Source organism: Pinus tabuliformis, chromosome J (assembly GCF_031772625.1).
Source record: "Pinus tabuliformis cultivar Carrire ecotype Pingquan chromosome J, CPIR1, whole genome shotgun sequence".
NCBI lineage: Eukaryota > Viridiplantae > Streptophyta > Pinopsida > Pinales > Pinaceae > Pinus > Pinus tabuliformis.
In genome coordinates, this window is record NC_142295.1 from 109,644,204 (window position 1) to 110,797,636 (window position 1,153,433).

The 1,153,433-nt window shown below is 39.0% G+C and overlaps 9 protein-coding genes and 2 pseudogenes across 10 annotated transcripts; 2 read left to right on the plus strand and 9 right to left on the minus strand.

Annotated features, from left to right (window-relative positions):
* Window positions 1-25,324: 25,324 nt before the first annotated feature.
* LOC149225770 (alpha-mannosidase At3g26720-like) lies at window positions 25,325-44,308 on the minus strand. Its single transcript, XM_089380012.1, has 9 exons — window positions 43,717-44,308; window positions 43,495-43,578; window positions 42,615-42,703; window positions 42,320-42,494; window positions 29,257-29,376; window positions 27,661-27,744; window positions 27,503-27,574; window positions 27,265-27,378; window positions 25,325-25,417 (listed from the first exon to the last, which is right to left on the minus strand). The coding sequence occupies exons 1-9, from the start codon at window positions 43,936-43,938 to the stop codon at window positions 25,325-25,327; spliced, it is 1,053 nt and encodes a 350-aa protein (XP_089236138.1). The 5' UTR covers window positions 43,939-44,308.
* A 706-nt stretch (window positions 44,309-45,014) lies between these two features.
* Window positions 45,015-45,695, plus strand: LOC149225771 (uncharacterized). The gene has a single exon (XM_089380013.1). The coding sequence runs from the start codon at window positions 45,015-45,017 to the stop codon at window positions 45,693-45,695; it is 681 nt and encodes a 226-aa protein (XP_089236139.1).
* A 144,850-nt stretch (window positions 45,696-190,545) lies between these two features.
* On the plus strand, window positions 190,546-697,848 carry LOC149225772 (alpha-mannosidase-like). Its single transcript, XM_089377307.1, has 29 exons — window positions 190,546-191,294; window positions 191,432-191,515; window positions 196,970-197,058; window positions 197,205-197,379; window positions 236,852-236,971; window positions 237,285-237,368; window positions 237,454-237,525; window positions 237,642-237,755; window positions 264,641-264,741; window positions 291,598-291,691; window positions 291,827-291,994; window positions 292,273-292,446; window positions 292,668-292,733; window positions 292,856-292,912; window positions 386,071-386,287; window positions 386,470-386,591; window positions 440,195-440,269; window positions 442,010-442,078; window positions 442,364-442,435; window positions 443,915-443,962; window positions 516,155-516,274; window positions 566,371-566,436; window positions 671,192-671,304; window positions 671,391-671,481; window positions 695,660-695,773; window positions 696,156-696,248; window positions 696,428-696,475; window positions 696,683-696,751; window positions 697,407-697,848. Exons 1-29 carry the CDS (start codon window positions 191,082-191,084, stop codon window positions 697,599-697,601), a joined length of 3,123 nt encoding a protein of 1,040 aa, XP_089233433.1. The 5' UTR covers window positions 190,546-191,081; the 3' UTR covers window positions 697,602-697,848.
* On the minus strand, window positions 497,755-500,102 carry LOC149225773 (uncharacterized). The gene is made up of 2 exons (XM_089376840.1): window positions 498,933-500,102; window positions 497,755-498,828 (listed from the first exon to the last, which is right to left on the minus strand). The coding sequence occupies exons 1-2, from the start codon at window positions 500,022-500,024 to the stop codon at window positions 497,755-497,757; spliced, it is 2,166 nt and encodes a 721-aa protein (XP_089232966.1). The 5' UTR covers window positions 500,025-500,102.
* Window positions 697,849-814,961: 117,113 nt separating the features above from the next.
* LOC149225774 (pentatricopeptide repeat-containing protein At5g39350 pseudogene) lies at window positions 814,962-818,991 on the minus strand (annotated as a pseudogene).
* Window positions 818,992-870,688: 51,697 nt separating this feature from the next.
* LOC149225775 (abietadienol/abietadienal oxidase-like) lies at window positions 870,689-885,210 on the minus strand. Its single transcript, XM_089380014.1, has 7 exons — window positions 884,938-885,210; window positions 882,744-883,071; window positions 882,070-882,219; window positions 871,480-871,716; window positions 871,228-871,314; window positions 870,946-871,024; window positions 870,689-870,822 (listed from the first exon to the last, which is right to left on the minus strand). Exons 1-7 carry the CDS (start codon window positions 885,162-885,164, stop codon window positions 870,689-870,691), a joined length of 1,242 nt encoding a protein of 413 aa, XP_089236140.1. The 5' UTR covers window positions 885,165-885,210.
* A 29,601-nt stretch (window positions 885,211-914,811) lies between these two features.
* Window positions 914,812-920,030, minus strand: LOC149225776 (uncharacterized). The gene is made up of 4 exons (XM_089380015.1): window positions 919,602-920,030; window positions 918,868-919,040; window positions 916,246-918,725; window positions 914,812-916,097 (listed from the first exon to the last, which is right to left on the minus strand). Exons 1-4 carry the CDS (start codon window positions 920,028-920,030, stop codon window positions 914,812-914,814), a joined length of 4,368 nt encoding a protein of 1,455 aa, XP_089236141.1.
* A 135,323-nt stretch (window positions 920,031-1,055,353) lies between these two features.
* LOC149225777 (abietadienol/abietadienal oxidase) lies at window positions 1,055,354-1,060,416 on the minus strand. Its single transcript, XM_089377309.1, has 9 exons — window positions 1,060,087-1,060,416; window positions 1,058,074-1,058,401; window positions 1,057,345-1,057,494; window positions 1,056,723-1,056,959; window positions 1,056,450-1,056,536; window positions 1,056,177-1,056,255; window positions 1,055,938-1,056,053; window positions 1,055,734-1,055,852; window positions 1,055,354-1,055,549 (listed from the first exon to the last, which is right to left on the minus strand). The coding sequence occupies exons 1-9, from the start codon at window positions 1,060,323-1,060,325 to the stop codon at window positions 1,055,459-1,055,461; spliced, it is 1,446 nt and encodes a 481-aa protein (XP_089233435.1). The 5' UTR covers window positions 1,060,326-1,060,416; the 3' UTR covers window positions 1,055,354-1,055,458.
* A 15,624-nt stretch (window positions 1,060,417-1,076,040) lies between these two features.
* On the minus strand, window positions 1,076,041-1,096,756 carry LOC149225778 (abietadienol/abietadienal oxidase-like; annotated as a pseudogene). The gene is made up of 10 exons (XR_016247701.1): window positions 1,096,435-1,096,756; window positions 1,085,110-1,085,393; window positions 1,078,859-1,078,901; window positions 1,078,127-1,078,276; window positions 1,077,505-1,077,741; window positions 1,077,223-1,077,309; window positions 1,076,943-1,077,021; window positions 1,076,704-1,076,819; window positions 1,076,500-1,076,618; window positions 1,076,041-1,076,315 (listed from the first exon to the last, which is right to left on the minus strand). The product of XR_016247701.1 is annotated as an abietadienol/abietadienal oxidase-like (transcript).
* Window positions 1,096,757-1,113,220: 16,464 nt separating this feature from the next.
* Window positions 1,113,221-1,127,736, minus strand: LOC149225779 (abietadienol/abietadienal oxidase-like). The gene is made up of 9 exons (XM_089377310.1): window positions 1,127,428-1,127,736; window positions 1,116,059-1,116,386; window positions 1,115,242-1,115,391; window positions 1,114,620-1,114,856; window positions 1,114,338-1,114,424; window positions 1,114,059-1,114,137; window positions 1,113,820-1,113,935; window positions 1,113,616-1,113,734; window positions 1,113,221-1,113,431 (listed from the first exon to the last, which is right to left on the minus strand). Exons 1-9 carry the CDS (start codon window positions 1,127,664-1,127,666, stop codon window positions 1,113,341-1,113,343), a joined length of 1,446 nt encoding a protein of 481 aa, XP_089233436.1. The 5' UTR covers window positions 1,127,667-1,127,736; the 3' UTR covers window positions 1,113,221-1,113,340.
* Window positions 1,127,737-1,144,161: 16,425 nt separating this feature from the next.
* LOC149225780 (abietadienol/abietadienal oxidase-like) lies at window positions 1,144,162-1,148,985 on the minus strand. The gene is made up of 9 exons (XM_089377311.1): window positions 1,148,672-1,148,985; window positions 1,146,933-1,147,260; window positions 1,146,164-1,146,313; window positions 1,145,537-1,145,773; window positions 1,145,255-1,145,341; window positions 1,144,976-1,145,054; window positions 1,144,737-1,144,852; window positions 1,144,533-1,144,651; window positions 1,144,162-1,144,348 (listed from the first exon to the last, which is right to left on the minus strand). The coding sequence occupies exons 1-9, from the start codon at window positions 1,148,908-1,148,910 to the stop codon at window positions 1,144,258-1,144,260; spliced, it is 1,446 nt and encodes a 481-aa protein (XP_089233437.1). The 5' UTR covers window positions 1,148,911-1,148,985; the 3' UTR covers window positions 1,144,162-1,144,257.
* Between the last annotated feature and the right edge of the window lie 4,448 nt (window positions 1,148,986-1,153,433).

Below are 1,153,433 nucleotides of genomic sequence, written 5' to 3' on the forward strand. Positions count from 1 at the left end.
AAACCAGATTCTTCTTGTGATCAGGTACATAAAAGAGATTTTGTAAATGAATCGAGTTACCCTTATTCAATTGAGATGTAACATTCCCTACACCCTTTCCGGGATAGGTGGCATTGAGTCCAAGTATAATCCCACGAGTGTTTGCATCTCTACCAAATTAGAGAGAGCACCCTCCTATCCGATGAAGTGCCTTGAAGCACTACCATCAATAAGCCAGATTCCCAAAGAGTTTGAAGGAGAGAGCCAATATAAAATAATGCTTCTTTATCTTATTAGAAACAACATTTGATTCTTCATACCTGGGGTTCCTTGCTTTCTTCGAAGAGTTTCCTTGATGACTTGCATTACCTGTCATTCCTTCGATCATTGAAGATGTCCCTCGAATGATTGTTATCTTCATCAAGTGATGTGTCCCTGCCATTTGGACACTCCTTCGCATAATGGCCGAACTTATTACAAACAAGGCATCTGCCTTTCCTTCCACCCTTAGATTCGTACTTCCCATCGAAGTGATCTTTAGGTAGGCCATCAAAAGCTTCTGCTGCATCATTTTGATAATGTTCTCTGCTTCAACTTCACCCTTGGTGAATTAGAAGAGGGATGAAGAACCCATTGAGCCTTTTGTCCTTTCCCAACTGTCTTTGGTGATTGCTCTTTCACTCTTGCTTGGGCTTTGTCTTCACCTCAGCTCTGATACCATGTTAATTTTAGGTATGTTCTATGCTTAGAGTAATTTATTTCAATTTTCACAGTTAGCTCAATATCTTTTCCAGATTAGCAATCACATCAGCATTAAATTAAACTGCAGATAGAACATAAACATAAATCGCAGAAGACAAGCCAAGACAAGAGGACACAAGATGTGGCGCTAGCCAGGGACAAACCCAAATGTGGGGAAACCATTCATCAATTCTTCTTATATGTTCTTCAATAGTTCAGCAGAGAGAGAGAGAGGGAGATAGTACATTTACAATAGAAGTCAACACTTTGACTTATCTAGATAAGATCATAGATCATCTCATACATTTACAATAGAAGTCAACACTTTGACTTATCTAGATAAGATCATAGATCATCTCTAAGAATACGATACATGAGATCAGTTGAAGACATGCTACTTCAACTGATTCTCCAAGGTGACTCCTTCACCTATCATCGTGCTGCATCTCGTCATCATGTTGCACGATGCTGCACCCATCATCACAATGCTAGACCTCATGACTGCTGCACCTAATGTTGCACTGTTGTCCCATGTGCCATGGTTGAACCATGTTGTCCATGCTTGTTGTCCCATTGTGCCACTATTGCACAATGACATGGCAGTCCCACCATTGTTCTGTCTCATCATGCTATTGTCACATTGAACATTGTGGCACAATATCATTGCTGCTAGTACTGTTGTCCCATCACGGCTTGTTATTTCAATATAATTATAGCAATCCAGCATTGTTGTTGTCCCTACAGCAACATAACATACTTACGCTGCTCCAAATATGTATGTACCATTGCCTAGTTGTCCTAGTTGTACTGCTGCATTGTTGTACCTAACAGTCATGCCCAAAGCATTGTTGTTCTGGGCATATATGTTAAAATTGGCAACTAGGGCCAAACTCCATGTGGGTCACCTCATTTATGGCCGCTGATATTTTTCCTAGATTCCTCTTGTCGAGAGGTGTAGGATTGATCTAAAAATCATCCGATTCCAACAAGTATTTATGGAGATATGAGTTTATTTATATTTACTTGACAAATTGTCAAGGTCGGCCAACAGTTAAATGTGTGGCACACATGCCTAATGAATCATATAAATACAAGAGAGGCTGATTCATTTTCTCATCATCTCATCTCACTCATTCTTCTCTCTCTCTCCTTAGCTTTGGGTTATACAAGGAGCAGCTCTCACGTGGAAAGAAGGAGGACGCATTAGGGCAAGGAGGATGCTGAAAGGAGGACACAGAACTGTTGAAGGTCTCTTTGACCTGCATTGACCAAGTGTTGACTCATCAAGGGTGCGGTTTTGGTGTGGCTGCCTCTCCTAGGCAGGCCGCAGATTTTGGCACAAAAATCGAGGCAATCCGTCCACAGGTTTGACCAGCGTTGACTGCCCTAGTTTTGGGCAGCAGGTGGACTTCGGTCAACAACAATTTGACTATGATTTTGGGGTTGTTCAAGGGTTGTTTCTTCAGGTTATTCGAGGGCTAGTTGACCGGAAATTGCCCAAGCATATTGGAGGTCAATTTCAACTCGTTTGACCAAGTTTGACTTTGTTGATCAAGGGTTTGCTGCTGCTGATATAAAATTTCAGAATTTTGATTTTGTACTATTTCTCTCTGTTGAACTATTGAAGATAAAAGAAGATTTCATCAAAGGGTTTCCCCGCATTGGGGTTTGTCCCTGGCTAGCAGCCACATCTTGTGTCTCGTCTTGGCTTGTTTTCTGTTGATCGTTTAATGTTCTATCTGCACTTTACTTAATGTATATGTGATTGCTAATCTGTGGCTAATAAGAAGAAAAGAAGTAAACTACTCTAAGCATAGAACATACCATAATTTAACATGGTATCGGAGCTAAGGTGAAGACAAAGCCCAAGCAAGAGCAAGAGCAAGAGCAATGACCGAAGAGATGGTTGGCAAGGCTATCCTAAAAACTTCATGGGGTCCTCAACACTCTTCCTTGCCGAAGACAAGCTCCATGAGAAATCTGACTATCACAGATGGAAGATGTCTCTTGATCTAATTTTAGAAGATCAGGAAGTGTTGGACCATGTGAGAGGCAATACTGTTGCGCCTCCATCAAATGAATCTGATGCTGCCAAAAGCAAGTGGTCCAAGGGAGAAGACAAAGCAAGGAAGACCATCCAAGACTCTATCGACAAGCGCCTAGTGGCCTATGTTTCCGCGCTGACAACCTCCAAGGAAATCTACGATAGACTGGTGAGTTTATTTAAAGTTAATGATGCAAATCAAGTTCTGTTCCTTATAAATAAGCTGAAGGAAATTAAGAAGGGCAAAGATGAGAGTATGCAAGCATATTTCTTAAGGATCACTGAGATCAAGAATGATCTCCTATCTATTGGGGAAGCAGTACCTGACAAGGAAATGACTATCACAACTCTTGTTGGACTGCCACCTGAATGGTATATATTCAGGACTACTCTTCTCAACAATAATGTCATCCCAAGATTTGAGGAATTGATGGCTAGATGTATTCAAGAAGAGACAAGGATGGAAGAGCAAGAAATGCCCACATTTAAAGACCATTCGTCTACCTTTTCTTCTCATGCTAAAAGAAGAAACAATTCTAGGGCTAAATCCAAAGGAAAGGCTGAACCAAAGGGTGGAAGAAAAATTCGATGTTACAATTGCAACAAAATGGGCCACTATGTGAGGGAGTGCCCTATAAAATGGACTCACACCATGACGATGACCAAAATCACTTTCAAGGCAATTAAAGGAATGGCAGGTCCAATGGCAGAGGTAAAAGAAATGTCGGAAATCAAGAAAGAGGACAACCCTTCAAGAAGGCAAGAAACTCCAAGTATGAATCTAATGTTATTAACAATAAGCAAGATGAATATTGTCGACCAGCGGCCCTCTCTACTACTGCTCCCTCAGACTCGCTGGGAAATTGGCTTATTGATAGTGATGCCTCAAGGAACTTCACCGGCTACAAAGAAGCTCTCTCCAATCTGATAGAAAAGGAGACCAACCTAGAAATTATTCTTGGGGACAACGCAAAATATCCCGTGAAAGGCGTAGGGAATGTCACTCTTCAATTGAATCAGGGCAATACAATTCATTTGCAAGAAGTCCTATATCTATCTGATCTCAAAAAGAACCTGGTGTCCGTTTCGGCAATGGAGGACAAAGGCTACAAGCTAACCTTCATTGATGGCAAGGTATGTGTATGGAAAGAGAATTTTACGGAAGCTTTCACTCTTGGGTTTCGAGTCGACTTATTATATCAAGTCGGAGGAAGTCCGTTGGGTGTCATGTCTTGTGACACATCACTCCAGTCCAAACTATGGCATCGGAGGTTTGCTCACCTTCATTATAAAGCTCTACCCAATACAAGACAAATTGTGACAGGGATGCCTGAATTCCAAGTACAGCAAGAAGGTGTATGTCCTGGATGTGCCGAAGGGAAGCTCAAAAGGGGACCATTCCCCTCAAGCCAAAGCAGGACCTCTAATATATTACAGTTGGTTCACTCAGACATATATGGAATGATGCCTGTGAACTCCTTGGGAGGATATTTATATTACCTCACCTTTACAGATGATTATTCTCGCAAGACCTAGATATACTTCTTGGAAGGATGAAGTGTTCACTTGGTTTCGTCACTTCAAAGCCTTGATCGAGAATCAAACCGAAAAGAAGATCAAGATCTTAAGGACTAATAATGGGACTGAGTATGAATCCAATGAGTTCCATGACTTTTGAAAAGAGGCTAGCATTAAGAAGGAGACTACAACACCATATACTCCTAAGCAGAATGGTGTGGCGGAAAGGAAGAATCGTATGATTGTGGAAGTTGTCTGTGCTATGCTCCATGATCAAAGACTTCCAAAGTTTCTATGGGCCGAATCTGCGAATATTGTCATATATGTGCAAAACTGATGCCCTCATCAAGCATTGGGTTCCAAGACTCCCGAAGAGATGTTCACTGGTAAGAAACCTGACGTATCTCATTTTAGAATTTTTGGAAGTCCGATATATTTTTATGTGTCGAAGGAGAAGAGGAATAAATTGGGTGCATCTGGAAAGAAAGGAATCTTCGTGGGCTATAGCGAAAAAACTAAGGGTTATAGAATCTATGTGGCTGGTCAAAGGGAAATCGAGATTAGCCATGATGTCACCTTTGACGAAGATATGGTTCTTAGCAAAGTTGACAATCTTCCTACTCAAAGGGGATCTAAAGAAGATGACACCAGGGAACCAAAGGAAAAGGAAGATGAGACGATGTCCGATGTGGAAGAACCTATGGATCCTATTGATCCCCCTCCGCAAGAGCCTTCCTCTTCGAGGAAGAGGCCTTCATGGCTTAGGGGGACACTTGATGATGCTGAAGGGCACGTTGCACCCAGGGGAACCTTCCGGGAAAGTAAGAAGTCGACCAGGTATCAGGGATACTTGACCATCATGAGCACGATCATCCAAAATGAGCCTTCATCATTCGCAGAAGCTATCAAGCATCAAGTATGGAAGGATGCTATGACTGAGGAATATGAGTCCATTATGAAAAACAATGTCCAGTATGTGGTCCCCAGACCCCAGGACAAAGCAGTTGTCACTTCATAATGGCTTTACAAGATAAAGCATGCAGTTGATGGAAGTGCAAAAAAGTATAAGGCTCGTTTTGTTGCTCGTGGCTTCTCTCAGAAGGAAGGTATAGACTATGACAAGATATTTGCACTTGTTGCCCGATATACCACCATCTGCTCGATCATATCCCTTGTTGCTTCACAAGGACGGAATCTACATCAGATGGATGTCAAGACCGCGTTCTTGCATGGTTCAATCAAAGAGGAGGTCTATGCAGAGCAACCCGAAGGATTTGAGATTCATGATTGAGAATCTCATGTGTGCAAGTTGACGAAGGCCCTCTATGGGTTGAAGCAAGCACCCCGAGCGTGGTGTGAGAGGATCGATAGCTACTTGATGAAGCTGGGATTCACTAGGAGTGAAGCTGACCATAACCTTTACTTCAAGGTTGAAGATGGCAATCCTCTCATACTGGTGCTATATGTTGATGACCTCTTTCTAACAGGTGCAGACCCTCTCATTCACAAATGTAAGAGGGAATTGGCTTATGAATTTGAGATGAAGGACCTAGGACTGATGCACTATTTCCTGGGACTAGAAGCCTGGCAGAAGCCAGGGGAGATTTTCCTATCTCAAGGAAAATATGTGGTGAAGATATTGGAGAGATTCGGTATGGTGCACTGCAAGCCCGTGACTACCTCGATGGAGCTTGACTTCAAGAAGTTAAGCGGTAGTGTTGCCGGACCCGTTTTACGAAATGCTACCGAGTATCATCAACTCATCGGAGCATTGATGTTCTTGGTGAACTCTCGTCCGGATATATGTTTTGCAGTCAACACGTTGAGTCAACATATGGTTGAGCCTCACCACTCACATTGGATTGGTGCCAAGAATCTGTTGAGATATCTTCGTCGCACAATCACTCATGGGTTGAGATACACTACCAAAGATGTGAGACTACATGGATATACCGATGCTGATTGGGCAGGCAGTGTGATGGGCCGAAAGAGCACTTTTGGGTGTTGTTTCTCTTTGGGATCTGCCTCGATATCCTGGATGAGCAGGAAGCAGAAGTCGGTGGCTTTGAGCACTGTCGAGGCAGAGTACATTGCTGCTAGTATGGCCTCTTGTGAGGTGGTCTGGTTGCGAAAGCTCTTCAATGAGTTGTTTGGATTTACATTGGATACCACCGTGATCCTGTGTGACAACCAGAGCGGGATTCGTTTATCAAAGAATCTCGTATTTCAAGATCGCTCCAAGCATATCAATATTAGGTACCACTATATTCGGGATATGGTGTAGCAGGGAGCAATAAGGCTCCAACATATCGGTACAGATGAACAGGTCGTCGACATTTTGACAAAGCCCCTGGGAAAGGTCAAATTCTTGACTTTCCAAGAACGACTTGGTGTCGTTCAAAGACCCTCTTATGAGGGTCGAGTATGATGTATTGAGCTCTGGGAGCTCCAGGGGGCGCGGGGTACTTCTTGGAGCGACATGCCACCACAGGGTGACTCACCATCCCCTGGTGGTGCACTATGTACAGGGTGAAAGGTTCAACCTTCCCCTGTGACACCCCGTGGCGACTATGGAACAAGATGATTAGTTCTACTGTGGCAACTGTGGAACAAGATGATTAGTTCTCCAGTGGGCCAGGATGATTAGTTCTCTGTGGCGACTGTGGAACAAGATGATTAGTTCTCCTGTGGCGACTGTTGGACAGGATGATTCGTTCTCCTGTGGACGAGATGATTAGTTCTCCTGTCGAGGCGTCCTACCCATGCAGTCTAGGACTCATGGGAAGTACCTCTCATCTGATCAATGAGTAGGGAAATGGGGTTAGTGACCATTAGTAGTACTATTGATGGACGCATCATTGTATCTATCATACTCCCTATGCTAGGATGACCTCCATTGATCTCGGATCAATGATACTGATCTTGGATCAGTGAGAGTGGTATGACACACTCTAAGACTGACTTCGGGTCAGTGGAGGATAGTATGATACATTGTCGATCATTTCTTCTTCTTCATAGTTCGAGCAGAGCAGGGCCAAGCAATGCAGGGCAGTGCATTTGATGGCTGCAATAGTAGCGACGGTCAGACGGATTACAGATGGAGTTCTCCCTAGTTGAGATGGAGTTAAAATTGGCAACTAGGGCTAAACTCCATGTAGGTCACCTCATTTATGGCCGCTGATATTTTTCCTAGATTTCTCTTGTCGAGAGGTGTAGGATTGATCTAAAGATCATCCGATTCTGACAAGTATTTATGGAGATATGAATTTATTTGTATTTACTTGACAAATTGTCAAAATGTGTGGCACACATGCCCAGTGAATCATATAAATACAAGACAGGCTGATTCATTTTCTCATCATCTCATCTCACTCATTCTTCTCTCTCTCCCCTTGGCTTTGGGTTATACAAGGAGCGGCTCTCACGTGGGAAGAAGGAGGACGCATTAGGGCAAGGAGGACACTAAAAGGAGGACGAAAAATTGCTGAAGGTCTCTTTGACCTGCATTGACCAAGCGTTGACTCATCAAGGGTGTGGTTTTGGTGTGGCTGCCTCTCCTAGGCAGGCCGCAGATTTTGGCACAAAAATCGAGGCAATCCGTCCACAGGTTTGACCAGCGTTGACTGCCCTAGTTTTGGGCAGCAAGTTGACTTCAGTCAACAGCAGTTTGACTGTGTTTTTGGGGTTGTTCAAGGGTTGTTTCTTCAGGCTGTTCGAGGGCTAGTTGACCAGAAATTGACCAAGCATATTGGAGGTCAATTTCAACTCGTTTGACCAAGTTTGACTTTGCTGATCTAGGGTTTGCTGTTGTTGATATAAAATTACAGAATTCTGATTTTGTACTATTTCTCTCTGCTGAACTATTGAAGAGAAAAGAAGATTTCATCAAAGGGTTTTCCCGCATTGGGATTTGTCCCTGGCTAGTCGCCACACCTTGTGTCTCGTCTTGGCTTGTTTTTTGTTGATCGTTTAATGTTCTATCTGCACTTTACTTAATGTATATGTGATTGTTAATCTATGTCTAATAAGAAGAGAAGAAGTAAACTGCTCTGAGCATAGAACATACCATAATTTAACAATATGACAACCTTGATGTCCATGCATCATGGTTTCACCATGCTCCATTGTTGTACCATTGTACCATTGCTGTCCCATTGTGCACTATATGCCATTGACCATTGTTGTCCCATTGTGCACTATATGCCATTGACCATTTCTGTCCCATTGTGCACTATGCTGCACTATACATCTAGCTGTCATATTCAAGGTGGCTAGCTATAGTGTTATGGCCTGCGGCCTAGCACATAGCAATGCCAATGTCTTTTCCTCTCAACGTTTAGGTGACAGCAATAGGCTTCTATTAAGATAGCAATCTAAAACAGCAATTAGAGAACAGCGTTAAGGATAGCTGCAGGTGGCTTCTTTACCTCGACATTTAAGTGTGAGAGCTCCATGACAGCGAGGGCATTACTTGTGTAGAACTTCTCTTCTAAGACAGTGTTTAGGTACCATCTCCATTAGGCAGCATAGGAACTAAGATTAGGGCATCTCTCCTCCTTAGACTTGTGGCTAGGGTTTCTGCCTTCATTTCCATGGTTGTGTATTTAGGGCATCTCCATAACTGCAGTTAGGGTCACCCTTGGGACAATGTAGTAGATGAGGGTTGTCTTCCTTGACAGCGTAGAGGATTAGGGCTAACTACGTCCTAGATCTAGGTCATGCATAGAGCTGCTAGGGCATCATCAAGGACTGCGTTTAGGGCATCCTTTAGGACAGCATTTATCCCTTAGAGATTCTTCTTTCCACTAAAACCCAAAACAAATGGAGAAGAAGAAATCTCAAGAGAGTTGTGTGTACAAATGACTTGCAAGGCACTTGTATTTATACCAAAACGTGGAGCACAACAGGGGGCAGTTTAGTTGTCGGCCAACCTTGACGAATTGTCCCATAACACATAAATTTATTTCTCCATGAATACTTATCGGAATCGGATGATCTTTAGATCAATCCTACACCTCTCGATGAGAGGGATCCAAGAAAAATATCAGCTACCATAAATAAGATGACCCGCATGGAGTTTGGCCCTAGTTGCCAATTAGTGATGCAGCATCAGTTGATTATAGCCTTTGTGAAAATCCCATGACATGTGTATATATGGTTGATAACCAACCATTTTTTGAGTTATCAAGTGTAACAAATTATTTTGGGGTGTTGTACTTGAATAGAAAATCTTATGTTCACTGTTTGGGTTATTTTGTGTATTTAATTTGCATTGGTTTCATGCACACATTCAATCTTTTGACACAGTATCAGAACGCCACAAATATCACGAAGGGGATGCTACCCTCACACTGTGGGGCATAATCAGACTTCACAAATTGACATTAAAATTGCGACACTCCACATCAATGTCAATTTTACATTAAATCAACAAGCTCTACCCTGATATCAGAGGAATTTTCTTGACTTCAACTACAAGCTCATTTTTGGACGTCAAGTTGAAGGCATTAGAGAAATTTTGAGGTAAAAAATGGGCCTAAAAAAAATGTACCATTGGGACGAGATCAGTTGTCTGGGTGGCATCGGTTGTGGGCAGATCTCACAGAAGAGGAGATGAGGCGAGCTCTAGTAAAGAGCTCCATCAATGGCAGCAACAATAAAGGATCGAAAGGAGTGGAGGAAAAAAATGTGGCCCTTGCATCGAAAAGGAAAGCAAAAGCTCCCAGTCAAGGACAAGGCTCGTAGGGAGAGAAGAAGAAGCAGAAGGATCTGTCTAAGATCAAGTGCGTTAGGTGTGGCAAGCTTGGCCACTACAGTACCGAGTGTCCTTAGAGGAAGAAGGACAAGAAGGAGAAGCAAGATCAAGCGGAAATACCCACAAAGATTGATAATCTTTCCTCTAGGTTAGAGAAAGATTTCGCCATGTATGCAACTATACCTCCAGGAGAGAGGTGGGGCGATGTAGAACTTTAGTCCCAGAGTTGCAGAGATTTGGGAAGGGTTCATAAGAGAGCATTAGCTATTGCAGCATATTCTTCTTTTAGATCATTACCCTTCCTACAGGGGTCCACAGTATTCAGTAGCAGGATGGATCAATGTCAGCATGATGAATTCAGTTAAAGAGTGATAGGTGCAGACTAATTGCAGTCAGACGCTGAGAAGCGCAGAGCAGTGTTGATAGTAGTGCAGGAGACACAGTGCAGAATCAACAGCAGCGCAAATTTCCCAGTAGACAGTGCAGAATCAACAGCAGTGCAAATTTCCCAGTAGACAGTGCAGAAGCTGGTAGCAGTCAGAGACTCAGGAGACAATTGGAACAGAGAGACACAGTTGATTCAATATTTTGGATGCTTCTCAGTTGCAGAAGCATAAGCAACAGTTAGAAGGTGTTGAAAATAGCAACAAGAAATGCTAAAAATAGCATTCAAAATATTCTAATTTTATTTGTCCTTGAATTAAAATTGAGAATTAAAATTCGAAATTAGTCTCACTAGCTGCTTGAAACAAAAAATTTTAATTAATTCATCTTGAGTTAATTAGTTGGAGAAATTCAAGCTAGAACTCTTTGTGAAGTCATGCAACAGTTATCCCTTAAATTAAGTTGATAAGGATGAGTTGTATTTGAGTTGTAATTAATTAGCTCAATTAACTGAGTTAAGTCCAGTTAAATTAGTTCCAAACAATTTGAGGAACTAATTGTGAGTTCAGTCAGTTAATGCATGCATGCATCAAACTAGTGTACTCCAGATAACTGAAGATTCTCTCATAAATAACTCATGCATGTCTATTCAGACAAAGACCCAATTGAGATTAAAGACAGGGACATTGTACTATCAGTTGCATGAGTTTTTCTTATAAAGGAAACTCATCCATGCAGAAGGAACAAGGTTCCTTGAGGATTGTGCAGTTTTACAGGGTGTGAGATTAGTGTTACACTTGGTAACAGGAGGATCACCCAGGAGAAACAGCGCAAGGAAATAGGAGGCTTGGAGGGCAGAGGAGAAGGTTTGTGAGAAGCCTTGTTTGCCTATGAGCATCCAGGAGGATTGTACTAAGAGTTGGCTAGCTGTGAGAGCTAAAGCTTTGTGTAATCTTGATGTATTTCCACCTTGTATGATAATACAAATAGTGGGGTTTTTAGCTGAGGCTTTCCCCTAAGTATTTTTTGTGTTTCATGTGCATTGATTCTTATGGTTATATGTGTTCAGCTCTGATTCAGCTCGATCTTTAAGCTTCTACAAGTTTGATAGTAGAAGTATATTATAATATTTTTCTTTGGTATATTGCATTATCGAGTTAATCTACAGTTATATTTTCTACATAGATCTCAGAGGTAGATTTGTAGAGAATTTGCAAAAATTTCTACAAAGAGATTGTTAGTTGATTTGCAGTGCAGATGTAGAGTTGGCAGCAGTACAAGTTGTACAGTGCGCAAACCCTATGTGGACCCAACAGAGGAATGTGGACCCATGTGGTAGAAATGATGGATGGGGTAATAATGAGTGGAAAGAGGGCAATATGAGCGGATAAGGGAGCGGAACCACGAAATCAAAATCGGGGTTTCCCGTGAAATACCATCCCTGGAACCAAATGGTCAGTAAAAGAGATCCCACGGGACTAGAATCCAATGTTAATGCCTAAAGGGGATCTAAAGGACAGAAGCACAAACCTAGCCCACTCAAATCCCCCCATTAATCCATACCCAAAAATGTCCATGATAAGCAAACTATAATACTCAATTTCAAAATGACAAGGCATACCTTTAGATTCGAGAGGCCCACCTTCAAACATGTGATCATGGCAGATGGGCCAGGGACCACATGGCTGGCTCAGGTGACAGAGAAAATGGCACAATGAGCTAGTTGATGGCTGCAAGGGGTTTTTGGTTGTCGACTAAGGACCATCTTGGAGAAAACGTTTCTCCTAGGGATATTACCCATAAAATGGGGGGTAACAGTCCCTAGCAAATAAGTCTTTGACTTCGGATTCTTCCATCTTGTGCTTCTTTGGAGATCCTTCTTCGGCAACATTAACATGATCCCTGTTTCTATTTGTATTCCTTGGATTGTCAGGACAATCATTTCTATAGTGACCCATCTTGTGACAATTGTAGCATTCTATCTTGGATAGATCTACCTCCCTTCTTGGTCCTTTAGAGTTCTTGAAGGTTCCTTTATTCTTGTAATGAGCGGAATAGGAATTTGAAATTTTTTCTTCTTCATTCTCTTTGTTGCTTACTAATGAAATTTTGACTTCTTCTTCACTACATGCATTCCATAATTGTTCGAATGTAGGAGTTTCCTTCCAACTATTGATACCTTATGAAAAGGCACTCCAAGATGTTGGTAATCCTAGAAGTGCAGTGATTACAAGCTCCTTTTCAGGTACTATATCATCTATTGCCTGGAGTTCATCTCTGATTCTAGCTATTCTTACAAAGAAAGGTGCTACAATATCATCTTTAGTCATCTTCATTGTCGTTAGTTCATTCTTAAGACTTGCAATTTGGCCAAGATTCTTGATTGTGAACAATTGGGATAAGGCCTCATACATCTCTTGAGCGAAATCTATGTTGGATATATATGAGATGAGGTTGTCCTTTATTCCATCCACTATTAAGGTCATGGAAAATATCTGTGTTTCTCTTAACTTTGTCTGTTTTGCATCACTTGATTCATTTGTGGGCTTCTTTACTTTTCCTCTGCTTAAATCCAAGACTTTATTCTTCTTGAGGATGAGATCTATCCTCTTTTTCCATGCCCTATAATTGGATGCTCCTTCTAATTTGTTTTCTCCCTTCAATGAGTTAGACATGGTTCTTGAAGATAGTACGCTTGACTCCTTATATGATCATTTTCCTTGATGACCCTTATTCAAATTTCTTAAAACTCCTTATTCTCCTTTCAATATATCTTCAAGCTGTCTTTTTCCTTCTTCTTCACCTTAGCTCATGGTGGAAAATCAGAAAGGCAGAATGATTTTCTTTATGTTGATAATTACTTGTGATATTCTTGTGTTCTTATTAACTTTCTTGTGTTCTTCTTTTGTCTTTTTTCATCAAGCAATTACCAAAAACATAACACGAAGATCAAAGGCACCAGATGTAGGCAAACAGCTAGGGAAAAACCCCTATCTAGGGGAAAACCTAGTCGACAACTCTTCCTTTAATAGTTTCACAAGATGGTCCAAGATTCCTTGACCTAAACACAGACTTCCTCTAATCACCAAGTCAGCCCTTTCCTTCAATAACAACTACGACCAAGAACTTCGATCTTGCAGCAGCAAAAACTTTGACCTAGTAGCAGCAGCACTTCGACCTAGAAGCAGCAAAGAAATTTCACCTAGATGCAGCAGCAGAAACTCGACCTTGATGCAGCACTTCGACCTTCCAGTAAATAGCCCAGTAAATTCACACGTGTGAGAGAGAGACAACCTAGAAACTTCGATTTCCTTCTCCAGCAAATCTCCTTCTATTTCTTCTACAATTTCATATTCTTTTGCTTCCTTTTCTTGGATATCGAACTTTGTGAGTGAATGCTCCAAATGAATTGAACTGCATTGTATTTATAGCCTCTTCTGAAGTTCGAATTACCTTGATGTAGGCCAACTTGATCAAGCAAGGACCGACTTGGTGTGGAGGTGACAAATGACTTATTTTACTCAATAATAATTCTTTTTACGTGATTTAAAAGCCCGAGAAGGGTCTCATAAAATGGACAATGACTCTAATGACTCAAGACAAAACCCAAAAGTCCTCAATGGGGACTTTGACCTATAACATGATGACCCAAGCATGAAACCCATGCTTTAATAAGTCATAATAACAATAATAATATATTTTTCTTTCTTTTTATAAATACATTTCTTTATGACTCAAATACAATTTATGAAGACCGAACCTAGTTACATTCTTCAACATTGTGTACATGGGAAAAATATTATGTATAGTGAGCTTTTATCATATAAAAAAAATTATAATATTTAATTTATTATAGTAAGGTTTAAAATATCAAATGGTGATTTCTATTACAGCGAAATTTAATAGCCTAGTGCAAAATGTCATTAGGCAATTTAGATAATGTGCAATACACAAGAGTGTTACCACTGTCACCTCATCAACTACTCTCCTATCTTTAGTGAAGAACACAATCCAACACAATAGAGGCTTCCATGGTAAGACTTCGGGATCAAGTAACTCGAGGATGTTAACCTAAATGCCCCCTAAGGATCCTACAAAAAAAGAACCATTTTATAATGATATGACACACTAGGGCTTGTAGTGGATGGAAAATGAAAATTGAAGACTCGGGTTCAAAGGGCCTATGGATCAATCTAAAGACTAGGATTAGCCTACAGAGTCTCAAATAGGTTACCCAAACACATCAAATCAAGAAAAACTCAAGGCTTCTATAAACTAGAGTTTTAGGCTAGCAAATTGCAACAAAACAAAAGTTCATAGAGGAGCAAATTTAGCCATTAAAAATGTGACAAAATTATATGAGACAAAGGCTACATTTAAGAGTAAATTGGAAATTTTACAACAAATTTTGAAAATTAATGAAGAATATAACAACAAATAAAGTATGATGTCAACCCTAAAAGATGGCTAAAAAGGCATGAAAATTGTGAATTAGCTTCTCTAATTCACTTTTAAACAAAACCTAACCCTAGGGCATACATTAACAAGTCTATTAAATGCTAAAAACAAAATATTTTGTTGTAATTTAACCCTAATTTACCATAAAAACAAAAGAACGATTTTATGGTTTTAAAAGAATGCAACAAATGAGAAATTTAATGCCCTCTCAAGCTAGAGTAAATGGAGTCTAGAATGCAAACCTCTTTTGGGTTTCTGTTGAAATTTCCAAGTATTTTCCGTTAGAAATTTTATCTGTATTCTCTGGTTTATTTCTCCTACTTGTTAATTACAAACAAGTTATTTAAACATATAAACATCGAAATAAACACAATACAAATCAACAACTGAAAGAAATAGCAAACACACAAGTGACACTGTTATTTTTGGACAACTCGTCCCTGGAAAAACCCAACTTGGGAAAACCGGTGCAGCAATTCTGAGGGTTATTTTATTATGCAATCTTTCTTTGAGTACAAATGGGTGCCAAACTGGCTCACCCGACAGAGAATAATCCGGCAGTAATACCTCTCTATTTGGAAGCAAATATTCATAAAATCTGCCCCACGAAACCCTCTCCAGCACAACTGAAGCACTGCGTCAGCCCTCCTAGTCTTTGCATCAGCCTCAAAACCCTATGCGTCAGCCCTCTGAGGCACTGCGCAGCCTCTACGGCCCTCTACGACACTCCTGTAGCCCCTGCGTGGATGACACAGGCCCTTCTGGCCTCTGCGTTGTCTCTGCTAGCCTCTGCGTGGCTCCCTCTGGCTTCTGCGTCTGCCTCTCTGCCTCTGCACTAGTCTTCCGACACTATCTCGGCCTCTCTGTCTCGCTGCAAACTGATCACTGATTTGACTTTTCTTAGCAAACCCCGCTCTAGAAAATCGAACGAATGATCACTTTGGTGTGTTCTCCAACTGACCCTCAAGCCTCCTCTTATACTTTTCCTGTTGTTCCTTCAACGATCGAGATTAAACCTCTAATCAACAGCTAAGATTAGATTTGGATTGATCCATGACTTTTGGAACCTTCTAACCCAGTTTTATATTATTACCCATTAATATTTTATTTTTCCTAAGTTTAGACTTAGGAACTCCATTAAAAATATTAATTATTTTAATATCTCCCAAACCGAGTACAATATGTTCAAACCATTTCTGGGTCTTGGAGATCTCATGCGCTTTAGCCTCTCCACCAATTTTCATTGCTAGAGCACATTCGATGCTACCCCAAATTAACACTCCCTCTTAGCGAGGATTGTGCTCTAGTAATACTCCACACTGAGTATCACTCTGATTTTATGACACCGGTACCTGTGCTGATGCTAGGCCTCCCCGCCCAACATCCTCTACACCACTGCATCCTGTACTGCTGCCCATGGTCGTGCCACTGCCACTGTTGCATCTGTACGACACCTCCCTCTGCATCCATGCTGCTGCTGGTCCATCCTCCCAACACTGCATCCCCCTCTCATCATGTTGCATCGTGCCACTACCACCTGCTACTGCACTGCAACTCAGTTACTGAGAAATAAGTAACTGATCCACCCAACGATCAGGCTAGAAACATTCCCGATGTTGAAGCTCTCTCTACCGCTAACAAGTGCTCCCTCTACTGACCTCTGCATTGTTGCAACAACTCCCTGCATCTCGCACTGCTGCAAATCTCTCTGTGCCATCATGCACTATTGCAACACTCTCTGTGCCTCTCGCACTGTTGCAGCTTGTTAGCCTCGCGCTACCTGAAGACTCCTGCATTGTAGCACTCTCTGTCGCTTCATCTGCATCTGTCTCTACCGACATCCGCCAACCCTACTACTGTCTATTCGGGGCTCCCATAGAAAGGTATAATCTAAGAGGTTGGGTACCTCAAGGATCCTACCCCTCATCGCCTGTATTCTTCCTGACTACAACTCGATGTCTCCCCACCTCTTCTCTAGAGGTACATGAGCACTCATGGCACACAAAACAGACAAGATCCTAGCCTTCCAGATGACAAAGTTGGATGCTCCGTCCAACCTGTCCTGATCCCTCTGTTCGTTCATTGCCATCTCTCTGCTCTTCTTTTCGACTCCTCCAAGTCTTTACTTCCCTCTGGAAGTTCTCTCTTCGACTCCCTCTGAAACGCTACTTCCCGTCTAGAAGTTCTCTGCTAGACTCCCTCTAAGTCCCAATTTCCCTCCTAGAAATCCGCATGCCAACCGTCGAGTTGCACCTCTCCGATCTCCTATGCACCTGCAACACTGATCCGGATTCCTTGGCTAGAAATTCACCTCGGTAGCGATTCCCTCTACCTTGGTTTTGCCCTGTTAGGTACTGTTCTGCCCACAATACCCCACCAGCTTCGCTCCCGCAAACTGCCCACAGCGTCCTATGCCCCCACAAGTGAACGACTGAGCCTCTAGGCTCTATGCAATCCCGGCACTGGCAAAACAACTCCCTCAGCCAACTGCGTCAACCCTCCTGGTCTCTGCATGAGCCTCATTCTGCCCTCCTCAACCTCTGCGCTAGCCTCTATCTGGCCCGGACTAATGACGCGGTCCCTCTTCGTCAACCCTTCTTCAGTCGCTTTCTGCAAGGATCAGCTTCTGTCACTCGAGACAACTGATTCTGCTGCAAATGCTCTACTTAGTTGATGCCTTCAGCTCTCCTGTGATTTGCAACCACGCTCTAATACCATGTTGAAATTTCTAAGTATTATCCGTTAGAAATTTTATTTATATTCTCTGGTTTATTTCTCCTACTTGTTAATTACGAACAAGTTATTTAAACATATAAACATCAAAATAAACACAATACAGTCTCAACCATCTACAGATCAACAGCTGAAAGAAATAGCAAACACACAAGTGACACCGTTATTTTTGGACAACTCGTCCCCGGAAAAACCCAACTTGGGAAAACTGGTGCAGCAATTCTGAGGGTTATTTTATTATGCAGTCTTTCCTTGAGTACAACTGGGTGCCAAACTGGCTCACCCGACAGAGAAAATAATCTGGCAGTAATACCTCTCTATTCGGAAGCAGATATTCAGAAAATCTGCCCCATGAAACCCTCTCTAGCACAACTGAAGCACTATGTCAGCCCTCCTAGCCTTTGCGCCTGCCTCAAAACCCTTTGTGCCAACCCTCTGAGGCACTACGCGGCCTCTACGACCCTCTGCGTCACTCCTGCAGCCTTTGTGTGGATCACTAATTTGACTTTTCTTAGCAAACCCCGCTCTAGAAAATCGAATGACTAATCACTTTGGTGTGTTCTCCAACTGACCCTCAACCCTCCTCTTATACTTTTCCTATTGGTCCTTCAACGGTCGAGATTAAATCTCTAATCAACGGCTAAGATTAGATTTGGCTCAATCCATGACTTTTGGAACCTTCTAACCCAGTTTTATATTAATACCCATTAATATTTTATTTTTCCTAAGTTTAGACTTCGCAACTCCATTAAAAATAATAATTATTTTAATATCTCCCCAACCGGGTACAATCTGTTCAAACCATTTATGGGTCTTGGAGATCTCATGTGATTTAGCCTCTCCACCAATTTTCATGGCTAGAGCACATCCGATGCTGCCCCAAACCAACCGTTTCTTTTGGATTGATTCTAAATTCAAACAAAACTAGAGCAAATAAACTAACTTACCCTATGGTTTACAATCTAGGTTCTCAATTTTCTAGATTATTAAGGGAAAGTAAAACATATCTCTATTCCTCAAATACTTGGAGGAAGAGCTTAGCTCAACAAGAGATAATCAAGCAAATACCAAATAAACTAAAAAATACTTGGAGGAAGAGCTTAGCTCAACAAGAGATAATCAAGCAAATACCAAATAAACTAACTTAGCACAAGAGCTTACATCCCATGGAACATAAAACCAAAATAAAGCAAATAAACTAACTTACTTCCCCATACAACATCCAAGATCCACCACAGGCATCTATGAAAAGAAAGCACATCACATCACATCATCTACCCAAGAAAGTCACTCAACTAGGCCTCCATTGTGCACTAGAGAGAGAGATCACAAATGAAGAGTTGTAATAATCCCATAGTTTTGTTGGTATTTTTATCTCCTTATTCTTCTTGAACAAGGTTTTTCATTCAGTTCTCTTGAGGTGACCTGAGTTAAGCTCCCTCCCTTATTTATCCTTGAAAATTGTAAGGCGCTTAGCCGAAGCCTCTAGAGTACATGAGTTAATTTGTCATAGTCCTTCAAGTTAAATATGCTCCAAGCCTCTTTTCAGCAACTCTTTTGAGATGACCTAAGTTAATCTTGATCCCTTATCCCATCTTTGAAGATTGAAGGATGCTAGGATTGGAGGTCTAAGAGACATAGGTTAGTCTCCTTTGTTCCTGAACCCACATCCATCTCCTTTCTCTTTGAGTGTGTTGCTTGTGAAAATTCCTACACTAAAGGAACCCCTATTGTAGCAAATCTAAATCTACTTCACCTACTTGATTTTTAAATTACATTCATCAAGTTATTCTTCTAAATACTAAAGCAAATTACTTCTGCAACCTACACTAATTAAATATTTGATCTCATGAAACAGAAAACAGAGCAAAGAACAAGATACATAGGACACACTTATTTTTGGAAACAATAGTCCCCAAAAAAACCCAATGCGGTAAAATTGGTATAACAATTCTAAGGGTTTATTATTATGCAGGAGAAATATCTGAATACAAATCTAGGATGCTCATCTAGAAATCCTTTACAGAGAAAATACTGGCGGAAAATCTGAGTGGGTTTTACCTCACTTCACCCGGCAGAATTTCGGTTGATCCAGCACAAGACTGGCTAACCTCGGCTATTTCTGCGTTGGCTACGCGTCAGCCCTTCGTCACCTCCTATGCCCTCTTCGTCAACTCTCTCAATTGTTTCGGTAGTTCCTGGCAGTTCTGCTTCTGCCCTCTGCGTCAGCTTTCCCAGCTGTTTCGACAGTTCTGGTTGTTCCCAGCAGTTTCGGCTTCTGCCCTCTACATCAATTTTCCCAGCTATTCCGGCAGTCTCGACTTATTCCCTCTGCGTCAGCTTTCCCGACTGTTCCAACAGTTCTGGCTTCTGCGTGGCAGGCAACTTTTCTATTCTGCTGGCTCTCTCCACCTCTTTGTCTGTATTCTCCGGAAATTCCTTCTCCCGGATTCTCACTGCCCCTATGCTGCAGAATGATCACTTAATTCGAAATCCTTAGCAAACCCTGTTGTAGGAATCAAATTCTTGATCAATTCATTCTCTCTGTGTGTAAATGAACCCCAAGCCTCCTCCTTATACTTTTCTCGTTGAGACTTCAACGGCCGAGATTAAATCTCTAATCAACGGCTAAGATTAAAACTTGACTTGATCCACCTTCTAGATCATTCTCACCCATATTTTGATTAATACCCATTAATACTTTAATTTTTCTAAATTTAGACTTAGGAACCCCATTAAAAATATTAATTATTTTAATAAAATACAATCCGGGTGGAATTTCACCAAATGGTTTCTGGGTTCTTTAGAACTCATGTGCCTTAGCCTCTTCACCAATTTTCATGGCTAGAGCACATCCGATGCTACCAAAAACTAACACTCCCTCTTAGCGAGGAATGTGCTCTAGCAACAATGTCCAACTGCACGCTGCTCTGTTTCTGAAGCATCTCTTTTCCGCATTGTTGCTGCCACCAACATTGTGTGGTTGCTGCTATTATACTACTGCCCATGACACTGCCACTGCCACTGCAGCATCTGTACTACAACTCCTTCTACATCTATTACTAACACTGCCACTGCTAGCTCTGCACTGCATCATTTTCCAATTGTTGTTGCTCATCGGTGGAAAAGCATCCAAATTTTCTAAACTAACTGTGTTCAGTATAATACCATGAATGTTGGAATCTGGCTGCCACTAGTCTCTAACCCTCTAAATCTTCTACGTTGCTGCTAACTTCTGCACTGTTGTCGCACTGCTGCCAACCTTGCTTTGCACTGATCAGTCCCTGGTCTCAGGCTACCGCATCTGTCTCTCCAAACAATCCATTACATCATCTTACACTAAGTCCATCTCGCTACTGCTGAATCTCGGGCTCCCATAGCAAGGAATTGATCCAAGAGGTGGACTCCTCAAGGATCCTACCCACATGTAGTCCTCCCGAAATATTGCCCCATTTCCATCTTGGAGATGCGTGGGAACTCATGGCAAACTCATCTTCGTCAATTTTTGTTGGAGTAGCCTTAGGATTATGTTTCTCATCCTTATCCTTTTGCTTCAAAGGACACTGGGATGCATCCCATCTCACCACATCTAAAACATTTCACCTTCAAAATCTCCTTCTTCTGCTTTTGCTTTTGTTGTCCCTTTGATGCTAGTGCTGCATTCTCCTCCTCCTCCTTGGTCTTTGTGCCACTCCCACTCTTGCCATTGAGGTTGACCTTAACCAAATCCCTCCTTAATTCCTCTTGTTGAAGGGTTGCCCACATCTCCTCCCATGAAGGTAGTCTTTCCCTGCCCATTATACTTTGGACGAAGACTTGCCATTCATCTGAGACTCCATTCAGGGCCATCCTTAACATCACAATAGACTAAGGAGTAGACCCCACTGCAGCAAGCTGGTCTCTGGTGTCCTGAAGACGTTGAAGATAGGAGTTAACCCCTTCTCCCTTCTGCGTCAATGTCCGCTGCAACTTTTGTTATAAGTACATCTTCCGTTGTTTGGAAGAGCCTTCATACAGTGAAGACAAAGCTTCCCACATCTCTCAGGTTGTATCTTTACACTGCAAGTGTGAGACCACATGATCTCGAACTCCATAGAGTATGAACCTCTTCGCCTTCCCTACTCGGCCTTGTACTTCTTCTTATCACTGTCTACGGGAACAGTCACAACACTCTTGACGTAAGCTTCGAGATCGTACTCCTCCAAAACAACTAAGATTCTGGTCTCCATATGACATAGTTGGAAGCTCCTTCCAACCTATCCTGATCTTTGAGCCCATGTGATGCCATCTCACCCAAACTGCCGAATTGACTCCTCTAGTCACTGCTCAGCATTGGTCAGCTGCCCAGCAAGTGAAAAATTCAAACCCTTTTTTTTGGCGAACAAAAAGTACTCTGAGGAGAAAATCCCCTTCTATGTCTCTTAGCTCTTTTCCGACACCTCGGCAGAAACTGTGCCCTTCAAGCACTGCGCTAAGGCTCTGCATCACTCCCTCTGCTTTTACAAACTCACGAACTGGAAATCGTACCTCTCTGTCTACTCTCTCAAAGAGAGATTTCCTCAGAAGCTCTACTTCCCAGCAAGGATTACGCAATCCCATCAAGGGGATTCGAATTGCTACCAAATGCAGTTATTGGCCTCTCTACTCAGCGTTGGATATGCTCCTCCTGTTTCAAAATCAATGCTCTGATACCATGTGAAAATTCCTACACTGAAGGAACCCCTACTACAGCAAATTTGAATTTACTTCACCTACTTGATTTTTAAATTACATTCATCAAGTTATTCTTTTGAATACTGAAGCAAATTACTTCTGCAGCCTACACTAATTAAATATTTGATCTCATGAAACAGAAAACAGAGCAAAGAACAAGATACATAGGACACACTTATTTTTGGACAAAATAGTCCCTGGAAAAACCCAATGCGGGAAAACTGGTGCAGCAATTCTAAGGGTTTATTATTATGCAGGAGAAATATCTTAATACAAATCCAGGATGCTCATCTAGCAATCCTTTACAGAGAAAATACTGGCGGAAAATCTGAGTGAGTTTGACCTCACTTCACCCGACAAAATTTCGGCTGATCCGACACAACACTGGCTAACCCCGGTTGTTTCTGCGTTGGCTCTGCGTCAGCCTTGCGTCACCTTCTCTGCCCTTTGCGTCAGTTCTCTCGATTGTTTCGACAGTTCTGGCTGTTCCCTGCAATTCCCGGCAGTTCCGGCTTCTGCCCTCTGCGTCAGCTTTCTCAACTGTTTCGGTTGTTCCCGACAGTTCCGGCTTCTGCCCTCTACGTCAGCTTTCCCGACTGTTTCGGCAGTTCCGGTTATTCCTGGCAGTTCTGGCTTCTGCGTGACAGGTAGCTTTTCTACTCTACTGACTCTCTCCACCACTTTGTCTGTATTCTCTGAAAAGTCCTTCTCCCGGATCCTCACTGCCTCTCTGTTGCGGAATGATCACTTAATTCAAAATCCTTAGCAAACCCTACCCTAGGAATCGAATTCTTGATCAATTCGTTCTCTACGTGTGCCTTTCTATATGAACCCTAAGCATCCTTCTTATACTTTTCTCGTTGAGACTTCAACAGTCGAGATTAAGTCTCTAATCAACGGCTAAGATTAAAACTTGACTTGATCCGCCTTCTAGATCATTCTCACCCATATTTTTATTAATACCCATTAATACTTTAATTTTCCTAAGTTTAGACTTAGGAACCCCATTAAAAATATTAATTATTTTAATAAAATACAATCCGGGTGGAATTTCATCAAATGGTTCCTGGGTTCTTTAGAACTCATGTGCCTTAGCCTCTCCACCAATTTTCATGGCTAGAGCACATCCGATGCTACCAAAAACTAACATTGCTCCCAGACACCACATGACCCCCAAAAAAATATATTGGCAAGCTAAGGCATTGATCTTCTATCCTCTATCACCCTTTTTCCTTGTATATTATTCAAATTGTTTTGTTTTGTTAGGGTTTTACTCTCCTCGTGATTCCTTGATTGTGTGTGTTTGGGGACCTTTCCTTTTGAACTCAAACCTTGAGGTTACCCAAAGAACCCTAGCAATCATATCTTCCACCTTAAACCCTAATGGTGTAATCCTTGATCGAGGGTATTAGAAGTATAAGCCTAGGGCAGCTCTTGACTTGGTTTGATTGAGCCATTAGATCCCTAAGTTCTATAAGGGAAAACCCCCCTTGAGCTAGAGGAGAGCTAGCCAAAAGCGAGAGGATGGTTGGTGAGGTGACAATTGCCTCCCTTCTAAAGTACAACGGATTTCATACTTGACCTTTTAGGCTTTATCTTGAGAAGTGCGAGATTTCTCTATAATATAATCAAAGAGCATATCGTAACTATTCATCTAAGGATCCAACACAACCATGAAGAGACGACCTAGTACCAAGACAATCCCACCACTTAAGCCACCTCACATGCAACATCACCATGATGAAGTGAGAGAATCCCCAATCATCAACTATCTCTAAGCAAAAATGGAAGGCATGTACCATCACCTCATATGTATCCCTATAAGTTACCCCTTTAACTCTATCATGTGATGACAAGCATACACTCACCAGTCATGTAAATATGAGGAGTAAAACCAAATACACGACCATGAGAGTGAGCTCGTACACTTTTGGCACTTCAACCTAGGGAAGGGCCTAGTTTGAGAGCATGTGCTTGAATGCTTCCTATTGGGACATTAGCCAGTAGTTGTGTTGAGACACCAGGTATGGGGGTTTGCTTGGATCAAAGCTAAATGGATGGGAGAAAGCAGTCGGATTCAATCATTCAACCATGGTGCAGTCCTCTCCAACATTACTTCAGTTTCCAGATAAGTGCATGTTATTCTACTTAATTACTTATTTGGGGTCATTGTTGTTGAAAAGTTTAGTTGTGTACTTCGATACTGCTTGGTATTCTCTTTGTGAATTAGCTGTGAAAACTTTATTGGGATTCTTGAGTAGCACACCCTCCAACATTAAGAGTGTGCTTGGTTAGACTGCTACAGCTATGCAGAATAAAAGACAAATTTAGGTATGAACCACCTTGCTTGAACTCTATGTTAGTGGCAAATCTAAAAAAACAAGTCAGCATCTTTGGAATGAAGGGAAAAGAAAGAGTAGCATTTTTATAATAATGCTAGAAAAAAAGCATTGTAAACATTTTGTGGCATCTCAATAAGCTCTTTATTTTGCAACTAGTAACTTAATAGTTATGTTACAAATATTTTTATGTCTCTCTATTTCCGTCCAAGTGCATCTGTTCTATAACGAATGTAAAGTAAAGGAACCCACTAATACCTTTTCTTTATAGCCTAAGTCACGGGACACGTCCCCTAGGGTCCCGTGTCTCGTATTTCACGTATTGGACACGAAAACGGCCCTAATACGTGTCCAATACGATTTTTGACGTGTCCTAAAAATAGCATACGTATTCTACGTTTTCCCCTTCGTGTCATGAATTTAGAATACGCGTATTCGGTACAGAGAATACGTTGCCATAACGTATTTCGATTTTTGAATACGTATTGCAAAAAAATTCGGTTTATAACGTCAGCGTCAGGGTTTTTTTCGTTTGTTTTGGAGCTGTTCGTGTGTCGTGTGTAGCTGTGGGAGCTGTGTGTGTCGTGTGGAGCTGATGTTCGTTCAAGACCAGCGTAACCAGGACCGGCGTTAAAGGTTTAAACCAGTAAGCAATAGCATTCACGTTACATTTGCTCGCTGTATAATTTGTATCCGATATACAGTGTTAACCACAATTCTCTTAAGCAACCGAGAACCAGTCTTGGCATTCACCTGGCATTCGTACCAGGAAAGTTACTCCAGTTCTAGAAGGCTATTAAATCCCACTTAGTGCATCCAATTTTCAAAATTACCGATAGCCTAATTATCGAAAAAAGGGCACCATATTTTAATCAGAGCTTGATGGAGTAAATGTGCGTAAAGAGAATGATGAAAAAATTGCCACCAATTTCTTTATTATATATTTACACTATTCCATATGCACTATTTCTAATGCCTGCAATAAAAAAAGCTCATCCTGCTGTAAATATTGCAGAGCAACCTGTTACATAAGAGCAGGGAGACATGCTACTTAAGAGCCATTTACTTTGCAATAAATGTTTTATGGCAACCAGCTACTAGCGAAATCTGACAGCCTGAGATGGAAGATGGTTGCAGACAAAACAAGAAGAGCACCCAATCATGAACAGATGATTTCAGCAAGCAAGAACTTGCTGCTTCAGAGATGGAACAAGTATCACTATTGTTGCAAGCCACTGCAATCATTGTTCAAGAGAAATACATACAGATAGAGGAGAGAGAGCCCAGCAAAGAGGAAATGCCATGATGGCAGATAAATGTCTGAAAAAGAAATCATACATTCTCAACCTTTGTAGAAATGGCCAACCAGTAGCAAAAGAGAAGTCACATTGAAAAACAACAGTATTTTAAGAGAGAATTTTCAAGAGAAAGGCCCAATCAATAGCAAAGGAAGAGTCATGCTGGAGGAAAAAACAGTATTTTTGACAGCAAAACATCACCAGAGAAAAGGACTATTCATGACATGCAGGTAGACAAGAACAATGTGAAAAATACCACTATCAAACAGTCATACACAATCAATCTCTACCAGTCAAATTTGGAAAGAGTGGACGCCACCATCACCCTGTGCTCTCAATGTCAAGGACAAGAATGAGAACCTAATATTTCTGAAGTTTAAAAGTTCTTCAAAATAAGAATATACCACGTACATATTCCTCTTAATTTTAAGTTTCCTTTCCCCAAAGTTGAGATATCAAAAAGGATTTCATTCTCTAGGATAGAGTTTTAAAGGGTCACCTCATTTAAAGTGAGGTTTAATTATTCCAAGGTTTGTAGCCAATCTTACGGGAAGATTTTTCAGGGTTTTATTGGAATTTACTATATATATATATTTTATTAAATATATATAAAACGTGTCCCCCGTGTCCTGTTTCCAGGTCGCTGCGTTTCGTATTGAATACCACGTATTTACGTGTCCTCCGTGTCTCGTGTCCTCGTGTCATGTGACTTAGTTTATAGCATTAAAACATAGCCTGTAAAACATACCTAACTCCTGTCCCATATGTTCTCAACATTTTCCCATTTCTCTATTGTTAAATATTCTATCAATCTACTTTATTTTCTTTCTCTATGTTTCTAAATTTAACCTAAGCTGTCCCAGGGGGCAACTCAATTGGTGATCGAATAATGTGAAATCTGTAAAAAACGAGAGATCCAAGGTTCAACACCCCCCCCCCCCCCCGGTCGTGACCCAGTTTATGGAGAGGAGGACATGCCATAGACCTCCAGAGGCTTACTAATAACTATGTGTCAGGCGGACTGCTGGATCCTTCTGGGATACAAAAAAAAGTTACCTAAGCTATTGATTAGAAATTCAAAGAACAAAACAGGCATTGAGCATTTCTTTGTTCAACATAACTCTAATTTTTGCCTGGTATATGTTCACCTAGTTTACTTTCTTATTTCCATCTATCTTCTTTTTCCAGCATTCTCCTTCATGAAAAGAAAAATTACAAACAGGTCATGAGAAACAAACATGAAGAGAAAAGGCACCACAAAGAAAACATATTTAGGTTCTGAGCTGCAGAGAAGTTACTGACCTTATTCACATAATGTATGAGCTTATCCATCTGTTTGAACCAAGTGCCCGCACTTTCATATGCAAAATCTTCACCCATAGTCCATATCATATGAGTTGTACGATACTCTTTGGCCTATACATGCATATCAATTAATCACTTTTAAAGGAAGTTCAACATTATTTTGGACCACTATTGCTAGAGTGGTTTTCACTTACAATATTTTAACATATTACAAACTAGAAGCAATTTCAATCACCTGTTCTCTAGCAAGGCGAACAAAGCTATTGATCCTTTCCTCAACATTAAAATCATAGAGAAGAGGATCATCCTGTATGTCATAGAAATTTTGATAATGTCCTTCTTGAACTTAAATCTCTAACTCATAAAACAGATATGGTAAAGATAAACGATCACCTGGATTACAGCTTCTGTCGTTGCAATACCAAAATCAAAGCCAGCAGGAGGAACATAAAGGTTTGGAAGTATTCCAGTGAATACCTGGACAGTCAGCATTTTGGATAGATCAGATAAAGTTAAACATTATGGTCACATTAGCATGCACTGGGACAATGGAGCTCAAGAATAACTATACATGAGAACATGATGATGACGACAACAATGATAATTGTTAACGTCCACTAAGACCAACTTTGGTCTATCAGATCTTAAGAAAAATAAATGGTAAGATTCATCGGTTTACTTTAGAATTTTATTCTTATACTTGAAAAGATTGGAGAGAAGCTTTCCTAAATCTCAATAGCCTTGATAAGCTAAAAGGTTAGGAAGGCTTAGCAAATATTTTGAAATTGAGATCTAATGTGGGCATATGCATAACTTTCTAAGAGAATGCTTTTCATCTCCCACCTTCTTAGTATCACAAAGACAAAAAATTCTTTCATCCCAAGGTGTTTCAGAAATTATCCAATACCCTATTTCACTGTGATGATGATGAAAATTGTTAACATCCATTGAGACCAACTTTGGTCTGTCAAACATAAGGAAAAAAATGGTTAGGAATTTACTTATTTGCTTCGAATTTAATTCCTATGTCAATTGGGTTTATCTCGGGTGGTTGGGAGGAATGATTGTTATCCTCCGCACCCAGGTTCAACTCCCGCAAGTGACATGTTGAGGTCATATCATGTATATTGTTGCAATGGCTTCAAGCTTTGTTGTATAACAGCCTTGAGCCTTGAAGAATATCTTACCTTTGCGGCTTGCCTATGGGCTGAAGGATGGGGTGCCTGATTACACGGAAATGTGTGTGTCTGTGTGTGTGGGTATTTCCATGCCTTGAAGAATATATTTCTCTTGCCTATGGGCTGAAGGATGAGGTGCTTAGTGTATATATATTCCTATGCCTTGAAAAATATCTTAGCCCTGCCTATGGGCCAGAGGATGGTGTGCTAAGTTACATGGTGATGTATATATATATATATATATATATAGATAGTCTATGCTGGAACGGGTTGGAGAGAAGCTTTCCTAAACATCAATAGCTTTGATAATTTAAAAGGTTAGGAAGGTCAATATTGTTGCAATATTCTGAATTGAGATCTAATGTGGCATATGCAGGACATTCTACGAGAAAGTGTTTTTCATCCTCCACCTTATTAGTATCACAAAGATAACAAATTCTTCCATCCTATGGCATTTTGGGAATTGTCCAATGCCCTGTTTCACTATGGCCATCATCAGAATTCGTTCTTATTTTAGAAATATTAGCTTTCTTCTTTACGCCAGTTATAACAGTAAGATACTTGGGTTAATACCTCTTCACGGTATCTTAATTTTATCTCATCTTCTTATTCTCTCTTAAATATAGTGCTTCCACTTAAAAAAAACTACATGATTCACACAAAAAGAACTTCATAATCCACTGTTATGTAATCGAAGCAAAAGAAACAGATAATTGCTCAGAACAGATGTGTTACTATGGGATTATTGATGATGAAAAATAACTGGCAAACTAGGAGAATCTTGACCTTTAGAAGTCAAATTTGTTCCCACCTCTGCAGATGACCCAAAGGTCTTAGAACCACGCCAGACCATCTCCATAGTACGATCCTTTCTCCTATTTGCAATGTCTTGGTAATCTGCTCTTCCAAAGAACAGTCCATCAAATCCAACCTGTAAATTACCACCAATCAGATACTCTACACACTGATCTCTTCTTGTGAAAAACTGTATAAATCTAAGGCTAAAGAAAAAACATGCAAAAAATCTTATGGATGTCGAAAAATAAACACACAACTCAGGTGAAAGCCATTAATTTCTGTATTAACATCCAATCATATCACCATGCTCAAATTCACTACAAGCTAGAGACTATGGCCAATTGTAGAAGAATAACTTTTGCCTCTTGCCCTTGAGATGATAGTTTGGACTGCATAGAAAAGATGTACAGCCAGTTATTAAATTCCCTGTATGCTAGTTACAAGAACATGGTTGTTAATTTAGATATTTAGGTGGTTTACTAGATACTTATAAAAATTCCTTTAGTAAGGCTCTATCCTAGAATGTTATTAGTTATAATTTATTAATATATTATGTCAAGTTTTTCTGAGGACACTCACTATGCATTTATATATTTAACCATATCAAATTGGAATATGATGCCCTTACAATGAATTTCCTATCATACCTATGTAATGTAGTTTAGAAATGTACTGTATACTATGTATATTAGTAGACATATCTCAAACTCCACCTCATCCCTGTAATTAGGAAGCAGATTGAGCCCGTTGATATATCCATAGCAATAAATCCTTGCATGTAACATTATGGTGCTTATGAACAATGGTTTTTCCTCAAATACCTCACCTCTCATGTACCTTCATTAATAGTTGAGAATATACTTTCCACTGATGAAGTATAGTGTCCTTCCTACTCACTCTAGAAATTTTGTTTACTTCTTTGTTCTACTTGCTCTATCTTTGTGAACATTCATTGCTTAAGAGCCTAAGTTTAGACCTCTTAAGTCTTAATAACCTCATAGCCTATCTTTTAAAGACTGCATACATTACTCCATAAAGAAAATACTACATCATGGCACATACAATTACATCACCTGAAAAACAGGGGTAAAAGGAAAAATCCTGTCCTAAAAAGGCCAAAAAGGAAAGCACATTAGCCTGCGCTACACAAGGTATCACAACGGAAAACACTTAATTTGACTCTCACAAGCAACTCCAAATCCTACTTAAAACTCCTCGGCTCACCCAAACTAAAAGGGAGGGTATCCTCCTGAAAAATAAATTTACATTGATGCTTCCACAACAAAATGAATAGAAATTCACCGTGAAACGATGTCCAAAACACTTTAGCAGCCCAACATCTCCAAAAGACATGCTGCAAACATTTCATAATTGCCACACAAAACACAAGTGGGATATGTTACATCTGCTTTTTGAAGCATACTCTTGACAGGAACCCTTGATGTAGCATAGGTCATCCCCATATGGTGCGCTTAAAAGAAGAATGACCTTTCTAGATGTGCTGACAACTCTTCAACCAACGCACCACAAGATCCTTCACCCCCAACAGTTTATTCAAGTAGGAGACAATGTCAGAAGTGTACCTTATAATAGCTTACAAATCCTTCATCTTATGAATATAAAAAGGCTTCCACTCCAACTCTAATCACTCAAGAACAGTCCAAACCCATCTAACTACATTTTAAAAAGACAACCCTAAGGGATCATGCACCGAAGGCCCTCTATGACAAATTTATACAAAGAAATGAGCTTTTGGGTCCAGTTAAGGGCACACCAAATATGTCAATGTCAGTGCTCATAATTCACAAACCCTTTCCAGAAAGAGACCTTTCCTTGCCAACCTTTTACTAGAAACCTAAGTGAAAGGCCAACCTAACCACTAAGGGACCAGAATGTCTAAATCAAATGCGACACCAAGTCACAGGCCACTCAAGGTACCTCACACTGCCATGCTAGGCACAACATGCCAAGCAGCCCAAACTCTTTTAAGTCGGTCAGGACTTGAAACCTGAAGACACCAAGCATTACCAATGATATAACACAACTAGAAAGGACCTTTAATCCCCTACAAGCATTGAATCTACATAATCTCATGGATAAATAAGACTTTGCAAGGAGCATCCCCTCCACGAAGCGTAGTACCCTTTTACTGGCAAGAACTACCTCCTGTGCTCGTATGCCAATAATACCCAACCCCCTATGTTCCCTTGGTAATGTGCACACACAACCCATGCCACCAAAAGGAGCCCTTTCGCACCCCCCTACCCACCCCAATGAAATTTTTGAGAATGTGTCCCAATCGTTCGTATGCTACTTGACAAGGGAACAGCCAAGATGAATAATATGTCTTTTTGTCTTGTCAACCTTCTGACCTGCATTCAAAACTCATCTCATTCATAGTCTAGAGTCCATCACCTATATCACCTAGGATTTCTACAGGGCTACAAACACAAATAGGACATCGAACTCATTCAATGAATTTTGAATCCATGCGAGTCATGGACAACTTATTGGTGGTAAGAAATCATCATGGTGAGAGCAATTTTTTAAGAACTACTACTTATATTACACATAAAGCAATATGTACAAGAGCATAAAAGAATGTACGTTCACAAGTACATTTATCTTATTACAAAGAAAGTCGTAACGAACAATAGAAATCAACATATATTTTTGGCATGTCTAATATTCAAAAAGCCCTTGGCCATGGCTTGAGAACGTACCCCATCCATCGACAACCTTTGAAAGCAAATACAATACAACTAAAATCCTCAAAATCAAACTTACAATGCAATATTTAAAGAGAGAACATAGAAGAACCTCAAATCCAATGCCACAAGCCATTATAATGCGACAAGATGAGCAAATTGAATTCTAATCAGAGATGCACTCCAATGAGCGGTATCCTAAAGCATGTAAGAAAACCTCTCTTGAACTTGCTTCCAACACTAATGAGCAAACTAGCACCCTCGTGGAATGTATTTGAAAGTGTCAACTATGGAACAAGAAAAACCTTTATCATCAACAAGACCAATCTTTGCTACTTTGGCCTTAGTAGGCAACCCCTAATAAATAAACATCCATACAAATGCTATGAGTTTATAAGAGATTCTATAAGGATAGACCTTGCTCAACCTAGTAGTCCAACGAAATGTTGCATCTGACAAAGATCATTGCATATTCAAATGGGAGCCAAGGGTGACTTCCTATGCATAAGTTGATACAACACTTGTTATATTCATGGATAGGATCATCTTAAGCCCATCGACCCAATCTCTCTAGATTGGACTTTCATAAATGTTTTTCATTTTGGAAAGATATTCGGCAAGAACAAGGCTCTACATCTCTTTGATAGCAACCCTATCAAAAGGGAGCACGGATTTGTTATGGGCCAAGGTTTTGTTGAAGTTTCTAAGTCTACCAGTTAGAAACCCTCCATGCACTTTATCTGATTTATTCCTACCTACTTGTTCTGTTACTTAACAAGTTATTTACAATGTAAATACTGAAAATAAACACTAGTGCATGCTCAACATATTACAGATCAACAACTGAAAGAAACAGAAACAATCACACCAAATGACATCGTTATTTTTGGACCAATGTCCCCGGAAAAACCCAATGTGGGAAAACCAATGCAGCTATCTGAGGGTTTTCTTATTAAGCAATATTAGAGTACAATCTGGTTGCCAAATCCGGCCTACCCAGTAGAGAATTTCCTTGGTAGTAATACCTCTCAGTTTGAGACAAATGTCCTAGCTGAAACCCTGGATAATCCTTCTGGCAGCTCCTCAACTCCAATCTGCCCCAGAAACCCCAGCGTCTGCCTTTCTGGACTGCATCAACCTCTCTCTGCCCAGCGTTGGCCTTGCGTCACCCTGAATGGGCCTGCGTCAACCTTCTGGCCCTCTGCATCAGCAACGTTGGCCTCTCTGAAACTCTGCGCAGCTCCCGGCTGCCTCTACATGGCCCTGTGTGAGCTCTGGCTGCTACTGCGTCACTCCCCCCGGCTACTACGCTACTCTCCTGGCACTATCTCTGCCTCTCTATCTCTCTATACTCAATGCCCCTCAGCTGCAACTCCGATCACTAATTCTACCTCTCTTAGCAAACCCCGCTCTAGAGAATAGAATGACTGATCACTCTGGTGTATCCTCCAAGTGACCCTCAAACCCCCTCTTATACTTTTCTCGTTGACATATCAATGGCCGAGATTAAGTCCCTAATCAACGGCTAAGATTAGGTTTGGCTTGATCCATGTCTTTTGGACCATTCTAACACAGTTTCATATTGATTCACATTAATAGTTTAATTTCCCTAAGTTTAGACTTAGGGACTCCATTAAAAATATTAATTATTTTAATATCTCCTAAATTGTTTAGAATCTGCCCAAACCCTTTCTGGGTATTGGAGATCTCATGTGCCCCAACCTCTCCACCAAATTTCGTGGCTAGAGCACTTCCGATGCTACCCCAAATCAACACTCCCTCTCAACGAGGATTATGCTCTAGCAATACTCCTCACTGAGTATTACTCTCATCATCCGGCATCGGTCCTTGTGCTAATGCTAGGCTTGCTGCCTACCATCCTCCGCACTGTTGTATTCTGTATTGTTGCCCATGGTTCTGCCACTACCAGTGCTGCATCTGTACGACAACTCCCTCTGCATTCGTGCTGCTGCTGGTCCTTTCTCCTAGCACTGCATCCGCACTGCACCTCCTCTCATCATGTTGCATCGTGTTGCCCACTGTTGCACTGCAACTCAGTTACTGAGAAGTAAGTAACTGATCTTTCAACTCTGACCTCCCTGTTGGGCTAGAGACCCTCCTGATCCTGAAGCTCCCTCTGTTGTTGACAAGTGCTCCCTCTCTGACCTCTACGCTGCTGCAACAACTCTCTGCATCTTGCACCGTTGCACACCTCTCTGTGCCATCCTGCACTGGTGCAACACTCTCGTGCCTCTCGCACTGCTGCAGCCTGCTAGCCTCACGCTGTCTGGGACTCTTGCACTGTAGCTCTCTCTACCGCTTCATCTGCATCCATCTCTACCCACATCAGCCAGTCCTGATACTCCTCTTCGGGGCTCCCATAGCAAGGTCTAATCCAAGAGGTTGGGTACCTCGAGGATCCTGCGCCTCATCACCTATAGTCCGCCTGACTACAGCTCGATGTCTCCCCACTTTTGCTCAAGTGGTGCATGTGCACTCATGGCACAGTCATCGTCTGTCAACACTTCCCTTGCTGGCGCTACCTTAGTCTCGGAAGACTCTCCCTTACTCTTCTTCCTTGGTTTTTGGGTCGCATAATGACCCAGCTCCCCACGGTGGAAGCACTTGATCTTGGAGAGATCCTTCTTCTGCCGCTTCTCCTGCTTTCCCTCAGATGCCAAGGCAACATCTTCCTCCTCCTGCGTGACTTTGATCCCCTTGTTGCTGCTACCCATCTTCGATTGTCGTCTGATCTCTTCTTGGCGAAGGGCAGCCCACATCTCATCCCAAGGTGGAAGTGTCCTTTTGCCCAGTATACTTTGGACAAATACCTCCCAGTCTTCTGAGACAGCATTCAGGGCCGTCCTCACCATCAATTCCTAATCCGGCGTGGCTTCTATAACAATCAACTGATCTCGAATCTCGTTCAGTACTCCAAGGGAGGTGTCAATCGGTTCTCCCTTCTTCATCAGATACGACCTCAACTGATTCTCTAGTAACATTCTTGTTATAGCTCCAAATATCACTCTTATGGTTTGTGATGCTGCACTCATGGCCTAGGGCAACCCCTCCTTCCAGACCTGGTCCGAAAATTTAAAAAACAGTGTTTTATCCCTTATACGCGACATTGCCCTGAGTTAAACGCATGTACACGCGGGTCTGTGTATACCCAACCCACGTGTAAGTATTAAAACACTTAAAAAAAATAAATAATTCCTTATTTTCGGGCGGAGATCGCGGGTTTTACCTGCTGATCACCTGTTAGTGCCCGTGGCCCAACTGTTCCCAACCAACTCCTAACTAAAAAAACTACTTTGGAGATGGTATAAAAAGACATCAAAGGGAAGGCCTAAGGAGGAGAGAAAAGAGAGCAAGATTATTATGCTGAGATTTTCCCCTTAGACCAGGTCTGAAGTCCTTGGTGCTTTCTGCACTTCCCCCATTTTGCATAGGAAACCCTTGTTTCCATGTGTATTGGTGATCATTCATCCTTTATATCACCATTGAGTAAGACTTGGAAGGAGCTCTTATTGGAGGCTTGAGGCTGGAACGAATCTGGGAGGAAGCTTTGCTTGGAGCCTGCTGAAGGTGTTTCAGGTGAAATCTTTCCGCTATATGTACTTTACTTGCCTTTATATAAAGAAACACGTCTTGGTTCCCGAAACAATCTTTCTTTATGCTTATGAGATTCATGTCTTGAATTCTTATGCAAGTAGTTACTTAAAGATTTTTATAACTAACTTTATAGCATAAAGATGGTTTGTGTATAAGTATTTGTCCATGTACTGCTGTATTCTTTGATTTGTTTGTTTTACAGGTCAAAGGAGAAGAAGGGAACTCCAAGAAGGGTTTGGACCCTAAAGGCCTTCTCGAACGTAGGACCTTAGGTACGTACCCTAAACATTAGAATTTGCTTACAGTAAAGATAATGGCTGTGTGTGTGTTTCTTTGAATAAGCAATTTTCAGTCTGGTAGAGTCTTAACCCAAAGGACCCTCGGGGTACTTTCCCCTCAACCAGAATTGGCGACTCCGCTGGGGAACAACACTCTTGTTGTTCCTAGTTTGGGTAGTCTTCAAGCCGATCAAAGCTCAGCCCCTCTGTTTGTTGGCTCTGACTATCTGATCTGTTCTTGAACTCTAAGCTTTTCCAGTTTTTTCAGTCTGTATTTTTTATTTTTCTTGAAAATCTTCAGATACGCTGTTTTTCTGGATTACAGAAGCATATATACGCAAGTTGTACTAAGTGAACCCGCGTATACGCGAGTTTCCTCAGTTACAGTCGCGTGTACACGCATTCTGCACATCACTGCAGGCGCGTATATTATATAATTTTCAAGATTTATAAATTTTCTTTTTGCTGAATGTTTGTCTGGTGGTTTGGGTCAGTTTGAAGCAGTGATTTTCCAGTAACAGTCCTCTGTTTAATAGGGGGCATCTTGTTTTGAACTCTCTCTAGTTATAAGGAGTATCAGTCTTGTTTTCGTTGATTGCAAGCGTCATTGTTTTTTGGGCACACAAGATTTCTGGTTAAGAGTCTTGACTGCTCTGTTTTGGCAGAGTAGGAAGATTGGATTCAATCTTTGTGTTCATTTTGTTTCGGTGACCCTTTTGTTTGCTTAACGAAATCATTTTTGTGACCATTTGCTCCTTCGTTTCGGGAAAGTTGTTAGTTAACATCTTCTTGAAACTTGTCTTTTGATCTTTGGACTTTCATTGCTGCTTTTGATTGTCAAGAGCGATTTCAAACGCATTTATTTTTGTTGGATTTTCATCATTTGAAAGGTGTGAATTCACAAAAGTGTTTGGTTGCTTATTCGTCAATCATTGGTGTCAGTATTTTTGAGAGCCTGCTTTGAAAAAGACTTCTTCGTTTGATTGAAAAAAAATCTTTTGAAAGTTTTGAGTTTCGCTTTCTTAAACTCGCTTTTCATTTGATTTCCTTTTTTGCGAAGTGAAAGTGCTTTGTGTTTATCTTCGAACTTGTTTTTATTGTTTGGACGAAATGATTGGTAACACATCATCTTCTATCTAAGAATTTTAGTGGCAAGACAAATTTGATAAGTGAGCAACTTTCCTTCTTTGTTTTTAGAGTAGTCTTTAAATCTTGCATCCACATATAGTTCTTGCATTAGGATAGATTTGCATCTCTTTAGGCATATATAGTTTTGTTAGTTTTTGTGAGTGTGGAGTTTGAAAAGAAAAGTAAAATTTGTTTATATTAGAAGTACCCTCTGAACCTCATAGAAATTGCTCTTCATCGAAAACAAAAAGTGCATGTGCATGTAGCTAAGTTTTATTAATTTCTTTTGCGTCCATAAAAACACCACAAGTTTCATCTCCATTACCTTGTGACTTAAAGAACAGCCTAATAAAATCAAGCGCTAATTAAAATCCATTAGAACTTTTTGTTTTAGTCAGTTACACCAACAAGTTTAGGATTTTAGGGCCTTGGATTAGGCGAGTGGAGAGTTAACTCTCCAAGGCCACATAAAACATCAAACATAAGAGTCTGATTAACGAGAGTAAATCCAATAGCGTTAGGAAGACCAGGAAAGCTCTGGATCTGGGAGTTAAGCACGAGGGTCTGTGAAGACAGGGAAGAGAGATACCCCCTCTCCTACTTGTCCGAACTTACCTCACGACTGTTCCGCCTGGCTTCTGAGACGAGTTGGTACCCATAGTTGCCTCTCCTCGGGATCTACACAGGTGGCTGCGGAGGGGAATCCCATGGCACCTGAGGTTGACGTTGCATCACTCTCGACAGTACTACTGGAGGGCACCCTTGCGAAGCTTGGGGGCTTGCACCGGCGCAGGCTGTTGTTAGGAGGTCAGCGTAACTTCCTCTGTTACCTTCGCTGATAGGACTGGGCCGTCATTATCCCAGACTATCTTCGGAAGGCCCCTGACTCCACTTTCTTGTATTTTGGTGTCCGGTCCTCATCACCCGGAGCGGAAATACTTGGAAGTTGTTTGACTGGCTGATATCTTTAGGGACTTTTTAGTGGGTGCTCTTTGCTCCTTGTATATAGTTGGCTTTAGGTATTTTTGTCTAGTCACGTTTGGACTTTGTGTTCTGAGTGACCGGCTTACCACTCTACCAATCTTGAAAGGCTTTTGGTCGTTCTTTCAGAAGTTGTGGAGTTGCCTCCTCAAGGGCAAAGGTTTTGATTGCTTATCTATATTCCTTGAAGAGTTATTTCTACATTCCCGTAAGGGAAGGGTCTTTGGATCAGTTAGATATGGCCAATATTCCTGTGGAAGCCAACCAAGGTAATCTTCATTTATGCCAATATTGTAATGAACATCAACAAAATCAGTGAATTTAGGGGCTTAACTTTGTCTTCATTTTATTACTTCTTGCCTCTCAAGTTTGATCTTTTCCCATGGGATTCTACATGTCTCTACTTCATGTCCACTCTTACAACAATGAACACAATGAAGATCAGAACTCTCACCTTGACTGTGCCTACACCCCCACCTATGTAATTCTTCTTTTCGCATCCTCTCTTGCTGCCTTCTCCCCTAGAAGAACCATGTGATCGATTCTTCCCTTTTTAAGCAAGTCATACAATCTTTCCAATCGGCAAAGCTATCTTCTTCTAGAAAGCTTTCTCATGTTCTATAATTTTCTTCACCAAAGAGTCAAAATCAAGGGTTTTCGATCGTCCACTAGCTTGAATTGATTCAAGATAGTGAGAACATGTGGGGTAGAGGGCCTAGATGAAGGTTGGGAGAGCAATGTATATCTTCACACCAATAGCATCAATGTCATGCATGATGGCTTTTACTTCAGAAGCTAAGGTAAAAGATCATTATCCTTCATTTTGAGGTTGAAGAGCTTCATCAACAGTTGAATTAGCTCCAATTCTAAATGTGAATCATTCAGATCTTTTAATTTCTTCAAAACACTCCAAACATCCTTGATAGATCTAATTTGGCAGCTCACCTCCTCACTTACCACAGCGATCAAGGCATAAACTTTCTCGTCTCATCTTGATTCGTCCATATGGCAAGCTCTTTATCTATTATTGGTTTGGTTGGTTTGGTATTGTCATTAGAAATGCCATCCAAAGGATGATTAAAGATGAGGGTATGATCAATCTTCCTTGATCATTTTTGATAGTTCTTTTTTCATGAAGCACCACACCAACAATAGAAACGAGCGAATACATTGACATGATAAATATGCCTCACAATTTGCGATGGGAAACAACTAATTAAAAATCTAGATAAAAACACTAAATTTTGTGAAAAAGGAATGATTGAAGATGAGAGTATTCTCAATCTTCCTTGACCATTTAGGATAGTTTTATTTTCCACGAAGCACCACACCAATAATGGAAACAAGAGAATGTATCGATATGATAAATCTGCTTCACTATTTGTGATAAAAATAAATTAATTAAAAATCCAGATCAAAACACATTAAATTTTGCAAAAAGTGTATCCAAATCAACTCCATAAATTTCTTGACTCACCAATGTTCACGTGAGTGAGGGGAATGTGGCTTGGCAAGTTGTAATCCACATTAAACAATTTCCTTCTTTTCTTTTTTCTTTACACGTAGTTATCATGGGTGGATGTGCTTAAAAGGATTTGTTTAGCTGACTTGATTATTGAAGCCTAACTCTGATAGACCCAAAGAGAATTGAACACACACCTCTAACAAAGGACGAAAGACTTGGCAGGGGGCTTCAACCAATTGGACTATCCATCAGGGCTATTAAACAATCTGCCTTACTACAAAAATGCTTAAGGGCTTCAACCAAGTAGACTACCCATCAGGGCTATTAAACAATCTGTCTTTTACAAGAATGTTTAGAATATTAAAAGGAATGATGAACCCAACCTACAAAGAGACGTCACTCTAACAGTTTCTTCTTCTTAGGTCTTGGTGGAGATGGTCTCGGACTCTGGGGATTGTCCATCCATGTCGTAGGTAATTGCAACTATGCGCAGGAGGAAATGAAATAAAATGATAATTTAACATCCACGAGACTAAAAATAGTCTATAAAACCAAAATACACTTTTGACCTAGAAAATTGGATGCTCTTGCATCACCCAGGTTCCATGTGTACCAGTGTTTGGTCCAAGATCAATGCACACTTTGCAGATACCAATATCCTCTCCAAGTCCCATAGATGGCCCTAGGGTATGGCAAGGGGGAGGCATGACCTCAAAACTATAAGATCTTATATGTTTTACAGCAGTCAAGTGTGTGTCACCAGGGCTATGTAATAACTTCGAACAGGTCCGGCGTTTAATTCTCGGGCAGCCATGGGAAGAACAATGCGTAAATATTGTCGCAACGACCAAGACAAAGGAATCAAACCACGCCTTAACAGATTTATTTTCAGACCTCCATTGTCAAGACGAAATGGTGTAATAAGTGGGAGGGGAATACCAAACCCTATCGCCTGTAGCAGTGTCCCGTTTCTGACAGCACAAAGAAGAAGAAACTGCGACTCAAAGTCTTGGGCAGCACCGCTCCTACCAGATGTTTCCAACCTTTCCACACGCCCTTCAGTTCCATCCACTAGTATTCCAAGGTCGCAAAAGCCATTTCCAATGACGAGTCCTCTGAGATCCGTAGCTAATCCGATTATATTATATTGAATATGGGAGGAGTCACACTTGCAAAGAAAGGTTGCATTTTCCTCCAGTTTACTCCCGTGTGGCTCATCCAATGAAGTGAAAAACGTCTAACGCGAGAGTAGTAACGCCCAGCAGACTGACAACCAATGCCAATGCCAGAGAATGTCAACGCTCTTCTTCTAGCGATTGACAGAGTATATTAGGGTTTCCTGTACGTGTGAGGCGTTTTAGGCTTTCTCTACACCAATTCTCAATGCACAGGTAGGGTTTGGAAGGCAGATTGCAGAGAAAAGGGGGGCAAATGAATAATTAATGCACTCAAATTGAAATTGCAGAACAGAAGAACAGAAAAGCTCCAGAGATCATATTGTTATCTAAAAAGAACCTCGCTCTTAAACGACTATCAGGGAGGTGTTGATTAACTCTGAGCATGGTATTTTAATTGAAACGAGATAAAAAGATACACAGATATGATCTTTGGTTTCATCTTCCAACAGAATTGAGGATGGCTGTTCCTATTAGTTACTTTTGAATGTTAATGATCGGTTTATTAGTGTACTATTGAATGTTAATGAACTTTTTTTGGTAGATTTTGTTTGAAATCAGGCTTTCTTGGAATAGCGAGTTTAAGTTTGATAAATGCCCAGTGGTTTTTCAGAATGTTGAATTCATCTATATATATTCAAAAATACATTATGATAACTAAAATTATAATACATTTTAATTACTAAAATTCACAACTGAGGCGAAGAGCCAATACTTACACAACTGTAAAGAATCACGGCTACAGGGGTCCAACCCAGTATGGTCCCTAGAATTGCAAGGACGTCATATTCTTTCTTAGAACACTTTCGTCTCACATTTTGGAGGAAAGCAGAAGCTACATACACTGGAGTGGAGCAAAATTAACTTAAAAGAGGATCTCTAGAGGCATGTTGTGCTCTCACTATACCTCGAAGGACAGGTTCAACAGTGTCGGAAACTTATGTTGGAAAGCAAAATTAACTTATTAAGAGGATCTCTAGAGGCATGTTGTGCTCCCATTATACCTCGAAGGGCAGGTTCAACAGTGTCGGAAGCTTATGTCGGAAACGTATGCCCTGTTGCTGTTTTATGAAAAGAGCTGAATATTTTCTTCAAATATCCTTCAGCAGGATCATTTCCTGTTAAACATGTTATGTGGAGTTGCGAAGTTCCCAGAGTCTTTTGGGCATGTATTACTGCTGAATACATCATTCTCTTTGTTTCCCTGCTTTATTGGAAGGAGTTGAGTTTGAAGACAACTGTATGGTCTCACAAGAAGGAAGAAACGCTTGGGACATTCTTAGATTGACAGTTATCTCCTTCTTGTGGAGAACACTATGTTGTGCAACCTATAATAGGGTCCCTAATCCATTTCATTTAAGAGAATGCACAATGGATCAGAGATGTCTAACTAGATTTCAGACAGGATAAGTCTTTACAGGAAATGTAGATCCTTTTGAGGTTGGAGCTAAAGTTGACATGCCAGTTCCTCCTCGCCTTATGTAGGGAGGAGTAAATGATCATGCTTTGGCTCCATCCTGTATAATCTTTTTCAGTTCAATAATGAAATGTAAGATGCATTTTCATATATATACAAACATGTTTTTTCATATAAGCCTGTGTGGGGATTCCAAAGCCATGATTTCCAATAAGGATCAGCATATGCAATATAATTTATACTTACAGTTTTCAGAGTTCGTGAAGCAAAATTCTGGACAAAAGAAGACAGGGAAGACCACCAACAAACCTCAGCAGATAGAAGATAAGCTTGAACGGCCGAGTGCCCAAACGGATCAACCTGCCACCCAATGCGAGGTACAATGCCAAATTCCCTCTTAAGAAATCTGTGCCCCAGAGTTGTTTGATCTATCATGTCCACATACAGGGTAGCTGCCTCATCGTGCATAACATAACCCCCATTTCTGGAGAGCAACAGAGAGAACAGAAAAATCAACTCACTATAATGAAATAGAGCCTCGTGTCGATCTAGCACAGAAACACTCTTATCTCAGTTCAGAGACTTCAAAAAATAGCCAAATTACATGAATTCAAGCTGCCCGGAAGCCACGAGCCTTCGAACAATTTTCTTCTTCTTATTATTCTGCTCCCTCCACCACCTTACAAAGAAGCCCTGACAACGAAAGGACTGGACACTCAGAATCATTTCATTTGAATATCACCACATCCAAAATCTACTAAAGACAGAAACAAGACTCATTTTCAAACCTTATCAGAGAAGTCCTAAAACATAAATATCAAATCATGTAACCTAAACTTGTGATGTAAAGGCATTTGTAATCTACTCCATCCATTCATTTTTACAATCCGTTAAACACACCCTATATCAGATGAAAAACACTGCTTTCTCCTATGCTGCCCAACCTAGGCACCCATTATAAATTAATACATAAATATTTGCAGTGGAGACTTGACTGGTTGGTCGACAGGGGATGGTGATATTCCCCGCCGGGTTCATTGTCCCATAGGTATGGTATATTTTATCCCGTGAAATAGCATGGCTGTCATGACCGTGAAGTGACTGTGCGTAGTATTTGTCATGCAGTGAGGCATTTGTCATAGTGTGACACTTCATCCCACCGATTGATAGATACTGTGCGCTCAGCGCTTAAGTTAAAGAAGCAACCTGTAGTAATCTCATAAAGATTTGCAATTATAAATTTCTCGGAAAAAAAAACAAACTATCAATTTCAGAACTCTGCTGTTCAGTCATAAAAACTAATTGTTAATATTCGAACATTAATTTTTCATTAGTTATTTATTAAATTTTGATTGAAGTTTGATTTTCATTCCGAAACAAGGGACTATACAGGCCAAGTTTGGTTCAAAAGGATTTAAAAGTATATTCATTAAAAGAAAATTCTGAAAATTCATCCAATGTGCAATGTACAATGATCCTCTCACCGTTTCTACGTAAATAAACTTCTTGTTTGGATCCTCCTGCAATGCAGCAACAACTGTATCCAGAATGTACTGAACTGCACCCACCTGCAAACACAAACCCAAATCAGAATAACATCAAAAGTCCAATGGCATTATTGCCTTCCTCCTGGATGAATTACAAACAAAACTCTTTTCTCCATGAATTGTGATTCACAGTTTACAGGGATGAATGGAGGCTTTTACCTGAATTGAATTGTTAGAACCCACATAATACTGGTCAACTGTCTTGAGCCATCCCAGATCATCATGGGTGTGGGGAACGAGATGAACATTGAGCTTTCCCTGCACTGGCCCTCCCGTGTTGTTGTAATCAATTGGCAGAGATTTGCATAGAGGGAGATTGAGCAAAAAGCATATGGTGCCAATGGCAAGCCAATTCCATTGCAAAGCTGTGCATGGAGCCATGAATGTTGGTGTAAAATCAGATTCAATTGCCTTCAGGAATCCACCTCCTTTACAGCAGTTTAGGGGCCTTTATAGTAATAAAACCAATGAATGCAACTGTTAGAAGATAAGGCCGAATCATGGCAGACTAAACGGAGTGGGAAGATTTGCAGGGCAGTTAAAAAAGACTTTGGATCAACGTGTTTGCTGTCGCTCTCGAGACTCAGAGTTCTAACTCCGAGATGGATTTGACTGGACGATATAATTTATTGGACCCAATAAGTTACGACAAGTCGTCCGAGCAAAATGTTCCTGGGTAGTTCTGTCAATGTGTACATCTTGTCTTCATTCACAAAGGCGGGAATCTTCATATATGTGATATACACTAACAAAATATCGGCATCTGTAGTGCATATATCTGATTTGAGTATCACACAGTATATCGACACTCAAAAAACCATGTGAATGTATAAAATTTAGTATTTTATTTTGCATGTGTTATCTGTGTGAATCAATTAAGTCCTAAGTTTTATTAGATTCTTCAAGATATCAAAAAGATATAAAGTGCTTTAAAATATCATTTTTTGGGATTTCATCCGATTCTTAAAATAGAAAGAAGGCGCTGGCTAATATTTTTTTGGATTTTCATCGGATGCTTCATAGAGCAAGAAATGCGTGGCCTTCTTTTTGGGATAATTGTTGTCTAATTATTTTTAAATTTTTGGGTTAATCAGACAAACAAATTTTGTTCAGACTCTGTTGTTTTGTTATTTAAAATTTGTTATTAAATACAAATTAGATGAAATGATATTTTAATGTGTTGTTTTGTTATTTAAAATTTGTTATTAAATAAAATTATATAAAGAAATCTTCCAAAAATATAAAGAAAAACACGAGCAAGGAATCACAGGCATGAATGAGCAATTAGGAATACAACTTGAAAACAACCAAGAACAACAAAGTAAAGGAAGAGGAAGGAAAAAACGAGAAAGAAAGAATCTCTAAGAGTCAATACAAGTAATGGGAGAAATGCTAGTTAATACGGGAAGAGTAGTACCGCTCTTAGCGGTCTTTCACCAAACCACCCCCCCTGCTAAATGACAATTACATCCTGGAATATTAAGAAGCTTAACAGCAAGGATAAGCAAAGATACATGGCAGAAAGGATTAAAAGAGAAAAACCCCAAATCATGTTGCTTCAAGAAACAGAAATAACGGGGTGGGGAATGGAGGAGATTCTCAAAAAAATCAAGCCCACTTATGAGTGCATGACACTTGATGCAAAAGGGAGTGCAGGGGATATTGCAATCTTGTGGAATCCTGAAGTTGCAGACCACTGGATAGGAATGAAGAGGATCCTCTCAGGGAGATTCCGAATGATAGGACACAGAGACTGGTTCTTAATATCGGCGGTTTATGGGCCTCATATAACGGTGGAAAGAGAGGCCTTCCTAACACATCTACAACGGTTGGGAAACATGCACACACAAAAAACTGTGGTGATAGCGGGAGATTTCAGTATGATCACTTATATAGAGGAAAATAAGGGAGGATTGCAATGGGAGGATGCAGACATGGAAAGATTTAGGGAAACCCATGCAGCTCTAAAAATGATTGATATAAACACCATTAATGGAAAATACACCTGGAATAACAAAAGAGGAGGCAGCAAGCAGATAGCTTCCAGATTTGATAGGTTCCTAACAACAGAACACTTTCTCGAGAAAGACATATTTTATGAAGCAACTATACTACCATGCCAAGGATCAGACCACTAGCCTATAAAACTCGAAATTGCCATGAATAATCAAAACAAAAACAGATCGTTCAGGTTTGAAGCCTTCTAGCTGTGAGACCCAACCCTCATAGAAAAAATGGAGAACTGGTGGCAGAGCAGTGAAGAGGAAATAAAAGGAAAGAACAAGATGCACACACTCCAATTAAGATTAAAGGAGTTAAAAGGAAAAATTAAGAACTGGAACAGAGAAGAATTTGGCAACATTCAAAAGGACCAAGAAAAGTTGCAAACAGACATGAAAAGGATACAGCAGAAAATAATAGAAGAAGGGAGAACAGAGGAGCTAGTGTAGGAAGAAGGAGGGGTTTTAACTAGACTGGAGGAAAGAAGAAAACAGGAGGAAATTCTATGGAGACAAAAGTCAAGAGTACAATGGCTGAAAGAGGGGGAAAGGAACACAAAATTCTTCCACAGAGCCATGCAGCAGCACAGGCAGCAGAATATAATTTTTTCCCTAAAAGATACCCAAGGCAACAGGGTAACTCAGAAAGAGGAAATGGAAAGACTACTAATACAACATTTCAAAGGCATATTGACAGAGACGCAAAGCAATAGAGAAGAAGAGATTGCAAAAATAAGTTAATACATTCCTTAAAAGGTAAACAGGGATCAAAACATGGCCCTCCTAAGGGTAATCACGGACAAAGAGGTAGAGGAGACAGTGAAGACAATGGCCAAGAACAAAGCCCCAAGCCCGGATGGATTTACAGCAGAGTTCTTCCAAGCAACCTGGAGCTTTATGAAGAAAGACATTGTAAATGCAGTGGAAGAATCAAGATGTAATAAAAGAATGCACCCAGCATGGAACGCAACTTTCCTAGCATTAATACTGAAGGTAGAAAAGGCTGATGAACCCCATGGCTTCAGACCAATAGCATTATGCAATGTAATTTATAAAATTCTAGCCACCATAATGGTAAAAAGATTACAATCAATACTTCCAGAACTGATAGCAAAAGAACAAACAGGGTTTGTGAAAGGGAGACAAATAGTGGATGGAATCATAGTCGCTCAAGAGGCGATTCACACACTGAAGAATTTGAGAAACAAAGGAATGATGATCAAACTCGACTTAGCAAAAGCTTACGACAAACTAAGCTGGGAATACCTTCAACGAATCCTAAAAGCATACGGGTTTGATGACAGAGGGACAGAATGGATAATGTCCATGATATCCACCCCAAGCATGTCCATACTGTTGAATGGAACACCAACAGAAACTTTCAACCTGTCCCGCGAGCTCAGATAGGGAGACCCACTGTCACCGTTCCTGTTCATAATAACAGCGGATGGTTTGGGCAGATTAATAAAAGCAAGAGTAAGCAATGGAGAACTTAAAGGCCTCAGATTATGGGGGAAGAATTAACCATTACACATCAACAATTTGTAGATGATGTAATGATGTATAGTCAAGTGAATCTTAAGGAAGCAAAGAAACTATTGGAAATCCTTGAAGAATTTACAAACGCATCAAGAACAGAGATAAACAAGGATAAAACATAAATATTCTTCTTTAATACCCCAATGTTGGGTCAAGCATTCTTAGCCAGAACAATGGGGTTCAGAATTGGGAAGTTCCCCACCAAATATCTGGGAGTACAACTGAGTGACAAGCAGAACAGAATAGCGAATTGGAAAGGCTTGATAGGAAAAATTCAAAAAAGAATGGATAATTGGACGTTTAGAACGCTAAATATACCGAGTCGCCTCATCCTCCTGAAGTCGGTCCTCCAAGCTATGCCAATATATCAAATGGCCAGTCAAGCGATCCCCAAAACTATATGTCAGAAAATGGTGGAAATTTTCAAAAAATTTCTATGGCAAGGAACAAGCAAAACAAAAAAGTGGGCCTTGCTCTCATGGAAATGGCTAAGCAAATCTGTAACAGAAGGGGGTTTAGGTTTGAGAGACCCTTACATATTAAACCAAGTCATGGGTGCAAAACTATGGTGGAGGTGGATTCAAGGAGGGGAAGATCTATGGAAAACGTTATGGGAAAAGAAATACGAGATGGCAAGGTCATCTGAAGGCAAACTCTGAAACCAATCAGAAAAGAAAGGATCAGCCATCTGGAACCTCGCAAGTTTAAACAGGGACCTGATAAGAGAACACAGTTTCTAGGAAATTAGGGAGGGTGACAAAGCAAACTTTTGGCAGGAGGCGTGGCAGCAGAGAGGAACCCTCATTCAGGAACCTCAACTCCACGACATTCAACAATACACCACCCAAATGGAGGAAGATGCAGTCAGAAATTACTGGTTACTGGAACAGGACGGTTACTGGAGAAAATGGAAAATGAAAAACGACTGGCAAGAAGCACCAGAAACAGAACAATGGATAAATTACCAAAATGAAATGGAGACAAGGAAAATTGCAGTCAAAGACGGTCCAGATATAATAAGATGGGGAAAACGCATAAAAGGAATGTTTACGATCTCAGAAGGATATCATATAAAGGCTGGAAGAACCAGCAACCCAGACATCAAAAAATGGGATAGAATCTGGCAATTAAAAACTTGGCCAAAAGTGGCGCTATTTACCTGGATATTGCTGCACGGGCGCGCCTTAACCTGGGACCAACTGAGAAGGAAGGGGACGCATGGACCTTCGCGTTGCGCCCTATGCCAGGACCAAGAAGAAACCATGGAGCACGTGGCAAATTCCTGTAGCGTCAGCAACAACCTGTGGCAAAACCACCATCAGCTCTTCGAGATTAATGACAGGAACACAGGTAGCATAAGAACAACAATAGAGAAATGGAGAAGCAAGCCGTACCACAACACAATTTTGAACCAAGCCTGGAATCTGTCCATAGGATTCCTCCTGTGGAACCTATGGAAGGCAAGAAACCGGGTGATATTCAAGGAGGACGAAAAAGCCAAAGAGGAAATATGGAGCCAAACCATGAAAAACATAAGAGAAACAATAATCCTCAAAAATTGGAACGAGGAAGACTGGAAGACGGAATCAACAGAGACCTGCATTATGAACCGCCTGCAAATCAAAGTAAATAACACATACATGACAGGAAGGGAACACAAGGTAGGCAATGCAAGAGCCGAAGAATGCTACAAGAACCTGCCACAGGATTCACTAAGCTAAACTTTGATGGCGCGGCAAAAGGCAACCCAAGGGAGGCTAGAATAGGAGGGATATTCAGAGATGACGGAGGGGAGATCAGATGGGTCTATGCAATGGACTGTGGAATTGCCACCAACAACGAGGCAGAATTCCATGCGCTGAACAGGGGGTTAGCAATAGCGATCAGGGAAGGATACCAAAGCCTGCAGATAGAAGGCGACTCGCTGCTAGTGATAGAAACAATCAAACAACTATAGCAGGGAGTACCAGCAGAAAAACTGAGTAAAAGTTGGTGGACGGCATGGATAGTAACAGAAATAAGCCAGCAATTGAGGAAGGTAGCATACACCATACCGTCTCATGTGAAGCGGAAAGGAAATGCCCCGGCAAACCTCCTTGCGAACTCGGGATGCCGGAAAGGAGAGCAGCAACTGGACATGAGCGCGGAAGAGCTTCATCAGAAAGAGGAAATGGGACAATTGATTCAGGTAATAGAACAAGACAGGCGCCAAAGCGAGCATCTAGAGAATTCGCCCGGAGTTGACGGGAGTAGAGAAGGACAAGGGCAGATGCAAGCGGGACAGAGCAGGTCAGAAATGGAACAACACAGGACAGACGCAAGGACGGAGCTGAGTAGGATGACGGAGGGGGGCAGAGGAAGGACAATCTCGGAGAGTACGGGGCAGAGATGGAAAGGAATGGAAGAGGAGAGGGCAGGACAACAAATCTGAGGACGGGCAGAAAACCAATGCCGAGTGGCAGAGCGGAGTCAGCGACCCGATGGCAAGAGCAGCTGGGAGAGGAAAGAAATAAATGAAGGACGACGGACAGGACAGGAGGGCAACATCCCAAGGCAGGCGGGAAGGGAGGCGTGCCAAGGAAGGAGGGAAGGGAGGACAGCTGGCGGTAAAATCACGAAGGGGAAATGGAAAAGGGATAAAACCTAAGGAAAAGGAAAAACAGGCACTTTGCATGCGGACGAGCAAGGAGAAAGGTGGCGAGAACGAAAGAGCAGACAACAAGCGGGAGCAGAAGGTGGCAGCGAAGCGCAGGACGGTAAAAGGGTATGTGACACTTCTTACCCCACTCTATGAAGAAGTAACCAGTCTGAAACATAGAGTAGGAATGAAGAATGTTATGCAGATCTAGGTTGATAATAGAAATTACTATAGAAATCTTAGAGATATGAAAGAATTTTACATTGAAGAGCTCCTGGGGGCCAAGGCTGGAGAGAAAGATAGAAGTAAGGGTGAGGAGTGGGAGAGTAAGGGCTCGCAGGGCCCAAATTCACAGGACCCCCACCGTAGAATCGAAGTCCTGGCAAATCACAGTCCAGGAAGAATGCATGTTGCATTGAACAACGACAGAGGGGATGGGAAAATCCAAAACCCAGGGAGGAAGGAGTGGCACCTCATGGTGAGGGGAAAAACTGTAATTAGCCATAATCTGGCTAACTGTACTGAAAGACCCATAACTGGGAAAGGGGCCTGCAACCAAATTCACGTGAGGAGCGAACTCTTGAGAAAGATTATGCACTCGATCCAGGAATGGGATTTTAGTATGAATAGGGCAAGTCTGAGTAAACAAGGGTACCCCAAAACCAAAAGAACCAGAGAGGCCATAACTATGCCTAAAAGGGAAGGAAACCAGAGGGCGGAACCTCAGAGGGAGGGAAAATGTAGGAGTGGAATCAAGAAGAGGCTGGGTAGAAATTCCCTGGATAAAAATGCAAACTTAATTGATAAGGCTGACAATTGTGCTTATTTGCGATAGGTCTCGCCCCAGAACACGGCAAAACTACGAACCAGAACGAAAAGAAACAGGCAAAAAGAGCTAAGAATCAAAAGAAAAGAGGAATGGCTCCCAGGCGTAGCAAGAGGACGATTAAAAAAGAAGAAGGCACCAGCAGTGCAGGAAAGAAAAAGGGCAGGAAGCCTGACGGAGAGCAAATGAAGAAAATCATAGACTCCTACATGGAGGGAAACTCGAAGGAGGTCAGAGATCAAATTTGGAGCTGGGAGAGAGATTTAAGAAACAACCTCAGGTGCAGAGACTTACCCATGGAAGAATGGGAAGGAATGTTGCAGGACCTAGGGACATCAAATGGCAGGCAATCGCTCTTCAAAAAGACCCTGCAACAATATTGGATCATGAAACACGTCGTAGCTCGAGCCATGACTCTCCACCAAGAACACATGGAAGGAGAAGTTCTGGACAAACAGGAAAGGAGCAAGGAGCCAGACCCAGTCCGGGGGGGAATTCTGAAAGATATTGCTACGATCCAGATCCAAACCTACAGGAACAATCTCACACTAGGCCGGATTGAGCAGACTCTGTGAGAGATAAAGTGGAAATTGCACAGGGACGAGAACTTCCAGGCCCTGGGGTGAAGGCTCCAGGTTCCGGTGCCAAGCCTTCAGTTCAGATAGCATCCTCAGATGAGGATTAGTTTCAGTTTAGAGTCGGTGTTTTGTCTTTGAAATGTTTTAGATGAAGAAAATAATTAATTTTGTTATGCTCTGTAAAGACAGTAGAGATACGCTCTCGAGAAGTAGATGGTTATTGATGAACTTATTCAAATTTTGGAGTGGGTATAATGCTGACCAGTGGTCACCTAGTTTCCTTCGGGCAGGTGACTATTCGGAGGACATGGTTGTAAAAATTTCTTCTTAAAAAGTAAATACAGAGAGCTCTACAATGTTTACAATAAAAAATAAAAAATTGTTATTAAATATAAATGACATGAAATGATATTTTAATTTTTATGAAATTATCAGTGTCTTGTTTTTTTTTTTTTACTTTTTTAATTCAATCATTTTCTTATTTAAATTGATGATGGTGTGGCTCAACCTTTCAACAATCCCCTCGGTGAAAAGACAATACCAAGAAACTGATGTTAACATCTTCTCATAACTTTCTATGATGTCTTTGAACGCATCACATTCCAAAATGAAATATTTTTCCGATTCCATGCGAGTTAGTTCTTAATTGAGCAATAAGAACCTTTGTCTTCCACGAAATGCTAGCTCCAATGTACTCTTTCTGTTGGAGATCACATGTAGGGTTGAATTCCTCAATGTAGTACTTTTTCTTTCTACCCAACTCTTTTCCCCATGCCCATTTACGAAACTTCTCTATAACAAAATTATTTAGCTACTTGTTATTTGTGGGACAAGCATTGAAGTAGATATTCCATTTTTGCATCCATGTGTAGTTTTGTCTCATCCATGTTTTCTTTCTTTCACTCATGCCTTCATTGAAGATAATATTAGGTCATCTACCTACTCCCATTTGCTCAATTATTTTTAGATATCTTATGAGCCGCACCATAGCAATTGCTTCGATAGGAGTTTCTCTTGTTTCACTCAACATTATCTCATATGGTACCGAACTTTTTATTTTGAACTTGCTCATGATCAAGCGTTTTTGGATTTTCTCAATTTGTTTACATTTTGAGACGGGGTTGTTGCTAGCCCATAATTCACACCCATATAACATCACTAGACAAACTAAGAGTCCAAAAGTACTTTAATCATTTTCCAATCCCATAACCCTAACTCTCTACATTTGCTTTGAAGAGCATATATTGTTTTTCACCCTCCTAAAATTCTCTTCTTTCTGCAGTTCTCCAAATTAAGCTTGTCGTTGAAATCATTCTTGAGGTACTTGTACTCATATACTTCTTTGAGAATTTTGCCTTCAAAGAATAACATATGATGGTTATGCTTCCTTTTATTAGAGAAAATCATTATTTTGGTCTTACTAGTATTAACTAGCATCCTCATTGCTCTACAAAAATGCTCAAGGGCATATAGATGCATCTGCAACCCATGGACTGATTTAGCAATCAATACAAGATCACCAGCATATAAAATAAGCTTTATCACAAAGTCCCCCAATCGAACACCATCTTCACCTTGCAAAGTTAGTCATTCTTCTAGTTTATCAATACATAAACCAAAAAGATTAAGGGATAGAGGGCAACCTTGCTTGACTCCAATGTCACTTCTAAAGCTTTCTGAAATACCCGTTGAGGTTCTAATTTTGACTTTTACCTCTTCATAAAGTCTATGGACAATGGCTCTATAATGCAAAGGAATTTCAAGTTCTTCCATTCTACGCGACAACTTATCTCTAGGGACTGTGTCAAATATGTTTTTGAAGTCAACAAACAGCAGAATACTTCTTCTTTGTCCCCCCAAGCATTTTCAATTATGTGTCTCGACGTAATATCATAATCCACTATAGAATGCTTCGGTCTAAAACGAATACATAAACGAATTATATATAAATTGTGGTACTTGGAGTTTAGATCTCTAGTTTATGATTCCAATAAATTTTTATTTAATATTAACAAATTTCAAAAATATACAACCAATAAAAATGGTATATGAATTTTATCTATATTTGTTATTTATATTAATAATTCATTGAAAGCATATATATTTCAACCTCCGGGTGGGTGAAGGTTCGTTGAATTTTTAAATCAACAACAAAGATTTAATGCATTGAGAATACATTTTCATCTGAAATATTATTGAGGGCTAGGGTTTGTATTAAGTGGTGGATCCTTCAGCTGCTTGTAATGTGGTGAATAAGGAAATTGAAGTGGATGAGGAAATGAAGCGATGAAACAGATTCAGTTGGATTTGAAAGGTGGGCACTTGGTCTTCTTTCCCGAACGCAACTCAGGAGTTATTCGATGAGTTAAGCAACTTGGCAGGGATTGGGGATGCCACCATTAACAGTATTGTCGGCAAGTAGAACCGTTACAGATTGCAAGAAAACAGTTCAATTGGAAACAAAAGTATACATCATCTAGGAAGTGTTTCAGCGGGCTCGAAAGTTGGGTTTTCCATTCAGTAAATGCAGCACCATCGTCATCAACTGTACCAACTAAAATGTGTAATGCCCAATAGCAACGAATATCCTCAAGAGACATCCGCACTTTAAAAATCGAAGAAATAACTTCTGTGGCTGCTCGATGAGGTCACTTTCCTCATTTTCTATGTTAGAAATTTTTTCCCGTTATCATCAAAACAACTTAACACACAGTTGTACCAATAAAGATGATAGAGTAAAGTGAAACTCAGATTGAGTTGAGAGCATAGTGCCAAATTGCAAGAATAAAATTGCCCCAAGATTACAGTGACAAATTTATACCAACTGAGTTACACTGGGATTATGTGGTTGTCTATGAGATTGTAATGTTTGAATGATAAAGTGCTACATTCATCAAATGTTAGGTCCCTATAATACTAGTGATCCCCCCATTATTATTATCATTGTAGCCCTTATTGTTATTATTGTGCTCCTATTGTCCCCATATTGTTATTAGTGTGCCCATAGAAGCCCATTATTGTTATTGTTGTGCCTTATATTATTATTGTTATGTCGGCCTTGATTATATTGTGATCCCTCAGACTCCTATATATAGAAAGGAGGTTTAGTCATTTATATCATCCCAGAATTGTTCATTTGTGTAATGTAAAGGAGGTTGCCCCCTCGAAGAGGTTGATTTTTAAGTCGTTGATCTATCTTTTCTATCTTTTTGTGAGTTGGTTTCATAACATTTTGTATCAGAGCTTTGGATTCTAGGGTTTCGCTGCTCCAAACAGGTCATCGTTGTATTTTCACTATAATTTTTAATTTTTAATTTTATTTTTTAATTTTTAATTAATTAATTTATTTATTTTTTTAACGTTTCAGAAGCTTAAAAAAACCCATTTGAGCCCTCGAGCCCGAATTTCAGATCTTGTCTCTCTATATTTTCGGAGATATGATATAAGGAAGTTAGGGTTTTTGCAGGGTCCCGAATTACATCCCAAACAGGAGACCTTAGGAAAATCATCATAACTTTCTCTTTGTGTATCACATTGAAATTTCATAAGTTACAAAAAGAGGACGGACTGTAATTTTCTGTGCATCGTTTTTAGGTCCGAAGGTTGAAACAGTGACATTGTAATCTTACCCTCAATTATATTTCTTCTTGGAAAGAAATGTCACAATGTGCCTGGGGGAATTTAAAATGAGCTCTGATTCCATTTTTTTTCCTAGTTTAATTGCAAATACTTAAGTTTTTCTTTTCTGTTTTAATTTTTAATTTCAAATTAACTTAGTTTACTTTTATGATTTACATTTTAGTTTTAAATTCTTTTAACTTTTAGTATTATTTTAATTACTTTAATTTAGTTTTATTACTAATTTAGTTTCAATTTTATTATTCAGTTTTTCTTTTTGTCTTTGACCAAAAAATTATGACACTTATCCATAATTTAACCTTACGAATTTAATTTTTGTTATTTTTTATTATTATTTATATTTATTTTATTTGAAAGGTGATTGGTTGTCTTATTATGGGTTGTTTAGTAACTTCCATTTCTATTAGTTACTAATTTTTTGTTTTTATTTGCTTTTTATTTAATTTTTTGATTTTTCTTTTTCTTTTTTGTATTATTTCTATTTTCATGAATTATAAAATTTTCACAATATTTTTAATTTAAAATGACTTATTATTATATTAAAAACATATTTTAATAAATTTAATTATAAACAATTATATATATATTAATAAAAATAAAACACACACATAGACATATGTATGTTAATACAAACAATAATAACGTATAAATATTTTTTCAGAAGAAGTCACATTGAAGATTTTGGTCGACCCGTTTTGAACCAACAAGTGTGGTTCATCATCAGGACGTTAATTGTATTCCTTAATTTTTAGTTATGGCATTCAACAATACAATATTTTATTAGTTGTTTTATTTTTGTGATGAAATCTGTGTCTTTATTATTATTTTATTTAATTAAGTTACATTTGAGTTAAGCCCAGGTACTAACTACTATGTAGCCCTTGTTATATTATATTTTAGTTTTTGTTAGATTTTAGTTTTAATAGTTTTAATTTTATTCTAATAACATAATTTATTAATAGTTTTTTTGTAATATTAATTTTATTATTATATATTTATATAAATGAAGGTTTTTCCGTATATCAACCACATTAATATTTTTAATGTTGTTGTACTAGTTATTGGATATATTTAAAAGTTATGTCACAAGGTTTATGGAACTTTAAGCTTGAGTTCGAATTTTGGTGAAGCTTAAAAAAATTTGAGGTTCCACGAACCTCATCCAACCTCATAATCATTGACCAAATCATAAATCAAAACTCATAACTTTATGTCACAACTCAAGCTTGTAATTTATGCTTCCTATCACAACTTAAACTTATAATTTATTTTACAGTAATTGATTTCTTATTATTTTATCTTATAATTTAAAATATATATATATATATACTTATATGTAAACTTCATTTCAAAAAAATTAACTTAACCCAAACCTAATCATCGTTGAACTTGAACTATGTGACATTGTTTTCAAAATATATATTAATAAGTGTAAACGACCATTACCATATATATATATTCTTCAGTCAAAACATATAAAATGGTTATATGATTATTTTTAATTTCATATTAATAATCACATGATAGTTATTTGAATTTTTTTTTTTTATAAATAATCACACGATATTCTATGTATATTTTCAAATGTGTTATAAATAATTGAATACATTATGTTTCTTGGATGGGTATTCTCCTTTCTCAAAAGGATTTATAAATATGATCACCATGTTTATCTATTTAAAGATCATCTTGCCAAGGTGGTCTCTCCTATCTTGAAATGATACTAAGATGGTCCCTAGATGACAATAATCACGTGAAGCCACCTTGGAATGAGACTTGAACGGTCCTTGTCTTTTCGGCCACCATATTTTGGAATTATACTTGGATGGTCCCTGTTTCAATGTTGGGATAGCACTCACATGGAGTCGCGTTAGAGTCTGATGCTCCTGGTCCCGAGTGAGATGGGGTTACTTTTATATTGAAATAGGGTTTTATATTTTTTTTTTTTACAATTTTTATTTAAAAAATAAATAAATGGTTTGCAAGGTATTATTATATTTGCGGTTAGCATGATATAATATAAAGTATTTAGTTTTTTATTGACTTATTAATAGTTTTTTTAAATTAATTTTTTTTTGAAAGTTTATCTAAAATTTAATATTATGAAATGAAATTTATTATTTTTAAATAAAATTTAAATTTATATATTTTATTGTGTAATGCTAGCACAAACTGATTTCAATATAGTACAACATAATTACTATTATATTTTCCAAATTATTTTTATTATTTATTAACAAATAAACCAGTTAACATTTAATGTGAAATGAAATTAAAAAAAAGAAATTGTGCATGACATTCCATGGCATCTCAATATTTAAAATCAGCTAAATAGTATGGTAGGTCACTTTATTCATTTATTATACTTGTCATGTTTTGTTCAGCGATGCATGGGCATCACGCCACATTAACATCTCACTATACATGGGCGTAGGCCACACTAACTTCAACTAAATGATGTGATGCATTGCGTAAACCCCCATACTTAAATTCAAAAAGAGTATCTCAATATTTAAAATCAGCTAAATGGTATTGTAGGTCACTTCATTCATTTATTATACCTGCCATGTTTTGTTCAGCGATGCATGGGCATCACGCCACATTAACATCTCACTATACATGGGCGTCAGGTCAAACTAACTTCAACTAAATTATATAATGCACTGTGTAAACCCCCATACTTAAATTCAAAAAGAGTATCTCTACTCGAATGGTTCATGAGGCGCAATACTTGCTAAGGTTTTGCAAATGGGGTAGCAAGCTAAGTGGGCTTGATTGTGGGGAAAACTCCACAGTTAAGCGTGCTTGAGCCAGAGGCAATCTGGGATGGGTGACCTCCGGGGAAGTCCTGGTTACCAGGTGCAAGCCCCGGAAGTGATGATTGACGCTATGTGATTCATTTCACTAGTTTCAATCCCACTTCTTCACCCCTGTGGGCATCACCCGATGCAATGAGTGCTAAGTGAGCTATTCAAAAATCATGAGAAATTAGTCATTTACGACAATCTCTCATGGAAATGGTCATACGTGAATGACTTACTTAACACAGTTGAATCCCAAAAAATGATATCTAAACTAATAAGTTGTCAAAGGCAAAACTGAAAAAGTAATACCATATCCGTGGTAAGATTTTTTTTTTTACATATTAAATGTTTTTTGTTATTAATATTTTTTAAATGTTAGATATTAACTCCATTATAAGAATTCAATAAATTAGACATAGCCCTTACAATGGAAAGTGAAAATATAAGGAAATTTTTTAATTTTAATCAATCTTTTTTAATATATAGTTGATATAAAGCTATGTTATTTAATATGGACATTGAAATATTTTATTTATGCCTAACAATAAAATAAAATGTTTTTTTATTGGTATATTTTTGTTTTACTTATTACATGCCAACTAAACATATAATGAATTACATATCTAAACATAGAATGAATTACATCTCATGTAATATCAATTATATTTATGACAAAAATCGTTTGGTGAAAATCACATAGGAGAAAATCTCGTCTATCCATTTCGAACCCTGTCTGATTTTCACTGAAAGATTTTTTGTCATACATATTATGGATCACAGAAGCCTAAATTCAAAAATCAATTATATTATTTTTACTTGCCATTTGTCAACTCCATATTAAGTAGTATATTAAGCAGTGAAGGAATTACATATCCTTTTTATATTAAATAATTATTATTTTCTTTACTTTCAATTACTTTATCTCTATATAAAGTGGATGTAAAATTAAGGAGGAAATTGAAGTATTTTATTTATGGTTAACATCTTTTTTTCTTTTTTCTTTTTTTTCTAATTTGTTATTCTAAGTATTATTTTATTATTTTAAGATGTAATGTTACGTGACAACATCTCCCTCATACTAGGTTGTAAATTGCCTCTCTGTAACAATTATCATTATTATTATTATTTTGTTTAGTGAAAAATATTTTTTTGAAATTTAAAATTCTAATAATATTATGAATATTATGTGTGTCAAAAAAAAAAAGTGAAAGGCTTTTAAATGAGAGTATTCCACAAAGGAAACCCAGGGGACGACTATGAGGAAGGAAAACGCGCAACACTAGAGTTTGTAGCAGGATTTCGGTGTTGGGCACCATGGAGGGGATTGAAGGGGGGAATTCTACTCCCTCCTACAGGGATGTAGTCTCCAATCGCTTAGCCCATGGAAGTGGAGACCGAATGTACAGAAAGAGGAAAACAAAAAAACAACAGAGCACAGCAGATGACAGAAACGCAGGAGGAAGTCAGAAAAGAGAACCTTACAGAAGAAGATGGTCATAAAGCTGAACCCAGAAGTCGGACAGGACCTTGTAAACCAAGGGCTTCCATCACACCCCGAGTGGTGTTAAGTCACCTAGCGCTATAGGCGCACAGGGAGCACATGGTGAGCTATGCAGTGATATGCAAATTCATGGGGGTTTGGCCAATGGAAAAGGCCCTACACACATGGATAAAGAACCATTGGAAACCCAAGGGAGATATAGATTTGCACCTTGGATCCAAAGGTTTCTTTACGGTTGTGTTTACAAACATAGAAGATAAGGACATGATGTTTGAAGGTGATCCTTACTTCTATGTGGCTGCAGGCCTCTATATGTGACCTTGGGTGAAGAAATTCGTCCTGGAGCGTGAGACTTTTACTTCAGTGCCGGTATGGATAAGAATTTACTTCCTACCTCTAGATTACTGGCAGCCAGAATCATTAAAGGCCATAGGTAATAAACTAGGGCATTTCATAAAAATATCAGAGGCCACACTGCGTGGAAGATATACCTCCTTTGCTAGAATATGTGTGGAAATGGACCTCTCGGGGGCTTTGTCGGATGAAATAATACTAGAGGTTTATGATGAAGATTGGGTGCAAGCGGTGGATTACGAGCATATACCCTTCAGATGTCGCAAATGCCATGAACATGGGAACCTTTTCAGAGACTGCCCAGTTAATAAAATGGAGAGCAGCACCAAAGCAACCTCAGGTAAAGAGATTGAAAGCTTTACTAAAGTGGGAGGTAAGGGAAAAGGGGGGAGAAAGAACCAAAAAAAAAATCTATGAGGAAAAGCAACCTAGTCATAATAGGTTCAAGATATTAGAAGAAGAAGAGGAGGTGGAAAGAGGGAAACAAGCAGTGAAGGAAAAGGATGATAGCATAGAGGATAGAGTTGACAAGAGCCAACAAAAGGAAGATCAGCACAACACAATGGAACTTGATAGGGACCAAGAAATGACCTCAAGTGAAGTGGGACTGGAGGAGCAGGACATACCGGAAAGGGAGAACCAAGATCTAGAGAAGCTTTTGGAGGAAGGAACTACCAAAGGTGTGGATTTGCTACCTCAAGAGGAATTTAACAGAGTACAACAACTCTTCCTCTTGAGAACTCGGGCAAAGGGTTCGAGGGTCAAAAGGAATCATGATAGTCAAGATCATGGAAGGACCAAAAATATGGAGGCAATAGAGGGACATGCCACCAAGAACCCAGGAAGGAAAAGAGGAAGAACAAGATAAAATAAGTTGCTAATAGAATGTGGAAAACTCATGATCAACTCAGGTAAGATGAAAGACCTAACCAGTTACTCATTTACAAATCTTTCTTAATGAAACTTACAACATGGAATATTAGGGGTCTAGGAAGTAAAAGGAAACAACGAAATCTCAGCAACAGAATGAAGGAGGAAAAACCAGATTTGGTATTTATCCAGGAAACAAAATGTTTTGTAGACAAAATAAGAGAAATTCATAGTAAGTGGCTTATTAAGTATGAATATCTAGAAGTTAAAGCAGACAACACAGCAGGAGGAATTCTTACACTGTGGAACCCTTAGAAACTTGGAATCCTAGATGCTGAAGCATCCAGGAACTACCTATCAGTGGTCATCCAACCTTTGGGGGACAGGGAAGTTTATTTGATCACAAATGTCTATGGTCTACAAAAAATTTAGGATAAATTCAGGCTTCTAACCTCTCTGGAGGAGCTAAGAGAAAGAGATACGGGCATCCCATGGATTCTAGGAGGGGATTTTAATATGATCATATCTCTCTCGGAAAAAAAGGTGGGACTATATCTCTAGGCAAAGATTCCATAGCTTTTCAGAACTTCTTTACCAACATGAAGCTAGTAGATACAGAAACCTACAATGGCATATTCACTTGGAACAATAAGAGGGGAGGGGCTGCTCAAGTGGCCTCTAAACTAGATAGATTCATTATCTCTGAGGACCTTATCCTCTCAGGCCTTGACATGTCGGCTATGATTCTCCCTTTTGGAGGCTCGGACCACTAGTCCATTCAATTAGAAGCGTCCTCTATAGGAACGCCAAGAAATAGATCTTTCAGATTTGAAAACATTTGGCTTACCCATCCGGACTTCAACAACAATATTGAAAAATGGTGGATAGAAGATTTGAATTTTCAGGGTACTAAAATTTTCCTTCTGCAGCGAAGGCTGAAACACATCAAACTCAAGTTGAAAGATTGGAATAAGAATATGTTTGGCAATATCTTCGAAGCCAAAAAAGTAGTTGAAGTAAAGCTACAGGAAATTAACCTGGAACTCATCACTAAGGGATTCACCGAGGAGGGTAAGAAGCAAGTTAACTCACTTCAACAGGACTGGGAAGGATTATGTAAGCAAGAGGAAATCTTCTAGAAACAGAAATCGAGAGTCCAATGGTTAAAGGAAGGAGACAGGAACACGAGGTTTTTTCACAAGTCCACTATGGATCATTGGTCTCATAACAGGATTCTAAAACTGAAAGATACGCAAGGAATACAACTTAATACCCACAAAGAAATAGAATTTGCTCTGGTTAATCATTTCCAAGGCATAACAGAGGAGCCCCTCATAGACAGATCACATTTCATCAAGGACTTCACAAAACACATTCCTAGGCTTGGGTCAAGAGAAGATAATTTTAGTCTTAACAGGCCAGTGAATGATCAGGAAGTCAGAGAAGTCATCAAAGATATGCAGAATAGGAAAGCTCCTAGCTCTGATGGTTTTAGTTTTGACTTCTTCAAAGCATGCTGGAACATAGTCAAGCAAGATATTTTGGAGGTGGTAAAGGACTCAAGGAAAAACAAAATTGTTTTGAAGGTGCTCAACACCTCTTTCATAGCCTTGATCCCAAAGCAGGAAAATGCTATGACACCAGATAGATTCAGACCCATAGCATTATTCAATGTGATGTACAAAATCATTTCCAAAATAATTGCAAACAGGCTTATGCCCCTTCTTCCAACTCTAGTGTATGAGGAGCAAACTGAATATGTGGAAGGTAGACAAATCCTAAACAATATCATTCAAGCTCATGAAGTGATCCACTCTTTAAAAAGCAAAAAGCAGACAGGCATGATCATGCAACTTGATCTTGAAAAGGCTTATGACAAGCTTAGTTGGGCATACATTAGGGAAGTTCTAAAAGCATATGGCTTTGACCATAACTGGATAAGATGGGTAATGGCCCTTGTTACTACCTCAATCTTTCCAATATTGCTGAATGGCTCACCTTCCAAAACCTTCAAGCCTACAAGAGGTCTCAGACAAGGAGATCTGCTCTCACCCTTCCTCTTTATTCTCATGATGGAAGGGCTGGGAAATGCGATCAAAGCTGCCAAAGCAGAAGGAAAAATTCAGGGGCTCAAACTCACTGTGAATGGGGATGATTTGACCCATCAACAATTTGTGGATGACACCATGTTGTAGGGTACACGTACGGTCAAAGAAGCTCTGGGCTTCAAACAAATTCTGAAAGACTTTGCTATGGCTACAGGTACTGAGGTAAGCCTTACCAAATCAAATATTTTCTTTTTTAACACTAATATTGTTATTCAGAGAAACCTCACCAGAATTCTAGGTTTTCAAAGAGAGATTCTACCCTCCAAATATTTGGGAGTTCCTCTAACAGACAAACCTCTAAGCAAGATAGTTTGGGAGCCTATTATTAATAGACTTCAGGACAGAATTTGGAAATGGACAAACAGATCTTTGAATTTGGCAGGAAGACTAGTGCTTACCAAAGCCATCCTACAAGCTGTTCCTATTTTCATGTTATCAGCACTCCCAGCTCCTAAAGAAGCTATGCTACGCATTAGAAATATTCAAAGAGATTTTCTTTGGGGCAAAGGGGAAGAGAAAAAGAAATGGGCTCTGGCAGCCTGGGAAAAGATATGTAAACCTAAGGCACATGGAGGTTTGGGACTTGATGACCCTGAAATCCTAAACAAAGTTTTGGGGGCAAAACTATGGTGGAGATGGCTAAAGGAATCAAATTCCCCTTGGGCCAAGGTCTGGAAACAGAAATATGCAAACAATTGGCAAGAAAGGGAGCACATCAGAATGTCTGGAATAATCAAAGGATCCCACATCTAGAATAAAGCTTGGGAGAACAGAGATATTGTTCAAAAACACAGTTTTTTGGAAATCACAGATGGAAGCCTTGCTTGGTTTTGGGAAGATAATTGGCAACAGGAACCAAAACTGCTAAGAGAAGATTTTGACAATCTCAAGAAGGATACCGATGACAAAGGGTTACACAGGGTAAATGATTTCTGGGAGCAGGACAGAAACGAAGGAAAATGGAGAGTATGGAAGAATCTCATTTGCAGTGAGGACTCTCCATTGAAGACCCAGGTAGAAGCTCTCACCGCTATCTTGGAACAGAGAAAGATTCTGATCTCAACATCTTCAGACCAACTGAGATGGGGAAAAACAATGAAGGGAACTTTAACCTTAAAGAGGCCAAGCGAATAGCCCTTGGGCTTGACTCTACAACCTGGATACAGTTTGGAAGGACTTATGGAAGAATCAAATTTGGATGAAAATCAAACTGTTCATGTGGTTGGTGCATCATAAAAAGATTCTAACTTGGGAAAACCTGCGAAAGAGAGGGATAATTGGTCCATCAAGATGCTAGCTTTGTTATCTACAAGAAGAAACTATGGAATACCTTCTCAATCTATGCCCATTCACCTCCACTCTGTGGAATTGGGTGGCTTCAATCTTCAGACATTCTAATAAGGACATTGGTAGCATCAAAAGCACTTTGAGGAATTGGAGGAGTAATTTCTCTGCAAATGAAATAATCAACAAAGCTTGGGAACTGGTTCCTGGCTTTCTAATTTGGGATGTATGGAAAGAGCACAACAATAGAATCTTCAAGAACAGGAGTGGTTCTACCCAGAGCATTATGGATCAGATCATAAGACAACTCAAAGAGACTGTAGGAAGCCTTATAAACCCCCCCCCCCTGAGAACCAACCTCATGAACAGGATAGGAAGATTCTGCTACAGTTGGGCCTTCAGGGGCTCTTCCCCCAGGGAATAACCAAGAATGTAAGTCATATATCAGCTGATAAGGATCTCTGGCAACCCCCCCCCCTTGGTTTTATGAAGTGCAATATAGACGGGGCCTCAAAAGGAAACCCTGGCATTGCTGGGTATGGAGGAGTAATAAGAGATGACAAGGGTTTAATAAAAGCCATCTTTCACAGTCATCTGGGTAAAGCCACTAATAATATGGCAGAGCTCATGGCCCTGGAGCAGTGCCTAGAAATCCTAAAGAACTCTAGCTTACATAATACCATTATGGAAGTTGATTCTGAACTAATAATCAACTCAGTCAAGAAAATTTGCAATGGCATAGTGGCAATCAAAGTTTCGAAACGCTGGAGATTACTGCAAGTCTATCAACTTATTCAATCCCACCTGCGCACCATGAGAACCCTTAGTTTCACTCATGTGCGAAGAACTGCCAACAGGTTAGTCAAAGATTCCTCAAGGTCGATTGAGGGATGAGTGCCACAAACATGCAACGTTAGACAGGGAGATCTGCCTGAATAGAGGAATTAATCAGAATGATGTATAAGCAGAATGTTCAAGAGCAGGAGGTCAAGAGAAAAACTAGGGGTTTACTCTAGTTATCGGGCGGGAAATGGACACGAAATTTTATAGTTATAAGTTTCTCGGGCATAAAACATTGACGATTGCCTTCTATTCTTTGGCGCCGAGATCCTCTTTTAAAAATAGCATGTCATCGCATTAGCAGAAGCATAGTGCATTTCACACAGAAAATGGCTCGTTGGTTAACCTTCCAACCAGACCTGTAAGGCGCTTGAGAATGGACTCTATAAGGGCATCGAATCCGCATTTGTTGTTAAGTTTCGTGCTAATCACGAGCTTTGTCAGAATTCGCCCGCATCTCATGGATTTCGGGCGATGAATTAGCCCGGGAGTTATCTCCCCTAGCAGACCCGATATGACTTTAGAGACGGTTTTGAAATCTTATCGGGTCCGTTTTGTTTGTTAAAAGGTGTGCTTGTTGAGCTCCCGATATCACCCCTAGACTGTTAGATCTTTGGAAACCGATCGCACAATAGTCAGTGGTTGTTAAAGTGTTGTGGGCCCTTGGTCCGGTTTTCGTGGCTTTAGCTCGACTTCTTAGGTTTGGTGGGGCCTGTCTTTCTTGTGGGCCACAGTGCCGTGGGTTGTAACATATTTTTGTAACTTTTTTAGTCAGTGAAATAGAAGGAAATACTCTTGCTTAAGCAAAAAAAAGAGAGTATTCCACAAATATACATATGTTTAATAATTTAAAGTAATCTTTTAATATTTTAACTTTTCTTATTAAAATTTTATTATTATTTAAAGAATAAATATTAATCATTAGCAAGTTCTTTACGAAGACATTATATAAAAATAATAATAAAACAACTAATCCTTAATATGCTAATGATTGTAAAATTATTAGAAAATCTATTAAGAATGCACCTAACTAAACCTTAAAACTTCAGAAGATAAATAATTACAAAGTTTCTATTAAAAGAAAGAAAAAATACTATACAAGTAGAAATGAAGACCAATTATTGTACCTCTCTAAGTTTAACGCTAAAGAGTTTTGGAGGAAAAATATCTTTCGTAAGACTAAAGAAAATAAACTAATTCCCTTTAAGCACTCTAATATTTACCTTAAGAACCTCTATGAATCCCCTAACGCTATGGACACTATTTTTTAATGCCTCTATAGAGGATGATACATTTTCTTTGGAAGATATTGAATTTGAGGTTAAGCATCTCCATAGTGGAAAAGCTCAGGACATTGAAGGCTACCAAGCTGAAATTTTTAAAATGGGAGGACTTGTCCTTATCCTACACATACACAATCTCTTTAGTTTGGCAGTGAAGCAAGGATTCCCTAGGACTTGGATGGAGAGCCTTATTATGCCTATCTTTAAGAGTGGGGATAAGAGCATCCCCTCTAATTTCATGACCATTGTGATTACCCATGTTTTAGCCAAATTATACAGACTTATTTTAGACACATTTTAGAGAAGAAGATTTAAGCATTTAGCTTGAAATCCATAGTAAAAGAGCTAAATGCCAAGATGGGTTTAGGAGATAGCATTCAACCATGGACCATCTCGTTACTCTTATGGTTATGAAGAAGAAAGTTGCATTAATAAAATTGATCTCTTTTGTTATTTTGTTGACTTTAGAAAATCCTTTGACATTGCTCCTAAGACAAAGCTTTGGAAGAGGCTAGAAGAGATAATGGTTCCTCTCGAGTTGAGGGGGTTTGTGACAAGGTTGTAGAGAATTTTATTGCCAAGCTTAGGACAATTGAGGTTTGGTACAAATAAATTAAATGCAATATCATAATCAAGTAAGGGTGTCTCTTATCCCCTACCCTTTTTGGCATATACATTGATAAGTTAGAAGAGTGTTTGGAACATTTTGGTTGTGTTTCCCCCACGCTCACTGGTATGGTCATAACTCTTTTCCTTTATGATAATGATATTATTCTTTTGGTAATGAGAAATTTATGATCTTGCAAAGTAACTAAAGATCATCCAAAATGGGTATGATTGTTCACATCAACAAAACTAAAGGCATGATAATTAAATCCAAAAATACCACCTATGATACTTTCATTATGACAACAACTCCTTGAAGGAATTTCTTTCATACAAATATATGAGAATCAACATCCATCATAAGCTCAATTGGATTATAGCGTTGAGAAAATAATAAATAAAGGTCGAAAATCTTACTATGGGCTCGAAAAAAATTGTAAGTCAACAAATCTTTGGATATGGGATAAAAAAAATAAACCCATCTTCGAGATTTTCATCACACATGATAAATTTGATATGGATATCAGGTTTTGGTTTGCAATATATCCAGATCCATGGAGGAATATTATATGGATCCAAAATAAGTTTATAACCTACAACCTTGATATTAAAAGAAATACCCCTACCTTATCCTCCTAATTGAAGCAATTCTTCCCCTATTGAAATCATGGCTATGACTAGGTATCTTGTGTATAAGAAAAAGTTATGCAACATGGACACCAAGAGGTTTTTTAAAATTGCTTCTAACTCTAGATAAACCCGCACCTTTGGCTCAGGCTAGGGTGGCATAAGGTTTCCCAGTCTTGGCTAGACCATAGGAGAATAATGGAGGAAATCATCTTGTAGAGTCTGGATAATATCAAAAATATTATTAGTTCTAAATTTAAGGAGAATCTGTGGGACGATAAATAGTTAGAGGAAAAAAGGAGCTTCCAATAATATCACCATGGAAGGAAAAAATGTCCTTTCTGTTAGATGAGCATGGTCTGCAGACCTATGTAGATAACATTGTGGTAGAACCTACCGATGTTGATCAACTGAAGAATTTCAAGGAAGAAATGGGCAAAGCGAAGCATATGATCCTGGATGTAGTCCACGACCATATAGTCTCACATATATCTGGAAATAACAAAACCAAAGAGATGTGGGATGCCGTCTTAAGGCTATATCAGAATCCTTCCAAGCAACGGAAGACGTTATTGAAAGAAAAGCTTAGGAACACCAAGATGAAGAAGGGATAAGGCATTGATACCTTTCTCACCAAACTTCAATATATGAGGGATGAGCTTGTAGTTGTAGGATAAAGGCCTCCACCTACAAAAACAGTGAGGTTAGCACTCAACAGTGTGACAGAGGATTAATAGAATTTCATCTAAGGAATTCTGGGACAAGATACATTTCCTGGGTGGGACCAGATGTGGGTTGATCTCTCACAGGAGGAGATGAGGCGATCTCTAGTAAATAACTCCATTAGTGGCAATAGTAGAAAGGGATCAAAGGGTGTGAAAGCGGAAGACAATGTGGCCCTTGCATCAAAAGTGAAATAAAAAGGTCTCAGTTAGGGATAAGGATCACAAGGAGAAAAGTGGAAGAAGAAGGATCTATCTGAGATCAAGTGCTTCAGGCATGGCGAGTTTGGCCACTATAGTACTCAATTTCCTAAGAGAAAGAAGGACACGAAAGAGAAACGGGATCAAGCAGAAACATTCACACAGATAGACCATGTGTCCTCCCAGTTGGAGGAATAATTTTCCATGTATGCAAATATACCTCATGAGAGAGGTGGGGAGATTTGGAGCTTTAGTCTCAGAGTTGAGCAGAGATTTGGGATTGATCCATTGAGGTAAAAATCAGATGGTGTTTCCTCATGGATCATTACCTTGATACAGGATCCCACAACATTTAGTAGCAGGAGGATCAATGTTAGTTGATGCAGTCATATTCTAGAGTGACAATTTCATACTAGTTGGAGTTCGTTACTGAGGAGCGCAAAGTAGGAGGCTTAATGGCACAATCATCAACAACACAAATTTCCTAGTAGACAGAGCAGAATCTTGTAGTAGTCAGAGGTTCAGGAGACAGTTACAACACAGGGACATGGTTGATTCAAAATTTTGGATGCTTCTCAGTAGCAGTAGGATCATTAAAAGTTGAGAGGGAGTATTAGTTGAGTTGTGGTGTAGATGCAGAGTTAGCAGCGATATAAATGGTACACTGTAGTGTCAGCAACAACACACAACCAGTAGAAAATGAATTAGATATCTCAATAGTTGGTGGATAGCAGCAGGCAGTGATAGGTTTCAGACATCCACAACGTGTATGGAAGATGTTGCAGAGACAGGGTGTTGTGGTAGATTGTGAAATACTAGAGAGTGAACACCTTCCTTGCTAATAGAGAGTGTTAGGTTTTGTAGCATCAGATGGTGTTCTAGTATCAAACTTTGTGGAGAGGCTAAAACACAGGAGTTCTAGAAAACCTAAAAATTGTTTCTAGAAATTCCACCTAAAGATAAATCAATTAAATTAATTTACCATCATTTAAATTTTTCCTAAGTCTAACTTAGGAAAATTGGCTAATTAATAGTAATTAATTGAGGAAGGTGAGACTTTTTTAAAAAATCACATGGATCGACTTGGAGATGATCTCATCCATCGATTAAGTTTTAATCTTGGTCGTTGGAGTCCCAACTGGATATTATAGGAGGAGGTCAATGGGTAGATTGAGAAACACACTTGGAGAGCGAGTTTCCTTGGGCAGTTCAATTTTCTAGAGAGCAACATCTTACCAAAGGAGTTCAAGATAGAGAAGGGACACAAAGACAGAGAGGGGCAAAGACAGTAATTCTGGAGGAAGTTTTCCAGTTCTAGAGAGTTAGCTACAGGAGGGTCGAGTTTCCTCAGTGAGGTTGTGTAGGGACTATGGAACCAACTTTAGAGGTAGAGTTTGATTTAGCTGTATTGAGGGCCAGTTTAGTTTTTGGAGGTTGGACGAATTTTCATATGAGCCAATGAGTCATTCTCATAGGCTAATTTGGGATAGATGGCTTGATCAGAGCATCTTCCAGGCCAAGCATGCAAGGGACCACCCCGAGGCTGACACAAGTGTTTCATGGAGCCCTGCTAGTTTCGGAGCTAGATCAGTGTCAGGTGAAGCATAATTCATCTCACTAATTTTTGTGGCCATATTATATTTTAGAGGATCGCCAATTTCGGTCATCATGTTGTACTCAAAATTTCTCACCGATACATAATAATAAAACCCTCAACTGCTGCACCGATTTTCCACATTGGGTTTTAATGGGGACTATTGTTGTTATGAAACCAGCTCACAAAAAGATAGAAAAAGATAGATCAACGACTTAAAATTCATCATCTTTGAGGGGGCAACCTCCTTTACATTAGGCAAATGAGAAATTCTTGGATGATACAAATGACAATACCTCCTTTCTATATAGGAGGCTAAGGGGTCCCAATAAAATCAGAGCCTACATAAAAATAATATTGTAGGGGCACAACAATAATAATAGTGGGCTTCTATGGGGCATAATAATAACAACATGGGGACTATATGGGCACAATAATACAATAAGGGGATTGCACTAATAACAATAAGGGGTTACACTAGTAGTATAGGGACCTAACAATTGTCCAAAAATAATTGTGTCAATTTTTATGTGTGTGCTAGTGTTTCTCAGTCTCCAACATTTTATTTCCACATTGTTTATTTTATTTGGTGAAGAAATTGCAGTGTGATTAATTCAATATTAATTGGTCTTGGTATGCAATTAGGAGAATTAATTCCAGTTGTTTTGTTTCAAGGAATTTTCACAGGAAAACCCAACATTCCTTTTCTTATATAATCATATCAAAATGAGATATCCAAGACCAAGACCAAGACCAAAACTGCGACAAAAAACTCCAAGTTCAACCCTCCTCTAAGTCACCTCCAAATTCAAAATAAATATAGGTCAAACTGGTTAACTTCCTAAAATCTCAACCCCTGAAATTTTAGCCCTAAACTTTTGGGTTTGTCACAACGGGAATGAAAACATGTCTGTAGCTACCTCAAAAACGAGTTCTCATTCACATAATTTATCTTTCACATTTGTTAGATTTTGTCTCCTTTAATTTAGCTTCTTTTCTCCTTTGCTAGTTCAAAAAATGCTTGATTTATTGTGCTTAAATTATGTGTTAATAGGTCGAACTATCTTCTATATATATATATATATGTATGTATGTATGAATGAGGTTGAATAGGTGTCTTTTGGAAGCATAGGGCAACTTGTTTCAAGAAGGGTTGACTTTCTCATTAGGTGGACTTTGACTCAACATAAAATTCAAAATTATTTTCGTACAAATGGCCATATGGGACATGACTCAAGTACATTTTTCTTTGACTCATAATAATTTTCTCTTAACTCTTTTTAACTCTATAAGCATGGAGAACATGCTTTGACCAAAAAAATGAATATAATAAATATATCAATGATAAATTGACATTACATTATGAAGACCAACACTAGTTACAACCTCAACACTCCATCTTAACTAGGGATGCATTCATAATGACTCAACTAGATACTCTCGAGTTGAAATATTCATATAAGAAATGATATGGATTGATAAGCATCAATGGCGATAACATCATCATAACTAGCATTGCCAAACTATCAAGTCCTTGACAAGTATGCTCTATCTCTCCACTAGATAAGAGCACAATGCTAGGAGACGTAAAATTTGGACACCACTGCCTCTTAAGGTACATACCCGACACAAATGTTCCCCGGGTATGACCTCACGGGACCATTTCCTAATCCAAGGAAAAAAAACATCCTCTAGACCATTCTTCACTAAGCCCATATACCCAAATTAGGATTTTAATCCTAGTCAATCACAATACATGACTAAAAAATGTACGTCCCTAATGCTTATTCAATCCACGATTCTCCCTACCAGTGTTCTTGCACTAGGCTTACGCTTATTATGTAATATCCCTCCCCTTAATAATAAATAATAAATAATAAGAATAATAAATAATAATATAATAATAAATAATATAAATAATTAATAAATAATAATTAATAATAGAAATAATAAATAATAATAAATAAATCACTTAATAATAAATAATATAAATAATAAATCATAAATGTTAAATAATAAATGATATTAAAAATATATACAAAGAAAATAAATAAAAATAATAAAAATAAAAATAGTAATAACCATACTAAAACTCTAAATAAGAATAAATAGAAATAAAACAAGAAAACTATCAAAAAGAAGGAAATAAAACAAGAAAAGCTAAAAATCAAAAGAAAAGTAAAGAAATAAAACAAGAAAGCTAAAAATCAAAAGAAAGTTGCATGTAGACACATGGAGTGTGTGCATGTGGTTCCCCTTCCAATGTTGTTCTATTTAATAGATGGTGAGGAAGATGAGAGGCATTCTTGCATTCCATCTTTCCAAGATTCTATCTTTCATTCTCTTGGGAGAATGGTGTTTTAAGACATAGGAGTCACTGGCAGTAGTACGTTGATTGAGGGCTCGGGGGTGGCCAGTTGTAGCGAATTCTTGCACAAGTGAGCCTATGGTTGGGTGGAGAGTCGTCCCCAAAACCTTGTTGCGGTAAGCCTACTTCTACCACAGGTAAGCACTATTCATTTAGTTTATTAATTACATGTTTATCTGGCTAGATAAGTGCCACTCTAATTTAAATTAAATGTTGATTAGTAAAACTAATTAGATATTTATTTTTGGACTGTTACATATGGTATCAGAGCTTTGGCTCAACCCTTAGGGCCTATGGGCATCTTAGAAAAAAAAAAATGTTTTGTTGGAATTTTTAACTTGACATGTTTTGAAGTTACAAGATGGTTACTTCCAGGAGGCCGCATATTTTTTCTACAAACCCTCGCTATACACGTAAATTTTTTATTCAGTGCATACTTACTGCATAGTTATATTTTGATGGTGTTCATTTTTAAAGTCATTCCTATGAGTAATCTCCACAGCTAAACTTATCATGTACATATTTTCATATCCGGGCTCCTTCATGTTGTCCCCTACATCTTTATTGGTTGTTTATTCCAATTTTCTTAATCCAGAGACCACCTAATTATTTATAATCAAATTTCTTGGGAATGGTTGGAGATTCTCAAGTAAAGCCCATGGAGGCATGGAAAGCTTTGTAATTGTACACAACGTGGGGTTTTAAAAGAGAAATTTTGTATTTTACCTTAATTAAATTAATCCATCTTTTTTTAATGAAGTGAAATAATTTAATTTAAATAGAAAAAAAAAAAAAGAAGAATGCATGCAAGTAGTAGTTGTTCATAACCCCAGATTTTCTCTATTCTTGTAAAGCCCCTCTTTCCTTGATTATTAAAACCCTTGCGTGATAGCCCATAAATTATTCCTTTTACCTTAGGGAGTTTCCTCCTAATATATTATGTGAATTTTAATGAAAACGAATTTACAATAATCGATTCTCTTCCGTGAAAGAATGAAACGCAATAAAATTTATTTAATGGTAACTTTTGGTACTGTCAATAATTTTTTTGGGTGCCTCCACGCAGAGGGAACGGAGTTATGGATTATTAAATTTTGGGTCCTTCGGAAGATAGTCAAATAATTTAATTTTCAAGTTTTCTATCCTTATGTGATCCACCCCTCAATTGATGCAATTGCGAAGGAAGTTAAATTTCGAGAAAGCTCATGTTGTTTTAAATTGTTACTTCAAATATAGTTTCATGTGCCCACCATGGCCTAGTTCACTCATGGTTAAAATTAATACAATCAGTCTACTTAGCAGTTTTGGTTATCAAGCTTTGTCATAAACGACGAAGTCTATTCTTCTTTATTATTTAATAACTCGAGTTGTCGCTGAGTTAACTTGATTGTCCAACTGTCGTCGAGTCAGATTATTTTGACTTTACCGAACCCAAATACAAGTGAATTTTGACTATTATTTTGCTGAAGCTATTTTGGTATTAAATTTTGGAGTTACTCAATGTTTTCAGTTATTATGCCCCATATTTTTAATCTTCAAAGTGGGATTATTAGTTTTACTAATCACGATGCGGGAATGCGTTATTCCTCTTTTTGTTCCTTGTCAGTAGAATATATGCTGGAAATTCATTTTCTTAAAGTTTATATTAGTCCTTGTATTTTCTCTTATTAATATTTTCAGGAGGGGTATTTAAACGTTCATTTGAAAATTCTCTTTTACTATTTAAGGGATTATTCCTTTGTAATCTCATAATAAAAATACATTTTCTTGAGTGAGTTTCAGATTTATTTCTATTGTATCCCATCTCCTTATTTAAAAGGGAGGATTTCTTGTGGAAGTGACTAACTCTTTAATTTAATTTTCATTTCATTGTATTTATATCTAATTTATTGGATTGCTTCACTTGGTCATTAATAAATCTAGACTTCATTGCTAATTGTTTGATCTCATTGGCTATTTGGTCTAAATTACATTGAGTAATTCGTCTTTATCTCACTTGTGTTTTAGATTGAAGTAGTATATCTTTAATTTCCTAATTAGTAATCTCATCTACGATCATTTACTTGTGCTTTCATTTGCATAATTCTCACTTGCTCCATTTGTCATAACATATTATAAGTGAAGATTTTTAAGAGCACTTTCTATTAAGGCATTTGAGTTATTGTTCTAACATTTTCATCTAATTGTCATTTCCTTTACTTGCTTTATTGATTAATCCTTACATGCTTCATTGAATCATTGTTGTAAGCTAATAATCTTGTCATAAATCTTGATTACAAGTGAATTGGTATTTCTTTTTTTGAAGCATCTTGTTTTGAGAGATGAGGGTTTGACATTGAGAGAACCTGGTGACAATTGAGAGAGAACTCTGTGTGAGATAACACAAAGCCAGATTATCTTCCACCCCTTTATTGGCAAGGAGGTCCGCTAATATATTTGCATTCCTTCTGATATGAACGAAAACAATTGCTCGCCCTTCTACAATGATTGCTGCTAGTTGTTAAACACCGTGGTCCAAGCGCCAACAACTTTTGCATTTGTGAGCTGGAGAGCCACCAAGTATGCAGTTGGCTATTTGAGTGGGTGGAGATTATGTGATCGGGCTATGATGAGGAAATGGTACTATTGATCTTATTGTGTGTGCATATTTCTCGACATTGTTGTCGAAAGGAACAATGGAATTTGCAGGAACACGCATATCCATGGCCGCAAGCTTACAATCTTATGTCTTATGCAGGCAATTTTATGTCTTATCCAGGAAATCATTATGATTAAATATATTGTAATTTAAGGGTTTTGATATGGTGTTGCCTTCGCAGGTGCGCTTGCAGGTGGGCCATCTTATTAATAAAAGGATTTTATTTTGTGTTTTGGGGAGGGATAACCTTCCCAGTCATCCGATCCTGTGCTGGGTCAGGTGGCGATGTCTCTTCTTATTATGGTGTGGAATATTTCTTTGATGATTTGATTTCTTAAATTTCCTTAGTAATTATTTAATAGCCATAAGAATCTCAAGATACAATTGCTTAAACAGATATTAAAAAAATCATGAATCTGCAGAATTAATATTGGTGATGAATAAATTTTCTTTCAAAATTCAAGTACCTTCTTAGCACAATAATGCCACCAATTTTCTTAAGCTTTAGTAATTCGAATTTGGATTATACATTGAGACAATTCTCTAAGATTTATTCTCACATCATTATGACCTTCTAACTCATGTTTTCCATGGTTTTATACTACAAAATTGTGATTGTTGGTAATTTATGGTAATTTATGGTTTAAGTATTGTGATTATTGATCATTTATGATAAAGACATATCTTATTAAACTCATAACTCTAATAAGGACAAATTATTAACCTTATTAGACTTTGATAATAATTATTATTGAGTATATTGGTTCTTATTTTATGGTGAATCTTGAGTTACAGTAGTGTTTTTATTTCTCTTACAAGGTCTCTAGATCAACCTTCTTTTCTTTTACAGTTCATCAAATTCAAAATGTGATACTAAATAATAGAAGTAAGACCTGATATTAAATTAAGTGGAAGTTAAAGTTTGGTGCACTCATTAGTTCCTCATTGGTTTTCTCATACATCATTATATACAACTGATTATTTGGTATGGATACCCGTCCTTTCCTTTGGGGTTCTCTGCTCTCATTACCTAGTAAAACCACTATCTCATTTTCTTGAGTTGTTTGTGCTTGCATAACAACCATATAACAAAGAAAAAATCTAAATGAGTCACATAATTAAAGATATAGTTTTATTATGACTCATTGATTCATTGAAAAAGTATATAATCTTGTAATATTGGATGGTGATAATCTACCCATAATTGACGATGTATAATTCTCTGAAAGATTGCACTATTGAAATGGTATTCTGGCATGTTTTTTTGTAACAAATCTTAATGCTGGTGTAACTACTCACCACCGGTTCATTTTAAAACACAGTTTACATAGCACTTGAAGTATTTGGATAATTGAAGTTGAAATTTGTCACCAATTAAAGTGCTCTAAAATAGTGAAATCTGTTCCAATTCACAATGGATAAACTCTGATATCTTATTACCTTTAGATGATCATTGTTCACTAGCATCTGTTCATTCTTTTTGTTCAATCTGATCTAAAAACACAGAGATAACATTCCTTGAATGTTGATCATACTATTCACTAATTATTTGGGTTGGATTGTTGTTCTCATTGTCCTTTAGCAATAGCAATTGCTTGGCATTTCTCTGGTCTATTATTGCAAGAGCACAACTCTCTCAATATGATCTTCTAATAAGTTTAATTTTGCACTACCATTACCATTTAGATTACATGTATCTGCTCATTTACTACTATATTCTCAATGGCAAATCGTACATACTTGGATTTCAGTTTAGATGTATAATGTTACATGAGGTTTCGTGATTCAAGTTTAATTGCATATAGTGGATAAAGATGTCTAAAGAGAAATGCAAAGGAGAAACTTGCTAATGATAGTTCATGTGATTATGGCCGACTTGGATCAGATGTTTAAGGTGGTAGAGAAGAAGTATCACAAAAGGGGTAAGAAATCAGTAAGAAGAAACAACTTATTTTAGAACACAATGGAAGAGTTTGGTATAATCATGACTTGGTAGCTATCTTAATGAATTTATTTGTTAGGTATTACCCAAGATGGAAATAATAACAACATTTCCAAGGGATATCAGTGCTATAGGAGAGGAGGAGAAGAAACCACAATGATTGGAGGTGAGAAATTCAAGTCAATTTAATGAAGTGAAGAAACTTCCATTTTTGAAGCTAGTAGACATGGAATAGTAGGAAATCAAGACAGGGAGAAAAAGAAAAATATATCTATGAACATCGGGTAGGAGGAAATGAAGGGATGTTCTATCAAGAAGAAAGTTCTTTTAAAGGTATGGATGAGTAGAGCTAGAAACATGATTGGTAATGGTCATAATGATGATCTACATATTTTAAAAAATGTGAAGGTGAAGTTGCATGATGACCAAATGATAATAAACGAGGAAGATATAGGAAGGAATATTGCTAGAAATTTTATACAGATACCTTGAGAAGGATTGTGTACATAGTGACAAAAGAAGTGAAAGTCAATTAATAGAGATTGTACTTGACTCATTATTTCATGAGTAGGACTTCCCATAACGTTAAAAGAGGTTGTTTCTACATAACACCTCACATTTAAGTTTCTCATGGACAATGATGGTAGTAGTGTTTCCAACTGTTTCAAAATTTAAAATAATGATACTATTTAATAAGAAAGAGTCTTTTGCCCAACTTGAGAAAACTGAATTTATGATAAAGCAATCAAGTGGTATTGAGATACGAACTTTACGAACTCGACGAGATAAGAAAATATTTTATGGATGAAGTGCTAATTGTTAAATAAGTCAACATGGGTCAACAAATCCTCATGCAAGAAAATTAAGCATGATGTAAAGTTAAATCATGATGAAATAGTATTTATATGCAATTGCATATAGTGGGATTGGAATCAGTAAGCCAAAGGGTAAATGGATGTAAAATCAAGGGATTTTAATTCTGAGATAGATGATTTAAATAATGATGGTATCACTAGTAATATCTTAAACAATGAAATTCACCAGAATTTCCTTGGGGAAGGAAGAATATATGACGAGAGATTAAGACTCAAGATGATGATGCTCATGATTATGATCAACTACCTAGTAGAAAGAAGTCGAAATGATTATTGAAAAGTAATTGACAACTTGATGAAAACATATTGATGATATCATGGTAGGAAGATAATGGTGTATATATGGTTCTTATAGTGATAATGTATCCATATGATAATAGCGATATGCATAGGTATTATGATATTATGTCAAGGAATATTGACATATTCATTTACCACGTGATGATAGGTATTTAATGTTCAATACTCATGATGGATATGGTATGCATAACATGGCATAGGAATTATGACGCTATAATATGAGGATTATTGACATGAGGTTCATTTATGTGAAGTCATGACATGTCTTAGATATAATTATGTTGATGGTATAACTGAAGCATATGATAGTTCTGTACAAATCTATGACATGCATGAGCATGCAGTTCCTTATTATTCATAATATTGTGATTAACAAAGATGAACGTTCTCATGATGACATGCAAGACTTGGCATGTGGATTATTTCCTATGATACTATGATGGTATGGTTAATGCATTGGATGCATGTTGAGATGTGATGATTCACAGGACTCCACAAATGGGCCGAGAGGGCCGGTTTATTTGATGATCTCGTGCGAGCCCATACGCACGAGGGAGAATAAGTAACACCATATGGGCTGGGGACAAAACTCAATCAACACTACATATGCCAGTGGTTCCTTTGTCTTGTGTATAGCTCTTGATGGATAGCTCTTGAAGAGCTATGGCACCATCTTGAGGAGGCCAAGTGCCTGATGTTCTAGGCTAGGTGCCTGTTATTGGATTGGGATGCCGAAGTCTGGAAGGGATGTAAAGGACTTTGATGCCTGGGGCTGTGCGCCTTCGTAGTTGTGGAGGGAGTGGGCCAGCCTTGCAAGATGCTCGGGGTCATTGAGTACCGGATCGGATGCCTGCCTTGGGGCAAATGAGGTCTGAGTCAGGCGCGAGCCTTGGGGCCAGCCTTGGACTAGGATACAGACCGGGTCAGGCTTAGCCTGGTGCCGAAAGTGGGAAAAAGGACAGAGATTCCTTGAGATTTCCCGGGGTGTTGGGGACTTTCGATGCCTGCTGGTTATACTAGTTCAGCAGAGGGTGTTGGCAATAGGAAGTAAATAAAATAATAAATAATAAATAATAAGAATAATAAATAATACATAATTCAACATAACTTCGGGACGAAGTTCCTTAAAGGGGGAGAGTATGTAATATCCCTCCCCTTAATAATAAATAATAAATAATAAGAATAATAAATAATAATATAATAATAAATAATATAAATAATTAATAAATCACTTAATAATAAATAATAAAAATAATAAATCATAAATGTTAAATAATAAATGATATTAAAAATATATACAAAGAAAATAAATAAAAATAGTAATAACCATACTAAAACTCTAAATAAGAATAAATAGAAATAAAACAAGAAAACTATCAAAAAGAAGGAAATAAAACAAGAAAAGCTAAAAATCAAAAGAAAAGTAAAGAAATAAAACAAGAAAGCTAAAAATCAAAAGAAAGTTGCATGTAGACACATGGAGTGTGTGCATGTGGTTCCCCTTCCAATGTTGTTCTATTTAATAGATGGTGAGGAAGATGAGAGGCATTCTTGCATTCCATCTTTCTAAGATTCTATCTTTCATTCTCTTGGGAGAATGGTGTTTTGAGACATAGGAGTCACTGGCAGTAGTACGTTGATTGAGGGCTCAGGGGTGGCCAGTTGTAGCGAATTCTTGCACAATTGCGCCTATGGTTGGGTGGAGAGTCGTCCCCAAAACCTTGTTGCGGTAAGCCTACTTCTACCACAGGTAAACACTATTCATTTAGTTTATTAATTACATGTTTATCTGGCTAGATAAGTGCCACTCTGATTTAAATTAAATGTTGATTAGTAAAATTAATTAGATATTTATTTTTGGACTGTTACATATTAGTCCTGGCCATAGTACATGACACATGGAGAATAGGGTGTCCATCCTCATTCCCTCTCAACCAAAAAGGAGATCCTCACTCCCTCTCAAACAGGGAAGAGATAACCACAAGCCCAAGTTGGTGTAACAAGTACTCATCAGGGAAAAATTTAAGAACCACCCTAAATTTATATGTATAATAAATCGGCGAATCCCCATGATACATAGGAAAAATGGGAGGCGATTTTATCACTAATATATATATATATATATATATATATATATATATATATTGGCGAATCTCTCACCAGATTATATTATCTTGTAAAGTCATGGTAAATATTTCACTGAACTATAAAATCTTGTAAGATCTTTCACTGAATAATAAAACATTGTGAAGTCTTGGCGAATGTTTTGTTAAATTATGAAACAATATATGATAATAATAAAACATATTCATTAAATTGTAATATACTAAAATACATGTTTGGAAAAAAGAAACATAATTTTCACTTCCTACAAACAATGTTGCAAGTTTTAGTGGCCATGTTTGTCACGGTAGGAGAGATTAATGTTTTCTCTACCACTTTTGCCAAGCTATCAAATTTCTTTCTTATTCCATAGACTCCAACTGCGAGATACAAAAAAAAAAAAACAAAAACAAAAACAAACAAAACAAAAACACATCAAGTTTGTTTACAAACAATGTTGCAAGTTTTAGTGGCCATGTTTGTCACGGTAGGAGAGATTAATGTTTTCTCTACCACTTTTGTCAAGCTACCACTTTTGCCAAGCTATCAAATTTCTTTCTTATTCCATAGCCTCCAACTGCGAGATAAAAAAACAAAAGAAACAAAAACAAAAAACATAAAACATCAAGTTTGTTTACAAACAATGTTGCAAGTTTTAGTGGCCATGTTTGTCACGGTAGGAGAGATTAATGTTTTCTCTACCACTTTTGCCAAGCTATCAAATTTCTTTCGTATTCCATAGACTCCAACTGTGAAAAAACAAACAAACAAACAAACAAACAAACAAACAAACAAACAAGAAAAAAACAAAACAAAACAAAACAAAAACAAAAAAACACATCAACACGCCAACAAGTAGCAAGCCCCAACTATATAATATAATGAAGTAGTAGGTATCCCAAAGTCCTGAAGGGGATCTAATGGAAAGAAGTGATTGTTGTCAGAAGCATTCCAATCAATATATAAATATATAAATGTAGATTTATTATTATTTTAATTGGAAATCTTCAATTAAATAATAAAATTTAATTTGTCTCTCCCAATCTAAATTTCTTATTACCATAATTCACTACCTTCATACCATTTTTAACAGCATTGTAACATGTGGATTAATTTCCTTTTTGGTGCACAATCTTCGCCTTTTAGGACAATATGGTGCAGTGACCCAACCCCTACAGTTCATTACGACAAACTAAGAATAACAGAGAAGATGAAAGGGTGTACAAACCAACATATTTTTCAAACAACTAATCCAAGATCAGTACCTTAACTTTTTCATGAAGATATCATATTGAGAATGTTTGAAAAATGATGGGAAATCTGGGCTGCGACTATCTCTCTTCTGCGAGGGTGATGCAGAAAGAGTTAAAATTTCATTGTTTTGAACTTTTTTTTGTTAAATCAAAAAAACAAATATTAATGGAAATATTGGTATTTTTTACTAAATTTTGTGAAGTGACTAAATGTAGCTTTAACCATTCACCTTAATATATTTTTTTACAATATAATTTCATAAGTCTATTTAATATCTTCATTATCATAAAAACCAACCTATATCCATCTTAACTCCACATCTACCAGTCTTAGAGGGATGAAATCTATTTATTCCTCGCAGCACTTGGTAGACCCGGAATTAAGATGGATCTAAGCTGATAGAATTTCCCCTTTAAATAGTTTATGCTCACATGAATATCATGGTATTACCATGGGTTATCATAAACCTGGAGCTTAAAAACTACTATTTTTAATTTATAAAAATGAATAAAATTAATAATTGATTTTTATTTTATTTTTTATTTTAACCAAGTTAAAATGTTTAAGTGACATTAAATTACAAGATCCATTTTTACTCTTGATCTACCAAGCTCCGAGAGGGATCAAATATTTTTCCACTCTATGTTAGTTTGCATATCACGATATTTGATCCAGAGTATAGATGGATCTATGCTAGTTTAATTTCCCCCTTTAAATAGGCTGCATTCCATGTGAATACCATGGGTCAATACCATATGCCATCTTTATTTTTATTAATACTAATATTAGGGTTAATAATATTTTTTTGCATGGTATTAATAATAATTTGGCCCATGGTATTTGGCCCATAGGCTTCACCTAATATAACACATTTTTTGAGTGTTCGTAAATATAAGGTGGCTTATGGAGTAAATATAAAAAATGTTTTATTTATTTACCATACCTCTGGTTTATTTATATTTTTATTAATTTACCATACCTCTTTTATAAATATGGTATTTGGCCCATAGGATTCAATTAAATAAAACCTCTTTTTTGAGCCTTCTTAAATAGAAAGAGGGTTATGGACTAAATATAGAAAGAGGTTTTATTTATTTACCATACCTCCACTTTATTTATATTTTTATTTATTTACACGCTTGCGTGTTCATAAATATAAGGTGACATAAGGAGTAAATATAAAAAAATGTTTTATTTATTTACCATACCTCTTGTTTATTTATCTTTTTATTAATTTACCATACCTCTTTCATAAATATGGTATTTGGCCCATCGGATTCACTTAAATAAAACCTTGTTTTTTAGCCTTCTTAAATAGAAAGAGGGTTATGGAATAAATATAAAAAGATGTTTTATTTATTTGCCATACCTCTAGTTTATTTGTATTTTTATTTATTTACCATACTTTTGGAGTAAGTATAAAAAGAGCTTTTATTTATTTACCATACCTCCACTGTATTTATATTTATATTTATAACTATCATAAATACATTTTCTTGAAAATGAGGGCGAATGGAAGATTGTAACTCCTAATTTCAAGGGCTAAATTTACTTTTTTTACCCTCTCCCTTAAAATACGGTGGGCTAACCTCCATACCTAATTTTTTTTATAAAATAAATTTGAGGCGATTTGTAACAATGTACTATGATACAAAATATTTGCCCAATAAAAATATAAAACCCCTTAATTTAGCCAAAGGGCGAAAATTCGCCCCTAAAATTTTCCATGGTACTCATACTTCCCTTACATCTTCTACCTGTTCTTCCATGCATATCTGTTGTAGCTTCTCAGCTCCTATCTACATCATACTCTCGAATCATAAAGCACTTCAACCTTAATAGTTTGGATATTTTTGTGGTGAAGTTTATAGGATTGAGAGTTCGACCTTCCTATTTCTTTGAAAATCTTCATGCAACATTTATCAATATCTTAATCGAATCCAACATGTCATCAAGTAGGTCATCAAACACCTTATGGAGCCAAAATTCTTCACAGTTGTTTGTATGAGCCTTCACATCTTCTTCCTTTGTATCGCCACAAATTTTTTCTTCATTCTCTTCCAAGACATCATTCCAGTTCTCAATCATCAGTTGTATCATTATTAGCATCAGTATTGTTAACCCAATCAAAGTATTCTTGAATTGAATATATCAGGGAACCAATCACCTGCCAATACAATGATGTATCAAAAATATTAGAACTCTTTAACCTCTTGTTAAAGGGTATTTCCATCCTTTTGATCATAAGATTATTTTCCAAACTTCAAGTAGTATTGTATCCATCTAAGATCTTACAACTCCCTCTTTCCAGTTGAGGTAAGTGAACTTCTTCCCTTTTATTAAGCCTTGTTTCCATGCTGCCATCTAACCGACTTCTTTGATGCATACTTCAAATGACTATTTCCGTCTTCATTTATGCCTATTAAGATTCATAAAATCTTCGTGCTTTGCTATGTTCTTTCAGTTCTTCCATTTGCTAGTAAAGGCTAGATAGTTTTTGTTTTTGACCTACAAAATTTATTAGAAGACTATGAAAGAAAAAAAGGGCAAAGTGAATAGAAAAAATAGCAACAATAGTAATCAAAGAAAGGAGATGTAGAGTACTTATCTATTTGAGGAAGGTCAACTCCCTCTTAATCTTAGACTTGTTCACCAACCTTGTTCTCACATTAGCATGATGTCATTTTTGTCATCTTCAAGAGTTATATCTACTTCTTTAGTGGAAATGATTAGTTAGGGTTTTGTTCCTAGGGTTTTCTAATTCAAACCTTTTCTAGGGCTTACAAACCATATATTCTCCAAAGTATTTGTTAGGTCCCTATAATACTAGTGTAGCCTCCATATTTTTATTTTTATGCCCCATATATGTAACAACCCTAGTTAAAAATCCATGTAAAAATATATAATACCACGGTCATGGGACACGTATTCTAAGCTGAATGGTTGGAAAAAAATCATAGTGGGGTGTCACCTCGGCTTATTATGGCTAAGGAAATTAGAAAAGACAATGGAAAAGGCTTTGGAAAGGTATGAGGCATTTATTGACAATTTATTTATGAAAATAATGGAAATTAGGAGAAAAGGAAGGTGAAAGGTCACAGGTTGGATGTGAGGAGGAAATTAATGGAAAATAATGGAAATTGAAGAAAATAGAGGCATCATTGATAAAAAGGATTCTAAGGATCATTTGGCAAGCTTGGTCAATTGATTTTTGTAGCTCTCTTCTATTCTCTCTCTCTCTCACTCTTGGAGCACTTTAGCATTGGATCAAAAAAAGGCAAAGAAGGCAAGAGGAAGGAAGGAGCAAGAAAGGAAGATCAAGATCAAGCAGTTAGAAACAATATTTTCTGTAAGTATTGATTTGCATGTGTTTTTTCCTTGCTAGATTTTACATGCGTGGTATTGGATGTGGTTCTTTTGTTGTTATGTCATGGATTTTTCCAGGTGTGATAGTGTTTTCAGCTTAGCCTTTCCATTTTTGGATAGCCATGGTGTGATGGGGTTCTCATGTTTTGGTTGAGCTGGATTGATTCGAAGATGAGTGATGTGGATCTCTGAATGATAGAACACATGGCCTAGTAACCCCTGAACCAGACTGTGGGTTGTGGTAAAGCCAGAGTTTTTGTTGTCTTGGTGGGCTTAGGAATCCTTGTCGGTGAATGGTGGGATATATAATAAATCCAAGAGGTGTTTACCCTTGATTATGCCTAGGAATCCTTTCCGATGAATGGCAGGATATATGGTAATTCCTAGAGGGCAGTGTCTTGGTTTAGGGCCTAGTGATCCCAAGATCAAATTGTGGATTGTTGTAAATCCTGAGAGACTAGGAGATAGGAAAATTCTTCACAATGTAGGTGGAGAAATTTGGTGGCATCCATGCTTGTTTTGGCCTAGTGATATGGTGGAGATCATGGTAAAGCCTATTATTACATGTTTATTGTGTTGTCCTAGTGATCTAGGATGGATTACGGTAAAGCCTGGTTTCAATTGATGAGGGTGAGGTAGTTTAGCCTTGAGATTCCGTGGTTGGTTGCTTTGGTTTGAGTCCCATATTCATGCTTGGAATATGGCACGGGGGTGAATGAATGAAGAGAGATTTGGCTCATCCATTCTATGGTCGGGTGTAATGTGGCAGTCCCATCCCGGGTTTGATTTTGCATTCATTAAAGGTTCTTTCCTTGATATCTTATGCATAAATGTATTGGTTTATATGTGGATTTTATGTTTGATGTATCCTTCATATTTATGTTGTTATTATGTTGGTTATAAGCATGTATTATGACAATGATGATGTATGGCTCTCCTTATGTTTTGATTTGTAAATGAATGAACAATGTATCTATGACCTAATAGATGATAATGCAACTAATGATATAAGGGAAAAATGCTTCTTAGTGATTCTCAAATAAGTATGAGAACAATATGCTTAAATATGTTGTTTACACTTGTAGATTACATATTTGTGATATCTTTGACAAAACTTCTGTCATGGCTAGTAGGGTTCCAGTCAAGGGCTTGTTTAAGTAATTGCATTTGTATCATCATTCCCTTGTTATATTTCTATTATGAAGGTGCCATTCAATTCTAGGAAGTGACTTGGGCTCTGGGCCTGAAAACGTGGCTCAAATCCCAGGGATGCTTGCACAACACTGAGAAAAATAGTTCCTGGACGTTGGCATGCCATGTTGTGGGAGTGTTTAGAGCCCTTTAGACATTGGCATGCCCATATCATGGGAGAGTCCGGAGGTTGATTAGTCAAAAAAACTCAGTGGGACCCATGGGGTGGTTGCTGGAAAGGTTGGGATGGTCCTTGGGAGTCCCATAGCTGATGTGGAAGGTATGTATGTTGTGTTTCTGTCGATTCCACTTCCTTAAGTTCACATAGGAGGTTGAATCCCACTATAGTAGCCTCTTGTCATATGTTTACCCTGGTTGGATAGTTACTTGGGTATATTTGGGAGGAGGGTGTTAGAGAGTGGTATTAGAGCGGGTTGCACTCTCTCTGGGTCATATCTGATACCACAAAGTGGTATGAGAGCATGGTTCACTCCTCATACTAGATGGGCGGTGTTTTGGTTATGCATTCATGTCAGTTGCATATGTGTTCCTTATTCTTGTATTCCATGTGCTTTTTGAATTTGCATGGTGTTGATCATGGTTGTAGTGATGTTGTCGTGTGAAGGTTGATGGTGATGTTGGGGGATGTGTCGCCATGAGTGTATGGTTGTATGTGCGTTTGTTATGCATGTCGATGTCTATATGTTGTCATGCATGCATTGTGAGGTCATTGTATGCATATTAGGTCATCATGATGATTAGTATGTTATGATGATAATGTTTTGGTTGAGATAGAGCAAGAGATGTAGATCATTAAAGTGAAATTGCGACAATGGAATTCGGGGTAAGAGCAGATCGTCATACAGGTTTGTATGGCGAGCATGCAGGTATGTAGGTTCAGGATTGTTATATGCATTGTGATTATGTGTATGCCTTTCTCTCTATTGATGTTATGGTTACATACATGATATATGCTAGTTGATTAGTGTAGTCATATGCACATGTATTAGATAGTCATGAATGATAGTAAGATGTGGTTGTATGCATTGCTATTGTTGTTTTAGATTAGATAACTTGATGATTATGTTATATGTTGTTGATGAGCATGATATATAACTTGTTGTTGTTATATGCTAGTAACTAGATGATTAGGTTTATTACATTAATATCTTGATGTTATATGTATCATGCTAAATTGGATTGGCCTATGCAAATGGTTAGGGTTACGACATTCAGGTATGAGTCGACCTATTTGTGACATTGTGTTGTACTAATCTAGATTGACTGTGCATATGTGATTTCTATTCATGAATGCCAATTATTTATGAGATTATGATGTGAACATGTTAGCTAGTTACTATTATGGATATCATGACCCTATTTATGTTTGAGTTGATATGTTGTGAAGTTATATTGTGCTAATCTAGCTTGATTGTGAAAAAAAGATAACCTCCCTTGATATACATTAAGGTATGTGTTTTCTTATGACGTTTATTTGGTGTTTGAATGTTTGACTATGTCGTTTATTTGGTGTTTGAGTGTTTGGTGTCTATTATGTCGTCTACTATATTTGAGATGTCCATTATATTTTGTCAATTGAGATCTATATTTACCGAAGCATTTCTGGTTGGGTAACAATAGTTGCAAAATTTCCAAATTGTTGCATAATAAAATAAGCCCTCATCTGCTGCACCAGTTTTCCCTTTCGGTTTTTTCTAGGGATATTTAGTCCAAAAATAGTCATCTGAGTGATCAGTTAGCAGAGCCTCCTAGAGTTGAGCAACAATATCAAGGGAATTTGAACATGAATACAACACGAATACGAGCACTAGCTTAGGTGTAGGTTTTCCTGAGAGTTTGTAAAGCATGGAGTAGCAGATGAAGGAGATGCATTAGGAGGCTATGGAGGTGGATATTCCTAAATCTATTGTTGGCAAAAGGAACCACGAGATTCAACAAACACTCAGGGATGCTCAGGAGTTTATGGGGACTCTTAAGGCGGACAGGAGAGAATGGAGACAAATAGAGAGGTACAATGACTACATGGTGTTGGTTACTCAATTGATAAATAGTGAGCCTTCCAGCTATCAGGAGGCCTCACAACAACAGGTGTGGAAGGATTTTATGGTTGAGTATTATTCCTCAATCATGCAAAGTTATATGTGGGAGGTTATACCCAAACTGACAAATAGGGCAATGGTTGGATCACGTTGGATCGATAAGATCAAGCACGGTGCAAATGGGAGCATCGAGAAATACAAATCTAGGTTCGTGTCCAAGGGGTTCTCTTAGAAGGAGGGAATAGATTACAAGGAGACATTTTCTCATGTTTCCAGGTACACTTCTATATGAGTTGTGATCTTAGTAGAAACATAGATGGGATGGAAAATCCATCAGATGGATGTCAAGATGGTGTTCATGATTGGTAAACTGGAGGAGGAGGTGTACATTGAACAATTAGAGGGATTTGTGGCACACAATAAAGAGACCCGCATGTGTAGGTTGAAGAAATATTTGTACGGGTTCAAGAAGGCTCCCAAGACATGGTATGAGTGCATTGATAGATACATGCAGGGCATGGGCTTTGTGAAGAGTGAAGCAGACACTAACCTCTGCTACTTAGTGTTTGGGGGTGATGTACTCATTCTTGTCATGTATGTGGAAGGTTTGTTCTTGATAGGTTCATTGGAGCTCATAGAGGAGTGCAATATGGACCTTGCAGTTGAGTTTTAGATGAAGGATTTAGGGCTCATGCACTATTTTCTAGGCATGGAGGTATGGCAAAAAGATAGTAAGATTTTCCTTGGAGAAGGGAAATATTGCATCAAGATCCTGAGGAGGTTCGAGATGGAGGATTGCAGATCCATGTCTACTCCAATGATCACTTTTTGGAGGAAGACAAATGCATCTAGTGAGAAGGATATGAACCCCAAATTGTACATGAAGTTGATAGGCTCTCTCATGTATTTGGCCAACACCAGGCTGAATACATCCTATGTAGTAAACTCTCTCAGTCAGTTCATGGTGGAACTAAAGAGAGTGCATTGGATAACGTCAAAACATGTATTGAGATATTTGTGTGGAAATATCGAACATGGGATCCGGTATGCTCGAGGTGTTGGAGTCAAGTTGGTTTTCTATATTGATTCAGACTCGGAAGGTAACATAGTGGATCAAAAAAGCACTTTAGGGTGTTGCTACAGCATGGGATCAGGAGTTGTTTCTGTAACAACCTTGGTTAAAAACTCATGTAAAATATATAAATACCATAAATGATGGGACACATATTCCAAGTGAAATGGTGGGGGAAACATCCTAGTGGGTGTTGATTTAGCTTATTATGGCTAAGGAAATGGATAAGGCTTTGTAAAGGCATGAGTCATTTATTTATGAAAATAAAGGAAATTAGGAGAAAAGGAAGGTGAAAGGTCACAGGTTGCATGTGAGGAGGAAAATGAAGGAAAATAATGGAAAATCAAGAAAATAGAGGCCTCATCTACAAAAAGGCTTCTGAGGATAAGTTGGGAAGCTCTTGGCTCAAGCTTGGTGAGTGTAACCTTTTGTCAATTCAATTTTGGAGCTCTCTCATTATTGTCTCTCTCTCTCATACTCTTGGATACTTAGAGTTTTCCTGGAGCACACTTGATGGGTGTGGCATACTTGGATTCTTGGAGCAAGAAGGCAAAGGAAGAGCAAGAAAGCGCAAGAGGACATCGGGATCAACAACTACATCAGATTCTCTTGTAGGTACCAAGTTGCATGTATGATTTCTTCACTAGTTTTGGCATGCATTGCATATGCATGTGGATTCTTGGTCGTGATCTGTCATTGGCATGGAGGATTGCCTTAATTGACGGTGGATTGCCTAGCCTTGCCATTTCATGGATAGCCATGGTGATTGTGGGTTTACTTTCATTGTTTGTTTTTGGTTGGTTCTCATGTTTCCGTAGCTTGGGTTGAGTTATTAGTTCCTGGAAGCCCTAGTTGGACAAATGCTCTAGAAGCCCTGTAACAACTTGGGTTGAGTTACTGGTCTTGTAGCCTTGGTTGGACAAACACTCTGGAGCCCTTGATGGCTTGAGTTACTAGTCTTGGAAGCACTGGTTGGACAAACTCTTTGGAATCCTGATGACAGTTGTGGGTTGAGTTACTAGTCCTAGAAGCCTCAGTTGGAGCAAATGCTCTAGAAGCCCTGGAAGGATAGGATGGAAACCAATCTGATGATGGTTTTGTGATGTCCGACCATGAGGCAGAATCATTGTTTGATGGGTTGAGTTGGATGGACTCCAGAAGCCTTGGATGAGTTTTGATTGATGTGTTCTATGAGATCCCACATTCATGCTTGGAATATGGCACGGGGGTGAATGGCTGAAGAGAGATTTGACTCAACTGTTCTATGGTCAGGTGGAACGTGGAAGTCCTATCCCAGGTTGGATTTTGTATCATCAATAAGAGGTTATTTCTCCCTGTATTTCTATGAGAATTATACTGGATTATATGAGGTTTATATGGCGGTGAGTTCATCGGTATTTTGGTCCCTATTATGCTGGTTATGTATATGTTTTATGAAAACACCTATGTATGGCTCTCATCATGTTTCTCCTTGTATATGAATGAACAATGTATCTATGGTCTAATTGATTGAATGGTAGTTAATGTGTTGAGGCATCAATGCTTCATGGAAAATCTCAAATAAGTATGAGACCCCAATGCTCATATATGTTATTTACACCTGTAGTTTACATATTCGTCATATGTTTGACGAAATGCCTGTCATGGCTAGTAGGGGTCCAATCAAGGTCTTAAATAAGAATTTGCTTTAGTACTGTCATTTCCATGCTATTTTACTATTCTGTTGTATCAGCTACAACCACCCTCCAAAATTTTGCCTTAGCTTCGTTTTGGAGCCTCCTCACCAACCTTTCACAGCACATTATCTTGCTTCCTCAAGTACACAAGCTTCAGTGTTTCTCTTGCACAAAGAAAATTTGTCGATCACAACTTGATGCATTCCCCTCAGAGGTTGTTCATCTGGACTTGGTCCAGCTATAGGCTGAGCATCTCCCCCAAGAAATTGCACATTTCTGGAGAGCAACCAGCCTTCCCTCCAGAAATTGCACAATCCTGTCTAGCAACCTGCTGGGCTCCAGGATTGAGCAATTCTGCCAGTCAACACTCAGTGAAAATTGCACAATTTTCCCCAGCAGGGCTGCTTAGCCCAGAATTTGCACAAATATGGGCAGTAGTCAAATGGTCTGCCCAAAAATTGTGCAAATCTCATGGCCAACCAACCTAGCTCTCAGCCAGAAATGCGCATTTCCTTCAAGCAGTTGAGCAGCTTCATGCATGAGCAGTTGGGTTGACCAGTTCCACCCGGGATCAAGGAAAATTGACTTGCATGCATGGCTTTCTTTTTCCTGGAATAGAAAAAGGCAACATGCAAAAGGCATCCCATGATTCAGGGAGCTATTTTTAGCAGTTCGAGGTTACATGCAAATTTGTTTTAGAAACTTTCCTCCAAGTGTCGTTTTTTCCTAGATTTGTGGCATGCGCATCATGAGCTCAAAACTTATTTATTTGATGCATCAGAGCTCATTATTTCACATCAATCTTGGATCTCTAACATCCCATAGCACATCCAGGATTGTTTGACACATCCGGCTTAGCTATTCATGGGTAAGTGGCCTCAACTTGTCTTTTTCAGCATTTCTGTCGCTTTTTGTCTACTCACTTGTGTGAGTGTTGTTTGCTTTGATTTATTTGAATGCTTGTTGTTGCTTACATGTATACTAGATTGTCATAGCAATGTTTCAATTTTTGTTGCTATCTCACTGCTGTCGCATGCATGAAATTGTTTTTCACGAACAGTCATCGATTCGGCAACTCGCTTCACCCACATGCATGTTCATCTATTTACTGAATCTTTCATTCATGTTTGCATGCACCGTCAATCACTTCTGCTTTCACTTAGTGTCGCCATGCATTAACTGTCTTAATTGCTTTCAGTTTCCTGTCGGCGAGTCTGGCCAACCTTGGCCCGAACTCTGCCTTCACTGAGACAACATTACGCAATCTGTGGAAGGAAGGATCTACCTTCCTCTCCAGAAATGCACATTTCTACCTAGCACTCTCCTCCAGGACTGCTTTGTGCATTTTTGAGGGACAATGACTGTTGGCCCAAAAAATTGCGCAATGCAGTCCCTGACCCTGCAGTCACTCCCAATTGGAATTGCGCATTGCGCAATCCCAGCAGCCAACAACCAATCTGGATTGCACATTGCACAAATCCAGTAGCCAGTCTTGCCTCCCAAATAGCCCAGATTTCCTTTTGTGCAGTTATGGTAGCCAGTCACCCAACCTCCCAGAAGAAATTGCGCAATCTCTCCTATCAGTTCCCCGGTATGTGCTATGTCATTCCCTGAATTTTCTTTGGTTTTCGCTGACAAATTTCTTGCCATGCATGTTGCTTGTCTCCAAATATTTTAGGTGTTCATCCGCCTCTTAGTAGTATAGGATCAATGGCTTCCAAGGGAGCAGTATCGCAGGATACTGACGGAAATGCAGCTGGAGTAGCAGTTGAGCGAGTGTCCTCTAGTTTTCTGATCTATGAAGATACAAAGTGTTTCTAGACAAGGACATCAAGCTGAAGTGGCAAGAGGTTAATGAAGAATTTGTAGGCACTTTTGAGGAATACCTTGAAGACTGTCAGGTGTACGTGAACATTCACAAGTCTGGCTTGTACTCGATTGTATGCAGATACCTCATGTTCCCATGCGCAGACATGATACACTGGATCGTCTCTCACGCTGATCCTGAGACGATGACCTTGAACAATGTCAGTGGGACGAAGCTTGCAACCTTTTGGGCACGAGATTATGATGAGATGTATCAGATGTCAGAGCTCGTGAGTGTCATGAAGACTCCCTTTAGCTTACCCAACAGCAGTGCTAACTCCAGAGACATTATGAAGAACTGGGTAAAGGAGTCGGCTCGATTCAAGTTGACACCAAACCAGATCTACAAGATGAAGATACTGCAGAAGGCATATCAATACTTGGTCATATTTGCATGTCGACTGTATAGCCAAGCAAGCATGGAAACCTTCCCACAGAGTTGGGTGATTGCACTGGACCAAATGGATAGAGAAGGAAAACCATGTAATTGGTCTGGCATGTTGGCTCATCAGCTGAAGGAACAAGTGACGAAGGCTCGACAATCACCTGAAGGTATGCATGCAGAGATTTACATGTTCGCCTACATTTTAGATGCAATTTGTGCCTGACGGGATTTCCCAGGCTTGGAGTGGGCATGGTCACTAGCAGAGACTGTTGTGAACACATATATCAAGTTGTTGTCCAAATGCAGCTTTAGAGGAGTAATCACATGGATGTCCGATCATTTTTTCACCCCAGTGCACAAGATTATATTCGAACAGGATCCACCCCGCATGTTAAAGGAAGAAATGGAGGCACTGATAGGCATTGTTGATTGGTACGCCTCACCGTTCGACACCTTCATTTGAATGTTGAGCGTGGAGAAGCCTCCGCATGTTCTACCGAAGTTTGCCTTGGATGTACTTGTCTTGCAGGAAGTAGCATATCACATCTCGGTAGGGTTAACAATTAGACTGCACTGGAAGAAGAAGGCACCCTGGCCCATGCTTCCGTTGCGGATTGGGTTATATGAGATTCGGTGTATCAAGCAAGTGGATGTCAAAGCAGAGCTGATGAAGAAGTACCCATTCGACCTCCGAAGCTACAATCCATATGACCCACATTGCATTGTGAAAGATCATTGCACGAGAGTTCAATTCAACTGGATCCACAAGGCATTTCATTGGGCCGAGGAGCACCCATGGAGATATTGCTACAGTTTCTCTAGAACCAATGAATAGGCTGGATTTGTTGTGGAGTGGTTAGCGAAGCAACATGGAGCAGCATCACGGAGAGCACCATCAGTGGCATCAGAGGCAAGCATACCAGTGCGCAACAAAGGTAAGAGGAAGATTGTTGATCACATGGAGGAGTAGCAAAGTTGCAAGTTTCAAGCAAATCCATTGGTAGAGAAATCAACTATGGCTATAGAGGAAAAGAGGCACCAGCGTGACATGCTAATCATGCAAAGGCAGAGGGATAGGAGAAGAATGGAAGAAGCAGAGAAGGAGTTGCATGAGCTGAAGGAGAAACTCGGAAGGAACAAGAGTTGCGCAAACAGGAGAGGGAAGCACAACAACAACAGATACAACAGGGGTCACAACATGTGCAAATAGACAAACCAGCACCCATACAAGTAGTTGATTCATCAGAACAGCTGGCATCAGGCGAACAGGGTGAACCATTGGAGGAGAAAAGCTTCGCTCATGAGATAGAATAATCACTTCAACAGTTGGATGCAGACATGGAGCAGAAAGAGTGGGAGCAGGACACCGACCTCATGCCTCATCACCAAGAGGTCGACTTACCCGCTTCACCGCATCCAAATGATGAGCAAGTCTCCAGTGACCAAGGAGGCACTAAGATCCTTACTGATGAGCTGGAAGGAGAGATGCACAACATCTCATTCGACGAATCTCAACATAGATTTGTGCAGTCTCGCAAAGTATCAACTTCGGAGGATCATACATCTCCTGTGAAAGTTGAATAATGAGTGATCATGATTGATGTGCACAAACATCGAGCAGCCTTGGCCGATGCACCAGAGTGTGCGGTGAATCCATTAGCTCAAGTGTTCGCTTTTTGATAGTTGATAATGAGCGAATGGCGAAGGAACTACAGACAGCCAAGCAAGGAGGAGACTTGGTGACAATGTTAGCCCGAGCTGAACTGAAGAAGGCAATACTAGATGAAGTATTGTCCCTTGACAGAGTTATGCGAGCATTGTACTCCAAGTTTGGCACCGTTCATAGGGCCGTCGTCCATCTCAACGGATGGTAGTAGCGATGTGCTAGAAGAGCACGTATCTTGACAAACTTGCATGCTGTTGTTGATGACATGCAAACATGGATGATGAAATACAAGGGAACCCCACTTCACTTGCCTAAGATGATGAGGGCCAATGTGGTTGAGATGAAAGCACGTATCTAGAGTCAGATCTGGAACTATGAAGATCTCTCGCAGCTCATCACTAGCATACAAGCTTCCCATGCACGAGTATTCAGGAGTATGGATGTTGTGGTGTGCACACATGTGATCCCATCTATTGGGACTCTCACCCAGGCGAAGACAAAGAAACAGGTCCGACTATAGCTTGACTTGTACTTCGACAAGTTGATGCGCATTTCCACCAGCCCAGACTTACCAATCAGTGCAGACATCATGCACAAGTATGTTGCTGGTCCAGTCGCATTGAAGACAATGACGCATGATTTCAGATGAGTTGGACAGAGGAACCTGAGCAGTGTACCTGGATGCTATGGAGGCAAGAGTCAGGTTTTAGACGGATGTCACCATGGAGCACATGGACACCATCAAGGACTACCGATCTTGGCATCAGTATGTTACTATCGATCAGCATGAGGATGTTGAGGAGTTGGACTTCCATGGTTGTCTAAGTCAGAGTGATGTCTAGCTTGGCTTGCTCAAGCCATTTTGTTTCACATGGGTACATATGCATTGTAATGTAAAGTCATGTCAAGTGTAAGTCAAGTTGTGATAGTTGGATGTAACAGTCATAGAGTAGGTGAAGAGTCATGAGGGTAGTTGAACTATCACAAAGGGGAATGTCAAGGGTCACCCCACCCTTTGCTATAAATAGTCCCTCATAACTCATTGTAAAGGATTTTGGTTAGCCAAGCTTCCGATAAGACTATCTTGGAGAAAGCTTGGACAGTATTGTAACGAGCCTTGGCTTCTCCACTGTGCACAGCTAGTACATCTCTTTGGAGGAGCAGGTGGATGTGGCTGTAACATTCCACTATTGAGACTAATGGTTGGATAATGGATGTATTCTATGCCTGGAACTTACACTTCTTTATATGATAAGAGCCAACACGTTTCATGCATATGTTGTATTATATTCTATGTTATCCAGTTTGCTCTAAACGATATATGTATTGTTTTGCTTATGCATGCATGTATGGACTATTTTGTAAAGGTATGTATGAACCATTCTGAAATGTGTTGTTGGTTTAACCATCACTTTGGATTGCTTGCTAACTCGCTTTCTAGTTGGTGATGGATCTTTGCTCGTGTGTTCCCTTCCAAGCCGAGTACTATTACAGGTTTCCAAGGGGTGCACTCATCTCAACCCCCATGTGTTAGAACCTCTCATGCACCTTCCTTCAGTCACTGGAGTTGTCACACCCTTGCTACCAAGAGAGTTATCTTACTTGCCTCGGTGCGAAATCACGGTAAAGGCATTACCATACAACCCACTGCTGGGACTCCTACACCAAATGATTTGAGGTCTAATTGGGACTTCTTACCGGGGAGATCCCCTGACATGTTTGCGGGTCCAGTACAGTCAACATATTCTGGAGAGATGGTTCAATTATGGGCAGTGACGTGGGTTTTGGGCTTGAAAAAGTGGCTCAAATCCTAGGGACATTGGTGTAGCACCGATTAATGAATCCTTGGATGCTAGCAGGCAAGCATGTGAGAGAAAATATGGATTTCTGGACGCTGGCAGGCAATGCTATGAGAGCGAATCAAGGTTTCTGGATGTTGTCATGCCTATAGCATGAAAAAGATTGAGGTTTAAGTTATCCAAAAGCTTAGTGGGACCCAAGGGAAAGTTGTCTAAAGTGTTGGATTGATTCCCAGGGGTCCTGAAGTTGATGTTTAATGTTTGTATATTGTTTTTTCATTGGTTTCACTTCCTTAACGTGACTTAGGAGGTCGAATAAGATCATAGTGGCCTCTCGTCACATATTTCGCTGGCTGGCCAGTTGGTTGGGTAGATGAGGGTGGAGGGTGTTATAAAGTGGTATCAGAGCATGGTTGTACTCTCCTTGGGTTGTGTGTTGAGCATGCTTTCATGTTGGTCGCATATGTGTAGATTATGCATGTACTCCATGTGATTGTTTCATTTGCATGGTGTTGATCATGGTTGTAGTGATGTCACCATGTGAAGGTTGAAGGTTTTTCCATGGAATATGTCTTCATGTGTGTATGGTTGAGTATGCAGTGTTAGGCACATCAATGTTCACATGTTTTTAAGTGCGCGTGATGTGGTTGTTGTTGTTATGCATGAGGTCATGGTTTGTGTAGTTGATATGGTCATGCATTGATGACTAGACTCTAGCTAGAATGATGTGTATATGGTTTTGTACTCATGTGTTATATTTCTATATGCAGTTGTTATGCATGCATGGTTTTGGTTATAGTTATGCATGAAATGTAGGTCAAACATGCCTTGTGAAGTCACGTATGAAATTTTAGGTTATCATGACGCTATTGGTATGTTAGGATGCCAATGTGTTGGCTGAGATAGAGCAGGACATGCAGATCATCAAAGTGATTTGCAACATTGGACCTCGAGGCAAGAGCATGTCATCATACATGTGTGTATGTTGGGTGTTCAAGTATGTAAGTTAAGGATTTTTATATGCATTAGGGTTATATACATTAGGTTTAAGTACATGTCTTTTGATGTTATGGTTACATACATGATAGATGATAGTTGATTACTATAGCCATAAGCACATGTGTCAGCTAGTCAAGAATGATAGCAACCTGTGGTTGTATGCATTGCTATTGTTGTTTTATGTTAGATAACTTGATGATTAGGGTTATTACATTAAGATCTTGATGTTATATGTATCATGCTAAATTGGATTGACCTATGCGTATGGTTAGGGTTACGACATTAAGGTGTGAGTCAACTTATTGTGACATTGTGTTGTAGTAATCTAGAATGATCATACATATGTGATTTTTATGTATGAACGGCAAATGCTTATGAGCTTATGATGTGAACATGTTAGATAGTGACTATTATTGATATCATGATCTTATTATGTTTGAGTTGATATGTTGTGAAGTTATATCATGCTAACTAGTTTGATCGTTCAGACAAGATAACCTCACATGAGATACATTAAGGTATGGGTTCGCTTATGTCATATATTTGGTGCTTGATTATTTGATTATGTCATCTATTTGGTATTCGAGTGTTTGGTGTCTATTACGTCATCTAGTTGATTTATGTAACATGGTATGTTTGCAAGTTGGTTGAATGTTTGATGATTTGCATAATACTAGTATGTGTTCAAATGATTTTGTTTTAAGATGATTTTACTAACACATATGTGTTGAGCCAGTTGATATGTACTTGAGTGTAAGTAGGTGATAGTTGTAAAATTATGTCTAATGACTATGAGGTGACTATGTATTATTACATGATTGTTAGTCTTGGTAAGGGTTGATTTCTAATTTATAGCCTTGATATTTGGAACATGTGATTGACATGTGTAAAAAGTTGCACGAAACATGTGTGGAATTAACATGACAAGGTAATAGTTTATGTTTTTATATAACTAATAGTTGGGTGATGTGACACCATATAGTAAGCCTCAATTCCAACAAAGTAAAAAGGTAGAAGAAAGGAATTGGGCAAGAACTCCTTTGGCTACATTTGGAAACCCTAATTCCAAATGAGTGAGTGCTTTGCATAAAGGAAGTCTTCTTAACCTTGATTTTGTCTAACATTATGTGGATAGGTGCTATATTCATGAACATGTATTGGACAAGCATATCAACTAATTTCCAATTAAGGATGGATTCATCAAGGGAATTGGAGCCACTTGAGAGATGGCATGGATGTGTTTAGTTGCAAGCAATGTGCTTGGCACATCAAAGTAAGGTAACTAGTGTATTTTTATGTTTATTTATGCACTAACATTATGTGTTTACGGCAGTATGATGTAGGGAGTTGCATGGCAAGAGAGATTTCCATGAATCTTGAAGAAGGATCAGGTTAAGATTTCCTTGGGAACCATGGGGATTGAGTCATGGTGTCTGTTATTAGTCTGGTGCTTTTTGTATTTTGTGATTGTTCTGCTTGATTTGAAATTTTGCGTGTGTTTGGTGCATAGCTATGCCACTTTGTCATGGTATTGTATCATTATTGGTTTTCATGGTTTTCTTCTTGTTTGTTTCTTGGCTTTCCTTTTATGTTTTGAGTCTTGGGAATTGGCTTGGGGAAGAGGAAGAGTTGATGGAGCTTGGGGAAAGTCGTGTGGTACCCGATAGGTGACGTAAGATTCAAATGAAGCTCTGTGGATAAATAAGCACAACAGAATGTAAGACTATGACAATCAGTTAGATTGGTTTGGTCCATTGGTTTAAATGGATAGTGGGAGTATAGTCATGAGAAAGGTAACCAAGAAAGGTAAGGTGAATGGACTTGAGGCATCATATGCCTTGGCTATGTTGGGAAATTTTGTTCTCGATGTTGTGAATGTGTTGAACACATAAAGGGATTTCTCTTAACATTAACCTTATGATATTTGGTTTATGTTGATGTTTATATGTATACACGTATGTATGTACGTATGTCGTGTCTGACAGTGTCATCATGGATCATGATTGTTCAATGCTAATATTTATATGTATATATAGGTATGTATATATGTATGTCAATGTCTGGTAGGGTCATTAGGAATCATTCTTGTGGAGGAATGATTGCTTACACAGGTGAATGACATGAAGAGGTTTCAGGTCTTATGAGGAATCAATTGGGAGGAGTAGCTTGACAGATTTATGAGGTCAGTCTCTTGTGGTTATGAGTTGATATTATGTGATTATATTATGTCTATGTTATGGACGGGATATACCGAGGGATACATCAGCGGAATGAAAGTAGCGTGGTCGGTGACATGCTGGGAAAAGCATGGATAAGACACTGGAAGAAAAGTTTCTCGGTAAAGATAGTGTGGTTTTGGATGTGTGGTACTATTGTTGTGCATATGTTGTATATATTGTACATGTTGCATATGTGTTATTATGTGCTTGCGGTGTTGTGCATATATAGTGTGTGTACATGTTGTTTATGCAATGTTATGTATAGGATGGTACAAATAGTGTTGTGTGAATATTGCATATGCAGTGTTGGGTATAGATGGTGCTATGTATAGGTTGTATATGCAGTGTTGTGTACATATGTTGCTACGTACATGTTGGATATGCAGTGCTATGTACCTGTGGTGTTGCTTTCATGTTGTACAAGTGGTGCTAGGTACATATGGTGTTGTGTGGACGATTGTATTGGTGGTGTTGTGTGTGTATAGTGTTGTGTACATGTCATACAAATGGCGTTGTGTGCAGGTAGTGCTATGTACATGTCGTGCATGTGGTACTGTGTACATGTGGTATTGTGTACACATTGTACAGGTGGTGCAATGTACATGTGGCATTGTGTAGGTGGTGTTGTTTACATGTGATGCTATGCACACATAGTGAAGGTGGTGTGGTGTACAGGTTGTACTATGTACATGTTGTAAATATGGTACTATTGTACATGTGGTATTATGTGCATTTCATACACGATGTGTTGCGGGCGTGCGGTACTATGTCCGTGCATTGTGTAGTTGTGATATCGTGATATGTGTATTCCTTGTGTTGTACTTTGTGTAGTACATGTATTTTGTTTTGTTGTACACCAGGTGTAGGTACATGTATTGTGTGGCATTGTACATCGAGTATAGATGTATAAGTTGTGTTGTATATAGGGGATATGTGTATGCATTTTGAGGTGTCACACGTTGTTTGCAGATGTATATCTTGTGATGTACGTTGTGTACGTATACGTGTTGTGTTGTGTCGTACACTAGACATAGGAGTATGTATTGTGTTGTGTTGTACACTAAGTGTAGGTGTATGTGTTGTATTTCAGGTGTAGATGCATGTATTGCATGTTGCGGTATGCCGTGTGTGGTTGTATGTGTGGGAGGTACACTATGTGTGTGCACAGAGTTGAGGAGAAGGCACTGGGTGTTTGTCGGGTGCGACAACCAATCTAGAGTGCGTATGAAATAAGGACAAAAGTGGAAGCTAAGGATTGATTACAGGATAAGCATCAATATTTTATTCAGTTTTACTATGCATGTGATTTATGATTCTAGTCTATGAGGATTACATGTGATCTACGATTCTAGTTTATGATAATTAAATGTAATTTATGATGTTGATATATGATGGTTGTGTTTTGAGCTAACCTGATGTGGTATGTTTATAAATGATGATTTGATCAAAGATGTTATTTGGACTTGTTGTGAAAGGAAGTAAATAGGATTGCAAGTGCACCTTATTGATGGGCCACCAATGAGGTAAGATTTGAAGTTATTTCAATTTATTTTGAATCTAATGGAAATTATGTGCTTGGAACAGGAATGCATGAACATGCCTGGTTGAGTGGCCGAAATCGACTGCAAGAGTTAGTAGCAATAGTGAAAGAAATTGGAACATGCAACAATATGATGGTAGAGCACTTTAGGAGAAGGGCCATTATGGGACACTGGTACCCAATAGTGTCCATTGATTTCCATGAGCATGTTATGACCGATATGATGGTTTTAAGGCAGGTATATGCCTTGGTTTTTGTATCTTCTGATGCAAGGAAGCCTTGCCAAGGGATGGACTGCCCGGAATGGGGGTGCCAGCGGAACTTGAGAGGTGAGTGACTGCACAGAAGGGGTTGACTGGATTGCTCAAGGGACTGTGTAGCAGAGAAGGGAAGACTAGGGATGGATTGGTTTTGGTCATTAACATTGCCAGATGGAATCAAATGCACATTAGGAGTGCGCCCTGGAACAATGAGTCAGTAATTGTTCACTGAGAGGACTAGTGGCACAGGAATATGGTGTTGGATATTGGATACAGATTTGAATTTGCAGTGGATTATGGACTTCCTGGCAAGGAGGTGAATCCTGGTATTACTTTGAGGCTAGAGGTGTGAGCCTATGGATTCCCTTGCTGCGGATGCAGGCATCGTATCCTTTTATTTGTTGGTTGAGTAAATGTGCATATGTGTATATTATTTTAAATAATTTATTGAGCTTATTTATAAAGTTCCATAAGCAGTAGGGTTATTTGTTGGTTGAAGCAAATGTGTATGTGTATATGTGGTTATTGTAAATACCGTAATGAGCTATGTTATAAAGCTCCAATAAATGGTATAATTTTCATGTTTCAATAGTGGCCATTATAAATACTGCAACGAGATGTGTTATAAAGCTCCATGGGTAGTATGTTTTTCTTATAATAGTCTTATGGTTATAGATGTTGTTGAACACCGAGGACGGTGTTCCCGCAAGGAGGAGCGTTCTGTAGTTGATCCAAGTGCATATTGGTGGTGACTCACCTATTCCACTTAGACCCCCACCATTGTTTCTTTTAGTTTTTTTTTTCAGTTTCCTTATTTGTAGCACAATTTACTATTTTTGGCAATTTTTTAGGTCCTGAACTTCCGGAGTCATTTTGAGGCCCTAAATGAAGTTTTTTGGGAAAAGGGGGGCCAACATGGGGTATAAACTAATGTTGGCAACCTGAAAGTTGTAGTCCTCAAGTAGATATTTCTAATGAGGTATTATACATGTCAAACGAAGATCGTATGCCAAAGTTACCAGCTCGGGAAGTTGATGTACCAATTTACCCAAATGGGGCCCATAGTTTGGCGCTTAATCTCCTAGGGTTAGGTTTTTGGATGTTTAGGGTTTTCCATTGTTTCTCAATAATAAGTAGGCCTTTGAGCCTCATTGTAACACATTTTAGAGGCATGTAGCTGCCACATCTCTTCTTAGAGATAAGCTACCATCGCCCGAGCTAGCCTTCTTTCCATTCTGTTTGTAAGCATACTTTGATATTTGATATTAATGAAATGAAGTGTTATTTCTGCTACATCTCTGTATTTATGGTTATATCTGTAATTTGTTGTGTTCATGTTTAAATTCAGGTCAGTGGGATCAAAGTGGTCTGCTCTCTCTTTATTTTTCTTTGTAGAGTCCCCAGTGAGGTTGAGATATAAGGAGTTAGCGCTTGAACTGGTTGAACATATGCAATACCATCCTCGCAAATCTCGCAGCCTCCCATGGGGGAAGAAAAGAAAAACAAGGGAGTAGGAGATCCTATCAAAATATTACTCGAGGAGGCCCTCGAGAAACAAAGGAACACGATGATGGATAACTTTTCCCAAATCCTTCAACGGTTGCCCACTGGCAGCACATACACACCCAACAGCCACTCTGGAGGTGCCATTCCTTTTAAGGTACAAGTAAACTTTGACATTCCGATATTTGAGGGCCAAATAGATGCATACGTCGAAGATAAATGGTTAAATATGCTAGAGGGATATTTTATGTTCATGATTTTTCCAGCTCGAAAAAAGATTACTTTTTCTCTTCCCAAAGCTGCCCCCCACATCAAGGACTGGTGGGAAACCTACTTTGAGCAGAAGGATGAAAGTACGCCCTCACTATTTTTAGCTGCACCCACATGGAATTAATTCCGGGATGCCATCAAGGTGCAATACTACCCTATCAGGAGCTATGAGGATAAATACATAAAGTGGACCACGTTGCATCATGGAAGGGACCAAGATGTTCTGGAATTTACCAATGTTTTTCATACCCTTCGCATGAAGTTGGGTATCAAGGATTCTAAGAAACATTTGGTACTCAAGTACAGCGCTGCTTATACAGGTACATCTAGGATGAGATGGAGTTCCTGGACATCTCCTTGCTTGGCACGACATACCGATACGTTGTCAAGATCGAGTTGAAGCTTAAACAGAAGAAGCGAGACTTTGGATTTGTGAATCCGAAGTAAGGGAAAGGTGCTCCCAAACCACTGAAACAAAGGACAAAGCCAAGGCGGAGCAACCAAGGACAACCCGCCAAATCTGCAAGCAAATAACAACACCGCAAAGCTGAAGAAGGACACGACAAAGTGGTGTGAGTTCCATAAGAGCTCCACTCACAACACAAGTGAGTGTCGGACCAAGTAGTCACTGGTGGCCGAGCTGAAGGCTTTTGAATCAGATGCATGTTCTGACTCTGAGTCAGAACTTGACAAGGGGAATGAAAAAGGGAAGCAGATTATCAATGCGGAGCCCAACGCCACCGTTTCCACCGCGAAGATCCAGAAGGAGGAACCAGAATATCCAAAGGAGGAGGAGTGCCTCTTCCACTCCTAGATGTGGGTAAATTGTTCCCCGCTAAAGTTCATTGTCGACAGCGGGAGCCAAAAGAACCTCATTTCAGTAGAGGTCGTGAAGTGGTTGGGCTTACTGACCACAACACACCCACAAACATACACCATCATGTGGCTTAACCAAGGACTGGATCTTCGCATCAGCCAACAGTGCCACCTTACATACAACATCAAACCCTTCACGGATGAGGTATTATGTGACATTTCTCCCCTTGATGTTTGTGATGTATTATTAGGCTAACCATACTTGTGGTAGCAACATGTTATATATTAGTCAAGGCCTCACGTTGTTATTGTTACCTTGGGAAATAAGTTGTACAGGATACAGGAGGTAGCACCGCCTACCACCATCTCTTTGGCTACTGCAAAAAAATGTTGTAAGCTCATTTCCAAAACCGGGGAATTTATTTTCTTAAAGATAGGACCTCAGGGAAAGAAGACGACAGTGGCCATGACCTCCAAATAGGACCCCTCTGCACGACAACAATAGATGGACAAGGTCGTGGACGAGTACGAGGACATCTTCACCTCCCCCGCAGGGGTGCCTCTGCACTGTCAGGTTAAGCACTCCATCGATCTGACCCGAGTTGCCTCATTGCCTAATGGACTAATATATCGCGCTCTCTTCTGGAGAATGACAAAATTAAGAGGCAGATACAGGAGCTATTATAGAAAGGTCACATTCGGCCGAGTTCATCGCCCAGTGGGAGCCCGATCTATAGAAAATCTTGTAGATTCATAAGCTAATGCAATTTGCTGAAGCAAGAGACAAGATTCTACTTCTACTCTTTAAATCGGAAGTGCATAAACATCGAGCATACAATAATCAATAGAGGAAGATAATCAAAGGAACATAACACAATAAATATCCAGGGAAATCTACAACTCAAGACCCTACTATCTACTTTGTATTAATCCGAAAAATCAAGATGAAATTACAATGCTTTTTCTCTGTAGAACAATCCCATCACTCGACAAATTCAATCTCCAACTCATAAGAAAGATCAAGGCCAAATCTTAGCCTCTTCAAAATCTCTCCAAGTCTCTATTCCAATGCGTAATTCTTATGGAGGATAGCTTGTATTTAAAGGGAAATGAAGCCTCTAAAAACTGCGAAATCCCTCAAGGGTCAGTTCCTGAATGCATGCACTATTAGTGCAACTTAGAAAAATATAAAACAAACATCACACTTTCCTTGCACTCTAGTCTCAACTGGTTCTTTCTCAGAATCAACATACATGAGTTTCTGATGAGTAAATATTCAGTTAACTAGAGTATCAATGGTGGAGTTCATTAGTGACACCACTGACAATTAACTCACTATTAGTTCTCTCAATCACTTTGAGAACTAAATTAAATGAACTGACTCATGAATAGAGTCTTCTATTTTACAACTCACAATTAACTCACATTGGAATCCTACAAAGTAGGGAGAACATACACATGGTTACAAAAAGACTTCCAACTCGAATTTCCTAAGTTAAGTAAATTTAATAAACCTTTATGCAACCAACTCACAAAATAGAAGAAAAGATAGATTAACGCCTTCAAAATCAACCTCTTTGAGGGGGAAACCTCCTTTGCATTACACAAATGAACAATTATTGGATGATTCAAATGACACAACCTCTGAATACTGAAGCAAATTACTTTTGCAGCCTACACTAATTTAATATTTTATTACATGAAACAGAAAACTAAGCAAAAAACAAGATACATAGGACACAATTATTTTTGGACAAAATAGTCCCCGGAAAAACCCAATGTAGGAAAATCAGTGCAGCAACTGTGAGGGTTTTATTTTATTAAGAAGTAATTCTGAATACAAATATTGGATGCCCTTTTAGAAATCCAGTGACAGAGAAAATATAATGGTGGAAAAACTGAGTGAGTTTTACCTCACTTCACCCGGCATATTCTGGCTTGTTCGACAGAAAAACTGGTTAACCTCCGCTATCTCTACACTGGCCCTGCATAGGCCCTATGTCAGCCTTACAGGCTTTGTGTTGTCTCTTCTTCCTTCTACGTCAACCTTCTCGATTGTTTCGTCATATCTCCGTAGTTTCAACTTTCTGCGTGAGGGTAGCTTCTTCTTCTGCGTTGGCCCTTCTAGCTCTAGGTTAGGCCTGCGTGGGCCCTAATTGGCCCACTGTCAATCCTCTTGGTTGTTGCACTGCCTCCACTAGCTTCTCTCCACCTCTCTGTCAGTACTCTCGAACTATCCCTACGCCTCTGCTGCAAATGATCAATGAATTCGAATTCTCAGCTTTTGAGCCCCAGAATCAAACTCCAGATCAATCTGTTCTCTTTGTGTGTGTTTCTAAGTGAACCCCAAGCCTCCTTTTTATACTTTCTCATTGAGACTTTAATGGATGAGATTAAGTCTCTAATCAATGGCTAAGATTAAAGCTTGACTTGATCCACCTTCTAGATCATTCTCACCCATATTTTGATTAATACTCATTAATACTTTAATTTGTCTAAGTTTAGACTTAGGAACCCCATTAAAAATATTAATTATTATAATAAAATACAATTTGGGTGGAATTTCACCAAACGGTTTCTAGGTTCTTTATAACTCATGTGCCTTAGCCTCTCCACCAATTTTCATGGCTATAGCACATCCGATGCTACCAAAACCTAACACTCCCTCTTAGGGAGGAAAGTGCTCAAGCGACAACATCCAACTGTATGCTGCTCTGTCTCTGAAGCATCTCCTTTCTACACTATTGTTGCCACCAACACTGTGTTGTTTTTGTTATTGTTCTACTGCCCATGACACTTCCACTCCCACTTTTGCATATGTACTACAACTCCCTCTCAAACACTGCATCTGTTATGCTACTAGCACTGTCACTGCTAACACTGCATTCGTACTGCAACTCATTTGCCAAGAGAAGAATCTCAAAAACATCCAAAATTACTGAACTTAAATGTGTTCAACATAATACCATGAATGTTGGAATATGACTGCTACTAGTCTCTGACCCTCTAAATCTTCTGCATTGCTGCTGACTTCTAAACTGTGCCATCTTCACTGCTGCCAACCCTTCTTTGCACTGATTAGTCTATGGCCTTAGGTTACTGCATGTGTCTCTCCAAACAATCCATTGCATCATGTGACATTAAGTCCATCTTGCTGAATCTCGGGCTGTTGTCGCAAGGAATTGATCTAAGAGGTGGACTCCTCAAGGATCCTTCCTGCATGTAGTCCTCCCGACTACAGCTCAATATCACCCCATTTCCCTCCTGGAGATGCATGGGCACTCATGGAAAACTCTGCTTCGTCAATTTTTACTGGAGCAGCCTTAGGATCATGTTTCTCATCCTTATCCTTTTGCTTCAAAGTACATTAGGATGGAAAGTGGCCCATTTCGCCACATCTGAAACATTTCACCTTCGAAATGTCCTTCTTCCACTTCTACTTATGTTGTCCCTCTGATGTTAGGGCTATATTCTCCTCCTCCTCCTTGGTCTTCATGCCACTCCCACTGCTTCCATTGAGGTTGACCTTTACCAGGTCCCTCCTTAATTCCTCCTGTTGAAGAGCTGCCCACATCTCCTCCCATGAATGTATTCTTTCCCTACCCAATATGCTTTGGATGAATACTTGCCATTCATCTAAGACTCCATTCATGGCCATCCTTACCATCGTGGTAGATTGAGGAGTAAAGCCCACTACAGCAAGTTGGTATCTGGTTTCCTGATGACATTGAAGATAGGGTTTAACTCCTTCTCCCTCCTGCATCAATGTCCACTGCAACTTTTGTTCTAGGTACATCTTTCATTGTTCGGAAGAGCCTTCATAAATTGAAGACAAAGCTTCCCACATCTCTCGGGCTATATATTTTCCCTGAAATTGTGAGACTACATGATCTCATACTCCATCAAGTATGAACCTCTTCACCTTCCACTGCTCGGCGTTGTAATTCTTCTTTTGATCATTGTCAGCAGGAAGAACCACAACACTCTTGATGTAGGCTTCGATATTGTACCCCTCCAGAACAATGAATATTCTGGTCTTCCATATGACATAGTTTGAAACTCCTTCCAACCTGTCCTGATCTCTGAGCCCATGCGATGTCATCTCACCCAAAATATTGAATTGATTCCTCTAGTCACTACTCAACATTATTGCCCGATAAGTGAGAAATTTGAAATTTTGCCAAGAATAGTTCTCTGAGGACAAAATTCCCCTACTATGTTTCTTCTCTCTTTTCTGACGGATTTCGGCCCTGGCAAAAACTGCATCCTTCAAGCACTGCACTGAGGCTCTGTGTCACTCACTCTACCTCTACAACTGATCCAAGTGGAATAGGCAGGTGGCCACCAATATGCAGATCAAGGTGGATATTGGTGGCCACTCGCCTATTCCACTAGGACCCCCACCATTGTTTCTTTAATTTTTCAGTTTCCTTATTTGTAGCACAATTTACTGTTGGCATTATGATACATATGTTGTACTTGATGGCAACCCACTCATCTCAGATAATAAATTATAGTGTAGAGAAAAGTTCACGCACTTATATGCAGAGAAAAGTTTATTTCATGTAGAGAAAAGTTCACGCACTTTTATGCAGAGAAAAGTTTATTTCATGTAGAGAAAAGTTCACGCACTTTTATGCAGAGAAAAGTTTATTTCATGTAGAGAAAAAGTTCACGCACTTTCATGCAAGGAAAAGCGCGTATATGTTGGAGAACTTACCTTTGGTCCATGGTAGTTAGTCCTTGGTATTTGAACCTATGAGGAAAAGCGCGTATATGTTGGAGAACTTACCTTTGGTCCATGGTAGTTAGTCCTTGGTATTTGAACCTATGGTTTTGGACCATGGTACGCACTTTCATGCAAGGAAAAGCGCATATATGTTGGAGAACTTACCTTTGGTCCATGGTAGTTAGTCCTTGGTATTTGAACCTATGGTTTTGGACCATGGTACCTCGTCAAAAGTGTTGATCTCACGCAATTTCATGGTTGGTTCATGGTATTAGTCCGACAGTTTTTGATCCTATGGTTTTGGCCCGTGGTATTGCATCCAAAAGTGTTGATCTCACATACTTTCATGGTTGGTTCATGGTATTAGTCCAACAGTTTTTTGATCCTATGGTTTTGGCCCGTGGTATTGTGAAAGGCCTAAGACTATAAAAGAGGAAGGAGATCATTTGGCAAAGCATCTTCTGAATTATTGAATATATGATAAAGTGCTAGATCTGGAATATTTTGATTGGGTTTTGGTGCAGATCTGGATCTGAATGAAGAAGGAACCTGAGCGTAAGGAGAAGGATAAGTTCTATTGATGGGTCAAAATCTTAAGGCTGGAATAGTGGTATCTCTATATGATTTTGATCTGTGATATGTGGCATACGCTTGATCTATAAATCTAATAATCTGGGTCTTAATTATTGATGCATGTTTTATTTTACACATGTTATGATCTGGGTATGTCTGATGTAACAACTGCAAAGTTATAAGGAAATATTTGCAGATCTGTATGCGGGTTGGCTTTGGTGAAATCAGAGATTGATGATGCAAGTGTAGTTGATGGGTTTTTGATGTTCTTGGATCCAGTTTGAAAATTTATGAAAAGTGGTCCTTGAAAGAAAAGAAGTAGGGGGTTGTAGCTCCCTTCCAGGAGAGACTGGAAAACGAGAGAGAGTTGTAGCTCTCTGCAGGTTGCAGCCTGCGTACTGGTAAAGGACTGCACCAGTACAAAACCATTGTAAAAGGAGTTTCTAATTTGAAAGAAGATAGAGACATATTGCAGCAGGTGGTTTTCACCCACATTGGGTTTCCACCTTACATCTTGTGTTCTTTGGTGTGACTATCTGTTTTCTTTGTTCATGCTCATTATTTTATGGTACTGACATGCAAAAATAATTCAAAGAATAAATAAGGAAGATTTATTAAAAGAACTTGATAATACTGATTCACCCCCCCTCTCAGTGTTATTTCCAACAATTGGTATCAGAGCAGGTCCTTCAAAGAAGCTTGATCACTTGAAGGAAGATCATTCATCATGAGCAACTACGAGAGGGAAGCATCAATCAGGCCACCAATTTTTGATGGGACAAACTTCAATTATTGGAAGGTAAGAGTTACTGCCTATCTTCAATCTCTTGGTACAGAAGTTTGGGATATCATAGATACAGGCTACACTTTTCCTTCAGCTACTCCTACAGATACGGCCGAAAAGAAGAAATATGAAACAAATGCTAAAGCAGTCAATACTCTGCTGGGATGCTTATCTCAAACAGAATTCGTGAAGGTTATGCAATATAAATCCGCAAAAGATATATGGGACAAGATTGTCTTGAGCTACGAAGGAGATGAACAGGTAAAGCGTGCTAAACTTCAAACCCTCAGGATTCAGTATGAGAATCTCAGAATGTATAATGATGAAAGTGTAGCTAACTATTTCCTTTGGGTAGATGAGATTGTTAATTGCATGAAAAACTTGGGTGAAGAAATAAAAGAGGCTATTGTGGTTGAAAAAGTTCTAAGATCATTGTCCCCCAAGTTTGAATCTAAAGTGTCTGCAATAGAAGAAAAGGAAAATCTACGAATTCTTACTATGTCTCAGCTACACGGAATTCTAACTGCTTATGAAATGAGAAAGGGAGGTCCATCAGATAGAAGAGAAGCTGCTTTCAAGGCTTCAGGCAAAGGAGACTATTATGAAGCAAGTCACGTGCCAGAAGAAGAAGAAGAAGAATCAAATTTTGTCAGAAATCTTCAAAGGGGAACTGGAAGGTTCAGAGGTAAGTTACCTTTTAAATGCTTTGCTTGTGGAAGAGTAGGTCATTATGCTGCAAAATGTCCTCATAAGGATAAAGGAAAGGAACCTGCTAGATGGAACAAGAAACAGATTGCAAATAAGAAAAGCTACTACACTCATGAAGATAGTGATGGTCTATCAAATAGTGACGAAGATGAACGAGGTAATGACTATAAACTCTTAATGGCATTTGAAGATGATGATTACATGGATGCTATAGATGTGGATAGCTTTTGTGAAGAAATTTCTAGACTCAAGACATGTATAGAAGAAAAGAATAGGATCATTGATACTCTACAACTTCAAATTGATGAAAAAGAAAAATATCTTGAAAAGTTAGAAGGCGAAATTGTTGGTCTTAGAAAAGAGATTGAGAAATCAAAGGCTATTAATCTTAAGTTTGTCAAAGGATCTGAAACTCTGGATGAGATCATCAATGTACAACGCTCTCCTCTAAACAAGACAGGTCTGGGCTATAATGGAGAAACTTCTCAAGCATCCACCTCAAAGAGTTATCTTGATGCAGCAAGAAGGAATGAGCAAAAGCACAATGGAGATCACCAAGTAAAGCAAGGACCAATTACAAACAAAGACTATCAGGCAAATCAGGGGCAATCTGTCTTAAGGATGAACAAAAGCTATAACCAGCCACAGGTAAAATCCTCTCAATTTGCTTCAAGAATGAATGACAATAGAAATTACAATCGTTTGGCCGGAAAATTTGATAACCGCAGAAATTTCTTCAATGGACAATGCTTTTCTTGCCATAACTTTGGTCACAAAGCAGCTCAATGTGTTGCATATAAAACGATCATGACTAGAGAAGCTCAAAAACAAAGAAGCATGACCGGGATTACAAAAAGGACCTATAACAACTTTTCGGTTCTTGAAAATGAAGTTGAATGTTCTATTTGCAATAACTTTGGTCATGAAGATTCTGAATGCAGGAGCAAGTTTCAGCAGACAAAGGAACAAGCCTCAAGCACCAAAACATGGAGAATAAAGGAACCACAAACAGAAAGATGTGGGATAGCATTTTATGCAGAGGGACAGGAAAATCTATGGTACATTGACAGTGGATGTTCGAAGCATATGACAGGTGATAAAGAAAAACTTGAATCATATTCTGCTCTAGAAAAAGGAAAGAAAGTTTCTTTTGGAAATGATACTCCTGCAACTATAAAAGGAAAAGGCACTGCTCAGTTAAAAGAAAAGGTCAAAGCTGGAAATGTTTTGTATGTTGATGAAATGAAACATAATCTTCTAAGTGTCAGCCAGATGTGTGATCAAAGAACCGAGGTGATATTCATATCAAATGGATGTCTTGTTCGTGATCTTGATACAGGTAAAACAGTGATCAAAGGTAAAAGAACTCCAAATAATCTATACATATTTGAAGAAGGACAACAACAATGCTATCTGAGCAAGGATGATGAGCACTGGTTATGGCACCGGAGGTTGGGGCATCTAAGCTTTTCACAAATAAGGAAAGCATGCAAATATTAGGCAGTTCGTGGTCTTCCAGATATCAAAGTTCCAGACAACACCATATGCAAATCATGTCAGTTTGGAAAGCAAACCAGAACTACCTTTCCGGAAAAGGAAGGATCAGCTAGCATGCCTCTTGAGCTAGTACATACAGATACATGTGGTCCATTCAGGAAAAGGACACCTCGAGGAGAAGAATACTTGATATTATTCATTGACGATTTCTCCAGGTTTGTCTGGTTAGGACTTATGAAGCACAAAGATGAAGCATTCGAAAAATTCAAATCCTTTAAAGCCTTGGTTGAAAATGAATCAGGATACAAAATTAAGTGTCTTAGATCCGACAGAGGTGGGGAGTTTACCTCAAATGAATTTTTCGATTTCTGTGAAGAACATGGGATAAGAAGAGAATTCTCTACAGCTAGAACTCCTCAGCAAAATGGAGTGGTGGAAAGAATGAATAGAACTGTCCAACAAATGGCTCGTGCTATGCTTGATGAATCTGGAACTCCCGCAACTTTCTGGGGCGAAGCAGCACATGCTGCGGTTATTATTCTCAACAAAACAAATGTCCGAGTGAACAACACTCAAACCCCTCATGAGCTCTGGTATGGTGAGACTCCTTCGGTAAAGCACTTCAAAATCTTTGGGAGCAAATGCTATATTAAAAATACTGATGAGAAACTTGGCAAAGTTGAACCTAGAGCAGATGAAGGCATCCTTCTTGGTTATTCTCCACACAGCAAAGCATACAAGTGCTATAATAAAAGACTTGGAAGAATTGTTGACAACATTGATGTAGTGGTTGATGAGAAGGGATACATTCCTAGGCAAGTAAATCATGAAGATATCGAAGAAGATGAAGGCCATCCTCAAAGACAGAATGATGAAGAAGAAGAACCTCAAGAAGAACCAGAGGAGCAGATAAGGATAGAAGAGAAGACTCCATCCAGATATGTTCAAAAGAATCATCCAGAATCTCAGATTTTGGGACAGAAAGAAGCAGGTGTACAAACAAGAAGAACAATTGCAGAAGCTTCAAGCTATTTGGCATTACTCTCTTCCACTGAACCACAAAATGTGAAAGAGGCATGCAAAGATGAATGTTGGGTCAAAGCAATGGATGAAGAACTTGAGCAGATCGAAAAGAACAACACTTGGGAGCTGGTTCCTAGACCAAAGGATAAGAATGTTATAGGAACAAAATGGGTCTTCAAAAATAAATTGAATGAAAATGGAGAAGTAATTAGAAACAAGGCCAGACTTGTTTGTAAAGGGTATGCGCAGCAAGAAGGAATAGATTTTGAAGAAACTTTTGCTCCTGTTGCAAGACTTCAGGCCATCCGAATGTTCCTTGCTCTCTCAAGCTTTCAAAACTTCAAATTATTTCAAATGGACGTGAAATCAACCTTTCTGAATGGAGACTTGGAAGAAGAAGTATACATTGAGCAGCCAGATGGTTTCATTCTTGGAAATGATCCAAATCTTGTATGCAGATTGAAAAAGGCTCTCTATGGCCTCAAACAAGCTCCAAGGGCTTGGTACTATCGTTTGGACAAATATCTTCATCAACAAGGTTTTTCAAAAGGATCAACAGACAGCAATCTTTATATAAAAGTTGAAAATGACAAATTGCTGATACTTGTTGTGTATGTAGATGACATTATCTTTGGCAGCAATGAAGAAGCTATGAGTCAAAGCTTTGCCTTGGTGATGCAGAAAGAATTCGAAATGTCCTTGCTGGGAGAACTGACATATTTTCTTGGTTTGCAAATCCAACAAAATGAAGGAGGGATCTTCTTGTCTCAAACCAAGTATCTCAAGCAGATTTTGAAGAAATATGGTATGGAAGAAGCAAAACCAGTATGTACACCCATGGTCACAGGATGTAACCTCAGTGCAAATGATGAATCAGCAGCAGTGCATCAACCAACTTACATATATATGATTGGAAGTCTACTTTATTTGACAGGTACCCGACCAGACATCATGCATGCAGTGGGAATAGTTGGAAGATTTCAGGCAAATCCAAAGGAAACTCATCTTCAGGCAGTAAAGAGAATCTTCAAATATCTTCAAGGGACTCAAAACTATGGCTTATGGTATCCTAGAGATACAGATCTCACACTTCATGCTTATACAGATGCAGATTGGGCCGGAAGCGTGGAAGACAGGAAAAGCACAAGTGGTGGTGCATTCTTTATGGGTTCCAGATTAGTATCTTGGTTCAGCAAGAAACAGAGTTCGATTGCCTTGTCTATAGCTGAAGCAGAATATGTTGCTGCTGCATCTTGCTGCACTCAACTCCTTTGGATGATGCAGACCTTGCAAGATTTTCAAATCACTTGTACACCACCCATCTCCATCTTATGTGATAATACAAGTGCAATCAGCATTTCAAAGAATCCAGTCATGCATTCAAAAACCAAGCACATACCAATCAAGTATCACTTTCTCCGGGAACAAGTGCTTGAACAAAAGGTCAAGTTGGAGTATGTTCCTTCTAAGGAACAGGTTGCTGATATACTCACCAAACCATTGCCTAGGGAGACCTTTGAATACCTCAGGCAAAAGCTGGGGGTTGTTGATGCATCATCTTGTTGTTGAATCTCTTCTGATTGTTGGTTGTACGCAAGGTTCATCTGAAGTATATGCGTACATGTGCTAGGTTGCGGATTGGTCAAAGATCGAATGGCACCGGTTCAGGGGGAGCATATCATGCATTGTTGGCATTATGGAGGAAGTACAAAAGGAGATCATGGATGCTGGTCTGAATATTGCTGCAATACGTCTCTATCTCTTTCATGGTCATGGATTATGGTTCTTCTTTGCAGATCTGGTTTATAGTCAGGGGGAGCATGTTCTTAGGGGAAGCATAACCCTTTGCCCTTGATGTCAAAGGGGGAGAGTGATTGGTTGTTGTTGCCATCAAGTCCAAAGGGGGAGATTGTTGGCATTATGATACATATGTTGTACTTGATGACAACCCACTCATCTCAGATAATAAATTATAGTGTAGAGAAAAGTTCACGCACTTATATGCAGAGAAAAGTTTATTTCATGTAGAGAAAAGTTCACGCACTTTTATGCAGAGAAAAGTTTATTTCATGTAGAGAAAAGTTCACGCACTTTTATGCAGAGAAAAGTTTATTTCATGTAGAGAAAAAGTTCACGCACTTTCATGCAAGGAAAAGCGCGTATATGTTGGAGAACTTACCTTTGGTCCATGGTAGTTAGTCCTTGGTATTTGAACCTATGAGGAAAAGCGCGTATATGTTGGAGAACTTACCTTTGGTCCATGGTAGTTAGTCCTTGGTATTTGAACCTATGAGGAAAAGCGCGTATATGTTGGAGAACTTACCTTTGGTCCATGGTAGTTAGTCCTTGGTATTTGAACCTATGGTTTTGGACCATGGTACGCACTTTCATGCAAGGAAAAGCGCGTATATGCTGGAGAACTTACCTTTGGTCCATGGTAGTTAGTCCTTGGTATTTGAACCTATGGTTTTGGACCATGGTACCTCGTCAAAAGTGTTGATCTCACGCAATTTCATGGTTGGTTCATGGTATTAGTCCGACAGTTTTTGATCCTATGGTTTTGGCCCGTGGTATTGCATCCAAAAGTGTTGATCTCACGTACTTTCATGGTTGGTTCATGATATTAGTCCAACAGTTTTTTGATCCTATGGTTTTGGCCCGTGGTATTGTGAAAGGCCTAAAACTATAAAAGAGGATGGAGATCATTTGGCAAAGCATCTTCTGAATTATTGAATATCTGATAAAGTGCTAGATCTGGAATATTGTGATTGGGTTTTGGTGCAGATCTGGATCTGAATGAAGAAGGAACCTGAGCGTAAGGAGAAGGATAAGTTCTATTGATGGGTCAAAATCTTAAGGCTGGAATAGTGGTATCTCTATATGATTTTGATCTGTGATATGTGGCATACGCTTGATCTATAAATCTAATAATCTGGGTTTGAATTATTGATGCATGTTTTATTTTACACATGTTATGATCTGGGTATGTCTGATGTAACAACTGCAAAGTTATAAGGAAATATTTGCAGATCTGTATGCAGGTTGGCTTTGGTGAAATCAGAGATTGATGATGCAAGTGTAGTTGATGGGTTTTTGATGTTCTTGGATCCAGTTTGAAAATTTATGAAAAGTGGTCCTTGAAAGAAAAGAAGTAGGGGGTTGTAGCTCCCTTCCAGGAGAGACTGGAAAACGAGAGAGAGTTGTAGCTCTCTGCAGGTTGCAGCCTACGTATTGGTAAAGAACTGCACCAGTACAAAACCATTGTAAAAGGAGTTTCTAATTTGAAAGAAGATAGAGACATATTGCAGCAGGTGGTTTTCACCCACATTGGGTTTCCACCTTACATCTTGTGTTCTTTGGTGTGACTATCTGTTTTCTTTGTTCATGCTCATTATTTTATGGTACTGACATGCAAAAATAATTCAAAGAATAAATAAGGAATATTTATTAAAAGAACTTGATAATACTGATTCACCCCCCCTCTCAGTATTATTTCCAACATTTACTATTTTTTTGCAGTTTTTTATGTCTTGAACTTCGGAGTCGTTTTGAGGCCCTAAACAATGTTTTTTTGGGAAAACTGGGACCAACATGGGTCATTGACCAATGTTGGTCATTCAAACGTTGTATACCTCATATAGATCTTTCTAACGAGGTATTGTGCACGTCAAACGAAGATCGTATGCCAAAGTTACAACCTCGGGAAGTTGATGTACCAATTTACCCAAACGAGGCCCATAGTTTGGTGCTTCATCTCCTAGGGTTAGGTTTTTGGATGTTTAGGGTTTTCCATTGTTTCTCAATATTAAATAGGCCTTTTAGATTCATTGTAACACAATTCAGATGCATGTAGCCGCCACATCTCTTCTCAGAGATATGCTACCATCGCCCAAGCTAGTCTTATTTCCATTCGGTTTGTAAGCATATTTCAGTATTTGATATTAATGGAACGAAGCGTTATTTATAATACATCTTTGCATTTAGGGTTATATATGTAATTTGTTGTGTTCCTATTTAAATTCAGATCAGTGGTATCAGAGCGATCTTCTCTTTCTCTATTTTTCTTTGCATGTCCCCAACGAGGTCGAGATATAAGGAGTTAGGGCTCGATCTGGTTGAACCTTTGCAAGATCAGCCTCGCAAACCCCGATAGTTGCCCATGGGGGAAGAAAAGAAAGATGAGGGGGTAGGAGATCCTATCAAAATATTGCTCGAGGAGGCCCTCAAGAAACAAAGGAACGTGATGATGGATAACTTTGCCCATATCCTTCAACGGTTTCCTACCGGTGGTGCTTCCCGATCATGTTGGTACAGAACAAGGATGGGACTTGGAGACTCTATATTGAATATCGGGCACTGAAAAAGATAAATGTCCGAAATAGGTACCTCACCCACAGAATGTTGACCTTCTGGACCAACTTAGGGAGGCAAAATATTTCAGCAAGATCGACTTGAAGTCTGGATATCTCCAGGTACCAATCGAACCCTATGATGTGTGGAAGATTGCATTCAGACCCAAGGAGGGCCTTTCCGAATGGTTGGTTATGCCTTTCGGGTTGAAGAATGCTCCTTCAACCTTCATGAGGCTGATGGATGACATATTGCGGCCATTCACCAACTCATTTGTAGTGGTATGCATGGATGACATCTTGGTCTTCAGTCAGAGTTGGGAAGAACACCTCCACCACATCCGACAGGTTCTCCAAACACTGTGGCAACACAAGTTGTGTACCAATTTGGAGAAATGCACTTTTGGCATGACCTAGGTTTAGTATCTGGGATACATTATTGATGAACGGGGGCTGCATGTGGATCCAACCAAGATCCAAGTCATTCGGGATTGGCCAGCCCCAACCACTCTGACAGAGCTCTGCAACTTTTTGGGTCTTGCCAATTTCTACCGCAGGTTCGTGTTGGGGTTCTCTCATATCACTTGGCCCTTGAGTCAAGTCACCAAAGGAGGAGCGAAAGAAAAATTCTTTTGGTTTGAATCTCAACAGAAGGCATTCATAGAGTTGAAACATCACCTCTGCTCTACACCAGTGCTCACATTACCAAACTTGCAACAACCATTTGAGATCAAGACAGATGCCTCTAACTATGCTATTGGGGCAGTCCTTACTCAATAGGGGCATCCAGTGGCATATCATAGTGAGACACTTTCAGACACAGTACAAAAGTATCCCACTTATGAAAAAGAGATGTATTCCATTGTGCATACCTTCCAACAATGGAAGCATTACATTTTGGGGAAGGAAACGGTCATCCACATAGACCACCGACCCCTGCAGTTCATATAGACGCAAGGGAAGTTGCAGAATGATAGCCATCAGAAGCGGTCCACATACCTGCAACAGTTCCATTTGAATATGAAGTACAAGAAGGGCAACACAAATAATGTTGCAGACTACCTCAGCCGACCACCGATCATGGCGTTAACCACCGTGCTCAACTCTTGTGGGCACAAGACTTCTTATTGGCCACTTCTCTACAAAAGCGACCCAAAATTTGGCCACGCATACCATATGGTCTTGGAGGGTCAGCAAGTTTCAGATTTTCACCTCCAAGATGCTCTGTTATGCCATTTGTGACACCTTTGTGTTCCTTCAAGCAAGCGTGTGAAGATGATTTGGGAAGCGCACTATAGTTGAGCCGCTAGGCATTTCAAGGTTGAGAAAATGGTGGTAGTACTGCAGAAGTATTTCTATTGGCCGAATCTTCATCAGGATGTTGGGAAGTACATCAAATCCTACACTTCTTACACCATTTCCAAACCGACCATTAAGAAGAAAGGTCTCTATACCTCGCTGCCTACCCTTAGTTGACCTTTGGAATCCATCTCCATGGATTACATGTCAGTCCTTCATTCTACTAAGCATGGCAACGACTGTGTTTTTTTGGTCGTCAAAAAATTCTCGAAGATGGCCATTATGGTTGTTACACAATATTTTGTCACACCTCCTGCACTTCCATGTGAAATACCCTGAAGTGTCTAAAACATGGCCATTATGCAATGTACTCATTCATATATGAAGCTCCGATCCTTTCCTAAGACATTGATTTGAAAATTCCTTGAGCTTCCCCTAAAGGAAATAGCTCTAAAACCCTAATTTGAGAATCATCCCTCTTATGGAACTAAAAACAATGATGATCGCCTATTGCACTATACTCGACCCGCGATGGCATCACTTTATTTGCTTGTTTACCTGCGATGATTCCAAAAAGGAAATTTTCCCAAAGAGGATGAGAAGCTTCGTGATTTAAAAGCCTCCAGAGCGGCGAGATGGAGGTTGTTCGACGTAGATGAGGTCGAGTTCTCCCAACTTGGCCTCTTGGTACTATCCCTATGAGCTACCTCCTTAAGATGAGGGCCTACTCCTATCTTTGGAGAGATCCTAACTCCATTTCCCAACCTATCTATCTATCCTCTCCCATTCCCAAATGGTTGGTCTATGTCTATTTGCACTCTTATGCTAAGATGTGCCCATATGCTACTCACTTGGCTTGGAGGAGTGATTGGAGAGCTTAGCTTGGACTTGGAAATTCATTCAAGGAGAGCCTATCAACATCGAGGCTTGGTTGTATGCTTCCCCTTCTTTTCTATTAATATACAACTGCTGGTTCATTTTCCATTGATTTGTATGCTCATGTATCATCTATCTTAACATTCCTTGATCAGTTAAGTAGGTTGCTTTTGAATATGCCTTTTGTATTCGCATGCCTTGTTGTGTCTTGATCTCTTGTGCAGGTGCATAAACATTGTGAGCAGTAGGAACGAGCTGTGACGCAAGTGATTCAAGGTCTTCAACAAAGGAGATCGAGATAGCATCAGAATGAGGTAGGCCATCTTCTTCGTCTCTCATTTCAATTGTAACTTAGGAAAGTGTTTGGTAGATTGTCACTTAGGTTGCTAGACCCACTCATTGGGCTAGAGGGATCGTCTCTGTTTGCAGAGAGGATTTACCTACACAACAAAATGTTGACTCCGTTGGGGATAGTATGATCCTTTCCATTTAATCCTTCATCTTGATTTTGTGTTGAGTTTGACCAACCATTCATTTTCAGACTTGTTTGTTTGTTTGTAACTTTTTCACTTACTGGTGATTGCTTGAAGGTTCTTGGTTTTTTGCTGATCTTGATTTTTGTTTTGGTTTTATCTCATCTGTCTCGACCATCGCAGTTTTATCCCTAACAGTCACGATGACATCGCCATGATTATCGTTGTTTTTCCCATGACAGGTGCGGTGATCCAAAAAGTTAAAGAAAATTAGGTTTTCTCTTCTTGATTTCAGTTTTTTGCCTTATAGCAGTGGTTTGTCAGTATGATTATAGTATCATTGTCTTGGTTGACATGTTTTTCTGACTGCAATTGCCTCTTGTTTTGGTTTGAGTGTATTTGGAATTTGATTTGCTTTCAATGGTTCCTAGGGTTTCTAAGTCACCCTTCATTCACTCATTGATCTGTTCTTCAGAGATCAATTACCCTTGTTCAAAGAGTCTTTTTGCGTCTCGACATCTTCTGCAAGTCACTTTTGGTTCTTTGGCATAAATTTGTTTTCATTAGTGTCAAATCGAGGAGATGCTTTGAAAGTCACTTTAGTTCATTAGCAAGAAATAGATTACAAAACTGTTTGTTTTTGGATTGAATCGAAAGGAAGTGCTTGTTGTTATTCTTGTGTTTTGGAAAGTGAAAGTGTATATCATTGAAGTATTTTTGAAACATTTCTTTCATTCAAATCAGAAAGTGAAAGCAAGATCATTATTGCATCTTTAGTGAAAAGAAAAATATTTCCATCTCCATGGTATTGCATTTGTTAGTAGAATGAAAGACTATATTTCATTTTTACTTATTGCATTGAAAAGATTGTATTGATGCTTTTGGTTTATTCGATTCTTTGATTGGTTGTTTCTCTTCCTTTGTTAGAATAGCCTTCATCGAATGAAAAGTTTCATTTTCATCATTTAGTTGCATTCCAGGAACAAGTGACATCCTTGAGTCCTCAAAACTGAAACTTAATTCAAGATTAAACTAAAAATTTACCTCAAGTAACCTAAGGAGCATTTGAAACATTAACTATCCTACTTAGTGGTCTCGGCTAGAGATGTGTTCCAGCGTCTATAAAGCTCAGCAACTGTCGTTCACAATACTCTTGCACTAGACAGTGCTAGCACTGACTTGTGCTCCCCGTACCGTCGAGTATATAAAGGGAGACCTTCATTGGTTCAAAACCTTTATCCATAGGAAGCCGAGTTTACCGCCCTGTAAATGTGATACACCAAACATAACATTCAAGGAGATTTCCCGCACATACGTCAAGTCCTTAGTAAATTTATTTGCTAGGGTGTATATTGCAGTTCATGGTTACTTGGTAATCCTTTTTTCCTAGAGTACTTGAGTAGTCATTTCGATCTTTTCTGACTCCTTAAATTTGAAAAGATCATTGAGCACTTGTCCTTTCAAGCTCGTTAGGACAACGAGAGCGACTAGAGTCACCTTTTCATCCTTTTCTCGACTCTTAAAATATGAAAAGGCAAAGTTTTTGTTTCAAATTCTAAAAATAATTGCCCATGATAACATGTCAAACCCATGAAGTTGCTTCTTGGCCCAATATTGAGTAAATCCTTGTAAATTTTATTTTTAATCAGCACTCAACAAATCTCCTCTCTTTTTTCTTCTCTTGAGAGAAAGTCATTGTGGCTGAACCATTGAGTGAACGGTCTTCACAAGGAGTTCACCCAGAACTTCCTCAGTCACTTGAAGCTCAAGGTTTTGAACTTGGGATTGTACTGAGCATTCAACCCCTTTCTTCTCGTCCACCACCTTCAGATTCCTTGTCACCTCAAGAATTTGATCCAGAAACCCCTGAGAGTCCACAAAGGTTTGTCTTATATCCACTGAATTCGTTATTTGATCCTGTTGTAATATCTCCTCATCGTCCTTACAGTTCTTACAATCAACTTGGTGTTCCTGTGGAGTTATCTCGTTGTACATCTCATATTCCGCCTCACTAATTGTTTCCACCCATGGATTCAGAAGGTGAGATCCCAACCTCTTCTTCGGGTCATTCAGAAGTTTCCGCTACTCATACTCTTCATGTCGATGATGAACAAGGGTATGAATTTCCTCCAAAAGGCTTTCCTTCTACAGGAAGAGTCCCATCTCACACTACTGAAACCAGTGCGCCTATGTTTCCACCTGGTTATACAACCCTAGCCCAGTTAGTTTCAGGAACTCCTAGTGCTTCATCTTTGTATCAAAATCCCATTTGGTCTTCAAATGCCATGCCTACTTCTGGTCCATTCATTCCAAACGTGACCTCTCAAATTTCTGTACAAACTGTTGTTATGTCAGTTCCTGTTCAACCTATGATTCCATCGCAACCTGTATCATCGTTTCAACCGTTCATTCTGGTACAACCGATTGTTTCAGGTCAGGTTTTAGTCAGTTCTTCCACCCCTCCGTCAAGTGGACAGAATGTGCCACCACCTGGGGGGAAAATCTAAACATTCCTCTTGTGTCAGGTGAAACCCATGTGAGCGGATTACAATCTCACATGGTTGGATTTAATCAACCTTATTATGGTAGTATTCCTAACCCTATTGGTCCGTCCAGGTCGGATAATATCCAGTGTCAATAGCCTTATATGACTAAGATTCCACTCCAACAGGCTTATGTCCCATATGGTTTGCAAGCCTTGGTCAATCCATCTTACACTCCACAAGCAGGAGCTTATGTTCAGCTTGGTTAATCCACTATTCCTGGTGGATATGGTGAGATTCAATTCGGAAATTACCAATACCCTCAGAGTATATCCCAAGGAACTGTTCAAAAACCCTTGCAACAGCAAGGGAAACCGTTACGGCATCAAGGGCAACCTTTGCAACAGCGGGGGCAATCTTTGCAGTAGTATCAGCAGCCTTTGCAGCAGAAAACTCAGTTTGTTCAGTAACCCACTCAACCTTTGTATTCGCAAGGTCAACCTTTACAGCAGCAAGGTCCACCTTTACAGCAGGAAAGTCATACTTTGTAGCAGCAAGTTCAACCTACGCAACAAGCTCAATATGTATATCAACAAGGTCAGCCCTTGCAAACACAAATTCAACCCCTGCAGCAGCAGGGCAAATCTCTTCAAGTCCAGGGTCAACAGGTCCAACAACCTTACAATCAGTATGTCACTTATAATGCTTATCAATGGCCTATGGTAAGTCAATATCAAACCTACCTTGGACAAAATCCACCTTATGGTCAAGATAATCCTTAGTGGGGGAAAAATCAAATCCCGTATGGTCAAAATCCTCCACTATGGGGGCATAATCCTTACCAACAAGGTTGGAACCCGCAGTTTGGGCTTCCTTAAAGGCCCTACATGCCATTTAATCTGCAATTGCCATTTTTGGCTATGTTGTAAATGCCTGATGTCTCGAGGCTCAATAATGATCCTATTTTTCATTCTCTTTATTGGCCTTCTATTCCGACTAAAATTCCAAGCGATTGCCTTAAGTTCGAAGGAAATTCTAAATAGGACCCGCAAGCCCATGTGATGACATATCACTTATGGTGCTCTTCAAATTCATATGTTGACGATTATATTCGTCTTCGCCTCTTTTAGAGAACCTTAATAGGTGCTACAACAAAATGATATATCAAGTTGCCTCGAGCAACCTATGCTGAATTTAACTCTTTAGCTATGGCCTTCCTCACCCACTTCCAATTTCTAGTTCGATGTGAAGCTAACACTCAATTGATCACATCCCTGAAGCAAGATACTGCGACCCACATTTATGATCATATCCATGAATGGACACGTCGATGTCGCTCATCAAATTCGAGATTCCTGATGAGTTGTTAACTGAATGGTTCATGAAATCATTCGTAAACAAAATTGTTGCAGATATAGCAATGGGTGGATGTGTTACCAAGGACCAAGCTATTGCACGTGCTCAATATCTAGACTTAGTCTATTCCCAATATAGCACATTATATGAGATGTTTCCTGATGCTCTAAGACCATCTTTGAATCCGACAACCTCAAAGTATCCCAATGTACCGCCTGTTGATGGTGTAATTGGTTAAGTGTCTCAGACTTCCACTAAGACTTCTTCGAAGCAAAAATCTATTTCAAACACTGGTTCCAATAATCCTTCGAAATATTCGTCAAATCCTGGTAAAATCTCCGAGTAAAATGTTGGTCAGTCTACCGCAACAGATAAGACCTCAAAAGGTAACAAAAATGGTAAAGGTAAATCTAAAATCGATACCCTGAAACATGATCCACCCAAATAAATTTTTTATCTTTTATTTTTATTTTTTTATTTTTTATTTTTATTTTATTATTATTTTTTTTTTGTACAGTGGAATCGGCAACAGGGGAAACCTCGCGACGCGTTAGACGGGGTTGATTCTGACCGCTACCTCTATAACCATTGGGAGCTGCACCCGCCCCTCTCCACAGCGCCGGGTTAGTCCAGGGGAATTGAACTCGTGGCCTTTAGTATGGAGCCCGCCTTTCTAACGAACTTCACCACAGTGTGATTACCAACTCGCCTACCCCTGAGGGGCTTAATAATTTGTTGTTGATGCTTCCAAGTGAAAGCCGAAATATCCTTGCCTCATATGTGAGGAAGACCATCATACCAAGGATTGTCCCCGACATGCTAAAGTTAACCATTTTTTGAAAGGGACTCTGAATGTTTTAAAAGAACCATTTCCATATTTGCAAATTTAGTTGATAGACCAACTACAATCCTCTGCCTCCTCTGGTTCCCAAGTTTTCATGACGAAAGGTTCATCACCTATTTTGATCACTACTCGAACAAAGGACTATCAAACCCCACAAAAGAAGACAGCAGAGAAAGAAGTCATTGATATACCTTCTACTTCCACTGCATCCAATTCTGGTCTGCTCCATATTGAGCGTCCTAACAGTGAATCTGTAATCCGACTTCCTCCCAAAGGGGTGCTTCAGAAATCATCTTATAATATGAATGTTAGGGCTGTGCACCATTATAATATTGTTGAAGATTTAGCTCAAGCACCTTCGGCAATGTCTATTTGGAAGTCCTCCAAACATGTCCAACGCAATGGAAATCATTGTTGTCTACTATAGGTGCCATTGATCCTTCTGATTAAAGTTTAATTACCTTTGAACTTGAAAACCACGTTCCTCGTCTTCCTCATAAGATTGCTTTTTTTATTCAAGTTATCACTAAAGGAAAGACGATCCATTGGACTGCTATTGATGAATGTGCTTCCACCTGCATCATGTGTGTTTCGTGTTGGAAGGCCATTGGCTCTCCTCCTCTCAAATCAGTCCTCGAACACTTTGGAGGCCTTTGATGGCATAGGCTCCTGTCCATATGGTATTCTCACAAAATTGCCTATCACGTTGGAAGGAAAGACTGTTGAGCTAGAAGTGGAAGTTGTAGACACGAGTCTCAATTACAACCTTCTTCTCGAGTGAAGTTGGACCCATGCTATGTTTTGTTTGGTTTCTTCTTTGTTCTAGGTGCTTCGTTTTCCTCACGAAGGAAAAATTGTCACCATCGACGAACTATCTTTTTTCTCTTCCGGTACGTTGAACGAAAATGTCCCATATGTGGGAAATACCGAAATTCCTTAGGATAGCGTGGGGGCAGGTCTTTTTAAATATTATATTTTAATGGGTACTTTTACTCTCCCACCTCCGAATATCACTTCGATAAATACGATCTCTATTTCTACAGATCCTTGGATTATTCCTACTCCAGATCAAATTGATTCATTTGGTGATTATATACCATTAAGTCCACTAGAAGAAGCTTATCAAGAAATTGTCTTGGCTTCAACAGCTGCTTTAGAAAGTCATGTTGTTTTCAGTATGAACCTAGATACTTATGTGCCATCTCCTTGGCTTGGTTCATGGGATTCTCCAAATCCTTTGAACGAGACATTCCCCACCGACGAGAGTATCGTTGAGGTTATGTCTCTGGATGAAACTCCTTGGAACGATCTCCATCATCGTTCTTCATTTCTTCCCAGCCTCAGTGAGATGCCTTCGTGTCTTGAAGCTTTCGTTTCTCATAACCCAACGCATCCACTTCAAACACCTGTTTTGGTGCACGAAGTCCTGTCTAAGGGTAATATGGGAAACATTACTACAACCATGCCTCTTGAAATTTCCATTAAACCTGGAATTGTTGAGAACGTTCATATTGGGGTTTCTTGTTCTCCCGATGAGATCAAGGTTTACACTGAACTTTTCAAAGAATTTCGAGATGTCTTCGCGTGGTCATACGAGGAAATGCCTGGTATTGATCCAGAAATTGTGGTGCATGAAATACCTACCTATCCTGGTGCAAAGCCTGTTTGTCAACGACTTCGTCCTATGCATCCTCAGAAGGCTGCTGCTATTAAGGCAAAAGTGGAAAAGCTTTTAAAATCTAGTTTTATCTATCCAATCCCATTGACAGATTGGGTGTCTAACATTGTCCCTATTGCTAAAAAGCAGGGCACGATTCGTGTCTGTGTTGATTACCATGACATCAATCGTGCATGTCCAAAAGACAACTATCCCACTCCATTTATCGATCAAATCATCGACGAGTGTGCTGGGAGTGAGATTTTCTCGTTTATGGATGGTTTTTCTAGCTACAACCAGATCAACATCTCACTTGTTGATCAACATAAGACGACCTTTATCTGTCCATGGGGCACTTTTGCCTATAAGAAGCTTCCTTTCGGTTTAAAAAATGTTGGCGCTACCTTCCAAAGAGCAATGTCTTATGCGTTTCATGATATTTGTCACATTGTTCAACCTTATCTTGACGACTTACCAACCCATTTTGCTAAGCGTCATGACCATCCGGACCACTTAAGATCCATCTTTCTGCGATGTCGACACTATAACATCCGTCTCAATCCACATAAGTTCATTTTTTGCTTTGAATATGGTCAAATCTTGGGCTTTGTTGTGTCCCGCGAAGGTATCCGAATCGATTCGTTCCTAACTACACTGAACTCGCCAAGGGTTTTACTCACTTACTTAAGAAGGGTATCCCTTTCATTTGGGATGAATTTTCCCAAAAATCCTTCAATGATTTGAAAAACACGCTTATCAGTGATCCTTTACTGCATCCCCCCTACTTATCGATGTGATTATTTCCTATACTTGGCTGCAACTGACAGAACCATTGCTATGGTGTTGGTTCAGGATGACGAGGATGGAAACAAACATGTGGTTTATTATTTAAGCCGAAATCTCCTTGATACTGAGTCTCAATATGCCCATGTCGAGAAACTTTCCTTGCCAGTAGTCCGTGTTGTTCAAATATTTCGTCATTATATCCTTTTATAGAAAACCATGGTGATTTCTGATTGCAACCCCATAACCTATATTTTGAGTCATTAATTACTTGGGGGAAAATAATACAAATGGATTTTTATCCTGCAAAAGTTTGATTTGGAGTTTACTGCTGCCAAATCAAAGGAAGCACTAGTTTTTGCCGAATTGTTATGTGCCCTTTCGTCTGCAAGCAATTCTACGATTTTCCTGAGCAGATTCCTGATGAAACTCTATTTCTCATCAGCGCTCTTGACCGGTGGTATGGAGATATTATCGTTTTTCTTCAAACTCAAACCTTATGATATGAGTTGACTCGATTCGACCGATGCCACATTCGGCATCAGTCCCAACCCGATCGGATTCTTGGTGATACATTGTACCAAGCCAGTTTTGAATCTGTTCTTCACAGATGTCTCACGCTTGAAGAGGCTGAACGGGTCTTGAATGACTACCACTCTGGGGCATGTGGTGGTCATATGTCAGGCTACGCCACTGCTCAAAAAATCCTTCGCGCTGGTTATTTATGGCCTTCTATATTTATAGATTGTATTCTGGGTGTTTAGAAATCTCGTGAATGCCATATTTTTAACTACAAGCAACGTGCCCCACCAGCACCCTTACACGCAGTAGTTATCGTTGGCCCATTCGCTAAATGGGGCATAAACTTCCTGACATGTAACCCTCGCTCGACCAGGGGGCATGGCTATATTATCGTTGTCGTCAACCGATTTACTAAATGGGCCGAGGCGATGCCCACATATAATGTTGACGGTATCACTGCTGCTCAGTTCCTCTTCAACCACATCATAACACATAGTTCTTGGCATTAAAGACTTAGTTTTCAAGTTAGATTCACAACTCGTTGTGTTACAATTAAACAATAATTATTTGGTAAGAAATCCATAGATATTGCGTATGTACCAACGTGTTCGATTACTAGAAATAAATTTTGATTTTATCACATATCAACATATTCCACGCAATTTGAATACATACATGTTATCACTCAGGTTGTTCCCTAAAGTTGTAAGAAAGGGAATACGGCCGAGGTAACCACAGACCAATCTTTTAGATACAGATTCTAGCCAATCTGCATCCAGAGAGGGCTCTCTCTTTATGATTTAGCTTTTTAAGGTATTTTAGGCTAGCTCTGAAGTGCAAGGGTTTTTGTTTTGAATTTGGTTGGGACGATGGAGATTCAATAGAACAGTGAGGTAAAATTGAAGAGTTTCAGTCCATTGGGCATGATGGAGTCAAAGAAAGATAGCTTCCTGGATTAGTTTTCTTATCAGAGGAGGTATCACAGAGCAAGGTACTCAAATATGGGGCAATATATAGGCTGAAATCAGATGGAATGGAGTCAATGGATGAAGGGCAATTAAGAATCCTTCATCATGTTGACAGAGGGAAAATGGATGATTACTGTTAAGGAGCAATTAAGAATTCCTTAGCAAATATTCAAGGTGAAGAATCAGGGGATACAGGAGCATTTAAGAATTTGCTGTATATGCTAATTCTGAAGAAAACATAGAAAATAACAAAGATTGAAGACAGAGTGCAGACAAGCAAATTCTGAATTATTCTTTTTCTCTGTTATTTAGATCATGGAACATAGATGATATAATAAATATATAAACTGTAAAACACAAGTTAGAAAGGACTTATTGATCCACAAGATGATTCAAGAATTCTGTAACATGGTCCTCAGCATCAAATTCACATTCAGTAAGCCAGACAGAAATGGTTCCAACAGCCTTTTATTCCAGAAAACTTCAGTATTACAGTCAGGAACTATGAACGCTCATCAACCAACCAACCCCAGATACTTCGTCTGGGGGGGTATTTATACAAAATATCAAAACATCTTACAAAAATATCTGAAGAAGATAATATCTGGGGATCATTAATGCGTTTTACAAAGACAGAGACAGTCAGTCTCGAAAACAGGGAAACAATAAATAGATGCAATAAATTCATGCTGCGCTGGTTGATCTGCCTTTATGAGAAGTACTGGAGGTAGGTGTTGCAAGTCGGTTCTAGCTGTTTGCATTGATAGTCCGCGCTTCTTGTTGCGTCTTTGCCTGATGCACTTTAATTCTGATCAGATACATTTTGACCCACGTGGCTTTGCTTCATTTCTGTTCTTCGCATTATGGTAGATGGTGCAAAATTTTCAATTGACCAAAGATATCAAAGATAAGTTTATAAAATTTCCAACATACTTTGCCACCACTAAGGTCCTGGTAATTTATGCCTTTGAAGCTTCCTCAAATTTTCGTCAGCATCTGTGTATCTGTAGAAATTAGGTGGGATGGTGAACAGATGCTCTACCTCATGCTCAATGTAGAATAGATTTTCCAGGCTGTCATATAGGGCTTGGCCAGATGGCTGTGCCTTCTCTCCTGAAGTACTTGATGATGCATTAACCTGATCAGCAACAAATTTCTTCAACCTGTGCGTGTAATCTACATGTTTCAACAGACGATTATTACCTCCCAAAAGACTTGGAAAACCTTTATTATGCAGGACTGTAAACTTTCCTGTGAAAGAATCAATTTCCACCTGCATGTCCTGGCATCTCCTTTCCAAATTTTGCATCAGCGTTCTCATGGTTAGAACTTTCTTGATATCCAGAATGGTGCCTGTTCTGTCTCTGATTTCCAGTGCTTCTAGTTCTTCACTGGTCTTGGTATTCAAAAAATGTATTAGCTTGTTAGCTTGCTCAGGCATTTGTCCCAATAAAGTCCTTGCCCTATGAATCTCTGCTTGGGCCCTTCTTACCAGGTCAATCTGCTCATGGATGATTTGAATAGGTCTCCATACATTGCTAAGGGACTGACTGATGTTGGTCCACAACATTCCTTTGATTTCTGCTAGCGGTTTATCCAAAGAGTGAGAGAGACCCTTTTCTAGTGCTCTTACTTTGTTCTCCAATGCTTTGATCTCTCTTGTTTTTTCTGCCACACTCATCTTGGACTTATCATAACCTTGTTCTATTTTTGCAAATTCTTCTTTTACTTGCTTGAGCTCTGACACTTGGAGTTTCAATTCCTCCATGGCTTTTATTAATTGCTTTGTGCTCATAACTGTATTGTTGCCTGGTGCTGTTGCTGTTGCTGTTGCTTCTGTACCTGTAATTATTGTTGCTGCAGTTGCTGGGACATTTGGAGGCAATGCTGCTGCTCCAATTGTTGAGGTGGCTGCAGTTGTGACTGCAGGGATTACTTCAGGTTGCTGGGAGGTCGACTCTCCCTGCTTTTCTTTTAGAGCTTTCTCCAATGCCTGCTCTGTTTCACTCAATCTTTCATTCATTCTCATGAGCAGGTCCATCATGTCCTCCTCTGATTTCTGCTGTACAACTTCTGTCGTTTGTGGATGCATAGTAGAAGGCAGTTTCAGCTGTTTTCTAAGGGCAGTAATGTCCTCCTCTTTCTTCTTCACCAATGCCTTTATGACTTTGGCATCTTTGGGATCATGTCCCAGCTCATTGATAATCTCCTCTAGGGATTTGTTCCTATTGTCCTTGGCTTGAGAAGAAGCTTTCTCCATATCTAACTGAGCAGAGGTATTATTCAAGGAGTCTTGCAATTTATGAGCTAACATAGCTTTGTCAGCTAGCGTGGAGTATACCATCTCTCCAGTTTGTTTATGCAGCTCAATCTGGTCTATTGGATGAATATCCTTGGCCAAAACCTCCAGATTTGTCCTGATGTAATCAACTGCCGATTGTGGTTGCTGCACCTTGGGCTTAAAATAGCTCATGATCATCTTTCCTTCTTTAATGTCATATGCTGACATTAATCTTTGCTGTTTTGAGGGAGCCATCTTAAGATACTGGTTGTAAATTTGCAGCCTTAGTGGGTCATTTCTAGCCTTTATCTCTGTGAATGTTCTTTTGATGTCAGAGGGCTGCTTGCCTGGTGGCCTGGTAGATGACACTTCAACACTATGCTGCCTTTCTAGCTCCTGCCTGTGTGAGCTAGTGGATGTCTCTATCACTGGAGAAGTCTGCTGGCTGGTTACCCTCTCACTTCTTAGACTTTCTATTGTTTCTTCAATGATTTCCTCTTCAGATAGAGGATCCAATCTTTGCCTCTTTGCACCTGGTTGCTCAGCAGGTCCACTAATAGGTGTGGCCTCTTCTCTGTCTCTTTTCTTGCCTTTTTCCTCATTTAGAGGAGTTTGCAATGCAGGAATCTCTGCTGCTTTGGTCTGAACCGGAGGAACTTGCCCTTGGCTCTGCTCTTTTGATGTTGCTGGCTGGTCTGTCATTATAGGATGCTCCGTATCAACCACTTCTTTGCCCTTTGCCGTCCCTGTAACTGGTGTGCTGGCTTCTTGTACAGGCTGCTGTGAAGTTCCAGCAGAGGATGTACCCACTCCAGTTTGCTGAGGCAGTTTGAAAGATACCTGTCCAAAAGAGTCCAGGTCAAGGGTCTTTTCTAAATCTTTCATAGCTTGTTCCATCATTTCTTGCTGAGTAAGTTCTTCTATTAATGTACCCTCTACCCATTCATCCTGATTAGCATACTGTTCTATTTCTGGGATGCTATGATGAATATAAGCTGATAGCCTGTTTCTTACTCTTCTGTCACTTATAAAGCTATTTGGGTCATATGGTACCCACTCAAAACTCTTCTTCAATCTAAGGTCATGCCCTAATATCTTATCAGCATCTTCCCATGCCTCTCTCTTATGGATGATAAAAGGGCCTAACTGGTTTTTTATTCTCAGTTGAGCCTTTTTCTTTACATTGCAAAAGTGGGTTAAGTCTGAACAGATGAGCTGCCTGAAGTATTCTAATGAAAATAGCCTCATAGGCACATATTTGGGCAGCTTATAAGGGCATATCTCACAACCATTTATTCTGATTTTGGTGTGATTCTGGTAGAGGTACCAGTCACCTATTCTATAGCTTTTGGAAAGCTGTAAGATTTTCTTCATATCACCAGAGAGCCTAGGAAGAGGAGCTCTTTCCAATAGAGTGGAGGCTGAATGTATAAACTCGTCAATGAATTCACAGTAGCTATAAGGGGATTCAGAAGTCTTATGGAAGACTGAGGTCCAAAAGATCACAGACCTCCTCTCCCCTTTGGAATTCAATTTTCTGATAGGAAATGAGAAGCTGTCTGTTTGATAATATAGCAGAAGGTGATATATGAATGAAGTGTACTTGAAGACTCCTTCTCTTTCCAGATTTATGAATTGCTCATTGATTTTATTGGCAATGAAAGAGGCATAGTCAAATTTGACAGCAGGGGGCTGTCCAGTAGTAAACATTGACAACATAACTAAGATGGTCTCATCAACAAATTCACTGGTTTTGAATCCCAGGATATAAGATATCATGTCAAGAATAAACCTGCCAATTTTGTTGAACCAGGAATGCAAATAGGGAGGTGGGTATTCAGGCTGGCAATTTGGTTTTATGAATAATTGAGCAATTCGGGTTATCTCTGAGCTGGACAATTGAGAAGCCTTTTCAAGCAGATAGCCCATGGACAAAGGAGCAAGGGGCTGAGCTGGATGGAAGTGTAACATTTCATTGATAGACTCAGCAGTTATGTAGAAAAGAACAGTTTGTGATGGGGTCATGACTGCTTTACTGACAGGGTCATAGTTGGCACAACATTGGTGGATAAGATCTGGGAACACATTGACTGAGGGAAGGTAATACCTGGGAAGATTGGATTCCCATATCCCATAGATATCAGAGTTGTCCAGATGACTGTTCCTAATTTGGCAAAATGCCTGGAGATGGTTCATGTCACCAGATAACTCTTTAATTTGAAAATCTCTATCGGCCAAGGGTAACCAATCTTGGTCTTTGTGAGGTGCATTGAGGGGTGCCACGTTCAGAGCTGCGGGGGCCTCCATGATTGGTTCTTGTGTTTTCAACTGGAGGTCAGGTTTTTGTGGAAAAATGGGCAAAACAACAGTTATGGGTGCCTTGTATGGAAATTATGGACTATTTCAGCTTGAATTTGGCTCTTACAGGTATAATTTACAGAGAAAAACTGAAAACACAGGTTTGGGAGGTAAACTGGGGGTAAATACCTGTTTTTAGCGACGAACCGGGTACTTCGCAGGTTGCAGGTCGAGTTGTGGAGCAGGACACTGAGATCTTGCTTGGTCGGGTGGTGGACTGGGTGCTCGAGCAGTCAACGAACGTAATTCGCATGCAAACAGTTCGCAGAGAAAATGAACGAAAATGACAGTTTGTCGTGATTTTAACAAAAATTTTGGCTTTGGCGGGATTTTGGCAATTTTTGGTCGGATTACGTCAGCATGACAGAATGATTTGTCGCGTAGCGGAGGGTACGGAAGTGTTACATGGCGGTGACGTCAGCGGGGAAGTCAGCGGGTGGTAAGTGGTTTGGGCCCTTACCGTTTATGAGCAACAGTGGTTTTGGGCAGGGAGGCAGTGAGCAAAGAGGGAGGGCGCCACCTGTCCTGGGTACGGTAGCAATACCAGAGTTTCCCCGGGCGGTAAACGTCGGATGGGAGGGGAGGCGCGATATGATTGTGAGTCGTCCAATGAGTGGGCGTCGATCGGACGGTTGGCGCTCACTGAAGGCGATGGATGGTTAAATGCGCGGGGCCCACATGACATATGAACGTTTTATAACGCAGGGGGTTATTTATCATTGGTTCATGGGGTTGCGGGTATGTTCATTAATTAACCATAGGTTAATTAATTCCATGGTTGCACACAAAGGGTTATTACAAGGTTTCTAATAAACCTTTAATTCTCGAATTACAAAACGATATGGTTTATAACTAAACCGGGGCAAGATATTAATTTGTGGGGATTTTTTCATATTTTTACATAATATAGGGGGGAACAAATTATAAGGGATTTATATAATAAGGTTAAAGTTAGTATGACTATAATTGAAAGCAAGCGCTAAGTATAATGTCAAGAAACTTAGGCTAAGGGAATCAAAGGGATTTTTACACAAGAAATGTGGCTTTTTAATCTCATTAAAAACAGAGTTTCACTTAGGCTATTTATGAAAATGAGATGGTGTGATTTAGGAGTTTTGAGCAGATCTCAATATCCTTGGGGGGAGGTTAGTAAGTGATTTTAGGAGAAGTGTGAAGAGAAATTAGTCATGCCTCACTTGATTTGTAACCAAACAATTGCCATGGTACTTATAATATCAATAGGAGGAACATCTTTAAGAGACAAAATTAATCATAAGCATGGTTCTGCAACACCAAAACTACCTACCCAGCCTACAGTACCTAACATTTTTTCTTCATTTTTCTTTGGGTGCATTTGAACTGTAAAACCCTGATTTTCTTATTTCCTTTTCATTGTAATCCTATCTAAATCTACCCTTATCACTTCCAAGGACTCAGATTTAGCAATTGAGCTCCTTTGCTTCTCTACCTAACTGCTTATCTGCCAAGTTTAAATAGTTTGGACAGATTTCCATTCTCTATCTCTAAAACAAGTAAATTCAAAACATGAACTGACCAAGATTGAGTTGTTTGGCCATTCATCAATTGTGGCAAAAGTTAACAAACTGCACACAATGAGATTATTGCAAAAATAAAATAGTAGTGGCATTTTGGACTTGCACAGTTTCCTGGTCCTTTTCATTTGGGGTTCATATCTTTTCTTTTTTGTGACCATCTTATTCTTTTTGCCCTTGATTTTTCTTTTAGGGCATACCCTCTTTTAATTTTTTTATTTTTTTGATTTCTCACAATATGAAAACCTTTACAGCAAGGAAAGGATGAACATATTAGGGATTTCAACCAGTCAATCATAAAATATGACACCTATTGGTATAGGAGCATAACACATACACACACACACACACACACACATATATATATCATGTCTGTGAGAGTGTTTACATCAAAACCTCAAAAAATAAAGTGTTATGAGACACTTGGCTTTCAACAACCTACAAAATGTGTAAAAGCAACTAGAAAGGCTATCAACCTGCACGATGCTCATGGTAGCACGAGACTGCTCTAATCACTCGGCCTAACAGCCGAAACAGTCTCACTAATACTCCTCCTGTGTGACTCTGCCATTGCAGTGGCACCTCATCTATGGTGGCATACTCTCGTATCCCCTGGTTAATCATGTCCAGGTTGCGCTCCATCTCTACCAAGGGGTCCACCCCTTCATCATAATCAACACCTACTATTTGATGGGTTGCTCGCCATCCTATTGGCGACATATTAGGCGGTCTTTTCGGTCCAATACCTTCACATTTATCACAAGTTAAATCTCAGTTACACTTTTACAAAAAAATCATAAAACTTGAAAAAATCCAAAAAGAAAATTTACCTGTGTCAGTCCACTATTCTCCTGGCGGCAGAGGTAGATCCAGATCCCATCTGAAAACTATGTCGACATAAGAATAATCATCCACAACAAGTAATTGGCATTGTAGCCAAGTAAAAAACTGTGCAGGGTAATGCATCTACTGACTCCCTCCTCCTCGAGGCATGAGTTCACTCCACCTCATTATGCTAGGGTCCTGGGGGGCAAGATTTGGTACCTCTGCCCACTGATACCAAAACAAGGGCACCTGCTCTAGGAAGAAAGTCACCAGTATCAAATCGAAACCAAATTGTTTCAGGTCCCCTCGCTTACCCTTGGCTAATTGTCTCTTCATATTCGCCAGTAACCCTCCACACCAATTGAATATGGTTGGAGTCAGACATTCCACTGCATACTGGAATTGCGATTTCGAACTCTCATGTAGGGCTTGCATCCCAGATACATGAGCTATGGTGTACAATATCATTCTCAAGGGAAGGTTGTTGACAGTTGCTATCTTCACCTTCCCACCCCTCGTCATTTTAGCACCTGGGCAATGTCTCATGATTAGAGTACTAGTACTCTCACCACCTGGACAAGATCCGAAGAGTTGGACTCTCTCTCCTCTTCAAGACAATCCCGTGATAAAGTAAATGTCAGATTCTTCCATTTCCAGTTCTTGGCCTTTGATTATGAATATTTCTCGATCTACATCCCAAAGACTGATCAAGTAGGGTAGCAATTCCATCTGAGCTCTTAGTCCTGTAGTCCTGAAGAATTTCAGCAACCCACAATTTCTCAAAGCACTGATATATTATGGATTTTATGTTGCTTGGTGGTCTTCGGCCTCATGGCCTCTTTCTTTCCATTATAGAACCATGATCTCCTGCAAAACATCATTAAACACAAGTTAGAAACTTTTTCATGGATTAAAACTGAAATTTTTTGCTTTAAAGAAGGTTTTTCCTTGTAAAAATTCCGCCCTGGAACCAACGCGCTTGTTTTTATTAACAGAGAGATGTCATCGCGAGGGCCTTTAGGCTCGGGAGAGCTCATCATGGGTCCGATGAGCAATCTCACGATGATCGCCCACGATTTAAAAACTAAAATCCTCCTACTAAGAGGCAAAAACTGAATGAAAAAGGTATAAAAATACAAAGAAGTGCAAGAGTACAGGTAGAGCTCTTACCTGCTGAAGACAATTCAAGGAAAGATGCACTAGATCTCCCACACTGGTTGTTTGAAAATCAAGCAAAATAGGGCACAAATGCACTCTCAAAACTTACTTCGGTGAAATGGTAAAAATATTTTTACTTATGAGCTATTTATAAATTTTCAGTTCTTTTTTTGCCATATTTTATTAATATTTTATTGTTATTTCTCGATATCATTGATGGGTGAATTTCCTTGTGTATTTATAGGTACTTTCTCATGAACACGTGATTATTATTGACTCATTCAAATGAGTTTTTGCTTTATCTCTTTTTTGGACTCATTAAAAATAAACGAAAAAGGAACCCCCCCTGGAGTCATCTTTAAGCTCTTTTCTGACTCTTGAAAACTGAAAAGATCGTCGAGTACTTGTCATTTTGAACTCGTTAAATTAAATGAATTGACGTCATCTCAGTATATGTTTACCCCTTTTTCGGGCTAAGATTGACTATTTACGAAAAAGGTACAACTTGGTCGACATGATCAAGAGGTTCTCTTGAATATTGTTTTCTACCTTTTCAGGTTTGACAGACAAATTACAAAAAGGGACATGATGGAGTTTTCTTTTTACGTATTTTTTTCAAATTCTTTAAATGCAAAAAAGATACCAAGTTATTCTTACGTCGGACTCGTTAAAATTTTACGAAGACTCGTCACCATGATGAGACCGAGTTTCTCCTTCCTAGGACTCGTAAAACTTACTAGAATGGATCCATTCGAAGAATGAACTTACATGACAAGCATATGCTATCCCCTTCAAGCTTGTGATAAAAATAATTGGGGTACTTGCTAGAAATAACGAGGGGGAAATGAAAAATAAACGTCCTTTGTATAGACAATATGTAGCTCTTGAACATGATACTCTTCTACTTTCATGTTGGGTTTGAGATATCCTCACTCAGTCACTTGTCCTCCCGGGTTTGGGTGATCCATTTTTTCCTCTCATTTGACTATTCGATTTCGTCATCATGAACTTTAGTCCTATGTTGAGTTAAATGCTGCCACACTCAAGAGTCGTGTCGCCAGTGTTCAAGAGAAGTCCTATCTGTAGTTATTTACCTATACATTGTCTGACCTAGCGTTACAGTATTGGATCTTATTCATTTCATTCCACTTTATTCCTTGTTTTGTGTCGATGATGAGGGATTTATCATGGCCCTCCTTCGACAGATCACTTCCTATCGAATTCAGCTCATTATCTAGGAAGATGATTTAGAAACTCCCTTTCAGTACCTTAGAGCTTGCATGCCTTAATGGCAAGTTCTTCACATCCGACGACAGGTTTTCATCATTGGCCTTCAGCTTCATTATCACATTCATGGATTGTACTATCGTACCTTGAGATCCATTGTCATTATCAGTGGTTTCTCTCGTGCCTGTTAATGGTCCACATCATTGGACGGTAATCAAGTAGTTTTCTAGCATGTTTGACTTTGACACATTCATTCACATGTTAGAAATCGTACTTTGATCGGGTTGAGATGGAGCGCAAGACCCTGAGTCTTGTCTGATATGACTCTGGCTGCGTGGAGTTATGTATTATTCATGATTGTACACATGTTTCTACTATATGGATGGTTGTGACCATACTGTGTGAATTTACATTTATGATGATCCTTCTATATCATATGGCTGCATCTATACCTCAGATCTTAGATTTACAGATGATCCTTCTCATTTGGATGGTTGTGCCCATGCCATGGAGCCTTTCATATAGTCCTTATTATCGGATGGTTGTGTCCATACTATGGATTCATGTTTGATATCAAATATGTATATGTATATGTGTCCTTGATTTGCAGGTCTCCTGACAGTGTTTGACCTCGTCGTTGCAAAAGCTCGTAAAGCATCTCAGCCATCACTCCCCATTCTGCCTTCATGATTTAGGGGGCATCTGTTACATAGTATTTTGTCACACCTCCCACACTTACCTGTGACATACCCTGAAGTTCCCAAAACATGACCATTATGCAATGTACTCATTCATATATGCAACTCAGATCCTTCCTAAGACATTGATTTGAAAATTCCTTGAGATTCCCCTAAAGGAAATAGATATAAAACCCTAACTTGAGAATCATTGCCCTTATGAGACTAAAAACATCAATGATTGCATGTTTCACTATACTCGACCCGTGATGGCATCACTCTATTTACTTGTATAATTGCAATGATCCCAAAAAGGCAATTTTCCCAAAGAGGATGAGAAGCTTCGTGATATAAAAGCTTCCAGAGTGGTGAGTTGGAGGTTGTTCGGCATAGATGAGGTCGAGTTCTACCAACTTGGCCTCTTGGTCTTATCCCTATGAGCTACCTCCTTGAGATGAGGGCCTACTCCTGTCTTTGGATAGATCCTAAGTCACTTTCCCAGCCTATATATCCATCCTCTCCCATTCCCAAATGGTTGGTCTCTGTCTATTTGCACCCTTATGATAAGATTCTGCCTATATGCTACTCATTTGGCTTGGAGAAGGAGTGCTTGGAGAGCTTAGTTTGGACTTGGACATTCATTCAAGAAGAGACTATCAACATCAAGGCTTGGTTGTATGTTTTCCCTTCTTTTCTATTAATATACAACTGTTGGTTCATTTTGCATTGATGTGTATGCTCATGTATCATCTATCTTAACATTCCTTGATAAGTTAAGTAGGTTACTTTTGAATATGTTATTTTAATCACATGCCTTGTTATGTCTTGATCTCTTGTGCAGGTGCATAAACGCTGTGAGTAGTAGGAACGAGCCTGTGACGCAAGTGATTTAAGGTCTTCAACAAAGAAGATTGAGATAGTATCAGAACAAGGTATGCCATCTTCTTCGTCTCTCTTTTCAATTGTAACTTAGGAAAGTGTCTGGTAGATTGTCACTTAGGTTGCCATACCCACTCATTGGCATAGAGGGATCGTCTCTGTCTATGGAGAGGATTTTCACTAAGTCCACAACTTTCCATCCCTAAATTGATGTCCAGACAGAGCTCATCAACAGGATGATCATACACATCTTGCGCATGTACAACTCAAATCATCCACACACATGGGATGAGAGCCTCCCCTATGTCCAGTACTGCTACAACCGGGCTCTCCACAGCTCAACTGGCCACAACCCTTTTCAGGTGGGGTTGGGATTCCAACTACTATGTCCCATTGATTGGCCATACCATTTGCAACGACTCAGGCAGATTTGGCTCATGTCCAGTCCGAAGCCGACAAGGAAAATAAATTCATTAAGCATATTGAACACATCCACCAACAAGTCCATGGCATATTGGACATAGCCAATGCTAAGTACAAGTAGCGGCATGATCAACATCGGGTGCCACACAAGTTGTAGGTGGGTGAAAAAGTTTGGCTACATTTTTCAGAAGGAGCTCTCCAACAAGTACCAATGGCCGCTAGGCATTTCGGGGTTGAGAAAACGGTGGCAGTACTACAGAAGTATTTGTATTGGTCGAATATTCGACAGGATGTTGAGAAGAACATCAGATCTTTCACTACCTGCACCATTGCCAAACCGCCCATCAAGAAGCAAGGCCTCTATACTACGTTTCCTACCCCTAGTCGACCTTGGGAATCCATCTCCATGGATTACATGTCGGGCCTTCCTTCGACTAAGAATGGCAACGACTGTGTTTTTGTGGTCGTCGACAAGTTCTAGAAGATGGCCATTATGGCGGTGTGCAAGAAGAATATCACAACAGAAGCCACAACTAAATTATTCTTTGAACGAGTGTGGGTACACTTAGGGATCCCACAATCTATCATCTCATATTGGGACAGAAGGTTCCTCAGTACATTTTGGTCCAGTCTTTGGTCGATACTGGACACCAAGCTCACTAAGTCCGTAACTTTCCATCCCCAAACTGATGGCCAAACAGAGGTCGTCAACAGGATGATCGTACACATTCTGCACATGGAAACTCAAAGCATCCACGCACATTGGATGAGAGCCTCCCCTATGTCCAACGCTATTATAACCGAGCTCTCCATAGCTCGACTAGCCACAACCCTTTTCAGGCGGGCTTGGGATTCCAGCCACTATGTCCCATTGATGTGGCCATACCATTTGCAATTACTCAGGCAGATTTGGCTCATGTCCAGTCAAAAGCCTATAATTCAAACAAATTCATTGAGCACATCCAACATATCCGCTAGCAGGTCCATGGCATTCTGGAGAAATCAAATGCCAAGTACAAGCAGCGACATGATCAACATTGGGTGCCACACAAGTTTCAGGTGGGCGACAAAGTCTCGTTGCATTTGCAGAATGAATGCCTTACTAGAGCCTATCGGAAACTTATACTACTCCAATATGGTCCTTACACCGTTACCAAGGCTGTGGGAGACAATGCATTTGAGCTCAGTCTTCCCCCATTACTTGGCCTGCACCAAGTGTTCAATGTGGACCGCCTTCAACCATACTTCCCACCATTGTTGGACACATCAGACATTGCAAAACAACTCACACCTACGAAGTTAAATCCATATTGCATGAAACAAGACACAACTAATCGGATCATGGACACACAGATCAAGAACACCCGACAACAAAGGATCTAACTATATTGAGTTGTCAAAGCAGGCCAACTCCTTCATTAGGGCAAGTGGCTCAACAGGGACCAAGTTCAACAGAAGTTTCCTCATCTCATGGAGGGACTCAACACAATGGGGGAGGAATGATCCAGGTGGATATTGGTGGCCACCCACCTATTCCACTTGGACCCCCACTATTGTTTCTTTAGTTTTTCAGTTTCCTTATTTGTAGCACAATATACTATTTTTGGCAATTTTTCGGGTCGTAAACTTCTGGAGCCGTTTTGAGGCCCTAAACGACATTTTTTTGGGAAAACTGGGACCAACATGTTGGTCGTTCAAAAGTTGTAGTCCTGACATAGATCTTTCTATCGAGGTATTGTGCACGTCAAATGAAGATTGTATTCCAAATGGTGGAAGGAGATCAAAATGAACATTATATGGTATACAAAGAAGAAGAGAACAAGGGTAACAAAGAAGTAAAGGAAAAACATGAAGAAATTATTCTCAAAGAAGATTTACCAAAGGAAGCAATCAGTCAAGAAGAAGTGTATGAGGACCCTCCAGATACAACGATTGTGGGAATGCAACAAACTTCGGTGAAAGTCGGATCCCCTCTGAATCCCTAAGGAATAAAGTTGGAAAGTCAACTTCTTGGGCAAATTAGGTAGATGAGGAAGAACCTAACGACAACAATGCTCACCCATCGAAGCATGATCCATTATATACAATAGAAAACGTGAGTTGGATTCAAGCGGGGAAGAAGGGGAAATATATTTTGCTAAGGAAGAAAAAAAGCCACTCAAAATTACATAAAAAAGTAGTGAAAAATTGAAAGTAAATGTATTTGGATCTTGGGAGTATTTTGGAAATTTTTAGATGGAATGAGACTAAATTTTTTGTATCATGGGGTAATCACTTGAGGGATTGGATTGAGCCTTTGAGCTCAGTCTCAATTCCACAAGGAATATGTTGAAAATACCAACAAGAAATGATAAAAATAGAATCCAAAATATTCCAATTTTAATTTATCCTTGAATTAAAATTGTGAACTAAAATTCGAATTTAGTCTCACCAGCTGCTTGGAAATAATTAATTAATTCATTATGGACTAATTAGTTGGAGAAATTCAAGTTAGAAGTCTTTCTGCAGTCATGCAACAGTTATCCCTTAACTTAAGGAGATAAGATTGAGTTATATTTGAGGTAATTAGTTAACTCAGTTTATTAGGTTAAGTCCAGTTAAATTAGTTCCAAACTATTTGAGGAACTAACCGTGAGTTATCAAACAGTTCATGCATGCATGCACTGAACCAATGTACTGCAGATAACTAAAGTTCCCTCATCAGAAACTCATGCATGTCTAGTTGGAGAAAGACCCAGTTGAGCTAAATGTCAAGGACAATGTACTATCAGTTGCATGTGTTTTCCTATAAAGGAAACTCATGCATGCAGTCAAGGTAAGGTTCCTTGAGGATTGCGTAGTTCTGACAGTGTGTTAGAGCAGTGTGTGAGAGCAGCGTTCCACTAGGTGAAGGAGGATCACCGAGGAGAAATTGCGCAAGGAAATAGGAGCTTGGAGGGTAGAGAGGAAGGCTTATGAGAAGCTTTGATTGCCTGCGAGCATCCAAGAGGATTGTACTGAGAGCTAGCTAGCTGTGAGAGCTAAGGATTTGTATAATTCTAATGTATTTCCACCTTGTATGATAATACAAATAGTGGGGTTTTTAGCTGAGGCTTTCCCCTGAGTATTTTCTGTGTTTCATGTGCATTGATTCTTCTTCTTCTGGTTATATGTGTTCAGCTCTAATTCAACTCGATCTTTAAGCTTCCGCAAATTGATAGTAGAAGTAGATTATAGTATTTTTCTTTGGTTATATTGCATTATCGGGTTAATCTACAGTCAGATTTTCTACATGGTCTTAGAGCTATATTTGTAGAGAATTTGCAGAATTTCTACATGGTATCAGAGCTAGCTGATCTATAGAGAAATTTCTACAAAATATTGGTACTTTTGAATAAATATAATGGTTCCAGGCTGAATCCCAACTTTCTTTTTAAATAAAACTCTCATACCAATTTCTTTGAAAAAAATTCACTTTAACAAATATTGAAAATAAATAAAGTTATACATCTAAGATTTTTTTTTTGTAAGGAAAATCCTTATATTATAGAAGTACAAAAATTACAATCATATGAGCTCTAAGGGTCTGCAAAATCCAACCATGAACATGAACTGTAGGGTGTGAACCATAGAAAAATGTAAGTAGGAGGAGACCTCTTCCCTGAGAGGAGAAACTAAAGATCCTTTTGCATACTACATAACACTATTACATAATGAACAAAGAGAAAGCTACAAAGAAACCAAGAGCAAAATGCAGATAGAGTTAGAAGTGTAGGGGTAGTGTAGCCATGATAAGAACTACCTTAGAAATCAAGCGACACCAATTAGCATCCAAGAGGGTCTTCCTCGACCACATGACAAGGCTTGTAGTATTCAACGTTGTCAGGAAGGGGATGCACCATTGGAGTAGGTTGGCTAGAAAACTTTGGTTGTGCTAAGTGTTGTTGGAGAGATGATATCCCTTGACCACTAAACTGGTCACTTTGGTTGTAGGAGAGACTCGTTCCATCATTAGTAGCCTTGTAGTCATTGCAGGTTTTGCGAAACTTTGACAATGGGTTGTGATGCCTCTCGAGCAACGTGCTTTCCCATGCTAGAGAGAACAACGGGGAGTCTGCAATTGTGTTCGTTGAGGGTGATGTCGATCCTTGAAGTTGCATGCTTAGAAGTCCCCTTATACGGTAATATGTCGCCTTAACATGGTGTAGGTGGAATTCTATGTTCAAAATGTTGCCTTCTAGTAGGATTTTCACATCCTCCTAGTCTCTGAAATGATGACCAAGGATGTTTCTTAGGGCCCAAAGATGACCATCCACCACCCTGAATTCTTGCGGCTCTGCATCAACTACCATTCGACAAAATCAATGTGGGATGCCACTATCAAATTGGTTGTCTCCTTGGTCATGCCAAGTTAGGAGGGGAGGTCTTCCTCTACCATGGCCTCCTCCATGTGGGTGACCTCGATCGCGCACCATGGTTTCTTTGGAACGATTCTTCCAACTTCTCGTCTAATTTCTTGTGGCTGAGCTTGGCGCCCAACTCCCTTTCTGAATTGCAAACTCCCCCCTGCTTTGAACCATAAGAACTAACTATTGTGATGAATAATTGCCTCTCAGTTTAAGTTGGAGGTCCTCTTGCTAAGTGACACAATGAGCGTACTAGCTTGTCGATCGCCATAAATTCCGAGAGAGGGTGGTCTTTCCAACACCTCTGTTTCCCTCATGCCAGAGCCACATCCTCCTCCTCCTCTTTCTTGATTCAACCTCCTTTGCTACTACTCCTCGCCTTGGTCAACCGTCCGATCTCTTCTTGCCGAAGAGCTGCCCACATCTCTTCCCATCCTAGGAGAGTAGATTTGCCCAAAATGCCTTGGACAAATGTCTCCCACTCCTCAGAGACTGGATTCAGGGCGGTCCTCACCATGAACTCTTGAATTGGCGTGGCCCCTACAGAAGTAAGTTGGTCCCAAATCTCCTGCAACCTGATGAGGTATAGATCTATATGCTCCCCCTTCTGCATTTGATATGACCACGGTTGATTCTCTAATGGCATTTTCCCTTGCACAGAATTGCTGTGATACAATGTCATCAAAGTATCCCACATCTCCTTTGTCGTGTTCTTTTCGGCAATATGTGGTACGACATGGTCCTTGAACCCATCAAGGATTATGCAATTTGCCTTCGCCATTGCATCCTCATACTTCTCATTATGAGTTGGGTCTACTGGGATAGCCATGGTTCTCAAGGCGAAGCCCTTGATGCAATGTCTATCCAAGACTAACAGGATCCTGGCCTTCGAGATGAAAAAGTTGGAGACCCTGTCCAACCTGTCCTGATCCCTCAATCTGTTCATTGCCATCTTCGCTCCTCTTCTAGACTCCCTCTGAGATTCGACTTCCCTCTTGGAAATCTCCATCTAAGTCCTGATTTCCCTACCAGAAATTTTCCAGCCAAATCTCGAACCGCTCCTCTCCAATCCTCTTTGCAACTGTAACTCGGATATGGATTTCTTGGCTAGAAATCCGTCAAGGAAGCGACTCCCTCTACCTTGATTCTATCCCGTTAGGTACTGTTATGCTCTGACAGAAACAACACCCCACCAACTCCACAATCTGCCCACAGCTCCCTAGGCCCCGGCAACTGAAGAAACTGAGCCTTCCAGCTCTGCGCAATCCCAACAAAGGCTGAATCACTCCTTTGGCCAATTGCGTCAAGCCTACCTGGTTGAGTAGGATGATGTGGCTCTTCATGAGTCTCTTCTACCTTTCTCTGCCTCTGCGTTGGCCCTCTCTCTGGCTCAAAACGATGATTCAGGCCCTCTGCATCACTCCTTCTTTGTTGCCTTCTGCTTAGGAGCAACTCCGTCTCTCGGGACAGCTACTACTGCTGTAAATTTCTGATATTGATGGTGGCTTCAGTCCTCCTGTGATCTGCAATGCTCTCATATAATGTTGAAATTTCTAATTTTGACACGTAAAAAATTCCTACTGCATTATCTGGTTTATTTCACCTACTTGTTCATTAACAAGTAATTTATACATATAAATATTGAAAATAAACACAACTGCAACCTTAACTCATATACAGATCAATAACTAAAATACTAGACAAACACACAAGGGACATCATTATTTTTGGACAATCGTCCCCGGAAAAACCCAATGCGAGAAAACCGGTGCAACAGTTCTGAGGGTTTTATTATTATGCAGATTTCTTAAGTACAACTAGGGTGCCAAAATGGCTCACCCAATAGAGATTTTTACACGGCATTAATACCTCTTCTCAGAGATAGATATTCAACAAGTCTGCCCCACGAAAATCCTTCTGGCGCTTCTCACATGATTTTTTACTGGTCCGATCTAGCTTTTTATTCTGTTTGAAGTCTAGGTTGCTGATTTATTTGTATTTTCTTGATTGATTTTCTTTCAGATAATTGTTATCTATAATCCTCTGGGATGGAAGCGTAATGAAGTTATTAGAATTCCGGTATGCTTTATTCGTGAAAGAGTCAATTTTGAAAAATAAATTGACAGTAGATGGAACGCGGTCAAGCTCATTGCACTAAAAAGAATGCAACAAAGTAAAGTCTTTAATATATTTAGAAATAGAATAAATAATATTTTATCCAAGAAACTGATTTTTCATGGTACAGATTTTAATCCATATTGATTAAATAAACAAGATAATGAATTTTGATACTCATGGACCTAGATCATTTACATGTTTCTTCAACACTTGTTTCATGTGAACCAGAAGTTTGTATCTTTCAACTACAACCAGCCATCAGGTTGATCCTGACGAAGAGAATTACAATTAAGCTGAAGGAGCACGTAAGAAGTACACCCAAAGGCCAAAACTGAGAAATATATGAGTATTAGGTGCACTAAAACAAATTTCCAAGTGAATAGAGGTATTAAAAGAGTACTCTCATGTCTTAGACTATATCTCCCAGAACAGGGGTGCACTTGGTAGGTTCCCCTACCTAACCTTGAAAGAGCTTCATGTCTCCACAGAATTACCTAAGATTGCAGGTATAATAAGTGATAATCTAGGCTAGCATGGCAAGATCATCAAAGCGAATCGATTAAAGTACCTTGTTTATCTGGGCAGAATAGTTATTTCCGGTAAAAAAAAAACCTTGGCCCTGTTACCCCGTCACTGTTAGGGGTAACCAGAGGAAATTTTCCTTCAATGATCCACATTATAGATAGTGGTCCTGGTGATGTTTTCCAACATTCTCCACTGATAGCAACCCGTAGATGCATCTCATGTAGCATGCTCAACTCACTCACTTGATGATACTCATTTGATGATGGTGACCTCACAAACATGAGGTACATCAGCCGTTGTTCTATACAAAGTGTTTATGTTTAATGTATTTGGCATGTAAGTAGTGATCATCAGTTGAATCAGATAATGAATCATGATGCTTGGAAGTTATGTCTTTTGCTTTCACCTTGGTGATAATCACATGCATTCTAGTTGTTTTACCATTCTTGGGGAGAAGGGTACTATTGGGGGGGCTTGATAAGGGTAACATGCCCATGTCCTTTCCATACATAACACACTCCATCTGCTACCCCTTTGTTGTCCTTTCTTTTGGGTTCGCTGTTATATGTACCTCAGAAAGGTCCGCACTTCATGTTCCCATGAGAAAAAGGGGCTTGCATGCTTGAGGTTGATGTAGCTGTATAAAAAAAGCTGGAAATGGTACCAATGAGAGGTGTTACTAGGAATTTATCCCTTTAAGCCTAGTAGACACATTAATTACTTTTGTCTTGGTGACATTTATGAGTTATATTAATGTTATGGGTGGAAAAGGTACTTAAAAGTGTTGTACCATGTACTTTTTCTAATATTAAATTCAATTGTACTTTATAAAGTGAGTTTATGTGTTAAGTATTGTTGACTCTGACGCCTACACCTACCTACAAGTTAGTGAGAAAAGCCTTCAACCCCACAGGGTGTGGTTGGTGGCAGGGAACTCAGAGAAGGGGCTGCCACACTAATCCCGACTCTCTCCGTTTGAGCTATGTCGTAGGTTAGCTAAGGGGGGTGGTCCCTAATGAAAAGTTAAGTTAAAATATGTGAGTTTCTAGGAGAGTGTTATAGTGAAAACGGATTACTTTTAAGGATTTATGGGCAAATATGAAGTGAGCGACTTGAAATAACAATGCCAATCATTAATATGATTAAAAACCATAAAACTAGTGCCTTATAAGGAATTTTCTCAACAATTTAAAGATATATTTGCTCAAAGTAAAATGCAATGCTCTCAAAAGAGAAAACAAAGTAACCGTGAAATGTAAATAAGAATTGTTACCACAAGATATGTAAGATACAAAATGCTTTTGAGATAATCAAATTTATAAATCAAAACATTTTACACATATCTTGCCAAAACCCAAAAACTAGTAATTAACTTGGAAATGTAAAAGAAAGGAAGTGCTAAACCAAGACATCAATATGCAATTAGTCTTGAAACATGAAATGAAAACACTTGTTTGAAATGATTACAATACTTGCTTTTGGAATAGACTTTGCATATGAAAACTCAAACCATCAAGAGACGAGCAAAGTAAATGTAATGGAAAGTGCTATTGGTTAATTTTATTAATTAGCTGTAAAACAAGATTACAATTTAACTCTTCTATCCTCAGACCTCACCCTCGCCCAATGATATGGATCTCACAGTGAGGAGTCAATAAAGGAGTAGAGGATCCCTAAAATGTCCACTTCAACCAACTTATGTTAGAGGTAAAATTTTAATGAGGCTTGGGGCCTTCCTACACCAAAATGTCTAGATGAAATGCAAATTGTATTAATTCCCCAAATTAAATAATGATACATGCAAATGCTTCAAAGAGATTGATTTGCAATGCATGAAAATGAAATAGTGTTCAACATAAGTTGCAATTATAACTTCAATTGGAGGAATAAAATTAGTTTACAAGTATTGCATGCGTTTCATCAATGAATTAAAGTGATACAAGTAATTTGCTTGAAAGTAAAATTTGTTTCAAATAGACAATGACAAAAAATTGCTCCAATATCCAAGATAACAATGTAGCATGAAATTGAAGCATGTATTCAAATGCTCATGAAACAATTTACGAAGGTAAATGGAAACAAATCAAAGTTTGTTATAAATATAAAATGCTTGCATGTAAAGGATGAATTTCCTAGAGTAAAGTGTAAGCTTGTAGCTCCAAGCAACAACAAAAAAGAAAATGCAAAGCTCAAATGAAATTGTAACAAACTTTAGCTTAATGAAATGTGATAGTGAGGTCGTGTTAATTCCCAAATAAAACATACATGTAAGTAAATGAAGTATGAAAGCTTAAACCATGCAAATGTCAATCCACCCAAGAGAAACCTCCCTCTAAATGGGGAGATAGGATACCATGGGAGAAATCCCAAGCTCCAACAAGCAAGTTAGATCTTTTATTAATATTACAATGAGAAGAGGGCCCTTCAAAGTTCTCAACTATACTTCAAGGAGAATCCTCACAATAATTTCTTGAAACTTGGACACTAGACCGCCTTTCTTGAGAAATTAGTGACAAGATTTCACAAAACTTATGCAAGGGAAACAAGGTGTGAGTTTCCTCCAAATGCCCACGGCTTAAAGAGGAAAATGGGCAGCCCTCTAGTGAACTCGACTTGGCCAAAATAAGTGTCAAAAGGGCTCACGACATCCTTGGAAATCGAACCCCCAACACTTGCCAAAGGTCCTGCAAACACTTGTTAGATGTTGTGGGAAGTTGCTCTTCAAAATCTGCCACATAAGAGTTAGCAAACAATCCAAACAATGGTCGCAAAATAAGTTAAGTATTAATGGAAAAATCAGCAAGATAAAATGTATATGTACAATTATAATTTACAAAAGGCTAAGCTAAAGAGTGAGAGTAAACTCTTGTCTTTGCTTAGCCATCTTCAAGCTCTTAGATAGCAAATGAAAGAAATGAAGTATAATGTTTTTTTTTTAAAGAGATTTAAATTTAGAAGTTCTCGGCTTGTGTACAAGCTATGTGCCAAAATCCCTGCAAAACCACTTTGTAAGATAAGGCTATGAAGATTCAAAGAACAAATGAGAGCTCCTTTAAGAACGTATCAAGAGTGGGTTGGTCTCTCCAAAGACTTCCCCTCACGCTTGATTCTGTAATCCCAACAAGATTTTCCCTCTACAAAACTTCAATCAAGAATTAATTCCATATAGATTTAGCAATAAACAATGATAAGAAATTCTAGAGATTTATTTAAAACCAACTAGAGCATTCTATACCTAGAGCATACTTCTAAATCAAATGTCAATGCAAGATAGCTCTACATTAACAAATCTACAAGAACATATGCAAGCAAATTAGGTCAAAGCATGAGTAAAATGAATTATACCAATGCTCAACAATTCATCACACTTGAAAAGGAGGAACACCTCATGAATGAAACCCCAAAGTCTTTATTGATATTTCTGAAAGTGTACAAGGCAACAACGCTTCCACAAGCACAATAGCTAGTAACAATATTATACAATGTGAGAGCCCATGGCTCTATTATATAGATAGTTGAGAGCAAATCCCAATGAAGAATGACAATGACAAATGGAATTGGAGCCAATCCCAATGTAGAAGTGATTAAACAAGTGGCATGAGGTGACAATCCCAAAGAGAAATTCGAAGTTGTTGAATGGTGCTTCAATGCCAAGTGTAAAAATCGAATTCTGGCAAGTGGACATCATTTTCTTCTTTCCTTATGTGCCAAATTCAAATTTTATGGTGGAATGACAAGTGTATATGGGTGGTAACCCATGTGGGGATAATTTCCCACAAAAATCTCCACCAAATATTCTCTCAAATCCTCTTAAATGTGCATTAACTTCACAAATTCGAATTTCCAAGTAGCTTTTTCATTTAATGCTAGAAATTCGATTTTATTTGAGCATATGTCATTTCCTTGATTTTAGGATTCCACATCACCTTGGGACTTCACTTTAACTCCCCCATAATTTTCCACCTCATTTCCACAACATTTAGCATGTGTGGATATTTATTTTTCTCCATTTATTTAATTTTTGGCTTAATTAATTACCAGATTTCTCACTAAACTTAGGAAAAGTGTGTTTTGAAGGTCCAAAACACATTATTAACCCCTCAAAGTGTGTTATAGTAGAAAGTTGAGGGCGGGAAGTGTAATTTTGATTACTTATACCCCAAACAACTTCTCTAGACTACACTTATTAAAATATAAACACAATTTTGTTTGCAATTTTTGACCTGCGGGAAATCTAAAAAATTTAAAAATGACTACCTAGACCTAAGAAAATTCCATGAATTTTTTTGTGTGATATAGTATGGTAATATACTTTGACTCTAGACACTAAGATGTGTCAGGGGCTCAACCTTCAAACCGTCACCCCGACTTTGGGGTAAAACGTGAGTGAAAAAACCTAGAAAATTATCTGTCTCTGAAAAAAAGAAGGGATAATTAACTAGATAAAAAAAACACTCCAATGTGTACTCGTTTGCTGATCGAGTCCCAACATCCTAGGCCTATTACAAACTCAAAACTTGTCATTACTAGTAACACTTATCACAATTCCCCGTAGGGTGTGCAATCTGGGTACAAGAAAAATGATGAGAAGATAGAAATAGAGTAAAAAAAACTTTGTTGACTGACGATATCTGATGGTACAAGTGTTCTCTGGATCATCCTTGGGCATGGAGTCTTCATATAATCATCAGGTGTCACTCCAGTGGTCAACATTTGGCTCCATATGGGGATGCATGCTAGATATGAAGTGATAGTGTGCAAGAACTTGGAATCTGCATCCACCGACAAAAGACACATATCAGCAGTATCCATTCAAAATATCACGAAAAGAAATCAAGTACAGAAACGAAGAAATGAAGAATTATTCGCATAAATGACAATTTATTCATGAAATAAAACTACATAAACAAAAATGACACGAGATAAGGTTAGAAATATGATACAAAAAGATGCCCCATGGCATCAGATGTTTTCGGTGAAATCCATCTTGAGAACCTGCCAACTCACAGGCAAGTCCATAGGTTCTTTCTTTGATGTGCCTTGCCCAATTCTGACTATCTTGGGATTGTGGCTTGCCCCAATTCTAACATGTTTGTGGCCGTCAGATATACCAAACCTCTTCCTTTTCCTTTTCCTTTTCGTTTTACGACTATTGATGCGTTGAGGCTTGATCCTACTCAAAACTGGTGGTTCATTTTTTATATCTTTTTTCTTTTTTTGCTTTTTCCTTTTCTTCTTGGTTAGTTGCGATGGTGATGATGATGCATTTATTTCCAATCCTACTACTTTGTCTTGAAAATGATCTGATGGAAAATTTGAAGTACCCAATCTTTTTGAGTTATGCCTAATCTCTTCGTTTTGAATCTGTTCTGTTAAGGGGGGAAGGAAATTTGTCAACATTGCATCACTCCCTGTTTGGCATGATCTATAGATAATCTCATTGTTGGGTTTCCTTGGATCTTCAACATGATACCTTTTCTCTAACTCTCGATCAAGTCTGACAAAGGTATTATCAGGCATGGGAATGGTGGCATATGATAAGTCCATTTGAAGTCTACCACCTAGATCTGATGCCTGTTTTCTTGATAGGAGCATTCCCCATGAATCTGGAACATCTATCACAACAATATCCATAGTCATTATTCTATCTGTGTTTGCAACTAGGAAAACCTGCAAATCTTTAATTATCCCACACACTTCAATTCTTTTAGAATCCATTGAACATATGTTGTGATAGGGCCTAGAAACCCTTAAATTCAGTTGCTCCATGACTTTATTGGTCATGAAATTTGATGAAGCCCCTGAATCAAACATGTAGTTGTGTAAAAGATGATCATTCACTATTAAAGAAACATAAAATGGTAGATGATCTTCATTCCCCATATAACAGTTCATACTTTTCAATACAATTTCTTCATCTTCTCGTTCGTGACTAGGCTTTTCTTCAGTTTGAGTAACTTCAATGGCACTTAGTAACTTGGCCCTTTGAGATGGTATCTTTAAAAGTTCTGTCACTGGAATAGAAACCTTTGCATTATTCAACCAATTGCCTACGTCAAAATTCAATTCTGAAGTAGGAGGAGGAAAATTTATGTGATTATTCTGGTCTTGGATATCCGTTCTCTGATAAGTTATCCCTTTATGTTTTGCCATCGCAAGAATCTGTCCAGATGTAGGTTTTTCCCCAAGAATCTTAGTGACCTCGTCAAAATTTGCAATCATACTGTAAACGCCAAGATTATTAGGTATATGGTTAATCTTTTGATTTCTCTCAATGTTGTATATCTGATCCTCCATGGAGAACATATTGATTTGACCAACTGTCCCTACATGTTCATCTCCTAACATGCCACTTTCCATGATTCTCTTCACATATGGGCATGTGGCTTCTTCATGGAATTGATTACATGGCCTACAAAAAGGGGGAATTTGATCTACCATGTTGGTGGATTCCAATGGATTTGGAGGCCTATGCTCCTATTGAGGGCCTTTATTCTTTTTCCAACCATCATTTGGCCTAGGTTGGAATCTTTGCACTTGTGATCTCTCCATGGCCACCAACCTATTTTGCATGGCTTGCATTTCTTTAATGTGATTTGCTTCCATGCTCTTGATGAGTTGAGTTAATTCTTTAATAGGATCATGTGTAGTCTCTTCCTTGGCCTTGCCTTTGGAATCATTTGATTTTGATGGCCCTCTATTGAAACCAAGAATTTCATATTTTCCTGATTGGTTTCTAGCCCTTTCTATCTTCAAGGCTTCAGATTGAGCTACACTTAGATTCATAGGCTCCTTCCTCCTCAACTCATAGGCAATGTCAACCCAAAGCATCTAGATATGAGCATAAAAGAATTTCATCAGGAGGTTTAACAGTAGCAGGCATGCTTTTTACTAATTCATTGAATCTCTTGTTAAACTTCTCCATGGTCTCATTCTCATTTTTCTTCATGTTGCTAATGGCATTGATCAAATGCCTATTTTCCTTCTTCTCTCCAAACTTATCTAAAAATGCAGTCAGAATGGCTTGTAAAGAGTTATATGAGTTAGCAGGTTGATTAAAGTTTTTCACATGTGATGTAGCACTAATGGCATTGTTACCTTGAAAGGAAGGCAACTTTTCAATAGCCTTGTCAGGGATATTGTGAGGATAGCCATTTATGTTAGTGAAGTCATAAGGATCAAAAAGATCATTCATGATGCTAGGCTCTACTTGTTCTTGAAAAAGCAAATGAATATCAGATATAGCTTCTTGCCCAAGACTAGCAAGAGCTCTATTATGAGAAAGTTTATTCAACCTCTCTCTGAAATCCCTTTTAGGATCAGGAGAGGGGCTAACTAGACCACTTGAATTTCTCCTAGTAGAGACTTGTAAAATTTGGATTGAGTGGAGTCGCCACTTGAGCAAGAATCTAAATCTAAAGTTCAAAATGTTAAAACCAAAAGGTTAGTCGATTTTCCTAGGTACAAGAAAGCTTGTCCCCGACAGCGGTGCCAAAGATGTTGACCCTGCTGCCTACACCTACCTACAAATCAGTGAGAAAACCTTCAACCCCACAAGGTGTGGTTGGTGGCAGAGAACTCAGAGAAGGGGTTGTCACACTAATCTCGACTCTTTCTGTTTGAGCTATCTCCTAGGTTAGCTAAGGGGGGTGGTCTCTAATGAAAAGTTAAGTTAAAAGATGTGAGTTTCTAGGAGAGTGTTAGAGTGAAAATGGATTACTTTTAAGGATTTATGGGAAAATATCATGGAAAATTTTATGGGCGAATTTTCACCCTTGGGCGAAATTAAGGGGTTTTATATTTTTATTGGGTGAATATTTTGTATCATAGTACATTGTTACAAATCGCCTCAAATTTATTTTATAAAAAAATTAGGTATGGAGGTTAGCCCACCTTATTTTAAGGGAGAGAGTAAAAAAAGTAAATTTAGCCCTTGAAATTAGGAGTTACAACCTTCCGTTCCCTTAATTTTCAAGAATAGGTATTTATGATAGTTATTTCACCCTCCACATTCAGTGTTAAAAAATGTTTTTTTTCTTTCATTTTCCCGTATTTCATGGTGTTGGGGTTAATTTCGAGAAAATGACTTTATTTTTTGGAACAAACGGTCACAAAAGAATAATTCATTTTATTTAAAAATTAAAGTCTCTTATTTTCATGTTTATTTAAAGATTGAATAATGTTCTTGCCATATTCCAAGTTTGCATATGTTCAGTCATAATCATATAAAGAATAATGGAAAACATTTTTTTATATTTACCCCATAAGTCACCTTATATTTACATGTAAATAAATAAAAATATAAATAAAGTGGAATATAGTAAATAGATAAAACCTCTTTTTATATTTACTCCAAAGGTATGGTAAATAAGTATAAATATAAATAAACTAGAGGTATGGTAAATAAATAAAACCTCTTTTTATATTTAGTCCATAACCCTCTTTCTATTTAAGAAGGCTCAAAAAAGAGGTTTTATTTAAGTGAATCCTATGGGCCAAATACCATATTTATAAAAGAGGTATGGTAAATTAATAGAAATATAAATAAATGAGAGGTATGGTAAATAAATAAAACATTTTTTAAATTTACTCCAGAAGTCACATTATATTTAAGAACACTAAAAAAATGTGTTATATTTAGGTGAAGCCTATGGGCCAAATACGATGGGCCAAATTATTATTAATACCATGCAAAAAAAACATTATTAACCCATTATTAACCTTAATATTAGTATTAATACAAAAAAGATGGCATATGGTATTCACGTAGAATGTAGGCTATTTAAAGGGGGAATTAAACTAGCATAGATCCATCTTTACTCTAGACTACTAAGCCCCAGGAGGGATCAAATATCGTGACATGCAAACTAGCACAGAGTGAAAAAATATTTGATCCTCGATCTTGGTAGATCAAGGGTAAAAATGGATCTTGTAATTTAATATCACTTAAACATTTTAATTTGGTTAAAATAAAAATCAATTATTAATTTTTATAAATTACTAATAGTAGTTTTTAAGCTCCAGATTTATGATACCCATGGTAATATCATGGTATTCATGTGAGCATAAACTATTTAAAGGGGAAATTTTATCAGCTTAGATCCATCTTAATTCCGGGTCTACCAAGTGCTGAGAGGGATAAATAGATTTCATCCCTCCAAGAGTGGTAGAAGTGGAGTTAAGATGGATATAAGTTGGTTTTTATGATAATGAAGATATTAAATAGACTTAGGAAAAAACATCTTAAGGTGAATGGTTAAAGCTACATTTAGTCACTTCACAAAATTTAGTAAAAAATACCAATATCTCCATTAATATTGGTTTTTCTGATTTAACAAAAAAAAATCAAAACAGTGAAATCTTATCACTCTTTCCGCATCACCCTCGCAGAAGAGAGATAGTCAGTGCCCAGATTTCCCACCATTTTCCAAACGTTCTCAATATGATATCTTCATGAAAAAGTTAAGGTATTGATGTTTTGTACAACCTTTCATCTTCTCTGTTATTCTTAATTTGTCGTAATGATCTGTAGGGGTTGGGCCAATGCTTGAAAAATATGCTGGTTTATACAACTTTTCATGTTCTTTGTTTTTCTTAATTTGTCGTAATGATCAGTAGGGGTTGGGCTAGTGCACCATATTGTCCTAAAAGGCCGAGATTGTGCACCAAAAAGGAAATTAATCCACATGTTACAACATTGTTAAAAAATGCAAGACCTATGAAGGTAGTTAATTATGCTAATAAGAAATTTAGATTAGGAGAGACGCAATTAAATTTTATTATTTAATTGAAGATTTCCAATTAAAATAATAATAAATCTATATGTATATATTAATATATTGATTGGAAGGCTTCTGACAACGATCACTTTTTTCCATTAGATCCCCTTCAGGCCTTTGGGATACCTACTACTTTCTTATATTATATAGCTTGGGGTAAACAAATTTTTTATTTTTATTTTTTTTATATTTTTTCTCGTAGTTGAGCTTCGGGTAAACAAAATGTTTTTGTTGTTGTTGTTGTTGTTTTTGTTTTTTTTAATCTCGCAGTTGGAGTCTATGGAATAAGAAAGAAATTTGATAGCTTGACAAAAGTGGTACAAAATATGTTTTTTTTAATCTTGTAGTTGGACTCTATGGAATAAGAAAGAAATTTGATAGCTTGACAAAAGTGGTAGAGAAAAGATTAATCTCTCCTACCTTGACAAAATTGGTGGTCAAGATCAACACCTACAAGAACTTTGTTGTGGAATATTATCAAAACTAATAGAAGGATATGAAAGAGTGTACAGTGAGAACCTTGACAAACATGGCCACTGAAACTTGCAACATTGTTTGTAGGAAGAGAAAAAATTGTTTCTTTTTTCCAAACATGTATGTTAGTATATTACAATTTAATGAATATGTTTTTCTATTATCATATATGGTTTCATGCTTTAACAAAATATTCGCCAAGACTTTACTTTTTATTATTCAGCGAAAGATTTGCTAAGATCTTACAAGATTTTATAATTCAGTGATAGATTTGCCACGACTTTATAAAATAATATAATCCGGTGAAAGAATCGCCAAAAAAATTATATATACATATTATATTATTGATAAAATTGCCTCCCATTTTTCCTCTGTATCATGGGGATTCGCCCATTTATTATACATATAAATTTAGGGTGGTTCTTAAAAGTTTCCCTGGAAATATGAAGTGAACGACTTGAAATAACAATGCCAATCATTAATATGATTAAAAACCATAAAACTAGTGCCTTATAAGGAATTTGCTCAACAATTTAAAGATATATTTGCTCAAAGTAAAATGCAATGCTCTCAAAAGAGAAAACAAAGTAACCTTGAAATGTAAATAAGAATTGTTAGCACAAGATATGTAAGATACAAAATGCTTTTGAGATAATCAATTTTATAAATCAAAACATGTTACACATATCTTGCCAAAACCCAAAAATTAGTAATTAACTTGGAAATGTAAAAGAAAGGAAGTGTTAAACCAAGACATCAATATGCAATTAGCCTTGAAACATGAAATGAAAACACTTGTTTGAAATGATTACAATACTTGCTTTTGGAATAGACTTTGCATATGAAAACTCAAACCATCAAGAGACAAGCAAAGTAAATGTAATGTAAAGTGCTATTGGTTAATTTTATTAATTAGCTCTAAAACAATATTACAATTTAACTCTTCAATCCTCAGACCTCACCCTCGCCCAATGATATGGATCTCACAGTGAGGAGTCAATAAAGGAGTAGAGGATCCCTAAAATGTCCACTTCAACCAACTTATGTTAGAGGTAAAATTTTAATGAGGCTTGGGGCCTTCCTACACCAAAATGTCTAGATGAAATGCAAATTGTATTAATTCCCCAAATTAAATAATGATACATGCAAATGCTTCAAAGAGATTGATTTGCAATGCATGTAAATGAAATAGTGTTCAACATAAGTTTCAATTATAACTTCAATTGGAGGAATAAAATTAGTTTACAAGTATTGCATGCGTTTCATCAATGAATTAAAATGATACAAGTAATTTGCTTGAAAGTAAAATTTGTTTCAAATAGACAATGACAATAAATTGCTCCAATATTCAAGATAACAATGTAGCATAAAATTGAAGCATGTATTCAAATGCTCATGAAACAATTTACCAAGGTAAATGGAAACGAATCAAAGTTTGTTACGAATATAAAATGCTTGCATGTAAAGGATGAATTGCCCAGAGTAAAGTGTAAGCTTGTAGCTCAAAGCAACAATGAGAAAGAAAATGCAAGGCTCAAATGAAATTGTAACAAACTTTAGTTTAATGAAATGTGATAGTGAGGTTGTGTTAATTCCCAAATATAAGCTTAAACCATGCAAATGTCAATCCACCCAAGAGAAGCCTCCCTCTAAATGGGGAGATAGGATACCATGGGAGAAATCCCAAGCTCCCACAAGCAAGTTAGATCTTTTATTAATATTACAATGAGAAGAGGGCCCTTCAAAGTTCTCAACTATACTTCAAGGAGAGTCCTCACAATAATTTCTTGAAACTTGGACACTAGACCACCTTTCTTGAGAAAGTAGTGACAAGATCCCACAAAACTTATGCAAGGGAAACAAGGTGTGAGTTTCCTCCAAATTCCCACGGCTTAAAGAGGACAATGGGCAACCCTCTAGTGAACTCGACTTGGCGAAAATAAGTGTCAAAAGGGCTCACGACATCCTTGGAAATCGAACCCCCAACACTTGCCAAAGGTCCTTCAAACACTTGTTAAATGTTGTGGGAAGTTGCTCTTGAAAATCTGCCACACAAGAGTTAGCAAACAATCCAAACAATGGCTGCAAAATAAGTTAAGTATTAATGGAAAAATCAGCAAGATAAAATGTATATGTACAATTATTACAAAAGACTAAGCTAAAGAGTGAGAGTAAACTCTCGTCTTTGCTTAGCCATCTTCAAACTCTTAGATAGCAAATGAAAGAAATGAAGTACAATGTTTTTTTTCAAAGAGATTTAAATTTAGAAGTTCTCGACTTATGTACAAACTATGTGCCGAAATCAATGCAAAACCATTTTGTAAGATAAGACTATGAAGATTCAAAGAACAAATGATAGCTCCTTTAATAATGTATCAAGAGTGGGTTGGTCTCTCCAAAGACTTCCCCTCATGCTTGATTTTGTAATTCCAACAAGATTTTCCCTCTACAAAATTTCAATCAAGAATTAGTTCCATATAGATTTAACAATAAACAATGATAAGAAATTCTAGAGATTTATTTAAAACCAATTAGAGCATTCTATACCTAGAGCATATTTCTAAATCAAATATTAATACAAGATAGCTCTACATTAATAAATCTACAAGAGCATATGGAAGCAAATGAGATCAAAGCATGAGTAAAAGAAATTATACCAATGCTCAACAATTCATTACACTTGAAAAGGAGGAACACCTCATGAATGAAACCCCAAAGTCTTTATTGATATTTCCGAAAGTGTACAAGGCAACAACACTTCCGCAAGCACAATAGCTAGTAAAAATATTATACAATGTGAGAGTCCATGGCTTATTATATAGAGAGTTGGGACAAATCGCAATGAAGACTGACAATGACAAATGGCATTGGAGCCAAACCCAATGTAGAAGTGATTAAACAAGTGGCATGAGGTAACAATCCTAGAGAGAAATTCAAATTTGTGGAATGGAGCTCCAATGCCAAGTGTAAAAATCGAATTCTGCCAAGTGGACATCATTTTCTTCTTCCCTCCTGTGCCAAATTCAAATTTTATGGTGGAATGACAAATGTATATGGGTGGTAACCCATGCGGGGATAATTTCCCACAAAAATCTCCACCAAATATTCTCCAAAATCCTCTTAAATGTGCATTAACTTCACAAATTCGAATTTCCAAGCAGCGTTTTCATTTAATGCTAGAAATTCAATTTTATTTGAGCACATGTCCTTTCCTTGATTTTAGGAGTCCACATCACCTTGGGACTTCACTTTAACTCCCCCATAATTTTCCACCTCATTTCCACAACATTTAGCATGTGTGGATATTCATTTTTCTCCATTTATTTAATTTCTGGCTTAATTAATTGCCAAATTTCCCACTAAACTTAGGAAAAATGGGTTTTGAGGATCCAAAACACATTATTAACCCATCAAAGTGTGTTATAGTAGAAAGTTGAAGGTGAGAGGTGTAATTTTGATTACTCATACCCCATACAACTTCTCTAGAATACAGTTATTACAATTTAAATACAATTTTATTTGCAATTTTTGACCTGTGAGAAATCTAAAAAATAAAAAATGACTATCTAGAACTAAGCAAATTCCACGAAATTTTTGTGTGATCTAGTATGGTAATATACTTCGACTCTAGACACTAATATGTGTCAGGGGCTCAACTTTCGAACTGTCACCCTGACTTTGGGGTAAAATGTGAGGGAAAAAACCTAGAAAATTATCCACCTCTGAAAAAAGGGATAATTAACCAGATTAAAAAAACACTCCAAGGTGTACTCGTTTGCTGATCGAGATCCAACATCCTAGGCCTATTATAGACTCAAAACTCGTCATTACTAGTATCACTTATTACAATTCCCCGTAGGGTGTGGAATCTCGGTAGAAGAATGATGATGAGAAGATAGAAGTAGAGTTAAAAAAACTTTGTTGACTGACGATATCTGCATGAAGTCTTCATATGATCATCATGTGCCACTCCAGTGATCAACAAGTACTAAGTGTACTTTTCTAATATTAAAGTGAGTTGAAAAATCACTTTATGAGAAAAATAGAATATGGTACTCAACTTGAAAAAGTTTCTAGGAGGCTTTTAAGTAATGAGGCCAATGTGTTAGGGGGGTTAATTGTGAGAATAAATCTCAACCACACATCTTGAGATTTGGAGATTAAATCTCACCCCTTGAATCCTAGGTTTAGGGATTCAATCTTTCCTAAGAGATAAAAGGGAAAAGTAGCTTGAGAAAGGAGGCAGGGTTTTGTGTAGAAGAAAATTGAACAGCAAGAGGAGAACTTCAGTTTAGCTGAGAGTTGAATCTCTAAAGTCCGAGTTGAAGCATGAAGGAGGTTCGAATCTTTGTGATAAGATAGAAGAACCTTCAGCAGCTAGGTCGAATGGCATTCCAAGTCAATGAAAGTATTCAGGCTCTAAAAATCATTATCTAACTGTTAGCTGAGAAGAGGCTGAGAATTTTGAACTAGGAAGCGTATTTTTCGGGCCAAAATTTGTTATGGGTAGGGGCTGAAGAGAGTGTTGTCTGCATGATATTCTGAGGGTGAATCTCAACATGTTTTCTGGTTGTGAAAACGTCAGATAATCCCTTCATCTATGCTCATTTCAGACCAAGTTTCCAAGCGTATGCCACTAAGAATTCCGGGACACTAACAACGTTGAAATCAAGGCAATTTGGGCAGAATTTTTGGCTTGAACTTCAAGGAGGAATTCAACAGTTTTTGGTTCTGAAATTGTTGCAAATGTGAGAGACAATGGACACTGAATTTGTGTTAGTTTTTGTATCATTGGATGTGTTCTAGCCACAAAATTTGGTGGAGAGGCTAAAATACATGAGATCTCCAAAACCCATAAATTGTTACTGGAAATTCCGCCTAGAAATGACTTAATTAGATTATTAATTAGTTTTTAAATATTTCCTAAGTCTAAACTTAGGGAATATTGTTAATGAATCAATATTAATTAAGTCAATGAGAGAATCATCTAGAAACTCACACAGATCAATCCAGAGATGATCCTAGCCATCGACTATGCTTTAATCTTGGGTGTTGGTGCTCCAACAAAGGATTATAAGAGGAGGTCGATGTGGTGATGGAGAAGACACTGGAGCAGTTCGATTTCTTGGCAGATCGATTTTCAGAGTAGCAGCAGTCAATTGCCGAAGAGAGGCAGAGATCGAAGCAATGAGTGAGTGGCAGGGACAGTGATCTGGAGGAAGTTTTCCAGATTCAGAGAGGCAGTAGCAAGAGGGTCGAGTTATCCCAGTGAAGCAGCACAGAGCTCTGCGCAGTAGCTTCATACAGGGCAATTCAATTTGTTGGAGAGAAAATCATTCTTAGATCCAGAGGTCAGGTAGAGATTCTAGAAGGCAAGAGAGACGAATTTCTTAGCAGTGGAAGGCAAAACAACTTCATCAGAGACCAGCGAGAGGCTAGACGTCATAGTGACTATGCAGTCTATCACAGAGGGTGATGCAGAAGCTTCAAGAGGCCGAGTTTTCTGTAGGCAAGTTGTGTTGGGATTGCTTGTGGAGGAAGGGTAAATTCCCTTCAATAATTTTGCCCATATTTTCTTGTTGTGGATTTCCAGTTTCAGGCATCCAGATTGTACTTAGATTTTCACTGCTGCATAATAATAAAAAGCCTCACTGTTACACCGGTTTTCCCAAGTTCAATTTTTCCAAGGACATTTGTCCAAAAATAATTGTCTCATATATTATGTGTGTGCTCGCATTTCTCAGTTTCTAGCGCATTATTTTTCCATAGTATTTTATTTTGTGAAGGTTGTAGTGTGTTTATTTCAATATTTTCCATAGCAGATAAATTGTTAAATTAATTAACAATTAGGAGAAATAATACCAGTTGCTACAATAGGATTTCAGTTTGGAATTTTCACATGGTATCAAATCGCAATTGATCAACCAGAAAGCTCAGAAGTGAAAAGAAGAAATTATGTTGCTTAGTAAGAGAAACAAACCGAAATTCTCAAGGGCAGCACAGTGTTTTGCCAAGAGGCCAAGTTGCTTGAGGAAGTTCAATTTTTCTATGAGGGGCAGAAAAAATTGATCCTTTCAGATCGAGTGATTATAGAGGTAGAGGGAGCAACTCAATTTTTTGTTGTTGTTGAGTAGATCTCTAACTGGACGCAGAGGGTTTCACAACAGTTCTCTAGTGCAAGACCAGCGTTGGGGTGGAAGAAAGAAGAGCACACACAGAGGAAAAATTTCTCTCAAGGAATTTCTAGTCTCAAGAAGTTCGAATTTCCTTGCAGATTGATAGTAGTTGTAATCATATCTTCTCACTCCAGAAGGGAGTGCGAATAGCAAAGAAACAACCAAGCAGAAGAAAAGAGGGAGTTTTTGACACTTCATTGATATGGCCACTGCAGGGCTTCGTGATCAGTATAGGCTGGATGGAGCTTCCAACTATGTCATCTAGAAGGCTAGGATGTCCTTCCTTCTAGAAGAATATGGTTTGAAAGCCTACATTGATAATGTAATGGTAGTTCCCCAGGATGCAGATCAACATAAAGAATACAAGAAGGAGATGGCATGGGCGAAGCGGTTGATCCTAGATGGAGTTCGGGATCATATAGTCTCACATATAGCTAGCAAAGATACTGCCAAATAGATGTGGGATGCTCTCTCCACGTTATACCGGGGAACTTCCGAGTAGCGAAAGATGTTTCTTGAGGAGAAGTTGAGATGCATCTGGATGCAAAAGGAGGAAGGCATAGATCCATTCCTTACCAGGATTCAGGAGGTCCGAGACCAGCTGTCAGCTGTTGGGGCAGTGCCTCAACCAACGAAGCTAGTGCAATTGGCACTCAATAATGTCTCAAAGGAGTTGTAGTTCTTTGTCCAAAGCATATTAGGCAGAGATAAGCTACCAGAGTGGGACAAGATGTGGGTTGATTTTCAGCAAGAGGAGTTAAGACGAGCTCTGTTAAAGAGATCCATCAGTGGCAGTAGCAACAGCAGATCGAAGGTGGTGAAGGAGGAGGAGAATGTAGCCCTCGCATCAAAGTGTCCCAGCCAAGGGCAGGGGGAGCAGAGGAAGAAGAAGAATGACCTGTCAAAGGTCAAATGCCTGAGATGTGGTGAGCTTGGTCAGTACAATACCCAATGTCCTCTCAGGAACAAGGACAAGGAGGAGAAGCAGGATCAACAAGAAGCTTCAGTAGAGATCGACAAGTTGTCCTCTAGGTTGGAGGAATACTTCACGATGTTCACAGATATACCTCTAGGAGTGAGGTGGGGAGATTTGGTACTATAGTCCCAGAGAACTACAAAGATTGGGTAGGGTCCTTGAGGAGTCCACCTCATGGATCATTACCTGGCTACGGGGGCCCACAATATACAGTAGTAGGATGGATCGATAGCATTTGATGCAATCAATACTAGGGTGATAGTTGCAGACTAGTAGCAGTCAAATACTAAGGAGCGTAATGCAATGTTGACTGTAGAGAAGGTGGCTTAGTGCAGAGTTGGTGCCAGCAACGTAGATTCTTCAGTGACAGTGCAAATGCTAGTAGCAGCCAGAGACTCGGGAGACAGTTGCATCATACTAAACACATATGATTCAGTATTTTGGATGCTTTTTAGTTGCAGCAACAATAGATGAGAAGGAGTTGCAGTGCAGATGCAGTGTTGGCAGTATCAACAATAGCACAGATGCAACATATATTAGTGTTGTGCAATGGTTGATAGGCAACAATAGCTAGACATCAACAACGTGATATGAGATGATACAGAGATAGAGTGTTGTGGCGGGGTGTGTAGCGCTAGAGCACATTCCTCGCTAAGAGAGAGTGTTATTTTTTGTAGCATCAGATGTGTTCTAGCCACGAAATTTGGTGGAGAGGCTATAATACATGAGATCTCCAATACCCAAAAATAGTTTCTGGAAATTATGCCTATAAATGACTTAATTAGATTATTAACCTGTTTTTAAATATTCCTAAGTCCAAACTTAGGGAATATGGTTAATAAATCAGTATTAATTAAGTGAAGGTGAGAATCATCTAGAAGTTCACACATATCGATCCAAGACTATCCTAGCCATCGATTATGTTTTAATCTTGGTCGTTAGTGCTCCAACAGAGGATTATTCAAGGAGGTCGATGTGGTGATGGAGAAGACACTTGAGTAATTCAATTTTTTTGTAGATTGATTTCCAAAGTAGCAGCAGTCAGTTTCCGGAGAGAGCCAGAGATCAAAGCAATGAGTGAGGGGCAATGACATTGATCCGAATGAAATTTTCCAGATTTGGAAAGGCAATGGAAAGAGGGCCGAGTTATCCAAGTAAGAAAATCATTCTCAGATCCAAAGGCCGAGTAGAGGTTCCAAAAGGCTAAAGAAGCAAATTTCTTAGCAGCAGAATGTTGAAGTTTCTAAGTCTAATTGTTAGAAACCCTTCATGTACTTTACTGATTTATTCCTACCTACTTGTTCTGTTAATTAACACGTTATTTACCATGTAAATACTGGAAATAAATACAACTACATGCTTAACACATTACGTATCATCAAGTGAAGGAAACATAAACAAGCACACAAGTGACACCGTTGCTTTTTTACTAATGTCACCGGAAAAACCCAATGCAGGAAAACCGGTGCAGCTATCTGAGGGTTTGATTTATTAAGCAGTTTCAGAATACAACCTGCGTGCCAAATCTGACTCACCCAACAGAGAAAAATCTTGGCAGTAGTACCTCTCTACTCGAAAGCAGATATTTCAGCTGAAACCCCAGATAAACACTTTGGCAGCTCCACAGCTCCAATCTGCCCCACGAAACCCGAACGTCAGCCTCTAGGGACTGCGTCAGCTCTTTTTGGCCCAGCGTTAGCCCATCGTCACTCTGGCTTGGCCTGCGTCACCCTCTGGAGGCACTGCGTCAGTCCTCTAGCCCTCTGTGTCACTGACGCTGGCCTTCTGAGGCACTGCGTAGCTCTTGGCTGCCTTTGCATGAGCCCTGGCTGGCTCTGCGTGAACCCTTGGCTGGATCTATGTCCCTCTCTCCGGCTACTGCTCATCCTCTTGGTGCTATCTCTGCCTCTCTGCTTCTATATTCATTGCCCCTCAGTTGCAACTCTAATCACTCTCTCAACTTTCTCAGCAAACCTAGCCCCAAAAAGTTGAAATCTTGATCTCTTGGTGTGTTCTCCAAGTAACCCTCAAGCCTCCTCTTATACTTTTCTTGTTCATAATTGAATGACCTAGATTAAGTCCCTAATCAATGGCTAAGATTAGATCTGGCTTGATCCATGACTTTTGGACCATTCTAACACAATTTTATATTAATTCACATTATTATTTTATTTTCCCTATGTTTAGACCTAGGGACTCCATTAAAAATATTAATTATTTTAATATCTCCTAAATTGTTTAGAATTTGCCCAAACCCATTCTTGGTATTGGAGATCTCATGTGCCTTGGCCTCTCCACCAACTTTCATGGCTAGAGCACATCTGATGCTACCCCAAATCAACACTCCCTCTTAGCGAGGATTGTGCTCTAGTAATACCCCTCACTGAGCATCACCTTGATCATCTGGCATTGGTCCCTGTGTTGATGCTAGGCCTACTGCCCAACATCCTCTGCACTGCTGCATCATGTACTACTACCCATGGCCCTGCCACTACCATTGTTGCATCTGTACAGCAACTCCCTCTGCATCCGTGCTGCTGCTCATGGCCCCACTGCCACTGTTGCATCTGCATTGCAACCCCTCTCATCATGCTGCATCGTGCTTCCCATAGCACTGCCACTGCTAAATGTTTCACTACAACCCAATTATTGAGAAGTAAGTAACTGATCTCCTAACTCTGACATCTCCGTCAGGCTAGAAACACTCTCGGTGCTGAAGCTCCCTCTGTCACTGACAAGTGCTCCCTCTCTGACCTCTGCGATACTGCAATAACTCTGTGCATCTCGCACTGCTACCTCAAGTTGTCCTGGGACTCCTGCACTGTAGCTCCCTTTGTTGTTCCATCCGCATCTGTCTCTACCGACATTCGCCAGTCCTACTACTCCTCTTCGGGGCTCTCGTAGCAAGGTATAATCCAAGAGGTTAGGTACCTCGAGGATCTTGCCCCTCATCGCCTGTAGTCTGTCTGACTATAGCTCGATGTAGCCACACTTCTGCTCAAGTGGTTTGTGGCACAATCATCGTCTGTCTCCACTTCCTTCCCCTTCGTTGCTAGCACAGCCTTGGTCTCGGAGGCCTCTCCCTTGCTCTTTTTCCTTGGAAATTGGGTCGCATAATGACCCAGCTCCCCACAGTGGAAGCATTTGACCTTGGAGAGGTCCTTCTTCTTTCATTTCTCCTGCTTTCCCTCAAATTCTAGGGCAACATCATCCTCTTCCTCCTTGATTCTGATCCCCTTGTCGATGCTTCTCGCCTTGCTCAGCCTTCTGATCTCTTCTTAGCAAAGAGCCACCCACATTTCCTCCCAATCTGGAAGGGTTGCCCTGCCTAGTATGCTCTGGAAAAACACCTTCCAGTCTTCTGAGACTGCATTCAGGGTTGTTTTCACCATCAATTCTTGTTCTGGCATGGCTCCTATGGAAGCCAGTTGATCCCAGATCTCCTTCAATCGACCAAGGAAGGGGTCGATCTGTTCTCCCTTTTGCATCTGGTATGATTGCAGCTGATTTTCTAGTAACATCCTTCTCTGCACAAAAGTATGCTGTTACAATTTCTTTAGGGCCTCCCACATCTAATTTGCCGTGTCCTTTTCACCAATATGTGGTACCACATGGTCCTTGACCCTGCAAGAATGATGCTCTTGGCCCTTTCCATTACCTCCTCGTACTTGTTGTTATCAACTGGGTCAACTGGGATATTATCATCCTCAAGGTGAAGTGCTTGACACGATTTATGTCTAGAACGGATAGGATTCTGGCCTTCCAGACTATGAATTTGAGGCTCTGTCTAGTCTGTCCTGGTCTCTTACCCCGTTCACTGCCATCTCACTGCTCCTCTACTTCCCTCCAGGAATTTCTTGGTGTGACTCCCTCTGAGACTTGATTTCCCTCTGGGAAACCCTTCGGTCAATGTCGAGATGCCCCCAATCCGATCGTTAGTGCAGCTGCACCATTGATCTGGATTTCTCAGCTAGAAATCCTCGGTAGCAACTCCGCCAATAGGTCCATGACATATTGGACATAGCCAATGCTAAGTACAAGTAGTGGCATGATCAGCATTGCGTGCCACACAAGTTTTAGGTGGGTGACAAATTTTGGCTACATTTTCAGAATGAGCTCTCCAACAAGTACTAATGGTGGTTGGGCATTTCGAGGTTGAGAAAATGGTGGCAGTACTATAGAAGTATTTGTATTGGCCGAATATTCGACAGGATGTCGGGAAGAACATCAGATCTTGCACTACTTGCACCATTGCCAAAACGACCATCAAGAAGCAAGGCCTCTATACTCTGTTTCCTGCCCCTAGTCGACCTTGGGAATCCATCTCCATGGATTACATATCAGGCCTTCCTTCTACTAAGAATGGCCAACGACTGTGTTTTTGTGGTTGTCGACAAATTCTCGAAGATGGCCATTATGGCGGGTGCAAGAAGAATATCACAGCAGAAGCCACAACTAAATTATTCTTTGAACGAGTGTGGGTACACTTAGGGATCCTATAATCTATCATCTCAGATTGGGATAGAAGGTTCCTTAGTACATTTTGGTCCAGTCTTTGGTCGACGCTGGACACCAAGCTCACTAAGTCCAAAACTTTCCATCCCCAAACTGATGGCCAGACAAAGGTCGTCAACAGGACGATCGTACACATTTTGTGCATGTATAACTCAAAGCATCCACACACATGGGATGAGAGCCTCCCCTATGTCCAACACTACTATAACTGGGCTCTCCACAGCTCGACTGGACACATCCCTTTTCAGGTGGACTTGGGATTCCAGCCACTGTCCCATTGATGTGGCCATACCATTTGCAACTACTCAGGCAGATTCGGCTCATGTCCAGTTGGAAGCCGATAAGTCAAACAACTTCATTGAGCACATCCAACATATCTGCTAGTAGGTCCATGGCATTCTGGAGAAATCAAATGCCAAGTACAAGCAGCGACATGATCAACATTGGGTGCCACACAAGTTTCAGGTGGGCGACAAATTCTGGTTGCATTTACAGAAGGAATGCCTTATCTTCCATTAGTAATTCATTAGAGAAGTTTTACTCCCACAATCCAAAATCTCAAATTTTTTATAATACCACTTATTCTTGAACATGTGTCAAGATGGATTTCAACCAATGTTTTCCACCGAGACAAATCTAACTGCTCCAAACTATATGTGGGTTCAGAAGCTTGATTACGAAAATGTTTCATTTCAATGTTGAGAGTGTTATGAAATAGGGCATATAATAAAAAATTTCCCAAACCATTTGCAAAATAACGAAGTCCAGAAAAATGTCTAGAGGCCCAAATGGCGGGAAGGAGCTCAAAATGAACATTATATGGTATACAAAGAAGAAGAGAACAAGGGTAACAAAGAAGTAAAGGAAAAACATGAAGAAATTATTCTCAAAGAAGATTCACCAAAGGAAGCAAAAATCAGTCAAGAAGAAGTATATGAGGACCCTCCAGATACAACGACTGTGGGAATGCAACAAACTTTGGTGAAGGTCGGATCCCCTCTGAATCCCTAAGGAATAAAGTTGGAAAATCAACTTCTTGGGCAAATTAGGTAGATGAGGAAGAACCTAAAGACAACAATGCTCACTCATCGAAGCATGATGCATTATATACAATAGAAAACGTGAGTTGGATTCAAGTGGGGAAGAAGGGAAAATATATTTCGCTAAGGAAGAAAAAAATCCAGTCAAAATTAAATAAAAAAGTAGTGAAAAATTGAATGTAAATGTATTTGGATCTTGGGAGTATTTTGGAAATTTTTAGCTAGAATAAGACTAAATTTTTTGTATCATGGGGTAATCACTTGAGGGATTGGATTGAGCCTTCGTGCTCAATCTCAATTCCACAAGGAATATGTTGAAAATAGCAACAAGAAATGATAAAAATAGAATCCAAAATATTCCAATTTTAATTTATCCTTGAATTAAAATTGTGAACTAAAATTCGAATTTAGTCTCACCACCTGCTTGGAAATAATTAATTAATTCATTATGGATTAATTAGTTGGAGAAATTCAAGTTAGAAGTCTTTCTGTAGTCATGCAACAGTTATCCCTTAACTTAAGGAGATTCTCCCTTAATTAAGGAGATAAGATTGAGTTATATTTGAGTTGTAATTAGTTAACTCAGTTTACTGGGTTAAGTCCAGTTAAATTAGTTCCAAACTGTTTGAGGAACTAATTGTGAGTTATCAATCAGTTGATGCATGCATGCACTCAACCAGTGAACTCCAGATAACTAAAGTTTCCCTCATCAGAAACTCATCCATGTCTAGTTGGAGAAAGACCAGTTGAGCTAAATGTCAAGGACAATGTACTATTAGTTGCATGTGTTTTCCTATAAAGGAAACTCATGCATGCAGTCAAGGTAAGGTTCCTTGAGGATTGCGCAGTTCTGATAGTGTGTTAGAGCAGTGTTCCACTAGGTGAAGGAGGATCACCCAGGAGAAACTGCGCAAGGAAATAGGAGCTTGGAGGGCAGAGAGGAAGGCTCGTGAGAAGCTTTGTTTTCCTGTGAGCATCCAGGAGGATTGTACTGAAAGCTGGCTAGCTGTGAGAGCTAAGGCTTTGTATAATTTTGATGTATTTCCACCTTGTATGATAATACAAATAGTGGGGTTTTTAGCTGAGGCTTTCCCCTGAGTATTTTCTGTGTTTCATGTGCATTGATTCTTCTTCTTCTGGTCATATGTGTTCAGCTCTGATTCAACTCGATCTTTAAGCTTCCGCAAATTGATATAGAAGTAGATTACAATATTTTGCTTTGGTTATATTGCATTATCAGGTTAATCTACAGTCAGATTTTATACATGGTCTTCGAACTATATTTGTAGAGAATTTGCAAAATTTCTACATGGTACTAGAGCTAGCTGATCTATAGAGAAATTTCTACATGGTATCGGAGCCAAGTTTATCAAAGCTATGAACAGTATACGGAGAAGAGAATTCAAAGTTTGAAGTTATGGGTTGCAGGTGCAAATTGAATTCATATCATACTTCAAGGTTGGCCAATGGCGTTCTATGGCTTGAGACTCGAGTATGCCTTGGAAGGTAGCCCGAATTACATAGCATGGAAAGATCGCATGGAGGCTATATTAGAAGAAAATGGCTAGAAGGATTTCATTGATCAAGAAATCCCAAAGCGAGGTTCAACTAATGCACAAGATTTGGCTAAGTGGAAGAAGTGTGTGGTGAGGGCGAGACAAATCATCCTTGAGGGAGTTCGAGACCATATTATCTCGAGTTTCCATGGGAAGGATACTCCATATTCATTGTGAAAGACATTGAAGGACCTCTAGCAGAACAATAGCGACAAGAGGAAATTGGCGCTCAAGGATAAGCTTCGAAGAATCAAGATGGACAACGACGATACTATTTCCACATATCTGAACAAGCTCACCACTTGCAGAGATGAGCTCAGCAGTGTTGGAATAACTACTGCCGATGATGATATGGTGATCCTTGCTCTCCTTTTCCTTCCAAAGAGCTGGAATAGCTATCAGGACTCTATGAATGGAAGGGAGAAACTGCCGGATTGGGAACGACTGTGGTCGGATCTCATGCAGGAAGAGATCGGGAGGAGCACTCGAGATGGTTCTTCATCCAAGGATGATGATGAAGAAAATCTGGCCTTAACGAGTAAGGCAAGGAAAGGGAAGGGCAAGGATTCCCGTTCCAAATTGAATTCTTCTCATGGAGGGAAGAAGGGTGACAATTCTAAAGTGATATGCTTTAACTGTCACGAGATGGGACATTATGTGACTAATTGCCCATCGAAGAAGTCCAAGAAGGGATCCTTGGAAGGATCAGAAGGTGAGGCATTAGCCTCTCATTTCCAAATGGACTTTACTCTCATCAATTGCATGGTGTCATCGATGATGGGTTGTGTTTGGTATCTTGACAGTGGAGCCTCATTCCACATGACCGACGATTAAAGTTTATTCAATACCATGGAGGAGAAAGACATCAAGATGCGCATAGAGATGGGTTACGACAAAAGGTATAGTGTTTCAGGAGTGGGCACAATTGCTTTTTAGAGGGAGCTTGGAGCTCCTATCACCTTGACAGATGTGAAGTATGTGCCTGGACTGAAGAAGAACTTGGTATCGGTCGCAATGTTAGAGGAAAAAGGCTACGATGTTGTCTTTAGTAAAGGAAAGGCATTCCTTAGACACATCACCACGAGACAGGTGAAACAAATCAGTTCACGGAGTTAAGAACCTGTATGCTCTTGAGGTTCAAGATGCATGCAAAGCCTTGAGGAGCAAGGCAAATGTTAGAGACTTGGTGGTTGAAAGGGAGAGTAAATTACCTCTCAACATGCAGCCCCAAAAGAAGTCTCAGACAATTTTGGAGGAGCCACAATTAAAGAAGTGGGTAGAGGGATCACATGCAGCCATACCTCTAAGTGTGAGGTAGGGCGATGTGGAGTGATAGTCTCAAGAAGGCTGAAATTGGGCAGGGTCCATTGAGAGGTTTTATCTCATGGATCATACCTTGCTACGGGAGCCCAAAGTACATAGTAGTGGGAGGAATCAGTGGGATTGATGCAGTCAGAGATCAAAGTGACAGAGGCTAGAGCAGTTAGATACTGAAGAGCGCAGAGAAGGATTGACAACAGTGCAGAAAGGCAGAGTCAGCCGAAGCGCAAAGTTTTTAGTTGACAGAGGCAATAACAGTTAGAGACTTTGATGACAGATGCATCATACTGATTCAGGTTGGATGTTTTTTTTGTTTTTTGTTTTGTTTTGTTTTGTTTTTTTTTTTTTTGTTTGTTTGTTTTTTTTTTTCCTGGAGTTCCTGGAGCAACAACACTAGAGAGAAGTGTTGCATGCATAACATTCCAAATGTTCACGACTGAGATCAAGTTGAATTCCTTTCTTGTTGAGATGGAGTGTTGAAAATAGCAACAAGAAATGATAAAAATAGAATCCAGAATATTTTAATTTTAATTTATCCTTGAATTAAAATTGTGAATAAAAATTCGAATTTAGTCTCACCAGCTGCTTGGAAATAATTAATTTATTCGTTATGGATTAATTAGTTGGAGAAATTCAAGTTAGAAGTCTTTCTGCAGTCATGCAACAGTTATCCCTTAAATTAAGGCGATTATCCCTTAATTAAGGAGATAAGATTGAGTTATATTTGAGTTGTAATTAGTTAACTCAGTTTACTGGGTTAAGTCCAGTTAAATTAGTTCCAAACTGTTTGAGGAACTAATTGTGAGTTATCAGTCAGTTGATGCATGCATGCACTCAACCAGTATACTCCATATAACTGAAAATTCCCTCATCAGAAACTCATGCATGTCTAGTTGGAGCAAGACCTAGTTGAGCTAAATATCAAGGACAATGTACTATCAATTGCATGTGTTTTCCTATAAAGGGAACTCATGCATGCAGTCAAGGTAAGGTTCCTTGCGGATTGCGCAGTTCTGATAGTGTGTTAGAGTAGTGTGTGAGAGCAGTGTTCCACTGGGTGAAGGAGAATCACCCAGGAGAAACTGTGCAAGGAAATAAGAGCTTGGAGGGCAGAGAGGAAGGCTTGTGAGAAGCCTTGATTGCCTGTGAGCATCCAGGAGGATTGTATTGAGAGCTGGCTAGCTGTGAGAGCTAAGGCTTTGTATAATTATGATGTATATCCACCTTTTATGATAACACAGATAGTGGGGTTTTTAGTTGAGGCTTTCCCCTGAGTATTTTCTCTGTTTCATGTGCATTGATTCTTCTTCTTCTGGTTATATGTGTTCAGCTCCCATTCAACTTGATCTTTAAGCTTCCGCAAATTGATAGTAAAAGTAGATTATAGTATTTTTCTTTGGTTATATTGCATTATCGGGTTAATCTACAGTCAGATTTTCTACATGGTCTTAGAGCTAGATTTGTAGAGAATTTGCAGAATTTCTATATGGTATCAGAGCTAGCTGATCTATAGAGAAATTACTTCAAAATATTGGTACTTTTGAATAAATATAATGGTTCCAGGCTGAATCCCAACTTTCTTTTTAAATAAAACTCTCATACCAATTTCTTTGAAAAAAAATTCACTTTAACAAATATTGAAAAGAAAGAAAGTTATACATCTAAGATTTTTTATTTTTTTTTGTAAGGAAAATCCTTATATTATAGAAGTACAAAAATTACAATCATATGAGCTCTAAGGCTCTGCAAAATCCAACCATGAACATGAACTGTAGGGTGTGAACCATAGAAAAATGTAAGTAGGAGGAGACCTCTTCCCTGAGAGGAGAAACTAAAGATCCTTTTGCATACTACAAAACACTATTACATAATGAACATAGAGAAAGATACAAAGAAACCAAGAGAAAAATGCAGATAGAGTTGGAAGTGTAGGTGTAGTGTAGCCATGATAAGAACTACCTTAGAAATCAAGTGACACCAATTAGCATCCAAGAAGGTCTTCCTCGACCACATAACAAGGCCTGTAGTATTCAACATCGTTGGGAAGGGGATGCACCATTGGAGCAGGCTGGCTAGAAGACATTGGTTGTGCTAAGTGTTGTTGGAGAGATGAGATCCCTTGACCACTGAAGTGGTCACTTTGGTTGTAGGAGAGACTCGTTCCATCATGAGCAACCTTGGAGTCACTGCAGGTTTTGTGACACTTTGACGATGGGTTGTGATGCTTGTCGAGCAACGTGCTTTCTCGTGCTAGAGAGAACAAGGGGGAGTTTGCAATTGTGTCTATCGAGGGTGATGCCGATCCTTGAAGTTGCATGCTTAGAAGTCCCCCTATACGCTAATAGGTCGCCTTAACATGGTGTAGGTGGAATTCTATGCTCAAAATGTTGCTTTCTAGTAGGATGTTCACGTCCTTCTGGTCTCTGAAATGATGACCAAGGATGTTTCTTAGGGCCCAAAGATGACCATCTATCACCCTAAATTCTTGCGGCTCTGCATCAACTACCATTTGACAAAATCAATGTGGGATGTCACTATCAAATTGGTCATCTCCTTGGTCGTGCCAAGGTAGGAGGGGAGGTCTTCCTCTACCATGGCCTCCTCCATGTGGGTGACCTCGATTGCGCACCATGGTTTCTCTGGAACGATTCTTCCAACTCCTCGCCTGATTTCTTGTGGCTGAGCTTGGCGCCTAACTCCCTTTCCAAATTGTGAACTCCCTTTTGCTTTGAACTATAACAACTAAATATCGTGATGAAGAATTGCCTTTCAATTTAAGTTGGAGGTCCTCTCGCCAAGCAACACAATGAGCATACCAGCTTGTCATTGCCATAAATGCCAAGATAGGGTGGTCTTGCCAACACCTCTGTTTCCCAATCCCAAAGTGTTATGGAAGGCGAGCCCAAAGCACCACCGAAAACCATTTTCATGTGAGCTTAGGGGAGATTCATGAAATTACTTAATGATGATGATATGTTGTCCATCACCCAGATCTCAAGAAGAAATAATTAAACTTAATATATTATAAACATTTGAAACAAACCCAACAAGTAATAATATATATGAAAACATTTGAAAAAACTAAAACTAAAATTAATAAATAAATAAAAATAGCTTATCTCATTGAATTTTGCAAAGAAGGTTGGTAATAACAACATAGTTACTTTATTATTTTATATTAATAGATCTTTTTGTGAAATTAAAAAAAAATACATTGAATATTTAAAATTGATTTTTTTAATTATTATACAAAATTATAATAACGTGGCAATATTAAAGAGATTAAAATTCATAATCTTTTATTTATGGATAATATTTTTAAAAAAAATATTATTTTATTATTATTATTTTTAGTTGATAAGATATTTATATCATTGGAATTTCATTAATTTTTTTGTATATAGAAATATAAAGATATGACAATATGGAGAGGATTATAACTCACAACTTTTTATCTATGAATATAAATGCTTAACTCTTATGTTATAGGAACTTCACACATTTTCCTTATACAATTTGAGTGGGCGTAATAGTTAAGAGCATGTGTTTTCTCTTAAGAAGTCACAGGTTCAAAACCAAAAAGGGTAGAGTATGTATGCCTTTGTAGACTTAGCAGTCAAATCACTGCGTAGAGATGGATCTCTTGTCCCACAAACAAGGGGATCTCATACACCAAAGTGGTATTGTGGAAGCGTTTTGAACCAACCAGTATGGTTCATCGTTAAGAAAATATACATATACTTGTTTATAGATTTTTAATCAAAATACTAAATTATGATGTTCAATTTTAACTAGACTCTAGTAATACAATTTTAATCAAAATTATAATTTTTTATTATTTAAAATACATTTTTGAATGCATAAATAATATAAATTTTTTTTTAAAACATTCAACTCAAATTTATAATTCTAAATAATTTTTTTTTATTAAAACAAAATTAACTTAAAAATATAAAAAAACCAAATATACAAACAATAAATTAAATATTTAAAAAAATTCACATAGATTCACCTCATTCATATATATATATATATATAAATTAAAATATTTCACCTCATTCATATATATAAAAATTAAAATATTTGTTTAATAAAAAATTATAATTATTTCACCAAAAAAATAGAAGTAGAATCTTTTACTTGACATTAATCTTTAATTAAATTAAAATAATATTTACAAATATAGATTAGAAAAACACTCTCACGCTAATGGTTACTTTATGAAAACTTTCACATGTTCTTAAACGACAAAATTCTTTATAAACTTTTTGGAAGAATCTGTCACTTTATCCCCCACCATTCTTAGTTTGCCATCTACTTTAAAGAAATGAGTTTCTCACTTGGCGACTGCATGCTTATTTCAGCATCTTTTTTATTCTTTTACGAGTACCATATCTTCTGTCACTCATATTTATACACTCAAAAGGTACCATCTTTCATTTTCATTATTATATTTATTAGTTAAATAAGGTATTATAACTAACATTTTGTGTTGTTTAATTTTTTTCTTTTCCTACCAACTCGATTTTTTTATCCCGGGCAATAAACATGCGTGGGCCATCTCACGGAGTATGTGTCCGGACAATCCAAAGTCTCGATAGTTGGCTCTAGGTCTTCCAGTCGAAGAACAACGTCGATGGAGACGTGTAGGTGCACTATTACGTGGTGAAGATTGCAATTTTCTATGAATTTCCCATTTGTCATCCAATGATGACACTTTGCTTTTTTCCTCCAAAGATTGACGAATTAAATGATATTTCCGTTCCAGTGCTTGTCTCTTCTTCTCTCTCTGAATGAGACTCTTTCTCGCCATAATAGTTCAGTCGGTACTATTACCTACCAGGAATCAAAATATAGATCAGATAAAATATTTTAATATTATGATGTGTTATATGTACTCCAAACAATAATAAAATTGTAAAATAAGTTATATGAATATTTTTTTAACTTTTTTTAGATATAATTAATTTTTTTTGGTAGATAAAGATTATATATATAAAATTGATATTGAAGAGAATAATAACAAGTTAATAATTATTTATTTAATATTGAATAATGACAAGTTTTTTCTATAATGCTCATATTATAGTACATATGTCATGTCATTAGAGTATAGATTGATATAATGAGAGTTGTATAAATTGTACACATGTTATTTTTCTAATTTTTTTTCAAATTTATATTTTTTAAATTAAAAAATAAAACCCATAAAAATGGTCTATTCAATACTTTTCACCAACGAGAAAATGAAATTTTTGAATTTAATCACAAACAATTTGTGTTTATGGTACATAGTGATTAGTATATAATGTTATTTTTCACATTATTTATATTTATTGTACACAGTAATTAATAATACAACACAGAATCAGAGGTATCATATTTTTGGGTGGGATCAACATGCGGGGAGAGAGCACGCAGAGGAGCAGAGGGCGAAACTAGGGTTTCTGATGTTCTGATCCCGTTGCAGGGCTGGAAGTGGTCATTTCTCGTTTCGCAGCACTGTTACGAAAAGGTCAAGAGCTGACCGATCGGATGGGGGCAGAGGGGTCCAGTGGGACCCCTACTTTCAAACAGATAATCATGCAGAAGCAGAGGCAAAATAAGAAGGAAGGGGTTAGGATTTCTGGGCTTGACAATAACAAGCAGAACGACAGGAGGAATAAGGAGAAAATACAAGGGGAAACTGACAAGCCAGACAGCACAAAGGAAGGCAAAGGCAAAGTGGATGAAAGCCTGACAGGAACTAAAGACAAAATCGCCTCAATAATTAAATCAACAGAGAACGAGGAGCGACAAACAGAAGAAGACAGGGAGCAAACAGATAATAGCCAAGGAAAGCCGGAGAAGGAGGGGGAGACAAGCACAAGCCCCAATAGATACTCTTCATCAAATGGGGTCTGCAAACCAAAAAAGACTAACAACCTCAGGGTAGTAATAACTGACCCAGAGATTCAGGCATACAGAGAGCACATGGCAGAACATGCTGTCATTTGCAAATTTATGGGCATTTGGCCATCTGAAAGGACTCTTTGTCACTGGATCAGACAACAATGGAAGCCGAGGGGGGATGTTAAACTTCATTTGGGAGCCAAGGGATTCTTCACAGTTGTATTCTCCAACCTAGAAGACAAGGATAAATTTTTTTAGGGTGGCCCATACTTTTTGGTTTCAGCTGGTCTGTACATGCGACCATGGAAACCAAACTTCGTCCCAGAGAAAGAATCTTTTACTCAAGTCCCAGTCTGGATTCGTTTGTTCTCTCTCCCAATAGATTATTGGGGTCTGAATGCCTTGAAACAAATTGGTGACCAGTTGGGAACATTTATCAAGGCCTCGGAAGCAACATTACAAAAGAGATACACATCTTACGCCAGAATATGTGTTGAAATGGACGTCTCCGGGGCACTGCATGAGGGGCTCTGGCTTGAATACAAGGACGAGGACTATTTTCAGGCCATAGACTATGAGCAGATTCCCTTCCGGTGTCGCAAATGTCATGACTATGGGCATTTGATGAGAGATTGCCCTATGATTAGGAAGGAAGTAGAGACCGAAACAGCACAAGCCAACAAAGACAAAGAAACCTTCATAAAACCTAAGTCTGGACAGAGAGCTAACAGAAGGAAGAATAATAAAGGTAATACAGACAGAAACAACCACAACAACTCTTTTGCGATCTTAGATCTTGAAACAGATTCGGAGGACAAGCACAAAACCCTAACATCAGATGCAGGACATGATGAAAGGGAAGAACCAACCAGGGAAGGAACGGATGAAGGCGACCTCAACAACGAAGTTCAAATGCAGGAGAGAACAGAAGAGACGGAAGAGGAAACTGATATGCTAACCAGTGATGGAGGAAGCGAGGATCAAGAGTGGGAAGAGGCGCTAGCCAGGGAGGGGATGAATCTACCAGTAATTGCTGAGAACTGGAAGGCTCGAGGAATAGAAAATGCACCGGAAGAAGAAATCAAGAAGGTAAACGACCTGTTCATAGCAAGGCAAAAAGCAGAATTAGAAAAGCAAAATAGGAAGCTAGGTATAGTAAAAGGCAATAGCCTCCACTCGAAAAGTCTTCTTTGGAAATCATCCAGCTCAAAGCAGAAGAAAAGAAGAGGCCGTAGAACTAGTGGTGAAGTTCTACAGGAGCTAGGCATGATAATGATAAACTCAGGGAAGATGAAGGCGCTTAGCGCTTTCCCGTCCTACCAATAAAATTTAGTTAAACATGAAGATCATCTCGTGGAATGCAAGAGGGCTTAACAGCCATGCAAAACACATAATCTTAAAGCGGAAAATCCAGAAATATAGACCGGAAATTATATTCTTACAAGAAACTAAATGTAGCAACTCTAGCATGAACAGTCTATGTAAGAAGCTTGGGAGAAATTTAGAAGCTTTAGAGATTGAGAGCTAGGGACGAGAAGGAGGCCTTGCAACACTATGGGATACAAGGGAAATCCAGATTATCTTAGCTGAGGCGAACAAACACTTCATAGCGGTGGAAATTCAACCCACAGGTAACTCTGAGTCTTACCTATGCATCAATATTTATGGTCCTCAGAAATTAGAAGATAAAATAAATTTTTTGAATTCAATAACCAGACTTATTGAACGATATCCAAGGTCTAAGTGTATTCTGGGGGGTGATTTCAATATGATAACCACCCTTCTGGAAAAAAAAGGGGGTCTAAGGAAACTTAACAGGGACGCGGAAGCCTTCACAAGTTTCATTGAGACTGTCAGAATGGTAGACATATACCCCAAGAGTGGCAAGTTTACTTGGAACAACAGAAGGGGGGGAGAGAGGTTGATAGCTTCTCGCTTGGATAGATTTTTGATCTCAGAAAGCATAATAATGGATGGTATCACAGCAGAATCAGATATCCTTCCTAGTGGTGGGTCGGATCATTGGCCAATCTCGCTTATTGTTGAAGTTCAGGGTACTCCTAGGAATAAACCATTTAGATTTGAAAAATTTTGGTTAGACCACCCTAACTTCCTCAAGATGGTTGAGAAATGGTGGTCTGAACCTTTGGAGGCAAGAGGTTCCAAAATGTTTAATCTACAAAAGAGGCTGAAAGCAACTAAAGAAAGGATAAAAGAGTGGAATAGAACGGTTTTTGGAAACATCATCCAGGAGAAAGACATTCTAGAGAGCAAATTGGAACAGATTCACAGAGATGGGGCAGCAGGCATCCACAGTGACGAAGCTGTTGAGCAGGAAAAAGTTCTTTCACAGCAGTGGCACAACAGATGTATACAAGAAGAGATACTTTGGAAACAGAAATCTAGAATCCAGTGGCTAAAAGAGGGGGAGCAGAACACTAAATTTTTTCACAGGTCGGCTCTAGACCATAGAAGTGCTAACAAGATTCTTGAGTTAAAAAACAATGCAGGGGAGATACTAAAGAATCACAATGACATATCTGCTCTGCTCTCGGATCACTTCAGCTCAATTGCACAGGAACCGCATATAAATAGAGAGGAGGCCATCAAGGAACTTACAGCAGCCATTCCTAAATCCATCACCTCAGATCAGAATTGGGCCCTTAGCAGGGAAATCTCTTTGGAGGAGGTGGAGGAGGCAATTAGGAATATGCCTAACGATAAAGCACCAGGTCCAGATGGATTTACCATCAACTTCTACAAGGCTTGTTGGAACACTGTTAAGCAGGAGGTCTGGGAGGTAGTTGAGGATTCCAGACGCTCAGGAACTATTCTAAAATCCATCAACTCCACCTTTTTAGCGCTCATTCCTAAGGTTGAAGAAGCAAAGACACCTGATAAATTCAGACCTATTGCCCTATGTAATGTTATCTATAAAATTATTTCAAAAGTCATAGCTAACAGATTAAAGTCGATTCTTCCTGGTATCATTTCGGAAGAGCAATCGGGCTACGTTGAGGGTAGACAAATTCTAGATAACATCTTGTTAGCGCAGGAGATGATCCACTCACTTCATTCGAGAAAAGAAGCAGGAATGCTAATGCAGTTAGATTTATCAAAAGCTTATGACAAAGTAAGCTAGAGATACCTTGACGCTGTATTGGATGCATTCGGTTTCTGCAGGGAATGGATCAAGTGGATACTTGCTCTCATCAAATCTCCAAGATATTCAATCCTTGTCAATGGCGCTCCCTCAGCTCCTTTCACTCCTTGGCGAGGAATAAGACAGGGGGATCCTCTATCCCCTTTCCTATTCGTGATCCTAATGGAAGGACTAAGCAGAATCATAGCCAAGAAGAAAGCAGAAGGATCCATAAAAGGTCTGCAACCGATAAGATCGATACCAGCCACAACACATCAACAGTTTGTGGACGACACCATGTTACACGGTATACCCACTGTGAAGGAGGCTTTGGCTTATAGGGGTATCCTTGATCTCTTCAGCCGAGCCTCTGGCATGGAGATTAATTTCTCTAAGTCTACAATCTTTTTTTTCAACACTCATCCGGCAATTCAAGCTCACCTGTCCCAGCTTCTTGGATTCAGGATTGGTTCCCTGCCTTCGAAATATCTAGGTGCTCCCCTGACTCTGAAACCTTGGCAGAAAGCTCATTGGGAGAAGGTTCTAGCCAACATGGAGAAAAAATGCAAGCATTGGACGCACAGAGCTCTAAACCTTGCGGGTAGACTTATCTTAACCAAGGCTGTTCTACAGGCAATTCCGCAATATTTACTTTCTATGCTTCCAGCTCCCAAGGGAATTCTGCAGCAAATGAGAACTATTCAGAGATCCTTTTTATGGAATGGGATTGGGGATAAGAAGAAATGGGCGTTGGTGGCGTGGAATAAGCTATGCCAGCTAAAATCTATGGGGGGGCTGAACTTAGTAGATCCTTCAGTGGTCAACAGAACCTGTGGAGCTAAGATATGGTGGAAATGGATTAAAGAACCCAATTTACCTTGGGCGAGGCATTGGAAGGAGAAGTACACTCCAGATTGTGATACTCAGAACCTCATAAGACTACAGGAAGTCCCGGAAGGTTCGTCAATATGGAATCATGCCAGGAATAATAGGAGCTTAGTACAGGAGTACAGTTTTTCGGAGATTCGCAACGGAAGGCTTGCCTTGTTCTGGGAAGATGCTTGGCAGCAATTCCCTAAACTGGACACCCCAGAGCTATCTACCCTCAAGCGAATAAGTCAAAACGAGGGTAGATACAGAGTTAATCAATATTGGATTCAAAGCAGTAGGGATCCGATCTGGAGGGACTGGATTAATTTAAATCCTGTGAGCACAGAGGAGAACAACGAAAACATTCAGCAATTCAATGAGAGAATCATCAAAAGAAAGATTCGAAAAACTGAAGAAGATGATTAGCTGAGATGGGGTTTAAAAGGCAATGGAAATTTCTCATTAAAAGAAGCTAGGGATATAATAGAAAAGGAAGAACAGGTAGAAGTCGTGCCTTGGTGCAACAAAGTTTGGGACAACCTATTCTGGCCGAAAATCAGGACCTTCCTCTGGCTTCTAATGAGAAACAAAACTCTAACCTGGGACAACTTATGCAAGAAAGGATTCAGGGGACCCTCAAGATGCCCTATGTGCCTTGTCGAAGAGGAAACTATAAACCACCTGTTTAATGCATGTGAATGGGCAAATCAGTTATGGAGCTGGATGGAAGGAATTCTCAGCAGTTCTGACCGAGATAGAGAATCCATTCACAGAACCATTCTAAATTGGAAAAAAGACTTCTCCAACATACTAAGAGTCAACAACATATGGAAGTCTGTTCCAGGCTTCTTACTATGGTCAATTTGGAAGGAACGTAACCGTAGAATATTTCAAGATGAACACAGGAACATAGAGTTCTCTAAAGATAATATATTAACTAACATTCAACAGTTAATTCAGACAAAATGCAGAGAGGAATATAACGAGAAACCTTCAACTCAGGACTTACGCATCCTGAAATGCTTTCGACTGGAAGCCACCAGCAGCATCACAGCTTCGAGACACAGAACGCAACCATCCTCACAGATCGACAAATGGCAGTGTCCGCCGGAAGGGGGCTTGAAGCTGAATTTTGATGGGGCCTCGAGAGGTAATCCCGGCAAGGCAGGAATTGGAGGTGCAATACGAAACCAGCATGGAGAAATTCTGCATATATATTATAGAGCGCTTGGGGAAAGCACGAATAATGAGATGGAATTTGCGGCGCTTGAGCATGGTCTGAGAATTTTAAAATCCCTACGAAAATGCAATGTAATTGTGGAAGGGGATTCGTCACTGGTTATATCAACAGCTAAGAGAATTCAAGGAGGCACTAAGGCGAACAAAGCCACGAAACACTGGAGGCTCGCCAAGGTGATGGAGAATATTGCAGAACTTATGGCTGGAATGAAAGGTTTAGTCTTTCATACGGTCAGGCGTAAGGCAAACGGGCTGGCGGACTACCTGGCGAATTGTGGCGTGGACAATCAGGACAGGGGTTGGGACAGTTGTTGGCAGGAAGTGGACTGCCCGAACCTGAAGGCGAGATGTTTACAGCTGGCACAGCAAGATTTAAACGAAACCGACCGGGCTTGACCGACAACGGTTTCTGTTTCCGGCACCGTATATCTGGAAATACCGGTAACAGCATGGGTTTTCATCACGGGAGCTGGACGACTAGACAGAAGCGGCGGTTGTCTTTATGGCAAGAGAAGGCCAAATTTGAAGACTATCATTATAGTTCATGCCACAAAAGACACCGTAGAGTCCACTTGAGAGGAAGGGACACTTGGCACGACCTTGATGGGAAGGAAATCAGCAACATTTATGTCAGGTCTGGGAAGAGCTGCTTGATTTGTGCGGATATCTTCCGAATTAATAACAAAAGTACCTCCACTCTGCATCGGAGGGGAGAGCGCATTATGGGAAACTCTGTGGAAAATAGCTATTTAACAGAGAGTCGAGGCTCTGGTTCTTTCACCTCAGTTCAAGGTATTGCGAGAGACCGCCACTTTTCTGTCTGTAGACGTGATCACCGCGATAAGATTAGAGGGTATAGCATGGAGGCGGGGAGTTGCAGGTGTTCGGCGGCTAACCAAGAGCTATGAACAGCGCAGAACATGTACGAGACCAGAGCAACAGCTAGGAGCAAACGCAAGATCGCGGAACTGGAAGCTTCTGTGAAAGAGGAAGAAACGCAGCGAACCGAGGAGAACATTGCGGAGGAGGTTGACTGGTTACATGACCCGGGCACTCCCTCTAAAAGAGCCACTGAATATGTTCGGACTACAGCGGAGAGCTGGAGAATCAAAACCCTCCTTGTGAGAGCCCTGGACTCAAAGGACGAAGGGAAGCAACATTCTGGGAAGGGGAACTCCCCATCGGAGGATCAGTTAGCAAAAATTCATGAAATCCATGAATCGCTGGATCGAAGAATTTCCACAGTGCATGATGCAGTGGAAACTCTCAACAAGAAATTGACTCTGCTCATCAGGCTTCTTCGGCAAACTCTGAGCCCGGATCCCCTGGTGCAGCAGAACAAGATGAAGGAAGCACAGGAATTCCAATCCATGCAAGATATGCAGGCCAGAGTTGACAAGCATGTTCTGGACGTGGGCTTAGATACAGTCAGTCGAATTGGTGGTTTTCCTCGAACTGGCGGTTTTCCTTAGTATTTTCTTTATGTTTTTCTTCTGTCTTCTGTCAAGGCTTCGACCTTATGCTAGATCGTTATGTTACTCTGTTTCTGTCCAAGTTTTGATAGTGTCGTGGCAATAAGTAACAATTTTAAGAGTAGGCCGCCCTGCGAGGTGAGCATCTTGGTTTTGAAAGTTTAGGGCTTGCTGTCAGCTCTGGTAAAATGGTCTTTCTAAGGTTTCGTTCTGCTTCGGCAGACTTTTTTGTAACATATTTTGTTCTATAATATACATATCTGACTTACGAAAAAAAAAAAAAAAAAAAATACAACACACAAAAATCAATTCTTGCCATCATTACACCATAAGAGGGGAAACATTTCAACCAATCATATTTGAGATAAATAGAGATAATTTTTATTTAAAAATAATAAATTTAATTTCATAATGTTAAACTTTTGATAGATTTTATTTTATCTTAGTCAAAACAAAACTAACAACAAATCAATGAAAAAGTGAATACGTTATATCTTATATTGTGCGAGCTACATGTATAATAATTAATAAGAGAACAGAAATTTAAACACAATTCTCTGATTCATAAAGACTATACATAGGGAAGACAATGGTCAACAAAATAATTAGTATAAGATTAAAAGTTTTGAACACAATTTCTTTTAATTTATAAACATGTAAATTTTTATTTTATTATAAGATTTCAAATAAATGATTAGAAAGTGATTAAAGTGTTTTAAATTAAAATATGAAGTAATACAAATTGTTTTGTTTTATTTAATTTAATTATTTTTATACTATATATTTGCTAAAATTTATAAATTATTAATTGATTTATTTAAATAAGTAGGCAAACATAATTTGGAAATTTTTATAAGAATTAAAATTCTCTTTATAATGTTCGCTTGGGGTAGCTAAATTGGAAATGGTCATGGAAATGAAGTCTCACCAAATTGGAAGTCTTGGGTTCAAATCTTGTGCTATCCCTTGATTGGGGTAAGAAGTTGGACATGATGAAGATGTAGTCCTACAAAGCTTACAAAAAAATTAAATCTCTTTATAATTTTTTAATGAGATTATTGAATGTAATACCCAAATTTTAATTTTAAAGATATGTGTTTGAATGTAATACCCAAATTTTAATTTTAAAGATATGTGTGTATTATAATGTATATATAAGTATGGGTGTTATTGTAAATGAATTAAATTTGTAACACTACCTATAAATATTATCTTGATATGAATGAATTGAATAGTAAACATTTAAAAAGGAAATGAATATAAAGGATGTACTCTCATATATCACTGAGTGTTAAGCATTTTGTTTTGTTACCCATTTGAGTGTGCTAGTGGGATGTTATGGCACAATTATCTCTACATTAAATGTGTACTATTGTTGAATTTTGAGTTCTTAATGTTCCTTCACTTGTCTTTATCATTAGGTCGGCATATGGCACAATAATTCATGGTCTTGTTCCCTATAGTTATTGACTTAGAAGACGATTTTAACTATTCCCTTTCTTGTATTTTTCATTAAATGTGGATCATGAGAAAATGACAAGTGAAGGGTTGCCTTACATGACATCCATCACCTAAATATGCTTGAATATTATGTTATGAAAAGATCATGTTGAAAAGTTCTATAATTGTCTTCATGATCTATGAATGTCATCATAACCTCTAAAGGATATTATACTATATAAAAGACATCACCACCTAGAATTGTTTCTGGTTATGATGTTTTGCTACCTTGACCTATGAATGTCATCATAACCTCTAAAGGTTATGATACTATATAAAATACATCACCACCTAGAATTGTTTGTGGTTCTAATGTTTGTCTACCTTCTATTTTTATGTTCACGAAAGATAACAATATATTGTGAAAGATGTGAAGTAGTTGAACAATTAAATTCAATTACCCTATGTTCCAATCCAAGAGGTGAAGCTATCACATCAACCTATGAAATTGATGGCAAAGCCATTGGCATGGATAATTCCTTGCAAAATATTTCAATCATGAAGACACTATGTATGCATAATGAGTGTTTTCACTTTGACCACAATCATTTTTTATAATATAATTAGCTATTTTCTCTTAAAGGATTATAAGTTTAAACTTAGAAAGAGAATATACTATTCAATATATGAGTTGAAAAAATAACAAAAATAGAAGAGAAATTTTCAAAAGATGAAAGCATGAATTAAGTGAAAAGATTTTAAACACATAAGACGAGTTAGGAAACGTGGAAATAAAAGTGTAGAAAAAGAAATGATGAAGAGTTGTATTGTATATACAGTAAATAATTTCAATCTTACTCCTTTAATGATTTTTTTATTTTATTTTTATTTTTAATTTTTAATTTTTTAACTTTTTATTTATTTTTTAAATTAATTTTTAATTATTTAACTATTTTATTTTATTTTATTTTTTATTTTTTTTGGTTATAATTATGTTTATGATCAATTTTTTTTCTCGGAAAAACAAATAGTAGACTCACAAACCATTCAAAGTATCTAACAAACACTAGATTAAAGAAGAGAATGATAACATCAACTTAGGCAAAAAAACATAATGTAAAGCCACCAAAGAGCTTTTTAACAATGGTCAAACTCATGGAAATCAAAACATTATTTAAATAGAGCTTTTGAACAATTACGCAATGTAGAAAAAGCACCTACAAGTTTGTGTATCATGGCTAAATTCAAATTTATGAACTGACCAATTTCAATTCATGTCCAACATATGAAATTTATCTCAAGGACTTGACGTAGTGGCCAAGAGAATTCCTGATTCCTGCAAGGGTCTCCTCGTCCCAAAACTCCTACAGAAAAGAGTACATGTGAATCCATACTAGGGCGGCTGTGAAATTCTCCTTGTTTGGTACAAAACGTTCAGTCCAAAAACGAAGGTAAACCCCCACTGAATTGAAAATATATGGCTCGTTCTTGAACACTCACAATATTTCCTCTAGGTTGACAAAGACAATAATGAAAAAACACTTCATACCTAGTTCTAACTTTGTTTGTCCTTTAGGTTTTCATTTAAGTTGGATCCATTGGGTAATGGCCTTTTCTAATGGCCAAATGCCTGAGAACTTCCCAATAAGGGCATGATCCTATATATATTGAATATAATCCCTGGTGTGGTTAGCATAAACTTCGAATTTTGGTTCAACAACCACCTTCAGTAAGCAGCTTCCAAGTTTGTGTGTCCTTGGTGGGGGAGATGATTGATGGGGTTTTTTATGATTGCCATTAGGGTTTTTTCTCGTGTTGGGATGATTTATGGCATTTGATGTCGAAATTTTGCAAAGCTCCTTCAAAAATGATGATTGTAATAATATATATCTTTATCAAAATCATTTTTATTTTTATTTTTCTTTTAATACTTATTCTTAAGCTTTATGGAAGATGATAATATTATAAAATTAGATTAAAAATTTCTCGAAAGAGTTTAATCTAGTTTAAAAAAATTAAAGATGGAAATATATGTTCTAATACAATGATATGTATTTATCGAAATTATTCCAAAACATTTTAATTTTGTTAAGTCATATCTATAGTATCACTCCAAGCCTATATGAAATTCAATTTAACTGAACCTAGTCCCCATTAAATGTGGGTTCTTTGGCATTCAGAGTATTTTGTTTTGAATTTATGTTGGAACTATGAATTCCATTTATGTTAGGAGAATTTTGTCCATGACACTCAGCCTCTTAGGTTTTGGCTAATTTTAAAACAACATAGATCATCTATGTTCCATTATTGCTAGGTTATGTGAGTCCTAAGATGATTGATACATCTAACTTGTGGCTTGAAGAGCCCCAACCCAGGAGCATCGGAGATAGCACCTGTCTTGGGTCACACCACACACTAGCCCAGGAGCATCGGGGATAGCACCCGTCTTGGGTCACACCACACACCAGCGCTTAACCTGGCTAGAATTTTTCCCACTGAGGTTTGAACACCCTCTCACCCTTTGTTCTACCACACATGGACTTTATACTATGTATTATTATCTTAGTTGTTTAATAAAATAATTTAATGTTATAGTTAAGACTTTTCTTTATTCCAAGGAGTAACATTTGATTTTAATATGAGGTTAAAACTAAAATTTACTTGATAGTACATTTGATTTTAATATCAAGTTAAAACTAAAATTTACACTATAATACATGACTTCACTAGTTGTAATTTTAGCCTTTACCATACTGAATTTTGACTTTCTTTGGATATTATCTTTATTGAAACTTGTTTTTGATACACATTACATTTAATTAATCAAAAACATATTTAATCTTATTAATTAAAACTAAGTAGGAAACATATTAATTACTCAAAACTAAAAAACATATTTTTCTTATAAGCCAGAAACATATTAATTACCAAAAACTAAAAAACATATTGTAAAAGCATGTCCCTAATAAATCATGGTTGGTTTTTTTTTCCTATTCACACCAAAAAAATCCCTAAATATCCATAATGATATATATTCACTAAACCCTATAGTTTTAAGCACACAAGACCAAGCAACAAAGTGCAAAGCCATTATGATACATTCATTAAAAAGTCAACATATCGCTGACATAACTTAAGTATAAGTGGAAAGATAACCATCATTCCTTAACTCACTTAAAAATTAACATATTTTTAACCATAAAAACTCACTAATTATTTTTAATAACATAATTTTCATAATTATTAAAAATATTTTTTATTAAATAATAATAATAAATACATTAATAAAATCACAACAGTAAATAATCACAGCCAGCCACACTCTGTTTAATCACAGCAAGCCACTGTGTTAAAAGTTCAGATTATTGAGAAACATAAAAATGAAATTGATAGCAAAATTTAACATCGACTTTCCCGAAAAATAGATATGGGAAAGTCAACTATATGGTTTTCCCACTTGCCGATCAATCCAAAATCCTCAAATTTCCATCAAAATACCAGATGAATGAAAACTGTGTTACACCCTAATTTCCAAGTAGCAGTCCTCATGGTCTGCAACGCCCCACTAGTAAGTGGGGTAATTGAATTATACATAGCGACAAAATTGATGATGTACATTTGGTTATATGGTTTCTGGACACACTATGTTATGTGTGAACCTATATATAAATTATATTGGCTAACAGAAGGAAATGGATAAGAATATGGCATATAACGAATATGTAAACGTCATTTTACTAATAGAAAGTATGTTGGTTTTTTCCCCAAAGAAAGTGAGGGGTAATTGAATTGCATTTAAATTACAGAAAAGCGGGGTAATTGAATTGCATTTAGATTACAGAAGTAATATGGTAGGTAGATTGAACAAGATCGGGTTTGGTGCTTTATTTTGGATCCGATATCCATATTTAACAGGCATTCTGTGCTTGGAGTCTGGCCACTGCTGACTTTGAAAACAACTTTATCTAAAGCTATCGTTGCCATCTCTGACACTTCCGTTCCATTCTAACCAGATAAGGGATGATTTTCTACACTCCCAAGTCGTTTATAAGGGAACCCAACAAATCCATGCACGACTCGCGAATACAATTAGATCTCATTTGACACCATCATATTACATGGCTCCATCTACTTCGCAATGGTGTTGTCTTGCAATTGGCATCCTCAGCTTTCTGCTCAGTCACTGCCAATCCCTGCCAATCGATTACAATAACACAGGAGGGCCTGTGAAGGGCAAGCTCAATGTTCATTTAGTTCCCCACACCCATGATGATTTAGGGTGGCTCAAGACAGTTGACCAGTACTATGTGGGTTCCAACAGTTCAATTCAGGTAAAGGCGTTCACCCATCCCTGGAACCTGTTGATCGCAATTCATGGAGGAAGGTATTTTGCTTATAATTTATGCAGGAGGAATACTTTTAATTTTTATTGTTATTTTGATTTGGTTTTGTGTTTGCAACTTTGAAGGCGGCTGCAGTTCAGTACATCCTGGATTCAGTTGTGGCTGCATTGCAGGATGATCCAAACAAGAAGTTTATTTATGTAGAATCGGTGAGAAGTTCATTGGACATTGGATTATCTTTTTTCCCCTTCTTCCTTCTTTTAACAAATTGCCAACAATCTAATCTCTGGGGCTTTATGCCCAGTGGATTTGAACTCGGGTCATTCACATGGTGACGCTTTTCTTAACCATTGAACATAATGACATCAAACTTGGTTTACCTGGTACTTTTAAAAAACTAGTGTAAATCCATATTAACTTCAGTTTTTTTTTTAGTTCTTTTAGTTCTTTCATGTGTCAAGAGGAATCAAATCTGTAGAGGTGCAAACTTTTCATTAAGGGTTAGGCTCAAAAAAAGGTTTGCACCTTTTTCTTCAAATTTCACTCTTCAAAATGTTTGCACTTTGAAGGATTTGACCCATCTCCATGCATAATAGATATCAAGTTAAGATGGTAAATGAATTTTTTTACTTAAAAAGACATTGAAACACTTTACTTAAAGTTAAATATTTATTTTTGTTGTTAATATCTCTTTAAATGCCAGATGTCAATTTTGTGTTGAGCATAGAACAAATTACATATCTCCATACAAAATAGTGCACCATTGAAATGTTTTAACCATAATAATTTTTTTACATTCAATTGCTACACAAACACACACAACACACAATTGATGTACACCTAACTATTCATGTTTCCTTGTGAGTTGTGGAATTAGCCTGTGGTCTAAGAATCCCTAACTATTCATGTTTACTTATGAAAATGAATTTTGATATATATTATTTGCTAGCCTGTGGTCTAAGAATCTATGACCCAAGGGCATTAAAGTTATCAAAATCACCTAGGGATCGCACTTGACTTGGGCCACACTAACCTTTAACATGGTTGGATTTTTTTTTTTTTCTCCCAACTACGGTGAGTTTTGAATTTTGACAACCCTATAGAACCAAACCCTTGAAATCCAATTGCCCTAGCAAGATTTGACAAATTTTTAAATAAGTTAAGAAAATGTAATGCCTTCTTCTTCAAAGTAAATATAATATTACTCTCAAATTTAAAGGAGAAAAATAAATTAGCATTTGTAGGTAAAGCAAACTTTAGAGATGTAAATTAGAGGAATTTTGCACTATATTCTCTTATAATATTCAAAACAAGGAGTTCAAAATGCACAACCTCGAATTGTGTAATACTCGTATTCAAATTATAATGATGTAGAGCAATCTTTTCACTATTGTCTCGCTATTATGTCACAATGCACCATCTTTGATTATCTTGTTGAATTGATAGAAAGTTGAAACAAAGTGATTGTATTAATGTGAATTCAAAGTGCATTGATTTATTCATTCATTTAATTTAATATTCTTGTAAACTGTGAAAATTCCTAAGCCCGGAATCCCTACTGCAGCAAACTGATGTTACTTCTCCTACTTGTTAATCCATACAAGTTATTTACTGCATTTAACTGTAAATATCGAAGTAAATACAACAGCAACATTCACTATTTAAAATAATATGTCGAAACAAGAAAACTGAGCATAAGAGAAAAACATCACATAGGACACTGTTATTTTTGGACAAATGTCCCCGGAAAAACCCAATGCGGGAAAACCGGTGCAACAGATCTGAGGGTTTTTATTATTAAGCATAAGTTATTTCTGAATACAAACTTTGGATGCCTTGTTGGCTATCTAGTACAGAGAATATCACTCGGCAGAAGAAATTAGTGAGATTACCTCACTCTACACTGCAAGTCCCGACTAATCTGGCAGCTGAACGAATGAGCCCTGGGCTACCTCTGTGCTGCCCCTACGCAGTCACTGTGTGGGCCTGTGCCATTGCCTTTGAGGCACTACATCACCTCTTTGCTGGATCGATTTGCTCTTAGGAGCTTCGACTTCATCCCTCCTAGCTTAGAACGTCAAACCCCCAACAAAATCTCAGACTTCTGCGTGGAAGGCACTGTGCTGCTCTATATGAGCCCTTCTTGGCTTTGCATCACCCTCACTGGGCACTATGCTGCCTCCTCTGCGTCTTTCTCTGCCTCTCTGTTGTGTATTCTTGGCTCCGGAGAAGATTCTCCAGCCAAAACTATCTCTCCCCTCTCTGCACGATCACCACGAAATCACTGCGCTGCTCTTTGGCTCAACAATTCGATTTCACTGATCAACTCTCTGTGTTTCTTTCAAATGACCTTCAAGCCTCCTTAAATAATCTTCTCGTTGACATTCAACGACCCAGATTAGAAGCTAATCAATGGATAAGATCATTTCTGCTTGATCCTCGTCTTCTTTTAGAAGTTACACCCACAGTTAGATTAATACCCATTAATTATTTTAATTTCCTAAGTTTAGACTTAGGGTCCCATTAAAAATAATTAATTATTTTAATAAAACTGTCTCTGGGTGGAATTTCCCAAAACGTTTTCTGGGTTCTTTGGAATACATGTGCCCAAGCCTCCTTGCAAAATTTGAGACTTAGAGCACATCCAATGCTACCAGAAATCAACACTCCCTCTTAGCGAGGAATGTGCTCTAGCAATGCCTCCCACTGAAGCATCACCCTGACTTCATAACATTGTCCTTTGTGCTGTTGATGGCTGACATGCTGTCCACCAACTATTGCGCTGTTGCTGCAACTGCACTGTTGCTGACCCTGCCACTGTCAACACTGCATATGTACTACAACTCTCTCTAGCGACATATGTGCTGCTGCTAGCATTGCCACTGCTAACACTTCATCTGCACTACAACTGAAAAACATCCCAAATTCTGAACAAGTGTTCAGAATAGATGCATCTTGATGCTGAAGATTTGACTAGTGCTACTGCATTGTGCCTCCCTGCACTGCTGCAACTCTGCACTACGCTGCTCAGACTTGGCGTTCTAGCCACTGCATCTGTTGCTCCAACACTCCTCTGCACCAACTGACACTGGTCCATCCTGCTACTTTTGATCTGGGCTCCCGTAGTAAGGAATTGATCCGAGAGGTGGGCTCCTCAAGGATCCTGCCCATCTGTAGCTCTTTCGAACTACAACTCTACATTAGCCCACCTCCCTCTTGGAGGTATCTCGATTGTCATGGCAAACTCTTCCTCCTCGATTTTCGTGGGTGCAGCCTTCGGATCGTGCTTCTCATCTTTGTCCTTCTTCCTGAGAGGACACTGTGTTGTGTAGTGACCCATTTCACCACACCTGAAGCATTTGATCTTTGAGACGTCCTTCTTCCACCTCCGCTGCTCCTGCTACCCCTTGGATGCAAGGGATGCATTCTCTTCCTCCTCCTTGGGCTTCGACCCACTGCTGCTGCTTCCGTCAAGCTTACACTTGACTAGATCTCTCCTCAGCTCTTCCTGCTTGAGAGCTGCCCACATACTATCCCAGTCTGACAAAGATGCCTTGCCCAGGATGCTCTGGACAAAGACTTTCCACTCTTTTGAGACTGAATTTAGGGCTAGTCTCACCATCTCAGAACCTTGAGGTGTAGACCCCACAGTTGCTAACTCGTCCTGGGTCTCCTAAAGCTTCGTGAGGAACAGATCAATGCGCTCCCCCTTCTGCATCTGTGTAGATCTCAGTTTCTGCTCTAAGTACATCTTCCGCTGCTCAGAAGATCCTTGATACAACGTTGCCAAGGCATCCCACATCTTCTTAGCAGTCCCTGTGCTAGCAATGTGATAGACCACATGATCCTTTACTCCATCAAGGATCATCCTCTCGGTCTTCGCCATTTCTCCCTTGTACTTCTTCAGCGGATTTGGATCTGCAGGCTTAGCCACCACGCTGTCGACATAGGCCTTGAGAAAATGCTCATCTAGAAGGCACGACATTCTTGCCTTCCAGATCACATAGTTGGATGCCCCATCCAACCTGTCCTGATCTCTCAACCCATTGGTTGCCATCTCTGCCACGAAAATGTCGAATTGCTCCTCTCTGTCTCTTACTGCTGCTGCTCGGGCAATAAGAAAATGAACTTCTTGGCGGGAAGTCTACTGAGGAAAAATTCCCTCAAGTCTCTCTTCTTCCTTCTGACGTCTTTTTGCCCAGCTACTGCCTGCAGAAAACTGCGTCAAACCAGGAACCCCTCTCATTCAGACTGTGACTAGGGCATACATAGAACTGCTGTGAGGTCCCTTTTAGATCAGCGTGTAGACCTTTCTTTAACTGCGTTAGGACTATCCTCCTTCTTGATTGCGTTAGGCCTTAAGGTCATCTCCATAGGGAATTTAGGCAGCATCTTAGGATCTCTGGGATTAGGGTATGACATCATTTAGGGCAGCCTACTTAGGTTTCTTATGGCTGTGTAGAAAGGTCCCATTTAGGACAGCATAGAACCTTGTGTAGATCCACCATAAGAGCTGTCCTCCATGTTATCTCCATGTTATGCTTCTACTATATTAGGACAGCGTAGAACCTTCTCTCCCTTGACTGCATCTAGATCTAAGGCATGTCTTCTCCATGACAGCGTAGAGCTAGGGCATCTTCTTCTTAGGGCTATGGAGTCTCTTAGGATCTCTCCTCCCACCAAAACCCAAAGGCAAGTGGAGAGGAAGAGATCACAAGAAGAGTGTAAGTCCAAATGACTAGCAAGCCACCTCTTTTTATACTAAAACATTGAGACAAGTGGAGAGGAAGAGATCACAAGAAGAGTGTGAGTCCAAATGACTAGCAAGCCACCTCTTTTTATACTAAAACATTGAGCACAAGTGGGGGCAATTTGGTTGCTGTCTGATCTTGACGAATTGTCCCATAACGCAAATAAATTCATATCTCCATGAATACATGTCGGAATCGGATGATCTTTAGATCAATCCTACACCTCTCGACGAGAGGAATCCAAGAAAAATATCAGCTACCAAGAATAAGTAGACCCACATGGAGTTTGGCCCTAGTTGCCGATTTTAACAGAAGGGCCTTGGCTGCATGATTGTAGGGAAACATAAGAGCAAGGAAGTCCAGATTTCCTAACATCCAAGGCCATTGGGAAGAAACTCTGGATGGAACACTGGCTGGTCGATGACCCTGGAGATTAGTGCTCTGAATGGGGGAAGCCCAACTCTGGGGTCTCCTAGTGCTGATCCATCTGCTGGACTCGTGGTGTCCACCCTGGGGCCTGGAGTTATGAACTTCTTAGCTCATTTTGTTCTTATAAATAAAAAAAAGTATACTTGAATATATTTATATACTTATTCCAATAGAATTCCATGCTGGGCAGTCCAGGGGAAAGTATAGTGTTTATCATCTCATATAGGTTATGCTTGGCATATATCATGATGAAAGCATAGCTTTATAACATTTACGATCAAAATTGTTTGCTGGACCTTAGAAATACAAATGCCTTTATATGATAAGTTCAGGTTACATGATCTGATTTCTATGTTGTGGGACTTCTGCGATAAGGTTCCATACTGTGACTTGTGACTTGTCTCTCTTTCTCTCTTTAGAAGCTTTTGGATCTGGTGATATTGAAATGGAATCATTCTGAGTGTCTAGTCCTTTCTTGTCCAGGGCTTCTTTGCAAGGTGGTGGAGGGAGCAGAATGAGAAGAAGAAGAAAATTGTTCGGAACCTTGTGGCTTCAGGGCAGTTTGAATTCATGTAATTTGGTTATTTTTTGGAATCTCTGAACTGAGAGAGTTTTGAAGTGCTATATATACATTAAGTTTTATTTAACCATAGTGAGTTTTTTGAATGATTATGGACAGAGTCATTTTACTGCTTTTGTATCTCCTTTTTGTTTTTAGAAATGGTGGTTATGTGATGCACGATGAGGCAACTACCATCTATATGGATATGATAGACCAAACATCTCTGGGGCACAGATTTCTTAAGAAGGAATTTGGCATTGTACCTCGCACTGGGTGGCAGATTGATCCATTTGGGCACTCAGCTGTTCAAGCTTATCTTCTAACTGCTGAGGTCTGTTGATGTTCCTCCCTGTTTCTCATTGTGGTGATTTTCAGTTCTCTGACTCTGCAAATAAAACGTATGAATAGCTACATATCATGATCCTTGTTGGAAACTGTGGATTTGGAATTGATATTTCTCTCTATCTATCTATCTATCTATCTATATGAGATTGCATCTAACATTTCATTACTGAACAATAAAAAACAGCAAAAGTTATTTATATATCATGGAGCCAAAGCATGCATGCGGGTTACCCCTACCTACATAGGCGAGGAGAGCTAGCGTGTTTGCTTTGACTCCAAAAATTGTTGATTTTTCAAGTATAATAGATACTAGCACTTATTTCTGAAACTGATAAATACTTCCAATGATATGGTGATTATCTTTTAGCACTTCCAATTAATCATTAAGTAATTATACTTCAGAAATTCAACCATAAAAAGAAGTAGGACAGTAGAGTTCATAATGAAACAATGATACACAAAGACGACACAAGATTTAACTTGAGAAAAGCCCACTTGGGGGAAAAACTCAGCAACCTTTTCCTTAGAGAAATTTTTCAATTCAACAAGAGATACAACTGAAATTTTCCAGTCAAGATAAAGTCAAATAGACCAGCAAGAGAACCCTGGTCAAACCTGGTCAAACTATCTTCTTAACAAGTCAGAATGCTGTCCAATAGACTCGGCCTGGTCTGCTCAGCTAGGGCCAAATTTCGGCCTTATTCTGCACCCAGGAATGTAATTTTTTCATGAAATTTGGCAACTACTTAGATGAATAACTGAAAACTAAAACTAAAACTACTTTACTTTCACCGAGATATAAAATTTCTTAACAACTTATAAGCAGCGGAATAAAACACAGAGATAAAAACACATCACACAATTTAATACACTTATTTTTCTCAGGAAACCCAAAAGGGAAAAACCTTTCTCCTTGATGTGGTATTTTATTGATCTTGAACAATCTGATTTATTACATGGCAATCTGTCTTCTTGAGAACACCCTTGTTCTCCTGCTGAACTAACCTGATTCACCCTGCAAATCCTCTGACCCAACTCCTATTTTCTTGCGCATTGCCTAGCCCTATTTCCTTGCGCATTGGGCCTCCTAAATCCTAGCACACAATATGCCCTATTTCCTAGCGCAGATTTGCCTCCTATTTTCTCACGCAAATATGTCCTATTCTTTAGCGCACAAGCCCCTCAATCTATGCACACTTGCTCCTCAAGGCTATGCACACCAAAAATAAAGAGATCTCACACAAAATTGTGCATTCGACAATGAATAATCCTTGTGCTTTCGTCCTTCTTTTATAGATTCGATCCATGCTAAATTAGGCAAGTACAAATTTAAAACTTGAGGTTTGATTGACAAGTTAATTGAGTCGAACTGGTTCTCTCTCCAATCATCACTGAAATTATAACTCATCCTTCAATCAATAACTGAAGTCCCAACTCGTCCTAAACTGAACTCGTAACTGCCACTCGATCCTGTATTCAAACTAAAGAAGGCTCCATGTAATTGATCCTCCAACACTACACATGAATTGAAGTCTATCTCATGATTTTGAACCATGCTAAGAGAAAGACAAACTCGTGGTCTTTCTGGCTAAGGCACAAGCCAAAAGACCTTCACTTGCTACAACTTTCAACAAGGAAAACTCAGACCTGCTGCCTAGATATGCCCAGAAACTCGGCCACACATGCGAGGTCAATAAAGAGGTAAAGTCCCCATGTGCGAAGTCAATTTGAGAGAGAAAATGTTGGATTAGTCTTCGTCCTTCTTGTCCTTTTCTCTTTCGCTCAGATAAGAAAATACTATGTCTTGTGTGTGAGATTGAATGGTACCAAGAGGAGGAGGTCGAATGTCATATATATAGACTTCTTGGCAGGCCGAAGGGGTCACAACATGTTGGGTCGACTTGATCATGTGGAGGGCCGACTTGACCTTCTTGGAGCCAAAATATTCAAATTTAAAAATTCAAAATTTCCTCTTTTGAAACTGAGATGAAGAACATGTCTTGAATATATTATTACATATATTTGGAGGGCTAAAATAGTAATTATGAAGACCAACCATAGCTACAAAATTCAACACTCCCTCTTAGCTGGGGAGGTATTCATAATGACTATCTAAATGTTCTCTTGTTGAAAAAATTTCTCTAGGAAAAGGTTGAATGAGCTAGCTATTTTGATGTATTTATCCATTACCTGTGGAAAGCATCAACATCATGCTCAACAAGTCGTCACTTGGAGAAATTCACCTATTATCCAAGTCATCACTTGTAACCTAGTCAACACCTTTGACCTATGGTGAAACCCTGGGCTATTACCATTCTTGCGTGTTGATTGAATGGTAACTCTCCTGCCTGATGCTATAAGGCACTCACTCAACCCACTAGCCAAGCAACCCTTGGCAATATGGTCAGGTAATCCTTGACTGGGGAGCACTATGGGCCTTGATTATGGGCCATTTTCCCTAGCCACATTACATGGCCCTTGGTCAATAACCTTGCCCTGGTCAATACCCTTGACCTTAGGGAGAATGTTTGCCCCTTGATGCTACAACATCAACACTCCCTTCGACCGAGGGAAGCATTCTCAACTAATCTAAGCTTGTCCTTGAAGTATACAAACTTCACTGTGGGACAAAGGCTTTGTGAGAATGTCAACATCCTGCTCATCTGTAGAAAACATTGGAGCCTTACTACTCCCTTTTGTACCACATTCCAGATTTGGTGGTACCATGATCTTGATGTACTTGGACTTGTAATCATGGTCGTCTCCTGCACCTGATCAAACAATCTTGCGAGTAGCTACCGAAGCCACACTGCTTCACAACTTGCCAAACTAGTTGCAATATACTTGTCTTCTGTAGTCCTGAGTGAGACAAATGTCTTCTTTCTACCCAAGCAAAATCCAAACTGAATCATTATCTTGATGTGCTTTCTTGTTTTCAACACTCTTTTCCCATTCAAAATCTGTATATCTTTGCAGTTGTTGTTCCCAATTCACATCCAACAGTACCATGTTGGAGCCTCAACACATGTTGTGCCATGGCTGCTTTCTGGTCACCCTAACTGGGTGCTCCTTCTGTCACAAAACCAGATCCTTGTTATTTTTTGGTAGTAGCGAACAAGTGTTCTAGTCTCTATGGTATCTAAGAGGCTAAGGAACACAGGATCTCCAAAATGCAGAAAATGTTTCGCTAGAAAAGCCTTAGAGACACCTCAATTAGATTAATTAGCCGATAATCAAATATTTCCTAAGCTTAACTTAGGAAAAGTGGTTAATAAAATCAGATTAATTGAGGGAGGTCGATTTTGATCTAGAGACTTCCAAAAAAGTTAATTGATGATCATAGCTATCGATTGAGATGTGATTGTGGCCATTAGTTGCCCAACAGAAGATCATAAGAGTAGGGTCGATGGGGTTTGGAGAATACATCTAGTGAGTTCAAGCAGTTCGACTTACCAATTGTAGTGATTCAATAAGGGCACATTTGAAGCTAGGGAGACATCATCAACGAGGTATTCAACAAAGATTTGAGAGGACATTTTTCGGAGAAAAATTCCACATTGATTTCTGGTTTCTAGAGGCAGGAAGAGATCGCTTCAGTTTGCAAAGTAGGAGGCCGATGTAGCAGTGCGAATTAGCTAGTTTATCCAGTGTGATTTGTTGGAGAGACCATGTTTCAATTGCTAGTTGCCGAAACTTTTTCTTGAAGGCAGAGTGAGTGGGTCTAGTATCTGTTGGAGGTAGAACTACTTACAGGGAAGCATTCCTAGAGGCTGTACGAATTTCACAGTATCAGTAGTGCGCATTCCGGCTAGGAAGTGCGAATAGGCTAAGGAAGTGTGAATTGGTTGGGAGAGGCTGGATCCAATTGCAGAGGGAGACAGAGAGTCTCCAGTTATTTTTGATAGTGGAGATCAACATTTTCTGGACATTTGCCATTCTATGGTAACTAGTTGTAGTTTCTCAAATTGCTGAACATGATAATAAAACCCTCATTTGGTGCATTGTTTTTCCCTTCAGGGTTTTTCTAGGGACAATGGTCCAAAAAAAACGGTGTCAAAATAATTGATTTGTGTGTGCATTATTTTCTCAGTCCCAGTGTTTTATTTTCTGCAACATGTTTTATTTGTGAAGAATTGTAGTGGGATTTTATCGATATTTGTTGTTAATAATTAATAGAAGACAAATAAACTGCATAAGTTGGGAGATAAATTTCCAATTGCTGCAATTTGTGGAAATTTCACAATCCTACTATGGCAATCCTGGTTGCTCCCTTTGCTACCGCTGCACCCTCTGTCACATGGATCCTTCTGCTCTTCAAGGCACTGAGGTACTTCTGACAACTAGAGCAATTGTTTCCTTATCTCCTTCTTTCTGGGAGAATCCTTGCTTTGTACTTCTCTATGTTGTCATCAACCAAATGCTTGATCTTGTAAATTCTCTTTTAAGTCATCACTGAATTTCCACAGATCTCGGCGCATTGACATCCTTCAAACTTGCAAGCCTGCTGACTCCCTCTGAACTAGGAGCTCTTCCGATTATGATGATAGTACAACTTCTTCCTCTGGAGCACAAATCATTAATACTGGGAGAATCCTCTTGCCACAAACTTTGCTTTGTTCTTCCCAATGCTTTGATCTGTTGCCAAATCCTTGGCAACCTTTACGATGTACCTACAACCCTCATTAAGAGGTCACAGAAGAAACGATTATGACCCAACAAAAGAAACAAAGACAAGAGGCTAACTAATAGTAAAGCAATACTAATTAAGGAAGAGAGATATAAAATACTTATCTTTTGAGGATTATTTGTCAACTCCCTCTTGCTCCTTGCCTACTTGCAGAATTGTTAACTTCTTCTTGCTCCTAGCCTACTTGCAGAAATCACTAAAATCTGTTTGCAATTTTATCCACCTAGAAAAACATATTCTCGTCCCTATCGCTAGCTACTAATGCTTTTGTAGTGTCATTCTTGGATTTCTTCTAATGTGGATGTTCATTGTCATCACTATCAGTTGCTTTTCCCTTTCTTTTCTTATCATCCTTCCTTTCAGTACATTGATTTTTATAATGACCAAACTTGTAGCAACAAAAACATTCAATATCCTTCTTTTCTTGAGGAGTTTGTCTTCTACCTGCATTCCTTTGAAACTAGGTTGTAAACTCTTGAGAGTCACCATCTTGAGGTCTTGTAATCTTCCCCTTTGAGACAAGTCTAGATTCTTCTTGAGTACATGAGGTCCATAATTCCTTAAAACTTGGAATTTCCTTTCTGCCACAAATACTAGATACAAACGAGTCCCATGAGTCAGACGCACCATTAATTGTTTTAGTCACAAGTTTTGAATCAAGAATAACTTCATCAGTGGTTTGGAGTTGATCTCTCAATTGAAATATCCTCATAAAATATGAAGCCACAAAATCAACCTTTGTCATTTTAATGTCACAAAGGTCATTCTTCAAACTCATTTTTTGACTGATATTATTAATGGTATATAATCCAACTAGGGCATCATACATCTTCTTTGATGGATCCAATCTTGAAACATATGGAATTAGATGATCTCTGTTGGATTCCACAATAATCCTCATGGCTATGATTTCATTCTTGTTGTATATCTTTTTCCCTTCATCATCTTGTGGTACACTAACCTTGCCCCTTACATGATCCAACACATCATTTTTTGCAAGAATAAGATCAATCCTTTTTTTCCATGTCGTGAAATTTGTAGCACCTTCCAACTTGTTTTCTATCTTAGTATAGGAACCCATGGTCATAAATCTGATCCAAAAATTAGATTTGCAGAAGCAAATGATTTCAAAAGTGATCTCAATGTCCTCTTCCCTTCACCAAAGCTCTTATACCATGTTGATTTTGTTGATTTCAGGTAGCATCGGATGTGCTCTAAGTCTCAAATTTTGCAGGGAGGCTTGGGCACTTGTATTCCAAAGAACCCAGAAAGCATTTTGGGAAATTCCACCTGGAGATAGTTTTATTAAAATAATTAACTATTTTTAATGGGAACCTAAGTCTAAACTTAGGAAAATAAAAAAATTAATGGGTATTAATTGATAAAATGGATGATCAACATAATTAATGACTAGTGCTTTGTCCTAACTGGGCTGAATGGAGTCTTCTGCAACAAAGTTCAATGAGAGCGACCTTGTTGGAGTAAGGGGGGATGACTAGGGCATCCACTTCTAAAACCCTAGTGATTTTTCTTGGGTGGGGAGAATTTAAATTTAAGGAATGCACATTTGGAGTTTCCTTAAAGGTTTCAAGGAGAAAATTTTTATGTGTTACAAAGTAGAAATATTTCAACATAGATCTAGCATTTAATCAACGATACACAATAAAAGCCCTATTACACAAATATAATATAACGAATTTGAGAAAGATCTTTGTTTTCCATATAAAAGAATTCCAGTGGTATTTGTACGAGTTATACTATACTTTCTTCTTTCCAACACTATCTGTTAATTCAATAAGGAGTTTCTATGTCTCGTTATCAGGTACCTTGTTTAAAAATATGTACATTGGATACTACGTTTGGAAATCTTTCGATTGAGACAAGTGGGTGATAAAGTAGTTGAATGGCATGGTAATAAAGGTATTATTTCAATAGGTTTGCCCAGAAAAGAAATGCCCTATTTGCAGAATGGAATACCAGTTGATATGGTATTGAATCCTTTAGGGGTACCTTCATGAATGAATGTAGGACAAATCTTTGAATCTTTGCTTGATTTAGCAGGAAACCCGACATTTATTTCTCTCCAATATCAAATTTTATTATCTAGATATTGAAGGTGTTAATTTTTTTAAACCTAGTTACAAATTTACCGTCTCTACAAATAATCATAGATCTAAAATAAACAATGCTTTCTAATCTGTTTTGTAACAATAAACATTCCGGTTGTTTAACCAAATAAATGACAGAAGCGAAAATACATGAAACCAATTACATGCAATCACATGCAACACAAAATAACACAGATATACTTTGCAAACCCCAGTGTGGGGAAAACTAGCAAATGTTGGGCTTCTTATTCAATTTTAGGAGAAATATTTTTTACAACAGACTTACAAGTAATTGCTCTAGCAAATACACAACAAAAGATCTTGGCCCTCTTTCTCACTTGGCCCCTGTACGACCCACATGTGTGGCCCAACAGAAGATATTCTACACACAAGGAAAGCTTGGCCTACTCGGTCAAGATAATTCAACCCACACATGGCAAGGTAACTCGACTTCCCTACTGATATCTCTTGCCCTGATCTTGCTCTAGTTGACTCAATCTAGCCCCTTCTCGCTCTCGCTTCCAAATGTAGAAAATATTGTAGATTCAGAAGCTAATGCAATTTTCTAAAGCAAGAGACAAGAATCTACTTTTACTCTTTACAACGGAAGCCCATAAACATCGAGCAAACAATAATCAATAGAGGAAGAGAATCAAAGGCTTATAACACAATAAATATCCAGGGAAAGCCACAACTCAAAACCCCACTATCTATGTTGTATTAATGCGGAAAATCAAGATGAAATTACAATGCTTGTTCTCTCTAGAACAATCCCAGCACTCAGCAAATTCAATCTCCAACTCATAAGCAAACTCAAGGCCAAGCATAGCCTCTTCACAAGCTCTCCAAGTCTCTATTCCGATGTGTAATTCGTATGGAGGATAGCTTGTATTTAAAGGGAAATAAAGCCTCTAAAAACTTCGCAATCCCTCAAGGATCAGTTCCTGAATGCATGCACTGTTAGTGCAACTCAGAAAAATCTAAAACAAATAGCACACTGTCCTTGCACTCTAGTCTCAACTCGGTCTTTCTTTGATTCGACATGCATGAGTTTCTGATGAGTAAATATTCAGTTAACTAGAGTAGCATTGGTGGAGTTCATTAGTGACACCACTCACTGTTAACTCACTATTAGTTCTCTCAATCAGTTTGAGAACTAATTCAACTGAATTGACTCATGAAACTGACTCTTCTATTTTACAACTCACAATTAACTCACACTGGACTCCTGCAAAGTAGGGAGAACATACACATGATGACAGAAAGACTTCCAACTCAATTTTCCTAAGTTAAGTAAGTTTAATAAACTCAATTAACTAATTTTAAGTTGCTGTGAGAATATTATTCGAATTTAATTTCCAGTTTTAATTGAAGGACAAATTAAACTAGACTCTCTTGTTGCCATTTCTCAACACCAAATACCGCGTTCCACTAAATCCCAACTCATGCCAAATCAATTGTCTCTCCTTTGGCTCGAACCCCATATTAAAAAGATCAAACCCTAATCTCAAGCAAAATCCCTAATCTCAATGGTTGAAATTAGATCTCACTTTACTGAGATCAACAATCGCGACTTAATCTATCGTTGACTTCTTTTCCTTTTTATGAAAAGGTACCTGTTGCACCCATTTTTTCAACATTCCAAGGAAGCTGGATCCGAAAGCTTGAAGGAATTTTTCCAAAGCTCAAAATCTTCAACCAACAATTCGTATGTCATTGTAAACCCATTCTGCAAGTTTGTAATGTAAATGATGCTAGTAAGACTGTGTGTTTATGTAACAACCTAGGTAAGTCTATTATTTTGGCAACGAATTTCATCCTAGAAGGTTTTTCATCTCACTGATTATCTGTGTTTCTAAAGACGGATGATCGACAAAGTTTTTCCCTCCAGCATCACCCCAAAGCTAGGGTGGAATTTATCGTCAAGGTCATAGGCGAGTCTTAGTGTTTTAGTCAAGTCTGTTGTAAAATTGATTTGGGAATAATTTAAGCTAATTGGCTAAATTATTTTATTACGAATCACTTGGTCTACTAGATCATATTGTCGTAGAGTTGGGTTCGATGACAGAGATTAAAAATTGATTAAGGATTTATCAACGGTCAAGATTTTTTGACGAGGATCAAGCCAACTAACCGTTATTTTCCACTTGGAGGAATATCTCTATAAATATAAGGCTTTTTGCTTCTATTTTCATCGTGGATCTTGAGCTTTGGTCTGATGTAACTATGTAAATGTTGGTGTAAAGCCACTGTCCCATTGGGAACATGTTGGTCAAAGTTGTCATTGATGTCAATATGGCATTATGGCTAAACCCTAATTCTTCATGAAACCCTAGAAGGTTGGAAAACCCTATGAGAAATTGGTATGTGCATATGTCCATGATACCCTAACCTTAGATGTTGTGCATTTATGTGAAACACTGGTCATTGGAATAGCCTACAAGAAGTCCTAAAAGTGATTTCCTAGATTTTTGGAGCATGACCTCTAATGCACACTACATGCATAATGAAACCCTAATGCCCATACACTAGATATTTGACTACATGATGACCTAAATCGAAAGCACATAAAACCCTTGTTGAAGATGTTAAAGCCCTAAATGCATATATGGAACTCTAAATACATATGCTACATGCATGAAAAACACTAAATGCATATGAAGCCTTCACACATGAATAATGCTCTTGATATATAATGCCTAGCTAACCTTGCAAATGTGTTGGGAATCACAATTGCCATACCTAAACCCGCAGGTGTTAGTCAACGATCACATCGCTCGAGATAAGCATCCAGAGCATCTAAGGAACAATTATTGAAAACCTCTACACAAGACCACGTAAGATTGGGCATATATAATTAGAAAGTGTTGAAATTTCTAAGTCTGACACATCAAAAATCCCTACTGCATTATCTGGTTTATTATCTCCTACGTGTTCTTTCCATTAACAAGTTATTTATAAATATAAATACCGAAATAAACACAAATGCAGCCTTAACACATATACAGATCAACAACTGAAATAACTGAGACAATCACACAAGGGACACCATTATTTTTGGCCAATCGCCCCCGAAAAAACCCAACGCGGGGAAATCAGTGCAACGTATATGGGGGTTTTATTATTATGCAGTTTTCTAAATACAATGTTGAATTTTCCAAATCTATCCATTAGAAAATTAATCTGTATTCTGCTGGTTTATTTCTTCTACTTGTAAATTCTGAACAAGTTATTTAAAACATATAAATAACGGAATAAACACAATACAGTCTCAACATCTACAAATCATCAACTGAAAGATAACAAACACACAAGTGACACCGTTATTTTTGGACAAATGTCTCCGGAAAAACCCAATGCGGGAAAACCGATGCAGCTTTTCTGAGGGTTTATTACTATGCAGTATTTCCTTGAGTACCACTGGGTGCCTAACCGGCTCACCCGACAGATAAAAATATATGACAACAATACCTCTCTATTTGGAAACGGGTATTCAGAAAACTTGTCCCATGAAACCCTCTCCAGCGACTCTAAAGCTCTGCGCTAGCCCTTCTGGCCTCTGCGTCAACCCCAAACCCCTTTGTGTCAGCCCTCTAAGGCACTGCGTAGCCTCTGGGACCCTCTGCGTCACTCCAGCTGCCTTCTGTGTGGATGACACAGTCCCTCTGGCCTCTGCACTCTCTACGTGGCCTGCTCTGGTTGCTGATGATCGCTCTCTGCCTCTGCGCTGGTTTCTCGACAATGTCTCTGCCTCTTTGTCTCGTACTCACTGCCCCTCGCTGCTGATCACTGACTCGACTTTGCTTAGCAACCCTGCTCTAGCAAATCGAATGACTGATCACTTTAGTGTGTTCTCTAACTGACCTTCAAGCCTCCTTTTATACTTTTCCTTTTGGTCCTTCAACGACCAAGATTACACCTCTAATCAACAGCTAATTAGATTTGGCTTGATCCATGACTTTTGGAACATTTTAATCCAATTTTATATTAATACCCATTAATATTTTATTTTTCCTAAGTTTAGACTTAGGAACTCCATTAAAAATATTAATTATTTTTAATATCTCCCAAACCGGGTACAATCTGCCCAAACCATTTCTGGGTCTTGGAGATCTCATGTGCTTTAGCCTCTCCACCATTTTGCATGGATAGAGCACATCCTATGCTACCCCAAATCAACACTCCCTCTTAGCGAGGACTGTGCTCTTGTAATACTCCACACTGAGCATCACTTTGATTATACGGTACTGGTACCTGTGCTGATGCTATGTTGGAATTTCTAAGTTTAGTTGTTATAAACCCCTCATGTACTTTACTGATTTATTCCTACCTACTTGTTCTGTTAATTAACAAGTTATTTACCATGTAAATACTCGAAATAAATACAAGTACATGCTCAACACATTACAAATCATCAACTGAAGGAAACAAAACAAGCACACAAGTGACACCGTTGTTTTTGGACCAATGTCCCCGGAAAAACCCAATGCAGGAAAACTGGTGTAGCTATATGAGGGTTTTATTATTATGCAGTTTCTGAATACAATCTTGGTGCCAAAACCGGCTCACCCAATAGAGAATAATCTCGGTAGTAGTACCTCTCTACTCGGAAGCAGATATTCTGGTTGAAACCCAGGATGAACACTCCAACAGCTCCTAACTCTAATCTGCCCCACGAAAACTCCAACGTCTGCCTCTAGGGATTGCGTCAGCCCTTCCTGGCCCTGCGTAAGCCCAACATCAGCCCAATAACCCCTGCCTCAACCTCTAGAGCCTTTGCATCAGCCACGCTGGCTCTCTGAGGCACTGCGCAGCTCTTGGCTGCCTCTGCGTGGGCCCTAGCTAGCTCTGTGTGGCCTCTAGTTGGTTCTGCGTCCCTCTCCCTGGCTTTTGCGTTGATACTCTCGGTACTCTCTCTGCCTCTTTGCTTCTGTATTCACCGCCCCTCACTGCTGATCACTGATTCTATCTCTCTTAGCAAACCCCTCTCTAGAGAATAGAATGATTGATCACTCTGGTGTGTTCTCCAAGTGACCCTCAAGCCTCCTTATATACTTTTCTTTTTGACAAATCAACGGCCGAGATTAAGTCCCTAATCAACGGCTAAGATTAACTCTGGCTTGATCAATGACTTGTGGACCCTTCTAACACAGTTTTATATTAATACACATTAATATTTTATTTTCCCTAAGCTTAGACTTAGGGACTCCATTAACAATATTAATTATTTTAATATCTCCCAAACTGTTTAGAATTTGCCCAAATCATTTCTGGGTATTGGAGATCTCATGTGCCTTAGCCTATCCACCAATTTTCGCGGCTAGAGCACATTCGATGCTACCCCAAATCAACACTCCCTCTTAGCGAGGACTGTGCTCTAGTAATACTCCTCACTGAGTATCACCTTGATCATCCAGCATCGGTCCTTGTGGTGATGCTAGGCCTGCTGCCCAACATCCTCTGCACTACTGCATCCTGTACTACTACCCATGGCCCTGCCATTGCCACTGCTACATCTGTACGACAGTTCCCTATGCATCCGTGCTACTGCCCATGGCCCTGCCACTGCTGCATCTGCACTACAACCCCTCTCATCATGCTGCATCGTGTTGCCCATAGCACTGCCACTGCTAACTGCTGCACTGCAACTCAGTTACTGAGAAGTAAGTAACTGATCTCCCAACTCTGAGATCTCCGTCAGGCTAGAAACACTCCCGATGCCGAAGCTCCCTCTGTCACTGACAATTGCTCCCTCTTTGACCTTTGCGTTGCTGCAACTATTCCATGCATCTCGCATCGTTGCACACCTCTTTGTGCCATCTTGCACTGGTGCAACACTGCCGTGCTTTTCGCACTAATGCCTCACGCTGTCTTGGGAATCTTGCACTGTAGCTCCCTTTGTCGCTCCATCCGCATCCATCTTTATTGACATCTGCCAGTACTACTACTCCTCTTCGGGGCTCCTGTAGCAAGGTCTAATCCAAGAGGCTGGGTACCTCGAGGATCCTGCCCCTCATCACCTGTAGTCCCTTTGACTACAACTCGATGTCTCCCCACTTCCGCTCAAGTGGTGTGTGTGCACTCATGGCACAGTCATCGTCCATCTCCACTTTCTTCTCTGCCATCGCTGGCGCAGCCTTGGTCTCAGAGGCCTCTCCCTTGCTCTTCTTCCTTGGACACTGGGTCGCGTAATGACCCAGTTCCCCACAATGGAAGCATTTGACCTTGGCAAGGTCCTTCTTCTCCCATTTCTCCTGCTTTCCCTCAGATGCTAGGGCAGCATCCACCTCCTCCTCCTTCTTGATTCTGATCCCCTTGCCGCTGCTTCCCGCCTTGCTCAGCCTTCTAATCTCTTCTTGGCGAAGAGCCGCCCACATTTCCTCCCAATCTGGAAGGGTCGCCCTGCCTAGTATGCTCTAGACAAACACCTCCCAGTGTTTAGAGATTGCGTTCAGGGCTGTTCTCACCATCAATTCTTGATCTGACGTGGCCCCTATGGAAGTCATTTGATCCCGGATCTCCTTCAATTGTCCGAGGAAGGTGTCGATCTATTCTTCCTTCTGCATCTGGTATGACCGCAACTAATTTTCTAGTAACATCCTTCTCAGCACAGAAGTATGTTGGTACAATTTCTTTAGGGCTTCCCACATCTCATTTGTCGTGTTCTTTTCGGCAATATGTGGTACTACATGGTCCTTGACCCCGTCAAGGATGATGCTCTTGGCCCTTGCCATTGCCTCCTCGTACTTGTCGTTATCAACTGTGTCAACTGGGATTGCTATCGTTCTCAAGGCAAAGTGCTTGAAACGATTCCTGTCTAGAACGGATAAGATTTTGGTCTTCCAGGCTACGAAGTTTGAGGCTCCGTCCAGCCTGTCCTGGTCTCTTACCCCGTTCATTGCCATCTTGTTGCTCCTCTACTCCCTCCTGGAAGTTCTTGGTATGACTCCCTCCGAGCCTCGATTTCTCTCTTGGAAACCGTCTTGCCAATGTCGAGATGCCCCCACTTCGATCGTTAGTGCAGCTGCACCACTGATCTGGATTTCTCGGCTAGAAATCCTCAATAGCAACTCCCTCCTTCTTTGCCTTGCCCTGTTATGTACTGTTCTGACTACAGTACCCCAATCAACTCCACTCTGCAACTTATCCACAGCCTCCTAAACCCCAACAAACTGAAAGTTAGAGCTACTAGGCTCTGCGCAATCAGGTACTGGCTGAAATTCTCCCCTAGCCAACTGTGTCAACCCTCCTGGTCTTTGCGTGAGCTTTTTCTGCCCTCCTCAGTCTCTGCGCTGGCCTCTTCTTGGCTCAATCTTGATGACGCAGGCATTGCGTCACCCCTTCCTTGCTGCTACTCTGCTAGGAACAACTTCTGTCACTCGGGACAACTGTTTTCTGCTGCTGTTGCTCTGCTCGGCTGATGTCCTCAGTTCTCCTATGATCTGCAACCACCCTCTGATAACATGTTGGAATTTCTAAGTCTAGCTGTTAGAAACCCTTCAGGTACTTTATTGATTTATTCCTACCTACTTGTTCTGTTAATTAACAAGTTATTTACCATGTAAACGCTGGAAATAAATACAAGTACATGCTCAACACATTACAAATCATCAACTAAAGGAAACAAAACAAGCACACAAGTGACACCGTTGTTTTTGGACCAATGTCCTTGAAAAAACCCAATCTGGGAAAACCGATGCAACTATCTGAGGGTTTTATTATTATGCAGTTTCTGAATACAATTTGGGTGCCAAAACTAGCTCACCCAACAAAGAATAATCTTGGCAGTAGTACCTCTCTACTCGGAAGCAGATATTTTGGCTGAAACCGCGGATGAACACTCCAACAACTCCCAGCTCCAATCTGCCCCACGAAAACCCCAACATCTGCCTCTAGGGACTGCGTCAACTCTTCCTGGCCCTGCGTCAGCCCAATAACCCCTGCGTCAACCTTTGGAGGCACTGCGTCAGCCTCTAGAGCCTCTGTGTCTCCCACTCTGGCTCTCGAGGCATTGCACAACTCTTGGCTAGCTCTGCATGGGCCCTAGCTGGCTTTGCGTGGCCTCTAGCTGGCTCTGCATCCCTCTCTCTCGGCTTCTGCGCTGATACTCCCAGTACTGTCTCTCTACCTCTCTACTTCTGTATTCACTGCCCCTCGCTGTTGATCACTGATTCTATCTCTCTTAGCAAACCTCGCTCTAGAGAATAGAATGACTGATCACTTTGGCGTGTTCTCCAAGTGACCCTCAAGCCTCCTTATATACTTTTTTTGTTGACAAATCAACGACCGAGATTAAGTCCCTAATCAACGGCTAAGATTAACTCTGGATTGATCCATGACTTTTGGACCCTTCTAACACAGTTTTATATTAATACACATTAATATTTTATTTTCCCTAAGTTTAGACTTATGGACTCCATTAAAAATATTAATTATTTTAATATCCCCCAAACTGTTTAGAATCAGCCCAAACCATTTCTGGGTATTGGAGATCTCATGTGCCTTAGCCTCTCCACCAATTTTTGCAGCTAGAGCACATCGATGCTAACCCAAATCAACATGCTAGGCCTCCCTGCCCAACGTCCTCTACACTGCTGCATCCTGTACAGTTGCCCATGGCCTTGCCACTGCCACTGCTGCATCCATACGACAACTCCCTCTGCATCTGTGTTACTGTTGGTCCTTTTTCCCAGAACCGCATCTGCACTGCAACCCCTTCTCATCATGCTGCATCGTGCTATTGCATACTGCTACTGCACTGCAACTCAATTACTGAGAAGTAAGTAACTGATCCACCCAACTTTTGACATCCCTGTCAGGCTAGAAACACTCTCGATGCTGAAGCTCTCTCTGCCACTAACAAGTGCTCCCTCCATGGCCTCTGCGTTGCTGCAACAACTCCCTACATCTCGCGCCGCTGCAAACCTCTCTGTGCCATCCTGCACCGTTGCAACACTCTCCGTGCCTCTCGCACTGCTGTAGCCTACTAGGCTCGCGTTGCTTGGGGACTCCTACACTGTAGCACTCTCCGCCGCTTCATCCGCATCCGTCTCTACCAACATCCACCAGTCCTGCTACTTCCCACTACGGGGCTCTTGTAGCAAAGTATAATCCAAGAAGTTGGGTACCTCAAGGATCCTGCCCCTCATCGCCTGTAATCCTCCTGACTATAACTCGATGTCTCCCCACCTCTTCTCTAGAGGTACATGAGCACTCATGGCACAATCGTCATCCTCCTTGACCTCCTTCTTCGCCTTCACTGGCACTGCCTTAGAGTTAGAGGTCTCTCCCTTGTTCTTCTTCTTTGGACATTGGTTCGCATAATGACCCAGTTGCCCACAGTGGAAGCACTTGACCTTGGAGAGGTCCTTCTTCTTCCTCTTCTCCTGCTTTCCCGCAGATGCCAGAGCTGCATCCTCTTCCTCTTCCTTCTTGATCTGGACTCCTCTGCTGTTACTTCCTTTCTTGCTTAGCCTTCCGATCTCCTCTTGGTGAAGAGTCGCCCATAATTCTTCCAAATCTGGAAGATCCGCCCTGCCCAGTATGCTCTAGAAAAATGTCTTCCACTCCTCGGAGACTGCGTTAAGTGTGGTCCTCATCATCATCTCTTCATCTGACGTGGCTCTTATGGAAGTCAGTTGGTCCTGGATCTCCTTCAACAGAATGAGGGCTCCCCCTTCTGCATCTGGTATGACCGTAGCTGATTCTCAAGTAACATCTTCCTCTGCACGGAAATATGCTGGTACAACGTCTTCAAGGTGTCCCACATTTCCTTTGTCGTTTCCTTCTTGACAATATGTTGGACCACATGGTCCTTGACCCCATCAAGGATGATGCATTTTACCTTGGCCATTGCCTCCTCGTACTTCTCATTATCTATCGGGTTAACTGGGATAGCCATTGTTCTGAAGGCGAAGCCCTTGATGTGATGTCTATCTAGAATGGACAAGATCCTGGCCTTCCAGACCACAAAGTTGGACGCCTCGTCCAGCCTGTCCTGATCTCTCAGTCCATTCACGGTCATCTCTCTACTCTACTGTCGACTCCTCCGAGTCTCTCGACTTCCCTCTGGAAATTCTCCTTTCGACTCCTACTGGGTCTCTCTACTTGCCACCTCGAAGTTCTCTACAAGACTCCCTCTGAGTCTCGATTTCCCTTCTGGAAATCCTCTTGCCAATCGTCAAGTCGCCTCTCTCTGATGTCTGTGCATCTGCGACACTGATCTGGATTTCTTGGCTAGAAATCTGCTTCGATAGCAACTCCCTCTACCTTGGTTTTTGCCCTGTTAGGTACTGTTCTGCCCACAGCTTCATATGCCCCAGCAACTGAAGGACTGAGCCTCCAGGCTCTGCGCAATCTCGACACTGGCAAAAACAGCTCCCTCAGCGACTACATCAACCCTCCTGGTCTCTGCGTGAGCCTCTTTCTACCCTCCTCAGCCTCTGCGTTGACCTCTCTCTGGCCCAAAATGATGACGCAGTCCCTCTGCATCAACCCTTCCTCTGTCACTTCTGCAAGGATCAACTTTCTGTCACTCGGGACAACTGATTTTGATACAAATGCTCTGCTTAGCTGATGCCTTCAACTCTCTTGTGATCTGCAACCACGCTCTGATACCATGTTGAATTTTCTAAGTCTATCCGTTAGAAAATTAATCTGTATTCTGCTGGTTTATTTCTTCTACTTGTAAATTCTAAACAAGTTATTTAAAACATATAAATAACGAAATAAAAACAATACATTCTCAACATCTACAGATCATCGGCTGAAAGAAAACAAACACACAAGTGACATCGTTATTTTTGGACAAATGTCCCCGAAAAAACCCAATGCGGGAAAACCGGTGCAGCTATTCTGAGGGTTTATTATTATGCAGTATTTCCTTGAGTACAACTGGGTGCCTAACCGGCTCACTCGACAGAGAAAAATACACGGCAACAATACCTCTCTATTTGGAAACAGGTATTCAGAAAACCTATACCACGGAACCCTCTCTAGTGATTCTAAAGCTCTGCGCTGGCCCTTCTGGCCTTTGCGTCAGCCCCAAACCCCTCTGCGTCAGCCCTCTGAGGCACTGCGCAACCTCTGGGACCCTTTGCGTCACTCTTGCTGCCTTCTGCGTGGATGACGCAGTCCCTCACATCCCTGCCTGCTGCTCTTTGACTGGCCACCATTGAGCTGCGCTCTTGCCGCCGTCCGAACCTGCAGATGCACAACAACAAACAAAACATTTCGATTTTTTTTTGTTTTATTACTTTTCTAGATTTAGTTAGGGTTAGCTCTTGATTTTTATTTTCATTTGTATGTATTGTTATGAGTTTAGGTTTGATCTTTTTATTTTTTTTAGTTTGGTTAGGTTTCATTTCATTTTGATTTTTGTTTTTACTTTTCATTATATATATATATTTTTGATTTCATTTAAAAAAAATCTAAAACATTTAAAAACAAATTAAAAAAGTTTTCTTTTTTCTTTGTGACATTTGACTTTTTTTAGATTTTGAATTTATATATTTTTTACAAAAATTCAAAAAACATTTAAAAATTTCTAAAATCTAAAAAATCCTAAAATTTAAAAAAATCTAAAAAACATTTGAAAAATCCAAAAAGTGAAAAAAAAAATTTAAATTTTTAATTATTATTATTATTATTTTTTTAATTTATTATTATTATTATTATTATTATTTTTTTATCTGGTGACTAAGGAATTAAATTAAAGGGATTTGTGCATTCACGTTAAAATTTTTAATGTGGTCTATGGCCTATTAAAATTTTAATTTTTTTTTAACCCTTTGATTCATTTTTCAGTTGCATTAAAATATTTTGATTTCTTCATTAAATTAAGTTCTTAAGGAATAATTAAAATCCTAATTTAAAGGTCCTTGGTGTTATTTGGTGATTAAATGAAATTTTCATGATTCTTCCATGGTCAATGTGCGATAATGTTTTAAATTATATTGGCTATAGGAGAAAGTTAATTAATTCTAGATCTGGGTCATTAATGAAAATCATTTTAAATCTGGAATCTCTTGCATGATAGAGTTTTGGGCATTTTACAATTAATCGTTCATGATCATCGCTTTGCCACATTATAAATTGCTCTGGGTGACTTGTTATTATTTAGTCTATGGTTAATGCAAATATTAAAGGCACTGGTATGTAGTCATTTATATCTTGTAATTGTGTCTTATTTTAATCCATCTATCTTAATTGACTGAGACTTGCTTTAAATTCATCAAGTTGTTTATCATTAAAATCTCCTAGAGCCCGTGTTCCACAGGCTACCCTCATCCATTTACATTAGGGACTACCCCCCTTCACTTGCCTCAGAGAGAGTCTAAACGGAGTGAGTAAGGATTAGAGTGACAACCCTTACTCTAAGCGTTGTCGCGGTGCCTAGACACTTTGTGTGACAACACATAGCATAGTGGAATCAAGAGCTCAATTAATCGATTGCAAAGAGTTTTTAAAATAATAACCAATCATGTGTATCATCGTGCTGAGGTAGGTTTTATAACCTCCTTTGTTAAACAGTTTGGATATTTCTAAGCCTATCCTTCTCAACAGAACATCTTAAAATAACATTGCTTAAATAAAATAACGATTCTTCATGATTTGCTATCGAAGAAGCAAATCATGAGGCAAAATATCAACTTCAATCAATGATCTTCTCGCTCGCCTGATTTGTCTTCGGTCTTTTCCACTGGGTTGACTTCCACGTTGACCTGCTCATATGGTCGTCCTTATCACCTTGCCAGATTAGAGGAATAGGTGGATATCGTTGTGCTGGTTGCCAACTACCTGTTCATATGATTCGTTCCTCAACTAATGTTTCAGAACCTATAGATTCTTCAAGTAAGCTGCGGAATTGATGCAATTCAGTAGTTTGTGCAAATATTAAATCAAATAATAAAGAAACAATGAAACTATGAATAAAAGATGATTAAATACCTGTTTTTGCCAATAACCTTGCAAGATGACACTTAATTGGAGTTATTATGGTCAAAAAGGAAGAGAATGGAGTTTAAGGAAGGTGTCAAAAAGGAACAATTTTGGTCTTCAACAACATGCAGGCCCCAAAAATTAACACATCCCCGGAGTTACATAAACAACCCACATCACTCCGCGAGCCCCAACCATAACAATTGAGATTGCTACCATCGACGAACGGTCAAGATCAAAATGCGGGAGGGGGGGTCCGTTATCGTGGTTTTGGCCTCTAGATCGAATGACAAATATTTGCTATTCGAAATCAATGGAATGAGGAGGGGGGTCCTCATTTGTGTACGAAAGAGAGAGGGGGTTTGTTATAGCAGTTCCACCCTACCCCGACAAGGTTCCACCACGCACCTTACAAGGCTAGGCTCGACCCACCTCCACGGCCCAACACCGCCATGCTACTGTGATCATGCGACCATGAAACCACGACCTTCGTGGCCTCTTTGCACAACCAATGCCCTCATGGCCCTGACCTCCTCCAATACAACGATGTGTCGCTGCCATACGCTATTTAAATGAATATATATATATATATATATAAGCACATATATTAAAACTTAAGTAACTGGATTCATCCTCCCCCACCCCCCTGCATGTCCTGAATCCCGCGTGTCAGACACGATTCTCAAAGCACACGTGTCTGATTCGTGGGTCAAGTGTGCCTGAACACGAGGGATTCAGGCACCTACCGAATCCAATTCGTGAAGCAACGTGTCACAATTTTGGGGCATGTTTCCCTCTCGAAAAACATGCCATGACTCTTTAAAAGCTCAATTTGGGCTGCTTTCTCTAATTGTAATGCGTCTCTCTTGCTGTGGATGTGTGGGAAAGAGTAGCAAAGGTATTAGACGACAATATTGAGTGTTGATTTCTGGTAGCATCGGATGTGCTCTAAGCCTCAAAATTTGCAGGGAGGTTAGGACACATGTATTCCAGAATACCCAGAAATTGTTTTGGGAAATTCCACCCGAAGAAGGCTTTCACCTTTAGAAGGGGGAATTTCACATATACTCAGACTCTTAAGACTCAACCAAATTCCGCGATTCAAGATAGATGATCTAGTATGATAAAAATACATAGATTCAATAACACTAATAATCACCTAAGACCTTGTCAATGAGCTCCACCCTAGCTTTGGGGTATATTTGGGAGAAAAACTCTGCCAATTATTCGTGTTTACAAACACAAATAATTTAGTGAGGTTAAAAAATTCCCTAGAGTGAAACCCTTTGAGGAGAATCATAGGCTTACCTAGGTGTTGTTACTGTTGATTTGGGGTAGCATCGGATGTGCTCCAGCCACGAAATTTGGTGGAGAGGTTGGGGCACATGAGATCTCCAATACCCAGAAAGGGTTTGGGCAAATTCTAAACAGATCAGGAGATATTAAAATAATTAATTTTTTTAATGGAGTCCTAAGTCTAAACTTAGGGAAAATAAAATATTAATGTGTATTAATATGAATTTGTGTTATAATGGTCCAAAAGACATGGATCAAGCTAGATCTAATCGTAGCCGTTGATTAGGGACTTAATCTCGGTCGTTGAGATGTCAATAGGAAAAGTATAAGAGGAGGCTTGAGGGTCACTTGGAGAACATACCAGATGATCAATCATTCTATTCTCTAGAGCGGGGTTTGCTAAGAGAGATAGAATCAGTGATCGGGAGAGCAGCTGAGGGGCATTGAGTACAAAGAAATAGAGAAGGCAGAGATTGTGTCGGGAGAGCAGCGCAGCAGCCAAGGAGAGTGACGCAGAGCCAGCAAGGGCTCACACAGAGGCAACCAAGTGTTGCGCAGAGCACCAGAGAGGCCAATGTGTCTGATGCAGAGGCCCAGAAAGTTGACGCAGGGTCCCCTGGGGCTGACGCAGGCCAAAAAAGGCTGATGCAGGGCCAGCGTGAGACAGAGAGGGGCTGACGCAGTCCAGATTGGGTAGACATTGGGGTTGCAGAGCAGGTTTTTGCTGAGGAGCTGCCGGAAGGATTTTCCGGGGTTTCAGCCAGGAGATTTCTCTCAAACTGTGAGGTATAGCTGTTAAGAAAATTCCTTGTTGGGTAGGCCAGTTTTGACACCCAGATTGTACTCTGATATTGCTTAATAAGAAAACCCTCAGATAGCTGCACTGGTTTTCCCGCATTGGGTTTTTCCGGGGACATTGGTCCAAAAATAATGGTGTCATGTGGTGTGTTTGTTCTTGTTTCTTTTAGTCGTTGGTTTGTAATATGTTGAGCATGCACTGGTGTTTATTTTCAGTATTTACTTTGTAAATAGCTTTTTAAAGAAAAATAACAAGTAGGTAGGAATAAATCAGAAAAAGTGCATGAAGGGTTTCTAAACTAAGTAAACTTAGAAACTTCAACATGGTATCAGAGCATGATTGCAGATAAAAGTAGGACTAAAAGACATCAGCCGAGCGGAGCAATAGCAACAGAAAACAGTGGTCCCGAGGTGACAGAAGTTGTTTCTAGCAGCGCAGAAGCCAAGAAGTGTGACGCAGAGCCAGCCAGAGCCACGTAGAAGAAGCCGGGAGCTGCGCAGAGCCCTAGAGAGGCCAGCATGTTTGACACAGAGGGCCAGAGGGCTGACGCTGGGCATCCCAGGGTTGACGCAGTTCACAGAGAGGCAGTTGCTGGAGTCTAGAAGGCTGCAGAAATATCGCAGAGTGGAGCTGGTGAGGTACTGTAGTCAGAACAGTACCTGACAGAGCAGGGCCAAAGGAGTTGTTATCGAGGGTTTATAGTCGAGGAACCTAGATCACAGTGCAGTTGCACAAGATGATCAAAGTAGGGGGCATCTCGACAAGCGGCAAAAGGATTTCCCGGAGGGAAATTAGGACTCAAAGGGAGTCCAAAAGAGAACTTCCAGACAGGAAGTAGAGGCTCAGAGGAGTCGAACAGAGAACTTCTAGGATGGAAGTAGAGGAGCGTCATGGCACTACACGGGATAAGAGACCAGGATAGACTGGACGGAGCATCGAACTTCGCAGTCTGGAAGGCCAGAATCTTATCAGTGCTAGAGAGGAATCGTGTCAAGAACTTTGCCTTGAAGACGATAGCTACCAGTCGACCCAAATGATAATGACAAGTACGAAGAGGCGATGGTGAGGGCCAAGTGCATTATCCTTGACGGGGTCAAGGATCATGTGGTACCACATATCGCCGAGAAGGAAACGACAGTTGAGATGTGGGAGGCTCTTAAGAACCTGTACCAGCATACTTCTGTGCAGAGAAGAATGCTGCTCGAGAACCAGATGAGGTCATATCAGATGAAGAAGGGTCAATTGATTGACTCCTTCCTCGGAGGACGGAACAAGATTCGAGATCAGTTGACTGCTATAGGAGCGACACCGGATCAGGAGCTTATGGTGAGAACAACCTTGAATGTTGTCTCAGAAGAGTGGGAAGTGTTTTTCCAGAGCATTCTGGGCAGAGGGACTCTCCTACCTTGGGACGAGATGTGGGCAGCTCTTCGCTAGGAAGAGATTAGACGACAGTCGAAGACAGGTAGCAGCAGCAAAGGGATCAAAGTTCAGCAGGAGGAGGAGGATGTGGCCTAGAATCTGAGGGAAAGCAAGAGAAGCGGAAGAAGAAAGATCTCTCCAAGATCAAGTGCTTCCACTGTGGGGAGATGGGTCATTATGCGGCCCAGTGCCCAAGGAAGAAGAGTAAGGGAGAGTCTTCTGAGACTAAGGCAGTGCTAGCACGGGTAGAGAAGGAAGTTTTGACAGACAATGATTGTGCCATGAGTGCGCACGCACCACTTGAGCGGAAGTGGGGAGACATCAAGCTGTAGTCAGGCGAACTACAGGCGATGAGGGGCAGGATCCTTGAGGTACTCGGCCTCTTGGATTAGACCTTGCTACGGGAGCCTTGACGAGGAGTAGCAGGACTGGCTGAGTGGGTAGAGACGAATGCGGATGGAGCGACAGAGAGTGCTACAGTGCAGGAGTCCCGAGACAGCGCAAGGCTAGCAGGCTGCAACAATGCGAAAGGCACAGGAGTGTTGCAGCAGTGCAGGATGGCACAAAGAGGTGTGCAACGGTGCGAGATGCAGGGAGTTGTTGCAGCAGCGCAGAGGTCAGAGATAGGGAGCACTTGTTAGCGGCAGAGGGAGCTTCAGCATCAGTGGGTGCCTCTAGCCCAACAGGGAGATCAGTTGGGAGATCAGTCACTTACTTCTCAGTAACTGAGTTGCAGTGCAGCAGTGGGCAGCACAATCCAACATGATGAGAGGAGGTGCAGTGCAGATGCAGTGCTGGGAGAAAGGACTAGCAGCAACACGGATGCAGAGGGAGCTCTTGTACAGATGCAACAGTGGCAAAACCATGGGCAGTAGTACAGGATGCAACAATGCAGAGGATGTTGGGCAGGAAGGCCTAGCATCAACACAGGTATTGATGCTGGATGATCAGAGTAATACTCAGTGAGGAGTATTGCTAGAGCATAGTCCTCGCTAAGAGGGAGTGTTGATTTGGGGTAGCATCGGATGTGCTCCAGCCATGAAATTTGGTGGAGAGGTTGGGGCACATGAGATCTCCAATACCCAGAAAGTGTTTGGGCAAATTCTAAACAGATCAGGAGATATTAAAATAATTAATATTTTTAATGGAGTCCCTAAGTCTAAACTTAGGGAAAATAAAATATTAATGTGTATTAATATAAATCTGTGTTAGAATGGTCCAAAAGACATGGATCAAGCCAGATCTAATCTTAGCCATTGATTAGGGACTTAATCTCGGCCGTTGAGATGTCAACATGAAAAGTATAAGAGGAGGCTTGAGGGTCACTTGGAGAACACACCAGATGATCAGTTATTCTATTCTCTAGAGCGGGGTTTGCTAAGAGAGATAGAATCAGTGATCGAGAGAGCAGCTGAGGGGCATTGAGTACAGAGAAACAGAGAAGGCAGAGATTGTGCCGGGAGAGCAGCGCAGTAGCCAAGGGGAGTGATGCAGAGCCAGCAAGGGCTCACGCAGGGCCACGCAGAGCACCAGAGAGGCCAGTGTGTCTAACGCAGAGGCCCAAAAAGCTGACGTAGGGTCTACTGGGGCTGACACAGGCCATGAAAGGTTGACGCAGGACCAACGTGAGACAGAGAGGGGCTGACACAGTCCAGATTGGGTAGACGCTGGGGTTGCAGAGCAGTTTTGTGCTGAGGAGCTGCCGGAAGGATTTTCTGGGGTTTCAGCCAGGAGATTTCTCTCAAACTGTGAGGTATAGCTGCTAAGGAAATTCTCTGTTGAGTAGGCCAGTTTCGACACCCAGATTGTACTCTGATATTGCTTAATAAGAAAATCCTTAGATAGCTGCACCGGTTTTCCCGCATTGGGTTTTTACGGGGACATTGGTCCAAAAATAATGGTGTCATGTGGTGTGTTTGTTCTTGTTTCTTTTAGTTGCTGATTTGTAATATGTTGAGCATGCACTGGTGTTTATTTTCAGTATTTACTTTGTAAATAACTTGTTAAAGAAAAATAACAAGTGGGTAGGAATAAATAAGAAAAAGTGCATGAAGGGTTTCTAAACTAATTAAACTTAGAAACTTCAACAGTTACATGGCTTTATAATCATACTATAATCATTTTTACAATACAAAAGAAGAATTTGGGATTACAATGATGATAATGACTCAAAAATTTTATCCACTGCTTTATACTCTGCTTCTCGAAATTGTACACAAAAATGCGGCAATGCTCAGGGCAGGGGCTGTCACTTTGATCCCTGCCCTCAACGTTTCACATTTCTATGTACAATTTGGGTGACAACAGAACATTCAAGGGTTCCTTTCTTAAGATGAAGAATTAAATGCTTGAGGAAATGGGTGATGGCTAATGAGGGGGGTAGAGCTGATGTTAGGATTTTTCCCATGCACTAAATAAATGTTCCAACCATATTTTGTGTTTTACATCTTTTCTTTTATTGTGGCTTTCTATGCTTTTATATTTTCTTTTTAGCTACATCAACATTTAGGGCTATGTTTCTAGGCCCAGACTTAAGGATGAGGATGAAGGGTGCCAAATCCCAATGACCGAAAACCTGAAAGATGGAAAGATGGAAAGTGGTAAGTGTGGCTTACCTTGGACACACTACTTCAATCAATGCTTTTCCAGTAGTGCCCTTACGAATACCCCAAGGCCTCAGAGGAGGTCCCACTTGATTAGGGTCAAAGACTAACCTTCCATGTGAAGTAAGGGAACAAGAATATAATCGAGATTGGTCACTCTGTGAAAATTCTATCACTTCAAGATCTGATTTACTTTTCCTACTTATTCTTTAATAAGTTATTTATGAAATTCCTTCAATAAACATTAAAATAAATTCTGCTGCAGATATCACACCGTAATACAGAAACAAACACATGTACAAGAATCAACACATTGACACAGATATTTTGGACAATAGTCCCCGTAAAAACCCAATATGGTTAAACTAGTGCAGCAAGGGAGGATTTTATTATTGAGCAATTCTTCAGTACAGCAGGGTGCCAAACTGGCTTACCCACAGAGAGAAAAGTTCTCCAGCACTTCTCCTAGTCCCAGCGTTAGTTGCGCTGACCTCTGCGTGGCTCCCAAACACTCTGCGTTAGCCCCTGCTTGACTGCGTCAGCTTTGGGCCTCTCTGCGTCACCCACGCATGCCCTCTAGTGACTGCGCAGTCTCCTACTGCCTTTGCGTCTGCCCCTCCTGCCTCAGCGCTAGTCTCCAGTGGCTGATCCCTTTTCTCTGTTTCGTACTTGCTGCCTTCTGACTGCTCGCCAAACCACTAGTTCGAATTTCTCAGCTAACCTCGCTTCAGAAATTGAACTGACTGGCCTCCCTAAGTATGTCCTCCAAGTGACCCTCAAGCCTCCTCTTATACTTTTCTCGTTGACAGGTCAACGACCGAGATTAAGTGCCTAATCAACGACTAAGATTAACTCTGGCTTGATCCATGACTCTTGGACCCTTCTAACACAATTTTATATTAATTCACATTAATATTTTATTTTCCCTAAGTTTAGATGTAGGGACTCCATTAAAAATATTAATTTTTTTAATATCTACCAAACTGTTTAGAATCTGCCCAAACTATTTCTGGGTATTGGAGATCTCATGTGCTTTAGCCTCTCAACCAATTTTTGTGGTTAGAGCACATCCGATGCTACCTCAAATCAACACTCCCTCTTAGCGAGGACTGTGCTCTAGTAATACTCTTCACTGAGTATCACCCTGATCATCCGGCATTGGTCCCTGTGCTGATGCTAAGCCTCCCTGCCCAACATCCTCTGCACTGCTGCATCCTGTACTGCTGCCCATGGCTTTGCTACTGCCATTGCTGCATCTGTACGATAACTCCCTCTGCATTCGTGCTGCTGCTGGTTTTTTTTCCCAACACAGCATCCGCACTACAACTCCCTCTACATCCGTGCTGTTATCACTCCCATTTCTGCTACTGAAATGGGTTCTTTACCATCCCCATCTTTCCCTGAAGTAGTCAAACTTTGTCCTTCCAATGGCCTTCGTGAGGATGTCTGCCACCTGTTCTCCTATAGGAGTGTAGCTCAACTGTACAACTCCTCGTTAGACACAGTGCCTGACAAAGTAACACCGGATATCAATATGCTTTGACCTATCATGAAACACTGGATTCTCAGAGAGCTTGATGCAACTCTGATTATCGCACATGATCTTGGTCGCCTCCATATTCCTTCTAAATAGGTTCACAAGCAGTTTTCTAAGCCATATGGCCTCACACGAAGCTGTGCTTGCCGCCATATATTCTGCCTCAGATGAGCTCAGAGCCACGGACTTCTGTTTCCTACTACACCAGGAGGTCATTCCTGATCCAATGTTGAAACAGTACCCAGAGGTACTTTTCCGATCCACTGAACTTCCTGCCCAATCTGCATCAGTAAATCCACTCAATCTGATATCCTTACTCTTGGTGTACAAGAGTCCATAATCGACTGTTCCCTGTAAATACCTGAGAATGTGTTTGGCTGCTACCCAGTGCGCCCTCTTCGGTTCCACCATGAACTGACTGAGGGTGTTGACAGCGTAGCAAATGTCTGGCCTGGTATTGACCAGATACATCAGGGACCCTATGAGTTGCCTGTATAAGGTGGGATCAACATCCTTGTCTTCTGATGCATCAATCTTCTTCCAGTTGGTGATCATTGGAGTAGCCATGGGTCTATAGTCCTCCATCCTGAATCTCTTCAGGATTTCTGTAGCATATCTCCCTTTACCAAGGAAGATCACTCCTTTTCGCTGCCAAATTTCCAACCCTAGGAAATAATGCATTCGTCCCAAATCCTTCATATCGAATTCTGTGGCTCGATACTTCTTGTAGTCCTTCATGATCCTGTCAAAAAGAGATCATCCACATACAATACTAAGATTAGCGGCTCATTCTCTACAACTAGATAATAGAGATTTGGATCTGCGTCATTCTTGACAAATCCCATCTTCTGCAAGTTGCCATTGGTTCGACCATACCATGCTCTAGGTGCCAGTTTTAGCCCATACAAGGTTTTCTTCAACCTGCATACATGAGACTTCTTCTCATGTGTCTCAAAGCCCTCTGGTTGTTCAATGTGTTGTCGCACAGAATGTCTAGGCACCGCGACAACAACTCAGATCGAGGGCTGTCACCCTGATCCCTAATCTCTCTGTTTAAGTTGTCTCCCTATAACAGGCTAAGGGGGGTAGACCCTACGAAAATGGAATGGAGAACTATTTGGAAACCAACTAGTTCGGGAGACACAATGAAGCGACCAAGTATGTGATTTAGATTTAACAAGATTAATAGGATTTGATTAGATTTTACTGATCCCAGTGCCTTATGGAGGCAACTATGTTGCTAGGGAATTTAGGACCAAGTAATTGATTTGCAACTGCTGCTTGGATGAATGACTATCTTATATGAAGTGCAAATCTTAAAGCTAATATGAGTTGCAAGAATCTTGGCTAATTTTAGTTAAATGCCTATCTAAGTTTTAACCCTTCGATCCTTTCTATATTGAGCCTGATTTCGTAGTAATTGGCAGAAAGAAGATAAGGTGAAGCACTCTAAGGTGTGATTAACGATACCTCTCCCGAAAATCTAACATACCTGGTGCCTTTGGCGCTGCAGAGAGCTGTGGCTTTGACGACTGCAAGGTCACCGTTTCAAGTACTATTAAAAGCATGATTCTCAAACAAAGATGGATGGATACCTATCTCTCTATCGACCAAGCTTATGCTTGGAAGTAAATTTTAGTTATGCAGAACTAACTTAATATGCAAACGCACGAGATAATTAGAAGATGAGATGAAGTTAGATTCAGGGATGAAAAGTGCTTATGCTACGATCTGATTCAGAGTTATATATCAAAGCTCTTAATTGTCAAAATGAATGTTCACTTCACTAGACAAAGATTGAAAGATAAACTTCTTAGCAATATCATAATTAGACCACAAGCTTACTTCAAATCTTCTAGAATCAGAGTTATATATCAAAGCCCTTAATTGTCAAAATGAATGTTCACTTCACTAGACAAAGATTGAAAGATAAACTTCTTAGCAATATCATAATTAAATCGTAAGCTTACTTCAAATCTTTTAGATTTGTTTTTCACCACTATTAGAAAGGTATATGACTGCTGTAGCAAACAATGAGGAAAAAGATGGTTTAGAGATCAAACCCTTAGGCCCTAGGCCTTGAAGATCACTTGCCCAAGTTGCCAAAAAAATTTCAATACCTGAAACACAATTTTTTACCAAATTTTCTGCAAAAACCCACCAATGATTAGCTTCAGAAAATCAAATATTCAAATCAGAAATGGAGCAAGGGGAATCTAGGGCCAATGAGAGCTAGCACTAGGCCCAATAGAACTAGCGTTGGGCTAGGAGAAGGCAGATTTGGGCTTAAGAGCCCCAAAACTTGAAACCCTTATTCTGAAAAAAATTATTTTGCTTAAGATCTTCAGATTTATTGCAAAATCTTTAATGGCTGGCCTTGCAAAAATATTTGCGACAAGATATTGCCCTCTAGGGCCTAGATCTGTCTCAAAACCCCTAAATCTGCTTGAAAAATCTCAGATCTGAAGATTTACTTGGCTGATTTCTTAGATCAATTCCTGCAAACAATCTTTGAGCCCAGATCTTGCTCTCCAAGGTCTAGATCTAACTCAGATTTGAAGATTTTCTTGGCTGATTTCTCAGATCTATTCGTGCACATAATCTTTGAGCCCAGATCTTGCCTTCCAAGGTCTAGATCTAGCTCATATCTGAAGATTTTCTTGGCTGATTTTTCAGATCTATTCCTGCACAAGTAAAAGGAGAAAAACCCAATACCCAATATGCACAAAAATAGAGAAAATCCAAAAAACCCAAGTGTTAAAATTCAAAATTATGTTACAAAATTTTAGATCTACACAAGTAAATAACAGATCTATACAAATAATTTACAGATCTATCAGATCTGAGGAGTATGAGTCCAACTCCGCTCCCATATCTGATAATCTAACGCTCTTAATCGCAAGCTCTATCAAAATTTCCACAAAATATTTAAAAGATTTTGAAATTTTAGAGACGTACTAGCCCAAAAACACCCTGTAGAAAAAAGATTTTCGTTAGATAAATCTTGAGGCTTATATGAAGTAGGCTCTTCAGAAAATATGTGTTGAGAGTTGGCTGGTCCAACCGAAGACTATCTCCAAACGCTCAATGAGAACTTGAGAGATCTTCTGCAAACACTAGATCAACCATCAAATCAAGTAGAGAAATAGAACAACAATAAAATTATGAAGAAATAGAGATACCTGCTACCTCAATCAAAATTAAAAATGTTACCCTAGATCCAACAAACTGAATAAGATACCTGTATTCAGATTATTCTAAGAGAGCTATTGATTGACATTTTTCACATAATATTAAGCAGAAATAAAAACAATGTGACCATAAATTCATGAAGAGGAACAATACAACACGTTGAAACCCCAAAGACTTTTGCATTAATTCAAAAAAGTATACAAGAGAGCTTGAGAGTTTAGTACACGATCCAGAGATCGCATGAATTGACTGACAAATGACTTCCTATTTAAAGATAAATCCTCCAACCGCTGGTTCGAGTGATCCTTGTCAAAGCAATCTTGACCGTTGATAATGATCAAAATTTCTTTTAATTTCATCCGTCGAAATTTTAAATTCTTGAGGAAATTCGAATTTTTCAATTAAATGCATTTTAATTAATTAAAAAATTAAATTTTTGAATTAATTTCCTCAAAATTTTGACTTTGACTTAACCCTAGGGACCAAAGGCTTAAAATTTAGCAAAATAATTAATTTACCTTAGTCCCGGGACCTTTTAAAATTTGAATTTTAAGGACCGACGAATTTTGCCTTTGGAGAATTTAAATTTACCTAGGACCTAGAATTAATTAAATTTCTGGCTTAGGATTTTAATTAATTTTTTGGCCAGAAAATTTAATTAATTAACCTATGAGGGGATAAATTATTTTTTCCAACCCTCAAGACACTTTACATCATAATTTTCATATTTTTACATCATAAGGGGGAAAACTCATTTGAAAAAGACCCTCACAGACTACCCATTTCTGCGACACAAATATAATCCAGCAGACCAAGTAATTTGTAATAAAATAATCTAACCAAATAGTTAGAATTATTCCCAATCATTTTTACATAGACTCTATCTAGAACACTAGGACTCGCCTAAGATCCTAGTGACAAAATCCATTCCGGCTTTGGGGTAAGACTGAAGGAAAACTCTGCCGACCATCCGAGAATGGATCAGTAAGACAAAAAACCTCCCAGAATGTAAATCGTCACCAGAAAAGTAGGTTTACCTAGGCAATTACATACACGACACATATTTGCTGAGATTATTTACATTATAAATATGCAGAAAGGGTTTACATAACATCTTAGAAGTGACATTGATGATGATAGTTGTACGGCACGGACAAGTCAATCAGGCGCTATTCCTTTTGCGACAAAAGGGGGTGTACTGCCATGGGTCGTTGACATGTAGTGGTCAACACAATGTATACCTCTTCTTCTATTACCCCATTCAGAAAAGCCGTTTTGACATCCATCTGATGAATCTCCCATCCCATCTGAGCTGCAAGAGATATCACGGTCTTAATAGACGTATACCTCGCTACCGGGGCAAAGGTCTCCTCGTAGTCAATTCCTTCCTTTTGAGCATACCCCTTAGCCACAAACCTGGCCTTGTATTTCTCAACACTATCATTTGCAACGTATTTGATCTTGTAGATCCATCTCGAACCTACCACTGATCTGTCTTGAGGCCTTGGCACTACCTCCCAAACATCGTTCACCATTATGGAGTTGTACTCCTCTACCATTGCGTCTAGCCAAACCTGATGTTGAGCTACCTCCTTGAAACTAGCAGGCTCCCCATCCTGAGCTACTAATACCTGATATCTATCTGGTTGTTTTCGCTCCCTCTTATTGTTTCTTGGCGCACTGATGAAGTCCTCTGCATCTCACAAAATCTGACGAAGTTCCCTGCTAGTTCTTCCTTTGCCAGCAGGTGCTTCTGTTAGCTCCTCCTCCTCATCCTGAGAATCTTCCTGACCCGAGGAAGAATTTTTTACTTCCGTTGGTTGAAGAGGCTTAACCAACGGCTCCTCTTTTGACTACTCTTCGGAAGGCATCTCATGAGAGTTTCTGAAAGCCCTGTCCTCCATGAACTTTACATCTCGTTGAACTACTACCTTCTTGCTCCCTGGAAGGTAGATTCTATATGCCTTAGCGTTCTCGCTATATCCCACCAAATATCCCTTTTCTGTAGTTTGATCCAGCTTCTTCCTCTTTTCCTCTGGTATGCGACAATATGCTAAACTCCCAAATATCCTGAAATGATTGACTTTAGGTGTCTTCCCTGTGAAAACTTTCTCTGGAGTGATCTTGCCCAACGCCCGATGAGGAGTCCTGTTCTCTAGAGTGATCTAGTTGCATGCTTCCGCCCATAGGAATTTCGGCATATCCTGATCATACATCATGCCCCTCGCTGTTTCTACAATAGTCCTCTACTTTCTTTTTGCTACTCCATTCTGCTCCGGATTGTAGGGAGCTGTCCACTCTCTTCTGATGCCCTCCTTAGCGCAAAAATCAGTGAAGTCCTTATCAATATACTCTCCACCATTATCTGTGTGCAAAACTTTTGTTTTCTTTCCAGTCAGATTCTCCACCAAAACCTTGAACTCTTTGAATCGACAAAAAACCTCATCCTTGGTTTTTAGAAAATAAATCCAAGTTTTCCTTGAGTGGTCATCAATGAAGGTAAGGAAATACTCGGCACCACTGAGAGCTTTGACGGACATAGGTCTGCAGATATTTGAGTATATCAATCTTAGTACACTCTTGGCTTTGTGTTTGCTCCTAGGAAATGTTGCCTTGGCATACTTTCCTAGAGCGCATCCTCTGCATACATCATTTCGTTCCGTACTCAGATCCGAAACTCCTATTACAGTGCTCCTGAGAATTATCAGAGCTCCATGGTGCAAATGACCCATTCTTCTGTGCCATAGTTCATTCAAGTTCTTGTTTCCATGACTGCCTATTAGTGCCATAAGTGATTCTAGTTGTAATCTATACAACCTGTTACTTTTGATCCCGATCTGCACTTTCTTTTTCCAGCTCGGGTGTTTGACGTATACCTTCTCCTTGATGAAGTAGACGTCATAGCCCTTGCCTTGAAGTTGCGACATGGAAAGTAAGTTCATCCCCAATCCTGGTACATGCAGCACATTTGTACCACAAAACCGTTCTCCCGATTCTGTTTGAAAAACTATGGTACCCTTCCTTATTGGAGCATACTTTGCCTTGTTCCCCATGGTGATCTGAAAGTTCATCTTCTCTTCTCGATATTCTGAGAAACATTCCCTGATTCCCGTCATATGCCACGAGGCTCCACTGTCTATATACCACACTTCTGATGATGCAGAACTAGTCATACAAGTCACTTCTTCTTCCAGCTTGGAAACCAACATAGAGAAATCAAAGTCTCTTTCTCTTGTGCAATCTTCTGAAAATCTGTGCGAGTCCCCTGACGTGGATGCCTCTACATCGTGGTCTCGACCCATAACTGATTTTCCCTTCCTGTCTCTGATTACTCGCTCTGATACCATGTGAAAATTCTATCACTGCAACATCTGATTTACTTTTTCTACTTATTCTTTAATAAGTTATTTATGAAATTCCTTTAATAAACATTAAAATAAATTCTGCTACAGATATCATACCGTAATACATAAGCAAACACATGTACATGGATCAACACATTGACACATATATTTTGGACAATAGTCCCGGTAAAAACCCAATGTGGGAAAACCGGTGCAGCAAGGGAAGATTTTATTATCAGCAATTCTTCAGTACCATAGGGTGCCAAACTGGCTTACCCATAGAGAGAAAAATTCTCCAACACTTCTCCTAGTCCCAGCGTCAGCTGCGTTGACCTCTGCGTGGCCCCTAGACATTCTGCGTCAACCCCTGCTTGACTGTGTCAGCCCTAGGCCCCTCTGCGTCACCCACGCAGGCCCTCTGCATCTGCCCCTCCTACCTCTGCGTCTGCCTGAAATGCCCAACGTCTGCCCCTCCTACCTTTGCGTCTGCCTGAAATGCCCTGCGTCTTCCCCTCCTGCCTCAACGCTGGTCTCCAGTGGTTGATCCCTTCTCTTTGTTCCGTACTTGATGCCTCCTGACTGCTGACCAGACCACTAGTTCGAATTTCTTAGCTAACCCCGCTCCAGAAATTGAACTGACTGGTCTCCCTCAGTCTGTCCTCCAAGTGACCCTCAAGCCTCCTCTTATACTTTTCTCATTGACAAATCAACGACCGAGATTAAGTCCCTAATCAATGGCTAAGATTAACTCTGGCTTGATCCATGACTTTTGGACCCTTCTAACACAGTTTTATATTAATTCACATTAATATTTTATTTTCCCTAAGTTTAGACTTAGGGACTCCATTAAAAATATTAATTATTTTAATATCTCCCAAGCTGTTAAGAATCTGCCCATACCATTTCTAGGTATCGAAAATCTCATGTGCTTTAGCCTCTCCACCAATTTTTGTGGCTAGAGCACATCCGATGCTACCTCAAATCAACACAATCATCTAGTTTTCCCCATGATTCATATTAGCATACCCATAACATTAAGTGAAAGCACATGATTGCATTGAAGTACCTACCGATGGATGACCCTCCTTCTGTTGAAAAATGTGTAACTAGGTTCGGTCTTTATAAATATGAAATGTACTTTTGATTCTTGTATATTGTGAAATGAAAGAAAAAAAAATTAGTATTGCTATTCTGAAGCATGGGTTTCATGCACAAGGTCTTTTATTTTAGAGGTCAAGCGCCCATGAGTGATGAAGTGAATATCAACTATCAATACCATCAAACTCAACCAATACCATGCACTCATTGGGGCTTTATGTCTGCCGGGTTTTGAACCTGGGTCTTTTTGCATAGCGATACTGCATCTCAACCACTAGACCACAACTAGACTGACTAGTGGAAGACTATTAATAAAATGACTAAAATAGTCTATTTCGTCAAAACATTCACGATATTGGCTTTAGGATTAGCAATCTGAGCATGTTTGGGCTGAAATGCATGGTGAGTGTCCTCGGAAAACTGGAGATCACTAATAATATTCTAGCATAGAACATTATTATTAAGATTGCAATGAAAAATAAATTCTTGCAAGTATCCACTGAATCACCTTGATATCTAGATTAACAATTTTGCTCTTTTGGGCTTAAAATGTTTGGAAACACTTCATCCCACCCTCAAGTGCTTAAGGCGAGAGTGAGATTGCTGGTACCTTGTGAACCCCATATAAATTGAGTATACCCTTATGTGCACCCCTTATGTGTTTACATATGGGCTTAAAGACTTCCCATTCCCCTCTGCTTTCCTGTTGGAACAAACCTCAATGCAATTTAAACCCAAATGGGCGAGGGAGAAGTTCTCTTGCTTTCCCTTTGGACCACATGCAATTTTGCTCATATAACTAGTATGCCAAGAGTTTGCGTAATTGGATGTAAATCTTTTCTTCTTAGTTCAAACTAGTGTTGAAAATATTGGTATCGGCAAAATATTGGTGAGGGTTCAGAAACCATCTTATCGAAAATATCGGCCAAATATCGGCAAGCATAAAAAATGCATAATATATTCATTTTTATTTATTTTGTTTTTTCAGGTTTTTAAACATATAAAGCAGTAACAACATGAAATAAACACATTGGCACATAAATATGAAGAAAGCACTGATATATATGATGTCAGATAGAAATGATACATCAAAGGCGATACCAAATCCTGCTGATCCCTGATAATTGTTCAATTAAGGACTCAAATGTGGAGAACCAATACAAAATAACATCACATATATAAAAGTATCTCATCATCATAAGTTCTATGTATTAAAACAAATAAAACTGGCAGCTATCTATCTGAAATCACTGCCCTCTCCCCCTTTTACGGGAAAACATGATGGGTTGTTTGCCAGGCCTGCCCCTAGTAGTACAAGGCACTGGCCCTGCGTTTGCACCTAGTGTCAAATAATGAGTGCTAGGTATGGAGTTGTGCTCTCCTATATCTATAGTAGATGGTGTTGATGCTGATGCTCCCACAGTGTCCTCCTCCTCCTCCTCCTCCTCGTGCTACTCCTCCTCCTCTTCCTCCTCCTCTTGCTGCCCCTGTTCTAATGGATCATCTGGCTCTAACCATGAAGGTGACTCCTCCAAGATGGGCTCCTTAGACTCCACCCTCCACTGAGACAATACATCAATATTGTCTAAGGAAATGACATCTGGATCCATTGGTGCTTCTATTTGCTTCACTCGAAGTCGGATATTGTAATGCACATACACTAAATCATTGAGGCATGCGAACTCCAACCTGTAAGAGTGTAAAAAAAACTAATGAGTCTTGACTCTTGACTCTTGACACTTGAAGGTCATAAATTAAAAATTAAAAATTACAATAAGTGTAATTGCTCAACTAAAGGCTGGAGCTCAAAGTTATACATGTTGCACTTTTTGCGTGTATTTTCTCAAATACACTCCAATTGCGGTCACACCCTGAAGAGCTACATGTTTGACTCAAGATTCTTATGGCCAATTTCTGCAAATTTGGTGCCCTTGCACCATAGTTTCGCCACCAAATATCTACAACAAAATAAATAAATAAAAAATTCAAAAACTTGAAACATAAATAAACTTTCAAATAAAAGTTACATAATTGAATTTTAAAAAACTAGAATTATAAGTAAGAAAATTCTAAATTGAAAATTCTAATTTCTAACGAGTGATAACTTGTCACTTACGTGGCATGAAGAGGTTCCTTTCCCTAACAGCATCATCAAAGCCAAATAGGCCAACACAATCCCGATAAAACAGTATCTCGCGATTGATTTTGCTACAAAGTTCAAGATCAGGTACCATCCTATGAATACAGGAATGGAGCCCTTCCATCACCTCCTCAAGCAACAAATCGAGACAATGTGTTGCACACGGAGTCCAGAACAATGTTTGATGCCTCTCCATAAGTATCTTGCTGGCAGACACATAATTCGTTGCATTGTTTGTTATGACTTGCACCACATTCTACACACCAATCTCCCAAATGAACCCATCTAACAACTCACATATCGTTGTTGCATCTTTGATTTGTTCTGATGCATCCACTGATTTAATAAACATTGTACCTTTAGGACAATGTACCAAGAAATTTAGAAGGGTCCTACCCTTTCTATTTGTCCAACCATCGGACATCACTGTGCATCTAGAAACTTCCCATGTTTTTTCAACTCTGCCAATCTAGAGTTGATGTCCTGCTTTTCTGCTTGAAGAATTGCCCCCCGCAACTCCTCATATGTAGCACTTTTGTACCCTGGGCCCACAACAACAATAGCATCACACATTGGCTGCCAAAACGGATTGGTTTTGGTAAGTCGCTTCAGAAAAGACACCTCCCCATGACTCTATCTGCTTCTTGCTTCTCCTTTTTTTTAACAATTGATTTTATGCCAGGTTGTGCTCCATGTCTTGTTCGTGGAACAAAAAATGATGACTTCGCACTAGCAGTAGCAGGTGATGCTGTGGAGCCCCTCCCACTACCCTTAGCATCAAAATCAGAAGAAGATATCCCGAAAGATCTACCTGCACGTTCAGCCTTGTTTCTTTCTGTCTCTTCCTTCTTTCTATCTTTTTCATCAATTGCTTTAAGAGCTTTTTGTATAAGCTCCGGACTAGAAACTGTACAAATCCCAACGTCATGTCCAGTGAGTCTAGCAAGATGGTATTTCAATTGCGTAACCCCTCCTATCATCTTGGTCCCACATAATTTGCATGATAGATATGCCCGATTTATCCCACCATCAAGCTCCCCATACTCCCAAAATGGGTCCAAGGCTTTTGGCATATTTGAATTTTGTAATGAGCTAACTCAAACCTAGGGCACCCAAAAAAAAATGGAATTAATAAGTAATAACCACCTCATTTTACAAAATAATTTTTTTGCTACATTATTTGCAATGTGAATTCAATGAAAAATCATAAATGACGATAAGAGGGTGCTTTTGAAATTAAAAAAAAAATGGAGTTTGCTGTCCAAATATGGAGAAAACCCTTGCATTTGCTCATGGGCATGAAAATCATAGCAAATGGAAAAAAAAAACAAGCAACATGTTTGTAGGCAAATAGGCAAGCAAGAATAACCCTAAAACTAAAAGAAAAATCATTAACATAGGGGTTTATTTGAACATACCTGTTAATGGAAGAAATGAAGATTGTCTCACTGTTCTTCAATCTTTGATCAACAAAATATTCGTTGTTGGTGGCGATAATAGCTATTCAACTCTCGAATCCTCCTTGGCAGCAAGCGCAATGCTCGCCCCTTTCTTCTCCAGCAATCGAAAAACCAAATGAGTGAAAACAAAATCGGCCTTTTATAGCTGCGGCGGCAAATTGTTTTATTTTTTATTTTATTTATATATTTTTATTTATTTATTTTTTTTTCGAAAAACCAAATGAGCGAAAAAAAAAACAAAATCGGCCTTTTCTAGCCGCGGTGGATTTTTTTTTGTTTTTTTTGTTTTGTTCTCTCTGTTGTGTTGTTTCTTGAGCCCGACGATATTTTGCATCGTAGCGCGATATTTTCCCGAGATATCGTCGATATTTCGGAAATATCGCAATATTTTCGGGGAGACAAAATATCACGATATATCCTCGGCGATATCTCGTCTTCCCGAAAATATCGTGATATTTCCGAATATCGGCAATATTGTCATCACTGGTTCAAACTGTCATTATAAAGAGGTAAATATTATTTTTCTGAAGCGTAGACTTTGATCATAGCCTTCAATTTGCAGTAATACTTGAGCATGGCAATATGAATAGAATCATAGATGTTAATAAAGAATTTATGGCTTTTACCTGAGTAATGCATGCATTTTTAGACATCTGTACTCAAAGCTCTTGCATCTTCGAACATGAAGAATTTAGTATTATTGGAATTAGTTTGAATATTTTGAATTTTGTAAAATTTCTAGGTGCTCGATGTTGTTTATTTGGCCTTGAATTATGCAGGCTTTCACAAAAAGAGATCTGTATGTAGAGAATCTGATTGGTCGTAATTTACAGGTTGGGTTTGATGCATTGTTCTTTGGAAGAGCAGATTACCAGGACATTGCAAATCGGAGAGAGCAACGTACAATGGAGATGGTTTGGCACAGTTCTAATTCCTTTGGGACATATGGAGAGGTGGGAACGAATTTATGATTTCTAACGATCTGAAGATTCTCCTAGTTTTCATGTCACTTTGCATCATTAGCAATCCCATAAGTAATAGTTTTGTTTGAGGAATTATCTGGTTCTTCGCTTTTTTTCATTATGTGATTGTGAGTTATGAAGTTCAGTTTCTGTGAAGCATGCAGTTTTGTTTTAAAGCAGTATAATTTTGAGAGGATATATATTCTCACATATTTGTTGTTCTTGTGGTCTATTTTCTCAGTGCACGTGAATACAACCATAATGTTTTAAATGTATCTGATCTATTAAAATGCTTACTGTTCAGGTATTTACTGGAATACTTCCAAATTGTTATATGCCTCCTGATGACTTTAATTTTGGTATTGCAACAACAGAATCTGTAATCCAGGTGATCATTTATCTCTGTTATATGTATTTTATAAGCTATAAACTAAGCTCAAGATGCACATTACCAAAGTTTCTCTGCCATGCAGGATGATCCTCTTCTGTATGATTTTAATGTTGAGGAAATGATTGATAAATTTGTTTACCTCGCCAGAGAACAGGTGATTGAAGTTACATCTATATTGTAGAATGTGAAATTATTGTAAATCAAGTTGCATCATTCTAGCCCAAAAAAGTACTGAAGTTTTTAATTGATTGAGTGGATATGAATGTGTAGGCCAAGGACTATCGTACAAATCATATCATATGGACTATGGGTGAAGATTTCCAATATGAAAGTGCAGGTACTTGGTTTAAACAGATGGATAAGCTCATACATTATGTGAATAAGGTCAGTACCTATGCTTACAAAAGTAACCTATTTTCAGAGGGCCAGGCTAATGTCTTCTGGTCCAATTTGATAGTTTAAATCTCCTTCCGGTGCAATGGTTAAAAAAGTCAATATTATTAAACTCATGTTAAAATATTAAATCGCATGAAATAAATACAAAGTAAATACACAAAATCGCCCAAAGAGTAAACACAAGATTTGCAAAGTGGGGGTAGTGCAACTGAAAATAGTATTTAAAAATATGATACACACTTGATGCTTGACTTGTTCAATGGTTGTGTTACCACAAAATCTAGCAGGTCTTGGAGAGGGAAACCCTACAAGACAAAAGCTAGACAAAGTGCTAACAATGGGGTAGAGGCTCAATGTCTCCTCAGCCAAAACCCCCTGCTCTTTACCGATTTTCATCGATGTGAGGAGTCCCGGTAAACGAGGAATCACTTACAGTCGATATGCTAATGATAAGGTACAAAGTGAGCCTTCTAAAGCTCATTCAAAGAGAGCCACAAGAGAGTCGCTTGGACATCCAACAGGAAGAAACTTAGTTTTATGGCATTCCCCTAATTTCACAAGTCAACAAAATGCTTCCAGACTTATGATAAAAGTTAAAAGTTTTTTCCTAAATTAGGCTATCCAGCACAACAGAAGTCCTCTCTGAATTGTGCCAAAGATCAAGCTTTCGCTTGTGATGGCCAAGAACATAACAAGACTTGTACGGGAAAGATTCATTAGTTTGTTTGCAAAGAAGGAAATCTAAACTAGAACAAAAGGAAATCTAATTTATGAGTACAATGAAATCTAAGCTAAGAAATGAATGTTTTGCAGTGCTCAAGTTTATTCTAATAAGTTAATTTTAACCAAATTGAAGAAACCATGAAATTGAGATAAAACACAACGACCCCCTACCCCGGCCGGGGTAGGGGGGATGGGATGCCTAGGGGACTCCCACTAGCTCCCTCAAGGTTACAATGATATTTTAGAAGGTTTGGTACCCTTTGAAACAAAGGGAAATGGATTGTTGACCCCTTTTTAACTAGGGGGAAGGATATGGATGCCTTTTGGTGTCCTAGATGGTCTAAATCACCAAAATTTGGGCAACACTTCCCCTTGTATGTTTGCAAACCTGAAAAAAACAACAAGCTACTAATGGTGAAAGATGCCCCAAATAACTTTGGGAACACCCACAAAAGTTAGTCCCAAAATCAGAAATTTTCCAAGTGAAAACTTAAAAAAAATGAGAAAAACTAGTTTAAAGAGCTAACTAAATTTAGCTCTTTTAGATGCTTACTATTTGATGTTGGAACAACAAACGAATGACACTATTATTTGCAAATATATCTATGGTAGTTTATAAAAGTAGCCAGAAAAGATTTTAGAGATTTTAGCTTAGAAGTAAGAGAAGGGGAAGAAGCTTGTAGGAGGAATCCTTGGGCAATGGAGCCTGTTGTTGGAGCACGACAGGATATGGCTTCTTATGGTTTGAAGTTAATGGAGCATCTAGCCAAAGTGATCCACTTTTCCAAATCGAGGTGCTTGCAAAGCTTACAAAAAATTCTCACCAAAAAACTTTGTTAAGAGATAGGTGTTTCCTACATATGAAATCTATAAAATATGCCAATCAAACTAGAAGCACATATAATCTTGAATTCCAAGATGTAAGACAACAAATAGATTTAACAAATAACCAACTTTGAAAAATCTATTCCTACTGGGTAACAATACCCCTTCAAAGGCCTATAACAAAGCTTAAAGCAATATAAACACAAAGCAAGGTTACCTCATATGTTAAACATCAAGCATCCACACAAAGCTTGTACACCATTATTTGCCTCCAAAGCCTTTTATTCCAAATGACAAGAACAATTACAAATGCTAGCAAAGCTCTCTTCCAATCTTACTCTCTAATTCTTTTTTGAAATGGAGGAGAGTGCTTTGTTTTATAGACCAAGAGGGAGGAGTTTCCAAAGAATAGTTTCCAAAGAAACTCTTCAATTAGAAAAAGAGGAAACTATTCAACTTATAAGAAGAGGAAACTTTTTTAACTAGAAAAAGAGGAAACTTTTTCTAATTAAAAAGGAGGAAATTTTTTAACTTAGAAAAAGTTTATTTATTCACCTTTTTGAGTGAATAATTGATTTTCATGAGGAAAAATTAATATTTTCTCTCAAAAAGGGGGTACTAAGGTAAAGTGGGTACTCTAAGTTAGAAAACAAGTACCCCCAAGGCATATGACACCTCCTAGTACCGCTTTTTAATTATTACATAAATTTTACAAGGAAAATTCCCGTTTGTGGGAATTTTTTTATTATTATAAAAAAATCATAGAAAAATCTAAATGCAATTCCGTAAGACTCTGGATAATGAGTAGCATGGTAATATACATTGACTTTAGACTTAGACAACACCACTAAGGCCTAGCCATTAGGATGTACTCCAACTTTGGAGGTATGAGTGAAAAAAATTAGGAAATTATTAATTGCTAAAAAGAAAAAAATAATTAACCAAGTAAAAAACAACGCTCTAGAGTAACCACCCTAATAACTATGTCCTAGGGAGCTAAGCTGTGAAGCACGGGTTTGCGAACCCAGGGGTGGGGTTCACGAACCTGTCCCGGGTTCTCGTCCCAACGAACCGTTGTTGGAGCATGTACTTCCCAGACGAATCCATACGAACCGAGTTATTCCCATAAGAACTCGGTACTCAATAACTGCGGGTTGGGTTCGTTAGCTTAAACGTGTTCGCTGAACCCTAAAAATGGGTGCATGAACCCCGAAAATGGGTGCGTTACAGGTTCTTATGTGGCATGCGAGATCATTTGCATTTTCCATTCGCACAGGTCGGACAAAGGCACAACAGTTTGTGGCATTGGTGGCGGGTTGGAGATTGAAGGCAACGACATAGCATGCAACAGTTTGTGGTGTTGGTGGCGGGTTGGGGATTGGAGGTAACAATGCAGCATGCAATAGGTAATGACTATGAAAGACCCATCATGATTTGAAGTCTAATAAAAACTTAAAAATGAACCACAAACTAGAAAAATCGTATCTTAAATATATTTCGTTCAAAATTGCTCTCACGAACTAAAATATCACTGGCATCAAATACTCAGATTGGGTGTTTTAAAATATGGGAAGCATATTGCTTTCAAATACTCGAAATTGTGTTGTAAAATAAGTGCAGGCCACTTTATAGGTAAGAGCTAGAATTTAGGGCCTATATTAAAAAGTTATGAAGCCAATGTGTTTTGACAGCATAATTCAGTTGTTTGTTTTATGGGTTAAAAAATATTTGTAATTAACGTTGTTGCATTTGCTTGATAACGTAAGCCGTGTGAGGGTTACAAGAATTTAAATGAGTTCTCTTTTTATGAGTTTCAAAGCCTTCGGGCTATTCTATATACACCTCTTCTTATATCACCCCGTTCAAGAATGCTGTCTTGACATCCATCTAGTGAATCTCCCATCCCATTTGAGCTGCTAGGGATATAACGAATTTGATAGGTGTATATCTGGCTATTGTGGGGAAGGTCTACTCATAGTTTATTCCTTCCTTTTGTGCGTACCCCTTTGCCACAAACCTAGCCTTGTACTTCTCTATACTGCCATCTGCAACATGCTTGATCTTGTAGATCCACCTTGATCCTACAACTGATTTATCCTTTGGTCTAGGTACCACTTCCCAGACATCATTCGTCATGATAGAACTATACTCTTCTACCATGGCATCCACCCAAACTTCTTGTTGTATGGCTTCCTGAAAGCTGGAGGGTTCTTCAACCTATGCTACCAAGGCTTGGTACTTGTCAGGCTGTCTACACTGCCTCTTCTCAGTTCTAGGAGCTCGGACAAACTCCTTAGCGTCCCTCAGCGTCTACTATACTTCCGTGCTGGTTCTACCGCTAGTGGTGGGAATCTCAATCATATCCTCCTCCTGTTCTTGCTGTTCCATCTGCTGAGAACTGCCTGGATTTTCTACTCTTGAGGAAATACTGGTGTTGGTCACTGTGCTCGATTCTGGTGTCTATCCTCTTGCTTGTCCTCCTTGCTGCCCCTGCTGTTGTTGGACTAATGGAACATCTACTGACTGACCTTCTGCTAGCATCTCTCGAGATTTCCTAAAAGCTCTATCCTCCATGAACTTTGCATCCCGTCTTACTACAATCTTCCTGTTGCTAGGAATGTAGATTTTGTATGCCTTCGAGGTCTGCTATATCCTACGAGGTACCCCTTTTCTGCAGTCTAATCCAATTTACTACGCTTCTCGTCTGGAATGTGACAATATGCCACACTTCCGAATATCCTAAGATGACTCACCTCCGGCTTCTTCCTTGTGAAGACACCTTCAGGCGTTTTCTTCCCCAATGCTCTGTGACGAGTTATATTCTGGATATACATCGCTGTGTTGCATTCCTCTGCCCATAAGAATCTAGGCAAGTCCTGGTCATACAACATAGCCTTTGCCGCCCCAACAATAGTTCTATTCTTTCGCTCTACTACTCCATTCTATTTTGGATTATATGGAGCTGTCCATTCTCTTTTGATGCCCTCCTTTGCGCAGAAATCTGTGAAGTCTTTGTCCGTATACTCTCCACCATTATCTGAACACAATACCTTTATCTTTTTCCCTGTCATGTTCTCTACGAGAGCCTTAAACTCTCTAAACTGATCAAAGACCTCATCCTTGTTCTTTAAGAAATAGATCTAGGTTTTTCTAGAGTGATCATTAATAAAGGTGACGAAGTATTCACCACCACTAAGAGCTCTTGTGGACATCGGGCCACAAATATTTGAGTGTACCAATCCCAATAGCCCTTGTGCTCTATTGTTACTTCTGGAAAAAGTTGCTTTAGCGTACTTCCCTAGTACACATCCTTTGCATACATCATCATGCTTAGTACTAAGGACTGGAACTCCTGTAACAGTCTCTCTGAGCATCCTCAGTGCTCCATGGTGTAAGTGTCCCATTCGCTTGTGCCACAGTTCATTCAGTTCCTTTTCACCATTATGATTGCTACCTATCAGTGCTATTGGAGACTTGAGCTGCAATCTATACAGTCTGTTGCTTCGAGCTCCAATTTGTCTCTTCTTCTTCCAGCTTGGATGTTTGACGTATACTTTCCTTCCAATGAAGTATACATTGTATCCCTTGTCCTATAACTGGGACACTGAAATCAGATTCATTCCTAACACGGGCACATGCAGAACATTATGGCTCGGATGCTGGTTTCTGCTTCTGTCTGAAATGCTATGGTGCCTGTCCCTACTGGAGTACTCTTCGTTCTGTTTCCCATAGTAATCTAGAAGTCCATTTGCTCTTCTTGATAGCTCGAGAAATATTCTCGTACTCTAGTCATATCGACTGAAGCCCCGCTATCAATATACCAAACATCTGCTGACACTGAACTTGACAAGCATGTGAATTCTTCTTCCAATTTGGAAGATAATTTAGAGGCATCTTGATTTTCCATCCTTCTTTGTGCTATTTTTCCTATCGATTTTTGACGCTTTTCTGCCCCAGCAACTGCTGCAGAAAAACTATGTCTTCACCTGAAGACTGCTCTGCGCTGAAGCTTTTGCATTGCTCCCTTTGTCACTGGCAAACTTCGATCTGGAAATCTTTCTCTCTGTCGACTCTCTCAGAGAGAGATTTTCCTATGAAAATTTTGCCCTCCTAGACTGGACTGCACAATCCCTCTGGGGATTCAATTTTCTGCCTATGCAACAATTTCGAACTCCCTCCTCTTCAACGCTGGCTCTTCTGGTCTGCACTCTTGCTTAACCTTGCTCTGATACCATGTGAAAATTTCTGAATAGAAATCCAACTGCAGTGATTGATATTATTTCTTCTACTTATTAATTCAGAAATAAGTTATTCACAGTGTTTCTACAACAAATATCGAAATAAATTCTACTGCAGCCTTCATAATTAAAATACTGCGGAAAGTAAATGCAAGGAAAAATACTAGCACAAGTATAATCACAATGACACAGTTATTTTTGGACAATTGTCCCCGGAAAAACCCAATGTGGGAAAACCGGTGTAGCAGATGAGGGTTTCTTTATTGATCTTTAACAAAATCTCATTTACAGGATACAACCAGTAAAAATAGAAGAGGAATTTCTGTGAGAAATTTTACAAACAATGTTCTCACGCTTCACAGTGAAATTCTGACTCTGGAGAGGACCTGCTGCCCTCTCTGCGTCTCACTGCATCAATTGCTCCGCAGTCCCAGTGTCATTGCCTCTGCGTTGTTCCTCCTATGCTCTGCGTCTTCTCTCTGCTCCTGCACTCCCGACTAATGCTGATTCCATCCCTCTTCCTCACCTGCAACTCATCCTCTGATACGATTTTTTCTTGCCAAACTTCGACCAGTGAGAAAATCGATCTTACCTGGGTAATTGGGCATTTGCTTATTGTGTCTGCCAAATTCCCATCGAAGCCCTTCTTATAATACTCTAGTTGAGTAATCAACAACCCATATTAGGTTCTAAAAATACGGCTCAGATCGTATTGATTTGATCCTTGTCTACTTCTAGAAGTTTCACCCTCAATTTAATTAATACCCTTTAATTATTTTAATTTCCTAAGTTTAGACTTAGGTACCCGTTAAAAATAATTAATTATTTTAATAAAACTGTCTCTGGGTGGAATTTCCCAAAACGATTTCTGGGTATTGTGGAATACATGTGTCCTAGCCTCCCTGCAAATTTTGAGGCTTAGAGCACATCCGATGCTACCATAAATCAACAATGAGCAGGTCAACGTGGAAGTCAACCCAGCGGAAAAGACCAAAGACAAATCAGGCGAGCGAGAAGATCATTGATTGAAGCTGATATTTTGCCTCATGATTTGCTTCTTCGATAGCAAATCATGAAGAATCGTTATTTTATTTAGGAAATGTTATTTTAAGATGTTCTATTGAGAAGGATAGGCTTAGAAATCTCCAAACTGTTTAACAAAGGAGGTTATAAAACCTACCTCTCAGCACAATGATACACATGACTGGTTATTATTTTAAAACTCTTTGCAATCGATTAATTGAGCTCTTGATTCCACTATGCTGTGCATATAATGCGTGGTTAATCTTTGCTGATCTCTGCATACCTACACTCACGGGAGGGCCCCGTGGGAGTTGTAAGGTTTTGTTTTTATTTCTAGTTAAGCTTTCTGTTTCATAGGATTTGTTGATTTGGGGTAGCATCGGATGTGATCTAGCTATGAAAATTGGTGGAGAGGCTAAAGCACATCCGGATGAAGAGGTTATTAAAATAATTAATATTTTTAATGAGTTCCTAACTCTAAACTCAGGGAAATAAAAATATTAATGGGTATTAGTAAAGATAAGGATGAGAAGCTTCCAAAGGATAAGGAGCAAGTCTCTTATAATCTTAGCCGTTGATTAGGGACTTAATCTCGACCGTTGATTCATCAACAGGAAAAATATAAAGGGGGACTTGAGGGTCAGTTGGAGATACACTGAGGGAGATTAGTTAGTTCAATTTCTGGAGCGGGGTTCGCTGAGAAATTTGAACTAGAGGTCTGGATTGCACGAAACGGAGAGCTAGGAACAATACCAAAAGATCAGTGTAGAGATTAGAGAGGCAGACGTAGAGCCTCTCAGGTAGATGCAGAGGCAACAGGACTGCGAAGTCACTGGAGGGCCTGCGTGGGTGACGCAGAGAGGCCCAGTGTTGACGCAGAGGGTCTGGGAGCTGCGCAGAGGTAGCAAGTCCGACGTTGAGTCTGGAAGAGGTGCTAGAGAATTTATCTCTATTGGGTAAGCCAGTTTGGCACCCAGTTGTACTCAAGAATAGCTAATTAATAAAATCCTCCTCTGCTGGACCTATTTTCCCGCATTGGGTTTTTCCGGGGACAGTTTTCCAAAATATTTGTGTTGATGTGTTTGATTCTTGTGCATGTATTTGTTTCTGTATTATGGTGTGATATCTGCAACAGAATTTATTTTAATGTTTACTGAAGGGTTTTCGTAAATAACTTATTGGAAAATAAGTAGGTAAAATAAATCAGTTGTTGCAGTGATAGAATTTTCACATGGTATCAGAGGGAGTAATCAGAGACAGGAAGGGAAATTGCACAAGAGACAGTAATTTCGATTCTCTATGTTGGCTTCCAGATTGGAAGAATAAGTTGCTTGTGTGACTAGCTCTGCATCATCAGAAGTATGGTATATAGACAGTGGAGCCTCCTGGCATATGATGAGAATCCGAGAATGTTTCTTAGATTATTAGGAGGAAAGGATGAATTTTCAGATCACCATGGGGAATAAGGCAAAGTGTACTCCAGTAGGGAAGGGTACCGTAGTTTTTCAAAAAGAAACGGGAGAGCAGTTCTGTGCTACCAATGTGCTGCATGTACTAGGACTGGGGATGAACTTACTTTCCATATCGCAACTTCAAGGCAAGGGCTATGACGTTTTCTTTGTCAAGGAGAAAGTATACGTCAAACACCCGACCTGGAAAAAGAAAGTGCAGATTGGGATCAAAAGTAATAGGTTGTACAGATTACAACTAGAATCACGAATGGCATTGATAGGCAGTCATGGAGACAAGGATTTGAACGAACTATGTTACAGAAGAATGGGGCATTTGCACCATGGGGCTCTGAGAATTCTCAGGAAAACTGTAACAGGAGTTCCGAATGTTAGTACAGAACGAGATGATGTATGCAGAGGATGTGCTCTAGGAAAGTATGCTAAAGCGACATTTACTAGAAGTAAAATGTTGATTTGTGGTAACATCGGATGTGCTCTAGCCATGAAAATTGGTGGAGAGGCTAAAGCACATAAGACATGAGATCTCCAAGACCCCGAAATGGTTTGGGCAGATTCTAACCGGTTTGGGAGATATTAAAATAATTAATATTTTTAATGGAGTTCCTAACTCTAAACTTAGGAAAAATAAAATATTAATGGGTATTAATATAAAACTGGGTTAGAAGGGTCCAAAAGTCATGGATCAAGCCAAATATAATCTTAGCCGTTGATGGACCAACGAGAAAAGTATAAGAGGAGGCTTGAGGGTCAGCTGGTGAACACACCAGAGTGATCAGTCATTCTATTCTCTAGAGTGGGGTTTGCTAAGAGAGATAGAATCAGTGATCAACAACGAGGGGTAGTGAATACATAACAGAGAGGGAGAGTTAGTACCAGAGAGAGCGCAAAGCCGGGAGAGGTTGACGTAGAGGCAGTTGGGTGCTACGTAGAGGCAGCCAGGAGAGGCAAGCGTGTGAGACGCAGAGGGTCTAGGGGCTGACGCAGAGGCTCCAGAAGCTGGCATAGAGGCTAGCAGAGCTAACGCAGGGCCAAGAGGCAGCGCTGGAAGGATTTCGTGGGACAGACTGGGAGCTGGTGAGCCGGGTAGGGTGATGCATGCCCTATCAGAGTGACGCAGAGCAGTGGGAGCTGCAATTGTTGCTGTGAGATTGCTCATCCGGTGATTTATCAGCCAAAATATCTGTCTCTGAGGAGAGGTACTACTGCCGAGGACATTCTCTGTTGGGTGAGCCATTTTTGGTACCCTGGTTGTATTCTGAAAACTGCATAATAATAAAACCCTCTGAATAGCTGCACTGGTTTTCCCACATTGGGTTTTTCTGGGGACATTGGTTCAAAAATAATGGTGTCACTTGTGTGCTTGTTTTCCTTCAGTTGATGATCTGTAAAAGTTGATACTGTACTTATATTTATTTTCAGTATTTACATGGTAAATAACTTGTTAAGTAATTAAACAAGTAAGAAGAAATAAATCAGATAGTACAGGAAGAATTTCTAACGGTTAAACTTAGAAATTCCAACATGGAATTAGAGCGTGGTTGCAGATCACAGGACAATTGAAGGCACCAATCGAGCAAATCAGTAGCAGCAGAAACAACTGTCCCGAGTGACAGAAGTTGTTCCTAACAAAAAGCATCAAGGAAGAGGTGACGCAGAGGGCCTGCGTCATCAGTTTGAGCCAGGAGGAGGATCAGCGCAGAGGCAGAGGAGCAAATCTGACCTATGAAGTGCTCGATCATCTTTCTCAGTCAGGAAGGATCGACGCTATGGCCAGGAGGTGCAGATTTTGCCGGTGCTGGGATTGCGCAGAGCTTAAAGGTTTAGTGCTTTCAGTTGCTAGGGCATAGGAGGCTGTGGGTAATCTACGGAGTGAAGCTGGTGGGGTACTGTGGTCAGAGCAGTACCTAATAGGGCAAGACCAAGGAGGAGGGAGTTGTTGCCAAGGCGGATTTCTAGCCAAGTAATCCGGATCAGTGGTGCAGTTGCACAGACGATCGAAGTGGGGCAACTCGATGTTGGTAGAAGGATTTCCAGAAGGGAAATCGAGACTTAGAGGGAGTTGAACCAAGAACTTCCAGACGGGAAGTTGAGAGACTCAGCAGGAGTTGAACAAAGGACTTCCAGGAGGGAAGTAGAGAGACTTGGAGGAGTCGAAAGAAGAGCAGCGAGATGGTCGTGAATGGATTGAGAGACCAGGATAGGCTGGATAGAGCGTCCAACTTTGTAGTCTGGAAGGCCAGGAACTTCTCCTTCGCCTTGAAAATAATAGAGATCCTAGTTGACCTAGCTGAAAATGAGAAGTACAAGGAGGCAATGGCCAGGGCGAAGTGCATCCTTGATGGGGTCAAGGATCATGTGGTATCGCATATTGCCGAGAAGAATACGACAAATGAGATGTGGGAGGCCCTGAAGAAATTGTACCAGTGTACTTCCGTGCAGAGGAAGAGATGTTACTTGAGAATCAGCTGCGGTCATACCAGATGTAGAAGGGAGAGCAGATAGATGTCTTCCTCGGTCTATTGAAGGAGATCCGTCACCAGCTAACTTCCATAGTGGCCACGTCGGATGAGGAATTGATGGTGAGGACCGCATTGAACGCAGTCTCAGAGGATTGGGAGGTATTTGTCCAAAGCATACTAGGCAGGACGAGCCCTCCGGATTGGGAGGAACTGTGGGCGGCTCTTCGTCAAGAAGAGATCAAACGATTGACCAAGGCGGGGAATAGCGACAAAGGGGTCAGAATCAAGGAGGAAGAAGAGGATGCAGCTCTAGCATCTGCGGGAAAGCAGGAAAAGAGGAAAAAGAAGGACCACTCCAAGGTCAAGTGCTTCCATTGTGGGGAGTTGGGTCATTTTGCAAACCAGTGTCTTAGGAAGAAGAGCAAGGGAGAGGCTTCCGAGACCAAGGCAGCGCCAGCGAGGGCGGAGAAAGAAGTCGAGGAGGATGACGATTGCGCCATGAGTGCTCATGTGCCACTTGAGAAGAAGTGGGGAGACATCGAGTTGTAGTCAGACGTATTACATGCGATGAGGCGCAGGATCCTTGAGGCACCCAACCTCTTGGATTATACCTTGCTACGGGAGCGCCGAAGTGGAGTAGCAGGACTGGCGAATGTCGGTAGAGACAGATGCAGATGAAGCGGCAGAAAGTGCTATAGTGCAGGGTCCCGGGGTAGTGCGAGGCTAGCAAGCTGCAACAGTGCGAGAGGCACGGGAGTGTTGCACCAGTGCAGGATGGCACAAAGAGGTGTGCAACGGAGCGAGATGCAGGGAGTTGTTACAGTAGCACAGAGGTCAGTAGAGGGAGCACTTGTTAGCGACAGAGGGAGCTTTAGCATCGGGAGTGTCTCTAGCTTGACAGGGATGTCAGAGTTGGGTGGATCAGTTACTTAATTCTCAGTAATTGGGTTGCAGTGTAGTAGCAGTATGCAGTAGCACGATGCAACGTGAGGAGAAGGGGATGCAGTGTAGATGTAGTGCTGGGTATATGGACCAGCAACAACACGGATGCAGAGAGAGATGCTGTATGGGTGTAGTAGTAGCTGTGGCAGGTTCATGTGTAGTAGTACAGGATGCAACAGTGCAGAGGATGTTGGGCGGGGAGGCCTAGCATTAGCACAGGGACCGATGCTGGATGATCAGGGTGATACTTAGTGAGGAGTATTACTAGAGCATAGTCCTCGCTAAGAGGGAGTGTTGATTTGGGGTAGCATCGGATGTGCTCTAGCCATGAAAATTGGTGGAGAGGCTAAAGCACATGAGATCTCGAAGACCTAGAAATGGTTTGGGCAGATTCTAACCGGTTTGGGAGATATTAAAATAATTAATATTTTTCCTATCTCTATCAAATTGCAGAGAAAGGATATCTGGTGGGATATAATGAGAATGCTAAGACACACAAAATCTATCTTTCAGGTAGTAGGAAGGTAGTAGTTCGATGAGATGTGAAGTTCATGGAGGACAAGGCCTTAGAAAATCTCGAGAAATGCCTTCCGAGGAGCAGTCAAAAGATGAGCCGTTGGTCAAACCACTTCAACCAATGGAAGTAAAGAATTCTTCCTCAGATCAGAAAGAATCACAAGAGGAGGAGGAGGTAACCGAAGCACCTGCTACCAAAGGAAGAACGAGCAGGGACTTCGTCAGATTCTGCGAGATGCAGAGGATTTCATCGGTGCATCAAGAAACAATAAAAGGGAGCGAAAACAACTAGATAGACATCAAGAATTAGTAGCCCAGGATGGGGATCCTGCAAGTTTTCAGGAGGCTGCTCAACATCAGTTTTGGTTGGATGCGATGGTAGAGGAATACAAATCCATAATGGTGAACGATGTCTGGGAGGTAGTGCCGAGGCCTCAAGACAGATTGGTGGTAGGTCGAGATGGATCTACAAGATTAAATACACTGCAGACAACAGTGTGGAAAAATACAAAGCTAGGTTTGTGGCTAAGGAGTATGCTCAGAAGGAAGGAATTGACTACGAAGAGACCTTCGCCCCAGTATCCAGGTATACATCTATTAGAACTGCGATATCTCTTGCAACACATATGGGATGGGAGATTCATCAGATGGATGTCAAAACGACATTCCTGAACGGGGTGATAGAAGAGGAGGTATACGTTGAACAACTAGAAGGCTTTGAGACACATGAGAAAAAGTCTCATGTATACAAATTTAAGAAAGCCTTGTATGGGCTGAAACAGGCACCTAGAGCATGGTATGGTCGAATTGATGGCTACTTGCAGAAGATGGGATTTGTCAAGAGTGACGCAGATCCAAGTCTCTACTATCTGGTTGTAGAGAATGAGCCTCTAATCCTAGTATTATATGTGGATGATCTCATCCTGTCAGGATCATCCAGGCTCATCGGGGACTGCAAGAAGAATCTAGCCACATAATTTGACATGAAGGATTTGGGACAAATGCATTAATTCCTGGGGTTGGAAGTTTGGCAACAAAAGGGGGAGATCTTCCTTGGGCAATGGAGATATGCTACATAAATTTTGAAGAGATTCAGGATGCAGGATTGTAAACCCATGGCTACTACAACGATCACCATCTCGAAGAAAATTGACGCATCAGAAGACGAGGATGTTGATCCCACCTTATACAGGCAACTCATAGGGTCCCTAATGTATCTGGTCAATACCAGGCCAGACTTTGTTACGTTGTCAACACCCTTAGAGTCAGTTCATATATATACAGGGAACAATCGATTATGGACTCTTGTACACCCGGAGTAAGGATATCAGATTGAGTGGATTTACTGATGCAGATTGGGTTGGAAATTGAGTGGATCAGAAAAGTACCTCTGGGTACTGTTTCAACATTGGATCGGGAATGACCTCTTGGTGCAGTAGGAAACAAAATCAGTAGCTCTGAGCTCAGCTGAAGTAGAATATATGGCTACAAGCATAGCTTCGTGCGAAGCCATATGGCTTAGAAAACTACTTGTGAACCTATTCAGAAGGAAGATGGAGGCGACCAGGATCATGTGTGATAATTAGAGTTGCATCAAGTTCTCTGAGAATCCAGTATTTCACGATGGGTCAAAGCATATAGATATTCGGTGTCAATTTGTCAGAGACTGTGTCCAATGAGGAGTTGTACAGTGGAGCTACAACCCTACAGGTGAACAGGTGGCAGACATCCTTACCAAGGCCCTTGGAAGAACCAAGTTTGATTATTTCAGGGAGAAGATGGGGATGATAAAGAATCCATTTTAGTAGCAGAAATGGGTATGATGTTGTAGTGCGTAGAAGTTAGCAGTAGCACGATGCAACATGATGAGAAGGGTTTCCAATGTAGATGCAATGTTGGGAAAAAGGACCAGCAACAACATGGATGCAGAGGGAGTTGTAGTGCAGATGCACTGTTGGGAAAAAGGACCAGCAGCAGCACGGATGCAGAGGTAGCTGTAGTACAGATGTAGCAGTGGCAGTGATAGAGCCATGGGCAGCAGTACAGGATGCAACAGTGCAGAGGATGTTGGGTGGGGAGGCGTAGCATCATCACAAGTACCAGTGCCGTATAGTCGGAGTGATGCTCAGTGTGGAGTATTACTAGAGCACAGTGCTCACTAAGAGGGAGTGTTGATTTGGAGTAGCATCGGATGTGCTCTAGCCATGAAAATGGTGGAGAGGCTAAAGCACATAAAATCTCCAAAACCCAGAAATAGTTTTGGAAAAATCCATCCGGATGAAGAGTTATTAAAATAATTAATATTTTTAATGAGTTCTTAAGTCTAAACTTAGGGAAATAAAAATATTAATGGGTATTAATAAAGATAAGGATGAGAAGCTTCCAAAAGATAAGGATAAGTCTATTTTAATCTTAGCTGTTGATTAGGGACTTAATCTCGGCCGTTGATTCATCAACATGAAAAGTATAAAAGGGTACTTGAGGGTCAGTTGGAGATACATTGAGGGAGACTAGTCAGTTCAATTTCTGGAGCGCGGTTTGTTGAGAAATTCGAACTAGAGGTCTAGATTGCAGCAAGAGGTAGCGAGTACGAAACAGAGAGTCAAGAACAGTGCTAGAAGATCAACGCAAAGATTAGAGAGGTAGACGTAGAGGCAACAGGACTGCGCAGTCACTGGAGGGCCTGCGTGGGTGACGTAGAGAGGCCCAGTGTTGACACAGAGCGGCAGAAGCTGACATAGAGGGTCTGGGAGCTGCGCAGATGTCAGCAAGTCTGATGCTGAGTCTGGAAGAGGTGCTGGAGAATTTATTTCTGTTGGGTAAGCTAGTTTGGCACCCAGTTATACTCAAGAATAATTGATTAGTAACATACTCCTCTGCTACACCGGTTTTCCCGCATTGGGTTTTTCAGGGACAATTGTCCAAAATATCTGTGTTGATGTGTTTGATTCTTTGTATGTATTTGTTTTTGTATTATGGTGTGATATCTGTAGCAGAATTTATTTTAATGTTTACTGAAGGGTTTTCGTAAATAACTTATTGGAAAATAAGTAGGTAAAATAAATTAGTTGTTGCAGTGATACAACTTTTATAGGATTAAGTTATCGCAGTGATTATAACTTTGATTTCTAGAAAAGCGTTAGTAACAGTTAAGATAGAATTTGTTATAGATTTCATAATAGAGTCTTTTGTACAATTTCTTTCATAGATTTAATCTCGTTGTGTGAAGGATGAAGAAAATAATCAAAGGATTTATTATGCACATGTAAATTTTGATTGATAGACAGAAAGTAGAATCATTTGATTTGGAATTTGCAATTAGTTCAAGATTTTATTTATGATAGTGTGAAGAAGATTTTGATTTTTCTAGTGTGATATTTATTTCTGCACTTTAAGATTAGCTTTCTTTTCTGTCAGTGTGAAGAAGATTTAGATTTGATTTTGCTATTTATTTCTGCATTTCAAATTAGCTTTATTTTTGTTAGTGTGATACTTTCCTTTCTTGCAAGAGCGACAATCTTTTTACTGTGAGTGATTCTTAGATGAAACATGTGCATGAAAACATCCTAATTCAATTTGAAAATTACTCACATAATAAAGAATCCTAACACAAATGGTGCACATACACTTCATCAGTTTACAAGCCCTGGTCGATAATTTATGAAGTAATTTAAGATCAATTAAATTATTAACATGTATAATACATTGAAACATTTTCTTATGTTATAAACCATACGCGTTGAATGTATTGGTTTTATGCCCTAGTTATGGACGCGCTGTATACAGATAGGCCGCGGGGAGCCCATTGAGATTAAATTCGGGGCATATGGAGTGATAGGACCAGGTGTAGGGCTGAAACTGCGAGCCCTGGGATGGCTAGTTCCATGCCTATTATAATTTTTAACTAATTTTGAAAATTGTAATAAATTATGGGTATATGGATGCATGGCGTGAAGTTGGTATAACCCATATTCATATATATAAATTCATGGTTACAAGGATGAGATCCATCCTTTTCTTCCATGCTCTATAGTTGGTGGCTCCTTCTAACTTATTTTCTGTCTTTATTGAAGTTGCCATAGATTTTGTAGATGTAGATTCTTCCCTTCTTCTTATGATCTTGTATTGAATCCCTTTCTTTTGATCATTCCTTCTTTCAGTAGATCTTCAAGCTGCCTTTTTCCTTATCCTCTTTTACCTTATTAGCTCTGAACTATGTTAGAAAATCAGAAAGGCAAAAAGATTTTCTTGTTTTGACAATTACTTGTGTTATACTTATGTTCTTATTTACTTTCTATTCTTTTATCTTCTTCTCATCAAAATAAAAACATAAAGATCAAGGTCACCAAATATAAGCACTCAGCCAGGGCTAAAACCCCTATGAAAGGTAAAACCTAGTCAAACTCTTCCACTAGTAGATTCAAATCAAACTTGAGACAATCCAAGACCTTAGACCAGACCAAAAGACCTTCCTCCTCCACCAAGTCAACCTTCCAAGATGATGAACCAAACACCAGAAGTCAACTTTTGTCAAATTGCTTCAACCCAGCTTCAAGTTAGAATTTCGGCGCCCAACTTCAGAATTTCGACCCTAATGCAACCTTGCAATTTCAGTTTCGCATGTGTTAGTTAAAGGAGAGAGTAAATGGTCTCCAAACTTCTTTGTCGGGGTTTCTTCTCCTTTGCTAGGATTTTTATCCTTCTTCCAAGAATTTCGCACTCTCTTTTCTTTTCCAACAACTGGAGGTCGAACTTGTTGTGGATGTTCTCCAAATGAGGTTGAGTTGCTTCCTTTATATAGTGGATTCTACCTCCCAATGAGGCCAGCTTGGTGGAGGCCTAAATGACAAATTTACACAAAAATAAATTTATTTCTTGATACACAAAGCCCAAGAAGGGTCTATTACATGATGACATGGACAAGGACTCTTGACATGAACCCTAGAAGACTACTATGGAGGCTTTGACCTATTAATCATTGACCCAAGCATGAAATCCATGCTTTAATAAGTCATTTTTTACAATAAAATTGTTTTTCTTTCTTTTGACGAATACATTACATTATGACTCAAATATAATTATGAAGAACGACACTAGTTACATTCTTCAATAGAGGGGACATATGACTGGCTCAAGGAGCAGAGATCAACTGGCATAATGTCAGCTACATCGCTGGTTGTCGAGGCCACTGACTGCCGACTGAAGGCAAATCTTGAAGAAAAATTCTCTTATGGGGTCACCCACAGGTGGTGGGTAACAACTATTTAGGGTTGATATCACACTCTTTTTCTATTTATGCATATCTAATAGACATAAAAATCAATTTCCCTCCTTAACCCTAGCCTCTATTGGAAGCCCTTTGTTCCATTTTTGTTGCGTATCGTTGGAAGGTCTTTTTCTTGGCTAGTATAAGACATTATACACCTTATTATTGGATATCAATAAAACCCTAACTTATGTCATCCTTATCTTTGGTCTAGGCATAGAGTATTTGAACCCTAGTATAGAACATCTAGGCCCTTCTAGGCCTTATCAGGACTCTATGCCATATGATAGATACACCCCCTTGAGCAATAACATTAGAATAGCATTTAGGTTATTTAGGGAAGCCTCCCTTGTGGCTAACTACCATTAAGGAGCACGAGAAAGGTTGCTGAGGTTATAGCGTCAACCCTTTCTCTTGATGCCATAAGGACTGGCCTTGCCTAGTGGGTCTTAGCTCTAGGCCTGTTAGATTTTGTGGCAACAATAATCTTGTTTGCATGCTGGGAGGTTATCCTTTACCCCTAGTTCAATGTGACCTCCCTCAAGGTCCTTCATTTAGGAGGGGCACTAATGGGAGGCGTTGATTGAAATAACGTGCCCAAGGTAATCAATACTTACCACATTCCGTGTTTCCCTATTTACCCACATCCATTATTTGGGTTAATTTTCATTTGTCATTAGGACTAGCACCCTATATCCTCATCTTTGAGTCAGGGCCTACAAATCTACTCTACTCTAACAGATTGATGTAGCTAAAAGAAGGATAAAAGCATAAGGAGCCACAAAGAAAAAAAAGAAAAATGCAAAATATGGTTGGGACATAGCAAGCACATGGGTAAAAGACTAGCATAAGCTCTACTCCTCTCATTAGCCTTCACCCAGTTTCACATTGACAACATGAAAATGAAAATGGTCTTGAGCAGCAAGCTTAGATCCATTCAGATGTCAAGGTTTGATAGTGTTACTAGTTACTTCATGAGGATCACCCAAACATGGGATCAACTTGTAGCCATTGGGGATGATGTGGAGGATGTAGAGCTTGTAAATGTTGCAATGAATGGTTTTCCCAAGTCACAGAAACCATTTGTCAAGGGGATGAACACTTGGGAACACCTTCCCAATTGGAAAAGGATTTGGTGTGATTGCATCTAGCAAGAAACTTGCAAGCGCTCTAAAACCAACAAGCAGGGAGATGGGGAAGAGAACCTAGCCCTGGTTAGTATGATCAAGAAGGGTAAATGGAAGCATTCCAAGGGTAATAGTGAGGGGGAACTTCTTAGATAGGGAAGAATAAGGACTTGAGCAAGCTCAAGTTCTTCATTTGCCACAAAAATGGGCACTATGCATAAGTGTTTGAAGAAGAAGGGGAAGGATTAGTCGTAGTAGATAGCAACATTGACAAAGGTTTAGGTTGTGTTGTAGCGGCTACAACCACCCTCAAAAATTTTGGCTCACATGCAAATTTTAGAGCCTACCTTGGATCTTGCGATCGATCGTTCCTTGGTCACTTGTTGGTAAGCTGATGATCTCAAGCTCCCCTCCTTGATCTTAAGAGTTGTCCATGTTCTCATCTTTATGCAACATGTGTCATCTTTGGGCATAGGGATTGTTGTTTGTCATGCAAAGGGGATGTTGTTTTGCTTCAAGGGAAAGCATGCACGCATGAGTTGTTATCATCACATAGACATGTTTCACACTCACTTCATGCACTCTTGTCACGAAGGTTGTTGCATCAAGCAGAGTATGTTTTATACATTTTGGATGGTCTACGTTGTATCACTAAGTGTTCGTGTGTGATCATAGTCGAGTCCTATCACTGTTTACATCTGTGTCACTGATCTCACACTTAGCCATTTCCCGAGCAACCTACCCTCATCCAGCTTCTCGAAACTGTGCACTTTGCTTCTGCAACCCTCAAGCTTTCTCCCTTGCCTGTTGGAACTGCGCAGTGTGCAGAGACCCCAACCTCCCTTGGCATCCAAAACTGCGTAGTGGTTTCCTCCAGTGTCCTTCCCCCAGCCGGAACCCACTGTCTCCAGAAACTACGCAGTATTGCCCCTCAGCTTCTCAGTTCACCTTGCAACCTGAAACTGCGCAGATGTGTCCTCCCGGAATCCATCCCGCAACAGTGCCTTGCATCCTGGAATTGCGCAGTATTGCCTCTCAGCCTACATTGCACTCAGAAACTGCGCAGAGGTGTCCTCCTAGGACCCCGTCTCACAACAGTGTCCTGTGCCTTAAAATTGTGCAGTGTTGTCCAAGTTGCCTATCTATCTTGCATTCAGAAACTGCGCAGATGGGCCTCCCAGGGCCTCATCTTGGCAACAATCACTGCTTGCTGAAATTGCGTGATCTATCTCTTAGTGACTACATGAAAAGGTGACATGCTAAGATCACTCCCAAGGAGTTGAGTCGAAGGACCAAGAGACTAAGTGATGGCAAAAAATCAGGACTGCATGCAAACTCCGTCGGACGCATGATCATCTGGAGGGTAAGTATGGTAAGTAAAGAACACCTTTCGAAGTACATCTCTTAGTTGAGTTTGCAGGACTGCATGTCATTGTCATATCATCATGTCTTCAGTAACATGCATATGTGCAATCACAAAAGTCATTTCATGCGTTTCCTATACATGTCTTGCTTCCTTTTCGCTTGTTTGACCAAATGTCATCTTTGGCATGTTGATTTCTATGTCATGCTTGTGACCTTGTTCTGGTGATATCGAAGGTTTGTCTTTGTGTGCATGAGTTGTTTCGACTATGTAAACACCCGTCACACTCACACACAATGTTGTAAGCATTGTCGCGCAAGTGTTGTCACGGTCGTTCGAAGGTCTATCCCAAGTGTCGCACTTGTCGCTTTCACCATTAGACAGTCCCGCAGAGGGTCATGTTGAGCATATGTTGTCTTGTCGGTTTGAGGTGTCTTGTCGTCGAGTCATGTTGAGTGTGTGTTCGCAAGGTCATGTATACACGAGTTCACTCGCTCACACACAACCATTTTTCGAAGATCTGTCAACTGAACCACCCTCCATCAACCAGACCTCCACTGAGCTGCACTGCGCAGTCTCAACCCTCAGTGGCCTTGCACTGTTGCCCAGAACTACGCAGAGCTTGAGGCTGTCCTCTAGGTAGTCTGCACTGCGCAGTTCCGGAATCAAGTCCACTGATTGTCACCCAGAACAACGCAAAAGTTGCCTAAGAAGCCATTTCAGTCTGCGCTTCTTGCAAGCTTATCCTTCAAGCCTCCCGCTGGTCAACCATAAAATTTGACTTGAGCTATGACCCAGGGCTGCACTCATCTCCAAACCTGCGCAGTAGCTGTCCAACCTTCTTACTTGCACTGCCTGCAAAAACTACGTAGACATGAGGGACAGGCACCCGCTGCCTGTCACTGCACTATCTCGGGAAATTGCGCAGTTTTGCCAAGCAATCCCCCTGCTGGCCTTCTCTCCACTCCTCCTGAAAATTGCGCAGTTTTCATTGACAGTCCACCTGTTGCCTGGCACCCCGCTCAACCCAGAAACTGTGCAATCATGTCCTACTTGAATGCCTCCCAGAACTGTGCAGTTCTGACCAACAGGTTCCCGCAGCCCGATCTTGACCTTCTCTGGAAAACTGTGCAGTTTTCACTGCCAGTGCCTCTTGCTGACCGCACTGCCTTCCCCGGAAAAACTGCACAATTTTGCCTCCCAGCTGAGCCATATCTCGCAGATGTCATTGCTGTCCCGGATTGCTCAACCCAGCCTCTCAGTGACCTCTACGCAGTTTTTCTCGACAGTGCTCCAGAGCCTCGCATCCCGGCCTGAAATGTGCTTTGCGCAGTTTCATAGCCTTGTCTTCTCCTGGTCACCTGCACCCGGAAACGAAAGATGATGCATCATGGTAGACTAGGGGATTTCTAGATTTGATGTCGTCTCGTCATGAATGATTGCAAAAACAGGTACATGAATGAGACATGGCGACGACGAACGAGATGAACAAGGAGCGCATGCTAGGAGACTTGCTCGCGGTTGGACAAACACACGAAGCATACCAAGTAGCAAGTGAAGGAGACACATGCACATGCATGAACCATCAAGCGAACACCAAGACCATTGAAGACTCTGCACACTTTGCCATGCGGAGGTGAAGCTATGGTACACCACGAGTACACTCATCACTTAGCAGCACAACAACTCGACATGAACAACACAACCAGCATGTGCATACCAACAGTTTCATGTCGAGTTGTGTCATGAGTCGCCTTGGCCACATCACTACTTTGGGTCATACTTGTGTAATCAATGTAATGTAATGTGGAAGTCCAAGGGATGCACAGATGAAGTTAAAGAGTCATGTAAGTCGAACAGTCATGAGGGAATTCGAAGAGCCATAAGGGTCAAGTTCACCCTTGGCTATATATACCCCTCATTTGTACATGCAAAGGACTTTTCACCTTGGCTCCTCCCACATAGCCTTAAGAGTCTGTAATCTTTTCTTTGAGGAGCGAGCAGTGGCTCCAACGCTCCACTACTGGGGCTAGTGATGTATGGTGTACGAATGTGTCTTGGAACTTTCACTTAATTCAGAAGCTTGTCACAGGCCAACACGTTTTCATGCATGCGTTGCATTCATTTGTAAGACTATTCTTTAAACGCTTGTAATGCATGTTTTCTTAACTTGTACTAGGATAGTTGAACTAATTCAATTATTCTAGTGCATATATTGTTGAAGATGTGTTGTAATGGTTGCTATTGCTGTCTCGTTCGTGTGGACTACTCCACTGGACACTAGACAGATTCATTCTTGTATATTTGTTATAACGACCGTCACATCCGTGTGGACTACTCTGTTGGGTGTTGTACGTGCTATTCATTTACCTTAGTGTTTGTGACTGCCGCATCCGTGTGGACTACTCCGCCGGAGGCTGTGCAGATCCTGTTGTGTTGTGTGTGTCTCTACCTAAGTTGGGACTACTCCCTCTCGACCAGAGACTCACTTTCACCCTCCCCCTCTGCAGTGAAGGAACTTAGACATAAGTTACACTAAGCACTCACTAGGCACACGTACCTTGCTTTTTGAAGACCAAGTATATCACTCTCATGTGCTAACAAGCAAGAGTTAAGGCATATCTTTAAGATAATGGCAACCGGGCCATCATACTAGATGGGACTCCTACACCAAACGATGTGAGGTCTAGTTAGGACTTCATACCGGGGAGATCCCCTGAATGTTGGTGGATCCAGCACCGTCAACAGGTTGATGAGTTTGAAACAAAGTTCAAGAAGGACTGTTCATTTGTTTCCTATCTATCTGTCGACACGATCCCAAGGAGTGCTTGGTACTTGGATAGTGGTGCATCACATCATATGAGAGAGGCATGGGAGCTATTTAGTAGTCCGATGAAGAGTGAATTAGATTTATTTGTGGAGGTTGGCAATGATGTTGGGTATGTAGTAAAAGGGGCTAGAACTATTATGTTCCATCTAGAGTCAGCAAGGATGTTGGAAGCCAAGGACGCGTTGTTTGTACTAGGACTGAAGAAGAACTTGCTCTCAATCTTAGTGATTGAGGACAAAGGATATGAGGTTATGTTCAGGAATAAGTAGGTGCTCAATCATTCAGAGGAGTCTAGCCTAGAGACCATAGTGGTTGTCGGGGTTAAAGAGAGCAACTTATATAGGTTGACAGACATGCCTTTTCAGGTGTTGGTACATCACAGTGACAACTTGTGTGAGCTATGACATAAGAGTATGGGACACTTGCAGTATAGGGCATTGCCAATCCTAAGGGAGATTGTCACTAGTCTCCTAGATTTTAATGTTGAGTAGCGGGGTATGTTTAGAGGGTGTGCACTTGGTAAGAATGCCAAGGATGCTTTTCCAAGAAGTGAGAGTGGGTCCAAGGGGAGCTTGGATCCCATTCATTTAAATGTGTGTGGGCTAATTTCAGTGGCATCAGTTCAAGGAGTGCAATACTATGTCACGTTTATTGATGACTATTCTAGGAAAACTCATATCTTCTTCATGAAGACTAAGGATGAGGTCTTTAGTTGGTTCCAGGATTTCAAATACTAGGTGGAAAACCAGACAAAGAGGAGGATCAAGGTCTCGAGGTCAAATAATGAGGGAGAGTACACATCCAAGGACTTTAAGGATTTCCACTAGGAGGCAAGGATCAAGAGGAAGATGACGGTCTTGTATAATCCTCAACAGAATGGGGTTGTGGAGAGAAAGAATCCGTCCATCATAGGTTATGGCAAAGCTATGCTACATGATGAGGAGTTTCCTATGTTTCTTTGGGCAGAGGCATTTAACACTGCAGTTTGTGTAGAACATGAGTCCTCATAGGATAGCAAGACTCCCGAGGAAGAATTCACAGGGGGTGAAGCCAGAGATAAGGCACTTTTGCATCTTTGGTTGTCTAGCATACATCCATGTTCTTGTGGAGAAGAGGATGACACTGGATCCTTCAAGATAGAAGGGTATATTAGTGGGATATAGTGAGAATTCAGCAAATTCCAGGGTCTTCATACCAATGCAAAGGAAAATTTTTGTGAGCAGGGGTGTTAAGTTCAAGGAGAACATGCAATTTAGGAAGTCTAATGAGTTGCCACTAGTAGTGACAAAGGACGAGAAGTAGGAGGCTTTGAAGGTAGAGCAACATGTAGAGTCTTCCAATTCAAGGAGTTAACCTTTAGGTGGGGAGGTGTCAGTAGCTCCTTCCAGTTCTGTCAAGAGACCTGGGTGGTTTGAGTAGACATTGAGGGATGCTCAAGAGCATGTGGAGGCTCCTAGGAGCACATACAAGGAGAGCATGCCATTGAAGAATTTTCCCAATTACATGGCATTGATGAGTGGCGTCCTTAAAGAGGCAACATACAAGGAATTTGGAGGAAAGCCATGGTAAAGGATGATGCATGGGACATTGTGCTAGGACTGGAAGGATAAGAAGTTCCAGGTGGCTCTTCAGGAAGTACCTTCCTTGGTAAGAGGGATTGTTGATGAGAGTAGCTCGAGTAGGTACTTCTGCATAGGCCTAAGTGTCTAGGTGTGTGGAATTTGCGTATGTGACTCTTAATTGACTCTAGCTCGGTGAAGTAATTGACTTTTATGAGATAACGTGAGTTAGTTGATGAAATGCAAAGGTTATTTGCTTCAGTGAATTAGATGAATCTCAACTATTGATCTCAATGATGTTGAGATCTAATCTCAATCGTCAATCACTTTGGAGATTAAGGCTGTGGATTTGGTCAATAACTCAAACTTATAAAAGGAGGGCTAGGCTAAGGAAGAAGACACATCTTTGAGCACAAGACATAGTGAGATAGTGAGATCTCAGTGATTGTGTAGAGAAGGACTTCCATCCAAGAGTGTAGGAAGAGTGCAAGGGGTAGTAGGGGAGACAAATACAGGTTAGCCAACAAGATTGAAGGATATATCTACAGGGGGGTTTGATTAGCTGGGATAACTCCAGGTTTCTTGTATTTTCCTTAGTGGGCCGTTATCCCAAGAAGGGATCCCTTGTAAGTTCTTAAGTTATTTGAATGAAGAACTGATTTGAAGGGAAAAAATATTATGTGTATGTGCATGACATTGGTGATTAATTTGCTTTCACTGTTTATGTTAAAATCGTAGTTGTCTCTTTTTTTTGGTAGATCTGCATAATAATTAAATATTACTACAATGAATCTACTAGGTAGTAACTGGCTAGGTTGTTGGGGTTAGAAATTTAACAAAAACCTTGGTTTATAGAAACCTTGAGTTTTTCTTGATTTGGTGTATTCAGATAACCTATTTGAGGTTCCTTGGGCTAACGCTACCCTAAAGTAGCCTTTAGATTGATCCATAGATCCCTTGAACCCAAATCTTGAATTTACTCCATTATCCACTGCAAACTCTAGTTTGTCATACCTTCTTCCAACAGCTTTTTGTTGTAGGATCCTTAGGGGCACTTAGCTTAAGATCTTTGGGTTACTTGATCGGTAAGCACTAGCAGGAAAGCTTCCCTTTATGTTGGATTGTGTCTTTCAATAAAGAGAGGGGAGTAGTTGCTAAGGTGACAGTGGTAACACATCTGTGTGTTGCACATTGTCTTAGTCATCTAGTGTGGCTTTGCACTAGGCTGCTAGATTTTGTTGTAACAGGTATCATACTCTCTTTGCTTTTGTTGTGTTCTTTGTGTGGTGTTTTTCTGCAAACTTGACTTCATATGTGCTCTTGCTGTTTGTCATGACTTTGATCACATATATGGATTGAAATAACATAAGATGTGTTTATATCATTGAAAATGCATTACAAAATATAAAAAACCATATGATATTTGTATGGAACACTCTGGGATTGCTTCACCCCTAGGATTTTTCTGGTAAGGATTGCTCCTTGGCACTTGCTCCTACTCTTGTTTAGCTCCAGCAATCTGGCAACTTAGGCCCTGTTATATGTAACCACAGTCCAAAAATGCATGAGATATATATAAGAATTGATTGTTTGTTGGTTATCTCTTCCGTATTCATCGGAATAAATGTATTATTTGATGCAATCTATTCTCTGGTACCCGTTTATCTTCTAGTTTCTTTTATTCCTACTTTATTAGGATACTTTGTGGAGGTCTATAAATTGAATATTTATAAATCAGCTTCAAGATGGATGCTGCATCTGAGCTTTTTTCTGATACTTAGCAACAACATTTTGAATGTGCAAAAAGAGTACCATAAGGCTCAGTTTCGCTGCTTTGTACAGAATTTTGATTTCATTCAAGTATCATTTCTCATGGGACTTCTTTTGAGGTCTGAAAGGTGGTAAAGTAGAATATTTCTATGTTTGACTTCCTCATCATGTAGAATGGAACTAATGCTCAAGTAATGCTGCTTACTATAAATATATTTTGACCCTTTTTTTTTCCATGTAACCAAGCACCCCAGCCTCCAGCCCGTAGGCAAGGGTAAGTTATTCTTCAGGGATCAAGGCCATTCAACAGCAAGACTCGAGAATTAAAGCCATTACAACAATGTACTCAATATGAACTCAACATGTCACTTGCAGGAGCTGAACCTGGGTGGGGAGGACAACATTTTTTACAACCACTCGAGATTAATTCAATTGACAAATGTATTTTGACTTGTACCTTTAGGGTACAGAGTTAAAACTGACAAAAGTGCAGCAAGTATCCATGATTAATAAATTAGTTGACAAATGTTTTAGAGTTGTTAGATCATTTTGATTTACTATTTCAGAGTGCTTTTCCATTCCTGCCTCGTGATGGAAATTGATTTCACATATTAGGGCATTTTTCTTGAGCAATGGTCTCATAATGGAAACTGGTTTCGAATTCTGCAACTTGAATGAATATTTTGTACATTTGCAGTACTTTAGCATGGTATGTTGTGTTCTAACTCACATCTTCTATCCTTGTGCTTGGGAATTTCAGGATGGTCGTGTTAATGCTTTTTACTCAACTCCAACTATCTACACCGAAGAAAAATATGCATCTAATGAAAGCTGGCCTCTGAAGACAGGAGACTTTTTCCCGTAAGTAATTTGTTGAAATTGATTGTGAATGTTTCTTGCTTCTTTCAGTTGAACCACTTCTTAAATTATATAAGCATAAAGGTTGCTACCTTCCATGAGCAATATGTATTTAAGTACACTGACATGCATGGTTTAGTTTGGTGGGGAGAACAGTGAGCTTGTAAACTAACTATAGACATCAAGTCTTAATCTTTAGTAAACCATTTGACATGAACTAAACCCATCTGGTGACTGTTATCTGCATTGGTCCTAGCAACTAATGAGGAAAACTTATTAAATCATAATTGCATACTAGGTTATGCATGCCCATGACTCCACTATATATATATATATATTTCACCTCTTGTAAATAGCCCCATAACATAATCTAGTAGTTATTGTTACCCACCTAAGTGGGTGACCCCTAGGAGAAAATTTTTATCCTCTTTGGTCAGCCAGCCAGCCCGCAGCCCTACGATGATCCACAGATAGCTTCACTTCAGAGCTCTCTTCTTATCCTCTGGCCAGTGCTCTCTTCCATGTAGAATACTTCTTGAAGAAAGGTGGGTCATTTATCAAAAGGTATACTAACCATTGTTGTAATAATGTGCTTTCATTTAATGTTAAGGGCATTCTAATATGAATCACAAGTTGAGCTGGATGGTTGACCACTTTTGATTATATCCTTGTTCCCACACTTCACCTAGGAGGTTATCCTTTGCCCCTACTCTAGTGTTACCTTCTCTAAGGCCTTTTCTTTCCATTGTTTAGGAGCGCCATGAATAGGATGCACTGATTGATTAGTGTGCCCAAGGTAATCCATGCTTGTCACTTTCCATCTATCCTTGTATCCACTTCCATTCTTTGGGTTGATTGTCGTTTGTCACTGGTACTAACACCCTTTATCCACATCTCTGAGTTAGTGCCTGAAAATTTCCCCTAAGAGCTTTGATGCAATGGAAAGAAAGAGCATATATAGCCACAAATAAAAATGAAAAATACAAAAGATGGCTGGGAATAATAGTAAGCACATGGAAAAAAGCCTGGCTTGAGCTCTATCCCCCCTCATTAGCCACCACATAGTTCCTAAGCATATCATGCTTTCTCTATATCAAAGGAACTTATAATGTCCCTCTATGTGTGCACTTTCTCTTCCACTCGATGTTGATTCTGCTCTAGTGTTGGAAATACCGAGAGGGGGGTGAATCAGTATTTCTTTTCAATTGTTATTTTTATCAGTTAGATCACTTATATTTAGAATACAAAATGAACAATAAGAATAAATACTTTTATTAATCTCTTCTTTGCAATAAATCACATACAATATAGTGTAGGGCTCCAACCCTAGATGAAGGCAATCCTTCCAGGCACCAACCTGTACTTTGCCAAGCACCGAATTGGATTTCACGAGGCTCCGACCTCTAGGGATCCAACCCTATCTTCCCAAGGCTCCAACTTTGTCATTTTGAGGCTCCAACCTCTAGGGCTCCAACCCTATCTCTGGTACAGGCACCAACCTAGTCTTCTTGAGGACTCCTATCCTCTAGGGCTCCAACCCACTGCTTCAATTTGTCAAGATAAGTTTAATGATTCTTCACGGCTCCTAGTATCTTCTTCAACAAGCCCTGCCAATCTTCAGCAATGCCTTCTCCAAATCACTTCATCAATGACAACCTTGTCTTCTCAGAAAGGTGTCTCCACTGCTCTTCATGTCACCCACACAAGTTTCTTTAGGTTAGAACATAAGGACCTTCAACAGTGCATCATGGTGCCTTCAATAATGTCTTCAAGAGGCTTCAATTCAGTTGCTACAAGATAGTTCTAACATGGTCTTCAAGAGGCTGTTGAGGGTTGTTCTTCAATCAACCTTTTTTGCTCCAAAAACTGCCTTTCAAAAAGTAAGGTCAACAAGACCAACAAGTCTGCTTCAACAAGGCTTCTTCAAGAGTACTTCTAAATTGTCTTCAATGGTATTCTAACAACGCTGCTCCCAGCTTCAACAATGCTCCAGTGGATTTCTATAGGCTAAGATAAAAGTCATTGTAGGCTTGTTCCCATACAAGCTCTGAGATGATGCTTTTAGGAGGTGCCCAAGTTTAAGGACTGAGATGAGATGCTAACCGAGCTCCAAAAGGTCTGTGGTAGTGATCTGAGCCTCTTTTCACACTACAGGTCCATCCTTAAATGTTGCCCAAGCAGTGATGCCTTCAAGGACACTGTTGTCCAAGCTTCTTCACACAAGAGCTGCTACAGGACTGTTGTATAACTTAGGATCCGAGCTCTAAATGATGACTATTCCAATGTATCATTTGTTGAAGGAAATGTAACTAGGTTCGGTCTTCATAAATGTAATTTTGATATTTGTATTTATTCAAGAAAAGAGAAATTATTTTTATATTATTTGTCAATGAGTTTCTTGCTCATTGAAAACAGGTCAAGCACATTTTAAAGTGCTTCTAAGAAAGTCAAAGTCAAGATGTAATTATGATGAAACCCTTTGAGGGCATGCCACATCATGTATGTCAATATACAAGGTTATGGGAACACCTCCAAGCAAAGTCAAATCCTCTCCTAGCATCAACGAAGTCTCCTAGTAGCAAAATAATGAATAAAAGATGAATTATAGGGTAACTGTCAAGTCAGCCTAATGGACAGTCAAGTCAGCCTAAAGAGGAGGGACAAACCTCTATTTATAGAGGCTGTCCACTCCTCATTTGACATCACTTCACTCTGAAATCCGCAAGCAAGAAAGAGGACGAAGAAGGACGAAGAAAAGCCAAGGAAAAGGGTTACAAGGGCAGCGAGATAAGGAGGCAGAACAATGAAGGTAAGGAGGTCATTTCTAGAACAGCTACAGCCACACGTGCGAGGTTAAGGAAGGTCTTCCTACGGCCATAGTAGGAGAAAAGTAAAGGTCATCATATCTCAACATTTTGGGTGCTAACAAGGTCTACAAGGCCTCCCTCTACAAGCGAAGGAGAATCCCTCACAAGCGAAGGACGAAGGAACAATACCGAAGTTGAAGGGACTGTTTTCTAGGGTAGAAAACAGCTACATGTGCGACTATCTGGATATATTGCGTGACTATCTTGTAAGTTCTCTTGTTGATGAAATATTTCTTTGAAATTGTTTAATGTATGTAATTGCTGCAACTAAAGTAAGTGCTCTTGTAGCCCTAAGTTTGTTGAAGAAATTTGAAAGCTATTTGGTTGGCTCTTGCATATGTTACTCACGGTATAGCATGCAATGAATGTTCCTAGTGATGAAATGTTATTTTTTTCTTGAAACTCCATATTCTAATAGTTTGTAATCGCTGAAAGTTGGTACCTAGGGCATCAACTTTTAACCTCATTTAAGACAAATTTGGCTAATCTAAAGCATCTAGGATTCCATTAGCCCAAGGAAGAAGGCACTAGCCCCATTTATTTGGTGATCACACTCTCTTTCTTCCATAATTTCTCCTAAAATTTCAGTCCCCTCTTCTTGGATGGCTAGGCTAGGGCATAGAGTGAAATTCATTAGAGAGGGAGTTGGTGGATTCTGAGAGCATAGTCCTCAAGCTTAGGGTCTTGTCTACAAGACCTCAAAGTTTGGTGGTCATCTCTTGAGTTTTCATCCATAAAAATCTTTGCCTTAGGTGTGCCCTAGAAGGGAAACCCTAGCTTGCATTCCTTTGATTTGGGGACTTCTTTGAGGGTTGTATGAGCTTAGTATTCATTGGAATAAATCTCAAGAATCCCTTTCTCTTCTTGCCTTGACCTTGGAAGCACTCCTTCACAGGATTATTCATAAAACCCTAGGCCTTGTGCAAGATTTTTCTAGGTCTCTTAAAGAGAGCGAAAGCTTTTTTGAATTGTTGAAACATCATACAAAACTTCCTTTGAGATACTTTTCCTTATCACTTAATACGATAAGCCCTAGAATATCAATCAAAGGTGATCATATATATATTGGGGCTCCTTCCATTCGTGAATGTCTGTAAAGAGCAGGGGACACTGGCTGTGGTGACAGTGGGCCATTGTCACATTGTTATCACTTAGTCTAGCTCTTTGTCCTATAGGGTTTCCTTGCTTACTAGATTGTGTGGTAACAAGTCTCGTATGGAGATTGACAATAAGGAGCACGAGGCTCCAAAGGATATGGGTATAGATTCCTCTAGTGTAGTTGTTCATCCTTTAGACTATTGGGAGGAGTCAGTAGAGCCAACAGAGCCAGTGGACCTGCTACCCACCATCTGTGGCTAGTATGCATAGGAGAATTATTTTTTCCTAGATGCTCCTCAGCCAGTAGCCAACAACCCCTTGTAGCCACGAGATAGCTTGGTGTGCCATTATCTCCGCCACCTGAGCTAGCCATGTGGTCCCTCGCCCATCTGTTATGATCATATGTTTGAAGGTGGGCCTCCCGACCTTGAAGGTATGGCTTTTCATTGGTATAGTTGAGTAATTTTCCTTACTTATCATGGACACTTTTGGGCATGGATTGGTGGGGGAATTCGGCGGAAAGAGTGGGCTAGGTCTGTACTCTTGTCTCCTTCGCTCGATTTGGCGGTTACCCTTGTATCCTAGTCCCGCGAGATCTCCTTTACTAGCCATTAGCTTTAGGGTTGGCACTACATGGGAAATCTTGATTTTGGTTGCGTGGTCCTGCTTCCTGACACCATATACATCACTCCCTTCCACTCATTCTAGCCCCATTCATCATTTTTCCCATCCAGGTCCACATGTGTCCACTGGGTCCACATAGGGTTAGCCTCCCCCTCCCCTTTGTGAAAATTCCTGAATCTAACACATCAGAAACCCCTACTGCAATTACTGGTTGATCATCTCCTACTTGTTCTTTACATTAACAAGTTATTTAATTACATAAACATCGATGAAAAACACTATTGCAACCTACACATACATACAGATCATGAACTGAAATAAACTGAGCCAATAAGACAAGGGACACTGTGTTGAAATTTCTAAGTATTACCTGTTAGAAATTTTTCTGTATTGTCTGGTTTATTTCGCCTACTTGTTTAATTACTAACAAGTTATTTAACCATATAAATACTAAAATAAACACAATACAGTCTCAACCATCTACAGATCAACAAATGAAAGAAATGAACAAACACACAAGGGACACCATTATTTTTGGACAAATCGTACCCAGAAAAACCCAACTTGGGAAAACCGGTGCAGCAGTTTTGAGGGTTTTTATTATTAAGCAGCGTTTCCTGAGTACACTAGGTGCCAAACTGGCTCACCCGACAGAGAAAATAATCTGGCAGTAATACCTCTCTTCGGAAGCAGATATTCTGAAAGTCTGCTCCATGAAACCCTCTCCAACCCACTCTGAAGCATTGCGTCAGCCCTCTTGTCCTTTGCGTCAGCCCTCTGAGGCTCTACGCAGCCTCTTTGGCCTACTGCGTCACTTCTGAAGTCTCTGCGTTAGTCAAGCAGGCTCTTCTGGCCTCTACGTAGTCACTGTTGGCCTCTGCATGGCTCCCTTTGGCTCTGCGTTTGCCTCTCTGCTTCTGCGCTGGTCTTCCGACACTCTCTCTACCTCTCTGCGTTGCACTCACTGCCCCTTGCTGCAACTGATCACTGGTTTGATTTCTCTTAGCCTCCTCTTATACTTTTTTCTGTTGAGTCTTCAACGACCGATATTACATCTCTAATCAACAACTAAGATTAGATTTGGCTTGATCCATGTCCTTTATAACCTTCTAACCTAGTTTTATATTAATACCCATTAATATTTTTATTTTCCTAAGTTTAGACTTAGGAACCCATTAAAAATATTAATTATTTTAATATCTCCTTTACCGGGCAAGAATTTCCCCAAACAATTTCTAGGTCTTGGAGATCTCATGTTCTTTAGCCTCTCCACCAATTTTCGTGGCTAGAGCACATCCGATGCTACCCCAAATCAACACTCCCTCTTAGCGAGGAATGTGCTCTAGTAATACTCCATCACTGAGCGTCACCTTGATCATCCGACACCGGTAACTGTGCTGATGCTTGGCCTTCCTCCCCAACGTTCTCTGCACTGCTACATCCTGTACTGCTGCCCATGTGTAATGTCTCTTAATAATAAATAATAAATAATAAATAATAAATAATAATATAATATTATTAAATAAATAATAAACAATAAATAAAATAATAAATAATAATAAATAAAATAAATAAATAAATAAATAATAAAAATAAATAATAAATTAATAAATAATAATTAATTACATGTTCTAAATAAATATAAATAAGAGTAAAACAAGAAAAATAGTAAAAATCAGTAAAGCTATCAAAAAGTAAAAACAAAAGAATAAAACAAGAAAGCAGTAAAGTTGCATGTTGACACATGGAGTGTGTGCATGTGGTTCTCCTTCCAATGTTTGCTCTATTTAATAGATGGGGAGGAAGATGAGAGGCATTCCATCATTCCATGATTCCACCATCCATTCTCTTGGGAGAATAGTGTTGTGAGACAAAGGATACCTTGGCAGTAGTACGTTGATTGAGGGCTCGGGGGTGGCCAATTGTAGCAAGATTTTGTGCAACTGAGCCTACGATTGGGTGGAGAGTCGTCCCAAGACTTTGTTGCAGGTAGTAAAATTCAACTAGCGTTCCACAGGTAAGTTGTCTCTCTTCACTCATATTTTTTGTAATTTAATGTTCACTAGTTGATAAATTGCTTGTTGATTATAAATCACTTGATTAATCTAATTAATTATGTGTTGTTATTTCGGGGTTGTTACACCATGGCTCTATGATAGCCACTGCTACATCTGTACGACAGCTCCTTTGCATCCGTGCTGCTGCTGGTCCTTCCACCCAACACTGCATCTGCACTGCAGCCCTCTCTCATCATGTAGCATCGTGCTGCCCATAGCACTACCACTGCTACTGCTGCACTGCAACTCAGTTACTGAGATGATGGTAACTGATCTACCCAACTACTAACATCTTTGTCAGGCTAGAAACCTTCCTGATGCTGAAGCTCTCTTTGCCGCTATACTGTGCTCCCTCTGCTATCTCTGTGCTGCTGCAACAACTCTGTGCCTCTCGCACCATTGCAAACCCCTCTATGCCTTCCTTCACTGTTGCAACCTCCTCTATGCCTCTTGCACTGCTGCAACCCTCTCTGCGTTGCCAGGGACTACTGCACTCTAGCCCTCTCTGCCCCTCCATCCACATCCGCTTCTACCGACATCCGCCATCCTTCCATGTCACTTCGGGGCTCTCGTAGTTGGATATGATCCAAGAATTTGGGTACCTCAAGGATCCTGCCCCTCATCGCCTGTAGTCTTCCTGACTACAGCTCGATGTCACCCCACCTCTTCTCTAGAGGTACATGAGCACTCATGGCACAATCATCATCATCCTCTACCTCCTTCTCCGCCTTCGCTAGCGCTGCCTTGGAGTCAGACGCCTCTCTCTTATTCTTCTTCCTCGGACACTAGGTTGCATAATGGCCCAACTCCCCACAGTTGAAGCACTTTATCTTGGAGAGGTCATTTTTCTTCCTCTTCCCACGCTGACCTGCAAATGCTAGAGCTGCATCCTCTTCCTCCTCTTTCTTGACCCGAGCTCCTTTGCCACTACTTCCCGCCTTGGTGAGCCGTTTGATCTCTTCTTGGTGAAGAGCTGCCCACAATTCTTCCCAATATAGAAGATTCACTCTGCCCAGATTGCTTTGGACAAATGTCTCCCACTCCTCAAAGACTGCATTTAGGGTAGTCCTCACCATCAATTCCTGATCCGGCGTGGCCCCTATGGAAGTCAATTGGTCCCAAATCTCATGCAATTTGTTGAGGAAGTGATCTAACTGCTCCCCCTTCTGCATCTGGTATGACCACAACTGATTCTCCAGTAGCATCTTCCTCTGCATGGAAGTACTCGGATACAATGTCGTCAAGGTGTCCCACATTTCCTTTGCCGTATTCTTCTCAACAATATGCTGAATCACATGATCCTTGACCCCATCAAAGACTATGCATTTCGCCTTGGCCATCGCATCCTCATACTTTTCGTTATCAGCTGGGTCGACTGGGATAGCCATGGTTCTCAAGGCGAAGGCCTTGATACGATGTCTATCTAGAATGGACAGGATCCCAGCCTTCCAGATGGCAAAGTTGGACACCCTGTCCAACATGTCCTGATCCCTCAGTGCATTCATGGCCATCTCACTGCTTCTTCTTTTCGACTCCTCTGAGTCTCTACTTCCCTCCTGGAAGTTCTCTCTTCGACTCCCTCTGAGTCTCTACTTCCCTCCTGGAATTTCTCTGCTAGACTCCCTCTGAGTCTCGATTTCCCTCTTGGAAATCCTCTTGCTAACAGTCGAATTGCACCTCTCCGATCTCCTATGCTCCTGCAACATTGATCTGGATTTCTTGGTTAGAAATTTGCCTAGGTAGCGACTCCCTTCTACCTTGGTTCTGTCCCGTTAGGTACTGTTTTGTCTCGACAACAACTTCACCCCACCAGCTTCACTCTCCGCAATCTTCCCACAGCTTCCTATGCCCCAGCAACTGAAGAACTGAGCCTTTAGGCTTTGCGCAATCTCGACAGTGGCTGAATCGCTCCACTAGCCAACTCCGTCACTCCTACTTGGCTGAGCAGAATGACGTGACTCTTCGTGAGCCTCTTTTGCCTCTCACTACTTTTGCGCTGGCCCCTTCTCTGGCTCGATCTGATGACGCAGGCCCTCTGCTTCAATCCTTCTCTACTGCTTTCTGCCTAGGAACAACTTTTGTCACTCGGGATAGCTGTTTCTGCTGCAAATTCTCTGATTCAGTTAGTGCCTTCAGCTCTTCTGTGATCTGCAACGCTTCGATACCATGTTGAAATTTCTAAGTATTACTCGTTAGAAATTTTTCTGTATTCTCTGGTTTATTTCGCCTACTTGTTTAATTACTGGCAAGTTATTTAACCATATAAATACTGAAATAAACACAATACTGTCTCAACCATCTACAGATCAATAACTGAAAGAAATGAACAAACACATAAGGGACATTGTTATTTTTGGACAAATCATCCTCGAAAAAACCCAACTTGGGAAAACCGGTGCAACAGTTATGAGGGTTTTTATTATTAAGCAACTTTTCTTGAGTACACTGGGTGCCAAACTGGCTCACCCGACAAAGAAAATAATCTGGCAGTAATGCCTCCGCGGAAATAGATATTCTGAAAGTTTGCTCCATGAAACCCTCTCCAGCCCACTCTGAAGCACCACATCAGCCCTCCTGGCCTTTGCGTCAGCCCTTTGAGGCTCTGCGCAGCCTCTCTGGCCTACTGCATCACTTCTGAAGCCTCTGTGTCAGTCACGCAGGCCCGTCTCGCCTCTGCACAGTCACTGCTGGTCTCTGTGGGGCTCCCTCTGGCTCTGCGTCTGCCTCTCTGCCTCTGCATTGGTCTTACGGCACTATCTCTGCCTCTCTGCCTTGCACTCACTACCCCTTGCTGCTACTGATCATTGATTCAATTTCTCTTAACGAACCCTGCTCTAGAAAATCGAACTAACTGATCACTTTGGTGTGTCTCCAACTGACCCTCAAGCATCCTCTTATACTTTTTCTGTTGAGTCTTCAACGACCGAGATTACATCTCTAATCAACTGCTAAGATTATATTTGGCCCGATCCATGTCCTTCAGAACCTTCTAACCTAGTTTTATAGTAATACCCATTAATATTTTTATTTTCCTACGTTTAGACTTAGGAACCCATTAAAAATATTAATTATTTTAATATCTCCTTTACTAGGCAGAATTTCCCCGAACCATTTCTGGGTCTTGGAGATCTCATGTGCTTTAGCCTTTCCACCAATTTTCATGGCTAGAGCACATCCGATGCTACCCCAAATCAACACACCGTTATTTTTGGACAATCGTCCTTGGAAAAACCCAATTCGGGAAAACCGGTGCAACATATAGAGGGTTTGTATTATTAAGTAGATTCCTGAATACAAATAGGGTGCCAGATACGGCTCACCCAATAGAGAATATCCTTGGCAGAAGTATCTCTATCCGGAAACAAAAATTCCGGCAAATTTAACACTAGATGATCAAACCCCACAGTGACCCAGTTGTTCCCTGTGCTGGACAGCGATGGCTACTCCTAGCACTGCACTCGAATTGCGTCACTCCTCTAGGAGCTGCGTCACCCCAACAATGAGCCTCCCTTGCTCAGAAAGTCGATTTTGTTGATCTACTCCTTCTCTGCGCCACAAAATCTTCCCAGAGTTGCCTATAAGGGCCTGTGTCAGCCTCTACGACCTCTGCATCACTTGCGCCAGCCTTCTGTATCACCTGCGTTAGCCCCTACGACCTCTGCGTCACCCTCTCAGGGACTGCGTTGCCTCTCCCGACACTGCTCTACCTCTCTGCTATGTATTCTTCGGCCTTGGACAGAAAATCCCTTACCGAATTGCCCCTCACTGCAACTCAAATCACTAGCTTGATTTTCTTAGCAAACCTCGCCCCAGAAAAATCGAACTTTGATCTCTTGGTGTGTCTCCAACTGACGCTCAAGCCTCCTCTTATACTTTTGTTGTTGACGAATCAATGACCGAGATTAAATCCCTAACCGACGGCTAAGATTAGAACTAGCTCGATCCTCATCACTGAGAACATTCTCACCCATATTTTATTAATACACATTAATATTTTTATTTTCCTAAGTTTAGACTTAGGAACCCATTAAAAATATTAATTATTTTAATAACTCCTCATTTGGGTGGAATTTCTCCAAGAGATTTCTAGGTCTTGGAGATCTCATGTGTTCTAGCCCCTCCACAAAATTTCATAGCTAGATCACATCCGATGCTACCCAAAATCAACACCCTTGTCCACACTTTTGGTCAGGCTTAGAACGATGCCCCAGAGGTTGATGTAGCAAAAAAGGAAAGCAAAAGCATAATTTGGCCACTCTCAACAGGAAATGTAACACAAAATGTAAAATATGGCAGGGACATACAAATTTAGCACATGGGCAAAAGTCAAACATGAGCTCTGCCCCTTATTTATGGCCATCACCCTAGTTCCTATGGGCCCTAGATGAGCCGCCTCCACATTAAGGAACCCATGATTGTCCCAATCCCTAGTGGGAAATGAAGTGCCCTACCTTAAGGGGGGGTACCTACTGCTATATCCTACGCTTCATGCTCTCATGACCTGGAGCCCCGAGTAGTTATGAGGAAAAATAAATCAAAGGCAAAAGGCATATGAAGAAGGGTGGAAAATCAAAGGCCGGGGTAACTCTTGTACCACGATTTGCTCCCTCCTACACTCATATACCAAAGTGTGGGCTTCCCTCATCATAGCTACCATTGTACCATGACGTGGCCTAGAGTATTCCCCTGATCCCCACTTCGTTCCATGAGTATATCATTTTCCACCTACCACCTGATGGATGTACCATGGACATGTCACCCCCTTTTAAGGTTGAACCCACCTAATAGGGTCCTTGATTAACCCTTTTATTAAACTTGGAGACACTTGTACATGCCAAAGCCCATTATGGAAGGGCATGCCACCATGAAGTGCCCCATTGATTCCATGATTTGTAAGCTCTTTTACTTGATTATTATAATGATTTGTTGTATTGGAGGGCAAGGGGACGCATTGGATCTTACGCAGGATTGCAGGTGGGTCTCCATTTGGGGTTTGGTGTCCCTATACGGGGTCCAAGCCCTCCAGAGAGCCACGTTGGCACTTGTAAGGCGAGTGTTGAGAGCCATGGGTCTTCACCATAGCAGAGATTACTTCATGGATCCCTAACACCATTCAGTGATTGCTCGTGTTCCACCTTTTTGGATGAGGATTATGCACCTGGACCACCATGTCGAACTGACTCCACACTTGTACCACACACTTGGCAAAGGTTTCAGGGTCCAGATGAGGATGTATTTCACTGCAGGAGACAAAGGGAGGGATTGTGTCATCATCCTAGCCCTTACAACCAATGTTGCAGGAAGCGTCCCCCCCCCCCCGGTTCTAAGGCCCAAAGTGCGTCCCGTGCGGATGCGTCCCCCCCGGCCCAAAGTGCGTCCCGTGCGGATGCGTCCAGGAAGCGTCCCCGGAAGCGTGATTCCAAATTTCGGAAGCGCGCTTTCACCTATTTTGGACGCTTCCTGGAAATTTCTGAAGCTTTCCTCCGAAGCGCGCTTCGTACGGTGCTTCAGCCGTACGAAGCGTGGCGCTTCGGAGGGCGAAGCGTACGCTTCCCGTACGGTTCCGTACGATTCCCCTGGGTCCACCTTGGGTTAGGGTGAGGAATGAAGGCAAAAAAAATATAAATATAGCAGATGCTCCCTCATGGTAATGTTAAATTCTTAAAGTAAAGAAAAATAAAGGAGAATGCATCATTTTACTTTAATTTTTAACATTACCATGAAATGACTCAGGATGTTTGAGAGTGGTTCCAGCCTCATTGGACTTCATATGGAGAAAATAGAATTTCATATCCTATTCAAAGTTCAGCAGACTTAATAGTTTTCAGGAATTCAGGATCAATGGGATTGTGGCATTTCATTAGATTATATCAAGTATGAAGGTATGCGATTAGCATTTAATCAAGAGCACCAAGCCCTATATGTACCCTAGTGTTGGTGGTGTTAATTTTTGAACTCCTTTGTCACGCCCTTAGCAAAAAATTACCTTTCAATCAAGTCAAAATCATCGATCAAGCATGTTAAGCTTTTTCTACCATATTTTAAGTCTTGAATTAGGTAGTTTGATCAAAATTGGGCAATGTTGACTAATATCCCTAGACAATCGAGGTAGAGGCAAAGGCTAGACAATCTAGATTCTAGATGGTTGATGCATCTAAATGGTTGATGCTTGAATAATTAATCATTAATGTACAATGGATGCTATATCTATCTTGATTTATGCAAAAATATGCATGTTTTCATGTCTTCTACAACTAATTTGGTATTTGGGATGTTTGCTTTGAGTATGAATGCAAAAAAATAAAATATATATATATATATATATATATATATATATAGCAGACGCTTCGCTTCCTAGATTTTTGGAAAATGATGCTTCTGCGTCCCCTCTTCCAAAAAACGTCCCCACTTCGTGCAACATTGCTTACAACATTATCGATCCACTTGGAGACCCATGAGGATGTCCTAGTGCCCCCACACCCACTTGGGTGCACCACATTGACTTGCTTGGAAAACATGGGGCCAACCCTTTGTCCATTATGTTTGGAGTCCATTCCCTCACCATGGCATGCGTTGGACTTCATTAGGGCTTCTCAATGGGTCAACGACTTATCATATTCATTATTTTGCCCTCTTGAGAGGATATTCTTTGTAATATTGAGCTATCTTGGTGGGCTTGTCACCATGTCATGTCATTATTATGTATTATTTTATTATTTGGGGCTAAATTAGGCTAATTAGGAAAAGCGAATCCCCGTTTAGTTGTATAAGTAGATGAGAGGTGACTCATTTCTCTCATCATCACCTGGTTTGGATTGGTATCTCTTAAGAGATTTTTGCACTTTTTGCTGGGTAAACTTTTTGGAGCTTTCTTGATGCATTGTGATGTTTGGATTTTCGCTATTGTCTTTGGAGCTTCTTTTTAATGCAAGTTGATGAATGGATATACTCTCTCTCTCTCATGTAAGTCAAATTTTGATGCTATTATTGTTATTTTACTGGTTTACTGCATGTTGTGGTTATCATTATTCTTGTATGTGTTAAAGTAAATGCAAAATTCTTTTGGGAACCTTGAATAACTTGAAGAGAGTAGTTGAATGTTCCTAGAGGCACCTAATAGGTTTTAAGCCTCGAAACTTCATCTCTTTGGCAAATTTGAAGTATAAATCCCTATTGACCTAGTTGCTACCCTTGGAGAGGCTAGCAAAGACCAATTAGGGCTCCTTAGCTCACGAAAATTCTCGATCCATGTGTATCTTGACTCCATTAAGTCCAAGCAATAAGGCATTGATCCTCGTACCCTTTGGTGGTCAAATTTACCTCTCTTTTCTTCATTTTTCCAAATTCTAGGCCTAACCCTGGAGGGTCACCTAGGGCATCAAGATAAATCTTTTATAGCCATCCAAACACCTTGAAAACTGGTCCATAACTGCACTATGGTCTACCTAAGGGGTCCTCCAAATTTGAGAACAATCCGACGATGGAATCCCGAGATATTGCATGCCCTAGCTCAAGGATCATTTCTCTCCCTATGCTGATTTGGGTTAGTGTCCTCATTTGGATTATTGCATTTCAATCCTCAAAGAAACTTTGTCCTTTGATCCTCTTCTCTTTCATAATTATTTCAAGCCCCTCCTTGGTTGATCAACTCCATACCCTCGACCTAATTCTAGGTCCACTTGGTCCTTTGTGGTCCCACAACTTATAACTTTAATTCCACAAAGATCACATAAAGGCCAATTCTCCACAAGGATTCTCCAATCTAGAAATAATCTTGACAAAATATATTCCCAAACCCTAGCCTCAAGAATCCCTTTAGCCCTTCCTAGAGAGCCCACCACCTTTCTTTTGAAGCAAGCAAGCTATCTAATTGAGCCTCTCTTGTGAATAGGCCTTGGGAATCACTTCTTATCCTTTCATAGATTCATCCTTCCTTGTGATTCCTCTTATACCGGGTCTCCTCCCATCGATGAAATTCTGTAAAGAGCAGGGAGCCTTAGCTGAGGTGACAGTGGGCTATCGCTCCATTGTTGCCCTTGACCTAGTAGTTGCTCTATAAGATCCCCTCCTAAGACCCCTGCTAGTTTGAGTGGTAACATTTTGGTGTCGTTGCTAGGGACACGATACGAGATATCAATGGTTTGAGAAACACTATTTGAAAATCATTAGGAAGTAATTATCAGAGTAGAAAATTGTATTCTACTACACATGCTATGGAGTTTCAACATGTTTTAAATTTCATGGTGCAACCAAACACATTTGATAGACCTTGTGCATGGTTTATTGAGCAAGACTCATTTTCTATTTTCCAAGCATCACTTTGAATAAGCATTTTTTTGTAAGCTAAATACTTTTGAACTTGTTCATAATTGATAAATTAACATGCCATTCACAGACACCTAAATTTTTCCATTTCCCTTGAGAGTGGGTAGTGTTAGCTTCCATAGCCTTAGCCTAAGCCAAGTATTAGAACTCCATTGATTCTAGGTTACCGGAAACGCTGCCCCCAACTCCCATAAACACCATTTGGCGTCTTGGATATGGAAACACATACCTGGAAACAACGTGGAAACATTTCCACCACATTTCACCTTTTCAGAAACAACCAGCTTGAGATCAGAAACGTTTCAAAGGAGTTTCAAGAAAATTTGATCCATTTCTAGAAAATTTGGATATGTTTCCAGAAAATATGGATACGTTTCCAAGTTTCCAGGTTTCCAATGTTCTAGGCACTTGATTACTTGAATATATTCCAGGTTTGTTTGTCCAGAGCATGTAAATGCAACTGAATTCTTTGCAGACCTTATGTCCATTGATTACAGCGCATTTGAAAGTGAACATTTCTCTTGAAAAAGGATTCATGACATGATAGAGGTATTTGCCAATAATTTTCAACAATGGCAGATCTAAAGGATGGAAACCTGGAATTTGGAATGGAAACTCATAAGGTATCTATTAAATCAAGAAGCAAAGTTGGCTGGTGGAAGCAGTTTCTTTGCATTAGGTTAAATTTCTTAGCATTTCTTTACTAGTAACATAGTTCACAATACTTAATTGCTTAAATTGTGGCACCTTGATTCTTGGTCATCTGATCTTTGGTTGTGAATAAATAAATCCAGTTTACTTATTTCTATGAATTTCAGTGCATATCCTGTTGTAGCTATTGGAATACAATGTTATTTATAATGTGTAGATGTTGTTATTTACAATGATTAAATGTACATTATATTTGGTGATACTAAACAATATTTCTATGTCATGACTCCTTTAGAATCCAGACGAAGATACTGTGCAACATACTATTTACAAAGTCAAATTCACTATGTTGCCTTTGTGTTGGTGCTGTCAAATTCATTGGAAAAATATATGATTTCATGAAGTATGGTGTGACTCTGGGAACAATCTCATATTCCTTTAAACTGTGAGTAGTTATTGACATTTTAATCAAAGGTGCCAACTTGAATGTTATAATAATCATTGATGATGATGATGATAATGTTTATACTAAATTGATGATGATGATTATGTATTTTTAAATATAGAATCTAGATTGTAAAGACTAAAAGATGAATGCTAATATGAAATTTTTATTTTATCATATATATATATATGCCGTTTCCTTGCTGCATCGTATCCAATTTTTTTAAAACTTTTCTGTATCCGTTTCAAACCCCGTATCCGTATCTTTTTCAAACCCCGTATCCGTATCCGTATCCGTTTCAGTGCAATTTAGCCCTGATTACTCAATGATCTGACTTAGTTTGACCTTTAGGGATCACCACCCCCTTGACTAGGACCCTTTCCTATAGTCTAAAGTGTGGGGCAAAGCCGTTGAGGTGAAAATGCATGGCTTGCTTGAGAGTTGCCTCTTGGTTCTCTCGTTGGGGTTAGGATTTTTCCTCCTAGGTGAGAGTTTGACCCACAATAGTTATCATCAGTGCAAGCCAAGTACATACTCCCTATGGTATCTACTTCTCCTTAGGGAAGGGACTAGAGAAGGTTGTTCTTTAACACCACTTGGCTGGCCTGTATGCAATTACTGACACTTTATGGATCCAAGTTGACTTAATATTTTGCCTTGAATTTTTTTATAACTATGGAGTAGACAAATTAATGTAGTTGACATGCAAAACATCCCTTTGGCACAATGATGGAAACTCGAAAATTTGCATGATCATAAAGATAAAAAAAGTTAGTTCAAGAAATAACTGCATTGTGACATACTTGTTGAAATTTCTAAGTCGGACACATCAGAAATTCCTACTGCATTATCTGGTTTATTTCACCTACTTGTTCATTCCATTAACAAGTTATTTATACATATAAATACTGAAAATAAACACAACTGCAACCTTAACTCATATACATATCAGCAATTGAAATACTAGACAAACAGACAAGGGACACTGTTATTTTTGGACAATCGTCCATGAAACAACCCAATGCGGGAAAACAGAGGAACAGTTTTGAGGGTTTTATTATTATGCAGATTTCTTGAGTACAACTAGGGTGCCAAACTAGTTCACCCAACATAGATTTTTACACGACAGTAATATCTCTTCTCGGAGACAGATATTTAGCAAGTTTGCCCCAAGAAAATCCTTACGGCGCATCTCCAAGGCTCTGTGTCAGCCCTGCTAGCCTCAACGTAGCTCTAGAACCCTTTGCATCAGCCTTTTGCCTCTCTGCGTCAGCTCTCTGGGCTTCTGCGTCACCCATGCAGGCCCCTCAACCTTTTCGCAATCTCTAGCTGCCTCTGCGTGGCTCCTGTTGCCTCTGCGTAGCCTCCTCAGTCACTGTGCTAACCCTCTGGTACTATCTCTGCCTCTCTGCTATGTACTCATTGCGCCTCGCTGCAATAGATCACTTGTTCGAATTTTCTCAGCAAACCCTGCTCCAGAGAATCGAACTGATTGATCAATCTTGGTGTATCTCCAACAGATCCTCAAGCCTCTTCTTATACTTTTCTTGTTGAGTCTTCAACGACTGAGATTAAGTCTTTAATCAATGTATAAGATTAGATTTGGCTTGATCCATGTCATTCTCACCCAGTTTTATATTAATACCCATTAATATTATAATTTTCCTAAGTTTAGACTTAGGAACTCCATTAAAAATATTAATTATTTTAATATCTCTCTAACCGGGTGGAATTTCCCCAAACCATTTCTGGGTCTTGGAGATCTCATGTGCTTTAGCCTCGCCACGAATTTTCATGATTAGAGCACATGTGATGCTACCACAAATCAACACTCCCTCTTAGCGAGGAATGTGCTCTAGTAATGCTCCACCACTAAACATCACACTGATCCTTCCGCATTGGTACCTGTGTTTATTCTTGGTCGGTTGCCCAACATCAACTGCATTGCTGCTCCCTGTACTTCTGCCCATGGTTCTGCCACTGCCATTGCTACATCTGTATTGCAACTCCCTCTCAACATGCTGCATCATGTTGCCCATAGCACTACCACTACTAACTGCTGCACTGCAACTCAGTTACTGAGAAGTAAGTAATTGATCTACCTAACTACTAACGTCCTTGTCAGTCCGGAAGCCTCCTAATGCTGAAGCTACCTCTGTTGCTATCCTGTGCTCCCTCTGTCACCTTTGCGCTGCTGCAAACACCTCTAGCCTCTCGCACTGCTGCAACCACCTTTGTGCCTCTCGCACTACTGCAACCCCCACTGCGCTGCTACAGACCTCTGCACTCTAGCATCGCCTTGTCGCTTCATCGCATCTTACTTGTACTGACATCCGTCATCCTACTACTGCCATTCGGGGCTCCCGTAGCTGGATATGATCCAAGAGTTTGGGCACCTCAAGGATTCTGCCCCTCATCTTTTGTAGTCCTCCTGACTACAACTCGATGTCTCCCCACCTCTTCTCTAGAAGTGCATGAGCACTCATGGCACAGTCGTCATCAGTCTCAACTTCTTTTTTTGCCTTAGCCGGAGCTGCCTTGGAGTCAGAAGCCTCTCCCTTATTCTTCTTCCTGGGACACTGGGTTGCATAATGACCTAGCTCCCCGCAATGGAAGCAATTTACCTTGGAGATGTCCTTCTTCTTCCTCTTCCCCTACTGTCCCGCATGCCAAAGCCGCATCCTCCTCCTCCTCTTTCTTGATTTGACCTCCTTTGCTGCTACTCCTCACCTTGGTCAACCGTCTGATCTCTTCTTGCCGAAAAGCTGCCCACATCTCTTCCCATCTTGGTATAGTAGCTTTGCCCAAAATGCCTTGGACAAATGTCTCCCACTCGGAGACTGCATTTAGGGCGGTCCTCACCATGAACTCTTGATCTGGCGTGGCCCTTATGTGAGTAAGTTGGTCCCGAATCTCCTGCAACTTGAGGAGGTATAGATCTATCTGCTCCCCCTTCTGCATTTGATACGACCGCGGTTGATTCTGTAATAGCATTTTCCCTTGCACAGAAGTGCTCTGATACAATGTCATCAAAGTATCCCACATCTCCTTTGTCCTGTTCTTTTCGGCAATATGTGGTACGACATGGTCCTTGACCCCATCAAGGATTATGCACTTTCCCTTCGCCATTGCATCTTCATACTTCTCATGATGAGTTGGGTCTACTAGGATAGCCACAGTTCTCAAGGCGAAGCCCTTGATGCGATGTCTATCCAGGACTGACAGGATCCTGGCCTTCCAGATGACAAAGTTGGAGGCCCCGTCCAACCTGTCCTGATCCCTCAGTCCGTTCATTGCCATCTCCGCTCCTCTTCTGGACTCCCTCTGAGATTCGACTTCCCTCTTGGAAATCTCCCTCTAAGTCTTGATTTCCCTGCTGGAAATCTTCTCGCCAAATGTCGAACCGCTCCTCTCCAATCCTCTTTGCAACTGCAACTCGGATCTGGATTTCTTGGCTAGAAATCTGTCAAGGCAACGACTCCCTCTACCTTGGTTCTATCCCGTTAGGTACTATTATGCTTTGATAGAAACAACACCCCACCAACTCCACAATCTGCCCACAGCTCCCTAGGCCCCGACAACTGAAGAAACTGAGCCTTCCAGCTCTGCGCAATCCTGGCAAAGGCTGAATCACTCCTCTAGCCAACTGCGTCAAGCCTACCTGGTTGAGTAGGATGATGTGGCTCTTCGTGAGCCTCTTCTGCCTCTCTCTGCCTTTGCGCTGGCCCTCTCTCTGGCTCGAAATGATGATGCAGGCCCTCTGCATCACTCCTTCTCTGCTGCCTTCTGCTTAGGAGCAACTCTGTCTCTCGGGACAGCTGCTACTGCTGCAAATTTCTGATATTGTTGGTGCCTTCAGTCCTCCTGTGATTTGCAACGCTCTGATACCATGTTGAAATTTCTAAGTCTGACACATCAGAGATTCCTACTGCATTATCTGGTTTATTTCACCTACTTGTTCATTAACAAGTTATTTATACATATAAATACTGAAAATAAACACAACTACAACCTTAACTCATATACAGATCAACCACTGAAATACTAGACAAACACACAAGGGACACCGTTATTTTTGGACAATTGTCCTCGGAAAAACCCAATGTGGGAAAACTGGTGCAACAGTTCTGAGGGTTTTATTATTATGCAGATTTCTTTAGTACAACTAGGGTGCCAAACTAGCTCATCCAACAAAGATTTTTACACGGAAGTAATACCTCTTCTCTAAAAGAATGTTGAATGAATTAATTTCGAATGAGCAAACAGCTCAATCATAATACAGAGATATTTACAATAATAGAAACATCAGGTTTCTATGTAGAATATAGAAACACTCAGTAAAAGAATACAAATAGCAACAGCTAAAAGGAATGAGCATTAAATGCTAAATAGGAATATTCTAATACCCTCCCTTAATGCTCAATCTATTTACAACACCAATAGACCCTCTGAATTTTACAAATTTATCAGGACCAAGAGGCTTGGTGAAGATGTCGGCGGGCTGCTCTGTTGTGGGAACATATTGCAACTGAACTGAGCCGTCTTCAACAAGCTGGCGAATGTAGTGGCAATGAGTTTCCACATGCTTTGTTTGTTCATGAAAGACAGGATTCTTGGCAAGTTTGAGCACTCCCTGATTATCACAAAACAAAGAAGTAGGCCCTGTCTGGGAAACATGCATATCTGCCAGCATACGTCGAAGCCAAACTGCCTCACAGGGTGCCTTAACTGCTCCCCGATACTCGACTTCTGTTGAGGAGAGAGCCACTGCCTGTTGCTTCTTACTAGTCCAAGTAACAGCACCGGATCCTAGATTAAACACATACCCAGCTGTAGATTTACGGTCATCAACCGAACCGGCCCAGTCAGAATCAGTGTAACCACTGAGAATAGGATTGGAACTTCGAGTGTATAGGAGGCCATAATCAGAAGTGCCACGCACATATCGTAGCACACGCTTTGCTGCTTGCCAATGATCAGCTTTAGGAGCGGACATGAAGCGAGAAATGTAGCTTACTGCAAAACTGATGTCAGGTCTGGTAGCAGTAAGATAGATGAGACTGCCCACTAATTGCCTGAATAAAGTTTCATCCACAAGGGGAGAGGATGACTGAGCTGAAAGTTTGAGCCCTGGTTCCATAGGAGTCGTGGCCGGTTTGCAATCCTGCATTCTGAATCTGTCCACAAGATTTTTGGCATACTTGGACTGAGAGAGAAAGATCTGATTTTCAGTCTGCCAAACTTCAACCCCCAGACAATAATGAAGAAGCCCCAAGTCTGTCATCTCAAAAGTTCTGCATAAATCTTGTTTGATCCCATGGATCAAATGTGCAGAGCTGCCAGTAATGATAAGATCATCCACATAGACAACCACAAACAAGATATCATCACCAGTATGCTTGATGTACAGGTTTGCATCAGAAGGGCTCCGCTGAAAACCCTGATCTGTCAGGTACTGATCAATTTTCATGTACCAAGCCCGAGGAGCTTGTTTCAATCCACAGATGGCTTTAGCTAACCGACACACTTTCTGTTCTTGACCAGCAACCTTGAATCCTGGAGGCTGCGTCATGTAGACTTCTTCTTGGAGATCACCATTTAGGAAAGCACTTTTTACATCCATCTGATGAACTTTCCAATTGAACTGAGCTGCTAGGGCAAGAACAAGCCTTATGGTAGTCATCTTGGCTGTAGGAGCAAAAGTCTCCTCATAGTCGATGCCTTCCTTCTGTGAGAATCCTCGAGCCACAAGCCGAGCTTTATACTTGTCTATGGTTCCATCAGCTTTGTATTTCACTTTATACACCCATTTGCAGCCTATGGGCTTTTTGTCTGCAGGAAGATCAGAAAGTGTCCATGTGTGATTCTTCTGAAGACTCTGGAATTCGGCTTCCATAGCCTGTTCCCACTCAGATGTACCCTTAGCCTCTGAATAGGTTTGAGGCTCAAAAATACTGTGCAGGTTAGCCATAAGAGCAAAATTGACTGTAGACTGTTGTCTGTTCTTATGTCTAGAAGTTCTACCTTCAAGGAGCTCATCATCCCGGAGATCACCAATGGTTTTAGCCCACCATTTAGGCCGAAGAGTAGAAGAACCAATATCAGGAATAGCTAGAGAAGACTCAAGAGCAATAGGGGCCGCAAGAGGAGGGTTATTTTCTGGAGGAGGCTCAGATAGAGTAGTATCAAATACGGATGCTACATCATCCCTCCCATCAGGTGGACCGACCGGAAGACGAATACTGTGAGGCTGATCCTCAGAACACTGCTAAAAAGAAGAAGACTGAAAGAATCCTCTTTCTTCATCAAATACTACATCCCGACTGAAGCTAAGACGACCAGTGGCTATATCTATCAGCCTATAGACCTTATGATGATCACTGTACCCTGTCATCATGAGTTTCTGGCTTTTGGAATCCAATTTAGAGCGCTTAGCAGCTAGAATCCAAACATATGCAACTGAGCCAAATACTTTGAGATGACTGATCTTAGGCTTACGGCCAGACCAAACCTCTTCAGGAGTCTTCCCTGTAACAACCTGAGTGGGTGATCGGTTAAGAAGATAAACAACAGTAAATACTGCTTCAGCCCAGAATCTGTTTGGAACACTCCTGTGTTGTAACATGGAACGAGCCATTTCAACAACCGTGCGGTTGCGACGCTCGACAACACTGTTCTGCTGGGGAGTGTAAGGTGTGGTTAATTGACGTTTGATGCCATGAATATCACAGAAGTTGGCAAAAGCTGAGGAACAAAATTCCCCCCATTGTCGGTCCTAAGGGTCATGATATTACAACCAGATTCTTTTTCAACTAAGGTTTTAAACTTCTGAAAGGTACTAAGAGCATCAGATTTATTTTTTAGAAAATACACCCACATCTTTCTACTGAAATCATCTACAATAAGTAAAAAATATTTGCAAGCAGTGATAGAAGCTGTATTCATAGGACCACAAATATCAGCATGAATTAACTGAAGTACCTTAGATGCGCGCCAAGATTCTCCATTTTTGAATGAAGACCGATGTTGCTTTCCCGCTTGACAGGCGCTGCATACCCCCAACTGCTGAGTCTGAATATCAGGTAATCCTGACACAAGTCCCTCCCGAGAGAGCTGAGAGAGATACTGCATATTTAGGTGCCCATACCGCTGATGCCATAGAGTGCTGATGGGAGAGACACGTGCTGCTAGAGCCACTTCTGGAGAGTCACCGGTATCAAGTAGCCTGTATAGACCATGGTCCTCTAGGCCAACAGCAACTGTTAGACTGGTCTCCCTGTCAATGATGGAGCACTTGTGTGCACTGAACACAATATCAAGCTGAGGAGAATTCCTCATAATCTGGCTGACAGATAGCAGATTAATTTCCATACCAGGAACATAGTATACATTCAGAAATATGAGTGTGCGTCCACCAGACTGAATTTGAACTGTCCCTCTGCCAGCTACTGTGTACTTCTCACCTCCGCCAAATACCACAGAATCACTGAAAGGTGAGAAGTCAATAAACCAGTCACGCCTGTGAGAGAAATGGCGTGATGCACCAGAATCAATGTACCATGCAGAGGAAGGAACATGATCTGAGGACCTTTTAGCCATAAAGGCATAAAAGGCAGACTCTGTCTGCTCGGAATGCTCTGCAACATTTGCTGTCTGATGTGGCCCTCCCTGTTTCTTTTGTTCAGAAGCAATCCTCTGTCGGCAATCTTTCTTCATGTGACCGAACCTATGACAGTAATTACACTGCACACTTTTCTTCCTAGCAGGATCAAAAGTCTGAGAAGAGCCTTTCTGCTGAAAGGACTGATATTTTGCAGCAAATGCATTTTCCGAGGACACTGATGAAGCACTACTACCAAACTGCTGTTTCCACCGATCCTGCTGCAGAAGTTTGGTACATAAATCTGAAAACTTCAGATCAACATTTGTGGTGGTAATGTTGAGTGTTTCGATGAAGTGTTCATAAGATTTCGGTAGACTTTTCAAAGTAATGACTACCATATCTTCTTCCTCCATGGTCCGACCAATGGCTTCGAGCTGATCTCGAATGTCTTTAATTTTGTTGAGATGTTCCTGTAAAGACATATGTTCGTCCATCATGATGGAGAACAACTGATTTTTGAGAAAAAAAGCTCTGCTTTTGTCAGATGTCTCGTGCAGTTCTTTCAACTGTTGCCAGATTTCGGCAGCTGTTTTGCCAGAAGGAATCTGTGGTAACTGATCATCAGCGACAGAGAGCTTGAGAAGCATAACAGCCTCTCGATTTCGATCATCAAATTTATCTTGATCGGTCCCAGCTGTACCGAGACGAAGCTCTTTGCCCAAAATGAGCTGATCAAGACGCCTGTATTCAAAAATGGTCAACATTCTTTGTTTCCAAATGTTATAGTTGCTGCCATTAAAGCGTTGATTTCCTTCTAACATCAGATTGGTGAGCGTGGCCATTTTCTCAAAGAAAATACAGAAGTCTGATACACAAAAAAAAATGTAGCTGCCTGTTTATCCTGATGTAAATCAAAACAGATTTTGTTCTGAAAAAAAAATTACCCAGCAAAAATATCTCTCCCTGTCTAAAAAATAGCAATACGGCTGTAGCTGTACCCTTCTTTAGGCAAATACCACAGGACAGAACTTTAATGAATGTGACAGGTCCAAATCATAAGGTAAAGTTTGAGATTCCTTTCTCTGTCTAGTTCTGAGATTTGTCCTAAGGTAAGCACAGGTCTGAGAATACAGTCTCCCACAGGTCTGAGAATGCAAGTCTACCACAAGCGTATACTGCTGCAATGTCCAAGCTATAAACAGGTAATTTTCCTTCAAATCTGAGTTGTAATGGAGGCTGTCATGATCACAATGGAGAAAAAAAATTCGCTGACTGGAAAACAACTGCCGGCAGACAAGACTGTTGAAAAATAAATACGTAGATTGAAAAAAAAGAAATGGACCCACGTCTTCTTCACGGCTTCACGTCCACAGTTCCACGGTATATCAGCTACGATTTTAATTTTTCACGGCTCATAAAACAAAAAAATGGACCCACGTCTTCACGTCTCAGCTACGATTTAATTTTTCACGGCTCACAAAACAAAAAAATGAATCCACGTCTTCACGTCCACAGTTCCACGGTATATCAGCTACGATTTTAATTTTTCACGGCTCATAAAACAAAAAAATGAACCCACGTCTTCACTTCTCAGCTACGATTTAATTTTTGTTACGGCTTCACGTCCACAGTTCCGCGGTATATTAAATCGACAAGCAATTCCCTCTAAATCGAAGATCGAACAGCATAGACGTGTGAAGTATATACTTACTGAATATTCATCCACGCATTTCCAAGATAGTATCTGTTGACCATGAAAATGGATGGGCTTGAGCAGACCGAGGCGAGAATTGAAGCACTCGAAGCCGAGAACGCAGAGTTAAGAGCAACGCTGGAAGCCGTGAGGGTTCAATTATCAATATACGAGAGCTTGATTGAATACCCGAGGTGTATCCACAGGTTCCACAACTTCGAAGAAAATAACCGGATTCGCCAGCCAAAAAAAAATCCCGCTCCCACGAAACAGTCACCGCCACAAAGTTAATTCCTCAGAAAAATGATTATGCAGGAGAAGAATCCATTTCTGTATCGAGATGGACGACTGTAAGCTTTTATCACAGCGAGCAAAGCCGAGGCTAAGACTCAGTGAAGGCTACCTGGCTTACAGAGGGCTCGACCTTAGAAAGGACTCGAGAGATTAAGATGCAGAGAGAATAACTGTTCAAGAAATCTCTTAACCTCGCTCTGATACCATAAAAGAATGTTGAATGAATTAATTTCGAATGAGCAAACAGCTCAATCATAATACAGAGATATTTACAATAATAGAAACATCAGGTTTCTATGTAGAATATAGAAACACTCAGTTTCATCTAAGAAACTGCTAAAAGAATACAAATAGCAACAGCTAAAAGGAATGAGCATTAAATGCTAAATAGGAATATTCTAATATTCTCAGAGATAGATATTCAACAAGTTTGCCCCACGAAAATCCTTCCGGCTCTTCTCCAAGGCTTTGCATTAGCCCTGTTAGCCTCAGCGTAGCTCTAGAACCCTCTACGTTAGCCTTCTGCCTCTATGCGTTAGCTTTCTAGCCTTCTGCGTCACCAACGCAGGCCCCTCAGCCTCTACGCAGTTTCTAGCTGCCTCTGCGTAGCCTCTTCAGTCATTGCGCTGACACTCTAGCACTATCTCTGCCTCTCTACTATGTACTCACTGCCCCTCGCTGCAACAAATCACTTGTTCGAATTTTCTCAGCAAACCCCGCTCCAGAAAATCGAACTGACTGATCAATCTTGGTGTATCTCCAATTGACCCTCAAGCCTCCTCTTATACTTTTCCTGTTGAGTCTTCAACAACTGAAATTAAGTTTCTAATCAACGGCTAAGATTAGATTTGATTTGATCCATGTCATTTAGAACATTCTCACCCAGTTTTATATTAATATCCATTAATATTTTAATTTTCCCATGTTTAGACTTATGAACTCCATTAAAAATATTATTTATTTTAATATCTCTCTAACCGGGTAGAATTTCCCCAAACCATTTCTGGGCCTTGGAGATCTCATGTGTTTTAGCCTCTCCACCAATTTTCATGGCTAGAGCACATCCGATGCTACCATAAATCAACAATAGTAGCTTCCCTTGTAGGAAATCACAATATATATTTAATCGCCTCTGCAGCAGTGACTAATATTCTTTTGATGCATTTTTTCTTGCATAATAAACTTTTTTTTTGGTTAAACAGGTATGCAGACTATTCAAATGCTTACTGGACTGGATATTTCACCAGTCGACCTGCTCTGAAAGGTTATGTGAGAAAACTCTCAGGGTTTCTGCAGGTACATTTGATCTGGATCTGACTAATTTCTCCAGCATGGTGCTCTCGGGGTCATTTATGTGGTGTTTTTGGTATTATTTCTTGTGAGCTTTTGAATTTTCATTTTATAACTGTCTTGGTAAACTATTCTTTGCAGGCAGCAAGGCAATTGGAATTCCTTGTAGGTAGAAATAAGGGAGGTCCGAACACTGATTCTTTGGAGGAAGCAATGGCTATCTTGCAGCACCATGATGCAGTATCTGGTACCTCAAAACAACATGTGGCTAATGATTATGCGAAACGGCTTTCGCGTGGTTCTGTAGAGGTTTAAATCAAGTGGCTTTGTCTCTAACACCCATCCTTGTCTTTTCACTTTATAGTGGGAAGGTTTTATGATAGTGCAATGTTTTTTATGTTTTATCTTATAATATAGTTTTCCATATCATGCGTATTAAATTAGATACAATCAGAAGCAAATGTTTCTTGTTCTTGAAGCTGGCTCCCCTTGAATTTTTTGGTTGATTCAACATATAACTTGGTGCTTTAAATTCTTCTTAAAATATGATGGTAAGCTGTGAGTTTATTTTCACCTTTTCATTTCAGGCTGAGAGTGTGATGAATTTGGCGTTGCTCTGCCTTATGAGTGGCAAGTCAAATAATAATTGTGGGAATAAAATTCCCACCAGGAAAAGAACTCATTCAGAACATCAAAAGGGAAGTTTACTGCAGGAAGGGGATCCCATGAGTACCTTAAGGCAGGGATTAAACCTTGCTCAGGTATATTTTTAAATAGAATTTGCTCCCAGTATTGAATCGGCTGTTTTTAAAGAAAAGCTTTAAACAGAGATTTTCTCCTTTAGGAAAGCTGCATTCTTAAGCATAAATGGTCAGTCATAGCCTATATGCATATACTATTCTTATCAAGTTTTCAGCTTTGGTAATAGTGCATCTTGCTTCAAGAATCAGTAAGCTCTACCTTTTAAGCGTTGTTTGTGCAGTGCTCTCTCATGAATATCAGCTACTGCCCTGAATCTGAAGCTGACTTAGGAGATGGGAGGAGTATGGTGTGGTTCTCATCCTAATACACTATTTTAATTGATTTTTTACTGGTCTGATCTAGCTTTTTATTCTGTTTGAAGTCTGGGTTGCTGATTTATTTGTATTTTCTTGATTGATTTGCTCTCAGATAATTGTTATCTATAATCCTCTGGGATGGAAGCGTAATGAAGTTGTCAGAATCCCGGTATGCTTTATTTGTGAAAGAGTCAATTTAGAAAAATAAATTGACAGTAGATGGAACGTGGTCAAGCTCATTGCATTAAAAAGAATGCAACAAAGTAGAGTCTTTAATATATTTAGAAATAGAATAAAGAATATTTTATCCAAGAAACTGATTTTTCACAGTACAGATATTTAATCCATATTTATTAAATAAACAAGATAATGAATTTTGATCCTCATGGACCTATATCATTTACATGTTTCTTCAACACTTGTTTCATGTGAACCAGAAGTTTGTATGTTTCAATTACAACCAGCCATCAGGTTGACCCTGATGAAGAGAACTACAATTAAGCTGAAGAAGCTCGTAAGAAGTACACCCAAGGGCCAAAACTGAGAAATATACGAGTATTAGGTGCACTAAAACAAATTTCCAAGTGAATAGAGGTATTAAAAGAGTACTCTCATGTCTTAGACTATATCTTCCTGGTTGGGGGTGCACTTTGGTAGGTTCCCCTACCTAACCTTGAAAGAGCTTCATCTCTCCACAGAATTACCCAAGACTGCATGTATAATAAGTGATAATCTAGGCTAGCATGGCAAGATCATCAAAGCAAATCGATTAAAGTACCTTGTTTATCTGGGCAGAATAGTTCTTCCCAGTCGCAAAAAACCTTGACCCTGTTACCCCGTCACTCTTAGGGGTAACTAGAGGAAATTTTCCTTCGATGATCCACATTATAGACAGTGGTCCTGGTGATGTTTTCCAGCATTCTCCACAGACGGTAGCCCGTAGATGCATCTCATGTAGCATGCTCAGCTCACTCATTTGATGATACTCATTTGATGATGGTGACCTGACAGACATGAGGTACATCAGCCATTGTTCTCTACAAAGTGTTTATGTTTAATGTATTTGGCATGTAAGTAGTGATCATCAATTGAATCAGATAATGAATCATGATGCTTGGAAGTTATGTCTTTTGCTTTCACCTTGGTGATCATCACATGTATTCTAGTTGTTTTGCCACTCTTGGGGAGAAGGGTACTATTGGGGGGGATTGATAAGGGCAACCTGCCCATGTCCTTTCCATACATAACACACTCCATCTGTTACCCCTCTGTTGTCCTTTCTTTTGGGTTGGCTGTTATATGTACCTCAGAAAGGTCCACACTTCATGTTCCCATGAGAAGAAGGGGCTTGGATGCTTGAGGTTGATGTAGCTGTATAAAAAAAAGCTGGAAATGGTACCAATGAGAGGTGTTACTAGGCATTTATCCCTTTAAGTCATGTAGACACATTAATTACTTTTGTCTTGGTGATATTTATGAGTTATATTAATGTCATGGGTGGAAAAGGTATTTAAAAGTGTTGTACCATGTACTTTTTTTAATATTAAAGTCAATTGTACTTTATAAAGTGAGTTTATGTGTTAAGTACTAAGTGTACTTTTCTAATATTAAAGTGAGTTGAAAAATCACTTTATGAGAAAAATAGAAAATGGTACTCAACTTGAAAAAGTTAGTAGGAGGCTTTTAAGTAATGGGGCCAATGTGTCAGGGGGTCAATTGTGACAGTTAATCTCAACCACACATCTTGAGATTTGGAGATTAAATCTCATCCATTGAATCCTAGATTTAGGGATTCAATCTTTCCTAAGAGACAAAAGGGAAAAGGGAGAGTTCGTTCTTCATTACACACTCATGAGATTATATAGAGGAGAAGAGGAGAGCAGCTTGAGAAAGGAGGCAGGGTTTTGTGTAGAAGAAAATCGAACAACAAGAGGAGAACTTCAGTTTATATGAGATTTGAATCTCTAAAGTCCGAGTTGAAGCATGAAGGAGGTTCGAATCTCTGTGGTAAGATAGAAGAACCTTCAACGGCTAGGTTGAATGGCATTCCAAGTCAAGGAAAGTATTCAGGCTCCAAAAATCATTTTCTAACTGTTAGCTGAGAGGAGGCTGAGAATTTCGGACTAGGAAGCGTATTTTTCGGGCCAAAATTTGTTGTGGGTAGGGGCTGAAGGGAGTGCTGTCTGTGTGCTATTCCGAGGGTGAATCTCAGCATGTTTTCTGGGTGTGAAAACATCAGACAAATCCCTTCATCTATGCTCAATTCAGATCAAGTTTCCAGGGGTATGCCACTAAGAATTTCGGGACACTAACGACGCTGAAATCGAGGCAATTTGGGCAGAATTTGTGGCTCGAACTTGAAGGAGGAATTCAACAATTTTTGGTTCTGAAATTGTTGCAAATGTGAGAGACAATGGACACTGAATTTGTGTTAGTTTTTGTAGCATTGGATGTGTTCTAGGCTTCTAGCCACAAAATTTGGTGGAGAGGTTAGAATATAAGAGATCTCCAAAACCCAGAAATTGTTACTGGAAATTCCGCCTAGAAATGACTTAATTAGACTATTAATTAGTTTTTAAATATTTCCCAAGTTTAAACTTAGGGAATATGGTTAATTAATCAATATTAATTAAGTCAATGAGAGAATCATCTAGAAACTCACATAGATCGATCCAGAGATGATCCTAGCCATCGACTATACTTTAATCTTGGCCGTTGGTGCTCCAACAAAGGATTATAAGAGGAGGTCAATGTGGTGATGGAGAAGACACTGGAGCAGTTCGATTTCTTGGTAGATCGATTTCCAGAGTAGCAGCAGTCAATTGTCGAAGAGAGGCAGAGATCGAAGCAATGAGTGAGGGGCAGGGACAGTGATCCGGAGGAAGTTTTCCAGATTCAGAGAGGCAGTAGCAAGAGGGTTGAGTTATCCCAGTGAGGCAGCACAGAGCTCTGCGCAGTAGCTTCAAAGAGGGCAATTCGATTTGTTGGAGAGAAAATCGTTCTTAGATCTAGAGGTCGGGTAGAGGTTCTAGAGGGCCAGAGAGATGAATTTCTCAGCAGTAGAAGGAAAAACGACTTCATCAGAGACCAGTCAGAGGCTAGATGTCATAGTGACTGCGCAGTCTAGCGCAGAGGGTGATGTAGAAGCTTCAGGAGGCCGAGTTTTCTGTAGGCAAGTTGTGTTGGGATTGCTTGTGGAGGAAGGGTAATTTCCCTTAAATAATTTTTCCCATATTTTCTTGCTGTGGATTTCTAGTTTCAAGCATCCAGATTGTAGTTAGATTTTCACTGCTGCATAATAATAAAAAGCGTCACTGCTGCACCGGTTTCCCCAAGTTCGGTTTTTCTGGGACATTTGTCCAATAATAATTGTCTCATATATTATGTGTGTGCTCCCATTTCTCAGTTTCTAGCGCATTATTTTTCCATAGTATTTTATTTTGTGAAGGTTGTAGTGTGTTTATTTCGATATTTTCCGTAGTAGATAAATTTTTAAATTAATTAACAATTAGGAGAAATAATACCAGTTGCTGCAATAAGATTCCAGTTTGGAATTTTCACATGGTATCAGAGCACAGTTGATTAGCCAGACAGCTCAGAAGCGAAAAGAAGAAATTTTGCTGCTCAGTAAGAGAAACAGACCGAAATTCCCAAGGGCAGCACAGTGTTTTTCCAGGAGGCCAAGTTGCTTGAGGAAGTTCAATTTTTCTGTGAGGGGCAGAAAAATTTGATCCTTTCAGATCGAGTGATTCTAGAGGCAGAGGGAGCAACTCAATTTTTTGTTGTTGTTGAGTAGATCTCTAATTGGACGTAGAGGGTTTCACAATAGTTCTCTAGTGCAAGACCAGCGTTGGGGTGGAAGAAAGAAGAGCACACACAGAGGGAAAATTTCTCTCAAGGAATTTCTAGTCTCAAGAAGTTCAATTTTCCTTGCAGATTGGCAATAGTTGTAAGCATATCTTCTCACTCCAGAAGGGAGTGCAAATAGCAGAGCAACAACCAAGCAGAAGAAAAGAGGGAGTTTTTGACACTTCGTTGAGATGGCCACTGCAGGCCTTCGTGATCAGGATAGGCTGGCCGCTGGATGGAGCTTCCAACTATGTCATCTGGAAGGCTAGGATGTCCTTCCTTCTAGATGAATATGGTCTGAAATCCTACATTGATAATGTAGTGGTAGTTCCCCAGGATGCAGATCAACAGAAAGAATACAAGAAGGAGATGGCGTGGGCGAAGCGGTTGATCCTGGATGGAGTTCGGGATCATATAGTCTCACATATAGCTGGCAAAGATACTGCCAAATAGATGTGGGATGCTCTCTCCACATTATACCAGGGAACTTTCGAGTAGCGAAAGATGTTTCTTGAGGAGAAGTTGAGATGCATCTGGATGCAAAAGGGGGAAGGCATAGATCCCTTCCTTACCAGGATTCAGGAGGTCCGAGACCAGCTGTCAGCTGTTGGGGCAGCGCCTCAACCCATGAAGCTAGTGCGATTGGCACTCAATAATGTCTCAAAGGAGTGGCAGGTCTTTGTCCAAAGCATATTGGGCAGAGATAAGCTACCAGAGTGGGACAAAATGTGGGTTGATTTGCAGCAGGAGGAGTTGAGACGAGCTCTGTTAAAGAGCTCCATCAGTGGCAGCAGCAACAACGGATCGAAGGTGGTGAAGGAGGAGGAGAATGTGGCCCTCGCATCAAAGGGTCCCAGTCAGGGGCAGGGGGAGCAGAGGAAGAAGAAGAAGGACCTGTCAAAGGTCAAATGCTTGAGATGTGGTGAGCTTGGTCACTACAGTACCCAATGTCCTCTTAGGAAGAAGGACAAGGAGGAGAAGCAGGACCAGCAAGCAGTTTCTGCAGAGATCGACAAGCTGTCCTCTAGGTTGGTGGAATACTTCGCTATGTTTGCAGATATACCTCTAGGAGTGAGGTGGGGAGATTTTGTACTATAGTCCCAGAGAAGTACAGAGATTGAGTAGGGTCCTTGAGGAGTCCACCTCATGGATCATTACCTGGCTACGGGGGCCCACAATATACAGTAGCAGGATGGATTGGTGGCAGTTGATGCAATCAGTACTAGAGTGATAGTTGCAGACTAGTAGTAGTCAAATACTAAGGAGCATAGTGCAATGTTGATAGCAAAGAAGGTGGCTCAGTGCAGAGTTGGAAGCAACATAGATTCTTCAGTGACAGTGCAAATGCTAGTAGCAGTCGGAGACTCGGGAGACAGATGCATCATACTGAACACATATGATTTGGTAGTTTGGATGCTTTTTAGTTGCAACAACAATAGATGAGAGGGAGTTGCAGTGCAAATGCAGTGTTGGCAGTATCAACAGTAGCACAGATGCAACATATATCAGAGTTGCGCAGTGGTTGATGGGCAACAATAGCTAGACATCAACAATGTGATAGGAGATGATACAGAGACAGAGTGTTGTGGCAGGGTGTGCAGCGCTAGAGCACATTCCTCGCTAAGAGGGAGTGTTAGTTTTTGTAGCATCAGATGTGTTCTAGCCACGAAATTTGGCGGAGAGGCTAGAATCCATGAAATCTCCAATACCCAAAAATAGTTTGTGGAAATTATGCCTAGAATTGACTTAATTAGATTATTAACCAATTTTTAAATATTTCCTAATTCCAAACGTAGGGAATATGGTTAATTAATCAGTATTAATTAAGTGAAGGTGAGAATCATCTAGAAGTTCACACAGATCGATCCAAGACTATCCTAGCCATCGATTATGTTTTAATCTTGGCCATTAGTGCTCCAACAGAGGATTATAAAAGGAGGTCGATGTGGTGATGGAGAAGACACTTGAGTAATTCAATTTTTTTGCAGATTGATTTCTAGAGTAGTAGCAGTCAGTTTCCGGAGAGAGTTAGAGATCGAAGCAGTGAGTGAGGAGAAAGGACATTGATCTGAAGGAAGTTTTCCAGATCCGGCAAGGCAGCAGCAAGAGGGCCAAGTTATCCAAGTGAGAAAATCATTCTCAGATCCAAAGGCCGGGTAGAGGTTCCAAAAGGCCGGAGAGACGAATTTCTTAGCAGCAGAATGTTGAAGTTTCTAAGTCTAACTATTAGAAACCCTTCATGTACTTTACTGATTTATTCCTACCTACTTGTTCTGTTAATTAACAAGTTATTTACCATGTAAACACTGGAAATAAATACAAGTACATGCTCAACACATTACATATCATCAACTGAAGGAAACAGAAACAAGCACACAAGTGACACCGTTGTTTTTGGACTAATGTCCCCAGAAAAACCCAATGCGGGAAAACTGGTGCAGCTATCTGAGGGTTTGATTTATTAAGCAGTTTCAGAATACAATTTGGGTGCCAAATCTGGCTCACCCAACAGAGAAAAATCTCGGCAGTAGTACCTCTCTACTCGGAAGCATATATTTCGGCTGAAACCCCGGATAAACACTCCGGCAGCTCCACAGCTCCAATCTGCCCCACGAAACCCCAACGTCAGCCTCTAGGGACTGCATCAGCTCTTTCTGGCCCAGCATTAGCCCAACGTCACTCTGGCTTGGCCTACATCAGCCTTTGGAGGCACTGCGTCAGTCCTCTGGCCCTCTGCGTCACTCACGCTGGCCCTCTGAGGCACTGCGCAACTCCTGGCTGCCTTTGCGTGAGCCCTGGCTGGCTCTGTGTGAACCCTTGGCTGGTTCTGCGTCCCTCTCTCCAGCTACTGCGTTGATCCTCTCGGTGCTATCTCTGCCTCTATGCTTCTGTATTCACTGCCCCTTAGTTGTAACTCTGATCACTCTCTCAACTTTCTCAGCAAACCCAGCCCCAAAAAGTCGAAATCTTGATCTCTTGGTGTGTTCTGCAAGTGACCCTCAAGCCTCCTCTTATACTTTTCTCGTTGACAATTCAATGGCCGAGATTAAGTCCCTAATCATTGGCTAAGATTAGATCTGGCTTGATCCATGACTTTTGGACCTTTCTAACACAATTTTATATTAATTCACATTATTATTTTATTTTCCCTAAGTTTAGACTTAGGGACTCCATTAAAAATATTAATTATTTTAATATCTCTCAAATTGTTTAGAATATGCCCAAACCCTTTATGGGTATTGGAGATCTCATGTGCCTTAGCCTCTCCACCAATTCTCGTGGCTAGAGCACATCCGATGCTACCCCAAATCAACACTCCCTCTTAGCGAGGACTGTGCTCTATTAATGCTCCTCACTGAGCATCACCCTGGTCATCCGGCATTGGTCCCTGTGCTGATGCTAGGCCTGCTGCCCAACATCCTCTGCACTGCCTCATTATGTACTGCTACCCATGGGCCCGCCACTGCCACTGCTGCATCTATACGGCAACTCCCTCTGCATCCGTGCTGCTGCCCATGGCCTTCCCAATGTTGCACGAAGCGGGGACGAAACGGGGACGTTTTTTGGAAGCAGAGATGCAGAAGCGTCATTTTCCAAAAATCTAGGAAGCGAAGCGTCTGCTATATATATATATTTATATTTTTTTGCATTTATACTCAAAACAAACATCCCAAATACCAAATTAGCTGTAGAAGACATGAAAACGTGCATATTTTTGCATAAATCATGATAGATATGGCATCCGTGATTCCATTGTAGTTACTAGTATGTACATCAACCATCTATATTCTAGCAATTACAAACATACATCAAATTTTTAAGCATATTATAAAACATAAAACATAGAGCATATTATGATTTATCTAGCAAGTGAGCAACTGTCAACATTTGTCATGTCCAAAATTCAAATAATAATGTTTACAAAATATGTCACTTAGTCATGTCGAAAATTCAAATAATAAGGTTTACAAAATATGTCACTTGGTCACCGCCAAGACAAAAAAGGTTCAAATTCACAAGCCTACAAGTCTAATGATTAATCTATGACAAAAGTAGTAAATTGTGAATATATCTACTAATCTCTCCTCCTTCCACCACGAAGAGAACGTGGTGGCGGGCCTCCACGTGGTGGCAATGAAGAAGATGGTGCCTGTGGAAGTTGTGGCAGTGGCACTGAAACTGATGAAGACGAACCCCCTGCTGTTGGTGTTGAACCATGGAACCTAGGAACCAAGGGACCAGATGGGGGTGGCATCTCAACACGATCATCATCATCCTGGAATCGCTCAAAAAATTCATACAAAAAAAAAAACACTAGTTAACAAAAAAAATTAAAAACATGAATTAGAGAAATGCTTTATAAGGAAAATTCATACCACAATGGACATACCTGGATAAGAGCATCCTCTAATTGCTCTAATCGCAACACTCCATCCTCCAAATTGGGCTCCTCTGGATTCTTGTCCCAAATCTTAAGGTCTTTATTAGTCTTTGCATCATCATAGTAATGGGACAACAATCACAAGTTGTAATGAACATAAACCAAGCTCTCTGCCCGGTCTAAACTCAACCTGTTCCTTTTAACACTGTGGATGAAAGAATAAGAGCTCCAACACCTCTCTACAGAAGAAGTGTTTACCACCTGTGATAGCACCCACAATGCCAAAGTCTGTAGAAGTGGAGTAGCCCCTCCATGCATGTTCCACCACTCAAGAGAAGAAAAAGTCTCTCGATCTCTAATTGCATGCATGCTCCCAAATGGACCAGTGTTAAGCGTATAGTTGCTCAACTGTCTCCGTACCATGGCAGCCTCCTCCTCATTAGGGATTAATTTACTCAATGCAATCATATATTTTTTGTGAACCTCTTGATCTTGGTGTGGTTTTCTCCTGCTTCCCCCCGCCCCCCAGGTGCTGGTGTTGAAAGCCATGATGGATGATAGTATTTAGGTGTCAAAACATATGCTAATGCATGCAATGGAACATTTAGCATTTCCCATCGGTTTTCCACCTCTGCACGAATATAATTGTACAAGGTGATATCTCTAGGCTCAATAATGTCTTTAATCTGCCCCAACATGCTATCCATTTGCTCATACACTTCCCCAATTATTGGTCGATCTGAATCTCCAAACTTGATCATGTAATAAATTGGTTTGGTGAATTGCAAAACATATTTAACTTGTGACCAAAAGTACATGTCAAGAATAGTGTCCTTGGCTGCATTAGCACCATCTCTATCAGTGGTAATTTCATCCCATGTTTCAGCACACATCATATTAGTTAAAGCTTGTCTCATCTTCACTAGCTGCCTAAAGGTGAGGTAATAACTGATAAATCTTGTCTTTGCAAGTTTAAGCAAGTGCAACTTGGAGTAAGTGCCATAGAAGTAGTTTACCCTTGTATGCCCTATGATGAATTTAATGAGTTGCTTCCCTCTCATGTAAAGCTCATTAATCCACCCACATTCTTTATGCTTCACAATATCATGCATCAAAAGGTTCAATGTGTGAACCAGGCACCCATACCAAAAGATGTGTGGATGAGTACGCTCAATAATTTTTCCCGCTGCCTTACAATTTGCTGCATTATCTATGATCACTTGAACCACATTATTCGGACCAACATCTTTGATTGATTGCAATAGGAGATCTGCAATGTTTTGTGAAGATGCACTGATGGAGGAGGAGTCATGACATGTAATAAATACTGCACCACTAGCAGAAACACCAAGAACATTTATCAAATGTTGGTTTCTAATATTTGTCCACCCATCTGATACAATGGATACCCCACAATCTACCCACTCATTTGTAAAACGTGTCAAAGCTCTTTGAACCTTTGCTTTTTCTCTTTCTAATAACACTGTTCTAGCTTTCTCATAGTTGGGGGACTTGTATCCTTTTGGGGCTTCATTGATGGCCTTTACCATTTCATGCCAATAGGGAGAGCGAAGCACATTGAATGGTACACCGCAAGCACAAAGAAATCAGACTATCTTTCCATCCACATCATCCCTCCCAGCAACATTAAGGAAATCCCCTATTGTTCTTTTACCTCCAAAGCTTCCAAAAGTACCATGAGGAGATGAGCTACCAAATCTAGAGGTTGCACTTGATTCAGAATGAGTTTTTTGTTTCTTGCTTTTTTGTTGTGCAACCTCCTCTATTTGGATGTATTTTCTTCTTTGTTCAGATGAAATGTTTGGGCAAATTTGTATCCCCACAACACCCTTTTTATCATCATTGTCCATCACCCCACAAAGATGCCTCCTCACACGGGTATATGAACCACTAAATGGTTTTTCTCCATGACAACCATGAGGGCACAAAAATTTGTAGCTTCCACCACCCTTTCCTCCTTCAAGTTTGGTCACATAGGTCCACAAGGATGTTAATGCAGCTTTCCCCTCTAGTGTTTCAGTTTTTTTCAGGTTCAACTTTATCCCCTTTCTCTTCAAACCCTTCCTCCTCATCATACATTTGGTCACTCATATTGGGACCGCTGTCTTCTTGTGCTTCTTCCCTTCTATTCCTACTCCCCCTTGCCATTATTAAAACCATAAGTGGAATGATTCATAGAAGCCAAAAGAACACCATCTTGGAATATGGATATAGGTGGTGGACAACTTGCAAGTAAAGGAGCAAGTAGAAACAATGGGAAAGAGTAGGAGAGGGAGGAGAAAAATACAAAAAAAAATGTCAAAAAAATAAGGGAGTTTGGGGTTTGCACTGACCTCTTTAGCTCTTGTAAATGAAGTCCTCCAAGCTCTTACTCCAAGCTCCTCCTTCTCCTAGCTCGTCCTCCTTCACTCCTCCAAGCTCTCCTCTCTTCTCTTCTCCAACTCTCATAAACTCAAAGTGAGTAAATGAGGGATGAATGGGGCCTTTAATCCCTTCATTCCTCACCCTAACCCAAGGTGGACCCACCCCCAACAAGCCAACTCACACAAAAAAAAAAGATTTTTTTTGCTCGCGCGGTGGAAAAAAAAGGGAGTGCGTACGGAATCGTACGTGATCCCATACGATTCGCCGTTCGAAGCGCGACGCTTCTTACAACCGAAGCGCCGTACGAAACGCGCTTCAGACACACGCTTCTGGAATTTCCAGGAAGCGTGTTTATCAGTGCGAAATGCGTTTCGGATGGCGCTTCCCCCACGCATCCGTATGGATTGCGTTTCGGGGTTTAGATCCCGGGGGGGGGACGTTTCCTGCAACACTGGGCTCAGCGTTAGCCCAACGTCACTCTGGCTTGGCCTGCATCAACCTTTGGAGGCACTGCGTCAGTCCTCTAGCCCTTTGTGTCACTCATGATGTCCCTTTGAGGCACTGTGCAGCTCCTGGCTGCCACTGCGTGAGCCTCGGCTGGATCTGCATGAACCCTTGGCTGGTCATGCGTCCCTCTCTTTGGCTACTGCGCTGATCCTCCGGGTGCTATCTCAGCTGCAACTTTGATCACTCTCTCAACTTTCTCAGCAAACTCAGCCCCAGAAAGTCGAAATCTTGATCTCTTGGTGTGTTCTCCAAGTGACCCTCAAGCCTCCTTCTATACTTTTCTTGTTGACAATTCAACGGCCGAGATTAAGTCCCTAATCAACGGCTAAGATTAGATCTGGCCTGATCCATGACTTTTGGACCATTCTAACACAGTTTTATATTAATTCACATTAATATTTTATTTCCCTAAGTTTAGACTTAGGGACCCCATTAAAAATATTAATTATTTTAATATCTCCAAAATTGTTTGGAATCTGTCCAGACCCTTTCTGGGGATTGGAGATCTCATGTGCCTTAGCCTCTCCACCAATTTTCGTCGCTACAGCACATCCGTTGCTACCCCAAATCAACACAGAAGGCATAACGACTTCATCAGAGACGGTTAGAGGCTAGACGTCATAATGATTGCGCAGTCTAGCGCAGAGGGTGACACAAAAGCTTCAAGAGGCCGAGTTTCCTGTAGGCAAGTTGTGTCGATATTGCTTGTGGAGGAAAGGTAAATTCTATTCAATAATTTTTCCCAGATTTTCTTACGGTGGATTGCCGGTTTCAGGCATCCAAATTGTACTTAGATTTTCACTGCTGCATAATAATAAAAACTCTCACTTCTACACCGATTTTCCCAAGTTGGGTTTTTTTGGGGACATTTGTCCAAAAATAATTGTCTCATATTTTATGTGTATGCTGTTAGGATATTCCGACACATAGGAAATAGTTAAGTGCAACTTGGTCTAGTATAGAGTTAGGTATAGAGTTAGGTAAAGTGTGTTTCTTTACCTTGTACATTTTGTAACTTACAATCCGACGGTCACGATATGTAGTGATCCGACGGTTCATTCTCTCCTCGGTATTACCGACACTTGATCCGTGGCTTAACACCCGATTGGTCCATGATTTCTATTTAAAGCGCATGGAGGGTCATTTGTAGAGTAATTCGTCTATGAGAGAAGTATATGTAAATTTTCATTCTTTTATTAATAAATTGCCTGAAGTGGCCGCGTTGGCTCAGGCCGTGGACTGTTTCCCTCTTTGAGGGTTTTAACCATGTCAAAATACTGGTGTATTGATCTGTGATCTGTTTGTGAGCGGTGTCCTTTGGTGTTCTGTCTGAGGAACTTACCCTGTAAATTCCTACATGGTATCAGAGCTATTTGAGGGCCGCGTCCGTTGGTGATCCAAATCTGAAGCCGGTAGAACTGCATCCGACAACCGTTTCCTAGATCTACTGTTTCTGACTGCTTTCGGGCCGAGAGGACTGCTTTGTTGTATTGGGAGCATCTGTTCCAGTGAGGAACCCCTTTCGTTTCATGCGGAAAGGTTTCCGGTAGCCCTAGCTACGTCATTTTTAAGATCTGGAGGTATACAGTGTTTATTTGCAGTTTACAGTATTTTTCTCTCTGTTTATTTCGGTTTCGGTTTATTTAGCTTTTTTTATTACCGGATCTATACCTTTCATTTCTGCGTATGCTCTTTGCCTTGCGACTCTGTGCGATTTGGGCAAATCAGAAACAGAAAGGAAGGATTTTTCTCATGCGTATGCTCTTTTCCGCTGCGCCTTAGTGTGATCTCGGAAAATCAGAAACATTGAGGAAAATATTTAGTTTCCGGCTAAAGCTAACTTCGAGCCGCAAGGTTCGTTTTTTTTGTATGTCCGTGTTGGGTTTTGTGTTTTTTGTTTTGTAGGGAAAAAGAGCTTTCTCAAAGCAAGCACGCAACCCAAAGCATCAACCCCCCCTCTCTCTCTCTCTCTCAAACTTTTTGTATAGCTCACTTGGTGCAAAGCTAATTTATGAGAGTAGAGGTCTTGGGTTCAAGTCTCCATTTTGTGGGGGCGGATTTTTTTTCATTTCCTCACATTCCAGCACTTCGTCGGCGACTTCGTCAATTTTTTTTTCAAAAAACCATAACTTCTTCATCCGGAAACCGTTTTTTTTGAAACGGCCTAATTTTTTGAGATCTTTCCATTGGTACACTTAGTTTCAGCATCTACAGTTTCAGTTTCTGTTAAAAATGGAAAGTCCATGCCAAGTCATTCTTGATAGCACTAACTACTTCCAATGGTGGTCCTACATTGTGGATTTACTTAGAAGTAAAGGTCTTTACAGAATAGCCACAGGCCAAGAGACCAAACCGAAAGATGAAGATAAGGCAGCTAAATGGGAAAATAGGCAAGACCAAGCACGTGGGTTGATAGGGATGTCTATTTCTCCAGATCTTAGATTCCATATTGCAGAACTTGATACTCCTGATGAAGCACTGCAACAAATTACTAAAGTCTTTGGAATTAAAAATGAACTTAAAGCCCATCAACTTGAAAATGAATTGCTTACATTGGACCCCAATAATTTTTCTTGCATTGAAGATTTTTTGTCCAAGTTCAAGACCCTTAGACTTCTTTTGGAAGGTGTTAAGGTTAAGAAAGAAGATAGTAGCCTTATCTACTCCATTCTTACTAAGTTGGGACTAGCCTATTCTATGTTTGTTTCCACCTTCCATTCTACAAGAGAAGCCTTCATTTCTCAAGGACAAACCTACAAGTCCCCTTCCTTTGATTCCTTTTGTGATTATTTAATAAGAGAACAAGAAAAACTCTTACACCTTGGTCTTCTTCATCTTGGAAACTCTTCTAAGAAAGCGTTAGCCGCCCAGCAGCAACCAAATCCAAAGAATCCTAAGAAGTTGTATTCTAAAAAGAATGGTCCTAAACCAAACAAGAGTCCTAAGCAATTTCAGCCTCAAAATGAAAAATCATTTCAACAAAATGATAAGACAAATAAAAACAAAGGGAAGAAGACTGATAGACATTGCAACTTTTGTAATCGAGATGGCCACTTAGAATCCAAATGCTTTAAGAAGATGGAAGCCTTGGAAGCAGCAATGAAGAAGCATAACATCCATTTGGAGCAATCTTCAACTTCAACTTCATCTTCAGGAATGGCACTTTCTGCATGTGGCTGTCAAGCATCTCGGTCTGGCTATGCACTAAATGTATCTTCTTCTTCTCATTCTCATGAGTGGCTCATTGATTCTGGAGCTTCTTATCACATGGCCAAAAACAAAGCCATGTTTTCTTCTTTAAATGATTGTAACACCAAAAATATATATGTTGGTGATGATAGATCTCTTAGTGTTGTAGGGACTGGAACTGTTCATCTAGACAATGGTCAGTTTAATGATGTATTATGTGTTCCAACCTTATCTTGCAACCTTCTATCTGTATATCAGATAACCCATTCAGGTGAAGGTAAAATCGTTGAATTTTCACCTCACGATGTTGTAATTAAGGACCTAAGAGATCCTAGACAGATTTTAGCTACTGGCATTGCTGATGATTCTACAAGGTTGTATAAGTTTCACAACTTTGGGTCATCAAATCTTCCCTCAGTATTTGTTGCTCATAATGATGAAGTGAGCAAACTTTGGCATGAGCGATTTGGTCACTTAAACTATCGCTCTCTTCAGAATCTATGTAAAGAAAATATGGTGACAGGTCTTCCAATGGTATCTTGCAGAGATGGTGTTTGTTCCGGATGTGTATTCGGAAAACATCATCGGGACAGTTTTGAAAAACGTGCCTCTTGGCACGCCTCAGCCCCTTTACAGCTCGTGCATAGTGATTTATGTGGTCCACTTCCAGTTGCTTCATTCTCTGGCTACAAGTATTTCTTAACTTTCATTGATGATTTCTCCAGACGCACTTGGGTATACTTCTTAAAACTCAATAGTGAAGTATTTAACATGTTCTTGGCCTTTAAGGCCTTTGTTGAAAAACAATCTGGACATCAAATTCTTAAGCTAAGATCTGATAATGGTGGAGAATATGTTAAAAACACATTCATCAACTTTTGCACTGAGAATGGAATTCAAATGCAACATACTGTTCCATATACTCCACAACAAAATGGTGTAGCTGAAAGGAAGAATCACACCTTAAAGGAAATGGCTAATTGTATGCTTCAATCTAAAGGACTTAGTCTTAATTATTGGGCAGAAGCAATTAACTGTGCAAATTACATAATAAATCGCACTCCTACTAAGGTTTTAAAGAATATCACTCTAGAAGAAGCATGGAGCTCAATCAAACCAGATGTAAGTCACTTTCGTGTTTTTGGAAGTGAAGCATGGGCCCATATTCCAGATGAGAAACATAAAGCTTTAGAACCAAAGAGTGAAAAATGTATTTTTGTTGGATATTCTGAAGATGTCAAAGGATATAGACTTATTCCACTTAAGTCCAAAAATGTTATTGTTAGAAGAGATGTAAAGTTTGATGAAAATATATCGGCCTGCGAGCCCAGTTCGGCGGATGTGACACCTCTCCCTATCTCTTCTACTTTTGAAAATATTTCTTCTTCAGATGATGAAAGCGAGGATGTCAGAGTTTTTCCCTCCAGCCTCACCCCAAAGTTAGGGTGGATTTTGTCGTCAGGATTTTAAATGAGTCCTAGTGTTATTTATCGAGTCTCTATAAAACTGATTTGGGAATAATTCTAACTATTTGGTTAGATTATTTTATTACAAGTCACTTAGTGTACTAGATCATATTTTGTGTTGCAGAAATGAGAAAATGTTGAGGGTTTATAACGAACGAGGGTTCCCCCTTCATGGGTTAGAAATGTAATATTTCATGTAAACAAATATTTAGTGCATGGTCCCTCATAGTTAGAAACCATGGCCAAATATTAGAGGGTTGGAAAAATTAATAATCTCGTTATGAGTCAATTAATTAAAATTTCTGGCTAACATAAATTAAAATGCTAAAGCCAGAAATTTAATTAATTTTGGTCCTATGAAAAATTAATTTCTCCAACATTTAAAATTCATGGGTTTTAAAGTTTTTAATTTTTGGAGGTCCCTAGCCAAGGGAATATTGAAAATTTCAAGATATTTTTGAACCCTTGGGCCATAGAAGTTAAGTCAGTCAAATTTTTGCGGCAATTAACTCAAAATAATCTTTTTTGAGTTAATTAAAAGGAAATTAAAAGTGAAATTCAAATTTCTTCAAAAAGTAACTTTATTTCAATGGTGATGATTAAAAGATCATTTGATCTTCCTCAACAGTTGAGATTGCTTTGACGGGGATCAAGCCAACTAGTCGTTGGAATTTTTCTATAAATTAGAGGCCTTTCTCCATTATTTGGATCCAATTTTCCAATCGTGTACTTGCTCTAAGAAAACTCTTGTAACTTTTTTTGGTTAATAAAACGCAAAGACTTTGGGGTTTCAGACCATGGTGTTCCTCTTTCAGATTTATGTGGTAATATTGTTCTTAATACTCTGCTGTCTTTATTTGTATTTGCTGGATAATAGCCTTTGAGGATTGATCTGTGTACAGGTATCATACACAAATTTCTAGGTTTTTAAAATATCATTTTTATTTGATAGAAGTAGCAGGTATCTCTATTTCTTGATGAGTTTATGATCATTTTTGAATCTCTATTAATTTAACAAGCAGATCTAAAGAAGTTATCATTCAGGATTTGGGTGTTTGGGGAAGTCCTCAGTTGGAGCAACTAACTTTCAGTTTACAAAATCTAAAGAGCCCATTGTTTTTAATTTTTGAAGTGATTTTGTGAAATATTTTATTTGCAGGTTTTTTCTTGGGCTTGTGCCTCTTTAAAATTTCAAATTTATTTCTAAATTTTTGCAAAATTTGTTTAATCTAGCTAATATGTTAGGATATTCCGACACATAGGAAATAGTTAAGTATAACTTGGTCTATTGTAGAGTTAGGTAAATTGTGTTTATTTACTATGTACTTTTGTAATTTACAATCCAACGGTCACGATATGTTCTAGACATGAAGTGATCTGACGGTTCATTCTCTCCTTGGTATTACCGACACTTGATCCGTGGCTTAACACCCGATTGGTCCATGATCTCTATTTAAAGAGCATGGAGGGTCATTTGTAGGGTGACCGTTCATGAGAGAAGCTTACGTAAATTTTCGTTCTTTTACATTAATAAATTGCCTGAAGTGGCCGCGTTGGCTCAGGCTTGGATTGTTTACCTCTTTGAGGGTTTTAACCACGTCAAGAATACTGGTGTATTGATATGTGATCTGTTTGTGAGTGGTGTCCTTTGGTGTTCTATCTGAGGAAATTACTCTATAAATTCTTACATGGTATTAGAGCTATTTGAGGGCCGCATCCGTTGGTGATCCAAATCGGAAGCCAGTACAACTGCATTCGACTGTCGTTTCCTAGATCTATTGTTTCTGACCGCTTTCGAGCCGAGAGGACTGCTCGATTGTGTTAGGAGCATCTGTTCCAGTGAGGAACCCCTTTCCCCTTTTGTTTCACACAAAAAGGCTTCCGGTAGCCCTAGCTACGTCATTTTTAAGATCTAGAGATATACAATCTCTATTTGCAGTTTTAGTTATTTATTTCTCTGTTTATTTCAGTTTATTTATCTATCTGTTTTTTATTACTAGATCTATATCTTTCATTTCTGCTTATGCTCTTTGCCCCACGACTCTGTGCAATCTGGGTAAATTAGAAACAAAAAGGAAGGATTTTTCTCATGTGTATGCTCTTTTCCGCTGCGCCTTAGTGTGATCTCGGAAAATCATAAACATTGAGGAAAATATTTAATTTCCGGCGAAAGCTAACTTCAAGCCATAAGGTTTGGGTTTTTTTGTATGTCCGTGTTGGGTTGTGTGGTTTTTTGTTTCGTAGGCAAAAAGAGTTTTTTCAAGTAAGCATGCATCCCAAAGCTCTAATGACTAAAAAAACCCCCTTTCTCTTTTCCCAAAAATACTAACGTTTTAAACTAGCTCACTTGGTCCAAAGTTACTTTATGAGAATAGAGGTCTTGAGTTCAAGTCTTTCTTTTTGTTGAGATATTTTTTCAAAAAGCACATGTAACTTATGTTTTAAAGTCACTTTATGTAAAAGTGTTCTCACCCATTATAAAAAGTGAGTCACTTATAATTCTAAAGTCTCTTTATCTTTTATTTAAGTTACAATTTAGTGGGTAGTTCATAGAGTACCATTGTAAAAAGTGACTTTCACTTATTTATGAAAGTGGGTCACATAACATCTTTTTTTTAAAGTGAGCTAGTTAGTTAAGTTTGGAAAGGGGGAGATTTTTTTTAAAAGATAACATTATCATTTACTTCCGCACATTCACGCACTTCGTTGACATCTTCAACAACTTTTCTTCAAAAAGCCATAACTTCTTCATCCGGAAGCCGTTTTTAGAGCCATTTTTTTTGAATCGGTCTAATTTTTTGAGATCTTTTCATTTGAACACTTAGTTTCAACATCTACAACTTCAGTTTCTCTTAAAATGGAAGGTGCATTACAAGTTATTCTTGACAACACCAACTACTTCCAATGGTGGTCCTACATTGTGGATTTACTTAGAAGTAAAGGTCTTTACAGAATAGCCTCAGGCCAAGAAACTAAACCTTAAGATGAAGATAAGACAACCAAAAGGGAAAATAGGCAAGATCAAGCACGTGGGTTGATAGGGATGTCTATTTCTCCAGACCTTAGATTCCATATTGCAGAACTTGATACCCCTAATGAAGCAATGAAACAACTAACTAAAGTTTTTGGAATTAAAAATGAAATTAAAGCCCATCAGCTCGAAAATGAGTTACTTACGTTGGACCCCAATAATTTTTCTTCCATTGAAGATTTTTTGTCCAAGTTCAAGACCCTTAGACTTCTCTTGGAAGTTGTTAAAGTTAAGAAAGAAGATAGTAGCCTCATCTATTCCATTCTTGCTAAGTTGGGACCAGCCTACTCTGTGTTTGTTTCCACCTTCCATTCTACTAGAGAAGCCTTTATTTCTCAAGGACAAGACTACAAGTCCCCCTCTTTTGATGCCTTTTGTGATTCTTTAATAAGAGAACAAGAAAAACTCTTACATATTGGTCTTCTTAATCTTGGAAACTCTTCTAAGAAAGCCTTAGCCGCCCATCAATAACCAAATTCAAAGAATCCTAAGAAGCAGTATCATAAAAAGAATGGTCCTAAACCAAACAAGGGTCCTAAACAATTTCAGTCTCAAAATGAAAAATCAATTCAACAAAATGATAAGGCAAATAAAAACAAAGGGAAGAAGACTGATAGACATTGCAACTTTTGTAATCGAGATGGCCACTTAGAATCAAAATGCTTTAAGAAGATGGAAGCCTTGGAAGCAGCAATGAAGAAGCATAACATCCATTTGGAGCACTCTTTTAACTTCAACTTCATCTTTAGGAATTGCACTTTTTGCATGTGGTTGTCAAGCATCTCGGTCTGGTTATGCACTAAATGTATCTTCTTCTTCTCGTTCTCATGAGTGGCTCATTGATTCTGGAGCTTCTTATCACATGGCCAAAAACAAGGCCATGTTTTCTTCTGTAAATGATTGTAACAAAAAAAATATATATGTTGGTGATGATAGATCTCTTAGTGTTGTAGGGGCTGGAATTATTCATCTAGACAATGGTCAATATAATGATGTATTATGTGTTCCAACCTTATCCTGCAACCTTCTATCTGTATATCAGATAACTCATTTAGGTGAAGGTAAAATTGTTGAATTCTCACCTCATGATGTTGTAATTAAGGACCTAATAGAGCCTAGACAGATTTAGCTACTGCATCGCTGATGATTCTACAAGGTTGTATAAGTTTAACAACTTTGGGTCATCAACTCTTCCCTCGGTATTTGTTGCTCATAATGATGAAGTGAGCAAAATTTGGCATGAGCAATTTGGTCACTTAAACTATCGCTCCCTTCAAAATCTATGTAAAGAAAATATGGTGACAAGTCTTCTTATGGTATCTTGCAGAGATGGTGTTTGTTCCGGATGTGTACTCGGAAAACATCATTGAGATAGTTTTGAAAAACTTGCCTCTTGGCACACCTCAACCCCTTTACAGCTTGTGCATAGTGATTTATGTGGTCCACTTCCAGTTGTTTCATTCTCTGGCTATAAGTATTTCTTAACTTTCATTGATGATTTCTCTAGACACACTTGGGTATACTTCTTAAAACTCAAGAGTGAAGTATTTAACAAGTTCTTGGCCTTTAAGGCCTTTGTTGAGAAACAATCTAGACATCAAATTCTTAAGCTAAGATCTGATAATGGTGGAGAATATGTTAACAACAAATTCATCAACTTTTGCACTGAGCATGGAATTCAGCTACAACATACTGTTCCATATACTCCACAACAAAATGGTGTAGCTGAAAGGAAGAATCGCACGCTAAAGGAACTGGCTAATTGTATGCTTCAATCTAAAGGACTTAGTCTTAATTTTTAGGCAAAAGCAATTAATTGTGCAAATTACATAATAAATGACACTCCTACTAAGGTTTTAAAGAATATCACTCCAGAAGAAGCATGGAGCTCAATTAAACCAGATGTAAGTCACTTTCGTGTTTTTGGAAGTGAAGCATGGGCCTATATTCCAGATGAGAAACATAAAGATTATGAGCCTAAGAGTGCAAAATGTATTTTTGTTGGATATTCTGAAGATGTCAAAGGATATAGACTTCTTTCACCTAAGTCCAAAAATGTTATCATTAGAAGAGATGTAAAGTTTGCTGAAAATATATTGGCCTACGAGCCTAGTTCGGCGGATGTGCCACCTCTCTCTATCCCTTGTACTTCTGAAAATATTTCTTCTTCAAATGATGACAACGAGGATGACAATCCTCCCCCTCCTTCTCAGGATCCTCCTTCAGCTCCTCAGCTTCCAAAACGGGTTCGTGCTACTCGGGATGCAGTAGGTGCTCTTGTAGGTGATTCTACAGATCAGCGACGTACGCGTTCTCAGTTCGATGAGCCTCTTCTTTACTGGCTCAAGCTTCAACGAATTATGATCTTGACACCTTTGCCGAAGCTTCAGACCATCCAGATTGGGATGCAACTATGAATGAAGAATATTGTTTATTATTGGCAAATCATACATGGGATTTTGTTCCTTTTCCAAAGGGACAAAAACTTGTTAGATGCAAATGGGTTTACAGAACCAAGTTTGGACCAAATGGAAAAATTGATAAACATAAAGCCCATCTTGTTGTTAAGGGTTTTTCACAAGTTGAAGGCATTGACTATACTGAAACTTTCTCCCCTGTTGCCAAAATGAACTCTATCCACCTTGTTCTTTCCCTTGCAGCTTCTTTAAAATGTGAAGTCCATTAGATGGATGTTAAATCTGCCTTCTTGCATGGGGACTTTCATGAAGAAATCTATATGGAACAACCTCCTGGCTTTATACAAACAAACTCCAGCCTTGTATGTCGGCTTAAGAAACCCCTTTATGGTCTCAAGAAAGCCCCTCGGTCTTGGTATGCCAAAATGGATAGCTTTCTTTTAGATACTGGCTTTTATAGGTGTCATTTGATAATATTGTCTACACCAAGAAAGTGCGTAAGTCTCTTATCATTTTTGTTCTTTATGTTGATGATCTTATCCTTACTGGTAGTGATCCAACCTTATAAACCATGTGAAGTCCAACCTTAAAAAGAAGTTTGAAATGATAGACTTAGGACATTTGCATTATTTTCTTGGTCTTCAAGTCTTGCAATCCAAGGAAGGTATTTCCCTTTTCCAGTCCAAGTATGCTTGTGATCTTCTATGCCACTTTCACATGGAAGACTGTAAGCCAACCCCTTCTCCCTTTCAGTCTGGAGCCAAACTTTCAGTCACTTGTACTTCCCCTGAAGTTGATGCTACCTTATACCGTCAACTTGTAGGAAAACTTTTGTATTCGACGCATACTCGTCCTGACCTTGCCTTTGCTGTTGGCCTTATTGCTCAGTTTATGCAAAACCCACATGAAAGTCATTGGAAAGCAGCTAAAAGAATACTTCGTTATGTTCGAGGTACAATTCAGTTTGGGATTCATTATAGTGCAGAAGCATCTCCTCTATTGGTTGGTTTCACTGATTCCGATTGGGCTAGTGACCCTGATGATCGAAAGTCTACTGCCGGTTATGTCTTCACTCTTGGTTCTAGACCTATTACACGGGCTTGCAAGAAACAAAGTGCCATTTCTCTTTTTTCAGCAGAAGCAAAGTATCATGGCGCCTTAGAAGCTAGTAAGGAAGCCCTGTGGCTTCGTCAGATCCTGTCAGAGTTTGGCTTTCAGCAGCAGCATCCGACTACACTTTGGTGTGATAATCAAAGTGCCATTCAACTATCCAAAGATCCAATCCAACATCAGCGCAAGAAACACATTGAACTACACATGCACCTCATCAAAAAGCTCATTCATGACCATGTTCTTGAAGTGCAATATTGTTCAATAGATGATCAAGTTGTAGACATTTTTACGAAGGCTCTCACAGAGGCAAAGTTTACTAAACTTCAATTTATGGTTGGAGTTCAAGAAGTTGTCACTAAGGGGGGATAGGCTCTAATGCCTCCTTCCTTCTTCTATTATGTCATATTTGTACACCCTTCAATTCTATTCCAAGTTGTTCTTATGGGAGGATGTTAGGATATTCCGACACATAGGAAATAGTTAAGTATAACTTGGTCTAGTGTAGAGTTAGGTAAAGCGTGTTTCTTTACTATGTACTTTTGTAACTTCCAATCCAACGTCATGATATGTTCTAGACATGAAGTGATCCGATGGTTCATTCTCTCCTCGGTATTACCGACACTTGATCCATGGCTTAACACCCGATTGGTCCATGATCTCTATTTAAAGAGCATGGAGGGTCATTTGTAAGGTGACCGTTCATGAGAGAAGCTTATGTAAATTTTCTTTGTTTTATATTAATAAATTCCCTAAAGTGGCTGCGTTGGCTCAGGTCGTAGACTGTTTCCCTCTTTGAGGGTTTTAACTACGTCAAGAATACTGGTGTATTGATTTGTGATCTGTTTGTGAGCGGTGTCCTTTGGTGTTCTATCTGAGGAACTTACCCTGTAAATTCCTACATAATAGAGGGCTTTGATTTGCAGATCTGCTACATTTGTAGAATATTATTGTAGATTTGTAAATATCAAATTTTTAGTTCATTGGGGTTTTGAGTATTTCATATTTTTGTATATACATGTTTTGGGGTTTACTATCTTTTGTTTGTGCAAGAGCAAACTTGAAGTTTGCAGGCAAAATTTGTGGGTTCTCGAGGCGAATCTAGGCCCCAAAGGATGTCCCCATTTTGTTTGCAGGTTAAATAGAAAATACAAGAACATCATAGGAAAATCTTTTAGGGCCTTGAGGGCCTGTGTTGGCCATCTCCAATGTTCTTACGGCCTCCCCTCATTCACCACCTACATTTCTCTTCGGCCTCCCTCACATTCTTCTCGGCCTCTTCCCTCATCTCATTCTCGGCCTCCATCATTCCCCTTTCAGCCTCCCTTTCTTCACCCTCCTTCATCACTAAATTTTCTCCATAAATTTCCCTAAAAAATTTAACAAATTTTTAACCAAAAGTTTTTCACAAAAATTTGAGTTGAGGATTTTCAGTGATTCGGGCAACATATCTTCAAGTGTCTTCAAGCCCCTAAGGGCTGACTAGTGCACACCCTCTAACCTTTCCTCATTTCATTTTGAAAGCAAGGCTAATACTAGCATAAATTTGAAATTAGCTAGAGTATAGCAACAAATTTAATTTACATCTTCTACTGTTGTACATTGCAGAGATAGAAATTATCTTCAGTAACTTTTTGCATGCTAATTGACAAATTTCTTAACATTGTTTCACTGCTGTTCAGTAATTTATTTCTGATTTTTTAGATCAAATACATCAGTAGATCAGAAATAATTAAACTCATAAATTTTCTGAATTGTAGTTATCAGTTTGTCATTTAAAAGTTTCTGTTGTTATACATAGAAAAATATGAATATTGCATGGTTACAGGACTGCTGTTTTAGAATATATTGCTGGCATTAACATTTGATTTAAGAGCAGATTATTAGACTGATATTTCATTGACGTAATTTGAGTTTAAATACTTAGTTTAATTTCTGAAATACATTTGTTTTTACATGCTCATGCAAGTAGGACTAATCTAGTTTTACTTATGCATCCAATGATCTTTGATTGAAAACTTCATGCAAATGGATTTCTGAATTTAAAGTGTTTAATTTCCAACATTTTATATTGGTCTTCTATTGTATATTCCAGTGATTACTCGTGCAGATTTTACATTTTACATTGCTGGTATAAGCATTTGCTTTCACGTTAAGATATTTTTTCTGAGCCTTAAGTTAAAAAACTGACAGCATAACTCAGAATAATTCATATTTTAGGCCCTCATTTAACTAAAATTAACCAAGTCCCTACGTTTCACATAGCTTTAAGTTTTGCATCTACATATAAAACAATCGAATCATTTAGCAACAGTTTCTCATCTTTTACTTGGACTTTATTTCTTTCGCAAAATAGTTGATTCCACAAGGCATTGGTATCATTTCCTTCAAATCAATTTGAATCCTCAAAATCTTGCGCAATCTAAAACAAGTATTGGTTGCTTAGCTGTGTCTCCTAGATTGGTTGGTTCCCAACTAATCTTTCCTCTTTCCATTTCCATGGGGTCTACCCCCCTTAGTTTGCTATGTTGATTTAGGGGTAGCATCGGATGTGCTCCAGCCACGAAATTTGGTGGAGAGGTTGGGGCACATGAGATTTCCAATACCTAGGAAGGGTTTGGGCAGATTCTAAACGGATCATGAGATATTAAAATAATTAATATTAATGTGTATTAATATGAATCTGTGTTAAAATGGTCCAAAAGACATGGATCAAGCTAGATCTAATCTTAGCCGTTGATTAGGGACTTAATCTCGGCCGTTGAGATGTCAACAGGAAAAGTATAAGAGGAGGCTTGAGGGTCACTTGGAGAATACACCAGATGATCAGTCATTCTATTCTTTAGAGCGGGGTTTGCTAAGAGAGGTAGAATCAGTGATCGGGAGAGCAGCTGAAAGGCATTTGAGTACAAAGAAACAGAGAAGGCAGAGATTGTGTCGGGAGAGCAGCGCAGTAGCCAAGGAGGGTGATGCAGAGCTAGCAAGGGCTCACGCAGGGCCATGTAGAGGCATCCAAGTGCTGCGCAGAGCACCAAAGGGGCCAGCGCAACTGACGCAGAGGGCCAGAGGCTCCCAGAGCTGACACAGGGCCTCCTGGGGCTGATGCAGGCCTAGAAAGGCTAACACAGGGCCAGCGTGGGACAGAGAAGGGCTACTGCATTCCAGATTGGGCAGATGCTGGGGTTGCAGGAGTAGTTTTGTGCTGAGGAACTGCCGGAAGGATTTTTCGGGGTTTCATCCAGGAGATTTCTCTCAAACTGTGAGGTATAGCTGCTAAAGAAATTCTCTGTTGGGTAGGCCAGTTTCGACACCCAGATTGTACTCTGATATTGCTTAATAAGAAAACACTCTGATAGCTGCACCGGTTTTCCCGCATTGGGTTTTTCCAGGGACATTGGTCCAAAAATAATGGTGTCATGTGGTGTGTTTATTCTTGTTTCTTTTAGTTGCTGATCTGTAATATGCTGAACATGCACTGGTGTATATTTTCAATATTTACTTTGTAAATAACTTGTTAAAGAAAAATAACAAGTAGGTAGGAATAAATCAGAAAAAGTGCATGAAGGGTTTCTAAACTAAGTAAATTTAGAAACTTCAACATGGTATCAGAGCGTGATTGCAGATCACAGGAGGACTAAAAAACATTAGCGCGGAGCAATAGCAGCAGAAAACGGTTGTCCCGAGGTGACAGAAGCTGTTTCTGGCAGCGCAGAAGCCGAGAAGTGTGACGAGCTAGCCAGAGCCACGCAGAAGAAGTCGGGAACTGCGCAGAGCCTCAGAGAGGCTAGCGTTGCTGACGCAGAAGGCCTAGGGCCGATGCAGACCCATCTGGGGTGATGCAGACCCATCTGGGGTGACGCAGAGCCAGCGTGGGGCAGAGAGGGGCTGACACAGTTCACAGAGAGGCAGTTGCTGGAGTCTAGAAGGCTGCAGAAATATTGTAGAGTGGAGTTGGTGAGGTACTGTAGTCAGAATAGTACCTGACAGAGCAGGGCTAGAGGAGTTGCTACCAAGGGTTTCTAGCCGAAGAACCTGGATCAGCAGTGCAGTTGCACAAGACGATCAGAGTAGGGGGCATCTCAACAAGCGGCAGAAGGATTTCCAAGAGGGAAATTAGGACTTAGAGGGAGTCCAGAAGAGAACTTCCAGATGGGAAGTAGAGACTCAGAGGAGTCAAATAGAGAACTTCCAAGAGGGAAGTAGAGGAACGTCATGGCACTTCACGGGGTAAGAGATTAGGATAAACTGGACGGAGCATCGAACTTCACAGTCTAGAAGGCCATAATCTTATCAGTGCTTGACAGGAATCGTGTCAAGAACTTCGCCTTGAAGGTTATAGCTATCCTAGTCGACCCCAATGATAACGATAAGTACGAAGAGGCGATGGCGAGGGCCAAGTACATTATCCTTGACGGGGTCAAGGATCATGTGGTACCACATATAGCGAGAAGGAAACGACAGTTGGGAGGCTCTCAAGAACTTATACCAACATACTTCTATGCAGAGAGGAATGCTACTCGAGAACCGGATAAGGTCGTATCAGATGAAGAAGGGTCAATCGATTGACACCTTCCTTGGAGGACTGAATGAGATCCAAGACCAGTTGACTGCTATAGGAGCGACACCGGATCAAGAGCTTATGGTGAGGACAACCTTGAATGCTGTCTTAGAAGATTGGGAAGTGTTTGTCTAGAGTATCCTCGGCAGAGGGACTCTGGGAAGAGATGTGTGCAGCTCTTCGCCAGGAAGAGATTAGACGATAGTCGAAGACAGGTAGCAGCAGCAAAGGGATCAAGGTCAAGGAGGAGGAGGAGGATGTGGCCCTAGCATTTGAGGGAAAGCAAGAGAAGCAGAAGAAGAAAGATCTCTCCAAGATCAAGTGCTTCCACTGTGGGGAGATGGGTCATTATGCGACCCACTGCCCAAGGAAGAAGAGTAAGGGAGAGTCTTTCGAGACTAAGGTAGCGCCAACACGGGTAGAGAAGGAAGTTTTGATAGACGATGATTGTGCCATGAGTGCACACGCGCCACTTGAGCGGAAGTGGGGAGACATCGAGCTGTAGTCAGGCGGACTACAGGCGATGAGGGGCAGGATCCTTGAGGTACCCAGCCTCTTGGATTAGACCTTGCTACGGGAGCCCTGACGAGGAGTAGCAGGACTGGCTGAGTGGGTAGAGACGGATGTGGATGGAGCGGCAGAGAGAGCTACAGTGCAGGAGTCCCGAGACAGCGCAGAGCTAGCAGGTTGCAACAGTGCGAGAGGCACAGGAGTGTTGCACCAGTGCAGGAAGGCACAGAGAGGTGTGCAACGGTGTGAGATGCAAGGAGTTCTTGCAGAAGCGCAGAGGTCAGAGAGGGAGCACTTGTCAGCGACAGAGGGAGCTTCAGCATCAGTGGGTGTCTCTAGCCCAACAGGGAGGTCAGTTGGGAGATTAGTTACTTACTTCTCAATAATTGAGTTGCAGTGCAGCAGTGGGCAGCACGATGCAGCATGATGAGAGGAGGTGCAGTGCCAATGTAGTGCTAGGAGAAAGGACCAGCAGCAGCACGGACGCAGAGGGAGCTGTCGTATAGATGCAGCAGTGGCAGTGGCAGAACCATGGGCAGCAGTACAGGAGGCAGTAGTGTAGAGGATGTTGGGCAGGAAGGCCTAGCATCAGCACAGGTACCGATGCCGGATGTTTAGAGTAATACTCAGTGAGGAGTATTGCTAGAGCACAGTCCTCGCTAAGAGGGAGTGTTGATTTGGGGTAGCATCGGATGTGCTCTAGCCACAAAATTTGGTGTAGAGGTTGGGGCACATGAGATCTCCAATACCCAGAAAGGGTTTGGGCAGATTCTAAACAGATCAGGAGATATTAAAATAATTAATACTTTTAATGGAATCCCTAAGTCTAAACTTAGGGAAAATAAAATATTAATGTGTATTAATATGAATCTGTGCAGAGGCAGCCAAGTGCTACGCAGAGCACGAGAGGGGCCAACGCAGCTGATGCAGAGGTTCCCAGAGGTGACACAGGGCCTCCTGGGGCTGACACAGGGCCAGTGTGGGACAGAGAGGGGCTGACGCAGTCCAGATTGGGCAGACACTAGGGTTGCAGGAGCAGTTTTGTGCTGAGGAACTGCCGGAAGGATTTCCCGGGGTTTCAGCCAGGAGATTTCTCTCAAACTGAGGTATAGTTGCTAAGGAAATTCTCTGTTGGGTAGGCCAGTATTGGCACCCAAATTGTACTCTGATATTGCTTAATAAGAAAACCCTCAGATAGTTGCACCGGTTTTCTCGCATTGGGTTTTTCCGGGGACATTGGTCCAAAAATAATGGTGTCATGTGGTGTGTTTGTTCTTGTTTCTTTTAGTTGCTGATTTGTGATATGTTGAGCATGCACTGGTGTTTATTTTCAGTATTTACTTTGTAAATAACTTAAAGAAAAATAACAAGTAGGTAGAAATAAATCAGAAAAAGTGCATGAAGGGTTTTTAAACTAAGTAAACTTAGAAACTGCAACATGCTATTGGGAGACAACTCAAACGGAGTGATTGGGGATCAGTGTGACAACGCCCAATTTGAGTCGTTGTCGCAGTGCCTGGACATTGTATGTGGCAACATTTTATGGTGCTGTTGCTGGGGAGAAGTAGATGGAGATTTTGGTTGGTTTCTTGTTTGGGTGGCGACTCCACTTATTCATCGATTATTTCTCATACAAGAAACCTTCCCTGATATCCTTCTGCTTCTCCCTAACTAACCTTTCGATTTTGCCTTTTGGATCTTAGAGCTAGATTCATGTTCAAGTGGTGACTCCAATTCTTTCATTTCTTACAAGAATTTCTACTAGAAGCTCACTTCTTGGGGATCTCTTGATTTTCTTAAGGAGGGGTCTCTCTCTAGCATCCATTTGGTCCCTTCTTATCCCTTTAAGCAAGTCATTGTGGATGACTTGTTTTCCCCGTGTCATTTTACTAACTTTCTTGATTATATGTCGGAAGAGCCTATTCATAAATTGCCTTTGTGCTCGGGTGGTGATTCAACCACTGCTAGAAAGCATCTCTCCAGGGTTACTCATATAATAACCAGATATTGTCTTCCTTCACAATATAATCATGAAGATGTCAAGATGCGTCTATTTTCCTTTTCTTTAGAAGGTTTTGTAATTGTCCTGAGGATTATTTCCCTACTTTGCAATACATCATCAATGTTTTTAAAGATAGATATGGAGATCAAGGTGGCTCTTTCTTGTGCCCCTAGTACTATGCAAAAGGATGAAAGTGATCTTGTAAAGAACCCAACTATCAACGAAAGATTTCAGGACAATTCTCCGTATCAAAATATGCCATATTGCAGGCATTGTGAATGTTCTCATGATGAATCCAATTGTACCATTGCAAGACAAATCCATGATAGTGGAAAAGCAGGAACAAGTTGTCAAATCAATATCGATAATGAAAGGGAAAATGATAAGCATCTTATTAAAGAACTAAAGACGCTGGTAAAAAACATGGAGCTTAATTAAGAAAAATTGATAGCTGATTACGCCCAGGATATGAAAACTTTGTACACCCAAATAGAAAAATGTGATGAGGAGATAGAAATCATGAAAATTAATCGCTCCGATCACATAGCCACCGTAGTAGACAAGTGTGCTCAGAAGAGGGAGGTTATGAGGACCGACATGCAGAATCACCATGAGAAAGAAATGAGTATTATTCAAGTAAATCATAACATAATGATGAAGGACATGGGAGCTGGTCAGATTTCTGTTCAGAACAGATTGTTAGCCATGGAGGAAAACCAAGTGCAATTAATAAAAGACATGGAAGCTAGTCAGATATGTTTTCAAAATAAATTGTTGACCATGGAGGAAAGACATTCCAAGGATATCAATGCTGTGAATGTTGAACACTCTAACCAGATTGATGCCATCATAATCGAAAAGACCACTCTTCAAGATAAGCTGCAAATGATGAAAAACACACAAGTTCCAAGATTTCATGTTAGACTAAAGCACAAAGGGTTGTTCACGACTCACAGATCTCCCAGTCCACTGAAGCATTTCCCATCTCATCACAAGGAAGTTACTTTTCCCATTAAGGACAAGTCGACTTTGGTTAAGGAAGATCGAGTTTATGTATCACCATTAACAGAGTATATTCAGAATAAGATTGGGCATACTTTAGATTTTTCAGATCTTTCGTCCAAACATCTTCAAAGTCAGGACATGAAATCCATAGTGGTCTCATTGTTGACATGACAACCCACCTAGAAGGAGAGCAAAAGGCAGAAAAGTGGAAGGAAGACATTTGATGCATCTGATGGCCGAGAGTAGCTCGATTTGCGGATAAGACAAAGTCCTACAATATGCAGGATTGAGCATGGCACATCCAAAAAACAACCCACAAATTTGTTGGCATTGTGGCACTGATTTAGAGCTATGGCACAGGTGTTGTCCTTGATGGCAACTCACTTTGGTGACAGATCTCAGTACAGGCTCTCAGAATGAAGGAAAAAGATATATACGCAGGTTCACCTAGACGAAGGCGCGTATACACGCGGGTTAGACGTTACAAAGGTGCGTATGCGTATACACGCACTTTCACGCAAGGAAAAGCACGTATATGTTGGAGAACTTACTTTTGGTCCGTGGTATTTAGTCTTTGGCATTTGAACCTATGGTTTTGGACTGTGGTATTGTGAAAGGCCTCAGACTATAAAAGAGGAAGGAGATCGTTTGGCAAAGGATCATCTGAATTAATTGAATATCTAATAAGTGCTAGATCTGAAATATTGGTGATTGGGGTTATGGTGCAGATTTGGATCTGAATGAAGGAGGAACCTTAGCGCAAAGAGAAGGATAAGTTCTATTGATGGGTCATAATCTTAAGGCTTGAATAATAGTATCTTTGTATGATTTTGATCTGTTATATGTGGCGCATGCTTGATCTATAAATCTGATAATCTGGGTTAATTAGTGTCTGAATATTTGAAAGAGTGAATTATCCTTTATAGATCTGTACGTAGGTTCAGTGAAGCGAAGGCGCGTATACACGCTGGTTCAGTGAATAAAAACAACGTATACGCAGGTTGGTCCAAACACAGAAGCGTATGCACGCAAGTTTCAGGTTATTGAAGTAGCGTACATCTCTTGAGTTGGGTTCTAGCTGCTTCTGTTTATTGTTGCAGTGTTCTGGGTTCAGAATTTGGTGTGTGGTTACTGTTATTGTGTTTTGGGTACAACTGTCAGAGAAGTATCTACTTGATTCAGTTCTAATTGGTGAAAAGGAGATTGTTTGATGCAGAAATTCTTGATGATTGATTGATGCTCATGGATCCAGTCTGAAAATTTATGAAATGTGGTCCCTGGAAAAAAGAGAAGGTTGTAACCTTCTGTAGGTCAGCACCTACGTACTAGTATCTTGGCTAGTGCAAGAGCTAAGGGGGTAGTAGCTCCCTTCCAGGAGAAGCTGGAGAACGAGAGAGGGTTGTAGCTCTTAGCAGGTTGCAGCTTGCGTACTGGTAAAGGACTGCACCAGTACAAGATCATTGTAAAAAGAAGTTTCTAATTAAAAGGAAGATAGAGACGAATTGCAGCAGGTGGTTTTCACCCACATTTGGTTTCCACCTTATATCTTGTTTTCTTGTGTGTGATTGTCTTCTGCTCTGTTTCACTGTTTCTGGTTACTGTTTATTTGATTCTGATACACAGATTAATAATCAACATCTGTAAGATAAAGTAAATTATAAGTTTGCATGGTATACGCGGGTTTCCTTCTACGTAGTTGCGTATATACGCGGTTTTCATTAACTGAAGTAGCGTATATGATCTGGATTTGAAAAAGGGAATATTTGACTTGATAATACTGATTCACCCCCCCTCTCAGTATTATTTCCAACAAAATTTGCCAGAAAGCAGGCAAATGCTCGGTATGCACTGTATTGAACACATCTAATGCCACAAGGCATCCTTTGTATTGTATTTCTAATCCTACACCTTGCCATTTCAACAGCATTTATGTTTTAGGATTAGATTTATTTTTTGTGTTAACAAAATTGTTGATGAGCTTTTATTTCATGTACTTAATGTTATATGATGATTTTAGATTATATTTGGATGGACACTATTTATGTCATTCTGTCTTTTCTTTGGGTGCAGATTTTGGATTCTCACATTCCTTCAATGAAGCAACATGTCCCCAAGTAGAGCCAAATGTTGACCACTCCATGTCAACTACCCTATAGCTGTACATTTTTTCGCGCATGGATTTCCATCATGTTCGAGCAGTCAGATGATCCATAGATTCATCATTATCAGCGATATGTACAATGGAGTTTTGTAAACCCATTCTGCATTTTGTAATGTAAATGATCCTAGTAATACAAATGTATGTAACAACTTAGGTAAGTTTAATTTTTTGATGATGATTTCTATCCTAGGAGGTTTTTTGTCTTACCGATTCATGTGTGTTTCTAAACATGAATGATCGACAGAGTTTTTCCCTCCAGCCTCACCCCAAAGTTAGGGTGGATTTTGTCGTCAGGATTTTAAATGAGTTCTAGTGTTATTTATCGAGTCTTTGTAAAAGTGATAGGAGAATAATTCTAACTATTTGGTTAGATTATTTTATAACAAGTCACTTAGTCTACTAGATCATATTTTGTGTTGCAAAAATGGGAAAATGTTGAGGGTTTATAACGAATGGGTGTTCCCCCTTCATGGGTTAGAAATGTAATATTTCATGTAAACAAATATTTAGTGCATGGTCCCTCATAGTTAGACACCATGGCTAAATATTAGAGGGTTGGAAAAATTAATAATCTCCTCATGAGTCAATTAATTAAAATTTCTGGCTAACATAAATTAAAATGCTAAAGTCAAAAATTTAATTAATTTAGGTTCTAGGAAAAATTAAATTCTCCAACATTTAAAATTCGTGGGTTTTAAAGTTTTTAATTTTTGAAGGTCTTGGGTCTAAGGAATATTGAAAATTTCAAGATATTTTGAACCCTTGGGCCATAGTACTTAAGTCAAAGTCAATTTTTTGCGGCAATTAACTCAAAATAATCATTTTTGAGTTAATTAAAACGAAATTGAAAGTGAAATTCGAATTTCCTCCAAAAGTAACTTTATTTCAATGGTGATGATTAAAAGATCATTTGATCTTCATCAACGGTTGAGATTACTTTGATGGGATCAAGCCAATTAGCTGTTGGAGAAATTTTCTATAAATTAGAGGCTTCTCTGCATTATTTGGATCTGATTTGTTGATCATGTACTTGCTCTAAGAAAGCTCTTGTAACTTTTTCTGGCTAATAAAATGCAAAGACTTTGGTGTTTCAAACCGTGGTGTTCCTCTTTCAGATTTATGTGGTAATATTGTTCTTAATACTCTATCGTTCTTATTTGTATTTGCTGGATAATAGCCTTTGAGGATTGATCTGAGTAGAGGTTGTTGACCACTACTGGTCAACGTCCCATGCAGTACACCCTCTTTTCTTGGCAGAAAGGGGTAGCACCTGAACGACGTGTCCGTGCCAGCCTACAGTCATCAGCAGCTTGAGGATTTCAATTGTAAACCCAGTCTGCATATATGAATTGTAAATAATCTAAGCAGACATGAGTCAATGTATGTAATTGCCTAGGTGGACCTAACTTTCTGTTGATAATCTACGTCCCGGAAGGTTTTTTGTCTCACCGATCCACGGATCGGCAGAGTTTTCCTTCAAACCTGACCCCAAAGCCGGGATGGATTTCGTCATCAGAAAGTTTCGGAGAGTCTTATATGTTAGTCTGCTAGATTATAGTTGTGTCGCAGAACTGGGTGTTCTATAAGGGTCTGTGTTAAGTGGATTCATCCCTTTGAGATGTAAATTGTAAAAAATCATGATGTAATGTGTCCTGAGGGTTGAGAAATGTTTTAAATCCCCTCGTGAGTCGTAAGTCCTAGGTCCTAGGTGATGTTTCCAATGGCTTAGTTCGATGATCCATTTAAAAAATGAAATAAAATAATAAACATTTAAAAATTTAAAAAAAATAAAATAATAAAAGATTAAAAATTTAAAAATTTAAAAAAATGAAATAAATAAAAAAATAATAAAATTTCAAAAATTCAAAAAATAATAATAAAAAATAATTTAAAAATTAAAAAAATAATAATAAAAAATTAATTGAATAAATCGACGGATGAGATCAAGAGATGTCTTGATCCCCATCAACGGTCGAGATCATTTTTACATGGATCAATCGAACTAGCCGTTGGAGCATTTCCTTTAAATAGGGTGCTAGGAGTCATTTTCAATTCATTCGATCTGTGAGTCAGTACTGAAAAAGCTCTCGTGTAATCTGATTTTCTGGTTAATAAAAGAAGACTTTGGGGTCCAAATTGTGCTGGTGTTACTCTCTGGAATTGCTGTGAGATCTTAAAATTTTCTGCATTATTTCAGTTTTCAGCCATTAATCATAGCTTGTTTTTTGAGTAGTGTGAGCACAGGTATCTTGTTCACCTGCTAGGGTTTGAAGGCTGCTAGGGTTTCTGAAATAATGGCAGGTATCTCCATTATTTTCTGAGATCTAGCAGTTTTCCTTCTCTCTGTGCTGATGGTTGCTTGAGATGTGCAGGAAAACCTGTTGATAGAGAATATTGGTGGGCGTTTGGGGAAGTTCTAGGCTGAACCAGCCGACTCCCACAGGCTTTTCTGTGCAGAGCCTAGCTGATTTTGGCCCTGGGTTTATCATTTAAAATTTCTTTTCTGGTTTACATGAGAGATTTCTGAAGCATTATCTGATACACTGAAATATTTCTGTGCCCATTGTTTAAATCAGGCTTTTAAGGGGCCATATCTGTAATTCTTTTGCTGGATCTAGGGTTTTCATTTTATTTTTATTCTTATTTTTATTTGTGACTTTAGGTTTTACTTTAAAATTTTGTGCATCTGCCAGGTCTTGTTTTTCTTCTTGCAGGATGCAGATCTGAGGTAAGACCTGGAAGAAAACTCAAGATTTGAAGGTTCCCTGTTTTGCATTTCAGGTGTTTAAAATTTTTCAGATCTGGGAATATATTGCCGAGGGTTCCATATGCAAAAGTCAAATCAGTTGCTGCCTCAGCAAAATTTTTAACTTCAAACAAAACTCTGCCATTCAAGCGCTCTATACAGGCCATTCTCTGCATCACGTGATCCTGTCAGAGGCTGCGACGTACATACTGAATAACCCTGGGCATTTTTTGGCTGCGTCCTTTCCGTCACTCCTTTGCGTGATGGTGATTCGATCCCATTCGTCGACGATCTGAATTCATATTTTCGGGCCAGTACACAGTTAATAAAAGGCGCCTTCCTTTCATCGCCCAGACATTTCAAATCGACATATGGTAAAGCGGATCTGCACAGCCAGCAAACTGAAGCGAGCCTCAGGCTTCTCAAACCTTTACCGTCTACATGCATAAAACTGCTGAAGCCGTCTTTTAATTTGACTGAAAATCTACTTATAACTGTCACTGCTGAAAGCATCGTGGACTTGCAGTAGCTTAAATGTTGAAATTGGCGTGGATACTTTAGGATGGTGGCGTGATTGGCGTAAAAAAAAATTCTGTGCAGACTTCCCCAGCTTGGAATACGACTCCAGCGTGTTCTCTTTAACCGTTGAGATTCCTGAACGAATTGGCACTGCGGCTGAGGCTTTCAAACGATCATTATCCGCCTTGGAGAAGGGAATCGCATTTTATTCTTTGCACATGGTAAAAAACCCGATCCCAAGCAACTCAGTCTAGCCTGTAATTTCTGTCCGCTATCTTCATTTCCGGCTCAGGTAAGGTTAGCGTGTCATTTTCTGCGGTTTCAGCATATGCAATTCTCAGGCTTACGGTTTCCTTTTTTTTTGGTTTTGGTAGATTTTAATTTATTAGATTTCAGTTAGTTTTTTTTTTTTTTTTTTTTTTTTAGGGAACTTAACTTTGGTTAGAATTTGATTTTAGATCTTAACTTTAAATTTGAATTTAGGTTAACGTAGATTGTAAATTTATATAGTTTGTGTTTTTTTTTTAGGATTTTAATTTATGTTTTAGATATTTGTTATATTTAGATTCTAGATTTTTTTTTTAGTTTTCATTTTAATTTTTTTTTTTTAAACAAAAAGATATAAAAAGAAGAAGGGTTAGCTTTAGGTTTTAAATTAGATTTAAATTCATTTTTTTTATTTTTTTTTGGGCTTAGTTTAAATTTTTATCAATAGTTTAGTTTATATTTATTTTGTTAGTTTCTAATAGTTTAGCTTTAGTTTTATTTCTTATTTTAGAGAGTTTTAGGTTCTTTTAGATTTAGATTTTATAAAAATAAAATAAAATAAAAAATCAAAAAAGATTTATTTAGATTTAGTTTTATTTTTTTTTTGTTTCAGACTAATTTTTTAGATTTCTTTTTTTTAGATATATATAAAAAAAAAAAAAAAATAAAAAAAAATTGTTGTGGAATTTTCTCTTTGTCAGATCCAGTTATTTTTCGGGAATTATTATTTTTCACACTGAGATCTGAGTTTTTTTCAAGTCGAGATGCGAAGTTGAAATTTGATTGATGTTCATGGTGCATGTTTCTATATCATTTAACAGGAAATCGTTTTTATAATCATCTCTTAAGGCACTGGTCTGCTTCATAATTAAATCCATCAAGTGCGTTTGCATCGTATCTCGTGTCTCCCAACCAACTAGTCGACAGTTGGCCTTCATCATCCCACAGGGACTACCCCCCTTAGCCGCGGGAGACAGGCTTAAACGGAGGGATCGGGGATCAGAGTGACAGCCCCCGGTCTGAGCGTTGTCGTGTCAATTTGCGCGACAACATTTTTTGGCGCCGTTGCCGGGGATAGAGTTCTTCTGTCCTTGGTTCTCACATTTCAAGCTTTTCTGTGCCTAGCTTCTTGTTCAAGTGGCGACTCCACTTCCTATATTATCTGCAAGAGTGTACACTAGAAGACATCCAAGCAGTCTGTGCAACCCCACTCCTGATCCTGAAAAGGTTTACAGGGTGCGATCACACAAACTTGCTTCTCGTACACTCCTTGCAAATCTTGGACAAGAAGCCCTTTCCGATATTCATTTGCTCTTTAAAGGTCAAGTTAGGCGCAGCATCATGAGTCTGTACGCCCCTTGTGATTTTTCTAACATTCCTGGATCTCCCAATGCTATTCCATCTGTTGGGTTAGACAAATTGCCTAATTTTCATGGAGATAATGCCATTACTGTTAATTCCCACTTGCGAGATTTCAATATATGGATGGCTAAGTATGCTAGATCTCCTGATTTTGATCATGAAGATGTCAGGATGTCTCTTTTTGTTTTGACTCTAGCAGGTGATGCTTATGACTGGTTTACAGAAAAACCTCCAAATTCATTTAACTCTTTACAATCAATCATAAATGCATTTAGAGAAAAATATGGAGATAAGAGAGAGGGAAGACATCTTGTAAGAGCTCTTACTCTAATAAAAAAGAGAGAGGATGAAAATGTTGAAGAATTTAATAGAAGGTTTAATGGTATTATTAGAGAATTACCTCAAGACTATAAACCTACAGATAAAACTCTCCAAGATTTTTACATTGATGCCTTTGGTCCTGAACCATCTTATGAGTTAAGGCGTGCTAAACTTACTGATTATCGAGATTGCCAAGCCTTAGCTGTAGAACTTGAAAAGGACAAGGCAGCTTCTGGGAAGTCTGAAATCCCAGGCTTTGATAGGGCTGCTACGAAACTAAAGGAACCTAAGGGAAAAGCAGTCCAGGAGCCAGAAAGTGAGCTTGTTCTTAAATTGCTTCAAAAAATTGAAACTATGGAAATCAATCATAATAAGGAGATAAACACTTTGCAGAATAGATTGATTCAGATGGAAAGAACGCAATCGCAAAATTTTCAGCCTCGAAATAATAATAACAGAAATAATAATTGGCAAAGAAGGGGTCAATCTAGTGAGCAGAGACCCCCTAACCCGCTTACTAATCTGGTAGATGATGCTCCTCCTTACTGTCGTGCTTGCGATGCTTTTCACGAAGAGTCCTCTTGTCCCACTATCAGAAGACTCTTGGATAATGGAATGCTTGGGACAGGTGAGCAAATAAACGTAGTAGGGAGCAAGTTTCCTGTGCCCATGAATGACTGGATAGAGGTTAAGGAAAGGAGCTATGATGTTGTGAACCCTCAATCTGCTTTTAGTATAAATAACCTTGAAAACGAAGATGACATTTTGGCCAGGTTATATGGTGAGAAACCCTCTCCTGAGAAAATTTTAGAAATTGCTAGAGATAGGGGTTTGACATACCAGAGAAGGGATCAAGATCAGAGCGGAAATCAAATTCCTCCTTGAACTTTAAACCCCGGTATAAACTCTGGAATAGATGTCGATTTGGGTAGTTGGTTTAATAATGCTAAAATTTGGGTTCCCGTATCTGAGATCGCTAAGATCCCTTCCCAAAGAGACAAGTTACTAAAAGCAATTCAGGGTCCTCAAGTCAACGCTTCTCAACAGAAGATTCGCGAGGTTGACTACCATGATGCTCCTATTTATCTGCAAAGCGTAGATGCTGATAACAAAGATCATCAACCCTTCTTTATCACCTTATTAGTCAACGGGTATAAATTGAATAACTGCATGTTGGATTCAGGCGCATCTGCTTGTGTTATGACTAAAAGGGTCATGGAACAGCTTAACTTAAGAGTTTCTAGACCCTACTATAATATATGTGCTATGGATTCTAAGAAAATCGAAGTACATGGTTTGATCAAGGATTTACAAGTTCACCTTTCAGTTTACCCGGACATCATGGTTGTTATGGATATCGTTGTCGTTGATGTACCTGATGCTTGGGGTATGCTGTTGTCTAGAAAGTGGGCCTCTGATCTAGGAGGAAGCATTCAGATGAATTGGTCATATGCTATGATTCCTTCTCCTAGCGGTGATGGTTTTGTTAGGCTAAATAGAGAGCCCGAGAGGAAATTTCATGTTGAAAATCCTAAGAAGCCTCATAATGAAATAATTAGGGAGCAATCTGACATCGGGAACTATTCTATCATGTCTAATTTCATAATTCCTCCCGATGATAAGGTAAAAAATCTTAAAGATGAAGTTTGGTATATGTACTTCGATGGTGCGTTCTCTAGTCATGGTAAGGGTGCGGGAGTAGTGCTTAAATCTCCCCTTGGTCACATATTAAAGTTTGCCTATCGTTTAGAATTTGAAGCAACCAACAATGTCGCTGAGTACGAAGCTATATTGTTGGGTCTTGAATTGGCCAAAGCTTTGAGGATTAAATTGCTTAGCATCAAGGGGGATTCCGATCTGGTTATCATGCAACTTAAAAACAAATTCACATGTAGAAATCAGAGATTAAGAAACTATCGAAATGCGGTATGGGATACTATGGAGCACTTCGATGCCCTTAACCTTGAAGCAATCCCTCGAGAACAAAATAGTTTGGCGGATGAGCTTGCCGTAGCTGCTACCACTTTCCAGTTGTCTGACGAGTTAATTAACGATAAAATTAAAATGGAAGTAATATTCAGACCATCTGTTCCAGACAACTCAGAGCATTGGCAAGTTTTTAATGATGAAAAACAAGTCGTTCGTTTTCTCAATAGTTTAGATGAGTTTGAGGATTTTCGCATAATTTCTCGGGAGGATGGATCTTTGAATCATGAACATATCATAAATCCTACTCCTAGAAATGTGGTTGCCTTGGAGCAACATTTTGATCGGCATGATGCCACGAAGCTTAGAGAAGAAAACAAGATGGACCCAGGCGAGTACCTCGAAATCAACATTGGTACTTCTGAAAATCCGAAAATAGTTAAAATTGGTAAAGGTACTAATTTGGAGGAAAGGAAAAAGTTAACAAATTTACTTCATGAATATAGAGATGTTTTAGCTTTTTCCTATGATGAATTAAAAGGCTATAGGGAAGATGTTATGGAGCATACTATTCCTTTAAAGGACGAGAATGCTAAACCCTTTCGGCAGAAACTTAGGCAAATTAATCCGAAATTAGCCCCCTTGGTCCAGAAAGAGCTTGCTAAGATGCTTTCAGCGGGGATCATCGCTCAAACTAGGCATTCGACATGGTGTTCGAATTTGGTGATTGTTAGGAAAAAGAACGGTTCGATAAGACTTTGTGTCGATTTTAGAAACCTTAATCTGGCATGCAAAAAGGATAATTACCCTATACCAAACATGGAAACTTTGTTGCAAAGAGTAACTGGGTCTGGAATGATGTCATTGCTAGATGGCTTTTCTGGGTACAATCAAGTTTGGGTTAAAAAGGAAGATCGACACAAGACCACATTCACAACACCATGGGGCACTTTTGAATACATTAGAATGCCATTTGGGTTGACAAACGCTGGGGCTACTTTCCAGAGGGCCATGGATTATGCCTTCAAAGGGTTAATCGGGAAAATCATCGAAATTTACCAAGACGATCTTACTGTTTTCTCTAAAGATGGTATCAGCCATATAGATCATCTTAGGAAGGTTTTTGATAGATGCAGAGAATATGGAATTTCTTTGAATCCGGCTAAATCTGTCTTTGGGACAACTGAAGGGAAACTTCTGGGTCATATCATTTCTAAGGAAGGAGTCAAGGTCGATCCTGAACGAGTTGAAGCAATTCAAAAGATTCCTCTCCCGCATAACCTCAAGTCCCTTCAGTCTTTCCTTGGAAAGATAAATTTTATTAGAAGATTTATCCCGAATTATGCAGAAATAGCTAAGCCCATTCAAAGTCTTCTGAAGAAAGATGTGAAATTTGTCTGGCAGGAAGAAGGCAAAAGGGCTTTCCAAGAAATCAAGTCTGCTATCGCGAAAGCTCCTGTCCTTGTTAGTCCTGATTACTCCAAAGATTTCATGATTTTTTCTTTCGCTTCTGAGGATACCATTGCCGGTGTCTTGCTTCAAAAGAATAAAGATGGTCACGAGCAGCCTATTGCTTTCATGAGTAGAGCACTTCAAAACTCTGAATTGAAGTACAATACCATGGAAAAGCAGGCTTATGCCTTGGTCAAGTCTCTTAAGCATTTTAAAACTTATGTGGGTTATTCTAAGATCATTGCTTTCGTCCCACATTCTGCTGTTAAAGACATATTGACTCAAACTGATTGCTTAGGGACTCGTGCTAGGTGGGTTACTAAGATACAGGAGTATGATTTAGAAATTAGACCCACCAAGCTGATCAAAGGCCAAGGTTTAGCTCAAATGTTAACTGAAAGTAATGAAAAGACTCTTGGTTTGTTCTGCCTTGACGATCTATCTTCGCCAGAGTTGAGAAGATTAGCAGAGCATGAATGGTATAAGGACATAATTTACTACTTAACCAATCTTGCATGTCCTAACCATTTAGTCGCTCATAAGAGAAGGGCTCTTAGACTGAAAGCTACTAAGTACTGCCTTATGAAGGATGGCCTTGGATGGAGAAATCCTGAGGGCATAGTGCTTAGGTGTGTTGACGATGTCGAGTCCAAAAGATTAATCTCCGAATTTCATTCAGGATTTTGTGGCGGTCATTATGCCGCTAGAACTACCGCCCACAAGATCCTGAGAGCTGGCTATTATTGGCCTTCGATTTTTTCTGATGTGCACAAGTATGTTAGAACATGTCAAGCCTGTCAACTGTTCACTGGGAAGCAGAAGCTTGCTGCCTTTCCTCTACAACTTGTTATCGTAGAGGCACCTTTTCAACATTGGGGTCTGGACTTCATAGGGAAGTTCCATGAAAATTCTAGCAATGGCTACTCTTGGATTTTGACCGCTACCGATTATTTCACTAAATGGGTCGAAGCCATTCCTGCTAAGAATGCCACTGAAAAGGTGATTATGGATTTCATTGAGAATAACATCATTACTAGATTTGGTGTCCCCGCTAAGATCACTACAGACAATGCCAAGGCTTTTAGTTCTTCAGAGTTTACATCTTTTTGCTTCAAATATGGCATTGTCTTATCTCATTCATCGAATTACTATCCTCAGGGTAATGGTTTAGCTGAATCAAGTAATAAAAATCTCATAACCATTATCAAGAAGATAGTAGGAGATAACAAGAAGTCTTGGGACAGCAAAATCAAGTATGCTTTGTGGGCAGACAGAATTACTGAGAAGAAGTCTACTGGTAAATCTCCCTTTGAATTAGTTTATGGCTTGGATGTTACCTTACCTGTGCACCTAAAATTGCCAGCATATCAGCTTCTCCAAAATTTTTCCACCAATAAAGATGTTGTTCAGAATAGGATAGATCAGATTGTGGAATTAGATGAGGCTCGTCGGACAGCTTTTGAGGCTATATGTAAAAATCAATCTAATATTAAGAAAAGCTTTGATAAATGCTCTCGATCTAGATCTTTGCAGGTTGGAGATATGGTTTTACTCTGGGATCGCAAAAATGAAAAGCCGGGAAAACATAAGAAGTTTGATAGTTTGTGGCTGGGACCATACATCATCAGAGATATAGCTGGGCCAAACTCATTCTACTTGAGCAGATTGGATGGCGAACCACTTGATCTACCAGTGAACGGCCAAATGCTCAAGCTGTTCTTCAGAGATGATATCTGATGCCATGGGGCATCTTCTGTATTGTATTTCTATCCCTACTCCTTGTCTTTTCAACATGTCATTTCTGTTTTTAGGATTAGATTTACTTTTCATGTTATTAGTTAGTTAATAAATGAAGAGCTTTTATCTTTCCTGTGCTTAATGTATATGATGATTTTGGACGGACGCTACTTATATTTTGTTGTGTGTTGCATGGATGCAGATTCTGGATTCTCACATTCCTACAGAGCAGCAACGTGTCCCCAAGTAGAGCCAGATGTTGACCACTACTGGTCAACGTCCCATGCAGTACACCCTCTTTTCTTGGCAGAAAGGGGTAGCACCTGAACGACGTGTCCGTGCCAGCCTACAGTCATCAGCAGCTTGAGGATTTCAATTGTAAACCCAGTCTGCATATATGAATTGTAAATAATCTAAGCAGACATGAGTCAATGTATGTAATTGCCTAGGTGGACCTAACTTTCTGTTGATAATCTACGTCCCGGAAGGTTTTTTGTCTCACCGATCCACGGATCGGCAGAGTTTTCCTTCAAACCTGACCCCAAAGCCGGGATGGATTTCGTCATCAGAAAGTTTCGGAGAGTCTTATATGTTAGTCTGCTAGATTATAGTTGTGTCGCAGAACTGGGTGTTCTATGAGGGTCTGTGTTAAGTGGATTCATCCCTTTGAGATGTAAATTGTAAAAAATCATGATGTAATGTGTCCTGAGGGTTGAGAAATGTTTTAAATCCCCTCGTGAGTCCTAAGTCCTAGGTCCTAGGTGATGTTTCCAATGGCTTAGTTCGATGATCCATTTAAAAAATGAAATAAAATAATAAACATTTAAAAATAAAAAAAAAAAAAAATAATAAAAGATTAAAAATTTAAAAATTTAAAAAAATGAAATAAATAAAAAAATAATAAAATTTCAAAAATTCAAAAAATAATAATAAAAAATAATTTAAAAATTTAAAAAATAATAATAAAAAATTAATTGAATAAATCGACGGATGAGATCAAGAGATGTCTTGATCCTCATCAACGGTCGAGATCATTTTTACATGGATCAATCGAACTAGCCGTTGGAGCATTTCCTTTAAATAGGGTGCTAGGAGTCATTTTCAATTCATTCGATCTGTGAGTCAGTACTGAAAAAGCTCTCGTGTAATCTGATTTTCTGGTTAATAAAAGAAGACTTTGGGGTCCAAATTGTGCTGGTGTTACTCTCTGGAATTGCTGTGAGATCTTAAAATTTTCTGCATTATTTCAGTTTTCAGCCATTAATCATAGCTTGTTTTTTGAGTAGTGTGAGCACAGGTATCTTGTTCACCTGCTAGGGTTTGAAGGCTGCTAGGGTTTCTGAAATAATGGCAGGTATCTCCATTATTTACTGAGATCTAGCAGTTTTCCTTCTCTCTGTGCTGATGGTTGCTTGAGATGTGCAGGAAAACCTGTTGATAGAGAATATTGGTGGGCGTTTGGGGAAGTTCTAGGCTGAACCAGCCGACTCCCACAGACTTTTCTGTGCAGAGCCTAGCTGATTTTGGCCCTGGGTTTATCATTTAAAATCTCTTTTCTGGTTTACATGAGAGATTTCTGAAGCATTATCTGATACACTGAAATATTTCTGTGCCCATTGTTTAAATCAGGCTTTTAAGGGGCCATATCTGTAATTCTTTTGCTGGATCTAGGGTTTTCATTTTATTTTTATTCTTATTTTTATTTGCGACTTTAGGTTTTACTTTAAAATTTTGTGCATCTGCCAGGTCTTGTTTTTCTTCTTGCAGGATGCAGATCTGAGGTAAGACCTGGAAGAAAACTCAAGATTTGAAGGTTCCCTGTTTTGCATTTCAGGTGTTTAAAATTTTTCAGATCTGGGAATATATTGCCGAGGGTTCCATATGCAAAAGTCAAATCAGTTGCTGCCTCAGCAAAGTTTTTAACTTCAAACAAAACTCTGCCATTCAAGCGCTCTATACAGGCCATTCCCTGCATCACGTGATCCTGTCAGAGGCTGCGACGTACATACTGAATAACCCTGGGCATTTTTTGGCTGCGTCCTTTCCGTCACTCCTTTGCGTGATGGTGATTCGATCCCATTCGTCGACGATCTGAATTCATATTTTCGGGCCAGTACACAGTTAATAAAAGGCGCCTTCCTTTCATCGCCCAGACATTTCAAATCGACATATGGTAAAGCGGATCTGCACAGCCAGCAAACTGAAGCGAGCCTCAGGCTTCTCAAACCTTTACCGTCTACATGCATAAAACTGCTGAAGCCGTCTTTTAATTTGACTGAAAATCTACTTATAACTGTCACTGCTGAAAGCATCGTGGACTTGCAGTAGCTTAAATGTTGAAATTGGCGTGGATACTTTAGGATGGTGGCGTGATTGGCGTAAAAAAAAAATTCTGTGCAGACTTCCCAAGCTTGGAATACAACTCCAGCGTGTTCTCTTTAACCGTTGAGATTCCTGAACGAATTGGCACTGCGGCTGAGGCTTTCAAACGATCATTATCCGCCTTGGAGAAGGGAATCGCATTTTATTCTTTGCACATGGTAAAAAACCCGATCCCAAGCAACTCAGTCCAGCCTGTAATTTCTGTCCGCTATCTTCATTTCCGGCTCAGGTAAGGTTAGCGTGTCATTTTCTGCGGTTTCAGCATATGCAATTCTCAGGCTTACGGTTTCCTTTTTTTTTGGTTTTGGTAGATTTTAATTTATTAGATTTCAGTTAGTTTTTTTTTTTTTTTTTTTTTTTTTAGGGAACTTAACTTTGGTTAGAATTTGATTTTAGATCTTAACTTTAAATTTGAATTTAGGTTAACGTAGATTGTAAATTTATATAGTTTGTTTTTTTTTTTTAGGATTTTAATTTATGTTTTAGATATTTGTTATATTTAGATTCTAGATTTTTTTTTAGTTTTCATTTTAATTTTTTTTTTTAAAACAAAAAGATATAAAAAGAAGAAGGGTTAGCTTTAGGTTTTAAATTAGATTTAAATTCATTTTTTTTATTTTTTTTTGGGCTTAGTTTAAATTTTTATCAATAGTTTAGTTTATATTTATTTTGTTAGTTTCTAATAGTTTAGCTTTAGTTTTATTTCTTATTTTAGAGAGTTTTAGGTTCTTTTAGATTTAGATTTTATAAAAATAAAATAAAATAAAAAATCAAAAAAGATTTATGTAGATTTAGTTTTATTTTTTTTTTGTTTCAGACTAATTTTTTAGATTTCTTTTTTTTAGATATATATAAAAAAAAAAAAAAAAAAAAAAATTGTTGTGGAATTTTCTCTTTGTCAGATCCAGTTATTTTTCGGGAATTATTATTTTTCACACTGAGATCTGAGTTTTTTTCAAGTCGAGATGCGAAGTTGAAATTTGATTGATGTTCATGGTGCATGTTTCTATATCATTTAACAGGAAATCGTTTTTATAATCATCTCTTAAGGCACTGGTCTGCTTCATAATTAAATCCATCAAGTGCGTTTGCATCGTATCTCGTGTCTCCCAACCAACTAGTCGACAGTTGGCCTTCATCATCCCACAGGGACTACCCCCCTTAGCCGCGGGAGACAGGCTTAAACGGAGGGATCGGGGATCAGAGTGACAGCCCCCGGTCTGAGCGTTGTCGTGTCAATTTGCGCGACAACAGAGGTATTTTGCACAAATTTCTGGGTTTTTAAAATATCATTTTTATTTGATAGAAGTAGCAGGTATCTCTATTTCTTGATGATTTTATGATCATTTTTGAATCTCTATTAATCTAACAAGCATATCTAAGTGTGTAGATGTTATCATTTAGGATTTGTGCATTTGGAGAAGTCCTCAGCTTGAGCAACTGACTCTCAGTTTACAAAATCTAAAGAACCCATTGTTTTTAATTTATGAAGTAATTTTATAAAATATTTTATTTACAGGGTTTTTCTTGGGCTTGTGCCTCTTTAAAATTTCAAATTTATTTCTAAATTTGTGCAATTTTTTTTTAAATTTGGCTAATAGACGGCTTTGATCTGTAGATCTGTAGAATATTATTGTAAATTTGTAAATATTAAATTTTTAATTCATTGGGGTTTTGGGTATTTCATATTTTTATACATACATGTTTTGGGGTTTGCTATCTTTTGTTTGTGCAGGAGCAGACCTGTCAGGCCAGACAGTAACTCCATTAAGCAAAAATGATTCGACTATATTATTCCATCAGGTAGGTCTATATTATATACATGAGGGAGAGACTACTTAGTTCATCTCCCGATGACTGTTCATATTTCTAATTTATTTATTTACATAAATTCACCCAATCACAAGGATTAGGTGTCAACATTCCCCCCTTTAATCTGAAGGGATGTTGGTGAGTCCAAGCATCATTCTGAATCGTTCAAGCTTTTCTCTTCCAAACACTTTGGTGAAGATGTTTGCAATTTGCTCATTTGTGGAACAATGACGGAGATGGATTGTTTTGGCCTCAACATGATGTCGAATCAGATGATATTTAGTATTGATGTGCTTCGTTCGATCATGGAACTTTGGATTTTTGGCCAACTTTATTGCAGAGGTATTGTCAATCATGAGTGGAGTTGATTGTACTTGTTTTACCTGCAAATCTTCAAGAATTTTGCTGAGCCACACAATTTCTTTTGTTGCTTCAACTGCTGCCACGTATTCTGCTTCTGTTGTGGAGTCTGCTGGAACTGATTGTTTGCGTGATCTCCAGGAGACAGCTCCTGATCCAAGACTCATAGCATATCCTGAAGTTGATACCTCAGTTTCTTTGTCTCCATCGAAGTCTGAATCAGAGTATCCAATCAAACTGAAGTCGTCCACCTGTGTATACTTGATTCCAAAGTCTTGAGTTCCCTTCAAGTACTTTAGAACTCTTTTTGCAGTAGACCAATGTCCCTCACAAGGCTTTTGCATAAACCTGGAGAGGATTCCAACAGCAAATGAAATGTCTGGTCTGGTAGTAGTTAGGTAGTTGAGACTTCCTACAAGCTGTCTATACTTTGTTGCATCCTCAAATTCTTTTCATTCAATACATGTGAGCTTTAAGTTTTGTTCCATTGGAGTAGTCAGAGGATTGCACTCTGTCATGCCAAACCTGTTCAACAGATCTCCAATGTATTTCTTTTGAGAAAGAAATATGGACTTTGGATGTTGAGTTACTTCAATGCCAAGATAGTAATGAACATAGCCCAAATCAGTCATTTCAAAATTTTTCCCCAATTCCTTCTTTATGGATGCAATGTAGCTTTCATTGTTCCCTGTCATCAAAAGATCATCTACATATACCACAAGATATACAACTGTTTTGCCAACTTTCTTGACAAATAAATTTGCATCATCAATATCAAAATGTTTGAAATTGAGTTTCAGAAGATGCTCAGTTAGTTTTTCATACCAGGCTCGCGGTGTTTGTTTGAGGCCATACAAGGACTTTACAAGTTTGCATACTTTATGTTCATGTCCTTTCACAGCAAATCCTTCAGGCTGGGACATAAAAACATTCTCTTTTAGATCTCCATTCAAGAAAGCAGTTTTTACATCCATTTGATGGACTTTCCAACCGTTCTGAGCTACTAGTGCAAAGAGTGTCTAGATGGTAGCCCATTTTGCTGTGGGGGCAAAAGTCTCCTCATAATCGATCCCTTCCTTCTGTGCAAAACCTTTTGCCACAAGCCTAGCTTTGTGCTTGTCAAGTGAGCCATCAGCTTTATACTTGTTCTTGTAGACCCACTTGCAGCCACTTGGTTTGGTTCCTAATGGAGGATCAACCAGCTTCCAAGTGCCGTTATTTATGAGGGCATCATACTCCTTTTGCATCGCTTCTTTCCATTCATCATGAGAAGCAGCTTCTTTGAAGGAAGTTGGTTCAAAATCTGTAGACAAGTTCAATTCACAATCATAAGAAACATCCATATCAACAGGTGAATTAGAGTCATCTACATCACCTCCATTTTGCCGGTTTGAATTTCTGGTTCCTGTCTTTCCAACTTCATCAGGATGTACACTTTCAAGTGTCTTTGTCAGCCACTTTGGGAAACCTTTCTCAGATGGTCCAGGCTGCTCCGTTGATTGAGTTGGGACTGAATCAAGATTGAGTCTCCCAATTCTATCAATTACATCACTTAAAGCATCATTCGTTGTTGGAGTTTCATGCGGGGGAGAGTGTTCTTCAGAAGAAGATTCCACATGTTGATCTAATATAGGAATCCCCCCTTCAAGATGTGGAATCTGATTATCAAATTCTTGAAATGATTTTGGTTTTGCGAATCTATCCAAACGATCAAGTTGCCGCTCAACAACATTGTCAGATTTGGATGATTCAAGAAAAATTACATCTCTAGATAGAACAAACATTTTATTTACTTCATCATAGAGACGGTATGCTTTGGAGGTGTTTGAATATCCCAGAAAGATACACTTACGACTTCTAGCACCAGTTTGTTTCTATGTACCTTTGGTATCAAGGCATAACAGGTGGAACCAAAGACCCTGAGATGCTTTACCGAAAGAACATGTCCATACCACATTTGATATGGAGTCTTGTTTCTAATAGCATTAGATGGACATCTATTCTTTATATATGCAGCACATAGAACAGCATCAGCCCAAAACCTTATCTTTACATTCTTGAAGAAGAGCATAGATCCTACCATATTTAAGATTGTCCTATTCATTTTTTCAGCTACACCATTCTGTTGGGGATTATAAGGCACAGTTGTTTGATGTTTGATCCCATGTTGGTGAAGATAGTTTTCAAATTCATTTGATGTGTATTCTTTTCCATTATCAGTGCGAATAGACCCAATATGAGATTGTGCATCATTTTCAATCCATTTATGAAAATTCTTGAATGTTTGAAAAGCATCAGATTTGTTCTTCAATAAATAAACCCAACACATTCTGGTGTAGTCATCAACAAATGTCATGATATATTTATTTCCATTTGTAGAAGGAACAGGCATTGGACCACATAAATCTGAATGAATGAGTTCAAGTTTTCTATGTGCTCTTGAATGTGAATCATGAAAATACTGTTTGCTATGCTTTCCTAGAATGCAAGCATCACATTGCTTATGTTTCCTAGGAATTGTAGGCAAACCAGCAACACCATTTTTCTTCAACAAGCGGAGACTGTCATAGTTCAAATGTCCAAATCTAGCATGCCATATAAACTTGATGGAAGTGTACCTTCTTCATGATGAGAATTGTATGAGAAATGTTGTGCATGAGCAGAGGTTCCTTGCAGTTTGAGAAGCCTTTCTTCTTCTATTCCCCTCATGACAAGTGAGTGGTCAGATGCTTTTCTTACCTCAAGCTTGCCATCAAACATATGAATGGAGTGACCTTGCTGGCGGATATGAACCAAGGACAGCAAGTTTCTCTTGAGCTGTGGGAGATATAGAACATGATGCAGAAGAAAGTCTAGAAGACTAGGCAGTGTAAGCCTGATTGTGCCAAGCCCTGATGGCTTGATTTTTGATTGATCTGCAAAGTATACTGCTCCATCAACATTGTCAGTGAAATCTTCAAAAAAATCTTTTCTATGAGTCATGTGGCAGGTTGCTCCTGAGTCAAGCAACCAATCATTTTTCCAAGAAGCAAGTGAAGCATTAAATAAATCTTCATTTACTCCAATGTTACATTGTGCCACAACATAGTGAGCGGATTCAGGTGCTTTACCTTTGTCTGTATCATCAGTTTTACCTTTCTGTTGGTTTCTTTGCTGCTCAATTTTGTCCCATGGTAGCTTGCAGCGCAAATCTTCCTTTTCTCCTTGAGAATGTCTGCCCCCCTTGCCTCTGAAATATCTTCTTCTTCCTCTTGAATGCATACTGTAACAAAAAAATACTTCTGCTGATAGAAAAATACTTCTGCCAATATACTGTAAAATTGTACTTCTGGTGGTAAATTTTTTTTTTTTTTGACAGCAGAATAGATGCAATATTTATCAGAACTTCAAGAAGCACAATACTACAGAAGGAGTTGCTTCGAGATCTTTATACAAATTCTCAATTACAATAAAACGAAACACCATGGCACATAAATATATATACTGTTTTTCCTTTCTTTCCTTTTTTTTTTTTTCTGATTCCTTAGATTTTTACGCCTGACCTCCTCCCATGCCACAAAACTTTTAAAAAGGAATGCGCCCACGTCACAAAGTCGTCCATGCTGGCGAGAACTTGAATTATTTTATATGGAAAAAAAACAATAGTTCAATGCAACATTATTCAAACAGTTAATGGCTCACAACACCAGCTGCGCCACTCTGATGTTGGTGATGCTGTTGGAAGCATTCGAACCGTTGTAGCATAGATAATGAATTTCCACAGGAGAGGAGCAGCGGTGCGTGGTATCTTAAGATCGTGCAGCGGCAGAGCTTCTTCTGTCGAGAGCTCGACGTCTTTTGGATGTGCCTTGTCTCGTTTGCCAGATTTTGAACGGTAAATCAAAAACCACACCACGCTGAGAAGTGACACTTTAACACCACGCTGAGCAGCCACGCCTTAACATCATGCTGAGAAGCCACACCACGCTTTATGCAATAGAGTCAGTCCTTCTCTTGGCATCGTTCAGTGCAACATTCATGTCACTGTATTGGGTTCACTGCAAATGTAACCCAATGTACAAAGCATGCAATCTCATTGAGTTTATCAAGGGTCGAAACAGGCTTCACTTCCTTGAAGAAATAACAGAGAGGATGCTTTGCGACCTCGACAGAGGGAGGCAAAAGGAAAAAGCTCTGTAACGTCGGTAGAAGACAGGAAGATCACCGAAAATGGATTCGCAGCTCGTAGTCTTAGTGATCACAGGCTCCGTGACCATTCATGCAGCCATCGTTAGCTGGGGTATTCAAAACTTTCAAGTTGAAGCTGAAGATTTACATGTTATTACACAGGCAGATCGGTTAGAGGGAAAATTAAATTTGAAATCGTGGTCACTGGATGCGGTCGTTTCAGTCTCTGGACTTCACAGGCAACAATGGTTGCTGGAGCTCGCAAGGGTTCTCAGACCTGGTGGGATTATCATGGAGAGGATGCTTTCTGAGCAAAAAACTGTGGATGAACAACGCTAAAATTATGAAACGTTTATGGACAGTCAGGACAACACGGACAGTGCTGGACAGTGTGGACAGTATGGATAGCGCTGGACAGTGTGGACAGAATGGAGGGGGCAGCTACCATGTCAGGAGCAGCTAATTATATGGAGGAGCAACTCAGTGATATGGAGAGCAGACTAGGGAGTTACAAGGGACATAAGAGATAAAAAAGGAGCTGGCTCTCATACCATGTCAGGCCAGGTAGTAACTCCATTAAGCAAAAATGATTCGACTGTATTATTCCATCAGGTAGGTCTTTATTATATACATGAGGGAGAGACTGTTCAGTTCATCTCCCGATGACTGTTCATATTTCTAATTTATGTATTTACATAAATTCACCCAATCATAAGGATTAGGTGTCAACAAGACCTAAAGATTGTAGGCAAACTTTGTGGATTATGGAGACGAATCTAGGCCACGGAGGGCGTCCCTATTTTGTTTGTAGGTTAGGGAGAAAATACAAGAAGATCGTGGGCATAATTTTTAGGGCCTTGAGGCCCTGCGCTGGCCATCTCCAGCCTCCTTACGGTGTCCCCTCATTCACGACCTCCCTCACCTTGCTCTCAGCCTCTTCCCTCATCTCACTCTCGGCCTCCATCATTCCCCTTTCAGCCTCCCTTTCTTCACCCTCCTTCATCACTAAATTCTCTCCATAAATTTCCCTAAAAAATTTAACAAATTTTTAACCAAAAGATTTTCACAAAAAATTTCTGAGTTGAGGATGTTCAGTGATTCGGGGAGCATAAGAAAGAGAGGAATAAATGTGTCTAAATGAGGTCGACCTGCCTCTTATATATAGGTCTTCCAGGTGTACGACTTCCAACTTCTAGGCCGACTTGACATGCTGGCAGGCCGAATTTGTCTTGGAAGGCTTACTAAAATACAAAAATAATTCTTTTTTACAATTTACAAGATACTCGATGGGGTCTTCATATTATGACAATGTCCCTATTTGAATTCTTGACATAGTACAACCCTAGAAGTACTTTCAATTAGTTCTTGACCTATAAAACAAATTTCTTGGGCAAGAAACCAAGCTCAATAATAATAATAATAATCATTTTTCTTTCTTTCACAAAATACAAGGATCAAAAGTACATTTCATATTTATGAAGACCAAAACTACTTACACTTTCTTCAACAGGTCCTCCATTTATGACATAATCAAAGTCTTTCTGGTTATCAATTTGAATCACAATAAAACCTTTTGCACATAGATAAATGTCATAGTCTCTGGTCTAATTGAGGTAGATCCACTCATTTAGATCTTCAGCTTTGGGCCAAAAACCATTAAATTGACATATGATAGCTTTTGCTTGCGAAATAGTGAAAATACCACTTAATTTTGGTAATACTATGGACAAATTTGGTGCTTTCTCCATCTTCTCTACAATGTACAAACTTGGGATTGTCAGATTTGGGTTTTGTTTGTCCTGTGTGGCAACATTCTCTCTCAATGCATCCTTGAATGAGGTTGGATGTGAAAATTTCTAATCGTCAAGGAACCCCTACTGCAGCAAATCTGAATCTACTTCACCTACTTGATTTTAATTTCATTCATCAAGTTATTCTTCTGAATACTGAAGCAAATTATTTCTGCAGCCTACACTACTTAAATTTGATTTGCATGAAACAAGGAAACTGAGCAAAGAACAAGATACATAGGACACAATTATTTTTGGACAAAATAGTCCTGGAAAAACCCAGTGCGGGAAAACTGGTGCAACAACTTTGAGGGTTTTATTATTATGCAGTAGCAAAATCTGAATACATCACTGAATACCTCATAGGGTTATTCAGTTACAGAGAGAAATACTAGCAGAAGCTTTGTGAGTTACCTCACACAATCACTGAGAAAAGGTTCTCGCTGTTGGATGAGATGCCCCTGGTAGGCACTGCACTAGCTCTGCGCTGCCTCTACGATGTCCCTGCGTTATACCTTGCAGGCACCGCATCACCCAGCTGGGAATTCGATCAGAAGCCTAGAGTCACTTCTCTCAGCCTCTCGGTCTCACAACCCGGCTTTTGGCTGCTGAAACTGACCCTCTACTCTGACTTTCGACTTTCTCTCTCTGCCTCTGCGTCACTTCTACGTGGCCCTTCTGGCCCTGTGTTAACCTCTGCGTCAAGGCCTCTGGATCACTTACTGCCTCTCTCTGCTGATGTATCTTCGACTGAGAATCACTCTCTTAGGAAGCTGCTATCCCTGCCTCTCAACTGCAAGATCTCCCGAATCGATTTTCTTCCTGAGAATTTCTCACCTTGGGAAATCGATTTCCTTAATCTCTGTGTGTTTCTAAATGAATCCTATGCCTCCTTCTTATACTTCTCGTGTTGAGACTTCAACAGTCGAGATTAAGTCTCTAATCAACGGCTAAGATTAAAACATGACTTGATCCGCCTTCTAGATCATTTTCACCCATATTTTGTGTTGATTTGGGGTAGCACCGGATGTGCTCTAGCCATGAAAATTGGTGGAGACGCTAAAGCACATGAGATCTCCAAGGCCCAGAAATGGTTTGGATAGATTGTACCTGGTTTGGGAGATATTAAAGTAATTAATATTTTTAATGGAGTTCCTAAGTCTAAACTTAGGAAAAATAAAATATTAATGGGTATTAATATAAAACTGGGTTAGAAGGTAACAAAAGTCATGGATCAAGCCAAATCTAATCTTAGTCGTTGATTAGAGATTTAATCTCGGTCGTTGAAGGACCAACATGAAAAGTATAAGAGAAGGCTTGAGGGTCAGTGGGAGGACACACTAGAGTGATCAGTCATTCATTTTGCTAGAGCAGGGTTGCTAAGCAAAGTTGGATCAGTGATTAGTAGTGAGGGGCAGTGAGTACTAGACAGAGAGTCAGAGACAGTACTGATAGACTAGCGCAGAAGTAGAGAGCGAGAGGCAGTAGCCAGTTCAGGCCACGCAGAGCTCAGTAGAGGCAGCTCAGAGCCCAGAGAGTCTGCGTCATCCACGCAGAAGGCAGAGGGAGTGACGTAGAGGGTCCCAAGGGCTGCGCAGTTCCTTAGAAGGCTGACGCAGAGAGGTCTGGGGTTGACGCAGGTTAGCAGGAGGATGACGCGAAGGCCAGAAGGGCCAACGCTGAGTTTCAGAGTCGTTGGAGAGGGTTTCGTGGGATAGTTTTTCTGAATACCTGTTTCTGAATAGAGAGGTATTGCTGTCGTGTATTTTTCTGTCGGGTGGGTCGGTTAGGCACCCAATTGTACTCAAGGAAATACTGCTTGATAATAGACCCTCGGAATTGCTGTACCAGTTTTCTCGCATTGGGTTTTTACAGGGACGAGTTGTCCAAAAATAATGATGTCACTTGTGTGTTTGTTTTCTTTCAGATATTGATCTGTAGATGTTGTTACTGTATTATGTTTATTTCGGTATTTAAATGTTTTAAATAACTCGTTCGAATTTAAACAAGTAGAAGAAATCAACTAGCAAAATACAGATTAATTTTCTAACAGATAGACTTAGAAAATTCAACATGGTATTAGAGCGTGGTTGCAGATCACAGGAAAGCTGATGGCATTAGCTGAGCAGAGCATTTGCATCAATATCAGCTATCTTGAGTGATAGTAGTTGATCCTTGCAGAAGCGACAGAGGAATGGTTGACGTAGAGGGACTGCGTCATAAATCTAGGCCTGAGAAAGGCCAACGCAGAGGTTGAGGAGGGCAGAAACAGGCTCACGTAGAGCCACACAAAGGCCAAGAGGGCTGACGCAATTGGCTGAGGGAGTTGTTTTGCCGGTGCCGGGATTGCGCAGAGCCAAGAAGCTCAATGCTTCAGTTGCTGGGGCGAAGGAAGTTGTGGGTAGTTTGTGGGAGCGAAGCTGGTGGGGTACTGTGGTCAGAACAATACCTAACAGGGCAAAACCAAGGTAGAGGGAGTTGCTGCCGAGGCGGATTTCTAGCCAAGGAATCCGGTTCAGTATTGCAGTTGCACAGACGATTGGAGAGGGGCAACTTGACGGTTGGCAGAAGGATTTCCAGGAGGGAAATCGGGACTCAGAGGGAGTCCATAAGAGAACTTCCAAACGAGAAGAATAGAGGCTTTGAGGAGTCGAACCTAGAACTTCCAGACGGGAAGTAGAGAGACTCAGCGAGAGTCGAACCGAGAACTTCCAGACGGGAAGTAGAGAGACTCGGAGGAGTCGATAGAGAAGAGAAGGGAGATGGCCGTGAATGGGCTGAGGGATCAGGATAGGCTGGACGAAGCGTCCAAATTTGTGGTCTGGAAGGCCGGGATCCTATCCATTCTAGACAGACATCGCATCAAGGGCTTCGCCTTGAGAACTATGACTATCCGAGTTGAACTGGTAGCTAATGAAAGGTACGAGAGGCAATGGCTAAGGCAAAGTGCATCATCCTTGATGGGGTCAAGGATCATGTGGACCAACATATTGCCGAGAAGGAAATGACAAAGGAGATGTGGGACACTTTGAAGACATTGTACCAACATACTTCTGTGTAGAGGGAGATGCTCCTGGAGAATTAGATACGGTCATACCAGATGCTAAAGGCAGAGCAGATAGATCACTTCCTCGGTCGATTAAAGGAGATCAGGCACCAGCTGACTTCCATAGGAGCTCCGCCGGATGAAGAGATGATGGTTAGGACTGCACTTAACGCAGTCTCTGAGGAGTGGGAGACATTTGTCCAGAGCATACTGGGCAGAGCGGATCTTCCAGATTGGGAAGAATTGTGGGCGGCTCTTCGCCAAGAAGAGATCAGAAGGCTAAGCAAGAAGGGAAGTAACAACAGAGGAGTCCAGATCAAGAAGGAAGAGGAAGAGGATGCAGCTCTGGCATCTGCGAGAAAGTAGGAGAAGAGAAAGAAGAAGGACCTCTCCAAGGTCAAGTGCTTCCATTGTGGGGAATTGCGTCACTATGCGAACCAGTGTCCGGGGAAGAAGAGTAAGGGAGAGGCTTCGGACTCTAAGGCAGCGCCAGCGAAGGCAGAGAAAGAAGTCGAGGAGGATGACGATTGTGCCATGAGTGCTCATGTGCCACTTGAGAAGAAGTGGGGAGACATCGAGCTGTAGTCAGGAGGACTACAGATGATGAGGGGTAGGATCGTTGAGGTACCCAACCTCTTGGATTATACCTTGCTATGGGAGCACTGAAGAGAGAGTAGCAGGACTGGTGGATGTCGATAGAGACGAATGCAGATGAAGCGACAGAGAGTGATACAGTGCAGGAGTCCCCGGGCAGTGTGAGGCTAGTAGGCTGCAACTATGCGAGAGGCATGAAGAGTGTTGCACCAGTGTAGGATGGCACAGAGAAGTGTGCAATGGTGCGAGATGCAGGGAGTTGTTGCAGTAGCACAGAGGTCAATAGAGGGATCACTTGATAGCAGTAGGGAGAGCTTCAACATCGGGAGTGTTTCTAGCCTAACAGGGATGTCAGAAGTTGGGTGGATCAGTTACTTACTTCTCAGTAACTGAGTTGTAGTGCAGGAGTAGTAAGCAGTAGCACGATGTAGCATGACGAGAGGGGGATGCAGTGCAGATGCAGTGTTGGGAGGATGGACTAGCAACAACACAGATGTAGAGGGAGCTGCCGTATGGATGCAGCAGTGGCAGTGGCTGGGCCATGGGTAGCAATACAGGATGCAGTAGTGTTGAGGATGTTGGGTGGGGAGGCCTAGCATTAACACAAGTACCGGTGCCATATAATCAGAGTGATGCTCAGTGAGGAGTATTACTAGAGCATAGTCCTCGCTAAGAGGGAGTGTTGATTTGGGGTAGCATCGGATGTGCTCTAGCCATGAAAATTGGTGGAGAGGTTAAAGCACATGAGATCTCCAAGACCTAGAAATGGTTTGGATAGATTGTAACCGGTTTGGGAGATATTAAAATAATTATTATTTTTAATGGAGTTCTTAAGTCTAAACTTAGGAAAAATAAAATATTAATGGGTATTAATATAAAACTGGGTTAGAAGGTTTCAAAAGTCATGGATCAAGCCAAATCTAATCTTAGCCATTGATTAGAGATTTAATCTTGGTCGTTGAAGGACCAACAGAAAAAGTATAAGAGGAGGCTTGAGGGTCAATTGGAGGACACACCAGAGTGATCAGTCATTCATTTCGCTAGAGCGGGGTTGCTAAGCAAAGTTGATTCAGTGATTAGCAGCGAGGGGCAGTGAGTACTAGACAGAGAGGCAAGGACAATACTGAGAGACTAGCGCAGAAGCAGAGAGCGAGAGGCACTAGTCAGTTTAGGCCATGCAGAGCTCAGCAGAGGCAGCGCAGAGCCCAAAGAGATAGCGTCATCCACGCAGAAGGTAGAGGGAGTGACGTAGAGGGTCCCAAGGGCTACGCAGTGCCTCAGAAGGCTGACGCAGAGAGGTTTGGGGCTAACGCAGGTCAACATGAGGCTGATGCAAAGGCTAGAAGGGTTAGTGCTGGGCTTCAGAGTCGCTAGAGAGGGTTTTGTGGGACAGGTTTTTTGAATACCTAGTTCCGAATAGAGAGGTATTGCCGCCGTGTATTTTTCTATGTTGGGTGAGCTGATTAGGCACCTAGTTGTACTCAAGGAAATACTGCTTAATAATAAACCCTCAAAATTGCTGCACCTATTTTCTCGCATTGGGTTTTTACGGGGACGAGTTGTCCAAAAATAATGGTGTCACTTGTGTGTTTGTTTTCTTTCAGTTGTTGATTTGTAGATGTTGTGACTGTATTGTGTTTATTTCGGTATTTAAATGTTTTAAATAACTTGTTCGAATTTAAACAAGTAGAAGAAACAAACCAAAAGAATACAGATTAATTTTCTAACGGATAGACTTAGAAAATTCAACACAAACTGTGGTTGCTACTAAAACGGATTTTCAACCATACCCATCTGCTCTCTGAATAGAGTGAACTTAGCTCTTCCGAGAGCCTTTGTGAGCATTTCGGCCATCTGCTCTCTTGCGGGGACATAATGTAGCTGTATTGCCCCACGCTGAACACAGTCTCTAATAAAGAGACAACATATATCTATATGTTTCGACCGATCATGAAATATTGTTTTCTCAGAGAGTTTGATACAACTCTGATTATCGCAGTAAACCTTGGTCGCTTCCATCCTTTTTTTGAATAAGCTCACAAGCAATTTTCTGAGCCATATGGCTTCTCACGTAGTTGTGCTGGTTGCAATATATTCTGCTTCTGCTAAGCTCAATGATACCAATTTCTATTTCCTGCTGCACCAATATATCATCCTTGATCGAACACTGAAGCAGTACCCTGAGGTACTTTTTTAGTCTACTGAATTACCTGCCTAATCTGCATTAGTGAATCCATTCAAATTGACGTCCTCCCCTCGGGAGTACTTCAATCCATACCCGACTGTTCCAAATACATACCTAAGAATGTGTCTTGCTGTTGCCCAATGCACCCTTTTTGGTTCCAGCATGAACTGACTAAGAGTGTTGACAACAAAATAAATGTCTGGCCTAATGTTGAATAGATACATAAGCGACCCAATGAGTTGCCTGTACAACGTGGGATCTACTTCCTTGTCTTCTAATGCATCTATTTTCTTGCAATTGGTGATCATGGGAGTAGCCATGGGTCAGATTTCCTGCATTCTGAATCTCTTTAGAATTTTTGTAGCATACCTTCCTTGTCCAAGGAAGATCTCCCCTTTCTTCTGCCAAACTTCTAGCCCCAGAAAATAATGCATCAATCCCAAGTCCTTCATGTCAAATTCGGCTTCAAGATCCTTCGTGCAGTCCTGGATGACCCAGTTAGGAACATGTCATCTATATCCAATACCAGAATAAGTGGCGAAATTTCTGATACACATCAAACATAAATGACTTATTAATGTATTTAGCAATTTTTTTAGTTAATTCCAAACCACTTAGAAGTGTTTTTCACCACTATTAGAAAGGTATATGACTATTGTAGCAAACAGTGAGGAAAAAGATGGTTTAGAGATCAAACCTTTAGGCCCTAGGCCTTAAAGATCATTTGCCCAAGTTGCCAAAAAAAATTTCAATTCTTGAAACACAAATTTTTACCAAATTTTCTGCAAAAACCCACCAATGATAAACTTCAGAAAATTAAATATTCACATCAGAAATGGAGCAAGGGGAATCTAGAGCCAATGAGGGCTAGCACTAGGCTCAATAGAACTAGTGTTGGGCTAGGAGAAGGTAATTTGGGCTTAGGAGCCCTAAAACTTGAAAACCTTGTTCTGGAAAAATTATTTTGCTTCAAATCTTCAGATTTATTGCAAAATATTTAATGGCTGGCCTTGCAAAAATAGTTGGGACAAGATCTTGCCCTCTAGGGCCTAGATCTGTCTCAAAACCCCCATATCTCCTTGAAAAAATCTCAGATCTATTCCTGCAAACAAGCTTTGAGCTTAGATCTTGCCCTCCAAGATCTAGATCTGACCCAGATATGAAGATTTAAAATTACAGATCTATCAGATCTATATACAATTAAAATTACAGATCTATCAGATCTGAGGAGTATGAGTCCGACTCTGCTCCTAGATCTGAATATTTCAGGCTCCTGCTAGCCAGATCTAACTATTTAGCACAATATTTTGAAGATAAATAATTTTTTAAATTTTAGGTACTAGCCCAGAAAATCCCTGCAAAATATATTTTGTTAGATAATCTCGGAGTTTTAATCCAAAAGGTGTTGGACACAGATTGTCATTGATGTCAATATGGCAATATTCAAGGAAGGAGACAGAGCCAAAGAAGAGGAGCACACAGAGCCAAGAGGAGCAGAGGTAGTTAAGCATTGTATGAAGTTACTGGTGAACGCTGGTGAAGGCTGCTGCAGCGGTTGAACACCGTTGAAACACTTGGAGAAAAGTTGCTGAAACACCAATTTCTCCGTTGTTGAAACATCGACACTTGTGAAAAATTTGCCGATACACTAGTTTCGGCGTTGCTGAAACACCAATTTCGGCGTTGCTGAAACACCTCTGCGATGACATTATATTTCAGCGTTGCTGAAACACCTCCGCGACGACATTATATTTTAGCGTTGCTGAAACACCTCCGCGACGACATTATATTTTCGTGACACCATCAATCGAAGGTAATCATGAGGAAGATAAAGCGAATGGAGGAGGGAAGCCAGAAGGTCGAGCGAGTGTTGAGGAAGTCGAAGCTCAAGCCAGCGAGGAGGAAGCCAAAGAGCCATTGAGTAAGCGGAAACGAATGGACAAAGGCATGAGAATGTATAAAATAGTAAAAACAGAGAACTGTTGTTGCTGTTGGTGTGGTGAAGAACCAGAGTGTGAGGTAGTAGAAGCAGCAGAGGCTGTAGAGGCAGTAGGAGCAGCAGAGGCAGAAGAGCAGGAGTGAGACAATCTCAGCTGAATAGTGTGCAGCAGCATACCTGTTTATACCAAGGTTGGGTTGGAGCCTCAGAACTGAACTGGACTGAAGTCATTGGGGGTAGGTGCTCCTAAGTGCAGAACCACTGCAAAACAGAGTTGGTGCTCTGGAGGTTGGAGCCTCACTGAAGTCCAAGTTGGAGCTTGGCAACTATTCACAATCAGATTTATACTTGTATTTATTTCATTGCACTGTTTTGAGTTTTAATAAAAGCATTAATTTCAGCTGTTGATTTCTGTGTTCTGTGTATACATACACATATCTATATATGTTGTTGGCAATCACTAGAACAATTAAAAAATAAATAAATAATAAGAAATACTGATTCACCCCCCTCTCAGTATTTCCAAAAATTGGTATCAGAGCAACTGTTCCGTAGTTTTCTCATTTTCTTCAATTTGTGAATAGCCTTTGCAGACAAGTCTTGACTTGTTGGGATCACGATTGCCGTTACACCAAAACCCGCAGGTATTAGTAAACGGACGCATCGCCAGAGTTAACGGATCCTCGAGAGGCGGTTAGTCCATGTCACGAAACACACGAGGAGCGCCGGATTATCCAATGCCCAACAATCTCCCCCCAGCGCGAGCCGGGTGTGATTCGAACTCGAGACCTTTGGCTCTGATACCACTTGTTGGCCGTTACACCAAAACCCGCAGGTATTAGTAAACGGACGCATCGCCAGAGTTAACGGATCCTCGAGAGGCGGTTAGTCCATGTCACGAAACACACGAGGAGCGCTGGATTATCCAATGCCCAACAAAAGGCTCTCCAGATCTTAAGTTTCGAGAGTCGGCTGGTCTAATGGAGGACTTCCCCAAATGCCCAAAATCTCTAAATAAAGATGACTTCTGCACACTTAAAATATAAGCCGTCAAATTAATAGAGGTATAAAATAACGATTAAATCTTCAAAGATTGGAGATACCTGCCAATCGAATAAAAATCTTAATGCTATCTTAAAACCCAACAATTTAAGCAATATACCTGTGCAATAAATTGATCTACAAGAGATATTAACCAACAACTTATAAATAAGTTCAGAAAATTAAAATTAAACACATGTTACCATAAGATACTAGAGAGGAACATTGCCATCATGTAAGACCCCAAAGACTTTGCGTTATATTATTCCATGATTCAATGATCGGATCCTTTCGAATGACAAATGACCTCTAATTTATAGATTATTCTCCAATGTCTGGTTGGCTTGATCCTTGTCAAAGTAATTTTGACTGTTCAAAAAGATTTAATTATCTTTTAATCTCCTTCGTCGAAATTATTTTATTTATTGAGGAAATTCGAATTTTTTATTTAATTGAATTTTAATCAACTCAAAATTAATTATTTTGAGTTGATTTCCTAAAAAAATTGACTTTGACTCTAAGTTGCACGAAACGGCGAAAAGTCTAGAAGCTTCTGAAACAGGGACGGCTCGAAACGCGACCCCCAGAAAATGGAAACGTGGCTGAAACGTCATATATATATATAGTCAATATTAAATAAATTATAATTTTTAACACATTATTTTGCAAGAAAAAACATAATGAGACATTAAAATGACATTTTAGAAGGAAATCCAAATTTATATTAACTCCAAGTCTCCAACAGATGATTACATGATGCAAATATCCAAAATTAGCCTTTATAGATGAGGCTTTACATTATGTGCTAAAACTGAAATAAAACATGAACTAAAGACAATCATGGCTACATCAACATATCATTACTAATACAACTCCTCATCTTCATCAACAAAGATAGAACAAGATGCTTGTTCAGCAGAAGAGGCAACTCTACTAGTGCTTCCAGATGCACTTGCATCACCACTGGCAGAAATATCAAGAGAAGAAAGAGAGAGCTCTAAATCTGAACATTCTGCATCCACATCCCATTTTTTATGAGGTCCACTTGTATATTCTTCACCCCTACAAGAAACAAGGGATAGGTTTGAATGCACATATATAGGGTCCTCTGCCTTTTGCGATACCAAACTGTTGTGCTTCACTCTATGAATGAAACTTTAGGTGCTCCAATTCCGTTCTGCTGATGAAGAGCTTGCCACTTGTGATAGGATACGAGTGGCAAAACTTTGCAAATGAACACCACTTGCCTCATGACAAGTCCACCACTTAATTGGGTCCATGGTCCTCCTTTCATCCAAAGCTGATATGTTTGCAAAATCCTCTAATCAAACAGCAAGACAGGCAAATTCTTGCCTTACATCAGTTTGTAAAGAAGCTGGAAATATCGTCTGAAAGGCGACACAACATGATGAAGTTTGAGGCATTCCGTGTCTCAACAACTTTCAACAACTCCAATTTGGAGTATTCTCGATATATTTCTTGAGATTGGTGGTGGTTGGTGATAAATTTTATAATCTCCCTAGCTTGCCCTATGACCTCCTTAATCCAATCTATTTTTGCCTCAATCTCTTCTAAAATCAGATTTAAATTGTGGACAATGCAAAGAGTCCAAAATATGTGATTGTATCTACTCTCAACAATCAAGCCTGCAACTTTGTAAACAGGTGCATTATCTGTGATAACTTGCACCACATTTTCCGAGCCTACTTATTCAATAGCATAAATTAAAATATCAGCAATGAACTTACTATCCTTTATCTTACCCGAACAATCTTCTGCTTTGATTAACATGGCTCCTTGTGGTGGTGATGCAATGACTTTAATCAAAGGCCTGCGTCTTGTATCAGTCCAGCCATCTGAGATAACAAAAACGCCTATACTGCCCCATGAGGTACGAATTGGTTTGTGAACATCATCAAGAAGTCGTCTCTCTTTCTTCAGCAAAACTATTTTGACTTTTTCATAGTTTGGGCCTTTGTAACCTTGTGGAGCTTTGTTAATCACCCTCACCAAATCCCGCCAATATTAGGATCGAACCACATTAAAGGGGATTCCACAAGCAAAGATGGCCCTTGCCACTCTTGAGTCAGCGTCTTCTCTCCCTTGACTATCAAGCATTTTCATCAATCCGTTGTCTTGAATTGGAGTTGATGGCTTTGATAACTCAACTTCTAATTCTAGTGCCCTCTTCTTTCTTGCTTCTTGAACAATCCTTGGCTCAACGCTATTTGACATGCAAGGATTGGTAGTGCCCATGCCGATTTTGCTTCTTTGATCCTTCAACCTTTGAGCATCATCTCTCTCTTTCTTGAATCTAGCCCACACCTCTGCATTTTTGGTATGTGTACACACATAAATACCCTTTATCTCTTCATGCAAAATGTGAGACTTCACTCTTGTGTAAGAGCCCTTAAAGGTCTTTTCATTTTTGCACAAATTACACTTCCATTCCCATGTACCACCAGAATCCATTTGCTTCACTTTGGTAACATACTTGTTGGAATTTCTAAGTCTAACCCATTAGAAACCCTTCATGTACTTTTCTGATTTATTTCTGCCTACTTGTTCTGATTAATTAACAAAGCTATTTACCATGTAAATACTGAAAATAAATACAAGTACATGCTCAACACATTACGGATCATCAACTGAAGGAAACAAAACAAGCACACAAGTGACACCGTTATTTTTGGACTAATGTCCCCGGAAAAACCCAATGCGGGAAAACCGATGTAGCTATTTGAGGGTTTGATTTATTAAGCAGTTTCAAAATACAATTTGGGTGCCAAATCTAGCTCACCCAACAGAGAAAAATCTCGGCAGTAGTACCTCTCTACTCGGAAGTAGATATTCCGGCTGAAACCTCGGATAAACACTCCGGTAGCTCCACAACTCCAATCTGCCCCACGAAAACCCAACGTCAGCCTCTAGGGACTGCGTCAGCTCTTTTTGGCCCAGCGTTAGCCCAATGTCACTCTGGATTGGCCTGCGTCAGCCTCTGGAGGCACTGTGTCAGGCCTCTGGCCCTCTGCGTCACTCACACTAGCCCTCTGAGGCATTGCGCAGCTCCTGGCTGGCTCTGCGTGAGCCCTGTCTGGCTCTACGTGAGCCCTGGTTGGCTCTGCATGAACCCTTGGTTGGTTTTGTGTCCCTCTCTCTGGCTACTGCGCTGATCCTCCCGATGCTATCTCTGCCTCTTTGCTTCTGTATTCACTGCCCCTCAGCTGCAACTCTGATCACTCTCTCAACTTTCTCAGCAAACCCAGCGCCAGAAAGTCAAAATCTTGATCTCTTGGTGTGTTCTCCAAGTGACCCTCAAGCCTCCTCTTATACTTTTCTTGTTGACAAATAAACGACCGAGATTAAGTCCCTAATCAACGACTAAGATTAGATCTGGCTTGATCCATGACTTTTGGACCATTCTAACACAATTTTATATTAATTCACATTAATATTTTATTTTCCCTAAGTTTAGACTTAGGGACTCCATTAAAAATATTAATTATTTTAATATCTCCCAAACTGTTTAGAATCTGCCCAAACCCTTTCTGGATATTGGATATCTCATGTGCCTTAGCCTTTCCACCAATTTTCGTAGCTAGAGCACATCTGATGCTACCTAAAATCAACATTCCCTCTTAGCGAGGACTGTGTTCTAGCAATACTCCTCACTAAGTATCACCTTGATCATCCGACATTGGTCCCTACACTGATGCTAGGCATGCTGCCCATCATCTGCACTGCTGCATCTTGTACTGCTACCCATGGCCCTGCCACTGCCACTGCTGCATCCGCACTGCAACTCGCTCTCATCCTGTTGCATCGTGTTGTCCATAGCATTGTCACTGCTAACTACTGCACTACAACCCTATTACTGAGAAGTAACTGATCTCCCAACTCTGACATTTCTTTCAGGCTAGAGACACCCTCGATGCTGAAACTCCCTCTGTCGCTGACAAGTGCTCCCTCTCTAACCTTTGCGTTGCTGCAACAACTCCATGCATTTCGCATCGTTGCACACCTCTTTGTGCCATCTTGCATTGGTGCAACACTCCCGTGCTTCTCGCACTACTACGTCACACTGTCCTGGGAATCCTGCATTGAAGCTCCCTATGTCGCTCCATCCACATTCGTCTCTACTGACATCCGCCAGTACTGCTACTCCTCTTCGGGGTTCTCGTAGCAAGGTCTAATCCAAGAGGCTGGGTACCTCGAGGATCCTGCACCTCATCGCCCGTAGTCCATCTGACTACAACTCGATGTCTCCCCACTTCCGCTCAAGTGGTATGTGTGCACTCATGGCACAGTCATCGTCTGTCTCAACTTCCTTCTATGCCCTTGCTGGTGCAACTTTGGTCTCGGAGGCCTCTCCCTTGCTCTTCTTCCTTGGCATTGGGTCGCATAATGACCGAGCTCCCCACAGTGGAAGCATTTGACCTTGGGGAGGTCCTTCTTCCGTTTCTCCTGCTTTCCTTCAGATGCTAGGGCAGCATCCACCTCCTCCTCCTTCTTGATTCTGATCCCCTTGCCGTTGCTTCCTGCCTTGCTCAGCCTTCTGATCTCTTCTTGGCGAAGAGCCGCCCACATTTCCTCCCAATTTGGAAGGGTTGCCCTGCCCAGTATGCTCTGGACAAACACCTCCCAGTCTTCTGAGACTGTGTTCAGGGCTGTTCTCACCATCAATTCTTGATTCGGCGTGGCTCCTATGGAAGTCAGCTGATCCCGGATCTCCTTCAATTGACCGAGGAAGGGGTCGATCTGTTCTCCCTTCTGCATCTGGTATGATCGCAACTGATTTTCTAGTAACATCCTTCTCTGCACAGAAGTATGTTGGTACAATTTCTTTAGGGCCTCCCACATCTCATTTGCCATGTCCTTTTCGGCAATATGTGGTACCACATGGTCCTTGACCTCATCAAGAATGATGCTCTTGGCCCTCACCATTGCCTTCTTGTACTTGTCGTTATCAGCTGGGTCAACTGGGATAGTTATCGTCGTCAAGGCAAAGTGCTTGACATGATTCCTGTCTAGAACGGATAAGATTCTAGCCTTCTAGACTATGAAGTTTGAGGCTCCGTCCAGTCTATCTTGGTCTCTTACCCCGTTCACTGCCATCTTATTGCACCTCTACTTCCCTCTTGGAAGTTCTTTGGTGTGACTCCCTCTGAGTCTCGATTTCCCTTCTGGAAACCCTTCTGCCAATGTCGAGATGCCCCCACTCCGATTGTTAGTGCAACTACACCACTGATACAGATTTCTCGGCTAGAAGTCCTCTATAGCAACTCCCTCCTCCTTGGCCTTGCCTTGTTAGGTACTGTTCTGACTACAATACCCCACCAGCTCCACTCTGCAACTTACCCATAGCCTCCTAAACCCCAACAAGCTGAAGGTTAGAGCTCCTAGGCTCTGCGCAATCCCGACACTGGCAAATCAGCTTCCTCAGCCAACTGCGTCAGCCCTCCTGGCCTCTGCATGGCTCTGCGTGAGCCTGTCTTTGCCTCCCTCAGCCTCTGCGCTGCCTCTTCTTGGCTCGAACTTGATGACCTAGGCACTACGTCACCCCTTCCTTGCTGCTATTCTGCTAGGAACAACTTCTGTCACTTGGGACAACTGTTTTCAGCTGTTGCTGCTCTGCTCGACTGATGTCCTCAGTTCTCCTGTGATCTGCAACCACGCTCTGATACCATGTTGGAATTTCGAAGTCTAACCCATTAGAAACCCTTTATGTACTTTTCTGATTTATTTCTGCCTACTTGTTTTGATTAATTAACAATTTATTTACCATGTAAATACTAAAAATAAATACAAATACATGCTCAACAGATTACAGATCATCAATTGAAGGAAACAAAACAAGCACACAAGTGACACTGTTATTTTTGGACTAATGTCCCCGGAAAAACCCAATGCGGGAAAAGCGGTGCAGCTATCTAAGGGTTTGATTTATTAAGCAGTTTCAAAATACAATCTGGGTGCCAAATTTGGTTCACCCAACAGAGAAAAATCTCGGCAGTAGTACCTCTCTACTCGGAAGCAGATATTCCGGCTGAAACCCCGGATAAACACTCTGGTAGCTCCACAGCTCCAATTTGCCCCACGAAACCCCAACGTCAGCCTCTAGGGATTGCATCAGCTCTTTCTGGCCCAGTGTTAGCCCAACATCACTCTGGCTTGGCCAACGTCAACCTCTGGAGGCACTGCGTCAGGCATTTGGCCCTCTGCGTCACTCACGCTGGCCCTCTGAGGCACTGCGCAGCTCCTGGCTGCCTTTGCGTGAGCCCTGGCTGGCTCTGCGTGAACCCTTGGCTGGTTCTACGTCCCTCTCTCCGGCTATTGCGCTGATCCTCCTGGTGCTATCTCTGCCTCTCTGCTTCTGTATTCACTGCCCCTCAGCTGCAACTCTGATCACTCTCTCAACTTTCTCAGCAAACCCAACCCCAAAAAGTCGAAATCTTGATCTCTTGGTGTGTTCTCCAAGTGACCCTCAAGCCTCCTCTTATACTTTTCTCGTTGACAAATCAACGATCGAGATTAAGTCCCTAATCAACGGCTAAGATTAGATCTGTCTTGATCCATGACTTTTGGACCATTCTAACACAGTTTTATATTAATTCACATTAATATTTTATTTTCCCTAAGTTTAGACTTAGGGACTCCATTAAAAATATTAATTATTTTAATATCTCGCAAACTGTTTAGAATCTTCCCAAACCCTTTCTAGCTATTGGAGATCTCATGTGCCTTAGCTTCTCCACCAATTTTCGTGGCTAGAGCACATCCGATGCTACCCCAAATCAACAATACTTCCATAGAGGATAATATTCTTCCTGCTTGCTTGCTTGAGTGGCTTTAGGGGGCACTTGAAACACAACTTTGAGAAGCCATGATTGCTACAATATTACAGTAATACAAAATGAAAAACTCACCCATTCTAGAGGCACTTAAAACACTACTTTGACATGCCATGAATGATGCAAAACTAGGAAATGAAAACCCACCCAGCTCGCTGTTGTCCACACTCTTCCTCTTGCTGCCCATGCCTTTCCTCTTGCTACCCATGCTAAAAAACACAAACAAATAGGAAGCTCTTCTTGCAAAACAATGTGTGAGAAATGAGTGAATGGAGTGCCTTTTTAAAGAAAAGAAGAGGCTCATAAGGTTGCTAAAGAGTTCTATTTTTCTCATCTTCTAGAGAATTCCATTTATAATTTATTTACTAAATTTAGCTAACAACCACATAAAAATTATTTTAATAGTGTGTTTTGGTGTTGGATGGGGCCCATGCCCTCTTTCCACAAGGTGAGATCGCTGAAAAAGGCTAAAAAAAAACTTCATTTCTTTTCTGCTATTGAAACTTGACCTGTTGCGCCGAAACTTCGCCAGGTGTACCGTCCGACGTTTCGAAATCACGAAACGCTGTATGGTAGAACCGACAGCGTTTCAACGGTGTTTCAAAGCCGTTTCGACGTTTCAATACGTCCTGGGTACTGGTACGCCACCAAAATAGGCGTTTCCTGCAACATAGCTTTGACTTAACTACCAAGGCCTAAGGGTCCAAAATCTCTTGAAATTTTCAATATTCCCTTGGCCGAGGACCTCCAAAAATTAATTCTTCTAGAACCCACAAATTTTTAATTTGGAGAATTAATTTTTCTTAGTACTTAAAATTAATTAAATTTTTGGCTTATAATTTTAATTTATTTTTGCCAGAAAATTTAATTAATTGACTCAAAATTGTCCAACCATGAAATAATTTAGCCATGGTGTCTAAATATGATGGACCATGCACTAAAATGTTTTTTACATCAAGATATTACAATTTAATACATGAAGGGGGAACACCCGTTCGTTTATAGACCTTCAATCATTTACCCAATTCCGTGACTCAAATATGATCTAGTGGACAAAGTAATTTGTAATAAAGCAATTTAGCCAAATAGCTTAAATTACTCCCAAATTACTTTAGAGAAGACTCGACTAGAACACTAGGACTTACCTAAGATATTGACGACAAAATCCACCCTAACTTTGCGGTGAGGTTGGAGGGAAAAACTCTGTCGACCAAAAATGTTGGATTACCTAGGTTGTTACATACATAGATGGTCTTACTAGGATCATTTACATTATAAACTTGCAGAATGGGTTGACAAATTTTTACAAAAAGATCACTAAAGATGATGAAATCTGGATAATCTACTTGCCTGAGCATGATGGAATCTTCTTGTGAAAATATACACTGCTATAGGGTAGTTGACGTGGAGTGGTCAATAGGCCCCAATAAGGAAAAAGAGTGCGGAAATCAGGCTCTGCGTAGATTTCTAGAATCTAAACGAAGTTTCTTTGAAGGATAATCATCCTTTACCAAAGATGGATCACATTTTGCAGAAAGTGGTTGGGTCTGAAAGGATTTCTATGCTTCGTGGATTCTCTGAATATAATCAGATACTGATTAATCCGAAAGATCAAGATAAGACTGCCTTTACTACACCATGGGGTACATTTATGTACTCGAAGATGCCCTTTGGGCTCATGAATGTCGGGGCCACCTTCCAGAGAGCGATGGATATAACATTTGCCGAGGAAACAAACAAGTTTGTTGTAATATACTTAAATGATATTACAGTGTTTTCAAAATTTGAGTCTACTCATTTAAAGCATTTGAGAATGGTCTTCACATAGTGCAGAAAATTTTGAGTTTCATTTGTTTAAGAAAGTGTAACTAGGTTAGGGCTTCATAAATGTACTTTTGATATCTGTATTTATTCAAGAAAAGAAATATTGTTTTTGTTATATTTATCAATGAGTTTCTTGCTCATTGAAGTAGGTCAAACACATATTTAAGTGCTTCTAGAAAGTTTAAGAGTCAATGTATTTATTGAAGACCCTTAAGGGTATGTTACACTATGTATAAACTTGAGTAAGAGTCAAAGGAAATATCTCCAAGCAAAGTCAAGTCCTCTCCATGCAACGACATCCTCCTAGCAGCAAAAATGATCAAGAAACACCAAGTCAGCCTATAGTCAACAAGTCGGCCTCAAGTTAGCCTAAAGGAGGGTTAGGGCAGTCCTATATATATAGAGGTTGTCCACTCCCTCATAATGACAAATACTCAACTCTGAAATCAACGAGAAAGAGAAGTCAAGGAAAAGTGAAGAAGGATGAAGTTTAAGGGGTCTCCAAGTGCAGCGAAGAAAAAAGGAAGAAAAGCGAAGTTTTGGGACTGTTTCTAGGGAAAAGTGTAGTCACACGTGCGAGAAAAAAGGAGGGTAGTCTGTGGTTACATCAGTAGCAATATCATAGTCATATATTCATCTTGGTTTGGGCTTGAAACTAAGGCCTACAAGGCCTCCCACTAGAGCGAAGAAGAGACTCTCTCATATGAAGGAGAAAGGAACCAAATACAGTACTAAACCTCCTACACATGCGAGAATTTAGGGTTGCAAAACTGTTATATCAAGTCTGTACCTACACATATAAATAAGGAGCTCGGTTGGTCAAGAAGAAGGAAGAAATCATCATTAGTGAAGGGCTTCACTAGAGACCAGTGATAAGTGTCTCTTCTAGGGCAAGTAGGACAAGGACTACCAACATTGTAAGAAGAGCAAAGTACCAAAAGAAGGAGAACGAAGTGCCGGAAGAAGGAGGACTAAGTGCCGAGGAACAAAGTGCAGGAAGGAGGAAGGACTTGACTTGTGCTTGGAGCATATTCTAGTAAAGGGTCTAGGGTTTGGCATTGATAAATGAGAAGCTTCAATAAGAGAAATTTACGAAAGGGTTTTCCTCTCTAAGAGAGAGGTTTTGGCCCTGACAGAGAGCCAATATCTTGTGTTCTTATGTTTTGGTAGCCGTTTGATGAAGTAAACACACACACTAATAATAAGAAGAAGATCAAGCTAAGATAAATTGTAAAAGTGCTTCACAAATTGTTATCAAGTCTAAAAGAATCCTATTATACGTGACTTCCCTTGATTTTTCAACATGGTATTAGAGCTTAGGCGACACATCAAGAAAGTGGCATCTCAAGAACGCTCATCAAGGAAGGACATCTACAAAAGTTGAAACATCAAGCCAAAATGTCTCAATCTCATCAAGGACAAGAAAGGACTGCAAGAAGAGTACAAAGAAAAAGGAGAAGCCTTTTGTATAAAGGCACATACAAGAAGAGCAAATCAAGGAGGGACCTACATCAAGCCACACCATCTTCAAAAGGAAAAGCACTACAAGCCAAGTCATCAAGAAATCAATCAAGTCCATTTGAAGAAAGAAACTTGAAGAACATCAAGATCCAAGGAAGGCAAGCCATCAAGTCTTCAAGAAGAAAGCAAGTCCACTACATCTCAAACTCTATCAAGTAAGTATATGTCCCCTTCTAATTATACATCAATGTCTTTTTGTAAGGAAAGCAATAAATTGTTTGGGACCACTAACTTCCTTGCATGAAAGAAGAGGATTGATTTACTTCTCAAGGAGAATGAACTTTTAGAACACATCAAAGGGAATATCACTATCCCTGCTAAGGAACAAACTCAAGCCTTAGCCAAGTACAATAAGGATGAGACAAGAGCTCAAAGGATTCTAATAGAATCCATCAAAGACTCTCTCATTCCTTATGTCTCCAAACTTGAAACATCAAAAGAAATCTATGACAAGCTAATAGAGCTATTCTCGGTAAGCATAGCTGGAGAAGTGATATCTCTTTGAAATGATTTGTATAAGATGAAGATATCAAAGGAAGGAATAGCTCCATATTTCATGAAGATCTTTGAGATGAGGGATCAACTTCAAGAGCTGGGAGAAGTCATGTCTGACAGAGAAATGACAACCGTAGTACTCAATGCTCTACCTGAGGATTGGGGCAACTTCACATCAAGCATATATGCCAAGAAGGAAGCTACCCCACTAAGTGAATTATGGTCTCTATGCAAGATAGAGGAAACTAGACTCAAAGCAAAAGAGGATGTGGGATCAAAGGAGCAAGCATTTGCAACCATGGCCAAGAAAAAGGGAAAATTTGGCAAATTTGGTCCACGAAGAACAAACAATAGAGATATGTCCAAAATCCAATGCTTTGGATGCCAAGAATATGGACACTACAAAAGGAATTGTCCAAAACTTAAGAAGGACAACAACAACAAAAGAAAAAGGGAAGAAGCTCACATGACTCAAGAGGTGAAAGAAGAAGACAAGAAGCAAAAGAAGGAAGATCCTCCAGATCTCTACTATGACTAAGTCTACTTCTTTACTTAAAGTCTTCTTTCAAAGTTTTGAGTAGTATAGGAGCATGTAGGAATAGAATAAAAATGCATGGCTAGAAACATCTTCTAGAATCTAGAAGCATGATGTACATAGAGTTCAAAATACTCATGTAGAAGGAGCATTTAGAAATAGAACAAAATGCATGGTTAGAAATATCTTCTAGAATATAGGAGCATAGTGTACATATAGCTCAAGATATTCATATAGAAGGATCATACCTATTATAAGACCTCATCCATGATAAAAGAATAAGTGATCGTGATTGTAAATCCTAGAAGGCCACCATCATCAAAAGAAAGAGACATTTGCAAGATGAGGATCTACAAGATCCTATGACAAGAATCTCCAAAAGAAGGTTCATAAATAAGGGCAGATGTGTCAACAAGAATTCCATTCATGGAATACAAGGAAGAATGATGTGCAAGCAAGAATTGATGAAGCAAAGAAGGGCTACATCAATCAAGAAGGACCATCAAATGAAGTCGAGATGATCTAAGCAGAATCAAGATGAGTTATGTATGCACTAAAAGGTAAAGTCATGTCATCTTATATATTATTAAAGTCATGGGAATAGATCTAAGAGATGATCAAGTACAGAAAGATCTCTTTCACCGAAGACATACTCAAGAGCATGTGCAAGTCAACAAGAGAAGTTCTCACATAAGGAGCATAAGGTTGTTGACTACTCCATGAAGCATGTGAAAAAGAAAATACTCTCCTAAGGAGTAGAAGATTGCTAACTGAAAGACAAGTGAAGAAGAAATGTTGACTAGTTGAAGTAAGCAGGAAAAGAAGAAAGTGCTCTCATGGGGAAGTATAAGGTTGTTATCTAAACAACTCAAGAAGAAGCAAATGAAGAAAGAGATCAAGCATGTGAAGAACACAATGGTCACAAGGAATCACTATTCGACAAGATCCATTAAAGACATCTCCCGAAAGAAGGCATGACAACTCTGACAAAGGAAGAAAAAGATCAAAGGACCCTTGACACCTTTGAAGGCCTTTTAGATATTAAGGTGCAAATAGCTGATTCAACTCTACGAAGATGTCATGATAAAGAGGACATCCAACAAAAGCACTATCTAATGTTGAAGCAAGTTGGGATGAAGTCATGAAGGGCTACCAAATCGAAGCATGGAAACAAGCAAGTACAACTAAGCATCTATGTGATAAGTATTCTAAAAGCATAGAAAGATGACAAAGGAGTAGCCAGATGATGAAAGAACCTGACACACATCTAGAAGGACACTTTCCATGAAGAAGCAATGACATGACAAGCCAAGAAGGAAAGTGATTGATGGCCGGTGCCCTACCAAGAAGAAGTTAGAACAAAGAATTCATGACATCAAAGAAGGAGATCAAGCAGCTGAAGGACCCACGAAGAAGAAGTTGCTGATGAATGGACAAGTCCCTAGCTAAGAGGGAGTTATAACAAGTTCCCAATTACAAAGGAACTTGGACAAGTACCTTGTCAGAGGATACTTGGGCATATCTTTCTAAATTGAGAGGAAGAGGTAGACACAACATCCTTGTCCTCACTTGGGAAGAAAGAATGGGAGGATTGGTTAATCACTTGACATCCGATACTCTTTGAGAATGTGTAGGGCATCCAAGGCAAGAGTAGGCAAGAAGACCGCGATTCTTTGAGGGCTGGGGACCCAAGACAAGAATAGTCCTAGAAGGTCATACTCAGTGAACACCCGAGTAGGTATGTACCTTGAGAGACAATGACTAAGGTGTCTATAAGTCATTGGTCTCGCCAACATTGTGCTCTGATCTAATGAGAGATAGAGCTGTTAGTCAAGGCCTTGCTATGGACAATGTTGGTTACTATGATGCTATAACAGATGGATTGCCAATCCAGTTTCTCTTATGTGAATTCTTCAAGATTGAAAAATAGCCAAACACCTTGTAATGATTTATGAATACCTCCCTAGTTAAGAGGGAGTGTTAAAGAAAGTGTAACTAGTTTAGGTCTTCATAAATTTACTTTTGATATTTGTATTTATTCAAGAAAAGAAATGTTATTTTTGTTATATTTATCAATGAGTTTCTTGCTCATTGAAGTATGTCAAGCACATATTTACGTGCTTCTAGGAAGTCAATGAGTCAATGTATTTATTGAAGACCCTTAAGGGCATGTTACACTATGTATAAACTTTAGTGAGCAAGAGAAGTCAAGGAAAAGTGAAGAAGGACGAAGTTTAAAGGGTCTCCAAGTGCAGCGAAGAAAGAAGGAAGAAAAGTGAAGTTTTGGGACTGTTTCTTGGGCAAAGTACAGTCACACGTGTGAGAAAAAAGGAGGGAAGTTTGCAGTTATATCAGCAGCAAAAGCATAGTCATATATTCATCTTAGCTTCGGCTTGAAACTTAGGCCTACAAGGCCTCCCACTAGAGCGAAGAAGAGACTCTCTCATACGAAGGAGAAAGGAACCAAATACACTACTAAACCTCCCACATGTGCGAGAATTTAGGGATGCAAAACTGTCATATGAAGTCTGTACCTACACATATAAAGAAGGAGCTCAATTGGTCAAGAAGAAGGAAGAAATCATCATTAGTGAAGGGCTTCACTAGAGACCAAGGATAAGTGTCTTTTCTAGGGCATGTAGAACAAGGACTACAACATTGTAAGAAGAGAAAAGTACTGGAAGAAGGAGAACGAAGTGCCGGAAGAAGGAGGATTAAGTGCTGAGGAAGAAAGTGCAAAAAGGAGGAAGGACTTGACTTGTGCTTGGAGGATATTCTAGTCAAGGGTCTAGGGTGTCGGAAGAAGGAGGACTAAGTGCCGAGGAACAAAGTGCAAAAAGGAGGAAGGACTTGACTTGTGCTTGGAGGATATTCTAGTCAAGGGTCTAGGGTTTGGAATTGATCAATAAGAAGCTTCAATAAGAGAAATTTACGAAAGGGTTTTCCTCTCTAAGAGAGAGAGGTTTTGGCCCTGGCAGAGACCCAATATCTTGTGTTCTTGTTTCTTATGTTTTGATAGCAGTTTGATGAAGTAAACACACACACTACTAATAAAAAGAAGATCAAGCTAAGATAAATTGTAAAAGTGCTTCACAAATTGCTATCAAGTCTAGAAGAATCCTATTATACATAACTTCCTTTGATTCTTCAACATCATTAAATCCTTAGAAGTCTCAATTTACCATGAAAGAAGGGAAGTTATTGGGCCATATAGTGTCAAAGGAAGGTATTCAGATTGATCCTAGCAGAGTAACAACCATAGAAAAGATAGAATAGCCGAGAAACAAGAAAGAAGTTTAGTCATTCGTAGGTAAGGTAAATTTTTTACGTAGATTCATTCCTCATTTTGCCGCAATTCTGAAGGTGATCACAAGTATGTTAAAAAAGGGCAATGAGATTAAATGGACTGAGCATGCTAAGGAATCTTTTAATGACATAAAAAAAGCTTTGGGCTAGGCTCCTTTACTCACTAGTCTTGATTTTTCTAAAGAATTTGTAATATTCTCTTTTGCCTCCGAGCACACCATCTCTGGTGTTTTGCTTCAAAAAAATGCAGAAGGCCATGAACAACCCATTTCTTTTTTCAGCATAACGTTGAGGGATTCTGAGCTGAAATATGATATAATGGACAAACAGGCATATGCATTAATAAAATCACTCAAGGATTTCAGAGTTTTTGTACTTCATTCTCATATAATTTCCTATGTGCCAGATGCTGTAATAAAAGGCATTTTAATCCAGCCTGACAGCGATGGTAAAAGGGGAAAATGGATCACCAGAACGCTGGTATTTGATCTAGAAATTAAGCCCACCAAACTAACAAAGGGACAAGGCTTAGCTAGATTGATGACTGAAACAAATCTTGGAATTTTTGGGATCAATTTGACTATGGAATTATCAGACATAGCAGAGGATGAATCAGTGGTAGCAGTGGGCGATCATTTTAAAGATTCTTCATGGTATGGTGATATCGTTTATATTATGCAAAATCTGCAAGCTCCACCAGAGATAAATAAAACTCAGACTATGTTCCTGAAACTTAAATTTGTTAAACACTGTGTCATAGATGTTTATTTGTTCTAGAAAGACCCATAAGGCATTTTACTGAATTTATTAATTATTTACTTGAAAATGAAGCCAAGCAGGTGATGAAAGAATTCCATGAGGAAGCATGTGGAGGTCACCATTTTTGGAAAGCCAATGCGGATAAAATCTTGAGAGCAGGGTTTTATTGGTCTATGGTTTTTCTGATGTTCGTAAGGAAGTTACAACATGTCATAAATGTCAACTATTTGAAGGAAAAGCCAAGTTGATGTATTTACCCTTAAAGCCTATTTCTGTAGAAGCACCATTTCAACAATGGGGTCTTGACTTTATAGGCAAGATTCATCCAACATCTTCAGCACAACATAAATGGATCTTGACTAGGACAAACTATTTTACCAAATGGATTGAGGCTCTCCCAAGCAGGCAAGCTACTGATCTCGTTGTCATACAGTTTTTAGAAAATATTCTTTCCAGATTTGGTAGTCCAAAAATAATCATAACTGATAATGCTCAATGTTTTAAATCCAAAAGGCTGATTAAATTCTGTGATGAATATCATAATCACTCTACAGCCTATTACCCTCAAGGTAATGGACTAGTTGAGTCATCAAACAAGAGCCTAATCAAAATCATCAAGAAACTGTTAGAGGATAATAAGAAAGCTTAACATACAAAGCTCAAATTTGCCTTGTGGGAAGATAGGATCAGTACAAAGAGGTCAATTGGTACCACTCCTTTTTAGTTAGTATATGGTGTTGATGCAACTTTCCCTGTTTCAATTGGGATGCTAGTTATGAGGTACAAAGGAACCAAATCATCTTCAAAGAAGAATCAATCAACTTATAGATGTGCAGGAAAATAGAGAAAAGGTGTATGAACAGTCTCAAAGTTTCCAGGATCAAATTAAGAAGGTATTTGACAAAAAGACTAAGGAAGATGATTTCAAATGCCTGGACCTAGTTTTGAAATGGGATGCTCGTATTGAAGATAAAGGTAAGCATGGGATGTTTGATAGTATTTGGAAGGGTCCATATCAAATTGCAACTTTTCGTGGCAAGAATAACTTTATTATGGAAGATTTGAAAGGAGAGTTACTACTTGGAGGTAGAGTCAACAGACGATTTCTGAAGCATTATATCTCCCGAGAGACAACATTTCACTTTTTCATTGTATATATCCATGTTATTTGAAAAAAATGCACATATGGATAAGCGTTTTAAAGACCTTGAAGCTCGAGGAGAAGGCCCTAAGGTTATGATAAGTGTTTATCAGAGAATAAAGTTGTTTTACCTCAACTATTTTATTTTTCAATTCCAACAGAGTCTGTAAAGAATAGTTTTGAAAAATGATTTTCTTATTGAATAGAGGTAGTCGAAGTGTTTCTTTAAAGAAAACTTATTGTAATAAACAGGCTTCTGGTCTAGGGGGTTCTTGCTGCCATCCATGATCGACAACATCCCTGTGGAGCCAGCTGTTATCACATTTTTAATCTTTTAGTCTATAATTTTTTAAAACGCTGACAACGGGAGTGCCAGCGTGACTTTGTAATAAACAAGGTTAAAGCCCTGACAATAGGAGTGTCAACGTTATTGTAGTTTTGAAAATTTAAAATTACACTGACATCCAAGGTATCAATGCCAAATGGGGAATTTGAATTTTTTTCTTATATTGCGTTGACATAATCCATGTCAGCCAAGGAGAAATCATGGATCAAACACGTGCTGGGGAGTCAGATGGTAAGATCACGTGATATATGGTTGGATTCCACTGCTGAGAGGTATGTGGGTTTAAAAAATTATGATCGCATGATAAGATTTTTTTCAAATCGGTTGTCAGTTCGTTATAATGATGAGCATCTTGACATGTTTTGGAATAAGTTACCCCATATAGAAATTACCCGTATTACCCATGATTGAAATGTTGTTGTCTTATGCTAAATGCAGATGGTTTGTTAAGTGTTCCCCGAAGATCTAGGATCGAATCACAATCCCTATTCTGTGCTTTTGCTTGGCTGTGACAAACATGGGAAAGAGCAGAAAATTGAATAGGAATGAACCCAAGGCTCCCAACCTACTTGAAGTGTATCTTGAAATCCAAAAGTGGTTTCGGGCAGTAGGATGGGAGGAATTTTTCAATCAGTGTGCAGGTTACCATGATGAGGTCGCTAGACTGTTTGCTAAAGGCTTCAATGGTCAGCAAGTGTCTGTTGGAGGAATTACCTTTCAGGTGACAGAGGAGCTATTTGTTGAAGTTACAGGGTTGCCTATAGATGGAGAGAGAACGTTCAAAAGTCATGTCTTAGCTGGCGTTGATGTACCCTTCTTTCTGAAACATGAATTTAAAGAAATGAATTGGAGATTAGGCGTGCAAAGGTCTTGGCTAAAGGATGAATGGCATTGTCTCCTGCGAATCACCAAGTCATATTTTACCTGTAAAGGACGCTACAATCGGGTCAATCTTTATCACTTCCATTTTTGGCTCACATAGCAGGTTAGTTGAGAATCAATACCCCTTATTTTTTGTTGGAAAGTCTAAAACACGTCTTCTAGAGTTAGAGCAAGAACATATGCATCCTCCCATTTTATATACCACAAGGGTCTAATAAACTATTAATTGAAAGCTAATTAAGAAAAACTGGGAGGACTTGGGAGCATTTTTTGTTTTGGGGAGGGTTTTAACCTCAGTCTGCAAAATCAAAGAGGGGTAAGAAGAAGGGAAGTAAAAAGAAAGTTAGGCAAACACAAAACCCTGAAGTAGGGACCTCATTTTAGAGAACCTCCTCTGTACAAACAAGAAGTCAGAAAAAGGTAGAAATAGTTTCTCCTCTGGTTCCTCAATTATCTAGGGTTTATACCAAGAAATGTGGTAGGCTAAAGAAGACGAAGGAGACCCCTCGTCCCATTGAAACCCTACCTACAAACAACAAACAGACAGAGAAAGCTAAGGACAAAATGATTGAGCCCGAAGCTGAGCAGAAACTAGTAGAGAAGGAACCCATTTTAGCAGAAATGTTTAAAGGTGGAAAGAGACCTCACACCAGGCCATGGAACAAACTAAGACTAAACATCAAATTGAAACAAAAGCTTGATCTAGTCAAGGAGGTCATAGATGTATACAAGACTCCTTAGAAGGCTACAAGCTCAAAAAGATCAAAGAAAGAGAAGACTCAAAGAAGGAGGTTACTATCGAGGGTGAAAAGAGTGAGACAGAGGAGGACAAATATGGATATTCTACTGGAGGCACTTAACACACTTATTTAGTTGATTTTTTGACCACACAGTTTTGGTCGTTCACTATCAAGGTGAAATTTTGATCTATAAACTGACAGCTCGCCTATCAACAATTTTACACTGGTAAAGGTAAAATGGGCGTTGACAGTTTCTTTGTTAGCGCATTTTTGGCAAGCAACTTAGATAAAAGCGCTGACACTCAGCTGGTTAGCGAAACTGTCATATTCTGACTTCAAAGGGATAACAACAAGACTATCAGCGCTATTAGATTAGGAAGCCCAAAAGGAAGAGTTGTTCAACAAAAGATGTTTTTGGAGGGGTGAGAAAGCACGAATTCCAGTGAAGGAGGCAAAAGATCAGTCACCATTTTGACCCTGTTTTCCAGATAGATTTGTAGCATGTTGTTACCATTTAGATATAGATAGGATTGGGAAAGTTTTATATGCATGTATTTGATATGTACATTGTTATTTTTAGACTTTGTAATTAAGAATATGCTAGAAACATGTTTTAAGTTGTAGTCTTTTCTATAAATATGAGTTCTGAAGGATGAAAAAGGGTTGGAAACTTCTTGCATAACCTTGTGTATACATTTTGACATTAAAATAAATTACTGTGATCAGCGTTATTTGTTCAGATTTACATAGATGCCTGTGTGATGGGTTTCTTGTTTGTTTTCTAGTGCATGTCATTTCTTTTGTGTCATAATCTGATCCATATGTCTTCTACGTTTTGGAATTTGAGTTATTAAATCTGAATTCTGTTTATCAACTCAGATTTAGCATTGCTAAAGTATTATATGTTTTTGACTTAAATATCTTTCACAAAATTCACCAGTTGCTCTAGTTTTGGTATTTATTTCTATTTGCTTCTATCATAGTTAAATGTGGAATTGTCTAAGAAAGTTGTTGCTAGTAGCTACCTTGCCTCTTTATTTTATTCATATAGCCTGTAAACAGTAACTTGTTGTCAAGCAGACTCCATGCCCAATGGTTTTTCTTGTTCTTTCTAGACAAATTTTGTTTAAATCCAATCAAATCTAGTCGATGTGCTAAGTACATAACCAGTCAGTTTTGACTAAGTTATAGAAGGGATCCCCCTTCGAATTGAAAGGGCTAGATTTCGATTCAAAATATTGGTTAGAGGTTACCTTAGAGTTTTTCTCGCAGCCAAGGTTTTCTCTAAGTGATAACAAAAATAACGGAATGCCTCTTCCTCCTAGTGTCCTAGTTATAACACAACCCGATAGCCTACTAGTGGTTAAGTTTGACTACATCAACTCTTAGCTAAGTTACAATATAGACTCTTCTAGAGTCTTTTACATCATGATCACGTGACTAGCACCGTTTCCATGAATAATGGGGGTTGACGTGGTATCCTCTCGAACTATAGGTCTGAAAACAGGAAGGTCAACTTCTAAGTGGCATAATTTTTGCATACATACTCTGATTGACACGCTTCTTGCACCGTTGGAAAGATCTTTGTGTGTAGAATAACTTGAAAAGGTGTGGCACTAAAGTGACAAAGTTTTACCCCCCAAAAATGTCGTTTGATGCCTCAAAATGATCTTGGAAGGTTTCAGACTCCGTTTTTCCATACTGGGTCCCGTTGGTAAAAACGGTCTTGTGAACTGCTTCCTCCACTTTTTCCACTCCAAATGCATCGAGATGGATGAAAAACACGGTCCCGTGAATTGATTCCTCCACTTTTTCCACTCCAAATGCATCAAGATGGATGAAAAACAATATAATGATCCAATCAGGATCACACCTCCCCATTTTGGGAGGCTTTTGGTCCCCGAAAGCTTCTACTGAATGAGGTGAGGAAATTTTTCCTCCACCTTCTCTCTGGTGTATCATTTAGCTTTGCCTGGAAATTGTCCATTCAATCCAATATGCCAAAGGTCATGCTGCCCCTGTCTTGTAGTTCTGGACCTCTTCTGTAAAACAATATCTTCTGTCAACTTTGCTTGAGCATTTGGTGCCAAATCCTCCACACAAGGTAGGACATGTTCCTCTTCCTAATCTAGGATGGAAGGCTCATAGAGTTTCAAATTCTCTACATTAACAACTGAGTAAATGTGCATATATGGTGGTAAGTTGAGTCGATAGGAATTTTCACCCACATTTTCCAGTATCTCAAAGGGACCATACCTCAGAGCCTTGATTTTCGTACCAGGGTCCTGCAACCTCTCCTTGTTCAACTGTAACCATACTCTGTCTCCCACCTTGAATGTCTTCTTTGTTCTGTGTTGATCATGCCTGGACTTATACTTCTCATGTGACTTCTGCAGTGTTTCTTGTACCTGTAGATGGATCTGCCTGACCTTCTCTATAATTTTTTTAGCCCTCAGCATCTCTTGTAAGATCTTCCCTCACTCCTTCTTGTTGCTCATATGCAATATCCAAAGGTGAAGGTAGAAAATATCCAAAAGAAGTCTCAAATGGGGACTTTCCTGTAGAAGTGTGGACTGTTATGTTGTAAGAATGTTGTATATATACCATATTTTCATCCCAGGTCTTCGTCTGCTTCTGGTTGTATCCCTTGAGAAGCTGCACCAAAGTCCTGTTGACTACTTCTGTCTACCCATCTGTTTGTGGATTTAGCGTTGTAGATCTGCTCAAGTTTGTGTCCATCTTCTCCCACAATGTAGTCTAGAATGCACTGAGAAATCTTGTTTCCTTGTCTGAAATAATGCTCCTTGATATCCCAAAGTGCACCCATACATGTCCAAAGAACAAGTTTGTTGCTTCTTACCCTTGATGGTCTTTTTACAAGGCATCATAATACATATCTTGTTGAAACTGTCAACTACCACGATTAGGTAGTCATGTCCCTTCCTGGTTGTCAGTAAACATCCCAAAAAGTCCATGGAAATGCTTTCCCAAGGACGAGTAGGTACAGGTAAAGGATGATATAGACCTTGTTCCCTATTGCTAGGCTTGCTAGTACAACAAAGCATGCATACTCTTATGAACATAGCTACCTACTCTTGCATCTTGGGACAATACACATACCTCTGCAAGTTAGCCACGGTCTTCCCTACACTAAAGTGCCTAGCAACCTTGGAGGTGTGAGCCTCCTTGATCAGCTACAATGGCTCACCTTTAGGAACACATAGCTTATCCAACTTGTAGAGTAACCCATCCTGGAGATGATAGTCAACTGTGCTATCGCCATTATGCACATGACTTTGACTCTGCAACTGTTGATACACATCCATGAAGTCCTCATCTTTTGAATATGCCTCTCTGTATGCATCATGGGTGAATGACTCCATGTGCATAAGAGTCTCCAAAGTTGTGATATTTGGTGTGGGTGGCCTTGAAAGCATGTCGACCAACTTGTTTGTGCTTCCCTTCTTATACTTGATCACCAAATGAAACTGCTGTAAAACCCCTATCCACTTGTAATGCCTGGTCTGCTGTAGCTTACTCTAGGCCTATAAGTACTGTAACGACTGGTGATCTGTGTGGATTACTGTCTCCTTTCCCATCAAATAGTGCTTCCACTTCTTCACAGCTTGCACCATGGCATAGAGCTCCTTGTCATAGGTAGGGTAGTTAAGGACTGCCCCATGAAATACTTCAGAATGGTAGCATACAAGCCTTCCTCCCTGCATCAAGACAACTCCCATAGCATACCCACTCGCATCTGTCTCCACTTCAAAGGGTCATTGCAAGTTTGGTAATGCCAGAACTGGTGCTTGGCTGATCTTCTTTATTTCTTCGAAAGTCCTTTGCTGACCTTTTCCCTACTGGAAGCTCTTGCCACTTGCTATTATGGCGTGGAGTAGTGCTGCTACCGCTAAAAATGAGGCTATGAACTTCCTTAGGTACTGTGCTGCCCCAATGAAACTCCTGATCTCAGAAACATTAGTAGGCACCGACCATTTCATGATGGCCTCCTTCTTGGAAGGATCTATCTTCAATTCTCCTCCACCGATCACATACCCCAGATACACCAAAGACTGTTGTGCAAGTTCACACTTCTTGAGACTTGCAAGCAGTTGGTGCTTCTTCAATGTCTCTAGCACCTTGCGTCAAACGTGAAATATGCTCCTCCCAGATAGCACTATATACCAGTATATCATCCAAATAGACAATAACAAATGAATCTATAAAAGGGCATGATACATCATTCATTAATCTCATAAATGTAGCTGGTGAATTACATAGGCCTGATGGCATAACTAACCACTCATACAAACCTCGCCTGGTTTTGAGGAGGTCTTCCATGTATCTTTCTTTTGACTCGAACCCGGTGATATCCAGACTTCAAGTCCAGCTTGGTGAAGTATTTTGCTTGCTGCAACTTATCTACCAGATTGTCTATCCTGGGCAGGGGGTATCTGTTCTTGAGCGTCATTTTGTTCACTGCCTTGTAATCTATGCACATCCTCCAAGTCCCATCCTTCTTCGACACAATGATGATGGATGGTCCACATGGTGATGTACTCAGTCGAATGACACCTTGTTCTAGCAACTGCTGCAACAGTTTCTTCACCTCACTTGCTTCTGTAACAGATTGCCTATACAACCCAATATTTGGCAATGGGGAGTCAGACAATAGCTGGATCTCATGTTCCACTTCTCTCTTAGGTGGTAACCATTTAGGCTCTCGGAACACATCCTTGTATGCCTGTAGTAACTCCAATTGTTGTTTTTGTTTCTTAGTACACCCCTCCAGGGATGCCTTGCCTCTTATTGACTCCTCTTCAGACTGACTTTCTCTTAAAAACTAAGAAACTAGATACGTTCCTCAGCCCTCACGTGTCCCAAATCGAGTGAATCAGACACGATTCGGTGGGACACGTGTCCGCCAGATCGTGTCCCATCGGTACACGAACGTGTCCCAATTCCGAGACACGTGTCCCACCTTTTTGACCTTCGTGCGGCCATAAAAGGCTGATTTGGGCCATTCTAACATCACAATACTCATTTTCTCTTGCTGTGGGTGTGTGAGTAAAGAGCAAAGGGTGTGGGAGGATTTTGGAGGCAATTCAAGCAACAAGTAAGTGCATTTTTTTGCATTTTTATTCTAGCAGTTTGCATGTGCATTTTTTCTTTATTTTTTTACGACATTCATGGCTCAATCAAGGGCAGCGGGGAGAGGGCAAAGGAAGGCGAAGAATGTCCCCATTGGAGATGCCCCTCTTCCAATTTCACTAGGGTCTGCAAGTGTTCCCTCTATTGGAAGTGGGGCTGCAACAACAACTTCAAATGTTGAGGGAAGACAACAACCTCAAGATTGTTTATTTGGGGTAGCATCGGATGTGCTCTAGCCACGAAAATTGGTGGGGAGGCTAAAGCACATGAGATGTCCAAGACCCATGCAGAATCTAACAAGTTTGGAAGATATTAAAATAATTAATATTTTTAATGAAGTCCCTAAGTCTAAACTTAGGGTAAATAAAATATTAATGTGAATTAATATAAAGCTGAGTTAGAATAGTCCAAAAGTCATGGATCAATCCAGATATAATCTTAGTCGTTGATTAGGAACTTAATCTTGGCCGTTGATGGACCAACGAGAAAAGTATAAGAAGAGGCTTGAGCGTCAGTTGGAGAACACATTGAGGGAGACCAATCAGTTTGATTTCTGGAGCAGGGTTAGCTGAGAAATTTGAACTAGTGGTCTGGAGAGTAGTAGGAGGCAGCAAGTACGAAGAAGAGAGTAAGGATCAACAACAGAAGACCAGCGCAGAGGCAAAAGAGGTAGACGCAGGGCCTTTCAGGCAGACGCTGAGGCAGTAGGAGGCTACGCAGTCACTAGAGGGGCTGCGTGGGTGAGACAGAGAGGCCCAGGGCTGACACAGACAAGCAGGTGCTGATGTAGAGTGTCTGGGAGCTACGCAAAGGTCACCTTGGCTGACGCTGGGACTGGGAGAAGTGCTGGAGAATTTTTCTCTCTGTTGGGTAAGCTAGTTTGGCACCCAGTTGTATTGAAGAATTGCTGAATAATAAAATCCTCCCTTGTTGCACCGGTTTTCCCACATTCGGTTTTTCCGGGGACTGTTGTCCAAAATATCTGTGTAGATGAGTTGATTATTGTGCATGTGATTGTTTCCGTATTATGGTGTGATATCTGCAGCATAATTTATTTTAATGTTTATTGAAGGAATTTCATAAATAACTTAATGAAAATAAGTAGGCAAAGTAAATCAGATGTTGCAGTGATAAAATTTTCACATGGTATCAGAGCTAGTAATCAGAGACAGGAAGGGAAAATCAGTTATGGGTCGAGACCATGATGGAGAGGCATCCACATCAGGAGACTCACACAAATTTTCAGAAAATTGGACAAGAGATTTCGATTTCTCCATGTTGGTTTCCAGGATGGAAGAGGAAGTGGCTTGTATGACTAGTTCTGCATCATCAAAAATATGGTATATAGACAGTGGAGCCTCTTGGCATATGACGAGAATCAGGGAATGTTTCTAAGAGTATCGAGAAGAGAAGATGAACTTTCAGATCACCATGGGGAACAAGGCAAAGTGTACTCCAGTAGGGAAGGGTACCATAGTTTTTCAAATAGAATCGGGAGAACGGTTCCACGCTACAAATATACTGGATGTACAAGGATTGGGGATGAACTTACTTTCCGTGTCGCAAATTCAAGGCAAGGGCTATGACGTCTACTTCATCAAGGAGAAGGTATACGTCAAACACCCGAGCTGGAAAAAGAAAGTGCAGATCGAGATCAAAAGTAACAGGTTGTACAAATTACAACTAGAATCACCAATTGCACTAATAGGCAGTCATGGAGACAAGGACTTGAACGAACTATGGCACAAAAGAATGGGACATTTGCACCATGGGGCTCTGAGAATTCTCAGGAGCACTATAACAGGAGTTCTGAATCTTAGTACGGAACAAGATGATGTATGTAGAGGATGTGCTCTGGGAAAGTATGCCAATGCAACATTTCCTAGGAGTAAATATAGGGCCAAGAGTGTACTAGGATTGATACACTCAGATATCTACGAACCTATGTCCACGAAATCTCTTAGTGGTGCCGAGTATTTCCTTACCTTCATTGATGACCACTCAAGGAAAACTTAGATTTATTTTCTGAAAACCAAGGATGAGGTTTTCTGTCGGTTCAAAGAGTTCAAGGCTCTAGTGGAGAATTTGACTGGGAAGAAAATAAAAGTTTTGTGCTCAGATAATGGAGGAGACTATGTTGATAAGGACTTCATTGATTTTTGAGCTAAGGAGGGTATCAAAAGAGAGTCAACAGCTTCGTACAGTCCGGAGCAGAATGGAGTAGCAAAAAGGAAGAACAGGACTATTGTAGAAGCAGCTAGGGCCGTGATGTATGATTAGGATATGCCAAAATTCCTGTGGGCAAAAGCATGCAACACAACAATCTATGTTCAAAACAGGGCTCCTCATCGGCCGTTGGGCAAGATTACTCTAGAGGAAATTTTCACAAGGAAGACGCCTGAAGTCAGTCATTTCAGGATATTTGGGAGTTTAGCATGTTGCCGCATACCCGAGGAAAAGAGGAATAAGCTAGATCAAATTGCGGAAAAGGGATGTTTAGTGGGATATAGCGAGAACGCTAAGGCATACAAAATCTCTCTTCCAGGGAGCAGGAAGGTAGTGGTTCGACGAGATGTAAATTTCATGGAGTACAGGGCTTTTAGAAAATCTCGTGAGATGCCTCCCGAGGAGCAGTCAAAAGAAGAATAGTTGGTTAAACCTCTTCAATCAACAGAAGTAAAGAATTCTTCCTCAGATCAGGAAGATTCACAGGATGAGGAGGAGCTTACAGAGGCAGCTGCTGGAAAAGGAAGAACTAGCAGGGAACTTTGTCAGATTCTGCGAGATGCAGAGGACTTCATCAGTGCGCCAAGAAACAATAAGAGGGAGTGAAAATAGCCAGATAGATATCAGGCATTAGTAACTCAGGATGGGGAGCCTGCCAGTTTCCAAGAGGCAACTCAACATCAGGTTTGACTAGATGCGATGGTAGAGGAGTACAACTCCATAATGGTGAACGATGTCTGGGAGGTAGTGCCAAGGCCTCAAGACAGATCAGTGGTAGGTTCGAGATGGATCTACAAGATCAAATACGCTGTAGACGACAATGTTGAGAAATACAAGGCGAGGTTTGTGGCTAAGGGGTATGCTCAAAAGGAAGGAATTGATTATGAGGAGACCTTCGCTTCGGTAGCCAGGTATACATCTATTAGTACCGTGATATCTCTTGCAGCTCAGATGGGGTGGGAGTTTCATCAGATGGATGTCAAAACGGTTTGTCTGAATGGGGTAATAAAAGAAGAGGTATACATTGAACAACCACAGGGCTTTGAGACACATGAGAAGAAGTCTCAGGTATGCAGATTGAAGAAAGGCTTGTATGGGCTGAAACAGGCACCTAGAGCATGGAATGGTCGAATCAATGGCTACTTGCAGAAGATGGGATTTGTCAAGAGTGACGCAGATCCGAATCTCTACTATCTGGTTATAGAGAATAAGCCGCTAATCTTAGTATTGTATGTGGATGATCTCTTTCTGAGAGGATCATCCAGGCTCATTGGGGACTGTAAGAAGAATCTAGCCACAGAATTCGATATGAAGGATTTGGGACTAATGCATTACTTTCTATGGTTGGAAGTTTGGTGGCAGAAGGGAGAGATCTTCCTTGGGCAAGGGAGGTGTGATATAAAAATCCTGAAAAGGTTCAGGATGGAGGACTGTAGATGGCTACTCCAATGATCACCAACTGGAAGAAGATTAATGCATCAGAAGACAAGGATGCTGATCCCACACTATATGGGCAGCTCATAGGGTCCCTGATGTATCTGGTCAATACTAGGCTAGACATTTGTTACGCTGTCAATACCCTCGTTAGTTCATGGTGGAACCGAAGAGGGCGCACTGGGCAACAGCCAAACACATTCTCAGATATTTACGGGGAACAATCGATTATGGACTCTTGTACGCCAAGGGTAAGGATATCAGATTGAGTGGATTTAATGATGCAGATTGGGCAAGTAGTTCAGTGGATCGGAAAAGTACCTCTGGGTACTGTTTCAACATTAGATTAGGAGTGACTTACTGGTGCAGTAGGAAACAAAAGTCCGTGGCTCTGAGCTCATCTGAGGCAAAATATATGGCGGCGAGCACAGCTTCGTGTGAGGCCATATGGCTTAGAAAACTGCTTGTGAACCTATTTAGAAGGAAAATGGAGGCGACTAGGATCATGTGTGATAATTAGAGTTGCATCAAGCTCTCTGAAAATCTAATGTTTCATGATTGGTCAAAGCATATTGATATCCAGTGTCACTTTGTCAAAGACTCTGTCCAACGAGGAGCTATATAGTTGAGCTAGACTACTACACGAGAACACGTGGCAGACATCCTCACCAAGGCCCTTGGTAGGACAAAGTTTGATTACTTCATGGAAAATATGGGGATGATAAAGAACTTGTTTCAGTAGCAGAAATGGAGGTGATAGCAACACGAATGCAGAGGGAGTTGCAGTGTTGGGAGAAAAGGACCAGTAGCAGCACAGATGCAGAGGGAGCTGCTGTACAGATGCAGCAGTGGCAGTAGTATAAGCACGGGTAGTAGTATAGGATGCAACAGTGTAGAGGATGTTGGGTAGAGAGGCTTAGCATCAGCACAGGGACCGATGTCAGATGATCAGTGTGATACTCAGTGAGGAGTATTACTAGAGTACAATGCTTGCTAAGAGGGAGTGTTGATTTGGGGTAGCATCGGATGTGCTATAGCCACGAAAATTGGTGGAGAGGCTAAAGTAGATGAGATCTCCAAGACCCAGAAATGGTTTGGACAGAATCTAACCCGTTTGGAATATCTTAAAATAATTAATATTTTTAATGAAGTCCCTAAGTCTAAACTTAGGGGAAATAAAATATTAATGTGAATTAATATAAAACTGAGTTAGAATGGTCCAAAAGTCATGGATCAAGCCAAATCTAATCTTAGCCGTTGATTAGGAACTTAATCTCGACCGTTGATGGACCAACGAGAAAAGTATAAGAAGAGGCTTGAGGGTTAGTTGGAGAACACACTGAGGGAAACTAGTCAGTTCGATTTCTGGAGCTGGTTTAGGTGAGAAATTTGAACTAGTGGTCTGGAGAGCAGCAGGAGGTGTTGATTTGGGGTAGCATCGGATGTGCTCTAGCCACAAAATTTGGTGGAGAGGCTAAGGCAAATGAGATATCCAATACCTAGAAAGGGTTTGGTCAGATTCTAAACAGTGTGAGAGATATTAAAATAATTAATATTTTTAATGGAGTCCCTAAGTCTAAACTTAGGGAAATTAAAATATTAATGTGAATTAATATAAAACTATGTTAGAATGGTCCAAATGTCATGGATCAAGCTAGATATAATCTTAGTCGTTGATTAGGGACTTAATCCCAGCCATTGATCTGTCAACGAGAAAAGTATAAGAGGAGGCTTGAGAGTCACTTGGAGAACACACCAGATGATCAGTCATTCTATTTTCTAGAGCAAGGTTTGCTAAGAGAGATAGAATCAGTGATCGGAGTTGCAGGTGAGGGGTAGTGAGTACAGAGAGACAGAGAGGCAGAGATAGTGCCGAGAGATTAGTGCAGGAGCTAGAGAGAGTGACGCAGTGGCGGCCAGGGCTCACACAAGGCCATGCAGAGGCAGCCAAGTGCTATGCAGTGCTTCAGAGAGGCTAGCATTGCTGACACAGAGGGCCAGAAGGTTGACGTAGGCCCATTCAGGGTGACGCAGGGCCAGCGCTGGGCAGAGAGTGGCTGACGTAGTCCAGGAAGGCAGACGCTGGGTTTTCTGGGGCAGATTGGAGCTGAGGAGCTGCCAGAGGGTTTATCCGGGGTTTCAGCTAGGACATTTGTCTCAGACTGAGAGGTACTACTGCCAAGGGAATTCTCTGTTGGGTAAGTCGGATTTGGCACCCAGATTGTACTCTGAAATTGCTTAATAAGAAAGCCCTCACATAGCTGCATTGGTTTTCCCGCGTTGGGTTTTTCTGGGGACATTGGTCCAAAAATAACAGTGTCATTTTGTGTGCTTGTTTATGTTTCCTTCAATTGATGATCTGTAATATGTTGAGCATGCACTAGTGTTTATTTTCAGTATATACATTGTAAACAACTTGTTAAGTAACGAAACAAGTAGCTTTGACAGTTTGTATTTAGTAGACACACAACAGTTTGTACAAGGACAATTTCTCTGGTTTCCCAAATGAAGGACAATTCACATGGTGAATTCCCAATATCTAATAAGTTCAGTTCTCTAATAATTGGATGGCATTCAATGTTTAAACAACCTCTCAATCCATCAAAACAGATTAATAATAATTCTCTTGCATGGCAAAGGTAAGGGTTTTAGTGGCATGGCATGAAGGGGTGATGTATCCCTTCATGCACTAATCCTGCCCTCAAGGCTCAAATAAACATTGATTAATTAATAATCAAGGGATTTAAAGTTTTACAAGACTTTGGGTTAAGGCCTTCACTAAGGTCCTTTCCTTAGCCTACTTAAGCCCCCTTGTCCTTCCCCTCCTGTGGAGTCACGGTCCCCCTTATTTTATCCTTTTCTTTTGCAGTCGTTATTTACTTTTTATTAATATTCAATATTCAGTTACAAATTACATTGTTTGGCTTATTGCTGTTAGTCATGCACATACACAACTCTGAATTGGGGATCAAAACTGGGGTATTACAAACCACTTAACCCTTAGACCCTTAAAGCTCGACTTTTACATCAATAAATCAAAAAGACTAAGTCAAACTTAATCACTAGGCAAAATGATTATACAACCGGTAGACAAGTTTTGGGAAGTCACTTTCACAATTTCATGCACAAAGCATCATGACATGGACTATGTTATCTGCTGGAAAATTGGTGGAGAAACTTAATGAAATATACATTTATCTGTTCACCCAGAATTATCTTGAGACTGTAACCTAGATTTTGTAAAATTAAAAACTGCTAGACATCAACTAACCAAAAACCAAAATTAATTTTCTAATGTCTCACAGTTGTATGCTTACATGCATTAAAAGGTATATTGGACATCTCGTATGTATAGTGCATAAAATTTTTAATTGCTGACTCGTTATTTATTGAATGTTCTTGAAATGGTTGGCTGGCGTACTGAATTTTATTAAAAGCGACCTCTTCCCATCCTTCACCCCTTTCTTTGGTAGTATTAATTTCCTTCAAACACTTTTCACGTTTATGCACAATCTTTATCATTAGCATAGTTGTTCACTTGGTCATTTAGGCTGCAATAAAGTAGACTTCCGTCTGTTCTCTTAGCTATTTCTCGGAGTGGGGAAAGGACTGGAGCTGAAACGACAATGATAAATGAATGTCCTACCAAGCTTTTAAAGAAGGTCTAACATTTAAGTAAAACTGCCAATCCCTTTAATTTTCACAGTTTTCTGACATTCTATGCTTTTGAATAGTCCGGAAAGATCCAGGTAGACAGCCAAATACCATAATCTTTCTCCACCTTTAAACTTCAATCTGTTCTCGTTTAGTGAACATCTGAGTGCCAATTTTAAATATATAACTGCCAACTGGTTAGTCGTGTGAAGATGCTATTTGCTAACATCCATTGCTGGCTGCAGGTAACAAATTCAGCTTTGGATGTATTGGATTCAGATGGAAACCGAGTGCAGGCACAGATTGTCTCAATTGATGCAGCAACCAGAAGAGTTCGCAATTTCTACACAGAGGACATTTCACCTCCAGCTGGACCACTGTTTAATCTATTCTTTGAAGCTTCAGTTCCTGCCCTTGGTTACACTGTATATTTCCTGAAAGCTGCAAAGAATGGAGCATCTTGTAAGAGATAAATAGGAATTCTCATATATTATTCTTGTAGTTCTTTTTGGGCAGTCATTCTATTGCCAGTAAAAATATATCGTGAAATAATTTTGGATGAAGGTGCTTCTTGTATATATATTTGGAAATAGGATATTGCATTTACTAATTGCCTTGTATACTTCGGTGGATATTGATGACAGGGACTTCTTTTGTAAAACCGGAACATATAAATGGAGATGTAACTCTGGACTCAAATAGGATTCAGATGGTGTTTTCTAATTCTACAGGGTTGTTGATGGAGATTAGAAATCCTGAATATAGAGTATGTAGGAAGATTTTGCAATGTTTCATCTGAATGTAGTGTTACAAATTTTTATAGAGCAGTTTAATCTAAGTTGCTAGTTAAATTACTGTATATACCTTATAGATCAGGTAACCAAACTGGCAATCCATCTTTCTGGATGACGTCATGAATACATGAATGACATCATGAATACATGAAGAATCCTCAGTACTACCATCCATTTCTTGGTAAAATATATACGAGGACACTCTACCATTGAACTCTATTGAAATAGAATATGTTTAAACTTTAAATAGGAGTTGAAATCTTAATTGTAACACATCTGAGTCATTTTGATGGGATGGCGTTATAAAATTTTGCTTCTTTATGTCAACTTCAAAGTAATTTTTAAGATTACATTCACATCCAGCTTGTCAAGACCTTGTCAAGAATGTAAATTTTGTTAAATTATGAAAAGGGGCACCAAATTAGGGCTTCTCTAAGTTTTATGTCAACTTCAAAGTAATTTTTAAGATTACATTCACATCTAGCTTGTCAAGACCTTTTCAAGAATGTAAATTTTGTTAAATTATGAAAAGGGGCACCAAATTAGGGCCTTTCTAAGTTTTATGTCAACTTCAAAGTAATTTTTAAGATTACATTCACATCCAGCTTGTCAAGACCTTTTCAAGAACGTAAATTTTGTTAAATTATGAAAAAGGGCACCAAATTAGGGCCTCTCAAAGTTTTAACAATACCATATAGGTGTTTCTGAACTACTGACACATGGCCAATGATGTGACATCCTAGATCTCTACCTTTCCAAGGAAGGTGCCTGTCAGCCCCAGGGTCACTTGTTCTGGCCTCACCACCCTTATCCTTCTTACGAGCTATTTTATTTTTATTTGATTGAATGGAAGATCAATGCATTTTTTCTTACGAGCTATTTTATTTTTATTTTATTGAATGGAAGATCAATGCATTTTATTTTTATTCGATTGAATGAAAGATCATTACATTGAAACAAACACACATGCACACATATATAATATTACATTATTTATAACTCACTTTAAATATGTTATCTATATATAAATATAATGAATATTATATTTATATATTCATTACATATAACGTTATGCTATAGCATATGAATATATATATACCTGAATATGTTATATATATATAAATATAATGAATATTATATTTATATATTCATTACCATCCCCCCACACACATATATATATATATATATGATATGATATATATAATATGAGATGCCACATTATTTAAAACTCTCTATATAAATATAATATTTATATATCATCCATTAGATATAACATTACCTTATGGCATATGGCGATATATATATATATATATATATATAAATCCTGGTCTAGGCAGATTCAGTACCCAAGGATTTGCCAAGTCTGCTCAACTATTGGAGCTTGACCCAGATGAACCCAATGAGAATTGAAATGGCCTATGACTATATAATATAACGCAATCTTCGATAGGTAGGAGGTGCACTCTCCTTAGCGAAGTCCAAATAACATGGCACATAGCATGCTGCCAAACGCTTGAAGAAATCGACGGTGGAGGGAGCGTTTCGGAGGGAGAAAGTTAGGGGAGGTTGTCTTTATCAAAGCCTCCGAAACTTCTTGTTCAATTTGGACGATTAGGAGCTGGCCCAAGACGGCTTACCCTAGGTCCAAAACCACGGGTTCTGTGTTGAGTGGTTTACCTCAAAATCTGATTATAATGTCACGGCTCTATTGTTTTATGTTGCCAATCAAGAAAGAAAGAAATTATTTTAACATCTATGAGGCTAAAAATAGCCTATGGGATAGATTGCTCCTTCATCTGTTTGATATATTCAACTCTTTTTCTGTGAAGCTTCACAACAAATGCTCTCAGCTTCTCGACAAATCCCTCGCTAAATAGATTATCCCAAGAGCTAGCTGTTAACATATCTGCATAACTTTCCCTGTTGTTCCCTCGCTAAATAGATTATCCCAAGACCTAGCTGCCAACATATCTGCAGAACTTTCCTGTTCTTTTTGAAGGCCTCGCATTCTAAAATGAAATGTTTTTCTGTTTCCACTTTTCTGGAAGAACAGAAAATGCTTACTTTTTTGTCCCACACTTCTGTTGGCCTTTTCCAGCTCCCTCGTTCACAACTGAGTTGATAATAATTAGTCCTTAACTAAACAATAAGAATTTTGGCTCTCCAAGAGATATTACTTTACATGTATGCTTTTCGTTCATGACTATGAGTAGGATTAAACACTTTAGATCAATTAACCCACTGAACAAGCCACACAACTTGCATGTGTATCTCGGTTTTTTCCGCCCAAATCCAAATGAAATGACTTTTTAATTCTGGGTTTTGTGGCAGGATGAGACGGAGATGATGATACTCATCTCAGCGCTCTCGACTTTCCATTACCTTCACACACGAGCGCATGCCCGAATTCGAAGGTTGCGGAGCTCGTTATCGTCAGGGCCAAGGCCCATACGTGGCCGTATCTATTTAAATTGCAATCTGGTTTTGGCGCCCACGCGTGTTTATATATATATATCTCGACGCTTTGCATATGTGCAGAGGCATATATCGATTTATATATATCTGTAACCGCATATTTGTCTCACATAGTGACACAACCCCAACATTTCACAGAATGCCATACGACGTAAACGCATTTATTAAAGACGTAAACGCATTTATTAAAGGGTGTATATATATATATATATATATATGTTTGGCAAATCGGATTCTAAGAGGTGCATTGAAGCTAGTTGGAGCCATCACAACGCTTATGCTTGCAAACTCTTCACTATGTAAATCAGAGTTAGGGTCTGATGTTAAGATCAACAGCAATCTATCCTGGCCTTTAGAGCCCTTAGCAAAAGTTAATTAAAGACCAGAACTTAAAGGTCTAACTCCTCGGGAAATTTCGATCTTATGAGTTTTCTCATGGCTGATTCTGGGAGATGCATAAAACCCCCATAATCAGTAAAGTGCATCATCAAATCGATGATCTGAAATGCCCATTATGCATAATACATCCTCCATGGGAATTAACAAGTCTGTTACAGTGAATTTGGGGCAAAGTTTTCATATGGATAATTCCCAGAATTCTTATACTAGATTCTTGGGCAATATATTTAGTCCAGACAGGAAACCGCTTGCCAGGGAATTCCATCCTGCCATTCCCATCAGACTCTCTCAGCTGTTTTCTCTTGTGCCTGAGGTTTGTCGTTTAATCACGTGACTTGCTTTTGAGTCGTCATCAGGATTCCGACTTCCTCATGTCATTTAGGCAATCAATTACATATTCATATTTGCGTAAATATAACTCGCAACCAAGCATCATAAAAGAATACAATTGAGGTAGATTATGGCCCCCAAATCCATTCCAAGTCAGATTGAAAGGCTAGAATTGTGGCATAATTTCTTTTTTCAGGATTTAAACTTGCAAGGATTTTACAGCTACAGCTGTGTATCAAGGCCACCAGTCCTTGATTCCACAAGTAAATAACATCTCCATAATTTTAGAGAGGCCTCAAGGCTTATAATTCCTTATTTTTAGTCGTTTTGTGAAGACTTATTATCTTAGTCTTCATTTTAACACTAAGATTTCACTCTTGAAATTCAACTCCTTACTCCATTAGAGCAGGCTGCCATGATCATCATGTCAAGGACATCTTTTAAATGGCTAGTGCAACCCTACCTTCTTGTTCAAGACCCATTATGGTCTTCCACTTTGAAGACATCCATCAAGACTGTTCAAGGATCTGAAAGGCAAAATTCCTCAGCCCTTCCAGCCATGATTTTCCTGGAAAAAGGCTTGTTACAGCCTTGACACCAATGGTAACAGAGGATTAGGATTTTGTATGAGTCTTTTACTCTTAATAACCATCAGATCTATGCACACGTGCCATGACTATGCATCACAATGATCCATTCTGAAATTCAACAGGCATCCACATAGTTAGATTTGCCAATATCATTTAGAGGCTAGAGCACAGTGCTCAACAACATAAACAAGGAAAGATCCTCATCCTCATTTTCTGTTACAATTAAGCATTCAACCATGGAAGCTATGCATTATCCAAACTTGATAACATGACAGGCAACAATCATTCATAATTTATCAGTTCTCTCTTTTTTAATGTTCCAAGTGATAAATCAACATGATACAAACAAACACTTGTTTGAAGTGTATAGTGGATTGCAACTGAAGAAAGGTGAGTTATTTTCCACCCAACCATAGGCTTAGCTACACCTCAATCTTCCTACAACTGGCCAGCCCTTAGCCAAACCATGATGCCATTAAGGGAACTCTCATTTAGAGAAACCAAAGATGGGTAAATTAAAGAAGACCACTCTCCTTCATACCTAAAAAATCAGTAGAGCATTTCCCATCAACCATTTGAGCCCATAGCTTGATCAAAGCCACAGGTATCTCCTCAGCTAGCTTGCACAGCACAAGAGAGGCTCTTCATAGTCCCTCAACACCCTCCCCTCTGAGTACCTTTGTGCTTACTTAGCTATACTCCCAAAATCACAACTCTCTTTAACAGCTCAGACTAGGGGCACTTCTGCTCGATTTTCTCAATGACAAACGGGATCTAACAGACTCCCATTGTTATGCAACTAACTAGAGCCTTTCTTTGCACAATCTTTCACTCAGATTTCATTGCAGATCCATTAGTGTGCTTCCCACATTTGCTGTTCATGAAATTGACTTCGTTCTCTACACCCCTCCAGCAAATGGAATTTTTGGCAAAATTATTCTAGCAGGCAATGGTTTCCCCCTTTGGATCCCACTCATGGCATTATGATCAGTACAGTTGCTTATCCCTTCAGTCAGTTGTTCAACGTTTGTATTATAGGGGAAATACATACATATTGTTTCTGGCTTAACCAACTGTGCATTTACAAGCCCATTTTAGGCGACATTATCATCCTTAATTATAATATCAGTAGGGGATCAAAATGGGGGTGTTACATGAATTTTGGTAATTAGAATTTACATGGAACTATAAAATCATGAACTGGATAAGATTCTTGATTGGTTTCTGTTACACACTCTCACGTAGGGGTAACTAGAGGAGATATTTTCTTCAGTGATCTTACCGATGATGGCCAACATTCTCCACATTCAATAGCCCACAAATGTCTCCTATATATCATGCTCAGCTCAATCATTGATGATTGTAGTGATCCAATTCACACAAGGTACTTTAGCCATTGTTTCATAAGAAGTGTTTAATGGGTTGAAGTTAGATAATGAATCACGATGCTTGGAAGTTATACTTGTTGCCTTGTTTGACCTTGGTGGCCATCATATGTATTCTAGTCTAGTGTTGTCACTCTTAGAAAGAGGGGTACTACCAAGGGGCCTTGAGAGGGTAATGTGCTCATATCCTTTCTATACCTAACATATTTCATTGTCCTTTCTTTTGGGGTTGGCTGCTACATGTATCTGAAAAAGGTTTGTATCTCATACGCCTATAGGAAGAAGGGGTTAGGATGCCCAAGGTTGATGTAGATGAAATAAATAAGAGAAAGAGAATGGTATACATGTCAAAGTGCAAAAGAAAAAATAAAAAGGGATATTAATGATAAAATCAAAAGCCAAAAAGCTTGAGCTCTACTCCCTTGCTATGAGGCCATCTTCCTGAGTTCTAATGCAGTGAATGCATATTTAAAAGACTTAATCAAATTATCCTGACCCCTAATGCAATGAAATGGATACACCTAAAAAAGCAGGCTTGAAAAGCAAAAACAAAGAATAATAAGAAAAGGGTAAAGAAAGGGGGTGGAAAGACACAATGCCAAGGAAAGGGTAACTCAATGCATGAAGCACTTTCTCTACAGAGGCGCCCATGGAGATGATCATTACATATGGCCTTGCATGTCAAAGACACCCTTCCCATGAAGTAAACCCTAAATCATATCATAGTCATTTGCGCTTATTGGTTTCATGGGAAATATTGTAATTCTTGGGTACTAGCACATCTAATAGCCTAATAGGGTTCTATGGTGGCCCTCCCATAACTAAACATGGCAAATTGGATAAAGTCATAAGCTTGTGTGAATTTCAAGAAAGATACCTAATTTGATCTACTTATGTGGCTTTTACAACAAACATGACTCACTTTTTATGTTACATTGGCTCTTGTATGCATGTTGGTTGATCTCACTTGATTCTTTGGGCATTTAAATTGTTGTGATCCATGCATAGACATGGTCGTTTGGAGGACATTAATGGTGCTTCTCCCACACTTCATCAATGATGTTGCACAACCTTTGGGGGGCATTGGACCTAATGATGGCATGATGACTTGATGAGACACCCTAGCCTTGATGATGGATGTTGTAGCCTTGATTATGAGCATTGGGCTATGTGATGATTTGGCACTTCTTTGACACACTCCATCATGCCTTGCAGCTTGGATGTTGCACCTATGATCTTGATGCGGCACTTAGAGCGGGGTTGGAGCCCCTAGATGGCATCACACCACTTTGATGATGTTGAGCCTTCACATGATGACGCTGCACTTGATGAGGATGATACACCTCTTTGGAGAGGTGGTGGAGCTGTCTACCTTGATGATGTCATGTTGTTGCTTGAGGACATTACACATTTATGATGATGTGGCACTCACTTGAGCTGACCTAGCATGATTGATGATGATGAGATACTTATTGGTGATGAGATACAACTCTTAGATGATACATTGTACCTTTCGTAGAGATACATGACATTTGGAGCATTTCTACCCTATTTTGGAGGAGATGTCACGTTCATTATCCCATTTTCTTTACATGTGTGACATTTATGGAGTATTTATTGAGGACAATTTGATGACTGAGCAATATTTCTTCATTCTATACGCACATTTGGGGGTGTTACCGCTTCAGTTAGTGGATTGTGGAAGATCATACAATCCACTATGGCTGATACACACATGAGAAAGGCCCACTATCACTTCAACCTTAATCCTCACTCTTTAGGCCTCAACTCCTACGACAAGGCCAAGGGAGACTTCCTGAAATGTAACTTTAGCCAACCTATGCAAGACCAATGCCTTATAATGGGGTCTAATGGCTGAGAGGAAGAATTTTGTATTTGTTGTCTTGCTGGCTTGATATATAAATCTAACACAAGATTAGCTAAACCAACACACAAGTACACTGAATCAATAGAACTTAGCAAGTAAATGTTGGAAATTAGTGTAGAAAAAATATGCTAACCATAACTTTTTTATTCTGTAAATGAATACCTGGTTAGACAAGTTTCTCAACAGGAATGCTTGCTGCTCTATTTTTATAGGTTTGTAAATTTGCATATAAACTTCTAACAGCAAGTTAAGACTAAAAATGGCTATTAAATATAGTGTATGAGTAATGGATTTTAGTCTATCTAAATTATCTTAACCAAATATATAAAGATTTCGAGTTTAAATGATTGCTTAGTGAAGTTTCTGCATAGAATTTGCTCGTTTCAATGTTTTGACAAGCCTGTCATTTATGCAAGAAACACAAGAATCAGCAAACAAAACCCTTGAATAGTCAACCAAAAGTGTCGGAACACTCTCAGATATCAGATCTAAGGTTGGGAAAGTCGAAAAAAAAAATTTGGTTGGTTAAAGTCAATTTTAAGCCTTGGACTTGTTGAGCACTAAAGTTGCACTTGAAGACTCCATGCCCAACGATATGTTAGAGCGTTCCTACACACAGAGTTCTAGATTTCATCAAGGCTTCTAAGCCCCTTTCCTTCTCTCTTTCTTCATTCAATCCTGAGATTCTGCAATCGTATGGGGATGTTGTATAACATGACGAATAAAGCTATGTAATAGATCTAAGATGTTGACACTCGATCAACAAACGAGTACACCCTAGAGTGTTTTTTTTACATGGTAAATTATTCCCATTTTTTAGCGGTGAATAATTTTCTAGGTTTTTTCACTCACTACATACCCCAAAGTCGGGGTGACGGCTTGAAGATCCTGCTTTAAGTCCATCTTAGTGTCTAGGGTCAATGTATATTACCATGCTAGGTCATCTCAGAAGTTTCGCAGAATTTGACAAGGTCTAAGTAGGTTTTTTTAATAATTAAAGATTTCTCGCAAAACGAGATTTTTTAGTTAATTCCTATGCAATGATGTAAATAAGTGGTCCTAGGAAATGTCTTGGGCGCGTGACTACTCAAAATTCATCCTCAGAGGCCCAGTATTATCCTAAGACCCACTTTGAGGGTAAAAATCAACTTATAGTCCCTCAAAATTCAATTTTCCTAAGGTTAGTGGCAAAAATGAGGAAATATTAAAAAAAAATGGAAAAAAATATATTTTTTCTCAAAGTCAAAATAAGTCAAAATTTGACATGGAAATTAAGTGGGGAAGCCAAAGGTGATGTGGCAACCACGTGGGGCCCCCCTGTGAAAATTCGAGAATCCCACTCGAATCACCTACTGCAACAACTAATTAAACTTCTCCTATCCATTAAATACTGAAACAAATTATTGACTGTTTCCTACAACAAATATCGAAGCTAACACACTGCAGCCTTCACTTAATTAATTAATTTGCCCAAAACAAGAACAGAACAAATAGAGAAAGATGCACAAGTGACACTATTTTTTGGACAAATGTCCCCGGGAAAAACCAATGCGGGAAAACCGGTGCAACAACTCTGAGGGTTTTATATTATTAAGAAGTAGTTTTTGAATACAATTTTGGATGCCCTTCCGACAATCCAGTTACAGAGAAAATGAACTGGCAGAAAAACTTAGTGAGATCACCTCACTCTACTCGGCAATTCCGGTTGTTCCGGTCGTTGAACCAACTGTCCCCGACTATCTCTGCGTTGGCCCTGCGTAGGCCTTGCGTCAGCGTCAGCCCAACTGGGAAACGTCTGCCCTCTGGAGCAGTGTCTAGCCCTCCCGGCTCAGAAATCTCAGCTCCCCGGCAGATTTCGGATTTCTGCACTGGAAGACTGCGCTGCTTTTGCATGAGCCCTTCTGGCTCTGTGTCAACTTTGTGTGGGCCTTTCTGGCCTAGCGTCAACCCCTCTTGGGTATGCGTTGCCTCCTCCTGGTGTCTCTCTACCTCTTTGCTCCTGATTCTAGGTCTTGGAGAAGATACTCCAACCCAACTATTCCTGCCCCTCACTGCAAAAGCTCACTATCGAAAATCTCCCGGTAGCTGCTCTACTTCAGAAAATCGAACTTTTGAACTCTCTGTGTCTTTGTGTGTTCCAAATGACCCTCAAGCCCTCCTTAAATAATCTCCTCGTTGACATTAAATGACCCAGATTAGAAGCTAATCAACGGCTAAGATCATTTTGACTTGTTCCTCGTCTTCTTCTAGAAGTTACACCCACATTTTATATTAATACCCTTTAATTATTTTATTTTCCTAAGTTTAGACTTAGGGTCCCATTAAAAATAATTAATTATTTTAATAAAACTGTTTCTGGGTGGAATTTCCCAAAATGCTTTCTGGGTTCTTTGGAATACATGTGCCTAAGCCTCCCTGCAAAATTTGAGACTTAGAGCACATCTGATGCTACCAGAAATCAAAACTCCCTTTGAGCAAGGAATGTGCTCTAGCGATGCCTCTAACTGAAGCATCACACTGTTCTGTAACATGTCCCTCTGCGTTGCTGATGTTTGACATGTTGTCCACCAACCTGCGCAAATGTTGCACCTGTATCGCTGCTGACCCTGCCACTGTCAACACTGCATCCGTACTGCAGCTCCCTCTGAATTTCTGCATCCATGTTGTTGCTTGCATTGCCACTGCAAACTGCTGCTGCTACTGCATCAGCAACAGAAAAACATCCTAAATTACTAAACTAACTGTGTTCAGTATGATACCATGTGAATGCTGGAGCCTGACTGCTGCTAATCTCTGTGCTGACCCTCTGAATCTACTGCGTCGTTGCTGACCTCTGCTCTGTACCATTTGCACTGTTGCCTACTCTGCTCTACGATGTTCAGTCTCTGGCACTCCTAGCCACTGCAACTGTCTCTCCGACACTCCTCGACATCATCTGACACTAGTCCATCTTGCTACCTCTGATCTGGGCTCCCGTAGCAAGGAATTTATCCAAGAGGTGGGCTCCTCAAGGATCCTGCCCATTTGTAGCTCTTTCGAACTACAACTCCAAATCAACCCACCTCCCTCCTGAAGGTATCTCGGTTGTCATAGCGAACTCCTCTTTGATCTTCGTGGGCACAACCTTCAGATCGTGTTTCTCATCTTTGTCCTTCTTCCTGAGAGGACATTGTGTAGCGTAGTGACCCATCTCACCACACCTGAAATACTTGATCTTCAAGACGTCCTTTTTACGTCTCCGTTGCTCCTACTGTCCCTTCGATCTAAGGGTTGCTTTTTCCTCCTCCTCCTTGGGCTTCGATCCACAGCTGCTGCTTCCGTCAAGTTTAACCTTGACTAAGTCTCTCATCACCTCCTCTTGTTTTAGAGCTGCCCACATCTCATCTCAATTCGGCAAAGCTGCTTTGCCCAGGATACTCTGGACAAAGACTTGCCACTCATCTGAGATAGGATTGAGGGTTAGTCTAACCAACTCTCAATCTTGAGGTGTATGCCCCACAACAGACAATTCATCACGGGTCTCCTGAAGCTTCGTGAGGAATGAATCCACACGTAACCCCTTCTGCATCTGGTTGATTTTGGGTAGCATCGGATGTGCTTTAGCTCCAAAATTTTGTGGAGGGGCTAGAACACATGAGATCTCCAAGACCCAGAAATCGTTTGGAGAAATTCCACCTGGATGAGGAGTATTTAAAACAATTAATATTTTTAATGGGTTCCTAAGTCTAAACTTAGGAAAATAAAAATATTAATGGGTATTAATAAGAATATGGGTGAGAAACTTCTAAGTGACTAGGATCAAGTCTTTTTTAATGTTAGCCATTGATTAGGGACTTAATCTCGGCCGTTGATTCATCAACATGAAAAGTATAAGAAAAGGCTTGAGGGTCAGTTGGAGATACACCAAGAGAGATCAGTCAGTTCGATTTTCTGGGGCAAGGTTTGCTAAGGAAATCGAGCAAGTGATCAGTTGCAGTGAGGGGCAGTTCGGCAGGAGGCCGAAGAATACATAGTAGAGAGGCAGCACAGTGTCGGGAGAGATAGCGTAGGCCCTAGAAGGGTTGACGCAGTGAGACGCAGAAGCCGCAGAGGCTGAGGTTGGGCCTTAGAGGCAGCGCTAGGGAGATTTTGTGGGCTAGATTGGGAGCAGATCAACAGATTCTGAGCCGGGAAAGGGTGACGCAGTTCCAGAGTAGTGCTTGGAGCAGCTTTCGCTGTCCAGCATAGGGAACAACCGGAGTCACTGTGGGGTTTGATCATTCGTTTGTTGATTTGCCAGAATATCTGTCTCTGGATAGAGTACTACTGTCGAGGAAATTCTCTGTTGGGTGAGCCATTTCTGGCACCCTAGTTGTATTCACGAAATCTGCTTAATAATACAAACCCTCTATATGTTGCACCCGTTTTCCCGAATTGGGGTTTTCTGGGGACGATTGTCCAAAAATAATGGTGTTGTTGATTTTGGGTAGCATCGGATGTGCTCTAGCCACGAAATTTGGTGTAGAGGTTGGGGCAGATGAGATCTCCAATACCCAGAAAGGGTTTAGGTAGATTCTAAACAGTTTGGGAGATATTAAAATAATTAATATTTTTAATGGAGTCCCTAAGTCTAAACTTAGGGAAATTAAAATATTAATGTGGATTAATATAAAACTGTGTTACAATGGTCCAAAAGACATGGATCAATCCAGATCTAATCTTAGCCATTGATTAGGGACTTAATCTCGATTGTTGATATGTCAATGAGAAAAGTATAAGAGGAGGCTTGAGGGTCACTTGGAGAGTACACCAGATGATCAGTCATTCTATTCTCTAGAGCGGGGTTTGCTAAGAGAGATAGAATCAGTGATCGAAGTTGCAGCTGAGAGGTAGTGAGTACAGAGAGATAGAAAGGCAAAGATAGTGCCAAGAAGAGATCAGCGCAGGAGCTAGAGAGAGTGACGTTGAACCAACCAGGGCTCACTCAGGGCCACGCAGAGGCAGCCAGGAGCTGCATAGTGCTTCAAAGAGGCCAGCATTGCTGATGCAGAGGGCCAAAAGGCTAACGCAGGGCCTCCTGAGGCTGACGCAGTCCAGAAAGGTAGATGCTGGGGTTTCTGGGGTAGATTGGAGCTAAGGAGCTGCTGGAGGGTTTATTCGAGGTTTCAGCTGGGACATTTATCTCAAACTGAGAGGTACTACTGCCAAGGGAATTCTTTGTTGGGTATGCCGGATTTGGCGTCCAGATTGTACTCTAAAATTGCTTAATAAGAAAACCCTTAGATAGCTGCATCGGTTTTCCCGCATTGGGTTTTTCCGGGGACATTGGTCCAAAAATAACGGTGTCATTTTGTGTGCTTGTTTCTTTTTCCTTCAGTTGATGATCTGTAATATGTTAAGCATGCACTAGTGTTTATTTTCAGTATTTACTTTGTAAATAAATTTTTAAGTAACGGAACAAGTAGGTAGGAATAAATTAGTAAAGTGCATGGAGGGTTTCTAACTGGTAGACTTAGAAACTTCAATAGGTGTCCCACGTGTTATTGTCTTAGTTTATTTCAGTTCATGATCTGTATATTTGTGTAGGCTGCAATAGTGTTTACATCGATGTTTATGTAATTAAATAACTTGTTAGTGTAAAGAACAAGTAGGAGATTGTAAACCAGTAATTGTAGTAGGGGTTTTTGATATGTTAGATTCAAGAATTTTCACATGGTATTAGAGGGATTGCAGATCATAGGTGACTGAAGACACCAGCTGAGAAATCTGAGAATTTGCAGCAGAGAAGCAGTTGTCCCGAGAGACAACGTTGTTCCAAAGCCAGAGAAGCAGAAGGAGGAAGGGCGCATTGCAGGAGAGGTGACGCAGAGGCTCACACAGTGCTTGCATTAGCATTCTGAGCCGCGAGAGGAAGATGCAGTGGCTGGGAGGATCCCACGCAGTAGCGACGTCAGCCATTAGGGCTAGCGTAGAGGGAGAGGAGGGCAGATTAGGCTCACGTAGAGCCACATCATGTTTCTGAGCCAGGAAGGATTGACGCAGTTGGCCGGAGGAGCAGACTCAGCCCACGTAGTGATTGCATAGAGCGTGAAGGGCTCAGATTCTTCTAGTTGCCGAGGCTAAGGGCGCTGTGTAGATTTTGATTTGAGGAGCTGGTGGGACGCTATTTCTGTTGGTGCAGAAGAATGTCTAAGGAGACTGAACCAAGGTAGATGGAATCACTACCTTGACGGATTTCTAGCCAAGAAATTTAGATTGAGATTGCAGCAACCAAGGAGGATTGGACAGGAGCAATTCAACGGTTGGTCGGAGGATTTCCGAGAAGGAAATCAGGACTCAAAGGGAGTCTAGAGAAGAGGAGCAAAGATGGTAGTGAACAGATTGAGGGATTAGGACAGATTGGACGGGGCTTCCAATTTTGTCATCTGGAAGGCCAAGATCCTGCAATCCTGGATAAACATCACATCAAGGACTATGCCTTAAAAGTAGTAGCTGTCCCAGTTGGTGCCAATGCAGCTGAGAAGTATGAGGAGGTCCAGGCAAAGGCGAAGTGCATGATCCTAGACAGGGTCAAGGATCATGTCATACCACATATTGCTGGGAAGAGAACAACAAAGGAGATGTGGGACACCCTGACCACCTTATACCAGGGCTCTTTCGTGCAGCGGAAGATGTTATAGGGGAATCAACTGAGGCCATATCAGATGCAGAAAGGAGAGGAGATATATCCCTTCCTTCTCAGATTGCAGGGGATTCCCAACCAGCTTACTTCCGTCGGGTCTACTCCAGATCCAAAGTTCTTAGTCAGGACTGCCCTGAATGTAGTATCTAAGGAGTGGGAGACGTTTGTCCAAGGCATTTTGGGAAGAGCTACTCTCCCCAATTGGGAGGAGATGTGGGCAGCTAATCAAGAAGAGATCAGGAGGTTGACCAAGGTAGGGAGTAACGACAAAGGAGCCCGGGTCAAGAAGGAGGAGGATGCAGCTCTCGCATCATCGGGACAACAAGGGCAACAAAAGAGAAAGAAGAAGGATATTTCCAAGGTCAGATGCTTCAAGTGTGGGGAACTTGGAAATTTTGCCACTCAGTGCCCCCGAAAGAAGGGCAAGGAGGAGGCTTCTGACTCGAAGGTTGCTCCAGCAAAAGCTGACACAGAAGGCAAGGATGACGATTGTGGCATGAGTGCTCATGCGCCTCTAGAGAAGAGGTGGGCCGACATGGAGTTGTAGTCGAGAGGACTACATGACGGCATGATCCTTGAGGTGCCCAAACTCTTGGATAACATACGAGTACGTGAGCCCTTAAGGACAGTAGCAAAATAACGGGTGTTGATTGGAGCGAGGTGTGATGGAGCGACAATGGTAGAGCTAGAGTGCCAAAGTTGAAGCAGCGCAGTGGATGTTGTAGCAGTGTGAGAGGTACAGAGCAGTTTGCAGCAGCGCAGTGGCAGTAGAGGGTCAGCACAGATTAGCAACAGAGGTAGCTTCAACATCACGAGGCATCCAGAATGACTAGCATGTCAGTTTTTGGGTGATGTTTCAATCGCTTACTTCTCAGCAACTGGGTTGCAGTGCAGCAGTTAGCAGTGGCGGTGCTATGGGCAACATGAGGCAACATTTTGAGAAGGAGCTATAGTACAGATGTAGTAGTGGCAGTGACAGAGTCATGGGCAACAATATAGGAAGCAACAATGCAGTGGATGAAGGGCATCAAGCCAAGCATCAACAACACAAAGGATTGATGCAGTGGATCAGTGTAGTACTTCTGTTGAGAAGTGTTACTAGAGCACATTCCTCGCTAAGAGGGAGTGTTGATTTTGGGTAGCATCGTATGTGCTCTAGCTCTAGAATTTTGTGGAGGGGCTAGAACACATGAGATCTCCAAGACCTAGAAATCATTTGGAGAAATTCCACCCAGATGAGGAGTTTTTAAAATAATTAATATTTTTAATGGGTTCTGTTGACCACTACGTGTCAACGACCCATAGCAGTACACCCCCTTTTTTCGCAAAAGGGATAGCACCTGATTGATGTGTCTGCGTCGTCCACCTATTGTCATCAGCCTGATTGTCATGTTATAATGTAAGCACATTCTGCATTTATATGATGTAAATAATCTCAACAGATATGTGTCATGTAATTGCCTAGGTAAACCTATTTTTCTGGTAACGATCTACATTCTAGGAGGTCTTTTGTTTCACTGATCCATTCTTGGATGGTCGGCAGAGTTTTCTTTCAGCCTTACCCCAAAGCCGAAATGAATTTTGTCACCAGGATCTTAGGTGAGTCCTAATGTTATAGATAGAGTCTGTGTAAAAGTGATTTGGGAATAATCCTAACTATTTGGTTAGGTTATTTTATTACAAATTGCTTGATTTGCTAGATTATATTTTGGTGTTGCAGAACTGGGTAGTCTGTGAGGGTCTTTTGCAAATTGGTTTTCCCCCTTGAGATGTGAAAAATATAGAAATCATGATGTAAAAGTGTCTTGAGGGCTAGAAAAATAATTTATCCCCTCATAGGTTAATTAAGTAAATTTTCTGACCAAAATTAATTAAAATCCTAAACCAGAAATTTAATTAATTATAGGTCTTATGTAAATTTAAATTTTCCAAAGGCAAAATTCGTGGGTCTTTTAAAAATTAAATTTTAAGAGGTCCAAGGACTAAGGTTAATTGACTATTTTGCTAAATTTTAAGCCTTTGGTCCCTGGATTAAGTCAAACTCAAAATTTTGAGGAAATTAATTCAAAAACTTAATTTTTGAATTAATTAAAATGCATTTAATTGAAAAATTCGAAATTTCCTCAATAATTAAAATTTCGACAGATGAGATTAAAAGAAATTAGGATCCTCATCAACAGTCAAGATTACTTTGACAAGGATCACTCGAACTAACCGTTGGAAGATTTATCTTTAAATAGGAGGTCAGTTGTCAGTTGAGATCATCTGATCTCTGGATCGTGTACTAAGCTCTCAAGCTCTCTTGTATACTTTTTTGAATTAATGCAAAAGTCTTTGGGGTTTCAATGTGTTGTAGTGTTCCTCTTCATGAATTTATGGTAACATTGTTTTAATTTCTGCTTAATATTATGTGAAAACTATCAATCAATAGCTCTCTTAGAATAATCTGAATACAGGTATCTTATTCAGTTTGTTGGATCTAGGGTAACATTTTTAATTTTGATTAAAGTAGCAGGTATCTCTATTTCTTTAGAATTTTATTGTTGTTCTATTTCTTTACTTGATTTGATGGTTGATCTAGTGTTTGCAGAAGATCTCTCAGGTTCTCATTGAGCGTTTGGGGATAGTCCTCAGTTGGACCAGCCAACTCTCAACACATATTTTCTGAAGAGCCTACTTCATATAAGCCTCAGGATTTATCTAACGATAATCTTTTTTCTGCAGGGTGTTTTTGGGTTAGTACCTCTATAAAATTTCAAAATATTTTAAATATTTTGTGGAAATTTTGATAGATCTGGCTATTAAGAGCCTTAGATTATCGGATCTGGGAGCAGAGTTGGACTCATACTCCTCAGATCTGATAGATCTGTTATTTACTTGTGTAGATCTCAAATTTTTGTAACATAATTTTGAATTTTAACACTTGGGTTTTTGGGATTTTCTCTATTTTTGTACATATTGAGTATTGGATTTTTCTCTTTTCACTTGTGCAAGAATAGATCTGAGAAATCAACCAAGAAAATCTTCAGATTTGAGCTATATCTAGACCCTGGAAAGCAGGATCTGGGCTCAAAGATTGTGTGCAGGAATAGATCTGAGCAGTCAACCAAGAAAATCTTCATATTTGAGCTAGATCTAGACTGGAGGGCAAGATCTAGTCTCAAAGATTGTTTGCAGGAATAGATCTGCGAAAACAACCAAGTAAATCTTCAGATCTGAGATTTTTCAAACAGATCTGGGGGTTTTGAGACAGATCTAGGCCCTAGAGGGCAATATCTTATCCCAAATCTTTTTACAAGGCCAGCCATTAAATATTTTGTAATAAATCTGAAGATCTGAAGCAAAAATATTTTTTTTAGAACAAGGGTTTCAAGTTTTGGGGCTCCTAAGCCCAAATCTGCCTTCTCTTAGCCCAACACTAGTTCTATTGGGCCTAGTGCTAGCTCTCATTGGCCCTAGATTCCCTTGGTCCATTTTTGATTTGACTATTTGATTTTCTGAAGCTAATCATTGGTGGGTTTTTGCAGAAAATTTGGTAAAAAATTGTGTTTCAGATATTGAATTTTTTTTTGGCAACTTGGGCAAGTGATCTTCAAGGCCTAGGGCTTAAGGGTTTGATTTCTAAACCATCTTTTTCCTCACTGTTTTCTACAACAGTGATATACCTTTCTAATAGTGGTGAAAAACACATCTAAGTGGTTTGAAATTAACTAAAAAATTGCTAAATATATTAATAAGTCATTTATGTTTGATGTGTATCAAGAATTTGGCCTAGATCTACATTTTGGATCACTGTTATCTCTGAATAATTCTGTTTCTGAAGTCTGAAATATAACAGTGGAAAAATTTCATGTGGGTTAGCCTAAAATCAATTCCTAAGTTGTCTAATACATTAAGGAATTCATTTCTTGAGTTGTGCATTCATCATTAAGCTTATTTCATGTTTTAATTGCTAGCTGTAATAAGTATATCAGATCTGATATAATTCCCGAAATCACATCACAATAGGCTGAAATTTTTTGATAATTCATGTGGGCAAGTTTGGAAAAATTTCGGTAAATTTTTGACATAAAGATATCATTGATAGTTTACTGTTTTCATTGTCATATTGCTGTTGTCATAAAGTTTTTCTTACTGCTGTCTTAAAAATTAATTTCTGAAAATTAAGTACATTGTAATGGAATTGTGATAAAATGCATATCCTTTGTTTCATACACTGAGTATTTTTTTGAGCATCTGTTGATATTGATATCGAATTGCAAAGTTGTTTTTGTTCTCTTTGAGCTAAATTGTATCAAGAAGATTTGAAATAAGCTGATGTTTTAACTATAATATCTTCAAGAGTTTATTTTCTAAGTCTTCATCTTTAAAAAAGCGAACAGCGACATAAGCATTTTCCCATCCTCGAGTCTAATTTCATCTTATCTTCCGTTGCATTTGCATATAAGTTAACTTTGCATAGATACATTTTACTTTCAAGCATAAGCTTGGTCGATTGAGAGATAGGTATCCATCAATCTTTGCTTGGGAAGCCTGATTTAATAGTACTTAAAACGGTGACCTTGCAGTTGTCAGAGCCACAGTTCTCTGCAGCGCCAGAGGCACCGGGTATGTTAGAATTTCATAAGAGGTATCGTTAATCACACCTTAGTGTGCTTCTCCTTATCTTCTCTCTGCGAATTACTATGAAATCAGGCTTAACACAGAAAGGATTGAAGCGTTCACATTTAAATAGGCATTTGACTAAAATTAACCAATATTTTTGCATCTCACATTAGTTTTAGGATTTGCATTTCATATAAAATAGTCATTCATCTAAGCAGTAGTTGTTAATCGATTACGTGGTCTTAATTTCCCTAGCAAGATCGTTGACTCCATAAGGCACTGGTATCAATGGTTTAAAATCTAATCAAATCCTATAAGTCTTGCTAAATCTTAATCAAGTACTTGATCGCTTCACCGTGTCTCTCGAACTCGCTGGTTCCCAACTAGTTCTTCTTCATTCCACTTTTCCATAGGGTCTACCCCCCTTAGCCTGCTGTAGGGAGACAACTTAAACGGAGAGATTGGGGATCAGGGTGACAGCCCCCGATCTGAGTCGTTGTCGCGGTGCCTAGACATTCTGTGCGACAACAGGTTCCTAAGCCTAAAGTTAGGAAAATAAAAATATTAATGGGTATTAATAAGAATATGTGTGAGAAACTTCTAAGTGACAAGGATCAAGTCTGTTTTAATCTTAGCCGTTGATTAGGGACTTAATCTTGGCCGTTGATTCATCAACAGGGAAAGTATAAGAGGAGGCTTGAGGGTTAGTTGGAGATACACTAAGGGAGATCTGTTAGTTCGATTTTTTGGGGCGAGGTTTGCTGAGGAAATCGAGCAAGTGATCAGTTGCAGTGAGAGGTAGTTCAGCAGGAGGACGAAGAATACATAGCAGAGAGGCAGCACAATGTTGATTTGGGGTTGTATCGGCTATGCTCTAGCCATGAAAATTGGTGGAGAGGCTAAAGCACATGACATCTCCAAGACCCAGACATTGTTTGGGCAGATCCTAACCGGTTTGGGAGATATTAAAATAATTAATATTTTTAATGGAGTTCATAAGTCTAAATTTAGGAAAAATAAAGTATTAATGGGTATTAATATAAAACTGTGTTAGAAGGTTCCAAAAGTCATGGATCAAGCCAAATCTAATGTTAGTCATTGATTAGAGATTTAATCTCGGTCGTTGAAGGACCAACGAGAAAAGTATAAGAAGAAGCTTGAGGGTCAGTTGGAAGACACACCAGAGTGATTAGTCATTCGATTTGCTAGAACAAAGTTGCTAAGCAAAGTCGAATCAGTGATTAGCAGTGAGGGGCAGTGAGTATTAGACAAAGAGGCAGAGACAGTGCCAAGAGACCAACGCAGAAGCAGAGAACGAGAAGCAGCAGCCAGAGCAGGCCATGTAGAGCCCAGAAGAGACAACGCAGAGCCTAGAGGGATTGCGTCATCCACGCAAGAGCAGAGGGAGTGACGGAGAGGGTCCTAGAGGCTATGTAGTGCCTCAGAGGGTTGACGTAGCGATGTTTGAGGCTGACGCAGTGCAGCAGGAGGCTGACGTAGAGGCCAGAAGGGCCAACGCTGAGCTTTAGAGTCGCTGGAGAGGGTTTCGTGTAACGGGTTTTCTGAATACCTGTTTCCGAATAAAGAGGTATTGATGTCGTGTATTTTTTCTCTGTCGGGTGAGCTGGTTAGGAACCCAGTTCTACTCAAGGAAATACTGCATAATAATAAACCCTTAGAATAGTTGCACCGGTTTTCCCGCATTGGGTTTCTCCAAGGACATTTGTCCAAAAATAACGGTGTCACTTGGGTGTTTGTTTTCTTTCACTTGTTGATTTGTAGATGTTGTTACTGTATTGTGTTTATTTCGGTATTTAAATGTTTTAAATAAATTGTTCAGAATTTAGAAGTAAAGGAAATAAACCAACAGAATGTAGATTAATTTTCTAACGGATAGGCTTAGAAAATTCAACACACGGTGTCGAGAGAGACAATGCAGGCCCTAGAAGGGTTGACGCAGAAGCCATAAAACTGATGCAGAGGATGCAAAAGGCTGACAAGTGAGACGCAGAAGCCGTAGAGGCTGACATTGGGCCTCAGAGGCATTATTGGGGAGATTTTGTGGGGCAAACTGGGAGTAGATCAGTAGGTTCTGAGCCGGGAAAGGGTGACGCAGCTCTTGGAAGAGTGATATAGTTCCAGAGCAGTGCTTGGAGCAGCCTTCGCTGTCCAGCATAGGGAACAACCAAAGTCGCTGTGGGGTTTGATCATCAGTTTGCTGATTTGCCAAAATATGTCTCCAGATAGAGGTACTAATGCCGAGGAAATTCTCTGTTGGGTGAGCCATTTCTGGCACCTTAGTTGTATTCATGAAATCTGCTTCATAATACAAACCCTCTATATGCTACACCGGTTTTCCCAAATTGGGTTTTTCTGGGGATGATTGTCCAAAAATAATGGTGTCCCTTGTGTTATTGTCTCATTTTATTTCAGTTCATGATCTGTATATTTGTGTAGGCTGCAATAGTGTTTACATCGATGTTTATGCAATTAAATAACTTGTTAATGTAAAGAACAAGTAGGAGATTGTAGACCAGTAATTGCAGTAGGGGTTTCTGATGTGTTAGATTCAGGAATTTTCACACATTTGAGGAGATCTTAGCTTCTGTTCAAGATACATCTTGCGCTGCTCGGAAGATCCCTGATATAATGTAGACAATGCATCCCACATCTCTTTAGCAGTCCCTCTGCTAGCGATGTGACAGACCACATGATCCCTCATTCCGTCGAGGATCACTCTTTTCGCCTTTGCCATCTCAGCCTTGTATTTCTTCAATGGATCTGCATCTGTAGGTACAAACACCACGCTATCGATGTATGTCTTGAGGGCATGCTCATCTAGAAGGAAAAACATTCTTGCCTTCCAGATGACGTAGTTGGATGCCCCATCCAATCTATCTTGATCCCTCAAGCCACTGGTTGCCATTTCTGCCATGAATAGAAAGTTGAATGATCTCCTCTCTCCTTTGCACTGCTGCAGGGATAGCCTATACTGATACACTCCCTACTGGAGCTAGTAAAATTGTTGCTCCTTGCGGCTTCTCAATTTGTGAGAATTCAAATTACTTGGCTAGGAATTCTCTGAGGAAGAAATTCCCTCAACCGTGTTCCTTCCTTCTCCTCTGACGTCTTTCTGCCCAACAAAATGGTCTGTAGAAAAGACTGCGTCCCACTAGCTCTCCTCACACTGAGGCTTCTACACTGCTCCCTCTGCCCTGACAAAAACACAATCTGGAAGCCCTTCTCTACGTCGACTCACTCGGAGAGAGACTGCCTCAAAATTTAAGCCGTCTAGCTAGAATTGCGAAAACCCTCTGGGGTTTCGAATTGCTGCCTCCTGCAGATTTTTTGAACTCCGTCTTCTGCTCAGCACTAGGTCTCTAGTACTGTTCTTTCATGCTTTACCTGCAATGCTCTGATACCATGTGAAAACTTGAGAATCCCACCCAAATCACCTACTGCAGGTTGCAGCAACTGATTAAGCTTCTCCTATCTGTTAAATACTGAAACAAATTATTTACTATTTCCTATAGCATATATCGAAGCTAACACACTACAACCTTCACTTAATTAATTAGTTTGCCCGAAACAAGAACAAAACAAATAGAGAAAGATGCACAAGTGACAATATTTTTTGGACAAATGTCCTCGGAAAAACCCAATGTGGGAAAACCATCGCAACATCTCTGAGGGTTTTATATTATTAAGCAATAGTTTTTGAATACAACTCTGGATGCCCTTCCGGCAATCCAGTTACAGAGAAAATGTATTGGCAGAAAAACTTAGTGAGATTACTTCACTTTACCTGACAATTCCAGCTGTTTTGGCAGCTGAACCAGCTGTCCCCAACTATCTCTGCAGTGACCCTTTGTAGGCCCTGTGTCAACCTCAACAGGCTCTGTGTCAGCCCAACTGGGAAACATCTGCCCTCTGGAGCAGTTTCCAGCCCTCCTGACTCAAAAGTCTCGGCTCCCCGACAAATTTTGGATTTTTGAACTGGAACACTGCGCTGCTTTCGCGTGAGCCCTTCTAGCCCAGTGTCAACCCCTCCTGGGTTTGCGTTGCCTCCTCCTGGTGTCTCTCTGCCTCTCTGCTACTGATTCTGGTTCTTGGAAAAGATACTCCGACCAAACTATTCTTACCCCTCACTGCAAAAGCTCACTATCGGAAATCTACCGGAAGTTGCTCTGCTTCCGAAAATCGAACTTCTGAACTCTCTATGTCTCTGTGTGTTCCAAATGACCCTCAAGCCTTCCTTAAATAATCTCCTCGTTGACATTCAACGGCCCAGATTAGAAGCCAATCAACGGCTAAGATCATTTTGACTTGATCCTCGTCTTCTTCTAGAAGTTACATCCACAGTTTATATTAATACCCTTTAATTATTTTATTCTCCTAAGTTTAGACTTAGGGTCCCATTAAAAATAATTAATTATTTTAATAAAACTGTTTCTAGGTGGAATTCCCAAAACGCTTTTTGGGTTCTTTGGAATACATGTGCCTATGCCTCTATTTTTCCCAAGTTGGGTTTTTCCGGGGGCATTTGTCCAAATATAACAGTGCCATTTTTATGTGTGCGCTAATATTTTCTCAGTTTCCAACGCTATTATTTTCCACAGTTTATTTGTGAAGATTGCAGTGTGATTTATTTGATATTTGCCGTAGCAGATAAATTGTTAAAATAATTAACAATTAGAAGAATAATTCCAGTTGTTGCAATAGGATTTCAGTGTTGAAATTTTCACAGTCATAATTCTATTGTTATTTCCATTTGCTTTCATAGATTTACTAGTGTCTAGTTATCTTGCACTAGTATTTGGATTGGAGAAGTATTCTAGATTGGGATGCTTTAGTAAAATTTTGGTTAAATTTGTAGAGTTTACTATTTCGTTGTATCATTTGTGAAAATTCCTCAACTGGAATCCCCACTGCAGTAGCTGATGATATTACTCCTATTTGTTAAATTCCTTTAAACAAATCACTTGCAGTTTCCTATGGCAAATATCGTAATACATACACTGCAACCTTCACTTAATTGAATTATATGCGGAAACAAGAGGTTGAGCAAGAAAGAAAAATACAACACAATTGACACCGTTATTTTTGGACAAATGTCCCCAGAAAAACCCAATGTGGGAAAATCGGTGCAACAGATGTGAGGGTTTATTATTATTAAGCAATAGAAAATTCTGAATACATTTCTGAATACCTCTTGGGTTATTCAATTACAGAGAGATAAATACTGGCAGAAATATTGTGAGATTACCTCACTATCATTGAGAAAAATCCCGGTTGATCCGGAAACTGGATGAAGTGCCTCTGGTAGGCCTCTGCGCAGTCCTCACGCAGTCTCTCTGTCAACCCCTTTAGGCACTGCGTCACCTAGCCAGTTGATTGATTCGCTGCTCGGAGTCACTGCTCTCAGCTTCCCGGTCTCACACCCCGACTCCTGGCTTCTAAAACTGACTCTGCTGCAAAATTTCAGACTCTTTCTCACCCTCTGTGCTGCCTCTACGTGGCCCTGCGTTACCCTCTGCGTGAGAGCTGCTGGATTACTCTCTTCCTCTCTCTGCTGATGATTCTACGACTGAGAGAATCTCTCTCTTCGGATGCTATCTCTACCCCTCAACTGCAAGAAATCTCCTTGATCAGTATTTCCTCCAGTGAACTTCTCACTTCAGAAATTTGATCTCTTGATCTCTCGGTGTGTTTTCCAAATGACCCTCAAGCTCTCGTAAATAATGTTCTCGTTGACATTCAACGACCCAGATTAAAATTTAATCAATGGCTAAGATCATTTTAGCTTGATCCTCGTCTTCTTCTAGAAGTAATACCCACAATTAGATTAATACCCATTCATGTTTTTAATTTCCTAAGTTTAGACATAGGGTCCCATTTAAAAATATTAATTATTTTAATAAAATCGTTTCTGGGTGGAATTTCCCAAAATGTTTTCTGAGTTATTTGGAATACATGTGCCCAAGCCTCCCTGCAAAATTTGAGGCTTAGAGCACGTTTGATGCTACCCGAAATCAACACTTCCTCTTAGCGAGGAATGTGCTCTAGCAATATACACTGCTACATACTGCTCCGAATATGAAGCATCGTCCTCTGCCCTACTAATGTCTGACATGCTGTCCACCAACTACTGCACTGCTGCTGACATTGCCATTGCCAATGCTGCATCCATACTACAACTCCCTCTCAAGTGCTGCATCTGTGTTGCTGCTAGCACTGGCACTGCCAACTACCACTGCACTGCAAACTGTTGTTGCTACTCTATCAACAAAGGAAAAAGATCCAAAATTACTGAACTAACTATGTTCAGTATGATACCACGTGACTTTGAAGCTTGACTGCTGCTAGTCTCTGAGCTGACCTTTTGAATCTACTGCGTTGCAACTGACCTCTACTCTATGCCATCTGCACTGCTACCAACTCTGCTCTGCGCTGTTTAGTCTCTGGCGCTCCTAGCCACTGCAACTGTCTCCCCGACACTCCTCGACACCATCCAACACTAGTCCGTCCTACTACTCCTGATCTGGGCTCTCGTAGCAAGGTATTGATCTGAGAAGTGGACTCCTCAAGGATCCTGCCCATCTGTAGCTCTTTCGAACTACAACTCCAAATTAGCCCACCTCCCCCTGGAGGTATCTTAGTTGTCATGGCAAACTCCTCTTTGATCTTCGTGGGCGTAGCCTTCGGATCATGCTTCTCATCATTGTCCTTCTTCTTGAGAGGACACTGAGTAGTGTAGTGACCCCTCTCACCACACCTGAAACACTTGATCTTCGAGACGTCTTTCTTATGTCTTTGTTGTTTTTGCTGTCCCTGTTGAAATTTCTAAGTATTACCCGTTAGAAATTTTATTTGTATTCTCTGTTTTATTTCTCCTACTTGTTAGTTACAAACAAGTTATTTAAACATATAAATATTGAAATAAAAATAATACAATCTCAACCATCTAGAGATCAACAACTGAAAGAAATAGCAAACACACAAGTGACACCGTTATTTTTAGACAACTCGTCCTTGGAAAAACCCAACTTGGGAAAACTGGTGCGGCAATTCTGAGGGTTATTTTATTATGCAGTCTATCTAAGTACAACTGGGTGCCAAACTGGCTCACCCGACAGAGAAAATAATCCAGCAGTAATACCTCTCTATTCGGAAGCAGATATTTAGAAAATCTGCCCCACGAAACCCTCTCCAACACACTTTGAAGCTCAACGTCAACCCACTTGGCCTTAGCGTCAACCCGAAACCCCTTGCGTCAACCCTTTGAGGCACTGCGCAACCTCTACGACCATCTGCATCACTCCTGCAGCCTCTGCGTGGATGACACAGGCCCTTCTGGCCTTTGCGTAGTCTCTTCTGCCTCTGCGTGGCTCCCTCCGGCTCAACGTTTGCCTCTATCTGCTTTTGCGCTGGTCTCTCGGCACTATCTCTGCCTCTTTGTCTCGTACTCACTAACCCTCGTTGCAACTGATCATTGATTCGACTTCTCTTAGCAAACCTCGTTCTAGAGAATCGAATGACTGATCACTCTGGTGTGTCTCCAACTGACCCTCAAGCCTCCTCTTATACTTTTTATGTTGGACCTTCAACGGCCGAGATTACATCTCTAATCAACGGCTAAGATTAGATTTGGCTTGATCCATGTCCTTTAGAACCTTCTAACCCAGTTTTATATTAATACCCATTAATATTTCATTTTTCTTCCTAAGTTTAGACTTAGGAACTCCATTAAAAATGTTAATTATTTTAATATCTCCTTAACCGAGTAGAATCTGCCCAAACCATTTTTGGGTCTTGGAGATCTCATGTGCTTTAGCCTCTCCACAAATTTTCATGGCTAGAGAACATCCGATGCTACCCCAAACCAATAGTCCCTTCGATGCAAGGGTTACATTATCCTCCTCGTCCTTGGGCTTCGACCTACTACTGTTGCTTCCGTCAAGTTTGACCTTGACTAAGACTCTCTTCAGTTCCTCTTGTTTTAGAGTTGCCCAAATCTCATCCCAATTCGGTAATGCTGCTTTGCCCAGGATGCTTTGGTTAAAGACTTGCAACTCATCTGAGACAGAATTGAGGGCTAGTCTAACCAACTCTGAATCTTGAGGTGTATGCCCCGCAACAGACAATTCATCACGGGTCTCCTTAATCTTCGTGACGAATGGATCCACACGCTCTCCCTTCTACATCTGAGCAGATCTCAACTTCTGCTCCAAGTACATCTTCTGCTACTCGGAAGATCCTTGATATAGCGTTGCTAAGGCATCACACATCTCCTTAGTAGTCCCTTTGCCAACGACACGACACACTACGTGATCCTTTACTCCATCAAGGATCATCCTCTTGGCCTTCGCCATTTTTGACCAATACTTCTTTAGCGGATCTGGATTTGCAGGCACAGCCACCACGCTGTCGACGATGGACATATGTCTTGAGGGCATGCTCATCTAGAAAGAATGATATTCTAGTCTTCCAGATGACATAGTTGGATGCTCCGTCCAACCTATCTTGATCCCTCAAGCCACTGGTTGCCATTTTTGCTAGAAATAGAAAGTCGAATTAACTCCTCTCTCCTTTGTGTTGCTGGTGGGCTAGCCTACGCACTCCACATTCCCATTTTGGGTCCACATAGGGCTAACCTCCCTATCCCCTTGCCCCCACCTTGGGTCAGGCCTAGAATGATGCCCCAGAGGTTGAAGTAATGAAAAGAAAAAGAAAAAGCATAATTGGCCACATTTAACAGGAAATTTTACCACAAAATGGAAAAGATGACTGCGATAAAAATAATTAGCACGTGAGCAAAAGCCAATACATGAGCCCTACCCCATCCATGGCCATCACCTTGGTTGCATAGGTCGTAGATGAGCCTCCTTTATCATTCAGGAACCCATGAGTGTCCCAACCCCTGGAGGGCAATGAACCGCCCTACCTTAAAAGGGGTAATCACTGCTATATCTTACACATCATGCTCTTGCTCTTTGAGCCCCAAGCAGTTATTAAAGAAAATTCATAAAAGGCAAAAGGCATATAAAGAAGGGTGGAAAAATCAAGGTCAGGGCACCTCATGTATCACGACTGCTCTCTCCTATACATTACATACCCAGGTGTGGGCTTCCCCTTATCTAGCTACCCCTACGCCCCACTATGTGGCCGAGGGCTGCCCCTCTCATTCTCTATTTCATCTCACTTATTTGTCACTTGCCACCCCCATTAGAGGGATGTACCTTGGACATACTATCCCTTCTGAAAGCTGAAGCCACCTAATAAAGTACTTGGCTAACCCCCTTTGGAGCTTGGAGACACTAGCACATGCCAAAGCCCACTACGGAAGAGCATGCCATTATGAAGTGCCCACTTTGCTAGCCATGATTTGTAAGCTCTTTTACCCAATTATTTTAATGATTGGCTGTACAGGAAGCCTAGGGGACGCATTGGATCTTATGCAGGATTGCAGGTGGTTTCCATTTGGGTTTGGTTTCCCTATATGGAATCCTGACCCCTAGAGGTCTACATTGGCGCATGTAGGGTGTGCATAGAGAGCCATGGGCCTCCACAACAATAGACAACACTCCACAGATTTCCATGGATGTTCAGAGACTACTAGTGATCCACTTTTGGGATGATGGTGATATGCTTGGTACACTATGCCCAATAGGCCCCCACAGGAGCCCCACACTCTTGGCAGGTGTCCTAGCACTTGTACGATGTCATGGAAACATTCATTCCACCACATGGACCATTGCAGAGGATCTACAGGCATCTGCAATTCGTATGGAGACCCATGGGGTCATTGATGTGCCCTCAGACCCATTGGGAGGAGCACATGTGTACTACTTGGAGAATAAGGGGTCACCCCCTTTTCCATCATTTCAGACGGATTTATTCCTCAATATGGCACTTCAGGATATTATTGAGTCTTTGGAGGGCCCTACGACATGCACATATTATTGTTCAGCCCTTGTGAGGCTTATTTTTACATTTGTGAGCTAGTATGGTGGGCTTGTCACCAATAAGGGTTATTATTTGCAGATTATTTTATCATTAGGGGCTAATATAGGACCATAGGCTAATTCGAACTCCTTAGGAGGATATATATTGATGTTAGATACATTCATTTGTATCATCGCTTGACTTGGGATCTCTCTAATCATAAAGAATTTTCACACTTTTTTCTTGTTGGATGTTTTTTGAGATGGATGAATTTTGATGTATGAATTTGAGCTATTTCTCTTTTCATGGAGCTTTTTGTGCAAACGAATCGCTGGTTGGATATACTCTATAATGTTGTAAGTGACTTTTATTGCTATTATTCTTGTTGCTGTTGAATTTTCTAAGTTTATTCATTAGAAAATTAATCTGTATTCTGCTGGTTTATTTCTTCTACTTGTAAATTTTGAACAAGTTATTTAAAACATATAAATAACGAAATAAACACAATACAATCTCAACATCTCCAGATCATCAGCTGAAAGAAAACGAACACACAAGTGACACCGTTATTTTTGGACAAATGTCCCCATAAAAACCCAATGCGGGAAAATCGGTGCAGCTATTCTGAGGGTTTATTATTATGCTGTATTTCCTTTTGTACAACTGGGTGCCTAACCGGCTCACTCGACAGAGAAAAATGCATGGCAACAATACCTCTCTATTCGGAAACAGGTATTCAAAAACCTGTCTCACGAAACCCTCACCAACAACTCTGAAGCACTGCGTCAGCCTCTTGCTGTTTTGCGCTAGCCTCAGACACCTCTGCGTCAGCCCTTTGAGGCACAACGCAGCCTCTGGGACCCTCTGCGTCACTCCTGCTGCCCTCTGCGTGGATGATGTAGGCCCTTTGGCCTTTGCGCTGTCTCTGTTGGGCTTTGTGTGGCCTGCTCTGGCTTCTGCGTTTGCCTCTCTGCTTCTGTGCTGGTCTCTCGACACTATCTTTGCCTCTTTGTCCAGTACTCACTGCCCCTCGCTGCTGAACACTGATTTGACTTTTCTTAGCAACCCCACTCTAGCAAATCAAATGACTGATCACTCTGGTGTGTTCTCCAACTGACCTCAAGCCTCCTCTTATACTTTTCCTGTTGGTTCTTCAACGACTGAGATTACATCTCTAATCAACGGCTAAGATTATATTTGGCTTCATCCATGACTTTTGGAATCTTCTAACCCAATTTTATATTAATACCCATTAATATTTTATCTTTCCTAAGTTTAGACTTAGGAACTCCATTAAAAATATTAATTATTTTAATATCTCCCAAACCGGGTACAATCTACCCAAACCATTTTTGGGTCTTGGAGATCTCATGTGCTTTAGTCTCTCCGCCAATTTTCATGGCTAGAGCACATTCAATGCTACCACAAATCAACAATCCATCTTAGCGATGACTGTGCTCTAGTAATACTCCATACTGAGCATTACTCTGATTATACGGCACCGGTACCTGTGCTGATGTTAGGCCTCCCTGCCCAAAATCCTCTGCACTGGTGCATTCTGTACTGCTTCCCATGGCTCTGCCACTGCCATTGCTGCATCCGTATGACAACTCCCTCTACATCCGTGCTGCGGCTGGTCCTTTCTCCCAACACTGCATCTGCCCTCTAACCCCCTCTCATCATGTTGCATACTGCTACTGCACTGCAACTCAGTTACTGAGAAGTAAGTAACTGATCCACCCAACTTGTGACATCCCTGTCAGGCTAGAAACACTCTTGATGCTGAAGCTCTCTTTGCTGCTAACAAGTGCTCCCTCTATGGACCTCTGCGCTGCTGCAACAACTCCCTGCATCTCGCATCGTTGCAAAACCTCTATGTGCCATCCTGCACCATTGCAACACTCATGTGCCTCTCGCATTGTTGCAGCCTGCTAGCTTTGCGCTGCCCCGGGACTCCTGCACTGTAGCACTCTCCGCCGCTTCATCCGCATCTGTCTCTACCGACATCTGCCAATCCTGTTACTATCTCTTGGGGCTCCCGTAGCAAGGTATAATCCTAGAGGTTGGGTACCTCAAGGATCTTGCCCCTCATCGCCTGTAGTCTTCCTGACTACAGCTCGATGTCTCCCAACCTCTTCTCTAGAGGTACATGAGCACTCATGGCACAATCATCATCCTCCTCGACTTCTTTCTCTGCCTTCGCTGGCGATGCCTTAGAGTCAGACGCCTCTCCCTTGTTCTTCTTCCTCGGGCACTGGTTTGCATAGTGACCCAGTTCCCCACAGTGGAAGCACTTGACCTTGGAGAGGTCCTCCTTCCTCTTCTCCTGCTTTCCCGTAGATGCCAGAGCTGCATCCTCTTCCTCTTCCTTCTTGATCCGGACTCCTTTGCTGCTACTTCCCACCTTACTCAACTTCCTAATCTCCTCTTGACGAAGAGCCGCCCACAATTCTTCCTAATCTGGAAGATCCACCCTGCCCAGTATGCTCTGGACAAACATCTCCCACTCCTCGGAGACTGCATTAAGTGCGATCCTTACCATCATCTCTTCATCTGGCGTGGCTCCTATGGAAGTTAGCTAGTCTCGGACATGGAAAATTTTAGGGGCTAATATTCGCCCATGGGCTAATTTTCTATACTTTTTCGAAAAAAAGATTCGCTAATTTCCATTTTTTTGTAAAAATGATTCGCCCAAATTTTATAGAATGAAATTATTTTACCCTATAAAAATCGCCAAAAAATAATATATAGACTACATAAAAATATTATAAATTTGAATATTTTTACAAAAATAGCTCCAAACATTTTATAAATTTCATATTATGTACTAGTGGGATTCGCCAAGATTTCTAAACTTTAAGATAAATTTCCATCCTTAAAATTTTCTCTGGTCCCGGATATCCTTCAACCAACCGAGGAAGTGATCTATCTGCTCCCCCTTCTACATCTGGTATGACCTTAGCTGATTTTCAAGTAACATCTTCCTCTGCATAGAAGTATGCTGGTACAATGTCTTCAAGGTGTCCCACATCTCCTTTGCCGTTTCCTTCTTGGCAATATGTTGGACCACATGATCCTTGACTCCATCAAGGATGATGCATTTTGCCTTGGTCATTGCCTCGTCATACTTCTCATTAGCTACCGGGTCAACTGGGATAGCTATTGTTCTCAAGGCAAAGCCCTTGATGCAATGTCTATCTAGAATGGACAAGATACTGGCCTTCCAGACCACAAAGTTGGATGCCCCGTTCAGCCTGTCCTGATCTCTCAGTGCATTCACGACCATCTCTTTGCTCTTCTGTTGACTCCTCCGAGTCTCTCTACTTCCCTCTGGAAGTTCTCCTTTCAACTCCTGCTGAGCCTCTCTACTTCCCGTCTGGAAGTTCTTTGGTAGACTCCCTCTGAGTCTCGATTTCCCTCCTGGAAATCCTTCTGCCAATTGTCAAGTTGGTCTTCTCTGATCTTCTGTGCACTCGCAACACTGATCCGGATTCCTTGGCTGGAAATCCGCCTCGGTAGCAACTCCTTCTACTTTGGTTTTTCCCTGTTAGGTATTGTTCTGACCACAATACCCCACCAGCTTCGCTCTCGCAAACTGCCCACAGCTTCCTATGCCCCAGTAACTGAAGGACTGAGCCTCTAGGCTCTGCACAATCCCGACACTGGCAAAAATAGCTCCCTCAGCTTCTGCATCAACCCTCCTAGTCTCTGCGTGGCTCGGTGTGAGCCTCTTTCTGCCCTCCTCAACCTCTGCGCTGGCCTCTCTCTGGCTTGGACTGATGACGCAATCCCTTTGCGTCAACCCTTCCTCTGTCGCTTTTGCAAGGATCAGCTTTCTGTCACTTGGGACAGCTGATTCTGCTGCAAATGCTCTGCTTAGCTGATGCCTTTAGCTCTGCTATGACTTGGAACCTCGCTCTGATACCATGTTGAATTTTCTAAGTTTATTCGTTAGAAAATTAATTTGTATTCTGCTGGTTTATTTCTTCTACTTGTAAATTCTGAACAAGTTATTTAAAACATTTAAATACCGAAATAAACACAATACAGTCACAACATCTACATATCAACAACTGAAAGAAAACAAACACACAAGTGACACCATTATTTTTGGACAAATGTCCCCGGAAAAACCCAATGCGGGAAAACCGATGCAGCTATTCTGAGGGTTTATTATTATGTAGTATTTCCTTGAGTATAACTGGGTGCCTAACCGGCTCACCCGGCAGAGAAAGAATACACGGCAGCAATACCTCTCTATTCGGAAATAGGTATTTAGAAAATCTGTTGCACGAAACCCTCTCCACCGACTCTGAAGCTCAGCGTTGGCCCTTCTGGCCTCTGCGTCAACCTCAAACCTCTCTGCGTCAGCCCTCTAAGGCATTGCGCAGCCTCTGGGACCCTCTGCGTCACTCCCTCTGCTCTCTGCGTGGATGACGCAGTCCCTCTGGGCTTTGCGCTGTCTCTGCTGGGCTCTGCGTGGCCTGCTCTGGCTGCTGCTTCTCGCTCTCTGCCTCTGCGCTGGTCTCTTGGCACTGTCTCCGCCTCTCTGTCCAGTACTCACTGCCGCTCGGTGCTGATCACTGATTTGACTTTGCTTAACAACACCACTCTAACAAATTGAATGACTGATCACTCTGGTGTGTTTTCCAATTGACCCTCAAGCCTCTTCTTATACTTTTCTCGTTGGTCCTTCAACGACCGAGATTAAATCTCTAATCAACAGCTAAGACTAGATTTGGCTTGATCCATGACTTTTGGAACCTTCTAACCTAGTTTTATATTAATACCCATTAATATTTTATTTTTCCTAAGTTTAGACTTAGGAACTCCATTAAAAATATTAATTATTTAATATCTCCCAAACCGGTTAGGATCTGCCCAAACCATTTCTGGGTCTTGGAGATCTCATGTGCATTAGCCTCTCCACCAATTTTCATGGCTAGAGCACGCTCCGTCCTGTTCTCTCAGCGCATTCATAGCCATTTCTCTGCTCTTCTTTCGACTTCTCCGAGTCTCTCTACTTCCATCCAGAAGTTCTCTCTTCGACTCTTGCTGAGTCTCTCTACTTCCTGCCTGGAAGTTCTCTGCTAGACTCCCTCTCAGTCACGATTTCCCTTCTGGAAACCAATCGTCAAGTCGCACCTCTCCGATCTTTCGTGCACCTGCAACACTGATCCAGATTCCTTGGCTAGAAATCCACCTTGGTAGCGACTCCTCTACCTTGGTTTTGCCCTGTTAGGTACTGTTCTGCCCACAGTACCCCACTAGCTTCACTCTCGCAAACTGCCCACAGCGTCTTATGCCTCAGCAACTGAAGGATTGAGCCTTTAGGCTCTGCCTAATCCAGACACTAGAAAAAATGCTCCCTCAGCCAACTGCGTCAACCCGCTGGTCTCTGCGTGAGTCCTTTTCTGCGCTCCTCAGCCTCTGCGTTGACCTCTCTCTGGCTTGGACTGATGACATAGTCCCTCTGCGTCAACTCTTCTTCTGTTGTTTACTTGGAACAACTTCTGTCACTCGGGACAACTGTCTCTGCTGCAAATGCTCTGCTTTAGCTGATGCATTCAGCTCTCTTGTGATCTACAACCTCGCTCTGATATCATGTTGAATTTTCTAAGTCTATCGGTTAGAAAATTAATCTGTATTTTGCTGGTTTATTTCTTCTACTTGTAAATTTTGAACAAGTTATTTAAAACATATAAATAACGAAATAAACACAGTACACAATGTTGCGAAAAGCGCGATTGGGATTAAATCGGCGAGGGTCTGAAATCGGAAAAAATCATAAAAATTGGTAAAAATCGGCAAAAAAAAATTAAAAAATTAAAAAAAATACAAAAATCAAGATTCTTTCCCAAAAAATGTTGATTTTTTCAAAATGAAAAAATCACTGATTTAATCATCCGATTTAACCGTTTTGAAAAAATCGTGATTTTCGCAACACTAACAATACAGTGTCAACATCTCTAGATCATCAAGTGATTATGAAAATTATATATTTATTGATGATTTTATGAAGCTGGTTTAAAGATTTTAGGGTTTGTGTTATAATGGAGGGTTATGGAGGTAAAGTCAGGGGACAAGGGGGTGAAAAAATCAGGAGGAGGTAGGATAAGAAGATAGAGTAGGGATCCAATTGTCACTAATTTTCCAACCCTCGTCGTGGTTAAGGTTGTTAGGGTGTTTACCTATTTCAATAGCTTCTCTGAATTTCCTATGGTGATAATGGTCAATTTTGGCCACCACACAAGAGTTTTCAATACAAATGTGGTGATTGGTTTTACTGGAGTGCTCGGCCAAAGCTGAGGTTTTGGAGCAATTGTGTTTGATGTCAGCTGCATGTTCTTGAATCCTAGTTAAGATCAATCGACCGGTCTCCCCAATATAGGTTTTGCCACACGAACAAGGAACCAAATAGACCCCTTTGTGGCATTTAGGATCAATGGGGTCTTTTACTGATTTTAGGCATCTGCTAATGGTGCTCATAGGTTTGAAGGTAGTTCTTATATTGTTCTTCTTCAAAATGTGTGAAATTTTATCAGTAGTGCCTAGTATGTAGGGTAAGTTGACCTTGCCAGCACACTCATCCATAGGTTGTTTGTTTTTAGGATTCTCAGCCCTCTTGAAAGCTTTGATTCCTTGGTGTTTACTGTAACCATTCTTTTCAAAAATGCCTATGAGATGGTTCTTCTCTTGCTCAAAATGATCATGATCTGAAATGCGAACAGCTCTTGTAGCAAGGGTGTTGAGAACCCCTAGTTTTTGAGCAGGGTGGTGGTGTGAGTTTGCATGAAGGTAATGCTCTGTGTGTGTTTTCTTGCGATATACTTGGTGAGATATTGAGCCATCCTGATTTCTTTTGATTAGGATGTCAAGAAAGGGAAGGCTGCCATTCTCTTCCACTTCCATAGTGAATTGGATGGAATCAGATTAGTTGTTAAGGTGTTTCAGGAAGATGTCTAATTTATCTTTTCCATGAGGCCAAATAATATAGGTGTCATCGACATATCTTTTCCAAAGCTTAGGTTTTAATGGGGAAGATTCAATGGCTTTAGTTTCGAAATCTTTCATAAATAGATTGGCAATGATAGGAGACAGAGGTGATCCCATAGCTACATTGCAAGTCTGCTCAAACTGGGTACAATCCACCCAAACCATTTATGGGTCTTGGAGATCTCATGTGCTTTAGCCTCTCCACCAATTTTCATGGCTAGAGCACATCCGATGCTACAAAAAATCAATAGTTGCTGCATACTGCTAAAATTAGGGCTAGTTGCTGCATTATTGAAATGTGGAATTGAGCATGTTTAAGGTATTTAAATGTATGGGCCAATGTTATATGAATGAAATTCCCTAAAGATTATTTATCTCGAGAAGCTTGCATCATTTTCTTTGAAGTGTAAATGCTTGAAGGCCACTTTTCTTTTCTTTCTCTCAACATTGGACGAAGTTGACTTTCTGGGCCTCCTTGATCAAGAAACCAAGTTCTTACTCATCACCATCCTTGAACCCATAACCCCAAGTGAATTAGGCATTGGTCCCTAAAAAGGGTGATCATTTTAACCTTTCTTTTACCATTTTTCCATTTTTCCCCAAGTCTAGCCCCATTAGGTCACCTCAGGCATCAATTTCTCGGGAATTGACGCAAGGAAAAATTTCGATCTCCTCTAGGCTACTGCGTTGGTGGGTCCCCTCTCTCTCCTCCAAATTTGAGGCAATTCTGACGGTGGAATCTCTGGGAATCCCAAGCCCTAGCTCTAGGACCGAATTTTGCCTAGGCATCCCCAAGGCTAGACCTCAATAGGATCAATTCAACATTTTGAAGTAAATATTCTTATTTTTTCCTTTCCCCTCACCTTGTCTAGGATAGGAACATCATTGGCTGCTACATTCCATCCCTGAACCTGGGTTGGGTCCACTTGGCCCCGTGTGGTCCCACTTCTCAATAAACACTATATGTCAAAGACCATTTGGGAGTCCAAGTTTCCAAGGATTATAGGGATTGAGAAACTCGTCTATAAGCCTGCCCTTTCTGCCTCAACCCTTCAATCCTCACCCCTTACCCCTAGTGGACAAAGTCCCTTGCTTAAAGAGCAAGCAAGTTCCACTCTTCACTCCATCTTTGGGAAAGGGTTTTTAGGGTCACTTCTCACCTATCCATTGACATCTAATTTAAAAAGTGATCGCTACACTACCGGGACTCTTCCCATCGGTGAAAGTCCGTAAAGAGCAGGGAGACTTATCTGTGGCGACAGTGGGCTAAGCCCCCACTGTTGTCCTTGACCTAGAAGTTGCCCTCTTAGGAACCCCTTTTAGACCCCCCGCTAGTTTGAGTGGTAACATTTCTGGTGTCGTTTCCAGGAACATGAAACGTGTGTTTTGTTTGCCATACGACATATTGAGATATCTTTTATTGGTGACTCCATTGGAAGAACGAAGCCCTAGTTCTTCATTAAACTCAGATGTCAATGCTTGTTGGGTGAAACAAGCATTTGTTTAGGCAATTTCATTCACCCTGATTACTCCCATGTCATTAAGGACCTAACAACATGTTGGCCGCATATTTTCCCGCCATAGATATGACAGGGACCCCAAGATTCCTTTCATCGAAATCCACAAAGAATATGACAATGTTCGATGGGGATCCACATTCTGTAGGCAACCACGTGGTAATGTTCATAAGGTACCTCTCAAAGCAAAATCTAAGTCAACCTTGTGACCAAATGGAAGTGTTTGTCCTATCCATTGCCACAAGTACTGATTGGCTCGAATCATGTAAACCAAAAAGCATTCCTTCTCTTGTAATGTTGACTACGTAGTTCTTGTTGTATGAAGGGCCGAGTTTCCAGTCTCATGAAAACATATCCCAAATGTTAGATGTGGCCCTTCGAGAGGAGGAAGTTATTGAATATGGTTTTATGTTTGAAGAAGTGCCTCTTATTGATGCATACTTTAACGATGATGCCAAAGGAGAGACTCATGACTTGGAAAGCATGTCCTCTAAGGATAATGAGGAAGTTCTAAAACCCGAGAGCCCTCAGACATTGCAAGAATGGATGATGAAATATGAAAAGTCTTGCAAGAGACTGATGGCCACATACGACTCTCAAGAGATTCTCTCCCACTATTGTGAGAACACGGAAAGGCTCCGTAACACGAAGAGTATATATAAAGAGAATCCTACCAATGACTTTCTTGAGGCATTTTTTCGAAATCATGTAGTAAATACCTTGGAGATCATTCTTCGAGAGCGAATGGAGGAGAAGTCATCCCTATCTAAAGAGGAGAATGAATGGCATCCTAACCAATGCCAAATACATATTGAAGAATGTGAGGATTCTAAGGAAGGTCGTGATAATCAAATAAACGACGAATTTATGAGTGACTTTGGGTTTGTTGTTTGGGGAATTATGTTGATTTGGGGTAGCATCGGATGTGCTCTAGCCACAAAATTTGGTGGAGAGGTTGGTGCACATGAGATCTCCAATACCCAAAAAGGGTTTGGGCAGATTCTAAACAGTTAAGGAGATATTGAAATAATTAATATTTTTAATGGAGTCCCTAAGTCTAAACTTAGGGAAAATAAAATATTAATGTGTATTAATATGAAACTGTGTTAGAATGGTCCAAAAGACATGGATCAAGCCAGATCTAATCTTAGCCATTTGTTGTCGCACAGATTGTCACGACAACGCTCAGATCGGGGGCTGTCACTCTGATCCCCGATCTCTCCATTTAAGCCTGTCTCCCGCGGCTAAGGGGGGTAGACCCTATGAGGTGATGAAGACCCACTGTCGACCAGTTGGGTTGGGAGACACGAAGAAACAAGCACTAGATTGATTTTGCTGAATTAATAGACCAGTGCCTTGTGGGATTGATGTTTAAACGATTATTTACTAGATGTTGCAGAGATGTAAACCATGTACAACAATCATTTATCATCAAATAACTTGAACGATGCAAGATATCCAGTAAAACCACAATGTTCTTATAACGATTAAAGCTCAATAACGATATCCGGTGATTAAAAAAAAAATTTGAAAAGATAAATGCTTGATACACAATCACGCAATTATGAACATTAACCAGATATGCAGTTAATCCTCAGATGAACATTGAATCATATTAAACACTAATTCCCACGTCAAAAATTTTAGCCTCAGCATAAAAGATGAAACCTAAGAAATTTCCGAGCCAAGACTGAAATTGGCAAAATATTTCCAAAATATTTTTATGATTTATTTTTTATTATTTTATAATTTTAAAACAAAACCTAAAACAAAAAATCTAAACTAAGACTAAAACTATAAAAATCAAAACTAAGTCTAAGGCCTAAACAAATACTATGAATGAAAAGTTCTAATCTATAATGGCTTTTAATTTTTTTTTTTTTTTAAATGAACCAAACCTTTAAAATAAAACCACACTAAAAAAAAACCTTAACAAAATTTTATGGAATTATATTTAAAAAAAAAAAACAAAGCTAATAAAATCTAATCGCAAACCTAAGTGAGACTAGACAATTTAAAAAAAAATAAAATCAAACTTCATTAACTCCTAACCATATCACAAAGAAGGAAATCAAAAACTAAACTACCGTTGTCTTACCATACCAATCGCATAAAAACCAGACTCGGCCCGTATTGTGTTTTTTACTATCTTGTACAGGTTCAGGTGGCGGAATGTTTGACGGACCTGAGTTTTCCTTCTTGACTGGCCCACAAATGATCTTCTGGCCGTGAATACCAACACTGGATGCGTTGTTACTGCAGTTTGATGGCATTTGAAATGGAACAAACACGCAGAATGAAGCCAACGAACAGCCGGCATCTACGGGAGAAAGATCTGATCTTTGACCAGTCTCAAAGAGCCTCAATCGCTTTTCTAGTTGGACGGGGAATGCTTGACGACGGACAGAGAGAAAATCTGAGCTTTTGCAGGTGGAGAAAAGCGTGAGGGCCCTCGACAACAGGTGGAGATACGCTTGCGGATCAAACGAGGATGGAGCCGACGCTATGCAAGTAGGGCAGCGCGTAAGGGAGTAAGTAATGAAATCTGCGTGGAAGGCTTTGGACAAACGAAGGTGTCTCACATTGACAGGGAAAACTGAGGCAGCATGATACTGCAAGGTCAACAGAGGTGTGCGAAACAGCAGCTGCATTCAAGGAAACTGAGAATCAGGTATAAACTGCGTGGGGAAGAAATGCTGATGGAGGCTACGAGCAGCAGTGGTTTGAAAAAGATACGTAAAATCATGCATGGAGATAGATCAAGCTACGTGTATAGCATCCAACAGACGAGTGCCTGAGATAATACGATGAGAAGCTGCCTTTGCTGTGTGGGAGGTGCATTTGTTTGCTGACAGCTTGATACAAACTTGATTGTGAGGAGGACAAGAGGCTGCGCAGAGGTAAAACAACCTGCTCAATTAACAAAAAATTCGTTCTTCCTGCAAATAACCCTTGAGCATTCCAATAATTTCAAAGATCTGCCAAATCCCTTCAGAGAAAAAAAATAAAAATGATGAGGGTTTTCCCTGCCAGAAATCCTGAAAAACAAAAGCAAACAGAAACAAATGAAACTCTAAATCAGCCTAAAATTAACAATTTGCCGACTCTCAAACAACCAGATCTTATCGGTAATCATCAGTAATATTATCAGGAAAAAGTTTTAGATTTTACTATGAAGAACTTCAGAAAATCTCTCATGCAAATTAGAAAAAATAAACTGAATGATAGACCCAGGATCAAAACCAGCTGGGCTCAGCAAGAAAAATGCTTGCGGGAGTTGGCTGGTTCAGCCGAGAACTTCCCCAAACACCCGCTAATCTTCTTTAATAAGGGTTTCCTGCACAACTCACTTCAACCATCAGTAAAGAGAGAGAAAATAATACTAGATCTCAAAAAGCAATGGAGATACCTGCCATTACTCCAGAAACCCTAATACCATTCAAACCCTAGTAAGTGAACAAGATACCTGTGCTCAACAATACTCTATAATAAGCTGTTATTAATGGCTGAAAATTAAAATATGCAGAAAATAAATTAGCTCACAGCACTTCCAGAGAGTAACACCAGCGAGATTTGAACCCCAAAGTCTTCTTTTATTAACCAGAAACAGATTGCAAGAGAGCTTCTTCAGCACTAGACTCACAGATCGAATCCTCTCAAATGACCCCTAGCACCCTATTTAAAAGAAAAGATCCCAACGGCTAGTTTGAGTGATCCATGTCGAAATGATCTCGACCGTTGATGAGGATCAAGACATCTCTTAATCTCATCCGTCGAATTTGTTAATTCATTAAAAATGAAATTCTGCATTTATTTACTCAAAAATATTATTATTTTATTATTTTTAGGGTTTTGCTTTATTTTATTATTGTTATTTATTATTATTATTATTTATTTATTTATATTTATATTTTTTTATTTTTTATATTATTATTATTATTATTATTATTATTATTATTTTTATATATATATATATATATATTTTTTTTTTTTTTTTGTGAATGGATCCTCGAACTTAGCCTTTGGAAAAATCATCTAGGACCTAGGACTTAGGACTCATGAGGGGATTAAAACATTTTCTAACCCTCAAGACACTTTACATCATGACTTTTACAACTTTACATCTCAAGGGGAAAACCCATTTGACATAGACCCTCATAAACCACCCAGTTTTGCGACACAACTATAATCTAGCAGATTAACACACTAGGATTCTCCTAAGATTCTAATGACAAAATCCATCCCGGCTTTGGGGTTAGGCTGAAGGAAAACTCTGCCGATCATGGATTGGTGAGATGAAAAACCTTCCGAAACGTAGATTATCACTTAGAAAATTAGGTCCACCTAGGCAATTTACAGACATGACTCATATTTGCTAAGATTATTTACAAATTATACATGCAGACTGGTTTTACAACATAAATTGATCAAGCTGTCGATGACTGCAGAATGGCACGGACATGTCGATCGAGCGCTACCCCTTTTTTGCAAAGAAAAGGGGGTGTACTGCTATAGGTAGTTGACCGGTAGTGGTCAACATCGTCGATTAGGGACTTAACCTGAACCTTTGATTTGTCAATGAGAAAAGTATAAGAGGAGGCTTGAGGGTCACTTGGAGAACATACTGAGGGAGACTAGTCAGTGCAATTTTTGGAGCGGGGTTTGCTGAGAAATTGAACCAGTGGTCTGGAGAGTAGTCAAGAGGCAGCAAGTACGGAACAAAGAGACGGGAGATCAGCGTAGAGGCAGAAGAGGCAGACGCAGGGCCAGAGGAAGCCACATAGAGGCAACAGAGACTACGCAGAGCCAGCAAGGCATGCGTCATACACACAGAGGGTGCAGGAGTGACGCAAAAGGCTAGAGAGGTTGCGCAGAGCCTCAGTAGGCTGACGCAAAGGTCAATGGGGTCTACGCTGGGTTCAGAAGAAGTGCTGGAAATTTGTCTATCTGTGGGTAAGCCAGTTTGGCACCCTATTGTACTAGAAAATTGCTGAATAATAAAATCCTCCTTGCTGCACCGGTTTTCCCACATTAGGTTCTCCGGGTACATTAGTCCGAAATAACTGTGTCAATGTGTGCATATGTTTGTTTCTGTATTACGATGTGATATCTGCAGTAGTATTTTTTTTAATGTTTGTTGAAATAGTTTCATGAATAACTTATGATGAAATAAGTAGGAAAAGTAAAGCAGTTGCTGCAGTGATAAAATTTTCACATGGTATCAGAGCAAGTAATCAAAGACAGAAAGGGAAAATCAGTTATGGGTCGAGACCACGATGCAGAGGCATCCACCTTAGGGGACTCATGCAGATTTTCAGAAGATTGCACAAGAGAGAGATTTCGATTTCTCTATGTTGGCTTCCAGGTTGGAAGAAGAAGTGGCGTGCATGACTAGTGTTGCATCATCAGAAGTATGGTATATAGACAGTGGAGCCTTGTGGCATATGACGAGAATCAGGGAGTGTTTGTCAGAATATCGAGAAGAGAAGATGAACTTTCAGATCACCATGGGGAACAAGGCAACATGTACTCTAGTGGGAAAGGGTACCATAGTTTTTCAGATAGAATCGGGAGAGCGGTTCCGTGCCACAAATGTGCTGCATGTACCAGGATTGGGGATGAACTTACTTTCCGTGTCACAACGACAAGGCAAGGGCTATGACGTCTACTTCATCAAGGAAAAGGTATACATCAAACACCCGAGCTGGAAAAAGAAAGTGCAGATGGGGATCAAAAGTAATTGGTTGTATAGATTTCAACTAGAATCTCCAATGACATTAATAGGTAGTCATGGGGACAAGGACTTGAACGAACTATGGCACAGAAGGATGGGTCACTTGCACCATGGAGCTCTGAGGATTCTCAGAAGCACTGTAACAGGAGTTCCGGATCTGAGTACGGAACAAGATGATGTATGCTGGGGATGCGCTCTAGGAAAGTATGCCGAGGTGGCATTACCTAGGAGCAAACACAGGGCGAAGAGTGTACTAGGATTGATACACTCAGATATCTGCGGACCTATGTCCGTCAAAGTTATCAGCGGCGCCGAGTATTTCGTTACCTTCATTGATGACCACTCGAGAAAAACTTGGATTTATTTTCTGAAAACCAAGGATGAGGTTTTCTGTCGATTCAAGGAGTTCAAGGCTTTAGTGGAGAATCTGACTCGTAAGAAAATAAAAGTCTTGCGCTCAGATAATGGTGGAGAGTATGTCAATAAGGACTTCACTGATTATTGTGCTAAGGAGGGCATCAAAAGAGAGTGGACAACTCCCTACAATCCGGAGCAGAATGGGGTGGTAGAAAGGAAAAACAAGACTATTGTAGAAGCAACTAGGGCCATGCTGTATGATCAGGATATGCCAAAATTCCTGTGGGCGGAAGCATGCAACACAACTGTCTACGTTCAGAACAGGACTCCTCATCAGGCATTGGGCAAGATTACTCCAGAGAAAGTCTTCACTAGGAAGATGCCTGAAGTCAGTCATTTCAGGATATTTGGGAGTTTAGCATATTGCCGCATACCCGAAGAAAAGAGGAAGAAGCTGGATCAGACTACAGAAAAGGGGTATCTGGTGGGATATAGTGAGAATGCTAAGGCATACAGAATCTATCTTCCAGGGAGCAGGAAGGTAGTAGTACGATAAGATGTAAAGTTCATGGAGGATAGAGCTTTCAAAAGATCTCGCGAAATGCCTTCCAAGGAGCAGTCGAAAGAGGATCTGTTGGTCATGCCTCTTCAACCAACGGAAGTGAAGAATTCTTCCTCAGGCCAGGAAGATTCTCAGGATGAGGAGGAGGAAAGAACAAAAGCACTTGCTGGCAGGGGAAGAACCAGCAGGGAACTTCGTCAGATTCTACGTGATGTAGAGAACTTCATCGGAGAGCCAAGGAACAGTAAGAGGGAGCAAAAACAGTGAGACAAGTATCAGGTATTAGTAACTTAGGATGGGGAGCCTGCCAGTTTCAAGGAGGCAACTCAACATCAGGTCTGGCTAGATGCAATGGTGGAGGAGTATAACTCCATAATTGTGAACGATGTCTGGGAGGTGGTGTTAAGGCCTCAAGACAGATCTGTGGTAGTTTCAGGATGGATCTACAAGATCAAATATTCTGCGGATGACAGTGTTGAAAAATACAAGGCTAGGTTTGTGGCTAAGGGTTATGCTCAAAAGGAAGGGATTGACTATGAGGAAACCTTCACCCCGGTAGCCAAGTATACATCTATTAGGACCGTGATATCTCTTGCAGCCTAGATGGGATGGGAGATCCATCAGGTGGATGTCAAGACGACATTTCTGAACGGAGTAATAGAAGAAGAGGTATACATTGAACAACCAGAGGGCTTTGAAACTCATGAGAAGAAGTCTCATGTATGCACTCTGACAAAATCCTTGTATGGGCTGAAGCAGGCACCGACAGCATGGGGTGGTCGAATAGATGACTACTTGTAGAAGATGGGGTTTGTCAAGAGTGACGCGGATCCGAATCTCTACTATCTGGTTGTAGAGAATGAGCCACTTATCTTAGTATTATATGTGGATGATCTCTTCCTGACAGGATCATCCAGACTCATTGAGGACTGCAGGAAGAATCTAGCCACAGAGTTCGATATAAAGGATCTGGGACGAATGCACTACTTCCTAGGGTTGGAAGTTTTGGAACAGAAAGGAAAAATCTTCCTTGGGCAAGGGAGGTATACTACAGAAATCCTGAAAAGGTTTGGGATGGGAGACTGTAGACCTATGGCTATGCCAATGATCACCAACTGGAAGAAGATTGATGCATCAGAAGACAAGGATGTCGATCCCACCCTATATCGACAGCTCATAGGGTCCCTGATGTATCTAGTGAATCCTAGGCCACATATTTGCTACGCTGTCAACACCCTCAGTAAGTTCATGGTGGAACCAAAGAGGGCACACTAGGCAGTAGCCAAACACGTTCTCTAGTATTTATAGGGAACAATTGATTATGGGCTCTTATACACCAAGGGGAAGGATATCAGTTTGAGTGGATTCACTGATGCAGATTGGGCAGGAAGTTTAGTGGATCGGAAAAGTCCCTCTGGGTATTGTTTCAACATTGGATCATGAATGACCTCTTGGTGCAGTAGGAAACAAAAGTCCGTGGCTCTGAGCTCGTCTGAGGCATAATATATAGTAGCAAGCACAACTTCGTGTGAGACCATATGGCTTAGAAAACTGCTGGTAAACCTATTAAGAAGAAATATGGAAGCGACCAGGATCATGTGTGATAATCAAAGTTGCATCAAACTCTCTGAGAATCCAGTATTCCGTGATAGGTCTAAGCATATTGATATCCAGTGTCACTTTGTCAGAGACTGTGTCCAACGAGGAGCTGTACAGTTGAGCTACACTCCTACAGGAGAACAAGTGGCAGATATCCTCACCAAGGCCCTTGGAAAGTCAAAATTTGACTACTTCAGGGAAAAGATGGGGATGGTAAAGAACCCCTTTCAGAAGTAGTGTGTTAACAACACGAATGAAGAGGGAGTTGCATTGCAAATGCAGTGTTGGGAGAAAGGACCAACATCAACATAGGTGCAGAGGGAGTTGCAGTGTGGATGCAGTGTTGGGAGAAAGGATCAGCAGCAACACGGATGCAGAGGGAGTTATCGTACAAATGCAACAGTGGCAGTAGCAGAGTCATGGGTAGCAGTACAGGATGCAGCAGTGCAGAGGATGTTGGGCAAGGAGGCTTAACATCAGCATAGGGACCGATGCCAGATGATTAGGGTAATACTCGGTGAGGAGTATTACTAGAGCACAACCCTCGCTAAGAGGGAGTGTTGATTTGGGCTAGCATTGGATGTGCTCTAGCAACGAAATTTGGTGGAGAGATTGGGGCACATGAGATCTCCAATACCCATAAAGGGTTTGGGTAGATTCTAAAAAGTTCAAGAGATATTAAAATAATTAATATTTTTAATGGAGTCCCTAAGCCTAAACTTAGGGAAAATAAAATATTAATGTGTATTAATATGAAACTGTGTTAGAATGGTCCAAAAGACATGGATTAAGCCAGATCTAATCTTAGCCGTTGATTAGGGACTTAATCTCGGCCGTTGATTTGTCAACGAGAAAAGTATAAGAGGAGGCTTGAGGGTCGCTTGGAGAACATACTGAGGGAGACCAGTCAGTTCAATTTCTGGAGCCGGGTTTGCTGAGAAATTGAGCCAGTGGTTTGGAGAGTAGTCAGGAGGCAGCAAGTATGGAACAGAGAGACTGGTGATCAGCGCAGAGGCAGAAGAGGCAGACGCAGGGCCAAAGGAAGCCACGCAGAGGCAGCAGAGACTGCGTAGAGCCAACAAGGCCTGCATCATACACAAAGAGGCTGCAGGAGTGACGCAGAAGGCTAGAGAGGCTGCATAGAGCCTTAGTAGGCTGACACAGAGGGTTTCAGGCTGACACAAAGGGTTTCATGCTAACGCAGAGGTCAGTAGGGTCTACGTTGGTTTCAGAAGAAGTGCTGGAACTTTGTCTATTTGTGGGTAAGCCAGTTTGGCACCCTGTTGTACTAGAAAATTGCTGAATATTAAAATCCTCCCTTGCTGCACTGGTTTTCCCACATTGGGTTTTTCCTGGGACATTAGTCCAAAATAACTGTGTCAACGTGTGCATATGTTTGTTTCTGTATTATGGTGTGATATTTGCAACAATATTTATTTTAATGTTTGTTGAAGTAATTTCATGAATAACTTATGATGAAATAAGTAGGAAATGTAAATTAGTTGCTGCAGTGATAGAATTTTCACAAATTAGGTATGATTATAGAAATGAAGACCCCATGGTTCCTCAAGTCGATAAGAATCAGCTCGCGGAAAAAGAAAATGCTCCGCCCCTTTCGAATAACAATGTTGGTCATTATGAAGCTCTTCCTAGTGATAGAATTTTCACAAATTAGGTATGATTATAGAAATGAAGACCCCATGGTTCCTCAAGTCGATAAGAATCAACTCGCAGAAAAAGAAAATGCTCCGCCCCTTTCGAATAACAATGATGGTCATTATGAAGCTCTTCCTAGTGATTGGAAAAGTATTTTCTTTATGTTCCAAGATGATTCAATCAAAGAAGAGCCTTCCAAGATTATGGGAAATTATGATGACTCTAATATAGAACAAATTGAGGAAGATGCTTCCCTAAGCCATGCCACCGATAAAGGGTTTTTCTCCATATTTGAGTATTCTACCCCTACCCTGGAAATAGATGTTTGTGATTATGCTCATTCCCCTAGTTTTGATGAAGAGCTAATTTCCCCTATGAAGAACCAGGAATCAAGGTTTTTCCCCAGGTACGATGATGTGAAAATTTCTAACATGAAATTCTACTGCAGTAAATGATTTACTTCTCTTACTTATTTTCCACAATAATTTATTTACGAAACCCTTCAGTAAACATTAAAATAAATTCTACTGCAGTTATCACATAATAGCATAGAGAAAAATAATAGTGATATACAAGCACAAGAATCAATCATATCAACACAATTATTTTTGGACAATTGTCCCCGGAAAAACCCAACACGAGAAAACCGGTGCAGCAGATGAGGGTTTATTTATTAATCTTCAACAACAATCTCTTTACAAGGAACGATTCTACAAAATACTGAGACACTTCTGAGAGAAACACCTAAGAAAAATTTTATCCTCCTCCTGGAGAAGTTTTGACACCCTGGAGACCCTCTTCCTTCTGCTACGTCACTTCTGCGTCAGCCTGCTTGAGCACTGCATCTGCAGTTGCACTGTCTCTCTGATCTTCCCTTTGTGTTGTCCCTTAGATGCTCTGCATCACCTCTTCCTCAGTCTCTGACTGATGTTGATAGCCTCCTCTTCCTTCACCCTGCTACTCTCCCTCTGAAATCGAACTTTTTCTCCATGAGAAACGATTTCCCTCGGGTTACTGAGTATTTTCCCAGTGTGTCTCCAAATGACTCTCAATTCTTCTCTTATACTTTTCCTGTTGATGAATCAATGACCGAGATTAAGTCCCTAATCAACGAATAAGATTAAAACAGACTTGATCCTCGTCTCTTAGAAGTTTCTCACTCATATCTTTATTAATACCCATTAATATTTTTATTTTCCTAAGTTTAGACTTAGGAACCCCATTAAAAATTCTAATTATTTTAATAACTCATCATCCAGGTGGAATTTCTCCAAACTGTTGATTTTGGGTAGGATCGGATGTGCTCTAGCCAGGAAATTTAGTGAAGAAGCTAAGGCACATGAGATCTCCAAGGCCCAGAAATCGTTTGGAGAAATGCCACTCGAATGAAGAGATATTAAATAATTAATATTTTTAATGAGTTCCTTGGTTTAAACTTAGGAAAATTAAAATATTAATGTGTATTAATATAATATGGGTGAGAAAGTTCTAAGTGACGAGGATCAAGCCAATTCTAATCTTAGCTGTTGCTTAGGGACTTAATCCCGACCGTTGAAGACTCAATAGGAAAAGTATAAGAGGAGGCTTGAGGGTCAATTGGAGACACACCAAGAGAGATCTGTCAGTTCGATTTTCTGGGGCGAGGTTTGCTGAGGAAATCGAGTAAGTGATCAATTGCAGTGAGGGGCAGTTTGGTAGGAGGCTAAAGAATACATAGCAGAGAGGCAGTGCAATGTCTGGAGAGACAACGTAGGCCCTAGAAAGACTAATGAAGAGGCCATAGAGGCTGACACTGGGCAGCGCAGAAGTTGTAGAGGTTGACGTTGGGCCTCAGAGGCAGCGCTGAGGAGATTCTCTGGGGCAAACTGGGAGTAGACCGACAGACTCTGAGCTGGGAGAGGGTGACGCAATTCCAAAGCAGTGCTTGGAGCAGCTTTCGTTGTCCAGCAAAAGGAACAACCAGAGTCACTGTGGGGTTTGATCATCTGGTTGCTGATTTGCCGGAATATCTGCCTCCGGATAGAGGTACTACTGCCAAGGATATTCTCTATTGGGTGAGCCATTTCTGGCACCCTAGTTGTATTCAAGAAATCTGCTTAATAATACTAACCCTCTATATGTTGCACCAGTTTTCCCGAATTGGGTTTTTCCGGGGACGATTGTCCAAAAATAACAGTGTCCCTTGTGTTATTGTCTCAGTTTATTTCGGTTCATGATCTGTATGTATGTGTAGGCTGCAGTAGTGTTTACATCGATGTTTATGTAATTAAATATCTTGTTAATGCAAATAACAAGTAGGAGATGCTAAACCAATAATTGCAGTAGGGGTTTCTTTTGTGTTAGATTTAGGAATTTTCACATGGTATCAGAGCGATTGCAAATCATATGCGACTGAAGACACCAGTCGAGAAATCTGAGAATTTGCCGCAGAGAAGCAACTGTCCCGAGAGACAACATTGTTCCAGATCCGGAGAGGCAGAAAGAGTGACACAGTACAGAGAGGTGACGCAGAGGCTCACGCAGTGCCTGTGTCAGCATTTTGAGTCGGGAGAGGGAGACGCAGTAGCTGGGAGGATCCCACGCAGTAGCTGCATCAACGATCAAGGCCAGCGTAGAGGCAGAGGAGGGCAGATCAGGCTCACGCAGAGCCATGTCATCTTTCTGAGCCAGGAAGGATTGACGCAGTTGGTCAGGAGGCGCAGATTCAGCCCCCAAAGAGATTACGCAAAGAATGAAGGGCTCAAATTCTTCGAGTTGTCGGGGCTAAGGGAGCTGTGCAGATTTTGATTTGAGGAGCTGTTGGGACGTTGTTTCTGTTGGTGCAGAACATTGTCTAAGGAGACTGAACCAACGTAGAGGGAAGCACTACTTAGACAGATTTCTAGCCAAGAAATCTAGATCCGAGTTGCAGCGGCAGAGGAGGATTGGAGAGGAGTGATTTGACAGTTGGCAGGAGGATTTCCAGGAGGGAAGTCAAGACTCAGAGGGAGTCTAAAGAAGAGGAGCAGAGATGGCAGTGAATAGATTGAGGGGTCAGGATAGATTGGACGGGGCTTCCAATTTTTTCATCTAGAAGGCCAAGATCCTGGCAATCCTGGATAAACATCGCATCAAGGACCATGCCTTGAGAGTAGTAACTGTCCCAGTTGACCCTGCTGCAAATGAGAAGTATGAGGAGGCCCAGGCGAAGGCGAAATGCATGATCCTAGACGAGGTGAAGGATCATGTCATACCACATATTGCTGAGAAGAACACAACAAGGGAAATGTGGGAGAACCTGACCACCTTATACCAGGGCTCTTCCGTGCAGCAGAAAATGTTATTGGACAATCAGCTGAGGTCATATCAGATGCAGAAAGCAGAGGAGATAGATCCCTTCCTCCTCAGGTTGGAAGGGATTCGCGACCAACTTACTTTTGTGTGGTCTACACCGAATCCAGAGTTCATGGTCAGGATTGCCCTGAATGCAGTCTCCGAGAAGTGGGAGACGTTTGTCCAAGGCATTTTGGGTAGAGCAACTCTCCCCAATTGGGAGGAGATGTGGGTAGCTCTTCGACTGGAAGAGCTCAGGAGATTGACCAAGGTGGGGAGTAGCAGTAAGGGAGTTCGAATCAAGGAGGAGGTGGAGGATGCAGCTCTCGCATCTACGGGACAACAGGGGCTATAGAAGAGGAAGAAGGACATCTTTAAGGTCAAGTGCTTCAACTCTGGGGAGCTGGGACATTATGCCTCTTAGTGCCCCATGAAGAAAGGCAAGGGAGAAGCTTTTGACTCAAAGGCTGCTCCAGAAAAGACAGAGAAGGATGTCGAGACTGATGACGATTGTGCCATGAGTGCTCATGTGCCTCTAGAGAAGAGCTGGGGAGATATGGAGCTGTAGTTGGGAGGAACAGAGACGGGCAGGATCTTTGAGGTGCCCAAACTCTTGGATTACATACGACTACGGGAGCCCTTAACGACAGTAGCATGATGACAGGAGTCGGATGGAGCAAGGTGTGATGGAGCGACAAGGTAGTGCTAGAGTGCAACGGTCTATAACAGCGTAGTGGAGGTTGCAACAGTGCTAGAGGCACAGAAGAGGTTGCAGTAGTGCAGTGGCAGCATAGGGAGCACAGGATAGCAACAAAGGTAGCTTCAACATCACGAGTCTTCCAGACTAACAAGGATGTCAGTGTTTGGGTGAAGTCAGTTACTTACTTCCCGGTAACTAAGTTGTAGTGCAACAGTTAGCAGTGGCAGTGCTATGGGCAGCATGATGCATCATTTTGAGAGGGAGCTGCAGTACAAATATAGCAGTGGCAGTGGCAGTGTCATGGGCAGCAGTACAAGAAGAAGCAGTGCAGTGGATGTGGGGCAACAGGCCAAGCATCAGCACAGAGGACCGAAGCAGAGGATCAGTGTGATGCTTCTATGGTGAAGCATTGCTAGAGCACATTCCTCAATAGGAAATGTATAAGAGGAGGCTTGAGGGTCAATTGGAGACACACCAAGAGAGATCAGTCATTTCGATTTTCTGGGTCGAGGTTTGCTGAGGAAATCGAGAATGTGATTAGTTGTAGTGAGGGGCAGTTCAGCAGGAGGCCGAAGAATACATAGCTGAGAGGCAGTGCAGTCTTGGGAGACACAGCGCAAGCCCTAGAAACGCTGACGAAAAGGCCGTAGAGGCTGACACTGGGCAACACAGAAGTTGTAGAGGTTGATGCTGGCCCTCAGAGGCAGCACTGAGGAGATTCTGTGGGGCAGACTGGGAGCATATTACTCTGTGCCGGGAGAGGGTGACACAGTTCCTGAAGGGTGATGCAGTTCCAGAGCAGTGCTTGGAGTAGCTTTCGCTGTCCAGCACAAGGAACAACCAGAGTCACCATGGGGTTTGATCATCTGGTTGTTGATTTGCCGAAATATTTGTCTCTGGATAAAGGTACTATTGCCGAGGATATTCTTTGTTGGGTGAGCCATTTCTGGCACCCTAGTTGTATTCAAGAAATATGCTTAATGATACAAACCCTCTATATGCTGCACTGGTTTTCCCGAATTGGGTTTTTCGGGGACGATTTTCCAAAAATAACGGTGTCCCTTGTGTTATTGCCTTAGTTTATTTCAGTTCATGATCTGTATGTATGTGTAGGCTGCAGTATTGTTTACATCGATGTTATGTAATTAAATATCTTGTTAATGCAAATAACAAGTAGGAGATGTTAAACCAACAATTGCAGTAGGGGTTTTTGATGTGTAGATTCAGAAATTTTCAGACAAACGATTTCTGGGTCTTGGAGATCTTATGAATTCCAACCCCTCCACAAAATTGCGGAGCTAGATCACATCCGATGCTACCCAAAATCAACAGATGATAAGTCCACTTCTTGTTTTCCCAACGACCAAAATAGTATCGTCCTTAAATATGTCTGAGTCTTTCACACCCTAAGGATGATAGTTCTGAGATAGCTCTTCATCAAAGATTCATGTACTTGATCATTGACAGTTCTATCTCCTAGTTAGAAGACCAAATTCAATCTTCTTGACTGATGTCTTTCACTTTTTCTAGGGTTCCTTTCTCTATAATATGGGTTTCCTGTTTTCCCTCCTTCAGCCCCCATAACTCCTCACATCATTACTCCCATTTATATTGTCAAGTCCATTGCAAAATTAATCATGGTAGCATGCATTCTTGTGTTGATCAATTGACATGGTGGTTGCATCGGGTCTATGATTATACCTAACACTTGACATTGTATCATATGCATGGTAGAGTAGGGTGCATCGCATGCGGATGAGTGGCCTAGCCACTTTGTTGAATTTAAGGAAGATTATTGATTAAATTAGATTTTTTTTATTTTGAAATCATTGCCTTAATGGAGTCACATATTCTTGCTTCTTATGAATTGAAACCAAATGACCGGATGGACACCCACTGCTTGAATGATTGACTAACCCATATGATATGAAAATCCTAAGACCTATGTGAGACGCAATGATCTTGGTAAATTTTAGTTAAATGCCTAGTCTAAGTGTAACCTTTGTTTAACTATTTTGAAGCTGGGCTTCAAGGTAGGTTGTGGGAAGGAAGCTAACAAGAAGTAGACTAGGGCCTGATTAACGATACCTTTTGTTAGGCTTCTATCACCCAATGCCTCCGGCGCTGCAGAGACTGTGGCTCTGACCACTGCAAGGTCACCGTGTTAACCGCCGAAGAGTTACTGAGACCCCTCAAGCTAGATAAGATGGGTTGACCTATATCTCTATCAACCTAGCTTATGCTAGAAGGTAGTTTATTAATGCAAATCTAGATCTAGAATGCTTGTGCAAGAGATTATGAGTGAGATTTATCTTGAGTTAAGATTTCCTTAAGTTGTTTAAGTACTTTGACTAGAAACCTTTTAATGGCATTTAACAATAGCGAATTACAATCTTAAATAAAATAAAATGCTTATAGATACAAGTGCAAATTTCAACAATATATCAAGATACCAAGATAACCAAGATGCCAAATGCTAACAATAGTCAATCAAGATGCTATTCACAAATTTATGACAGTTTATATCAACACTACTACAGAGAATTCATATTTACCAATGTATAACAGCAGTGCATAAACCACTCCAAATAATGAAATTACTCAACACATTGAAGCATAAAATTTCCAGTTCAACCAGCAATGTAAATTAGCACACTTTATGATGGAGTATTCAACAATATTTCAGATCCGATTTTAAGATTACAGCAGTAAGTGAAGACAGATCAGCAAGATAAAAACTTCCCAAACTAGATATCCAATATGCCCAAAAATAGCAATGAAGATCCTATAGGGTGTTGTTTTGACTTTTATCATTTACTTTTAATCATATATATTTCATGTCTAATTTTAAATCATATTTGCAGATAGCCTTACCTGTACATCAATCATTTTGTTGGTACAATGCAAGCGATGGCAACACCAACTCAGGACAGAATGGGGTAAGTTGTACTTTAAGGACTCACTTCAATGTACTAGAAATAATGTAATATTCATAAAAGCTAACAGGTACACCTGAACTAGCAATGTAGATTTCTGTTGGTGGCTAAACAGTTCCTCTCTTTGCTCCCACCTTTGTATCTGCTTTTAGTCAACGTTTCAAGTATCCTCATATTATCTCTAGTTATAATATGTCAAATTAATTTCTCAGTGTTTAGTGATCATGGAAATAATTTGTAGTGAACTATGTGTACAAATGTGCATCTTCTCTGAGTGCATCAACTGTAGTGGATTCTTCATCATTCCTTGTCGATGATTTCTCATGAACTTCATGGTTCATTGCTCAGTTTTCTGCTTCCTTATCTGATGTGGTGGATAAGACCTTCATCTTATTCCCATGTTTGGGCTGCAATCTCTCGATGAATCATCTTTTCAGCAATCCATTTGTTATTTAATATCTTCATATTTGTCTTTCTGAAAATGTCTTTCAATTTGGTACTGTATAAATAGTTGCCTTGCCCGTTCTTCTTCCTCAAGTTGGATATTTGGTCCACAAAATTTGTTGTTGTCAGATAACAATTTTTTTTTTTTTTTTTTTTTGAAACTCAATTCTTTTTCGCTAATTAAGGAAATAATTTGCAGGGAACATTTTAGATGAATTTTGTGCGATGTCCATAAGCAGGGAACATTTCGCATGAATTTTATGCAATTTCCATGAGCATTGTAGGGAAATCCTCACCCAATACACCCCCTTATTTGCTTGCCCACAATCTAGATTGTCTCGCAAGTGTTGTAATACCTCATGGGGTCTTCACTTCCAAACCTAGTTGCATAGGAACTGCTGCTGCCATCTAACTCATTCACGCAGTTCTGCCATTTTTAGGACCTTGGGAATTGGTACAAAACGTACCCAATTGGCTGGGAACAGTTCTGGAACTTGGGAGCTTTTTGGGAGCTTCAGAGTGAAGGTAATGGAAGCTTGGGAATGTTTTAGATATAGTTTCCAGTATAGGGGGTTTGTAGAAACTCCCTGTTTGACAGGAAACTCCCATAAGCTCTCAAGCTGGTGGGCCCAAAATTGCTGCATCCTTGACATGTTTTCTCATTGTTTTTGAAAATTGAGTCCCGAATTTGAAAAATTATTGAAACAGAAATGCAAAAATGACCTGCAAACTGAGTCCTGAATTTGAAAAAATTTCAAATCTAAATGGCTTAGGGAAAATCAATGCCTTGTCTGTGGAGACAAATGGTAAATGATGTAAAACAAAATTGTGCTAAAAATGTACTGTCCTACTCTGAAGAGGTGAACCAGAGGGAGGACAAGGGGGTTTTAGTTTATTCTTTAAGGATAATGCAGAACCAGATCCCAATTTTAGTTGTGGTAGTGCAGGCTTTACAATAGCATGATTCCCAAAAAATATCCATGGAAACCCCTTCCCCTTGAGGGCCTGAATGTTGATGTTTGTAGCTCAGGCAGGTACTTCTGCACAGGCCTAAGTGTCTGGGTGTGTGGAAGTCACCTAATTGACCCTTAGCCTTAGTAATTACTTTAAGTATTAAAGTAATTGCCTTTTGTAAGATAATGTGAGTTAATCTAATGTAATGCAAAGGTTATTTACATTTGTGAGATCTATGGTTAATTAATGAGATCTATGTGTTGATATTTATTAAATGATTCTCTCTACCAACTTACCAAGAGGGAAGCCAACCCTTACTATCAACTTTAATGACTGGACTTGCAGACTTCTGGTGCTTATATCTTTCGTCCAAACAGTACCAGGTGCTTTCCTGTTGGGGCTTCCAGAAAACAGGTTTGTGAAAACTTTCCTGTATTGCTACATCTGAAGCATTTAAGCAGCAGAAAAGTTGCATTATGTACAACTACATGCATCAGGAGGATGGATTATGTGTATACCTTCTTATCCAATAAAATATGCACAATCAGATATTAATAAAACTAAATTTCAAATCTTTAGCAGATGCAAAGGAAATTTGACCTTTTCAATTGAGTAATTTTAAGGCATGATGCTCACATTCTTAATTTTTAGTGCTTATCTAATGAGCAATGATTTCTAGTGACACTTCTCTGTGGGCAGGTTACACAGTCAGTTATAAAGGGAGAAATAGTGAGTGAAGTATATCAACAATTTTCCCCATGGGTGTCACAGGTTTGTTTGCGGAACTGCATATCATTTAGCTTTATGTCGAGTCCTTCATTTGCATGCAATAGTGCTCGATTATGAAAGAACGGAAAAGATTAATCCAACAAGAATTTCTCAATAGTAGGTAGCAGTAATCTTCTTTAATGGATTCTGTTGTTGCCAATATAATAGATCATAGAATGGATGTTATGCATATGATGAAAGTCATTGTGGATCCATTATGATGTTTGTAAAGTTTGGGACACTGTGATTATGGAAAATTTCTTTATTTGGTCTTGCTCCTTTTAGCTAGATCTACTTTCATTGGAAGTGTTCAATAACTGAAAGTATAACCACTGTGGGAAAAGGAAATAGCAATTTCCAGTGCTTTATTTATGAAAACTACTACTATTGGCCTTTCCTAAATGAAAATGTCAAATGCATTTCTTTCTATGAAGTACAATATGCAAGCATTTGTGCTTTTTTTTTTAAATTGCATATTATATCACAATAAAAGCATCTACTTCACATCAAGTATTACATCTGAGGGTTAATGGCTCTCTATATACACAATTTTGTGTTTTTTAGTGTGTTTGGCTGTAGAAATGATTATATGGCATCTACTTTTGATGTGGCTTAGATGGACTTTGAAACTTAATTCACATTAATGATGACCAAAATATATTTAAGTCAGGTTATTTAACCTAGCCTGCCATGTGCAGATCCTCAGTGATGAAACATTTTCCACTAATAGCAAAGATTTTCCATACATGTAAGAGGTCCGATTTATCAAGTAGCTTATCTAAACATTCAATCTAGAAAACCTTAGGAATACATGGTTAACACCAATCCTAAACAGCCATGTATCAATAAGAGCAAATCATTCCATATTAGGCCTACCTTTGAAAGCATCCTACCTCGACTGTATATTTTTTCCTTTATAATTAATCTCAAGACAAGGATTTCTCCACGAGGACCAAATGCAATATTTCCATCCACAATAGTTGACTTTTAACATGGATTTTTTGATTGAGATCATTCTTCATCTTCTTCTCACTTTAAGTGTACAAGACGAGTATGAAATTAACTGTGACTATTACCAATCAGATAGGGATTATTGGAATGAAGAGTGCATACTGATATTTATAATCTGAGGGCATGAGAATATTTGTTGTCAAAGTAAAAATAAAAGTTCAATGCTTAAAGTTTGTCACGTGTTTGAACCTTGACAGTCTATCAGGTCTTTTTTTCCTTAATATTTAAGTCCATGCATGGAGATGTGAACAACTTTAGTTACGATATGGCATTTGGCATTGCAATTTTCCAAATGCTCGAGTATTTATTTGTCCATTCCAATCCTTCCTTGGTGGATAGTTCATCATTTGCATATCGCTTTGCATCCTTTGAACATTGCAGTATTAGGAAGGTCTCTGAAAGGGTTGTGAAAATAAACTGTAGGAAAAAACTTACAAATAAAAATCAAACTGATGGTCAGGTTCTATGCAGGTAGTTAGATTGTACAAGAATGCAGATGATGCTGAAATAGATTTCATGGTACGTTTCGTCTGATATATTTGATTGATCAATTGATATTGTCATGCATGGTGTGGTTCCATTTTCCTCAACTATCTCATTTCCCTTTCTGTCAGTTATAGGACATTGTAGATACTAGAGACTAATGTTTTTATTTTTATTTTTCTGTTATTGTATTTGAGTTGAACTGATGAATTGCTGGTAGAAGTATCCTTTTCTTGTCATTTCTAGGACATTGTAGATACTAGAGACTAATGTTTTTATTTTTATTTTTCTGTTATTGTATTTGAGTTGAACTAATGAATTGCTGGTAGAAGTATCCTTTTATTGTCATTGTTGCAGGAACACTAATTTTGTCTTCTAGATGGAAGCAATTTAGAGAGTGTTCGAGTACAAATAAAAATAGAGGATATTTAAGACGACAATGTATAGAAAATATGCATAAAATTATTTGAAAAAGAGGCATAATCGCACAGTTTACAAACCAGTGTTGCAAACGTTGGCATCAGGATAATATCAACAAGGGTCCGAAAAATGAAAACATCGTAAAAATCGGGAAAAACTAGTAAAATTTGCAAACATAAGAAAAATAAAAAATATTCATTTAAAAAAAAAATTAGCATCTAAGAGCATCCACAACATAAAATAAATGCATTGACACATAAATATGAAAAGGAAACTAATGTTTAAGATGTATAAGATGTCTAGTGCTACATCACACATAACAGTGAATCATGTCCTGAATCCTGAGTCTTGACTCAACCTCAAAATATCAACAAAAAATATAATAAATGTATCTCATATCATGAGTCATATACAATGAAATTAGATATGTAAACCACTAAGTTCTAACTAATGATTTCCTCTGCCCTTTTTATGAGAAAAGTAATGGCTTTTCCTCTAGATGAAGAAGACCCTTGGGTTGGCGTTGGACTTTGATGTTCTCTAGAAGAAGTAGGAGGAGGTAGACTACGTCATCTACTGGTTACCATGGTAGGTGGTGTTACCTGCTCCTCCTCCTTCTCTACCTCTCTTTCCCTTGCAGCTGCTACCTCCTCCTCTAACTAATCATGGGTCAATTCCATGACAGGCCTCTTGGCCTTTATCCTCCATGCAACAGTGGTGTCAATCCCATCCAATGAGATGGCCTCCACGTCAGGTGACTTCTGAAGTTACCTCACTCACAATTGGAGATTGTAGTAGACATAGGCCATGTCGTTAAGGCACTGAGACTCCAACCTATATGAGGGTCATAAATTATAATTTTTAATGAATTCAAAAAATTAATTTGAAAAGTTTTAACTTGTTGCGCTTTTTGGTGTGTATTTTTTCAAATACACTCTAGTTTCACTCGCATCTGGAGGAGCGACATATTTGGATGAGTGCTCGAATGGCAAGCTTTTGGAGATCGTGTACTCTGCCACCATAGCTTTTCCACCACACATTTACAACAAATAAGAGAAACATAAGAAAAAAATTGAAATTTGAAAATTGATGCAAAGTATGAAGAAACAGTGAAATTTGAAACAAACTAAAGCTTACCTAGCGTTTTGGTCTTCCTAGCATGGATAGCTATATCAAAGCTAAATGTGCCACCTGCCATCCTGTATATCTCCATTTCTTTGGAAATTTCTACGCATTCTTTCGGAGATGACACCATCTTATAAACACAAGTAAAGAATCCATCCATCACCTCAACATCAAATCTAAAACCAAAGGAGTAAGAAAATGCGAGGTTGAGGTAGATCCATACAACATGAATGGAACGATGGAGTGTATATGTTCTATCGCTCATCAATCACTCTCCATATCAATTGTTGTTTCTCAAAACCCTCATCCTCCTTATGCTCATAATAGCTACGAATGGATTCTTGGCACCATCCATGGCCTCATACAAGTAGCCCATTGTGGGCTTGTCTCCATCAACTAATTGAAGAACCTTTACCAAAGGTTTAGTAATGGAACACACCTCTTGCACTCCTACCCAAAAGCTCTCCTGATATGAAACTAGCTTGCATGTGGCTTGTCCCTCTAGTTTGTTGCTGAAAGCTAAAGCATGCCAGTCTTATCAAAAAAACATCCTCTTCACATTCCACATAGAATTCAAGAGAGATTTAAGGGATATGAAGCTAGTGGCAAACTGTGTAATAGCAAGACGTACCAACTCCTTGTTATTGGTATATCTTCTCATCAAATGAAGCACAAATGCATGATTATATATAAATTTTGCTATTCTTTTCGATGATTCATCAATATCCTTGACATAACAATTTTTTCCTATATCCTCTAACATCAAGTCAATACAGTGTGCGACACAAGGTGTCCAAAATAGGTTAGGATGCCTCTACATAAACAACCTGCTAGCAACAACATAATTTGTAGCGTTTTCCATTATGACCTGGACAAAAATTTGTGGACCTACCTCCTCAATGAACACATCCAACAATTCACATAATAATCGTGCATTTTTGATATGTGCATGTGCATCAACATATTTCATAAATATTGTCCCGTTGCAACAATTAACCTAGAAGTTAATAAGGGTTCTACCCTTTTGATTAGTCTAACCATCTCACATCACAATACATCCTGTGTGTTCCCATGATGCCTTGAATTCCTCCAATCTAGCAGTGCAATGAACCTTTCATTTTGAAGAGTAGGCCCTCTCAAGTCATCATAGGAAGTGCCTTTGTACCTCGAGCCAACAAAAGCAATAGCTTCAAACACAGCTTGGTAAAATGGATTGTTCTTGGCTAAGTTTCCAGGAAACACGTGTTTGGATACAAGTGTGGGGATGGGTACATCGCCTTTTGAAATAGGGTGCCTGGGTTTGTTGAGGGTATACACTATATTATAGTTTATATAAATTATAATATATATGAAACTTTAATTATGAATTTTCAATTTTGAAATCTTCCAATTTACAACAAGAAAAATAAAACTTTGAATATTCAAATTGAAATTTCAAATTTAATATCAAGCAGACAGTTATGAATCATGATAATAGATACATATTGTGAAAATTTCATCTATCACAACAACTAGAAATTATTTTTCTAATTGTTAATTTATTTAACAATTTATCTGTTGTCTGCTACGACAAATACCAAATAATTCACATTGTGATTTTCACAAATAAATTGCGGAAGAAAATAGCGTTGGAAATTGAGAAAATCTAACACACACACATAAATTTTACCCAGTTATTTTTGGACAAATGTTCCCAGGAAAACCCAATGTGGGAAAAACGGTGAAACTGAGGGTTTTTATTATTGTAGTAGTGAAATTATGAGTACAATCTGGATGCCGAAAACTGGCAGTCCATAGCAAGAAAATATGGCAAAGATATTCCCTAAGCAACCCCGACACTCGCGCGTTCCTGCACTCGCGTTGCCCGCACTCAAGTTGCCCATACTAGGAATAACTCAACCTTTTTCTCCCGTCTCTCCGGATCACTATCCCTACCCCTCACTGAAACTTCGTCCCTCTCTGGCTCGAACTCTACTGTTGCTAGCTCGATTTTCACAAGGAGTTGCTTCTCCAGTGTCACTTCTCCATCACCACATCGATCCCTTCTTATATCTTCCTAGTGGGACTCCAACAACCAAGATTAAATCTTAATCGATGGCTCAGATCGTTTCTTGATCGATTCATATGAGTTTCTATAGAATTCTCACCTTGACTTAATTAATTTTGATTAATTAACCAATTTTCCTAAGTTTAGACTTAGGAAACATTAAAAAATAGGTTAATAATCTAATTAAGCTATCTCTAGGTCGAATTTCCAGAAACGATTTCTGGGTTATGTAGATCTCATGTATTCAAGCCTCTCCACCAAATTTCACGACTAGAACACATTCGACGCTACAAAAACTAACACTCCCTCTTAACGAGAACTATGTTTAGTGTTGCACACCCTGCCACAACACCTTGTTTTTGTACCATCTCCTGTTACGCTGCTGATGTCTATCCATACTTCCCACCAATGTTGATTTGGGGTAGCATCAGATGTGATCTAGCCATGAAAATTGGTGGAGAGGCTAAAGGACATGAGATCTCTAGCACCTAGAAATCGTTTTAGGAAATTCCATCCGGATAAGGAGTTATTAAAATAATTATTATTTTTAATCGGTTCCTAAGTCTAAACTTAGGAAAATAAAAATATTAATGGGTATTAATAAAGATAAGGATGGGAAGCTTCTAAGAGACGAGAATGAAGTCTATTTTAATTTTAGCCGTTGATTAGGGATTTAATCTCGGCCGTTGATTCATCAGAAAGAAAAGTATAAGAGAAGACTTGAGGGTCATTTGGAGACACACCAGCAGATACTCAGTATCCCAAGGAAAATCGATTTTCTCAGAGAGGAAGGAAAATCGATTTTAGAGGGAGAGTTGCAGGGTGGAGGAAGAGGGGGTGACTAGCAGCAGCCAGGAAGATCAGAAAGGGTGACGCAGGGGCTCTGAGAGACAACACAAAGGGAGATGCAGTGGATGACGCAGTGAAGGACAAAGCAACGCAGAGCCAAACAAGATGACGCAAGACTGACGCAGTTGGGAAAGGAAGTCGTCCAGGGTGTCAGGAAGTCGCAGAGAAAAGTCTCAAGTGTTTTCTCCCAGTGTCTATGTAAAATCTTTCTATAAAAGAGATTGTTGCTGAAGATTAATAAAACCCTCCTCTGCTGCACCGGTTTTCCCGCATTGTATTTTTTCGAGGACAATTGTCCAAAAATAACTGTGTTGATGTGTTTGATTCTTGTGCATGTATTTGTTTCTGTATAATGGTGTGATATCTGCAGTAGAATTTATTTTAATATTTACTGAAGGGATTTCGTAAATAATTTATCGAAAATAAGTAGGTAAAATAAATCAGTTACTGCAGTGTTAGAATTTCTATTTAGAAATTTTCACAACCAACCACTGCGCAACTTTGATGCTGCATTCGTGTTTCTGCTGACACTGCCATGCTGCTGCCAACTCTACATCTGCATTGTAGCTCCCTCTCATTTGTTGTTGCTGCAACTGCAACTACTGCAACTGAGAAGCATCCAAAATACTGAACCATTTATGTTTGCTGCATCTGTCTCCTGAGTCTTGACTACTACTAGCATCTGCACTGTCCACTAAAGAATCTGCGTTGCTGCCAACTCTGCGTTGAGTTATCTGCTCTACTGTCAACACTACACTATGGTCATCAGCATCTGACTGGTACTAGTCTGCAGCTGTCACTTTGGTCTCTCGCTGTAACTACTGACATTGATCCATCCTGCTACTGAATACTGTGGGCCCCTGTAGCAAGGTGATGGTCCATGAGGTGTGTTGATTTGGGGTAGTATCAGATGTTCTCTAGCCATGAAAATTGGTGGAGAGGCTAAAGAATGTGAGATCTCCAAGACCCAGAAATGGGTTGGGCAGATTCTAACCAATTTGGGAGATATTAAAATAAATAATATTTTTAATGGAGTTCCTAAGTCTAAACCTAAGAAAAATATAATATTAATGGGTATTAATATAACACCGGGTCAGAAGGTTCCAAAAGTCATGGATCAAGCCAAATCTAATCTTAGTTGTTGATTAGACATGTAATCTTGGTTGTTGAAGGACCAACAGGAAAAGTATAAAAGGAGGCTTGAGGGTCAGTTGGAGAACACACCGAGAGAGATCAAGAACTCGATTTTCTGGGGCAGGCTTTGCTGAGGAAATTGAGTAAGTGATATGAGTTGCAGCTGAGGGGCAGTGAATACATAGCAGAGAGGCAGAGTTAGTACCAGGAGGATCAGCGTAGAAGCCGAGAGAGGTTGACGCTGGGCCACGCAGAGGCAGCCAGAGGCCACGCAAAGGCAACCTGGAGCTGCACAGAGCCAGAGAGGGCCAGCGTGTGGGACATGTTGACCCTGCCGCCTACACCTACCTACAAGTCAGTGAGAAAAGCCTTCAACTCCACAAGGTGTGGTTGGTGGCAGGGAACTCAGAGAAGGGGTTGTTACACTAATCCTGACTCTCTCCGTTTGAGCTATCTCCTAGGTTAGCTAAGGGGGGTGGTCCCTAATGAAAAGTTAAGTTAAAATATGTGAGTTTCTAGGAGAGTGTTATAGTGAAAATGGATTACTTTTAAGGATTTATGAGCAAATCTGAAGTGAACAACTTGAAATAACAATGCCAATCATAATATGATTTAAAAAAACCATAAAACCATTGCCTTATAAGGAATTTGCTCAACAATTTAAAGATATATTTGCTCAAAGTAAAATGCAATGCTCTCAAAAAAGAAAACAAAGTAACCCTGAAATGTAAATAAGAATTGTTAGCACAAGATATGTAAGATACAAAATGCTTTTGAGATAATCAACTTTATAAATCAAAACTTGTGAAACATATCTTGCCAAAACCAAAAAATTAGTAATTAACTTGGAAATGTAACAGAAAGGAAATGCCAAACCAAGACATCAATATGCAATTAGACTTGAAACATGAGAAGAAAACACTTGTTTGAAATGATTACAATACTTGTTTTTGGAATAGACTTTGCATATGAAAACTCAAACCATCAAGAGACAAGTAAAGTAAATGTAATGGAAAGTGCTATTGGTTAATTTTATTAATTAGCTCTACAACAAGATTACAATTTAACTCTTCAATCCTCAGCCCTCACCCTCGCCCAATGATATGGATCTCACAATGAGTAGAGGATCCCTATGATGTCTTCTTCAACCAACTTATGTTGGAGGTAAAATTTCAATGAGGCTTGGAGCCTTCCTACACTAAAATGCCTAGATGAAATGCAAATTGTGTTAATTCCCCAAATTAAAATAATGATACATGCAAATGCTTCAAAGAGATTGATTTGCAATGCTTGAAAATGAAATAGTGTTCAACATAAGTTGCAATTATAACTTCAATTGGAGGAATAAAATTAGCTTACAAGTGTTGCATGTGTTTCATCAATGAATTAAAGTGATACAAGTAATTTGCTTGAAAGTAAAATTTGTTTCAAATAGACAATGACAATAAATTGCTCCAATATTCAAGATAACAATGTAGCGTAAAATTGAAGCATGTATTCAAGTGTTCATGAAACAATTTACGAAGGTAAATGGAAACGAATCAAAGTTTGTTAAGAATATAAAATGCTTGCATGTAAAAGATGAATTGCCCAAAGTAAAGTGTAAGCTTGTAGCTTCAAGCAACAATGAGATAGAGAATGCAAAGTTCAAATGAAATTGTAACAAACTTTAACTTAATGAAATGTGATAGTGAGGTTGTGTTAATTCCCAATTAAAGCATGCATGTAAGTGAATGAAGTATGAAAGCTTAAACCATGCAAATGCCAATCCACCCAAGAGATGCCTCCCTCTAAATGGGGAGATAGGATACCATGGGAGAAATCCCAAGCTCCCACAAGAAAATTAGATCTTTTATTAATATTACAAAGAAAAGAGGGTCCTTCAAAGTCTTCAACTAAACTTCAAGAAGAGTCCTCACAATAATTGTTTGAAACTTGGACATTAGACCTCATTTTTTGAGAAAGTAGTGACAAGATCTCACAAAACTAATGCAAGGGAAACAAGATGTGAGTTTCCTCCAAATGCCCACGGCTTAAAGAGGAAAATGGGCAGCCCTTTAGTGAATTCAACTTGGCCAAAATAAGCCTCAAAAGGGCCCACGACATCCTTGGAAATTGAACCCCCAACACTTGCCGAAAGTTCTGCAAACACTTGTTAGATGTTGCGGAAGTTGCTCTTCAAAATTTGCCACACAAGAGTTAGCAAACAATTCAAACAATATCTGCAAAATAAGTTAAGTATTAATGGAAAAATCAGCAAAATAAAATGTATATTACAATTATCATTTACAAAAGGCTAAGCTACAAAGTGAGAGTAAACTCTTGTCTTTGCTTAGCCATCTTCAAGCTCTTAGATAGCAAATGAAAGAAATGAAGTACAATGCTTTTTTAAAAAAGATTTAAATTTAGAAGTTCTCGGCTTGTGTACAAGCTATGTGTCGAAATCCTTGCAAAACCACTTTGTAAGATAAGGCTATGAAGGTTCAAATAACAAATTAGAGCTCCTTTAAGAATGTATTAAGAGTGGGTTGGTCTCTCCAAAGGCTTCCCCTCATGTTTGATTCTGTAATCCCAACAAGATGTTCCCTCTACAAAACTTCAATTAAGAATTAGTTCCATATATATTTAACAATAAACAATGATAAGAAACTCTAGAGATTTATTTAAAACCAATTAGAGCATTCTATACCTAGAGCATACTTCTAAATCAAATGTCAATGCAAGATAGCTCTACATTAACAAATCTACAAGAGCATATGGAAGCAAATTAGATCAAAGCATGAGTAAAAGGAATTATATCAATGCTCAACAATTCATCACGCTCGAAAAGGAGGAACACCTCATGAATGAAACCCCAAAGTCTTTATTGATATTTCTGAAAGTGTACAAGGCAGCAGCACTTCCGCAAGCACAATAGCTAGTAACAATATGATGCAATGTGAGAGCCCATGGCTCTATTATATAGAGCGTTGGGAGCAAATCCCAATGAAGAATGACAATGACAAATGGCATTGGAGCCAATCCTAATGTAGAAGTGATTAAACAAGTGGCATGAGGTGACAATCCCAAAGAGAAATTCAAATTTGTTGAATGGAGTTCCAATGCCAAGTGTAAAAATCGAATTCTGACAAGTGGACATCATTTTCTTCTTCCCTTATGTGCCAAATCTGAATTTTATGGTGGAATGACAAGTGTATATGGGTGGTAACCCATGTGGGGACAATTTCCCAAAAAAATCTCCACCAAATATTCTTCCAAATCCTCCCAAATGTGCATTAACTTCACAAATTCGAATTTCCAAGCAACTTTTTCATTTAATGCCAAAAATTCAATTTTATTAGAGCACATGTCCTTTCCTTGATTTTAGGAGTCCACATCACCTTGGGACTTCACTTTAACTCGTCCATAATTTTCCACCTCATTTCCACAAGATTTAGCATGTGTGGATATTTATTTTTCTCCATTTATTTAATTCATGGCCTAATTAATTGCCAGATTTCCCAATAAACTTAGGAAAAATGGGTTTTGAGGGTCCAAAACACATTATTAACCCCTCAAAGTGTGTCATAGTAGAAAGTTGAGGGTGAGAGGTGTAATTTTGATTACTCATACCCCATACAACTTTTCTAGAATACACTTATTACAATTTAAATACAATTTTATTTGCAATTTTGGACCTGCGGGAAATTAAAAAAATTAAAAAATGACTACTTAGACTTAACCAAATTCCACGAAATTTTTTGTGTGATCTAGTATGGTAATATACATCGACTCTAGACACTAAGATGTGTCAGGGGCTCAACCTTCAAACCGTCACCCCGGCTTTGGGGTAAAACGTGAGTGAAAAAACCCATAAAATTATCCGCCTCCGAAAAAGAAGGGATAATTAACCAGATAAAAAAACACTCCAAGGTGTACTCGTTTGCTGATCGAGTCCCAACATCTTAGGTCTGTTACAGACTCAAGACTCATCATTACTAGTATCACTTATTACAATTCCCTATAGGGTGTGGAATCTGGGTACAAGAAAGATGGTGAGAAGTAGAGTTAAAAAACTCTTGTTCACTGACGATATCTGATGGTACAAGTGTCCCCTGGATCATCTTTGGGCATGGAGTCTTCATGTAATCATCAGGTGCTACTCCAGTGGTCAACAGGACGAAGAGGCTCCAGAGGCTGACGCAGAGCCCAGAGAGGCTGACGCTGGGCCAAAGAGGCTGACGCTAGCCCAAAAAGGCTGACACAGGGCCTAGAGGCAGCGCTGGGAGATTTTTCGTGGGACAGACTGGAGCTGGAGAGCCGAATAGGGTGACACAGTCCCTATTAGAGTGACGCAGAGCAGCAAAAGCTGCATTGTTGCTGTGGGATTGTTCATCCAACCCTCAGAATAGCTGCACCGGTTTTCCCGCATTGGGTTTTTCCGGGGACATTAGTCCAAAAACAACGGTGTCACTTGTGTGCTTGTTTACTTTCAGTTGATGATCTGTATGTGTTGATACTATACTTGTATTTATTTTCAGTATTTACATGGTAAATAACTTGTTAAGTAATTGAACAAATAGGAAGAAATAAATCAGAAAGTACAGGAAGAATTTCTAACGAGTTAAACTTAGAAATTCTGACATGGTATCAAAGCGTGGTTGCAGATCACAGGATAACTGAAGGCATCAGCCAAGTAGAGAAGCAGCAACAGAAACAACTGTCTTGAGTGACAGACGCTGTTCCTAGCAGAAAGCAGCAAGGAAGGGGAGACACAGAGGGCAGCGTCATCAGGTCGAGCTAGGAGGAGGATCAGCGCAGAGGCAGAGAGGAGCAGACCTGACCTATGCAGTGTCCGGTCATCTTTCTCAGTCAGGAAGGATCGACGCTGTGGCCAGGAGGTGCAGATTTTGCCGGTGCCAGGATTGCGCAGAGCCTAGAGGCTCAAGCCTTCAGATTGCTGAGGCATAGGAAGTTGTGGGTAAGTTGTGGAGCGAAGCTGGTGGGGCACTGTTGTCAGAACAGTGCCTAACAGGGCAATACCAAAGAGGAGGGAGTTGTTGTTGTGACGGATTTCTAGCTAAGGAATCCGGATTGGTGGTGCAGTTGCACAGATGATCGGAGTGGGGTAACTCGGCGTTGGAAGAAGGATTTCCAGAAGGGAAGTCGAGACTCAGAGGGAGTTGAACTCAGAACTTTTAGACGAGAAGTTGAGAGACTCAGAGGAGTCGAAAGAAGAGCAGCAAGATGGCAGTGAATGGGCTAAGAGATCAGGATAGACTAGACAAAGCTTCCAACTTCGTAGTCTGGAAGGCCAGGATCTTGTCCATTCTAGACAGATATCGTATCAAGGACTTCGCCTTGAAAATGGTAGCGATCCCAGTTGACCCAGTTGAAAATGAGAAGTACAAGGAGGCAACGGCCAGGGCGAAGTGCATCATCCTTGATGGGGTCAAGGATCATGTAGTGCCACATATTGCTGAAAAGGACACGGCAAATGAGATGTGGGAGGCCCTGAAGAAATTGTACCAGCATACTTCTGTGCACAGGAAGATGTTACTTGAAAATCAACTGCGGTCATACCAGATGCAAAAGGGAGAGTAGATAGATGTCTTCCTTGGTCGATTGAAGGAGATCCGAGACTAGCTGACTTCCATAGGGGCCACGCCGGATGAGGAGATGTTGGTGAGGACCGCATTGAATGCAGTTTCCGAGGATTGGGAAGTGTTTGTCCAGAGCATATTGGGCAGGTCGAAGCTTCCAAATTGGAAGAACTGTGGGCATCTCTTTGTCAAGAAGAGGTCAGACGGCTAACCAAGGTGGGGAGTAGCGGTAAAGGGGTCAGAATCAAGGAGGAAGAAGAGGATGCGGCTCTAGCATCTGCGAGAAAGCAAGAGAAAAGGAAGAAGAAGGACCTCTCCAAGGTCAAGTGCTTCCATTGTGGGGAGCTGGGTCATTTTGCGAACTAGTGTCCTAGGAAGAAGCGCAAGGGAGAGGCTTTTGAGACCAAGGCAGCGCCAGCAAAGGCGGAGAAAGAAGTCGAGACAAATGACGACTATGCCATGGGTGCTCATGTTCCACTTGAGAGAATGTGGGGAGACATCGAGTTGTAGTTAGACGGACTACATGCGATGAGGGGCAGGATCCTTGAGGTACCCAACCTCTTGGATTATACCTGGCTACGGGAGCCATGAAGAGGAGTAGCAGGATTGGTGGATGTCGGTAGAGACGGATGCAGATGAGCGACAGAGTGTGCTACAGTGCAGGAGTCCCGGGACAGCGCGATGCAACAGTGCGAGATGCTTGGAGTTGTTGCAGCAGCACAGAGGTCAGTAGAGGGAGCACTTGCCAGCGACAGAGGGAGCTTCAACATTGGGAGTGTTTCTAGCCTGACAGAGATGTCAGAGTTGGGAGTCAGTGTTGTGGGGGAGCGCTCCCCCCCGACTCCCGCTCCCAATCCGCGCTCCGGGTGGGAGCGGGTCGGGAGCGCGCTCCCGATAAAAAAATTTGCGTTCCCTGCCAATTTTGGGAGCGACATCGGGAGCGTCGCTCCTGGAGCGAATTTTTAACGCTCGGGAGCGATCACTCCCGAGCGTTAAATATTCGCTCCGGGACTGAATCAACCGACGCTGGGAGCGATCCGGGCGGAAAAAAAGCCGTGGACGCTAAAAAAAATCCAATTTAAAAAAAAAAAATTGTTTTAAAAACTCAATGGGGCAAACAAACATTTCATTATCACTTGAATGAGAGCAAGAGCAAAGGAGCGAGGAGAAGCGAGGAGCAAGTGCCGAGGAGCGAGGAGCAAGCCTGCAAAGAGGTAAGTAACTTAGTAATTTAGTTAGTTTAGTTAGTTTAATTTAGTTAGGTAGTAATTTAGGTAGTTTAATTTAGTTTATTAACTATATTTAGTAAAAAAATCATGAATCTAAATTAAATTAATAGATTAAAATTATTAAATTAATTAATCTAAATAAATTAAATTAATTTGCAGATTCAAAAGCCTACAAATATCAAACATCATGGACTTAGCTATATTTCTTGGGATTTTCCTCTTCTTGGTCCCTTTTATGGTTATTATGGTGCTGGAGAGTAGGAAATGGAGGGGCCAAAATGAAGAGGGGGATGAAGAAGCTGGAGAAAATGGATTTGATGAAAACCCCGGTGAGGACAAGCTGGAGGAGGGTGAACATGACTCTCAAAAAACTAAACAAGACCAAACCCCATTGTGGAAATATGTTAACAGGCCTGAAGCAGGGAAAGGGGGTGGAACCACTAAATTTCATTGCCCCCATTGCAACAATGATTACACAGGTTCATACACCCGTGCTAGAAAACACCTCCGCGGGAAAAGGCCATGGGATGGAGACAAACAAATAGGAATCAAAACTTGTCCAGCGGTGTCAGCAACGGATAGAGCCAAATACATAAGGGAAGAGGAGGAAGCCCAATACAAATCAAAAAAATCAAGGGGTTTCTTTGAACCAAGCTCACAATCACAAGCACAAAGAACTCCTTCAGCATCCTCCCAAGGCAGTGGATATGGAGGCACAGGGTCATCAGGTTTAAGGCGTAGAACCATATCAAATTTCCTTGATGAGGGGTGTAGGAATGATGTGATTCAAAGGTTTACAGGTTTCTCTATGCATGTGGGATACCATTCAATGTTCTTTGCTCACCTTATTGGCACGAAATGGTTTCTGCCATAAATGATGCCCCTCAAGGATATAAGAGCCTTGGGTATGACAAGGCAAGAACCGTTGGACTTGATCATGAAAAAGCAAAAATATTACATTCTTTGAATAGAATGACAAGTTCTTGGACTGACCATGGGGTGTCCATTGTATCTGATAGATGGACAAATGTAAAAGGCAAACCATTGATAAGTGTTCTTGCTGTGTCTGTTAGTGGTGCCATCTTTCTAACTGCACATGATTACTCAGACAAGTTTAGGACCGGCATCAACATTGCAGAAACATTACTTGAAACAATTGACCGTATTGGGCCATACATTGTCATCCAAGTCATCACTGATAATGCTCCTAATTGTAAGGCAACGAGAGCAATTATTGAAGATAAATACCCCAACATATTTTGGTCTGGATGTTTGGTTCACACATTGAACCTTTTGATGCATGATGTTGTCAAGAACAAAAATGCACAATACCAATGGATTGGTGATTTGTACAAGAAAGGCAAACAAATGATAAAATTTATTACAAATCATAGCAATACCCATGGCCTTTTCCGCAATCACTCGAGATTGGAGTTGTTGAAGATTGTGAAGACTAGATTTGGTAGCTATTACCTCACTTTCAGGCGCCTTTTGAAGGTAAGAGAGTCATTGGCTAGCATGGTATCAAGTCCACATTGGCAGGTATTAAAGGAAAGGGCTACAAATGCAGCTGACAGGCAAGGTTTTGAACTGGTGGAGGAGTCTGCTCTTGATGGTTAGTTTTGGACAAGTGTGAGGCAAGTATCGGATTTCACCAAGTCCATTTATCACATGATTCGGTTTGCAAATACAGACAAACCAGTGATTGGCGAGGTGTATGAGCAAATGGTTACCATGTTGGGGCAAATAAAAGATATTGTTCATAACAAGGATCCCAACTTGTACAAACTGATTCATGATTGTATGTGTGAACGGTGGAATAGACTTAATCTTCCATTACATTGCTTGGCGTATATCCTTACGCCAAAATGCTACTCTACATCTTGGTTGGGCCAACCTGCACCAGGGGTGGGATTAGGACCAAACCCTATTTAGATGCAGAGGTAACTAGTGGATATTTGCAAGCATTAGAAAAGTTGATCCCTAACAGGGAGGAATGCGGCGCTGTGCGCCTTGAAATAGGAAAATACTTCAGTGGCACTCGTTTGTTTGGTACCTTCCATGCAATGGAAGATAGAGACAAATTTGATGCTCTCACATGGTGGGAAACATATGGCGGCCATGGACTTTTGCCAAAATTGGCAAAAAAAGTTCTATCACAGGTTGTGAATACTTCTTCTGCAGAGAGGTGTTGGAGCACCTACAGCTTCATGCACAATGTGAAAAGAAACAGACTCAATGGAAACCGAGCAGAAAGCTTGGTTTATGTGCACTACAACTTGAGGTTGTTGAGTCATTACTGTGATCGGGCTTATGAGGATCCCACATATAAAATTTGGGACAATCACCCAGAGGATGACAATTTGGAGGATGGTATAATGCATCTTGAAGAACTGGAAGAGGAACTTATAAGGGATGAAGATGAAGCAGCTACAACTGCAGCAGCCATGCCACCTCCACCTCCACCATCCAGTAGCAGTGCTCGAGGTCCGAGTCTTGTTCCTTTGCTGTCGCCACCTCCATCTACACCCTCACGTGGAGGGCATGTGCCTTCTAGTTCTGGTCGTTGGTCTGTGCGGGAGACTCCTAGAAGACCACCACGACCTGCTTATACTCCTGGAGACTCTCGTGGCAAGGGCCACATGTAGATTTACAGTTTACTTGTCTTTTCTAGTTTCTATTAGTTTTCATAACTGTTGAGTCTTGAGTCCTTGACTCTTGACTCTTGACTCTTTCATATCATAATGATATTTTTTGTAAACAATATATGACTGTGACAATGAAAATTTGAAGTTTGAAGTTGGCAATTATAACTCATTGGTAATGATTGTGAATTATGAATATGATGCTTTGTGAAAGACTAAAGTTGTTTCATTTCATTTCATTATTCATGTTTAATTTTATAACATTTCATTTCATGTTAACAGTTAGAAGTTAGGACTTAGAAATATCTAAGATATTACTTCTTGTAATGGTTAAACTTAGCTTACAAGTACAACTTTGGTGATCAATGATGATAAATGCTATATATTGAATTTTCAATTTTGAAAGCTTGAAGTTGAAACTTTAAGATTGAATTTGATGAATCATGATTCACGAGACTCACTATGTTGCAGATGTAATATGTATTTTACTAACTTGTGGACATGGTTGATGAAGATTATAATTTCTAGAATCTAGATGATTGATGTGATATGGTTCAATGATCAATCTATGTTTTTTTATGTTTTTTATATCTAATTCATTATTCTACATGTTTTTGTTGACATATATGTATCAAAAATAAAAAAATATAAAAAATATATATATTTTTAAAAAATCGCTCTCGGATTCGCTCCCAAACCGGGAGCTTCTGAAAATGGTCGTTCTCGCTCCCGTTTTCGCTCCCGCTCCCGCTCCCAAGTAACATAGGTTGGAAGGATCAGTTATTTACTTCTCAGTAACTGAGTTGCAGTGCAACAGTTAGCAGTGGCAATGCTATGGGTAGCACGATGCAACATGATGAGAGAGGATGCAGTGCAGATGTAGTAGTGGCAGTGGCAGGGCCATGGGCAACGACATGGATGCAGAGGGAGCTGCCGTATAGATGCAGTGGCAGCAGTGGTAGTGCCATGGGCAGTAATACAGGATGCAGTAATGCAAAGGATGTTGGGCGGGGAGGCCTAGCATCAACACAAGGACCGATGCTGGATGATCAAGGTGATACTCAATGAGGAGTATTACTAGAGCACAATTCTTGCTAAGAGGGAGTGTTGATTTTGGGTAGCATCAGATGCGCTCTAGCCATGAAAATTGGTGGAGAGGCTAAAGCACATGATATCTCCAAGACCTAGAAATGGTTTGGGCAGATTCTAACCAATTTGGGAGATATTAAAATAATTAATGTTTTTAATGGAGTTCCTAAGTCTAAACCTAGGAAAAATAAAATATTAATGGGTATTAATATAAAACTGAGTTAGAAGGGTCCAAAAGTCACGGATCAAGCCAAATCTAATCTTAGCTGTTGATTAGAGATTTAATCTCGGTCATTGATGGACCAATGAGAAAAGTATAAGAGGAGGCTTGAGGGTCAGCTGGAGAACACACCAGGAGAGATCAAGAACTCGATTTTCTGGGGCAAGGTTTGTTGAGGAAATTGAGTAAGTGATTTGAGTTGCAGCTGAGGGGAAGTGAATACATAGCAGAGAGGCAGAGTTAGTATCAGGAGGATCAACGCAGAAGCTGGGAGAGGTTGACGCAGAGCTACTTAGAGGCCATGCAGAGGTAGCCAGAGGCCACGCAGAGGCAACTAGGAGCTGCGCAGAGCCATAAAGGGCCAGTGTGTGGGACGAAGAGGCTCTAGAGGCTGACGCAGAGCCCAGAGAGGCTGACATTGGGCTAGAGAGGCTGACGCTGGCCCAGAGAGGCTGACGCAGGGCCTAGAGGCAGCGCTAGGAGATTTTTCATGGGACAGATTGGAGCTGGAGAGCCGAATAGGGTGACGCAGTCCCTATCAGAGTGACACAGAGCAGCAGAAGCTGCATTGTTGTTGTGGGATTGTTCATCCGGTGATTTAGCCGGAATATCTGTCTCCAACTGAGAGGTACTACTGCCGAGGGCATTTTCTATTGGGTGAGCCATTTCTGGCACCCAGGTTGTATTCTGGAACTGCATAATAATAAAACCCTCTGAATAGTTGCACTGGTTTTCCTGCATTGGATTTTTCCGGGGACATTAGTCCAAAAACAACAGTGTCACTTGTGTGCTTGTTTACTTTCAGTTGATGGTCTGTATGTGTTGATACCGTACTTGTATTTATTTTCAGTATTTACATGGTAAATAACTTGTTAAGTAATTGAACAAGTAGGAAGAAATAAATAAGATAGAATAGGAAGAATTTCTAATGGGTTAAGCTTAGAAATTCCAACAAGGTGGACACTTCATAGACCCTGCCCAATCTCTGCAACTCTGGGACTACAGCTCCATATTGCTCCACGTCACTCCTAGAGGCATAGTTGCGAACATCGCGAAATATGATCTATTCATACTGTTGTTGCTACTGCTCTACTATTTATTTCTTACTGCTGCTACAACTACTACAATAATGAGTCTGATATCCCCAGATCCTGAAGTACTAGCTTCCATAGGGATGCTCCCTCTTAAACTAGAGTCCCTATTATTTCCCTATGGGAATTCTCTTTGCTCCTCCTGGCGACTTGCACTCACCTCTTGCATTGGAAACTGGAATGCAAAGCTCTATGCTAGGAATCTTCTGGGTAGAACTGTACTTGCATACTGCAACTAAGCAATTCGCATTGCCTGGGTCATTGCATCTACCTCTGTAACGATCTCACGTGTACTGACTGCAACTAGATCTGCATGTTGGAAATACTGAGGGGGGGGTGAATCAGTATTTATTATTTTTTGTTCTAGTGATTGTCAAAAGCATATATAGATATGTACATGTATACACAGAACACAGAAATCGACAACTGGAATAAATGCTTTTATTAAGACTCAAGATAGTGCAATGAAATAAATACAATATAAGTATATCTGACTGTGAATAGTTGCCAAGCTCCAACTTGGACTTCAGTGAGGCTCCAACCTCCAGAGCACCAACTCTGTTTTGCCAAGACACCAATCTTGGACTTTAGGAGCACCAACTCACAAGGACTTCAATCCTATTCAGTTCTGAGGCTCCAACCTCCAGAGCACCAACTCTGTTTTGCCAAGACACCAATCTTGGACTCTAGGAGCACCAACTCCCAAGGACTTCAATCCTGTTCAGTTTTGAGGCTCCAACCTCTTGGGCTCCAACCCAACCTTGATATAAACTAGTTCTGCTGCTTCTGCTGCCTCTACAGTCTCTGCTGCTTCTGTTGCCTCTGCACCCTCCACTGGTTCTGTTGCCTCTTCTCTGGTTTTTTTCACCACAACAACAACAACCAATCCTTTGTTTTTGCAGTTTTTATACATTCCTGCACCTCTGTCCATTCATTTCCTCTTTCTCGCTGACTCTTTGGCTTCCTCCTCGCCTCCTTCAGCTTCCTCTGTCTAATCGTTTGCTTCTTCAGCTTCCCACTTTCGGTTTCATCTGTCTATCGAACGTTCCAATATTCACAGGACACGTACAAGAGGAAGAGAGGCCGCATACACCCAGTTGTCATAGCTTAACGGACAGCCACGTCCCAATCGCAATCATTATCGCCAGAGTCAGTCTCCTGAACTATCGGGAGCATTATTGTATGCTTTCTTGCCTCAGAGGTGCGCGTAGGCCAAATATCAAATTACACAGGAAATATATGAAAAAACAGGCGACAGTGCTAAAGGGCGGACTTCAAGGATCATAGCACCCGTATCTATAATGTATCGGGTCTGCAACATTCATCGCAATCGGCGATCGCAAAGGGCCGATGGCCGATGGGCCAATCCACTTGTGGATGCGATATTGCATTGAACCCTGTTTTATATGCCCGTCGGGTCCGTTCCTTTCATCGCTATCGGCGATCGCAACATAACTGCAGTCACCAATGGCCGATGGCCGATGCGATGGACCGGATGCGATATATTATTCAATCAAACTTTGATATGCCATCGGGTCCGCGTATATTGTCGCAATCGGAGGCAGGGCCTTTACCACTCCCGATACCCGCTCCGAAATGCCGGATGCGATATATTATAGACTGTTTTTAATAAGTCCATCGGGTCCATGCCTCTATCGCAATCGGCAGATTATAGCGCCATCCCTTATGACTTGCGATCACTGCGGATGCGATATGATATTAAGGCAGTTTACAATGGAGCTGCGGGTCCGTGTTATTATATCGCATCTATATATATATAAATATACTCCTCAGTACTCCCGATAGTTCTTTCTTTGGCATTGTTGCGCCGATAGTGTATATAGCCCTGTCTATATATGAGTTTTATGAGTTTTGGCCTCCGATATATGAGTTTATGGCATATATGGCTCCCAATAGCTCCCGATAGCTGTTATGTGCATGTTTATATGATTTCTGGCCGCCGATAGTGTTAAGGCATATGAATATGGGTTTTCTCCTCCGATGGCTCCCGATAGTGTTAAACACATATATGCATAGTTTATATGGTTTTTAACCGCCGATAACGTTAAAGCATGCATACATGGGTTTTACAAGCCCGATAAACGTAACTGGATATATCTATATGAGTTCTGCTTCCGATGGCTCCCGATATGCTGTGTATGCTCCCGATAGGCTCCTCTGGCTTGTTGAAATATTAATTTCACCTGCGCATTTATTTTTACAAAACAGCTGAAGAAAACCACCAAGCTCATCGGACCGCTTTTGCTGTGAAAGTGGTATTCCGTAAATCTCACTCTATGCAATAAAATTTTGCCACGCGTCAACTGTACTTTTCACAAAACCACTTTCTATCGGGCTGTAACATTCGTTCTGTTTGGGCGAGTGATGATTGTTGGATTAGTATGAAGACTGTTCGCCGTCGGATTGAAGTCAAAGCTGGGTACGGTCAGAAAAATTTCCAACATGGCTTGATCTGTTCCTATGTGGCTCCTCTTTCTCCTCTTGGCTCCGTCTGCTCCTCTGATGGCTCTGTCTCCTCCTCTTGAATATTGCCATATTGACATCAATGACAATCTGTGTCCAACAATCTCCCCCTTTGTTATTGATGGCAATATTCTTCTGCTCTCTCTCCCTTTGACATCAATGGCAAAGGAATGCATACGAACTCCGCCTGTCAAACTGCTCCCCCTGTCCTGCTGCGTCTTTATGAATGAACTTGAGTGATGATAACGAAATAACCCCCATCTTTTGACGCAGATGTTCGAATGCTTCCCGAGGAAGAGGTTTTGTGAAAATATCAGCTATCTGCTCCTTAGTACTGATATATTCCAGAGCGATGTTTTGTTCAGCTACTTGCTCACGGAGGAAATGATACTTGATTGGTATGTGTTTGGTTCTCGAGTGCATCACTGGATTTTTGCTGAGACTGATAGCGCTGGTGTTGTCACAATAGACGATAATCGGTTGATCTGTACATATGTCGAGATCTTTTAGAGCTTCCTTCATCCATAGTATCTGAGAGCAACAGTCTGCTGCGGCAATATACTCGGCTTCGGCTGTGGATAATGATATGGATGACTGTTTTTTGCTGAGCCAGGATACTAAACAGTCTCCTAGGAAGAATGCATTTCCACTAGTACTTTTCTGATCATCTATGCTTCCAGCCCAATCAGCATCGGTGTATGCAGTTACCGTCAGTGTTGAGTCCTTTGGGTAACAAAGACCAAAATCAGAAGTTCCCTTCAAATATCTGAGAATTCTTTTTACAGCTAATAAATGAGATTGTTTGGGAGCAGATTGAAATCTTCCCACCATTCCTACTGCTTGCATTATGTCTGGTCGTGTAGCTGTTAAGTATAGAAGGGCTCCATCATTGACCTGTAATGAGTTGCATCTACTAGAGGGGAGTCATCATCTTTGCTCAGTTTGCAGTTTGTGGTCATCGATGTACTCACGGGTGCACAGTCCTCCATTCCATATTTCTTGAGCATGTCTTTTAGATATTTGGCTTGAGATATACACAATCCTGTTCTGGTTTGAGATACTTGAAGTCCAAGGAAGTGGGACAGCTCTCCTATCATTGACATCTCAAACTCTTTTGCCAAGCTTTGAGAAAATTCATGGCTCATTTCATCATTATTACTAGCAAAAATCAGATCATCGACATAAACAAGAGCAACTAGTAACTTACCTTGATCTGTCTTTATGTATAGATTGCTTCCAGCCACTCCCTTTTTGAAGCCTTGTTGTTGGAGATAGTTATGCAGTCTTGCATACCAAGCTCTAGGAGCTTGTTTCAACCCATATAAAGCCTTTTTCAATTTATAGACTAAGTCCTTTCCTGCTGTTAGATCAAAACCTTCTGGCTGCTCCATGTAGACTTCCTCCTTGAGTTCCCCATTTAGAAACGCTGATTTCACGTCCATTTGATAGATTTTGAATCCTTTTGAGCAAGCAAATGCTAAGAACATCCTGATAGCTTCCATACGGGCCACTGGGGCAAATGTCTCTTCAAAGTCAACTCCTTCAATTTGTGAATAACCTTTGCAGACAAGTCTTCCCTTGTTTCTGATAACCTGTCCTTCCTCATTCATTTTATTTTTGAACACCCATTTGGTTCCTATTATGTTTTTGTCCTTTTGACGAGGTACCAGCTCCCATGTCTTGTTCTTCTCAATTTGGGACATTTCTTCTTCCATTGCTTTTACCCAATGAGGATCCTTACTTGCTTCTACAAATGTTTCTGGTTCTATCATAGATAGGAGGGCAATGACTTTTCTCTTGGGTGTGACTGATATTCTTCTTCGGGTCTGCACACCTTCATCTTTATCGCCAATGATCTGCTCTTCTGGATGATGTTTTTGGACATATTTCAACTTTGAAGGGGTATTAGGTGGTTCTCTTTCCTCTTCTTCTTCTTCTTCTTCTTTCTGATCTATTTCTTCTTTTGTAGGTTCTTCTTCTTCAATGAGAAAGTCATCTTCATGTTCTTCAATTTCCTTTTCTGGAAGATCTTCATCAACCTTTACATCAATGCTTTCCACTATTTTCTTCAGTCGATAATTGTAGCACTTGTAAGCCTTGCTCCGTGTAGAGTATCCAAGAAATATCCCTTCATCAACCCGAGAATCAAACTTTCCAGGTGAGCCATCATTTATTTTTATGAAGCACTTGCTTCCAAAGATCTTGAAGTACTTCACTGAAGCAGGTCTTCCTTTCCATAGCTCATAAGGAGTTTTATCACAATTTGGTCTCAATTGAGTCCGATTCAGTGTATAGACAGCTGTCCCTACTGCTTCTCTCCAGAATCTAGGCTGTAAGTCTGCTGCTAATAGCATGGTTCTTGCCATCTCTTGGACTGTTCGGTTTCGTCTTTCAACTACCCCATTTTGCTGAGGTGTTCTGGCAGCCGAGAATTCCCTTTTAATTCCATGAATATTACAGAACTTACTGAACTCGTTTGATGTGAATTCTCCTCCTCTGTCTGTTCTGAGGCACTTAATTTTTGAGTCTTTTTCATTTTCTACAAGGGCTTTGAAATTCTTAAAACACTCAAAAGTTTCAGATTTATACTTTATGAAATATATCCACATCATTCTAGTATAATCATCAACAAATAACACAAAGTACCTTTCTCCTTGGAGTGCTTGATTTCTAGTTGGCCCACATACATCAGCATGGATGATCTCCAAGGGCTTCGATGTACAGTGTTCCTTTGTCTTGTGGCTGGTTCTGGTCTGCTTTCCATGTTGACATGGACCACACACTGCTTGATTTGGTTTGAACAGCCTTGGGATATCTTGTACAGCTTTGATCTTGCTGATATTGATCAGATTTTCGAAGCTTGTATGTCCAAGTCGCTTGTGCCACAACCAACTCTCATCTGTCTTACTCAAGTAGCATTTATTTTCTTGAATCTTGTTCAGAATGTAAATATTGTCTGGTGTTCTCACCCCTTTTGCCACAAGTTTTGTAATAACCCTTCCAAACTTTATATTAAAAACTGATTTGATAAACTTTATACTAAAAATAATTATGAATAAAACTTTGTTATAAATATAAAGTTTAAACTTATAAATATATATATATAAATATTAAACCTCATGAAATTAAAGTTTATATTAAAAGGGGATATAAAATATCAAACCTTACGTAAAGAGGTAACGCAAACATGAAATATGAGTAAAGCACAATATCTGATAATGAAATGCATGCGGAGGCGTGTCAGGAGGAAGAAGAGCGGTGGCTGTAGGCAGGAGGGTGGCCACCGCCAAGCCTGCCATTATAAAATCACTAATCTGAACCGATCACGGGGGGAAATAAACGGAGAATGGAGGGCAGGAGCTGAAATTAGGAGTTCAGACTAGAGGACTAAGAATTACCAGTGGAAGAGCTTTAACCGGCCTGAGGTTCTGGGCACGGGGGCAGTAAGCTTCTGCGAGTAGCTTACTGGGTTGAGCAGCCATCTGCTCAGTCTGGCTGGGAGGAATTGGTTTCCCGGAAATTGGATCAAATTAGCCACAACATCAGCAACGACACCAGTTCAGTAGCAGAATCAACCGCAGTTAAGGTAAGTACAAATTTAAAATCTTTAGTTTTCCTGTAATTCAGTTCTGGTTATTGTATTTGGCCATTACAGATGGTATCAGAGCCTTGTTCAAACCCTTTCGACCTTACCGGCCCTACGCATTATGTAACTCTGCTGAATTTTATCTGTCAAATTTTCTGTTGGAATGTCGTCAGAGGTAGGAAATTATTTTTCCTTGACTCTGCGTACGTAAGGTTATTCCCATGTTTTAATTGCCCTACCCTCTGAGTATTGAACTGCAACCCTCTGATCTGGAGTCAGATGCGCTACCATTGCGCCTCAGATTTCTGGCTTACCTGCTATTATTAAAACCTCTTCCTTGTGTTTGGAAGTTCAAATTCGGCAAAGAAGGGTTATGTTAGTTAGAGTAGAAGAAGAAATTACGGAAAAACCACGACCAGTGCAAGTGTTGTACTGTGCAGTCTGCAGTTGCCAACCAATACTGTGAATTAGGCCCTAATTTAGAAAATGTAAACCTTGGATAAATCCAAAATGCCCTTATTCGTATCCGGATCTCGTTAAAGAGATAGCTGACAAGGCAACCGAGCTTGAACAGTATTTAAAAAAAAAACCCTGTATCAATTGACGGCCACTGTCGAAACGGAATTTGTCAGCAGGCCAGGTCGTGCGTACAGTGTTCGGTTCCAGTGCAAAACCCTTGGGGGAAATTAGATTGTAGGGTGCTGTGTATAAATTAAAGAATGACATAGGAACTCGATGTCCAGCGAATTATGGTCCAGCGAATTATTTTAATGCAACTGTCTCAGCGTCGGTGTCGAAACTGGACTGTGGAGTGAACTTGAAACCTCCATATCGTGCAACATCTCATCACTGTTCGTATACTGTCAATGGGGATTTACTAGACTCAAATATGCGTGGAGCATCAAATTCTTCGTCACCGCCTCAACGTTTCATCAAGATAACTAGGGTCATGATTCTAGTGACCCGTGAAAGGAAGCCGAGACATACGTCAACTTTCTTCCTTGTCTGGCCCGTGGATAAATATTCGTTGACGTGTTGACGTATAGCAGTAATGAGATGTGCAATATATATATGTATATAACTTATATACTATGCGGCTACGTTAAATGGTAGATAAGGTGGACCCTATACTCCAGTATTCGAATGGGGTTTAATCTTGGTTTAAAACTTAATTTCTAAACACCACGACGCTGGCATTCTAACTATATATATATTACCTTTGTGAATAACATATGTTAAAAATATTTTATATTTTAAGTATATGTTGACAGATAATGTGGCAAGTATATAGTTAAAATATAAAATAATATAAATAATAATGTACAATAATAGGTTATATAATCATATTAAACAAGTAAATACAAGTAAGAGTAAGAAATGGGATAAAATATACAGAGTTATAAGAAGTAAATAATAAATACAATACATAAAGACATATAAGATAATGTAATAAATAAAATAAAAGGATGATTGATTTAAAAAATAAAAAAAATTGTAATATAGTAATGTCTTAATTACTTGTTGGGCAAGCTTAAATTTAATTATTTTCAAATTAATGTAAATAGTTTAATGGAGGATTGGTTCGTTTAATTAGTATAATTTTCAGTAATCTATTTTATTATAAATATAAATTTATATAAAAGTATAATTATGCTTAGTATGCCGTATATGATTAATATACCATATACGTTTAAAAATACCATATAGTTTTGTGCTATGTTTAAAATGTTATTTGGTATAACATAACATATTCAACATTATAACTATGTATCTCCGTCTGTAGAGGTAATAGTTTGAGACATGATAGGTGTGTTGACGATGTTCATTATAACGAGATAATTCATATTTAAAATAGTTAATTTGTAAATGTTACTTAATAATTAATTTTGGATGATCTACCCTAGGCATTAATAAACCATACACTTCTGCATTATTTCATATTAGGATAGAATACCCTGCATTAGGCCAAGGAGGTCGCGAGACCACCCTCCTTGACCTTGGTACCAGTAAGATCCGCCTAGCGGATAAAAATAGCAAAACTATACCCGTTTACGAATGTGAAGTTGCAAAAGAAAATTATGTGTTAAATTCGGTTGTCTACCTCAAAATTTTTATAGAAATTTTATTTTTTGTTCAGGAACCATTACAATGGTAAGGACGTATGAGCGACGACGACGTGACCAGGCAGCATCATCACCATTAATGCCGCCACCGTCGCCATCATCATCCCCATCACCTTCGTCACCACCAAGACCATTGTCAACATCAAACGCCCCAGCGCCAGAGTTGACTGTGATAATGAACTCTTTGGAAGCCTTATTGGAGACATTAAAGCAAACAACTAAGGCTAAAACCAAAGAGGAATTTCAGCAGGTAGCCACCAGTTCAACGAAACCAAAGAATTTTGAGCCCGAAAGATCGAAAGAGGACATTTCTAGGGAGCTCCAGAAAATCAGACTCCCAGAATTCTCAGGAGGACGAGTAGGTGAACGCGCTGAAGCATGGTTGGAAGGAATGAATAGATGCTTTAGGTTAAGAGAATATTCGTCTTCAGCAAAAACAAAAATTGCTGTGTTTCAACTAAAGGAAAGTGCCTTGATTTGGTGGGGAAATCTGGAAAGGCAGCTGCACCTTACATCGGATAATGTCCCTTGGGAACTATTTGAGGAAAGGTTCCGCGCAAAGTATTTACCCCCATACTTTCAACAACAGCAAGCTAGAGCCTTCCATACATTAATTCAAGGAAATAAAACGGTGGAAGAGTACGAGATAAGGTTTATGGAGCTTGTAAAATACATTCACTACTTAGACTCTGATGAACGTCAAGCTGAACGCTTCATTTTTGAGTTAAATCCTCGCATCAGAGCTTTAGTAGGCATGTGGAACCCATCATCAGTAGCCGAGGCAGTCGAATGCGGCCGTTATGCAGAAGAACACCTTGGAATTAAAAGAGATATGGAGCCAACAGGGCCTATCCAATCAGGATTCACAGGAAAGACTCCCCGAAACTTCCTTAGAGGAGGTAACTCGAGGCCACCTTACGGTAACAGGTTTACCCCAAGAAATGTGGGGACAAGAGCTCCCATGGCAGTAAACACTATAGCCGCAGAATCATCAAACACCAGTCCATGGGCATCGCGAGGGACTGCTGGTAGAGGAAGAAGTGTGAGAGGAATCAACATGAGAGGACGAAGCTCATTCTCTAGAAATTCACACCTTGATTCAAGAGGATCAACGCAACTCAATTGTTGGGGATGTGGGGGACCGCATTTTCAACGTGACTGCCCAGAAGCTTCATCGAATATATTGCATAGGACTGGAAAGGAGCCGATATCAACCAATCAAGGTAATCATAGAATTCATGTGGTAATCAACCATGACCAAGCAGCACATCAATCCACTGTAGTGGAATCTTCAGGTATTATCAATGGTATAAAACTCAAAATTTTATTTGATACTGGTGCCACCGATAGTTTCATTTCATCATATGCATTAAACAAATGTGGGTTGGCAGCTCATAGACAAAATGATTTCCACCAAGTGGAAATGGCCTCAGGAGAACTCCAAACCGTGGGCTTAAGTGTGGAACAATGCAAAATTGACCTAGGGGTCTGTTTGACTAAACTGAAAGTTTATGTCACAGCCTTAGGAACGTATGATCTTATCATAGGTATGGATTGGCTAGAAGCCCACCAAGCTTGGGTAGACTGTTATGGGAAAAGCATTCTAGGCATAAATGATGAAGGAGAGGTAATCCAAATTCAAGGAATCAAGAGGGAAGTTTCTTTACGCTACATTTCAGCAATGCAGATGAAGCGTTGTTTAAGGAAAGGTTGTCAGGCTTATGCAATTCAGGAAGTAAGCCAAGAAAAAGGGCCATCCTTAGGAGAATATCCGGTGTTACCCGAATTCCCGGATGTATTTCCAAAAGAGTTACCAGGATTACCTCCGGTACGAGAACTAGATCTCACTATTGAATTAAAACCAGGTACCCAATCGATCTCTAAAACACCTTATAGAATGACAGCTCCAGAACTTCAGGAACTGCAAATTCAATTGAAGGAACTACTGGATATAGGGCATATTCGGCCTAGTACATCACCTTGGGGCGCTCTTGTAATTTTTGTGAAAAAGAAAGATGGATCCTTAAGATTATGCATAGATTATCGAGACTTGAATCGAGCTACAGTAAAGAATCGATACCCTATGCCTCAAATCGATGATCTTTTCGATCAAATGAAAGGAGCTGCTGTCTTTTCAAAAATTGATCTTCGATCAGGCTATCATCAGCTAAGGATTTCTGAAAATGATATTTCTAAGACTGCATTCCGGACACGTTTTGGACATTACGAATTTACTGTGGTACCATTTGGATTAACAAATGCACCAGCCGTATTCATGAATCTTATGAACAGTGTTTTCCGTAAATATCTTGATCAATTTGTGCAAGTCTTTCTAGATGATATTCTCATCTATTCCAAAAATAAGAAAGAGCATGAAGATCATTTGCGGATAGTGTTGTCTTGCCTCAGGGAACATCAGTTGTATGGAAAACTATCCAAGTGCTCATTCTTTCAGGAAAAGATTCATTATCTCGGTCACATCATATCAGGTGAAGGGATTTTCGTAGATCCTGAGAAGGTAAAAGCGATCATGGATTGGCCAATACCGAAAAATGCACATGAGATACGAAGCTTTATGGGTTTAGCCGGTTATTACTGAAGATTTGTGGAGGGATTCTCCAAAATCGCAAAGCCAATTACAACCCTTCAGCGTAAAGGTGTTAAGTATGAATGGACCGAGGAATGTAATAAAGCATTCTCTGAACTCAAAAGACTACTCACCAGTGCACCAATCCTAAAAGTCCCTGATATGGACAAAGACTTTACCGTATGTACTGATGCATCCAAGCAAGGGCTGGGTGCAGTGTTGATGCAGGATAGGAGAGTGATAGCATATGCTTCCAGAAAATTAAAACCTCATGAAGAACTCTATGCTACTCATGATTTAGAATTAGCCGCTGTAGTGCTAGCTTTAAAGATTTGTAGACACTATCTAGTGGGACGAAGTTTTGTACTTAAAAGCGACCATCAAAGTCTACAATATTTGTTCACCCAAAGAGACTTAAATGCCAGGCAAAGGCGATGGAGTGAATTCCTAAGTGAATATGACTTCGGAATATCATACATTAAGGGAAAAGAAAATGTAGTAGCCGATGCTTTAAGCAGGAGACCTCGGATATTTTCTCTCATACCCATTAGAGTGGACTTAAGACAGCGAGTACTGAATCATCTTATAAAAGACAGCGGGTATTTAAAGGTAAGAGCAAGTCTTGAAGGTAATAGGACAAAAGAATCTAAATTTGAGGGATATGAATTAGAAAACGACGGAATCTTACGATTCCATGGAAGGATGTATATTCCTGATGAGAAAGATCTTTGAGATACCATCCTTGGGGAAGCCCACAAAGCAGTATATTGTGCTCATCTTGGAGTAGGGAAAATGTATGCGGATACCAAGAAACTCTTCTTTTGGTCAGGTATGAAGCGCGATATCACTCAATTTGTTGCAAAATGTTTGGAATGTCAGCAAGTAAAGGCAGATCATTGTCACCCAGCGGGCCTCTTACAACCCCACGACATTCCTATGTCTAAATGGGAGGTCATTTCTATGGATTTCATCACTGGGCTACCTCTTACTTCTCAAAGACACAATGCCATTTTGGTAGTGGTGGATAAATTAACAAAAAGCGCCCATTTTATTCCAGTAAGAGATACTTACGATGTTGCTGACGTAGCTCGAGTATTCATAAATGAAATTATCAGATTTCATGGAGTACCGAAGAAGATTATATCCGATAGAGATTCGCGATTCACTTCCAGATTATGGATTTGCATGCAGACGGCCTTAGGTACTCAGCTAAATTTAAGCACCGCTTACCATCCTGAGACTGATGGGCAAACTGAAAGAGTAAATCAAATACTTGAAGACATGTTGCGAATGTATGTGATGGATCAGCAATCACGCTGGGAAAACTATTTATCCTTAGTCGAATTCGCATACAACAACAGTTACCACAGTTCGATTGGGATGCCTCCATTTGAAGCTTTATATGGCAGACCTTGCAGAACACCGTTAAGTTGGGACAGGTTAGAAGATCGAGTGATAATAGGACCAGAATTAATCCATGAAATGGAAGCGCAAGTAAAACAAATTAGACAACGATTAAAGGAAGCCCAAGATAGACAGAAGAGTTATGCTGATGCCCATAGGACGGACAGGAACTATGAAGTAGGGGATCAGGTTTTCATCCGCATCAAGCCAAATAAAAGTACTATTCGATTTGGAAAAGGGACAAAGTTATCACCCCGATTTATTGGGCCATTTAAAGTCGTGGAAAGAGTGGGATCTGTTGCCTATCGTCTTGCCCTGCCACCTCACCTGCATAGAATTCATAATGTATTTCATGTTTCTGTATTAAGACATTATATAGCTGATCTATCCCATAACCTCCAGTGGAAAGAATTGCAGGTATCGGACGAGGGAGTCATAACGGTCGAACCGTTACGTATACTAGAACGTAGAGTTCGACAGCTGAGAAACCGCCTGGTGGACCAAGTTAAGGTCCAATGGGACAAGTATAGTCTTGGATCAGCAACTTGGGAGAATACAGAGGACATATGTCAGAGATACCCTACTTTATGTCCATTTTGAAAAAAACTTTAAACTATGTCTTGTATATATTTACTTCACTGCAATCAGAGACTCAGGAACATTTTGAATGATTATAGATAAACGTGAAATTTTGTGACTTAATATATGTTTAATTTCTGCTGGTACATGGATACCAAAATGATATATGTGGTTCGTTTTACTAAATTATAGTTGTCAAAGTAAGGTTAAAGGCCGTTAAATGATTTTACTTCTGATAGAAATTAAAACAATATAAATCTGTTTTATTTATGCATGTCAAAGATGAGCAACTGGAATGGAAGACAGGAAGTGAATACATCCTAAATAAAAGTCAAAATACATGCATAGAATATGACAAAATATGTTATGCTGTAGTATCATATGTAAATAATACATAAGTTATTTTGAATATGCTGATGCACATTTTACAAATGCATGGGTAAGTGTATGATTGCAGATAAATGATCCAATTTCCGAGATGACCACGTGATGACAGAACCTCAGAACAGTTAAAGCTCAAAGTGATTCTATGATAAGGTATTAGCCCAAATTTTACTGGGAGGGGTGGAGGTGTTACCCACCGTTTATCCTTCGAACCCTGGAGTCATGGGAGGACTGTGCGAGTCACGCTCCCCTAGACGTGTGATGATGACTGCCGGATGCCTACTGAGAATCAGGTCGGTATAACCGACGCTGTCACCTTAGAGTTATGAATGGTTAGATCAGTAAAACTGACGCCACAGCATACTCCAGTAGAGGACGGATAGGATGGGAGCGGAAGAGATTAGGAAGGATAGGATGATTTTAGAATAGCTTGGGAACCTGAGTAAGAATTATCCATTTAAAATCATAAACCTAAAACGCTAATTTTATAATCTCCTGACATTAAAACAAAATTTTGAAATCTAACTTCGGGACGAAGTTTTTGAAGGGGGAGTGTATGTAATAACCCTTCCAAACCTTATATTAAAAACTGATTTGATAAACTTTATACTAAAAATAATTATGAATAAAACTTTGTTATAAATATAAAGTTTAAACTTATAAATATATATATATATATATAAATATTAAACCTCATGAAATTAAAGTTTATATTAAAAGGGGATATAAAATATCAAACCTTACGTAAAGAGGTAACGCAAACATGAAATATGAGTAAAGTACAATATCTGATTCTGAAATGCATGCGGAGGCGTGTCAGGAGGAAGAAGAGCGGTGGCCGTAAGCAGGAGGGTGGCCACCGCCAAGCCTGCCATTATAAAATCACTAATCTGAACCGATCACAGGGGGAAAGAAACGGAGAATGGAGGGCAGGAGCTGAAATTAGGAGTTCAGACCAGAGGACTAAGAATTACCAGTGGAAGAGCTTTAACCGGCCTGAGGTTCTGGGCACGGGGGCAGTAAGCTTCTGCGAGTAGCTTACTGGGTTGAGCAGCCATCTGCTCAGTCTGGCTGGGAGGAATTGGTTTCCCGGAAATTGGATCAAATTAGCCACAACATCAGCAACGACACCAGTTCAGTAGCAGAATCAACAGCAGTTAAGGTAAGTACAAATTTAAAATCTTTAGTTTTCCTGTAATTCAGTTCTGGTTATTGTTTTTGGCCATTACAAGTTTCCCTGAGGCAGAGTTCCTTATTTCATAGTCTTTGGTGCTGAAAACAACCTTATGTCCTTGATCACAGATTTGGCTGACACTCAGAAGGTTGTGTTTGAGTCCGTCAACCAGCAGAGCATCCTGAGCTTTTCCTTTTCCATTTATCAGAGTAACTGTTCCTTTTCCTGCAATTCTGCCAGATCCGCTTCCAAAAGACACATTCCCTTCCTTTTTGCTCAGTGAGACAAACTTCCCTCTGTCCCTCTGTCCCCTGTCATGTGTCTGGAGCACCCACTGTCTACAAACCACTGGTTTCCATTATTTTGAGCACATAGAGCCAGGCCGCATTTGTCCATGCTGGAGTTCTTGCTACTCGTCTTTCTTCCTTTGAGTGGGCAGTCTTGTTCATAGTGTCCATTATTGTAGCAAAAAGAGCAAATCAGATCAAATTTGGTCAAGGGATCAAATGAATTGAAGGTTTTGATTTGTCCCTGTCTTTTGGGGGCATATGAGTTGACTACTCGGTCCTTTTGCGTTGTCTTTTCACTTCTGCGAGCCATACAGTGTCTAGCTTGGTGACCGAAGTTTTTACAGTGAAAGCAGTGTCCAAGAAAGATGGTTTTGAAGCAACCACGGTTTGAGTCGATTTCCTTCCTGGGAATTACTCCTCCCTCGTTCTTTGGATTTTTGATGGGCCCTTGGTGGAGTACAGGTTTGTATTTGCTGTAGTGTCCATGATTCGACTCCACATTCTTCTTTGGAGTAATTCTTTCTTCATTCTTGGAATCTGGGATGCACTTTTGATAACATACTTTTTCATCTTTTGGATTGTAGGAAAGTGCATCGGCATAGCTTTTCGCACTATTCTTAGTGCTTGAGGATTCTCCTTTGAAACCTATTCCAGACTTGTCATGTTGAGGTTTTTGATTTTTCAGAATAGTCTCAAGTATTTGAGAGCTTTTACAACCCTTTTTAATTTGCTCCAACTCCTTTCTCAGAGACACTATTTCGGCCTCGCGTTCCTCACAGGTCTCTTCTTTTTCTTTAAGCTTTGCTACCAAGAGATCTTCTCTCCTTCTTATTTCCTCGTTGTCCACTTTGATAGAAATGATTTTGTTCCGTAGTTTCTCATTTTCTTCCATGGCGCTTATTAACAGTTCATCTACATTTCCTTCCAGTCCTGAGTCATCATCATCTGTGAGTGCCATGAATAATGCTTCTTGGCTTTAATCATGACCACTTTCCTCATCTGATTTCTTTTTGATGACCATAAACTCATCCTCATCAGACTCATCTTGCTTGGAGAAGAAGTTTTTCTTATTGAACCCTTTCTTTTTATGTGCCATTCTTTTAGAATTTCCTTCATCATCACTGTCATGTTTATGAGGACATTTTGCTGCATAATGACCTATTTTACCACATTTAAAACAGATAAGAGGATACTTGCCTTTAAGCTTAGATCCTCTTTTCAGCTTTCGTACATATTGAGCCAATTCGGATTCCACATCTGACTCATCACTACAGTCATTCCTTTCTTTCACTTCCTTTGACTTTGAGGCCTTGAATGTTGCATCTTTGGAGCTAGGGCCACCTTTCCTCATTTCATAGGCAGTGAGAATTCCATGGAGTTCATCCATTTTGAGGGTATCTAAATCCTTTGCTTCTTCTATAACACTTATTTTGGAATCAAATCTATCTGGAAGAGACCTTAATACCTTTTGAACAATGGTACTTTCTTCCACCTTTTCGTCCAATCCTTTCAGGGAATTTACTACTTCAGCTACTCGAAGAAGGTATGCTGCAATATCTTCTTCATCTTCCATCTTCAATCTTTCAAATTGTCTTCTGTGAGTTTGAAGCTTTGCCTTTTTTACTTTTGAGTCTCCATCGTACAAACCAACTAGCTTCTCCCACATTTCTTTGGCAGAGGTACAATGCATGATTTTTGTAAACTCGGAATCAGTGATTCCAATAGTGATAGAGTTCATGGCCTTTGCATTTGCAATGTGGGCTTTACTCTCGTCTTGGTCTGTTGGAAGAGTGGAAGTCGCTTGGTATTCAGTTTGACAAAAATGCAAGACTTCAGGTCCAAGGGACATTAAGTAGTAAGTCATCCTTTTCTTCCAGAAACCAAAGTTAGTGCCATCGAACAGAGGAGGTTTTCTTGATGATTCATGATTTCTCATCATGGCTGTGGATCCTTCTTCAAGCTGTTAGGCTAGTATGAAGAAGCTGGCTCTGATACCAATTGTTGGAAATACTGAGAGGGGGGGTGAATCAGTATTTATTATTTTTTGTTCTAGTGATTGTCAAAAGCATATATAGATATGTATATGTATACACAGAACACAAAAATCGACAGCTAGAATAAATGCTTTTATTAAGACTCAAGATAGTGCAATGAAATAAATACAATATAAGTATATCTAACTGTGAATAGTTTCCAAGCTCCAACTTGGACTTCAGTGAGGCTCCAACCTCCAGAGCACCAACTCTGTTTTGCCAAGACACCAATCTTGGACTTTAGGAGCACCAACTCCCAAGGACTTCAATCCTGTTCAGTTCTGAGGCTCCAACCTCCAGAGCACCAACTCTGTTTTGCCAAGACACCAATCTTGGACTTTAGGAGCACCAACTCCCAAGGACTTCAATCCTGTTCAGTTCTGAGGCTCCAACCTCTTGGGCTCCAACCCAACCTTGATATAAACTGGTTCTGCTGCTTCTGCTGCCTCTACAGTGTCTGCTGCTTCTGTTGCCTCTGCACCCTCCGCTGGTTCTGTTGCCTCTTCTCTGGTTTTTTTCACCACAACAACAACAACCAATCCTCTGTTTTTGCAGTTTTTATACATTCCTGCGCCTCTGTCCATTCATTTCCTCTTTCTCGCTGGCTCTTTGGCTTCCTCCTCGCCTCCTTCAGCTTCCTCTGTCTAATCGTTTGCTTCTTCAGCTTCCCACTTTCGGTTTCATCTGTCTATCGAACGTTCCAATATTCACAGGACACGTACAAGAGGAAGAGAGGCCGCATACACCCAGTTGTCATAGCTTAACGGATAGCCACGTCCCAATCGCAATCATTATCGCCAGAGTCAGTCTCTTGAACTATCGGGAGCATTATCGTATGCATTTTTGCCTCAGAGGCGCGCGTAGGCCAAATATCAAATTACACAGGAAATATATGAAAAAACAGGTGACAGTGCTAAAGGGCAGACTTCAAGGATCATAGCACCTGTATCTATAATGTATCGGGTCCGCAGCATTCATCGCAATCGACGATCGCAAAGGGCCGATGGCCGATGGGCCAATCCACTTGTGGATGCGATATTGCATTGAACCCTGTTTTATATGCCCGTCGGGTCCGTTCCTTTCATCGCTATCGGCGATCGCAACATAACTGCAGTCACCAATGGCCGATGGCCGATGCGATGGACCGGATGCGATATATTATTCAATCAAACTTTGATATGCCATCGGGTCTGCGTATATTGTCGCAATCGGAGGCAGGGCCTTTACCACTCCCGATACTCGCTCCGAAATGCCGGATGCGATATATTATAGACTGTTTTTAATAAGTCCATCGGGTCCATGCCTCTATCGCAATCGGCAGATTATAGCGTCATCCCTTATGACTTGAGATCGCTGCGGATGCGATATGATATTAAGGCAGTTTACAATGGAGCCGTGGGTCCGTGTTATTATATCGCATCTATATATATATATATATATATATATATATATATATATATATATATATATATATACTCCTCAGTACTCCCGATAGTTCTTTTTTTGGCATTGTTGCGCCGATAGTGTATATAGCCCTGTCTATATATGAGTTTTATGAGTTTTGGCCTCCGATATATGAGTTTATGGCATATATGGCTCCCAATAGCTCCCGATCGCTGTTATGTGCATGTTTATATGATTTCTGGTCGCCGATAGTGTTAAGGCATATGAATATGGGTTTTCTCCTCCGATGGCTCCCGATAGTGTTAAACACATATATGCATAGTTTATATGGTTTTTAACCGCCGATAACGTTAAAGCATGCATACATGGGTTTTACAAGCCCAATAAACGTGACTGGATATATCTATATGAGTTCTGCTTACGATGGCTACCGATATGTTATGTATGCTCCCGATAGGCTCCTCTGGCTTGTTGAAATATTAATTTCACCTGCGCATTTATTTTTACAAAACAGCTGAAGAAAACCACCAAGCTCATCTGACCGCTTTTGCTGTGAAAGTGGTATTCCGTAAATCTCACCCGATGCAATAAAATTTTGCCACGCGTCAACTGTACTTTTCACGAAACCACTTTCTATCGGGCTGTAACATTCGTTCTGTTTGGGCAAGCGATGATCGTTGGATTAGTATGAAGACTATTCACCGTCGGATCAAAGTCAAAGCTGGGTACGGTCAGAAAAATTTCCAACATGGCTTGATCTGTTCCTATGTGGCTCCTCTTGCTCCTCTTGGCTCCGTTTGCTCCTCTGATGGCTCTGTCTCCTCCTCTTGAATATTGCCATATTGACATCAATGACAATTTGTGTCCAACACTGTAACTGTCATCTAAATGATTGACAACGCCTGCTCACACTAAGTCTGCTACTATATACTGTGAGCTCCTATAACAAAGGTGATGATCCGACTGCAAAAATTGAAACTGATCTAACTGATCTCCTTACTACTTTTGCACTGGATCCTGCCCATTTGGCACTCTGGAGTCTCATATTCCTCCACTTGGATCTAGTGCCCCACTATCTCCTATCGAGCCTTGTCCCTTACTGGGACCTCTCTTCGCTTTGCAACTCGCACATCCTTCGACGTCTGCCTCCGACAACTGGAAGTCGATCTGCTACCTAGATTTGCATTCTAACTAACTTGCGTGACCATCCCAGCAGAGATGCAAAAGTTTGGAAACTCAAAACTGGAGAAAATAATCTCGGAAGCTCCCTCTCTCCCTTTCTCGGCTGTTGGCTCTGCTACTCGGCCTCCCTTTTGGAGTGAGAAGATCTGCTCACAGCTACTGCTAATCTGCGACTAGGAAAATTAGATTTCTTGGCTAGAAAAGCTCTAAGAGAAATCTCCCTTTGCTGTGTGTGCTTTTCTCTTCCACACAATGTTGATTCTGCAACTGAAAAATGCTGCAAAACCCTTTGCGTCCAACTAAGGAATCTAATCAATAAAAATCTAAGTCATTGTCACTCCCTCTGATTGTTGGAATCACTATTCTAGGCAAATTGACTTCTCTGCCAACCTGCAACTGAAAATCGAACCCTTGCCCAGCAGTTCGATCTATCTGTCTGGGTATTGCGTAGCCTTTGAGAATTTCGACTTGTTGCTCCCTTTGAACAACGAAATTCTCTTCTCTGCTTTTGAGCTTCCTGACTGATCACTTACTCTCTGATACCATGTCAAAATTTCATCTATCACACCATCTGGAAATTAATTTTCTAATTGTTAAAGATTTTCAGACTAACACTGCGTAATGAGTGTTATTTGTCAAATGTTTTGGATGGTTCTTTGTGGTCCCTAATGATGGATGGAGTCACCATCTGAAACGTTGGATAGATCACACTCATTACACAGTGTTATTTCGGAAATCTCTAACGATATGATTCACTGTGGAAGTCTCCAATCACTCATATTTTTCTAATTGTTAATTTATTTAACAATTTATCTACTGTCTGCTACAACAAATACCAAATAATTCACATAGTGATTTTCAGAAATAAACTGCTGAAGAAACTAACGCTATAAACTGAGAAAATATAGCATAGACATAAATTTAACACAGTTATTTTTGGACAAATGTCCCCAGAAAAATCCAATGTGGGAAAACTGGTGCAGCAACTGAGGGTTTTATGGTTATACAATAGTGAAATTCTAAGTACAATCTAGATGCCAAAAACTAGCAATCCACAACAAGGAAGATACATCGAGTGGATATCAGAAGATCGAATTTCTGAAGCACAGGAGTTGTCGGGAGAGAAATTCGAAGTGATCTTTTGCAGTGAGGGGCAGGGATAGTATCCAGTGAGGAGTTTTCCTAGGCCGGACAGTACAAGGAAGAGAGGGCAGAATGATGTCCAGAGAAGCTGATGCTGGGCCACGTAGAGCCTAAAGGGAGATCGAAATTTTGCCGAGGAAATAGAGTTTTAGAAGCCAGGAGCTGGGTTGTGAGACCGGGAGGCTAAGAGCTGAAGTTTCCAGCCAAGAGAGGGTCAAAAGGAAGAGCAACATAGTCCCCAACAAAGGTGACACAGAGATTGCGTGTGGTTGACGCAGTTCTGCGCAAAGGCTGACGTAGAAGGGTTGCAAAGGTTCACTTCCAGCAGATCAGAGCCAGATCTTCCAGTGACAGGGTGAGATCATCTCACTATTTCGTTTTGTCTAGTTTCTCTCTGTATCGGATAGCCAGTTGGGCATCCAACGAATTGTACTCAGAATTGCTATTGCATAATAATAAAACCCTTAGCTGCTGCATCAGTTTTCCCACATTGGGTTTTTCGGGGGACATTTGTCGAAAAATAATTGTGTAGATGTGTGTGATGTTTATTTCTCTCCTGTGTTGTATTTAGTGTTTGCAGTTTTATTTTGGTGTAGGCTGCAGTGTATGTATTTCAGTATTTGTTGTAGAAAACTGCAAGTAACGTTTTCAATTAATTTAACAAGGGAAATATAATCAGTGTGCTGCAGTAGGAATCGGGTACCTAATTTTTCACATGGTATTGGAGCACAAATCATAAGCAGAAGAGCTCAAAAGTAGAAAGGAAGAGGAGTTTGAAATTATTGCAGAGGTAGCGATTCGAAACCCCAGAGGCATCGTAGTTCGTGGGCCAAGGTAGTTGAAGTTTTGAGGAGAAATTCGATTTTTCTGAGTGAGTCGATAGAGAAATTCGATCTCCAGATCGAAGCTTTCCAGTGGTAGAAGTGAACAACATATTTTTCCTTGCAGAGAAGATCTTCAGCTGGGATGTAGATATTTTGCAGCGGTTGCTGGTAGAATAGTGTTAGTGGGAGAGAGAGAGAGACACGGTTGAGGGAATTTCTTCCTCAGAGAATTCCTAGCCATGGAATTCAAATTGTCATTGGCTAAGCAGCAACAAGGGGCAACAGATCTACTAACTCCATCAGGGAGTGCGTAGGTTAGCCCATCATCAGCACGTAGGAGAGAGGAGGTCATTCGACTTTTTTGATTGGCAAAGATTATAGCCAATGGGTCGAGAGATTAGGATCGGTTGGATGGTACATCCAACTATGTGATCTAGAAGGCAAGGATGTCATGCCTTCTGGATGAACATTTTCTCAAGATCTACGTTGATAGTGTGGTAGCTAAGCCCGCAGATCCAGATCCACTCAAGAAGTACAAGGGAGAGATGGCGAAGGCCAAGCGGATGATCCTCGACAAAGTGAAGGATGATGTAGTATGTCACATCTCTGGCAAAGGGATTGCCAAGGGGATGTGGGATGTCTTGTCCATGATATATCAGGGTCTACTGAGCAACGGAAGATGTACTTGGAGTAGAAGATGAGATCCACGTAGATGCAGAAGGGGGAATGCATTGATATGTTCGTTGGAAAGCTTGAGGAGATCCGTGACGAGTTGGCAGTTGTGGGGTCAACACCTCAGCGTATCGAGATGGTGAGGCTGGCTCTAAATTCAGTCTTAGAAGAATGGCAAGTGTTTGTCTAGAGCATCTTGGGTATAGAAAGATTGCCAGATTGGGTAGGGATGTAGGCTTCTCTTTAGCAGGAAGAGATAAGGAGAGACTTAGTCAAGTGCAAACTTGACAGTAGTAGCAGCAACAGTGGGACGAAGTCGAAGGAGGAGGATGAAAATGCAGCCATCGCATCTAAGGGGCAGTAGGAGCAGTGGAAGAAGATGAAAGATATTTCGAAGATCAAGTGCTTCCGCTGTGGCGAACTTGGTCACTACGCTACACAATGTCCTCTCAAGAAGAAGAACAAGGACGAGAAGCATGATTCGAAGGCTACATCGGCACAGATCGAAGAAGAAGAGTTTGACATGATTGCCCAAAGGTGGGGTGATATAGCACTGTAGTTCGAAAGAACTGTAGATGGGAAGGATCCTTGAGGAGTCCACCTCTCGGATCAATACGTTTTTACGGGAGCCCAAATCAGTAGTAGCAGGATGGATTGGGTCAGTTGATGCAGAGAAGTGTCAGAGTGACAGTTGCAGTGGCTAGAAGCGCCAAAGACTGAGTAGCGCAGAGCTAGAGTTGGCAGCAGTGCAGTTGGCACAGAGAAGAGGTTAGCAGCAACGCAGAGGCTTCAGAGGTTCAGCGTAGAGATTAGCAGCAGTCGGAACTCCAACAACAGATGCATCATGCTAAACACCAGTTCAGTAATTTTGGATGCTTTTCCATTGTTGATGCATTAGCAACAACATTTGGAGAAGGTTGTAGTGCAAATGCAATGCTGGCAGTGGCAGTGCCAACAACAACACAGATGCAGAATTTGAGAGGGAGTTGCAATACGGATGCAGTGTTGGCAGTGGCAATGTCAGCAGCAGTACAAATGCAACATTTGCGCAGTAGTTGATGGGCAAAAACGTCAAACATCAACAGCACAGAAGGAGATGTTTCAAAGTCAGAGTGATGCTTCAGCAGGTTCAATTACTAGAGAACATTCCTCGCTAAAAGGGAGTGTTGATTTTTGGTAGCATCGGATGTGCTCTAAACCTCAAGATTTGTAGGGAGGCTTGGGCACATGCATTCCACAATACCCAGAAATCGTTTTGGGAAATTCCACTCAGAATAAGTGCTATTAAAATAATTAATTATTTTTAATGGATTCCTGTCTAAACTTAGGAAATTAAAATAATTAAAGGGTATTAATCTAACTGTGGGTGAAACTTCTAGAAGAAGACAAGGATCAAGCCAAAATGAACTGAGCGATTGATTAGGATTTAATTTGGGCCGTTGGTTCTCAACAGAAGGATTATAAGAGGAGGTTTGATGGGCATTTGGAAGATAGATCGAGTGGAGATTAGAAGATCAAATTTTTGAAGCACAATAGTTGTCGGGAGAGAAATTCGAAGTGATATTTTGCAGTGAGGGGCAGGGATAGAATTTGGTGGGGAGTTTTCGTGGGCCGGACAATACAAGGCAGAGAGGGAGGAAGGACGTCCAGAGAAGCTGACGTTGGGCCACACAGAGCTGATGTAGTGGCAGCGCAGAGCTTGAAGGGAGATCGAATTTCTGTTGAGGAAATCGAGTTTCAGAAGATAATAGTCGGGGTGCGAGACTGAGAGGCTAAGAGCTAAAGTTTCCAACTAGCAGAGGGTCAAAAGGAAGAGCAACGCAATCCCCAGCAGAGGTGATGCAGAGACTGCGTGGGGTTGACACAGTTCTGCGCAGAGGCTGATGCAAAGGCTCACTTCCAGCAGATTAGAGCCAGATCTTCCAGTGACAGGGTGAGATCATCTCACTATTTCATTTTGTCTAGTTTCTCTCTGTATCAGATAGCCAGTTGGGCATCCAACAAATTGTACTCAAAATTACTACTGCATAATAATAAAACCCTCAACTGTTGCACCAATTTTCCCACACTGGGTTTTTTCGGGGATATTTGTCGAAAAATAACTGTGTAGATGTGTGTGATGTTTATTTCTCTCTTGTGCTGTATTTAGTTTCCGCAGTTTTAATTTGGTGTAGGCTGCAGTGTATGTATTTCAGTATTTGTCTTAGAACACTGCAAGTAACTTGTTCAATTAATTTAACAAATAGGTGAAATATAATCAATTTGTTGCAATAGGAATTGGGTAACCGATTTTTCACAGATGAGTGAATGTGTCTCAAGGAGGACGACTACGAGTTCCCTCCTATATATAGGCTCTTCAAGGTGGATGTGGTTTTTTCTTTTAGGCCGACTTGCCAGTTGCCAGGCTGACTTGGTCTTGGAGGGTATTCCGACACTTTTAAAGACAAAATAATTTTCTTTACAAGTTATAATGTGCTGGATGGGGTCTTCAATTTATGACAATGACTCTTTTGACTTCTTGACCTAGGAAAAACCCTAGAATCCCTCAATGAGTGCTTGACCTATAAAACAAAAGAACTTGAGCATGAAACCCATGCTCCAAAAATAACAAGAATAATTTTTCTTTCATTTTACAATTTACAAGAATCAAAAGTACATTTTATATTTGTGAAGACCAAACCTAGTTACACATTTTTCAAAAAGTTAACCTATGCCAAATGTGTCAGAGCAGTCCCAACTACTTGTCTCTTTCTCTTTTAAATGAGAGAACTGAAGATGAGATGCAAATAGTGAGAAAATGCCTATGATTGCAAGCATGCAAGAGTACAAATAAGATGGAGGCAACCAAGGGAATCTGGAAGGCAACCCTCTTAAATCACTTTGCCAACACAAAATATAACCAATGAAGCAATGGAAACCAAGATACAGATGCTTAATTGTGTGAAATTTTTATCTATTGCAGCATCTGGAAATTATTCTTCTAACTGAAAATTTAATTATGCAGTGTATTTGCAATTTTCACCACAAAAGTACTGCAGAAAATAAACTACTGAAAACTGGGAAATTCTAGCACACACAAGCACAGTTATTTTTGGACAATTTTCCCCAGGAAAACCCAATGCAGGAAAATCAGTGCAGTAGATGAGGGTTTTATTATTATTCTTCAGCAACAATTATGAGTACAATAATTTAGATGTCCAACTGGTGATCTAATTTGAGAAAAATATTGACAAAATTATCGTGAGAATTTTTTTCTCACCCCACAACTATTTTCAGCCTCCGAAATTGCCTCCCTAGCCTCTGCTCTAAGCCTCATGCGTCACCCTCTGTGTAGAGCTTACGCTGGCACTATGAGAATTTCGACCTTCCTTCGTTTTCCTCTTCTGAGGACTGGAAACCTTCCTCTCAGAATGTTGCTTCCCTCCTCTTCCACCTGCTACTCACCCTCTAGCTCTATCTTCTCTGTTGAGCTACTGCTACTGAGAATATCAAACTGCCTGGGCAACTGAGTATTTGCATTGGTGTATTCTCCATCACCACATCAACCTCCTCTTATAATCCACTGTTGGAGCACCAATGACCAAGATTAAAACTTAATCAATGGCTAGGATCATCTTTGGATCGATCCATGTGAGTTTCTAGATGATTTTCACCTTATCTCAATTAATAATTACCCATATTCCCTAAGTTTAGACTTGGGAAATATTTAAAAATGGTTAATGATCCGATTGAGACAATTCTAGCCTGAATTTCTAGAAACAATTTCTGGGTTTTGGAGATCTCATGCATTCTAGCCCCTTCACCAAATTCCGTGGCTAGAACACATCCAATGCTACAAAAACTAACACTCCTTGTTAGCGAGGAATGCGTTCTAGTGCTACACATCCTGCCACAACAACCTGTCTTTGCATCATCTCCTGTTACGCTGCTGATGTCTAGCCATACTGCCCACCAACCACTGCGCAACTCTGATATATGCTGCATTTGTGTTGTTGCTGATGCTGCCATATGACTACCAACACTACATCTACTCTGCAACTCCCTCTCATCTGTCGCTGCTACAACTGAGAATCATCCAAGGTAATCTACCTCTGCTACTAAAATGGGTTCTCCACCATACCCATTTGTTCTCTGAAATATACGAACTTAGCTCTTCCTAGAGCTTTCGTGAGTATATCTACAACCTGCACTTCTGTGGGAACATATTGTAGCTGGACTGCTCCACGTTGTACACAATCTCTGATGAAATGACATCGAATATCTTTGTTTCGACCTGTCATGAAACATTGGATTCTTAGAGAGCTTTATGCAACTTTGTTTATCACAGTAGACACTGGTCACCTCCATCCTTTGCCTAAACAAGCTCACCAACAACTTCTGAAGCTATATAGCTTCACACGTTGCTGTGCTTGCTACCATATACTCTGCTTCTACAGAGCTTAGTGCTATTGACTTCTTCTTCCTGCTGCACCAAGAAACCATTCCTGATCCAACACTGAAGCAGTACCCAGAGGTACTTTTCCTATCCGCTGAACTGCTTGCCTAATCTGCATCTGTAAATCCACATAATCTGGCATCATCTCCTCGGGTATATCTCATCCCATACTCAACTGTGCCATGCACATACCTCAAAATGTGCCTCACTGTTGCCTAATGTACCCACTTCGGCTCTAAGATGAACTGACTAAGTTGATTGACTGTGAAGCAAATATTTGGTCTCGTATCGACTAGATACATGAGAGATCCAATAAACTGTCTATACAAGGCGGGGTTGACATCCTTGTCATCCAATGGATCTATCTTCTTCCAGTTGGTGATCATGGGCATAGACATGGGTCTGCAATCCCGCATTCTGAACCTCTTCATAATATCTTTAGCGTATCTTCCTTGTCCAAGGAAGATCTCCCGATTTTTCTGCCATACTTCCAATCCTAGGAAATAGTCCCTCAACCCTAAATCCTTCATGTCGAACTCTGCTGCCAGTTTCCTCTTGCAGTCCTCTATGAGCCCTGATGATCTTGTCAGAAAGAGATCATCCACATACAAAACTAGAATGAGTGGCTCACCCTCTACCATCAAATAGTAAAGGTTGTGATCTACATCACTCTTGACGAATCCCATCTGCTGCAAGTAGTTGTTAATCCTACCATACCATGCCCTGGGAGCTTTCTTGAGTTCGTATAGAGCTTTCTTTAGTCTGCACACGAGTCTGCCTCTTGTGTGTCTTGAAGCCCTCTGGTTGTTCTATATATACTTCTTCCTCTATCACCTCGTTCAAGAAGGTTGTCTTGATGCCCATCTGGTGAATCTGCCATCCCATCTGAGCTATTAGGGATATAACTGACCCGAAGGAAGTGTATCTGGCAATTGGGGTGAAGTTCTCCTCATAATGTATCCCTTCTTTCTGTGTATACCCCTTTGCCACGAACCTAACCTTGTATTTCTCTACACTATCGTTTGCAGCATATTTGATCTTGTAGATCCATCTAGAACCTATAACTGATTTGTCTTTCAGCCTTGGCACTACCTCCCAAACATTATTCGTCATGATAGAGCTATACTCTTCTACCATGGCATCTACCCATACTTGATGTTGAGCGGCCTCCTGAAAGCTGGAAGGTTCTATAATCTGAGCTACCAATGCTCAGTATCTGTCAGGTTGTCTACATTGTCTTTTGTTCTTCCTAGGAGTTCCAATAAACTCCTCTGCATCTCTGAATGTCTGACGAATCTCTCTACTGGCTCGACCACTAGTAGTGGGAGGTTTAGCCAATTCATTCTCATCCTGCCTCTACTGCTCCATCTGCTAAGAACACCCCCGATTTCCTGCACCTGAGGAAATATTGGTACTGGTCACAGTACTCGATCCTTGTGACTATACTCCTTCCTGTCCCACTAGTTGCCCCTGTGGTTGTCCCTGCTGCTGGACCAAAGGAGTTTCTGCTGACTGATTCTAATCACCTTTAGGCATCTCACGAGATCTCTTGAAAGCTTGATCCTCCATGAACTTCACGTCTCATCTTACTACAATTTTCCTATTGCTAGGAATGTAGATTTTGTATGCCTTAGAGGTTTTGTTGTATCCAACGAAGAATCCCTTCTCTGCAGTCTAATCCAGTTTGGTACGTTTATCATTTGGCACGTGGCAATAAGCAACGCTGCGAAAAATTCTGAAGTGGCTAACTTCTGGCCTCTTCCCTGCGAAGACTCCTTTTGGCATTTTCTTTCCTAATGCTCTATGAGGAATCCTGTTTTGAATATACACTGCTGTGATACATGCCTCTATGCCTCTTCCCATAGGAATCTGGGTAGATCCTGTTCATATAACATAGCCTTTGCAGCTCCAAGAATGGTTTTGTTTTTCCGCTCTGCTACACCATTTTGTTGTGGATTATATGGAGTTGTCCATTCTCTCTTGATGCCTTCCTTCACACAAAAAACTGTGAAGTCTTTATCAATATATTCTCTACCATTATCTGAGCAAAGCACCTTGATCTTGTTCCTTGTAACATTCTCCACGAGGGCTTTAAACTCTCTGAAGCGATTGAAGACCTCATCTTTGGTTGTCAAGAATTAGATTTAGGTTTTCCTGGAATGGTCATCAATAAAGGTAACGAAATATTCGGCACCGCTAAGAGCTCTAGTGGACATCGAACCGCAAATATTTGAATGTATGAGTCCTAACACTCCATCAACATTGTTGTTACTTCTTGGAAATGTTGCCTTAGCATACTTCCCAAGTACACATCCTTTGCAAACGTCATCTTGTTTTGTGCCAAGTTTTGGAATCCTTGTTACTGCTTCTCTGAGCATCCTGAGTGCTCCATGATGTAAATGTCCCATTCTCCTATGCCATAACTCATTCAGCTCCTTCCCACTGCTACTGTCTGTCATGTCCCTTCCTAAATTAATTTGGAACAAGATTAGTTATTGCATTTTGGGGTCAATTTTGGAAATAGTGGGGCCCATTCGGTTTTATTAGGAGATTAGACTTAGGAGACAGTTATTTTGTTGTGGTTAAGTTCCACGTGGGGGCCACCCACACTAGGGGAAAACGCACTCCCTAGTTCGAATTGCATGGAGATGGTTAAGTGAGGGCACATGATGGAGGGAAAATTGGGGGGAAAAGTGCGCCACGAAATCTATATAAAGAAGGGAACTCTCCTCATTTCATTCATCCTTTGGCATATCGATTTCTCTTTGGTTGCTCGAGTTGCTTAGCCGAGTCACTCGCTATTCAACAAGAGTTCTTCAAGCGAAGAGCTCACCCTTTCTTCGGGGGACTTCGAGTGCCACCCTAGGAAGATTTTTTTTCATTCTTTCGGAGGAGGATTTCATTGTGGTTTCCAGCAGTTGCATTCATCTCCAGGTGGTCCGTATTACTGGAGGATGAAGTGAAGAGGAGGTTGAGTTTGCTTGTGGTGTTTGCAATGGAGTTTGGTTGGGAGATTGTCTGGAGAGGAGGCATAGGAGGCATGCTGTCATTTTGGAGAGTTTGGGTGCTGGAGGAAAGTGCTTCTTGGCAGTGTGACTTTCGCACTTCTTGGGCCAGCGTAGAGGCAACATTTGGGTGCACACGTAGGAGGTAGAGCATCAGTCTTTAAGGCTAAACTTTGTTAGGGAGTTGAAGGGAGCATTTGTGGAGGAGTTTTCTACATTTTTTGGTGCTTTAGAGAAGGTTTTTCTTGAATTCCTTGCAGATCGTATTCTTGAGCTGTTTGGAGGGCGTACGACATGTTGGAGGCCAAATTTGGGAGGTTGGATTCAGACCAAACCCTTTTTGGGTTATTGTGGGTTTTAATCAAGGAGCTTGGGGCTGATTTTGTAGCATTTTTCGAGTAGCGGAAGTGGAGTTTGTTGTGGTTCCTTTCCAACCAACAATGTAGTTTTCTGGGTAGCGTAGAGCATTAGAGCAGTCGTTTTCCAATGCTTGATATCATTGTCTCATCACCTAGGTTATGTCACGCTTGCCATTAAGGCAAGCCTAGGTGCATTCCTCCACACTATTTTACTTGCTCCATTGATTAATAAAATGGCTCAACTGGTTTTACTTCTAGAGTTTTTATGAGCATTTACTGATTGTTAAAAATTTCTTTGTATAAATCGTTTTTTCTTTGCATATCACTGTTTATTTAAGTTTAGAACATTACAGTGGTATCAAAGCTCAAATTTTGGCTCAGCTATGGGAGAACTTTTCTATGAGTGAAGAAGACCGACAAAATATCACTTGTAGAAGGAAAAGGTACCAGAGCAGGGAGAGGGATATGGAGATTACTCCAGGCACAGAAGATCGTGGGAAGGTAGTGGACGATATGGGGTAGCCCAAGAGCAGGGAGGAAATTACCTTCGACAGTTTCTTGAAGGCCTTGAGCGATTTGGCAAAGGGGTAGAAGGAGATGCTGGACGAAATCAAGATGCAGAACTGTGAGCGGAGCAGTCACTGGGAGTTTGTATTTGGAGAGACCTCATGGGCCTCTCAGCGATTCGATCATCTCTCACCCATTGCGTAGAGGCCACCCTTGAGTGGGCCAACTCGAGCCACTCTACCTTCTTTGCTACCCTTGGCGCAGGGTGAAACTGGTGGAGGAGAGGATCCATCACTAATGTGAGAAAATTTCAGGGAATGGCATTCCATGGGGGCAGACTTCAGAGGCTCTGACTTTTAGAGATTTTTGCAAGCTCAAACAGAATGAGAAGGGGAAGTGCTATGGTACACAAAATTATAAGTTGCACCGCACTATTGGGAAAATGTATTTTCCCACCTATGATGGCACTACCAAGTGCACAACACATGCTTGGATAGAGAAGTTGGACACATACTTCCAGCTCAACAGGATGACGGAGGTAGAAGCCATCAAGATGGCTACATTACATTTGGAGGGGGAGGCACACGATTGATGGTTTCATGGCTTGTCCACTCAGGGGCATGCCAGCGTGACCTCTTATGAGGACTTTGTTGAAAAATCTAGGGCAAAGTAGTGTTGTGATTATTCTTCGTTACTTGATAATAATTTGTGGAGTCTTTTTACTTTTCTTGTTAGCTTATGTTTCTTCTTCTTCTTATTAGTGCATATGTGTGTACTTCATCAAATTACTACCAAAACAAAATAACAAGAACACAAAGTTTGGCTCTTTGCCAGGGACAAAACCTCTCCACTCTTGAGAGGAAAACCCTTTGTAAGTTTTCTCTTATTGAAGCTTCTTATTTGAACAACTGTCAAACCCTAGAACCTTGACTATAGGATTCTCCAAGCACAAGTCAAATCCTTCCTCTTTCTGCACTATAAATTCTGGCACATGGACCTCTGTCTTTCGACACTCTGCTCCTCAACACTTCATCCTGCTTCTGTTGCTCAGGCTTCTTTTCTTCTTCGGAGAACGCTAGAACATTAGGCTTTCTTGTCTTCGTTATAGGGAGAGCCTTCTTCGCTTTCCTTAGATACCTTGTAGGCCTAGGTGTATATCTGAATGAGGCCTTTAAGTGTACTGTCTTCAATTGTTGTTAAATCTGCATAAGTTGACTTCTGGAATCTTCGCACGTGTGGAAAGAAACCCTAGAAACAGTCCTCTTTACCTCGCTGTCTTTTCTTTGCTTCTTTGCTGGAGAGAGAGGCCTTGTAGGCCTATTTTGCACCCAAAACAGTGGTATATGATGACTGTTGCTATGACCACAGATAGTCCTTCCTTAACCTTGCACGTGTGGCTGTAGCTGCTTCAGAAATGGCCTCCTTACCTTCATTGTTTTGTCTCCTTATCTCGCTGCCCTTGTAGCCCTCTTCTTTGTCTTTTCTTCGTCCTTTTAGCCCTCTTCTTGCTTGTGGATTTCAGAGAGAGTTGTGTGTTGTATGAGGAGTGGACAACCTCTATAAATAGAGGTTTCCCTCCTCTTTAGGCCGACTTGACTGTCCTCTAGGCCGACATGACAGTTTACACCAAAATTCATCTTTTATCCATCGTTTTGTTGCTTGGAGACTTCGTTGATGCTAGGAGAGGATTTGACTTTGCTTGGAGATGTTTCCATGACCTTGTACATGATGTAACATGCCCTCAAAGGGTCTTATCATAATTATATTTTGACTTTGACTTTCTAGAAGCACTTTTAAAATGTGCTTGACCTATTTTCAATGAGCAAGAAACTCATTGACAAATATTACAAAAATAATTTCTATTTTCTTGAATAAATACAAATTACATTTATGGAGACTTAGCCTAGTTACATTTCCTTCAACACTCCCTCTTAACTAGGAAGGTATTCATACAACATTACAAGGTGTTTGGCAATTTTCAATCTTGAAGAATTTACATAAGAGAAACCGGATTTGCAATTCATCTGTTATAGCATCATATCCATCAGCATTGTCATAATGGAAGGCCTTGACTAACAACTCCATCTCTTTAGGAGACCATGAGCTACAATGATGGCGAAACAAATGATTTATAGACACCTTCATCATTGTCTCTCAAGGTACATACCCCACAGGTGTTCACCGAGTATGACCTTCTAGGACTATTCTTATCTCGGGTTCCCAGCGCTCAAAGAACATCAATCCTCTTGCCTACTCTTGTATTGAATGCCCTACACATACTCAGAGTATCAGATGCCAGATGATTACCTAATCCTCCCATTCTTTCTTTGCAAGTGAAGACAAGAATGTTGTGTCTATCTTGTGTCTACATTTCCATTCATGGCTTTCATCTGGACTTATGGCTGTTAGTCCTGGTCTAGTGCATGACTCATGAAATGGAAAACACAATTGTCACTCCTTTGTAATCAGGGGTGATCCAAAAACTCCCTCTTGATCAGGGACCTGTCAGAGCTCCCTCTTAACTGGAGACTCTTTCCTTCATCAGCGACTTCTTCTTCATGGGTCCTGTTGTCGCACAGAATGTCTAGGCACTGCGACAACGCTCAGATTGGGGGCTATGACCTTGATCCCCAATCTCTTCGTTTACGCTGTCTCCCTACAGCAGGCTAAGGGGGGTAGACCCTATGTAAAAATGGAATGAAGAAGAACTAGTTGGGAACCAACCAGTTCGGGAGACAGCGAGGCGATTAAGTACTTGATTAAGATTTAGCAAGACTTAGGATTTGATTAGATTTTAAATGTTTAATACCAGTGCTTAATGGAGTCAACGATCTTGCTAGGGAAATGCAGACCAAGTAATCGATTAGCAACTGCTGCTTAGATGAATGACTATCTTATATGAAATGCAAATCCTAAAACTTAATGTGAGATGCAGGAATCTTGGTTGATTTTAGTTAAATGCCTATTTAAATTGTGAATCCTTCAATCCTTTCTGTGTTGAGCCTGATTTCGTAGTAATTGGCAGAGAGAAGATAAGGAGAAGCACACTAAGGTGTGATTAACGATACCTCTCTTGAACTTCTAACCTACCCGATGCCTCAGTGTTGCAGAGAGTTGTGGCTTTGACGACTGGAAGGTCACCGTTTTAAGTACTATTAAAACAGGCTTCTCAAGAAAAGATGGATGGATATGTATCTGTCTATCGACCAAGCTTATGCTTGGAAGTAAATTTTATCTATGCAAAGTTAACTTATATGCAAATGCACCGGAAGATGAGATGAAGTTAAACTCGAGGATGGGAAAACACTTATGTTGCAAAAGCCCTCAATTACCCAAATGAAATGTTCTAGAGAGAGGGTGACGCAGTTCTAGAGAGAGGCTTGGAATAACTTTCGCTGTCCAGTAAGGAACTGTCAAAGTTGCTGTGGGATCAATCATCCGATTGTTGATCAACCAGAATATCTGTCTTTGAGGAGAGGTACTTCTACCAAGGAAAGTCTCTGAAGGGTGAGCCATTTCTAGCACCCTAGTTGTATTCATAAATTGCATAATAATAAAACCCTCATATCTACTGCGCACCAGTTTACCCGCATTAGGTTTTTCCGGGGAAGTTTGTCCAAAAATAACGGTGTCCCTTGTGTGTTTATCTCAGTTATTTCAGTTGTTGATCTATATATGTGTGAAGGTTGCATTTGTGTTTATTTCGGTATTTATATTTATAAATAACTTGTTAATGGAAAGAACAAGTAGGAGATAATAAACCAGATAATGCAGTAGGGATTTCTGATGTGTCAGACTTAGAAATTTCCACATGGTATCAGAGGATTGCAGATCACATGAGAACTGAAGGCACCAACAAAAATCTGAAATTTGCAGCAATAGTAGTTGTCTCGAAAGACAACGTTGTTCCAAAGCAGAAGCAACAAGAGAAGAAGTGATGTAGAGCCTGCATCATCATTTCGAGTCAGGAGGAGGGTCAGTGCAGAGGTAGAGGGGTAGATCAGACCTATGTAGTGCCCAGTCATCTTTCTCAGCCAGGAAGGATCGACATTGTGGCTAGGAGGAGAAGATTCAGCCTTTGTTGGGATTGTGCAGAGTCTGAAAGGCTCAGCTTCTTCGGTTGTCAGAGCTTGGGGAGCTGTGGGCAAATTGTGATTTAAGGAGATGGTGGGACATTGTTTTTGTCGAAGAAGAACAATGTCTAAGGAGGCGGGACCAAGGTAGAGGGAGTCACTACCTCGACAGATTTCTAGCCAAGGAATCCAGATCCGAGTTGTAGTTGCAAAGGAGGATTGGAGAGGAGTGATTCAACATTTGGCCGGAGGATTTCCATGAAGGAAATCAAGACTCAGAGGGAGTCTAGAGGAGCTTGTTCCTTAGAGGATTTCTAGCGCTGAAGAAATCCAGATCCGAGTTTTGCTGGGGCAGCAACAAAAGAGGGAGAAGAGAACCAGTTCGAGATTCATTCGGCAGAGATGGCAGCCACATCTCCAGGAGGGAGGTGGGGTGATTTAGAGTTGTAGTTCGAAAGAGCTACACAGGGGCAGGATCCTTGAGGTGCCCAAACTCTTAGATCACATCTGGCTACGGTAGCCCTTAATGACAGTAGCATGATGACAGGTGTCGGGTGGAGCAAGGTGTGATGGAGTGGCAAGGCAGTGCTAGAGTGCAGAAGTCTGTAGCAGCGCAGTGGAGGTTGCAGCAGTGCGAGAGGCATAGAGGTGTTTGCAGTAGCGCAGTGGTAGTAGAGGGAGCACAGGATAATAGTATCACGAGCCTTCCAAAATTACTAAAATGTCAGTAGTTGGGGAAAGTCAGTTACGTACTTCTCGGTAACTAAGTTGCAGTGCAACAGTTAGCAGTGGCAGTGCTAGGGACAACATGGGAAACAAGTTGAGAGGGAGTTGCAGTACAGATGTAGCAGTGGCAATGGCAGTATCATGGGCAGCAGTACAGGAAGCAACAGTGCAAGGGATGTGAGACAGCAGGCCAAGCATCAACACAGGTTCCGATGCGGAAGATCAATGTGATGTTTCTATAGTGAAGCATTGTTAGAGCACATTCCTCGCGAAGAGGGTGTGTTGATTTTTGGTAGCATAGGATGTGATCTAGCCATGAAAATTGGTGGAGAGGCTAAGGCACATGAGATCTCCAAGACCCATAAATCGTTTGGGGAAATTCCACCCGGATGGAGAGATATTAAAATAATTATTATTTTTATTGAGACCCTAAATCTAAACTTAGGAAAATTAAAATATTAATGTGTATTGATATAATAGGGATGAAAAAGTTCTAAATAATGAGGATCAAGCCAAATGAATCATCGGTAGGAAAAGTATAAGAGGAGGATTGAGGGTCAGTTGGAGATACACCAAGTTGATCAAGAATTCGATTTTTTGGGGCAGGGTTTGCTGAGAAATTGAGTTAGTGAACTATTGCAGCGAGGGGCAGTTCGGAAAAAGGCCAAAAATACATATTTGAGAGGCAGAGAGAGTGTCGGAGAGACAGCGCAAAGCCTTGGAAGGCTGACGCAGAGGCAGCCAGGACTGATGTAGAGGCTGAGGAGGCCAACGCAAGTGACGCAGAGGGCCAAGAGGCTGACGTAGAGGCTGCACAGAGGATAGCAGGGCTGACGCTGGGATGAAGAGGCAGAGTTGAGGAACTTTCATGGGGCAGAGGCTGAGGAGGCCAGCGCAGGTGACGTAGAGGCTGAGGAGGCCAGCGCAGGTGGCGTAGAGGGTAGAGGTTGTACAGAGGCTAGCAGGGTTGACATTGGACGGGAGAGGCAGTGTTGAGGAACTTTCGTGGGGCAGACTGGAAGCTGAGAGGCAGACACAGAGCAGAAGAGGGTGACGCAGTTCCAGAGAGAAGCTTGGAACAACTTTTGTTGTCCAACTAAGGAATTGTCGAAGTTATTATGCTAAGTTACCAGGATACGGATACGGATCCGGATCTGGATCCGGATACGGATACGGATCCGTTGGATTTTTGAAAAGCCAGGATCCGGATACGGCGAGGATACGGCGAGTACAAAAATATATAATAATATTTTTTAAAATTTTAAAAAATACATTTGATGTTTAAAATCAAAACCATTCATGAATCACATCAATGATAACTCATAATGCATTATGAGTTCTCAATAGTAGTAAAAACAAAATGAATGTTTCATCAATGATCACTTTATTAATATGATAATATAGAGTAGGTGTGTCTACGACTCTACATATCATGAAATGGGTCTACATCATCATCATCTACATATTGCAACTCTACATCATGAATAGACGATCGTGCGCCAGGAATGTTAAAAGTTGTTGCAGAAGTAGGAAGTGGTTGTGTAGCATCCTCAAGTAGATTAAGGTGAGTCATGGCATTCAATGTCATGTTCAAGTCAGATATCTCAGGTTCCACATCCCACATCCTATTTGGACCTTTTTTATACTCTGAAGTAGAATGTGATAGAAGGCGAAGGTTGGAATGGACATATACAAGATCCTCAGCCTTTGCTGCTCCCAATCTGTTTCTCTTTACCGAATGGATGAAGCCATATGTACTCCAGTTCCTCTCAGCGGATGAGGAACTGGCAACCTGCGATAACAACCTCGTGGCTAGAGTTGAGAGATAAGTGCTATCTCCACCATGAAAGCCCCACCAAGTAATAGGATCCATATGCCCTCGATCATCCATGGCTATTGGATCTGAAAAGATCCCAGTGGATTGTACAAATGCTCCAAATTCATCACGCACATCCTTTGCAATTCCAACTTCCCTATAGATTTTCCTCAAAGCTGTCTTATATCCCTGTACCACTTCAGAATCTCTGTTTGGTGCTGCTCTACCAGGTAAAGACAATATTTTGGAATGGTAATATTTGGGGTGTAGAGCATACGCCAAAAGGTGTAATGGTGTGGTCATTTTGTTCCACCTTTTTGTAACTATGTCTTTCACTTCATTGTAAAATACTTCAGAGGGGTCATTCTCACTTGCCTTGATAATTTCCCGTATTTTCTCCAACATACTATCTATGTTTTCATAGACTTCCCCCAAGCAAGGCATATCTGTGTCAAATGCCCTAATCATGGTTAGAATTGGTTCTGTGAACTGCAAAAGGTATTGGACCTTGTCCCACCATGCATCATCAAGAATGATATACTTTATTCTTTGTCCTCTATCAGAAGTTGAAGTCCTCCATGATTCCCAAAGAGGGTCAATGACCATTGCCTGTAATGCTTGTCTGACCTCCAAAAGCCTCTTTATGACTAAAGTGTGGGAAGCAAAACGAGTTTCGGCAACCTACATAAACATATTGAAAAGTAAAATCTTAAATTAGACATAAAATAAATTGAACATTAAAATTGAGAACTCATAATGCATAACATTGATTAAAATTGGAGTACCTTTAGTAGCTCCAACTTTGCAAAACTCCGATATATGGCTTGGGACATTGAGTGATTCGTGATAAACATTTGGATCTCCTTTGATGCTACATATATTTCATTGATCCACTCAATTTCACCAATCTTGGCTAGCATAAGGTTCAATGAATGCACTGCACATGGAGTCCAAAATATGTGATTGTATTGACTCTCCACAATCAGGCCCGCTGCTCTACAAACCTTTGCATTGTCTGTGATAACTTGGACAACATTTTGTGATCCCACACTTTCTATTGCATCAATAAGAATTGTCGAGATGAATGTTGCATCTTTTTCCACTCCACTGCAATCAATGGCCTTCAAAAACATTGCTCCTTGGGGACAAATTGCAATAACATTAATTAAAGGGCGATTTCTTTGGTCTCTCCATCCATCAGAAACAATGGACACCCCTGTTTCTGCCCATGTATCACGGATTGATTGTAATTGTCTATCCACAAATTTTCTTTCTGATGTTAACAAAGTGGTGCGTACCTTTTCATACCCGGGGCTCTTGTATCCTTTTGGTGCTTCATTAACTGCTTTAATCATTTGTTGCCAATAAGGAGAGCGCACCAAATTGAATGCTAGTCCATTTGCATAGATGCAACGAGCAACATGCTCATCTGCAACTTCTCTACCCTGGTTATTGAATGCTGCTTCAAGAGGTCCTAGAGTAGGCCTTTTATTACTTGTGAGAGCTGGTGTAGATGGCAAGGACGACTTGGTTGTAGAGGCTTGCACAGGGAGTTTTCCCTTGCTGAATTTCCTATCAGCAGCATCTTGCAAAGATGCATAAAACTTAACTTTTGCAGGACTCAAACCTGTCCCAGGTTGGCCATTTGGACCATTTGGACCATTGCATATTAACACACCTGTGTTAGTTTGCCCAGTGAGATGGGCCTTCACCCTAGTGTATGAGCCATTTCGAATGCTATTGCATTCACTACATCTCCATTTGTACGAACCACCACCAGAGTTTTTGCCAAGAATTTCCACATACTGCCATAAAGGAGATCTTGGATCTTTATTGACATTTATTCCTTCACTAGATTCATGTTGTAATGGTTCCATGTTTATCACACCTGCGATGATAACCAAATATAAATTAATAAAATTGTCATTCTCAAAACAAAATTCTAAAGTGGTACAGGGCGAAATAAAATTTAAAAAAATATAAAATTCTAAATTTCTAAATTATTATTTTATAATAAATAATTTTAAAATTTAAATTTAAATAAATAACTAATTAAATTATTAATATTAATAATTATATATATACATATTTAAAATTTTAAAAACTTATAAAATTTAAAAAAATATAAAATTCTAAATTATTATTTTATAATAAATAATTTTAAAATTTAAATTTAAATAAATAACTAATTAAATTATTAATATTATATATATACATAATTTAAAATTTTAAAAACTTATAAAGTTATAAAGATATAAATATTAATAAAAAAATAACAATACACATTCTAAATAATTGATATAAAATTATTATAATTATTAAAATAAAATTATAAAGTTCACATAAACAATTCTAAAGGATATAAAGTTTAAGCATAAACAATTATAAAGTATAAACATAAACAATTATAAAGTATATAAAGTTTAAACAATTATAAAGTATAAAGTATAAACATAAACAATTATAAAGTATATAAAGTTTAAACAATTATAAAGTATATAAAGTTTAAACATAAACAATTATAAAGTATATAAAGTTTAAACATAAACTAAAACTATACTACGTTACCGGATAAAGGGCAAAGACTAAACTGGGCATCAAATAAACTATAAACAAAAAATATTTTTTAATTTTTATATTAATATAGTTTACGGCCCACGGGCCATTTAATTTTTATTTATAAAAAAAATATTTTAAATTTTAAATTTTAACCATATCATATGAACCGTGAACGTTATATAATATATATGTTATAAGTTATAACCTACGCATATTTTATATAACCTATTTTATATAAGTTAAGTGAACCGTGGAAAAATTTAAAAATTAAAATATAACCTACGCACATTTTATAACTTATAAAATAAAACCTACGGGCGCATATCATATTATAACGTAATGTTATAAAAATAAAAAAAATTAAATAACACCTACCGCGTGCCCCTGTGCAGACTTCGACTGCGCCCACGACTGTGCAGAAATCGGCTCACCCACGACCGTGCAGAAATCGGTTCACAGCGCCCACGACTGTGCAGAAATCAGCTCACGGAACCCACGACTCGACCACCACAGCTCGACCACGACGCCGCACAGAGGAGCCGCTTATGCTAAAATCGAGTTCAATATCGCCCTTTTATAGAATTTTTTGCAGCTAAACTAGGAGTTAAACTAGAAAAAAAATTCAATTAACTGAGTTATTAACTGAGGATCCACTGTTACATGAACTTTTGTTAACTGACCGTAACTTTTGTTAACTGACTGTACGGATCCCACCGTATCCGTACCCGTACCCGTTTCGGATTCGGGGATCCGAGGTTTCACCGATTGGCCCCCGCGGATCCGGTAACGTAGTTATTATGGGATCAATCATCCGGTTGCTGATCAGCCAGAATATCTATCTTCGAGGAGAGGTGCTTCTGCCAAGGAAAATGTCTAAAGGGTGAGCCATTTCTAGCACCTTAGTTGTACTCAGAAACTGCATAATAATAAAACCCTCATATCTGCTGCATCAGTTTTCCCGCATTGGGTTTTTCCGGGGACGTTTGTCTTAAAATAATGGTGTCCCTTGTCTGTTTGTCTCAGTTATTTCAGTTGTAGATCTGTATATGTGTGAAGGCTGCATTTGTGTTTATTTCGGTATTTATATTTATAAATAACTTGTTAATGGAAAGAACAAGTAGGAGATATTAAACCAAATAATGCAGTAGGGATTTCTGATGTGTCAGACTTAGAAATTTCCATGCCTACTAGGAGGGGTGGAGGTTGTTGGAAATAATACTGAGAGGGGGCGTGAATCAGTATTATCAAATCAATAATTTTTCATTTCCCAAACAGATTTACATACGCTACTTCTGTGAAGTGAACTAGCGTGTACACGCTACTATGATTAGTTAAACCAACGTATACCTAGAGAACTTGCGATTTAGTTAATTTATCATGTGTTGATCTATAACCAATGCATCAATAACTTATTAAACAGTGCAATAATAACAGAATAAACCATCACACATAAGCAACACACATGAACACCCAGATTTAAGGTGGAAACCCAATGTGGGTGAAAACCACTTGCTGTTGTCATCTCTGTCTTCTTTTAATAATAAGAAAATATGTTTACAATCTTGTACTGGTGCAGACTCATGCCAGTATGCAGGCACCCACCTGCAAAAGGCTACAACCTTCTCTCGTTTTCTAGCTTCTACTGGAAGGGAGCTACAACCCCCTAGCTCTTGTACTAGCCAATGTGTTTACTAGTACGTAGGCGCCGGCCTATAGAAGGCTACGACCTTCTCTCTTCCTCCAGGGACCACGTTTCATAAATTTTCAAACTGGATGCTCTTGGTACAAAACATATAGATGAAGGCCTTGTTTCAACAAATTTTCATACTAGAACCATCATAAACTTTGAAACTCAAATTGCATCAACCAACAATCAGTTAATCTGAACAATCAGATCACTGTCACCAGAGCATTGTGTTGAACCTAGAAACCTGCATCATTATTCAGAACCAGCTGCAACTTCAAAAATCATGCATCAGAATGTATACGCTACTTTACTGAACCCAACCTGTGTGTATACACTACTTCCTTTAATCAAACCTGCATATACCTTCAAAACTACTGAAACATAAAACTTCTGAATCAAGTCTATACCAACCAACAATATACTGAACATCTATTGTCAATTTACAGAGCCTTACACAGGCAGTAGCAGAGATCACCCTTCTCACTTATACAATCAATCAATTAGATATCAAACTCCTTATGCATTTAGTTTTACATTTAGATCTAAGAAGACTTCATTGACAGACAACAGTAAAACAACAGTACTGATCAAATAGATCAGACATCTCTGAAGAACATACTTTTCTTTTGCATACTTTACTTGGAAAAGCTGAACCGACATGTATATGCAACTTCACTAAAGCGAACCAACGTACAGATCTACAAATATTAACTCATAACTTCGCTGCTATTCCGGACTTCAGACAAACCTAGATCATGACATTCAAAGAATAAAACAGGTGTAGACAATTAGATTTAGCCCAACCAATATCAGATCATTCAATGATAAGTCATTTCAGGTCTCATGATCCTGATCCAACATTGAATTCAAGATGCACAAAATATTTCAGATCAAATCACCAACATAGCCCTTGCAACATAAAATATACTTCAGATAGAAGTGTTCCTTAGAAACCCTTATCACTCGCACACTTTGGCCTTATGATCTTCTCCTCCTTATATAGTTTTAGGCCTTTCTCAATACCTCGGACCAAAACCACTTAGAACCCATGGTATTCTTGGGCAGGATCAAATAATCATTACTTCGCTCAATATTGTGGGCTAATACCATGGTATTGACCCCTAGTATTCTCTACTCTTGAAATTCCTTGATTTTCCAACCTGCACGCGCTTTTCCTCTTGCGGGAGTGTGTGTATACGTATACACGTGTTTTGTTCTGTGGACCTGCATGTATACGTTGTTTTGACTAAGTGGACCTGCGTATACATCTTAAACTTCTTTTCACCATCCTTTACCTTCAACTTCTTCATTCTGATTAGTAGACTTTAGTTCCATCTTCCTGTTCTTCTGTACCAATGCCCTGTTACATCTGAATGGATCTGTTACACTGTGGGTTGCCTTTCATCAAAACTGAACTGACCTGTGAGTGAGTTGCCATCAAGGACAACACTTGTATCATAATGCCAACAATCTCCCCCTTTGGACTTGATGGAAACCATGTTGGTGTTGATTACTGCAAGCTGTAGAAACTGTTAGAGATAACAAGCAACAACAAAATATTCTCCCTCTTTGACATCAAGGGCAAAGGGCGGACCAAGTTATTCTCCACCTTTGACATCAAGGGCAAAGGGCAGACCAAGTTATTCTCCCCCTTTGATATACATTATGCTGTCCATGCTCCCCCTAAGTACATGCCGAGTCTGCAGAGATATGTTTCAAAAGAATAACTTGACTCTATAAATCAACTAAGTGAGTATGACCTCCCTATGACCAATGACTCATACATACGTCAATCACCCAACCAAGTGGGGTTAAACCATATTTGACTCATCCACCCAACCGAGTGGGGATATACCAATTGTTTATACCTGACAGAAATACAACAATTATTACATCATCCATCCCATGCAAAGTGGGGATACAAATTACATCATATGTCCAATAGGACTCATTGAAATATAGACCATGACAGAAGAAATCGTATCACACCCTAGATATTTACATGACTTATGAACAAATGATATAAGTATCCGAAGCCATCGTTGAACTCAGCAACCATGATGCCATCAATGCTGAATGTGTGTGAAGGCTAATGCTCCCCCTGAACCTGTGCTACCGGTGCATTGTCAACAAGTCATTCATCAAGTCATCTTTGTTAGTCAGATAAAAATCAATGAACAAAGCATATTGTCAGATTGTAATCATCAATATCAGTCAAAGCACCCATATCAGAGTTTGACCCACAATTTTTTGTTCGAAAAACATATATGCTCTTTCAGCCGTAGAAACCCGCGTGTATACGCGACTATACTTCATGAAACCCGCGTATAATAACCTTCCTCTGAAAACTGGATTTAACAGCAGGATGATACAACAACTACTCCCAGCTTTTGTCTGAGATATTCAAATGTTTCTCTGGGAAGCGGTTTAGTGAATATATTGACAACCTGTTCTTTGGAGGGAACATACTCGAATTTAACCTTTTGTTCAAGCACATGTGCTCATAGAAAATGGTACTTAATGGGCATGTGCTTGGTCTTGGAGTGCATGACAAGATTTTTTGAAATACTGATGGCACTTGTATTATCACATAGAATGGAGATGGGTGGAGTACATGTGATCTGAATGTCTTGCAATGTTTGCATCATCCAAAGTAGTTGTGTGTAGCAAGATGCAATAGCCACATATTCTGCTTCAGCTGTAGATAAGGCAATCGAACTTTGTTTCTTGCTAAACCATGACACTAACCGAGAACCCATATAGAATGCACCTCCACTAGTGCTCTTTCGATCATCAACATTTCCTGCCCAATCTGCATCTGTATATGCATGAAGAGTAAGGTCTGTATCTTTAGGATACCATAGTCCAAAGTCCTGAGTTCCTTGAAGATATTTGAAAATTCTTTTGACTGCCTGGAGATGTGATTCCTTTGGATTTGCTTGGAACCTTCCAACAATTCCTACTGCATGCATGATATCAGGTTGGTACCTATTAGATAAAGCAAACTTCCAATCATAGATCTGTAAGTTGGTTGGTTTACTGCTGGTGATTCATCGTTAGAACTGAGACTGCATCCTATTAGCATTGGAGTACGTACTGGTTTAGAATCTTCCATTACGTACTTCTTCAAGATCTGCTTGAGATATTTGGTCTGTGAAAGAAAGATACCATCTTTTGTTTGTTGTACTTGTATACCAAGAAAATAAGTAAGTTCACCAAGTAAGGACATTTCAAATTCTTGTTGCATTACTAAAGCAAAATTCTAACTCAGATTATTCATTGCTACCAAAGATGATATCATCAACATAAACAATAATAATTAGCAGTTTATCATTTTCAACCTTTGTGTATAAATTGCTATCTGTAAAACCTTTTGTGAAACCTTGTTGTTGTAGATATTTGATACCAAGCCCTTGGAGCCTATTTCAGACCATAGAGAGCCTTTTTAAGCTTGCATACGAGTTTTGCATCATTTCTAAGAATGAATCCTTCTGGCTGTTCAATATAAACTTCTTCTTCTAAATCTCCATTAAGGAAGGCTGATTTTACATCCATTTGATATACTTTGAATTTTTGAAAACTAGAAAGAGCAAGAAACATCCTTATGGCTTCAAGTCTGGCAACAGGTGCAAAAGTTTCTTCAAAATCTATACCTTCTTGTTGAGCATACCCTTTACAAACAAGTTTGGCCTTGTTTCTAATAACTTCTCCATTTTCATTCAGCTTGTTCTTAAATATCCATTTTGTTCCTATAACATTTTTATCATGAGGTCTAGGAACTAACTCCCAAGTATCATTCTTTTCAATTTGGTCAAGTTCTTCATCCATGGCCTTGACCCAACATTCATCTTTGCAGGCTTCATTTACATTCTGAGGTTTGGTGGAGGATAGTAATGCTAGATAGCTTGAGGTCCCTGTAAGAGTTCTTCTTGTCTGTACACCAGCCCCCTTTTCTCCTAGAATTTGAGATTCTGGATGATTCTTCTAAACATACTTGGATGGAGTCTTTTCCTTGTCTGTTGTATCTTCTTCTGGTGCTTCATTGGTTTCTTCTTCTATATCATTTTGATTTGATGTGGGAAAGCATTCCCCAACTTCCTCACTGTCATATTCCTTTGTTGATTTCATTTGTTCCGGATTTCTGCATGCTTCATCAATTACAACATCAATGCTTTCAACAATTTTCCAAAGTCTTTTATTATAACATTTGTATCCTTTACTTCTGGATGAATAACCAAGAAGAATTCCTTCGTCTGCTCTGGGTTCGAACTTACCAAGTTTTTCATCAGTCCTTTTGATGAAACATTTGCTTCCAAACACTCTAAAGTGTTTTACAGTAGGAGGCTTACCATACCAAAGTTCATATGGAGTTTGATTGCTATTTATCCGAACATTTGCTTTGTTGAGAATAGTCATGGCAGCAAATGCAGCTTCACCCTAGAAGGTTGCAGGAGTTCCAGATTCATCAAGCATTGCTTGAGCCATTTGTTGAACTATTCTGTTCATTCTTTCCACCACACCATTTTGCTGAGGAGTTCTTGCGACGGAGAATTGCCTCTTTATTCCATGTTGTTCACAAAAGTCAAAGAATTCATCTGATATGAATTCTCCCCCTCGATCAGATCTGAGACATTTTATTTTTCGATCTGATTCATTTTCAACTAAAGCTTTGAAGGCTTTAAACTTTTCAAATGCTTCATCTTTATGCTTTAGTAGACCTATACAACACATTCTGGAAAAATTATCAATAAATAAATTGAAGTATTCTTCTCCACAAGGTGGCTTTTTCCGTGTTGGTCCACATAAATCAGTATGGATGAGTTCAAGAGGCTTACTTGCTAATCCTTCTTTTTCATTGAAGTGAACTCTGGTTTGCTTACTGACTTGACATGGTTTGCATATGGTATTTTCTAGGATGCTGATATCTAGAAGATCACGAAATGCCTTGAGTCTGCATACTTTTCTTATTTGAGAAAAGCTTAGATGTCCCAATCTTCTATGCCATAGCCAATTTTCATCGGTTTTGCTTAGATAACATTGTTGTTGTCCTCCTTTGAGTATGCATAAGTTGTTTGGAGTTCTTGTTCCTTTGATCACGGTCTTTCCTGTATCAAGCTCATGAACCACACATCCGTTTGATTGAAACACAACTTCATTTCCTTGATCACACATTTCACTGACACTCAACAGGTTATGCTTTAAACCATCTACATACATGACATTTCCAGCATTAACCTTTTCTTTCAAGAAGACTGAACCTTTACCTTTAATGACAACTGGAGTGTCATTTCCAAATGAGACATTCTTTTCCTTTTCTAAAGCAAATGAAGTTTCTTTTTATCACCTGTCATGTGTTTGGAGCATCCGCTGTCGATGTACCACTGATTTTCTTGTCCTTCTGCATACAGAGCTATGCCACATCTTTCTAATTGAGATTCCTTCTTTCTCCATATTTTGGGATTTAATGATGTTTGCTCCTTTTGAAGTGATGGCCGAAATTTGCTCCTGTATTCAGATTCTTCATGACAAAAGTTGTTACAAATCGAACGTTCTACTTCATTTTTAAGAGGAGAAAAATTATTATAGGAACTTTTCTTGATTCCTGTTACACTCCTTTGATTTCGTGCTTCTCTAGTCATGATGGTTTTGTAAGCAACACATTGAGTAGCCTTATGCCCAAAGTTATGACATGAAAAACATTGCCCATTAAAGAAGTTTCTGCGATCATAGAATCTTTTGGCATTGTTTACCTGTTGGTTGAAGCTTCTACTGATATTCATCCTTGGAGTAAATTGGGTATGATTTACCTGATGAGTAATTTTACATTTGACATACTGTTCATTGGTCTTTGCTGCATCAAGATAGCTTCTGGTGGAGGTTGACGGCTTCTGTGATTGAGATGATTCTTCAGTATATCCAAGACCTGTCTTTATCAGAGGAGAACGCTAAACTTTGATGATTTCATTTAAAGTTTCAGATCCTTTAGCAAATCTAAGATTAAGATATTTTGTCTTCTCAAGTTCTTTTCTTAGACCCACAATTTCACATTCTAGATTTTCATTGTGTTTTTCTCTTTCAGTGAATTGGTGTGTCAACATATCGATGTTCATATTCTTTTATTCTAAACAAATTTTGAGTTTAGTAATTTCTTCAAGAAAGTCTTCCTCTTCTAAGGCATAAAAAAAATCATCATTGTCATAAGCCATGAGTAGTCTATAATCTTGGTCAGTTTCATCTTCATCACTATTGGATAAGCCATCACTATCTTCATGTGTATAGTAACTCCTATTCACAACTTGTTTTCTATTTCCTTTTGCATATTCCTTTCCTTTTTCATATTTATCTTTATGAGGACATTTGGCAGCATAATGGCTGACTCTACCATAAGCAAAGCATTTGAAAGGTAGCTTACCTCTGAATCTTCCGGAACCTCGTTGAAGCTTCTTGACAAAATTTACCTCATCTTCTTCTTCTGAAATGTGTTCTGATTCATTGTGCTCTTCCTTTTCTTTTCCCTTGGCTGACGCTTTAAAAGCAGCTTCTCTCATATCTGATGGACCTCCTTTTTTCATTTCAAAGGTAGTTAGGATTCCATGGAGTTGAGTCACAATTATAGTTTGAAGGTCCTGTTTTTTTTTATGGCAGACACTTTTGACTCAAATTTAGAAGACAAAGATCTCAAAATTTTCTCAATTAAAGTAGCTTCCTTTATCTCTTCACCCATATTCTTCATACAATTAACAATCTCATATATACGTAAAAAGTAACTAGCAACACTCTCATCACTATGCATCTGAAGAGTTTCATACTGAATTCTGAGAGTTTGAAGCTTAACACGTTTTACTTGAGAGTCTCCTTCGTAGCTCTGAATGATTTTGTCCCATATCTCTTTGGCTGTCTTAAGCTGCATGACTTTGACAAATTCTGATTCTAATAGACTTCCTAATAACGTATTGACAACTTTGGCATTGGTTTCGTATAACTTCTTACCTACAGAGTTTGTAGGAATTGCTGCTGGAAATTGATATCCTCCTTCAACAATTTCCCAAACATCGGCTCTAAGCGATTGTAGATAGGCTCTGGTTCTTATTTTCCAATATACTAAGTTGCTCCCATTGAAGATTGGTGGTTTGATGGATCCCATGCCTTTGTGATTATTCATCTTGAAAGATCTTCCTTCAAGCGATCAAGCTTTTTCTAAAGGACTTTCTCTGATACGAATTGTTGGAAATAACATTGAGAGGGGGGGTGAATCAGTATTATCAGATCAATAATTTTTCATTTCCCAAACAGATTTATATACGCTACTTCTGTGAAGTGAACTAGCGTGTACACGCTACTGTGATTAGTGAAACCAGCGTATACCCAGAGAACTTGTGATTTAGTTAATTTATCATGTGTTGATCTATAACCAGTGCATCAGTAACTTATTAAACAGTGCAGTAAAAACATAATAAACCATCACACATAAGCAACACACATGAACACCAAGATTTAAGGTGGAAACCCAATGTGGGTGAAAACCACCTGCTGATGTCGTCTCTGTCTTATTTTAATAATAAGAAAATTTGTTTACAATCTTGTACTGGTGTAGACTCATACTAGTACACAGGCACCCACCTGCAGAAGGCTACAACCTTCTCTCGTTTTCCAGCTTCTACTGGAAGGGAGCTACAACCCCTTAGCTCTTGTACTAGCCAATGTGTTTACTAGTACGTAGGCACCGGCCTACAAAAGGTTACGATCTTCTCTCTTCCTCTAGGGATCACGTTTCATAAATTTTCAGACTGGATGCTCTTGGTACACAACAATACTCATGAAGGCCTCGTTTCATCAAATTTTCATACTGAACCCATCATAAAATTTGAAACTCAAATTGCACCAACCAACAATCAGTTAATCTGAAGAATCAGATCACTGTCACCAGAACACTTTGCTGAACCTAGAAACTTGCATCATCATTTAGAACCAACTGCAACCACAAAAATCATGCATCATATTGTATACGCTACTTTACTGAACCCAACCTGCGTGTATACGTTACTTCCTTTAATCAAACCTGCGTATACCTTCAAAACTACTGAAACATAAAACTTCTGAATCAAGTTTGTACCAACCAGCAATATACTGAACATCTACTGTCAATTTACAGAGCCTTACACAGGCAGTAGCAGAGATCACCCTTCTCACTTATACAATCAATTAATCAGATATCAAACTCCTTATGCATTCAGTTTTACATTCAGATCTAAGAAGACTTCATTGACAGACAACAATAAAACAACAGTACTGATCAAATAGATCAGTCATCTCTGAACAACATACTTTTCTTTTGTATACGCTACTTGGAAGAGTCGAACGAGCGTGTATACGCAACTTCACCAAAGCGAACCCGCATACAAAACTGCAAATATTAACTCATAACTTCGCTGTTATTTCGGACTTCAGACAAACCTAGATCATGACATTCAAAGAATAAAATAGGTGTACACAATTAAGTCTGGCCCAACCAATATCAGATTATTCAATGATAAGTCATTTCAGGTCTCATGATCTTGATCCAACATTGAATTCAAGGTGCACAAAATATTTCAGATCAAATCACCAACATAGCCCCTACAACATAAAATATACTTTAGATAGAAGTGTTCCTTAGAAACCCTTTTCACTTGCACACTTTGGCCTTATGATATTCTCCTCCTTATATAGTTTTAGGCCTTTCTCAATACCTTGGACCAAAACCACTTAGGACCTGTGGTATCCTTGGGCGGGATCAAATAGTCGTTACTCCACTCAATATTGTGGGTTAATACCATAGTATTGACCCCTGGTATTCTCTACTCTTGAAAATCCTTGATTTTCCAACCTGCACGTGCTTTTCCTCTTGCGGGAGTGCGTGTATACGTATATGCGCTTTTTGTTCTGTGGACCTGCATGCATACGTTGTTTTGACTAAGTGGACCCGCGTGTACATCTTAAACTGCTTTTCACCATCCTTTACCTTCAACTTCTTCATTCATTCTGATTAGTAGACTTTAGTTCCATCTTCCTGTTCTTCTGTACTAATGCCCTGTTACATCTGAATGGATCTGTTACATTGTGGGTTGCCTTTCATCAAAATTGAACTGACCTATGAGTGAGTTGTTATCAAAGACAACACTTATATCATAATGCCAATAGAGGTATTACCCATCGTATATCCTCCAAAACCTAGAGTCATGGGAGGATTGTGTGAATCACGCTCCTCTAGACGTGTGATGATGACTACTAGGAATCGGGTCGATATAGTCGATGTTGTCTTCCTTAAGGTCTACGAATGGTTAGGTTAATATAATAGATGCCATGGCATATTCTAGTACAAGATGGATAGGATGGGAGCGGAAGAGATTAGGAAAAATAGGATGATTATAGAATAGCTTGGGAGCTAAGCTATAGTAGGGTATGACTATTAAGATTGTAAAACTATAAATGTTTAAAACACAAATCCTACATAATTATACTAATCATTAAATAATTATTAATATACTATATAAATCCTAAGTTCAGGACATCCATATGATAGCTACATAGGTATAAACCGCATGTAGTGCACTAGTATATATACTGGCTAATATTAAGGAAAGTCTAAATTTAAGTTGATGAATTGAGTATCAAAATAAATTCCAAAATAAGTATATTGAGTGGAGCCCTAATATGTGAACCACCCTTACATACCTACATATATATGATTAATCCTTTAAAACAAATATATATATATATATATATATATATATATATATGATAAAGGTAATAAGATATATATTAATCTTACTTTATTTTATATTTAATTAAAGTAAATAAAATTATTTATTTAAATATTAAATAGAGCAATCTATTTAAAATCTATAAATAAAATAATTTAGTTACATTAGAAATTAAATATAATAAAATATTATTAAATCTTAAACTAAATAAATAAACCACTTATTAGATTCATTTCAACTGCCTCTATCCAAAAACAAAGAAGGGTTGAGAATATTGTGGAGGTGACAGCGAAGAGGAATGAGGAAACGGTGGAAGGAGGAGGCCGACAGCGAGGAGATTGGGAGATGGTGGAGTTAAGCATATAAGGGATTTTGGGGGTGAATCTTTGGGGGGAGAGGAACAAGAATTTCTAACAGAGTCAAACATTGAGCCTGATTATTCTTGGAATTTTGGGCACGGGGGCCAGAAGATTTGTCTTATGGATCTGGGGACCGTATAGGTAGACCCCAGATATGCTGGAAGGTAAACGTCGGTTTGGTAACTGCAGTAGCTGGAACAACAACACCTTCAACAGATTACCAAGTATTCTCCTGAAATTAAACTCAAAAGGATACATAAATTATATTTGACCCAATACTTAACCTTTTTACGTGATTCAAAAGCCCAAGAAGGGTCTCTTAAAAGTACAATGACTCTACTGACTCAAAATAAATCATAGAAGTCCTCAATGGGGACTTTGACCTAAAACATGATGACCCAAGTATGAAACCCATGCTTTAATAAGTCACAATAATAATAATAATAATAATTTATTTTTTATTCTTTTAACAAGTACATTACAAGATGACTCAAATACATTTAATGGAGACCGAACCTAGTTACATTTTCCAACATCAAGAAGTTGGATTTTCCTTGCATATCAACAGTCGTTGTGAGAAGATTTTCATACTTCAGAACGGAGTGCGAATAGCTAAGCAGAAGGGAAGAGGATTATTTCGACATTTGTTGAGATGGCCACTGCTAAACTCGAGATCAGGACAAGTTGGATGGAGCTTCCAACTATATCATCTGGAAGGCAAGGATGTCCTTGCTTCTAGATGGATATGGCCTGAAGCCATATATTGATGCAGTGGCAGCAGTGCCCCAAGATGTATGTCAACTGAAGGAGTACAAAAAGGAGATGGCACGGGCAAAGAGATTGCTCCTAGATGGTGTCTAGCATCATGTTGTATCACACATAGTGGCCAAAGAGATGTGGGATACACTTTCCATGCTATACCAAGGTACTTCCGAGTAGCGGAAGATGTACTTAGAGGAGAAGTTGAGGCTCATTCGGATGCAGAAGGGTGAAGGCATAGACTCCTTCCTCACCAGAATTCAGGAGGTCCAGAGCCAGTTGTCAATTGTTGGGGCAGCACCTCAACCCACAAAACAGTGTCTCCGAGGAGTGGCAGGTATTCGTCCAAAGTATTTTGCGCAGAGATACCCTGCCAAGGTTGGACAAGATGTGGGTTGATTTGCAGCAGGAGGAGTTGAGACAGGCTTTTCTAAAGAGCTCCATCAGTGGCAGCAACAACAGATAGAAATAAGTGAAGGAGGAGGAGAATGTGGCTCTCACATCTAAGGGTCCTAGTCAGGGACAGGGGGAGCAGAGGAAGAAGAAGAAGGACCTGTTAAATGTCAAGTGCTTGAGGTATGGCGAGTTTGGCCACTACAGTACCCAGTGTGCTCTCAGGAAGAAGGACAACGAGGAGAAACAGGACCATATGACAACTCATGCTGAGATTGATAGGTTGTCCTCCATGTTGGAGGAAAACATCGCCATGTTTGCAGACATACCTCGAGGAGTGAGGTGGGGAGATTTGGTGTTGTAGCCCCAGAGTGCTAGAGATGGGTAGGATCCTTGAGTGGTCCCCCACATGGATCAATACCTTGTTACGGGGGCCCACAATATTCACTAGCAGGATGGATCAGTGGCGGTTGATGTAGTCAGATGCCAAAGTGACAGTTGCAGAGACTAGTAGCAGTCAGTTAGAGTTCGCAGTAGTGCAATTGGCACAGTGTAGAGTTAACAACAACACAGATTCTTCAGTGACAGTGCAGATGCTAGTAACAATCAAAGACTCGGGAGACAGATGCATCATACTAATCACAGTTGATTCAATATTTAGGATGCTTCTCAGTTGCAATTGTTGCAGTTGCAGTAGCAACAGATGAGAGGGAGTTGTAGTGCAGATGCAACATTGGCAGTTGTTTATGCAGGGTCAACAGTAGCATAGATGCAACAGATATCAGAGTTGCGCAGTGGTTGGTGGGCAGCGGCAGCCAGGCATCAGCAACGTGATAGGAGATGATGCAGAGACATGATGCTGCTATAGAATGGGCAGTAGAGCACTAGAATGCATTCCTCGCTAAGAGGGAGTGCATTTTTTGTAACATCAGATGTGTTCTAGCCACGAAAATTTGTGGAGACACTACAATACAGGAGATCTCCAAAACCCAGAAATCATTTTTGGAAATTCCGCCTAGAAATGACTTAATTAGATTATTAGTCAGTTTTTAAATATTTCCTAAATCTAAACTTAGGGAATATGGTTAAATTAATCAAAATTAATTAAGTCAAGGTGTGAATGTTTTAGAACTCACACAGATTGACTTCAAGTTAATCCTAGCCATCGATTAAGATTTAATCTTGGCCGTTGGAGTCCCAACAGAGGATTATAAGAAGAAGTCGATGGGCACTTGGAGAAGACACTTGAGTAGTTTGATTTCATGAGCATATCGATTTCCAGAGTAGCAGCAGTCAGTTGTCGGAGAGAGAGCTAGTGAGAGAGGGTCAGGGACAATGAATCCGGAAGAAGGATTCTAGATCTGATGAGTGGATTTGCAGTGAGGCAAGTGAGCCACAGTGAGGTTGATGCAGAGCAGCGCAATAGCCTCTAGAGGTAATTTCGAAACTACTGGGAAAGCCGAGTTTCAGTGCCAGAAGCTGGATAGAAGTTTCAGAGGCCGACATTTTCCCAGACAATAGTAGACCAGACGAGTTGAGGAAAAGCTGGTTCGAATTGAGTGCAGAAGTGAATGTGCTAGGGTGACGCAGTAGTTGCACAGAGCTAGTTTGGACGACCCAATTTGAGTTGAGGTCAGAGCCCGAATTTCCCTGTGGAGTGAAAAAATTTCCTCACTAGATTTTTCTTACTAGTATTTCTTTGTAGGATTGCCAGTTTCGGCATCCAGTTGTACTCAGACTATTTCACCGCTGCTTAATAATAAAATCCTTAGTTGCTGCACCGATTTTCCCAAGTTGGGTTTTTCCGGGGACTTTTTTCCAAAAATAACTGTGTTATTTACGTGTGTGCTAACATTTCTTCCAACGTTTATTCTTCCGCAGTTTTATTTGTGTAGATTGCAGTGTGATTTATTCAGTATTTGTCGTATCAAACAACAAATAAATTGTTAACTAAAATTAAGAATTAGGAGAATAATTTCCAATCGCTGCAATAAGTTACCCATGGACAATAAAATTAATATTGTTGGACTTAATTTACACCCTCCTGGATGCAAACTAAACTAAATTGTTATTTGAGTATAAGCTACATGTCAATTAGTTCAATTTTCTTGTTCAGTTTTACAAATTTATAATTTGACATTATTAGATGCTTCATTTCAAGGTTTGGTATTGTACTCTTCCTTGGGTGTCTACCTTGCATTAATATTAACATTCTTTGCTCATTTCTAACATTTTGTAGGTAATTAGTCGGACCAAACAAAGTGGGTGTGTTTGTTTGCAAATTGGTTATCTTAGTTCATTCTATTATTTGTTTTAATTTTGTTTGCACATAGATGTTATTCATAGGCATACGCATGTGCCATGGACAATCTATTGATTTCGGTTGTTTCTTTTTCTTTTCATTTTCTTCTTTGGATGTGGCACAGCGTGACTTTACATGACCCTTGATATATTTCAACTGAACTCTTGTTTTCTCAACTTGGGATTGCGGACATAATCATTTGCAGGTTGGGCCAATTCCGATTGATGATGACTTGGGGAAGGAGGTCATCACACGATTCACAACAAATATTCCATCAAACAAGGAGTTCTTCACTGATTCCAATGGTCGAGATTTTCTGAAGAGAGTAAGTTTTTTCAGTCGCAGTGTAATACTCTTGTAAGCATATGCTCTATTTTTTCCTGTTATATCTTCTTTCCATGTAACGAGTGAACTTTTTAAAGTTACACATTTGTTTTAAACGAAGAATAGCATTCTCAATCATGTGTTTTATGAGTTTACATGTCAAGTGTTGTCAATTCTTAACATTTTTATTTCAAATAACTCTCTATCAGGTTCATTCCTTTAACTTAGTTGATGTTTTCCAATATGATATTATTGGCTGTTTATTATATTTATATCCACAGTTTTTGCGAATGCTTCAAACATCATGTTATGGAATTGAATTTGAAGATATGCGTGACTATGTGAAGATGTTGGATTTTTCTTTAAATATTTATGAGTGGTACTTGCAAGAGAAACCTTTTAGCATCAATGTGACTCTGGTAGAGCGTATATAGCCATGACAGCAGAACTGGATGAAAATACAACCTTGAATTTGAGATAACCCTCATATCCACGTGACATTGTTCCTTATGATCCAGAGATCTAATCAAAGCTAAATCAACAAATCCAGAATTTGGTAAGATCATCCTTCTCTATCAGATGTCAGAGACTCAGAATTGCACATCCAATAAAGGAATGCTTGCATCCATTACCACAAGTACTTGCAATCAAGTACAACAATTGTGGTAATGCAACTTTTGCCATTTGCAACAGTATTTTGGTCAAAATTTTCAACTATCAAGTGAATTATACCAGTAGAAAGCTGACAGGAATATGTTGAACTTTAGGATCTGTCTTAAATTCTTTATAGAGTTTTCCAGCGAAGCCTGTACCAATCAGGGTTAAAAAGGTTTGAAGTGGGTAGGCCAGAGAAGTAAGAAAACCAAAAAATCTCAACTACTATTAGATCATTACTCACTTAGTCAGTGACTTCCCTGGTCTACCTACTTCAAACTTTTTTTTACCCTGATTGGTACAGGCTTTGAGAGAGAAATATATAGGAAAGTCAAGACATCTCAACTACTATTATACCATTACTAGCTTAGTCAGCTACTTCCTTGGTCCACCTACTTCAAACTTTTTTAACCCTGATTGGTACAGGCTGAGAGAGAGAAAATCATTGGCTTCTTGAGCCTCTTCTGTGTACTTTTTATCAAAGTAAATTCACACATAAGGTATCAAATTCGTAGGAATCTGACAGAAGACACTTTTCAACTTGCCCACCAAGAATCACTCAATGTTATCAGAACTGAACTAGTAGACCCTGCGAACCGAGAACCAGCTAGAACTGGACTGGAACTGGTAAAAATACTGGACCAAAAAGATGGTCGAGCAAAAAATACATAAAATATTCAAATAAAGAAAAAATAATTCATTCATGTGCATCCATATGAATCCAAACCATTTACACTCAAACATGCAAAAGCTATTATTTATATAGCATGTAAGTGTGCATATAACCAAAATATCACCGAGTGCAATATGCTGAAAATGGTTGTTATTGATGTCAAAGATTATCCAAATGAAAGAGGAAATTACATAGTCAAATGGCATATTTTGAGACCTTGTCAATGGTATATGACAGTCCCTCTAATTCCATGGGAATGAGCAAATATGAAATATTTTGTCAAGATCAGTGTTGAAGATATCCGTATTGGCAAAATATACCAGCTAGAACTGGACTGGAACTGGTAAAAATACTGGACCAAAAAGATGGTCGAACAAAAAATACAAAAAATATTCAAATAAAGAAAAAAATATTCGTTCATGTGCATCCATATGAATCCAAACCATTTACACTCAAACATGCAAAAGCTGTTATTTATATAGCATGTAAGTGTGCATATAGCCAAAATATCACTGAGTGCAATACGCTGAAAATGGTTGTTATTGATGTCAAAGGTTTGTCCAAATGAAAGAGGAAATTACATAGTCAAATGGCATATTTTGAGACCTTGTCAATGGTATATGACAGTACCTCTAATTCCATAGGAATGAGCAAATATGAAATATTTTGTCAAGATCAGTGTTGAAAATATCAGTATTGGCAAAATATCGGTGAGCGTCTTGAAAACATCTTTTTGGCAATATTGGCAAAATATCGTAAAATATCGACAAGCATAAAAAATGCATAACATCTTCATTTTTTTCAGATTTGTAAATATATAAAGCAATAACAACACGAAATAAACACATTGGCATATAAATATGAAGAAAGCAATGATATATATGATGTAGTGGATGTAAAGTAAAATTGATACATCAAAGGTGATAGCAAATCCTGCTGATCCCTGTGTTGTCGCACAGATTGTCCAGGCAGCATGACAACGCTCAGACTGGGGGCTATCACCTTGATCCCCGGTCCCTCCATTTAAGCCATCTCCCAATAGCAGGCTAAGGGGGGTAGACCCTTTGGGAAAAAGGAAGACCAATTGGGAACCAGCTGGCTTGGGAGACACAGCAGGGGGAAACAAGCACTTGATCGATGTTAGAATTTGATTAGATCTTTAAATGATTAAGACCAGTGCCTTATGGAGTTAATGAAAACCAAGTAATTAATTAGCTGCTGCTGCTTATGAAGTAATTTAATGATTGCTTGAAAATATTTACAAAATATGTAACGAGCATTATATAATCCAAGCAATGATCAATTTCACCAGATGCAAAATATTCAATAGATGCGCAATGTTCTTAGCAAATAAATTTCAAAAGATCAAATACTTCAAGAAACCACGAAAATTTAAATGCTAACCAGCTCTCAAAATGATTCACCACTTTTCGAAAGCTGATCTTCAAATAAACATTTAAGCGCATTTAACTATAGACAAGTGGAACATAAATACCACAAAAGACACTAAAATGAATCTTCAATTTTAGTTAATTTTTTCAAAATTTTTTAATTTTTATAAAATTCTAAGATTAAAATAAAACAAGGCCAAAATCTAAATAAATAAAATTTAAATCTAAATGAAAATAAAAATCTAAACTATAAAACAAAATTTCTAAATAAAAGCCTAAAGATAAACTTTTTATGCTTTTGGGATTTTTTAATTTTTATATTTTTATACAATTTTCAGTTTAAAAAGAAAACAAAACTAAAATCCTAATAAAATTAAAATCTAATCTAAATTAAATATAACCTAACCCTTTTTAACTTTTTTATTTTTTTTTTAAATTTTGATTTGAAAAGTTAAAATTAAACTAAACTAAGATCAAACCAAAAAAAACTAAAATCCTTTTTATGATTTTTTATTTTTTAAATTCTAAATTTAAAAAATCAAAATAGAAGAACTAAAATCTAAATAAAGCTAAAATCTATTCTAAACTAAGATCCCAAAAAAATGAAAAGGAACCTTTTTATTTTTAAACCATTTATGATTTTTTATTATTTTTATATTTTTTATTAAACAAAATGAATCTAATTCTAAAAAACTAAAACTATAAAATCAAAAGTAAAAAAGGTCTAACTCTAAAGCTATATAACAAAATGAAAATTTATTAAATCTAATTCCTAACTAAACAAAACTTAGTTCTAAATCTAAATCAAATAAAAATCTAACCTATCCTAAAACTAAACCACCATACGCATATGTCACAATGATAAAAATACCTATGCTAAATAAAGACTACAGATGATAAAACCTAACGTATACATGAAATCAAACTAAAAAAAATCCAACTCTAATCGTATAGCACCTATACAATAATAATAAAAAGAAAATTGAATGCTTTGTTTTGGTGTTGTGCGTGTGCAGGTCCAGACGGCGGAGGGTTCAAAGGCTGCGTGCAGGATAGGGAAAGGAGCAGAAGGAATGTGTGGAGCAGGGGTTTGTTTTGTAGGTTGTGAGGGAGCGGATGAAGAACTGCGGATAGGGATGAAAGAATGGCAGACGGAGACATGGAACATCAGCAGTTCGATGATGAGGGGTTCGCGTGGAGAGAAAATGAAACACGCAGGTGGCTCGAAAGGCAATGATGGCTGCGTGGAGGAGTCAGAAGCTTGAATGGAGGTTGCGATGAAGGTTTGGCAGCGTGAGGGCTGAGGGATCGAGGGATTTGCTGAGCAGTATGGCAGCGTGGAGCTGGAACGAATACGTAGAGGGATTGAGTATTGACTGGCAACATATGCGTGAGGGTTGATGCGGATTTGGAGCTCGACGACGACAGAGGAGCAAGGGAGGAGAAGACGCAGGTAGAACTGCGTAGGTATGTGAGGAAGGGGTAGCGGAAAGGAAGGAGGAGCGAGCAGCAATGCAGCTGTGGCTGCGGGTTGAGCGATGGTGAAATGTATGGCTGCAGGTGAGAGGCAGCGAAGGACGTAGGTTGCAAGATGGGTCTCACGCAGGTTTTGAAGAAGGGTCGATGGCAGAGGAGCGATGATGAAGAACTTCACGCAGAGGAGTGGTATGGCTTGGACAACCTAGAACCTCCTCAGAAACCTTAAAATTTTTTAACTCCCTTTGCTTCTGATAAAAACCATGCAATAAATTTCTAGATTTGAAGTAAATTTTCCTGCCAGAGCTGAAACCCTAGCAGACAGATAGCTTGGAGAGCCTCAAATTTCTTTAGAAAAACCTTGCAAGAATTGATCCTAAGGCCAGATCTTACCCTCCAGGGCCTAGATTTGGCTTCAAACAAAAATTTCTTCTCAGACTTGTAACCTGTAATAACAAAAACCAAACACCCAGAAACAACATGCGTAAGAAACAAAACTAAAAACCCTAAAACTTGCTAAATAATTACAATATTTACAGCTTAAAGGCTCTAAATAGCCAGATTTGTCAGTATGCCATAGAAATATTTTCAGAATTTTAAATTTACTATGAGATGCTTCAGAAAACCCTTCATGCATTCACAAAAAAATTCAAATGATAAGCCCGGGATCAAAACTGGCTGGGCTCTTCAGAAAACGCAATCTAGGAGTTGGCTGGTTCAGCCGAGAACTTCCCCAAACGCTCGATAATATTAAAAAAAAAGGATTTCCTGCATAGCTTAATTCAACCATTAGCGAAGAAGGAGAAAACGATACTAAAATCCAAATGTAATGGAGATACTTGCCATCATATTCAGAAATTTAACTACCATTCAAACCCTAGCAACCAAACAAGATACCTGTGTTTAAAATCACTCTTCATCAAGCTATCATCAATCGCTGAAAATAAAATTATGCAGAAAAATAAAACATCTTACAGCACTTCCAGAAGAGTAATACCAGCAAGATTTCAACCCCAAAGTCTTTCTTTATTGCACATGAAAAATGACTACAAGAGAGCTTTCTTTAGCACACGACTCTCAGATCGAATGATCTCAAATGACCCTTGACACCTTATTTAAAGGAAAAATTCCCAACGGCTAGTTCAAGTGATCCATGTCAAACTAATCTCGACCGCCGATGAGGATCAAAATCTCTTTTAATCTCATCCGTCGAAATTTTAAATGCATTTTAATATATTAGAAATTAAGATTTTGCATTTATTTTCTCAAAACTTTGACTTATTATTATTATTATTATTTTTTATTATTTTTATTGGACCCTCGAACTTAGCCTTTGGAAAATTTTTACCCAGGACCTAGGACCTATGAGGGGATTAAAACATTTTCTAACCCTCAAGACACTTTACATCATGACTTCTAAAATTTTACATCTCAAGGGGGGAAACCTATTTGACATAGACCCTCATAGACCAGCCAGTTTTGCGACACAAATATAATCTAGCAGATCAAGCAATTTGTAATAACTTAACCAAATAACTAGGATTATTTCCAAATTACTTTTACATAGACTCGAAGCACACTAGGATTCCCCTAAGATTCTAATGACAAAATCCATTCCGGCTTTCGGGTTAGGCTGAAGGAAAACTCTGCCGATCATGGATCGGTGAGACAGAAAACCTTCCAGAACGTAGATCATCACTAGAAGATTAGGTTTACCTAGGAAAATACATACATGACACAGATCTGCTAAGATTATATACAATTTACACATGCATACTGCGTTTACAACATAACATGATTGGGCTGATGATGATAGTCGAATGGCACGGACACGTCGATCAAGTGCTATCTCTTTTGCGAAAAAAGGGGGTGTACTGCTATGGGTAGTTGACATGTAGTGGTCAACACCCTGATAATTGTTGAATCAAGGACCCAAATGTGGAGAACCATTACAAAATAACATCACATATATAAAAGTATCTCATCGTCATGAGTTATATGTAGCAAAACAAATAAAACTAGTAGCTAGCTATCTGAGATCAGTGCCCTCTGCCCCTTTTACGGGAAAACATGATGGGTTGTTTGCCAGGCTTGCCCCTAGCAGTAGAAGGCCTTGACCTTGCAGCTAATGTCAAATAATAACTGTTGGGTATGGAGTTGTGCTCTCCTATATCTGTAGCAGATGGTGTTGATGTTGACGCTCCCATTGTCTCCTCCTCCTCCTCCTCTTCCTCCTGATCCTCCTCGTGCTGCTCCTACCCCGAGTCCTCCTCCTTTTGCTGTCCTTATACTAATGGTTCCTCTTCTAACCATGTAGGTAACTCCTCGAAGATGGGCACCTCAGACTCCACACTCCACCTAGACAATACATCAATATAGTCTAAGGAAATGGCATTTGGATCCATTGGTTTCTCTATTTGCTTCACTCGAAGTCGAAGATTGTAATGCACATACACTTCATTGACTCTTGAAAACTCCAACCTATAAGAGTGTCAAAAAAAAACTAATGAATCTTGAATCTTAACATGTGAGGGTCATAAATTAAAATTACAATAAATGTAATTGCTCAATTGTAGGTTGAAGCTCAATGTTATACTTGTTGCGCTTTTTTGAGTGTATTTTCTCAAATACACTCCAATTTCACTCATACCTTAAAGAGCAACAGGTTTGACTCAGGAATTTTATGGCCAATTTCTGTAAATTTGGTGCCCTTGCACCATAGATTCGCCACCAAATGTTTACAACAAATTATTAAAAAAAGAAAAAAATTAAAAAATTAAAACATAATTAAACTTTCAAATAAAACATAATTGAATTTGCCTCAAGGGTTAGCTCAATCGGTCAAATCCCCATTGTTAAAGTACCTCGCCAATCGGGAGGTCACAGGGTCAATTCTCCTCGACGCCCTTGGGGTTAGGCTCAACTAGTCGGCTGCGGGGCTTGATCCCCTTCGGGGTTGATCAACTTAGATATTTCCTATGTGAAAAAAAAACATAATTGAATTTAAAAAATCTATAATTATAAATAAGTAAATTCTAAATTGAAAATTCTAATGAGTCATGACTTGTCACATATGTGGCATGAAGAGTGCCCTTTCCCGAATAGCATCATCAAATCCAAATAGGTTGACACAATGCTTATAAAACTGTATCCCGCGATTGATTTTGCTACGAAGCTCAGGATCATGTACCATCCTATGAATACAGGAATGGAGCCCTTCCATCACCTCGCCATCAAAATCAAAGCCACATTTATATGAAAATGCGAGGTTGAGGACGAGTGTTGCTGCATGAATGGGTTGATGAAGCATGCCTGCCCACCAACTATCAATTGTATCCCATAACATCATTTGTCTATTAAGCCCAACAGAACCCTTGTCTGCATAATAAACACGAATGGCTTCCTTAGCCCTATCCATGACGTTATACTAAAGAGTAATAAAGTTGGTGGCAAAACATGTGATTGCAGGATGCCGCAACTTCTTGTTTCTAGTGTATCTCCTCATGAGGCTAAGAACAAGAACATGGTTATATAAAAACTTGGGGACTCTCCTAGCCATATCAATCACCTCTTTGAGGAAGGAGAGTTTCCCCATATCCTCAAGCAACAAATCGATACAATGATGGAGTCCAGAGCAATATCTGGTGGCTCTCCATAAGTATCCTACTAGCAACCACATAATTAGTTGCACTATCTGTTATGACTTGCACCACATTCTGCACACCAATCTCCCGAACGAACACATCTAACAACTCACATATCAATGTTGTATCTTTTATATGTGTTGATGCGTCCACTGATTTAATAAACATGGTACCTTTAGGACAATGTGCCAAGAAAATTAGAAGGGTCCTGACTCCTACCCTTCCTATATGTCCAACCATCACACATCACTGTGCATCAAGACACCTCCCATGTTTCTTTCAACCCTGACAATCCAGAGTTGATGTGTTGCTTTTCTGCTTGAAGGATTGGCCCCTACAACTCCTCATATGTAGCACTTTTGTACCCTGGGCCCACAATAGCAATAGCATCACACATTAGCTGCCAAAATGGATTGTTTTTAGTGATACTGAGAGGTAAGTCACTCTAGAAAAGACACCTCCCAATAACTCAATCTACTTCTTGCTTCTCCTTTTTTTAACAATTGATTTTGTGGAAGGTTGTGCTCCATGTCGAGTTCGTGGAACAAAAGGGGATGACCTCCAACTCCCAGTAAGATTAGCACTAGTAGGTGACGCTGTGGAGCCCCTCCCACTACCCTCAACCTCAAAATCGGAAGAAGATATCCCGAAAGATCTACTTGCACGTTCAACCTTGTTTCTTCTGCCTCTTCTTTCTTTTTGTCTTTTTCATCAATTGCTTCAAGAGCGTTTTATATAAGCTCCACACTAAATTTCGTACAAAGCCCAACATCATGTCCAGAGAGTCTAGCCAGATGGTATTTCAATCGCATAATCCCTCTTGTCATCATTTCCCCACACAATTTGCATGTTAGATATGCTCGATTTGTCCCACCATCAGGTTCCCCATACTCCCAAAATGTGTCCTGTTACCCACCACTTGCGGGTAGTGTATATATGAGAATTTTTTTGTTCTCTTAGATGGTCCTACGTCGATAGCCAACAACCCCTTGCAGCCACCAGATAGCTCGATGTGCCATTATCTCTGCCAGCTGAGCCAAGCATCTGGTCCCTTGCCCATCCGTTATGATTGTATGTTTGAAGGTGGGACTCCCGATCCCAAAGGTATGGCTTTTCATTGGTATAATTGAGTAACTTTCCTTACTTTTCATGGACAGTTTTGGGCATGGATTGGTGGGGGGATTCGGCGAAAAGAGTGGGCTAGGTTTGTACTCTTGTCTCATGTGCTTGATTTGGTGGTTACCCTTCAATCCTAGTCCCGTGGGATCTCCTTTACTGGCCATTAGCGTCAGGGTTGACACCACATAGGAAATATTGATTTAGTTGTGTGGTCCTGCTTCCCGACACCATATACATCACCCCCTTCTGCTCATTCTAACCCCATTTATCATTTTTCCCATCCGGGTCCACATAGGTCCACTGGGTCCACATAGGGTTAGTCTCCCCCTCCCCTTGTCCACATTTTAGGTTAGGCCCGGAACGATGGCTCAGAGGTTGATGCAACTAAAAGAAAAGGAAAAACATAGTTTGGCCACTCTCAACAGGAAATGTACCATAAAATGCAAAACATGGTCGAAACATACAAATTTAGCATGTGGGCAAAAGCCAAACATGAGCTCTACCCCTTATATATGGCCATAACCTTGGTTCCTGTGGGCCCTAGATGAGCTCCCTCCACATAGAGATACTCATGATTTTCCCAACCCTTGGTGGGCAATGAAATGCCCCACCTCAAAAAGGGGTACCTACTGCTACATCGTACACATCATGCTCTCATCCCCTGGAGCCCTAGTAGTTATGAAGAAAAATGAATTAAAAGCAAAAGGCATATGAAGAAGGGTGGAAAAACAAAGGTCGAGGTAACTCATGTACCATGATTTGGTCCTTTCTACACTCATATACCCAAGTGTGGGCTTCCCTCATATTAGCTACCCTCTTGTTCCATGACATGTGGTTTGGATCCTTCCCTTGATCCCCACTCTGCTCCATCATTATATCACTTGCGACTTACCATTTGATGGGTTTACCATGGACATATCTGTTTTTTTCTGTATCATCGGAGGTGTTTCAGTTTTGAAACTTTGTGGAGAGGCTAAAACACATGAGTTCTCCATAACCCAAAAATTGTTCATGGAAATTCCACCTAGAAGTGTCTCGATTACATTTTTAGCCTAATTTTTAATATTTCCTAAGTCTAAACTTAGAAAATCTAGTTAATTAATCATAATTAATTGAGATAAGTAGTGAATTATCTAGAAACTCACACAGATCAACAAGGAATTAATTTGGGCTCTTGATTAAGTTTTAATCTGGTCGTTGGAAATCTAACAAAAGATTATAAGAAGTCGATAGGTAGATGGAGAATACACTTGTGGAGTTTGATTTCTTTGGAGAGTTCAATTTTCTAGAGAGTCATCAGTGCTAGAAGAGTTCGAGCTTCAATAGGGAAGTTCTAGATAGACAGGGATAGAGATAGTGAGGCAAAAGGAAGCTTTCCAGATTTGGCTAGTGCATTTGCAGAGAGGCGGGGATAGCCACAGTGAGGCTAACACAAGGTTTGTGCAGAAGCCTCTAGAGGTAGTTCGATTCTGCTGGGAAAAAATAGAGTTTCAGCTCCAGAGGCTCCTCAGAGATGTTTTCCCAATAAGCGATAGAATAGACGACTTGAGGAGCAGCTAATTCAGGCTGAGCGTGGAAGGGACTACGCTAGGGTGACGCAGGCCTACGCAAAAGTAGTTTGGACGACTCACTTGGAGCTGCAGTCAAGGCCCGGATTTGCCTGTGGGGTGAGGAAAATTCGTCACTCGATTTTTCCTAGTCTTTTTCTCTGCAGGTAGCCAGATTTGGCATCCATTTGTACATAAAATTTCTCACTACTGCATAATAATAAAAACTCTCAGCTGTTGCACCGGTTTTCCCAAGTTGGGTTTTCCTGGGGATTTTTGTCCAAAAATAACTATGTTAATTTTTATGCATGTGTGCTAGAATTTTCTCAGTTTCCAACGCTATTATTTTTTGTAGTTTTATTTGTGAAGGTTGTAGTGTGAATTATTTGGTATTTGTTGTAGCAGATAAATTGTTAAATTATTTAACATTTGGAAAAATAGCTTCGAGTTGCTACAATAAGATTTAAGTCTTGAAATTTTCACAAGGTATCAGAGCAACGTGATTGATAAGTCGGGAAGCTTAGAAGCAGAAGAAGAAAATTTCGTTGTTCAAAGGAAGCAAGAAGCTGAAATTTCTGGTGCTGTGTAGTACCTAGCCAGGCAATTCGAATTACTAGGCAAGAGTTTGATTTTCAGTTGCAAGGTAGCAGGAAATTTGATTTGCCCAGGATAGTGATTCCAGCTGGCAGAGGGAGCAACAATAACTCATATTATCGTTGAGCATATTCCTTGGTTGGACGTAAAGGGTTTTGCGATAGCAGAATCAACGTCGGGTGGAAGAGAAAAGCACGCACAAGGGAAATTTCTCTCATAGGGTTTTTGGACGAGAAATCTAATTTTCCCAGTTGCAGGAGGCAGTAGCAGCTAGCAGGAATGCGCATTCCAGAAGGGAGTGTGAGTAGCACAAAAACAACCGAGCAGAGGAAGAGGGAGTTTCCAGACCAGATTCGAGATCGCCACAGCTGGGCTTAGAGAAGGAAAGGTTAGAAGGAGCCTCCAACTATGTCATCTGGAAGGTTAAGATGTCCTTCCTTCCAGATGAATATGGCTTGAAAGCTTGTGTGGACAATGTTGCAGCAGTACCCCAAGATGCGGATCAACTGAAGGAGTACAAAAGAGAAATGGCGAGGGCAAAGTGGATGATCTTGGATGGAGTTTGAGATCATATAGTCTCACATGTAGCTGGCCAAGGGACAACCAAGGAAATGTGGGATGCTCTCTCTGAGCTATGTTAGAGTTCTTTCGAGCAACATAAGGTGTTTCTTTAGGAGAAGCTGAGAAGCATAAGCATGCAGAAGGGCAAGGGCATAGATGGCTTCCTCACTAGAATTAGGAGGTCCGAGATCAACTTGCAGCCATTGGGGAGGTGTCCCAACCCACAAAGCTTGTACGACTAGCACTAAACAGTGTCTTGGAGGATTGACTGGTGTTTGTCCAAAGTATCTTGGGCAGAGACACATTGCTAAGATGGGACATGATGTGGGCTAATTTGCAACATGTGTTGAGGCGTTCTCTATTGAAGAGTACCATCAACGGAAGCATCAACAGGGCGTTAAGAGTGAGAAGGAAGAAGAAAATGTGACCCTAGCATCTAAGTGTCCCAGTCAGGGGCAAGGGGAAAGGAAGAAGAAGAAGGACCTGTCAAAGGTCAAGTGCTTCAAATGTGGTGAGTTCGGTCACTATAGTACGCAGTGTCCTCTATGGAAGAAGGATTAGCAAGAGGAGGACCGGGCGATAATGTCAGCAGAGATAGACAAGTTGTCCTCTAGGTTGGAGGAAGACTATGATGGCAACCATTCTTTTAACTGTAAACTTAATTATGTTGTTTATTTGCTATGACAAACAATGATTAAAATCACAACTGCAATTTTCACCATAAGAATGTTGCGGAAAATAAAATGCTGGAAACTAAGAAATTCTAGCGCACAAAAAATTTGACATCGTTATTTTTGGACAATTGTCCCTAGAAAATCCCAATGTGGGAAAACCAGTGTAGCAGATGAGGGTTTAATTATTATTCTTCAACAACAAATCGAAGTACAATAATTTGGATGCCAAACAGGCAATCCAATATGAGAATCACTGGAAAAATTCTTGTGAGGATTTTTCTTAAACCCACAGCTGATTTCAATTTTTGAAACTAGCCCTTCAGCAATTCGCACTTCCTTCCGCATCAACCTCTGTGTACTGCTTGCGCAGGCCTTACTATTCTTGCCTCTGAAAAATCTTGAAATCTATAGCTCTTTTTCTCTCTGGCTCTAGAACTGATTCACTGGTCCTGATCAAAATCTTGGCCATCAGCTACTGAATTGATTGCTCCTCTAGCTAGATCAAACTGTTCAACTGCTGTAGCCTGCACACTCCCTCTGGGAAAACTTGCACTCCCTCAATCTGACTCTTCCGACACTGGAAACCTCCATCAGAATACTGCCCCACTCCTCTGCCACTTGCTACTCGATCTCTGGGTCGAATCCTCCTATTGAATCACTCTGCTACTGGAAAATTGATCTTCCTAGATCACTGAGTTTCTACATTGGTGTGTTCTCCATCTACCCATCGACCTCCTCTTATAATCTCTAGTTGGGATTCCAACGACCAAGATTAAAACATAATCAATGGCTGAGATCATTTTTGGATCGATCCGTGTGAGTTTCTAGATGATTCACACCTTATCTCAATTAATTCTGATTAATTAACCAAATTTTCTAAGTTTAGACTTAGGAAATATAAAAAATAGGCTAATAATCTAATTGAGACACTTCTAGGTAGAATTTCCAGAATCGATTTCTGGGTTATGGAAAACTCCTGTGTTTTAGCCTCTCCTCAAAGTTTCGAGACCATAACACCTCTGATGCTACAAAAACTAACACCCCCTCTTAGCGAGGAAGGTGTTCTCTCTAGTGTTGCACACGCTGCCACAACACCCTGTCTTTGTACCACCCTCTGTCATGTTGCTAATGTCTGGCCACTACCCACCAACTATTGCATAACTCTGATGTTGCATCTTTGCTGCTGCTGACACTGCTATCTTGCTTCCAGCTCTGCATCTGCACTGCAACTGCCTCTCATCTATTGTTATCGCTACTGAGAAATATCTAAAATAATCTATCTCTACTACTGAAATGGGTTCTCCACCATACCCATCTGTTCTCTGAAATAGACAAACTTAGCTCTCCCTAGAGCTTTCGTGCGTATATCTGCAACCTGCTCTTCTATGGAAACATACTATAGCTAGATCACTCCATGCTACACACAATCTTTGATGAAATGACACCAAATATTTGTGTTTCGACCTGTCATGAAACAATGGATTCTTAGAGAGCTTGATACAACTCTGATTATCACAATAGACACTAGTTGCCTCCATCCTCTGCCTGAACAATCTTACCAGTAGCTTTCGAAGCCATATAGCTTCGCACGTAGTTGTGCTTGCTGCCATATACTTTGCTTTTGTAGAGCTTAGTGCTACTGACTTCATTGTTGCGAAAATCGTGATTGTTTTCCTGAAACGATTAAATCGGCGATTTTTTCAAAAATGAAAAAATCACGATTTAATCATGATTTTTTTGAAAAAAAATCTTGATTTTTGTATTTGTATTTTTTATTTTTTTGACGATTCTTTGCCAATTTTTACCGATTTTATCTCGATTTTTATAATTTTTTCCAATTTCGGAACCTCACCGATTTAATCATGATCGCAATGTTCGCAACATTGACTGACTTTTGCTTTTGGCTACACCAAGAAACCATTCCTGATCCAAAGATTAAGCAGTACCTAGAGGTACTTTTCCTATCCACTGAACTGCCTGCCCAATTTGTATTTTTGAACCCACATAGCCCGACGTCATCCCCTCGAGCTTATGTCATCATCCTGGCCCTTACATATGGTTTATAGGCATTTTCGATCCACTTGGAAACCCATGAGGATGTCCTTGTGCCCATAGACCCACTTGGGAGCACCACAGGGATTTACTTGGATAACGAGGGGCCAACCCCTTGTCCACTATGTCCACTATGTTTGAGGTCCATTCTCACATCATGGCACACTTTGGATGTCATTAGGCCTCCTCAAAGGCCCAATGACTTATTTTATTGATCATTCTACCATCTTGAGAGGCTTTTTCTTATGTTATTGAGCTATCTTGGTGGACTTGTCACCAAAGGATGTTAATACTGCACATTATTTTATTATTTGGGGCTCAATTAGGCAAATCGAACTCATTAGAGATGGTATAAATAGATGAGAGGTGATTCATTCTCTCATCATCACTTGGATTTGGATTTAGTAACTACTTGAGAATTTCTCATTCCCTTTTGGACGAGTTTGGATTACATGGATGAATTTTGATGTTTGGATCTATCTCTCTTGTCTTGGAGCTTCATTATTGGCATAATTCGATGACTGGACTGTATATACTCATTTGTACATGTAAGTGATCTTTTTCATGCTTATTCTTGTTATCTACTTTGTCACGTGAAATGTTGTTGGAATTTTTGCTCTACAAGTCTGAAAATTACTGTTTTTTAATGTGAAATTGTGGAAATTTTGATCTTTTATAGCGTTGCATCATTGCATGGACAATGTATGAATGGATGAATGTTCCTAGAGATTATTGTTGTTGAATACATCTTGATAAGTCATCAATTATTGCATATCGAATTATAAAGACCTTAAGTAGTTGCTCTCATGCCTTAATGCCATGCAAAGTTGCTTGAAGGCCTCCTTGATTAGGTAAATCTTTTCCAAACACCAAATTCTCTTTGACTCCATCTCTCCCAAAGGATAAGGCACTAATCCTTCCATAGGTATCACTTTTAAAGAATATTTTTCTCACCTCTCCTCTTTCTAGGCCTAGTCTCCATAGGTCACCTATGGTATCATTTTTCTCCCATTGTAGCCATAAAAAAGGTTCGATCACTTGTCCATAATTGCGCAAGGGTTTTCCCTATAGGCCCTCCAAATTTCAAGAAATTCTGATGGTGGAATCTTGAGATATAGCAAGGCCTAGCTCAAGGATCGTTTTTTGCCCTAGGTTTCCCTTGGCTAGTGTCCTCATTTGGATCATTACATTGAGTTCTCAAAAGAAGATCTGTCCTTTGGTCCTCTTCTCTTCCATAATTAGGTCAAGCCCTTGCTTGGCTAATCAACTCCACATCCTTGACCTAATTCTGGGTCCACTTGGTTCCATGTGGTCCTGCAAACTTACAACTCTAATTTCATAAAGATCACACAAAGGCCACTTATCCACAAGGAGTTTTAGGTCTAGGAAACCTCTTGACAAGATATATTCCCAAACCCTAACCTAAAAAACCCTCCTAGCCTTTCGTAGAGAGCCTATCACCTTGCTTTTCAAGCATGAAAACCATATTATTGAGTCTCTTCTGTGAATGGGTGTTGGGAATCACCCTTTATCCTTTCGTTGACTTATTCATTCTCATGATTCCTCATACCGAGTCCTCCCATTGGTGAAAGTCCGTAAAGAGCAGGGAGCCTTAACTAAGGTGACAATGCGTTATTGCTCCATTGTTTCCCCTTGACTTAGTAGTTGCTCTATAGGATCCCCTCTTAGGACGTCTATTAGTTTGAGCCTTAACATTTTGGTGTCGTTGTTGGGGAGGGAGCAGTTCTACGTCCCTAGTGAATCATCGAGGAATTGATTCATAAACGAAATTTCAAATATTCCTCTGGCGACTGCATTCATTGTCCAAACCCCTAGTATGCTCGAAGGTGACAACGTTCCTCCTATAACTAGGGTCGCTCCAAAAAGGGGAGAGCGAACTCCATCACCTGTTAGAACTACCCTTCTCCCTAATTTTGAAAAAGTCAAAGATCCTACCCCCAAAATGGCGTCAAATTCTAGCAGTGATCAACCTAAAATGACTAGAAGTGAAAGGTGTTTGATTAGCATCTTTTGCCTCTAAACCAATGTTTTAAAACTCCGACTCGGATTTCGACTCGGTCGAGGATAGACTCCGACTCCGACTCTGACTCGGCATCGACTCGGCCGGCTTGATTTCAATGATTCGGTTGTTGTAAAAAATACATTAAATATTTATTTTTTTAATTAAAAAAACATAGTTTTAAAGATTTTCATTCATGTTTCCAAACACACAGTATTATAATATAGATGGAAGACAACATATGATCAAAGTAGGCTCATGAATATATCCATTATATCAAAATGCCACCCAGTGCACTGTCCAATGGTAATACATAGTCATACATGATCAAAGATTCAAAACAAAAAACACATAACCAAGGAGGCTAGAAATGGCCTCTACAACAAAAGTAAACTGTGACCAGACTCCAGTACTATTGGCTAGTAGCTATTGCCAGAGGAGCCAAGATCATTTTGATCAATCTCTAGATTATCATCAAAGTCAGACAGGGGGCCCCATGGCTCCTCCTCATCATCATCTCCAACTGCAACTTAGAAGTGGTACCACTAGCAGGCTTTGCAGCAGATGCAAGCTGAGATAGAGAAGATATGCGGCTACGCTTCTGTCATGGCTGAATAGAGCAAGCGCCTGCAACTAGAGTCCTTGCTGGCTGTGAGATTGAGGCTGGTAGTACAGGTGGATCGGGATCTGCATTCAACTGAACATCATGTTCAACTGATGCCTCGATATCTAACTCTAAATCAAGATCCTCATTAGCATCAAACTCTGTTGGATGACTCTCCACTACCCAATCTGATGTTGGATCAATGTCTTCCAACACAATGGGATCTAAATCAGGTCTTTTGTTCAACAATTGGTTTCGTTTGAGCCGAAGGTTGTATTGGACATAGACTAGATCATTTAATCGTTTTTGATCCAAACGGTTTTTCTTCTTTGTGTGAATCCTCTCAAAGACGGACCAATTGCGCTCACACCCAGTAGCACTGCAAGTTTGACTCAAAATACAAATTGCAAACTTCTACAATTGAGAACAATGGCCACCAAAAGCCTCCCACCTTTGTGCTGCAAAAAACCTAGGAGTGTAATGAGTTAGCTCAACAAAATTACAAATTATATCCAACTTTCAAATTATAAACAATTTAACAAAATTAAAAAAAAAAGTAAAACTATTAAGAATTTGAAAATTGAAATTTTTGTTTACTTGGCTCATCTGCTTCTCTTGCAATCTTTGCTAGGTTCTTCCCAAAGGTACCTGAGGCATTGCTGAAGGTCGTGACCTGTCGGTGTATCTCCAGCTGATGAGACTCCAATGGGATCATGTGATCATTGTAGTCAATCAGTCCATCTCTAACCTCCCCCCTCGAAGCTCCTGACTCCTTAGCTTTATAATGATACTGTGGGTTCAAAAAATACCCAGCTGCATGTATAGGGCGATGGAGTTGATTGTTCCATCTTTCATCAATGATTGCCCAAATGGGCCCATACTTAGCCACTCTATCCTTGTATGCCCTCTTTATTTGCTCCTTTGCTTGATCCATAGCCTCATAAATGAAGCCCATAGCCAACCTTTCCCCATCCACCAACCGCAACACCTTAACCAGTGGCTCAGCAAGCTTCACAATCTTTGCTGCCTTTCTCCAAAAAGTTTCTTCATTAACTTTCTTTTTCAATTCTTTGCCTTCTGGTTTGTTAGACCAATTGCTTTGATTCCATTCATCACTGGAAAACATCTTTTGCAAGTTTCGATGTTGGGAAAGCATAGATTGCAATGTCAAAAAATGAGTAGCAAATCTAGTGATGGCAGGCCTAATAATATCCTTGCTCCCAGTGTGTTTCCTCATGAGGCTCAAAATCAATGAATGATTGTAGATAAATTTTGCTATGCTTTTGGCATGATCTACAGTGTTTTTGACCCAATCTATTTTTCCAATATCCTCAAGCATGAGGTCTATGCAATGTGCAACACATGGGGTCCAAAAGATGGTCTTATGTTTTTCCTCTAACAGTTTACCAGCAAGAACATAGTTAGAGGCATTATCTGTGATGACTTGAACAACATTAGCCACCCCCACCTCCTCAACAACCTGATCCAATAGCTGAAAGAACAATTGCCCATCTTTTACCTTATCAGATGTATCAACTGATTTTAAAAACATGGTTCCTCGTGGGCAGAAGACAAGAAAGTTTATGATGGTACGGTTTCTTTGATTAGTCCATCCATCTGACATGATGGTACATCTTGTTCTTGCCCATGAGTCCTTGAAATATTTCAAATACTCATTAATGGAGTCAATTTCTTTCTGCAAACGATACCCCCTTAGCTCATGCATAGTAGGGCCTTTGAAGCCTTTTCCAGCAGCATGTATGGCATCAAACATAGGCTCATAATATGGTGAACGGGAAGCATTGAAGGGGATATCAGCATCATACCACCATCTAGCTATGTACTCACAAACAGTCTCCCTCAATTCTTTCTTCCAGTGGTCATCTAAACTGGGCTGCATTTGACTTTTACTAGCTTGAGGACCATGTGCATCTGATGGAGAGGAGGGAGTGAAATAACTTTTGATAGTCATATCACCCTTTTTCATTCTACCCTTTCCCTTATCTTGAACAGAACCAAAAGAGGGAGGAACATATCGGAAAGGGTTGGATGCATCAGTATGAGGGATAGAGGAAGAACCCTCAAAATCATAATGGGGGTTGGTAGCCATCATTTTTTGTATCTCCCTCTTCCTCCCAATTTCAGCCTCTAACTCTCTTTGCCTAGCCTTATCTTCTTTAAACTTCTCAAAGCTGGCTAACAATTGCTTCCTAATCTCCCCAATTTCTGGTGAGGTACATGGAGTAATTTGGCCTCTAATCCCCGCCAAGTGTTGTTTCAGCCTATTAATGCCCCCAGGACCTTCCTTAATTTTCCTTTGGCAAAATTTGCAATGCATTTCACTATCAACCATTTCAACATATGCCCAAGCAGGATCTCTCGCTCTAGGTGCCATTTTTTGACTAGGAAATGAAAGCAAACAATCTGAAAATGAAAAAAAAAAACATTGATTCAATGTTCATTTCTTTCACAAAAAACACTCTCTAGGCTTTCTAGATATGCACCTAAAATTTAATAAGCAAAAACAGATTTGTAGAAGTGAAAAAAAATACCTCCAGGCACAAACTACCTCCTCAAGCTTGCTCCAAGAATCAACTCCTCAATGCTGCTCCAAATGGCTGCCCAAGAAGCTCCTCACTCCAGCTACAATGCTTGCCCAAGACTCCTCACTGCTGCTCCAAAAACAAACTCAAGAACTGCTCACTAACTCTCACTGAAGTTCTCACTCAAATGCATGAGATGGATGTGAGAGAATGAGAGAATTTGAGTGGGTTAAATAGGGTTTGGGAGAGGGGAATGGACGCCAAATAGCACTTAACGAATTTAGAAAACACCTTGGAGTCCCCAACAATCAGCTAAATGTTAAAAAGTTGAAAAAAAAATAGAAAAATCGTTGTTTTTTTGGGTGACTGGCCGGATTTAATGACTCGTCCTAGTTGATGCGGAAACGGCTGAGTTGACCGAGTCATGACTGACTTGGCCGAGTCATGCAATGATTCACTCGGCCTCCCGAACTGGTATTTCTGCCGGGTCATAAAAATTTTTAGTGGCTCGGATCAACTCGGCTGAGTTGGATCCGACTCGGCCGAATTTTAAAGCAGTGCTCTAAACTTGAGTGATGACCATAAACCTTTACCTGAGAAATACAATAACTAGTTTCCCAAGTTCAAGGGTGATGCTACCATAAGTGCCCATGATCATGTCGAAAAACTCTATTAGAACATTTCTCCTAGGATGATATTTGATGAAGATAGGATCATGATGCTTTTTGCTTTGTCTCTGGAAGGGAAAGCAAGGGAGTGGTACCTTAGTCTTCCCCCAGGGTGCATTGACAACTCTGACCAATTTGAGGACAAGTTCTTGAGAAGATGGTCATGTGATGCACAAGGAACTTTCAACATTGAGAAATTTTACCAAATAACCAGGGGAAGGGAAGACATCAAAGAATTTATCCAAAAATTTGATAGGGTAGTTAGGGACATTCTTGACCATTTGAAACCCCTTGATGCTAATATACTTGACAAATTCATCAAAGTTGTGGGGGGTCATCTAACATATGCTCTAAGGGACAAGAAACCTAAGACTTTGGTGGAGGCTAAAGAGATGGTCATGGAAGTTGAACAAAACCTACGAATTTCCAAAATGGATGTAGATGAACACACTAAGGCTAAGGTTGAAGTCAAGAAGGGAAAATCCAAAGATCAACATGAAGAAACCCTTCTAGTGCTTCTTAAGAAGATGGAAAAACTCAACGAAGAAATGAATTCACGAGATAGGCTCTACATGAACAAGTTCACCGCCTTGGAAAGGGCCCAAAAATCAAGTTATATCCCAAAAGGAAAACCTTTCCCTAGGAAGAAAAATGAAGAAGATAAGCCAAGCTCTTCTCAAGTTCCCAACACTTTGGCTCCAACAAACATAGTGGAGCAAGATTCATCCTCCAAGGATGAACAAAATGGTGAGGATGAGAGTGATGATGAAGAAGTCAATGAGCATGCTAATATCGTGGAATCTGAAGCCTTCAACATTTTGCTTGGGGGTTCATATACTCATCCCCCCATTAGTGAGGTTACTATTAAAGAAGAAGAAAAAGAGCCAATCCTCAACAATGATGATAGTGGAAGATTCAAAGGAGTCCAATATTCACGAAAAAACAGCAACAAAAACTCCACAACCTTCAAGGAAGTTGACAAGAATGACTCAACTCCCAAGCAAGTCCCTCACAAAGAACCTCTCCTTAAAGATCCCCCAAAGAAAGCTAATCCCAAGAAGGATCCTCAAAGGAAAGAATCCACCAAGAAGGATGCGTGTAAAGAGGTTGAACTTGATACTGATTTAGAGCCTTCTATAGGGAAGATGACCATGCAGGTTCCATTAAAGGAGATTGTGAAACTTCCTCGACAACAATGGCAAGTTAAGAAATCCATGGGGTTTGAAGAAGAGGAATTACCCGTAGCATTGCAAAACATCTATCTTCCCGATTTAAACCCAAGACATGAACCATTCCTACTCATATTAACTATCAATGACCTTCTATTACATAATTGCATGTTAGACTCAGGGGCTTCCGCAAACATCATGCCACTAAAGGTCATGAAGAAACTGGGTCTTAACATCACTTGAAGGTATAAAAATGTGTGTGGTTTCAACTCCCAATCCGTTGAAGTAGAAGGATTCATAAAATACCTTAAGGTTTATGTGGTTATGAACCCCGATATATCATTGCTTATGGATGTTGTGGTCATAGATATCCCTGATGTTTGGGGCATGTTGTTATCAAGGAAATGGGGAGCCACCATTGGTGGTCAAATTCAAATGGACTTATCATACGTCACCATTCCCCAATATGTCTGGACCCCTTTCATGTTCTATAGAGAGCCTGCCTACCCTACTCATGTGGTCAATCCAGGGCTAGTCCTAGATTATAGGACACAAGAGGTTGAGAAGCCTTCTCCCATACTCCCTTCACAAGAAATCTGTATTCTAAAGCGACCAAATCACAAAGCAAACAGGAAATGGAAGCCTACGAAGGAGTACAAGGTTGGGGATGTGGTCTTGGTAGATAAGAATCCAATACCCGTCAATATTCATGGGAAAGTCGAGGAAGATTACTACTACATTGCCAAACTTAACAACGAACTCTAGTTGCAACTGGCCAAGTTGAGTCGTATCACCCCTTTCCTTGACACTTGTCATTGTACTATATGCATGTTAGAGTAGGATGCATTGCATGCTCATTGTCTGATTAGAAATATTTTTATATGATATTTTCATAGTTGCATTTAGATTTAATTTGCATTTTATTTCCTTGTTGATTTTTATGGCCTAACACTAAGCATGGGTGATCATAAAACACTACAAAAACATGTTGCCTTGTGTGCTTGGTCTTTGATATGTGCAGGTTGTGAAAAATCAGAAACCCCGAATCCTACTGTAGCAATTGATTAAGTTTCTTCTATTTGTTAAATAGACTGAACAAATTATTTACTGTATCCTACAGTAAATATCGAAACTAATACACCACAGCCTTCACAAATACAATATTGTAGAAGAAAAATAAAGTTAGAAGAATAGATGAACACACACACAAATAACACTGTTATTTTTGGACCAGTGTTCCCAGAAAACTTGTGCAACAGTTGAGGGTTTTATTATTATGCAGTAGTAAATCCGAGTACAAGACTATGGATGCTCAAATCTAGCAAACCATACAAAGAAATGACTGACAGAAGTCTAGTGAGAAAAAATTCACTCCCACCGTGATCCGACACTGACCTTGGCTCAGGATGAGTTGCTCTTTGTTGCCTTTGCGCAGTCCCTGCGTCAGCCTACGCAGCGTTGCGTCACGCAACTCGGATTAGCATCTCTCTCGCTAACTGATCAGTTATTGTCTGGAAGATCGATTCTTCTGGCCTCCGGGCTCCCACTTTTACTTCTGGCACTGAATCACTGCTTCTCCCCAGCGAAATACGACTTCCCCTTTGAAGCACTACACTACCTCTCTACTCTCTGTTGCCTCATTGTGGAACTCACTGTCTCTTTTCTATGCACTCACTGAACTGGAAAATCTCCCTTCGACTTTACTATCCTTGCCCCTCTCTCGTTGCTTCGATCTTACTGAATCACCTCCAACAACTGAATGCTGCTACTCTGGAGATTGATTTCCCAGAAAATCAAATTCATGGTGGCTCAAGTGTGTTTTCCAACCCATATCGAATTTCTTCTTATAATCTCTCGTTGAAACATCAACGTCCAAGATTAAAACATAGTCAATGGCTAAGATTAACTAGAACTCGATCCATGTCTTCTTTTAGAAAATTCTCACCATGAATTAATTAATACCCTTTAATTAATCAATTTTCCTAAGTTTAGACTTAGGAACCATAAAAAAAGATTAATTATTTTAATTAAGTCGTCTCTAGGTGGAATTTCTAGAAACGATTTCTGGGTTTTGGAGAATACATGTATTCTAGCCTCTCCACTAAATTTCGTGGCTAGAACACATCTAATGCTACAAAAACTAACACAGATAACAGGTTTGCGGTACCAAGAGATTATTGGAGTTCTCATGACCTCTTGTTCGTTTAGCTTCATGAACCTCTTCAAGAGATCAAGTTCCAATTGGAGCCAAATGTTACCCACCACCTATGGGTAGTGTATATAGGATAAATTTTTTTTCACCTAGATGGTCCTCTGCTGACAACCAGTAGCCCCTTGTAGCCAACTGATAGCTCGGTGTGCCATTATCTCTGCCACCTGAGCGAGCCATGTGGTCCCTCGCCCATCTGTTATGATTTTATGTTTGAAGGTGGGCCTCTTGACCCCAAAGGTATTGCTTTAATTGGTATTGAGTAATTTTCCTTACTTTTCATGGACACTTTATGGCATGGATTGGTGGGGGGATTCGGCAGAAAGAGTGGGCTAGGTTTGTACTCTTGTCTCCTCTGCCCGATTTGGTGGTTACCCTTGTATCCTAGTATCGTGGGATCTCCTTTACTGGCCTTTAGCTTCAGGGTTGAAACCACATGGGAAATCCTGATTTTAGTTGCATGGTCTTGCTTCCTGACACCATATACATCACCCCTTTTAGCTCATTCTAACCCCATTCATCATTTTTCTCATCCGGGTCCACTAGGTCCACATAAGGTTGACCTCCCCCTCCCCTTGTCCACAATTTGGGTCGAGCCTGGAAGAATTCCTCATGCAACTAAAAAGAAAAGGAAAATTATAATTTGGCCACTCTCAACAGGAAATGTACCATAAAATGCAAAAGATGGTTGGGACATACAAATTTTACATGTGGGCAAAAGCCAAACATGAGCTCTACCCCTTATTTATGGCCATCTCCTTGGTTCTTGTGGGCCCTAGATGAGCCCCCTCCACATAGAGGAACCCATGATTGTCCCAACCCTTGGTGGGCATTGAAATGCCCCACCTCAAAAAGGGGTACCTACTGCTACATCTTACACATCATGCTCTCATCCCCTAGAGCTTCGAGCAGTTATGAAGAAAAATGAATTAAAGGCAAAAGGCATATGAAGAAGGGTGGAAAATCAAAGGTCGGGATAACTCATGTACAACTATTTTCTCTCTCTTACACTCATATACCCAAGTGTGGGCTTTCCTCATATTAGCTACCCTCTTGTCTCATGACATGTGGCCTAGATTCTTCCCTTGATACCCACTCCGCTCCATCATTATATCACTGACCAACTACCATTTGATGGATGTACCATGGAGATGTCACCCCCTTTAAAGGCTGAAACCACCTAATAGGGTCCTTGGTTAATCTCCTTATTGATTTTGGAGACACTTGTACATGCCAAAGCGCACTATGGAAGGGCATGCCACCATGAAGTGCCCCATTGATACCATGGTTTGTAAGTTCTTTTACTTGACTATCCTAATGATCTGTTGTATTGGAGGGAAAGGGGATGCATTGGATCTTATGCATGATTGTAGGTTGGTCTCCATTTGGGGCCTGGTCTCTCTATACAGGGTTCTGGCCCTCCAGAGTGCCACATTGGCACTTGTAGGGTGAGCGTTGAGAGCCATGGGCCTCCACCATAGTAGAGATTACTTCATGGATCCCCAACACTGTTCACTGATTGCTCGTGTTCCACCTTTTGGATGAGCATGATGCACCCGGTTCCCCATGCCCAACCAGCTCCACACTTGCACCATACACTGGGCATGTGTTCCAGGGTCCAGATGAGGATGTGTCTCACTGCAGGAGACAAAGGAAGGGCTTAAGTCATCATCTAGCCCTTACAGGCGGTTTACAGGCATTTTTAATTGACTTGGAGACCCATGAGGATGCCCTTGTGCCTGCAGATCCACATGGGAGCACCATAGGGATTTGCTTGGATAAGAAGGGGCCAACCCCTTGTCTATTATGTTTTGTGAAAAATTCGTCTTTTGCAGCAACTCGAAATTATTCTTGTAACTGTAAATTTAATTATGCAATTTATTTGCTACAATAAAGAATGAATAAAATCACAACTACAATTTTCACCATAAGAATGTTGCGAAAAATAAAATGTTGGAAACTGAGAAATTCTAGCACACACACAAATTTTGACATTGTTATGTTTGGACAATTGTCATCGAAAAACCCAATGTGGGAAAACCGGTGCAGCAGATGAGGGTTTTATTATTATTATTGAACAACAAATCTGAGTACAATAATTTGGATGCCAAATGGGCAATCCAATCTGAGAGAATCACTGTCAAAATTCTTGTGAGTATTTTTCCTCACCCCACAGCTGATTTGAACTTTTGAAAATAGCCCTTCAGCAATTCGCATTTCCTTCTATGTCAGTCTCTGCGCAGGACTTGTTGTTGCTGCCTCCAAACACTCTTGAAATCTACAACTCTGCTTCTCTCTGGATCTGGAACTAGTACTCTGAATATCTATCAAAATCCTGGCCCATAATATCTATCTATTTATACTCTGAATATCTATGTATTTCAACCTATCATGAAACTCTGGATTCCTAGAGAGCTTGATACAACTTTGATTATCACCATAGACACTAGTCACCTCCATCATCTACCTGAACAAGATTACCAGCAGCTTTCGAAGCCATAGAGCTTTGCATGTTGTTGTGCTTGCTACTGTAATATCCCTTTTCAGGGATCTCCCTCAAACCCAATCAATCTCTAACTAGATAATCAAACTCTAACCAGATTACACACGTGATACAGTAGCCAGTAAGCTCAAGAGATAAAAATAACAGTGATGCAACATACAATACGAAATATAAGTAGATACTCAAGAAATGCAGAGAGAAATGCTAAGCCATTTTATTATACTGAGTAATGGGAAGAGTACAGGAGCTGATCAGAAATATAGCACCTCGACTTGCACAAAGAAAGTGAAGAAATACACTCAAAATAGTAAGGAAATGACCCCTCTCTGAACTGCGTCCAAGCTGCCGGAGAACTGCTGTGCTGCTGTTACTGCTGGAATCAAGTGAGGATTTGGGGCTGTTCCCCTCCTCAAAAAATGTTGAAACTCTGGAATCAGCCTCTGCTCAATAAACCCAGAAAAGCCCAGAAAGCTTTTCTAAAATCGCTGACCCCCGAAAATCACCCCCTTGAGGATCTACACAATCCCTCAAGGCTCTGCGCTGCCACTGAATAGAATCCTCCAAAACTCTGCCTGAAACTCTGCCAAAATCCTCCAATATGCAAGGGTTGAGCCCTTGCTCAATCTCCCAGCTCAAATCCTCCACATGAACCCAATCTAGAGCTCCTACCAAAAGAAACTCTTCCTCCTCTCTCAAGGCTGCGCAGTCATCAAATGCTCAGCTCCTCCTCAACTCCAAAGATTGATCCTCCAACAAAACACTGATGAAACTACCTTGCCCGAGCAGGCACTCGAAGTCCCCCGAGGCTAAGGGTGAGATCTCCGAACGGAGACACTCGATGCACTAAACAGTGCTGCAGACAGGCTAAACAACCAGCGTGCTCTAAGTCGAAGTGATTAGCTCAAATGCACATAATCGAATGCCAAAATGAGGAGGCTCCTCTCTCCTTTATAGCGTTGGCCTCTCTCAAACCCTAAGGCCCACCTCCTCCAACGTAGCCTCTCTCTCTTGCCACGTGCTCCTCTCCATCTGCGCAGTCCCTCCAAGTGTTTACGTGGGCCCCCTTCTCTACGTGGTCTTTTGGCCCCCTTGGCTCCCCTTTAAGTTACAACGTTGTGCTACTAGGGAGTGACTTTATTCTAAAAGTGAGTTATGTCCCCCTTTCCTCACCTTTTTATTTATAAGTAACTATAGAAGGCAAAATTGAGCAAAATCGAATATTCCAATTAGCCATGACTGATTAGGAATATTACAGTTTCCCCTAGCAAAATGTTGCTTGTCCTCAAGCAACTGAAGTGATGGATGCTGCAAGATTTTCTCACTCTCCCAAGTGGCATCCTCATCCGGTAAATTCTTCCACCTCACCAAGAATTCCCGGACCGTTCTGCTCCGCAGCTGCCAATACCTGGTATCAATAATAGCCTCTGGATACAATACCAAATGCCCCTCATCATTCGTAGGTGGTAGCTCATCTGTCACTGTCACATGCTGCCCCAATGCCTTCTTCAGGCATGATACATGAAAAACGTTATGAATCTTGCTGCCTTGGGGCAGCTCCAACTCATACGCAGCCTGTCCAATCCTGTGTATCACCTTTTATGGCCCATAAAAGCGGGGCTTGAGCTTCTCAGCCCCCTTCTGCTTTAGTGACGACTGTCGGTATGGTTGTAATCGTAGGTAGACCAAGTCCCCTACCTCAAACTGTCTCTCCACCCGACCCCTGTCAGCATACAACTTCTGATGGTTCTGCGCTGTAGCCATATTATCCTTGAGAGCTCGGAGAATATCCTGAGTCTCTTGGATCCAAATCTTGGCTCTCGGAACCTTTTTAGCACCAAACATCACGTCAGCAAAAGATAAAGGATGATACCCATAGAAAGCATAGAATGGTGACATACCAATGGACATGTGATGTGTAGTGTTGTAGCAGTACTCCCCCAGATGCAGCCACTTCAGCCATGCTCGCTGCTGCCCACTGACATAGTTACGCAAGTAGCCCTCCAGCCACTTGTTAACTATCTCTGTCTGCCCGTCCATCTGTGGGTGATAATTGGTACTCGGTGTCAACTCCGTCCCCACCAACTGGAAAAGCTCTTGCCAAAACCCGCCCATGAAACGGTTGTCCCTGTCACTGGTGATGGTCTTAGGAAGACCATGTAGCCTGAAGACCTCTCTGAAGAATAGCTCGGCCACCTGCGCTGCTGTGTAGTGTGCAGATATGGCGAAAAAATGTGCGTACTTTGTCAGTCGATCAACGACGACAAAGATGCAATCCTTGCCCTGTACCATGGGCAACCCTGTGATGAAGTCCATCGAAATACACTCCCATTTCCCCTCCGGAATGGGAAGAGGCTACAATAATCCTGCGGGATGGCTCATCTCCCCCTTGTTCCTCTGGCAAACATCGCACTCCCGGATATGCTGGAGTACGTCCTCCTTGAGGCCCTTCCATGAGAACCTCTCTCTAATGGCCCTGTAGGTTTTGGTAAACCCCTGATGGCCGGCCAATGGTGAATCATGTGATGCCTGAAGTATCTTCTTCTTGAGCTGAGATCCCTCAGTCAAGAAGATCTGGTCCCTGTAGTAGATGATCTCATCGACCACCCTGTACCTGTCATTTGCCACCTGCCCATCCAGAACCTCACATGCAAATCTGTCCCTGAAGTACTCTACTAAGAGTCGAGCCCTCCAGTCTGTTTCCAAGCTCATAAGAGACAACATGGCTGGTCTACGTGAAAAGGCATCTGCTACCACATTGTTCTTACCCTTGACATACTCAATGTCAAAGTCATATGCTTGGATCTTACTGATCCACTTTTGCTGCCTCTCCTGTAGCTGTTTTTGCTCCAAAAAGAACTGAGGCTGTTGTGATCAGTCCTCACCCTGAACCTGTTACCCACTAAATACTGTTGGAACTTGGCCAATGCATGCATAATGGCCAACATCTCCTTGTCGTATATAGAATACAACCTCTCGTGCGGAAGGAGCTTCTGGCTCTCAAAGGCTATAGGGTGACCTCCCTGCATCAACACTGCGCCGATCCCCTCTCCCGATGCATCACACTTCAAAACAAATGGCTGCTTAAAATCCGGCAACGCAAGCACTAGGCTGCTGCTCATAACCTCCTTGAACCTGTCAAAGGCTCGCTGCACTATATCCGACCAACTGAATGCCCCCTTCCTCGTTAGATCTGTCAGGGGTGCAGCAAGCTATGAGAAACTCTTGACGAACTTCCGGTAGTAAGTACAAATGCCAATGAATCCTCGAAGTTCTGTCACGTTCCTCGGCTCTGGCCAATCTCTGATGGCCCTGATCTTCTCCTCGTGGACCCTCACTCCGTCCACCCCTATGATGTGTCCCAAGTACAACATCTCCGTCAACCCAAACTCACACTTGGAGAGCTTGGCATAGAACTGCTGCTCCTCCAAGATGCGCAATACAGTCTCATTATGCTGGAGATGCTCCTCCCAAGTCCTGCTGTAAATGAGGATATCATCAAAGAATACCAACACAAACTTCCTTAAGTGACTGCGGAAGATGTGATTCATGCAGGACTGGAATGTCGCTGGGGCGTTGGTTAGCCTGAAGGGCATCACCAAAAACTCAATGTGCCCATAGTGACACCTGAAGGCAGTCTTGGGAATGTCCTGCTCCCTCATGCGAATCTGTGGTACCCAGATCTCAAACCAATCTTTGATAAGAACCATGCTCCTCTCAACTCATCCATCAACTCATCGATCCTGGGTATGGGCTACCTGTTCTTCAGGGTCTTCTTGTTCGAGGCCCTGTAGTCAATGCACATCCTCAATGTGCCATCCTTCTTCTTCACCAGCACCGCAGAAGAAGCAAAAGGACTTGTGGCCGGCCAATGGTGAATCATGTGATGCCTGAAGTATCTTCTTCTTGAGCTGAGATCCCTCAATCAAGAAGATCCAGTCCCTGTAATAGATGATCTCATCGACCACCCTGTAACTGTCATCTGCTACCTGCCCATCCAGAACCTCACATGCAAATCTGTCCCTGGAGTACTCTACTAAGAGTCGAGCCCTCCAGTCTGTGTCCAAGCTCATAAGAGACAACGTGGCTGGTCTACGTGAAAGGGCATCTGCTACCACGTTGTTCGTACCTTTGACATACTCAATGTCAAAGTCATATGCTTGGATCTTACTGATCCACTTCTGCTGCCTCTCCTATAGCTGTTTCTGCTCCAAAAAGAACTTGAGGCTGTTGTGATCAGTCCTCACCCTGAACCTGTTACCCACTAAATACTGCCGGAACTTGGCTAATGCATGCATAATGGCCAACATCTCCTTGTCGTATATAGAATACAACCTCTTGTGCGGAAGGAGCTTCCGGCTCTCAAAGGCTATAGGGTGACCTCCCTGCATCAACACTGCGTCGATCCCCTCTCCCGACGCATCACACTCCAAAACAAATGGCTGCGTAAAATCCGGCAATGCAAGCACTGGGCAGCTGCTCATAACCTCCTTGAGCCTGTCAAAGGCTCGCTGCGTTGTATCCGACCAACTGAATGCCCCCTTCCTTGTTAGATCTGTCAGGGGTGCAACAAGCTGTGAGAAACTCTTGACGAACTTCCGATAGTAAGTACAAATGCCAATGAACCCTCAAAGTTCTGTCATGTTTCTCGGCTCCGGCCAACCTCTGATGGCCCTGATCTTCTCCTCGTGGACCCTCACTCCGTCCACCCCTATGATGTGTCCCTCATTCCTGTCACTTCTTGGGAATGCTGCCTTAGCATATTTTCGAAGCACGCACCCTCTGCACACATCATTATGTTTTGTGCCAAGTTCTGGAACCCTTGTTACTGTCTCCTTGAGAATCTTGAGTGCTCCATGGTGTAAATGCCCCATTCTCATATGCCATAGCTCATTCGGTTCCTTGCCATTGCTATTGTCACTGCGTACTAGTGCCATTGGAGCGTCGAGCTGCAACCTATACAACCTATTGCTTCAAACTCCAATCTGTCTCACCTTCTTCCAGCTCGAGTGTTTTACAAACACCTTCTTCCCTAGAAGTGGATATCATATCCTTTATCATGTATCTAGGATATTGAAATCAGGTTCATAACCAATCCTAGCACATGTAGTACATCTATACCATTGATACTTTCCCTTGAATCCCTTTGAAAATTGATGGTACCTCTCCCCACAGGAGTACACTTCGTTCTGTTTCCCATCATAATATGGAAGTCCAGCTACTCCTCCTTGTAGTTAGAGGAATATTCTCTAGCCCCTGTCATGTGAGTTGATGCTCCAATGTCTATATACGAGACACCCTTGTAAAAATTTCTGAACCTACACATCAGAAATCCTACTGCAATCACTAGTTTGTCATTTCCTACTTGTTTTTACATTCAACAAGTTATTTACTTATTTAAACACTGATGAAAAACACTACTGCAGACTACACTGACATACATATCATAAACTGAAAATATATGAGACCAAACACACAAGGGATATTGTTATTTTTGTACAACACGTCCCCAGAAAAACCCAATGCGGGAAAACCGGTGCAGCATATAGAGGGTTTGTATTATTAAGCAAGCAGAATCTGGGTACAACAGGTTGGCTCTCACACCGACTAACCTTTCAGAGAAATCTCAACAACAAGAAATACATATGAGGGTTTACCTCGTTCTCCAAGTCACAACTGATCCATTGAGTGGATGACTCCGACAAGCACTGCGAAAATCCTAGCACAATTTACTCTGCGTGGGCCAACGTCTTGCCTCTGGGAGACTGTGTCACTTCTCTGCTGGATCGATTTGCTCTCAGGAGCTTCAGCCCTCCCGGCTCAGAACATCTAACTCCTAGCAAAATCTCAAACTTCCGATCACTGTCCTGCTCTGCCACTGCAGGAGATCCTCTTGGCATGTGTCAGCTCTGCGTGAGCCCCTTCTTGGGCTACGTAGGCCTCTACACTGCCTCTCTGATGCTATTGTTGCCTCTCTGTCTGGTACTCATTGGCTCGGAACTCCTTTCTAATCCAACTCTCTGCTACTGTCCCTCTCACTGCAACTCAGATCACCTATTCGATTTTCTCAGCAAACCACGCCCCAAAAAAATCGAACTGACTAATTAATATGGTGTGTCTCTCCAATTGACCCTCAAGCCTCCCCTTATACTTTCCCTGTTGATGAATCAATGGTCGAGATTAAGTCCCTAATCAACGGCTAAGATTAAAACGGACTTGATACTTGTCTCTTAGAAGCTTCTCACCCATATTTTTATTAATACCCATTAATATTTTTATTTTCCTAAGTTTAGACTTAGGAACCCCATTAAAATATTAATTATTTTAATAACTCATAATCCGGGTGGAATTTCTCCAAACGATTACTGGGTCTTGGAGATCTTATGCATTCTATCCCCTCCACAAATTTTTGGAGCTATTGCACATTTGATGCTATCCAAAATCAACAACCCTGTGAAGCTAAGGCTGATAGGCAAGCAAATTCGTCTTCCAACCTAGAAGACAAATTTGAGGCCCCCTGAATGTCAACTTTGTCCATGGTCATACTGAAGAATTTACTGAAGACAATTAGGTGTGCTATTATTCTTCCACCCGACACTAATTTTTGTCTAGGAACCTGCTGCAAAACCTTTTGTGCCTAGATAAGAAAAACTGCTCAACGAAAATATTGATTTGTTTCACTGGAATAACTCCCCGACCTTACTATTGCTTGCTAGAATTGCTACTGGGCTCTGCCAATTTCCCTGCCAACAATACTAGAAAAATCGAACTCTTTGCTGAGCAATTCGATCTACGAAGCCAACTTCTGCGCAAATCTGGAAATCGTATTGCCAAACTCCCTCTAAATTTGGACGATTTCTGCCTTTCAATTCTGAACTTCCTGTTTGATCAAAATTGCTTTGATAGCATGTGAAAATTTCAATTCTATTGCAACAACTAGAAATTATTCTTCTAACTATAAATTTAGTTATGCAATTCAGTTGCTACGACAAACAATGAATAAAATCACAACTGCAATTTCACGATAAGAATGTTGCAGAAAATAAAATGTTGGAAATTGAGAAATTCTAGCACTCACAAAAATTTTGACACCGTTATTTTTGGACAATTGTCCTTGGAAAAACCCAATGCGGGAAAACTGCAGTAGATGCGGGTTTTATTATTATTCTTCAACAACAAGTTTGAGTATAATAATTTGGATGCCAAATGGGCAATCCAATCTGAGAGAATCACTGGCAAAATTCTTTGAAGGATTTTTCCTCACCCCACAACTGATTTCATCTTCTAGAATTGGCCCTTCAACAATTCGCACTTCATTTTGCTTCAGTCTTTGCACAATTCTTGTGTAGGCCTTGTTGCAGCTGCCTATGGAAACTCGTAAAATCTACAGCTTTGCTTCTCCCTGGCTCTGGAACTCGTAAAATCTACAGTCTTTGCCCCACTTTCCCACCTGCTACTCGATCTCTGGCTCGAATCCTCCTTCTGAATCACTTTGCTACTGGAAAATCAATCTTCCTAGATCACTAAGTTTCTGCACTGATGTCTTCTAAGTTCTCCATCTACCCATCAACCTCTTTTTATAATTTCCAATTGGGACTCCAATGACCAAGATTAAAACATAATCGATGGTTGAGATAATTTATGGATCGATCTGTGTGAATTTCTAGATGATTCACACCTTATCTCAATTAATTCTGATTAATTAACTAGATTTTCTAAGTTTAGACTTAGGAAATATTAAAAAATAGGATAATAATCTAATTGAGGCACTTCTAGGTGGAATTTCCAGAAATGATTTGTGGGTTATGGAGAACTCTTGTGTTTTAGCCTCTCCTCAAAGTTTCGAGACTAGAACACTAGGACTTACCTAAGACTTTGACAAAGAATTCCACCTTAGCTTTGGGGTGAGGTTGGAGGGAAAAACTCTGCCAGCCATTCGTGTTTAGAAACACAGATGATTCGGTGAGACAAAAAAACCTCCTGGGATGAAACTTTCCACCACAATAATAAGATTACCTAGGTTGTTACGTATATTCATGGTCTTACTAGCACCATTTATATTACAAAATTTGCAGAATGGATTTACAATGACAAACAATATTGATGATTTGATTCCTTTGAAAAATTCTTGGGATATATGCTTCCTTGGGACTTTTAAAAAGTGTGCAACAGGACCACCCCCCTTGACTTAGCTAGGAGAGAGTCTAATTGGAGAGAGTTGGGTATAGGTGACAACCCTTTCTCTAAGTGTTGCACCTTGAAGACTACACCCTGTGGGGTTGAAGACTTTCCCCACATTTAGGTGTACATCTTAGACGACAACACATAGAATAGCATCCTTATGCCCAATGCTTACATGAAACAATTTTGACTCAAAAGAACATCTTTTAATGCCTCAAAATGGTCCTAGAAGGTTTTAGACCCCAATTCTCCGAATTGGGACTCGCCAGTAAAAATGACCTTGCAAGTTGATTCCTTCAATTTTTCCACTTTGAAAGCATTGAGATAGATGACAAATAATATAATGATCCAATAGAGATAAACACTTGTGGGGGGTTATTGTTCACTATTTTTGGAGAATGGTCGCAACTACCTTGCACCATTCCTTAGGTTGCACCTTTCTTAAAAAAAAAATTGTTGGGCATTCCTAGGAATGTGCCCTAGTTCCTTGATCTTCTCATGGAAGGATTAATATATTATTTGATGACCAATTTAGGAGCATTGTAACATTATTCTAGTACTTGTTTGACTCATCAAATATTATCACCAAGATATCAAATATTTTATTGTGAGGTGATTGAGCCTAGAACTTTATAGATGAGAGGCTTTCTTCACTTGTAATGTTTGTTGTTAAGTGAACTATAGAAGACTACCTCTTTTTCTTAGAGCAAATGTTTTTGGATATATTTCCTAGTATGTCATGTGAGGCCATGATGTGAACAACTTGTTATGGGTTGAAGCTTCCTTTATACGTGCAAAGGAATAGAACCAAGGCCATCAAAATAAGAGACAACTTGAAGTGGTGGATTTAAACTGTGGTTTTCCTTTTTCCTTGTTATTCATGGGCAACACACTGTGCATTCGGCTTCTTTCCATCTATATTAATTGATTCTGCGTCTCACTTATTTGTCTGGCATGCTCAATTCTCATTTCTTTAATCATTCGGGTCAATTCTTTAACTGATTCAGGTTCTTCTTCTTTAATTTCTTTACCTTTAGATTTGACTGGGCCTCTTTCAAAACCTGGGATTTCCGATTTACTTGAAGCTTTTTTGTCTTTTTTCCGATTCTTCAACTGTGCTTTGGGAAACAACTAGAGTGTTGGGGTGAGCACGTCTTATCTCATATTGAGTCTCAACATGATAAGCCTTAAGATATTTCTTTAAAATTGTTTTGCTTGGAGGCTTGTAATCTTGAGTCATATCCTTTAAAATTTTATTAAGCCTTTGCTTAAATTCTTCCACTATTTCGTTTTCTCTTTTCTTAATGGTGTTGAATTCTTTAACCAAATATTTTCCTTCTCTCTTATCTCCATATTTATCTTTGAATGCATCAAGAAGGGATCTCAAAGAATCGAAGGCATTAGCAACTTTATCTTGAAACCAGTCGAGAGCATCATCTTCTAAGGAAAGAACACACAACTTCATCTGGACATCTTCATGGTTGTAGGCAGTAGTATGAGTGAATCTTTGGATGAAAATGTTGAACTTCTTTATATGAGCTTCAGCGTTGATAGCATTGTTCCCTTGGAAGAGTGGCAGCTTGCTCATAGTGGACTCATTCGGCAGATGATGTGGACATCCCTGAATGTTGGTGAAGTTGCAAGGCCTGTAAAAGTCACCCATGATGTTTGATTTATAGGATTGATGAAAAGCAAATGGATATCAAGGAGGGCTTCCTGTTTGACAAAATTTAATCGCTCTCTAGAATGTAACTTGTGTAACTGGGCTCTTAGAACATTTTGAGGATTGGGAGTGCGGTTAACCAAGCTAATAGGATTCCTTCTAGAGTAAGCTCTTGTGAATGGTTGAACAAGTGGAGTCGCCACCCAAATAGGAAACCAACCTAAGCGTCCAGGTGCTAATGGTGTGAATGAACAAGATGAGAGGATTAGTGAGAGGAGAAGTAATAAGGTGATGAGAGGATGAAAAATGATGGAAGATTAATGAGAGTGTCGTCAACACCAAGGTCCAATAAATTGGTCCTCGGCAAAGGCACCAAAAAATGTTGTGGTGTTGGCAGGATAAGGGAGATGGAATTGATTAGCAAATTAAGAAGAGTGATGATAATTCGCATCACGCCAAAGCCCAATAAATTGGTCCCTGACAATGACACCCGAAAATGTTGTCGCTCAGATTGTACAAGCACCGCGACAACTACTCATGGCAAGGGTTGTCACTCTCATCCCCGCCCACTCTGTTCTAGCTATCTCCCAACAACAGGCTATGGGGGGTAGTCCCTATGGAAATGAGGTGATGGAAAACAAGTTGAGAACCATGTTTTCCGGAAAACATGTTGAGAACCAAGTTTTCCAGAAAACATAGTTGAGTGGCCTAGCTACTTGGTAAAATTTAGCTAGATTAAGGATTTGATTAGATTTAGAATTGAGACCAGTGCCTTATAGAGTCAAAAATTTCTTGCTTGTTATAAATTAAAGCCAAGTAACCAGATGGACAATTGTCGCTTAGATGATGAACTAACCTATATGAAGTGCAAGTCCTAAGATCTCTTGAAAAGTGTAACTAGGTTCGGTATTGTAAAGTTTTGTAGATGTTCTATGCTAAGAGCAATTTCACTTTTCTCACAGCAATCATACATGTAGATAAGCAAAATGCAGATAGAACATATAAGCAGATCTTACAGAAGACAAATCAGAAACAAGAAAAATGTATGTGTTTGTTTCGGCGGTCAACAGGATGCTTCAACCAGCAAAGTCTCCTTTGGTCAGCCAGCCCAGCATGTGTAACAACAACCCTCCAACCAGTAGATGAGTCAACCCAAGTCAGTTCTACAAAAGTCAACGCTGTCCTGAAAAGTCAACGCAGGGGCAGCAAGCTTTCAGCTTGTTTGGACCAAGCGTTGACCAAAGTCAACGCTGGTCAAACTTCTGCGAAACCCTAGCAGCAGAAACCCTAGCAGTAGAAAAATCCTCTTCGTCCTTCCCACGTGTGGCTGAAATTCGTCCTCCAGGTAGCTCGTACTTTTTAGGATGAGAGAGGAAGATGTGAGTTGTGTTGTGATCCAATTCTCTCCAACTTTTCTTGTATATATATATCCATCAATGAGGGTGTGTGACACATCTGTTGGGCATGTGAGCCTACATTACAAAACTGGCTGACCTTTGCACATATAATTTATTAAGAATAATAAATTCAAAATATAAGTTCTGCTCATCGGATTAAGACTATTTTTATATGGATTTTACACCTCTCAGAAAGAGGAATCCAACAAAAATATTAGCCTCTTAATCTGAGCATCAGAACATGGAGTTTGGACCTAGTTGTCCAAATTTAACACTCCCTCTCAACTAGGGAGAACTCCATCTATTAGTGCAATTAACATCGTGAGTCATCCCGCCGAAACTTGCTTTGCTGGCTTCTTTATTTCAGAACAGAAGTGGGTCAGTCACAAAGACATCATTCCCCGACTGACATAATCAGTCCAGAGGTCCCAGACCTCACAAATCTTGATCCCAGATCAAGTGGTTGGACCATGCCATCCTAGATAGAGAGTACGGCAATCTCTGATGCGTCCATCAGTCTTTGCTAATAGTCTCTAGCTTTTCCACACCTCATTGGCCAAATGAGAGGTACTTCCCATGAGCCCTGAACTCAATGGGTAGGATGCATACGGGGCACAGATTAAATGAGTGGCGAACCAGCTCAATAATCACAAGGGTGGGGCAGAAGCATTATGAGTGCTTATAGCTCCGAGAAGCTATCCCCAAAGCCCCCCAGAGCTCCCAGAGCTCATCGTCCAACAGGACCCACATCATAGGGTCTTTCCACGACACCAAGACTCTCACGGAAGGTTAGGAACTTGACCTTCCCCAGGGGCTTAGTGAGAATATCTGCGACCTGCTCATTAGTTCCTATATGATCGAGCCTTACGGCGCCTCGCTGTACCATATCCCGGATAAAGTGGTACCTGATATCAATATGCTTGGATCGGTCGTGGAACACAGGATTCTCAGTCATACGAATCCCACTCTGATTATCACAGAGTATTACAGTGGTATCTAGCACATGTTGGAACAGCTCACTAAAGAGCTTCCTCAACCAAACTGCTTCACAACAGGCCATACTAGCAGCAATGTATTCGGCCTTCGCGGTGCTCAAAGCCACCGACTTCTGCTTCCTACTCATCCATGAGATCGAAGCAGAACCAAGATTGAAACAGCATCCAGATGTGCTCTTACGATCCACCACACTGCCAGCCCAATCGGCATCAGTATATCCCCGGAGTATCACACTCCCGGCAGTGTATCTCAGCCCATGGTTTATCGTGCCCCGAAGATATCTCAAAAGATTCTTGGCACCAACCCAGTGAAAATGATGAGGCTCAACCATCTGTTGACTCAAAGTATTCACTGCAAAACATATGTCCGGACGGGTGTTCACTAAGAACATCAAAGCTCCTATGAGTTGACGATACTCAGTAGGATTGGCCAAGATAGGCCCTGCAGCGCTGCCACTCAACTTCTTAAAGTTGAGTTCCATTGGTGTCGATACGGACTTACAGTCCACCATCCCAAATCTTTCCAGAAGCTTCACAATATACTTTCCTTGAGAAAGGAAAATCTCTCCAGGTCTCTGCCAGACCTCCAGGCCTAGGAAATAGTGCATCAGTCCTAGGTCTTTCATCTCGAACTCAGCAGCAAGCTCCCTCTTACATTGATGAATGAGAGGGTCATCACCTGTCAGGAAGAGGTCGTCCACATACAGCACTAGAATGAGAGGCTTTCCTTCCTCAACCTTAAAGTAAAGGTTTGGATCAGCATTGCTTCGAGTGAAGCCCAGCTTCATCAAGTAACTATCCATCCTCTCATACCAAGCTCTGGGTGCTTGCTTTAACCCATAGAGGGCTTTCTTCAACCTGCAGACATAAGTGTCTCGATCTTGAACTTCAAATCCCAGAGGTTGTTCTACATACACCTCTTCCTTTATTGCACCATGCAGAAAAGCAGTCTTGACATCCATCTGATGAAGACTCCATCCTTGCGTAGCAGCAAGGGCTATGATGGATCGGATGGTGGTATATCGAGCCACAGGTGCAAATATATTGTCATAGTCAATTCCTTCCTTTTGAGAGAAGCCACGGGCAACAAATCTTGCCTTAAACTTTTCAGCACTCCCATCAGATCCATGTTTAATCTTGTAGAGCCATTTAGCGGTGACAACAGATTTGTCCTTCGGTCTCGGGACCACATCCCAGACATCATTCTTCATAATAGCCTCATATTCTTCATGCATAGCATCCTTCCAGACTTGATGCTTGATGGCTTCTTCAAAAGATCCAGGTTCAGATTGTATAATAGTACTCATGGCAGCTAGATACCCTTGGTATCTACACGGCTTCTTGCTTTCTCGGAATGTTCCCCTTGGGGCAGCATGACCCTCAGCATCTTCGAGGGTGTCCCTGAGCCATGATGGCCTCTTTCCTAGAGAAGGGGAAGGATCAATAGGGTCCATTGGCTCTTCAACATCAGGCATAGTCTCATCCCGGGGTTCTTCCAGATTTCCAGGTCTTTCTTCATGGTTTTCTTCAGATCTAGGAAGATCTACTACTTTCTTCAGGGAAGCATCTTCGTCAAAAGTGACATCATGGCTTATCTCTACTTCCCTTTGACCAGGTACATAGACTCTATATGCCTTAGAAGTCTCACTGTAGCCCACAAACATTCCTTTCTTCCCAGTAGCATCCAGCTTACTTCTCTTTTCTTTCGGCACATGAAAATAAACAGGACATCCAAAAATTCTAAAATGTGAGACATCAGGTTTCTTACCAGAGAAAACCTCTTCGGAGTTTTGGAGTCCAAAGCGGAATGAGGGCATCGGTTTTGAATGTACACAGCAGTATTTGCAGCTTCTCCCCACAGAAACTTTGGAAGACCCTGGTCACATAGCATGGCACGGGCAGCTTCCACAATAGTCCTATTCTTGCGTTCAGCAACACCATTCTGCTCAGGAGTATATGCAGTGGTAGTCTCCCTCTTAATGCCAGCTTCTCTGCAAAAGTCTTTGAACTCATTTGACTCATATTCAGTGCCATTGTCAGTCCTCAAAATCTTGATCTTCTTTCCGGTCATATTTTCCACCAAGGCTTTGAAGGTACGGAACCACATGAAAGCCTCATCCTTCTTCTTCAAGAAGTATATCCAGGTTTTGCGAGAGAAGTCATCAGTAAATGTCATATAGTAAGAACATCCCCCCAGGGATGTTACAGGCAACATACCGGAAAGATCAGAATGGACCAGTTGCAATATCTCAGATGTCTTTGTGACACTTGAGGGGAAAGGTCCCCTTGTATGTTTTCCTTCAGCACAGCCCTTACATACACCTTTATGATTATTTCCAAAATCAGGCATCCCTGTCACCACCTTCCTTGCTTCGGGAAGAGCCTTGTAATGAAGGTGTCCAAATCTTCGGTGCCATAGTTCGGTTTGACGGATAGTATCACAAGTCATAGCTCCCAACGGACTCCCTCCAACCTGGTAGAGTGTACCAACTCTAAAACCAATTGAGATAGCTTCCTTGAAGCTCTTCTTCCACATGAGTACCTTTCCATTAGAGAAAGTTACATTGAATCCTTTGTCTTCCATGGCAGATACAGACACAAGGTTCTTCTTCAATTTGGGTACATAGAGTACATCTTGTAGATGGAGGACTTGTCCTTGAGACAAGTGGAGGGTCACAGTCTCGGTCCCTTTCACAGGATAAGTGGCATTATCCCCAAGGGTAATTTCTAGATTAGTATCCCTTTCAACCATGTCAGAAAGTGCTTCCTTGAATCCAGTGATGTGTCTTGAGGCACCACTATCGATTAGCCAGACATCCATAGTGTCGGGCGGAGATGCAGCTGAGAGAGCAGATATTAGAATATACTCATTTCTTTTATCAACAACATTAGACTCCTCATACCTGGTATTTCTGGTCCTTTTAGAAGGTGGATGGTTTCCTTCAAAGTGAGCCTTCCTCTTTCCTTTGGATTTGTCATTTCTTTGATTCCTATTCCTTCAGTTGTTGTTGTTGTCGTCACTATCGGGAGAATTCTTCTGGAAGGGGCATTCTCTAGCATAGTGTCCAGTCCTATGGCAGGTGAAACATTTACCCTTCTTCTTTTGAGTCTTAGTCCTTCCTTTGTCCTTGGAACCACCAGAGTTCTTTCGGGAATGAGCAACATAGGCAGCATTTCTTTCATTATCAAATTCCTTCATCCTTGTTTCTTCTTGCATACATCTAGACAGAAGCTCATCAAAGTTAGGGATGGTATTATTGTTGAGAATGGTAGTTGTGAATACTTGCCATTCATATGGAAGTCCTCCAAGTGCGGTGAGAACCATCTCACGATCAGCTATTGTCTCCCCAATAGCTAGCAGATTGTTCCTGGTTTCGGTCAACTTCATAAAGAAAGTTTGAATAGACTCGTCTCGGCCCTTCTTCATATTCTTCAACTTGTTCTTGAGGAATAGCACTTGGTTCACATTGTTTACTCGGAACATAAGTATCAGTTTGTCATACATCTCCTTGGATGTGCCTAGTTCAGATATGTAGGCAACCAGACTCTTATTTATGGATTCCCTGATCAACAGTTTTGCTCTGATTTCTCCCTTCTTATACTTGTGTTTAACAGCAGCAGAGGCATTTGATGGAGGTTCTTGAATCTTCCCTGTCACATGATCTAGGAGATCATGATCTTCTAATTTGAGATCTAATAACATCTTCCAGGCATGGAAGTCATCACTTCCAGTCAGCTTGTCATTCTCCCTGAATTCAAGCTTAGAGGAATCCATTTCCTTCGATGATGATTGCTATAGATAGAGTTTGTCTTCACCTCAGCTCCGATACCATGTAAAGTTTTGTAGATGTTCTATGCTAAGAGCAATTTCACTTTTCTCACAGCAATCATACAAGTAGATAAGCAAAATGCAGATAGAACATATAAGCAGATCTTATAGAAGACAAATCAGAAACAAGAAAAATGTATGTGTTTGTTTCGGCAGTCAACAGGATGCTTCAACCAGCAAAGTCTCCTTTGGTCAGCCAGCCCAGCATGTGTCACAACAACCCTCCAACCAGTAGATGAGTCAACCCAAGTCAGTTCTACAAAAGTCAACGCTGTCCTGAAAAGTCAACGCAGGGGCAGCAAGCTTTCAGCTTGTTTGGACCAAGCGTTGACCAAAGTCAACGCTGGTCAAACTTCTGCGAAACCCTAGCAGCAGAAACCCTAGCAACAGAAACCCTAGCAGCAGAAAAATCCTCTTCGTCCTTCCCACGTGTGGCTGAAATTCGTCCTCCAGGTAGCTCGTACCTTTTAGGATGAGAGAGGAAGATGTGAGTTGTGTTGTGATCCAATTCTCTCCAACTTTTCCTGTATATATATATCCATCAATGAGGGTGTGTGACACATCTGTTGGGCATGTGAGCCTACATTACAAAACTGGCTGACCTTTGCACATATAATTTATTAAGAATAATAAATTCAAAATATAAGTTCTGCTCATCGGATTAAGACTATTTTTATATGGATTTTACACCTCTCAGAAAGAGGAATCCAACAAAAATATTAGCCTCTTAATCTGAGCATCAGAACATGGAGTTTGGACCTAGTTGTCCAAATTTAACAGGTATTCATAATGACATGTGTAACTGTGATTTTATCTAATTGATGAAAAGAAGAAGATAAAATTATTTTTTTGTAGTACTTGAATCATGGGTTTCATGATCAAGGAATTTTATTTTAGTTAAGGTTCCCATTGTGAACCTTTAGGTTTTGTCATCTAGTCATAAAAGTCAAAGAGAGTCAATGTCATGTATGAAGGACCCTTCTTGGGCATGTTATATTTGTATATGAGTCAATGAAAATGTCAAATAGCCCTCCAAGACCAAGCTCAAGCATCTACTTCAAGTCGGCCTTAAATGAAATAATGAATTTTCTCCAACAGTCATGTCGGCTCACCCATTGCTAAAGTCGGCTTATTATGGAGGCTCCAACAACTATAAATAGGCAGCTCAACCTCATTTCAGAGCAAGAATTTTGGTCAAGATCAAGTCTGAAATAAGAAGTGTGAAAGTCACTTGGGAAGGAGCCTAATCATCAGCGAAGAGAGAAAGAAGGAGAGTGAAGTCTTTGTCACCATTTTGGATCTGTTTTTGGGTTACGTTGATCTCACACATGCGAAGAAAGAGACTGTCTCTATTGCAGAAAAGGTTGAAGTATCACAGTCCCATTGGAAGGTCAAGATAAGGAGGAAGCAAAGGTGTATATCAAGCCGAGTTGTCAAGGAAGCTACCTCCACCTATAGTGAAGGGAATCAAGGTTCCAAAGTTGATCATTTACATGTGCTAGGGTCTCTAAAGGAAGCTGAGAAGTTGCAGGTCTGAAGCAGAGAAAAAGAAGGCTGAGATCTGAAGGATAGTTGAGGTACAAAGGAAGGTAAGCAGTTGGACCAAGTGTTGACTTGGGCACGATAGAGAAGCGGTGAAAGGAAACTTGAGTCTTAATCTTGGAGTGGCAAATAGGTCAAGGGTGTTGGTCTTGACTCTTGGTACTCATCAATTGAAGTCTCTATAAGAAGAAGAATTTGTTTGGGTTTTCCTCTCAAGTGGGAGAGGTTTTGGCCTTGGCTGATAGCCTATATTCTGTGTCTCGTCTCTTTATGGTTTATGCATTGGTAGTTGTTTGATGAAGAATAACACTATAATAACATAAGTAGAAGAAGATCCTAATCTAAGAAGTAAAAAGCATTCACAAGCAGTTATCAATAGAAGAGAAATCACTTTATCCAGATGCCCTAGATTTCTCAACATGATATCAGAGCTAAGGTGACTAAGTCAAGGAAGGGCATCTTATCAAGGGACACTCAAGGATCAAATCTCGAGCAAGGCATCAAAGCAAATCTAAAAGATTATCTTGAAGTCAAGATCTACAAAAGAAGTATCAAAAACCCTAGATCAAAGGAGAAGTCTACAAAGAAGTCTTGGAATCCTCAAGCCATCTCAAAAGACCTCGAAGACCGTATTAAGGTTGAAGGACTTATATATCAAGCTCCTTTCTATAAAAGCAAGACCAAGGATGTTGTCATCAAGATTCTAAGGCGATATCCCTCTCGATGAAGCAAGGTCCATACCATTGAAGACACCATCAAAGAGTCATCATTGATCTTCATCAACAAAAATATCACCATTAAAGGATCCAAAGAGATCTCATCTCTGTGGGATCAAGGATCATTATTGAAGAAAATTATCTTCTTCATGGAAAGTTTTTCTATTCTCTATATCATCATCAACATCAAGAAAGTAGCAAGGAGAAGGAGCATCCTATCAAGTAAGTATTTTTACGTCCACATATGAATCTGTCAAAATGTCTTTTTGCAAGGAAAGCAACAAATTGGTTGGGAATTCAAACTATCTTGCATGGAAGAAAATGACAGATCTGAATCTCATTGAAAATGAGGTTATGGAACATGTCAAAGGATCTATCACCAAACAAGCAAAGGAATATGCTCAAGCACTTGCAAAGTATATGAAAGGGGAAGTTAGGGCTCAAAAGATTTTCATAGAATCCATCAAGGATCCCCTCATCCCATATGTATCAAAACTCGAAACTTCAAAAGAAATCTATGAAAAACTGGTAGAGTTTTACTCTGTAAGCACTACTGGAGAAGTCATATCATTAAGGCAAGAACTCTACAAGCTAAAGATGGCAAGGGAAGATGGAATAGCCTCATGCTTTATGCGGATATCTGAAATCAGGGATCAACTTCAAGGTTTGGGAGAAGTCACGTCTGATAGAGAAATGACTACAGTTGTACTAAATGCACTACTAGAGGAGTGGGGTAACTTTACTTCAAGTATCTATGGGAAGAAAGAAGCTACTCCATTCCAGGATCAATGGTCACTATGCAAGATTGAAGAATCTAGACTAAAGGGCAAATATGATGTAGGAGCAGGTGAGCAAAATCAAGTTTATGCTACAATGACAAGAAGAAAGGGAAAATTTGGAAAGTCTGGTTCTCGGAAAAAGAAAAGGGACATGGCTAATATTCAATGCTATAGGTTTCAAGAATATGGGCACTACAAAAGAGATTGTCCTAATATCAAGAAGGACAATAACAAAAGAGGAAGAGAAGAAGCCCATATCACCGGAGAAGTGGAGGAAGTTGAAAAGAAGAAGTCCAATAAAGAGGAAGTAAGAGATCTCTACTATCACTGAGATAGTATTCCTTACGTAAGTTCTTTTCATAGTTATTATGTCTTCTGTTGTAAAATATGGCTATCATGATATATGGCTATCATGATTCACTAAGAAAAATGATGGGATTCCTGGCATCATAAAAGCATTGAAAACAAGAGCTTGTGACATCATCATAGAGAAGCATGGTTGAAGCATGGTAGTCAACTATGGAAGGATATAGATCTTGGAAACCTCATTTGTAACATAAGTGGCACCTATGGAAAAGAAAGAAAAAGGGTCATATAGTATAAGGCTCATCATACATCTGTCAAAAGGAAACATCTGTTGGATGGGGATACTCTAGATCCTCAAAATTCTCTGATGGAATCTTCATTAAAAGGTTCACTGATCAAGAGGGGAAGTAAGTGTTTCATCAAGAATTCCAAACTTGTGGAATTCATGGGATAATGGTATGATGCCATAAGAGGTGAAGCAAATCAGAGGATTAAAGCTCTTTTCAATCAAGGACGTTGCTAAAGGAAGTTTGGATGACACAAAGAAAAATGAGGTATGTATGCTTGTATTCGATATTGTAAAGTCATGTCATGTGGTTGCAAGTAACATGGATCAATGCTCTATCTTGAGAGCATGATCAAAAGAAAAAGGATCTCCTCCTCTGAAAGGATGCAAGAAGGCATGAGCCACACATTGTCTAGATCAAATCAACATAATATGTCCTCATATGTAATATGAGGTAGTTGACAACAATTGGAGGAATTCTGATTGGAAATTCCTGGAAATGAAATGTGTGAAGAAAGGAAGGAAGAGATTGTGGAATATGCAACCATGGAAAAGGCAATCAACATCCAAGAACCAAGAGATCTAACTAGGATATCTCCAAGAAAGATATGTACACTCTAATGAAGTCGGAAAAAGAAAGAGACCCTTGACAATATATATATATATATATATATATATATAGGAGATATGTCGATATGTATGCAGGATGCTGATGCAAACTAGAAAATGTCATGATGAAAGACCATCACAAAGGTAATTTTGATTTAATGTTCATTCTTTTATTTTAAAGATCTGGATGGGCTTATGCAGGGCTACCAAGGGAAGATCTATGGATATCTTCTACCACCGATCACCATGTAGCAAGATAAAACATCCTTAAGGAAACATGGGATGAAGAAGGTAGCATGGCATGAAGGAAGGCCATATATGAACTGATAGATCACTTTCTGATGATGACATGACTTACTCATGGATGAAAGTGATGGATGGTTTGTGCACTATGAAGAAGTCCCAAACATGAAGACTCCTGAATAACATGACATCGTGAGGAGGAGTTCTTCAATCAGTTGGTTATCCCATCATCTCCACTTGAGGAGCTGTTGTAGGTCCCTAATTAAGAGGGAGCTTGGAAACAAGTTTCTTACTTGGAAGAAACTTGGAAGCAAAATTCCTAAGCCAAGAGGGAGCTTAGGTACATTCCTTCCGTAGGAACGAGTACATTCCTTTATTGGAAAAGATATGTCCTCCTTAATTAAGAGGGAGAGATAGACACATCATTTTTGTCTTCACTTGCGAAGACAGAATGGAGGATTGGGTAAACATCTAGCATCTGTTACTCTTTGAGGATGAGTTAGGGAATTCAAGATAAGAGTAGTCGTAGAGGAATGAAATTCTTTGAGGAATGGGAATCCAAGATAAGGATAGTCCTGGTGGAATACACCCTGTGAACCTAGGTAGGGTATGTTCCGAGAGAGACAATGATGAGGGTGTCTATACATCATTGGTATCGCCAGCATTGAGCTCAAATCTCGTGGAGAGATAGAGTTGTTTGTCAAGGCTTTGCTGTGTTACAATGTTGGTTGATATGATGCTAAACAGATGGGTTACCAATCCAGCTCTTCTTATGAGGATTCCTTGATCTTGGGTGCCTCTTTTCAAGTAACATACCTCAAGCCCTAGGTCTTTGTAATCCCTTAGCCCTTCCTAGAGAGTCATTCATCTTGCTTCTATAGCAAGCAAGCCCATTATCTGAGCATCTCTTGTGAATAGGCTTTAAGAATCACCTCATATCCTATCATTGGTATATCTATTCTAGTGATTCCTCTCATACTATGAATCCTCCCATCGATGAAAGTCCTTAAAGGGCAGGAAGCTTTAGCTGAGGTGATAGTTGGCTATTGCTCCATTATTGCCACTTGACCTAGTAGTTTCTCTATAGGATCCCCTCATAGGACCCCTGCTAGTTTGAACGGTAATAGGGCCTTATGATAATTTTACAATTGAACACTCTGTTTGCTTGAGTTGCTTAGCCAAGTTAACATCGTGTTGCTTAGCACAAGGAGATTTTCTGGTGGAGATCTCAACTCCTTCGGTGAACCACGAGTGTCACCCTAGAGGAGTCTTTGGACACATTTGAAGCCATTTCGGAGCTGTAGCAGGAGTCTCACACCCAGGTCTCCAAGTGGCCAGGATGCTGGGAGGAATTCACACCATTGGAGGGAGGCAGCTGTTTAGCAAGAAAAATTCTGGGAATTTCAGGGGTGGTTTGGCTTGACAATTGCTAAAGATTTTGAGTAATTTGCAGGGTTGAGCTTGAGGGAATATTATAAGCCGAAATTTTGTCTTTTGGGGCCTGCGCAGGGCCTCTCTGGCAGAATTGCGTAGAGGCTGAGGGACATAGGGAATTTGGGGCTCAAGGGCTGGAGGAACAAGGAGGTTTGGCAGAGAAATTTGCAAAAAGAAAATTGAGGGAGTTGTAGCTGATTTTCAGGGGGAGCATTCTACACCAAATTTGGGTAGTGTGTACAGGTGGTGAAGCTGCGTCGTACGCTCCACTTTGTGGGTTTTCTAGGGTGTTGGAATGGGGCTGATTCCCTTCTGGGTTTTCTGTAGTTGATTGAGGAGAAGCACCAGGTGCAGTTTCAGGAGTTTTTGAGCACTATAGAGGGAGACTGATCAGTTTCCTTCCAGCAGCAGTAGTAATAAAATTATGGGTCAGCACAGAGATTTGGTGGGTAGAATTTCCAGCCCTTGGGCTGTGAATTCATAACCTGGGTTTTGATTTGTAACAAGCCCAGGTTCCCCTTTGCTTAACTATATTGTACTTATTCAACTCAGGTAATTAATAAAAAGATTCAGTTTTTGGTGTCATTATTTGTGTATCTGATATTTGTGTGTGCATGCAATTTTTGGTTGTTGTTCATGTTACATGTTTTCTGCTATTCACTGTTAAATTCTAGTTAGGAATATTACACAATTTTATTTGCAAATCCAAAAAGTACACTTCCACAGACAATCATTAAATTTTCAAGTTTAACACATGTTTAAGAACCTAACAGAAAGTATTCTACACAATTTAAAATTTGGTTGGAAACCTTTATATATGCACACCTTCATTGGAAACACTAGGGCAGATCTACAACCAAACAAATTGGTACATAAACACTTCATTGACACACCTAAACAATTCGACTAAGACTATCCTTTAGGGGCACCCCGCTTGAGTTGGAGAATCCTAAAGCAAGAGGAAGAGCTACTGAGGTGACAATGGGTAGCCTTCTCAGTTACACAAACCTTGCGCTTGGAATTTCACATGTTTGAGTGCTATACTGTGTTGTAACACTATAGATTGCCAAGCTGTAATAGGAAGTCAAGTCTAATGCATTCTTAGTCAGATAAGACATTATTATAAATAGATTTAGTCCAAACCTTAAAATGTCATAGAAGACCTTAACATGATCATGATCTGATAATAACATTGTTCTAAGGAATAATTGTGACAAAGATTCAGCAATCCCCGGCTTGTTGAAGGTATGATGTATACGCTATCCTGAATAAGAGTGGTGCAGTTTTGTGTCAACGACAGGTTTTCAAAAACAGCAGTCTGGCCATTCTGTTAACTTATGTACGTTGAAAGGAAAAACGCTTTACACCAGGACAATCAGTTTTAGATTCCGTTTTAGACACACATCGCATGTGGAATAGCCAAGACAACGTAATTTGAAAGGAATGTTCTACAGTAGAGAACTGAGGCAGCCACGACTTGTATGCAATATATATTTTTGCCCTCTGTGTTGGCTTTCCCCAGATTAGGCATCTTAGTGTCTTACCTAATGTTCAAAAACGATTGGGATCTCATAGAAATCTATATAGCCATAGGATTCCAATGTTATCAAATTTCTAATTTTGTGTAAGTTTTACAAAAATTGCATCTCATGAGTGTGTCTTACATCTTTCTGTAAAGCATATCTGCATTAAAGAGAATTTTCCACTGGAGAAAAGAGAGAAAATAAACGAACTCTGAAAGCACTAGAATTATTTTATATGTATAATTTCTGTTTGCAATGCTGAGTTAACCGTTGGTTCCTTCACGAGATGAAAATGCGCATTGGCCACTTAACTCGGGGTAATTTAAATCTCTTATTTGGTTTAAGTACCCTCTAAATCTTTATGTATAGATATAGAAACTTTTCGATTTCATTTTAATTCCAGTGATATAATTAATGAGATCTAGTCCATCATTTAGCATATAAAAAGAATGGCATTATATTTCTGTTCCTCATGTTTATTTGTTGCATAATGCAGGTAAGGAATTATAGAAAGGATTGGAACTTGAGCGTACATGAACTAATTGCAGGAAATTACTACCCTGTGAGCTAAAATATTACTACCTCTTGTGTTTTCATTTTGATTTTATTGGAAGCATTTCTTTACACTTTTACATAGTTTCGTTTGACATAAACATTCCAATTGAGAACTTCAATGCATTTTAGTTATACTTATATTTATGCATAATATTGTGAAGTGTATAACACTGATTGCTTGTTTCTTAAATAATTAAAATGAGTTGATTAGATCACTGAAAGCATGTGATTTCTTGGAACGAAAATTATCAGGTAACTTACTTAAAATTATGTGTGTGTATTTCTACAAGAATCTGGGGACCATAGGGTGCACCTTAAAAGTGGAGACACTTTCGGGCAGTGTTGAAAATATCGGTATTGGCAAAATATCGGCGAGGGTCCAGAAAATATCTTATCGGCAATATCGGCGAAAATATCGGCAAATATCGGCAAGCATAAAAAATAATTTTTTCAAATTTTTAAATATAGCCGATATTTTGCCGATATTTTCAAAATATCGCGATATTTTGCCGATATTTTCCTATATTTGCCGATATTTTGAAAATATCGCGATATTATCAAAACAGAAAATATCGCGATATTTTCTCGGCGATATATCGTTTTGCCGAAAATATCGCGATATTTTCGAATATCGCCGATATATCGCCGATATTATCAACAGTGCTTTCGGGCATCCTTGTTCAATCCTGTTGTTGGGAACCACTATCGAGGTGTCAAGCCTGATGCCCCGAAAAGGGAATCTCATTTTCAGGAAATAAAAACCTCATGGATAAAGGAAGAATATGAATACACATTTGGCTGTAGAGGACACTAGCTTGAAAATACAAACCAAATTGTTGGTTTCAAACTTTATTTCTTAATTAATGCTGAAAATAGTTTAATAATAGTAATCTTTCTTTAAGTTCATGACCTAGCTAGATACCAGATTGATGTATGAGACCCTCTTGTTTGTTGGACGAGGAACGTCCTCGATGCAGTGATTTGACTGCTTAATATAAACTTAGCCTTTGAAATTATGCATAGCTCATAATCCTACAAAACACAGTCTCAAATATGTCTTTGATTGTTGAGACTATATCTGATGGGTGCATTTAAAATGGTATTTTTCAAATGCTTTTGTATACAACATAAAGAATGCCATTTGGATTTTACTCCATTCTGATGTCATCTGCTGGTTGTTATCTACTACATTGGAGAGTATGCAACTCTTAATTTTTAGAAATGATGGTTATATTACTTCATGGAACAAATAACTACATCATAGGTCAGAGAGTTGCATCGCATGAACAACAGGATTATTGAGAAATTCCTACCTTGAAATCCAAAAATGTGAGCATATGCTCTTGGAGAATTACATCACACGAACAACACCACATGGAAGTATCTTTCCTGAAAGCCAGAAAGGTGAGTATATACTTCTATGTACCAAGAAAAAGGGACTTAAAATCAAGACGAAAGACACTAAGTTTAACTGTCATAAGATCCGCCAATTCCCCTCAGCGAAAAGGGGAGGATCTTCCTGGAAAGTAACTTTACATTGATGTTTCCAAGGAAAGGCTATAGCAAACAACTATATTAAGTGTCACAAGGATTTGCAATTGTTCCTAATCATCCAGTGTGATGTTCCTTTTTCTAGTGTTCCTTATGACATGGTTAGGACGGACTTTCAGAGTTGGGGGCAGATAGGTCACAGGTGCAGGTTGGTGTCATCAACGGGCCCAGGTGCTTTTGGAGGGGTTTTGAGGAGTTTCTATGAGGTCTGATGGCATTCGTTCGGTATATTCCATCATCCGCATAGTTTGCCTTTCATTCCAGCACATTCCGACAACTTTAAAAAAATAGAGTTATTATTGGGCCTGGCTCAATTAATTATGCTGAAGGTGGCATTCCAGAAGGAATACTTGACAAAACACCTTAGTGTAATAGCTCGTTGGAACTGGAACGTAAAGATCTATAGGATGGGATGGTTAGAAGTGAGTTTCAGTGATTTGAGGAGACTTGGTTGCCAATTTACTCTTTTCTCGCATTATAAAAAATATTTTAATTGAAATAAAACAGGGAAAAGTGCTCCATGATTAAAATAATAATAAAATATTAGGTTCTAGAGGGGTCCATCGGATCTATAAAAGAGGAGGAGGCCATTGGAGGGCATCTTGGATTTGATCTTTCTTCTTACATGAGAGGTTTGAGAATGCAGTTCTCTACTTCATTGTAGGCCCAGAACGAAAACCCTCGAGTGATTTAGTGAGATTGGGCGAGTACCCATCTCCCCTTGGTGAATTCATCCAGAGTTCACAGGGGAGCATAACAGTGGCAGTTCAGTTCAGTTTTGGTGGAGGGCCAATGTGACATTGAGCAGATTCTTGAGGCCAGTTCTATCTCAGCTATAGCAGTTGCTTCAGCATGTAAAACCCCAATTTATATATATTATAAATAAAGTTGAGATTATTTCTGCTCATTATGTTGTTATTTTGTTGTTCTATGTTGTTGAATTTTACATGGCAATGTTCTGTTAATGAATGGAATTTTATATGGAGCACTTGTTGAGTTAAAATTTGTGAAGTTGCAAAAAAATTTCAGTTTGGGATATTATAGTGGTATAAGAGCTAGTGTTCCTGCCAGCCTGAGGATTTCGTGTAAAATTGCAAGTCCAAAATCAGTTATTAGAGAATGCAAGGGCCAAGTTTAAATTGATTTGGAGGATGTCGAATCCTCCGTCTAGAGACAAAACGAGTTGTCATTGTTGAGGTTAATAAATTGATGGGGCCATGTGACCAATGTGAACGCTCAACACTGTATAGAGGAACCCATCAAAATTGTTGATTTGGGGTAGCATCAGGTGTGCTATAGCCATGAAAATTGGTGGAGACGCGAAGGCACATGAGATCTCCAAGACCTAGAAATGGTTTGGACAGATTGTACCCGATTTGGGAGATATTAAAAGAATTAATATTTTTAATGGAGTTCCTAAGTCTAAACTTAGGAAAAATAAAATATTAATGGGTATTAATATAAAACTAGGTTAGAAGGGTCCAAAAGTCATGGATCAAGCCAAATATAATCTTAGTCATTGATTAGAGATTTAATCTCGGCCGTTGATGAACCAACAAGAAAAGTATAAGAAGAGGCTTGAGGGTTAGTTGGAGAACACATTAGAGTGATCGGTCATTCATTTTGCTAGGGCGGGGTTGCTAAGCAAAGTTGAATCAATGATTAGCTGCGAGGGGCAGTGAGTATGAGGTAGAGAGGCAGGGACAATACTGGGAGACCAGCACAAAAGTGGAGAGAGTCAGAGCAGCAGTCAGTTTAGGCTACATAGAGCCCAGCAGAGGTAGCACAAAGCCCAGAGAGACTGCGTCATCCACGCAGAGGGAGTGACGTAGAGGCTCCCAGAGGCTACGCAGTGCCTCAGAGGGCTGACGCAGAGAGTCCTGGGGTTGACGCAGGTCAGCAGGAGGCTGACGCAGTGGCCAAAAGGGCCAGCGCTGAGCTTCAGTTGTGCCGGAGAGGGTTTCGTGGGACAGGTTTTCTGAATACCTATTTCTGAATATAGAGGTATTGTTGTCGTGTATTTTTCTCTGTCGGGTGAGCCGGATTAGGCACCCAGTTTTACTCAGATAGACTGCATAATACTATAACTCTCTGAATAGCTACACTGGTTTTCCCACATTGGGATTTTCCGGGGACATTGGTCCAAAAAGAACAGTGTCACTTGTGTGCTTGTTTTCTTTTAGTTGATGATTTGTAGATGTTGTGACTGTATTGTGTTTATTTCGATATTTAACTGTATTAAATAACTTGTTTGGATTTAGACAAGTAGGAGAAATAAACGAGCAGAATACAGAATAATTTTCTAATGGATAGACTTGGAAAATTCAACAAAAATACACCTCCGTAAGCCAGAAGTACCAACCGTCGTTGTGAGATTCGATCAAGCCAAATGCATTCAATGGGGCCATGAGTGTCATTGTTTTATTGGGACGAATATTGCATTGGTCGCATTACCTGCTTAACCCAAAGTTTATTAAAAAGGGACAAAATATTTTTGAGGGCCCCAACATATTATTTGAAGTGGACCGTGAGAATTTGACCAAAGATTACATAATTCTTGGGCAAAAAGGGAGCATGTGATTTTTGTTAAAATCTGGTGTATTATATCCAAGTGGGGTCGTGAAAACCAAGGTGTCCTAAATAAATCCAAAGGGTGGCAAAATTTATTTTTATACATGAGCCAAATGTTAGAATTGGGTAAATGATTTAAGCAAAGGCCGAGATTGATATTTGGTGTCAAACTATATGGTCTCGCATGGGCTGAATTCACTCACCTTCCAAGCTGAACCTGATCTTTCTTGAGGTCGAAACCACCAATCGTGTGAGATTGTTATCATCAAATTGTGCATGAAAGGGGTCAACGTATGGCCGATTGAAGAACAAGAATTAAGAACGTGTTGAATTTGTTGACCAAGCATGAGCATGTCGCCGCTGAGTTTTTGGTCCTTTAGAGTCGACGCCAATCTGGGCGAAGCCAAATTGAAAGAGAAATTTCAACATTGCAATTCCCAGTTTCTATCTCAAATTTTCTAAACTGGGCAGGTTCAGGCTAAGTCCCTTGACAAGCTGCATGCATACTGGGATCAGGTTGTGGCGACGAGATTTGTAGAATTATGTGCTAGGTGGAACATTGTTATGAAACCAACTCACAAAAATATAGAAAAGATAGATCAACGCCTTAGAAATAAACCTCTTCGAGGGGGCAACCTCCTTTACATTACACAAATGAACAATTCTTAGATGATACAAATGACAAGACCTCATTTCTATATATAGGAGTCTAAGGGGTCATAATATAATCAAAGCTGACATAACAATAATAATGGAAGGGCACAATAATAACAATAGTGGGCTTCTATGGGGCACAATAATAACAATATGGGGACTACATGGGCACAACAATATAATAAGGGGTTTGTACTAATAACAATAAGGGGTTACACTAGTAGTATAGGGGCCTAACATGCCCCTCTCCTTCAAAAAGTGTTGTCCTCAATGCTTGAGTAGTTCTTGATGCTTCTGTATAAAATTCTTGTCCTCCCATGTGGAATCTTCAGCGGGTAAGTTCTTCCACTTGATGACATACTCTGAAATTGATCGATTTCGTAGCTGTCGGGTTCTTGTTTCTATGACTGCTCCAGGTTCCAATATGATTTTTCCTTCCTCTTCAAGTTCTGGCAATATTGTTTGAATTGGGATATTCTGCAACTTTTGAATGAGTGGCCACACTTCTTTGTCCTTCTTTCATTCATCCCTTGCTTCGTTTATTCAATCTGGTTGGATAATAGAAATAGCACAAAACAATGCTTCCACATCCTCATCCTTTCTTGAGAGTGCATCTGCAACAAAAATTTTCTTCCCTTTTCTGTAGATGATGTCAAAGTCATAACCCAACATATTTGTGACCCATTTTTTTTGTCCTTCTAAAGATAATGTTTGTTCTAAAAAGTATTTAAGACTATCATGATCCATTTTTACCTTGAAGTGTCCTCCCATTGGGTAAGGTCGCCATTTCTTAAGTGCATGTAATATTGCCAACATTTCCTTCTCATAAATAGCTTGCTTGAGATGTAGTTGTAAAAATACTCAATCACCCACATCAAAACTTTTTTCACTGCGATGTTGATCTACATGTTGTTTCATTCGATTCTGCACCAATGTGGCGTTATCCTTTAAAAGTTGGAGAACTTGTTGTTGATGCTCGATGTGATCTTTCACTGCTTGAACCTTTTTCTTCTTAATATGTCCCTCTATCTTAAGAGTTTGAGGAGTGGTAATTTATTCCAATGCTTTACAAGATATGGTCGGATTCATTTCTTGATGCTCGATGTGATCTTTCACTTCTTGAACATTTTTCTTCTTGGTATGTCCTTCTATCTTGATAGTTTGAGGAGTGATAATTCCAGCCAATGCATTACAAGATATGGTTGGATTCATTTATTCTTTCTTGATGTGATATTTCACTTCTTGAATCTTTTTCTTCTTGATATGTCCTTCTATCTTGAGAGTTTGAGGAGTGGTAATTCTTGTCAATACTTTACAAGATATGGTCGGATTCATTTCTTCTTTCTCCGGGGCTGGTTCCTGGCGTATATCCTCTTCTTTTGATGTTTCTTGATCCTTTTCTTCCTCCTCTTCATACTCTATGTAAAATAATTTCTTCTCAGCACACTTATGACCTTTAGTGTATTTGCTATCACAATTGTAACAAAGCCCTTTTGCTCTTTTTTCTTCCAATTGTTGTGGTGTAAACCTTGTAGGTTGTGGAAGGCTAAGGGCAACAACACTTTCATCTTTATAGTTGTGAGTGGTAGGCTTCCTAGTTGCCATAATTTTGTTTTCCATTTTTCTTGCTAACCTGAATGCCTTCTCCAATGAATCAAGTTCCCAAAGGTGAACCTCATGTTGGATATTATCCTTTAAAGTCCCTATGAACACATCAATCCTATGCTCCTCTGGAATATCTTTTACCCTTATGTTCAATTTTTGGAAGTCCTCAATGTGCTCCATAATTGAACCCTTTTGTTTGAGATTTATCAATTGGCTAAAAAAGTGTTGCTTTTTGTATCCTCATAATGTGCTGTCATTTCTTCCGTAAAAATTGCCCAAGTGACAATTTGTTTACGAGAGTAAAGCCATTGATACCATATAAACTGATTTGGTTTCAAATTTAAAGTTGCAATACGTACCTTTTGTGTGTTTTGCACATTATGGAGATCGAAAAATTGCTCCATCTGTAGTATCCATGTTCTGGGATGCTTGCCATCAAACTTCCTCATATCGATTTTTGGAACATGGTGGGTCTTCAATCTAACATTAGAGTCTATGAAATCATGATTAACATTTCTTTTGTTCTCATCATGAGTTTTCTTTACTACCCTGTCACCATTAGTAACCATTTCTTGTAGCAGCTTATTCAAATTTATCTTCAATTCTTCCATCTTATCGTCCATGCCATTCATCTTAGCTTCCATGCCATCCATCTTAGCTTCCATCTTAACTTGCATTCCATTCATATTAACTTCCACGCCATTCATCTTGGCTTCATTTACCTAAAGTGAGAATGAAATTTGTTGTACTTGGTCTTGTAATTTTGATATATCATGTTGCATTTCTTCCTCTTCTTCACGAGTCATGCTAGAGCTTTCAGGTTGTTTACTAGGTGTTTCCATTTTCTTTCTTCAGGGCATCAATTACCGATAATAATGCTTTACTATGCCCTTCGACTTTCTTCAAACTAATTTTTCAAACCAAGCTATGCAAATTTTTTTAAAAATCTACACACCTTTTTTCACTTTGTAGGAGCTCGATATTGCATCTGATGTATCTCTGTAATTTCAGATCTTCCAGTTCTGAAATTGCGACCTGCAGTAGCCCTCTGTGTCCTCTTTCCAATGCCACTAGTCTGATCGAATTTAGATTCTCCAAGAAAGAGTTATACACACTCTCCCAAGATGACCTGATTATATACCTTTTCAGATTTTACCTTAGGATCTGAAAAATATACACAGGAAACTACAGTCCGTCCTCTTTCTGTAACTTCTTACGAAATTTCAATCTGATGCTCAAAAAAAAAGTTATGACTATTTTCCCCAGGTCACCTATTTGTAATGTAATTCGGGAGTCTGCAAAAAGGCCAAATTCCTCAGATCATATCTCCGCAAATATAGTGCGAAAAGATCTGAAATTCGGACCCGAGGTTTAGAACGATTTCAACCCAAATGGGTTTTTTTTTAGCGTCTAAAACGTCGCAGAAAAAAGTTATAGCGAAAATGCCATGATGACTTGTTTGGAGCAGCGAAACCCTAGAATCCAAAGCTCTGATACCAAATGTTATGAAACCAGGTCACAAAAATATAGAAAAGATAGATCAACGCTTTATAATTCAGCCTCTTTGAGGGGGCAACCTCTTTTACATTACACAAATGAACAATTCTTGGAGGATACAAATGACAAGACCTCTTTTCTATATATAGGAGTCTAAGGGGTCATAATATAATCAGAGCCGACATAACAATAATAATGGAAGGGCACAATAATAGCAATATGGGGACTACATGGGCACACCAATATAATAAGGGGTTTGTACTAATAACAATAAGGGGTTGCACTAGTAGTATAGGGGCCTAACAAACATTTATATAAGAGATTAGAAAATAAAAGAAAAAAATCGGGTGTTGCATATAAAGAAGTTGAATGTTGGCCACTTACTCTTCTGACAACCATATTCTGGGGCACGAAAGGACAAGCCTCCCTGCCAAATCGGAGTCGTGGAGTTGGGTTGGGTATTGGAATAACAGGGACACCTCCTCTTGATAAGCCACTACAGGATTTGGCTACATGCGAGTAAAATTCTAGTGAAAGGGTTGAGATGGTGCAGACCTCTTGACACGGTAGTAGAGGCAAAGGCAAATTTCTTGTTGAGGCTACATAAATTCCCTCAAGGTGCCGATTTTTTTTTGGCTTGTCAATTAACGGTGGGGGACGTATAAGTCTGTTGTTGGATGCTATCATTTTGGGCATGCTGTGATTTTCTTATATCGCGAGATGTCACTCCAAAACAAAGGTTGGGCGTGATTACTGTTACTGTTGGAAGGGAAGCGTGGACCATCTTACTGAGTTCTTACTTCATTTGGAGCTGGAAACACTGCTGATAAGGAGGCCGAATCTAAACCTGTTCTTGTTGTAGATCACTGCTCTCATCATTTGTAAAATTACCAAGTTCCATTGTTTTGTTTCCCTTCATAATTTATATTAGTGTTGTGTAATTTCTAAGCAATATTTGGTGTATTACTGGGTTATCTGATACTTCAGTGATATTGGGCTCTCATAGCGTGGTCCATTGTTCTTCTCAGGGAAATCTCAAGCATAGTGGCTTTTCTTGTGACAATTGTAACATTCAATGTGCAAGTATTATTTTCTTCTATTTGGATTTGAAGGAGGACGCTTTCTTGAATTTGATGGATCTCCTTTTCTTTCTTTCTTCTTCTTATTGTGAGTGATGAATGTAGAGGGCTCTCCTTCTTCATGCTTTTGAATCCTTCCTCTTGATATCATCCTTGATTCCTCTTGAGTGAGTTGTCCAACAATTTCATCAAATGATGGGAGGACATTGTTGTTGCTTATAGTAGTAATGAAGGTTTCCCAAATAGGAGGGAGATCTCTTAGACTCACGAACATCAATTCCCTATCAAACACATACTCCCCAACTCTTTGTGATTGATATCTAAGACGAGATATCCTCATTATGTAGGATTGCACAGACTCTCCTTTGTTCATCTTTGTGTCTTTGAGTTGATCTTTCAAGGAGATGACTTCATTTAGATTGTTGATTTGTTGACCACTGGAGTGGCACTTGATGATTATATGAAGACTCCACGCCCAAGGATGATCTAGAGGATAGTTGTGCCATCATATATCATCAATCAATAGAGTTTTTTATCTTTACTTCTATCTTTTCATCATCTTTCTTGTACCCAGATTCCACACCCTGCAAGGAATTGTAATAAGTGATACTACTAATGATGAGTTTTTGAGTTTGTAACAGGTCTAGGATGTTGGGACTCGATCAACAAACGAGTATACCTTGGAGTGTTTTTTTTATCTGGTTAATTATCCCTTCTTTTTCAGAGGCGAATAATTTTCTGGGTTTTTTCACTCATTTTTTACCCCAAAGCCGGGGTGATGGTTTGAGGGTTGAGCCCTTAACACATCTTAGTGTCTAGATTCGATGTATATTACCATACTAGATCACACAAAAAATTTCGTGGAATTTGGTTAGGTTTAGGTAGTCATTTTTTAATTTTTTAGATTTCTCGCAGGTCAAAAATTGCAAATAAAATTGTACTTGTAATGTAATAAGTGATGTCTAGAGAAGTTGTATGATGTATGAGTAATGAAATTTACACCTCTCCCCCTCAACTTTTTACTATGATACACTTTGATGGGGTTGAAGGCTTTTCTCACTGACTTGTAGGTAGGTGTAGGCGGCAGTGTCAATAGACTTCATAAATGCCAACTATCTTATCATACATGTCCTTGGACCTTCTCAAGTTTCCAACATATATAAGTAAATTGTCCTGTAAACCATCAGCTATAATTTGCTTTGCTTTTAACTCATCTTTCTTGTGCTTGTTCCTGACAACAGTGGAAGCATTCTCCAGAGGCTCAAGTACTTTTCCTTGAATGCATTCCAGAACATCATTGTTATCAACTATGACCTCCAACTTGACTTCCATGCAGCAAAATTGGATGAGTCACCCAACTTCTCACTTTCCTTGAAAAAGGAAGACATCTTGACTTGGATAGATTGGCTTTTTCAACTTTCCAAAGATGATTGCTTGAATTCTTGTCTCCTTTTGGGCTTTGTCCTTCACCTTAGCTCTGATACCATGTTAAATTTTCAGATTGTTTTATGTTGTATCAATAACGTTAGCCCAATTCAATACTTCAATTAGCAATCTTTTCAATTTCAATTAATCTTTCCAATCATCAATAGTAATTGAAGATAGAACAATAAATGCAATGATAAAGGTGATAATCAACGCATCAACAAGAGACACCATATTTGGTCAAAGACCAGGGAAAAAACCCACTAGGGGGAAAACCCTTTGAAATTCTTCTTTTATTAGATTATCATAAAATGTTCAGCAGAGAGTACAATCACCCCAATGTTAGTTTTTGTAGCATCGGTTGTGTTCTAGCCATGAAATTTGGTGGAGAGGCTAGAATACATGTATTCTCCAAAACCTAGAAACCGCTTATGGAAATTCCACCTAGAGACGACTTAATTAAAATAATTAATCTTTTTTTAATGGTTTCTAAGTCTAAACTTAGGAAATTTGATTAATTAAAGGGTATTGATTAATTCATGGTGATAATCTTCTAGAAGAAGGCATAGACCGAGTTTTAGTTAATCTTGGCCATCGATTATGTTTTAATCCTGGTTGTTGATGTCTCAACGAGAGATTATAAGAAGAAATTCGATGGGGATTGGAGAATACACTTGAGACACCAGGAATTCGATTTTGCTGGGAAATCGATCTCTAGAGTAGCAGCATTCAATTGCCGAAGGTGATTCGGTGAGATTGAAGCAGTGAGAGAGGGGCAAGGATAGTAAGGTTAGAGGGAGATTTTCCAATCCGTTGAGTGCATAGCAGAAATACAGTGAGTTCCATAGAGAGGCAGCGCAGAGCAGAGAGGCCCGATAGTGCTTCAAAGGGGAAGCCGTATTTTGCTGGGGAGAAGCACATATTTAGCGTCAGAAGCCGAAGCGGGAGCCCGAAGGCCAGAAGAATCGATCTTCTAGACAATAGCTGATCAATTAGCGAGAGAGACATTGGTCTGAGTTGTGGGACGCAACACTGTGTAGGCTGACGCAGGGACTGCACAAAAGCAGAAGAGAGCAGCTCATCTTGAGCCAAGGTCTTTGTCAGATTGCCAGTGGGAGTGAGATTTTTCTCACTAGAGTTTATGTCAGTCATTTCTCTGAATGGATTGCTAGATTTGAGCATCCATAGATTTGTACTTAGATTTTCTGCTGCATATTAATAAAACCCTCAGTTGCTGCATCGGTTTTCCCAAGTTGGGTTTTTCCGGGGACATTGATCCAAAAATAACTATGTATTTGTGTGTGTGTGCATCTATTCTTCCAACACTATTTTCTTCCACAGTATTGTATTTGTGAAGGTTGTAGTGTATTAGTTTCGATCTAAGTCACTTGACACGGGGATTCGGGACACGTAGGATTCGAGATTCGTGGTGTCGGATTCGGACACGTTGACCCCCCGGAACAGCACACGTAGGATTCGTTATATATTATTTTGTTAATATATATATATATATATATATTAAAAATTAGATATTTCTTACACAAATTTTAATTAATGATACAAATTTATTGATTTCAAACATATATCTTCATCTATAGCAATTAGCATGCATAGTACATACAAAATTCAAATAAATGTCAGTGGTACTAGTCACATAAATGATAAATCTATTAAAAATTTAAATCATGATTCATAATTCATAACTAGAAGACAACTTACAACTACAAGATAGTAAGATAAACACACTGACAACTGTAGTTTTCTCATTAAGTCATCAAATCAAAATGTGTTACATAGGTAGTGTTGGTGCAATGACAATGGCAAATAAAAATAGAAAATATAAAACAATTACAGGTATATAAGCCTCAAGGCATCAATCAACATCAGAATCAGCATCAATGTCCTCATCATCATGGTCCCCACTACTCTCCTCTGCATCCTCCTCCTCCCCTGTATCCATAGTCGCCTCTGCATCTGCTGGTGTGGAGGATGACCCCTCTAAGTCATCAAATCTAATAGGCTCTAGCACTGGATAATTGAGATCCATGTTGGCCAATGCCAACTCAACACTGGTGTCCAGACCCATATCATCAGGAACAATGTTACTTGGGAGCGGGAGCGAAAGTGGGGAGCGGGAGCGAAAATGGGAGCGGGAGCGACATTTTCAGAAGCTCCTCATTTGGTGCTCTTCATTAAATACGAGCGCCATACCCTAATACATGACAAAATTCAATGGAAACATTGCAATCCCCCAATCCTAAAATCCTGAAAGACTGATAAGTCTGCCGGATTTTGAATGAAATCTAAAATTCTATTTTCTCCATATGAAATCCAATGAGGCCGGAACCACTCTCAAACATCCTGAGTCATTTCATGGTAATGTTAAAAATTTAAGTAAAAAGATGAAAATGAAGATTAAGGAGAATGTCACTTTTACTTTAAGAATTTAACATTACCATGAATGGCATATCAATACTAGGGCCTAGACTTGATCATGAAGCTGCCAAAACGCTTGCCAAATGAAAATATGTGTGGCTGTAATGACCAAATGCGGCCTTTTCATACCCGCGCAGGTCACTTTTTGAGCTTAACGAGTCCTGGAAACAGGACACGATTCCCAAAATCGTGACACGCAGATGAAAATCGGGACACGACCTCGGATTCGACGAGTCAGGAAAGGACACGACGTGTCATTGGATTTGGACATGAATCAAGGTAGAATCGCGTCGGACACGCTGGATTCGGGATTCGAGGGGCCTCTAGGACGAATCCAGTTATCTAGGTTTCGATATTTACCGTAGGATGCAGTAAATAATTTGTTCAGTTCATTTAACAAATAGAAGAAATTTAATCAGTTGTTGCAGTAGGATTTCGGATTTCGAAATTTTCAGATGGTATCAGAGCACAAATCGTAAGCCAGAGAGCTCAGTAGCAAAAGGAAAGAGGAATTTTGAAACTCTGTGTAAGCAGCGGTTCGAAACCCTCAGAGGCAGCGCAGTCCTTTGGCCAGGAGGGTCGATTTTTGAGGAAAAAATTATTTCTTTGAGAGAGTCGACAGAAAATAAAATTTCGAGATCAAAGATTACTGGAGGTAAAATAGCATCAGGAGGAAGGAAGAGCACACACTGAGGGAATTCTTTCCTCAAGGAACTTCTAGCCCAGAAGTTCGATTTTTCCTAGCAGAGCAGTAGTAGTTGTGAGCAAATTTGCCCACTCCAGCAAGGAGTGCATAGAGCCAGTCAACAACTGCGTAGAGGAGAAGAGGAGGAATTCGACTTTTTGCAGAGATGGCATCAGCAGGGTTGAGAGATCAGGATCGGTTGGAGGGAGCCTCCAACTATGTGATCTGGAAGGCAAGAATTTCTTGTCTTCTAGATGAATACAATCTCAAAACTTACATCGATAGCGTGGTAGCTGTACCCACAGATGCAGATCCGCTAAAGGCCTACAAGAAGGAGATGGTGAAAGCAAAGAGGTTGATTCTCGATGGGGTTCGAGATCATGTGGTGTCTCACATAGTTGGCAAAGATACTGCCCGACAGATGTGGGAGGCACTTGCTACGCTATACGAGGGATCTTTCGAGCAGCGGAAGATGTATCTTGAGGAGAAGTTGAGATGCACAAGGATGCAGAAAGGGGAGCACATAGACCCCTTCCTCACTAGGCTTCAGGATATCCGAGATCAGCTGTTTGCAGTAGGGTCAGCACCCCAGCCTACACGATTGGTGTGGTTTGCTTTAAACAACGTTTCCAAAGAATGGCATGTCTTTGTCCAGAGTATTCTAAGCAAGGAAAAGTTGCCAAATTGGGATCGAATGTGGGTTGATCTGCAACAAGAGGAGATGAGGCAAGATTTTGTGAATACCACCATCAGTGGCACCAACAGCAGCAGTGGGACGAAACAAGTGAAGGAAGAAGAAAATGTGTCCCTCCGATCAAAGGGGCAGTAAGAGAAGCACAGGATGAAGGACATTTCCAAGGTCAAATGCTTTAGATGTGGCGAGCTTGGCCACTACAACACTCAATGTCCTCTTAGAAAGAAGGACAAAGTGGAGAAGCAGGATCAGCAGGCTGCATCCGCAAAGATCAACAGGCTGTCCTCCAGATTGGAAGAAGAGTTTGCTATGATCACCGAGATACCTCCAGGAATGAGGTGGGGTGATTTGGTTTTGTAGCTCCATAGAGCTACAAGATGGGCAGGATTATTGGGGAGGTCCATCTCATGAATTAATACCTTGCTACGGGATCCCATAGCATGCAGTTGCAGGATGGATCAGTGGCAGTTGGTGTAGTCAGATGCCAAAGTGATAGATGCAGTAGCTAGTAGTGGTCAGATACTGAGCAGCGCAGAGCAGAGTTGGTAGCAGTGCAGTTGGCACAGTGCAGAGTCAGCAGCGGTGCATAAGCTTTAGTGACAGCGCAGAATCTAACAGCAGTCAAGACTCGGGTGATAGATGCATCATACTGACCACAGTTGGTTCAGTATTTTGGATGCTTTTCAGTTGCAGTTGTAACAACAGCAGATGGAGAGGGAGTTGCAAAGTAGATGCAGTGTTGGCAGCAGTTCAGCAGGTCCAGCAATAGCATGAATGCAACGTTTGTCAAAGTTGTAAAGTAGTTGGTGGCAACAGTAGCCAGACATCAACAACATGACAGGAGGTGGTGCAGAGACAAGGTGTTGCTTCAGTGGGTTGCAGTCGTAAAACACATTCCTCGCTAAGAGGGAGTGTTAGTTTTGTAGCATCGGTTGTGTTATAGCCATGAAATTTGGTGGAGAGGCTAGAATACATGTATTCTCCAAAACCCAGAAATTGTTTCGGGAAATTCCACCTAGAGACAACCTAATTAAAATGAGTACTCTTTTCTTACTGGTTCCTAAGTCTAAACTTAGGAAATCTGATTAATTAAAGGGTATTAATAAAGTCACGGTGAGAATTTTCTAGAAGAAGACATGGATCAAGTTCTAGTTAATCTTAGCCATCGATTATGTTTTAATCTTGGTCGTTGATGTCTCAACAAGAGATTATAAGAAAAAATTCGATGGGGGTGGAGAATACACTTGAGACACCAGGAATTTGATTTTGTTGGGAAATAGATCTCTAGAGTGTTGATTTTGGGTAGCATCAGATGTGCTCTAGCTCCGAAATTTTGTGGAGTGGCTAGAATACATAAGATCTCCAAGACCCAGAAATCGTTTGGAGAAATTCCACTCGGATTGTGAGTTTTCCTAAGTCTAACTTAGAAAAATAAAAATATTAATGGGTATTAATCAAAATATGGGTGAGAAGCTTCTAAGAGACAAGGATCAAGTCTGTTTTAATCTTATTCATTGATTAGGGACTTAATTTCGGTCATTGATTCATCAACAGGAAAAGTATAAGAGAAGACTTGGGAGTCATTTGGAGACACAACGGGCAAATACTCAGTAACCCAAGGGAAATCAATTCTCAAGGAGAAGGAATTTGAGTTTAGAGGGAGAGTTGCAGGGTGAAGGAAGAGGAGGGAATCAGCATTAGTTAGAGACTTAGGAGGAGGTGATGCAGAGCATCAGAGGGATAGCGCAAAGGGAAGATCAGAGAGACAACAGAGCAAGGGAAGCAATCCTCACGCAGGCCTCATGTTGAAGTGACGTAGAGGCGACACAGTGAAGGCTGAAGGGTCTCTGGGGTGTTAGAATTTCTCCAGAGAAAAGGGAAAATGTGTCTCAGGTGTCTCTGTATTCTGTAAATTCGTTCCTTGTAAAGAGATTGTTGTTGAAGAATAGTAAATAAACCCTCGTTTACTGCAGTGGTTTTCCCGGATTAGGTTTTTCCAAGGACAATTGTCCAAAAATAACTGTGTTGATGTGATTGATTATTGTGCTTGTATATCACTGTTATTTTCTCTATGCTATTATGTGACAACTGTAGTAGAATTTATTTTGGTGTTTACTGAAGGGTTTGTAAATAACTTAATTAAGTAGGAGAAATAAATCAGTTACTGCAGTAGAATTTCGTGTTAGAAATTTTCACATGGTATCAGAGTAGAGATCGGGCAATGGTATTAGAGAATCTGCAATGAGTCAGGAGCATGATGCTTGGGCAGCAACTCAAAAGGACTCACGCAGTTCTCCCGGGAAAGAAGAAAGCACGAAGAATATGGATGACAACTATTCTATGTTAGCTTCCTAACTAGAAGAAGTCGCTTGCTTAGCAACTTCTGTTTCATCATAGGTTTGGTATCTTGATAGTGGAGCTTCTGCGCACATGACAGGAATATGAGAATGTTTTTCGAGCTATCAGGAAGAACAGATGAACTTCCAAATCACCATGTGAAATAAGTCAAAATGTACCCTGTAGGGAGAGGTACTATAGTCTTTCAAACAGAAGCAGGGGATCGGCTTCAAGCGACCAATGTGTTGCATGTGCCAGGATTGGGGATGAACTTACTCTTTGTATCTCAGTTACAAAACAAGGGCTATGATGTTTTCTTCATTGGGAAGAAAGTGTATGTCAAACATTCGAGTTGGAAAAAGAAGGCCCAAATTGGAGTCAGAAGTAACAGGTTGTATAAGTTACAGCTAGAATCTCAGACTGTTTCGGCTCATCGGATGGAGGCAATCTTCCGGAAGGGAGACATAGAGTGCGCAGTGGAGCTGCGTGCATCAAATTTCGGTACTACAGGGCAGACGATGCACCCAGAGATACAGTCCATCCTTGACCAGTATGCCACAGTGTTTGGGGAGATTCCGCCGGGACAGCCACCGGACCGGGGGTTTGAGCACCGGACCGGGGGTTTGAGCACACCATTGAGCTTGAGCAGGGCATACAGGCAGTGATTACTACCCCCTATAGGCATCCCAAGGTCTATCGGGATGAGATTGAGAGGGCCATTTAGGAGTTACTGGCTCTTGGGCACATTCGGCCAAGCACGAGTCCTTTTGCTTCTTCCGTGGTGTTGGTGAAGAAGAAGGACGGCACATTGAGGATGTGCATTTACTATAGGGCCCTGAACAAGAAGACCCTGAAGAAGAGGTACCCTATACCCAGGATCGATGAGTTGATGGATGAGTTGAGAGGAGCACGATACTTCTCAAAGATTGATTTGAGATCTGGGTACCATTAGATTCGCGTGAGGGAGCAGGACATTCCCAAGACCGCCTTTAGGTGTCACTATGGGCACTTTGAGTTCTTGGTGATGCCCTTTGGGCTAACCAATGCCCCAGCTACATTCCAGTATTGCATGAATCACATCTTCCGCAGTCACTTAAGGAAGTTTGTGTTGGCGTTCTTTGATGATATCCTCATTTATAGCAAGACTTGGGAGGAGCATCTCCAGCATATTGAGACAGTATTGTGCATCTTGGAGGAGCAGCAGTTCTATGCCAAGCTCTCCAAGTGTGAGTTTGGGTTGACGGAGATGTTGTACTTGGGACACATCATAGGGGTGGACGGAGTGAGGGTCCATGAGGAGAAGATCAAGGCCATCAAAGATTGGCCATAGCCGAGGAAAGTGACGGAACTTCGAGGATTCATTGGCATTTGTACTTACTACCGGAAGTTCGTCAAGAGTTTCTCACAGCTTGTTGCACCCCTAACAGATTTGACGAGAAAGGGGGCATTCAGTTGGTCGGATACAGCGCAGCGAGCCTTTGACAGGCTCAAGGAGGTTATGAGCAGCTGCCCAGTGCTTGCATTGCCAGATTTTACGCAGCCATTTGTTTTGGAGTGTGATGCGTCGGGAGAGGGGATCAGCGCAGTGTTGATGCAGGGAGGTCACCCTATAGCTTTTGAGAGTCGGAAGCTCCTTCCGCACGAGAGGTTGTATTCTATATACGACAAGGAGATGCTGGCCATCATGCATGCATTGGCCAAGTACCGGTAGTATTTAGTGGGTAACAGGTTTAGGGTGAGGACTGATCACAATAGCCTTAGGTTCTTTTTGGAGCTGAAACAACTATAGGAGAGGTAGCAGAAGTGGATCAGTAAGATCCAAGCGTATGACTTTGACATTGAGTATGTCAAGGGTAAGAACAACGTGGTAGCAGATGCCTTTTCATGTAGACCAGCCACATTGTCTCTTATGAGCTTGGACGCAAACTAGAGGGCTCGACTCTTAGTAGAGTACTCCAAGGACAGATTTGCATGTGAGGTTTTGGATGGGCAGGTGGCGGATGATAGGTACTGGGTGGTCGATGAGATCATCTACTACAGGGACCGGATCTTCTTGACTGAGAGATCTCAGCTCAAGAAGAATATACTTTAGGCGTCACATGATTCACCATTGGCAGGCCATCAAGGGTTTACCAAAACCTACAGGGCCATTAGAGAGAGGTTCTCATGGAAGGGCCTCAAGGAGGATGTAATCTAGCATGTCCAGGAGTGCAACGTTTGCCAGAGGAACAAGGGGGAGATGAGCCATCCCGCAGGATTATTGCAGCCTCTTCCCATTCCGGAGGGGAAATGGGAGTGTATTTCGATGTACTTCATCACAGGGTTGCCCATGGTACAGGGCAAGGATCGCATCTTTGTCGTCGTTGATCGACTGGCGAAGTACTTACAATTCTTCGCCATATTCGCACACTACACAGCAGCACAGGTGGCCGAGCTGTTCTTCAGAGAGATCTTCAGGTTACATGGTCTTCCCAAGACCATCACCAGTGACAGGGACAACCGTTTCATGGGCGGATTTTGGCAGGAGCTTTTCCGGTTGGTGGGGACAGAGTTGACATCGAGTACCAATTATCACCCGCAGATGGACAGGCAGACAGAGATAGTTAACAAGTGGATTGAGGGCTACTTGCGTAACTATGTCAGTGGGCAGCAGCGAGCATGGTTGAAGTGGCTGCATCTGGGGGAGTATTGCTACAACACTACACATCACATGTCCATTGGTATGTCACCATTCTATGCTTTGTATGGATATCATCCCTTATCTTTTGCTGACGTGATGTTTGGTGCAACAAGGCTTCGAGAGCCAAGATTTGGATCCAAGAGAGTAGGGATATTCTCCGAGCTCTCAAGGATAATATGGCTACAATGCAGAACCAGCAGAAGCTGTATGTCGACAGGGGTCGGGTGGAGAGACAGTTTGAGGTAGGGGACTTGGTCTACCTACGGTTACAGCTATACCGACAGTCGTCATTGAAGCAAAAGGGGGCTGAGAAGCTCAAGCCCCGCTTTTATGGGCCATACAGGGTGATATGCAGGATTGGACAGGTTGCGTATGAGTTAGAGCTGCCCCAAGGCAGCAAGATTCATAACGTCTTTCATGTATCATGCCTGAAAAAAGCATTGGGGTAGCATGTGACAGTGACAGATGAGCTACCACACACGGATGATGAGGGGCATTTGGTGTTGCAGCCAGAGGCTATTATTGATACCAGGGAGAGGCAGCTGCAGAGCAGGATGGTTCGGGAATTCTTGGTGAGGTGGAAGAATTTACTGGATGAGGATGCCACTTGGGAGAGTGAGAAAATTTTGTAGCATCCATCACTTCAGTTGCTTGAGGACAAGCAACCTTTTGCCAGGGGAGACTGTAATATTCCTAATTAGCCATGGCTAATTGGAATATTCGATTTTGCTCAATTTTGCCTTCTATAGTTATTTATAAATAAAAAGGTGAGGAAAAGGGGGGGACATAACTCACCTTTAGAATAAAGTCACTCCCTAGTAGCACAACGTTGTGACTTAAAGGGGAGCCAAGGGGGCCAAAGGACCACGCAGACACTTGGAGGGACTGTGCAGATGGAAAGGAACACGTGGCAAGAGAGGGACTATGTTGGAGGAGGTGGGCCTTGGGATTGAGAGAGGCCAAAGTTATAAAGGAGCCTCCTCATTTTGTCATTCGATAATGTGCATTTGAGTTAGTCACTTCGACTTAGAGCACGCTGGCTGTTTAGCTTGTCTGCAGCACTGTTTAGTGCATCGAGTGTCTCCATTCGGAGATCTCACCCTTAGCCCCGGGGGACTTCGAGTGCCTGCTCGGGCAATGTAGTTTCCAACAGTCTTTTGCAATAGGATTGATCTTTGGGATTGTGGAGGAGCTGAGCATTTGAGGACTGCGCAGTCTTGAGAGAGAGGGACGCCATTCTTGTTGGTGGGAGTTCTGGATTGGGGTTTTGAGGAGGATTTGAACTGTGAGATTGAGCAAGGGATCAGCTCTTGCATATTGGAGGATTTTGGCAGAGTTTTGGGATGAGTTTTGGAGGATTCTATTCAGTGGCAGCGTAGAGCCTTGAGGGACAGCGTAGATCCCCAAGGGGGCGATTTTGGGGGCTCGGCTATTTCAGAAAAGCTTTCTGGGTTTTTCTGGGTTTATTGAGTAGAGGCAGATTCTAGAGTTTCAGCATTTTCTAAGGAGGGGAACAGCCCCAAATCCTCATTTGATTTCCAACAGTAGCAGCAGCACGACAATTCTCCAGCAGCTTGGACGCAGTTCAGAGAGAGGCCATTCCTTTACTATTTTGAGTGTATTTCTTCACTTTCCTTGTGCAAATCGAGGTGCCATCTTTATGATCACCTCCTGTACTTATTCCGCTATTCAGTATAATAAAATGGCTTAGCATTTCTTTCTGCATTTCTTGAGTATCTGCCTATATTTCATGTTTATATTATTATATGTTGCACCATTGTTATTTTTATCTCTTTGAGCTTCCTGGTTACTATATCATTTGTACGTATTTGGTTGGAGTTGTTTGGGTTTGAGGGATATCCATGAAACGGGATATTACACAGTGACAAGACTGGTCTTGGTTACAAAGAAAAATCTGAAAAGAAGTCAACTCCTTCTATGACAACAAAAGAAGATGGATATGAAAAATCTACTAAGCAGGCAAACCTCCCAGCTAAATCAAGAGATCAAGGCTCGCAAGAAGAACCATGGAAGACAATTCCTCGAGGAAGATTTCCTCCCGGTATCAACTGTTGATTTGGGGTAGCATCGGATGTGCTCTAGCCATGAAAATTGGTGGAAACTAAAGCACACAAAATCTCCAAGACCCAGAAATGGTTTGGGCAGATTCTACCCAGTTAAGGAGATATTAAAATAATTAATATTTTTAATGGAGCTCCTAAGTCTAAATTTAGAAAAAATAAAAATATTAATGGGTATTAATATAAAACTGGGTTAAAAGGTTCCAAAAGACATGGATTAAGCCAAATCTAATATTAGCCGTTGATTAGAGATGTAATCTCGGCCATTGAAGGACCAACAAGAAAAGTATAAGAGGAGGCTTGAAGGTTAGTTGGAGAATACACCAGAGTGATCAGTCATTCGATTTTCTAGAGCGGGATTTGCTAAGAAAAGTCAAATCAGTGATCAGTTTGCAGCGAGGGGCAGTGAGTACTGGAAAGAGAGGCACAGATAGTGCCGAGAGACCAGCACAGAAGTAGAGAGAGGCAGACACTGAGCCAGAGGGAGCCACGCAGAGCCATAAGGGACTGCGCAGAGGCCAGAAGGGCCTGCGTCATCCACGCAGAGGGCAACAAGAATGAAGCAGAGGGCCATAAAGGTTGCGTAGTGCCTCAAAGGGCTAACACAGAGGTTTTCAGGATGACACTGAGGCCAGGTGGGTTGACGCTGAGCTTCAGAGGTTGCTGGAGAGGGTTTCGTGGGGCAGATTTTTTGAATATCTGCTTCCGAATAGAGAGGTATTATTGTCGGATTATTTTCTTTGTCGGGTGAGCCAGTTTGGCACCCAGTTGTACTCAAGGATAGACTGCATAATAAAATAAACCCTGAGAATCGCTGCACTGGTTTTCCCAAGTTGGGTTTTCCGGGGACGAGTTGTCCAAAAATAACGGTGTCACTTGTGTGTTTGCTAATTCTTTCAGTTGTTGATTTGTAGATGGTTGAGACTGTATTGTGTTTATTTCAATATTTATATGTTTAAATAACTTTTTCGTAATTAACAAATAGGAGAAATAAACTAGAGAATACAAACAAAATTTCTAATGGGTAATACTTAGAAATTTCAACATGGTATCAGAGGGTTGTAGATCAGGGTTGCAGGAATCGCCCCCCCCCCCCTCGGATCCTAACCCGGAACCGCGACCCGTGCGGAAGCGTTCCGGAATCCATAGAGGAATCGCGATTCCGTTTTTAAGGTTGCGCGATTCCGCAATTTTAACACGATTCCTGCCAAATGAGGTTGCGCCACCCGGAATCGCGCTTCGGCATGCGGTTCGGGCATGGGGTGGCGCCACGCAACCTGCCCGGAAGCGCACGCCACCCGCACGCCACCCGCACGCCACCCGGGCGCAACCCGCACGCAACCCGCGCATATCAAATTTTTTTTTTAATTTCATTTAAAATCTAACTTAACTAAGCATGAGGGGGTGGGTTAGGGGTGGGTTAGGGTCACTTTAGGGTGAGTTTAGAAAAGAATAAAGCCCCCATTCTCTTCTCATTTTCTCACTTTGAGTTTATGAGAGTTGGAGAAGAGAAGAGAGGAGAGGAGAAGAGAAGAGAGGAAAGGAGAGGAGAAGAGAGGAGAAGAGAGGAGAGCTTGGAGGAGTGAAGAAGGAGGAGCTAGGAGAAGGAGGAGGAGCTTGGAGCAAGAGCTTGGAGGACTTCATCTACAAGAGCTAAAGAGGTAAGTTCAAACCCCAAACTCCCTTGTTTTTTTGAAAAAAAAATTGTATTTTTCTCCTCCCTCTCCTACTCTTTCCCATTGTTTCTACTTGCTCCTTTATTTACAGGTTGTCCACCACCTATATCCATATTCCAAGATGGTGTTCTTTTGGCTTCTATGTATCATTCCACTCTTGGTTTTAATGATGGCAAGGGTGAGGAATAGAGGGGAAGAGGAAGGGGATGAACTTGGTCCTAATAGTAGTGACCCAATGTATGATGAGGAGGAAGGGTTTGAAGAGGAAGGGGATGAACTTGAAGAGGACACTGAAGCACAAGATGGGAAAGGTACATCAAATCCCTTGTGGAACTATGTGACCAAACTTGAAGGGGGAAAGGGTGGTGGATCTTACAAATGGATGTGCCCTCATGATTGTCATGGAGGAAAACCATATACGGGTTCATATACCCGTCTGAGGAGGCATCTTTGTGGGGTGCTAGAGAGTGATGAAAAAAAGGGTTCTGTGGGGGTAGCCATTTGCCCAAAAATTTCAAGTGAACAAAGACAAAAATACATCAAAATAGAGATGGCTGCACAACAAAAAAACAAGAAATAAAAAACTCATTCAGAATCAAGTGCAACCTCTAAATTTGGTAGTTGCCCATCTCCTTATGGTACTTCTGCAACCTCTGGAGGTAGAAAAACAATAGCGGATTTCCTTAATGTTACTGGGAGGGATGATGTGGATGGAAAGGTAGTCCGTTTTCTTTGTGCTTGCGGTGTACCATTCAATGTGCTTCGCTCTCCCTATTGGCATGACATGGTAAAGGCCATCAATGAAGCCCCAAAAGGATACAAGGCCCCAACTATGAGAAAGCTAGAACAGTGTTATTAGAAAGAGAAAAAGCTAAGGTTCAAAGAGCTTTGACACGTTTTACACATGAGTGGGTGGATTATGGGGTATCCATTGTATCAGATGGGTGGACAAATATTAGAAACCAACATTTGATAAATGTTCTTGGTGTTTCTTCTAAGGGTGCAGTATTTATTGCATGTCATGACTCCTCCTCCATCAGTGCAACTGCACAAAACATTGCAGATCTCCTATTGAAATCAATCAAAGATGTTGGTCCGAATAATGTGGTTCAAGTGATCACAGATAATGCAGCAAATTGTAAGGCAGCAGGAAAAATTATTGAGCGTACTCATCCACACATCTTTTGGTCTGGGTGCCTGGTTCACACATTGAACCTTTTGATGCATGATATTGTGAAACACAAAGAATGTGGGTGGATTGCTGAGGTTTACAGGAAAGGGAAGCAGCTCATTAAATTCATCACAGGGCATACAAGGGTAAACTACTTCTATGGCACTTACTCCAAGTTGCAATTGCTTAAAATTGCAAAGACAAGATTTGCTAGTTATTACCTCACCTTTAGGCGGCTAGTGAAGGTGAGACAAGCTTTAACTAATCTGGTGTGTGCTGAAACATGGGATGAAATTAACCAGTGTACAGATGGTGCTACTGCTAATGTAGTCAAGGACACTGTTCTTGACACTTACTTTTGGTCACAGGTTAAATATGTTTTGCAATTCACCAAACCAATTTATTACATGATCAAGTTTGCAGATTCAGATCGACCAGTAATTGGGGAGGTGTATGAGCAAATGGATAGCATGTTGGGGCAGATTAAAGACATTGTTGAGCCTAGAGATACCACCTTGTACAATTATATTCGTGAAGAGGTGGAAAAGCGATGGGATATGCTAAATGTTCCATTGCATGCATTAGCATATGTTTTGACACCTAGGTACTATCATCCATCATGGCTTTCAAAACCAGCACCTGGGGGGGAAGCAGGAAAAAACCACACCAAGATAAAGAGGTTCACGAAAAATATATGGCTGCATTGAGTAGATTAATCCCTGATAATGAGGAGGCTGCATTGGTACGGAGACAGGTGAGCAACTATACGCTCAACACTGGTCCATTTGGGAGCATGCATTCAATTGAAGATCGAGAGCATTTTTCTGCTCTTGAGTGGTGGAACATGCATGGAGGGCCTACTCCACTTCTACAGAGTTTGGCATTGCGGGTGCTATCACAGGTGGTAAACACTTCTTCTGCAGAGAGGTGTTGGAGCTCTTATTCTTTCATCCACAGTGTTAAAAGGAACAGGTTGAGTTTAGACCGGGCAGAGAGCTTGGTTTATGTTCATTACAACTTGCGATTGTTGTCCCATTACTGTGAAGATGCAAAGTCTAATAAAGACTTGGTGACTTGGGACAAGCATCCAGAGGAGTCCAATTTGGAGGATGGAGTGTTGCAACTAGAGCAATTAGAGGATGCTCTCCTGGTATGTCCATTGTGGTATGAATTTTCCAATTTTCCCTTATAAAGCATTTCTCTAATTCATGTTTTTAATTTTTTTGTTAACTAGTGTTTTTTTTTTTTTGCATGAATTTTTTGAGCGATTCTAGGATGATGATGACCGTGTTGATATGCCACCACCCCCACCCCCATCTGGTCCTAGGTTCCATGGTTCAACACCAACAGCAGGGGGTTCTTCTTCATCAGTTCCAGTGCCACGACTTACACAGGGACCATCTTCTTCATTGCCACCACGTGGAGGCACGCCATCACGTTCTATTCGTGGTGGAAGGAGGAGAGATTAGTAGATATATTCACAATCTACTTCTTTTTGTCATAGTCTATAGATTACTCATTAGACTTGTAGACTTGTGAATTTGAATTTTGAACCTTTTTGGCTTGGCGGTGACCAAGTGACATATTTTGTAAACATTATTATTTGAATTTTGGACATGACAAATGTTGACAGTTGCTCACTTGCTAGATAAATCATAATATGCTCTATGTTTTATGTTTTATAATATGCTTAAATGTTTTATGTTTTATAATATGCTTAAAAATTTGATGTATGTTTGTAATAGCTAGAATATAGATGATTGTTGTACATACTAGTAACTACAATGGAATCATGGATGCCATATCTATCTTGATTTATGCAAAAATATGCATGTTTTCATGTCTTCTACAATTAATTTGGTATTTGGGATGTTTGTTTTGAGTATAAATGCAAAAAAATATAAAAAAATATATATATATAGCAGACGCTTCCGCGGACGCTTCGCTCCCTAGATTTTTGGAAAATGACGCTTCCGCGCTCCGCGCTTCCGCTTCGCGCTTCCGCTTCGCTCCCGCTTCGTGCAACATTGTTGTAGATCATAAGAGAGCTGATGGCACCAGCTAAATCAGAGCATTTGCTGGAGAAACAGTTGTCTCGAGTGGCAGAAGTTGTTCCTAGCGGAAAGCAGCAGAGAAAGGTTGACGCAGAGGGTCTGTGTCATCAGTTCGAGCCAGAGAGAGTCCAATGCAGAGGCCAAGGAAGGCAGAAGAGGCTCACGAAGAGCCACACAGACACTAGAAGGGTTGACGCAATTCAGCCAATGTCAGGATTGCGCAGAGCCTAGAGGCTCAGTCCTTTAGTTGCTGGGGCATAGGAAGCTGTGGGCAGATTGTGGGGAGTGAAGCTGGTGGGGTACTTTTGCTGCTGAGACAGAACAGTACCTAACGAGGAAAAAGCAAGGTATAGGGAGTTGCTACCTAGGCGGATTTCTAGCCAGGAAATCCAAATCAGTGTTGTAGGTGCGTAGGAGATCAGAGAAGTGCGACTCGACGGTTGGCAGGCAGATTTCCTGGAGGAAAATCACGACTTAGAGGGAGTTGAAGAGAGAAATTCCAGGAGGGAAGTAGAGACTCAGAGGAGTCGAAAGGAAGAGCAGAGAGATGGCCATGAATGGAATGTGGGATCAGGACGGGTTGGATGGGGCGTCCAACTTTGTCATCTGGAAGGCCATGATCTTGTCAATTCTAGACAAACATCGCATCAAGGCCTTCACCTTGAGAACTATGGCGATCCCAATTGACCCAGCTGATAATGAGAAGTACGAGGAGGCAATGGCCAAGGCAAAATGCATCATCCTTGATGGGTTCAAGGATCATGTGGTCCAACATATTGTCGAGAAGGAGACGACAAAGGAAATGTGGAACACCTTGAAGACGTTGTACCAGCATACTTCCATACAGAGGAAGATGTTACTTGAGAATCAACTGCGGTCATACCAAATGTAGAAGGGGGAGCATATAGATCACTTCCTCGGTAGATTGAAGGAGATCTGGGACCAACTGAATTCCATAGGGGCCACGCCGGATTAGGAGTTGATGGTGAGGACTGCACTAAACGCAGTCTCCGAGGAGTGGGAGACATTTGTCCAGAGCATACTGGGCAGGGTGAATCTTCCAGATTGGGAAGAATTATGGGCGGCTCTTCGCCAAGAAGAGATCAGACAGTTGAGAAAGACGGGAAGTAGCAGCAAAGGAGTCTGGATCAAGAAGGAAGAGGAAGTGGATGCAGCTCTGACATCCACTGGGAAGCAGGAGAAGAGGAAGAAAAAAGGACCTCTCCAAGGTTAAGTGCTTCAACTGTGGGGAACTGGGTCATTATGCGAACCAGTGTCCAAGGAAGAAGAACAAAGGAGAGGCGTCTGACTTCGAGGCAGCGCTAGCGAAGGCAGAAAAGGAGGTAGAGGAGGATGACGATTGTGCCATGAGTGCTCATGTACCTCTAGAGAAGAGGTGGGGAGACATTGAGCTGTAGTCAGGAAGACAACAGGCGATGAGGGGCAAGATCCTTGAGGTACCCAAACTCTTGGATTATACCTTGCTATTGGAGCCCCGAAGAGAGAGTAGCAGGATTGGCGAATGTTGGTGGAAATGGATGTGGATGAAACAGCAAAGAGTGCTACAGTGCAAGAGTCCCGGGCAGCACAATGCTAGCAAGTTGCAGCAGTGCGAAAGGCAGGGAGTTGTTGCAGCAGCGCAGAGGCAGTAGCGGGAGCATGTGATAGCGGTAGAGAGGGCTTCAGCATCGGGAGTGTTTCTAGCCTGACAGGGATGTCAGGAGTTGGGTGGATCAGTTACTTCTTAGTAACTGAGTTGCAGTGTAGTAGTAGTTCGCGGTAGCACCATGCAACATGGTGAGAGGGGGTTGCAGTGTAGATGTAGTGTTGGGAGAAAGGACCAGCAACAACACAGATGCAGAGGGAGCTGTCGTATGGATGCAGCAGTAGCAGTGGCAGTGGCAGGGCCATGGGCAGCAGTACAGAGGATGTTTAGTAGGGAGGCTTAGCATCAGCACAGGTACCGGTGTCGTATAATCAAAGTGATGCTCAATGTGGAGTATTGCTAGAGCACAATCCTCGCTAAGAGGGGGTGTTGATTTGGGGTAGCATCGGATGTGTTCTAGCCATGAAAATGGAAAGCTAAAGCACATGAGATCTCCAAGACCCAGAAATGGTTTGGGCAGCTTCTACCCGGTTAAGGAGATATTAAATAATTAATATTTTTAATGGAGTTCCAAAGTCTAAACTTAGGAAAAATAAAATATTAATGGGTATTAATATGAAATTGGGTTAGAAGGTTCCAAAAGACATGGATCAAGTCAAATCTAATCTTAGCCGTTGATTAGAGATGTAATCTTGGCCGTTGAAGGACCAACAGGAAAAGTATAAGAGGAGGCTTGAGGGTCAGTTGGAGAATACACCAGAGTGATTAGTCATTCGATTTCTAGAGTGGGGTTTTCTAAGAAAAGTCGAATCGGTGATCAGTTTGTAGCGAGAGGTAGTGAGTACTAGACAGAGAGGCAGACGCTGAGCCAGAGGGAGCCACGCAGAGCTAGAAGGGACTGTACAGAGGCCAGCAAGGCCTGCATCATCCATGCAGAGGGCAGCACGAGTGACGCAGAGGGCCATAGAGGTTGCGGAGTGCCTCGAAAGGCTGACGCAGAGGGTTCCGGGTTGACGCTGAGCTTCAAAGGTTACTGAAGAGGGTTTTGTGGGGCAGATTTTCTGAATATCTACTTCCGAATAGAGAGGTATTACTACCGGATTATTTTCTTTGTCGGGTGAGCCAGTTCGGCAGCTAGTTGTACTCAAGGATAGACTGCATAATAAAATAAACCCTCAGAATTGTTGCACCGGTTTTCCCAAGTTGGGTTTTTCCGGGGACGAGTTGTCCAAAAATAACGGTGTCACTTGTGTGTTTGCTAATTCTTTCATCTATTGATCTGAAGATGGTTGAAACTGTATTGTGTTTATTTCAATATTTATATGTTTAAATAACTTGTTCGTAATTAACAAGTAGGAGAAATAAACCAGAGAATACAGATAAAATTTCTAACGGGTAATACTTAGAAATTTCAACATCAACCTATCTTTTATGGTCATTGTTATTCATGTGGAAGGTTTGGACATAGAGTTGTAGAATGTCGCACGTATGTTTGGAATTATTATAGTTCCGAGACATCTTTCAGAAATGGATATTCCAGAACTTAGCAAAATGTCAACAGATTTGATCATTTGAGAGCTGATGTCGAATTTTACAAATGTAACAATTTTGGATACCTTGCTAAAGATTGCAGACTTGGAAGTTCTTCAAAGGAACTCTCGCAAAATCAGAATGAACAAGTATGGGAAAAGAAGATTGAAAAGTGCGTTATCGCTCTCAAGGCTCAAAGCAATAGAAATGTTTGGTATGTTGACAGTTGTTGCCCAACGCATATGACTAGAGATAGAAATAAGTTCATATCCTTGAAGGAAAAGAAGGATGGAATAGTGTCTTTTGGAAATGACGGGTCTTCAAACGTCATAGGAGCAAGTACGATCACACTTGGAAGCAAGGATGCATTAGCGAAGGATGTGTTGTTGGTTGAAAATATGAATCACAATCTTCTCAGTGTTGGACGGATGTGCGATCAAGGACACGATGATATTCAAATCTAAGAAATGTGAAATAAGGAAAGACAAGTTTGGTAAAATTGTAGCTACAAGCAGAGCCCCAATGACATATATTTTGGATGACACCTAAAGGGTGCTTTTTGGCAAAAGAAGATGAAACTTGGTTATGGCACAAACGAATTGGACATATAAATTTCGACAATTTGGTCTGGATCAACAAAAAGGAAGCAGTAAGAGAAATGCTGAAAATTTCAAAACCTACGAATCTGATATGTGAATATTGTCGACACGACAAACAGACAAAGATTGAGTTCAAGACAAAAGAACACTTTGCATCACGTCCATTGGAATTAATACATACTGATCAATGTGTTCCTATGAGAACAAAAGGTTTAAACAATGAATTATACTTTATGCTAATGATAGATGATTACACTAGAATGATAGTCATCAGCTTCTTAAAGAAAAATTTTGAGGCATTCGAGTGTTTTAGAATCTACAAGGAATTGGTTGAAAATGAAACTGATTTGAAGATCAAATGTTTTAGATCAGATAATGGCAGAGAATTCACTTCTAATGCATTTCAGCAGTACTGTGATGAAAATGGAATAAAAAGGCAATTCTCAACAGCAAGGACACCACAGCAAAATGGAGTTGCTGAAAGAAAAAACAGAACTGTACAGGAAATAGCCAAAACAATGCTAAGCGACTCAAAATTAGATGATAACTTCTGGGTTCAAGCAATCATTACATCCGTATTCATTATAAACAGAGGTCTTCTCAGGAACAATTGTAACATGACTCTATACGAACTATGGAAAGGAAGACAGGCTAACGTCAAATACTTCAAAATATTTGAAAGCAAATGCTACATCAAAAGAGAAGATAAAAAATTGGGCAAGTTCGATTCCCGTGTTGAGGAAGGTATTTTCGTTGGTTATTCACACATAAGGAAGGCTTATAGATGCTACAATCTGAGGCAAAAACAAATAGTGGAAAGCATAAATGTTACTTTTGACGAGTGTTTTAGAATCTACAAGGAATTGGTTGAAAATGAAACTGATTTGAAGATCAAATGTTTTAGATCAGATAATGGCAGAGAATTCACTTCTAATGCATTTCAGCAGTACTGTGATGAAAATGGAATAAAAAGGCAATTCTCAACAGCAAGGACACCACAGCAAAATGGAGTTGCTGAAAGAAAAAACAGAACTGTACAGGAAATAGCCAAAACAATGCTAAGCGACTCAAAATTAGATGATAACTTCTGGGTTCAAGCAATCATTACATCCGTATTCATTATAAACAGAGGTCTTCTCAGGAACAATTGTAACATGACTCTATACGAACTATGGAAAGGAAGACCGGCTAACGTCAAATACTTCAAAATATTTGAAAGCAAATGCTACATCAAAAGAGAAGATAAAAAATTGGGCAAGTTCGATTCCCGTGTTGAGGAAGGTATTTTCGTTGGTTATTCACACATAAGGAAGGCTTATAGATGCTACAATCTGAGGCAAAAACAAATAGTGGAAAGCATAAATGTTACTTTTGACGAAGACTGTGTTCTAAAGGATAATGAAGAGATTGTCTCTTCAAGCAAATCTAAAGGATTTGAGGTAGAATCTGTGAAGGATAAAGAAGAAGTTCCAAAACAAGACGAATCAAATAAGGAAACAACAGTCAACCAAGAGGAAATAAGAAATGATCAACAAGATGTACAAGAAACTTCTCCAAATTTTTTAAAAGAATGGTATCAAAAGAATCATCCGTCAAACCAGATCATCGGCAACATAAATGAAGGAATTGGAACCAGAAGAAGTCGATGGTTTCGTTCACCATAGCAAGCTCATCTTTGTCTTTTAGCGACTTTTGAGCCTAGCAATTTTGAGGAAGCTAGTCAAGATGAACACTAGATAGCATCTATGAATGAAGAACTGGATCAAATTGAGAAGAATGACACTTGGGAATTGGTTCCACAACCAAAGGATAAAAATATTATTGGAACTAAATGGGTCTTCAAAAACAAATTGAATGAGGACGGACAGGTTACCAGGAATAAAGCAAGATTAGTCTGCAAAGGATATGCACAAGTTGAAGGAATCGATTTTGAAGAAACATTTGCTCCCATTGCCAGAATGGAAGCTATCAAGATGTTTCTCGCTTATGCATGCTCGATAAAAATCAAGGTCTACCAAATGGATGTTAAGTCAGCCTTTATAAATGGTGAATTGGAAGAAGAAGTTTACATTGAACAACCCAAAGGTTTTTTGCTCTTTGACAAGGAAGACTACGTCTGCAGATTAAAGAAGGCACTATATGGTCTCAAGCAAGCTCCTAGGGCTTGGTATGCTCGTCTTGATGGATATCTACATCAACAAGGATTCAAGAAAGGAAGCACTGACAACAATATCTATGTGAAAGTGGATCAAGATAACCTAACGATTATCGAGGTATATGTGGATGATATAATCTTTGGAAGCAATGATGACAGATTAAGTAAAAACTTTGCCACAAAGATGCAAAGTGAGTTTGAAATGTCTCTACTTGGCGAGCTGACATACTTTTTAGGGCTTCAGATATCTCAGCAAGATAAAGGAATATTTATATATCAAACCAAGTACATCAAGGAAATGCTCAAGAAATTCAAGATGGAAGATTGCAAGCCTGTCCTTACCCCAATGGTAACAGGTTGCAAGTTAAGCTTAGAAGATTTGTCAAAGGATGTGGACCAGAGGTTGTATAGATCTATGATTGGTAGTCTTCTATATGTGATAGCCTCTCAGCCAGATGTAATGCAGGCAGTTGGACAAGTAGCAAGATTCCAAGCAGCACCAAAAGAATCTCATATTATTGTCGTCAAAAGAATTATTCGATATCTTAAGGGCACAACGGAATATGGTTTATGGTAGTGTTGACAATATCGCCGAGATATCACCGATATTCGCAAATATCGTGATATTTTCGGGGAGACGAGATATCGCCGAGGAAATATTGCGATATTTTGTCTCCCCGAAAATATCGCAATATTTCCGAAATATCGGCGATATCTTGGGAAATATTGCACTACGACGCAAAATATCGCCCAGGCACAGAAAAAATTGCCGCCGCAGCTAGAAAAGGCCGATTTTGTTTTTTTTTTCATTCATTTTCATTTCTGATTGTTGGAGAAGGAAGGGGAGAGCTATGTGCTTGCTTCCAAGGAGGATTTGAGTGTTGAATAGCCATTATCGCCACCAACAACAAAGATTTTGTTGATCTAAGATTGAAGAACAGTGAGACAATTTCATTTCTTCCATTAACAGGTATGTTCAAATAAACCCCTATGTTAATGAATTTTTTGATAGTTTTAGGATTATTCTTGCTTGCCTATTTGCCTACAAACATTTTGCTTGTTTTTTTTTCCATTTGCTATGATTTTCATGCCCATGAGCAAATGCAAGGGTTTTCTCCATATTTGGACAACAAACTCCATTTTTTTTTAAACTTTCAAATGCACCCTCTTATTGTCATTTATGGTTTTTCATTGAATTCACATTGCAAATAATGTAGCAAAAAAATTATTTTGTAAAATGAGGTGGTTATTACTTATTAATTCCAATTTTTTTTGGTGCCCTAGGTTTGAGTTAGCTCACTACAAAATTCAAATATGCCAAAAGCCTTGGACCCATTTTGGGAGTATGGGGAGCCTAATGGTGGGACAAATCGGGCATATCTTACATGCAAATATATAAGACTGGGATGAAAGGATGGGTTACACGATTGAAATACCATCTGGCTAGACTCACTGAACATGATGTTGGGATTTGTATAGTTTCTAGTCCGGAGCTTATACAAAAAGCTCTTGAGGCAATTGATGAAAAAGACAGAAAGAAGGAAGAGACAAAAAGAAACAAGGCTGAACGTGCAGGTAGATCTTTCGGGATATCTTCTCCTGATTTTGATGCTAAGGGTAGTGGGAGGGGCTCCACAGCATCACCTGCTACTGCTAGTGCGAGGTCATCATTTTTTGTTCCACGAACAGGACATGGATCACAACCTGGCATAAAATCACTTGTTAAAAAAAAGGAGAAGAAAGAAGAAGATAGATTCATGGGGGGGGTGTCTTTTCTGGAGCGACTTACCTCTCAGCATCACCAAAACCAATCCATTTTGGCAGCCAATGTGTGATGCTATTGTTGTTCTGGGCCCAGGGTACAAAAGTGCTACATATGAGGAGTTGTGGGGGCCAATTATTGAAGCAGAAAAGCGGGACATCAACTCTAGATTGGTGGACTTGAAGAAAACATGGAAAGTTACTGGATGCACAGTGATGTCTGATGGTTGGACAGATAGGAAGGGTAGGACGCTTCTAAATTTCTTGGTACATTGTCCTAAAGGTACCACGTTAATTAAATCAGTGGATGCATCAGAACATATCAAAGATGCAGCAACGATATGTGAGTTGTTAGATGGGTTCATTCAGGAGATTGGTGTGCAAAATGTGGTGCAAGTCATAACAAACAATGGAGCTAATTATGTGTTTTCTGACCAGATTCTTATGGAGAGGCATCGCACATTGTTCTGGACTCCGTGTGCAGCACATTGTCTCGATTTGCTGCTTGAGGATATGGGGAAACTCTCCTTCATCAAGGAGGTGGTTGATATGGCTAGGAGCATCCCCAAGTTTATTTATAACCATGCTTTTGTTCTTAGCCTCATGAGAAAGTTCACTAGAAACAAGGAGTTGTGGCATCCTGCGATCACACGTTTTGCCACAAACTTTATTACTCTTCATACTTTGCTTCGATGTCAGTTCGAGTTGAAGCAAATGTTTGTGTCTGATGACTGGCGTAATTGTAGATACAACAAGAGACAGGACGGGAAAGCCATTGCAAAAATGGTGTACTCTGAGACGTTTTGGCATGGAGTAGAAGAAGCATGCTCAGTTAGTGAACTTATAGTAAAGGTTCTCAGATTGGTAGATGGGGAGAAGCATGCAATGGCTTATTTGTATGAGGCCATGGATAGGGCCAAGGAGGCCATTCGTACTTATTATGCAGACAAGGGTTCTGCTGTCCTTGATAGGCATTTGATGTTATGGGATGTGATTGATAATCAGTGGACAGGGATGCTTCATCGACCCATTCATGCAGCAACACTCTTCCTCAACATCGCATTTTCATACAAATGCGGCTTTGATTTTGATGGCGAGGTATTCATAGGATGGTACCTGATCCTGAGCTTCGTAGAAAAATCAATCGCGAGATACAGTTTTATCGGAATTGTGTTGGCTTATTTCGCTTTGATGATGCTATTAGGGAAAGGACCCTCTTCATGCCACGTAAGTGACAAGTCATCACTCATTAGAAATTAGAATTTTCAATTTAGAATTTCCTTACTTATAATTCTATTTTTTTTAAATTCAATTATGTAACTTTTATTTGAAAGTTCAATTATGTTTTAAGTTTTTGAATTTTTTATTTCTTCATTTTGTTGTAGATATTTGGTGGCAAAGCTATGGTGCAAGGGCACCAAATTTGCAGAAATTGGCCATAAGAATCTTGAGTCAAACATGTAGCGGTTCAGGGTGTGAGCGCAATTGGAGTGTATTTGAGAAAATACACGCAAAAAAGCGCAATAGCTATAACTTTGAGCTCCAACCTTCAGTTGAGCAATTACACTTATTGTAATTTTTTATTTTTACTTTGTGACCTTCTAGTGTCAAGAGTCAAGAGTCAAGACTCATTAGTTTTTTTGACACTCTTACAGGTTGGAGTTCACACGCCTCAATGATTTAGTGTATGTGCATTACAACATCCGACTTCGAGTGAGGCAAATAGAAGCATCAATGGATCAGGATGCCATTTCCTTAAACAATATTGATATATTGTCTCAGTGGAGGGTGGAGTCTGAGGAGCCCATCTTGGAGGAGTTACCTTCATGGTTAGAGCCAGATGATCCATTAGAACAGGGGAAGAAAGAGGAGGAGGACTCGGAGGAGGAGGAGCACTCGAAGGAGGAGGAGGACATTATGGGAGTATCAACATTAACACCATCTGCTATAGATATAGGAGTGCAGAGCTCCATACCTAGCACTCATTATTTGACATTAGGTGCAGAGGCAAGGCCAGGGCCTTCTACTACTAGGGGCAGGCCTGGCAAACAGCCCATCACGTTTTCCCGTAAAAGGGGGAGAGGGCAGTGATTTCAGATAGATAGCTGCTAGTTTTATTTGTTTTGCAGCTTTTGCTACATATAACTCATGATGATGAGATACTTTTATATATGTGATATTATTTTTTATTGGTTCTCCACATTTGAGTCCTTGATTGGACAATTATCAAGGACCAACAGGATTTGGTATTGCCTTTGATGTATCATTTCTATTTGACATCATATGTATCAGTGCTTTCTTCATATTTATGTGCCAATATGTTTATTTCATGTTGTTATTGCTTTATATGTTTAAAAATATGAAAAAAATGAATATATTATGCATTTTTATGCTTGTCGATATTTGCCGATATTTTCGCTGATATTGCCGATAAGATGTTTTATGGACCCTCGCCGATATTTTGCCGATACCGATATTTTCAACACTGGTTTATGGTATCCCAAAGGAAACAATATAGTTATCCAAGCCTATACAGATGCAAATTGGGCAGGAAATGTTGATGATCGTAAGAGTACCAATGTAGCATAATTCTATCTAGGTGGTTGCCTTGTTTCATGGTTAAGTAAAAAGAAGTCTTCAATCTCATTATCCACAGCGAAAGAAAAATATATCGCAGCAGCAGCGTGTTGTACTCAAGTTCTTTGGATGAAGCAAACTTTGAAGGATCTTTAAGTCAAGTTTGATGATCCTATTCCCATCTTCTGCAATATCACCAGTGCCATCAATATCTCCAAGAATCCTATGATGCATTCCAAAACAAAGCACATTCCAATCAAATATCATTTCGTTAGAGTGCAAGTCGCAGAAAGGAATATCAAACTTGAATATGTTGGCAGAAAGGAATAAATCACTAACATCTTTACCAAACCATTACCTCGTGAAGCATTTGAGTATCTTAGCCAAAAGCTTGGGATTCTCCCAAGTTCTCATCAGACTCTTTCTCTTATCTAACTAAGTAGAAAAGGGGAGTGGAGGTGTGTACAAGTCTGCAAGTGGCAAGATAACAATTTTTCAGGGGGAGTTACCCTTTGCCATTGATGACGAAGGGGGAGAGAAGGTAGTAGCAAAAGTTGTCATGATCATAGGGGGAGTTCTTGTGTTGTCATCAATGCTAAAGGAGGAGATTATTGATCAGTGGTTGTCATTGATGTCAACCCAAGCAGCACCAAGGGCTACCCCGATCTTGCATGGGCATCTTGACCTGACAACTCATCCTATTTTGAGTCAAGGATCTTCTAGATGGATTCTACTAGTCGAGATGTTTCCGTTGATATATGGTACGCCTCCTAGTTCTTCACGGTTTGAGAGTTATTTGTGTTTGAAGTTGGAAACCCCCATTAGTGGGATAAAACCCCAGGGGTAGATACATGACACCTTATTCACCAACGGTTGTCAATATATGACAGGGATTCTCACCATAATCTCACCCCATATAAGTTACATAACTTCAAAAACCAAAGACAATAAATCAATCATTGACTTAATACACTCATGTGTCACCTACAAAACACACCAAAGAGGGTTAGTGTACAAATTCCTTAGAGATTAAACAAACAATTTATCAATAACTATTAAATTAAATTAATTTTATTAAAAAAAGTAGAAAATTAAAATGTGTACTCTCCAACATTCACTTAATGAAGCCCTCTCCAAAACACTATAACACATTCTAAACACAGTCAACATGTAATTCGTTTGCTTAAGGCTTAAGGTGATATATTATTTAGTTAAATAAATATTTTTTTTTAACTCCAATGTAAAAATTAAAACATCAAGTTCATTTGTCCTCCAACAGTCATTATTGAAAGCCCCCTCCATTCATAGAGATTATTTATAAAAGCAAACTTTGATTATCCTAATGTATGGAATGTAACGAACGATCTTGTGAAAAGGGCTCACAAAATATTCATCCAACCCTGGGGTAGTCAACGCAGAAAATTGAGAGGGTTAGGGATCAATTTTATTTGTGTTTGGTGATTTGTTGGGCAAGCATATGACTGTTCTTTTGCAGCATATGACTGATATGGCAGCGTGAGAAATTCTGGGATATGAAGCACTGGTAGCATAACTTCTGTGGCAGAGAGAGGGTTTTATGAGGCAGTAGACTGTGGCTGCATAAGGATTTTATCTTTGTGATGCTGGTTGTGGCAGCGTGTCATTTCTGAGGTCCTCTGAGGCTTAATGTGTGGCAAAACGTGGTCTGGTGTTGAAATGAGCCAGAAAGGGATGATCATGTAGGGCACTTATCTCTAACACAACCTCTCTTTCATACGACCATATACCCCTCCAGTTAGGGCATCAAAATACATGTGAAGATCTAGTTGTATCTGCCTGTATTAAAACTCTTATTACAACTCAGAATTGACATGTTTTGAAATTCATTGGAGCACGGATTAGGACTGAAAGCGGTTATCTGAACAGCAATCAAAGCAAGTAAGACAGTGCCTCTGTACCAAGGTTTCTGCGGCAATGTTAAGCCCTCATTAAGGTCTCCCTGCAATCAGTTACAAGAGGATAATTGCGAAGGGTATCCTGGTCAAGACTGTCAAAGATCTTGCAACAGCAAGGTAGTTTGGTTAGTTCACATGGTGTTGAAATCAGGTAGGCCCATAACCCATCTAAAGCCACCCAAGGATTCTAAACTATATTATTGAACAGTACTGAAGTATGTAAATATGTCAAGGTTTATAGAACTATGATGACTGTCTAGTATATGTATTGATGGTATAGGTACATTCTAATAGGTTTATGTAAGGTTGTGTCTAGGGGGATAGTTTGTGTCACTTGTTAGGTCATAGATGATAGGATTGTCATAGTTGTGTTATAGTATGCATTCAAAGATCCCTGCGGCAAGGACCACACATCAACAGGCAAGGGTAAGTCTGCTACAGCAAGGTATGTATAATTAGTGTTTGTATTTGAATTTTGAATATCATCTTTGACATACATTTTTGCTGGACAGCGTAAGTATATTGTTTTGTAATTGTTTAGGTCTTGCTTGTTAATGCAAGTGCAAGAAGGACACTTTAGAACAAATCGGACACATATTAGAAGGACGTGCAGTGGCAAAATATCATTACTTGAAGAAAGCACAACAATACCTCAGCAGCTGCAAGTGATCCAAGAAGCAGTGTCAAGTCAAGTGTCAGGTCTTGTCAAAAGTCAGTGCTGTAAAAGATCATCATTGTAAATTTGTAAAAGAATCATCATTGAAAGAGTCATTATTGTAAAAGAGTCAATTTGCCTAGAGTTGAAGAGGCATTGTTGGGAGGTATAGGAGTCATTGTTGGGATGATGTCATGGTTGGGTTGCAGGTCATAGTGTGATTGGGTGTTCGGTCAAGTACAAGAAAATCATTGTAAATCATATTATATCGTGGATCATTGTCCCTAGTACAGGAGTCCACACTCTTGTCTCATTTCTGGTCATTATAGGGTGGCAGGGAGGTGCTAGGCTGGTGCATGAAGTCGCCTACAGGTTGGAGCCTGTGAACACTTCAGGGTGGTAGGTTGGTCTAGGGTGTTGGGGCATCCTTTCAGTTGACTACTAAAGAAACCAGGGCATAGGGGCATCCTTCCAATGGGAGTTGGAGAAAAATGTGTTTCTAGAATTCTAAGAAGTTGTAACGTTCATTTCAGTTGGGGATGAAGATTAAAGAATTTATTAGAAAAACGTTCGGTGGTTTTTGACCCGAAGGGGGTTTTCCACCTAAAATTCTTGTGCCTGTTGTGTTTTATTGTTTATTGTTGTTATTGATAAACATTAATAATAATTGAAGATTAACTAGTGCTCTAAAAAGATTTAAAAGTGCTAATTGCTAAGAAACACTGATTCACCCCCCCCTCTCAGTGTTTCCAACATGGATAATCATCTGGCATCCGACGCTCTTTGAGGATGTGTAGGGCATCCAAGATAAGAGTAGGCAAGAGGACCGATATTCTTTGAGGGCTAGGAACCCAGGATAAGAATAGTCCTAGAAATTCATACTTAGTGAACACCCAAGAGGGTATGTACCTTGAGAGACAATGATGAAGGTGTCTATAGTCATTGGTCTCACCAGCATTGTAGCTCATCGTCTCATGAGAGATGGAGTTGTTAGTGAATGCCTTGCATTGTGACAATGCTTGTTGATATGATGCTACACAGATGGGATTACCAATCTGATTCTTCTTATGAGAAATTCTTCAAATTGAGAGAATGACCAAGTACCATTGTAAATACCTCCCTAGTTAGGAGAGAGTGTTGAAGAAAAGTGTAACTAGGTTCAGTATTTGTAAATGTAATTTTGATCTTTGTACTTGTCAAGAAAAAGAAATATTATTTTTGTAAATTATTCGAATGAGTTTCTTGCTCATTCCATAGGTCTAGGAAAGTCAAAGAATCAAAGTCATGTTAAAGAGCTCTTCTTGAGCATGAATATGGGTCAACCTAGTGTCAAGTAGCCCTCCAAGACAAGCACCATCCTCCAAAGAAGAAGATTGCTAGCAAAGCGAGGTAAAAGACAGTCATGTCAGCCTAAAAGAATTAGATTCACTCATGTCGGCTCAAAGAAATAGACACAACTCTTCATGGATACACGTCGGCTTAATATGAAGGACTAACCACTATATATACCCAGTTAGGGTCAGCGTAAAAGTACTAAAATAATTCGGATTCTATCTGTGATTTTCAGATGGTTTAGCAAGTGAAGGATCTCGGATATTGCGGATGGAGTACAGGGTACAAAATCTCGGACAAATCTCTGAAATCTCGGATGGGTGCAGGCAGACAGAATCTCGGATGTCTCTAAAGTTTCGGTGGTGATTACAATGAGTAATCACAGTCTTAAGATCTCGCATTCCTCTCTGAAATCTCGATTAAGTCAAGTGTTACAGGAATCTCGGATGGAGACATTATGACAGTATCTCGATTGGAGGAAGGATCTATGGTTCTAGGATGAATGATATAGGAGCACACTCTCGACATAAGTATTACAGTGATGTATGCACAGCATGACAATGACAAGGATGATCTCAATGAAAAGAACACAGTCATATACTCGGTGAAGTTCTCAATGCAGTCCTGGTAACAAAGATGATCACAGTCTCAACGTAGAGAAAGGATCTCAACATATAGGTATCATCGCAATCGTGAAAGATTATAATGAAGACCTTGGTGCAGTAGTGATCTCATTGAAGAAGTAGTCATGATGCAGTAGTGATCTCAGTGAAGGAGCAGTCATGATGATGATCTCAGCAGTGACAGAGAAGAGGATTGGTGTCTTGGTCTTGGAGTGGCATAACATGTCAAGGGTCATGGTCTTGGTGTTCGTCAATTGGAATCTCTATAAGAAGAATTATGTGTGGGTTTTCCTCTCCAAGAGGGAGAAGTTTTGGCCGTTGCAGAATGACAACATCTTGTGTTCTTGTTTGTTTGTTTTTGGTAGCTATTTGATGAAATAAGAAACACACACTCTCATATTGTCAAAGAGAAGATTGTGCTAATAAGAAAATTAAAATGCCTCACAAATAGTTATCAACCTAAGAAGAGTCACATTAACCCTACTTGCCCTAGATTCTTCAACAGAATGAAGCCCGAAGGTTGATGCAGTTGAAAAGAAAGTTAAAAGCATATATGGCCACATTCAACAGGAAAAGTACCACAAAATGCAAAAGATGGTCGGGACAAAAACATTTATTACGTGGGAAAAATCCAATACATGAGCTCTACCCCATCATCATGGCCATCATCCTGGTTCCAACAGGTTCTATGAGCCTTCTTCATCATATAAGAACCCATGATTGTCCCAACCCCGGTCCCCTAGTGAGCGATGAACCGAGCCACCTTAAAGGGGCAAATTCACTGTTATATCTTACACATCATGTTGTAACCCCTTAAGCCTCGAGCAGTTAATCAAATAAAATCATAAAAGGGCAAAAGGCATATAAATAAGGGTGGAAAAATCAAGGCTGAGGCACCTCATGTACCACGATTGCTCCCTCCTACACATTATAAACCCAAGTGTGGGATTCCCTCTTATTAGCTACCCTTGTGCCCCAGCATGTGACCCAGGGTTGCCCCTACTGATTCCCTACTTCATTCACCTATCTTCCACCTGCCACCACCTTTGACGGATGTACCTTGATTATATTTTCCCCTTTAGAAGTAGAAACCACCTAATATGGTACTTCGTTAATGCCATTAGGAGTTTAGGAGACATTGGCACATCCCGAAGCCCATTATAGAAGGGAAGGCCATTATGAAGTCCCCACCTGTGGACTCTGATTAGGTAAGCTCATTTACTCAATTTCTCTAATGACTTGTTGTACTGGAATCATAGGCGACTTATTGGATCTTATGCAGGATTGCAGATGGTTTCCATTTGGGGCTTGGTCTCACTATACAAGGTCTTGTCTAGTCAATTTAACGTCTTAAATTGCTCTACATAAATTATCAATCCGGGTATCGTAAACTGATGAGGTGTGGTGCACCATATGTGCTTAGTTAACATTTTTCTTACTTCGTTGTTTTATAGTTTTTGTTTTGTTTTGGGGTTTTGTTCTTGTTGATCTCCTAAAGTGTCTAATGCAAATGGAAATTCTATTCCTAAGTCTCTAGAAGGCAAGTATGGATACAGATTTTAAGGCAATTATGTCCTCTATAATGATTTCTAGAACTTAACACGTCAGAAGGTCTTAGAATGTACTAGTGATGACAATAATGCTTGAACAAGAATGGAAATGTGCTGCTATTTAAAACAAGTAAATAATGAACTACTGATCATGAAACTATTATCTCTGTTGCTGTCTAAATACAGAAATGTGATTTAAGCTACTGCACTCAAAGAAATAAAAAATTGCAAGGAAAGTAAAACTAAAATCAAATTACACATTCATGATTCAATCCCTCGCCAGTAGTCCAGCTATGGCTTTCGGAGGTAATCATCAATGTCATGAGCAATCTGATATCTAATTGCAGAAAAGTAAAACTAAAATCAAATTACATATCCATAATTCAATCCCTCGCCAGTAGTCCAGCTATGGCTTTCGGAGGTAACTGTCAATGATATGAGCAATTTAATATCTAATTGCAGAAAAGTAAAACTAAAATCAAATTACACATCCATAATTCAATCCCTCGCCAGTAGTCCAGCTATGGCTTTTGGAGATAACTGTCAATGATATGAGCAATTTAATATCTATTTGCAGAAAAGTAAAACTAAAATCAATTCACAACATTCATAATCTTATCCCTCGCCGGTTAGTCTAGCTATGGCTTTCGGAGGTAATCATCAATGACATGAGCAAGTTGATTTCTAAATTAACTAACAAAGCAAGTAAAGAAGACTGAAATCAAAACAGAACTGGAATTAAAAAAAACTAAGAAAAGCAAAGTCAGTAGAGAGGTTAATCTCATGTCACTAGTTGATGCAAAAACATGTAAAGAAAAACTAATCTACAATCAACCGGTTGAACACACTTACATGAATTAAAATTGCATGAATGGAAAATCTAATCTATCAAACTTGAAAGCAATCAAATGACATAATGAAATCAAAGCAAAATTACAAAATGAAATCTACTCTACCTTACATTCTAATGTGCTCCATGACATCTACTTCACATCTCCTTCCATGTTGAGAACATCAAAGCTTTATTCAAATTCTTCAAAATTACAAAGTACAACAAAGCTCTCCAAAGCTTTCCAAAGCCATCTCACAAGCTAACAAGCTTAAGAACTAACAAGCTAAGACTTAAGAACTAACAAATGAAGGAGAAAGATCTCCTATTTATACAAAAAGATGAGAAGCCATCTCATTAATGAGAGTCCATGAATCTCTCCCTCTACCTTTAGAGTCCTAATCAAAATAGGAACTGATAAGACACATGTATTCTTAAAGTTACAATATAATTAGGAGATATGACACATATCCTCATGATCTCATGATTCTTTCCACTCAAATTCGAATTTGGCCTTAGAGTGCCACATAAGGGTTTTCTAGAAGCCTCATTTCAACTTACACATGTCAACAATCTCAATCCATTTGTTAGGTATAAGCATATGCACATTATTTTCTAATTTTTAACCACAAATTCACTTAAAAAGCTTAGAATTAATAAAGTTTGGAAAAACATAAATGTGGGCCAATGATAACGAAAGTGGGATGAATGTGGTGACATAGTAGTGAAATGGAGGTGATATAATGGACATAATAGTGAAAGTGTAATGGAAATGAATGACATTTTCAAGACTCAACATACCCCCCAACTGAAGCTATTGCATGTCCTCATGCAATATATATTACATTAACTCTTTTGATCCTTGAGCTTTGGCTTAACTTTGCATGGTATCATTTGATAACTTCATATTTTTGCAAAGTGTTTTACTTGAATTGCAACATGGTTGGTTCTTGTGTTACAACCAATTTTTTTTATTTTTTTTGCATTTTATTTTAATCTTTGAACTTTGCATAATGATATTTTGATTATTGTTGCAAAGTATATCTTTATTGGATTGCATGATGGTTGGTTCTTGTGTGACAACCATGATTTTGTTTGTATCCAATTTATCCTTTAAGCACTTTTTCAGAAGCCATTGTATGCTCATAATAACAATGTAATAGTTAATATATGTTGGAAGTATGTGGGCTCCTGAGTATGGTATGGACATGACAAGATATGAATATGAATGTATTCCCCACCCCCCTCCCCCAACTAATGGTATTGGCAATTTTATGAAATGAGGAAGATAATTTTTTTTCCAACAATTATCATTCTAGCTTTTTATGGAATTATATGGTCAAAAGTTAGAAAATGACGTACCTTAACTTATCCTTTGGAATGGATGAGTTGTATGTGTGGTGGCTGCAAAATTCTGATCATATTTTTCTTCAAGTGGCTGAACAAGAGGAGTCATGGATAAAGAGTTAAGATGACTTTTTATTGCTTCTACTAAAACTTGCTGAATCTGCTCCAAAATGCTGAAAATAATAGTCTTCATGTCTTCAAAACTCATTGGCACAATTCCTACTATGTGAAAAGATGTTCTGATGTCGAACATAGTAGGAAATTGTTGACTTAGTGGCCATTAATGGATGCCACTAGTCAACACGAGAACTCTCACCATTGATGACAATGAGAGTCAAGATGCCCAAACACATCTTGCTAGGTACGAATGATTTTGCCAATGTCGAGTCACCTAGAAGATCTGACGAACAAGGGACATTAATGTATTCCCATTGTTTGTCAGCATGAGGACTTGCCATTAAGGCATGCAAGCCTCAAGGTGTTTTTACAAAGAATTTAGACTCAAAGGACTATGGACTCAATAATTTGCATTGAAGCAGGGCTTATTTGCGGAATGAAAATGACAGGAAATGGAAGATGAAAATGGAAGATGGCAATGGAGAACAGAAATGGAAATGGGCAATAAGCATGTGAATGAGCCTCTTGCTTTTATTTGTGGGTTATGAATAAACAAAAAGAGATGGAAAGTGTATGTGAATGTAAATGGAAAATATGGAGGAAAATGAGATGAATGGTTTATTATGAGATATGGATGTGATGGAGACAATAGTATCTGAAAGTTTTTCAAGTGTTTGAATCTGATTTTACATCAGCATATTTTCTCTTTGTTGCTGATCATCCTCTTATGAAACAAATTGGTCTCTTAGAGAGACACCATTCTCTTGGAGTCATTTGTCCTTCCTCCTGGAACCTGCAAAAAAAACTAATATTTTTTCTCCAATGTAATGTAAGGTTATCAAAGGAGAGAGGTGATCAATCTCTCTAGTTATGATATTTACATACAAAACTAAGAATTTGTATTGATGAAACAAGTCTTCAAAGGAAAAATCAAAAGAATTTATACCTGCTTTGGAATTGGTGCCCCAAGTTGAATGTTGCTTCCTTTCAGCAATTTATTTCATTATTTGTCATTTCAAACTCTAATGATGGATTTCTCATTGTGTAGATCTTGTTGAGATCTTTCCAACGGTACTTAAATCATCAAAATCTGATTTCGTATGAAAAAGTTAGGCTGATTTGAACAATAAGGTTTTTTTTTTTTTTTTTTTCAGCTGCGAAATTGGACTTCAGCTGCAGAATGTGCACGGTTTCTGTAGCTAAAAATCTTGAATACAAAGTTAACCATTCATCTTTCATCATCAGTCCAAAATTAATCAATACCTTCAGAAAAGTGAGCAAATAACTTATTCATTTCATTGATTCAAAATTATTATTTTTTTCTTGACATGCAGCGACTTAGTGTGATGATTCAGTGTGGCGACTTAGTGATAACACACAACTTGACTTCCCTTTTACCGGGGTCTTTTTCATCGAATTGGATCAAATGAATAGGACGCCATCCATATACTGACATTTTCCCAGCTACCCATGTGGCTTGTTTTGCTTGATGACACTTGTAACCTAGAGTTTAACAAAAACAGCTGCAGAAAGTTGAATGAGCTGCGGAAAGTGGCTGCATTCCGTAGCTAAAAGACAGTCAACCATCAATTTTGAAATTCAGCACGCAATCCTCCAATTTTTGTATGATCAGTAACAAGATCAATTGGTACCAAGGCATAGTTCTCAAGGCCACTGATTAAAGGAATTCTAGAAACTGGATTCAGCCATATGCTAATTATTGATTTACTCAAATTACTTAAAACCAGAGCATATAATCCACCCTCGCTGTAAGCGCAGTTTGATAAAGATGAGCTTGATCGATGCTTTTCATGGGATTACGGGTTGACAGAGGTTGTTTTATTGCAGAGTTTTTGGCTGAAAGTATGGTCAGACTGCCAAGCACGTCACAATAAAGTTAAACACGTACACAGAACTTGTCAATGGAGACAAAATCCATGAGTATCAACACATGTGCCGATATTTTAGCAAGTAAAACGCCGAGTCATAGGAATAGTTGTTAGATGGGTGCTTGGAGAAGTGCTGTTATACATTAAAGTCAAAATTAAATGCTAAAAAGCTCCATGCCACGTCTATCAATCGGCTGTGAAGAGCCGTATCCAACCGGTTCACGTAATGGAGTTACTCACTAAATAGAGCCGTCTTCAATTGGGATTGTTGTTAACAGGCGTGTGATGAAGTATGATTTCATTAAAGACAGAAGCTGTGTAACCAGGAGTTGAATGCCACCGCACAGTTGATACCCAAATTGAAATCCCCTACCCCAGATAGCCGAATTAAATCAAACATCAAACTATCAGTTCATCAATTGAAATTCCGTTTTTTTTTTTTCACGCGGCAGGCAAAAATGCGCTCCAAAGAACCGAGGATATCTCCCAAACCGCCACGAATTTCTAAAAACCGTTTCTAAGTTATCTAATTGACCCTACTAGCGAAAAAACCCATGTTTTAGTTTTCCAAATTCGCCTCCGTTTGGCCAAATCGTGCTCTCAAAGTTTGACGTTTTTCTTTGTTCTGCGTTTTTTTTTTTTTTATTTTTGCATTCGGCTGTAAAGTTTCGAATCAGTACCAATACAGTGAAGATGACCCTAGCACTGAAGATGACTCTAAGAGTGAAGGATATGAACGTCCAAGAGGTGTGAAGTCAGCTCTACAAAGGGCAACATCAGCGTAGTCAACCTTTCTTGGCACATAAGGCCTGTTAATCTCATTGAGATAATTCTGCTCTTAAAACACATTCTCTTATTCTCCGACGGTGTAAATATTCAAGCCCTGGATCTACCCCACGATAATCACAACCCATTTCTCACAGTAAGGCTTGCCTCTGATACACAAAAGCATACGGATTTGATGCTTGCAAAGCATAAGCATCAAGCAATGGTGCATACTATGTCAGGTCGATATAATGGGACTTGAGGAATCTGATCAACAAATGGCACACGTCTTCGTGCCTTAGCATTATCACGAACAAGTTTCTTAGGTCTATTTTCTTTTGGATCACGAGAGTTCTGAGCAGGTACCGTTCAAAACAACGGGAACAATTTTTATTTTTATTTTTTTTTTAACCTGTTCTGCATTCATATTGTAGGTTTATTTCAAGGCCAAAGCTTAAACAGGAATGCAGATTTTTCTACTGAGGCCACAGTGAAAGCTAGGATTCAAGATAGCCATAGATTGTTTTCCCCTTTTTTTTCTCTGAAATTGTGAAATTTTATAAAAAGGATTAATGATTTTCAATTTCAGGCAGCAAAGTCTTCAAAGAAAACATGCTAAAAACAGGACTTTGACTGAGGTCTTAGGCTGGTTTTTTATTGATCTAAGTTGGGTGAGTAGGATAGGATCCATGTCGGGACAATTCTGGAGATGCCCATGTGGTCGGTTTCTTCATTGGACGCCTGTAACCTGCTAAACCTTGAAATCAGCTGCGGAATTCTCAACTAGCTGTGGAATCAGGCTACATTCCGCAGCTAAGTTGCAAAACCTTATTAAAACAGGATACAGTGTTTTGAGGACCACTACAAACCATGACCAGTCAATCTTGGACAGTTGAACCTATGAAAACAGTTGGGTTTCATTTTTTTTTTTTAGTGTCTTTTTATTTTTATTTTTTATTTTTTTATTGAATCAATTGAAATGATGAAGTTTATTTTGTCTCCTTTTTTTTTTACATAAAAATTCTTTTTCTGATCCTCCAGATCACACAAAGTACAGGAGGAGAGCATACTCAATAATTATTAATTTTTTTTTTACATAACAATCCTTTTTCTGATCCTCCAGATCACACAAAGTGCGGGAGTTGAGCATACTCAAGAATTATTAAATTTTTTTAGATGTAAGAAATAAGGTCTCCTAATTACACTTCCCCAGCAACAACGCCAAAATGTCTAGTCAATTTAACGTCTTAAATTTCTCTACATAAATTATCAATCCAGGTATCGTAAATTGATGAAGTGTGGTGCGCCATATGTTCTTAGTTAACCTTTTTCTTACTTCGTTGTTTTATAGTTTTTGTTTTGTTTTGGGGTTTTGTTCTTGTTGATATCCTAAAGTGTCTAATGAAAATGGAAATCCTATTCCTAAGTCTCTAAAAGGCAAGTATGGATACAGATTTTAAGGCAATTATGTCCTCTATAATGATTTCCAGAACTTAACACTTTAGAAGGTCTTAGAATGTACTAGTGATGACAGTAATGCTTAAACAAGAATGGAAAATGTGCTGCTATTTAAAACAAGTAAATAATGAACCACTGATCATGAAACTATTATCTCTGCTGCTGTCTAAATACAAAAAAGTGATTTAAGCTACTGCACTCAAAGAAATAAAAAATTGCAAGGAAAGTAAAACTAAAATCAAATTACACATTCATGATTCGATCCCTCGCTAGTAATCCAGCTATGGCTTTCGGAGGTAATCATCAATGTCATGAGCAATTTGATATCTAATTGCAGAAAAGTAAAACTAAAATCAAATTACACATCCATAATTCAATCCCTCGCCAGTAGTCCAGCTATGGCTTTCGGAGGTAACTATCAATGATATGAGCAATTTAATATCTAATTGCAGAAAAGTAAAACTAAAATCAAATTACACATCCATAATTCAATCCCTCGCCAGTAGTCCAGCTATGGCTTTCGGAGGTAACTGTCAATGATATGAGCAATTTAATATCTATTTGCAGAAAAGTAAAACTAAAATCAATTCACAACATTCATAATCTGATCCTTCACCAGTTAGTCTTGCTATGGCTTTTGGAGGTAATCATCAATGACATGAGCAAGTTGATTTCTAAATTAACTAACAAAGCAAGTAAAGAAGACTGAAATAAAAACAGAACTGGAATTAAAAAAAACTAAGAAAAGCAAAGTCAGCAGAGAAGTTAATCTCATGTCACTAGTTGATGCAAAAACATGTAAAGAAAAACTAATCTACAATCAACTGGTTGAACACACTTACATGAATTAAAATTGCATGAATGGAAAATCTAATCTATCAAACTTGAAAGCAATCAAATGACATAATGAAATCAAAGCAAAATTACAAAATGAAATCTACTCTACCTTACATTTTAATGTGCTCCATGACATCTACTTCACATCTCCTTCCATGTTGAGAACATCAAAGCTTTACTCAAATTCTTCAAAATTACAAAGTACAACAAATCTCTCCAAAGTTTTTCAAAGCCATCTCACAAGCTAACAAGCTTAAGAACTAACAAGCTAAGACTTAAGAACTAACAAATGAAGGAGAGAGATCTCCTATTTATACAAAAAGATGAGAAGCCATCTCATTAATGAGAGTCCATGAATCTCTCCCTCTACCTTTAGAGTCCTAATCAAAATAGGAACTGATAAGACACATGTCTTCTTAGAGTTACAATATAATTAGGAGATGTGACACATATCCTCATGATCCCATGATTCTTTCCACTCAAATTCGAATTTGGCCTTAGAGTGCCACATAAGGGTCTTCTAGAAGCCTCCTTTCAACCTACACATGTCAACAATCTCAACCCATTTGTTAGGTATAAGCATATGCACATTATTTTCTAATTTTTAACCATAAATTCACTTAAAAAGCTTAGAATTAATAAAGTTTGGAAAAACATAAATGTGGGCCAATGATAATGAAAGTGGGATGAATGTGGTGACATAGTAGTGAAATGGAGGTGATATAATGGACATAATAGTGAAAGTGTAATGGAAATGAATGACATTTTCAAGACTCAACAGGTCTTAATCCTCCAAAGGGATACATTGGCACATATAGGTGTGCATTGAGAGCCATGTGTCTCCACAACAGTAGATTGCACTTCAAGGATCCCCACAACCATTCAGAGATTGCTCGTGGTTAACTTATTGGACGAGGAGGATACACCTGATCCATCATGCCTAGTTGGTGCCAGATCTACACCATACATTTGGCATATGATCCAAGACTTCTATCTTGATGTGGCATCTCCCACATTATCATCCTAGCCCTTGAGGAAAACCTACAGGCATCTTCGATTTGTTTGGAGACCCATGAGGACACATGTGTGCCCCCACTATCATTTGGAGCACCATAGGTTATTACAAGGGGCCAACCCCTTGTCCACTGCTTTTGAGGGTCTTATTCTTCATTGTGGCACCCATGGACCTCATGAGGCCTCTTAAAGGGCCCTACAACATGCATAGATTATTATTTGACCTCTTGAGAGGCTTACTTTTCCATTTATGAGCTAGTTTGGTGGGTTTGTCACCAGAATGTTATATTATTAGCACATTATTTTATTTTTGGGGCTTATGTAGGCCAAGGTGGCTAATTCGAACTCCTTAGATGTGCATAAATACAAGTGAAGTGAGATCATTTATGATCATCACTTCGGATTAGATCTCTCTCTTCTTTAGAGAATTTTGCACTTCTTCCTAGAGGATGAATTGGAGCATTTATGGATGAATTTTGATGTATGGTTATTAGTATATCTTCTCTTGGAGCTTCTCTATTGTCATTTGTGAATGGTTGGATATACTCTACTACATGTAAGTATGATTTTTTTATGTTATTGTTACTTTTGTCACATATGCTAGATGGGATTTTCGTTGTTTTAAGGCTAATTGCTGCATGCAAATTATTGCTTAATATTGTGGGATTGTCTCTATTATAACGTTCTCTCCATGTATTGGCCCATGTAGTATGAGCAAAATCTCCTAGGGGTAAATCTGACCTTGATAAGCCATTCCTCTTGTACATTTGAAGTATAAAAGTTGCAAGATTGCTTTCACTTGACCTAGAGGGGTTTGTGAAGTAATTTTGAGGCCTCTTTGACTGGGAATCAAGAAATATTACACATAATCAACATAGACTCCATTCTCCCAAGGATTAAGGTACTGATCTAGCAAGGGTGGTCACCAAAACACTTATTCTTTCACCTTTTCCCAAGCCTAGCCGCATGGAGTGCCTAGGGCATCAATTTCCCAATAAGTTAGCCACTGAAAAAGTTCGATCTCCTAGGGTCTCCTACATTGGCGTTTCCTCTAGCCCTCTTTCAAATTTGAAGACATTCTGATGGTGGAGTTTGGAGAAAAGCCAAGCCCTAGTTTCGGGACCAAAACTTGCCCTTCCATCCCTAAGGCTAGCACTTCCTAGGGTCAAAGCATTATCATTGAGTGGCATACTTTCTTTGATCCTTCCCAGCTTGTCTAGGGTAAGAAAATCATTGATTATTTCATACTTTCCTCATACCCCAAACTGTGTCTACTTGGCCCCGCATGGTCCCACTACTTCAAAGGACCATTATTCAAGAACCATCCGGGATACCAACTTTAACAAGGATTTAGGGTGTAGGAAACTCCTTTCAAAGCCTATTCTCATACACCTCCCCCCCAAAATCCTCTTCCTTTACATAGAAGCACATAGTACCTTGCTTTGAAAGCGAGCAGGCTCCATCCTTCAGAACCTTCTCGGAAAAGGTCAGGGTCACTCGTATCTATTGACCTAACATTCTTTAGTGACTCCATACATATCGGGTCTCCTTCCATTGGTGAAAGTCCGTAAATAAAAGGAAGCCTTAGTTGAGGTGATAGTGGGCTAAGACTCCATTTGTTGCCCTTGGCCTAGCATTTTCCCTTTAGGGATTCCCCTTAGGTCCCCTGCTAGTTTGAGTGGTAACATTTTGGCGCCGTTGCCGGGGACACGAGATGTGTGTTTTGTTCCTCGTACAACATATCGACATATCATTATTGGCGACTCCACTGGAAGAACGAAGCCCTAATTCTTCATTGAACTTTAAAGTTAATGCTTGTAAGGTGAAACATGTATCTATCAAGGCACTTTAATTCACCCTGGCGACTCCATTATAATCTTAATATGCAAAATCATAGAAAATGGAGATTTCTCTTGGTCCCATATTTGAAAAACTCAATAATCAAGAGATTCAAGAGCTGCAAAAGAGAGTTTTGGAATATGTAGAAACTTTTCTAAATATTTTGGAAAGCATGGATATGGAATTCATGCTCAGGTTTTATTGGTCGCAAGAAGTAAAACTCGACATAGTAATGTGTTCTTATGAAGAGGATCCTAGTCGTCTCCTTGACCTTTCTCATGTAACTTGTGTTGTGAATATTTTGGGCAACCTCATCAATAACAAGGTGAAAGGGAATTCCTCCTCTCAGAGTGACGAAGAATTGGATCCCACTAGCCTCCAAGTCACGCAAGAAAGAATGGATGAATATAGTAGGTCATGCAGGGAGGTAGTAAGGGAATATAATTCTAATGAAGTTTTCTCCTGCTTATATGATGAAGAAGTAAAGCTTCATAAGATGAAATGCAAATATAAAGAGAACCCTACTAATGCTCTCCTCCTAGAAACATACTACCAGAATCATGTAACAAATACCTTAGCCATTGTTCTTCAAGAGAAGAGAGAAGAAGAGAGGTCCCGCTTGTCAACCAACCAAGATGAAGATGACCTTGAGGATCTCGGTGATGAGCAGGAAGATGAGTCCTCGTTGGGGCTACAGGATGGGCAAGATGATTTTGAGAGCACATGTGTTGAGGACAATGAAGTTATGGAAAGTAAGGCCGAGACTAACCTTACCTTTCTCAAGGGTATCACTCCTAATGACTCTCCTTTTGAAAACCTTGAGGAAGGTGATCCCGTGAGCTCCTTGGAGAATGACATTGGAGATTATTTCCGCATTGAAAAGGAGAAATGGGAGATTATTGGGTCCCAATTTGATTGTGCTCCCATTTATGATACTGACTAGGAAGATGAGATTGAGGTTGGTTTTTCCTTTATCTCAGACACTACTTGTGATGGCATACCCATTGATGCCTTTGGGAAGGAGAATTATTATTTTCCCTTACATGAAGAAGGACAGTTGGAAGTGATTGATTCTCCTTTTGACGAAAGCCCAATCTTTGATGCTTATAATGAGGAAAGAAATGAGGCTCCCACCTACCCACCTTATCACTATGTATTCGAATCACTTGGGCCTTTAGAGTGTGTGGAGGGAAACCTCGTTGAATATGACACTTCGCCTCTGCCTTTCCTGCTTGTTCACCACCTTGAATCTAACTCAGGTAATTCCCTTAGCTCTTTTGATATGACCACGAGTGACCATGCCCCTTTCGCCTTTTTGAGTATGGTGTCAAGAAAGAACCCCTCATTGAATATACTTTATCCCCTTTGACCCATCCTCAAGATTATGATCACTCCACGACCTCCCCTCTCCGATGCGACCATCACATTGAGAGACCTATTTGTTGCACCCCTTCTCCCTCTCACCCTTCGTTCCCCTCTTATCATAATCGTGTGACATCCTCAAAACATGATATTACAAACAAAGATCGTGATGAGTTCTCAAGAATGATCATTCATTCCACCATTTTGTACCTAGAAGGAAAGCCCTGGACCTCTAGATTGACCACTTTTCTTTGTCCTAGGACTTCCCTTTACCTCGAATGGAGATCATATTTTCCCACCCCCCACCCACTTCATCTGCCATGTCCACATTTGATTTGGGGGTTCCTACATGAATAGTCATACTAGCAAGCATATGTATATTGATGTGATGATATGTTGGGTGCACTAGCTTTATGATTACACTTAGTATTAGCCTTACTATATGCATGTTAGGGTTGGATGCATTGCATTTTCATTTTCTCATTAGAACTAACATCATATGATATTTCTCATGGTAGAGTAGATGCATCTGAATTAAAATTTGCATATTTTATCGCGAAAGCATACTTCCCCATGTTTTTCCATCTATTGAATGTGCAGGTGATAGGTCTACGATAACCAAGATATTGTTGGAGTTCTCGTGATGTCCGTTCGAGTAGCTTCGCCCGCTTCTTCGAGAGATCACGTCCCTGTTGGAGCCCTGATGTTACCCAACATTTTGTGGGTAATATCACTAGGAGAAATTTTTTTCTCCAAGATGGTCCTCAGCCGATAGCCAGCAGCCCCTTGCAGCCATCAGCTAGCTCATTGTGTCATTTCTCCGCCACCTGAGCCAGCCATGAAGTCCCTCACCCATCTGCCATAATCGTATGTTTGAAGGTGGGCCTCCTAAATCTAAAGGTATGCCTTGTCATTTGGACATTGAGTATTGTAGTTTGCTTATCATGGACACATTTGGGTATCAATTAATGGGGGGATTCGACAAAAAGAATGGGCTAAGTCTGTGCTTTGTCCCCTAGACCCCTTTTAGGAATTAACCTTGGATTTTGGTCCTATGGGATCTCTTTTACTGACCATTTGGTTCCAAGGATGGTATTTCATAGGAAACCCCGATTTTGGTTGCGTGGTCATGCTCCCTTATCCTCTCATATTACCCTCTTTCCATTCGTTATTACCCCATCCATCATTTCTCCCACCTGGGTCCACATTCCTCCATCGAGTCCACATAGGATCAGCTCGCCCCTTCCCCTTGCCCACAACTTGGGTCATGGCCTGGAATCAAACCCGAAGGTTGATACAGCTGAAAATAAAGATAAAAGCATATATGGCCACATTCAACGAGAAAAGAACCACAAAATGCAAAAGATGGCTAGGACAAAAACATTTAGCATGTGGGAAAAAGCCAATACATGAGCTCTACCCCATCATCATGGCCATCACCCTAGTTCCAATAGGTTCTATGAACCTTCTTCATCATATAGGAACCCATAATTGTCCCAACCATTTGTGGGCGATGAACTGCCCCACCTTAAAGGGGGAAATTCACTGCTCCCGAGCAGTTAATCAAACAAAATCATAAAAGGGAAAAAAGCGTATAAATAAGGGTGGAAAAATCAAGGCCCAGGCACCTCATGTACCACGATTGCTCCCTCCACCACATTATAAACCCAAGTGTGGGCTTTCCTCTTATTAGCTACCCTTGTGCCCCAGCATGTGACCTAGGGTTGCCCCTTCTCATTCCCTACTTCATTTACCTATTTGCCACATGCCACCAACTTTGATGGATGTACCTTGATTATATTATCCCCTTTAGAAGCAAAAACCTTCTAATACAGTACTTGGTTAACCCCATTAGGAGTTTAGGAGACATTGGCACATCCTGAAGCCCATTATGGAAGAGCAAGCCATTATGAAGTCCCAACCTATGGTCCATGATTAGGTAAGCTCATTTACTCGATTTCTCTAATGACTCGTTGTACTGGAAGCCTAGGGGACGGGTTGGATCTTATGCAAGATTGCAGATGGTTTCCATTTGGGGTTTGGTCTCCCTATACAGGGTCCTAATCCTCCAAAGGGCTACATTGGCACATATAGGTGTGCGTTGAGAGCCATGGGCCTCCACAGCAGCAGATTGCACTTCATGGATCCCCACATCCATTCAAAGATTGCTCGTTGTTCACTTATTAGACGAAGAGGATGCACTTGATCCATCATTCCCAATTGGCCCCAGATCTACACCATACACTTGGCAGATGATCCAAGACTTCTACGATGATGTGGTATCTCCTACATTATCATCCTAGCCCTTGAGGGCAACCTACAAATATCTTCGATTTGTTTGGAGACCCATGAGGACACTTGTGTGCCCCCACAATCATTTGCAGCACCACGGGTTATTACAAGGGGCCAACCCCTTGTCCACTTCTTTTGAGGGTCCTATTCTTCATTGTGGCACCCATGGACCTCCTTAGGCCTCATAGAAGGCCCTACGACATGCATAGATTATTATTTGACCTCTTGAGAGGCTTAATTTTTCATTTGAGAGCTAGTTTGGTGGGTTTGTCACCAAAAGGTTGTATTATTAGCGCATTATTTTATTTTTGGGGCTTGTGTAGGCCAAGGTGGCTAATTCGAACTCCTTAGATGTGTATAAATACAAGTGAGCTGAGATCATTTATGGTCATCACTTTGGATTGGATCTCTCTCTTCTTTAGAGAATTTCGCACTTTTTCCTAGAGGATGAATTGGAGCATTTATGGATGAATTTTGATGTATGGTTATTGGTCTATCTTCTTTTGGAGCTTCTCTATTGTCATTTGTGAATGGATGGATATACTCTACTGCATGTAAGTACGAATTTTTGATGTTATTCTTGTTGCTTTTGTCACATATGCTGGATGGGATTTTCGTTGTTTTAAGGCCAATTGTTGCATGCAAAATATTGCTTAATATTGTGGGATTGCCTCTATTATGACGTTCTCTCCATGTATTGGCCCATGTAGTATGAGCGAAATCTCCTAGGGGTAAATATGACCTTGATAAGTTATTCTTGTTGTACATTTGAAGTATAAAAGCTGCAAGATTTCTTTCACTTGACCTAGAGGGGTTTGTGAAGTAATTTTGAGGCCTCCTTGACTCAGAACCAAGAAATCTTACACATAATCAACATAGCGTGAAAATTTCTAAATAGAAATCCAACTGTAGTGATTAATATTATTTCTTCTACTTATTAACTGAGAAATAAGTTATTCACAGTGTTCTTACGACAAATATCGAAATAAATTCTACTGTAACCTTCACAATTAAAATACTGCGGAAAGTAAATGCAAAGAAAAATATTGGCACAAATACAACCACGATGACAATTATTTTTGGACAATCGTCCCTAGAAAAACCCAATGTGGGAAAACCGGTGCAGCAGATGAGGGTTTCTTTATTATTCTTCAGCAAAAATCTCATGTACAAGTTACAACCAGCAGAATAGAAGAGGATTCTTTGTGAGAAAATTTACAGACGCTTCCTGACAAGTTTCTAATCCAGGAGAAGTGCTTCTCTTCCCTCTGTGTCTCACTGCGTCCCAGCATCAACCTTCCCACGTTGTCCCAGCATCAAACTGCCCCACGCAGTCCCAGCGTCAAACTGCCCCTGCGTTGTCTCTCTCTACGTCACAGCTTCTGTGTCGTCCTCCCTCTACTCTGCATCTTCTTCCCTTGAACTCCCGATTGACGCTGATTACCCCCACTCTCTTTTCCACCTACAACTCTCCCTCTGATTCGATTTTCTCTTGCCGAACTTCGACCAATGAGAAAATCGATCTTACTCCAGTAACGGAGTATCTGCCTCAAGTGTGTTCTCCAAGTGCCCATCAAGCCTCCTCTTATAATCCTCTCGTTGATCAATCAACGACCTAGATTAGATCCTAATCAATGGCTAGGATCGTATTGACTTGATCTCCGCCTTCTTCTAGAAGTTTCTGTTGGACACAGATTGTCATTGATGTCAATATGGCAATATGAGAGGAGCAGACAGAGCCGAAGAAAAGGAGCACACAGAGCCATCAGAGCAGATGGAGACGAGAGGAGCAAATATACCATAGATAACGCTATCAGGAGCCATCGGGAGCCGTATAGGCCACAAAAGCTTATCATCTGGTTATTGTCGAATATACCTTGCTACTTGTGTCATTTCCAAGATCCATAAGCTAAGCTATCTGTTTACTGATTCTGTTTGAAGCACAACAATGGCGGGCCGACTAATCGTAAAAAGATTAGCAGACAAAACCCTCCCATCAAGTCTAAGAAATGCCGCGACGATTTCAGAGCAAAAATCTTTCAACGGCGGCCGTGACGGTGCAAGCTAGCGAGGACAATGAATGTGAGCCGTCGGATCAAAGAGCAGCGGATCCAACGGTTGTCGCACGCGGAAGATGCACGGAGATTAACGCGCGGGAGAACAGCGGTTTCAGGCGTGTTGTCGCACAGATTGTCACGACAACGCTCAGACCAGGGGCTGTCACTCTGATCACCGATCTCTCCGTTTAAGCTTGTCTCCTGCGGCTAAGGGGGGTAGACCCTATGAGATGATGAAAACCAACTGTGAACCAGTCGGGTTGGGAGACATGAAAGGAAACCAGCACTAAATAGATTTTATTAATTTAATGGACCAGTGCCTTATGGGTTTGATGTTTAAACGATTACTTACTAGATGTTGTAGAAATATAAACCATGTACAACAATCATTTATCATCAAATAACTCAAACAAGGATTTGTTTTTTAACGCGAGAAAATGCTTAAATGATACTCCAGCAATTCAAAACTTCGAAAGATAGAGTTCGATACACAACCACGAAATTTTAAACGTTAACCAGATATCACACTCATGATCATTCAAGCATACTAAATCACATTAATTCCACATCAAAATTTTAATCTCAGCAGGAAAAAATAAAACGTGATAAATTCCCGAGCCAAGACTGAAATTGGCAAAAAAATTTCCCAAAATATTTTTACGTTTTCAAATAAAAAAAAGGCTAGGCTAACTAAAGTCTAAATAAATGAGACTATAGAAAAAGAAAAAATTTATATCTTTTTCAAAAAAATTTATAATTTTTATGATTTCTGATTCTTATATTTTTTTATTTTTTTATAAAAATAAAACTTAAACTGAATTAAAATCTAGAACTTTTTGTTTTTTATGATTTTTAAAACAAAACTTAAAAAAATAAAATATAAACAAAACTTGAAATTAAAATTAATCTAATCTTAAAACTAAATTATAAAAATTAAATCTACATAAAAGCTTTAAATCTATTTAAAAAAAAAAAAATAATGCTAAATCAAAGTTCTAACGAAATTCTACATTAAATAAAAAAAACCATAAGAAATAAAATCGATTTGAAAAATTGATTAAGTTAAATCTAAATAATAAAAAAGGAAAAACGTAAACTAAAAAAAATGATCGATTTAAATCTAAAAATAAACCTAAGTTAATTTTAAACCATGGCCATTGAACCTATTCTAAAATTACCATTTAACACAGCGTATTGAGACTGGCCCGCGTGAAAAAAAAAAGGACGCGTTCTTGTTGTCGGCGGACAGAGAAGAAATCTGAATGATTGCAGTGCTGGTCCGATGGCAGCAAAATGAGCATCTTCTTCTTAGGCGTAGAGGTACTGAAATCGTGGGGTAGTATCCAATGAATGGCTGCGTGAAAAACAAAAATTGGAAATGGATTGTGGAACGCCAATGGAGCAGCGATGAGCAGTTCACGTTTCCTCTTTTTATTTGCTTTGCAGGTGGGACGAGCAGAACAGGAGCTGCGTGCAAGAGAAGTGCAACAGCAAGAGAGATAAGAGGCCCACGTAGATTTTTGCAGGTGGCCCGTCAAACAAACAAAATGAGTTAACCCACGTTTTTCTCTTATGCTTTGCTGGCCTGCCGGATTCTGGATTGGACGTAGGAAGAACAGCTAAACGGATGGACATGATGAGAGCAGCTGAAAGCGTGGAGAGATGTAATAGCATATGGAATGGTGAAGACGCAGAGGTTTGGAGCGTTGATGGACTGTGTGAGTGTGAGAGAAAGAGTAGAACGCAGGCCCGGCAGATGTGCAACGTTGATAGACCTTCGGGTGCTTCATAAACCCTGCAAAACTGAAAAGAAAAATCGCTAAGAATAATATGTGCATAAAACAAAATTAAAACCCTAGATGATCTAAACAGCATTTACAATTTTTTGACTCTTAAATAGCCAGGTTTATCAATAATCCACAGTAATGTTTTTAGAACTTCAGATTTTTATGAAATGCTTTAGAAATCTCTCATGCAAATCAGAAAGCAAACTCAAATAATAAACCCAGGATCAAAAACTAGCTGGGCTCTGCAAGAGAATGCTTGTGGGAGCTGGCTGGTTCAGCCGAGAACTTCCCCAAACGCCCACTGGTCTTCTTCAATAAGGGTTTCCTGCACAGCTCACTTCAACCATCAATAAAGAGAGAAGAAACAATACTAGATCTCAACAGCAATAGAGATACCTGCCATTACTTCAGAAAACCTAATACCATTCAAACCCTAGCAAGTGAACAAGATACCTATGCTCAACAATACTCTTCAATAAGCTGTTATTAATGGCTGAAAATTATAATATGCAGAAAACAAAATAGCTCAAAACACTTCCAAAGAGTAACACCAACAAGATTTTAACCCCAAAGTCTTTCTTTATTAGCACCAGAAAAAGTTTACAAGAGAGCTTCTTCAGCACAAGACTCATAGATCGAATGATCTCAAATGACCCCTAGCACCCTATTTAAAGGAAAAGATCCCAACAGCTAGTTCAAGTGATCCATGTCAGAATGATCTCGACCGTCGATGAGGATCAAGATACCTTTTGATCTCATCCGTCGAATTTTTAATGTATTAAAAAATTGAAATTCTGCATTTATTTACTCAAAATATTATTATTTTTAGGTTTTTTACTTTATCATATATTTTTTTAAATTTTTTTTTATTATTTTATTATTATTTTATTTTTATTTATTTATTATTTTTTAATTTATTTTTAAATGGATCCTTGGACTTAGCTTTTGGGAAAATTACCTAGGACCTAGGACTTTGGACTTATGAGGGGATTAAAACATTTCTTAACCCTCAAGACACTTTACATCATGAGTTTTACAACTTTACATCCCAAGGGGGAGAACCCATTTGACATAGACCCTCATAAATCACCCAGTTCTGCGACACAACTATAATCTAGCAGATTAACACACTAGGATTCTCCTAAGATTCTAATGACAAAACCATCCTAGCTTTGGGGTTAGGCTGAAGGAAAACTCTGCCGATCATGGATCGGTGAGACGAAAAACCTTCCGGAACGTAGATTATCACTTAGAAAATTAGGTCCACCCTGGCAATTTACAGACATGACTCATATCTGCTAAGATTATTTACAATTTATACATGCAGACTGGGTTTACAACATAAATTGATCAAGCTGTCGATGACTGTAGAATGGCACGAACATGTCGATCAAGCGCTACCCTTTTTGCAAAGAAAAGGGGGTGTACTGCTATGGGCAGTTGACCGGTAGTGGTCAACATCTGGCTCTACTTGGGGACACGTTGCTGCACTGTAGGAATGTGAGAATCCAAAATCTGCATCCATGCAACACACAACAGAAATAAGTAGCGTCCATTCAAAAATCATCATACAACATTTAAGCACATAAAAGATAGAAGCTCTTTAACTATGAAAATTAAATCTAATCTAAAACAGAAATGAAATGCTGAAATGACAAGGAGTAGGGATAGAAATACAATACAAAGGATGCCCTATGGCATCAAATATCATCTTTGAAGAACAACTTGAGCATTTGGCCATTTGCAGGTAGATCAAGTGGTTCGCCATCCAATCTGCTCAAATGGAATGAGTTTGGTCTAGCTACGTCTCGAATGATATACGGTCCCAGCCACAGACTGTCAAACTTCTTATGTTTTCCTTGTTTCTCATTCTTGCGGTCCCAAAGCAATACCATATCTCCCACCTGCAAAGATCTAGATCGAGAAAATTTATCAAAGCTTTTCTTAATGTTAGATTGATTTTTACATATGGCATCAAAAGCTGTCCTACGAGCTTCATCTAACTCCACAATCTGATCTATTCTATTCTGAACAACATCTTTATTAGTAGAAAAATTCTGGAGGAGCTGATAAGCTGGCAATTTGAGGTGCACAGGTAAAGTTACATCCAAGCCATAAACTAATTCAAAGGGAGATTTACCAGTAGCTTTCTTCTTAGTGATTCTATCTGCCCATAAAGCATACTTGATTTTGCTGTCCCATGATCTCTTATTATCTCCTCCTATCTTCTTGATAATGGTTATGAGATTCTTGTTACTTGATTCAGCCAGACCATTACCCTGAGGATAGTAATTTGACGAATGAGATAAGACAATGCCATACTTGAAACAAAAAGATGAAAACTCTAAGGAACTAAAAGCTTTGGCATTGTCAGTAGTAATCTTAGCGGGGACACCAAATCTAGTAATGATGTTATTTTCAATGAAATCCATAATAACCTTTTCAGTGGCATTCTTAGCAGGAATGGCTTCAGCCTTCAACCCATTTAGTAAAATAATCCGTAGCAGTCAAAATCCATGAGTAGCCATTGCTAGAATTTTCATGGAACTTCCCTATGAAGTCCAGACCCCAATGCTGAAAAGGTGCCTCTACAATGACAGGTTGTAGAGGCAGGGCAGCAAGCTTCTGTTTCCCAGTGAATAGTTGACAGGCTTGACAGGCTCTAACAAACTTGTGCACATCAGAAAAGATTGAAGGCCAATAATAGCCAGCTCTCAGGATTTTGTGGGCGGTAGTTCTCGCAGCATAGTGACCACCACAAAATCCTGAATGAAACTGAGAGATTAATTTCTTGGACTCAACGTCGTCAACACACCTAAGCACTATGCCCTCAGGATTTCTCCACCCAAGGCCATCCTTCATAAGGCAATACTTAGTGGCTTTTAGTCTAAGAGCCCTTCTCTTATGAGCAACTAAATGGTTAGGACATGCAAGATTCATCAAGTAATAAACTATGTCCTTGTACCACTCGTGCTCTGCTAATCTTTGCAACTTCGGCGAGGACAGATCGCTAAGACAGAACAAACCAAGAGTCTTTTCTTTACCTTCAGTTAACATCTGAGCTAAACCTTGGCCTTTGACCAGCTTGGTGTGTCTGATTTCTAAATCATATTCTTGTATTTTAGTAACCCACCTAGCGCGAGTCCCTGAGCAATCGGTTTGAGTTAATATATCCTTAACAACAGAATGTGGGACGAAAACAATGACTTTAGAATAACCCACATAAGTTTTAAAGTGCTTAAGAGACTTGACCAGGGCATAAGCCTGCTTTTCCATGGTATTGTACTTCAATTCAGAATTTTGAAGTGCTCTACTCATGAAAGCAATAGGCTGCTCATGACCATCTTTATTCTTTTGAAGCGGGACACTAGCAATGGTATCTTCGGAAGCGAAAGAAAAAATCATGAAATCCTTGGAATAATCGGGACTAACTAAGACAGGAGCTCTTGCGATAGCACATTTGATTTCTTGGAAAGCCTTTTTGCCGTCTTCTTGCCAAACAAATTTTGCATCTTTCTTTAGAAGATTTTGAATAGGCTTAGCTATTTCTGCGTAATTTGGAATAAACCTTCTAATAAAATTTATCTTTCCGAGGAAAGACTGAAGGGATTTAAGATTATGAGGGAGAGGAATCTTTTGGATTGCTTCAATTCTTTCAGGATCAATCTTGATTCCATCCCTAGAAATGATATGACCGAGTAATTTCCCTTTTGTTACTCCAAAAACAGACTTAGCTGGATTCAAAGAAATCTCGTATTCTCTACATCTATCGAAAACCTGCCTAAGGTGATTTACATGACTGATACCATCTTTAGAGAAAACAATAAGATCATCTTGGTAAATTTCAATAAATTTCCCGATTAACCCTTTGAAGGCATAATCCATAGCCCTTTGGAAAGTAGCCCTTGCGTTTGTTAATCCAAAAGGAATTTTGATGTATTCAAAGGTACCCCATGGTGTGGTGAACGTGGTTTTATGACGATCTTCCTTCTTAACCCATACCTGATTGTACCCAGAAAAACCATCTAGCAGCGACATCATTCCAGAACCGGTTACTCTTTGCAACAAAGTCTCCATGTTTGGCAAAGGGTAATTATCTTTCTTGCATGCTAGATTGAGGTTTCGAAAATCGACACACAGCCTTATCGTACCATTCTTTTTCCTAACAATCACCAGATTCGAACACCATGTCGAATGCCTTGTTTGAGCGATAATCCCTGCTGCAAGCATTTTCGCAAGTTCTTTCTGAACCAAGGGGGCTAGTTTAGGATTAATTTGCCTAAGTTTCTGACGAAAGGGTTTAGCATTTTCATCTTTTAAGGGGATAGTATGTTCCATGACATCTTCCCTATAGCCCTTTAATTCATCATAAGAAAAAGCCAAAATATCTCGATATTCGCGGAGTAAATCAGTTAACCTTTTTCTTTCCTCCACACTAGTACTTCTACCAATTTTAACGATGTTTGGGTTTTCAGAAGTACCAATGTTTACCTCGAGATATTCGCCTGGGTCCATCTTATTTTCTTCTCTCAGCTTCGTGGCATCATGCCGATCAAAGTGTTGCTCTAAGGCAACCACATTCCTAGGAGTAGGATTTATGATATGCTCATGATTTAAAGATCCATCCTCCTCAGAAACTATCTGAAAATCCTCAAACTCATCCAAACTATTAAGAAAACGAATGACTTGCTTTTCATCATTGAAAACCTGTCAATGCTCCGAGTTATCTGGAACAGACGGTCTGAATATTATTTCCATTTTGATCTTATCTTTAATTAGCTCATCAGATAACTGGAAAGTAGTAGCAGCTACGGCAAGTTCATCTGCCAAACTATTTTGCTCTCTTGGAATTGCTTGGAGGTCAAGGGCATCAAAATGCTCCATAGTATCCCACACAGCATTTCGATAATTTCTTAATCTTTTATTTCTGCATGTGAATTTATTTTTAAGCTGCATGATAACTAAATCAGAATCCCCTTTAATGCTAAGCAATTTAACCTTCAAGGACTTGGCCAACTCAAGCCCCAACAATATAGCCTCATATTCAACGACATTGTTGGTTGCCTCAAATTCTAATCGATAGGAAAACTTGAAAATGTGACCAAGGGGAGATTTAAGCACTACTCCAGCACCTTACCATGCCTAGACGATGCACCATCAAAGTACATATACCAAACTTTATCCTTGAGATCCCTAATCTTATCATCGGGAGGAATTATAAAATTAGACATGATGGCATAGTTCCCAATGTCAGATTGCTCTTTGATTATTTCGTTGTGAGGTCTCTTAGGATCTTCAACATGAAATTTTCTTTCGGGCTCTCTATTTAGTCTTACAAAACCATCACCCCTAGGAGAAGGAATCATGGCATATGACCAATTCATTTGAATACTTCCTCCTAGATCAGAGGCCCACTTTCTAGATAACAGCATACCCCAGGCATCAGGCACATCCACAACAACAATATCCATGACAACCATGATGTCTGGGTAAACTGAAAGATGAACTTGCAAATCTTTGATTAAATCATGCACTTCGATTTTCTTAGAATCCATGGCGCATATGTTATAGTAGGGTCTAGAAACTCTCAAGTTAAGTTGTTCCATGACCCTTTTAGTCATTACACAAGCTGATGCACTAGAATCCAACATGCAATTATTCAATTTATACCCATTAACTAATAAGGTGATAAAGAAAAGCTGGCGATCTTTGTTATCAGCATCTAAGCTTTGCAGATATATGGGAGCATCATGATAGTCAACTTCCCGAGTCTTCTGTTGAGAAGTATTGACTTGAGGACTTTGAATCGCTTTTAGTAACTTGTCTCTTTGGGAAGGGATTTTAGCAATCTCGGAGACAGGAACCCAGATTTTTGCATTGTTATACCAACTTCCCAAATCGACATCTATTCCAGAGTTTACACCAGGGTTAATAGTTCGAAGGGGAATTTGATTCCCGCTTTGATCTTTATCCCTTCTCTGATAGGTCAAACCCTTATCTCTAGCAATTTCCAAGATTTGCTCGGGAGAGGGTTTTTCACCATATAACCTAGCCAAAATATCATCTTCATTTTCAAGGTTATTTATACTAAAAGCTGATGAAGGATTCACAACATCACGACTCCTTTCCTTGACCTCTATCCAATCATCCATAGACAAAGGAAACTTGCTGCCTACTACATTTATTTGATCACCCGTTCCAAACATTCCATTATCTAAAATTCTTCTAACGATGGGACAAGTGGCCTCTTCATGAAGAGCATCACAAACCCGACAGTAACGAGGAGCATTATCAACCAAATTATTTAGCGGATTAGGAGGTCTCTGCTCACTAGATTGACCCTTCCTTTGACAATTGTTATTTCTATTATTATTGTTTCGAGGTTGAAAATTCTGCGTTTGCGATCTTTCCATTTGGATCAACCTATTCTGCAAAGTGGTTATCTCCTTATTATGATTAATTTCCATAGTTTCAATTTTTTGAAGCAATTTGAGAACAAGCTCACTTTCAGGTTCTTGAACTGCTTTTCCTTTAGGTTCTTTTAGTTTCGTAGCAGCCCTATCGAAACCTGGGATCTCAGACTTCCCAGATGCAGCCTTGTCCTTTTCAAGCTCTATAGCTAAGGCTTGGCAATCTCTATAATCATTAAGTTTAGCACGCCTTAATTCATAAGATGGCTCAGGACTAAAGGCATCAATGTAAAAATCTTGGAGAGTTTTATCTGTAGGTTTATAGTCTTGAGGTAATTCTCTAACAATACCATTAAACCTTTTATTAAATTCTTCAACAGTTTCATCCTCTCTCTTTTTTATTAGGCTAATAGCTTTTACGAGGTGTCTTCCTTCTCTCTTATCTCCATATTTTTCTTTAAATGCATTAATGATCGATTGTAAGGAGTTAAACGAATTCTGAGGCTTTTCTGCAAACCAATCATAGGCATCACCTCCTAGAGTTAAGATGAAAAGAGTCATTCTGACATCCTCATGATCAAAATCAGCAGATCTTGCGTACTTAGCCATCCATATGCTAAAATCTCGCAAATGAGAGTTAGCACTAATCGCATTATTTCCTTGAAAGTTAGGCAATTTATCGATCCCAATAGATGGAATATCGTTGGGATATCCTGGAATGTTAGAAAAATCACAAGGGGCATACATATCCATGATGCTGTGCCTAACTTGACCTTTAAAAAGCAAATGAATATCAGAGAGGGCTTCTTGTGCAAGGTTTACAAGAAGTGTACGAGAAGCGAGTTTGTGTAATCGTACCCTGAGGACCTTTTCAGGATCAGGATTAGGATTGCACAGACTGCTTGGATGTCTTGTAGTGTACACTCTCGAAGATAATATATGATGTGGAGTTGCCACCTGAACAAGAAGTAAAACGCGAAAAAGCTTGAGATAAAAGAACCAAGGACAGAAAAACTCTATCCCCGACAACGGCGCCAAAAAATGTTGTCGCATAGATTGTCACGACAACGCTCAGACCAGGGGCTGTCACTCTGATCCCCGATCTCTCCGTTTAAGCCTGTCTCCCGTGGCTAAGGGGGGTAGACCCTATGAGATAATGAAAACCAACTGTGAACCAGTCGGGTTGGGAGACACGAAAGAAAACCAGCACTAAATAGATTTTATTAATTTAATGGACCAATGCCTTATGGGTTTGATGTTTAAACGATTACTTACTAGATGTTGTAGAAATATAAACCATGTACAACAATCATTTATCATCAAATAACTCAAACAAGGATTTATTTTTTAATGCGAGAAAATGCTTAAATGATACTCCAGCAATTCAAAATTTCGAAAGATAGAGTTCGATACACAACCAAGAAATTTTAAACGTTAACCAGATATCACACTCATGATCATTCAAGCATACTAAATCACATTAATTCCACATCCAAATTTTAATCTCAGCAGGAAAAAATAAAACGTGATAAATTCCCGAGCCAAGACTGAAATTGGCAAAAAAATTTTACGTTTTCAAATAAAAAAAGGCTAGGCTAACTAAAGTCTAAATAAATGAGACTATAGAAAAAGAAAAAATTTATATCTTTTTCAAAAAAAATTATAATTTTTATGATTTATGATTTTTATATGTTTTTTATAAAAATAAAACTTAAACTGAATTAAAATCTAGAACTTTTTGTTTTTTATGATTTTTAAAACAAAACTTAAAAAAAATAAAATCTAAACAAAACTTGAAATTAAAATTAATCTAATCTTAAAACTAAAATATAAAAATTAAATCTACATAAAAGCTTTAAATCTATTTAAAAAAAAAATAATGCTAAATCAAAGTTCTAACGAAATTCTACATTAAATAAAAAAAAACCATAAGAAATAAAATCGATTTGAAAAATTGATTAAGCTAAATCTAAATAATAAAAAAGGAAAAACGTAAACTAAAAAAAAAGATCGATTTAAATCTAAAAATAAACCTAAGTTAATTTTAAACCATGGCCATTGAACCTAATCTAAAATTACCATTTAACACAGCGTATTGAGACTGGCCTGCGTGAAAAAAAAAGGACGCGTTCTTGCTGTCGGCGGACAGAGAAGAAATCTGAATGTTTGCAGTGCAGGTCCGATGGCAGCAAAATGAGCAGCTTCTTCTTAGGCGTAGAGGTACTGAAATCGTGGGGTAGTATCCAGTGAATGGCTGCGTGAAAAATAAAAATTGGAAATGGATTGTGGAACGCCAATGGAGCAGCGATGAGCAGTTCACGTTTCCTCTTTTTATTTGCTTTGCAGGTGGGACGAGCAGAACGGGAGCTGCGTGCAGGAGAAGTGCAACAGCGAGAGAGATAAGAGGCCCACGCAGATTTTTGCAGGTGGCCCGTCAAACAAACAAAATGAGTTAACCCACGTTTTTCTCTTATGCTTTGCTGGCCTGCCGGATTCTGGATTGGACGTAGGAACAACAGCTAAACGGATGGACGTGATGAGAGCAGCTGAAGCAGAAGCGTGGAGAGGAGATGTAACAGCGTATGGAATGGTGAAGACGCAGAGGTTTGGAGCGTTGATGGACTGCGTGAGTGTGAGAGAAAGAGTAGAACGCAGGCCCGACAGATGTGCAACATTGATAAACCTTCGGGTGCTTCAGAAACCTTGCAAAACTGAAAAGAAAAATCGCTAAGAATAATATGTGCATAAAACAAAATTAAAACCCTAGATGATCTAAACAGTGTTTACAATTTTTTGACTCTTAAATAGCCAGGTTTATCAATAATCCACAGTAATGTTTTTAGAACTTCAGATTTTTATGACATGCTTTAGAAATCTCTCATGCAAATCAGAAAACAAACTCAAATAATAAACCCAGGATCAAAAACTAGCTGGGCTCTGCAAGAGAATGCTTGTGGGAGCTCGCTGGTTCAGCCGAGAACTTCCCCAAACGCCCACTGGTCTTCTTCAATAAGGGTTTCCTGCACAACTCACTTCAACCATTAATAAAGAGGGAAGAAACAATACTAGATCTCAACAGCAATAGAGATACCTGCCATTACTTCAGAAAACCTAATACCATTCAAACCCTAGCAAGTGAACAAGATACCTATGCTCAACAATACTCTTCAATAAGCTGTTATTAATGGCTGAAAATTAATATATGCAGAAAACAAAATAGCTCACAACACTTCCAGAGAGTAACACCAGCGAGATTTTAACCCCAAAGTCTTTCTTTATTAGCACCAGAAAAAGTTTACAAGAGAGCTTCTTCAGCATAAGACTCACAGATCGAATGATCTCAAATGACCCCTAGCACCCTATTTAAAGGAAAAGATCCCAACAGCTAGTTCAAGTGATCCATGTCAAAATGATCTCGACTGTCGATGAGGATCAAGATATCTCTTGATCTCATCTGTTGAATTTTTAATGTATTAAAAAATTGAAATTCTGCATTTATTTACTCAAAATATTATTATTTTATTATTTTTAGGTTTTTTACTTTATCATATATTTTTTATAATTTTTTTTATTATTTTATAATTTTTTTAATTTTTATTTATTTATTATTTTTTAATTTATTTTTAAATGGATCCTTGAACTTAGCTTTTGGGAAAATTACCTAGGACCTAGGACTTAGGATTTATGAGGGGATTAAAACATTTCTTAACCCTCAAGACACTTTACATCATGACTTTTACAACTTTACATCCCAAGGGGGAGAACCCATTTGACATAGACCCTCATAAATCACCCAATTCTGCAACACAACTGTAATCTAGCAGATTAACACACTAGGATTCTCCTAAGATTCTAATGACAAAATCCATCCCGGCTTTGGGGTTAGGCTGAAGGAAAACTCTGCCAATCATGGATCGGTGAGACGAAAAACCTTCCGGAACGTAGATTATCACTTAGAAAATTAGGTCCACCTAGGCAATATACAGACATGACTCATATCTGCTAAGATTATTTACAATTTATACATGCAGACTGGGTTTACAACATAAATTGATCAAGCTGTCGATGACTGTAGAATGGCACGAACATGTTGATCAAGCGCTACCCTTTTTGCAAAGAAAAGGGGGTGTACTGCTATGGGTAGTTGACAGGTAGTGGTCAACAGGGCGGCAGGCGGTTTCCCCGCACTGCCCACCGGGGTTCAGTGGTATTTGTACAAGGGCCAGTGATCCAATCAGAATACAACGCGTGGCAGACAAAAACCACCGCCCCTTAGGTTAACGTGCGCGCAAGTCGCGCGATCGAGGCTTGCGACTACCATTCGATCGTGCAACGGACAGTCAAATGACGAGGAAAGTGCGCGGGGTTTAACACCGCCCCTGCGGGTTAACGTGTATGCAGGTTACGCGATTGGGGCTTGCGACTGCCGTCTGATCGTGTGACGGACGGTCAGATGGCGAGGAATATGCACGATGTTTAACGTGCGGGAAAAAGCACTGTGACCGTTGGATCGCAATGATCAACGGCTGCGGTAGCGAATGCGGCAGAGGCTAATATGGGTGCGATTACGTGGTTTTTTCTTTGGAATAAAACAATGGAGGTGGAGAAGTAACGCAGAGGTATATGCAGCAACATGAAGAAGTGGAGCTATCTGCTTTAGGAATGGCCATTGCCACAGTGGTTACTGTTGCTGAGATATTGAAGAACAATGGTCTAGCTGTAGAAAAGAAAATCTCAACATCTACCATTGATATGAGAGATGAATCAAGAGGCCGTCCCATCTAGAAAGAAAAGGTTGAAATAATACTGGGAAAATCAGAGCAGTTCAATGATTTGATGGCTACTGCTGCTGAAGAGAGGGAAGCTGAAAGATCAAGTGAGTCAGAGGAAACGACAGCGACTGAGAAGGAAGCCAAAAAGGCGGTGGGAAGTGGAAACGATCAGTCAGAAGTGCCTGAAACACATAAAAACAGAAACACAAGGTGAAGTGTTGTGAATGTATGCATAATCTGTAAGAGAGGAAGCCGAAGAACAGGCAAGATTGCATATTCCTCGCCATCTAATCGTGTGATGGACGGTCATATGGCGAGGAATATGCACAATGTTTAACGTGCGGGAAAAAGCACTGTGACCGTTGGATCGCAATGATCAACGGCTGCGGTAGCGAATGCGGCAGAGGCTAATATGGGTGTGATTACGTGGTTTTTTCTTTGGAATAAAACAATGGAGGTGGAGAAGTAACGCAGAGGTATATGCAGCAACATGAAGAAGTGGAGCTATCTGCTTTAGGAATGGCCATTGCCACAGTGGTTACTGTTGCTGAGATATTGAAGAACAATGGTCTAGCTGTAGAAAAGAAAATCTCAACATCTACCATTGATATGAGAGATGAATCAAGAGGCCGTCCCATCTAGAAAGCAAAGGTTGAAATAATACTGGGAAAATCAGAGCAGTTCAATGATTTGATGGCTACTGCTGCTGAAGAGAGGGAAGCTGAAAGATCAAGCGAGTCAGAGGAAACGACAGCGACCGAGGAGGAAGCCAAAAAGGCGGTGGAAAGTGGAAACGATCAGTCAGAGGTGCCTGAAACACATAAAAACAGAAACACAAGGTGAAGTGTTGTGAATGTATGCATAATCTGTAAGAGAGGAAGCCGAAGAACAGGCAAGAGGCAGGAGAGACCAAAGAAGCAGGAGAACTGGAGAAAGGCAGAAGCTCAGCAGGGTTGGTTGCAGAAAACTGCAGCAAAACAGTTGATACTAAGATTGGGTTGGAGCCCAAGAGGTTGGAGCCTCAGAATTGAACAGGACTAAAGTCATTAGGGGTAGGTGCTCCTAAGTGCAGAACCACTGCAAAACAGAGTTGGTGCTCTGGAGGTTGGAGCCTCACTGAAGTCCAAGTTGGAGCTTGGCAACTATTCACAGTCAGATATATATTTATATTGTATTTATTTCATTGTACTGTCTTGAGTTTTTTAATAAAAGCATTTATTCCAGTTGCTGGTTTCTGTGTTCTGTGTATACATATACATATCTATATATGCTGTTGGCAATCACTAGAATAAAAAGTAAGAAATACTAATTCACCCCCCCCGTCTCAGTATTTCCATCAGTTTCACCCACAGTTTAGATCAATACCCATTAATTATTTTAATTTCCTAAGTTTAGACTTAGGGTCCCATTAAAAATAATTAATTATTTTAATAAAATTATCTCCGAGTGGAATTTCCCAAAATGATTTCCAGGTATTGGAGAATGCATGTGTCCAAGCCTCCCTGCAAAATTTGAGACTTAGAGCACATTTGATGCTACCAGAAATCAACACATAGACTCCATTCTCCCAAAGATTAAGGCACTGATCTACCAAGGGTGGTCACCAAAACACTTATTCTTTCACCTTCTCCCAAGTCTAGCCACATTGGGGTGCCTAGGGCATCAATTTCCCAACAAGTTAGCCACTGAAAAAAGTTCGATCTTCTAGGCCTCTGAGCTGGCCTTTCCTCTAGCTCTCCTCCAAATTTGAAGACATTCCAACGGTGGAGTTTGTTAGGAATACTGGGGGGGGCCCGGGTGAATCAGTATTTATTATTTTTCGTTCCAGTGATTGCCAAAAGCATATATAGATATGTATATGTATATACTGAACACAGAAATCAACAGCTGGAATAAATGTTTTTATTAAAACGCAAGACAGTGCAATGAAATAAATACAATATAAGTATCTCTGACTGTGAGTAGTTTCCAAGCTCCAACTTGGACTTCAGTGAGGCTCCAACCTCCAGAGCACCAACTCTGTTTTGCCAAGACACCGATCTTGGACTTAGGAGCACCAACTCCCAAGGACTTCAATCCTGTTCAATTCTGAGGCTCCAACCTCTTGGGCTCCAACCCAACTTTTGTATACACTGGTGTGCTGCTGCACTCTTTTCAGCTTCTGCTGCCCCCTTTGCCTCTACTGCTTCCACTATCTCATACTAAGGTTATACCATACACCAATAACCACATCAATTCTTTGTTTTGCTGCTTTTATACATTCCACGCCTCTGTCCATTCATTTCCTCTTTCTCGTTGGCTCTTTGGCTTCCTTTCTCTGCAGGCTCTTCGGCTTCCTCAACGCTTGCTTACCCTGTCAGTTACCTCCTCTCTTGCTTGCTTCTTTGGCTTCCCGGACTTCAGTTCCCTCTGTCTATCCAACCGTTCCAATATTCACAGGATACATATATCAAAATTGTAACAACACTCCTGTTTTGCTCATGATCGCAGACATACACTGGAGCCGCTTCATTTAACATACAACCACATCTTATCCCAATCATAATCTCCATGATTCGGTCTCCCGCACTATCGGGATTGTTCCTTACAGTATTTTTGCCTCAGAATCTAGCGCACGACATTTTTGAGTTACATAGGAAATATATGAAAAAACAGGCGAAAAAGCACTAAAGGCGGACTTCAAATTTTAATTCACCCGCATTTAAACCTGTATCGGGTCCGCCTTGTAATCGCAATCGGTAGTCGCCAATGGCCAATGGGCCGATCCACTTGCGGATGCGATATTGCATTGGACCATGTTTTATATGCCCGTCGGGTCCGCATGCTTATCGCAATCGGGGACTGCCCTTGGCGGAGGTCCGATGCGATATCGCTATCGGCAATCGCAATGACCCACTTGACACTGTATCGCCGCTCTCGAAGTTCCGATGCGACATTGTGTGCCGGACCCGATATAGCTTCAACACTTCCGTGAATAAGGTTTCAAATCCGCCGATAGTGTTAAAGCTTATGTACACGCCTTAGCCTCCGTTGTGCCTCCGATAGTGTTAAACATATATATATGCATAGTTTTTGTTGCCGATGGTGTATTTGCATATATAACCAAGACTTCCGCCTCTGTTTGCATTATATGCATATTTATATGGTTTTTAACCGCCGATAATGATAAAGCATGCATACATGGGTTTTACAGGCCCGATAACATAACTGGATATATCTATGTGAGTTCTGCTCCCGATGGCTGTGTATGCTCCCGATAGGCTCCCGATAGCTGTGTATGCTCCCGATAGGCTCCCGATAGGCATATATGGCTCTGTTTGCTGCATTTGCTCCTCCGATGGCTCCTCTTGTAGCTCCTCTTGCTCCAGTGTGGCTCCTCTGGCTTGTTGAAATATTAATTTCACCTGCGCATTTATTTTTTACAAAAACAGCTGAAGAAAACCACCAAGCTCATCGGACCGCTTTTGTTGTGAAAGTGGTATTCCGTAAATCTCACCCGATGCAATAAAATTTTGCCACGCGTCAACTGTACTTTTCACAAAACCACTTTCTATTGAGACGTAACATTCGTTCTGTTTGGGCGAGCGATGATCGTTGGATTAGTATGAAGACTGTTCGCCGTCGGATTGAAGTCAAAGCTGGGTACGGTCAGAAAAATTCCCAACATGGGTTGGTCTGCTCCTATTTGGCTCCTCTTGCTCCTCTTGGCTCCGTCTTCTCCTCTGATGGCTCTGTCTCCTCCTCTTGAATATTGCCATATTCAATGACAATCTGTGTCCAACAATCTCCCCCTTTGTTATTGATGACAATATTCTTCTGCTCTATCCCCCTTTGACATCAATGGCAAAGGAATGCATACGAACTCCCCCTGTCAAACTGCTCCCCCTGTCCTGCTGCATCTTTATGAATGAACTTGAGTGATGATAAAGAAATAACCCCCATCTTTTGACGCAGATGTTCGAATGCTTCTCGAGGAAGAGGTTTTGTGAAAATATCAGCTATCTGCTCCTTAGTACTGATATATTCCAGGACGATGTTTCATTCAGCTACTTGCTCACGGAGGAAATGATACTTGATTGGTATGTGTTTGGTTCTTGAGTGCATCACTGGATTTTTGTTGAGACTGATAGCGCTTGTGTTGTCACAATAGACGGTAATTGGTTGATATGTACATATGTCGAGATCTTTTAGAGCTTCCTTCATCCATAGTATCTGAGAACAACAGTCTGTTGCAGCAATATACTCGGCTTCGGCTATGGATAATGATATGGATGACTGTTTTTTGCTGAGCCAAGATACTAAACAGTCTCCTAGGAAGAATGCATTTCCACTAGTACTTTTCCGATCATCTATACTTCCAGCCCAATCAACATCGGTGTATGCAGTTACCATCAGTGTTGAGTCCTTTGGGTACCAAAGACCAAAATCAGAAGTTCCCTTCAAATATCTGAGAATTCTTTTTACAGCTAATAAATGAGATTGTTTGGGAGCAGATTGAAATCTTCCCACCATTCCTACTGCTTGCATTATGTCTGGTCGTGTAGCTATTAAGTATAGAAGGGTTCCAATCATTGACCTATAATTAGTTGCATCTACTAGAGGGGAGTCATCATCTTTGCTCAATTTGCAGTTTGTGGTCATAGGTGTACTCACGGGTGCACAGTCCTCCATTCCATATTTTTTGAGCATGTCTTTTAGATATTTGGCTTGAAATATACACAATCCTGCTCTGGTTTGAGATAATTGAAGTCCAACGAAGTGGGACAGCTCTCCTATCATTGACATCTCAAACTCTTTTGCCATGCTTTGAGAAAATTCATGGCTCACTTCATCATTATTACTAGCAAAAATCAGATCATCGACATAAACAAGAGCAACTAGTAACTTACCTTGATCTGTCTTTATGTATAGATTGCTTCCAGCCACTCCATTTTTGAAGCCTTGTTGTTGGAGATAGTTATCCAGTCTTGCATACCAAGCTCTAGGAGATTGTTTCAATCCATACAAAGCCTTTTTCAACTTACAGACTAGGTCCTTTCCTGCTGTCAGATCAAAACCTTCTGGCTGCTCCATGTAGACTTCCTCTTTGAGTTCCCCATTTAGGAATGTTGATTTCACGTCCATTTGATAGATTTTGAATCCTTTTGAGCAAGCAAATGCTAAGAACATCCTGATAGCTTCCATACAGGCCACTGGTGCAAATGTCTCTTCAAAGTCAATTCCTTCAATTTGTGAATAGCCTTTGCAGACAAGTCTTGCCTTGTTTCTGATAACCTATCCTTCCTCATTCATTTTATTTTTGAACACCCATTTGGTTCCTATTATGTTTTTGTCCTTTGGACGAGGTACCAGCTCCCATGTCTTGTTCTTCTCAATTTGGGACATTTCTTCTTCCATGGCTTTTACCCAATGAGGATCCTTGCTTCTGCAAATGTTTCTGGTTCTATCATAGATAGGAGGGCAATGACTTTTCTCTTGGGTGTGATTGATATCCTTCTTCGGGTCTGCACACCTTCATCTCTATCGCCAATGATCTGCTCTTCTGGATGATGTTTTTGGACATACTTCATCTTTGATGGGGTATTAGGTGGTTCTCTTTCCTCTTCTTCTTCTCCTTCTTTCTCATCTATTTCTTCTTCTTTAGGTTCTTCTTCTTCAATGAGAAAGTCATCTTCATGTTCTTCAATTTCCTTTTCTGGAAGATCTTCATCAACCTTTACATCAATGCTTTCCACAATTTTCTTCAGTCGATAATTGTAGCACTTGTAGGCCTTGCTCCGTGTAGAGTATCCAAGAAATATCCCTTCATCAACCCGAGAATCAAACTTTCCGGGTGAGCCATCATTTATTTTTATGAAGCACTTGCTTCCAAAGATCTTGAAGTACTTCACCAAAGCAGGTCTTCCTTTCCATAGCTCATAAGGAGTTTTATCACAGTTTGGTCTTAATTGAGTTCGATTCAGTGTGTAGACAGCTGTCCCTACTGCTTCTCTCCAGAATCTAGGCTGTAAGTCTGCTGCTAATAGCATGGTTCTTGCCATCTCTTGGACTGTTCGGTTTCGTCTTTCAACTACCCCATTTTGCTGAGGTGTTCTGGCAGCTGAGAATTCCCTTTTAATTCCATGAATATTACAGAACTTACTGAACTCGTTTGATGTAAATTCTCCTCCTCTGTCTGTTCTGAGGCACTTAATTTTTGAATCTTTTTCATTTTTTACAAGGTCTTTTAGATTCTTAAAACACTCAAAAGTTTCAGATTTATACTTTATGAAATATATCCACATCATTCTAGTATAATCATCAACAAATAACACAAAGTACCTTTCTCCTTGGAGTGCTTGATTTCTAGTTGGCCCACACACATCAACATGGATGATCTCCAAGGGCTTCGATGTGCAGTGTTCCTTTGTCTTGTGGCTGGTTCTGGTCTGCTTTCCATGTTGACATGGACCACACACTGCTTGATTTGGTTTGAACAGCCTTGGGATGTCTTGTACAGCTTTGATCTTGCTGATATTGATCAGATTTTCGAAGCTTGTATGTCCAAGTCGCTTGTGCCATAGCCAACTCTCATCTGTCTGACTCAAGTAGCATTTATTTTCTTGAATCTTGTTCAGAATGTAAATGTTGTCTAGTGTTCTCACCCCTTTTGCCACAAGTTTCCCTGAGGTAGAGTTCCTTATTTCACAGTCTTTGGTGCTGAAAACAACCTTATGTCCTTGATCATAGATTTCGCTGACACTCAGAAGGTTTTGTTTGAGTCTGTCAACCAGCAGAGCATCTTGAGCTTTTCCTTTTCCATTGATCAGAGTAACTGTTCCTCTTCCTGCAATTTTGCCAGTTCCGCTTCCAAAGGACACATTCCCTTCCTTTTTGCTCAGTGAGATAAACTTCCTTCTGTCTCCTGTCATGTGTCTGGAGCACCCACTATCCACAAACCACTGGTTTCCATTATTTTGGGCAAATAGAGCCAGGCCGCATTTGTCCATGCCAGAGTTCTTGCTACTCGTCTTTCTTCCTTTGAGTGGGCAGTCTTGTTCATAGTGTCCATTATTGTAGCAAAAAGAGCAAGTCAGATCAAATTTGGTCAAGGGATCAAATGAATTGAAGGTTTTGATTTGTCCCTGCCTTTTGGGGGCATATGAGTTGATTACTCGGTCCTTTTGCGTTGTCTTTTCACTTCTGCGAGCCATACAGTGTCTAGCTTGGTGACCGAAGTTTTTACAGTGAAAACAGTGTCCAAGAAAGATGGTTTTGAAGCAACCACGGTTTAAGTCGATTTCCTTCCTGGGAATTACTCCTCCCTCGTCCTTTGGATTTTTGATGGGCCCTTGGTGGAGCACAGGTTTGTATTTGCTGTAGTGTCCATGATTCGACTCCACATTCTTCTTTGGAGTAATTCTTTCTTCATTCTTGGAATCTGGGATGCACTTTTGATAACATACTTTTTCATCTTTTGGATTGCAGGAAAGTGCATCGGCATAGCTTTTCGCACTTTTCTTAGTGCTTGAGGATTCTCCTTTGAAACCTATTCCAGACTTATCATGTTGAGGTTTTTGATTTTTCAGAATAGTCTCAAGTATTTGAGAGCTTTTACAACCCTTTTTAATTTGCTCCAACTCCTTTCTCAAAGATACTATTTCGGCCTCGCGTTCTTCACAAGTCTCTTCTTTTTCTTTAAGCTTTGCTTCCAAGAGATCTTCTCTCCTTCTTATTTCCTCGTTTTCCACTTTGAGAGAAATGATTTTGTTCCGTAGTTTCTTGTTTTCTTCAATGGCGCTTATTAACAGTTCATCTACATTTCCTTCTAGCCCCGAGTCATCATCATCTGTGAGTGCCATGAATAATGCTTCTTGGCTTTCATCATGATCACTTTCCTCATCTGATTTCTTTTTGATGACCATAAACTCATCCTCATCAGACTCATCTTGCTTGGAGAAGAAGTTTTTCTTATTGAACCCTTTCTTTTTATGTGCCATTCTTTTGGAATTTCCTTCATCATCATTGTCATGTTTATGAGGACATTTTGCTGCATAATGACCTATTTTACCACATTTAAAACAGATAAGAGGATACTTGCCTTTAAGCTTAGATCCTCTCTTCAGCTTTCGTACATATTGAGCCAATTCGGATTCCACATCTGACTCATCACTACAGTCATTCCTTTCTTTCCCTTCCTTTGACTTTGAGGCTACTGCATCTTTGGAGCTAGGGCCACCTTTCCTCATTTCATAGGCAGTGAGAATTCCATGGAGTTCATCCATTTTGAGGGTATCTAGATCCTTTGCTTCTTCTATAGCACTTATTTTGGAGTCAAATCTGTCTGGAAGAGACCTTAATACCTTTTGAACAATGGTACCTTCTTCCAACTTTTCATCCAATCCTTTCAGGGAATTTACTACTCCAGCTACCCGAAGGAGGTATGCTACAATATCTTCTTCATCTTCCATCTTCAAACTTTCAAATTGTCTTCTGTGAGTTTGAAGCTTTGCCTTTTTGACTTTTGAGTCTCCATCGTACAAGCCAACTAGCTTCTCCCACATTTCTTTGGCGGAGGTACAGTGCATGATTTTTGTAAACTCGGAATCAGTGATTCCACTAGTGATAGAGTTCATGGCCTTTGCATTTGCAATGTAGGCTTTCCTCTCGTCTTGGTCTGTTGGAAGAGTGGAAGTCGCTTGGTATTCAGTTTGACAAAAATGCCAGACTTCAGGTCCAAGGGACATTAAGTAGTAAGTCATTCTTTTCTTCCAGAAACCAAAGTTAGTGCCATCGAACAGAGGAGGTTTTCCTGATGCTTCATGATTTCTCATCATGGCTGCGGATCCTTCTTCAAGCTGTTAGGCTAGTATGAAGAAGCCTGCTCTGATACCAATTGTTAGGAATACTGGGGGGGTGAATCAGTATTTATTATTTTTCGTTCCAGTGATTGCCAAAAGCATATATAGATATGTATATGTATATACTGAACACAGAAATCAACAGCTGGAATAAATGTTTTTATTAAAACGCAAGATAGTGCAATGAAATAAATACAATATAAGTATCTCTGACTGTGAGTAGTTGCCAAGCTCCAACTTGGACTTCAGTGAGGCTCCAACCTCCAGAGCACCAACTCTGTTTTGCCAAGACACCGATCTTGGACTTAGGAGCACCAACTCCCAAGGACTTCAATCCTGTTCAATTCTGAGGCTCCAACCTCTTGGGCTCTAACCCAACTTTTATATATACTGGTGTGCTGCTGCACTCTTTTCAGCTTCCGCTGCTTCTACTGCCCCCTTTGCATCTACTGCTTCCACTATCTCATACTCAAGTAATACCTCACACCAATAGCCACATCAGTTCTTTGTTTTTGCTGCTTTTATACATTCCATGCCTCTGTCCATTCATTTCCTCTTTCTCGTTGGCTCTTTGGCTTCCTTTCTCCGCAGGCTCTTCGGCTTCCTCAACGCTTGCTTACCCTGTCAGTTACCTCCTCTCTTGCTTGCTTCTTCGGCTTCCCGGACTTCAGTTCCCTCTGTCTATCCAACCGTTCCAATATTCACAGGATACATATATCAAAATTGTAACAACACTCCTGTTTTGCTCATGATCGCAGGCATACACTGGAGCCGCTTCATTTAACAGACAGCCACATCTTATCCCAATCATAATCGCCATGATTCGGTCTCCCGCACTATCGGGATTGTTCCTTACAGTATTTTTGCCTCAGAACCCAGCGCACGACATTTTTGAGTTACATAGGAAATATATGAAAAAACAGGCGAAAAAGCGCTAAAGGCGGACTTCAAATTTTAATTCACCCGCATTTAAACCTGTATCAGGTCCGCCTTGTAATCGCAATCGGCAGTCGCCAATGGCCGATGGCCGATGGGCCGATCCACTTGCGGATGCGATATTGCATTGGACCATGTTTTATATGCCCGTCGGGTCCGCATGCTTATCGTAATCAGGGATTGCCCTTGGCGGAGGTCCGATGCGATATCGCTATCGACAATCGCAATGACCCACTTGACACTGTATCGCTGCTCTCGAAGTTTCGATGCGGCATTGTGTGCCGGACCCGATACAGCTTCAACACTTCCGTGAATAAGGTTTCAAACCCGCCGATAGTGTTAAAGCTTATGTACACGCCTTAGCCTCCATTTGCGCCTCCGATAGTGTTAAACATATATACATGCATAGTTTTTGTTGTCGATGGTGTATTTGCATATATAACCAAGACTTCTGCCTCTGTTTGCATTATATGCATATTTATATGGTTTTTAACCACCGATAATGATAAAGCATGCATACATGGGTTTTACAGGCTCGATAACATAACTGGATATATCTATGTGAGTTCTACTCCCGATGGTTGTGTATGCTCCCGATAGGCTCCCGATAGCTGTGTATGCTCCCGATAGGCATATATGGCTCTGTTTGCTGCATTTGCTCCTCCGATGGCTCCTCTTGTAGCTCCTCTTGCTCCAGTGTGGCTCCTCTGGCTTGTTGAAATATTAATTTCACCTGCGCATTTATTTTTTACAAAAACAGCTGAAGAAAACCACCAAGCTCATCGGACCGCTTTTGCTGTGAAAGTGGTATTCCGTAAATCTCACCCGATGCAATAAAATTTTGCCACGCGTCAACTGTACTTTTCACAAAACCACTTTCTATCGGGACGTAACATTCGTTCTGTTTGGGCGAGCGATGATCGTTGGATTAGTATGAAGACTGTTCGCCGTCGGATCGAAGTCAAAGCTGGGTACGGTCAGAAAAATTCCCAACATGGCTTGGTCTGCTCCTATGTGGCTCCTCTTGCTCCTCTTGGCTCCGTCTGCTCCTCTGATGGCTCTGTCTCCTCCTCTTGAATATTGCCATATTGACATCAATGACAATCTGTGTCCAACAGAGTTGGGAGAAAAGCCAAGCCCTATCTCTGAGACCAAAACTTGCCCTACCATTCCCAAGGCTAGCACTTCCCAGTGTTGATTTGGGGGTAGCGTCGGATGTGCTCTAGCCATGAAAATTGGTGGAGAGGCTAAAGCACGTGAGATCTCCAAGACACGTAAATGGTTTGGACAGATTGTACCCGGTTTGGGAGATATTAAAATAATTAATATTTTTAATGGAGTTCCTAAGTCTAAACTTAGGAAAAATAAATATTAATGGGTATTAATATAAAACTTGGTTAGAAGGTTCCAAAAGTCATGGATCAAGTCAAATCTAATCTTAGCCATTGATTAGAGATTTAATCTTGGACGTTGAAGTACCAACAAGAAAAGTATAAGAGGAAGCTTGAGGGTTAGTTGGAGAATACACCAGAGTGATCAGTCATTCGATTTGCTAGAGCAGGGTTGCTAAGCAAAGTCGAATAAGTGATCAGCAGTGAGGGGCAATGGGTACTGGACAAAGAGGCAGAGATAGTGCCGAGAGACCAATGCAGAGGCAGAGAGTGAGAAGCAGCATCCAGAGCAGGTCACGTAGAGCCCAGCAAAGACAACACAGAGGCTAGAGGGCATGCGTCATCCACACAGAAGGCAGCAGGAGTAACGCAGAGGGTCCCAGAGGGCTGATGCAGAGGGTTCTGAGGCTGGCGTAGAGCAGCAAGAGGCTGACGCAATGCTTCAAAGTTGTTGGAGAGGGTTTCGTGGGACAGGTTTTCTAAATACCTGTTTCCGAATAGAGAGGTATTACTGCCAGTTGTTTTTTCTCTGTCGAATGAGCCAGTTTGGCACCCAGTTGTACTCAAGGAAATATTGCATAATAATAAACCCTCAGAATAGCTGCACCGATTTTCCCGCATTGGGTTTTTCTGGGGACATTTGTCCAAAAATAACGGTGTCACTTGTGTGTTCGTTTTCTTTCATTTGTTGATCTGTAGATGTTGAAACTATATTGTGTTTATTTTGTTATTTATATGTTTTAAATAACTTGTTCGAATTTAACAAGTAGAAGAAATAAACCAGAAGAATACAGATTAAATTTTTAACGGATAGACCTTAGAAATTTCAACACCCAGGGTCAAAGCAGCATCATTGAGTGAAATACTTTCTTTGATCCTTCCCACCTTACCTTGAGTAAGAAAATCATTGATTATTTCATACCTTCCTCATACCCCAGACCGGGTCCACTTGGCCCCACATGGTCCCACTCCTTCAAAGGACCATTCTTCAAGAACCATCCGGGATACCAACTTTAACAAGGATTTAGGGTGGGATACTCTTTCCAAAGCCTATTCTCATACACCTCCCCCCCAAATCCTCTTCCTTTCCCTAGAAGCACATAGTACTTTGCTTAGAAAACGAGCAGGCTCCATCCTTCAAAATCTTCTCGGAAAGGGTTTGGGTCACTCATATCTATTGACCTACCATTCTTTAATGACTCCATACATATCGAGTCTCCTCTCATCGGTGAAAGTCCGTAAATAGAAGGGAGTCTTAGATGAGGTGACAGTGGGCTACGACTCCATTTGTTGCCCTTGTCCTAGCATTTTCCCTTTAGGTATTCCCCTTAGGTCCCCTGCTAGTTTGAGTGGTAACAGGCCTGACCTTGCCCAAATGTGCATATGTGGGCTTTCCTCCCTAAATACGCTTTCCCTTATCTAATTTGAGTGATCTTTAGGTCAATTTGGGTCCTCTCGAAAAAAGGAATTCAATGCAATCATCTCCACCAAAGAGATACAAATTCAAGTGATGATGAATGAGAGAAAATGCCTCTCCTATATTTATACACTCTTCTAAGGAGTTCGAATGGCCTATTCTAGCCTAATCATGCCCCTAAAATAAAAAAATGTGGAAAATAACAATACTTTTGGTGCCAAGGCCCCCAAATAGCTCCACAATAAGAATAATTAGCCTCTTAGGAGGGCCGAAATGATAGAAAAGTTGCTAGAAGGGTCGTTGGAAGGCCAAATGAAGTCCCTCATGTGCCATAATGAATAGAAGGGCTCCAATAACAATTATAAAGGGGGTGTCCCCTTGATCTCCAAGAAAATGATCTTGTGGTACCCCTCGAAGTGGTTGTGGGGGTAGAAAAAGCATCCTCATGGGTCTCCAACTGGATCGAACAAGTTGTGCTCCATCTGTAAGGCTTGGAACAATGCTCCAAGCCCTCCCTTGTCACACTAGGTCAGATAAAACCACATCTGGGCCCTGGATCAGCTGCCAAGTGTGTGGTGCAAGTGTGTAACCAGCTAAACAAGGTGGTCCAGGTGCATCATCATCATCGAACAAGTGGGACACGTGTAAGAAATAAGTGGTGTTGAGGATCCCATGGCGTGGCTATCTACTCTCTGCTATAGTGGAGGCCCATACCTCTCAACGCCGACCCTACAAGTGCCATTAAGACCCTCTGGAGGCCTTGGACCCCATATAGGGAGACCAAACCCCAAGATGAAGACCCACTTGCAATCCTGTATAAGATCCAATGCGTCTCCTCACCCTCTAGTACAACAATTCATTAGTGCAATTGAGCAAATGAGCTTACAAATCATGGAACCAAGTGGGCACTTCATAGTGGCATGCCCTTCCATAATGGGCTTTAAAGTGTACAGGTGTCTCTAGGTTCAAGAGGGAGGTTAATCAAGGACCCTATTAGGTGGTTTCAACCTCTAAGGGGGTGACATGTCCATGTTACATCCATTAGATGGTAGGTGTCATGTTAAATAATGTTGGAACATAGTGGGGCATTAGGGAAGGCTCCAAGTCACATGCCATGGTACAAGGGTAACTATGATGAGGGAATCCCACAGTTGGGTGTATAGATATTTGAGGGAGCAATTGCGGTGCATAAGTTACCCTGACTTTGTTGATTTCTGGTAGCATCGAATGTGCTCTAAGTCTCAAATTTTGCAAGCAGGCTTAGGCACATGTATTCCAAAGAACCTAGAAATCGTTTTGGGAAATTCCACCCAAAAACAGTTGTATTAAAATAATTAATTATTTTTAAAGGGACCCTAAGTCTAAACTTAGGAAAATAAAATAATTAAAGAGATTTAATATAAATTGTCGGTGTAACTTCTAGAAGAAGACGAGGATCAAGCAAAAATGATCTTAGCCATTGATTAGCTTCTAATCTGGGTCGTTGAATGTCAACGAAGAGATTATTTAAGGAGGCTTGAGGGTCACTTGGAACACACACAAAGAGTTCAGAGAGTCGATTTTCTGAAGCAGAGTTGCCACTGAGAGATTTCCGATAGTGGGCTATTGCAGTGAGGAGAAGGGATAGTTGGGTTCGAGTATCTTCTCCAAGACCCAGGATATGCAGCAGAGAGGCAGTAAGACACCATGAGGAGGCAGTGCAAACCCAGGAGGGGTTGACATTGGGCCAGAAGGGCCCACGCAAAGCTTGACGCTGAGCCAGGAGGGCTCACGCAGAAGTTGTGCAGTCTTCAGCGCAGAAGTTCGAGTTTGTTGAGGGAGCTGACATTTCTGAGCCGGGAGGGCTGGAAATTGCTCTAGAGGGAAAATGTTTCCCAGTTGAGCTGACGCAGAGCCTTTTGAGGTTGACGTGGGGCTAGCGCAGAGATAGCCAGGGACAGTTGGTTCAGCTGCCAGAAAAGCTGAGAATTGCCGGGTAGAGTGAGGTAATCTCACTAATTTTTTTTCTAGTTTATTTTCTTTGTAAATAGATTATCGGAAGGGCATCCAAAGTTGTATTCAAAAACTATTGCTTAAATAATATAAAACCCTCAGAGCTACTGCACTGGTTTTCCCACATTGGGTTTTTCCGGGGACATTTGTTCAAAAAATAACGTGTCACTTGTGTGTATCTTTCTCTATTGTTCTGTTCTTGTTTTGGGAAAATTAATTAATTAAGTGAAGGTTGCAGTTGTATTAGCTTCGGTATTTGTTGTAGGAAATAGTAAATATTTTGTTTCAAAAATTAACAAATAGGAGAAGTTTAATCAATTGTTGCAGTAGTTGATTCGAGTGGGATTCTCGTATTTTCACATGGTATTAGAGTGGTGTAGGTGAAGCAAGAAGAACAGTGCCAGAGAACCCAACGTTGAACAGAAGAGGGAGATCAAAAAGGTTGCAGGAGGCAACAGTTTGAAACCCCATAGGCGTTTGCACAGTCCTAGCCGGAGGGTTGATTTTCGAGGCAGTCACTCTCTGAGTGAGTCGACAAAGTGGAAGGACTCCCAGTTCGAAACTTTGTCGGGGCAGAGGAGCAACACTGAAGCCTCAGTGTGAGGAGAAGCTGGTAGGACGCAACCTTTTCTGCATGTCGTTTTGCTAGGGAGAAAGACATCATAAGAGAAGGAAGAAGCACAGTGAGGGAACTTTTCCTCAGTAAGACTTCCTATTGATTTGGGGTAGCATCGGATGTTCTCTAGCCACGAAATTTGGTGGAGAGGTTTGGGCACATGAGATCTCCAATACCCAGAAAGGGTTTGGGCAGATTCTAAACAATGTGGGAGATATTAAAATAATTAATATTTTTAATGGAGTCCCTAAGTCTAAACCTAGAGAAATTAAAATATTAATGTGGATTAATATAAAACTGTGTTAGAATGGTCCAAAACACATGGATCAAGCCAGATCTAATCTTAGCCGTTGATTAGGGACTTAATCTCAGCTGTTGATATGTCAATGAGAAAAGTATAAGAGGAGGCTTGAGGGTCACTTGGAGAGTACACCACATGATCAGTTATTCTATTTTCTAGAGCGGGGTTTGCTAAGAGAGATAGAATCAGTGATCGAAGTTGCCGTTGAGGGGCAGTGAATACAGAGAGGCAGAGATAGTGCTGGGAGATCAGCTTAGGAGCCAGAGAGAGTGATGCAATAGCAGTCAGGGCTCACAAAGGGCCACGCAGAGGTAGCCAGGAGCTGCGCAGTGCTTTAGAGAGGCCAGCGTAGCTGACGCAGAGGGCCAGAAGGCTAACGCAAGCCCATTCAGGGTGACGCAGGGCCAGTGTTGGGCAGAGAGAGGCTGACGCAGTCCAGAAATGCAGATGCTGGGGTTTTTGGGGCAGATTGGAGTTGAGGAGCTGCCGGAGGGTTTATTCGGGGTTTCAGCTGGGACATCTGTCTCAAAGTGAGAGATACTACTGCCAAGGGCATTCTCTGTTGGGTAAGCTAGATTTGGCACCCAGATTGTACTCTAAAATTGCTTAATAAGAAAACCCTCAAATAGTTGCACCGATTTTCCCGCATTGGGTTTTTTCGAGGACATTGGTCCAAAAATAACAGTGTCATTTTGTGTGCTTGTATCTGTTTCCTTCAGTTGATGATCTGTAATATGTTGAGCATGCACTAGTGTTTATTTTTAGTATTTACATTGTAAATAACTTGTTAAGTAACGGAACAAGTAGGTAGGAATAAATCAGTAAAGTGCATGGAGGGTTTCTAACTGGTAGACTTAGAAACTTCAACATGGTATCAGAGCATGGTTGCAGATCATAGGAGAACTGAGGACATCAGCCGAGTGGAGCAATAGCAGTAGAAAACAGTTGTCCCAAGTGACAAAAGTTGTTCCTAGTAGAGCAGCAACAAGGGAAGGGTGATGCAGTGCCTACATCATCAAGGTTGAGCCAGGAAGAGGCGGCACAAAGGCCAAGGGAGGTACACAGAGCCACACAGAGGGCCAAAGCGCTGTGATGCAGTTGGCTGAGGAGGCCGAGTTGCTAGTGCCGGGATTGCACAGAGCCTAGGAGCTCTCACCTTTAGGTTGTTGGGGTTTAGGAGGTTGTGGGAAAGTTGCAGAGTGGAGTTGGTGGGGTACTGTAGTCAGAACAGTACCTGACAGGGCAAGGCCAAGGAAGAGGGAGTTGCTACCGACGGTTTCTAGCCGAGAAATCTGGATTAGTGGTGTGGTTGCATAGACGATCAGAGTAGGGAGCATCTCGATAGTTGTAGAAGGATTTCCAGGGGGAAATCGAGACTCAGAGGGAGTCACATCGAGAACTTCCAGGAGGGAAGTAGAAGAGCAGCATGGCACTACACAGAGTAAGAGACCAAGACAGAGTGGACAGAGCCTCAAACTTTGCAGTCTGGAAGGCCAAAATCTTATCCGTACTTGACGAAAATCGTGTCAAGCACTTTGCTTTGAGGACGATAGCGATCCCAGTTGACCCAGCTGATAATGACAAGTACGAGGAGGCAATGGCGAGGGCCAAGAGAATTATTCTTGACGGGGTGAAGGAACATGTAGTACCACACATTGCCAAGAAGGAAACGACAAATGAGATGTGGGAGGCCCTAAAGAAATTGTACTAGCATACTTATGTGCAGAGAAAGATGTTACTAGAAAATCTGATGAGGTCATATCAGATGAAGAAGGGAGAACCGATCGACACCTTCCTCGGAGGACTGAATGAGATCCAAGATTAATTGACTTCCATAGGAGCCACGCCGGATCAGGAATTGATGGTGAGGACAGCCCTGAATTCAGTCTCAGGAGACTGGGAGGTATTTGTCCAGAGTATACTGGGCAGAGGGACCCTTCCAGCTTGGGTGGAGATGTGGGTGGCTCTCCACCAAGAAGAGGTCAAACGACAGACCAAGGCGGGAAGCAGCAGTAAGGGGATCAGAGTAAAAAAGGAGGATGTTGATTTGGGGTAGCATCGGATGTGCTCTAGCCACGAAATTTGGTGGAGAGATTGGGGCACATGAGATCTCCAATACCCAAAAAGGGTTTGGGCAAATTCTAAACAGATCAGGGGATATTAAAATAATTAATATTTTAAATGGAGTCCTTAAGTCTAAACTTAGGAAAAATAAAATATTAATGTGTATTAATATGAATCTGTGTTAAAATGGTCCAAAAGACATGGATCTAGCCAGATCTAATCATAGTCGTTGATTAGGGACTTAATCTCGGCTGTTGAGATGTCAACAAGAAAAGTATAAGAGGAGGCTTGAGGGTCACTTGGAGAGAACACTAGAATGATCAGTCATTCTGTTCTCTAGAGCGGGGTTTGCTAAGAGAGATAGAATCAGTGATCGGGAGAGCAGCCAAGGAGAGTGGCGTAGAGCCAACAAGGACTCACGCATGGCCACGCAAAGGCAGCCAAGTGCTGCGCAGAGCACCAGAGAGGCCAGTGTGTCTGACGTAGAGGCCCAGAAAGCTAACGCAAGCCAAGAAAGGCTGACGCAGGGCCAACGTGAGACAGAGAGGGGCTAACATAGGCCCAGCGTGAGACAGAGAGGGGCTGATGCAATCCAAATTAGGCAGACACTGGGGTTGTAGAGCAGTTTTGTGCTGAGGAGCTACTGGAAGGATTTTTTCGGGGTTTCAGCCAGGATATTTCTCTCAAACTGTGAGGTATAGCTGCTAAGGAAATTCTCTGTTGGGTAGGCCAGTTTTGGCACACATATTGTACTCTGATATTGCTTAATAAGAAAACCCTCAGATAGCTACACTAGTTTTCCCTCATTGGGTTTTTCCGGGGACATGGGTCCAAAAATAATGGTGTCATGTGGTGTGTTTGTTCTTGTTTCTTTTAGTCATTGATCTGTAATATGTTGAGCATGCACTGGTGTTTATTTTCAGTATTTACTTTGTAAATAACTTGTTAAAGAAAAATAAAAAGTAGGTAGGAATAAATCAGAAAAAGTTCATGAAGGGTTTCTAAACTAATTAAACTTAAAAACTTCAACAGAGGAGGAAGATGTTGCTCTAGCATCTAAGGGAGAGCAAGAAAAATGGAAGAAGAAGGATCTCTCCAAGATCAAGTGCTTCCACTGTAAGGAGCTGGGTCATTATGCGACCCATTGTCCAAGGAAGAATAGTAAGGGAGAGTCTTCCAAGACTAAGGCAGTGCCAGCAAGGGCAGAGAAGGAAGTGGAGACAAATGATGACTGTGCCATGAGTGCACACATGCCACTTGAGCAGAAGTGGGGAGATAGCTGTAGTCAGACGAACTACGGGGCCCAGGCAATGAGGGGCAAAATCCTTGAGGTACCTAGCCTCTTAGATTAGACCTTGCTACAGAAGCCCTGAAGAGGAGTAGCAGGACTGGCAAATGTGGGTAGAGGCGAATGTGGATGGAGCAGCAGAGAGAGCTATAGGGCAGGATTCCCAAGACAGTGCAAGGCTAGCAGGCTGCAGCAGTATAAGAGGCATAGGAGTGTTGCACCAGTGCAGGATGGCACAAAGAGGTGTGCAACGGTGCGAGATGCAGGGAGTTGTTGCAGCAGCGAAGAGGTCAAAGATGGAGCACTTGTCAGCGACAGAGGGAGCTTCAGCTTCAGTGGGTGTCTCTAGCCCAACGGAGAGGTAAGAGTTGGGAGATCAGTTTACTTATTTCTCAATAATTGAGTTGCAGTGCAGCAGTGGGCAGCACAATGCAGCATGATGAGAGGAGATGCAGTGCAGATGCAACAGTGGCAGTGGCAGAACCATGGGCAGCAGCACGGATGCAGAGAGAGTTGTCGTACATATGTAGCAGTGGCAGTGGCAGAATCATCGGCAGCAGTATAGGATGCAGCAGTGCAGAGGATGATGGGCAACAGGCCTAGCATCAGCGCAGGGACTGATGCCAGATGATCAGGGTGATACTCAGTGAATAGTATTACTAGAGCACACTCCTCGCTAAGAGGGAGTGTTGATTTGGGGTAGCATTGGATGTGCACTAGCTACGAAATTTGGTGGATAGGTTGGGGCATATGAGATCTCCAATACCCAGAAAGGGTTTGGGCAGATTCTAAACATTGTGGGAGCTATTAAAATAATTAATATTTTTAATGGAGTCCCTAAGTCTAAACTTAGGGAAATTAAAATATTAATGTGGATTAATATAAAATTGTGTTAGAATGGTCCAAAAGACATGGATCAAGCCAGATCTAATCTTAGCCGTTGATTAGGGACTTAATCTCGGCCGTTGATATGTCAATGAGAAAAGTATAAGAGGAGGCTTGAGGGTCACTTGGAGAGTACACCACATGATCAGTTATTCTATTCTCTAGAGCGAGGTTTGTTAAGAGAGATAGAATTTGTGATCGGAGTTGCAGCTGAGGGGCAGTGAGTACAGAGAGACAGAGAGGCAAAGATAGTGTTGAGAGATCAGCTCAGGAGCCAGAGAGAGTGACGCAATAGCAGTCAGGGTCACGCAGAGGCAGCCAGGAGCTGCGCAGTGCTTCAGAGAGGCCAGAAGGCTGATGCAGGCCCATTTAGCGTGACATAGGGCCAGCGTTGGGTAGAGAAAGGCTGGGGCAGTCTAGAAAGGCAGACGCTGGGGTTTCTGGGGCAGATTGGAGTTAAGGAGCTGCCAAAGGATTTATCTGGGGTTTTGGTCGGGACATCTGTCTCAGACTGAGAGGTACTACTGCCAAGGGCATTCTCTGTTGGATAAGTCGGATTTGGCACCCAGATTGTACTCTGAAATTGCTTAATAAGAAAACCCTCAGATGGCTACACCAGTTTTCCTGCATTGGATTTTTTCGAGGACATTGGTCCAAAAATAACGGTGTCATTTTTGTGTGTTTGTATATGTTTCCTTCAGGTGATGATCTGTAATATATTGAACATGCACTAGTGTTTATTTTTAGTATTTACATTGTAAATAACTTGTTAAGTAACGGAACAAGTAGGTAGGAATAAATCGGTAAAGTGCATGGAGGGTTTCTAACTGGTAGACTTAGAAACTTCAACACTTCCAGCCAAGAAGTCTGTTTTCTTATTGGCTGAGCAGTAGCAGTAAGAACTAGAGAGGAGATTTTCAACATTTTTCAGTGGCAACCTGTGGATTGAGGTATCAGGAAGGCAAGGATGTCATTCCTTCTAGATAAGCATGCCCTCAAGACATATGTCAACAGCGTGGTGGCTGTGCCTAAAGATGCAGATCCGTTGAAGAAGTACCGAGCTGAAATGGCAAAGGCAAAAAGAATGATCTTCGACAGAGTGAAGCACCATGTTTTCTGTCACGTCGCTAGCAAAGGGACTGCTAAGGAGATGTGGATGCGTTGTCTATGCTATATCAGGGATCTTTCGAGCAGCGAAAGATGTACTTGGAGTAGAAGCTAAAATCTGCTTGTTGAGAGATTTAATTGGTGAATTAATACTCTAATATTTATATGTCAATCTGGGCTTGTAAGCACGATTTGTATTGCACTTCCTATATTCAGTTCCAGGTCAGAGTTTTATTGTTTCCTTTATGATGATCAGATGGGTAATAAAACACACCAATGCTTGCAAACTCAAAAGAAATCAAACCATCTAGCCAGCACAGGCAGAATCAATAATCAAATTTTAATTTAAAGACTTCAAAACTTCTTTAAACTTAACCTATTCGGAATTGAAATTGAAATCTAGACTTAAAAAGTGACTTGACTCTTTACCACAGATTCCATGTTATGCGAATGAATGCCTAGTCACACAAAACTTAATCAATCAAAACACCCAAGTTGTAGTTCTAATTCTTACAATTCTCACTCAAAGGGATGTAAAGATTTACTGCTTGTAATGGTAATCCAACTCTAGCTAAATAATCGAACTGTACTCAATGACTCATTAACCCTACTAGCTTGACAACAAACCAAAGATCTTGATGCTGAGCACTAATTTAGATACTTTGTTTCACACTTAACCAAACAAACTTGATTTTGTACCCTCAACTAAGCTGCATATCGGTTCCTAATCGATCATAACCATAAGAACAGTTTGAAGTCCTAACTCTATTCAAATATGGCAATCAAACGAAACAACTATGAGAAGTTGTACTCAAGAACTACCCTACAGTCACATCAATCTTCAAAATGCAAGTAAACCTATTCGAAATCTTAACAAACCAACACTCTGCTTTTGAAATCCAATCAGGGATGTATTTGATGGGAATTAATTCGAGCTAAGTTTTGACTCACAGTACCATATTCTAAGCTATGGGAATATAATCAAGCATTCCAAACAAAACAAGGGAAATCAAGCATTTTAAATGAAACAAAGGGAATTGCTTTGAAAACTAAAACTAAATCACTCTTTTGCAGTCTAAAATCAATCCACACATTCTACTTAACAAACTGAGAATCCATTTGACAAATGAAACTAACCCAAACTATGATAAGCCATTTGAATCAATTACTCTGGAAAGCAAGGCCTCTCTAATATACACACTTATGCAAATATCTTAGCAGAAACCCAATCGACTTAACTAAATCAAGCTCATAACAAATCGCACTATTCTAATGCTTCCTATGGCACACGCAACAGTTCAAAAGGAAATCAATCAATTCGTTTACTGAAGAAAACAAGAGAAAGTGATTTCGAAATTGGTTGAACACAATCCACTGTATAATCAAACTCAGACCCTATCAACTCTGATTACTCACTATGTTATACGACTTCAGCATTAGAAGGTAGCTTTGTGTTCTCAATGAATAGACTAGCTTGTCATAAGCATTTAACAGACAATGTGATTCAAACTAGTTTTATATGCATCTATGACAACACAGTCGAGGTAATATGATTTATAGTTTCAGAGAACAGAGTATGTTCTTGCCTTGGGAGTAAGAGCGCTAATTACACGAGAGTCATGTGTTCGGATTGTTGAAGCAAAGGGATCTGAAACGCATATATCATCAACACAATAAAATCATTTGAAATCAATTGAAATCTCCACACAGTATGTAAACAAGTTATGAATCAAAAATAAACAAGAAGCGATTATGTATATCACACAGTTAGGTTCCTACGCAATAATATAGAGCTGATCCCAGATGGGTGGGCTCAGCCACACTTGGGGAGCTTATTAACTTATAGAGAATGAGAAACTTCAATCATCGCTAACTCATTAATCCACAACGAACCATTGAACAAATTAATTTGAACTCAGTGCATAGCCATTGTAAAAGTCTTCGATTAAAGATAATAAGTCTGAAAGATACAAAATAACAATCGATCTTTTGTTCGCTAACTCCTAATCATTACAAAGCATCCTTTTATAGGCGTTAACTTAGTTGAAACAAACTGAACCATAGATAGCAAATTCTAACAACCTAGCTAATTCAATCTTCCAAATTGGGTGGCTCGAACAACCTGTTCAATTTAGCCAAACAATCTTCATCCAACCCCAATCTTGGTGTCTGCTATGTTCAGAGAGGATAACGAAGATTCTTGTCATGGCTGAAGTTGAACACGTTCAAACATAGCTGGAGGTGGCTCACCCATCTAGAAGTATGCGACCTCTCATCCTTTGCATCGTTAGGTACTGAACCCAAAATGGTTGTTGAGTACGAAAGTGGAGGAATCATGGTTCATGGCCAACATTCTCCTATTGTCACCTTGATCAGCTACTGCAATGCCCACACTTGACCATACTGATCAATTAGTTCATTGATAGCTACTCAAATTCACTTAAATTCAACTAATAAACAGCAAAATGTTACCATGAAAGGCTTTACCTCGTAGTAGGCTTTGGACAATGTTTAGAGCAATAAAAATGGCAGGTGAGTAGGTTTAGGAGTGCAAAAAGGTCAGAAATAGAGGTGGAAAATAGTGGCAGTGGGAACAAAACGGGGGACCAACATCCTCCCACGTTGATTCTGATGCATGTCCTCATGCATCCGCAAAAAAGCAAAATTGTGCTTAACCAAAAAGAGACTGTGGTCAAAGACCAGCAGTCTTAATTAGTACCTTGATCCCCTGCTTGATTGGTGGGGAACACTTCTGAAATTGGAGAGCTAACCCTTTTGCATTCAATCTTTTAATAGGCTTATTCCTTGCTGCTTTCCAACGCAGCAGTTGCTTGTTCTTTCTGGTCAAGGCATCGTTATGAGCATATAACTTCATGTTGGAATCCCACACCTGATGGTTTACATCTCTGACAAAATGGAATAAAACTTTATATTTGTTGGCCTATTCTCTAAGCCTAGCAATCGTTTTCTGTAACTTGATGAGTCGGATTTTTAAGTTCTCTTCCGCATCATACGTAGGAGCTTGGGTTGGTGTCGTTGACTGTTGTGAGGTACTACCTTCGGGCGATTTTCCCTTGCATCCTCTTGGGGAAGAATGGTGTTGATGGGTCTTGGTGACACTCCTGCTTGCTGAAGGTTAGGCGAGAGATAAGGTCTCCATATCTCGTGCAATATCCGTAGGGATATTTACCTTGGTCGTGGCAATGGGCTCTCTTTCAAGGGATACTTCAAATTGCTGGACATCAATATCATGGGAGGACAAAATATGGACGCGTTCTAAGCCGGTGCCCTCAGCCTTGGACTGTGGGGCTTGAGCCATGCTTCGAGTCCGTCACGGCCTTGAGCAGAGGTCTTGGCCGGAGAAGCCAGGGGTTTACTGAAGGGAAACAGGGGTCGCCTACATTTGGACTTTGGTGTGGCACTTTTGGGATTCTGGGAAGGCTCTGCCAGGGGTTCTAATGCGTTGACCTGTAATGGGGCTCAACTCAGGTCGGTTTGGCTCGACCTTATCTCGTTTTATTTTTCTTTTTGAGCCCACCAAGGCTTTCACAGGAACTGCTTTTTCGCCCTCCTTCACACTGTTATCAGTTGTCTGGGGAAGTTCAGGAACAGGAGTGGGAGAGTGGGTAGGGGAGGTAGGTGTAGATTCAGATTTCAACAGGGGAGTGGCATCATCTAGTTTCAGGGAACGACCTACTGCTCATTGCCGACCCTTAGTTTGGGTTTCCTGCCTAGGAAACTCCTCAATTAGGAAATCTTCCCACGACCTTTTCCTCCTCTTGAGCTCATCGACCAATAGGATTTTGATTAGGCTATGGTGGTATAATGCGATCTCAGGTTATGCAGGCAACAATGTAGGTCGGGGTGGGTTTACAGTAGCAGGTGCCTTTGAAGATGATGGGTTAGTAGGTGCAGGTAATAACTGATGCAAATGAGGTGGCGACAGCGTAGCTTGTTGATACATGTTGGGGTTATCGCTTGTTGATAGGTTTGCATGGTCGGATTATACGAAGTACTTGGCATATTTGGATAAGGCGCATAGAATTGGGGTTGGGTTTGATAGGTGTTGGCATAGGGGTTTGTCCTTTAATTCTGGCTCCAGGCAGTGTTTTGTGGTTCCTGAGCAGCCCAAGGAGGGTAAGATGCAGGAAAGATCCAAGGTTGGGTCTGGCTATAACCTTGAGAATTTAGGTCCGAAAACATATTCCGACTCTGGCCCCTCCAGCTGGGTCTTTTAGTCACTGGAGATTGGTCAATGGTTTCAGCATTCCCCTTGTAGATGGCCTGTAAGCCGGGAAGTGATGGGAACTTCTCGGTTGGGTTTTCTAGAGTGCAAATTCCACAGATCTCAATGGTGTTTAAGGGACATTCCCTTTGCATGTTTACGCCTACACTTGGAACAAAAAACTGCCATGGCTACTTTTTCGGCCTCTTGTTTTTGTCTGATTTTCATAGTGTCTAGCTGGTCGCTGATTGTGTTCAGTATATCAGTTTTGAAATTTTCTAATAGGTTTCCCAGCTCCACTCTGGTAACAGCATTAGCCACAGTTTTCTTTTGCACATAATCCCTAGAATTTTCTTTGAGTTCGCGAAGCTTTTTGCCTACTTTAGCTTGGCTCCTAGAGTAGGTGCGACAAAGCTCGATTACTTCAGCAAATGGCTTCTTATAAATGTCTCCACCACTAAGTAGGTTTAATGTTTCAATGCAATCATCTCTCAGCCCTTTTAGGAACACAGTTCTGATAATCTTTTCGTCTAGGTTTGACCCACGAGACTTATGAAAATTGTATAGGAATCGTTCAAGATACTCCTCTAGGTTTTCGTCTTCTGTTTGTTGCATCCTAAGGATATCTTTGATGTCCCTACTTTTACAAAAATCTTGATACTTTTTAAGGAAGACTGATTTCATGTCGTCCCATGTGTATATAGTGTGTTTCCCTAGACTCATGAACCACCTAAGGGCTACATTTTTTAATGTGGCGGGAAACAATTTAAGTTTATGTGCATCGTCATAGTAATTATAACTGCGACATAAAATATCGAATTCAAAAAGAAAGGCATCGGGGTCTTCAGATGATTTACTGTAGAATAATGGGAGAGATGCCATCGGAATGCTTTTCATGGTGATATCATGAGTCACATCTAGGATAGGGAAGCCGAAGGTAACTTCCTCTTCGTCTTCCTAGCTGCCTCCTCCAAAGAGGTTCCCATTGTGTCGAGGACCTTCTACCTCTTTCTAGCGTTCTTCGTTGTGTCTGTCCTCCCCATCTTGGTGATCCATATCTGCAACCAGCACCTGCTGGGGTTTGCTAATTATGGTGTGAACAGGGGGTATTGGAACACGATTGATGTTGGTTGATTGCTCATCCAAGTTGTCTTGTTGTTCTACTGGTTCTTCTACAGGGTTGTCAAAGACAACCTATTGAATGATCCTTTCTCCTTGATCTAAGAATTCTTGATCCGAAACCACGTTGGCATCAACACTTCCTCCTTCTTGTCTCAGTCCTGCATATCGATTAGCAGCGTAAGAATGGGTATATTATCCAAAAGTTGCAGGAAATTTAGAACTGGAAGCAAATCTACCTTTGCTATCCCTAGGTCTACCTGTAATCCTACGCATAAATATAAAGGAAATAGAAACTCAAGAACAAGCAGTGATCGGTCAGACCCACAAAAGTGGATGCATGGCTCTTCACTTGCGTCTTATCGTACACTCTCCACCCTTTGACAGTCCTGCAAGATCCTGAAACTCAAATGATAATGGTTACCTGAATAAGAAATGACAACTTACCCGGCAACGGCGCCAAAATGTTGAGAGATTTAATTGGTGAATTAATCCTATAATATTTATATGTCAATCCGAGCTCGTAAGCACGATTTGTATTTCTCTTCCTATATTCAATTCCAGGTCAGAGTTTTATTGTTTCTTTTATGGTGATCAGATGGGTAATAAAACACACTAATGCTTGCAAACTCAAAAGAAATCAAACCATCTAGCCAGCACAGGCAGAATCAATAATCAAATTTTAATTTAAAGACTTCAAAACTTCTTTAAACTTAACCTATTCAGAATTGGAATTGAAATCTGGACTTAAAAGGTGACTTGACTCTTTACCACAGATTCCAGGTTATGCAAATGAATGCCTAGTCACACAAAACTTAATCAATCAAAACACCCAAGTTATAGTTCTAATTCTTACAATTCTCACTCAAAGGGATGTAAAGATTTACTTCTTGTAATGGTAATCCAACTCTAGCTAAGTCATCGAACTGTGCTCAATGACTCATTAACCCTACTAGCTTGACAACAAACCAAATATCTTGATACTAAGCACTAATTTAGATACTTTGTTTCGCACTTAACCAAACAAACTTGACTTTGTACCCTCAACTAAGCTGCATACCGGTTCCTAATCGATCATAACCATAAGAACAGTTTCAAGCCCTAACTCTATTCAAATATGGCAATCAAACGAAACAACTATGAGAAGTTGTACTCAAGAACTACCCTACAGTCGCATCAATCTTCAAAATGCAAGTAAACCTATTCGAAATCTTAACAAACCAACACTCTGATTTTGAAATCCAATTAGGCATGTATTTGATGGGAATTAATTTGAACTACGTTTTAACTCACAGTACCAGATTCTAAGCTATGTGAAATCAAGCATTTTAAATGAAACCAAGGGAATTGCTTTGGAAACTAAAATTAAATCACTCTTTTGCAGTCTAAATTCAATCCACACATTCTACTTAACAAACTGAGCATCCATTTGACAAATGAAACTAACCCAAACTATGATAAGCCATTTGAATCAATTACTCTGGAAAGCAAGGCCTCTCTGATATACACACTTATGCAAATATCTTAGCAGAAACCCAATCGACTTAACTAAATCAAGCTCATAACAAATCACACTATTCTAATGCTTCCTATGGCACACGCAACAGTTCAGAAGGAAATCAATCAATTCGTTTACTGAAGAAAACAAGAGAAAGCGATTTCGAAATTGGTTGAACACAATCCACTATATAATCAAACTTGGACCCTATCAACTTTGATTACTCACTATGTTATACGACTTCAGCATTAGAAGGTAGCTTTGCATTCTCAATGAATAGACTAGCTCGTCATAAGCATTTAACAGACAATGTGATTCAAACTAGTTTTATATGCATCTATGACAACACAGTCGAGGTAATATGATTTATAGTTTCAGAGAACAGAGTATGTTCTTGCCTTGGGAGTAAGAGCGCTAATCACATGAGAGTCATATGTTCGGATTGCTGAAGCAAAGGGATCTGAAATGCATATATCATCAACACAATAAAATCATTTGAAATCTCCAAACAGTATGTAAACAAGTTATGAATCAAAAATAAACAAGAAGTGATTATGTATATCACACAGTTAGGTTCCTACGCAATAGTACAGAGCTGATCCCAGATGGGTGGGCCCGGCCACACTTGGGGAGCTTATTAACTTACAGAGAACGAGAAACTTCAATCAACGCTAACTCATTAATCCACAGTGAACCATTGAACAAATTAATTTGAACTCAATGCATAGCCATTGTGAAAGTCTTCGATTAAAGATAATAAGTCTGAAAGATACAAAATAACAATCGATCTTCTGTTCGCTAACTCCTAATCATTACAGAGCAGCCTTTTATAGGCATTAACTTAGTTGAAACAAACTGAACCATAGATAGCAAATTCTAACAACCTAGCTAATTCAATCTTCCAGATTGGGTGGCTCGAACAACCTATTCGATTTAGCCAAACAACCCTCAACCAATCCCAATCTTGGTGTCTGCTACGTTCAGAGAGGATAACGAAGATTCTTGTCATGGTTGAATTTGAACACATTCAAACATAGCTGGAGGTGGCTCGCCCATCTAGAAGTATGCGGCCTCTCATCCTTTGCATTGTTAGGTACTAAACCCAAAATGGTTGTTGAGTACGAAAGTGGAGGAATCATGGTTCATGGCCAACGTTCTCCTATTATCACCTTGCTCAGTCGCTGCAATGCCCACACTTGACCATACTGATTAGTTAGTTCATTGATAGCTACTCAAATTCACTTAAATTCAACTACTCAAATTCACTTAAATTCAACTAATAAACAACAAAATGTTACCATGAAAGGCTCTAACTCGTAGTAGGCTTTGGACAGTGTTTAGAGCAATAAAAATGGCAGGTGAGTAGGTTTAGAATTGCAAAAGGTCAGAAATAGAGATGGAAAACAGTGGCAGTGGGAACAAATCAGGGGACCAACACTGCTCAGATGCAGAAGGGGGAGCATGTGGATTCGTTCCTCACAAAGCTTCAGGAGACCCGTGATGAGTTATCTGTTGTGGGGTCTACACCTCAAGACTCAGAGTTGGTTAGACTGGCCCTCAATTCTGTCTCAGATGAGTGGCAAGTCTTAGTCCAGAATATCTTGGGCAGGGCGACTTTGCTGAATTGGGATGAGATGTGGCCAGCTCTCAAGCAAGAGGAGTTGAGGAGAGACTTGGTCAAATGTAAGCTTGATGAAAGCAATAGCAGTGGATCGAAACCCAAGGAGGAGGAGGATAATGCAGCCCTTGCATCTAAGGGACAGCAAGAGCATCGGAGACGTATGAAGGACGTCTTGAAGATAAAGTTCTTCAGGTGTGGTGATATGGGTCACTATGCAACTCAGTGTCCTTTCAAGAAGAAGGACAAAGATGAGAAGCACGATCTGAAGGTTGCGCCGATGAAGATCGAGGAGGAGGAGTTCGCCATGACAGCTGAGATACCTCCAGGAGGGAAGTGGGCTGATTTGGAGTTGTAGTTCGAAAAGAGCTACAAATGGGTAGGATCCTTTGAGGAGACCACCTCTCGGATCAATTCCTTGCTACGGGAGCCCAAATCAGAAGTAGCAGGATGGACTAGTGTCGGAGAGACAATTGTAGTGGCTAGGAGCACCAGAGACAGAACATCGCAGCGCAGAGTTGGCAGCAGTGCAGATGGCACAAATCAGAGGTCAGCAGCAACGCAGTAGATTCAGAGGGTCAGTGCAAAGACAAGCAGCAGTCAAGCTCCAGCATTCACATGATATCATACTGAACACAATTAGTTCAGAAATTTGGGATGTTCTTCCGTTGTTGATAGAGTAGCAGCAACAGTTTGCAGTGCAGAGGCAGTTGACAATGGCAGTGCCAACAACAACACGGATGCAGAATTTCAGAGGGAGTTACAGTACGGATGTAGTGTTTACAGTTGCAGGGTCAGCAACAGTACAGATGCAGGATTTGTGCAGTAGTTGATGGACAACATGTCAAACATCAGTAGCGCAAAGGACGATGTTATGAAGTCAGTGTGATGCTTCAGATTGAAGGCATTGCTAGAGCACATTCCTCTCTAAGAGGGAGTGTTGATTTCTGGTAGCATCGGATGTGCTCTAAGTCTCAAATTTTGTAGGGAGGCTTAGGCACATGTTTTCCAAAGAACCCAGAAAGCGTTTTGGGAAATTCCACCCAGAAGCAGTTGTATTAAAATAATTAATCATTTTTACAGGGAGCCCAAGTCTAAACTTAGGAAAATAAAATAATTAAAGGGTATTAATATAAATTGTGTGTGTAACTTCTAGAAGAAGACGAGGATCAAGCAAAAATGATCTTAGCCATTGATTAGCTTCTAATTTGGGTTGTTGAATGTCAACGAGGAGATTATTTAAGGAGGCTTGAGGATCACTTGGAAACACACACAGAGTTTAGAGAACTGATTTTCTGAAGCAGAGCAACTGCTGGGAGATTTCCGATAGGGGGATATTGCACTGAGGGGCAGGGATAGTTGGGTTGGAGTATCTTTTCCAGGACCCAGGATACATAGTACAGAGACAGAAAGACACCAGGAGGGGTTGCCGCTGGGCCAGAAGGGCCCACGCAAAGCTTGACATTGAGCCAGGAGGGCTCACGCAAAAGTTGTGCAGTCTTCAGCACAGAAGTCCGAGTTTGCTGAGGGAGCTGACATTTCTGAGCCGGGAGGGCTGGAAACTGCTCCAGAGGGAAAACATTTCCCAGTTGAGTTGACGCAGAGCCTTTTGAGGCTGACGCAGGGCCAGCGCAGAGATAGCCAGGGACAGTTGGTTCAGCTACCGGAACAGTCGGGAATTGTCGGGTAGAGTGAGGTAATCTCACTAAGTTTTTCTGCCAGTTTATTTTCTCTGTAACTTGATTGTCGGAAGAGCATCGAGAGTTGTATTCAGAAAATACTACTTAAATAATATAAAACCCTCAGAACTGCTACACTGGTTTTCTTGCATTGGGTTTTTCCAAGGACATTTGTCCAAAAAATACTGTCACTTGTGAGTATCTTTCTCTATTCTTCTGTTCTTGTTTTGGGCAAATTAATTAATTAAGTGAAGGTTGTAGTTGTATTAGCTTCGATATTTGTTGTAGGAAATAGTAAATAATTTGTCTCAGAAATTAACAAATAGGAGAAGTTTAATCAGTCGCTGCAGTAGTTGATTCAGGTGGGATTCTCGAATTTTGACATACTTTTGTTTTTCCTCCCTTCTTCCTATGCCTTTTGCCTTTTTATTTATTTTACTTTTAATTTTTAAAATTGCTTGGGGCTTTAGGGAATGAGAGCATGATGTGAATGATATAGTAGTGAATATCCCCTTTAAGGCCGGGCAATTCATCGCCCACCAAGGGTTGCGACAATCATGGGTTCCTTAATGATGCAGGGGGGCATTATAGGGGCCCTATGAACTAGGGTGATTTCCATAGTGATAGGGGGTAAAGTGCATGTTGGATCTTTCCCATGTGTTAAATTTGTATGTCCTGACCATCTTTTGCATTTTATGGTACATTTTGTTTAGAGTGGCCAAATTATGTTTTTCACTTTCTTTTTAGCTGCATCAACCCCCGGGGCATTGTTCTAGGCCTGATCCAAAGTGTGGACAAGGGGAGGGGAAGGCTAACTCCTTGTGGACCCAATGGACAAATGTGGACCCAGATGGGAAATATGTGGAAAGGGGTAATAATGGGCGGAGGGGGGTGATGTATGTGGTGTCGGGAGGCAGGACCATGCAACCAAAATCGGGATCTCTCATGTAGTGCCACTCCTAAACCTAGTAGCCAATAAAAGAGATCCCACGGGACTAGGATACAAGACTAACCACCAAGTTGGACAATGGGACAAGAGTACAAACCAAGCCCATTCTTTCCACCAAACCCCCCCACTAATCCATGCCTAGAAGTGTCCATGATAAGTAAGCAGAAATACCCAACCACATAATGAAAGTCATACATTCAGGGTTGGAAGACCCACCTTCAAACATACGATCATGACAGATGGGGGAAGATGCATAATGGTTGTCTCAGGTGGTGGACATGATGGCACATTGATCTATCTGGTGGCTGCCAGGGGCTACTAACTGCCGGCTGAAGACAATCTAGGAGAAAAAATTCTCCTATGGGTGTCACCCATAGGTGGTGGGTAATGAGGCTCTCAAGAGGCCTTTATGAAGCTAGCATTTGCTGAATTGTCTGCTCAAGTTAACGCTAGAGGCCTGTTGTTGATATAGGATGATAAGAATATCTCTGCTAGGGCATATTCTGAACTTATTATGGTTTTATCAGCAATTAGATAAATAAGCCCTTTCACACTTGTATGTTGTTCCGTATAACATAAGAAGTACTATTTTAAAAAAGATAAAGTGCCAGCCTTTTCCAGAAAATGAAAATCCCTCTGTCAGTATAAGGACATCTCAAACGATTCTTCCTGCCTGTCAGACCATCCATTGGTCCTCAAAAAGGACCCTTTTGTAAAGAACATGGCAATGAAGAGAATGGTGTCTTCAGCCAACAACCTTCATCCAGAATGTTCTGGCAAATTTGCGGCTCCACAGAACACACTTAACAGTTTCTTTGTTGTGGAAAATCATGTATTAAATATTTGTAAGACTGTAGTGATGGAGCCTATTTTTGCCTGCTTAACTGTTATTGAGGACTAGATATTCGAGCATTTTAGTTTTTGAGAAGTGGAATTTTTATATACCTTGACACCTCCTAGCCATTCCATTTCATTCTTTTGAATGTTCCAGTTCCTATTAAGTCAATCATCAAGGGGAACATTGGCCACTAAAAATGGATAATACCTTGTAAGATGTAGTAGCTAATGATCACGTACATTTTAAGGGTGTAAAGATTCAAATGTGAAAGTGTATAAATTTTACCGAGTATATCTAGATTTAGTTCATGGGAAAATCATTGCTCTATTCTAATATTAATCTTCCTACAGAGAATAATATGCAACTAGATAGAACTGCCTAGAAAGCATGTACTTGAATGGCACTCACTTCTCAAGTAAAATGTGTCATGTTAGGCAGGATCATATATATTTTCTGACAAGTTGATGACTCACTTTGCAATACTATATACAATATATCAATTTCCAATATGACACAGTGAGGAGATTACATGATAGTTCATTAGATTTCTATATCAATTTTATTTTTATAAGATGTTGGTGGGGTTTGCTCCCTCCACAGAATAAAAGGTATAAGTTGTGGGTATGTTAAGCATTGGCTTGAAACAATTTTTAACCTTTCTTTATAAATCCAATGTTCCTGATCAAGCTAATTGTTGAAAGTGCAGTTGAATCTAGGCATCTACCTGAAGGACAACGAGACAGAGTTTTCTTTGCTTGTTGATCGTGCTGTTGGGGGTTCAAGCATTTTTGATGGAGAACTAGAGCTTATGTTACATAGGTTGGCTATGATTTTCATCAGATTTATTATTATTTGATATTTAAAGCATGTATTTTTCTAACCGATGATATCTTTTAAATGTTCAGGCGGTTGCTCCATGATGATAACAAGGGTGTGGCAGAAAATCTGAATGAAACTGTATGCTTTAATAACAACAGGACATGTGAAGGCTTAACTGTAAGCTCATTTTTCTTACCTAGAATTCATATTTTCTGTACAATTGTTTTTTTCAGAATATAAATCTTATATTAACAAGAAAGCCAAAAACAAAAGTGGAAGGATTATACAGTGGAGTCTTATATCCTCTTCCTTAGAGCTGAAATAAAGTCAGAATGAGCTAGTGCATCAAACTCTTTGCCATCCTTAATCAAAAGATAGCCTCTAACAGACAATTTCATACACATTACATACCTCTTCTTGCCAAGGGTGAAAAAAAGATTGGATTGAACTGACCTCATCAGAAAACACATATCTGCACCATAGCTTCGAAATGATAAATAAAGTAGTGATACAAAGAAAAATCTCTAACACTTGTGAGGGGATGAAGTCTATGTTGCAGGAAAAGCTCACCCCCCAACCAATACTAGTGAAGTTTATGTATCAAAACACTGAAACATGCTTGAAACATGTTTTAGCCCATACAAAATGTGTTTCACATGTGGGAAACATGTTTCACAGACTGAAACACATTTCAAGCATGTTTCAGCGTCTGTACAGCCTGTTTCCAAAAATAATTTGTCCAACTTTGTCTTAATTTAGGGACACTCGAGATTTACAACTTTGTCCTCAAGTGAAGTGTCCAACCTCTAAGGTGTGTATCACATGCTCTTAAGTGTTGAAATTCGTTTGCAAACTAGAATTTCTGAACATGATAATTACTTGACTGTTTATATATGTTGGTTTTCTTTTTTTGTCTTGTTAATTAAATGTAGCATTTACTTCATTCATTAGGTCATCAAGTAATTATACAAGTATAATGCACAAAAAACAAGACACCAAAAATTAGGCCTATGGCCAAGGAAAAACCCAACAATCCTTTCCTTATAGAAGCTTTTGTCAACAAGAGAAAACCAAGTCATAGGCCAATTATCCAAGTGCCAAGTCAGCCCTCCTCATATCTGCCTTCGAAACTATCCTTAAATCTGTCCATAAAGTGCCATATGTTTGTCCATAAGTGATCCGGATTTAAACAGGAACACAACAAATTACAAATATGACCATAAATACAAAGATGCAACAGAAATAATACTTCATTTCATTGATGTAAAATACTGAAATACGCTTACAAACAGAAATGGAAATAAACTAGCTCGGGCGATGGTAGCTTATCTCTGAGAAGAGATGTGGCGGCTACATGCCTCTGAACTGTCTTACAATGAGGCTCGAAGGCCTATTTATTGTTGAGAAACAATGGAAAACCCTAAACATCCAAAAACCTAACCCTATGAGATGAAGCACCAAACTATAGGCCTCGTTTTGGGTAAATTGGTACATCAACTTCCCGGGGTCGTAACTTTGGCATACGACCTTTGTTTGACACGCACAATACCTCATTAGAAATATCTGTCCGAGAACTACAACTTTGGGATGAACAACATCAGTCCATGGATCCATGTTGCTCCCAGTTTTCCCAAAAAACATCATTTAGGGCCTCAAAACGGCTCTGGAAGTTCAGGACCCGAAAAACTGCCAAAAATAGTAAATTGTGCTACAAATAAGGAAACTGAAAAATTGAAAGAAACAATGGTGGAGGTCCAAGTGGAATAGGCGGGTGGCCACCAATATCCACCTGCATCATTCCTCCCCCCTTAGGAAGCAATGGTCCCCATTGTGTTGAGTTCCTCCATGAGATGAGGAAACTTCTGCTGACCTTGGTCCTTGGTGAGCCACTTGCCTTGGTGAAGGAGTTGGCCTGCTTTGACAACTCAATATAGTTGGATCCTTTGTTGTTGGGTGTTCTTGATCTGCGTGTCCATGATCCGATCAATTGTGGCCTGTTCCATGCAATCTGGATTTAACTCTATAGGTGTGAGTTGTTCTGCAATGTCTGATGTGTCTAGCAATGGTGGGAAGTATGGTCAAAGGTGGTCCAAATTGAACACTGGGTGCAGGCCAAGGAATGGGGGAATGCTGAGCTCAAATGCATTGTCTCCCACAGCCTTGGTAATGGTGTATGAACCATTTCGGAGTGGTCTGAGTTTCCGATAGGCTCTGGTAAGGCGTTCCTTCTGCAAATGCAACCAGACTTTGTCGCCCACCTGAAACTTGTGTGGCACCCGATGTTGATCATGTCGCTGCTTGTATTTGGCATTTGATTTCTCCAGAATGTCGTGTACCTGCTGGCGGATATGTTGAATGTGCTCAATGAAGTTGTTTTCCTTATCGGTTTGAGACTGGACATGAGCCAAATCTGCCTAAGTAGCTGCAAATGGCATGGCCACATCAATGGAACATAGTGGCTGGAATCCCAAGCCCACTTGAAAGGGGTTGTGGCCAGTCGAGTTGTGGAAAGCCCGGTTATAGCTGTGTTGGACATAGGGGAGGTTCTCATCCCATGCGCATGGATGCTTTGAGTTGTACATGCGCAGAATGTGTACGATCATCCTGTTGACGACCTCTGTCTGGCTATTAGTTTAGGGATGGAAAGTTGTGGATTTAGTGAGCTTGGTGTCCAGCATCGCCAGAGACTGGACCAAAATGCACTAAGGAACCTGTTGTCCCGATCTGAGATGATAGATTGGGGGATCCCAAAGTGTACCCACACTCGTTCAAAGAAGAGTTTAGTAGTGGCTTCTGTTGTGATATTCTTCTTGCAAGCCGCCATAATGGCCATCTTTGAGAATCTGTCTACGACGACAAGAACACAGTCGTTGCCATGCTTAGTAGAATGAAGTCCCAACATGTAATCCATGGAGATGGATTCCCAAGGCCGACTAGGGGTAGGCAGCAGAGTATAGAGGCCTTGCTTCTTGATGGTTGGTTTGGCAATGGTGCAAGCAGTGCAGAATCTGATGTACTTCCCGACATCCTATCTAAGATTTGGCCAATAGAAATACTTCTGCAGTACTGCATTGTTTTCTCGACCCCGAAATGCCCAGCAACCCGACTATAGTGCAGTTCCCTAATCATCTTGGCACGCTCGCTTGAAGGAACACAAAGGTGACCCAGGTGGCATAACAGGGCATCCTGGAGGTGAAAATCTGGAACACGCTGAGCCTCCAAGAGCGTCTGGTATGTGTGGCCGAATTTTGGGTCGCTTTTGTAGAGAAGTGGCCAATCAGAAGTCTCATGCCCACAAGAGTTGAGCATGGTAGTTAACGCCATGATCGGTGGTCGGCTAAGGCAATTTGCAACATTACTGGTGCTGCCCTTCTTATACTTGATATTCAAATGGAACTATTACAGGTATGTGGACCACTTCTAATGGCGATCATTCTGCAACTTCCCTTGCATCTGTATGAACTGCAAGGGCCGGTGGTCTGTGTGGATGACCGTTTCCTTCCCCAAAATGTAATGCTTCCATTGTCGGCAGGTCTGCACAATGGAATACATCTCTTTGTCATAAGTGGGATACTTCTGGACTGTGTCTGAAAGTGTCTCACTATGATATGCCACTGGATGCCCATGTTGAGTAAGGACTGCCCCAATAGCATAGTCAGAGGCATCTGTCTCGACCTCAAATGGTTGTTGCAAGTCTGGTAATGCGAGCACTGGTGCCGAGCAAAGGCGATGTTTCAACTCTGCAAATGCCTTCTGTTGAGATTCAGACCAAAATAATTTTGCTTTCGCTCCTCCCTTAGTGACTTGACTCAAGGGCCAAGTGATATGAGAGAATCCCAACACGAACCTGCGGTAGAAATTAGCAAGACCCAGAAAGCTGTGGAGCTCTATCAGAGTGTTTGGAGTTGGCCAATCCCGAATGACTTGGATCCACATGCACCCCGTTCATCAATAATGTATCCTAGATACTGAACTTGGGTCATGCCAAAAGTGCATTTCTCCAAATTGGCACATAGTTTGTGTTGTCGCAGTGTTTGGAGAACCTGTCGGATGTGATGGAGGTGCTCTTCCCAACTCTGGCTGAAGATCAGGATGTCATCCAAGTATACCACTACAAATGAGTTGGTGAATGGTCGCAAGATGTCATCCATCAACCTCATGAAGGTTGCAGGAACATTCGTCAACCCGAAAGGCATAACCAACCATTCGAAAAGGTCCTCCTTGGCTTTGAAGGCAGTCTTCTACACATCGAAGGGTTCGATTGGTACCTGGTGATATCCTGACTTAAAGTCAATCTTGCTAAAATATTTTGCCCCCTTTAGTTGGTCTAGAAGGTCATCAATTAGTGGGATCGAGTACCTATTCTGGACAACGTTCTTGTTTAGTGCGCGATAGTCCATATAGAGTCTCCAAGTCCCATCCTACTTTTGTACCAACACGATTGGGCTTCCACGGGGCGATGAACTCGGTCGAATTTGACCTTTCTACAACAGTTCCTAAATCTGCCTCTTGATTTCGTCTTTCTCCAAAACAGAGCGATGATAGATTGGTCCATTGGGCAATGGTGCACCTGGGGTCAGATCAATGGAGTGCTTGACCTGGCAGTGTAGAGGCACCCCTGCGGGGGAGGTGAAGATGTCCTCGTACTCCTCCACTACCTTGTTCATCTGTTGTTGTCCTACAGAGGGGCCTTATCTGGAGGTTGTGGCCACCGTCTTCTTCTTTCCTTGAGGGCATATCATCAGGAAAACAAATTTCACGGTTTTGGAAATGAGCTTACTGCATTGTTTTGCAGTAACCAAAGAGATGGTGGTAGGCAGTGCTACCTCCAATATCCTGTACATACTACAACTTATCTCCCAAAGTAACAATAACAGCACGAGGCTTGAACTCATACACAGCAGGTCGCTTCCACACGTATGGTTGGCCTAATAATACATCACAAACATCAAGGGGAGCAACGTCACACAATACCTCATCCGTGAAGGGCTTGATGTTGTATAGAAGGCGACACTGCTAGCTCACATGAAGATCTCATCCTTGGTGAAGCCACCCGATGGTGTACGGTTGTGGATGTGCTGTGGTGGGTAAGCCCAGCCACTTCACGATCTCTGCCGAAATGAGGTTCTTTTGGATCCCGCTGTCGACAATGAACTGTAGTGGGGAACCCTTTACCCACATTTGGGAGTGGAAGAGCCGCTCCTCCTCTGGATTTTTGAGTTCCTCCTTTTGGATCTTCATGGTGGCAACGGTGGCGTTGGGCTCCGCATCGATAATCTTCTTCCCTTTGTCATTCCCCTTATCGGGTTCTGACTCAGAGTTGGAACATGCATCTAATTCTGAAGACTTTAGCTCGGCCACCAGTGACTGCTTGGCCCAACACTCACTTGTGTTGTGAGTGGAGCTCTTATGGAACTCACACCACTTTCCCGTGTCCTTCTTTGACTTTGCGGTGTTGTTCTTTGCTTGCGGCTTTGGCGGGTTGTCCTGGGCCACCCCGCCTTGGCTTTGTCCTTTGTTCAGCGGTTTGGGGGCACCTTTCCCTTGCTTCAGATTCGCAAATCCAAAGTCTCGCTTCTTCTGTTTAAACTTTTACTTGATCTTGACAGCGTATCAGTACGTCGTGCTGAGCGAGGATATGTCCAGGAACTCCATTTTGTCTGGATGTACCTGTCTAGGCAGCCGTGGTATTTGAGTACCAAATGTAGCTCCGAATCCTTGATACACAATTTTGTGCAAAGGGTATGAAAAATATTGGTAAACTCCGACACGTCTTGGTCCCTCCCCTGTCGCAGCATGGTCCACTTTACGTATTTATTCTCATAGCTTTTGACAGGGTAGTATTGCTCCTTGATAGCATTCTGGAATGAATTCCAAGCGGGTGCAGCTGAAAACAGTGATGTCGTACTTTCATCCTTCTGCTCGAAGTAGGTTTCCCACCAGTTCTTGACGTGGGGGGCGGCTTTGAGAAGAGCGAAAGTAATATTTTCTCGGCCGGAAAAATCTTGGAGAGAATACCCTTCTAGCAAATTTAACCATTTTTCTACAGCGTCTGCATCTATCTGACCCTTTAATATGGGAATGTTGAAGTTAACTTGTACCTTAAAGGGTGTGGCGCTTCCAGAGTAGCTGTTGGAAGTAGATGTGTCGCCCCTGGGTAGCTGTTGAAGGATATGGGCAAAGTTGTCCATCATCGCGTTCCTTTGTCGCTCGAGGGCCTCTTCGAGAAAGATTTTGATAGGATCTCCTACCCCCTCGTCTTTCTTTTCATCTGCCATGGGAGGCCATCGAGATTTGTGAGGCTGGTCCTTCAGAGTTTCAACCAGTTCAAGCCCTAACTCCTTATACCCCGACCTCATTGGGGACATGCAAAGAAAAACAGAGAAAGAGCAGACCACTCTGATACCACTAATCCGGATTTAAACAGGGACGCAACAAATTACAGATATGACCATAAATACAAAGATGCAACAGAAATAATACTTCATTTCATTGATGTAAAATACTAAAATACGCTTACAAATAGAAATGGAAATACACTAGCTCGGGCAATGGTAGTGTTGTCGCACAGATTGTCTGGGCAGCGCGACAACACCCAGCCTGGGGGCTGTCACCCTAATCCTTGATCTCTCTGTTAAGCCGTCTCCCGAGGCTAAGGGGGGTAGACCCTATGGGATAAAGGAGGACCAACTGTGGACCAGTTGGGTTGGGAGACACAGCACCTAATTGATTTTAGTAATTAATGTACCAGTGTCTTATGGAGTTAATGATTAAATGATTATTTATCAAAAGCTGCAGAAATATGAACTTTATAATTCAATAATTTATCATCAAATAACCCAAGCAATGCAAGATATTCAATAAACTCACAACGCTATAATAATGATCAAGCAATTAAATTTATAAAGATTGAATACATTAAACCACGAAATTTAAATGCTAACCCGCTCACGAAAAGATTCACCACTTTTCAGTAGCTAATCTTTAATTAAATTTTTAAGTGCATTTAACTATAGAAAAGTGGAACGTAGATACCACGAAAGACACCAAAAATGAATTTTCAAATTTTTTTTTTTGAAACTTTTTCAAAAATTTTTAATTTTTAAATATTTCTATATTTTTTAAATAAAACAAAACTAAGCAAAAATTAAAGTAAATGAAACCTAAAATTATTTACATTAAACTAAACTTAATGAAAAAGAAAATAAACTAAAACTAAAAACTAACTTAAAAAAAAAATCAAATATTAAACTAATCTAAATCCAAAATTTAATTCTAAAACTAAATAAAAGAAAACTTAAAAAAAAATTTATGCCTTTTTTTTATTTTTTATTTTTATGATTTTTTTATATTATTTTAAAATCAAACTTTAAAAATTAAATCTAAATCTAAAACTAACACTTTATCATATACACATAAAAAAAGGAAAATCTAAATTCTAAAAAAAAACTCAAATCTAAAAACCTAAAAAGGAAATTTTTATTTTTTTTAAACCATTTATGATTTTTTTTGTTTATTTTTTTTATTTTTATAAAATTTTAAGATTAAAACAAAACAAAGTCTAAATAAATAAAAATTAAATCTAAATAAAAATCTAAACTATAGAACAAAACAAAAAAACTGAGGATTACTTTTTATGTTTTTGGGAATTTTTTGTTATTTTTTATATTTCTTTTATCAAATTTAAACTTAAATAAGTCTAAAATGAAACTAAAACCTTTTATGATTTTTTATTTTTATTATTTTTTATAGTTCTAAAACTAAACTAAACTAAAACAAAGATTTAATTTCTAATACTACAAATCTAAAATATCTAAACCCAGAACCTAGCCAAAATCTAAAATTTAAAACTTTTTATGATTTTTTTATTTTTATTTTTAATTTCTAAATTTAGATTCTAAATAAAACTCAAAATTAAAATCTAATTCAAAAATCAAACCCTAAAATAAACTATGCACTAAACTAAAAATAAAACTTAAAACTAATCTAAATCTAAAAAAAATGAAAAAGCAACCACTCACCTGATCATACATATATAAAAGTGAAAATTTAAAATCTAAATCAATAAAACTAAAACAATAATTATAATTCTAAAACTAAAACTAAAATCCAAATAACAAAAAAAAATAAATCAAAAAAGACTAATGCTAACTTAAATCCTAAAGAGATAATACATTCATAAATCGAAATCCAAATTTCGTTGAGCGTTCTATGTGTGCAGGCCTGGATGTTTGACGGCGGAGAGGAGATTCCTTGATGCAGGTAGACAACGTTGAGGGCACGGAGGAGATAGAGCCGTGGGAAGGATAAGACGCTGAGAGAGCTGTGTGGAGATGGAAAAGACACAGCCACAGGAAAAACGCAGAGTGAAGGGTTGGCAGCATGAAGCAAGCAGCGGATTTGAAGAGGAACTCACGCGGAGAAAAGAGGGAAGCACGCAGGTTTGGATGCAGGAAATGGAGGACGTAATGGGGCACGATGGCAGGAACGGATCTGCAACATTTTGGCAGCGACGGAAGGGAACGCTTGGAGTATTGATGAACTGCGTGAGAGATGAGGGCTTTAAGTCTTGTTTGCAGGTGCAGGAATTTGCAATGGTGGAGATGCTGTGGGATCAGAAGCATGAAGACTGCGTGGAGGATGAGGGAATACGATGATAGAGTTGCGGATTTAATGCAAGAATAGGGGAATGACTACGCAAGATAGCCGTGAGGGAGAGCTAGGGCAACACACTGCCGGTAATGGGTGAAAAATGCCTGAGCGATGGTTGCTAGAAGAGCCGTGTAAGGAAGACTAGTTCTGGCAGCGTAGATTGGAAGAGATCTGTAGGTAGAGACTGGCCAGAGCTTCGAGGGAGCAGAAAAGCGAGGGGCGTAATGGAATAGTGCAATGAAATGAAGTTGCGTTTTGACGGAGCAAGGAAAAAAAATCAATCTTGGGCAGCAGAGAAACTTAAACCGGAGGTAACAGACCCGTACTCCAGTAACTTAATCAAAATTTTAAATCTTTCCTGCTCCAGATTGCTTGCTGAAAAATTTTCAAAATCTATACCTGCAACCTGCAATGGCAAAAAACAGAACACCCAAAAATAATATATTCAAGGATTAAACCTAAAAAGAAACCCAAAAACCAGCTAAAGAATTACAATATTTACAAATTAACGACTTTAAACAGCCAGATTTATCAATATGCCACATAAATATTTTCAGAATTTCAGATTTACTATGAGATGCTTCAAAAAACCCTCATGCATTCAGAAGAAAAACTCAAATGATAAGCTTGGGATTAAAACTGGCTGGCCCCTTTCAGAAAACGCAATCTGGGAGTTGGTTGGTTAAGCCGAGAACTTCCCCGAATGCCTGGTAATCTAAAAAAAAGATTTCATGCACAGCTTAAAATCAACCATTAGCATAGAGGGAGAAAATAAGAGTGAAATTTAAATCAAATGGAGATACCTACCATTATATTCCAGAAATTAAACTATCATTCAAACCCCAGAGATCAGACAAGATACCTGTGCCTAAATCAGTCTTCATCAAGCTATCATCAATGGCTGAAAATAAAATTATGCAGAAAAATACAACATCTTACATCATTTCCAGAAGAGTAACACCAGCAAGATTTTCAACCCCAAAGTCTTTTTTTATTGCACAAAAAATGACTACAAAAGAGCTTTCTTTAGCACACGACTCTCCGATCGAATGATTTCAAATGACCCCTAACACCCTATTTAAAGGAAAAATTCTCAACGGCTAGTTCGAGTGATCCATGTCAAAATAATCTCGACCGTTGATGAGGATGAAAATCCCTTTTAATCTCATCCGTCGAAATTTTAAATGCATTTTAATATATTAAAAAAAATTAAAATCTTGCATTTATTTCCTCAAAATTTTGACTTATTATTATTTTATTATTTTATTTTATTTTTTAAATTTTTATTTATCTTTTATTTTAATTTATTTCTAAATTTTATTTTAATTTATTTTTTTATTTTTTTAGTTATTTTTTATTTTTCTTTTAATTTTTTAATTTATTATTATTATTATTATTTTATAATTTTATAATTTTATCATTATTATTATTTATTATTTTTATTTATATTTTTTATTTTTTATTTTTGGATCCTCGAACTTAGCCTTTGGAAAAAAAACACCTAGAACCTAGGACTTAGGACTTATGAGGTGATAAAACATTTTTTAACCCTCAAGACACTTTACATCATGACTTTTGCAATTTTACATCTCAAGGGGGAAAACCCATTTGACATAGAGCCTCATAGACCACACAGTTCTGCGACACAACTATAATCTAGTAGATCAAGCAATTTGTAATAACCTAACCAAATAGTTAGAATTATTTCCAAATTACTTTTACATAGACTCGAAGCACACTAGGATTCCCCTAGGATTCTAATGACAAAATCCATTCCGGCTTTGGGGTTAGGCTGAAGGAAAACTTTGCCGACCATAGGTGGGTGAGGCAAAAAACCTTCCGGAACGTAGATTATCACTAGAAAATTAGATTTGCCTAGGCAATTTACATACATGACTAAGATCTACAAAGATTATTGAAAATTTACACATGCAAACTGGGTTTACAACATAACATAATCGGGCTGATGATGATAGTCGAATGGCACGGACACGTCGATCAAGCGCTATCATTTTTGCGAAAAAGGGGGTGTACTACTATGGGTAGTTGACACGTAGTGGTCAACATCTGGCTTTACTTGGAGACACGTTGCTACACTGTAGGAATGTGAGAATCCAGAATCTACATCCACGCAATACACAACAAAACATAAGTAGCGTCTATCCAAAAATCATCATATAACATTAAGCGCAGGAAAGATATAAGCTCTTCATTTATTAATTAGTCTAACAACATGAAAAAGTAAATCTAATCCTACAACAAAAATGAAAATGCTGAAAAAACAAGGAGTAGGGTTAGAAATACAGAGGATGCCCCATGGCATCAGATGTGTTCAATATAGTGTATACTGAGCATTTGCCTGCTTTCAGGCAAATCTGTTGACTGCTTATCAGATGTACCTTGTCCAATTCTGCATACTGTAGGACTTTTCCCTATCCAAAAATCAAGCTGCTCGCGACCGTCTGATGCATCAAATCTTTTTCTCATTTTATTTTTCTTGCGCTTTTTCTTCATGGCAGGTTGTATCAATGATGACATTGAAATTTCTGCTTCAAAGCTCTCAGATGAAGTATGTAAGATATGCGTGACATGTCTTTCTTCATTCTGCATCTGCCCTGCCAAGGATGATGGATCAATCTCACAGGTGCCATGAGTTATAACTTGATCTTCTATGACTGGTGAATTAACCGTGTGAGCATCCACCTTATTATTAATTTCCCTTTTATCCAGGTCACCTTCAATTATCCACTTTTCAATGGAACAAAGGACCTCATAATAAGATGGAGCTTGTTGCAACAGACAAGGAGGCTCCTAATCTATTGATGTTCCCTGGTTTCTTTCATCCTCTGACCATTGTTGAAATTTCTGAACCTGTATTTTAATGGCATCTATCTGACTACAGTGTTCAACCTTTATAGCATTGATTTCCCTGGCATGGTCTTCTTCCATGGTCAATAACTTATTCTGAAAACATATCTGATTAGCTTCCATATCTTTTATTATTTTATCGTTCTTTTCCTTTATGGTCATCAAGCAATGCTACATAGAGTTTATCTCTTTTTTATGATTTGCTTGCATGGTCGTCATATTTTCCTCTAAGCCTGATAACTTGCTTTGCATAAAACTAATTTTTGTGTTATGATTAGTTTTCATGGCCTCAATTTCCTTAGCATGCTGATTTTGCATGTCGGTTATGTGATCAAAGTGTTTAATTTTCATGATCTTCATCTCCTTATTACTTTTTTCTAGGTGGGTGCATAAAGTTCTCACATCATTGGCGTAATTAGTTTGATTGATCTCCATATTTTTTACCAGCCGCATTAGTTCTTGTATAATTTGCTTCTGATCTTCCTTTTCATTGTCAACACGGTTTTTACAATTTTTCCCTGCTTTTCCACTATCATGGATTTGATCTGCAATGGTACTGGTAGATGGCACATTCTGATATGAAGAATTGTCTTGAAGTCTTTCATCGACAGACGGACCTTTTATAAGATTACTTTCATTCTGTTGCACAATTTTAGGGGCACAAGGCGAGCTATCTGGATAACCATATCTATCTTTAAAAGCATTGAAAATGTCTTCTAAAGAAGTGAAAGAGTCTTCAAGACAATTATTAAACCAATTCAAAGCATCACCCTCCAAAGAAAAGACAAATAGACGCATTTTGACATCTTCATGATTATATTGAGGAAGTCTACAATACATGAATGTTATACAATAAAAACTCCATAAATGCCTTCTAACAGCGATTGAATCACCACCCGAGAACAAAGGTAATTTAGAAATGGCCACTTTCGGAATATCATGGAGATCATCAGTAAAATGACATGGTTTAAACGTATAATCCATGATGAATAATGAGGAACCAAATGGATGATAGAAAGAGATCTCTGCTCAAGAAAATCAAGAGATGAAAGAAGTGAAATCGCCACTTGAACAATGAATCTAATTCTAGGATCCAAAAAGAAACAAACAAGCAGATATGAGGGAGGCTTCTTGTCTGGGAAAAATAAATGAAAAGAAATGGAGTCGCCACCCAAACAAGAAATGAACTGAAGAGTAGGTGTTGAAGGAACGATTAAATGATATGACGAAAGATAAGGCAATGTGAAGATCAAATGACACCAAAGAATGTTGGTCATTTGACAGGCTAATGAATGGCGGAAAAGATGAGATGATGCCAAAAAATGTTGACATTGCCAGCTCAAATGAGAGATGAGAAAGATGAAAGAATGATGAATGTCAAATGAACCAAGGACAGAAAAAACTTTATCCCCGGCAACGTCACCAAAAAATTTTGTCGTTGCTGGCTCAAACGAAAAGATGAGAAAAGAGAAGGATGATGGGGAAATGTCGTTGAAACGCTGAGAATAAAGTATCCCTGGAAACGGCGCCAAAAAATGTTGTCGCACAGATTGTCTGGGCAGTGCGACAACGCTCAACCCGGGGGTTGTCACCCTCATCTCCGATCTCTCCGTTTAAGCCGTCTCCTGAGGCTAAGGGGGGTAGACCCTATGGGATAAAGGATGACCAACTGTGGACCAGTTGGGTTGGGAGACACAGCACCTAATTGATTTTAGGAATTAACGTACCAGTGCCTTATGGAGTTAATGATTAAATGATTAGTTATCAAAAGCTGCAGAAATATGAACTTTATAATTCAATAATTTATCATCAAATAACCCAAGCAATGCAAGATATTCAATAAACTCACAATGCTATAATAATGATCCAGCATTTAAATTTATAAAGATTGAATACATTAATCGACGAAATTTAAATGCTAACCTGCTCACGAAAAGATTCACCACTTTTCAATAGCTAATCTTTAAATAAAATTTTAAGTGCATTTAACTATAGAAAAGTGGAACGTAGATACCACAAAAGACACCAAAAATGAATTTTCAATTTTTTTTTGTTAAACTTTTTCAAAAAATTTTAATTTTTAAATATTTTTATATTTTTTAAATAAAACAAAACTAAGTAAAGTCTTTCGGTAGAAATCACATAAGAGAAATTTTTGGCTAAAGCGTTTCAAACCAACAAGTGTGGTTCATCATCATAAGCAAAAATTAAAGTAAATGAAACCTAAAATTATTTACATTAAACTAAACTTAAATGAAAAAGAAAATAAACTAAAACTAAAAACTAACTTTAAAAGAAAAAAATTATTAAACTAATCTTAATCCAAAATTTAATTCTAAAACTAAATAAAAGAAAACTAAAAAAAAATTATGCCTTTTTTTAATTTTTATGATTTTTTGATATTATTTTAAAATCAAACTTTAAAAATTAAATCTAAATCTAAAACTAACACTTTATCATATATACATAAAAAAGGGAAAATCTAAATTCTAAAAAAAACTCAAATCCAAAACCTAAAAAAGAAATTTTTATTTTTTTTAAACCATTTATGATTTTTTTTTGTTTATTTTTTTATTTTTATAAAATTTTAAGATTAAAACAAAACAAAGTCTAAATAAATAAAAATTAAATCTAAATAAAAATCTAAACTATAGAACAAAATAAAAAAGCCTGAGGATTACTTTTTATGTTTTTGGGATTTTTTTGTTATTTTTTATATTTCTTTTATCAAATTTAAACTTAAATAAGTCTAAAATGAAACTAAAACCTTTTATGATTTTTTATTTTTATTATTTTTTATAGTGCTAAAACTAAACTAAACTAAAACAAAGATTTAATTTCTAAAACTAAAATCTAAAATATCTAAACCCAAAACCTAGCCAAAATCTAAAATTTAAAACTTTTTATGATTTTTTTTTTTTTTTTTTTTTATTTTCTAAATTTAGATTCTAAATAAAACTCAAAATTAAAATCTAATTCAAAAATCAAACCCTAAACTAAACTATGCACTAAACTAAAAATAAAACTTAAAACTAATCTAAATCTAAAAAAAAAAATGAAAAAGCAACCACTCACCTGATCATACATATATAAAAGTGAAAATTTAAAATCTAAATAAATAAAACTAAAACAATAATTATAATTTTAAAACTAAAACTAAAATCTAAATAAAAAAAAAAAAAAAAAAACTAATGCTAACTTAAATCCTAAAGAGATAATACATTCATAAATCGAAATTCAAATTTTGCTGAGCGTTCTGTGTGTGCAGCCCTGGATGTTTGACAGCGGAGAGAAGATACCTTGATGCAGGTAGACAGCATTGAGGGCACGGAGGAGATAGAGCCGCGGGAAGGATAAGAAGCTGAGAGAGTTGTGTGGAGATGGAAAAGACACAGCCACAGGAAAAACGCGGAGTGAAGGGTTTGCCAGTGTGAAGCAGGCAGCGGATTTGAAGAGGAACTCACACGGAGAAAAGAGGGAAGCACACAGGTTTGGACGCAGGAAATGGAGGACGTAATGGGGCACGATGGCAGGAACGGTTCTGCAACGTTTTGGCAGCGACGAAAGGGAACGCTTGGAGTATTGATGAACTGTGTGAGAGATGAGGGCTCTAAGTCTTGTTTGCAGCTGCGGGAATTTGCAATGGTGGAGATGCTGCGGGATCAGAAGCGTGAAGACTGCGTGGAGGATGAGGGAATACGATGATAGAGCTGCAGATTTAATGCAAGAACAGGGGAATGACTATGTAAGATAGCTGTGAGGGAGAGCTAGGGCAACATGCTGCCAGTTATGGGTGAAAAATGCCTGAGCTATGGTTGCTGGAAGAACCGTGTAAGGAAGACTAGTTCTGGCAGCGTAGATTGGAAGAGATCTGTAGGTAGAGACTGGCCAGATCTTCGAGGGAGCAAAAAAGCGAGGGGCGTAATGGAATAGTGCAGTGAAATGAAGCTGCGTTTTGACGGAGCGGGCAAAAAAAAAAAATCGATCTTGGGCAGCAGAGAAACTTAAACTGGAGGTAACAGACTCGTAATCCAGAAACTTAATCAAAATTTTAAATCTTTCCTGCTCCAGATTGCCTGCTGAAAATTTTTCAAAATTTGTACCTGCAACCTGCAATGACAAAAAACAGAACACCCAAAAATAATATATGCAAGGATTAAACCTAAAAAGAAACCCAAAAACCAGCTAAATAATTACAATATTTACAGGTTAACGACTCTAAACAGCTAGATTTATCAATATGCCACAGAAATATTTTCAGAATTTCAGATTTACTATGAAATGCTTCAAAAAACCCTCATGCATTTAGAAGAAAAACTCGAATGATAAGCTCGGGATTAAAACTGGTTGGGCTCTTTCAGAAAACGCAATCCGGGAGTTGGCTGGTTCAGCCGAGAACTTCCCCGAACGCCCGGTAATCTAAAAAATGGATTTCCTACACAACTTAAAATCAACCATTAACATAGAGGGAGAAAATAACAGTGAAATTTAGATCAAATGGAGATACCTGCCATTATATTTTAGAAATTAAATTATCATTCAAACCCCAGAGATCAAACAATATACCTGTGCCTAAATCAATTTTCATCAAGCTATCATCAATGGCTGAAAATAAAATTATGCAGAAAATATAACATCTTACAGGATTTCCAGAAGAGTAACACCAGCAAGATTTTCAACCCAAAGTCTTTTTTTATTGCACAAAAAATGACTACAAGAAAGCTTTCTTAGCCCACGACTTTTCGATCGAATGATCTCAAATGACCCCTAACACCCTATTTAAAGGAAAAATTCCCAACGGCTAGTTCAAGTGATCCATGTCAAACTAATCTCGACCATTGATGAGGATCAAAATCCCTTTTAATCTCATTCGTCAAAATTTCAAATGCATTTTAATATATTAAAAAAAATTAAAATCTTGCATTTATTTCCTCAAAATTTTGACTTATTATTATTTTATTATTTTATTTTATTTTTCAAATTTTTATTTATCTTTTTTTAAATTTATTTTTAAATTTTATTTTAATTTATTTTTTGTTTTTTTAGTTATTTTTTAATTTTCTTTTAATTTTTTAATTTTATTTATTATTTTTATTATTATTATTATTATTATTATTATTATTATTTATTTTATTTATATTTTTAATTATTTTTTATTTTTTATTTTTGGATCCTCGAACTTAGCCTTTGGAAAAAAAACATCTAGGACTTAGGACTTATGAGGGGATAAAACATTTTCTAACCATCAAGACACTTTAAATCATGACTTTTACAATTTTACATCTCAAGGGAGAAAACCCATTTGACATAGACCCTCATAGACCACCCAGTTCTGCGACACAACTATAATCTAGCAGATCAAGCAATTTGTAATAATCTAACCAAATAGTTAGAATTATTTCCAAATTACTTTTACATAGACTCGAAGCTCATTAGGATTCCCCTAGGATTCTAATGACAAAATCCATTCCGGCTTTGGGGTTAGGCTGAAGGAAAACTCTGCCGACCATAGGTCGGTGAGACAAAAAACCTTCCGAAACGTAGATTATCACTAGAAAGTTAGGTTTTCCCAAGCAATTTACATACATGACTTAGATCTGCTAAGATTATTTACAATTTACACATCCACACTGGGTTTACAACATAACATAATCGGGTTGATGATGACAGTCGAATGGCACGGACACGTCGATCAAGCGCTATCCCTTTTGCGAAAAAGAGGGTGTGCTGCTATGGGTAGTTGACACGTAGTGGTCAACAGGTAGCTTATCTCTAAGAAGAGATGTGGCGGCTACATGCCTATGAACTACTTTACAATGAGGCTCGAAGGCCTATTTATTGTGAGAAATAATGGAAAACCCTAAACATCCAGAAACTTAACCCTAGGAGATGAAGCGCCAAACTATGAGCCCCATTTTAGGTAAATTGGTACATCAACTTCCCAGGGTCGTAACTTTGGCATACGACCTCCGTTTGATGTGCACAATACATCGTTAGAAATATCTATCCGAGGACTACAACTTTGGGATGAACAACATCGATAGAATGACCCATGCTGCTCCCAGTTTTCCCAAAAAAACGTCGTTTAGGGCCTCAAAATGGCTCCGGAAATTCAAGACCTGAAAAACTGCTAAAAATAGTAAATTGTGCTACAAATAAGGAAACTGAAAAACTGAAAGAAACAATGGTGGAGATCCAAGTGGAATAGGTCGGTGGCCACCAATATCCACCTGGATCAATAAGTCTGCGACAGAAATATAGTGCAATAGATAGCTTGGAAACCATAGAAATATAGTGTCACAAGCTAAGTCACCTGACACGGGGATTCGGGATTCGACGGATATGGGGATTCGAGTGTCGGATATGGACACGTTGACCCCACAGAACAAGACACGTTCGGATACGTTATATATATATATATATATATATATATATATATATATATATTAAAAATTAGATATTTCTTACACAAATTCTCATTCATGATACAAATTCATTGATTTCAAACATAGATCTTCATCTAGATGTAAGATTTACAAATTAGCATTATGCATACAAATACAATTGTGACATAAATGATAAATCATAATACATATTCAATTCATCAATGATTCAATAGGAGAAAGACAAGATAGTAAGATAAAGATACTATAGTTTTCTCATTAAGTCATCAAAATCAAAATGTGTTACAAAGGTAGTGCAATGCCAATGGAAAATAGAAATATCAAATACAAAACAACTACAAGTATACAAGCCTCAAGGCAGTAAGTAGCTCATGACTCATGAGTCATCATCAAAATCAGCATCATTATCCTGATCATCATGATCACCACTACTCTGCTCTGCTGCATCCTCCTCTATATCCAAAGTCATCTCTGCATCTCCTGGTGTGGAGAATGAGCCCTCTACAATATCACCATCATCAAATCTGATAGGCTCGAGCATTGGATCATTGAGATCCAAGTTGGACAATGCCAACTCAACACTGCTATCCAGACACATATCATAAAGAAAGACATCCCACATCTTTGTCTTTTCCCTTCAACCACTCATCCCTCTGCCTATAAATAAGACGAAGGTTGGTGTGCACATACACCATTGTCTCTGCCCTGAACTGCTCAAGCTTGCTCTTCTTGACACTATACAAATTCCCATATGTGCTCCAATTCCTCTCGCAACAAGAGGATGAAGTCACCTGAGAGAGGAGCCTCATGACTAACAGCTGTAGAGGAGGGCTTGTTGCCCCATTATTTGCCCACCAAGAATAAGGCTTCTTAGCCCCCTTGTCTCTAATCAGATCATATCCTGCAAATCGACCAATGCCAGTGGAAAACTCTGCAAAGGCATCCTCCACCTCATCAAGGGATGCTCTATCCTGAAAAACCCACCTGAATGCATCTTTCCTCCCTGTGAGATTTCACCATCCATGTGAGGAGGGAATCTGCGGGAAGGTCCACCATTCAACCACTCGTGGTTGTAGTATTTTGGGTTCAATGAGTGAGCCAAACAATGTAAAGGTGTGCAATTCTTTTCCCTTCTGCTGACAAGAATATCCTGTATAGTGGTGAAGAAGGCCTCTGGTGATGTCTCATACTCGGGGCACTCACTTTGTAAAATAATGCTCCTTACAGTCTGAATCATGGAATCCCATCCCTCATAAACCTCTCATAGGATGGGTTGGTTTGTATCTGCAAATCGAAGCAAAGAAATGATAGGGTCCATGATCTGAATAAGTAGATCTACCCTCTCCCACCAAGCATCATCTAACACTGTGTCCTTCACTCTTTTAGAGGCTACTTGATATGTACCATGTCCCCAAGAGCGGTCTTGACCTCCCTCAACCTCTTCAACATGATGAATGAAGAGGAAAATTGTGTATGCGCAATCTTCAACAATGATAGATTGTTGTACTCCTTGTAGATAGTGAGGGCATTTGTATGATTTTGTACAAAGTTACAGATATTTCGTATATCCTCAATAATGTTACCAATCCAAAGCACATCAGAAGCGATGGATTTCAGTGCTAAGTTCAATGAATGGACAATGCAAGGTGTCCAAAACACTTGTGCATATTTAGCTTCCACAATCATGCTAGCAGCCTTGCAAATAGGTGCATTATTTGTAATGATTTACACACAAGAATCAACACCTACATCTTCAATAAATTTAATAAACAACCCACCCATATATTGTGCATCCTTGTATTGTCCAAGTGCATCCATTGCTTTCAATAAAATTGGACCATTCAAGGAAGACACCATGAAGTTAATGAGTGGGTGTCGTGCTGGATTTGTCCATCCATCAGAAACAATGCTAACCCCAGATGTTGGCCATGATGCTTTAATAAGCTCAAGCATTTTTTCTACCTCTTTTTTTGCCTTCGTCAACAATGTGGTTCTAAGTTTCTCTGACCCAAGAAGCACATACCCTGATGGAGCCCCTTGAGTTAGAGCTCGGTACATCTCAATAAATAGAGGTGAGCATGCAACATTAAAGGATATGAAGTTTTGATAGAAAAAAAGGGCAATGTTGAGATCAAGCTCTTCTCGTTTCTCCTTCTAAAAAATCTTGTCCATTGGAACAAGTGAAATTGCCTTTCTTTTTGCTGCTTGTCCCCCACTAGAACTCTCAAATGGGAATTTGTTGCTGCTTTTCCTCAAAGAATGGAAGGGGGTCATCATTCTTGGTTTTTTTTTTTTTTTTTTTGCAGCCACATTTGCCATACCAGCATTAGACTCTCTTAGCCAGTGTTGATAATATCGCCGAAATATCGGCGATATTCGGAAATATCGCGATATTTTCGGCGAGCCGAAATATCGCCGACAAAATATCGCGATATTTTCGGCGATATTTCATATCGCGATATTTCCGAAATATCGCCGATATTTCCAAAAATATCGCGCGATAATCGAAAATATCGCCCAGCGACTGTAAAATTTTTCCGCATGGCCTATAAAAATCCGATTTTGGTTTTTTCCATATCATTTTCATTTTTTGTTGCTGGAGAAGGAAGGGGAGAGCTATGTGGTTTCTACCAAGGAGGGTTTGAGCGTTCTAGGCCCTAGTATTGATATGGTATTCATGGTAATGTTAAATTCTTAAAGTAAAAGTGACATTCTCCTTAATCTTCATTTTCATCCTTTTACTTAAATTTTTAACATTACCATGAAATGACTCAGGATGTTTGAGAGTGGTTCCGGCCTCATTGGATTTCATATGGAGAAAGTAGAATTTTAGATTTCATTCAAAATGCAGCAGACTTGTCAATTTTTTAGGATTTCAGGATTGGGAGTTTGTAATGTTTCCAGGTGACACCACTTGCCCAGGCTACCCCTGCCACCAGTAGAGGACGTGGTCTACCTCCTGTAGCTCCTACTTCTAGTTCTTCAGCTTCTAGAGCATAGCAAACTCCACTGCCAACTCCACCAACACCAACATCTACATCTAGAGGGAAAGGGAAAGCTGTGGCATTTTCTCGCAAGAGGGGTAGAGGAAATCAATAGGATTAGACTTTAGTTATTTTCTTATGTGCTTGTAAGTTGTACATGAACAATGAACATTGAATATTCAAGAATCAAGACCAAGCATATCACATTCTAATTTCTAAATAGTAAATTTTGATTCTATTTATTTTTTAAAGTGAACTATGAACTTTGAGAAGTAATTATATTTTAATTTGATTAGATAGGCTGCAACCTGCAATTTAATATGGATAAAAAACTATATTTCGGTATATATATATATATATAAAATGTGTCCCCCGTGTCTTGTTTCCAGGTCGTTGTGTTTCGTATTGAATACTCGTATTTACGTGTCCTCCGTGTCTCGTGTCCTCGTGTCATGTGACTTAGCTTAGAAAATATTGATGTATTGTCTCCATGGAGGGTGAGTCTGAGGAGACCCTCTTGGAGGAGTCACCTTCATGGTTAGAGCCAGTGGCAGTTGATCCATTAGAGCAGGGGCAGCAAGAGGAGGACTCGGAGTCAGAGGAGCAGCAACACTCAGAGGAGTAGGAGGAGGAGGAGGACACTACGGGAGCATCGGCATCAACACCATCTGCTATAGATATAGGAGAGCATAGCCCCATACCTAGCACTCATTATTTGACATTAGGTGCAGAGGCAGGGTCAGGGCCTCCTATTACTAGGGGCAAGCTTGGCAAACAACCCATCATGTTTTCCCGTAAAAGGGGGAGAGGGCAGTGATTTCAGATAGATAGTTGCTATTTTTATTTGTTATGCTACATATAACTCATGATGATGAGATACTTTTATATATGTGATGTTATTTGTATTGGTTCTCCACATTTGAGTCCTTGAATGGACAATTATTAGGGATCAGTAGGATTTGATATCGCCTTTGATGTATCATTTCTATTTGACATCATATATATTAGTGTTTTCTTCATATTTATGTGCCAATGTGTTTATTTCATGTTTTTATTGCTTTATATGTTTAAAATCTGAAAAAAAAAAATGAATATATTATGCATTTTTTATGCTTGCCGATATTTGCCGCTATTTTGCCGATATTTTCGCCGATATTGCCGATAAGATATTTTCTGGACCCTCGCCGATATTTTCCCGATACCGATATTATCAACACTGCTCTTAGCATTTCTTTCCTCTTTGGTAAAGGCACATTTGCACAAGCTCCAATTCCACAACATGGTAAAGCCAACAAATGACCTTTCACACGAAAATATGTGCTCTTGAAAGTATTGTGGCAATAGTTGCATTTCCAACTCACATTGCCTCCTCCCTTCACCTTGTTGGGTGGCCCTTGCTCTCTTGTGACATATTTCCACAAGGGATATTTGTCAATGTTACATTGAGGAGGAAGTCTTCCCTCAACATTACTTGCAATAGAGGGAATACTTGCAGTAGACTCTGATGAAATTGGGAGAGGAGGGGCATCTCCAATGGGGACATTCTTCCCCTTCCTTTGCCCCTTCCCTGCTGCCCTTGATTGAGCCATGAATGCTGTAAAAAAAAACAAAAAATGCACAAATTTGTAAAATAAATGCATATGCAAACTGTTGTAATAAAAATGCAAAAAATAGAGAGAAAATGCACTTACCTGTTGCTTGAATCTCCTTGAAAATGCTCCCAAACCCTTTGCTCCTTGCTCCCAAACACCCACAGCAAACTAAACAAGTGAATGTGAAAAAATAACGGAGAGAAGTCACTTTTTAATGCCGCTCGGGCACTATTTTTCGGATTCGTGTCCGAAAATCGGGACACGATCCGAATTCGATCGTGTCCTGATCAAAACGACGTGCCCTGATTTTCGAACACGAATCGGCACAAATCGTGTCTGATTCGCTGGATTTGTGACACATCGGCCCTAGGGGACGAATCTGGTTTCTTAGGTCACAAGTAGCTTGGATTCCATAGGGATCTGGTGTCACAGAAGGCTCACATTCCTCAAAGATTTGGTGTCACAAAAGGCTCGCATTCCTCAAAGATCTGGTGTCACAGAAGGCTCGCATTCCTTGGAAGTATAGTCCCACAAGCAACTCGCATACCACAAAAGTATATTGCTATAGAAAGCTCATATAGCACAGAAGAATGGCTCTGAATTATCTTCCACAGATGAGATCCGAATTGGTTGCCAAATGATGGAGAATAGATTCCAATATATAGTTGTTTCCTCATCCGAAAAGGTGCCTCTAAGGGCATAGCCAACTTGTTCCTTAGTGGGCCGACTTGACAAATTGGAGGGATAAATGACACTTTAAAAAATCAAATTTACTTCTTTTACAAGGGTTATGAAGAACATGCCCTTTTACATTTTCTTTTGACCAAAACAAAGCATGAAGAACATGCTGGAAAACAATAATATTTTTTCTTCTTGTGTTTTTATATAAAATACATATTGATACAGTGACAATTATGAAGACCAACTCTAGTTACAATTTCAACATTAAGCTCCTAGGATTAAGTCCCCTCCAAATTCCTAGCACTCCTCCTAGGTAGGACCTCTCCTAATCAAGCAACCAACTCTCACATTGTGTCAATGTGTTAGCTATCATTTTGATTAGGGTAACAACCTCCTTGGTGTGGGTACCATGCTATCCTTCTAACCAAGGTCAAGTATCCACATAAATTGATCCATCAACATGTCCATGAAGCATTGCCAAGGGATTAGGAGACAATGCTCACCTAGCAAGGTGAAATCACTTTTGGAGTAACCCCAAAAGCTAACAAAGAATGTGTTGTAGATGATGTGTCCTTGGCCTCCAGAGACATGTCCCTATGTCTCCATGTCACAGGAACATGTCTCCCAAGTCACAAAATTTGAGGCTGGAGAGAAATTTCTGGTATTGGGTCTGATCACTTCATTTGGAAAGAGAGATGGCATTGTATGGGAACAAACTAGAGAAGAATAGGAATCTTCATAAGGAAACAAAGATGAAAGAAAGACTAAGTTATGGAATGGAAAGATAGTCAGTCTACGCATTATTGTTCACAGTCCTACTCTTATTTATGTCAATGACCCTACCCTTATAAATGGTAGTGAACCTTCTCATTTGTGATAGCTGCTATGCAGTATTTACGGTAGCTGTCCTGCACTCACAGTGGAGCTGACCTAGTCATATTTTCACAAAACCGATACATACGCTCACATGCAATTTTTTTCAATTATTGTCATTTAGTTCTCTCTCATCATCCAATGCATATTTCTGTTTACAAATGCAACAATTTCAGTCTATAGAAAAACATTCATGTTTCTCATGGATAATTGGTTATAAACTTATATGCCGTACTTCACTATTACTGCATCACACCTCTTCTCTTGGAGACCTTAATCTTTGACTATTTTGGATGTGCAGGTTCAAGGCAAAATCTATCTAAGTGTCAATCCTGTGGAAAAAGCTTCAGAATGGAGGCGTACAAAGGGACAGAAAGCACTGCTTCCTCTACAAATCTCGTTTGCCACAATACCAGTAAGTTTATAAAGATGCTCTTATATTTAACTACATTTAGGAGACTAGGAGATTAAGCTTCCTAATTATTCTAGGAAGATAGTGTTCTGCCTTTCGAGGTACTGCATTGCATTTGTCTTCATACCCAAAAGAAGGTTCTAAATCTCATCTGTTTGGTTACTTAACCAAAGCAATAGATAAGAACACATATTTTGTAGCAATTGAAGCAAGTGGTTATGAAATGTAAAATGGTGTTCATGTTTGTAATGTCGAAGTAGGAAATATATTTTTTAAATGAAAAGAATTTGTCTAAAGCAAAAGAGATTGTCACGGTCTTGTTAATGGCTACTTAAATGATGATCAGATGAGGCACTAAGGAAATCAATTACATTCCATGTAACAGGACGGTGAACTAAATCAGATAAAGAAACCTAAATATTCAGCTTTGGCAGAAGGCTATGAGCTACCACCTAATGTTGCCATCCTTACACTCCAGGTATTTAAATTTCCTTATGAGTGATAATACACATACCACATAACTATTATGCATCAGATAAATTACTCTGCACTGATTATGAACTTTGGAGTGAAAGCTATCTTCCTCCAGCTTTTCAGACTTGCTACCACATACATTTCTCAATGTTGGTAAACATAATTATACAATCTTGAATACAGGAACTGGATGATCGACAAACCTTACTGCGTCTAGCACATCTTTATGAGGTACCAAACAATTCCATAGGAATTGTCAACTTCCTAAATTATCGCCTGCATTCCATAATCTCAATGGATACGTGGCAAATATGTTTAAAATATGCATGGCAGTTATAACAGGTTCATTGAAACAAGAAAACGAGAAGAGAGTAAGAGGATAAAAGAAATTAAGTAGCAACTAGAATGCTTATTACAATGTTTTTTTTGCATGCATAGGTTGAGGAAAGTGCCGAATTTTCGAAGTCTGCAACAATTGATCTCTATAAGTTGTTTCCAAACCACAAGGTACAGACGCTGTTTTCTTTTTTCATTCACTATCCACTCTCTGTGCAAATGAATCTTCTTGTGTAAGATTATCTGCTTATACGTTGTCCCTTCATTTCTCTTATACTGCATGTATTTAAGGATTAAAAAAGCTGGTAACTCGTGCATACTTTTTACATCCATCTCTAAAAGAAAATACATATGCATGGCATATCATTGTTTTATACATCGATTTACAATTCTCATTCATAAATATATAACTATAACGAATCAACGTAAGCATGAAACCAGTATTCCATGTTAAGCAAATTTCAAACAAATTTTTAAATGTTTTTTTTTTTTTTTGAAATTTAGTAATAAACTTGAATCATTTTCTTTAGTATAATTTGATATTTGGCTTAAATTCATCTAAATTTTATATCTATTTAATATTTATTAAATATTAAGAGGAACAAGTAAAATACAAATGAAATTTTTTATCTCTTATATAAATATAAGAAAATACTTTGGTTGTGAATGCGGAGTTTTTATTTTAAAACACAAAAGAAAAATGGTTTTTTTAATACCTTTCCTCTATCCATATGAGTGAATAGTTTAGTTATTAAAGATAGTCTTATGTTTCAGATAATTTACTAACAATATTCGTTGACGAAATAAATTTTGCATTTTTGGGTAGGTTAAAAAAATTGTGGAGCTTAATCTTAGTGCAGTTAAAGAGAAGTCACAAATGAGAAGATTGAATTGGAAAGTGGAAGGAAATGAGAATACTTTCCCTGGGATTACTAATAGACCAGCAATGAAGGACGGAGAGCACGTTATAGAGTTATCTCCATTTGAAATAAGGACTTTTCAACTTGAGTTTGATGTTTGAACAATTTATTTTCTTTTTAAGGTAAGGAAAATTGTGATATAAATTTGGGAATAATTGGGTATCTATTTGTTAGATTTTAATCCCTAAGTAATGTTTATTTTTTTAAAATAGGTATCGGTATAAAGGATAAATTATTGCAGTATTTTTTAAATGGAAGCTCATATAAAGGGTCCAATTTTAAGATTGAAATAATTATAAATAATTGTAAGACTTTGTAATAGAAATGTGTCTTAAAATAAGGAACACATCTCCTATGAGAATCCATTCATGTGCTCATAAAGAGGGGCTTTGAAAAGCTTCAAAAGATAATATAGTGTGATGTAATATAAAAAAATGGTATATTTAATTACTAGTTATAGTGGAATCTATCTTTATATAGAAAGAATAGATTTCTCCCATCCAATATATTTTTTTTTAGAGAAATGCAATACAATTGGTTTTTTTAAGCTTTTTCATCCATTCTTTACATTTAAGGAGATAAATACTCTTAGAATAAGCTTGAAAAGATATTGAAGCATCAAAATAGTGAGTTTTAATTATATATTTTTACCAATTTTATCTTAATATAATTTATTTATTTTAATGACTTGAATTCTTTAACTCTTTCCATTCAAACATCTAAATGAAAAATAAAATTGAAATATGTTAAGGTGTCAAAATAGATCAAAATAGATAAAAAAATGAAATTGAAAAGATGTTAAAAGTATTAAAATAGTCTAACGAATAATCATGTCTTAATAAATCTAAACGTGCCAATCTACTAACATAATCATTTATGAGAGAAAGTATAATACATGTGCTCATGACCATGTTTGCATAATCCAAGCCCATGTTGCACAATTTCATGATAACTTTCATCCATAGGTATTTCACCTCAAAATCATGAGATGCATACCACACAAAAGTTATGTTATAAAATAAAGGATTATTTTTAGTTCTATATAAAAAGAATTAAAAGGGATTGAATTAAAAATTAAAAAGACATTGAATGCTAATGGTTTACAAACTCTCAAAGCAAAACAAGGAACATCAGCACAAGGTTGTGCTTATGGCTCAAAAATCCTTCAATGCAATAGAAGGAAAATAAAAATATGTAACTATGTTTACGATTCACCTACCACCATTAAAAAGAAAAAACATCAAGACTCAAGGCTAATTACTTCTAAATATAGGTCCTTAACGAAAATGTGAAATGAATGCATTTGTTAAGGTACCCACAAGATTGGTATAAATTCAATCCTTAGAGTTATATTTATTTGTTTATTTATTTTTATTTTTTTAATTTCACTTTTGGTTCATGGATACCTGTGGTCACTGGGTAGCCGCTACGTCCAAGGTTGTTTAACACTGAGTGGACCCCACCTAAAGGGGATCAACACCCCTCGACCTATTTACTGACCTCACCCCAAGAGCTTTCGAGAATTGACCCTGTGACCTCCCGATTGGCGAGGCACTGATTTGACCAATTGAGCTAACTCTTAGGGCTCTTAGAGTTATATTTAATGTTATCTCGATGAATATAGTTTCTAGGGAGGGTGTCAAAATTTGATTATATTGAGACAAGGGGTGAATTAGTATAATGGCCAATCTTAACCAATCAAAACACTTCAAAGTATATATAATATCAATTACATCAACAACATAAAATTACATGAAATATATATATATGAAACTCATTTTTATTATTGAATGGTTTTGTAGGCATCAATCTATTGTTACATTGATCTACTAACACCAACCAGAAAGAGGCACTAACCCCCTAAAATGTTTTATTGGCACTAACCAAAAGGAGACACTAGTCCCCTGAGAAATGCAGGTAACAACTTGAAATGATTTACTGACACCAACTTGAGCTACTTGTTAGATACATTTTTCAATAACATTTTCAAACTTAGATCCACAAGTGTTCTTGTTTATCTAGCTCTGTTATTTTTTTATTGATTTTTTCTTTCCTTAAGGTTTCATCTACTTCAGCATATTACTTCCAGCTTTATGTCTTTAGATATGTTTTATCCATAGTCCTCATATTTTGTTTCTATGTTTTGCACTTACAAACTCCGATCTCTTGGAGGCAACACTATGTTCTTCTTCTTTGCAACTCAACATTCAAACAACATTCTAGACTTCATAGTATTAATTGCACCCACATAGAATATATTCACACGTCTTCGATATACTTCATTTCTCAAACTTATCTTGCACTTTGCATGACAAAATTACCACAAACAAGGAATTGCATACAACAAAACCACTATTGTATCAATCAATTGAAAATCACACCACTTCCAAACTTCTCTGGCTTATCTATATTACATTGGCACAAGGGAATCCTGGAAAGGCCGACATGCCATAGAGGATGATCCAAATAACTTGGAATATTCATTTTATTTCTATTGCTGGAAATTTGGTTGAAATAGCTTAGATAAAACTTATTTCAATGGCTTCTTAGCTCCTTAGGGGCTTAACTTTATTTTCACGTAACCACACGATATGAACCTGATAAACACACATTTCGACAAATATGGATCCAATTCCACTTGCATGTGATGGATTATTTGTATACATATTTTCATTTATCTAGATTGCTTTTAAATCCAACTATAGGGGCTTTAATTCCATCATATATGATCAAGCACATGGAACACAACTTTAATGGCTAGTTCACCTATTCATTTGTATCTGGATCTAGGTTTAAAATTTAATATACTAGCTTTCTCCACACTTGAAGTCCTGAATAGTCGAATAACCTCTTACGCATGAAACCAAGACAATTTTGGAACCATAACTAAATCCTTTGGTTCTGATGAATTTGAATCCAAGTTTCAAGCTCATGTGCATGCTTCCTACACCCTAGACCATCAGATGTCTTGATGGCCTAATATGATCCCTACCTGGAAAATTAAAATACAAAGAAAATTTTTGTAAAGCTAGTCCCTAGTGTGAATCCCGAGACTTCAAGAATTTCCATGTCAAGAAACCCGAGAACCAATCAAAACTTGCCACATGGTTCTCTTGTCATGTCGCTACTACACCATCTTCCATGTCAACACACTACTACGTTCCATTCTCTATTGCTGCCATGTCATATGCCAAGTCAATACACTTCCACATGTCATTCTATGCTATTGCAACATGTCCAAGTAGTGTCGTCTGCCACTTATCCAATCAGTCGCCTAAAAGTGTAGATAATGAGTGCCACCTATCATCACCTCGAGCTACCACATTGATGTCCTTTACCACCTAAAGCCACCTTCTAGGCCATCTATATTGCCAAGTCATCTAGGGCCCACCTACAACTTTGGGAAAAATCATGAAGTTTCTTATTTTCGTTAGAAGTTCTTTACTACACCTCTTGGATACTTGAATGCAGAGAAACTTATCTTGATGTATCTGATATCTAATTGTTAAGAAAAATATTGATGTGGCAAAGGGCTCAGATGCCTCATTATATCCCTGGATGGCCTAGATTTAGCTATAAAATGGAACTTTTACCGACTGGAATCATGCTTTAACTTCAATTTTCTCTTGATTCCTGTGGAATTAGAAGTATAACATATCGTTGGAAAGGTCTCATAATGGTTTATTTAGCCATAAAACTTTCATTTTCATTTTGACCAAGGAGATGGGAAAGAAATGCCTTCAAATATATGCTACCCAAAATACAACTTTGACAACATGTTATTCATAATGCTTCCTGACTATAATATCAATAACACACATTCAACAATCTCCCATGCTACTAGACTTTGACATTAATGACACTACAATTGACATCAATGCCAACAACAATCTCCCCCCTTGGCATTAATGACAAAACCACTAGACATCTGCTAGTCATTGATGATCTTAGGATAGACTTCCCGTATCTGCTTGCTAACTATACTCCCCCATACCTGCTTGATGCCTATTGGTTGTTCTTCTCCTGATGCCTTCTTATTCCCCCCCTTTGAATTCAATGGTAAAGGGAATATACTTCCCTTGTGTAAATGCATACTCTTTCCTTGAAACTCTTAGTCCAGGAGGATCCCCAAAGTCCTAAAAATAAAGGTCCTCAAATCTTAGCGAAACTAACACCAAATCATACAACTTGGTGAGAGCTTTCCAACGGTACAAACAAAACCTCAACCTAACTCTGTATGTGAAAGTTATGACCATTTGAAGTTTGAGTCAAACAACAAAAGAATTTTTCAAGTGGTACACAGGGTTCCATGTGGCACTCCCATAAGCTGCCACATGGCAAACCCATCAGTAGCATTGTTAGCAAGTATGACCCCATGTGAGCCAATCAAGAGGCACCACGTGTTGGTCGCATGAAAGATCCATATGGCAGGGGGTAGCCCAATCCACAAGCGCCACGTGCCCCAATCATTAGGTGCCACATGACAACCCATGATTGGCCAATCAACCCTTGGACTAGGCCAAGTTGGTGGGATACCAAATCACAGATAGCAACAGGTTAGTTTGACGACATTTGGTAAATGGGCTAGTGGGCCACCAACTTGGCAAACCCTCCAAAATGAATGATCATATATATCTATGTGTGTGTGTGTGTGTGTGTGTGTGTGTGTGTGTGTGTGTGTCTATATATATATATATTAAAAACAACGCCAAGTGGGAGGTCACAAGATTTGAAACCCCGACTGGCCCCAAACCAAACTCCATACATAGAACGGATGACCATCGGTCTAATGGCCCATACATTGGTATGTTTTCCCATTCAACCATATAAAAATCATTAACATGTCACGAATGAGAAGAGGAGAGGGTCGAGCATGCGAGAGGATGGGCAGAACCTTGACTAGTGGAAACCTTGTGACGAGAACCATGTGGGTGCGTTGTATGAAGAGAATATTCCATACAAAATTTGCTATGGAATCTTAAAGATTCCCAAGGGGTCCATATTTGACAATGACAAAACCCAGCTAAGTTTATACTCATTTTACTTAGGATTTCTCAGGGAGTTCACTAGTGTAATGCGTTTTTAGATCTAAGCAACCCATTTTTAGGTGATTCCTAGGATTGGATGTATAATGATGTATTTTCCATGTAAACATTTTCATATTTATTGAGATGAATGAAGAGGCCTCCCCACTTTTGAAGCAGGGCCCGAAGACATAGTCCATAATGGATTAACTTCGTTATCAAACATTGGGTGCATTGTCTTTATGGTATCATTTTATGTTGTTTCTTATTTAAGTGTTTGCATATATGGTTTTTACATGCTCTTTCATGCAATTATGAAAACATCAATAAAGTAAAGATCCTGGATCAACTCCCCTGTCACCAACATGCTTCTTGGCTGAAATCATTAGACCACTCCCCCTTATGAGGGAGGAATTATGCCCATTTTTTGTCTAAGATATTCAAAAGTTTCTTTGAGTAGAGGTTAGGTAAATATGCCTACCATTTGCTATTTTGTTGGAATCTATTCCAATTTGACATTTTAATAAACAACTTTTTCTCAGAGAAAATGGTATTTGACAGAATTTGCTTTGTTTTATAATGCATAACAAAGGTTTTACAAATATTGATAACATTGGTATTGTCACACATGATGGGCACAAGCTAACAACCATTTTCTTGCAGATCCTTGAGATTTTCTTTCATCCATAGGCCTTGAGTGCAACATGACACTGCTGCAATATATTTTTCCTTAGTTATGGATAGAGACATGGAGGTTTGTTTCTTGCTAAAGCCAAGAGACTAGAAAATTGCCTAAAAGGAAGGCCCCTCCACTAGTGATTTTATCATCAACACTACCAATCCAATTTGCATATGTATAAGCTCGAAGAGTAATATTTGTGCCCCTTAGATACCACAAGCTATATTCTGTGTTGCCTTGTAAATATCTAAATATCACTTTGACTACAATCATGAGTTTCTTTTGGGCTAGACTGAAATCTTCCCACTAGCCTATTTCTTGGATGATATATGGGCTTTGATATTGTACATGGTTTGATTTGCTTCTAGAGGCCCATCATATTTATTGATCTTGCATGTTGTTTTCATGAGAGTGCTCAATGATGCACAACTTTCCATACCGAACTTTTTAAATATTTCTTTAGATACTTGGTCTGAGAAGCAAAGATGCCTTTCTTGATTCATGATGTTGCAGACCAAGAAAGAAAGATATTTCCCCCAAAAAAGGCATTTCAAACTCCTCTTTCATGTTAGCTACAAATTTTTTGCTCATGATTCAACATCACTTCCAGAAATTATGTCATCCACATAGACAACAATGACTAGCAAGTTATCTTTTTTAGTCTTGATGTAAAGGTTATTATTTGTTGCCCCTCTCTTGAAGCCTTGTTGCTAAAGATATGTATCCAATCTAAAGTAATAGGCCCTAGGTGCCTATTTTAAACCATATAGAGTTTTCTTCAATTTGCACATACAATCCTTTTCTTTTGATACTTGAAATCCTTTTGACTACTCAATATATACTTCTTGTATTTTTTCATTTAAAAATGATGATTTTACGTCCATCTGATAAACTTTAAATCCCTTAAAGCTTGTAAAGGCCAAGAACATTCTTATTGCTTTAAGATTAACTATTGGAGCAATTGTTTTTGCAAAGTCCACACGTTCGACTTATGCATATCTTTTGCATACAAGTTTTGCTTTGTTCCTTACTACTTGTCCATGTTCATTTAACTTATTCTTGTAGACCCACTTGGTTTCAATCACATTTGTTTTCCTTAGGTCATGGAACATACGCCCATGCCTCACTCTTCTCAATTTGATCTAGTTCTTCATCCATAGACTTAACTCAATGTTCATTTTGACTGGCTTGAGCAAAGTTTTGAGGTTCCATCAAGGATAGCAGAGCTCAACTATCATGGTTTGTTGTGCTAACAAGCTTCCTTCTAGTTTGAACTCTTGATTCCTTATCTCCAAGACTTTGGCTATCTAGATTATTCTTTTGAACATACCTAGATGGGGTTTTTAGATGGAATAGCTCGCTTTCTTCTTCTTATTCCTCATCTTTCTTTTCATTATGATTTTCTTCTTCATGTTCTTCTTGGTTGTCTTTGGTCGTGGTTGGGTTCGAGGAAACACTTCATCTATTCAAACATCAATACATTCAACAACCTTATGTGTCCTTTTGTTGTAACATCTATATCAATACATTCAACAACCTTACATGTCCTTTTGTTGTAACATTTGTATCCTTTGGTCGGGTTTGAGGCATGTTTCATTTATTTTGATATCAATACATTCAACAACCTTATGGGTCCTTTTGTTGTAACATTTGTATCCCTTGCTTAATTTATTCAAAGCTTCATCTATTCTTAAATTCCTTCCTCAAATTTGGAATCAGATTACCCTATATTGTCTTCATTTATCTTAATATAACATTTTCTTACAAGCGCATGGAAATGTTTGACAGTGGTTGGTCTACATTTCCATAGTTCATAAGGTGTTTAGTATAGTTTACCTTTATTTTGCTCTATTTAATATATAAATTGTTGTGTAAACTGCTTCTCCCCAAAATCTGTATGGTAATTGAACTTCAATGAACATGGTTTTGCCCATTTCTTGCACTATTCATTTTTTTATGATAGCTACACTTAGGATGCTTTTACAGGCTATAAGACATCTATAACCCCTTGCCATTGATGTCAAAGGAGGAGGTAAGTAGAGGTTATGGGAAAAAATAAGAAACAAGTGCAGAGATTATGGGCAACAATGAGAAACACGTAGAGGTTACCGCCAGCAAGGAGAAATATCTTTCAAGACAAAATGAGGAGGACAAATGAGTTGCCATGAATGCCAAAGGGGGAGATTGTTGGCAACCTTGGCATTGATGTCAAGATTAAGGTGATTGATTAATGTCGATAAATGTTATTGATATCACTAAGCACATTGGTGATAATTTATGTTGAATGGAAAGTGTACATAAATGTTGAATGTTGAATATAAAAGGTTGAAAGTGATGTGAAGTGCAAAGTCTATGCTAATTAATGTGAAGGCTAAACATTGAGACAAAAGTTGAAATACGTATATTTGTTTGAACAGAAAATGTAGATCGTCCAAATCTGATTTATCTCTTGTAATTATTACTGAATGAGTTGTTAGTTTAGCTCTATTTTATATTACAAGAAGTATATTTCAGAACTGAAAATGAAAAGACAAGCTTGTGAGCAATTTTGGAAGTCCAAGAGACTATGCTTCATTTGACATTCCTCCAAAGAATACAAATAGCTAAGAGGGCTTGCTTATAAAACATACAATGTGGAATGAAACAAAAGTTTCTTTTTTTGAATGGAAGGAATCTACATCAAAGAATGGATGAGCAGTAGTAGAGGAGAAGAAGAGCGAAAAGGAGAAGTAGTTCAACAGATACTTGACAGCATAATTGTATATGAGGTAACCAACATTTGTGACTTGAGAAATGTCTGTTCTCTTCTATGTTTCAGTTTGAAAAGGAATAAGTTGTAGCCTGTTGAGGTAGGAGCCTCTTATGCGTTGTAGCTTGCAAAAAACTTGTGGGAGATTGAGCTTCCTTTGAGGTAGGAGCCTACAAAAATTCTGATGTAAAAAGGAGTAGTAGCTTGCCTTCACATCACTTTCAGCCTAAAGTTCGTGGTTTTCTCCCTTCGGGGTTTCCACTTATATTTGGTGTCTTCGTGCGTTTTCTTGAATGTTGTGTGAATGCTTGAATTTTTGGTAAACAAATCTACAAACCTCTCTCCTTGAAATCTGCAAAAGGAATTCAATGACTATTGAGCACAAACATAAATCATTAACCTCATAAGAAGAAGATTAAGTTGAGAAAAAACAAAGAATTTAAAATACTTATTCAACCCCCTCTCAGTATTTTCCAGTCATATATATATATATATATCTTTTATTATTGAGTGATTTTGTAAGCACTGTTAGCTCTGCTACATACTTCGGCATTTGGAGGACCAAATACTAGCTTGGCCATGTGTTTATGCAAAAAGGGAGCTCCCAGCAGTCTGTTTCCTTCTTCTCCTTCATTTCCCTTATATTCCCATAGCCCCGCTATCTCTATTTTCTTCCTAAAAACCTCTTCATTCCCCGAATAAACCCTCCGAAATCCAACAAAGCCCCTTTTTAGCCCCAGGCCTAAGCACGAAGTTTAAACCTTCCACAAGACCCGTCCATATAACTTCGCACTTTTGTGTCTCATCGTTATCGGAAAATTGCATATGTGTAGAGGCTCCTCCCCCTGACTTCCGCTGATGCAATATCGCGATCGCTCCTCCGCCGTTCGATTAGTCTCAACAAGATCCACGACCTTCGTCCATCCCGATCCCATATCTCCCGATACCTCCAACTGACAGATCTTCGTCGTCCATTCATTCGATTTGACGACGTTCGCTCCTCCCGATCCCGTGAACCGCCCGCGCTTTAACTCGCTATAAAGTGGTTTTCCTCCCGTCACATCTACCACGCGTCACCCTCCTAGTGGGATCGCTCGCCCTCGTACGATTACCGCTTGCCTCCCAACAGCGGTGCGATACATACCGCTGACCACTTAAGCCCGAGCTCCCCACCCGATAAGCTCCGTGCTACTCTTCCGCCCGATGGTCATCGGATCTGTCCGCCCGAGTTCCAACGGCTCACATTTGATTGATCCTGTTTCCGCCTGTTTCCTCCCGATACTTCCCTCTAAGCGCTATCCATTGTCCATCTGCGCAATCCAACGGCCAGTCTCATTCCTCTATTCAGTTCGTCCTCCCGCCATGAAGTCCACGTCCATAGCCTGTCCTGTGCACCCGAAGGAAGAAGGAGGCCAGTATCTAGTACCCGGTGCATTTTCTCCTCAACAACCGCTTTCAAGAAACAGAATGGCCGAGAAGGAAAAGGACAGGGCACGAACAGATAAATGCATTTAACAATTATGGGATTTCATCCCATACGATACTCCAGCCACCTAAGAGGACAACAGAGCAGTAAAGAAGATCAAATTCATCCACTACAGCAACCAATCGCGCTCAGAATCTCTACCAGACAATTAAAGCAGTTGGTGGTCCATTATGACCCCTCCACGCATGGAACAGCGGAGCATTTTTGTAAAGAAACTCTATATATAACCAAAAAATAGATGTAATCAGGGTTGATGGTTGTTGTTTTGATGTAAGGTTCAACTTCTGGAGACTGTAACTACTTTGATACTTGCAGCATTTGGTCTTCTTTTTCAGCTAATACAAGCTTCTTTTGCTGTTAATTGCTCACTTTCCACTTCTATTATGTTCTAGGTTTTGCATATTATGCAGTTTTCATGTACTCTGGATGTTTTGCATTAAAGGGGTTGTCATCCCACCTCTGTGTTGAAGTCTTGCATGTATTATTGAATCTGTTATGCAGGTTTCGGTTAACTTAGTGCCAGAGAGCTGTCATCCTGTCTGTGCATTAGGAAATAGATTTGCAGACCTTTTTATTGGTTGCATCCGACCATCACATGGTCTTATGCATCTGCTGGTGTGGTCAGTATTCTCCATCTTCACCTATTCCTTAAACTGTGAGTGATTGGTGGTCTAAAGCCTTGTAGTCTGGGGGTGTTCACCCATGTCTGGAGTTAAGCATAGTAGAAGTGGTTATCTGGCTTGGACAAGCATCATTCCTTCCATTCATCCATTTCCAACTTTTTGTTGAGTTTTGTAATGTTCCCAAGCATCTCCAAGATACAACCTAGGAGGGTTTCTTGGGGTGATAACATTGATTGGCGTCGTTGCTGGGGAGAGGAGATTGAAGCTCAGCTTCCCTGGGAGAACGACACAGTTCCATATTTTGATGATAGACAAAGTCTGGGCACATTTCTGGTTGTAATCATCTATCTGGCGACTCCACTGGAGGAAGACCAACCTTTGGCGACTCCACATTACAGTCCTGGCTCAGTTTGTGAGACATACTCGAAGAAATCCTCAGAAATCACTAGCTGTTCCAGTGCCTGACCCTGAGAAGATTGTTAACCCGAAGAAAACATCACAGAAAGGAGCACCAGGATTAGGTAAGCCCAAGAAATCTTTTTTGTCTCTGCATGAGAAGTTTTTAGTTGAAGATACACAATTTGAAGATATAGAGCCTAGTATTTCTAGTGAGAAAATTCCTTCAGAGACTTATAAAGCTCCTTTCTCATTTAGTTCCCCTTTGGATCTTAGTCCAAAGAAAGCATCCCATACAGTCCATAACATCCCCTTGTCTCTGTCATCCATTTCATTGTTTCATACTACTCAATCTGCCAGTATCCTTCCACATACCCCAGTCATGGCAGGCCAGCAAGCACCTACGAAGATAGAAAGAATTGTAGCTGCCAGGTATGGACCTCTGGTCTTGCCCGTTCCTTTGAACGCTATGCCTGCAGGAGAATATCATAAATACATGCCTAAGTTCACTGGCACAGAGGGAGTAACAGCTGAAGAACACCTTGAGGCTTTTTATAGTTATGCTGATAACTTAGATATAAGTGAAAATGATGTGTGGATGAGAGTTTTTGTACAAAGCCTTGATGGAGAGGCCAGAAAGTGGTTCAGAGAATTGGCGCCTGGATCTATCGCTGATATTGAAGCTTTAGATGATGCATTTTTGAAGCACTGGGGAGATAAAAAAAGACTTGTCGTATTACCATACTGAGTTTGGTAACCTGAAAAGGGAAAATGGGGAATCATTGCCTGATTTTAATAAGAGGTTTAATCATATGTATAGTAAGATACCAGTTGAAGTAAAGCCTACCCCCACCTCTGCCAAACTTGCTTATGTCAATGCCTTTGACTCTGATTTCTGCCTATTATTAAGAGAAAGAATATGTGCTACTCTGGCAGACATGCAAGATGCAGCATTAGAAGTAGAATCTAATATCATAGCAGCAGAAAAACTCAGAAGTCATGCTGATAGAAGGAGGCAGAGAGGTGAGGCTTCTTCTTCCTCTACCTCATCTTCCGAGCCCAAATTTGATAAAATGACTAGAATGATAGAGTCATTGGCTATTGATATATCTAAGCTAAAGGTCGAGCAGAACTCTGGGAAGGCAAGGCTCCCAAATACATTTGCTCCAAGAAATCCCAATCCATTCAGAAGAGCAAATGAGTAAATGCAAATCATCCAGAGGGGTAAAGAAGTTAACGAAGATCAAAGGGTTAAAGCTCCTTTTCAAAATGTAGTCATGGAGGAGGAGCAGATCGAAGATGAGGATGATATTCATTGTATGGAGGATAAAGGCAGTGCTCCATTTTTTACCTTCATTGCATATGAAGAATCTTTGTTGTAGGAACAAGACAGTCAAAGGTGGGACAAAGAAGTTGTTCTACAAACTGAGGAACAACAAAGATACAATCTGAGGTCAAAAGCAAACAATGTCAAGGAGAATCCTGCCCAAAGAGTTGTTGTCCAAACAGAGTCACAAAATACCAGGCAGAAAGGGCCAGCAGCTGATCCAGTCATCCTCAAAGCTCTAGCTCAAGAGGTAAGAGGTCTTGACAAGTCACCTTCCCCTTTCAGCTTTGAAGCAGAAGTCCAGAAGTTAAAAATATTTGTGCCTCTGTTAGAACTTGTAAAGAGTGAAGTGTTTAGAAAGCCTATCCTTGAAGCTCTTGAGCTGAAAGCCACACAAGCCTCCACTGACTCTGTCAATTTGCAAGATGACAAACCTGCGGTTGTGCTCAGCCCAATGACTGAACCTGCTGATGATAATTCTCCATCTTTTTATGTCTCCTTGACCATTCATGATAAAATCCTCCACAATTGCCTGCTAGACACAGGAGCCAGCCACAATCTGATGCCTAAAGCTGTCATGGAAGAGTTAGGCCTTGACATCACCAGACCATATCATGATTTATTCTCATTTGGTTCAAGAAAAGTGAAATGTTTGGGGTTGATTAAAGATTTATCCATTACCCTAAATCAGCTGCCCATGAAGAGTATGATGATGGATATTGTGGTAGCAGATGTCCCTCCCAAATTTGGCATGTTGTTGTCAAGAGGATGAATTAAGAGACTAGGTGGGACATTGCGGAATGACCTATCTTATGCCACTGTCCCAGTTTTTGGAGGAGAAAGTAGGAGATTATACAGAGAAGCACAATTGGCACATATCATCAGTGATGAGAAGAATCCTTCTAATCATCCTATTTATGCTATGGACACTGATTTTGGAGCGTGTGTCCTCCAAATTGAAGAATCTCATAAGGCCTCGTTGCAGCTCAAGAAACCAATTGTTCAGGCTGAGGAGGAGCAGACTGATGATGATGATGAAGTGAATAGGTTTCTTCAAGTCATTGATTAGTTCTCTGAAATGCAAATTGACCAAGAAAATGAAGCTTTAGAAGAAGACCCCTAGTCCCAGCTTAGAAACAAAATTGGCAAAGATAGTATTGTCCAGCTTCCCAGCAATCATATACCTAAGGGTTTAATTTCTCTTGGAATACTGTTGGACCAGAATGACATGCCTTATAAAGCTGCCCAAAATGAAGATCAGTCTGCAGTCCGTAAGCATAATATAGGAAGTCCAGGTCAGCCAAGATACATAAATATGTCCACTCATCAGTCTGCCGACCAATGTTCTGAATACTGCAATTTGATGAAGCAATTTGCTGATTTTTTTGCCCGGGAGTACAGTGACCTGAAAACATATGACAAAAAGATCATCCAGCACAAAATTCCTTTACAAAAAGACACGATCCCTTTCAAACAGAAGCTGAGGCCCTTTGCTCCTTCCTCTGATTGAACAAGAACATAATGAGGAAGAAGACATGGCAAAAAGGATCACTGATTTAGCAAAAGTGCATCAGATCAGAGAACAACTCACTGAAAGGTCTGCAGCGCATCAGAAGAAGATCAAGGATGCTTTTGACAAAAGGACAAAATCAGATAATTTTCAGGTTGGAGACTTGGTTCTGAAGTGGGATGCACTAAAAGAAAAGAAAGGCAATCATGGAAAGTTTGATGCTTTCTGGACAGGGCCTTTTATCATTTCTCAAATCCAAGGGAACAATACCTTCATGCTAAAAATCATGGGAGGAGAAGTAGTTTTTGATGGCCCAGTTAATGGGCGTTTTCTGAAAATTCTTGTGGTTTAAAGTCTTTGGGCCTTAAAGTTATAAATATTTTGTTTTATCAGTTTAGTATAAGCACAGTTAGACTCCATTCCTAATGGAACACTACGAATTTCGCTAATTTGTTTTTCACAGTAAAGGCATTGATCTGCAAGTTCTTGAGACCTCACAAGGAGGATCTCATCCCCAGAAGGAGCCAGTGTTAGCTCTGCTACATACTTCAGCATTTGGAGGACCAAATACTAGCTTGGCCATGTGTTTATGCAAAAAGGGAACTCACAGTAGTCTATTTCCTTCTTCTCCTTCATTTTCCTTATACTCCCATAGCCCCGCTATCTCTATTTTCTTCCTAAAACCTCTCCATTCCCCGAATAAACCCTCCGAAAACTGGCAGAGCCCCTTTTTATCCCCAGCCCTAAGCGCGAAGTTTAAACCTTCCACAAGACCCGTCCATATAACTTCGCGCTTTCGTGTCTCATCGCTATCGGCAAATCGCATATGTGTAGAGGCTCCTCCCCCTAACTTCTGCCGATGCGATATTGCGATCGCTCCTCCGTCGTTCGATCAGTCCCGACAAGATCCAACAGCCCTCATCCATCCCGATCCCATATCTCCTGATACCTCCTGCCGACAGATCTCCGCCGTCCATTCATTCGATCCGACGGCATTCGCTCCTCCCGATCCCGCGAACCGCCCGTGCTTTAACTCACTATAAAGTGGTTTTCCTCCCGTCACATCTGTCACGCGTCGCCCTCCTAGTGGGATCACTTGCCCTCGTACGATTACCGCTTGCCTCCCAACAGTGGTGCAATACATAACACTTACCGCTTAAGCCCGATCTCCCTGCCCAATAAGCTTCGTGCTACTCTTCCGCCCGATGGCCATCGGATCTGTCCGCCCAAGATCCGACAACTCACGTTTGATTAATCCTGTTTCCGCCCGTTTCCTCCCAATACTTCCCTCTAAGCGCTATCTGTCGTCCATCTGCGCAATCCAACGGCCAGTCTCATTCCTCTATTCAATTCGTCCTCCCGCCATGAAGTCCATGTCCATAGCCTGTCCTATGCACCCGAAGGAAGAAGGAGGTCAGTATCCAGTACCCGACGCATTTGCTCCTCAACAACTACTTTCAAGAAACAGAATGGCCGAGAAGGAAAAGGACAGGGCACGAATAGATAAATGCATTGAACAATTATGGGATTTCATCCCATACAATACTCCAGCCACCTAAGAGGACAACAAAGCAGCAAAGAAGATCAAATTCGTCCACTACAGCAAGCAATCGCGCTCAAAATCTCTACCAGACAATTAAAGCAGTTGGTGGTCCATTATGACCCCTCCATGCATGGAACAATAGAGCATTTTTGTAAAGAAACTCTATATATACCCAAAAAACAGATGTAATCAGAGTTGATGGTTGTTGTTTTGATGTAAGGTTCAACTTCTGGAGACTGTAACTACTTTGATACTTGCAGCGTTTGGTCTTCATTTTCAGCTAATACAAGCTTCTTTTGTTGTTAATTGCTCACTTTCCACTTCTATTCTGTTCTAGGTTGTGCCTGTTATGCAGTTTTCATGTACTCTAGATGTTTTGCATTAGAGGGGCTGTCATCCCACCTCTGTGTTGAAGTCTTGCATGTATTATTGAATCTGTTATGCAGGTTTCTGGTAACTTAGTGCCAGAGAGCTGTCATCCTGTCTGTGCATTAGGAAATAGATTTGCAGACCTTTTTATTGGTTTCAGCCGACCATCACATGGTCTTGTGCATCTGTTGGTGTGGTCAGTATTCTCCATCTTCACCTATTCCTTAAACTATGAGTGATTGGTGGTCTAAAGCCTTGTAGTCTGGGGGTGTTCACCCATGTCTGGAGTTAAGCATAGTAGAAGTGGTTATCTGGCTTGGACAAGCATCATTCCTTCCATTCATCCATTTCCAACTTTTTGTTGAGTTTTGTAATGTTCCCGAGCATCTCCGAGATACAACCTAGGAGAGTTTCTTGGGGTGATAACAGGCACCAACCAGAAGGAAGCACAACCCCCTGGAATGTTTTACTAGCACTAACTGGAAGGAGACACTAATCCCCATAGAAATGCATACACCAACTTGAACTTCCTGTTAGATCCCCTTTCATAACATTTCAAACTCGAATCCATGGGTGTTATTGTTTATCCAACTTTCTTGTTTTTTGATCTAGCTCATCTTTCCTTAAGGTCTCCTCTGCTTCTACATATTACCCCCAACTTTGTGTCTTTAGTTTTATTTTATACACAATCATCATATGTTGCTCCTTTGTTTTTCACTTACAAACTTTGATCCCTTGGAGGCTACACTATGTTCTTCTTCTTTACAACTTAACATTCAGATGACATACCAAACTTTATAGTGTTAACCACACCCAGATTGAACAACTTCACATGTATTCCATAGACTTCATTTCTCAGGCTCATTTTGCACTTCTCATAACAAAATTACCACAGACAAGGAATTGTGCATAACAAAACCACTATTGTATCAATCGATAAAAAATCACACCACTTCCAAGCTATTTTTGGTTTATCTATATTACATTGGCACAACAAAATCTTGGCAAGGCAAGCACACCATAGAGGATGATCCAGTAACTTGGAATATTTGTTTTATTTCTATTTTTGGAAATCTAGCCTAAATGACTCGGATAAAACTTATTTAAATGGCTTATTGGCTCCTAAGGGGCTTAAATTTAGTTTCACAAACCACACAATATGATCCTAGTTAAACATACATTCTGGAAAATCCATATATGGGTCCACTTACATGTGATAGAATACTAGATATCCATATTTTCATTACCCAAATTAATTTTAGCTCTAAATCCAAGGGATTCAATGCAATCCCATATGATCAGGGACCACAATTTAGTAGCTAGTTCACATGTTCATTTGTATATGGATCAAGGCTTAAACTTTATACGCTAGCTTGCTCCACACCCAAAGGCTTGGATAGTTAGATGACCTCTTGCGCATGGAACTAAGACCAATTTTGGAACCTCAACTAAATCATTTTATTATGATGTACCCATATCTAGATTATAAGCTCATGCACATGCTACTTGCACCCTTGGACCACAAAATGCCTAGATGGCCTGATACAATCCCTACTTGAGAAATTTAAAATATAAATAAATTATTTTCCAAACCAATCCCTAGTGCAAATCAAGAGACTTCAGCAGTTTCCACGTCAAAAATCACAAGAACAAAACAATACTAGCGCATGGTTCTCTTGCTATGTCATCTACCATGTTAGCACATTGCCATGTGTCATTATCTATTATTTCCATGTCATCTGCCAAGTTAGCGCATTGCTAGATGTCATTCTTTGCTATTGCCATGAGTCCAAGTATGTGTCATCTTCCACCTATCCAATTGGGCACTTAAAAGTGTAGAAAATGAGTGCCACCTTTCATCGCCTCTGTTTGCCATGTCAATGTCCTCTACCACCTAGAGCCACTTCCGTGTCATTTGTATCACCAAATAAATTGGGGTCCACTTGTGACTATGGGAAAGAATTGAGAGGTCTGGTGTTTTTGCTAAGAAGTTCTTTGTTGCACCCCTTAGATACCCGAATGCAAATGAACTTACTAAGATGTGTCCAATTTACAGCTGTTAATCTAAAGACTCATGTAGAGGCCCAAATGCCTCATTGCATCCCTGGATGGTCCATATTTAATTATAAAATGGAACTTTGACCAATTAGAATTGTGCTTTGACTTCTCTTTAACTTCAATATTCTTTTGATTCCTATGGAATTAGAAGAAGTGCCATATATTATTGGAAAGGTCTCAAAACAGGGTATTCAACCATAAAACTTTCATTCTCATTTAAACTATAAATTTGGTGAAGAAATGACTTCAAATATATCCTACTATTGTAGTAAAAAAAACCCCACCATTTTGTATTTAGCCATAATAAAGAAATGGGGACCCTTTAAACTTGTATCTTATATTTTTCCATCTTTCATTAACATTTTACCTTTTAGAAAATCCAAAAAAGTTAAATTCTATATTTTTAGATGGCTTTAGAGCTAAATAATCATTGTATCCAAGACTTTGTATATCCATACAAATAAATTATAAATAAACAAGTCCTTAAGGCCAGAAGCTTCGTGATCGAAATAATTCATAACAACCTTTGTTTTAAGCATAACTTATCCTATTCACTAATGTCACTCGAAGGATTTCCTTTCTTCTTGACACATAGCTCGGAGGTGTTTCCTCAGAGCTTTCGTGAGCAACTCCTTTCATTTCCTTTGGGGATTACCTTCTAAGGTGATGCAAACAAACATGACAACATAACATTGTAGTCCCCCTCATCTACATAGCATACTCAACCTTTCCCATTCGTGCCTTGTTCCATTTTCCTAACACGTCATCCAGGAACGTTCTTACACAAAGATTTTATTTGTTGCTCCATTCAATAGTGTTAGGTGAAGACTCTCAAGACAACTCACCATTACACATGTGCACATCGGTCCGCCTCTCGGTTATGTTTTCACTATCCCATTGGGAATTCATACTCCCACCTTCCACGTAATCCCGGAACGATTTTCCCCAAAACTTTCAATGTGCATACCTTTAGTTATATCTAGTATTCCATTCCTAGGATGACTCAACCTTCCACCTAGCACATATATCAACCCATGGCTTTTCCCATTATACCATCATGCACTTACCTTTCCACCTGACCTTGGAGCTAGTCACCCCTATGATTTCTTAAAGTGCGCTCCCTATTTCTTCTAGCATTTTCCTCCCAAGCTAACATGAGAATCCAAGTCAAATGACAAGTCACCCTACTTTCCAATTAAATCATGCCACATTTCACCCTTATCACCTTACCACCTTTCGAGCATTTTAATTCCTGCATGCGTAAATTAGAGGTTTGACAGTTGTATGTAGTTGTATTAATTTGATGAGTTTTATTATTATTATCGTGTGAAACAACATCCTAACCTTGGTTTTCATTGTTACAGCAGAATACCTCTGTGAGCCCTACTAAAACCGTCGAGATGGTAAAAGCCAAGAAAAATACGCCATTCAACGACTAACGGGACCATTCCAAGAAGAAATTAATGAAAAGTTGCCAAATTCTTTCATGTTCTCTAATACCATTTGCATAATGGATTCTAGAATTTCATCCTGGAATGCATCATATAAATTACTTGAAGAGGCATTACTATAAGAAGATTACTCAAGGTCAAAAATTGCAACTATTGATCAAGGAGGTAATAAAACTTATGAGACAACACTCCACGATGCTGCAAAATCTTGCCTACACATATTTTTTTCCCATCCCAGACTTCTTCCCTACATTGATATGATTCATTGGGTGGTTGAAAATGTATACATCACATAAATACAATCTGTCACTTCCCACAGTACAATAATTGGTTCTTTCAAGCCATAACACCTCCAGAGTATGTATAAACTATTTAAACCACAATTTGTGTATAATTCTTAGTTTGTTGACAGTTTTATGAAAGAAGATTGCAATAATACTGAAAGAGATCATCCTAGTTTAATTAGAGAATGGATGAGATACACCAATAAACATAAAGAGGATTCGTCACACAAATATTCTATACAATCCCTAAGTTCCCCTTTTTTCTATGTTGCCTCTATGTTATGTAGACTATTTTCTTACCAAAATGTCTCACCATTTCCATTAGATTGGGTCCCTCTCATCCATAGGGCTATTGACAGGTTTCCTTTCAATTAGGCCCAAATGTTGTCTGATAATATCGCCAAACATACGTCTACCCTTTTATATGTCAGCCTTTGTAATGGATGCCCTATGTTTCTCTCTGTATTTTCCAACAATGGGATTGTTATGCAACCAGCTCAAAAAAGAAGAAAATATAGATCAACGCCTTTAAAATCAGCCTCTTCGAGGGGAAACCTCTTTTACATTACACAAATGAACAATTCTTGGATGATTCAAATGACACAACCTCCTTTCTATATATAGGAGTCTAAGGGGTCACAATATAATCAAGTCGACATAGCAAATAATAATGTAAGGGCACCACAATAACAATAGTGGGCTTCTATGGGGACAACAATAACAATAAGGGGGATACACTAATAACAATGAGGGAATAGTGGGCTTCTATGGGGCACAACAATAACAATATGGGGGCTACACTAATAACGATGAGGGAATACACTAGTATTATAGGGAACTAACATGCCCCTCTCCTTCAAAAAAACCATTGTTCTTAATAATTGAGTAGTTCTGGATGCTTTCGTATAAAAGTATAATCCTCCCATGTGGAATCTTCTGCGGGTAAGTTCTTCCACTTAATGAGATGCCCTGAAATTGATCGATTTCGTAACTATTGAGTTTTTGTTTCCGTGACTGCTTCAGGTTCCAATATGATTTTTCCTTCCTCGTCAAGTTCTGGCAATATTGTTTGAAGTGGGAGCTTGTGACGTATAACCTTCTTTAAACATGAAACATGGAAAACTGAGTGCACTCTAGAAGATGTAGGAAGCTCCAATTTGTATGCCATAGTACCAATTTTTTGCAACACCTTGTAAGGACCATAATACTTTGGTGATAATTTATTATCGTTCTTAGCTTGCTTGAGGGACATTTGTTTGTATGGTTGTAACTGTAAAAATACCCAGTCACCTACATCAAAACTTATTCCGTTCTTTCATTTTATTCTGCACCAAAGTGAGGTTATCATTTAAGAGTTGGAGAACTTCTTGTTGATGCTCTATGTGATCTTCTAATGCTTGAACCTTAGAATTTTCTCTTAAAGATGATGTGATGGATGGTGGATGATATCCATAAATTTCCATAAATGGGGTCATTTTTGCTGCAATATGGAAGGAAGTGTTATACCAAAATTCAGCCAAGGTAACCATTCGACCCATTGTGTTTGTTTATCAGATACAAAAAAACGAAGATATCCTTCCAAATATTTTTTTACTATCTCAGTTTTCCCATCTGATTGAGGGTGATAAGATGAGCTATGAGCTAATTGAGTACCTAGATAAGAAAATAATTTCATTCAAAAATTTCCAGTGAAAATAGGATCTTTGTCAATCAAGGGAAAACAAGATGGGTGTATGCAGATCATGGGGGTATTATGAGCAACAATGAAGTAGAATTAATGGCAATCTATCAAGGATTAAGAATAGCGATTCGAAATGGATACAATAATCTGGAAATAGAGGGCGACTTAAAACTAGTGATAGAGATGCCCAGGAAACTTAATAATGGAAAGGATTGGGAGAAAGTGGCGCAAAGCTGGAGGACGACGGGCCTAATTTAGGACTTGACAAAGCTCATAAAGTGCATTGAGTATAAGATCATAAATCATGTTAGAAGGTATGGTAATAAGGCAGCAGATTTCCTTGCTATTTGGGGTTGCAGTGAACAAGGAGGCAAGGTAGACAGCATATGGCCAACACATTTGGGAGATCAAAGATGGGAGCCTCTCAAAACAATCATTACCCAAGATAATGATGAGGATATGAACTCAAGGTAATGGATACAGGTGGCCCCCGATTGGGGTGAGAGAAAAGGAAAAGACGTTTAACAAGACAATGCAAGGGAGAGGCTAGCAAGGCCTACCACCAAATGCTCTAATAATAATTCAATGGGACGCGAGGGCATCATGCAGGCCTACTGGAATCCCAAGGCACCGAGGTGACAGGGGAGTGGAGGAAGAGGGAGTAGGAAATGACGACGGAATAATGATGGGATGCAGAACAGATGGGAGACAGTTAATGAGGATGGCTAAGGGAGGGAGAGAGACCAACACTCTGCGAAGGAAGGAGAAGACCGGAGCTAAGTGAGAGCTGGATTCTTCTACGTCGGAGTGACAGTCCAGGTATGTTTTCTCAGTGCTAATTCTTGCATCCCTTTCAACATTTTGTTGTATGATGGAGGGGGGGGGAGACAGGAACTGTTGGGAGAGGGAGAAGGCCGCGTGAGTCTGCAACCCTCCCTGCAGCGTATAATGTGAAGGCGGAGGGGGCAAGGTGAGGAATACAAAGGGAGAATCTTGTACGGTAAAGAACCGTGAAGACTAGAACGAAAACCGGGCACGGTTCTGTAGGTGCTGGGTACAGAGGTAGGTCGAAGAGGTTAAACCAGTAGTTTGGGAGGCATAAAAGATTATAGAAGGTATACACATATCTGGCCCAAGGGGAGGGAACCCGGGGAGCAGCCAGACCATCATGAGAACCTGGAGTGGGGAGGGAAAAATCTGGGACAGGGATACTCAAGAGATGGGAATAGGAGTAAATGTAGATAATCTAACCTTTGTTGTTGGTCATGGTAAACAGGCAGCTGTAAAACGCAAGATGGCGCACTCAGGTCAAGGAAGGGGTCGAGGTGGAAGAGGCCGGCAAAGCCAGCCAGGACGTAATGACCCCACGACCTCTGCGCCTGCACTTCAGAGGCGTAGCCGGAAAACTATGAGGAAAACAGTGCAGGAAGCTGCAAGGGCATATCAAGAAGGAACTGATGCGGATATACGCAAGCTCATTCAGGAATTGGAGGAAAATGTCATGGAAGAAGATTCGGAGCCTGAAATAGAGGAATGGGGAGATCTCATTCTTGACCCGGGAAACACCAAGGGAAGAATGACCCTATACAAGCAAGCCTTGCACGTTTACTGGGTGCTGAAACGTTTACTTGCCAAGGCACTGGAACAAGTAGTAGATGAAATGATAGAGCTTACCCAAGGCATGCCAAACATGAAGAAAGAGATGAAAAATCTTCAAATCATAATGATAATGCAGGACAGCAAGCTGGAGGAGATCCAGCAATAGCTGGAAAAGTTAACTCTGGTAGTGAGGGACGCAGCAACAGCACCTGAAAACATGGAAGATAAAAAAGTTTAGCTCTAGTAGTTGTTTATTATGCTTGCTTCTGAGGAACCGTATTCTGTTTTCTTTTTATTGATTTCATGATTGTCTAGAACATACCTAGTATTTGTTGTTGCGAGGTTTATCTTGCATGGATTGATAGACTTATAAATTTTTGTTGTTGGATGGCTTATAATAACTTGAGGTGGCCAACAAATCTGGTTTCCCATCTAGGCAGGTTGAGGCCACCAAAACGATGTATATGGTTCAACCTGTTTTTATATAAATAGAAAAAGAAAGGCACTACCGCAGCTTTAAAAAAAAAAAAAAAAATAGGATCTTTGTCGCTTACAATAAACTTTGGGTTTCCATGTAGCTTTTGAATTGTTTCCATAAATGCATTAGCAACTATACTGCCTTTAAATGGATGAGATAATTCACAAAAGTGTGCATACTTGGTAAGTCTATCAACTACCACCATGATGACACTCTTTCCTTCGGACTTGGGTAAACCTATGATAAAATCCATTGAAACCTCCTCCCAACGTTAACTTGGAATGGATAAAGGTTGTAACAGACTCGGGGTCTTAATTGTCTCAACTTTATTTTGTTGTGAAACCAAACATTCCGCCACAAACTATTGAATATCATATTTAAGGCCATCCTAAAAAAATTATTTCTTAATCTTGTGGTAAGTTTTTAAAAATATTGAGTGCCCTCCTAAGGGAGAGGTGTGCAATTCCAAAAGAGTCTTTTGTTTGGGTTGGGAATTTTACAAAGGTATAAGCGATCTTTTGTTAGGTCCTTATAATACTAGTGATTACCCCATTACTATTGTCATTGTAGCCCTTATTGTTATTATTGTGCTCTTATTGTCCCCATATTGTTATTAGTGTGCTCCATAGAAGCCCACTATTGTTATTGTTGTGTCCTTATATTATTATTGTTATGTCGGCTTTGATTATATTGTGACCCCTTAAACTCCTATATATAGAAAGGAGGTTTAGTCATTTGTATCATCAAAAAATTGTTCATTTGTGTAATTTAAAGGAGGTTGCCCCTTCGAAGAGGCTGATTTTGAAGTCGTTGATCTATCATTTCTATCTTTTTGTGAGCTAGTTCATAACATTTGGTATCAGAGGTTTGGATTCTAGGGTTTTGCTGCTCCAAACAAGTCATCATGGAATTTTCACTATAAAAAAATGGTTGCGATGTTTCAGAAGCTAAAAAATAAATCCATTTGAGCAGAAATCTTGATGATCCTCGGGTCTAAATTTCAAATCTTGTCTCACTATATTTTCAAAGATATGCTCTAAGGAAGTTAGGGTTTTTGCAAGCTCCCGAATTACTTCCCAAACAGGCGACCTTAGGAAAATCGCCATTTCTCTCTGAGCATTAGATTGAAATTTCGTAAGAAGTTACAGAAATAGGATGGACTGTAGTTTTCTGTGCATCATTTTCAGGTCTGAAGGTTGAAACAGTCACACATAGAACTTCGTACAAGTTCTCTCTACTGAAAAAGTGTATAATTAGGTTATCTTGGGAGATTGGACATAACTATTTCTTGGAGAATCTAATTTTGATCAGATTGGTGGCGTTGGAAAGAGGACTCAGAGGGTTACCACAGTTTGCAATTTCAGACCGTGGAGATCCGAAATTTCAGAGATACATCAGATTCAATATCGAGCTCCTACAAAGTGAAAAAATGTGTGTAGTTTTTTTTTTTAATTTTTTTAATTTTGCATAAGTTCGGTTTGGAAAATTAGTTTGAAGGAATTCAAAGGGAATAGTGAAGCATAATTATCATTAATTAATGCCTCGACAAAAAAATGGAAACATCTAATAAGTAACTTGAAATCTCTAGCATGACTCTTGAAGAAGAAGAAGAAATGCAACATGATATATCAAAATTACAAGACCAAGTGCAACAAAAGTCACTCTCACAAACAGTAACAGAAACTAATATGGATGGTTTAAAGAAAGGCATGGAAGCTAAGATGAATGACGTGGAAGATAATATGGATGGTTTAAAGAAAGCCGTGGAAGCTAAGATGGAAGGAAAAATGGAGGAATTGAAGATAGGTTTGACAAGTTGCTACAAGAAATGTTTACTAATGGTGAAAGGATAGTAAAGGAGACTCATGATGAGAACAAAATAAATGTTAATCATGATTTCATAAACTCTAACATTGGATTGAAGACCCACTATGTTCCAAAGATCGATATGAGGAAGTTTGATGGAAAGGATTCTATAACATGGATACTATAAATGGAGAAATATTTCGATCTCCATAATGTGCAAAACAAATAAAAGGTACGCATTGCAACTTTATATTTGGAACCATATCAGTTTGTATGGTATCGATCACTTTTCTCTCGTAAACAAATTGTCACTTGGGAAATTTTTACAGAAGATATGATAACACATTATGAGGATACAAAAAACAACATTTTTTTAGCCAGTTGATAAATCTCAAACAAAAGGGTTCAATGATGGAGCACATTGAGGACTTCCAAAAATTGAATATAAGGGTAAAAGATATTCAGAGGAGCATAGGATTGATGTGTTCATAGGGACTTTAAAGGATAACATCCAACATGAGGTTCACCTTTGGGAACTTGATTAATTAGAGAAGACATTTAGGTTGGCAAGAAAAATTATGGAAACAAGGAAGCCTATCACTCACAATTATAAAGATGGAAGTGTTGTTGCCCCTAGCCTTCCACAAACTACAAGATTGACACCACAACAATTGGAAGAAAAAAGAGCAAAAGGGATTTTTTACAGTTGTGATAGCAAATACACCGCAACAATTGGAAGAAAAAAGAGCAAAAGGGGTTTTTACAGTTGTGATAGCAAATACACTAAAGGTCATAAGTGTGCTGGGAAGAAATTATTTTACATAGATTGTGAAGAGGAGAAAGAAAAGGAACAAGAAACGTCAAAAGAAGAGGATATACACTAGAAACAAACCCTAAAGAAGGAAGAAATGAGTCCGACCATATCTTGTAATGCATTGGATAGAATTACCACTCCTCAAACTATCAAGATAGAAGGACATATCAAGAAGAAAAAGGTAATAGTGTTGATCGATTCGAGCAATACCCATAATTTTATTCATTGTAAGATAGTCAATGAATTGAATTGCTTCTTATATCCAGCACTGGAGTTTCAAGTGATGGTTGCAAGTGGAGGAACTATAATTGCTCTGGAAAGTGTCACAATATCAAGCTATCCATGGGAGAATATGTATTGAATAGCCCAACGCTTTCCATTCCAATGGGTGGTGCTGATGTTGTACTAGGATTCCAATGTCTACAATCCTTGGGTACAATAGCTTTTAATTTTTAAGAACTTTTCATGAAATTTTGTTCAGAAGGAAAGGAAGTTGAATTAAGGGATATCGCAGGGAATCCGGGAAGGATAATAAGCTCTAATGGAATGACAAAGCTTTTAAGGAAGAAAAATGAAGCGTAATTGCACAATTATGTTCGCTAGAGGTTCCCACATTGAAATCATCTATTTATCCATATCTCCAAACAAACCTGGACAATCATTCCTAGGTATTTCAGGCTCCCAAAGGCCTCCCACCTATTTGTGATCATGATCATGCTATTCATTTGATCCAGGAAGTGTTCCTCCAAACATCAGGCCTTACAGATATCCATATGCCCAAAAGAGTGAAATTGAACGAATGGTTGCAGAAATGCTAGAGGCTAGTATTATTCAACCTAGTCAAAGCTCTTTCTCTGCTCAAGTAGTATTGGTGCACAAGAAGGATGGATCATGGCACACGTGTCCGATTATAGGGAGCTCAACAAGCTCACTATTAAAGATAAATTTCCCATTCTTGTCATTAATGAATTATGGGATGAATTGCATGGATCAATTCATTTCACCAAGTTGGATCTTCATTTAGGATATCATCAAATCAAAATGAAGACTGAAGACATTCTGAAAACAATATTTAGAACTCACAAGGGTCATTATAAATTTTTGGTCATGCCATTTGGCCTTACCAATGCAACTTCTACATTTCAAGGTTTGATGAATTCCATTTCAAACCCTTATAAAATTTGTGTTAGTAGTTTTTGATGATATATTAATCTAAAACAAGTCTTTGAAGCATCATGTTCAACATGTTGACAGGGTGCTCAAACTATTGGAGGAGAAACAATTATATGCAAAAAGCTCCAAATGTTTCTTTGGAGTACAAGAAGTGGAATATGTGGGTCGTATTGTATCTCATGAAGGTGTTAAGGTAGACCCTAGCAAAATTAAATCCATTAAGGAATGGAAAATCCCCACATGCATAAAGCATCTACGAGGATTTCTCGGGTTGATAGGGTATTATCGCAAGTTTGTTAAGAATTATGGGAGAATAGTAGCACCTCTAACAACATTATTGAAGAAAGATGCATTTTCATGGACTCCATAAGCAACAAATGCCTTTGAACATCTTAAAGAGGAATGTGCCAAGCACCGGTCTTAGCTACATCAACTTAACAAAAACCTTTATTGTGGAATGTGATGCCTCGGGAAATGGAATTGGTGTTGTTTTATGTAAGAAGAAAGATCCATTGCTTTCGAAAGTCGTCCAATCAAAGGAAAGTATTTACACAATGCTATTTATGAGAAGGAAATGTTGGCAATACTACATGCACTTAAGAAATGGCGACCCTACCTAATGGGAAGACACTTCAAGGTAAAAACTGATCATGATAGTCTAAAATGCTTTTTAGAACAAAGATTATCTTCAGAAGAGTAGCAAAAATGGGTCACAAAGATTTTGGGTTATGACTTTGAAATCATATACTAAAAAGGGAAGCAAAATGTTGCGACATATGCACTCTCAAGAAAGGATGAGGATGTGGAATCATTGCTTTGTGCAATTTCTATTATCCAAGCAGATTGGATAAACGAAGCAAGGGATGAATGGAAGAATGACGAAAAAGTGTGGGCACTCATTCAAAATTTACAACAAGATCCTAGTGCATCTGATACATTTAGCTGGAAAAATGATTCGTTATGATACAAATATCTCTTATACTTATGTAAGAATTCTCAACTCAAATAAAAGATTCTTATGGAATTGCACACTTCTCCCTTAGGAGGGCACTCGGGATTTTTAAAAACTTACCACAGGGTTAAGAAGGATCTTTTTTGGGATGGCCTTAAATCAAATATTCAAAAGTTTGTGGCGGAATGTTTGGTTTGCCAACAAAATAAATTTGAAACAATTAAGACCCCAGGTCTATTACAACCATTATCCATTCCAAGCCAACGTTGGGAGGAGGTTTCAATGGATTTTATCACAGGTTTACCAAAGTCTGAAGGAAAGAGTGTCATCATGGTGGTAATTGACAAACTAACCGAGTATGCACACTTTTGTACATGTCAGTACAATTTTTATTGCATTTATGGAAACAATTCAAAAGCTACAATAGAGATCCCATTTTCACTGGAAATTTTTTGACATAATTATTTTCTTGCCTCGATACTCAGTTATCTCATAGATCATTTTATCATCCTCAATCTGATGGGAAATCTGAGATAGTAAACAAATGTTTGGAAGGATATCTTTGTTGCTTTGTCTTTGATAAACAGACACAATGGGTCAAATGGTTTCCTCTAGTTGAATGCTGGTATAACACTTCCTTCCATACTACAGCAAAAATGATCCCATTTATGGAACTTCGTGGATATCATCCACCAGCTATCACATCATATTTAAGAGAAAATTCTAAGGTTCAAGCAGTGGAAGATCACATGAAGCATCAACAACACGTTATCCAACTCTTAAAGGATAACCTCACTTTGGTGCAAAATAGAATGAAGCAACAGGCATATCAACATCGCAACGAAAGAAGTTTTGATGTAGGTGACTGGGTATTCATACGGCTACAACCATATAAACAAATGTCCCTCAAGCAAGTTAAGAAGGATAATAGATTATCACCAAAGTATTATGGTCCATACAAGGTGTTGCAAAAGATTGGTACTATGGCATACAAATTGGAGCTTCCTGCAACTTCCCGAGTGCACCCAATTTTCCATGTTTCATGTTTAAAGAAGGTTATAGGTGACAAGATCCCAGTTCAAACAATATTGCCAGAACTTGACAAGGAATGAAAAATCATATTGGAAGCTAAAGCAACCACAGAAACAAGAACTCGACAGCTACGAAATCGATCAATTTTGGAGAATCTCATCAAGTGGAAGAACTTACCCGCTGAAGATTCCATATGGGAGGATGATAATTTTATACAGAAGCATCCAAAACTACTCAAGTGTTGAGGACAACACTTTTTTGAAGGAGAGGGGCATTTTAAGTCCCTATAATACTAGTGATTCCCCCATTACTATTGTCATTGTAGCCCTTATCGTTATTAGTGTGCCCCTATTGCCCCCATATTGTTATTAGTGTGCTCCATAGAAGCCCACTATTGTTATTGTTATGTCGGTTTTGATTATATTGTGACCCCTTAGACTCCTATATATAGAAAGGAGGTTTAATCATTTGTATCATCAAATAATTATTCATTTGTGTAATGTAAAGGAGGTTTCCCCCTTGAAGATGATGATTTTGAAGTCGTTGATCTATTTTTTCTATCTTTTTATATGTTGGTTCAAGTTCCAATATGATTTTCCTTCCTCGTCAAGTTCTGGAAATATTGTTTGAACTGGGATCTTGTCACCTATAACCTTCTTTAACCATGAAACATGGAAAAATAGGTGCACTCTAGAAGATGTAGGAAGCTCCAATTTGTATGCCATAGTACCAATTTTTTGCAACACATTGTAAGGACCATAATACTTTGGTGATAATTTATTATCCTTCTTAGCTTGCTTGAGGTAAATTTGTTTGTATGGCTGTGGTTGTAAAAACACCCAGTCGCCTACATCAAAACTTCTTTCACTGCGATGTTGATCCGCCTGTTGTTTCATTCTATTCTACGTCAAAGTGAGGTTATCCTTTAAGAGTTGGAGAACTTGTTGTTGATGATCTATGTGATCTTCCACTGCTTGAACCCTAGAATTTTCTCTTAAAGATGACGTGATGGATGGTGGATGATATCCATAAAGTGCCATAAATGGGGTCATTTTTGCTACAGTATGGAAGGAAGTGTTATACCACCATCCAGCTAGAGGTAACCATTTGACTCATTGTGTTTATTTATTAGATACAAAGCAACGAAGATATCCTTCCAAACATTTGTTTACTATCTTAGTTCGCCCATCTGATTGAGGATGATAAGATGAGATACAAGCTAATTGAGTACCCAGACAAGAAAATAATTTCGTCCAAAAAATTCCAGTGAAAATAGGATCTCTGTCACTTACAATAACCTTTGGTTTTCCATGTAGCTTTTGAATTGTTTTGATAAATGCATTAGCAACTGTACTGGATTTAAATGGATGAGATAATGCACAAAAGTGTGCATACTTGGTAAGTCTATCAACTACCATCATGATTACACTATTTCCTTCAGACTTGGGTAAACTTGTGATAAAATCCATTGAAACCTCCTCCTAACGTTGACTTGGAATGGATAAAGGTTGTAACAGACCCGGGGTCTTAATTGTCTCAACTTTATTTTGATGGAAAACCAAACATTCCACCACAAACTTTTGAATATCAGATTTAAGGCCATCCCAAAAAAATTCCTTCTTAATCCTGTGGTAAGTTCTTAAAAATCTTGAGTGCCCTCCTAAGGGAGAGGTGTGCAATTTCAGAAGAATATTTTGTTTGAGTTTGGAATTATTACAAAGGTATAAGTGATCTTTGTACCATAATGCATCATTTTTCCAACTAAATGTATCAGATGTACTAAGATCTTGCTGCAACTTTTGAATGAGTGCCCACACTTCTTCGTCATTCTTTCATTCATCCCTCGCTTTGGTTATCCAATCTGGTTGGATAATAGAAATGGCAGAGAGCAATGATTCCACATCCTCATCCTTTCTTAAGAGTCCATCTACAACAACATTTTGCTTCCCTTTTTTGTAGATGATTTCAAAGTCATAACCACACATCTTTGTGATCCATTTTTATTGTTCCTCTGAAGATAATCTTTGTTCTAAAATTATTTAAGACTATCATGATCTATTTTTACCTTGAAGTGCCTTCCCATTAGGTAAGGTCGTCATTTCTTAAGTGCATGTAGTATTGCCAACATTTCCTTCACATAAATATCTTTGTGTAAATATTTTCCTTTGATTGGACGACTTTCAAAAGCAATGGGTCTTCCTTCTTGCGTTAAAACAGTGCCAATTCCATTTCCTAAGGCATCACATTCCACAATAAAGGTTTTTTTGAAGTCTGGCGTAGCTAAGACCGGTGCTTGGCACATTGCCTCTTTAAGATGCTCAAAAGCCTTAGTTTCTTCTGGAGTCCAAGAAAATTCATCTTTATTCAGTAATGTTGTTAGAGGTGTTGTTATTCTCCCATAATTCTTAACAAATTTGCGATAATACCCTATCAACCTGAGAAATCCTCGTAGATGTCTTATGGGTGTGGGGAATTTCCATTCCTTAATGACTTTAATTTTGTTAGGGTCTACCTTACCACCCTCACGAGATACAATATGACCCAGATATTCCACCTCTTGTACTCCAAAGAAACATTTGGAGGTTTTTTCATATAATTGTTTCTCCTCTAATAGCTTGAGAACCCTGTCAAAATGGTCAACATGATTCTTCCAATACTTTCTGTAGATCAGTATACATCAAAAAATATTAACACGAATTTTCTAAGCAAGGGTTTGGAAATGGAATTCGTCAAACCTTGAAATGTAGAAAGTGCATTGGTAAGGCCAAATAGCATGACCAAAAATTCATAATGACCTTCATGAGTTCTAAATGTTGTTTTCATAACGTCTTCAGTCTTAATTCTTATTTAATGATATCCTGAATGAAGATCCAACTTGGTGAAGTAAATTGCTCCATGTAATTCATCCAATAATTCATCAATGACAAGAATGGAAAATTTATCTTTAATACTGAGTTTGTTGAGCTCCCTATAATCCGGACACATGCGCCATGATCCATCCTTCTTGTGCACCAATACCACTGCAGCAAAGAAATAATTTTGACTAGGTTGAATTATACCCGCCTCTAGCATTTTTGCAACCATACGCTCAATTTCACTCTTTTGGGCATAAGGATATCTGTAAGGCCTGATGTTTGGAGGAATACTTCCTGGAATCAAATGAATAGCATGATCATGATCACGAATAGGTGGTAGACCCTTGGGAGTCTCAAATACCTTGAAATGATTGTCCAAGACTTTTTTGAGGTCTGGAGAAATATATGATTTCGATGTTTGAACCTCTAGAGAACATAATTTTGTAATTACACCCCGTTGTTATTTCTTTAGAAGCTTTGTAATGCTATTAGATCTGATTATCTTTCTTGGTTTCCCTGTGATACCCCTCAATTCAACTTCCTTTCCTTCCCAAAAAAATTTCAATAAAAGTTTCTCGAAAATTAAAAGTTATCATACCCAAAGATTGTGACCATTGAACTCCTAGTACAACATTAGCACCACCCATTAGAATGGAAAGCATTGTACTATTCAATATATATTCTCCCATGGATAGCTTGATATTATGGCATTTTCCAAAACAATTTATGGTTCCTCCATTTGAAACCATCACTTGACACTCTTGTGTTGGATATAGGAAGCAATTTAATTCCTTTGCTATCTTACAATGAATAAAATTATGTGTATTACTCGAATCAATCAACAATATTACCTTTTTCTTCTTGATATGTCCTTATATCTTGACATTCATCATTGCTTCCATGTCTGATTTTAAACCATCATTCAAAACTACCATGTCCCTTGTTATACCATCTATCTTAACATTCATCATGGCTTCCAATACATTTTTTGTTTCTTTTTGCGAGAGCGTAATTTCTTGCATTTGGTCTTGCAATTTTGATATATCATGTTGCATTTCTTCCTCTTCTTCATGTGTCATAGTGGAGCTTATGGGTTGCCTACTAGGTGTTTCCATTTACTTTTTGTGGGGCATTAATTAATGATAACTATGCTTCATTATGCCCTTTTGAATCACTTCAAACTAATTTTTCAAACCAAACTTATGTAAATTTTTAAAAAGACTACACATCTTTTTTTTGCTTCGTAGGAGCTCGATATTGAATCTATTGTATCTCTGTAATTTCGGATCTCCAAGGTCTACAATTTTGTCCTATGGTAGCCCTCTAAAACCTCTTTCCAGCCCCACAGGTTTGATCAAGATTGGAGTCTTCAAGAAAGAGTTAGGCCAAATCTCCCACATTGACCTGATTATAGACTTCTTCAGTAGAGCAGACTTGTACGAAGTGCCACATATCACTATTTCCACCTTCAAACCTAAAAATTATACACTGAAAACTACATTCTGTCCTCTTTCTGTAACTTCTTACGAAATTTCAATCTGATACTCAGAGAGAAAGTTATGATGATTTTCCCACGGTCACCTATTTGGGATGTAATTCGGGATCCTGCAAAAACCCTAACTTCCTTGGATCATGTCTCTGAAAATATAGCAAAACAAAATCTGAAATTTGGACTCGAGGTTCAATGCAATTTCTTCTTAAATGGGTTTTTGTTTTAGCTTCTGAAACGTTGCAGAAAAAAGGTATAGCGCAAATTCCATGATGACCTATTTGGAGCAGCGAAACCCTAGAATCCAAAGCTTTGGTACCAAATATTATGCAACCAGCTCAAAAAATAGAAGAAAAGATAGATCAACACCTTCAAAATCAGCCTCTTCAAGGGGGAAACCTCCTTTACATTACACAAATGAACAATTCTTGGATGATTCAAATGACACAACCTCCTTTCTATATATAGGAGTCTACGAGGTCACAATATAATCAGAGTTGACATAACAATAATAATGTAAGGGCACCACAATAACAATAGTGGGCTTATATGGGGTCAACAATAACAATAAAGGGGCTACACTAATAACAATGAGGGAATATTGGGCTTCTATAGGGCACAACAATAATAATAAGGGGGCTACACTAATAACAATGAGAGCATACACTAGTATTATAGGGACCTAACAGGGATGGAAATGGACACTTGCTAACCCTGTGTCTATCCACATTTATCATAGTAAATTGTAGGAAGAAAATTAATTTGACCATTTTTACTAAATTTTCAATCTTCTTATGGTTCCTATATATCAAGCCATTTTCGATTCTAAACCTCTATGAATGTCTAAAAAAAATATGGATTGTTTATTGATGATTGTAGACTAGTTCTTAGAAGAAATTTTTACTTATATTAGGTTTTGGGGAAGTTATAGTACTCCACATGTTTTTCTTATGTTTATTCTAGATAAGCTTCTATGCAGAGAGGTTTCCCACCAAACAGTAGGTATAGGGGTAGACCTTGAATTAAAGAAAGATTCCACGAGAGTGTTACTCGAGTTCCCTGTGCAAATTTGTATTTATACTCTATATAACTTTACTTATGCTGAAAAAGAGTTAAAACCCTTGTATGAGTAAAAATTGGCCACCATTCCTGCAAAATTGCATGATCCTAATGTTAATCAAAGGTATAACTACTACTACAAACATAAAGAAATATGTTGATGAAACTGATCATTATGATGAATTGTTTTGTGGAGACTCTTCTTATCTATTTGTCTACATTAAAGCTACACAATTACCTTGAGATATCTATCAACATTTTCTAGTCTACAGGGACACAAGAACGTCTCCCTTTCCATTGAATATGGTGTGATTGTTAGAGGAAGCTCTATCAATAAAGGTTGTGGATTCTTCAACTGTTATGTAACCAGATCAAAAAAACAAAAGAAAAGATAGATCAACGACTTGAAAATAAGCCCCTTCGAGGGGGAAACCTCCTTTTACATTAGATAAATGAACAATTCTTGGATTATTCAAATGAAAATACCTCTTTGTTATATATAGGAGCCTAAGGGGTCAAATTATAATTAGGACCTACATAACAATAATAATGTAAGCACACAATCATAACAATGGTGGGCTTCTATAGGGCACAACAATAACAATAGTGGGCTTCTATCAGGCACAACAATAACAATATGGGGGCTACATTAGTATTATAGGGACCTAACATCAACACAGCAAGTCACTCCAAAAGCAACTATGCATTTTCAAGTTCCTCCTTTTGAGTCCTACATGCAAGCAACTTCAGAAAACCCAAACATTAACGATATTATTAAGGATTGACAAATGTTTGAAGAGATTAATTTAGAGCTTGTTAAGCAAGTAAAAGAAACAACCATGCCTAAAACAAGTGCTAAGATTTCAGTTAGTCAACAATCAGTTGTTGCCTCCCTTAATGCCTTTAGGATGCTATTGCAGAACCAAGTGTTATTACTAAAAGACCTATTAGTGTTCGTCCTAGTGTAGAGATGATTCCAACATATCCTACTACTATTATTCATTTGGACATAGAAGAAATACCAACTATAGATGTATTATATAGCCCAAATCACAAGGTCATTCTCAAAAAGAGAAAAATAAGAGGAAGGTGGCTAAGACACAAATCTTGACAACAACTAATAGCTTACCAGCAACTCCGTTGGTGGTAATTTGGGAAGGCACATTAGTAGTACCTGATGAAGAATGTGAGGAATTTGCCCAATATGCGGGAGATTTTTCTTTTGATAGTATGGATAAATAAACTAAAGTCGGGGAATCTATTAATAAAAAAATGAAAGGATACATAAACTAGAACAATGCCATGTGGAAACCCAAATGAAAGCTCAAATTTCCCTAGTCAGAAGCCAATATGACTCTAAAATGAAATAGAAGGATGGCATGGAAAATGAATTACAAGAGAAGTTAAAGTAGGCCAAGGCCAACATTTTAGATCTTGCAAAATTTAAGCATGAAGCTCATGACTTAAATCATAATCTTCAACATGAGCAACAACTTTTCTATAACCAATTAGGTACAATACAAGCACAGGAAAAATTGGTCAATTATTTTCTTGATGATGTGATTGATATTGAAAATCAATATGATGCAAGTGAGTGAAAATTCAATGAGATTTTGACATGGCAAGAGGATCTGAAAAGGTTCTTTCCAAACTTGCCTAGAATTAATGAAATGAAGAAGTCTAAAGTTCTTCATGTTTGGAAGCTCAATATATGCTTGGTAAAGGAATTGCTAAAATATGTTGAAAGAATTACTAATTATGTTGTTCAATTTATCGTTCAATCACTTAAAGAGGGTAAAATGCTATCAAGTGATTCAGAGGAGACTCTCCTAGAAGCGGAAGTATTAAAATTAAAATGGAAAAATGATATGACAAGTTTCATGAAAGGATTGAACAATTGTCAAAGGAAAATTTTGAGTTGACCGGGGAGTTCCTCATCAAACCTCTGTTGGCATTTTGGCACAGGTGTGGCACTACGGTACAGGTGTTGTCCTTGATGGCAACTCTCTTTGATGACAAATCTCAGTCCAGACTACAAGAATGAAGAGAAATTCCATATACGCAGGTTCATTAAGCCCAAGTTGCGTATACACGCGGGTACGGTATATACTAAGACGCGGATACGCAATCTCGCTATATACGAAGTCGCGTATACACGCAGTTTCATGAACAGAAAAGGGCATACATATCGAGAAGCTTCCTTTTGGTCCGTGGTAGTTAGTTCTCGGTACTTGAGCCTATGTTTTTGACCAAGGTATCTCGACAGGCGTGTTGATCCCTAGTTTTGAAGTTGTTGGTATTGGATTACTATGGTTTTGGCCCGTGGTATTGAGCAAGGCCTAAGACTATAAAAGGAGAAGAAGATCATTAGGCAAGAGTATTGAAAAAGTCTTGAATATCTGATAAAGAAAGAGATCTAGTATGCAGGTTCTGGGTTGCTTGATCTAAGCTAAGGAGAGATCACACCGGGTGATGGAAGACTAGATCTAAGGACAGATCGGGATCAAATGGTTTGAAATGAACTATCGGTATATGGTTGATTATGCGTATTTTTAGATCTGCATACTGACGCAATGTTATGTTCTGGGTATGACTGATGTCTGGTACAGCTGCAAGTTATGAGAAATTATTTTTAGATCTGTACGTAGGTTGTCCTTGGTAAAAGCGCGTGTATACGCGGGTTGGTCTCATTGAAGTAGCGTATATCTTTTGAAGTTTAATTTTTGGGGTTGCAGTTGGGTCTGACTGTTATTGCAGAGTTCTGTAGTCTGCTCTGTGTTCTGGTGACTGGGTGTTGACAGGGTTTCAGTGGTTCAGCGATTCAAAGATTGATGATGCTAGTATTGGTTGTCTTGTGCTTCAATGATCTGTTATGAAAATTGGATGAATTGTGGTCTTCAGATTGTAATGTTGTGCTTCAGGAATATCCAGTCTGAAAATTGATGAAAAGTGGTACCTGAAGGAAAGAAGATTGTAGGCCAGCACCTACGTACTAGTATCTTAGCTAGTACAAGAGCAAAGGGGGTTGGAGCTCCCTTCCAGAAGAGTCTGGAAAACGAGAGAAGGTTGTAGCCTTCTGCAGGTTGTAGCCTGCGTACTGGTATAAGGCTGCACCAGTACAAAAGATTGTAAACTGAATTTTTTATTAAAGAAAGATAGAGACGACTTGCAGTAGGTGGTTTTCACCCACATTGGGTTTCCACCTTATATCATGGTGTTCATGTGTGTGGCTTTTATGTGATGATCTGTTCTGTTATACTGCACCTGTTTACTATTAATATGGTTAATAATGTCCTGATGCATTTACTGAAGATAAGCTAACTGAATCATAAGTTTTCTGGTTATATGCTGGTTGCTTTAGACACAGTAGCGTGTACACGCTGGTTCACTTAACTGAAGCAGCGTATATGTTTCTGAGTATGAAATTGAAAAAGTTTTATTGATCTGATAATACTGATTCACTCCCCCCCCTCTCAGTATTATTTCCAACAATTGGTATCAGAGCAGGTCCTTCAGAGAAGCTTGATCGCTTGAAGGAAGATTGTTCATCATGAGCAACTACGAGAGAGAAGCATCAATCAGGCCACCGGTTTTTTATGGAACAAACTTCAATTATTGGAAGGTAAGAGTTACTACCTATCTTCAATCTCTTGGTACAGAAGTTTGGGATATCGTAGAGACAGGCTACACTTTTCCTTCAGCTACTCCTACAGATCCAGCCGAGAAAAAGAAATATGAAACAAATGCGAAAGCAGTCAGTACTCTATTGGGATGTATATCACAATCGGAATTCATGAAGGTAATGCACTATAAATCCGCAAAAGAAATATGGGACAAAATTGTCACGAGCTATGAAGGAGACGAACAGGTAAAGCGTGCTAAACTTCAAACTCTCAAGATTAAGTATGAGACTCTCAGAATGTATAATGATGAAAGTGTGGCTAACTATTTCCTTAGCGTAGATGAGATTGTTAATTGCATGAAAAACTTGGGAGAAGAAATAAAAGAGGCTATTGTGGTTGAAAAGGTTCTAAGATCATTGTCCCCCAAATTTGAATCTAAAGTGTCTGCAATAGAAGAAAAGGAAAATCTACGAACTCTTACTATGTCTCAGCTTCACGGAATTCTAACTGCTTATGAAATGAGAAAGGGAGGTCCATCAGACAGAAGAGAAGCTGCTTTCAAGGCTTCAGGCAAAGAAGATTATTATGAAGCAAGTCATGTGCCAGAAGATGAAGAAGAAGAATCAAATTTTGTCAGAAATCTTCAAAGGGGTTCTGGAAGATTCAGAGGTAAGTTACCTTTTAAATGCTTTGCTTGTGGAAGAGTAGGTCATTATGCTGCCAAATGTCCTCACAAAGATAAGAATGACAAGGGAAAGGAACCTGTTAGATGGAACAAGAAACAGAATGAAAAGAAGAAAAGCTATTACACTCATGAAGATAGTGATGGTCTTTCAAATAGTGACGAAGATGAACAGGGTAATAGATATAAACTTTTAATGGCTTTTGAAGATGATGACTACATGGATGCTATAGATGTAGAAGGCTTTTATGAAGAAATGAATAATCTCAAAGTTTGCTTAGAAGAGAAAAATGCTATTATTGATTCTCTACAATGTCAACTGGCTGAAAAGGAAAAACATCTTGAAAAATTGGAATGTGAGATTGTTTGTCTTAGAAAGGAGATTGAGAAAACAAAAGCGATTAATCTTAAATTTGTTAAAGGATCTGAAACCTTGGATGAGATTATCAATGTGCAGCGTTCTCCTCTGATCAAGACAGGTCTAGGATATAATGGAGAAACATCTCAAGCTTCTACCTCTAAAAGTTATCTTGATGCAGCAAGGAGGAGCGAGCAAAGATCAAATAAAAGTCATCAGGTGAATCAGGGACAGTTTACCTCAAGAACAAATAAAGACTATCAATAAATTCGGGGACAAGCTGCCTTAAGAACAAACAAAAGCTACAACCAGCCACAGGTAAAATCTTCCCAATTTGCCCCAAGAATGGATACCAATAGAAGCTACAATCGATTGGATGATAGATCTGATTATCGCAGAAATTTCTTTAATGGACAATGTTTTTCTTGCCATAACTTCGGTCACAAAGCAGCTCAATGTGTTGCCTACAAGACAATCATGACTAGAGAAGCTCAAAAGCAAAGAAGTATGACTAGAACCATGAAAAGGACTTATAACAACTTTTCGGTTCTTGAAAATGAAGTTGAATGCTCTATTTGTAATAACTTTGGTCATGAAGACTCTGAATGCAGGAGCAGATTCTGGAAGACAACTCAGAAGGAACAAACCTCAAATGTCAGAACATGGAGAATAAAGGAACCGCAACCAGAAAGATGTGGGATAGCCTTTTATGCAGAAGGTCAAGAAAGTCTATGGTACATTGACAGCGGATGTTCGAAGCATATGACAGGGGACAAAGAAAAACTTGAATCATATACCGCATTAGAAAAGGGAAAGAAAGTTTCTTTTGGAAACGATATCTCTGCAGCCATAAAAGGAAAAGGCGTTGCTCAGTTAAAAGAGAAGTTCAAAGCTGGAAATGTTTTGTATGTTGATGGGTTGAAGCATAATCTTCTGAGTGTCAGTCAGATGTGCGATCAAGGAACAGAGGTAATATTTAGATCAAATGGATGTTGTGTTCGTGATCTTGATACAGGTGAAACAGTGATCAAAGGAAGAAGGACTCCAAATAATCTATACATATTTGAAGAAAAACAACAATGCTATTTGAGCAAGGATGATGAACACTGGCTATGGCATCGGAGGTTGGGGCATCTAAGCTTTTCACAAATAAGGAAGGCATGCAAATATCAGGCAGTTCGTGATCTTCCAGATATCAAAATTCCAGACAACACCATATGCAAATCATGTCAGTTTGGAAAGAAAACCAGAACTAATTTTCCTGAGAAGGAAGGATCAGCTAGCATGCCTCTTGAGCTAGTACATACAGATACATGTGGTCCATTCAGAAAAAGAACACCTCGAGGAGAAGAATATTTGATATTATTCATTGACGATTTCTCCAGGTTTGTCTGGTTAGGACTTATGAAGCACAAAGATGAAGCATTCGAAAAATTCAAATCCTTCAAAGCCTTGGCTGAAAATGAATCAGGACACAAAATTAAGTGCCTCAGATCTGACAGAGGTGGGGAGTTTACCTCGAATGAATTTTTCGATTTCTGTGAAGAACATGGGATAAGAAGAGAATTCTCTACAGCTAGAACTCCTCAGCAAAATGGAGTTGTGGAAAGAATGAACAGAACAGTCCAACAAATGGCTCGTGCTATGCTTGATGAATCAGGTACTCCCGCGACTTTCTGGGGTGAAGCTGCACATGTTGCGGTTATTATTCTCAACAAAACAAATGTCCGAGTAAACAGCACACAAACTCCTCATGAGCTCTGGTGTGGTAAGACTCCTTCGGTGAAGCACTTCAAAATCTTTGGGAGCAAATGTTATATTAAGAATACTGATGAGCAACTTGGCAAACTTGAACCAAGAGCAAATGAAGGCATTCTTCTCGGTTATTCTCCACATAGCAAAGAATACAAGTGCTACAATAAAAGACTTGGCAGAATTGTTGACAGCATTGATGTTGTGGTTGATGAAAAGGGATACATTCCTAGGCAAGTTCATCATGAAGATATCGAAGAAGATGAAGGCTACCCTCAAAGACAGAATGATGAAGAAGAACCTCAAGAAGAACCAGAGGAGCAGACAAGAATAGAAGAAAAGACTCCATCCAGATATGTTCAGAAGAATCATCCAGAATCTCAGATTGTGGGGCAGAAAGAAGCAGGAGTACAAACAAGAAGAACAATTGCAGAAGCTTCAAGCTATTTGGCATTACTCTCTTCCACTGAACCACAAAATGTGAAAGAGGCATGCAAAGATGAATGTTGGGTCAAAGCAATGGATGAAGAACTTGAGCAGATCGAAAAGAACAACACTTGGGAATTGGTTCCTAGACCAAAAGATAAGAATGTCATAGGGACAAAATGGGTCTTCAAAAATAAATTGAATGAAAATGGAGAAGTAATTAGAAACAAGGCCAGACTTGTTTGTAAAGGGTATGCGCAGCAAGAAGGAATAGATTTTGAAGAGACCTTGGCTCCTGTTGCAAGACTTGAGGCCATCCGAATGTTCCTTGCTCTCTCAAGCTTTCAAAACTTCAAGGTATTTCAAATGGACGTGAAATCAGCCTTTCTAAATGGAGACTTAGAAGAAGAAGTATATATTGAGCAGCCAGATGGTTTCATTCTTGGGAATGATCCAAACCTTGTATGCAGATTGAAAAAGGCTCTCTATGGTCTCAAACAAGCTCCAAGGGCTTGGTACTATCGTTTGGACAAATATCTTCACCAACAAAGTTTTTCAAAAGGATCAGCAGATAGCAATCTCTATATGAAAGTTGAAAATAACAAATTGTTAATACTTGTTGTGTATGTAGATGATATTATCTTTGGCAGCAATGAAGAGGCTATGAGTCAAAACTTTGCCTTGGTTATGCAAAAAGAATTCGAAATGTCATTACTTGGAGAATTGACATACTTTCTTGGATTGCAAATCCAACAAAATGAAGGAGGTATTTTCTTGTCTCAAACCAAGTACCTCAAGCAGATCTTGAAGAAGTATGGCATGGAAGATTCAAAGCCAGTATGTACCCCCATGGTTACAGGATGCAGCCTCAGTGAAAATGATGAATCAGCAGCAGTTCATCAACCAACTTATAGATCCATGATTGGGAGTTTGCTCTATTTGACAGGTACCCGACCAGATATTATGCATGCAGTAGGAATTGTTGGAAGATTTCAAGCCAACCCAAAGGAAACTCATCTTCAGGCAGTCAAAAGAATCTTCAAGTATCTTCAAGGGACTCAAAACTATGGCTTATGGTATCCTAGAGATACAGATCTCACTCTTCATGCTTACACAGATGCAGATTGGGCCGGAAGTGTGGATGACAGGAAAAGCACAAGTGGTGGTGCATTCTTCATGGGTTCCAGATTAGTATCTTGGTTCAGCAAGAAACAGAGTTCGATTGCTTTATCTACAGCTGAAGCAGAATACGTGGTTGCGGCATCTTGTTGCACACAACTTCTTTGGATGATGCAGACCTTGCAGGATTTTCAAATCACTTGCACTCCACCTGTCTCTATCTTATGTGATAATACAAGTGCAATCAGCATTTCAAAGAATCCAGTCATGCATTCAAAGACCAAGCACATACCAATCAAGTATCACTTCCTCCGGGAACAAGTGCTTGAACAAAAGGTCAAGTTGGAGTATGTTCCTTCTAAAGAACAAGTTGTTTATATTCTCACAAAACCACTGCCCAGGGAGACTTTTGAATATATCAGACAAAAGCTGGGAGTAGTTGATGCTTCATCCTGCTGTTAAAGCTTGTCTGTTCTAAAGAAAAGTTGGTATACGCGTGTTGTATAAGGGATATCCGCGTACATACGCTGCTTTATGCAGGTGAAGTCGCGTATATGAAGTTCTGAACAGCAAGGGCAGACTTTGGTTGGAGAAGGTCTGAGATGGGTATGCCAGAATCCTTCAGGCACAGTTTCAGGGGGTGCAGCAGGCACAGTTTCAGGGGGAGCAGCTTAAAGTCTAATAAAGCATTGTTGGCATTTAGATGCTTTTGGTTCTAGTTCACAAACTATTGTTGGTTTCAGGAGAAGGAGCACAGAAGGAAATCTTGGTTGCTGATCTAAAAGATGATTATCAGATGCTGCTGATGACCTTCATAAGTCTTGGTCTAGATTTTTCGTCTCTATGTCATGTATCTCTTTTGTGATATCTCTTTTATGGTGTCAAGGTCATGTAACGGCCTTTGTTGGTTTCCCCACTATGCCTGGTATGAATGATGTAATGTATTTGGTTGTTATATGTAAATTTCTGATGTATCCCCTCTTGGATGGGAGTATGGATGTATGTATTGAGTCTTTTGGTGATAGGAAGGTCCTTTATGATGTATAAGTCTTGGTTCTCTTTGAAGAACATCTTTTGTAGATCTTGCCTACAGTCAGGGGGAGCATGTTCAGCACAGCAGAGCAGAGATATCAGCATGTACTCAGGGGGAGCACAGCCCTTTGCCCTTGATGACAAAGGGGGAGAATGATTCTAAGGATCTTGGATCTTGGGGTTGCCATCAAGTCCAAAGGGGGAGATTGTTGGCATTTTGGCACAGGTATGGCGCTACGGTACAGGTGTTGTCCTTGATGGCAACTCTCTTTGATGACAGATCTCAGTCCAGACTACAAGAATGAAGAGAAATTCCATATACGCAGGTTCATTAAGCCCAAGTTGCGTATACACGCGGGTACGCTATATACTAAGTCGCGGATACGCAATCTCGCTATATACGAAGTCGTGTATACACGCAGTTTCATGAACAGAAAAGGGCGTACATATCGAGAAGCTTCCTTTTGGTCCGTGGTAGTTAGTTCTCGGTACTTGAGCCTATGTTTTTGACCAAGGTATCTCGACAGGCGTGTTGATCCCTAGTTTTTAAGTTGTTGGTATTGGATTACTATGGTTTTGGCCCGTGATATTGAGCAAGGCCTAAGACTATAAAAGGAGAAGAAGATCATTAGGCAAGAGTATTGAAAAAGTCTTGAATATCTGATAAAGAAAGAGATCTAGTATGCAGGTTCTGGGTTGCTTGATCTAAGCTAAGGAGAGATCACACCGGGTGATGGAAGACTAGATCTAAGGACAGATCGGGATCAAATGGTTTGAAATGAACTATCAGTATATGGTTGATTATGCGTATTTTTAGATCTGCATACTGACGCAATGTTATGTTCTGGGTATGACTGATGTCTGGTACAGCTACAAGTTATGAGAAATTATTTTTAGATCTGTACGCAGGTTGTCTTTGGTAAAAGCGCGTGTATACGCGGGTTGGTCTCATTGAAGTAGCGTATATCTTTTGAAGTTTAATTTTTGGGGTTGCAGTTGGGTCTGACTGTTATTGCAGAGTTCTATAGTCTGCTCTGTGTTCAAGTGACTGGGTGTTGACAGGGTTTCAGTGGTTCAGCGATTCAAAGATTGATGATGCTAGTATTGGTTGTCTTGTGCTTCAATGATCTGTTATGAAAATTGGATGAATTTTGGTCTTCAGATTGTAATGTTGTGCTTCAGGAATATCCAGTCTGAAAATTGATGAAAAGTGGTACCTGAAGGAAAGAAGATTGTAGGCCAGCACCTACGTACTAGTATCTTAGCTAGTACAAGAGCAAAGGGGGTTGGAGCTCCCTTCCAGAAGAGTCTGGAAAACGAGAGAAGGTTGTAGCCTTCTGCACGTTGTAGCCTGGGTACTGGTATAAGGCTGCACCAGTACAAAAGATTGTAAACTGAAGTTTTTATTAAAGAAAGATAGAGACGACTTGCAGCAGGTGGTTTTCACCCACATTGGGTTTCCACCTTATATCATGGTGTTCATGTGTGTGGCTTTTATGTGATGATCTGTTCTGTTATACTGCACCTGTTTACTATTAATATGGTTAATAATGTCCTGATGCATTTACTGAAGATAAGCTAACTGAATCATAAGTTTTCTGGTTATACGCTGGTTGCTTTAGACACAGTAGCGTGTACACGCTGGTTCACTTAACTGAAGCAGCGTATATGTTTCTGAGTATGAAATTGAAAAAGTTTTATTGATCTGATAATACTGATTCACCCCCCCCCCCCCCCCCCCTCTCAGTATTATTTCCAACAACCTCATGGTTACCTTCAAGTAACTAAGGTTATCGATGAACATGCTACTCAATTGTTACCACTATTACAAGCCCAAGTGTATATTTTTCAAATGAGCATTAGACCTCACTCACTTCTCGAGTTGACTCATCTTCCAGAATTCTATTAGCAGTCGCAAGCACCCACTGGCTCTTCGTCAATAGTGATTCCTCTGAGTTGAAAATTTTATTTCAATTTTAGAAGTTGTAACAAAGTTTCTATTATGTTCAAGTTTGTTTTAGTTTTAGTTGAGAGAATTTCATAGATGTAACTATTCTCCTTTCTTGATTGAAAACTATTTAAACAATTCTAGGGCCCAAGGCTAGGGGTTCTAAAATTTTGAAAGAAAAGGCCTAGTTGCACTTTTCTACAAGTTTCTTTTCTAATATAAATTGAACCACTTTGATTCCATGTCTCATAAAAGCATAGTGGAATTGGTACCATTATTGATTTTTTCTTGCTTATATTTTTTATTGGAATCATTTGAGTTTATTCATGTTTATAAGTGAAGGATTTAATAATTCATTTATGTCTTATTGTATCTGCCATTTGTAAACATAATAATTCAAGATTATATATGGATGTTGTTTATATAACAATTCAATTAACTATTTGACTAAATTGATTATAATTTATATTTTGTTTTAATTAAACAATTTAACAAAGAGATTTACATCTTTAGTCATTGAATTATTTTCATTTCAAATATGCAATTTCACCCAGGTTATATATTAAAGAATATAATTTAGTTAGAGTTTATTTATTTTTTGTAAGCTACGGTAGTTCCTTTTTTTTCTATTTATAAAAGCAAGTTGTTCCATATAAAAAATCTTGGTGGCCTCAACTTGCCCATTTGGGAAACCAAGTTTGTTGGCCACCTTAGTCTATTATAAGCCATCCAGTACCAAAATTTTACAAGTCTTTCAATCCAAGCTAGATACACTTCACAACTAGATACACATTTTAAGGTTTGAACTAACATACAAAGACAAGAAAAGTAAAGGTTGTCCACTAAAAACATTGGTAAAACCTGGAAGGTAAAAAGCTATTCCTTGCTATCATCCTGTTTGGAGTCCACGATAGCCGATGTTGCGGTAGAGTCACCCGGCATCGGTGCCAGCTCCATCATTCGTTGTTGGATCCTATCCAGCTTACTATCCTGCATAAACATCATCATTTGTAGATTCTTCATTTCATTTTTGAGGTTGGGCATGCCTTAGGCGATTTCTGCCATCTCCCCCGCCACCTGTTCCAGAGCTTTGGCCAGCAAGCGTTTCATGACCCAGTAAATTTGTAGGGTTTGTTTGAATAGAGTCATCTTGCCCCTGGTATGCCCTGGGTTGGGAACAAGGTCCCCCCATTCCTCCATTTCCGACTCTGAGTCTTCCTCCATGATGTTTTCCTCCATTTCCTAGATCAGTTTACGAATGTGAGCATTTGTTCCATCATTGTATGCTCTTGCTGCTTTATTGACCGCCACCTCTATGGGTTTCCTCCCTTCCTGGGCCTTGCATTCTCCCCTCGGCCCCCTCGGCCCCTACCTCTACCTAGGCGAGCCATCTCTTCATTTTCAGACTCCCGGAAATATCTCAGCATTTGCGCAGCCCTGCTCTCGTCTTCCCTTCTCTGCATTCTGTTCTCTCTCCCTACTCTTGCCATCCTCATGTATCCCGTCCCACCTACCCCACATCCCATCTGTCTGCCGCCACCGCTCTTGCCAGCCTCTCTCCTCATGATCGTGCCACTTCTCTCCATCGGTGCTCCCACATTCATGCAGGACGCCACCACGCCCTGTTGTTCAAGCATGAGGAATGTGGTCGACCGTCCTTGTCGTCCTCTCTTTTTGTTAGTCTTAATACATGTGCCCTCCTGCTTCGTCACCCCGATCGCGGGATTTAGTTAGAGTTTATTTATTTTTACTTTTTGTCTTTATTTATTATCATTATCTCCCTTTCTATATTTCTCTTTTTCTTCTTCTATCTTTAAGCCTTCATCCAATGGAGCAACTTCCATATGGGTAACTAGACCCAATTCAAAACCAGTCGGAGACATCAGCACAAACAGAAAAGAGTCTAATTTGGGGCTATGAGCGGACAGTTTCCCAAATGTTGATGAAGTCAACTCTTGTCATCAACACGTACCCAAACTTCAACTTCGACAAAATGTTATTCATAATGCTTCTTGACTATAATACCAATGACAACACACATTCCACAATCTCCCATGCTACTGGACTTGACATCCATGACAATATAGTTGGCATAAATGAAAACATATATTGAACAAAGGGTGTTAGACAAAGAAAGGGAAATCACCGACATGCCAATGATTATAGTGGTGGTTATAGTGATTATGAGTTATAGCGTAATTAATTATAGGGGTTATATAGATGAGTATGTTCATGTTGAAAATTTTCATGATATCATTCATCATAGATATTTCACCTCAAATTTATGAGATACATATTGAACAAAATATAAAATAACCCTTAAATAAACAAGGAGTCGAGACTTACGACCAACTACTTGTGAATACAAGCTCTTAATTGAAATTCTAGATGAATGCATTAGTTAAGATACCCACCTCATTCATAGAAATTTAACTTATGGATTTTTATTTAAAGTTGTAGCAATGCATTAGAGGTTTAGGGTAGGGTGTAAAACAAAGATATTATTTACCAAAGTTTCATAAATTGTAGTAGAGTATCTCTCAAATTCACTTCACATAAATAAGGAGAACATGTGGAGGTAAGTTGATTTTAATTTTTTTTTAATAATGCTTTTGTTTATGTTATATTTTTATATTTGATTTCCTATTGAATTTTAATTTAGAGATTATTTTCAAATTTTGTCACTCATTTACTATTTGGATGGTTTTTTTTTCCTAAAAATTTAAATTCAAAGATTATTTTCAAATTTTGTCACTCATTTCTATTTGGATGGTTTTTTTCCTAAGAATTTCCCATATATACATTATATAATTGGAAAATTGAGGGTTGGGTGATAGTGTTTTATTTTAGAGAATTTTTACCCAATTACTTTGTCCATTTTCTTCTCCATTTTATTATAAAATTTAAACCAATTTAAAAATCTTAATTTATAGATTTTTCCAAATTTTATTACTCATTTTCTTCCTTATTTGTTTCTTTTGTTTCATTTTGTTCAAATCCTTTTTTTACCAAATTTCATTAGAATAAGTATTATTCATAGAATTTGTAGTAGAAGACATTTTAATGTCAATATTTCAAATCCAAATGGAGATTCATCTTCAAGTCAAATAGTTGATTGTGAAACTGCTTGATTAAACTTGTTAATATTAATTAAGATGCATTAGATTCATGCTAAATATGTTGGCTTCAAATACCAAATATATTTTTGAAATTGGCTTCAAATGCATGCTAAAAAAATATTAGAATAACACGAACTACCGTTATGTGGTAATTAGGATAATTGGACTAATTGGTTTATTCTTTTGTTAGTTGATTACACTGAGAAATGTTGGAATATCAAATAATTAAGGCTAATCTCTAATTGTTACTCCTTTTCTCTTCCAAGTCTTGACTTTTATTATATGGTTTGCAAGTGCCCAATCACTGTCCTTAAATGGAAAAATGTATTTACTTTGATTGAATATCATAGACACTATAAAACATTATATTTAAAGGTTCCATATAGAACTATTTGAGAGTGCATCTCTTATGTGATTTTTGAACTTTGAGCTTTAAATTCTAAGATTACAAGGGTGTATATCGATTTATCCCTACAATTTTAATTGAAATACATTTTAAATCTATTTGAAAAATGTGCACCATGATTTATTTCTCTACTCCAAATGCTTGATACTCTTATTTAAGGTTTTATTGGAAAATTTGTAAAACATGAATTATGAATGTGATATATATATATATATATATATATATATATGAATGTTTATGTTCATATGTATTATCTTATGAGTTTCAAAAACCTTGTATGATCTCAACCTTCTTTATTTATATTCATAAGTAATATATTTCTATGAAATTCTGAGGCATGGTCCTGTATTAGGCTTCATTTTTTACTTTTATTTGACATTTATTTTTTAAGAATAGAGAGGAGCACCACCACTTCAAAAAGAAGGGGGGCAGGATGTGGAATATTCCCTCAATTTTTGTCTTGAGATTTGGCCAACCTCAATGATCAAATTTTTTTGCGACTCAATTGAGGATAAAGAAAAGACTAGTTTCACAAACCAAAGATAATATTTTATGACTCGAAAATACCTTGTGAAACCCCAGTTATGAAACAAACTTGAAGATCAAAGAAGTATAATTCACTAGTTATATGATTTAGTGTTATAAATTGCAAAAAATCACCAAGAACTTGAACAGCCCTAAAAAATACTTGTTCAACAAGAAAGAGTCATAGATTTCCAAAGATAGTTACAAGTAGAGAATTGAAGACAAAAAAATTGCATTGAATCTTGGATTTTCACAAGGGCATTAAAGGACCACTAACAAGAGTCAAACAAAGACTTCTTGAATCTTTTCAAGAGCATCAATCATAAACAAAGATCGTTTTTCAAGAAAAGATAATTGTAGATTGAGAAGAATGAGAAAATCAAGAACAAGCACACAATGAAGCGAAAGATAAAAGGAATAAACAAAGAAGACAAAGGTCCTTACCTCTTTATCTTATTGGTTAACTTCATCATTTTCTTGTCCTTCCTCTTGAAATCTTTCCTGTTTTCAGTGTAGATGGTATAATGGATCCTAAGAAACACATTGACTAATTCCTTACCATGTGCGATATTCATCTGATTTAGCATGACAATGTTATGGTCAAAGTTTTTCTAAAACACCTCATTAGACAAACATATGACTTGTACCTTTCTCTTCCTCTTAGAACCATTTCTTCTTTTAATGATCTGGAGCAAGTATTTATAAGAAGGTTTGCGCACTTATGTTGTATCATACTCTCCTCATAAAATTTTCTCAAATCTATCTCAATGAAATGAAAGGATTAGATATTTTAATCTATGCTTCTTTCAAACATTACGAGAAATTTCTTTGTTTCAGAGTCCTAATGATCTGGTAATCTTTGGATGCTACCTCGACACTATGTTGTCAACTGTAAAGTATGTCATTAAATCTTCCCATATCCAACAATTAGATGATACGATAAGAAACACTATCGAGATGGAAGTAAATATGGTCAAAAGCAACATTGATATGGATGTCATTATTGGACGAATCCAAATACAGGCTTCCAAGTTGACAATCTCTTCACAACCTTCCTCCTCATCAAGGCCTCTACATGATCCAGTAGTTAGACGATTAATATCACGAGATCAAGGAAATGAAAGAAGTATATTTCAAGATCAAGGAGTAGGAAGAGGAATTTTGCAAGGACAACTTCCAAATATAAGGAATATCCCCAATGATGTTTCATGAACCAAGCAAGAAGTAGAGATTGTGCAACTCAACCAAACTCCCAGACAAATGCAAAATGAAATCACTCGCTTTAAAAGAAATGGCAATCCCACTTCACGAAAAACATAAAGAACAGTGATCCTTGATCCTAGGTAGCAAAACTACAACGAATCAAAGACCATTGTTTAATCCAAATGTAGTCATTTTAGAAGAAGATGACATTTTTGAAGAAAATCGAGATTGTTATGATCTCTAAAGTGATAACAGAATTCAGGGATCCAATGTCTTATAATTCGTGCAATATGAAGAAAATATACAAACTCTTGTTCAAGAAAACTTTGATGAACAAGAAATCTTGAAGAAGATCATGAGAATTTGATTCATACAAGAGATCGTGCAAATAGGATCAAACCAAAGAATCAAACAAATAAAGGCAAATTGGTTGATAATGTTCCTCAATTGGCCCCTTCTCAAAACACGCAAAGACAAATAACTAAAAAAACTAATATGATGACAAAAATGACTTGTAATATAATGATTGAACTTATCAAGTTGAATATTACATTGCCCTTCCTTGAAGTAGTCAAAATACCCCAACAAAGAGAGAATTTGGTCAAGGCTTTAGAAGGTACAACCCCATCAAGTTTGAGGATAGAAGCAACTATGACTGGAAATCAATGAAGGCCTAACTATTGTCCACCTAAATTCAGAGAAAGGTACCTCTGTTCTGCCTTTCTCTAAAAAATGATGATTTTGTTCTACATAATTGCATAATTGATAGTAGTGCTACAGACAATATAATGCCAATATTTATTATGGAATCTTTGAGATTAGAATGTACCAAGTACTATGAAGCTAGAGAAAGTATATATGCTACTCACTTAAGAAAATTCCCACTTTTGGTGAAATTAAATATTTATATGCATGGATAAGCTATGCTCCTCATATAAATACATTCTTCACCATAATCGTAGTTGATCTCTCAGTTACTTATGCATTTTTTCTTGGTCAACATTGGTGTCCTATGGTTGGTGGATATATTATGAATGACGAAAGTGTCATGATGTTACGTAAAAAAGATGGATCTCTTATTAAAATTGCAAGAGAAAAAAGAAAATTAGTCCCCTTTGAGCAAAAAAAAAAGATCTTGCATAGAACCACATAGATTAAGAATAAGCAATTATGTTATTCTCAACATTGAATATACAAAGAAATTTCAAGAAAGTATTTTTCAAGGACCCTTGAAAATATTGTTTGATGGTGCTTGTTCCAGTGTCGAAGCTAGAGCAAGGATAATATTTCAAATTCCCAATTCTCAAATCTATCATCCTGCTTTCATGTTAGAGTTTTCTTGCACAAACAATAAAACATAATACGAAGCATTGGTTCAAGGATTAGTCCTGGCCACTCTAATGCACGTCAAAGATTTGGTCATTCAAGGATATTCCAAATTGATAATAAAATCAAATCAAGGAGAAATGTAAGATCAAGAAGGAGCAATTAAAAGAATATGCTAGCAAAGCTTGGAACATTATTAAAAATTTGAATTCTTTCATTATAATCTTCATTCAACGAGAAAGGAAACAAGAAGCTAACTCCTTAGCAGTTGCAACATCCCTTTTCATTGCAAAAAATCATGCACCTCAAAGCTCATTTCATGTGGAAATGAACTACCGTCATTCCATACCTAATAATAAGGACTATTGGGAAATATGTGAAAATGATGAGCATATTAAAGAATTCATTTCTCATATAGGAGAGATATTTTTAGACTGGCCAAGTTTGGTCACATAAAAATGTCAAAGAACAAAGTATAAGTATCACAAAGGATTAAAAAGGAATTATTCTCCCTATGAAATATGTTACACTTGAATCTTTATTCACAATGATGAATCAAAATCTCAAAGAAGAATATTCGTTAAGAAAGGTCCAAGATGCGAACAATATTAACTTTGGCATTGCAAAAAAATTTAAATGTTTCAATATGGAAATGAATTGTAATGAAGAAGAAGCACAACAATCTTTGCCTGGACATATTATGATTTCAAAGAATATGATAAAACTATTTTCCAACATACTACAACTCTCAAAGAAGGTAGCATGCCCTTCTACCAAAATAATAAATCCAAAGTTGAAACCTTGGGTCAAACTTGAAGTTCAAAATATGAAAAAGGTTGATATCATTTTTCCAATAAGATATTGGAAGAATGGATATCCAATCTAGTCGTAGTTAGGAAGAAAAATGGAAAAATCCTTTACAGATTTTTTTGATATTAACAAGGCATCTATACAAGATAATTATCCACTACCAAAAACAAAATTTCTCCTTTATAAATTTATTGGCTTAGCTCTAATATCATTTCTTGATGGATTTTCTAAATATAATCAAGAATTAGTTAATAATAATGAATGACATAATATTTCCTTTGTCGCACCATGGGGAATGTTTACATATGCAAGGATGTCATTTGGATTAAAAAACGTTAGTGTGACATTTCAAAGAGCCATGGATTATGTGTTTAAAGATATGATCGGCAAATTCATGGCAAATTATCAAGATGATCTCATTGTTCACTAACAATTAAGATAATGACATAGTGGACATCTCAAACAAGTTTGTAGCCTCAGAAGGAAAACTTTTAGGTCATATAGTAAGCAAAGAAGGAATATACATTGACCCAGATAGAAAGAATCAAAGATATAAATGACTTGCAACCTCAAACTTTCAAGAAATGGGTTCAATCATTCTTTGGAAAGATAAATTTCGCACGATCATTTATAACAAATTATGCTTCAATAGTAAACCTGAACAAGTTGTTGAAAATAATCAAATCCTTGAATGGACGCAGAAAACGCAGATGACTTTCATGGATATTAAACAAGAAATTACCATGGCCCCAATTCTATTAAGTTCAAACTATGAATGAGATTTCATACTCTATTCGTTTTCTTTTGATGAAACTATGGCTTCCATTCTTACTCAAGAAAATATAGAAGAGGAAGAGCTTCCTATTTCATTAATGAGAAAAAATCTATATGACTATGAACTAAAATATTCATACTTGGAAAAACAAACTCTTGCCTTAGTCAATGCAGTCACGCATTTTAGGACTATTTCTTCTTTTCTTTTTTTCAAACAAAAAAAACATTGGTATTGTATTATGTAATATGAACCAATACATCTTTCATAATATTTCCAAAATAGGCTTCAAACACAAGGGATTGCCCATCAAAATCCAGTCTGAAAGTTCATTATAACTAAGATTCTCTATTGTCCAAAACAAAAACAATATATCAAATCACGTTACACAATAGTCTTGTTTAAATTCATCTATATAAGGCATATAAAACATGACCTATGGGAGTGGAATCGAGCCCTCTGCCTTTATGATATTGTCCTCCATGTACCTGTGATTCATAACTCCAGCAACATTCTTTAGACCTTTTGACAGTGTATTTGCAACCATGTTTGACTCCCGGAAGATGTGTTGGAATGATATGTTTTGAAAGGATATCTTTAGTGTTATGATATGGTCCATCCAATAGTAAAAGTTTGGAGGAGCAAAGTAGTGCTCCAAAATGCCATCAATGAGAGACTTAGAATCTCTATATATATGTATACAATCCAGAGACCACTTCGTAGAGAACCATAGAAAACGCCATAGGGTCAATATCTCCACTCTTGTGTTTGTTCTACTCCCACCATGCCAAAATAATTTGTAGTGTGTCTTGTTGCAAAACCTAAGTCATGCCCCACCTATGCAGCTCCATCAAAATAGCCAGTAAGAAACTGAATATTCGGAGAAATAAAACGATATGTAAATCTTTGATGACCGATGTGTTATCCACCTGAGTGTCCATCCATGTCCCAATGTTATAGCATATTTTGTGAACATTAATGGGAATATCTTCAAATATGCAGATGTTCATTGCGCGCCATATTTCCAAGAATATAAACAGAGATATAGATTTATGTTGGCCCCCTCACGATCCACTAACGAAGGCATAGTTCTAACGATTGAAAATGTCTAAAAGGAATATGGAAAAACAGTAGGATTCGTTGCCATACCTGAATAGTAATAGGACTTATATCAATTTTTTTTTATTTTTTATTTTTTTATTTTTTATTTTTTTTTTCCAGAAAGAAAAGCTTTTATATTTATATTGAGGCAATATATACAGCATATACTTGATGAGTTCACATGAAGCACCTATCTGTCCAGGAAAGACAGGATGGCTTCTGGAAAAAAGGATGAGCTGATGCATCCCATATAAGAAGATTAAAAGTCTGATAAAAGATAAGTCCATCATTGTCACATAGAAAAACATCATAGACAAACATCAGGAGGGCGAAAGAAGCCCATACAAGACTGCAAAATCAAAATATAAGCACTATAACCTTCGGCTGTTCTGCTGTCAAGCAATAGAAGGATGGAGAGCTAAGACTGATGTTAACACATAATTGGAGGATATGTTAGAATTCTCAAATATTTTTAAGTTCCTCCATTTCCATACACTCCAGATTGTTATAGGGAGGATTGGGCGTTTGAGTAGATGTTGACGACCCCACCATTGAAAAGTTGCATCCACAGAAGAGAAGTTAGGGAGCTGAAAAGAATAAATTATGGCGAGTTCATACCAGATTAGATTGGAAGTCCTGCAGGAGAAGAACATATGGAAATTTGTTTCCTCTTCCATATTGCATAGAACACATCTGTTGGGACCTTGCCAAGATCGTTTTCTTAAGTTTTCCCAAGTCAAATTCTTGTTATAAAATACAAGCCAAGAGAAAATGATCACGTTTAGGGGGCACGCGAGCTTCCACCATATCAGTGGGAAAATCTTTCTGGTCGGGAGTATTTTTTTGTGGATGAGGTCCAAGTAAATATCTTTGACAGTTGCTGTAGAGGATGGAATCGACCAAACCATGTGATCATCATCAGTCGCAGCTCGCTTCAAGCCCACCTGTTCAATAGATAATTTGAGAGAATCCCATAAAGAAGATAAAGCCTGTGGGATGCCGAGATCTTCTGCATTCTTGATGATAGGGAAGAGGCCATTCCATTGATCAATGATCCTGTTCCACGTAAAAAAGCCGGATCTGTGAAGATAAAACAGAAGAGGGTCTGGAAGTTGTAGAGGACCTTTGACATCAGCTAGAGGGTCGAGGCCGATAAAGATCTTGGAGCCAGAGAAAATCCTCCATTTAAGGTTGCATAAGAAGTAAAGTTCTATTCTCCTGAAACTAAGCCAAATGGCTGATCCCTGTTTGATGCCGATAGCTCCGAACCTGTACCAGAACTCCACACTTTTCCCTTTTTGGTATTTATGGCGGATAATGGCACTCCATGGATTAGAATGAAAACAGCCTCTCCAAAGGGATTTACAAAGAAGGGCTTTTCCGAAAATCCTTAAATCCTTTAAACCCCAGCCACCCAGATTTTTTGGCATAGTAATGAGGTCCCATTTAGATAGATGGATTTTGCTCCTTGCCGCATTTGCCCCCCAGATAAAATTGGCTGTGATCCTATTCATAGACTGAAAAATGCTTGCCGGAAGAAGAAAAAGGTGGCCCCAGTACACCGAAAGCTGATCAAAACTGCTTGAGCTAGGACAACCCTTCCTCCCAGAGATAAAGATCTATTCTCCCATAGAGATATCTTACTGTGAAAACGATCTATTAGCCATCTCCAATCCGCCTTTGAGTATGCCTTGGGCCTAAGACAAAAACCAAGATACTTGATTCCTTCAGATAGCGATCTGGAAGAAATACCAAAGAGCTGAGTGATCCAGCTTGAAAGAACCTCATCAGTATCATTGTGGAACAAAATCGATTTTGTTTTGTTGATAGCAAGCCCAGTCGCTTTTTGAAACCGGTCCAGAATGGACTTGATGCACATCCAGGTGGCTTTAGAAAGCATGGCAAAGAGAAGAACATCATCTACGAAGAGATTATGTGATATATGGATGTTTTTACAAATTCTGATCGGAGCATAATCTTTTTTCTCCACTGCATAATTGATGTGCAAGCTTAGGGTATTGATGGCTAAAATGAACAGAAGTGGCGATAGCGGGCATCCTTGCCGCAAGCCTCTTTCCGCCTGGAAGAAGGAAGAGGGAGCCCCGTTTATCAAAACAACATATTTAACATTTTCATAGCATGCCATGATCCAACGAATCGGACCCTGCTGTAAGCCAATTTTCGCCAGGAGACATTGCAGATATCCCCAATCCAGAACATCATATGCTTTTTTGATGTCAATTTTCATAATAGTTGCATTTGTATTGTGCTTGGCCATGGAATGGATGCATTCTTGCGTGCAGGCAACAGCATCAAGAATATTTCGGCCCTTTAAGAATGCATGCTGATTAGGGGAAAGAGAAGAAGCCAATGTCCCTTTGATTCTCTCTGCAATTATCTTTGAAATAATCTTGAAAGTGATGTTGCAAAGAGAAATGGGCCTAATCAGCAATTAAGGGAAGGAAAATCGGCGAATTGGCTTGCAAAATTACATAAATATGATAGCGAAGCTAATTTTTTAAAGACAGAATCCGGGAGCAAGTGGGAAAGGAGAGCTCCTTTGACTCCCTCACACCGTGCTGGCCTTTACATAGTGTAAGAAGGGTTGATGGAATTGACTGTGTCATTTTTCAGCCATGCACTAAGCGTATTCATCCTAATGCTCAATATGACATGTTAGCTGTGAAATCTTAAGGGGCTTGTCTGACTGTGGACTTATTTTGGGGATCAAACAATCCAATCTAGAAAGCATTTTTCCCTACAGTGCATATGCCTTCTTCTCACAAGGCTCAACTGGAAACATGCCATTACTTAATAAGTTTCTCAATCAACGAGTACCTTTCTATGATTATGAACTTAATGTTGGAGAGAATGGAAATAGATTGTTGACCTTTGAAACATATGATGGGAGAACAAGAATGCTACACTTCTTACGTGGCCTAGGGGAAATATTCTTGAACCTCGGATATTCCACCCCATTTCTCTCACTAGGATATTTGTATATGTATTCCTCTTCCAGTGCTCCTAAGGCCGCAGTTATTGCTGCTGGTGAGGATAAATCTGCTTCAGGTCTTCCATCATCAAATTCTCCTTTGGTTTTTGTCATTACAGGGTGCACAGAAGATTTTACGACTTCTACCTCATACTTTTGTGGAACCATTTGAGCTTCATAAGCTCGTTAAGCCAACCAAAAATGCACCAAACGCTTCAAATGGACATTACAGAGCTGGTAAAAAACAAGAACAAGCTCTGCTGGGAGATATCTGGGTATTGCTCAGAGCAGGAAGGTTGAAAGAAGCATGTGAACTTTGTTGCTCTGCTGGCCAGGGGTGGAGAGCAGCGAATTTGTATTGTAATAGTGGTTTTGATGCTTGTCCTTCCATGAGGTCAGAGGCATTGTGTAAAATGGGGTAGAACATGCAGAGGATTTGTATGGTAATGGTGGTTTTGATGTTTGTCCTTCCATGAGGCATTATGTAAAATGGGGAAGAACATGCAGCGGATTTGTATGGTAATGGTGGTTTTGATGTTAGTCCTTCCATTGAGGCATTGCGTAAAATGGGGAAGAACAGAGCATTACAAGTAATTGAACGAAAGTGGGCTTGGCTACCAGCGCCGACTTTAGAAATGGTCTTGCTATTGTGCTTCTGAAAAAATCATTGAACAAGATGTTGAGTACAGTAATTTGAAGCGGTTACTACCTGTTTGCATGGGTTGGGAGTCAACGTGTTGGGCACTGGTAAAATCATGGCTTGACACTTAAGTTGATTTGGAGCTTGCTAGACTTCAGCAATCAAAATCAGACCAAATAAAAAATAATGGTGCTGAACCAGATGGAAATGATGCTCTGGTTATGGAAGGTTCACCTGGTCCAGATGTATGGTCTTGGCATGTCCTTAACCAGCTACCACACGATATTCAAACATCATTTCAAAAACTTCATTTTGGGGATCTTGTACTTGAAGCAGTTTGTCGAGGATGTAGAAAGCAACATCAACAAATTGAGATGAATCTGATTGTAAGGGATGTGTGACATCTATTTGACCTTTCGAGGGCATGGATCACTTCCCCAAGTAATTGAATCCATCGCAAGGAGGAGCAACGATTTATTTATTGCATCAACCCATAATTTGATCTTAAAGGTCGAATTGAATAGAAGGGGTTGAATCATCTTAGGTGGTGATTTTAATTGTAGCAATTGATTAACCTTAATGGCGGAGATTAAATAATTAAATGAGGCCGAATTGATTTGCAGGGTTGAATTAAAACCATAGGAGGGTCAAGTTGCAAGGGAATCTGAATTATTATGGGAGCAACGATTTATTCAATTGCCGAAGTACTTTTTGAAAAAGTTGATTTTTCTTTGAAGACCAAATTGATTCCAAGAGGAACCAGGAATTCCATTGTTGTAGCAACTACCAGGTTCAATAAAATTAATTGCATGTAATCATCCAAAATTGGTATAATAGAATCTGATGGGATTGTTCTTGGGGAAAATTTATGATTATTAGTCCCTTGAATTTATTGCAAATAAATTGTGCAAAGTGTTTGTATGAAACACCCGTAAAACTTTTTGGAAAGAAATTGGGTAGTATAAGTAGTAAAAATTAGTAAGGGACATTACATATAGGTGGCATGGCTTATATTTTATGTATTTTTACCCTACCTATAGGACTTTTAAAGAGATAAATGTATTTTTATATTTTTTTTGGATAAAGATTAAGAAAGTATTACTATTATAATGAAAAAGGTGCTAGATCTCTCACATAAATAATAGAAGTATATCTTATTTGGATTCATTACTAGAACTTGTGGGGAACAACTACTTATCTACTTTTACTTCTTCTCTTCTATATTTTCCTTGAATGGATAGCTAGAGCGACTTCTTGAAGAGATATTTTGTGGATTGTTTTACAACTATGGATGCTCGTGATTAGGGTTTTGTGGATGAATATGTTTCTTGCGTAAGTTATCTCACTTCATATTGTTGGGCTTTATTTATGGATTATTATAAGCGTAATTGTACTTCTCTAGTGGTGGTGATGCATTCTCTTTCTAATGTTTAAGGACAAATCCCATATTTAAAACCCTTAGAAGAATATTATTTTGTTATGATTGATTTTGAATTTTATGTTATATTGCTCAAAAGAAACCTTTAATTATATATCATAATGAATAGCAATTTGAATAAAGAAAAACTAGTCATTACCCATGTGGCACACTCTAACCCCAGCATTGCTTCCGTATCCACCTTATTAGGTCCATTACTTACATATCCATCACTATTATCTTTAGATGTGTACACTAGAACCTAGTATATGCAATAAGTTCCTTTATCTTGATCTCTCAATTTCCCACCTAACCTAGCTCATGGAACCACCTTTTCAGTCAAAGATTGAAGATCAATACCAATCCATACTAGGAGTTTGCTTCCATGATACACCACTTGTATCCATCCTATCTCATCCTTGGAGGAAACTTAGAATTAATAGAAATTCACATGATAGATAGTAGTATAACTAGAAAGAACATTTTTATATTTATAACTAGACAAGATTGATGTACCATGAATAACATAAACTTTTATTATTTTTCATTTTTTTAGAAATAAGTTAAAATTTATGAAAAATTGTTCAAACATAAATTTTCAACCAATCAAATAATACTTAACAAAAATGATCATTTTTCAAAAAATAACTTTAAAAACATTTGTCCAAATTTATTTACAACTTTTTACACTAGTACAAATATAAAAATTACTTACCTACATCTTCATAGTGTAATATAGTGGCTTTGATTTTTTTAATAAGCAATAATAAAAAAGTCACGCATTTAAATCCATATAAAGCACAAGAGAGGAAGCTTGATTGAGCTTAGCTAGCTTGGCATCTAGACATGGTCTATTGTTAAGTTGTGCCCTATGGATTTTGTCAAAAAAAAAACTTTAAATTCTTTTGGTGGAAGCTTGATGAGGATGTGATTATCTATAAACTACAACAAGATTTTCCTTAATACTAACCATAAGGAGAATAAGGAAATATAACTTGATTGTATAGTGATGAAAACAAGTACTAACCAACCATTTACAACTTGCCCACCTAGTAATTATAAGAGATTAAACCAGTTTGTGTCTTGTGATGAGGGAGATTGTCTAGATAACATTTTCAAATCCATAGGGGCCCAATCTAAGAAGGATGTAAATTGGGTGCATATTCTCCAAAGAGCTATGATGACAAGTGGGCTAATCTTGTCAACCTTACTAGGCATGCCCTCAATGAGCATATTATAACTCTTAAATAAAAATATCTCAATCCAAGAGGTATGCCTTGTTTGATTTGATCCTTCATGAGTGTGCTCCTATGTGGCTTACTTAAAACTATTGCTACCACCAAATATAAGACCTTTTAGGACATTTTTGTCTACTAGATTGGTGTCTTTTGCATCATTGGTCCACAACCTGACTTGCAGCAAGTTATGGTCATAAAAAGGCCACTCATGAAGTTTATTTGAGAAATGTAATAAAATATTTGTTTAGAACTATTAGAAGCATCACAAACATGAGTAATATAGAAGTACAAGGTAAACTAAAGGAGTCGCTAAATATGAACAATTTCATATTCTTATCTATAATCAATGAGGCAATAAAGAAGGTGTTCAAAGAAAAGTTGTTAGACTCAAATGTGACAAAAACTTGACTTGCTTTAAACTCAAAACTCAATGACTTGGTGAAACTCGTCAATTTTAAAATAATAATAAAAGTAAATTAAAAAAAGTCAAAATATAGTAAATTTTGTACATGGAAATAAATATATTAATGGAAATTCTAATCCATGTTATCAACAATTTCGTTAGATTATAATATTTGACACTCAATATTTGCTCACAAAATAGCACAAGGACTTCACCTTATTTATCAATATCTTATCATCTTCCTTTGTTTTACAATTGTGAAAAATTAAGTTAATATATTATAGGTATTGTTGGGGGGATGCAAGGTAAGAGGGAATTATAAGTATCAGGGGTTATTGAAGGGAATATCTAATAAAAATTAGGGATATCTAGTAAATATAAGGATTTTTTTATTTGGAAAGATGTATTTGGAGGGGGAATTCAGCAAAAGGCAAAAGGATTTCAGGAATTATTTATCAATATTTTGTGAAAATAGAGGAGTTTTTTAAATCCTATGAATGCATGTGCTATATCACACTCATTAAGTAAAGGCCCCATGTAAAATAGTGACAAAATGTTCAAACATAAATCAAATAGGTTGAAATCCATGATTCCATGATCTAATTGACAAATAGTCCAAAGTTCAACCATTATTATTATATAGTCCACTACATAATTCATAACATAATTAGAAATTCAATATAAGCAATGTCTCCAAGCCCAATCTTAAGTCTAATGCATGACTAGGAGGACACCTAAAAGAAGCCTTCAAAGAGCCAGTGTCAACATTACTGGATTGGAGCTAAAGTTACAATGTAGATGTATTAAGCATTTGAAATTGAGATGATGGCACACTAGACAGAACCTTGATCTTTGTGTCAAGTCAACTCAAATCATCATCACGAGAAGCATCTTGTAAGACCCATTAATATTATAAACCAATCTAATCCAATAAAATTGGATCAGTATACTTGTTGTAATTGTTTTGTGAGTAGGTGAAGGTTGTAGTAAATGAAGCCCACTTCTCCAATTGTTCATGCTCCAACTTGTTGCATTTCTTGGTGTGGATGTGCTCAAACACTGACTAATTGAGCTCACAACATGAATCCTTGTGTTTGTTTTTGTAGCATCGGATGTGTTCGAGCCACGAAATTTAGTGGTGAGACTAGAATACATGATCTCCAAAACCTAGAAATCATTTCTGGAAATTCCGCCTAGAAATGACTTAATTAGATTATTAGCCAGTTTTTAAATATTCCCTAAGTCTAAACTTAGGAAATATGGTTAATTAATCATAATTAATTAATTCAAGGTGCGAATGTTCTAGAAACTCACACGGATCGACTTCTATTTAATCCTAGCCATCGATTAAGATTTAATCTTGGCCGTTGGAGTCCCAACAAAGGATTATAAGAAGTTGATGGGCACTTGGAGAGGACACTTGAGCAACAATTCCTTGCACGGATCGAGCTAGCAGCAGTAAAGTTCGAGCCAAAGAGGAACGTAGTGTCAGTGAGGGGTAGGGACAGTGATCTAGAGAGGAAACGACAAGAGGATGTGTTATTCTCATTGCAGGAACGTGCGAGAGTAGGAATGCGAGTGCAGGAAACACGAGTGCAAGAAGCGCGAGTGTCGGGGTTGCTTAGGGAATATCTCTGCCAGATTTTCTTGTTGTTTGGATTGCTAGTTGGGCATCCATAGATGTACTCAGATTTCACTCCTGCATAATAAAATAAAACCCTCGTTGTTGCACCAGTTTTCCCAAGTTGGGTTTTTCCGAGGACATTTGACCAAAAATAACTGTGTTATTTTATGTGTGTGTGCTAGCATTTCTTCCAGCGTTTATTCTTTTGCAGTTTTATTTGTGTGGGTTGCAGTGTGAGTTATTCAGTGTATTGTTGTAGGAAACAGTAAATAAATTGTTAATTAAAATAATGATTAGGAGAATAATTTCCAGTTGCTACAATAAGATTTGGGTTTACGAATTTTCACATGGTACTAGCAGGAGTCAGACTCGGGTGATAGATGCATTATATTGATCATAGTTGATTCAATGTTTAGGATGCTTCTTAGTTGCAGTTGTTGTAGTTGCAACAACAACAAATGAGAGGGAATTGTTGTGCAAATGCAGTGTTGGCAACAGTTCAGCAAGGTCAGCAGCAACACAAATGCAGTGAATATCAGAGTTGCGCCATGGTTGGTGGGCAGAAATGCCAGACATCATCAACATGACAGGATATGATGCATAGATAGGGTGTTGTCACAGGATGTGCAGTAGAGCACTAGAACACATTCCTCACTAAGGGGAAGTCTTAGTTTTTGTAGCATCAGATGTGTTCTAGCCACGAAATTTTGTGGAGATGCTAGAATACATTAGATCTCCAAAACCATGAAATTGTTTATGGAAATTCTTCTTAAAAATGACTTAATTAGATTAGTCAGTTTTTAAATATTTCTTAAGTCTAAACTTAGGGAATATAGTTAATTAATCAGAATTAATTAATTCAAGGTGTGAATGTTCTAGAAACTCACACAAACCGACTTCTAGTTAATCCTAGCCATTGATTAAGATTTAATCTTGGTCGTTGGAGTCGCAACAGAGAATTACAAGAAGAAGTCGATGAGCACTTGGAGAGTACACTTGAACAACAGTTCCCTGTAAAGATCAAGCTAGCAGCAGTAGAGTTCGAGCTAGAGAGGGATGCATTGTCAGTGAGGGGGAGGGACAGTGATCCAAAGGAAGATTTCTAGATCTGGAGAGGCAGCGGCAAGAGGCTGAGTTATTCCCAAGGTAGGAGCACGTGAGTGAATGAACGCACAAGTATGCCCGAGTGCAGGAATGCGCGAGTATGCATGAGTGCAGGAATGCGAGTGCAGGAGCGCGAGTGCGATAACGCGATTGCATGAAGCACGAGTGTTGGGGTTTCTTACGGAATATGTATGCCAAATTTTCTTGTTGTTTGGATTTCCAACTGGGCATCCATAGATGTACTTAGATTCCAATGTTGCATAATAAAATAAAACCCTCATTGTTGCACCGGTTTTCCAAAGTTGGGTTTTTGGGGGGACATTTGTCAAAAAATAATTGTGTTGTTTTATGTGTGTGTGCTAGCATTTCTTCCAGCATTTATTCTTCCGCAGTTTTATTTGTGTAGGTTGCAGCGTGAGTTATTCAGTACTTGTTGTAGGAAACAATACATAAATTGTTAATTAAAATAACAATTAGGAGAATAATTTCCAGTTGCTGCAATAGGATTCAGGTTTCCGAATTTTCACACCTTGCAATGCTAACTCAAAACTCTCATGATGATTTCTTGTAGATGTGGTATCTCAAAGGCATAATTTATGCACCCATGCATTGTTACAAATAATAATAAAAATATTTTTAAAAATATTGCCATGCCGAACTTTATAATATAACAATTTACAAATAAATCATGACACCAATTTCTTGCCATGGATACATTGGTTGAATTGAATCCAAACATGTCAATGGAATACTTGTACAAATCCCATTGATATTGATTTTGTCTTGAATGTCTTGATACACGTACATCTTCTGAATGGATACCATCACACCTCTTATTTTAGGCTCTTCATTATAAAATATGCTCAAGCTACATGCAACAATAGATGTCACGACTTTTCCCACCTAAGACCCATAATTTTCGCTAACGAGACATATTTAGATTCATCCCACTTATACAAAGTCTTGGTGGTCTCTTTAGCTCTATCCCTATGCTCATAAATGTATCACATTGGTGGTTTGTCTCCATCCATAATTCTCAACACTTCCACAAGAGGCTTAGTCATGTTGTAACCTCAATGATAGACTCCCATAAGCCAACTCTAACAAGAGACACTTTAACATCAATTGCATCCAATTTTGTGTTTCCTTTCCAATATAGTTGTTTGTCATTGCAAGACATTTATCTTGGTGCTTGGTGCTCATTCAAAAGGCTTTGGAGTGAGAGAAAGTTGTTGTAAAACATGGGATAGTCAAGTGAGTGAGTTCACCTTCTATGCATTCTCTAATTGTTGGCATTATGACACAGGTTCGGCACTATGGCACAGGTGTTGTCCTTGATGGAAACTCACTCGGCAACTCACTCAGATGACAATTCAGGCTCACATGCTCACAGAATAAAGGAAAAGGAGGTATACGCAGGTCCCCTTTGACCAAGCCGCGTATACACGCAGATTCACAGACCAAAAGGCACGTACACGTATACACGCACTTTCATGCACAGAAAAGCGTGTACAGTTTGGAAAACTTGGTTTTGGTCCTTGGTATTTGGACCTATGGTTTTGGTCCACGGTATCTTGTCTGAAGTGTTGAATCCAAGTATTTGGACCCAGGTATTGATTCTAAGTGGTTTTGGACCATGGTATTGAGTAAGGCATAAGACTATAAAAGGGGAAGGAGATCATTAGGCAAAGGTACTCAAGTATTGAATATCTTATGAAGAGCAAGATCTAGAATACTGGTCATTGGGTTATGGTGCATAGCTGGATCTGAATCAAGGAGGAACCTGAGCGCTAGAAGAAGGATAAGTTCTATTGATGGGTCAAGATCTTAAGGCTTGAAGAGAAGTATCTTTGTGTGATTTTGATCTTTTATATTTGGTGCATGTCTTGATCTGTAAATCTGATGATCTGTGTATAACAGATGTCTGAATAGTTGAAAAGGGTAAATTATCTTTTACAGATCTGTACGCAGGTTCAACATAGCAAAGCCACGTATACACACTGGTTCGATAATTTAAAACAGCGTATACGCAGGTTTGCCTTAATATTTCAGCGTATTCATACAGGTTCTACATATTGAAGTAGCGTACGTCTCATAAAATATGTTTTAGCTACTTCTGTTTACTGTTGCAGTGTGCTGGGTTCTGGTATTGTTACTGTATTCTAGTTACAGTGTTCAGAGAAGTGATTGTTTGATTCAGTTTTGGTTGGTGCAAAGGAGATTGGTTGATGCAGATGTATTTGATGTTTGATTGATGTTATTAATGGATCCAGTCTGAAAATTTATGAGACGTGGTCTCTAGAAGAAAAGAGAAGGTTGTAGCCTTTTGTAGGTCAGCACCTACGTACTAATACATCAGCTAGTACAAGAGCTAAGGGGGTTGTAGCTCCCTTCCAGGAGAAGCTGGAGAATGAGAGAAGGTTGTAGCCTTCTGCAGGTAGAACCCTGTGTACTAGTAAAAGACTGCACTAGTACAGAAATATTGTAAAAATAAGTTCTTATTAAAAAGAAGATAGAGACGAATTGCAGCAGGTGGTTTTCACCCACATTGGGTTTCCACCTTATATCTTGTGTTTGTGTGTGATTTCCTATTCTTTTTACTGCAATTGATTATTGTTTTATGGTTCTAATACACAGATTAAGAACAGTTAACTAAAAAATGATTCTGCAAGTTATACGCAGTTTTCTCTAAACACAGTTGCGTATATACGCAGGTTGAATTAACAAAAGTAGTGTATATCAATCAGTTTATGGAAATGAAATATTATTAAATTGATAATACTAATTCAACCCCCCCCCCCTCTCAGTATTATTTCCAACAATTGGAATCAGAGCAAGTCCTTCAGAAGAAGCTTGATCGCTTGAAGGAAGATCTATCATCATGAGCAACTACGAAAAGGAGGCATCCATTAGGCCACCAATATTTGATGGGAGCAACTTCGTCTACTGGAAGGTAAGAACCACAGCATATCTTCAATCTCTTGGAACAAAAGTTTGGGATATCGTGGAAGGAGGATACACATTTCCATCAGCAACTCCTATAGATATGGCAGGTAAAAAGCAGTATGAAACAAATGCAAAGGTTGTCAATACTCTATTAGGGAGTATATCACAATCAGAATTCATCAAGGTTATGCAACTCGAAACTGCCAAAGAAATATGGGACAAGATCATTCTAAGCTATGAAGGAGATGATTAGGTAAAACGTGCAAAACTACAATCTCTCATAATTCAATATGAAACTCTCAGAATGCACAATGATGAAAGTGTAGCTAATTATTTCTTACGTATAGATGATATTGTTAATCACATGAAAAACTTGGGTGAAGAGATAAAAGAAGTTACTTTAGTTGAAAAGGTCCTAAGATCCTTGTCTTCTAAGTTTGAATCAAAAGTCTCTGCCATAGAAAAAAGGTAGGATCTTCAAAGTATTACTATGTCACAGCTGCACGGAATCCTAACTACTTTCAAAATGAGAAAAGGGGGTCCATCAGACATGAGAGAAGTTGCATTCAAAGCTTCAGGAAAAGGAGAATACAATGAGTCAGGACATACGTCAGAAGGAGAGGAAGAATCAAATTTTGTCAAGAACCCCCAATGGGGTTTTGGAAGATTCAGAGGTAAGCTACCTTGCAAATGCTTTTCTTGTGGAAGAGTCGGTCACTATGCAACCAAATGTCCTCATAAAGATAAGCTTGATAAAGGTAAGGAACTGGTTAAATGGAATAGAAAACAAAACGTAAGTAAGAAGAGCTATTATACACATGAAGACAGCGATGGATTTTCAAATAGTGATGAAGATGAACATGGTAATGATTATAGAATTTTGATGGCTTTTGAAGATGATGATTTCTTGGATGCTATAGATGAAGATGGTTTCTATGAAGAAATTTCTAAACTTAAAATCTGTTTAGAAGAAAAGAGTATGATTATAGATACTCTGACATTCCAACTTGTTGAAAGAGAAAAACACAATGAAAAGTTAGAATGTGAAATTGTGGGACTTAGAAAAGATATTGAGAAAACAAAAGCTCTTAATTTTAGATTTTCTAAAGGATCTGAAACTTTAGATGAGATTATCAAAGTGCAACGTTCTCCTCTAATAAAGACAGGTCTCAAATATACTGAAGAAGCATCTCAAAAGCCATCCACCTCCAAAAGTTATCTTGATGCAGCAAGGAGAAGTGAACAGGTTGATAATCGTCAACAAAGGCATAAAGCGGATCACTAGGTAAATTGGGGTCAATCTACTTCAAGGATGAACAGAAGCTACAACCAACCATAGGTAAATCACTCTCAATTTGCTTCAAGAATGAATGTCAATGGAAACTACAATCACCTGGTCAGTAGATTTGATAATCACAGGAATTTCTTTAATGGCCAATGTTTCTCATGTCATAACTTTGGACACAAAGCTTCTCAATGTGTTGCCTACAAGACCATCTTGAAAAGAGAAGCACAAAATCAAAGGAGTGTGACTGGGATCATGAAGAGGACCTACAATAACTTTTCTGCTCTTGAAAATGAAATAGAAAGCTCTATTTGTAACAACTTCAGTCATGAAGATTCTAAATGCAGGAGTAAGTTTCAGCAAACTCTCAGAAGGGGCAAGCTTCATTGGGTCCCAAAACATGGAGAAAGAAAGAACCACAAACAAAAAGATGTGGCATAGCCTTATATGCGGAAGGACAGGAAAATTAATGGTACATCGATAGTGGATGCTTGAAACATATGACAGGTGATAAAGAAAAACTTCAGTCAATAGTGCCTTAGAAAAGGAAAGGAAGGTCTCATTTGGAAATGACACCCCTGTGATCATAAAATGTAAAGGCTCTGTTCTCTTAAAAGAAGAGGTCAAAGTTGGGAATGTTATGTATGTTGGCTTAAAGCATAATCTATTGAGTGTTAGTCAAATGTGTGATCAAGGAAATGAGGTAGTATTTCAATCAAATGGATGTATTGTTCATGAGCTTGATACAGGAGAAACAATGATCAAAGGCATAAGAACTCCAAATAATTTATACATACTCAAGGGAGGATAGCAACAATGCTATCTAAGAAAAAATGATGAACATTGGCTATGGCACAAAAGATTGGGGCATCTAAGCTTCCCTCAAATAAGGAAAGCATGGAAATATCAGGTTATTCGCGATCTTCCTGACATCATAATTCCAGATAATACAATATGCAAATCATGTCAGTTTGGTAAGCAAACCAGAACACATTTCCCTGAGAAGGAAGGATCAGCTAGTAAGCCACTTGAACTTGTCCATACTAATTTATGTGGTCCATCAAGAAAAAAGTCACCTCGTGGAGAAGAATATTTTATATTGTTCATTGATGACTTTTCCAGAATGTGTTGGATAGGACTTCTGAAGCATAAAGACGAAGCTTTCGAAAAGTTCAAAGCCTTGGTTGAAAATGAATCAGATCGCAAAATCAAATGCCTCAGGTCTGATCCAAGAGGGGAATTTACCTCGGATGAATTTTTCGACTTTTGTGAAGAACATGGAATAAGAAGGGAATTCTCCATTGCAAGGACTCCTCAGCAAAATGGGGTAGTAGAAAGGATGAATAGAACAGTTCAACAAATGGCTCGTGCTATGCTTGATGAGTCTGGAACTCCTACAACCTTCTGGGGTGAAGCTGCATTTGCTGTCGTTACTATTCTCAACAAAACAAACGTCCAGGTAAACAGCACTCAAACTCATCATGGAATTTGGTATGGTAAGACTCCTACTGTAAAATACTTCAAAGTTTTTGGAAGCAAATGTTACATCAAAAGGACTAATGAAAAGCTTGGCAAGTTTGAACCTAGAGCAGATGAAGGCATTCTCCTTGGTTACTCTTCCCGAAGTAAAGGATATAAGTGTTAGAATAAAAGACTTGGAAAATTTGTTGAAAGTATTGATGTGGTGGTTGATGAAGCAGGAAACAATCCAAAACAAGTAAAATCCGAAGATTTTGAAGATGATGAGAACTATCCTCCAACATCAATCCGACTAATATTGAAGAAGAAACCTATGAGGCACCAGAGGAACAGATAAGGGTAGAAGAAAAGACTCCATCCAGGTACGTCCAGAAGAATCATCTAGAGACTCAAATTTTGGGAAAGACGCAGATGTACAAACAAGAAGAACTATTACAGAAGCTTCAAGCTATCTAGCATTGCTCTCCTCCGTTGAACCACAAAATATAAGTGAAGAATGCAAAGATGAATTTTGGGTCAAGGCCATGAATGAAGAACTTGAGCAGATTGAAAAGAATAACACTTGGGAATTGGTTCCTAGACCTAATTATAAGAATGTCATAGGGACCAAATGAATATTCAAAAACAAGCTTAATGAAAATGGAGATGTTATTAGAAACAAGGCCAGACTTGTTTGTAAAGGGTATGCTCAACAAGAAGGTATAGACTTTGAAGAAACTTTTGCACCGGTTGCTAGACTTGAAGCCATAAGAATGTTCCTTACTTTCTCTAGCTTTTAGAAGTTCAAATTATATCAAATGGATGTAAAATCTGCCTTTCTAAATGGAGACTTAGAAGAAGAAGTGTACATTGAGCAACCAGATGGATTCATCCTTGGAAATGATCCAAAACTTATATGCAGACTCAGAAAGGCTCTCTATGGTCTTAAACAAGCTCCAAGAGCTTGGTATTATCGTTTGGACAAATACCTCCATCAACAAGGTTTTTCAAAAGGATCAGCAGATAACAATCTATATATAAAAATTGACAATGATAAATTGCTAATACTTGTTGTGTATGTTGATGATATCATCTTTGGTAGCAATGAAGAAGCCATGAGTCAAAACTTTGCTTTGGTGATGCAGAAAGAATTTGAAATGTCCCTGCTTGGTTAGCTCACATATTTTCTTGGTTTACAAGTCCAACAAAACAAAGACGGTATCTTTCTATCACAAACCAAGTACCTCAAGCAGATCTTGAATAAATATGGCATGGAAGATTCGAAACCAATATCTACCCCTATGGTAACATGATGCAGCCTCAGCGCAAATGATGAATCAGTAGCAGTACATCAATTGACCTATAGATCCATGATTGGTAGTTTGCTCTATCTAACAGGTACCCGACCAGACATCATGCATGCAGTGTGAATAGTTGGAAGATTCCAGGCAAATCCAAAGGAAGCACACCTTCAGGCAATTAAAAATATTTTCAAATATCTTCAAGGAACAGAAAACTATGGCTTATGGTATGCTAGAGATACAGATCTCACACTTCATGCATATACAGATGCAGATTGGGCAGGAAGCGTGGATGACAGAAAGCACTAGTGGTGGTGCATTCTTTATGTGTTCCATATTAGTGTCTTGGTTCAGCAAGAAACAAAGTTCAATTGCATTATCTACAACTGAAGCAGAATATGTGGCTGCTGCATCTTGTTGCACACAACTCCTTTGGATGATGCAAGCATTGCAAGGCATTCAAATCACTTGTACTCCACCCATCTCCATTTTATGTGATAATACAAGTGCAATCAGCATTTCAAAGAATCTTGTCATGCATTCCAAGACCAAGCACATACCTATCAAATATCATTTTCTCCGGGAACAAGTGCTTGAACAAAAAGTCAAATTGGAGTATGTTCCCTTCAAGGAACAGGTTGCTGATATATTCACCAAACATTGCCCAGAGAGACTTTTGAATACCTCAGATAGAATCTGGGAGTAGTTGATGCATCATCTTGCTGTTGACACGCATTTGTTTCAGATAACAGTGGTTGTACGCGAGTTCATGAAGCGTATCCGCGTACATATGCTGGTTTCTGTGGATACAGTCGCGTATATGTTGGTTTGAAGAATATCAGTAGGCCAAAGAGTCTGATATGGGTCTGACAGTGATCATCTGGCACAAGTTCAGGGGGAGCATATACTTCTAATAATGCATTGTTGGCATTAACTTAGAAGATCTTGGTACAATTTCACAACTGTTTTTTATTTAGGTGGAACAGGTGCAGAGGGAGATCATGGTTGCTGGTCTGGATGGTGATTGACAGATGCTGCTGATGACTATCATAGTCTTGTCTTAGATACTTGGTCTCTATGTCATGTATTTCTTTTATTATCAAGGTCATGTAACGACCTATTTTGTTTCCCCCCTAAGACTAGGATGGATGATGTAATATTCGTGTTTTATCATGTATAAATTTTTGGTATATCCCCACTTGGTTGGGTGGATGAGTCAATTTTGGTATATCCCCACTTGGTTGGGAGATGGATGTATTTATGAGTCTTAGGTGATAGGAAGGTCATGTATGATGTATAGAGTCATGTTCTTCTTGTAGAACATATTGTTGCAGACCTTGCCTACAGTCAAGGGGAGCATGGACAGCACAGCAAAGCAGAGATTTCAGCATGTACTCAGGGGGAGCATAACATTTTTCACTTGATGACAAAGGGGGAGAGTGACTTAGGGTTGCCATCAAGTCCAAAGGGGGAGATTGTTGGCATTATGACACAGGTTTGGCACTATGGCACAGGTGTTGTCCTTGATGGAAACTCACTTGGCAACTCACTCAGATGACAGTTCAGGCTCACATGCTCACAGAATAAAGGAAAAGGAGGTATACGCAGGTCCCCTTTGACCAAGCCACGTCTACACGCGGATTCACAGACCAAAAGGCACGTATGCGTATACATGCACTTTCATGCACAGAAAAGCGCATACAGTTTGGAAAACTTGGTTTTGGTCCACGGTATCTTGTCCGAAGTGTTGAACCCAGGTATTGATTCTAAGTGGTTTTTGACCATGGTATTGAGTAAGGCCTAAGACTATGAAAGGGGAAGGAGATTATTAGGCAAAGGTACTTAAGTATTGAATATCTTATGAAGAGCAAGATCTAGAACACTGGTCATTGGGTTATGGGCATAGCTGGACCTGAATCAAGGAGGAACCTGAGCGCTAGAAGAAGGATAAGTTCTATTGATGGGTCAAGATCTTAAGGCTTGAAGAGAAGTATCTTTGTGTGATTTTGATCTTTTATATTTGGCGCATGTCTTGATCTGTAAATCTAATGATCTGGGTATAACTGATGTCTGGATAGTTGAAAAGGGTATTATCTTTTACAGATCTATACGTAGGTTCAGCATAGCAAAGGCATGTATACACGCTGGTTCGGTGATTTAAAACATCTTATACGCAGGTTTGCCTTAATATTTCAGCGTATGCACGCAGGTTCTACATATTGAAGTAGTGTATGTCTCATAAAATATGTTTTAGCCAATTCTGTTTACTGTTGCAGTGTTTTGGGTTCGGTACTGTTACTGTATTCTAGTTACAGCATTCAGAGAAGTGATTGTTTGATTCAGTTTTGGTTGGTGCAAAGGAGATTGGTTGATGCAGATATATTTGATGTTTGATTGATGTTATTGATGGATCCAATGTGAAAATTTATGAAACGTGGTCCTTGGAAGAAAAGAGAAGGTTGTAGCCTTTTGTAGGTCAGCACCTACGTACTAGTACATCAACTACTACAAGAGCTAAGGGGGTTGTATCTCCCTTCCAGGAGAAGTTGGAGAACGAGAAAAGGTTGTAGCCTTCTGGAGGTAGAAGCCTGCGTACTGGTAAAAGACTGCACCAGTACAGAAATATTGTAAAAAGAAGTTCTTATTAAAAAGAAGATAGAGACGAATTGCAACAGGTGGTTTTCACCCACATTGGGTTTCTATATCTTGTGTTCATGTGTGTGATTTCCTATTCTGTTTACTACACTTGATTATTGTTTTATGGTTCTGATACACAGATTAAGAACAGCTAACTAAATTATGAGTTTGCAAGTTATACGTGGTTTTCTCTAAACACAGTTGTGTATATACACAAGTTGAATTAACAGAAGTAGTGTTAATCAATCAGTTTATGGAAATGAAATTAAATTGATAATACTGATTCACCCCCCCCCCCTCAGTATTATTTCCAACAATTAGGCTCAACACCCAATCATGGTCATCGATGTACCTAGTTATTTGTTTTTGTTCATAAACAATGGCATTCACCCACTCCATCTTCCTTATGTATTTCCAAAATAAAATCTATGCCATGGGCATCACATAGGATCCAAAATATAATAGGATATTTATCACATCATTTTTCCAACTATCACATAATTTTCAGCCTTGTTCATGTTTGACTCCTATTTCCTCCACAACCTCTACTAGCATTGCGCTTATCATATTCCTATCCTTTACACATGTGGATGTATCAATAGATTCCAAAAACATGGTTCCCTCATGGCATGCCACAAAAAAAAATTGAGAATAATTCAATGTTTTTTATGTCTAGCCATTTGACATAATCATTGCAACTAATACTCTTCCATGAACTTTTAATGCCTTCTAACCGACACATTATAACTCCTAAACTAGCTCTTTCCCCTAAGTGTACTATAAAAGAGGGTTTTGTATCCAAGGTTAGGTCTCGCGATAACATCTTCCATTAGAGTTTGCAACATAAATGAGAGGCTATCACAGTACCAAACCTCCTCACTACTTTATTTGCCTCCTTCCTCCTTTTGGTTAAATCTCTCCAAGATTATTGAGTTATACGAGTTGTGCAAGGAAGGAAGAAACAAAAGGTGGACTTGCTACAAAACATGATGAGCTACTACCTTAAGGTGTCATTGGACCCATTTGTGCAACTTCGAACTTCATCCTACCTATCCTTGCATTGTTTTCTTCAACATTATCCAAAACAACTTAGATTTGGGTTTTAACTTTCACAAGACAATGGTCATAAATACAAAATCTTTGCATGGGATTCTTGCTTTGTAGTTTTCCAATGTGTTTATGTCCCAAAACATAATAGTGGGACAATGTTTGCACTTGACTTACTTGTCATTGTTTGGATCGATTGGGACATAATGTTCCCATGCTTCATTAAGAAGCTTCTTAGATTTGGGCTTAGGAGCCATGGATAATAATATGGGTCAAGGTTGTAGGGGAGTGCGCCCAACGATAAGAGGTTGTGTTATTCTCATTGCAGGAACGCGCGAGTGTAGGAATGCAAGTGCAGGAAGCACGAGTGCAAGAAGCGCAAGTGTCAGGGTTTCTTAGGGAATATCTCTGCCAGATTTTCTTGTTGTTTGGATTGCTAGTTGAGCATCCATATATGTACTCATATTTCACTCCTGCATAATAAAATAAAACCCTCATTGTTGCACCAGTTTTCCCAAGTTAGGTTTTTCTGAGGAAATTTGACCAAAAATAACTATGTTATTTTATGTGGGTGTGCTAACATTTCTTCCAGCGTATATTTTTCCACAGTTTTATTTGTGTAGGTTGCAGTGTGAGTTATTTAGCGTATTGTTGTAGGAAACAGTAAATAAATTGTTAATTAAAACAACAATTAGGAGAATAATTTCCAGTTGCTACAATAAGATTTGGGTTTACGAATTTTCACATGGTACTAGCAGGAGTCAAACTCAGGTGATAGATGCATTATATTGATCATAGTTGATTCAATGTTTAGGATGCTTCTTAGTTGCAGTTATTGCAGTTGCAACAACAACAAATGAGAGGGAATTGTTGTGCAAATGCAGTGTTGGCAACAGTTCAGCAAGGCCAGTAGCAACACAAATGCAGTGAATATCAAAGTTGTGCCATGGTTGGTGGGCAGAAGTGCGAGACATCATCAACATGACAGGATATGATGCATAGATAGGGTGTTGTCACAGGATGTGTAGTAGAGCACTAGAACACATTCCTCACTAAGGGGAAGTCTTAGTTTTTGTAGCATCAGATGTGTTCTAGCCACGAAATTTTGTGGAGATGCTAGAACACGTGAGATCTCCAAAACCCAGAATTGTTTTTGGAAATTCCGCCTAGAAATGAAGTAATTAGATTATTAGTCAGTTTTTAAATATTCTTAAGTCTAAACTTAGGGAATATGGTTAGTTAATCAGAATTAATTAAGTCAAGGTGTGAATGTTCTAGAAACTCACATGGATTGACTTCTAGTTAATCCTAGCCATTGATTAAGATTTAATCTTGGTCGTTGGAGTCACAATAGAGGATTACAAGAAGAAGTCGATGGGCACTTAGAGAGTACACTTGAGCAGCAGTTCCTTGTACAGATCAAGCTAGCAACAGTAGAGTTCGAGCCAGAGAGGGATGCATTGTCAGTGAGGGGCAAGGACAGTGACCCAAAGGAATATTTCCAGATCTGGAGCGACAGCGAAAAGAGGTTGAGTTATTCCCAGTGCAGGAGCGTGCGAGTGCATGAACGCACAAGTATGCGCAAGTGCAAGAATGCACGAGTATGCACAAGTGTAGGAACGCGAGTGCAGGAGTGTGAGTGCAGGAAGCGCGAGTGTCGTGGTTGCTTAGGGAATATATCTACCATATTTTCATGTTGTTTAGATTTCCAATTAGGAATCCATAGATGTACTTAGCTTCCACTTTTGCATAATAAAATAAAACCCTCATTGTTGCACCGATTTTCTCAAGTTGGGTTTTTCGGGGAACATTTGTCAAAAAATAATTGTGTTGTTTTATGTGTGTGTTCTAGTATTTCTTCCAGCGTTTATTCTTCCGCAGTTTTATTTGTGTAGGTTACAGCGTGAGTTATGCAGTACTTGTTGTAGGAAACAATACATAAATTGTTAATTAAAATAACAATTAGGAGAATAATTTCCAGTTGTTGCAATAGGATTTAGGTTTCCAAGTTTTCACACTGTGCAATGCTAACTCAAAACTCTAATGATGATTTCTTGTAGATGTGGTATCGCAAAGTCATAATTTATGCACCCATGCATTGTTACAAATAATAATAAAAATATTTTTAAAAATATTTCCATGCCAAACTTTATAATGTAACAATTTAAAAATAAATCATGACACCAATTTCTTGCCATGGATACATTGGTTGAATTAAATCCAAACATGTCAATGGAATACTTGTACAAATCCCATTGATATTGATCTTGTCTTGAATGTCTTGATACAAGTACATATTCTGAATGGATACTATCACACCTCTTATTTTAGGCTTTTCATTATAAAATATGTTCAAGCTACATGCAACAATAGATGTCACGACTTTTCCCACCAAAGACCCATAATTTTCGCTAACGAGACATATTTAGATTCATCCCACTTATACAAAGTCTTGGTGGTCTCTTTAGCTCTATCCCTATGCTCATAAATGTATCCCATTGGTGGTTTGTCTCCATGCATAATTCTCAACACTTCCACAAGAGGCTTAGTCATGTTGTAACCTCAATGATAGACTCCCATAAGCCAACTCTAACAAGAGACACTATAACATCAATTGCATCCAATTTTGTGTTTCCTTTCCAATATAGTTGTTTGTCATTGCAAAACATTTATCTTGGTGCTTGGTTCTCATTCAAAAGGCTTTGGAGTGAGAGAAAGTTGTTGTAAAACATGGGATAGTCAAGTGAGTGAGTTCACCTTCTACGCATTATCTCATAAGGCTCAACACCCAATCACGGTCATTGATGTACTTAGTTTTTTTTTTTGTTCATAAACAATGGCATGCACCCACTCCATCTTCCTTATGTATTTCCAAAATCAAATCTATGCCATGGGCATCACATAGGATCCAAAATATAATAGGATATTTATCATATCATTTTTCCAACTATCACATAATTTTCAACCTTGTCCATGTTTGACTCCTAGTTCCTCCACAACCTCTACTAGCATTGCACTTATCATATTCCTATCCTTTACACATGAGGATGTATCAATAGATTCCAAAACACGATTCCCTCATGGCATGCCACAAAAGAAATTGAGAATAATTCAATGTTTTTTATATGTCTAGCCATTTGACATAATCATTGCAACTAATACTCTTCCATGAACTTTTAACGCCTTCTAACCGACACATTATAACTCCTAAACTAGCTCTTTCCCCTAAGTGTACTATAAAAGAGGGTTTTGTATCCAAGGTTAGGTCTCGCGATAACATCTTCCATTGGAATTTGCAACATAAATGAGAGGATATCACAATACCAAACCTCCTCATTACTTTATTTGCCTCCTTCCTCCTTTTGGTTAAATCTCTCCAAGATTATTGAGTTATACAAGTTGTGCGAGGAAGGAAGAAATAGAAGGTGATGCTTGGAATTGCTACAAAACTTGATGAGCTACTACCTTAAGGTGTCATTGGACCCATTTGTGCAACTTCTAACTTCATCCTACCTATCCTTGCATTGTTTTCTTCAACATTATCCAAAACAACTTAGATTTGGGTTTTAACTTTTGCAAGACATTGGTCACAAATACAAAATCTTTGCATGGGATTCTTGCTTTCTAGTTTTTCAATGTGTTTATGCCCCAAAACATAATAGTGGGACAATGTTTGCACTTGACTTGCTCGTCATTGTTTGGATCGGTTGGGACATAATGTTCCCATGCTTCATCAAGAAGCTTCTTAGATTTGGGCTTAGGAGCCATGGGTAATAATATGGGTCAAGGTTGTCAGGGAGTGCGCCCAACGACAAGAGGTTGTGTTATCCTCATTGCTTAAACGCGCGAGTGTAGGAATGGGAGTGCAAGAAGCACGAGTGCAAGAAGCGCGAGTGCCGGGGTTGCTTATGGAATATCTCTGCTAGATTTTCTTGTTGGTTGGATTGCTAGTTGGGCATCCATAGATGTACTCAGATTTCACTCCTGCATAATAAAATAAAACCCTCGTTGTTGCACCAATTCTCCAATGTTGGCTTTTTTCGAGGACATTTGACAAAAAATAACTGTGTTATTTTATGTGTGTGTGCTAGCATTTCTTCCAACGTTTATTCTTCCACAGTTTTATTTGTGTAAGTTGCAGTGTGAGTTATTTAGTATATTGTTGTAGGAAACAGTAAATAAATTGTTAATTAAAATAACAATTAGGAGAATAATTTCTAGTTGCTTCAATAAGATTTGGGTTTATGAATTTTCACATGGTACTAGCAGTTGTCAGACTCGGGTGATAGATGCATTATGTTGATCATAGTTGATTTAATGTTTAGGGTGCTTCTCAATTGCAGTTGTTGCAATTGCAACAACAACAAATGAGAGGGAATTGTTGTGCAGATGCAGTGTTGGCAACAGTTCAACAAGGTCAGCAGTAACAAAAATGCAGTGAATATCAGAGTTGCGTTGTGGTTGGTGCACAAAAGTGCCAGAAATCATTAATATGACAGGAGATGATGCATAGATAGGGTGTTGTCACAGGATGTGTAGTAGAGCACTAGAACACATTCCTCACTAAGGGGAAGTCTTAATTTTTGTAGCATCAGATGTGTTCTAGCCACAAAATTTTGTGGAGATGCTAGAATACATGAGATCTCCAAAACCCGGAAATTGTTTCTGGAAATTTCGCCTAGAAATGACTTAATTAGATTATTAGTCAATTTTCAAGTATTTGTTAAGTCTAAACTTAGGGAATATGGTTAATTAATCAGATTCAATAAAGTCAAGGTGTGAATGTTCTAGAAACTCACACAGATCAACTTCTAGTTAATCGTAGCCGTTGATTAAGATTTAATCTTGGTCGTTGGAGTCGCAATAGAGGATTACAAGAAGAAGTCGATGGGCACTTTGAGAGTACACTTGAGCAACAGTTCCTTGTACAGATCAAGCTAGCAGCAGTAGAGTTCGATCTAGAGAGGGAATTGTTAGTGAGGGGTAGGGACAGTGATCCAGAGGAAGATTTCCAGATCTGGAGAGGTAGTGGAAAGAGGCTAAGTTATTCCAAGTGCAGGAGCGCGTGAGTGCATGAACGCACAAGTATGCATGAGTGCAGGAATGCACGAGTATGCGCGAGTGCAGGAAGCGCGAGTGTCGGGGTTGCTTAAGGAATATATCTGCCAAATTTTCTTCTTGTTTAGATTGCGAATTGGGCATCCATAGATGTACTTAGATTCCACTGTTGCATAATAAAATAAAACCCTCATTGTTGCATCGGTTTTCGCAAGTTGGGTTTTTCGGGGGACATTTGTCAAAAAATAACTGTGTTGTTTTATGTGTGTGTGCTAGCATTTCTTCCAGCGTTTATTCTTCCGCAGTTTTATTTGTGTAGGTTGCAGCGTGAGTTATTCAGTATTTGTTGTAGGAAACAACACATAAATTGTTAATTAAAAGAACAATTAGGAGAATAATTTCAAGTTGCTGCAATAGGATTCAGGTTTCCGAATTTTCACACCTTGCAATGCTAACTCAAAACTCTAATGATGATTTCTTGTAGATGTGGTATCTCAAAGGCATAATTTATGCACCCATGCATTGTTACAAATAATAATAAAAATATTTTTAAAAATATTTCCATGCCAAACTTTATAATGTAACAATTTGCAAATAAATCATGACACCGATTTCTTGCCATGGATACATTGGTTGAATTAAATCCAAACATGTCAATGGAATACTTGTACAAATCCCATTGATATTGATCTTGTCTTGAATGTCTTGATACAAGTACATCTTTTGAATGGATACCATCACACCTCTTATTTTAGGCCCTTCATTATAAAATATGCTCAAGCTACGTGCAACGATAGATGTCACGACTTTTCCCACCTAAGACCCATAATTTTCGCTAACGAGACATATTTAGATTCATCCCACTTATACAAAGTCTTGGTGGTCTCTTTAGCTCTATCCCTATGCTCATAAATGTATCCCATTTGTGGTTTGTCTCCATCCATAATTCTCAACACTTCCACAAGAGGCTTAGTCATGTTGTAACCTCAATGATAGACTCCCATAAGCCAACTCTAACTAGAGACACTTTAACATCAATTGTATCCAATTTTGTGTTTCCTTTCCAATATAGTTGTTTGTCATTGCAAGACATTTATCTTGGTGCTTGGTGCTCATTCAAAAGGCTTTGGAGTGAGAGAAAGTTGTTGTAAAACATGGGATAGTCAAGTGAATGAGTTCACCTTCTACACATTCTCTCATAAGGCTCAACACCCAATCATGGTCATCGATGTACCTAGTTATTTGTTTTTGTTCATAAATAATGGCATGCACCCACTCCATCTTCCTTATGTATTTCCAAAATCAAATCTATGCCATGGGCATCACATAGGATCCAAAATATAATAGGATATTTATCACATCATTTTTCCAACTATCACATAATTTGTAACCTTGTCCATGTTTGACTCCTAGTTCCTGCACAACCTCTACTAGCATTGCACTTATCATATTCCTATCCTTTACACATGAGGATGTATCAATAGATTCCAAAAACATGGTTCCCTCATGGCATGCCACAAAAAAAATTGAGAATAATTCAATTTTTTTTATATGTCTAGCCATTTGACATAATCATTGCAACTAATACTCTTCCATGAACTTTTAACGCCTTCTAACCGACACATTATAACTCCTAAACTAGCTCTTTTCCCTAAGTGTACTATAAAAGAGGGTTTTGTATCCAAGGTTAGGTCTCGAAATAACATCTTCCATTGGAGTTTGCAACATAAATGAGAGGCTATCACAGTACCAAACCTCCTCACTACTTTATTTGCCTCCTCCCTCCTTTTGGTTAAATCTCTCCAAGATTATTGAGTTATACGAGTTGTGCAAGGAAGGAAGAAACAAAAGTTGATGCTTGGACTTGCTACAAAACTTGATGAGCTACTACCTTAAGGTGTTTTTGGACCCATTTGTGCAACTTCTTACTTCATCATACCTATCCTTGCATTGCTTTCTTCAGCATTATCCAAAACAACTTAGATTTGGGTTTTAACTTTTGCAAGACAATGGTCACAAATACAAAATCTTTGCATGGGATTCTTGCTTTGTAGTTTTTCAATGTGTTTATGCCCCAAAACATAATAGTGGGACAATGTTTGCACTTGACTTGATTGTCACTGTTTGGATCGATTGGGACATAATGTTCCCATGCTTCATCAAGAAGCTTCTTAGATTTGGGCTTAGGAGCCATGGATAATCATATGGGTCAAGGTTGCAGGGGAGTGCGCCCAACCGCACCCCCCCCCCTCGCCCAAAGTGCGCTTTGAACAGAAGCGGTAAGGGAGCGAATCAAGGAGCATGTTCCTTGATAACTCTTGTTTGGGAGAAATTTTGTGATTCCCAAAAAAAATGCTTCTTGGTGGTTCTAGGAGCAATCAGGGAGTGTCGCTTCCCAATCGCTCTCAGAGTGATTTTAACGCATGGGGAGCAAATCCGGGAGTAGCATTTCTCCTTGCCCCCCAACCCAAAAAATTGTTCCCAACCCCCTTCGCCCGCGTGTGGCCCATGATGAGAAAAGGTTGTTTTCAAAAGGAAATGGGAGAGCCAGGGGAAATAAAAGGCCTCCTCCCTCCCACTTAATATCATTTTATGAGTTTGTGAGAGAGATTAAGAAGGTATGATTGTGGGAGATTACAAGGGTGATTGAACGCTACCATTTGTGAGAGCTTGGGAGATTGAAGGTTTCCACCACCATTGGAGAGCCAAAGAGGTAGAGTCTAATCTCATTCTTGTTTTTTTTCCATGTAACGTTTGTGTTTTTTATATTTTGAATGAATTTATAAATCTAGAAGTAGAAACTAGTTACTAGAATCTAGATGTTCTCTTCCCCTAGTTTTTCCCCTTACTCCCTCATTTTATTGCAGACAAGAATCTCAAGCTTCAACAAACATGATGGGTATATGGCTTACCCTTATCTTGTTGGTTCCATTTTTGGCTATGATGATGGTGTTGGGAAACAAAAGAAGAAGTGATGAAGATGATGAAGAAGTGGGTAGTGGTGGATTAGGATACCCTAGAGAAGAGGAGGAGTAGTACCAAGAGGAAGAGGAGGATCAAAATGGGAGTAAAGATGATGATGGAAAGAAAACCAAAATAAACCAAACACCCTTGTAGGGAGGGAAAGGGGATGGAACCACTAAATTTATATGCCTCCATTGCAAATCTACTTACACGGGTTCATATATCCGTGCCAGAAAGCATCTATGTGGGAAAAGGCCATGGGATGGAAATAAGCAAATAATGTTAAAATTGGCAACTAGGGCCAAACTCCATGTGGGTCATCTTATTAGTGGCAGCTAATATTTTTCTTGGATCCCTCTCATCGAGAGGTGTAGGATTGATCTAAAGATCATCCAATTTCGATAAGTATTCATGGAGATATGAATTTATTAGTGTTCTAGGACTATTCATCAAGGTTGGCCAGCAACCAAATAAACCCCACTTGTGCTCAATGTTTTAGTATAAATAGAGGTGGCCTTCAAGTCATTTCAACACACACTTGGGATCTCTTCCTCTCTACTTGTCTTTGGGTTTTAGTAGGAGGAGAGATCCTAAGGGATAATGTTTCCCTAATCTAGAGGGAGTGCCCTAGGCCCTATGCTTCCCTATGGACAAGCCCTAACATAGCCCTATGGAGAAGCCCTACGCTTCCCTATGGAGAAGCCCTAACACAGCCCTATGGAGAGGCCCTACGCTGCCCTATGGAGAAGCCCCACGTTGCCCTATGAAGAAGTATAATACACAGTCATGAAGGGTCTAAGGAGAGACCTTAAGACACTATCAAAAGGAAGCCTATACGTTGTCCTAAGGGTGGTATGAATATACCCTAGCCACAGCAAACCTCGAAGAGAACATTGGGGAGTTAGGAGGCTATTCCAGAGGGTCGCAACCCATATCTTGAGGTTGAGAGGCAGGGGGAATGTTTTGGGGTGGTTAGGTGAAGGAATATCCCTTAGAAGGGTTGTCGCAACTAAGGGACAACTTGCAGTAGCAAGTTGCAGTAGATAAGAGGAGGCCGAAGGGTGGAATAGGGGTTGGAACAGCGGAGCATTGCAGCCAATGCTTTCCTCCCTTCCTAGAAAGGCAGCCGCAATTGTGGAGGGATATTCTGGACACATTTTGAAGGCTGTTAGAATGCCCTAACCAGTCATGCAATGCAGCAAACAGAGAAGCCCCAAACAGTGATGATGATACATTGAAGCAACATGATGATGGAAGAAGCAATGATGATGATACATTGAAGCAGCAATGATGATGATATATTGTAGCAGCATGTTGATGAATGTTGCAGCATGATGGGTATAGTGTAGAAGTGTATCATAGCATAATGAGGGGCAAAACAATGGCGAGGTGCAACAGTATGATATAGCAAGTTCATGGTGCTGCAAATATAGCACAATGGTATAGCAACATGCAAGGGACAACAAACTAACATTGGAATAGTTGTATGGTACTTAGCAGCAAGTACACCAAGCATGTAATGGTACAACAAGCATGCAAGGGACAGCAAGCAAGCAATGGGACAACTAACATGGACAACATGGTTCAATGACACATGGGACATCAGTACAATATTAGGTGTAGCAGTCATGACGTCCAGCATTGTGATGATGGGTGCAGCATGGTGCAACACGATGAGGTGCATCATGATGACGAGATGTAGCACGATGATAGGTGAAGGAGTCACCTTGGAGAATCAGTTGAAGCAGCATGTCTTCAACTGATCTCATGTATCATCTTCTTAGAGGTTATCTATGCTCTCATCTAGATAAGTCAAAGTGTTGACTTCAGTTGTAAATGTACTATCTCTCTCTCTCTCTCTCTGTGTTGAACTATTGAAGAATATATAAGAAGAATTGATCAAGGGTTCCCCACATTGGGGTTTGTCCCTGGCTAGCGCTACATCTTGTGTCCTCTTGTCTTGAATTGTCTTCTGCTATTTATATTTATGGTCTATTTGCAGTTTACTTTAATGATGATGTGATTGCTAATCTAGAAGAGATATTGATCTAACTGTGAAAATTGAAATAAATTGCTCTAGCATAGAACATACCTAAAATTAACATGGTATCAGAGGTGAGGTGAAGACAAAGCCCAAGAAAGAGTGAAAGAGCAATCACCGAAGACAATTGCGAAAGGACAAAAGGATCAATGGATTCCTCATCCCTCTTCTAATTCACCAAGCATGAAGTCAAAGCAGAGAATATTATCATAATGGCGCAACAAAAGTTTCTGATGGCTTACCTAAAGATCACTTCAATGGGAAGTCCGGATCTAAGGGAGGAAGGAAAGGCAGATGCCTTGGTTGAAATAAGTTCGGCCATTATGCGAAGGAGTGTCCGAATGGCAGGGACACATCACTTGATGATGATAACAATCATTCCAGGGACATCTTCAATGATCAGAGGAATGACAGTGTAGGTCGTCAAGCAAATGGCTAACTCTTCAAGAAAACAAGAAACCCCGGGCACTCCATCGAATAGAAGGGTGCTCTCTCTATAATTTGGTAGAGATGGAAACATTCGTGGGATTATACTTGGAGCCGATGCCACCTATCCCGAAAAGGGTCTTACCCCTCAATTGAATGATGGTAACTCGATTCATTTATAGAATATCTTTAATGTACCTAATCACAAGAAGAACCTAGTGTCCATTTCAGCAATGGAAGCCAAAGGTTTGAGAGTGGCATTCATCGATGGAAAGGTACATGTATGAAAATGAAATTTTATAAGATGTTTTTTTCATGGGTTCAGGGTTGGCAACTTGTATCAAGTTGCAAGATGGTTGGGGACCATGTCAATTGACACATCTAGCACCAAAGGTCTATTATGGGACCCTAACCGATACGAGTCAGATGGTGACTGGGATGCCTGAATTCAAAAGGAACATGAAGGTACATGTCTTAGATGTACCAAAGGAAAATATTACAAGGGGAACATTCCCCTCATGTAGCAGGTTCACAGGCTTGGAACAACCTGAGGGGTTTGAGATTCATCGGCAATCTCATGTATGCATGTGGAAGAAAGCCCTCTATGGCTTGAAGCAAATCACCCTGGGTTTGATATGAGAGGATTGATGATGAAGCTGAGATTCACTAAGAGTGAAGCCAAACCATTGTTTGAAGGTTGTGGATGATAGACCTCTCATACCGGCACGTTCTAAGAACGACCTATTTCTAATAGGTGCAGACCCTCTCACTTGCAAAAGTAAGAGGGAGTTGAATTCCGGATGTGGAATGGTAAACTGCAAGCTCGTGACTACCTCAAGGATCTTAACTTTTAGAAGTTATATGGTGATGATGCTTGACCAGATTTGGGAAATGCCTCTAAGTTTCATAAACTCATTTGCATTGATGTTCTTGGTGAAATTCCATCTGGATATATGTTTTGTAGTTAGCATGGTGAGCTCATATTTGGTTGAGCCTCACTAGATTGGTGCCAAGAATCTTCTGAGACATTTAAGGGGCACAATCTCTCATGGATTGAGATACACTGTTGGAAATATGAAGCTGCATGATTATTCGAACGCTGACTGGGCAAGCAATGTGGAGGATCACTAGAGCACTTCTAAGTGTTGGTTCTCTTTGGATTCTACTTCGATATCATGGATGAGTAGGAAGCGGAAGACGGTTGCTATAAGCACCGCCGAGACCGAATACATAGCTACGAGTATGATCTTGTGTGAAGCTACTTGGTTGTGGAAACTCTTAAGTGAGTTGTTTGTACACATGATGAATACCACTATGGTTCTCTGTGACAACCAAGGGGGATTCAAGGATTCGATTGTTGAGTAATCCCATATTCGATGATTGCTCCAACAAATAGACATTAGATACTACCTTATCTAGGATATGGTAAGTCGATGAACGAGAAGGCTCCATTACATTGATACTGATGTACAGGTCACAGACATTTTGTCAAAGCCCCGGGGAAAGGTCAAATCTATGACTTTCCCGAATGACTTGGAGTCGTTGAGAGACCTTCTTATAAGGGTCATGCATGTTGCATGCATTGAGCTCTAGGAGCTCTGGGGGGCTTGGGGTACTTACTGGAGCAACACACGACCATAGGGCGACTCACCCTCCCCTAATGGTGCATTGTGTACAAGGTGAATGGCTCAGCCTTCTCCTGTGATACCCCGTGGCGACTTTGGGACAGGATGATTAGTTCTCCTGTGGACATGATGATTAGTTCTCTTGTCGAAGCATCCTACCCATGCAGTCTGAGACTCATGGGAAGTACCTCTCATCTGATCAATGAGCAGGGAAATGGGGTTAGGGACCATAGTAGTACTATTGATGGACGCATCATTATATCTACCATACTCCCTATGCTAGGATGACCTCCAACTGATCTGGGATCAATATGAGTGGTTTGAGACACTCTCTTGTGATATTGATTTGGGAGCAATAACACTGACATTGGGTCAGTAAGAGTGATATGACACACTCTCTTCAGATGAAACTGACTTCAAGTTAGTAGAGAACGGTATGAAAAATTCTCGATCAATTCTTCTTTTTCATGGTTCAACGGAGCTGAACTAAATTGAGCAAAGCAGAGCAGTGCAGGGCACTGATGGCAGAGATAGTACAGTCGGACATATGAATCAGCAGATGGAGTTCTCCCTAGTTGAGAGGGAGTGTTAAAATTGGAAACTAGGGCCAAACTCCATGTGGGTCATCTTATTAATGGTAGCTGATGTTTTTCTTGGATCCCTCTCATCGAGAGGTGTAGGATTGATCTAAAGATCATCTGATTCCGATAAGTATTCATGGAGATATGAATTTATTAGTGTTATGGCACTATTCGTCAAGGTCGGCCAGCAACCAAATAAACCCCACTTGTGCTCAACGTTTTAGTATAAATAGGGGTGGCCTTCAAGTCATTTCAACACACACTTGAGATCTCTTCCTCTCTACTTGTCTTTGGGTTTTAGTAGGAGGAGAGATCCTAAGGGATAACGCTGCCCTAATCTAGAGGGAGTTTCTAATGCAAGAGCATCTGACACTCTTCATTAAAGAAGGAATCCAAAGCAGAGCAAGGACGGCGTGGACCATCAAGCTAAACAGGGGACAATTTTTGTTAAAACAGATCTTAAATGATGGAATAGATAAAGTCTCTCGAAGACTTAATTCAATGTAATCTGCCATATGTATGTATGTGTATAGAGAGTTTAGGGATTTGTTGAGTGATTGTGGGAAGAAATCGTGCATCTTAAATGATCCATGACTGTTGTAATCTCTTATAAAAAGAGAGTTTGTGTGTGTGAGAGGGAGATAGAGCAATAGACAAAAAAACTGTGAAAACAGAGTGTGGGATACAATGTAGTCGAAGGGGAACTTGTGCCTATGGCTGAAATGCCCTAGAATGTAACTATGCTGTGTATAATATAAAAGTGTGTTTCAGTGTTGAATTGTGCACCTGTGTGTATTTTCATATATAGAGTTAGTCCTGCGTTGCGAGATTGTTGATCGACCATCGATCATTGTATGGATCGATGGTGATCTAAAATATCAATTATATGAATGTCGTGTGTTTTCAAAGTGTGGCAAATCCGTGTTAAACGCAGAATCCATCAATAAGCAAAAGTTCAGCGGTGTAGGCGACAAAGAACGAGAACCATCGATCGTTTAGATCAATAGTCATCGCATGGTGAAAGAGCACGGAAGATAATCAGCGCAAGAGGTGGTTTCTCAAAACCATAAGTGGTAAGTGGTAATTTGGGTTGGGCACTCGATTCCACTTATCGATTGACACGTAGCAACGAGAAGAGAGGAAACCGCTTTATCGGGCAATTAATCCCCGTGCTTGTTGTCTACCCGAAATCAATGTCAACCATCGGATCAAAAAGGAGTTGATCGATGGTGGAGGATCGTTGTTCTGTTTTGTTGATTGGGTGAAGTCCTACTGTTGGATCGAGTCCACATCGACGGTCAAGATTTGATCGGAAATCGCATTTCGACAAAGTCAAATGACAGCGGGCAGCGGAATGGCGATGTGCGTTATTGCAATGGGCCGATCCACAATGGTCGATATTGCGATAGTGCGATGAAGCACTGGCCGATCGGAGATCGGAGATAACCAAAGACAGTGGGAAGGTGATGGACCGGATGTGCAGACCCGATGATTTATGAACGCGGGTTCATTCCTTTTTAGATCCGGCTTAAGTGTTTCGGGTCGGGTTTTCCGTGGTTTTCCTGTGTATCCTGTGTATTCCAAGTTTTGTATGGTCCCGGGTTTTGAGGCCTAAGCGAAAGATAAACGCTTCCGATAGGTTTGTGGGCTATAACCCATAGGCCCCAGGATTGAAATTTATAAAGAAAGGGGAGATTGGTTTACCCCAAAATCTCCTTTCATCATTTGGTATCAGAGCAGGGAAAGGTTAAAGGGAAAGTTTTCCTACGAGAAGGAAGAAAGAGTGCAAGCAGAAGGAGGAGGAGGTACAGTTGTTTGAAGTTGGAGAGTTTGTGGTCTTACTATCGTGCATATAGCGGCAACGGAAGGTGAGAAGACTTGCAGCAACCTAGAGCAAGGTGTGCTCAATTGGTTCCAGAGGAGTCCAGAAGGATGCCAAAAGACTAAGCTCAGAGGAGAAAGCTTGGTGAGGTATCATGTAGCAGAAGAAGATTGTTACTGCAGAGGTTGGTTGCAGCTCACAGAAGATCATGAAGGCAGTTCTACTGAGAAGTGGGTAGAATTGCTAAGGGATAAGGAGAAGCATATGACAAGGAGGTCATAAATTTTGTGCCTCGAGAGTTTGATGCAGGAGCATCTGTCACTATTCATTAAAGAAGGAATCCAAAGTGGAGCAAGGACGACGTGGACCATCGAGCTAAACAGGGAACAATTTATGTTAAAACAGAGCTTAAATGATGGAATGGATAAAGTCTCTCGAAGACTTAATTAAATGTAATCTGCCATATGTATGTATGCGTATAGAGATTTTAGGGGTTTGTTTAGTGATTGTGGGAAGAAATCGTAAATCTTAAATGATCCACGACTGTTGTAATCTCTTATAAAAAGAGAGTCTGTGTGTGTGAGAGGGAGATAGAGCAATAGACATAAAAATTGTGAAAATAGAGTGTAGGATACAATGTAGTCGAAGGGGAACTTGTGCCTAAGGCTGAAATGCCTTAGAATGTAACTATGTCGTGTATAATATAAAAGTGTGTTTTAGTGTTGAATTGTGCGCCTGTGTGTATTTTCATATATAGAGTTAGAACTGCGTTGTGAGATTGTTGATCGACGATCGATCATTGTATGGATTGATGGCGATCTAAAATATCAATTATATGAATGTTGTGTGTTTTCAGATTGTGGCAGATCTGTGCTAAGTGCAGAATCCATCAATAAGCAGAAGTTCAACGGCGTAGGTGACAACGAACGAGAACCATCAATCGTGTAGATCAACGGTCATCGCATGGTGAAAGAGCGCGGAAGATAATCAGCACAAGAGGTGGTTTCTCAAAACCATAAGTGGTATTTTGGGCGAGGCAGAAGTGGTAAGTGGTATTTCGGGTTGGGCACCCGATTCCACTTATCGATTGACACGTAGCAATGAGGAGGAGAGAGGAAACTACTTTATCAGGCGGTTAATCCCCGTGCTTGTTGTCTACCCGAAATCAATGTCAATTGTCAGATCAAAAAGGAGTTGATCGACGGTGGAGAATCGACGTTCTGTTTTGTTGATCAGGTGAAGTCTTACCATCGGATCGAGTCTAGATCGACGGTCAAGATTTGATTGGCAATCGCATTTCAGCAAAGTCAAATGACAGCGGGCAGTGGAATGGCGATGTGTGATATTGCGATGGGCCGATCCACCGACGGTCGATATTGTCATAGTGCAATGAAGCACTGGCCGATCGGAGATTGGAGATAACGAAGGACAGCGGGAAGGCAATGGACCAAATGTGCAGACCCGACGATTTATGAACGCGGGTTCATTCTTTTTGAGATCTGGCTTAAGTGTTTTGGGTCGGGATTTCCGTGGTCTTCCTGTGTATCCTGTGTATTCCAAGTTTTGTATGGTCCTGGGTTTTGAGGCTTAAGCGAAAGATAAACGCTTTTGATAAGTTTGTGGGCTATAACCCATAGGCCTCAGGATCGAAATTTATAAAGAAAGGGGAAATTGGTTTACCCCAAAATCTCCTTTCATCATTTGGTATCAGAGCATGGAAAGGTTAAAGGGACATTTTTCCTGCGAGAAGGAAGAAAGAGTGCAAGAAGAAGGAGGAGGAGGTACATTTGTTTAAAGTTGGAGAGTTCGTGGTCTTACTGTCGTGCAGATAGCGGCAGCGGAAGGTGAGAAGACTTGCAGCAACCTAGAGCAAGGTGTGCTCAATTGGTTCCAGAGGAGAGAACCAGAAGGATGCCAAAAGACTAAGCTCAGAGGAGAAAGCTTGGTGAGGTATCATGTAGCAGAGGAAGACTATTACTGCAGAGGTTGGTTGCATCTCACAGAAGATCATTGATCTGAAAATCACTCATGAGTGACCTCAGTTAATTAATTAATGAATGAAGGTATTACAGACTCATGTTCTGGTGTGTGTGTGTCTATGTTATCTTAGGCAATGGATCGATAAGATTGCAAAATACACAAACACTGGAAAATAGTAAGAGAAACACAGTAAGAAAATACAAGAACACAACAAATTAATAAGGAGTTCACCCTATCCTCCAGGGCTACGTCTCCAGTCCAGCTTTCAGTGGTGGCCTTCTTTTATTGTGTCTTTGAACAGAGTTTTACAATGAGGAGCTCAATCTGAGTCTCCTGGAACAGATGATGCTTAGCAGGGTGGTACTTGGATTCCCCAAGCCACTAGAGTGCACAGACTCTTCCTTACCAAGTCTTGACCTCAAATGGTCTTAATGGGATGAGTCCAATTTGGTACTCAGTTCCCGACAGATATCCTCATAGGTATCGCTCGAACCTCTCAAATCTATCTGCTCGATGATGCCTTAACTCTGCAGGTCAGCTCGGCTCTCTGTTCTCTGCTTCTTGCTTTTCTCTCACTTATTTGCTTGTTCTCTGTCTGTTCGTTCATGGCTTAAAGCCAATCCATCCTCTAACTACTCGCTTCCTCTTCCGCCCCTTCGGATCGCCTACTGTTGTTTGCTTGGAGTTCCCTGCCTCTGCGTCATCGCCACTGTGTAACGTCTCACAGGGAAGTGGCCACTTGTCCTCTTACGAACTGTGCCAGCTCTTCCTCAAACGGTTCGGTATTTCGGTTACGCTGTGTAATGATTCACCCGCCAACTCAGCGGTCAAATCGAACTTCAGACTTTTATATGCCGCAGCTTATTTCTCCCTCCAAATCCAGTTTCTCATCGGGCGCAATCTCCGCCGTTAGATCTGGAGCCCCTAGATCCTATGGTGTTCGCTCTTATCGCGTGGTTGACTTGCTCGACTGTTAGCCCACAATGAGAGGCATTTTTCTCTCTCATCCGCTGGACACGTGTTGTGCAATGTGTGGAATCGCTCGTTCTCTGCCAAATCTGCTTACCACCCAAAGTGCCTATGATATTCCACCAGTTTCGGAGCGCGGGACCTGCCTTTCACTTTAGCGCTTTCCCTACGGTTTCCCGGCTTCCCATGCGACCGAGCGCTCGGGGCCTTTCCTTCTTGAGGGGTTTTGCCCAGTTTTCTGATCCGGACTTCCTAACTGCTAGTTTGCATCCTGCGCAGTCTCCATGGGCCTCGGTTAGCACGCTTTTTCTAAGGTCCTCGTCGTTCTTGATGGCTACAAACTACCACCGTCCAGAGGTATTCCTAATGGCTCATTGTTCACAAGTTTCTTGAAGTCTGTCCTAATTTGATACAGTCATAGCATTTTGATAATTTTCATGGATCCAATTCGGATCACGGCCTTCCCACTGAAAAATATTTTGGACCACCAAAAGTTGGTTTTCAAGCATCGACTAAGTGAGGGTACAATTGTCTCACTTGTCCAATCTCTATCCACTTTGCACTGCTCGGCTTTGAACCCTTGAGCCCAACTCTGAGGTACTCAACATCTCCCCTACGCGTCGTTCTCACCTTCCTGTCCAAAACTGTGTCTTCCTACAATTCATTAAGATATTCAGGTAACAGGTCATCAATAGAAGGCAATTGACTCTGCTCTTCGGGATCTTCAATTAGTGAAAGTTCAAATAATCTCAAGCAATCTGCATTCACGACTAAGTAGATGTACATGTAAGCTAGTAGATAAAGGTGAAAATCATTCTCACCAATTTTCTCAAGTATCTTGAAGGGTCCATACCTGATAGGCTTTAGCTTTTTACCTTCACCTTGCATCATGTCCTTGCTGATATACAGCCAGACTTGGTCACCAACTTGGAAACTATGCTCCTTCTGATGCTTGTCATGCCTTGCCTTGTATTTGGCCTGGCTCTTTTCCAGTTATTCATGTACTTCCTGGTGGATCTCTTGGATCTGTTCAATGAACCTAGTTGCCCTATCCACATCACTGTGTCCCTCAACTGTGGTGTTTTTACCAAAGACAAAATCCAAAGGAGACCTTGGTGTGAAACCAAAAAAGGTCTCAAAAGGAGATCTCTGCATAGAAGAATGTTTGGCTCGGTTGTAAGCATGTTGCACATAACACAAATGTTCATCCCAAAGCTTAGGATGTTTGCTGCAATATCCTCTGAGTAACTGGATCATTGTCCGATTAACTACTTCTGTCTGGCCATTGTTTTGTGGATGGAAAGCTGTGCTTTTTTCAGTTTGGTGTCCATCAGTTCCCACAGAATTGACCAAAACTTTCCCACAAATCGGGTGTCTCGATCAGATACAATGGAAGTGGGTAATCCAAAATGAACCCATACATGTTGAAAGAACAGGTTTGCAGTTTGTTCAGCTGTAATCTGTTTATTACAAGGTATCAAAATACACATTTTGCTGAACCTATCCACAACATACAGATAATCATAACCTTTCCTAGATTTAGGTAGTCCTCCAACAAAATCCATGGAAACACTTTCCCAAGGGTGAAAAGGAATTGGTAATGAAGTGTACAAGCCTAGTTTTCTATTGTTGGGCTTGCTTTTAGCACACATAGTACACCCTCTTACGTATCTGGAAACTATCTCGTTCATTTTTAGCCAATAACAAAATCTTTGCAGCTATGCAACTGTTTTACTTACCCCAAAGTGACCTGATATTAGAGAAGTGTGTGCTTCTCGAATTATCTTTACTCTCTCAGTGTGTGGAATGCATAACTTCCCACAATGATATAAGAGTCTGTCCTTTATATGATAATCCAATTCTTCTATTCGTTTGCCTTGACTTAAAGCTGCATATACATCTTTAAAGTTTATATTCTGAGCATATTGTTCAATGTAGCTCTCATGTAACACAGAATTATGCTCAAGTATAGTAGATGCATTTTAATGGGTCTAGATAACATATCCGCAACTTTATTGTGTATGCCCTTTTTGTATCTGATAATTATATGAAACTGTTGTAGAAAACCCATCCATCTAGTGTCTTGATTGCTGCAACTTAGTTTGGGAGTGTAGATATTGAAGTGGTTGATGATCAGTATGTATTACTGTCTCTTTGCCCATTAAGTAATGTTTCCACTTTTTCACATTCTGTACTAATCCATACAATTCTTTATCCTATGTAAGATAGTTAACTACTGCAGAATTAAATGTCTCAGAATGATAACATATGGGTTTACGGTGCTGCATCAACACTGCTCCCATGGCATAGTCACTAGCATCCGTTTGGATCTCAAATGGTCTTTGAAGATCAGGTAGTGCTAGTACAGGTGTTGTAATAATATTTTCTTTCAACGTGTCGAAGGCTTTCTGCTATTTGCCTCCCCACTGAAACACCTTGTTCAATCCTATTAAAGCATGTAAGGGAGCTGCAATTAAGGAAAAGTTAGAAATGAACTTTCTCCAATATTGTGTTACTCCTAAAAAGCTTCTAACTTCTGTAACAGATTTGGGTTTAGGCCAGTTCACAATGACTGCCACCTTAGAGAGATCTATCTTCAATTCACGACCCCCTACTATATGTCCCAAATAATTCAAAGATGTTTTGCCAAATTCACATTTTGAGAGTTTAACATAAAGTTTTTCTCTTTTCAAAACATCTAGTATCTGCTTAACATGCTTTAAATGTTCTTCCCATGTTTTGCTAAATACCAGAATGTCATCCAGATACACAATAACAAAATCATCAAGAAAAGGTCTTAGTACATCATTCATTAATCTCATGAAAGTAGCAGGAGAATTAGTCAAGTCAAAAGGCATAACCAACCACTCATACAATCCCTGCTTTGTTTTGAAAGCAGTCTTCCATGCATCTTGTTCTGCAACTCTGACCTGATGGTATCCACTATGCAAGTCTAACTTGGAAAAATAAACAACTTCTTTCAATTGATCCAAAAGATCATCTATGCGAGGAAGGGGATAACGGTTTTTGATTGTTATCTTATTCAGTGCTCGGTAATCAATGCACATTCTCCACGAGCCATCTTTCTTTCTCACCAAAACGATTGGTGACCCACATGGTGATGTGCTAGGTCTAATGAACCCCTTCTCGAGCAACTCCTGCACCTGCTTCTTGATTTCAGCATTCTCTAAAGCGGACAACATGTACATTCCAATGTTAGGCAATGGAGCATCTTGCTGCAAAATAATATCATGCACTATTTCCTTTTTGGGTGGCAGACCTTTAGGTTCTTGAAACAATATATCATACTCTGAAACAACCTTTTCTAAATCAGCTTGTTGTTTAGCATTACAGCCTTCAAATACATTGGTTTTATCAGGTTTCTTTTCCTTTACAACCATCAGTAAGAATTGTTTGCATGAATTTATCATTCGTTTCATCTGCCCTGAGTTTATGAGAGTATAATTATTTTTGAGCTTATGAGTTCTTACAAAGTATTCGATTCCATTTTTAACAAGTAGATACTTGTTCTCAGCTCTATAGAAAATCGTTTTTCTGTCATACAAATAAGTACTTCCTAAAACAATTCCGCATATATCCAAAGGAATTATGTCTAACTCAACCTCATCTACAAATCTGACCCAAAAGAAAACTTGAGTTTGCATTGTCTAGTCACTTGTAGTTGTGCTTTATCATTTAACCATCCTAATGGGTATGGTTTCTTGTGAGGTGTAGTCAGTAATCCCAACTTCTTTACAATTGCTTCAGAAATTATGTTTACTTGTGAGCCACTATCAAACAAAGTATCAATCTTTTGATGTTTGGAAATAACTCGAATATGGAAAAACTCATGTCTTTTTCTCTTATTTTCTTCATTAATAGTAGATTGTGCAGAATTACTAGTAGATGTTTCAGAATTCTTACCTTTTATACCTATAGCTGCAATAGTTGTTTCATCTCCTAAGTCTAACCCCAAATATTTATAAATAGTTGCGGCAGTCTTCTTCTTCTTACCCTCGAACTTCTTAGGTCTCAGCTCCGGATGTAGAATCCAACAATGCTCATCATCATGCCCATCCTTTTTACAGTGAGTGCATGAAGCCTTGCTTTTTTGTGCAGTGTTAGTCTTCCTTGCTTTCCATTTCTGCTTTCTTTTCTCTTTATTCTTACTTGCAGTGGGTTGGGATGATCCCCCAACTTCTGGACCTCCATTCTTTCCTCTAGCTTCTAGATGAATAGCTTGTATAGATACTTCATCTATACTAGTGGGATTAAACATGAGGATAGTGTGCCTCATGTAGTTGTGTAGACCACCGATATACTTCAACAGAGTCTTAGGTGAATCTAATGAGATTCCTAGAATCAATGCTCTCTTTCTAAATTCCAGAGTGTATCCTTTTACACTTTTCCCTTTCAACTGTCAAAGGGTTTCCCAGCTCATCATGGCTTGTTGCATGTAGGCCAATGGATAGAACTGCTTTTTGATTGCAGAAATAAATTCACTCTAGACAGAGATAGTCTTACCATGTCTCTTCAGGTCAGTTTGGGTCCTTCCTTCCCACCAAACCAAGACAGTGCCTCCAAGGCATAGGCTTGCCAGCTGAATCTTGCTCTTGTTTGAGTTGATACTCTACACTCTGCAATAAACATCAATTTGTCTAATCCAATTGTCCAACTTTTCTGCATTCAACTCTCCATCATATATAGGTAAATCAAATTTAACATCTAATTTAATCAAAGATGCCTTCATTTTATGTTCAGGACTATTAGGAGGTATGAGAAAGATTTCTTCTTTCCCTTTCCCTTTTGAGTGGTCATGGAAGTGAGACTCATCTTCTCCTTTGTCTTGTTTGAACCCTGATGAATCTTCATCCTTGTGTTTTCTAAAGTCCCTATACATTTCCTCTACCATGGACTTTATGGCTAGGAAACTATATATGAATTGAAGGTCTAGCCCCATAGAACCTTCTTCTGACATTTTCTTCTGAGGGTAGACTCTCCCAATTTTAGGATTAGTTTCGACCAACTCTCCTTCTCCTAATTTGAGCTTTGATTTAGTTAGCATTCAACAGCTAAATCCAACACAAGCTTGTCTAATCTTAACAGCCTAAAGCTTTGATACCACTTGATCTGAAAATCACTTGTGAGTGACCTCAGTTAATTAATTAATTAATGAAGGTATTATAGACTCATGTGTTGGTGTGTGTGTGTCTATGTTATCTTAGGCAATGGATCGATAAGATTGCAAAATACACATACACTGGAAAATAGTAAGAGAAACATAGTAAGCAAATACAAGAACACAACAAATTAATAAAGAGTTCACCCTATCCTCCAGGGCTACGTCTCCGGTCCATCTCTCAATGGTGGCCTTCTTTTATTGTGTCTTTGAACAGAGTTTTACAATGAGGAGCTCAATCTGAGTCTCCTGAAACAGATGATGCTTAGCAGAGTGGTACTTGGATTCCCGAAGCCACTAGAGTGCACAAACTCTTCCTTACCAAATCTCAACCTCAAATGGTCTTAATGGGATGAGTCCAATTTGGTACTCAGTTCCCGACAAATATCCTCAGAGGGATCGCTCGAACCTCTCAAGCCTTCTGTCTGTGCGATGCTGCCTTAACTTTGCAGGTCAGCTCGGCTCTCTGTTCTCTGCTTCTTGCTTTTCTCTCGCTTATTCGCTTGTTCTTTGTCTGTTCGTTCATGGCTTAAAGCCAATCCATCCTCTGACTGCTCACTTCCTCTTCCACCCCTTCGGATCGCCTGCTGTTGTTTGCTTGGAGTTCCTTGCCTCTGCGTCATCGCCACTGCGTAACGTCTCACAAAGAAGTAGCCACTTGTCATCTTACGAACTTCACCATCTCTTCCTCAAACGGTTTGGTATTTCAGTTACGTTGTGTAATGACTCACCCACCAACTCAGCGATCCAATCGGACTTTAGACTTTTATATGCCGCAACTTATTCCTCCCTCCAGATCCGGTTTTTCATCGGGCACAATCTCCGCCGTTAGATCTGGAGCCCCCAAATCCTACGGTGTTCACTCTTATCGCGCAGTTGACTTGCTCGACCATTAGCCCGCGATGAGAGGCGGTTTTCTCTCTCATCCGCTGGACATGCGTCATGCAATGTGTGGAATCGCTCGTTCTCTGCCAAATCCGCTTACCGCCCAAAGTGCCTCCGATATTCCGCCGGTTTCGGAGCGTGGGACCCGCCTTTCGCTTTAGCGCTTTCCCTACGGTTTCCCAGCTTCCCATGCGACCGAGCGCTCGGGGCCTTTCCTTCTTGAGGGGTTTTTCCCAGTTTTCTGATCCAGAATTCCTAACTGCTAGTTTGCATCCTGCGCAGTCTCCATGGGCCTCAGTCAACGCACTTTTTCTAAGGTCCTCGTCGTTCCTTGCTGGCTACAAACTGCCACCGTTCAGAGGTCTTCTTGATGGCTCATTGTTCACAAGTTTCTTGAAATCTGTCATGATTTGATATAGTCATAGCATTTTGATAATTTCATGGATCCAATTCAGATCAATTATGAAGGCAGTTCTACTGAGAAGTGGGTAGAATTGCTAAGGGATAAGGAGAAGCATATGACCAAGAGGTCATAAATTTTGTGCCTCGGGAGTTTGATGCAGGAGCATCTGACACTCTTCATTAAAGAAGGAATCCAAAGCAGAGCAAGGATGACGTGTATCATCAAGCTAAACAGGGGACAATTTATGTTAAAACAGAGCTTAAATGATGGAATGGATAAAGTCTCTTGAAGACTTAATTAAATGTAATTTGCCATATGTATGTATGCGTATACAAATTTTAGGGATTTGTTGAGTGATTGTGGGAAGAAATTGTGCATCTTAAATGATCCACGACTGATGTAATCTCTTATAAAAAGAGAGTCTGTGTGTGTGAGAGGGAGATAGAGCAATAGACAGAAAAACTGTAAAAACAGAGTGTGAGATACAATGTAGTCGAAGGGGAACTTACGCCTAAGGCTGAAATGCCTTAGAATGTAACTATGTTGTGTATAATATAAAAGTGTGTTTCAGTGTTGAATTGTGCGCCTGTGTGTATTTTCATATATAGAGTTAGTCCTGCGTTGCGAGATTGTTGATCGACCATTGATCATTGTATGGATCAATGGCGATCTAAAATATCAATTATCTGAATGTCGTGTGTTTTCAGAGTGTGGCAGATCCGTGCTAAGTGCAAAATCCATCAATAAGCAGAATTTCAATGGCATAGGTGACAAAGAACGAGAACCATTGATCGTTTAGATCAACGGTCATTGCATGGTGAAAGAGCGCGGAAGATAATCAGCGGAAGAGGTGGTTTCTCAAAACCATAAGTGGTATTTCAGGCGAGGCAGAAGTGGTAAGTGGTATTTCGGGTTGGGCACCCGATTCCACTTATCGATTGACATGTAGCAGCGAGGAGGAGAGAGGAAACCGCTTTAGCGGGTGGTTAATCCCCGTTCCTATTGTCTACCCGAAATCAATGTCAACCGTCGGATCAAAAAGGAGTTGATCGACGGTGGAGGATCGCCATTCTGTTTTGTTGATCGGGTGAAGTCCTACCGTCGGATCGAGTCCAGATCGACGATCAAGATTTGATCAGCAATCGCATTTCGGCAAAGTCAAATGACAGCGGGCAATGGAATGGCGATGTGCGATATTGCGATGGGCCGATCCACCGATGGCCGATATTGCAATAGTGCGATGAAGCACTGGCCGATCAGAGATCAGAGATAACGAAGGACAGCGGGAAGGAGATGGACCGAATGTGCGGACCCGACAATTTATGAACGTAGGTTCATTCTTTTTGAGATCTGGCTTAAGTGTTTTGAGTCAAGTTTCCCGTGGTTTTCCTATGTATCCTACGTATTCCAAGTTTTTGTATGGTCTCGGGTTTTGAGGCTTAAGCGAAAGATAAACGCTTTCGATAGTTTTGTGGGCTATAACCCATAAGCCTCAGGATCGAAATTTATAAAGAGAGGGGAAATTGGTTTACCCCAAAATCTCCTTTCATCAGTTCCCTAGGCCCTACGCTGCCCTATGGAGAAGCCCTATGCTACCCTATGGAGAAGCCCTAACGCAACCCTATGGAGAGGCCCTACGCTGCCCTATGGAGAAGCCCCACGTTGCCCTATGAAGAAGTATAATACGCAGTCATGAAGGGTCTAAGGAGAGACCTTAAGACAATATCAAAAGGAAGCATATATGTTGTCCTAAGGGTGGTATGAATATACCCTAGCTGTAGCAAGCCTAGAAGAGAACAATGAGGAGTTAGGAGGCTATTCCAGGAGGCTGAGGAGTTGTTGAAGAGGGTCGCAACCCATATCTTGAGGTTGAGAGGTAGGGGGAATGTTTTGGGGTGGTTAGGTGAAGGAATATCCCTTAGAAGGGTTACCGCAACTAAGGGACAACTTGTCGTAGCAAGCCATAGTAGATAAGAGGAGGTCGAAGGGTGGAATAGGGGTTGGAACAGCGGAGTATTGCAGCCAAGGTTTTCCTTCCCTCCTAGAAAGGCAACCACGGTTTTGGAGGGCTATTCTCGCCACATTTTGAAGGTTGTTAGGACTGCTGTTAGAATGCCCTAACCAGTCATGTAATGCAGCAAACAGAGAAGCCCCAAAATAGTGATGATGATACATTGAAGCAGCATGATGATGGAAGTAGCAATGATGATGATACACTGAAGCAGCATGATGATGGAAGCAGCAACGATGATGATATATTGCAGCAGCATGTTGATGAATGTTACAGCATGATGGGTATAGTGAAGAAGTGTATCATAGCATAATGAAGGGCAGCACAATGGTGAGGTGCAGTAGTATGATATAGCAAGTTCATGGTGCTGCAAATATAACACAACGGTACAGCAGCATGCAAGGGACAACAAACTAACATTGGAACAGTTGTGTTGGTACCATTCCATGACCTCCTTTTTCCTCCTGAAACACATCGTTTTCCTACCTTTTTCCTTCATAAATCTCTTAGACCCCTTGAAATTGATTAGTTAACAGTATTATAGTTGTTAGATGCATTAAAATTGATTTATGAGTTTTATGTTAAAGAATTAGGGATTTTTGATAAAAAGACTACAGGAAGTTACAACATCCTGTAAATGGTTTATTGTTTGACATATGGCATGACAGGTAAGCTAAAGCAAAGGGTAGGGACGAGAAATAGAATGTACAAGCATGGACGAACATCGATCCTACAGCAGAACCAACACTCCTGGTCGTGCGGTCAATGCTGGTCAAAGCTCAGCATGTTGGCGACAAAAGCAGCAACAGCCATAGGGTTCTAAACCGGTTTAGTTTTGTTCCTTTTTGGGAAATCGGTTCAGAATGGAAACAACTTAAAAATCATTCCATAACAAAAGCGGCAACAGCTGCATAACGAATGTACATTCGTTCCAAATGTAAACGGTGTTAGTTTTTTAAAAAGATATATGTAAACACAGTTGTGTGGTTGTTAATGTCGGTACATCATTTTGAAAAACAGAGCTTTTGAACTTAATACCAGAACTCAGTTGCAGTCACGATTTTGTTATTGCGTTAACTCTATAGTTGCTTGAGCGTATTCTAGTATACCGTTGAAACGCGGACGGGCCCTGCGTGGAACGGGTATACTGTCATTTTATTTCATTAGCAACTTCTGAATATTCAATAGCATGCACAGTGATTAGAGTTTGGTTTATGATTTCGTTGATTTAATTCTTATGAATGATGTTTATGATGGTGGCTTGAAAGATTCATCACTGAGATTGTTGAACTGTATCCTGTAAGGGATCTGATCTTTCGTTATCTTTTTAAAGCATCTTCATGAACCCTGCTTCCCATGTATTTGAATTTTAAGTGTGCCTATGATTTCAGTATGTCTTAATCTTTCATGAATGATAAACGTTGAATGTTGAGTGTTCACTGAACAGGGGTTTTATGCACAGCATCCTCGTAAGGGGATTGAAATCCTGGTTTAAGTAATATGCAGTGTTTTTAGAATAGTTAGATGAATTGAGTGACCTGAGTGTCAAGGTGATAGGGAGCATACCTCAACCTTCCGTAAAGAAGTTTTGTAACCTACCATCACGAACACTTAGTTAGGAATCCTTTATGTCTATAGATTGTAGATGCATGCCTCGAAGTTTACTTATCATGGTCGATAATAAATATAGCCTAATCTAGCACCCTAGATAGGACACTACATTTTGGCGCCGTTGTCGGGGAGGCGTAGTTAAAGGATTTAAAAGAAAAAAAATTCAATAAACAAAAACGAGCAAAAACATAGATTTAGAAATCATGTTCACTTATGCCTAGATATAGAGATAATCAAGGTAGATTCATAAAAACCCCCCATCCAAAAACTAACCTATCATCAGGAGCAGACCTTTTAGGAAATACAACACCAGCTGAGGAAGTCACCATACAAGCATTAGAGGATAAACAAAAGTCAGGGCAAAGACTTACTCTCATCGAGAGGCAAACTTTATTAGCACACAAATCTCAGAAGAGACACTTTCCTAGATCCTCTACACAAGGAGAAAGTAGCACAGTGACCGAACAATCTTTCTTTAATCTTCTCTTTGAAACAAGTGACACTGACACAGAGGAACCTATTAAAATGGTTGAGGAAGGAGATGGATCAGTACCAAATCAAGGACGAAGAGATGAAGAAGAGTCAACCTTTAAGTTTCCTATTCAAGAACCACAAGAAGATGATGAGATAAAAATGAAAAACATACCTCCATCCGTGCTACCAAACTTTTATGGCATGGCTTCAGAAGACCCAGATTCATTCTTGTTCGAGTTTGACATTGTATGTCGAACATATGGTTACACAGATGATGCCCATAGGCTTAGACTCTTCCCAGCGACATTAAAGGCATCAACCTTAAGATGGTTCATGGGGCTTGGTGAACATGCGATAACTGATTGGGATGGCATGAGAAGAATATTTCTAAAGAAATATCAACCTTATTGTAGATCGAAAGATTCCAAAGATGATATCTTTAGAATGAACCAACAAGAGGATGAAACCTTAGAGGAATACTTAGAACGGTTTGTCTACAATTTACAAAAATCCAAACACCGAACTATGCCTCTTGATTTGATTCGCACAATATTCTTGAAAGGCATCCGAGATGAATACTTGGATGATCTTAATTTGATGGGCAAAGGTGACATTTCTACTTTACCTTTTGAAGAAATCGCTGAATTATGCGAAAAGTATTCAAGGAGCAAAGCTAAAATTGGAAAAAGAACCTTGTCATCCAAAGCCACAAAATCTGCTTCAGCAAGTGTCACAAGGGCTGAAATAGGGAATCTGTTAGAAGAATTTAAAACAGATCTGTTAAGCACCTTAGGAAACCAAATTGACACTCTAAAAGCTAAGAAGAAACAAGAAGATGAAGATCAGATAATGGCTATCTTCTGCCCAAAATGCCGGAAGAAACATGCCTTAAAAGACTGCCCATTAGAAAACATCCAAGTTTGTGCCTTTTGTACTGAAAATCATGATATATTTAATTGTTCTAAAGTTAAGGTTTTGCAGAATTGTAATATGGCAGCTAATGCAGAGATGGAAAATGTATATTACATGGGCACAAAGAGACCATGGCAGCCAAGACCAGCACCTCAAGGTATGTTTCCAAATCAGAATTTGCAATTTCCTGTAAATGATCAAATGTATGCTCAGAATTCATGGAATGTACCCATGCCATGGCAGCACCAAAATCACCCACAGCAACAATGGAGACCATCTCAACAATACTCTCAATCATATCATACATATCCTCAATCATATCAACCATATTCGCAGCCATATCAACAATATCATCAGCCATACTCGTCACATCCTCAATCATATCAGCAGTACCCTCAGCAGCAAGTTGTTTACCAACATCAACCTCAACCTACTCAACAAGCACTGCCTGCTCCTCCACCAATAAATCCACCACAATTGCAATTTCCATCTAACTCACAACCTCCCAGACCTACTCAAATTCCTACTCAAACTGTCTTAAATCCAAATAACAGAGCAGAGAGGCTAGCCTACAATGTAGAAGAGGGAACCTCATATCCCACACTACCCTTGCAAAATATCAACTTGAGGTCTGGTAAGGTACTCCACAAAGATTCTCCAACAACTGATAAACAAGAGGAAAACACAGAAAATGAAAATGAAATGACAAATCAAAGAAAACCAAACGATGACACCAAAGATAAACAAATGCAACCATTGCATCCACCTTTTCCAGACCGATTGGTCCAAATGAAACTTCCAATGTCTATACCACAGTTTGATGTTTTAGATGAGCTCAAGAATGTCTATATAAAAATTCCGCTACTGCAAGCCATAAAAGACATTCCCATATATACTAAAGCAATCAAAGAAATGTACCTTAAGAAGCCCACTAGGAAAAGGATTGATCCTCAAACCATTCATGTTATAGGACATTTAGCTGCCCTTATGACAAATACCATCTCAATGGAAAAGTATGTTGATCCTGGTATCCCCAGAGTTACTACAATCATTAACAACATACATATTCCAAATACCTTAATAGATCTTGGGGCCGCAATAAATGTCATAACTCTTGAAACCATGAGAACACTCCAGCTCATAAATTTGCAACACACAACGATTGTTCTAGAACTAGCTAATAGGTCTAAAGTGATTCCTGAAGGGATTTTGGAGGACATAATCGTTTCACTAGACTCTTGGGAGTATCCAGTGGACTTCTTAATTCATCAACCCAAATCCAATTTAGGAGGGCACCCTATCATCCTTGGTAGACCATGGTTAGCGACTGTTGATGCATTCATAGGATGTCGATCGGGCAATATGATCATTTCACGAGGAACTGAAAGAAAACAACTCACTCTTTATCCATCGGCACAATCACCAGCAGTAGCACACAATTTATGGCTTGACGATAAATACAATGATAAAGAAGAAGTACAATATGTTTTTAGCATCGACCAAATCTATGATTTTCAAGAACAAAATAATAATGATTTGGTAGAATTGTTCCTTTCTCAACCTGATATTTCCGAAAATTTGAGAAACGACCAATATCATGCTGCAGATGTACTTTTAGCCCAAAATTTTCAGGAAACATGCACCATTCAATCTTTGCAAACAACATTTCATGATATTTTTCCCGTTCAATCCATCACAAACACATAGAGTCAGATCATAGAGATTAGTCCAGGGAAAACTCTGAACATTGGCAATCACCTAGACTCATCTCAGCAAGAGAAATTGATTCAACTATTGAGAAAATACCAGAAAGCATTTGCTTGGGACTACACCGATATGCATGGGATTCACCCCGACACATGCACTCACCATATTTATACTGATAGTACTATCAAACCAGTGAGGCAACCGCAGAGAAGAATGAACCCCATGCTCCAGGATATTGTCAGAGAAGAATTGCAAAAACTGTTGAGAGTTAATTTTATATATCCTATTTCTTACAGTCAGTGAGTATCCCCATTGGTAATAGTTCCCAAGAAAAATGGTAAGTGGGGAATTTGTGTTGATTACAGACAATTGAACAAAGCAACGCTCAAAGATTATTTCCCACTACCATTTATTGACCAAGTGTTAGACACATTAGCTGGGAAATCATCATTCTCTTTTCTTGATGGTTTCAGTGGCTACAACCAGATCAAGATAGCCTCAGAAGACCAGGACAAAACCACATTCACTTGTCCTTGGGGCACTTATGCTTATAATGTTTTGCCATTTGGACTTTGCAATGCTCCAGCTACATTTCAGAGAGCTGTATTAGCTATTTTCGTTGATTTAGTTCATGATTGTGTTGAAGTTTACATGGATGATTTTTCAGTGTATGGCAATTCATTTGAACATGCATTAGAGAACCTTGAAAGAGTTTTGAAAAGATGTATCGAAGCTAATCTATCCCTGAGCAATGAAAAGTGCTTTATGATGTTAAACGAGGGGATAGTATTAGGCCACTATATTTCTTTTCAAGGCATTAAAGTTGATCCAGCAAAAATCCAGATCATTGTTGATTTGCCAATTCCAAAGAATCAAAGAGAGGTAAGAAGTTTCCTTGGGTATGCAAGCTATTACAGAAGATTTATTGAACATTTTAGTAAAATAGCTTTACCTTTGTTTAAGCTTCTAACAAAAGACGTACTTTTCAACTGGAATGAGAATTGCCAGCAAGCATTCGAAACACTCAAAAAGAAGTTATCAACCACACCAGTCTTAAAGGGGCCTAACTGGAGCCTATCGTTTCATATCTTTACAGATGCATCTGACACTGCGGTAGGTGCCTCATTAGGCCAAAAAGAGGAATCTTGTAATTATGCCATTTATTTCATTAGCAAAAATCTAACACCTGCAGAATTAAACTACACAATCACAGAAAAGGAAACACTTGCCATCATATATGCTGTGAATAAATTCCGACATTATATAACTGGTTATGAAGTCTTTGTACATACTGACCATTCTATCATTAGACATTTAATGAATAAACCAATAACTAGTGGCAGAGTTACTAGATGGTTATTATTGTTACAGGAATTTAACATCACAATGTTAGATAGACCAGGTAAAGAGAATCAGGTGGCAGATTTTCTTTCTAGACTGCAAAATCCAGGTGAAGCTGTTCCGATTGAAGATTCTTTTCCAGATAAAAATTTATTTGCAATTTCCATAGTGAATCCTTGGTATGCTGACTTGGCCAATTATTTGTCTACAGGAAGGACACCTCCATACTTTACTCCAAAGGAAAAGAAGAGACTAGTCAAACAAAGTGCTCGATACTCATGGATTAATGGCGATTTATTTTACACTGGTTATGATATGATTATTAAACGATGTGTAAAAAATGATGAGATAATTGATATATTAAAATCTTGCCATGATGAACCCTGTGGTGGGCATTTTGCAGCTAAGCGAACAGCATTCAAAATTCTTAGTCTTGGATACTACTGGCCATCCATTTTTAAGGATTCCAAGAAGTATGTGAAGAGTTGTGATAGCTGCCAAAGAATGGGCAGGCCAACAGCTACAGATGAGATGCCACTTCAGCCCCAAGTACACCTAGAGCCATTTGAAAAATGGGCTCTAGATTTTATAGGACCCATTAACCCAACCTCCAATGGTAAGAAGTACATTTTTAGTATGTACTGATTATGTAACAAAATGGGCTGAAGCAAAAGCACTAGTTAGAGTCACCGAACAAACAGTGGTAAACTTCCTTTTTGAAGAGATTTTTGTAAGGTATGGAGTACCAAGGGAGATAGTGACTGATCAAGGTACTCAATTTACTTCAAAGTTAGTGAAGGACACCACAGAAAAATACCAAATCAAGCACAGAAGAAGTACACCTTACTATCCACAGGCCAATGGCCAGGTGGAGTCCACAAACAAAACTTTGGAAGGGATTATCACTAAAATTGTGGCAATGAACAGAAAGAATTGGGAAGAGAAGCTCAAAGATGCACTCTGGGCTTATAGAATTACGTGGAAGAATACTACAGGATTTACACCATATCAGTTGGTGTATGGCAAAGAGGTAATGCTTCCTATTGAGTTTCAAATACATACTTTTAAAATGGCTGCAGATTTACAAATTGATTTGAACCAAGCACAACAAGAAAGAATTCAGCAGTTGAACCAGCTGGATGAAATGAGGCAGCAAGCAGAGGAAACCACAATCCTCATGCAAAAACAAAAGAAGCAGTGGCATGATGCACATATCAAGAAGAAGCAGTTCAAAGAAGGAGACTGGGCTTTACTTTTCGACTCTAAATTTAGAGATCATAAAGCCAAGTTTACTACACATTGGATGGGCCCATATGAAATCATTCAAGTCTATGACAATGGATCAGTCAAGCTCACCACTATTGATGGAGAAGGGCACTCCTTTACTGTCAATGGTCATCGCTTGAAACTATATAATAAGCCCATCAGCAAGCAAAATTTTCTTCAAACTGTATCTCAACAGAGAGAGGTTGAGATATTGCAGCCTTCAGCTGCAGTATCTCTGCCTTAGTTCATTTCATTTCAATTTAGAAATTCAAAAGAAATTAAAAAAAAAAAAACAAAACAAAACAAAATCTAAAAAAAAAGAAAAAACACAAAAAAAAATAATAATAATGGGTTAGATGTGAAAACCAGACTCTGGCACACTCTAACCCAGAATTCTTACTTGAAAACCAATTCGTTGGCGGGTAAGAATTCATTTTCTTTTGTTTCCTGTTTGATTCATCAACTGAATAATGACTTGAGGACAAGTCAAAACTTTAGTGGGGGGGAGAAGCATCAGCATTTTGTTTTCTTATCTCCTCATTGTAAATTCTCAAAGATTTCTTATCTCATCTCCTCACTGTAAATTTCCAAAGAGTTTGTTTCAGCACTCCAGATTTCAATAAAGAAGTTGTTTTGTCCTTGTTTTATCTCAGAGGGACCTGTTTAAAAACATTATGCAGGGGAATCTGTTCTGTCCAGAAGACCATGTTCCCAGCACCAACAATAGTGGGACCTGTTCAAGACACATAAAAGGGACCTATTAAGAGACTGTTATTTCAAGATTACTTCAGCAAAGCTTCATCAAGTTTCAACAGGGATCCAAAGGTTGCTTGTCACCAAGACTTCATCAAATACCAAAGATCAAGGAACCTGTATACATATAGTTATTTTCCGGATTTCAAAGAAGCTGCATGAACATTTTCCAGATCTCAGAGGGACCTGTTGCATTCGAATCTATCCCAGGGGGACCTGTTATGAACAACAAAGAGTAGTCAAAAGAGACTAGTCCTACCTAGCATGCCAATGCAACGCTTGAACAACCAACAAAAGTGTAATGTATTCCTTATTCTTAACATTTAAATTCTTAGATTAATTTTTAATGTTAAATTTAATAACTGTGACTGCTATGATCAATTTCAGAAACACCTCCATACCTATCACCCCTTATCCTATTGTTAATCCCTATCATCTCCCAATACTCCAGCCTATCTCATACTTATATGATTTTGTTAATCCCCTCTCATATCACCTTTTCAATCTCTGTTACACCAATTAGACCCTACTGCCGTTCCAACATCTCTATTTGGCCGGGTACCAACAGAAGCAGGACACGTGGTGAATTGTTTGAAAACCAAATGTTATGCGGGCTTATTTATTATGTTTGAAACGGCCGAATTATGACTTAACCACCCGACGAAGCCAAATGATGCAAACGACTACCTGAAATCATGTCCCAGTACTCCATATATGCTTCTAGCGCTTTTATGATGGTATCCATACGACCAGTACAGCCATTCCTCTGTTACAAAAAAAAAATGAATATGTTATGAATTGAGTTAAGCCGGTTATTTCATTTTCATTCTCAGTTATTCTATGTTAGCATTCGACTTCTGTGACTTCAACAGTAAGGACTGAAAGTAGCAAGCGCTACGAAAGGGAAATGTAGTCATTTGGGTTCGACCTCCACCATAATTACAAGACAGTCATCTGGGCATCGCTTGAGTTACTAAAGGAGCTAGTGTTGAAGAGCCGAGGGCGCCACCAGGTCAGCAGTGTTGGGGCGGAAGACAAAAGGTAACAAACCAGAACATCTTTGTTGAATTTGCAAAGCATAAACAAAGAAGAGTTAGAACAAAATTCTCTGCCAAAATGACCAATAGGGTCGAGCCAAGCATATTCGACAGTTCCCAGTACCACGAAGACTGCATTTCAATTCTCAAAGAAATACAATGGCTGCCCTTTTTAGAGAAGTTTCGTGGAAGTAATGAGGAGGTCACTAAACAGTTCGCTTTTACATTCAACGGGGAGAAAGCTCTGATAGGTAATTTTTCATTCAGGGTTTCGGAAGACACCATAGCTCAGTCCCTAGGGATCAGCCCAGAAGGGGAGAAATACTTCAAGACAAAGCAATTCAAAGAAAATTCATGGACTCAATTTATGTCCAGATCAAGGGTTTCATCTGTTAATTGGAAGAAAGGCATCCCAAGGAGCTGGCTAGTGCATTCGTGGGACGAGATGGTCTATATCATCCAAAAATTTGTAACTTGTGAAGACCGCTACAGCATTGTTTACTTGTACCATATCAAACTACTGTTACATTTGAAAGGGCAGTGTGTTATCAGTCTACCATACTTCCTCTTGCAAAGCCTAACCAAAATGTCGAAGACCATCCAAAAGCAGAAAGGTAACGAAGACAAGAGCTTATATCACTTTGGGCTAGTTAAAATTCTTATTGAATATGAGTTACAAAGAAGAGGAAAAACGTGGAAGGAATTCTTGGCTGCCAACCAAATTAAAGATGAAGAGGACAAGGAAGAACCGCAGGAGAACTCAGGATTTATGAATGATATTGATGAAGAGATTCCTGTACACAAAGCAAGCAAGGTACCTCCACCCGTTAGCAGTGTGAGGACGAGGAAAATGAGAAAAGAGGATGCTCAGAAAGCAGAGCAAGATAAAATTTTTACCACCTATACAAGAAGAACCAGGAGAGCATCAAAGACCCAGCTACAAGAAGACCAACCCGAATCAAATGTACCTATACCGATGGATATTGAGAGTAGTGCTCACTCACAACCTGGACCAGGAGCTGAGATGGAGGTTGAAAGCAACAACAGGCAAGAAAAAGATTCACAACCTGCCATTAAGAAACAGAGGAAACTGGAGAAGCAAATTGAGAAGTTAAAGGAAGAACTAATGGAGGCCAACATACTGGAAAAAGTCATCAAGAAAGAAAATGAAATGCTAAGAGCACAGAGTAAAGAGACTCAACAGAAAAATGAGAAGTTAAGGGAACAAATCAAGGAACTTGAAGCTGAACAAACAGATATTTGTAAGTGGGCAACTAAATGGTATAACCAAAAGAAGGCCCTCAAGGAAAAGTACAAAAGTTTAAAGCATGAGCTCCATGGTCAGAAAGATGCCCAAGTGAAGAAGAATGTGGATACATTGTTGAAGGCAGCAGAGGTACAGGCAGGGACAGAGTTCAGAGGAAGCACATCAGGGTTAGCATGAGGACATGCTAATTCATTAAGCCGGGGAGAGATGTTGGTACCATTCCATGACCTCCTTTTTCCTCCTGAAACACATCGTTTGCCTACCTTTTTCCTTCATAAATCTCTTAGACCCCTTGAAATTGATTAGTTAACAGTATTATAGTTGTTAGATGCATTAAAATTGATTTATGAGTTTTATGTTAAAGAATTAGGGATTTTTGATAAAAAGACTACAGGAAGTTACAACATCCTGTAAATGGTTTATTGTTTGACATATGGCATGACAGGTAAGCTAAAGCAAAGGGTAGGGACGAGAAATAGAATGTACAAGCATGGACGAATATCGATCCTACAGCAGAACCAACACTCCTGGTCGTGCGGTCAATGCTGGTCAAAACTCAACATGTTGGCGACAAAAGCAGCAACAGCCATAGGGTTCTAAACCGGTTTAGTTTTGTTCCTTTTTGGGAAATCGGTTCAGAATGAAAACAACTTAAAAATCATTCCATAACAAAAGTGGCAACAGCTGCATAACGAATGTACATTCGTTCCAAATGTAAACGGTGTTAGTTTTTTAAAAAGATATATGTAAACACAGTTGTGTGGTTGTTAAGGTCGGTACATCATTTTGAAAAACAGAGCTTTTGAACTTAATACCAGAACTCAGTTGCAGTCACGATTTTGTTATTGCGTTAACTCTATAGTTGCTTGAGCGTATTCCAGTATACCGTTGAAACGCGGACGGGCCCTGCGTGGAACGGGTATACTGTCATTTTATTTCATTAGCAACTTCTGAATATTCAATAGTATGCACAGTGATTAGAGTTTGGTTTATGATTTCGTTGATTTAATTCTTATGAATGATGTTTATGATGGTGGCTTGAAAGATTCATCGCTGAGATCGTTGAACTGTATCCTGTAAGGGATCTGATCTTTCGTTATCTTTTTAAAGCATCTTCATGAACCCTGCTTCCCATGTATTTGAATTTTAAGTGTGCCTATGATTTCAGTATGTCTTAATCTTTCATGAATGATAAACGTTGAATGCTGAGTGTTCACTGAACAGGGGTTTTATGCACAACATCCTCGTAAGGGGATTGAAATCTTGGTTTAAGTAATACGCAGTGTTTTTAGAATAGTTAGATGAATTGAGTGACCTGAGTGTCAAGGTGATAGGGAGCATACCTCAACCTTCCGTAAAGAAGTTCTGTAACCTACCATCACGAACACTTAGTTAGGAATCCTTTATGTCTATAGATTGTAGACGCATGCCTCGAAGTTTACTTATCCTGGTCGATAATAAATATAGCCTAATCTAGCACCCTAGATAGGACACTACAAGTTGTATGGTACTTAGCAACAAGTACACCAAGCATGCAATGGTACAACAAGCATGCAAGGGACAGCAAGCAAGCAATGGGACAACTAACATGGACAACATGGTTCAATCATGACACATGGGACAACAGTACAACATTAGGTGTAGCAGTCATGAGGTCCAACATTGTGATGATGGGTGCAGCATGGTGAGGTGCAACATGATGACGAGATGCAGCACGATGATAGGTGGAGTCACGTTGGAGAATCAGTTGAAGCAGCATGTCTTCAACTGATCTCATGTATCATCTTCTTAGAGATGATCTATGCTTTCATCTAGATAAGTCAAAGTGTTGACTTCAATTGTAAATGTACTATCTCTATCTCTCTTTGTTGAACTATTGAAGAACATATAAGAAGAATTGATCAAGGGTTTCCCCACATTGGGGTTTGTCCCTGGCTAGCGCCACATCTTGTGTTCTCTTGTCTTGGCCTGTCTTCTGCGATTTATATTTATGTTCTATCTGCCTTTTACTTTAATAATGATGTGATTGCTAATCTAGAAAAGATGTTGATCTAACTGTGAAAATTGAAATTAATTGCTCTAGCATAGAACATACCTAAAATTAACAAATAAGAATCAAAACTTGTGTGAATGCGCCAACACAACAGGGAGCCAAATATATAAGAGAAGAGGAGGAAGCACAATCCAAATCAAAAATATCAAAGGGTGAACATGAGGCCACTAACACACATTGAGCAAGAAATCCATTGACATCCACCCATGGTAGTAGATTCACAGCCACAAGCACAAACATCCCTCAAGGCATAGAACAATGACAAAACTGCTTGATCAAGGTTGCAGGGATGACGTGGATGCAAAATTTTATCGGTTTCTCTTTGCATGTGACATACTATTCAATGTTCTTCGCTCACCTTATTGGCATGAAATGGTTGTCGCCATCAATGATGCCCCTAAAGGATACAAGAGCCCTGGGTATGACAAAGCTAGAACCATGGGACTTGATCGGGAAAAATCCAAAATAAAAAATGCTTTGGGTAAATTCACAAATGCTTGGAATGAATATGGGGTATCACTGTATCTTATGGTTGGACAAATGCAAAAGACAAGCCATTGATAAGTGTTATTGGTGTGTCTGCTACTAGTGCAGTCTTCCTTTCATCTCTACTCAGATAAGTTCAAGACCAACATCAACATTGTAGAACCATTAATTCAAACAATTGAAACTATTGGGCCATACAATGTCATCCAAGTCATTATTGATAATGCTTCTAATTATAAGGCAATGGGAGCAATCATTGAGGATAGATACCCTAACATATTTTGGTCAAGGTGTTTGGTTCACACAATAAAACTTTTGATGTATGACATTATTAAGATAAAAGACTTTGAATACAAATGGATTATTTAATTGTACAAAAAATGCAAGTACATGATAAGATATATTGTCAGTCATAGCAATGCCCATGGCTTTTTTTGTAGTCACTCAAGGTTGGAGCTATTGAAGATTGCAAAGACTAGATTTGCTACCTATTACCTCACCTTCAGCTATCTTTTGAAGTTAGGAGCGGCATTGGCTAGCATGGTATCAAGTGAATGATGGCAGGTATTAAAAGATAGGGCTTCCACTGCATCTGACAGGGAAAATTTTCAAATGGTGGAGGACAGTGTTCTTGATGGTTAGTTTTGGGCAATTGTGAAGAACATTTTGCAATTCACTAAGCCCATTTATACTGTGATTCGTTTTGCAAATACATATGCATTAGTGATTAGGGAGGTGTATGAGCAAATAGATAACATAGTATTGCAAATCAAAGATATTGTTCAGCTGAAAGATGCCATCTTGTATAATCATATTCACAAACATGTGGTCAAAACAAGGGATAATCTTAATGTTCCACTCCATGCCTTGGCATATGTCCTTGCACCAAAATACTACTCTCCATCTTGGTTGGCCAAACCTGCACCTGGGGGTGGGTTTAGGAGAAAACCCAATATAGATCCAAAGTTACAAAAAATGGGTACATGCTAGAATTAGACTAGTTGGTCCTTAACAAGGAGTGTGCTAGAATATGTCGATAATTAAACTAATACTTCAGTGAAACTAGAATGTTTGCTACTTTGCATGCAATTGACAATAGAGATAGATTAGATCATATTAAATGGTGTAACATATATGGCTCCATGGGACCTTTGGTGAAATTCACAATTAAAGTGGTTTCATAGGTGGTTAATACTTCTTCTACGGAGAGGTGTTGGAGCACCTATAGCTTCATCCACAATATCAAAAGAAACTGCCTCAATGAAAACCAGGGGAGAAAGATTGATTTATGTACACTACAACTTGAGGTTATTGACACATTATTCTAAGCGGACTCGAGTTGATAGAGCATATATCACTTGGGACAACAAACCAGAGGAAGATAATTTGGATGATGGAGTCTTACATTTAGAACAGTTGGAAGCAAAACTTTTTGACTCAAACTATGCAGAGAAGACTAGTTCACGACCATTGCAGAGTCAAACTGTGGTGGAGGAGTCTCCCATTGTTCATAGATCACGAGAAAAGAAATTAGAGTTTTTTTGTGGCAAGAAGAAATTTTAGTAGATAGTAGATTTACTTGTCTTTTCTAGTTTCTAGTACTTTTTATAGCAATTGACTCTTTCATATTTATTATATTATTTTTTGTAAACAATATATGTCCATTTAAGTTTGAAGTTAGCAATTATAACTCATTGGTAATGAATTATGAATATGATGCTTCTGAAACATTTCATTTCATGTTTCATATTCTTTGTTATAGTTTGGTAATGGTTGTACGTACAACTTTAGTGATGACAAATGTTATATACTGAATTTTGAAACTTTGAAACCTTAAAGTTGATGAGAATCAAAATGTTGTGGACCTGTAGTTGATGAAAATCATAACTACTAGATGATTGATGTTATACAGTTTAACCCATGCTTTTTATACCTAATTCATCATTCTACATGCTTTTGTTGACATATATGCATCAAAGTAAAAAAATATATATATATATATATATATATATAAAAAGTGCTCCCAACCTAGAAGCTTCTGAAAATTGTCGCTCCCGCTCCCGCTTCCAAGCAGCCTTGATCTAGGTACCATTAAAATCTAGATGACAATTGTACTATTCGAAGATCCTAAAATAATATATGAACATCAATTATTCAAAACACATGAATAGAAAGCAAAAGGTTCAATGTAGATTTATTAAAATTTATAAAATAGCCTGGATATCCTAGAAGATTGATTAAAAATTAATAATTTCAATCTTGCTTATGCTAGCAGATTGTTTAAAAATTTAATAAGCACTGAAATTGGATATAGAAAAGAAAAAATCAAAAGCATATACTTGACAAGTCGACATACCTCCTTCACAAGCGGAACCTCCTTGAGCCCTTCACGTAGCCAAAAACACAGCAAATAAAATGGCCCTTCCTTCACAATTAATAACATCAGCCCTCCACAACCAATAAAATCACCCTACAAATCGTGATCGCAGAACTCAACCTCCTTCACAAGTATACATATAAACTACAGTCACAACAAACATAGATCGCAGAACTCAGCCTTTTTAACAAAATATCAAACAGACTCGTAGCCAATAAAATCACCCATCACAATCTCAGAGTCACATCAAACAACAAAAAAAGAGTGACAGAAAAAGTATAGTGTGAGAAATGAGAGTGAAACGAGAGTGGGTCACTATTTATCTATGTTTTTAGGGTTTTAGGCTTTCATTCTTGGTGTTTTTTTTCCTCCAAAATGTGTTTTAACCTCCAAAACGACAGGCAGGTCCATGAAATGGATAGAAGGTCGAACTCACGAATCTAAGCAAAGTCTGAGGATTTACTTGCGAATCTGGCAAGCTCTAGCGAGTCTCAATAAGTCCCGAATCTATCGAGTGAGACTGTGTCAAGTACTCATTTCGGACCTGACTCAGCCAAACTAGGAAGACTCAGTGAGTCCTAGACGTCAAGTCAAACAACATTAGTTCAAAGAATTTCAAACTTAAGACAATAACAAGAAGATTTTTAGAAGAAGATTACAGAGCTTAAAGCCTTGCAGAAGTGATCCACATTTTCTTTGGTTCTTTAAGGCATTTAATTGGTGTTATTGATAACCTGCCCATATAATCGTTGCTTGTTGTCATGAAGGATTGCAACTCGTTTAAAATTATGATGCTTTGGATTACAGACCAATCAAAGTAGTGCAATAGTATAGAGAGTAGAGCAAAGGAGCCGAGCATTCCAAAAAGAGAGGCTCAGTGATCTCCTAATTGATCACCCGACTTAATGGAGGTATTTTTAAGAGCTTACGTACAAGATTCCAAAACCAGCAACCATACCTCAACTTTTCCAATTGATTAAATCTCATATAATTTCATTGTGAGCATTATCAAAGGGAAATTGGTAGAAGACTTCCTAAAATAGAAATTGCCTATTTAATGTACAAGCCAACTCCCCTTATGGCAGAAAAAATTTAGTATCTTCAACATGTCTTCGAGAATTCGGAGTACATAAAATCCTTGTTCAATTTATTGCACAGTATTATTAATTGCCTATCAAAACTAAATGGCTGGCACGTGTTCCTAATCATATCACTTAAAGCTCTGATACCTCAAGTCATAAATTTTCATCTTCCAACACAACTTTTCATCATCTGTCTTTGTTATAGCTGTATCTTAAAACATTCTTGATTAAGACTTGTCAACAGCCATGAGTTATTCTTGAAATGATAAAATAGTTTGCATCCCTGACAGCAATTTCTAGCCCAACAATTCTGGATCTACACTTATTAGTGTTGTGTCAATCACATGGACAACAACCCATTTGTGCAATCTGGAGTAGTGGCAGTACCAGGGCTGGTGTAAATAATTCGAAAGGCAATGGTCAACTTCTCACCCTGCGTGTTGATCATATGTTACTACGGCACTGCCTCAACAATGTACAGGACCATGCTAGACATGCACCCTGCCTCTTTCATCTGCCCAGCTAAACTCTCTCCCTCCACCTTGTGATAGCTGCATCTTTCTCCAAGCTTTATCTCCTCATTGGCCCTCCTTCACTATATATGGTTTTCCTTTTTAGGACAACCTACTTATACGCCTATGCTTATGTCTTTTTGTCCCCTGATGCTCTTGTACTCATTTTTCACTTCATTTCATCTCATTTTAAGGGGTTTTTTTTGCACCCCTGTGTATTAATTTGGTTTTTTGCTATTAATGCTCATTGCAATCACTAGGCCTTTGAACTACGTTGGTCTTCAATGAATGTTGATAAACTTTCAATTTCAATTTCTCCAAAGACAATTTTTTTATATTGGTGGTGTGATGCCTCATGTAAGAAATGTATAAACCCTCTTATTTAACTCAATCAAGCTGTATCCTGGTGTCTTTTTCAAATCCTTCTCTCGCATCACTGCTCTGATGTTTGCTACATCATCCCACTTACCAGATGTAGCATAGATGTTTGACAACAATACATAATATCCAGCATTTTCTGGTTCTAAATGAAAAATCCGTTCTGCTACAGCCTTTCCTAGTTCAATATTGTGGTGAATTCTACAAGCACCCAAGAAAGTCCCCCAGACACTAATATCAGGCTCTAGTGGCATATTTTCAATAAAAGTATATGCCTCAATCAACTGCCCAGCACGACCTAGAAGATCAACCATACACGCATAATGCTGTATTTTATGTTCTATGCCAAAATCCCTCTTCATGCAGTCAAAGTATTGCCAGCCCTCCTCCACAAGGCCTGCATGACTGCAAGCTGACAAAATACAAATGAAGGTGATTTCATTAGGCATTGTTCCCATCCATTGCATTTGTAAGAAAATTTCAATAGCATTTTTCCCATCGCCATGCATACCATATCCTGAAATCATCACATTCCAGGAGTACACATTTTTTTCAAGCATTGTATCAAATATATAGCGTGCAGTCTCTATACTCCCACACTTACAATACATGTCTATGAGGGCAGTCCTCACAGAAACATCTGAGTCAAACTTGCTTTGAACTATATATTCATGGATCCACTTCCCCTGCTGTAAATCTCCTAAGTGGGCACATGCTTGTAATACACTCACCGCTGTGAACACATCAGGCATCATATCAGCAGATTGCATTTGATGAAAGACCGTCAAGGCATCATTCGCATATCCATTCTGAGCATAACCAGCAATCATTACATTCCATGAGACTAAATTTCTATTACACATGTCATCAAATAAATGTCGTCCAACTTCTACATTCCCACATTTGCAATACATGTCTACAAGTGCAGTCTCCACAAATATATCTGAATCAAATCCATTATCAATTATAAATTTGTGGACTGACTTGCCATATTTCAGAGATCCTAAGCAAGCACATGCCTGAAGTACACTAACCATAGTGAATGAGTCGGGTGTCATTTCTGCTGATTGCATTTGATGAAACAGTGTTAATGCCTCATTGGCATGCCCATTTTGGGCATACCCAGAAATCATTGCATTCCAGGAGATTACATTTCTTCTAGTCATTTTCTCAAACAACTGCTGTGCACTATATAGATTTCCACATTTTGCATACATGTCTATTAGGGAAGTAACTACAAAAACATCTGAAATTAAACCACTTGCAATGATGTAATCATGGATGCATTGGCCTTCTTGCAAAGCCGCTAAGTGGGCACAGGCACGCAACACTATTGCCATAGTTACCGTGTCAGGCATAATGTTTGAATGTAGCATTTCACGAAAGAGTGTTAAGGCCTCGTTGGCATACCCATTTTGGGAATATCCAGTAATCATTGCATTCCATGAGACTGCATCTTTTTTAGATAGTTGGTTAAAGGATTGGCATGCAAACCCTATACTGCCATACTGAGCATACATGTCTATGATGGCAGTCCCCACAAAAGGACTTGATTCAAATCCACTTCTAATTAGGTAGCCATGGATACACTGACCTTCTTTCTGATCCGCTGAATGAGCACATGCCTGGAGCACACTTACCATGGTGACAGAATCTGGGATCACATCCGTCCGTTGCATTCCTTGAAACAGTGTCAAAGCCTCCTTCACTTGCCCATTTTGTGCATATCCAGCAATGATTGCATTCCATGAAACCAAACTCTTTTCCGACATTTTGTTGAATAATTGCCACGCAACTTCCTGAATCCCACACTTAGCATACATAGCAATAAGGGAATTACCCACGAAATCATCTGATTCATATCCCCTTTGGATTATATAGCCATGAATACATTTGCCATGTTGCAAAGCTCCTAAATGGGCGCACGCTTGTAGCACAGTCTCCATGGTAACACAGTCCGGGGATGCTTCCGTTAGTCGCATCTTATGGAAAAATGTCAAAGCTTCATCGGCACAACCATTCTGAACATATCCAACAATCATTGTGTTCCATGACACAACATTTCGATCAGGCATCGTGTCAAACAGACGGTGCGAAATATCAATGCTACCGCACTTGGCATACATAGCAAGAAGAGAATTCATCACAAAAGCAATTGAGTCAAATCCATTCTGAATAGCGTAGTCATGGATCCACTTACCTTCCCGCAAATCTTCTAGATGAGCACAAGCCTGAAGTGCACTCACAATGGAAACTGAATCCGGTGTTAAACCTGTCAGGTGGATTTGATGAAAGAGATTCAATGCATCACTAGCATACCCATTTTGAACATATCCAGTAATCATCGCGTTCCATGAAACCACGTCTCTTTCAGACATTTTGTCAAACAACGTCCTTGCAATATCGATACTACCACAGCCAGCATACATAACAAGAAGGGAATTCCCCACGAAAACATCCAACTCGAAACCAACACGAATTACATAAGAATGGATCCTCTTGCCCTGCTGCAGAGTTGCTGAATGCGCGCATGCTTGGAGTACGCTCGTCATTGTAACTGCATTGGGTTTCATGTCTGCTAATGGCATTTGATAAAACAGTGTCAGGGCTTCATTCCCATGTCCATTCTGAGCATACCCAGCAATCATTGAGTTCCATGAGACGACATCTCTTTCAGGCAATTTGTCAAATACATCACGTGCAATCTCTATAGACTTACATTTTACGTACATAGTTACAAGGGAATTGCCCACAAAAACATCAAATTCAAGCCCACTTTTGATTATGTCCTCATGAATCTGCTTGCCCTCTTGCAGAGCTGATATACCAGCACATGCCTTCAGTACAAAAGAATAAGTGAAATTATCAGGGATTGTATCTACTACTCGCATTTGGTAATAGAGTCTAAGAGCTTCATGGCAGAGGCCTCTCCGAACATACTCTCTTAACATTGTATTGCACAGAAAAGTATTTGGTGTGCATATTTTGTCAAACAATTGGCGTGCACAGTCCAAGCTACCAAACATGGCATATTTGGTTACAAGTTTGGTTTGAATAATGAATTTTTGGTAAAACCCTTTGGTAACAAGGTGGGCATGGAGTTTGGTGAGAAATTTGACGTCGTTACATGCCTGCAAGACAGAAGCATAGGTATCAACATTGGCAATGCGGATTCCCAATGGAAACTGTGTGGATAAAATGTTCACATTGTTAGGATGAGAAGTCTGATGTGACGTTTGAGTGGGCTTTTCATTCACAGTGATAGCAGCAGCAGGAGCAGGAAGGGCGTGAACATGAAGATAAAGGAGAAAGCAGAAATAACTGTGTTTGTGATCTATTAAATTGAAACAAGCGTGATTATGTAAGACCGCCCTCAATTCCATTTATGGCACCAAAACCATGGTGTTTTCGCAGGAAAAAAGAAAGAATATCAGCTATCTGGTGGAGCAGGCCAGCATTATGCACCGCCCCACAACATTAGAAGAGAGTTTTTGGCGCGGGAAACACGAACCCGAAGCATGTAACGGTGTAATGGCATTGTTATTCACGTATGTATTGTGTTTTTCTTTTGGGTTGATTATGGTGAATTGCCAACACGAAATGTTGATTAGGTTTTAGATGAAACTATATACCGGGTCATTACCATTGTGAATCCATTTTAATTTGGGAATTACCAAAGTGTTTTAGGGATTTGATTTTTTAAAATGTTTAGTAAATGTAGAAATAGAATTAAAATAGATTTAAGTTGATTTTATTATTAATTATAATTATATTTATTAATTTTATATTTTATTATATTTTTAGTTTTAGTTTTACTAATTTTATTAATGGAAAATGTCTATTCATAATTATAATTATCAATTTTTTAATTTTATTTTGACCCAATTAAAATGTTTACAAAATATTACTATATTTCTATATATTGGGTTGGAAAGCGTCTTTTTTAGACAAGTACTTTTAACTTTTTATTATTTTTTAATTGAACTCACATATAAATGTTTATAAACATTTACACCACTAGAATTTTTTCCCATACTTTTTTGCTTTTAAATTTAATTATAAAATGCTATAAAATAAAATATTTTAATTTTGAAATGAGTTATGGTTTTTGGGCAAGTGGTAGTGATATGCCATGGTATTGTAAGAAAATCTATTTACAAGTTAATAATATCCATGGTAAAATAAGGGTGAATAATCTTGATATAGGGTAAGTATTGAGTTTTAATTTTAAAAATGTTCTAAAATTAAAGGAAAATAAAATATTTATAAAATATGATGATTTTGAAATGAGTTACGGTTCTTGGACATATGGTATAGATAAGTCATGGTATTAGCCCATGATATTGTAACAAAGCCTATTTAAAAGTTAATAATAATATCCATGTAAAATGGGGTGAATGGTTAAGAATTTTGTTATATTTTAGCTATTAAATTTTTATGTGTTTATGAATTAAATTTAAATATGTTACGGAATCATTATTTTAGTTTATATGGTAAAATGGATCAATCATTATTTTAATTTATATGCTAAAATGGATCTCGTTTATAACTACTATTTATATGCTATATATTTTAATGTGATATGTATATTTCGATTTTCTTTTATCTAAAAAATTATTAGTAATTTTATTAATAAAAACCAAATTACAATATAAAAAAAAATGAATCTAAAAACTATTTACATCTAACATATAATGTCTACACATATCCCCTACACTGTGTTGTAGAGTGCCTCTCTGCACAACAACATTGAGAGTATACTCAAGAGCCCATAAATCATATATACCAATAACTTTTGACTTAATAAAAACAATAAAAAGTAAAAAAGATATGTAGGAATACTATGCGTCGATGAAAAGTGTGTGTGTGTGTAGGGGTGGCAACATTGTGCATACCCATTGCATACTAGTTAAATGAGTATATATATCATTGATGTTCTAAGTTTTGTAGATTGTGATTTTTTGTTATTAAAAATATGTTTTTCAATGCATAAATGGATTAACTATCATAAAAAATCCTTGGGACACTTGGATTATGTAGACCACACAACTTAAAATTGTGATTCTAACAAATCCTTGTGAGATTTTCAGGGAAAATTGACTAGAAAAGAACCAAAATATAGAAGAATTAGACTACACCCTCATCATTGTGTTGGTATTGAGGGGTGTATTTAATTCAAAAAGGCTTGGTATTCAAAGATGTATTTAATTTAAAGATCCTTGCCATTGATAGTTGGTATTTGGCCCTATAGATAAGATGATTAGTTGGATTTATTTTAGTTCTTTTATATTCCAATGGATTATAAGTCCAAGACCAACAATGTGTTGAGATAGTGTTACTATAATGGATGTTAGATTGGGAGGTATATCGGTAGACTAATTTGATGTAGGACAGTAACTTTTGAGGGAATTTGATGATGATGATGATGATGATATATATATATATATATATATATATATATATGGAATAAACATCTTGGTAAAACCCTCTCGGCACTTCCCTTCATTTTGAGGATGATACTTGGGGTAAATTGATCATTTGTAGTTTTGGCAACCTAACACAATAGGGACATTGAGTGAGGCTGAAGAATATCCACAAAGGTAGCTAGTCTAAGGACTTCACCCCATGAACTCATGCTTGTAATACACAACACTCAACTAGAGTCTAGTTAACCCACTACACTTACACACACACAATCACAATATCATCATATTATCTAGCATGCCCACATAGTCCATCACTTGTCGATGTTGTTGGTCTCTAAAAGGCCCTTTAATGCATTGTTGTAGGGTGGATATTTTTTTGCTAGTAGAGAAGATCATGGAGCATAACACATTATGTATTAAACACATAATCTTATAGGGCTTTTGTGTCATTGTAAATAGTTGTAAATATTAGGAATATGAACAAACAATAATATGACAAGATAAGTGAACCTCTTGGAAGAGAATTCAAGAGTCACTCATTTATTGTATCAAACATAGTTGTAAGCTTAGTGAAAGGAATCCAATTCTAGAGTTATTTATGACAGTGGTATCAGAGACAATTAACTGCATGATTATGTGCTTGCTTACAATCATGTTATCTGTCCTCTATTCTATTTGCGCCTTTGAGTTTTTTTTTCTTATTCATGTTACTGCTTGTAGTTCTCCACCATCCCATCATTCCACGCCAATGACTTGTCTTCAATAATGGTTTGGGCATTCATGGGAGTATCAAGAGTGGCAACATCCCTATATTGTTGCTTTCCTTATTTTTAAATTTCCATTTTTTACTACATATGATTCTCCAATAAACAGAGGAAAAATGCTCGTCACAAATGAAGACTTGAAAGGACATCCTTTGTATTTGTATCCACCTCTAAATGAATGCACATGAGGAATTTTTTGGAGTAATATTTCATGAAAAAACACCTAATAATGGATTGTGAAGGCCCTCAATTTATGCTTGGATAATTGTACAACATGATATTGTTATTTTCAACAATTGATTCGCATGGTTGACATTATGCCAGCATGTTTCACCTAGTATCGGGGGATTTAATCTCCTAGACACAATTAAAAATAATTTTGCTATTTTTGACTATATTACAAAGTGGTTATTATTTTCGATCAGAATGCCTTTCTCATTCCAAGAGTTTGTAGAGCTTGTGAAGGGTCTCTTGTAGTAGATTACAAACCTTGGTTTTTGGAGTAGCCTACACAAGCAAAGGAAAAGTAAGAGAGACATAAGACCAGATGTTGTTGGTACTTCTTGTAAGAGACCTGATAGCTTGCCAATGCTACAAGATATCTCCTCATCCAAGAATATTGAAGTGTGATATTATGTTCTTTTCTATGCTATTTGCAATATAAAATTTAAATGAAATCCAAAGATTATTCTATTATATAAATATTTCTTTTCCATACCTTAAATCAAAACTCCTTTTGAAGATGCATTACTTTGTCTCCATTGTTGTTATAATTCTCTTAGAAAGGAGAACTATCGATAGTGACATATGTTATCACCAAAAAATTGATCATCTAGTCTAATTTACTAGATGGATTGAAGTATACCATGTAAGGCCAATTTTACCATAGTAAAATTGCTTTCACTGTGAGAAAGCACTTAATAAACCACATTTGTTAAGTAATTTATAATTAAACTCATGAAGAATAATTAAATAAATCTTTATTTATTTAATTTTCTTCTAAGAATAATTAATTAAACCATTGGTTAATTAATATTCATTATCATATTTGGCCCAGTTATGAAAAATAAACAAAGAAACTATTAATTATCTTATTTTTCTCTAGGAATAATTACTTAATCACTAATTAATTATTATTCCTTGTCAAGTTTAACTAAATCCCTCGGGAATAATTAAATAAATCATTATTTGTTTATTATTACTTAACTCTATTTCTTGAGATGATAAATAAATCATTTATTTATTTATTATTTCTAAATAAAAGTTTAAATACTTTTTCCCTCCTAACTAAATATAATAAAATATTCCAAGTGGTTGTTCCTAGAATGGAGTTAATAATATTTTATTATTGCTCATTATTTGAGGATAACTCAATATCTTGTTATAAATAGAAGGGTTTCCATTCATTATTCACTTTTGATTATTTTCATTGTTGCACTCACTGCTATAACTCTGATTATTATCGCTGTCGCACACCATTTTTCTTTTCATTTGAGTTACCATTGAGCTCAAACATTTTATTTGTTGGGTTTACACATTATAGAGGAGAGAGACTCCACAAAAGTTGAAGATGTTTGAGGATAGCCAAGAACCCATCCCATAGAGAGGGAATGGTAACATGTATTTGTTCCCTTCACATGTGTTATTTAATAAAATCTATTCTTTGTATATATGGTTTCCATTGGATTATTGGAGTTACCCGCATTTATTACTATTTCATTTTGTTGTTTAACTATGATTGTGGCATAGATCAGGACTTTGGCAGGTTTTGTTTCTATCATTTGTTGCAGATATACAATGTTTAGCAACCATTTATATTGTTAAGACTGTTTGTCATCCATAGTCTTAAGTGTTTCCTTTTCGTACACCTTTGAGGAGAAAACACTATAACAAAATTGGCAACTCCACTGGGTTTTTTACTTCTAATCCAGAAACCTGGGTGACCTTCAGTTTTCAGCTTAGGGTTTCTTCTTTTTTCAGTCTCTTAATGTTGTTTACTAGCTTTCTAACCCTAAATCTGTCAAATTTCTAACTTTTGGAAGTTTTATGGTCTTTTCCACAGGTCACAGGAACCAATAGTGACAGAGACAAAAAAATTTCCGAAACTTGCCGACCGGGAATCAAGGAGCAGAAATCACACTTTTTTCCCCAAAAGTGCGATCTGGAGGTCTAGAGTGCACCTTTCAGCCCAAAAGGTGCACTCTCCCTAGAATCAGGCCAGTACCTGCGATTTTTAGGGTTTCCGAGATTTTTTCATATCTGTTTTTGGGTTTTGCCAAGAGTTGTCTCCTGGGGTGGTTAACCACTGTCCTCACCCTGCTTAGGCCTTTATCTTCTCTGATTTACTCATTGAAGTGGAATTTAGCCCCTTAGGGCTTCTAGTACACTTCCACCTTTATAGGAGGAGTTTAGCTGAGTAAGAAGTTTGAGTTTTTGCAGCACTTTCAGCCATATTTTCTAGATCTATACCCTTTTGTTTCAGATCTTCAAAGATAGGTTGTTTCCATCCAAAGTTTCATCTTAAACCTTGTTTGGTCATTGGCCTTAGGGTCCCATCGGTTTCCCTAGGTTTTACACCCATCTCCCTATATTTTTGCAGTGATTTTCCTCTATGGTTTTTTGCTGTTATTGTACCACTTTCTAGTAGCACATTGTCATTTGATCCCACCCACACCAACACTTATATCTCTTTACCTTTTTAGTGTGTTTTCAGTTGATTTTTCCACCAACCAGCATAGTGTTTGCAAACCCAGTTTGGGTGGGGTTTAGTTAATTGATTTGTTGTTCATTTTTTGTTTTCAATTTCAGTTTATTTTCAACAATCTTTTTTCTTTTTTTTTTCAAACACGATATGGGCTTAATTAATAAACACACTTGCACACACAAACACACCTTAAGCGAAGGGCGCTTGGTTTACACCGCCAAGCCAAGACATAACATAATTAATTTATCTCCCCACACAGAGATAAAAAAATCTTGTTGATCTCCCTTCACCATTTCTGTGTCACTTGTGTCTTACCACCATTGTGCCACCAAGGTGTTTATCGCGGAGACTCTTAGGCCTTCATTTCTAGTTTTCTCTTAGGAATATTACTCCTCCCCGTCAGGTTCAAGCTCATAGTCCCCCAAGTCCCCATACCGACTCTTCTCATGGTTCATCTGATTCTAAGCCTCCTTCACCGCATATCGTCACCATGTCTAGACCCACTGCTGGTGCAGGAACCCAACCTGGTGTTGGCTTCGGTTCTACCCCAGTGGTCATATCTAGCGGAACTGTATCAAGAACCGTTCCGACAACTCCCATGCCACATTTTATGGCCAAGTTAAGCCTCCCATATTTTATCCAGTTGATAAATGACCCTATACACCATGATGCTAGTTGGCCTACTATGTCAACTAATCTTCCCTCCGACATCCCAAAGTTTGAGGGTAATTATGGAGAAGACCCTACTAATCATGTCTGCTCCTTCCACATGTGGTCATTCAATTCCATCACCAATGACTCCATTCATCTTCGATTGTTCCAATGCACGCTCACTAGAGATGTTGCAAAATGGTATGTAGACCATCCCGTCACATCTCATTCCATTTTCGCGATGCTTTCTAAAGTGTTCCTCTCATATTTTTAGTTACCTCTCCGATATGACACTAGTACGGAGCTCTTGACCTCATTCTGTCAATCCTCTGCCACCCGTCTTTCCGATCATGTTCAGGAATGGCGTAGAAGGAGGAGCACATGTCGTGCCCCACCCTTCGAAGACCATGTCTATCTTGATTGGTTTCTTAGGAGCCTTTTATCACCCATTGGCAAATATGTCATGTCCCATTTTCCTCAAACAGAGGAAGAAGCTCTCCAAACCACTCTGAGATATGACTTGATTTATGTGCAATCTAGTTATGTCTATACCGTCATTCCAGACCTCCCCCATCCTGGAGGTGCCAATGCACCAGGGGCATCTCACGCCACTGACGGTATCATTGGAACCCTTTCACATCCTTCGCCATATACTCAGCAAAGTTATGGCTATTCACAGGGGGGCACCAGTTCCTCCAACACTTATGCCCCTCCTTCTAGCAACATGTTTTCAAGGCCAGCCAATGCTCAACCTGTCTACCAAACCATTGCTCCTCCACCATCTTATCCCTATGCACAATCGAGTGCTCCAGCCCCTCAAGCATTAGCGTCACAGCCTCCCATGCATCCTCAGCCTTAGTAGCCACTGCCCCCTCAGGGTCGAGTGCTTGTGCAGCGGAGCGTGACCAATCCCCAAAATTTGAAGAAAAAGAATAAGGGGAAAGGTAACAAGGGTAACCAGGGTAATCAAGGTAATCAACCTAGTGAACCCCAGGGGAACCAGCCTAACACCAACAACCAGCAACAGGGCAATCAACCCAAGAAGAACAAGGCTATTCGTACGAATAAGCCTTGTGTTTGTTGTGTTGTACATGGCCATTCTACACATAAGTGTCCTCTCTTAACCCAGGTGCGCCAAATGTGGGAAGATCAAGCAACTTCTAGAGGTCAATCGCCCATCCAACAATCGCCTTAGAATCCTGTGCCATCTCAACCAATAGTGCTTACAAATCCTTTCCCTTAGCAAGGATTTGTTGTTGCTTAACCTCAACCAGGTCAAGCAGCCCATCCCCTCGAACCTTCTAGTCCTAGTGACTACCAGATCCTCATGATGAATTTTGATGAGGTTAATACCTCCAATATCAACCTGCAAACTTGGTCACGTCAATATGACAAGCCATTGACTTCGCCTGCCACTAAGTCCGAAACCAAAACATCTACTGAGCCTCTTATGACACCAAATGGTCTGCTACAAATCCCTCAACCTAAAGTTGAGTCTATTCCTAAGATCCCCAAGGAACCATTACGTCGTAACACAACTTCTAACTGAGTTGCCCATACATATAGTATTGTAGACGACTTGGCATAATCACCTGTTGCCATGTCGATGCTGGAAGTCCTCCAGTCATGCCCCTCTCAAAAGAAAGTGATACTAACTGCTTTGGGCGCAGTAGATACTTCATACGATCGTTTGATTGTCTTCCTAGTTGATACATCAAAAAATCCCCCATTACCTTCATCCGTTGCTTTCCATATTACAGTCTGATTTCGTAATGCCATAATCTCCTGATGTATTATTGACGAAGGTGCATCCACCTGTGTGATGTCTGTTGTCATATGGAAACAACTTAAGTCGCCTGAATTGTCCCCATCCACCATCACTTTGCGTGATTGGGATGGACACTCCTCTGAGCCTCTAGGCATGTATCGCAATTGTCCAGTGACTCTTGTAGGTAAGATTATCCATGTAGACATCGAGGTTATCAATGCCCATTTATATTATAATATTCTCTTGGGTCGTAGTTACACATATGCCATGTCAGTCATCACATCTACAGTTTTTCGCAAGATGTGCTTCCTCGATGAAGGGAAGATCGTCACCATCGATTAGTTGACATACTACAAGCATACATCAGTGACCTCCCCTAAGTACATTATCTCGTCGATGTCCAAAAAATAGTCCTCTACCCCTCTAACCAGTGTTTCACCCAAAGTCTACAAAGATTCCTCATTGTTGGGTGCTTTCTGTAGTCCTCCCCCTCTCATCTCTGAGCCTAGCTCTTTGAGTTTTTTCATGTTACAAGCATCATGAACTACTCTCAAGAAGTCTGGTACATCTGATCAATATTCAACTCCTCAGCACCCTATTGTTGCCATCTCAACCGAGCCATCCGGATCCACCCCCTAGGACCTCCTCCGTTTGTGGGTGCCTCTCCTATGTTCCCACCAAGAACTGTTCCTCCAAGTCTCAACCATCCAGGAGTTGTTCTGCTAGGACATTACCTTGCAGGCCAAATACCTTTCCTATTTCCTCCTCAGGGAATCTTTTATGTCCCTGTCATGGCTTCGCTGGTCCTCCCAACATGACTTTGAGGATCCCAGTATGGTACATTGATCCCCCTACAAGCACTCCACCTAGTCAGATAAGACCTTATCATGCTTTTACCTTGGTTCAACTTGTCCCTATGATCCCTTCCACTGCTCCAGTTCCACTGCAACCTCAACAAGAACCCACTCCTATTGCGAAAACATCTGGATAGGGGGGCAAAGCCAAGAGGAAAGAACCTAAGGACAAGGCTCCCTAAGCTCCTCTAGCCCCCAAAACCATCACCTCCATGCGCTTTGTGTAAATTTGTTGGGCATGCCTCCAATAATTGTCCTAAACTCCCTCATCTCAAACCTTTGGTTCATGAAACGTTCCCTGAGTCAAATATCCTTGAGGTCCAAATTACCTTGTCGGGTCTAGCCAAGAAACTCAAAACATTACACACGAATCAGCCTTGTGCCTTATGCAATCATCATGGTCACTATTCCCATTTTTTCCCTTGTCTCGATGAATTTCGCAATTGCCTTGAGGCACTTTGCGAATACGAGACCACTCGTAGTGGATGACCTACTCTTCTACCCATGGATTTTGGTACCACTAGCAAACCAGAACAAGGGGACTCTAGTCCCCCCATCGTGATCACTCCCCCCGATGTCAAGATGATGGACTCCATGGGCCATATCCTTTATCCATCATCATCCTTGAGTTCCTCGTAGGAAAAACTTTCTAAGGTTTCTACATGCACTTCTATCAAACCTCTTTCGACAGAAACCCAGGTCTCAACAGCTGTAGATATTCCATCTACTTGCTCGTCGTCTACCATTCCAGATGATGTGTATGTGAACCTTCTTTCTCAGATTGATGCACCAGGTACAACCGCCACATCATGTAGTTAATCTTCCTCCCATCCCCCCATCTTCCATTTTGATGAGGACATCATGGAAGCCATGACTACCCCTGATTATCCTTGGGATGATATGCACCACTGTGCATACTTACTTCCATATTTGGAGTCCACCACTTTAAATATAGCCAATGCACCCATAACATACTGGGGGTCACATATGCCCCTACATCTCTGTATTATCCTTTGGAGGATCTCATGCCATGTTGGGCTGAGATGCTTGAATCCCTTTTTTGAGCACTCGAAACACAATGGCGCTCCACGAACTCCTCCTACTATGGGGCATCATTCCCACCTTTGCATACCAAACCAATCCCCTCCATCACATATGTTTGTGGGCAGTATCCCATGCTTGGGGGCATGATGGTTTTCCCGTGGCCATCTTCTCAATTGATTAATATAAGTCTCAACCTAGATCCCACCAGATCTAGGTATGGTTGATTATCTTCCCATTCCTTGGATAGTTTTTCCTACCGGCCTCTACGACGAGCCATATTCACATCGCATATCGTAGATGTTTGATAACATATTTTCAGATATTCTACTCTATGTCATACCATCAAGTCCCCATGTTTGACTTAGTGGGTGAGGATGATTCTATACCTCCTCTAGTAGTTCATTCTCGTTTTTCCTCTTCCCTTAATTATTCATTAGGAACCATCGTTCCAAGAAGCATTAAGGCCATATTTAGACAAGTAAGGCCACTTCCCTGAAAGTTGCAAATCCTGATTTTGACAGTAAGTTTGTCCACTATGATCTTCACAAGATTTGAGGCCTTTTCCTCCTCTCCAAATTCACCACAACTCACTTGGCAAATGAATTCAAATTAGAGGGAAAACATCCTTTTAGTGGAAAACAAATAGTTTTTCTGTCGCCCATTACGACTAAACGATAGCTCAGTTTGATGAACCATAAACACCATTGGAAAGATCTCATCGAGTATTATAATGGGTTTCTCTTAGTTTTTGATGATTTTCCACTTCACTAGGAAGTCATTTTTCCAAGAAGGGTCACTTCATCGCCTCTCAAGATTGAATTTCTTCATATGCGATGATTGTACTTTGGGGATCACCTTCCCTTGTCACTTGTCATCTCACTTGTCGATTTTCGTCATGAGTAACCATCATTTACTCATGCTTTCATGGTCTCCACCAGGCCTATTCAGTGTGGCAGCATCATCGAGTCACCCTTGTTCAAAGCATCCGTAATGAGTCACCTTTCCATCCATGGAGTTTGTTTCACGTCCCATTACATGATGTCATAGTATTCTATCCATTTTTGCATATCGTTCATCCTGTGTTGCCCATATTGGCCTCCAGTCATACTGTCCCCTATCCCCTCTGGAGTCGAGTCAGTCGTTGCTAGGCCAACAATGCACTTTATGCTCTGACACGGGAAGTCATCTGTTTGTCTCTCAGTTCCATTTTCCCCATTATCCTTGGTGTCAGTCCATCAGTCACATTACTATTTTCCCTCATGCCTTAGTTGAGGATCCTCATTGCCTCACCTATCGCGAGCTCTATTCTATCAACATCAGATCATTTATTCTAGAAGAACGACCTAGAGGGTGGTGTATCTTGGTTCTAGCTTCCATTCCCTTTCGATACCTCAACTTGACCAGAGGGACTCGTTATTTCCCTTTGACTTGGTTGTTTCATGTTCCTAATTCATAAACTTGATGGTCCAGTGATAAAACAGATTGTACCAGTGATTCCCGGGTGTGTGTGAGATGTTTCAGACCTCATGCAGGGGTGGCCCTTTAGGTAGCCCCCCACATGCCCAGATGCCTTCATATCATGCTACAGCCTTAGATGAAGTTCCGCAGATTTGATGGGTTCGGTTCCTACCGATTGCAGTGTTCATAGCATGCATGTCTCCTTTAGATGATCTATTCAGTTTTGCAGAGCCCTTCCCTGTTCAGCAGGGCTTCTTCAGTTGTTCTACCCTCCCTCCCACCCAATTTTTGAGGGAAGGGACATCATATCTCATGTACTCAGATATTATTGTATTCAGTTTTGGCTCATGTTTTTCCAGGCGCATTATGTATATGGGACACATTATATTATTTTCTAGCTCAGTTATGCCAATGTGTCATGTACCATTCATCATGTACTTCATTGCTCAGTTTTATGTTTCTGGGCGCATCATTATTTTTGTACTAAGTTATCTCGGCGGGTATAGGTATGCCTCCCTCGCCTCACTAAGATCTGGTACCACAACATAAAAGGAGACTTGCATTGGTCTCACCCCCTCTGTCCCTATCCTCTTTTGCTTCAACTCTATTGGTCTCTCTCTCTCTCTCTCTCTGACTCCACTTTGTTGTCTAGTGATTGTGTCTTTACAATGTACTTCGGTCATACATTTTTCTCCTAACACTCATACATTGGGGGGCAATCTGTTATCACCAAAAAATTGATCATCTAGCCTAATTTACTAGATGGATCGAAGTACACCATGTAAGGCCAATTTTACCATAGTAAAATTGCTTTCACTGTGAGAAATTACTTAATAAACCATATTTGTCAACTAATTTATAATTAAACTCATGAAGAATAATTAAATAGATCACTATTTATTTAATTTTCTTCTATGAATAGTTAATTAAACCATTGATTAATTAATATTCCTTGTCATATTTGACCTAGTTATGAAAAACAAACAAATAAATTATTAATTGTCTTATTTTTCTCTAGGAATAATTAATTAATCACTAATTAATTAGTATTCCTTGTCAAGTTTGACTAAATCCCTCAGGAATAATTAAATAAATCATTATTTGTTTATTATTCCTTAACCATATTTCTTGAAATGATAAATAAATCATTTATTTATTTATTAATTCTAAATAAAAGTTTAAATACTTTTTCCCTCATAACCAAATATAATAAGATATTCCAAGTGGTTATTCCTAGAATGGGTTTAACAATATTTTATTATTGCTCATTATTTAAGGATAACTCAATATTTTGTTATAAATAGAAGGGTTTCCATTCATTATTCACTTTTGATTATTTTCATTGTTGCACTCACTGTTGTAACTCTGATTATTATCACTGTCGCACACCATTTTTTTTCCATTTGAGTTCCCATTGAGCTCAAACATTTTATTTGTTGGGTTTACACATTATAGAGGAGAGAGACTCTACAAAAGCTGAAGATGTTTGAGGATAGCCAAGAACCCATCCCATAGAGGGGGACTGGTAACATTTATTTGTTCCCTTCATAGGTGTTATTTAATAAAATATATTCTTTGTATATCTGGTTTCCATTGGATTATTGGAGTTACCCGCATTTATTACTATTTCATTTTGTTGTTTAACTATGATTGTGGCATAGATCAGGACTTTGGCAGGTTTTGTTTCTATCATTTGTTGCAGATCTACAATGTTTAGCAACCATTTATATTGTTGAGACTGTTTGTCATCCACAGCCTTAAGTGTTTCCTTTTCGTACACCTTTGAGGAGAAAACACTATAACAATATAGAAGGATCAAATACACACTTGCTTTCAATGATTTCTTGGATGGCATCTGTTGAGTACAATGGACCTAAGAAGCCTACATTAGACAATGAGCTAATCTATCAGAGAAATTTTGCGGTAAAAAATGGGCCTCAAAACAAAAATGTACAACCAAAATCAACTTTATGAGAACCAATAGGATTCAAGATGATGATGTCAACCATGGGGGGTGATTCACCATTTTTGGAGTAAAAAAGTAAAAAGATTTAAAAAAAAAACTATTTTTCAACTCGTATTTTCAACTTATATCACATTTTTTCATGTATTTCTCATTTTTCATGGAGCAAGTACCATCAAAAGTATGCAACATGGGTACTCCTTGGATGAGGAATTAAATCATGCATCCAACGAGTGCTCCCACTCGAAATTTAAGTAAAATCGTAGGGAGTTAAGTTGAAAATATGAGTTGGAAAAGTAGTTTTTCCTTTTTAATCTCTAAAATTTAATGATTTAATCTAATCTTATTTTATTATTTCCATTATTATTTTATAATATTTCTCAGGAGGCCCATTTTCTACCTCAAAATTTCTCTAATACATATGGAAGAATAAATACAATAAAACTTATGCCCTAATTGTTGCATCAGTAAGTGAATAGGTGAGTTATCATAATTTTATCTTATAATTCTCTAAAGAAGTTAAAAATATTGAATGAGTCACACTCGGAATTAGAGCTTCTACAATTGTTGGTGAAAGTCTTCAACTTACAATTGAAGGATGATGACCCCATGGAATTTGCTATTGAGATCAAAGACATCATGCATGACATAAATTCAATTGGAGTGAAGATAGATCTTCCTCTCACAACCTTCAACAAGGTGTTCTACTCTACATACCCTTAACATCTTGAATACCTACAAGATAGTAACCAACTGAGATCTATTACGTTTGACTCTTTGGTGGAGAAAGTTACATAATGTGAGGACCTTGAGGGACTAAATGCTTTAGTATTTGGGAATGTCCCATTGTCTCAATCATAACCAATCAATGAAGTAATATTTCTGGGGAAATTTATACATTAAATAATGAAGGGTTGGGCATACATATCCCCTCTTTTTCTTTTAATGATTGTAGGCCAATTTAAAAGAGCACATTCATAACTTGAATTAATAATGCATATAGAGGGAAGAGGACACATACAAATGAACTGGGTGAGACAAAAAGACTTGTCGATCTTTTATAATGAAAATTCATATTGCATGCCAACGTATGTAACGAATAGAGTACTAAAAGAAAGGTGAAGAGTAGTAAAATCTGGTAAAATATGTTTGTAAAAATCTTAAGCAAATGAGCGAGGGAATAGTTGTGTTATTTCCAAGAGCACTAGATGATACATCGTGGAGGATATATACCACAAGGAAACTGCATTCGAGCCTTGGGGCTTTTCAAATTTTACATCAATAGACAATGATGAGTAGAAAAAATGAGATAACGAGTGACTGGAGGTAGAACATAGAACAATACAACAAAATTTCTATAATATTTTTCCAACACATAATTTGATATTAAAAGCTTGGGTTGCAAAAGGCGAGGCGCCACAGTCTTTCCTTTTTATGTTGCAAACAATACAAGCAAGATTGAGTACATTTTAAACCTAGGTCTTACATGAAAGGGAGATTGTGCATAAGAAAGGAGGATTCTTTGTGTACATGGGTAATGAAGGACGTGAAAATGAGCTTATTGTTTTTCTTAGCGTAAGTAGAATCAAAGGTTTGATGTTCCAACAAAGAAATGGTTATTTAAATGTCACTTGTCACAACAACATAAGACCCATTTTAACTAAAACAAAAATATATGGTTAATTGCATGCCATGCATGCATTTGACAGGGTGGCCTTAGTAAAAAATATTGATAGAGTTTACTCGTAATGAGGGATCCACGTAAAACTGTTTATAAGACTTAAATTTAGGAGGGATTAGTGTGAGATAAACTAACAAAGGGAAAATATAATATAATGCAAGCTGATACTGAATAGAAAATATGAATGGAGAACATATTTTTTAACATGTAAAGCCATAAACAATAACATGGGAATATGGAAGGAAAAAACATAATGAAACAAGGCTACACTAGCTAAGTGCAGGTGCAGAACTTATCATACCTTAAAATCAAACCTTAAATTGTCCTAAGATATAATTGCATAGTTATGCCCATTGAACAAGTGTTCTCTTGTAGGAATCCAGAGATTTCTCGGAAATTATTGGCATGCAAATGAAACTAGAACTTTCCCTTTTCTATTTGCTCATGGAGTGGCTCAAGGCCCAACTTGAAAGTCATTGGCATGTGATGAATTTACTCCATGAATGATCAGTTTATTTACCACAGTACTAACACTTGCCACATTCAACTGTATGCATGCCCTATTGTGCTGGGGTTTAGTCATCACTTAATGCACATGATGATTGGATCCATTACATGGAAATGCAAGGCTGATGTGGAGGGCATTATCCTCCCAATTCAAGATTCAACTACGAATCAAATTCTAATTGAAAAACTAACATGGAAGCCCATACTTGATTGCACATTTTGGGAAGCTTTGAATTAAATGTGGTTAATGAAAATGATTTCCCTGCATATGTCAAGATCTGGAAAATTATAGGGTTTTCATATCCCAATACTAGTAGATATACCACATGCAACATGTGGATGGTAGGTTGGAAAAATAAATCCAAATACTTTGAACCATATGCAAAATATGTTACATGCTTTGCGTACTATGAATCAATATGTTGTGTATTATATAATGGTTGAGTATAATAACATGAACCTAAAATTGATATATTATAGTTGGGGTCATGCTCACAACTATTATTATAAAATACTTTCCTAGGTTGGGGTGAGGGTATAGCCTCAAACCATTTTTTATTTATTTTGAAAAAAAAGCAACCCAAAACCCTTATATTGCATTGTGAAGTAACATGTAGGCTACTTTTCCTTTAAGAGCAGTGCAAACCATATGCATGAAACAACTAACCACCCAAATTTATTAGAAACACTTCAAATCGCTTCTCGATCACATCATCAACATTATTTACTTTAGAGTATAAGGAAAACAATGACGTGAATTTTGTATATATATTAAACTAGCAATTGCACCGAGAGGTTCAAATGAACATCTATAGGAGGAATGGGGGAATATCGAAATAATAAAGCAAAATATATGGAAAATGAAATACAATGCAAAGGGTATGGGATTTGGATGGAGAAGAGGACGAAGATCGAGAGGAGATTGCATGGGATTTGGAATTGGTTAGTCATTGTTTATGTGTGTGTGTGTGTATTTGATAACTATTATTTTTTTGGCTAGATTTAGAGGGGGTTTGAACCTTGAATTTCATGGTTTATATAATACTTCATAAAAGGGCAGTTTCCAATTAACCCATCTCTTTAAATTGACAAGTAACATTTTTTACGATCCTCAATTCATTTCATCATATGATTTCATTATAGACATTTACATTTTATTATAGAGTAGCATAGTCCCTACTTACTTGAGTTGTAAATATAATATAGTTATTAAACAATAAAAGAATGCATGTTGAAGGAAGTACATATGTAATCTACAGGTATATTGTGACCATACATTACTTCACTTACCTTTTGTTCTGGTTACTACGATAATTGATGCTCATTAAAGAGGCGCATATTAGTGATACATGATACATGATTGAATATTAGAATTCGCATCTGAAAACAAATATAATATATTATTAGTGTGCATAGGGCTTTATTAGTTATGACTTCCACCTATTGCACCTTTTCACCATCTTATATGAGCCAAATCACTCCCTAATTAGAGATTGTGTGTGAAGAATTTTCAAACAAACTTTGAAAGGCTAATTTTATTCACTTTCATGGACATCAAAAGGTAGATATAACTACAAGGAGATGATGATTATGCCATAAAAATTATTAACCAACTCAAGATTGCAATTTGCGTAGGAAACTTCCTCTATTTGGAGTAGGTAACAAAGATAATGTATCTCCATCATTCCTGTTGCATGTGATACAAGGTTTAAATGAAAAAAGGCATTTCTAAAGCCCCAGGGGAAGAACCCACATGCCTTAGGAGCCTGAAATTCCATCATCTTCTTTCTCTTTGATCTCTCATTTCATTATGTATGGACTAAACTAGAACGACAAAGGTTCCATGTTTTCTCTTCCCTTCTTAAAAGGCACAATCAAGTCATGCATAGGAGACCGCCTGGAAGTTAATTGTGGTGATTCAAAACCCATGGCTTTGGCAAGAGGAAGAAACTGGTTGATTATAAAATTGTGAGTTCGTGGATCAACAAAGTGACTTGATGATCTAAGATATTGATCCTCCATCTCACTCACGAAAATGACATTGTAGGTAGTAGTGCAATTTTCAGTTTGTGACAAAGTCTCTAATGCATCCAAGAAGTCATCACAGTCCATGTCCAAACCATCTTTATATGCATGATTTTGAGAGAAAGGAATGACTAAAATAGGCCTTTTTGAAACAATGTCGTTAGATTTACCCTTTATACTTGAAGTAATTGCATGATAAGAGTTTGCGAATTGAATCAAAATTTGGGTGGATACCACAGGGGATTTACTTAATGAACCTCTGACATATCACGTGCGTTCATGGCATACTAAACAATACCCTTAATTTGACTACATATTGAAAATGCCTCAAAAAATCACATTATTAACCCCCTATCAATACGAACCCAATACACCTTCCCAATTTAAAAACCCCCTAATTTCACTAGATATTATAGGTATCCATTTTTTCATTAACATTTTTTATACCCTTTTATATTTTTTCATTAACTTTGAGCTCCATTTTTCATACCTGCCAATATAAAAACCCTTTACTCCCCAATATATGCTCAATATATTACATCATTTTTTCCTCAATATATATCCCCCAATATGAACGTGGTATGGTATTTCTCCCCCAGTGATGCCCCCATGGTGGCCACTTGACTGCTGAAACCCACTGCTATAGATTTTGTTTCCCTGCTCATTGTTTTTCTTGGGTTCAAAACAACATTAGATCCAGGTACTTTCAACACAACATTTGGTAAAGCTCAAAGCTTCACATATAAGAAATTCATAGATCTGACCCATAAGTATTTCCTGTATAGGGAATGGTTTCACATTAAAAACAATCCATATCATCTTCTTTTGGTGTAAATATTCCACAAAAAAGGGTCTGCCCTAAACAATATCCTTTGTAGCATAGGCGAGGACCTAGAATTCATTGAAATATCAGGATCTCATCTATAGAAAAGCTTAACAATACAACCAGAACATAAAATACCCAACTCAAAACATAATATTTTATGCCTCTTAATGTGAGACAATGTGAAAATTTGCTTGAAATGCAACAAATGGAATTAATTTTCCTAATTGATAAATAATTTATTAATTTTTTTATTAATATCGAATTAATCACACTGCAATTTCTTCACCAAATAAAATAAACATTGCGGAAATAAAAATCCTGGAAACTGAGAAATGCTAGCACATGCACATAAAATATGACATAGTTGTTTTTGGACAATTATCCCCAGAAAACCCCAATGTGGGAAACCTAGTGCAACAACTGAGGATTTTATTATTATGCAATAGTGAAATTTTGAGTACAATAAAATGACGCCAAACTAGAGTTTTCTATCTAAGATAAATACTGGAAAAATTTATTGAGGGAAACTACCCTCCTCTCCAAGCAATCTTGACAATTGACTCCCTCTGATAGGCTATTTGTCCAACCCCTGCGCAAAACCCTCTACGTTCCTCCTACGTTGGCCTCCACATGTGTGGCTGAAAAACACTCTCAAAACAAGTTGTCATGTTCGTTTCTACTCTGGAAATGATCCTCCTAGCCTTCTGGAAGACTTCCCGACCTATGGAAACTGAATTGAGCTTCCCCACAGCTAAATAAAACTACTCTTGAGGCACTGTACAACGCTTGCACAACCTCCTAGAGAATAAACTCGTCCTCCTCTCCTATCTCTCCAAAACTGGAATCCTCCTTTGGAATCACTGTCTTTTTCCCTCTATGTCACTTTTGGATCAAACTCTATTCCTCTGCTTGACCTATGAAGCTGGATAGCTCGACCTGCCAAGGAACTCACACTACTAGCTCTCACTCTATGTGTATCTCCATCTACCTATCAACCTCTTCTTATAATCTCTAGTTGGGAGTCCAACTACCAATATTAAAACTTAATCGATGGTTGAGATCATATCCAAGTCAATCGTGTGAGTTTCTAGAGAATTATCACATTTCTTATTTAATTACTATAAATTAACCATTTTTACTAAGTGAGACTTAGGAAGAAATTAAATGATGGTTAATTAATTTATTTGAGCTATTTGTAGGTGGAATTTCCAGAAATGATTTTTGGGTTTTGGAGAACTCTTGTGTTTTAGCCTCTCCAAAAATTTTCGAGACCAGAACACCATCCGATGCTACAAAAAACTAACAGTGAGGAAGGTGTTCTCCAACTGTCTCCATAACATCCTCCATACACACTGCAAATGTTTGACAACTATAGTTGCCTATCATTGTCCATCAACCATTGCACTAACTCTAATTCATCTTCCACTAGTTGTAGCTAAACCATGCTACATTTATGTTGCTGCTGAAACTGCATTATGCTACCTGTACTACTACCAACTCTGCATCTATAGTAAAACCCAACTAACACTCCCTATCATTGATGTTGCTGCTACTGCAACTACTACAACTACTACAATTGAGAAGCACCCAAAATTAGTGAATCAATTGTGTCTCTATGCTGCAACTCTCTCCTAAGTCTTTAACTACTATTGGCTTGTGCAATTTCCACTAGGAATTATGTGTTGATGCTGACTTTGCAATGTGCCTCTTGCACTGTTATCAACAATTCTTTGTGGGTCGTGGCATCTGATTGCAACTACTGCGGAACTGAGTACACCAATCGACATTAATCCTTCTACTACTAAATATTGTGGGGCCATGTATCAAGGGTAATGATCCATGAGGAAACACCATTCAATGCTTGCCTTGATGGACCCTACCCAAATCTCTATGCAACTTTGGGACTAAAGCTCCATATCACCCCACCTTTCTCCTAGAGGTATAGTTGCATACATGGCGAATTGTTCCTCCAATTTGGAGGATACCTAGTCTATCTTTTCAGATGCCACCACATGATCCTACTTCTCCTTCTTGTCCTTCTTCCTTTAAGGACACTAAGTACTGTAGTGTCCAAACTTGCCACACCTGAAGCACTTGATCTTGGAAAAATCTTGCTTCTTTTTCTTCTCTCCCTGAGACCCTTGTCCCTGACTGGGACATTTTTCTTTCCCCTTTGATGCAAGGGCGACATTGTGTTCCCTCTTCACACCCTTTGATACTCTGTTATTGTTGTCGTTGATGGATCTCTTTACTAGAGCTCACCTCATCTCCTCCTGTGAGATATCTACCCACATCCGATCCCACCTAGGCAACATATCTCGTCTCAGAATTCTTTGGAAGAAATTATCCCAATCCTCGATGACACGGTTGAGGGCCAACCTCACCATTTCTATAGGTGGAGGCATATCTCCTACATCTACAAGTTCATCCATGATATCCTTAAGTCTGGTGAGAAAGGGGTTAATTCCTTCACTCTTCTGCATCCTAGCATTCCACAACTTTTCTTTTAGAAACATCTTTTGTTGCTCGAAAGGATCCTGATATAACCCCGCGAGAGCATCCCACATCTCCTTGGCCCTATTCTTGGTCGCTATATGTGAAACTATATGATCTCAAACCCCATCGAGAATCATCCACTTTTCCTTGGCAATTTCCTTTCTAAAATTTGCTAGATGATGGTGGTCTATAGGTTTTGCCACAACTTTATCCGCATAAGTCTTTAGACCATGCTCATTTGAGAGAAATGACATCCTAGCCTTCTATATGATATAGTTGGATGCACCATCCAACCTGTCCTAATTTCTAAGCCTTGTTGTGGCCATTTCTGCAAAAAATCGACATGGGGTAGAGATCTCCCTCTTTCACCTACTTGGTTGCTAGAACAATTATTCACACTCCTTCATGGAGTGAAAAAATTTTCCTGCTGCAATTGGAAACTTTGAATTTCTGAAGCTAGAAACCCACTGAGAGAAACTTCCTCTGTGTCTGCACTTTCTCTTCCACCTGAAACTGAATCTTCTCTAGCAAACTACTGCAAACCCTTTGTGCCCAGAAAAGAAATCTGCTCTGTGAAAATATTGAGTTGCTTCTCCCTTCACCTGCTAGAATCACTTCCCCAGACAAATCAAACTCTCCAACCACCTGCAACTGGAAAATTGAACCCTATACAAAAATTTGTGTTTCCTGGCTAGGAACTGTGCAACCCCAGAAAATTTCATCTTACTGCTCCCTCTGAACAATGAAATTTTTCTACATCATCTCTAAGCCTGCTTTCAGTCAAACATGCTCTGATACCCTATGAAAATTCCCTTGAAATGCAATAAATAGAATTATTTCTCTTAATTGATAAACAATTTTTTAATTTTTCCCCAGAAAAACTCAATGTAGGAAAATATCTACAACCACTGAGGGTTTTATTATTATGTAGTAGTGAAATTCTGAGTACAATAAAATGATGCCAAACTAGCATTTTATATTTGAGAGAAACACTGTCAAATTTTATTGATGGAAATTACCCTCCTCTCCAAGAAATCCTGACAATTGACTCCCTCTGAAACGTTAGTCGTCCAATCCCTGCATAAACCCCTCTGCATTGCTCCTACACTAGCCTCCACATGTGTGGATGACAAACCCTCTCAAAACAAGTGATATTGCATGTGACTGCTTTGGAAACAATCCTCATCACCTTCTATAAGACTTATCGGCCGCTAGCAACTAAATTGAACTTCCTCACAACTAAATCAAACTGCTCCTCTTTGAGGCACTACGTAGCCTCCTGGAGAATAAAATCATCCTCCTCTCCTAACTCTTCAAAGATGGAATGCTCCTTTGGAATCACTGCCTCTTCCCCTTTGCATCCCCTCTGGATCAAACTCTCTTCCTATGCTTGACCTCTAAAGATGGATAGTTCGACCTGCCAAGGAACTCACACTACTGGATCTCACTCCGTGTGTATCTCCATCTACCCATTGAACTCTTCTTATAATATCTATTTGGGACTCCAACAACCAAGATTAAAACTTAATCGATGTCTGAGTTCATCTCCAAGTCGATCTGTGTGACTTTCTCGAGATTTTTCACCTTTCTCAATTAATTACTATTAATTAACTAGTTTTCCTAAGTTAGACTTAGGAAAAATTTAAATGATGGTCAATTAATTTAATTGAGCTATCTCTAGGTGGAATTTCCATAAATAATTTCTGGATTTTGGAGAACTCCTGTGTTTTAGCCTCTGCACAAACTTTCGAGACCAAAACACCATCTGATGCTACAAAGGACTAATAGACATGGGACTCAAAAACTTCCCAAAATCGTCTGTATGTTGGGGTGTCTATCTTTTCAGATAACATACCATGTTGTGTCAATCTAAAGCACAAGAGAAGAAACTAAGTGTTTTGGGCAATCCATGGAATTTTAAGGGGACAAGCAGTGCCAAAACTGTTTCAAAAGTCCTCCATGGAAAGTATTCACACATAAATTGAATAAACAACCTGAAAATCGTTAATATTCTCAACAAAATAAAACTTTCAAGCCCATAAACAACAATAAACATTTCCCCCTTATATTTCTCAAATGCCAAATTAAATTTGTGCATTTTATGAAGATTATTGGACCATTCAAAGCCACTTATGATGAAAATAACTTGCCTTGATCATTTTACGTGCCCAAGCAATGTTTCCATTTTTCTAAAGATTAATGAGACTTCCAAGGACACAGATAATGAAGTACATTGCTTTTCAAAATTTCTCAATGCCCAAACAACATTTTTTCCTTTATCTAAATATTAATGGAACTTTCAAGCCCATAGATAGCGAAAAACATTCCATGAGAGATTTCCTTCAGAGCATGGACAAAAAAAATAACATTCTAAATAGGTTATCTATATTATTTTTTAGAATAGACATAAACTATCCAGATGCCCTTTAAAATACCAATTTTCAAGAGGATCTAGAAACATCGACTATTAAATGTCAAAATACTTTAAACATTCATACAATAATGGCATTAATAGTCTTGAAGTAGAGAGCTACAAAAAGTTATTTTCTTCAAGATGTTTCAACTGCCCACTTCATTGAAACGAATAATGATTATCAGGATTAGTAATCTCCCACCTTTAAAAATAACTTTTTGCTAGCTTTTGAAACCAACCTAGCTATTTTTCCTCGCGTATGGATTTTTTCCACACCCTTAAAGAAAAAAACACAAAAAAACAAGAAAAGGCACATATGTAGGACTCCCTAATACAGAAACATGCTTGGTAGAAACACTAATCTCAAGCACCCATATACACAAAGATCTGAAAAGGAATCTCCTGAGGATGTTAGTCATGGCTTTGACAATAGAGAGTCCATCTAATCCACCACCTCTCGTCTTAATCTCCAATTCATTGAAGAGGATGAATTTTACTTGTTGTTGTTTGTTAAATGCAAAAACTCCTTTGAGACCCCATAAACCATGTGCCTCAGGCTCCTTTCAATCCCAACCATCACGAGCTTTGCATTCCCATGCTAGTCCTTGAGATAATAATGGACCACTCTACTACCATAGTCATTCGATATATACTCCTCTTGTCATCCCATAAAATTCTTGCTTGTGGGGGGTACCATGACCGAAAAACTTTGGATTTTTTTCAAGGCCACGAGTATCAGGGATCAATGAGGGCATAAATACAAATGGGAAAACTATATATCAAAGTGAGCATAAGAAATCACCAGTTGGGTATCAGAATATATAAAATTTTAAAGGTGGGAGCATCTGTGAAGGACACTGAATGGTCCAATCCTTCAAAAATAAAATGAAAGCTCAAAAGGTGTTACAGAGCTTCGCTGAATTTAGACCTCGGTGTTATGACACCCAATGGATTAATATAGCGAACTCGTGAACGAAATCTGGAACAAACCCAAGAAAAACATGCTCCCTACTCATTATTTTTCTTGGGTTCAGAACCTAAGAAACCTTTTGATTACAAAATTTGTAAGTATTATACCAACCACGCTCAGGTGACAGAGGCAGAGACACGGATGGTGGCAGTGATGGAGACAGAAGTGGAGGTGATTGAGAATGCCCCACCAATGTTGAAGTCGAGGTAGACATCAAAGATCCGCCGAGGGGATGCGAACTCATGACTCCTTCCAAAGCTTGTCAAAGTGACGATCCGTCATAAGTTGTTTCTAATGTCGACAAAGAATAGTTCTTCAAAACAGAGGAAACATGCAATGGCATACTGCTTCCGTTGCTAGGTAATTAAAGACCCGACAACAAGAGAAGTTACTACAAAGTCTGAGCAAAGAAAGAAACTCTTTGTTTACAACTCCACCCATATTTACAAGTTTGAGTTCAATATCAAGCAGGATGAAGCCAAAATTCAAAGACACCATGAGAAAACTTGCAGGCATCCCTGCGGAGGCAGGTTCCCTTAATGAAATACGGACAAGAAGTTCTAGAATAATGAAAGCATTGAGGATCATGTCTTCTTGCCTTCTCACCTGCGTGAATGAAAGGGCACTTAGTCCACGAAGGTTGCACAACATCACCTGCTGTGGAAGCCCATGGAGGTTAGCATTACCTTCAAACCTAAAGTCAACGTGTAGGAATTTACAGGGTAAGTTCCTCATATAGAACACCAAAGGACATTGCTCACAAACAGATCACAGATCAATACACCAGTATTCTTGACATGGTTAAAACCCTCAAAGAGGGAAACTATCCACAACCTGAGCCAACGCGGCCACTTCAGGCAATTTATTAATAAAAGAAAGAAATTTTACATAAGCTTCTCTCATGAATGGTCACTCTACAAATGACCCTCCATGCACTTTAAATAGAGATCATGGACAAATGGTGTGTTAAGCCACATATCAAGTGTCGGTAATACCGAGGAGAGAATGAACTATCGGATCACTTCATGTCTATAACATATCGTGACCATCAGATTGTAAGTTACAAATGTACATAGTAAAGAAACACACTTTAACTAACTCTACATTAGACCAAGTTATACTTAACTATTTCCTATGTGTCGGAATATCCTAACATCTCCCCCTTGGGATAGGATTGAAGGATGTACAAATATGACACAATAGGAGGAGGAAGGAGGCATTAGAGCCTATCCCCCCTTAGTGACAACTTCTTGAACTCCAACCATAAATTGAAGTTTAGTAAACTTCGCCTCTGTGAGAGCCTTTGTAAAGATGTCTGCAACTTGATCATCAGTTGAACAATATTGCACTTCAAGAACATGGTCATGAATGAGCTTTTTGATGAAGTGCATGTGCATGGGGGCTTCACTGGGGGAGCAATATCATACCACGTGGGTTCATATTGGGAGATATATATTGAGGAAAGAATGACATAATATATTGGCAGATATATAGGGGGTAAAGGGTTTTTATATTGGAAAATATAAAAATGGAGCTTAAATTTAATGAAAAAATATAAAGGGGTATAAAAAATGTTAATGGAAAAATGGATACCTACAATATTTAGTGATATAGGAGCTTTTTAAATTGGGAAGGTATATTGGGTTCATATTGGTAGGGGGTTAAATAATGTGATTTTTAGAGGGATTTTCCAATATGTAGTCAAATTAAGGGTATTGTTTAATATGCCACGAACGCACGTGATATGTCAGAGGTTCACTAAGTGAATCCCCCGTGTGAATGTGTAGTTCAATGTGTTTGCTGCACTGATGTTGGACTGGATCTTTGCATAGTTGAATGGCACTTTGATTATCACACCAAAGTGTAATCGAATGTTGCTGCTGAAAGCCAAACTCTGACAAGATCTGACCAAGCCACAGGGCTCCCTTACTAGCTTCTATAGTGCCACGATACTCTGCTTCTGTTGAAGAAAGAGAAATGACACTTTTTTTCTTGCAAGCCCATGTAATAGGTCCAGAACCAAGAGTGAAGACATAACTTGCAGTAGACTTCCGATCATTAGGGTCACCAGTCCAATTGGAATTAGTGAAACCAACCAATAGAGGAGATGCTTCTACACTGTAATGAATCCCAAACTGAATTGTACCTCGAACATAACGAAGTATTCTTTTAGCTGCTTTTCAATGACTTTCATGTGGGTTTTTCATAAACCGAGCAAGAAGGCCAACAGTAAAGGAAAGGTTAGGATGGGTATGGGTCAGATACAAAAAATTTCCTACAAGCTGACGGTATAAGGTAGCATCAACTTCAAGGGAAGTAAAAATGACTGAAAGTTTGGATCCATATTGAAAGGGAGAAGGGGTTGGCTTACAATCTTCCATGTGAAAGTGGCGTAGAAGATCACATGCATACTTGGACTGGGAAAGGGAAATGCCTTCCTTGGATTGCAAGATTTAAAGACTAAGAAAATAATGCAAGTGACCTAAGTCTGTCATTTCAAACTTATTTTTAAGGATGGATTCACATGGTTTATAAGGTTGTGATCACTACCAATAAGGATAAAATCATCAACATAAAGAACAAGAATGATAAGAGACTTACCCACTTTCTTAGTGTAGACAGTGTTGTCAGAATGACACCTAGAAAGGCCAATATCTAAAAGAAAGCTATCCATTTTGGCATACCAAGCCCGAGGGGCTTGCTTCAGACCATAAAGGGATTTCTTAAGCTGACATACAAGGCTGGAGTCTGTTTGTATAAAGCCAGTAGGTTGTTCCATGTAGATTTCTTAATGCAAGTCCCCATGCAAGAAGGCATATTTAACATCCATCTGATGGAATTCCCATTTGAAAGAGGTAGCAAGGGAAAGAACAAGGCATATAGAGTTCATTTTGGCAACATGGGAGAAGGTTTCAGTATAGTCAATGCCTTCAACTTGTGGAAAACCCTTAGCAACAAGACAAGCTCTATGTTTATCAACTTTTCCATCTGGTCCATACATGGTCTTGTAAACCCATTTGCATCTAACAAGTTTTCATCCCTTTGGAAGAGGAACAAGATCCCATGTATTATTTTCCAATAATGAATGATATTCTTCATTCATAGTTGCGTCCCAATCTGGATGGCATGAAGCTTCTGCAAAGGTGTCAGGATCATAATTCACTAAATCTTGAGCCAGTAAAGAAGATGCTTTATCAAACTGAGAACGTGTATGTCACTGATCTGTAGGATCATCTGCAAGAGCACCTGCCACATCCCGAGTAGCACAGACCCATTTTTGAAGCTGAGGAGTTGAAGGAGGATCCTGAGAAGGTGGGGGAGGATTGTCATCCTCGCTGTCATCATCTGAAGAAGAAATATTTTTAGAAGTAGAAGGGATAGATAGGGGTGGCACATCCACCGAACTAGGTTCGTAGGGCGATATATTTTCAGCAAACTTTACATCTCTTCTAATGACATTTTTGGACTTAAGTGGAATAAGTCTATATCCTTTGACATCTTCACAATATCCAACAAAAATACAATTTTCACTCTTAGGTTCTAAAGCTTTATGTTTCTCATCTGGAATATGGGCCCATGCTTCACTTCCAAAAACACGAAAGTGACTTACATTTGGTTTAATTGAGCTCCATGCTCTTCTGGAGTGATATTCTTTAAAACCTTATTAGGAATGCGATTTACTATGTAATTTGCACAGTTAATTGCTTCCACCCAAAAATTAAGACTAAGTCCTTTAGATTGAAGCATATAATTAGCCATTTCCTATAAGGTGTGATTCTTCCTTTCAACTACACCATTTTGTTGTGGAGTATATGGAACATTATGTTGCATTTGAATTCCATTCTCAGTGCAAAAGTTGATGAATTTGTTGTTAACATATTCTCCGCCATTATCAGATCTTATCTTAAGAATTTGATGTCGAGATTGTTTTTCAAAAAAGGCCTTAAAGGCCAAAAACATGTTAAATACTTCACTCTTGCGTTTTAAGAAGTATACCCAAGTGCGTCTAGAGAAATCATCAATGAAAGTTAAGTAATACTTGTAGTTAGAGAATGAAACAACTGCAAGTGGACCACATAAATCACTATGCACAAGCTATAAAGGGGTTGAGGCATACCAAGAGGCACGCTTTTCAAAACTATCCCGATGATGTTTTATGAGTACACATCTGAAACAAACACCATCTCTGCAAGATACCATAGGAAGACCTGTCACCATATTTTCTTTACATAGATTTGAAGGGAGTGATAGTTTAAGTGACCAAATCGCTCATGCCAAAGTTTGCTCACTTCATCATTATGAGCAACAAATAAAGAGGGAAGAGTTGATGACCCAAAGTTGTTAGACTTATACAACCTTGTAGAATCATCAACAATGGCAGTAGCTAAAATTTGTCTAGGATCTCTTAAGTCCTTAATTACAACATCATGAGGTGAGAATTCAACGATTTTACCTTCACCTGAATGAGTTATCTGATATATAGATAGAAGGTTGCATGATAAGGTTGGAACACATAATACATCATTAAATTGACCATTGTCTAGATGAATAGTTCCAGTCCCTACAACACTAAGAGATCTATCATCACCAACATATATATTTTTGGTGTTACAATCATTTAAAGAAGAAAACATGGATTTTTTTTGTCATGTGATAAGAAGCTCCAAAATCAATGAGCCACTCATGAGAATGAGAAGAAAAAGATACATTTAGTGCATAACCAGACCGAGATTCTTGACAACCACATGTAGAGAGTGCAATTCCTGAAGATGAAGTTGAAGTTGAAGAGTGCTCCAAATGTTATGCTTCTTCATTGTTGTTTCCAAGGCTTCCATCTTCTTAAAGCATTTGGATTCTAAGTGGCCATCTCGATTGCAAAAGTTGCAATGTCTATCAGTCTTATTCCCTTTATTTTTATTTGCCTTATCATTTTGTTGAATTGATTTTTCATTTTGAGACTAAAATTGCTTCGGATCCTTATTTTGTTTAGGACCATTCTTTTTAGGATATTGCTTCTTAGGATTCTTTGAATTTGGTTGTTTTTGGGCAGCTAAGGCTTTCTAAGAAGAGTTTCCAATATTAAGAATACCAAGATGTAAGAGTTTTCCTTGTTCTCTTATTAAAGAATCACAAAAGGCATCAAAAGAGGGGGACTTTTAGTCTTGTCCTTGAGAAATAAATGCTTCTCTAGTAGAATGGAAGGTGGAAACAAATATAAAGTAGGCTGGTCCCAACTGTTAAACACACACATGGCAGAGACAAAATAGGAAAGATAAGCATGATATTGTATTTCTTATTCACAATGATACATATTTATAACACATAGGAGTGACCCTTGGTTTCATATTCCAAGTGGTCCCTTGGACTCCTTTTGGCTGTTCAGCTTCCACACCAACCCTTAGAGGATTAGGTGTCCAACATTCCCCCCCTTAATCCGAAGGGTTATGTATGAGTCCAAGAAGAGAGCTCTAATACAAAATGTGCAAAAATGCATGGCAGCACTAGGCTGAATGTGCTCTCTAAAATGTTGGTATAAGGCAGGTGGTTTAAGGATGACCACCAACACTGGAATGCTTAGTGCAGTTCCCGGAACTATTCCAAGTTTGGCATGAAGCTCAGGTCTTCTGCTAGAGGAAGTGATCTTGATGTTTTGAAGAGGGAAATCTTCAACCATGAAAGGGAGGTCTCACCCCGCATAAAAGGAAGAACCTCAACCTAAAAAGGGAGGTCTCAACCTGTGATGGTTTAAGGATGACCAACAACTTTGGAATGCTTAATGCAATTCCTGAAATTCTTCCAAAACTGGCAAGAAGATGAAGTCTTCTACTAGAGGAATTGTCCCCAATTCTTTGAAGAGGTATCACCGACTGAAGGCATGCTTAGGGGCATCTTTGTCTCTGGCTACAACTCCGAATCTGGTGTGGAAGGTTGTGGCTCAGGCTTGCTTGATGTGGTTTTGAAGCTTGTAGATGACCATTATTTCCCCCTTGTCAGATACAAGATGAGATGATGGAGAAAACTCAACTGCAAGACTGTTCAATACTCTATAACAAGTTCTGACATATGGCTGGAATATCTTCCTGGCTGTTGATGCCCATTACCAAGAAGCGATCCATCCAAGATGAATCTTTGTTCTTGCAGGAGGTTTGTTTCTGAAGCACCTGTTTGAAGAATGACTAGTTTTATGACAGTGCTTACATGGATGAAGATCAAAACAGTGATGTTTTAGATAGCCAACTCGGTCACAGTGTTGGCATTTCACAATTTGTTGTTGTGGAAGAGGGGTAGAATCTGGAACAACTGGAGGTGAACTGTCATGAAGGAATCCAACACTCTGAAATTGGATGGGATTTGAGTAATTTGGAATATGAAAGGACACGTCCTTCTCATATCCAAGACCTGTTCTATGGTTGTTATGGACAAGCTCTTCCCAAGGTCTGATGATTGGCTTGGGAAGTGTTGGCTGAATTTCTGCGTCTGCATGCAATTCTGCTACTTCATTGGGCACTAGATCTGAATCAACTTGCTGCTTATGGGAGTCTGTTTCAATGCTCTAAACAGAAACAGGTTCAGAGTGATGAATCTTCTGTTTTAATTCTTCTTGCTGAAGCTGAGATTCAAGCTGCAAAAATTCAATCTTGTCTTGTGCATTTTGCAAACAAGTTCTAATGTCAACAAGAGAAACTTTGTTGATTCTTACTTTATCATGATCACAGGAATGTATCAGAGTTTTTAAGAACTCTAATACTTCACCAATTACAACCATTTTTCAACAAATTAACCTCAAAAATTAGTAAAACAATGAGGACCTCAATGCACTCCAAACTCTAATACAATGCCAAGACAAAGAAGCTCTCAATAGTCTCCAATCTCCAAATTAGTTCAAATATCGAAAACCCCACATGCTATAACTCTTCTACTAAACTAAACATGATGTCCATAAATAAGAATTTCACCACACAAGATATTAACTGCACCAATCCTTCGAACTATGGATTAAAAACCTCCATCGATGCAATGGAAATGGGCAAAGTGACATTTGTGATTTTTGTGCTCTTTGTACTTTTCTGTGGCATTCCTAATAGTTTTAAGTGACATGCTTCACTTAATTCAATAGGATTAGCAGAGAAGACCTTAGTCCTAACAATCACATATATTTATGGAGGACAACCGTCCAACTATACTCATACCGAGAGCTATCAACATTTATCTGAAGGCACATCATTGGCTGCACTGTAGATCTTATTCCAGATCGTTCATTGAGAGTTTAAGAACGAAGCCAAAAAACAAGCGCTGGAACAAAGCTTGTTTGAAAGGCAGTTTTATTCACTGTAATGCTTTAGCGTAGAGCAGAATCATTTGGCCAGGGAATGCCAAGAGTCGTTAGGCATCTACGATCAGAAGAGAATATCTCTGAATAGGCCAACACAACAAACATTGAAGCACAACCACATTAGCAACAAGCCACTGAAAAGCTAGGCATTGCAATGCAGGACCCATCGTCCATATTCTGCAACCAGCTTCGCAACTTCTGCGATCATCTTCAGTCAATGTGCAATGATCTCAAGGCTTCCATGCAGCACCCCCCAATTCCACTCGGTTCATCATTAAATTCATCCCTGGAGGGATTGAACCATCGTTTACAATCAACAAATCAACAAGTAGAAGCCCTGGAGTCGATGACCATCGATATGATCTCCTTTCAGGAGCTTCTTGGCCACTGCAACCAGATCTACAAACAGAATGAGGCTGCCCTTGTCGTTCTTGAAGATAGGCTCAAAGAATATGTCTACGAACCTGGAGCAAATGATAATGGTGATGAGCCTTCACCTTCCGACTTAAGTAGTCCAAAAGCAGATAAAGTTTCAGAGCTAGAGTTATTTTTGAATAATTCCCTTTCTATTCAAACCACGTCTCAAGCATTCAATTACAGTACAGGAGACAAAATTTGATTAGATGCTCATAAACTCTAGTATTTGACTGCAGCGGTCCCCTCCCGACAAGACTGGTGAAATAGAGAAAATGATGATGGCAGATGTTCAGGTTCACCACGATTTTGCTGCACCACCCTTCCTTGATTCCCACTGCCATTCTTTCGAATCAGAAAAAATAATAGTGAAAATGCCACGACAAAACAAAGCTTTGATCCTTTAGGAATCCTTACTAAAAGGAAGGATCAACCGTGCCTAACAGGTCACTGAAAGTGATTCGAATCCTCTGAGCACTAAGGAGAGTATTAAGGTATGCGTATTAAGGAGAGTGGTATTAAGGAGAGTGGTATTAAGGTATGCGTATTAAGGAGAGTGGTATTAAGGAGAGTGGATTAAGGAGAGTGGTATTAAGGTATGCATATAACGAAATTTAACATAGTAATACGAGCAACATTATATGAATGGGAGCAGTATTGTGGAATGGTATGTGGGCAGTGTTATTGGAGAGGCACACGCGCTATGGGAGGAGGTAATTATGATAACAGCGTATTATGATATCAAAAGGGAAACGCAGTTGAAACAATCCAACAGGTTTGTTTGGTGTAGGACTTCTTGAGCTGTAACAGGTTCAACAACAACTTACACATAACCCCAACATGATTCGTGAAATGATGAATATGCCTGCCATTCAGAACCTTATGAACAACCCCGATTTGATGCGAAACTTGATTATGAGTAATCCGCAGATGCCGGAAATTATTGACAGGAACCCAGACCTTGCGCACATACTCAATGATCCTGGCACTCTTAGATAGACTTTGGATGCAGCAAGGAATCCTGAACTCATGCGAGAGATGATGAGAAATACTGAAGGCTTTAACATGCTCCGTCGTATGTATGAAATAGTTCAAGAGCCATTTCTCAATGCGACAACAATAGAGGTGATAGTGGGAATGACTTGGGCTCTGTTTGGACAACATTATACTGGAGCAGATTCACATATGCCAAGGGAAGGCGGAGGGCCAAGCCAAGTGGGTTGGTGCCAACGTATAGCCAGCATATAGCCAGTGGAGTGGTATGGTCGTGGAGTCGTATTGGAGCAGCGTTCAAAATGGGAGGCCTTTAAACCGGAGCAACGTTACCATATATATCGCAGTTACGATACCATATATATTGGGTATGGCAACCGGTGGGGAGAGTGCAGAAAAGGCTGAGCATTTTGTACGCAGGTATCGAGCAGCGACAGGAGTAGAAATGTTCAATTCAATGAATAAACTGTCAGACCAGTGGAAGCGTCAGCGTTAGAGCTGTCAGGCTTAGCCAAAATGGCAGGTCTAATGAGTAGAAGAGCCCGAACAAAGAGGAGTTACAAAGGTGTATGAAGAATGCCTAAACCTAGAGACCTGAGCTCTGAGTATGAGGGAAAGATGTTAGTTTTTCTATATCAGGAAAATGGGCAAAGCTACAGGACAAGCATGCACAGAAGGGCCACAAAAACAAGTGGCTCACAGTTGAGCAGGGCAAGAGATCGCCTGCTCTGATACCATGTTAAACACACACATGGTAGAGACAAAATAGGAAAGTTAAGCATGCGATTGTATTTCTTATTCACAGTGATACATATTTATAATACATAGGAGTGACCCTTGGTTTCATATTCCAAGTGGTCCCTTGGACTCCTTTTGGTTGTTCAGCTTCCACACCAACCCTTAAAGGATTAGGTGTCCAACAACAACTTAGTAAGAATGGAATAGTTAAGGCTACCATCTTCTTTCTTAACCTTAACACCTTCTAAGAGAAGTCTAAGGGTCTTGAACTTGGACAAAAAATCTTCAATGGAAGAAAAATTATTGGGGTCCAACGTAAGCAACTCATTTTCGAGTTGATGGGCTCTAATTTCATTTTTAATTCCAAAAACTTTGGTGAGTTTTTCATTGCTTCATTAGGGATATCAAGTTCTACTATATGGAATCTAAGGTTTGGAGAAATAGACATCCCTATCAACCCACGTGCTTGATCTTGCCTATTTTCCCATTTGATTGCCTTATCTTCATCTTTAGGTTTAGTTTCTTGGCTTGAGGCTATTCTGTAAAGACCTTTACTTCAAATTAAATCAACAATGTAGGGCCACCATTGGAAGTAGTTTGTGTTGTCAAGAATAACTTGGCATGGGCTTTCTATTTTAACAGAAGCTGAAGTTGTAGATGCTGAAACTAAGTGTTCCAATGGAAAGATCTCGAAAAATTAGGCTGATTAAAAAAAATGACTCTGAAAACGGCTTCCGGATGAAGAAGTTATGGCTTTTTGAATAAAAGTTGTTGAATATGCCGACGAAGTGCGTGAATGTGCGGAAGTGAATGATAATGTCATATTTTTAAAAAAACCCCCCCTTTCCAAACTTAATCTAACTAGCCCATTTTAAAAGAGATTTTATGTTACCCACTTTTATAAATAAGTGAAATTCACTTTTACAATGGTACTTTATGAGCTACTCACTAAATTGTAACTTAAATAAAAGATAAAGAGACTTTAGAATTATAAGTGACTCACTTTTTATAATGGGTGAGAATACTTTTACATAAAGTAAATGTAAAACATTAGTTACATGTGATTTTTGAAAAAGTAACTCAAAAAAAAGAAAGACTTGAACCCAAGACCTCTATTTTCATAAAGTAACTTTGGACCAAGTGAGCTAGTTTAAAAGGTTAGTAATTTTTGGAAAAGAGGAAGGGGGCTTTTGTTTTTTTTGTTTTTAGTCACTGAAGCTTTGGGGTGTGTGCTTACTTGAAAAAACTCTTTTTACCTACAGAACAAAAAACCACACAACCCAACATGGACATGCAAAACAAAACCAAACCTTATGGCTTGAAATTAACTTTCGCTGGAAACTAAATATTTTCCTCAATGTTTCTCATTTTCTGAGATCACACTAAGGCGCAGCGGAAAAGAGCATACACATGAGAAAAATCCTTCCTTTCGGTTTCTGATTTTCTCAGGTCGCACAGAGTCACGGGGCAAAGAGCATATGCAGAAATGAAAGATATAGATCTGGTAATAAAGAACAAAGAGCTAAATAAACCGAAATAAACAAAGAGATGAATAACTAAAACTACAAATAAAGACTGTATACCTCCAGATCTTAGAAATTACGTAGCTAGGGCTATCAGAAACTTTTTTGCGTGAAATGAAAGGGGTTCCTCACTGGAACAGATGCTCCTAACACAATAGAGCTATCCTCTCGGCCCGAAAGAAGTAAAAAAAAGTAGATCTAGGAAATGATAGTCGGATGCAGTTCTACCGGCTTCAGATTTGGATCACCAATGGATGTGGCCCTCAAATAGCTCTTATACCATGTAGGAATTTACAGGGTAAGTTCCTCATATAGAACACCAAAGGACACCGCTCACAAACAGATCACAGATCAATACACCAATATTCTTGACGTGGTTAAAACCCTCAAAGAGGGAAACAGTGCACGGCCTGAGCCAACGCGACCACTTTAGGTAATTTTTTAATAAAAGAAAGAAAAATTACATAAGCTTTTCTCATGAATGGTCACTCTACAAATAACCTTCCATGCTCTTTAAATAGAGATCATGGACCAATCAGGGGTTAAGCCACGAATCAAGTGTCGGTAATATTGAGGAGAGAATGAACCATTAGATCGCTTCATGTCTAGAACATATCATGACCATCAGATTGTAAGTTACAAATGTACATAGTAAAGAAACACACTTTACCTAACTCTACATTAGACCAAGTTATATCTAACTATTTCCTATGTGTCAGAATATCCTAACACAACATAGGAAGGACCTCCTGGTGAGAGAAGATGAATAGAAATAAGAGAAATAAGAAACAACCGCGTGTCAAATTTGCATAGGTTTGAGGATGAAGAAAATGAAGCTCTTGGATTGGCTGGGGTGAATAGTGTTTTCACACCCCAATCCCACAAAGAAAACACCTATCGACATAAAAATGTTAATGAATATGTGTCCTTTCCCCTCGAACTTTTTTTTTGAAATCATGTTTTTCAACTAAAGTGGTTGTATAATTGACATGATGTGAAAAATGATCATAAAACTCCCTTATTACATCTTTGAACATATCAAACAAGATAATGAAGAGCCATCCTTATTACATGCACAAGGGAATCCCACTTAGCATTTAATTAAAAATTAAATGTTTTTTTTTTTTTCTTTTGATTTTGTGTTCTCAGTAGAGATTGATGAGGTACTCCCAATGGATTATAATATCTATAGGTAGAAGTATCAACAAGAAAAATGGTTCTATTTTCCTCCATTTCCTCCCTCTCATACACCATTATTAATGTATCTTCAACTCTAACTCAATTTTTATCATTCCTTTAGTCACCATCACCAATTTCTCATCGATTGCATCATCCTCTTATTTTCCTATTATTCTCTAGATATTCTCTTCTATCAATATCAAAATTATTTTATTCTCTAAAATTTCGTTTCTTTCCCTTTAATACTACTTCTTGTATTTTCTCCACTCTCTAACATCAACTCTTCTTTCCACATTTATAGCTCCATTAATAACACATATTTCTCAATGATTCCTTCTGCCTCTTCATCTTCAAATTATTTCTCTCTTTGCTATGTTGTTACTTTACATCATCGTGCCAACATATTTACTTCATTAACATATTAGTTTCACATTTTCTTTGGTCGTATTCTATGCTCATTTAAGAAAATTTCTAGTTTCTTCACCTACGATGGTATCAACACAAAACACATTATGGGAACAAAAAATTCCCATATGCAATTCCCTTAATAAAACTTCTCTTTCGGTTACAATTTCTTCTACAATACGGTCATTTGTTACAACCTTACTTATTTCTATGAAATTTCTCCCTTGCAACTCATTGCAACTTCTTCTTCATTCTCCTATTATTAACTATATGCATCACACTTACACTTTTCTCATTCTCTAAAAAAATTGAAGATCATTTCTTTGAATTTGATGTTCACCTTCTTGCACCTCGTATATCTTTTCTTCTTGAGACATATTGAATCTTAACTTGCATGCTATTAAGTTACAAGTAGCCCACTCTCAGTTTCATCATTCTTCTCAATACATGGAATAATTTATTTTGTTTTATCCTCTCTTTTCTTAGTTTCTTTCTTTATGTGTTTCTAATAAGCCCTCATGGATAAATAAAAGGGCTTCCTCTAATAAATACATATTCTCCACACACACACACATTTTCTAATGGATAGGTTCAACTTGTCCATAAAATTCACATTTTTATTTTTATTATATCTTATAAGGCTAGCTCTCATGTAACCAGTTTTTGAAATTCTTCAAATATCTTTTTACACTTCTTAGAGTTTAACTAAGCAGATCTATTCTTCCTTTCATTTTCAAAGTATACATAGAAGTTAAAAATTTACATTGTAACTTGGTGATAATATTTTCTTATTGGTGATAAGTGTCTACCCATCTTTAATTGCATTCATGACTTAGACATGTCACTTCTTGGTCTTCCATATGAAATATTCACTCTCTTGGTATCTTTGTTTTCCTTGAATTCAAAATGGTGTTGCATTGTCAATCCACTCAATAAAATTTTCTAAGTCTTTCACTTCAATAATATATAAGTGACTTCTTCTGGGGATGGTTCATCCTCTTCATTGTTTCCAGATCCTTTCTCAATTTACCCTCTTTTTCATCACTTTCACCTTCACCATTTGCACTTCTTGAAAATCTTATCCATTGAATAATTTCAATAACAACCATCATCTTCATCAACCATTGACAAATTATTGAAACATTTTCTATCACTTATGAGACAATATTAAGTTTGGTTCTTCTTCTATTACATGAACTCTTCTTTTCATTCTACGCTTTTTAATGTAGACGACACACTTTCTCAACAATCTTCTTTTGTAGGTTTGACTACCTCATATTCAGTGACATGTTCACTTCTCCTTCTATGAGTGTTCTTACTATATTTGCTACCACTTAGTGTAAATATTTTTCCTAAAAATCAAAGTAGATAGTGGAAACAAAACTCACAACATTATTACAATTAAAAATTTAAAGAATAAAAATTCACAACAATTTTGGATAATTTATTGTAATATAGAGGATTAAAAAAACTATGAAATTCATTATATCTCACATACATCATAGGGGAAGACCTAATTTTCCAATACGCTATTTACAATTATGGTTAAAGGCCTCATATGCTTTGCTAATAGAGGACTAAAATCTATTGTTTCTTCTTCTCCACCATATTTATAACAAATAAATTTAAAAATGGTCCATTACTTGGGAACCCAATCATTTCATCTTCCAATTGAATAATAAGTGTAAATATTAAATTGAGTTTTTATTGGCATTATAAAATAATATTTAACTCACAATAATTGCAAACCCTCAAAAGAAAAATATATGCAAAATTGAGAATACTAATCCATACAGAAGAGCATTGCGTGGAATATGAGAGTATATGGATAAATTCAACAACATTGTATACACATATCATGTTATGAATTTTCCAAATTACACTAGAGTTGCCCACAATGAATCCACAAAATCAATGCTATCACTACCATCACCAATTTTACTAAAATGCACACCCAAGCTTTCTTACACATCTAAACTTAGTTTTTAAAATTGTTTAGTGTTCCTCATGATATACTTGACCTTTTTATAGTAAGTTATATTTGTGATCCCAATAATAAAGGTTGTTACTATAGAAAAGCAAGAAGTTGACTCTTGTGTCAAAGATGTTGAAATAAGCCTCACACGTGACATTTTGCAATGATGTTGAAATAAGCCTTACAGGTGATATTTTTCAATGCAAGTAAATCATGTCAAAATGATTTCTTGAGAAAAATATGGTATTAATTTGGAGTAGCCTAGACATTATACAAACAAAAATCTTTAGATGGTGTTAACATACCCCATGAAAACCTTATAAGCCTTTACAAATGACAATTTCTTGTTTCTAACACTTTTAGAAATCTTGGAGAAATGCAGACTAAAAAAAAATTATCCACAATGGGTGAGTTTTGATTTATAAAAATAAATTATTACCTTGTAATCTACTCATTACAGAGGACTAAAATAAGAAACATATTTAATCATCTACAAAAATCAACTTGGTTTTTGCAAGATCATTGTCTAAGTGAAAGATCTCTTGCACCACACACAAATTATTTCATCATAAAAATGATTCTTTGTACATTTCTAAAAATATTTGTCTTCATTTATGTATTATTTCACTACATTATAAGAATCAAGCTACCTCAACTATTTCCTTGACTCATAGAGTATCCATTTCACTTTCATGTAAAGGATATTATGGTTTGGAATTTACATAAAACTAGCACAACCATATAAATTAAATAGGGACATCAATCCATAATCAATATCAAAGAACTCACTTTATAATACATCTCACATTGTTAAAAATTAAAAAACCATAAAACAAACTAAATTATAGCTTTAACTTATTCTTCTTCTATTATTAGTATTATTAATGAGAATTAATATATAAATTAAACATATATATACATTTAAAAAAAAACATGGAACAATACCATTGACCATTACTATGAGTTATGAATATCACATGCCCAACAAACCATAACTCATTTTATATGAGACTTGTTCATATGCCATTTTTTTTAATTAATCAATTTAATTAAAAGAGAAAAAAAGTGCATAACTACTTTGGGGATAAATCTCAATTTTTAATTTACTATACTAATGTAACAACCCTAGTGAAAATTCTATGTAATAAAAGGTAATAAAAGAAAAATAATAATCATGGTTGATGGGACACTTATTCCAAGCTAAAGTTGGGCAAGATATCCTAGTGTGGGTGTTCATTTGGTTTATTATGGCTTAAGGAAATTGACAAAGGCAATGGCTAAGGCTTTGGAAAGGAAAAATGGCATTTTAGCACATCTATTTATGAAAATAAAGGAAATTACGAGAAAATGGAGGTGAAAGGTCACAAGTTGCATGTGAGGAGAAAATTGAAGGAAAATAATGGAAAATGAAGAAAATAGAGGCCTCATTCATAAAAAGGCTTTTGAGAATCAGTTGGTAACCTTTTGTCAGTTCAGTTTTGGAGCTCTCTCATTATTCTCTCTCTCTCATACTCTTGAAGACTTAGAGTTTTCTTGGAGCACTCTTGGAGGGTGTGGCATACTTGGATTTTTGGAGAAAGAAGGCAAAGGAAGAGAAGGAAAGAGCAAGAGGACATCGGGATCAACAACTACAATGGGATTTTCTTGTAGGTACTGAGTTGCATGCATATTTTCCTCACTAGTTTTGACATGCATGGCATATGCATGTGGTTTGTTGGTTGTGATCTATCATTGGCATGGAGGAAGGACGAGATTGAGAATGGATTTCCTAGCCTTGACATTTCCTGGATAGCCATGGAGATTGTGGGTTCATTTTCATTGTATTTTTTTGGTTGGTTCTCATGTTTCCTTAGCTTGGGTTGAATTATTAGTCCTAGAGCCTTGGTTGGACAAACGCTATGGAGCCTTGTAACAACTTGGGTTGAGTTACTAGTCCCATAGCCTTGGTTGGAAAAACGCTCTGGAGCCCTTGGTAGGTTGAGTTACTAGTCCTGGAGCCTTGGTTGGACAAACGCTCTAGATCTTGGTAAAAGTTGTGGGTTGAGTTATTAGCCCTAGAGCCTTGGTTAGACAAACTCTTTCAAGCCATGGAAGACTTGGATAGAGACCGATATGATGATGGTTTTGTGATGTCCGACTGTGAGGTGGAATCACCATTGATGGGTTGAGGTGGATGGCCTATGGAATCCCTAGCTGGTTTTGGATTGATGTGTTCTATTAGATCCCACATTCATGCTTGGAATATGGCACGAGGATGAATGGATGAAGAGAGATTTGGCTCAGCCATTTTATAGTTAGGTGGAACGTGGAAGTCCCATCCTAGGTTTGGATTTTGCATCATCAATATGAGGTTATTTCTCCTTGTATTTATATGAGTATTATACTAGATTATATGTGGTTTATATGGCTATGATTTCATTAGTATTTCTGCTACTATTATGTTGGTTATATATATGTTTTATGACAATAGCTATGTATGGATCTCATAATGTTTTTACTAGTAAATGAATAAACAATGTATCTATGACCTAATGGATGAAATCGCAATTAATATGTTGAGGCATCAATGTCTCTTAGTGATTCTCAGCTAAGTATGAGACCCCTATGCTCAGATATGTTATTTACACTTGTAGATTACATAATTGCAATATGTTTGACGAAATGACTGTCATGGCTAGTAGGGGTCCATTCAAGTGATTGCATTTATACTGTCATTTCCTTGTTATTTCACTGTTATGAAATTGTGATTCCATTCTGGGTAATGAACTGGGCTCTAGGCCTGAAAAAGAGGCTTAAATCCCGTGGACGTTGGCACAACACTGTGAAAAAGAGTCCCTGGGCACTGGCTTGCAAGCCTATGAGAGTGTCCAAAGGTCAAGTGGTCCAAAAGCTCAGTGGGACCTAGGGGCTGGTTGGAAGAAAGGTTGGATTAGTTCCTAAGGGTCCTAATTCTGATGTTGAATGATTTGATGGTGTGTTTCCATCGATTCCACTTCTTTAACGTGACTAAGGAGGTCGAATCATATCATAATGGCCTCTCGTTGCATGTTTACCTCAACTGGCCGATTGCTTGGATAGATGTGGGAGGAAGGTGTTACAAAGTGGTATCAAAGCATGGTTCACCCCTCAGACGGGATGGATTGTGTGTTGGTCATGCATGCATGTCAATTGCATGTGTGTCTCACACTTGCATTCCATGTGCTTGTTGCATTTGCATGATGTTGAGCATTGTTGTAGTGATTTCGTCATGTGGAAGTTGATGCTGTTATTGTGGAGGGCATCATTGTGAGTGTATGACTGATTACACATTGTTATATGTCACTTACATGTATCATTTTGTATGTTTTGTTACATTATTGTATGTTTGGTTACATTCTTGTATGCTTGGTTGCATGTATCCTTCTTGTAGGCTTGGTTACAAGTATTGTTCGTTTATGCTTGATTATATGTGTTTATGCGTGTGTGTGGTTGGTTATGCATTGCTTATGCATATTCATGTTTGCATGTGGTCAATTGTATATTGATGTAATGATTGTTGTCATGCATGAGGTCATATTATGTGTTGTTGTTAAGGTCATGTATTGATAACTGGACCCTAGCTAAGAATGATGGTTGCATGGTTATATGCTTATGTGTTATGTTTCTATATGCAATCATGATTATGTTATACATGTATCATGCTGATTTGTTGATCTTGCAGACAAGATATCCTCCCGAGCTATACTAAGGTATGTTGGTTTATTGCGATTTGGTTTAGCTGACATGATACACCTTGCAGGAAGAAATATCAAATAGCTAGCAAGATGGTTGACTATAAAGACTCTTCCTATTAAACAAATGAGAAGTATGGTGTTGGGAACTCTTCCGATTTGGCAGATACACTTAGAAGCTTAAATGAAGAAATAAGGAACTGGAAGGAAGATAATGACAAAATCATACAGGCATAGGAGAAGCTAGCAGAGGTAAATGCAGTGATACTTCAGAGCTTGTCATATTTGCAGCGACAAGGGCCCCTTCAAATCATCCATGAGCAGGTGGACAAAATTAATGGGGCATATGGTAGTAGGTCGCATGGTGCTCACAGGTCATATAATGATGACACGGTCAGAGATGGCAGCTTGTTGGACACTCCAAATAGCAGAAGGGATAAACACATGTACCATTCTAGTTCTGGTTTTGACAGGCATGATGATTGATATCGTTATCATCCATACATGAGGAGCGATAAGGGATACTTGACAAATGAGTTTAAGAAAGTAAAGGCACCTACTTTTGATGGAGAGGTGAAGAAATCGCAAGATGCAAAGGAAATGTTGCTTCGCATGAAGAAGTTCTTCATGTTACATGATTATTCAAAGAACATGAAAGCCAAAGTAACTACATTCAGTCTCAAAATGTAAAGCAAACATTTGGTGGGAAGATGTGAAGAATGTCATATGTATTCATGAGGAGGACTTGACTTGGAGTGAGTTTGGGCGGTTATTCAAGAATAATTACCTATCAGAGAGAAACTTTGATGATAAGGCAAAATAATTCTATGAGCTAAAGGTGGGATCTATGACAGATGATGAGTACACTAGAAAGTTCTTGGAGCTACTGAGGTATGTGCCTTACCTCAAGGAGGAGAAGGCCAAGATTCAGTGATTCACTAGTGGGTTACTAATGACATTCAAAGATATGAATGAGTTCGATGAGCCTAGATCATTGGAGGAGGCCATCTAAAAGCTAAAGCATTGCTACGAACAATCGAAGCGCAAGTTTAGAACTAAGCCAGACTGGAAAGGTAATGCCAAGAACAAAGGAAAATGGGACAATAAGTGAGTAAGACCACATGATTTAGGTAATAAAGAGAATGTTGCACCACCTAAGATGTTCAATCCATCAGATAGAGGATAAGGACATTGATCTGAGGAGCATAATAAGGAACTAGTGCGGTGTTGTACTTGTGGAGGGGGTCATCAAAGGAGAGATTGTCCACAGTATTGGGGTGGTAGGCCTAAGATATATAGTGCACAGGATGAAAAACTGTTGGGGATGTTGGTCAGAGCATTCCTCATATTTATAAAGCATTGGATAACAAACAGGCAGACCATCAGGCATCTATCATTGAGATGGACGACAAGATTTGTGATCAAGTTACTTCTATTTTGATTGACCCAAGATCTAATTATAGCTATGTTAGTCCTTAATTGGTGGATAAGTGTGGTTTGAGTAAGGAATTGCATGCAAAATCTTGGTTAGTGCAGTTGGCTACAGGTACAAAGAAGCGAGTTCATCATCGGGTAAGATCTTGTGTATTTGATTTGAATGGTATGCCTACCGCAACGCATTTGAATGTATTACTGTTGGGATCATACAATATGTTGTTGGGAATGGATTGGTTGTATCTTCATGGAATCAAGGTGGATTTTTATGACAAATGTATTTAGTGCTTGGATGACAATAAGGAACCAAGAGCCTTACAGGGTAATAACAAAGCCACATCGGTTAGGATGGTAACGTCCATGCAAGAAAATCACAGTTGCAAAACAGGGTGTGTGTTATTTGCGGTACACATTTCTAGTGACAAGGGTAAGGAAGTTGAGGATGCAAATGTTTTGAACAGGTACCTAGTTTTAATACAACAGTTCAAGGATGTATTTCATGAGGATATTTGAGAGTTTCCACCTCACAGGGAGGTATACTTTGCCATTGAGTTGGTTCCAGGGGCAGCTCCAACATCAAAAGCACCTTACAGGATGAGCACACCTGAGTTGGTTGAGTTGAAGCTACAGTTGAAGGAAATTTGGAAAAGCGATACACTGGGCCAAGTGTATCACCATGGGGTGCACTAGTATTGTTTGTGAAGAAGAAAGATGGTACTCTCAGATTTTGCATTGACTATAGGTAGTTGAACAAAGTGACCATCAAGAATAGGTATCCGTTACCAAGGGTTGATGACTTGTTCGATTAGTTGAAGGGAGCAGTTGTGTTCTCGAAGATTTATCTGAGATCCAGATATCACCAGGTACGCATCAAAGAAGAGGACATTCACAAGGCAACTTTCTAGACCAGGTATGGAATTTATGAGTTTGTTGTAGTTCCATTCGATTTTACTAATGCTCCAACTACATTTATGTGCTTAATGAATAGTGTGTTGCGTCTATATTTGGATAAGTTTGTTATTCTATTCATTAATGACATATTGGCATATTCTAAAAATGAGGAAGAGCATGCCGAGCATTTAGCACCAGTGTTGAGATTGTTGAGAGAGCATCAGTTGTATGCTAAGCTCAACAAGTGTAGTTTCATTCAGATTGAGGTACACTACTTGGGACATGTTGTCTCCAAGGAGGGCATTGCAGTAGATCTAGAAAAGATAAGAGCCATCATGGAGTGGGTGGCTCCCAGGAATGTAGATGAGGTGAGATCTTTCATGCGGTTGGCAGACTATTATAGGAGGTTCATCAGGAACTTCTCATAGATTGCTTATCCTATCACATCATTACAGTGAAAGGGTAAGAAGTTTGAATGGACAGAGGACTGTGAGGTTAATTTTGAGATTCTCAAGTAGTTGTTGAGACATGCATCAGTGCTAAAGATTGCATATCTAGACAAATAGTTTGTAGTATGTAGAGATGCTTGCAAGAAAGGACTTGGTGGAGTCCTTATGTAGGATGAACAAGTGGTATGCTATGAGTCGCGAAAATTGAATGAGCATGAGCATAACTACTCGATGCATGATCTTGAGTTGGAAACGATTATACATGCATTGAAGATGTGGAGACACTAACATCTGGGTAGGAAGTTTACATTGATGAGTGATCAAAATGGTTTGCGGTATCTATTTGACCAATCAAACCTGAATGGTAGGCAGGCTCGATGGTTAGCTACAATCAGTGAGTTTGATTTTGAGATCAGATATATCAAAGGTAAAGAGAACAAAGTGGAAAATGCTCTTAGCAAGTGGATACAAGTAAATCACTTAGCAACTTTGATCTCCTATGGGACAGGCTTACAGGATAGGATTTTATAGGTAGGTCAGCAGGATGTCAGATATATGGAGATTATGCACAAGTTGTAGCAGAGTATTGGTACATGTATAGGTGGTAGTACAGGTACAAGCACATGTGATAAAACAGGTACAGGTATAGGTACAGGTACATGTAGTGGTACAGGTGCAGGTGCACAAGATATGGATTCTTGTCTTACAGCGGATGGATTGGTTAGATTTAGAGACAAGATATATGTGCTAGACACTAGTGAGATCAAGAAGGTGATCTTGAGGGAGTTTCATCTGAAACCATATTCAGATCACCCAGGCTATCATAAGACATTGACTGCAGTGAAGAGATTTTATTATTGGCCAAATCTGAAGATGGATGTAGTAAAGTTTGTGGCTAGGTGTATTGATTGTCAGCGTGTGAAGGTAGAGTGTAAACATACAGGTGGATTGTTACAACCGATTGCGATCCCAAAGTGGAAATGGGAAGTCATTTCCATGGATTTCATCGAAGGGTTTCCGAGGACATTGAGACAACATGATTCCATCATGGTTATTATGGATAGGTTGACAAAGGTTGCACATTTCATTCCAGTGAAGTCTACATTCTCAACTAACGATGTAGCACAGGTATTCATCAGAGACGTGGTTAGATTGCATGGTGTTTCAAAGAATATTGTGTCAGGAAAGGATGTGAAGTTCACTTCCAAGTTTTGGAAGGATTTGTTTGCAGGTTTGGGCATAGAGTTGGCCTTCAATACAACTTATCATCTGTAGACAAATGGATAGAGAGGGTCAAAAGGATATAGGAGGACATGTTGAGGATGTATGTGATGCATCAACATCGAAAGTGGGAAGTGTATCTTCCACTAGTAGAGTTCACTTACAGCAATGGGTATCAGGAATCCTTGAAGATGAGTTTGTTTGAGGCATTGTATGAGCGAAGTTTCAATTCTCCTATCAGTTGCAGTGATTCGGTTAATATAGTGTTGATTAGACCAGACATGTTGGCAAGCATGGCACAGGAAATGCAGGTGATCAAGAAAAATCCAAAGGCAGCATAGGATAGGTAGAAGAGCTATGCATATCAGAACATGTTTTTCAAGGAGTTCCAGGTTGGGGAACATGTGTACTTGTGCATCAAGTTGAAGAAGAGCTCCTTACAGATTGGATCATGTACCAAGTTGGCACCACAATTTTGTGGACCCTTCAGTATCATTGAGAGGATTGGGCCAATAGCTTATCGACTTGCACTGCCTACGATAGTGAAAGTCCATGGTGCTTTCCATGTGTCATTTCTTAAGAAGTATGTTAAAGATGTTGATCATGTGATTGATTGGTCTGTATTGTAGGTGGAACCAGATGGAGAATTCCAGCCGGAGTCTCAGTGTATATTGCAGAAAAAGGTGCTCATGCTCCAGAATCGAGCAATCGAGCAAGTTAAAGTGCAATAGAATCACATTGGGCCCGATGAAGCTACATGGGAGATGGTAGACCAAATGCGGGCTATGTATCCTTCCCTGTTTTCCGGTTGAGGCAAAATGGTTTATATGTTTTGGTGATGTTTGGTATATGTACATATGTATATGGATGTAAATACTGCCACGATCTATCTTATAAAGTTATAATAATTGGTATGGGTGTCATGTCATTATGATGTTATGTTGTTATGTTTTCATGTTGGTTTTCTTTTGAGTAGGTTGACCATTGTAAATATTGCATCGAGCTAAGTTATAAATATCCATCGACAATATAGTTTTCTTACAGAATTTTTGTGGTTATATGTGTTGTTGAACACCAAGGACAGTGTTCCCCCAAGGGGGAGGGTTCTATAGCAAGCCTGGTGAAAATTCCATGTAATAAAAGTTAATAAAGGCAAAATAATAGCCATAATTGATGGGACACTTATTCCAAGTTGAATGTTGGGCAAGGCATCCTAGTGTGGGTGTTCATTTGATTTATTATGGCTAAGGAAATTGGCAAAGGCAATGACTAAGGCTTTGGAAAGGCAAAATGGCATTTTGGCACATTTATTTATGAAAATAAAGGAAATTAGGAGAAAAGGGAGGTGAAAGGTCATAGGTTGCATGTGAGGAGGAAATTGGAGGAAAATAATAGAAAATGAAGAAAATAGAGGCCTCATTCATAAAAAGGGTTCTGAGGATCAGTTGGTAACCTTTTGTCAGTTCATTTTTGGAGCTCTCTCATTATTCTCTCTCTCTCTCATACTCTTGGAGACTTAGAGTTTTCTTGGAGCACTCTTGGATTTTTGGACAAAGAAGGCAAAGGAAGAGCATGAAAGTGCAATAGGACATCTCAATCAGCAGCTACAATGAGATTTTCTTGCAGGTACCAAGTTGCATGTATGTTTTCCTCACTAGTTTTGGCATGCATGGAATATGCATGTGGTTTTTTGGTTGTGATCTGTCATGGGCATGGAGGATGGCCGAGATTGATAGTGGATTGCCTAACCTTGCCATTTCCTGGATAGCCATGGAGATTGTGGGTTCATTTTCATTGTTTTGTTTTGGTTGGTTCTCATGTTTCCTTAGATTGGGTTGAGTTATTAGTCCTGGAGCCTTGGTTGGACAAATGCTTTGGAGCCCTGTAACAACTTGGGTTGAGTTACTAGTCCCATAGCCTTGGTTGGACAAACGCTCTGGAGCCCTTGGTGGGTTGAGTTAATAGTCCTGGAGCCTTGGTTGGACAAACACTCTAGAGACTGGTAAAAGTTGCAGGATGAGTTACTAGTCTTGGAGCCTTGGTTGGAAAAATGCTCTGGAGCTCCAGAAGGCTTGGATAGAAACCGATCTGATGATGATTTTGTGATATCTATTCATGAGGTAGAATCACTGTTGATGGGTTGAGGTGGATGGCCTTTGGATGCCCTGGATGGTTTTGGATTGACGTGTTCTGTTATATCCCACGTTCATGCTTGGAATACGACATCAGGGTGAATGGATGAAGAAAGATTTGGCTCACCCATTCTACGGTCAGGTGGAACGTGGAAGTCCCATCCTGGGTTTGGATTTTGCATCATCAATATAAGGTTATTTCTCCTTGTATTTCTATGAGTATTATACTAGATTATATGTGGTTTATATGGTTGTGATTTCATTAATATTTTTGCTGCTATTATGCTGGTTATATATATGTTTTATGAAAGTAGATATGTATGGCTCTCATCATGTTTTTATTGGTAAATGAATGAACAATGTATCCATGACCTAATGGATGAAATGACAGTTAATATGTTGAGGCATTGATGCCTCTTAGAGATTCTCAACTAAGTATGAGGCCCCTATGCTCAGATCTGTTATTTAAAACTGTAGATTACATATTCACAATATGTTTAACGAAATGTTTGTCATGGCTATTAGGGGTCCATTCAAGGTCTCATTCAAGTGATTGCATTTATATTGCCATTTCCTTGGTTATTTTACTATTCTGAAGATGTGATTCAAATCTGGGCAGTGACCCGGGCTCTGGGCCTGAAAAAGTGGCTCAAATTCTAGGGATGTTGGCACAACACTGTGCAAAAGAGTCCCTGGATGCTAAATTTCAAGCCTATGAGAGAATCTAGAGGTCCCTGGACGCTGGCATGCCCATAACATGAGAGCGTCCAGAGGTCAAGTTGTCCAAAAAATCATTGGGACCTAGAGGTTGGTTAGCAGAAAGGTTGGATTTGTTCTTGAGGGTCCTAATGTTGATGTTGAATGTCTACATGGTGTGTTTCTGTAGGTTCCACTTCCTTAACGTGACTTAGGATGTCAAATCATATCAAAGTGGTCTCTTGTTGCATGTTTACCCCGACTGGCCGGTTGCTTGGGCTTATGTGGGAGGAGGGTGTTACAACTAAGAATATTTTAGAATTTTCCATGAAGGTTAAATCTCTATGATCCACTTAATAATGATTGATAATTAAATTAAAATTCTAGAAGCCCTATTCCAAAATAAACATATCTATCGACATACATATTAAATCTAGCTAAACTTCATATGACAAGAACTTTTAACACCATTTACAATGTTGTAATAATAATTATCAAACTTTTAAGATTTTAACACCATTTACAATATTGTAATAATAATTATCAAAATTTTAAGAAATTAATACATATAAATCATTTTTCCACATATCCCTCTCATTTTTCCATTGAGTTTGGATATTCCTTTCCTAAATAATTAATGGAATGGAATTTTATATTTATTTTCCTATTTTCTAATTAACTCAAAAGTGAATAATTGTCCTAATTGTATATAAACTTTGAAAAATATCTACAAAACAATAATTTGATATTAAGTTAATTATACAAAAATGTATTTATTGAAATATTACATACGATGAAACTAACTCAATATAACCATGATATTCAACTTTTAGAACAATAAATTAATGAGATAATTAAATATAAATTATAGAAACTGTGATGGCAATATTGGAAAAAAGATCAAATCCAATTTTCACTTTCTAAATTATAATTTAGAACAAAAATAAACAAATGTATAAGTTTTTTTAATATTTTTTATTTTGCATAATTTATATAAAGGTAGGAAATATGAGGGAACATAACTATTCTTCACTCATGGTTTTCCATGCATAAATTATTGAATTGTCAAATTGCATTATTATGCAACATTGTTTAGTTGTGTTTTTGCAATAATGTCAAAATACCAAGATTGTATTAAAAATATTAATAAGGTCAAGTTTTCTTCTTATGTAATTGGTCAAGGTCACACTTGATTTAAAGACTTTTCTGTAATTGGATACAATGCTTACAATGCTTAGGTCACACTTGATTTAAAGAGTTTTATGTAATGAGTCACAATGCTTAGGTTGAGTTTTAGCATGTCTTCATTGCAACATTTATGATTACTTTGGTTTATGTGAAGATGATCATTACAATGCACATATCTTGGTATAAATATTTGTGGTTAAATTTGTGTATCTAATATCTTTGGATATTTTTTTTAGCTAAACTTCTATTTAACATGATTTCAATAACTATAAATTTAGTTGGTTAGTAATTATTCTCAGTATATACTATAAAAAGAAATAGTAATTAAGTTTCAAATAAACCTTTTCATCCATCTAAATCTATATTGTAATATTTTTCAAATTTGTAATAATGAAAGCAATTATTTTTATTTTCCGTTCCCATCTTCCTTAACCTTAAATCATAATATTTGTAAAACAAATAAATAAAAATATACATTATTTCTTTTCATTTTACCATGATTATTGATAAATTTTCATATTGACAAATTATTTAAACTTAATAACATATTTATAATTTTTTATTTTATTATAAAAAAATTTATAAAGTGAAAATATATAAGAAAGTTGATATTTTAATAAGAAAACATGTATATATAAAAAGTAATAATAATATTAACATTAAATTAATAAAAAAATATAGTGTATAAATTTAATACTAAATTATAGGATAAATTAGTTAAAATATTAAACCATAACTATGTTTTTCTTGTAGTTATCAATTTCACATAAAATGTTTAATGTTCAAAATCACATAGAGAACAAAAGATCGACGCGTTTCGAACCTAGATCTAGGTTCATCTCCAGAAAATCTGAAAATTATATCATGAATCATAGAAGCATAAAATCTTAGATAAAATGCTTAAGTTAATTTTATGTCTATCTATAAGTATCATATAAAATAAACAAATTATTTTTTCATTCTCTATTATAAAGGCAAATGGGAAAGCCTTTAGTAAAATGAGATAGTGGAAAATATGAGGGATGCTCATCCGCAAGTGCTTCCCATCTGCAATACACATAAAACAATAATCAATATAACTATTATTTTTAATTTTTTTTCATAATAATAACTATAATATTTATATTATTTAGTTAAATATGTACACAATATTGATAATTTATGAAAAAAATCTTAGTATTAATAACTTGAAGTTTTAATTATTGTAAAATATATGGAAAGAGGAGAAATAAACCTGAATCTTGTGATAAATATGTGAAGAAAAAGTGCCACTTCAAGTCTAGCAAGATGGGACCCTGGACAAAGCCTAGCTCCACCCCCAAAAGGTGAAAATAAGTGATCATTCGATAGGCCCTGAAAATTTAAAATTTAAGTAAAACTTTAGTTATGCAAATATTTTACCATATACACTTTCAATTTAGAGTGATCATAAATATGAACCTACTCGATCCAATTCCCATCTCCATGGACTAAATGTAAGAGCTTCATTGTGGACCTTTTCATCTAGATGGGTTGCAGCCATAAAAGCAAAGACCAACCATCCTTTTGGAATGAGACAATCTATAAAATACATTGATCAAAATTATGTTAATGTCAACAATTTAATACACATGATTAAGTAAAAATATTTAGAAAATGTATGTAACTGTGAATAAAAGCTACCAAATAAACACTCAACAATACCTTTCACTTTAGTGTCTTCTTTAGTTTCTCTAAACACCCCAGGGCTAAAGTTACCTAGTCGAAGTGTTTCATTTATAACCTATAAAGAATGAAATTGAAATCACATCATTTGTATCCATGTTCCATAGTTTGGATCATAAAATAAATATTGATTTTTGTAATGGTTATTAAAAACAAATCTCATCATTCTAATATGTTTAACCATTTTTTAAGAATATCGTTTCTAATAATGTTCTTGTTAATAAAAAACTGAATAGACAAAAAGGGTAACGATTTACATACACATTGAGTGAATTTCATTGATTTATAATCATCCCACTCCAATTTATTATGAGCACCCTTGGATTTTAATATAGCATCACGTTCTTCCTATCATATCAACATGAAATATTTCATTATATATAGTTTTATAAACCAAAACATTTAATAAACATAAAAATTGAAAATAAAAAACTGTAAGCATTTTTATTTGTTCTAATTCCTTTGACCTAGTAATAAGAAATTTGATAACAAATAAATTCTATACATACTTACTTTTATTTGATTTAATGCTTTGGGACAAGTAGTGAGAAACTTGATAGAAAATGTCATGGCCCTCAAAGAAGTCTCATGTCCAGCAAAGAGCAAGAAAAATATAAAATCACAAATAATTTCATCAGAAATAAAACCTTCTTCCAAAAGTTTAGTTAACAAATCATTGTGAACAATGTGAGGATGATCCCTTCTCTCTTTTATCATATTAGAAATCGTTCTTATGAGAATCTCCCTCACCTGCAACATAAAAAAAAAAAAAATTGAAGTTATTTGAATTCTTTAAATCTATACTTTCGTAACTATGAAAACAAGAGTGTTCTAGGTTGTGATGAGTTGTGGCTAAAAAACCCTGCGTGATGTAAAGCCCCTCCTCTTGAAGGTGACCGGAGAATCAATCGGCTCAAGAATAGACTAGGTATGTCTTGCAAAGTTGTAGGTACTGCATGACTATGGACTCTACACTACCAAGATGCTTAACATTTCGCTTGAAAAATCACTGGCTTGATGGATGCTCATAAACGCAGGAGGTGGTAGTCACTGTAGGGTCAATAATACATTGCTTTAAGATTTTTGTTTATAGTAAAGTTCAGCCTTGGCATGTTTGGAATGGGGGTTTCTTATGGTGCTTGATGTCTTCCCTGTCGTGAAACACATTTTTAGGATTGTGGGTTTGATATTTTGGTTTATTTTGGTGTGGTCTGTGTCCCTCCACTGGGCCTAGAAATGCCCATTGTCTTCCTGGATGGCTTATTCACCATATTACAATCGGAGATAATACATATTCTGATGATTTTATTTATTGCCATCTATATATTATTATGCATGATTAGGAATCATTTTCCTCCCTCAACCAGGCGACTAGATGCCTATCTGGACTGATATCCTTTCCCTCGTCTGCCCACACCACAATCGGGGGAAGGGATCTTGTCTGAGTCCTATAAACTATTATACACTCTGCAACGTTGGGTGAATTCTTTCATCATTTCTAGGCCATGCAAGGAATTTGGTTTCAGACTTTGTAATAGGTGGTGGACTTGTCTGGGGTGTTGTTGTTGCTGTTGTTGTGAAGGGTAGATGTCTGGGACTATCTTGCATTGGCTCTGGTCGAATAAGTTGTGTTTCATAAGTGATATTCTATGGGCATTGGTGCATCAAGACTGAATGGGCTATTTCGTCCATTGGTTATTGTTTTCCAGTGAAATTTGAATCTTCCGATGGAGGGTGTTGGGACACCACTTATTTTGAGATGACTTGGGTCACTATCCACATTATTCTCTGACAAGTAGATTCTGACCATTTGGCTATTGGTAATAGTGTTCTTAAGGCCTGGATTGGGAATTTTAATTTTTTAAGTGCACTCATTGGTTCTTTGCCTTTTCGGACTGCGATCTGGTGGTGGTGTCCCTCGTTTGGCGATATGCGGGTATAATGTGGCATGTGTAATACCACTGTGCTTGATGATTGGGGATCCCAAGAGTCACATTACTAGTGGGAGATTTCTGCAGGATACACCTGCTAGTTGGCCTATGTTATGAAACCAGCTCAAGAAAAGATAGAAAAGATAGATCAACGCCTTAGAATTCAGCCTCTTCGAGGGGGAAACCTCCTTTACATTACATAAATGAACAATTCTTGGATGATACAAATGAAAATACCTCCTTTCTATATATAGGAGTCTAAGGGGTCATAACATAATCAGAGCCGACATAACAATAATAATGTAAGGGCACAATAATAACAATAGTGGGCTTCTATGGGGCACAGTAGTAACAATATGGGCACTACATGGGTACAACGATATAATAAGTGGGTTGTACTAATAACAATAAGGGGTTACACTAGTAGTATAGGGGCCTAACATGCCCCTCTCCTTCAAAAAGCGTTGTCCTCAACGCTTGAGTAGTTCTTGATGCTTTTGTATAAAATTCTTGTCCTCCCATGTGGAATCTTCAGTGGGTAAGTTCTTCCACTTGATGAGATACTCTGAAATTGGTCGATTTTGTAGCTGTCGGGTTTTTGTTTCTGTGACTGCTCTAGGTTCCAATATGATTTTTCCTTCCTCTTCAATTTCTAGCAATATTGTTTCAATTGGGATCTTTTGCAACTTTTGAATAAGTGGCCATACTTCTTCGTCCTTCTTCCATTCATTCCTTGCTTCATTTATCCAATCTGGTTGGATAATAGAAATAGCACAAAACAATGCTTCCACATCCTCATCCTTGAAGAGTCTTCCCATTCGGTAAGGTCGCCATTTTTTAAGTGCATGTAGTGTTGCCAACATTTCCTTCTCATAAATAGCTTGCTTGAGATGTAGTAGTAAAAATACCCAATCACCTACATCAAAACATTTTTCACTACGATGTTGATCTACTTGTTGTTTCGTTTGATTTTGCACCGAAATGGCGTTATCCTTTAAAAGTTGGAGAACTTGTTGTTGATGCTCGATGTGATCTTTCACTGCTTGAACCTTTTTCTCCTTGATATGTCCTTCTATATTTAGAGTTTGAGGAGTGGTAGTTTCTTCCAATCCTTTACAAGATATGGTCGGATTCATTTCGTGATGCTCGATGTGATCTTTCACTTCTTGAACATTTTTCTTCTTGATATGCCCTTTTATCTTGATAGTTTGAGGGGTGGTAATTCCGACCAATGAATTACAAGATATGGTTGGATTCATTTCTTCTTTCTCGATGTGATCTTTCACTTCTTGCACCTTTTTATTCTTGATATGTCCTTCTATCTTGAGAGTTTGAGGAGTGGTAATTCTTGCCAATGCTTTACAAGATATGGCCTGGTTCATTTCTTCTTTCTCTGGGGTTGGGTCCTGGTGTATATCCTCTTCTTTTGATGTTTCTTGATCATTTTCTTCCTCCTCTTCATACTCTATGTAAAATAATTTCTTCTCAGTACACTTATGACCTTTAGTGCATTTGCTATCACAATTGTAACAAAGCCCTTTTTCTCTTTTTTCTTCCAATTGCTGTGGTGTAACCCTTGTAGGTTGTGGAAGGCTAGGAGAAACAACACTTCCATCTTTATAGTTGTGAGTGGTAGACTTCCTTGTTGCCATAATTTTACTTTCCATTATGTTGCAAAGCCCTTTTTCTATTTCCAATTGTTGTGGTGTTGCTCTAAAGAAGGTGTTGCTCTTTGTATCCTCATAATGTGCTATCATTTCCTCCGTGAAAATTGACCACGTAACAAGTTGTTTACGAGAACAAAGCCCTTTATACCATAAAAATTGATCCGGTTCTAAATATGAAGATGCAATACATACCTTTTGTAACAGTGGTACACCATGTAGATCAAAATATTGCTCCATCTGAAGTATCCAATTTACCGGATCCTTGCCATCAAACTTCCTCATCTTGTTTTTCTTGATTTTAAGAGCTCGATCTTGAAACGCCTGTAACTCTGTACTTTTGGATCTTTAAGTTTTGAAATTGTGACTTGCAGTAGCCCTCTGCGTCCTCTTTCCAATGCCACAAGTCTGACCCAAATTGGATTCTCCAAGGAAGAGTTATGCAAAATCTCCCACAGTGACCTGATTATAGACTAGTTCAGTAGAGCGAACTTGTACGACATGCCACGTGTCACTGTTTCGACCTTTGGCTTTGAAAAATATATACAAGAAACTAAAGTCCATCCTCTTTCTGTACCTTCTTACGAAATTTCAATCCTATCCCCAGAGAGAAAGTTATGACGATTTTCCCCAGGTCACCTGTTTTGAATGTAATTCAGGAGTTTGCAAAAAGACCAACTTCATCAGATCATATCTCCGCAAATATCACGTGAAAAGCTCTGAAATTCGGACCCAAGGTTCAGCGCGATTTCTTGTCAAATGGGTTTTTTTTGCGACTTCTGAAACGTCACAGAAAAAAAGTTATAGCGAAAATACCACGATGACCTGTTTGGAGCAGCGAAACCCTAGAATCCAAAGCTCTGATACCAAATGTTATGAAACCAGCTCAAGAAAAGATAGAAAAGATAGATCAACGCCTTAGAATTCAGCCTCTTCGAGGGGGCAACCTCCTTTACATTACATAAATGAACAATTCTTGGATGATACAAATGAAAATACCTCCTTTCTATATATAGGAGTCTAAGGGGTCATAACATAATCAGAGCCGACATAACAATAATAATGTAAGGGCACAATAATAACAATAGTGGGCTTCTATGGGGCACAGTAGTAACAATATGGGCACTACATGGGTACAACGATATAATAAGTGGGTTGTACTAATAACAATAAGGGGTTACACTAGTAGTATAGGGGCCTAACAGCCTACCACTCTGACGTGCTTTTATGACTGTGTTTATTCCACTACCTTCGCACACCTTGTCATACATATTAAATGGTCTCCATGATGGACCCTTTTGAGTCGGATACATCGACACACGAAGCATTCATTCGTGCCACGCTGGAGGCAGAATCAAAACAACGAATTTTCTCTGGGTTGGAGCTGGATGGTGGGCCCGTATGCACAAATACTTGGCCCTCGGTGGACGCCCTGAAGGTCTCACCAGGTGGTGGACATGTAACCCCCAGTTCACATGGAGAGCTACACAGCTACAGGGTCATACGTTCCCGGAAACAACATCATACTATCAATATTTCCACTCCGGCGCCTATTCTTGGTTTTAGCTATGATGTTTTGATAGAAACAATCTGTAGAAGAGGGCTCTGGTTGGTAGATGACACTTGGATGGGAGAAGGAGAGATGAGGAGATCGATGGAAACAAAATGGAAGTCTCTTTTGGGATATATGCCTTCAGTGGTACAGTTGATGAATGGATGGTACAGTTTTCATTTCCTTAGCCATGATGATTTAAACAAAATCAAGGCGCTGCCATGGATTAAGGGGAGGGGTTTTTTGGCTCTACACTCATGGTATGTTGGCTTCAATCCCCTTAAGGAGACGCCTAAAAATAAACTAATATGGGTCAAATTTCCAAGTTTACCGATCAAACTCTGGACTCGGCAGGTATTCATGGATATTGGGAATTCGATTGGGAAGTTCATTTACGTTGACCCACAGTGTTTGGGAGCTCAGGATAAAATAATTATTTGGATCTTGATTGAAAAGGAATATAGAGGGGGCTTCCCAGACCACATCGAACTTCTATGGGAGGGCACACATCTGGTGCAAAAGCTGGACTTCTGGGGTGTCCCCTTCCGATGTCTCATATGCCATCACATGGGACATCTCATGGTTCAGTGTCCATGCCGGATGGGTGGACGTCGTATGGCGCACATGCGAACGTTTTATGGGGCGAAGGATAAGGCTAGTGGATGAGCTGCAAAATCAGCGACTGGCCATGAGGCGAATGATTATCCAGGCGGCACGCACCACTCTTCAGGTACACCATCTTTTTCTATACCATTCCCATCCTCTAAATTACATCCTGAGAAATGTGATGATTCCGCACCTATCGTGGTTCCTTCATCTCCCTATACTTCCAATGGTTCTGGAACAACTGCGTCTCATGACATTTCTCTGTCTTGATCGGAAAAGATCCTTCATAATCCCTGTGTTGACCTGCCACATATGGGGATATTGCCACCCCTTCTGATGGCATATGATGCCACCTACGCTTCACACATTACGTACATCCCTGCACCTCCCCCCCCAACCCTTTACTAAACCATCCCCGGTGACTAAGACTCGATCTATTTCGCCTATTTCACCTGTATACTCCCCTACCAATTTGGTGGATAACGACATTGACTTCCTTCTCCAGAAGAAGACCTTGGATTTCCGTACTCTCACGATTCACAAACCTACTGGCTCATTGTCAACCCACATCAGTCCCACCTTGACGGGCAACATCACTGTCCGCCGAAAATAGAGCCGGGATAGTAGACATTTCAGAGGGTGCATAAGGCCCCTTCCTTTCAGTTTGTCTGATTCACATGCACTGATAGATGTCCCCATCGCTTCGTCCATCCCTCCTTGGGCCCTTAGAGCAAATGTGCCCGCTCCTGGGCTGTCATGAATTTCATTCTATATATGAATATTTGGGGTTTGGGGGCTGCTCCAAAATTCTTGGCCCTCAAAGAAATCTTCCTTTCGACCAGCCCCTATATCATCCTTCTTTAGGAAACTATGCACTCGGCTCAACAGGGATTATATATTTTAGGAAGATGCTCCCTGACTGGCATATGGCGACGACAGATGCTGTAGGCCTCTCAGGTGGCTTGGTATCTCTATGGGACCCAAGATGGGTCTATATGAAGGCTTTTTCTTGTTTTGCAGGCATATTAATAGCTAGAAATATCAGAGGACTCTCGGGGTGCATTCATATATTAAAAATTTATGCCCCGTGCAGAGACCGGAACAATTCTGGAGAAACTGGTTGCATATGAGGTTTTGGTACTGGAATCCCTTATCATGGATGGGGATCTGAACTGCACCATTGTGATGGATGAGGTTTGGGTGAGGTCTAGAAAAGTATATTCCATGGTTGATCTAATAAAAGACATCATTGTTGATTACAATTTCATGGATATATGTCCCTCTAAGATTGCTCCTACTTGGGACAATGGAAGGACGGGTGATGGATATGTGGCAAAAAGGAAAAATAGATTTCTTCTACACGAACAATTAGTTGAGAGGCTCGGGTCCATCCAATCGGGCATCATGAATAATTTAATTTCTGACCACATACCCATTATTCTCTAATGGAGGCGAGGGGATCTCAGACATGGGATGCCATTCAAATTTAATTGCTTGTGGTTGGAGGACCCAGAATTTGATACTCTAGTGCAGGATGTCTGGAATATGGACAAGGCACATGATATCTCCCCCATGTTGAATATTCTGGAAAAACTATGGGCCCTAAAGGTGGTGGTAAAAGAATGGGATAGGAGGAAGAAATCCCAAATGAAAAAATATCTAAAAGATATATCTGCGGCATTGGATATACTGAGTCCACAATTGTTAATGCACAATCCCTTGGCATCACTAAGGGCTGAAATACACTCTCTGGAACAAAAAAGAAAACATATCCTACAAATTTGGGAGACTACATGTCGCCTAAAGAGTAGGTCCATATGGATCCAGGAAGGGGATAGAAATACAAAAATTCTCCACATATTTGCCAATCATAGAAGAAAGATAAACTCCATATGGGTTATTATTGACACAGAAAGGAACTGGATACAAAATCAACAGGATATATGTAAAGCGGTTGTCCAACATTTTGAAAAGGCTTATAGTTGCAGAGGGGCAGACTATGCCGAGGATCAAATTTGGGGGGTGGACGTATATCCCACCATGTTTGATGATGATGCAAACACGACCCTATATAAGGAGGTCATGGGGGAGGAAATAATGGGGGTGCTAAAATCTTTTAAAAGAGACAACTGTCCAGGACCTGATGGATGGATGGTCAAACTATTTACACATTTTTTTGACATTTTTCAGGGGGACCTCCTAGCTATGGTGGAAGAATCGAGGATCAGGGGGTATATCCATCCTCATATAAATTCAACCTACATTGCCCTCATTCCAAAAAGGGCATCCTCTGAATCATTCTCGTATTATCGGCCCATTTCACTTTGTAATCTTATATATAAGATTATATCCAAGACTATTGCGGGCAAGATTAAGCACACCCTATCAAAATATATATCTCCCGAACAGTTCAGCTTCTTACAGAACAGACAGATCCACGATGTTGTGGCCATTGCTCAAGAATGCATACATTCGATCCATACCAAAAAACTAAATGTTGTTGTTATGAAGGTCGACCTACAAAAGGCATATGACTACCTAGATTGGGGATATCTGAGGATGGTATTACAAAAAATTGGACTGCGGGTCAGAAATGCGGAATGGATCATGGCTTGCATCACTAATGTCAGATACACTGTTATTATAAATGGATACCCCACTTGTTTTTTTGGGGCTAGACAGGGGCTCAGACAAGGTTTCTCCCTTTCACCATTATTATTCATATTGGTAATGGATGGACTCAGTTTACATATCAAAAAAGTTGTGGCAGAGGGTGATTTTTGTGCTCTGGTTCTGGGATGAGATATCAGGATTTCACATAGTTTCTTTGTGGACGATGTGCTGATTATGGGCATGATCAATAGGTTTGCATGGTTGGATTTATTTCACATCTTCACCAAATTTGGGAATGCCATGGGACTAATCATGAATCTATAGAAGTCTATCATTTTATATGGAAGTTGTGATCTGGAGGACATTGCATACATCCGAAGATTATTTGGGGTGAGGGATGACATATTGGCAGGGGGCATGAAATACTTGGGATATCATATCAAACCCAACAAATACAGGATAAATAACTGGATGTGGTTAGTGGATAGGTACTATAAAAGGACCTTCGGGTGGGAATATAGATGCCTATCATTGGGTGGACGCATTACTCTCACCCAATTGGTGATCACACAATTGGGAGTGTTTTGGGCCCATCTATACTACCTCCCGAGTACCATTATCAAGAATCTTAATAGGATCATGGCAAAATATATCTGGTCTGGATCGACTACCACATACAAATACCATCTGGTTAAGTTGGCCTCCATTACCATTCCAAAAAGACTGGGTGGTTGGGGGATCTTGGATTTGAGGCATTTTGGATGGGCGTTGCTACAAAAAACATTGTGGAGAGGTATTTTTGGGGATGGCATATGGGGGAATATTATTAGACATAAATACCTCAAAGACAAAGATTTTACTGTTTGGATGCGTAGGGAGCTCATTGGGACTACCTCGGGGTCAGCCATATGGCTCAGCTTAAACAAAATCAGGCATAGTTTTATGCAGAACCTGTGTTGGATCTTTGGATCTGGGCACAAGATATTGATCGGACAGGACCATATTCTAGGTATGGGAAGGGATTTACGTCCATCGGATGGACTCATCCAATGTATAAACAATAAGGGTATTTTCTATTGGAACCAAGCCATTAGGCAATGACATGGTTATTTACCTATATGGAAAAGATTGTGGGAGATGGGTCTGGAGGAAATGATGGTACGGGAATGGGAGCAGATCAGGTCCGAGATGAAATTGGTAGGTGTTAGTCGGGAGGCAGGCGAAGATCAGATTGCTTGGTTTGGAAAAATGAAGGAAGGAGGCATAGTGGTGGCAGATGTCTATAATACTCTCTGCAACCATGAGGTACACAACTCAGAGGTATGCTGGTTTTATAAGTTTTGGAAATCTAGAATTCCTATTAAGATCATTTTATTTCTTTGGCTTGTTTGGAAAAACAAGAACTTGACATGGGAAAACCTACAAAAGAGGAACTGGCAGGGGCCAGGGGTATGTGTACTATGCAGGAATGCGACAAAAGACAATGTCCATATATTTATGAGATGCCCCGTAACTATACAAATCTGGAGCTATATTGCTTGGAACATTGGTTTTCCACACAATCAATATGATAGCATCATTGATTGTTTGTGCTGGTGGAGCAAACAAAAATCCCAATGGAAGGCAATCCCATTAACGTTTTTTGGAAACTATGGAGATGCGCAATATAATTATTTTTGGGGATTATAGGGAAAATGAAACACATGTGATTGATCGCATTATTGGATGGTATACCTTTGAAAATGACTACAACAGTGGCCCCAAGAGGTCAATACGTAGGAAGACAGGCCCAAGAAATGACTACCTGATGGGGTTCTTTGATGACACAGCACAAAGGGGCACATGTGGGTGTGGTTTCTGGATCATTATATCAAGGGAACAAGAATACTAGGTCCACTAGGGTGTTGGTAGGGGCACAAATATGAAGGCAAAAGCTATGGCTTTATGGGGACTCCTTTGGTTCTCTTCTTATCTGAACATTCCCTCCATCCACATTTATGGAGACTCACAAACTATCATTGACCATGTACGGGGCAGCACTAAAATAAATCAACCACTGCTACATGGATGGCTCAGACAAATTGAGACCATTTGGGGATCTCTTAGAGACTCAACGATTCAGCACATTGGATGGGAATTCAACCAAAATGCGGACAACATGTCAAAGATGGGGTTACTGGATGCACTGGACGGGATGCATATTGAGATTAAGTTGGGTGACAACATAATGGACGTTGGGATCCTTCCACTCCCGAGATAGCATTCCATCGTGGATGGGATTTTATCAACTGAAATTTGTTTTTTTGTTTTTTTTTTAACTTTCTCCGGAAGGCGTTTTGAGGCTGGTTTTATTTTGCTTTTGTATTTGCATAGTTTATATTATGAGATGATAAGTTTTTGATAAAAATAGGACATCTAAAAATGTTGCACATTTTTATGTTTTAATTTCCTCTTAGTACATAAAAAGTTATATTAAAAATGTCTACATATAATTGGCATAAATATATAGATTAACATAACAAAAAATTGAAGTAAAAATATATATACTTTGTAAATTTCGAGATATATGTACTGTTTTTTATCCTCATATATAAAAACAATGTTTTTTTCTTATTGGTAAAAAAACCCATGAAAACAAAGTTAGAGCGCAGTAAAATGAAATTCATTAAAGCTTTATTTTGACAGCTATAAAGCTTATTCAAGTGTATTTTACAATTTTCATGAAAGAGACACTTACCTTAAGCCCCTTTGCATAGGTGGAACCTGGAATTTTGATGGGGATAGCCGCCACCGCATTGGTATAGTCAACGAATAGTTCACAAATCTCACTTGTCTCTTTTGAAGGAGATAAGTTGAGTAGTTGTTTGACCATCAAATTAAGAACCATCTGCAACAAATTAAGTTGCAAGATGTTATTATGGGTTGAATTATTAAAAAAAATTAAATTATAGATTTAAAAACCATTTTAGAATGTGATAAAAATTATTTGAATTAATTAAATAAATCGTAAAATATTCTCACACATTACTAACTATATTACAGAAAACATTACTAACTATATTACAGAAAACATTCGGCCTGGAGTATGCCGTAAAATTGCTTCTGCTTGGCTAAGAGCTCGTCTTCCTCGGACGTAAGGAAACAGGTTAACGGCCCAAGACCCAGAGGCATCTGGCAGGAGTGAAAGCCTGCTCCCTTACGGACCACCAGCGGGTTATTACAGGTGGCGTGGTTTTCCTTGATAACAGTGATGAGTCAAACCGACATTCGCGGATAGCAGCCAGAGATGGCTGTCCTCACTGTTGGTTTGACACCTGAGTTTGATAGGTTTTGCCACCTTCGGAAAAAAAAAAAAAAATAAATAAAATAAAATAAAATATTACAGAAAACATGAATATGAAACTGGCTTACCTGGTGACATTCATTCTCCAGAGAAATTTCCTTCTGGTCTGCCCATCTATTCAGCGTGGAGTGCACGAGATTCTGGATCTCCTCCATGAAATCGAATTTCAGCCTCTCAAATCTCAGCAATTTCACAGCTATTCCATGGAGCTTCCTCTGCAGATCGCCATGCACCGAGAGCAGCCCGTAGTCGCCCATCAAAGCCTTTGCTGCCTTTGGGTAATGGGCTTGAAAGAACCTCCCCTCGTTTTGTAGAACAAACTTGTTGAACTGGGGATCCACTGATACGACTGCTGGGCTTCCGAATAAATGAGATATGAAAATGTCTGAATCGTATCTGTTATGACAATATCAACATGAATTCTATATTAATATTAATGCCCATGCCCAGTTGTACGATATAGTGTTATTTTTATTTTGGGATGGAGTGTAGGTATCCCTGTGTAGATTTGGCAGTCAAATGTCACCGGAGATGGGTCTCTTGTCGGAAAAACAAGGGGCCTCATACACCAATTTGGTCTCTGGAGGTGTTAGACTAAACAATGCAGAGCGGAAATAAAATAAACAAATATACACAGCACAAACAAAATCACAAAACCATAACACACAGATTTAACGTGGTTCACCCAACCAATCGGCTACGTCCACCAGAACAGAGGCATCGACAATCTTATTATTCAAAGGAGATTACAACAGTTCTAATTCTTCACACATACTCTCAGCTCATCCTATTTTCTCTACACACCCCCAATCCTCTACGGGATTACATTTCTATATAGCTGGAGCATAAAACTGAATCATAAATTCTCACAACAAATATAGGATGCATTAACTCCTCCTCAAAAATACTGGAGCTAATATAGCAACTAATCCTATTGTTGTCACATACATGAGATTTTTCTAAAAAATCTCAACATGAGGTGGGTCCCTTGTCTCATAAACAAAAGGGTCTCATAAGCCAATTTAGAGTGAACTTAAAATTGGATAATAATAATAATTATTATTCTCAACTTATCTTTTCCAAAAAAAAAAAAACCTATATACCACAAACAAAAAGGTCTCATAACCCAATTTAGGGTGAACTTAATAATAATAATACTTCTCAACTTATCTTTTCAAAAAAAACTTTTATTTATAATTTTAAATTATTTTTTTATTTAAAAAAAAATGACATAATATAGAGTATTTGTGTAAAAACAAAGTTTTTAACAACGACATGTTTTGGAGTTTTTTTAACTGATGGGTGAAATCTTAATATTTTCTGATTTGATTTTTTACTTTGTTATAGATTTAATCTGAAAAATCCTTAGAATTCTCAAATTGTGAAAAACTAGCGCTCAAATTGTGAAAAATTCACAACTCAAATTTATGATTCCAACATATTTTTACTAAATTCTAGGCGTCAACATAAACCTAAAAAAACATCTCCAACACCTATATAGACTAAAATACCCATTAGGTATATTTTAGTGCTAACTTAACTAGATTGTACTACACACAATGATAAAAATGCAATAAAGTTACATAAGTCCCAAAGATATAGTCCAATGGTTAGGTGGGGAAGTTTAATTCTCACAATTTTGTGGTCAAAAAGTGAACAAGACTATATATACCTGAGAACATAAATAAATAAATAAATAAAATAAAAAAAATAATAATCAATATAGACATTAAATATTTTGTCCACAACACTGTGAGTCTTAGTCTTAGACCATATTGCATTAATTCATTGTAATTTTACCAAAAAAGAAAATCTTTATAAGCATTAAATATCTTATCCATAAGACTAAATATTTTGTCCATAACACTTTGAGTTTTAGTCTTAGACCATATTGCATTAATTCATTGTAATTTACCAAAAAAAAAATCTTTATAACCATTAAATATCTTATCCATTAACTTGTCTGACGATGAACCACATTAGTTGGTTCGAAACACGTCGACAAATGTCTCTCTTTGTGTGATTTACGCCGAAGTTCTACTTATAAATATTATGAATCACAGAAACCTCAATTCAACAAAAGACTAACACTATCTATCTGGTTCCTAGACCATATTATATTTTCGATTGCCATGTATCCGGTATTAACTTTATTTTCTTTCCATCAAAATTTGATAAATCTAAAATTAAAATGAATTTAAACCATATTAATAAAAATTATAAACATACAAAAAACAAACAGAGCACCTCAGCTTATTTTACCTTTTAACTCTGTCGTCGATGAATTTCCTGGGATAATTGCTGGTCATGGAGAGATAATAACTGTAGGTTTCGCCAATCAGCGGCCATCCAGTTGACCCAGGAGGCAGATGTACCTCCTGATTAGTCTTTCTCTGGCCTTTTTGGACATTCCACCACCTGTGAATAAGGTGGAGGAGCGCCACCGCTGCGGTAAACACCACCAACAGTAATGATATTTGGTCTGCCATTGGCGCCTCGTTCTCTGATCTTGGAGAACTTTTGCCCTCGGTGGCCTCTTTATATCAGAGGCTAGCTGAATATATCAGCGGCTGGCTGTCAACGTTGATGTGGAGATCTCACTGGATTCGATTTTTTTCGCATTTGAGATAATTTATTATTATTTACATGAATAAAAGAAAAATGAGTTATTTTTAAAACAAGATTCCATTGCAAGCGGCTTGCCTTTTATTTAATATTTTTTTTGTTTTTTATAAATTAAATAAATTATTTGAATAGGGAGATTATTTAATCTATTTAAATATCACATGTTAATATTAACGTAAAAAAAAATATTTTAATGTTTACAAAATATTTCAATGTCTAACAACAAAAAATAACTACTTATTAAATATGTGTGATTTAAAATATATATTTTAATATCAATATTAAATAAAATAATTCAATATATTATATATGATTAAAAAAATCTAGTGGTTAAGAACATACTTTTCATCTAGAAGTTATAGGTTCAAAACTTCTAGATTCAAAATTAGAACATGTTTTAGACTTTATGATGGATAGTATACATAATTCAATTGTGTAAGGGAATCTATTTATTATATATATTAGGAGTCTTACTTTGAACAAATAAATATTTAGATGTCATACATAAATTAATTGTGTAAGGGAATCTATTTATTATATATATTATGAGTCTCACTTTGAATAAATAAATATTTAGATGTCCTTCTCAAGTAACATTGAAATAAATATTTAGATGTCCATGTGAAGTAACATGGAAATTTACAAAGACATATATATGGAGATAAATATTTAGATGTCAATGTGAAGTAATATATATATATATATAATTTTGAGCGTGAGTAAGATATATATTTCTAATACTTTTTTAAAAATGATTTTTTAATAAAAGAAATAAGAGGGAGACATAATTCACTCAATTATTAATGCATAGTTAATGGTATTTAAAAAATATTAATAATAATAATGAAATAGAATGTGAGTCATAAATAAAGTATTTCAATATATAGGGTTAAGTAACATTGATAGGGCTTGTGTTGCCCTTTTTATACTTGATCATTAAATGAAACTACCATAGAAGCCTCATCCATTTAAAATGCTTGGTATGTTGTAGAGTATTATAGAGGTTGATGATTTGTGTGGATTACTATCTCCTTTCTCATCATGTATTGTTTCCAATTCTTAATAGTTTGCATTAGGGCATAGAGTTCCTTGTTGTAGGTGGAGCAGTTAAGAATTTCCCCATGAAATACTTCATAATGGTAGCATACAATTTTTGTTCCCTACGTCAAGATTGCTCCCATAGCATACCACTCGCATCTATCGCTCCTTTGAAGGCCCGTTGAGAATTTGGTAATGCCAAAATTTGTGCTTGTCTCATCTTTTTCTTTAGCTCCTCAAATTCCCCACTAGAAACTCTTCCCATTCACTGTTATGAAGTGGAGTGGAGTGGTGTTGTTACTGCTGAAAATGAGGCTATGAATTTCCTAAGGTATTGTGTTGCCCCATCAAAACTCCTGACCTTAGAAATATTAGTAGGAAATTGTTGAAAATAGCAACAAGAAATGCTAAAAATAGCACTACTATAAATAGCATTTTGGGATACATTCCAATTTTAATTAGTCCCTAAACTAAAATTGAGAATTAAAATTCGAATTTGATCTTAGCAGCTGTTTGTAAAATAATTAATTAATTCATCTTAAGTTAATTAGTTGTAGAAAATCAAACATGAAGTCTATGTGAAGACATGCAACAATTTTTCCATTGATTGAGGAAGTTATCTCTTGATTCAAGGAGATCAGGATGAGTTGCACTTTGAGTTGTAATTAGTTAGCTTAGTTAACTGAGTTAAGTCCAGTTTCAAATAGTTGTTGAACTAATTATGAGTTCAGTTAGTTAATGTATGCATGCATGTAACTGCTGCACTTCAGATAATTAAATATTCTCTCATAAATAACTTATGCATGTTAGTTCAGACAGAGACCCAGTTGAGATCATATGATGGGACAATGTACTATCAGTTGTAGGAATATTCCATGGAGGATATCTCTTGCATGTAGAAGGAATTCATTCCTTGGAGATTGCGTAGTTACTTTTGGGTTTGATGACTGTGTGATGAGGCCAATTCATACTGGTGGCAGCATTGGACCCCAAAGAAAACTGTGCAAGGAAGTAGGAGGCTTGGAGGGCTGAGGAAAGGCATATCTTGTGTCTATTCAGTCTGTGACTTGTATTGTTGGATTGTACTGAGAGAAGGATAGATTGTGAGTTGATGCTTTGTGTAATCTGAACATATTTCCACTTGTATGATAATACAGAGATTGGGGTTTTTAGCTGAGGCTTTCCCCAGAGTATTCTTCTGTGTTCATGTGTGATTTCTTTCTCATTCTCAGTTATATGTGTTCTATTTGATCCTGCTGAAAATCGATTAAACTTCCGTAAGTTTGTTGTAGAAGTAGATTTTGTATTTTGCTTTAGTATACTGCATAATCTGTTGATCTACAATGAGAAAATCTATAGAAATGACCATTTCATAATAGCCTCCATCTTGGTAGGATCTATCTTCATCTCTCCTCCACCTATCAAATATCCCGTATACACCAAAGACTATTGTGCAAACTCACACTTCTTGAGATTTGCTAGCAATTGGTGCTTCTTTAATGTCTCCAACACCTGCGTCAAATGTGAGATGTGTTCTTCCAAGGTAGCATTGTATACCAGTATATCATCCAAATAGACAATAACAAATGAATCTATAAAAGGGCACAATATATTATTTATTAATCTCATAAACATAGCTCATGCATTGCATAGGTTGAATGACACGAATAACCACTCATACAAACCTTTCCTAGTTATGAAGGTGGTCTTCCAGGTATCTTTTTCTATGGCTCAAACCTAGTGATATTGAAACTTTAAGTCCAACTTAGTGAAGTATTTTTCTTGTTGCAACTGATCTAGTAGATCATCAATTCTGGGAAGGGGGTACCTATTCTTGAGCATAATTTCCTTCAAAGCCCTATAATCTATATGCATTCGTCAAGTACCATCCTTCATTGGCACAATGAATGATGGGCGACCCAAATGGTGATGTACTCAGTCGAATGACACCCTATTCCAGAGGTTGCTACAACCATTAATTCACCTCGCTTCTATAATAGACTACCTATACAACCCAATGTTTGGTAATGGGGAGTTCAACAATAGATGGATCTTTTGCTCCACTTATCTCTTGGGTGGTAGCCATTTAAGCTCCTAAAACACATCCATATATGCCTATAACAACTCTTCTAATTGTTGTTTTTGTTTCTTAATACACCCCTTCAGGGATGCCTTTTCTCTTACTCACTCTTGTACATACTGATTTTCTCTTAAAAATAGTAAAACATAGTTCTTGATTGAATTGATCAATTTCTTGGCTTTATTGGAACATACCATAGAAATTTTCAACTTGCCTTTGTGTGTGTTGATGGTGAATGATTTCCCATCCTTTATGAGTCGATATTGTTTGGCTCTTCACATTAAGATTCCATCCCACATGCACATGTAGGGACTCCCAAACACCATTGCACATACATCAAGGGGAACTACATCTAGTTCTACTTCATCAATGGAATCAACATTGATAGCAAATTTAATTTTGCATTATTTTTTTACCTTTATCTTTGCATCCTTATTTGCCCATCCCAGTGGAAATGGGCTTGGTTGATCACAAATTTCCAATCCAAATTTTTTAACCAAATCTACTACAGTGAGATTCGCTTGCGATCCTAAGTCAAACAAAGTATCAATCTTGGTCTTTCTAACTTATATATTTAAATGGAAGAGCCGAGTCTTCTCATTCTCTTCTTGTTTATGAAGGCTACTAAGATTCACCTCCTTTCGCATTGATGAACAAAAGGTCTTCTATCCATGTCTGAGTTGCATACAACCTGGTTGCTTGAATTAGTGGCCATGAGATTCTTCTTCTTATTATATTTCTTTTTGGTATTCGAGTTAAGTTATGGATGCAACTTCTAGCACTTCTCCTTTGTATGACTTTCAATGTTACAGTGGTTGCTGAGATCTTTGAACTAGTATGTCGTGGCTATCGTCTTTTTATCTTTTCCCCCTTTCCACTTCTTCTTCCCTTCCTTAGAAGCATTCAAGTTCTCCTTCTACTTCGTTCCACTTGATTTCCCTTTCTTCAAGCCTAGAATTCTCTAGGTATTGTTATTGTATACGAGCCTCATCGATCAATCTGGGTTTGAACAATATCACTTTATTTCGCAAATGGTTGTGTAGACCCCCTAGATACTTGAGGAGTGAATCTAGGCTCTTTGGGGAGTTACCCAACATTATGGTCCTCTTTCTAAATTATGTGGTGTACTTATGTACATTCTGTTGTTTCTTTTTCCTGAAGCAATGTCATAGGATTCATTAGCCCTCTACATACTTGATAGTGTAAAATTGTGATTTTATGAGGGTTTTAAAGCCCTCCCACTTAGTCACTAGAGGATCTCCCTCCAACCTCAATGTCTCCATGTGGATTTCCCACTAGGTTAGGGCGTGGCCCTTTATTTTCAGCCACATTAATGAAATCTTTTGTTTTTCTTCTATATGATGATAATTAAAATAAATTTCTAATTGTTGCAACCAGTGATTTAGCTTCAGAGTGTGGATCTCACCTTGGTATTTCTTGATATCAACCTTCACTTCCATTTTAAACATAAACTGTGAATGATCCATCGCACTTAAATTAGGTTTATCATTTTTAGGTCCTTTCTTCTGCTCATTCTCTGTTTCTTCCCAATATATTGATATCCCCTCTAGTAATACCTCAACATTAGAAACCCCATCTTCTTGGAATATCTTGAGCCTATTAGCCAGGTTTGCTAAAGTTAATAAAATTTCTTTTGATTATGTTTTCCTCTGGAACCTGAACGAATAAAATTATAAAGGAAAGGCCAAGTGATCATAGAACAATAATCCGAAAATATCCATTTCAAATATCCTCATATCAGACGAAATTCCAGGAGAAAACAAAACTGGGGATGTAGGTGCAACTATTTTTGTGGTTTCTAGGGTTTTTGATGAAGGAAAATGGATGATGAAAGATGTTGAATTATTGAAGAAACAAATGGAAAATAACCCTCCTGGTAAGCTCAGGCACTACGAGGCCATTGCCAAAGCTTTTTTTGTGGTTTTAAGGGTTTTTGATGACGAAGAATGGACAAATGCTACGAAGCCATTACCAAAGCTTTTTCTGTTCTTTTTAGGGTTTATAAAGACAAAGAATGGGTGGCAGAGGATGTTGAATAGCTGAAGAAATCCCTCAGAAAAGACATTTGCATTGAAATCCAAGAATTTATAAATAACATTTTTTTTTTTAAATTATGTTTTTCAAGCCTTGAATGAAGAAACATAAACGTAAACAACTTTACATAAGAAAAATTAAAGTAATTTTCATAGCACGTAATAATGAGATTTAAGAAGATGGAGACATTACTAATCTTTCTGAGTGCAAACTTCTGAGATTCATAATATTTATAATGAGATTCTTCAAGTAAATCACATTGAAATTATTCAAATCAACAAGTTTCAAACCACTTAGTGCATCATCAAGGCAAAATGGATCAATGTGAAATTTTTACCTGAAACAATCTCTTTATAAACATTGCTATATTGTCCATGAATCCTATGACAGCCATGTCATGCATAATAATAAAATACGGGGCCTTATATTTTGCCTCAAGGAAAACCCACGTGGGCAATACCTTAGAATCTCACGATCTACAATAATTGTGCTCATTGGTGGAGTTGCATGGTTCTTCGATATCTTTAATTATTATGTTGATGGAGATGACGAGGAAGCTTTGAGCAAGGAATTGCAGCTAGATGCCAAGGTTTGAATCTCTTTTAGAGGGCTTTTGAGCATTTGGTTTAAGAAAAACCTTATTTGGAATTAAAAGTTTTTGGGTTTAGATATTTTGATGCCTTACTAGAGCGAGGACTTCATTTTTCTAACGTTTTAATTTTTGGTCGAATGTTTTTAAAATGAAGGGTTTTGGGTGGGTTTTACATTTGGGATTACACGTATTTTATTTCGATGTTAGGATGAATAAAAGGGGTCGGTTCTTGAAGGTATGTTATGTTTTTTTAGTTGTTAGGATCAACTAATGAAAGCTAGATGGAGACCTTATTAATTTTGTGATAGTTATAGTATGTATAATAATAAAATGCAAAGCATTTTAGTATTAATTTTATCAGTTTTGATTTATCTTAACTCTAGACTTATCAAGTGTAGAGAGAATCAAATATCTCAAGATGCAAAATTCTTTTATTGAGTGTAAAGAAGAAAAATTTGTGTCTTGAGAGATTTAATTCCTCTGGGCACTTGATAGATAAAGAGTTAAGATGGATCTCAGCTAGTGTACTACACACATTAATAAAAAACATATTAAAAAACAAAACAAAACAACAAAGCTTATTTTACCTTTGCTCTCTCTCGTCGATGAATTTCCTGGGACGATTGTTGGTCATGGAGCGATAATAAATGTAGGTTTCACCTATCAATGACCATCTAGTTGAGCCAGGGGCAAATGTCCTCCTGATTCTTCTCACTATTACTCCTTTTCTAGCCTTTCTAGACATTCCACCACCTATGAATAAGGTGGAGGAGTGCCACCACTGTGGTGAGCACCACCAATAGTAATGATACCAGTGGATATTAATTTTGAACTTGGAGAAGTTTTAGCCCTGGTGGGCTCTTTATGGTGCTCGATTAATTAATGAGATTGATGGCTAGATGAATATTTTACCGGCTTGCTCTAATGTTGTTGTGGAAATCTTGTTGGATTCCATTTTTTTTGTATTTTAGATAATTTATTTATTATTATTTACATAAATCCAAAAAGGATGAGTAGTTTTTTTAATACATAGATTAAATAAACTATTATAAATTATTTAAATATTTAGGTGAACTAATATCAACTTATGTTGAAGTATAGAAAAATATTTTAATGTTCACTATACCAGAATATTTCAATGCCCGAAAATAAGAAATAATTAAAAAAAAAAACATATTAAGAGCATGTGTTTTAAAAAACCTAATGTTTAAGAGCATGTGTTTCCTCCTTAGAGGTCATAGCTTCAAAATTAGAACAAGTAGAGTATGTATGTATTCATAAACTTTATGATGTGAAGTCCAAGTGAAGTAACATAGAAATTTACAAAGAGACACACACACATACACATATATATCTATTATTTGAGTCTCACTCTTACAAAATAAAATATTTAGATGTCCATGTGAAGTAACATAGAAATTTACAGAGATAACTATATATATATTATTTTGAGTGTGAGTAAGATGTATATTTCTTATACTTTTTAAAAATATTTTTAATACTTGATTTAAATAAACTATTATAAATTATTTGAATATCCATGTTAACTAACACACACACACACACACACACACACACACACACACACATATATATGGGGCGCCTCAAAGAAACTCCATAGGGAAACTAGGATATAGCCCAAACAATGGGCAACCACACATGAATCTAGCAATGCCAAAATGTACCTAACTAGCAAGATAACATGTTGGGAGATTCTGGATCTCCTCCTTCTAAATCTCCTCCCTAAAATTGAATTTTTATCTCTCAAACCTCAACAAATTCACCACTATTCAATGGAAATTCCTTTGAAGATCGCCATGTTGGGAGATTCTGGATCTCCTCCTTCTAAATCTCCTCCCTAAAATTGAATTTTTATCTCTCAAACCTCAACAAATTCACCACTATTAAATGGAACTTCCTTTGAAGATCGCCATGTTGGGAGATTCTGGATCTCCTCCTTCTAAATCTCCTCCCTAAAATTGAATTTTTATCTCTCAAACCTCAACAAATTCACCACTATTCAATGGAACTTCCTTTGAAGATCGCCATGCACCGAGAGCAGTGTATAGTCACCTATCAAAGCCTTAGTGCCTTTGGGTAATGAACTTGAAAGAACCTCCCTTGGTTTTGTAGAACAAATTTGATGAATTGGGGATCCATTAATACAATTGCTTGGCTTCCAAATAAATGGGATATGAAAATGTCTGAATCGTATATGTTATGTTAATATCCACATGAATTTCATATTAATGCATAGTATTTTCTCATGGTTTTGATAATTATTAGGATTAATTTTGACTAGGGAATGATAGCTAGTGGTTAGGGCACATAGTTTTGTGGTCCATGGTATAATACTAGTTGTATTTGGATGGAAAAAGGCTTATAAATAGGCTTATTAGTCTCCATTGTAAAGTGCCATGGGTTGAGCAAGTGTGGGCTTTCCTGCCATTGCATGGGGCTCGTGACCTTGACGTTTTGATCAAAGATTTAATTTAAGTTCGAGTTTTCCTAGGATAAATATACATATGATTGTTTCTATTTTGTGTTCATGATTATAGCTATTTACCTTGTCTTTTATACATGTCAACCCAACTGATATGTTAACAATTTTTTTCCAAGGAATAAGTAAGATATTTTTAAAACCCTCCCTAACATGTTGCAAAGATGATATAAAGAGACTTTGGAAAAGGATCAGTAACAAAGAGAAAGAAATTTGTATATAGTCTCAACTGGGAAATTGCTGCATGTGAAACCAAATAAATAAATAAAATAAACTTATACTATAATATTATGACTTGAAACTTCTCCAAAAATCTATAAACATAGTTTTGGGATTGCAGTTTTAAACCAATAATTTTCATAACACAATATATTGCATAATATTTTAATATTGGTTAAATATTTATAAATTTTATTGACCAGTAAAATCGAAAATATTTATAAATTTTATTGACTAGTAAAATAAAAAATAATCTACAATCGAATAAATAATGACCATATTTTAATATTATTTTAACCAAACAAACTCCTGTCACTACACATTGTTAAAAGAAAACCCCTCTGTACTAGAGAGTGATAAAAGTTAAAAAAACCAAGCAAAATAAACCTCATAGTTTATTTTACCTTCGTCTCTGTCGTTGATGAATTTCCTAGGACGATTGCTGGTCATGGAGCGATAGGAACGGAAGGTTTCGCCAATCAACGGCCATCCAGTGGATAAGGAGGGAGATGGGCCTCCTTAGTTTTCTTATTATCAGTGTTTTTTTTTTTTTTTTTTCGGCCCTTCTTGATATTCCATCACCTTATTCACCTATGTCTGTTTGATTCCCGAATATTTAGGGAATATGCAATCGAATTAATCGTAAGCATCATTAAGTTGACTGCAGATTCCCCTAGTATTCGAGAATCGGATAGACATGGGCACCGTCAATTTTTTGACCTCGAATATTCAAAAAATCTGCAATCAAATTAAACTCACTCGTGAGCACTAATGATACTTGGTCTGCCATTGGCGCCTCCAATGGATATTGATTCTGATACTGGAGAACTATTACCCGGGGTGGGCTCTTTATGCTTCTAAATTTAATTACTGATATTGATGGCTAGTTGTCGATATCAGCGGCTTGCTGGTTAAGCCAAAATTTGTCATATTCTAGATAATTTATTTATTATTATTTAAAGATCCAAAAGATTGAAATGGATCTTTGGGGGAGGCCCCCAAGATTTGAAAAATTGAAATTGTGAGAAGAAAAAGAGTAGAATTCCCAATAAACAAAACTACAAAGAATTCTTTTATTAAAACAAATAATAACTGTAAGGACTACATTGTGATGGACAATTTGTCCTTTTACAAAATGCGACTTGTTACTTATAGTATTTTTCAGTTACAACACCACGGGTCAATTCCATGGGTGAATGAATACCATGGGTAGATGTCACAATACCACGGGCCAATTCCATGGGTGAATGAATATCATGGGTGGATGTCACAATACCATGGGCAAATACCATGGGTGAATTAATACCATGGGTGATGTCACTTACAATACCATGGGTGAATAAATACCATGGGTGGATGCCACTTATAATACCATGAGTAAATTCCATGGGTGGATGAATAACATGGGTGGTTGAATACCATGGGTTGATGCCATTTTCCATTCGGATCATGCCATCTGCCAACCTAACAATACCAACAAAATAGTAAACTAAAACTATGTTTTTTATAATTGTTATATTCACATAAAATGCTTAAGTTAAAGTTATTTTTATTTATAAATATTACATCAAAATAAAAAAAAAATTTCTTCATTCTCCATCATAAAGGAAAATGGGAAAGCCTTTAGTCAAATAAGGTAATAGAAAATATGAGGGACGATCATTCACAAGTGCTTCCCATCTGCATTGTACATAACAATAATCAATATAATTATTATTTTTTTTATTTTTTTTTATAACAATAATTAATATATCTATGTTCTTAGTTAAATTGTCATAAAGCATTGCTAATCTATGAAATATTCTTTTTTCTCCAGTAAAAAAAACTGTCATTTTTATTAATGAAAATAAATTTATATTTTGTAGATGCACAATGTGTGTTGCACATCAGAGCCAATAAAATACCTTTTCAAATATCAAATATAGGACACATAGGACCACACGAAAAACTCCAAGAAATTCAATGGATGACCAGTAGACCTACAAAATATCGAGCCCAAAGCTCCAATAATAGTCCTCCAACAACCAAAGAAACACCAAAAACCAAAAACAAGAGCAGAAACCCCCAATAAAACAAAAGCAAGGCGCATAGGCCCATATCCAAAAACCCTAAGGGTTATATACATTCAAGGGACAAAACCTTGAGAAGAAACAGATGAAAGTCCAAGAAACATCGAGAAAGCGGTAACAAGAACAATCAAAACCCAAAGTCAAGTAAAAACAACCACCCCATAACCACAGAAAAGATGAGAGGATGAAAAGGCAGTGGCAACGGAGGAAATTGATGACATAAAACTGTTGAGCGACCATGGTAAGATTGAGCAAACCCCGCTAGTGGAGAGGATGGAAAGAATAGTAACAGGTGACAACAACAAGAGACCCCAGGCATTCGGATTCCATGAGACCACGAAGAAAACATATCCGCAGAGTAGGCACAGATGGTAATGGCAAGCTGGATTGGAAACCAAAACCATAACTGAATGTGGCAACCGAAAATGCATAGAGAATGCCACGTAGAGAACACCTACAACCAAAATCAATGGATGAAATGACATATGGAGAAGAACCATGGCCACAAGTGATTCGAATTGGATCATTATATTGTTTGTCATCCATCTCGATTCATTTGGAGTTGAAAAAGTGGAGGAATTATCTCACCGGACGATTTTTATTGACGAGATGTAGTTTGGCGAAACGGGGTCTGAAACCTTTCGGGAGCATTTTGGGGCATCAAATCACGTTTTTTGGGGGTAAAATTTTTATTCCTAAGTTCATCACCTTTCAATGCTATTATGCACATAGAGAGATTTCTAATGACACAAGAATCGCTTCAATTGGAGTCCGTATCCAAAAGTTATGCCACTCAAAAGTTGACCTTCCTATTTTCACACCTATAGTTTGGGAGGATGCCGCATCAGCCCCTATTATTGATGGAAAAGGGTCTAGCCATGTGTTTGTGATATAAAAGACTCTTGAAGATTCTGTGTTGTAACTCTAGTTAAGAGTTGATGTAGTCAAACTTAATCACTAGTAGGTTATCAGGCCGTGTTATAACCAGGCCACTAGGAGGAAGAGGCATTCCATTCTTTCGAGAGAATTTTGTTCCATAGTTAAGCAAAGATAGCTAGGAGAGATAGGAGGTAGAGCACACAGAGAGGATCTTTGCATTTTAGTAACTCATAGGCCACATACATTACTTCTTTGTATCTGCAACCATATTTCCAGACAGAGAAAGAGAGTGAAGCGACCTCACCTTCCAGCTGGGTTTTCTCTTGAAAGGGTTTCCCAGAGAGCATATCTTGTGTATTATGTGTGTGTGAGATTATTTTGTCGTTCTCTAATTTTCTTCTTGATTTACTTTTACCTTCATGCACTAATTACAATTAATTTACAGATCTAGAAATTAAATAAAACTGTAATAGTGTAGAATCTCATATTTTTAATATAATATTATCAGATCTGTTGTGACAAACTGTCTAGTGGAATTTCCACAGTAGTTTACGGATCATTTGGTATCAGAGCGGGTTTATTTGGTTATTTTGTGTAGATTGCAGGGATCTAGATCAGTGAGGCTGAAAATTGTAAAATCCTAATCATAGGCGACGAATCTGTAAACGAACCTCGTGATCCTGCAGAGGTGAGGTTTTCACGGCTCGAAGAACAAGTCGTGGATATAAACCGCAATGTCAACCTCCTCATGGTGGCCCTAAGCAATAATCTGGGGATATTTGGAGAATAAGGGGGTTTGAATGTAAAGGACAAATCAGAAGGGGGATCGGGAGATCGGGAAGACGCAGATAACTAGCCGAAGAAAGAACCCGGAAAAGATCAACCTAGTTCGAGTGTCGTGAACCAATCCTTGTTTAAAGTGGAAGAAAAAGTCGATATCAAGACATACCATGGTGAGATTGACGGTTTGAAGTTGAACCATTGGTTGCAACAACTGTAAGTTTATTTTAGTGTCCATGAGATCGAGGAAGGGCAAAAGATCTCATTTGCGTGACTGAAATTGGAGGGCCATGTACTTACTGGGAGAGCCACACAGAAACCCTGAGGTTGGAAGGAGAACCTCCATTGACTAAGTGGGAGGATTTCAAAACCCTTATTAAGTCACAGTTTTATCCCATTGGTTACATGGAAGACCAATGGATCTGGTGGCATTACTTCAGGCAAAATCTGGGCCAAAGCGTGTAGGAGTACAACACAAAATTCAGAAGGATGGCTATAATGTTGGGTATATCTCCAAAGAACTTAGACGTACACCTCAAGTATTTTGGGGGTTTTCACCGCCATCTGTGTGAGCAAGTGATGTTGTTTAAGCCCAAAACGGTGGACGAGGCTTGTGTACATGCACAGTACCTGGAGAACATAGGCCTGAAAAGAGCGATATCAAGTGGATTGAAGAAAAAGGAGAAACAAGATGCTTCCAAGGATGGGAAGGAGACGCAAAAAGGGGGAAAATATAAAAATACGACAACCACAACACATCAGTGCAAAGATCCTAGCAACCATTGCAACCACTACAACATTGACGACCGTACAGAGGAGAAGTGTTGGAAGTTGCATCCAGAGCTAAACCCAAAGAAAAAGAAGAAATATAATAATAAGAAGAATCTCATGGCCATTGATTCAAGCAACCAAGTTGAAAGAAGCTCAAACGTGGATGAGAAGATCATCTGTACATCAGTGCAGAAGGAGGTGAATCTAAGTAGCCTTCAGCAACAGGAAGAGAAAGAAATGACCAAACTCTTCCATGTAAAGATACAGGTCAAGAAGATGAGGATTGATGCTTTATTTGACTCAAGATCGCAGACAAATATCACTACAATAGATCTATTCAAGAAGTTGGGGCTAGAAGTTCGTGATCATCCAAACCCATATCCACTGGGATGGGTACATAAGGATGCATAGATGAAGGTAAAAAACAATGTAAATTTAGATTTTCTATCAGTGCTGATTTTATTGATGAAGTAGATCTGGATGTAGTTCCCCTTGATGTATTGGAGTCGTGTCTGGGAGTCCATACATGTACATGCGTGATGCAATATTCATAAGGAGAGATAACCAGTATCATCTCATCAAGGATGGAAAATCATTCATCATCAACACGCACAAAGGCAAGTCAAAAACTTCACTAGTAAGTTACAACCAAGCTAAGAAATTGATAAATTCTAGCAAGAAGTATTTTTTATTGTTTGTAAGAGAAAATCAATCTGTAGAGGAGTCAGTAAGAGGCAAGGCATCCCTAGAGGGGTGTGCTAAGAAAAAAAATAATAATTGGAGGAGTTGTTACAGGCATACAAGGATGCGTTCCGAAAGCCTAAAGGGATACCCCCTGAGAGAGAAGTGGAGCACGAGATCCATCTATTGTCAGACTCCCCATTGCCAAATATTGGGCTGTACAAACAATTTGTTATAAAAGAAAGAGAGGTGAAGAAACAGTTTCAACAACTGCTGGAACAGGGTATCATTTGACCGAGTACATCACCATGTGGGTCACCCATCATTATTGTGCCAAACAAGGATGGGACTTGGCGGACGTGTATATATTAGAGGGCAATGAATAAAATCACGCTCAAGAACAAATACCCCCTGCCTAGGGTAGAAGATCTGTTAGATCAATTGCATCAAGAAAAGTATTTCATCAAGCTGGACTTGAAGTCTGGATATCACCAAGTTCGAGTTAAAGAATAAGATACATGGAAGACCACCTTCAAAACCAGGAAAGTTTTGTATGAATGGTTAGTTATGCCATTTGGCCTGTGTAATGCACCAACTACATTTATGAGATTAGTGAATGATGTACTGTGCCCTTTTATAGATTCATTTGTTATTGTCTATTTGGATGATATATTGGTATATAGTTCCACCCGGGAGGATCATATTTCACATTTGATGCAGGTTCTGGAAACATTGAAGAAGCACCAGTTGCTAAAAAATCTCAAGAAGTGTGATTTTGCGCAAAAATCCTTGGTGTATTTGGGATATGTGATTAGTGGAGGATAATTGAAGATAGATCCTTCCAATATGGAGGCTATAATGAAATGGTTGGTGCCTACTAATGCTACTAAGGTTAGGAGCTTCATTGGAGCAGCAGAATACCTGTCAATTCATAGCCTCATTTTTGAAGGTAGCAGCACCGCTCCACGCCATAACAACAAGTGGAAAGAGTTTTCAGTGGGGAAAAGGGTAGCATAAGGCTTTCGATGAGTTAAAAAATAAGATCAGTGAAGCACCAGTTCTAGCATTATCAAACTTGTAACAACCCTTTGAAGTGGAGACAAATGCGAGTGGGTATGTTATGGGAGTTGTCTTGGTGGAAGGAGGATGAACCATTTGCTACCATTCTGAAGTATTTCATGGGGAAGTTCTTAACTACCCTACCTAGGAAGCACTATCTGATGGGAAAGGAGACAATAATATACACAGATCACCAGACGTTACAGTACCTACAGGCCCAGAATAAGCTACAATAGACTAGGCATTACAAGTGGATGGGGTTTTTACAACAGTTTCATTTGGTGATAAAGTATAAGAAGGGCGGCACAAACAAGTTGGCTGATATGATTTCAAGGCCACCCACATCAAATATTACAACTTTGGGAACTCTTATGCACATGGATCTATTCACCCATGATGCCTACAGAGAGGCATATTCAGAAGATAAGACTTCAAGGAGGTGTATCAACAATTGTAGAGTCATAGTCATGTGCATGATGACGACAACACCATTGACTACCATCTCCATGATGGGCTACTCTATAGGTTGGATAAGCTATGTGTTCATAAAGGTGAGCATTTGCAGCTGATTAGAGAGGCTCACACCTCCAAGGTTGCAGGGAACTTTGGTGTAGGGAAGACCATGGCTAACTTGTAGAAGTATGTGTTTTGGCCCAAGATGCAAGAAAAAGTAGCTAGGTTCATAAGAGGATGCATGCTTTGTTGTACCAGTAAGCCTAGCAACATGAAACAAGGTCTATATCATCCCTTACCTGTACCTACTCTTCCTTGGGAAAACATTTCCATGGACTTTGTGGGAGGTTTACTGCCAAAAAGGAAGGGACATGACTACCTATTCGTGGTAGTTGACAAGGTTAGCAAGATGTGTGATTTTATGCCATGTAAAAAGACCATCAGTGGATAAGAAGCAACAAACTTGTTCTTTGGATAGGTCTGGGTACACTTTGGGATACTAAGGAGCATCATTTGAGACAATGATACAAGATTTCTGAGTGCATTCTGGACTACATTGTGGGAGAATATGGACACGAAGTTGAAGAGATATACAACATTCCGTCCATAGACAAATGGACAAAAGAAAGTAGCCAACAGGAATTTGGTGCAGCTTTTGAGGAGTTACAACTAGGAGCACTCAAAGACTTGGGATGAAACTTTGGTATCTACACAACATTCCTATAACAGAGTGGTCCACACTTCTATAAGAAATTCCTCATTTGAAACTTTTTTTGGATATTTTCCACTTTCACCTTTGGATATTTCATATGGGCAGCAAGGAGGAATGAAGGAAGACATTACAGGAGATGCTTTGAGTGCTGAAAAATTTATAGAGAAGATCAATCAGATCCATCTATAGGTACAAGAAACACTACAGAAGTCACAGGTGAAGTATAAGGCCAGGCATGATCAACACATAATAGAGAAATCATTCAAGGCAGGAGACAAAGTATGACTACATTTGAACAAGGAGAGATTGCAGGGTCTTGGTAAGAAAATCAAGGCTCTAAGGTATGGTTCCTTTGAGATATTGGAAAAGGTGGGTGATAATGCATATCGACTTAGTTTACCACCATATATTCACATTTACTATGTTGCAAATGTAGAGAATTTGAAACTCTATGAGCCTCCCATGCTAGATCAGGAAGAGGAACATGTCCTACCTTCTGCGGAGGATTTGATACTAGACGCTCAGGAAAATTTGATAGAAGATACAGTTTTTCAGAAGATGCCTAGAACTACAAGGCAAGGGTAAAATGACCTTTGGCAGACTGGGTTGAAGGGACAACTTCCAAGCAAATCTAAATGGTACACGGGAGAAAGTGGAGGAAAAAATTCTTCACCTCATTCAGTAAAAGATTTTGGGGACTGAAGTCCTCCTAAAATGGGGAGGTGTGACCCAAATTGGATCACTATATTGTTTTTCATCCATAACAATGCATTTGGAGTGTAAAAACTGGAGGAAGTAGCTCACGGGATCATTTTTACTGGTGAGACCCAGTTTGGCGAAACAAGGTTTGAAACCTTTTGGGAGCGTTTTGAGGCATCAAATGACATTTTTGGGGGTAAAAATTTTCCATTAATGTGTGAAACATTTTCATTTTATTATATACATAGAGATATTTCTAACAACGCAATAATCACGTCAATCAGAGTCCATATGCAAAAGTTGCACCCACTCAAAAGTTGACCTTTCTGTTTTCACACCAATAGTATGGAAGGATGCCACCTCAACCTCCATTATTCATGGAAAATGGGCTAACCATGTGTTTGTGATGTAAAATAATCCAAAAGAGTCTATTTTGTAACTCTAGTTAAGATTTGATGTAGTCAAACTTAACCACTAGTAGGCTATCAGGCTGTGTTATAATCGGACCACTAGGAGGAAGAGACATTCCATTCTTTCGAGAGAATTCTGTTACATATTTGAGAAAATATAGCCATGAGAGATAGGAGGTAGAGCAGACATAAAGGATATGTGGACTGTAGTAGCCCACGAGCCATAGAAATTACTTCTTTGTATCTGCAAACATATTTTCAGACAGAGAAAGAGAGCAAAGCATCCTCACCTTCTAGCTTGGTTTTCTTCCGAAAGGGTTTCCCAAAGAGTATATCTTGTGTATTATGTGTGTGTGAGCTTATTTTGTTGTTCTCTACTTTTATGCTTGATTTACTTTTACATGCATGCACTAATTACAATTAATTTTCCAGATTAGGAAATTAAATAAAATTGTAATAGTGTAGAATCTCATATTTTTAATATAATATTATCAGATCTGTTGTGAAGAACTGTCCAGTGGAATATCCACAACAGTTTATGGATTAGAAAGGAAAGGAGGCATGAACCAGGGGGTTAGGGTAGCTAGCGTTTTTGGCTTCCCTACCGCCTGCTCCCTCAACTCCCATCTCTTGTTGCTGATCCGAATGGAAAATGGCATCAACCCATGGTATTCATCTGCCCATGGTATTTATCCACCCATGGTATTGTGAGTGACATCCACCCATGGCATTCATTCACCCATGGTATTTTCCCGTGGTATTGTGACATCCACCCATGGTATTCATTCACCCATGGAAATGACCCATGGTATTGTAACTGAAAAGTACTATAAGTAACAATTCACATTTTGTAAAAGATCAGTTTGTCCATCACAAGGTAGCTTTTAAAGTTATTCTCCATTTTAATAAAAAAATTCTCTGTGGTTTTGTTTATTGGGCATTCTCCTCTTTTTATTCTAGCAATTTCAATTTTTCAAATCTTGGGGGCCTCCCCCAAGATCTGGATCAGTGGTATCAGAGCGAGTTATGATTCCATGGGAATAAGGGTTTCATGCATATTTCAGTTTCAAATTTTTGCAGAAATATTCAACAAACTTTAGGCATGTGCTGCGACCTCCACAAAGTATTTTCTTGGGCCAAGCAAGAAGATTTTTTCTACTTTCATTTTTTTGTAGAAATATTTTTTGGGTGGTGAGTTTGCAGATTAGATCTAAAACATTTGGTGCAATATTTACAAAAAAAAAACCTATCTAGATTCCTTGTGAAAAAATACCAAAATTCAAAAAACAAATCGGCCGAATTGGAGTTTGGACGATGACTCTCCTATCATTTTTTGAAGTTTTTGTGCAGAATTTCAGAAAAAATGATGTAGATCTGATCTCCTCTTGAAAAATCACTCAATTTGAAAAAAAAGGGTCGAATCGGAGTTTGGATGCGGGAGATATCATTGATTTAAAATCAACTATTTTTTTCAGAACTTTTGTGATGACGGAAAAATTGCAGCGCAAATTTGAGATTCTAGAGTATGTAGATAAGGATTTCCAACACATGGGAAGATGAAAAATGGTCATTCTGCTTCTAAAAACAGGTTATAATAAATATTATGAGTTATATTGACTGAGTTAAGTCCATTTTAATTCTGGAGTAGCATTTAGAGCGGGTTCCCGTTGGAGACGTGCCCTCCCACCCCACTTTAGTAGGCACCTGCTTCACATTCATCAGTTTCAACATAGCAGCATTCAGCTTAGGTTATCTAGAGACATGCCCTCTCACCCCAGGCTATGCAGGCACCTGCTACTTCATCAACAACCAACATCAAAGTTATGGGTCAACCGCACAAAATCCTTGTCATCGAAGTCCATTTGCTAGGCCACACACTATTAGTATCACAGTTGGTCACAAGCATTACATGGTATCTCTATCATCAAATCTTCTTTTTTCATGGTTATGGGTCATCCAAAAACCCACACTTAATCGAAGTCTATTTGTTAGGCCGCACACTGTCAGTATCATAGTTGGTCACAAGCATTATGGAGTATCTCTATCCTCGAATCTTTGTTCATCATGGTTATGGGTCATCCACAAACCCACACTTCATCGAAGTCCATTTGCTAGGCCGCACACTGTCAGTATCACAGTTGGTCACAAGCATTATAGGGTATCTCTATCCTTGGATCTTCGTTCATCATGGTTATGGGTTAACCACATAAAACTCTTCTCTTCAATGGCTCTTCATATTCAACAAAGGCTTCGTAGGAGGGAACTTCACGCAATGGAGACCATTGCTTCTTAAGGTGAGAGGAATGATCCAAATGGAAAATGGCATCAACCCATGGTATTCATCCACCCATGGTATTGTAAGTGACATCCACCCATGGTATTCATTCACCCATGGTATTTTCCCATGGTATTGTGACATCCACCCATGGTATTCATTCACCCATGGAATTGACCCATGGTATTGTGACATCCACCCATGGTATTCATTCACCCATGGAATTGACCCATGGTATTGACCCTTGTCCACCATAAGGTAGCTTTTACAGTTATTCTCTATTTTTAATAAAAAAATTCTTTGTGGTTTTGTTTATTGGGCATTCTCCTCTTTTTATTCTGGCAATTTCAATTTTTCAGATCTTGGGGGCCTCCCCCCAAGATCTGGATCAGTGGCACCCATAGGAATCGAATACCTTAAGATGCCATTTATGAAAATATTCTTAATATTAATGACCTAAAATTTTAATTATTATAAAATATCTGGAATGAGGAAAAATAAACCTGAATCTTGTGATAAAGATGTGAAGGAAAAGTTCCAAATCAAGTCTACCAAGATGGGACCCTCGACAAAGCATAACTCCACCTCCAAAAAGTGAAAACAAGTGATCATTCCATCCATCCTGAAAATTTATGGATAAGTTAGTTATGCAAATATTTTACTGTATACACTTCGAATTTAGAGTTCATCATTAATATGAACCTACTTGGTCCAAGTATCATCTTCATGGATTAAATGTAAGAGGTTCATTGTGGAACTTTTCTTCTGTATGGGTTTCAATAAAAAAGGCAAAGACACCAATATTTTTGGAATGGTACAATCTATAAAAATGATTGCTCAAAATTATCAACAATTTTACACACATAATTAAGTAAAATATTTAGAAAAAGTATGTAACTATCAATAAACGTATGAAATAAACATTAAACAATACCTTTCACTTTAGTATCTTCTTTAGTTTCTCCAAATACCACAGGGCCAAAGTTACCTAGTCTAAGTGTTCCATTAATAACTGAAAAAGTATGAAATTGAATTCACATCCTTTATATCAATATTCTATAGTTTCAATTATAAAACATATATGGTTCATTTTTGTTTTGTTTTTTTTTTTTTTTGTTTTTTTGTTTTTGTTTTTGTTTTTTGTTTTTTGTTTTTTTTTTTTTTTTTTTAAGTTATAAAAAAAAAATTCCATTCACTTTAACATGTTTAATAAATCTCTAAACACACTCTTTAATAATGTCTTTATTAATATGAAATTGAGATGGAAAAAAGGATAATAATTTACATACACGTCGAGTGAATTTCATTGATTTATAATCATCTCACTAGAGTTTCTTATGATCACTCTTGATTTTCAATAGAGCATCATATTCTTCCTATCATTACCAACATAAAATATTTCATTATATAACTTTATAAATCAAAACTTTTTATAAGCATACAATTTTGAAAATGAAAATATTATAAGCATTTTCATTTGTTGCAATCCTCCAAGATAATAAATAAGAAATCTGATAACTAATAAATTCTATGCATACTTACTTTCATTTGATTCAATGCTTCGGGACATGTAGTGAGAAACTTGATAGAAAATTTTATGGCTCTAGAAGAAGTCTCATATCCAACCAAGAGCAAGAATAAAATAAAATCACAAATAATTTCACTAGAAATAAAACTTTTTTCCACAAGTTCAATTTATTTATTTATTTTTTTTCACATAGAAAAATCATATACTTTCTATTCATTGTAGAATCAAAGTATATATTAACAAGTCAGTGTTCAAAGTAATCCTTGGTAAAAAACTTGGCCAGTGACAAAATGAGCATCGAGCATACAAAAGTATTCTATCAGTGTGCTAAATTATTGACACAATTATCTAAAAAAATAGAACTAGAATAATAGGAACTCCTTGGAAGTAATCGAAGACTTCATAAGAAGCTCCTTTACGCTCAAGACACCCAAATCCAAATGCACAACTTCCTTAGAACATGAATCTGCAAGCCTATTATGACATCTATGAATATGTGAAATCCTAAGCTCCAAAAAACTCTCCTGAAGGGATTTGATTTTATATTGCCAAGAATGAAGAAGAAGTCGCTCCAATCTGCCCTCTGAATTAAACCAGTTGATGAAAATTTGTGAATTCCCAAAAACTTGTAAGGACATTAACCCCGGTAGTGTGTCAAAAACAAGCATGCCCGAAAAACGAAAAGACTGGCGAAATTATTTTTCCCCTTTCCTCCACCAATGCAAAGTTTAAACTAATGATTTTGATTTAAAAATAATATCATCCCTGCCCCAAAATTTTTGGTAGAAGAGCAACTAGAACCATAAAAAACCCCATGCAATGTAATGGTCAATCATTGGACCCTAAAATTTCTATTCTGATAGCTGGGCCCTTTTCTGTTTAAAAATAATTTTGATTCTTGAAACTATGAGGCCTAAAAACGACTTCATATTGTCAAAAATCACCCTATTATGAGGAAGCCAAAGGGTCCATACAATAGTAAATGGAAGATCCAAACATGTCGACTTCCTCATCTTCTCCAACCATACTTGTAAGCACCCTCAAAAAGTATAGGATGCATGAAAAGATGGACACATGTAAATAACATAAATATTTGACCAAATCTAAGTTGTAAATGGACATTTGATGAAGAGATAGTCTACAAATTTCTTTCCACAAGTTCAGTTAACAAATCATTGTGAACAATGTGAGGATGATCTTGTGAAAATTCCAAAAACTAAAATCTTATTGCAACAACTGGTATTATTTCTTCTACCTGATAAATTTATTATTCAATTTATTGCTATGACAACATCAAAATAAACACACAACAAACTTCACAAATAAAACTTCAGAGAATAAATAGCACTAGAATTGAGAAAATATTAACGCACACACATAAAAATTACACCGTTATTTTTGGACAAATTTCCTCGGAAAAACCCAACTTGGGAAAATTGGTGCAACTGTGAGGGTTTTATTATTGTACAACAATGAATATCTGAGTGAAATCTATGGATTCCCAACTAGTAATCCAATCAACAAGAAAATATGGGAAAAATTATTTTAAGGGAATTACCATTCTTCCACAAGCAACCTCGACACAACTTACTTTAGAAAACTCGGCCTCCTAGACCCTCTACTTCAACCTCTGTGCTGCTCTACACAGACCCTATGATGTGAAGCCTCCAACCCGCCTCAGATGAAGTCATTTTTCTTGTCTCAGCTAAGGAAATCACCTCTCCAGGACTCTGGACCCTTTGCCTGACCTTTGGAACTGATAATGAATGTATCTCCATCAAATCGAACCACTTCTCTGAAGCAACTGCACAATCCTCTATGCTGCCTCACTGAGAATAACTCGACCCTATTGTTGTTGCTTCTCCAGATTTGGAAAAATTCCTATGGATCACTATCTCTATTGCCTCATTGAAGCTCGAACTCTCTGGCCACTGATTGCTGCTACTCTAGAAAATTGAATTCTCCAAGTGACTCTAGTGCATTCTCCATAATGACATCAATCCCTTCTTATATCTTCTTGTTGTGACTCCAACGTCCAAGATTTAATATTAATTGATGGCTTAGATAATTTTTGGAAACAATTTCTGGGTTTTGGAGATCTCATGTATTCTATCCTCTCCACCAAATTCTGTGGCTAGAACACATCTGATGCTACAAAAAATAAAACTCCCTCTTAGCGAGGAATGTGTTCTAGTGTTGTACATATTGCTATAACACCCTATCTTTGTATCACCTCATGTCATGCTACTGATGTCTGGTTACTGTGACTACCTTTCACTGCACACCAAATTCTACGTAACTATGATGCTACATCTATGCTGCTACTGACCTTGTTGTACTACTTCCAACATTGCATCTGCACTGCAACTTTGTGGTTGTTGCAATTGAAAAGCATCCGAAATAAAAAATCGATTGTGTTAAGTATTGATGCATATGTCTCCTGAGTATTTGACTTCTACTAGACTCTACACTATCATTGAAGAATCTGCATTGCTGCTGACTCTGTATTGTGCCACTCTGAATTGTTTCCAACTCTACACTACGCTCCTCAGCGTTTGACTGCTACTAGTCTGCAACTGTCACTCTCAAACTAACTACATCAAATGCCATTGATCCATCATGTTACTAAATATTGTGGGCCCTCGTATCCTTGTAATGATCCATGAGGTGGACTCCTCAAGGACCTTGCCCAATATGTAGCTCTTTGGGGATACAACTCCAAGTCACCCCACTTCACTCTTGGAGGTATGGCTACCAACATCGCAAAGTCTTCCTCCAACCTAGAGGACAAACTATATATCTAAGCCTGTGATTCTTCCTAGTCTTGCTTCTCCTCTTTATCCTTCTTTTTGAGAGGCACTGGGTATTGTAGTGGCCAAAGTAGCCACACCTGAAGCAATTGACCTTAGATAGGTCCTTCTTCTTTTTTCTCTACACCCCTTTCCCCTTATTGGGACCCTTAGATATGAGGGCCACATTCTCCTCCTCCTTAACCACCTTTTGTTTGCTGCCACTGATGGAGCTCTTCAACAGAGCTCATCTCAATTCCTCTTGTTGTAAATCAGGCCAAATTATGTCCCATCTTGGTAGCGTGTCTCTTTCCAATATACTTTGGATGAAGACTTTCCAATCCTCTGAGAAATTGGTTGAGTGCCAATTGTACTAGCTCTGAAGGTTGAGGTGTTTCCCCAACAGTTGATAGTTGATCTCGAACCTCCTAAATCCTGGTGAGGAAGGGATTTATGCCTTCCTCCTTCTGCATCCTGGTGCATCTCAACTTCTCCTATAGGAACATCTTTTGTTTCTCGAAAGTACCCTACTATAGCATGGAGAGAGCATCCCACGTCTCTTTGGTTGTTCCCATGGCCACTATATGTGAGACTATACAGTCTCAGACTCCATCCGGGATCAACCATTTTTCCTGCGCCATCTCCTTCCTATATTCCTTCAGCTGGTTTGCATATTGAGGAGCTACCACTACTTTATCAATGTAGGATTTCAGACCATATTCATCTAGAGCAAAGGGCATCCTAGCCTTCCAGATGACATAGTTGGAAGCTCTATCCAACCTATCTTGATCTCTAATCCCTACAGTGGCGCTATGAAATTGTCGAAAACTTTTTCTTTCCCTTTTCTTGGTTTGTTCTCTGCCATTCGCACTCCCTTCTAGAATGCGAAGATATGCTAGCTGCTACTGCTAATATACAACTGCAAATTCAAACTTCCGAGACTCGAAGTCCCCCGAGGAAAAGTTTCCCTTCGTTATGTGTGCTTTTCTCTTCCACCCGATGCAATTTCAGATTTTTCAACTTGCAACAAAACCGTCTACGTCCACTAAGAATATGTTCAGCAAAAATTTGAGCTGCAGTTGCTCCCTCTGACTACTTGAATTACAATCCCAGGAAATTCAAATTTTTTGCACTCCTGCAAGTGAAAATTGATTTTTTATGCCCCAACAATTCGACCTGCCTATCTAGATATTGTGATGCCTTTGAGAATTTTGGCTTGCTGCTCCCTATGACCAGCAAAATTATTTCCTTTTCTTTTGAGCTTCCAACTGATCACTTATGCTCTGATACCATGTGAAAATTCCAAAAATTGAAATCCTATTGCAAGAATTGGTATTATTTCTTTTGATTGATAAAATTATTATTCAGTTTATTGCTACAACAACATTGAAATAAACACACTACAACCTTCACAAATAAAACCGTGGAAAATAAATAGCGCTGGAATTGAGAAAATACTAGCACAAACACATAAAAATGACGTCATTATTTTTGGACAAATGTCCCCAGAAAAATCCAACTTGGGAAAATTTTTGCCATAGTGAGGGTTTTATTATTATGGAACAATGAATATCTGAGTACATTCTATGGATGTGCAACTGGTATTCCAAACTGAAATAAAATCTGGGAAAAATTATTTTAAGGGAATTACCCTTCATCCACAAGCAATCTCGGCACAACTTTATTTAGAAAACTCGGCCTCCTAGACCATCTGTGTCAACCTCTGTACTGCTTTACACAGGCCCGATGACATCAAGCCTCCCACCTGCCTGTGATGAAGTCGTTCTTCTTGTCTATGTTGAGGAAATCGCCTCTCAGGCACTCTGGACCCTCTTCCTGGCCTTCGGAACTGAGAACAAATTTCTCTCCAACATATTGAACTACTTCTCTGAAGCAACTGTACGGTCCTCTGTGCTGCCTCACTGGCAATAACTCGACCCTCTTGCTGCTGCATCTCCGGATCTAGAAAAATTCCTCTAGATCACTGTCTCTTCCCTTCACTATCTTTGTTGCCTCACTGAAGCTTGAACTCTCCGACAACTGACTGTTACTACTATGGAAAATTGAATTCTCCAAGTGACTCGTGCATTCTCCATCACCACTTCGATCCTTTCTTATATATTTTTGTTGAGACTCCAACAACCAATATTAAATCTTAATCAATGGCTTAGATAATTTCTGGATCGATCCGTGTGAGTTTCTAGACTATTCTCACCTTATCTCAATTTATACAAATTAATTAACCATATTCCCTAAGTTTAGACTTATGAAATATTTAAAAAATGACTAATAATCTAATTGAGACACTTCTAGGTGAAACTTCTAGAAACAATTTCTGGATTTTGAAGATCTCATGTATTCTAGCCTCTACACTAAATTTCGTGGCTAGAACACATCCGATGCTACAAAAAATAATAGATCCCTTCTCTTGTATTATGTTGGAAACCTTTCTTATGAGAACCTCCCTGGCCTACAACATCATAAAGTACAATTCTTTAAAACTCTATTTTCATAAATGTAAAAACAAAGTTAGAGTATAGTAAAATGAAGTTATTTTAATTCATTTAAGCTTTATTTTCATAACTATAAAGCTTACGGTATCTTAAGTGTATTTTACAAATTTACTTAAAAAGATACATTACAATTTACAATTGTGAGACCTTAACCGCTTTGCATAGGTGGAACCAAAATTTTTGATGGGAATGGCGATCATTGCATTGGTATAGTTAACGAATAGTTCACAAATCTTGTTTGTCTCTTTTAAAATGTTCTCAAAATTTTCTGATCAAATCCAAAATAATATTACAAAAATCTAAAGCCAAAAAAAAATTACAAACAACATGAATTTGAAGCTCGCTTATCAATGACATTCATTCTGCAGAGAAATTTCCTTCTTGTCTACCCATCTTTTTCCAGAAAAGAAAAACAACTTTCTATTAGAGAAAAATATGTTTCAACATAAACATACATATAGCATATGTGGCTGACTAATCCCCATATTACATATAACTAATATCAAGGTATGGGACGAAAGCCCCTCAAAGAAACTCCATAGGGAAACTAGGATATAGCCCAAACAATGGGCAACCAGACATCAATCTAGCAATGCCAAAATGTACCTAATTGACAAGATAACATGCTGGGAGATTTTGGATCTCCTCCTTCTGAATATCCTCCCTGAAATTGAATTTTTGTCTCTCAAACCTCAAAAAAATCACCGCTATTCAATGGAGCTTCCTTCGAAGATTGCCATGCACCGAGCGCAGCCTATAGTCGCCTATCAAAGCCTTTAGTGCCTTTGGGTAATGAACTTGAAAGAACCTCCCCTCATTTTGTAGAACGAATTTGGTGAACTGGGGATCCATTAATACAATTGCTTGGCTTCCAAGTAAATGAGATATGAAAATGTCTGAATTGTATATGTTATGTCAATATCCACATTTAATGCATAGTCTTTTCTCATGGTTTTGATAATTATTAGGATTAATTTTGACTAGGGAGTGATAGCTAGTGGTTAGGGCACATAATTTTGTGGTCCATGGTATAATACTAGTTGTATTTGGATGGAAAAAAGCTTATAAATAGGCTTATTAGTCTCCATTGTAAAGTTTCGTGGGTTGAGCAAGTGTGGGCTCTCATGCCATTGCAAGGGGCCAAGGGTTGAGCAAGTCTCGGCTCCCCAGTGCCAAGGGAGCCAAGGGTTGTGCAAGAGGGTTGTGCGGGAGGGTTGTGCACATGTGGGGCTCACCGATCTTGAGGTTTTGATCAAATATTTAATTTAAGATGGGTTTTCCTAGGATAGATATACATGTGATTGTTTCTATTTTGTGTTCATGATTATAACTATTTACCTTGTCTTTTATACATGACAACCCAATTGATATGTTAACAATTTTTTTTTCCAAAGGATAAGCAAGATATTTTTAGAACCTTCGCTGATATGTTGCAAAAATGATAAAAAAAGACTCTAAAAAAAAGATCAATAACAAAGAGAAAGAAATTTGTATGCGGTCTCAAGTGAGAGATTATTGTGTGTAAAACTAAATAAATAAATAAAATAAACGTATACTGTAATATTATGACTAGAAATTGCTCCAAAAATCTATAAACATGGTTTTGGGATTGTGATTTTAAATTAATAATTTCATAGCACATAATATATTGCATGGTATTTTAATATTAGTTAAATATTTATAAATTTTATTGAATAGTAAACTCGAAAATAATCTACTATCGGAAATAACCATATTTTAATATTATTTTAACCCAACAAACTCCTCGGCACTGCACATTGTTAAAATCGCTCTGCTAGACCGTGATAAAAGTTAAAAAAAGTTAAAAATACCAAGCAAAACACCCTCACAGTTTATTTTACCTTTTGTCTCTGTCGTTGATGAATTTCCTGGGACGATTGCCGGTCATGGAGCGATAATCAACGTCAACTATATTCGCATAAACTTCTTTCACAAAATGTAACGTTGAGATAGGTCAACTTTTTCTGTTAGTGTCCGGGGAGAGATGCATATTTCTTATGGTTTTAAAAATATTTTTAATAAATCATTATAATTTTTTTAATATTTAGATTAATTAATTTATTTCAAGTTAAATTTCATATGTATATAAATTATTTGAATATCTATATTAACTAATTTATTTTAGTATCAATTTTATAAAATATATTTTAATGTTTATTATAATAAAATATTTTTTTTTTATTTATTTTTTTTTTTATTTTTTATTTTTTTAACATGGTCGTCTACTCTTGTATTATAAAAAACTGCATTAAGCAGGAGCTGTTACATAGGATGCGAGAAGAAGAAGGTGGGAAGAAGTCCAGAATAGGGTCGCAGCCCTTGGCTTCTGAGAGTTTAACTTAAAGAGAATATGTTGGAATAGATAACGACTATACTGTCTGACAAAAAGGCCGGCTAGGAGACAAACTTTGCTTGACATATAAAAATTAACCAAAACTGATTAACTGTGTCTTCCTTCTGGTCTTCCTTCTGATGCTCCTTTTGGCTTGCCTTAGTGGATGCCTCTGCTTGCATACTCTCTGTAATATTCTTTATGTGGGCGATGGCCTCCTCCAGGTGTTGGCACTTTTCCTTGAGGCTCTCTATCTCTTTCTTTTGTTTTTCTAGCTTTTTCCGCTTGGACCTGCTGTCAGCTTGGAAGTCATTTCTGAGCTCGTTGTGGTGTTTGACAAACCGTGCTATCATAAAGCAGTGTTCTTTACAGAGAGTACAGGTGTTATTTCCGAGCACTCGGTCCAACGGGTTCTCTTGCTGCTCCTGACCCTCCTGAGCTTCTTGCTGCTGTCTGCTCTCTGAGGGCTCTGCCATTGCTAAGAAAAGGTGAGTTAGCAAACAAATAGCTTGAGAGTGGTCCGATTTATACCTGAAGGCTGTGAAGGGAGCGAGCTCTTCGTGATTGCTCTGCTGACTGCCTCGCTTGATGCTGAAGAGGTCGTGCGAGAGAGACAACAGTGTCTTGAGAGCGCACTGTTTGCTTCTGCTGGTGGGAGCAAAACTGCCCCTCTCTGAGCGCGCAAATTTGCAAGTCTGATTCTGAAGAAGCAGAGAAGTTCTGTGGCGATCGGGGGAAGGGAAGTGTATATAAAGGAAAGCGGGAGGCCAGTCATGATGGAGATGCGGATTATTTTTATTTGTGAGGGATGAGTGCATATCCTGTTCCAGATTCGTGGTGCAGTCAGAGAGGAGGCGGAGGGGACGTTTACCTGAAATTGCAGGGGGGAGGTCACGAGAAGAAAGAGGATGCATTGCTCTGGAAGCGATGGATAGAGGGAAAGACAGCGTAATGGAGGCGTAGTGAGGATCGAGGAAGGAAGAACTAATGAAATGACTGCTGTTAGGTCGAGTTCTGGGGGTGCTGATCGGATGAGCTGTCTGACAGCTTGATCTCCTACGGGATTGCCTTTTCATAAAGCCTTTCATTCTCTCGAACTTGTCCTTGTTGCCTGTTGACTGCCTTGTTTGCTAAGGAATCAGCTTCTGTATTGCTTTCTCTTAGCACATGAAGGAACGTTGTGTTGCCCATGTGCCTGAGATTGTCAAGAATCCTGGTCTTGATGTTGTTAAGGCCAACCTTAATGAACTCTTTACCTGTGGTCATGGCGGCGATGATGATGGCCGAGTCCCCCAGAATTATTACATTCCTTAAGCCCAGTCTAGACAAAATTGAAGTGCCCAGGAGGAGGCTATAGGCTTCAGCAGCGTTATTGGAGGCATTCCCCAATCCCCATTCGTAGCTGAGAATGGTTTTCCCATTGTGATCTTTGATTATACCCCCTGCTCCGGCTTTCCCGGGGTTGTTCTTCGAAGCGCCATCAAAGAGGAGGAAAGAGCGCTTCTGATTGAGGATCCATTGATATATCTCATCTTTGGATCCTCTGAGTTTCCAGTTGGGCCGATTCTGATAAGCTTTGGCCTGGGGGGGGTGAATTTGAGAGTGGTTAATGTTGAACTTGTTGTACCAGTTTCTCTCTTCTTGAGCCCAGCTCGTCTGGTCTGGGAGAGCTATGTAGTTTGCACTAATAGCTTCAGAAATACTGGCGATTGTCTTTGCAAGGATATTGGCCATATTAGGCTGTTTGTTGTTGAATACATGATTGTTTCTGGCTAGCCAGAGGTTCCAGCAAAGGGTGGCAGGGATGCATTTCCACACTCTGATTAGATTGTTCTTGCCTTTTCTGGAGAAGGGGTAACCTTTCTTCCAATTTTTCTGGAGATTGTAGACCTGATCAAAGCTTTCTCGGGCTTCCATGGGACTTGTCAGCTGCTTCCAACAACTCTGAGCGAAGGGACAGAGTAAGAGGGTATGTTGGATGGACTCCTCCTCTGCTCGGCAGAAACAACAAATCGAGGGGCCTTGAATTCCTCTCTTCCTTAAGTTCTCCGCTGTAAGAATTTTCCCTTTTAAAAGAGTCCAGTTAAAGTGTTTCACCTTTGGAAGGCATTCTGACTTCCAAGCAGCTGTGTGGAGATTCCAGTTTGCTGTGGGAGTTATGTTTTGCAAGGATTTGTATCCTTCTTTCACCGTGAAGTTCCCTCCACAGGTGTCCCAGATGTATCTATCTTCAGTCCCCATGTTGGTTGGAGCAGAACCAGAGAGAGAATGTCTTAGATTGAGCCATAGCTCTCTGAGGTCGGGGGGGGGGGTGCGGTTGCAAATCCTTCCAATCGAGCCATCTGTTTTGATTCCAGGAAGATATGTCAAACAGGGTGGTTAACTTTCGTTCCTCCATCCAATCTTGCAGTGGCCGGAGGCCTTGGAGAAGGTTTCTCGGATTTGAGCCCATTATTCTGTCGGTCCATATCTTGGTATCCCTTCCATTACCTGGGAGTTTGGAGGCATTTTCTTTAAAGTGAGGCAGAACTTTTTTAATAAGTCTCCACATCGGGGTGCAAGGCCTGTCCACAATTGGTTCGATGAGTATGTTGGAGTTCGAGCCTCTGAGGTATTTTCTTTTTATAGTCTCCACCCACCACGATCCGTTCCCTGAGAGAATCTTCCAGATCAGTTTGAGCCCCAGAGCCTGATTGGAAAGACTTGGAATTTTTAAGGAGAGGCCTCCTTTTTCATAAGGGAGAGTGACCTGATCCCAATTGACGAGGCTGAATTTCTTGGATTCCTGTTTTCCTCCCTGCCAGAGGAAACTTCTCATAATAAGTTCCATATGTTTGTGGATGCTGGCTGGGGCCATGATTACCGCGTATTGGTAGATTGGGAGGCCTGAAAGAACAACCTTGATGAGGATGGTTCTGCCGGCTAAGTTGAGCCAAGAGGCTCCCCAACTCTGGAGGAGACCTCTCATCTTTTCTATATGTTTTGTCCAGACCTCAGCTTTGATAGGTTCTTTTGCCAGAGGCAAACCCAAGTAAGAGAAGGAGCTCCAATTTCTTTGTATTGGAATGTCCAAAATCAGGGATATTCTTTGTTGAATCTGGAAGGAAACATTCCATGTATAAATTTTACATTTCCTGTTGTTCAGTTTGCCCCCAGAGGCTGAGAGGAAGGCATCCAAAACTCTTTTGAATCTCCTTGCCATCAGACTGGAGGCTCCCCCAATTAAGAGAGTATCATCCGCGAAGAGCGAGTGATTTATCTCCTTTATCCCTCTTTCAATGCTTATTCCCGTAATCTCTTTGTTGCTGCGAAGATGATCTAGATGAATGCTCAAGGTCTCAGCCATAAGTATGTAAAGGAAAGGGGAGAGAGGGCAGCCTTGTCTCAGCCCCCTGGAACTTCTGAAGTACTTGCTAGGACGGCCATTGATCAAGGGTGCGGTCCAAGGATTGGAGATACAGCCATTGATGATGCTGATAAAGTTGGAAGAGAACCCAAATTTTTTTAGAGCTGCTCTTAGAAAAGAGTGATCCACCCGATCGAATGCGTTGGCCATATCCAGTTTGATTATCATTCCGCGCTCTCCTCTATTAAGGCTGCTGTGTATGGCTTCCTGAATTAATATGACGTTGTCTGTGATTTGCCTGCTTGGGACAAAGCCTCCCTGGTTTTCAGAGACTAAAAGAGGGAGAAATTTCTTTAGCCTATTGGCGATTATTTTTGTTATAATCTTGTATGAGACATTGCAGAGCGAAATAGGGCGAAATCTGTCAAATGAGGTGGGGTTTGCTTCCTTAGGAATCAGAGCAATGTGGGAAGATTTTGTGTTTTCTCCCAGCTTGTGATTTCTGAAAACATTCTTTATCATTCTCACAAAATCCTTTTTGATTGTTTCCCAATGTTGCCTGTAGAAAGCTACCGTATAACCGTCCGGGCCCGGAGCCTTGTCTTGCTGCATGCTGAAGGTCGCCGCTCTGATTTCCTCTTCAGTGAGGTCTTGTTCCAGCTCTTTATTATGATCCTCTGATAGTTTGCTCTCTATTATACTGAGGAAATCAGCGCTGTCTATTTGTTGAGGATCTGCTGAGAGGAGGGCCTTGAAGTGATTATAGGCTGCGTTTTTTATTTCTTCTTGGCCCTTCAGCACTTTCCCATCAGCCTCGATTTTGTCTATTTGATTGCCAGCTCTTCTAATTTTGATGTTGTTGTGGAAGAAAGAGGTGTTTTTGTCCCCAGCTTTCAACCATAAGCAGCGGGATTTCGCTCTTTGCTCCTCTTCCTCCACGCGGTTTTGACGGTAGAGTTCCTTGTACATATTTTTTTCCCTCTCTAAATCCTCAACTGTGTATTGGATATGCTCTTTCTCTTTGTGCCAGAGCTCCATCTCTGCAAGCAGATCTGTTTTTTTTCTCCGTTCCGAGATCGCCACCTCTTTCGCCCACTGCTTTATGACTGTCCGCAGCTGTTTCAGTTTTGTTTCCCAGACAAAGTGCGGCGACCCTATTACTTCCTTAGCCCACTGATTTTGGATTAGAGTGCGGAAGTCTTCGTGGAGGTCCCAGGTTTTATTGTATTTGAAGGGGAGTGGCCCCAAATTTATTCCTTTGTCCAAAATGAGAGACACTGGCTTGTGATCCGAAGCTGAGCCATGAATTAAATGGCTCCTGATGGACTGAAAATTTCCTGCTACTTCTTCTTGAATTAAGAACCTGTCCAGTCTCTCCTTGATATTTTGAGATCCTGATCTTTTATTGGTCCATGTGTATTTGCCATTTGACAGAGGGGTGTCGATCAAGTTGAAAGACTGAATGATGGATTCTAGCTTGTCTCGAGAGGGGTCTGCATGGTAATTTCCACCATATTTTTCCTCCACCTGTCTTATTAAGTTCATGTCTCCCCCAAGAATTATCCGGCTGTTTTGAGCAGCGAGAAGATCTGCCTCTATAGAATTCCAACAGCTAGCTTTGTCCCTGTAGTGATTTGGGGCATATATGTTGTAGATGTGATAAACTTCCTGAGTGCTTTTGTTTTTCAAGTCTGCTCTGATCCACCAGTTGCATAGGTGTGAGTTGGTGATCTCCCATTTGTTTTTGCTCCATAATGTTCCTATACCTCCTGATGCCCCATCTGAGCCTTTTGATAGACCTGTAAAATTTTTGAATTGTTGGGTTTGATGAAGAAAGTCCTGCTCGGTGATTTTGGTCTCCTGGATTAGAAGAATGTCTGGCTGTTCCTGATTTAGAAGATCCTTGATTGCTTTCAACTTTAAGGAAGAGCCCATCCCCCTACAGTTCCAAGAGACCAAGATCATTATTTACCGTTTGTTGGGTGGGATCCGGACTTCTCCTTTGCCTTTTCTCCACTCCCTTTTAACTTTCCTAGATATGAATCCATAGGTTGCTGTGTTCCGGTTGCCATCTCCTTAGCGGCTGTTTCATCCCTGAGTTCTTTGTTTGTCTTCCTACCCACTTTTCTCGGGGGGTCTGAGGGCTGGTTGGCTTCTTTCGCTTTGTTTCTAGTGAGGATTCTTTCAATGGTGGGAGGGGGGGATGGGGGGGGGATCGAGCGGGGAGAGGCTGGGCGAGGGGACTGGGGGGGGAGGACAGATCTTCAGCGGATAAAGATTCAAAAGGGTTGGAGGATGAGGGGAAGGCTGAGTTAGAGGGAGGAGGAGGGGGGGGGAGGCTTGTTGCCGGAGGGGTTTTGAAGCTGGTTCCCTGGTTAAGGGAGGGCTTTTTTCTTTTTACATGTTCCCATGAAGCCTCTGCACTTTCCTCATTATTTTCTACTTCATTTGCTTTTAACTTGCTACATCTATTGGCGAAGTGGCCATACTCGTGACATACCTTGCATTTGAAGGGGAGCTGCTCGTAATCCAGCTGCTGAATGTGCATCCATTGGTCCACCTTTATCTTTATAGCTTCTGGCAGGCCTTTCCCTAGGTCAACTTCGACGCAGATCCTTGCGCACGCGTGCATGTTCTCCCTTGGCTCAGATCTGTCAATGTATTTTCCGACTGCATTACCTATTGCTTTTACTGATTCATCCCCCCAGCAGTGAAGCGGCAAATGAGGGAGCCGCACCCAAACAGGAACTGCGTTTGGGATATCCATTTCCGGATCGAAGTCCGGGGTCCATCTGTTCAAATAGAGTCCTCTTGTGTCCATGAAATAAGGTCCATTGCGGAAGATGAGATTCTTGTCTTCTTTCGACTCAAACAGAAAAGTATAGTATCCGCGTCCGCAGAATCTGATGGCGATCTTTCCTTGAATCATTGCACTCCAGTTACGCTCCACCCATTTTTGGACTGATCTCGGGGAAGGCCAGAGGCCGGTGAACTGGCCTACAAGGCCTCTTTCTGCAAGAGCTATTGCCGATTTCCTTGGAAGGGATGGAGGGAGATTTACCTCAGGGATTTCATCCAGCTTTTTGATGAACTTAGTAACTGAGGGGCGTGGTCTGTCGTCTGAGGGTTCAGAAAAGAGAGAGGCAAAGATTTCTTCATGGTTCTCTGAAGCTGGAGGGGGGGAAGCGGTCCCTGCCATTGCAGGCCCGCTGGGAGCGACGGGAGATACAAAACGACAAGCACGGGAGAGGGAGCTGGGTCCCCGAGGGAGAGGCCAGCGCAAAACGACAAGCACAGAGGGTACGAGGCTCAGAGGCCCGACCAGGCAGGGCCTGGAGGGCGAAGGCAGTGGTGCGCGGGAAGGTCACGAGCTCCAGCAGCCGCAAGGCCCTCGAGGCATCAAATTTTTCGTGTATTTTGCCTAATAAAATATTTTATTGTAAAATGCAAAAAATAATTAAAATAATAAAAAACTTATTACTTCTTGAAGGAGATATAATTTAAAATATATCAATAATATTTTGATGTGGACAATGTGATTCACAAATAAAAATATTTTGATATTAATTTTAAGTAAAATATTTCAATGTCAATTATGTATATATTATATATAACTAGAAAAAAAACTATTCATATATTATACGAGCATAGATGCATTTTAACCTTGGCTTTATCAAAGACTTAGAGGAATCAAATCTCTCAATGTGCAAACTTCTTATTTGAATGCAAAACTTGAAGAAAAATTTTCACCTTGAGATATTTGATCTCTTTCATTGCAAATACATCATGGGCTAAGATTGAACTAGGTTGGTTATATATATATATATATATATATATATATTCACGTCTTTAAATAGGCTATACTATATACTATGGGTTGTCAAGAACTCAACCAAAAAACCATGAGGTAATTTTTTTTTTTACTTATTATTATTATTATTATTTTTAATTTCAATTATTTTATTTTATTTTTATGTAATTTTCAAGTCAAAATGTTTACATAAAATGAGTTAAAATGTTTACATAAAATGTAATTAAAGTATACTGAATAAATTAATTGATAACAATAAATTCTCACTATTAAAATATTTCAAGTAGTCTTGTTATTTTAGAATTTCATCAAATATTTGATGGAATTGAAAGTTTACAGATAGGTCAAATTTAATACATTTTTAGGTCAAATTTATGAATTTCATCAAATATTTGATGGAATTGAAAGTTTACAGATAGTCTACACACCCACATATATATGAAATATGCTTTTTCACTGGAATACAACAAATCAATTTCAAGAAAGAATGTGATTTTTTGTTATTTGAAATGCATTTTTGAATGCATAAATTGATTGAGCGTCTTGAAAAATCCTCTGGGCACTCAAATTCTATAGATTAAACAACTTAAACTCAAGTTTTAAAATCTCTCCCAAATTTTAGTTATTATTTAACCAGAGAAATGTCGTGAAAACCATTTTGTATATATATATCCTTCTTAACCATGGATCTATCAAAATCTAAAAGGATCAAATCTCTCTAGGTGCAAACCTTCTTTCAAGTTTTACATTTTAAAAGAAGTTTGTACTTCAAGAAATTTGTTCACTCTTAATGATTGTTAAATCTATGATTTATTGATATTACAATCCAATGTGAAAAAGATGTGCTAAAAGTATTTGACTTTTAATCTAAGCCATAAATAAAATATTTAGATATCCACATGAAAGAAATTTACAAATATATAGTACATGTGTGTGTTATATTTTCATTTCCAGTGTAAGTAAGATAAACATCTCTTATACTCTCTAAGCCATAAATAAATTTTTTAGATATCCACGTAAAAAAGAAATTTACAAATAGATAGAGTATGTGCGTCTGTGTTATATTTTCATTTTCTGACACATTTAAATTTTTTTTTACAATATCAACTTCATCTATCAAAATTGATTTGAAGTAATTCATACCATTCGTAATATAGAATTAATATGCACTATTTAAAATTTATTAATAATAAAAAGATATATATGATATGACTCATAAATAAAGTATTTTTAATATGCACTATTTAAAAATTAATAATAATAATAAAATATGTATGATGTGATTCATAAATAAAGTATTTTAATATATAAGGTTAAGTAACATTAACATGTGTTTAAAAATATATTAACTAGCATTTACATTAGATGTTGCAAAGGAAACACCGTGAGTCTATAGCATATGGAAGAAGAGCATAGATAAAGAGAAATGTCATATGTTATTGTGATCTAAATGTTTCCGAGTTTGAAATTGTTTCCTTTGTAATATAAATTGTTGCCTCTACACTTAGAAATGTTGAGTGATAAATAAATACCATTTTGCAATAAGTTTACGATGGCCTCAATAAACTTACATAAAATGTTTGAATTTGGCCCTTTGGTGACTCCTTAGTGTGAAGTAGGCATACTTGATGTTTTAGGTCATACTGACAAGCTACTTGGATTTGCAATCATGAATATGATAGCCTTAATGCCTTGAGTCTAAACATTTGGCCATGGGTTCCACTCAAAAAAGTTAACTTTGGAAGCAATTCTCCTATATGCATTCCCACAAATTAGTGTTTCTATTCAACGAATACTAGAAAATCCTATCTTCTAATGCTTAAAAGTTCTTTTGTTTGGGAAATGCACTCCCACAAATTCAAGTGTTTCTAGTCAATGAATACTAGAAAATCCTATCTTCTAATGCTAAAAAGTTCTTTTGTTGGGTAATTTCGAAAGGAACTGCAATCTATGAGATACACACATATGGGAGCCACACTTTTCAAAATTAGAATTATGTTTACTTTTATCCATTTGTTTTTCATATTCCCCAAAAGCCCACTATATGCAACATCTTGACTAAAAAAAAGGCGATCTATAGAGAGGATTTGAGTGGTTTTATAATGCTCATTATAATATTTTCCCCAATAATGCTCATAATAATAATTTTCCCAAATTATTTTAAGGCCTGTGACAAATTTGAGGAATTTCAGGCATGTGGGGAGATTTGAGCGCTTTTAAGCATCTGTAAATTCAAGTATATATTTAGTGCGTTGAAAGTCTCCAATTAATGTTGAATAATTTTCATATAAAATATGTGAATTATTCCAGTATTATTCATTATTATTCATTGGGGAAAGCACTTTTTTAGTTTACAAAATATTCTAATGCAGATTAATAATATGGTAAAAGAAAATTAACATTTTTCAATAAAAAAAAAAAAAAACAAAATGATTTTTATTTTTAAAAAATCTAAAGAAAAATGAGATTTTAAGTGATATTTCAACCAATTAATATAATTCAAATCGGAATTGACTTTAAGTGCGATTTTTTGGAGTTTTTTGTGGATTTTTGGAGTTTTCAGTGGATATTTGGCAAGGACAAAACAATTTGTGATGAAATCTTAATTTTTGTTGTTTAAATTAGTTTTTGCATATATGGATTTAGTACCTTGAAAACCCTTGGAGCACTTGGAAGTTGTGATTTCAATAAATCCCTGCAATTAAATCAGAAAATAAATTGGAAATCTTTTCAAAAAGTCTCACTTAAAGGTAACTCCATTCAAATTTAATAAAAGAGATTACAAAGTATCAAAATGTATGTGAAAAAATTGTAATTATATTTTCCCTATATCAATATGATTCATAATTAATTTAATAACTTTCAATAAAAAAATTAGAATAAATATTAAATATTACATTACATTACATGCAAAAACTCAAATTTCCAGGATAAGATAATGATCATTAAACTCTAGCCATAAATTATACACACATTTTAAATATATAAAAATAATAAATTATTTACCAAAAATTTTAAAGGCATCTGAGAATATTGATTCAATTCCCAAATACTAATGAAATATAGTAAACTATTTCCTTTATCATCAAAATAATGGGTTATTTACCAATTTTTTTTAACAATAAATTCTCACTATTAAAATATTTCAAGTAGTCTTGTTATTTTAGAATTTCATCAAATATTTGATGGAATTGAAAGTTTACAGATAGGTCAAATTTAATACATTTTTAGGTCAAATTTATGAATTTCATCAAATATTTGATGGAATTGAAAGTTTACAGATAGTCTACACACCCATATATATATGAAATATGCTTTTTCACTGGAATACAACAAATCAATTTCAAGAAAGAATGTGATTTTTTGTTATTTGAAATGCATTTTTGAATGCATAAATTGATTGAGCGTCTTGAAAAATCCTCTGGGCACTCAAATTCTATAGATTAAACAACTTAAACTCAAGTTTTAAAATCTCTCCCAAATTTTAGTTATTATTTAACCAGAGAAATGTCGTGAAAACCATTTTGTATATATGTATCCTTCTTAACCATGGATCTATCAAAATCTAAAAGGATCAAATCTCTCTAGGTGCAAACCTTCTTTCAAGTTTTACATTTTAAAAGAAGTTTGTACTTCAAGAAATTTGTTCACTCTTAATGATTGTTAAATCTATGATTTATTGATATTACAATCCAATGTGAAAAAGATGTGCTAAAAGTATTTGACTTTTAATCTAAGCCATAAATAAAATATTTAGATATCCACATGAAAGAAATTTACAAATATATAGTACATGTGTGTGTTATTTTTTCATTTTCAGTGTAAGTAAGATAAACATCTCTTATACTCTCTAAGCCATAAATAAATTTTTTAGATATCCACGTAAAAAAGAAATTTACAAATAGATAGAGTATGTGCGTCTGTGTTATATTTTCATTTTCTGACACATTTAATTTTTTTTTACAATATCAACTTCATCTATCAAAATTGATTTGAAGTAATTCATATCATTCGTAATATAGAATTAATATGCATTATTTAAAATTTATTAATAATAAAAAGATACATATGATATGACTCATAAATAAAGTATTTTTAATATGCGCTATTTAAAAATTAATAATAATAATAAAATATGTATGATGTGACTCATAAATAAAGTATTTTAATATATAAGGTTAAGTAACATTAACATGTGTTTAAAAATATATTAACTAGCATTTACATTAGATGTTGCAAAGGAAACACCGTGAGTCTATAGCATATGGAAGAAGAGCATAGATAAAGAGAAATGTCATATGTTATTGTGATCTAAATGTTTCTGAGTTTGAAATTGTTTCCTTTGTAATATAAATTGTTGCCTCTACACTTAGAAATGTTGAGTGATAAATAAATACCATTTTGCAATAAGTTTACGATGGCCTCAATAAACTTACATAAAATGTTTGAATTTGGCCCTTTGGTGACTCCTTAGTGTGAAGTAGGCATACTTGATGTTTTAGGTCATACTGACAAGCTACTTGGATTTGCAACCATGAATATGATAGCCTTAATGCCTTGAGTCTAAACATTTGGCCATGGGTTCCACTCAAAAAAGCTAACTTTGGAAGCAATTCTCCTATATGCATTTCCACAAATTAGTGTTTCTATTCAACGAATACTAGAAAATCCTATCTTCTAATGCTTAAAAGTTCTTTTGTTTGGGAAATGCATTCCCACAAATTCAAGTGTTTCTAGTCAATGAATACTAGAAAATCCTATCTTCTAATGCTAAAAAGTTCTTTTGTTGGGTAATTTCGAAAGGAACTGCAATCTATGAGATACATGCATATGGGAGCCACACTTTTCAAAATTAGAATTATGTTTACTTTTATCCATTTGTTTTTCATATTCCCCAAAAGCCCGCTATATGCAACATCTTGACTAAAAAAAGGCGATCTATAGAGAGGATTTGAGTGGTTTTATAATGCTCATTATAATATTTTCCCCAATAATGCTCATAATAATAATTTTCCCAAATTATTTTAAGACCTGTGACAAATTTGAGGAATTTTAGGCATGTGGGGAGATTTGAGCGCTTTTAAGCATCTGTAAATTCAAGTATATATTTAGTGCGTTGAAAGTCTCCAATTAATGTTGAATAATTTTCATATAAAATATGTGAATTATTCCAGTATTATTCATTATTATTCATGGGGGAAAGCACTTTTTTAGTTTACAAAATATTCTAATGCAGATTAATAATATGGTAAAAGAAAATTAACATTTTTCAATTAAAAAATAAAAAAACAAAATGATTTTTATTTTTAAAAAATCTAAAGAAAAATGAGATTTTAAGTGAGATTTCAACCAATTAATATAATTCAAATAGGAATTGACTTTAAGTGCGATTTTTTGGAGTTTTTTGTGGATTTTTGGAGTTTTCAGTGGATATTTGGCAGGACAAAACAATTTGTGATGAAATCTTAATTTTTGTTGTTTAAATTAGTTTTTTCATATATGGATTTAGTACCTTCAAAACCCTTGGGGCACTTGGAAGTTGTGATTTCAATAAATCCCTGCAATTAAATCAGAAAATAAATTGGAAATCTTTTCAAAAAGTCTCACTTAAAGTTAACTCCATTCAAATTTAATAAAAGAGATTACAAAGTATCAAAATGTATGTGAAAAAATTGTAATTATATTTTCCCTATATCAATATGATTCATAATTAATTTAATAACTTTCAATAAAAAAATTAGAATAAATATTAAATATTACATTACATTACATGCAAAAACTCAAATTTCCAGGATAAGATAATGATCATTAAACTCTAGCCATAAATTATACACACATATTTTTTTTTTTCTAGGTTAAGACTAAACTAAGTACCCACGGGGAATTGAACCAGTGACCTATCGCAAGGAGTGCCTTAACATCGCACCCATTCACCGTCAATCCAAAGCCCCGTGGGCAATTATACACACATTTTAAATATATAAAAATAATAAATTATTTACCAAAAATTTTAAAGGCATCTGAGAATATTGATTCAATTCCCAAATACTAATGAAATATAGTAAACTATTTCCTTTATCATCAAAATAATGGGTTATTTACCAATTTTTTTAAAGGTATCTAAGCATATTGGTTCAATTCTTAAATACTATTGAAATATAATAATTATTGAAATATAATAAGCTATTCTCTTTATCATTTATGTGAAGATAGATATTTTTCTGTTGTTTTTAGTGGTCCTCATGTTTTCCATTGTAATTAAACTTGCTTTTTGGAGAGATCTTTTAATGCCCACTAGTTATTCAAAAGGCTTTGTTTATAGATATATTGAAGACGTGTGGAGAAACTAGATGTAACTATTCAAAGCCTAGAAGAACATAGGACAACACAACATCACCTACCTTATCAAAACTTTAGGACAACACAACATAACAACGAATACCTTATCAAGATTTGAGACTTTAAAATGCACCTTCTTCAAAGATTTTAGTGAAATGGTTGTTGGCCATTTTTTCATGAAAAGTTTGTCTGATAATTTTTTTTGTGTAAGCTTGGTAGTTCTTCTCTTTTCTATTAATTTTCCATAAACATGTAGTAATATATGTCTTTCAAAATATACCTGGTGGCCTCAACCTACCCGCAAGAAACCAGGTCTGTTGGCCACCGGTCAGCATCAAAGGCTGTCCAAAATTTAAATAGTTTAATTCTTATCATCCATGCTACATTTGCTGCTATGTCTATTATATGCTTAATTCTTGAAAAGTAAATGCTATTCAACATCATAACAAAATTTAACTAACAGTATCACTGTTTCATTCATCTAAAGAATCTATTGGAGCCGGATCTTTTGCACTTGACCCGGGCACTTCACTCTGTAACAGTGTCTGAATCTGTTTTTCCATTCTCTTTAAGTTTATGTTATGGTGGTATTGTTGCATCTGTACTAATTGGATCTCCTTCTGGATGTATTTTAAGCTAAGCTCTTCCTGTTTGTCCTCTTCTGGCTCCTCTCTATCTTTATACATTGTCATTGCCTTTGCAATAATATTTTTCATGACCCAATATAACTGAATGGTCTGTCAGAATAATGTTTGGTGCCCATGGGTGTGTCCCGAATCCTGAATTATGTGCTCCCAGTTAGAGTTTGGGATTTCTTCATTTACCACATTGGCATTGAGCTTCGCTTCCCATGAAGCTATCACCGCCTTAACCTCTACTGGGGTTCCTACATGGTAGGCATGCATTAGATTTTGCATGCTCTCCTTTCCTGTTCGTCTTCCTCTTTTCCTCAGTGGTCTACTCGCGGATGCCTCGCTGGTGGCCTTATTTCCTGTTCTTCCTCCCCTTTTCCGTCCCTTCTCTCCTGCTTTTACCATCTTCTCCTGTTCTTTCCAAACACGATCTCTGCTTACTTGCAGCTTTTCGTGTTTGTGTTGCTGGCGTTCCAGGGACTGGTGAGCGCTTAGGTTAATGATACCTGTAATGTGAACCAGTATTAGTTTATTAAAACCAATAATTTTATCATCTGTAATATTCTGCCATTTTTTTATTTGGTTTTCTGCCTTCTCGTTCTCAGTTTTCTCTTTAATTGCTGTTTCTCCCTCCCATTGAGGCCTCTCTAATGTTGCCTCCTTCATCTTCTCATTGCCCTCCCCAATTCCCATTCCCCAAGGCTTCCCCAGGTATCCCCTTCCCCTCTTATGGTCAAATGGGTTGGAGGCTTTCTTACTGTCCTCATAGGAGTTACAGTTTTCTTAACAATTCACTACCTAGAAGAACCCCCACTGGGTCATTTTCCTATGCTTAGGAGATGAAAATCCCTCCTGTCTCCTTTCTATCTCTTCCCCCATTTGACTTTTTTGCCTCCCCCCTCCATGGTTCCAGGGGCGGTAGCTTTCCTTGCAGCTCACAGAGGTTTCAGGGTTTTTTCTTTCCTCACTTCGACCATAAGTTCTAGCAGCGGGAAATTCGTTTCTCCCCGGTTTCAAAATTCCTTTTGGGTTTCTCATAGGTCCCAAATCCTACCCAGATGGGCATCTGTTGGGTTGTGTTATCCGGGGAATTTTTTTTGGGACCTTATATTAGGTGGGGCAAACCTACCTATGGTTTTGTGCATGGTTTTCGCACATGGTTTTGGGCGCGATGGTTTTTGGTCCATGGTATTGGATGCTTTGACATGTATATATATGTATTGTAACATTGAAAGGAATAGAATGAAAAATCAATCTGGTAGTCCCGTTTTGGGATCCAGGGGAAAATCTCTGTGTATATGTGTTTTATGTATTATGCTCTCGCATTGTTTATTTTCTGTGTTTTAGAATTCGTATGCAGGTAATTTATGTACGGGGTTAAAACCTACATTTGGTATCAGAGGTGTTTTGGCTTCAAGGGGACGCCTTTGTTACCGAGGGGTTTCGCTTGGGCCTGTGGTAGACCCTGTTCAGTTGGAGATCTGTGAGATCGATTCTGCTGCTGAAAGAAGATGGCGAGCAGTGGAAAGATAGAGATCGAGAAATTTAATGGTCAAAGTTTTGAGTTATGGAAACTCAATATGGAGGATCTGTTGGTGGATAAAGATCAGTGGATCGCGGTTGATCCAGGTACTAAACCAATGAGAGTGTCTGATGAATAATGGAAGAAGTTGGATCGAAAGGCAAAGATCACATTACGATTGTGTGTCTCAGATTTAGTATTGTTGAATGTATGAGGGGAAGCTAAGGCGAAGGCTTTGTGGGACAAGTTAGGGACTTTGTACCAATCTAAGTCTCTAGTGAATAAACTGTTCCTACGGAAAAGGCTTTATAACCTAAGGATGAAATGTGGAGACTTGGTGACAGAGCATCTGAATGAATTTAATACTATGGTAAGTTAGTTATTGTCTGTTGATATTAAAATTTCATATGAAGATAAGTGCATTAGATTGTTGTGTTCTCTACCAGATTCGTGGGATAGTCTGGTTATTGCAATAGGTAGCAATGCAATTGCCTTGCAGTTTGATGAAATAGTCTCATCCTTGCTGACGAGGAGATGAGACAGAAAAATATGGAGAGCCAAAATGGTTATGCCTTGTCTGTACGAGGAGGGTCCCATAACAGAAACAAAAATAAGTCATCGAGTGGGAGATCTAAATCTAGAGGGAGATCTAAATCTTTAGGAAAACCTGTAAAGGTGGTGTGCTGGAAATGCAGAAAGGAAGGGCACTACAAAAGGGACTGTAAATCTAAAGCTCCTGACAAAGGAAAGGGATCTGATGATGCTCCTTTTGCAGAGGCAAAAACCACCTCAGATGAAGGTGGGGATGTGTACTTGGCTTCTTCAAGTACACATGTATATCATGAGGCATGACTAATTAACTCAAGTGCATCCTTCACTTCACTCCCCATAGATAGTGGTTCTGTGAGTATGAGGAATATGATGATGGTGATGTCTTCTTGGTGGATGACAGGAAGCCTAGAATCATTGGTCGTGGAAAAGTCAAGTTGAAGTTGCAAAGGTGGAAGGATTAGAACACTTCCAGGTGTTCTGCATATTCCTGCATTAGCTAGAAATATGATTTTTGTAAGCAAGTTGGATGATGCAGGTGTAAAAACAATGTTTGAGAAAGATACCTGCAAGATGGTTGAGGGAGCACTAGTATTGATGCGGGGAGTTCGGATTGGAACTTTGTACAAGCTGCAAGGTAGCACTATTGTTGATGGGTGCAACAGTTCTGTGGTTCCTGAAAATGGAGCAAAAAATCTAGTGATCTCTGGAGAAAAGACCATGTTATAGCATCAAAGGCTTGGACATATTGGAGAGAAGGTCCTTCGAATACTTCATGGTAAAGGTATGGTAGAAGGTATGACTAATAGCTCTCTAGGTTTTGATTTCTGTGAAAATTGTGTATATGGGAAGTAGAATCAGGTGAGTTTCCCTTCTGGTGGTAAGAGGGTGAAACAAATATTAGAGCTTGTGCACAGTGATGTGTTTGGACCTATGAAGGTTCCATCACTGGGTAAGTCTATGTACTATGTATCATTCATATATGACTTCTCAAGGAATACATGGATATATTTCCTCAAGAAGAAATCTGAAGTCTTTGATAGGTTTAAAGAATTTAAGGCTCTGGTGGAAAACGAGACAGAGAAGAAGATAAAGGTGCTAAGGACAGATAACGGCGGAGAATTTTGCAACAAGGAATTTAAATAATTCTATAAGAAGTGTGGTATAGCATGGCAGAAGACTACTCCATACACACCTGAGAAAAATGGAGTTGCAGAAAGAATGAACAAGACGTTGATGGATATGGCAAGAAGCATGCCCAGTGGTGTCGGGTTAGGATAGGAATTCTGGGCAGAGGCAGTGGAGACATCATGTTACCTGGAAACAAATCACCTTCATCAACTTTGGAGGATAAGACTCCATAAGAGGTATGGATTGGTAAGAAACCCTCTCTTTCACATCCGAGGGTATTTGGATGTGATGCATATGTACTTGTTCCAAAGGAGAAAAGAACCAAGTTGGATAGTAAATCTGAAAAGTGCATCTTTATTGGGTATAAGGATGGTTTAAAGGGTTATAAGCTTTGGGACCCAGTAACAAGGAAGGTTGTGTACAGTTGAGATGTGATCTTCAGAGAGGTGAAAGATGTTATTAAACATGAAGTCCAAGCAAAGGAACTTGAGAAGATAGAGTTTGACCTTAAGGAGGAAGAATTAGACTCGACAACAGCAGAGGAATCAAAAGATGAAGAGCCACAAACTCTGGGTGTGAGAAGATCAGTTCGAGAAAGAAGGTGTCCAGAAAGGTATAGTCCATTTGCTTTCTGTTCAAATTTTGCTTTATCTATCACTGATGATGATATCAGAACTGTGAAGGAAGCAATAGATTTAGAGGATGGAAAACTCTGGAAAGAGGCCATGGTTGATGAAATGGCATCTTTGCACAAAAATGAGACTTGGGATCTGGTGGAGTTTCTAGTTGGAAGGAAACCCATTGGCAGCAAATGGGTGTTCAAGAAGAAGACAAATGCAGAAGGAAAGGTGGAGAAATAAAAGCTCAGTTGGTAGAAAAGGGTTATTCCTAGGTGCTAAGAATTGATTTTGGTGATATCTTTTCTCCTATTGCCAAGGTAGCTTCTATTAGATTACTTTTATCTATTGCCGCTGCTTTTGATTTTGAGGTAGAATAGATGGATGTGAAGACAACATTTCTTCACAAGGATCTGGAAGAGGAGATCTACATGAAGCAACCTGAAGGCTTTGCGGTGAAGGGTAAGAAAGAACTAGTATGCAAGTTAAAGAAGTCATTGTATGGGTTAAAAAAGTCACCAAGGATGTGGTATCAGAAATTTGATACATTTATATGGGTACTTGGCTTCACCAGAAATAAAGAACATCAATGTATGTATTTTAAATTAATTGGTGACTGTGTTATTTATCTAGTCTTGTATGTGGATGACATGTTGCTAGTTGGAAATGACAAAGAAATTATCCATGATTTGAAGACCCAATTGTCCTCCAAATTTGACATGAAATATCTTGGTGCTACAAACTATATTTTGGATATGGAAATTAAAAGAGATTGGGCAAAGAGGAAGCTCTGGTTAAACCAGAGGAAGTATGTCGAGAAAATATTGTAGAGGTTTAATATGCATGATAGTAAATTGGTGAAGGTTCCTATTCATGTAGGTGTAAAGTTATCTGCTGAACAGTATCCCAAGACACAAGAAGAGGAAGAGGACATGTCCCGTGTTCCATATGCAAGTTCAGTCGATAGCCTGATATATGTGATGGTCTGTACTAGACCAGACATTGCACATGTAGTGGGAGTATTGAGCAGGTTTATGTCAAAACTAGGGAAGGAGCATTTGAAAACAACGAAGTGGGTTTTCAGGTATTTGCATGGCACTAGTGATTATGTTTTGTGCTATCATGGAAGACCAGGATTAGATAGAGTTTTGGATATCTGTGGCTTTTTGATGCAGACTGGGCTGGAGATCTGGATCAGAGAAGATCTACAAGTGGATATGTGTTTAACCTATATGGAGGTGCAGTCAGTTGGATGAGTAAGAAACAATTTGTAGTGGCACTATCAACTACATAGGTAGGATACATGGCAGCCACTCATGCAAGCAATGAAGAACTTTGGTTGTAGGGATTATGTTCAAGTATGGGGTTAATACAGGGAGCTATAAGGATAGATTGTGATAGTGAAAGTGCAATTTTCTTGGCAAAGAACCCTGCTTACCATTCAAAGAAAAATCACATTGATGTTAAGTATCACTTTGTGAGGGATATGATAGAAGACAAAAAGGTGTTGTTGGTAAAGGTGGACACTTTGAAGAATACCGCTGATGCATTGACAAAATATGTGAGCTCTGAGAAGTTCTCTTGGTGTAGAGAAACAATGGGCATTGCAGGGCAGCATAAATAACTAAGCTCTCTTATGGCCCCCCGTGGAAAGAAAAAAACAAGTGGGAGAATGTTGGGTTGTGTTATATTCTTTCCACGACTAGCCTACCTAGTTAACTGGGGCATTAGAGGGGGGGTGGAGCCCCCCCTTCGTTGCATCAATTGCATAGCAAGGGTGTCACAGGGGGGCGGAAGCCCCTTTCTCCATGGGGTTTGAGGGGGGTGGGTAGCCCCCCTCTACGGGTTCCGAGGTAGTGCCTCGGGGAATTTTTTTTGGGACCCTGTATTAGGTGGGGCGAACCTACCTATGGTTTTGTGCATGGTTTTCACACATGGTTTTGGGCACGATGGTTTTCGATCCATGGTATTGGATGCTTCAGCATGTATATATATATGTATTGTAACATTGAAAGGAATATAATGAAAAATCAATCTGGTAGTCCCGGTTTTGGGAACCAGGGGAAAATCTTTGAGTATATGTGTTATGCTCTGGCATTGTTTATTTTCTATGTTTTAGAATTCGTATGCAGGTAATTTCTGTACGGGGTTAAATCTACACCATCGAAGTATACCCAAACCTTGTCACGAAGCAATTATAATTGAATTTACGATGGATTTCCCCTGTGATGAGACGAGATAGTCTTATGTTTCCTTGAGACTAGCCAAGCCTCTTGCAGGGTTCGAAATTCCCCCACACCCCCCTTCCCCCCCCCCCACAAACCCTTCCAGGAATTCTATCCACTTGAACCCATATATCATAATTAGGCAATTATACTTAAACCTATGGAGTTTTCCATTTCTTTCCTTAATTGAACCAGACATTCTTATCTTAAGAAATACCAAACATTCTTTCCTTATTTTCTACATTCTTCTCCATTTGCAAGGCATTTCTACTCTATCACCACAGGAGGGAGTTGTAACTACATACCCATTTCTGCCGGCGAATTCCAATTTTTGTTCGTCACCTTCCTTCTCCCGACGTTCACCACCTTCTTCATTTGCGTGATCACCCTGCATGCAAATGCCCTACTACCTTGCCACCTTTTCCTTTAACCTGCTCCCCCACTTACCTGTCCTCATTACCGAGGTACCTTCCCCTTTCCCTTTTTTAATTTCTGCCTCCTCTTCCTCCATGTGAGGTCCTCGATTGAGGTGCCCACCTCCCGTCCATTGATTGCCCTCTGTCATTTCCTTCCTTTCTCCGACTGCTCTAGCTTCCTTCTCTTCCCCCATTCCTTTTTCCACCTATCTCGTCCTCCTTCCCTCTATCCTGAACTTCCTCCACTTGCTGGTTCCCATGTCCCTACACACCACGATGAGGGATTCTGTGCTTTCTCTTTCTCGTTTCTCAATATTTTCGTGAGGCTATTCAACCATTCTGTTTGATTTATAGCTTCTCTGGGTATATCCAAGTTGCTCCCAGGTCTGCCACATCCCCAATTTGTTAAAAAATTTGTTGCCACATTGCCTGAATGGTGTATGTGTCGGGATGATGTAGGCTACTCCTTTTATTAGGCTTCCTATTTCCTGTACTAGTCTTGATGTTCTCCAACTTTGGCTTATTTTTTCTCATGGAGTTCCTTGTTGAAGCTTTATCACTGTATCTATCACTAGTGTTGAATCTCCTTCCACTGCCATCTTCTGGTAGTTTTCTCTTTGAGAAATTTCTAACCCTTTCTTTAGCGCGTAGAATTCCGCTTCATTGTTGCTGACTGTTCCACAATCCATTACAAACGCCATGATTGTGTTGCCTTGGTGATCTCTGAACACTCCCCTTGCGCTGGCTATTCCCAGATTTCCTTTGGCTGCACCATCAAATTTTAGTTTAAGAAAGTGCTCTAGGGGAAACATGAAGTGGGCTAAGGAGTCACGACGTATAGGTTGTTGTTTCCAGGAGTTCGACATCAACATTCTTGAGTTCAGATTTAACCTATTCATTACTCGTCTCTCCTGTGGTGTGGTTTCCCAATCATCTGGGTACCATTTCTCGGCTAGAATCATCTCTCGAATGTTTTGAATTGTCATTTCACAAAATTCCATTGCTGTTTTTTTCCCTTTGAATATTCTCTGATTCCTCTCTTTCCATACTACCCACAGAAGGAATCTTAAGGAGATATTCCAGGTTCGGTTCAAGATAGGGCTCTGGTATATTTTCTTTCTCCATTTTTACCTTGTTTTTTTGGTGTTTGACTGATCCCTGTCCGTGTGGCCAAAGAGTAATTCATGATTTTTCCATTAGGCTCTGCTATAACCGCAAGCATTCATTAGGTGTTCCATCATTTCATTTTGTCCTTCACATGTGCAATAGATTGATGGCCCCTATGTCCCTCTTACTTGTAGTTGATCCCATGTTAAGGTGCGTCCATGGTGTACCACCCATAGGAAGAAGGCTACTTTCATCCATAGTTTATCCTTCCATATGCATTCCCATATGGGTTGCCCTTGTTGTTGTTGGTGTTCTGCTTGCAGATAATATCCTTCTTTGATGGTGAACATCCCTTTTGTTATGTATCCCCATCTTATAATATCTGATCCTTCCACAATCACTATTCTTCTAGTTTCCATTTCTTTGTCATAATTTTCCCACTATATAGAATTAGGTGCTTCTGGCCAGTGTTGTCTGCTCTTCCATTTTCTCCATTGTGCTTCTGTTTCCGTTTCCTAGAAGTTTCTCACCATCTGGTTTGCTGGGTTGTTCGTGTTTAGGAATATTTCCACTAGGTCTGGCTTACTGAATAATTTTTCTCTCTGCTACCAAGCCTCTTGCCAGAACCTTGCTTTATCTCCTCCTCTAATTTCCCAGAAACTATGGGTTCTTATTAGTTCCTTATTTTCTGCTGCAAGGTTCTAGATTTCCGACCCTTTTATATTCTCCTGAATTCTCAGTCTTCCTTCTATCGACCTGGGCATCCCATATTTTCTACCCCATATCTCTTTCCATAGATCTGTTCCTCCTTGTATCCATCACCACCATAACTTAGCCCCCATGACCTAGTTCAGAGTGTACGGGTCTTGGAGGCCCAACCCCCCTACTTTGTTTGGTTTAATTAGCTAGTTCCAAGATAATAAAGCCCATTTCTTTATTGTTTGTGGCCCTTGCCACAGGAATTTCTTGAATATATTTGTCATCTCGTTGCACACAATTTTAGGGACTGCTAGGCTTGAGAGCTAGTATATAGGTATTGATTGCAGCACTGCCTTAAGCAGTATGACTCTACTCGCCATGTTTAAAGTCCGGAAAGTCCAGTTTTGTAGGCGACCTTGGATCTTTTCCAGGAGTACCTTCCAATTTTCCACTCTAATCGAATGAAGGCTTAACGAATCCCCAGATATTTTGATGGGAAGGTTCCTATACAAAATCCCATTGTTCTTGCCAGAAATGTTTGGGATTGAGCTATTGTGTTGAAGAAGAAGATATCCAACTTCTCTTTGTTGATCTACATTCCTGAGGCATTCATGAAGTCTTGCAAAATGGCGAGGAGGGCTCTGGCTTCCTTAAGGGTTTCTTGGTAGAACATCATAATGTCATCAACAAACTATTGATGTGTTAAGGCCAAATCATTTCCCCACATGCGTAGGCCTTTAAATTGTCCTGCTTGCTCCTTCGCTTTCACATATCTGCCAAGACCTTCAGCTGCTAATATGAACAAGAAAGGGGAAATTAGATCTCCTTGTCTGAGCCCCCTTGTTGCGTTGAATGCCTCTATCAGAGCTCCATTCAGGAGGATTGAAAATACAAGAGTCGATATCAAAGAATAAATCCAATTTATCCATCGGGGGTCAAAGCCGAAGGCTTTCAGGATTCCTTGGAGGTAAGTCTAGCTTAACCGATCATAAGCTTTCGATAGATTTAATTTGATTATCATTCCTTTGGCTTTGAGGTGTTTAAGGGAATGTATAGCTTCTTGAGATGTTACTATCCTGTCCACTATTTTCCTTCCTTTAACGAATTAGGGCTGGGAGAATTGGTTTCAGACGATTGACCATGATGATTGAAAGGATTTTATAAATTACATTGCATAAAGCTATGGGTCTAAACCCCTACAGCTCTTTGGAGTGGTCAGATTTTTGAATAAGAGCTAAAACGGTTGAGCTAAGAGCCAGGTGTACCTTTTTTGTTCATCTGGAATCCTCTACTACTTCTAGGATATCCTCTCCTAGAATAGGCCATGTTTCCTGGGAGAATTATGTAGTAAATCCATCTGGTCTCGGAGCTTTATTCTTTGCAAATCCTTTGACTACCTCTTCCACTTCTTCCATGGTTATTATTCTCATTAGAGCTAGGTTCTGATCCCTGCTGACCAGCTAGGGGATATGCCTAGTTATCTTACTGACCTCCTTTGTTCTATCTTGATTTGGTTTTGCCATTATATCTTGGAAATGATGAACTAGCTAGTTCTCCATCTCTTCAGTTTGTATTAGTCGGGTTCCTCCTTGATCTAATAAAGAAAATATTATGTTATATTATCAGTGTTGTATCATTGCTTTGTGGAAGAATCTTGTGTTTCTTTCTCCCTTCCTTAGCCACTGGACTATCGAATTTTGCTTCGACAATATTTATTCTTACTTCCTCCTTTCCTCCATCCTCATTAGGAATTGTCCTTCTTCCTCCACTAGGGTTTCTGATTGGCCATTTGTTATTATTTGTTGTTGCACCCTTTTCATCCTTGCCTGAAGCAGTTCTTGATCTTGTTGAATATTCCCAAATTCTTCTTTGTTCCATTTTTTTATTTTTCCTTTGAGCTCTTTGAGGCGTAACTGGAATGTATGCATTTTGTTCCTCCCTTGTTCTATGCTTGATCTCCACCATTCCTTTATTTTTTCTAAGAAGGTTGGATCCCACAGCCAGAAGGCTTCGAACCAGAATGGTCGCTTATTTTTCCCTTGTTTCATATCTACTTCCAGCCTTATTGGCCAGTGGTTAGATCCCATGCATGGCAGGATTGACGCTTCATAATAAACATCTCTACTTATTAAATTCTCAGTTGCCAGGAATCTGTCTAGCCTTGATGCAATTTGATGGTTTCCTCCTCTTCGGTTATTCCAGGTGTAAGTTCCATTATTGGTGGGGATATCTACTAGGTGGAGCTCTTCTTGCATATCCCTGAACTGCTCCATTTCAAGTTCTTCTCTTCTGATCCCTCCTTTTTTTTCCTCCAAAGAGGTTATTAAATTGAAATCCCCTACTATTAACTAGAGCTTTTCTACATGTAGGTGGCTTAATTTCCTAATGATTTGTATAAAGTTTTCCTTCTCTGCAGGGATGTGCAGCTCATACAATACTAAGATTATGATCCATTATTTAGTTCCTATGTTCCAGAAATGGCCAGTAGGAATTCATGACATTCATATCCAGTAGTCTACCATAACCTTTGCAGGGTTCCAGAGCACAACTATTCCCCCTGCACTCCCTTTTGCATCCAGTGCAACTACTTCATATCTTGGTTTCATTTTCCGTAGAATCTCCTCTAGTTTTTCACCTATTATCTTTGTTTCTTGGAGAAGAACTATTTGAGGCTTTTCCTTTCTTAGTCTCTCCTGTAGATATCTCTATTTTCCCTGGCTGTTAAGGCCCCTTATATTCCATGATAGTACTATCATTGGTTAAATTTGTTTAGTTGTTGGAATATCGTTGAGAGTGGTACTACCCTTCCATTGTTTACCAACATCTCTCCCATTATTTGGATTGACTCTTGCATATTTCTTCTCCCTCTTTTCTTACCTCCTTTACTTTTGTTTTGTTGTTCTTATGAGTTTTCTTCTTGTTGCATGCCTAGTTTCTCTGCTATCTCTACTTGTCTCTGTCCTTGGTTAGCCTTATATTGTTGGAAGGTTTCCTTGTATAATTTCTTTTGGTCCTCTGGGATGAATCTTTCATCTAGATGCCTCCATTCATTTAACAGTCTTTTCAAAACTTCCTCTTCCATGCTTAACTCCTCTCCCCTAAATGCATCCACTTCCATTATGGTGAGATCTGTTTGTTCTGTTCTTCTTTTTCTGTTGGATCCATTTGGGCTTTCCTCTTTGGGGTTATTTTTTTTTTTTTTTTACTTTGACTTTTTTCTTTTTCTTTGTCTTGGTAGTCCATTGTTTCTATCTCATTTTCCATTCCTTCCTCTTCTTCTTGTAATACCTCATATCTGTTCTTGTTGTTCATTTGTGTTTGATTGTTTCCTGGGTTTTGTTGTCCTTTTGGGGTCTTCCTTTTGTGCTTGACTTCTTTGAATACCTCATCTGCCTCTTGTGGGTGTTTCATTTGTTTTGCTTTTAAATCATCCCGCATTCTTGGTTCAATGAACATTATATGAATAAGTGTCCATATTCATGGCATCGATGACATTGGAACGATATATGCTCATAGTCCAAGGTCTGTTGCGATATTTATTCATGATATTCTAGTTCTATTGATTCAGGGATAGGCTCTGAGATATTCATGTACACACAGATCCTGGCATAGGAAGTGTAGAAGCCCCTTCGTGTGGTTTCTGTGATTTTAACAAATCGTCCTATTGAGTTTCTGATTCCTTCCAGTATTTTTGGATCCCAAAAATCCATTGGGAGGCCAAAGAGTCTCACCCAAACAGGGGCTGCTAGCTCCCATCTTAAGTTCTACATGTCCTTTTGGTTATCATTTCTGCTGGATCCATTTGATCAGGTCCTTCTTTGTTGGCCAAACACTAATGAATTTGCAGATCATTGTGTGGTCCTTCATGTAGCTGCGATATCTCTCCAGTTTGTTAATGGGTATTATAAATCTGGGTTTCTCTATTGCATGCGGCAAGCACTGTCCTCTGCTTCAGGCCTGCCATCTAGCTCCTAGGATAGGGGCATTATTGGGGGCTGCCTCTTCCTGGGAGCTCAGTTGCTTGCTGGCTTTCCCACTTGAATCACCAGCTGCTATGTTTCGATAGGAGGGGATCTCTCCCCCCTTATGATGTTTGCATGTCCTTGCCTTCAGTAAGCTGTCTACGATGTGACCATTCCTATGTAATGTCAGGTTTTGTTGTAGTTTTTCGAACCTAGGATTTGCGCCTCATATTCATAGAGCTCATTTTTTGAGCCTCTTACTTAAAATTTAAATTTGACTGATAATTGATTCTATATAATACAATCATAATGTTTAGAGATTCAACAACATAAAAAGTAAAACCCAAACCATTACTAGCTTTAAACCTATTAAACTTTACACCATATGCAAAATGAACCATCTGAGCCTAGATAAGTGAACAATAAGCTTTCTCGATGAGTTCCTATTAGAAAACTCATGAAATAACTTAGCTTCTCTGTTGTAGACAAATGTGCAACCCCTTATAGAATTAAGCTCCATTATAAGCATATGGTTATCACTAGGTCTACGAAATTTACCATGATGGAACATGCATGGGCATTTTTTTTTCTTCTGAAAAAACATAAATATTTGAGATAGATTGTAAAAATGTGAAATTTTATCTGGGACCATGGTAATTTCAAATCAAAATTTCAAGAAGAAGGCATTTTTCTACAAGCTGCTAGTAATTTCCTGTCAAAATTTCAGGAATGCCGCATTGTGGATACACCAGTCATTCATTCGAATATAATATTAAAAGGAATTTCAAACCAAAAAATCAATGGATAAAATAAATTAAGAAAAAATGAATCTTCAAAAATGTCCACCAACAACATAAAGAGAACTCCACACTTCCACTTAACTCGAGATCCATAGATTTAATTGTAATTCGACACCTAGCTGACTAGTCATAGCATTGTTACATTTTCTTCATTCTCTCACCGCTCAGAAACTTCAGGTGGATAGCATTGGTACATTTTCTTCATTCTCTCACCGCTCTAAAATTTTCCGGCTGCAAAAGTTTTCTGACCACAAATCATTCTAGTAATCCATGCCAACATTGTCTATTTAAATAAAGATAGAGAGGTGGGCATGAGCGAGCCATGGAAGGGTTTCCAGTAACCTGCAATGAGGATAAGGGTTTCCATCCTACAATACAAGAAGATACACGTCCAGTCAGACTGATTTATGTTTCAATCCTCCAGTTGTGGTAATCAAGTTGAAATAATCAGTTATCCTTATGACTGGACCATCAAGTATTCATTATAAATTGTCACAAGGCACTTTTTCATATGTAATAATACCATATATTATGTTATTGAAACCTAATCTAATCTTTTCCAAGTTGAACTTGTGCTAAATTAATTAATACCTGAAGCTTTGCATCCAAGAAATCAAGGATAGTTGTTGGAATATTCCCTCAGACTCCTCTGTCAATACTTAGAATTGTTATCATATTTCCAACAGATGGTGGAGATTCCCGCAGGTCATAGCCATGGCTGATGTTCGAGGCCTATCAAATAGTTTTATATAAACAAATGATATATTGAATGAACTAAAACTGTTTATGCAGAATATATTTCAGTGGGAAGAAGCAAAGATGAGAGTTGCAAGACAAAGATTGATTGCATTATCATTTTGAGAAGGGAAGAAACAATTAAGGTAGTTTTCTAGTCATAAAATAAATAGAGCCTAAACCATTATGTGAGACGATTATGGCTTTGTCAGGTCAGACCGTTGAGACGGTTATGACATCATCCCTTAGGTCTGATGCGTGAGGCGGTTATGACATCGACATCATTGATGGCTAAGAATGGTTCAATCTTCTAACAACAGATCTCATGATGCAGACTGGTGCAACATGGCATTTAGGGATGCCTTTTCCAGAGGGAACGCCTTATGGTGTAATAATAAAAAAAACATTTTAACTTGGAAAAATGTGAAGGTTTTAAGTAAAATATTTTTGACTGAAAGGAATTTTGGTGGCCTATAGGGAACGCCTTATGGCGTAATAATAGAAAAAACATTTTAACTTGGAAAAATGTGAATGTTTTAAGTAAAATATCTTTGACTGAAAGGAATTTTGGTGGCCTATCATTTTCAAGTTTTCTTATGTGGGTTATGGCTTGGTTATATTATTTTGTGAGTATGGATTCCACATGAATTCCTTATGTTTGGCTCACACGCTCATTACGTGCAATGTTAATTCATCAAGCAAATTCAACACATCTATGCATCAAACCATCAATGCATCAAATCACCATACACACAAACAATATTACATAAACCATGCATCAAAATTAATTTAATTGCTATACTATTACATGGAGCCTTTATTCATTCTAATGGTTGTCCTTCACACAAACACAAGTTTACAATTTATATTAGAAAATTACAACATCATGTATTATTTCAAGATCCACAATCTTCCCCATAAATCTCTCAACATTATCCTCTCCACAAGGCTACCAACATGATCTCCACAAAGCTATCAATGAATTCCTAAGATTTCTCACAGATATGATTTTTCAAGCTTGTTAATATTTCAAAGAATAGATATTACCCTGCCTAATTTTCACACCTATACCTTTTAGAACTCATTCTTTCTGATTTTTCAAAGGATGGGTTGATGCTCCTGCATCAGATTTCCAAGTGTTACAGATCTGTTTGGGCACATCACTCCCATCATATAGATCAATGTTTTAAGGCTCATCAAACCCTAATTTCAGTTGCTACATGCCCTAAAAAAGTCACCCTTTTGAATGCCTCCTTCCCAGATAGTTTCATGACTTGAAGACATCCTGAAATGACCTCTAAAGGGACAAGCACAGGTAGGCCCATGTAAGGGTGCGCTGCAGAGTAGTTGAGTCCATGCCAGGGTGCTTTATAGAGCACTTAGGCCCTCTTTCACCTGCGCTGGGCGAGATTGGGTGAAATTCAAATAGGGTTTTGGGAATATTCTTATCTCTTGGAGTCATCTAGAAGTTTCCCTCACTTATCAACTCCTATGAGCTCGAAAATGGATGAGGAATGAGTTAAGATGCATCCTATCCTCTCATCCCTTCCTCCATGGAACTAATTCTAAGTATGGAAGGCCATTCAATACCCCCATTTATGACATAACCTCCTTCATATTCCTATAAATTGAACACTCATCTAAGTGATCAAGAGATGGACTATGTTGAATTGTAAAGAGATAATGTTGCTATGAGAATTGACTTTGAGACAAGTATTGTTATGCTACAAGTTTGCCATGCTTTTGATGTGATGTGGATAGGATCTAAGCTAGAGGAGTGACTTCGAATCATACTCGATGGTTGTAATTCCTTCTTCTATTCAATAAAGTATTTGCACCTTTTTCCATATGCTTATCTTGATATGTGATGCTTATATGTGTGAATGTATCTGATTCCATTTACTTGTAATCAATAGATCTTTTTCTTTGATTAGTTCTTTGTCTTCTGTTGATGTTTACAGGTACTTCTCAAGCGTGTTAAGTACGGGAAGGAGAGACGAGACCGATACAAAGGAGACAAGAGGAAAGCGATAGTACAAGTAGGTCCTCTCATTCTCTTTGTCTTATCTATTTTTTATAGGAAAAGGTTAAATTTCTTTAAACTGTTGTTCTAGATATAGCTACTGTCTAGGGAATTAGTATTTATCCATAGATACCAAATTCCTCATGACAAATTGGCGACCATACTGGGGAAGATCATCCCTCATAGTAGCTTATCCACATCCTAGGACACTCTTGCAGACCCTACTTGTGTTCATTGATTGTATTTTAGCTCTTTTTCATTGAATTTTGGTCAAAACTATGTCAAATTGCCTCTTGAAATGGCTTACTGTCACCAGCGCAGGCTTGTGAGGGACACAATGCACTGCAGAGCACCCTTGGCTTAGGGACAGTGCTCTGAAGCACACTGTCTCCCATTCAGGGCTGCACTGATCCTCCTAGGGTCAGTTTCCCACCTTTGGATTGAGTTTTTTGCCAACTTTCCTCTATTTGATTGCTTGCTGATTGGTCAATGAATGTCATGTCTCAGAAAACAAGTTTTTATCTCCTTTGCTAGCCCTACTTTGACTTGGTTGATTAATGTTTCTTAAATGTTTTCTTTGTCATTATCGATCCATAGTCAAAGTTAGATTATAGTCGATTAATCTTTGTTCGAAAGAAAGTGTCGTAAAAGTCTTCTTTTCCTTCGAAACAGAACTGTCGTAAAGTCTTTGTTCTTGTTAAAGATTGATTGATTGTATGTGCATTAGTTTCCTTTTTTTCATATTCACATTAAGGAAATCAAAAAGAAATACATGCATTTTTCATTGAAAAGTTTGTGTGTGCTCATAGGAATAGTTTAGGGAAATTTCATTAGATTGTTCTCTTTTCTCTTTGATTGAAAGAAATTTGATTGCTCTATCCCTATTAGCTAAGATTTTCATTGTTAGATTGAATGGAAAGAATTCTTATCATAATAGTTGCGTTCCTAGGAATTTCAGAATACATCACGTGGTGAACTTGAAAGGCAAATTCCTAAGCAAGATCAACTTAAAATTAATATCAATTTACCTAATGGAGAATTGTCACCTAATAAGAAACATTTAGTGGTTCTAGGCTAGAGACGTGTTCTGGCGTTGTAAAACAAAGCAGCTGTCGCTAACTTGTCTGCAATGCATCTCGAGTGTGATACCTCATTCCACATATGTGAGTATATTGTAGCTCTTCCATGTACCTTCAAGTGTATAGGGCGGTGTTATAGTATGTAAAGTATATGGGAATGCTCTCACTGTGCGGTTTTGCATTAGACAACGCTTATACGGATTGGGCCTCCACATACTTTCGGGTATATATGGGAGGACAAAACTAGGTTTCTATCCATGCTTAGGTAACCGAGTCAGCCACATTGTACACTATGATACACCAAACACAACATTCGGGGAGATTGCCTACCCGTACTTCTCGGTTCTCCGGGAGGTATTTTGTAGTTCACAGTTGCTTGGTAAACCTTTTTTCCTAGATTAACCCTTTTTGTTATTTATCTTTGTAATAAAATTAATTAGCAATCATGGAGGAACATCAACCCTTACCTCGTCGTTCACGGAGACCAGCGAGTAAACCACCTTTATCGCCCAAAGCTACACCTATTCGGTCAAAGCGATCTCGCTTAACTGAGTCAAGTACATCAAGAACTCCTGGTTCTTCATTTGAATTACCATAATCATCCATTTTAGTAAGTACTGAGACTCCAGTTACTCCAACTATTTCTGGTACAATTGTTACTAAAGAATAAGTTTCACAATTACCTGAGGACACTATAACTGATACTAGTGAAACAGTAATCGAAGTTGTTCAACAACAAGTTGATCCTCAACTTGAAGTTTCTCAACAAGAAATTACTTTTGAACTTGAATCAGTTCAACCATAAGTGAATCCAGAACCTATCATAGTTCAAACAAAAGTTATTTCTGAATCTGAAGTTGTTCAGGAACCTCTCCCTGAAATTGTTGTTCTTTTACCAGAACATTTGGGCTTCGAATTTGAACATTCAGAAGTTGTTACTTTACAGGAAGATGATCAACTAGTTAACCCTCACACATGAGTAACTATGGAAACTTCCACTTTACCAACATCAGAAGTCTATTATAGACATGATGGTGATGTTCTTCCACTTGGTTTAATTGTTGTTGAGGAAGAATTTGAAGAAGATACTACACCTAGAACCCCATTCCATTTTGGAACCGGGCTTTATCTTTACCCTTATACTCCTCATTTTACTACTCCTTTTGATCCTGCTTCTTTTCAAGTACCCGTTGGTTCTTTAGGACATCTATTGGGCTAGTTAACTATGGCTGAACAACCGTCAACATCCCAGAATGTATCATCCCATGCAGCTACGGCAAAAACTTCTATCGCAACCTCTTCGATATTTTCTACTAATCCTGAGTCACATCTATATGGTGAACTGTTTGTCCTGGTTGGTTACCAATCTTTATCTAGAACCCACTAAAGGGTTGCTTCTACACCATGGTCATCGCCCATGTCCTCAACCAGAATTTTACCTGGTTCTTCATTTACGGGAACTCAACAGTTTGATCCTACATATCAATATCAAACTGGGCAATCTAGTCAACAATGACTTATATATCCATTACATATTGGTTTGCCACCATATGGAGAGAAATATGCTTATTCACCTTATCCTCCATATCCTGGAGGACCATCATGTGGTAGTATCTCGTCGTATTCAGGTCAATTTGGAATGCAGGTCTGTCATTGGAAAAAAACAATGCCAGTTCAACCAAGGCTTGTGTATCCAACACAACCAATGCAAATTGTGTCAACTATTCCTACTACACCTATTGTTACCACTGTACCGTAGTCACAAGTTCAAACAATTGCATCTCAACCTGTACAAGCTGGTCCTTCTACCTTGCAACCACAAGTTTTGGGTGAAGAGGCCCAAGTTTCTAAGGCTGTTATATAACAACCACTTATGTCTGGGGTCCAACAACCTCAGGTTAGTGTACCTTTATCTGCAGTGGCTCATGCTTACACTAGTATAGTTTATTCACAACCTGGTCAACCTTACATTGATGGGAAACAACAACTGTTAAATCAACAATAGTTGTACCAACAACAACAACAGTTGATTCAATAACCGTGGCAGCCCCAATATCAACAACATCAATTCCAACAATTCTAACCCCAATTTGGACCTACCCAACAAGCTCAACTTGGGTTTTTAAAATATCAAGGTCCTGGTCAACAAGGATTTGCTGGTTATGGACAACCACAAATTCAACCTGGTTATCAACAACCACCTTATACCGGATTTTTTCAACAACCACCTTATCAAGGTTACCAGATACAGATGCCCTATGCTGGTATGTAAAGACCTATTGCTCAGGCAATTCCATCATACCCTGGGAATGCTCAACCTGACTTGAATAGACAGTTGCCATTTGTAGCAACTCTTGAATTACCAGATTTGAACAGGCTTACTAATGATCCAATTTTATATTCACCTTGGTGGCCGGTGACTCCACATAAGTTACCTTCTGACATTTCGAAATTCAGTGGAAATCCCAGAGAAGACCCATCAAATCATGTCATGACTTTTCATTTGTGGTGTTCATCAAACTCCTTGAATGACGACTCAGTTAGACTCCATCTTTTCCAAAGAACGCTTACTAGTCCAGTTGCGAAGTGGTACATTGAGTTACCATGAGCTTCTTTTGACAACTTTACAACTTTAGCCACCACATTTTTGACCCACTTCTAGTTACCTATTAGATACGAGACTGGAACGAAACTCCTAACCAACTTTAAATAGACAATTGCTACTCATATATCAGATCATATTCATGAGTGGTGGCATCATTGTCAAATGGTTAAGGCTTATGTTCCTGATGAGCTTTTGGCTGAGTGGTTTATAAAATTCTTGTTGCCATCAATCACCAAGGATGTGGTGAAAGGTGGAGTTGTCATAGAAGAGAAAGTAATTGCTCATGCCCAATATTTCGATTTGATTTACACACAATCTAGCACACTCTATGACAAGATTCAGAATGCACCTCGACTAGCTTTCACTATTCCTCCTCCTCCACAATCGAGTAAGGACTCTCATGCCGATGACGGTGTGATTGGTTCTTCGAGCATGCAAACAACAGGTAGACCATCTGGTCAAACACTTTCCATTTCCAATAAAACTTCCAATGCATCAGAAAACACTCTTACTTCCGAAGTCAATGCTGTGTCATCTGACAAAGGCAAGAATCAAAAGCAACCAAGAGGCAAGAAGAAGGGGAAAAACAAGAAGAAACAAAATAATCTGCCTTAAGAGAAATCATCTGATTCCTCTACTTCGGCAAGGAAACCTTGTTATCCATGTCTAATCTATAATGACGAGCATTTTACAAGAGATTGTCCACACCGCTCGGAAGTCTCTAAGCTTCTAAAGACTTCTAACACATCTGCAGTGTTGACTGATCCATTTCCAAACTCGGAGACACATTTGGTTGCGACAGACCATGCTTCCACATCCCAAGTACTTTTGTTGTCCATTACAAAGCCTCAAAACGAAGTGTTGGTGTCAACACGAAATAAAGATTATGGAAATCCACCATCATCATTGAATAATCAAGCCACTGATCAAACTAATCCTTCGACTTCAACTTCATCTGAAAATGTTCCACTGCCTATTGCACCAGAATTGATAATAAAACCACCAAAGGGAGCTGTGCATAAATCAACATTTAACCCTCGATCTTGAGAAGCTCAGAATTATAACATAGTAGAAGACCTTGCTCAATCACCTTCTGCTATGTTGACACTCGAGGTGTTACAAAATTGTCCCTCCTGAAAGCAGGCTTTGCTATCAGTAATTGGTGGAATAGACCCTATGGATTCCAATCTTGTGGTTTTTAACCATGCGGGATATACACCACAGTTACCTGCACAATTAGCTTTCCTAATTCAATAAAGGCTCTGAATAAAAATGTTCATCGAACTATTATTGATGAGGGGGCATCTACTTGCATTATGTCAATGAGCTACTGGAAAACACTTGATTCACCATTGTTGTCACGATCACCAATAACATTAAAAGCTTTTGACGGACGAACATATACGCCTTGTGGGATTTTGAGTAACCTACAAATTGAGCTAGGGGAAAAACCAGTTACTATAGAAGTTGAGGTAGTTGACGGACCCCTCGACTACAACATTTTACTAGGAAGGCCATGGGTATATGCTATGGCTGTTGTGTTTTCCACGTACTTTCATACGATTGCATTCCCTCATAAAGGTGGAATCACAGTTATCGATTAGCTTTCCTTCTTTGCATCTAGTTCTCAGGCTATTGGAAGCATTCTGTTGGTACACGGACCCCCGCTATCACTTCAAAATGTTGGTGTAGGTCTCTTTAAAGATCCTTCCCTAATGGGTACTTTTATGCTACCGTCACCATCTGATTTGGTGGAAGTAGCAAGAGTAGAGACTTGCAACATGATTTCCTCCACCTCATCTAATTTAAGGAGGACTACCAACAATTATGAAGTTGATAGTAATACTGAAGCTATGTCGCTAAGCCCCATTGAGCTTGCATAGAAATCAATTTTTCTGGCTTGTGCGGCAAACCCAAATCCACTTTCACCAATTGTATGGGTAGACCGTTCATTAGAATATGGTACTTCTTCAGATCCTTTTTCACATATATTTTCTACGGATGAAGGAATCATCCAATCAATGATGATAGGAGAAGAACCTTGGGAAGATTATCATCATCGTTCCCATCTTCCAGATGACATCGAAGATTATTCAAATGAACTTAACCACCCTTCAGTTGTTGATTTCCTTTCAAATTCTATTTTCATAGACACAGTAGATTCCGAGAAAAACCTATCAAATATTGAAGAAACGATTTCTATTAATATTTTGACCAAACCTAATGTTGTAGAAAACATTCATGTCAGCAAATCTTGTTCTCCATCAGAACTTGATAATTACTGTACTCTCTTTCATGAATTTAGAGATATATTTGCATGGTCATTGTTGGGCACGGAATCCCCCCACAGCAAGTTTTGGGGCTCAAAGACCAAGTTTTGGTCAAAGATGTTGTAAAACTCCGCGAATTGTAGGCGCGGAGCGCGAAGTGTATAATTGAGTCATAGGGTTGCCCGCCATAAACATTATACTATAAATTAGTGTAAAGTTGGCCTACCCATAGTCCGCGGACCATGGGATTGTATAAATAGAGCGAGGCTCTAAATTGTAAAGGCAGTCGATAATAGAGAGAGTAGCGAAGGAATGGTTCAAGCTTAGAGTAGAGTTCTAAGTGTCTTGGGTTGTAGTAGTAGGAAGAGGCTTTGCAGCTGAGTGCGCAGAGGCCTAGTAGAGTTCGCAGCTGAGTGCGTGGGCCCCTGCAGCTGAGTGCACAGGGCAGAGTTGGTCTGTAACCGAGAACAGAAAGCTAATAAATAGAAGTTTATCCTAATTCTGTGTAATTGTTGTGCATTATCTGCTTTATGTTTATATTCGTTTATGTATTATGCGCAATGATATATGTTGTAATAACCATAAATCTCACACACACAAGTTAAGTAATCATTTAAATAGCAAGGAACTTGGGTATTATACAGGTCGCACCTCGAGTAGGGATGCGCGGAAGCCACACCACAGGTCGTGAAGGGATCGCAAGTGCGCGCAGTGACAGGTTAGACCGTGAACCTCCAGAAGCCCATTAGACATCCCAAGGGCGCAGAAACCTAGTTCTAACACCCTCCCATACTACTTCAGGTGAGACCTCAGTCTGTGCTCCGTGGACTGTTTCCGAAAGGGCTAGTAGTATCGATATTTTCTTGGCTAAATCACCTCTTAACTTGGGTCAGGCCCCACTAAGCCAACAAATGGTTCCATTGCAGGGACTAGGATATGCATAAAGGATGTCTGATGTCATGCCACTAGAACCCTATGAAGAAAGAAATTGAAGAGTGGTTGGACAAGAAGATTCATGAGTTCCCGGCGCAGGAAAACAAAAATCTGTGAGTATCTAAGGAGCAGTGGTTGGATCACTACTTGTACACTAAAATCCATGAAATATTCTTTGCATGTTTCCCATCTGAGTTGTATGAGTGGATCGCAAAGTTAGCAGACAACCAGGGAAGGTGTAGGATCGACAAACCAATAGTGTGGACTCTGGAACTAGTGCGCAGAATAGAAGCCTTGAAAGAGAAGATAGTGCGAGCTGTGGACCACTGGCTCGACCGAATAATAGGAGGATTTATCACTGAGTTTGCAGTAGACACGACCATCAGCTACAGTGAAGCAGAGCGACGTTTTCTCAAAGGACTGCGAGGTAAGTATATTAAATCTTTGAACACTTGGATTAAGATGCTATTGTGTGAAAAGCGGGTTATGTGAATAAATTAATGTTTGGGACTCCGCGGAGTGGAAAAATCTACGGAAGTGGAAGTAGTGAAGAGTTAGAAAACAATCCCTTAATTTCACCCTCATGGGAGAGCAAGGATGAGCTCATGAAGGTTTCTTCGAGAAGCGCGGTCAGTTTGATAAAGCAGCAAATTCCACGTTTACCACCTCCACCCACACCACCACCCGCTTCACCCCCCTCACCTCCATCTCCACCCACTCCACCTCCACCACCTCCACAGTTCAGTATGGCGAGCGCGATCAAACTACCAGTATTCAGAGGAGTAGGGAATGAAGATCCGGACCAATTCTGGTTCATAGTAAGAGCAGTATGGGAAGCACAGGGCATCATGGATGATAATATCAAAAAGCCTACACTGGTGAGCACACTGCAGGATCGCGCATTGACATGGTATATCAAGCATTCTAATGACCACTCGAACGTAGGAATTGCAGAAATCCAGATCACGTTGAACAGGGAATTTAGCAGGTCAAAATCAGAGACACAATCAATCATCGGGTTTAAGGAGATCGCGATGCTCTCAAGCGAGACCCCCTGGGATTTGGACCAAAGGTTGAAGAGTATGATCCACAAAGCCAATATGAAGTTGACAGATGCACAACATCGCACATGGTTTGTGGCCTCACTTACGCCACACTTAAGGATGGCGCTGTCACAGCAAAAACTTTCCACCCAGGCTGAAGCATTGGAGATGGCAATGAGGTTGCATGAGACCCCTATACAAGACCCTGGATTGGGAGTCTAGTAGATCCATGTGCAGCTACAAAATCTGTGTCTGGAAATGCAGAGTTTGAAATAGGATAGGGCACCTCGGCCAGAGGCGCGCGAGGAAGTATGGTGCATAAAATGCAAAGGCCAGGGCCACGACAAAGATCACTGTCTAGTGTTCACGAACTACTTGGCAGGAGGAGGGCCAATGCCATTAAGACTGGAGGCATAGGTGGGGCCGAGCACGACGTCTGCATTATGGTGTGTGATCTGCCAGATAGGAGGAAAACATACCACGATTAATTGTCATATGTTGCAGAAGTATACCTAGACATCCCAACAATTGTTTTGTAATTTCTACAGGTTGGTAGACCATGACAAACGCACCTGCCGAAGCTATGAACTAATGATGGATCGGACTCCTGCCTATAGGGTACAGAACGAAATGTGAGCCCTCAACCCAAATGTAGGGATGGCACGCGTGGGGTTTCAGGGGCGCGGTCAGGGTCGAGGTGGAATGGGACCAGGAAGGGGTCGCGGAAAGATAATCTGTTACAATTGCGGAGGGCAGGGCATTATGCCCGCGATTTTACGAACCCGACTAGGATATCATGTTGGTACTGTAATCAGTTTGATCATGAGGCAGAAGATTGCCCTTCCCTGATAGCGAAGATACGGGAAAAGGGGGTACTCCAGCCCCCTCCGACCTAGAACTTACAAATGATGAGGTCTGAACCACGTGAAGAAGACCCAAATGTAAACATGACGCTCAGGAGTGGTGTGACAACGGGAGATGATAAAGGGAAGCAGCTAGAAGAAAGCGCGTGGGTTCGCAAGGCTCCTACAAAGGAACCTGAGTTTGATTGAGAACATGCAAAGGAGACATTCATGGAAGTTAGGAAGAGCTTCATGGAGGCCTCCACTTCAGGTAGTAAGGATCAACTAGAACCAGGGATGGATCCTTCCATGCTCACTACCTTTTTGGAGACACGCATGAAATTGTTGCATGACAACAGGGCAGTCAAAGGGCTACAGGAACTTATCACTAGGTGCGCGGGGTCAGGAGAACCACACGTGGTCCGAAAACTAGGAAAGCATGCATTGCGCACAGGACGGGAGATGAGGTTGATTGCGTAAATTGGAGAGTATGAAATGGTCCCCTATTTAGTTACGAATGGCAAACCAATAGAAGATTTTCCCATGGGAAGGTTGCAAGGGGTGACAGTTGACATTGAAGGCGTGAGCGCGCAGGCGGATTTTGAAGTGATAGAGATTGTCAATGACAACAATCCCTATCCCGGGCTACTAGGCATAGAATGGGCTACTGATATGAATGGAGTCATAATTTTGAAGAAGCGCAAAATGATTTTTGAGAAAAAGTCATTACGCGTAGTAGTACCCATGAGGACTTCACTCAATGAACCTCTGACATATCATGTGCGTTCGTGGCATATTAAACAATACCCTTAATTTGACTACATATTGGAAAATACCTCTAAAATTCACATTATTTAACCCCCTACCAATATGAACCCAATATACCTTCCCAATTTAAAACCCCTACTTTCACTAGATATTGTAGGTATCCATTTTTTCATTAACATTTTTTATACCCCTTTATATTTTTTCATTAACTTTAGGCTCCATTTTTTATACCTGCCAATATAAAAACCCTCTACCCCCTATATATCCCCCATTATATTATGTCATTTTTTCCTCAATAAATATCCCCCAATATGAACCCACGTGGTATGGTATTGCTCCCCCACTGAAGCCCCCGTGGTAGTACCAATGGACCCAACCGAAGGAACGCGATACACTGAACCGGTGCATGACGACAATAGTGATGACGATCTTGATGATATCTATAGGATAATTGCACAAGGAAAAGATTGGGTGAATCCAATGGCAAATGGAAGGATTTCGTGGGAGTGCAAAAGCTCCTGCACTTCGGATTCAGACGAAGAGATAGAGCGATGGCAGAATCAGATGCACGAAGTAACAACACTGAAATGCAACATGATGATCAGATCATTGCGTTGCGTAACAACAGAGGCAAGGGAGCTGTCGACATATGATGGATTGTCAGCGGTGGATGAATTTATAAGCAAATTCGAAAGTGTAGTACCAGAGTAGTAGTGGTTCGATGCACTGAAGTGGGCACTGCACGCAACACTCACACGATGGTGGGGTACACATCAAGGAACTTTTGAAGACTGGCACAGATGCAGAAGGATGATGCGCTTGCAGTTTGGAAAACCCCAAGTACGACTAGGAGACAAATATGACAGACGAGATGATCTACGCGTGCACCTTGCGAAATGGACCAAGGTCTATAGGGAAGAGCCACAGCCCGAATGGGTGCACCTACTATACCATACCCTAGACGTCATACCCATGAATTGGTATACAGAGACGGAGCTACGCCATGGTACAGGCGAATGGGATGTCTTGCGCGAGGGATTCTTGTTAACATTCACATTTGAAGATCATTGGTCAGATACTGTGGACGATGCACTACAAGCAGTGAAAGCCGTTATCTTTAAAATACCACAGGAGCCAATGGGAGTACTTCAGCCAGAATGGGCGATACAGTTAAGCAGTGCACTGGAGTGTTATAACGTGAATGTTGAGGAGGATGATGAGGACCCACGGAACATTAAAATTTCAGAAACAAAAGGCTCTCACGAGATTTGTGGACCATCACTTGAAGACCCCGACATCACCGCGCTGCTAAAGACGAAGCAGGTCAACATTGGAACAGAGGCAGAACCAAAATACGCAATGCTTAGGGACTATTGGGACGATGCCATGGTCGACAAGGTTGCTAAGTTATTCCGTGAATACCAAGACTTGTTCCCAACCAAAATTACGGACTTAAAAGGGATTGTGGGCGATTTAGGGACGATGAAGATCACCCTAAAACCCATTGCGAAGCCAATTAAGTAGCGGCCTTACTGCTTGAATCCAAAGTATAAAGGAAAGGTCCGCGACGAGTTAGATAAAATGCTCGCAATCGGAATTATTGAACCAGTGGAAGAATCTGACTGGGTGAGTCCTATGGTGGTACAGGAGAAAAAACAGAAGGGTGAAATAAGAATATGCGTAGACTTGAGGAAGCTGAATAATGCCTGTGTACACAATCCATTTCCAACACCATTCACAGATGAAGTACTAGAGAATGTTGGTGGTCAGGAAGCATACTCATTCATGGATGGGTTCTCAGGGTACCATTAGATCAAGATCGCGATAGAAGATAGGAGCAAGCTGACCTTCGCAACAGAATGGGGGTGCTTTCAATACACCGTGATGCTGTTTGGACTAAAGAATGCGTCAGCTATATTTTCGCGCATCATGGTAGCCGCATTCAAAGAATACATCCACAAATTTTTGGAGGTCTATTAGGATGATTGGAATTTTTTGGATTAGTTAAGCACCATGTAGCAAGCTTACGGTTGATGCTGGATACTTGTCGCCAACACCAGATTGCATTGAACCTGAAGAAGTGCACATTCCTCGTTCCCTTTGGAAACCTGTTGGGACATATGGTCTGCAAACAAGGACTGATGGTGGACCTTGTGAAAATTGTCATTATCCTCAATTTGGAAGCACAGCGAAGTGTTAAACAACTACGCGCTACCTTGGGACACACTGGATACTATAGAAAGTTCATCAAAAGTTACGCCCAAATAACCGCACCGATGGAAAAGATATTGAAAAAAGATGTTACATATTGCTAGAATGATGATTGCATGAAGAGTTTGGATGTCCTAAAGGGGAAATTGGCCTCCACGCCAATCTTGGTCTTCCCAAAATGGGATGTGGAATTTCATGTACATGTTGATGCGTTGTGTATCGCATTGGGAGCCATACTCACATAGGAAGGCGTGGAGGGTGTGGATCACTCGATCACATTTGCGAGTCGAAGATTGTCCAAAGCAGAAAAGAACTACTCTACCACTGAACGCGAGGGGTTGGCAATGGTGTACGCACTCCAAAAATACCAACACTATTTACTGGGAGGACATTTCAAGATGTATACCGACCATTCTGCGTTGAAATACCTGGTGAACAAGCCTGTGTTGGGGGGGTGCATATGCAGATGGCTTTTACTATTTCAAGAATATGATTTTGAGGTCATAGTCAAGCTAATATGCTTAAATACAGGACCACGCCACTTGTCACGAATTGAGACGGGCGAGGAACCAACAAATTTGGAGGAGGGACTACCTGATGCACAGCTCTTTGCAGTGCGCATTGCGGATGTACACTTCGAAGATATAATCCACTTTCTAACAACAGGAACTATGCTGAAGGAGTACTCAATCCAACAGAAGAAGGAATTAGTGGTGTACACGACAAACTTTTCTATAATCGCGGGGCACCTCTACAAGATGGGAAATGATGAGATATTGCGAAGATACGTACCTGAATTTGAACAAGGTCAAATACTCACGGAAGCACATGGGGGCGCTGTAGGAGGACACTATGAAGGACGCGTGACCGCACAAAAGATTCTTTGCGCAAGGCTATGGTGGCTGACCCTACACCAGGATTCAAAAGCGCACTATAAGGCCTGTGATATATGTCAAAGGATGGGAAAACCATCATGAAGGGATGAGATGCCACTAAATCCCCAAATGACACTACAGCCATTTGAGAAATGGGCAATCAACTTTGTGGGCCCAATCAAACCTTAGGGAAAGACGGGTGCGTGCTACATCATCACCGCGACGGAGTACCTGACACGATGGGTGGAAGCACAACTGGTCAAGGACTGCACGGCTGCTACGACTGCAAATTTTTTGTTCGAAAATCTTAATGAGCGATCGTGGAACACATTTCTTGAATGAAACCATCAGCGCGCTCATAGAAGAGTTCCAGGTTTATCACTAGAAAAGTACACCGTACCACCCATAGGCCAATGGAACAGTAGAAGCATTCAATAAAATACTGGAGACTGCGCTGACCAAAGTATGTAACATGCAGCGGGATGATTGGGACCTACGTGTACTTGCTGTGTTATGGGCGTACAGGACAACGTGCAAGAAATTGACGGGACAGACACCATTCCAGTTGGTCTATGGTATGGAAGCAGTCATGCCGATGGAATACATCGTACCTAGTCTGCGAATAATAGTGCTCACAGGCATGACGGACCACGAAGCTGTGGAAGAAAGGCTCGCGCAATTAGAGGAACTCGAGGAAGAACAATTTATGGCCAGATTTCACCAGCAGGTACAAAAGAAGCGTGAAAAAGCCTGGCATGACTGCCATATCAAGTTACGCACCTTCAAGGTAAATGACTTAGTGCTACTGTATGACAACAAGTTTGAAAAATTTTCGGGAAAATTCAGAATGCATTGGCTAGGACCATATGTGGTAAAAGAGGTCAACGACGGAGGGGCGGTCTAGCTAGTCAAACTCAATGGAGATCCCTTTCCAGGCAAAGTCAACGATAGCCACTTGAAACCCTACAGGGGTGGGTCAACTCTCTGACTAACCGGCAGAAGCACAGTCTTCGCGGCCCAAGGAGCCGGATAAGGACATGGGGCTATAAACACAAGCACCAGAAGCCGGTACCAAAGAAGGAACATGAGTCAAATGTGGATGATTCAGAAGCAGGAATGTAGCAGGTCTAGCAAACAGCAGAACACTGCGCCACGGACCTCTGAGAAGCGAAGAAACGGTTGGATGGGCTCTGTGCTAAGATCGCCGCACTAGCAGAGTGACTCGGGACGAGTCACGATGATTGTGTTGGGGGCTTGTTGGGCATGGAATCCCCCCACAATAGGTTTTGGGGCTCAAAGCCCAAGTTTTGGTCAAAGATGTTGTAAAACTCCGCGAATTGTGGGTGCAGAGCACGAAGTGTACAATTGAGTCATAGGGTTGTCCGCCCTAAACATTGTATTGTAAATTAGTGTAAAGTCAGCCTACCCATGGTCCGCGGACCATGGGATTGTATAAATAGAGCGAGGCTCTAAGTTGTAAAGGTAGTCGATAATAGAGAGAGTAGCGAAGGAATGGTTCAAGCTTAGAGTAGAGTTCTAAGTGTCTTGGGTTGTAGTAGTAGGAAGAGGCTCTGCAGCTGAGTGCACAGAGGCCTAGTAGAGTCCGCAGTTGAGTGCGCGGACCCCTGCAGCTGAGTGCACAGGGTGGAGTAGAGTCTGTAACTAGGAACATAAATCTAATAAAGAGAATTTTATCCTAATTTTGTGTAATTGTTGTGCATTATCTTCTTTATGTTTATATTTGTTTATGTATTGCGCGCACTGATATATGCTGTAATAACCATAAATCTCACACACACTAGTTAAGTAATCATTTAAATAGCAAGGAAATTGGGTATTATATGGGTCGCACCCTGAGTAGGGTTGCACGAAATCCACACTGCAAGCCGCGAAGGGATTGCAAGTGTGCGCAGCGACAAGTTATACCACGGACCTCTAGAAGCCCATCAGACATCCCAAGGGTGCAAAAACCTGGTTCTAACACCCTCCCATACTACTTCGGGTGAGACCTCAGTCCATGCTCCACGGACTATTTCCGAAAGGGCCAGTAGTACTAGGATTTGCTTGGCTAAATCACCTCTGAACCTGGGTTAGGCCCCACTAAGCGAATAGTCATACGAGGAGATGCCAGGCATTGACTCTAGTATTGTTGAACATGAAATCAAAATGTACCCTGATGTCAAACCAGTATGAAAGCAGCTTCGACCTGTTCATCCAAAGAAAGGCACTGCCATTAAAGCATAAGTTGAAAAGCTTTTGCATGTTGGTTTCATTTACCCTGTACCTCTTACTAACTGGGTTTCCAACATTGTTCCTGTCATGAAAAAGCAAGGGACAAATCAAGTGTGTGTTGATTATAGGGATGTAAATCAAGCATGTCCAAAAGAAAATTATCCTACTCCTTTTATCGACCAGATAATTGATGAATGTGCCGGATGCGAAATCTTCTTATTTATGGATGGTTTTTTTGGTTACAATCAAATCAATATTCGCCCACAAGACCAATCTAATACATCTTTTATTTTTCCATGGGGCACATTCGCGTATAGGAAACTCCCTTTCGGTTTGAAGAATGTAGGGGCCACATTCCAGAGGGTAATGAACTATGCCTTCCATGACATCAAGCACATTGTTCAACCTTACCTTGACAATTTACCTGCTCATTCACGAAATCGGACTGATCACCCGCAACATTTGAGAGATATATTTTTACGATACCGATACTACAGGATATAACTCAATCCACACAAATGTGTGTTTTGTGTTGGTTCTGGTTGATTGCTTGGATTTGTAGTGTCTAAAGATGGAATTCGACTCGATCCATTAAAGGTTCAGGCAATTCTTGACTTGCCTCCACCTTCAAATCTTTTACAGTTACAGAGACTCCAAGGGAAGGCTAACTTTCTAAGGAGGTTCATTCCCAATTACGCTGAAATGGCTAAAGGTTTTACATGTATTTTGAAAAAGGGGATACCCTTCCATTGGGATCAGGTTGCGCAAGCTTCCTTTGATGCTCTTAAAGATACCTTGATTAGAGCATCATTAATGTATTCTTCGAATTATCAAAACGACTATTACCTGTATCTCGCCGCTGCAGATACAACCATTGGCATGGTTTTAGTCCAAGAGGAAAATGGGATTGAAAATCCAATATATTATTTGAGCCGCAATCTCAATGATACAGAAAGTAAGTACTCTTATGTCGAGAAACTAGCTTTGGTAGTTGTGCAAGTTGTAGTACGCAGAACCTATCTTCTGCAGCATGGGCTATTTTCGCTCCAAGTGGCGAGTTAGTGAGTTTTCAAGGGAATTGTATTGGTCATTCAACAAAAAATATCACTGAGTATAGTGCGTTGATCGAACTTCTCTCTGATGCCATTTCACTTGGCATTCGCTGAATCATTATTAGGCTGGATTCACAACTCGTCGTACTACAACTTACAAGTTTGTATATCGTTCGAAACCCAAAAATTCTTTGTATGTTCCTTAGATTTCGTATTTTGGAAAGGAATTTTGAATACATTCAATATCAACATATTTCCAAAAACTTTAACACATTAACTGATTCTCTAGCGAATTATGTGTTAAATAGACATTTGCGACACATGTAAAAGTAACATTTTCAATTCACATCATTAGTTGAATAGGATTGCACATAACCATAGAAAACTCTGAAAGTAAAATAGATAGATGTTTTAAAAGTTTTTACAAAATTTGTGTCCAAGACAAGTTTGGTCATCTAACCCAAAAACTCAAAATGCATGCAAAATATCCTAAGTAGACCTAGTGATGCTCATGATAACAGGTCACAACTTGTGCTATCATGCGCAAAAGCCTCATCCAACAGCTAGGAACACCAATAGTGTGGCGTTGCAGCCTCATAGGTAACTCCTCGATCTGGACATCCAGAATACCAAGGGTTAATCCCTCTATGTGATCTTGCAACTCTGCCAAGGTCTCGGCCAAATCCAAGTCCTGGAGGACTGCTCTCCCAATGTTTCTCCGTGCTGGCCCACCTGCACTGTCCCATAGGTCGAACAATACCCACATATGCATGCATAAGAATGATTTTAGTTTAGTCTTGGAAACATTAAAAAATATAAAAACATGTAGAAACTTGAAAAATCAAAAACACTTCGGTCAAAAAATTAAACTATAGCACCACATTGTGCTCCAACTGGTAGAATCAAGTCTGGATCTCCATCGAAATCCATCCCTGAGTATGGATGCTCCTTGATGACAAGGTGTTGTCGATCAAGCCAACTGAAGAATGCAGTGGAAAAAATGATTTTTGACTGACCCGCATATCGAGCCATCAATTCGACCCACCTCTGCATACATGGATCTCTAGGACCAGCTACACCCAGTGATACATGCTGCAGTTGCATCAATTGGATTCTCTCTAAGGTGAAATCGATTAAGATCGAACCATAGCAAAAATTCTTCATCTTACCACTTTTTAACTTAGTTAGTTGTTCTTTCAGTGAAGAAATCATGACCTCACACCAGTGGAATACTTTTGGCTCTAGACACTCAAGTGCATTCTACATCTATGATATGTTCGCCAGATGAAGTGTCACACTACCAGCCAACTTTGCGATTGTAAAGAGGATTGTTCTCAAAGGAAAATCACCTAAATCTCTAATGTTTATTTTCCCATCCTTGCTAGGCTGTGTACCTGGTTGACAAAACTGTCGAATGTAATCCCTCACCAATTCACCTCCACGGGCAGATCCAGAAAGTGAGATGGGGGCACATTTCCTCGACAGTCCAGTAAGAAAGTAAACATCATCAATGGTAATAGGGACCAATTTGTCCCTTATGTGAAAAGTCTGATCTGTCGGATCCCATGCATGAACAAGGAACTCCAATAGTTCTATTTGTTGCCTCATTATGGACAATTTGAAGTATTTGAGTAACCAACAGTTTTTTAGGGCCTTGACTGTACTCGGATTGTTTAGGGCAACCATGTCTTGTTCTTCATGCTCTATTTCTCACCATTTAATTGACATTCTGATCCGATAAAAGCCTGAAATCCAAAGCTTAGTTAGGATCCTTTCCATGCAAAAAACAGGACAAATTTTGGAGCAAACAACTAAATCTAATTTGGGAAACTCGCCCAGCGCAGCCCAGGGATAGAGATAGTGTGCTGAAGAGCAGGAAGCCTTCTATCAGGGTGCTCTTCAGCACAGTTTTTGATGTGAAAGCCTGCGTTGATCCCAGGGCGAAAAAATCAAACCCCAGAGGCCCCAAAAAACCCTAAAACTTGCATGAAATAGTAAAAGAATGACCTGAAAAGAAAGAGGAGGGGTAGATCTCCTACCTGGTCTGGATGGCACGAGAAATGGTCCACAAAATCTCTCACAATCAGCTGATGAAGTTCGAGGTAAAAAACTAGCCCAGAGCACAAAACTGAATGGTAAGTCTCAAATGGTAAAAATGTCATGGTAAAAACTTGTTTTATGTTTATTTCATGTTCATTAATCGAGTAAACATTAGTATTTGCCTATTTTTACCTATGAAACAGGTATTTTTAATCCATTTGGTGATGTTTTGAGCAGGTTTTGTAGCTGATTTATAGAATTTGACGTGCTCGGTTGTAAATTGTATCTTTAGCAACAGAGCATACTTTTATCTCTTTTTCAAGCTCTGTTAAATAACGAAAAAGGAACCCCCTTGGAGTCCTCTTTAAGCTCTTTTCAGACTCTCTAAACATGAAAATATTGTCAAGCGCTTGTCCTTTTCAGCTCGTTAATGGATTGGAAACGACATCTACTTAGTATAAGTTTAACCCTTTTTCGGGCTGAGATAGATTAACTACAAAAAAGGAATACGTTGACCGAACATGGTCAATAGGTTCTCTCTCGTATTGTTTTATGCTTTTTTGGGCTTGAGAGACAAATTTACGAAAAATAACTTGTGGAGTTTTCTTTTTGTCCCTTTTTAAACTCTCTAAACATGAAAAGGACCGAGTTATCTTTGTCGTTAAACTCGTTAAAACATCAAATAGCGACAAACTAGTCCATCTAGACAAGACCAAGTTTCACCTTCGCTAGACTCGTTAAAACATCGCATAGCGACAGATTCACCCAGAGGGTGGAATTATAAAACAAGCAAATGTTATCCTCCTCAAGCTTGATAAAAAGATACAAAGGTACTGGTCAGCAATGACTGGGGAAAATGGGAAAAATGGGAAAACCATTTTATGGTAGCAGGTCGCTCTTGAACATGACACTTTCACTTCATCACTCTGACTACTTGGGTTGGGTTATCAACTTGGTGGTTATCATACTGTTGGTCTATCATACCATCCATCACTTTGTTTTGGGTCAATGCTACCAATTCATTTCAGTGTCACCAACATGTTCAAGAGAATTCATCTAGTTTAAATTCATCCTTTGCAATACCATAAACCTTCATTTTCATGACCGCCATTCCTAAACCTTGTGTCATCAGTCAAATTCCATCTCCAAAATCATTACACTCGTTTCATTTTGTTGATGTGGGATACATCAAGGCCCTCCTGCAATGAGTCACTTCTTGTCGACATCAGCACATTATCCAAGAAGTTGACTTAGAAACACCCTTCCAGTACCTTGAGGCTTGCATACATCAATGGCAGGTTTCTCGCTTCTGGCGATAGGTTGACATCAATGGCCTTCAACTGAAAGACTTTGTATGGTGATCGAAATCAAATCATTCATTCACCCCATGCAGAATGTATTGCATTACCTTGAGTATCATTATCATTATTGGTGATTTCTCTCGCATCTGTTAACAGCTTACATCATCGGCTAGTAATCAAATGGTGTCATCCTATGTTTGACTTCAGATCAAATTTTCACATGGTTAGATTCATACTTGAGAAAATGATTGGATGAGATAGAAGACCTCGGATCTAGTTTCATCCATCCGTGCTGTGATTTCAGGAGTACTAAATCATATGTACAATGGCTTTACATTGATGGTAATTCCGATCATGGGTCTATATCTATAGGCGACTATCTGTGTACATGTAATGAAAGTTTATATGCTAAGCATGGGAATGAATTCCCTCAGCAATTCATGAAAAAATAAAAAAATCATGATATATGTATTGTAATTGATGCAGGTCACCTTCCACTTTGAAACCTCCTCATCAAATCGTAAAGCATTTCATTCGATATTAACATTTTTTTGACTTCATGCTTTAGGGGGAAACTGTTACAGATCCATTTGGGCACATCACTCCCATCATCTAGATCAATGTTTTAGGGCTCATCAAACCCTAATTTCAGTTGCTACATGCCATAAACAAGTCACCCTTTTGAATGCCTCCTTCCCAGATAGTTTCATGACTTGAAGACATCCTAAAATCACCTCTAAAGGGACCAGTGTAGGTAGGCCCATGTAAGGGTGCACTGCAGAGCAGTTGAGTCCATGCCAAGGTGCTCTGCAGAGCACTTAGGCCCTCTTTCACCTGCGCTAGGCGCGATTGAGCGAAATTCACATAGGGTTTGGGGAATAGTCTTATCTCTTGAAGTCATCTAGAAGTTTCCCTCACTTATCAACTCCTATGAGCTCGAAAATGGATGAGGAATGAGTTAAGATGCATCCTACCCTCTCATCCCTTCCTCCGTGGAACTAATTCTAAGTATGGAAGTCCATTCAATACCCCCATTTATGACATAACCTCCTTCATCTTCCTATAAATTGAACACTCATCTAAGTGATCAACGGCTGGACTATGTTGAATTGTAAGGAGATAATGTTGCTATGAGAATTGAATTTGAGACAAGTATTGTTATGCTACAAGTTTGTCATGCTTTTGATGTGATGTGGACGGGATCCAAGCTAGAGGAGTGAATTTGAATCAGACTTGATGGTTGTAATTCCTTCTTTCTAATCAATAAAGTATTTGCACCTTTTTCCATATGCTTATCTTGATATGTGATGCTTATATGTGTGAATGTATCTGATTCCATTGACTTGTAATCAATATATCTTTTTCTTTGATTGGTTCTTTGTCTTCTATTGATGTTTACAGGTACTTCTCAAGCGTGTTAAGTACGAGAAGGAGCAACGGGACTGATACAAAGGAGACAAGAGGAAAGTGATAGTACAAGTAGGTCCTCTCATTCTCTTTGTCTTATCTATTGTTTCTAGGAAAAGGTTAAAGTGCTTTAAACTGTTGTTCTAGATATAGCTACTATCTATGGAATTAGTATTTATCCGTAGATACCAAATTCCTCATAACACCAAGGTACAAAAATTTATGACCTCCTAGTCATATGCATATGCATATGGTCTTCTCATAACACCTTCCACCCGTGAGTTGCAACATGCCTCTGCAATAACAAGTCTCCACCTTTCTACATGATACCTCACCAAAGTTTCTCTTGAGTTTCGGATTTTGGCATCTTTTTGGTTCTCTTCTTTGCTACCCTACGAGCACTCCTTTCTCCACGCTGCAACAAATCTTCTCACGTTCCTTTGTTTTTACTTGCACAGAGAAAAAAAATCTCTTACCATATATTTTAATCAACTTGTACCTTCTTTTGTTGCTTCTCCTCTAGACTACATGCAAGAATCTTTTGTGTTATGATACCACTCGATGAAAACAAATTATGGGGGTCCATCATTTTCAATTTTTCATATGGTATTGATTCCAGGCCTGTGGGTTATGGCCCCACTACACTCTTTTGTTGTGCCACTATGATCCAAGTATCCATGCAACATCAATTCGTCATGTTTGGCTCACACAATCATTTCATGCATGTTAATTCATCAAACAAGTTCAACATATCTATGCATCAAATCATCATGCACACAAACGAAATTACATAAACCATGCATCAAAATTAATTTAATCACTATACTATTACATGGTGTCTTAGGTGGCCATGCACACAAACAAAATTACATAATCCATGCATCAAAGTTAATTTAATCGCTATATTATTACATGGTGTCTCAGCTCGCGAAATATTTGTTCTAATGGTCATCCTTCACATACACAAAAGTTTACAATTTATATTAGAAAATTACAATATCATGGATTATTTCAAGATAAATGATCTTCTGCATAAATCTCTCAACATTATCATCTCCGCAAAGCTCTCAACATCATCTTATCCACAAATCTATCAATGAATTCCTAAAATTTCTCACAGATGTGATTTTTAAAGACTTTTAATCATTCACAAAATAGATATTACCTTGCCTTTTGAGAATTTCCTTCTAGAAATCATTCTTGTTGATTTTTAGGATGATGGATTAATGTCAATAATGTATAAATCATATATGGTTAGGAAAACCTATGTAAATATAATATAAAGAAATTGAAAAAAATAAATTTATGATTAAAAATTTCAAGTACTTTAACTATTCTAAATTTTGACCCTTTTTGAGTAATATGTTTTTGATCAATTTTGTGAATTCTAACAAATATTTGTTGGAATTGCAAGTTTAAGTTGTGTAATATAACATAGTGGTGACCATACTGGGGAGGAGGTGACAGATCTTCTTCGGGAAAGATCATTCAAGTTGCAGATCTGATTGCTGATGGTGGACAACAGTCAGACACATATGAAGGCTGAAATCATCTACCTGATGACTCCAATGTTCAAGATCTTGAGCTTCGACTTCACTGCCAAAGAATCTAGTTTTCAGAACGTTGATGGTAATCACCGATGACAGGGTATGTGGCATATCCGTTTTCTAGTGAAATGTTATTGATTTTAAGGGATGAGATAGCAAAATTTCAGATTGATCAGAGTTTTTTAACATCATTGTTTCTTAGCTTGAAATCCAACCTACTCACACCTGAGAATTTTTTTTGTTTTCTTGGCTTACTGGTTGAAAGATTGGAAAATGAAATTGAATTATTAGATTTTCAAATTAAATCACATGAATTCCAAGACCTTAAACAGTTCTTGGAAACTCTCCCTCCTCCCAAAGAAGAAAAGATAAGGCTACCCTTGGATGGTTGGATTGAAGGATGTTATGATTTACAGCGAGGATGTGACAATCTCAAGCCAAGAGCATATGTTAATAAGTTAGGGCAGTAAACAGAGTCTGGTTTCTTTGATTCTATTGTGGCATATATGGAGTATTTTTTCAGTTTGAATGATAAGTCAGATTGTCTTTCACACAGCCAAATTCAGTTTGTGCATGGATGGTTGTCAGCATTTACATTTGTGTCTTGGTTGATGCACTTTCAAGCAACATCTTTGTCACAGTTACTTGATTGGTTGATCTGGCATTTCAGCGTTACTTGATCTGTCAATTTTGCAACAAAGTAGGTTAGATTTGTACATAAATAAGCTGCCTGAGGCAACATTTCAGTTTTCGGTATTTGTTTATGTACAGGTTGCAGTATGTATATGTTTTTGGATTGGTATGAGTTGTTTTGGGTTTGCAGTTGTTTGGCAATATTGCCCAATGAATGAGGCACTTGGTCTACGGTGTTATTGACACCTCCAAGGAGCTTCCATCCCCAATAAGGTCGATGTTAGTTCTAGTCTTCGCAGCCTGTCACCAGTGATCAAAATGGGCTCTTACTATGTCTGGTTTTCAGAGATGTTTTGCAGATGAGTTTCAGTGAAAATAATATCCTAAGTATGTTCATCAAAAGGAGCTCAGAAAAATCTTTCCAATGGTATATCACACTCCCATAGCCGGCTCCCGGATCAGAAGATATGATCGAAATGAATGGTTGATTCTTGGTTATGCATGTTTTGAGGTCAGTTGCTGCACACAGGGACAAGTTTACTACAAAAGCAGTTTGGACAAGAATTTTACAAAAGTGAAAGAGGATGTTGTCCATCACATACCAAATAAAAAAAATTCCTTCAGTTTATGCACAGACATTACTATGTGGGAGATATGTAGTGATATTTGGAGCCTAGATTAAAACAAAGCAAAGATTTCATTTATTTTACTGTTTTAGTCATTTTAATGCGGTGCCATTTGAAAACATATGGAAAGTAATTTTGAAAAACCCAAGGAGGTTTTTATTAACCACGAGCCATATAACAAAAACCTCTTTCAGTTTATTCACAGGTGTCGTGAATTTGGATATGTGACTAGATCTTTACAGATAATTTTCACAAATTTAAATTTTTAATGATTTTTTGTTTTAGAGATGATTTTGTGGCACAGATTCCGAGCAACTGGAAACGAATTTCCAAAATTTGAGAGAAATTTTTCTCCAGCATGACCTTATCTACAAAAACCCCTTTTAGTTTTGTAACAAGTGTTATGTTGTAGGAGATACGAGTTCATCTTCAACACCTATTTTCAGAAATTCGGTCCATTTAATGTAACTGATTCTATTTTGAAGAAGATGGTTGAGCTCAATTCCCTTAATACAGGGATGAGCTAAATGTATAAATTTAATGAATTTCATAGTGTAGAGGTCAGATTTTGGCAGCAGAGAGGCTGCTTGGCATTGTGTAAATTTCTTGAATATCATTTTAATAAACCAGTTTTCTGCCCTTTGGACCTGGGATCCATCGCTCTGTTATTGTTCAGTATGTTTTTCATATAACTCACTTACATATTTTGTTTTTTTCTACCTTTTTTCAGCATTATCTAAGTGATATGTTAGGAATTAATTCGTAACAATGCTCCTTTCATAATGATTCTACTGTTAGTTGTAATGGTTGTCTTAGCAGAATTCATCCTTTGCTAGATGCTCTTTTGAGCAACCTCGTTATTCTCTTTCATCTAAAGTTGTTGCAGATTCATCCTTTGTCTGATGCCTGTAGGGCAGCGTGCCTTCTCCCTTATACTTCTCAAATTTACAATCTTCACTTGGCTGAACATGGCACTTAATTTTCCCCAGGTTTGCCAGCAGAAACTGACATCGATTCCATAGTCCAAATCATCCCTTCTCTTGTTGTTTCGACCCAAAAATTTCAAACAAAATCCCTGCACTCCATACCTAGCCTAAAATCCATATTTGATTCATTCATCTTGACTGAAATTCACAAGGAGAGAGCCCTCTCCTGACCTGGTAGGGCTAGCTACCAAGTTAAGCGTGGTTTGTGGTTATCTTATGATTGCCTCCCTTCAACCTGAGGTCAATCTAGGCTCTAACACATCTGATAAAGGCGATGTAAGCCCTATAAAGGGGATTGGGGGGGGGGGGGGGGGGGGGGCCCAAGAGATCCCCTCTTGCCGTAGCGTAGCTGTCGATGAATCAAGTGGGAAAACCGGTCACCAGTCCAATGCCCTTGAAGCCGCCGACCCTAAAAATGGTCCTGTCCTTGGAGACCGGTGGAAGGCAAGAAGCCGTGGGCAATGTTTGCATTGTGCAACAGAGAAACCACATTTTGTAATCCCACTGAAAAAGCTGGAAAAATATTGCAGTTACATGAAGGATCATGGCATGATATGAAAATTCATTAGAGTATGGTCGACAAAGAAGTATCTGATAAAATGGATACAATAGAAATGGCAGCCAAAAGGTCATATAGAACTCAAACTGGGAGCTAGAGGATTCTTTATGGTAATCTTCTCGAACCTACAAGATAAGGAAAGGGTTTTTGAAAATGGTCCATATTTTTACCATAATGTGGGGCTCTTCATGCGATACTAAGAGGAATGCTATAACCTAGAAAAGGAGTAGTTTCTGGCAGCCCCTGTTTGGGTTCACCTCTTCAGCCTCCCAATGGATTTCTGGGATACGGAAATACTGGAAGGCATTGGTAGCTAAATAGGAAAATTTGTGAAAATAGCAGAATCCACTAGCAGGGGAAGATACACCTCCTATGCTTGAATCTATGTCTATATGAATATCTCAGAGCCCATTCCCGACTTAGTGGAACTAGAGTGCTAGGAAGAGATTTTGCAACAAACGCTGGATTAAGAGCACATCCTGTTTCGCTGTCATCCGTGTCATGAGTATGGACACCTCTACAAAGCATGTCCGTTGAACTGATCTAGCTTGGCAGACCTAAAGGAGGAGTATTAAAAGAACCCCCCACAAGAAACAAATGAGGGGTTCAAAGAGGTCATGCACAAAAGGAAGAACACAAGGACGCAACAGAACCTAGGATCTAATAACCAAAAGGAAAGGGAAAACAATAATAGATATGAGGTGCTGCAAGAGGAAGGGGAAACCTCAAAAGAGACTGAACCAACAAAGAATTAGGATAGTTATAGGGGAAGCAAACCATTCGAATCTATGACCATCCCAAAGAGGAAAGCCCAAATACAATTTACAGAGAAAGAAGAGTCAGAACCAATCAATATCACTGCAATGGAAGTCGATGTTGCCAAGGAAGAGTTGAACACGGAGGAAGTGGTTCTGAAAAGAATCTTGAATGAATGGAGGCACCTAAATGAAATATTCATACCAGAGGACCAAAAGAAATTGTACAAAGAAACATTCCAGCTATACATGGCTAACCAAGGGCAAAGGCAGGGAGATCTGGTGGAACATCTAGGCATGCAACAAGATAGCCCATAGGAACAACATACCTGAAGCAAAGGAGGGAATAAAAGGGGACAGAGAAACTTGCATGAGTCAATAAAAATAATGGGAGAGACGTTGGTTAATATGGGAAGGGTAATACTGCTCTCACTAGTATTTTGGCAACTCCAGAAAGTTTCCCAATGATAGTTATCTCTTGGAATGTGAGGATCCTCAACAGCCAAGGCAAGTAGAGACATTTACAAGACATATTGAAAAAGGAGAAGCCACAGATTGTGATTCTCAAGGAAACCAAGGTATCAGGGGAGAAAATAGAGGATATTATTAGAAAAATCAAAGCCAAATATGAAGCAGTAGAAATAGATGCAAAAGGAAGTGCAGGAGGAATTGCAATACTGTGGAATCCCATGGAGGTAATGGTTTTCAGGATGATTTCACAACATTGGAACTGGGGAATGGATTCTTATCTCAGCGGTATACGACCCTCACACTCCAGAGGAGAAGGAAAGCTCCCTTCAAAGTATAATGAAACTGAGTCAAAGGCATACAGAAAAATTATGGTTTATATGAGGGGATTTCAACCTGAGAACATCACTTGTAGAGAAAAAACGAGGGATAAGAAGAGAAGAACCGGAAATGGAATAGTTCAGGGACATGACAGTGGATTTGCAGCTGGTCAACATCCCTACCATTAATGGAACACATGCCTAGAATAATAGGAGGGGAGGAGTTCGCTAGGTAGCATCAAGGTTGGATCGTTTTCTGGCAACCAAAGACTTGATAAGCAGGGAATGCGAAGCCTCGATTCCTGCCATGCACGGGCTCTGATCACTGGCCTATCCAGATGGAAGTAGACCTAAAACTGATCCGGGTGGATATTGGTGGCCACCCTCCTATTCCATGTGGACCCCCACAATTGTTTCTTTCAATTTTTTAGTTTCCTTAATTGTAGCACAGTTTACTATTTTTAGTAGTTTTGCGGGAACTAAACTTCCAAAGTCGTTTTGAGGCCCTAAATGACCCTTTTTTGGAAATATTTTCCCCCAAGTGATCTCATTGAGATCATGTTTTTAGTTGTATTCCTCAGAGAGATCTTCCTAACGAGGTATCATGCGTGTCAAACAGAGATAATATGACCAAGCTATGACCCTAGGAAGTTGGCTGCCTAACTAACCCCAATGAGGCCCATAAACTCTTGGTGTTAAATCTCCTCGGGTTAGGGTTTTGGTTGTTTAGGGTTTTCTCCTATTTTTCAATAATAAAAATGCCCTTGAGCCTCATTGTAACATAGTTCAGAGGCATGTAGTCACCACATCTCTTCTAAGAGATAAGATACCATTGCCCGAGCTAGTTTCATTTCCATTCTGTTTGTAAGCATATTTTATTATTTGATATTAATGAGAGATAGTGTTATTCTTGCTACATCTCTATATTTATGGTTATATCTGTAATTTGTTGTGTCCTTGTTTAAATTTGGATTAGTGGTATCAGAGTGGTCTACTCTTTCTCTATTTTTCTTTGCATGTCCCCAACGAGGTCGGGATATAAGGAGTTAGGGCTCGAACTGGTCAAACCTTTGCAAGACCAACCTCGGAAATCCCGACGGCCTCCCATGGGGGAAGAAAAGAAAGATGAGGGAGCAGGAGATCCTATCAAAATATTGCTCGAGGAGGCCCTCGAGAAACAAAGGAATGCAATGATGGATAACTTTGCCTAGATCCTTCAACGGTTGCCCACCGACAGCGCATCCACATCCAACAGTCACTTTGGAGGCTCCACACCTTTTAAGGTACAAGTAAACTTTGACATTCCCATATTTGAGGGCCAAATAGATGCAAAAACAATAAATAAATGGTTGAATCTACTAGAAGGATATTTTTCTGTTCATGATTTTTCCAGCTGAGAAAAGATTACTTTTTCTCTCCTCAAAGCCGTCTCCCATATCAAGGACTAGTGGGAAACCTATTGTAAGAAAAATGATGAAAGTAAAACCTCACTGTTTTCAGTCTCTCCCACCTGGAATTCATTCCAGGACACCATCAAGGAGTAGCACTACCCTGTCAGGAGCTATGAGGACAAACACATAAATTGGACCACGCTGTTGCAGGGAAGGGACCAAGATGTGCCGGAGTTTACCAATGTTTTTCTTACCCTTCAGACGAAGTTGGGTATCAAGGATGTTGAGAAAGATTTGGTACTCAAGTACCGCGGCTGCCTACATAGATACATTCAGGACGAGATGGAGTTCCTGGACATCTCCTCGCTCGACACTACGTATCGATACACCATCAAGATCGAGTAGAAGTTTAGATAGAAGAAGCGAGAATTTGGATCTGCGAATATGAAGCAAGGGAAAGGTGCCCCCAAACCATAGAACAAAGGACAAAGCCAAAGCGGGACAACCCAGGACAACCCGCCAAGGACACAAGAAAATGACAACACTGCGAAGCTGAAGAAGGACATAGGAAAGTGGTGTGAGTTCCATAAGAGTTCCACCCACAACACAAGTGAGTGTCGGACCAAGACGTCACTGGTGGCCGAACTGAAGGATTCAGAATCATATGCATGTTCTGACTCTGGGTCATAACCTGACAAGGGGAATGTAACAACCTTGGTGAAAATTCCATGTAAAAATATAAAATACCACAGATGATGGGACACATATTCCAAGCTAAATGGTGGGAAATACATCCTAGGTGGTGTTCATTTGGTTGTTTATGGCTAAGAAAATTGGCAAAGGAAATGGCTAAGGAATTAAAGAGGCAAAAAGGTATTTAAACACATTTATTTATGGAAATAATGGAAATTAGGAGAAAAGGAAGGTGAAAGGTCACATTTTTCATGTGAGGAGGAAATTGAAGGAAAATAATGGAAAATGAAGAAAATAGAGGCCTAATTAATAAAAAGGCTTATGAGGAACAGTGGGCAAGACTTGGTCAGTTCAGTTTTGGAGTGCTCCCATTATTCTCTCTCTCTCTCTCATACTCTTGGATACTTAGAGTTTTCTTGGAGAACTCTTGGAGGGTTTGGCATACTTGGATTCTTTGAGCAAGAATGAAAAGGAAGAGCAAGAAAGCACAAGAAGGCATCAACATCAGCAGCTACATCAAATTTTCTTGCAGGTACCGAGTTGCATGTATGTTTTCTTCACTAGTTTTTACATGCATGGCACATGCATGTGGTTTCTTGGTTGTGCTCTATCATTGGCATGGAGGATTGCCTAGATCGACAGTGGATTGCCTAGCCTTTCCATTTCCTAGATAACCATGGTGATTGTGGGTTTACTTTCATTGCTTTTTTTTGTTGGTTCTCATGTTTCCTTAGCTTGGGTTGAGTTACTAGTCCTGGAAGCCCTGGTTGAACAAACGCTCTGGAAGCCCTGCAACAACTTGGGTTGAGTTACTAGTCCTGGAGACCTTGGTTGGAAAAACGCTCTGGAAGCCCTGTATAAGTTGTGGGTTGAGTTACTAGTTATGGAAGCGTTGTTTGGAAAAATGCTCTGGAAGCCCTAGAAGGCTTGGATGGAGACCAATCTGATGATGGTTTTTGGTGATGTCTGACCATGAGGTGGAATCACTGTTTGATGGATTGAGGTGGGTGGCCTCTGGAAGCCCTAGATGAGTTTTGATTGATGTGTTCTATGAGATCCCACATTCATGCTTGGAATATGGCACGGGGGTGATTGGCTGAAGAGATACTTGGCTCAACCAATCTATGGTCGGGTGGAATGTTGTAATCCCATCTCCAATTGGTTCATTGCATTCATTAATGAGAAATCCATTCCCTTGATTTTCAAGTGTAAATGTATTGATATATATGGATTTTTATGGATGATATGTTTATTGTATTTATGTTCCTATTATGTCGTTTTATATGCACATTTACCCCAGAGGTTGTTACATAGTGGTATCAGAGCATGGTTCAAACACTTGGATTGGATGGGCTCTATCATAGGTAAAATGAAGAACAAAGGTTAAATTTTAGACCTTTCCGTCATATCTGTTATAACTTTTCTTCTGTGGAATATTAGAAGTCACAAATTTGTCCACACTAAAGGTAAATCCCACTGATAATGTGGTAAAAATTTCAGATATTGGTTCACAATACTTTAGGAATTATGATTTAAGGAAGACGACCTTCCTGAATGCACCTTTAAATAGGTCATGTTGGGATTTATGCAACAATTTTTCTTCTGTAGGCTTTTAGAAGCTGAACAAGCATCCACATTGACGGGAAATACCAATGATTATGTGGTAGCAATTTCAGATATTGGGTCACAATAATTTAGGAGATATGAGCAAAGGGAGTTGAGCCTTCTGAATGTTCCTAAAATCATGCCTCAAACAGGTCACGCTGTCATTTTCGTTATAGCTTCTCTTATTGGCACTCTCAGGAGCTTAAATTTTTTTCACAATGAGGGGAAATCGCACTGATATTGTGTTAAAAATTTCAAATATTCATTCGCTATATTTTAGGGGATATGACCAGTGGAAGTCGAGCTTTCTAGATACTCCTAGAATTGTGCACCAAATAGGATTGTGTTGGTATTTTGGTATAACTTTTCATCTATGAAATCTTAGGAGTTGAAACTTGAAACATAGTGAGGTAAAATACCACTGATCATATGGTTCAGTTTCCATAGCTTGTACTACTACAGTTTAGGATATATGCATTGAATCATTCGCTATATTAGTTTGTGTTAGGTTCCTATACCAATAGGAATCATAATTCTGATTGACTAAGGTTAAGCCTTGTAATATTGTACATACCTTTGCTTTCTGCAAATGTTTTCCATATTAAAAAATTAAAAAATGTAAAGAGGGTATGTCCTAAAAGAATAATCAAAGGACAAAAAGAATGAAAATAGGTCAAAAAATGAAATATATGAACCCCAAAAGTCAAAAAGAGACCAGGAAAGTGTGCAAGTTGAAATGCCACTACTATTTACTTTTTATGCATAATAAATGATTGTGTGCAGATTGTTATTTATGACACAATCCATGAATAGTCAAAATGTTTAAACATGGCTATTTCATGCTTTGAATTTTATGGTTCATAGGTAGTGAATAAATCTAACCAAACAGTGTAATCTTGGCAGATCATTAGATAGGTAGAGTTAATAAAAGGAACTCATCAGTTTAATCTGAGTCCTTGGAGGATATAAGGTTAGACTTATATAGTTTGTTTGGTAAAGAAAAGAAAAGATTAATAAGCGTTTGCTAGCCTAAATGCACCCAAATAAAGTGAAGAAAAAATGGTAGGATGAGTAAGTGGGTAAGTAGTACAAAGGTTGCAGAAATATCATGTCATTGGATACATCAAGTACTTATGTCATTGTTCCAAATGCATCATTTAAATATGCATAAGTGGTAAACAAAACAAAGGCAATGGTTCACAATTTGGTTTACTTAACATCCCCTCATTCATTTTAACCCCCATGACACTCACTAACTCCCCTTCCATAAGAAAAATATTAATACCTATAGTTTTTAAGTCAAAAAGGCTCAGAGCATTTCTCTGACTTCTGGTGGGACCGGACCCTCGGCTTGATGACTTAAGAAGGAAAGGTGTTAAATTTCATCATAATTCATTCATTCCCCTCACAAAACCCCTTTTCCTAAGGTTAAGTTCTTTTGCCTAGGAAAACCCCTTTATAAACATGTTTTATGTACAAAAAACCCACCAAATACATTTATCCTAAGTACTAGGTATATTGAAAATACACAACATTTCATACACCTAGGCACAATGCCCCTTTTGCTCATTTCACTTCATATTAACTTTTTTAATTAAATATCTAAAATCCTGAAAAACCCACTACCTCGTATATATTTAACCCCATTATATAAAATATCCCCACCCCTTAGTTTATTTTATAAACTATGTTACTACCCCTTATCCTGAGAAAAAATTAAAAAAAAACTGCCCTCAGTCCTTAATACTATGTTAAAAGGTCCCCGATGAGATTAAGCTCTAAATTAATCTCATACCACCAATGATTAAGTCCTCGGGCCCCCCATCAAATCACATCATTCACCCCCGCGCAACTCCCATCTCCTGATCACCGTCGATCGTCCCTCCTCCACATCCAATGCCCCACAAGCATATCGGGTCGGCCCGACGTCTGCCCTTTACCCACCCGATAAGGCGGTTTTCCCCCTGGCCCCCGACGCTACGTGTCAAGTGCTGAATGGAATCGGGCGACCCCTCCCAAATACCACCCGCACCACAAAATCAATGTGATGGCTCTCCCAAAACCACTACCCCCTTTTAACCAAAAACTGTCACTATTCATCACATAGTGAAACCCGCCAAAATTAACCGTTTTCCCTATAAAAGCCCGTTTACCCCTCTTTTCACTCTTTTTGTGCATTTTGCCTTTGAGAGCTCAAATAATCATTGCGACCACTACAAACACCCAATTTCTCACATACCTTCGCCATCACTCCACAGAAGCTGCAGATAGTCCAGCTTGTTAATCAAACCGTACTAGTACCGTACAAAACTCTGCAACCACCTTCAACCACCCATTTACAGTCAAGTTCACCCAAATTCTAGGTATTTAACTGTGAAATTATAACTCCATTGTCAAAATTCCAAGTCAATTCATCGTCTTGACACTGTTATCTAAGTAAAAAGATTAAATTTAACTAAGTTTTAACACTATAAACCGTAAACAAATTGCAAAGCCTCCATTGCCCTAAAAACTCTGAATTCCTCCCCACACTCAAATCCACAAGAACTGAGTATGGCTGCCCCAATTGCAATGGATGTGAGGCCTATCACTACACCTCATTTAGACCTGGACCACCTTCCCCTAGTTGACAAAGACTTCTAGATAAAAGATACCACTGTCATAGAGCTCCTGCTCAAAGTACATTGCCAAAGTAGGGACAAATACCTGAACCATGCTAATGAAATTGGCGTTTGGGAGTCAAATTTGCCCAAGTACCAGTTCCCCCAAGTCCACATTTTTCCCAAAATTGTGCATATGTGCTATGCTTGCTACATCCCCAGTCACAGAACCATCATGTCTCATGACCAGAAGGTCCTTTTCACCATCATTGTTGAGTCCATCAATGAGATGTTGCAGCTCCAACCAGGGCCAAACCTAACTCCCCTCTCAATTGGAGACCTGTTGGACTTATATCCCAAACTCAACTCTGTAAAATTGGCCCAATTGCTCCAAACCTTCATCATAGAACAGAAGCACATCCCTAAAGACCCCCCTTCATATGTAGTAGCTATATTTTCCCCTTGGGGCCGAAATATTGTAGCCATGATATCTTGTGTTTTGGGTTACTCCACAAGTGAGTACATTGATGAAATTATCCTAGCTTTCATGTCCATCTATACCCCAAGACAACCTTCTGCAACCATTTATGACTTTGCCACATTCATAGCTAACAAAATGCATGAGCAGTTCCTTAGGATGAACAATGGAATGGTTTTTAAGTACTCCTCAGTTTTATACCATATGTTCTTATATTATCAATCAGAGAAGTTCCCATTCACCCTTCAAAAGCTGGACACCAAGGGTCAGCCCAGGTCAGTCATTTTTTGGACCCCATTGATCCACCAATACCAGTCTTCATACTCTTACTCTGATTTTATTGATTTATTTGTACACCAAGTCACAACAATCTTGACTGGAAGCCTCCTCCAAGAATCAGTCTAGAAATAAAGAGAGTCCTCCAATTATCTAAACAAACCAAAGTTGGTGACTGGTACCTTTACCAGAACCATACAGAAATCAGGATTTATGGTTGCATGTTGGCACCATACAAGCTACCAAGATACCTCCCAATGAGGTTGTTTGCATTAGAATACTATAGGAAAATTATCAATGCAGATGAAATAAACTTTGTCAATGCCAAGAAGAAGGCCAATTTCAAAATAAAAGACCAACTAGGCCCCTTCATATGCAACTCTAGAGAGGCTGGCCAAGAGGCAGACTTGATATTACAGAATATGAAGTTCCAAAGAAGTTTTGTCTGGAGATATGATCCTTTGGAATTCATCACAAAGAAGAGACAAAAGGTCAAGCTAGGACCTTTCATTCACCATCCCATACCTGAGATAGAAGCTTATGCAAATCAGACAGAATGGGTGGAGGGTACCCTAGTAGACCAGGACAGCACCAGAGTAGATGTTGAGAATGCTCTTATTGATTTAGAAAAGCAGCTTGATGAAAACTCTTTTCTGCAGGTACTAGGAGAACCAAAGACTACTATGAGCACCCCTTTGGTCATGCAAACTCCTCAGAATGAGGAGAAGATCCCAAAAAGAAACAGAGAAGGGGCTTCCACTTCAGGAATGGCCACCTCTGATTTGCAGCAAGAATCAAACAAGAGGCAAAGGCTAAATCCAACCTCTTAAAAAGAGTTTACTGAAGACTCAACTGAAGTCACTAATACAGGAGCAGAAAGAAGTATGCCTGCCAGTCCATCTAGAGGCATGCAAGAGCCTTCCACATCACAAACTCAGATGTTGGAAAGGTAGCTCAGTGTTGAAGTGTCTTCTTTTAGAATGCCAATTGACAAAGACCAAGATATCAAGGAAAGGTATAAAGAAATCAAGGCTAGAAATGAGAGGCTTAAGGCCCAAACATATGCACAATATATGAAGCTGACTCCTACCAATCAAACAAGGCTAATGTCAGCCTTTGACATTAAAGAGGGGAAGCTGCAAATGACCTTTGTGAAGCCTACAACCCAACAGCCAAAGACAACATTAGATTTCAAAAGGGTAGATTTCAAAGTGTTGGCAAGGGATATTCATCCCATAAACCAGATTGAGCTACACAAACAAGCTGGAGAGATGATATACTCCACCCTGACAGGTAAATCCATAGCTGCCCATCAGCTACAGAACTCCCTGAACAACATCTCAGCACAATTCCAGTTGGAGAAGGCCTCCTCATAGGCCAAGGACACAAGGATCAAGTCCTTAGAGGACTTAGTAATTGAATTGGGACACGATCCCAAGGATATAAAAGCTACATAACAACTTATCAAAAAGAAGAATGATGACATAACTGCATTAAAGAAATAGCTAAAAATACCTCAGCTACAACATCCATAAACACTGGAAGTCCTAGAATCCTAGCAGGGGCATGAAGAACTAATGGACTTGGTCTTGAAATTGAATGACCAACTTAAAGAAACTGAAAAGGAATTGGATGCTTTGATCTAATTAAAACAGGCAAATGTGGCCACCTCTTCAACAAATGTTATCCCCACAGTGACCATAGCAGTTCCATCCCCACTAGCAGCATCTTTGGCACCTACAGCTCCACTTGCAATAGCCTTGCTAGCAACAGTAGAGTCTACATTAGCAGCAGGTGCATCAGGAGAGAAAGTAGCAGAACTTGTCAAAGCCATGGAAGAGATGTCTATCCAGGCTACTGAAATGAACAAGTTAAGAGAAAAGGTTGCAAGTTTGGAAACAGACTGCAGACTTGCCCAACTGAAACAAAAAGAAGAAACACAAAGGGCCCAGAGAATGGGTGAGAGGATCAAAATCCTAGAGAAGGATTTAAAATTGGAGAAACCACTTGGACAAACCAAAGAAATTCTATGGGCCAATATCATTGACTCTGTCAATGATATTTGGCCATCAATCCAAGTAATTTTTGAACAAATAGAGTTGGTAAAGATAGCTACAGAAGCTATCCAGAAAGTGAAGGAAGAGTTGGGAAATAAGCCAGAGGATGCAAATAGACTCATCCACTTCCTAAACAACATGAACATATATGAGCTCCAAGAGCTAAATATAGAAGATAAGACTGCTTCCAGTTTAGAAATAAGGAAGGTCCTTTCCAAAAGGAACGTTATGCTTAATTTGGAAGAAAAGTGCCACAATATACAGGTAGCCATTGATAGGTTCATGGCTAACTTCCAAATTTTGAGGGAGAAAGGTCTGCCCAGTCCTATGGTCATCAATGATAAACTAATGATGCAGTTGGACTATGGGGATAGACTCAGAAAATTGGTTAAGGAGCAAGTCAGTTCTTCATCCATAAAAGCCCTACCAACAGGCAAAGTATTATATGACACCTTTGAAAACTTGGTTTTCCTTGAGCATGAGGTAAAACATTTGTTCCTCACCAAGCCAAATTTTGCAAAGTATACTGAGGTTGATGAAATCTACAGAAGGATGGTGAATATGAAATTACCAGATGCAGAATGGTGGGAGAAAATGACAGATTTACTGTGATAAATTTACAACAGAAATTTACTACACAGTAAAAATGAAGGCAGCCAGGTAAAACAGGTGAAAACAGGGCAGCAGGGTCAAAGAGTATCAGAGTTAAAGAGTATCAGTTGAAAGATGAAAGTAAACAAGACTCCAGCGTGAAACTCCACAACTACAAGCCAGATTAAAAGGCTACACTTCAACAATAAAGGCTAGCACAACCTTAATAAAAGGGACAGCATGAAACAGTTCATTAGCTGTCTCTATCTTCTTGCAAGAAGATATTTGTATTTCCTAGATTAAATCTCAAGTTGTTTTGAGATATTTTGTAATGATTTTTTGTATAAATACTTCAAAATTCGAAGTATGTAGGGTGGATTCTTAGATATTTCTATAGTTTTCTTGATCAAATACTATAAGCTATTGTATCACTGTTGGACCAGCAAGCTGGATTATTGAATAAAGCAAAGACATTTCACTGGATTCATGTGTAGTGTGAAATACAGACAAGTATCTTCTTTTGTGTTGTCATTTTTCTTTAAAAGTTTTTCCATAATCTTGAATGTATCTGAAATCTAAATGCTTTAATATGGAATGATATCTCAGAACTTGCTTCACTGCACTCTGTTTTGACTGTTAGGCATTTTGTATGTTTTCTGCTAAAATTGTCTAAGTTAAGGAATTCTTGATTGCTCCTTAGCTCAGGTAGTTCCCCTCTGGTCTATAGTAAAGGATTCTTAACTACCCTTTTCTCATGATCATCCTTTGTTCCTCCTTTTAGTCTCGGTTTGAGGATTCTTAAGTGCCCTCTCACCCTGGTTAAGATCATTTCACCCATTCGACCTAAAAACCTGTGTTTCACTCTGCTAGCTTTCCCATTGAACACTCCCTTTAATGATTTAATCCCAGTTTTGCTGCCCTTCTTTGACTCCATAGCCCAATAGCCAGAGACACCATTCTATCCATCTGTTTAAGGATTCCACCATCCAACTTCCAATACAAATCCAAAACCCCCCTGAACTTTAAGAACTAGCCTAAAATCTCAGCAAACAAAGCTAAAACATATAGAGAGAGCCCTCTCTGAGTCATAGGTTGGCTAGAGCCTATACTTAAAAGATTGGTTTGTAGTTACCTCGGTCTTTTCCTTCCTTTGATAACTTCTAGGGGAAATTCTGAGTGATAACAACTTGCATGCAAAGTGTTTGATGAAATGCTTAAATGGTTCAATGATTAATTGCATACAAACTGTTTGATAAAATGCCCCAATGAGTATGTTGTTTTTGGTTGGGGATAATATTGATTTGTAATAGTATTTCTGTAGTTGATATATGCTTACTTGTATGCAAATATTTTTCTATATTAGTTTGCATGTAAAGTGTTTGAAGAAATGCTTACATGCAAATGTAATAGTATAGTAGTTGTTTGAAGAAAATGTAAAAGCATGGTGATTGTTTGAATAAAATGTTATTTTTTATTTTTTGGATGGGATAATATTGCAGTATGATAATATGGATGTAGCTGATCTATGCCTATTTTCATGCAAATAATTTGAAGAGTTGCATGTAGTGAATTTGAAAGGTTGCATGTAAGGAATTTGAAATGTTGCATGTAACGAAATGGAAAAGTGGCATGTTTTTAGTTATTATGTTACAAGTGGAATAAGTGAAATGTTTTTGACTTAGTCTCATACAAATTTATGATAAATAAAAATAAATCTATTTTCAAGTGTGGTTAAATTTAGTAGAGCTTTGGAGATCCCATATCCATAATTGGACATTGGATATCAGGCCATTATAGTAGTTTCCTCCTTCTACCTTAGTGTGGACCATGGATAGTAAGGGGGTATGCTTATAGGTTGTTATATTGGTGAATGCTGATTTCAAATTAATAGACATGATGTCTTCATTTTTAGAACATGTGATTGACTGTGCATGAATTATATGTCACTTACATGTTGATTTCATGCTACCTACTTACATCCTTGTATGTTACGCTACATTTTTGAATATTTTGATTACATGTATCAATCTTGTAGGTTGATTACAAGGATTTATCGCTTATGTTTGACTACATGTGTTTATGTGTAGGTGTAGTTGATTTGGCATTGCTTATGCATATTGTTGGCTGCATGTGGCAATGTTTACAATGGAGTAATGGTTGTTGTTAGGCATGTATGGTCTTGGTTATGATTATGCATGTATAGTAGGTCAAACATGCCTTGTGAAGTCATTTTATGCAAGTTAGGTCATCATGGTGTTATTGGATGTTATGATGCAAATGTGTTGGTTGAGATAGGGCAGGAGATGCACATCATTATAATGAGGTTGCAACATTGGACTTTGGGGTAAGAGAAAATTGTTATACATGTATTGTATGTTTGGCATGCAAGTATGTAAGTTAAGGATTTTTATATGCATAAGGTTTATATACATTAGGTTTATGTACATGTCTTTTGATGTTATGTTTACATTCATGATAGATGTTGGTTGATTAGTGTAGTTATATGCACATGAGTTGGATAGTCAAGAATGATAGTAACTTGTAGTTGTATGCATTTCTATTGTTGTTTTATATTAGATAACATGATGATTATGCTATATGTTGCTAATGAGTATGTTATAGGTTAACTTGTTGATTGTTATATGAAAGTTAGCTCGATGATTCAGTTTTATGTTGTTGATGAGCATGATATAGAGCTTATTGTTGTTATATGCTATTAACTTGATGATTGGAGCTATTTCATTGAGATCTTGATGCTGTAATTTGGATTGGTCATATGTGTGATGGTTATGTTCATTGCATTGAAGATATTGATGTTATATGTATTGTGTTAACATGCTTTGACCTATGCAGATGGTTATGGTTGCGATACTTAGGTATGAGATGACATATTTGTGATGTGGTGTCATACTAATTTAGACTGATCATACATATGTGATTATTATGCAGGAATGGCAGATGCTTATGAGCTTGTAATATGAACATGTTAGTTAGTTACTGTTATGGATATCATGATTTATGTTGACATGTTGTAAAGTTATATCTCGCTAACTATATTGATTATGTAGACAAGATAGCCTCCCCTGAGGTACACTAAGGTATGAGTTTTTTAATGTATCATACTTGGTGTTTCATAGTTGATTATGTCATCTATTTGATATTTGAGTGTTTGGTGCCTATTATGTCGTCTAGTTGATTTATTTAACATGGTATGTTTGCAAGTTGTTGAATGATTGATGAATTGCTTAATATGAGTATGTGTTGAAATGATTTTGTTTTAATATGACTGTAGTAACATGTATGTATTGAGACAATTGATATGTACTTGAATGTAATTGATAGTTGTAGCATTATGTCTAATAGCTATGGATTATGACATGATTGTTTGTAAAAGTTGATTTCAAATTGATAAATATGATTGTCTTGGAACATGTGGTTGACATGTGTGAGCATGATGTAGGAAGTTGCATGGCAAGAGAGATTGCCATGAAATCTTGAAGAAGGCTCTAGTTGAGTTTCCCTAGGAACCATGGGGATTGATTCATGGTGTTTATTGTTAGTCTTGTGCTTTTGGTCTTTTAAGAATTGTTGAGCTTGATTTGTGGCTTTGTTTATGTCTATTGTATGGCCATACCACTTTGTTTGTAGAGTCATGATGTTATTTGTTTTTATGGTCTTCTTCTTGTTTGTTTCTTGTCTTGCCTTTTATGTTTTGATTCTTGGGAATTGGTTGGGAAAGAGGAAAGTTGATGGTGCTTGGGGAGAGATTTCCGGTACCCAAAAGGTAATGTAAGAGCAGATGAAGCTCAATGCATGAGTAAGCACAACGGAAGGTAAGGCTATGACGGTCGGTTGGACTGGTTGGGTCCATTGTGGTAAATGGATGGTAGAAGTATAGTCATGAGAAAGGTAACATGAAAAGGTAAAGTAAATGGATCAGAGGTGTCATATGCTTTGGCTATGTTGGGAACTGTTGCTCTCAATGCCTCTACATGAATAAAGGAATTTCTCTTAACCTAGACCTTATGTTATCTGGTAATTATTTTATGATCATGATTATGTTGAAGTTTATATATGTATACGTGTATGTATGTATGTCATTGTTTGAAAGGATCATGATTGTTTTATGCTAACGTTTATATATGTATGTATGTATCCATGTATCTATGTTATTATCTAACAGGGTTATCAGGGATCATTCTTGTGGAGGAATGATTTCTTACGCAGGAGAACGACATGAAGAGGTTCCTGGCCTCGCGAGGAATCAAGTGGAAGAGTAGTCATGACAAATATATGAGGTCAGTATCATGTGGATATGATTTGATATCTTGTATTATGCCTTTGTCTATGTTATAACATGTAATGTTGAAGGATATATCAACAAAGTGAAAGCAGTGTGGTCTGCGACATGCTAGGATAAGCATGGATGAGATACCGGAAGCAAGGTTTTTTGGTAAGGACAGTGTGGCTTTGGATGTGTGGTACTATTGTTGAGCATACAATGTATATGTTGTACATGTTGCATCTATGATGTGTGCACTTGTGGTGTTGTGTATACATAGCATGTGTACATGTTATTTATGCAATGTTATGTACAAGATGGTACAAATAGGGTTGTGCGAATATTGCATATGGGGTGTTGTATACATATTGTACTATCTTCGTTACGTATATGCGGCATGTGTGCATATGGTGTTCAATTCATGTTGGATATGCAGTGCTGTGTACGGATGATGCTATGTACATGTTGGATATGCAGTGCTATGTACATGTGGTGTTGCGTGCATGTGGTACATATGGTGCTATGTACATATGGTGTTGTGTGCATGATTGTACAAGTGGTGTCACGTGTGTGTGGTGCTATGTACATATTGTACAAGTGGCGCTGTGTGCATGTGGTGCTAGGTACATGTCATGCATGTGGTGCTGTGTACATGTGGTGTCGCGTACATGTCGTGCATGTGGTATTGTGTACATGTGGTATTGTGTACGCATTGTATAGTGGTGTAGTGTACATGTGGCATTGTGTACACATTGTGCAGGTGGTGCCATGTACATGTGATGTTGTGCACACCTTGTGTAGGTGGTGCAGTGTACTGGTGGTACTGTGTACATGTTGTACATATGGTATTGGTGTACGTGTGGTATTGTGTGCATGTCATCCATGCTGTGTTATGGGCATGCGGTATTATGTATGTGCATCATGTAGTCATGGCATTGCATCGTGTGTATTCATTGTGTTGTAATTTGTGTAGGTACATGTATTGGGTGGTATTGCACATCGGGTATAGATGGATGCACTATGTTATACACTGGGTGTAGGTGTATGTGTTGTATGTCAGGTGTAGATGCATGTATTGCATGGTGTGGTATGCTGTGTGGTTGTGTGTGTGTGATGCACACTATGTGTCTATGCACATGGTTGAGGAGAAGGCATTGGGTGTTTGTTGAGTGTAGCAACTGATCCGAAGTGTGTATGGAACAAAGACAAAGGTAGAAGCTAAGTGTTTAGGAAAGGATAAATATCATCATTTTATTTCAATTTTATTATGCATGTGATTTATGACTATGGTATGTGATGATTATATGTGATCTATGATTCTAGTTTATGATGGTTACATCTTATTTATGATTTTGATCTATGATGGTTGTGTTTTGAGCTAACCTGATGTGATATTTTTATACATGTTGACTTGGTCAAATATGCTAGTTTGACTTATTGTGATAGGAAACGAACATGATTGCAAATGTACCATATTGACGAGCTACCAATGAGGTATGATGTGAATTTATTTTAATTTATTTTAAAACTGATGGAAGCTATGTGCGTGGTATAGGAATCATGAACATGCCCGATTGGGTAGTTGAAATCAACTACAAGAATTAGCATCTTGATATGGTGGTTTGGTGGTTGCTTATGGTGGTTTGGTAGTTTCTTTATGATGGTTTAGTATTTTATTTATGTTGGTTTAGTATATGCTTTATGGTGATTGATATATGCTTTATGATGGTTGATATATGCTTTATGATGATTTGATATATGCTTTATGTTGGTTGATACATGCTATATGATGTTTTGACATATGACTTATGATGTTTTTTTTCCACTGGAAAAATCGTAATCTTTCATTAATATTGAAAAATTACATGTTGTAGATGCCTTTCGGCATATGCAGTAATCAGGTGTCAAAAATGGTGTTTATGAGAATGCAATGTTCCGTCAACACCGCGCAGGGTGTGCGAGTACAAGTAAATGGCATGTTATGCAGATATAATTATGTACATGTGGGGGAAAGTCAGAGTTTTCGCCCCTTTTTCTTCTCAACTTTTTTCCAACCCCCTTGTGTCTCTGCTGGACTTATCAGTGCAAGTGCAGTTTCAGCCATAGGTGGTGGATTTTCTTTATCAGAGTCTGACGAGTCTGATATGTGTTGTCGTTTGTTTCTGCCCATGTCCATAATTTCTGTTGATAGTGCCTGTGTTGTTTCTAACTGTTCCTGGGGTGTTTTGTCTTCCGCTGATGGTTCTTTGTTCATCTGACTATGCTGGTTGGGATTTGTATACACCATTTCTTCTTCCTCCTCGTCGTCTGGATCAGGTGGAGGAAATTGCCATCCCTTCGCTTGTTTTTCTGTTTTCTTCTTTCTTCGATTGTCTTTTTTGGCTGCTGGACATGTGTTTTGTAGGTGTCCTGTTTGTCTACATATTCGACATCTAAAAGCAGTATTTTCGAAATCTAAACCCTGGGTCCAGCTCCTCTGTCCATGCTTTAGCTGAATCTGGTCTGGCAGGCCTTTGCTGAGGTCTACTTCCACACATATCCGAGCATATGTGTAAATTCGTTCCTCCACTCGCTGGGTGTCCCATTTGATGTAGCTTCCAATGGTATTTCCAATTCCAGCTAGTACTTGATCAGTCCAGAGATGAATTGGGAGGTTGTGTAGTCGAACCCAAACTGGCATTTTGGTAACAACCATTGTATTTGCGTCAAATTCTGGGAACCAAGGTGTGATGAAAAGTCCTGTGGATCCCCAGAACCACGGTCCATCCTGTAACACTGTGTCCCTGTCAGTTGCTGATAAGAAATTTACTATAAAAAATCCTTTGGAGCAGAGGTGAATATCGCATTGCATGGTCCAGTTAGTGAAGATCCAATGGAATAAATCCACTGGTTTGGGCCAAAAGCTGTTAAATCTGCATATTATTGCATGCCTTTCATATGTAGAACAGTACTCCTCAATTTCTGGTATGTCTATGTTATATTCTGGGGTATGATCCAGCTGTTCCACAATATATGGCCTGGCCTCCGTACCTGTTTGATTTGATGTTGTTCCTTCTTTGTTTTTCCCTTGTAGGATGTCTTTGAAGGAAATGTTGCTTGGTTTTTTCTTTGCACCTGTACCACTCCCTTCAGCACTGTTATTATTCCTGCCATTGACGGGTGCTCCCCCTCTCAATCTCAGATTGAGTATGATTGTTGACTGGGGTTCAATCTGGTATTCCCAGAGATATTTTGTATCTTGAAGAGCTCTGCCCTCGTATATCAGATTTTGTAATCTGATGGGGAATCCTAATTGTTCCATGATCATTTCCTGCATTTGTTTAACAGTATCAGATTCTTTTACCCAGATAGTTTTCGATTTTCCTTCAGGTAGTTTTATAAAAACTTGGAATCCTCCTGCCGGAGTTCCCTTTCTTGTATTCAATGGATCAATTGCAGAAAGTTTGATCTGTGGCTTTTGCATGCCCCCTATCAGAGGTTGGGCGTCCAGATCTGATATGAGATTGGTCCGATCTGCCATGCGGGGATCTAGTTCAGAGGTCCCAAGTCTAGATCTGCGCATAATCTCCAGGATCGGGATAAAAAAGGTTCGATTGACCATAAAAAGGTCTAGATCTGATAGCCCGGTGCTCGATCTGTTCTGGGTGCCGCGGAGCGATGGATATGGCTCCCAATCAGAGCCCCATGGTATGTGGGTAACCAGATCTACACCATAAATAACCAGATCAGCATTATGATATTCCATGAAAAGGGTTTTTCCTTCATACCTTAAACCAAATCTGCGTTTTTCCATCCTGAGGGCTCCATTATTGTTGTAGATCGCTCCCCCGCCAAGTTTGTTCTCGATGTCAACTATGTCCTGGTGGCGGCCTGACGAATGGCCGTTCAAACCGCTTGTGCCAAGCCTAGGGTTGTCGACATTCTTCATCTTCTGGGTGTAACCCATACTTGTCCGATCATGGCAAATAAGGGGATCGATCAGATCTGGGCTCATTTGTACAGGTGGTTGCAGAGGCGGACGATCGGCGTGAGCTCTGGCCCCTTCATGCGCTATCAGACCCTGCTGCTTCTGGAAAATGACAGGCACGAAGCAGCACCTCCATCCCCTCTGCACATCGGCTGTCCAGACGGCGCCTCCGCAGGAAGGGCAAGCACCCGGATCCGCCTCTGTTTTCAGAGGTGTCTCGCTGTAGCCGCACACCAAAAACATTTTGTTCTTCGGGGTTTTCTTCAGACGAAGCTCTCCCGCTCTCATAATCTTCTTCTGCCAACTCTTTATGACTTATGATGTTTTGATAGATGGTAAATGATGATTAGTGTATGATTGGTATATGTTTGGTATATTATTTGGCATATGTTTTGGTATATATATTTTGATGAGATTTTTATATGTACACCCATGTATGGATGTAAATACCATAACGAGCTATATTATAAGGCTCCACTATGCGGTATGGGTGTTATGTTATTATGCTATCATGTGGTTATGTTATCATGATGTTATGATGTCATATGAGTTTTTAAGCAGGATGATCATTGTAAATACCGTAATGTGCTATGTTATAAAGTTCCACTATGCGGTATGTTGTCATGTTTCATGATGTTATGTCTTGAGAAGATATTTCATTGTAAATACCGCATCGCGATTGTTGGATTGTGTTATATTCTTTCTACGACTAGCCCACATAGTTAACTGGGGGGTTAGAGGGGGGGTCACATGGGGTTTAAGGCGTACCCGTAACCCCACTTTATGGGGTTCGAGGCAGCGCCTTGGAAAATTTTGGTTTTGGAACCTATGTTAGGTTGGGCGGACCCACCTATGGTTTTGTGCATGGTTTTCGCACATGTTTTTGGATGCGATGGTTTTCGATCCATGGTATTGGATGTGATGGTTTTCGATCCATGGTATTGGATGCTTCGGCATGTATAAATATGTATTATAACCTTGAATGGATAATGAAAAATCAAGCTGGTAGTCCCGGTTTTGGGATCCAGGGGGAAAATCTCTGTGTATATGTGTTTTATGTGTTATGCTCTTGCATTGTTTATTTTCTGTGTTTTAGAATTTGTATGCAGGTGATTTCTGTACAGGGTTAAAACCTACATTTGGTATCAGAGCAGTTTTGGCTTCAAGGGGACACCTTTGCTGCTGAGGGGTTTCGCTCGGGCCTGTGGTAGACCCTATTCAGTGGGAGATCTGCGAGATTGATTCTGGTGATGAAAGAAGATGGCGAGCAGTGGAAAGATAGAGATTGAGAAATTTAATGGTCAGAGTTTTGAGTTGTGGAAACTCAATATGGAGGATCTGTTGGTGGATAAAGATTAGTGGATCACAGTAGATCTGGGTACTAAACCAACGGGAGTGTCCGATGAAGAATGGAAGAAGTTGGATCGGAAGGCAAAGAGCACAATAAGATTATGTGTCTCAGATTCAGTATTGTTGAATGTATCAGGGGAAGCTACGACGAAGGCTTTGTGGGACAATTTAGGAACTTGTACCAATCTAAGTCTCTGGTGAATAAACTGTTCCTACGGAAAAAGCTATATAACCTGAGGATGAAAGATGGAGACTCGATGATAGAGCATCTGAGCGCATTTAATACTGTGGTAAGTCAGTTAGCATCTATTGATATTAAAATTTCAGATGAAGATAAGTGCATCGGTTTGTTGTGTTCTCTACCAGATTCGTGGGATAGTCTGGTTATTGCAATAGGTAGCAATGCAACTGCCTTGCAGTTTGATGAAATAGTCTCATCCTTGCTGATGGAGGAGATGAGATGAAAAAATATGGAAAGACAGAATGGCGATGCCTTGTCTGTACGAGGATGGTGTTACACTAAAATTTGTCACCATGACTATTTGCAGTTAGTATGGCTCCATCAACTGTCATACTATCCTCCTTGGCAAGTCTCATACCTCTGCTCTTCATGTCAAACTCCAAGAAAGAGAGAAAGTCCTTAAAAAGTCAAATAACTCTGGGTACGCAGTTTCTCTTAGCCTTACCTGCGTGTACGCACCTCAAGTTCACAATACCTGCGTACTTGTATGCTCTGTCTGTAAAAGGGTGGGTGCGTACTCCTGTAAAGGTCAAAAGGCGCAAGTTTCACTTCAAAAAAGTTACTTGTGGTCATTTCTAGAGCATTCTAGAAGCTTGTTTGACGTGTATTGAGCGCCTCCAGATGGTTCATGTATCCCTATGAAAGAGGAACTTATCCCATCAAGAGGGGAGCTATCCCATTCAAAGAGGGGCTTATCCCATTGATGGTGGACCTGATTAACTTCCTCTAGAGCACTATAAATACAGGCATTGGGCCAGAAGGAGAGGAGGTTGAAAGCTGAATATTCCTAAGGGTAGATGCTGCTGGAATTAGGACTCCCTTATAGAGCTTGAGAGGAGAGATTCCCATCCTTTTCTAGCCTTATTTGGAAGTGGGTGAGCTGATCAAAGTAAAGGAGAACTCTTGCTAGACCCTAGGAGGGACCTGCACAACACCAAGGCTCAGGTTGTAATGGTTTCTTTTGTTTCCACTTAATACAATTAAGCTCACTTTTCTCAACAGATTGTTATACATGATTTGTTTCATATACTCCTTGGTCTGTATGATGAATATGTGTTATTTTATAAGTTATTCAGGTGCTATGTAATCTTTTGGCTTGTTAGTGAATGCAGGTTTCGAAGAGAAGGAGGAGCTCATCCGGATCGGCGAGGCTGGACTACTACAAAGCGTTGGACTAAAGGTATGTTATAAACACCTGATTACTTGTATTCTAAATGCATATTTAGAGAAAGGTAGTGTTTACTTGTCTTGTTTGTCACTAGAAAGCCTTAGCTTCTAGGGAGGTCGGTTTTGTCCGCAAAATCGACTCTTTCCGCATGACAAAATGGCGACTCCACTGGGGAATCCATTGATGTGAATGATTTTTCCTTTGTGTGAAACTTTGATTTGAGAAAATTCGTTTGTTTTCTGGTTTTTGGCTGTTTGACTGTGTATTTGGGTGGGGTAGCTTAGGGTTAAATTAGATTTTAGTTTTTCTTGGTTTTGCTAGCAGTACGCACCCTCTGAGTTAAGCACAGTGCGTACCTGTACGCACTGCAGCTTTGTGCACAGAGCATACATGCACCTGTGCAAACAGGTTGCCTGCGTACCCTGTCAAAATTGAGAAAATTTCAATTTTTTCCTTTTTGCCTCTTAGATTTTGTTTTTAATTTGTTTTTACTGCCCAGATCCACTGGTTAACTGTCATAAATCTTCACCTAAGCTTGTTTCATCAGTGTCAAGAGTTTTAGTGAAATTCATAGAGATTTTGTCCTAGGGTTTGATTTTTGCATTGGTCCTGTAGTGACTTTGGCTTTAGAAGTTGTAAAACCTTGGATCTCCCTGGTCTTTTTCAGTCTTCTTAGGAGTCGGACCTTTCATAGAATCCACCCTTGTGAGAAACCTATCTTTGTGTTCTCTCTTTGCCGAATCTCGAAAAAGTTTGTTGATTAAACTTTGAATTTTATTCTTAAGAAAAAGAACAAAAGATTTTGATTTTTGTTTTTGACTGGTTTTTGATTCTGCATTAACTAGTCCTTAGTTAAATTTTGACTGAGTAAAACATCCTGGAATCATACTTGCTAGGCTTTTGCCTCATTAGATTTACTTTTAGGTGATTTTCTCTTAGATTTGCTTTTGGGTGAAATTGCCATAGATTTTTTAACTTTGATTTCTGTTAAAGTAAGTTTAAAATACAAAAAAAAAAACTCTTTTGAAGAAAAGTTTTCTTTAGTAGCATTTGAGTCTTTGAAAAGAAAAGGAATTTTCGTGAAGTAATTAGTGGTCATGTGTTGTATGCTTTGGAAAAGATAAAGAGTTTGTTTCTTTGATTTTCATTGCCAATAAAGTTGTTTTTATATCAACCTTGCATTCTCCAACTCTCTTAGCTAGGGAATTCATTGAAAAAGAAAATTAGTATAAATCATCCTAAGTGCATCTTTTTAGTGGATTTCAGTCGAGTCTACACACCATCAGTTTCATCTCCGCTACCTTTTGTCCTAAAGAAAAGCCATAAAAATTAACGCTTAAAGTAAAATCAACTTAGTAACTTTTTATTTACTAGGGCTCTAAAACACCAATATAGATCAGGCTAGTGTCTTGGAGTAGGAGAGTAATTAACTCTCCAAGACAGTAAAACCAAACAAGTAGCTCATCTTGTGGTAGGATAAATCCAACTGTTTCATTTGTATTCTGGGAAAGCTCCTCTTAAAGGACAAGCACGAGACCGTGTCCGAACCAGTGAGGGGATCAATCCTCCTTCATTGGGAAAGATGCCAGATACGCACGTACTACAAACGGTAAACCTCAGATTATTGTCGAGGAGCCTGGGGTCACTTGTCGGTAAACCTTGGATTATTGTCAAGGAGCCGGCAAGGGAATTGAGCTTGTTACTCTGCCCTTGCGTGCTATCGGGTCGTAGACTGTTCCCCCAGGTATATTTGTTGCTGTTGGTAACCTTAGTGACCATTATCTTTAGGATTCTACCCGAGGTGATGGTGGAGGGAAGATCCCACTGTACCTAGAGCAGACGTCGGCTAGACTCACTTGGATTTTCCGGGGGTTCACTTCACTTGAGACGGTTAAAGTGGAGGAACTTGTGCCGGTCTATTCATTAAGCAGGTTGCCAGGGTAACTGTTCCACCCACCACTTCTGTACTGAATTCGGTGATGTTGGGCTTCATCACCAACTATTGTTTTCGGTCCGGAAGGCTACTATTTGTGTATGGTTTGACGCCCTAGATTCTTTAGGCGTGTGATTCGAATTTGTTTGGTTCTTTAGAGACTTTAGGCGGTTTGCTTTGAGATTTTACTTTGTTTGCATGTGCAGTAGTTAAAAGTTTTTAATTGTGGCTGAATTACCGAGACAGTCCCGTAGACTTCGGGGCAAGTCTCCTGAGATTGTTACCGTGGCCGATTTGTTGAGGAAGTCTCGTAGACTTCGGGGCGAACCTCCTGAAGACATCCCAGGTCATTACGAAGGTTTGAAAGTCCTTGTAACTCCTAGTGGCAGTAAAGTAGGTTCACCTGAAGAAGGAGAGTCTTCGTTGGTAGTCCATCCAGATTACCAAAGTCTAGAAACAGGTTATAATCCTGAAGCTGTTGCAGTTTCTGAGCTTGCTGGTAGTTTTTCATCTACTAGTGATATAGGCGAAGAACCTTAAATATCTGAACCTGTTACTCCAACTTCTAGTGTTCCTGATTCACCTAGGGTAGAAAGAGTCATCACCGAAAATCTTCCTTCTGGTTTGATAGCTATTGAAGAACTTGCTCCAGAAGAAGAAATAGGCGTCCCTATCCCTGAAGATCAACCTACTATTGATCTAAGGGAGCGTGAATCCATTTTTTATAGTCCTCCTAGAAGTACTACTTGGTATCTTTCGTTAACTAATTATTTGGACAACTCAGGGTCAAGTTTTTCTCCACCTCGTACTCCTTATCCACCCGGAGGTATTTATAATCCTGTAAATATGTCTGGTCAGTCATCCGTGTTCACTCAATCTCCTGAATCTTTCTTGTACGGCGGTCCTTCTATTCCCTCTGGGTATCAGTCACTTTCTGGTACTTTTGCGGGAGCATCTCCTCAACCCATTGAACATGGGTTATTAACTGGAAACAATGGTAATAAACCGTTGGGTGTAGGAGACATTTACATGATGTCAGGTTCAATTCCCGGTTCTCAACCTCAAGGTGGCCAGTTACCGCCTGGGGGGCAGCCTCAATTAACGCCTGGGGGGCAACCTCAAGGTACACAAATTGCGTCTGGGGGGCAACCTCAAGGACAGTATGTACCCATGGTACAGTACATTCCTCAAGGTCAACCCCAGCCTCAATATGTACCCCAAGGTCAACCTCAGTATCAATTTATGCCTCAAGGTCAACCCCAGTATCAGTACTTACCTCAAGGGTATCTACCCCAAGGTCAGTACTCGAGTCAAGGTTATCAACCACCTCAAGGTCAATCGTATATTCAAGGTACGGGAAATGTACCTTTCAATTTTCAATCCTACCCTCAATCCGGTTATGGATCTCAATATCCTCAACCTGTCATGGGTCAATACCCCGGAATGAACATAGTGTGGGATCCATCGCAAGTTCAACAGGTGTTGCAGCCAAGCGTACAATTGTCATCTCAAACTGGACAACCTGTAGTTTCTGGTCCACCCCAGCAACCAGTCCAGTCTAATGTTCAAACTTCTGTACCTTCGGTAGTTACTCAGTCGCCCATTGCACCTAGTACTCCATCTCAAACGACTGCTGCAACTACCGCAACATCTGTTCAGTCTACCGCACTTACTTCTGGAGTATCGACAGCTTCGGTTTCTACTGTCTCTGCCACTACTCCTCAGACATCTTTACCATTGTCTGGATCCACGATTCAAACTACGGTTCAGATGCCTGCAGGACAGCCTGGTTTAAGTACAGTTGTCACTAGTCAACCACAATTCGCTTATCAACCGTACCAGGGACAGTACCAATACGGGCCTGCTGTCTAGCAGCCAGTTTACCAGTATCAACCGTATCCTGGGTACACTTATCAACAACCACAACAACCCCAGTACGGTCTGGTTAATCCTGGTTTTCCGGGAGGATACAATATCTCGAATGTGATTCCTATTCCAAGTTATCCTGGATATCCTCCTCCTGGAACTGGTCTTGTGACCCCGAGTTTTAGGGATCATAATCGGCAATTTCCGTTTATCGCAACTTTGGATTTACCAGACTTGTCGCGCCTAACGAACGATCCGATCAATTATCTTCCGTTTTGGCCGCCAATGCCGAATAAGTTGCCCAGTGACATTCCCAAGTTCGAGGGTAAGTCTGGAGAGGATCCGTCAAATCATGTGATGACTTACCACCTCTGGTGTGCTTCAAATTCCATCTCGGATGATTCGATCTGCTTACGTCTTTTCCAGCGTACACTCATTGGTCTCGCGGCCAAGTGGTACATTGAGTTACCACAGGCCTCTTTTTATAATTTTAGTCAGTTAGCTACCTCGTTCCTAACTCATTTTCAGTTGCCGGTCAGATATGATAATGGCACGGAGCTACTAACTTCATTAAAATAGTCGACGTCCACTTATATTTCCGATCATATACATGAATGGAGACGTCGAAGGCGATTAGTGAAAGTTTTTATCCTGGACCAAATCTTAGCTGAATGGTTTGTTAAATCATTATTACCGAAGATTACTGAAGACGTAGCTAAGGCCGACGTAGTTACTGAGGAGCAAGTGATTGCTCAAGCGCAGTACCTTGACTTAGTTTACACTCAGTCAGGTACGTTACACGAAAAGATCCCAGATCTTCCAAAGTCAAATCAAATCGCTGCTGCTCCTTCGGGATCTCATGCTGCTGATGGCATGATTGGTACGGTGAATACTAAAAGCAAGAAGAAGTCTTCAAAGAATTCTTCGCCAATTATAACCTTACCAGACTCCCCGACAGGAGAATCTTCTGCTGAAGTTTCCGCTGATATTCACGCTGTAGAGTCATCTACGGCTAAATCAAAAAACGGTGGGAAGAAGAAAGGTAAGAAGAAGAATAAAGCAGACAAGACTCCAAAGGAGAAAACAGAAAAGTCGGAAACCAATGACGAAAAGCGCAAACCTCGATATCCTTGTCTTATTTGTGAAGAGGATCATTTTACAAGAGATTTCCCTCATCGGGCCGAGGTTGTGAAAATCGTCAAGGGTTCCCCAACTCCTGCTGTTTTGAAAGATCCATTTCCAAAGTAGGAGAGTAAGATGATAGGTTCTTCCTCGAGTGCCAGTGAAGAACCCATATTGATGATGTCTCATGTAAGGATTGCAACTCGATCGCAAGATTATGGTAGTAAAAGTCCTGTTGATGGATCGAAAGAAGCAGAATCTTCTCATTCAAATCCATCAACCTCAGCTCCCGGTTCCGATCCACTACAGATCGAGAAACCTAACCCTGACTTAGTAATCAAACCGCCCGCCAAGTGTGTACTTCGAAGGTCTGCTTTCAATCCACATGCGAGAGCGGCCCAGAATTACAACATTGTTGAGGACTTAGCTGTTTCACCCTCAGCAATGTCGGCTTTGGAAGTGCTGCAATCATGCCCAGCACAACGTAAATTACTTTTGTCGGCTATAGGAGCTGTTGATATTCAGGTCCTGAACCTAATAATCTTTGATCTAGAAAATAGTACACCGCGTTTACCTCATCAGATGGCTTTCCAGATTCCAGTGATAGTCAAAAACAGGCCTATTCATCGGACTGTAATTGATGAGGGAGCTTCCACGTGTATTATGTCGATACAGTGTTGGAGATCGCTTGGTTCTCCTTCACTAAATCAATCCCCGACAATTCTTAAGGCCTTTGATGGCCATGGGTTTCATCCGTTTGGCATTCTGCAGGATTTGCCTATAGGGGTTGAAGGAAAAACCGTTAGTCTAGATGTGGAGGTGGTTGATGCCCCTCTAGACTACAACCTTCTTTTGGGTCGAAGTTGGTCTTACGCTATGACAGCGGTCGTTTCATCAGTCTTCAGAGTAATAAAGTTTCCATATAATGGCAAGATCGTAACCATAGACCAGCTGGCTTACTTTTCATCCGACCCAGCCTATTCAGAGAGTATCCAGCATGTCGGTAAAACGACTATCCCTTATAAGGATGTTGGCATAGGATTAGTTAAAGATGCCGGTTTACTGGGAACTTTTCCTTTTCCTCCAATCAACGCCGTGTCTTCGTTTGCATCTATTCATATGATTACTTCAGACACCATTGTTTATGACGATCCTTGGATCGTTCCTTCTGAATCTGAGATAGACTCATTTGGTGATGCAATGCCTTTGAGTCCATATGAAATTGCCTATGAAGCCGTGCAGTCTTTTACCGACCCGAGTTCAACCAAAATCGACCAAATGAATGTGGTCCGTGAGGAATCACTTTTCACCTCAACCTCGGAGTTAATAACGTTTCCCGAAGTTGTGTCATCTGACGAACAACTTTGTGAAGTCCTGTGCGTAGACGATTTACCATGGGAAGATCTTCATCATAGATCTTCGTTCTTACCTGAGGATGATCAATTTGAAAACGATTTCTCATCAATCTTTACAGCTGAATATGTCAAAGAAGCTCAGAGTCCAATGAAACATCCCGATTCAGAGCTGCATTTGGGAAACATTTCTCGCACTATTCCCATTGACATTTCAGTCAAGCCCGGAATTGTTGAGCACATTCATATAGGTGCCTCGTGTTCATATAACGAAATTCAGACATACAAGGCCCTATTTCAAGAATTCCGCGACGTGTTTGCCTGGTCCTACGAGGAAATGCCAGGAATTGATCCCACAATTGTTGTCCATGAGATCAAGACTTACCCGGATGCTAAACCCGTCCGGCAACGTTTGCGTCAGATTCGCCCACGAAAAGTGGCTGCGATTAAAGCAGAAGTTGAGAAGCTGTTGAAAGCAGGTTTCATTTATCCAATCCCGTTAACGGATTGGGTATCGAATATTGTTCCGGTTAACAAAAAACAGGGAACAATAAGAATATGTATCGACTATAGGGATATTAATCGTGCTTGTCCCAAGGACAACTATCCAACACCCTATATCGATCAAATAATTGATGATTGTGCCGGCAGTGAAATATTTTCCTTTATGGACGGTTTTTCCGGTTACAACCAAATCAATATTCTACCTGCCGATCAACCAAAAACGGCTTTCATTTGTCCATGGGGGACATTTGCTTATTGCAAATTACCTTTTGGGCTGAAGAATGCCGGAGCCACTTTTCAAAGGGCGATGTCTTATGCATTTCATGACATCAAACACATTGTGCAACCATATCTCGATGATTTGCCCGCTCACTCATTGCATCGAGCTGATCACCTTGTCCATTTACGAGCAATCTTCATGAGGTGTAGGCATTATCGGATTCGGTTGAACCCACACAAATGTGTCTTCTGTATAGAAGTGGGACGATTGTTGGGATTTGTAGTTTCAAAAGCTGGCATCCGCGTCGATCCCTCGAAGGTAGAAGCTATCATCAAATTGCCTCCTCCTTCGAGTCTTCGCCAACTCCAAAGTTTGCAGGGGAAAGCAAATTTTTTACGCCGATTCATTCCTAACTACGCCGAGATTACAAAAGGTTTTACCCGGTTGTTGAAACAGAACGCTCAATTCTCTTGGGATGAGATAGCTCAAAAATCTTTCGATGCGCTCAAGCACGCGTTGACCCATGCACCGTTGCTGCATCCTCCCAACTACAACCAGGATTACTTTTTGTACCTCGCCGCTGCTCATTCCACCATTGGAATGGTCTTAGTACAGGAAGACAAATTTGGAACGGAACATGTGATATATTACCTTAGTCGGACGTTAACTCCCACTGAGCTCAAATATTCACATGTGGAGAAATTGGCCTTGGCAGCCGTTCAAGCTGTCCAACGTTTTCGTCACTACATTCTTCTCTGTAAAACTACAGTCATTTCGGATTGCAACCCTATGATCTACATTTTGACTAAACAATTGCTAGGGGGCAAGTACTCTAAATGGATCGTTATCCTGCAGGAGTTCGACTTGGAATTTGAAAAATCTAAGTCTAAGAAATCTTTAGTTTTTGCAGAGTTGATGTGTGATTTCCCGCGTGCTGACACGGAAACTGTGGCAGAGGAACCCATTGCGGACGAATCTTTGTTTCTCATCAGCACTTTAAATCCGTGGTATGGGGATATAATCGTCTATCTCCAAACCCAATCCTTTCGGCCCGAAGTTTCAAAGTCGGAACGTCGGAAAATTCGATTCCAGTCCCAACAATACAAAATTATTGGAGATACTCTTTATCGCCATGGGGCAGACTTGGTTTTCCGTCGTTGCTTAACTCACGAAGAAGCTGAAAGGGTTTTGAATGACTGTCACTCTGGAACGTGTGGTGGTCATATGTCTGGGTATGCCACAACCCAAAAGATATTGCACGCTAGCTACTTTTGGCCGTCCTTGTTTAAAGACTGTATTATTGCGGTCCGAAAATGCCACAACTGTGAAGTGTTTGATCGCAAGATGCGCGCACCACCTGCTCCTCTCCACCCTATAATTGCCGTTGGTACTTTTGCCAAATGGGGTATCGATTTTATTACATGTAACCCTCACTTGGCCGGGGGGCATGCGTATATCATCCTTGCGGTTGATTATTTTACTAAGTGGGCCGAGGCGATGCCTACATTCGAGGCAGACGGCAAGACAGCTGCAATTTTCGTATTCAATCACATTATTGCTAGGTTTGGTGTCCCACAAGCGATAATCACTGACCATGGGTGCCATTTTCGAAACATTATGATGACAGAACTTACAGGCCAGCTTGGTTTGCGTCATGATAGCTCAACTCCGTATTATCCACAAGCGAATGGTCTGGTTGAGTCCATCAACAAAGTTTTAGTTATCATGATCCGACGAATCATCGGTATTCATCGGTCGAATTGGCACAACATGTTATTTTCCATGCTTTGGGCATACCGAACCTCAGTGAAAACATCAACAGGGTTCACTCCTTTCCAACTAGTTTATGGTTTGGAAGCTGTGCTGCCCATTGAATGCGAAATCCCGTCACTTCAAATGGCTATCGAATTACTTCCAGCTACTTCCGAAGAGGAGAAGCATTTATTATACTTAGCTCAATTAGATGAGACTCGACGTGATGCTACATTGGCAATCGAGACTCACGCAAAACGTATGAAAGCTCAATATGATCGAAATGTGACCCCTCGAAATTTTTCGGAAGGAGACCTAGTGCTATTATATGATCAAGCTAACGATAAATTAGGTGCTGGAAAATTCGTTCCTATGTGGCATGGGCCCTACATTGTCAAGCGAAAGCTAGCAAAAGGGGCCTATGAGCTGGTAGATTTTGATAGGGACTCTTTGGGTAAACCCAGAAATGGACTTTACCTAAAGAGGTATTATGCTTAAATGATGGGTATGGAGATTTTAGTTAGGTTAGGTTTTTATTTCTAGCTGGTGTGTTTGTTAGTATAGACAGTGTGCTTAGCTTAGAAAGTGTGTTTTTCGTCGTTATTCTGGCTTATCTTGGTTTTACTCTTGATATTGCAGATGTCGACGCCTCTCCAAACGTACATTGGATTCGCTGATGGTGCTTGTCGTAGTACACGGAATATCTCTTCCGCAGCTTGGGTTATCTATTCGCCCTCTGACGAGTTAGTTTCTATGCATGGGGTGAGCCTCGGTCAAACAACAAACAACATTGCAGAATACAGTGCAGTGATTGAATTATTGTCTGAATCTATTTCGTTTGGGATTCGGAGTTTGATAGTGAGGTTAGATTCTGAACTCGTTGTATTGCAGCTTAATAGAGTATATGCCATTAGAAATCCAGTGTCATTAAGGTTATTTTTGAGAGTGCGTCTCTTGGAACGTGGATTTGATTATATTGAATATTAGCATATTCCAAGGTCTTTAAATACATTAGCAGATGCAATTGCTTCTCGAATGTTAGACAGACATTTGCGATAATCATAAATGTAAATTTAAAAACATTTCATCACACATGTTTAACAAGATAAGCCGCTAATAATGATATATATAGATAGGGGTGTGTCAAAAAATACATCGTCTTCGATCATAGGTTGAAAAACACCTTATGATTGGCAAAAATGATAAGTACAAAAAACCAAAATGTCACATGTGTCTACAAAAGTGACCATCCAATCACTGGTGGTGCTCTCTATACGACACCATTGCACCCGCCACCCTACACAAGAACCTCCTAAAAGGTCCTGGGACTGCAACGACATAGCGCTGAAGCCTGATAGGAATATCATCTATAGTAGTCTCTGGTATGTCTGCCGTAAGACGCTCTAGGTCTTGTTCCAACTCAGCTAAGGTCTCTGCGGCCGCGTCCTGTGGGGCCGGTGCCGGTGCAACTAGTACTCTCCTCTCGAAAGGCTGGAGATTGGCTGGACGCTGTGGGCCTACATCTGCATTTTGAAAATTGTCACTGTTAGTTTTGAGACGATATAAAAACAAAAAAAATAGATAATTTAAAAACTTGTAAAAAATGAAGTACCTGTGTCATCCCACTGTTCTCCCGGTGGAAGAATCATGTCTGGATCCCCACGAAAATCAACTCCGGCATAAGGAAAATCCTGTATTGAGAAGATCTGGTTCTCCAACCATTGAAAATACTCCGGTCTAAATCGGACAACCTCCGTGCCCTCGTCAGGATGACGGGCCATAACCGCAACCCATCGCGTCAACTTAGGCTCTCGGGGAGGCCCAACCTCAACAGTGAGCTGCTGTGGGATCAGCATCGGAACCCTCTCTAGGGAAAAACTCACAACTAAAGGCCCATAACCAAAAGTCTTCAGCTGTCCGTTTTTGGTCCTAGTCAGTTGGCCCTTTAAGTTGGCCAACACAGTGTTGCAGCAGTTGAAAATGGTGCCCCGATAGCAGTCAATCGCCATCCGCATCTGGGATCCAGTGGTAATGTGCAAAGCAGCAGCCCCACAAAGTCTGGTAACTGTAAAGGCAATTACCATAAGTTCAGGTCGGGATATCGTTTTGATCTCTATCCCCTTCTCCTGGTTCTAATTATTGCACCACTCTAGTCGGAGACTAGCAATGGACTGGCCACCCGGCCTAGTCCCGGACAGAGTCAATTGTTCACCCCTCTTGGGCAAACCAGTGAGAAAATAAATATCTGAGGGCTCTATCTCGAGCTGGTGCCCTCCAATGTAAAAGCACTGATCCTGAACGTTCCACCTTTCAACCAGCCACTCTAGAAAGCGCACCTGGGCCCTCATGCCAGGTATGGCCCAGTATTTGTAAAGACCGCATGCCTTCAAAGCATCAATGGAAGGTTGGTGATTAATGGCAGCCAAATCAACATCTTCGTGTTCTCTCTCGCGCCAATCAAGCATGGTGGGCAATCTACACACCATAAAACATCTGTTAGAGTCCATAAATTTAAAAAATTTTGGTTCATTTTGGAGAAATGGGAGTTTGAAAATCCTCTCCGCGGTGTACGCAGCCCGCCTTTAGAGACAGGGCGTATGTATGCAGGTTCTCTTAAGGCAAGCTGCGTACGCCTGGCATTTTCCCAACTGAGAAAATGTCGGGGTACGCAGGTCACCCATGGAGCACCTGCGTACCCCGAAAAGCGGACCTTGAAACCCCAAGGCCTCCAAAAAATGAAACTAAAGCTTAAAAACAAATTCTAAACGGATGGAAATGCAAGGGAGGATGTTGTAGAATACCTGATGAGACGGCGTTTGGTTTCGACGGTCGGATTCTCCGCAGTGTCCACGGGAAGTTTCTTGCCAAAAGCCCTTTTTCTCTCCTCAACAGTAAAATGGTAAAAATGAAATGGTAAAAGCCCTTTTTATAGGTTTTTTGAGTAAATAAATGTTAAATTTGTTTATTTTCCACCATGAAAAGGTATTTTTCAAAGTATTTTTATCTATCTTTAAACAGGTATGAGTAATGTGTTGGTTTTTGTGCAGGATAAAAGGATTTTCAGGGAAAATTGTCATTTTTCACAAACAAAAACATCAGAGTCATCTTTTAAGCCGTTTTCTGACTCCTAAAACATGAAAAGATTGCCGAGCGTTTCTTTTACACTCGTTAAAACATAATTAAAAGACGGTCCCTTTATAGCTCTTTTCTGACCGTAAAAATAGGAAAAGATTGTCGGATTTTTGTCGTTTCAAATTCGATACTGGAAATAAAACGACGTGTCCTTGATCGCTTTTTACTTTTCAGGTCAAAGACACTAATCATGAAAGTACTCCTTGGTCGCAAGATCAAGTGGTTCTCTCAAGTATTATTTTATACTTTTTCAGGCTTGGGAGACACAAATTTACGAAAAAGTTCAACCCTGGAGTCTTCTTAAGTTTTTTCAAACTCTCTAAAATTGAAAAACGCCGAGTTTCTCCTATACTGGACTCGTTAAAATTTCACAGTAAAGGACCTGTTCGATTACAAACAGGAACGGACCACTCCTTCTTAGGGTTCGAATCAAAACTAAGTTGGACTCATCCGAAGGATGAGCTTATAATCAAGCATATGTTATCCTCCTCAAGCTTGTAAAAAATAAAGAGGTACTTGCCAAAAATGGCGAGGGAAAAGAGAGAAAAATGAGCCTATTTGTTATCCTTTGTCTCAGAAGAAGCCTTATCACCACTCTTGAACACGACACTTTCCATTCACCTGGGTTGGGAATCCTTTGCCTCACAGTTGATCAAACCACATTGAAAGTCTTCAGCCAGGTATTAACTTTGGGTCAAATGTCACCAAGCCATCTGTTGTGTCATTATGTGTTCAAGAGGTCACTGCAAATAAACCATTCATCTGCAAAATACCCGTCATCCATCTCGACCATCCCTGAGTCAATCCTTACAGCTACATTTCTTCAACTTGATTTATGATTTCGTGTTGTGGGCTTGCCTGCAACGGGTCGCTTTCTATCGACATCAGCACATTATCTAGAAAGATGACCTAGAAATCGTCAGTACCTTGAAATATGCATGCATCAATGGCAGGTTTCTCGCCTTTGACGACGGTTTACATCATTGACTCTCGATCGAAGGACTCCGTGAAATGTTCGACATCAACTCATTCATTCACATCTCATGGTTTGTACTGGGTACTTTGAGAACCATTGACATCACTAGTGGTCTCTCTCACACTTGTTAACAGTTTACATCATCGACTGGTAATCAAGTGGTTTCTACCATGCTCGACATCAACTCATTTATTCGCATGGATAGAATTGTACTATTTCGGGAAGTAGAAATGAAGACCCTGGATCTAGTTTCCACCATCCAGGCTGCGAGGAGTTTTGTATTCATTGTATAGTCGACCAACTATAAACAGATGGCTGCGTCCATACTGTGTCTACACAAGTCTATGATTATGATGTACTGCAAAATCATTCCTGTATCAGAGCAGTAGTTAGTTTGTTAGTTAAAGTTTTTGATCTGAGTATGGGAATGCCTACCTCAGCGATGATATGATCTCATACATGTATTTTGTGTTGAATGTTTGCAGGTTCCAACTGGGCTCTCCACAAGATAATCCTTGAAATGATAAAGTACTTCACCCTTCCTAGATGATATGAAACCCTAATCTACTATAGGCTACGCACTTTAGGGGGCAATTTGTTACACTAAAATTTGTCACCATGACTATTTGCAGTTAGTATGGCTCCATCAACTGTCATACTATCCTCCTTGGCAAGTCTCATACCTCTGCTCTTCATGTCAAACTCCAAGAAAGAGAGAAAGTCCTTAAAAATTCAAATAACTCTGGGTACGCAGTTTCTCTTAGCCTTACCTGCGTGTACGCACCTCAAGTTCACAATACCTGCGTACTTGTACGCTCTGTCTGTAAAAGGGTGGGTGCGTACTCCTGTAAAGGTCAAAAGGCGCAAGTTTCACTTCAAAAAAGTTACTTGTGGTCATTTCTAGAGCATTCTAGAAGCTTGTTTGACGTGTATTGAGCGCCTCTAGATGGTTCATGTATCCCTATGAAAGAGGAACTTATCCCATCAAGAGGGGAGCTATCCCATTCAAAGAGGGGCTTATCCCATTGATGGTGGACCTGATTAACTTCCTCTAGAGCACTATAAATACAGGCATTGGGCCAGAAGGAGAGGAGGTTGAAAGCTGAATATTCCTAAGGGTAGATGCTGCTGGAATTAGGACTCCCTTATAGAGCTTGAGAGGAGAGATTCCCATCCTTTTCTAGCCTTATTTGGAAGTGGGTGAGCTGATCAAAGTAAATGAGAACTCTTGCTGGACCCTAGGAGGGACCTGCACAACACCAAGGCTCAGGTTGTAATGGTTTCTTTTGTTTCCACTTAATACAATTAAGCTCACTTTTCTCAACAGATTGTTATACATGATTTGTTTCATATACTCCTTGGTCTGTATGATGAATATGTGTTATTTTATAAGTTATTCAGGTGCTATGTAATCTTTTGCTTGTTAGTGAATGCAGGTTTCGAAGAGAAGGAGGAGCTCATCCGGATCGGCGAGGCTGGACTACTACAAAGCGTTGGACTAAAGGTATGTTATAAACACCTGATTACTTGTATTCTAAATGCATATTTAGAGAAAGGTAGTGTTTACTTGTCTTGTTTGTCACTAGAAAGCCTTAGCTTCTAGGGAGGTCGGTTTTGTCCGCAAAATCGACTCTTTCCACATGACAAATGGTCCCAGAACAGAAACAAAAATAAGTCATCGAGTGGGAGATCTAAATCTCCAGGAAAACCTGTAAAGGTGGTGTGCTGTAAATGCGGAAAGGAAGGCCACTTCAAAAGGGACTGTAAATCTAAAGCTCCTGACAAAGTAAAGGGATCTGATGAGCCTCCTTCTGCAGAGGCGAAAATCACCTCAGATGAAGGTGGCGATGTGTACTTGGATTCTTCAAGTACACATGTAGATCATGAAGCATGGTTGATTGACTCAGGTGCATCCTTTCACTTCATTCCCCATAGAGAGTGGTTCTGCGAGTATGAGAAATATGATGGTGGTGATGTCTTTTTGGGGGATGGCAGGAAGGCTAAAATCGTTGGTCACATAAAAGTAAAGTTGAAGTTGCAAGGTGGAAGGGTTAGAACACTTCCGGGTGTTTTGCATATTCCTGCATTGGCCAGAAATCTTATTTCTGTAAGCAAGCTGGATGATGCAGGTGTAAAAACAATGTTCGAGAAGGATACCTGTAAGATGGTTCAGGGAGCACTGGTATTGATGCGGGGAGTTCGGATTGGACCTCTGTAGAAGCTGCAAAGTAGCATGGTTGTTGATGGGTGCAACAGTTCTGTGGTTCGTGAAAGTGGAGCAGAAAATCTAATGGTCTCTGGAGAGAAGACCATGTTGTGGCATCAAAGGCTTGGACATATTGGAGAGAAAGTCCTTTGAATACTTCATGGTAAAGTTATGGTAGAAGGTATGAGTAATAGCTCTCTGGATTTTGATTTTTGTGAAAATTGTGCATATGGGAAGCAAAATCGGGTGAGTTTCCCCTCTGGTGGTAAGAGGGTGAAACATATATTAGAACTTGTGCACAGTGATGTGTTTGGACCTGTGAAGGTTCCATCACTGGGTAAGTCTATGTACTATGTATCATTTATAGATGACTTCTCAAGGAATACATGGATATATTTCCTTAAGAAGAAATCTGAAGTCTTTGACAGGTTTAAAGAATTTAAGGCTCTCGTGGAAAATCAGACAGAGAAGAAGATAAAGGTGCTGAGGACAGATAATGGTGGAGAGTTTTGCAGCAAGGAATTTGAAGAATTTTGTAAGAAGTGTGGTATAGCACGGCATAAGACTACTCCATAGACACCTCAGCAAAATGGAGTTGCAGAAAGAATGAACAAGACATTGATGGAAAGGGCAAGAAGCATGCTCAGTGGTGTCAGGTTAGAATAGGAATTCTGGGCAAAGGCAGTGGAGACCGCATGTCACCTGGTCAACATATCACCCTCATCACCGTTGGAGGATAAGACTCCACAAGAGGTATGGACTGGTAAGAAACCCTCTCTTTCACATCTAAGGGTATTTGGATGTGATGCATATGTACATGTTCCAAAGGAGAAACGAACCAAGTTGGATAGTAAATCTGAAAAGGGCATCTTTATTGGGTATAAGGATGGTTTAAAGGGGTATAAGCTTTGGAACCCAGTCACACAGAAGGTTGTGTACAACCGAGATGTGGTGTTCAGAGAGGTAAAAGATGTTATTAAACATGAAGTCCAACCAAAGGAGCCTGAGAAGATAGAGTTTTAGGTTAAGGAGGAAGAATCAAACTCTACAGCAAAGGAGGAATCAGAAGATGAAGAGCCATAAACTCCGGGTGTGAGAAGATCAGTTCGAGAAATAAGGCAACCAGAAAGGTATATTCCATCTGCTTTTTGTTCAAATTTTGCTTTATCTATTACGGATGATGATCCCAGGACTGTGAAGGAAGTAGTAGATTCAGAGGATGGAAAACTCTAGAAAGAGGCCATGGCTGATGAAATGGCATCTTTGCACAAAAATGAGGCTTGGGATCTGGTGGAGTTGCCAGTTGGAAGGAAACCCATTGGCAGCAAATGGGTGTTCAAGAAGAAGACAAAATGCAGAAGGAAAAGTGGAGAAATACAAAGCTCGGTTGGTAGCAAAAGGTTATTCCCAAGTGCCGGGAATTGATTTTGGTGATATTTTTTCTCCTGTTGCCAAGGTAACTTCTATTAGATTACTTTTATCTGTTGCTGCTGCTTTTGATTTTGAGGTAGAATAGATGGATGTGAAGCCAACATTTCTTCACAGGGATCTGGAAGAGGAGATCTACATGAAGCAACCTGAAGGCTTTGCAGTGAAGGGTAAGAAAGAACTAGTATGCAAGTTAAAGAAGTCTCTATATGGGTTAAAACAGTCACCAAGGATGTGGTATCAGAAATTTGATACATTTATACGGGGACTTGGCTTCACCAGAAGAAAAACAGATCACTGTGTGTATTCTAAATTAATTGGTGACCGTGTTATTTATCTGGTCTTGTATGTGGATGATATGTTGCTGGTTGGAAATGACAAAGAAATTATCCCGGATTTGAAGACCCAATTATCCTCCAAATTCGACATGAAAGATCTTGTTGCTATAAACTATATTTTGGGCATGGAAATTAAAAGAGATTGGGAAAAGAGGAAGCTTTGGTTAAACCAGAGGAAGTATGTCGAGACAATACTGCAGAGGTTAATATGCAAGATAGTAAATTGGTGAAGGTTCCTATTCTTGTAGGTGTGAGGTTATCTGCTGAACAGTGTCCCAAGACACAAGAAGAGGAAGAGGACATATCCCGTGTTCCATATGCAACTCTAGTCGGTAGCTTGATGTATGCAATGGTTTGTACTAGACCAGACATTGCACATGAAGTGGGAGTATTGAGCAGGTTTATGTCAAAACTAGGGAGGGAGAATTGGACAACAGTGAAGCGCGTTTTCAGGTATTTGCGTGGCACTAGTGATTATGGTTTGTGCTACCAAGGAAGACCAGGATTGGACAAAGTGTTGGATATTCGTGGCTTTGTTGATGCAGACTAGGCTGGAGATCTGGATCAGAGAAGATCTACAAGTGGGTATGTGTTTAACCTATTTGGAGGTGCAGTCAGTTGGATGAGTAAGAAACAATCTGTAGTGGCACTATCAACTACAGAGGCAGAATACATGGTAGTCACTCATGCAAGCAAGGAAGCAGTTTGGTTGCAGAGATTGTGTTCAAGTATGGGGTTAGTACAGGAAGCTATAAGGATAGACTGTGATAGCCAAAGTGCAATTTTCTTGGCAAAGAACCCCGCATATCATTCAAAGACAAATCACATTGATGTTCAGTATCACTTTGTGAGGGATATGATAGAAGACAAAAAGGTGTTGCTAGTAAAGGTGGACACTTTGAAGAATACTGCAGATGCATTGACAAAATCTATGAGCTCTGAGAAGTTCTCTTGGTGTAGAGAAACAATGGGCGTTTCAGGGCTAGAAAAATGACTAAGCTCTCTTGTGGCCCCCTGTGGAAAGAAAACAACAAGTGGGAGAATGTTGGGTTGTGTTATATTCTTTCCACGACTAGCCCACGTAGTTAACTAGGGGGTTAGAGGGGGGGTCACATGGGGTTTGAGGCGTACTCGTAACCCCACTTTATGGGGTTCGGGGCAGTGCCCTAGAAAATTTTGGTTTTGGAACCTATGTTAGGTTGGGTGGACCTACCTATGGTTTTGTGCATGGTTTTCACACATGTTTTTTGGAAGCGATGGTTTTCAGTCCATGGTATTGGATGCTTAAGCATGTATAAATATGTATTATAACATTGAAAGGAACATAATGAAAAATCAAGCTGGTAGTCCCAGTTTTGGGATCCAAGGGGAGAATCTCTGTGTATATGTGTTTTATGTGTTATGTTCTCGCATCGTTTATTTTCTATGTTTTAGAATTTGTATGCAGGTAATTTTTGTACGGGGTTAAAACCTACAGAGATGGGATTATAAAGCTCCATGAGCAGTATGTTTTATGTCAGTAGGTTGCTGATATATATGTGTGATTGAACACCTAGGACGGTGTCCCCCAAGGGGGAGGGTTCTGTAACAGCCTTGGTGAAAATTCCATGTAAAAATATATAAATACCACAGATGATGGGACACATATTCCAAGATGAATGGTGGGAAATACATCCTAGGAGGTGTTCATTTAGTTGTTTATGGCTAAGGAAATGGCTAAGGCATTAAAGAGGAAAAAAGGTATTTTGGCACATTTATTTATGGAAGTAATGGAAATTAGGAGAAAAGGACGGTGAAAGGTCACATTTTTCATGTGAGGAGGAAATTGAAGGAAAATAATGGAAAATGAAGAAAATAGAGGCCTCATTAATAAAAAGGCTTATGAGGATCAGTGGGCAAGACTTGGTCAGTTCAGTTTTGGAGCTCTCTCATTATTGTCTCTCTCTCTCTCTCATACTCTTAGATACTTAGAGTTTTCTTGGAGCACTCTTGGAGGGTGTGGCATACTTGGATTCTTGGAGCAAGAAGGAAAAGGAAGAGAAGGAAAGCACAAGAAGGCATCAACATTAGCAGCTACATCAGATTTTCTTGCAGGTATCGAGTTACATGTATGTTTTCTTCACTAGTTTTGGCATGCATGTGGTTTCTTGGTTGTGATCTATCATTGGCATGGAGGATTGCCTGGATCCATAGTGGATTGCCTAGCCTTGCCATTTCCGGGATAGCCATGGTGATTGTCAGTTTACTTTCATTGCTTTTTTTTGTTGGTTCTCATGTTTCCTTAGCTTGGGTTGAGTTACTAGTCCTGGAAACCCTGGTTGAAAAAATGCTTTGGAAGCCCTCTAACAACTTGGGTTGAGTTACTAGTCCTAGAAGCCCTAGTTGGAAAAACACTCTGGAAGCCCTTGGTGGGTTGAGTTACTAGTCCTGGAAGCCTTAGTTGGACAAACGCTCTAGAAACCCTGTATAAGATGTGGGTTGAGTTACTAGTTCTTGAAGCCTTGGTTGGACAAACACTCTGGAAGCCCTGGAAGGATTGGATGGAGACCAATCTGATGATGGTTTTTGGTGATGTCTGACCATGAGGTGGAATCACTATTTGATGGGTTGAGGTGGATGGCCTCTGGAAGCCCTGGATGAGTTTTGATTGATGTGTTCTATGAGATCCATTCATGCTTGCAAAATGGCATGAGGGTGACTGGCTGAAGAGAGACTTGGCTTAGCCAATCTATGGTTGGGTGGAACGTGGTAGTCCCATCTCTGGTTGGTTCATTGCATTCATTAATGAGAAATCCATTCCCTTGATTTTCAAGTGTAAATGTACTGATTATATATGGATTTTGATGGCTGATATGTTTATTGTATTTATGTTCCTATTATGTTGTTTTATATGCACATTTACCCCAGAGGTTGTTATAGGGAATGACAAAGGGAAGTAGATTATTTATGTGGAGCCCAATGCCACATATCCACCACAAAGATCCAGAAGGAGGAACCAGAAGATCTAGAGGAGGAGGAGTGTTTCATCCACTCCCAAATGTGGGTAAAGGGTTCCCTGCTACAGTTCATTGTCGACAGTGGGAGCCAAAAGAACCTCATTGCAACAGAGGTCGTAAAGCAGCTGGGCTTATCGACCACAACACACCCACAACCGTACACCATCGGGTGGCTTCACTAAGGATGGGATCTGCGTGTGAGCCAACAATGTCACCTTCCATACAACATCAAACCCCTCACAGATGAGGTATTATGTAACGTTGCTCCCCTTGATGTTTGTGATGTATTATTAGGCCAACCATACTTATGGAAGCAACATGTTGTTGAGTCAAGGCCTCGCACTGTTATTGTTACATTTGGAAATAAGTTGTATAGGATACCAAAGGTAGCACCGCCTACTTCCATCTCTCTGGTTACCGCAAAATAATGTAGTAAGCTCATTTCAAAAACCAGGAAATTTGTTTTCCTGATGATACGCCCTCAAGGAAAGAAGAACACGGTGGCCACGACCTCCAGACAGGTCCCCTCCGCATGACAACAAAAAATGGACAAGGTCGTGGAGCAGCACAAGGACATCTTCACCTCCCCCGCAAGGGTGCCTCTGCATTGTCATGTCAAGCACTCCATCGATCTGACCCCAGGTGCGCCATTACCAAATGGACCAATCTATCGGTGCGTTGTTACCCAATGGACCAATCTATCGATGCTCCATTTCGGAGAATTATGAAATCAAGAGGAAAATTTAGGAGTTGCTACAGAAAGGTCACATTCGACCGAGTTCATCACCTTGTGGGAGCCCAATCATGTTGGTATAGAAGAAGGATCGGACTTGGAGACTCCGTATTGACTATCGAGCACTAAACAAGATCACTGTCTAGAATAGGTACTCGATGCCATGGATTGATGACCTTCTAGAACAACTCAAGGGGGGAAAATATTTCAACAAGATCGACTTGAAGTGCGGATATCACCAGGTACTAATTGAACCCTCTGATGTGTGGAAGACTTCCTTCAAAGCCAAGGAGGGCCTTTTTGAAGGGTTGGTTATTCCTTTCGGGTTGATGAATGCTCCTGCAACCTTCATGAGGCTTATGGATGACATCTTGTGGCCATTCACCAACTCATTTGTAGTGGTATACTTGGATGACATCTTGATCTTCAGCCAGAGTTGGGAAGAGGACTTCCACCACATCCGACAGGTTCTCCAAACACTGCGGCAACACAAGCTATGTGCAAATTTGGAGAAATGCACTTTTGGCATGACCCAGGTTTAGTATTTGGGATACATTATTGATGAATAGGGGGTGCATGTGGATCCAACCAAGATCCAAGTCATTCAGGATTATCTAGCCCCAACCACTCTAACAGATCTCCTCAACTTTCTGGGTCCTGCAAATTTCTACTGCAGGTTCTTGTTGGGGTTCTCTCATATCACTTGGACCTTGAGTCAAGTCACCAAAGGAGGAGCGAAAGCAAAATTATTTTGGTATGAATCTCAACAGAAGGCATTCGCAGAGTTGAAACATCACCTTTGCTTTGCACCAATGCTCACATTACCAAACTTACAACAACCATTTGAGATCGAGACAGATGCCTATGACTATGCTATTGGGGCAGTATGAATCTCAACAGAAGGCATTCGCAGAGTTGAAACATCACCTCTACTCTGCACCAGTGCTCACATTACTAAACTTACAACAACCATTTAAGATCGAGACAAATGCCTATGACTATGCTATTGGGGCAGTCCTTACTCAACAAGGGCATCCAGTGGCATATCATAGTGAGACACCTTCAGACACAGTCCAGAAGTATGCCACTTATGAAAAAGTGATGTATTCCATTGTTCAGCCCTGCCGACAATGGAATCATTATATTTTGGGGAAGGAGACGGTCATCCACACAAACCATGGACCCTTGCAGTTCATACAAATGCAAGGGAAGTTGTAGAATGATCACCATCAGAAGTGGTCCACATACCTGAAACAATTCTATTTGAATATCAAGTACAAGAAGGGCAACACAAATAATTTTGCAGACTGCCTCAACTGACCACCGATCATGTTGTTAACCACCATGCTCAACTCTTGTGGGCATGAGACTTCTAATTGGCCACTTCTCTACAAAAACGATCCAGAATTTAGCCACACATACCATACGCTCTTAGAGGATCAGCAAGTTTCAAATTTTCACCTCCAGGATCCTCTGTTATGCCACCTATGACATATTTGTGTTCCTTCAAACGAGCATGCGAATATGATTTTGGAAGCACACTACAGTCAAGCCACTGGGCATTTCGGGGTCGAGAAAATGGTGGTAGTACTACAAAGGTATTTCTATTGGCCGAATCTTTGATAGGATGTTGGGAAGTACATCAGATCCTGCACTGCCTACGCCATTGCCAAACTGACCGTCAAGAAGCTAGGTATCTATACTCCACTTCCTACCCCTAGTTGACCTTGAAATCTATCTCCATGGATTACATGTCAGGCCTTCCTTCTACTAAGCATGGCAATGACTGTGTTTTTGTGGTCGTCTACAGATTCTCGAAGATGGCCATTAAGGCAGCCTGCAAGAAGAGTATCACAACAGAAGCCACTGCTAAGCTCTTCTTTTAACGAATGTGGGTACACTTTTGGATCCCACAGTCTATCATCTCAGATCGGGACAACAGGTTCCTCAATACATTTTGGTCCCGTCTCTAGTCGATGCTGAACACCAAGCTCACTAAGTCCACAACTTTCCATCCCCAAACTGATGGCCAAACAGAGGTCATCAACATGATGATCATACACATTCTGCGCATGTACAACTCAAAGCATCCACGCACATGGGATGAGAGCCTCCCCTATGTCCAATACAACTACAATTGGGCTTTCCACAGCTCGACTGGCCACAACCCTTTTCAGTTGGGCTTGGGATTCTAGCCACTATGTCCCATTGATGTGGTCATACCATTTGCAGCGACTCAGGTAGATTCGGTTCATGTCTAGTTCGAATCTAACAAGGAAAATAGCTTCATTGAGCACATTCAACACATCTGCCAATAGGTATATGACATATTGGACAAATAAAATGCTAAGTACAAGTAGCAGAACGATCAACATCGGGTGCTACACAAGTTCCAGGTGGGCAACAAAGTTTGGCTACATCTGCAGAAGGAGCGCCTCGCTAGGCCCCTAAGTTATTTCCTTATAGACTTAGCGTTATCTATCCATAAAATCATATTAACATTGACTTTATTATTTAAATCCTATGTAAATTTTTCCCCCACCCCTACTATATATAAAATAATAAACCAAAAACCCAAAAAATAGATAATATCCCTACCTCCGGCAACTATAGCCTTATATCAAAGTTCGGGAATTATGGGTTCATTTGGAACCTTAATGATAACCCTTCTGCGTTCATAAACCATACATTAACCTAGCACGCATGTATATATCGGGTTTCGTTTAACATCTGGTTAAATGAATAACCGTTCCACCTAATCCACAGTTTAAAACCCACCAAAACATTATTAAAATGCCGAAATATTAACACGGGTCCCGTGTTAATAAACCCCCGCCACTTGCATTACCCGTCGACTGTCGGATCCCGCGCCATAGATCTAACGGCTGGCGGCGATATCGGAAGCCCCCATCTGCCGAATGTTAGCGTCCGCGGGATGGGCGGTATTTCTGCCGTACGCCTGCCACGTGTCGGCTTCCCGGCGTGATCGGAGCCCCCTCCTCCAAAACCACCATGGGCCAAAGGCGGTGCGGGGAATACCGCTTACCGCCCTGCCGCCTCCCCCCTGACGTCATACCACATCACCTGATTACGTCGCCTTCCACCGCTCCATATCAGTGCCATGTCATCAGCTGACATCACCACCGCGCCACCGTGTCATCCACCACATCATCTGACACGTCATCCTCCGTACCCGCTACACGACAAAAAATACGTCATGATGACGTCATCATAAAAAAGCACCAAAAGCCCAAAAAGGCCCAAATTGTGTTAAAAGTCGCGAAAATGACTGTTTTTTGGTTATTTCTATTTGTGCATTAGTGGAGGCCTCTGCATGCGATTTTACGACCAATTCGCCACCAAGGCTGCACAGTCCATCACCCTGCAAATTTGCTCCGTAGCTCGACCCCGCAGCTCGAGTCACCCCTGCTAATCGCTCACCGCGCCATCAAAACAGGTATTTACTTACAGTCATGCCCAAACCCTGTGTTTTTCAGTTTCCGCTGCTAAATTGCTTATGAACTCCGAATTTTAAGTTGAAACCCATCAAAATACCTGCGGAAAGTGCACCACAACCGCGATTTTCTCCAATTTTCCACCAAGAAACCCTGTAAAAACAATCTCCCTTTGCAAAGTTTCTCCCGTGGACTCGAACTCGAGTTCACTCTATTCTGTGAGCACCGAAGGAAAAAGCCCAGAGCTGCCCATATCTGGTTTCTGCTAAAGAAAACTCTTCAAGTTATCTTTTTCACCATCATTTTCACCCCGTGATTTCATTCGGCCAAATTTAATCTGTAAAATTCCACAGAAAGAGGCCTGAAACTGTTGTTCTACTCATTTCATCCACACAGACCTCAGTCTCCAAGTTCACAGTCAGAAAATTGACCCATGGAGACTCCAGTGGCTTTAAACATTACTCCTCTCCATGCACCCCACAGGGAATTAGAAGCACTACCTTTGGCTGATAGGGACTACCTAATCCAAGACCTGGTTGGTGACAGAAACCACCTGCAGACATTCTATGAGCTAAGGAATAGTTATCTAAATAACAATGATATTTATGGGATATGGGAATCAAATTTGCCCATATACTTCCTCCCCTCTGTCAATATCTTCCCTGAGATAATTCACCTCTGCTGTGAAAACTATGAACCAACTCAAAGGGCAGTCAAGTCTCCATCTGGGAGCATCCTCTTTCATATAACTCCTGACTCCATCAATCAAATGCTAAATTTCAAGCCAACTCAGCTGTTGTTCCCTCTTTCTATGAAATTCTTGCTTGATGAAGGTCCCAAACTCTCCAGCTCAGAGATAGCCCGAATTGCCCAAGTATTCATGAGAGCAGATCGCCAGCCTACAGGGCCACCTCCTTTTCTCTATGTACATTTCAATGAAGTGGGTAAATTACTTGTTGATATGATATCCTATGTTCTGGGTTTCAAGACAAGTGAACATATTGATGAAACTATATTGGTCTTACTGTCTGCATTTACCCCAGGGCAGCCCCCTGCTGTCAAGTACAATTATGCCAAATTCATTGCTAACAAGATACATGACCAATTGTTGAAACTAGATAGGGAGGGAGTCTTCAAGTATTCATCCTACATCTATCATCTATTCCTGTATTATCAGCCAGACTGTTTCCAATGCCCCATCAAAAGATTGGACTCTAAAGGAGAAAAGAGGTCTGTGATTTTTTGGACCTCAGTCTTTCATGAAGTCCGCAGCTCTCCCTACTCTTACTGTGAGTTCATTGACATGTTTGTTTATCCAGTCTCTTCTCTCCTAAAGAGAACTCCTCCTCCTAGACTATCCTATGACATGCAGAAAATATTGCAGCTCTCAAAAAACTACAAAATAGGTGACTGGTACTTTTACCAGAATCACACTGTCATCAGGATATATGGCTGTGAGCTGTGTCCCTACAGACTGCCAAGATATGTGCCAATGAGACTATTTGCCTTGGAATATTACAGGCAATTTATCAATTCAGATTTAACTCATTTTCATAGCACCAAGAAAAAGGCTCAGTTGAAATTCAGAGACCAACTAGGCCCCTTTGTCATGAACAAAAAAGAAGGATGGCAAGATGTTGATCAGATATTGGGGGAGAAACTCAGGTTAAAAAGAAGTTTTTGGTGGGTACATTATGACCCAAATGGCTATATCAATGCGAGAAAAATAAAATATAGGCTGTCAGCCTATGAACATTGCAAAATTCCACAGATAGAACAATTTGCCAATCAAGATGAGTGGGTGGAAGGCACACTAGTTGAAGAGTTCACTCAGGAAGAAATAATGGAGCAAAATGTGAAAGATTTGGAAAAGACTCTTAACTTAGATTCTTTTGGGCAGGTGTCATTCAAATTTCCACAACAAGTCGGAGAAGGCACATCAACTGCTGCAGCTTCACAAGCTGCCCAAGAAAGGACTACACCAGCAGCAGGTATAGCAAAGGGCAAGGAAGTAGTAGATACAGAGCAAGAAACAATGACAGACCAGCCAACTACCTCAAAGGAACAGAGTCAAGGGAAAGCCCCTCCATTGCAGTCAGAGGCACCACAGATTCCAGCATTACAAACTCCTCTCAATGGGGAAAGAAGCAAGAAACGGGACAGGGAAGAGACCACACCTGCAAGTGGTTCAACACAGCAGCCAGAGGCCAAAAGGCAGAGAGTAGATCCCCAAATTGAAGAGGAAATTAGTGAAGGAGTCATAGAGAGTCCAAGGAGGGAGAGGGAAACCAACCAGCAAACATCCACCAGCTCTCACAGAGAAGAAACAGAGAGGCAACATGGTATGGAGGTATCCTCCTCAAGGCAGCAAAGTAAGCAACCACTTGGTATTAAAGGAACATTCATGGAAATTAAGGCCCAAAATGAATTATTAAGAATACAGCTTTATGATCAACTCCTCAAAACAACACCCTCCAAACAGCAAAGACTGATGGCAGCTTATGACTTTAAGGAGGAAAATATGATCTTAAGTCATTTCAAGCCTAAGATTCAGCAACCACAGACAACTGCGGACTACATAAAGACCAATCTAGAAGTCCTCGCCAAAGACATACATCCAATGGATCAAATTGAGCTACACAAGCAAACAGGTGAAATGGTCTATGCTACATTGGCAGACAAGGCAATGCTGGCCCACCAATTGAAGGAGTCATTAAGCAATACATCTGCCCAATTGGATTTGGAAAGAATTTCTTCCTTGGCTAAAGACAACAGAATAAAGACCCTGGAGGAAATTATTGTTGAGCTAGGGCATGATCCTAAGGATGCCAAGGGCATCAAAGCCCTCATAAGGAAAAAGGAAGAAGATATTGCTGCACTTAGAAAGCAATTGAGGCTACCTACAACCATGCACCCACAAACTACAGAACTTGCAGAAGAGAAGGCAGAGGGAGATACAATGGATTTGCTGATGAGGATGAATCAAAGAATAATTCAAATGGAGCAAGAATTGGAGAAAGCATTGCAAGGCAAGCAGGGAGAGTCGACCTCCCAGCCACCTGTAACAACTCCAACAGTCCCCACTGCCCTTCCCTCAGTAGCAGCAACAATCCCTCCTATCATACCAGAATCAGAAACAGGTACATCAACCACGGATGCTTCAACAACAGTAGAAACAACAACACCAGAATCTAGCATGAGTATGGAAGAAATGATGAGAGCAGTAAAAGAGCTAGAAGTGCAAATGACAGAGCTGAAAGAGGCCAAAGAAAAGTTGGCCAAACTGGAAGTAAGTTATGACAAGTCCAAGATAACAGTGGCTAAAAAACCAAGAGAAATAAAGGCCTTGGATAATAAAATAAAATCCTTAGAAAAAGAGCTTACTCTGCATAAAACTCTGGCTGAAATCAAGACAATTCTGTGGGCCAAAATTGGCCAATCTATTACTGACCAATGGCAATCAATTCAGACTATACATGAGCAAATAGAATTGATAGGGATTGCTCAATTTGAGACTCAAAAGGCCAGAGCATCATTGGGAAACATGCCTGAGCAAGCCAATAGAATGATTCAATTTTTGAATACTCATACCAGAGAACAACTAGCAGCGTTGGATATCAGGAACAGGACAGACACCATTTTGATAGTAAAAAAGGTGCTGACCCTGAGGAATTTTGTACAGACTTTAGAAAGAAAGTGCCAAGAAATGCAGACAGAAATAAATGCCTTCAAACTAAAGTTTGCAACATTGCAGAGCAAAGGGTTACCTAGCTTATTAACCAGCAGTGGAAGACTGCTAACACATGAACAGTATGCTAACAGGGTAAACACCTATGTTTCTAATCAAATTACAGCTTCATCAAGCGCCTCAGAAGACACAGGGCCTCCCTCTGGACAGAGTTTATATGACAAATTAGAAAATTTGTTCTACATTGAACATGAGATAAATCATCTTTTTGAAGTCCAACCCAACTTCTATAGATATACTAAAGCTGATGAAACACTAATAAAAATACAAAGACATCAGTTGCCAACAGAAGAATGGTGGCAGGTAATGCTGGAGATTTTACCAAGGTGATTTCGGTTCTTTTTCCTTTTTTGATCAGCTACAGGTCAGCAAATTCAAATACACAAGCCACCTATCAAAGAATGAAGACAGCAGAAAGAGGAAGTCAGATTGTGACTGCAGCTCATTAATGCAAAACCAAGCACCGATGACAAGGCTAGGACAGCAACACAGAAAAACAGCAAGGCAGCAAACGCAGGAACGCAGAGTAAAGACGCAGCTACCAGCCAACTCACTCAGTCCAAAAAGTCAAATATCTCTGACAAATTAAACAGCCAACACACCAACATTTATTGCGGCATTAATTTCTCTCATTTAATTCTTTTGAAGAGTTGGTGAAGGAAGTTATTGCTTGAGAACTTATCTACATGATATTTTGTATCTCCTTTTTTGTATAAATACCTCCCCATAAGATGTATTTGGGGTTGGTGATTTACTCTCTGGACTGCGCTGTAACTCTGAGACTTTCTTAATACAAAGGCTGTTGGATTTCATTGCTGCTGGACCGTCTGAATGTGGATTTGATGTTCTGGGACCTGCTACAGAATTCTTGTGTCTTTCTATGGATCAATAAGTTGCTTTAACCAGTGTTTTGTGTCTTCTGTGTTTGCAAAATTCATATATGTGTCATGATCTTAGTAATAGAGAAAAAGAATAGCTCATAACTTGTTTAAATACACTTTGTGTTCAATTTCTATTATTAATTATTTTTTCTTCAGAGTTAGAATAAATAGGAATTCTTAGCTGCTCCTGTTTCCACTGATTCTTTCACTTTGAATATTGCCTAGGAATTCTTTACTGCTCCTTGATAATATTCATGTACCTTCCCTCTGCCAGCATAATGAAGGATTCTTGACTGCCCTTCATCCACTGGCTTACATTCCATTAATTTCCAGATTTCAAAATTGTTTCAAGATCGATTATCTTGCTCTGTAGCATTACCCTTTACCAAAGAGAACACTCTCAGTAGTTCGTCCTCATTGACCCCATTTGCCCAATGGTATAAACTATTTTAAACTTGCATCCTAGCTCTATTTAAGATCACCATCCAACAAATTTAAAATCAAACTCTGTTCATCATAACTAACCTAAAATACTTCAAAACAAAGCTAAATTACAAAGAGAGAGCCCTCTCTGGTTGCAGGTTGGCTAGAATCTGCAGCTAAAAGACTGGTTAGTGGTTACCTCGGCCGTATTCCCTTCTGGAGACAGGGAACAACTTGAGTGATAACATCATTGGCGACTCCACTGGGGAAGGAATGATTGTTTGTTACTGCTGTCTATTTTCTAAAGCTACAGATGGAGTCTGAAGTTAGCCAGGTAGCCTTTGAAACTGTTTTTGCAGTGCATTTACAGGAGTAAATAAAAGCTTCTTCAGTCAATCTCTAGTATAGCTTTAGGCTTTAGAACAGTTGTCCCAAATATTTGATCAGTTTCCCTATTTCAACATATTCAAAGGAAAGCCCAAAGCCTCCTATATTCCAAAGAGCTCCCTGAAGAATATTGCCAAAGTACTGTGACCTTTAGATATTTCCAGAAAAAACCAAAAAACAGATTTAGAAGCTGGCTCCAAAGAAGAAAGTCTGGTACACTAGGTCAAATCCTGATCCAGATCCTCCAGCTGTTTTTGAAAATCCTAACTTGATCTCTAAGACCCTTAGAAAACAAGAAAATCTAGAAAATTTTGCTGATTTAGACCTTGATATATTTTAGCAAAACCCTACAAAATTTTAGCTCACTCCTGTGAGAGCAGCAGTCCTTTCTACAGCCTCTCCGAGTTCTTCACCCACACCTCAAAGTATCCTCTCCACTCCCCCATCCACTGCACATATTTCCATTGTTGTCCCTGCTGTTTCAGATGTCTTATTTCTTCCTGCTGTCCCATTTATCCCTGTAAATATGGCAAACCGATATGCTCCTCTGCAGTTACCTGGAAATCTAGGGGCTATGCCTCAGGATTATTAGAGAAAAATCACATATTTTGATGGTACTGGCTCCTATCCAGCCTAGCAACACACTAAGAAAATGATGGACTACTTTGAAAACTATGAAATTGATGACAATGATGTCAGAATGAAAATTTTTGTTCAAAGTTTAACTGGTGAAGTAAGGACCTAGTTTCGGGCACTTGGGGCAAACACAATTTCTGATCTATATGCCCTTTACCAAACCTTTCTTAACAGATGGGAAAAGAATAAGGACCCATTGCATATTCTATCAGAGTATGACAGTTTAAAGAGAGCCCCACAAGAAATTGTCCAAGACTATTGTGCTAGATTCAACAATGTGTACAATGCCATCCCGCAAAACCTTAGACCTCCACCTGACCTAGCCTTGATCAAATTCCCTGATGGATTTGATTCCGACATGGCATATCAACTAAGAGAAAGAGCTCCTCCTAGCTTAGAAGACATGCAAAGCATAGCGGTTAGTGTAGAGGCCAACTTGATATCTAAGAGAAATCGGGCTAGAAATGAAAGAAGAACAACTTTCAAAGAAGAGCCTTCTGCATTTGAGCAAAAGCTAGATGCAATCATTAAAGGCATGGACAGATTGGGTGATAGAGTGGAAACCATTGAAAGGAAATCTTTCTAGGATGGCCAACCAAGTAATATCACCCGAAATCCAAACTTTAGAAAAAACCAAAATCCTAACACCGGGAAAGCTGGCTCTGATTAGAATATGAGACCTGCATTTCAAGAGAACTATGCTGAAGCCTCAACCTCTAGTGAGACAACAGAGGATACTCAAATCAACCTAATGGGTTTGAACAACGAACAACAAATCTTTCTAACCCAAGATGACCAAGAAGCTCATAATTTCAATCAATTTCAAACCAAATCTGGAGAGTCATTCGATTTCAGAGAAGGCTACGATGCAGCGGTCTATGAGGTTCATAAACAATACAAATTAAGAGGCAGAACTATAGATGTGCCTAAACCTGTCAAGCTGAAAGATACCAAGCAGCCAAAGAAAACAAAGGATAAAGCTTTCCTGGTAGAACCCCCTACTAAAACAGATCCCAACCCAAAGGAACCCACGGTTGAGGACATATCAGATGTACAGCCCTCAAAGAATCAACCATCCACATCCTTTCCCTAAAAAGAAAATCTAAACTCCCCTCCTGAAAATAATTTTAAAACAGATTTAGCTCAAAACAACACTCATGATGAAGAGAAGGTCACTGAAAATACAACAAAAAAACAAAACCTGGCTGCTTACAATACAAGAATTCGAGTGGAAAAACCTTTTAACTTAGAAACATAAATAGGAAAACTGAAAAAGCTATTCCTTTGTCTGAATTGGCTAGACATGAAGTGTATAGGGAACAAATTAATAGGTCACTTCAAATATCAGAACATAGGGATGCAGTCAATGTTTTATATGACCAACCAGAACTGATTTTTGGTCCTGAAGTCAATGGTAAAACAATAGATGGAGGGGTTCCTCCATTCTATGTAAGCTTAAATATTCATGACAAAGTGCTGCATAATGCAATGTTTGATTCAGGAGCTTCCCATAACCTAATGCCTAAGTCCATGATGGAAAGACTGGACCTAGATATCACAAGGCCTTACAAAGACTTGTTCTCATTTGATTCTAGCCAGGTCAGGTGTCTAGGCCTAATCAAAGATCTGTGTGTATCTCTAGTACAATACCCCGCCAAGACAATCTTGATGGATGTGGTGGTAGCTGATATCCCACCAAAGTATGGCATGCTTTTGTCCAGATCTTGGGGTGAAAAACTCCAAGGGTCTTTGCAACTAGACATGTCCTATGCCACCATTTCAGTCTTTGGACAGCCAAAGAGATTGTACCGGGAAACATTGATGAAATATGTGGTTAGCAGTCAAGAGAAACCCCAAAACTTCCCCATCTATTCTATGCATTCCGATATGGATTCATTCATTTTATATAATGCTGAGATGTGTCCCAAAACTGATGTCAAACTCCTGAAAATAGCACAAACAAAAATCATAAATGAACAATCTAGCGCCCAAGATCAAAAAATTCTTGATGTCATTGATGCAACAAATAAACAAGACATAGCATATGAGTTACAAAATCCAAATCTGCCCACTGAGCAAGTTTCCATAACTCCTAAGACTGGTGGTAATCAAAAAATCTTATGGTACTTAGAGTTTGATGGGTCAGTGAACAAATTAGGAGCAGGGGAAGGGGTTTGGATACACAATATGCAAAATCACCATGCTCAAGGTCATGCATATAGGCTGAATTTCAGGTGCACAAACAATATGGACGAGTATGAAGCACTTTTGTTAGGACTCAAACTGATTAGAAGTCTAGGGGCAACCAAGATTTCAATTCCAGGGGACTCAGATTTGATTATCCAGCAGATGAAGGGAAACTTTGTTACAGATGATCTTAGGTTAAGATCTTACAGAGGGGAAGCCATTGAAATACTTAACACCTTCTCAGAATCTCAGCTCACCAAAATTCCAAGAAAGCACAATTTACATGCACATAATTTGGCAACTTTCGCCAGCAGTTGCAAGCTACCATTTGAACCCAACCACCACTTCACTGCTGAAATCACACATAGACCTGTTGTCCCAGATAATGTCAAAGATTGGCAGGTGTTTGAAAATGATACACAAATAAATAATTTCTTGACTTTGAAAGAGGAATTCTCAAGTATAAACATTGACACAAGCACCATTGATGATCAACAACAAATAGACAAAAGTGAGCAAAGTATATCAGCTGAAACAACAAATTTAATTTTGCATCCAACAACTTTTGATGACAAAAATTTACAAGAGCTGAAGCAAATAGACCTTGATGAAATGGCTGAGGGAGAATCTGAAGTAATTGAACTAAAGGATAATTTTTTGCCCACAGGCTTAACTCCTTTGGAGGATATATTTGATTCAAATGATATTCCAAGAAAGCCAAAAATGCAACCACTGAATGCAGAAATTGAGGACTGCAATATTGGAACCACAGAAAATCCCAAAATGGTAAAACTCTCCAAAGCATTACCGTCTGATCAAAAGCTGAAATACATTGAGTTGTTTAAGGAGTTCCAAGATGTCTTTGCCTGGAGCTATGAGGACCTCAAGTCCTATGATACTTCTATCATCCAACATACTATACCTTTGAAAGAGAATCAAAAACCTTTTAAACAGAAGCTTAGAAGGGTGAATCCTGTCCTCCTTCCCCTGATTGAAAAGGAAGTTAAACGAATGTATGAAGCTGGAATAATTGCACCTATCAGGTTCTCAGAGTGGATTTCAAATCTAGTGCCTACTAGGAAGAAAACGGGAGAGATAAGACTGTGTGTTGACTTAAGAAATTTGAATAAAGTCTCTCTCAAAGACCACTACCCCTTACCTAAGATGGATCATATTTTACAAAGGGTAGTGGGAGCTTCTAGGATCTCACTGTTAGATGGATTCTCAGGATTCAATCAGATTTTAGTCCACCCGGATGATCAAGATAAAACTGCCTTTACAACACCTTGGGGAACCTTCAAATATGTGAAAATGCCTTTTGGACTCAAAAATGCAGGGGCCACATTTCAAAGAGCAATGGACATAGCCTTTGCAAAGGAGATCCATGATTTCTTAGTCATATACCTTGATGACCTCACTGCTTTTTCAAAATCAGACCAAGAACATTTAGAGCATTTGAGGCAAGTGTTCCTAATTTGCAGAAAATATGGCATATCATTGAACCCAAAGAAATCACTGTTTGGCCTAGAAGAAGGTAAACTCCTAGGTCATATAATTTCAAAAGATGGCATTAGAATTGACCCAGACAGAATACAAGCTATTCTCCAAGTGCCTCACCCAAGAAACATCAAAGAACTACAAGCTTTTTTAGGAAAGATCAATTTCCTAAGAAGATTCATTCCCAATTTAGCCAAACTAATAAGGCTGTTGAATAACATGCTAAAAAAGGATTCTAAAGTCAAATGGACAACAGAAGCTAAACAAGCCTTTGAGGACATCAAAACAGCTTTAGCAAAAATACTAGTCCTCACAAGCCCCAAGTTTGATAGAGACTTCATGACATTTTCCTTTGCATCTGAGCATACTATTGCTACTGTCCTATTGCAAAAAGATGACCAAGGGTGTGAGAAGCCCATTGCTTTTTTCAGCAAAGCACTTAGAGATGCTCCACTCAAATATCAGATCATGGAAAAACAAGCTTATGCCCTTGTAAAAGCCATCAAGGATTTCAGAGTTTATATCTTGTATTCTCATGAGATAGCTTATGTCCCAAATGACGTGGTCAAAGACATTTTAACTCAAGAAGGAATTGAAGGAAAAAGGGGAAAATGGATAGCTAACATTTTAGAATATGACATTGAAGTTAAGCCAACAAAGCTGATAAAAGGACAAGGACTAGCCAAGCTGATGACTGAAACCAATTTTCAAGTCCTTGACATAAATGAACTAGATAACGAACAGGAGATGGCGACTCCACAGATCAATCAAGCCTTTTTACAATCATCTTGGTATGTTGACATATGTTATATATTTTTAAACCTGCAAGCTCCTCCAGGGTTATCTAGGACTAAAAAGAGATTCTTGAAAATGAAAGCTTTAAAGTTTTGTATCATAGATAATGTGTTGTTTTGGAAAAACCATGAAGGTATTTTACTTAATTGCCTAACACTGGATGAAACTGACAAAGTACTTAGGGAATTTCATGCAGGGGACTATGGTGGACACTTTTATTGGAAATAAACAACAGATAAAATCCTAAGGGCTGGATTTTATTGGCCCACCCTCTTTGCTGATGCAAAGAAATATGTAACTTCTTGCCACAAATGCCAAATTTTTGAAGGCAAGAAAAAGCTGCTGCCTCTGCCCGTAAAACCCATTTCAACTGAAAGGCCATTTCAACAATGGGGTTTAGACTTCATTGGGGAAATCCACTCTTCATCCTCTGGTTAGCATAAGTGGATTTTGACAGCCACAGAATATTTTACCAAGTGGATAGAGGCTATCTCTTGTAGGCAAGCCAATGACTCAATTATCATGCAATTCTTAGAAACCAACATCTTGTCTAGATTTGGCTGTCCAGAGAAGATTATTACAGACAATGCTGCTGCCTTTAAATCCAAAAGAATGATCAATTTTTGTCATAAGTACCACATTACCTTGGGCCACTCCACAGCCTATTACCCCCAAGGTAATGGTCTAGCTGAGTCATCCAACAAAAGCTTAATCAACATCATTAAGAAAGTCTTGGAGGAAAACAAGAAAAATTGGCATAAAAAACTTGTAAATGCACTATGGGCAGACAGATTGACCAACAAAAGATCCATTGGAACAAGCCCATATGAATTGGTTTATGGCATGGAGGCAAGATTCCCTTCATCTTTGGGAATCCCAGTGATAAAGTTGCTGCAAGAAATACAAGCAGAACCTAATGATATTCAAAGAAGGATCAATCAAACTATTCTTCATTGGGGATAAAGTTTTAAAGTGGGATTCTAGGAGGGAAGACAAAGGAAAGCATGGCAAATTTGATTTCCTTTGGAAAGGACCTTTTGTTATTCAGACTGTACAAGGAAACAACACCTATTTTCTGAAAAGCTTGGATGGCACAGAGGCAGATGATGGGCCAGTAAATGGTCGAATGCTGAAGCATTATTTTGATCAGGTTTTTTGAAGAAATCAGCACTTTAGTTTGTACATAATAGTGTTTACTTTCTGCAATTTACTACAGCAATATGATAGGGAATGAGATGCAGCAAATTTTGAGGGAAAGGCAAGGAATTCTACCACCTTATGGTATTACACTTGGAGATTATCAGAAGAAGTTAAAAAGGAGACTTGGGAACTGTGAAAATGATGGAAAATATTCAGACAGAGTAACCTAAACAGAGTTGCAACTAAGTAAATGAATTCATGAGAGTCACTCAAATTTTGCAGAGGCACTATTTTGTCTACAACAGAAGGAATTTTCAGATTACATCAAGAATTGAACATAAGGCCCTCTGACCTGCTGTTCTTGACTTTTCACCAGGAAAAGCCATCCCCAAGTGGAGCCACTGTTAGGTTCCTATACCAATAGGTTTCATTTTTCATGATTGACTGTAGAAGAGCCAAATATGTTCATCCTTGCATGCTGTGAAGGTTCCATATTTTGTAAACAAAGGAAGAAAATTAAAAAATAAAAAGAGGGTAAGCCCTAAAAGAAAAATCAAAGGGAAAAGGAATGGATTGGTAAAAAAAAATGATAAAAATGAACCCCAAACCAAAAGACCAAGAAAGTGTGATAGTTTAAATGCCCCTACTGCTCCATTGTTGCAGAACTTCATTGTGTACAGGTGGTTGATTCTGGATACAGTTGACGAATAGCCAGACAGTTCAATCCTGGTCAGATCATCTTTGAATTTACTTGTCTTTAGAATAGAGAATAAAGTCTGTCCAAACAGTTCAAGCTTGGCAGATGAGTAAATAGGTAGAGAAACTAAGGAGCCCAACTGCTTAATCTAGGCCCTTGGAAGAGATAAGGATAGACTTAGATAGGAAGACATTCAAAAGAAAAAGAGGAAAATCAGGGTTTGCTAGTCTAAATGCACCCAATCAAAAGGAAGAAAAAATGCTAGGTGTATTAGGCTGAGTAGGCAGTTTGAGGTTGCAGAAGCAAGTTTGTGATCACTTTTTTGTCTTGTCAAGAAAGACTTATCTCATGGATGACACAGGTACCATGGTAGTTGTTTGGTTGCAGAACAGTGGAAGCATGACTAATTTCCCCTTTCATTCCCCCAAAAATCATTTACTAACGTCCCCTCAAGGATCTTGGGATCTGCCTAATAGTCCTGTTTCACTTCATTTTATGAGAAATGCTAAGTTGAACTCTGAGTTTACTTAGTTAAAAGAAGCCACATTTCTTGTGTAAAAGATCTTACCATTTTACTTCATTTCCCTAAAAACCTAAGTTATTTCCTTATAGACTTAGCGTTATCTATCCATAAAATCATATTAACATTGACTTTATTATTTAAATCCTATGTAAAGTTTTCCCCCGCCCCTACTATATATAAAATAATAAACAAAAAACCCAAAAAATAGATAATATCCCTACCCCTGGCAACTATAGCCTTATATCAAAGTTCGGGAATTATGGGTTCATTTGGAACCTTAATGATAACCCTTCCGCGTTCATAAACCATACATTAACCTGGCGCGCATGTATATATCGGGTTTCGTTTAACATCCGGTTAAATGAATAACCGTTCCGCCTAATCCACAGTTTAAAACCCACCAAAACATTATTAAAATTCCGAAATATTAATGCGGGTCTCGTGTTAATAAACCCCCGCCACTTGCATTACCCGTCGACCGTCGGATCTCGCGCCGTAGATCTAACGGCTATATCGGAAGCCCCCATCTGCCGAACGTTAGCGTCCGGGGGATGGGCGGTATTTCTGTCGTACCCCTGCCATGCGTCGGCTTCCCGGCGTGATCGGAGCCCCCTCCTCCAAAACCACCATGGGCCAAAGGCGGTGCGGGGAATACCGCTTATCGCCCCGCCGCCTCCCCCCTGACGTCATACCACGTCACCTAATTACGTCACCTGCCACCACTCCATATCAGCGCCATGTCATCAGCTGACATCACCACTGCGCCACCGTTTCGTCTGCCACGTCATCCGACACGTCATCCTCTGTACCCGCTACACGACAAAAAATACGTCATGATGACGTCATCATAAAAAAGCGCCAAAAGCCCAAAAAGGCCCAAATTGTGTTAAAAGTCGCGAAAATGACTGTTTTTTGGTTATTTCTATTTGTGCATTAGTGGAGGCCTCTGCATGCGATTTTATGACCAATTCGCCACCAAGGCTGCACAGTCCATCACCCTGCAAATTTGCTCCGTAGCTCAACCCTGCAGCTCGAGTCACCCCTGCTAATCGCTCACCGCACCATGAAAACAGGTATTTACTTACAGTCATGCCCAAACCCTGTGTTTTTCAGTTTCCGCTGCTAAAATTGCTTATGAACTCCGAATTTCAAGTTGAAACCCATCAAAATACCTACGGAAAGTGCACCGCAACCGTGATTTTCTCCAATTTTCCACCAAGAAACCTTGTAAAAACAGTCTCCCTTTGCCAAGTTTCTCCCGTGGACTCGAACTCGAGTTCACTCTATTCTGTGAGCACCGAAGGAAAAAGCCCAGAGCTGCCCATATCCGGTTTCCGCTAAAGAAAACTCTGCAGGTTATCTTTTTCACCATCATTTTCACCCCGTGAGTTCATTCGGCCAAATTTAATCTGTAAAATTCCACAGAAAGAGGCCTGAAACTGCTGTTCTACTCATTTCATCCACACAGACCTCAGTCTCCAAGTTCACACTCATAAAATTGAGCCATGGAGACTCCAGTGGCTTTAAACATTACTCCTCTCAATGCACCCCACAGGGAATTAGAAGCACTACCTTTGGCTGATAGGGACTACCTAATCCAAGACCTGGTTGGTGACAGAAACCACCTGCAGACATTCTGTGAGCTGAGGAACAGTTATCTAAACAACAATGATATTTATGGGATATGGGAATCAAATTTGCCCATATACTTCCTCCCCTCTGTCAATATCTTCCCTGAGATAATTCACCTCTGCTATGAAAACTATGAACCAACTCAAAGGGCAGTCAAGTCTCCATCTGGGAGCATCCTCTTTCATATAACTCCTGACTCCATCAATCAAATGCTAAATTTCAAGCCAACTCAGCTGATGTTCCCTCTTTCTATGAAATTCTTGCTTGATGAAGGTCCCAAACTCTCCAGCTCAGAGATAGCCCGCATTGCCCATGTATTCATGAGAGCAGATCGCCAACCTACAGGGCCACCTCCTTTTCTCTATGTACATTTCAATGAAGTGGGTAAATTACTTGTTGATATGATATCCTATGTTCTAGGTTTCAAGACAAGTGAACATGTTGATGAAACTATATTGGTCTTACTGTCTGCATTTACCCCAGGGCAGCCCCCTGCTGTCAAGTACAATTATGCCAAATTCATTGCTAACAAGATACATGACCAATTGTTGAAACTAGATAGGGAGGGAGTCTTCAAGTATTCATCCTACATCTATCATCTATTCCTGTATTATTAGCCAGACTGTTTCCAATGCCCCATCAAAAGATTGGACTCTAAAGGAGAAAAGAGGTCTGTGATTTTTTGGACCTCAGTCTTTCATGAAGTCCGCAGCTCTCCCTACTCTTACTGTGAGTTCATTGACATGTTTGTTTATCCAGTCTCTTCTCTCCTAAAGAGAACTCTTCCTCCTAGACTATCCTATGACATGTAGAAAATATTGTAGCTCTCAAAAAACTACAAAATAGGTGACTGGTACTTTTACCAGAATCACACTGTCATCAGGATATATGGCTGTGAGTTGTGTCCCTACAGACTGCCAAGATATGTGCCAATGAGACTGTTTGCCTTGGAATATTACAAGCAATTTATCAATTCAGATTTAACTCATTTTCATAGCACCAAGAAAAAGGCTCAGTTGATATTCAGAGACCAAATAGGCCCCTTTGTCATGAACAACAAAGAAGAATGGCAAGATGCTGATCAGATATTGGGGGAGAAACTCGGGTTAAAAAGAAGTTTTTGGTGGGTACCTTATGACCCAAATGGCTTTATCAATGCCAGAAAAATAAAATATATGCTGTCAGCCTATGAACATTGCAAAATCCCATAGATAGAACAATTTGCCAACCAAGATGAGTGGGTGGAAGGCACACTAGTTGAAGAGTTCACTCAGGAAGAAATAATGGAGCAAAATGTGAAAGATTTGGAAAAGACTCTTGACTTAGATTCTTTTGGGCAGGTGTCATTCAAATTTCCACAACAAGTCGGAGAAGGCACATCAACTGTTGCAGCTTCACAAGCTGCCCAAGAAAGGACTACACTAGCAGCAGGTACAGTAAAGGGCAAGGAAGTAGTAGATATAGAGCAAGAAACAATGACAGACCAGCCAACTACCTCAAAGGAACAGAGTCAAGGGCAAGCCCCTCCACTGCAGATAGAGGCACCACAGATTCCAACATTACAAACTCCTCTCAATGAGGAAAGAAGCAAGAAACGGGATAGGGAAGAGACCACACCTGCAAGTGGGTCAACACAGCAGCCAGAGGCCAAAAGGCAGAGAGTAGATCCTCAAATTGAAGAGGAAATTAGTGAAGGAGTCATAGAGAGTCCAAGGAGGGAGAGGGAAACCAGCTAGCAAACATCCACCGGCTCTCACAGACAAGAAACAGAGAGGCAACATGGTATGGAGGTATCCTCCTCAAGGCAACAAAGTAAGCAACCACCTAGTATTAAAGGAACATTCATGGAAATTAAGGCCCAAAATGAATTATTAAGAATACAACTTTATGATCAACTCCTCAAAACAACACCCTCCAAACATCAAAGACTGATGGCAGCTTATGAATTTAAGGAGGAAAAGATGATCTTAAGTCATTTCAAGCCTAAGATTCAGCAACCACAGATAGCTGCAGATTACATAAAGACCAATATAGAAGTCCTCGCCAAAGACATACATCCAATGGATCAAATTGAGCTACACAAGCAAACAGGTGAAATGGTCTATGCTACATTGGCAGACAAGGAAATGCTGGCCCTCCAATTGAAGGAGTCATTAAGCAATACATCTGCCCAATTGGATTTGGAAAGAATTTCTTCCTTGGCTAAAGACAACAGAATAAAGATCCTGGAGGAAATTATTGTTGAGCTAGGGCATGATCCTAAGGATGCCAAGGGCATCAAAGCCCTCATAAGGAAAAAGGAAGAAGCTATTGTTGCAGTTAGAAAGTAATAAAGGTCTTAGATAATAAAATAAAATCCTTAGAAAAAGAGCTTACTCTGCATAAAACTCTGGCTAAAATCAAGACAATTTTGTGGGCCAAAATTGGCCAATCTATTACTAACCAATGGCAATCAATTCAGACTATACATGAGCAAATAGAATTGATAGGGATTTCTTAATTTGAGACTCAAAAGGCCAGATCATCATTGGGAAACATGCCTGAGCAGGCTAATAGAATGATTCAATTTTTGAATACTCATACCAGAGAACAACTAGCAGCGTTGGATATCAAGAACAGGACAGACACTATTTTGATAGTAAAAAAGGTGTTGACCCTGAGGAATTTTGTATAGACTTTAGAAAGAAAGTGCCAAGAAATGCAGACAGAAATAAATGCCTTCAAACTAAAGTTTGCAACATTGCAGAGCAAAGGGTTACCCAGCTTATTAACCAGCAGTGGAAGACTACTAACACATGAACAATATGCTAACAGGGTAAACACCTATGTTTCTAATCAAATTACAGCTTCATCAAGCACCTCAAAAGACACAGGGCCTCCCTCTGGACATAGTTTATATGACAAATTAGAAAATCTGTTCTACATTGAACATGAGATAAATCATCTTTTTGAAGTCTAGCCCAACTTCTATAGATATACTAAAGCTAATGAAACACTAATAAAAATACAAAGACATTAGTTACCAACAGAAGAATGGTGGCAGGGAATGCTGGAGATTTTACCAAGGTGATTTCGGTTCTTTTTCATTTTTTGATCAGCTACAGGTCAGCAAATTCAAATACACAAGCCACCTGTCAAAGAATGAAGACGACAGAAAGAGGAAGTCAAATTGTGACTGCAGCTCATTGATGCAAGACCAAGCACCGATGACAAGGCCGGGACAGCAACACAGAAAAATAGCAAGGCAACAAACATAGGAACGCAGAGTAAAGACGTAGCTACCAGCCAACTCACTCAGTCCAAAAAGTCAAATATCTCTGACAAATTAAATAGCTAGCACACCAACATTTACTGTGGCATTCATTTCTCTCATTTACTTCTTCTGAAGAGTTGGTGAAGGAAGTTATTGCTTGAGAACTTATCTACATGATATTTTGTATCTCCTTTTTGTATAAATACCTCCCCATAAGATGTATTTGGGGTTGGTGATTTACTCTCTGGACTGCGCTGTAACTATGAGACTTTCTTAATACAAAGGCTGTTGGATTTCATTGTTGCTGGACCGTCTGAATATCGATTTGATGTTCTGGGACCTGGTACAGAATTCCTGTGTCTTTCTATGGATCAATAAGTTGCTCTAACCTGTGTTTTGTGTCTTCTGTGTTTGCAAAATTCATATATGTGTCATGATCTTAGTAATAGAGAAAAAGAATAGCCCAGAACTTGTTTAAATACACTATGTGTTCAATCTCTGTTATTAATTATGTTTTCTTCAGAGTTAGCATGAACAGGAATTCTTAGCTGCTCCTGTTTCCACTGATTCTTTCACTTTGAATATTGCCTAGGAATTCTTTACTGCTCCTTGATAATATTCATGCACCTTCCCTCTACCAGCATAATGAAGGATTCTTGACTGCCCTTCATTCACTGGCTTACATTCCATTAATTTCCAGATTTCAAAATTGTTTCAAGATCGATTATCTTGCTCTGTAGCATTGCCCTTTACCAAAGAGAACACTCTCAGCAGTTCATCCTCATTGACCCCATTTGCCCAATGGTATAAACTGTTTTAGACTTGCATCCCAGCTCTATTTAAGATCACCATCCAACAAATTTAAAATCAAACTCTGTGCATCATAACTAGCCTAAAATACTTCAAAACAAAGCTAAATTACAAAGAGAGAGCCCTCTCTGGTTGCAGGTTGGCTAGAATCTGCAGCTAAAAGACTGGTTAGTGGTTACCTCGGCCGTATTCCCTTCTAGAGGCAGGGAACAACCTGAGTGATAACAGGATGAATGTAGTGACATAGTAGTAAAATGGAGGTGATATAATGGACATAATAGTGAAAGTGTAATACAAATGAATGACATTTTCAAGACCCAACATACCACCCAAATTAAGCTATTGCATGTCCTCATGCAATATATATTACATTAATTCTTTTGATCCTTGAGCTTTGGCTTAACTTTGCATGATATCATTTGATAACTTCATACTTCTGCAAAGTGTTTTACTTGAATTTCAACATGGTTGGTTCTTGTGTTACTACCATATTCTGTTGTTGCATTCTATTTTGATCTTTGAACTTTGCATAATGATATTTTTATTATTGTTTGCAAAGTATATCTTTATTGGATTGCATGATGGTTGGTTCTTGTGTGACAACCATGATTGTGTTTGTATCCAATTTATCCTTTAAGCACTTTTGAAAAGCCGTTGTATGCTCATAATAACAATGTAATAGTTAATATATTTTGGAAGTATGTGGGCTCCTGAATATGATATGGACATGGCAAGATATGAATATGAATGTATTCCCCTCCCAACCGATGGTATTGCCAATTTTATAAAATGAGGAAGAGAAATGTTTTTCCAACAATTATCATTCTAGCTTTTTATGGAATTCTATGGTCAAAAGTTAGAAAATGACGTACCTTAACTTACCCTTTGGAATGGATGAGTTGTATGTGTGGTGGCTGCCAAATTCTGATCATATTCTTCTTCAAGTGGCTGAACAAGAAGAGTCATGGATAAAGAGTCAAGATGATTTTTTATTGCTTCTACTAAAACTTGCTGAATCTACTCCAAAATGCTGAAAATAATAGTCTTCATGTCTTCAAAACTCATTGGCACAATTCCTACTATGTGAAAAGATGTTCTGATGTTGAACATAGCAGGAAATTGTTAACTTAATGGCCATTAATGGATGTCACTAGTCAACACGAGAACTCTCACTATTGATGACAATGAGAGTCAAGATGCCCAAACACATCTTGCTAGGTACGAATGAATTTGCTGATGTCGAATCACCTAGAAGATCTGATGAACAAGGGACATTAATGTATTCTCATTGTTTGTTAGCATGAGAAATTGCCATTAAGGCATGCAAGCCTTAAGGTGTCTTTACAAGGAACTTAGACTCAAAGGACTATGGACTCAATAATTTTCATTGAAGCAGGGCTTATTTGCGAAATGAAAATGACAGGAAAGGAAAGATGAAAATGGAAGATGGCAATGGAGAGCAGAAATGGCAATGGGCAATAAGCATGTGAACGAGCCTATTGCTTTTATTTGTGGGTTATGAGTGGAGAAAAAGTAATGGAAAGTGTATGTAAATGGAAAATATGGAGGGAAATGAGGTGAATGGTTTATTATGAAATATGGATGTAATGGAGACAATAGTATCTGAAATTTTTTCAAGTATTTGGATCTGATTTTGCATTAGCATATTTACTCTTTGTTGTTGATCATCCTCTTATGAAACAAATTGGTCTCTTAGAGAGACACCATTCACTTGTAGTCATTTGTCCTTCCTCCTGGAACCTGTAAAAAAAATAATACGTCTTCTGCAATAGAATGTAAGATTATCAAAGGAAAGAGGTGATCAATCTCTCTAGTTATGATATTTACACACAAAACTAAGAATTTGTATTAATAAAACAAGTTCTCAAAAGAAAAATCAAAAGAATTTATATTTGCTTTGGAATTGGTGCCTCAAGTTGAATGTTGCTTCTTTTCAGCATTCTAATTCATTATTTACTATTTCAAATTCTGATGATGGATTTCTCATTGTGTAGATCTTATTGAGATCCTTCCAATGACACTTGAATCATCAAAATCTGATTTTGTATGAGAAAGTTGGGTTGATTTGAACAATGAGATTTTTCAGCTGCGAAATGGCTTTAGCTGCGGAACGCGCACAATTTCTGTAGCTAAAAATCTTGAATAGAAAGTTAGCCATTCATTTTTCATCATCAGTCCAAAATTAATCAATACCTTCAGAAAAGTGAGTAAATAACTTATTCATTTCATTGATTCAAAATTGTTTTTTTTTTGACATGCGGCGACTTAGTGTGGCGACTTAATGTGACGAATTAGTAATAACACACACCTTGACTTCCCTTTGACCGGGGTCTTTTTCATCAACTTGGATCAAATAGATAGGACACCATCCATGTACTAACATTTTCCCAGCAATCCATGTGGCTTGTTTTGTCTCTTGACACCTATAACCTATAGAAGTATGAAAATGTTTGCGGAATTTCTAGTTAGCTGCGGAATAGAGCTGCATTCCATAGCTAAAAGACAGCCGACCATCAATTTTCTGATTTAAGTTATTTTCTTCATTGTCTGCATGTAGGAACTCTGTAAATGGTAGTGGTATATGGAGCAAAACAGTTTCAGCAATGGAAATGGAATATCAGGGTACCAACTCTTGTGTTGCTCTTTTTTTTTTTTGAGATATACCCGAAGTGTCACTTTCCTACTTCCATCTGAATCATAAACCTTGAAGATGAATTCAATCTTTTGGTTACTTAGCAATTAGGCACGGGAACAATTTTAGAGCACTTCGACTATCAAAAAGATGCTTATGCAAGAGTGCAAGGATGCAAGAGCTAGTATGCAGGAATGATAGATTATATTCAAGATCAAACAGAAACCAATGATTTCAAGAATGCAATTATAATGCCCCAGACTTTGATATGATTCAGATCAGCCCATAATTAGCATGCAAACAGTCCCAAAATCTCACTTGAAAAACAAACAAGATAATACTTATTGAGCCTTTAAGTGTATTAGGATTATCGTAACTTATTTTCAGGACCAAACTTCGAGGATTACACTGTTGTAGCAATTATATTAGACCTCTGAAATACACAAGGCTACTAGGGAAAATGAGTAACAAAGCTTCAACTTATAGTTTTATAGACAACTGAAGGCACATCATGATAAAACCTCCACTCCTTCCAGTTTCTAAATCATAAAACAACCCATTTCCCCTCGCTGTCATGCTTCTATTTTCTATTGTCTATGCCCTATCCATTGTAAAATATGGACGATCATCCGGATTGGCCAATTTTGTCTACCTCATTCACATTTTCACCAGCGAGAAATTGAAAGTACCATCTAAATCATACGGGGCTGGAAAGAATTGTCGATAGCACAGGATTGCCATCGTCATGCTACCAAGAGTGGAAAGAAAAACAATGCAGAGTTTTGCAGCGTGGCCCTGACGGTCAAAAATATTAATCTCAGCAAGATATAATGAGACATATCCTAAGCCTGCAAATGACTCTTATGCCCTTCATATTTTAGTGAGTAAATACGTCGAGCATCATAGGTATAGCCGTTAAACAGATCAATCGGGAAGAGTCGTATTCGATTCGGACACGTCTGACAGGTGTGAGATGAATTATTAAAGATGGAAAACATGTAATCATGATTTATGGTCAGCACACAATTTATTCCAAATCGGAGTTCCCCTCCCCAGGCAGCGGAATTAAATCAAACTACCATTTTATTAATTTAAATTCTACTTTTTCCTCTCGTGGTCTGCAAAAATGGGCTTCGAAGAATTGCGAAAATCTCCCAAACCACTTCAAATTCCTTAAAACAATTTTTGGGTTATCTAATTGACCCTATTGTCGAAAAAAACCATGTTTTATTTTTTCCAAATTCGTCTCCGTTTTGCTGGATTGTGCAGTTAAAGTTTGACGTTTTTTAGTGTTTTGCGTTTTTCCTGAGTTGTTGCATTCGGTTGTGAAATGAATTTCTGAGAGAAAAAATGTTTTTAGATGTACTCTCAACGTATGAACCATTCAAACAAATCTCCAAAATTGGATACAATTGTCCTCCAGCATCATAAGCAATCGGCTTTCCAAGTCGACTCAACTCTGTTTCAATATCAGCAATAGCTTTGTTGGTAAATCACTGAAGGCTTGGGATGGTAACTTAATTACAGTTTCAAGATGCTTTGAAAGCATCTTCGCAAGATGTTCTAATCCCATTATGTGTGCTATATGTTTATAGTCTGAATTATTTGAAAAATATTGTTATAGCTCCAAATCTCACTCTTATGGTTTGTGATGCTGCACTTATGGCCTAGGGCAACCCCTCCTTCCAGACCTGGTCCAAAAATTTAAAAAACAGTGTTTTATTCCCTATACACGACTTTGCCCTGTGTTAAACGCGTGTACACGCGGGTCTGTCATACCCAACCCGCGTGTATCTATTAAAACACTTAAAAAAATATAATTTCCTCTTTTTCGGGCGGTGATCGCGGGTTTACCTGCTGGATCACCTGTTAGTGCCCGTGGCCCAACTGTTCCCAACCAACTCCTAACTAAAAAACTACTTTGGAGAGGGTATAAAAAGACATCAAAGGGAAGGCCAAGGGGAGGGAGAAAGGAGAGCAAGATTATTATGCTGAGATTTTTCCCTTAGACCAGGTCTGAAGTCCTTGGTGCATTCTGCACTTCCCCCATCTTGCATAGGAAACCCTTGTTTCCATGTGTATTGGTGATCATTCATCCTTGACATCATCATCGAGTAAGACTTGGAAGGAGCTCTTGTTGGAGGCTTGAGGCTAGAACGAATCCGGGACGAAGCTTGCTTGGAGCCTGCTGAAGGTGTTCAGGTGATATCTTTCCGATATATGTACTTTATTTGCCTTTATATATAAAGAAACACGTCTTTGTTCCCGAATAATTTTTCTTTATGCTTATGAGATTCTTGTGTTGAATTCTTATGAAAGTGGTTACATAAAGATTTTTTATAACTAACTTTATAGCATGAAGATGATTTATATATAAGTATTTGCACTTGTACTGTTGTGTTCCTTGATTTGTTTGTCTTGCAGGTCAAAGAAAGAAGAAGGGAACTCCAAGAAGGGTTTGGACCCTTAAGGTCTTCTCGAACGTAGGACCTTAGGTAAGTGCCCTTAACGTTAGCATTTGCTTAAAAGTAAAATGATGGCTGTGTGTGTGTGTTTCTTTGAATAAGCAATTTTCAGTCTGGTAGAGTCTTAGCCCAAAGGACCCTAGGGGTATTTTCCCTTCAACCAGAATTGGCGACTCCACTGGGGACAACACTCTTGTTGTTCCTAGTTTGGGTAGTCCTCAAGCCAATCAGGGCTCAGCCCCTCTGTTTGTTGGCTCTGACTGTCTGATCTTTTCTTGAAATCCAAGCTTTTCCAGTTTTTCAGTCTGTGTTTTTTTTATTTTTCTTGAAAGACTTCAGATACGCTCTTTTTCTTGATTACAGAAGCGTATATACGCAAGTTGCACTAAGTGAACCGGCGTATACGCAGGTTTCCTTAGTTATAGTCGCGTGTACACGCATTCTGCAAGTAATTGCAGGCGCGTATATTCCATAATTTTCAAGATTTATAATTTTTCTTTTGCTGAATGTCTGTCTGGTGGTTTGGGTCAGTTTAAAACAGTCAATTCCCAGTGACAGTTCTCTGTTTAACAGGGGGCATCTTGTTTCGAACTCTCTCTAGTTATAAGGAGTGCTAGTCTTGTTTTTCGTTGATTGCAAGCGTCATTGATTTTTGACACACAAGATTTCTGTTTAAGAATCTTGATTGCTCTGTTTCGGCAGAGTGGGAAGATTGTCTTCAAATCTTTGTGTCCATTTTGTTTTCATGACATTTGTGTTTGCTTAACGAAATCATTTTTATGACCATTTACTCCTTTGTTTCGGGAAATTTGTTTGTTACCAGTTTCTTGAAACTTGTCTTTTGATATTTTGGACTTTCATTGCTGCTTTTGATTGTCAAAAGCATTTTCGAACACATTTTATTTTTGTTGAGTTTTCATCATTTGAAAGGTGTCAATTCACAAAAGTGTTTGGTGGCTTGTTTATCAATCATTAGTGTCAGTATTTTTGAGAGTTTTCCTTTGAAAAAGACTTTTTGGTGTGATTGAAAGAAAATCTTTTGAAAGTTTTTGAGTTTCGCTTTCTTAAACTTGCTTCTCATTTGATTTCCTTTTTTGCGAAGTGAAAGTGCTTTGTTTTTTATCTTAAAACTTGTTTTTATTGTTTGGACGAAATGATTGGTAACAAATCATCTTCTATCTAAGCATTTCAGTGGCAAGACAAAATTTGGTAAAGCAGCAACTTTCCTTCTTTGTTTGCAGAGTAGTCTTAAAATCTTGCATTCACATATAGTTCTTGCATTAGCATAGCTTTGCATCCTCTTTTAGGCATGCATAGTTTTGTTAGCTTTTGTGAGTGTGGAGTTTGAAAAGAAAGCAAAAAACTTTGTTTAATTTGAAGTACATCTGAACCTCATAGAAATTGCTCTTCATCGAAACGAAAAAGTGCATGTGCATGTAGTTAGGATAGTTTCTTTTTGCGTCCTAAAAACACCACAAGTTTCACTTCCGTTACCTTTGACTTAAAGAACAGCCTAATAAAATCAAGCGCTTAATTAAAATCCACTAGAACTTTTTGTTTTAGTTATTACACCAACAAGTTTAGGATTTTAGGGCCTTGGATTAGGCGAGTGGAGAGTTAACTCTCCAAGGCCACACAAAACGTCAAACATAAGAGTCTGATTAAAGAGAGTAAATCCAATAGCGTTAGGAAGACCAGGAAAGCTCCGGATCTGGGAGTTAAGCACGAGGGTCTGTGACGACAGGAAAGAGAGATACCCCCTCTCCTACTTGTCCGAACTCACCTCACGACTGTTCCGCCTGGCTTCTGCGACGAGTTGGTACCCATAGTTGCCTCTCCTAGGGATCTGCATAGGTGGCTGCGGAGGGGAATCCCGTGGCACCTGAGGTCGACGTTGTATCACTCTCGACAGTACTTCTGGAGGGCACCCTTGCGAAGCTTGGGGGCTTGCACCGGCGCAGGCTGTTGTTAGGAGGTCAGCGTAACTTCCTTTGATACCTTCGCTGATAGGACTGGGCCCTCATCATCCCAGACTATCTTCGGAAGGCCCTTTGACTCCACTTTCTTGTATTTTGGTGTCCGGTCCTCACCACCCGGAGCGGAAATACTTGGAAGTTGTTTGACTGGCTGTTTCTTTAGGGACTTTATAGTGAGTGCTCTTTGCTCCTTGTATATAGTTGGCTTTAGGTATTTTTGTCTAGTCACATTTGGACTTTGTGTTCTGAGTGACTGGCTTGCCACTCTACCGATCTTGAAAGGCTTTTGGTCGTTCTTTCAGAAGTTGTGGAGTTGCCTCCTCAAGGGCAAAGGTTTTGATTGCTTATCCATATTCTTTGAAGAGTTATTTCTATATTCCCGCAAGGGAAAGGGTCTTTGGGTCAGTTAAATATGGCTAATATTCCTGTGGAAACCAACCAAGGTACCCTTCCCAAAGGGGATCCTTGTGCTTTTCCTTTCTTTGGAAACGTTGGTACTCCCTTGATGGCCACTTTGAATATTCCTGGGTTGAATGTTGGACTACCCGTTTGGCTGTGGTCCACTCCGAATATTCCGAATGCTCTTGAAGCTTCTCAGATGAATGCTTTATTTCAGGGGCATCATATGGGTGCTAATTGTTCATCTTCTTTCAAAGAGAAATCTGGGATTCCTTCTTCTTCTCCTTCTTGTAATAAGAAATCTAAAAAGAGGAGAAAAAGGAAGTCAAAGAAGAAGAATAATTCTATCCTTTCATCTTCAACCTCTGCGAGTCATGTTGGAGATGAGTCTTCAGCCACTGCAAGTCATGCTGGGGGCATAAGTCTAGTCACTGCAAGTCATACTAGCACTTCATCTTCAACCTCTGCGAGTCATGTTGGAGATGAGTCTTCAGCCACTGCAAGTCATGCTGGGGGCATAAGTCTAGTCACTGCAAGTCATACTAGCACTTCATCTTCAACCTCTGCGAGTCATGTTGGAGATGAGTCTTCAGCCGCTGCGAGTCATGCTGGGGGCACAAGTCTAGTCACTGCGAGTCATACTAGCACTTCATCTTCAACCTCTGCGAGTCATGTTGGAGATGAGTCTTCAACCACTGCTAGTCATGTTGGCGGAATGGAGGTTGATAAGAAACCTGGACGTAGAAGTTTTAAACCTAAGTTCCCTTGTAGGATATGCAAGGGAGACCATCTTACTCATTTATGCCCTGGTATTCCAGAGGTTCAAAGGATGTGGTCCGAGTCTGAAAGTACTTCTGCTCCTAGATCTGATATGGTTTCTCATCAATCCCATCAACCATTGGTTGATAATGTGGTGCAGCCAGTGCAATCGCTGGCCGATTACACTCCTCTTTTGGGGGGTGAAGTGCCTAACAAAAGAGTCTGTTTGATCTCTAGTACAGAGTCTTCTAGTATAGGGGGCATTCCGGTTTCTTCGAATGTTCCCCCTCCAAGTTCTAAGAGTGTTTCCTTTGATTGGGATAGTCTTGTTGAGCCTCGTCTTCCTTCCGCTGCACCTTTCCAAATAAAGGTCAGAGTTAATTCCACAAATGTTTATCGATGTATGGTGGATGAAGGATCCTCTACAAGTATTATATCCTCTTTGACTTGGAAAGCTTTGGGTTCCCCAAAGTTGTTGACAGCTCAGAGTCAGTTGTTAGCCTATGATAGAAGGCCTGGTGAATCTATGGGTGTTCTTCCTCAAGTGCCTATCACTTTAGGTGGGAAGACTGTCTTAATCGATATGATGGTGGTTGATAGCCCTTTAGACTTTAATATGCTACTTGGGCGTGATTATGTCTATGCTATGAATGCTGTGGTGTCTTCACTCTTTCGAGTAATGTGCTTTCCTCATAACGGGAATATTGTCACTATTGATCAGCTTGCATCTGATAATCATCACCCTAATTCGACTTTACTTCAGCATGCCCCTTGGTTTGTTCCAAGTGTTCAAGTAGACTCTACCCCGCCACGGGTCAATTATGTGGCATTGAATCCTCAATGTTCAATTGCTTCTAAGAAGGATCTTTTGACTTATTATTCTCCTTTTTCGGACTTGGTCCCGGCAGTTAACCGAGAGATTCTTCCTATAGGGACATGGGACCCTTTAATTCCCTCTTTTGATTCTTGTAGTTCTCATGATTTCTCAGATCTTGCTTTGCCTTCACAGGAGGAACTCTTTGAAGCCATGAGTTATGACTACCAAAGGAGCCCTTGGCCTGAACCTTGCAAGGGGTTTGTTCAGCAGAACTATTATGCGTAAGCCGCAAGGCTGCGTGGTTCCCTGTACCATATTGTACATATGAGGTATGCATTTTCAAGTTTTGTATCCTATAACACAAAGATTTTATATGGAGTTTATATGTGGGATGTATTAACTTCGTGTCTAGTGTTCCTATTTATACTTACAGAACTTGGAAGATTTCTCCTTTGGAAGTTTATGGTTGGTCCGTTCTGACAGGTATTGGTTCTCGAAACTGGCATATAGGTTAGGTTCTTCCGCCTGCATTGTGCACTTATCAGTTTCCTTTCCCATTTTGCCTTAGGATCGACCCCACCAAGTTATGGTGCGGAACCTTCTCATTGCTTAGAAGTATCATGACTTGTGTGGTAGAGCCTACCTTATCATGGGTGCCCTAGTTAGTACCTTATTGTCGCTTGGCACTCATGCAGATTTTTCATCCCTAGGCTCGGGAGTCCTCTGTAGTCCTGCCATGACTTATGCGTTGAAGACTCATTCCTCTGTGCTTCTTCGTTTCGTTCTGGCCTTATACCCTAGAGGCTCCTATGTGTGTTGAGTTGTACTTCTGCATTGCATGTTGACCATTTGCACCTTTTGGCCTATAGCCGGTTTCACTTGGACTCGTGTTTAAGCCCACTTTTGACCATGACGTCTGCAAAATCAACCTTGCATACCCTTGACCTCTGCAGCTTGACATACCCAGATCCGTGGAAGGAACATACCTCTGAGTGTCACTGACCAGTTTTTCACCTCCCTGCATTGAGCATAGGAACGTTCCTTTCCCAGGAACTAGATCATCTGTTTCACCGACACTCGTTCTTTCCACTGTACCATAGCATTCTTTTATTCTTTTTCTGGCTTATTAGAAAAAGACAAAAAAATTAAATATTCCAAAAAGAGCGGGAACAGGGACATTATTTCCATTTATTGTTGGCAGCTAGAGTCAGTCGTGTCGCCCTTGAACAAAGCACTCAAAACAAAGTCTCCTCCGCATGGGTGGGATTTAGTTTGACTTAGGTAAGCCATAACCTTGTTATCGAGTCAGTTCTCCCCCGATTGGTTATCTCTTCCAATCATATGGAGGGTTCGTTCGTGCCTCCTGCATGACGAACTTATACAGATTCATTATATGCTGCCACATAGTCACATTGAGTCGTGCTTTTGTTCAAGGGAAGTTAGCCTGAGTCGGCCTTTCTGCGGTGTCTCTTGACTCATTTTTCAGTCGGCCATCCCTGGTTGTCAGTGTCATGTCTATCATCACATCAGTTATATTGGTCCTTCACTCGTGCCGGTTTGAGAAGGTCCCCATTGACTTCTTGCTGGCGGGTCTTGTCCTTATCGACGACGACACATTGCTCTGAGGGCAGACCTAGAGACCGCACCCTGGCCCTATTTTCATTATTGATAGGTCACCTTGTGCTCAGCATCGATCAGTATCATGGGTCTTTGACTGAGTGGTTTCCCTTGTGTTCGACATCAGCATACATTATCACACATTGGGATTCGTGCAGTACCTTGGTTTCCATTTGACCCTATTGGTGGATACCTCGCCTCTGTGTCAGCTTTCATTATTGGTTGGTTCAGAGGGTTTCTGCCGTGCGCTAGCCACATCTTGTGTACGCCGGAAACGTACTTCGGTTGGGTTACTACATTTTTTTTCGTCCGATTCCTTCCACATTATTGGCCTACGGGTTACACTCGCGCTAGATTGATGGAGGATGCCTTAATGCCTTCCTTTTAGCGGATCTTTCCCTATCGACTCCGACTCATTGCTCTGGGGCAAAGATCTAGAGTCCATTTGGCAGTACCTTGGGGTTTGCAGTCATTAGTGGTAGATTCCTCGCTATCGACAGTGGGAAACCATCATTGTCTCCTGATTGATAGATTCTTACAGGTGTTCGACTTCAGCTCATCTATTCACACTTGTTAGATTGTACTGGGTACCTTGACGCTCATTATCATTATCGGTGAGTAGTCTCGCGTTTGTTAACGGTATACATCAATGACCGGTAATCAAACGATTTCTCACATGGTCGACTTCAATCATTTATTCCCATGGTGTAGAAATGTACCACGGCGGTCGGTGAAGACCTCAGGTTGTATCAGCATTCATTGGTTCACTTGACAGTTGCTCCTGTTGCTGCTAGTTGATACCACTCCACCTTATATGTTGCAGTCAGTCATGGCGACATTCTATATGCTGGCACCTGAGTTTGCAGTGTAGTACCATCCTATTCCATCATGTTCAGTTGGTACCTTATGGGATCAGTCTTTGATTTCAGTGATCCGTTGCATCTTTCAGCATCATTGACAGTTTTATATGTGATATTCAGACATGTACTTACTCATTATGATCAGATGATCCATTATGTATTTTACAGTCATTTATACTTGTATACTTAGTGGATCCGCTTGTACTTGATATGTGGACATGCTTTACTTTTCCTGAGCATGGGTATGCCCGCCTCAGACAGTGTTTCTTTCTGATCTCCTTTCGGTGGCTTGGCAGGCTGAATTCTGGTGAAGTCCTCCTCAGTTTTTCGGCAGAGTTCCTTTCCTTGTACTTACTTAATGTATTTCGGCCATCATGTTCCCCTTCTGACCTCATACATTAGGGGGCATCTGTTATAGCTCCAAATCTCACTCTTATGGTTTGTGATGCTGCACTTATGGCCTAGGGCAACCCCTCCTTCCAGACCTGGTCCAAAAATTTAAAAAACAGTGTTTTATTCCCTATACGCGACTTTGCCCTGTGTTAAACGCGTGTACACGCGGGTCTGTCATACCCAACCCGCGTGTATCTATTAAAACACTTAAAAAAATATAATTTCCTCTTTTTCGGGCGGTGATCGCGGGTTTACCTGCTGGATCACCTGTTAGTGCCCGTGGCCCAACTGTTCCCAACCAACTCCTAACTAAAAAACTACTTTGGAGAGGGTATAAAAAGACATCAAAGGGAAGGCCAAGGGGAGGGAGAAAGGAGAGCAAGATTATTATGCTGAGATTTTTCCCTTAGACCAGGTCTGAAGTCCTTGGTGCATTCTGCACTTCCCCCATCTTGCATAGGAAACCCTTGTTTCCATGTGTATTGGTGATCATTCATCCTTGACATCATCATCGAGTAAGACTTGGAAGGAGCTCTTGTTGGAGGCTTGAGGCTGGAACGAATCCAGGAGGAAGCTTGCTTGGAGCCTGCTGAAGGTGTTCAGGTGATATCTTTCCGATATATGTACTTTATTTGCCTTTATATATAAAGAAACACGTCTTTGTTCCCGAATAATCTTTCTTTATGCTTATGAGATTCTTGTGTTGAATTCTTATGAAAGTGGTTACATAAAGATTTTTTATAACTAACTTTATAGCATGAAGATGATTTATATATAAGTATTTGCACTTGTACTGTTGTGTTCCTTGATTTGTTTGTCTTGCAGGTCAAAGAAAGAAGAAGGGAACTCCAAGAAGGGTTTGGACCCTTAAGGTCTTCTCGAACGTAGGACCTTAGGTAAGTGCCCTTAACGTTAGCATTTGCTTAAAAGTAAAATGATGGCTGTGTGTGTGTGTTTCTTTGAATAAGCAATTTTCAGTCTGGTAGAGTCTTAGCCCAAAGGACCCTAGGGGTATTTTCCCTTCAACCAAATATTCCAGCTCTCTTTGTCTTGCAACAACCATTTCAATGCTTTTGTTGATATCTACTTGGGAGCGATTCATAACACCAACCTAAGGAAACTGCAAACACTATTTTGAAAGCCATACAAGAGTTTTTTTTTTTTTTTTTCAATTGGCCTCATCTTATTTTTCTTTACAACAGTGCAAGCAATTTGATCTATTGAATTTGCACTTTTGATTTTTTTTTAAATGTTCTTGCAGGTTTGTTTCAAGGCCAAAGCTTCAAACAGGAATGCAGATTTTCTATTGAGGCCACAGTGGAAACTGGAATTGGGGATAGCCATTGATTGTTTCTCTTTTTTTTTCTCTGAAATTGTGAAATTTTATAACAATGATTAATGATTTTCAATTTCAGGCAGCAAAGACTTCAAGTAAAATATGCTAAAAACAGGACTTTGACTGAAGTCTTAAGTTGATTTTTTTATCGATCTAGGTTGGGTGACTAGGATAGGATCCATGTCGGGATGATTCTAGAGATGCCCATTTGGTCGCTTTCTTCATTGGATGGCTGTAACATGCTAAACCCTGGAATTAGCTACGAAATTCTTAGTTAGCTGCGGAATCAGGCTGCAGTCTGCAGCTAAGTTGCAAAATCTTATGAAAACAGGACACAATGTTTTGAGGTCACTACAAACCATAACCAGTCAATCTTGGACAGTTGAGCCTATCAAAGCAGTTGGATTTCATTTTTTTTTTCTATTGTGTGTTTTTTTTTTTTTTTTATTGAATCAAATGAAAAGATGAAGTTTATTTTGTCCCCTTTTTTTTTAACATAACAATTCTCTTTCTGATCCTCCAGATCACACAAAGTGCAGGAAGAGAGCATACTCAAGAAATTATTATTATTTTTTTAGATGTAAAAAATAAGGTTTCCTAATTAAACTTCCCCGGCAATGGTGCCAAAATGTTTAGTCAATTTAGTGTCCTAAATTTCTCTACATAAATTATCAATCTGGGAATCGTAAACTAATGAAGTGTGGTGCACCATATGTGTTTAGTTAACCTTTTTTCTTACTTCGTTGTTTTATAGTTTATGTTGTTTTTGGGGGTTTTGTTTCTTATGTTAGAATCTAATTTCTAAAGAAAAGAGAAAATAAAAGAAATCAAAACTTTAATCTAAGCCGACAAAATGTCTATGAAATGAAAGCAAAAATGATAACAACTAAATGAAATCCAAGAAAGAAAAAATAAAACTACTGCAATTAAAAAGTAAAAACTTGAAACTGCTTTTAATGGTTAGCCAATAATCTCATCCATAATCACAAATTTCACCAATTAACTTCTAAATCGGTGTTAAGCTAAAGGCTCCAGAAATATCATCATATGGCGTGAAAGAAATGACATCTAAATTATCTAATTTCACACATATGAAAAGAAAAGCCGATTATCTCACCTATAATCACAATATTTCGCCAATTAACTTCTAAAGCAGTGTTAAGCTAAAGGCTCTGGAAATATCATCATATAGCATGAAAGAAATGACATCTAAACTATCTAACTGCACACTACTGAAAAGCAAAGCCAATCATCTCACCTATAATCACAATATTTCGCCAATTAACTTCTAAAACGGTGTTAAGCTAAAAACTCCAGAAATATCATCATATAGCATGAGAGACTAATCTAATAAGCAAATACTAAAAACATGTAAAGAAAACTAATCTACAATCAACCGGTTGAACACACTTGCATGAATGGAAAATCTAAACTATCAAACTTGAAAGTAATAAAATGACATACTTGAATGAAATCAAAGCAAAACTTCAAAACAAAATCTACTCTACCTTACATTCTAATGTGCTCCATGAAATCTACTTCACATCTCCTTCCATGTTGAGAACATCAAAGCTTTATTCAAATTCTTCAAAATTACAAAGTACAACAAAGCTCTCCTAAGCTTTCCAAAGCCATCAAAGAAGAACTACAAGCTCCAAGCTAAAGAGCTACCAAAAAGCTAAAGGCTTAAGAATTAAAAAGCTAAGCTCCTAAATGAAGGAGAGAGATCTCCTATTTATACAAAAAGATGAGAAGCCATCTCATTAATGAGAGTCCATGAATCTCTCCCTCTACCTCTAGAGTCCTAATCAAAACAGGAACTGATAAGACACGTCTTCTTAGAGTTTCAATACAATTAGGAGATGTGACACATATCCTCATGATCCCATGATTCTCTCCACTCAAATTCGAATTTGGCTTTAGGGTGCCACATAAAGGTCTTCTAGAAACCTCCTTTTGACCTACACATGTCAACAATCTCAACCCACTTGTTAGGTATAAGCATATGCACATTATTTTCTAATTTTTAACCACAAATTCACTTAAAAAGGCTAAGAATTAATAAAGTTTGGAAAAACATAAATGTGGCCCAATGATAATGAAAGTGGGATGAATGTAGTGACATAGTGGTGAAATGGAGGTGATATAATGGACATAATAGTGAAAGTGTAATGCAAATGAATGACATTTTCAAGACCCAACAAAATCCAACACAGGTTAAGGCCATAATTTCAACATGTGAAGAACACTGTTGAATGCCAAGGTAGTGGAAGAGCTGCTTCCAACGGAGGAATGGGATCTCTTGCTCATTGATCCTGGGCACACCCGAGGTAGAAAAACACTATTCAGACAGACAGTCCAGCGTTACTGGGCAATGAAGAACCTACTAGAAAGGGCCATGACAACAAATAGGAATCTGCAGGAACCACAACAAACACAGGAAGGGGGGCCAAGATTAAAGGACATTCAAAGGGAGATTTAGGTTGTATAGGTGCAACAATATCATCAGAATGTCTGCTTAGTCTAAATGGAGAAACAGATTCAAAGTCTGCTGCATAATGAAATGCCTGGGTCGAGTGCTAATGACTCGACTCCAATTGAATCATCAAATGATTGAATGGAGATAAGACAGGAAATAATGCAATTTTGTTGTTACTACAATGATCTTGTCAAATAACATTTACTTTGATAGTAGAATGATTAAACATATAGTAGATACAATAGGTTATTTAGCATGGATGGATATTCTAAAACTGTTTAAATTTTGGACGGCATATGATGTTGATCGGTGACCAACATGCCTGGTTTACCTCATGAAGGTAGAGGTCACCAGACATATTTTTTGTTACATGCCTATATATGATTAATAGAAAAAGAAAGTACAACCAAGCTTACACAAAAAAAAAAGTTAAACGGTTATGGTAATAGGGTTGACAAGAATTCAAATTTTAGGGTTGGAAGTCAACTACATGACTAAAAAAAATTTTACTAACACAAAATATCACAAAACCTCATTCATAAAATGCAAGTAACTTAATAAATTTAACCACAACTTTCATTAAATGGTGATGACTAAGAACATTCTTTTTTATGAAATCTAGAATATACATTACTTGTACTAAAGAAAATCTCTAAAATGTTACACCTCTTTCCAATGTAGAAGATATAACACCCTCTTTTGAATATAGATGTCTTTGAATTTAATCAATATAGAAAAAATGTGGTTAACCAAAACAAAATCATGGATATTAATTACAAAAATGGATATTGTAATTTAATAACATCACATTATGCAATTGTAGTAGTTTATTAGTTCTTGTCAATGTCATTCACGAAGATATGAATAAGTATAAAAAGTAATATAAGTGGTTTAAGTAAACTTTAGTGTTTTCCTCCTAAGAGGTCATTGGTACAAATCACAAGGGGGTGGAGTATGTATGTCTTTGCATACTATAATAGTCATGTTGTGTGGAAGTGGATCTTTTGTCTCATAAACAAAGGGGTGTGATACACTAATTTGATGTAAGACTTGGCTATGACCTAATTATATTATTATTATTTAATTTAACTTTAATAATAACTTGATATTACCTTAAAATTAAATTATTATTATTAAAATACTAGGAAAAAATATAAAAAAATACATAAAAAAATATAAATGACTCAAACAAACCAAGAAAGACTGAAGCCAAATTCTTGAACCATAATTATTGTTTCAAATTGCCATAAAATCACAATTTGATGACGAACTTACACACATATTAATTAAAGAAAAATATTAATAACTTTATTCAAATATTAATTATAATATATAAATAAAATGAGCCATAAGCATGGGAAATCAACATTAAACAAAAATTAAAGGAAGCAAGATTTCCTCAACCTCTAGGTAAACTCCATTTAAAAGGGTGACTAGATTTTATGGAAAAAAATATAGTACTAGCAATTTCACTTAAAGGTGAAAAAGAATGCCAAAGCAGTGTGAAATCATCGCGAAGAAATCTACCCATATTGGCGGATCACAATTGATGTCTTCGCCATTAAATTTTGAAGGGTAGACTAGTTTTATCGGGACAAATCTGTCTTGTTCACTATTGTTTCATACAATGCAAGTTAGAGGTGTGGCTCTAAACATTTCCTAATTTTCTTGGTTAACCATCATTCTAAATTGTAATTAGGAAACCATCATTAACCATTCTAAATTAACCATCATTAACCATCATTCTAAACATCATTCACTCACAGCACAATTACAATTAAAAATTGAAATAATAGAAATTTAGAACAATTTTGCATCATTTATTGTAAATAAGAGGATTTTAAAAACTATGAATTCATTACATCCCACATACATCATAGGGAAAATCCTATTTTTTCAAGATGCTACCTACAGCCATGGCTAAATGCCCCATACAATTTGCTAATAGACGACCAAAATCCCCTTTCTCTTCTTCTCCACCATACTTATAACAAATATATTTAAAGCTTAAGTATGGGGGATTTACGCAGTGCATTATATTAGATATCATTTTTGGGATTCAACTGCGTTAAGTAAGTCATTCAAACGTATGACCATTTCCATGAGAGGTAGTCGTAACTGACTAATTTTTCATGATTTTTGAATAGTTCACTTAGCACTCATTGCATCGGGTGATGCTCACAGGGGTGAAGAAGTGGGATTGAAACTAGTGAAATGTGGAGAACGAATCACATAGCATCAATCATCACTTCCGGGGCTTGCACCCGGTAACCAGGACTTCCCAGGAGGTCACCCATCCCAGAACTCCTCTGGCTCAAGCGCGCTTAACTGTGGAGTTTTTCCCCACAATCAAGCCCACTTAGCTTGCTACCCCATTTGCAAAACCTTAGCAAGTATTGTGCCTCATGAACCATTCAAGTAGAGATCCCTTGACTCTTTTTGAATTTAAGTATGGGGGATTTACACAGTGCATTATATTAGATATCATTTTTGGGATTCAACTGCGTTAAGTAAGTCATTCAAACGTATGACCATTTCCATGAGAGGTAGTCGTAACTGACTAATTTCTCATGATTTTTGAGTAGTTCACTTAGCACTCATTGCATCGGGTGATGCTCACAGGGGTGAAGAAGTGGGATTGAAACTAGTGAAATGTGGAGAACGAATCACATAGCATCAATCATCACTTCCGGGGCTTGCACCCGGTAACCAGGACTTCCCAGGAGGTCACCCATCCCAGAACTCCTCTGGCTCAAGCGCGCTTAACTGTGGAGTTTTTCCCCACAATCAAGCCCACTTAGCTTGCTACCCCATTTGCAAAACCTTAGCAAGTATTGTGCCTCATGAACCATTCAAGTAGAGATCCCTTGACTCTTTTTGAATTTAAGTATGGGGGATTTACGCAGTGCATTGTATTAGATATCATTTTTGGGATTCAACTGCGTTAAGTAAGTCATTCAAACGTATGACCATTTCCATGAGAGGTAGTCGTAACTGACTAATTTCTCATGATTTTTGAATAGTTCACTTAGCACTCATTGCATCGGGTGATGCTCACAGGGGTGAAGAAGTGGGATTACATGAGAACCTAATCCTTTTATCTTTTAATTGAATAATAAGTGTAAATATGAAATTGGGTTTTTCGTGACATTATAAAATAATGTTTATTCCTTTTGTGTAAGAATGATAGGGGATCAGTTTAATGAATGTCACAGATCCTTAAGCAATCATCAACTCTTTTTCGATGGGGCTTCAAAAGGAAATTCAGGAGAGGCATGAGCGGGAAGGGTTTTGTATTGCCCCAATGGAGAAATATAAATGAAATTTACACGAGGTTTAGGAATCACATCGAACAATCAAGTTGAGGCCTTAGCCTTCTGGAAAGGACTGAAAATGGCCTCCTCCAGGGGATTCCACCACATAAGTCTGATCGGAGACTCAATGATTGTCATTCAAATATGCCTCAAAATTAAAGATCAAAAGGAAGAAGATCTTCCCCCTATATTCCTCCGTATAGGGATTCTCTGAAAATTTTGGAAGTTTTTGACATATATCATGTTAAGAGGGAAAAAAATCAGATTGTTGATGAACAAGCAAATAGAGGTGCCAATTTAGAACAAGGGATGGTTATTTTGGATCAAGGGGACCCAATCACATGCCATATTCCATGAGAACAAAAAATCACTGATTAAGGTCTCTTAAGGTGTCGAAATATCTGGAATTAGTATTTGACAAGCCATTATATGTCCTTATTAAATGTATTGCATGACAGGATCACATCGGGTGGTAATATAAGCTGCAGGATTGTCATAGGAGGATCACCAACTGAAAACGATAGGGGATTGAGGCCATGACACATGACAAGTGGAGCTAGATTGAGATAACATTTAATCTTTGTCTCAAAGGAAGAAGAGACATTACTCTTATCGAGCTGAAGCAGTTAATGAAAAACATGTCTAAGGTTGGAGTAGCGATAGTGGGAATGGAGTTTTAATCCGAGTGTGCTTAGAGACAAGATATTCACAATCAATGTGAAAAGATGTTTACAAAAAGAGGCAAGGATCAAATAAATTATATCAAGCGCCTTCTACAAAATTTGAGAATGCAAGTGATTCAAATTCAGGGTCAAATGGTTTGCAAAATGGCTTCATCCAACACAAATGGTAATGACGCTCTTTCTAAGGAACAAATGACTTCACTCAAGGATGAGATCTCAGTGCTCATAGCTAAGCCAGGGGAACAAATTATCCAAGAAGCTCATTCTCATTTTATAGTGGTGTCCAATAATCTTACAGAATCCAAAAGGATGTAGATCGCATTCAACTTTTAGTGGACAAATATTTGGCAACCAAATTGATTAACCTTAATCTTAAAGTTGACAACATGGAATTCATGGTGGAATCAACCACGGTGGGAATTATGAAGGAAGTTTTCGGGCTTGATGATGCATCTTCGTCCAATGATTAGTTCGTCATGCAAGTGGATGAAACACAAGGAGCGAAAGTGGCGTCCTGCTTTCAGGAGGCCAATGAACAAGCGACATGGAAAGAAAGTCCTCGCGAGGATATGGTGAGTAACAGATAGCATTTTATACAATAATTGTTTATGTAAATGTTTTTTTGTTTTGTAGATATCAGTGGAGTCTTTTGGAGAAGTTATAGGATAAATGCAGTTAGAATCATAGCTTAGAATATGGAGGGTGGCCATAGGATACATCTTGAACAATTTTGGATCAAACTTGAAAGTGTGCAATCTTTGAATATAAAGGTGTTGGCTTGATTCAAGTTTGATTAATGCAAAGCTACCCTTTCCTTTTAAAAAAATAATGTTTAGCTCAATAATTGTAAAAATCTCATAAGCCAACTATATGCAAATTTGAGAAAAATTATTTAATTCCAGGCATTAAAAACATGGTCTAAATCACAATTGGGTGACTTAAGGAAATTCATGCCAATCCATATAAAAGAGTGTTGTGTGGAATATAAGTGTACATGGTTAAATTAATCGACATTGTATACAAATATCACATTATGAATTTTCCAAACTACACTTTAGTTGCACACAATGAATCCACAAATTCAATGCTCTCACTACCATGACCAATTTTACTAAAATGCACACTCAAGCTTCATTACACATTTAAATTTAGCTTTTCAAATTATTTAGTGTCCCTCATGATTTACTTGACCTTCTTATAATAAGTTAGATTTGTGATCCAAATAAGAAAAGTTTGTTGCCATAGAAAAACAAGAAATTGACTCTCTTGTCAAAGATATGGAAATAAGCATCACACATGACATTTTGTAATGGAAGTAAATCATGTGAAAATGATTTCTTGAGAAAAAAATGGTATCATGTTGGAGATTAATACAAACACAAATCCTTAAATGGTGTTAACATATCCCATGAGAATGTTATAATCCTTCATAAATGACAATTTGTTGTTTCTAATACTTTTGGAAAATTTGAAGATATGCACACTAAAATAAAATTATCCACATTGGGTGATTTTTGATTTATAAAATGAAGGATTACTTGAACCTTATAATCCACTGAAAACACATGTCTAATTAGTTGCAAAAATCAACTTGGTTCATACAAGATCATTGCCTAAATGAAAAATTTCTTGCATCACACACAAATTATCTCACCATAACAATGATTATTTGTACATTTCTAAAAATATTTCTCTTCATTTATATATTATTTCACTGCATCATAAGAATCAATTTGTCAATGCATAAAGTATCCATTTCACCATCATGTAAAGGAAATTCAACTTTGGAATCTACATAAAAACATTAAATCTAGTCTTAAAGCTTCTCCACTATTATTACTAAAGTTCATATGACAACAGTTTCTAGAGGTATTTTTGAGAGGGCATCTATCTGCAATATTGCAATAATAGTTATCAAAGCTTAAATCAATTAATACATATTAGTCATTTTTCCACCTATCCCTCTTATTTTTCCATTAATATTGGTTATCTGAGTAACATAGTTGTTAATATTAATGAGAAATTAATAAAGAAATACAATATATAAATTTAAAATCAAATTATAAAATAAACTAAAATTATGTTTTTTTTTATAATTAGTATATTTGCTATTTTAAAGTTATGCTTATTTATAAGTATTACATCAAAATAAACAAATTATTTCTTCATTCTCTGTTATAAAGGCGCATAGGAAAGCCTTTAGGTAAATAAGGTAATGGAAAATATGAGGGATGTTGATCAGCAAGTGCTTCCCATCTGCAATATACATAATAACAATAATCAATATAATTGTTAATTTTAAAATGTTTTCATAATAATTATATTGTCTATGTTTTGAATTAAATGTTTATAAAATATTGTTAATTTATAAAAACATTTTTAGTAATGATGATCTAAAGTTTTAAATATTGTAAAACATATGGAAAGAGGAGAAATAAACCTGAATCTTGTGATAAATATGTGAAGGAAAAGTGCCAATTCAAGCCTAGCAAGATGGGACCCTGGACAAAGCCTAGCTCCCCCTCCAAAAGGTGAAAATAAGTGATTATTCGATACATCCTGAAAATTTATGGATAAGTTTAGTTATGCAATTATTTTACCATATAAATTTTCAATTTAGAGCGCATCATAAATATGAACCTACTTGATCCAATTCCCATCTCCATGGATTAAATGTGAGAGCTTCATTGTGGAACTTTTCATCTAGATGGGTTGCAGTCAAAAAAGCAAAGACCACCCATCCTTTTGGAATGAGACAATCTATAAAACACATTGATCAAAATTATGTTAACACCAACAATTTAATACACATGATTAAGTAAAAATATTTAGAAAAAGTATGTAACCGTGAATAAAATCTACCAAATAAAAACTCAACAATACCTTTCACTTTAGTGTCTTCTTTAGTTTCTCTAAACACCCCAGGGCCAAAGTTACCTAGTCGAAGTGTTTCATTTATAACCTGTAAAGAATGAAATTGAAATCACAACCTTTATATCCATATTCCATAGGATAAAATAAATATTGTTTTTTTAATAGTTATTAAAAAAACTTTTCTAATCACTTTAACAAGGCTAACAAATCTCTAATCATATCCTTTCTAATAACGTCCTTGTTAATAATAATTGAGCGGAAAAAAAGTAATAATTTACATACACATTGAGTGAATTTCATTGATTTATAATCATTCCACTCCAATTTCTTATGACCACCTTTGGCTTTTAATATAGCATCATGTTCTTCCTATCATATCAACATAAAATATTTCATTACATAAGTTTATAAATCAAAAAATTTAATAAGCATAAGAATTGAAAATGAAAAACTATAAACAATTTCATCCCTTCCAATTCGCTAAATAAATATTTGATAACAAATAAATTCTATACATATACTTACATTTATTTGATTCAATGAATTTATACTTACTTTCATTTGAGTCAATGCTTTGGGACAAGTTGTGAGAAACTTGATAGCAAATGTCATGGCTCTAGAAGAAGTCTCATGTCCAGCAAAGAGCAAGAATAATATAAAATCACAAATAATTTCATCAGAAATAAAGTCTTCGTCCAAAAGTTTAGTTAACAGATCTTTGTGAACAATATGAGGATGATCCCTTCTCTCTTTTATCATGTTGGAAATCTTTCTTATGAGGACCTCCCTTGCCTACAACATCATAAAATGAGGTTATTTCAATTCTTCAAATCTTTATTTCACAACTATAATAACAAAGTTAACGAACAACATCATAAAATAAAGTTATCCCAATTCTTCAAATCTCTATTTTCATAACTATAAAATTAAAATGAGATTATTTCAAATTTTCAGATTTTTTTTTTCATAACTATAACTATAAAAATAAAATTAAAATCAGGTTATTTCAATTCTTCAGATTCCTATTTTGAAAACTATAAAAACAAAGTTATTGTGCAGTAAAATGAAGTTTTAAAACCTTATTTTTTAATAACTATAAAACTTGAGTTATATTAAGGGTATTTTATAAAACTTGAGTTATATTTAGGGTATTTTACAATTTTAATGAGATACCTACCTTGAGTCCCTTTGCATAAGTAGAACCAGGAATTTTGATGGGAATGGCGATCACTGCATTGGTATAGTCAACGAATAGCTCGCAAATCTCATTTGTCTCTTTGGAAGGAGATAAATCGAGCAGTTGTTTGGCCATCAAGTTGAGAACCATCTACACCAAGAAATAATTAATTAGTAATAGTTCCTTGTATGAATTACAAAATAAATGTGAACTTAATTGAATTTAAAGGCGTTTATGGAGGAATTAGTAATAGTTCCTTGTATGAATGACAAAATAAATTTGACCTTAATTGAATTTGAACTTAATAAAGGCATTTATGGAGGTGGAGGAATGGTAGGGAGGGAAAAAAATCCGGAATTTGGGCAAAAAAATTCAAAAAATTATACAGTAGCCGTGTTTGAATCATGTTTTTATAGTGGAAATGGATTCAGCACTATCAAAAACCTCTAGGGCACACCAAATATTGAAGATTGACAACTATAACTAAGATTTATAAAATTTCCTGCAAGACGTTATCAAAATATGACAGGAATTTCCATGATTTTCAAGACAAAAAAAGCAGTTTGGTTAGACTACAGCACTTGAATTAAGTTGTAAATTTCAAACATATTATATAAGTTGATCATACTTCTTTAATCAAATTATCAAATTCCAAAATATTTCCCATATCTAAATTTAAATAAAAACTCAAATAAAAAAAATTAAATAAAAAAGAAAAAATTCACTTACCTGGTGACATTCATTCTGCAGAGAAATTTCCTTCTTGTCTAACCATCTATCCAGCGTGGAGTGAACGAGATTCTGGATTTCCTCCATGAAATCGAATTTCAGCCTCTCAAACCTCAGCAAATTCACCGCTATTCCATGGAGCTTCCTCTGCAGATCGCCATGCACCGAGAGCAGCCCGTAATCGCCTATCAAAGCTTTCAGTGCCTTTGGGTAATGAGCTTGAAAAAACCTCCCCTCGTTTTGCAGAACATACTTGTTGAACTGGGGATCCGATGATATAACTGCTTGGCTTCCAAATAAATGAGATACGAAAATGTCCGAATCGTATCTGTTATGTCAATATCCACATGAATGAATTTTATATTAATGCAGAGCCCTACGATATAATGGTATCTCCTGGTTCTGATATTCTGGTGTCAATATTCATAATTGATTAATTCTGCTGTGAATATCAGTACTCAACTTATCTTCCCAAGACATAAAATTATATGATTTACCAATCTAAATCATAAATACTACACCAAATCTAAATCATTCTTATATTTCAAAAAAATACAGAGTACAACTTATCTTTTCCATAAACAAAAAATTCTATGATTTACCAATCTAAATCATATATTTCTCTTCCCAAGACAAAAAATTCTATGATTTACCAATCTAAATCATTCTTACATTTCAAAAAAATACAGAGTACAACTTATCTTTTCCATAAACAAAAAATTCTATGATTTACCAATCTAAATCATATATTTCAAAAATTTGACAGTGTACAGACAAAAAATTCTATGATCTACCAATCTAAATCATATATTTCAAAATTTTGACAGAGCACACAGTATATTTTGTGGAAAAATTACCCATTACTATATTGGTATATTTTGGTGCTCAACTTAATTCGCTTGTAAATTTCAGAAAATCAATTTTCAACCATTTTCAAAACAAAAAAATTTGTGATTTACAATTCTAAATGATTCTTGAAATTTTGTGATTTACAATTCTAAATGATTCTTGAAATTTTGTGATTTACAATTCTAAATGATTCTTACATTTCAAGAATTTGACAGAATACAGAGTATTTTAGGGGAGATTATACTTATTATTATATCGGTATATTTTAGTGTTTAACTTAATTGGATTGTAAGTTTTAGAAATGTTTTTTTTTAATTTTAGTAAGACTACATTTTTATTATGTCCAATTTTTCACTCTTGGGGATAGCACAAGACTTGAACCCAAGATCATCTTTATTGTGTCTAATTTCTCACCCTCAGTAGATAGCACAAGATTTGAGCCCAAGTTCTCGGCAAGGGCTAACCAGCCTGCCATAGGGCATTAAATGTCCAGGTATATGCATGTTCTATAACAAAATAACACACAGTCCTTGGTGGCTACATAAATTAAAAGTAAAGGCTGTGTGTTATTTTGTTATAGAGCATGCATATACCTGGGCATTTAATGCCCTATGGCAGGCTGGTTAGCCCTTGCCCAAGTTCTCACCCTCCAGGATAGCACAAAATTTGAACCCAAATTTTCACTAACACAAGATTTGAACAAATTTTCACTAACACAAGATTTGAACCTAAAACTTCTAGTTCCGATTGGGTAAAACTTCATTTCCATGACCATTACCAATTAAACTACCCAAACAGACATTTCCAAAAATATTTTGAAATCTAAAATAAAATTAATTATTTGAACTTACTTCAGATTCTTCAATTTAAATGAGATCTATTATTTGAAACCATCATATTTTGAAATATTATAACCCGATTTTTGATATTATTTCAACCATGAACTTATTTTTTATATTATTTCAACCCAACAAACTCTGCACTCCACATTGATAAATCTCCTCTGTACTGCACATTGATCAAATTTTGAAAAAAAACTCTTTTGCTATAATTTCAACCAAACAAACGCCTGTGCACTACACATTGATAAAACCCCTCTGTACTGCACATTGCTAAAAGTTCAAAAGAAAACAAACGAAGCAAAACACACACAGAGCTTATTACCTTTTCTCTCTGTCGTCGATGAATTGTCTGGGACGATTGCTGGTCATGGAGCGATAATAACTGTAGGTTTCGCCAATCAGCGGCCATCCAGTCGAACCAGGAGGCAGATGGACCTCCTGATTCTTCTCATTATTAGTCTTTCTCTGGCCTCCTTGGGCATTCCACCACCTGTAAATAAGGTGGAGGAGCGCCACCGCTACGGTGAACACCACCAACAGTAATGATATTTGGTCTGCCATTGGCGCCTCGTTAATCCTATCAGTGGATATTGGTTCTGATGCAGGAGAACTTTTACCCCCGGTGGGCTCTTTATGGCGCTCGATTGATTAATGAGATAGATGGTTAGCTGAAGATGTCGGCCGCTTCTACTGTGTATAGATCCCAAAATTTGTCGTATTTCAAGATTCAAAAGTGACTTCCTTCTATTTGTCGTAAATCCAAAAGTGACTTCCTTCCATTTTAATCAAGATTCCAAAATTTGTCGCATCCGACGAAATTAGACATATTCTAGAATTCAAAAGTTGGTCTTACCTACATTTTCTATCCATATTCTTTTTTCAGAAGAAAAAGCTTTATATTATATTGAGGGAATATATACAAAATGGACATGATAGATCTGAAAAGATCGAAGGATGATCAGCTGAAAAGAGAGACAGACATAGAAGATCTGATGATCTGATGGATTTGTAGCATGGATCGCCTGAGAGAAAGCTGATAATCAAAATATATAGCATGTAAGGGTGAAGAGAGAGAAGCAAAAGGGGTTGCAAGCATAGGCAGCCATGACATAGACAAAAATTCCATAACGGATCAGCATCAGCGGTCATGGAGAAAAGAGAGCGGAGAAAAGAGACAGGACATATATGGAGGAGAGGGATGAGTCTTCAAAAAAAAAATTATTCCTCCATTTCCAGAGGCTCCATAGAGCGATGGGAAGGATAGGATGAAGGGAGGCAATCTGTCTTCCCCACCATGCAAAAGCTGCCTCAACTAAAATGAGACAAAGGTGCGGGCAAGAGAAGAGCTGAGCAAGTTCGGACCAGATTTGTTGAGAAACAGGACATTTGAAAAACAGGTGAAAATTGGTTCCTCGTCCAGCTTGCAGAGGGCGCATCTACTAGGCCCATGCCAAGAGTGCTTTCGCAAGGACTCCCAAGTCAGATTTTTGTTTGAGAACACCAACCACGTGAATAAAGTCACTTTGAGAGGGCAGCCTAGATTCCACCAGAGTGCTGGAAAACGTTTGCTGTTCATTCTGTTTGAGAGTGCTATAAGATCCATGTAAATATCCTTGACAATTGCATGAGAGGAGGGAGGAGATAATGACCAGACCAAATGGTCATCATCTGCTGAACGCGCAAAACCGCCCTGGAGGAGAGAGGTTTTGAGAAAGTCCCAATGTGGGAATAGATCCAGAGGAATACCAACATCGGGAGCGTCCATGAGCACTGGAGAGGAGCCATTCCAGTCTTTGATAACTCGGTCCCATGAAAACAGGCCAGCCCTGTGAAGATAGAAAAGGATAGAAGAAGGAACAGATGAAGAACCCCTAAAACCTGCAAAAGAATCAATGCCCAACAGAATCTTTCGGCCTGAGTGGATTTGCCATTTGAGGTTGCTGAGGAAGTAATGTTGGACCCTTTTGAAACTAAGCCATATGGCAGACCCGTGCTGCAATCCAATTGAGTGAACCCTGAACCAGAACTCAATGCCGCGACCAAGTTGATATTTCTGGCGGATGAGATCGCTCCAGGGGGATGAGATAGCAAAACTCAAAAATTTGTCTTAACTGCATTTTTCATCAATATTCTTACAACATTCATTAAATTTAAATTTATTTCACTTTAATTTAGGTTTATATTGGTCTTAATAATTTATTAAATTTCAATTTTTATATTATTTTTAATTTATTTTATATTAATAGAGTTGTAAAAATTAAATAGTTGATAAATATTGATAAACATATTTTATAAGCAAAAAAATAATATTTTTTTTTTACATTAATATAATATATATATGAATGATTATACTTAACCTAGAATGAAGTCAACTTATTAAACCAAAAAAACTCTTATTTGTTAATATGATAAACAAAAATCTAACAATATCAATTATTTTCTTTTTTGATTTCAAAAATTTGTCTTACCTACATTATCTATCAACATTCTTACAAAAACTCATTAAATTTAAATTTATTGCACTTTAATTTATGTTTACGTAGATACATATTTTAGTGATTTACTAAATTTCAATTTTTAAATTGCTTTTTAATTTAATATTATATTAGTTTAGTTATATAAATTAAATTGTTCATGAATATTGATGTGTGTGTCTTATATATATATATATGGATATATGGCTAAAATGGTGTTAACCTACTTTTTTTTTTAGATTAAGTTTTAATTAGACTAAGTCTAGAATGGAACCAGGTTGTTAATTGAATAGAAAAGCATGTTTTTATATGAAAGTTTTATTTATTAATATGATGAACATAAATCCAAAAGTGTCAATTATTTTATATCTTTTTTATTTCAAAAGTTTGTCTTGCCTACATCTTCCATCAATATTCTTAGAAAACTCATTAAATTTAAATTTATTATATTTAATTTATGTGTACATGAATATATATTTTAGTAATTTATTAAATTTTATTTTTTATATTGTTTTTTAATATAGTTTACCTTAATTTAGTTATATAAATTAAATATTTACTTCTTGGGATAGTTTTAATCCTCTTATGTGGTTTCCATTTCCAAGCTCCTTGAGTTAATTTTCTTTATTAATATGATGAACATAAATCCAAAACTAACAATTATCTTCTTCCTTTTGATTTCAAAGTTTGTCTTACCTACGACATCCATCAATATTCTTATAAAATTCATTGAATTTAAATTTTTTGTATTTAAATTTATGTTTACATGAATATATGTTTTAGTAATTTATTAAATTTCTTTTTAATTTATTTTATATTAGTTTAGTTATATAAATTAAATTGTTCATAAATATTGATGTGTCCTTTTTGAAATATATATATACACTAAGCTAAGCTTAATATAGTGTCAATCTACTTTTTTTTTTATTAGACTAAGTCTAGAATGAAACCAGGTTGTTTATTGAATAGAAGAAGCATGCCTTTATATGAAAGTTTTATTTATTAACATGATGAATGTAAATCCAAAAACGTCAATTATTTTATATCTTTTTTATTTCAAAAGTTTGTCTTACCTGCATCTTCCATCAATATTCTTACAAAAGTCATTAAATTTAAATTTATTGCATTTAATTTATGTGTACATGAATATATCTTTTAGTAATTTATTAATTTTTTATTTTTATATTTTTTTTAATATAGTTTGGTTATAGTTTTAATCTTGTTATGTGGCTTTCATTCCTAAGCTCTAGGAAGTCATTTTATTTATTAATACAATGAATATAAATCTAAAAATGTCAATTATTTTATATCCTTTTGATTTCAAAAATTTGTCTTATCTATATCTTCCATCAATATTCTTACAAAACTCATTAAATTTAAATTAAAACACACACACACACACACACACACACACACACATATATATATATATATAATTGTTTTTTGAGCCGTCAACTTGGATGCCCCTTGGGATAGTTTTAGTTCTCCCTTAGTGGTTTCCATCCTCGACCCCTCCCCATGAGGTTTGAACTTGAGACCTGGAGGGGACTAAACCAACCACAAACCAACTAGTATACACCTCATGGGTAAGAAGAAAGATAATTATGGCAATAGGTGACAATAATTCAAATGGTCTACACTTGGTGTGTAACAATAAAGATAAATGCAGCAATAGGGTGTCAATAATTCAAATTTTAGGGTGGGATGTCAATTGCATGGTTAAAAAAAAAATTAATAACACAAATAATCACAAAGCCACATTTATAAAATGCAAGTAACTTAATAAATTTAATCACAATTTTTCATTAAAAGATGATGATGAAAAATATTCTTTTTTATTAATCTTGAACATACACTTAATATTTATAATAAAAAACCTTTAAATATGGCATTCTCTTTCCAATATAAATTAATCAATACGAAGAAAATGTGGGTAAAAAAGTGGCACATATTGATAACAAAAATAGATACTATAATCTAATAGCATCATCTTATACAATTGTAGTAATTATTAACTATTTATTCCATAAAATGGTTATAGTTATGGGTGATGTTGTTGAACTAAACCAACTTAAATTGCATTAATTCCATCCAAAATCATTAAGAAGGATATGTAAAAGTATGCAAACTAATATAATTGTATTTGTTCCTGTCAATGTTAGAAATATATGAATAAGTATACATATTGACATAATTGGTTTAAGTTAACTTTAATGTTTCCTCCTAAGAGGTTACATGTTGAAATCTAAAGAGGGGTAGAGTATGCATGTTTTTGTAGACTATAGTAGTCACATCTTGTGTGGAGGTGGGTCTTTTGTCTCACAAACAAGAGAGTTTCATACACCAATTTGGTGTTTGTCTTGACTATGACCTTAAAATTAAAATACTATTATTATTTAATTTAAGTTAGCTTTAAAAGTCACTTGACACTGCTAGACAAAGATACAAATGAATACATAAACCAACATAAATTACTCAAACTAATAAAGGAGGATTAAAGCAAATTCTTAACCATAATCATTGCTCCAAATTGCCATTAAACCAAAATTTGAAGACAGACACACACATTAGTTAGAGAAAAATATTGATAATCTTATTTAGATATTAATTATCAATTATATGTAAAATGAACCACAAGTGTGGGATATCAGCATTAAGTCTATGCTTTGGATTCAAAAAACATATACATTGTCTACATTTCCACAAGGTTAAACAAAAATCAAAGGAAGTAATATTTCCTCAACCTCTACATACACTCCATTTACAATGGTGATAGTTTCTATAAAAAACCATAACAATTTAAAGAAAAACATTTTATTTTGGAATGTCAACAATAGTATCATGTGTATAAGATATAGCGAAATGATGTGATAGGAATCTACCTAATGGAGTTGTTCCATGCTGATTAATAATAAGTAATCTAACCTTACATTTTATTGATTTGCAAGACTCTTTGACAAGCTTATTTGCCACTAAATTATATTCCTTGTAGAAGTTAACGAAGGATAATATATGGAACCTAGGCATAGTGTTTTTTCTTTCTTTAAAATATGGAAAGAGTGAGATGTGTTCATGGGCTCACCCATCTATCCAATTGCATACCAATTGGGAGCCTAAGTATATCACAAAAAAAACCTTAATATTTAGAGTAATGGAAATAACTATTTCTATATCACATATTTTTGTATTATTCTTAGAGTGTGTACTTGTCTTATGCTTGAAGGAGACCAATCTCTTGATGTAGCAAATTATGTCCTCACCCAGATTAATGCCAGGATTCTTGTTGGGAATGTGTTATATTCATTGCATGGTTAGCTCCATGTGGTATACATTGCACTAAGGGGATCACAAGGGAGATTGGACAGGCCCCCCTTGGATAGGTATTAATGTGTTGAACACAAAAAAATAAGTTATTTTAAGTCCATTATGGGCTTTCTTTTGGCATTTTTTGACAATTATTTTTTTGTTGTACTAATCTTTCCAGATCCACTGCATCTGAGAATTTTTCATCGACGTTTTGAACCTTCTACTGAGGTTCATTATTAAGATGTAAAAAGATAAGAAAGAATAGATCTCATGAATGTCCAATAAATAGGTTAGTGTTGGGAGTAGAACAGAACGAGCCGGCAAGGTAACCCTAGATTACTGAAAGGTGAGATTGATTATATTAATATTAATAAATATTATTATATTAATGTTTTAATGTAAGTTTTAATAATTTTTATTATATATTGTATCATGGATTAATAATCTATTAATTCTAAACTAATAGAATTAAACTGTTTAGTTAATGTTAATTAGTTTGTTTTCAAATTAAGTTTATATATGTATATTTAACAAATTATATTTTCACCCATTGTCATATAGTTTTGATTAATGAATGTAAAATTTGTTAATGGGTTAGGGTTTTGGATGTCATGGAATCCTATATATTGTATTGTAAATGGTGTTCATACAGTGTGAGTTGGAGGTGTGGCTCTAAACACTTGCTAATTATCTTGGTTAAGGGCTTTTAGGGTAATTATATGAGTACTATATGTGAATGTCATTGTATTCATTTCTATTTTTTTTTATAAAGAATCTATATGCATTATTATACTATAAAGGTTTAAAAATTATGATTCCCCCTTGATGAAAAATCACAAAAACACTAAGGCAATGCATGAATTGCTTGCAATGCTTTGGATATATTCCTTTTGAATCCATAGGAAACATTAAGTAATTGAGCTTGTATATAACGGTGAATGAAGATGGATGTTTGTCCATAAATATAGTATCTTTCCTAGTATTCCAAATTCCCCACATTATGTGAATTGGGAGAGGAATGAATGTATTTTGTCTACATCTCTCTACAAATTAACCATTAGATGTGTTGGAGGGACTAGCTCAGTCGAGTCAAAACATAAGAGTAAGTTGGTGTTGTCGTTGATATAACACCCTCAAAACATTTTGGCCTACATCCATATTTTGGAGCCTACTTTGACTTGCATGTTGTCATTGCAAGTATAAAGAGTCATTACATGTGTTTTCTCTCTAAGTGTTCTAGTTTCGTTTGGAAGAAAACCAAAGCATCGTCTTTTAGCATGGCAAGAGTCGCATATCATGTAAATGTAGTTATGGTTAGTTTCAAGGGGTAAATTTGGTATCAATGAGTCTTACTTATCATCTAGACATGTATTATACTGATCCCCAAATATTCAAGCATTGTTGCATAAGTGTTGTCACTATCGTCACAAAGTGTACCTTTAGTGTCACACTTGGGGAAAGCTACTGCATTGTCGTCGCATTAAGGGGATTATGTTGTTCATGTGTTCTAAGTGACCGATGTTGTGTCTTCAATTGTTCGAAGTGTATGATCATGCTCAAGTTTTTTCCTTGTTCATTTGGTCTTCATTGATCCCGCACTTAGCCAAATCCATAAAAGTGCCTTCTTGAGCAACTTGACCTCACTCAGCCTTCCTGAACTGTGCATTCTGTAGTATCAACCTTCAATCTCAGACCATGCCTCTTGTAACTGCACAATGTGCAGTTCCTGCCTTCTATAAGTGCACACTACGTAGTCTCAGGGCTCAACCCTAACCCTTGAGCTCCAGAACTACGTAGCCTCGCTTTCTAGTCACCTTCTTCTATGAACTGCGCAGTCTCAAGCAACAAGCTTCCAACCTGAATCCTTGAAATGTGCATCTGCGCAAACCCTAGGCCTCTGTCCCTCCAACACTTTGTAGATCTAAGCCTCAAGCCTCAAGCCTCAATTTGACCTCCTTAAGCCCTTCATCTGCACAGTTTCCTTGCCCTGGCCTACCTGAACTATGCATTGCGTAGTCTTAAGGCTTAGTCCTGGCTCCTGTCCTCTTGAGTTGCGCAATTGTGAAATCCTTGAGCTAGTCTCTCATCCCAACACCCAATTCCAACTCAATTAGTGGTTGTCATGAAGCATGTTAGACTAGGGTTTTATTGGACTGATGTCATCTTGCCATGAGTGTATTTCAGTTGCAGGTATTGTATCATGTTATGACAGGATGATGATGAAGGATATGAAGAAGGAGACCCTAATAAAATACACCTTTGTAGCTATAAAGACAAGTTGATCAATCAAGAAAAGACAAAGGGACACCTGATTGTGACAACAGATATAGATCAATATCATATTGAAGACTCCCTACTTTCAGGCCTTAGTGAGGAAAGAAGAAAAACATGTACCATCTTTCCAGAAGACACAAAGATAACAACAACAAGAATGGCTTGACATTTCCATATCATCATGTAGTCCATGTCATCAATGTCATGTCATGTCTTGTCAAGGTGCCATGTCAATATGTATATGAGTCATCATTTGCCACATCATTTGTGGATTATGTAATTTCAATATATGAGAAATGTAATGTAAAGTGGAAGTCCAATGATCATCTATAGAATGTGAAAAGTCATGAAGGAGTCCAAAGGTCATAGAGAAGTGAAACAGTCATGAGGGTAGTCCAAGTGTCACAAGGGAGGTGAATGGCCACCCAATTTGTTATATATACACCCTCATAGATTATGCAAAGGACTCTTCACCTTGGCTCTTCCTACCAAGCTTTAGAGAGGAAGATAGTTCTTTTGGAGGAGCAAGTGGTTGCTCTAACACTCCACTATTGGAGTTAGTGGTTTTCATTGTACTAATGTATCTTGGAACTTTTGCTTAATTTTTGAAGCTCATTGATCCAACACACTTTCATGGGTATGTCATAAATATTGTAAGATATTCTTTGAATGTTTGTGATGTATGTTATTTTTCATCTATACTAAGGAAATTTAACTATTTCGGTGGCTTTGGTACTTATCTTGTTAAAGGTGTGTTGTATGTGTTTTAACAATCGTTTCTACTATGTGAATTATTTCACTAGTTGACCAACGATTCATACATATGTATATGCTTGTGTGTCTTTAATAGATTAGTACTATTACTTTTCTTTTAAAGGCTCACTTTTATCTCCCTTTCAGTTGAACAACCTTGATACATTGTGCAGTTGAACATTCCACAAGGCATACTCACTTGTTCATATGAAAGTACATGTATATTACTCTCTTATGTTGACCATCGTAGCCAAGGAAAATCTCTAAGAACTTATGGCAATTGGGCCTTATTTCCTGAAGGGATCCCACACCAAATGGTATGAAGTCTAATTGGGACTTTTCATTGGGGAGACCCCCTTGCATGTTGGTAGTATCTAGCACCGTCAACATTCTGGCTACTAGAAGGAGGGAAACAACCTTTTTATGGATGAAAACTCACCACATCCTAACAAACAAACTTTTGCGCAAGGAAGTATCATTGGCATTTCCACTCCCACTCATACTCTTGAAAATGAAGAAACTATTCAGTCTAGTCTGGGAAAATCCTTTGAAGTTACATATGATAAGCTCTGGACTATCCAACCCATCACTCGTTAGTTTGTAAGATCTCTTGGTTTACTCCTTGTTACTGTTATTCTACGTCATAAACCTTTAAATAAAGAAACAACTCCTAACAGCTTATTAGTTTCTTCGATGGAATATTTGGTTATTGCAACGCTTGAGGAGTTCTTTGAACCTACAGAAAAATCAAGGTGAACTTCCACCCATTGAAGAGAATCCAGACAGTGAAGGGGAAGATTTTTGGTTTTCTTATGAGGAACATCTCAACGGTGAAGGAGAAGCTTCTTCATATTTAGAGGAAGAGGAGGAGGAAAGATATGAAGACATGGATGATGTAGACCTAGATAAGATGGCCCAAGGGAAACTCTCTCTTCCGGATAATCTTCACAAGATGCTGAAACATCTAGAAAAGTTTTTATCAAACTTTGATCTGGACAAGAAGACCAAAGATGAAGACCATCTAGACAATTTCTACATGCATTTATGGATGCTTGAGGTACCTTTCAATGATGTTTTTTGTAGACTCTTTATGTACACTTTAGGAGGTAGAGCATCAGTATTGTATCACATTCTTCCAGCCAATTCAATCCATAGCTGGAGGGAGTTTAAGAAGCTATTTCTTGAAAATTTTGCTGAAAATAAGACTCCCACCATGTTATTGAAGAACTTGGGAATTTGAAAGTGGGGACAAAGAAAGAATTAAAGATTTTAATCAGAGATTTACTTGTTTGTTGAACAAGTGTCCCGTTGATGTGCAACCCCATGATGATATCACTCGGGATTATTAAACAATTAGTTTTCCAACTAAAATTTCCGTATTTGTTAAAAGAGTTCTGAAGGACACTTAGCCTTAAAGTTTGTAGAAGATCTTGTAGTTGAAAAATATGTGCATTCTATTGGAGTCATTGAAGACATTAATAATCCCAAAGGTTCCAAAGAAGTTGTCAAGAATAACCAAGCCTCTTCTAGTATAGCTAAAGAGAAATATTCTTTCTATATGGAAATCTTGACCAAGTCCCTGAAGTTGCTAACGAATGAAGTATCAGATTTAAAGAGACAATCATGTGAGGAATCCACTACTAGAAACAAGTCTTTCAAGCCATCATTATTTAAAAGAACACTAATTCACAACTGGCCAAATCTTCTCAGAGTTCTAACGTGGTGTTCAATATCGAAATCTTGGGCAAGGATAATTTATGCACTTTGCATAAGGAGAAACACTAAAAAAATACATGCCTACAATGGAACCACAATATGAACACTATGATGGCTAATCTCGTTGATACTCTATTAGCAGAAGAACAACTTGAGCATATTGAAGAAACAAATGAACCTATCTTGACCGAAGAATGTTCAAGTGTTGGAAATTCAATGAACATGTTCAGTGTCATATACAACGCTGATAAACGAAATGTTGATCAATCGTAAGTGAGTGAAGCTCTTCCCAATAAGTTGTCTGATTGTTACAACTTGAGGAGCAAGGGACCTATTTTTGAGTAGGAACTTAAGAAGAAGTTGATGTGAAGGATTCTACCACCTTCTTCCAAGAGCACTTCCAGAAGTAACAAGAACAAGTCCACCACTCCTACTGCAACGAATAAAGTCAGACCACTTGACTCATCATCACAGCTTGTTAAGACGAAAAGCATTGATTATAATTTTGTGGAACATATGAGAAGAACTCAAGCAAACATTTCACTCTTTGAGCTCACAAAGATAACGGACCAACGAGAACTGATTCTCCAGGCACTCTCATCGCACACTTCGGTAGGTAAAGAAGTTTATGCTTCTCAGGTAATGTATATTAACCCTCATGACATCATCAAATCTATTGTAAATGCTATATATTTATGTTTTAACACTTTGTGCCTTCCGTTCATATTAACTTTCGAAATTTTTAATTATAATGTTCACAATTGTTTGCTTTATTCTGGTGCATCAGCAAATGTTATGCCATTGTCAGATTTAGGTTGTATAGGTGTAACAATATCATCAGAATGTCTGCTTAGTCTGAATGGAGAAACAGATTCAAAGTCTGCTGCATAATGAAATGCCTGGATCGAGTGCTAATGACTCGACTCCCATTGAATCATCAAATGATTGAATGGAGATAAGACAGGAAATAATGCAATTTTTTTGTTACTACAATGATCTTGTCAAATAACATTTACTTTGATAGTAGAATGATTAATCATATAGTAGATACAATAGCTTATTTAGCATGGATGGATATTCTAAAACTGTTTAAATTTTGGACGGCATATGATGTTGATCGGTGACCAACATGCCTAGTTTACCTCATGAAGGTAGAGGCCACAAGACATATTTTTTGTTACATGCCTATATATGATTAATAGAAAAAGAAAGTACAACCAAGCTTACACACAAAAAAAAGTTAAATGGTTATGGTAATAGGGTTGACAAGAATTCAAATTTTAGGGTTGGAAGTCAACTACATGACTAAAAAATATTTTACTAACACAAAATATCACAAATCCTCATTCAAAAAATGCAAGTAACTTAATAAATTTAACCACAACTTTCATTAAAAGGTGATGACTAAGAACATTCTTTTTTATTAAATCTGGAATATACATTACTTCTACTAAAAAAAATCTCTAAAATGTTACACCTCTTTCCAATGTAGAAGATATAACACCCTCTTTTGAATATAGATGTCTTTGAATTTAATCAATATAGAAAAAATGTGGTTAACCAAAACAAAATCATGGATATTAATTACAAAAATGGATATTGTAATTTAATAACATCACCTTATGCAATTGTAGTAGTTTATTAGTTCTTGTCAATGTCATTCACGAAGATATGAATAAGTATAAAAAGTAATATAAGTGGTTTAAGTAAACTTTAGTGTTTTCCTCCTAAGAGGTCATTGGTACAAATCACAAGGGGGTGGAGTATGTATGTCTTTGCATACTATAATAGTCATGTTGTGTGGAAGTGGATCTTTTGTCTCATAAACAAAGGGGTGTGATACACTAATTTGATGTATGACTTGGCTATGACCTAATTATATTATTATTATTTAATTTAACTTTAATAATAACTTGATATTACCTTAAAATTAAATTATTATTATTAAAATACTAGGAAAAAATATAAAAAAATACATAAAATAATATAAATGACTCAAACTAACCAAGAAAGACTGAAGCCAAATTCTTGAACCATAATTATTGTTTCAAATTGAAAATCACAATTTGATGACGAACTTACACACATATTAATTAAAGAAAAATATTAATAACTTTATTCAAATATTAATTATAATATATAAATAAAATGAGCCATAAGCATGGGAAATCAACATTAAACAAAAATCAAAGGAAGCAAGATTTCCTCAACCTCTAAGTAAACTCCATTTACAAGGGTGACTAGATTTTATGGAAAAAAATATAGTACTAGCAATTTCACTTAAAGGTGAAAAAGAATGCCAAAGTAGTGTGAAATCATCACGAAGAAATCTACCCATATTGGCGGATCACAATTGATGTCTTTGCCGTTAAATTTTGAAGGGTAGACTAGTTTTATCGGGACAACTCTGTCTTGTTCACTGTTGTTTCATACAATGCAAGTTAGTGGTGTGGCTCTAAACATTTCCTAATTTTCTTGGTTAACCATCATTCTAAAATGTAATTAGGAAACCATCATTAACCATTCTAAATTAACCATCATTAACCATCATTCTAAACATCATTCACTCACAGCACAATTACAATTAAAAATTGAAATAATAGAAATTTAGAACAATTTTGCATCATTTATTGTAAATATGAGGATTTTAAAAACTATGAATTCATTACATCCCACATACATCATAGGGAAAATCCTATTTTTTCAAGATGCTACCTACAGCCATGGCTAAATGCCTCATACAATTTGCTAATAGACGACCAAAATCCCCTTTCTCTTCTTCTCCACCATACTTATAACAAATATATTTAAAGCTTGTTCATTACATGAGAACCTAATTCTTTTATCTTTTAACTGAATAATAAGTGTTAATATGAAATTGGGTTTTTCGTGACATTACAAAATAATGTTTATTCCTTTTGTGTAAGAATGATAGGGGATCGGTTTAATGAATGTCACAGATCCTTAAGCAATCATCAACTCTTTTACGATGGGGCTTCAAAAGGAAATTCAGGAGAGGCATGAGCGGGAAGGGTTTGTATTGCCCCAATGGAGAAATATAAATGAAATTTACACAGGGTTTAGGAATCACATCGAACAATCAAGTTGAGGCCTTAGCCTTCTGGAAAGGACTGAAAATGGCCTCCTCCAGGGGATTCCACCACATAAGTCTGATCGGAGACTCAATGATTGTCATTCAAATATGCCTCAAAATTAAAGATCAAAAGGAAGAAGATCTTCCCCCTATATTCCTCCGTATAGGGATTCTCTTCAAAATTTTGGAAGTTTTTGACATATATCATGTTAAGAGGGAAAAAAATCAGATTGTTGATGAACAAGCAAATAGAGGTGCCAATTTAGAACAAGGGATGGTTATTTTGGATCAAGGGGACCCAATCACATGCCATATTCCATGAGAACAAAAAATCACTGATTAAGGTCTCTTAAGGTGTCGAAATATTTGGAATTAGTATTTGACAAGCCATTATATGTCCTTATTAAATGTATTGCATGACAGGATGACATCGGGTGGTGATATAAGCTGCAGGATTGTCATAGGAGGATCACCAACTGAAAACGATAGGGGATTGAGGCCATGACACATGACAAGTGGAGCTAGATTGAGATAACATTTAATCTTTGTCTCAAAGGAAGAAGAGACATTACTCTTATCGAGCTAAAGCAGTTAATGAAAAACATGTCTAAGGTTGGAGTAGCGATAGCGGGAATGGAGTTTTAATCCGAGTGTGCTTAGAGACAAGATATTCACAATCATGTGAAAAGATGTTTACAAAAAGAGGCAAGGATCAAATAAAGTATATCAAGCGCCTTCTACAAAATTTGAGAATGCAAGTGATTCAAATTCAGGGTCAAATGGTTTGCAAAATGGCTTCATCCAACACAAATGGTAATGACGCTCTTTCTAAGGAACAAATGACTTCACTCAAGGATGAGATCTCAGTGCTCATAGCTAAGCCAGGGGAACAAATTATCCAGGAAGCTCATTCTCATTTTATAGTGGTGTCCAATAATCTTACAGGAATCCAAAAGGATGTAGATCGCATTCAACTTTTAGTGGAAAAATATTTGGCAACCAAATTGATTAACCTTAATCTTAAAGTTGACAACATGGAATTCATGGTGGAATCAACCACGGTGGGAATTATGAAGGAAGTTTTCGGGCTTGATGATGCATCTTCGTCCAATGATTAGTTCGTCATGCAAGTGGATGAAACACAAGGAGGGAAAGTGGCGTCCCCCTTTCAGGAGGCCAATGAACAAGCGACATGGAAAGAAAGTCCTCGCGAGGATATGGTGAGTAACAAATAGCATTTTATACAATAATTGTTTATGTAAATGTTTTTTTGTTTTGTAGATATCAATGGAGTCTTTTGGAGAAGTTATAGGATAAATGTAGTTAGAATCATAGCTTAGAATATGGAGGGTGGCCATAGGATACATCTTGAACAATTTTGGATCAGACTCGAAAGTGTGCAATCTTTGAATATAAAGGTGTTGGCTTGATTCAAGTTTGATTAATGCAAAGCTACCCTTTCCTTTAAAAAAAATAATGTTTAGCTCAATAATTGTAAAAATCTCATAAGCCAACTATACACAAATTTGAGAAAAATTATTTAATTCTAGGCATTAAAAACATGGTCTGAATCACGATTGGGTGACTAAAGGAAATGCATGCCAATCCATATAAAAGAGTGTTGTGTGGAATATAAGTGTACATGGTAAAATTAATCGACATTGTATACAAATATCACATTATGAATTTTCCAAACTACACTTTAGTTGCACACAATGAATCCACAAATTCAATGCTTTCACTACCATGACCAATTTTACTAAAATGCACACTCAAGCTTCATTACACATTTAAATTTAGCTTTTCAAATTATTTAGTGTCCCTCATGATTTACTTGACCTTCTTATAATAAATTAGATTTGTGATCCCAATAAGAAAAGTTTGTTGCTACAGAAAAACAAGAAATTGACTCTCTTGTCAAAGATGTGGAAATAAGCATCACACATGACATTTTGTAATGGAAGTAAATCATGTGAAAATGATTTCTTGAGAAAAAAATGGTATCATGTTGGAGATTAATACAAACAAAAATCCTTAAATGGTGTTAACATATCCCATGAGAATGTTATAATCCTTCATAAATGACAATTTGTTGTTTCTAATACTTTTGGAAAATTTGAAGATATGCACACTAAAATAAAATTATCCACATTGGGTGATTTTTTATTTATAAAATGAAGGATTACTTGAACCTTATAATCCACTGAAAACACATTAAAGAGAGTTAAAATAAGAAACATATCTAATTAGTTGCAAAAATCAACTTGGTTCATACAAGATCATTGCCTAAATGAAAAATTTCTTGCATCACACAAAAATTATCTCACCATAACAATGATTATTTGTACATTTCTAAAAATATTTCTCTTCATTTATACATTATTTCACTGCATCATAAGAATCAATTTGTCAATGCATAAAGTATCCATTTCACCATCATGTAAAGGAAATTCCACTTTGGAATCTACATAAAAACATTAAATCTAGTCTTAAAGCTTCTCCACTATTATTACTAAAGTTCATATGACAACAGTTTCTAGAGGTATTTTTGAGAGGGCATCTATCTGCAATATTCCAATAATAGTTATCAAAGCTTAAATCAATTAATACATATGAGTCATTTTTCCACCTATCCCTCTTATTTTTCCATTAATATTGGTTATCTGAGTAACATAGTTGTTAATATTAATGAGAAATTAATAAAGAAATACAATATATAAATTTAAAATCAAATTATAAAATAAACTAAAATTATGTTTTTTTTTTTTTTATAATTAGTATATTCGCTAATTTAAAGTTATGCTTATTTATAAGTATTACATCAAAATAAACAAATTATTTCTTCATTCTCTGTTATAAAGGCGCATAGGAAAGCCTTTAGGTAAATAAGGTAATGGAAAATATGAGGGATGTTGATCAGCAAGTGCTTCCCATCTGCAATATACATAATAACAATAATCAATATAATTGTTAATTTTAAAATGTTTTCATAATAATTATATTGTCTATGTTTTGAATTAAATGTTTATAAAATATTGTTAATTTATAAAAACATTTTTAGTAATGATGATCTAAAGTTTTAAATATTGTAAAACATATGGAAAGAGGAGAAATAAACCTGAATCTTGTGATAAATATGTGAAGGAAAAGTTCCAATTCAAGCCTAGCAAGATGGGACCCAGGACAAAGCCTAGCTCCCCCTCCAAAAGGTGAAAATAAGTGATTATTCGATACATCCTGAAAATTTATGGATAAGTTTAGTTATGCAATTATTTTACCATATAAATTTTCAATTTAGAGCGCATCATAAATATGAACCTACTTGATCCGATTCCCATCTCCATGGACTAAATGTAAGAGCTTCATTGTGGAACTTTTCATCTAGATGGGTTGCAGTCAAAAAAGCAAAGACCACCCATCCTTTTGGAATGAGACAATCTATAAAACACATTGATCAAAATTATGTTAACACCAACAATTTAATACACATGATTAAGTAAAAATATTTAGAAAAAGTATGTAACCGTGAATAAAATCTACCAAATAAAAACTCAACAATACCTTTCACTTTAGTGTCTTCTTTAGTTTCTCTAAACACCCCAGGGCCAAAGTTACCTAGTCGAAGTGTTTCATTTATAACCTGTAAAGAATGAAATTGAAATCACAACCTTTATATCCATATTCCATAGTTTGGATCATAAAATAAATATTGTTTTTTTAATAGTTATTAAAAAAACTTTTCTAATCACTTTAACAAGGCTAACAAATCTCTAATCATAACCTTTCTAATAACGTCCTTGTTAATAAGAATTGAGCGGAAAAAAAGTAATAATTTACATACACATTGAGTGAATTTCATTGATTTATAATCATTCCACTCCAATTTCTTATGACCATCTTTGGCTTTTAATATAGCATCATGTTCTTCCTATCATATCAACATAAAATATTTCATTACGTAATTTTATAAATCAAAAAATTTAATAAGCATAAGAATTGAAAATGAAAAACTATAAACACTTTCATCCCTTCCAATTCGCTTCACATAATAAATAAATATTTGATAACAAATAAATTCTATACATATACTTACATTTATTTGATTTAATGAATTTATACTTACTTTCATTTGAGTCAATGCTTTGGGACAAGTTGTGAGAAACTTGATAGCAAATGTCATGGCTCTAGAAGAAGTCTCATGTCCAGCAAAGAGCAAGAATAATATAAAATCACAAATAATTTCATCAGAAATAAAGTCTTCGTCCAAAAGTTTAGTTAACAGATCTTTGTGAACAATATGAGGATGATCCCTTCTCTCTTTTATCATGTTGGAAATCTTTCTTATGAGGACCTCCCTTGCCTACAACATCATAAAATGAGGTTATTTCAATTCTTCAAATCTTTATTTCACAACTATAATAACAAAGTTAACGAACAACATCATAAAATAAAGTTATCCCAATTCTTCAAATCTCTATTTTCATAACTATAAAATTAAAATGAGATTATTTCAAATTTTCAGATTTTTTTTTTCATAATTATAACTATAAAAATAAAATTAAAATCAGGTTATTTCAATTCTTCAGATTCCTATTTTGAAAACCATAAAAACAAAGTTATTGTGCAGTAAAATGAAGTTTTAAAACCTTATTTTTTAATAACTATAAAACTTGAGTTATATTAAGGGTATTTTATAAAACTTGAGTTATATTAAGGGTATTTTACAATTTTAATGAGATACCTACCTTGAGTCCCTTTGCATAAGTAGAACTAGGAATTTTGATGGGAATGGCGATCACTGCATTGGTATAGTCAACGAATAGCTCGCAAATCTCATTTGTCTCTTTGGAAGGAGATAAATCGAGCAGTTGTTTGGCCATCAAGTTGAGAACCATCTACACCAAGAAATAATTAATTAGTAATAGTTCCTTGTATGAATTACAAAATAAATGTGAACTTAATTGAATTTAAACGTTTATGGAGGAATTAGTAATAGTTCCTTGTATGAATTACAAAATAAATTTGACCTTAATTGAATTTGAACTTAATTGAATTTAAAGGCATTTATGGAGGTGGAGGAATGGTAGGGAGGGTAAAAAATCCGGAATTTGGGCAAAAAAATTCAAAAAATTATACAGTAGCCGTGTTTGAATCATGTTTTTATAGTGGAAATGGATTCAGCACTATCAAAAACCTCTAGGGCACACCAAATATTGAAGATTGACAACTATAACTAAGATTTATAAAATTTCCTGCAAGATGTTATCAAAATATAACAGGAATTTCCATGATTTTCAAGACAAAAAAAGAGTTTGATTAGACTACAGCAGTTGAATTAAGTTGTAAATTTCAAACATATTATATAAGTTGATCATACTTCTTTAATCAAATTATCAAATTCCAAAATATTTCCCATATCTAAATTTAAATAAAAACTCAAATAAAAAAATTAAATAAAAAAGAAAAAATTCACTTACCTGGTGACATTCATTCTGCAGAGAAACTTCCTTCTTGTCTAACCTGTTAGACATTCTACCAATTCAGCAATGATTCTGCATGCGGAATAAACTCAAAGAATCATTAAACCTTATTGCCCAGGGATACGAGTTACCTCCAGCCATTGGTGATGTATTGATGCAGGCCACAGTCCACAAGCTTTTCCTTCAGCACTCCAGCTTCTCCTTCAGCACTCCAGCTTCTGTCCAAACAAAAGAACACAAAATTCTGAAGGCACTTCCGAGCTCTGCTATCTCAGCTAGATGGTGTAGAATTGAAGGGGTTTGAGATATGAGCTTGGGGACCAACAGATAAACATATAGCTAAGCTTCCATCAAGCTTCTAAATGCTATGTGTTAGAAAAACCACAAATCAAGGTAGAGATGAGATCAAAGTAATGGACCACTTTAGTAGCTCCCATTTATTAATTTAGTAATTGCAGTTGATTTTCTTAACTTAAGGAAACTATTGCAGTTGGTTTCCATAAGTTAAGAAAAGCTGCAATTCCATAAATCAAGGCAGCTTTTGTGTTAAATTAATGGAGCTTAACATTCTCCCACTTGGTCCATACTTCCAAACTTAATGTCTCAACTTAAAAACCATTGATAATCTGTATTAAGTAATAGATACATGAATCATGGCGATAAGTCCTCTAATGGCGAGTATCACCTTCCATGTATTACTATGCATTTATTCTTATTATAATTTATGTGGCAACAATTTCTTAATGAATAAACCCTATGTTTATTCTTGGTCCTTCTTAAATGAATTTTCTCAAATCAACTTAAGGTGCACATAATATGAGAAAAAACATCACAATAATTAAGAATTTCATTAACATTGTCCATACAATGAAAAAAAAAAACTGCATAATGGAACCAAGTCCCATATTCAATACATGATCCTTGAAATTAACTGTGGCATGCCCTTAATCAAAGGATCATTGATTATTAACTCAGTGCTGACGTGCTCAATGACCACTTTATTTTCTTTAACACGTTCCCTTATAGCTAAATACTTAATGTCGATGTGTTTATTTCGACTCCCACTATTTTAGCCATAAAACCAGCAGATGAATTATCACAATATATTCTCAATGGCTTAGATATAGAATCCATAATTCTAAGCCCATAAATGAAATTCTTAAGCCATACACCATGTAAAGCAGCCTCAAACCGGATATACATAAGCATGTAGTCTTTGGTCCCTTGAAGGTACCTCATTACTTTCTTTGCAGCTCTCCAGTGGTCTAAACCTGGATCACTCTGACATCGTCCCAACATTCCTACATTAGGCTTCCGACAGCAGAAGCATATGGAATGTTCTTCATTTTTTCCCTTTCTAAGTCGTTCTTCGGGCATTGGTTCAAATTGAACCTATCACCCTTCACAATGGGAGCTATACTTGGTGAACAATCCTTCATCTGAAATCTCTCTAAATTTTTTATTAATATAAGTTTCCTGGGACAGACCCAAGATGCCTCGAAATCTGTCTCTATGGATCTTAATGCCAATGACATAAGATGCCTCACCTATATCCTTCATATCAAACTTTTAGAGAGGAATTGTCTCACCTCATGTAGCAAACCCTTATCATTGGTTGCTAGCAAAAAGGTCATCCATTTGTAAAACAAGAAACAAATTTTACTCCCACTAACCTTCAGGTATATACATTGATCCATAATGTTTTCTACAAAACCAAAAGAAGAAATTACACTATGGAATTTCAAATACCATTGGCGGGATGCTTGTTTTAAACCATACAATGACTTCTTGAGCTTGCAAACCAATTGCTCACCATGACTAGAGGGGAATCAATGAAGATGTGTTATTCATGAAGAAGTGTTATTAATCATCATCTTTTAGTACCAGTGTGAACATGCATTGAATCATATGTGACATTGTTTTGTAATTAATGCAGTAAAGACCATTAGACAAAATACCATTCCCAACATAATCAGATTTATAGAATAGACTGAAAGATTCTTATGAAAAGTTTAAGGAATATCCAAAAGGTACAAGCCTTGAAACTAAAATCAAGTTTCTAGAAAAACTTGGAACATAAAAGGTCTTCTCTAACTCCAAAACAAAACCACTACTTAAAGTTAAATAACATGTTCTTACAGCTTCCACATGCGAGCCCATCTTGTTTCCTGATAAGATGCTTTGCTCACTTCTCACTGGCTATTAACGTTAACCATATTAGATTCATAACAAACAAACGAGATTACTTCCTCAAGTTCGGGAATGTCAGAACGAATTTCAGAGAAATTTGCAGGTTGTACTACTGCATCAAAATAAAGAATCACATGCTTATGTTGAGGCTTAATAAACTTTCATGTTCTACCAATGTAAAACATGGTAAAAAGAATTGAATCAAATGACATGAAAATTGCCTGTGGGCTAAATTTTCAACTCAAACAGATTCAATAAAACTTTATGAACTTTCATGTTTTACCAATGTAAAACATGCTAAAAAGAATTGAATCAAATGACATGAAAATTGCCTGTGGCTAAATTTTCAATTCAAGCAGATTCAACAAAACTTTATGATCTTTCACGTTTTACCAATGTAAAACACGCTAAAAAGAATTGAATCAAATGACATGAAAATTGCCTGTGGGCTAAATTTTCAATTAAGCAGATTCAACAAAACTTTATGATCTTTCACGTTTTACCAATGTAAAACATGCTAAAAAGAATTGAATCAAATGACATGAAAATTGCCTGTGGGCTAAATTTTCAATTCAAGCAGATTCAACAAAACTTTATGATCTTTCACGTTTTACCAATGTAAAACATGCTAAAAAGAATTGAATCAAATGACATGAAAATTGCCTGTGGGCTAAATTTTCAATTCAAGCAGATTCAACAAAACTTTATGATCTTTCACGTTTTACCAATGTAAAACATGCTAAAAAGAATTGAATCAAATGACATGAAAATTGCCTGTGGGCTGAATTTTCAATTCAAACAGATTCAATACAACTTTATGATAAAACTTATTAATTCATAACTCCTGTGGGTAGGTTATGAAATTTTATCCTAATTAATCACATAAATATAATAAAAATTCCTGTGGGATAAAATTTATTATATTCAGTGTAATTAATTACAATTTAATGTCTAAATAATCTTTATGTGATCTTGCCAATCAATATATAATTTTATTTAATTAAAGATGTTGTGGCTACTCTCTAATTAATTAAAATTACATGGATCACTAGACATTAATTTTGTTGCATAAACAAAACTTAACCAGGGAGAAAAATAATGTTTACTGAAAGAGTAAGTCAAAATGACATTTTAATAAACTCCATATAACTGTAATAATTCTCCAGCAAAATCAAAAGCAGTCAGCTTTACTGAAAATGACTAAAAATTGATTGTTCAATTTATAAAATTAACCCGAAGATTGACTGAATCAGCTTTGATCTACTTTGCATTTGCATAGCAAATGCAGTTCGAAGACTAGCTGGCTTGACTTCAGGCTCCGTCCTTAAGTTTATAAAACAACAAAAGAGACCAGCAAACAAGTTATTTTGCTCACAAAAACTTAATTTTCAACAACGCTAAATCTGAACTTCATGCGAAATAAACATAGAATCAAAACTGAATGCCCAAATGAGAAATAAACCATTTCTTATTTCTCTTCAATCACAAATGTTCATAAACTGAATGCCCAAATGAGAAATAAACCATTTCTTATTTCTCTTCAATTACAAATGTTCATAAACTGAATGCCAAAATGAGAAATAAACCATTTCTTATTTCTCTTTAATTACAAATGTTCATAAATGTAAGTTCAATGTAAAACTTACTTTGCATTTTGCATTTTGCATTGTTGATTTTATATAGTTATCCAAATTAACTATATAAATTATAACCAAACTATAAAAACATAATCAAAATATATACCATATTAAAACGCCTTGGGGTTCATAGCTCCCACTAGAAAACAATACACATCATGTAACTTTTTGCCCTCGAGGTGCATGTCATATTAAACCCAGGTTTAGATGGGTTTGGATAAATCTGCATATTCAATACACCTTACCCCAAGCAGTCGAAGGAATCCCTACCCAACTGCAAATTTATGATGGCAATAGATACAAAAGTGTAGAAATTTTCATTGAGGCGATACCAACCTTGACAATAAAAGCCAAGAAAAGCACAAAATTCACAGATTTAATCTAAACGTAACTTGATTGGTCTAATTATAGTTGCATGCTAGAAACCACTGACACGTCCCTCCACCCATCACTCATCCCTCCAAATTCAGGCCCAGTTCTATATTGCCCGGAGGTGGCGTTATATTATCATAATACCACTGATTTCACGACCTTGAAAAAGGTTTGATTAGATGATCACAGTGTTCTTTTACATAAACCCTAAAATTGTTTCTCAATAGTTTCAACGCAGTAAAATTGTAAACACTCTGAACTCTGAAAGTTTTGCAGAAATTCGACACCATGCTGGCTCCTCTGAGTTTCATAAAAGGTTCGAATTGTGACATTGACATATCATATTTCGCTTTTCTTAACCGTGTACATAGGGAAGAGATCTCGGCCAGAGCCACTGGAATGTGGGATGCTCCTCATCCCTGGCTAAATCTCTTCATACCGAAATCTCAAATCTCACGTTTCGATAGCAAGGTTTTGAAAGGAATTCTTAAACATGGCATAGGAGGACCCATCCTCCTATATCCTCTGAACAGAAACAAGTAAATATGCATATCTCCCTCTTCCACCCTGTGATTAACTTGTTAACAATACTAATCCAAAATATGTTGTTATCTTTGCAGGTGGGATTCTCGAATGTCTACAGCTGTGCCTGATGAAGAGATCTTCTACTTGGTGGGAATACTACGTTTTATTCATCCAAATTCACCAGGTGCTAATTCCATAGAGAGCATATTCGCAGAGAATGTGGAGATTCTTGGAATATGCGTAAGGGAGGGCATTGAAATGATACAATATCTTACTCATTACAAAACGAATGGAGAGTGGAAGAAACATTTCGGTAAGAAGTGGGACCAATTCGTGGAGAGGAAACGCAAGTTCGATCCTCGAGCGATTCTTGCTCCAGGCCAAACAATCTTTTCCAGATCTTGACTAGCGCTAGCGCTAGTTACTACAGTGAAAAAACGCTACTGGTAAATATATATAGTCCAAAGATATAATGGGACCCCGAATTCTATCCCTCAATTATATTGGAAAACTAGTGTGAATGGAAGTTTGCAAAAGATTTTTCCTTTCATGGATATACTCTTCAGCACCATTTACTTTCCAAACATGACTGAATTTTTGGTCGGGCAAATTGAAAAAGTTGTTGACACTTCTATTCAGGACCGAATTACTGGTCCAACATAGACGGAATTTTTCCTGTTGGGCAAGTTGAAATATGATTGCAGACACTTTCGCTATTTTTAAAATAAAGATTATCTGTTGGATTCCGAGTTTCCCATGAATCTATAAAGTGTTATATTCATATTTGTATTAAACATGACTTGATATAAGTAAAAAATAGTTTCCGAGATAACTTTATATGTTTTCTATTCGTTTCAGGCATGCATCCGAAATTTTGCGCAAACCATGGGTCGAATATATGATTCTAATGGTTGCGCAATCTTCATAAATAAATTTTCTAATGCTATTCGAATCGCACACCAAGGCAGAAGTAAATTCAGGCTCTGATACCAACTGTTAGACATTCTACCAATTCAGCAATGATTCTGCATGCGGAATAAACTCAAAGAATCATTAAACCTTATTGCCCAGGGATACGAGTTACCTCCAGCCATTGGTGATGTATTGATGCAGGCCACAGTCCACAAGCTTTTCCTTCAGCACTCCAGCTTCTCCTTCAGCACTCCAGCTTCTGTCCAAACAAAAGAACACAAAATTCTGAAGGCACTTCCGAGCTCTGCTATCTCAGCTAGATGGTGTAGAACTGAAGGGGTTTGAGATATGAGCTTGGGGACCAACAGATAAACATATAGCTAAGCTTCCATCAAGCTTCTAAATGCTATGTGTTAGAAAAACCACAAATCAAGGTAGAGATGAGATCAAAGTAATGGACCACTTTAGTAGCTCCCATTTATTAATTTAGTAATTGCAGTTGATTTTCTTAACTTAAGGAAACTACTGCAGTTGGTTTCCATAAGTTAAGAAAAGCTGCAACTCCATAAATCAAGGCAGCTTTTGTGTTAAATTAATGGAGCTTAACATAACCATCTATCCAGCGTGGAGTGAACGAGATTCTGGATTTCCTCCATGAAATCAAATTTCAGCCTCTCAAACTCAGCAAATTCACCGCTGTTCCATGGAGCTTCCTCTGCAGATCGCCATGCACCGAGAGCAGCCCGTAATCGCCTATCAAAGCTTTCAGTGCCTTTGGGTAATGAGCTTGAAAAAACCTCCCCTCGTTTTGCAGGACATACTTGTTGAACTGGGGATCCGATGATATAACTGCTTGGCTTCCAAATAAATGAGATACGAAAATGTCCGAATCGTATCTGTTATGTCAATATCCACATGAATGAATTTTATATTAATGCAGAGCCCTACGATATAATGGTATCTCCTGGTTCTGATATTCTGATGTCAATATTCATAATTGATTAATTCTGCTGTGAATATCAGTACTCAACTTATCTTCCCAAGACATAAAATTATATGATTTACCAATCTAAATCATAAATACTACACCAAATCTAAATCATTCTTATATTTCAAAAAAATACAGAGTACAACTTATCTTTTCCATAAACAAAAAATTCTATGATTTACCAATCTAAATCATATATTTCTCTTCCCAAGACAAAAAAATTCTATGATTTACCAATCTAAATCATTCTTACATTTCAAAAAAATACAGAGTACAACTTATCTTTTCCATAAACAAAAAATTCTAAGATTTACCAATCTAAATCATATATTTCAAAAATTTGACAGTGTACAGACAAAAAATTCTATGATCTACCAATCTAAATCATATATTTCAAAAATTTGACAGAGCACACAGTATATTTTGTGGAAAAATTACCCATTACTATATTGGTATATTTTGGTGCTCAACTTAATTCGCTTGTAAATTTCAGAAAATCAATTTTCAACCATTTTCAAAACAAAAAAATTTGTGATTTACAATTCTAAATGATTCTTGAAATTTTGTGATTTACAATTCTAAATGATTCTTACATTTCAAGAATTTGACAGAATACAGAGTATTTTAGGGGAGATTATACTTATTATTATATCAGTATATTTTGGTGTTTAACTTAATTGGATTGTAATTTTTAGAAATGTTTTTTTTTTAATTTTAGTAAGACTACATTTTTATTATGTCCAACTTTTCACTCTTGGGGATAGCACAAGACTTGAACCCAAGATCATCTTTATTGTGTCTAATTTCTCACCCTCAGTAGATAGCACAAGATTTGAGCCCAAGTTCTCGGCAAGGGCTAACCAGCCTGCCATAGGGCATTAAATGTCCAGGTATATGCATGTTCTATAACAAAATAACACACAGTCCTTGGTGGCTACATAAATTAAAAGTAAAGGCTGTGTGTTATTTTGTTATAGAGCATGCATATACCTGGGCATTTAATGCCCTATCGCAGGCTGGTTAGCCCTTGCCCAAGTTCTCACCCTCCACGGATAGCACAAAATTTGAACCCAAATTTTCACTAACACAAGATTTGAACAAATTTTCACTAACACAAGATTTGAACCTAAAACTTCTAGTTCCGGTTGGGTAAAACTTCATTTCCATGACCATTACCAATTAAACTACCCAAACAGACATTTCCAAAAATATTTTGAAATCTAAAATAAAATTAATTATTTGAACTTACTTCAGATTCTTCAATTTAAATGAGATCTATTATTTGAAACCATCATATTTTGAAATATTATAACCCGATTTTTGATATTATTTCAACCATGAACTTATTTTTTATATTATTTCAACCCAACAAACTCTGCACTCCACATTGATAAATCTCCTCTGTACTGCACATTGATCAAATTTTGAAAAAAAACTCTTTTGCTATAATTTCAACCAAACAAACGCCTGTGCACTAGGGGAGGGTCGCCAATACATGTGCGCCCTCCCCGCCACGTCAGTTTACCACGCGTCAACCCACATGGCTCCGGTACGACACCTGTCCACCGTGGAGCTGGCCGTGTGGGCTATCACCTCGCGTCTTAAAACTCCTCCTTCGCGCCATTTGAAAGGTTGGTCTGGGCTCATTTCTGCGATGTTCCATTTTCCCTTTGTCTTTTTGCTCGGGGCCGGTTGTTGGGCGAAGCCCCCCGCCGAAGATGGCGCCGGACGGCCCTATAACCTGCGCGCATGGTGGTTAGAACGTGTGTTGGGGGAATGCTGTGTTCAGTTGACAGGGTTTGTATTGTTGCGCGCAGAGTCGTTTATTCGTGTGCTGGTGCGAAGGTTTGATGGAGTTTCAGGGTTTCTGGCTGGGACAGCGGTTCTGCTTTTCTTGTGCTTTTCCGCCTGGATTTCTTGGTCGTTCTGGAATGCAAGTTGTTTAACATGGAATGCCGGTTGTTTAGCATTTCTCTGGTGGTGGTCTTATTCGGCGATTTTGTTGTTTGGGGAGGAGTCGGTCGCCATTCTACTGAGCTTGAGGTAACATAGGATTTTTCTGTTTTGCTCTGCTGTTTTTGTTGTTTTTCTGATCTCTAATGGCTTTTTTCTTCCTGTTGCAGGTGTGGAAAAGGACGTTGCAGGTGTGGAGAAGGTCTGGCGAGCTGTGGGGAAGGTGGGGGAGGTCGGCGACCATCCATGGCCTGTAACCGGTAGGATTTTTAATCCTACCAGCTTTACTCTGTGTTTTTCAACACAAGCATCTCTAACAGGATATTTTGTGAACTTTCTATGGCATTTTATGGCATTATTTTGAGCATTTTTTTGAGGGTTTAGGGTTTTAGGCATTCTATGGCATTTTTGCTGTTTTAGGGCTAAGGGTTTTAGGCATTCTATGGCATTCTGTTTTTGCTGTTTTGCTGTTTTAGCCCTCAAAACGCTCTGTAGCTACTCTCCCCTGACTTGCATAGCCGGCCCCGAGCAGAAAGACAAAGGGAAAATGGAACATCGCAGAAATGAGCCCAGACCAACTTTCGAAACTCTCTGTAGCTTCTCTCAATTGTCTTGTTACTGTGTTTGCTTTATAGATAAAAACGCTGCATTTTTATTGTCCCTGCTATTGTATCTTTTTCATTTGGCATATGAGGGTTTCTCTTTTCTTTCATAGAGTTCTGAGTGCTCTGCTTCGTGCTATTGTTTTTTTTATATTCGACTGCTCGGAGGGGAAGGCTCTTCTAAAGCCTCACTAAACCCTTACGAAGCTTCTTCGCAGACTTGCTACTCAGGTTGCTCTCTGGGCTACAGTGTTGTAGTTATGTATTTCTAGCCAAGAGCCTGGTAATTTCCTTGTCGGTAAATTATTGGTATTTTTAATCTCCTTTCTGGAAGTGAGACTTGTCAAGCGGCCTCGGCCCTTGTAGACATTCTGTATAAGTTATATGTTTTTTTTTTATTTTCTAATGGACTTTGTATGGAAGCCGTGGACATTTTACGACCTTAATCACAGTTATACTGTTAATTTATTTATGGTTTCTTGAAGTCATAACTGTTATCTTGTTTCCTTCTATGAAAGTCTTATTCCGAATTTTACACACAAGTTGCATTCTCTATTATTTAAATTGACTTAAAAGCATTTCTCTGGATACTGTTTGAACGCTACTATTCTTGATTTACTCATTGTAGAATATTATGATTTCCTTATGCTGTAAAACCTTGCATAGTGCTAAGTTATTGAGATCGTTTTCACTTGTGACGGTGCATCTCTATTTGAAGGTTATTTTGTTTTTACAGCTGATGAGTTTATAAGTTAAGAAATGGGTAGGGTTTACTGTTTTATGAACAAAGCTTCTACTCTTTTATTTCCTTTTAATATCGCTCAGCTTTTACTAGCAAACTTTATAGGATTAAATCCTTGTCATGGTTTTGTTAGAGTTTTGTCAGGGTTTTGTTAGAGTTTCCTTGTCAGGGTTTTGTTAGAGTTGAAATGCCCGATAATGCATGCAAAGAGATTGACCGTTCTTCATGAAGAAATAGGTTCGATATCTGCTTGAGTTGGAGTGTTGGTGTTTTCAACCTGTAACTCCAGTGTCTCTCAGTAGTTATGTCTTCGGTCAGGTCTTGAGTGGGCATATCAATTTGGAACAATTTCTGTTTTTTACACCTATGACCTGGAGCATATTTTTTATCACAATTATAGGAGAGTCCATTTCTTTGGTGGTCTGCCATTTGTGTTGGAGACAACCTTTGTACTTCCAAGGGATGTGTAGGAATTGTGCTAAGTTGGAATATTTGATTCTGCAAACAGATTTCTATGCACTTTTGAAACTTTTCTTCCTAGTTGCTTGGGGAACAGGGATATAAGGAGTGCAGAGCTATCGGGAGAGGAGAATGTGTTGATAATAGTGATATATTTGTAGGGTGCTGGTGTTCATTGTAGCTGTTGAATTGTCTAGATTGTGTACCTCTGAATGTAAATTTCTTGTAATATGTGAAAAGAATATTGAATCAAAACCCTCCTTGACCCGTATATAGCACATGACCTACTGAAATTTTAAATTTATGGAGTCGGTATAATCTCTATTCCAAAAAACATAATTATTGTTGCTTAGTTGCCATGCATTAGATATTGTGAACACTCTTATCAAGAGCCAATTCAATCCCTTTAAGAATGGCATGTGCTTCTGCCTGATTGTTGATCTTTCCTAAGGTTCATTCAAATTTTAAACTTTATTTATCTCCAGCGTTGATGACAAGACCCACAATTGCAGTTACCCTGGATTTCCTTTCGGTACATTGATTTCCTTTGAATCTCTCTTATTTTTGCAATGCCTAGTTTTGTGCAGGGAAGTTTAAATTACAGGAAAGCTTAACATGCTGTAGATTTTGAGCTCTGAAGCAATTTTGTGGGATTTTTGTATACCTAATGCTTTGGAATTTCCTTCTTACATGTATTAGAGGCAATTCATAATTTTTCTGTACCGTAATACACTGTTATAGATCAATATTAACTCCAGAACTCATAAGTGTAAAAAGGGATCTAAAGAAACAGAGACATGATTCTCTTGATGCTTAAAAGATCCCATCTTAAGATGGGTCTACGCTGGTTTATATTTTGTAGATTTATAAATTATTGTAATTTTATTTTTATTTAGTTTTTATAATAATTTAGCTATTTTTAATTTTCCATTTTTACTCCAATTCTTTTTTCCCCCTCTAAGAAGGCTGTTGTAACTTTGCGTCAATTATAACAATTCATTAGTTAACCAAACAATTGTCATATGTGAATCACTCATATTGTCAAACAATTGATCTACTCATGAAGGAAAATGAAAAAGGTGAATAGGTGCTTAGAAAAGAATTAATGACTAAGCCACAATTCGTCATATAGCTGATTAGGTTACTGTGCACCCAAATTTCTCTATCTTTTGGAAAGTTGATGTAACAAGATGGAACAATATGATTCTCATAGTTGTTCATCAACTGATTTGATTAATTTAGATACTTCCATCATTTTTACTGACACATATAAAAACACATGCTCTCTATAAGTTGGGCATACTCCACGGTGGACAGGTGTCGTACCGGAGCCATGTGGGTTGACGCGTGGTAAACTGACGTGGCGGGGAGGGCGCACATGTATTGGCGACCCTCCCCTAGGTGATTGATAAAAATCATAACTATGTTCTTTATTGTATTTCTAGTTTCCAACAATGTAAAGTTCTTATTCATTCTAATTCAATCAATAACATGCTAAGTATAGAGTTCCTTACTACTAGTGCCTCGTACATTAGAAGCGAGCAGGAGGTGTTTCTAATTGTGAGTGTAGACTTCTATTCAGTGTTAAGTGATTGTAAACTTGCCCAGCATTGTCATCACATTATAACGGTCCACTTATTGGAGCCATAAGTGAGTTTAGAGCTTTGTACAGTGCGCACAGAATAACTTATAGAAATAGTTTTATCATAATTAATATTTTACAGAAAGACATATTCCATTGAAAATTTCTTATCAACACACAGTTAGGTTGCCACAAGAAATCACTACTAGGTTGTAAGCCAAAATGTTGCTGTGCCAAGAAAAAGATACAATCCATCCAAAATCCACATCATAATGTGGTTAGAACCGAAAACATATGACACCCCTATTCTTTATGGCCCTGAGAATCTTGAGTGCCAAAACTCCCCGAGTTACCTTCTTCAGCCAGGTAGGTTGGCCTACCAGTCAAGGGCTGATTAGGAAATGGTTGATTGTTGCCATATGATTGATTCCAATTTGCAGCTTCCAACCATGGAGGTATTGAGTACCCATACCTCACATTTGCACTACTGACCCTTGCATTAAGTGGAGGTGTGTAATGAGCATACAGAGAATTGACACCAGCTCTGGTAGGAACAAGGCAAGTGCGTAAACCCTCGGTTTGATAGTGGGGCACTTGAATGTTTATGAGATCTTGGAATAATGGTGTATTATCTGCAATGGAGTCCAATGAGTTTGAAATAATCCTAGTTTCATCCGCTATTCTTGTATCGTTGATCATCCCTTGTTCCTTTTCAAGCATTTGTTGTGCCTTTCGTTTTTCCTTTTCCTGTCTTGCCATTTGCTTTTGTTGGTCCTTAACTTGCCTTGCTTTATCTCTTTCAATCCTTTCTTCTGCTCGCTGTTGTGCTGCAACAATCCTTGCTGCCTTCTTCTCCTTGACCATATCCTTCTTTTTCTGTTTTAATTCTTGCATTTCAAGTTTCTTTTTTTCTGACTCAACTAACAGGTTTATATAGTCCTCTGAGGTGAGTAGCTGTGAGCTTCGGCCCAGACGAAGACTACCCGGTGCACCTTGCTTTTTTCTCATTGATACTCTCTCTACTGGTAGCTTTAGGAACCGTCCAAGTGTCTTCTCCACCCCTCCCACCTGCATGTCATTGCTTGGTACTTCCCTTTCAGTATCTGTTGGAACTGATTGAACCATATCATTATCTTCATTTGATGCCTCATTATGTCCTTCATCTTCTTCCATTGATCTATTGTCCACAAAAAAATGAACAATTTCACTGTTCAATTCTGCTGGTTGTGAGGGCATGTTCATGCTTTCTTCATTGGTTGCTGAGACACTATGTGCATTCATATTGATCATTGCTTCTGCTAGCCATGAAGGTGGGGTTACTTGGCTTGGCAATGTCAATTGGTCATTGTCAACTGCATGTTCAACAATATCATTAGCAATATCAGCAACAGGAATTTGATGTTCTTGAGTTGGTGGAACAATCTCCATGTTACTAGGAATTTGTTCATTGTTATATTGTGTTTCACATACAGTTTCATCATCTTCAGCATATAACTGTCCTTGAGACAGGGAAATCATATTACCAGCTGCAACAACATCATCTTGGTCATCTACTTCTTGCACTTCAACACATGTTTGGACATTCCCTTCTTCCTAACCATCCACATGAAACGCTTGGCTACAACCAGTATCATGCATAAGAGCATCATAGTTCAGTGGCCAGATTCCTGTCCTCCTAAAGCCAGCCTTGATATTTGATGGTGTCAAAGCCCTTTTAAAAGCTTTACTTGCAAGCTCTGCTAGCTCAAACCTTTTCACCTCAACCCCTGGAGTCTTTGCCATCCATGCAGCACGCTCCGACCTGAAATAGTTCTTGAAAGGGCCAAACACACTAACATCAAGGGGTTGCAGCCTATGAGTGGTATGAGCAAGCAATGTCAACAGGTCGATGCCTAAATTGTTTGCTTCCTCAATTGTTTGTACAGCCATGTGGCTCCCATGGCCATCTAATATCAAAAGGTGTCTGTTATTAGGCGAGACGCCACCTGGTACCGATGCAGCAAAGTGAAAAAGCCAACTTAGAAACAGTTCTTTAGTCATCCATGCATGGGGATGTGCAGCCATGCATGCACCTGGTTCACAGTTCTGTATATAGTTTTTCAGTTGATTTTTACCTTTGAATAGATAAAATCCTGGGATTGAAGTACCAATTGCATTAACACAACATAAAATAGTTATCCACTCCCTGCTCTTGGGCAAAATCTTTGGCACATTTCGGCTCCCTCTCTTGGCAATTACCCGCATGCCACAATTCCTCCCTGCCTGTAAACCTGTTTCATCACAGTTCCATATATGGTCTGCTCCATAAGAATGTTTATCATAAGCACTAGAAAGTGTGTCATAGAATTTTTGCACAACTGCAGGGCGCAAATTTAATGCTCTGTCTCTGTCAAGGCCCTCAGCAGTACGCAATACAAGTTCTGGATGCCTTTTTTTAAACCCAAACCACCATGATTTACCAGGAAACCCATCTTTGAATGGGTTTGGCCTCCCTTGACAGATTTGAGCAACTGTTGATTTGAGTTGTATCAACTCTAGCCCATGTCCCAGTTGGGCCATCTCTTTACACCACTCAACCACCTCGGCCTCCTCATCCTCAGTCATAACTGTAAGAGGCCCTCTACGTTTTGTATGAGTCAGTCCATTTATCCAATAATGTATTGACGAGGGAGGAATACCATGTTTTTTTGCAGATGCCCGAACTGAGTATCCATTAAACTCTATGTCGTCAATTGCAACTAACATTTGTTATTTTGTCCATCCTCTTATAGCACTGATCTTTTTAGTTGAGCTTGCCCCTTGGACTGTTGTTGATGGTGGTTCTGTGGCTGATGGTGTGTTAACATCAGCGGCTGTCACATGGTCATCTTCAACAATGTTCCCTGGTGCATTGCTGGCATCGACATCAGCTGGCCTGTCATCATCAGACGATGTGCATCGCAGCTGCGCACCCCTTGTCACTCTCCTGCCACTTCTCCTTGTACGAGCAGAGTAACTTCCTTTTGCCATAGATGCAACAACCTGTAAAATTATTGCATGCATTTAGACATTAGAATATATGTTAAATTATGCTTTATTACTTCTGCAAAAATTACTTTTCCTCTATTACAGGAAATTATCAACATGTATGTTGCATTTAGACATTTGAATATATGTCAAATTATGCGTTATTAATTCTGCAAAAATACTTTTCCTCTATTACAGGAAATTGTCAACATGTATGTCACTGTTTTCATAATGAGAGCAAATGTTTCACTTTCATAGGGCAGTGTCAGGATATGCGTATACATTAGGATACAGAGCTTGTTACATTAGGATATGCGTATACAGTGATTACAGTCTATCCATATGTATTACCTTAGGATATGCGTGTAGAGTGAGAACCCCGGGATATCATGTTGTATATTGATTAACTTGTCACCTTTGTATCTTATCTAAGCTTATGACAAGCTATGCAATTAGAACACAGTAGTTACACATGACTCTTTCTAACCATGCTTGTTTACCTAATCACTTGCTTGTCTCATTCTCATTACACTCGGCATAAGTAATAGCACAGATATTTTACAAGTAACATCATCTAAAGGTTGAACTATCAGTGCTAACCTAAGAAATACATGTATAGATATGATAAAGTACCTGTATCACAGGTTGGTTATCTCCCTAATAGATTGGATTCAGCTTTAATATACATATAACATATGTAATTATACAGAGCTTTGTTCTAGCTCACTCATAGATAAGGGTGAACTGAAACCATGCTTTGTTCTAGCTTTGTTCTAGCTCACTCTAGCTCAACGAGGTGAAAAGATATGAAGGCCAATAAGACGGTCATCTGCTATGTTACTTATAATTGTGTTTTCTCATTATCCAAAATCTTACAGTCATCTAATTCAATAAAGAGAAATGGTCATCCGCTCGGGCTTCCATTCTAAGAAACCATTCCTCAGTTCTATGGTCCATTCACCAGTAGTAGAAATTCACTTATTTGCACTCTTTCGACTCAATATCAAAATTTTTGCTTTCTCAATAGCTTCATGCTTCTGAAAATACATGTCTTTCGATTATGTTTCAATGTGATGTCTCAATGATGATTGTCAAGGTCTGAAAATATGTGAAAAATTACTAAGTTTATTAGAGTCATTAAAGTTACAATTCGTTTTTGTTCTATGTTTTAACTCATTCTGCATAGAACCCAAGCCATAATAATCGCTCAATTCCTGTAAGCTAAGGTTCAATGTTCAATTCTTGTTAGGTAAACAAGCTATGACTACAGTACTAGCACGACATACATAACATTTGGACATACGTAACATTTGTGATATGTAAGTTGTAATCCCTATGAAGCTGATGATCGAATAATTCCTGTAAGCTAACCTTCAATTCCTGTAAGGTAAGCAACCTGTGACGTTGATTAGATGGATACGACTGTATTCAATAGGTTAACTGTATAAGCTAGAACACATACATAAACTCTGTATAAAAAAGGTTAACTGTAACTGTATAGGTTAACTGTCACCACCCTATGGACAGAACTGTAATGTAAGAAATCTGATAAATGAATGGACAGAACTGTAATGTAAGAAATCTGATAAATGAAAACAATGAAAATAGAACTGTAACAGAACTGTAATGTAAGAAATCTGATAAATGAAAACAATGAAAACAGAACTGTAAGAAGAATGAGTTGTAATTCATAAAACTGACTTGAATATATTGGCCACTGTTTTGTGATGTTGTCTTCAAGTTTGCTGAATAGTTTGAAAGCATAAGATGCAACTTCAACAGTGGGTGGACTTCTTTTATAGTTTTGGGGACTTGATTTTAATTGGTGGACATGGATGCACATGGATTGCAATGGCTTCTTTTTGAATGTGTGGTATGGATTTAATTTGCTGTGATCTAATGGTTGGGAATTGTTTATTTGTTGATCCATGTGCTTTGATCTGTTTTAATGAGAAATAGAATGAGTTGGGTGTCATTTATTGCAGTTATTGGGTCTGGGTGTCATTTATTGAACAAAGTGGATTTAATTGTTATTGGGTTGGGTGTCATTTATTGAACAAATTGGATTTAATTGTTGATGGGTTGGGTGTCATTTATTGAACATAGGGTGTTTAGTTGTTGAACAACTCAGCAGTTATGGCTGACATACATTCCTTTTGTTATGTGCAGGTAGGCATATTTATTTGGGATGCAAAGTTGCAGTTCTGATGAGTGGGGGTTGAAGTGACTGCTGTTTTGTACTTCTGGAATAGACCAGTTTGGAAGCCTTTATGGCTCTAGCTGTTTTCTACTTGGGTCAATATGTTTTGCAATATTAAGTAGTAAAATACTATTTATGGACAGTTGTGGGCCCAGTCAATGTATGGGTGATTTTTGGACATAATTTAAAACTTATTTATACATAATGTTATTTATTTCTGTTTAAATTTTGGTTTCAAAAGTCTTAATCACTGGTGGTTTGGTGGGACCAGTATTATATCAACTACTAGTCCCTGCACAATATTAGGAATCCCTTCCCTACACATTGATAAAACCCCTCTGTACTGCACATTGCTAAAAGTTCAAAAGAAAACAAACGAAGCAAAACACACACAGAGCTTATTACCTTTTCTCTCTGTCGTCGATGAATTGTCTGGGACGATTGCTGGTCATGGAGCGATAATAACTGTAGGTTTCGCCAATCAGCGACCATCCAGTCGAACCAGGAGGCAGATGGACCTCCTGATTCTTCTCATTATTAGTCTTTCTCTGGCCTCCCTGGGCATTCCACCACCTGTAAATAAGGTGGAGGAGCGCCACCGCTACGGTGAACACCACCAACAGTAATGATATTTGGTCTGCCATTGGCGCCTCGTTAATCCTATCAGTGGATATTGGTTCTGATGCAGGAGAACTTTTAGCCCCGGTGGGCTCTTTATGGCGCTCGATTGATTAATGAGATAGATGGTTAGCTGGAGATGTCGGCCGCTTCTACTGTGTATAGATCCCAAAATTTGTCGTATTTCAGGTAATTTATTTATTATTATTTGCATAAATCCAAAAGTGACTTCCTTCTATTTTAATCAAGATTCCAAAATTTGTCGCATCCGACGAAATTAGACATATTCTAGAATTCAAAAGTTGGTCTTACCTACATTTTCTATCCATATTCTTAGCAAAACTCAAAAATTTGTCTTACCTGCATTTTTCATCAATATTCTTACAACATTCATTAAATTTAAATTTATTTCACTTTAATTTAGGTTTAGATTGGTATTAATAATTTATTAAATTTCAATTTTTATATTATTTTTAATTTATTTTATATTAATACAGTTGTAAAAATTAAATAACTGATAAATATTGATAAACATATTTTATAAGAAAAAATAATAATTTTTTTTTACATTTATATATATATATATATATATATATATATATATTATATATTTTTTATTACTCGAGCCATGTCTTCGTCGTCTGCAGACCCTGCGAAAACCGGCATTCCAGAGGAGCCCACTACTGTCGAGGGTTCGGCTCCCGTCGAGGGCGAAAATCAAAGTGCGCCCCCTGTTGAAAATAGTACTGTTAGTGCCGCCGAGCCTAGCACCCCGGACTGTCCAGAGGCCGGGACAGGAACTGCGGCTGACAGGCAAGAACTCTGTAATGGAGGAGCTGCAGCTGACGAGCAAGAACTCTGTAATGGAGGAGCTGCAGCTGCCGAGCAAGAACCCTGTAATGGAGAAGCTGCAGCTGCTGAGCAAGAACCCTGTAAGGGAGAAGCCGCGACTGCTGAGCAAGAACCCTTCCCTAAAACCCTGGAAGATGCGGAAGCTCTGTTTCAAAAAGGCTGCGATGCATTGAAGGTTGATGACCTTGTTGAGGCCGTCGACTCTCTGAGCCGTGCACTGGAAATCAGATCCGCCGCTGATCAATCAGATCGGGCTCTCATCAAACAGATCGGCCAAGATCTTGCAGGTCTGCTCCCTCGGATGGGAAATAGCCACGGCAGATCTGATCTAGAAAGCTCAAGAAGCCCTGGCATGGGGTCAAGGCCCTTATCTGACTCCTTTCAGATCCAAGTCTCTCAGCCTGCAGGCAGAACCATCATGCAATGGGTTAGCCCTTCAGATCTGGTGCAGGAACTCAAACTGAATCTAGAGCGCAGAATGGGGATCCCATCAAGCCTTCAGCGACTTCTCTTTCAAGGTAAACAACTTGAAAACCCTCTTCCCCTCTCTGCTTACAGCATCTCCAGGAACAGCTCTGTGGTGGTAACCCTTCGTTTGAGAGGAGGTGCAGCGGGACAGTCATCCTCTACTCGGCCTTTCTCATACAAAGACGCAGTTCACTCTGAGAACCCCAAACCCCCGGAAGCCCTTAAATCTAAGGCCTTCTTGGTTGACAAGATTGAAGAAGTTCCCTCTGTTGAACTCATACATGAAGATCTGGCTTCCCATCTTCAAGAATTTGCAGAAAGAGCCATCATTTGCAGATTTAATGGATTGTGGCCGCGATCTCAGGATCTCTATGCATGGATCCATGCAAACTGGACACATCATTGTAAGATCTTTTTTTGTTCGAAAGGTTACTTCATTGTTCTATTTGATAACTGTAAGCATTATGAAAAGGCCTTAGCAGAGGGCCCTTGGTTCATGGGAACTGTAGGGCTATTCTTGACTCCTTGGTTCCCAGATTTTGATCCAGCTACTGCAGTCATTACTAAGACACCTGTATGGATCCAGCTTCCAAACTTACCTGCCCACCTATGGAGTACTCGTGTCTTCAGAGCTATAGGAGACACCTTGGGTAGCTTCATTTGTGGAGATTTATGGTGGGAATCCAAAGGTCTCTACTCATATGCAAGAGTATGTGTGGAGTTAAACCTGAGCAAAGGACTACTAGAACAAATCAATCTCAAGATAAACGACTTTGTCTGGACCCAGACACTGGATTACGAGAATACTGCTTTTCGGTGCCGCCATTGCCACCAATCTGGGCATTTGCAGAATACATGCCCATCCCGCCCGGCAAAAAAGAACAAGGCCAACGTCTCCAAGCCCAAGTCCAAACGATGGGCTCCTTGCTCTCCTCGTCCAGTCGTGGATTCTGATTCCTCCAGCTCTGAAGATGAAGACAGCGATGAAGAATTGAATCAGGCCCCTCATTCCGTGGCCCCTTCCACCGATGGTCTGGCGCCTTCCTCTGACTCAGCCAATGCTCAGAAACGTGTCCATTTGTCCTCCTCCTCTGATTCAGAAAAGGAGGGCTCCCCTGTGGAGGACCCCAATCTTCAAGTTGTTATCGCTCATCCACCCCAAAATGGTTGGGTTGAAGTTAAAAATAGGAAAGGGAAAAAGCTTCGTGTTGAAGCCTCTACCCTTTCAGGGTAGGAATCAATGCTTCTTTAGGCTCCCAGTGACTTGTTGTAGCTCCTTGCTTGCTTAACTCCTTTTCCGGAACCGAGGTTGATAGTCCTATCATTTCCGGTTGCTGGTTTCCTGCCTCTCTGGAATGTATCCTCTTGTACAATATTTTTTGCTTAATAGAATTAGTCTTAATTTAGAAATATATATATATATATATATATATATATATATATATATATATATATATATATATATAACTATACTCAACTTAGAATGAAGTCAATTTATTAAACGGAAAGAGCTCTTATTTATTAATATGATAAACAAAAATCTAAAAATATCAATAATTTTCTTCCTTTTGATTTCAAAAGTTTATCTTACCTACATTATCTATCAACATTCTTACAAAACTCATTAAATTTAAATTTATTGCACTTTAATTTATGTTTACGTAGATACATATTTTAGCGATTTACTAAATTTCATTTTTTAAATTGCTTTTTAATTTAATATTATATTAGTTTAGTTATATAAATTAAATTGTTCATGAATATTGATGTGTGTCTTTTTGAAATATATATATATATATATATATATAGATATATATGGATGGCTAAAATGGTGTCAACCTACTTTTATTTTAATTAGATTAAGTCATAATTAGACTAAGTCTAGAATGGAACCAGGTTGTTTACTGAATAGAAAAGCACGTTTTTATATGAAAGTTTTATTTATTAATATGATGAACATAAATCCAAAAGTGTCAATTATTTTATATCTTTTTTATTTCAAAAGTTTGTCTTACCTACATCTTCCATCAATATTCTTACAAAACTCATTAAATTTAAATTTATTGTATTTAATTTATGTGTACATGAATATATATTTTAGTAATTTATTAAATTTTATTTTTTATGTTGTTTTTTAATATAGTTTACCTTAGTTTAATTATATAAATTAAATATTTACCTCTTGGGATAGTTTTAATCCTCTTATGTGGTTTCCATTTCCAAGCTCCTTGAGTTAATTTTCTTTATTAATATGATGAACATATATCCAAAACTAACAATTATCTTCTTCCTTTTGATTTCAAAGTTTGTCTTACCTACAACATCCATCAATATTCTTATAAAATTCATTGAATTTAAATTTTTGTATTTAAATTTATGTTTGAATATATGTTTTAGTAATTTATTAAATTTCTTTTTAATTTATTTTATATTAGTTTAGTTATATAAATTAAATTGTTCATAAATATTCATGTGTCCTTTTTGAAATATATATATACACTAAGCTAAGCTTAATATAGTGTCAACCTACTTTTTTTTTTAATTAGACTAAGTCTAAAATGAAACCAGGTTGTTTATTGAATAGAAGAAGCATGCCTTTATATGAAAGTTTTATTTATTAACATGATGAATGTAAATCCAAAAATGTCAATTATTTTATATCTTTTTTATTTCAAAAGTTTGTCTTACTTGCATCTTCCATCAATATTCTTACAAAAGTCATTAAATTTAAATTTATTGCATTTAATTTATGTGTACATGAATATATCTTTTAGTAATTTATTAATTTTTTATTTTTATATTGTTTTTTAATATAGTTTGTATTAATTTAGTTATAGTTTTAATCTTGTTATGTGGCTTTCATTCCTAATCTCTAGGAAGTCATTTTGTTTATTAATATAATGAATATAAATCTAAAAATGTCAATTATTTTATGTCCTTTTGATTTCAAAAATTTGTCTTATCTATATCTTCCATCAATATTCTTACACAACTCATTAAATTTAAATTAAAACATATACCCTTTGGGATAGTTTTAGTTCTCCCTAAGTGGTTTCCATCCTCGACCCCTCCCCATGAGGTTTGAACTTGAGACCTGGAGGGGACTAAACCAAACACAAACCAACTAGTATACACCTCATGGGTAAGAAGAAATATAATTATGGCAATAGGTGACAATAATTCAAATGGTCTACACCTGGTGTGTAACAATAAAGATAAATGCAGCAATAGGGTGTCAATAATTCAAATTTTAGGGTGGGATGTCAATTGCATGGTTAAAAAAAAATTAATAACACAAATAATCACAAAGCCACATTTATAAAATGCAAGTAACTTAATAAATTTAATCACAATTTTTCATTAAAAGACGATGATGAAAAATATTCTTTTTCATTAAATCTTGAACATACACTTAATATTTATAATAAAAAACCTTTAAATATGGCATTCTCTTTCCAATATAAATTAATCAATACGAAGAAAATGTGGGTAAAAAAGTGGCACATATTGATAACAAAAATAGATACTATAATTTAATAGCATCATCTTATACAATTGTAGTAATTACTAACTATTTATTCCATAAAATGGTTATAGTTATGGGTGATGTTGTTGAACTAAACCAACTTAAACTGCATTAATTCCATCCAAAATCATTAAGAAGGATATGTAAAAGTATGCAAACTAATATAATTGTATTTGTTCCTGTCAATGTTAGAAATATATGAATAAGTATACATATTGACATAATTGGTTTAAGTTAACATTAATGTTTCCTCCTAAGAGGTTACATGTTGAAATCTAAAGAGGGGTAGAGTATGCATGTTTTTGTAGACTATAGTAGTCACATCTTGTGTGGAGGTGGGTCTTTTGTCTCACAAACAAGAGAGTTTCATACACCAATTTGGTGTTTGTCTTGACTATGACCTTAAAATTAAAATACTATTATTATTTTATTTAAGTTAGCTTTAAAAGTCACTTGACACTGCTAGACAAAGATACAAATGAATACATAAACCAATATAAATTACTCAAACTAATAAAGGAGGATTAAGCCAAATTCTTAACCATAATCATTGCTCCAAATTGCCATTAAACCAAAATTTGAAGACAGACACACACATTAGTTAGAGAAAAATATTGATAATCTTATTTAGATAATAATTATCAATTATTGTCTACATCTCTCTACAAATTAACCATTACATGTGTTGGAGGGACTAGCTCAGTCGAGTCAAAACATAAGAGTAAGTTGGTGTTGTCGTTGATATAACACCCTCAAAATATTTTGGCCTACATCCATATTTTGGAGCCTACTTTGACTTGCATGTTGTCGTTGCAAGTATAAAGAGTCATTACATGTGTTTTCTCTCTAAGTGTTCTAGTTTCGTTTGGAAGAAAACCAAAGCATCGTCTTTTAGCATGGCAAGAGTCGCATATCATGTAAATGTAGTTATGGTTAGTTTCAAGGGGTAAATTTGGTATCAATGAGTCTTACTTATCATCTAGACATGTATTATACTGATTCCCAAATATTCAAGCATTGTTGCATAAGTGTTGTCACTATCATCACAAAGTGTACCTTTAGTGTCACACTTGGGGAAAGCTATTGCATTGTCGTTGCATTAAAGGGATTGTGTTGTTCATATGTTCTAAGTGACCAATGTTGTGTCTTCAATTGTTCTAAGTGTATGATCATGCTCAAGTTTTTTCCTTGTTCATTTGGTCTTCATTGATCCCGCACTTAGCCAAATCCATAAAAGTGCCTTCTTGAGCAACTTGACCTCACTCAGCCTTCCTAAACTGTGCATTCTGTAGTATCAACCTTCAATCTCAGACCTTGCCTCTTGTAACTACACAATGTGCAGTTCCTGCCTTCTATAAGTGCACACTACATAGTCTCAGGGCTCAACCCTAATCCTTGAGCTCCAGAACTACGTAGCCTCGCTTTCTAGTCACCTTCTTTTATGAACTGCGCAGTCTCAAGCAACAAGCTTCCAACCTGACTCCTTGAAATGTGCATCTGCGCAAACCCTAGGCCTCTGTCCCTCCAACACTTTGTAGATCTAAGACTCAAGCCTCAAGCCTCAATTTGACCTCCTTAAGCCCTTCATCTGCACAATTGCCTTGCCCTAGCCTACCTGAACTATGCATTGCGTAGTCTTAAGGCTTAGTCCTGGCTCCTGTCCTCTTGAGTTGCGCAATTGTGAAATCCTTGAGCTAGTCTCTCATCCCAACACCCAATTCCAGCTCAATTAGTGGTTGTCATGAAGCATGTTAGACTAGGGTTTTATTGGACTGATGTCATCTTGCCATGAGTGTATTTCAGTTGCAGGTATTGTATCATGTTATGACAGGACGATGATGAAGGATATGAAGAAGGAGACCCTAATAAAATACACCTTTGTAGCTATAAAGACAAGTTGATCAATTAAGAAAAGACAAAGGGACACCTGATTGTGACAACAGATATAGATCAATATCATATTGAAGACTCCCTACTTTTAGGCCTTAGTGAGGAAAGAAGAAAAACATGTACCATCTTTCCAGAAGACACAAAGATAACAACAACAAGAATGTCTTGACATTTCCATATCATCATGTAGTCCATGTCATCAATGTCATGTCATGTCTTGTCAAGGTGCCATGTCAATATGTATATGAGTCATCATTTGTGGATTATGTAATTTCAATATATGAGAAATGTAATGTAAAGTGGAAGTCCAATGATCATCTATAGAATGTGAAAAGTCATGAAGGAGTCCAAAGGTCATAGAGAAGTGAAACATTCATGAGGGTAGTCCAAGTGTCACAAGGGAGGTGAATGGCCACCCAATTTGTTATATATACACCCTCATAGATTATGCAAAGGACTCTTCACCTTGGCTCTTCCTACCAAGCTTTAGAGAGGAAGATAGTTCTTTTGGAGGAGCAAGTGGTTGCTCTAACACTCCACTATTGGAGTTAGTGGTTTTCATTGTACTAATGTATCTTGGAACTTTTGCTTAATTTTTGAAGCTCATTGATCCAACACACTTTCATGGGTATGTCATAAATATTGTAAGATATTCTTTAAATGTTTGTGATGTATGTTGTTTTTCATCTGCACTAAGGAAATTTAACTATTTCGGTGGCTTTGGTACTTATCTTGTTAAAGGTGTGTTGTATGTGTTTTAACAATCATTTCTACTATGTGAATTATTTCACTAGTTGACCAACGATTCATACATATGTATATGCTTGTGTGTCTTTACTAGATTAGTACTATTACTTTTCTTTTAAAGGCTCACTTTTATCTCCCTTTCAGTTGAACAACCTTGATACATTCTGCGGCTGAACATTCCACAAGGCATACTCACTTGTTCATATGAAAGTACATGTACATTACTCTCTTATGTTGACCATTGTAGCCAAGGAAAATCTCTAAGAACTTATGGCAATTGGGCCTTATTTCCTGAAGGGATCCCACACCAAATGGTGTGAAGTCTAATTGGGACTTTTCATTGGGGAGACCCCCTTGCATGTTGGTAGTATCTAGCACCGTCAACATTCTGGCTACTAGAAGGAGGGAAACAACCTTTTTATGGATGAAAACTCACCACATCCTAACAAACAAACTTTCACGCAAGGAAGTATCATTGGCATTTCCACTCCCACTCATACTCCTGAAAATGAAGAAACTATTCAGTCTAGTCTGGGAAAATCCTTTGAAGTTACATATGATAAGCTCTGGACTATCCAACCCATCACTCGTTAGTTTGTAAGATCTCTTGGTTTACTCCTTGTTACTGTTATTCTACGTCATAATCCTTTAAAGAAAGAAACAACTCCTAACAGATTATTAGTTTCTTCGATGGAATATTTGGTTATTGCAACGCTTGAGGAGTTCTTTGAACCTACAGAAAAATCAAGGTGAACTTCCACCCATTGAAGAGAATCCAGACAGTGAAGGGGAAGATTTTTGGTTTTCTTATGAGGAACATCTCAACGGTGAAGGAGAAGCTTCTTCATATTTAGAGGAAGAGGAGGAGGAAAGATATGAAGACATGGATGATGTAGACCTAGATAAGATGGCCCAAGGGGAACTCTCTCTTCCAGATAATCTTCACAAGATGCTGAAACATCTAGAAAAGTTTTTATCAAACTTTGATCTGGACAAGAAGACGAAAGATGAAGACCATCTAGACAATTTCTACATGCATTTATGGATGCTTGAGGTACCTTTCAATGATGTTTTTTGTAGACTCTTTCTGTACACTTTAGGAGGTAGAGCATCGGTATTGTATCACATTCTTCCAGCCAATTCAATCCATAGCTTGAGGGAGTTTAAGAAGCTATTTCTTGAAAAGTTTGCTGACAATAAGACTCCCACCATGTTATTGAAGAACTTGGGAATTTGAAAGTGGGGACAAAGAAAGAATTAAAGATTTTAATCAGAGATTTACTTGTTTGTTGAACAAGTTTCCCCTTGATGTGCAACCTCATGATGATATCACTCGGGATTATTAAACAACTAGTTTTCCAACTAACATTTCCGTATTTGTTAAAAGAGTTCTGAAGGACACTTAGCCTTAAAGTTTGTAGAAGATCTTGTAGTTGAAAAATATGTGCATTCTATTGGAGTCATTGAAGACATTAATAATCCCAAAGGTTCCAAAGAAGTTGTCAAGAATAACCAAGCCTCTTCTAGTATAGCTGAAGAGAAATATTCTTTCTATATGGAAATCTTGACCAAGTCCCTGAAGTTGCTAACGAATGAAGTATCAGAGTTAAAGAGACAGTCATGTGAGGAATCCACTACTAGAAACAAGTCTTTCAAGCCATCATTATTTAAAAAGAACACTAATTCACAACTGGCCAAATCTTCTCAGAGTTCTAACGTGGTGTTCAATATCGAAATCTTGGGCAAGGATAATTTATGCACTTTGCATAAGGAGAAACACTAAAAAAATACATGCCTACAATGGAACCACAATATGAACACTATGATGGCTAATCTCGTTGATACTCTATTAGCAGAAGAATAACTTGAGCATATTGAAGAAACAAATGAACCTATCTTGACCGAGGAATGTTCAAGTGTTGGAAATTCAATGAACATGTTCAGTGTCATATACAACGCTGATAAACGAAGTGTTGATCAATTGTAAGTGAGTGAAGCTCCTCCCAATAAGTTGTCTGACTGTTACAACTTGAGGAGCAAGGGACCTATTTCTGAGTAGGAACTTAAGAAGAAGTTTAGGTGAAGGATTCTACCACCTTCTTCCAAGAGCACTTCTAGAAGTAACAAGAACAAGTCCACCACTCCTACTGCAACGAATAAAGTCACACCACTTGACTCATCATCACAGCTTGTTAAGATGAAAAGCATTGATTATAATTTTGTGGAACATATGAGAAGAACTCAAGCAAACATTTCACTCTTTGAGCTCACAAAGATAACGGACCAACGAGAACTGATTCTCCAGGCACTCTCATCGCACACTTCGGTAGGTAAAGAAGTTTATGCTTCTCAGGTAATGTCTATTAACCATCATGACATCATCAAATCTATTGTAAATGCTATATATTTATGTTTTAACACTTTGTGCCTTCCGTTCATATTAACTTTCGAAATTTTTAATTATAATGTTCACAATTGTTTGCTTTATTTTGGTGCATGAGCAAATGTTATGCCATTGTCAGATTTAGGTTGTATAGGTGCAACAATATCATCAGAATGTCTGCTTAGTCTGAATGGAGAAACAGATGTTGGCATTATGAGATAAGTGTTGTCCTTGATGGCAAACCACACTGATGACAAATCATAGTACAGAAGGTCAGCAGCAAGGAATTGATGATCAGACTATAAGAAGAAGAGAAAGTTCATACACGCAGGTTCATTAAGCCCAAGTCGCGTATACAAGCAGGTTCACTATATACCAAGTCGCGTATACGCAGGTTCGCTATATACCAAGTCGCGTGTACACGCTGGTTGGCTTCAGTAAAAGCGCGTGTATGTGGAAAACTTATCTTTGGTCCATGGCGGTTATTCCTTGGAAGTTGTGCCTATGGTTTTTGGACCTTGGTGTCTCGGCGGACGTGTTGATCCCTAGTTTTGAAGTTGATGGTATTGGATTTCTATGGTTTTGGCTCTTGGTATTGAACAAGGCCTAAGGCTATATAAGGAGAAGGAAATCATTAGGCAAAGGTATCTGAAATGTCTTGAATATCTGATGAAGCATTAGATCCAGTATGCAGGGTTATGGGATGATGATGCATTGCTTGATCTGAGCTAAGGAGAGATCTCACCTGTTGATGGAGAACTAGATCTAAGGAGAGATCGGGATCAAATGGTTTGAAATGAACTATCTTTATGATGCTTATTCTAGATCTACATACTGACGCATGTATTGTTCTATAAGTGTTATGAGTATGACTGATGTCTGGTACAGCTGCAAGTTATGAGAAATTATTTTTAGATCTGTACGCAGGTTGTCTTTGATAAAAGCGCGTATACACGCTGGTTTGATTCATTGAAGTAGCGTATACATTGTAAATCTTAATATTTGAAGTTGCAGATGGATCTGATTGTTATTACAGAGTTCTGTGTCTGCTCTGTGTTCTGGTGACTGTTGTTAACAGGGTTTCAGTGATTCAGAGTTTGATGATTGTTTTGAGCTTCAATGATAGTTATGGGTCCAGTATGAAAATTGGATGAAAAGTGGCCTTACAGATTATGTGTTGTGCTTCAGTGTATCCAGTCTGAAAATTGATGAAACGTGGTACCTGGAGGTGAGAAGATTGTAGGCAAGCACCTACGTACTAGTATCTAAGCTAGTACAAAAGCAAAAGGAGATCTTTGGAGCATTGTAGCAGGTAGCAGCCTGCGTACTAGTAAATGGATCGGCTAGTACAAGAGCAAAGGGGGTTGTAGCTCCCGTACTGGTATAAGACTGCACCAGTACAAATATTGTAAAAGGATTTTCTTATTAAGAAGAAGATTGAGATGACTTGCAGCAGGTGGTTTTCACCCACATTGGGTTTCCACCTTATATCTTTGCGTTCATGTGTGTGGCTCTTGTGTGATGTTCTGTTCTGTTATTCTGCACCTGTTTACTGTTAATATGCTTAATAATGATCTGATGCATTTACTGAAGATTAAGCTAACTGAATTATAAGATCTCTGGATATACGCGAGTTTCATTAGACACAGTAGCGTGTACACGCGGGTTCACTTAATTGAAGTAGCGTATATGTTTCTGAGTATGAAATTGAAAAGTTTGATTGATCTGATAATACTGATTCACCCCCCCCCCTCTCAGTATTATTTCCAACAACAGATTCAAAGTCTGCTGCATAATGAAATGCCTGGATCGAGTGCTAATGACTCGACTCCCATTGAATCATCAAATGATTGAATGGAGATAAGACAGGAAATAATGCAATTTTGTTGTTACTACAATGATCTTGTCAAATAACATTTACTTTGATAGTAGAATGATTAATCATATAGTAGATATAATAGCTTATTTAGCATGGATGGATATTCTAAAACTGTTTAAATTTTGGACGACATATGATGTTGATCGGTGACCAACATGCCTGGTTTACCTCATGAAGGTAGAGGCCACAAGACATATTTTTTGTTACATGCCTATATATGATTAATAGAAAAAGAAAGTACAACCAAGCTTACACAAAAAAAAAAGTTAAACGGTTATGGTAATAGGGTTGACAAGAATTCAAATTTTAGGGTTGGAAGTCAACTACATGACTAAAAAATATTTTACTAACACAAAATATCACAAATCCTCATTCATAAAATGCAAGTAACTTAATAAATTTAACCACAACTTTCATTAAAAGGTGATGACTAAGAACATTCTTTTTTATTAAATCTGGAATATACATTACTTGTACTAAAAAAAATCTCTAAAATGTTACACCTCTTTCCAATGTAGAAGATATAACACCCTCTTTTGAATATAGATGTCTTTGAATTTAATCAATATAGAAAAAATGTGGTTAACCAAAACAAAATCATGGATATTAATTAGAAAAATGGATATTGTAATTTAATAACATCACCTTATGCAATTGTAGTAGTTTATTAGTTCTTGTCAATGTCATTCACGAAGATATGAATAAGTATAAAAAGTAATATAAGTGGTTTAAGTAAACTTTAGTGTTTTCCTCCTAAGAGGTCATTGGTACAAATCACAAGGGGGTGGAGTATGTATGTCTTTGCATACTATAGTAGTCATGTTGTGTGGAAGTGGATCTTTTGTCTCATAAACAAAGGGGTGTGATACACTAATTTGATGTATGACTTGGCTATGACCTAATTATATTATTATTATTTAATTTAACTTTAATAATAACTTGATATTACCTTAAAATTAAATTATTATTATTAAAATACTAGGAAAAAATATAAAAAAATACATAAAATAATATAAATGACTCAAACTAACCAAGAAATACTGAAGCCAAATTCTTGAACCATAATTATTGTTTCAAATTGAAAATCACAATTTGATGACGAACTTACACACATATTAATTAAAGAAAAATATTAATAACTTTATTCAAATATTAATTATAATATATAAATAAAATGAGCCATAAGCATGGGAAATCAACATTAAACAAAAATCAAAGGAAGCAAGATTTCCTGAACCTCTAAGTAAACTCCATTTACAAGGGTGACTAGATTTTATGGAAAAAAATATAGTACTAGCAATTTCACTTAAAGGTGAAAAAGAATGCCAAAGTAGTGTGAAATCATCGCGAAGAAATCTACCCATATTGGCGGATCACAATTGATGTCTTTGCCGTTAAATTTTGAAGGGTAGACTAGTTTTATCGGGACAACTTTGTCTTGTTCACTGTTGTTTCATACAATGCAAGTTAGAGGTGTGGCTCTAAACATTTCCTAATTTTCTTGGTTAACCATCATTCTAAATTGTAATTAGGAAACCATCATTAACCATTCTAAATTAACCATCATTCTAAACATCATTCACTCACAGCACAATTACAATTAAAAATTGAAATAATAGAAATTTAGAACAATTTTGCATCATTTATTGTAAATATGAGGATTTTAAAAACTATGAATTCATTACATCCCACATACATCATAGGGAAAATCCTATTTTTTCAAGATGCTACCTATAGCCATGGCTAAATGCCTCATACAATTTGCTAATAGACGACCAAAATCCCCTTTCTCTTCTTCTCCACCATACTTATAACAAATATATTTAAAGCTTGTTCATTACATGAGAACCTAATCCTTTTATCTTTTAATTGAATAATAAGTGTAAATATGAAATTGGGTTTTTCGTGACATTACAAAATAATGTTTATTCCTTTTGTGTAAGAATGATAGGGGATCGGTTTAATGAATGTCACAGACCCTTAAGCAATCATCAACTCTTTTTCGATGGGGCTTCAAAAGAAAATTCAGGAGAGGCATGAGCGGGAAGGGTTTGTATTGCCCCAATGGAGAAATATAAATGAAATTTACACAGGGTTTAGGAATCACATCGAACAATCAAGTTGAGGCCTTAGCCTTCTGGAAAGGACTGAAAATGGCCTGCTCTAGGGGATTCCACCACATAAGTCTGATTGGAGACTCAATGATTGTCATTCAAATATGCCTCAAAATTAAAGATCAAAAGGAAGAATATCTTCCCCCTATATTCCTCCGTATAGGGATTCTCTTCAAAATTTTGGAAGTTTTTGACATATATCATGTTAAGAGGGAAAAAAATCAAATTGTTGATGAACAAGCAAATAGAGGTGCCAATTTAGAACAAGGGATGGTTATTTTGGATCAAGGGGACCCAATCACATGCCATATTCCATGAGAACAAAAAATCGTTGATTAAGGTCTCTTACGGTGTCGAAATATTTGGAATTAGTATTTGACAAGCCATTATATGTCCTTATTAAATGTATTGCATGACAGGATCACATCGGGTGGTAATATAAGCTGCAGGATTGTCATAGGAGGATCACTAACTGAAAACGATAGGGGATTGAGGCCATGACACATGACAAGTGGAGCTAGATTGAGATAACATTTAATCTTTGTCTCAAAGGAAGAAGAGACATTACTCTTATCGAGCTAAAGCAGTTAATGAAAAACATGTCTAAGGTTGGAGTAGCGATAGTGGGAATGGAGTTTTAATCCGAATGTGCTTAGAGACAAGATATTCACAGTCAATGTGAAAAGATGTTTACAAAAAGAGGCAAGGATCAAATAAAGTATATCAAGCACCTTCTACAAAATTTGAGAATGCAAGTGATTCAAATTCAGGGTCAAATGGTTTGCAAAATGGCTTCATCCAACACAAATGGTAATGACGCTCTTTCTAAGGAACAAATGACTTCACTCAAGGATGAGATCTCAGTGCTCATAGCTAAGCCAGGGGAACAAATTATCTAGGAAGCTCATTCTCATTTTATAGTGGTGTCCAATAATCTTACAGGAATCCAAAAGGATGTAGATCGCATTCAACTTTTAGTGGGCAAATATTTGGCAACCAAATTGATTAACCTTAATCTTAAAGTTGACAACATGGAATTCATGGTGGAATCAACCAAGGTGGGAATTATGAAGGAAGTTTTCGGGCTTGATGATGCATCTTCGTCCAATGATTAGTTCATCATGCAAGTGGATGAAACACAAGGAGCGAAAGCGGCGTCCCCCTTTCAGGAGGCCAATGAACAAGCGACATGGAAAGAAAGTCCTCGCGAGGATATGGTGAGTAACAGATAGCATTTTATACAATAATTGTTTATGTAAATGTTTTTTTGTTTTGTAGATATTAGTGGAGTCTTTTGGAGAAGTTATAGGATAAATGTAGTTAGAATCATAGCTTAGAATATGGAGGGTGGCCATAGGATACATCTTGAACAATTTTGGATCAGACTTGAAAGTGTGCAATCTTTGAATTTAAAGGTGTTGGCTTGATTCAAGTTTGATTAATGCAAAGCTACCCTTTCCTTTAAAAAAAATAATGTTTAGCTCAATAATTGTAAAAATCTCATAAGCCAACTATATGCAAATTTGAGAAAAATTATTTAATTCTAGGCATTAAAAACATGGTCTGAATCACGATTGGGTGACTTAAGGAAATGCATGCCAATCCATATAAAAGAGTGTTGTGTGGAATATAAGTGTACATGGTTAAATTAATCGACATTGTATACAAATATCACATTATGAATTTTCCAAACTACACTTTAGTTGCACACAATGAATCCACAAATTCAATGCTTTCACTACCATGACCAATTTTACTAAAATGCACACTCAAGCTTCATTACACATTTAAATTTAGCTTTTCAAATTATTTAGTGTCCCTAATTATTTACATTACCTTCTTATAATAAGTTAGGTTTGTGATCCCAATAAGAAAAGTTAGTTGCTACAGAAAAACAAGAAATGGACTCTCTTGTCAAAGACGTGGAAATAAGCATCACACATGACATTTTGTAATGCAAGTAAATCATGTGAAAATGATTTCTTGAGAAAAAAATGGTATCATGTTGGAGATTAATACAAACACAAATCCTTAAATGGTGTTAACATATCCCATGAGAATGTTATAATCCTTCATAAATGACAATTTGTTGTTTCTAATACTTTTGGAAAATTTGAAGATATGGACACTAAAATAAAATTATCCACATTGGGTGATTTTCTATTTATAAAATGAAGGATTACTTGAACCTTATAATCCACTGAAGACACATTACAGAGAGTTAAAATAAGAAACATATCTAATTAGTTGCAAAAATCAACTTGGTTCATACAAGATCATTGCCTAAATGAAAGATTTCTTGCATCACACACAAATTATCTCACCATAACAATGATTATTTGTACATTTCTAAAAATATTTCTCTTCATTTATATATTATTTCACTGCATCATAAGAATCAATTTGTCAATGCATAAAGTATCCATTTCACCATCATGTAAAGGAAATTCCACTTTGGAATCTACATAAAAACATTAAATCTAGTCTTAAAGCTTCTCCACTATTATTACTAAAGTTCATATGACAACAATTTCTAGAGGTATTTTTGAGAGGGCATCTATCTGCAATATTGCAATAATAGTTATCAAAGCTTAAATCAATTAATACATATGAGTCATTTTTCCACCTATCCCTCTTATTTTTCCATTAATATTGGTTATCTGAGTAACATAGTTGTTAATATTAATGAGAAATTAATAAAGAAATACAATATATAAATTTAAAATCAAATTATAAAATAAACTAAAATTATGTTTTTTTTATAATTAGTATATTCGCTAATTTAAAGTTATGCTTATTTATAAGTATTACATCAAAATAAACAAATTATTTCTTCATTCTCTGTTATAAAGGTGCATAGGAAAGCCTTTAGGTAAATAAGGTAATGGAAAATATGAGGGATGTTGATCAGCAAGTGCTTCCCATCTGCAATATACATAATAACAATAATCAATATAATTGTTAATTTTAAAATGTTTTCATAATAATTATATTGTCTATGCTTTGAATTAAATGTTTATAAAATATAGTTAATTTATAAAAACATTTTTAGTAATGATGATCTAAAGTTTTAAATATTGTAAAACATATGGAAAGAGGAGAAATAAACCTGAATCTTGTGATAAATATGTGAAGGAAAAGTGCCAATTCAAGCCTAGCAAGATGGGACCCTGGACAAAGCCTAGCTCCCCCTCCAAAAGCTGAAAATAAGTGATTATTCGATACATCCTGAAAATTTATGGATAAGTTTAGTTATGTAATTATTTTACCATATAAATTTTCAATTTAGAGCGCATCATAAATATGAACCTACTTGATCCAATTCCCATCTCCATGGATTAAATGTAAGAGCTTCATTGTGGAACTTTTCATCTAGATGGGTTGCAGTCAAAAAAGCAAAGACCACCCATCCTTTTGGAATGAGACAATCTATAAAACACATTGATCAAAATTATGTTAACACCAACAATTTAATACACATGATTAAGTAAAAATATTTGGAAAAAGTATGTAACCGTGAATAAAATCTACCAAATAAAAACTCAACAATACCTTTCACTTTAGTGTCTTCTTTAGTTTCTCTAAACACCCCAGGGGCAAAGTTATCTAGTCGAAGTGTTTCATTTATAACCTGTAAAGAATGAAATTGAAATCACAACCTTTATATCCATATTCCATAGTTTGGATCATAAAATAAATATTGTTTTTTAATAGTTATTAAAAAAACTTTTCTAATCACTTTAACAAGGCTAACAAATCTCTAATCATATCCTTTCTAATAACGTCCTTGTTAATAAGAATTGAGTGGAAAAAAAGTAATAATTTACATACACATTGAGTGAATTTCATTGATTTATAATCATCCCACTCCAATTTCTTATGACCACCTTTGGCTTTTAATATAGCATCATGTTCTTCCTATCATATCAACATAAAATACTTCATTACATAATTTTATAAATCAAAAAATTTAATAAGCATAAAAATTGAAAATGAAAAACTATAAACACTTTCATCCCTTCCAATTCACTTCACATAATAAATAAATATTTGAAAACAAATATATTCTATACATATACTTACATTTATTTGATTTAATGAATTTATACTTACTTTCATTTGAGTCAATGCTTTGGGACAAGTTGTGAGAAACTTGATAGCAAATGTCATGGCTCTAGAAGAAGTCTCATGTCCAGCAAAGAGCAAGAATAATATAAAATCACAAATAATTTCATCAGAAATAAAGTCTTCGTCCAAAAGTTTAGTTAACAGATCTTTGTGAACAATATGAGGATGATCCCTTCTCTCTTTTATCATGTTGGAAATCTTTCTTATGAGGACCTCCCTTGCCTACAACATCATAAAATGAGGTTATTTCAATTCTTCAAATCTTTATTTCACAACTATAATAACAAAGTTAATGAACAACATCATAAAATAAAGTTATCCCAATTCTTCAAATCTCTATTTTCATAACTATAAAAATAAAATGAGATTATTTCAAATTTTCAGATTTTTTTTTCTTGATAATTATAACTATAAAAATAAAATTAAAATCAAGTTATTTCAATTCTTCAGATTCCTATTTTGAAAACTATAAAAACAAAGTTATTGTGCAGTTTTAATTCATTAAAACCTTATTTTTTAAGAACTATAAAACTTCCCTTATATTAAAGGTATTTTATAAAACTTGAGTTATATTAAGGGTATTTTACAATTTTAATGAGATACCTACCTTGAGTCCCTTTGCATAAGTAGAACCAGGAATTTTGATGGGAATGGCGATCACTGCATTGGTATAGTCAACGAATAGCTCGCAAATCTCATATGTCTCTTTGGAAGGAGATAAATCGAGCAGTTGTTTGGCCATCAAGTTGAGAACCATCTACACCAACAAATAATTAATTAGTAATAGTTCCTTGTATGAATTACAAAATAAATGTGAACTTAATTGAATTTAAAGGCGTTTATGGAGGAATTAGCAATAGTTCCTTTATGAATTACAAAATAAATTCGACCTTAATTGAATTTGAACTTAATTGAATTTAAAGGCGTTTATGGAGGTGGAGCAATGGTAGGGAGGGTAAAAAATCCAGAATTTGGGCAAAAAATTTCAAAAAATCATGCAGTAGCGGTGTTTGAATCATGTTTTTGATAATGGAAATGAATTCAGCACTATCAAAAACCTCTAGGTCACAACAAATATTGAAGATTGACAACTATAACTAAGATTTATTAAATTTCCTGCAAGATTCTATCAAAATATGACAGGAATTTCCATGATTTTCAAGACAAAAAAAACATATCAAAATATGACAGGAATTTCCATGATTTTCAAGACAAAAAAAACAGTTTGGTTAGACTATAGCAGTTGAATTAAGTTGTAAATTTGAACATATAGCAGTTGAATTAAGTTGTAAATTTCGAACATATTTTATAAGTTGATCATACTTCTTTAATCACATTATCAAATTCCAAAATATTTCCCATATCTAAATTTAAATAAAAACTCAAATAAAAAAAATTAAATAAAAAAGAAAAAATTCACTTACCTGGTGACATTCATTCTGCAGAGAAATTTCCTTCTTGTCTACCCATCTATCCAGCGTGGAGTGAACGAGATTCTGGATTTCCTCCATGAAATCGAATTTCAGCCTCTCAAACCTCAGCAAATTCACCGCTATTCCATGGAGCTTCTTCTGCAGATCGCCATGCACCGAGAGCAGCCCGTAATCGCCTATCAAAGCTTTCAGTGCCTTTGGGTAATGAGCTTGAAAAAACCTCCCCTCGTTTTGCAGAACATACTTGTTGAACTGGGGATCCGATGATATAACTGCTTGGCTTCCAAATAAATGAGATACGAAAATGTCCGAATCGTATCTGTTATGTCAATATCCACATGAATGAATTTTATATTAATGCAGAGCCCTACGATATAATGGTATCTCCTGGTTCTGATATTCTGATGTCAATATTCATAATTGATTAATTCTGCTGTGAATATCAGTACTCAACTTATCTTCCCAAGACATAAAATTATATGATTTACCAATCTAAATCATAAATACTACACCAAATCTAAATCATTCTTATATTTCAAAAAAATACAGAGTACAACTTATCTTTTCCATAAACAAAAAATTCTATGATTTACCCATCTAAATCATATATTTCTCTTCCCAAGACAAAAAAATTCTATGATTTACCAATCTAAATCATTCTTACATTTCAAAAAAATACAGAGTACAACTTATCTTTTCCATAAACAAAAAATTCTAAGATTTACCAATCTAAATCATATATTTCAAAAATTTGACAGTGTACAGACAAAAAATTCTATGATCTACCAATCTAAATCATATATTTCAAAAATTTGACAGAGCACACAGTGTATTTTGTGGAAAAATTACCCATTACTATATTGGTATATTTTGGTGCTCAACTTAATTCGCTTGTAAATTTCAGAAAATCAATTTTCAACCATTTTCAAAACAAAAAAATTTGTGATTTACAATTCTAAATGATTCTTGAAATTTTGTGATTTACAATTCTAAATGATTCTTACATTTCAAGAATTTGACAGAATACAGAGTATTTTAGGGGAGATTATACTTATTATTATATCGGTATATTTTGGTGTTTAACTTAATTGGATTGTAATTTTTAGAAATGTTTTTTTTTTAATTTTAGTAAGACTACATTTTTATTATGTCCAATTTTTCCCTCTTGGGGATAGCACAAGACTTGAACCCAAGATCATCTTTATTGTGTCTAATTTCTCACCCTCAGTAGATAGCACAAGATTTGAGCCCAAGTTCTCGGCAAGGGCTAACCAGCCTGCCATAGGGCATTAAATGTCCAGGTATATGCATGTTCTATAACAAAATAACACATAGTCCTTGGTGGCTACATAAATTAAAAGTAAAGGCTGTGTGTTATTTTGTTATAGAGCATGCATATACCTGGGCATTTAATGCCCTATCGCAGGCTGGTTAGCCCTTGCCCAAGTTCTCACCCTCCACGGATAGCACAAAATTTGAACCCAAATTTTCACTAACACAAGATTTGAACAAATTTTCACTAACACAAGATTTGAACCTAAAACTTCTAGTTCCGGTTGGGTAAAACTTCATTTCCATGACCATTACCAATTAAACTACCCAAACAGACATTTCCAAAAATATTTTGAAATCTAAAATAAAATTAATTATTTGAACTTACTTCAGATTCTTCAATTTAAATGAGATCTATTATTTGAAACCATCATATTTTGAAATATTATAACCCGATTTTTGATATTATTTCAACCATGAACTTATTTTTTATATTATTTCAACCCAACAAACTCTGCACTCCACATTGATAAATCTCCTCTGTACTGCACATTGATCAAATTTTGAAAAAAAACTCTTTTGCTATAATTTCAACCAAACAAACGCCTGTGCACTAGGGGAGGGTCGCCAATACATGTGCGCCCTCCCCGCCACGTCAGTTTACCACGCGTCAACCCACATGGCTCCGGTACGACACCTGTCCATCGTGGAGCTGGCCGTGTGGGCTATCACCTCGCGTCTTAAAACTCCTCCTTCGCGCCATTTGAAAGGTTGGTCTGGGCTCATTTCTGCGATGTTCCATTTTCCCTTTGTCTTTCTGCTCGGGGCCGGTTGTTGGCCGAAGCCCCCCCCCGAAGATGGCGCGGGACGGCCCTATAACCTGCGCGCATGGTGGTTAGAACGTGTGTTGGGGGAATGCTCTGTTCGGTTGACAGGGTTTGTATTGTTGCGCGCAGAGTCGTTTATTCGTGTGCTGGTGCGAAGGTTTGATGGAGTTTCAGGGTTTCTGGCTGGGACAGCGGTTCTGCTTTTCTTGTGCTTTTCCGCCTGGATTTCTTGGTCATTCTGGAATGCAAGTTGTTTAACATGGAATGCCGGTTGTTTAGCATTTCTCTGGTGGTGGTCTTATTCGGCGATTTTGTTGTTTTGAGAGGAGTCGGTCGCCATTCTACTGAGCTTGAGGTAACATAGGATTTTTCTGTTTTGCTCTGCTGTTTTTGTTGTTTTTCTGATCTCTAATGGCTTTTTTCTTCCTGTTGCAGGTGTGGAAAAGGACGTTGCAGGTGTGGAGAAGGTCTGGCGAGCTGTGGGGAAGGTGGCGAGATGTGGGGAAGGTGGGGGAGGTCGGCGACCATCCATGGCCTGTAACCGGTAGGATTTTTAATCCTACCAGCTTTACTCTGTGTTTTTCAACACAAGCATCTCTAACAGGATATTTTGTGAACTTTCTATGGCATTTTATGGCATTATTTTGAGCATTTTTTTGAGGGTTTAGGGTTTTAGGCATTCTATGGCATTTTTGTTGTTTTAGGGTTTAGGGTTTTAGGCATTCTATGGCATTCTGTTTTTGCTGTTTTAGCCCTCAAAACGCTCTGTAGCTGCTCTCCCCTGACTTGCATAGCCGGCCCCGAGCAGAAAGACAAAGGGAAAATGGAACATCGCAGAAATGAGCCCAGACCAACTTTCGAAACTCTCTGTAGCTGCTCTCAATTGCCTTGTTACTGTGTTTGCTTTATAGATAAAAACGCTGCATTTTTATTGTCCCTGCTATTGTATCTTTTTCATTTGGCATATGAGGGTTTCTCTTTTCTTTCATAGAGTTCTGAGTGCTCTGCTTCGTGCTATTGTTTGTTTTATATTCGACTGCTCGGAGGGGAAGGCTCTTCTAAAGCCTCACTAAACCCTTACGAAGCTTCTTCGCAGACTTGTTACTCAGGTTGCTCTCTGGGCTACAGTGTTGTAGTTATGTATTTCTAGCCAAGAGCCTGGTAATTTCCTTGTCGGTAAATTATTGGTATTTTTAATCTCCTTTCTGGAAGTGAGACTTGTCAAGCGGCCTCGGCCCTTGTAGACATTCTGTATAAGTTATATGTTTTTTTTTTTTTTTCTAATGGACTTTGTATGGAAGCCGTGGACATTTTACGACCTTAATCACAGTTATACTGTTAATTTATTTATGGTTTCTTGAAGTCATAACTGTTATCTTGTTTCCTTCTATGAAAGTCTTATTCCGAATTTTACACACAAGTTGCATTCTCTATTATTTAAATTGACTTAAAAGCATTTCTCTGGATACTGTTTGAACGCTACTATTCTTGATTTACTCATTGTAGAATATTATGATTTCCTTATGCTGTAAAACCTTGCATAGTGCTAAGTTATTGAGATCGTTTTCACTTGTGACGGTGCATCTCTATTTGAAGGTTATTTTGTTTTTACAGCTGATGAGTTTATAAGTTAAGAAATGGGTAGGGTTTACTGTTTTATGAACAAAGCTTCTACTCTTTTATTTCCTTTTAATATCGCTCAGCTTTTACTAGCAAACTTTATAGGATTAAATCCTTGTCAGGGTTTTGTTAGAGTTTTGTCAGGGTTTTGTTAGAGTTTCCTTGTCAGGGTTTTGTTAGAGTTGAAATGCCCGATAATGCATGCAAAGAGATTGACCGTTCTTCATGAAGAAATAGGTTCGATATCTGCTTGAGTCGGAGTGTTGGTGTTTTCAACCTGTAACTCCAGTGTCTCTCAGTAGTTATGTCTTCGGTCAGGTCTTGAGTGGGCATATCAATTTGGAACAATTTCTGTTTTTTACACCTATGACCTGGAGCATATTTTTCATCACAATTATAGGAGAGTCCATTTCTTTGGTGGTCTGCCATTTGTGTTGGAGACAACCTTTGTACTTCCAAGGGATGTGTAGGAATTGTGCTAAGTTGGAATATTTGATTCTGCAAACAGATTTCTATGCACTTTTGAAACTTTTCTTCCTAGTTGCTTGGGGAACAGGGATATAAGGAGTGCAGAGCTATCGGGAGAGGAGAATGTGTTGATAATAGTGATATATTTGTAGGGTGCTGGTGTCCATTGTAGCTGTTGAATTGTCTAGATTGTGTACCTCTGAATGTAAATTTCTTGTAATATGTGAAAAGAATATTGAATCAAAACCCTCCTTGACCCGTATATAGCACATGACCTACTGAAATTTTAAATTTATGGAGTCGGTATAATCTCTATTCCAAAAAACATAATTATTGTTGCTTAGTTGCCATGCATTAGATATTGTGAACACTCTTATCAAGAGCCAATTCAATCCCTTTAAGAATGGCATGTGCTTCTGCCTGATTGTTGATCTTTCCTAAGGTTCATTCAAATTTTAAACTTTATTTATCTCCAGCGTTGATGACAAGACCCACAATTGCAGTTACCCTGGATTTCCTTTCGGTACACTGATTTCCTTTGAATCTCTCTTATTTTTGCAATGCCTAGTTTTGTGCAGGGAAGTTTAAATTACAGGAAAGCTTAACATGCTGTAGATTTTGAGCTCTGAAGCAATTTTGTGGGATTTTTGTATACCTACTGCTTTGGAATTTCCTTCTTACATGTATTAGAGGCAATTCATAATTTTTCTGTACCATAATACACTGTTATAGATCAATATTAACTCCAGAACTCATAAGTGTAAAAAGGGATCTAAAGAAACAGAGACATGATTCTCTTGATGCTTAAAAGATCCCATCTTAAGATGGGTCTACGCTGGTTTATATTTTGTAGATTTATAAATTATTGTAATTTTATTTTTATTTAGTTTTTATAATAATTTAGCTATTTTTAATTTTCCATTTTTACTCCAATTCTTTTTTCCCCCTCTAAGAAGGTTGTTGTAACTTTGCGTCAATTATAACAATTCATTAGTTAACCAAACAATTGTCATATGTGAATCACTCATATTGTCAAACAATTGATCTACTCATGAAGGAAAATGAAAAAGGTGAATAGGTGCTTAGAAAAGAATTAATGACTAAGCCACAATTCGTCATATAGCTGATTAGGTTACTGTGCACATAAATTTCTCTATCTTTTGGAAAGTTGATGTAACAAGATGGAACAATATGATTCTCATAGTTGTTCATCAACTGATTTGATTAATTTAGATACTTCCATCATTTTTACTGACACATATAAAAACACATGCTCTCTATAAGTTGGGCATACTCCACGGTGGACAGGTGTCGTACCGGAGCCATGTGGGTTGACGCGTGGTAAACTGACGTGGCGGGGAGGGCGCACATGTATTGGCGACCCTCCCCTAGGTGATTGATAAAAATCATAACTATGTTCTTTATTGTATTTCTAGTTTCCAGCAATGTAAAGTTCTTATTCATTCTAATTCAATCAATAACATGCTAAGTATAGAGTTCCTTACTACTAGTGCCTCGTACATTAGAAGCGAGCAGGAGGTGTTTCTAATTGTGAGTGTAGACTTCTATTCAGTGTTAAGTGATTGTAAACTTGCCTAGCACTGTCATCACATTATAACGGTCCACTTATTGGAGCCATAAGTGAGTTTAGAGCTTTGTACAGTGCGCACAGAATAACTTATAGAAATAGTTTTATCATAATTAATATTTTACAGAAAGACATATTCCATTGAAAATTTCTTATCAACACACAGTTAGGTTGCCACAAGAAATCACTACTAGGTTGTAAGCCAAAATGTTGCTGTGCCAAGAAAAAGATACAATCCATCCAAAATCCACATCATAATGTGGTTAGAACCGAAAACATATGACACCCCTATTCTTTATGGCCCTGAGAATCTTGAGTGCCAAAACTCCCCGAGTTACCTTCTTCAGCTAGGTAGGTTGGCCTACCAGTCAAGGGCTGATTAGGAAATGGTTGATTGTTGCCATATGATTGATTCCAATTTGCAGCTTCCAACCATGGAGGTATTGAGTACCCATACCTCACATTTGCACTACTGACCCCTGCATTAAGTGGAGGTGTGTAATGAGCATACAGAGAATTGACACCAGCTCTGGTAGGAACAAGGCAAGTGTGTAAACCCTCGGTTTGATAGTGGGGCACTTGAATGTTTATGAGATCTTGGAATAATGGTGTATTATCTGCAATGGAGTCCAATGAGTTTGAAATAATCCTAGTTTCATCAGCTATTCTTGTATCGTTGATCATCCCTTGTTCCTTTTCAAGCATTTGTTGTGCCTTTCGTTTTTCCTTTTCCTGTCTTGCCATTTGCTTTTGTTGGTCCTTAACTTGCCTTGCTTTATCTCTTTCAATCCTTTCTTCTGCTCGCTGTTGTGCTGCAACAATCCTTGCTGCCTTCTTCTCCTTGACCATATCCTTCTTTTTCTGTTTTAATTCTTGCATTTCAAGTTTCCTTTTTTCTGACTCAACTAACAGGTTTATATAGTCCTCTGAGGTGAGTAGCTGTGAGCTTCGGCCCAGATGAAGACTACCTGGTGCACCTTGCTTTTTTCTCATTGATACTCTCTCTACTGGTAGCTTTAGGAACCGTCCAAGTGTCTTCTCCACCCCTCCCACCTGCATGTCATTGCTTGGTACTTCCCTTTCAGTATCTGTTGGAACTGATTGAACCATATCATTATCTTCATTTGATGCCTCATTATGTCCTTCATCTTCTTCCATTGATCTATTGTCCACAAAAAAATGAACAATTTCACTGTTCAATTCTGCTGGTTGTGAGGGCATGTTCATGCTTTCTTCATTGGTTGCTGAGACACTATGTGCATTCATATTGATCATTGCTTCTGCTAGCCATGAAGGTGGGGTTACTTGGCTTGGCAATGTCAATTGGTCATTGTCAACTGCATGTTCAACAATATCATTAGCAATATCAGCAACAGGAATTTGATGTTCTTGAGTTGGTGGAACAATCTCCATGTTACTAGGAATTTGTTCATTGTTATATTGTGTTTCACATACAGTTTCATCATCTTCAGCATATAACTGTCCTTGAGACAGGGAAATCATATTACCAGCTGCAACAACATAATCTTGGTCATCTACTTCTTGCACTTCAACACATGTTTGGACATTCCCTTCTTCCTGACCATCCACATGAAACGCTTGGCTACAACCAGTATCATGCATAAGAGCATCATAGTTCAGTGGCCAGATTCCTGTCCTCCTAAAGCCAGCCTTGATATTTGATGGTGTCAAAGCCCTTTTAAAAGCTTTACTTGCAAGCTCTGCTAGCTCAAACCTTTTCACCTCAACCCCTGGATTCTTTGCCATCCATGCAGCACGCTCCGACCTGAAATAGTTCTTGAAAGGGCCAAACACACTAACATCAAGGGGTTGCAGCCTATGAGTGGTATGAGCGGGCAATGTCAACAGGTCGATGCCTAAATTGTTTGCTTCCTCAATTGTTTGTACAGCCATGTGGCTCCCATGGCCATCTAATATCAAAAGGTGTCTGTTATTAGGCGAGACGCCACCTGGTACCGATGCAGCAAAGTGAAAAAGCCAACTTAGAAACAGTTCTTTAGTCATCCATGCATGGGGATGTGCAGCCATGCATGCACCTGGTTCACAGTTCTGTATATAGTTTTTCAGTTGATTTTTACCTTTGAATAGATAAAATCCTGGGATTGAAGTACCAATTGCATTAACACAACATAAAATAGTTATCCACTCCCTGCTCTTGGGCAAAATCTTTGGCACATTTCGGCTCCCTCTCTTGGCAATTACCCGCATGCCACAATTCCTCCCTGCATGTAAACCTGTTTCATCACAGTTCCATATATGGTCTGCTCCATAAGAATGTTTATCATAAGCACTAGAAAGTGTGTCATAGAATTTTTGCACAACTGCAGGGCGCAAATTTAATGCTCTGTCTCTGTCAAGGCCCTCAGCAGTACGCAATACAAGTTCTGGATGCCTTTTTTTAAACCCAAACCACCATGATTTACCAGGAAACCCATCTTTGAATGGGTTTGGCCTCCCTTGACAGATTTGAGCAACTGTTGATTTGAGTTGTATCAACTCTAGCCCATGTCCCAGTTGGGCCATCTCTTTACACCACTCAACCACCTCGGCCTCCTCATCCTCAGTCATAACTGTAAGAGGCCCTCTAAGTTTTGTATGAGTCAGTCCATTTATCCAATAATGTATTGACGAGGGAGGAATACCATGTTTTTTTGCAGATGCCCGAACTGAGTATCCATTAAACTCTATGTCGTCAATTGCAACTAACATTTGTTCTTTTGTCCATCCTCTTATAGCACTGATCTTTTTAGTTGAGCTTGCCCCTTGGACTGTTGTTGATGGTGGTTCTGTGGCTGATGGTGTGTTAACATCAGCGGCTGTCACATGGTCATCTTCAACAATGTTCCCTGGTGCATTGCTGGCATCGACATCAGCTGGCCTGTCATCATCAGATGATGTGCATTGCAGCTGCGCACCCCTTGTCACTCTCCTGCCACTTCTCCTTGTACGAGCAGAGTAACTTCCTTTTGCCATAGATGCAACAACCTGTAAAATTATTGCATGCATTTAGACATTAGAATATATGTTAAATTATGCTTTATTACTTCTGCAAAAATTACTTTTCCTCTATTACAGGAAATTATCAACATGTATGTTGCATTTAGACATTTGAATATATGTCAAATTATGCGTTATTAATTCTGCAAAAATACTTTTCCTCTATTACAGGAAATTGTCAACATGTATGTCACTGTTTTCATAATGAGAGCAAATGTTTCACTTTCATAGGGCAGTGTCAGGATATGCGTATACATTAGGATACAGAGCTTGTTACATTAGGATATGCGTATACAGTGATTACAGTCTATCCATATGTATTACCTTAGGATATGCGTGTAGAGTGAGAACCCCGGGATATCATGTTGTATATTGATTAACTTGTCACCTTTGTATCTTATCTAAGCTTATGACAAGCTATGCAATTAGAACACAGTAGTTACACATGACTCTTTCTAACCATGCTTGTTTACCTAATCACTTGCTTGTCTCATTCTCATTACACTCGGCATAAGTAATAGCACAGATATTTTACAAGTAACATCATCTAAAGGTTGAACTATCAGTGCTAACCTAAGAAATACATGTATAGATATGATAAAGTACCTGTATCACAGGTTGGTTATCTCCCTAATAGATTGGATTCAGCTTTAATATACATATAACATATGTAATTATACAGAGCTTTGTTCTAGCTCACTCATAGATAAGGGTGAACTGAAACCATGCTTTGTTCTAGCTTTGTTCTAGCTCACTCTAGCTCAACGAGGTGAAAAGATATGAAGGCCAATAAGACGGTCATCTGCTATGTTACTTATAATTGTGTTTTCTCATTATCCAAAATCTTACAGTCATCTAATTCAATAAAGAGAAATGGTCATCCGCTCGGGCTTCCATTCTAAGAAACCATTCCTCAGTTCTATGGTCCATTCACCAGTAGTAGAAATTCACTTATTTGCACTCTTTCGACTCAATATCAAAATTTTTGCTTTCTCAATAGCTTCATGCTTCTGAAAATACATGTCTTTCGATTATGTTTCAATGTGATGTCTCAATGATGATTGTCAAGGTCTGAAAATATGTGAAAAATTACTAAGTTTATTAGAGTCATTAAAGTTACAATTCGTTTTTGTTCTATGTTTTAACTCATTCTGCATAGAACCCAAGCCATAATAATCGCTCAATTCCTGTAAGCTAAGGTTCAAGGTTCAATTCCTGTTAGGTAAACAAGCTATGACTACAGTACTAGCACGACATACATAACATTTGGACATACGTAACATTTGTGATATGTAAGTTGTAATCCCTATGAAGCTGATGATCGAATAATTCCTGTAAGCTAACCTTCAATTCCTATAAGGTAAGCAACCTGTGACGTTGATTAGATGGATACGACTGTATTCAATAGGTTAACTGTATAAGCTAGAACACATACATAAACTCTGTATAAAAAAGGTTAACTGTAACTGTATAGGTTAACTGTCACCACCCTATGGACAGAACTGTAATGTAAGAAATCTGATAAATGAATGGACAGAACTGTAATGTAAGAAATCTGATAAATGAAAACAATGAAAACAGAACTGTAATGTAAGAAATCTGATAAATGAAAACAATGAAAACAGAACTGTAAGAAGAATGAGTTGTAATTCATAAAACTAACTTGAATATATTGGCCACTGTTTTGTGATGTTGTCTTCAAGTTTGCTGAATAGTTTGAAAGCATAAGATGCAACTTCAACAGTGGGTGGACTTCTTTTATAGTTTTGGGGACTTGATTTTAATTGGTGGACATGGATGCACATGGATTGCAATGGCTTCTTTTTGAATGTGTGGTATGGATTTAATTTGCTGTGATCTAATGGTTGGGAATTGTTTATTTGTTGATCCATGTGCTTTGATCTGTTTTAATGAGAAATAGAATGAGTTGGGTGTCATTTATTGCAGTTATTGGGTCTGGGTGTCATTTATTGAACAAAATGGATGTAATTGTTATTGGGTTGGGTGTCATTTATTGAACAAATTGGATTTAATTGTTGATGGGTTGGGTGTCATTTATTGAACATAGGGTGTTTAGTTGTTGAACAACTCAATAGTTATGGCTGACATACATTCCTTTTGTTATGTGCAGGTAGGCATATTTATTTGCGATGCAAAGTTGCAGTTCTGATGAGTGGGGGTTGAAGTGACTGCTGTTTTGTACTTCTGGAATAGACCAGTTTGGAAGCCTTTATGGCTCTAGCTGTTTTCTACTTGGGTCAATATGTTTTGCAATATTAAGTAGTAAAATACTATTTATGGACAGTTGTGGGCCCAGTCAATGTATGGGTGATTTTTGGACATAATTTAAAACTTATTTATACATAATGTTATTTATTTCTGTTTAAATTTTGGTTTCAAAAGTCTTAATCACTGGTGGTTTGGTGGGACCAGTATTATATCAACTACTGGTCCCTGCACAATATTAGGAATCCCTCCCCTACACATTGATAAAACCCCTCTGTACTGCACATTGCTAAAAGTTCAAAAGAAAACAAACGAAGCAAAACACACACAGAGCTTATTACCTTTTCTCTCTGTCGTCGATGAATTGTCTGGGACGATTGCTGGTCATGGAGCGATAATAACTGTAGGTTTCGCCAATCAGCGGCCATCCAGTCGAACCAGGAGGCAGATGGACCTCCTGATTCTTCTCATTATTAGTCTTTCTCTGGCCTCCCTGGGCATTCCACCACCTGTAAATAAGGTGGAGGAGCGCCACCGCTACGGTGAACACCACCAACAGTAATGATATTTGGTCTGCCATTGGCGCCTCGTTAATCCTATCAGTGGATATTGGTTCTGATGCAGGAGAACTTTTAGCCCCGGTGGGCTCTTTATGGCGCTTGATTGATTAATGAGATAGATGGTTAGCTGGAGATGTCGGCCGCTTCTACTGTGTATAGATCCCAAAATTTGTCGTATTTCAGGTAATTTATTTATTATTATTTGCATAAATCCAAAAGTGACTTCCTTCTATTTTAATCAAGATTCTAAAATTTGTCGCATCCGACGAAATTAGACATATTGTAGAATTCAAAAGTTGGTCTTACCTACATTTTCTATCCATATTCTTAGCAAAACTCAAAAATTTGTCTTACCTGCATTTTTCATCAATATTCTTACAACATTCATTAAATTTAAATTTATTTCACTTTAATTTAGGTTTAGATTGGTATTAATAATTTATTAAATTTCAATTTTTATATTATTTTTAATTTATTTTATATTAATACAGTTGTAAAAATTAAATAACTGATAAATATTGATAAACATATTTTATAAGAAAAAATAATAATTTTTTTTTACATTTATATATATATATATATATATATATATATATATATATATATATATATATATATATATATTTATTACTCGAGCCATGTCTTCATCGTCTGCAGACCCTGCGAAAACCGGCATTCCAGAGGAGCCCACTACTGTCGAGGGTTCGGCTCCCGTCGAGGGCGAAAATCAAAGTGCCCCCCCTTTTGAAAATAGTACTGTTAGTGCCGCCGAGCCTAGCACCCCGGACTGTCCAGAGGCCGGGACAGGAACTGCGGCTGACAGGCAAGAACTCTGTAATGGAGGAGCTGCAGCTGACGAGCAAGAACTCTGTAATGGAGGAGCTGCAGCTGCCGAGCAAGAACCCTGTAATGGAGAAGCTGCAGCTGCTGAGCAAGAACCCTGTAAGGGAGAAGCCGCGACTGCTGAGCAAGAACCCTTCCCTAAAACCCTGGAAGATGCGGAAGCTCTGTTTCAAAAAGGCTGCGATGCATTGAAGGTTGATGACCTTGTTGAGGTCGTCGACTCTCTGAGCCGTGCACTGGAAATCAGATCCGCCGCTGATCAATCAGATCGGGCTCTCATCAAACAGATCGGCCAAGATCTTGCAGGTCTGCTCCCCCGGATGGGAAATAGCCACGGCAGATCTGATCTAGAAAGCTCAAGAAGCCCTGGCATGGGGTCAAGGCCCTTATCTGACTCCTTTCAGATCCAAGTCTCTCAGCCTGCAGGAAGAACCATCATGCAATGGGTTAGCCCTTCAGATCTGGTGCAGGAACTCAAACTGAATCTAGAGCGCAGAATGGGGATCCCATCAAGCCTTCAGCGACTTCTCTTTCAAGGTAAACAACTTGAAAACCCTCTTCCCCTCTCTGCTTACAGCATCTCCAGGAACAGCTCTGTGGTGGTAACCCTTCGTTTGAGAGGAGGTGCAGCGGGACAGTCATCCTCTACTCTCGGCCCTTCTCATACAAAGACGCAGTTCACTCTGAGAACCCCAAACCCCCGGAAGCCCTTAAATCTAAGGCCTTCTTGGTTGACAAGATTGAAGAAGTTCCCTCTGTTGAACTCATACATGAAGATCTGGCTTCCCATCTTCAAGAATTTGCAGAAAGAGCCATCATTTGCAGATTTAATGGATTGTGGCCGCGATCTCAGGATCTCTATGCATGGATCCATGCAAACTGGACACATCATTGTAAGATCTTTTTTTGTTCGAAAGGTTACTTCATTGTTCTATTTGATAACAGTAAGCATTATGAAAAGGCCTTAGCAGAGGGCCCTTGGTTCATGGGAACTGCAGGGCTATTCTTGACTCCTTGGTTCCCAGATTTTGATCCAGCTACTGCAGTCATTACTAAGACACCTGTATAGATGCGGCTTCCAAAATTACCTGCCCACCTATGGAGTACTCGTGTCTTCAGAGCTATAGGAGACACCTTGGGTAGCTTCATTTGTGGAGATTTATGGTGGGAATCCAAAGGTCTCTACTCATATGCAAGAGTATGTGTGGAGTTAAACCTGAGCAAAGGACTACTAGAACAAATCAATCTCAAGATAAACGACTTTGTCTGGACCCAGACACTGGATTACGAAAATACTGCTTTTCGGTGCCGCCATTGCCACCAATCTGGGCATTTGCAGAATACATGCCCATCCCGCCCGGCAAAAAAGAACAAGGCCAACGTCTCCAAGCCCAAGTCCAAACGATGGGCTCCTTGCTCTCCTCCTCCAGTCGTGGATTCTGATTCCTCCAGCTCTGAAGATGAAGACAGCGATGAAGAATTGAATCAGGCCCCTCATTCCGTGGCCCCTTCCACCGATGGTCTGGCGCCTTCCTCTGACTCAGCCAATGCTCAGAAACGTGTCCATTTGTCCTCCTCCTCTGATTCAGAAAAGGAGGGCTCCCCTGTGGAGGACCCCAATCTTCAAGTTGTTATCGCTCATCCACCCCAAAATGGTTGGGTTGAAGTTAAAAAAAGGAAAGGGAAAAAGCTTCGTGTTGAAGCCTCTACCCTTTCAGGGTAGGAATCAATGCTTCTTTAGGCTCCCAGTGACTTGTTGTAGCTCCTTGCTTGCTTAACTCCTTCTCCGGAACCGAGGTTGATAGTCCTATCATTTCCGGTTGCCGGTTTCCTGCCTCTCTGGAATGTATCCTCTTGTACAATATTTTTTGCTTAATAGAATTAGTCTTAATTCAGAAATATATATATATATATATATATATATATATATATATATATATATATATATATATAACTATACTCAACTTAGAATGAAGTCAATTTATTAAATGGAAAGAGCTCTTATTTATTAATATGATAAACAAAAATCTAAAAATATCAATTATTTTCTTCCTTTTGATTTCAAAAGTTTATCTTACCTACATTATCTATCAACATTCTTACAAAACTCATTAAATTTAAATTTATTGCACTTTAATTTATGTTTACGTAGATACATAATTTAGCGATTTACTAAATTTCATTTTTTAAATTGCTTTTTAATTTAATATTATATTAGTTTAGTTATATAAATTAAATTGTTCATGAATATTGATGTGTGTCTTTTTGAAATATATATATATATATATATATATATGGATGGCTAAAATGGTGTCAACCTACTTTTCTTTTAATTAGATTAAGTCATAATTAGACTAAGTCTAGAATGGAACCAGGTTGTTTACTGAATAGAAAAGCACGTTTTTATATGAAAGTTTTATTTATTAATATGATGAACATAAATCCAAAAGTGTCAATTATTTTATATCTTTTTTATTTCAAAAGTTTGTCTTACCTACATCTTCCATCAATATTCTTACAAAACTCATTAAATTTAAATTTATTGTATTTAATTTATGTGTACATGAATATATATTTTAGTAATTTATTAAATTTTATTTTTTATGTTGTTTTTTAATATAGTTTACCTTAGTTTAATTATATAAATTAAATATTTACCTCTTGGGATAGTTTTAATCCTCTTATGTGGTTTCCATTTCCAAGCTCCTTGAGTTAATTTTCTTTATTAATATGATGAACAGATATCCAAAACTAACAATTATCTTCTTCCTTTTGATTTCAAAGTTTGTCTTACCTACAACATCCATCAATATTCTTATAAAATTCATTGAATTTAAATTTTTGTATTTAAATTTATGTTTGAATATATGTTTTAGTAATTTATTAAATTTCTTTTTAATTTATTTTATATTAGTTTAGTTATATAAATTAAGTTGTTCATAAATATTCATGTGTCCTTTTTGAAATATATATATACACTAAGCTAAGCTTAATATAGTGTCAACCTACTTTTTTTTTTAATTAGACTAAGTCTAAAATGAAACCAGGTTGTTTATTGAATAGAAGAAGCATGCCTTTATATGAAAGTTTTATTTATTAACATGATGAATGTAAATCCAAAAATGTCAATTATTTTATATCTTTTTTATTTCAAAAGTTTGTCTTACTTGCATCTTCCATCAATATTCTTACAAAAGTCATTAAATTTAAATTTATTGCATTTAATTTATGTGTACATGAATATATCTTTTAGTAATTTATTAATTTTTTATTTTTATATTGTTTTTTAATATAGTTTGTATTAGTTTAGTTATAGTTTTAATCTTGTTATGTGGCTTTCATTCCTAAGCTCTAGGAAGTCATTTTGTTTATTAATATAATGAATATAAATCTAAAAATGTCAATTATTTTATGTCCTTTTGATTTCAAAAATTTGTCTTATCTATATCTTCCATCAATATTCTTACACAACTCATTAAATTTAAATTAAAACATATACCCTTTGGGATAGTTTTAGTTCTCCCTAAGTGGTTTCCATCCTCGACCCCTCCCCATGAGGTTTGAACTTGAGACCTGGAGGGGACTAAACCAAACACAAACCAACTAGTATACACCTCATGGGTAAGAAGAAATATAATTATGGCAATAGGTGACAATAATTCAAATGGTCTACACCTGGTGTGTAACAATAAAGATAAATGCAGCAATAGGGTGTCAATAATTCAAATTTTAGGGTGGGATGTCAATTCCATGGTTAAAAAAAAATTAATAACACAAATAATCACAAAGCCACATTTATAAAATGCAAGTAACTTAATAAATTTAATCACAATTTTTCATTAAAAGATGATGATGAAAAATATTCTTTTTTATTAAATCTTGAACATACACTTAATATTTATAATAAAAAACCTTTAAATATGGCATTCTCTTTCCAATATAAATTAATCAATACGAAGAAAATGTGGGTAAAAAAGTGGCACATATTGATAACAAAAATAGATACTATAATTTAATAGCATCATCTTATACAATTGTAGTAATTATTAACTATTTATTCCATAAAATGGTTATAGTTATGGGTGATGTTGTTGAACTAAACCAACTTAAACTGCATTTCCATCCAAAATCATTAAGAAGGATATGTAAAAGTATGCAAACTAATATAATTGTATTTGTTCCTGTCAATGTTAGAAATATATGAATAAGTATACATATTGACATAATTGGTTTAAGTTAACTTTAATGTTTCCTCCTAAGAGGTTACATGTTGAAATCTAAAGAGGGGTAGAGTATGCATGTTTTTGTAGACTATAGTAGTCACATCTTGTGTGGAGGTGGGTCTTTTGTCTCACAAACAAGAGAGTTTCATACACCAATTTGGTGTTTGTCTTGACTATGACCTTAAAATTAAAATACTATTATTATTTAATTTAAGTTAGCTTTAAAAGTCACTTGACACTGCTAGACAAAGATACAAATGAATACATAAACCAATATAAATTACTCAAACTAATAAAGGAGGATTAAGCCAAATTCTTAACCATAATCATTGCTCCAAATTGCCATTAAACCAAAATTTGAAGACAGACACACACATTAGTTAGAGAAAAATATTGATAATCTTATTTAGATAATAATTATCAATTATTGTCTACATCTCTCTACAAATTAACCATTACATGTGTTGGAGGGACTAGCTCAGTCGAGTCAAAACATAAGAGTAAGTTGGTGTTGTCGTTGATATAACACCCTCAAAATATTTTGGCCTACATCCATATTTTGGAGCCTACTTTGACTTGCATGTTGTCGTTGCAAGTATAAAGAGTCATTACATGTGTTTTCTCTCTAAGTGTTCTAGTTTCGTTTGGAAGAAAACCAAAGCATCGTCTTTTAGCATGGTAAGAGTCGCATATCATGTAAATGTAGTTATGGTCAGTTTCAAGGGGTAAATTTGGTATCAATGAGTCTTACTTATCATCTAGACATGTATTATACTGATTCCCAAATATTCAAGCATTGTTGCATAAGTGTTGTCACTATCATCACAAAGTGTACCTTTAGTGTCACACTTGGGGAAAGCTATTGCATTGTCGTCACATTAAAGGGATTGTGTTGTTCATGTGTTCTAAGTGACCAATGTTGTGTCTTCAATTGTTCTAAGTGTATGATCATGCTCAAGTTTTTTCCTTGTTCATTTGGTCTTCATTGATCCCGCACTTAGCCAAATCCATAAAAGTGCCTTCTTGAGCAACTTGACCTCACTCAGCCTTCCTAAACTGTGCATTCTGTAGTATCAACCTTCAATCTCAGACCTTGCCTCTTGTAACTACACAATGTGCAGTTCCTGCCTTCTATAAGTGCACACTACATAGTCTCAGGGCTCAACCCTAATCCTTGAGCTCCAGAACTACGTAGCCTCGCTTTCTAGTCACCTTCTTTTATGAACTGCGCAGTCTCAAGCAACAAGCTTCCAACCTGACTCCTTGAAATGTGCATCTGCGCAAACCCTAGGCCTCTGTCCCTCCAACACTTTGTAGATCTAAGACTCAAGCCTCAAGCCTCAATTTGACCTCCTTAAGCCCTTCATCTGCACAATTGCCTTGCCCTAGCCTACCTGAACTATGCATTGCGTAGTCTTAAGGCTTAGTCCTGGCTCCTGTCCTCTTGAGTTGCGCAATTGTGAAATCCTTGAGCTAGTCTCTCATCCCAACACCCAATTCCAGCTCAATTAGTGGTTGTCATGAAGCATGTTAGACTAGGGTTTTATTGGACTGATGTCATCTTGCCATGAGTGTATTTCAGTTGCAGGTATTGTATCATGTTATGACAGGACGAAGATGAAGGATATGAAGAAGGAGACCCTAATAAAATACACCTTTGTAGCTATAAAGACAAGTTGATCAATCAAGAAAAGACAAAGGGACACCTGATTGTGACAACAGATATAGATCAATATCATATTGAAGACTCCCTACTTTTAGGCCTTAGTGAGGAAAGAAGAAAAACATGTACCATCTTTCCAGAAGACACAAAGATAACAACAACAAGAATGTCTTGACATTTCCATATCATCATGTAGTCCATGTCATCAATGTCATGTCATGTCTTGTCAAGGTGCCATGTCAATATGTATATGAGTCATCATTTGTGGATTATGTAATTTCAATATATGAGAAATGTAATGTAAAGTGGAAGTCCAATGATCATCTATAGAATGTGAAAAGTCATGAAGGAGTCCAAAGGTCATAGAGAAGTGAAACATTCATGAGGGTAGTCCAAGTGTCACAAGGGAGGTGAATGGCCACCCAATTTGTTATATATACACCCTCATAGATTATGCAAAGGACTCTTCACCTTGGCTCTTCCTACCAAGCTTTAGAGAGGAAGATAGTTCTTTTGGAGGAGCAAGTGGTTGCTCTAACACTCCACTATTGGAGTTAGTGGTTTTCATTGTACTAATGTATCTTGGAACTTTTGCTTAATTTTTGAAGCTCATTGATCCAACACACTTTCATGGGTATGTCATAAATATTGTAAGATATTCTTTAAATGTTTGTGATGTATGTTGTTTTTCATCTGCACTAAGGAAATTTAACTATTTCGGTGGCTTTGGTACTTATCTTGTTAAAGGTGTGTTGTATGTGTTTTAACAATCATTTCTACTATGTGAATTATTTCACTAGTTGACCAACGATTCATACATATGTATATGCTTGTGTGTCTTTACTAGATTAGTACTATTACTTTTCTTTTAAAGGCTCACTTTTATCTCCCTTTCAGTTGAACAACCTTGATACATTCTGCGGCTGAACATTCCACAAGGCATACTCACTTGTTCATATGAAAGTACATGTACATTACTCTCTTATGTTGACCATTGTAGCCAAGGAAAATCTCTAAGAACTTATGGCAATTGGGCCTTATTTCCTGAAGGGATCCCACACCAAATGGTGTGAAGTCTAATTGGGACTTTTCATTGGGGAGACCCCCTTGCATGTTGGTAGTATCTAGCACCGTCAACATTCTGGCTACTAGAAGGAGGGAAACAACCTTTTTATGGATGAAAACTCACCACATCCTAACAAACAAACTTTCACGCAAGGAAGTATCATTGGCATTTCCACTCCCACTCATACTCCTGAAAATGAAGAAACTATTCAGTCTAGTCTGGGAAAATCCTTTGATGTTACATATGATAAGCTCTGGACTATCCAACCCATCACTCGTTAGTTTGTAAGATCTCTTGGTTTACTCCTTGTTACTGTTATTCTACGTCATAATCCTTTAAAGAAAGAAACAACTCCTAACAGATTATTAGTTTCTTTGATGGAATATTTGGTTATTGCAACGCTTGAGGAGTTCTTTGAACCTACAGAAAAATCAAGGTGAACTTCCACCCATTGAAGAGAATCCAGACAGTGAAGGGGAAGATTTTTGGTTTTCTTATGAGGAACATCTCAACGGTGAAGGAGAAGCTTCTTCATATTTAGAGGAAGAGGAGGAGGAAAGATATGAAGACATGGATGATGTAGACCTAGATAAGATGGCCCAAGGGGAACTCTCTCTTCCAGATAATCTTCACAAGATGCTGAAACATCTAGAAAAGTTTTTATCAAACTTTGATCTGGACAAGAAGACGAAAGATGAAGACCATCTAGACAATTTCTACATGCATTTATGGATGCTTGAGGTACCTTTCAATGATGTTTTTTGTAGACTCTTTCTGTACACTTTAGGAGGTAGAGCATCGGTATTGTATCACATTCTTCCAGCCAATTCAATCCATAGCTGGAGGGAGTTTAAGAAGCTATTTCTTGAAAAGTTTGCTGACAATAAGACTCCCACCATGTTATTGAAGAACTTGGGAATTTGAAAGTGGGGACAAAGAAAGAATTAAAGATTTTAATCAGAGATTTACTTGTTTGTTGAACAAGTTTCCCCTTGATGTGCAACCTCATGATGATATCACTCGGGATTATTAAACAACTAGTTTTCCAACTAACATTTCCGTATTTGTTAAAAGAGTTTTGAAGGACACTTAGCCTTAAAGTTTGTAGAAGATCTTGTAGTTGAAAAATATGTGCATTCTATTGGAGTCATTGAAGACATTAATAATCCCAAAGGTTCCAAAGAAGTTGTCAAGAATAACCAAGCCTCTTCTAGTATAGCTGAAGAGAAATATTCTTTCTATATGGAAATCTTGACCAAGTCCCTGAAGTTGCTAACGAATGAAGTATCAGAGTTAAAGAGACAGTCATGTGAGGAATCCACTACTAGAAACAAGTCTTTCAAGCCATCATTATTTAAAAAGAACACTAATTCACAATTGGCCAAATCTTCTCAGAGTTCTAACGTGGTGTTCAATATCGAAATCTTGGGCAAGGATAATTTATGCACTTTGCATAAGGAGAAACACTAAAAAAATACATGCCTACAATGGAACCACAATATGAACACTATGATGGCTAATCTCGTTGATACTCTATTAGCAGAAGAATAACTTGAGCATATTGAAGAAACAAATGAACCTATCTTGGCCAAGGAATGTTCAAGTGTTGGAAATTCAATGAACATGTTCAGTGTCATATACAACGCTGATAAACGAAGTGTTGATCAATTGTAAGTGAGTGAAGCTCCTCCCAATAAGTTGTCTGACTGTTACAACTTGAGGAGCAAGGGACCTATTTCTGAGTAGGAACTTAAGAAGAAGTTTAGGTGAAGGATTCTACCACCTTCTTCCAAGAGCACTTCTAGAAGTAACAAGAACAAGTCCACCACTCCTACTGCAACGAATAAAGTCACACCACTTGACTCATCATCACAGCTTGTTAAGACGAAAAGCATTGATTATAATTTTGTGGAACATATGAGAAGAACTCAAGCAAACATTTCACTCTTTGAGCTCACAAAGATAACGGACCAACGAGAACTGATTCTCCAGGCACTCTCATCGCACACTTCGGTAGGTAAAGAAGTTTATGCTTCTCAGGTAATGTCTATTAACCATCATGACATCATCAAATCTATTGTAAATGCTATATATTTATGTTTTAACACTTTGTGCCTTCCGTTCATATTAACTTTCGAAATTTTTAATTATAATGTTCACAAATGTTTGCTTTATTTTGGTGCATGAGCAAATGTTATGCCATTGTCAGATTTAGGTTGTATAGGTGCAACAATATCATCAGAATGTCTGCTTAGTCTGAATGGAGAAACAGATTCAAAGTCTGCTGTATAATGAAATGCCTGGATCGAGTGCTAATGACTCGACTCCCATTGAATCATCAAATGATTGAATGGAGATAAGACAGGAAATAATGCAATTTTGTTGTTACTACAATGATCTTGTCAAATAACATTTACTTTGATAGTAGAATGATTAATCATATAGTAGATATAATAGCTTATTTAGCATGGATGGATATTCTAAAACTGTTTAAATTTTGGACGACATATGATGTTGATCGGTGACCAACATGCCTGGTTTACCTCATGAAGGTAGAGGCCACAAGACATATTTTTTGTTACATGCCTATATATGATTAATAGAAAAAGAAAGTACAACCAAGCTTACACAAAAAAAAAAGTTAAACGGTTATGGTAATAGGGTTGACAAGAATTCAAATTTTAGGGTTGGAAGTCAACTACATGACTAAAAAATATTTTACTAACACAAAATATCACAAATCCTCATTCATAAAATGCAAGTAACTTAATAAATTTAACCACAACTTTCATTAAAAGGTGATGACTAAGAACATTCTTTTTTATTAAATCTGGAATATACATTACTTGTACTAAAATAAATCTCTAAAATGTTACACCTCTTTCCAATGTAGAAGATATAACACCCTCTTTTGAATATAGATGTCTTTGAATTTAATCAATATAGAAAAAATGTGGTTAACCAAAACAAAATCATGGATATTAATTAGAAAAATGGATATTGTAATTTAATAACATCACCTTATGCAATTGTAAGAGTTTATTAGTTCTTGTCAATGTCATTCACGAAGATATGAATAAGTATAAAAAGTAATATAAGTGGTTTAAGTAAACTTTAGTGTTTTCCTCCTAAGAGGTCATTGGTACAAATCACAAGGGGGTGGAGTATGTATGTCTTTGCATACTATAGTAGTCATGTTGTGTGGAAGTGGATCTTTTGTCTCATAAACAAAGGGGTGTGATACACTAATTTGATGTATGACTTGGCTATGACCTAATTATATTATTATTATTTAATTTAACTTTAATAATAACTTGATATTACCTTAAAATTAAATTATTATTATTAAAATACTAGGAAAAAATATAAAAAAATACATAAAATAATATAAATGACTCAAACTAACCAAGAAATACTGAAGCCAAATTCTTGAACCATAATTATTGTTTCAAATTGAAAATCACAATTTGATGACGAACTTACACACATATTAATTAAAGAAAAATATTAATAACTTTATTCAAATATTAATTATAATATATAAATAAAATGAGCCATAAGCATGGGAAATCAACATTAAACAAAAATCAAAGGAAGCAAGATTTCCTCAACCTCTAAGTAAACTCCATTTACAAGGGTGACTAGATTTTATGGAAAAAAATATAGTACTAGCAATTTCACTTAAAGGTGAAAAAGAATGCCAAAGTAGTGTGAAATCATCCCGAAGAAATCTACCCATATTGGCGGATCACAATTGATGTCTTTGCCGTTAAATTTTGAAGTGTAGACTAGTTTTATCGGGACAACTTTGTCTTGTTCACTGTTGTTTCATACAATGCAAGTTAGAGGTGTGGCTCTAAACATTTCCTAATTTTCTTGGTTAACCATCATTCTAAACTGTAATTAGGAAACCATCATTAACCATTCTAAATTAACCATCATTAACCATCATTCTAAACATCATTCACTCACAACACAATTACAATTAAAAATTGAAATAATAGAAATTTAGAACAATTTTGCATCATTTATTGTAAATATGAGGATTTTAAAAACTATGAATTCATTACATCCCACATACATCATAGGGAAAATCCTATTTTTTCAAGATGCTACCTACAACCATGGCTAAATGCCTCATACAATTTGCTAATAGACGACCAAAATCCCCTTTCTCTTCTTCTCCACCATAATTATAACAAATATATTTAAAGCTTGTTCATTACATGAGAACCTAATCCTTTTATCTTTTAATTGAATAATAAGTGTAAATATGAAATTGGGTTTTTCGTGACATTACAAAATAATGTTTATTCCTTTTGTGTAAGAATGATAGGGGATCGGTTTAATGAATGTCACAGATCCTTAAGCAATCATCAACTCTTTTTCGATGGGGCTTCAAAAGGAAATTCAGGAGAGGCATGAGCGGGAAGGGTTTGTATTGCCCCAATGGAGAAATATAAATGAAATTTACACAGGGTTTAGGAATCACATCGAACAATCAAGTTGCGGCCTTAGCCTTCTGGAAAGGACTGAAAATGGCCTGCTCCAGGGGATTCCACCACATAAGTCTGATTGGAGACTCAATGATTGTCATTCAAATATGCCTCAAAATTAAAGATCAAAAGGAAGAATATCTTCCCCCTATATTCCTCCGTATAGGGATTCTCTTCAAAATTTTGGAAGTTTTTGACATATATCATGTTAAGAGGGAAAAAAATCAGATTGTTGATGAACAAGCAAATAGAGGTTCCAATTTAGAACAAGGGATGGTTATTTTGGATCAAGGGGACCCAATCACATGCCATATTCCATGAGAACAAAAAATCGCTGATTAAGGTCTCTTACGGTGTCGAAATATTTGGAATTAGTATTTGACAAGGCATTATATGTCCTTATTAAATGTATTGCATGACAGGATCACATCGGGTGGTAATATAAGCTGCAGGATTGTCATAGGAGGATCACCAACTGAAAACGATAGGGGATTGAGGCCATGACACATGACAAGTGGAGCTAGATTGAGATAACATTTAATCTTTGTCTCAAAGGAAGAAGAGACATTACTCTTATCGAGCTAAAGCAGTTAATGAAAAACATGTCTAAGGTTGGAGTAGCGATAGTGGGAATGGAGTTTTAATCCGAATGTGCTTAGAGACAAGATATTCACAATCAATGTGAAAAGATGTTTACAGAAAGAGGCAAGGATCAAATAAAGTATATCAAGCACCTTCTACAAAATTTGAGAATGCAAGTGATTCAAATTCAGGGTCAAATGGTTTGCAAAATGGCTTCATCCAACACAAATGGTAATGACGCTCTTTCTAAGGAACAAATGACTTCACTCAAGGATGAGATCTCAGTGCTCATAGCTAAGCCAGGGGAACAAATTGTCTAGGAAGCTCATTCTCATTTTATAGTGGTGTCCAATAATCTTACAGGAATCCAAAAGGATGTAGATCGCATTCAACTTTTAGTGGACAAATATTTGGCAACCAAATTGATTAACCTTAATCTTAAAGTTGACAACATGGAATTCATGGTGGAATCAACCAAGGTGGGAATTATGAAGGAAGTTTTCGGGCTTGATGATGCATCTTCGTCCAATGATTAGTTCATCATGCAAGTGGATGAAACACAAGGAGCGAAAGCGGCGTCCCCCTTTCAGGAGGCCAATGAACAAGCGACATGGAAAGAAAGTCCTCGCGAGGATATGGTGAGTAACAGATAACATTTTATACAATAATTGTTTATGTAAATGTTTTTTTGTTTTGTAGATATTAGTGGAGTCTTTTGGAGAAGTTATAGGATAAATGCAGTTAGAATCATAGCTTAGAATATGGAGGGTGGCCATAGGATACATCTTGAACAATTTTGGATCAGACTTGAAAGTGTGCAATCTTTGAATTTAAAGGTGTTGGCTTGATTCAAGTTTGATTAATGCAAAGCTACCCTTTCCTTTAAAAAAAATAATGTTTAGCTCAATAATTGTAAAAATCTCATAAGCCAACTATATGCAAATTTGAGAAAAATTATTTAATTCTAGGCATTAAAAACATGGTCTGAATCACGATTGGGTGACTTAAGGAAATGCATGCCAATCCATATAAAAGAGTGTTGTGTGGAATATAAGTGTACATGGTTAAATTAATCGACATTGTATACAAATATCACATTATGAATTTTCCAAACTACACTTTAGTTGCACACAATGAATCCACAAATTCAATGCTTTCACTACCATGACCAATTTTACTAAAATGCACACTCAAGCTTCATTACACATTTAAATTTAGCTTTTCAAATTATTTAGTGTCCCTAATTATTTACTTTACCTTCTTATAATAAGTTAGGTTTGTGCCCCGGATGCGGGTGGTTGCTAGACATATGGCGCATAAGGCTCGTCCGAAGGGCAGGTGTCCGCCCGGACGAGCCACGCATGCCAGGAGGACACACCATAAATTCACCAACCCGCTGCATTCAAGGAAGGGAGTTAAGGGTGTTGACAGAGGCGTCCTGTCGACATTCATGGCGCGTCTTGAGAAGTGAAACATGGCGCTTCATAACTGCAATCTCTCGGACATTCTCCCGCATTTCCCGTCTGCACCTGTTCTGATCTTGCAGGAGGTGACGGAGGTTCAACACTTCGGCTCTCATTCTGGCCCTGAGAGCGAATGTAAGTGTTTAGCAGCTGCAGAGTGGGGCAATTGGCAGGCTCACAAGCAAGCCAGTTGCGATTCTGAGAATTTGGCAGTGCCTACTTACCCGCATCTCTCGTTGGCTCTTGTTCTGGTTTCGAAGGAAGTGGTGGAGGTTCAGAGTCTCAGCTCTCATTCAAGCTTTGAGAGCGAAGGTCAAGGCTCTGCAGCCACAGCTTTGGGCAATTGGGAGGCTAGGACTCGGTCTAGCAGTAAACCTGTGCCAACAGTGGTGTTGCGTTGGGGAATTGATCGCGCTGTTCAGAGGACCAGAATGCAGCGCAATCGTGGAAGGGGTAACAGTGGAAGGGGAGGCTACAGTGGAAGAGCCCCCTCGACTTCTTCCTCAATTGAAGAAACCTCTGAGTGCAGAAGGCCGAGGAGAAGGCCCCCGGGCAGAGGCAGAATAGGGGAACCTCCAGCGCAAATGGACTGTGGGCATACGGAACACCCAATGGTGAGATACCGCCTTCCCTGCACCTTAGCCAATTCTACTTTCTTCGTGACTGTCTCTGTGGAGCACTGCAGCAATCCTTGGGAAGATGAGGAAGGCAATCCCCGTGCCAACCCTCCGCGCATTCCTGGGATTGTTCCTACGGTGGAAATGGAATTCCCTGCTGTTGAGATGATGCGGCCCATACATGACCCGGGAGCAGGCCCGAGAGAACCTGTTTGTGACTATGGCGCTGGCCCAAGTGACCGTGGAACGCGCAACCCTGGTAAGGCCATCCTCCAGCCTCCCTGCTGCAAGGCGGAAGATGAACCGCAAACTACTGATGAAGATTAACATGCCCAGCTCGCGCTCCAGGTTTTACAGCAAGAATTTTTCTCTGTCAGCTCCCTACGCGGTCATATATGAATCTGTTACTCTGTCTCTATGTAATTGTGTCGGTTTTATGCTATCTCTGTTCTGTGTTGATGTTCTTCAAGTGCTTTTGTTCATGTGTCAGCTACATGAGTGTTGCTCTAAGTTTTTGTCCATGTGTCCTATGTACTCCTGGCATGAATACTCCAGTGTCTACTGTCTGTCCTAGGACAAATCTTACAGGGCCGCGGCCCCGTTGTAATTTTGATGATGTAACTTTGCTCTTGCTGTAATATAATAGTTTAGCCTTACTTAGAAAAAAAAATAAGTTAGGTTTGTGATCCCAATAAGAAAAGTTAGTTGCTACAGAAAAACAAGAAATGGACTCTCTTGTCAAAGACGTGGAAATAAGCATCACACATGACATTTTGTAATGCAAGTAAATCATGTGAAAATGATTTCTTGAGAAAAAAATGGTATCATGTTGGAGATTAATACAAACACAAATCCTTAAATGGTGTTAACATATCCCATGAGAATGTTATAATCCTTCATAAATGACAATTTGTTGTTTCTAATACTTTTGGAAAATTTGAAGATATGCACACTAAAATAAAATTATCCACATTGGGTGATTTTTTATTTATAAAATGAAGGATTACTTGAACCTTATAATCCACTGAAGACACATTACAGAGAGTTAAAATAAGAAACATATCTAATTAGTTGCAAAAATCAACTTGGTTCATACAAGATCATTGCCTAAATGAAAGATTTCTTGCATCACACACAAATTATCTCACCATAACAATGATTATTTGTACATTTCTAAAAATATTTCTCTTCATTTATATATTATTTCACTGCATCATAAGAATCAATTTGTCAATGCATAAAGTATCCATTTCACCATCATGTAAAGGAAATTCCACTTTGGAATCTACATAAAAACATTAAATCTAGTCTTAAAGCTTCTCCACTATTATTACTAAAGTTCATATGACAACAATTTCTAGAGGTATTTTTGAGAGGGCATCTATCTGCAATATTGCAATAATAGTTATCAAAGCTTAAATCAATTAATACATATGAGTCATTTTTCCACCTATCCCTCTTATTTTTCCATTAATATTGGTTATCTGAGTAACATAGTTGTTAATATTAATGAGAAATTAATAAAGAAATACAATATATAAATTTAAAATCAAATTATAAAATAAACTAAAATTATGTTTTTTTTATAATTAGTATATTCGCTAATTTAAAGTTATGCTTATTTATAAGTATTACATCAAAATAAACAAATTATTTCTTCATTCTCTGTTATAAAGGTGCATAGGAAAGCCTTTAGGTAAATAAGGTAATGGAAAATATGAGGGATGTTGATCAGCAAGTGCTTCCCATCTGCAATATACATAATAACAATAATCAATATAATTGTTAATTTTAAAATGTTTTCATAATAATTATATTGTCTATGCTTTGAATTAAATGTTTATAAAATATAGTTAATTTATAAAAACATTTTTAGTAATGATGATCTAAAGTTTTAAATATTGTAAAACATATGGAAAGAGGAGAAATAAACCTGAATCTTGTGATAAATATGTGAAGGAAAAGTGCCAATTCAAGCCTAGCAAGATGGGACCCTGGACAAAGCCTAGCTCCCCCTCCAAAAGCTGAAAATAAGTGATTATTCGATACATCCTGAAAATTTATGGATAAGTTTAGTTATGTAATTATTTTACCATATAAATTTTCAATTTAGAGCGCATCATAAATATGAACCTACTTGATCCAATTCCCATCTCCATGGATTAAATGTAAGAGCTTCATTGTGGAACTTTTCATCTAGATGGGTTGCAGTCAAAAAAGCAAAGACCACCCATCCTTTTGGAATGAGACAATCTATAAAACACATTGATCAAAATTATGTTAACACCAACAATTTAATACACATGATTAAGTAAAAATATTTGGAAAAAGTATGTAACCGTGAATAAAATCTACCAAATAAAAACTCAACAATACCTTTCACTTTAGTGTCTTCTTTAGTTTCTCTAAACACCCCAGGGGCAAAGTTACCTAGTCGAAGTGTTTCATTTATAACCTGTAAAGAATGAAATTGAAATCACAACCTTTATATCCATATTCCATAGTTTGGATCATAAAATAAATATTGTTTTTTAATAGTTATTAAAAAAACTTTTCTAATCACTTTAACAAGGCTAACAAATCTCTAATCATATCCTTTCTAATAACGTCCTTGTTAATAAGAATTGAGTGGAAAAAAAGTAATAATTTACATACACATTGAGTGAATTTCATTGATTTATAATCATCCCACTCCAATTTCTTATGACCACCTTTGGCTTTTAATATAGCATCATGTTCTTCCTATCATATCAACATAAAATACTTCATTACATAATTTTATAAATCAAAAAATTTAATAAGCATAAAAATTGAAAATGAAAAACTATAAACACTTTCATCCCTTCCAATTCACTTCACATAATAAATAAATATTTGAAAACAAATATATTCTATACATATACTTACATTTATTTGATTTAATGAATTTATACTTACTTTCATTTGAGTCAATGCTTTGGGACAAGTTGTGAGAAACTTGATAGCAAATGTCATGGCTCTAGAAGAAGTCTCATGTCCAGCAAAGAGCAAGAATAATATAAAATCACAAATAATTTCATCAGAAATAAAGTCTTCGTCCAAAAGTTTAGTTAACAGATCTTTGTGAACAATATGAGGATGATCCCTTCTCTCTTTTATCATGTTGGAAATCTTTCTTATGAGGACCTCCCTTGCCTACAACATCATAAAATGAAGTTATTTCAATTCTTCAAATCTTTATTTCACAACTATAATAACAAAGTTAATGAACAACATCATAAAATAAAGTTATCCCAATTCTTCAAATCTCTATTTTTATAACTATAAAAATAAAATGAGATTACTTCAAATTTTCAGAATTTTTTTTTTCATAATTATAATTATAACTATAAAAATAAAATTAAAATCAAGTTATTTCAATTCTTCAGATTCCTATTTTGAAAACTATAAAAACAAAGTTATTGTGCAGTTTTAATTCATTAAAACCTTATTTTTTAAGAACTATAAAACTTCCCTTATATTAAAGGTATTTTATAAAACTTCAGTTATATTAAGGGTATTTTACAATTTTAATGAGATACCTACCTTGAGTCCCTTTGCATAAGTAGAACCAGGAATTTTGATGGGAATGGCGATCACTGCATTGGTATAGTCAACGAATAGCTCGCAAATCTCATATGTCTCTTTGGAAGGAGATAAATCGAGCAGTTGTTTGGCCATCAAGTTGAGAACCATCTACACCAACAAATAATTAATTAGTAATAGTTCCTTGTATGAATTACAAAATAAATGTGAACTTAATTGAATTTAAAGGCGTTTATGGAGGAATTAGTAATAGTTCCTTGTATGAATTACAAAATAAATTCGACCTTAATTGAATTTGAACTTAATTGAATTTAAAGGCGTTTATGGAGGTGGAGCAATGGTAGGGAGGGTAAAAAATCTGGAATTTGGGCAAAAAATTTCAAAAAATCATGCAGTAGCGGTGTTTGAATCATGTTTTTGATAATGGAAATGGATTCAGCACTATCAAAAACCTCTAGGGCACAACAAATATTGAAGATTGACAACTATAACTAAGATTTATTAAATTTCCTGCAAGATTCTATCAAAATATGACAGGAATTTCCATGATTTTCAAGACAAAAAAACAGTTTGGTTAGACTATAGCAGTTGAATTAAGTTGTAAATTTGAACATATAGCAGTTGAATTAAGTTGTAAATTTCGAACATATTTTATAAGTTGATCATACTTCTTTAATCACATGATCAAATTCCAAAATATTTCCCATATCTAAATTTAAATAAAAACTCAAATAAAAAAAATTAAATAAAATTGAAAAAATTCACTTACCTGGTGACATTCATTCTGCAGAGAAATTTCCTTCTTGTCTACCCATCTATCCAGCGTGGAGTGAACGAGATTCTGGATTTCCTCCATGAAATCGAATTTCAGCCTCTCAAACCTCAGCAAATTCACCGCTATTCCATGGAGCTTCTTCTGCAGATCGCCATGCACCGAGAGCAGCCCGTAATCGCCTATCAAAGCTTTCAGTGCCTTTGGGTAATGAGCTTGAAAAAACCTCCCCTCGTTTTGCAGAACATACTTGTTGAACTGGGGATCCGATGATATAACTGCTTGGCTTCCAAATAAATGAGATACGAAAATGTCCGAATCGTATCTGTTATGTCAATATCCACATGAATGAATTTTATATTAATGCAGAGCCCTACGATATAATGGTATCTCCTGGTTCTGATATTCTGAAGTCAATATTCATAATTGATTAATTCTGCTGTGAATATCAGTACTCAACTTATCTTCCCAAGACATAAAATTATATGATTTACCCATCTAAATCATAAATACTACACCAAATCTAAATCATTCTTAGATTTCAAAAAAATACAGAGTACAACTTATCTTTTCCACAAACAAAAAATTCTATGATTTACCAATCTAAATCATATATTTCTCTTCCCAAGACAAAAAAATTCTATGATTTACCAATCTAAATCATTCTTACATTTCAAAAAAATACAGAGTACAACTTATCTTTTCCATAAACAAAAAATTCTATGATTTACCAATCTAAATCATATATTTAAAAAATTTGACAGTGTACAGACAAAAAATTCTATGATCTACCAATCTAAATCATATATTTCAAAAATTTGACAGAGCACACAGTATATTTTGTGGAAAAATTACCCATTACTATATTGGTATATTTTGGTGCTCAACTTAATTCGCTTGTAAATTTCAGAAAATCAATTTTCAACCATTTTCAAAACAAAAAAATTTGTGATTTACAATTCTAAATGATTCTTACATTTCAAGAATTTGACAGAATACAGAGTATTTTAGGGGAGAATATACTTATTATTATATCGGTATATTTTGGTGTTTAACTTAATTGCATTCTAATTTTTAGAAACGTTTTTTGTTGTAATTTTAGTAAGATTACATCTTTATTATGTCTAACTTCTCACAACTTCTCACTCTGGGGATAGCACAGGACTTGAACCCAAGATCATCTTTATTGTGTCCAATTTCTCACCCTCAGTAGATAGCACAAGATTTGAGCCCAAGTCCTCACCCTCCAGGGATAGCACAAGATTTGAATCCAAATTTTCACTAACACAAGATTTGAACCTAAAACTTCTAGTTCCGGTTGGGTAAAACTTCATTTCCACGACCATTACAAATTAAGCTACCCAAACAAACATTTCCAAAAATATTTTGAAATCTAAAATAAAATTAATTATTTGAACTTACTTCAGATTCTTCAATTTAAATGAGATCTATTATTTGAAACCATCATATTTTGAAATATTATAACCCTATTTTTGATATTATTTCAACCATGAACTTATTTTTTATATTATTTCAACCCAACAAACTCTGCACTTCACATTGATAAATCTCCTCTGTACTGCACATTGATCAAATTTTGAAAAAAAACCTTTTTTGCTATTATTTCAACCAAACAAACGCCTGTCCACTACACATTGATAAAACCCCTCTGTACTGCACATTGCTAAAAGTTCAAAAAAAAACAAACGAAGCAAAACACACACAGAGCTTATTACCTTTTCTCTCTGTCGTCGATGAATTGTCTGGGACGATTGCTGGTCATGGAGCGATAATAACTGTAGGTTTCGCCAATCAGCGGCCATCCAGTCGAACCAGGAGGCAGATGGACCTCCTGATTCTTCTCATTATTAGTCTTTCTCTGGCCTCCCTGGGCATTCCACCGCCTGTAAATAAGGTGGAGGAGCGCCACCGCTACGGTGAACACCACCAACAGTAATGATACTTGGTCTGCCATTGGCGCCTCGTTAATCCTATCAGTGGATATTGGTTCTGATGCTGGAGAACTATTACCCCGGTGGGCTCTTTATGGTGCTCGATTAATTAATGAGATTGATGGCTAGCTGAAGATCTCGGCGGCTACTACTGTGTATGGATCCCAAAATTTGTCGTATTTCAGGTAATTTATTTATTATTATTTGCATAGATCCAAAAGTGACTTTATCCTATTTTAATCAAGATTCCAAAATTTGTCGCATCCGACGAAATTAGACATATTCTAGAATTCAACTTGTCTTTGATATGGAAAAAAATGTCAACTATTTCAAAAGTTGGTCCTACATTTTCTATGTCAACTAAAAATTTGTCCTGCTGCATTTTTCATCATTTAAATTTATTTCACTTTAATTTATGTTTATAGGTCTTAGTTATTTATTAAATTTGTTTTTAATTTATTTTATATTAATAGGGTGATACAAATTAAATGATTGATAAACATATTTTATAAAAAAAATAATAATTTTTTACATTAATATGATATACTTAGTTATTTATTATAATATATTAATAGGGTGATACAAATTAAATGATTGATAAACATATTTTATAAAAAAAAATAATAATTTTTTACATTAATATATATATATATATATATATATATATATATATATATATATATATATATAATTATACTCAACCTAAAATGAAGTCAACTTATTAAACCGAAAAAGCTCTTATTTATTAATATGATAAACAAAAATAAAAAAATATCAATTATTTTCTTTCTTTTGATTTCAAAAGTTTGTCTTACCTACATTATCTATCAACATTCTTACAAAACTCATTCAATTTAAATTTAAATTTATTGCACTTTAATTTATGTTTACATAGATACATATTTTAGTAAATTATTAAATTTCAATTTTTATATTGCTTTTTAATTTAATATTATATTAGTTTAATTATATAAATTAAATTGTTCATTAATGTGTGTCTTTTATATATAGATATAGATATGTCTAAAATGGTGTCAATTTTTTTTTTTTTAATTAGATTAAGTCTAGAATGGAACCAGGTTGTTTATTGAATAAAAGAAGCATGTTTTTATATGAAAGTTTTATTTATTAATATGATGAACATAAATTCAAAAGTGTCAATTATTTTATATCTTTTTTATTTCAAAAGTTTGTCTTACTTAATCTTCCATCAATATTCTTACAAAACTCATTAAATTTAAATTTATTGTATTTAATTTATGTGTACATGAATATATATTTTAGTAATTTATTAAATTTTATTTTTTATGTGGTTTTTTAATATAGTTTACCTTAGTTTAGTTATATAAATTAAATGTTTACCTCTTGGGATAGTTTTAATCCTCTTATGTGGTTTCCATTTCCAAGCACCCTGAGTTAATTTTCTTTATTAATATGATGAACATAAATCCAAAACTAACAATTATCTTCTTCCTTCTGATTTCAAAGTTTGTCTTACCTACAACATCCATCAATATTCTTATAAAATTCATTGAATTTAAATTTTTTGCATTTACATTTATGTTTACATGAATATATGTTTTAGTAATTTATTAAATTTCTTTTTAATTTATTTTATATTAGTTTAGTTATATAGATTAAATTGTTCATAAATACTGATGTGTCCTTTTTGAAATATATATATACATTAAGCTAAGCTTAATATAGTGTCAACCTACTTTTTTTTTATTAGACTAAGTCTAGAATGAAACCAGGTTGTTTATTGAATAGAAGAAGCAAGCCTTTATATATGAAAGTTTTATTTATTAACATGATGAATGTAAATCCAAAAATGTCAATTATTTTATATCTTTTTTATTTCAAAAGTTTGTCTTACCTGCATCTTCCATCAATATTCTTACAAAAGTCATTAAATTTAAATTTATTGCATTTAATTGATGTGTACATGAATATATCTTTAGTAATTTATTAATTTTTAATTTTTATATTGTTTTTTAATATAGTTTGTATTAATTTAGTTATCGTTTTAATCTTGTTATGTGGCTTTCATTCCTAAGCTTTAGGAAGTCATTTTATTTATTAATATAATGAATATAAATCTAAAAATGTCAATTATTTTATATCCTTTTGATTTCAAAAATTTGTCTTATCTATATCTTCCATCAATATTCTTACAAAACTCATTAAATTTAAATTATATATATATATATATATATATATATATATATATATATATATATATTGTTTTTTGAGCCATCAACTTGGATGCCCCTTGGGATAGTTTTAGTTCTCCCTAAGTGGTTTCCATCCTCGACCCCTCCCCATGAGGTTTGAACTTGAGACCTAGAGGGGACTAAACCAAACACAAACCAACTAGTATACACCTCATGGGTAAGAAGAAAGATAATTATGGCAATAGGTGACAATAATTCAAATGGTCTACACATGGTGTGTAACAATAAAGATAAATGCAGCAATAGGGTGTCAATAATTCAAATTTCAGGGTGGGATGTCAATTGCATGGTTAAAAAAAAATTAATAACACAAATAATCACAAAGCCACATTTATAAAATGCAAGTAACTTAATAAGTTTAATCACAATTTTTCATTAAAAGACGATGATGAAAAATATTCTATTTTATTAAATCTTGAACATACACTTAATATCTATAATAAAAAACCTTTAAATATGGCATTCTCTTTCCAATATAAATTAATCAATACGAAGAAAATGTGGGTAAAAAAGTGGCACATATTGATAACAAAAATAGATATTATAATTTAATAGCATCATCTTATACAATTGTAGTAATTATTAACTATTTATTCCATAAAATGGTTATAGTTATGGGTGATGTTGTTGAACTAAACCAACTTAAACTGCATTAATTCCATCCAAAATCATTTAGAAGGATATGTAAAAGTATGCAAACTAATATAATTGTATTTGTTCCTGTCAATGTTAGAAATATATGAATAAGTATACATATTGACATAATTGGTTTAAGTTAACTTTAATGTTTCCTCCTAAGAGGTTACATGTTCAAATCTAAAGAGGGGTAGAGTATGCATGTTTTTGTAGACTATAGTAGTCACATCTTGTGTGGAGGTGGGTCTTTTGTCTCACAAACAAGAGAGTTTCATACACCAATTTGGTGTTTGTCTTGACTATGACCTTAAAATTAAAATACTATTATTATTTAATTTAAGTTAGCTTTAAAAGTCACTTGACACTGCTAGACAAAGATACAAATGAATACATAAACCAATATAAATTACTCAAACTAATAAAGGAGGATTAAGCCAAATTCTTAACCATAATCATTGCTCCAAATTGCCATTAAACCAAAATTTGAAGACAGACACACACATTAGTTAGAGAAAAATATTGATAATCTTATTTAGATAATAATTATCAATTATTGTCTACATCTCTCTACAAATTAACCATTACATGTGTTGGAGGGACTAGCTCAGTTGAGTCAAAACATAAGAGTAAGTTGGTGTTGTCGTTGATATAACACCCTCAAAACATTTTGGCCTACATCTATATTTTGGAGCCTACTTTGACTTGCATGTTGTCGTTGCAAGTATAAAGAGTCATTACATGTGTTTTCTCTCTAAGTGTTCTAGTTTCGTTTGGAAGAAAACCAAAGCATCGTCTTTTAGCATGGCAAGAGTCGCATATCATGTAAATGTAGTTATGGTTAGTTTCAAGGGGTAAATTTGGTATCAATGACTCTTACTTATCATCTAGACATGTATTATACTGATTCCCAAATATTCAAGCATTGTTGCATAAGTGTTGTCACTTTCATCACAAAGTGTACCTTTAGTGTCACACTCGGGGAAAGCTATTGCATTGTCGTCGCATTAAAGGGATTATGTTGTTCATGTGTTCTAAGTGACCGATGTTGTGTCTTCAATTGTTCTAAGTGTATGATCATGCTCAAGTTTTTTCCTTGTTCATTTTGTCTTCATTGATCCCGCACTTAGCCAAATCCATAAAAGTGCCTTCTTGAGCAACCTGACCTCACTCAGCCTTCCTAAACTGTGCATTCTGTAGTATCAACCTTCAATCTCAGACCTTGCCTCTTGTAACTACACAATGTGCAGTTCCTGCCTTCTATAAGTGCACACTACATAGTCTCAGGGCTCAACCCTAACCCTTGAGCTCCAGAACTACGTAGCCTTGCTTTCTAGTCACCTTCTTTTATGAACTGCGTAGTCTCAAGCAACAAGCTTCCAACCTGACTCCTTGAAATGTGCATCTGCGCAAACCCTAGGCCTCTGTCCCTCCAACACTTTGTAGATCTAAGACTCAAGCCTCAAGCCTCAATTTGACCTCCTTAAGCCCTTCATCTGCACAGTTGCCTTGCCCTAGCCTTCCTGAACTATGCATTGCGTAGTCTTAAGGCTTAGTCCTGGCTCCTGTCCTCTTGAGTTGCGCAATTGTGAAATCCTTGAGCTAGTCTCTCATCCCAACACCCAATTCCAGCTCAATTAGTGGTTGTCATGAAGCATGTTAGACTAGGGTTTTATTGG

Bases quoted from the DNA above. Each gene is read 5' to 3' on its own strand.
- LOC149225770 (XM_089380012.1), bottom strand. From the start codon at position 43,938: ATGGCTCCATGCACAGCTTTGCAATGGAATTGGCTTGCCATTGGCACC. The intron at 43,579-43,716 runs GTAAAAGCCTCC...TTGTGTTTGCAG, and splicing joins GTTCTAACAATTCAATTCAG to GTGGGTGCAGTTCAGTACAT. The intron at 42,495-42,614 runs GTAATTTGGCTA...GTTGCTCTCCAG, and splicing joins TCCGGGCAGCTTGAATTCAT to AAATGGGGGTTATGTTATGC.
- LOC149225771 (XM_089380013.1), top strand. From the start codon at position 45,015: ATGACAATTACATCCTGGAATATTAAGAAGCTTAACAGCAAGGATAAG.
- LOC149225772 (XM_089377307.1), top strand. From the start codon at position 191,082: ATGGCTCCATCTACTTCGCAATGGTGTTGTCTTGCAATTGGCATCCTC. The intron at 197,059-197,204 runs GTAATTTGGTTA...TTTTGTTTTTAG, and splicing joins TCAGGGCAGTTTGAATTCAT to AAATGGTGGTTATGTGATGC. The intron at 442,436-443,914 runs GTTTGTTTGCGG...GGTTCTATGCAG, and splicing joins TTTCCCCATGGGTGTCACAG to GTAGTTAGATTGTACAAGAA.
- LOC149225773 (XM_089376840.1), bottom strand. From the start codon at position 500,024: ATGGAACCATTACAACATGAATCTAGTGAAGGAATAAATGTCAATAAA. The intron at 498,829-498,932 runs GTACTCCAATTT...ATGTTTATGTAG, and splicing joins CAAAGTTGGAGCTACTAAAG to GTTGCCGAAACTCGTTTTGC.
- LOC149225775 (XM_089380014.1), bottom strand. From the start codon at position 885,164: ATGGCAGACCAAATATCATTACTGTTGGTGGTGTTTACCGCAGCGGTG. The intron at 883,072-884,937 runs GTAAAATAAGCT...TTGTCATAACAG, and splicing joins ATCGACGACAGAGTTAAAAG to ATACGATTCAGACATTTTCA. The intron at 871,315-871,479 runs GTAAGTATGTAT...TTGATATGATAG, and splicing joins AAGCATTAAATCAAATAAAA to GAAGAACGTGATGCTATATT.
- LOC149225776 (XM_089380015.1), bottom strand. From the start codon at position 920,030: ATGATTCAAGGAAAGATCGCCATCAGATTCTGCGGACGCGGATACTAT. The intron at 919,041-919,601 runs GTATGTCACGAG...TTGGAACTGTAG, and splicing joins AGCTCCCCTTCAAATGCAAG to GGGGATGGGCTCTTCCTTAA. The intron at 916,098-916,245 runs GTAATGGAAGGG...GAATCAAAACAG, and splicing joins AAATGCCTCCAAACTCCCAG to ATGGCTCGATTGGAAGGATT.
- LOC149225777 (XM_089377309.1), bottom strand. From the start codon at position 1,060,325: ATGGCAGACCAAATATCATTACTGTTGGTGGTGTTCACCGTAGCGGTG. The intron at 1,058,402-1,060,086 runs GTAATAAGCTCT...TTGACATAACAG, and splicing joins ATCGACGACAGAGAGAAAAG to ATACGATTCGGACATTTTCG. The intron at 1,056,960-1,057,344 runs GTAGGTATCTCA...ATGATGTTGTAG, and splicing joins CTTATGCAAAGGGACTCAAG to GCAAGGGAGGTCCTCATAAG.
- LOC149225779 (XM_089377310.1), bottom strand. From the start codon at position 1,127,666: ATGGCAGACCAAATATCATTACTGTTGGTGGTGTTCACCGTAGCGGTG. The intron at 1,115,392-1,116,058 runs GTAAGTGAATTT...TTGTTGGTGTAG, and splicing joins TGCAGAATGAATGTCACCAG to ATGGTTCTCAACTTGATGGC. The intron at 1,113,936-1,114,058 runs GTATTGTTGAGT...TGTGTTTTATAG, and splicing joins AGAAGACACTAAAGTGAAAG to ATTGTCTCATTCCAAAAGGA.
- LOC149225780 (XM_089377311.1), bottom strand. From the start codon at position 1,148,910: ATGGCAGACCAAGTATCATTACTGTTGGTGGTGTTCACCGTAGCGGTG. The intron at 1,147,261-1,148,671 runs GTAATAAGCTCT...TTGACATAACAG, and splicing joins ATCGACGACAGAGAGAAAAG to ATACGATTCGGACATTTTCG. The intron at 1,146,314-1,146,932 runs GTAAGTGAATTT...TTGTTGGTGTAG, and splicing joins TGCAGAATGAATGTCACCAG to ATGGTTCTCAACTTGATGGC.